The following is a 968,689-nucleotide window of genomic DNA, read 5'->3' as shown; positions in this document are numbered from 1 at the left end:
CTAACCACTGTGCCCCTGTTGATACTGCCATCACTTTTCCACCCCCCCCCCAAATCCTGCGGTAATTTGTTGTTTAAAAATGTGCAATGTTAGACTATGTTGTGTTGTTATAAATCGGAAAACTTTCCGTATCCTGCCACCACTTTTCCACACATTGTTACAAAAAGGAATACATTTAGAAAGATCAGATACTTCCTTTTATTTAATAACGAATGAAAAGTGGTGGGAGAATACGGAAATTTGTCACAATATTTACAGCTGAAACATAAGTAAGAACACACAATTAAGTCAATAATAACAAATGTTCAAGACATCCTGTATTTATATAGTATAGTGATACACTAAAAAGGCATAATGTAACTGGTCAACCTTACCTGCCACGGACTTGAACAACAGGTGTATCACAATCGGTCTGAAAAGCCCCTTTTCACCCTGCAAAAACACTCAATCCTTGGCCTATTTTGTTCTTGACAACAAAATAATGAGATAATACACAGACTTGACTCAAATACACAAGAGATGGTGAGTGAACATCACGATTTGTGAGGGGAAAACGCCCACATGCTTTCAAAAAGCCTGCCATTTTGACTGCATGTGTTTGTTTGGAGGTAAAACATCTCTTTACTCGAGTAAAGATGTATTTGTTGATGGGTGCGTTGCATCCCACTATAGGCAGTAAACAGAGCGTCGGCCTCAATATTTTTTGAAGGCCCTCAAAATATTCTATTCTAGACATATGTTAGGGCCCCCAAAAAGAGATACAGTGTGAAATATTTGCCTAATTGTGACCTGTGGTTGTTGACTTCCAACTTAAGGTTTTTTCGATGATAGGCCCTGAAATAATTTGTCCTATTTTCCAAGAGGTGTAGGGACAGTTTTCAAGATTGATGCTCGGACGTTTCTAAAGTTACACTTGTTAAGGTTTTTTTTTATTTGGAGGATAAATAACTCAAAATGTTAAAGTTCAAGAGTCAATGAATAATGTTTTCACATCTACTCTAGTGAGACTTCTCTCTCTAAGTATTTTTCGTGTATTTTTAAATATTAAGTATTTTGCATTGTAGGCCTATGGAGTTTATTTAGAATGCATCCTATATTATACGGGAATGCGATGGGAAAACAAAGACCTGCAGCCGATTTCGCGAAGGATGCATCCTATCGGCGAGTTATGAGTAACTCGTCCTAACTAAAGGCCGCATTTTGAATGTTGCGACCAAGCCTGGAATCCTGGATTAAAGAAGGACAAACAAGTTTTATAAAAGGTACAGAGGAGAGCTACCACGTTGGTGCCAACGGCATCCCATCACAGAAATACTGCAAACCCTGTTGTCGATAGTAGCTCCATCCCCGTATACTTTGGTCTAGACTTGTAGACAAGTCGTTAATGGTCCCACGCGGTGAGATAGTCGAGTTGTGCCGGTGCTATGGCGAGATCGCTGCTCTCGTGCGAACTGCTGGTTGCCGACTTCTACTCCCCATCAAATGGGACCGTAGTCGTGACAGCAGTAGTAGAATACCGCAGGAATCCAGGGAGAGTCGGAACGCTATCACCGCGACAGACATTTAACGACTTGTCCACAAGTCTAACTTTGGTCTGGTATGAATCTATGTCTATGACAACGAGCTTGTGGACAGATTTCAAAAGAAGTGACAAACGTTCGGTGGTATAGTCGTGGTAAACATCTGCTTTAGAATGACAATAAGGTCCTAGGTTTGAATAACACCAGAAGCCCCTTTTTCCCACAGGATTCAGCAAACACAAAATCGCAAACGCCTTGAACGAAAGGGTTTTACCTTAACTTACTTAATTACATTTATAAAGCGCTTTAACACTGTTTCAAAGCGATGTACAGTCAATACGTAGGCTATAATACAGAATAAGAACATGTGTATATAATATAGTAATTTATTTAAAATACACCACAGCTAAAAAAAGCAAATAGAAAACATAATTGCATTACAAACATATCTTTTGTATACTTTAGGTGTTTTTTGTAAGTAGGTTTATTTCAATAGCAAAAGTACACAAAGCTATTAAGAGACCGACTGGCATGATGATTCTTGACGTAAGATCGATCCGATGAGCCCAGAGTCGATAACGAATGGCTGAAGATCGGAGTGTCTTGGTTGTCGAGGGCAGATCAGCTTGGCTACCATCGTCATTCAGGATTCTCTCACTGGAAGAAAATCTACGCGTGTCCATCTTCCTTTCAGTTATAAAAGAACTCTGAAATTATATGAAAATAACCGAAGTCTTATATAGCGCACGTAGGCCTTTATACCAACAAGATACTCAAGACGCGTACATTTTTACAGAAAGATAGGTTAACGAAGCTGTGAATTCACAGACCCAATTATATAGCACCTTATTTTAGGGTTTACAAGGTGCTACGGCGGATTCAGCGGCCACAGCCAGTAACACCGTATCCTTGTGGACCCAATTTCATAGCGCTGCTAAGCACAAACAATTGCTTAACATGAAATTTCTGCCTTTATAAAAACAGGGTTACCAACCAAACTCCATTTGTTGCATGTTGGTTCTTACACTGGTATGCAGCTGTTGTTTGCTTGTCCTGAAAATCACGTGGAAATTTGGTTGGAATTCCTATTTTTATCAAGGGAGAAATTTCATGCTAAGCAAATTATTTTGCTTAGCAGCGCTATGAAATTGGGCCCTGGTCTCAGGCCTGTGTGGTCTCCCGTTCCAGTCGCTTAGGACCGCGGCTCTAGATCTACGAAGCTGTACAAGCCATGAACGCCTTGACAAAAGGCTAGGAACACAGGAGCGAACCCCACCTTCGCTTTTCGATAAGTGCACTGGGTTCGTTTGTGCGGGACCAACGGCTTTGCTCGAGTGTCACACAATTAATATATTTTTTAATAATGTCTGACGTTTTCGACCCTAGCAGAGTCTTCTCGAAGGCTAAAAAGAGTTGTTTTGTTTCAGAAGGTCAGCCACTTTAAAATAATCTCTGACGACTGTCAACATCGAATACTTGATATAAATGTATTTTCATTTTGAAAATTTACTTTAGATCTATTATTTTGGTATTTAATGTGTGCGTTGATGATTAAGTCTAGTCATTGTTATTGACTCAATAACATCAGAGCGATTTGCTAATGGTTTATGTGACATCTTAATGGGGTTTTCCTTGCTTAAAGGAACATTACATAATAGGTTTTTGTCATCAAAATAATTTCTGACAGTGTAAGCATCTTATGCAATCCACCATTATACATAAACTGACAACACGTAGAAGCTTGAGATCGATCTTGCCATCTGGGTCACGAGATAATTATAATGAAAACTGATTAACCATTTTGCATGACATCGATTTAAAATTTAAAAAAAGAACTCCAAGCGGGAAATTAGTTTTATTTATTTCTCATCAAATTATAACATGACATTACAGATAAAAATTTCTCAAGGGATTTGTGCTTGTTCGTCTTTTACTTTGTGTCATTTGTTTGTTTTTAAAAACATCACCAATCATGTACCCGCTGCCAAAACATAGGATTCAAACTGCCTCTAGCTACCGGGCAACCTCGGTAGTCTAGTTGGTAAGACACTGCTCTAGAATTGCAAGGGTCGTGGGTTCAAATCCAACCCAAGTAACATGCGTGTGATATTTCTTTTCACAGGACTCAGGAAAATACTGAGTAAAGTATACATTGCTAACACACATCGGTGTATGGGTAAAAAACAAAATTAATATCATCAATCCTGGTCAACTTCTTTTTGACTCAACCTGTATATTAAATGAGAATCTGACATGCATATGGATAAAATAACATACCTCTGTTATATGCTCAGGCGATACGGACGTTGATGTCGTCTGCTGAGATATCATTCGCTCAAATCTTTTGGCGCGAAACACCAAAATGTGAACCACTGCATACTCAATCAGTCCTAATATGGTCATCTCCAAGCAAACTGCTGTCCATATATCCAACATCTAGATAAATGATGAGTTATTATTACTATATTTTGTACGAATTGTATCACCTAAAGGCACTGTACATGTTTGGTAATTGTCAAAGACCAGTCTTCTCACTTGGTGTATCCCATCATAACCATAAAATAACAAGCCTGTGAAAATTTGGGCTCAATCGGTCATCGAAGTTGCGAAAAAATGATGAAAGTAAAAACAACCTTGTTGGACGAATTTGTGTGATTTCAGATAGGAATAAAAGACTTATAGCTAGAAGTCTTTTATTATTTTAGTGAGAAATTACCTCTTTCTCAAAAACTACGTTACTTCAGAGGGAGTCGTTTCCCACAATGTTTTATAATATCAACAGCTCTCCATTGCTCGTTACCAAGTCAGTTTTTAAGTTAATATTTGTTTTAAGTAATTACCAAACGTGTACCTTCCCTTTAAATAAACAGTTTAGTGCACCAGATTCAAAATTTGGTGGGCTCAACGGGAATCAACTCGGAATCTCCAGTTAGAAAACACTTTCAACATAATTGCTTACACAAATTTCTGCGGTTGTATAGTGTAAACACATATAATCAACAAAACAAAATAAAAAACATAATTTTGTTTTAATTTATTTTCTGTCAAACTATCACTACAACCCCTGAAAGGTTTTTAAATTATCTGATATTGTAAAAACTGGATTGTAACTGACCGTGTTGTATTGTAACTGGGGTAGTCCTCGCTGTGCAGTGCTCGCCTGGGTTACAGCCGAGAGGACGGTCGTGATGCCCAGTGACACCCTGGCTGCAGTCTGCTCAGGGTCTAAGAAGTAATTCACCCATGACAGTACGGTCAACAGGAACGGTATTGAGACCTGTGTCAATATGAAGCTACTTGTTCCTCGGTAGAAATAGATAGATGCATTCAGCGCCGAGAATTCTTTGGGTGCAGGAAAAAAACAATCAAGGAGCAATTGGCCTACACCATTTCGATTATTTGAAAAGAAAAACCAAAATAATTTACCAATTTACATGGCACACTTTTGCGTTGGTACGGTGGCTCTGAAGGAACATGGCATAGTTTCCCCGAGCGTCAGTGTGAAAAGACATACAAAGCCATCTGTGAGAGGACCCAGGTTTCGATTTCACAAGAGTTATAGGATTAGTCCTAACTTAGGACTATTCCTAGGAGATATACAAACTGCATGGATAGTCCTAAGTTAGGACGAGTTGAACTGGTCCTAACTCGAGATAAGACTAGTCCTAACTCTTTGTGAAATCCACCCCTGGTCCGACCAATTAAAACATTTTCCCGCCACAGTATATTGAACATCCAAAAGAAAAACCCCAAAACGGGTTAGTCTCGTTACGTGTCACTTACCAAAAGTATAGTTGTAAAAATACACCTCAGATATGGTGAAATTACTAGTCTTGAGCGGTTCGTCTTCATATAAATTGAACTGAGGTACGTTGTTCACAATGAGCCATGATGACTGACCCTGTTTCGACTCTTCTAACCAACGAAGCTCTATTTCGTCCACTGTGTACATATCTGGATGGAAAGGACAACATAAAGTGTAACTTTCATACGTCAACAATAATTTAGTAGAATGAGCATGACTTCTTTGCATCGACTTCCAAACTGAAAGATACAAATTAATAATTTAAAAAATCACAGCTTCTCGACCACAAGGAACGATACACATGCTGGCACCGTTTGACCTTGACTTTCAAACAGGAAAATGAAGTTTAATTTTGAAAACAAATCTTGAACTCTTGAACCACAGATTGTATTTTTCTCATTAATACGTCATCAGAAAAAAACAATCGCATAGTGTGACCTCGTTTGACTTTTATTTCCGGTTCAAACCTGAAAACCTTCCGAAAACTAGTTCTTGCTACCCAAGGATCTGCAACAATATCCTTAATCTCGCAAAAATTACGTTCACTACAGACCAACTTGGTCTTAAAGGGTCATATTTCCCGGTTAAACTATTTCCCATCACCACCATGTTTTTAATAACAACAGTGGAACTAGTAGTGTACAGCACAGTTACTATAATTGGAATCTTATTAACACAATACATGTACACTTTTCAATTTAAAACAAGTCAACAGATACAACGTCACTGGATGGAACAGCACCAACATTTATTATCCCATCGATTCAACAAATCATAAATACTGAACCCCACATTGGATGTTTACGAGCAAATTAAATATAAAAGTGTGTACAAACTTGGGAAACGGTACATAGAATGTGACTCCATTTTACATTGACTTCCGGTTCAAGCATAAAGATTAAATTTTATCGTTGATACAATCATAACTCCGAAACCGTATTTTTGATTTTTTTTCTCTTCTTTAAGTTATCAGAAAGGGCTCCGAAGCTTTGAAAAAAAAGCAGCTTCACAAAGGGTGAACCCATATGACCTTATTTTCGGTTGTTGGTGAAACATGTTTATTTTTGTAATGTAAACGTAGGACCTACATTACAAAAATAAACACCTACATTAGTCTTGAAATCAAGTCGGTAATTGTTAAGCGCGGTGTGGTCACGGGGACGGTACACTCATTCTCGATCCCAGTATGTGTGTGAGTCAGCTGCCACGCGCTACCCACGACCGTTGCATGAAAGTATAATCGCACTGTGACTGTTGCATGAACGGCAGAATGTGTGTTTGTAACAGTGGCAGCGCCTGACGACTTGTCATCAATTCTAGGCCTACATGGGAAATCATTGTTACACTTACATGCAGATAAATGAGTGTCAAACCGCTGGACATCAAATGGGAACAAACGCAGGTCCAATGAGCAGGTCTGTGTCAGAGTCAATCTAAAAGAACAAACCGTTTTAACCAATGATAATAATCGGTATTTATATAGTGCATGCTTTATACATCCGAATGGCGTCTCAAAACGCTTAAAGGCAGTGGACACTATTGGTAATTGTCAATGACTAGCCTTCACAGTTAATGTATCTCAACATATGCATAAAATAACAAACCTGTGAAAGTTTGAGCTCAATCGGTCATCGAACTTGCGAGATAATAATGAAAGAAAAAAATCATCATTGTCACACGAAGTTGTGTGCGTTTAGATGGTTGATTTCGAGATCTCAAGTTCTAAACCTGAGGTCTCGAAATCAAATTCTTGGGAAATTACTTCTTTCTCGAAAACTATGGCACTTCACAAGGAGCCGTTTCTCACAATGCTTTATACCATCAACCTCTCCCCATTACTCGTCATCAAGAAAGTCTTTATGCTAATAAATATTTTGAGTAATTACCAATAGTGTCCACTGCCTTTAAACATACATAAGGTATCTGGGAACTACTAATTTTACAGCACCATGTAATGTTTACAAGTATTCCGGAATTCAAGGCAAAAAAACTTAACCATTAAAGCCACCGGACACCTTTTAGGTGTCAAAGATCATCTCACATGGTGTATCCCAACATTTTGTGCATAAAAATAACAACATCTGTCAAAATGTGTGCTTCGGTAAACGAAGTTGCAAGAGAATTATAAATCTTATAGTGAGTGTTAAATCGAGCCAGCCTGTGGAAGGTATACGTACCTGCTAATGTACCCCACACCCCATTCCCTGTTAACAAACACAATTTTATTTGTCGTCGTTAGCTCGTGAAATTTGCCCGATTTCATCAGAGGGAAATACAAGTTTGGCACCCAGACTCTTTCAATGGAGTCCCCACGGATTGCGTACGTAGCGTTAGAGTCAACGGGCAGTAGATCCTGGAGTCTGCGATCCTCCCAATGCTGTTCCAAAGTCAATGTTAAGGTGAACTCCTGAAAGAAGACAAAACACCGTCTTAGAAACACAAATATTGTTCAAGGAACTTCAAAGCACTTGACACTGGTATTACTATTTACTCAAAATAACAATTAAAGTTCCCATAAAAAACTGACTTGGTAAAGAGCAATTGAGAGCCGTCGTTAGTACACAAATATTGACTGCTCGAGTGCTATGGTAAAAACTACGACTCCCGAGGTAATCCCGGAGCGTTCTATTTTCCCGAGGCCCAATCGAGGGGAAATGGAACGCTCCTGGGATCACCGAGGGAGTCGGAGTTTAACCATAGCACAAGTAAAAGCAATCAATATTTGTTTTTTAACACACCCACAGACTATTTATCATCCTCGTACACGTAACGTTCGTACGCGCGTTTCAGATATACAGATGCACAACTGATTGGGTTCGAGGTGGGTAAAAATACGTCTGGGTACTGCACGCCGTGTGATAGTCGCAAACGATGCACTATCACACGGCAAACGATGCACTATCACACGGCAAACGATGCAATTGTACACGGCCGCCGTCTAGTAAAACTAAGACATATCATGTGACGCGCTCTAAACCAATGAAAAGGCACATTATTTGTAAGGGGTGTTATAATAAAAAACTTGTGAGAAAGGGCTCCCTCGGCATGCTCTGAATAGTAACGTAGTTTTTGAGAAAGAGGTAATGTCTCACTCAAATAATAAAAGACTTCAGGCCTGAATAGGCATCTGAGGAAAGCACACAAAGTTAAAGGCAGTGGACACTATTGGTAATTACTCAAAATAATTATTAGCATAAAACCTTCTTGTTAACGAGTAATGGGGAGAGGTTGGTAGTATAAAACATTGTGAGAATCGGCTCCCTTTGAAGTGGAGTAGTTTTTGAGAAAGAAGTAATTTTCCACGAATTTGGTTTCGAGACCTCAGATTTAGTATTTTAGGTCTCGAAATCAAGAATCTGAAAGCACACAACTTCGTGTGACAAGGGTGTTTTTTCTTTCATTATTATCTCGGAACTTCGACGACCGATTGAGCTCAAATTTCCACAGGTTTGTTATATTATGCATATGTTGAGATATATACACCAACTGTGAAGAGTAGACTTTGACTATCACCAATAGTGTCTAGTGTCTTTAAGCACCGATTGTTTTTCTTTCATCATATTCTCTTCAACTTTGATGACCATTTGAGCCCAAATTTCCACAGATACTGGGATATGCCTACATACACCAAGTGAGAATAATGGTCTTTGAGGAAATTGTAAGTTTCTACTGGGAGCATTTCAAGGGCACCAAGGCAAATGACATGGGGGCATGGAGGCAATCCTCTTCGTTGCCTTCGTGAAGTATCATATAAGTTCCATGTGTACGTACACGATAAACTTGGATTCATATAGTGTACGTATAAGAGAGATTTTGTTTTACTGTGGCGGCAAAACGCTTCCGTACTGTAAAGGCCTATGTTGTTTAATATTGTATTGATCTGTTAAAGGAACACGTTGCCTTGGATCGGACGAGTTGGTCTTTGAAAAGCGTGTGTAACCGTTTGAGTCAAATTTTTGACTCCCATAAATAAGCCGGGTTAGTTCGCAAAGTAACAGGAAAACCACGCAATTTCGAGGCAAATGTGTGTGGATCATTGTGTTCTACTTTTTAAACATCTTTCTAACCATATGCATTTTATAACAAACGGTTACAAACGCTTTTGAAAGACCAACTCGACCGATCCAAGGCAACGTGTTCCTTTAATCTCTGTAACAAACTTAGTGACTGTATCTACAAAATGCAAATAGTTGTTCCACGTTGATCCGGGTTCAGTGTGTTGTTCCGTATGACCATTGAGCAAGGACCATTGTGGTGGTGTACGTGACTCATACCATGGAGCAATATTAACGGAACCATTGGTATGTATTTCACAATAAGATAGTATATACGATAACACATGGAGTGACGTGACCCGTGTGGTATACATGACATCATTTCGGGGAATGGTATCATTTCGGTCAATGACGTGTGTTATTTGCACTTCAACTTTAGACCCATTGTAGGTATAGCGCGAAGCAAGTGCGTTCCTTTAAGTATACATTTATTATTATAATATCCTGGATCATTGTCAGGTCATTTTCGGGCTCCGCACGTTGTGTGTTGTATACGTAAATGTACACATATCATATTAGTACAAAAGCCAAACTGTAATGTGTGTTTTTACACACATTTCTCAACTCGCAGTTACTGGTAGTGATCATTTGTATGTATGAGTGACGCTGTAGAAATCGAATCGGTTTGTCTATAAATTCACATCTTCTTGGTCACTGTGGCTGTCGAAACGAACGTCTGTACATAACTACACGACACATCGTACGATCGTGTACCAGTTGTTTTCAAGAGGGCATCGGTGCAGCACTGTGTGAACGGTAAGATTTTTCTGAATGTCGGCCTTTGCACTGCTTCACGAAGCAAGGCCTTGTTGCCATTATCGATAAGTGCGTCCGATTAGCTTCCCTGTGTCGACCCCGCGGTGGTCACTCGGGTGATCGTGTGCCCCATGACGAGAGCTTAATCGAACGATCACTCACTGCTCTCGTAGTGACGTCATGCACCTGGGGGCAGCCCCCCCCCCCCAAGTGACCCGTTCCACAAGCAGGGCACTTGGGGCTGACCCGGGTGAGCCCTGGATTGACGTCAAAGCTATTCGAACGTACCGGGGCAGACCGCGGTCGACCCAGGGAATGTACATTTTCACCATAAAAAAGAGGGTTGCGGGTAAAGTACACGTTTGGAACAGGAACAAAAGTCCACAGATTTACATATAACTTACAGGGTTTACAGAAGGTAATGAAGAAAGACTTCTCTGGAAATATTATTCCATGAAATGCTTTACTTTTTGAGAAAACATTAAAACAATTATCAATTCTCGATATTATCGAGAATTACGGATTTATTTTTAAACACATGTCATGACACGGCGAAACGTGTGGAAACAAGGGTGAGTTTTCCCGTTATTTTCTCCCGACTCCGATGACCGATTGAGCCTAAATTTTCACAGGTTTGTTATAATATATATTAGTTGTAATACACGAAGTGTGGGCCTTTTGACAATACTGTTTACCGAAAGGGTCCAATAGCTTTACAATTAAAGGCAGTGGACATAATTATTGGTAATTACTCAAAATAATTATCAGCATAAAACCTCACTCGGTAACGAGGTGAGGAGAGGGTGATAGTATACATTGTGAGAAACGGCTCTCTCTGAACTGACGTAGTTTTCGAGAAAGAAGTTATTGTCCACAAAATTTATTTCTATACCTCAAGTTTAGAACTTGAGGTCTCGAAATCAAGCATCTGAAAGCACACAACTTCGTGTGACAAGGGTGTTTTTTCTTTCATAGTTATCTCGCAAGTCGCAACTCCGATGACCGATTGAGCTCAAATTTCCACAGGTTTGTTATTATGTTGAGATACACCAAGTGAGACGACTGGTCTTTGACAATTACCAATAGTGTCTAGTGTCTTTAATCGCAATAACCCTAAAGCACATTTCAATATAGAGCATTTTGCGAATATTTTCACTTCGAAAATGTGGTTGTACATAAATTTGTACAAAAACAATATAATGTTAAAGCAATTAAAGGAACACGTTGCCTTGGATCGGTCGACTTGGTCTTTGAAAAGCATTTTGTAACCGTTTGTTATAAAATCGACATGGTTAGAAAGATGTTATAAAAGTAGAATACAATGATCTACACAAATGTGCCTGGAAATTGCGTGGTTTTCGTTTTACCTCGTCGACAAATACGGTCGGCCATTTATGGGAGTCAAAAATTTGACTCCCATAACTGGCCGACCGTGTTTAGTTCGCGACGTAAAATGAAAACCGTGAAATTTTGAGTGATACTTGTGTGGATCATTATATTCTACTTTGAAAACATCTTTCTAACCATATGCATTTCATACCAAACGGTTTCAAACACTTTTCATAGACCAACTCGTCCGATCCAAGGCAACATGTTTCTTTAACTATGTGTAGAGAGGAGCGAAAGCTATAGATTAGTACAGATAATCGAATTTGTATACAACCAATTTTGATATAATTCCATCAAGCTCAACTGTTGTATTTTTTTGTCTTCACAGTTGACGACAAGTTTAAGATAAAAAGATCTGAATTCAAGATGGGGTTACAGACGTATGTGCAGTGTCTGGTTCTTCTACATGCTGCGACTCTCATCAGTGCAACCTTACATATCTCGAAGAGCATGGAGTGGCTTCGTAGTGATGGTACTCATCCTTACTTCGGGAGTAAGTTTGACGAAGGCGACACAGTTATTTGTCATTGCCAACTCACTATATACGAGGGGCGAGCTGTTGAATCAGTGGCGTTTGAGTTGGAGAGGTACGGTGATTCATTTGGTGATGATTTGACCCCAATAACTAGTGGGGAGCGAATCGTTTACTTTGATGGGCGGGACAGATTTTCGGACGTGAATATCACAACTGTCAATGAGAACATCACGGATTACCGAATGACTTTGAGTAACATTGACCGTTATGACTCGGGCAATCGCTACTACTGCGCAGCCTCCTGGGCTAACGGCACTTCAAGCAGAACATCCAGGGAGCTTAAGATAAACTGGAGCCGCCCCGAACCACAATGTTCGTCAGACATCCCTGATAAAGTCAAGAAAGGCGACGATGTAACATATCGGTGTAATGCCTCTGATATCGACGAAAGATCCAGCGGTACATTTACCATGTGGAGAGGCAACACTAAGCTTGATGCTTCAATCATGAGCACAGACCTAGACGTTGGAAAACAGTTTAACGCTTCTTATTCTACTACCATCTCAGATGATAGTCTGGCAGATGTGTACTCTTGTCGTTATATCGGGACTGGTGGCTTTCAGGACTACGACTATAACTGTATCTTTAACATGCCGACGTGCGTTGTGGATGATTTGAATGACAAATGTAATGATGGTCAGTCTGGTGGTGCAATGCCGTCACGTGATCACCTCCAAATTACTACGATGTTCCTTGTTTTGGTCTTTAATTATTACATCACCTTAAGATAGAATGTGTGATCTTCCCGTCAAGGGAACTCATTAAGCGTTAGGGTTATTGGTTTATACAGTTAATATTGTTTGACTAATATATTCGTTAAAGACTTATACCTATCTTAAAGACTAATACATAATCTTACAATAGTCAAGTTCGTACGCTTAATTTCCAGTCTGTGCTTTAATGGAACACGTTGCCTTGGATCGGTCGAGTTGGTCTTCGAAAAGCGTTTGTAATCGTGTGTTATAAAATGCATTGGTTAGGAAGATAATTTAAAAGTAGAATACAATGATCCACACAAATTTGCCTCGAAATTGCGTGGTTTTCCTTTTACTTTGCGAACTAACACGGTCGGCCATTTACGGGAGTCAAAAATTTGACTCCCATTAATGGCCGACCGTGTTGGTCGACGAGGTGAAAGGAAAACCACGCAATTTCGAGGCAAATTTGTGTGGATCATTGTATTCTACTTTTAAATTATCTTCCTAACCTATGCATTTTATAACACACGATTACTAAAGCTTTCAAAGACCAACTCGACCGATCCAAGGCAACGTGTTCCTTTAACCAGGGTTGGGGTTGTGGCCCGCAAGGTTGTGTTCATTAAATCTTTGAAAGTTGTTGGACAACAACAACTTACAGTGACGAACTCAAAAGTATCCGGACGACTGATTATTTGAGTTTTACGACTCATTAAAAGACTAATAACTGCCATGTATAGGACTAACTAAATATCTTACTAAGACTAATTAAATTTAGCACTTTACTAATCTTCAGAAAAATCAGTAAAATCTGCTTTGACTAATTTCTTTTGATTGGGTGACAAATTAAAGATTTGTAAAATTAAACCACATAAATGATAATTTTTTCTAGTCAATTGACTCAGTGATGTTTTCAGTATGCACACTAAAAAATTCTGGGTCAGAACTGACTCGGATTCCAAGAATTGACTCTGATTCCAAGTTTTGGGTGTTCTACGTAAACTTAAACAGCTACCTGAGCGGAATGTTTTCAACAGAAATGGTATTTTTACTTGGTTATAATGCACTTGTTTACCATTTTAATGTAATTTTGATATGTGTACACTTCTGAACTTTTCGTAATTATCGAGTAAAAAATCAGGCCCCTACCTAAAGGTTTTTGAAAAACTAAAAACACTTCTGCCGTTGAGAGCGGGCGTCAAAGGACAATGCCGCTGACGTCATTTGTGGGAGTTTGCTTTGTTATACATCCATGCTGCAACAAAGCGGCTTTATCTACTTATGACGTTTTGAGAGTGATTACGTAACGGGGCTTTTCGCAAATCTCGCAGAAAAGCTCTGGACAAGGGCATACAAAATGATTTTTTTTTACACAATTGAAACCTATTTATAATCATATGACTCGATTTCCTTATTCATCGAAAACATTTTAAGTGGAATTCAGCAAAGTTCACGACTTGACATTTTCGTTCAAGCAGGTCTTTAAACATATTCTGCCTAGAAATGTGCTTTTCTCTATTTATAATACGCTGGCATTGCCCCACTTACAATACGGAATTCTAGCCTGGGGAAATACTCATGCTTCTTACCTGAACAAGCTATTAATCGTACAGAAGAAATCCTTGAGAGTTATAGCCAATTCTAGCTTTAGAGAGCTTACTGCACCCCTTTTCAAGCAATTTAAAACACTCGATATTTTTAAACTGTATAAATATCATCTTGGGGTCCTTATGTTTAAGTTTGAATCTAACTTGTTACCAGGTAACATAAGACTCCTCTTTACACGAAATATTGACATCCATTCACATAACACTAGATCAGCTACTAAAATTCATATTGGAAAGGCTCGGACCACTTTATTTATGAATACAGTCAGACATCAAGACCCCCTACTCTGGAATCAGCTCACCCCAATACCTTCATTTAGAACTGTGCACAGCTTCAAAAAATACATGAAAAACCTACTTATAACCAGTATCGTCTAAAATGACACCACCTGTAACTACACGCGTACCATGATTATCCATTCCAAATTATCAAGTTTTGTAATTTCCTAAATAATGTTCTGTTAATTTTCCTTTTTGTTATCAACTCTCCAACTCTCAATATGTATTTATGGCTGCATAGCAAACAAATTTTTTCAAAACAGTTTAATTACAAACAATCATTGTTTTGTGTTATTTTTGCCGTTTGCACTATACCTTACACCGTACCTTAATTTCAATAATCAATATTGTTATTGTTATAAACTAAAACCTATTAATTTACATTATCAAGGGTCCAGGCTCTGTACAAGTCTAGGCTTTTTCCTGGTGCCCTCCTATTATCACTCGTTGTTCATATTTCTTGTATGTTTCATGATTATTTATTGTGATATTTGGAAATAAAAAAACAAACAAACAAATTGACCCAGATTCCAAGAATTGACCCGGATTCATGAATTTTGGGGTCACCATCGTTAAACTTTCTTTCAAGTTTCTTGCCATACTGTTTCTTGCAGAGACGGATTTGTTCTTTGATTTCCGAATTTAACTCACGTTTCACTTGATCCTCGTTATTGGAATGTGCCCGGTGCTTTTGTTTAATGAGATGACGAACTTCTTTATTTAGCCAGTTTTTATTGTTGGGGTAAATTTTAACTTCAATTTTTAGGATGACTAGGTTTTCACAGAACTTTATGTAGTCGGTGATGGTATCAGTAGTTTGATCAATTGAAGCAGGGTCTATAAAGATGTTCCACTTCGTGGTTTCGAAACAGCACCGTAGGGTTTCGATGTTCTGTTTGTCCCATTTCTTGACTTTTTTGATGACTGATTTTGTTTGCTTAAGTTTCTGTTTATATTTTGGAAGCAGGTGAACCATGTCATGATCAGACATGCCGAGAGGTGCCTTTCCATATGCCCGATATGCAGCAGGAATGTTTCCATAACACTTTTCAAGAGTACGTTGACCTCTGGTGGGAATGTCCACATATTGGAAATAGTGGGGCATCACTGGTTCAAGATCACAATGGTTGAAATCACCTGTTATTATGTTAACTGCATCGGGTGATTTCTTTTCCAGTTCGAGTGTGATCCTTGCGATTTTGGCCGCAGCATTGTCAGCATCAGCTTGAGGTGGAATGTAAACAACAGTCACAAAGATCTGAGGTAATTCTCTTAGTAGATAAAATGGTCGTAGCCCCACCGTTATAAGCTCGATATCAGGCGAGCAAAGTTTTTCTTTAATACAGATGTTAGTACACCACTTACGATTCACGTAAATACAGACTCCACCGCCAATAGTTTTTCCCGATTCTTGGGTTCTGTCCATGCGTTCACATATGAAACCATCAATATCAGTCGAAGTATGCACATCATTAAACAAGGTTTCACAGAAGCACATAAAACTGCAATCTCTATATCCGTGTAAGTACTTTGTATTTGCATTAAGTTCATCAAGTTTATTGCAGAGAGAACGAGCATTACCAGTAATAATTGTCGGAAGTGGTGGGTTAAGCTTCCGTCTTCGGAGACGCACTCGTAGTCCCCTTTTCTTACCCCGTTTGCGTGGTTTCCGTAGCAATTCCTCTGGAATATCAAAAACGGATTTTACCTGGTAAGTCTGCTGCCACCAAGCGTCCAGAAAGTCCCCTATTGATGTCGGCGTAGCCTATTACATAATATCATGGACTTGTCAGGTCGTTCGGGCTCCGCTGTACGTTGGTGTTGTAAACGTACATGTACACATGTCATAATGGTACAAAAGCCAAACTGTAATGTGTTTTTGTACACAGTTTATTTCCACTCGCGAAACGGGCGGCACTTACTGGTACGGATGATTTGTATGCATGAATGATTCTGTAGAAATCGAATCGGTTTGTCTATTCACTGTGGCTCTCTGTCTGTAAAAACTACACGACACATCGTACGATCGTGTACCAGTTTCTTTTAAGAGGGCATCGGTGCAGCAAGTGAACGGTAAGCTGTTATTGAATGTCCGCCATTACAACTTAACGGTTTCCATGTTCCGTTAAGCAAGAGGCGTTGTGATGCAACTACGAATTTTATTATGTACATTTTCACAGGCAAAATTTCGATCGTAGAGTATTAATCTAATTTACTCAAATGAGATTTTCCATTGGGTAAAATGAGTGATTTTTTGGGGGAAAAATCCGCTCGATCAATTGTTATTTATTTAGATTTACGAAACCGCCACTCTCGACTATCTCACGGCGGAAGACCATTAACGACTTGTCAGTAGTCTATATAGACTAAGTACAGATAATCGGGTTTATATAAAAAACAATTTTGATATCATTCCATCGAGCTCATTTTTTTTTTTTTGCCTTCACAGTTGACGACAAGTTTAAGATAACAAGATCTGAATTTAAGATGGGAGTACAGACGTTTGTGCAGTGTCTGGTTCTTCTACATGCTGCGACTCTCGGTGCATCCTTAGAATACTCGAAGAGCATGGAGTGGCTTCGTAGTGATGGTACTCATCCTTACTTCGGGAGTAAGTTTGACGAAGGCGACACAGTTATTTGTCATTGCCAACTCACCATATCCGAAGGGCAGGCTGTTGATTCAGTGGCGTTTGAGATGAAGCAGTACGGTAGCTCACCTCGTGCCGATTTGACTCCAATAACTAGTGGGGAGCAAATCGTTTACTCTGATGGGCGGGACAGATTTTCGGACGTGAATATCACAACTGTCAATGAGAACATCACGGATTACCGAATGACTTTGAGTAACATTGACCGTTATGACTCGGGCAATCGCTACTTCTGCACAGCTTACTGGGTGTATGATAGTGGTGCCCGCCTTACAGGCTGGGCATCCACGGAGCTTAAGATAAACTGGAGCCGCCCCGAACCACAATGTTCGTCAGACATCCCTGATAAAGTCAAGAAAGGCGACAGTGTAACGTATCGTTGTAACGTCTCTGATATCGACGGAAGATCCAGCGGTATTTTTACGATGTGGAGAGGCGACACTAGGCTGGATAACGATTTAATGAGCGAATACCTAGACGTTGGAAGGCAGTTTAATGCTTCTTATTCTACTACCATCTCAGATGATAGTCTGGCAGATGTGTACTCTTGTCGTTATAGCGGGACTGGTGGCTTTCAGGACTACGACTATAACTGTACCTTTAACATGCCGACGTGCGTTGTGGATGATTTGAATGACAAATGTAATGATGGTCAGTCTGGTGGTGCAATGCCGTCACGTGATCACCTCCAAATTACTACGATGTTCCTTGTTTTGGTCTTTAATTATTACATCACCTTAAGATAGAATGTGTGATCTTCCCGTCAAGGGAACTCATTAAGCTCAAGGGTTAGGGTTATTGGTTTATACAGTTAATATTGTTTGACTAATATATTCGTTAAAGACGTATACCTATCTTAAAGACTAATACATAATCTTACAATAGTCAAGTTCGTACGCTTAATTTCCAGTCTGTGCTTTAATGGAACACGTTGCCTTGAATCGGTCGAGTTGGTCTTCGAAAAGCGTTTGTAATCGTGTGTTATAAAATGCATTGGTTAGGAAGATAATTTAAAAGTAGAATACAATGATCCACACAAATTTGCCTCGAAATTGCGTGGTTTTCCTTTTACTTTGCGAACTAACACGGTCGGCCATTTACGGGAGTCAAAAATTTGACTCCCATAAATGGCCGACCGTGTTGGTCGACGAGGTGAAAGGAAAACCACGCAATTTCGAGTGATACTTGTGTGGGTCATTATATTCTACTTTTAAAATATCTTTCTAAACATACGCATTTTATAACAAACGGTTACTAAAGCTTTTCAAAGACCAACTCGACCGATCCAAGGCAACGTGTTCCTTTACCCAGGGTTGGGGTTGTGGCCCGCAAGGTTGTGTTCATTAAATCTTTGAAAGTTGTTGGACAACAACAACTTACAGTGACGAACTCAAAAGTATCCGGACGACTGATTATTTGAGTTTTACGACTCATTAAAAGACTAATAACTGCCATGTATAGGACTAATTAAATATCTTACTAAGACTAATTAAATTTAGCACTTTACTAATCTTCAGAAAAATCAGTAAAATCTGCTTTGACTAATTTCTTTTGATTGGGTGACAAATTAAAGATTTGTAAAATTAAACCACATAAATGATAATTTTTTTTCTAGTCAATTGACTCAGTGATGTTTTCAGTATGCACACTAAAAAGTTCTGGGTCAGAACTGACTCGGATTCCAAGAATTGACCCGGATTCATGAATTTACCCGGATTCCAAGTCCGATTGAATATGACACAGGTAAAGGTGACCCGGAAACTGGCTAAAAATAACCAATAAATGGTTCGAACTGACATAGAATCTGAGGGAAATTCACTTTTTTTAGCACAAAAACTTACTTGGTAACGAGCAAAGAGGAACTGTTAATATAAAACATGGTGAGAAACTGCTCCCCTTTGAAATAACTTGGGTTTTTTTTTAAAGAGGTAATTTCTAACTCAAATAAGAAAGTAGATCGGCTGAAGCATTTTGTTAGGCATCTGAATTGTGATACAAAAAGGGTGCGTTTTTCATTATTCTCTTGTAACTTTGATGACCAATTGAGTCAAATTCTCATAATTATTATTATATATAGCATAATGTTGGGATACACCAAGTGAGAATACTGGTTTTTGACAGCTTAAAGCCATTGGATACTTTCGGTAAACAGTGTTGTCCAAAGGCCCACACTTCGTGTATCACAACTTACATATAAAATAACAAACCTGGGAAAATTTAGGCTCAATCGGTCATCGGAGTCGAGATAAAATAACGGGGAATCCCACCCTTGTTTCTGCACGTTTCGCCGTGTCATGACATATGTTTAAAATAAATCCGTAATTCTCGATATCGAGAATTGATAATATTGTTTTAATGTTTTCTCAAAAAGTAAAGCATTTCATTAAATAATATTTCAAGGGAAGTCTTTCACCATTACCTTCAGTAAACCCTGTAAGTTATTTGTAAATCTGTGGACTTTTATTTTTGTTTCTGTTCCGAAAGTGTATACAATGGCTTTAAGGTGTCCAGTACCTTTAAACATTCAAGTAGTCACAGGCTGCCGCTTCTAATGATGTAAATAATTTAACGCTAATTATGATAATTTTCATTACAATTGATGTGTCGATGTATGTAGCCTAAACATCATGTTTGTAATTTGTTCGTTGAACTTTGTGTTTTACAACCATGCATATTAGTACGTAAATCCTGCAGGTGTATTACGTTAACCCTGCAGCGTTATAACACCATTACTACAGAAATATTTAGAAATTATTTGTGTTAACAAAAATGTGACTGTGTTATATAAAAAGTTGCTATGTGTATTTTTATTTTAAAGAAAACTTGTTTGAATAAATTTTAATCTCAAGAAAACTTGGTTTCATAGAAGTCTTCATTTGAATTGTTTTCTCGTAGATCAAAGTACAATAGTAATCGACCTTCCCATCGCAATGACACATCCCACTTTTTTACCAACCGAGGTCATGGTAAACTATGGAACGCCAAGAAGGCAAAACAAAAACAGATGGCCACAGTCTGTAACAACGTCACACACCTATTCAAAAATAGTGTGGAATTTGTTGCAAAAATGTACCAATCACGAGAGATATTTAATTGAAAGTTTTTGAATTTGGTCGGACATCTGTAAACACTATTTTGTTTCTTTTTTTCTTTTTTATGTTTATTTGTACTTGTTTGTTTATTTGTATTTGTTTATTCATTTTTATTTCATTTTAATTTTTTATTTTACTAATTTATTTAGTTCCGTTTTTATTTTTAACTTATTACTATTAATTGATTTTTTTTTTTTTTTGGGGGGGGGGAGGGAATGGTGATGGGGCTTTGGTTTATCTCCCTATGTCCACATAAATAAGACTTACCGTGTGCACCACGTCAATGTCATCCATGCTTATTCTTCTGAGAGCGCAGTAAACGATATCATTCACATCTAAAAGAGACAAATAGAGAGAGAGAATTAGCAAAAAGAAACTGATAAGAAATATAATCGTTTTACATCGGTGCATGTCATGCCGGAGCGTACACTGTAGTTTGACAACACGAATGAATCTACACCCTTTGCTTTTTTCCCCAGAAGACGATCAGAGCATACTGATCGAAACGTCGAGTTGAAACCAACTCATTGGAGATAGTCATGGTGTTACTGCAAACCTTTCCATATACCCTTTGTTATACTTACTTTAGATGATTAGATTCAGTCAATCATTAACATCCATGGACAGCTACAAACATGAGTGCTTTCAGTAAAACAGGCATATTTTCTCTTTTAGAAATTATCAATTTTAAATCATAAATCTCGGTCAACTAATTCTTTGAAACTTACCATTTCTTTCATTTGGTCGTTCGGCTTTATAGCGCGCACTTTCAGCAAGAGCATCGTCAATGCTAAACTCAGAGTACAAACTGTGTAAAAAAAAACAGAGAGGAAAGGCAATTAACGTCCAATTCAGTTTTGTGAAATACATATTTTCAAATAGAGAGTCCCGTGTGAGAGGGAAACGGCTATAAAATGGTCTAAAATGCCATTGTATTCGATACCTTTCCAGTCCAAACTAGCCAACATCCAAACCATAAGATGACTATGGTGGCCCTGAAGGAACATCGAAAATATTTGCAAAGATATTTGCGATGTCCCTACATGGCCACCATAGATGACCGTCATTTTGTTTTATTTTATTTTATATTTTATTTTTAATTGAAATTTAATAAATAACAGTGGGTTCTTATCATTCAATGGCGGTAAAGACACTCAAACAATCACCCTGCAAGGTTTTTGTTTGTTTGTTTATTTGTTTGTTTGTTTGTTTGTTTGTTTTAATGATCTTCCCATCAAGGGAACTTGGCAAACTCCCACAAGGGGGTATAAACACCAAGCTGGCAACAACCAATCTCTCTCATACAAACATTGGTTTAACGTCTATGATTATGAAATACACAAATCAATGAATTGTGATTCAGTAACTAGACGACAATATTTATTCTACTAGTCATTGTGAAATCAGCGGTTAGTTGGGGGATTCGAACCAACAACCTTGTGATTGTAAGTCCTGCAGTCTAACGGCTTGACCACGGTGACTGCTGTGGAGACATATTCGTTGTATTACTTTTCAGACAGAAATGCTTCACGGGATGTTTTGTACTATCATCATCATTAGACCCTGTAAGTTTTATGTAAAACTGTGATCGTCACGATTTTTTTTCTTACCAATTTTGTTAAGTCCCTGTTAATTTATTTAAAAAACGTAAAAATTAAATACAGAAAATAAAAAGCATGCAGCCAAACAAACCTATAAAAACATCATTGTCATTTCATTCATTTCAAGACATTTAATTCCATTCCAACAGATACTCAAAATAACAATAACAAAGAACAGCATTGAGGGGAATTGGAAATGGGGGCATCACGGAAAAATAAAAAAATTGTGGTAGGCATATGCCAAGACAAACAAAACACAATGGACTAACACGAGCATTAACAATTATAGCGATATTTAGCTAAGACAGAATAGACTCTATACGAAAATGTAGACAGACATAAATAAGGACACTGTGAAAATTTAGTCCAAATCTACACGGTTTGTTATTTTATGCATTTATGTTGAGATAAACAACTGGAAATATTGGTCTTTGGCAATAAACAAAACGAAAATTATCAGCACCTTCAACGTTGTTTCTCTCGGCTGGATGAAGAAAGAACAATGGCCGTTGCCAGGCAACTGTCGCAGACCAAGGACTATTTTGAGTAATTATTAGATGATGATCGCATGGGAAAGTCTCCGAAAAGACTGAATACTGCATAATGTGGAGTTACTGACAGAAACTCTGCATGGTTTACATGTACTTACACTCCTGGTTGGCCGTCAATGCTTGCAGTGTGGGACCCATTAAGATGATCACCAAATGCACCAACAAAGGTGAGGTGCCAAAGGGTGAGAAGAATGGAGATACCCAAAACCCTGTACAAGACGTAAATACTCCAGTGACGAAAACTCCCCATTTTGAATGACGCTGTTTACGATTATATCTCAAGATTTGAGCCGTATAACACTGTTTCCTAATTGTGTCTGCTTAGTTAAGGGCTTAGAGTTGGAGGGAAAATCCCCACTCCAATATAGCAAGGGAAGGTTCGTCACAGTAATTTTTTGAATTGCCTATATTAAACTAAATTCTTCTTTTTCGCAATTTGTACAATAATTTCGGCACTTTCAGCAGAGGCAGAGATAAATATTAACTATGATTAGTTTGCAAGTGAAACGACAGCTAATAAAAGTTCCACTCAGCATTTTCAGAACACGATAGCCTAAATAACAATGGAATGTTTGAGAGTAATCGGCTGTTGCACAATGCCTAAAATTTATTCCTCCATGGCCTAACAAAGGTCTTTTTGGTTACCACAGGGACCCATTATGGGTGCGTTCGTTTAGCTTCCATGGGTTGACCCCTGCATGCCCCGGTGCGTTCGAATAGCTCTGACGTCATTCAAGGGGCTCACCCGGGTCAGCCCACAGTGCCCTGCTTGTGGAGTGTTGTGAAATGGGTCACTTGGGGCTGGCCCAAGGTGCATGTCTTCACCACGAGAGGGCAATATTGTGTGATAGTTCGATTAGCTCTTGTCATGGGCTCACCGAAGTGACCGCGGAGTCGACACAGGGAAGCTAATCGAACGACCGTAAATGCAAAAACAAAAACAGGTAATAGCCGAAAAGTCATTTCGGCTTGCAGATTCTTTCTCGAAGACTAAAATGACAATTAACAAAATGACCAACTAAAATATGCAATATGGAAGTACTTTGGATCATTTCAATGGTGGGGATCGGAAGGGGAAGAACAAGGTATTAATTAGTGAATGATGCCGGGTTAAAAAGGGGGATATCTGTAGGGTAGGGGGGAAGGACAAGACAGAATGTAATTAGTTATTTCCTTTTTGGATGGTCAGACACTGGGGTGATGTGAATGGTCTGGAGACGCCTATACTAAGTTCATATATATAAGACCAGTGTTTGTCGCACGTATTTTGGCCAATATTGGGTGCGTTCGTTTAGCTTCCCTGGGTCGACCCCGGTGTGTGGCGGGGTTTTATTCCAGGACGAACGTCTGGGTAATTATCTGCACACGTGGTCGACCCGGGGAAGCTAATCGAAACGCACCCATTGTAATCGTTGTTCTTACCTTATATTCAGTAGACTGTTATGTCCCGTTTGTGAGTCCCGTTTGGGCATTGGCAGCGATAAGAGCAAAACGACGGCCGCTTTTGGGTAATGGACGACAGCAAACTACCACATGGCCGGGCTGAAGTGCGCTTCCCTGCCACCGGTCATGCCCGACTGGTTTATTATACATCTAATCATTGAAATGTTTCCGCTAAATACTTGGTTGAAAAGCTAGCTCCAAACAAAGTAAAGACTTGTCAATGGAGATGCTGGAGGGCATAATAAAGGCTAATCAGTTGTGAGGTGCTCAAGTACATAATAGAAAAGTAACAAAGGTGCATCTCCTCTTAAAAGCCCTTCCTTAAAGACACTGGACACTATTGGTAATTGTCAAAGACTAGTCTTCACAGTTGGTGTATCTCAACATATGCATAAAATAACCAACCTGTGGAAATTTGAGCTCAATCGGTCATCGATCTTGCGAGATAATAATGAAAGAAAAAACACTCCTGTCACACGAAGTTGTATGCGTTTAGATGGTTGATTTCGAGACCTCAAGTTCTATATCGGAGGTCTCGAAATCAAATTCGTGGAAAATTACTTCTTTCTCGAAAACTATGTCACTTCAGAGGGAGCCGTTTCTCACAATGTTTTATACCATCAACCTCTCCCCATTACTCGTCACCACGAAAGGTTTTATGCTAATAATTTTTTTGAGTAATTACCAATAGTGTCCACTGCCTTTAAACGGCTACAATAGACGGTGGTGGCTGGAAAGAAATTGCCTCACTGGCGGTTAAGCCACGGGTTGGAAACCCACATCTGCTTCGTTCGGTGGGTCTCTTATTAGCTGCATGTTAGCTGGAAATAATGTTTACCTCGATGGCTAAAGTTGATCATTGACCTTTAGTTTAGTTTCTTCAAGCGCATGGAGGCAATGATTAGACTGGGGTCGATTTCACAAAAAAGTTAGGACTAGTCCTAACTTAGGACTCCATAGTAGATATTAAAAACTTGAGGCTAGTTCTAAATTATGACGAGGAGATAGGAATAGTCTTAACTCTCTATGAAATCCACCCTGGTCACATTTCCTTATCCGAAAGAATAAGGACCGGGTATTGGTTTAGGTGTGTCCAATGTACGTCGGATTTAACTGCGAATCTCATGAAGAAACCCTGTAAAATGACGCGAGGTCAACGGTGGTTAGGTACGTAGGCTCAAACGGCAGGTTACTACATTAATTTTAGTTTTTTTGCTAAAAAGTGTAATGTACGCGATACTCGGACTGGTTTTAATTAATAACAGAATAAGCTCACCATACTGCCAAAGCATAGGATCGGGACCACGTACCCTTAGCAAGAGTGTCTTTTAAAGAACAATAATCAGATAGGCCTCGCAGAATCCCGTTTTATCAAGGCCAAACACGGCGGCGGCACCCCCAGATGTCATGCACGAAAAAAGGCCAGTGCGAGCGGCGAAGAAGTCACCTTAATTTGACCGCATGAGGGCGTTATCATTTAAGTGCAAGTGGGAATAAAGTTACAAGTCCTTAGTCTAACCTCACTTTAAAAGGTGTAAATTGCCATTTCATTTGATAACTTCCAGTGCAAAATTTGTCAATATCCAAAACAACTCATGACATCAAATATGGGTCTCTACATTTTTCAACAGAAGTGTTTTGGTTCAAGGCTGTAAAGATACATTAGTTGTTGGTATCAAAATGAAATCATGTTTCAAATTTCACAATGTAAAATCAGTTATAAACCAAAACATCATCCCGTAAAAACACATTTTTCCCAGATTGATGTCTTCAGATCTTTTGGATGGTCGAAATTTTTGCACATAAACGGCATAAAATATCTACAATTGCATTTTACACAATTTTTCCTAGTACGTTTCTATAGCTGAAAAATGAGAACATCGCATAATTTAATTTTGTAAATTCCTTCCTCTTTAAATATGATAGACTACCAAGAAGCAATAATCATAGGATTTAAACTGCCTCTAGCTACTGGGCAATCTCGGAGGTCTAGTTGTAGTGCTGTCTTCCTTGTTGGTAAGACACCGCTCTGGAATTGCAAAGGTCGTGGGTTCGAATCCCACCCGAGTCTTATGCCTGTGATTTTGTTTTTTACAGAACTTGGGAAAGTATGCAGTGCTAACACATCAGTGCAACATGTAAATGGGTAAAACCAAATTAATACACCAAGAAGCAGTTAGAAAGAAAGTATAACTTAACAAGCTGAATAATTATTCAAAAAGCGTAAATTAACTGGTAACCTGTTGTAACCATGTAAGTTATAAGGTATTCCAATGGGCAACCACTCTCTTTGCTCATCGGTTCAAAGGGAAACAATGCCTTTGGATTTGACGTTTTTTGCTAAGAGTGTTCATTTGAAATGAATAGGGTTGGTTACAAGTAAAATACATTGATTCAAACCAATTTCAATATTGAGCGGGTTTCCTTTTACTTTGTGAACAAATACACTCTGCCATTTTTGTTGAACCAAATTTTTGAACCATATTATTTTCATAACAAATGCTTTTACAGCTAATTGTGCCAAATCCAAAGGTAGCGCATCCCTGGAATAAAAAATTAAGTTTCATGAAACCACATAAGTACGAGACGACGTTCACTCAGATTGCTTTTTATTATTGTTAATAATTAATAATCATCCACTAGTTAAACTAAATAGAGCAACCCAATATGCTGGTATATTTTGACCCTTGTTTAGTGTGTGTGTTTAGGCCTAGACTTAAACTGGCCAAGCCAAAAATTACAGCTGAATTTAAAATACAGTAACAAATTCAACCTTTCAGCTTTTAAACCATTCTTCTCAATGCATCCTAATGTTAAATTATATTTTGAAATTAAAATTTCTGGGAAAAGGCAGGAAATAAATTTGCAATTCTACAGAAGGCAACAGAAATTTACATTAATTTTTAAAATTCTCTTTTTATGTAATCTGTTTTAACAGAGAAGGAAAACAAATGGTGTCTGTCACAACTACATGTGAAATCAAGAAACTACACAAAACAATAAACCTGTTGAGAATTGTGGAGATATTTTAGCATTTGGTTGCATTCTACCCTACATGGTACTACAATATTTTTGTGGGCACTTTTGAAAGCACCACACTGTTAAACCACAAACTGCTTTTCATATGGCCGCTGGAGTATGAAACTATGTTTAGTAAATTTTCTTGAAAGCAAATTAGCAGCATGATCTATTTGAAGCCATATCTATTGGCAAAATTGGTAGAATTAACAGTTGATGGAGGCTGCCATCTTGAAAGCAATTTGCCTCATGGAGGCTGCCATCTTGAAAGCAATTTGCCTCATGGAGGCTGCCATCTTTGCCTCATGGCCTGGGGTGCGTTCCACTCGCGCAAACGACTCGCAACTGTTCGTGCAAATGTTTTTTTGTCTTTTGAACGATTGGTGTGTAAACGCGATGTCAACATGGCGGCGCCCTGAAATGAAGATGGCGCACCCCCATATGTAGTTTTTTTTTAAACTTTGTTTTTGCTGCAATAGTCCTCTTTTTGACATCATTACATCAACTAACTAACTTTGTTATTCCAAATCTGCATTATCATCCACCGAAAATACAATGTAATTATGTTTGTGACAAAGAAATAATACCGTATGCGTGTCCGCCATTTTAAAAACCACTCGCCAACACCTCCGAAGTATGTTTGCCTAAAGTTGCCAACGTTCGCCAACGGTGGCAGCGAACAACTTGTTCCACATGAAATTGTTGGCGAACGTGCGCAACTGTTGGCAACGTTTGCGCGAGTGGAACGCACCCCTGCCATCTTGATTGATTTTCCTCATGGAGGCTGCCATCTTGAAAGCAATTTGTCTCATGGAGGCTGCCATCTTGAAAGCAATTTGCCTAATGGAGGCTGCCATCTTGAAAGCAACTTGCCTTGGTTTTGTCTTGATGCTCTAGTATTAAGCATAATCAAAACTTACTGTCTGAAACAGAAAGTATGAGATAGAAAGGAAAAGAAACAAACTTATCCCCACCTCCATGCTCCAGGCTGGAAAGTTAACCCTTGAGAGACCATTCATTTCTGTGGGTGCGTTCGATTAGCTTCCCTGGGTCAACCCCAGTCCTGCCCCTGGTACGTTCAAATAGCTTTGACGTCATTCCAGGGGCTCACCCGGGTAAACCCTAAGTGCCCTGCTTGTGGAACGGGTCACTTGGGGCTGGCCCGAGGTGCACGACGTCACCACGAGAGGGCGAGTGATCGTTCGATTAGTTCTTGTCAGGGGCTCACACGAGTGAGCACCGCGAGGTCGACACAGGAAAGCTAATCAAAAGCACCCTGTATAACCATCACCCTACACCCAGACAAAGCTAATCTTGTTGATGTTCTGCCACGCTATTTTCAGGAAAAATGTCAGGAAAATCAATAAGGAACAGAAACACATGGTTTTGGTTTAGGAATCGTTCATTCTATGTCAACTTGGGAAACATTGGAAAACATCAATTCTGACGTCAACTTTTCTCTTGTTTGGTCAAATATTGTGGCTGTTTTCCGCCGCTATTGGCATTCTGGTACAAGTCGCTTGTGGCCATTATGGTCTCTACAGGGTTATTTTCAATTCATCAATGATGCAACATGTTAAAGTAAACCCCATCTCACTATTGGCTAGATATATTACCCTTACACTTATAAGAAACTACAAAGCAGTATGACATCAGGGCCCAACTTCATAGAGCTGCTTAGCACGAACATTTTCTTTTTTAGCATATTTCTTCCTTGATAAAAACAGGATTACCAACCAAATTTTCACGTGATTTTCAGCCCAGTAACAAGCAATACGCAGCCAATTGAAATATGGTTGGTAATCCTGTTTTTATCAAGGAAAAAATTTCATGCTAAGCAAATGTTTGTGCTTAGCAGCTCTATGAAATTGGGCCCAGGTATATAAAGAACTCAACTATTAAAGGATTTTCTTCAGTCTACTGACCATTCCATATCAAATAATACTCACTTTGTGTACTTCACTGGTTCAATTCTTGTTAAAAATCAACACATTAAAATCATATTTGCATACACATAAAACCAATATAAAACAGAAAAGTGTCTTAATTTAAAAGCGACATGATACAACACGTTGTGCTGTCACCCAAAGTTAATTACGCAGACAATGATAGATGTTCAAATTGGACGAAACTTAGCACAATGGTAAAGGCACACATACTAGTTGGGACAAACATAATTGGGTCAAATTTATCTGGTTACACTATATCCAGTTTCTTTTTAATGTCTTTGTGGCACAATATTCCCCGTGGTCTTCAACACACATTAACTGTCATTTAACAAGCCACATACAATTTTCCACCAAATTAATCCCACAGTAAACTCTCCTTTTTTGAACTGTCTATGTTTCAACTGTCTATGTTAAAGGATGAGTTTATTCGAACGTGATCCGATTTCATTAAACTGTAATCTGTAAAGTGTAGAGCAATGTTGCTTAGCAAACAAACTATATGTTACCATTCACAATGCTGTATACTGGACATACATGGTAGGTTGTCATTGGTTCAAAGCTTGTTTCTCATAGAACAATAAAACTTCTTCTCTCACGATTGGACCCAAGGCCAACTAATCCTTTAACGATTCAACAATTTTAACAAGTTTAACAATTCAATATGACATCCTCAAGTCTAGGCCCAATTGCGTAGAGATGCTTAAGGATAATTAAAAAAAATATCTAAGCATTACAGAATTATGCCTACCAGATAAAGTTTACAAGCCACACTTGCATGTCAGCTGTACAATTTGTGACTGGTATCCTGCTCATTTCTGCTTAGCAGACTAGCAATATTTTCTGCTTAAGCATCTCTATGCAATTGGGCCCTGGTCCATAGCTAGCTAATGTATCTGTAACCAATACAATGCACCACCACACTAAAAGTACATGTCCGATGTTGAATGACAACCAGTTGAACACATTTAAACTTGTGCCATTTTTTTTAACAGTAAATTTTGGCGTAAAATTTTGCTTCAATTGTATTTAAACAGTTCTTAGGCCGTATCCGAACTAGCGGCTACAGCTACGGCTGTTGCTAAGGGTGTTACTAAGGAAGTGCCATACTTCAATGCACAATGGCACAGAAATCTAGCCGTAGCTGCTAATTTGGACAGGGCTTTTAATTAGATATAACTGACCCACCACCAAAGCCCCTAATGTTGAAAAAATTGCATGCATTTAACACATTATGCATTTTGGGATAGTTATCTTGCCCTATAAAACTTTGGCCGTATCCGAAATAGCGACCACAGCTACGGCTGTTGCTAGGTTTTGCTAAGGATGTCCTATACTTCAACGCACAAGGACGCGGATATCAAGCCGTAGCCGTGGCTGTAGCCGCTAGTTCGAACATGGCCTCACTTCCAGACATGCTGCATTAAACTATCTGTAAATAAGCAAAGGTGCTGTGCAGTGCACCTAACATTAAAATTGTTCTCAAGAATTACATAACCACCACACACAGGAATCAATGACTTTCGACATGGTATTTGGTACCCCCCCCCCCCCCCCCCACAACTCGACCACTGTACTCAAGTTTAAAGGTTTACACGTCACAACACAATAAAACAAATCAATTGTCTGCTTACCAGTGATCAATAAATTGTAGATCAAAGCTGTATTGCAATAATGCTGTAAAAATCAGTAACATATTTGTTTGCCAAACTAACATTAAGCTGGGAAATAGTGGTATGAATTTTGTTTTCTTTTTCCAAAACACCAGTAGAATCAGTTGTCATGATTCCCTTTACTCAACAGATACATATGATGAGCCCAAGCAATATGCTGTTTAGTGGCTTGTGTAAACCAAGCTTTAAACCAAGCTGTAAAGACAACTTTATAAAAACTATACTTTTCCTTTTGTAAATTAAAACTTTCGCATTACATTGTAGCCATATTTTTGCTACAAACTTCTAAGTTGGATTCATCGTCTTTGGGTGTAAAAAAAGAAAGAAAAAAAAAAACCTAATTTCACTCTAACCACTGATTGTTATGCTTATATAATTGCCATCCATTTTTGCCCCGCTATGTCTGATTGAACATGACTGTTAATGCATTGTACCAACAATCAACAGCTTCTTTGCGCGTGTTTTTTTACCCCTTTCTTGTACATTACTGGATCCGAGCCTGAACTTTGTGCAATTTTTTTGAAGGAGTAGCTCTAATTAAAAAGTACTATCGTAATGTGATCGTAAGCTTGGAATTTGGTGGAAAGCAGAGCCATGAAATTGGGCCCAGCATGGCTGACATTTCTTGGGAGACCTTCGATATTTGTTTTTTTCCACCTCACTGTCCCCTTGTCACAATGGTAACTTTGGAACACTAGGTGGCAGCAGACTTACCAGGTTAATTTCCATTGCTCACATACTTCTAAGCATGCACACGTTACCGAGGACAATGGATTTACATGGTTAGTCTGCTGCCACCAAGTGTCACAAAGTCTCTCATTCCAGTCTGAAATGTCAGGCCTGCTGTGTGATTCATAAATGTTGTACCCCACAGCTTTGGTTAAATAGTGCAAGTATAATACCTCTAGTGTTCCTACTAATAGTCCATGCACTATGAATTATCATATAGGAATGCAGTCCCACACAAGAAAGGTATAGAGTTTGGATTCTATTTGGAAGTATTGATGAATCAGTAGATTTTCTAGGCAATTACACAAGGCCAACTCTCACATCTGAAGCGAGCAGTATCCCCGAAGCAGAGAGACGACCACCTTTAAACTTGCAAAACGAAACTTTCTTGATAACTAGGGCTTCCTCAAACTGAAGATCTGGTGAAAAAAACAAAACAAAAACAGAGCCGCAACAGACATGGAAGCACACATGAAGAACCGTCATGAACTTCATGTGTGGTGTTGTATAAAGGTTGCTTCTTGGCTCCAGAGTAGGTCTACTCCAGAGGGTGGTTCGGTATGCAGAGGTAGGCAACTTTGAAGAGTTGGAAGTAAAGACTTTGTGGAGAGTTCTCACGCAGCGAACATCTGAAGTCTTCAAAGGTTCTTTAAAAGAGGTGTTTAGTGTCACAAGCGCGACTGCTGGACTGGCCTAGCACTGTCTGACTGGGCAATAAAAACAACATGATACTGTCGCAACATTCTGCCAGGAATAGTCTCCAGCCGTCCGATTAAAAAATACACCATTCTTAGTTTCATTGTTTATTCTTGATTTTTTCTTCTTCTCGAGAGCAAAGCACGTTACTCTTAAAAAAAAAAAACTCTGACTGGTTTCAAATTTGCAAGGAAGAAGGGGATAGAGTGTTTGTATATTCTTGTTCTCACTTAACACCTTTCGCTGAGTTCCTTCCATATAAACCTTGCTCATTTGAATGTTTTAAATTTGAGTTGCGTTTGGGGGATTTTCTCCTCCCCCACTGAGAAAATGTCTGCACACTTTTCTGGTCCTAAACTCACAACGCAAAAAACACAATTTACAGCAGTATTCCCACCACTTCGCTCTCGCACACGCTCCTTTTCCAGTAGTCTCAAAAAACCTGTTTTCTTCCGTTATGTGTTTTATTGTTTGATTATAATCCCTAAGCGATGAACAACTCAATTAAGAGTTCGTAAGAAGAGGCAAAAGCAAAGAAGCAATTAAGCACAATAAAAGATATAGTTTCATAATGATTCGTAGTTTTCAAAACATCCATCTTCAGACGTCCACAAGGAGTAAATAATGTAAAACAAGTTGACTGCTATCCAGCAATAATTATGCAACACGGGGGATACGACGACAACTCATACAGTTCGTCACTACTTCAATAGTTAATGTTCAATTTCTATACGTTTTTTTTCCCTTTAAAAGTTTTGCAGAGTTTTCTTTTAGTTGTTTTTCCAATTAATACGTCCACAATACTAAAACACATGAGTCTTTTCCAGAAGTTTTGGGAGTTTTTTTTCCAATTAGGTACGACAAAAATACAGACTAAACGATCTTTAATAATTTTTTCGAAACTTCACAAGTTGAAAGATGCTTCATGATGACTAATTTGCACCACACACTCGGGGTTGCAGAAATCTTTGGAGTTCTATCCCTTCAAGACAACTTCTTGGATCCATAAGAGATTAAGACATAATCCTAGATCCAGATGCGTAATCCATGAGATTAGAGACATGCCATCCTGCAGATCTTGTTTGATCCAATCTGATCCAATCCAAGCATGAGGCGCCTCACCAGAAGCAGTTTAGTTCCTGTGCTGGGCCCTGCGATCACGTCCAGACGGCTGACGTAGAAAAGAAAAACAACCGAGGATCAGAATCAGATAAACGTCATTAAAATGTATTCATACCACAGGCCTGTATGCTTTGTTTTTTAAAGGGCAAGGGCACCAAGGCATCATGATCTTCTATAGGCATATTGTTAAAAATACAAAATCCTTTTAAACATTAAGAATGTGTACAGGTATATGTACCAGTTTGTATTTGAATCTTTCATGGGATGTTTCCTTTAGATTATCAACAACTTATGCATCACCGATTTGTTTTTAAATTGAACAAGGATCACAAAATGAATCCGTCCTCTGGCCTTTTTAGCTAAATTTCCCATTAAGATTTTTGGAAGCTTGAGATCTAACGTCCGTCGATATATCGAAAATACTCAAAAACTCGATATTTTTTTGACATCGAAATCGCCGATGTCACTTTTATAATCATATCGTAATATCGGATTTTCGATATATCGAAAATTTCGATGTTTTGAAAATTTCGATGTTCCTAAATGATATCGAAAATACCAAAAGAGTGTCCGATTATTTAAAAGAAATCTGTGTTTGAGTATTAGAAAAGCCGTCGTTGTTATGTAGTTTCATCATTTTGAGTTGCCCTATTAAATCAAATACGTTTTACAACCAAGTATGTCTGCTTGTTCTTTGTGTTTTCGCCATCAGCCGCCGGCCTGCCGCAGAAGTTCACGACCCCGCTGCGAGCGCACGGTAAAACTTCATAAGAAATCGCCGCTGCTGCCCCAGCCTATCGGTTGTTTAAGATGCAACTTCCCATTGCGCATGTGATCAAAATCAATGCGTCTTCATCACAGCATTATTGACTTTGCAAAAATACCCCGCAAAAACTTCCCCGAATCAACAAGACAAAACAAAACAAGGAAGAAAACAATCTTACGTTATACAGTAAAATAATCTTTCTATCAATCCAAGGTATCGTAATGGCGTCATTTTGGTCAAATAAAGCCTACACGTTGTGTTGTTTTCGGTAAACAGGCTAACATTTCCGAGGAACTAATGCTTCGCAGACCACGCTGTCAGCGGCTATTGCGTGCGTACCAGCGAAGACTATGCTGTTGTACGGTTTAAGCCTGCACACCATCGTGTATGGTTATTGCAATTCGGGGGGGAAAACCCGTTTGCCCAAGCATGCACAGACACGTGCAGTCTTTGGTCAAGGCGGTATCGCGTGATGCACTGCGTTATTTCGACAATAGAGGGCGTTCTAGCATTCAATGTTCCTTGCCTTTGTTATAGAATGCAAAGTAAAAAGACTACGAGCCTTTATTGGAGACTATGTGACTGCATGCTGCGTGCGTTGTATATTGTGATCGCGGAGTGGTAGGTCTGTGTTTTGCGGGACTTTCTAGTGATTTTTTTTCGATGATTATTTCAACCATTTTCAACCGTAAAGGTAGTCCGCGCGCCCGTCGGACAACTTGATTGACACTTCTATGTCAATGCATCGGCAACTAACACCTTAATGTCGGTGAGTCACGCAACTCACAAAGGCTGTGTGTCATTTTGAGACGGCCAATCATGGCCAATCACGAATCGAGAATTGTGGTGAGCGTTCACCAATTGGCCAAGCCAGCGGTAGCGGCGATCATACTTTGTTGTAAAACCAGAAATAATCGGGAGCGGGACTACGCAATTTGAAATTGTTTGAACTACAAACAAGTTCGGGGGATCAGACAAAAACAGGTTGAAATGTAACCCTATTAAACTGTCAGTCTACGGTATATATATTTTTACCTCCATGAGTATACCAAGTGCTGTTTTTAGGCTTCCATCTTGCGCGCGGGAAATACTCGATATATCGAGTATACTCGATATTAAATTTTCGATATATCGGTTATGGGAAAAAACCGACATCGACGGACGTTATTGAGATCAGACATCCTCGTTTGAGTTTCCACATTAAGCAGGTGATTTGCTGATAAAATACGCCAGTGCTTTTTGCTTTGCACTTTACATAATACAAGGACAGACGAGTACAATCATGTACTAAAGATATTGACATGAAACAGCTCAGTGCGCGACTAAAGTTTCAAAGGCTAGTTAAAATTATAATGAGGATAAATTTTTGATCTATTTTTGTTCAGCTGTGCTCATTAGATGCTGTTTTGAAGTTAGCAATGCCTTTATACATAAATGAGCTCCAGAAATCTAAACCTTTATATAAAATGTGTTCTTAAAATGTACATTGTACGTAAAAAGATTTCATTCCATCCATGTATGCGGAGGATAACAAATATTGGTGCTATCCAATCCAGTGACGCTGTATCTGTTTACTTGTTGTAATTTGAAAAGAGTATGATATAATACAATTCCAAATATGATATATGTGCTGGACTATTTCCACTTTTGTTATGTTAATTAGGACGTGGTGAGAAAATAATTTGATATGGTCATTCTACTCAACTCGTAATGACAAGAACAGAATGGAGACCAGCATCAGTGACAAACTGACAGCAAGCAAGGCTCATTTACATGGATCTACTTACCATGTACTTCTACGCTTACAGAGCCCTATACAGCAGTCTATGGGCGGTAAGCGCAGAATTCTGCAGTAAGCAGAGCCATGAAATTGGGCCCATTTGAAGATGGAATTTATGATAAGACAACAATAAGCTTGTTAACTGTACCTTACGAGCTGTGTCTTCTTCCTGACGCTTCTCATAGTGCCCAAAGTCGTCAAAAATTGACGTAGTGTGACGGTACGCGTGGATGATCTTCAAGACCTGACGCCCTTTATCCAGCGGCACTTCTTGGGTGTCGCGAGAGTTTGTCACGGGTTTATTATCGTTGTTTTCCAGACGGATATGTCGCAGCTGGCTATTCGGTACATCCTTGACGTAGACCCAGCGCACATCAAAGCGCCCTTTCCATTTATCCTGCATCCAGACACCCGTATTGACATTGTAGTCCACCACTGACATCATCTCTGCCACGCCGCAGAAGTGTCCACTGCCGTTAACGCTGTACAGGAGATAGATGGGTCCCTTGGTGGTGCGCTCACGGAATGCACTGTCCAGGCGCTTGTTGCCATGCTCCGTGCTGCACCAAATGCCATACTTGATAGCACGGTGGATATCGTCCTCCGAGTAACTCTTGATGATGAACATGCGCGAGTTTTTGATGTCCAGACTGAAACTGTTAGGATTGTAGGTGTTTGCAGAGTGCAGCTTGTCCAGTACAGGGCTTGGTTGACTGGGCTGTGGAGCAGCCCCACCCATAGCTTGGCCAACTGAGATGGCACTGATTCCAGACGCACCACTGCTACCATTAGCTGCACTCCCACTGCTCCCACTGCCGCTGGAACGATTAGCATAACTGTTGCTGTTCCCCTGGGTGTTGCTGCCGCTCCAGCGCTGCTGCATTTGCTGGTGTTGATTGGGTGGGTTGCCGCCGTGGTTCCTTTGCTGCTGCTGTGATTGTTGAGGCGCACGGTTTTGGTGTTGTTGCTGCTGCTGTTGCTGCTGCTGCTGCTGCTGCTGCCCAGATGGTCCACTCTGCTGCCCCTGTCCATGTTCCTGCTGCTTGTTGGACTGTCCTCCTTGTCCTTGCCCATGGGATTGGGTTTGGGGTGGCTGCTGCACCTGAGGTTGCTGTACAACAGAAGCTGCAGTAGTGGTGGCCGGCTTAGCTCCCTGTTTATCATTCCCATTCCAAGTTCCAATGGTCATGGTTTGTTTCATGGGTGGGAGCTGAGTCGGTACCGGGGCATGGGATCCAGTTTTGGTTTTCATTTTAGGTTGGGGTTTGGCCGGTTTGCTGGCAATGGCTGCCCAAGATACAGGCTTAGCAGCAGTCACTGGGGCCGAGGCAGGGGGAGGGGGAGCCTGTTGCGCCATTGATGATGTAGTAACTTGCTGTCCACGCACCATTTCCTGCTCTGACCGCATACCATGAGTGTTCTGGGTCATCACCCCACCAATGGCATTCTGCTTATCGCCCGCTGCTCCAATATTCAGTCCGGACATTCCCTGTTCCACAGCTTTCATCCCATGAGCTTTACCATCATGCCCATCCAGTCCGTTAATTCCCTGATACCCCCGCTGCCCCCCTGGTGCCACCTGTTGTTGGGAGGCATTGGGATAACGGGCGTAATCATAGTAAGAAGTCCCCTGCGCTGCCGGTTGGCTACGCGAGGTCACCTGCTGTGGCTGTTGTCCCTGCGGCCCAGGAGCAGAGCTGTTACTCCATGAGCCGGTCATAAAGTCAGCATTCCCTGGAAAGAAGTTCAACCCTTGGTTCAAGTATGGCGGAGTCGTACCCGGCTGGTTGTAGTAGTTCTCCGCAGCATAGCTGTTGTCGTAGGTACCATAGTTAAAGTTGTTGAAATCCCCTCCAGTGGACCAGGTGGTCTCGCTACCAGGCATGGAGTATTGGAAGGAGTATGACGGATAGTAGCTCGGCAAGTAGTCCTGTGCAGGCGCCATATTGGGAGCCGTGTATCCCTGAGAGAGATGATGAGCCATTGGAGACAAAAAATAAAATAATAAATTAATATTGTTTCAAATTTTTTAGAAAGCAAGGTTTGCTTTCAAGATTTAGTACAAATAAAGCCCATCCCAGGCCAATATGGCTCCTCAGGTGTATGTTTAACCTTATATCTGGTTTCCTTGGCATTAAACAGCCGAGAATGTTTGTATACTCCCTGGACAGGATGCCATTCCATCACAGGTTACTTCTAAGCTCTCATCAGTACGTTGTACCTAGGTCGAGAGAAGCTTTGATAAAGTGCCCTGCTCAAGGACCCAGGGCTTGAAATTTACACTGGACCACAGGCCCGAGGCCGGTCTTGTCAATGTCATTATCATGAAGTCTCTTTGAAATATGTTGGGTATTGAATCGATGAGATCTTTTTTGTTGTGCTTGTTCCAAATCTACATGTAGCTCGAATGTGAAACTGTGTAAATACATTTTGATGCCAGTCTTACAAGCTGTCTGGTCCAGTAAAAGTTTTGAGCTACAACTTCCCAGAGTCTTGTGGATTTGTCCCCAAATTCAAAGCCCTGCTAAGTCTATCACCCTAGACCGACCAGCCATAACACCCCACTTGCTTTCAAAGTTAACAATTGCTGCACTGCCCAGTTCATAAAATATTTATATTTTCATTCAATGTCTTGAATTAAATTGCACTGCAAGTTTTTTGTAATCTGCATACGTACTGTAATTGTGACTGACCACCAGTGAGCATGCTAATCATGGCAGCTGAACTCCTCTAGTTAGAAAACGAAAGACCCTTTGCAACACGTCTTCAAGTGAATAGTTTGGTAGGTTTGTTAGGTGAACAAGTCTATTCTGTGTGTTTAATCATGGAGAAATTGCCAACCCCCAAACTTAATCACACTGTTTTCACTGCTAGCCCCTGTCAAACAGATAATTAACAAAAACACACAAGAGACGGGGTAAAAACATCCCCAGCAACCTACTACATGTATGGTTCTCATAATTTCAAATTAATGGTCCCAACAAAAGGTAATAAGCTAGAGTCCAGGGGCCAACATCACGTAAGATCGATCGTAACAGTGTATCAATCTTAATTGCTAAGCAAAGCGTGATGTCACACGTCACTATGGCAATATTGACAACCCTTCTAAAGATAAATCTTAGAGAGGAAATCAAGGGCCACGCCGAAGGCATTTTTCTTAAGGGAATTTGTGTGATTTACCAAAGAAATTACTACCTACAAAGTGATTGTTTTCATATGAAAAGTTACAAGAATATAAAACTCTTTGTTTCCCCATGTTTCCCATAGTGAAAGCTGTGTTTCTCTGACATGTAATCCTGTTCAACTGGCTGAGTAAAATAGCACTTTATCTTCATCACCTGGCAAACAACTTGGCAGCAATTATGTTTCTTTGGGGTGGTTTATCAGTTAACAGGTTATTTAAATGTTGTTTTTATCAACACACTTTTGAAACCTCATTGTAAATACACAAAGTTGTAGATGGTTGACATTTTTTACAAAAAACTAAAACCAAGTGAGACCAGCTTGCACTCCACTGTGAGTTGAGGTCAAAACTATATCGTATGGCTGGAATGTTTCCAATAAGACAAAGACATCGAGCCAGGTCAGTAATCAGTTGATATGTAGAAAAAAACTGTGTGGTTTTTAAAATGTGTACAACTTCACAATTTAGGCATAGGCCTAACGCCATTACACCTTCAAGTTCGGATTCAGGGAAGAAGTAACACTCACTGTTACCGGGAAAAATGTGACAAGCAAAGCACAGTATAAAAATGTGACAAGCAAAGCACAGTATAAAAATGTGACAAGCAAAGCACAGTATGACTGAGTCACTAAAGAATATTTTCACCTTTAAGGCCAAATAAAAAATAATACGAGTTGATCGTCCCCGCCCGCATCCTTTTTTGGGGCCGCATCCTTTTGTTTACTATTTACTATTTTTCGATTTTTCGATCTTTTCAAAAGGACTGGCCTAGGAGCTTTTCCCACATCAAACTTGATGCTCTCGAACACTTGTAACCGTCCGTTTCATAAAACAATATTAGTGCATGCCTAACAGCAAATCTTTTTAGGGATATCCCACCCTGTTAGTGTAAGTTTTAACACAGGTCCTCATACAACTAAATAGGTATAAATAAGTTTGCGGTTGATTCAAACTGAAGAATTGGTGGCCTGTTTGATTTGAAATACTTAGGGGCCATCTGAAAAAAAAAAAAATAGTAAATAGTAATTATAGTAAGGCCCTCATCCTCCTCTTTTTTGAAAAATCCGGACAATCAACTGGTATTTTTTTTTATTTGGCCTAACCATATCGAACAAGTATTAAACATTTATAACAATGGATGCAACACAATAACAATGAATGCTACACATTGGTACAATAGTGCAATCAATGTCTCATAAAGTATTCACAAATCAGTTATTCATTCTTTGCTGGCCAAGAATTAAATTACCATATAAAGGAGTTAAAGAACACTTACAAATGTATGATGAATGTAATGTAAATGTACAGGGTACATGTGCAGTGTACACTTATAGTAATGTACATGTGCATTTATACATGAATAAAACATGTACAACTACTGCATGTACAATGTATGTGAACAATTAGCATTCACACCTGTGTACAAAATGTAGTAAGGATTATGTTTTATTACCTTTTTGTTTTTCTCATGGTCATGGCTGTATGCTTCGTTTTTGAAAGGGCAAGGGCACCAAGGCATTTTCTCTTTGGCAAAGGGCACCCTATGAGGAAATTGTAAAATTCTACTGGAGCATTTCAAGGGCACCAAGGCAATGGCAAGGGGCAACGGAGGCAATCGCCTCCGTTGCCTCCGTGAAGTATCAGGCCTGCATGGTTGTTAACTACGTATAGAATCTTTCAACAAAAGTTAGATAAAAGCTTAACTTTAAATACCAAGCTTATAAATGTAAAACAAAAAATCTTGTTAAGGCAAATAATTATGTTGAGTTCTGAGGTTCATGTGTTACGAGTTGGCTAATTTTTTTTTGCTTACCACAATTATTTCATTTATGCTTTGCACATTTCATGTGCTGAACATTTTTACCGAACTAGCCCTTCAATGAATCCCATATTATTCAACAGTGTCCCTGTAACAAACTGCATACACATGAATGGAGCCCTGCAAACGATCCATGCCAGTACAAAAGCTATAATGCCATCCAGTATTGATCTTAAGGCAGTCAGCAGTTCACCGCTCTGTCCTAATTCATTTGATAGTTGTTTGTTTTTAAGGCGCTTGACGGATCAATTTTTTTTTTTTAGTTTGCCCAGGTCAGCTGCCGAAATTCGCTCTCCTCGCTTATGGATCTTGGATACCTGATGGCGTTTATTTGTTCTACACTACACTGTATGTACAAGTGCATGTACAAAACACTGTACATGTACTTGGAGGACCAAGCTCATAAAAGACTGGTAAAGGCATGTATCATGCTGTGTTTTTGAAAGAACAGGGGCACCATAGTAAAAAAGAAAATTTACATTGCCAGGGGCACCAAGGCAGTGACCAGGGGTAGGCCTAACCCGGGGGCATTGAGGCAATTGCCTTCATCGCCTCTCTGAAGTATCAGGCCTGCTGGGTTTTTGTGTAGATAGAATTCGTATTCCGTGAAGAGTGAACAGTATCGATGAAAAATTTATAATCATTTTTAATCCTCACATTAACTCCATTTAAATCCATGTGTGAACCAAGGGAGACAAGAGACAAATTATTGGCACACATACATTTTATTTGAACAAACTCATTCTCAACCTGACCAACTCCTACTCCCATTAACTGACCGACTCGTAATCTGACCAACTCAAACTCCGATCCAACTTGTCTGCATTCTATTTTCACAAAACTTAAGAAGAATTTCAAAATTGAAAAAATGATGATCCCTGCCCAGTTCTATAATACAAACTACTTGTTTAGTTGGAAAGAAATTATTCTTCATGATTTTGTTCTAAATGTACTCTTTTAGTTATCTGGTTGAAATCAAAGCAATTGAGGAAGTTCACCAACCACAAATCCTGTTCATTGTAGAACTTGCACAACAAACTCAAACAAAGACTACAAAGTTCCTGTGTACACCAGTGAATAGTTAACAAAGCCCAACCACATGTACAATACACTTGTACACCATACAAGCATGGCACTACAAGATACAGGTATATACATAGAAGGAAAATCAGTGGACTGGAAGTTCGTTTCGTAAAGCTTGAAAATAAATACTTCAGTACCCTGTAATAAACTTCCCACTTCCCAATCCTCCAAAACTGAATCCTGGTTTTGATCGAGTTTGTTGTAACTCTTCTTGGAAAATGCAAATATTATGCAGTTTAGATTATATTTTTCTTGGGTAAAAGCCACACACATGTAAAATAGTTAAACATTATACAGTACATGTATACGGTTTACTCAAAAAAAGAAATGTCATGTGTCTGTCAGCAGATGGCCTCTACAACGTTTGTGAATTTGGACTGTTTATTCTACATCACCAGAACTTTTGAGAAGGAACAAAAATTCACCAAAAGACTACTTTAAAGTCCTTGAACATTTACATGTACTAACTCACAATAAACTAGGCTTGCATATGGGCAGAGCCATCGCACAATTCTTCCATACAAGTTTGAAAACAAATAGAGCCTACATGATTGGTGGCGTATTGCACCCCAGCACGTAGTAAACCATTTCATGGTGCAATGTAAAAGGAGTAGATCTCATAATTCAAAAACCTAGTCTCACGTACCTTGCAGGAAATACTGTATGTTTCAGCGCTTTGAGACGCCCTTCGGGTGTATAAAGCGCTATATAAATATCGAATATTATTATTATTATATTATGTTTTTATGTTTTTTTGACCTCCTAGTATTTTCATAGAGCCCTTCGTGAACTGAAAATGGCATTACCCCGGCCATATCAGAGTGCATATTCCAGGCAAAACCTGTTTTGTGATGACAGATAATATCCCTTTAATCTGGGGATGTGACAATCAAACAAAATCGTGTGTTTATTTACAAAATGTACATGTTTTCCCATCTCGACTAAACACATGCAGTCAATATCTTCAGATCAGCCCAACCTATCATAATGTATTGTTTCTCATCTTGTTTGGACAGGGCTCAGACTCATAACAACATTGACATGCACTCATCAACAGAGGCCGATTCAGAATTGTGAAAAGACAATTAGATTCACCCAAGGACACCTGCTACATGTACATTAGTCAATTGAGTTACCTGCTACCCTTGTACACACACGTACAATACATGTACAGTGTGTATGCCAGTCCAGTGAAACAGCAAGCTAATTAAGCCTCTTGTCAATTAATTATTGTCCTAACGATCTTCTGGAAAATCTGTTATCTAAGGGACACCTTTACAGTGTATATTTTGTCAACATGCCAAATGTGATATCAATAACCTTTGAATAACATCATGGTCAGGTATTGTGCAACATCATTTTAATATCCACTATGATCAACATTATATTTTTGTAATATGAATACATGTTGAAAAACAAATCCATGTGTTAGTTTCGCAATGGGCAATAAGCAACAGTTGGCGAGAGCGATGTGTTGATGAGCATGATGTTATAGATTTGCATAAAATATAACGAGAACGAGGTTGAGATTAGAGTAGACTCCACGACGCTTCTTTCAACCCTGGACGTTTGAGCTGTGTGTTTCCACACTCACCTACGTATGCATGGAACATGGAGAAGAGAGCCAGATTGAAGTCCTTTCCGAACCACAGTTTTCGCCTTGGTCTCTGGTTCAGGCTCCATTTGTTATTAAGAAAAAGTGTGCTTTTGGTACGGGTTAGTTTATGGTAGACAGAAGTCAAAGCCGGAACAAAAGTCACAATTTTGAAAAGGGCCTACAAAATCGCAAGTGAAATGTTACACGTTGCAACACAGCCAATGGTTTCTGGATGCTAAAAAGGAGTACTTTTAGCTCAAACTAAATGTATTTTGCTGGCACAACTGATTCTGAACAGCCATTCAGATGGCACACTCGTTGCAGGTATGCATAAAAACTACTGCGCCATCCTCCCAAGCAATGTAAATCTGAGCTTGTTTACTTTCTACCAAAATAAAGTGAGGAGGCTTGGTCTATGCTTCCGGTGCCTGGAGCGCGGTTAGTCTCAACAAAGTGCGTTACATCCCACTAACGATCGCAGATAATATAAATAGGGACCCGGTAACCTGCACAGCAGAGCATGGATTCGTAATTGGAGACCCATCTGCGGTTATAGGTATCTTCGCCCCTCACGAATATCTGAAATATCTGAAACTTTAATTGTGGTTTCAATTAGCAAAAACTGTCCACAGATGTTAGGATACGTACAAAGAATCCATCCAGGCTTACTGTTGTCAGCATTACCATAGTGATTTGTATTGTGACTATTGTGACATCACACTTTGCTTAGCAGTTATAAGATTGATTCCCACTTGAGATCAATCTTGGTTCTTTGCAAAACCAAACCCAGGAGGACTTGTAATGTTGGTTTGTGCTACAGGTGTACGTGCTGGAGTCATAAATCTAAAGCTAGCTATTCAATTCAAACAAAAAGTAACTCAAAAATAAATAATTATTTTACATTTTATTAATTTGATACCCAAGAGTGGATACCCGCCATTTGCAGGTAAGACAAAATTAGACAAACATCAATATTGTTATTTGATAAAACAAACACTTGCTTTACCAAATGTACCCCTGGTAATAGTATCAAATACCAACCTGGTTGGCTTGACTATTCTGCACGTATCGCTCAAAATCTTCATCGGAAACTCCTTCTTTTGTGTTCACCGGACCATTTTGAACTGCAAAACAGAAACAATTGACATTTTCAAAAGATGAAACTGACTTCAAGAAACTTCACAAACTATTTTATAAAAGCCCATTGACAAGGCATGCAGTGTCCAATAAGCCATTTGTGAGTTTGATTTGAATAATGTCTTGTACAACATTGTACAATGAATTGCTTAGTCACAATGTACCGCTTACATTTGAAAATTGAATTCCTCAGACTATATAGAGACAGGTGCTAGTTGCTTTGTCAAATGGTTCGTGGCAAGCCTTTGCATAGCAACCTTCAGATGAGCAAACCCTGGTACCACCATTGTGCCAACTGCCATACCCATTCGATCACAACTGTGTATGGGTGTTTATAAGCCTATTCGCTATTGCAGCTGCGCATGTCCGTTACTGCTGACAACGCCATTTGTTTATCTCCCGTGACCTTTTGACAATAAACCCGGGTATTGTCAAAAGGTCAAAGGAGATAAACAAATTGCGTTGTCAGCAGTAACGGACATGCGCAGCTGCAATAGCGAATAGGCTTATTGTCTCTTAAGTAACTTAACTACGTAAAAGCGTGCCCCTAATCATGTGACATAGCAATTGTCTCGAAAGTCCGAGGAATTCAAATTTAAGTTGTAACTTGTGATCAAGCACGTCATTGTACCAGACAATAATCAAATCGAACAAGCAAATAAATGTTATGGCAATATAAAAGGGACAGCTCTCTAAATTGAAGGGTTACAATTATCAAAACGTACAGGGAAGAAATTCTCAGTAAATTATTAACTTCTATATTCATTTATATGTCATGTACTTTTGTACGCAAAGGCACTCAACAACCTGGAGGCTTAACATGCTTAATGTAGTTCATTAGGAAAAGTTTCCGTATGGCGCCACCATTTTTTAATTCAATATGAAATAAATATCTAATTTACCTCATTTAATGAGATATCCCTTTTTGTAAAAATGAGTGAAAAAGTGGTGGCACCATACGGAAAGTTATCCCTTCATTAAAACAAAACTTTGGCTCACGTCACCAGCAAATACCATGCAAAATAAATTGAATGAAATTTGCTTTAAAAAAATAATAAAGACAGTTACTACTTCATTCATTCATCTGTTCATGACGTACATCTAAACCCTTGCTTGACGGTCAGAAGGTTATGAATATGATTAACACAACTAATGAACTACAGCAACCCTTGCTCAATGCAACAATGTGTTTACTAAAAGTTATGACATCTTATTAATTCTCCGAGTCGACTTAACAAATAAAAAGGCAGTTTGTGTTCGGTCAGTTTTTACAATCATCAACAACAAAAAACACTTCTTACCTTGAGCCCTTTGCGATTTCGGCTTCTGCAAATACCCAAGCATATCCATGGAACAAAGAAAAGGGAGAAAAGGAGAAAGACACGTTAGAAATAAGAAGATTTTCGTATCAACACGATGGCGGAAGTGAACAGCATGCACACACACACAAGCGCCATTGGGGTGACGAGTGCGCCGTGTGCATGGATGTTTGTACGGGCTGTTTTCAAGGTTGACAACGACAAACGCCAATGGACGGGGGAGAATGTCGTTCGATTAAAATTTGTCACACTGACCTGGTCGACCCCAGCAGACATCGCCCGATTTAGTCCCGAATATATCCAAGTCAAACTTTATAAAGGCCAAAAGCTGGCAGTTCAGTTCTCACAGCAAGGGATGTCGGTTTTTCTAGCACTGTAAACGCTCTCCAAAGTCAGTAATTTGTCCACAAAATTGGGGAGGCTTCGGTTCGTGAAATACTGATTTCCTCGCGAAACAATGGCGGAGTTGCACATGCGCTGAAAGGAGCCTCGGTCCCGCTTTTATCTTCACTCACGTGACAGTGCAACGTCAGCAAGTTTGGAATGTATGATTAACTGGTACCTTGTCAGTGCTGTTATGAAAACGTTGTAGAAATGTTGAAAAACCAGCGAAATATTCCCGAACAATCAATTAGAAAAAAAATAATAAGGCGTATCGCCACCACATGCCTAATAATTTCACAAAAGAAAGAGAAAGTTCATATTTTATTTAAGTTATGATGAAAGTTACAAAATAAACGATTTTTTCCAATTACATGAGATTGCAAGTTTGCATTTGACTGGTTAACGAAAACTTTTACGTCTTGTTTTTCTTTGTTTTGTTCAAGTAATAACTGGTCGTGATTGATTGATGAGGTTTTATTGGATGAGGGGTCCGGGGTTGGGTTGGTCTGGGCTGGGTTGGGTTGGGCTGCTTGGTTGGGTTGGGTTGGGTTGGGTGGCAACCTCTCTGCCTCAGCATTTGTGTTACCTGTCATTTAAAAGTAGATGATACGACTCGTTAACTCATGGAGCAACAAAATGGTTAACTGCAGTTAAAAATAGTCACCATTTAATGGGCAGTTACACAAACCCGACACACATGCGTGAGAATCTCGGAACACTGGTGCCCCTGGCCTTCTGTCCTTGGGAAATAAGCAAGGATAAAGACAGGACGAGCCTCGAAGAATGACGTCAGACGTTCAGGCTAGAAGCTAACATGGGGTTGGTTCAAAAGAGGGCGCTATCAATCAAAATAAATTAGTACACAGTGTGGGTGCAGCAGGTGAGGGGGACTACACCGCCACACCCCTAAGTGTTTGAATAGCTGTAAAGCTTGCATGGGTGTTGTTATTCTTCACAACAAAGTTATGTTCAACTTTGTGGTTTTTTTGTTGTACAGGGTGTCTCAAAAAAAAGGTAATCCTACTTTAAAGGGTTTTTATGGCCAGACTATTATGTTTACCAGCAGAAAGCATGGCATCATCTTAAAGCTGAAACCTTGTGCTTTCCAATGATACATTTGGTTACATTCAAGGGTCATGCATCAGCGAGCACCATTGTCTTGAAGTTGTGGCGCATAAATACAGTTGGTTCACTTTTGAACCCATGTCATTTTGGCCTTCAGACAGAGTGTAAACCTCGGGTTGTCACAAATGGTTCAGCTAATAACAGCAGAGTGGTCAAGAAAAGGTATAAAACCAGAAGTTTGCTGGGATCTCTCTTACACCGCTCAAGAAGCCACTCACAGAAAGTATGTCTTCTTGCAAGATCAGGAAGCAGAAGTTCATGACGGATGTGAAGATGTGGAACAGATGGAAGTGAAGGTCCAGATGAGTGATCCGGTTAAAAGTGGTGTGGCTCAGTCCGAAACCATTCCGTCTTGCACTTGTCTCCCGTGGGTGGTCAATCAGTTGCTGTCGTAGGATAGCGATGTTTTCCTGAGATCTCGCTGTCCTTGGCCTTCCTGAACTTCCTTTATGCGATTGAGGCTGGTTCCTGATGTGCTTCATATTTTCTCACATTGACCCAGAGTTTCTTTCCTGGTGGTTCTCGATCTGGGATTGCTTCTCCAAATGCATCCTGTGTAGTCTGCAAAAAGTTCTGGTTTCATACCATTTCTTGACCACAAATATTCTCTGTTCTGCCGTTAGCTGAACCAATGTGACAACCTGAGGTTTACACACTGTCTGAAGGCCAGAATGACGAGGGTTTAAAAGTGAACCAACTGCATTTTTGCACTACGTTTTCAAGACAATGGTGCTCGCTGATGCATGACCCTTGAATGTAACCAAATGTATCATTGGAAAGCACAAGGTTTCAGCTTTAAGATGATGCCATACTTTCTGCTGGTAAACATAATAGACTGGCCATAAAAACCCTTTAAAGTAGGATTACCTTTTTTTTGAGACACCCTGTATATTATTATGCTTATCCAAATTAAATTTTACCCCCTCCAGGCAGGGTGTAATTTGTATTTTATCAATATAAACCACAACGGAAACTGACTGGGTAAATTTTGAAAACGAATATTCAGAAGGTAACAAAATTCTGGCCAGTCGAGAAAAATTACAATCGGATAAGATTGGTTTAATGAAATTCATGCAACTTAACCCACAAATTCCACCTGTGCGGCTATAGTACGATGTCTTGATCTTGTCCGTCCAAAGGTGCGTGCGAGGGGCGTAAGAAAGTTGTTTGGGTTCTTCAAAGGCGTATACAAAGAAATTGTCTAATAAGCAAGGAAATACTCATAAAGTTATGTCAAATTCCCCAGCAGAAGGACTTTTGTGCAAATTGATAGGTATTCATGAGCCCAAAATAATGGGACTCCTTCATAGATCCACACTCCCCCCTTACTCCATGCTCTCCCGCATGTGACCGCCCGCGCTCCTTGTGGCTCGACGATCGTCTTCAATGAAAGAGGGCGCACTTTCATTGCATCTGGATGCACCAAACTCTAAAGGAAGGCAATCACAGATGAGCTAGCAATATAACATAATTATTTGGAAAATACATAAAAATGGAAACTTTCAGATTGAGAAAGGGCAAAACAAAAGGAGATGTTGATGCAAACGTTACCTGCACCCTCTGAGGTTTACAATAATCAAATGCGGATTTTTAAAAAACTACATTCAAAATCAACCAACGATGGCGCCAGATAAGTAAACCAGAGTGCACAGAAGAACATCAAACGCGAATTTTTTTTTTTTTTGCCATATATAAACGGGCGAAGCTTAGAAAGAGTCTGAGATAGGACATTTACCACACCCATACACGCCTTTGTAATTAAAGAAACGCCCTCAATTTACAGTTGTTAAAAAAAGGGGGACGGGGGTTATCGGCGCGGAAGAGCCGGTGTTGGGCTGTCCGCCAGATTCTTGGTGCATTCACCAACTTTAGGGCAAAATAGTTGATTAAGCAGTCCAGAAATCTTTTACAAGGCCACCATCATTATTATGTAAAAACTTCAATCTATTCTTTTTGAAAACCTTAGTTTAGTGTCATGTTTCCTGCTCATCTGTGCTCATTCAATGGTGAGAATCGAAACAAAAGGCATAGAATGCTTCCTTGTGGAGCCATTGTCAGTCACGCTATTAAAACTTGAGCTATTCTCAGTCATCATTTTAACTTAATTTGTCCATATTCAAAACAAAACTAAGAATTTGAAAGATACACAATTACATCCTGTGTGAGAAAACTAAACTTTCGCTGAAATTTTCTGGCAAGTTGAACTTTCGCTATTAACCTCGAGTTGACAATCACACAGAACAACAAGGATACTGTTGCAAGGTGGGCTGTTTTCCAGACACAGCATGCGGTTGTCATTATTAGTGAGTAAGAGTTTGCAACTGTATTCTACTTCTCTCGGCCGCCATTTTGCCTCAACACGCGTGGGTTGCAGGAGGTGTTGATTATTGTTGGCTGAAAACGTGACTTTCTGCAGAAGTTCTAAAACACATATTAAATGATCACTTTTGACACACAATCAGTCTACATTTTACATTTTCTGGTGCTTTGCTTCCGATTTCAACACTGTGTACTATAACTCTGATATAAAGCCATATCCCTGACGTAGGCTTACTCGAAGCTCATCATTTTCAGCAACATTTGAGGAAATTAACTGCTACACTCTGACGAAACTACTTTTCAACCCCAAAGAAACAAATTCAATTTGGTGTGAATTGAATTGGACTCTATAATATGTCGTCCGACTCGAACGAGGAAGCACCGACAATGTTTTTAACACTCAATCTCAGCACCTTCAGTCTGGTCTTGGCACTCCTCGCCTTGAATTCCATACAAGCAACTTCTGGATGTGATATACAATGTAGATCTGATCACCGGGCAATAACTTGTCCCAAACAAAAACTCCAAGACATTCCCCGATTTAAGAACTGTGATCGGGCGATTTCCCTCGACTTAACAAACAACCTAATCAAAAACATAAACAGAACTGATTTTGACCGTTTACCTGGACTAAACGACCATCTTTTCCTGGCTGGAAATCTTATCCAAGAGATCGTCAACACACCTTTTACTTCCCTTACACTCTTGACAAGGAAGCTTGATCTGCAAAGAAACCAGCTGCAAAAACTTGAAAATGGTTCATTCTCTGGACTTGGTATGTTAAATGATTTGAATCTAGATCACAACAGACTTACAGTGATCCAATGTGGGGTATTTGGGTCAGATCTCCCCAGCGTTAAGAAGCTGAGCTTAGCCTACAACACCATACAGGGCATCATCACTGGATCCTTCGAGGGAATGACGACATTGGAAGAGATAAACCTCAGAAACAATAACATAACCATACTGTTGAATAACACCTTCAAGGGTTTGAGGAAAGTACAGACGATAGACCTCAGCCAAAATAAGATTCAAGTTATGGAGATGTCAGCCTTTCGGGATCTTGTGAGTCTTACACATTTAAATCTGTCATTTAATAAAATTGTGTCTGTGACGGCCATTCATGATTTGCGTGCACTAGATGTGTTAGATCTTCATAAAAATTTCATTACAAAGTTGAACTCGTTTCTGAACCTCCACTTGGTCTCCAATAACTATCAGTTTGATATCAATGCGTCATCCAACCCACTTGACTGCGAGTGTGAGTCCATTCAGCCACTTCTTAACTGGTACAGTGAGCAGCAGGACGCATCCAACGGCAGGTACAATAATGTTGCCGAGTGCAGTACACCAGCTCATCTCAGAGACCAAAATCTCTCTAGTAAATTAGTGATCTGTGTTGAGACAGTTACTCTACAACCACTGGCAAATAAAAGAACTTTGACAAGTGGGTACACAACTTCATCACGTAAAGATGCCATGGTGAAAACAACAGACAAACCCAAGGCATGGACCTCTTCAGTTGTGACGGGTGTTACTGTGTGCTTCCTTATTATCTGCTCAGTGGTTCTCAGCTACAAATCTTACCGAAGATACAAACTATTCACACAATCCCGTCCGATGGTGCCTGCTCAATTGCCAAATACTACTTCCCTGACCACAAGACGCCTACCGTCTCTTCCAAGATTGCCTTCCCGTGTAACCACTGGACGCTCCATAGTGCCACAGCGTAGCGTTTCACGGCACAGTATGCTGACACTGTGGTCACAGGGAAGAATATATTTCACGCGAGTTAGGAGCAGTCCACGTCAGTCATTACATCAACCAGACCGTCATGACGTGTCCGTGACAGGTCACCTATCAACAGCATCAACACCAAGAGGTTTTCAGACCACTTCATTTGTATCACCGAGATTATCAAATCACAACAGCCGCCAACGAGAGTCAAACACCCGAGCCAATCCCTCTCCTTTCTTGGATCGATCCCAGTCAACTACAACAAACTCTCAAAGACGTAGATCGCAGGTAGAGAGTTACATCACCCGGATTTTTACAGGCAATCACCGTAAACGGTCGCAACTGCAACCAGTGAGTCAAGACAGCTTTGCCCCAATACCAAATGGTGACATGATTCACACACGAGACAGGTGGGATGCCAATACTGAAACAGAAGACGATATCAACTTCTCCACTGCACCATACAGTCGAAATCATGATGCTACAACACATTGGGTGAAGCCTTCTAGGGTGCGTCCGACATCACTAATGGCAACAAAACATTCATGCAATTCCAGTAGGTCTGTGTCGTCTGCTGCTCATGAAAGAAGAGGTTTGATGACAAGACCAACCGCGAGGTCAGAGTGTGGGAACCATGTCAAAGGATACAGTACGCATGTTAACCAAGAACCACATCACAAACCATGGGCACCATTAGAACCAGATATTATTACCATCCCAGACTACGCACCCGCGGCACCATCAATCGCTGGTCACTTAATCCTCACAAACAGCTACAATAATGTTTCCAGTAACTGCTCTGGATTGTCGACAACTGTTGGCGAAAGAGACTGTCCAATTGTCCCTCAGAGACCCTCCCAGATTAACTCTGTCAAGCAGACGAAAAGGGCATGGCTGCAAGAGGACAACTCTGACCCTAGGTCAATAACTGGTCATAGTGCCACCTCAATTGACCAGCCACCGCCACCGTCAATGGCTGGTCACTTAAACCCGACAAACAGCTACAGTAATGTTTCCAGTAACTGCTCTGAACTGTCGACAACTGTTGGCAAAAGTGACTGTCCAACTGTCCCTCAGAGACCCTCCCAGATTAACTCTGTCAAGCAGACGAAAAGGGCATGGCTGCAAGAGGACAACTCTGACCCTAGGTCAATAACTGGTCATAATGCCACCTCAATTGACCAGCCACCGCCACCGTCAATGGCTGGTCACTTAAACCCGACAAACAGCTACAGTAATGTTTCCAGTAACTGCTCTGAACTGTCGACAACTGTTGGCAAAAGTGACTGTCCAACTGTCCCTCAGAGACCCTCCCAGATTAACTCTGTCAAGCAGACGAAAAGGGCATGGCTGCAAGAGGACAACTTTGACCCTAGGTCAATAACTGGCCATAATGCCACCTCAATTGACCAGCCACCGCCACCGTCAATCGCTAGTCACTTAAACCCGATAAACAGCTACAGTAATGTTTCCAGTAACTGCTCTGAACTGTCGACAACTGTTGTCAAAAGTGACTGCCCAACTGTCTCTCAGAGACCCTCCCAGATTAACTCTGTCAAGCAGACGAAAAGGGCATGGCTGCAAGAGGACAACTCTGACCTTAGGTCAATAACTTGCCATAATGCCACCTCAACTGACCAGCCACCGGCACCATCAATGGCTGGTCACTTAAACCTGACAAACAGCTACAGTAATGTTTCCAGTAACTTCTCTGAATTGTCGACAACTGTTGGCAAAAGTGACTGCCCAACTGTCCCTCAGAGACCCTCCCAGATTAACTCTGTCAAGCAGACGAAAAGGGCATGGCTGCAAGAGAACAATTCTGACCATAGGTCAATAACTGGTCATAATGCCACCTCAATTGACCAGCCACCGCCACCATCAATGGCTGGTCACTTAAACCCGACAAACAGCTACAGTAATGTTTCCAGTAACTGCTCTGAATTGTCGACAACTGTTGGCGAAAGAGACTGGCCAATTGTCCCTCAGAGACCCTCCCAGATTAACTCTGTCAAGCAGACGAAAAGGGCATGGCTGCAAGCGGACAACTCTGACCTTAGGTCAATAACTGGCCATAATGCCACCTCAATTGACCAGCCACCGGCACCATCATTGGCTGGTCACTTAAACCCGACAAACAGCTACAGTAATGTTTCCAGTAACTGCTCTGAATTGTCGACAACTGTTGGCGAAAGAGACTGGCCAATTGTCCCTCAGAGACCCTCCCAGATTAACTCTGTCAAGCAGACGAAAAGGGCATGGCTGCAAGCGGACAACTCTGACCTTAGGTCAATAACTGGCCATAATGCCACCTCAATTGACCAGCCACCGGCACCATCATTGGCTGGTCACTTAAACCCGACAAACAGCTACAGTAATGTTTCCAGTAACTGCTCTGAATTGTCGACAACTGTTGGCAAAAGAGACTGGCCACCTGTCACTCAGAGACCCTCCCAGATTAACTCTGTCAAGCAGACGAAAAGGGCATGGCTGCAAGAGAACAATTCTGACCATAGGTCAATAACTGGCCATAATGCCACCTCAATTGACCAGCCACCGCCACCATCAATTGCAGGTCATTCAATAGTCTCAACTTCTTGCTCTCTGAACTTGTCTCAGAACCACCTACCCTCGCACCTTGGAAATATCAGTTTTGGGTTCTCCAGGCTTGACGACACAACAAGTTCAAGTGTTGAACAGTACATGAATACGAATGACACTGATGCCCTCTCTCGATCCACAAGTTCAAATCATTGGTCATTAAGAAACACAAAGAGCTGTATGTAATCATATCACAGCATGGTCAACTTGACCATTGATTTGACCTAAATATAGTTGCCAAATGGTGACTTCGGCAACAGCTATGGCTACTGATCGCACACTTCTGCCTACTGACTCTTCAACACTGGCAGAGGCACTGATCTAGCCGTAGCTGTAGCCGAAGAAGCCGCTTTGGACACAGCCTCGGTCTTTGGCAACTAACACAAGTATACCTTGCATTCAAAAGGATGTATAAAAAAATGAAGGTGCATCTGTGTATAAAGTAGAGTACATTAGTTTTGTGTTGTAGTTTTTACCTTTGGTTGTATACCACTGTTTTTCTAAATGTGCTTAAATGTATGTATAAAATGTATATTGGTTTTTGTATAGTAACTTAGTGGTAATTGAACAAAGTAAGTGGGGTGGTCACCGAAATCCTATTCTCTTGACTGTAACAATATTTAAAGTCAGTGGACACTACTGGTAATTACTCAAAATAATTATTAGCATAAAACCTTACTTGGTAACGAGTAATGGGGAGAGGTTGATAGTATAAAACATTGTGAGAATCAGCTCCCTCTGAAGTGCCGTAGTTTTCGAGAAAGAAGTAATTTACCTTGAATTTGATTTCGAGACCTCAGATTAAGAACGTAACGTCTCGAAATCAACCATCTAAACGCACACAGCTTCGTGTGACAAGGGTGTTTTTTTTAAATATTATTATCTCACAACTTCGATGACTGATTGAGCTCAAATTCTCACAGGTTTGTTATTTTATGCATTTGTTGAGATACACCAAGTGAAAAGACTGGTCTTTGACAATTACCAATAGTGTCCACTGTCTTTAAGACAGATATATTATAAGTTATCACACAAGCGCGAGTGGAATACGGAAAATTATATGGCTTCTGCGTCCCATATCAAACGAGGCCGAAGGCCGAGTTGGATATGGGACGCAGACGCGCTAAATTTCCTGTATTTCCACGAGCGCGCGTGTGATAACGTATTTATCTTCAAGCAAACTTGGCGCGTGACATAGAACACACAATACGCATGGTAGTGATATTAGCCGTGCAATATAGGTTTTTATCACCACTCCATTCTGCCAATCTGATTGGAGGATTAGCGCGTACTTGAAGATAAATGAGTGTGTACTTCTCTGGTGGACTGGTTTTGGGATGTATTAATAATATTGGCTTATTATATAGTGCACATATCCGCTCAAGGCGCTTTAAGATACAGTATTTTCCTGCAAGGCATTTGGGACCAAGTTTGAACTATGCAAGCAACTACTTTTACATAGCACCATGTAATATTTTACAAGGTGCTGTGGCACAACATGCCATCAATCAAACCAGGAACACTGGGGTGAACCCCTTCTCTTTTCGATAAAGTGCACTGGGTTCTTTTACGTGCATTACACAACACACGGGACCGGCGGCTTTATGTCCCATCCGAAGGACGAAGCTTAAGGACACAAGTGTCAAGACGGGGACTTGATCCAACACTCTGCTGATCAGAAACACCAGAGTTTGAATTTGGTGCTCTAAACTACTAGGTCATAATATTGAAGTCTTACATGTGTATATAGCGCACGTATCTACCAAACAAGGTACTCAAGGCGCCGAGTTTACACAAACTTTCAGAAGTATAGGTTGAAATCAGAGACCCAATTATGTAGCACCTTCTAAGGGTTTACAAGGTGCTACGACGCATACAGCAGCCACAGCCAGGAACACCGGGGCGAACCCCTTCTCTTTTCGATAAGTGCACTGGGTTATTTTACATGCGTTAAACAACACATGGGACCAACGGCTTTACGTCCCATCCGAAGGACGAAGCAATGGTTAAGTGTCTTGCTTAAGGACACAAGTGTCACGGCTGGGGATTCAAACCCACACTCTGCTGATCAGAAACACCAGAGTTTGAATTTGGTGCTCTTTTAACCGCTCGGCCACGACACTTCCAACATGACACGCCAAGTTAGCATTTGTAGTGGTTTTGTGGTTATTATACAGAAATGAATGGAGAAGTAAACTTTGTTTCCAAAAAGGGAGTGGCACACTCTCATACCTTATAGGCAGTAGACACTATTGGTAATTGCCAAAGACCAGTCTTCTCACTTGGTGTATCTCAACATATGCATAAAACAACAAACCTGTGAAAATTTGAACTCAATTGGTTGTCGAAGTTGCTGTGTGCTTTCAGATGCTTGATTTTGAGACCTCAAATTCTATCTCAAAATCAAATTCATGGAAAGTTACTTCTTTCTCGAAAACTACGCTACTTCAGAGGGAGCCGTTTCTCACAATGTCTTATTACTATCAACAGTTCCCCATGCCTCGTCACCAAGTGGGGTTTTAAGTGAATAATTATTTTGAGTAATTACCAATAGTGTCCATTGCCTTTAATTCAAAAGACGATTCTCCCTTAACATTGGTGCAGTATCTCGATAAAGTGAACTGATGTCACAGTACTATGAAAGAATCACACAATGACAAGCATGGTCACATTTGCAAAAGCGGGAAGTTTATTTTGAGTAAATAAGTCAAACCTAGCAGAGGACACGATTTCTTTCTTTTCTCCATCAGCGACACAAATGCGGGTGCTATTAGCAGTACAGATCAGCGTGTGTTTAAGAAAGCTAGGCAATTACAATGCATTTTGGCTTTACGACAACTTCTCTAAATTCTTACACATAACCTTTTATTCACCCGTTGGACACAAAGGTGTTGCACAGCATACACCTTGGTCCAATTACACTACTTTGTCACACTACACTTTCACCCACAAAACCATGCGGGAACAATCTTACTTCGGTCACAAAGCCTTCCCTTTATAAAAACTTGGTTCTCTCTTAGGCTGCATGCCTTCAATTTGCATTTTTGAATACATTAACAATTAATAACATTAGCATGAAAGTTCACAGACGACTTTCTTAAAAAACTAAATTAAAACTCACTTCTGGTTGTTATCTCATCTGCAATTGTGAAACTCCCAATAAAGAAATTATACAGGCGGGGTAAAAACAACGACCCAAAAAAGAATTTGCCGCATGGCGAAAAGAAAACTCTTATTATTAATTACACAAATCTACAAAGTCGTATTAATTATGATTTCCCAAAAGTGAAAACAAAAAAAGAAAAATCAATTATAAAATAGGAAATAAATTATAGCATTTTGGACACAGGTATACACATAAAATTGTTATTTAACAAATATGGCACTCTGGCCTATTTATATTAGGGAGAAAGTACATGTAGCATTTACAAATATTACCGGTTTCAAATTCATAGTATGTCCAATCTGTTATAAATCCAACTGATAATTGTATAATTGCTCGGCAAAAAAAAAACAAAAAAAACTGAAAATACACCAATGTACAATGTCAAAAATGTGTTTTGTTTTCTTGATTATTTCATAGTTTTGTGAGTGCGTTTGAAAAATTATTCTATCCTGTTTTTTGTTTTGTTTTTCATTTTCATTTTTATTACAGCATAATGGCAAATGCCAAAACACTGGGAAAGTATCAGAACAGCCGTTTTTGAAGTGTTTCCATTGCAACTCATTTCAAAGAGTGAGGCACAAGCCTGGTTTGAGAAAAGCCTCCATTGAAAATCTAAAATAGCTAATCATTGGTGGGGGTTAGTTCCTAGTTCATTATTCAGACTTCACCCAATCATTTTGGTCAGTTCCTAGTTTAATATTCAGACTTCACTCAGTCATCATGGTCAGTTCCTAGTTAAGTATTCAGACTTCACTCAATCATAATGGTCAGTTCCTAGTTCAGTATTCAGACTTCATTCGATCATCACCAACAGGTAAAGAATTGACCTACAACTGATCAGAGTGGCTATACCTGACACACTAATATTATTTAGAACAGATGTAATCAATGATTAAAACTTCATGATCAAAGTAACATTTATGCATACTGCAAGCCAATTATGTCAGGTATATATGACAATTGCAAAGAGGTATAAAAACACATTTTAATTTTTTACAATAAAACCCCCCTCATGTTTAGGATAATTCCTGAAACTGGTCACCCTCAGGAAAAACACCATTTGCAAGTTAACACCACAGTGTCATTCCCCAAAACACAATCATTTGCAAGTGTATTCATTTTATTAGAAAAGTGAGAAGTTTTTAACAGAAAAAAGAGGTTCTTTGTTTTTATAAATACCAAAAAATTCCGCCAAAAATGCGCGATGATTTATTCTTAATTTGTTACACCATGTACAATGCAAGGATTCAAAATGAAAACCAACGTTTTATTACAAATAATTCATTCTTAGCTCAAGGCACTATTTCCACAACGTTAAGTGAAATGCAAAATATCTTTGTCTTTATAAGGAAAGGCCAGAACAGAAAGTCATTTATTTCATATAAATGGATTATTTTTGTAACATGTACTCAAACAGCCGTATGGTATTGTTCTTTTCAATTCTGTGCAAGGGAAAAAACATACAAGTGACAAACCAACGACTGTTTGAGTCTGTCTAAATCCTCGAGAATTTGAATACATCAAACAGTTCACAAATGTACAGAGTGAGGGGATATTATACATTGTACAGTCACCGTCCAGTAGAAAAACGGGGTCGAGACTATCAACAACTATGGTATATTTCCTGCAAAAAATTACTCAGAAAAATAATAAACTACAAATTTACAATGCGTTCTTTCATACAGAAGGGCAGTAAGAAGTTCAATCTCGGCAAGGGTGGCTGATTATTGGTACCTTGTGTCTTAAGTACATTGCGTAGTCGCTCCAAGCTGATAAGATTCGACTGAATGCACGTCTGCTGTGGATTTTGAAATGTTTATCAATGTAGACATGGGGGTGCGTTTTCGTGTTCGTAACCACTAACTGCTTTGGTCAATGGACAGTGAATAACCAATGGCAAGTTCAACCGAAACAGGTTTTGGTTACGGCCGTGAAAACGCACCCATGTTTCGACGCATTCATAAGTCACATGATCAATAATCGCATGACTTAAAAATAACGAGCAGTAGCATAATGAATTCTTAATGAAGTTGTGACATTGAATAAGCTTTCTGTTTGGGACACTCTATTTTCACAACAAAAATTAGAACAATGTAGTTCAGTTTCATTGGGCTATGAATAAGGAAATCTAGGCATCCGGAAATACTAGATCTAGTATAAAAAGTAAACTGGGCATTTATGTTTCAGCTTCGTTTCTCCTACCAAAGATTTGCATAGAATTTGAGGAGCGTTTTAAACCCCCAAAGTAGGAAAGAGAGAATTTGAAGGAGCCAAAATCTCAGCCACCCTGTTGAAGATCTAGCCTCTTACTCGTACTATTAACATCATATCAATAAACTGATCACCCAGTAGGAAGTTCCTTTTATACATTATTTGTTCCAAAGCTACAAGGGAATTTACACATTTTGTACATTATTATACTTTTTTGTTTGTACAGGTCTGTAGCAGAAATGTTCAGGATTAGCGTATTTGCAATTACATGTATTTAATAATAACAATCTACAAATGTATACATGCTTACTGGTGGAAACATATAACAAACCAGCCAAAAATTCCGATAGGGTTCCATCCTTATTATGCACAAATAAAAGAAAACTTCCATTTTACAAGATATTTATAACAAAATCTCAAAGACAACCCAAAAATTACAAGAAACAAAACCAAGCAGAAAAGATATAAAGAAGCCAAAGTCCATTGATAATATAAGGTTAAAAAAAATTCCCAAAGCCCTTTAAGACAATCTTTATACACTGAAGCTAAGCATGTGACTTGCAGATAAGAAATTATTTTACAATACATCTAAAGCATTATTAATTATCCACGGGGAAAAAACAAAACAACAAACCAAAACAAAATGGCATTTATAATTTTCCAATAAGTTCAACATTCTCAGTACATTACATCTAGAAACTGAAGATTTCAATAGTTGCGAGGACTCCCAAAAATGTACACATTCCCTCTAGATGTTTATGTCAAAAACCAAATCTTTTGAATTGCTCAGAGCATTACACAATTGTTATTATTCGTATGCAACTTCGGATGTTTGAACTTCAACATGTATTTACGATTGGAATGAGAACGCAGCCTTTTGCATCTCACAAAAGTCACATTTTGGGGCGGTAAGAACTGCTTCAAAACTCATGTGCAAAACTGCTTACAAGACTTTTATCCAACGCTGCTTTTAGACTTGAACAATAGATAGATTATTAACCAATAAAGCCTGCTTGATTTTTGATGCAAATATAGTCAAAATCTCAAAAGGAAACTGTGATAATGCCAACCTTGGATTGGGCAAAGTGAAATGATTTCCTTGACTGTAACAAAAACAAGCTACTTTGGGTTTACATTTGTTAGGAGTTATTATCGTTGGATTGAAACCTCAACCAGAACTACAAAATTTCAAGTTGATCGTGACCAAGCATGCCAAGAATCCATACTTTCAGTTTCAAAAACAGTACAAGCAAACACCGTTTCACTACAAAATACATGCACATAAAGACAACTTAAACACCATTTAAAGCTAGGTGAGCATACATAACCAACTCCTAACATTATAAAAAAAATGGTCTGAAAGATAAGACCAGTACATTAATTGACTCGATGCTAATTGTTTTTATTACAACACACAAGGCTTTGACATGAAACGTTTTGTCTTAAGGGTCGACTTGCTCACAATGTTTTTCAATTTTGTCTTTTTGAGTCTTCTTTTAATTTGGTACAGTAATTTACAGGGTCGAGCCAATGCAAAAAATGGCCGACAAAATTTACATGAACCCACAGAAAGCGTGGATCGCTATTATGTGGAAAACATTTTTTTTTTATAAACAAATGTAGCACCATTGAAGCCAGCTATGCCTCGCTGTTAGTGGACAGTGCAATAAAATACAATTCAAATAGAAATACTATCGTCCCCAATAAACATGAAATATATTGATACTTATTATGGTTAAGACCGCATTGAAAAGGGTGCCATACCCACAGGGCAGTGGGTTTCAATCTAAACTCATTTAGGTTCGAGTCATAGAGTTATATATAAGAACTAGAGGGCGCACAGGCCTATATACCCGCTCCGGCATGCGCGCAGGCGGCCATTTTCTAAGTTGACAAAACTGGCATCTCACAGCGTGTGTTTGTGCGGCCATTTTGTAAGTTGAACAAAACAGCATCGCGTAGCGTTTAATAAACACAAACTCCAGCGTGTGTTTCATATTCAACGCCCGTACATAATGGCGCGCGCGTGTCTCCTTGCGGTATCGTCGCCTTTGTGCAAGAAGCATCACCCGTGCGCCCTCTTGTTCTTATATATAACTCTATGGCTTGAGTACAAATAATCAAGTTAGCATATCATGAAGGTGCATCCAAACGGAATCTGTTCCATTCCTCATTAGCTCAGTTTTATTAACCAGGGCACATTTTCTTAGAGCTGCCTAAGCAGCAGAGAATTATGCTTACCAATCTTCAGCTAAGTAAAAACAAACAGGAAACCAGTCACATATTGTACATGTGAGATGGTATTTTAACTGGTAACATCATTCTGGTAAGCATAACTATGTTGTGCTTATCTACTTTTTGTGCTAAGGCAGCTTTATAGAGCAGCTAAGTACAACAAAATTATGCTTACTTGACTAAGGTTACCAGCCAAAATACCATGTCACTTGTACATGAGTGGTATGAGTGGTATCCTGCTCATTTTCGCTAAGCAGAAAATTGTAGCAGCTCAGTGAAAGAGGGCCCTGGTTTGGACACCTGTTAAAATGCCAAGTCATGAACTGTCAATTCATCAGTTTAAATTGGCAACTGCATTTGGTGATGTTTTCCAGCTATATTGAACTGGCTCAATGGAAACTCATTTTGAGGTGAAGGTTTTTTTCAATGCAACAGATCTTTCATAATTCTAGCAGAAGAATTCTTTTAAAACTAATTCTCATTCCTTCTTATACAACAAAAAAAACACCCCTATTTAAACTTGTACAATGCATGTCTTAAAATCAAACATTTTCTGATCTGGTTTAACCCGGGCAAGATATTTGTTCCCCATTTTGTTTTCTTCAAATAATTACAAATCTCCATGATGTATTGTTAATTGTTTAGTCAATTACTTCAAAGGTATATACACTCCCAGGGTTTGATGTTTTAGTATCCAATGGGCAACCTTGCTTACAAAAAAAAACCTATACAAAATATGTCCAGTTGTACATACCAATTACAATCCACAGGGTCCACTATCCACTTTACACAAGAAAGAAATACCTCTGAAATCATACAAATGTACAATTAAAATACAATTGATTTACCCTAAAATTCTATAAAATAAACTTAAAACAATTCAGGGAAGGTAAAAAAGAAGAGTGAGACTGCATCTGACGAGAGTGGAAGGGACATACAGATGATTCTTGACTAGATAATCCCATCTTGAAGTAGAGGTACATTCTTCAGCCCAATCCGCTTAAACGCTTCTGGACAACCCAACCTCAGGACACTGATAAGAATTCACCTTTGTACGAACAGAGGTCAAATTCATCTGCATCCAATGGCTTTTGCACCCAGAATTACATTTCAACGCATGGGCCCCAAAATTTTGTTCAAATAATATCAAATCCCAAATCAAACAACACCATTCAATTTTTTTTTTCTGATATCAACAACAGTTCAAATTTTCCTACTTCATCAGCAACCTTTTTGACCAAAACTCTACAGGGAATCTTTCCATCGATCAATCAATCAATCAACCAATCAGGCTATATCAACAACTAGGCCACGCCCTTAATTTACATACATTCTTGCCACAGTCGGACCATAATCAACCAATCAAATCATTTGAATGTACCAACCAGAGCCTCAAACATTTGCAAGTATTTCAATAAAAACAATTTACCAAAAATATGGAAAGACTCAATTTACAGGTAGATGGATACTTCAGTATGATTTTGTTGGAAAAATGGTTTTAAAAAAAAGGGAAAAAATAGGTGGGGGATAAAGATAAAAGAGTCGGGAAAAATGAAAGGAAAATTAACTAAAAAATACACTGTCCTTATTAATACCAAGGCACAAACTGGAAGACAAGAGAGATCATAAAGTCCCCATGCTTTACATATTTATAAGGGCAAACTGCATCACTAGTTTGCCAGACGCTCAAAAAAAACAAGACGCTCATAAAACAAAGAACCTACCCAATTACAGGCGTCAAATTATCTAATTTTCATATCTGCAAAAAGAGAAGACTATTATTTGCCGGATTCATCAAAAATGTCCTTTTTTTATACATCTCTAGGTTTGTGAAATTCAAGATTCTTTTGAAGTATTTTTAGGGAATTTGTCTTCTTATTTATCCACAAGTATAAAAGTGGCTTTACTCAAGCAAGAATTACAAAGAAAGGTAGCTAGATTCCTTATAAAGCTAAACTACAGTAAACTACTATTTTCAATTATATGCAACCATACATCAATACATATACAACCATAGAATCCCTAGTGTGTTAGTGTGATAATAATGACGCTTTAACAGAGCCATAAATGAGATTCGAGTCAAATCAGCAACTATCAAGCAAACTTTGTTTTCAATTCAAGAGGCCATCAGTCTCGACATTGTTTAAAAAAAAAACAAGAAAAATAATGTCTAGTTTTTCTTACAACTGTTTTTCTTTTTTCACCTCTCGTTCAACTCCTCATATATAGCTCTGTGTTCTCAAAACTATCTACAAAAACACGGCATATACTATACATATTCTAATAGTCTACATTTTCTACACAGAATTCCTTTATAAAGCAAGCATAATAATAATTTCTGAGCATTGTTTTCCTGTAATATTTAACACTCCACAAAATCTACGGTAACTCCGGAAAAACAAAAGCCGGTACTTCTTCCAATTTTACTTTACAATTTTACTTAATAACCAATTAATGAAACGTTAATTTAAAAAAGGAAAATAAAAATAAACAATTGAAAAAGAGTAACTATGACCACTTAACAAACTAACCACCATTAACCAATAACAAGCAAACTCCTTAACAAAAATCACTCCCTTTACCATATTCCTCCATTCTCCCCAAAATAATTATGTAAAACTTTTTTTTTACAGCAGTAACTAAAAAGGCTTAAAAAGAACTAATACAAGTAATGGTTGAAACTCATTTATGTTTTTAAACTAAACTTAAAATTGTTTTCCCAATTCAGAATTTGTAATCATTTTTTATATTTTCTCTTTAATTTCTCACATTCACTCAAGATTTTTTTTCTTGAGGCTTAGTCAATTATTCCCATTATTTGTTGCCTCTTATTATTTTTCTGAACAAAGTTATAATTTTTTTTATTGTTTTCATGAGCATTTTCTTCTTTTTATTTGCCACAAAACTGCTACAAACTAAATGAAGGTCTTTCCAACCTGTTCATAAAATTAAATCTAACTGGGAAAAAGATTTTAAGTTCCATGCATCAAGATTTAACAATTAATTTTTTTAAACTTTATTTTTTTCTCTGCATCATCGGATCCACTAATAGCCTGGAAAAAGAGATAACATCAAAATCTTCCTTGACATCTGTACTCGCCCTTTTTCAGAATGACAGATTGATAGACCATAGGAAGGCGATCAACTCACTCTAGAAGGCTATCAACTCATACGGAGAGACTTCCATTAGAGGGTCCTCCAATGGGGCCAAGATCATTGCTGCTCTTCATGAAGAACTTCTCCAGCTTGGCCAGGATGTGCTTGCCGTAGGTGAACTTGCGCAGCGTTCCAACATGGGGACGGATCTTGTGCATCAGTATCTTGCGTTGGTTGGGCTCTGCGACGTCAATCATCTTCTGAACCACGTAGTTAGCATACTGGTCTTTCATCATTGTGTACAAGGCACTGTTGTTTCTAGGAGGAATTATCGTTATAAGTTTCAAACAATACAAACATATACCAAAATAACCACCAAGTTGTGTGTTACTTCAGCATAAGATAGAGTCATTTGAGATTTTAAAATAATCAACAATTAGAAACAAACACCAGACTCTCTGACTTACTAAAGAACAAACCCCATTGCAACGATTGTGATTGCAAGTTTGGGAAAGGCGTTCCCTTAATTTAAAGTTCAATTGCATATCAGTATTAAAGGAACAGATTGACAAAGTTTGCACTAGAAGGGTATCGAATACAATGGCAATTTACACCATTTTATCGTGAGGTTGGAGAATTATAATTTTTTCCCCCAGTCCAAATGAGGACTTTATCTATAGATGGATTGCAATACGCATCATCGACCACCATCTTTGATGTGTTAACAAAGGAAAAGTGCGCGTGCACTTTTCCCTTGTCAATACATCAAAGATGGCGGTCGATGAAGCATATTGCAATCCATCTATTGAAAAAAGAGTACATCACAAAATTTAATTGGTCATTTCCCTTCCTCTTCAAGTGTAGTTGGTCAAGAAGCTAGAACCTGGGAGGGCACATCTCAGGCCTATCTGCTTCGTTTTTGAAAGGTCAAGGGCACCAAGGCATTTTCTCCTTGAAGGCGCACTATGAGGTAATTATAAATTACTACTTGAAGGTTTTCAAGGGCACCAAGGCAATAACCAGGGGCCGTAGAGGCAATCTCTTTTGTTGCCTCCAAGAAGTATCGGGCCTGACATCTTTTTTGATGACAGTTTTATGACATTTGCCTTTCCCTGGATCGCCTTCGCTTGTTATATTGTTTTGTCCCAAGAATTAGAATAATCTGAAACCACGACTCACCCATCGTTGTAGGAGCAGACCTCATCAATGAGTAGCGCCCTCTCTGGTCGGGAGGAATGCGTCACACACTTCTCTACCACATTGCTACAAGAATAACCAAACAATAGTATCAAGGCCCGAATGACAACAACAGATCAATCTTTAAAACGTCATTCTATTAACGGCAAGAAAATCATTTGCAGAAAACTTCTATCACACGATCTGAATACGACAAAGCTTGTAGAAAGATTTGTATATGAGAAAGAATTGAAACCAATGCAATGAGGAAGATCTCGTTGGCTTACCTTGCAAATTTATGCTGACTCAGCAGTAGGACCTTGCCTCGCAGCTCAGCTACAATCTTGCTTTTATCCTCTGGTCGACCGTGCTCCAAGACGTGCTGTAGGGGTACAAGATGAAGGTAAACCATTGGTAAGGGGAAGCTCAATCAAAATTAAGGAAAAGGAGTTTGTGAAGAAAATCAGTAAACTATGGCTATTGGCTACAGCAGCAATGTTAAAGGAACACGATGCCTTGGATCAGTTGAGTTGGTCTTTGAAAAGCGTTTGTAACCGTTTGGTATAAAATGCATATGGGTAGAAAGATATTGTAAAAGTAGAAAACAATGATCCACATAAACATGCCTCGAAATTGCACGGTTTTCTTTTTACCTCGTTGACTAACATGGTCGGCCATTTATGGAAATCAAATTTTTTTTTTTTTTTACTCCCATAAATGGCCGACCATTTTAGCTCACACAGTTAAAGGAAAACCACGCAATTTCGAGGCAAATTTGTGTAGATCATTGTATTCTAATTTTTACATCTTTCTAACCATATGCATTTTATTAAAAAAACGGTTACAAACCCTTTTTATAGACCAACTTGACCGATCCAAGGCAACGTGTTCCTTTCATAGAGCTGCTTAAGCACAACAAGTAGCTAAGCACAACATAATCATGCTTACCAGAATAAAGTTACCAACTAAAATACCATGTCACATGTAAAATATATATAAAGTATCCTGCTTGTTTTTGCTACGCAGAATATTGTTTAGCATCATTCCCTGCTTAAACAGTTTTATTTCTTTGGTAGAGACCCTCCAGTACTGACCTGGATGACATAGTTTCCATACTGATCCTGTACTAGTGGCTCAGTGTGTTCATGTAGCTCATCCAGCAATGGTTTAGTCTGGTCCACAGTGCAATGCTCTAGGATACGCTGGATCACACGGCAGCCGTAGGGGTGTGTAGACAACGAGTACACCTGGGAGCGGAATGCCTCTACGATGAACTGCAGCCCAACAGGATCCACGCACTCAATACACTTCTGCACTACATGGTTGCCATTCTGATCCTTGACACACTTCAGGACATGGCCGTCTAGCTCTTGGACAACTTCCAGCTGTGAGGTCAAAGAGAAAAGAGGTCACAGTTCAATCAAGGTTCAAGTCTTACACAATCAAAGAAGATTAAAACCAATATAAACCATATAACGAGACAACAGACATCTTGAAAACAGATGAAAACAACAATAAACAAGACTCGCAGGGAGTTTGACACGACCCACAATTTCACATACATTAAAATACTATGAAGAACAACAAAATCAGTAAAAGGCAAATTTGAAAAGATTAGTTATTACAGAGACTTGAAGTAATCAATATTTTTACAATACAATGCAATACAATAATCTTTATTAGATCCCAAAAAGGGTAATTCAATTAGCTCTCCTAATGGGAGAGCATACCAGAGAGTAAGGGCAGCATAAGGGTAATCTGCAGAGTCAATGCTTTCCTTAAAGACAGTGGACACTATTGGTAATTGTCAAAGACCAGTCTTCTCACTTTGTGTATCTCTACATATGCACAAAATAACGAACCTGTGAAAATTTGTACTTAAGATAATAATGGAGAAAAAAAAAACCTTGTCACACAAAGTTGTGTGCTTTCAGGTGCTTGATTTCGGGACCTCAAAATCCAATTCCGAGGCCTCAAAATCAAATACATGGAAAATTACTTCTTTCTCAAAAACTACGTTACTTCAGAGGGAGCCATTTCTAACAATGTTTTATACTATCAACAGCTCTCCATTGCTCATTACCAAGTTAGTTTTTATGCTAACACTTATTTTGAGTAATTACCAATACTGTCCACTGCCTTTAATAAAGAAGGTATACCTGAGGGTAGGGGCAGCATTAGGGTAATCTACAGAGTCGATGCTTTCCTTAACAAGACAACAAGTGGTAAATCTCCTCTTACCTGAAGCTCAGGAGGTATGGATTCCAGGGCTTTCTGGATGACTCTGCATCCATACATCTGGAGTGCCAATGGCAGGACATGACCACGGATACGCTGAGCCAGGGCCTGCTTCTGCTCTGTTGTGCCAAACTCAAAGAACTTCTGGATGACGTAGTTGCCAAAGACGTCTGTCATCAGACTGTAGGCTGAACCTAGGATCTCACTGAACACCTGGTATAGGATTGGTACAACATAAGATATATTTAATGTCATGGAAATATATGCATCCATTCATTAAAAGTACTATGGGTCACTTTGAGGGAGATCGCATTGTAGCTTCAAAGGGAGGAAATATGGGCAGCCATGGATATGAAAAAGTGAAGAGAGATAATTCGGAGCAATGTGATTTAATGATTTGAATGTACGGACCAGTGTGCAGAACTCAATACGTTGGGCCATTAGGAGCCAGTGTAGTTGCCTTAGAAATGGTGAAGTTTTGGAGTGTTTTGTCTACTGGAAATATCTACTGGAGATTGCCCGGTAGCTGCCTCTAGCTGTTGGGCAATCTCGGTGGTCTAGTTAGTTAGACACTGCTCTAGAATTGCAAGGGTCGCGGGTGCAAATCCCACCCGAGTAATATGCCTGTTGATTTCAACAAAGCTCTGGAAAGTACTGAGTATACAGTGCTAACACAAATCAGTGTATATGGGTAAAACAAAAAAATAATATTCTTTATCCCTGATGCATAATTTCCACCTGGAAATATCCAGCTATTGTTTATTTACCATCTGTCTCTCTGAGGATGTAGCCCTCTCTAGTTTCTGCTGAATGAACCTAGAGCCATGCTGGTCCTGAGAGAACTCAACGATGTGACCCGAGAGGTCACGTAGCTGCAGATTGGGAAAGCGGTTGTTGCGGAAGTCCTCAAGCAGACGGCTGCGTCCTGGGGCGCTCTTCTCCATGTAGGCGGAGCTACGGAGGCTACGTGGGGGGAAGAGAGTGTTGGACCAGCCGCTGGATGTGGTTGCAGCTCCACTGCGGAATTTCACCTCTGAACCTGGTAATTGAAGAAGTGATAAAACAACATAAAACTCACTATTCCAGAGAAGTCTGTCAATTAGAAAATGTTATTAGTAGAGGTAATTCAGGCCAGGAATTTTAAAGTTGAAAGGGCAAGTCCATTTTCAATTTGCAAAGGGCAAAATCTTCTAAATCTTCCATTGTAAAATCTTTAAGTCAATGAGAAACTTGTGAAGGTCTGGTAGTTAACAGGTTTTTCAAACTCGAAACTCCAAACTACATAAAAATGTACCTTTTCATGTGTTTACGGTATCCCGTTTGAATACAATGTGACTTTTTGCTCCATGTTAGCATTTTATTTCTTTCGGCAAAGATTGAATTTTGACACAAGATTAGACACAAGATTATTCCATCTTTTAAAACAAGAATGAACATTATAGATGAGATGGCGAGACACTTAATCTCAAGGACCTTCTAGAGTTAGCTCTGGAATCCTACCCCTGTTGACAATCACATCAAACTCATTGAAACATACACAGTGTTACCTCAAATCTAATTTTCGAGACAAGAACACCCAAGCTAGTCTATTCAACCTTGCAGGGGCCAATTTCATGGCTCTGCTTGCCACTGAATTCTGCGCTTACAATCACCATTCTCTGCTTCCTGTGCAAGCGCTAATTTCTGCGCTAGCTGTGTGACTAAAGAATGCCAACAACCTGTCTCCGAGTTACCTCTCATCTCTACTTCATACCCGGAAGACTTCCTCGTACTGTCTTCGCTCCTGTCGGAGGATGTCTTCAAGTTCCCAAATCTCGTAAACAGGCTGGTGACCGTGCTTTTTCTGTCTCTGCCCCTAGGCTATGGAATAACCTTCCCGCTTATGTTAGAAATTTATCTGGTCTCACCCCTTTTAAAAAGGCCCTCAAGACTCAACTTTTCTCTGCTCGCATGTAATCTGGGTTTCTCCAGTGTAACCCCCCCCCCCCACCCTGCCCTTCTGGCTCTCCGTTCTTTTCTTTTTCCAGCGCTTTGCATCCTCTGGTAAAAGACGCAATATAAATGTCATGTTTATTATCTATTATTAAATGTGGAGAATGCACATCAACAAGCAAAGATTCCCTGTACCCAGTGAAATACGCTTAACATAAGTGCGGAATTCCCTGCTTCTGTAAGCGCAGATATTTTTACTAACAATAAGCAGAGCCATGAAATCTGGCTAGGGTTTGCTCCTAAGCTAACATTTCTTAATTTGATTTCTTACCAAACGGTGCAGCTGGGTTGACAGCTCTCCCAGTTCCCCAGTCTCTCTTCTGCAATGTACGATCCCAGGAAGAGCTTGGAGCGGTCAATAGATTATCTACAAAGTACAAATAAAATCACTACAAATTAGGAACCATGGAACAATAATGTCCTACTTGACTGGACACCTGTTAACAATAAGATGTTGGTGTGTAGTGGCCGACCGGACTCAAGCTCTGGTGTTTCTGTTCAGCAGAGGGTGGGTCCGAGTCCCGGTCGTTACATTTGTGTCCTAAAGCAAGACACTTATCCATTATTGCTGCGTCCAACAGATGGGATGTAAAGTCAAAAGTTCCTTTGTTGTGTTATGCATGAAAAAGAACCCCGTCTACTTGTTGGAAAGAGAAGTGGTTTGCCCCAGTGTTCCTGGTTTGATCAGCAGCATAATATCAAAGTCTTAAATAGCGCATGTATCTACCAAACGAGGTACTCAAAGCGCTGAGTATATACAAACTTTCAGAAAGATAGGTAATTGCAGTGATGAATTTTGAGACCCAATTAGTTAGCACCTTATAAGGGTTTACAAGGTGCTACGGCGCGTACAGCAGCCACAGCCAGGAACACCGGGGCGAACCCCTTCTCTTTTTGATAAGTGCACTGGGTTCTTTTACATGCGTTACACAACACATGTGACCCACGGCTTTCTGTCCCATCCGAAAGACGAAGCAATGGTCAAGTGTCTCGCTTCAGGACACAAGTGTAACGGCTTGGGATTTGAACCCACACTCTGCTGATGAGAAACACCGGAGTTTGAATTCGGTGATCTTAAGCGCTCGGCCACGACACTTCCAGCATGTTGCGCCCCAGCACCTTGCAAATTATTACATGATGCTGTAAAAAGATTATGTCTCATACAAAATGTAGCTCCACATATATTGCAGGAAATCAATATTGAGCGCTTTGATACGCCTATGTGGTGGAAGACAATGTACAGCTTAAAAATTCATTACTGAGAGAATGCAATTCTGTTTGCAGCAGCTGTGTTATGAAAGGCCCAATCTCGTAGAGCTGCTTAATCACAAAAAGTAGCTATGCACAAATACTTAATGCTTACTATAAAAAGGTGACAAACAAACCTACCATATCACATACACAGTTTGTGACTGGTACCCTGCTTGCTCAGCAATATCTTTTGCTCAAGAATACAATCTACTTTTTATGATTATATAACTATATTTTTATTGTTGGCAGGGGTCTGGTTGTGCACATTGTAAGATGACAGTTTTTGTACTTTTGTATAACCGTGACAGCCCCTGTCCACCATGTAAACATTGTGTAAGTTTAAAGATTTACAATAAATAAATAAAACAAGAATTGAGGAAAGCTTGGAGACAGCGCTTACCAAGTCCAAGTCCACCGAGTCCACTTTGTGATGGGGGAGGGGTTAGTGAACCTCCTGCAGAGGGCATCCCAATAGGACCCAGCTGTGGAGAGCTTCCATAGAACTGGCTCATAGAGAGACCCTGGCGTTTGTAGTCACTACCAGTCAGTGAGTCACGGCGAGCTGTAGGGGAGTCTGGTCCTGAAGAACCCAAACCTGGCAAGAAAGAAATTGGTCTTAATTACGACTAATTAACGAGCAAATCTGGACGCAATCTCATGTCCCTGCTTACTGCCACATTCTACGCTTACGATCATCATTCTCCGCTTTTGATCACCATTCCTCGCTTACTATGCAAACGCCAAATTTCTGTGCTAGCTGTGTAAGCATAGAATGCCTAGTAATGTGGAGTACACACATGCACACATAAAAATTCCCTGCTTACTACGCTTGATGTAAGCACGGAATTCCCGAAAATTAATATTATTGCGTTGTTGCAATCTTATTGCATTGATACACTAAGCATAAAAAAAGTTAATCTCAAAGCTTTTCAACTTGAACAAATTAGAGCAAAGCTTCATGTTGTAAATAAATAAATGGAATCAAAAACAAAACCAGCAATGGGCAGCAGGAAGTATGTAGCACAAGTTGAAAGAACAAATCACTTGAGTATAGTGATTAAAGGACTTTTCAAAACTACTTTCTGGTATTAATTAACAGTATTTTAGGGAAGTAAGTTGATGACATGTACAAGCTTGCCTGCCAGGAAAGGTCTTGACAGTTATACTGTCACTCTCTAAGCAAACAAAAGTCACATGACTGAGGTCAAAGGAAGACCTTTTATTGGTTGAGAGCTGGGTCAAATTTCATAGAGCTGCTAAGCACAACAATTTGCTTAGCAAATTTGATAAAAAAAGGTTTACCAACCAAATTTCTATTTGTTACATATTGCTTGTTTACTGGTATTCAGCTGGTGTTTGGTTATCCTGAAAATCACGTGGAAATTTGGTTGGTAATCCTGTTTTTATCGAGGCAAAAATGTCATGCTTAGCAAATTTGTGTGCTTAGCAGCTATATGAAGGGCCCTGTGCTCAGTGCATACACATCTTTATTGTTTGACCTCATTGCTGGTGGTCAATGCAAGGGACCTATTCAGCCTGCATTTTATTTTTGGGGTTGAACAAAGAATTTACTAGAGTGCGAATCGAACCAACAACCTCCAGATTAACGTGCTGGCGCTCTACCAACTGAGCTATCTAGCCCTATATTGACGGTTTCCCTATTTTGTCAATATCTTTGTTCGGCAGCCAGGGGATCACCTCAAGGGGACTTTTTGTCAATCAATTCTTTGTTCAACCCCCAAAATCATTTTAAAATTGACCCAGTTAAGTTTCCCTTGTGGTTTATATTGATATAAACTTGTATTAGCTTACTTGTTCCAATTGGTCCCACAGACGATCCTACTGCTCCGATGCTACCATTGCTAAACACTGAGCTGCTAGGCGCTGTGTAGGTACCTAGACTACCACTGTTCTGTGGAGCATTAGAGGCCATGGCGTTACTACCATACATGGAGAGGGCAGCAGGTCCCTGCTGTTGATTCTGTTGCTGGTTACCCATCATTCGGAATCCATTGGCTGGTAGACCATTCATGACAGGTGCTGAGTAGTAAATAAATACACAAATAGCATTAGTATACCTTTTCTTGAACCGCTCAAGCATTTAAATCCTACAGAAATGTAGATGTGTAACATAAAATCAGTATCTGGAAATATCATTTGAAAAGGCGGTCGCGTTTTTGAGATATCGCCGCAGATATGTCCATGCAGGAAGAATAATCCCATATTGGAATACACCATCTGCTTACACTTCTCAGAGTCAAGATTGGGGGCATAAAATCTGATATCTTGTTAACCCTTTGTTGCACAGATTAATTTTTTTTTAAGAAAAAAAGAAAAGAAAAAAAAGAACATGTTCAACCGTGTTTTTCTCAAAAATTTTCATTAGCACTCCCTGTTGAACATCACACCAAACGAAAAGCTCAACAATCGCTCTAAACGACCGGATGAGGACGGTTTAAATGGGGGTTGTAGTTATTAAGTTATGACTGTTTATAAAAGTCCAATTTGACGTGTTTTTGATGGTCGACTGCTAGCGACCGATTTGTGCACCAATGGTTAAATAACCACACTACTTCTAAGTGAAATGTTTCTCAAAATGCTTTAAACTATCCTCCTTATATTAGTTTTAGTTTAGTGATAAATTGATCATGTGGAAACAACAATTGTTAACTTTGTTTTTCATAAAAGGCGGCCACACAAAAAACGGGTCACAATAGCGCCCTCAAGAGTCCTCATTCCCATTCTGAAAACTGTGTGGCTGTGCAATCTTTATTTACTTTGTTTTGCAACTGTTTTTCTTAAGGGATTGAAACCATATTAATTTTGGTTTTACCCATAAACACTGATGTGTGTTAGCACTGTATACTTAGTACTTCCCAGAGTCATGTGAACAAAAATCACAGGCATATTACTCGGGTGGGATTCAAACCCACAAGCTTTGCAATTCTAGAGCAGATTGAAACCAGTCACGAGCGACCGGTCGGCTCATGCAAGAGTTCAGATATGATACTAAAATATTTCACAAACAATTTCTCTTGCCTCACTCAAAAGTCGTAGGGAAACTATAGAATTGGATTTTCTTTTTAAATGTGTCAATTCTAATTTTAACTTCGTTCTCTTTTCCCCCTTAAAGTCCCCCCTCCTAACCCTTGTACCCTGGTCTATTCATTGTCCCCAAAAACAGGGTCAATGCCACTACAAAGGGCTTCATACACCGTCTCACCTCCTTGTTTAATTCAATCACCCAAACCAACCCTTCCATTGATTACCATTGACATTTTCCACCAATCCATCTCTGCCTTCAAAGTCCAAGTCAAGCAAGTGCTCCAGCCCTCCCCCTCACTCATCTTGCCTCCCTAGTATTTAGTCAAGTAATTGTCCTATTGGGTCTTTCATGTTTTGTCTGTTCTTTATATGGGTTTTCCCCTCTTGCCATGTGTGTATGTGTATTTTTGTTTCATTTACTTCCTTAATTTACTGTTAAATTTAACTGTTTTTATAATGTTTAATATTAATATTTGTATCCGTTCTGTAATTGGATGTTGTACAAAATAAAATGAAATATAAAATAAAATATAAAGAGTACTCTTTACCTTGCTGAGGAGCACTGACTATAACTGATGCAGGAGAGACGAGGCGTACTGGTCCACCAACACCCCCTGGCCTTGGGTTGATTATTAGGGCACCGGTCTGGTCATAGTAGGCTGGGGCAATCACTTGGTAACCAGCTGAAAGCAATATTCATTAAAAAAGTTAAACAATGATCAGGGTTCAAATGCAGTCATATTAAAGGAATTGGGTACTTTTTGTAACACAAAACACAATGTCCATAGATTTACATTAAACTTACACCATTTGAAGATAATGATAGCAGAAAGCAGACATTCAAATATTATTTGCTGAGGTGCTGTAGTTTTTGAGAAGTGAGTAAAACAGTGTCATGAAATTACGTTTGTACATGCTAAAATAATTTTCATCTCATGATCACTGAGACGAAAATTATTTTCATGACATTGTTTTACTCATTTCTCAAAAACTACAGCACCTCAACAAATAAGATTTTCAGAGTAGCTTTCTACTATCATCATCTTCAAACTGTGAAAGTTTTATGGAAATCTGTGGACATTGTGTTTTATGTCCTACAAAAAGTACATAGACCCTTCAAAGGAGAATTATCGTAGAGATGTTATATTTGTATCAGGGATAAAGAATAAACCCCTTACACCGATGTGGGTAAACACTGTATACTCAGTACTCTCCCTGAGTTCTGTGAAAATGATCTAGCTATCAGCTACACTAAGTATTCAGGAAATGAATAGTAGTGTGTATACAATCACATGTAAAAATGAATTAGTATCAAATATGAATGAGAAAACATTGGCACAGTAAGAATAAAAAGGCCTGGGCCCAATTTCATAGAGCTGCTTAAGCAAAAAATTTTGCTTAAGCAAAAAATTTTGCTTAAGCAAAAAAATCCTTGCTTAGTAAAATCAGATTACCGGCCAAGACTCCACTCAATTGTTATGCTAAGTGAACAACAGCTAATTACCAGTCACAATCAATGTATATGGCATAACATTTTGGCCAGTAACATGTGTGAAATAAGCGAGCTGTTTTCGTGCTTGAGCAACATTTTTGCTGAAGCAGCTCTATGAAATTGGCCACTAGTGATCAGGGGCAATAATGTTGGAAGCGCTTTGAGACAAGGTGTATAAAGCTCTATATAAAAAAACGATTAATATTATTATTTGTAGTGTCTGATAGAAGTGAACAAAATTAAAATTGAAATAAAAGGTACCTTGCAAAGCCTGAGCTTGAGCTTGGGCCAAAGCGGCAGCTTGGTTCCCGGCAGCCTGGTTGGCAGCTTGGTCCCCTTGTTGTTGTTGTTGTTGCTGCTGCTGCTGTTGTTGTTGTTGCTGCTGCTGCTGCTGTTGCTGCTGCTGTTGTTGTTGTTGCTGCTGCTGCTGTGGGGTCATTGGTCGACCGTTCTGTCCTCGAACCTAGTAATTAACCACAACAAAAATGACTTGCATTATTCTAAGATTTAAATGGTAAATTATAACATGCTATCGAACTGGTTATTGATTAGGGGGGGGGGGGAGACACAGAAAAATTTACTACAACAGGATCTGAACCAACAAATTCTGGATTAACATGCCAGCGCTCTACCAACTGAGCTATCTATACCATTTAGAATTAAAAAAAACGTTAATTGATGTGTGGCCATGGATCATACCCAAGTTTAGGATACAAATTGGAAAGCGGAAGCCAAGGGATCGCCGTAAGCTTTAAGGGAATGCAACTTTCTACTTCAGATAACTAATTATTTACCTAGTCAGTTTCCCTTGTGGGTTTACTATTGAAATGGTTATAGATTAAAAGAAGAAAAATGTCTATCGAACAATATACGTAAACATGTTTCATCCCTTACTTTTTATTTTTTGTATGCAAGTTGCCAGAAACACAAGGCCCGAAGGCCACTTCAAGGTGTGGGCTACAATGTAGTTTTGCCAGAGGCCGTTGTCACCTATTCCTAGGGCTGAAACAGGGTTACCCCTTTACAGTCCATACGGATAGAGGCTTTGGTATCATCTGGGCCCAATTTCATAGAGCTGCTAAGCACAAAAATTTGCTTAGCATGAAATTTCTTCCTTGATAAAAACAGGATTACCAACCAAATTTCAGCGTGAATTTCAGGATGAGAAAACAACAGCTGAAATACCAGTAACATATGCAACAAATTGAAATTTGGTTGGTAATCCTGTTTTTACCAAGGAAGAAGTTACATGCTTAGCAAATTTTTGTGCTTAGCAGCTCTATGAAATTGGGCCCCGTCTGAAGCCTACAGGGCCACATGAGTTTGCCAATCCTACCTGCTGCTGTTGCTGTTGTCCAGGTTGCTGCTGCTGATTGGGTTGCTGTTGTCCCTGCTGCTGTATGATACCCACTGGGTAGACACTCCATGGAGCTACACCATACGCATACTGGGGCTGTACTACAGTAGCACCACCTGCAGATGGTAAACAACAAATTAATCTCAGTCAACGCCATCATAAACCATTCATTCATACCACATTTATTTTCATATCACAGAAAGACAAAAATACAGACGTGCACAGACGTTCATAAAAACCTCAGACAGTTTCGCTATTCCTATTGGTAGAGAGCATGTCACGTGGAGGTGTTTAAACGGTTAAAACCAGCTGGAGCTGTTTATAACCGGTTGTTTTTTCGGATACGTTTAGCCCACTAAATCAAGTTTTAATAGTGTAAATCTGTGGACATTGTGTTTTTTTGTCCTACAAAAAGTGCCTAGAACACCTATTGGAATAACAGTTACTGAGAAAGAATATACTAACCAGCAATAGCCAAGTATGGATCCTGGCTGTTGGGTGCCCCAGTGATGATATAGGGGTTGGGTGCAAACGCAGTCGGTGCTAAACCTATAATCAAATCAGAAATCATACATAAAGAAGTTGAGTGGTGTGGGCAATCAGCCTATAGAAGGTGTACATCATTGAGCTGTATCATGCTATGGTCTCAGTTTTAACCTTCAGGTTTACAGTAGGTTAAAGGAACAAGTTGCTTTGGATCGGACGAGTTGGTCTATAAAAAACGTTTGTAACCGTTTGTTGTAAAATGCATATGGTTGGAAAGATCTTGTTAAAGTAGAATACAATGATCCACACAAATGTGCCTCGAAATTGCGTGGTTTTCCCTTTACTTTGCGAACTAACACGGTCGGCCATTTATGGTTTAGATGTCATGTCTAATAATAATAACAACAATATTCTGGATTTCTTCTTTCTAGCCCATTTCACTCCACTGCAGGAGGAAAGCCTCTTCACGATTCTCCATCTCACTCTATCCTGCGCTGTCTGTTGCCAAGCAATGCCCCTGTATGTACTAAGTTCACCTCTCCATCTTCTATTTTGTCGCCCTCTTTTTTATGGACTTATATAGCGCCAAATTACCAAAGGCGCTTATAAGGAGAAAAGAAAGACCAATTGGAGAACAGGTGAGTCTTGAGAGCTTTTGTTGATGGACAGACTAGTCTGAGCTTTTTCAATTGGGACAGGAAGACCATTCCATGGGCGAGAGGCAGCAGTGGAACAAGCTCTCTCACTAGCTAGTTTGGGTGACTTGTTCACTACACAAGGGAGATGGCAACATAGCTTCGAAGGTACTATGGGCAGTCATGGATTTCAAACAGTGAAGAGAGATTACTTGTCTATTTGACATTATTTCCCAAAGAATGTTATTTTGTTCTTCCAACCTTAGGTCACTTAAACGAAAAGGAAACAAGATGGATGCACCACAGCTCTATTTGTGTTTAGAAGAATAAACTCCAATATTACTATCATTTTACATTCAAACGGCTTTGCATGACAATTACTTCACTTTGCAAATGTGCAAAATCAGGTGAGGTTTGTAGAACAACATGTAAATCTCTTTTGAGTAGTGTTAGTTGTGAGAGGAACCCGTGGTTTACAACACCAACACTAATCAAACGAGATTTACACATGCTAATCTAAGGCCCAAGTTTGTCTACTCACCAAGTTGCTGCTGTTGTGCCGCAGCAGCTAGTGCATACTGCTGCTGTTGCTGTGGTGTCAACTGCTGCACAGTGATGGCCTGCTGTGCTGCTTGGCGAGGCTGAAACATCTGTACAGAACCAGGCTATAATGGCATTTGAAAAGACCAATACATTCAGTGAGTTTTAGAATTACACAGTTGCGGAGTTGCAGTTGTAGGTACAGCAATAGGTGAAATTCCACGGGTACTCAAGCTATGTTTGACACAAAATTGGTTACTCACGTTACATTTTGGGACATTGCCGTACTGGGGGTAACCAACCGTTGCTTCGTCCTTCGGATGGGACGTAAAGCCGTTGGTCCCATGTGTTGTGTAATGCATGTAAAAGAACCCAGTGCACTTATCGAAAAGAGAAGGGGTTTGCCCTGGTGTTCCTGGCTGTGGCTGCTGTATACGCCGCAGCACCTTGCAAGGTGCTAACTCATTGGGTCTCTAAATTCATCACTGCAACAACCTATCTTTCTGGAAGTTTGTATATACTCAGCGCCTTGAGTACCTTGTTTGGTAGATACGTGCGCTATCAAAGACTTTAGATATTAGTTTAGTTTGTACTGACCTGTCCCTGTGAGTAGTCTACATAGCTAGGACTATCCATGCTGGGTACCATCTGTTGACCAGAGTAGTCAAACTGCAATGGGTCACCCATGTTACCGCCAGACTCCATTTGTCCAGTGTCAATTTGCAGCTGGCCTGGAACCTGTATTACAACAATAATATTGACATATAGTAAAGGTTTGCGGTAACACCATGTAATGATAAGGGAATCAATGTGTAGTGAAGAGGTTTTCAACTAGTGGTTTATAACCGCGCCGAGGCCTGGACTTGATAATTTTACCGAGACGAAGTCGAAGTAAATTATCAAGACAACCATGTGTAAGTCTCTTAGGGCGAGTGTTGGCTCTGAAAAGAGCCGGTTTGGCCTCGACGTTTCGAACAGTATACTCTGCTGAAGACGAGCAGAGTATACTGTTCAAAACGTCGAGACCAAACCGGCACTTTAACACTCACCCTAAGAGATTTACACATGGTTGTACCCGCAAGTTTACTTTTGATTTATAGTTTCTCCTTCATTTTGGAGAAAGCTTGTCTCTGATGCTAATAATGACATGAATGGTATGTGAAGTCAGGATGGCTCAGTGGTTTTTCTCTATGCCTTTCACCTCCATGGAGAGTGGTTTGACTCGAGGACAGAAGCCTTGCATGTGGATTGGGTTTTTCAGTCCCTATCTGACTGCGTGGGCTTTCCTTACAGGGGTTTTCTTCCGTTTAAAATTGGAAGTTCTTCATTGTCAAAGTTGGTGTGATGTTTCCGTTAGGAAGTTTTTCCATTTAAATCCAGAAAAATAAAATGACTACTGCAGCCATTTCGGTACATTTATACCTGCACTAACACCAGATAAACGAGTTGGTTGGTCTATTACTCAAAACTTTTGTTGAACTAGAAATATAGGCATTACTATTTGAAAACAAATGTCTAAATTGAAGTGGGTCATGCCTAAACGAAACCAGTGCAAAAGTGTTATGTAGGAGGCAATGCAAGATATTTTTTGGAGATAAAGTTTTTGTTTTTGTCCAGGCCAGGTACTTATAGGGGGGCAATGGAGGCAACTGCCCCAATTGCCCTTGGTAATTGCCTTTGTGCCCCTTGAAATGTTCCATAGAGGCACTCTTTACCAAGGAGAAAATGCAATGGTGCCCTTGCCAGCTTGCCAGACTGTGGTGCCCTGTGCTTTTGCTGTGGTGCCCTCAGCAAGGTTCCAATACAAAACTTAAATTTTCCCAATAGAATTGCCCCTTATCAAAAAATATATATTGTGCCCCTTCAAGAGCGAAGCTCAAGGCCTGCACCCTGCCTTTAACTGTATCCCACTAGTTTAAAGGGCGCTATGGTGCACAAGCCACTGAATGTTTTAAGATCATGGGGTGTGTGTGAGTTTCACTGTTCACACTAACATCAACAGCTCAATGGAGCCAGGTCGGATGTCCGCCAGGATAAACCCAATTTCCTCATGTTCCATGTGAAAAGGTGGTTGGGTTTAAGACATGCACCGCCCCTATTCAAACAAACAAAGGCCATCAATGGACCACATACATGTATTGGTGTGGTGTCTTTTGAATCAGGGCTCAAATTCATAGAGCTGCTTAAGTAGGACATATTGCTTGACACATTTCTGCTTAACAGAAATGAGCAGCAGCCCTGATACTTCACGACGGCAACGACGGCAATTGCCGTCGTTGCCCCTACCGATTGCCGCAATGCCCTTCAAAAACCCAATTTTTCACGGCAATGATTGCCGTGCCCTTTTGTCATCATTGCCGCCGTGCCCTTCCTCCCAAAAACAAATTATATTCAACGTTGTCAAAGTTCGAAAATAAGCTAAAAAGTCCCGATGTCTGTGTAAATTTCACGCAGCGAAATAGGCCCGAATTTCACGCACGTAAGGCACAGCAGCAGATTTCAGGCCGGTTAGTTGTTGTTCTTTGCGTGCGACAAAAAAATACTCGCAACATCGAACGCTAGAGGGCGTTTCCGAACAAAGAGATAGCGTGAGATTAAACGCCCTCTAGTGGTAAAATTACGTAAACCAACGCTAAGCGCCTTGAGACAAAGACTCGACGTGCTGTGCATGCTGGGATAGTGGTTTCCCCCATGCTTGGTACATGTGATGTACCATCATGTATAGCATAGTCGTAGCGCACCGCATGCATTTATTCTGTCAACATCGTGTCAAAATGGAGCAGTTACGTGGGAATTTTAGAGTCTCTCTAGTTGTTCTTTATTTGGTTGAGTTAGATGAATGCTTTCTTTTTTCATTGGGTAACAGTTAGAAAATGGAAAAATTTGAAGAACTATTTTTTACAGGCAACTCAGAGTTTTTTTTTTCAAACTGCCGTCGTGCCCATCGCAACTTTTTATGATTGCCGTGATGCCCTTCCAAATTTTTGAAAATTGCCTTGGTGCCCCAAATTTTTACAAAAAGTCAAGGCAAAACTGCCGTGCCCCTTAAAAGCCGAAGTATCAGGGCTGGAGCAGGATACCAGTCACAAGTTGTACATGTGATATGGTACTTTGGCTGGTAACTTTATTCTGGTAATCATAATTTTGTTGTCCTAAACGACGTTTTTGTGCTTAAGCAGCTCAATGAAATAAGGTACAGGGCTCAATTTTTTTTGTTTACCTGCTTTAAGCAGAAAACAGTGCTTAAAATTGGTCTGCTAAGCAAAAGTAAGCAAGCTACCAGTCACAGATTGTACACGGACATGCTGTTTTGGCTGGTAACCTTATTCTGGTAAACATAATTTTGTTGTGCTTAGCTGCTTTTTGTGCTTAAGCAGCTCTATGAAATTTGGTCCAGATATCAAAAGAATTTTATTTTTTTTATAAGAGAGCAGAAATGTTTTTATTTTTTATTTTAGTTATTTCCTTCACTTTTGTCTTCAACCATTAATCATTTTTATTTGAATCTTTCAAAAAAACTGAAAAGTCAGGCAGAAAATTGCACCAGTGGAAAAAAATATGGAGGTTGGCTCCCAACGAACATTGTGTTATTTCCCAGTTGAGAATTGCAGACATTATTTGACAAACTTTCTGATTTCCTGTTTATGCTTCTGGCAACGCTCAACTTCCTGCATTTCAAAAAGTTTGAAAACAACTGCCGAGGGTAATGCTGTGAAGCTGTCAGGCTTGAGTTGAGACGTAACTAGCTTTCAGCTGACGCCCAGCAGCAAAGACAAATGGTGTCACAGAACTGTGTGCTTCGTTTTTTAAGGGGCAGGGGCACCAAGGCATTTTCTCCTTGGTAAAGGGCACCCTATGAGGAAATTGTAAGTTTCTACTCGAGCATTTCAAGGGCACCAAGGTAATGTCTAGGGGGCATGGAAAGTATTAGGCCTGGTGTCAGATCATCAGCACATATATTGTTTCTACAGATTTTCATTTTTTAAATTGTGTTTTTCTCTGTAAAAAAAAAATTGAATTGAATCGAGTTGCGTTGATATGCAACCCTTTTACAAATGGGAGGTCAATATTAATGTGACACTATGCACAACATTAATAACTGTTTAAAATGTATTGTGAATGACTGTTTACATCTTGTTGTATGTATATCAATACAATTAAAAGCATTGTCTGGAACCGTTGTTTGCTAAACAGGAAATCAATTATGACAAGAATTTAGGCAAAACACAGCAGTTTAGGCCATAAACATCAGATCCATCTGATTTTATTCTTTTTTTTTTGCTAACCGCAAAAAATTAAGTAATGAAAAAAAGAAAGAATACTAAACAAAATATACTGGTTCCTGTATCCATTTCTTACAAAAGATCAATGGTTTGACTTTATTTATCCTATGTTTAAGAAATAGCAGTTCATGTGTAATATGACTTGAGCCCTCAGAGAGAGAAACAAAATATTGCATCTTATTTTTCAAAAAAGTGTGCAAATCAATTTATGCACTAAATTAAAATTTTCATTTGTTTTAAATTGCTTCAGATGTTGCCTACTATAGAGCCTTAGGTACAATGTAGAAAGTATGATATGGAATTAATATTGGTTATTGAAATATTGTAGTGAAATCTAGACTAAAGTGGCCAATATGTATTTTCAAAAACTTATGGTCACACATTTTCCAATTATGCCTTCTTATCGTGTCCACACACACTAGATATGGCGTGGTTGAAATGCCATAACTTTGTTATGGACTGAAAGAGTGACCAAGCATTTTAAACTCTAAGCTATGTACAGTTTGCTATGATTTTATACATGGCCAGTGTATTGTGCACAAACTTGCACATCAAGTCTGGTTTATAATGGTTTGAGACATACCTGCTGTTGTTGTTGCTGCTGCTGCTGTTGCTGCTGCTGTTGCTGCTGCTGTTCAATGAACGCCACCTCTTGTTGGCTCAATCCATGGTGTGCAGCTGCCTGTTGGCTGCGACCCTGAGGTTGCTGCTGTTGCTGTTGCTGCTGCTGTTGCTGCTGGTGATACATCGCCCTGTGCTGGTGTGGTTGCTGCTGCTGTTGCTGCGCTGGCTGCTGATGGTGGTGAGACTGGTCCGGCGCCATGTTGGGATTCTGGTGTGCCTGCTGCAGGCGTGGATCCTCATTCTCTGTTGGGGAAGCGTTGCGACTGCCGGGGTTGCGCCTACAGGCAATGAAGCAAGAGACAAAATTACTTTATTGATAAACGGGCAAAAACATCGTCCTCCACGTGGTAGTCCTCAGGAGAAATGGAAAATATGCTCTACACAATACTGGGAGGAAAAGATTGCCGCAAGGAGCGATCAAAACATATGCACAACCCTCAAGACATTTGCTGTAGCCTCTAAGACATCTGCACCACATTAAGATGTCTGCACCAGATTAACGTGGTATAACGTGATGTTATGTTTCATCCAAAGCTAAGGCACATGTGGTTGTGTTCCAGTGTGTTGACTCTTATTATAGGACACATCGGTTTGAAGGAATTAACCTCAATTTAAAGGTTAGGGACTGAACTTGCTTTTCAGATTGTAACCTAGTCAATCATGCCATGTAATCAGCCTGCAGTTCAATTACACTGTTTAATCAACATCTGACAATGTCTTCACATAATCTTCAAACTGTGATCACCAACAAGAAGGATGTCACAGGTGAGGTGAACATGAAGTTTCCTGGAAGCTAACAGGGTAGCTTCCATATACCAATATTGTTTCCTTCCTTTAAAGAGAAGGTCATAGTACAACTGTATATTTAAGCATTCTCAAAAAGCATGGGGATTAGACAGGCACATGTACAAAAACCTGCACAAACTTTCATGTGCAGACGTTTCTTCACTAATGCCACAATTTTGTTGTTGTTAGTTTTAAAAATTGTTAACCAAGTTTTATTAAATCGATGGATTTAACATGTTTAAGAGGAAAATCAATGGATTTATGAGGAAAACTTAACGTCAAAAACTCCAGCAAAAAAATGTATGTTGCCATGGAATGTAAATCAGGTAAGACTAGTAGCTTCTTAAGGTAAGATTTGAATTATGGACCCCTAGGATACCTAGGACTAAATATCTGTGTACACAAATAGGTTTACGTGTAAACGCTGCGTCGCCTAAAATGTGCACTTTACTAAATATCGCACAGTGACATTGCCCACCAAATGACGCATCCAAGATTATTTTGATGATGACCTCAGGTGAATTGGGTCAATAGGACTATAACTGACCCCAATGAATTTTTCCAATCCCAGTGATTTAGGACTGCATCCCATTTAACACAATGCCAGACCAGACAAATGTTATCATCATCGGCAATCCCCGCGGTGAACAAGTATGATCATCAACCAAGTTTACACTGACAATAGATTTGAACGAGGTCTTAAAATGAAAGAAAACCAAATATGATAAGTGCGGGTTCCTTCCAAAGAGTGGATGAAAATGCCTGGGCCCAATTTCATAGAGCTTCTTAAACAGATAATATTGCTTTAAAGAATGTTTTGCTTAGCAGAAAGAGCAGGATACCACTCACAAAATGTACATGTCACATAGCAATTTGTCTGGTAACCTTATTCTGGTAAGCACAATGCTTAAAGACCCTGGACACTATTGGTAATTGTCAAAGACCAGTCTTCTTACTTGGTGTACCTCAACATATGCAAAAAATAACAAACCTGAGAAAATTTGAACTCAATTGGTTGTCGAGGTTGAGAGATAATAATGAAAGAAAAAAACACCTTTGTCACACAAAGTTGTGTGCTTTGAGATGCTTGATTTTGAGAACTCAAATTTTAAATCTGAGGTCTCGAAATCAAGTTCTTGGAAACTTACTTCTTTCTCGAAAACTACATTACTTCAGAGGGAGCCATTTCTCACCATGTTTTATACTATCAACAGCTCCCCATTACTCGTTATCAAGTAAGGTTTTATGCTAACAATTATTTTGAGTAATTAACAATAGTGTCCACTGCAGTTATGCAGCTCTATGAAACTGGGCCCATGGCTTAAGGGTATGCTTACAGGTATGCAGCCTCCTCCTCCTTGTGGGGCATACTGTTAGTCTCTACTCCTTTCTTATCTTCTCCTTCTCCTTCGAATGGGGAGGGCGTCTTGCTCTTCTTGGTGCCATTCTTACCCACTGATGGGTCAGCATCGCCTCCTGGGCCTGGTCCCGGCTATCAACATAACCAGACACAACAGAAATGGTTACACTAGGATCACACAAACTAACTATTGGGAAACAATAGAACGTATTGAATAACCCTTGTTTTGCTATGAAAGCCGCCATCTTGTAGGGCAAACCGTATGCACGTCCAAACGCTTCCATCAATGAAGCAAGCAGCATTCCTGGTTTGATTTCTATGGTACATGCTCACACATGCCCACTCACAAGCGCACAGATACCATGTTGTAAGGCAGATATTTGAACAGTGACGTCATATTCAATACAGTCTATACTGGTGGTGCCATATAGACCAACTATTTAAAATGAAACGTGATCAAATGGCTCTATTGTAAAATAAGTGCATCACAAAACTGTTGTTGAGCCCCTCATTAAGTGGCCAGCCACATGACTAAACAAAAACAGCTATGAATTTAGCAATAGAACTTGTTTTAAACTATGAAACTTAAAAACATGGATGCAGGTTTAAGCCAAGGAAAAAGGCATAATTTCATTAAGCCTGTAAGAACAAAACCTTGATTAGCACAAACAACTTTTGCGTCGCAAACATAGGATACCAGCCAGAATACTATACAGTTACCTTTGCTGCGATTAGTACCCGTCATTTCTCGCTTAGCCTAGAAATTGCAAAGCAGAATTTTCTGCTTAACAGCTTCATGACATTAGGCCTAGGTAGTGACAGTTAATGCTGAACACTTTTGTATGTTGTGTAATAAACTTTGAACACATTCAACACATACTACAATAAGCTTGGGCGATACCACGATTTTATCGAATATTACTAATTTGGAAACGATTTCGATATTGGATCGATTTGGTTTTAATTGAAATATCAATATATCGCGATATATCGCGATGTCGATTAAGTATCGCAATATCGATTAAGTATCGCAATATCGCGATGTATTTCCTAGCTGAGACATCTTGCACCAAATAGGTTTGGAGTCAAACCAGAAGAATAGGTCATTAGAACACCTCTCTTATGCTATGACTGTCTCTTCTACAACTTTCACTGGGTGTTTGAAGACTGATGATGTCAAATTTAATTAATCGCGATTATATCGAATATCGCGCTATATTGTCGGCGATATATCGTGATTAAAATAAATCGATATCGCCCAAGCTTATACTACAAGAACACTTACAAATCCAGTTGTTTTCATGCGGTGGTTAAGTTTGCCCTCCATGTCTGCCTTGCCCTGTGGTGATGTGGCTAGGACGTACTCAGCCATGCTTAGACCTAGACCACCGGTATCTGAGCGTGGAGACAGCACAGCATTCTCCTGGCCCTGGTAGGTTGATGGTGAGAGACGTCGCTGCACCATGATGGGCTGAGACACTGCATGATCTACAGGTAGTTGGAAAATGTGCATCAATTATTGATCAAGTTTCACGATAACTCATGTATTAATGACTTTTAGAATGTTAATTTACAATCAATGTGAATCACATTGATACTACTTCAAAATGTATCAAATTTGAAATTGGCATAAATTGGAACAGAAGTGTCAGACCCTAGTTAGTCAAATTCTGGTAATGAGTTAGGTCTGTCTGTGAAACTGTGAACAAACAAGATGAGCATGCTACAAATGGACCCTGTCTATGTGCACACGTACATGCAAATGACTCCTGAATGCACCATGTGTAGTACATTGCAAGATGGGATGGTCCCCCGAACATTTTGAGCATGTTCAAAGTTCTGGATGCTCAATGTTCTGGAGCATCAAACCCGTTCAAGCCCATCCATTAAGTTCATTAACAAACGTAACAAGTTGCTACAGCCTCCATTCCGTTTACGCACAGTTTAAGCCCGTTCGGCTACATTTTTCAGAACGTAGTGAGAACGAGCTTGGTGTGATGGGGCTTTTAGGACAACTTCAATGCACAATGATACAGGGATTCAGCCATTGCCGTCAATAAGATTGTTAGATTTGCGCGTTAGATTTGAATATTGTCTGGTACAATGACATGCTTGATCACAAGTTAACACTTGCATTTGAATTCCTCAGACTATTGAGACAGTTGCTATGTCACATGAGTAGGGGCAAGCTTTTGTGTAATTACTTAAGAGGCTGTGAGCACACATGCACAATTCTGAATGAATGTGTATGGTACAATGGTACAAGGGTTCGCTTACCTGGAGGTTGCTATACAAAGGCTTGCCCTGAACCATTTGACATAGCAACTGTCTCTATATGCCTCTCTTAATATTTATGCATGGGGTACGTCACAATTCTAACCCAAAACGAGGCAATAGGCACAGCCACTGCAAGTGCGCCTATAGCCTCATTTTGGGTAAGAATTATGACGTCATGCATGAATATTAAGAGAGGCGAATAGTCTGAGGAATTCAAATGTAAGCGGTACATTTTGACTAGGCAAGTCATGGTACCAGACATTATTCAAATCTCTGCCTAAGTTGGTGCACTTTAAATAAGTTGAACCTACCTGATGCTGCTGGGGGTACACCCCATGTTGGGTTCCCTGGGCCTGGCCACTGATTTAGGAAGACGTCGCCTTTACCACCGTCCTCCGTGTCCCAGAACTTCTTCGCCGATACGTCAAACTGTGGAATGAGAGGAAAGTATACAGAGAATGAGTTATAATAATAATAGGGTTTCTCATGAAGGAATCCATATGTAAGCTCAGACGACGGAAAGGTTTCCAGACACCTGGGAAGAGAAACCATGAAGTGAAATTGTTTCTATGCAAACTAGGAGAAAAAAAAAGCACAAGTAGAGAATGTACATATATTTTTGTGAAGGAATGTGAGGTTAAAAATGGTTAGACATTGAAAAACTCATAATAGCCTTGTGTGTACTCAATTAAGGCATTCAATGTGACTTTGAAAATACTCAAAATGTTTCACAAAACAATTTTTTTTCATTACATAGCCCCACCACCACTACCAGTCCAGCTTTCTCCTGAAGAGCCAGCTCTCCCACAAAAGAGATTTACACATGGTTGTACCCACAAGTTAATTATTTATTATAGTTTTTCCTAACACATAAATTAATTGCAGTTCCAACAAAGTGACTACAGGCAAACATTCTATGTGAGAAAATGTTGCTTGTTTAAGTTGAACTAATTTTTTAACTGCTGTTTCTAGACTGCTCACAATAATATTGTTTCATTTTTGAAGACAAAAATTAAGCCGCTTCTTCATTTATCTCTCTGTTTTCATCTTTAAAACTGTTTTAATTAGTAATTAATTCCTAAACACATACGTTACTTCACGAAAAAGAAAAATCAATGCATACATTTCGTGAAAAACGGTAACCTTAAAAAGGTCCGACAATGGTCGCTTTGTGACAACGCACAAGTTGCACCATTCGAGTTTGGCACAAATAATTGGATAAAGATACATCACTTTGTTTCGTGGAAACACAAAATGTCAAATCTAATGAAACATCTGTCATGCTAAGGAGTGTATTTAATGTTAACTGTAATCAGAACATTAATAATTTGTACACAAAAATATTAGCAAAATTTTCTTATTTTTTACTTAATTTTTTATATAGCATACATCATGTACATGTAGGTCACTTTGTGGGACCACCAAATACATTGTATTGAGGCTTCACAAAGCAACGTTCAGGCCTGATACTTCACAGAGGCAACGAAGGCGGTTGCCTCCAGAAATTTACAATTTCCTCATCGGGTGCCCTTTAACATGGACAAAATGCCTTGGTGCCCTTGCCCTTTTGAAAAAAGAAGCACATAGGCCAGGCATGAACGTTGCAATAAATATTAAAATCTCTTTGGGAAATTGAAGCAGAGGGCATGGCATGACAAAGAAACATGGACACACTGCATTTCATGCGGAAGGGTGTAATTTAAAACCATCCTCGCAGTACAGTGTTTCCTTAAAATGAAATGCCAACCTTATAAGGGGTGTTGCCGAATCAATAAAGCAAATCCACTCATATCGAACTCATTCATGTCGCCGTATGCAGAGACATGTATGCTCCTTATTTACTGCCAAAAAGCAAAACCTTTCATGTAAGGTTTTTTTTCTGTGCAATTGCAAAAGTGAAGTGCACTTCTAGTTGCAGGGCACTGCACATTGTTAACCTGCAGCATGTCTGAATTAGTTTGGGTGTGATTATACAAAGCTATCAAGTTTATTTGCCACAGTTTCAAGCCTTTGTAATGTCTAGTCCATTAATACATGGTACCTTCTACTTGAAATGTTACTAAATTATCACACCCCCCCCAAAAAAAAAAAAACTATCTATTATCAATTGGTATTCTCAAAATTGGAAAAGTATAAATAAATGTACATGTTGTACCATCATTTTCATTTGATGAGCTTTTATTTTCCAATGCTGAATAAAATAATAATTTTATTTATTTATGAATTTTTATTTGTGAATTTAAAAGAAAAACATAACGTCCGATTCCTCTGTTGGCTTTATTTTTCTCCTGCCAATGTATATTAAAATAATTCAGGTTTAAAATGTTGTTGTAACCCTCCCCGGGGTTAAGGGGTGTGTTCCAAGTTAGAATAAAAAAACAAATGACATGAAATGAATTATAAAAAGGATTTCAAAACATGCATGCATGTACACAATGTCCATGTTATTGTAATACTCTCAACTGCCACACAGCTATTTTCTTGATTGATGCTCTCTTGTAGAAATTCAACCAAAAAGTACCACACCACTTAAAAGATAATCACTCAGCTGAATTAAATAAATTATTAAAATCACAAGGTTTGGAGTGAAATATAATTTGCGTTGTGTTTGAGCAGTTGATGATTGCGTATTGGATGGACCTTCACCCTAACCCATTGTATCCAAGGCCATATCTAGTCAAACAGCTGTCTAAATTAAGTTGAGCAGTTTAACACAACATTTGTTATTTGTTTTCAACTAGGAAAACAAAGGAGACGAACACACGTACCTATTATTTATGCTGGTATAAACATACGTTGTCTTTAACGACTCATTGGTATTCTGTTTAGAAATTAATTTGGTTTTAGGAAATAATTCATCAATTGAAGCTGACAGACAGTCTGGTTCTTTCAAAGACTGCATTTAAATAATGACACTGCACTACATCAAATGTTCTCAACCATACATTCATTGTACAGTACACGTATTTGTAGATACCAGTTTCACTATTAAAATTTTGCGTACAGCACACAAAAAACAGCACAAAATCCCTGTTTTTTACAGGTAAATTTCAGTTGAAATTGTATCTGATCCAACAGATGTACATGTTCAGTATGTAGAAGCATTTCTGAATTCACTAAAGAAGCTTTTAAATGTTATATTTTCCTCATGTACAAATAATTTATAACAACACAAAAACCTGGCTTGGTTGAAAACATCCTACACTCAATCTACCATAAAGCTATTCATGTTCAACCTTGACTTTATAAGGTCATGCCTACATGCATGTAACGACCACAAGAAAATGCAAACAGAATATTACACTTCTACCATACATGGGGTCGTTATCTGTAAATGCACAACCAGTAATTGACAAATGTTTTTTTTTTTAAATATTTTTTGCACTTCTTTCAAGAAAACAGCATATATTATAGTGTTTAATGTATGCATGGTGTTTTGTGTCAAATCTTCAAAAAAAATACACTTGAGCTTCAGGCTGCATTGTATTTGTGTGACCCTTGAACTCACGACCCTTGACCTCTATATCCCTGTGGTTACATCCAGCCAGGTCACATCTTCCCAAACCACAACTAGTTCAAGTCCTTCAAGACAAGGAATTTATGTACCATCTGTGACTGTCAAGTTTGATTCCCTACTGCATGGAAAACCAATCAGATTAAACATGAAGAATGAACAATGTTGTGTTTGAGAAAAGAAGTTTTCAGATTGAACTCCTCATAACAACCCAGATCATTCACAGCCATATGGAAGATTTCAATTCTTGAGAGAATATTTTTAAAAGGGCAAATGTTTGTTATTTTGATGAGCAAACCCTCAAGACATACAAGTACTATGTATGTATGCATTTTTTTAGAATGGTAACTGCTTGTCATCATCTGGTGAAAGGCATACATGTAAATAAAATGAATTGGTAATTTTGGGTTGAAAAGGCAAATATATCATCTTAAAATAATGAAACAAATCTTAGAACCTACATACACAAAACTCATCATTCAGAAAAAGAATGCACAGAATGAGCCAATGGGCAACCTTCTATTAACCTTCAGCCGAGGGTACCCTATTCAAATGCCATCAAGTGCATAATGTCTAAACTGAAACCTATTATTTCCTGTTTAAGCACTTATTAAAACATTTAAAAAACACCAACAAAAAACAACAATTGCTTCCTGTCAGAGATTTTATGGGAAGTTGCTCGGAAAATGTACAGGAAAAACCGGTTATTTACACAGAATTGTAACTCCACTTAGTGTTACCGCAACAGAATAAATGTTGTCAACAAGAAATATGTTTTTTTTTCACCACATCAATCAAAAATTTAACTGAGCACTTCTCTGAATTGACAAGTCCTTAAATTCGGAAGAACTCTTCATTGAAGTACATTGTACTACGTACATGTTGTATGACTTAAACTACATACCACTCTCAGTATGTACCATGTACATTGCATGTAACTCAGTCCAAACTCCACTAAACTCCAAAAGAAAATTAAGGATTTTGAAAACCATTTATAATGTCATCAATCAGTTGGCAATTTCACATCAACATTATACAGCTTAAATTGAACCTTTCAACGATACATGTATTGAAAATATTCAATTTATGACAGTAAACTGGCAGGTATAGCTTCATTTAAATCTCAGCTTTGTTGAAATTTTCTTCGTTACTTTCTAAAACAAAATTAATTTTGCAATAACACAAGTCCCGTAAATTGGTACCTAACACACCAGTGAAAGCAAAATTACAACGAAAATCAAAACAACACAAATTTTCTCCTACCTTCATATTATACATGTGTGTGGCGCGACGCTAAAAATGATTATCTATCAAAAATCCCATATCATCCACACGCAGCGCACACAAAAGGATCCGAGGGTTAAAAATAAACTCAGTGACTAACAATTCTCCCGGCTGAATCATCAGCGCTATAACCCCCTGGTTTAAGTGTACCGAACACATCATCCAAGAACGACCGACGACCAACGGACGAGAAGTGAGGGGCAAATGGCCTGGCTAGAATCCCAGCACAAAGACCTGAGTAAATTGATGCTACAGGCTTATGGTGCTTGGGCTGAGAGTTTGTCAGCCACCAGAGACAATGGGTTGAGAGAGTCTGTTGAAAAAAAGGGGGGGGGGTGGTCTGGTGAGGACGACGACATCTTCAAAACATGTGGGTGGATTTGTAATGAAGATGTCTATAATTACTGATGCATCGTGAATCATGCCATTGGATGTGGATATTTGCTGTATACACATCTGAGGCTATTGGTGCTACATTGTATATTAATAATTGATGATGGATGGTCCATGGTTGTTCAGCATTAATCAGATGCTGCCATCCAAACAATGCATCCAGAATGAACCGTCTTGGTTTGGTGTATTGCTCAAATAAATGCAGAGTATTATTCAAACTCTGTACAGTTCACATTAATGTCATTGTCCATTGATTCATGTGAACATGTACAAATTTACAAACATCCCACTAGAGAAGTTGGTATACATAGACCTTTTAGCAAATAGTGTGCAAGTGCTAACTGTTGAATGACGTGCATGCTAGTAACTAGATTGCTAGCTAGACCAGCATGCACCTCAATCCATGCCGAACGAGCGGGTACCAAGTATTTGCGATAAGGTCTGTGTAGATCCCACATGTAGACTACTGAACTCAGCGGCCAGAGGCCAACACTAATCATTAGTTTAATCTCAGTTCGCAACAATTGCCACATGTGTACTACTACACACATGAATGCAGAAACGAATACCAACTGTGGTTTACATTCGTACATCATACTATATGTAAATCTGAATTTCACTGTTCAGAAGCAAACCTGAATAATTTATTTAATTTATGAACTGATGATTTTTAACCTTGGAAAACCCTTTGGTTGTACTCCACAACAGGAGCACAGAGTAAACCTCTCCTATACGCTGAAGAATAGCACCGGCTGACTGAACATGTACGAATGATGGACTGGGCCTAATTTCAAAGAGCTGCTTCAGCAGAAAATATCGCTTCACAATGTTCTGCTAAGCACAAATGAGCAGGATACCACTCATAAATGTTTCACAAGACATGGTATTTGGCTGGTAACCTTAATATGGTGCATGTAAGCATAATTTTGTTGTGCTTAGCTACTTTAGCAGCTCTATGAACATAGAGCTGCTTAAGCAGAAACTATTGATTAACAATTTCCTAATAAGCAAAAATGAGCAGGATACCGGTGATAAATTGCAGGCATTACATCGCAGTTTGGCTGGTAACCTTATTCTGGTAAGCATAATTTTGTTGTGCTCAGCTACTTTTGTGCTTAAGCAGCTCTATGAAATTGGGCCCTGGTGTATGTTCCTTTTTGAAAATGAAATTCAATATATTTCATGTTGTAATTTTCAAAGGTGTACTGCGCTGTACTGATGACAAACTCTGAGTCATGCTTTTTCTCTGTCTCCTTGAAGATGGATGGTAGCCAAGCCCTAGACAGCTCGTTATTCATCTCTCTTCTACAAAGCTAGCATTTCTATGTATTTATTTATTCCTCACTTTTACCTCATGATTACTGACCATATTGAATTGGCATGAAATGGGAGATGAGGCTGAAGTCAGACTGACTAGAGCGGGGGGGTGGATGAACGAAGAGGAAAGTGCACGAAGACTGAAGCAGGAGGGATTTGTAGCGAGTCGGATGGGATGGGAATAATGAGACATGAGATGGGTTGGGAGATAGAGGATGAAACAGACATTGCATGGGGAGGGGGAAGCAAATTTTTGTTTCTTTACATCAAAATTGCCAGTGTCGCAGTGCTTTTCAACGGGGATTTTTTTTTCTCTAAATCGATTCAAAAAAGTGAATCCTTAAAATCAGGAATTTTTTTGAGGATGACAATTCTATACTACAGGGGAAAAAATGGGGGGGGGGAGGTGGGAGGTTCTTACAAGCAAGGCATGGGAAATGAGATGGGATGATGAGGACAATAGGAAATCAAATCAAAAGGACTGCCCGATGATGTGAGATTCAAGGAGGTATGTAGGTATGACTTAATGATGAGAATAGACCAAGGGGTAATATTGAGCAGGAAGAATTGCTGGAAAGGTGAGCATTGTCACGAGCAGTGTCATAGAGCTGCTTAACAACAAAATGTTGCTTACGCTTACCGGATTAAGGTTACCAGCCAAACTACCTTGTCACATGTACAAATTTGGGACGGGAATCCTCCTCGTTTCTGCTTAGCAGACAATTTAAAGCAATGTTTTCTGCTCTATAAAATTGACAGCTCTATAAAATTGGGCCCTGGAAATTTCAATTGCCTCCATGCCCCCCTGGTCATCGCCTTGGTGCCCTTGAAATTCTCCAGTAAAATTTTACAATTTCCTCATAGGGTGCCCTTTACCAAGGAGAAAATGCCTGTGGTGCCCTTTTCCTTTCAAAAACGAAGCATACAAATGTACAGGCCTAAGAACTTCTAATAAAGTGCAATAAGATGGGGTTACGAGGATACCATAGGAATAAGAAATGAGAAGGAATGAACTACATGTAGGGGTTTAATATTGAGGAGGGAGGGTACGAGCTAAGAGTTCACAAGAAGGTGGAGCGAGGAATGACGTCTTAGACTATGGGATTATAGGAAGTGGTAGCAAGAAGGTGGTCAAGAGTAAAGCAATTACGCAAGTGCTAAGAGATAAGGATGATACAACAGAGATCTGAGTAAAGGGTTCAATGGTGTTGGGGTTGGGCTGAGGAAAGACTATCAGGGTTAAAGGCAGTGGACACTATTGGTAATTACTCAAAATATTTATTAGCATAAAACCTTTCTTGGTGAAGAGTAATGGGGAGAGGTTGATGGTATAAAACATTGTGAGAAACGTCTCCCTCGGAAGTGCCATAGTTTTCGAGAAAGAAGTAATTTTCCACGAATTTGATTTTGAGACCTCAGGTTTAGAACTTGAGGTCTCAAAATCAACCATCTAAACGCACACAACTTCGTGTGACAAGGGTGTTTTTTCTTTTATTATTATCTCTCAAGTCCGATGACCGATTGAGCTCAAATTTTCACAGGTTTGTTATTTTATGCATATGTTGAGATACACCAACTGTAAAGGCTAGTCTTTGACAATTACCAATAGTGTCCACTGGCTTTAAAACAACAGAGCGTAGTTGTGTGAATACCGATGGCCAGAGATGCCTGTGATGTTGAAATGATTGCTCTGCGCCTCTACTTCACGGAGTCAACGAAGGCGATTGCCTCTGTTGCCCCTGGCCATAGCCTTGGTGCCCTTGAAATGCTCCAGTAAAAAAAATTACAATTTTCTCATAGGGCGCCCTTTACAAGGGAGAAAATGCCTTGGTGCCCTTGCCCTTTCAAAAAAGAAGCATACATGAAATGTTTTCATTTTTACAGTTCGAATTGTACAACGCACAATCATTACAAGGTGGCAATTATTTTAGCAGGGCGGCCAATTCTTTAGCAGGGCGGTCTTAAACCCCGCCCTCCCAAAACCCTGTGTTAAGAACATTGCATGGGACACACAAGGTAGTCACAAAATTTCAAAAAAAGTTACAGGCTTTTAGACTTATAGTAACCCAAAATTAGCAATAATTGCAGCAAATCTGGGAAAAAATTGGAAAGAAGCTGATTTCAACTGATAATGGTAGGTATGGGTGTCAGTTACCACCAAAAAAAAGTAAGGACCAATTAGGGTTGGGGAAATCGTTTCCCCGGGGGGTAATTAAAACCCGGGGGTTAATTACCCAAAATTTACCCAAAGTATGTTGTGTTTGGTATCAAATGAAAGGAAATTTAATTTTAAACCCAGTATGTGATGTTCATTTTGTCATTTTATCATCCTGTGAAAAGTTACACTTGATTTAAGATGAGGTGCTTGCTAACACAGGATCAACAAGGTCATTAAAACACATTCTAATGTTAAAACCTTAAAACTATTATTTTACATTACTTTGTGTTGATCAAAGTGTACCACACTGTTTGAGGGTTCAAATTAACTTGGTTCAAGACATTTTAAGTGGATACTACCGGTACTGACAAGCCAAATATGACAGAAAGCTCATTAAAGACCCTTTTTACACACATTTTGGTCCAAACGGCTTGAATGGCAGTTTCCTCTACATCGCTCAGTTATTCAGTGTCTGTAACATCAAAATGTCCGCAGCACACCCTACATGCAAACACACATGACATGCCAGCTTTGATGCTGGTACATTTCATGGTTTGGTACTGCATCTCCCCTTCCTTGCAGTTGCAGCAAATTGTTGTTAAAAGATTTCTGGGGTGATACTCCGACAAGCGTCTTGAGTCCCAATTTACACAATTTATTGTTGGTATCAAACTTCCAGCCTCTTCAAAGGGGCTCAAAGAGAGGTTTTGAGATACTTCAACATCACAACTTGGATGTTTTCACGAAGGGAGTGTTGTGCTGTTGCATTTGGTGTTGGTGGTAAACGATCAGGATCTATTTTTTCCTTGGCAGCTTGCTTTTGGCAACCTTGTCAGGACGTAATGTGGTCAGTGCATGTCAATGCATTGTTACATAGCTAACTTCGAAGAACGTCCCACTAGTATCATGAAGGCACCTCCATGGTAGTATGCGGTAGTTAACATCCGGAGGCAGTTAGAGAAGCTGGAGAGAGAGTTTAAAGTGGATGAAGACATTTTTTGCATGGCTTTTCTAAGAAAATAAATCATTTTGAGGATCTTCAGAGTTGTTGCTGGCCAGATCGGTTCCGTGAAGGAAGAACCACAGCAGGTATGCCGACAGTTGGAGTGGACCAGACAACCCCTACCCAAGAAAGCACTCCCCTCGTAACCCGACATCTCAACATCGATAGGATAGAGGCGTCTGAAGATAAAAGTCAGAAAGATTTGAAGATCTTGATAGCTTTCTCAAAAGCATGTGACACCAGGGACGTCAGTCAAAAATCCCTTCACTGTAAAAAAAGAAGCTAGGGTGCCTGTTCAATCACCGTAAACTTTACGTGGAAGTTTTGTAAATTGTGCCTTGAAGGGGTAGTTTACAAAACCTCCACAGTAAAATTTACGGTGCTTTACCTGGCAGCATAGGGCGCCAGGTAAAGAACCGTAAATTTTACGGTTTTTTTTGTACAGTGTCAGAAGCAAGCTCGTGCCACAACAGCGACCCAAGATGCCCCAACAGACACACTAGCAGCTCAAGGGCCACCATACCGGTAAATCAAATGGGCGGTTTACTGAAGAAGGAGTTTCGCATTATCAGCCAGTATGGTGAATCGGGTCACAATGAAACCTTGTTCCAGCATCTCAAAATTGCTGAGGGTAGAGAGATACATGTTGTTGGTTTAGCCGAGCAGAAGACGAACACGCAAGTTGTGAGAGTGCAAGAGGTGAGTGCCATCAAGACCAACCTGATGAAGCAGCTCAATCAAACTCAAGCTTGCTTGGCTGCTCTCAAAGCTTCCACCTTAACCAAAACAGCAGAGAGGCCCAAATGCTCCAAAAACACTGCCCTCTCATGAATGGGGCTGTAACGACAAGCCAGTAAATGACCTGAATATGACCACTGCTTCACCTGTGGTAGCTCTAAGCACTTCAGGAGAGGCTGCAAACAGCGACAACCACCCCAGCAGGCAGGAGACGGCAACGTGGCGAACGGAGGGGATGAGTAGCCGTCCTGACACCCAATCAATCTCAAGAAGTCCAATGTCCTCAAAACCAACCCAATTAACCAAAACATCTATACACTCATGTGATGTCTCAGAGAGTGCTGCCCTCATGGCAATGTCAGCTCAGCAACTACCACAAGGTTCGAAACTGACCAACTTAGTTGGCCCGAAGTGCACCATTCGGTGTAATCTAGGAAGAAGACCAACCTAAGTCCTAGGCTTTGTGGGCTACTGGTGACCAGGTTTCCCTAAAAGTGTCTACATCATGGCTTATAACCAGAACATGTTCAACCAGTGACTGATTTGCTAGAGAACAGTACTCTGATGATAACGGCAGCAAATAATTCAACTCTTCCTTATGATGGCTTTGTTGAGATAGAATTTCAGCTACCAACAGAATGCCATCGCCCCTGTTGGTTCCAGTGTTGGTAACAAGGGACCCATTCTTACCCAAATCACGGCTCCAACGTTCTGGAAGAGTTGTTACAAGATCCCAAGTAAACGTTTTTTTGAAGCTTTGCATGGTGTGAAGAATAAGGATGATAGTTAACTTGCAGGTTTAACAACACTTGTTAAGTTTCAAGTTAAATTTATATTTATTTGAAACCAAACACAACATACTATTAAAGGTTCCAAAAGCAAGCAGCCAAGGGAAAAATAGATCCTGATCGCCTACCACCAGCACCAAATGCTACACAGCACAACACTCCCTTCGTGTTCACCTCCAAGTTAGGGTATGGCAGTATCTCAAAACCTCCATAGTTGGGCCCCTTGAAAGAGGCTGCATGTGGAGTGTGCTGTGGACATTGCTCCAATGGAGCCGATATTACAGACACTGAAAAATGAGCAATGTATAGGAACTTTGCTATTCAAGCCGTGGTGGCCCTTTAATGTGTTTAGGGTCTTAATGAGCTTTCTGTAACGTTTGGCTTGTCAGTACCAGTAGTATCCACTTAAAATGTCTTGAACCAAGTTAATTTGAACCCTCAAACAGTGTGGTACACTTTGATAGATACAAAGTAATGTAAAATAATAGTTTTAAGGTTTTTACATTAGAATGTGTGTAATGACCTTGTTGATCCTGTGTTAGCAAGCACCTAATCTTAAATCAAGTGTAACTTTTCACAGGATGATAAAATGACAAAATGAACATCACATACTTGGTTTAAAATTAAATTTCCTTTCATTTGATACCAAACACAACATACTTTGGGTAAATTTGGGGGTAATTAACCCCCAGGTTTTAATTACCCCCCTGGGAAACGAATTCCCCAACCCCAATTGGTCCTTACTTTTTTTTGGTGGTAACTGACACCCATACCTACCATTATCAGTTGAAATTAGCTTCTTTCCAATTTTTTCCCAGATGAATCCTAATATAGGGATACTATTAGTTAATTTAACTTTTTTGTGTGCTACAAAAAAGCACAAGGAAGAACCATTGAGCACTTGAGGGCACTTTTAGACTGATGCGATAAAATGAGAGCAACTGCCCTCTGTTGGTGAAATTTACCAGTGCATTACGCTGAACACAACAATGTCGTCGCTGCTGCGCATGTGAAAGCTGTTAGCAGAATTGTCCAGAGCAGTTCCCCATTTAGCGTGTTTACGAAAAACTTTACAAGGTGTAGACTTTATTTTACTAAAATGATTTAAGTTAGGAGACCCTGGATGAACGAAAAAGATTATTTGACAGTACAATGTATTTATAAGATTTGCTCTTGCTTTGATTGTTTGCCTTTTGAATGTTCAAAGTCGAAGCGCTGTGATCAAACGCAATGTTTAATCACAGGCTCAGTCAAAAAATTTTCGTGAAAAACTCTTTTTAATTCACTCAAAAAATTACACAAGATTTAATTTATTTTAAAAACTTGCCACGTCATGGCACACACCAATGGATGGGGAATGGAGTTACAATCAGCACCTTGACGGACATGGGTGGGTGACGCTCGTGGACTCCTACACACTTCAACAGATTTGTGGAATATTTTATTCGTTGATGCATAGAAAAGAACAAATTATGCACTTACATGCAACTAGAACACACTCAAACAGATTGTTCGTTCACATTCGTGAACTACTTGATTCAATGACACATAGAAAAATCACATGTCAAGCTTTCACATCTACATGTAGGTTTGTACACGATGGATGCATCAATAGTGCTTCAAAACGTAGGGCAAGTTAGCGCCTTAGTCTATAGCCTCTTTAATGTTCACCATGGCATTGATCCTGATGGCATCCGGTTTGATGAATTACTAAGCAATGCTTACCTCTCTACCGTCATTCCCCATGTGGAGGGCCTGGAACATGGTGTTCATCTTACCCACCTCACCCGATCGCACCTGCAAAAAGCACACAACAAAATACAAAATTACAACTCGCTCATCAGATGTGTCTGTGATCTACATTGCTTGTTCCATTTACTACAGGCCCGTATGCTTCGTTTTTGAAAGGGCAAAGGCACCAAGACATTTTCTTCTTGCACCCTATGAGAAAATTGTAAATTTCTACTGGAGCATTTCAAGGGCACCAAGGCAATAAATAACCAGGGGGAAGGAGGCAATAGACCGCTCCATTAAGCTCCACCCCATTGCGTATTGACCAATCACAACGCAAAGGTCCTACAAATAAGGTCCGACATGCGTGCGCGTACATGCTTGGCGTGTGGCAGAGTTGTGCAGAAAGGCATTGTAGAGGCTCACATGTTCTTGCTCACACGTGCGTCGTGGATAATGGATTGGTCTATTGCCTTCGTTGCCACCTTGAAGTATCAGGCCTGTGTGAACATATTGTATGGGCGCCTTAACTACTTGTACTTTAACCCTTGCTATAGACTCTTCCTCAACCTATCAGAAACCCTCCTCTTGAATTTATAAGCTTCTGACTGGCACCACCGAGCAAAGATATTGACATAATAGCACGCACATCATACACATCAAATACTCTCCGTCACTATGGTCCTCGTCTTTGGAATTTGGTTGACTAGACTATCAAAACCTCATCCTCTGTGGCTTGTGGCTAGGTTCAAAATATCTTATAAAAAGTTCCTTATTTCCCAGTATGTGACATAGTTTCTATACCTATATTCTCATTGTAAATTTTGCTTACTTTGTCAGTCATTTTCTCCAGTAGTTTGTTCGTATGTATGTATGTCTGTCCGTCTGTTTGTCTGACGGTCTGTCTGTCTGTCTGTCTGTCTGTTTGTTTCGCCTAAGCATTTACCTTTAGTTTATCTATTTTGTTATGTAAAGGCAAGCTGCTACAAGCTACCTGGCTTATTTTGGGCCTTATTTTTTCTATCATTTATATATACCTGTATGTATTACTATAATATTGTGGAAATGTTTTGTGGAAATAAATGTATATTGAATGGAATAGGAACACCGCCACATTGAGTAGGGCTATAAAGCTCAGTAGGTAGAGTGCCGGCACGTTAATCCAGACGTTATTGGTTCCAGTTCCACTCTAGTAAATTTTGTCTTTGTTCAACCCCAAATCATTTACAAATTTACCCAGACAGTTTCCCTTGTGGTTTATTAGTTGATATTCATGTATTTAATTCATACCCAGCATCCATACTGATAGAGTCAACCTTGCCTCATAATAGGCAATGGTGAGTTTTGTATCCATTCAAACCAGGCCAAACCTTGGCACACATTTTGAAGGAAGCATGTCATGTTTCTCACTGGGGTTGGCTAATGTATGCGCAAGCAAGGGTCAGCTACTAATAGATATTTGGCTGAAACGCAGTAATCAATTCAAACAAAATAGCAAGAAATAATAAAAACGGATGCATACATTTAAAAAATTTCAATGAATGGGCTTAAATTGTTCCTAAAGCATCTGCCTTGGATCGGACGAGTTGGTCTATAAAAAGCGTTTGTAACCATTTTTTATAAAATGCATATGGTCAGAAAGATGCTTTAAAAGTAGAATACAATATCGACACAAGTTTGCCTCGAATGCGTGGTTTTCCTTTTACTGTGCGAACTAACACAATCGGCCATTTATGGGAGTCAAAAATTTGACTCCCGTAAATGGCCGACCGTGTTAGTCGACAAGGAAAAAGGAAACCGTGCAATTTCGAGGCATGTTTGTGTGGATCATTGTATTCTACTTTTACAACATCTTTCTACCCATAGGCATTTTATAACAAACGGTTACAAATGCTTTTCAAAGACCAACTCTACTGATCCTAGGCAACGTGTTCCTTTAAACTAAAGCATTATTTACTATCGTACAACTTTAATTTGCCCTGAATGCCAGTTTAGGACAAACAAATCAAAACCCATAACACAATGAATCTATTTTTCTACATACTGTATTTATGTTTGTTTTAAAACTAAATCTGCCTTACAAGCAGTGTTTTAGCTAGGACATTTTTAGTGGGTGGGCGCAGCTGAATTTAAACTTGGTCAGAGATTGCGAGCAGTGCGCACGTACTTTGTTGTAAGGATAGTTTTCAGGGCTAAATATTAACATTCCAATCGTGCCAAATGCACATTATGTGAGATTCAAGAATCACAGTTTTTAAGTATAATGATAATTGTTATTACAAAAATGTGGTAATACAAAATAATTGTGATGCATTTGTTGTGAACAGACTGTTTTTGAAATATTTTCTGCTGTTTGCAGCGATGAAGTTGAACTTGAACTTTGAAGGTGGAGTAACTGTCTCGATAGTCTCAGGTACAGTTTCATTATCAGCACTAACTGAAGCTGCACGAGATACATTTATATCATCTTCCAATCTTTTCCCGTTTTCCAAAAAAGTTGTCCAGCTTACCGTACAGTGCGAGGCCATCTTAAAATTTACACAGATCTCATTCAAGTTAAAAACCCAGCGCGCTGTCACACGTGTGGACGAAGCGAACGTGTTTACATGCCTACATCCGGGACACGGGAACTCGTACACTAGACTTTACACAGCCCTTGTACTGTTGTGTGGCGATACTGTTTGTATGTACATGTAATGCGTGAAATCCCCGCGAAAAACCCACGACTAGACTTGTAGTGCACTCTATGGTCCGCCACACTTTGTACACCACATGTACATGGTGTACATGATTCATGTACATGTACATGTATATGTACATGTACACGGTACCAGCACACACTGCATCCGTATGTACTGCTTGCTGTCAGACTGGCCTTCTATACAATGCACTAGCTATAGTTCTTTCAATAAAAACGTCGGGGCACATTTCACGAAGAAAACTTCACTGCAAGAGGCAAGTTACGTGTGAAACACGTCTGAGCTTTTTATTACTCGAAATTCCGGCTCAAAAAATTAAAAACTGCATTTAAAATTACATAACTCGAAAAACATTACATTTTAGTCTTGCAATGTGATAAAAATCGACAAAACTTTTCATTTTTTTTAATTTTTCGGGAAATTTTGTGGTGGGCGGCAGTCTATTTTTCAGCTGAAGTGCCGGGCGGAAATTGTCAGTGCCGGGCGGGCCCGCCCACCGCCGCCCACCGTGGCTACAATGCTGCTTACAAGTATAATGTCAAGGGCCCTGGAACATGCATTATCAGCTGACATTTCATTTTATGTCCACTTTTATATTTCTTTCCATTAAAAAGGCAATATGATACTTACAAGTAAATAATTTCACAGAATAATACGTTAACAATCTCTTGGATTTAATTTTCAGGAAATATTTACTAGCAGTTAGAATGTTCATGTACATAGCTTTCTCAATGTACAATCCCAAATTGACTAGACCTGGACAACTCCTCCCATCCTATACAGCTCAATGTAACCCAGTTGCATGCATAATGCTATGTAGCCAGGGAAAGCCCAGTTCTTTGTGTGGACAACGCATGCAGAAAAGAGTCATCTGCACTCACTGTACTACAAGTATGCCTACATGCAGTAGCAGTGTTCTAATGCATCAGCCAGTCTGCAACCAAGCATGTGTACATGCCCATTGGCCGTACCATACATGTACTACATCTGCACACACCCGCACACAAAGGATTTACAGCCACAAATTGTACAGGAATCTAATACATGTGATTGTAAGTGGCTTAGTGCATGGATGTACAGTACATTACCTTGTCTAGCAGTATTACAATTAGTTACAGGATACTATTTTGAACTGAAAGTGCAACTTAAAATGTATACTCGTACTCTAACAGCACAGCGCATAATTTAGTTTGTAGCCTCTTAAAAGGGGTGGAGGGCATTGATTGAAATTAATTATTGTCTTGTTTATAAACAACAAAAGGCTAGGCAGCCCTATTGAGTTAGGAAATACCTCATTGATTATGTTGTGGTCAAGACATTGTCAAATGTACCCTACAACGTTGGAACACACCATGCCAAAAAAATGGTAACCAGACCAACTTTTGTGCTTGCATACATTTATAATAAACATGTAAACGTAGCCTCTTTACATTCCGCCATGTTTACAGTTCTGATGTGTCCCTTTTACCTATTTCTAGTTTCTTAATTAACCAGATGTATAGGAGAAGTAGAGCCTGTACAAAGACACTCAACTTCATTTTCTAATGATCTAAACTTGGAAAGTTCACATAGCAAAAATGGCGGTGTAAATGTTTCCATTTATAATACATCCTCATAAAATGACTTACAGTGTACAACATGTAGAATATAGGGTACATTGTTGCATTTCTATAAACTGTTTTAAATTAAACGCAAACTTTGTCAACCACTCTTCCAACTAACTGACCATAGAAATCAAATCTGAATTAGAAGGAGTGATTTTCTGAAGCTTCAGATTACCTTGCAGGAGGATTACAGGGTGCTGATTTACATAATAATTTATAAGACTTTCCATAAAATAAAATACTGAATTTAAGATTTTATATCATAAATTAAGATTGGTAATGATCTCAAAATCAAATCAAAAGAAATCTGAAATATTTCTCATCAACATTATGCTGGTCAAAGTTGTTTTGAGAAAAATAATTTTGTCTGAAACAGTGATGTGTGCAAGAAAATTATCATTCAAAATTAACTTTTCCCCTATTAAATTAACAGCCTCCAGACAAATATCAACATGGGGACAAACAAAATGGGAAAAAATGTAATCTTTGTTCTTGAAATCATGATTATTTTTTTCTCTGAAATTTCCACATGAAATGATGTATGAGAACAACATTTAGAAGATTGCACTCTTCTTATAACAATTTTAGCATCAACACCTAAAAGTCACGTATACAAGTATTGTATGTAAAAATCAGAAAATAAAATCAATGCTAACTGAAAAGCAAGGTTGTTTACCTGCAAAAAGACAGGTCAATATATTTTTGCGAGAAAAATTAACACGTGTCAAACTACAGGTCTCAGTTATCCCAATCTTCATGCCAGGTGAGGTAACAAAAGATAAAATAACTTCTGGTTGAATAAAAAAAATAAATTAAAAACATAAGGTGAACACCTTATTATAACTTGTGCAAGAGTACTTTAAAAATGTTAGGGAAATACAAACACTGTAATAATGTCATGAATAGGAAAAACATGTTGATGCTAGTTTTAAGATAAAAAAATGGACAACAAATAATGATGTCTTGCCTGCATTATGTGACCTCCTCCTGTCATGAAAGAAAAGGCAAATGATCACCGGCTGATCTCCAAATTATCAAAAATGCTGTAAGTACAGACGCACAGTACATCCATTGCAGTGCTGCACTATGGGGGAAGCTTGCGACAGAGCACCACGCTAGCTCATCGAAAAATCGTCAAGTTGCAGGTAGGTGGGTGGGGGAGAAAAAAAGCCCCTCGACGATGGCTTCCCACTGACTGACCACGGCAGACAGTTGCTGATTGTGATTACATATGCACGCCGTCTCTCAACTCTCTCTTTCTCTCTTGTCCGACAAGTCTGTTGGTTTCAGTCAGACCCCCAGAGCTAATGAGTCACTGCTTTGTGGCGGAGACAGTGTATCGGATCACACATCGCTGGGCCGTGGCGATCTGGGCACAGACCCTGGTGTGATGCATCGCCACAAGGCACCAAAAAAAAAAACACTGAGCATCGACAACAATGCTCACTCAACCTCCCTCCAGGGAGACGAGAGAGAGCAACCTTTTAAAAAACCTCCGCTACGCATTTTCCAACTTCAACCCTACTACGTAGCTCATTCATAAAAAAAATTATCAAAATTGATCAGCCATGAGGCTCAATCACGATAGACAGACGGAGAAGAACAGCCTAATCAGACACTTCCCTCTAAGTTATCAAACCAATCTACAGAGATGAAAACGTAAAATATTGCACATCCAGTCGCAATAAAGCAACAAAAGACTACGGGGCGAGTACCCCACCATCAATCTCAAGAGCTTGGAGGAAGATGGAGCTGGTAAGGGCAATGCTTCCTCTGCACTCCCAGCAGAGACTGGGACAAAAGGGCAGAGTGACTGACAACTTCTGTCCTTGGGTTATGTTTAAGGAGACATGAAATTGGCATAACACCCCCTGGGGGATTGGATCAATCTGTCTGATATCTGAACGCCTGTCTGTATTGCATGAAAGTCACTAAAATTTACATGTTGCTAAAATGTCAATGAACTAAGTGCACCCAGGGTATGCAAATCATATAAATACTATTCAGGCACTCACATTTTTGTTGTCACGCAAACTTGATAATGACATTTTATTCATTTATTTTTTTGAAGAAGCAAAAATCCTAATGAAGATAGAAATCAGTACGTCAGGGAAGTCCGAGTAAAAGTGTTGTCTGTGTAACAAACTAAAAGGCGTTTTAAAGAAGGTGATCGATTGCATGCACCATACTACTGTTATAGTTACCATGGCAATGGGGCACAAGATTGTTGACATATCCTAAGGGCAATCCAACCTACTCCACGGTCTAAAAAAGTCTTTGATGGAAGTACGTATAAGTAAACAGACTGTACACTCGGCACAGACTGTACACTCGACAAAGCCTGCCTCAGACTGCATGGTGGTAGGGGTGGGGGGGGGTGGGGAATCACAATCTGGCTTGAAATTGCACTTTTCCTAGTCAGCTACACTGTAGTCGGTCTGAAGCTTTCCAATGAGACGACTACATTTCAGCGTTTTGCGTCTCAACTAAGCGCCTAAGGCCTAAGCAGTACGAGGATAATACGCCATTGGAAACTCTGTAGCAATTCTCCCTCAACTTCTACAGCCAAGCTGACAGCATAGCCAGAGCTCGATTCGCCGAACAACGGGCAGAAGTGGATTGGAGGGGGGGGGGGGGGGCTCTGGGGGTTCTCTTTTTTTGTCTGATTAAAATGCCCTCCAATATCGCTGCTGGACAAGCCCAGACAAATGAACACAGACAATCAAGGAATGATGTCTCTGTAGAATTGTCGGGGGTCTATGGGTTGATTGAGAAAATCTAGAGTATCCAGGAAAGAGAAGTAGGGGCTGGAGGTAGGGGGCAAGCTGGCGATTACATAATTTGAACATCTATCATACAGTACATGTACAGTACTCACTCAGGAAGATGTGTGGGGAGGGGTTCACCAGAGTTCTGCCCACAGTGGCCGGTGTGGCAGTTTCAGTCTTCCGCCGTGTTCAGTTTTCCGGGACTCAGTACAGCATATAACAATTAACTGCTTTCGCTTGCTGTGCGCAGGCGTCGCATGACGTAATGTTACCGTATTTGGTCATTCGGAAAACTGAACACGGCAGAAAGTTGAAACCGCCACACCGGTGCGGAAAATCCGCCCAGCACTCAGGACTCCCCAACCACCACCAGAAGAATTTCCTGTTTCTGACCTCCACACATTTTCCAGATTTTTTAAATTGCACAAAGAAATTTGCAATTTCCTTTGAAAGGTTTTCAACTAAATGTAAAATTGGGTATTAACCAGTAAAAATATTATCCCAAGTCATTAATTTTTTAGCACTTCTTTGATTTGAGTCTATTTATATGATCTACCATGTAACTGATCCATCTGGCAATGGTTTCAAAGGGAAACATTTTTCCACCACCTGGGCAAACCTATAACTGAGGGACGCTGTATAGCTTCAGTAATGATGTACATGTATCCTACTAACAGATTTCATTCCCTTGCAAAAATTTGATTACAGAATGGTGGTGAAATGAAATTAATTACAGAAGTAAATTAATAAAATTGTTCATTTTGTGAAAGTCACTGTGGTTGGATAATAGGCCTACATGTATTGTTGATATCATATCATAGAAAGTTATGTGCTACATATGAATATGTAGGCCATTGTAAAACTCTCAACAACAACTAAGAATAGAACTATATAAATTATACGTACAGTCCAGATACAAAATATACTCCAACTGTAAAGGGAACAATGGTCAAAGATAAGCCATTCACCCTGTGCACAATGAATGTACACATATTTATGCATTGATGAATTGATTACAGAGCTTGTATTAAATAAACATTCCATCAGAAGTGCTGACATTGTGTCGTTGGTTGTTTCTTTCCTCTGGCCTGGGATTATCCCTAGAGTATTTTGTTGAAACTGATTGCTTTCCGAGTTATTAGGCAAACATTTAAGTAATGACTCTCCGGGCCTAGTCTCATGATAATAGACTCTGGTAATGGTTAGCGCTGTGGATATTCAAGCTAAAAAGCCAGCCAAAGTCAAAGAAGACTAAAACCATGTCTGAAGTGGTGGCTGCAGCAATATGTACACCAACATCTACGTAGTCAACCTACATGTACATTGCAACTGTACCATAGTTGCAAAAAGTATTACAAGCATATTGTAGGGAGACAGCCAACATCTAGGGCTAGATAGCTCAGTTGGTAGAGCACCGGCCATTATGCCTGGAGGTCATTGATTCGAGTCCCAACCACTCTAGTCAATTTTTCTTTGTTCAACCCCAAATCAAAAACATTGTTTGTTGTGTTGCATGCGTGGATTATTTGTTTTAAATCCTCCTAAATTTATACGCTATACGGAACTCTACATGATGTAAATCTCATATTTCAATCTACATGAGAACATGTTGTCAAATATTTGGAAAATTTAAAGGATAAACAGTTTGCTTTCCTGACTGCAGAAAACATTTAACCGGTTAAAGCCAGGGATGGAGGACTTGTAAACCCGTTTTAAAAATGTCGAGGATGCAGTTGGTATTTAACAAGTCATTTGTTGTCTTTACTTGAATTAGCCATGGTTTTAATTAATCCAGAAACAAAATATAAAAATATAAAAATAATCTTGGAAATTCTGGAATTTAATTCAAAAAAATTAAAAAATAAACTGGTGATAAGTGATTTTAAAGAAGCAACACTTTTTCTACAGGAAACTATGAAACCTGACATCCTGCAAGTTTTTACCGACCTGGCAGCTTGACTAAAAATGTAGCTATCAATAGCTATGAAGTTTATCAATAAATCCAATCCAGAACATTTTTATTTCTCAACAAAATATAAAAAAATTCCTCACAGAGCGGGCACTACATGTAGAATCTAATTTGGCTAAGAAAAAAATTACTGTTTTTTCGCTTTTAACTTTGCTTTTGTTTGCAGTTTTCCTACATTTTCAAGACACATTGAACGCACCCTTCCAATACAACACAACAGATGCTTCAGTGGTTATATCCCATTACCAGGATGCAGGCAAACTATTAAATTACCACAGCAACACAATGCCTTAAGTGACATCTGATTGATGACCAAAGACAAAAAACCATCACTCTCGCCCAAAGCACAAGAGAAAATGAGTATCCGGGGCTTAATATATCTTTGTGAGCTACATGTAGCAGAAGCATGCCCATCTGAGCCCTGCTAGCGCTAACAATCAGTGTTGCCTACCAAAATGAGCCTTTGTCCTTCCAAGATACTACGTACGCACGTCACGTGTACCAACATTTCCTGAGTACAGCTTCTCTATTGAAATTTTACTTAGACTCTAGGCACTTTCCTTTGTCTTTTGTCGATTGGGGGAAATTCATGGAAAGTCTTGCAGAGAGGATAAACATGATGGAATGCTAAGCAGAGGGAGATTTTCATTCCCTTTTTTCCAACTGCTAATTGGCATACATACAAGCAGCTGGAGAAATGTATCTGAAAACTATTTTGGGGTGAAAACTATTTTGGGGTGAACAAAGACAAATATGACTACTGCTGGACTTGAAGCTGCGACCTCCGGATTAACGCTCTACCAACTGAGCCTAGCCCTAATATTTGAAAGCCAGTTTAAAGGATTTGGGTACTTTTTCAAAATATCCATAGATTAACATTAAACTTACAGGGTTTGAAGATAATGATAGTGGAAAGCTTCCCTTCAAATCTTACTTACTGAGGTGCTGTAGTTTTTGAGAAATGAGTAAAACAATAACATAAAATACGTTTGTAATTAATAAATATAATTTTCGTCTCATTTTCATGACATTGTTTTACTCATTACCCAAAAACTACAGCACCTCACTACAGCACCTCAGCACGTAGTATTTTTAGGGAAGCTTTCTGCTATCATAATCTTCAAACTGTGTAAGTTTAGTGTAAATCTGTGGACATTGTGTGTTTTTTGTCCTACAAAAGTTACATAGACCCTTTAAAGTCTCTGATTACCAACCAAAACAATTGACCATGGTTCTTCATCCAAACATGATATAATGACCTCCATTCAATTTGAGCAGTTTAGCTAGTTTAAAAATGCGTTCAAGCATGTGTGGTGATATTAATTTGCTGAATCAATATGCCTGGAATTTTCTTGCAGCGGGGTGAGGTACAAGAAACATGTAACAGCAACCACAGTAGAATCATCATTTTATTACCAGTTAAAAACAGATAAAATTGTATTTTCTTGAAATCTCTCTGAAAGAGAAAAGAACAGCTGCCTAGTCTACATGTATAATATTGACTACAATACGAGGTTAATTTATCAAGGTTGAAACTTGTTGAAAATACAAATAGCACAATACAAGAAAGCAGCTCTCAAAACATGGAATTCTAAATTCAATACAAATATGGGCTTCCATTCTCGCAGAGGGAAAATCCCTTTATGAATTATTCAGCTGCACCCACTGACCCCACAGAGGTCACAAGAGTAACACTGGTGTCAGGGAGAATCTACCACACACACAGTGATTACATGGTAGGTCAAGACAAATGTGCTTGGCTGGTACCTTGCATGGATTCCATGGTTACAATTCAAAGTGTTGAAAGGGCCTCACTTATTTGTTTGTACATAAAGCCATTCAGGCATTGAACTTTCCCCAATTTTTCCTCTGGTAAGGGGCATTTCTATGGGGCAAAATGTAAGTTTGTATCTGAACCTTGCAAAGGGCACCACAGCAAAAGCACAGGGCACAACAGCCATTGCTGTGGATAAATGATTTTCTTTACATACATACAGCCCATGCATGGAGTCTGTCACAAACCTATACCACCTCGTACTTTGAACACTTCGTACCTCGGGTCACTTCGTACCTTTGTATTTTACCTGCACAGTATTTGGGACTACGTTTGAATTACGAGACCTACATGTAGGGCCTACTCCTTTTACATTGCACCATGTAGTGTTTTACACAGTGCTATGGCACAATATACAGCCAATAAACCAGAAATACCAGGGCGAATCCCTTCTCTCCACGATTGAGTGCACTGGGTTCTTTTACGTGCATTGCATTACACAACATACAGGACCAACGGCTTTACATCCCATCCAAAGGAAGAAGCATCATGGTTAAGTGTCTTGCTTTTAGGACACAGGTGTCACACTCTGCTGATCCCACACTCTGCTGATCAAAAACACCAGAGCTTGGGTCCCGTGCTCTTAACCGCTAGGCCATGACATGCCATTACATGTACCTGTAATAATACATGTAGATCTTGCTCTCCAGTTTCATACACTTAGAGAGTACCGTATTTTCCTGCGGATAAGACGCGTCTTATCTGACTTTTTTGACCCCAAAAACATTGATGCGTCTTATCTTTCGGTGCGCCTTGTCTGCTGACGATTGATTTTTTTTTTGATGATCACTGCGTGAAATAAAAAATACCTACATGTCCAGTTCAAATCAACGATCTTTGTGTGAAGAATCCTTACTCCATAATGCGGTCGAACAAGGCTATTCAGACACTGAGACCGTATTTTCGTTCGAACAATGCCGCAATCCCCCAGACGGTCCGATTATTCCAACAATGCTGCAACGTGTTTATTCCCCATGACCGTTCTTTCATTCCATTATAGCGCAATGCGTCTAGCTTTCGGAACACAAGTCGGCGGCGTACAAACGTTTTTCTGTGTGGCCGTGTATTCGTTCCGAAAACGATTGACAGTCAATAACTTCATTCACACAGCATTCACCCAACCGCTATTGTGTGGTAAATTTTGAGGGTTTTTATTGTAGAGAACAACGATCTCTGAAGTGTGCTTTAGGCTGAATATTTATTGCCTCTTTTTTTGACGTTTGCTTTTAAAAAGTATTATGAGAACTAGGATATGATTTGTATTTGTTTGGAATGCCAAATAAAATAATACAACACTAGCCCAAAAAAATTAGGGAAGAATTTATTTTATTGAACTATTTTATTGCTTCAAAACTTCGGGTAGGAATGGTTGTGAAAATGATGGTTGCCCTTGCATGAAACTTGCCTGTAAAATCAACGATGTCCAAGTTCAGACTCGAAAATCTCTCAAAATGACACAGAAAATTAACCCCAAAACGCAACCGTTCCGAGGGCTATAACACGCAACACAAAAGCAAATATCACGCCTATAGTCGTTGTTACTGTGCGTGTGACAATAAATACAAGAAAAATTGAACGCTAGAGGGCGTTTTGGAACGATGTAATAGCGTGAGGTTAAACGCCCTCTATTTGTAAAAATTACGCGAACGAGCAATAAACGCATTGAGACAAGACTCGACGTGTCTGGGCTAGACTGGGCTTCTGTCTTTATCCGCAAGGATTTGACGGGTCCCTGCCGCTAGATCCAGTGATTCCCATTGGATACACTGAACGTGCAGTGACATAGATGCCCAAATAGTCACTGCTCTCAAGTCCGCAATGGAATTTGACCGCGTATGTATACGGTCAGGCTATGTCTGGGCATGCTTTGGATCCGCACAGTCACGTGTGAATTTTGGCGCATTTCCAGGCAGCGCAAATGCGAGGGTGTAGCGCAACCCGTCGGCGAACATCGCTCAATACGGTGCCCACGTATCTCCAACATCTGTTGTGCAATCTCGAGATTGAGCAGCGCAATGCACAGTGTACATGTGCATATTAATGTGCAAGCAGCGACATCCTGGCCGTACGATACATTACTACAAACACGCTACGTCCGTCTGTCGTTGCAATGTATCTGTATTAGCAAGGATCCTCGTTGCGGGACGTCGGATGTCCAGGGAGGCATTGTGTTCACGTTGCAAAGGCAACAAATTACGTCTTTAAGTCAATGTATTGACACCGGGTGGCGCCAGGTGTTCTTTTGTGTGCTGTTAAACGTGCGCCTTGTGCGGCGGTGCGCCTTGTCTGCCGACGTTTGAATTTTTTTGGGTCATTTTAGCGTCCTGCGCCTTGTCCGCCGAGCGTCTTATCCGCAGGAAAATACGGTAAACAAAATCAGCTCAATGAGGTTCCATTTCAAGTCAAGGCTAGATTGATGAAATTTTCAATTTGATGTACAAGTACGCCCAAATAAAGTTTTCAATGTCCCAAGACTACACAAGAAACAGTAGTGCATATTCGACCAAACAATTTTAAGAAACTGTAAAAAAAAAAGTTTACCTTTACCTGGTCTATAACCATATCGTCACCAACTGCCCAGCGCTGTTTACTCCCAGATTGTCCACCTCCATCTGGTGTCATATCGTTGTCTGGTCGCTGGTAGAAATAGCCCACTGCAGCATCGTCACGAGCCCGCTGGGGTGGTACCGGACCCCCTTGGTGCTGGGGCCGGGGACCACCTGAGCTCTGGTGGGCTGCAATGCGCGAATCATCCCATGCACTTTCGTTCATTTCTGCACTGGAGCTTGTGGGGTCAACTCCACTCGTTTCCGGACGGGGATCACGCATTCCATGAACTGCAAAATCAATCATACAATCATACATGTTACCACCGAACTGCATCCATTAATACATTGTTCAAACCAATTTTCGCCGCCAGTCAACAACACAAATGGGGGAAGAGGAAAATAACCTACATTTCCATGGAAATGCACATCGCTCAATGGACCGTACTGCACTGGAAATGGCTTGAAGTTGTAGTTGTTTCAGACTTTCCCACAAAAAAAAGATGAGGTTTTGATGCAAAAGATGCACGACCATGTGTGCATGCGTCCAGTGACATCAAGGGGTCATACACACCATAATCAATATCACACATCATTTTTTACTATGGCCTGAAAAGCATCCTACACAGCAAGGCATATGATTGTGATTGTGAGGTAGCCCCATTTGGGGCCAACCCATTTCATATATTTGGCCCCAGCGCTACCGCAATCATTTAGTTGCAGTGGTTGCGGTGATCATCAAAACCCTCCATCCTCCTGACGGTCGGTAGGATGAAGGGTTACGATCATCGCATTTTGCAATCATGTGCCCAATGAAGCTACAAACTCGACCTCATTCTCGATCAGGAAACTTACCCATCGAATGTTACTGTACTTGTAGATAGCCCTCCTTATGGAATTTTCTAAATAGGATCATGCTTTGGGGGAAGTCAAATGATTTCACAATTGCTACTACCACTTGGTTGGTACCAGACTGATTAACTTGCCCTCGGCGCCACCGGCACGGATCGGGTTACTTCATCGGATGGACACAACATTGATTGCGTTGGCACTGGGGCCAAAGATACGCTTGCGTTTAAGATGGTTCTAATTGGGGTAAATTGTTTAATGTGGCGAAACTATTCTTTTAATTTGAGTGTTAAAAAAACATACAATTGGTTTTTCTTTTTTCTCACTCATGTTACTTAATTTAGTTGACACCATTTACGCCCCCTAGCCTTACGTCTTACGAGTTATCTATCCTTCTATGTACATAATGCAACACAACAAGCCCTAGAACTAGAATATTTATTATTGTGAATTATTATAAATAATATTAATTTATCATTTGTCCATGTTGGGGGGGGGGGTGGTCTCTAAAAAAATCATGCAAAGCATGGGGATTATGAAAACATGGAAAAAAGCATCGTCTCACTCTCATCTCCTAATTCAACAACCAGAAGTACCAATTTATCATTCGAGCTTGCATATGCCTCTCAAGGCCTCGCAAATTAATTTTATCAAAACTAAATGTGATTAATTTCAGCTCATTTTAACGATGAGTTGTACGTACATTTACCATTAACAAAACAATGAACAGCCAATAATACACACGGTGCATGCAAACTGTACGCAATCAACAAAACTTGAACACGGCGCCGTTCAACCCACCAGTTGCGACCCCAAATATATCCTTTAAGATCCCGTTGATTTCGCTGAGCATACTTGATAGCGAGCATCAACTTTTCAACCTCAATATTAGTCGGATTCAATAGAATTAATGGAAATCTTACCGGGATGACGACTGATTAACAAGACCCCATTAATGAATCATTCCACTGGTCGCGTACGACATCTTGAATCGAGCCGCAATGAATCATGGGATATCATGCATGTGCAGCTTCACATGACGTCACCATTCTGGAATGCATTTTAGCGCAACGTTTTCAACACAAATTCATGCAAGGATATACTGTTTATAAGCGAAGAAAACATTGTTTTAGGAACTTTTAAAAACAATATTCTGAAAGAACTTGACTTGGGCTCTTGAACCTGCAGCAGAGTGTTTATTTGTCTAAAACAATTGGATCGTACCATCCCCGTTTTTTGATAAAATAAAATCCAAAAAAGTAGTGTTTTGGAAAAAAAACCTGCTCTACGAAACCGTACTGTCGTAGTGCTTTTCAAAGGGGATTTTTCTTCTATAAAGTTGATTCAAAAAAAAAATCCTTAAAAAAAATACGGAAAATTTTGAGGATGGCAATCCTAAGGCGCAAATCCCCCACCCACACCCCAAAATAGTTCACCCCAAAACGTTGTAAAGTTTGTTGTGCTGTGGTGGTGAACGGTCTTCAAGGTATAGCGCCACCAACTGAAAATAATTATTAAATTTTACTTACGGTCATCTAAAGACACAAAAACCAAAATACAAACAGTTATTAAAGACAGTAACTAAATCGCTGTTGCTTAAACAACTAGTTACAAATAAGAAAGACCTCAATTAACTTCGGATGAACAGGGTCCATGTCCAATCATGGAGCTGCAAAAATAATGCTAAGCAAAATTAATCAGCAGGACACCGGTCACTACAAAACATGCTTCATGGCAAGTTGGCCTAGGCTTTCAATTAGCCACAAGGGCAGATAAAACTTTGGCAAAATTCTCCATGATACCTCAATGATTATTATTACATAATCACTCAATATGCCGATAATAATATTCAGTCCGAAGTCCACCATTGAAAGGCAGTGTCTATAGCAAACCATTTTATTTTTTATCTTTGGTTAAGCCCGACGCCATAAAAAGTAATTGGTTGGTTGTTGGGTGTTGAAGCTTTTAATTTTGAACCACTGCCTGCCGTGAACGCCATTTTGACTTTTTTTTTCATTTTTTCACCGCCTAACAAAAAAAGGCTGAAAGCACTACTCGTCTCGTCTGCGAAGGGGAGTTGTTGGGGAGTGGTTAAATCCCCAATGAGACTTTGTTGTATGACCTTCCAAGTGTTTCAATCTGAGAGGAAAAGATGGGTTTCACAATCATGGGATGGTTCGTTCTGACATGCATTGCTGTCGGTGGCCTACTGATATTCAGTTGTCTGCGATGGATATCAAAAACTATAACTAAGACAGGTAAGCCTAAGCTAAGGTCAACAAATAGTCACTCAGACATATTATGGTATCCAAGCATGAGGTAGGCCTATAGGTCCTAGCCTACTGATGACATTTTACTCTCTTTTTTTCGTGCGGCTCTCTAGCCCTGTGTGGAGGACGTGAATGTTTCTACTGCATTTTGACACATCGGGGGAACAAATCATTGCCAATTTGAATTAATAAATTGTTATTCCCGAGATTCTATGCCTAGCACCATTCCTGGCGCTTAATAGAGCATGATGCATGCACGCACGGCGTAGAGACCGAGGGCCGCATTTTATAGAGCTGCTTTTAAAATGACAAGTAGCCAAAGACAATGATGATCTGATACCATCAGCTTACTCTATGATCAGAATAAGGCTATCAACTACCATGTCACATGTACAATTTATTGTTGAAGGGTACCTGCTTAATTTTTAATGATATTGACCCCTCCCCCGCCCCCCCCCCCCCCCCCGCCCCCGTGAGTTTAATTGTTCAACATAAAAATGTCCTTTTCACGCGTGCGCCCAGCCACAGTGCGGTAATCTTCAAATTTTCTGAAGCAGCACTTTAAAGGAAGAAGAAGAAGAAGAATTATACGGAAGTCTTATTTAAACTTTTAAAAGGGACGTTAAGAGAAATAATTATGGAATTCGTTTTTACGTCTGATTTCATAATATTAAATCCTTGCAATGGTATTAAGCCTCCAAATGTGGCATAATCATAACTAAAAGTCATATCGGTCATAATCCATAGACTTTATTAAAGGCAGTGGACACTATTGGTAATTGTCAAAGACTAGCTTCCACAGTTGGTGTATCTCAACATATGCATAGAATAACAAACCTGTGAAAATTTGAGCTCAATCGGTCATCGAAGTTGCGAGATAACAATGAAAGAAAAATAACCCTTGTCACACGAAGTTGTGTGCGTTTAGATGGTTGATTTCGAGACCTCAAGTTTTAAACTTGAGGTCTCGAAATCAAATTCGTGGAAAATGACTTCTTTCTCGAAAACTATGGCAATTCAGAGGGAGCCATTTCTCACAATGTTTTATACCATCATCAACCTCTCCCCATTAATCGTCACCGAGAAAGGTTTTACGCTAATAATTATTTTGAGTAATTACCAATAGTGTCCACTGCCTTTAAAGGAACACGTTGCCTTGGATCGGACGAGTTGGTCAAAACAAAAGCGTTTGTAACCGTTTTTTATAAAATGCATATGGTTGGAAAGATGTTTTAAAAGTAGAATACAATGATCCACACAAGTTTGCCTCGAAATTGCGTGGTTTTCCTTCTACTGTGCGAACTAACATGGTCGGCCATTTATGGGAGTCAAAATTTTGACCCCCATAAATGGCCGACGTGTTAGTCGACGAGGTAAAAGGAAAACCACGCAATTTCGAGGCATGTTTGTGTGGATCATTGTATTCTACTTTTACAACATCTTTCTACCATATGCATTTTATAAAAAACGGTTACAAACGCTTTCAAAGACCAACTCGACTGATCCAAGGCAACGTGTTCCTTTAAGTCATAAATATTATGAGATTTAGCCCGAAAGTCATTACAATGACTATTTTTATTAGTAGCGCTCTAGAATTGATAGGAAGAAGAAACTAGGACAAGTCTACTATCATGAACAATAAGTACAAAGTGCATTACTTATTGAACGTTATGCATAATGAGTAGTCTGCGCTTGTGCTCAAAATGTTAGTTAAAGTGGTAGTTGTAAGTTCTAATTAGTGTCATACTTAATTATCGTTCTTAAGTAACTTTATCCAACCTTTTTTCATTCTTAAGTTACAAATACTGTTTCAGGTCACTTGTAAGACTTAACTTTTGTCACAAAAATTACGTTTGTGCTCAAAATGTTAATTAAAGTGCTAATTAAATGCTCATTAATTTCATACATAATTATCGTTCTTAAGTAACTTTGTCCAACCTTTTTTCATTCTTAAGTTACAAATACTGTTTCAGGTCACTTGTAAGACTTATAATATTGTCACAAAAATTACATTTGTGCTCAAAATGTGAATTAAAGCGCTAATTACGTGCTAATTAATGTCATTCTTAATCACCTTTATCCGACTGTTTTGTGTTCTTAAGTTCTTAAATTTATTATCGGGGGTCAATCGTAACACTTTAATCCAAAAACTGTACTTGTGCTCAAAATGTTAATTAAACTCAATTTTTTGACCTTTTAACAAGGTCACGTGACCTTTTAACAAGGTCACGTGACCTCAGTCAGATCCAAGGGAACTTCAGAATAGACCTTTCTTTTGCAACGTCACAGCCCGAATTTTTGCCAACCCAGATTGGAAAACTATGGAAAGCCGTAAGTGCAAATTAAGAAAAGATCGCTATTTTTGGTAACAATGTAACCAAATTTGTTGATTTTGTTAAAAACAAAACAAATAATTATGAGAGGTATTTTATTTAATTGAATGTTTGCAGAAAATGCTGAATTTGGTTAAAACATCTGTTTTTATGATTTAGTGTTTTTACTAACATTCGGCCGACCATGCCAACCAAGGCGGTTTGTTTATCAACAAAAGAAAGGTCTATTGCCATTTCAGCACCACCCCCACAACAGACAAAGACTGGTACCGTCAAACCTTTTGTGCTTGAATTGTTAATGAATGTCACCAGGCTCTCACTGAGAGCCTTAGTCTGGACGACGTCTGGGTACTTTGTGCATTCTGCTGGCATGTAAATTGTACTTGTTTGTTTTGAGATGAGGATGACCGAAAGTAAAAGCCAAAATACATTGTCATTGTGAATTTTGTTTTAAAAACTTAAGGGAGCAAGATGTCGCTTCAAGCTGTGGTCTTCGGTTTGCTGAGGGATCTTTTTCTCATCTTGTGGTACTTCCTGGAGGCAATAGTGCTGTCAGTTATTCCTCGATCTTTGCGGAGACGCAAAAGTGTGGCAGGGGAAATTGTGCTGATCACTGGTGCAGGTAAGGCCAAACGAAAAGTCTATTGACATTATTTGTACTCGTTAGGCGAGTCCCGTTTACACTGTCAGTGAGTGTGAAGATGGGCCGGGCACTCGATACGAACTGTGGATTTTTTTTCATGAATTAGGGGAAAGCAAAAAGAGGGGTTATATTTATTTTTAAATTAAAATGAGGTGTATCAAAAAGAGGGCAGGAGTTTTTGAAATGCACTCCTTACTAACTTTATTTTATAATATACTAAAAAAAGGTTCTAAACCTCCTCCAAGTCCAATCCATTCCAATCCAATCCAAATCCAATGACCTTTTTATTATAATTGTATGCACTGTGTACAGTTCAGTGTGAGTAACATTACTTTAAGTTTAAAGGTTTATAGCCCAATGAGTTTCTCAACCAAGTGCATTCTTCACTATTGTTTCCTACTCACATTAAGCAAATGTTTGTACTGTAGGAATCTAAGGTTCCTCAGAGAGTCAGAACAGAATGTTTAAAAATGAAGACAAAAAGTGAAGACTTGCACAATCGGTGATACCATGGAGGTAGAATGGTGATACATACTTTAAATTTGTGTTTCTGAAATGAAGACCAAAATATTTTCCTTTACAGTCTGGCTTCATGTTCAGCAGTTGAATCGTGGTTGAATGATTGTAAGAAAGGATATTGACCAATTAACAATTTCACCTTTAATCAAACAAACTAACAGGTAGCGGAATTGGAAGACTCTTGGCTCACAAGTTCTCCGATCTTGGTGCGACGCTTGTTCTATGGGATGTCAACGAGACTGGTAACCAAGAGACAGCCAACCAGGTCCGAGAAAATGGCGGAACTGTCCATGACTACACTGTGGACATAAGCGTCAGTGATAATGTGTATAATGCAGCAGAGATTGTCAAGAGAGATGTTGGTGATGTGAGTCGACTACCTATCCTTGAACTCTTGGTGGCAGCAGACACTGCGATGGTACCTGGGTTGTTCTGCGCTGCCTAGCAATGGGTTTAAGGGTTGGGCTACACGGCGATCATCTGGTCAGTCACGGGTTATTGGACTTTTACTTTGCAAATCGCTTGTACAAAAGAATGCTGGTCAACTCGTATGGAAATTTTCCTTGTACCAACGCAGTGTCTGCCGCCACCAAGAGTTCAATATTGGTGAAGGATTGCTGTATTTTTACAGGGCCTTTCTCAAAATCGGCTTGGGCTCAGCCTCCTGGGCCCAAATTCAGAGCGCTGCTTAACAATGAGCAAATTTTCTTGCTAATACTGTAGCAGACAAATTTAGAAAATTAGGCGGCCATCTTGCCGTTAACCATGGATTTGTATTGTTACGTCATTGATTTTGGTGCAGTAAGCACCAGAAGGTTAGCATGCCTTTTCATGCTGTGCTTAAAGGAAGCAGCGCTATGAAATGGAAGTCGCACAGTAAGCACAAAATTGGGCCTGTAGCAGCTCTACATGATGTTGGGGCTTGGGCCCAGACTCAGTCTGCTGATGTTCGAACCACAGTGTAAATACACGCTGCTCCAAAAATGTATAGGCTAATAGCCGAGCTGCATTTCCACTCGTAATGAAATGTTTTTTTTTTCTTCAAGGCTACACTTAACTGATTTAAAGAATCAACCCAAATCATCTGTCACCAATGGCAGATTTGCCACCTACATGTACTTCTGGTCTGAAACAGGGTTACTCCCTTCAAAGTCCAAAAGGGTATTATCTTCTAGGAGCCTGGCTGGTAGAGCAGAGTGTACTATTTTCCCATTATGTTATTTCAGTAACTTTACAATGCAGCCTGTCATGCCCTATTCTTACTGCACAAACACTTAACCCCAGCTGTTATACACATAATGAATGTTTATGAGTGCAATGGTGCAAATTATGTTCATGAGTTGAAAGATGGAATGTTCTATTCAACGAGGCGGAGCCAAGTTGAATGGAACATTCCAGCTTTCAACGAATGAACATAATTCGCACCATTGCACGAATGAAAAACATTCATTATTTGTTTTATATAACATCCAAGTAGATCTTTGTCATTTTGATTGAAAGATACAACTTTCAAAACAATTTCAACTGTAGAAGCCGAATGCTAGTAATTTTACTATGCCTTCTTGCAGAACACCTGCTGCGTTACCAAAGACACGCGCATGCAGTGATGTTTTTACTCGGCTTTTTCGTTCCATCCGAAAAGTACCATTGCACGCTGCTAGCGTACCATTGCACGCTGCCAGTGTGCAATGGTACTTTTCAGATGGAACGAAAAAGCATGGTGAGTGACTCAGCGTGCAATGGTACTTTTATTTGCTATCACATGATGGACAATCCTCCAATCAAATGCAAGGATCTGCTTGGGTGTTATATAAAACCTTTTAACTTGCCATTTTTCATTCAGGTCACAATACTCGTCAACAATGCAGGAGTTGTGACTGGAAAAATGTTCTTGGACTGTCCTGACCATTTGATCAAAAGAACAATGGACGTCAATATCAGTGCACACTTTTGGGTAAGACATTTTTAATATAAGGGAATAACTCATGTGCTTTATTTTAATGTGAATGACTTAAAATGTTGAAAGCCTTTACAAGCAAAGTACTATAATGTGTCACCGTGGCCACTAGCTTTGGTACAATATCGTAGAGCCACTTAAAGGCAGGGTGTACTTTTTCGTATACTCAATTTTTACCTGGCACTTGATAAAGAGTAATGGAGAGCTGTTGATATTTTAACACATTACTAGAAACTACACGCTTTGAGGTAATGTAGTTTTAGAGAAAGAGGAAAATTTTCACCCCCAAATTTGAATCTGAGAAAAATTCTATGCTACAGAACAAGGGTGTTTTCTGATAAAAACTAAACTTAAACAAAATGAAGGGAAAATCCCTTTTGCAATACAGGTTAAATTTTGCATTGTTATTATCCTTTGCAGACATTGAAAGCGTTTCTCCCATCCATGATTGCAAAGAACAAGGGCCACATTGTCAATGTAGCCAGCCTGGCTGGACTATTTGGCATGAAGAATCTGGTAGACTATTGCACCAGCAAGTTTGCTGCTGTGGGCCTGCACGATGCATTGCAGTATGAGCTGGTGTTCTCTGGAAAGACTGGAGTCAAGACTACAGTTGTGTGTCCGTTCTTTATTGACACTGGCATGTTCAGTGGAGTCAAAGTAAAGTGAGTGTTTGTTTTGGGGGTTGCTATTACACTTAATCATTTTGAAGCAATGAACATGTGTATACATCATTCCTTTTTCTTTTAAAATATAATAATGACATATAAGGTAACGTTCCAAACTTTCACAAATCATCCTTTGCACTTTTCAACACAGATTTATAACACTGCATGAAAGCTTTCTAAAACAATTTACCAACACAATTTTGTAATGCAACAATCAAATGATACTTTTCGAGGTACAAAAAGAAATGTATATATACCAACTAATACCACTGGCTCTTCATACAACATCAAGACCGACTCTGAATGTAGCACGTCTAATGTAGTCTATGTCATATCATGTAAGAGATGTGGGCTACAATATGTGGGAGAGACTAAGACCAAACTTAGTCTTCGCTTTGCGAATCATGTCTCTTCCATAAAGACTAAGAAACCGTACCCAGTCTCTATCCACTTCAACAGCCCCAATCATAGTGTTAGTGATGTTGAACTTCTGGTGATTGAAACTTGCAATGGTGATGACACACACCGCAAGAGTAGAGAATCACACTGGATTCACCAACTCAAGACAGTCAAACCCTTTGGACTTGACATAAACACTGGTGTTAAATAACTTCCCATTACCCTCCACTTCACTCCTGCCTGAGAACTATTATGTTGTATACATTCTGTACATAAAGTATATGTGGATAAGTTGTTTTTATAAATTCATCACTATAACTATCTGATGTAAGTAACCCTCCTTTTTTCCACAGGTCCCTCATACCTATTTTTAAAATCATCATACCTTTGATCTTGCTATTCTTATAAATTTACCATTGTTAGTTGCATCATGACACAACTTGCTCTCTAATCCTACCCTTTCATGTTTCCCTGCATTATTGTCGAACAATACATTTACCACTTTTATGGTCCAGTAACCAATCCTTTCATACTAAACATCCTTTGTCCTCGCCACTTCACTCCTATTGGTTCATAGCCACCAATACTGTTTCTGAAGTAGAAACTTTGATTGGCTGTTATTTCCCGCTTCTTTCTGGATCCTTCCCCTAATCCCTTTCCCCTCTCTTTTTCTATAAATGGATATGTATTTGTTTGTAATTGTTTTATGCCTCTGAAGAAGGTCCGGTTTGGATCGAAAGCTAAGGCCATCTACCCTATTCATTATACCAACTAATACCAAGTACATGCAAGTCTGATTCAATTTTGACTGCAGTGGTGGAAATCTAATTTTCAGAATGTTTCTGACTCGGTACCACCTGAAGGACAAAGCTTGTAGAAAGTTGTCAGTGACAGTTAACAAAAAAATAATTTTGGACAAGGCCCTTAACCAATATTGCTTCGTAAAAAGTTGGGCAGGTAGTGCATTCACCTTGGCTCCAACTGGATGTTACGTGAGCCTACATCTTTAAGGACTGTGAAGGCGGTTACACTGACTCAGCCCCATGAGTAGGTGGTAACGTGCCCCTGTTGACAGTTGAGTTGGCTCGACAGGACAGCCTAAAAGTTTAGCCCTCACCTTTAAGTGACCGTTCGGCCTTACAGTGATGTTAGGCAATATCTCATAAATAAAGTGCAAAAAATCTCATAAATAGTTTGAAGTCATACAATCTTGACATGTCATTTCTTATTTTGTAATGGTACTAGAGATCCATTGATGACGCTTTCCTTGCTGAAGCCATCGTACGTCATTAGAAACATCATGGATGCTGTCCTTCTGGAGGAAAAGATGTGTATTCTCCCCAGGCTAATCACCTTTGCAGCGTACATTAAATAGTAAGTCAAGTCTAGTTATCAACAGTAAAGGCACAATATTCAACAGTCTTATGAATTTGACGGGGTGTGAATCATTGTATTGTACTTTAAAAACATCTTTTCAACCGTATTTATTTTATGACAACACTTCTATAACAACACTTCTATACGCGGAGTACATTGTTCGGGTGTTCGAGAGACTTCTCAGTTCTGAAAAGAACTGTCTTGCTTTTTAACTATTACCCCGGCGGAAGGTATAGAAATTAGGCTGGGACTACTACTTTAGCTTATATGATCGTAATTAACTGTACTACTGCGGAGTCGGTTCTTAAATTGGTCTCAACGTTTGGACTAGCTTGCTCTAGTCAACATCAGGAGACTGAATGTAATTTTTATAATTTAATTCACTGTGGATTTTTCTGTTTTTTTCTAGCTTGCTGCCAGAGAAGGCAACACTACTTGTCTTCCGCCGTCTTGGCTTCGATGTATGTATGGAATCATTTGTTGGTAGAGGCAAAAAAGACTAACAGTCTAGGAAAAGGTCGTCATGTCCCAACTAGAGTATCAGCTTTAACCAAAGTTGGGCCTAACCCAACTTGGGAACATTCAAGGTGGGCCTGTATACAACCTTGTTCCCAGGGGTGATCGATCTCGCCGCGCTATTTTTTCCTAGCATGCCTTGCTTAATCATAATCCCTGGAATTTGTTCATTAAAATTGTGCTAGAATGTAGCACATTTTAATGAGCGCCTGTTATCAATCCTTTCTACGCAAGCATGTCTTTAAAAAAAATGTGTTTGTGCCATAAAAAAAACCATTAGATGATCAACATGCAAATATCTTAAAACTTCGCTCACGCACACTTTACATCTAATGCATAGCCATTTTCATGAGCCAATCAGCGTATGTCCCTCAGTATGTCAATCAGCGTATGTCCCTCAGTCCAGGTGTTAGCGACGAGAGGTATCGATAGGGTGCGCTGCCCATGGAAGCGAGGCTGGCCTGTTTAGTCCCCACCCTGGATGCCAAGTTTGGACATGCCCAATTGTGGATTGGATAATTATGAGTAATCATTATTAATAAGGGGAACAGGTTTCGTTAGTTTTAATAACGGGAATTAAGGTTCTTTAATTTTCAATAAGGGGAAAAGGTTCTCCTACCTCTGCCCAATTTCTTAAACTATTTCTGGACTTATAATTGTTTGTGTACTGTAGTAGAAGAATATGATTGGTACAATTGGTACATGAAACATATTCATCAGGTATAACAATTTTATTTAAACTAGAAATGTTAATGTTTCCTGAATCACTGTTTCTTTCACATACAGTGCTTTTTTATAGTGTTTTTTTTACTATGTAAAGCAAATATTGAAAATATCAATTAAATTAAATGTGTACTGTATATTCAACAAATATAGCATAGTTTGAGGGTGAATAGTATATATTAACTCCCAGCAGAGGTATTGGAAGTTGACAAACTAATTCCTGAGGAGAAGCAGGGGAACTAGTCGGTCAACTTCCAATACTCGCGTGCACGCTTGGTAAAAATAGCAAAGATAGCTTGTGAGGATGAATGGACCAGTGAGAACTCCACTCTCGGTCATGAATATATATGAGGTATAGACGATGTGACCTATGTTTACATTCACACCGCCCTCTGTTGACAAACCACTCTATACATCATGTTTCGCCAGGCAAAAAGACGCGTAGTCATGGTAAGATTGCATACACTTTCTAGCTGGCTGCCAAAACACAAATGTTTTGACTTGCGTATGCGCAAGCATCACGTTATAGTTTTCTAGTGACATCATAGGTCACATCGTCTATAGTAAAAGGTAGTATCTTAATGGTGGAAGAATTGGTTGGTGTGTACTTGATTTTTTAACCAGTGTTTTCTCTAGTTGTATTTGTAACTACTCAAAACAAATATTAACTTAAAAAATGACTTGGTAATGAGCATTGGGAGAGCTGTTGATTGTATAAAACATTGTGGGAAACGACTCCCTCTGAAGTAACATATTTTTGAGAAAGAGGTAATTTCTCACTAAAATAATAAAATACGTCTTTTATTTATATCTGAAAGCACACAAATTTGTCCAACAAGGATGTTTTTTCTTTCATCATTTTCTTGCAACTTCGATGACCAATTGAGCCCAAATTTTCACAGGCTTGTTATTCTATGCTTTATAATGGGATACACTAAGTAAGAAGACTGGTCTTTGACAATTACCAATAGTGTCCAGTCTCTTTAACCACGTTGAACGGGTAGCATAGAGAAACAACTAAGATGGATATGTACTACAAATCTCTCTGAATAAATGGATTATCAGTTGCCCATTTCATGGCTCTGCTTTTTTACCTCCAAATTATGGGCTTACCATTACTAGCTAGAGTTAGCGTTGAGCTTCTGTGCTGGATGCTTAGGTCAAGTTTGCGCAAGGATAAATGGTTAACGATTGGTTGTTTGGTAATCTACTTGGGGCATGGGCACAGAAGTGCGAACGACTCTCGTCATGTCATACAAGGGCCACCGGCAACTTTTAAGTTCGCACATTATCTTTATTTTATTTTTATAACTGGTCCACTATGCACTGTGCTATGAAACTGGCAATGGTAACCAGCAATAGTCGAATAGCGTAGACCAATTATCGTTGACTAGAAAGAGATCGGGCAAACTTATTTAAACAATGGTCAAGCACGAGCACAAGCAAACATTCACTCCTATTCCCATGAACTACGATTGACGTAAGCGCAATGCTTCTGTAAGCGCCGATTCTTTGCTTACTGTAAGCAGAGCCATAAAATTGGGACCAGTTATCATTCTGTTGAGTATCATCACATGATGGGCAGACAGTCTACATGTACTTGTATATTTATAAAGGTGCTAGAGCTGCCAACATTTGTATCTTGCAATCAGGGAGATAATTTTGAATTACATGGAAGATTAATTTATTTTTAAGTGAAATTTCTGCAGAATGAGGAGAGTTGGCAACTCTGAAATTTAAATGTAAACACATCCCTGAGAATATGTAATGAACTTTTTTATAATGGTAGAATAAAACAAACTCATGAGTGAAATAATTGTTCAAGAATTCCAGATTTGTAAAGTACTTTCAGTCAATTAGTATCCATTAGTGACCTATACAAAACAATGAAGGGCATCTCAAAGCGCTTATTAAGTTTTTGAATTATGAGACCCATTTATATAGCACATTGTAAGGGTTTTTACAGGGTGATGCATCGCAATCTGCAGCCAAGCCAACCATACCAAAAACACCCTTTAAAGCCATTGGACACTTTCTGAACAGAACAAAAACTAAAAGTTCACGGATTTACAAATAACTTTTAGGGTTTACAGAAGGTAGTGGTGAAAGACTTCCCTTGAAATATTAATCCATGAAAAGCTTTACTTTCTGAGAAAACATTAAACAATTATAAATTCTTGATATCGAGAATAACGGAGTTATTTAAACACATGTAATGACACGACGAAACATGCAAAAACAAGGGTGGGTTTTCCCGTTATTTTTTCCCGACTCCGATGACCGATTGAGCCTAAATTTTCACAGGTTTGTTATTTTATATATAAGTTGTGATACACAAAGTGTGGGCATTTGGACAATACTGTTTACCGATGTTGTGCGATTGCTTTAAGGAAAGTTTACTGGGTGGATTACACAAAGAGTTAAGACTAGTCTTATTTCGAGTTGGGACGAGTGAGACGAGTTACTTGTCCTAACTTAGGACTAGTCCCAAGTCCTGAATTTTTGTGAAATCAATCCCAGTCTCCTTTTACATGCACTACACAACATACATGTACATGTATGGGACCAACGACTCGAGCCTACGTGTATACACCCAATTTGTAGGATGAAGCAATGATGGTATTGGTCTTTACAAAAGGTCAATAAAATAAATGTTTTCATTAGTAATTTATAAAAACCTTGAAAGAACAAAAATAGCAAGGCAATACAAAACTATATAATGTATGCTACACGTTTGTATGTTATAACCTTTCATGTTAGGCTCTAATATAATATGTACCATAGCAGTATACGTACACTGATCCCCTGGAAAGTAACATGTCTGATGGCTTTTCATTTGAGGACAACTTTCATGTGGACCACAAATTAATTTATGGAAGTTGAGATACTTTCATGCATGATATTTTATTCTTTGAAAACAGGAGAAAAATATTTTCTGGGCGTGCACAAGGGCTGACCTACTTGTTCAAGAGAAGTGTAGGGTAAATTTTTTTGGCTATTTAATTTTTTACGATTGTTCCAAGAACAAATAAAAAAAAACAGACCGAAGAAGGAAAAATATCTTGCCTTAGACTTCTCAATTGTGTTGATAGCGGTCTCATCTCAAATCTCATACTCTATCTTGGTCTTCCAGAGCAAGAACTTGAACTATGTAGAACTAAGACAGTACAAAGACATGTTTGTTAATTGAAAGAAAAAATCTCTTTAATTTCTTTTTTTATTTGAAAGTGAAAATAGGCACAGAGAGTACAATGGCAGTATTTACATGATTTCAAAACTCAAATAAATGTCAGGTAGATTAAACGGTGTTTGTAGCTTTACATGGTGTGAAGAATAAGAAGGAACTATAAATACTAAATAGTAAACTTGCGTCAGTCACAACCATGTAAAATATCTCTCTTTTGAGGGAGTTTTGGCCCTGAAAAGAGCCTGTGTGGTCTCCAAGGACGTTTAGAACAGTTTACTCTGCCTCTGCTCAGCTTCGTATACTCTGCTCGTCTTTGTTCTCCTGACGAGGAGCAGAGTATACTGTTAGAAACATCCAGACCAAACCCGCTCTTTTCAGATTTTCAACATTCCCTCAAAAAAACATACATGGTTGTACCCGCATGTTTACTATTTAGTATTTATTGTCAGGCAGATTGTTGGTTTTAGTAAAGCACCTTTTGTACAAAGTATGTTAAACTACAAAGCATTCGTCTCTAAAAATACAAGTCTAGAACCAACAATGATTTTACATGCACTGCAGGTCTCTTGATTGAGCCATTTGCAAAGCTGAGGAACATTATCCTGAAGACGATCGAAACAAGCAACATGACGAAACAATAATCATCCAAACCCCAACAATGTTATTGGTTTTCACCTTCAGACTGCAGCTGGGCTTTCCACTTCACCAGTTACCACCTCTGCTTGTCCCTCATCCATAGGTTCCCCTTCCGTCACCAACTTTGCACCTCCAATAGCTTGTGAACCAGTAACTGCCTGTATGCCTCCCACAGCCTGTGAACCAGTAACTGCCTGTGAAGAAGTAACTGACTGTGCACCAGTAACTGCCTGTATGCCTCCCACAGCCTGTGAACCAGTAACTGCCTGTGAAGAAGTAACTGACTGTGCATCAGTAACTGCCTGGATGCCTTCTATAGCCTGTGAACCAGTAACTGCCTGTGAACCAGTAACTGCCTGTGAAGAAATAACTGCCTGTATGCCCCCTACAGCCTGTGAACCAGTAACTGCCTGTGTTACCCCTGCAGCCTGTGCAACCATAACAGCCTGTCTTCCTGCCACAACCTGTGCTTGACCTCCTGTTAATGTCGGGGCTCCTACCACTGCCTTCCCACCTACCATGAACAGGCCTGTTGGAACTGTCTTTAATCCTGCCACCTGTCCAGCTGATAGTGATAGCACTTGCATGCCTGCTGCACTACATGCTGCAACCTGATCCCCTGACACAGGTACAGCTACCATCTGCGCTGGGGTCACTCCTTGTACTGGCATGTTTGATGCCTGTTTACCTACTGTACTTGGTGGGCCGGCCATGACCGATGTCTGAGCACCTACAACATTTGACCTCTGTGCACTCTGCCCACCAGAAGCTGGCCCCTTCCCAACAACCACGATTGTTTGCCTCCCTTCCTTCGTCCGGACTGAAAGCATGTTTTGTTTCTCTACCGGCTGACCCACTGTAAGGTTCTGCCCTGACCTCTGTGCACCCTGTCCACCAGACGCTACACTTGTCCCTGGTGTATCTGGCTTCTTCCCAACAACCAGGATAGTTTGCTTGCCATCTCTCATCCGGACTGTAACAGTGTTATGCTGCTCTGGCTGCTGACCCACTGTAAGGTTCTGCCCTGCATCGATGGCCCCTCTGAACATCTGAGCAAACAAGCTATTCGGGGCTGTCCTACAAATCTTCTCCATGAACTTCCTCTTCTCTTCAGCAGATGGCTTTGGAATCTTCCCCAACAGGGACTGGGCAAATATGTCTTTCTTCTTGAATAGATCTGTGATCTTGACAGGTCTAACGCTTTCATCTTGGTCGTCTTTAGATTTGCGGGTGCTTGTCTGACTGTCCGTTGAGTCCATCTCTCTGACTAGACGCTCTACACGAAACAGAACAGCTATCACATGATTACAGCACTGGTACAAGTCATCTGTGCATGTGCAACAAGACACAACAATGTCCCCATCTGATGTCATTAAAATCTTGCTAATATTGGCAGGTTTCTTTGCGTCATATCCATCTCCGCCTGCATTCAGCTGAGCAACAGACCCCCTCACAAAGATGAAATCTGTTGAACTCTGAACTTTGATACTTCGAACGCAGACAGATTCCAAGTACTGGTATGCTTTTTTGGTTTTATAGTCGCCCAAGTAGTACGTGTCAAACGCTTCCTTGGTTAGGATGTAGTGGAAGATCTTTCCAACATCTAGGATTGGTAGAGCTGAGATATCAACACTCCAGGCATTGAGGACATCAGGATCTGTCAGACCATACTCCTCCAAGATGGCAGTATACTCTCCCGTGCTCTGCTCCTGCTCGATCTTGAATTTCTTTGGCTCGCTGGGTCCTGCATTATTCTTCCGATTTTGAGCAAGTAAAGCACGTTCCACCAGTTCAGCTCTACGGCCTGTTGTAAAAGTGAAGAATCCAGAACAAATGAATGAAAGATTTGAATTTTTGTTAAATTTCTTGTTATTCATAAATACCCCAGACACAGGCAGTCCTATTGGTTGAAAAGGTGGTCACATCCATGTTTACCTGGTTATAAATGGCTGATTAAGACCAGTTGGCTAAAGTGCGTTTGGTATTCATAGGCATTCCTGTATTGGTACACGCTAAAAGTGGGCGCTAATACTGAGTAATAAAATCATAACGGTACTCGACATATAGCTGTAAAGTGTGTGGCCTGCAATTTGACCATTGGCAAAATGGCCAAAGGACAGGCATTTAACAATCTTACAAAAAGACACGTTTAAAGACAGTGGACACTGTTGGTAATTATCGAAGACCAGTCTTCCCACTTGGTGTATCTCAACATATATGCATAAAATAACAAACCTGTGAAAATTTGAGCTCAATTGGTCGAAGAAGTTGCGAGATAATAATGAAAGAAAAACACCCTTGTCACACGAAATTGTGTGTTCTAAACTTGAGGTCTCGAAATCAAATTCGTGGAAAGTTACTTCTTTCACGAAAACTACATCACTTTGGAGGGAGCTGTTTCTCACAATGTTTTATACTATCAACCTCTCCCCATTACTCGTAACAAAGAAAGGTTTTATGACGGAAATTATTTTGAGTAATTACCAATAGTGTCCACTGCCTTTAATTACAGTCGGGTATTCATTAATGGGAATTAAGGATTAATGACTTCGTCTTAAATGATCATTTGAAACCTTGCATGGTCATGACCAGGGCCCGATTTCATAGAGCTATAAGCACAACAAGTAACTGGGCAAATTATTCTTAAAAGGCAAAATACCAGCAGAAATACCATGTCACATCAACAATTTGTGACTGGTATCCTGCTCAATTCTGCTAGGCAGAAAATTGTTAAGCTATGTATTTTCCTTAAAGGCAGTGGACACTATTGGTAATTACTCAAAATAGTTATTAGCATAAAACCTTTCTTGGTGACAAGTACTGGGGAGAGGTTGGTGGTATAAAACATTGTGAGAAACAGCTCCTTCTGAAGTGCCATAGTTTTGGAGAAAGAAGTAATTTTCCACGAATTTGATTTCGAGACCTCAAGTTTAGAACTTGAGGTCTCGAAATCAACCATCTAAACGCACACAACTTCGTGTGACAAGGGTGTTTTCTTCTTTCATTATTATCTCGCAACTTTGATGACCCATTGAGCTCAAATTTTCACAGGTTTGTTATTTTATGCATATGTTGAGATACACCAACTGTGTAGGCTAGTCTTTGACAATTACCAATAGTGTCCACTGCCTTTAAGAAGCTAGCAGCTCTATGAATTTTGGCCAACGTGATAAAGAAACTTGCCTTTGGCCTGTTCCTTTTTATGCACGACCATGCCAGTTTTGAACTCAGGATGATCCAAATCTTACCAACAATCGAGTCCCCGAGATTAAGTAAGAAGAATTTCAATTCTGCGGTGGAAAACTCCAGGAAGTCTTCGATGGTGAGCTCCGATTCTGGTTCTTCAGATTTAAGTTGAACAGTCTCAACGAGACTACTGTCTATGGCAAGGTATTCCATTTCTTGAATCAGTGTTTTGGGATAACTGTCAAATAAATAAAAGGTGAAAAGATACATCAGAGCATTTTACAAGAAATGGGGTTCTAAATTAAAGATGCTATGTCAGATTTTTGGCCCCAAACATTAAAAAATAGATATTTTGAGTGAATGGTATTTCAAAGAGTAGGCCTATCACCCGCTCTAACGAAAACAAGTTTAACTTTTACTTTTAATGGTCAGGAACCATGACAAAAAGTTAAATCGTTTCTTACAAAACACATAAGAATTGGTCACGTGATATATTGTCGGGATCCCAACAAAAACTATTTTTGAGCACTTTATTTCACTGCTACTAATAATTGGCGGACTTTTTCGAGCAATGGCTCAAATGAAAGCTTGTAACTTTCTCGACCCCCATCAAAATACCTATTGAATTTTAAATCAAAATTTTTGGGTCAAATCGGCCAAAAATCTGACATAGCATCTTTAAACAAACTAACGAAGGTGTACAAAAGTTAGTATAATTGATTATAAATCAGAATGTTAATTGTTGTGGCCCAAATTAAATTGTGGCAAAAGTCTGTTTTCATCTGTCCAGTGCATTAAACAACATTCAAAATACATCATGGTGCACTGTAAATATGCAAAACTCTGTTGTACTACATTAGTTAGCCTAGCCCTATAGCCTTTCCCTTATCAAGGGGGGGGGGGGAGTCACGGTAAGGTCTAAAGGCAAATTTCCAAAATCCAAGTCCCAACAAACATTACTTGATTATTTCATTGGCTTACGCATTCAGTGCTGTTCCAGTGTCATGACAAAAACATGCGCAGTAGACCCCAGACACTATTTGGCACGGATTACGTGACAAATAGTGTCCGCCCAACAAATAGTGTCCGGGCGTCATGCTGCGTGCGCGTGCTGATTACTTATAATCAAAAAAATACAAACCATGGAAGAATGTATACAACCAAGAAAGCGTTCAAGTAATATACAAGCCAAGTTAAAAAATAGACGAACAGAACACTTACTCTATCTAACAAGTATGTCAAGATTATTTTTGTACTATGGTAAAACAGTGCAGGTTTTACTGATTGTGCTAAAAGTGACGAATTATTCATAATAAAATACGACCAAGAATGCCAAGTCAAGTTACAAAGTAGACTAACTCTTATTCTCAAAAGTATACATTAGTATTTTACTTATGTAATTAAAAAAAGCAGGTTAAAAGGTATGAATTGTGAACGTGCTAAATGATAAATCATACAAATATTTATATAAATATTTATATAAATCAAACACAAGCACCGCGGACACTATTTAGCAAACTTCCGTAAACGTCAAAGACGCTTGACCAATCAGAACCACTATGCTAATAAGTGGACACTTATTGCCAGCGGACAGTTTTTGTCATGACAAGGGCTTTATTCTATTTCTAAATGAATGAATGAATTAAACATTTCTTTAAAAAATTAAAAATCTGTTTACTTACATTACAATACAAGCAATCTTTACAGTTTACACTGCCAGGACTGTCAACTGTTTAGCATGGTCAGTAAAAGAACATAGCATGGCACTAGACCCAGTAACTGGGGCGCTGTACTCCTTTTCAACAATTTTTGACTTTATCTGTCGTACTAGTACGACAGATAAAGTCAAAAATTGTTGAAAAGGAGTACAGCGCCCCAGTTACTGGGTCTAGCATGGCACCATCATTGTTAGAAAAAGAACTGATGAACCGTTCGTTACCAATCCATCATTTGATTTTGATGTAGGTTCTACCTCCCATGGTTAAATGGTATGATGGTTAAATATCAGTTCAGTGTCAGTGTCAAGTGTCAGTTCAGTACAGTTCCAGTAGGCCTAGTGTCTGTTTACAGACAGTGTGATCCACACTGTGCCGTCAGTCATCAAGTTTTTGCAGAAAATACTTCTTCTTTATCTCCCTTAATCTAGGTCATTTACACTGAATTAAATTCTTACCTGTCAAGAAGGTTTGACCGAATACATACAGCCAGAAAGCAGGCATAGGAAACGTCCAAGTGCAAACGAAATCACACGTTTTCAAGTGATGGTCCTTTTTTTGTACTTCGAAAATGGCGAAAAAGTGGCAAACATGCAAGGCGCCCTCTGTCGGTTCTATAAAAATCTTTTCACAGGGACTGCTTTATTTTGTTGTTTCAACAAAAGATTAAAGGGAATGTTTGGCCCTAAAGGGATCTTTTGAAACATTGCGATGACCGTCAAGTTGGATTAGCACACATTTTAAATGTATTGTTCTCTGGGCCTATTATTAGCGTTTTATTTTGTATTTCATTTCTGCCAGCCCTGGCTAAGCTCCGCCCTTCCTACCACTCGCCGACCCCCACCCATTCGAATTTTAAAACATTTTCAACGACTAGATTTATCTTCTTCTTTTTACCTGCTTACCAAACAAAGTGACAGAAAAACAACACACTTGACTTTTCTTGTTTGAGTGAAAATATTATTAATATTTATTTGGTTTGAGGACAAAGCTGAATGCTTTATATTTAAATCATGATACTTATTGTAGGATGAGATAAATAATATTATAATATTACTAGTTTTTATTATAAAAATATAATTATAGTTTACAATTTTTGACAAGGCACAATCAAACCCTATAATGTGATATATTGCAGTTTCCCATGAAATTAGTTTATATGAAAATAGTGTTATTTTTTGTATATCAGAGTTCAAGTTGAATGTAGTTTTAAATTAATTTTTCATTTCATTTTTTGAACTCTGAAGTACATTTACAAAGCAAAGCATTTTATTAGTTTACAAAACATGATTTCCCATAATTGAAGTCAGAAAATTAACGTAGGCAAGATTTGACAAAGTGATTTGTTTTGTGCCAGTCAATTATACTGTTGATAATAAATACTCAGAGAAAAATACCACATGATCTATTGCTCTATATGGCAAGATCTCTGGCTCTAGGTTCACCACAATGCGTGATAAAAAGAAAATGGCCGACATTGAATAAGGTGAAATTATTCAGCTTGGCTACTGGCTTGTGATGATTGTGCAAACAACTTGAACCTTTCTTTAAGGTTTAAAGATGGATTAATAGCAAACTCTCATACAATTTATTTCAAGATTGTAAAATACCAAAATCAAAGTTTTTTCTCCAAATTCTGGTGACAGCTTAGGGACTTCCCCTCACACTCCATTGGAGTCTCCCATCTGAAAGCTTTGCACTTTGAGATTATCTAAAATGTAAATTCATAAAATATGACAAATTTTTAAGAACCACAGTATTCAATGTTAAAACTTGCTAAGCATTTTACAAACTTTATCCATCTGTGGGCGGTTTTTAGGATTCCTCCTGGAGCACTTTTTGCCAATGGATTTCAGGAAGTGCACATTTGCTCCTTTTCCAACTAATTTGAAGATTTTCCCAAGGGAGTGAACATCAGCAGCCATAGCAAGTTGAGCCTGACCCTTGATTCCCTCAGGTGTCAGCTTAGCAAATGTGCAATTCCCAAGATCACATATCTTAGCTCTCCAACACCTCCAGTTACCATCAGTGGCATACAGGAGGATGCTATCAGGGCTAAGATCTTGATGAATATACCCCTGATCATGAAGATGCTGGAGTCCTTGGCAGATGTCTTGCCCAATCTGCAACCAGTCCTTCTCTAGAATATCTGAGATGTTGACTTTATTGTTTCTCAATGCATCCTCCAGGGTTATATTTTCTGGAATGGATTCATTGCCTACAAACTCCTGTAGGATGCATCTGAATGGAGATTGGTGGACAACTCCAATTATCTCAGGAAATGACGGGTGCCCTTGGACTAGGTGGTGGGCATCAAGTTCATTACGGAATTCATCCTCCGGATGATGGTTGTAAACAATCTTTGCTGCTGATAGTCTACCATCAGGCATGACTTTAACAAGGCGTGTTGATGACGTCTCACCATACCCTAACTCTAACCACTCTCCAAATATGCCTTCCTCTGGAGCTAATTCATTGGGTTGGTACAAACGGGTTCCAAAGTAGGTAGGTTGCCCAAAATGGGTATAAAACCCTGATCTGTTGGAACATTTTGTGGAAGGTACAGGTTTGGGGGGAGTAGGTAGAGATCTATCATCCAGAGACGGAGTTGTCTCTTTGGCAGGAGATGCAGTTGAGATATTTGTTTCTGAAGTCTCAAAGGATGACAGTGAAGAGGCAGAACAATTTGATGATGTCTCAAAGCTCTGCTCATCTTGCACAAAGTCAGTAACTCTTGATTGTGTCTCATCATTGATTCCAATCTCTTGCCTGTTTAGAGATGTAAGAAGACACATCAATTAATCTTTATTGAAATATAAACACAAGTCTTTGTTCTCACAAACAAAGAAATCAACAGGGCTAGTGTTTAGAGGAAAGATGATACTGACTGCTTGTGTTTTTCAAAGGAGTGAGCTGGTTTAAATAAATTATATGTTTTGTTATAGTCCCTTCTTGTATTAAAAATTTTCAACAATAAAACTTAAAAAGAAGGAAAAATCAATTAAAAATTAAAACTAGTAAATATTGACTAATTTTACAAACCTTGAGGACTTGATTTGTTGGGCGGAGCCAGATTGCTTTGGGGTCAGTATTTTGGCGACCTTGTCTTTCCGCTTAAAGATTGCCCGGATAGCTTTTCTCAAACCAGACATACTCTTTTGTTTTTTCCTGCGAAGAAGAGATGGTCGAGTGTTATTAGAGAATGCAAACAAGAAATAAAAGTTTTGTGCTTGTTGTTGTTTAAATTTGTGTGTTACTTGTCTTAGTCCAGGCCTGGAATTAGGCCATGGCCTATGTTGACCCTGGTCTTGGCCTTGCTGACCATCAAAAGTTTCCTGCTGACTTTAAGATTTCCGAATGGTAGTGCCCTTTTCAAACTGAAAAATGGCCTTGCCCTTTCAACATGTTCAAAGAAATTACATGCACGTTAGTCCAGATATGATATATTGATTTGCATGATTAAGTTACAATAAAAACACATCGGAGAGCAGTCAGATATTAAATTTTAGTTCAGATTAATAAAACAACAACCAAACATCATCTGTGCCCTCTCCTTCACCTATTTTGTTATGAACTTGAAATGCAGCCTTTTCTAGAACTCAGTTCTTTACAAAAAAAATACAGTATTTATGCAAAACAGCGCAGGAATTCCATCTAACAAAAAGCCAAAGCCATTTTTAATTTGTAAAGGGCACTTCCACTGAAAAAAATAATCTTAAAAGTCCAATCAGAAACTTTGAAGGGGCACCAAGGCCAACACCAGGCAGCCAGGGCCAACGGATGCCATGCCCCTTGCCTTCATTGCCCTCCAAGGCCTGCATGTAATTCCAAGCCTGCAGTGTTTGCATTGAGGTCTTACTTTTGAGTAGCTGCACTTGGCTTGTATTGAGTCTCAGCAAACTCTTTGGGCAGTGCCTGCTTGACACTCATGAATGACTTGAGCTCAATGTCAGATGTCATCATATCTTGCATGGCTGCCATTTTAGGTAATCTAGGGGGAGGACATTTCAGAAGACCCTTGTTAATGTTGGTTCTCCTTTTGCCATTTGGCATGTTCATGTTATGTATGGAGTGGAGGACTTTCCGTATTCAGCCACCATACATAGGCCTACCACTAGTACCACTTTCTCACTCGTTTTCACAAAAAGAAATACATCCTTTGAATAAAAAAGTGGTGGCAGGCTTTGGACATGTTTCCCTCCTTATTCCAATAATAGAAGAACCAATTAAACATGATGGAAATGAGTTCAACACTTTGTCTTTGTTTAACACCATTTTGCACGCAAGGCGGCGAGATGGTGTTTTCCATTTCGGCAGTTCAGTTTAGTTTCTTTCTAAAAACAATTGGTCCATTTTACTTTATTTATAAATAAAGTAAAAAAACAAAGTAGGCCTAGAGAAAGTTTCAAATAAGAGATTGTAAAGTCTCTTCACTTACCGGTTATTCAATTCTTGGAAAACTTGGATAGCGAGGCAAATTTCAACAACAGCAGGAGAAAAAGTCAGCGTGTGTTCCGTTGTGTTGATTTTTTGCGATTTGTTTACTTTCTAACAACTTTTGTTTAACCCGATGTCGCACGCGCGCGTCTCTCTTCAAAGTTAACTTTTTTCTTTCTGCCCGTGTAGATGATGTAAGATTATTTTTGTCCCATAGATTTAAACACGAGGCATTTTACCGAAACACTAATTTAAAACAAAAAACATGTATTTTTTTTAAATCAATACTCCTTTTTGTGTGTTTTATTGAGGTTGTTGGTAAGTTATTTGTTGAAGAATGAGACAGCACGAGCTACGAGGATTAAAACATGACCCGATTTTCCTTTCAGAAAAGTGAAAACAGTTCGAACGTTCGACTCAAGACAAAGAAGTATGCGCGCGCCTTAAGGCCTAGTCACACTCCCATGCTTAAAAAATACAACTTTTCGTCTATGAACGGACATCCTTCAAACCAAGATGGTCAATAAAGCATAATAATTTTCAAAACAAAATTCGACGTTATTTCCCCGGCTCCCCACAAAAGTTAACGCCAACTTTTTCTTCCTCCATCATGCATCAACAGAGGGCGCTATTTCCAGAAAACAACTTCTTTCGAGAAATAGACAGGTAGCGAAATGTATAAATACCAATACTGAGCCTATGCCAATACTACAGTACAGGCACCAGACAGTTCTTCTAGAATAAAAAAAAATCTCATGTGTTACACGGACCGAGGTGTGTGATCTACGCTAAAAGACAACCATAATCATGCAGGTTTGTTTGTTTTTTGTTCACTTGTATTTGTAATTGATGTTTAAGACCAATAGAAGCGTGTAACAACATTTTCTTAATTAAAAAAATCCCCGTAAACCTGTGTCGTGAATGTGTTTACAAAGTCTATTCAAAGTTGTGAATGTCATGAATGAACAAACACAAATCTCGAATTACTTCCTTATTTGGGTGTATATTGAAAACACGTTCAATGACGTAATGATGAGTGGGAAATTACTATCGCCGCTACTTCCATGCTATCGCCAAACACTAACTTAGTAAGAAAACCATATAATTCACTTTGTTGTGTTGAAGTTTGACTTGATTGAGTGAGCCATCATCATGTTTGATGAACTTCAACTCAACTTGGACTTCGACTTGTTCTTGGAGTTATTAATAGACCAAGCCAGATGACTCAGTGAGTTAGCTACCTCCATGGTAACTCATAACAACTGCGCCAGGGCTACTCCTAGAACTTTTTTCGGTTTCGTCCGGCTATCGTAGCCGGACGAAACCAAAATAGTTCTAGGAGTACGCCAGGACATGCTGGGCTGGGGCGCTGTCCAGTGTCTGTCTGAAAAAGAAATAATATTTAAAAAACTAAAAAGGGATGTTTGTTTGATTTGAACTTTATAAATTGGTGTACCACTACCATTCATTACATTAAACATGTAAATCCAATGTACTCCTAGAACTATTTCGGTTTCGTCCGGCTATCGTCTCCCGTAACCTCATAGGTTTATATCTCTCACGCGTACAACGACCCATGGTTCAATGAATTTCGGCATCAGGAATCTCTCTTTTTTTTTTTTTTAATCTCGCCAAAATTAGGCTCTATGTGTCCTTTGATGTATCAATGTGTATTCTTTTGACCAGAGAATCCACTCCACAATCTCAAAAATTGTTAAAAATGATAAATTCTTACCGTAATTCCAGATTCCCTATCTACTGTACGTGTTACTCCTCTGCCAACAATAATTGAAAATTACCCGACCTCGTTTTGCGAAAATGCGTCACGAGAGGGCGGGTACGATCCGTGATTTGTGTACAAAACATACACGGAACCACGAAGCTCGCACAGGGTACCAGTATGTAAACGGCTGTGTGCAAAAAGTGTACATACTGGTACCCTGTGCGAGCTTCGTGGTTCCGTGTATGTTTTGTACACAAATCACGGATCGTACCCGCCCTCTCGTGACGCATTTTCGCAAAACGAGGTCGGGTAATTTTCAATTATTGTTGGCAGAGGAGTAACACGTACAGTAGATAGGGAATCTGGAATTACGGTAAGAATTTATCATTTTTAACAATTTTTGAGATTGTGGAGTGGATTCTCTGGTCAAAAGAATACACATTGATACATCAAAGGACACATAGAGCCTAATTTTGGCGAGATTAAAAAAAAAAAAAAGAGAGATTCCTGATGCCGAAATTCATTGAACCATGGGTCGTTGTACGCGTGAGAGATATAAACCTATGAGGTTACGGGAGACGATAGCCGGACGAAACCGAAATAGTTCTAGGAGTAAATCCAATGCACCAAGATTTATTGACACAATCTTGTATGATCATTTCCCAGAACCCAAATGAAGACACAGAATGGAATGATATCCTGAGGGCGAAGGGCATCATTCCGCCCAAGGAGGCTGAGGTGACTGAAGATGACATCTTAGGAATGATGGAACAAGCAGTCAAGGAGAAGACGGAAGGTAAAAGGGTGTGGTCTTGGGTGTGGTCAGCTTGTTGCTGATAGGAGTTGTGGTTTGGGGTAGCTTATCACCGGAGTCAAAGAATGAATCTATCCAGTAAGGAATACAAATGAAGCACAGTCTTCGTTAGAGATTAAATCTTTTTTTTAAGGTTGAGTCATCTCTTGGTTTGTATCAACATAATAATAATAAGTGGCTTATATACAGCGCATATCTTTCACTCTGTGACGCTCAAGGTGCTTTATTTACAATATTGTCCTGCAAAGTATTTTGGACTACGGTTGAATCAAGAGGCCTACTCCTTTTACATAGCACAATGTTATTAGCAACATTACCATGAAAGATACAGCAACAGTCATATTGAGAAAGTTTCAGCTGAACACAGTGTGTACTTGTTGAGAAAACAGCAAAATTCCGTCATGGTATTTTCACAGGAACATTGAATCCCTCCACGTTTAGTTAGGTGACAGCATGAACCAACTGCATCTTTGATATTAAAGTTTTGATGTGCACTGCGTCCACAGGGAAAGCAATGGAAGACATGACGATGGATGAGTTGGACGAACTGGAAGATGATGAAGATGAAGAAGTTCTTCTACAATACAGGTGAGCAACTACATGCCAAGATCCTACTCAAAAAGGATCCAGAATTATGAAATATCTATTAACTTAAAGGAAAGAAATACGTTTGATAATCATTCTTAAAATGAATGACAATAAAAACTTTTGGGTAGAAGCCTGTACAGCAGCTTTGGATAGTATAAAGCATTTTGAGAAAACATTTCACTTTTGCAGTAGTGTGGTTATGGAAAAAGATATCTGTTTTTATGCTTCAAACTTCTGCATGGTCATAATTTTTTTATCCAGATATTTGGCCGTATCTCAAAAACGCAACCACCTTCTGAAATAAAATCTTCACATGTTAGTTGGATTGTAAACGTGTACATTTATTTAGATTTATTACAACCAAACGATTAAAACAACAACGGTAAACTTTGCCTTTAAGTTACACTGATCTGTATACTAGACAAACAAAATGGCTCTTCCATGGTGGTAAATTGTTTCTCAATTTGATCTCCCAGACAGCAAAGAATGGCTGAAATACAGAGACTTCAAAGAAAAGAAAAATACGGTGAAGTGAAGGAAATTTCAGCTCAAGATTACGTCCGAGAAGTAAATCAGGCAGGAGAAGGAGTTTGGGTTGTACTTCATTTATTCAAGCAGGGGTAAGTTAGTAAAAGGAATGGAATAGCATTGGTTTCCGACCAAGTAGAAGTTGATCAGGGCCTAGTTTCATAGAGCTGCTAAGCACAAAAATTTGCTTAGCATGAAATCTTTGCCTCGATAGAAACAGGATTACCATACAAATTTTCACGTGATTTTCAAGATAAGCAAACAACAGCTGATTACCAGTAAAAAGCAATATACAGCAACTGACAATTTGGTTGGTAATCATGTTTTTATCAAGGAAGAAATTTCATGCTAAGTAAATTTTTGTGCTTAGCAGCTCTATGAATTTCTTCCCCTTGACCCCGGTTGGATCCCACCTCAGACCGGACCCCGGTTCAAATCCCACTTCGGACCAGAGCCTTGCATGTGGATTGAGTTTAAAGTCCCTACCTGATTGTGTGGGTTTTCCCCATTGGTGTTTTCCTCCCACATCTAAAACTGAACCTTCTCATTTCCGATTTATTTGTTATTGGTGCTAGTTGTGCTGTTGTGTAATAAAATATAAATACTTATTAACTGATCTTATTTACTTATTTATAATTAATCAAAACCTGGAGAAATGTTACCTTGTCCTTTGACATGAGAGGTGAACAACTTAGAACAGTTCAGATAGGAGAGGGTTTAGGTAGTTGTTCTAGTTCACAAACTGAACACCCAATAAGGGCCCAATATCATAGCACCAATTACTACAGAACTTTGCGCTTATGGTGCATTGTAATGGTTCTATTTGCTGTAAGCGCAGAAATTAGCATCACTATTAAAAAAGGTTCCAGAATTTTGCTTCAAAATGAGCTTGTGAATAATTTTTGATAATCAATAAATCAAGTTTCCATTTTAAATCATAAAATTAAATTTGTATTGCAATTGAGCCATGTAACTGAACTGTGCTTGCTTTGAGTCGTATTTATTTTGTTAGTAATGACTTAATTCTTTGTTACAAACGCCATTTTAAAACTGATGCCTTTATCTCCAACAGTATCCCCCTGTGTTCCCTTATCAACCAGTACCTCACACAACTAGCTGCTAAGTTTCCTGCCACGAAATGTCTCAAAAGTGTCTCCACGACGTGTATACCCAACTACCCAGACAAGAATCTTCCCACAATCTTTGTGTACTTTGAGGGGGAGCTCAAATCACAGATTGTTGGGCCAGTTGATTTTGGCGGGATGAACTTAACAATAGAAGGTGAGCCGTCAAGTATTTTATTCTTGTGACTCAGAGTCCTGTATTGTCAGCTTCTCACAATGGGGGACTTTTGGGACGGTATGAGCAATTTTGGGTGTGCACCTTGGTTTACTAAAAGTTTACTATTTTGAGTGGAACCCAAGCTTGCAACTATTGGTTAACTACTGTGGTCAACCATTTGGAACCAGCATTGGGACCATCCCTATAGCCTGTTTCATGCTCACACGTGTAAAGCGCAGAAGGGAACCGATGGGAACCGATGACATTATAGCGAAAAAGCAGAAGGCAATGTAGTGTTGCAGTAGTACCTATGGTTGACTAGGCTTCCAAACGAGTTGTTTGAGTGAGTGCGTCACTGCGCATGTACGTTGCTGGTCAATAGTCAATCCAGTAAAAATTATCGTTAAGGGGTTTGCCCCGGTGTTCCTAGCTGTGGCTGCTGAATGCGCTGTAGCACCTTGTAAACCCTTATAAGGTGCTACATAATTGGGTCTCAAAACTCGTAACTTCAATAATCTTTCTGTAAAAATGTATTATACTAAGCGCCTTGAGTACCTTAAAGTGCTCTAAGACGCTATATAAAATGTTGGTATTATTATTATTATTATTATTATTATTATTATTATTATTATTATTATTATTATTATTATTATTATTATTATTACTATTAATTTTGGTTTATACCCATACACCGATGTGTGTTAGCACTGTATACTCAGTACTTTCCCGAGTCCTGTGAAAAAATATCACAGGCATGTTACTCGAGTGGGATTCAAACCCACGACCCTTGCAATTCTAGAGCAGTGTCTTACCAACTAGACTACCGAGGTTGCCCGGTAGCTAGAGGCAGTTCGAATCCTATGTTTACTTTTATTATTATTATTATTTCTCCACAGAATTAGAATGGAAGTTATCTGAAATGGGTGCTGTACTATCAACCCTTGAAGAGAAGCCCCAGCCTAAGACAAGATCAACACTCAGCTTTGCCGGCGGTCGGGATCGTGATGACGATTCAGATGATGACTACTAACTAAGTAACAAGAAACAACTTCAAAGGGATAGGCTCCAAAATGTCAGCTCGGGTCAATTACATGCCAATTACTATCCTGATCAAATGAGTAGCATTCTGTCAAGACCTTCATGCTATCACAGTCTGTTGATATACCAAAATAAGACCTGTAAATTTACCATCCAATATGTCAACTTGAGTCGATTACACAGAATTTATTTTCCTGATCAAAGGACTAACATTCTTTCAAGATTGTGTTGCCTGACATAAAAAAACAAAGGAAAGCATACAAAGACATTCATACTGCAACCCTAATTACTATACAAATATAGGGCCACTCAATTTTCCATCTTGTGTCAGTTTTTCAATTGCTGTAAATAGAACAGGTGTACAATGGCTGAAGCTTCGAAGATGATGGTATTACTCAATTGGAAAATGTCAGATAGGTAGAGTGATTGCTTTGCAGTGAGTAATAGGCTAGTGTGTAATGCATGTAGCCATGATGAAGGTATATATTGATGGAATTACTCAATTGGAAAAGTCAGATCAGTAGAGTGATTGCTTTGCAGTAAGTCATGCCTTCCTTTTTCTCTTTGAGAAGATTTCTGACCCAGAAGGAGGAGATTGGATGGGTATTATTGTCAAGTTGGAATGGCCGAGTTTGAACTGGGAACCTTGGATTTACTGATTATTGTAGAGAATTTACCATCGCCTCCAGATTTCACTCAGTGCATTTGATCCTATCTACTTGAAATAAGTTCTTATAGATTTTATTTATTACTTTTTTAGATATGTATTATTCAAATAGAGCTAATTTTGATTTGATTTCCTTGTTAACAAGGCAGCTATTTAAGTAAGCTACAATGAGTGCATTCGTTACGCTTCCCTGTGTCAACCCCGGTCTGCCCCGGTACGTTCGAATAGCTTTGACGGGGCTCACCCGGGTCAGCCCCCAGTGCCCTGCTTGTGGAGTGGGTCACTTGGGGTGACCTGAGGTGCATGACGTCACCACGAGAGGGCGAGTGTGATCGTTCGATTAGCTCTTGTCGGGGGCTCACCCGAGTGAGCACTGCAGGGTCGACCCAGGGAAGCTTATCGAATGCACCCAAAATATACCAAGGAATATGCTAATTACACTACAAACACTTGGTTGGCAAACTCATTAGAGTTGTGAACTACGAAGACACTACCATCACCCCATGCAAAAAGGCACAATGTTCTCTCATTTTTCAAACCAGTATGTGTGGATGAGTGTGCGTGATGTGCAATTCACATACTTAATGGGAAGAGTGTATTGGTATCAACAGCCACATTTGTAATTTTTTTTTTAGTAATAAAAAATAGTGCCTAGGTGGCATAAGATAGAAAATGATTTATACAATGATTTACGGTGTACATTTCCCCCCCAACTTTTCCTGTAATATATGTGTTGCGAACCTTTATGATTGGACCACTTGAGAATACAAATTATTATTGGTTGCTCATGTTACACTGTCCTGCTTGAATGCACACGATGCTGAATGTCAGTGTTATTGTGTGGGTTGGCAATCTCCTTAATTGATGATTGTGCAGAGTGGAAACAGACATTGTATTGTCTACTGGCTACAACTAATAATTGAACAGTCATCAGCAGGTCTGTCATTTGTTTATTTCCCCTTAAAGGGAAGGTACACGTTTGGTAATTGTCAAAGACCAGTCTTCTCACTTGGTGTACCCCAACATATTATGCATAAAATAACAAGCCTGTGAAAATTTGAGCTAAATTGCTCATCGAAGTTGCGAGAAAATGATGAGAGAAAAAACACCCTTGTTGGACGAATTTGTGTGCTTTCAGATAGGAATAAAAGACTTCTGGCTAGAAGTCTTTTGTTATTTTAGTGAGAAATTAACTTTTTCTCAAAATCTCCAATGCTCGTTACCAAGTAAGTTTTGAAGTAAAATATTTGTTTTGAGTAGTTACCAATCGTGTAACTCCCTTTATTCTTGCCTGTCTCATGAAAGGTCTAGATAGCCAATAATTACACGCATCATGTGGTGATGTATCCCAACAAAAATATCTTAGTAGTGAGATCAAAGCACTTTACATCCATGTTCAATAGGCATTGACACTATATATGGGGCTAATACACCTTATTACTATCTACTACTATCTTTTGGGGAGCATACAACATGTGGGAGCATACACCACCACCCCCCCCCCCCTCCAATTGGTCAATCCAACACATTAATCATGTTATACATCTGGGTTAAGGGAAGCTAAAGTGCAACATACAACGTGGGGAGCATACAGCACCACCCCCACCCCCCCCCAACCCCCCCAAACAAAATATATAAAAAATGGGTTAATCCAACATGTTTAAAAATACTTTCTATCTGCCCGTTCAGGTTATCATGTTATACATCTGGGTTTAAAGTAGCAATTATGGTTAAGTGCCTTGCTGAACATATCTTGGCTGTGAATCAAATCCACACTCCATCAAATCATTCATAAGACATGTCCTTCCCCCCCCCCCGTCCCCCACCCATCGACGCCCTTGAATTACCGACTTGATTTAAAGACTACCTTTCATCTGGCAGCATCATCTAAACTGCCATAGCGCCCTCTTTTGCCCAATAGTTGGGTCATCGAACCGTGACGACCGACCGTGTGAACAACCGCGGACTTCGCTTCCATAGCAACGGCGTCCTACCATTATCTAGCTGTACTACAATCCATTCATACGTGAGTCAACACAATGTACCCCAAGCCCTGTGTGTAAACTGCCCCACGGAGTTTTGTCGGCAACAATATTTGACAGCATTAGTTTGGTGCTGTATTGAAATCTACTTGTAAAGTCTTTGAAAAGTGTTTGCAACAGGGTAACAGGTGCCTACAGCAACAAGTGAACGCGTTCACAATTGGACTTTAATACAACATCATAAATTGCTGATTTAGATGTATATCATCAACTGATTGCCTGTGTGTTTGGCGACCCGTGATTCGCAGTGTAAGACCAGTGGTTGCCCGTGTCATTTTCTCAGACGATCTATAAATGAGCCCCATAGCTGGATGTCATCAACTTTATAAAATGAAGGTGAAAGTTACAGGGTCCTTGGCTACTACGTGCCGTTTTTGAGTGGAGGCTACGCCGGGAACATAAACATTTCGCTGCAACTTTTGTTACGCGACTGCATGAAAGTCTACCAGCCTCATCGGATTTAACTTCTTGGGAAAAGGACAATTTCACGGAACAATAATAATCAAGCTGTGGCCTTTTTAAACAGCATAATTATTTTAAAGGATTCGTTTGGAAATCTGCTAGCTGGAACATTGTGTTTGCCAACTAATGGTCTCGTTATTCACTGGACAAGCCAGGCTTTATTGTCAGTCACACAACTACTGACCGTTGAGACTAAACAACGAGCTTGCAGTAGCTTGTGCTCATAGAAACACTTCCTGGTTTCAGCGTGAGTTGCGGAAACATCCCCGGGCAACACGAGTGTTATTCCCGGCGGCACATGTGCTCCAGACACAATAGATAAACACTATTAACGAGGAACACTGAGTGATTCATGTAGTAATCAAACGGCAAAGGTTATAGGCGAACGTCATTAATTGTGTGTTGTGACTTTGTTCGGCGCTGGTGTATTTCATGTGTGGACTATGAACCATCACTATACACGAAACTCTAATGGGCATTATAGTGAGATAAATGCAATCATTCGAGAACAAAAATATGCATAATTCAAATAGGTGGTCTGTGAATTATTAAATTATCCACAATCACTGTTGATAATACATGTAGATTTCTGAACGATAAGGGCATCGACGAGTTTGCGTCAAATTTAAACTGGTTTGTTTTCAGACTATGAACTCAAGTTGAAATTTGAAATTATTAACTCGGTCGTATTGGATCTGTAAAAAATAAAACTGCTGGCCCAGTTTGTACTTCAATTAACTTTCTAACTAATTACGCAGAACTATTTTTTATAAGCTGAAAATGGCTACTAAAGACTTAAGGCTTTCGGTTCCACTCTGTCTGCCGAAACATCCCCAGCCCTTCGCAGTCATCAGTGAGCACTGGCAGGACAAGCTCCAACTCAGCTCACCACGTTCAGACAATACTGACTCTCCGGAAGATGATATTTACAGTTTCGGTCAGGTCTACGAGGAGAGCCTTTACAAACTCATTCACAAACATCTTGAGCTGGACACTGACAATCGCCTGGCATACGTTGGTGCCAATAAAGGCAGCCTTGCAGAGAAAATCAGGGAGAAGTTTTGTCTTTTGCAGCCGATGGTCAACATTTTCCCGGGGCTTATTCATTACCAGCAGACACCCAATCAGAGGATGCTACCCTTCAAAGTCTGTCATGTCGGAGCAGAAGAGTACTTCCGTCAACTTGCAGACGATCTGATCAAGGACCACAAGGAAGCGCCTTTTGATAAAATCATCTTGAAGGACTCCGTGGAGCACTTCACCAACCTCGCCGAGACCTTCTCACATATCATGAGGACATTGAGTGAGACTGGCAAGATGTTGATTATTCACCGACCAGGACCCATGAGCACCTTGCCGGTCTTCAGTGAAGCCACACGGCGTTTTGCCGAGGAGGACTCGACAGACGAACCATACATCAAGATCATCCGGAGTCTTCAGGATGCCAAAGTGGACGCCAAATGGGAGGTGGAGACCGTACCCATTATCATGCCAAAGGTTAAATGGCTAGCAATGCTCCAGGAGCGATTCCCGCCTCAGATGGAGATCATAAGTAACTATCAAGTTCAGACTGGTCTCCGGGAACTCACAGAAGGGATGTTCAAATACCAAGGGGAGCAGGTTGAGTTCTTTGACCGACTGCTATTGATTACGGCATCGCATAGAATGAAGAACAGTGAGTACCCGAGTATTCAGCGACATGGAGCAGCCGCCGGGAAACCTTACCCGGGTCTAATGGACATGAAGTACACGTTAAAAGTCACTCCAGATATTTATGGTCACGTGAACAAACGATTGGAAGAAGAGGACAAGAGAAACAAAATATTATTTTAGAAAGAAACAACGCGGGACTCATTTTGCTTTTAATTGAGTGATGAAGTAGGCAATGCAATAGTCAAGTGAAACTAATTGAATTCCAAAATCTGTGTTGTTTTTTATTTTGATATTATCGTTTTCGCGCGTTTTTCTTTTTTTTTTGGGGGGGGGGGGTATTTACCTATAAGTTGCAGATAGACCGACTTTCGCCGAATTATATGCCCATTTGTTGTTCTGTTTCCCTGAACGAATTTCAAAGGACGAAATGGTTTCAAAACGATAAACGTTGGGATAATATTATGACATGGACAATATTTACAACAAACAATGCAAAAAAAATTGTGCATGGCTGGTGGTGGGCCTGAGAATGTCGGGATATCGACAATGAATCGTTTGGGGGTTTCGTTACAAAACAGCAGATAGTTTTCGTGCAATAGCTGATGATTCAAGCTTACTATTGCCTCAAATCTATCAAATAGAATAAGTAGTCCTTTTTTGTAGAGTATATGAAAAGAGATCAGCAGTTTTAAGTTAAACTTGTAGCAGCCAATTTTCTTTTAGACGTTTTAAAGTGAAAACTTAGCAATTACGCAATTCAAAAACCACTGGTTTGCTATGAGGGATGAGTACTATAAGGGGAAGGGGAAATTAAAAAAGAGATCAGCAGGTTTAAAGTTAAACTTGTAGCAACCAATTTTCTTTTAGACGTTTTAAAGTGAAAACTTAGCAATTACGCAATTAAAAACCCACTGGTTTGCTATGAGGGATGAGTGCTATAAGGGGAAGGGGGAATTAAAAGGCGAAATGATCCACTGTACTCATAGTACGTTACACTCGAAAAGAACCGTCGACTAATTTACTACATGTACTCAATAATTACTAAGCTAAAAGTAATTTCACTGTAACTTGAATACTGATTTAAAAAAATTATGTTAATAATCATTTCCTCAATGCTCATAAGTACATGCAGTATACAACGGCCTAACCATTATTTAAAAAAAAAACTTCCATTTTAAACAATGCACCAACAAAACTGTCTGTCAAAAAAGTTAAAACAAATAAATATACATGTATCTTTCACATTGGGCAAAAGCAAGCAGTTTGTTTTTAAGGATGACGAAATAAATTTAAATATCCTCCGTATTTGTTGCTGTAAATGTGTTTGGGTTCATTTTATAAGGGGTTGTTTTCGTTTTGTTTGTATTTATTTATAAAATTTCTGTTTGGGTGGTGGTGGGGGGGGGGGGACGTGCCATCTAAAAACTTCCTGTTATGAATTAATCTAGGTCCCAACGTATAGTCTGACCCGTTTCTGGGTCAGTATGTCCTACATAATCTGTGTTAAAATGACCCAGGAATGAGTCAAACTGACGTAAAATCCATGCATAGCGTGACCTAGTCTTGGACCAAGCAAGACGCCACTATATCACACTCGTAACGTAACGTAACGTAACGTAACGTTACTTGATAACCCGACAGACAGAGGGCTCGCTTTCTTCTTGATTTCGTTTCGGGTCACGAGTGTTTTCGCGGAAGTTGGAAATCAAGAATAGACTTGCGCAAAGTATATTATTATACATCTCTTTCCAAAACTGTTCATGGTTATGAACTTTTCTCCAAACAACACAATACTAAAACCTTTTTTCAAAACACACACTCGGTAGTTATGATTCGCTTCAAAATACAACGATTTGTCATGAGCTCCGCTTCAAAATACAATGCTAATTGTCACGAACTCTTCCTCAAAATACAATGCTATTAATTTGTCATGCAATCAAATAGTAGCATCTTTGAACATTCAAGAAACGGTTTCTACTTACAGCTTTTCTCCACAATGTAGCTAAGTCGCCCTTAACTCTGCCTGGTTTTACATATCACCATAACCATAAGCGTGGCGTCGCACACAGCATTATTTCCACACAGGCAAAACACACAGATTCCTCAGTCTAAACTGGCCCTATTGAGCCTTCTTTGTCGGCACACATTGCAATCACAAACTTCTGCGCCGAAACAGTGGGAAAAATACGTCTTGTCTCAATGCTGCCTCACGGTGAACTGGCTGGACTAAGCCACATAACCTAAATACCATCTCCTTGCTATTTGTATAAAACCCTGCCTCTCATAAGAATAAACTTGCATAACTAGAACTCATTAAACTCTGACCGAGCAGAGCCATGGCCCCTATTGTACTCCACATTCCAATGTCTATTATGTAATTCAGCTGGAAGAACAAAACCCAAACTATGTTGTCCTATACATTGCTGACCAGTATTGCAAACTACATTTCTAGTGGGCCTAACTGATGGAGTTCAAGCTATTTAATTGAAAACAAATAAAGCAAGCCACATAGTGCCCCCCCCCCCCCCCGCCCTCCAAGTGTTTATACGATGTTGTAAACTTCCACAATTAGGCCTAATCACAAAGTTCTGTGCAGGAAGAAACACAACATTGTAATTTTCCTATTGTGCATGTAGCGTGCGTATCTGCCGCCCCATATCCGGCGGCATTTTTTATTCGTTTTCAGAAGGGGTTCAAACTATACACGATTTGATACGCCTCTAAATAGATTTAAAGGCGTATCGAGTTTTGCATTACTTAAATGATTCTTAACATGCTAATTTCCAACCGATCGGGCCCAGAAATACTACCTGAAATAGTTGGGGCCTAACCCCAAAACGTTTTATGGCTGAAAACAATGGGCAAAAATGTTGTGCTTCCAGCCCCCACCCGTCGCCAACGCAATAGGGTTCTGTATTTTCTGGCAAGACCGAAACACATCATGTTTTACTTTATTAAAATGATCAGCAAGATTTCCCTAAAATATGAATTACTGCTACGCTATAGTCGTTGAGAAATTTATAAGTAAAACAATTCCACACAACAATCTGATTTGCAAGAAAAAAGTTGAATGCTGCCCTCACGCGTCCGATAATACTTTTATATTTTAAGCGGGAAAGATTCGCCAAATAATCGTCCGTGCCATGTTTCCTCGTACCCAGAGCAACAGAAGCATTACTGTTGTTTTATATAGTGAGCACAGGTCCCGTGTGTGCGAGGTTGTGTCGAGTGTGACAAAAAGAGGACGACGAACGCCGATGTTTTTTTCCTCTGATGTTTTGTCTGAAATTTCAAATTTACCAGAACTGAAGTGTATCAACGCTTATGAGGGAATCAGAGAAGAAAACAGAGATGCCACAGTTAACAGACAACGCATAGAAACGTGCAAAGGATACGTGTAATAACCTAAGTTGAAAGCCACAAAAGTTGTAACACTGGGCATGAAACTTCCAGTGTTACGTCGCGCTGGAGAAAAGACGTGTTATAGAACTGGGACTTTCTGTCACCATGTTCGCTGACCTAGCGAGCTGCTGAGTGCTGGATATGCACAAAGTGAGTTTTCTTTACAAGTATAATGATATAAATTTTAACCACGATTAGTTATTTTATATGAATACTTCAGGAGGCGGTTGGGTTGGTCAGAAAACTTGACTTGCGTTTGGCCTATTTGAATATTCTGTGCATGCCCCTAATTCCTTTACTTTACAAAGCACCGTTGCGCAATATGAAGACAATCAAACCAAGAACACCACAGCCCAGTTACAAAAGCCTGAAACTTAAAGGCACAACTCTAGCCCACATTGTTGAGCTGTTAATGTCTCCGCTTTTAACACCGGTCACATCACTGTCACGTGACCGATGTTAAAAACAGAACCATTAACAGCTCAACAAGGTGGGCTAGCACAACACCTGCTTAGCACAGGAAAATATTGCTAAAGCTTAAACAGAGTACCATGCAGCCAACATTCCATAAACTTTACATTATTGCTGCTGGTGCCCCACTCGTGTTTTACCTAGAAATTTGTTAAGCAGTAGGCCTATCTTCTGCTTTAATAAATTTAACAGCTTTATAAAATTGGGCCCAGGGCAAACCCCTTCTCTTTACGATAAGTACACGGGTTCTATACACAACACTTGTGATTGCATTTTCAAGCTGGGGTGTGGCAGGGTTGTGTGATGAACCGGGTGTATACGTGCAGCAACAAACAAAACACTTGTCAAACTTCGTTATCAAATAATTTATTTGTAACCTAAACTGATCAACACAGTAATCTTGCAGTAAATTAAATAAACTATTGTCAAAATGAAACATAATGCAAATACTTGTTCTAATATATATACATATATTAATAATAATTTTCTATACGCATAATAAACATGTATTAAAAATTTCAAGATTGAACAAATCGGAAAGTGCACAAAAAGGGGGAGGGGAGATAACGAAAAATATGTATTTGCCCTCCCCAAAAAACTAATTGTTACAATTGCACTTATCCTAAAATCTAACATGGTTTTGTGATATGAATAACATGTTCAATTTTGAGAAAACCTTGGTTTCTTGAGGTTTGTGGTTTTGTTTTTTTGTAGACTTTGTTTCAAAAATCATTGTCAAAATTAACTGTCTATAACAAACCAATTAAATGGAACAATTCTTACCAAGTCCTGAACAATCTCACTCTTCAATTCCATGATTTTCATTTACCCTACATCACTAAGCAATTTTCCTTACACAGTTCAAATGATTAGTCAAATAATTCACTTACTCTTGAACACAATTACAAAAGTTCTTATTCCACTTAAAGCCATTGGACACTTTCGGTAAACAGTTTTGTACAAGGCCCACACTTCGTGTATCACAACTTATATATAAAATAACAAACCTGTGAAAATTTAGGCTCAAGCGGTCATCGGAGTTGGGAGAAAAAAACGGGAAAACCCACTCTTGTTTACGCGCGATTCGCCATGTCATGACGTGTGTATGGAATAATATTTCAAAGGAAGTCTTTCACCATTACCTTCTGTAAACCCTGTAAGTTATTTGTAAATCTGTGAGCTTTTAATTTGTTTTCTGTTCCGAAAGTGTCCAATGGCTTTAAGTCGGAGCTACCAACATTTGCATTTTGCATTAAGGAAGATTTTGTACATATCCTAATGGGCACAAAGTTTTTATATTCAGGGAGATTTCAAATTTGTTCATCAGAACATGGATTGGTTCATTTTCAGGGAGCTTTTTGTAGTATAAGGGAGAGTTGGAAGCTCTGTATACAAGATGGAGCATTTCACAAAGAGCTAAGTTTCAAGCTCTAGCAATCACTGACACACCATGACAAAAAATCTTGACGCTTTTCACTGTGCTCTCATGCATTATTGCCTTGATGTGGACTTTCCAGCACAGACTTCACATGCGTAGCACCTGCCACAACAACGTCGTCTTCGTTTAATTAGCCACACTCTGCAAAGACCTGAAGTTCCCCTGGCTGCCTTCCCAAATCCACAAAACCAACCATCTGAACCCTTTTGACAGGGTGGAAGCCTGCGCTATACCTACATATCACTGGTTATAGATGACCTCAACGTCCTCAGCTTAGAACATGATCTGGCTGTTTGTGCGGCCCAGGATCGGCCTGGATGGCACAAACCAATTTCTAGCATTGCTAAACCCTGGTGGTCACAATGTTTCGAGCCGAGGTCGGCCCAAGTAGTATCAACTACACATTGCTATGCAAACTGTGGTGTCAAAATACATGTAAAAATCACTGATGATACTGACATCTTAAGATGAGTCTTGGTACTGTGAAATCCAGCCTAGGTCTTGGAGCCATTTCATTAATACTTCTTCTTATTACCGGTAGTCAAGTTATTTGGGTGTCACCTTTCTCGAGATAAACTAAGTGGGTCTGAAATAATATTCTCATGGATGTCGATGAATAGTGGGGTGTAAGTAAGAAAATCCAGGAAGTCCACAGTCCCTTTGCCTTCTCGGTTGAATTTCTCAGCAACCTACGGGATAGAACAAATTAATACTTGTAACCTGTAACGTCTGATGTTTTGACCCTAGCAGAGTCTTTCTTGAAGGCGTTATAGTAACTTGGGCTGAATAATTTGAAGCAAAGAAAGTGCTCTCTGTTTTAGGGAACATCATGATTTCCATTAACAGCAAAGATTGTAGTTATAGCGTGATTTGTGACTAAACTGGAAACTTGATACCCAAATATTAGCGCCTAAGGACTGATGTATAATTAATTTACATGCGAGCATGACAGTAACAAGCATGTACAAGATTTTGCCCTTTTAAGCACATTACTTTAGTGACAAGCTGCAAAGATATTGCCTTACCAGATTAACATGTTCCGGTTTGAGTCCTCCTGCTTCCAGATCTACAATGAGGTTACTAATTGGTACTTCACCACCGTTGTAATCTGCATCATCATCATCAGCAAGCAGGAAAAACAGCTCCTATATGGATTTTAAAAAAAAGGTTATTTTGTAAGGGATACTGCTGCAAGCCTCTACCATAAGGAAACATAACATTGCACAAGAACCTTGCTCATGCACCACAGCAAAAGCAAAGGGCACCACTGCACTCAAAGTGGGTGCCTTAGGACCAGTTTCATCACAAAAACTTGCTTAGCAGAGAAAAGTATTGCTTAGCAGAAACAGGTTACCAGCCAAAACTGCAGAATATGTGAATTCATTCATTTAAAGGCACTGGACACTATTGGTAATTGTCAAAGACCAGTCTTCTCACTTTGTGTATATCAACATATGCATAAAACAACAAACCTATGAAAATTTGAGCTCGATTGGTCGTCGGAGTTACGAGATAAATATGAAAGAAAAAACACCCTTGTAACACGAAGTTGTGTGCTTTTAGATGCTTGATTTCGAGACCTCAAATTCTAAATCTGAGGTCTCAAAATCAAATTCGTGGAAAATCACTTCTTTCTCGAAAACTATGCCAATTCAGAGGGAGCCGTTTCTCACAACGAGAAAGAAGTAATGTTCAATTAAAATATTTGAATTTGATTTTGAGACCTCAGAATTTGATTTCGAGGTCTCAAAATCAAACTTCTGAAAGCACACAACTTCGTGTGTCAAGGGTGTTTTTTCTTCCATTATTATCTCGCAACTTCGACGACCAATTGAGTTCAAATTTTCACAGGTTGCTTATTTTACATGATTGGCCAAGTTCTTGAGTTATACATGCTACTGCCCAATGAACACTATTTTTGCATTACTTACCTTTGCTCTTTGCATCTTGACCTCCAACGCCTCAAAGTTCATCTTATTGATCATCTTCCTGATGAACGGCCTTTAAAAACAGAGAAAATATAATTAGATTTTGCAAGCTGCCTTCCTATGTATATAAATGCAAAAAGTACTCACTCACTCGGTCGCCCACAGGCGGGCTAAAAGTAGTTTAATACTGGCCTGACATTTCGACCCTGCGGCTAAATTACAATCACACTTCTCAGTAAAGTACTCACAACAGACCGTTTAAAGATCATTTCTGTCATAAAAGTAATTGGTACAAAGTTGGAAGGGATGTAAAATACCAATAAGAAGTTTGTGTAAATCAGCATAAAAAAGTTTACCCAATAAATAATGTTAAGTGATGTAAAACTACAACAAAAATGTTGTTCAAATGTTCTAGTAATTCCTCAACAATAAACAATGTAAAATTTGACAGCCAAGACAAAGATCACGATGGTTTGAATGGATATGCGTTTAAAAAGATGGGAATTTTCACATTATTAAGATTATTTTATTAATTCTTTGTGTTATTAATTTTGTTTAGAAATGAGTTAAACTTACTCCAATCTGGAGACCTTCTCTGATAGTGCAGCTACCACAGTGAAGAGCTTGAAGTCTATCCGATGTCTCTGGGGTAAGTCCAGCACCTATTCACGAAAAATAACAATGTGACAGGTGAAAAATGTATGGTTTTGTTGTCTCTGCTTAAGTTGTTTATTTTCCCTTTGAGTTTAACAAAGAGGTAGACTTTCATCACTTTACTCTATTATTAATTTTTTTTTTATTTTTTTATTCAAGTCATTAGCTTTTCAAGTTACAGTTATTTGGATCTGTGGGGAAATTCCTTTGTATTTATAGTTGTTTCATGTTTATTCATTAGGTTAGGAATGCAGTAAATGGTTCCTGTGGGTCTTTTTCTTAATCTTAATTCAGTTGTTCTCAATACACCGTTCTACAAGGAGTAAGGTTTTTAAAGAACATTTTTATACAGTGCTTGCTGCACGCGGTTTCCAATGTGGAAAAATGAAATAAAACACACTACATCTAAAGCCTGTTACATTATCTTTAGGCTGGCAACATGGGGGAGTAGCAGAAAAATGAAAGAGAACAAAATTATAAATGCAAAAACAAGGACTCTGTAATTATTTATCTATTACCAAGTCACATGAATGCCCATTTGGGTATTAGGATATCATTGGAGATCAAAATGTTTAATCAACCGACTTACATGGTAAATATATTGGCATTCCTTCTCCGTTATGAGGTAGCTGTTTACTTGTCTCAGAGACGGCTCTAAGTCTGTCACATCCACTTCATGCTCCTGCAAGGGTAAAATCACACAGAGGAAAAAGATTCTTTAGAAAATATGTTCTCTGGCAGTGTGTTGAATCATGGAGACGGTTGAATGTTGAACACAGCGGTGATTCATTTCAAATTTAGAATGCAACAAGATACATGAAATTCATTTTGGTGCATGGCTGAAATCAGCAAAAGATTGATATGTTAATATTTTGTGATTTTTGTTGTGCACGTAATAAAAGTGGTCGCCCATGTCTTACAAACTAGGCTATAAGAACATACAAGTACAAATGATGACTGGACCAAACTTGTTCAAGCAAATAATGAAAAATGGTATCATTCATTGGATCACACTTGGATACATTGAGTATAAAGAAAAGCCTGACCCAATATGAAAACTTTACCTCTTAGTTTATTGGCATGATTTGTACTTCAAAAAAGTAAGGCTGCCTTTAGAAGTATTGAGAAGGACTCAATTATTGAATGTGCAGGGAAATGGTGCAATCTAAGTATGATTTCCTGTAGAGTTGAATACATATTGTTGTTTATTTATTTTTAAATGCATTGAATCATAATGCTGCTTGCGACATAATTTAAAATTATTTAAAAAACAAACAAATCAAATTCACAATACCTGTACAGGGTTCATCTTCTGATACATAATACTCTGTTTACGTCTGAAGTCATCGTTTGAAGCTGCACGACTGATAAGTTCCTGTCCCCTTAAGGAGCTTTCTTTCAAAGCTACTCTTGCTTTTTCATCTAGATGGGGTGAGATTTATAAGGTAGTCTTGAAATCTGATAATCTGCTGAATTGCATTTGAGTTGTGAAAACAAGTGCGGTAACATCGCAACATTCATTTACATAGGGAAGTCAATTATTTATACCTTGGCCCTGCTTCAGGTATGCAACTCTTCCGCGTTGCCTGGCAACAACAATGTACAACTACAATAATGTAAAAATGAGCCAAGTACATGCTAACAATGCATCTCACAGCATAATAAACCTCAACATTTTCTAGTGTACCATTGTGGTCTCATGTCCCGTGGCGTTTGTGCCTTTGAAAATTTTCCTCTTTTTTTTCAACGGGCAGTTGCATGCCTGTGCAGCTTGAAGATAAGACTTTGGCACCCTGGGTCTTATTACATTGAACTGAATTCTTTCACCATCTTTGGTGTACTTGTTCATTTATGGGTCAGCAACTCTGATGGAATTTGAGGCATTGCATGGTGAGGTATCAATATATATTTGGTTTGTGGTAACACCATGTGTGTATCTACCTGCCAGGTAGAGTTTGTTCTCAGAGAACCGTCTTGCTTTATTCTGCTACCGCGGAAGATGTTCGGGGGTTCGGGAGACTTCTTGTCGGTTAGATTATGTTCTTTACAGAATTGTCTTGCTTTATATTCTACTACCACAGAGTAGATTTGTCGGTATTCAGGAGACTGAAAAGAACTGTCCTGCTTTTTAACTACTACCTGGGGTCGTTATTAACTTCATTACCGTGGAGTGAGTTCTTAACTGGTCTCAACGTTTCGACTAGCTCTGAAGACGTCATGCCATCTAAAAACTTCCCAGAGATATAGATAGTATATTTATCTAGTTGAGAAAACATCAAGCCTAGAGACTTGTATCAACACAATTGCTTGTTAAGTTGTAAATAATTACCCAGTAGTCCAGCAATTCTATCTTGAACAACTTCATATTTTTCTTGGGCTCGTTCATGTTCCAAGTCCAGTCTTCTCACAGATGGGTCGGATTCCAACTAAAATAAAGAAGATAAATTCAATCAATCAAAGTCCTAAATGTTGTCAAACAATGTAAAACAATTCAGAACCAAGAAAAGTGCCTTCTTTATACCAAGGTGTAACGGTTAAACAAAACAAAAATAATCCAGGGTCGTGGGTTTGAATCCCACCCGAGTAATATTTTTTCACAGGACTCAAGGAAGTACTGAGTATGGTAAAACACATCGGTGTATGGTTAAAAACCAAAATAAATATTCTTTATCCCCGATGCAAATTTAACATCTATTATATCGTTGCGGTACCCGCTGCCAAAACATAGGTACCGGGCAATCTCGGTGGTCTAGTTGGTATGGATACTGCTCTAGAGTTGCAAGGGTCGTGGGTTCGAATCCCACCCGAGTAATATGCATGTGATATTTTTTCACAGGACTCATGGAAATACTGAGTATACAGTGCTAACACACATAATCCATTCAAAGGATATTCCTTCTGGAATTGGAATGGCTCGTACAGAATAGAGATACACACTACAGCAGGAATGTGTTAGGTTTCATCAAATTAAAGATAAACTCCAACAACAGGAGTGTGAGCTCTCTTTCAACTAATGATGACAACAAGGGTAATCCATCCATTAAACTGGAAATAAAAACTAAAATTTTCTTGATATGAGCTTTACTCAGCCTCCGACATAAAATTTTACATCTAGTGGACAACCTAAATGAGATATGCGCTGTTTATTGTATTTAGTAAGAAAAATGATCGGATCAAATCGCAATTGTTAAAAAAATTAAAACCTGTGCCAAAGTATGTAAACTAGTTAATGTTTATCATGAATGACACAAGTTAACTTTTTGCAAGTCTTTATTTCTTTAGTTTGTTCAAGTTTTTATTTAGTTTTATTCACCAGCAAACATTTAAAAACAAGTCGCACAATCAAAGTATCTACAAAAGCAAACAATGTGTCATGGCCGAGTGGTTAAGAGCATCTGATTCAAGCACTGGTGTTTGATCAGCACGGTGTGGGTTCGGATCCCCGTCGTGACACTTGCTACATAAAATTGGGGAGGTAGTGCTTTCTGCTCTACCGGCCAGGCTTTGAATTGATGATACCCAAGCCTACATCCGTATGGACTGTAAAGGGGTTAACCCTGTTTCAGCCCTAGGAGTAGGTGGCAACGGCCTCTGGAAAAAATAATTGTAGCCCACACCTTGAAGTGGCCTTCAGGCCTTGTGTGTCAGGCGAATTGCATTAACAAAAAATTGCATACAATATAATAGTTTTAAGAGTTTTAACACAAAAATGTAAGAACACCTAGCAAAGTACTGAGCAACCTGGGGTGGATTTCACAAAGAGTTAGGACTAGTCTTATCTCGAGTTAGGACAAAGTACTCGTCCTAACTTAGGACTAGCCATGCGTTTTTTATCCTAACTCTTTGTGAAATCGACCCCTGGTTTGGCAGGCAGATACAATCATGGTACACAACATTGCAAGATTTCTTACCATTTGAAGATGTGATGTAGTCAATCGCTCCAGCACCCAGTCGTCATTCTCAGGGTATACCTCCTCAAGGTTTGAAGCATCATCTTGGTTGCCATAGCCAAGCTCTTCAACCACAGAGATGAACTTTACTTCACCTAGATAGGATACAACATCAAGACCTTAAGATATTTCCTCAATTTCATAGTTTAGGTTACAACAATCATGCATCTTAAAATCCCAGTGATGCATCGAACATGTGTACATTGATTGCCCACACAGACTCAAACGCTGGCATACATTTGTATCTTTTCATAAAAGTTTGTAATGCGAAATGTAAAAATAAAAAACAACATAGGCTTACTTCTCCCCTCAGCCTTGTCAGTCTAGATAACTTATTCTTGCAAAAATTAAATCCTTAACATATTATCTCCCAATGCATATTTGTTATTGGTAGAGCACAGCTCGTTAAACTCAAAGTCATTGGTTCAAATCCCTATCCCCAGTAAATTTTTCTTTGTTCAACCCCAAATCTTTTAAAATTTACCCAGTCCAGTTTCCCATGTGGTTTATAACTTGATAATACTTGGAGTCAGAATTTACGATGAGTTCAGCAAGATTCAATCAGGATTGGGCAGAGAGTGTTGTTAAGAATTATATCGTTGCGGTACCCACTGCCAAAACATAGGATTCGAACTGCCTCTAGCTGCTGGGCAACCTCGGTAGTCTAGTTGGTAAGACACTGCTCTAGAATTGCAAGGGTTGTGGGTTCGAATCCCACCTGAATAACATGCCTGTGATATTTTTTCACAGGACTCGGGAAAGTACTGAGTATACAGTGCTAACACACATCGGTGTATGGGTAAAAACCAAAATTAATATTCTTTATGCCCGATGCAAATTTAACATCTATTATATTGTTAAGGATTATTTTACTAAGGAGAAACTATAAATAATTACTAAACTTGCGGGTACAACCATGTAATAATTAATCTCTGTTAAGTGAGTGTTGGCTCTGAAAAGAGCCGGTTTGGTCTCGACGTTTCAAACAGTATACTCTGCTCGTCTTCAGCAGATATTTTAATGTCGATAACCTCAACCAAAGTGGACAGCCTCATCTGGGCAACAGTTTATCCAAACTGGGAGGAATTCAAGCGTCGCTTACCTTTCTTTTTCTTGCCTTTTGGATTTGCTTTCATGGCAGCATTTGGGTCGTATCCAGGCCTTAGTATCTCTGGAAACTCCTGCCTTGCAAATCCTGCGAGGGTCCTTCGTCTAGCATCGGCTGATTCTACGATGTTCAACTGAAGAGCATTTGATTTCTTGTAGAGGTTGTCCAATTGGAAGGCAAGTTTATCTAAATATTCATCTGCTGCAAACTGTTATCAAAACACATAAAATGTAGATATTAATAATGTGTATGATCATAAGCAGTTGTAGGTAGACCAATTCTGTAGTGAGCGGATCAACAAGTTGTTTTTAATGGGGCCATTATAGCTGGAGTGCAGGCCTTCAGGCATAATGCCAGGTTTTTAAACTGTTCATGGGGCCCTGCAATAAAGTGAATGGCATTTTGACTGTGTTCTTTCTCTGTGACATGTGAAACTCCATCATTACCTGTGTTTCAGATTATTGCACAGTGTACATTAATGTTGAATTTGTTTAAATCTGTGCTGGACGGCACAATATATTTCGCTGGGCAAAAGGTTTTGAGTTTTGGTTGGGCCCGCCCAGCACTGCCCATCACATGTGGATATAACAATGAAATCATGGGACAGCAAACCTCATAATTATTCGATCTGCACTGTGTCTTAGTAAACCTTTTTTTAAAGTCAAAATAATACATGTAAAGAGGTTGATCAGGCTGGCTCAGTGCTTTCCATCCCTGCCTTTCACCTCTATGGACCCTAGTGCGAATCATACATCGGACTCAGAGCCTTGCATGTGGATTGGGTTTCACCCCATACTTGAATGCAGGGGTTTTCCTCCCACATCCAAAACGGAACATTTCTTCTTGTTTTCTACTTTCCTGTTATTTGTGTTAATTGTGCCATTGGCTGTGTCATGACTAAATATACTTACTGCATCAGAACCAAAAAAGTGTGTAGCCCCTCCCCGGTCAACCTCCTTCCCAGTGCCACTCTCTTTCCCAGAGCCAGTAAGAGCCATAGGGCTAATGTAATCTTCTTCATTTATTGTCTTGGCAACTGTAAAAGCACTCTTAAAATCCTCCCCACTTGACCCTGGGTCATCATTCGCAGCGCTAGCGTATCCCGAGGTCTCCGTGGTAACTGATGCATTGTCATGATCAGATTTTAAACTATCTCGAACGTTTGAAGACTGTGTGCTGTTGTGGACTTGAAGCGTTGCCATGGTTGGGACACTAGGCACTGTTTCTTCAATCTTGATACCTTTCTTGCGGAGTACACCATTGAATACATGCTGGTAATGAGGTATTCGCTGTTTACTGTGTAAAAGAAAGATAAATGAATAAATCAATTAGTAATCACAATTGTTTGAAAATTGAAACTTGTGCCGAAGTATGTAATTTAATGAATATTTATCATAAATGACACAAGTTTAGTATTTGCATCTATTTGTTTCTGTAGGCTGTTCAGTGTATACAAAAAATAGGTTGGGGAGTGCAGGTTTTTTTTAATGGCTTGTACCAATAGAATTGTGGTTACTGCTCTATAGCCCCCCCCCCTCCATCGTCAACCTTATGTTCTGAAAAAAACAATAATTTACATAATAGAGCTAGGGTTAGGGTTAAGAAAATTCACTAGGGGTTTCAGAACCTAGGGATGTCCGAACATAGTGGTGTCTGAACTTAGGGGTGTAACCATAATTGTGACATGATGATGTTGAGCTGATTGCCATGTTTATCTTCCCAAGGACATAACTAATCACAAACATAATATCTGATGAGACCATAGAGCTGTGGTAGAGTGACTTACTGAACAATGCAGTATTTGGCTAGGTAGTCTAACGCATCAATCATGATAGGCTCAGGACTCTCATGGCCATCAGGTGTGGCCTCGGTCTTGCGCCATTTCCGCTTCTTCGGTCTATCAAGAATGAAATCAAAATGATCATTAACAATTAAGTTGTTGTACTACTCTGTTTATAAAAAAACCAAAAACATTTGGTGTGGGATACAATCAACTATGATTCCAAGGGCTGTTGCTACCTACTCCTTGGGCTGAAACGGGGTTACCCCCTTTACAGTCCATACAGATGTAGGCTTGGGTATCATCCATCAGAAGCCGGGCTGGTAGAGCAGAAAGCAGCTTCACAAAGCAATCGTGGTTAAGTGTCTTGTTTAAGGACACAAGTGTCACTGACTGATTAAAGATAAAGTACTCAGTATTCTATGTGCTTTCTGAGGCCAAAGGCACCTTAGGTATTCTCTTAATGTAAAAGAGTGAAAAGTTCACTCTCTTGTCTGAGTGGAGTCAGCTTCGCTCTTTTGAGAGTGAAAGTCAATCTGTGTCACTCTTTTTGAGGAAAAGTGGAATGAACTTCACTCTAAATCGAGTTGTCCGCCATATGGCTCTTTGCAAGAGTGGTATGGCGGACAAAATGAGTGGTTTTTCACTCTTTTACATTAAGAGAGTATGAATGGAAGCCATATCCTTCAACACTGAGTTTACAAAGAATGTGAGGCGGACTCATAGTAGTAAGTTAAATCACTGTTGTAACATTTGGGCCGGAGCTTCTGCCCGTCAGTTATCATTACTAGATTTGACATCCTATACAACAAGTTTTGTTCACCAAAATGAAACACATTTACCAACAAACAAACTGAGAAAAGATGTATTACTTCATTCCTATCGACAATTCAAGGCCTCATGGGAGACCAACATGATTATGCCCTGAAATTATTTGTATATATCGTGAGTAAAAAAGTGTCTAAACTCATTGAAATGATTGGACTGCTTGTCTCATTTTTTAAATTTTAGAAAATAACTCCCCTGAAGGAAAATACAGATTTTTATTTTTTGTAAGGAAGTCGCCAGACACACAAAGCCTGAAGGCCACTTTAAAGGAACACATTGCCTTGGATCGGTCGAGTTGGTCTTTGAAAAGCGTTTGTAACCGTTTTTTATAAAATGCATATGGGTAGAAAGATGTTGTAAAAGTAGAATAAAATGATCCACACAAACATGCCTCAAAATTGCGTGGTTTTCCTTTTACCTCGTCGACTAACACGTCGGCCATTTATGGGGGTCAAAATTTTGACTCACATAAATGGCCGACCATGTTAGTTCGCACAGTAGAAGGAAAACCACGCAATTTGGAGGCAAACTTGTGTGGATCATTGTATTCTACTTTTAAAACATCTTCCTAACCATATGCATTATATAAAAAACGGTTACAAACGCTTTTGTTTTGACCAACTCGTCCGGTCGAAGGCAACGTGTTCCTTTAAGGTGTGGGCTACAATCAACTGATCAGAGTGACATTTACTTGTATTCCCGTCTCCTGCGCATAACAATTGGTTCTTGAGTCAAAGGTGGGGTGAGAGGTGGCAGCTCCACTTCTGGCTCTGGGGTAGGCGCCTTGGGCTCCTCAGGGATGGGTATAGGGGGTAAAGGTGGTACCTCTATATTGGGCGTGGGCTCAGGGGAAGGTGAAAATGGTGGGGGTGCCACTGGCTCGGGTAATTTCTTGATGACTGGCATGACAAAGGGTTTGGATTTCTGTAGAGAGAAAGCAACAAGATTGAATTAGACATGACAGTAGCATTTGAGCAAATTATGGCTATCTCTGCCTGGGCCCTCGGCCCAATTTCATTGATTTTGCTTAAGCAAAAAAATCCTTGCTTAGTAAAATCAGATTACCGGCCAAGACTCCACTCAATTGTTATGCTAAGTAAACAAAAGCTAAATACCAGTCACAAGCAATGTATATGGCATGAAATTTGGGCAAGTAACATGTGTAAAATAAGCAAGCTATTTTCGTGCTTTTTGCTTAAAGATGCTATGTCAGATTTTTGGCCCCAAACATTAAAAAATAGATTTGTTTGAGTGAATGGTATTTCAAAGAGTATCACCCGCAGTCTTACCTTCTTGGGTTTATCTGGAATCTTCTTAGCCTTAACAGCGATAGGTTTCTTGGGTTGGACTGGTTTAGGCATCTTAGCATTGCGGTTTTTCTTGACAGGTTTTGTGACTGGAGCAGGAGGCGCTTCTGGTTCTGTGGAGGAATCATGATCACAAAACAAGTTTTTTATCTGTTTTGTTCATTTTTCCTATGTTATAGTTTTATAGTTAATACATGTATTAATGTAATACAGGTTCACCCCTTGAGCCCAGCCTTGTGCCATTTCTACTGTTTACCCGACCTTTGTTATTAATGTTACATGGGTGTTTGTTTGGTTTGGGCTCAAAGAGTATACCTGTTTGGGGCTCACGCTTATAAACTTTGCTTTTTTGTCAGCTCCCGTGCAGTATCATAAAAGTGTATATTATTTGGAACATGTTTACATTAGTGCATGTATTACAATGTTACTGTAGATGCAATAAACCAACCAATAAACCTTGAGGCTGATTAATTTACCTGCAGGAGGTGGTGGTGGCGGAGATGGTGCAGGAGTTGGTAGCTTGGGTGGTTCTGGCTCAGGCTCTGGTTCCACCAAAACTTCAGGTTCTGGTTCTGGTTCTGGTTCTTTGGGTGGTTCTAGTGTAGGAACTAAATTATGGAGAATATTTGTACACTTTATTAGAACTTACTCCATTTGAAGTCCACTATTGCAACTAAAACAGTGTTCAAAACAAATAAAACGGCTTGTAAAATTACATTTTCTGTACAAAATTGACTTGCGTAGTAAAAAAATGATAGTGTAGAAAATAAAAGTTACACACAAATACTTTGTAAATTAGGAGTGCTGTTGAAGTGCAATATAAAAGAAATTCAAAGATTTTTTGCTTAAAGGAATTAATTTAGCTACTGTGGAATGCAAGTACATGTATTAGTATTAAATGTGATTTGGATTTAAAGAAAGCATAATTATACCGGTAGTAGCTTCTAGGGAAAGGAGGGTATGTGCACTGCAAATGTTTATAAAAAGAAATGTTGATCAATTATAAAACATACAAAGACTTAAAGCCATTGGACCCTTTCGGTTCAGAAAAAATAAAAAAAGTTCACAGATTTACAAATAACTTACAGGGTTTACAGAAGGTAATGGTGAAAGACTTCTCTTGAAATATTATTCCATGAAATGCTTTACTTTTTGAGAAAACAGCAAAACAATATAAATTCTCGTTAACGAGAATTACGGATTTATTTTAAACACATGTCATGACACGGCGAAACGCGCAGAAACAAGGGTGGGTTTTTCCGTTGTTTTCTCCCGACTCTGATGACCGATTGAGCCTAAATTTTCACAGGTTTGTTATTTGATATAGAAGTTGTGGTACACAAAGTGTGGGCCTTGGACAACACTGTTTACCGAAAGGGTCCAATGGCTTTAAGAGCTTAGAAAAGTGTAAAGTACAGGGATGATTAGTATAAAATACTATGAAGTTTTGTGACCCAATGTCTGATGTTCACATTCTGATGGGGGACGTTGGTCGCTTCATCGGCTTCATAGAACAGGAAGAGTACAGGTTTATCACGCACAAACATGATTGCTAAAACACACACAAATCATTCATCAGACAAACAATTAAAATAATCATTAAAGTGTTCTTTGAAAGGTGAACTTTTTATTTAACACAAAATTTCATTCTTGTCTCACTTTCTGTCTGAATGGATCAAACAAAACTTGCTTACTAAATGTGCGTTATCTATAAAATCAAAAAATAACTAATGGTCTGTCGTTTTAACCCTAGCAAAGTCTTTCTCATTTTAGCCTTCGAGAAAGTCTCTGCTAGGGTCCAACGTCAGGCCATTAATTTGTTGCTTTTAGCATTTATACCATAGCTTCTTTTGGTTGGTGTGAGCAGTTTGCAACTGTAAGTTCTATTTTTTCATTCATAAAATCAAGTAAAAACTGTCTTTCTAGAAATTGGATGACTTTGGCCAGTTTTTACACAGGATAAGTTGCAACTAGGCCTACTATGAGGTAGACAAAAGCTTCAATGAAGTCACTGTTTTGAAAGTTTTGTTGTCAGACTTCATCACATATCAAACCAAAGTTACACAGCATCAACATAGCTTAGACAGTGTCCACATAGAGTAAATTTGACTGTAGTCTCCATTGTGTTCAACTTTTAAAATAGTGATGAATTTATCAAGTCAAACATCTCATGTTTTCTTTTCTATGGGATTACACCTTACCAGGTTCGTGTCTGAATGACACCTGAGGAATGTCCATATAGCCCCTGTCAATCTTGACTGCTTCTGTTTGTTGCACACATTGTGTTATTGAGACAAGAAAGTAAGTAAGCAAGAAAACAGAGAAGAAGTTATTGCAAGCATTAGGGATTAGCCTTGGTCCCAAAAGAAGATGAAGTAAAGTAATGCAAGCACTAGCGATTAGTGAATCATTGGAACGACAATGAAAGTACAGTCACAAATGTTTCTAGACTGATTATATTGCATAGACATTATTGCTGGCATTAGGAAATTAGCCTTTCTCCCAAAAGAAGTTGAGGTAAAGTAATGCAAGATTAGTGCATTAGTGATTAGTGAACTGCTGTAACCAAAATGAAGTACATTGCATAGTATGTAAGTTTAGGGTTTGAGTTAAGAACAGCATCTTGCATTAATATTAATTTATGCTTTAGAAAGTCACAATAGTTATTGCTTTTTTAAAAGTTAAGATTTGTCTAAAAAGGTCTTTGCGAATAGGAAAGAACTGTTAATCAGTATTGAGATGCAGAGAGTAGTTATAAACAATTCCCTTGTCTTTGAAGAATGAAGTTTGCGCAATTGAAGTTATGTTAATGTTCAGAAAGATTGTAATAGTTATAACATTTATACCCAAGTAGTTATAGTTAGTTTGAATCATGTTATGGGGTAGGATCTTCATGATGCCTTATGACGCTGCAGGGTTTTTACAAAGGTAATTGGGCTGTCATTTAAAGGCAGTGGACACTATTGGTAATTACTCAAAATAATTATTGGCATAAAACCTTTCTTGGTGACGAGTAATGGGGAGAGGTTCATGGTATGAAACATTATGAGAAACGGCTCCCTCTGAAGTGCCATAGTTTTCGAGAAAGAAGTAATTTTCCACGAATTTGATTTCGAGACGTCAGATTTAGAACTTGAGGTCTCGAAATCAACCATCTAATCGCACACAACTTCGTGTGACAAGGGTTATTTTTCTTTCATTATTATCTCATAACTTCGATGACCGATTGAGCTCAAACTTTCACAGGTTTGTTATTTTATGCATATGTTGAGATACACCAACTGTAAAGGCTAGTCTTTGACAATTACCAATAGTATCCACTGCCTTTAACTGAGTCACCAAATTGTAGTGTAAAAAAAAAATTAAATGAAAGAAATATTTCCAACTTAAACAGTTGTCACCACTGCATGTGTGATTTGGTAATAGTGGACACAGTTTTTTTTTTTTTTTTTAACCCATGTTCAAATTCTAATATTGGGTTCCACTTAAGAAGAGCTAATATTAAAGCAATAATTTTGCTAACATAAAGTAGCAGTGAACCATGCATTCACAATCAATGTACAATGTTACCCAGTTCTGCTAAGCAAAATAATAAAGCAACACTTGTCATCAAAGGCTCAGGTTAATAGACCCTTCCCATTTGACTTGCACATTACTGTTTCACACTAACACTACTGGTCGGCAAAGTGAGGGGACATTGCACCTTTTTGTAAGAGGTGTTTTTTGCATAACACTAGAAAATCTGCCTATAGTGCAATGGCAATTACCAACCAAAAGTGTCTGTTCCGAAGCTTAAATGTAATTAGCATAATATTTCATGGGAAGGGCTAATTATGATAAGTATATGAAAACAAATTGTCAAGGATGTAGCGGCTACATTGTCTCCCATAATGAACCTCACCTGTTTCTTTCTTTGTCTTCTTCTTGATGGGTTTAAGGGGTTTCTTACGCTGTGGCTTGGGTCTCACAGGCTTTTTGTCTTTACTCTCAAAGACTGAAGGATGGCAGCACAAAATGGAAGGACAGAGAAGGATGATGATGATTTAGGAAATGATTATAGAGAAGTAATAGGAAAAAGCTTGCAACCAAAACAACTATAACATCAACTTTTTTAAAGCAACCATTTAGCACACATAACTTTTTACTACTTTGATCAAGGCTGTAATAGACCAATCCAGTAGGCTCCGCTCACGAGGCACATGTGAGCAAGAACATGTGGGGCTCTCCAATGCCTTTCTGCACAACTCTGCCGTGCCAAGATATGCGCACGCATGTCGGACCTTATTTGTCGAACCTTCGTTGCATTGTGATTGGTCAATATGCAATGGGGCGGAGCTTAGTGGATCGGTCTATTACAGCAATTGTAAAACGATGGCCAACTACCTATACTCTATTGAGAACTTAATGAAGTAGCAGAAAATGCGCAAGAAAAAGGCACTGGTATTAAAAAGTAATGTTTAAGAAGTAGTTACAAAGTAGTTTGTTATTTCAATCCAATTTGGGTACCGGGCAGGAAAAGAAAATGTCCCAAATTTAGAGCTGCATGGATAACTACCCTTGATAAGCTTGGAATTAATTCATGAATTTGAACAGCAGCAGACAAATACAAAGCATGACTGGAATTTAATGCAAAAGACATGATAGAATTAAACAAATACATACAAATAAATAATAATAAAATTATAAAATAAATCCTAGGACTAGTCCTAAGTTAGGACACCTGGGCCAAAAACACCAAAACATACCACACACAAAAAGAATTCAAATTGTGACAAAAGTCAATTGCACGACTGATTGCAAAGATGCTATTGCATGACGGCACTCCTGTATAGCATTAATATGATGTAGAGATTTGTTCAGTAGCATTAAAAAAATTCTATTAAAAACCTGTAAAGTACCCTTTTGAAATCCCAGCAGGTGAAGTAAAAAACAGGTTTCATGCTTTTAAAAAAGTTCTCCCACTCACCTGGTTCTGGTTCTGGCTCTGGGGGAGGTGGTGTTGGATCTTTCGGTGGCAGCGGTGGGATCTCAATAGCTGGGCTAGGTTCCCTAGGTGTGGGTGTAGGTTCCTTAGGAGGGGGTGTGGGTTCTCTGGGTGGGGGTGTGGGTTCTTGTGGTGTAGGTGGTCTAGATTCTTCAGGTGGTGGAGGTGTAGGGTCTGGATTGTGTTCTTTAGGAGTGGGTGGTTCAGGAATGGGGTCCTCTTTGAGAGGGGGTGGAGGGGTAATGGCTTTGGGGGGCTTTGGTTTATCTTCTGTGTAGAAAAGAAATATGGTGCATAAACTAATTGCCATTGTTAGTCATATGAATGGGTTAATTAATGTAAATGTAGTTAATGTAGTAGGGTACATCTGCAAATTCCACAAGTCAACTCAATTGACTTACAATCCTCGCAGCACAGTATTTTTCTCCCCTTGTCTCCAAAGTTTTGTTGAAAGTGAAAAAGAGGTCCATATCTGTCCAAACTTGGAGTTTTACTTGGAGCTTACATGAATAATGTGTATTGGTTATCACAGCTACCAGTTGCCTTTTTGTATTTTCATCAGCTCTAATAATCATTTGTTCTGTCCATAGGCCTACTTGCTAAATCAAATGTTCATTAAACAGAGGGGAAAAAGTATCTTTAAAAATAGACCAGAAAAAAAATCCATGAATGTTCCTCCACCAGTGAAAAGTGAAAAACAGTTATTTAGAAAAGTGCATTTTTTGCAAAAGATCACCAAATACAAAAGTGAGCATAAAATTCATACAAATTTCACAGTGATAACTATTTTCAAGTACACTTTCCCTCCACCACAAACAGAAACAATAACAAATCAAACATTTAAAAAGTGAAAGTGAGATGCTCCTGTTAATAAATACAGAATTGTTTCCTTTGTTTTGACTTCCAGTAAGTTTTGGTTTTCCTTCAGAAGGGATGGAGAAAATTAACCTATTATTCCACATCCTTAAATACTGAATATTTCCCTTCTGTCAAAGAAAAAACCCACACCAAAATTGAAAATAAATGTAATTTCAAGGCAACAGTATTAAAAAACACACAATTACTTTGCCATTTGCCAATTGAAGAAACTTGAATAAAATTCCCCCTCCAGCTAAAAATAAAATAAAATAACAGTGCATGGAACATGTGCAAATGCATCACGTCATAAGTACTGCATTATACTGGATACAAGACCAGGGAAACAGGGGCAATGACTATGTGTCTTTTAAGGCTGACTTTAAATGGTCTTGGGGTGATGTCGGAGGGGATTTCGAATTTTGCATTCAAGATTGTGAAAAAAAATTGACAACATTTTGCCAAACCAATCAGAGTTTGTGCAGATACAGTGCAAATGCATCACTTCAAATGTCACATCTTATCCTACCCTCCTCAATAGAAGCCATGTTGCTTCCGGCTGTATTTTTGTCATCATTGACAATTGAGTTTACCAGGATTGGATCCTTCTTGAGTTGTCTCTGAGTCTCTGAGTTATTTTCCTCTTCAATAACTTGAGATAATAAGAGTTAGATAATCAGGTTTGTGGTAGCACTATGTGTTAATCTCTCTTGGCGTGTCATGGCCAAGCTGTTAAGAACACCAGATTCAAGCTCTGGTGTTTGATCAGCAGAGTGTGGGTTCGAATCCTGGTCGTGACACTTGCTACGTAAAATTGGGGAGGTAGTGCTTTCTGGTCTGCTCTACCGGCCAGGCTTTGGACTGATGAAACCCAAGCCTACATCTGTATGGACTGTAAAAGGGGTAACCCTGTTTCAGCCCTAGGAGTAGGTGGCAACGGCCTCTGGACAAACAATTGTAGCCCACACCTTGAAGTGGCCTTCAGGCCTTGTGTGTCTGGCGACTTGCATAAAAACAAAAATAAAAGTAGTGTTGGTTCTGAACAGAACCGGTGGTTGACAATTCAATTTTTCAGTATTCTCTGATCGTCCTCAAGAGTTATAACATTGGGTCAGTGTGTCTGGGGCATTCAACTTTGAACTTTGCATGGAGACAAGTTTGGAAGGTTCATTTTGCCAAAGCCTTCACAACTCATGCTACCTCAAACACTCCCAGAGTGCATGTTTTTACATAAACTTCTAAAAAACCTTATGTATTGACGCCATACAGCCCCATCTTAGAGGTAAACCAATGATTAACAACAGAAAAAGCACAGATTTGTATATGTGGTGCACAGGACTGGCCACATAGCTTTTTTCACTTCTAGTCGAGGGCGCCCTACTCGAATGATGTCATATGCATAAACTGTTAATCTGAGTTAATTATGCGTTAAGGTTAACTGCTACTGTTCTTGTATTTTGAAGATGAATTGAAGGAAATGTATGAGTGTAAGGCATTCAATCATTTCATTTCATTACCTTTCTTTGGAGCTTCTTTAGGTTTCTTTTTCCTGAAAAAAAGTATAAAAAGTCCAATGAACAATTATTAGAGATCCAACCCAACTTTCAAAGTGTGGACCTGAGATTTAAAGAGGTCCATAACAAAATAGCCAGGGTTTTGAAACACTATGTGGACTTACACACGCCCACACAGTGTGTCACCAAAGTTAAAGAATAGGATTTGAAGTTTCCTTTAGTGTACAGAGCAAAGTAATGTCCACAGACTGCAACACAGAGAGTGTGACCACTGCCGCTTCCCAGGTTGAATCGTAATTTGGGTGTGATCCTTGGCTACACGGCAGTTAATGGTTGTATGGCTTCTGACTGGCACTCCCGAACAAAGATATTGACAAAATAGGGACACCGCCAATATAGGGCTAGATAGATCAGTTGGTAGAGTGCTGGCACGTTAATCCGGAGTCATGGTTCGAATCCCACTCTAGTCAATTCTTTGTTCAACCCCCAAAATTAATTCAAAGAGAGCGCAATAATTAAAGCTGTACAAATATGTTCCATTTAAACTGGTGTTAAGAATTCTTGTTGAGTATAAAAGACGTGCAATGATGACTGTGGGTTTGTGGCTGTGCATGATGATTGGTGCTGTGTGGATCTTCAATTAATATGTTTTCCTACACACAGTTCATGCAAATGTCTCCATTGTTGAAAAGAAAATCCTACACAGTTTTTAACAGTTATTTAAATCATTTTCATTTTGGTATGACACTGCTCTAGAATTGCAAAGGTCGTGGGTTTGAATCCCACCCAAGTAATATGTCTGTGATTTGTTCACAGAACTCGGGTAAATGGGTAAAACCAAAATGAAAATTCTTTATCCCCGATGCAAATTTAACACCTATATTTAAATCATCACTGACGCCAGAGACACACATGCAGACACTAGAACGAAAATATCTAGTGTAGCAAATCTTAAGTTGAATGTCACTCTCATACAAAGAATGCAATGTTTAAATATTGTAATAAATAAAGCAAAGCTCTATAAGCATTGAAACTTCATCGAATTGTAGACCTTGTCAAATATGTTGTATATACTCTGCAGACATGCAAAACCTAACATGCAAAACTATCATGGTTCTATGAGACTATCTTTCATAATGGAACCTTTCCAGATTAGCTAGTTAATAAACATTGGATTCGTACTGCCTCTAGCTAACTCTATGGTCTAGTTGGTTATGACATTGCTCTAGAATTACAAAGGTCGAGGGCTCGAATCCCACCCAAGTAATATGCCTGGGATTTTTTTCAAAGAACTCGGGTAAGAACTGAGTATACAGTGCTAACATACATCGGTGTACATGGGTAAAACCATAATGAATATTATTTATCCCTGATCCAAATGTAACAGCCTAATGTAACAGTCTGTTAACCTCCATTGTGACATATAAACCATCTTATCTTTGGTGCAATTGCTTCACAACACTCAAATGTGACGATTAGTTTGAACACATCACAAACAATGCAGCCATTCTGTTTTCAAAGATGAAAATAGGTGAATTAAAGGTTGCCATGGTAACTCAACATGCATGAGTGATTCACTGGTGCTTCGTGGATGTATGATTCACAAGCGTGGTAGATGACGGGATGCCGGGCAACTTACACCATCAGTGGCACGTCTGGTTTAACCTTTTCATCTCTTTGAACGACGATTGGTTTTCTTTCTATCTTGCCTCGTTTCTCGATCACTTTTGGTGGTGGGGGAGGAGGTAATACCTCCTTCTTGACTGGTTTGCGTGTTTCTCTGACGATTGGCTTGGTTCTCTCAATGACCTTAGGAGGGACCTCAATTGGTCTCGGAGGAGGTGTTACTGCCTTAGGGACAGGTGTTCTTGAGTTTGGAAAGAATTAGTAGAGTTATATAGACTAGTTGAATATTAGTTGAATGAAAATGTATTGTGAGTTTTTTTAATGAAATTTTACTTTGATATTAACTTGTTTGGAAGAAGGTAGATCCAACGGGAGAGTAGATCTTGATGCCCCCCATACCCCCCCCCAACCCACAAACAAAGAAACAACAAATAAATCAAAAAATACCCCAACACCCCCAACAAACAGAATACATTTATTTGTGGGAAACACAAATTTCTTCAACTTGCTTGATGGAATTATAGTTTAAACCCCGAAAATCCCATTTTAAATAAAAACTAAATTGGATGCAATTTTAACAATAAACCATATCTTGAACAGCTAATCATCAGAAAAATTCTCTAGAAAATTAGGAGAAAGTGACTGGTACAATTAGATCATGTAGGATTGCAAGAAGAAGATGTACTTACTTTTTAGGAGGTGGTATTTTAGCTTTTACTGGTTCAGGAGGAGGTGGTGGTGGAGGTAGAGGTTCCTTCTCAACCTTCTTAATGGGTGGCTTCACAAACTTAGTCTTCTCCAGCTTCTTCTTTGGCAGTTCCTCGACAGGTTCTCGTAGAGATGCTATCGGCTCCACGATCTCTCTCTTCTTAGGTACTATTGGCACGGTTGGTTTCTTAGCAACTGGAGGTGGTGGAGGTAGAGGTGGCGTCTCAGGCCTGAGTCGCTCTTTTCTCTCAGGTGGCTTCCACTCTGTGGAAGGCGCTTTCTGAGCTGGTTTCCTCAGCTCAAACTTGTCGGGTTCATTCCAGGCGTTGTCGGGTCGTCTGCTCTCCATTGCCTTAGTAACAGCCTTGGTGGATTTCTTGACCTTAAAGCCCTCGTTCTTGGGGATGTCCAGGCTGCGGTCTTTGCTGAATGGATCTTGGGCCTCAGTGGTTTTAGACTCTAACTTCTTGGGCTGGAAGGCTTTGGGAGCTAAGGAAATCAACAAAATGTCCAGGTTGATTAAACCATTTGGTGTCAAGTTTTACAGATTTTGCAATGCCTGTCCATAGTTTGTGTCCCACTAACATGTTTTTTCAATACAAAATAATCTCAAAATAATCTCATAACCTCATATGACCAGACACTGACCTTTGTAAAGATGCTTCCTTCTCTCCCTCTCGTATTCCTCTCGCTTTAATCGTTCCTCTTCTAGTCTTTGTTTCTCCCTAGCCCTAGCTTCCATCCGCAATCGGGCCTCTTCCTCCAATCGGGCTTCCTCTTCTAACCTTGCTGCTTAGAGAAAACACAAATCAAAGGGAATAAATTCATCATAAAATGGTCAATGAGTTTGTAAATGTAGCCATCACATTCTAATGAAGTAGTTTAAAACACTATTTTGTTATGATTCAGCGATTACAAAGTACATAGTAATCAAAACTCCTTTTAGCAATTGGATACATCTGCATCTGTATAGAGATGTAAAGAGCATGATTGTCTCTGACGACTGCAATGAAGTTACCTCAGTTTTACTCCTGAAAATGGACCAAGCTTTCATTCAATAATCTTGCCCATTTGATCACTAGTTGAACAAGAAACAAGAAAGCTAAAACCTACAAGATGTGACACAAAACCAGCACTCCACCATACAAGCCTCAAGTTGTTTTCTCTGGTTGAATATTTGTAACCACTTCCAATGGTGCAAGACACAAAACTATGAAAACTATTGTATGATCTGTGACTGTGTGTTAACCTAACACCATTTATGACAAATAGAAAATCTCTATCCTGATCTCTTTCATAATACTAGGTGAAACTTAGCTAGATTGAAACTTTTGAGGACCTTTAAAACCTCTGGGCTTTTGAAATCTCTTTTGAATAACTCGTGTAATCCTCAAACCAAACCATGGATTACTGCTAAGCGCCATTATACTAGGGAACAAATCTGAGTTGGAAATTAGATGCTTAGCTAAATCTGTTTAAGAAGATTTCATCATGGCCTTGGTTGCTAAATGTAAATTCTATAAATATTCATAAAGCATATTCAGTGCCACTGGAGGGCGCTTTGCTGTAAAGAGCAGCTGACATATTTTAAGTATATAAGTGAAATCCACACTGGAAGTTATTTAACAACCAATCAGGGCAGTCAGTTTGTTGGTGCAGTGGTGTCTTTCCTTGCCTTTCACATCTAGGACCCCGGATCGAATCACACCAGGGCACTTTGTGGATTGGGTTTTCAGTCCCTACTTGACTACGTGGGTTCACCCTAGAATAATTCTCTGGGGGTTTTCCTCCAAAATCTACAACTTAACTTTCTTCTTCATCTTCTCTTCTCGTTTGGCTCTAATTAGAGCGGCGAGAATAGATACATCCAGATCCAGATCTAGTTTTTATCCACTCAAGGCAAATTGTACAAACCTTCGGACATGATGGAAGTCCCAATCCCTGAAGATGAACTTTCAGAGAAATCTTTGGGGTTGTAATCTGGCAATAGTTGTTGTAATACTGTGGAAGCAAAAAACACCCTTAAGAGTTAAGTATCTACATATAACAACATTCACCTAAAATAGGATTCGTACTGCCTCTAGCTACCAGGCAATCTCTGCGGTCTGGTTGGTAGGACACTGCTCTAGAATTGCAAGGGTCCTGGGTTCAAATCCCAACCAAGTAATATGCCAGTGATTTTTTTCACAGCGCTCAGGAAAGTACTAAGTATACAGTGCTATCACACATCGGTGTATACCATATGGGTAAAATCAAAATTAGTATGCTATATCTGCGATGCAAATTTCCATTCATTAAAACATTCACCTTGTGTTGCATTATGTTGCATTTTGCATAAAATTTGTTTGAAATTGACAAAATAGGGAGAGCGCCAATTCATTCATTCAGTCGATGCGGAGCATCGGATGATGGCTCTCCAAACACGTTGGTCCTCCATTGCTGTACGCAGCTCTTCCCGACGCAGTCCAGAGTCCCGGCACAATGTGTCCACATAGGTGGTTTGTGGTCTGCGTCGGGAACAGTGACCTTGAGAGCGCCAACATACAGGCTTAATAGCTCATTTGGTAGCGCCTGTGTGTTAATCCACAGGTTGAAGGTTCAAGTCCTGCTCTAGAAATGGTTTCTTTGTTCAACCCCAAATTCTTTTTAAATTTACCCAGTCAGTTTTCTGTGTGGTTTATTACTATTAGACTTGTCAACTGTTAATGACAACTGTTTGTCTTTCACCTAATTGATTTTTATATTAAATACAAACAACCTTACCTTGTAGACAAGCATAACAGTGATCTGTGGAGGAAAATAAACAAAGAGTCATTATAGGGAAGGTCTTTATTAATTAACAAACTGTACTAAGTACTTTTGGGAGATGAATTTATTTCAAACTGTGGCTTATTCTAAATGGCATCTTGGAAATACTGTTTTGCTCACTTGAAGCACTCACATATTCTCTTAGAAGTTGAGTCTTTTTATAATAGGGAATAATCAGATGGTTTTGCCTCATGTGTCAAAGCCACGCGGTTTAGTGCATCGGACTCAATTTCTGGTTGCTGAGTCATCAGGGTGTGGGTTTGAATCCTTATAGTCATGACACTTGTGTTGTCTGTAAGCAATACAACTAACTATAGTTGCTTCTCTCCACCCAGGGGTAAATGGGTACCTGTGAGGCCAGAGATGGTTCTTGTGATTGATTTGGCTTAGTGCGCTACATACATGTACTTGTTGCATAGCTTGTACACTCCCCAGGGAGCTGAGATGGTTTAAGGAGTAACAAAAATGGCACATTGACCAGGGATAATAATTGTCTAGCACATTAATAATTCTTAGGAATTGCGTGCACTGTATAAAAGTTAATATTACTATTTTCAATATTAATATTCCTTACTTTGGTAGTGTTTAGCTTTGGCCATATACTCCCAAGGGAGCTGAGATAGGTTAAGGAATGAACACATGTCCAATTGACAAGGGGTAATAATGTTGGAGCACGATGATCATTCTTTGGAATTGCGCTATATAAGAGTCGATGTTAGTATTGTTACTCTCTTAAAATACAAAAGAGTGAAAAGGCACTCTCTGAAGAGCCATATGAGGGACAACTCTTTTTCAAGTGGTCTTCCACTCTTTTTGATTGAAGTCTGCACCTTTTTGAGTGATTTCTCACTATGTCCTGAAGTGAAACCACTCTACAAGAGTGAAATAACCACCACTCTTTTTAAAGAGCCATTTGAGGAACAACTCAAAATGTAAAGAGTAGGGTTTTTCACTCATATACATTTAGAGAGCATAAATATTGATACTGCTTACTTTGGTAGAGTTTGGCTTTGTGATCGTTGTCACCATGGTGATGAACCATATCTAAGATCCATTGAGGTACTTTAGTTCAATTATTATTATTTGGAATTGCGCTATGTAAGAGTCAATGTTAATATTATTATAATATTAATACTGCTTACTTTGGTAGAGTTTGGCTTTGTGACCGTTGTCACCATGGTGATGAACCATATCTAAGATCCATTGAGGTACTTAAGTTCAATGATTATTCTTTGGAATTGCGCTATGTAAGAGTCGATGTTAATATTATTATAATATTAATACTGCTTACTTTGGTAGTGTTTGGCTTTGTGATCGTTGTCACCATGGTAATGAACCATATCTAAGATCCATTGAGGTACTTAAGTTCAATGATTATTCTTTGGAATTGCGCTATGTAAGAGTCGATGTTAATATTATTATAATATTAATACTGCTTACTTTGGTAGAGTTTGGCTTTGTGACCGTTGTCACCATGGTGATGAACCATATCTAAGATCCATTGAGGTACTTAAGTTCAATGATTATTCTTTGGAATTGCGCTATGTAAGAGTCGATGTTAATATTATTATAATATTAATACTGCTTACTTTGGTAGTGTTTGGCTTTGTGATCGTTGTCACCATGGTGATGAACCATATCTAAGATCCATTGAGGTACTTTAGTTGGTCTCTCTCTGGGAATGGTGGATTCATGAATTGGCTCTAATGGCTCCGGTAGTTTCTCAACTGACATCAAGATATCATTCCGATCATCTAGCTTTACTTCATCCGCTATGTAAGGAAGGTAAAGAGTTGCTTCAGCAGTCGTAGAAAATATATAACATAACTCAGAGACAACAATTATTTAAAAAGTTCCTTCGGTTAAGAGTTGCAATACCTGAAGTGAGTGATACAAACAACAGTGTTTTAAACGATCATAATTCTTCCAAACCCTAATTGGTAAACACAAAAGACACATATCTCAATGGAAGAGCTGGTGCTATAGTTGCCAAGTTAAGCACCAATTGCCTGTAGGATTTGTTTGTAGGATTTGAAACTTGTGAACACCGTGTGAACATATCTTTTGAGTAAAGTTGGTTCCATTTTTGCCGACATCTTTTTGAAAGCTACTGTTGTTAAAGTTAATCTCATATCCAGTGTTTAGTCTCATCCATCTAAACCATCTGTTCTCATTTGGCAACCCTGTAACATGTCAATGTGTTTTCAACTTGGAAGTTGAATCTACATAGGTAACTTACATGAATGTATGAATGATGATGATGGTACTTTGGTTTCCCTGGTAACCTCCTTTGGGGCAAAGGTGCTCATGCGAGGTTCCTTACTGAAGAAGGTAAAACCTCCTCCAATTCTTCTTGGCTTTGCATGATGAAAACTACAACAAATAACAAAGTGTTAATGTTTATCAACTGGTGAATCCATCTCTCTTACAACAATGTGCTTGAGATCCAACATGAGCGATACACAGAGAAATAAAATCACAATAAACTTTTAAAATGTATGATGCTTGGTGGCAGCAGAGTTACCAGGTAAAAACTGTCAATCTTTTAAATTTATTTATATTAGAGTTTTATCTGCTGCCACTTCAAATCTCAATTTCTTCTTTTTGTACAGTAAATTCCAATTGTTTTCATCAGGCATGAAAAACTGCATCTGCTTTCTGATGTTCTTTACTCAGAAAATCTGTAACATTATATAGGGCCTTTTACTGCATGGAAAGTATGTTAAGAGTGTAAAGGTCAACCCTTGTACTTAACAAGCTCTTCCTATTTCTTTTCAAGAGTCAAATCACGTAAATCACTCTGAGAATCTCATTTTCATGATAATTTAAAGCAATTTCCCAAGATTGCTGTTTAAAAATTAATAGCAATGTGTTTGACAAAGCCAGCACACACACATTGATTATTTCCAAGAGCAGATGTTTCTCTTTCAATGCTAAGCAATTAAGAAGGAGTTATTGAGTAACTAGTTCCTGTGTAAAGGCCCGGTCACACAGGCCCTGATAACGAGAACGAAAACGAGAACGATAAAAATGCACGCTCGCGATTGGTTGAATTGCTCCACGCAGAATACGCCCCAGCTCATTCAACCAATCGAGGGCGTGCATTTTTATCGTTATCGTTTTCGTTCTCGTTATCGGGGCCTGTGTGACCGGGCCTTTAGAGCATTGTTTCCATTCCTACAGGCCTTGGAACAGGTTGAGCTTCTTTCATGATCTGAACCAGTCTTGTACAATCCACACATTGAGATTGTTTACTGATTTAAAGTAGGATTTGAAACTTTGCGTGGTGGAAAATACGATATGGAAAGGTTTGCGATAACACTATGTAATGACTATATCTCTGAATGAGTTGGAGTGGTTCTGAAAAGAACCCTTGGTTACAACTCGACGTTTCGATCAGTATGCTCTGATCGTCTTCTGGAGAAAGCTGCATACTGAGAGCATACTGATCAAAACGTCGAGTTGAAACTAACGGTTCTTTTTAGAACCACCCCAACTCATTTAGAAATAGTCATTACATGGTGTTACCGCAAGCCTATTGTTTACTGATTTATAAAGATTTATCTTTGTTCTTGTGTGTCATGGCCGAGTGGTTTAGAGCATTGGACTTAAGTTCTTGTGACTAAGTAATTAGGGTGTGGGTTTGAATCCTGTTCATTACACTTGTTTGCTTGAGCAAGACACTTAACTTTAATTGCCTCACTTAACTTGTGAGGGCAGAGATGGTTCTTGTGAATGCTTTAACTTGGTGCAAAACATGTTAGTTTTTTTCTTGACTTGGCAGTAGTGCAAATAAAACATTTCTCTGGAGAATTGGTACCACTAGCATTATTTTGATACTCTTCAAGATTGGAATTAATAAGTCATACTTGTTTCTTTTGATAATTACCAACAATTTAATTGTTGCAGTAGGCCTACCCAATTCGAACTGCCTCTAGCTACCGGGCAATCTCTGTGGTATAGTTGGCAAGACACTGCTCTAGAATTGCAAAGGTCGTGGGTTCGAGTCCCACCCCAGTGATATGCCACTTGCCGTTTTGCCATTTTGTTTACCACAGAACTCGGAAAAGTACTGAGTATTCACTGCTATACACACATCGGTGGGTATGGGTAAAACCAAAATGAGTATACAAACATTTGTTAACAATGTATATTAATAGTATTATTTGAAATGTAATTGATGTGTTTACTAAAGAGTATAATAATCAAAGCATTGGCTATAGTTTAAATGAGAAAATCATTCACTTACTGGGGTGTTTTGCTTAAGGCGCAGCCAAAACACACACTCCGAGGTAAACTAACTATTGCACTACTCTCCTTGACCTGCTGACCTTCAGCACCTCCATCCCCATGACCTGTGACCTCAGCCTCTGACCCTGTCCCTTCATCCACATCAACAAAACCCCTAAGTCTAGCTGCCTCAAGGTCACTACGGCAGCTAGCACACAGAGCTGGGAGGACATAGGGCTTCTCACGGATTTCAGTCTCTGAGAATGCCTTGGGGTGGAGGGAGGCGGTACCCACAAAGGGGAGGTAGATGGGACGGTGAATCACTTCCTCCTCGATGGAGCGAAACTTCTGGCTTAGAAGGGTCGAGGGAAAACTTGATGACAGGTCGGTGAAAAGGTTCTGGTACAATCTGGTGGCATGAAATTGAGGGCAAGCAAAACATTTTAAACATGTTTATACAGGTTTTTTTTAAAGTCTCTTCAAAAGAACACTCAAAAGAATACTTCAAATTATATTGTTACAAAATACAAAATACTGTAAATAAGGTCGTGGGTTCGAATCCCACTCGAGTATATGTCTGTGTTTTTTTCACAGCACACAAAGGAATACCTTTAATATATATTATATTGTGACAAAATATGATTCAACTATATAAAATGTTAAAGGTTGTGGGTTCGAATCCAACCCCACAGGACTCGGAAAAGCACTGAGTATATACAGTGCTAACATATATCGGTGTAAGGGTAAAACCAAACTGTATTCATTATCCCCGATGCAAATTTAACATCTATTAAAATCTTGTTGACCAAACGGTGGAGTTTTCTTCGTCCTAAACAAACTAAAAGTTGTATTGAATTGATTCACTCACGTATGTATAGGAAGCGGTGGTAAGAATGTGACCTTAGAATCAGCATCTACGTTGTCCTGAAAAATGGAGGAAAAATAACAAAAACATCTACAGTAAGTTTGTGAAACTGTCAGAAAATATAACTAAATTTAGAAACATATCGTTGGTCCGAAGTTAGCACTTTCACCAAAGAACAACTTGTTCTATTTTGTATCCCATCGTATGAGATTTCATCCATGATTTAAAGCCATTGGACACTTTCTGAACAGAACAAAAAATTAAAAGTTCACAGATTTACAAATAACTTACAGGGTTTACAGAAGGTAATGGTGAAAGACTTCCATTGAAATATTATTCCATGAAATGCTTTACTTTTTGAGAAAACATTAAAACAATTATCAATTCTCGATATCGAGAATAACGGATTTATTTTCAACACATGTCATGACACGGCGAAACGTTTTCCCGTTATTTTCTCCCGACTCCAATGACCGATTGAGCCTAAATTTCCACATGTGTGTTATTGTATATATAAGTTGTGATACACGAAGTGTGGGCATTTGGACAATTCTGTTTACCGATGTTGTGCGATTGCTTTAACTAGATTGTTACATAATATACTACGCTCATAGCATAATGTAAAGGGGGAAATCTCAATTAGATTGTAAATGTTAATTAGATTAGGGCCTAAATCAATGGACTTAAAAATAGGTTAGTTTATTGACATGTTTTATTTACAAATTAATCTGGCACATTATAATACGGAGCAGAAAGAAACATGATGGGGAAAAAAACACGTGCAGAGAAATAATTTGACTTCTAATAATTCGAGCGCTCAAACAGTTTCTTTTAGTCCGTGCACGAGATGATTTCGAGCGCACGGAAAATTTAAGTGAGATTGCACAACATAATAGTTTGAGATGTTGAGACTTCGGTTATGTCTGGTTTGTGGTAGTTGTTTGGATGCTATTTCTTTGCAAATTGTTGATGTTACAGTATACCAAATGGGATGTGAGACAATTTTGGTTTGCAGTCACACCATGTGTGTATCTTATTGTCAGGTAATTTTGTTCTTTAGAACTGTCTTGCTGTATATTTTACTACAGCGGAGTAGATTTTCGGATTTCGGGAGACTTCTCAGTTCTGAAAAGAACTGTCCTACTTTTTAACTACTACCCGGGCGGAAGGTAGAAAATCGGCCGAGATCGACTACACTTTGGCTTTATATACAGATCGTTATTAACATCACTACGTCGGAGTGAGTTTGGTCTCAACGTTTCGACTAGCTTGCTCGAGTCATCGTTAGGAGACTGACAGAATACCATTTTCTTAATTTGAAAGAAATCCAATAAAAAACGTAAGGAATAATAACTCGGAGCTGTTTTTTCTGGGTTTCACCGGAACAAAAAAAAGGAGGAAGAAATCAAGTGACCGGCAGAGAGGTTGCCGGAGTTTGTATTTGTTTTGATAAGTTTGACTTAGGTCGTCTTTTGTTTGGTTGGTATTCCTTCACTGAGGACAGCAAAAACTAGGTTAGGTTTCGAGTTTTTGCCAACAAGCAACCATTGTCTGACTGAGTACTTGTAATTGTGTTCACGATTCGTTGAGGATCATTGGTCAAGTGTTTGTATACTTTGCACCTTGTTAAAACATCATTTCGTGATCGCATTTTATGTCTAATAGATTAACCCCAAGTCTGTGTCTAATTGAGGGTTTGATGATGTTGACCTATGCAACTCTATTAATGAACTGGGTGTGTTAGTTAATGTTATCGGGAGTGGTGCGTACGGCCTTCTTTGATGTTACAAAGTGGATTCATTATGCACATAATATGTTAGCACTTTGATCTTCAAAACACTTGGCACATAAACCTTCCTATGTGGTGGTTAAAGGCAGTGGACACTATTGGTAATTGTCAAAGAAGAAAAAAACCTATATGGAGGAGGTTGCGGTAACACCATGTAATAACAATCTCTAAATGAGTTGGGGTGGTTCTGAAAAGAACCGTTGGGTTAGCGCGTTAACTCTGGAGTTAACCCAACGGTTCTTTTCAGAACCACCCCAACTCATTTAGAGATTGTTATTACATGGTGTTACCGCAAACTCCTCCATATCTTATTTCCACCATGCAAAGTTTCAAATCCTACTTAAGAAAAAAAACCACCCTTGTCACACGAACTTGTGTGCGTTTAGATGGTTGATTTCGAGACCTCAAGTTCTAAATCTGAGGTCTCGAAATCAAATTCGTGGAAAATTACTTCTTTCTCAAAAATTGTGGCACTTCAGAGGGGGCCGTTTTTCACAATGTTTTATACCATCAACCTCTCCCTATTACTCATCACCAAGAAAGTTTTTATGCTAATAATTATTGTGAGTAATTACCAATAGTGTCCACTGCCTTTATTTACTCAAAATAATTATTACCACAAAATCCTACTTGATTACGAGTAATGGGGAGAGGTTGATATACACGTATTGTGAGAAACGGCTCCCTCTGAAGTAATGTAGTTTTCGAGAATGAGAAATCAAGCATCTGAAAGCACACAACTTTGTGTGACAAGGGTGTTTTTTCTTTCATTATTATCTCGTAACTTCGACGACCGATTGAGCTCAAATTTTCACAGGTTTGTTGTTTTATCTATATGTTGAGATACACCAACTGTAAAGAGTAGTCTTTGACAATTACCAATAGTGTCCACTGTCTTTAAAAAAAGAACAGTTGGTTTAAAGGAACATTACAGAATTGAAGAAAAAACTCATCTATAGATCACAGATTTATATAAAACTATACACGGTCTAATAATGGCGATAGAAAACACCCCTTTACAGTTTCTGTCTGAAATGTCATACTTGATGAGAAAAAAATAACACTAATTTCCCGTTTTGAGCTCATAGCTCAGTGAGCGTATTATTAATTTTATTTGTTAAATCGATGTCATGCAAAATGTGTAATCGGTTTTTTACTAGCATTATACATGTGTTTTAAACATAAAGTATAAGACGTGAACGTTTTATTATGGATTCATTATTTTATCCCAAAAAGGTTCAGAATTAAATTGAGGCGAGGGCTTGGTCCTCACCCACATCAATTTGGCCGTTCCCCCACCCCCTCCCCACCCCTAGTTACACACAATGCCTCTATGGGAGACCACCACAGCTAAAGTCAACACCCACACCTACCCCAATCCCGAACCCCAAATCGTTAAATCAATGCTGGCGACTATTGATTTTAGATACATGTATTGTTTAACAATAAGACTGCATTGAGAACTCAATATTGACATAACGGTGGAACTTTATGAGTAAACAACACAATAACAGTGTTGAGTGTCCTTATATATAACATACGGGAGAAAAGCCACATAAAGTTGCAAGGACATTCTAACTAGAAAACAATTCTGGAAATCATAAACATCAGGGCACAAAGATTGTTGAGCACTTTTAAAGTACTCATGGACAAGGGTTGATAACCGTTTTCTATCAGAACAGCTGTTTCAATTTGTTTCAGCCATTTCACTTACAGAGAACGAAACTTCAAAAAATAAGGAAACTATTTCTCAAAACTAATAAACTCTTCGGAGATATTAAATGTTTTCCCTAAACTGAATAAACCGACAACTTCTTGCAAACGTTTGATTGTTTTACTCAAATAACCTGTAAAAACTTCATCCAAATGGTGGTAGCGTTTTTGAGCTATCACCGAAACTCCGGAGCGAATGTGTCCGCTCAGGAAGAAGAATCCCTCAAGCTTTTCATATTAAAGTTTTGGGATAAAAAGTGTTTACAAAAGTGATAATCTTTCTCCACGACCTTAGTACTTCGAAGTGAAATGTTTATATTCAAAACTACTGTATACCCGTATATAGGACTATTTCTCGAGGGGTCGATTTCACAAAGAGTTAGGACTAGTCTTATCTCCAGTTAGGACGAGTTACTCGTCCCAACTTAGGACTAGCCTCAAGTTTTTAATATCTCCAATAGGACTAGTCCTAATTTTTTGTGAAATCGACCCAAATATCATGACAAGCCAAAATCGCTCACCATACACCCACTAAGGGCTATATCGGAGGCTGAGGGCGACGGTAAAAAAAGTACAAGTTTCCAAATGACCTGTCCTTGGTCTATTGTGATGTGTATTGGTTTCCATAAAATGATGTGTGTTTCATCCCCTACGGCAACAACACGAAACACAGCAGCACTTTCTGAAATGTTAGAGTATTGAACTGCATTACATTGAAATCGATTTCTGATTGATTGATTCAACCCATGGTAACAACTTTCTATCATAACAGGATCTGTTTCGTAAGTAACGGTAGCACCGATCGAAATGAGCAACCATTGCCATCTCAAACACAATAGGGGGCCTACATCATTATATTCAAAAAGTTTCACGATCAAAATGCATTATCTGTTTAAAACCTTCTTTCAGCATTTTGAGCTGTGGGATTTTTGTACTCGAATAACGGGCCTGTGTTGTTTTTATACATTTTATTATTTGATCCAGTTGAAGTTTGAGTGCATTTCGGCATTATACTTTACGATAATAATAATCCGATACTTAAAAGAGAGTCCATATACCTACCTACACTGGATTGATTAGAGCCCATTGACTAGAAAATTTACACAAGTATTGATTCCTTCTGAACTGAACAAGTCTGCTGTCCAAGTCGATAAAACAACATTAAAATATTCCGATCCTCAATCCACCAAAGTTTATTGCGATTGCCGTATTGCAAAAAATACAAAATCACGTTTTACAACGCAATATCCCAAACAAAACGTCACGAACTATTTCCAGTGCTTTCGTGCACCGAGATTATTGTTAATTAGTGAGATCCTTAAAGACAAAGAGAGATTTACTAATCCAAAATCACATTAGGCCCTAAATACGTAATGTCATGTACTCATTGATAATGTACAGTTCACAATTAAAGACTCTGTAACCATTGCCCTTGTTGATGCGGGAATCCAATGATGGAAAACACGCAATTAAATAGTAATTATCACCATCAAGTCGGCAAACTACAATCACATAGAGCAAATCAATCATTTACAAAGTGTCCATTTTCTCGGTCTATATTTAGTAGTTACAACCGTCTCAAGATGGTTTATAAATAGCCACAGGCTCTAATGATTATCTCATTGGCCTATACCAAGTGGTTTACTCAAAACAAGGCATAAGGTGTGCGTCTTAATCCGCTCTAAGTGGATGGTCTACAAGAAGACTCAAATAAAACAACCAAAAGCCCATTTCATACGAGAGCAATTTAGCAAGATCCCTTGCTAACTTGTAGCCTTTATGAGACTTTACCCGGTTTTGGATCATCTTTTTTTCCGTTTCCCATGTTACAGGTGTCAATGCTGGTTCTGATCTGTTTTTTTTTTTTAAAGAGATATGGATACCAGACGCTATAGATTATCAATTCTAGTTATTATTGCTATGAACGAAGCCAACCAAGATGGGTTTAAACTAGCGTTGGAATACACTCATCGTGAAACCTGGTAAATAATACGGACTTTCCTGTCAGCAACCGAAAAAGACATGAAATAAAATATAAAATATAGGGAAGAATTAGTGTTTTATGATCGTAACTTACTACAATTGATGTTTGAAACACTGAGCGTCCACACACTTGCAAAGAACACATCTTAACTGCGGACAAATTCCTAAATAGATCCAACAAGAACCGACCCACGAGCGTGAATTAAACGTCCAAACCCGCGGGTAATGTGTCGAGATTCACGGCTCGCTCTTTGGCCCATCTACGGTACGCTACTCGCAAAGGGTGTACTAAAGTCACACCCAAAAATCCTTTTCAGAGTACGTGTGCTCTAACTGCACAACTTCCAAACAATAAAAGTGGATCTTGAATATACATTTATTTAAGCTAATGAGTGTCCGTATGTATTTTAAGAGTGCCTGGAAGCCACGCTGTAATGTTAAAAAGAACAATACTTTTCAAAAACACATTGACTTTCTTTGGCTTGTTCACGTTGCATCAGTTGTTAGTTTGTTTTACCAAGCAAGTGTTAGCCAAACACCCATGGATACATCGTATGAATGTATAATCATAGAACAAAGACCATGTTGCTTGTATTTGAACCTCTCTTACACAATATTTGACAAGCTTTCGACTTCAGAATGCTAGAAATGTAAGTTATTGACATACTGGATTTATTCTTCTGACTTTGATGGACAGTAAAACAAACTAATGTCAGTACACCTTGCTTAAAGGCACAGGGGTGGATTTCAAAAAAGGTAGTCCTAACTTAGGACTAGTCCTAAGCAATGCTAAGAGATAGGACTGGTCCTAAGTTAGGACCTACTGGTCCTAACTCATCCTACCTTAGGACTGGTCCTATCTCTTAGCATTACCTAGGACTAGTCCTAAGTTAGGACTACCTTTGTGAAATCCACCCCTGGACACGTAATTGTCATAGCCCAGTAGTCTCACTTGGTGTTTTACTAACTTAAATTATGCATAAAATAAACCTGTGAAAATTTTGGCTTAATGATATGTCATCGAAGTTGTAAGAAAACAATGACAGAAAAACACCCTTGTTTGTTGCACTACTTTGTGTGCTTGCAGATGCCTTAATAAAATAATTCAGAGGGAGCCGTTTCTCGCAATGTTTAATACTATCAATTGCTCGTTTCCAAGTTAGGTTTTGTTATGGTAACAATTATTTTGAGTAATTCAACAGTGTCTATATACCTTTTAAAATGAGCAGAAATATAGGCTACGTGACAAAGAATAACTTGATAGAGGAGTGAATCGAATGGTAGATATCATTCACACAGTGTATAGACCTATTGGGCCTACGGTGACAAATTGTCATTAATTTTGCAAAGGCTTTCCGTGTTCACGCATGAAAGTTTGATGTGGCTTTTCAGAGACCAAACTAAATTGACATTGTCGGCCTCTTACAAACACTATTTGTACTTTGAATTATTCACAGAAGGGTTCGATCTGTTCATGTAATTACATTCCTCGGAAGTTTTTCTTTCTTCTCCCTATTGTGGAAGATGGTGGTTGAGTTTGGAGGAAAATCACATTGCATTCGCAATTGTTTTAATTTTTTATTTTACATTTAGTTTGTCAGAACAAATTGTCCGAATCCTGCAAATTGACCAGAACGTGGAAAAACTAAGGTGTTAAATTGAAACCGTGGGTGTTGTCACATTACCGAAGAAAGAATCAAAATTAAAATCTTAGGATGTTAAAATAACACCCGTTTCTGCAAAAACAATTTCATTTGTGATATTATAACACCCTATGATGTTAATTGTAATTCTCTCTTCTGAATCTGTATGTGACAATGTTCCAAGTGTGCCACTCTAATCAGAATTGTTTAATATTTTGAATCTTACGAATTTTACCAATATTATTAATTATCTATTGGAACACATATGGTTCGTTTAGCATCTAACCTATAAGAATAAACTATAATTCTCTATTGATGGAGTGTTGGGTCTGAAAAGAGCCGGTTGGGTCTCGAACAGTACACTCTGCTCGTCTTCAGGAGAACAAAATATATACTTTTGGGGTGATTCTGCGAGCGTACAAAATAGATTAGACTCTTGTGCCTGAAATTAGTCTCCTCACATTAATTTTTTCATATTTTTAAATGTGGTCACTTCCACATCTGATCTTTTCCCAGAACTTGCAACAATAAACATTTCTCTGTGGATGCGTTACGACAAATGCAAAGTCAGCATCTTCCAATTAGAAACATAGAATTACTGACAATCTTAACGAGTAGGTTTCAGCTGTGCAGAGAAACCGTTATACCCCGGACCATTGTTCCCCTTAATCCTCTCTAGGCCACAGCGGTGATATTGCCCGACTTGACGGCACGCAGCCAAGGTATTCAAAGGCATGATATCGATTATCGATGCGATGGTTAGGGCGTCATCATAAAATAGCAACCGGTGTTTGGGGAGGAGAGGGGCTGGGGTCATGACCCTCTGACTGATATTTGAATTGAATTGAATTAATCCTTATCAACAATTCAAACATCATGAAATACATATTTGTTTGTTTTGCTTGTGAAAAGTGCCAAACGAATGCATGCATATCACTATCATAGATCAAGACTGATATGATATACTGCAGACTCACTGTTGGATTTGTAAGGGTTGAAATATTACCCGCAAAACTAAGACTTAGTGTTACACTTAGGCCTGTGTGGTAGGCCTGAAGTGTAAGTTGTGCGGGTAAAGCAAACGTGAACACAGATTTCTTGCCATTCAAGGGACGGTGTATATAGAAAGTTAAATAATTTCCAAACAAATATCATAACTCTTAATGAACGATATGAACGTTGGGCATGTGATGTTAAATAAATATTATTAAAACCATAAAATAGCCATTCAAAAACAAAAGGAATGCAGAGCATAAGGCATAATAAAAATCATATTATATTTTTAATCGAATCCACATATTATATAAGTAAGAAAGCCTCAAACGGATCTGGTTTCGATTGTGTTGAGTGACGGTTTGAATTCAAGTGTTAATAATTACAAACTTGTGCGGACATTGTGCGAACCTTTTAGACAGAACGAAGACCTACAAGTCCAACAAGTCCAAATGACAGGCCCAACAATGGGGTTTTACAAACATTTCTATTCAAACAATGAGTTTAATCATGGGCGCTAACTGTAAGCCGGGTTCATACGTCACGCAAGAGGCAAAAGGCAAAGTGCACAGTTAACGCGTTTTACGTCACGCTATTTGCCAAAAATAACATTATACTCAATGCGAATTAAAGTATTTGAGTACTTTTTGTACGACAAACGACACAAACACAATGTCCACAGATTGACATTAAACTTACACGGCTTGAAAATAACGATATAGAAAGATTCCCTTAAAATATTTCTTGCTGAGGTGCTGAAGAAAACAATGTCACGAAAATAACGAGACGAAATTTACTTCATCATATGTTACAACGTATTTACGAGACTCTCCTGAAAACATTGCTCTGTGATTTTAACATTTTCCCCTCAAAACTTGGCGACTAATGAAGCTGAAACTTCTAGCCGGTAAATTATACTATTATAGACATCTTCATTAACAGCGAGTAGGGATTCGTGCCGTGTCGAAAAACTTGCAAAAGGCATCAGAACCCTTTAATACCGAAACTTGTCATTTTATAACAATTAAAAGCATCGACAGTTTTGTTGTTTCAAAACTATCATTCACTACTATGATTATGAAGCAAAAAAGACGGAGCAAAGTACATTACATCATGTTGGCCATCCTGGCCATCATGGATCTTTAAGCCGATTTTGAACCTCCTCCAAGGATAAGCAGACACGCTGAGTGGTTTGTGGCGACGCACGAAGGAAGGACACTGGATCATTATAATCTGTTTGTTGCCAAAACACCGGGAGTATTTGTGTGGGTACATAAGACCTAGTCAGAATATTCCACCAGACAAGACTTTTCGGAATTATCTTTCACCACCATATTTCAGTGGGTAAAACACCATAACCCATCAGTAAGAGCCAAACTTTGAAACCATGGTTTTCTAGAAAGTAGTATGCCCCTTTCATAACAAGAATAAATTCTTCTTCGTTCGTATGATGAGACAAGGAGACCTCCATGGATGAGCTTATAGAGTGCCAGTTCTAGAGTAGACAACAAGGGGCCGATTTCACAAAGATAGTCCTAACATGTAGGACTGATCCCATGGTAGGACAAGTCCCAACTTAGGACTTGTATAGTATGGTAGGACTGGTCCTATCTATGGTAATATGACTCTTTTGGAGTTAATAAACTTAAGGCGAGTCCTAGAGGAAGCCACAGTCTTTACTTTTTGTGAATAAGGCCAACGCTGCATCTCCCGATACCGTCAAGGGAAGCACGGAGACTCGGTGCTTCCCTAAAGGTATCGGGCGGGAGTGTATATTATTACTGGTGGTTATATTGTTGAGAAAACGCCACCTTTGGTTGAAATGTTTAGCGTTTTTTTTTGTAATGTTTAATGGTAATTTCCCAGTAGCCAAATATTGATAAACCTGGATTTAAACCAAGTTCTGTTATTCAAAATTTAAAGCATTAAGCCCAGCATTGTTTTTCCGTATGAATGTCTCTTTAGAAGCTTTCATTTTAAAAACAGTCAGCTAATTATTCAGTGACCTTTAATGGAATGGCTTCATAAATACTAATTATCGAGTTTGTTGAAGTATTTTTTACTATTTTGGGACGAGGATTGATTTAAAATAACTTGCAAAACATCGTCTTGGGATTTGGGGCCATTTTCACGACCCATGTGCGTTTACGAGGATTTAGTTGTATCTTACAATCATCATTTATGATTTAGCCTTAAAATTAATGTTTAAAACATACCTTGTGTGATGGAAAACATTATAAACCTTAACAACAATCTATGTGTTTTAATAATCTTGTGCATTGCTCTATAAATGAAAAAAACTCGGATAATAATGACGACGTTATCTTTTATAGTTTTCATAATGAGAAATGAATATCTGAAAATGTTACGCCATGGCAGTGGGCTTGGGCCTACTTCGACTGGCTGCGTAAATTGGTGAATATTTACCACGATAACAAATTCCATAGTTGTATTCTCACTACCAATAAATTATTCGTGTTCTCTTGGCAGGATTTATAATGTTTCGCAAAGTTGAATTTCAAATTTGAAAAACACCCTATGCGCTTAAAACGTTTCACGCAAAAATTGTTGGGGGAAAAAAGAAAAAAGTTTTGACCGAACTAAGACGTTAACGTTTGACGATGGGTTTCAGTGATGGATGTACATTCAGTACTTTATATATCATCGAACTTTGTTTTCGGATGACTTCATTGATTAAAATAACTTGGTTTAATTAATTTTAATATATTGGGCCAGCATGGAAGGATTTGAAACCAATTTGAACATCGTCTAGGGCGATGTTCACGACTTTTTCAAAGGGTTTGTTGCGACGGAATGTATTTTGTACTGTGAACATTCAATAGATGACCTTTTAATATATTTTGTTGGTTGTATTTTATTTGTCAGTTTCGTCTTGCAAAGAAAGCAACCAAAGAAATAAAGATTCGCATTCTCATTCATAGGCTACACCATGCACATAATTCTCGCAGATACACGCGTTACGAGTGTTACGAGTGATTTTACGCCAAATGTATGCCGACTACGTTTCAAATTGAAAGTATATGTTTCAGGTTTGTAAAAGTTTCCGTATCCTGTCACCACTTTTTCATTCGATATGAAACAGTACAGTATCTAATTAACCTCAATGAGAACTCCCTTTTTGTTAAGATGAGTGGAAAGGTGGTGGCAGATGACGGAAAGTTATCCCAACAGGGGTGGATTTCACAAGGAGTTAGGGACTACTCTTATCTCGAGTTAGGACCAGTTACTCGCCCTAACTTAGGACTATCCATGCAATTTGTATATCTCCTAGGACCAGTCCTACTAACTCTTTGTGAAATCGACCCCAGGTTTGTAATTTTCGGGATACACCAAGTGGTGATACTGTCTTTGTATGCCATGCCTTTAAATTGAAGTTATTTAGGCCTATAGTTTCAGGTTTTTATCAATTTCTTCTACCTCATAATCGCCAATACTACTATTACTATTGCTTACCGTAGCTGCTTGAGGATAAGTCTCACTCCTTCGATGTTTCTTCCTCCTCTTCAGCCGATCCTTCACATCGTTACTTATAAATACCGGGCACTTTCTAGTCAAGTCCGGCCTGGCAGGCCCCGGAGCCTTTGGGTACCTCCACTCCTCAGCGGTCCGGGGCTGCTTCCCCTGCACAATGATCCGTTCACGGACTCTGGCAAGGGCTTTCTGGTAACTAGTGTCCAACCACCCTGCTTTGATGATCCCCTGAGCGGGGAGGGGATTCTTACCGAATTCCTTCAGAGACACAACGGGGGGAAGACGGCGGCTTGACCGGTCACTATCCTCCTGATCGTCCTGGTCAGACTCCCGGTGTTCGGTCACCTCTGAGGTAGTAAGCTCATGGGTGATTTTGTGATTATCCACGGCGGTAGAAACCTCGTGGAGAGGGTCTGGATATGACACTGGTTGACTGATAGCCGGTAGTGCCATCTTCTTACACACAGGCTTTGGCAGCAGTTTACTTGGGTAGTTACCCGGGTCCAGGCTCCATGATATTTAACGAGAAAATACTAGTCAAGTTTTTAAATGTGTGTAGTGTGGCGAATCATACTCCACATAATAACATGGTGTCCTAAAGCAATCGTTACACCAAAATGGAACATGTAGCCTAAAAGTTATCGTATCATACTCACGCAAACATTGTCGTAGTATTTACCTAGCCACTTCTTACGAGTGTAATCCTAGTATTGGCGATAATACATGAGCTGATTCCAACATTCCATCAGTCAATCAACGAAGGCGAACTTTGCTCCCCCTTGATGGTATCAGGTTGAGTTAACATGATGTACACACGCTCCGCACAAGTTCCGGGGTTACACTCCATCCAGCAAGTTCTCTCTACTGAAATTAATCTAGACCGAAGCATCATATAACTAGAAATACAATGCTGGATCCTTAGAACACTGAACTGTTTGTTTTTACAAGTAATTACTGACGGTAGTGTAGATTGTGTGTCACCATAACTCAAGTTAGAACCACGAACCACTATTCACAGAGCGAAAGCATTTGTGTATGTGGGCTTTGTCGTGCCAGCCCCATACTGAAGAATGCAAAGCCTGTATTTTCTCTGCATGTGGTGTGAAGGCATTGTTACTGATATGGCTTCAGTCATACAACAACAGGCAACTATGCAATGAGGCTGAACCTCTGGTTGCTAATGGGTGAAGAATGGGTATAGAGAGCCGGTGAAGGGTGGCACCCAGGTGGGTACTAGGTGGTTATGGGTTCAAATTGGACTTATCTTATTTGACTCAATGTTAAAAGCCCATTTAATAATTTGCTCTTTGTTCAAGTTGGAAAAGTCCAAAGTAAAGTTCTCTCTGAACAAAGGCAGAAGGCTATAGGTTAATAATATATAGCGAATTGGTTATGTAACCCGTATTAGAGTATACAGCTGAGGGAATTTGTAATCTAATAGATGTAAACTAGAATTTGTTATCCTTCTGTAAAATGCAACACAAAAGTGTGAATACTTGAATGAAGTTATCAATGCACTAAAAATGTGAAATGGTTGAATATTTTTGTTATACCATTTCAATTTTTGGGGTGTAAAACATTTTTTTAAATTGCTGAATTATTGTCTTCAAGTAATTTACTGTTTGCATTTAGACCAGCACTTTTTGCCGACTATAAAATTCTTAATCAGAGTACATAACAATTTTAAACTTTTATAATCTATCAAATAAGTGATGAGAAATCAGTAAATGTGGTGCTAATATTGGATCACGTTATTAATACTATAGTTCTTTATTCATACCCCTATAAGATTTTTTGTTGTATTTATTTTGTCAAAAAAAAAAAAAAAAAAAAAAATCGGATTGTTTTTCCCCGAAAATCCTCAAACTACAAATTGTGCAGCCCGGATTGTTTACTTAAGTTTTGCCTAATTTCAAACGTAATTGATGGTGGCCAGTACGTTATACACTGAAGTTTGATTTGAGATAGAACCCAAAGACTTCCGCATCCATCAGAGGTTACACCAGGGTCAATTAATAAAATCCACTGTTTATAAAAGAAATTTCAGGGTTAACTGCATGCGCTACTAGTAGAAACCGCCCAAACACACCCACAACGACATTATCACAAGGGGCTGGACCTAATTGGTTTGGATTTGCAGTTTGCATTGAACAGCAATAACTATTGTGCCGTAAGGCACTTAATGTTGTTTGTAATGTGCCACGACCAACCAACAAATTGCCACCAAAGTGCCTTGCCAGTCTTTCCACATTACATACCAGTATCGCTGAGGGCATACTGACAAAGAACTTTACAAACTTTTTATAAACCTCAGTGCGGAAAGGTGCTTGCCGTGCCTGGGTACAGGTAACCAGTTGCTTGGTGACGGCCGCGTAAAAAAGTTAAAAATACTAGGGCGCCCTCTTTGGTTGGCCACACAGGGAATCAATAAGCCAAACTTGGCAGGCACCTCACACAGTGATAGACTATCCTGTCTTTACCCACAAGGATAAATGGCAGCCACTGGTCCCAATGATTTCGTTGGGTGGATAAAAACAATAATGTGCAGTGACATATGTTTTTTTTATTGGTCCGGGGTGATGTATTTTGTATTTTTTGCACCTTTGGTCCTTTGCTCTCAGCGTGTGTTGTTAGTGATCCCCCACCTCCACCGCCCCCCCCAAACAAACCCCGAAAAAAAACGCTTATGTTTGAAAAATAAATTATAAAGAATATTAAATAGAATTGTACACACTTTACAAGCCCCAACAGCATACACAACGTTGTTCTTTGGAAATAGTTATCCAAGTTTCTGGAAATGGTTTATTTTACGTTTCGGGCGATTTTTCCTTGGGGAACAATATTCTTCGAGTCGAGGGAACGAAATATCAAGTACAGCTGGTAGGCATACGGAGTTCTTGATATGCCGTTTTATTTACCGGGGTTTGAACTTTATTTTGACGTCTGTGTTACTTATTGAGCTGGTATGTGTGTGATTTTTGGTAAGGCCCTCTCTCGAAAACAAATTGTACTTTTGCTTAAAAAATCGGGGCGGAGGGATAGAGAGGGCCAAAGAGGATCAGGGATTACGTTTTTACAGCATACAAAGTCAAACTCCGCTACAATTTTTTAAGGGATATTAGGTCCAGCGATATTAAATTTATTCTACCATAGAGTAAGTAAGGACGGCGATTTATTTAGGCACAAAATGACCGTCAATCAATTGTACCCGCGGCTTATTGCTTATTCGAACTACCTGAAACTCTGTCCCAAAATACGGCGAACTGTGTTGATTTCTTCTGATAGCGCCCTCTTTTGACTAAACCTCCTCCAGCCTTTATTAATTTTCTACGTGGACAGTATCTCCGGGGACAGATTTCCCTACACCAGCGATCGCGATAAATAAAATATTCTAAAATAATGCCTCACTATATCATAAACGCTTTATCCATTGTCAATAAAAACCAATTGTAACATTTATACTTTGGCATTACAGGAATTCAACTTGGATCCGCCCTCTTTCGACAGCGAAATCTTGATGAGAATGATTCGGGGGAAGACAAAGTTTGGCTAAAAAACCAATAGGTTTTCGGCTGATGGCCGAACACCTAATTATGACACGAACTTGGCCTATATTCTTTCTTAGGAAGCCCTTGTCTAAACCACCGCTTGGCCTTGGGGTCCGGCCTAATTAGAACCCCGTAAGGAACGCACTTTCGTCTCCGTTTCATTGTCCAATCAAAGTTTTCCCTAATTGAGAGAAATTCAATAGCTTATGGTAATTGGTTGTCGATAGTTTTTTCCCGTTTTTGTTTTTGGTTGGGTGAGGGGGGGGGGGGGGTGTTGTTGGTGATGTTTGTTTGTTTGTTTTTGCTGTTGTGAATTTTTCGAAATTGCTTTGAGGGGCGTCGACACGTTTCCTTGTTTCCGCACGTTTCGCCGTGTTATGACATGTATTTACTATAAATCCGTAATTCTCAATGTCGAGAATTAATAATTGTTTTAATGTTTTCTCAAAAAGTAAAGCATTTCATGGAATAATATTTCAAGAGAAGTCTTTTACCATTACCTTCTGTAAACCCTGTAAGTTATTTGTAAACTTTTTTTTCTTTTCTTCTGTACCGAAAGTGTATAATGGCTTTAATGTTAGTCCACAGTTCAAGAATGTCATCTACTGGTTTATGTTAGTCAAACTAGAATTAAATTCACCAGACACATTTCGCCATTTGAGAAATTATTAGATTAATGGATGCAAATCTTTATTTCCAAGCGCAAGAAGTTGTGTACATTTACAATTATAGAGAACCAAAAACTTATTTTATCTTTTGTTATAAAAATGATCAAGTACACAGGTATGTCAATGGCTTGATGCACGCTGACTATGTATATACAGTACAAAGCTAATATTATTAGGACGCTGTGTATAAAGTAAGCAGACATGTTGAAGGTGATCAGCAGCAAATGTATATATGCAAATAATCAGTTAATAACTAAATACTTTCAGATTGTGTTATGTCAACAACGAATCCACACCACACAACAAACCTCACTGGTGAGGCAACAAACACTTTTCTCAAAGTAGTTTAAAGAATTTGCAACACAGAATAGCTTGAAGTAGTGAACTTGTCTGCATTTTAAGATGTTGATTTCTTATTGAGAAATGTGAAAACTACATGTAACGACTTAGGACTTTAACGTGGTAATTTTTCATCTCTTGAGAAGTTTGTTTAAAGTGGCGTAGAGATGAATAATTTATCCAAATATCATCCATTATAAATTATTGTTTTTTTTTCTTCTTTTCTTTTTCTTCTTTAAAATGTGTTTCATATCCCCCCTTCAAAATATTTCTTTGGTATTAAGAAGGCCAAGGGGTCTGACTCTGGTAAGGTACCAACCATTGATGGCGAACCTCACATTAGGTAAATGGCATGGTGGCATTGGTCACCAATAAGCCAAACTTGTTTTGTATTATTACTATTGATTACATACAAATATTGAACTGCCATGATGTTGCTGTTGATTACAAACGATATGGATTTTCTTCATGTTTCTTTCTAATACTAATAAATATACATGTTTTTAAGCGTAAAAGTAATTACTTATTTAAAACCACTATGAAAACTTATTTTTAAAAACCATAATGCTCAAACATCAAAATACTTTCTAGATGAAATTGACAGTGTTATGTACATAATTCTACGCTCCCTGCAAGTAACTCATTTTACCTGTTTATTATGTTTTAAAAAAATAACTGAAAATATAGAAAACCTGCCTGATAAATCACTCTCTTGAGCAAGCCTGTTGATGTGTTAAATTTGATTCTGTTTCATTCCCCACAATTATTTATTCGTAAACATCAAAACTGTAGTATCTCCCTCTGAAGAGAGAGCCTGAACAACAACAAAAAACCGAACAAAACTATTAATTACGTCATAATTATTTCTTAAATATATCAGCCGAGGAAAAAACATATTCTACGTGAATGGTTAAATACGAATGTCCAAGTGAAACTTACAAACTCTTAATTAATTTAACAATACTGTTTTTGTTTTAAATTCACAATCTTAGTTATTTCATAAGGTGCAAGTTTACTTCTTGGAACAGCAAAGACACTAGCCTGGTATAGTCCACCGTATTGTTTATCACATGTAAACTAGCCTGGTATAGTCCACTGCATTGTATATGACAAGTTAACCAGTTTAACCTCTTTAGTGTACAGGGTTAGTTTAGTTAGTAGGTTCTCCTATAACATGGAATTCAATTTAGTCATTAAAAAACACATAGTTATATCTAAGCAAAGCAAAAATCTATACAAAGAATGTTAGTATATAAGTATAGGCCTAAAGTTGTCTATTTCATATCATGGTAAATATGGTACACAGCCAGACTGCTTGAAAACGTTTAAAGAGAAACCCTTATATTGACCATATATTATTTATCAAGTATGTAGCTTTACTAAATCAGGTTGAGTTATTTGGAAGTTTCGTACCTTTCTGTTTTTCCTTCAGAGTTGAAATAGAGTCAATAGACTTTAAAGGGTTTAATTAATGTCCAGCCTCAATAATGGCTATTGGAACTTGATTACAGATTCTTACACGTCATTCATTCGACTGTCTCTATATTAGAAAGTAAGGTGGGCAGAACATGGAAGAATTGACAGTCTAAATGCAACTACCATGAAAAAAATAAACACATCTTGTTGTAAAAATGCAGACTATTTGGCACCACGATTGTTTGCAGACCATACAATGAGAAATTTCAAGGAACGTTTTTTAACATTATTAATAATGAAGCTTTTATACAAATCCTCAATCAGGCACTGTTTATTTATTCTTGAGGGCTGACTGCCAAACTAAGGGGTAAGGTTTCATTTGATAAGGTTTCATTTTTATCTCCTTCAGATAGTGGTTTTTCAAACCAGTTACAGGAACCAGGACATTTATATCAAGGTACAATAAACATGTCCCAACCAACAACCAATCACACACAAGTTGTGGTCATCATGTTGAACGATAACCATGTAATTGATCCTAACTTTCCTGGTTTGTCTGTTCTGATGGTTAGGTATTCAACCGACAAACATGAGCACTGTAGGGGCTTCAGAAAATTGCATTTCTGGTTCCGTTCATTGAACACAAGTCATTAAACCCACTGATCAAAGCACCAGGGAAAGTTATATTACTCTGGTGTACTACTAAAAGACTTGACAGTCCACAATACATTATTTATGTTTATTTAGGCATACAAATGCCACACAGAACTTGTGACTGCGTAGAAGCCCATACCAAAAATCCATATAAATCTGTAATAACAGTGATTTTTCAAATGAAATTGCTTGATGTAAACCAGTGTAAGGGTTGCAGTACCCGTCATCTTAGGTTGGTAATCAGCCCCTAAGTTTATTCAAGAAGTTGGACGCATACAATGATAATACTTACAGTCACACACACACTCTCTAACTACATGTACATCATTAAAACAGTCAATTCATGACATGCTAGTCCTTCACCCTCCTTATGATTGGTCATTAGACATGATCTACTCTCACAAAATAGCAAAACTCTCGAGTAAAGACAACATCTTACTCCAACTGTCAGTCAAATGCCAAAGATGAGCAAAGCTTGATGTGAGCTCATAAGTGACAAATCCAGAAGGGCATGTCTGCTGAAGACATTTGTAAGACTTTGCTGACATTTTGTGTGAGAAGCTCAAGTCTGGTGACTGGACCCTGGACTAAGTACTCCACCATGCAGAGAACTCTCTAGGTCTGATTAGTCAGTCAATTATCCTGCTAATGGTACCCAAAGTAGGAGGGCTCAATAGAGGTAAATATCAAACTAATCATAGTAACAAATAAATACTTAATAAAAATAAAAAATAACAATACAAAAAATGACTATCCATTCTCACAAAAATATAGCAAATTTTTCCCGATAAGCCAGACCGACATTTTATCTGCCCCCAATGCTTTGCCCAGCACTAACAAACTTAAAGATATACAACAATTAAACAAGTGCTGAAAAATTATTGCCCTATGAGAATTAGGAATTCTGTTTGATAAACTTCTTAAAATGAGGAAAAAGTTTTTCAGAAAATGTTACAAAAAATCTCAAGAGAAAGTTAATAATGTTTTAAGAGTTGAAGGTTTTTAATATTCTGCAAATTAGATTGAAACTGTGCTGTAATTGCTATGCAATGTATAGACCTTGTAAATGCAAGCTCATCCGAGACAACAAGATTGTTATACAAAATGGTGGGATGACTCTAACATAGGTTTGCGTAAAGATTCACAAATCCAACTGTTATTGCCAGTTCTGAGTAGACACCTTTTGATGTTAATTAAAGTCCTAACATGTTTATCTCGCTTTAATCAAGCATGTTGTATCCGGTTGGTCAGAATCTGTAGCTGGAAATGAAACTCAAAAAATGGTTTTAAACCATTGGTTCTTTTCAGAACCACCCCAACTCATTAGAGATAGTCATTACATGGTGTTACCGCAAACCTTCCCATATCGTATTTCCGCCATGCAAAGTTTAAAATCCTACTTAAAAATGGTTTGGTTGTTCATTCAAAACCCTTTGACTTTCCAAGGTGCCTCACACCGAATCAACATGAGCAATTGAATATCCACATCAGTAACTCTAAACAGTTGGCACACACCTGAAGTACTGAAGTACATGTTTGTATAGCTGATCAAGAACTGAACTGTGGGGGTGGATGTCATCGCATGCATAAGGTCTATACTGTACTACTATGATGTACGTAGTAGATAGCTGATCATTGAAAGGTGTAGTATGATATATATTTATAAATCTACGTAGTTCAACACTGCGGCGAAAAATACTACGTTATTTTTATTACATCTTTTAATTATTAATACAAAAATTGACTTATTTTAGGTCCAACTAATCTATTAATAATCTACATGTACAATAAGTCTGTGTTCAAATCCATTCTGGTCTTCACATGACTTCTTCAACAAAAAATAAATAAATAAATAAAAAATAACAAAATCATTGATGCTTTTCATTGGCCCAGCCAGCAACTGGAAAGATATTTTATTTACTACACATGATAAATTCAAACCATGATCAGAAAGACAACTAATAAAATAAAAAGTAACAAAACAAAAAAGACATACACAAAATAGGGAGAGAAAGAAAAACAAAAGAATATGCTAGATCTAGGAATAGAAAAACACCTACTATTAAAAATATTTCCCCAGCAAAGTTTAAACACAGTCATAGTTTATTGTCTCACAGTTCCCAACCTCTTGTTAAAAACAACCTCAGACCCAAACCCAACACTTTCCCCTCTTCTCTTCCATTTTCATTTTTCACATAAAAAAAGCACCACATTCAATCAGTTATTCCAGGCAAACAAAATCGAAGATTGAATGAGACAGAAAAAAACCAAGCTACATTTTTTTGTAATTTACGGCAGTTTTTGTACAAAACACCATATATTTCACAGCCCAGCAACCTTTTTTTTTAAAACACTGTTTGGGGCCAGCACCATAGCAGAGAAAAGCAAACCCCTCATCAGAAAATAAATTCCTTCATAAATAAAGAGGTAAATGAAGAAGGAAACTGAAGTAAAAGAAAGCAAACCGAGCTGTAAAGACTGGTGCTTATAGTTTGGACTCTATGCATAGAATTCCTTGGTGTCTTTCCAGTAGGCCGTTGGATCCTTGACTTTGTGAGGTTCATCCAGTGAATAACTTCCCTCATCCTTCTTCTTAACACGATAGATGAGGAACATCGTAATTAGAACGATAGTGATCAATGTCAAGACAACTGCACCAACCAAAGCTGTAAAGAAGAAAACAAGAAGTGATGAAAAGTAAGTTAGTTTGATAACTCTTGTCTTATCTTCACAGGAATTCTGCTTAAAAACTTATCTAATATCATTCAACGTGTGCCACTTTATAAGTAATCTAATATTCAGACTAGTTCGCCTGGTCCATAAGACGTCTGTTTTATTTACCTCTGCGAAACCAAACAACCCATAAGCAAGATCGCATATTGGTCCAAACCAGCCATAAGCAAGATTGCTTATTGGTCCAAACATGCCATAAGCAAGATTGCTGGCGGCTGGTTTGGTTACCAGCAATGAATACAACAGACTTGGTTATGGTTTGAAGTAACAAATTGCCTCAAAAGTATTTGTAGATTTTTGAGAGAAGACGTGTTTAATGTACAATTGGTTTGCGCTAACACCAAGTGTGTACCTACCATACCTCAACATGCAATGCCTCAAATCCTATACATGGTTAATGGTTAGTGATAAGCGGAAATGAGTTTGATAATACTGAATGGAATGTGGTCATCAAACGGGCTTGAGATAAGGAGGAAAGGAATCTCAAGGAGATCTGCATCGAGCTACTCAGCACAAAAACAAGCTCAGCACAACAAAATTCAACCCTTTCAATTCTGACATCTATGTCATAAAAAAACCTGTTGGCGATCCAAAAATTTAGTTGACTCGCCCTCCCTGTGCTTTTGCTTTGATGCCCTTTACAAAGTTCCATCACAAATATACAGTTTCCTTATAGCTTGTGCAGATTACCAAAGGAAGTTGCCTTGCCTCTTCAAGAGCGAAGTTCAAGACCTAGGGTGGATTTCACAAAGAGTTAAGACTAATCTTATCTCTTCCTAACTTAGGACGAGCCTTAAGTTTTTAATATCTCCTAGGACTAGTCCCAACTTAGGTAGTCCTATATTAGGACTAGTCCTGACTCTTTGTGACATCGACCCCTGGACTAGGTTTTTCTCACATAAGTGCCCATTACCTTGCCCCTTTCAGGGCAAAGTTCAAGGCCTGGGATGGATGAGGGGTTTAAGGGATAACTCACCTGCTAAGAGTATTGGACTACCACGAACCATTTGAAAGAAGTTCTGTTTCTCTTTCTTATCTTTGACCTCTAGTTTGTTGTTGTGTACATTATTACCAATCTCATTGGACATGGTTGTGCTCATGACTGGCTTCATTGGGGGTGATGTATCAAAGAATATTTCATTGTCGGTCAGGCCGTTGTTGTTATCAGGAGATACTGATGTTGGCATCATGTCAGGGGTAGGGTTAGACTTCTGTAAAGTCAAAAGAAAAGCATGGTTAGTTTTTTAGGGAATATTTTCAATTGAATGAAAACTGGTAGTTATTCTTACTAGGCGTTTAGTAATTTGTCAGGCCTGATCTTTGAACCTAGAAAAAGACAAATTTGTGGTGGGAAGATTTCAAGGTATGTGTGCACATTCACAAAGAGTTTGCATTGTTTCATCACTCATCTGCTTGCTTAGTGTAAGTGTTTATTTCCATTCATGCATTGGTCTATCTTTCTATAGTCCTGCCACCTCTAGCGTGAACAGGAGAACGAGGTCAACTTCCATTTCAAATGTTTAAAATTTGAGATCATTCCTGATATGCTACACCTATTTTTAGTCTACCACATTTCAGTATCTGTTGTCTTAATTGCACACAGTTAACTTTAGCATGGTTTCTGAGTGCTGACTCAGTCTGTAGTAAAACAAAATAATAATGAAGACTTATAATGTGCACATATCCACCCTGCTGGGTAATCAAGGCGCATGATGCCTGATCATTACTTACATTAGGTTTGCCTGGTTTCTTCGTGGGCTTCACAGTTGCAACATCAACAGCGTCTGTGGGAGTAATGAAGTGCAAGAAATAACAGTTTTAGTAACTGTATATGGAAGTGTCATGTACTCATTCACAATGATAGCAGGCCTGTGTGCTTTGTTTTTGAAAGGGCAAGGGCACCAATGCATTTTCTCCTTGATAAAGGGCACCCTTTGAAGAAATTGTCAGCTGAGGTCTTCAATTCAAGCATCTGAAAACAGACAACTTGGGCGACAAGGGTGTTTTTTCTTCCATTATTCTCTCGCCACTTTGACGACCAATTGAGTCCAAGTTTTTACAGGTTTGTTATTTTATGCATATGTTGAGATACAGCAAGTGAGAAGACTGGTCTTTGACAATTATCAATAGTGTCCAGTGTCTTTAAAGCCAAGGGATGAGAGTTGACAGAGAGAGAGAGAGAGTGTTACCTGAACCAGATGGTGTCACCCTGATGCTTCTCTTGTCTACAGTAAGAGATGTAGTACTGTCACTCAATGTGTTTCCAGCCAGTGTGCTTTTAATAGCACTCTCTACATCAGATGCAACGGCAGTTGTGTCCTCACTAAATGTAATCTCTGTTGTGACAACAAGACTCCCAGCAGTGATTGAGACTCCAACACAATCCTCTGCTTGGCTGGTTAGTTCATTTGTTCGCAAGGAGGCTAGGAGCTAAGTAAGAGAAAACAAGTCAGACAAATCAGAAGATTATCAGAAGAACCAAAATAGAAAATGTAGCATGAATCTCATCCTCCAAGCCAAAAAAAAAACCTCAGCTTAACCATTAAGGTCTACCCCCATAGCTTAACTGAGTGAAGTTTGATTTCAAATCATTTCTTTATCATCAAAACAACTAAGAGAGACAAAAAATTACCAAATTTAAATAGGTATGGAAACATGACTAAATCACAAAAAAAAGCTACTTTGCTCATTCCATGAAAATTCAAAAGTAAGGAAGATGTAAATGAAAAGAAAAAAAAGATTCATATACTTGTTTTTGTTATAACATATAAATTATCAATTAAAACCCACAGGGAAACTCACTGGGTAATATTTTAAAGTGATTTTGAGGGTTGAACAAAGAATTGTCTCGAGTGGGATTCGAGCCAACGACCTCCGGATTAACGTTCCGGCGCTCTACCAACTATGCTATCTAGCCCTATGTTGGTGATTCCCTGACTGCCGCTTCCCAGGTTGTATCGAAATTCGGGTGTGACTCCCGGCTACATGGCAGTTAACAGTTGTATGGTTTCTGACTGGCACCCCCTTCCATAGATATCGACAAAATAGAGACACCGCCAATATAGGGCTAGATAGCTCAGTTGGTAGAGCGCCAGCACGTTAATCAGGAGGTCGTTGGTTCGAATCCCACTCTAGTCAATTCCCTGTTCGGCCCCAAAAATCAGTGAAGTTTGACTTCAAATCATTTCTTGATCATTAAAACAACTTGGATAGACAACAAATGACCAATAAGTTATGAAAACATGACTAAATCACCATAGTAGCTTCATTGAAAATTCCAAAGGAAGGAAGATGTATGTCAAATCAGGGCTCGAATTTCACGCTGGACCGCAGGCCCGAGGCCAGTAATTTTAGCTTCGGTCCAGTAAACTTTATGCAGAACAAGTCCGGCGGTCTTGTGTGTTTTTTTATGCATACTAATATAGTTACTATTACAAATAATTATATGAAATATATTATCTTTCATTAAAAAATGTATTTGTCGTCAAATCAGTGTTCTGAGCACGCCTGCCGAACGTCAATCCGTCCTTTTTTCACGCGCATCAGGCTGCATACAAGTTTTCCATTCAGTTTACTCATGCCCACACCTTTTACATCTACTCTCAAACCATTTATGTTTATGCACTCGGGGAGTGAGCGAGCGGGGACGAGGGAGTGATGTGTTGGTACCCGGCGCGGCGGCACACCTTAGTACAGCGATGTTTGTTTACCACTGACCATGTGTAAAGTCTGACACCTTGCAAAGGAGTGTTGAATTTGCATTAAGAAGGTCTGGTTGCAATACCACACATACCTGTGTTGCATGGATTAAAAGTAAGGTCTTGTTGCCAAATGTCTTGCTAAGTATGGCTACCAACAGTGATGAGCTTCTGACTACTGCTGTCAAATTTTTGGTCAATCTTTTTTTGACTATCTTTTTATGAATGCTGCACGTTGCAGTGTTTTGTTGGTGATTTGCCTGTCAAATCGGAATTTTTTTTTTAGGCGGCGAGAATGACGTGAAGTAGGTATATGGAACTTTATTGATTGGGTTTCACAGCAAAAAAAAGCCTCCTAAGGGATGAAAAAGGCCTGCTGTTCTATCGTGTTAAACTTTTTTTCGTAATAAAATTTTGGTCCAGTAAAAATTCTGAGCACCAAGCCCTGCGGTCTTGTGGATTTTTTCCCCAAATTCGAGCCCTGCAAATGTCAATACATTATTTGTTTCTATAACAACATTTAATTTAAAAAGATCATATTTGTAGTAGGGTAGATAATCTTAAGCCATAGACTTACAACAGCACAGACTGTGTCAAACACTTCCAGTGACTGTCTTGATTCAGGATCTGCATGTGCCGGCTCAAACACTGCTTTCTTGTCACCAATCTTGTTGATCCTGATGGTGTTATCAAACTTGGGCTTGGTTACAACTACACCTGAAATGACAACAAAAAATAATCAATTGTTATTAAACTAGATATTGATTAAAACAGGTTGAATCAGGTATTGATCAGTTATCAAAAAATAATTTGATCATTTTAATCAAATTGTAACCCTTTTTACCTATATTTCAACTTTCAACTACAATGTAGAATATAAAATGGCATTAAAACTGAAATGATGACTGCAAGTTTTTATTAAACTAGGTTTAAAGGCAGTGGACACTAGTGGTAATTATCAAAGACTAGCCTTCACAGTTAGTGTATCTCAACATAAGCATAAAATAACAAACCTGTGAAACTTTGAGCTCAATCGGTCCTCGAACTTGCGAGATAATAATGAAAGAAAAAACACCTTGTCACACGAAGTTGTGTGCATTTAGATGGTCGATGTCGAGACCTCAAGTTCTAAATCTGAGGTCTCAAAATCAAATTCGTGGAAAATTACTTCTTTCTTGAAAACTATGGCACTTCAGAGGGAGCCGCTTCTCACAATGTTTTATACCATCAACCTCTCCCCATTACTCGTCACCAAGACAGGTTTTATAATAATTATTTTGAGTAACTACCAATAGTGTCCACTGCCTTTAATCAGGGATGACTGCAAGTTTTTTTTATTAAACTAGGTTTAATCAGGGGTTGATTAAACCAGGTTGAATCAGAAATTGATTAAACCAGGTTGAAACAGGGATTGATTAAACCAAGTTGAATCAGTGATTGATTAAACCAAGCAGAGTCAGTGATTGATTGAACCAGGTTGAATCAGGTACATGACTAAACTGTACATACATGATGGTCTACATGTACATTGAAATAATATAAAAGATGTTAAATTTGCATCAGCGATAAAGAATATTTATTTTGGTTTTTACCCATACACCGATATGTGTAAGCACTGTTTACTCAGTACTTTTCCGAGTCCTGTGTAAATTAATGTACATTGAAGTTAATAGTAAGTGGCAGTACATGTATATGTCTAATCTGATGTTGGTTGCTCAGGAACTTCCTCCTACTTTAATTCATAATGAGACATTGTCCCAGAAATGTTTTCATAACGATTCGGTATGATGCAGTGACTATAAAAATAACGGATATAGCGCTGGTACCAAATCTGACAATGTTTGTTCATGAACATTGTATTGTAGCGTCAGACATTCAACCTTAACTTAACCCTTTTCAGTACGGAAGTCACATAGGAAAAAACATACAAACTCGAGTACCCTGGGGACCATGTTTAGTTTGGACACTCCTACGTTCAATACTAACCGAGCACAAACATAAACTGTACATATTGATATGTACATTATGTACATCATGTACATACATTGCTCATAATACATAAAAACCTTTCACTTGTACTGCAGGTGACCAAACATGCATCCTCAATCCCGGCAGATAAATAAATCTACAGACTAATAACAAAAAAAGGAACTTACAGCAAACAGTTTCATGTTGAAAGACAGGCAGAAAGGGACTAACATTTACTATCTAGAGCTTTGGGGAGTGAGGGTAGAAAAAGGTGGAATATTAATAGCACACTATACACTGCAGGCTTGGAATTTCATCTTTGAAAGGCCATTTTCTTTATTCAAAGGGCACTTCCATTAGTCAATCTTAAAGTCTATGGGGAACTTTGGAAGGGGCACCAAGGCCAAGACCAGGGGCAACGGAGGCCATGGCCCTCCCTGGCCTCTGAGTAATTACAGGCCTGCACTGTACTGGTTTGTAAGTTGGCCCATCACAACGGAATCAAGGAAATACACCTACATACAATTCAAACCGTACTTTTTGTAATGTTCATCTTTTGACCGCAATACAAGTTAATGTTAACTTATTCAGCTGTTTATCTTAGTACTGATTTATTCACGAAGGATGACTAAAGGTTCTTGTTACAGTGTATGTGTGATTGAGTAGTGTGTATAGAAGGTTGTATGTAGTTGGTCTCTCCTACAGTTGTCTAGATGTGTCTTAGACACGAATGATATGTGCAAGTTTGGAGGTTGGTGGAAAATCTTACTGTATACATAAATCCCTTCTGACTCCCAGTTATCAAAACCAAGTCATATGGTTCCTGATCTTTTTGATACTTTGTAGCAGTTTGGTTATGGAACAGTCTTTCAGAGGTTTGTTTTAAAAAAACCTGGTGAAAACATATCTGTTTACTTTGCACAATCAGTGATTTCCCTTACAGCGCAAACATGAAGGTACCGCAAGGTGATTTCACTGATGCCCTTTATAAGAATGGTTTTATTATAAATATCATTATCATCAATCTGTATCTGTGTCTTTCCTGTTATGGCTTTGTTCAGCATGTTAGTTGTGTTTGTTCAGGTACTTCCCTACACCCATAACCTCATTTGGCTGGATGCTACATAGATTGTGAAACCTTAAAGTTCTCACCATGCAAACTTGAAAGTGAAGCTATAGGCATTGTTATCTTTGTTGAAAAGTAGGTCAAGTCATACAAAATGGTTGCATACATCTCCAGGATTGAACTAACCCAATTTTAATATCTTACAAAAGTTTAAATCAAATAAATGACACGTTTGGTTTGGTTACTAGGGCACCAACCAAACTTCATTATATTTGTGTGAAATGTCATTAATAAATAACAAACAAAAAGAGCCAACAATAGTTTGTTGACTTTTCATATAATGAGGCTCGTTCGTACAGGGATGTAAAATGCTGGCATATTCACTCAGGCATTACGGCAAACTTTGTATTCAAATTTGCTGGAAGAACAGCCGGTTTATCATTCAGAGTTTCTTCTTCAGCTCTCAGGTGAAACTTCTCTACGCTAGGCTTGCTATCTACTGAAGTGAGACTTACGCAGTCCGCTGACTGGGGTGAAACACATGTCATACCACACCAGGGATTTATGATCAAATAAATATATGAAAGGTTAGATGTAGAAAACATGTCAAACAAATTAGTTTAGTCGAGTTCACTATATTTTTAACACTATTTTATACTGCCTTGCTACGAAGTGAGTGATGGCAAATGTTGGTGTATGCCAGTGGTTACACGTTTCCCAGGGAAGGAAAGTGTAGAATGTACATGAGGTAGGCTAGGCATTGTACTACACAATATTGAAAGGCACGTTCTCTCACTTTGCACTTATAATATAGAGAGAGTGACAATATGGCCACCCAGTGGCTTCTGTTTATTACACTTCAAGGCACTCCAGGCAGCCTCCAGGAGTAATATATGGAAGACCTCATTTCTGTCTTTCTAGACTAGAAATACCCCAAATCTAATGAGAACCAGTTTGACAGTAATTCACTAGTAGTACACTGTACATTGTACATTAGACGTAGCCAACCAAGATGGTTGATTAAAACCATAACACCGGGGCCCAATTTCATGGCTCTGCTTACCATTAGCAAAGAATTGGCGCTTACGTAAGGAAGGGAAATCCATGCTACGTCAAGCCTACTTCACTGGTCAGCAGGGAATATTTCAGCTTGTGCGCGTGCGTGCTCCACGTTGCTTGGTATGCTTACACAGCTAGCACAGAAATTTAGCGCTTGCCTTGCCATGTAAGCATAGAGCAAGGACCAGTGTAAGTAAGCAAAGAATGGTGATCATATTAGTGCAGAATTTGGTGGTAAGCAGAGCCATAAAATTAAGCCCTGTATGCAGCAATATGCTGAGTACAATAAGCTGTACAACACACTTCATTACACATGGTCTAAGCTAACCAGCATTTTCATTATATCCACAGTATAGTGATGGTTATATTCAATTTAAGACACATTTTATTCAAGGACATTCGTATAAAAATGTGGTACATCATGCATGTGTGAGCATAAAGCCTGAAAATAATCATCCCGGTTGGGTTCATGGCACCAGGCCGACTGCTAGACTGCATAGCGCAAGGCCATGATGCTCTGGCATGGATAATTTTAACCACTGTAATTTCCTGCATCAATATAAGAAGTTGCTTTTATCTGACTGCAGGTTAGTTAGCAAAAAAGTCGCTTGAGATCCTTAAAATGATGGTCACTGTACAATTGTATGAAATCTAACAACCAAATAATCCGTTCGTTCATCCAGGGTACTTCTACACGAGTTATTACATGTACTTAATTTCAATAATGTCTACATACTACGTTATGTAGTTTTTTAGTGCAAGCTATGAATGAATGAGGAAACTACAAAATAGAAATGATGGGAACCATGTGCAGGCTTACATTAGAGGTCATTGTGGGGTATTTTTACACAATGGAATAATGGACCTCACAACGGTTTTCTTTGTTCAACTTGGACCCCACAGAGGAATTCTTTATAAAGGGGAATAACAGACCCACAAATCAAATCCTTAAGATTGGTTGTGTGTGCGAGCTGAGTATAAGCATTGTGTAACAACAAAAATGCCATGAAGCAGTGTCTTCAAAATTGTTTTGTTTTTAAGACAAATAAAAGAACCAATGTTTTACTGAAAACTTCCAGATCTCTTCATGTTACATTTTAAGTGTCATGTATCAACACACTTTGACCCAAGTTTGGCGACACAATGACCCCAGTTTTGCGACCATGACACTGATTGGCGCCTTGGCGGGCCTCTGTGCATATACCTCGACACTTGAATCTTGTTTTGGGTGTTTTGGGTGTACTGGGCCGAATACACTGAGTACCTAACACTACGCAAGAATAGTACCGAGTAAATACCTTACTGCCCTTGTCCTTTCAAAAATGAAGCATCTAGGCCCCTGTAGGCCTGAATATGGGAATACACATTATTACCAACAACCAGAGTTCAGCCAAGCTCAAATACATGTGAAAAATGCCTGCTACTTTTTATGACAAAGCATTTATTAGGTGACACATTTTCTAAGGATGTGTGTGAGTTCTGTTTTGAATGTGTGACTGGGGGAATGTCTGTGAGATTTCCTTCATGTGGAATAAATTAGATACTCAGTGTGTGTAAACATATGCTGATGGTATTGAATCAACCAAACCATTGTTAAAGTGGAAGGCATTACAAAGAAAAATGTCACACCGTGATTCTAAGATTTAGTTGGTTCTGTAAGACCCCAAGCTGCGAATCCTTGAGCGGGTCAATGGTAGGGATTCGATTGTGAAAGGTGTGGGTTGACTCAATCTTTGTAACCGGTAAGCTTATATTCCAAGTGCCCTTGGTAATATAAGCCTTATATCACGATTGGTTGAAGCATGGTTAAAAGGTGGTTAAAAAACCTACTTGGTAAGTACGTGTACATGTATCACAGCAGCTGGATCTTGTTTATATTCCAAGTGCCCTTGGTACACTAATAATTATTATATCATGATTGGTTAAAGGGAGGCTTTACATGTACCTTATTAATGACAAGACCATGGTAGTAGCACTGCAGCTGATGATAATCTATAACATTTTTAGGAGCAATTTCTTTCAATAATAAGGAATGTGGTTTTAGAGAAAGAGATTCATAAACACTTGAATCTGAGAAACAATTCTGCATGAACTGATTCTCCAAAGACTTTTCATTCTTCCTGTATGGACATAACCGTTCCAGATATTCAGGGATATCTCAAAAAGCTCCCACCCTTTGAAATGAAATTTTCACAGGTTAGTTTTATTGTATCATTTATATGGAATTGAAACAATTGAACAGTTATCAAAACCAATTTGCCTGTAACAGTAAGGTACAATCAAGAAGGACAGACTTGTACATGTATAACATTGATTGGTTTGAAAGATACAGGCAGTATCGATGGCGAGACTACACGTATAGTAATACCATTATGAAACTGTAACTCAGTAGTTAAGTTGAGTTTGCAGGTTTCTACCTCCATGGTCCCACTGACATTATGTGGCCTCATTAGACAGCTGACAATACCAATCCCATGGAAGGCCATCACCCCTAGATGAGCAGTTGGGCCTGCGAGGGTACTCTATGGGGTTCTAGTCTATTATCAATAGTAACTAGTACAAGGTCCCTCTCTACTAATTCACCATGATGATGTACTACATTTGTAGAATACCCAGGGAAATAAACAAATGGTTCGGGTTCAATGACAGCCACTGTAATTTTTGGAGTAATTAACCTTGGCTAAAACATTAACTCATCTCACTTTTGAAAACAAACAAAAATTGCTGATACAGGGTGGTATTGTTTTCAAACAACCATTATTTCTCACTCTCAGCATTACATAGATAGAAACACACGTCTGTATGCTTTGTTTTTGAAAGAGCAAGGGCATCACCTAAGCATTTTCTCCTTTGTAAAGGGCACCCACCCTAAAAGGAAATTGTAAATATATAGTGCTTTTAAATCAAAGTAAGAATCTTACTTAAAATGATTTTTAAGTCGCAAATTGTTTTTCTATACCTTACATAGTGACAACATTTAACTGTGAATAAGATCCCCTGTATTGATACTACCTCTAGCTCTATGATACTATCTGCCTCTCTGAAGCTACCTGCATTACTACACAAGTTACCGTCCCTGTGGCGCCTTACTTTACAATGAAACAAGATCCCAACAAGCCACCATGGACCCCCAAAGAAAAACATTACCAAGATTATATTTTCAACAGGGATGTAACTAGACCCGGTTGAAGTGGAAATCAAATCTGTTGCAACTAGTTTGAAGGCACCACCATTGAAAACAATGAAATAAGAGACTCAAAACCATATTTTGAAAAACAATATGAAACCAGACCAGGTTGATAAGGATGTATATAATATGCACAACCCAGACTTCCATCAAAATGTCATTTTATAAAGAGCAAAAAACTTTTTAATGTTAACTTTATTTCTTCATCTATTGTCCCATGTTTAATTTTACGTTATTATATTATTATTACAAAAAGAAGTCTTGGTGTATATAAAGGTGCACAGCCACAATCATGGTTACACTTTTCGTTACAAAGAAACCAAATGAAGAACAGATAAATATTGAGTAACTCTTTGCAGATCTTGTATTCAACAAACTCAAGCACTTCTCAGGCCTGATACTTCACGGAGGCAACAAAGGTGATTGCCTCCATGCCCCCTGTTTAATTCCTTCAAGCCCTTGAAGGCTCCCCTTGAAATTTACAATTTCCTCACAGGGTGCCCTTTACCACGGAGAAAATGCCTTGGTGCCTTTGCCCTTTCTAAAACAAAGCATACTGGGCTGCTTTTTATTCATCTTTGCATAACAATTCTAAATTATACATAAATCATCATACGATCAAAACTGATCATATAAAATGGACACGGAATAAGTGTGTAGCCATGATTGTGGCAGTGCACCAATGCAAAGAGCTTAAGATCATTGTGGTCATGTAGCTGTTTTGGGCAGAGTGAATCACCGCATTGATTTCCTGCCGTAACTCCTTTCTCCCTAGTATATCTCTGCTGACACTCTGGTTCCTTTCTATCTTTCATACAATCCATTCTATCCTCAAACTTTATTATCCCAAGCGGAATATATCCCCTCTTCTTACTGCATGAGTTGCGCATCCAAAAGACAAGTAGAAAATGAAAGGAAATTAGATTGACAGCCAGGATTTGCAGTAGAGTTATTCAGCTGTAACTAAGTTATCTAACCAGTATTCTCATTGTGCCACAAACCGGCTTTGTGATACTGTAGCGAGGCATGCCCTTTTGTAAAAGTTAAGTGTCTAAAAAAGAAAGAACCCTGGATTCAGCATTCTCAACTCAACTGCAGCACCCCTCCACAGTGCTCTGCCCTTGGCAGAGAGACTGACTGGCAATTTAGAGGCCAAATATTTCCCCTCTAATTACGTTAAGGATCTCTAAATTGAGTCACAGCAATGTAATTTACTTACGTACTCTGTGAATTTATAGCATGTTTGTCTGGGCTTGAGGGCAACGTAATCTCCACATTCATATTTCTGAGGAAACGTTCCCAAAATGTGTCAACCCTTTTCAATTTAAATGACGTACATTGCTTTAATCTTATGGCAACTTTAAAGGGACAGTGTAGGTACAGTTTCTGCCGTAATGTAACTCATAGACAACTGTTTCCTCAGATAATCGCTCACTTTCAGACGTCATTACTTCCAGTTGAAATGTTAGAAGAGAGGATTGGACCGACTTCCACTTCCAAACTTCAGGTTTAATCTCTCTGATATATCACAGTAGCACACATTAAGAGCCAAGATGTCTCCTACGAATAGCTGTTATAGTTTCAGAGGAATTACAAACTTAACATCTTAATTGAACAGTTGTAGAACTATCATTTACAAAATACATTCCTTTAAGTGGCTACTTCACTTCTTTTTGTCCTTTGGATGGGACGTAAAGCCATTAGTCACGTTTGCTGTGTAACTCACGCAAAAGATCCCAGTGCACTTATCGAAAACAGAAGGGGTTTGCCCCGGTGTGATTGGCAGCATATTGCAACACAGCAATATGTAAAAGGAGTAGGTCTAATAATAATTCAAACGTAGTCCCACATACCTTCCAGGAAATACTGTATGTTTAAAAAGCATCTTGAGCGTCACTGGGCGAACGGATACGCTCGCTTTATAAGAAGCCACTATTATTATTCTTCTTCTTTAAGGAAAACAGAAAATCAGCAAAGAGGAAGAAGTCTGGGAGCCGAATCCACTGGTATGCAGTTTATCATGTATGTACCTTTATCATGGTGCAGCCATCTTGAATTTCTCCATAGTGATATCAATGTTACCAAACCGAGGCTGGAAGAACAAACTAGTCTGGTTCCTAATTGCAAGATGACTATTAGCTTGCATTATTGTTATTCGATACAAGAAACATGACCAATATGGAGGCAACATGATAAAGGTCTATCAAAGCTCATATTCTGCACTTATATTAATCAAAGAAGTGGTTAAATATTAGAAGGCTTTTTTTACTGTACCTGAAGTGCGTATATGTACTGGCGTCCCTTCTGTGGCACCAGACCCTTGCTCTCCCAGCTCTCCTGGTGCATCTGTAACATAATCCTCATCATCTATATCCCCACTACCCTCAGCAAACACCAGATCGGGGTCTCCTTGTGCCTGCAAAAAGCAAAACAAAAGCAACAATTATGTTAAAGGCTAGTATGTACATCTTTGGTTTAGGAAATTTAACAAAATAAACAACCTTTGACAATTTCATCAAACTATGCAGCTATAAATTTAGGCCTGTATACTTCGTTTTATAAAGGGCAAGGGCACCAAGGTATTTTCTCCTTGGTAAAAGTCACCCTATGAGGAAATTGTAAATTTCTACTGGAGCCTTTAAAGGGCACCAAGGCAATGACCAGGGCATACAGGCAATTGCCTTTGTTGCCTACGTGAAGAATCAGACCTTCAAAAACAAAAAATCTGTTATTCATAAAACAAAGCTTAAAATTGTATTGGAATATATTTCTGATTAGCCCCTTCACTCTGAGCTAACAAATATTGTGTTGGCCTCTTTCCTGTTCCTGATCCGTCCTGGCTGGAGAAGGATTTCGAGTAGACGCCAAAAACCAACGCGGTGTACAGGGAACTGTAGTGTAATATTTATTTCTATGTATGTGTGGTATTGATTTAGACTGTGGTGAACAGACATCCCAAGGCAAAACATGCAGTTAGTCTACTCTAAGAACAACAAACAAGTTCAATCTCAAAAATGCATACACGTTGCCAAGAGTTTTACATCAAGATGGCTAATGCTGCAAGCAATATGGATTGGACATCAGGCTACGTGTAATTTATCAATCAAAAGGGAGAGGAGGTTTCCACCCCTGATTAAATATAAAACCAACAATACAAATCCACAAAACTTGGGTAGTTTCATTTCATAAATATTTCAAGTTTGTCCAATATAAACCAAACAAAAAATACAAATTCACACAGCTTTGGTGGTTTCATTAAGTAAATATTTCAAGTTTATCCAAATAGGCCTATTTCATGGTATCTACAAAACGTCAGCAGAACATTGAGATATTATATATTGACAAACATTCATTTATTTATTCAGTCAGACTCTTAAACTAGAAAACAATTCAATGCCTTGAACATTTGTTTAAGTTTCCTCCTGTAAACTTGTATTTGCTTGTAGGTAATCAGTTCTCTGTTTGTTCTATTGTACTGTATTGTCTTGGTTGTGATTGTTTTGCGTTTTAAGTGTTTTTTTGTCGTATTGTTCCTTTTTTTTGCGGATGGACTGACCATCAGTGGAAAACATCTTTCATATTCAGCTGAATTTCCCAAGTAGATATAAAGTATAAATAAACTAAATAAATAACCATGTATTACAAAATGTACAAAAGATTTCAAGAAAATGTGTATGAATTGCCAACTTTTCACTTTCTCTGTTTTTTGTTGTTGCGAGACTAAGTCGAACATAAAACAAATGTAGTACTACTTAACAACACGGTTGATTTGTGGTATCGCCAATCGAAACTAGCAATTGACAGCTCTTTGAACAAGGCCTTTCGTTTAAGTGAGACTGAAGTTAGCTCAGCACGGCTCTTCAAACACGTCAATACACATTAATGATTCCAACATCACAAACATGCATTATGCTACACTGAGAGTTGTGTTCACATTAATAAGTAGTTCCAGTGCTCATTTGGAATGTTAAGTTCACAGTCGCACATTAAGTGCTCTGTACACAACGTTAAGAACATTGATTGCGTGCAGACATCACGCAACAGTTAAAGGCATGGACACTATTGAAAATTACTCAAAATAATTGTTAGCATAAAAACTTACTTAGTACGAGCTATGGATAACTGTACATTGTAAGAAGTTTTTTAGAAAGAGATAATTTCTCACTCAAATAGCAAAATACTTCAGCTGAAGCATTTATTATGCATATAAAAGCTCACAAAGAAATGCAACAAGGGTGTTTTTTCATTCATTATTCTCTGGCAAATTCAATGACCAATTGAGCCCAATCTTTCACAGGTTTGTTATTTTATGCATATGTTGGGATACACTAAGTGAACATACTGGTTTTTGCCAATTTTACCAAACGTGTTCAGTGCCTTTACAAAGAGTCTTGGTTTTACGTCTTTCTGTAATGACATTAACACATGCAATATTTATTAACCTCACGTAATTGCAGGCATGCATCTCATCAATCAAAGTGAAGGGAATATGTATGCATTGGTGAATATATATTGGATTCTCCTTAGAGTTAAACATACAAAGTGGAATCACGACTTATTGACAAACCATCTAAAATATGCAACGCATTGAACTTGTAATATTACTGTCGCTGTATGCACACTATACATATTTTATTCTAAATTATTCATTGTCATCTGGTAGACCTCAAATCCCTTTACAATTTTCATGAGATTAATTTTTCATTCATTTTCTAGAAAAAATACTAATATTATGGTTGGTTTGTGTTGTAGGGAATTATATTTATTTTTGACGAAAATTGCTCCAGAGTGATGTAAAAAAAAAGAAGAAGAAGAATCAGAAGCTGCACAACTGCAACTAACCAATATTGAGTACAAACACAAATATAAACCTACATACGTAACAAAAGTACATTTGAGAATATCATAGACTATGAGACAAATGTGTTTTAAGCAATCCATGCAAAGCGCTTCTTGAAGAACACCATTTCAGATTTCCCTGTGGATTTGTGACTTTTTCTTTTGATGAAATACACTTGTCAGTTTTTGATACACTGAAAAAAAAAATATTCTAAAATTGTCCTTGGCAGTTCTCAAAACAATGTTTTAAATTTGTTTAAACCCTAGTACCCAGTGGATGGGGTCCCCAATGTATTGTCCCCAGCTTACACAGAACTGCTGTATAAATAAACCACGCAGCACCACATAGATATTAAGCACATGGAAACGAACGCCTGCAGTTCGACATAAATTCTCTCCCATGCCCTTATTCCCACCCTTTCACATAATCACGAATTCCCAAGTGCCTACAACAGCACCAAAACCCTTGGCATTCAGAAAGTCCTTTATAGTCCACTCTACTGTACTCTCTCTCCCCCCCCCCCTTGTTCTTTTCTCCTTTTTTCCTTCAGACTCTGAATTCACGACCCTTCGTGACATCCATTCTCTTTATGTCATGCAGGATTGGAGCGCTCAATAAGCCTTCTCGCCTGTAGGGGTATCAGATTATAACATACGCCGGACTGCCTGCCCCAGCCATCCAACCAGACCGCCAGCAGATTTTTCAGCGCACCTGGAAAAGGGCCCCCAAATAATGAACATTTTCTAAGGCAGTATTTCAGATGTTTTCCTGATGGTTTCAGGTTTCAGACAAATTTCTTTCTCAGGAACGTGCAGAGGTTGGAATTAATACCTGACCACTTACCAGCATTTGTAGCAATGCAAGAGACGCAGGGGGAGTTCAGGGAGGGGGGGGGGGTAACCAAAGAGTTATATATAAGAACTAGAGGGCGCACTGGCCTATATACGCACCCCGGCATGCGCCCAGGCGGCCATTTTCTAAATTGACAAAACAGCCATCTCACAGCATGTGTTTGTGCGGCCATTTTGTAAGTTGAACAAACAGCATCGCGTGAGCGTTTAATTAAAAAAACGTGTATTTCATATTCAACGCCCGTACAGAATGGCGCGCTTGTCATCTTGCGGTCCTGTTGCGTTTGCGCAAGCAGCATCACCAGTGCGCCCTCTAGTTCTTATATATAACTCTATGGGGGGGGGGGGACGGGACACACATATTTGGAGCCTATGTATATGAATGTACATACCATGTCTTACATGTTCGTATGATACAGGTAAGACACATAAATTGAACATAAACTAATCATACTTTTAATTTTTGTGGCTATATACCTTAGTGCCCCATTATTACAATTTTTTAAAGACGGTCCAGCTCTTTTTTCAAACAATAATGTCTTGCAAGATCCATCAGTCTTCATTGACCCCTTGCACAATGACCAGCACGCTTACATTGTGTACATGCGCCTATCATGTCTGCCTGTTTGGTAGTCAATATACACAAAGGAATTGAGACCAAAATGGTGGAACGATAGACGCACCTTTTACAGACTCTGCAAGGGAGTCAGTAATGTTCAACATGCATGTCTACCGGCTCCATGTACTCTTCCATCCATCCGTATTCAAGTAACTACTTCAATGAATCTTCTTTGTTGTTTTGATTCTTTTCTTTTGTTCTATTTAGCAAGATATAAATATCTACATGCATGAGGGACAGGTAAGTTAGGGACAGGGAGATATTGGAACATCATTGACCGAGCGAGAACACCACTCAAAATAGAAGAGTGAAAGCATGATTCTTACATAAAGGTAATATAAAATTGACCGCAAGTTCGTTTGCTTGAAAAAGATCCAAATAAAATTTTCCCATTACAATAATTCTTCAATTATATTTTTCTTATTGATTTGTATATTGCTAAATATACACATAAGAAAACATTTGAACAAGCAGACCATGATGTACTGTACTTGCATTTTGTGTGGTGATAGAATTCCAAAGTGCTTGAAAGGTTCCTTTAGTCTGGACAGTGACCTCTTGACATTCAAGTTTGTACTGAAGCCTAGAAGCAAGACCTGATAAGTGAGCTCCTTTATTGCCATCAATCAACAAGATTTCATACCTAAGCAATATACAGTCCTCTAGGTTATGGTTTATTCATTATCATCAACACGTTTAAGCTTGTGGCAACATTTGCTTGCTTTGCCAGAGTGTAATATAATGGAGGTACTTTTAAAATGTGCATGTGTTGTCATGTGGCTAAGTTTGAATGGTTAGGGGTGATGTAGGCCTATGAATCAATTAAATACTGAACATTTAAGTGTTTTGCTGATAAATCTGTAACACATTCAATGATGAACCTATTACAACAAATGTTTCACTGTAAAACACATGTATTCAGTGATGTGAACTACATATTGCTGCACAGACAAGCAGGGTTCTCCGCAGGTTTTTCCATACTGTGGGTCATTCAGGACCTAATTTATTTAATGTTTTGCCGAGTCACGCTGAATTAAAGGTCTTCAAAATGTTTTCTATCTATGGTTTGTTTAGCCTAGTGTTTATCTGGTTCAACAACCCTACTCTGCCATCTGGAACATTCTATGTTTTCTCTTAATTTTGTTGTTTAATATTATTAGTTTTTTGCATTTATCAGCTAAAATTATGCATATCGGCACGCAAGTTGTGCGCATTGGCTTGATACACTAGCTTGTGCATGGGGGAAAACCCAGCATGTAATGCACAATTCACATCAAGTTTTTGTACATACATACACCTGCAGTGTCATTCACCAGAGCTCACTTTATAGCACAGCACACCTCAGAATTATTGGCCTAACGTCTTACATAAAGCCATAGATGATACTACGGGCCATAAGCGCAGAATTTTAATGACATTGGGCCCAGATGTCTTCCTAACATGACCCTCACCAATCTCAATAATCAATCATCATGAGATCTGAAAATCAAATTAATCATTTAGAAAAATGTTTATGTTTAAAATCTCTTTTTATACATTGTACACCAATGCAGCCTGGGACTTTCCTGGCCCAACAGAACTAATCAAATCCATTTTGCCATTCCGCAAATTAATTATTCCAATGAGATGTTGAGAATGCAATCTAGATCAGCCTGGAATAAAAACAAGTTGACAGACAGCCACTTATGTTAATGGTTAATCCCTGAAGGATTACAGAGTCTTAGTCTGCCAATTGGATTCTTACCACTTTACAATAATGGTCGAGTGCTCAAGGCGCTAGAATTAGTGCTCAAGACTCCCCAAGCTCAACAGCAACACTATAAAGACTCTCATCGTTTGCTACATCACCAATAACACAGGCTCTCTTACTTTTAGTCTTAGATGAGGTTGGAAGGTTGGATGCATATATATTTCATTCAGTTGCTTGAATGATTAAAAACCTCTGTAATCTTATTAACAATGAACATGCTGAGATTAAACAAGTACCGACAGTCACCACTGTGACTCATCATCATTGTTTCTGCTTGAAACGCTATCCAGTACATATTGGAAGGAGAAAATTTGTACTGGATTTTTTTCATAAATTTGTAATAAATTTACCCAAAACATTACAAAAAACCATCTGGCTAGAATTTATATTATAAACTATAAAAGATGAAATGATGTAGACCTACATGTACTTGAACAATTTGAGTACCAGTAGCATGAGACTTATTAGTTAAAAAAAAAAGATAATAGCTGAAAAATAATGTACATTCCTCTTGGAGTCCCTCCCCTACTTCCAAGAAATAATGGTTTAAAAGGGTTGACCCTTTTACATAGCTGAGTTTTGGTGGAGAGTGCAGGGTTCATGTTAGCCCTATATAGGACTCTTTCTCTGTACACAGATACAAAGTCCTAACTATTAAGGCCCGTTTCTGGGGCAAAAATTTTCAAAGGTTCATAACTCAAATCTTACCTGCAACAAGCCACTAATTTCAACAGATTCACATTCTATGACGGCATACATTTTTCTGCGGTGGGTTTTGGTTGTCATATATTCTTTAAAAATCCATAATTTTCGTGAAGTAATGCAGCTCCCGACATTAAAATATTCCCGTTTTGATCGTTTTCTCACAGTGTTGTCTGCTGCTGTGCGTACGCGTATACATTTGCGCGCAAGATGCAAGACGCATGAATTCTTGGTCACCGTATCTCTATGCCGTATCTTGACTGCACAGCTTTAATTCATGTTTTGATCATTTTCTCACAGTGTTGTCTGCTGCCGTGCGTACGCGTATACATTTGCGTGCAAGCAAACGCAAGATTTGCGCGTCGCGCGTCTTGTTACACACGGCAGACTGTGATAGTACGAACAAAAATGGGAATTTCTTAACGTTGGGAGCTGCATTATTTCATGAAAATGACGGATTTGTGAATAATATATGTCGATCAAAACCAACCGCAGAAAAATATATGCTGCCATGGAATGTGACTCTGTTGAAATTAGTGTTTTTTTGCAGGTAAGATTTGAGTTATGAAGCTTTGAAAATTTTCCGCCCCAGAAATGGACCCTGATATCCAGGACGTCACTGTAGTATACGAAAGTGTAAGGCCGCCAGGGCTAGGTTCATGTTAACCATCTGTCGATCTAATAAGCACAACTCTGCCTTAAATCAATTGAACACCCTCAGAGTTTTGGAGTTCATATGCAGGCCTCGAACTTTGTTGAGAGGGCAAGGCCATTGCAAAGGGCACTTCCATTGGTAAATCCTGAAGTCTATGGGAGAGTTTCGAGAGGGCCAAAAGTAGAGTAACAATTCAAGGCCTGCATTTGACAGAAACCGAAACAAGGCTACCCTAGCACTGTACCGTTTTTCTACAGACACACCCATTAGTTCTTATACAACAGTTGTTTTGTTTGTTAAGTTGCTACGCATTTAGAAGACTTTAATTCTCGACCAATCGGAAATCCTGGATATGACGTCACAGTGGACCATCCGACCTTTGAGGTCATTTCCTTAATGCCATCCCTTCAATGCCAATCACCCTTAAAATATGTCTCCTAGAAAAATATGAGTACATGTGCAATAAAAAGAAAGTCTCAAGCAGTCTAAAGTTATTGTGAAGTTTTGGATGAACAATCAGCCTGTGTAGTGTAACTGTTAAACTGGCACAAGACACTGAAAGTTTTTCAATGTCATTTTATTTTGTATAAATTAATTGTTTAATCAAACTTCAAGGACATTGATAATCCTGATTTCTGGTCTTACATTGACTTGTTTAACTTGTGTTTGGTCAAACTTGGCAACTACATGTTCATTACACAAAGTCAATAAGAGCATGTGCTGCTCTATAACAATTTCACAAAACTGAAGTTTTAACTTTGTTAACTACATTTTGACAGTAACTTTGAGTATAAATATGTTTCTCCTCATTTTGGTTCCAACTGGCTTGTTTAAGACTGAGAAAACCTCACGGTTTGGTTTCTATACTCTATAAACCACAGTTTTGCAATCCTACGCTACATGTACTTCAAGATCACAGGGCGTCAAGCATGTATCCCTCAAGGTTATGTTTAATTTAGTAATGCGCACAAATTAACCCACGCAGCTTAGAACAAAAATGGGCCACCGCCAACCTTTGGCAAGTATTTATGGCGACAGCTGTGAATTGATGAGGCATAGCATAAACATTGTAACACAAGACTCAGTCCACAGATATAAACACACACTTCAAAGACCCAGATCTCATGTCCACTGTCTACATTTTGTTTGAGTTGCGTGGTACTGTATTTACAATTCAAAAGGTATATTTTTCTTGGCCCAATTCTCTCTGGACTTGATCGATCATATTAGAATCATCTTCAAGTATAACCTCAGTGCACTTCCTGTTTGAAAACTGAAATCAATTTTAATATGGGTGCTCTGCCAGCAAACAGCTACACTGTACTGTACAAGCAGCCTGTCAATCACCAATGTTCTGACAGACGTAAAGGTTAGGAAAAAAGCGTATACAAAAAATGTATTGTGCATGACATGTAGGCCTATATGATGCACTGTATCAACTGACTCTGTCCATGGAAAATCTTGGCAAAAAAACAACCGAAGAGCAGGAACCAGAGCACTAGCAGTCACATGAAATTTACATGCACTGAACATGGCATGATACTTTGTACTTGGGCTAATAAGCCCCTTCAGCTAAGCAAGATTTCCTGTGCTTAGAAAATTTGCCTGCTTCTAAAAGTCTATCACTATGACATTTGCCAAGAACAATTTGAAGAAAGAGCAAACAAAGCCAGTGAGTTATTTGGCCCTTCATCCCAAAGTTGGTCTACATGATGATACGGAAGGCCAATGATCCTAACATAGCCCTATTTAAATGTAGAAGAAACCATGTACAGTATGTACAACCTTTTAACTACATCAAGACTTCAGTAAGTTTAATCAGAAAGTGAAGTCTCAGCTGACTCTAACAGCTTTGTAAGATTGTATTTTGTCTTCCTAAATGCGCTCAGTTAATCTCAATGAGTATTACACTGTCCATCATGTACAAGTACAAGTACACTGGCATGTCACATAAACAAAACAGCACCCAAGGAATAATGACCTTGTCAAAAGTTCAAGACACCCAACTTGAGATCAGCCCATAAGTCACTCTGACAGACAATAACACCTCGACTTCACTACATCTTTCTCACATTCCTTTGGCTGAAACCTGTTCACTAATAATATTTCTATTATTAGTGAAATTTGACCTGAGCTGTTGATGTTCAGTGTACTATGGCTTCAATGTATTTCCTTTGTTTATAGGTACAAAAAGATGACACTTTATCAAATGGATTCAACATCCAGGGCTGCTATTGCTGATTCAAAGAGAGCTTGGCAGCAGGTCAATGTGAATGTTTTTCAATCAATTTTTTTTGTAAACACTGTGTTTAAGAGTATTGTTTAAATCTTTGCATGGTGTGGATAAATTTGAAGAAACTATAAATAAATAGCAAACTTGTGGGTACAACCATGTGTAAATCTTTGAAGTGGGAGCGTTGGCTCTGAAAATAGCCGATGTGGTCTCCACACAAGTTTTTTTTTTATCTAGGCCTATAGTTTCTTCCTACTGTGTTATTAATCAGCAAAATTATGACCCAAAAAATTGATCTGAAATACAGGGAAGGATAAATGGAACGAATTGTGATTGCCTCAACAATAGAGGTATTGTTAGGGTACAATCGCCTACATACATGTAGGGCCACGGAAATGAAAAACAAAAGCAAACTTGATTGTTCAAACCAACCTCTTCAACAATAGTGCTGGGCGAATAGTGAAATTTTGTTATTCGGATACCGCTGGCCAACTATCCGAAATTAACCGGATATTCGAATAGTTTTTTTCGCCGCTAGAGGGCGCTATGAAAAAAATAAAAATAAAAAAATATTTAGAAAAATATTTTTTTTTGTCGCTAGAGGGCGCTGTTCGTTCGTGAATGAGATCTTCTGGGCGGATTGATATTAGTTTTAGACAGTGTCACTCGGTTCATTCATAAAAATGACCGGATCTAATTTAAAGATGGCGATTTGCTTTTTCTTTTGATCGTGGATGACTCTACGTGAAGGAAAACTTTTGTAATCTTTGAACAAATTACGTCAGAAATGTCATTGTTTTGACTCTTCACGGAGGTGAGCATAGTTAAATACTTAATTTATGCTGTTTTATGCTGTCTTAATAGAAGTTTCATTAGGATTCAGACAAAACATTCATGTCAGTTGTCGCCCGACGTCCGCGGATATTCGGATATTAAAGAATATCCGGTTACTTGGTTGTAATTACAGAACTATCCGGTTTATAAATAGCTATTCGCGCCCTTTGCGGATATCCGGTTAAGAAAAAAAAGGCATTCGCGGTTACGGATAGGAAAACCTATTCGCCATTAACCGGATATTCGAATTATTCGCCCAGGCCTATTCAACAACACAGTACAACAAAAGCAAGATTGTATTCCAAGGTCTGTCAACCAACCCAGATCAGATTGATACCCAATCTAATTAGTCTGGACACCAGACCAATTTCATCATCAGCTCTGGCCATGACATCATGGCGCAGGTCAAGAGCTATCTGTTGTTGACATTAAACCCAGATTGATGGTCTATGATTCATGAAATTGGTATTTCCATGTCAATGGAGTACACTTTGCTGATGGGTTTTAGTGTCTACCATGCACAGTGTATGGTAACAAAGAGAGTTAGATGTCAGACATCCAGTAACTGATATTGAAAACAACCCTAAGGTAGGAGATAAGGAGACCAAAGGGACAGAAAGGATGTGTTCACCATTAGCAATTACTACTGACAATGAACTCTATACATTAGCATATCAACAATACACCGGGCCAGTCATGTCTCAAGGGGCAAGGCCACTTCTTCCTGGGTAAAAACCAAAGAAAAACAACCTTAGTATTAGAAATTCCTGATGCCAGAAAATTCATGCACTTACATCTACTGTATGTATCATGCAATAGCGCCATATTTTATTGCAGCAGTACTTGTGTTGTGTGCAATTTGCTGGAAGGATTGTTAACTTCCATTTTGCTAACACTGCGATTGCGCCCTCAAGTTACGAAAAGGTTTTCCATGGACTACTCCTGAATAATAACATTTTAACCTCAATCCTACATGGATCACTGTTTTATTGTCCATATACATTGCTGGACGTACGCAATTTCAATGCAGCCCATTTTATAGGTAATCAATTATTGCATAAACTTTGCATTTAAAGTCCTTGTTTGCCCTAATACAACCTATTTTTACCTTTTAAAATATTCCATAAAATTCATATCAATGGAAAACATCAATGCTTTTGGTTTAATCCATTGTAAGAGACCTGGCTCTTGAATGCTTGATTACAAATAGGACTGTTAGTTGGGTTGGAATTCGAGCTGCATTAACTTTAAGAAAATAATTCACGTCCGGTTTGCTCATTTTCATGTTAAAAACACACTGACATCCATGAACTGTGTACTGTATAAAGTGCAATGGAACGGTTAGAGTACACTGTAGGCACTAGTGCATTCAGCTCATGACAGGTACATGTGCACTGGTCAATGTTCCCCCCTTAAACTCACAAACTAAACAAAATAGGCTACATGTTCATATGCATTCAAATGCCAAATTGGTGATTGAGTACAAAGTTTTTAAAAGAAAACCTAAAAACCCCCAATACAAACAGGCAAAATTCTGATCATGAGCAAGGGAACCCTGCTAATTTGCTGTCGTGTGAAAAGGGCTAGTGTACATGGTAGGCCTACATAACTTATTACAACCTGACTTTTGCATGAGTCTGCTTTGTGATACAAGACACTCCAAATGGAAAGCACACATGCATCAAACAACCCATGAACAAAATGTTGGCCATAATAAGCAGAGCGTTCTTCATCTACAAAGAGAGTCCGGAAGCAACTGACTAAAAAGTAACCACAGCTGTTAACCTTCAACTTGTGTGCAAGTTGCCATCAACAGTACACATCTGAGACAACCAACACACATCTCCATCTTTATGCTAGACTTGTGGACAAGTCCTTAATGGTCTGTTGCGCTGATAGTCGAGTCAGCGTGGAGGCGTAATGGTACAGGTCTCCACGATCGAATACTGCTCTTCGGAGATCACTGCACTTGCGCGAAGCTGCTGGCTGCCGACTACTATTTAAATGAGACTGCACAGCGCAAGAGCAGTAGTCTCGCGGGGGCCAGCAGTCTCACAAGAGTATTGCCAGTGTCACAGGAGAGTCGGAACGCTATCACCGCGACAGACATATAACGACTTGTCTACAAGTCTATCTTTAGATGCATGTTTAATAGTAAAGCATTATTTTGTGGTTGGTTTGCACATTAGGTTTGCAGCTGGTGGCTCTGAGTTGCTGAATCACCAGCTCTGTCAAAGTAAAATAGTTTACTTGACACGTACAGTCCGACAGTACCCATGTTGCATTGCATCTCTTACGTGATCAGGGAAAATACAAAACTACATGTACGTGAAAATTTAATTAAACACTTTAAAGCATTGTGGTATTCTTATTTTTTATCTTCAAACATGCAGACGGCACATGTGTTCTTATTTTGGATGCTTAGCTGTTTTAATATCATACTTATTGTCTGACAAGGCAATCAGAATCCAACGCAATTCTCTAGACATTTAGAATGTTGAAAATTTAACATACACAAGTACTAGTGCAGACTTTATAAAAATCATCGAGTTACACCTAAAAAAGCATGATTTTATTTTCTGATAATAATCATCACAACACTGCAACATGAACCCAAACTTGTGGAACACTGTGATTATACAAAAAGCTCAATAAACAGTTGACATTTAACATGTTTTGATTTATCGTTAACTGGGTGAAATAGAATAATATTCTGTAAATAAATAGGTGTGTGGGTGGGTTTACCTTACACTAATGAGAAGTTGGTTAAAAACTAGCAGTCGAAAAAAGGCAGTCGAATTATTCACTCCGAAAAAAGACCGCCGCTGTATAAAAACCCACCCGTATTCACTGTGCGTAAAACCCACCCGTATTCACTGTGCGTAAAACCCACCCGTATTCACTGTGCGTAACATCGCACGACACGATGCCCCCGTACACTATCCGCATGCGGAGGCCGTCAGCCTTGTAGGATCCGTGTTGAAGCCACTGACCTCATTACTATAATAAGCGAAGAGTTCCCACGGTCAGCTCATTACCATAATGCCAGCGAAAGACGAGACATGTTTACCTCACACACCACCACCACGGACGCATGATAGGGTCCAAAGGTCGTGATAAGGGAAGTGCGTGATTGGACGTCAAAATGAATAATTCATTTGCCTCACATCCTGTGTTGTCTGATAGGTCTGACGAACGATATACATATTCATGAGCTGCATACTAGCATATCCTAGAGCCCCCCCAATTTCGTCCACTATTGGAATTTTTTCAATACAACACATTAAAACGGGAAGATACAGACCCGACAAGGCTGTCGACCTGACGGCCTCCGCATGCAGTTAGTGGTGTACGAGTGCGATGACTTGTGTGAACAGTATTCGTGCGATGTGACAGTATGTATACGGGTGGGTCATTCGGTGTGATCGCACACACCATGCACAGGGTATACGGCGGGTGGGTTTACAGCTGCGTCTTTTCGGAGCGAATAATGTGACTGCCTTGAGCAAGGCTAGTTAAAAACAGGAAGACTGCAAAATACATGTACCATGATTTTCTGCGTACAAGACGCGGTTTATCTGACTTTCAAAGGTCAAACAAAAATAACTTTGTCTTATCTAGCTGTGCAAGTGTTATTTTGAGGCGCCTTCTAGAGCACCCGGAACAAATCTGAGAGTGCTTGGGCAAAAAAACTAAAAAATAACTTACGATGGAACACACACCACCGATTCAATGCTCCTCATCATAGTGGGCGCCACTAGTATTTATCAAAGCTCAATCTTTGGCATAATGGTGTGCAGCGGTTAGTACCCAAAAGTCAGCTATTTTGTAACAACATTTCACCAGCATTTTTCTCCATGTCGGAAGGCAAACTGACTACATTGTTGGAAGATGAGCGGAACCTTGTGTCAAAGACTCAGTAGTCGACCCTGCGCTATCATGTTCATTGTAAGTTGCTCTTTGACAAAGTGCCCTGCCCTCCTGGGAACAACAGGATACCAGGCCAGATTATTATGTACTTTGTTGAAAACAATGGGCAACTGAGATATCTTTAGTTGGTGTAAATTTTATCAAAATTAATAAACATCTAGATGTCTGATTGTTTTCTTATCTTCAAGCTTTGTCAACATCCTGGAACAAAAGGACCAGCTGGCCTCAATTTCACAATCCACTAACAATCATCTTCAAGATGAGTTGTCAATATCACCATAGTTATTTGTATTATGACATCACAGTTTGCATAGCAATTATGAGATTGATTCACTTCTAAGGATCAATCTTAGTTCTTTGATAAACCAAGCTCTTGTGTTGTAACATCCATGTTCATACACAGAACAAAAATCTGACGTTACACAGAACAAATACTGTACGTTTAACGCAACGCCACGTTATAATCGTTCTTTATGCTATGACGTACAAATAGGATACATGGTTGAATGGTTGAACTCTGTTTATCTTTCAACAAAACAAACCCATTGTCCCTCTAACAACACCCATTTCCTAAGGTCAAAGGTCGCTGCACAATGACTATCAGCTTCCTGGTATTGTTCATTCATGGTTATCTTTGTTCCTTCTCAATGACACACAGGATGGTACCATGTATACAGTGGTATAATACCATGGTTTACAAAAACCCTTCACTCCACTTCTTGGAAGTGTGTCACCTTGTATACAAAATTAGAAAAAGCTGTTTTTTAACTGCTTACCAACCAAAAGGACCTAAAATGTCAATGCAAAACCATAGTTAAGGCCAAATAATAAAAAATACCAGTTGATTGTCCCCGTCGCATTCTTTTTGGGGGCCGCATCCTTTTTTTACTATTTGTTATTTTTTCCACATTATCCATATCCATACATGTAACTACAAGATACACGCATGGAGTTTAACCAAACAGTGTGTGGGTTTATTATGTTGCACAGTTTCCCAGGAGGTTGGGCACCGATATATTTATTTATCTGAATGTCATTAACAATCTTAACACATCAGTCGTGAGATTGAGTTCCTTTTAAAAATGGCGTCCTTATGAAAGCACAATGTACATGTCATACATTAGGCCTAATCCTACCATGGAGGTAGAACCATGATCCTACACATACACACATTTCATATAGAACTGCTGTACATTTAATAAAATGACTTTGTACAGTGACTCATTGAACAGTCTTTACATGGGACACATCATCTCCTTACTTACAATAAAACCAAAATGCTTAATTTGTTTCAAGACAACTGTAAAAACACAGCAGCTTAATCTGGACAGTGAGATGCTGTTAGCATGCTCTGAGTCACACCAATCGCTCTCTCTCATCCTCCACTGGTTCCATTGATTTGCTTTAAGCACACCTGTATTTTATAGGGAGCCAGTCAAATGACCCAATCAGACCTTGATATGTCACCAAGGCAACTTGGATTCATGGGCAAGGTCATTCCCTTGACAACAACTTTTTTACACAAAGGACTGTGTTATTGTAGCAGTTTTTTAACTAAAATACCCAAAACCATCTCCTTCTCATACGTGATGCCTTAAAGACACTGGACACTTTGCGTAAAATAACAAACCTGTGAAAATTTGAATTCTATTGGTCCTCAAAATTGCAAAAGAATAATGGAAGAAAAAACACCCTTGTCGCACAAGTTGTGTGATTTCAGATGATTGACCTCAAATCTCAGCTGAGGTCTCGAATTCAATTCGAAAAAAACTTCTTTCTCAAAAACTACATTACTTCAGATGGAGCCATTTCTCACAATTTTTTTTTATTCATATCAACAGCTCGCTATTGTTCATTACAAAGTAAGTTTTTATGATAACCATTATTTTTAATAATTACCAATATTGCCAGTGCCTTCATACTTCCTGCGAATGCGAATGTGATGCGAATTTTGATGACTGTCACAAATTTGCACCAAATATTTCTCCTTATAGTTGACTTAAGTGCTCAACTCCTGTGAAACATTGGCTGCGAAAACAGCCATTTGGCGTATATAAACTTGCTTCACATTCGCATTGGCATTCATAGGAAGATCCAACCGGGCTTAAGAATACACAACATGGAGAAAAGAACTGGGCACACAAAAACATGCCCAGAAGACACTTAGATTAGCTTGATAGCATTTGTGTCAATACAGGAAAGACGCTATTAGATTAATCAACAAGGACTGGTCATATGTTTTAAGATATTGTTTAGGGATGGGCTGTCAACTTAATGAACGTGTACAGATGTCACTTGCAATGTGTATGAGCACAATGGCTTTCGGATTCAGGTTTTATGTTTATGTACAACTCATCCTGCACAAAGATCTCTCCATGGACTTGTGATTTAAAATGTAATGACTGGGTATGAGTTTAAAATGAAATCTAAAGCCCGGTTCATACTTCCTTACATCACAAACTCGCACCAAATACATGTAGTTCGCAACAGTTTAACCGTGTTCAAATCCTTGGAAACATTTGATGCGAAAAGGAGGCCTGTGACTTCAAAATTTGTATCGCATTCGCAGAATGGTCATCACTTCAATTGTGTGTATAAACATGTACCTATCCAATTATAGGAAGGATCATAGACTAGCTTTCTTCAATGTAATTTAAACACTAAGTAATAGAGCAAATTGTAATAAACTTAAATGAAAAATTAAGTCACCTGTGATAGTTTCAGCTGAATACGGTTATCTACTTGTTAAAAAAACAGCAAACAAAACATGGTATTTTCATCAAAAATGTCAAACCCATCAGCAAAGTGACAGTGGGTGGGTACCACCCACTCCAGTTCCACAGCATTCACAAACTGACACCACAGAAATTAGAACTCGAGTATTCCTAAATTCGCCTTGTGCTGAGTTTTGTAGATTCTAATACCTCGACATACATGTACAATTCTTGATTGCTAATCAATACGAGCATTTTAGAAAATTTCACAGGATGCTTACTATAATAACATCTTTATAACAAGCGAGCTTTCGGATAAAAATTACATCCTTTTTGTTCAGCAATTTTACGTAAGTATATTTATGAACTTGGTGTACCTTTAGGTGCAAATGGTTTTCATGTTTAATCAATAGAAGTAAATGTCAACTGGTTAATTTGAATACTACAATGCGTTGAATGTGACTTTAAATTGCCTTTGTATTTAACATCATGGGCTGTTGTACATTATCAAGGGCACCAGCATATCCGGTTTGATTTACACCAAGATAATAACCATCAGTGGAATACAGTGTCGCCTCATCTCAGCATTATAAACAATTCATGATCACTTTGAGCCTAGTATGGATAAATGGCGAAAGACAGCGCACATATATCAGAGGTGGCATTTAGTGCATGCTGAGTTTCCTCATGCAGAAACGCAGCGCATTTCGACTGCGTTTAAGCACATCTGTGTTTAAACTCACACAGGAGATTGCACAAAGTCGACTAAGCGCATGGTTACTTTGTTTGTGTAGAATTGACGGCTGTGATAATGCGCATGACCTCTGTTAACATGTATCAAGGATATTGGTTGTACTATAGGATTGAAGAGAGTTTGCTACACAACCAAGCTACAGTTAGAAATCTCCAAGGACCTTCGATGCAAAGGGAATACGTGTACAAACAAAGATGGAAAAACAATGCAGGCCCTATGTACTTAATAGTAATCAGACTTTCTTAACATTAAAGCCGATATCAGTACAAATCTTCCTTTCTAAAAAGCTACTATCATTACAGATTGAGACAAGTAATTTCCCTTCTGAATTAAGGATGTTTGCTATTCAGCATTGAGATCTGAGAAACATTCTCATCCTTTTCCCGGCATGGCTTATTTTCTTCCAGACTGGATCAAGAAGGAGTTTGTGGTTGATAAAAAAACGGAAGCCATTTTTAAAAGCCATATGAAATGTGTATATATGTTGACCACTATTCCCAGAAGAGAAAAATCGCCCTACTCAACTAATTCATTCAACATGAGCGAGGAACTGAATAGCATGTTATCTTGTGCACCTGTTACCACTCTAAGCAAGACATTTCTTTGTTCAGTAAACTTTAAGGGTTTTGGTATTTTTTGTACGATACAAAATACAATGCCTTTTATACACGTTATGATATAGATAATTTCCCCCAAAAAGTATTATTTGCCAGGGTGCTGTAGTTTTTGAAAAATTAGTAAAACTATGATTGTCACGAAAATAATTTTAGCACAACATACATTGTACCAGTGCTAGTATTTATGCGACTGACTATCCTGAAAACATCGCTCTGTGGTTTTCATTTTTTCCTCAAAAACTTGACGTCTAATGAAGCTGAAACTTCAAAAGGAAAGTTATATTACTTACATCTTCATTCACAGTGAGTAGGGATTCAGGTCATGGCGAAAAAAAAATGATCTACACAAGGTATGAAAACCCTTTAAGTGCTTAGTAGATGCTCTAGGTAACTGGATCCAGGTTATTGCCCTAATCAGTTTTGTTATATCAGTAAAGTGAACTGGATTCAATCATGATGGAGTTGAAGCGGTTAAAGCCACAGTAAAGCATCAGGGCATCACCTGCTGACCATTTATTTATATCTACATCAAGGAGGAAAAAAACAACTCCTGTCAGTGTGGCTGCACCTATGATGTCAGCTGGTGGTAAGCCTGACTGCAAGTAATATATGCCACCTTTGGTAATTATTCAGCAAGGCCCTCCTCAAAGTATTCCCTGTCCAACAGGGTTCAGGAAAGAGAGAAGCATTTAAAGAAAAGGTGCAAAATGGTCGCTCGTAAAAATTACGAGTTTAAATTATTCATTACAGTATAATTTATTGATAAATTTGATTTTTTGCTAACTGATGACTTTTGTTAAAATGATGTATGATAAGCCTTTTCGTTTTTATAGTGCATATTTATAAATTTCTTATAACTGACAATACACAATGGCAATACACTTAGACCATCTCTGGAGATTCCAATTTAGTGACAAATTGTTATTGATTTCAAGTCAACGGGCCACTTCAAACTAACATTGCAGGATGCTTACTACCATTTATTTTAAACAAGTAGGCTTTTTGAAAAAAAATACATAGATTTTTTCAGGATCGCCACCAAAGTACGACCCTACCTTTAAGCGAAAGGTGGTTATTTAATTGCAAAAGATCATCGAGCAATTCTAGACCTATCATGAGCAAACTAATCCAGTCAAGCTGTGAAACCCTGGGTTTACCAAAATAGCAAGGAGACCTTGCAGTGTGCAAAAATCACACCTTCAAAGAAATTACACAGCAGGGGGCAGGTATAGCGGTTTATCAATCTGGAAAATGTACACGTACTATGCATGCAGTTAATTCAAAACAAATAATATTGCAGGGACTTCATGGTGAGTGAGATCTTTATAATTGAAGTAAATCTAAGATTTTCTTACATGCAGTTCACAGTTTGTTTTCTATTCATCAACTTTAACTTGAAATGAAAGTTGTAGGGTTTATATGACTTCTTGGAAGGAAATCCATTGCATCAAGTTGTAGCTAATTTAATCCCTAACTGAAGATCAAACAATCCAAGTTCAGACATTAATTGTTGATCAATAAAAAGAAATCACAAGCAACCTTACTGATTACACTTGGCAAAAAGGATCAATGCGATTGGAAAGTCAGGTTGGTGCAGTGGTGTCTTGCATCGCCTTCTACCCCTTGGACCCCTTTTGGAACCCCACCGAGGCAACTTTGTGGATGGGGTTTTCAGTCCCTACTTGACTGCGTGGGTTTTCCTGGAATAATTCTCTGAGGTTTTCCACATGCATCTAAAACTGAAATTTCTTCATCATCTTCTCTTTTCGTTTGGCTCTAAGAGCGTTGAGAATATTGAATCCAGAACCATAAAGTATTATATTTCACACTGTAGGTATGGTTTGTACAAAACTTGATAGAAAATGCACTGTCAGTTTAGTGCGATATGACAATGCTGAAAACAGCAGTTTAATTGTTTACATGAATCAATTAAAGTACACAAATGCAGTTTAGGTAAAGCGGTCTTTACGCACACTCAGTAACTCCACAACAGTTATGCTGTTGTCCAAGTCTGTGATTAAAAAAAACCATAAATTTTGTGCAGTTTTTAGTGTAATTCTCTTCTAGGCATGTTTTTTTTTGCACAATGAAAAGGGATTTCGTACAACTGTTACCATGGTTTCAGGTACGCCTCTGCCATCTTGACTTGTTTTGCATACTCTGGTCACAGAGAAGCACATTAGTCAAGCGTTGTGCTTTCAAGCATTGTACTTGTACTTGTACCATTTCTATGTCCCTTTCAAAAATAATCAAACTGAATAATTTATAGGTGAATAATTAAACTGGTGTTTTCAGCATTGTCATTACGCACTAAACTTACAGTTACACGCATTTTCTATCAAGTTTGTACAATATAACACTTTACAATTTTCTCCAGCAAAAGGCTCTGTGGTAACAAAATCATTCTACAAAATTAATTTTGAAGGAAGGAATAATTGGACCTGAAGCATGTATGTATGACAAATGCAACATGAAAGTTGATTCCAGATGCCTCAAATGGGCACATTCAAGGAATTGTCCGTCTTGAAAGGAGTTTAGTACAATTTGTGTAATTGTTGCCAGGCCAATTTCCCCCACTTAATTCAAATAAGGGTTCCAGAGCCTCCTTTATGTACCCCTGGGGTAGACACGACATAGACCAAGGGGCCCTGATAAAGCAAGTCCGAGGGTTAAGAACTAATTAAATTGTGCAAGCTGGCAAATGTGAAGATGGAACTGCTAAGAAAGTGAAAACGTATGATGACTATTACATGTTTTAAACAAAAATGGAAATGCTGCATAAACCGAACTTGTGGGTTTTCTAGAACTTTCTACTGTAACTATCCAAGGGTTCATAAAAAACCCGTATGTGAACATTGTTGTGTACAAATGGATGTAGTTGAATGGGAGTGTACTTGTAAAGTGTTCATGTGATAACACAGCAGTATGTGAACATACTAAAGTAAATGTGTACACTTTTTCACAAGTTGAAATGTTTAATTTGATCACATGGCAATGCAATTTTATACGACATTAACACATTTCAGACAAAAATGTTTCTCAAAATATGTGTTACTTGTACTATACACATGTACTGTAAAAAAAAAAAAAAGAGAACATACAAAAGGCAGAATTTAAACACCATTGGCTGTTTGTAATTAAAGGAACACGTTGCCTTGGATTGGTCGAGTTGGTTTTTTATAAAATGCACATTGGTAGAAAGATGTTGTACTCCCATAAATGGCCGACCGTGTTAGTTTGCACAGTAAAAGGAAAACCACGCAATTTCGAGGCAAATTTGTGTGGATCATTGTGTTCTACTTTTTAAACATCTTTCCAACAAATAACTGGAACGGTTACAAACGCTTTTTGTAGACCAACTCGACCGATCCAAGGCAACGTGTTCCTTTAAAATGCAGCAAATTGTGTAAAATAATGTTCTGTTTTTTTTTGGTTTTTTTTTAAACAAAACCATTGAACAGGAGGATGTTGTTATCTGACAAAACCCAGGCAGGAAGTGAATGTGTGCATTCAATCATCTACATATATGTGTAACTACTTCGTGCTGCACTTAATCATGTTATAAGGAGAAGACAATTCTAGATGGTAGTCACCATTGCTGACTAGTTCAGACCAAATCTGTATCTCCAGGCCCTATGCTGCACCGAGGTAAACAGGTCACTGCCTCGCTAAGTACAGCCAGATTTAGTCTTGATTACAAATGCAACGGCAGTGGCAACGGCAACGACAACAAGACAAAAAGAGCCTGATCAGTACACAATGGCAGGCCAGATGCCCTGTAACGATGTTGCGTTGGATAGCACTGCTGCGCTGACTTGCAAATTGGTAACACTGTAACATATTCTGGTTGTTATTGTAGCCTATGGTACATACATCTAATGAAGAGATGGATGTTGTGTGCTGGTCTGGTATATTACTCCATGTAGTCAATTTGACGGCTGCCCGCAGTGCATGAAAATGGCTGCCTCCTCAAGGATGGTTCTGGGATCAGGGGGCAATTTCATTACACTACTCAAGTGTTCTCTTGGGCACTTTCTTATCCCTTTATTACAAAATAATAATTTGGCCAGACACACCACGAGCATGAAAGTTGATCCCATTGCCCCTCAAGAAAAAAAGGAACACAAATTATCTGGCTTTATAAGTTGAGTATTAAAAATATCTATTTTAAACCCTGTCACATCAGTAGTTGTAATAACATGTTTTTTTTAGCGTTACATGTTTTGAAGTTTTCTAAGAAAAATATGTGATGGTAATGTGTTGAACAAGGAAGCAGGGTTGTGCATAAGGCCATAAGCTCATGAGTCAGTGAGGAAAGTCAAATTAGGAGCTCTAAATATAAACACTAAAAACAAGACCAACACAAGTGGTGGGGAGCTCTAAAGAAATCCCTGGTACATGTCTAGGCTATTATCAGGGGTGGAGTCACTTGGGTAAGCACCTAAATGATGACACCCCAGTTTAACACTTCAATATTTAGGACTGATACTTAAAGAGGCAAAGAAAGCTGTTGCCTGCATGCTCCCTGGTCATTGCCGTGATGCCCTTGAAATGCTACAGTAGAAAATTGCAATTTCCTTAAGCTTAAGAGAAAAGTCTTGGTGCCCTTGCCCTTTCAAAAGGAAGCACACAGGCCTGGACACCCACCCCGTTTCACAATTCAATGTTGTATGTGAACTATGGCTAAATCACACTGTGTTTTTGTCCTGGCTTTTCCAATTGCATATTAAAATCATATTAATAATATTCACCATCCAGACTTTTTGATTAGCTTTCAGAATATTGATGGTTAGGCCCACATGATATGAAGTTGTGAATGTCAGCGTTAACCAATCCAGCTACAAGTATGATGTATGACTGAGGTTATAGAATACACAATCAGGATAAATGTACACGTACACAGATTGAGCATCGTACAGTACAGCAGAAACACAGGATCCTAGAAACAACAAAAACCACTGCCTCTGCCAACCTTCTCAATTTTCAGTTTCAACAGAAACTTGGCATTCTTTCCTAGAGGCAAACAGAGAAACAGGGCATTCTGTTGATCTGTGGCCTTTTTTTCTATACAGAGAAACCAATTATTGGAGCGAGCGTATTCACAGTGTGGGTCACTCCATCTATGCATTCCAAGTTTCTTGACAATGTGAGCCTTATAGACCCAGTAGATGAAACGACAGCTCAAATAACATCAATTCTAAGGTTTATTTTCAGCTCTGCTGAAAGACCAGCCCCCCCCCCCCCCAACTAAAACTTTAACTCATCCCACTAAAAGGCACTGGAAACGTTTGGTAATTGTCAAAGACCAGTATTCCCACTTGCTGCATCCCAACATGCATTAAATAACAAACCTTTAAAAACTCAGGCTCAATTGGTCAACGAATTTGCAAAAGAATAATGAAAGAAAAAACACCATTGTTACACAACTTTGTGTGCTTTAAGATGCCTAACAAAAGGCTTCAGGCTTTAAGTCTTTTATTATTTGAGTGGGAAATTACCTTTCTCTAAAACTACGTTACTTCAGAGGGAGTCGTTTCTCACACAATGTTTTATACTATTAACAGCTCTCCATTACTCAGTACCAAGTAAGTTTTTATACTAATAATTATCTTGAGTAATTACCATCGTACCACAGTAAAGAAAACAAATTTGAGCAGAGGCCCATATTTTTATTTCTTGATGGTCAGACAGTCAGTGAAGTGTTGTCTCAGAGAAGGCAGGACTCCACTGAATTGATCCGAATATGAAACTTAAAATGCAAAGGACAGTTCAAGTCTCTGAGAGAGCAACAGCCATTATCCACTCTTCTTTGTTTCAAATTTAGTCTTAATGTTTGTTGTTTTGTCAGTACTTGATGCTACTTGTAAGTCTGGATAAGAAAGTTAGTGTTTTGACCTTACATGTACATGATGGCTAGAAGGTTTGTGCGTCCCTGTTCACTTTTTCCTAAACAGCTAAATGGAACTAGCGACATCCATAACAAGTTTTAGCCAATTTCAAATGATTCCAATCTAAAAGGTTTAGGATGTTATTGGATTCAATATAAAGCACTTCACCTAGTCTTGATGGTCACAAAACCACACTGATGTATTTACAGAAAGGTTATTTCTAATTTGGGGAAGGAATGTTGACAGCCTGGTTTTAAACCCTAGATCTGACCATGGAGCTATGATCTGACCATCTAATTATGCAAGTTGGATTGGCCAGCTGGTTTCCCCACAAATATGACATTCCAGTCAGTTAGCTGGCTGGCTACACATGGTATATACATACATCCTTATAGTAAAACTTTGAGTTTGTGTCAAAAGAGTAAGACCCATCCTTTAAACCTTGAGTGAATAAACTAAGCATTCGCAGACATTACATCACTAATTAACTCAGGGAAATTAGTTAAAAAGTCTTGAGATTCAAATTGTTTCATCACTACTTTTAAAGATTTCTATTAACTGGGGAACTAATTGTGAACTAATGAATAGATGAACCAATGTTACAGGAAGCTTTCCACATGCACCGTACATGCATAGAGAGGTACATGTAATTATAAAAAGTAGGGTTTCAGACAAAAATTACACAATTTGTTTTCCAGGGTCAATACCAAAGCTTGACCCTACCAGTACAGAGCAAGTTCGGGTGGCGACTAGAGTGACTAGACTAACCAGAAACCATAGAGCACAGGGAGATTGACTATATCAGACCATGAATAACTAGGATCAATTCCAGAGCTATGTCACAGTTTCTGGTCAAGTCTAGTTGCTCACCCGAACTTGCTCATGGTTATCTACTATGGGTCTGAGTGTGATGTTAAACCAATACAGGCAAGAAGCATGCAATTGTTTATGCGAGATATAAATACTCGGGTCTCGAACCCTGCAATGCTTTCTATATCAGACTGGTTTTTTTTCCAATCATTGGGAGAAGCTATGAGTAAGCCATCACTAGGGATGTGTCTACTGCAAGATTCAATTAACTTCAACATTCACCTGCCTTGATCCAAAGGATACCCCAGACATGATTGACTTGGGTCAGGCCATCTGCTCTACCATGCATGCTTCCAAAGAATGTTTGCCTATTGTGCATAAGAGACTAACATTTAATCAAGTGTTGGAACCCATTTGGGATCTATTCTGTGATACCCCTGTTATTATTTTGCCTCGCAGGTTATGTCCACTGATATTTCGCAATATTCCAACTTCAAACCTACATGTATGTACAATCCCCCCAAATTGTTTATGAATTGAATGTATACCATATATATGCCGTTGATCAACACGGCAGCAAACCCTGAAAACCAACTAAGTTTATGGACATAGAGGGATGTCACATTGAAAAATTATTTCCTTCTATCAAAGTTATATTTATTTAAGTGACTACATGTACTTCGTGCCAAAAATCTCAGCCTTAGTGCACCTTTAAAAGTTTCCCATAAACGTTTAAAGGTTTTCCAACGGAAAAGAAAGAAATTCCAGGCCGGGACTACATGTACCTGTAAATCATCTTTAAATACCTCTTGTAAAAATAACTGATGTTTGGTTCAACTTTTTGCAAGTCTGCCTAACGATCCTAAACCACAAGGCTTATTCGGGATCATCAACAGGAAATTTTCTGATGACTGAACTTCATGTATTACGTACATGTACATCATGCCATCGTCATCTTCCTCCTATACTGTGCAGAAACCTACTCTGGAGTATACCCGCACATACATAATACATTGTTTGCCACTTGACCTCTCAAAAATTCTTGTTCAATAGAAAAACCACATTAACATTGCAACCTGCAGAAATGTATCTTGTTTAATTTAAAGGATGGTAGCTATGAGCACAAACATCATTGTGTGTGACATGACTCCATAAAATATTCTGTTCAACAAGACAATGGAAAATCCCTGAAATGAATGTGTCACTTTGTTTACATAAAAAGGATGGTAGATATAATGTACATAGCTAATATTCATAAAGGTGGAATTTTATTGCCCCCAGAGACAATTTATATTGACTGAAGATTGTGTGTTACTTCTATGACCTGGCCAAATAAACATAATTAAAGATAAAGAGAGAACTAATGTAGGCTAAATTTTGAGCGATTATAATTTATTAATTTGATCTAGTTAAGCGTTATAAATTTAAAATTCCAGCTGAAGAGAACCTGACTTTACTCGGTGATTCAGAGGTCAACTGACTCTAAAGAGTGAAGTTCACTTTCAAAGGACTACTTTACATGTTGTACGCAGAACAATGTTGCATACTGCTGTTCTGTTTATACACCTATCAATTGTAAGACACACTGTAGGACCCCGGGGAGGGTGTCTCAAGTCTGCGTCATGACTCTCAAAAATTGCCAGTTGGTTACGTCAAAATCCAATAGTGGTCAGTCAAAAAATCTTTAAGAGATGCATCGAGGTACGTCATGTTACGTCAATGTCCATTTCAACATTTATTTTGTTTATTTGGTCGAGCGCTATCAACAAATTTGTGCAAAAATTTTGTGCGCAGTTTATAACTTTGCATCAGTTTGCGCAATTTGAAGATTGCACACCATTGTGTACACACGTGCGCGCTGTGCTTTGAATTGTGGATATTCGGGCCCCTCTGTTTTCTGTGCGTTTGAACAGCTAGTGCGCTGGGGACCACTCGTCTCGAAAATCAAGCCGTACAATGTCGAACACCTCAACTCGTGCATGCACTTGCAAAACCGCAAAACTCGTAGGAATAAGGTTGAATTATTTGGTATTCACTGCGCCAACGTCGTTTACAAGAGATTTTATGTGCGTCGATTTCCGCGATTGGTCAGTAAAAAATCGTTCGGAGGACGGTCCAAATCTGCAACAAGTGTGTCAATTTTTTGACTCAGGGTGGGTCTTTGGACACGCAAGTCCAACTCACATATATGGACAGTGACGCACCCTCCCCGTGGTCCTGTAGTGCGTCTTACAATTGATAGGTGTATTACAAGCATGTTTTTAATATCAACCGTGGCACTGTTTATGAAACTGTTGGTTAAACGAGTAGGATAAGTAAGGACTGGACGTACACAGCACCCAATTAAAAAAAAGAGTAAAGTGAAATTAAAAGCCTAAGCCCATTCAAGCATCAAAGGGAATCATTTGTAATCATTCTTAATAATAAGTCTTAACACAGTTGTTTCTAAATAAACACGTAGAAATACAGCTGCGTCCGAGTTTGTGTGTGTACGACTTGGCTTGCATACACATTTGTATATGTACGAGTTGGTTGGGGCACGAGTTGATAGGTACTAAAAGCCGACAACAAGTCCAGAGTGCCGACAATTTCAGTTTATATTATAAAGCACTAGACCCAGTGACTGGGGCGCTGTACTCCTTTTAAACAATTTTTGACTTCATCTGTCGTATTAGCGCCCCAGGGAACGGCACAGAATTTTAACAAATACCCTTTTTTTTTTTCGCGACACCCAGCCACAAAAAATGCCTCAAAATGACAAAAAGACCAAACAAACTAGCTCAAAAATCGCCAACTCTATTCTCGATACGTCTAGGATGTAACATCAGGCATTTAATTGTACTCACGATCATTTTTTAAACTCCAAATCGATGATTTTTAACTCCGCATCGTGGAGCGATGACAAGTCTGCAATTTTCGGATGTGTATGATAACGAAACATGGCGTCGCGGTGTTTAGATCAGGTGGTAGTCGCATCACGTGTCTTCGGTTTGCTGGTGACGCGTTGTGGGTGGATGTCCATCAACGGCTGTTTAATGCTACACTTGTTACAGGCGTTGCAGCGAATGCTATACATTGTACACTGGGATGGGTACAGGCGCTGTAGCTAGCGAGTGCCCACGTGCGTTCAATAAAGCACATATTCTTCTAATACATCTTTGGTTTATTTGCTGCTTTTTAGGTTTTTAGGTATTTAAAACTTGTTGTCGGTGTGTTGTAGGCCCTCTGGACTTCCGTTGTCGACATTGTCAGCTTTTACTAAGGCCGGAGTTGACTAATTGGTGTGTAAGGAAGAGTTGACCCATTTGTGTTGCAGTTTCCCTTCCACATTTGTACTGAAATTTCTTTTTGTCTTCTTTTTAAAAGTTGATGTGGAGTTTCCATTAGAATTATGATAAGGAACAGTATTTGCTGTGCCTAATCAGGGGTCGAAATTAAGTGTATTTCCATGGTAGTCAGCAGGGCTAGTGACCAATAATTTTTAGTAGCCCTGATTAGATTTTGGTAGCCCGAAAGACACATTATGTCTCGCGTCACGGCTCAAACTTTACAATACACCAATAACATAGTTCTTTATTGTTTGTGATGATGATTTTTGCATTATTTTTCCACTAGCCCGTCGGGCTATCAAACTGGAAAAATGAGTAGCCCGGCTGTAAATCTGATAGTCCCGGGCTAGCGGGCTAGTGGCAATTTCGACCCCTGCTAATAATAATACATAATTCTCCCAAACTAAGTAAACATTTTTTTTTTTTTTATAGGGGCCTATTATTATTTTCTGAAGATACTGGTGTACTTTAAATACAGCCTGATTTCCCTTCAAACAAATGTGTATTAACTTGTAAAAGTAAGTTAGTATTTATGTTAAAAACTAACTGCACGATTGCTTGACCAAAACACTGGGGGAGGCGTGCATTACGTGTGTACATTACATTAAGATTACGTTCATGTACAGTACATACACGGATAGCACATATACGGACCATACATGTATCACGGTATAGTTCTGTGTACTTTACTCACAAGTTCACACGAAGAAAAATCTTACCTTTACGAAGTTCCTCTCCACCAATAATATCGCTAAAAGCATCCATATCTGTATAAAAAGCCTCATTGTGATTTCGGCCACCCGGCCCGGTTCTGTATCCTTGATTTACTTTTCTAAAATGCCACAAAATCGTGGGATTCCCTCAAACGAAAGTTTCCGGCAGTCAGAAATTGATTGACTCTTAAATGCTGGAACTACATTTATGATGGCGAAATATCGCGGAGTGATATTTTGGGGATTAATAAAGTTCTATGATCGAATCAAATATTCGAATAATTCTTTCCCAAAAGTCTTATTTCAACTATTGCTTTTCAATAATTGTTGTTTTCAATTATTCCGTAATTTGATGCATCAAAACAAAAATAATACCATAAGAAATGCGGTACTATTTTTCTTCCATGTCGTTGGTACTCCGTTTATTTCAATGAGCAGGTAACTGTAGTGGTGCGGTGCCGTCGTCTACCAAGAAGTGTTTTTGTGTGCGCGCGCAAGGATCGGATAGAGCTATCGCGCTGTGTTGATGAGTAATGCGACCTTCAATTTCTTGGAAAAACAACTCTTTTCATCATCAATAAAGAATGTGATTCTGTTGCAACAATCAAAAGTAAATAGCAAAGAAATGCAAGTTTACAGCTGACTTAATGCAAACATTTGTTTTTATAAGTCCATCGTTCAAGTTTAACCAAACAAATTAAAAAAAAAGTCCCCAAGGATGATTTTTTTTTGCAAGTTGAAGGCCAAAATGCTCTTTTACTTTTTCATTTTTGATAGCCCCAAAAGAAACCTTTTCTCATAGAGGAAGGACTCTATGCTTTTCTCAAGTAACTTTTCCTTATAAAACAAGTATGGCATCATATGTTGTAAGACTAGTGAAGCTAGCCGACCGGCTAAAGTGTCATCAAAATCCACTGGTTATAGCCCCCTCTATTGACGAATGTGTGAACACTATTAATTTATCAATATAAACCACAAGGAAAACTGACTGGGTAAATTTGTAAATGATTTTTTGGTTTTGAACAAAGAATTGACCAGAGTGGGATTCGAACCAACGACCTCCGGATTAACGTGCCGGCGCTCTACCAACTGAGCTATCTAGCCCTATATTGGCCCTATAGTAGCCAGACTATTTGAATTTGCATATGTATCCAAAAAGTTTGGATATGCAAATGATCCAATACCAGGGTGAGAGAGCGGTCAACCTTGTAACCGCTCGACACACCCTGGGGACAAGGCTGTATAAGGATTGAGATGACAAAAATAGATTTATCTGAATTCAGATTTGGTCTGCCACCGTGGGTTAAAAAGTACCTAAAATGCAGCTAAACAATTTCACACAATGAGATTTGCAATCATGTACAATTTATTGAGGACGGTGTGATAAATGGTTGATCACAATTCTTACAGCACATACTTGGAATGTGTGGAATATAATTATTCCTAAATAAGTAGACTATTTATATAGTTAAAGAAAACATTCATAGAAAATGTTGAAAACATTTTTGGTATTACATACAAAAGGTAGATTGTTTGCAGATTGTCAAAAACGAAGGATACAATTTAAAATAAACAACATAACACACGTAAATATTTTAAAGATTTAAAACGAGTTTTCATATAAATCTGATATTTTTGATTTCCTTATTGAATATAAAGTAATAATATTATTCAAAGGCAGTGGACACTATTGGTAATTGTCAAAGACTAGCCTTCACAGTTGGTGTATCTCAACATATGCATAAAATAACAAACCTGTGAAGATTTAAGCTCAATCGCTCATCGAAATTGCGAGATAATAATGAAAGAAAAATAACCCTTCTCACACGAAGTTGTGTGCGTTTAGATGGTTGATTTCGAGACTTCAAATTCTAAACTTGAGGTCTCAAAATCAAATTCATGGAAAATTACTTCTTTCTCGAAAACTATTGCACTTCAGAGGGAGCTGTTTCACACAATGTTTTATACTACCAACCTCTCCCCATTACTTGTAATCAAGAAAGGTTTTATGATGATAATTATTTTGAGTAACTACCAATAGTGTCCACTGCCTTTAACAATTATATTTTGGGATTGTCAATGGATGGATACACAATAAAGATCACACTTATTATTTCAAGTCAATTGTCCCTATTATTTTGGTTTTCCCCTCATACTGATATTTGAAGAACTGCAAATTCAACTCATTACTAGTTTAAAAGAAGAACAATCCACAAACTATTTGAATTTGAATACACCAGGAGATGTTGCAGGTGACTGGAGGCAAGTTTGATTCCCTGCAAGTTTGAATCCCGGTCATGACATTTGTGTCCCTGGGCAAGAGACTCAACTATAATTGCTTCTCTCCACTCAGGGGTAAATGGGTACCTGTGAGGCCAGAGATGGTTCTTGTGATTGGTTTGGCTTAGTGCGCTACATACATGTACTTGGCAGCACAGATTGTATACTCCCCAGGGAGCTGAGATGGCTTCAGGAATTAAATAAATGGCCCAGTGACCAGGGGTTCTAGTGTTGGAAGCACTTTAAAAAGGCCCATCAGGTGTATAAAGCGCTATATAAAAATCAATTATTATTATTATCATTCAAATCAACCCAAAAACAAACATACAAACAAACACAAAAACAGGTTGTTGTAATGATCTTTCAGAGAAAAACTATGCAGTTCACAACAAAGTTGTCAATTGTTGACTACTTATTCACTTCCTCTCAAGTCGTCTGGAACCGGGTTTCACTTGACTGGTGGATTCCACTGGACCACCCTTCATACTTTTGGCAAGACTATGCAAATACTTGGCTGCAGTGGAGGGAGCCCTCTTGGGGTCCACACCGGAGAGGAAGCGTCCGTACTGCTGTTCAATCAAATCCATATGGTTCTTTTTCATTGATGATAGCTGTCTGTTGCGTGGGGATCTTGCAGGGAGAGGTGCATGGTTGTAGGATGCGCTGTTACTTGGAAGCCGGCTGACAGGGTTTCTAGCACCAAGCCACGGATTGGAAACCTTGTAGCTTGTGGCGCTTTGCATTCGAGTATGGTCCTCTCTACTTCTATGGCCACTATCTCCATTCATTATCCCAAATTTATTCATGTCTATTTGAGCCACTCCACTCTCATGACTCAACGGCATGCCCTGAGAACCCTGTCCCATCACTGCGTCCCCATTGGGCAGTATACCTGAGCTATTCATCACATCTCCATTCTGATTGGTCACGTCTTGCCTTTGAGCATACCCATCTGATTCCAACATTCCAGTTCTTATATCTGTGTTCAGAGAATCCACAAATGCACCATGGACTTGGCTAACATTATAAGTATGGCATCCTGAGTCAAGAGACATGTCTTTACTCCTGGTAGGGGGTTTAGCGTTTGCCATTGGTTGGAGTTTACGAGATGCAGAGCGAGGGGACGCACTCTGAGGATTGTCGTGTCTTCTCTCACCTTCAAAGGGATCTTCACCTCTTAGTTCTAGTCCTAGAGGAGGACCTTTCATTAATGCAGAGTCTGAGAAATCAGAAAAGAAAACAGAATAAGTACAAACCAAATGTTTCCAATGCGATCTCATGCTTTTTGTTGACAAGAAAAACTGTCAAACTCAACCAAAATGTGGGCATATTTTGGAGACTACTTCCTGCGAATGCGAATGCGATACCAATGTTGACGTCACAAATTCGCAACAAATAATTCGCAGCAGTTGAGTTGTGCTCAACTCTCTTGCGAATATCGCAGCGAAAACAGTTGTGACATCAAATTCACATCGCATTCGCATTCGCATTCGCAGGAAGTATGAACCAGGCTTTTAAGCAATTTTGGCTGGTAACAAAACTGCTTGGCAAAACTATTCTATGCTTAGCAAGTTTTTGTGCTTACAGGCTTCATGAAATTGGGCCCTGGTGTTGAATTGCAAAAGATGCAAATAAATGAATGACTTACTCCTATGCGTGTATGCTTGCTTAAAGTTGACGTTGAATTGACTACCAGGAGTGGCTGGTATGTTGCAGTGAACGGTTAGCGTTGGGGAAGCCTCTAGTTTGTATCCAGCTTCATCCTGTTCCTGCAGATGAATGTGTTTAGACAACGCAAGGAGACGAGCGTAGTCACTGTCCTCCGACATCTACATGAAGAAGGAACAATACAGATATCTTAGAAATGTAGTATATTGCAATGTGTTCAGGATGTTTTCTAGCCTTGTCCCAAGACTCTGTACGCAAGCATCCTGCTTTGAATTCACCAGGTAGCATGAATAACAATACTGGCACAGTATTGCAGTACTTGACAGTATACCGTGGGGTCGAAGCGTGAGTTTTCAACCCTGTACAAAGTCGACAACGAAGCTGCTGTAAGAGGTTGAAAAACCATGCCTCGACCCCACGGTATACTGTGTTATGTAAATCAAGTACTGAATACAGTACCGTGCAGTTCGTCGTCCAACATATGATTCATGCTACCTGGTGAATTCAAAGCGGGGTTCTTCAGTAAAGAACCTTGAGACAAGGCTAGATGTTTTACAGCATTTGTTAGAGGACACATTCCTTTTCCATCATAAAAGAGTTGGATTTTGAGAAAGTTGATTTACTACAAGTTTTCATCACATCCAACATCAAAATGAAAATGGTACATCATTGCCTTTTAGTTTTGTATTTAATTCTCCAGTTTTCACTGAACACTTGTTTAAGGAATGCTATATCTTTGGTACATTCTAAATTCTCTAGTTTTCAAAAGACATTTAAAAAAAGATACCTATCGCTGCTTGTGTTTTCTAATAAAAATTGACAAAAACCCAACTCAGTTTACATGAAACTACATGTATGTATGTGTCTGTGTACCTGAAGGGCTGTTGATTGTCTCTCCTGTTCCAGCTTCTTCATGGCGTCCATTCTCTGAACAATAAACCAGACAACAATAATAATAGTGGCTTTTTATTTGGCATGCATATTCGTCACTATGTGACGCTCAAGGCATTTGAACATTTAATATTTAACTTACAATAAATGCACTGGGTTCTTTTACGTGTGTTGCACAACACACCGGACCATCAGCTTTACATCCCATCTGCAGGACGAAGCATCGTGGTTAAGTGTCTTGCTTAAGGACACAGGTGTCACGACTGGGACTCAAACTTACACTCTGCTGATCAGAAACACCAGAGTTTTTAATCCGGTGCTCTTAACCGCTAGGCCATGACAAGCCACAAGGCTTGCGAAAACTTAAATATATACAGTGTTCAAGTTTAAAGGAAAAATGCCAAAAATAAATGGGTTGTAAGCTGAAGTATCTGTTTATGGACATACACAATTAGATTTTGGAAGATATTTTTTATTGAGATAATAAACATAATGTGAGTAGGATTTGAAACTTTGCATGGTGGGAATACGGTAACGATATGGAGAAGTTTGCAGTAACAACATGTATGATTATCTCTCAGGGAATTGGGGCGGTTCTGAAAAGAACCGTTGGTTTCAACTCGACGTTTCAATCAGTATGCTCTGATTGTCTTTTGGAGAAAACTTAAATTGAGCAGAGGATTAAAGTTCAAGAGTCAATGCATAATTTTGCACTGAATGCTATGGAAGTTTATTTAGTGGGGTGCCCCCATTAGGAGCATGCCAAATAGTCAGGCAGCTCTGATGATAACTAATTAATATACAGTTCACATAGCACAGTCCTTGGCAACGGGCCTATATACCTTTATAGCTCGTTCCTCTAGTCTTTCCTGGGCAAACATTGGAATTCCAGAGTTGCTCCGACCAATGTAACGATTTACAAACGCTGGAGCTCTCTTTAACATCTGTGTTTGCGTTCCACATTCCCCACCCTATATGCATTAAGAAATTGTAAAAAGGAAAAGAAAAAGAACTCAGGTTTTAGACAACAGATATATTTTCAAAAACATGCTATTAGGGTATTTAGCAAGCATTAGCTATTATGTTAATAATGTGCATTGGTTAAACTTGCAATGTGTCACTCGAGCCCTGTGTTTAGATCACCAATTGAATTAAATACAAATTGATAAATGTGCGCTTATGCACATGCCTCTGTGGGGTATTTTACACAAGGGTTGTCTTCTCAAAGTAGCTCCATCAGGATGTGGTCTCATAGGAGTTATCCGCTGTCATTCATAGCATAAGTCCTAACCACACACAATGCTAGTGAAGCTTGCTAACAATTATAACCACTACATCCTAGTTTAAGCTGTTATTTAGCAACCATCACCTTGATCAGCAAAGTAAACCTTAACACCATACAAAAATTCATTACAAAAGACCATTCCCATGAAATATGTAAATTGCACGTGCGCACCAACATTTTGGTTGGCAAATTGAGGGAACATTGCGCTGTTTTGTACACGGCTAATGACTGCTTGACGCAGACGCGATTGTGTGTCTGCTGAGTACACATCTTTATAGCGTTTGCCAACCAATAGGGTCTGCATCTTATGCATGCGTGGATGTAATTAGCATATTTCATGGGAGGGTCTATTTTGTATGTTTGCGGTCGCTCTTACAATACCCTGCAAAACCTTGCAATGAACCATGCCATATGGCACTACATACTATCTTAAACCTGAGATATGGGGTGAGTTTTGTTGATTGTAACCAATAACTGTTGCGCTTGACTTGACCATTGGTTAAACAATCAATGACACAGTTATTGGTTACAGCCGCCAAAATGCACCAATGATTTGTTACAAAACGTCCTAAATGGGTGCTGCAGTGGGTACAACTATGGTACAACAACCTCGGTTATTTGGTTAAATTGCAGTATTAGTTACCCTATTTGCTACCCTATGGTTTATACGCTGTCACATTTCTCTGTGTAGGCAAATCAAAACATGAGCAGTGAGTGTTAGTACGAAGTAGCATATTTGCAATGTTGTTTAATGAGGTCCGATGGGTTCAGCATTCAAATTGGCGTAGCTTTCCACAGAAGTTCCAAATACACCTACAACTGTGAGAAGTTGGTACAATTTAGCAAGTTAGTGGTTACCCAGGTCAAAAGTCCAGTTGACTCAGTTAAACCAGTTGATAAACTAGTTAAACACAGTTTAAACCAGGTGGTACAACATGGAATTTTTACAAACCCAATTTATTTATACAATTAAACATAGTTAACCCGTTTGAACACAGTTCAAACTAGTTGGCTTTATATGGAAATTGGACGCTAGTTGAACCAGTTGACCCAGGAAATTTTGACCTGGGATCCAAAATGGGTGTTCTGCATATGAATACAAACCGCAATGAAATCAGACCAGACAGTTATATTAGTCCATTTGCAACCTTTCTTCTGTTAGCTCATAAAATGTGATGGTAAATATTATTTAAACCAGAGAATGGGGTGGGTGTGTGTGTGGGGGTGGGGTGGGTCCCCAATTCCCCTTGCACTTTAATAGAAGTTAGTTAATCCCACCACTGAATTACATAAGGCAATACAGAGTCAGTTGTGACAATACCATAGACATTCTTTTAGAAACCATGCAGCTGTTTTTTTAAGTCAAAGATGTCAAAAATGTTGTAAGTCCTTATAACATTCCCATTGGGGCTAAAGGAAAAAGTCTACAACAAAGTCACTGTAATAGTTTCAATCTGTAAATTTAATTTTGTTGTTAATATCTAGACATTCTTTTGTGTGTGTGTTTGTTTAATGTGAGGGGCTGGATTCCATTTGTCTGGAATGGAAATGTGAATGAGTGAGAAGTCAAAAAGATATTAGTTTTGTCAAATTGATAAACAATTGCAACTACGTTACAAAATGGCCATAAAAACTGAGCGTAAACTGCTCAACAATATGTTGCCAAATTTCTTACCATTTAAAGATAATGACATAACAGACAGCAAAGGATGCAAAGAACAAATTGGAGAAAGAAAAAAAAGTGTGTGAATAGAAAAAAACATGCTGTATTTTGTCAGGTCTAAACACAGCTCTGCAGACATATACACAGGTTATACTTCATAAAATTGTCATGTCTAACCACAGCTCTGCAGACATCTTCATAACAATGTCAGGTCTAAACACACCTCTGCATACATTAAACACAGCTCTGCAGACATATACACTGGTTATACTTCATAACAATGCCAGGTCTAAACATAGCTCTGCAGACATGTACACTGGTTATACTTCACAACAATGTCAGGTCTAAACACAGCTCTGCAGACATGTACACTGGTTATACTTCATAACAATGCCAGGTCTAAACACAGCTCTGCAGACATATACACAGGTTATACTTCATAACAATGTCAGGTCTAAACACAGCTCTGCAGACATGTACACTGGTTATACTTCATAACAATGTCAGGTCTAAACACAGCTCTGCAGACATGTACACTGGTTATACTTCATAACAATGTCAGGTCTAAACACAGCTCTGCAGACATGTACACTGGTTATACTTCATAACAATGCCAGGTCTAAACACAGCTCTGCAGACATGTACACTGGTTATACTTCATAACAATGTCAGGTCTAAACACAGCTCTGCAGACATGTACACTGGTTATACTTCATAACAATGCCAGGTCTAAACACAGCTCTGCAGACATATACAATGGTTATACTTCATAACAATGTCAGGTCTAAACACAGCTCTGCAGACATATACACAGGTTATACTTCATAATAATGTCAGGTCTAAACACAGCTCTGCAGACATGTACACTGATTATACTTCATAACAATGCCAGGTCTAAACACAGCTCTACAGACATATACACTGGTTATACTTCATAACAATGCCAGGTCTAAACACAGCTCTGCAGACATGTACACTGGTTATAGTTCATAATAATGTCAGGTCTAAACACAGCTCTGCAGACATGTACAATGGTTATACTTTATAACAATGCCAGGTCTAAACACAGCTCTGCAGACATATACACATGGTTATACTTCATAACAATGTCAGGTCTAAACACAGCTATGCAGACATATGCACAGGTTAGACTTCATAACAATGTTAGTAAGCATGAATATTAATTATTTCACTACAATGGTATATCAGATATCATGTTATTTAAACACATTGTTACTTCAAGAACAATTTTATTGGACTGCAGCAGGGTTCAAAATTAGCGATCACCAAATGCGAGTGAAAACAACGGCGGACGAGGTAAAACCCTTCCTTCACTAGCCCACTGGGTGAGTCATATATTCGTTCCTTTGTACAATAAACAACAAATGAAGTGTAAAATTGCAAGAAGGGTTTATTTTTAATGTTGTAAAATGGTTTGACAAGTTTTGATATTTGATAAATTTAATGTGGCTCGATTGTTATCGCGATCGTTCATTTTAGTACGCATGCTCAGATCCCCCTACAACGTTTGTTGGATGGCCCAGTGGTCGAGTCTTCCATGTGCACACAACACACAGTGTAATGTGTAGTTCACAAAGATGCAGTTCCAAAGTTCAACCTAACCAACATTCCGCATGCTGTGACTGGACCATTGATAAATACAATATTCAAAGTAAGCTTGGCTAGACTCCAACTCTGTACACGTTTACGAGTCGGGATAATTGCTGCACATTGTGGCACACGCTTGCAATTCTGTGCTATACATGTATACACATCCTTGGATGAAGGTTATTCAAGCATGAATAACTTTGGCCGATAGAGGGCGATGCTTGGCATAAGTTCAACTTATTGAGGGTAACATTTTTTCTTGAATTGCCAATTTTGTTGAGAATTTTTTTTTTAAAGATTGGTACTTGTATAAAAAATGTGACAAGGTAATTAAGCTTTCAAAGTAAAGTAGATGCATTTTAGAGTTATGACTAAAAGAAGTACATATAACATGCAAAATAAGCTAAAGTATCTTTGTTCCTTATGTTCATTATAGGTTAGATCTGGCCGAGTGCCTGCTGTTTGGAATGTGCTGTGCTTTGCTGTAATCAGGTGCTTGTTGAGTGTGCCACCTAGTGCAGTTAAGCATCAAACATCAACCGTAACACTTAGTCAACTCAGTGAAGGCAGGGTACTAGACTGTTAGTACAGTGTTAAATTATTAAGGCAGTCAGATTCTATGTACACCATTGGGAAGAATGACTTGAGTTAAAAGGGAGAGGGCAAACACAAGCAGAGGGTTAAAGATGACGCCATGAAAAAGCCAAGATGAAGAAGTTGTGTGTAAGTACGTTTGGATCATCCTCAGCGTTGTACATCAGTCCAATATTTGGTAGAATTCCTTGACTGGTATCCTGCTCCTCCCGGTAAACCTGTTGCGATGCTTTTGCAGCCATCTCAATGCTCTTTGGCTCCAGGAACCGATACAGCATGGGGCCCGTCTCCCCACCCTTCTGATAAAGCTGAGCAAGTCGGTCGTCATAGGAGCTGACACGACTTTTACCATGGCACGGCATGCGGAATGGTCGAACATCAGGACCAATGGCACCCATGTTAAGGTCTTGTTGGAGGGCGTAGATCTGGTAGGATTTGGAGGAAGGGAGTTGGGACGTGATAGGAAAGCCCTGATGGGTCTGGGCCTTGAGGGCTAGTTTGAGGTGGTGTTTACCGTCCTGTTGGTTGGTACGTCGTAGGTGGTGTGAGCAGATATGGGTCGGCATGCAAGACAGAGTGACGAAAGTAAAGGAATGAAGAGTACATGAGATCAACATGATAGAAAAATCATGAAATCAAATCATCAAAACAATGCAGGGTTTCATTGATTTAGTCAAACCTCATTCACATCATACTGCACATAACATTCATAAATCCCAGCCCCCCCCTCTCACCAGAAATATATATTAAAAATTACAACTTTATCTAAATTTCAAGTCTTTGTAAGTTTATCTGGCATAACAAATCCCAATATCATTGCAAAGACTTGAGTGGTAGCAATGCAAAACAAATCTGAAAAACCTGCTATAAAACCATTTATCAGCATACAATATGATATTCATGCTGTATATCTACAGAGTATAAAGATACACTCAATTAAGAGCAAGTCTAAGATCAAATGGAGTTTTGTGATGCACTCAGTTTCCATTAGAAAGTGTCTTTATATGAAAATGGACAACACTCATCTCTAACCCCTTGTTGCATCTTAATTTTGATCTTAATCAAACTTCAGGCCTGTATGCTTCCTTTTTGAAAGAGCATTTTGGGCACCAAGGCATTTGCTCCTTGGTAAAGGGAACCCTATAAGGAAATTTCTACTGGAGCATTTCAAGGGCACCAAGGCAATGACCAGGGGGCATGGAGGCAATCCCCTTTGTTGCCTCTATGACGTATCAGGCCTGAAACTTCATTAAGTGTTAGTTAACCATAGTGTTGTGATTTTACTCTATTAAGGGAGGGTGTGATGGCCAGTTCATGTACTGTGAATGCCAGTGCTAAGTGAATAACAATATATTCATATTAAAAGGTGCTCAACTTTTTGAAACATCTCTTGCAAAATGTGACTGGATTAACAAAGGGAGATGTGACACCTATACTTGTGCAGGGTCACTGTCCATCAGACTTTGAACATCAAACATAACACAAATAATTACTCAAATACATGTAGAAACACATTTAAACTTCTTAAACAAATATAAGTGGCAAATGTTAACCAATAACTGTTTGGGGCCACTTTACATTGGTGCCTTACATGACAGGAGATAATGATTTCTAGCGGAAGGTGAGAAGTACAGACAGATCCAATTATAGGCATAGGTTGCCGCTGACTTGAATTTCACTTCACACAAACCATCATTCTTCAATACAAAAGTTGTCTATGTCTCGTTATGATTAAATAATTTGCAAAAACTTAAATCAGAGTTCGACAAATATCTCAAGACCCCCGTGAAGAACCGAAGATTAAACAAAGATGAAAACATTACACAACACAGCAATCTTATTTTGAAATGCCATACAACAAGTGACGGTGGAGTGCTTAGATGTATTGACTTTGATGTGTAATCCAAACAAGTGGAATGTTTGCCTTTTGCCTCTAGAGTATCATTCAGTACTTTTGACACTTGGTGGCAGCAGATAAATTTGAAATTAAAGAGGTTTAAGCACCTATAGACCTTTCCATTGTTGATAAACAAAGTGCCTCGGTTGGCATGGCCGACCGAATGTAAGGAAAACAATCAATCGTGTTAAACAAAATTGTGACCAAGTTCAATATTTTCTGTCAAGATTCATGCGCTAAAATATCTCTTATGATTGGTTGATTTGATTCCTACAAATTCAACATAATTTTGAATACTTGAGTAACAGTTCCACAAACTATGGCTATCGGTTTTTGCTTTACATATGGCTTGCCATAGTTTTTCAACCTCGGCTGGCAAAAACACGTGCTGTGACGTTGCAAAAGAAAGAACTTTACGAAGGGCTAGCGTGGATCCCTGAGTCTGAAGAAGAGCACACAAGCGTAGTGGCATCCTATTAATTAATAGTGAAAAAACACTGGTGCACAATGAAAATGACCAGTCTGTACATGTTTATTATTCTGATGAATATTCCCAGTAACTCTGCTGCCACCAAGTGTCTCTAACCTCCTACTAGGAATGAAAAAACTGAAGCTGTCAATAAGTTAAAAAATATTCAGTCCTAGGCAGGATAAAGATTGGCATACAGTGAGCCCAATGATAATGGTTCCACTGTTTTGTCTGCTTTTTATGAAAACAACTCAGCAACTGACCCCCCCCCCCCAACCCCCCACCCCACCGGTCAACCCCTGTGATTTGAGACACAGCAAAAGCACACAATGTACGCAAAATCAAAGTGCTTAACCTACACCACGAGTGATGCTTTCAACAGTGTGAACTGGAAGGGAGTTATGTCTTGATGCCTGAAATCAACATTGAATGGATAAGCAATCTATAGGTGACTTGTTTGTGCAACACACTCATTTATATGGACATTTATTTTTCAAATAATCAACTTATTGATTTTAATTTTAAGTGCAAACAAATTCATTGAAATCAATCAATACTGATTATTCATTTTCAAAACTCCTGATCAGCAATTATTATCAGAAAATTAATCAATAATTTATAACAATGTCATAATTTATAAATAATTGATGCCTTAAAGTAATTTTCTGGAATACTGAAACAAGTATTTGATAATCAATGCATTGACAAGAAATGAAAACTTTATGTCAACATGGTTATGTCAACATGGTTATCAATATTCTTAAATATTTACGTAATTTTTATATCGTAATTTTATCATGTGATTTTATGTTTACTTTTAACATGTTAGTTTGTTCGCAGGGCCCAAATGGAAATCAATTTTTTACTGATTTGGCTCACCCTGGGTAAGTAAAGGAAATAAATAAATAAATCAATTAATTAATTAAGTGCTATTTTCCGAGTACTAATCACTGCTCACAGTGACTATAGGTACATTTGTAGGAGTCCAATTTTCACTAATTCACTATGAGAGTAAAAGTTAAAATATCACAATGAACACGCAGGGTATCATGAAATGGCTGTAAATAAAAAGTACTTGTCAACAGCTTGCAAAAGCATTCTACGCCACAACATTACCTGTGTTGGACTAAATGTATGATCTAACATAATTAATGGTTTGAGAAATACAAGTTTTTGAGATGATGTTTAAAGGCACTGGACACTATGGGTAAATACTCAAAATAATTGTTAGCATAACAAATTACTTGGTAACGAGCAATGTAGAGATGTTGATAGTATAAAACATTGTGAGAAATGGCTCCCTCTGTATCATAGTTTTTGAGAAAGAAAGAATTTCTTACTAAAATATTTGAATTGAATTCGAGACCTCAGCTGAAAGCACACAACTTGTGCAACAAGGGCATTTTTTCTTTCATAGTTATCTTGCAACTTTGACGACCGATTGAGCTCAATTTTTCACAGGTTTAATATTTTATGCAAATGTTGAGATACACCAAGTGAGAAGACTGGTCTTTGACAATTACCAATAGTGTCCAGTGTATTTAAATAAACCCTGGTGTGAGGCTCATTGGAATATGACAAGGTGAATAAAATATACCGAGACAAATTTATGTAAGTTATGCAACAGATAAATTCTCTACCATACAAAACCCCACTAATTTTGTTCACTAGTGCATAGAGGTGTTCACACAAATGAACTTCTAAAACAACAAAATGGCATAACATTCACAAATACCACAATACAGTTAATGTAGTTTCTAAGTAAAAAACTACATCCATCATAATTAACAAAAAACCTTTTGCAACAAACATTGTAATACACAAAAAAAAACTTGCTGAATTTCAAGAGATGCAGATTTTACTGTTAGTGCTTTGAGGGTGATTGTATGTTACTATTGTGAAAGGACATAAATGAGTTAACTTACATGAGCAAATGACACAAGATCACATGATCCATATGGTATGGGGTGATGAGGAGCATTCTAGTATGGATAAATAATGTATGGATGTTAGATGGAGGGGAATGGAGTCAGAATGGTTGTTAGAACAGCAGAGAGAAAGTTTGAGTGTGCACCATGATTAACTAAAGGTTGACTATTTTGACTCGAACCCAGGCTAGTCGACCATTGGTTGACTACTGTTGTCGTCCTTTGGCGACCATTCGGAACCAACCATGGTTCCTTGGTCCCAATAGCCTGTTCCATGCCAACATGCTTAAAGAGCAGAAGGGAACCAGTGACACTATAGCGAAACCACGGAAGGCAGTGTAGTCATAAATGGTACCGATGGTTGACCTAGACTTCCAAACGAGTCATACGAGTAAGTCTGCACTGTGCATGTACGTTTCAGTAATCGACTAAATGTCATTATTCGACTAAATGTGCGAACTCGAACTTGCTCAGAGGGAGCAATTGGGTTAAATAGGTCAAAGGGCAGAGGTCATGAAGATGGCAGGAGGTATAGACCCCTTGCATAACGGGAAACGCTACACTGCCGCTGAGCTCACGTGCATGTCTTCATGCATAAAGAACAGCTACTGTCCAATCATTTGCCTCCTTTGACCCCAGTGAGGGCGCCCTTTGACACCAGTGAGGGTGCCCTTTGACACCAGTGAGGGCGCCCTTTGACCCCAGTGAGGGCGCCCTTTGACCCCAGTGAGAGCCCTCTTTGACCTCAGTGAGGCACTTTTTGAGCGTGTGACGCCACATTAAATGGGTCTATTGAGGAAAGACAGTGGAGGGTGAAGAGAGCATGCCCAGAGGGAGAGCTTTGAGAGAGGTGAAGCTGAGGAGTGGATCAGAGCAGAAGGTGAAACCGATGGATCAAGGGTAGAGGTCAGGAAGGTGAAAGGAGCAATTGAGGAAAGACAGTGGAGGGTGAAGAGAGCATGCCCAGAGGGAGAGCTTTGAGAGAAGTGAAGCTGAGGAGTGGATTAGAGCAGAAGGTGAAACCAATGGATCAAGGGTAGAGGTCAGGAAGGTGAAAGGAGCAATTGAGGAAAGACGGTGGAGGGTGAAGAGAGCATGCCAAGGGGGAGAGCTTTGAGAAGCTGAGGAGTGGATTGTAGAGCAGAAGGTGAAACCAATGGATCAAGAGTAGAGGTCAGGAAGGTGAAAGGAGCAATTGAGGAAAGACAGTGGAGGGTGAAGAGAGCATGTCCAGAGGGAGAGCTTTGAGAGAGGTGAAGCTAAGGAATGGATTAGAGCAGAAGGTGAAAACAATGGATCAAGGGTAGAGGTCAGGAAGGTGAAAGGAGCAAATGAGGAAAGACAGTGGAGGGTGAAGAGAGCATGCCCAGAGGGAGAGCTTTGAGAGAGGTGAAGCTGAGGAGTGGATTAGAGCAGAAGGTGAAACCAATGGATCAAGGGTAGAGGTCAGGAAGGTGAAAGGAGCAATTGAGGAAAGACAGTGGAGGGTGAAGAGAGCATGCCCAGAGGGAGAGCTTTGAGAGAGGTGAAGCTGAGGAGTGGATTAGAGCAGAAGGTGAAACCGATGGATGGATAGGAGAGGGAAAACAGCAGGAAGGAATTCAGGCCCGATTGCCTCCATGACCCCTGGTCATTGCCTTGGTGCCCTTGAAATGCTCTAGTAGAAATTTACAATTTCCTCATAGGGTGCCCTTTACCAAGGAGAAAATGGTGCCTTTGCCCGTTCAAAAATGAAGCATACTACATGCCTGCAAAGAGGGTTAGACAGAGTAGCAGTCAGGTAGGGACTTAAATCCAAACCACATATAAGGCTCCAGTCTGAGGTGAGACTCCAACCGGGTCCACAGAGGTGAAAGGCAGGAAAAGAAACCACTGAGCCAACATGATCCCCAAAATACAAAATTATTCAAAGGATGAAAGGAATTAGATACGGATATAGAAATGACGGACGAAGGAAATACAGTGAAAATGCAAAGATGAAAATGGGATGAACATGAAGATGGATTAGCTAATGATAACAAACATTTAAAAATGTGTTTGTTATCCATCAAGACATTTTAACAATTGTCAATATATTATTTAAAGGGACATACAACATTTACAGTTAACTCCATAATAGTGTTATATATAAAGCTTGCTTAATGTAAGCTCAACATGTTCAATATGTTAATAATTAATTGTAAAAACAAAAATAACAGAACTTTTTTAACCAGATAAATAATAAATACACCATACTAAAACAAAATTGTTTGTGCCACAGCAGAGAATAACAATCCCGAAAGGAAACTTTGCATTAAACTTTGTCTGAAGTCACCTGGTCACTGTAGATAATTAATCTTAAAACGGACTTACACAGATAACAAATATACACATCAAGACTTTCTGTGAAATGTAGTCTACAGCCATGACATGTAATGAAACACACAACAGTAATGTTAAAGACACTGGACATTATTGGTAATTGTCAAAGACTAGTCTTCTCAGTTGGTGCATCTCAACATACACTGTATGCACAAAATAACAAAATTTGAACTCAGTTGGTCGGAAGTTGGATGTTCAGTTGCTCAGTTGGCTTGAAGAAAAAACACCCTTGTCACACAAAGTTGTGTGCTTTCAAATGCTTGATTTTGGGACCTCAAAATGTAATTCTGAGGTCTCAAAATCAAATTCAAATTTTTAAGTGGATAATTACTTCTTTCTCTAAAACTGCGTTATTTCAGAGGGAGCCGCTTCTCACAATGTTTTATACCATCAACAGCTCTCCATTGCTTGTTACCAAGTACGTTTTTATGCTAACAAATATCTTGAGAAATAACCAATAGTGTCCAGTGCCTTTACACAGCTCTACATGGTACATTGTACCATGGCTGGGGGATTGTTTGTTTGACAATAGCCGCAATCTGATAACAAGCACAATGCAATCCACACCACACAACACTTGGTGCCTTACCTTTCGTCTTCGTCGTTTGATGATCCCAGTCACTGCCTCAGGCAGAGTCTGCCCCATGGCCATGACCATCATGCAACAGTACAGTAGGCATTGTGGGATAGCAAGATGCGGCAAGGAATAAGGTCATGCAGTCAAACATGGCGGATAGGCTTACAATGCTGGTTGTGTTTAAAAAACGTTTTTTTTGGTTTTTTTTCAGCAATAAATTTGTCAAATAATTTTCCACACACACAACAAAACACAACCATTTGAACTAACCTTTAAAACAATTTGGATCACATTGTTAGTGCTTTTAATGACAAAAAACTAAGATGTTGACTTTAGTTTGAATATTTACATTATATCATAATAAGTAAGTAATAAATAGGCGACTAGGCAAATTTAACAGTGACTAATAGAAAACCTAATGCAAGGCATCTTTGATAGATTCTTAATTAGGTTTTATAAATTTCGAGACTCGCAAAGTTATCTATTGACAAACACAAGCAGTTTCCAACACACTGCAAAATAATGTTTGTCCTGAGGATATTTTAAAACCATGTAAATGATTTGTTTTATTTGGAGCAAATAGAATTAGCTGTTGCAAACAACTCACCAACCAAAAGGACCAATGGTAAAAATGCAAAAAACATCGTTCCTGTTGGTTGGTAAGTTGTTTGCAAAAGCTAACTCTAGTTTCTCATTTATATCCTCACTGCTGCAGTATCCCTCCTTACCTCCCTGGTTTCTTTGTTACATTTTGTTTTGTTTGTTACAGGTTGTTTGTTACAAGTTGTTATATGTTACACTTTGACACCTGTTCATGTTTGTTGTGTTGTCATTTAGCCTTGAGAAAGCCTCTGCTAGGGTCGAAACGTCAGGCCATTTTTAACGGCCTGACAGTTCGACCCTACCAGAGGCTTTCTCAAAGTATTTTTTTATTTTTTCGTAAACCCACACTTTAGAATAATAGCGTTTTGGGGTCATGCAATTAATAGATTGTGTAATTATAAGAATATAATACAACCTAGGGTTCTGGGTTTCAACTTTGAAGGAGAATTCAGGCTTCGGTGATCCTCCTAACCTCCCTGGTTTCTTGTTACATTTTGTCTTGTCTTTTTACGGTTTGTTTGTAACGTAAAAAAAAAAAAATCAAAAAAAAATCGTCAGGCCATTAACTACTTTTTTTGTTTGATTTGAGTGAGAGACAACAAACTTACCGGCATACTCCTGGACCTGTTCTTGCCTTTCTTCTTTTTCTTTTTCTTGTCCTCCAGTTTGTCCTCATCAGGTACTGCTTGGATTTCAGACTCGGAGGCGCTGTCACTGTCACTAGAACTACATCACAGAAACAAAGACGGTTCTATAGTGCAGTTAATTACAATCCTATAAGCTAAAGTAGTATTCCCAGCCAATTTTCTACACCTTCTGCCCGGGTAGTAGTTAAAAAGCAGGACAGTTTCTTTTGCAGAACTGAGAAGTCTCCTGAACATCCGATAAATCTACTCAGCGGTAGTAAAAAAAAGAAAGACAGTTCTCTAAAACCTGGCAAGTAGAAACACACATGGTGTTACCGCAAACCAAATATATATTTGTACCTCACCATGCCATGCCTCAAATCATATAAAGACAATGACAATTCGAAAAGCCATGTTCCCATTTGACTTTTTCTTCTGCTGCCATGGAAAGTTACCGTGACTGGCTTTGGTGTAATTCTGTTGTGCATTCCCACATGGACTTGTATTCAACAACGTTTGCATAGCATTTTACAGCATGGTCACGGTAGGTTTACAGCGCGGAGCTGTTCCCATTGTACTTTTAGCGGCCCTGATAAGTTACCGTAGCTGTGTGGAAGTCTTCCGCGACCTCTATCGGCCTGTTAGTTTTACATCCCAATCGTGGTAAGTTGATAGGGAGGGCATTTTACCTACAGAAAGTTTGCAGTACTTTAACAACCAAAAAGTCCAAAGGGAACACCGCTACACTATCCTTCCATTACGCATTAACCATAAGCCCTTTTCGGCCAGACCTATTTACCCCTAATCTACCACAATAATTGGGCACACCCTAGGGAATGGACACCCCATGGCAAAATTTCTTAAAACATGTAAGCAGCCATTTTGTGCATACAGAGTGTCCCTTAGCAGAATATTTATTTCATGAAGCTGTTTACCTTAAGCAAGGTTAAATGCTGGCTAACCTGCGGTTAGCACATGACTGCGTAACAAAGCAAGCGTGCCTGTGGCCTTAGAAATCTGCTAACTTGAGAAATCATGGTGAAATATGTTTATGCTTATGCAAATTTTTCTGCTACAGTAAAGCACACAAAAATTTGTCAAATGTTCTAAACTTACTCTGACTCAGCTAAGTCTTTCATAGCATGTAGATCTTGTAGGATGTCGATACATCCTTGTATTGTCTCAGAGCTCAGTGTATCTATCATACGAATTGTCTCTAGTCTACCCTCAAGGCTGCGGACTAGCTGGCCTGGCTTATCATGCCCAGCAGAGGGAGGTGTTTTATTGGCTTTTGAGGCAGCATCAGAGGGTTGTTTGGCTGTAGGGGAGTCTATGGTTGGGTCAGATATTGCTGATGTAGGCTGTGCACCAGAGGAGCCATCTGCAAAATGAAACAAGTCAATGATTTTTACCAGATAGATTTTTTCCATATAGTTTTGTCTTCATTTTCTTATGAATTTGATCTTAGTTATAAAATATTTATAAGAACAAAATAAACAAATAAAAATTAAAGAAAAGTATTTGATTTTTTGGGTGGGGGTAAAAAAGAAACAGGTTTCCGTTAAAAAACAAAGAAATCACATCCATGAACTCTTCAATGAGCGCTTTGATCTTTTTGTAATAAAGGCGCTATACATGTATAAATACCTATTATTGGTATTATTATTATGACGAACCTTTGACCAGAGTGTCTTCCGAGTCTTTCTTGGTATCTCCATGAAGACAACGAGGAAGTAGTCCTCTACTCGCCAGCACTTGATGAGTGATCTCTCTAGTCAACTCCAAGATTAGCTCAGAGTGAAGGCTGTGAAAGGAAATCATTATACTTTATTTATCACCTGAAATCAATAATAACACCTGTTTTGTGTTTAGGCAGTTAAAAGTTAAACCTGATACGGTTTATCTCCGGTTTCAAGAGGTTATACAGGACCGTGACCTATCACAATTTCCGGCAAGCTACGCAACATGTCCTGGGTCAACGATCACCTGTGAGGACTTAAAACCGGATGTGGTTGTTTTTTATTTTGTCCACACACTGTACTGTTTAGGACTCACGCTTATAAGCTTTGCTTTTTAGTATCATTAAAGTGTATTTATTTATTTCCTTCTGGCTTTACTGTATTATCTGGAACATGTTTATATTATTGCATGTATTAAAATGTTACTGTGGATACAATAAAACCTTAAACCTTAAAAAGCTAAACCCGAAGTTGTTAAGTGTTAAAACACAGTAAAAACCAAATGAGTTAAAACTACTTAAAACCGACTTTAGTACTGTCAAAGAATCGACCTCAATCACACATACAGTATATTAAACAAACAAGCATATTTCTCCTTTGCATACTATTGACAAATACACCTCAAACAGTTTACCTTTTGTTTTCCTGAGCTTTGTGGTACACCAATAGGGCTTCACAGAAATGACGACCAAGATCCTCAAAGTCTGACAAGTTGAAGTGACGTGGAATTTCCTCACTGGTTGAGCAAAGAAAAAAAATGTATTCAATGTGAAGGGAGTGGAAGCACTGCGTTCTTGATGTAGTGGTGCTATACAAATGCCTTATTTTTATAGTTTTAATGCAAGTTCGCCCCAAACAAGGCTAAAAAGCCACTCTAAGTAAGGGGCTACAGGAAGAAAATGATTAAACATGAAAATAACTCAGGAGAGCTGGAGGCAGGAATTGATATTCCTCTGAAAACAGTCCAGATTGTCTGATGGGGGACTTGAACCGGAGTGTGATAGTAAGCCATAACATACTCCCAGTTGTTTGCATTGCACTCTGCGTATTGTGAGTGTCAATGCGATGCGCTCCACATACCGTCAGTGCAAAAACTACATTCTAAACTTTGGGAGTGCATGCTGTTGTTTGTGTTTCTTTATGAGATTGACTTAATAAGGCTGGAAGATAAATTTGTCATCACACGTGCTCGTGGAATATGGAATAAATTCAATTATTACCTGCTGATGTTCTTGGAGCCACAGAAGGTTGCTTCCATTGTGAAGGAGTTACTAATACCCAGCTCTCTCCACATGACCACACGGCTGGTTGCCTCCTTGCAACGTTTCACATGGAACTTGCAACCACGGAAGGAAAACTTGTCTGGAGCCTGTGGATCAGCAGAAAAGTAAGAGAGATGACAAACTGTGGCAACAATGGGATGGGGATGTAGCAACCGCAAAGGTCAAGTTTGCACAAGGATTGATGGTTAACAAGTGGTTGTTTAGTGAAGTACGTAGGGCATGCGCACAGAAGTTAACTTTTGATTTAACGCACCTTATCATTATTTGTTATAACTGGTCCACTCTGCACTGTGCTGTGAAAATGGCTATTTGTAACTTGCGATAATAGTCGACTAGCGTAGTCCAACTATCGTCAACTAGACAGAGTTTGGGCAATGTTAGTCAAACTATGGTCAACGATACTCTTTGCGCAAACTTGGCCCTAACTGCATAACCGTTTGCTTTGGGTGGGTGTACATGTAGTTCTTTATATTTTTAGTCAACCGGGTTAAATTTTTACATAATCTGTGCACTATTAATTTCTGAGTAAGAGGACAATCCATAGACAAGTGCACTGCAAACAAAGTGCTGTGCTAAACCATGACAGAACATTCTTCATGAGTGCAGAATGTTATCATAATTGCTCATTTTGTTTGGTAGCAGTACACAGCCATGCAATATTAAACCACCATGCAATATTAGTTCTAAAGCTGTGTTCCCAATGATTTTTTCTTTTGCCGCCCCGTGGAAAGTTACTGGCTTTGGAGTAGTTCTACCTTGCAGTCCCACCTAGACTTAAATTCCTTGACGAAACAGTTAATTAGTTGATTTTTTCTTTTGCCGCCCCGTGGAAAGTTACTGGCTTTGGAGTAGTTCTACCTTGCAGTCCCACCTAGACTTAAATTCCTTGACGAAACAGTTAATTAGTTGATTTTTTCTTTTGCCGCCCTGTGGAAAGTTACTGGCTTTGGAGTAGTTCTACCTTGCAGTCCCACCTAGACTTAAATTCCTTGACGAAACAGTTAATTAGTTGATTTTTTCTTTTGCCGCCCCGTGGAAAGTTACTGGCTTTGGAGTAGTTCTACCTTGCAGTCCCACCTAGACTTAAATTCCTTGACGAAACAGTTAATTAGCGTGCTTCCAAAGCGTTTTACAGCCTGGTCGCTGCAGGCTTACAGCGCCGAGCTGTTCTATGGGACTTTTTAGCAGCCCTGTTAAGTCATCGTGGCTGCGCAGAAGTCTTCCGCGACCTCTTTTGGCCTGTTAGTTTTACAGCACGGTCGCGGTAATTTGACAGGGAGGGCATTTTACATTGCATCCCCATTATTTTTGTCGTTCTACCAAAAAAGTTGCTGTACTCCAAAATATCCAAAGGGAACCTGGCTTAAAGCCATTAGACACTTTCGGAACAGAAACAAAAACTAAAGTTCACAGATTTACAAATAACTTACAGGGTTTACAGAAGGTAATGGTAAAAGACTTCTCTTGAAATATTATTCCATGAAATGCTTTACTTTTTGAGAAAACATTAAAACAATTATCAATTCTTGATATCGAGAAGTACAGACTTTTTTAAACACATGTCATGACACGGCAATACGTGAGGAAACGAGGGTGGGTTTTCCTGTTATTTTCTCCCAACTCCGATGACCGATTGAGCCTAAATTTTCACAGGTTTGTAATTTTATATATAAGTTGTGATACACCAAGTGTGGGCCTTTGGACAATGATGTTTACCGAAAGTGTCCAATGGCTTTAAGAAGCTTACTAACCTCACGTGACATAAGCCAAGGAAAGAGTCTCTGGTACAGGAAGGCAGCTGCATCAATCTCCTTACCATTCTTATCACAACCATAGATAAAGACATTATGCTTACGACTATGGCCATGTAAGTCACAGTACACCAGGATCTACAATGTAAAACACAGTGTAAGAAACAACTCCCTCTGAAGTAATGCAGTTTTTGAGAAAGAGGTAATTTCTCACTCAAATAATAATATCAGGTCTGAAGCCTTTTATTAGGCATCTGAAAGCACACAAATCTATGTAACAATGGTGTTTTCTCTTTCATTATTCTCTCGCAACTTCGATGACCAATTAATGAATCCACATTTTCACTGGTTTGTTATTTTATGCATTATACGTTTGGATACACCAATGTGAGAGTACAGGTCTTTGACAATTACCAAAGGTGTCCAGTGCCTTTAAATGCATTATTTTGCAGAGTTTCTAAGTTCAAAATTCAATATAATTGATCGTCTCTGACCTCAGTTTCCTTGGCGAAGTCTTCCAGCATCTCCTTAGTGTGCCACACCGTTGGGAATGACTCCTTCTTCGGATGGCGGAAATTACGATTCAGGTCTCTGCCTGTGAGTGAGCAGCGATAGTTACCAACGATCACACCATCTGGGTTCAACATCGGAACTATCTTAAAAATGAAGGCCTTCCTCAAATCCTGAATGGGATAATATAACATAACATAACATAACAATTACAATTTATAAGGCGCTATTCCATCAAGATCATAGCGCCCTTGAAAGCAACTAACATGGAAAAAGGTGAGTCTTTAGAACTTTACAGTTAAATAAAACAGATTCCCTAACGGCAGTTGGGAGATTGTCCAAATCATTGGCCCAGCCATACTGAAAGCCTTTTGACCTAGAACTTTGTTTGCTCGGGGAACATTCAAGCGAGTGATGTCAAGTGTGGACCGAAGAAATCGTGGAGGAGTGTAAAATATATCGAAGAGTAGTTGTGTACAAGCATTTAACAACAAGAAGAGCAATATTAAAATGGATTCTTTATCTAATCGGTAGCCAATGAAGTGATGCGGTAATATGTTCTCGCAAGGGTGTGGAACATATTAACATGTCCAGTGCCTTTAAAGAGAGGGGTATATACTGATTAAGGTCGGAAATTTAAAAAACATTTTTTGACAATAATGAAACAGTCTGCTTGGCAGTAAGTCTGTGTGACTGACCTTAGCGACTGAGTCTGAACTAGTGATATAATCCAGCAGTCCTTTCATCATCCAGCTGGCGTTAGTCTCACCAGGATGCACCCGAGCAGTCACAACGATACCACGTTTGGTACAAATAGCTTTATCTGTTTAAAATAACATGGAGATAAAACCAAAATGGGTAAAACCAAAATAGGTAAAACCAAAATTAATATTCTTTATCCCGATGCAAATTTCCATCTTTTAAATCGTTTTGCAGACCCCTCCTAAAACATAAGATTCAAACTGCCTCTAGCTACCAGACAATCTTGGTGGTCTAGTTGGTAAGACACTGCTCTAGAATTGCAGAGGTCGTGGGTTAGAATCCCACCCGAGCAATATAATTGTGATTTTTTTTTGCACAGAACTCGGGAGAGTACCGGGTACCGAGTACAGTGCCAACACACATCGATCAGTGTTTATGGGTAAAAAAAAAAAATGATTGTAACATAACACACGGTGATCAACGAACACAACAATAAACCGGATGTTAGAGTAATGGGATCGCGTCTGCCTCGACCACTTGGAACTGTATTGTATTTAACTCAGTGCTGTCTGAACGCAGTAGAAACAAATTTATACGACCACCCCATGCTGCTCAGTAAGTTTAACTGGTTTGGGTCTTACTTTGAGAGTCTACTTAAGCTAATAATTGACTAACCTGAGAAGTTTGTGACAGTGAGTAGGAGGCAGCTATTACCAGCTCTACTCTCACACAGGACTTCCCTCTAAGTACAACGGCATCTCTCAGGGTCTGATAGCAAGAGATCCGCCCCACGCTGCTCGTAAAGTTAAACCGGTTTGGGTCTTACTTTGAGTCTCTACTGAAGCTAATAATTGACTAACCTGAGAAGTTTGTGACAGTGAGTAGGAAGCAGCTATTACCAGCTCTACTCTCACACAGGACTTCCCTCTTAGTACAACGTCGTCTCTCAGGGTCTGATAGCAGGAGATCTATGTGTTCTCTCAGGTCGGTGAAGGTGTAGGGATAACAGTGGGCAAAATAACAGGTGTCGTTCTCGTAAGAAAACTCCTGCATGAAAAGAAAAGGAGTAAGACAATTAGTGCTCATTACATAATAACAATAATAATAATAGTAGATTCTTATATAGCGCATCTCCGTCACTCGGTGACACTCAAGGCACTTTAATATACAGTATTTTTCCTCAAGGTATATGGAACTACGTTCGAATTATGAGACTTAATCCTTAGCACCATGGAATGGTTTACAATGTACTGTGGCACAATATGCTGCCAATCCAACCAGGAACACCAAGGCGAATCCCTTCTCTTAATGATAAGTGCACTGGTTTCTTTTACGTGCGATACACAACACACAGGACCAACAGCTCTATGTCCCATCCGAAGGACGTGTCTTGCTTTAAGGTCACAGGTGTCACGGCAGGGGATTCGAACCCACACTCTGCTGATCAGAAACACCAGAGTTTAAATCCGATGCTATACACCGATAGACCGTGACACGCCATAACGGTGTAGGGTCAAACCAAACCAGATTATTCTTCATTCCTCACAGAAAATGAAAAAGTTAGCAAGAATTCCCTTCTTACCAATTGCCACTGCAGTGTGTAGTAGGCCATCTCAACATGTAGTAGTGGATTACGATGGAATCCATTGGACCTAGCATAGGAGATATGATGACCAACCCTCTGCCATCCTAGACTACTTCTTTCAGCCTTCTGCTCAGAGTACATCAATGGTCGCATTCCTAGTACAGACAAAATTATGTCAACCAGTAGGAAGAAACTATTAATAAATATTCATAAAAACCTAAGACAGTTTCACTATTCCTATTGGTGGAGAGCGCGTAACGTGGGGGTGTTTAAACCTTTGATAATGACAAAAGTGTTGATGTTTTTTGACCGAAAATGTTTTTATGAATGGGAATCAAAGTGTGTTGAATCGGTTTTCTACTAGTGGTTTAAACCCGCCAAGGCCTGGTTCTTGATAATTTACCACGACTTTGTCTCGGTAAAATTATCAAGAACCAAGCCTCTGCGGGTTTAAACCACTAGTTGAAAACCTCTTCACCACACATTGATTCCCTTGGGGTACAACTATGTGTAAATCTCTTTTGTGTGAGTGTTGACTCTGAGAAAACGAGCAGAGTATACACATGCTTGTAACCGCAAGTTTACAAGTTATTTTTAGTTTCTTCCTATTTAAAAGAAAAAAGAAAAAAAGGCCCTTCTTCCTTTTTTCAAAAAGACGCTGAACATCATTTTTTTTTATTCGGCCTTAAGACATTTTGACAAATGTGTTGTGTTCCTACCATGTAGCAGAGATGATGGTAGGGAGGTTATGCTAGTTATAGAGTTGGAAGGAAAAGGTCACGCAAGAAATAGCCAAGTAAGGTCTGAACCACACCTTAGTCAAAATATGTGAAAGGCTGTTGAACAAGAAAACCTGAACTGTGAGCGCAAAGCGCTAAAGCTTGCAAGCGCTAAAGCTTGCGAGCGCGAAGCCTGCATACAGTTGGTTTTAACATTTACAGTTGGTTTTAAAAGCCCTACTCTCCAATCTGGGCTGTCCTATAGATGTGGTTTTATCTTCATATTTCATGAATTGGATCTTAGTCTTAGTTATAAAAAATAAGTACAAAAATTCAAATTTTTTACTAAATTGTTTGAAACTTTTGGATAATTTGTTTATGTAAACCATGCCCTAGTGCAATGAGATTAAAGACAGGGCCACTAATTGGACATTTTGACGAGTGTTGTGTTCATACCATGGTTATACAGGCTGTCTTTCTTGAGGAGGTTGATGATACTAAACTTGTAGGTAACACCAGGGAGCATCCGTTGAACCCTGAAGTAGAACCATTGGGTATGTCGAGGAGTATACATGTCTGTCTTCAAGATAAGCTCATATTCAAACTGCCCACTGTAGGTCAATAAAGAGATGAAATAATGGGGAGTTACCGAGAGTGTTTGTACAACACAACCTCCAGTATATATTTGGTTTGCGGTAACACTGTGTATATACTTGCCAGATAGAGTTCCTTTAGAGAACTGTCTTTCTATATTCTACTACCGCGGAGTAGATTTATCGGATTGTTCAGAAGACTTCTCAGTTCTGAAAAGAACTGTCCTTTTCAACTACTACCTGTAGCGGAAGGTAAAGAAAATTGGCTGGGACTACTACTTTAGCTTATATGATTGTTATTAACTGCACTTCCGCGGAGTCAGTTCTCGGAAGAAAAAGTCCAATGGAAACATGGCTATTGATATTGAACTTACACTCTTCTTGCCTGGCGTAGATTGCCCGATTCAAAGCGGGATTCAAACACTAGGCTAGGACAACAACCATCAGGCACAGTGTGAGGAATGGTACCCTTAGATGTCCGCTCAGAACAAATGCCTTAACGCCTTAGATGTCCGCTCAGAACAAATGCCTTAGTGCCCTTGCCCTTTCAAAAACTAAGCATACAGGCCTGCACGGCTATTGACACTGAACTTACACTCTTCTTGCCTGGCGTAGATTGCCTGATTCAAAGCGTGATTCAAACACTAGGCTAGGACAGCAACCATCAGGCACAGTGTGAGGAATGGTACCCTTAGATGTCCGCTCAGAATCAAACACATTCAAGGAGGTACATTCAAATGGACGAAACCACTTGGTGCGTTGGTTTTCCACAGTGCGACCATCATGGGGTACTACAAAATAAGCAACAGAAATAATAAATAAGGTCAGCTTTTAATTCGACTTTCATTAAAGCCAGGCATGGTGCTCGGAAAAAAAGTAGGACCATTTTATTATTATTATTATTATTATTAGTAGTAGAAGTCCGCCTACTGTAGATTGTAATATTATTTATTCGGCCATTTCACCAAGTACAGAAACAATACTTGAAAACAAAAGTTTCCCTACAGAAAACAATAAAATATGCATGTTTTATAGAACTACCCATAGGCCTTACAGGCTAAATAGCAACTAAAGTACTGGTCCTGAATTAAGATGATTGACATAAGGTTTGGATACAACAAGGAACATGTAAAGAATAGATGAGAGATGAGGGTAGATTGGGAAAGGACAGGAAACAGGGTTGGAGAGGGAACAGCAGGGAATTAGAGACAACCCAGTTCATGCTGGCCAAGATTAACAAAAGTGTACTTAAACACTGTAACCAAAAAGTCTGTAAATCCAACAAAAAGTGTTTGCCCAATGTGCATTGGCTATTTAATAGAGTGTTCAGGCTATTTACATGTATTTATAATTTTGCTGATTCTTCTGAGGGTGAAAACTGAGAAATCAGACTTAAGTATAAGAAGAATATAATGCCTGTAAGGCTCTTCAATATCGCCAAGCATTTTGTTTTGAATGTAACCCTAGTTTCCCGCCTTCACACTGTAACCAACAAAATAATGATAAGCCAAGTATAACATGTTGAGTTGACGGCAGGATGTCTTTGGTTTCAAGTACTGACATACATAAAAACATCTCCCCACTGAGCAAGAAAATTAAGGAGCATCGGTTGCACCTTGCTTGACACTGCCTACGGCACCCAGAACTACCAGCCAATAAAGTCATCGTGTGGGAGCCCAATCACGGCAGGCGCGGCCTAGGAAGACCCACCAAGACCATGCTCAAGACCCTGATCGAGGATGCAGGATATAACAACAAAAAAGAACTTATCATATCAGCTGTATGCAGATTAGAGTTGTGTGGCGTGTCAGACATCGAGCCCGACTCAAACATGCGGCAACGCGAAAACTTTGGTCGACTGAGTGAGTGAGTGAGTGATATAGAAAAAGTGCATTCATCTGTTGATGGGTATATCGAGGGTCTCTAGGTGATACTAAACAATCCATGACCCCCAGCTTGTACTATCAGCTAAAGTACAGGAGGTTGACCCAATTCCAATCTTTTGAATCTTGAAAATGATTTGAGTTCAAAGGCAGTACTGACAGTCATATAGCTCCAATCATGTGTGAAGGTTTAAATTACACATACATGTATGTACACTGGCATGTTAAAAAAGATGATGACAGAAATACATACCTCCATGGCACAACAGAGAAGTGGAGAATTGTCTAAAAATGAATTGCTCACATTAATCATAAAAGTGCCATCAAAAGGGGACTGTGTCTGTCTGTTGTGAAACTCTGCAAACATCAATTAGCTTTTCCACTTCCCAATTAAACTTTCCCATCTTTGAAAATCCTAAAATACTGTTCAAATAACAGAACTGCTCAGCGCTAAACTAAAACTGTCTGTACTAAACAAGCTAATCAATCATTGAGACTGTGCAGGGCTCCAATTTGACACTGGCGCGCTGGCGCGATGCCAGTGATTTCAGTGTTGGGCCAGTAAACTCAAGACAGGACAAGTCGGGTGGTCTTGGTTTTTTTGGTTCATTTCATCATCTTTGTCTCAAAAAAAAATGATGTTTAAATGTTAAGTTTGAGTCTCACAAATATCTTTCAATCAGACCAATATTCTCATGGTGTTTTGTTCAAATGAAAATGAAACAGTTTAGATGGGACTTGTTCTCATTTTGATTCTTGTCTCTTTTCATATTGATTCTAGTCTTGTAAATAAAATCCCCGTCCAGTAAAGATTCTGAGCTACAATGTACAAGTCCTGCGATCTTGTGGATTTTCCCCCAAAATTTGTGAGCCCTGTGTACATTGTATACACCATGATCATGCTAGTCATCAACCTGGACTTTCAAAATGTTGTTTGACAATCTCATAAACGCCCATAACATTATGCCAAAATGTCATCACAATGGTAAAGGCAAATAAAATACATTGTAATATTACATTACACTGATCGTATCAAATGCTTGGCAACCATTCAGTTCCATTGCTTCACTGATAAGGGTTTCTTTGAATTTCAGATAATTGAAATTAACGACGCACTTTAAAGTAATAAATTGGCATTTTGCTTTGGACTGAGCAACAGTCAACCATTAATAATAAAGAGAACTGGGTCCAACCATGGCAATGATCTCACTGGGGAGCAACTTAACATGATAAATCAAAAACTATGTTAGCTACACAGTGCAGGACATTGTGGTTCAGAGCACCGGATTCAAACTCTGGTGTTTCTGATCAGCAGAGTGTGGGTTTGAGTCCTAGTCATGACACTTGTGTCCTTTGTCAAAAAGAGATGAGGTTCACCCTGGTGTTTCTTGTCTGATTGGCAGCATATTGCGCCACAGCAAGTCTCATTCTTCAAACGTAGTCCCATATACTTGTTCCTTGAAGGAAAATAATGTATGTAAAAGCGCCTTGAGCGTCACTGAGTGATGGAATGCGCGCTATACGTATGTATAAGAAGAAACTATTATTATTGTGTAACTTGTATGCAAACACATCAAAACAACCAAATCTAAGAAACTTTAGTAAATCCTGTTGATGAATTTATGCAATACATACAGTGTATGCAAGTATGTCGTACAAGTTTAACAACAAGTGGCACAATTAGCCAGCATTTCATTGGATTTACATAACAGAATGCCTATAAGTAGCTTGGTGCATAAAATGCTAATGTGCACATTGTAGTAATTTGGGTTTCATGCATAGAAAGGTTCCAGTTTGGGTTTGAATCCTAGGCATGACACCTGTGTACTTACGCAAGTCACTTAACCCTGAAACTTTGTCATTCGGATGGGACGTAAAGCCGTTGGTCCTGTGTGTTGTGTATTGCACGTAAAAAAAACCAATGCACTCCAGTGTTTGTGGTTTGATCAGCAGCATATTGCGCCACAGCACCTTGTAAACAATTACATGGTGCTAAACAATGTACGTATGTTAAAGGATTACATGTAGGTCTCATAATTAAAACATGTAGTCCCACACCTTGCAGGGAATACTGTATGTTAAAGCGCAAGGAGCGTCACTGAGTGTTGGATGTTATTAGTTTGTGATATAATTTGTTCATTAGAGTAATACAGATTCCTACCTGCATCAGCCAACAGTTCCTTCTCTTCTGGTGTGCTGTTCTGATGTTCTGGTTTTGGGTAGAGAGGTCCACACTCAGGTGGCCAGAACGGCCCATCCATAGTCAAGACAACTCCATTCTTATCCACATACTTCCCACTACCAATCTTCTTAAGATGACTCTTCCCCTTGCGTATGGCTGCCTTGAATCCCTCCGCTGTGTATTGGTGGTATGATTTACGCCGTATTTCAGATATCGCCCTTGCTCTGTCAGGGTCCGAGTCCCCAGATTCAGTGATACTCTCCTGTGTGATTGCACCATTCCCTTTCTGATTGTCAGTGTGACGGCCCTTCCAGTGGTTCTGGTTTTTATTGACGCCATTGATTGAGTCATCTTCATCATCCTCAGTGTCACTATCCCTGAGGTTGCCTTTAGAGTGGGAGGCATTAGCAAGACGTGAGAATCGGTTCTCTCGAGTCTGCTGGTCATTGAAAGTGTAAGGTGTTTCTGATAAGTCCCATCGGTGATGGTTGTTCTTCAGGCTTGGCAAGGTCTGAGCATAGCTGTCGCATTCTTCAAGGCTAAGTGACCTACAGAAACACAAGATTATACCATAAACAATAATGCATGGCATGGCTTGGCTAAGCGGTTAAGAGCTCCAGATTCAAACTCAACATTGCTGATATGCAAAGCGTAGGTTCGAATCCCAGTCGTGAAACCCTAGGTCCTTAAGCAAAACACTTAACCATGATGCTTCGTCCTTCTGATGGGACGTTGAGCCGTTACAGAACCCAGTGCACTTATCAAAAAGAGAAGGGTTTCGCCGTGGTGTTCCTGGTCTGATTGGCAGCATATTGCACCACAGCACCTTAAAAACCATTACATGGTGCTATGTAAAAGGAGTAGGTCTGCCACAAAGTAGATATTTGAAAATCAAGAGACTACCAAGATATAAAAAGAACTGCCCAGAACTACTCAGAACTTACTCGACGACAGTGAAATTGATACCTGGATTTATATTAATTTTGGTTTTGCCCATGTACACTGATGTGCATAGCACTGTATACTCAATACTTTCCCCGAGTCCTGTGAAAAAAATCTAAGGCATATTACTTGGGTTGGATTCGAACCCATGACCTTTGCAATTCTAGAGCAGTGTCCCCTGGATTTGCCTGTCCTGGTCAATTTCCTATCTCCCCGCCTAGGTAGTAAGTAATAAGTAGGACATATCTTTTTAGAACTAAGAAGTCTTCCGGATTCTGAAATCTACTCCACGACAGTAGAATTAATAGCAAGCCATGTTCCCAAAGAACCAAATTAACACAGCAAAGCAGTATATATTCATAATTTGCAAACCGATGATACCTCATCATGCAACGCCTCAAGACCTGTTATGTGAGTTTCCACCAAGTGGTTCAAGTCTACCTTAGTAGACAGCTTGTTATCATTTGTGGCAAGTCATGGCCGAGCGGTTAAGAGCACCGGATTCAAGCTCTGGTGTTTGATCAGCAGAGTGTGGGTTTGAATCCCGGTCGTGACACTTGCTACATAAAAGTGGGGAGGTAGTGCTTTATGCTCTACCGGCCAGGCTTCGGACTGATGATACCCAAGCCTACATCCGTATAGACTGTAAAAGGGGTAACCCTGTTTCACCCCTAGGAGTAGTTGGCAACAGCCTCTGGAATAAAATAATTAGCCCACACCTTGAAGTGGCCTTCAGGCCTTGTGTGTCTAGCGACTTGCACACAAAAGAATATATATAAAAAATATAAAAAATAAAAGAAACTGATATCTTTTCACAAAACCACACTACTTCAGAGTGAAATGTTTCTCAAAATGCTTTACTATCGAAAGCTGTTGTAGGCTTCTAATTAATCAATCAATCTTGCCTTGTGTTTCTGGCGAATTTTTTTTTTTAAAAAGACTCACGTTTGTTGTTTCTGTATCCGTTTGAGTCTAGCCTTATGTCGGTTTCTGCGCATACGTTCTAAAGGTGGAGTTTCCAAAGCTTCCCTGACTCTTTGCTCCAGCTCCTCCTCTATCTGCTTCTGAACATCTCGCTTCCAAGATTCAGGCTCTGACAAATCAAAACACAACATTCTTTATTAAGAACTGGCAATACCCACTCAGAACAACCAATAGCAATCCGCACTAATGCTGAAAATAGAAACTTAGTACCTGGATCTCAGACAAACGTACAAAATTTCACTGACATATGCGCAATACCTGTCCAAGTTTACGCTATTGCTGGACTATACTTTAGTGCAGTTTGGCACGTTAACGACGCAATGATTGCGCTTAAGTGGTGGAAGGTTTGTCTGACAGCCGGGCATTTTGAGCAAAAGTGACAACATTAGTGTGGAGTGCTGTTGGCAAAAGATTGATACAGATGGTAAAAACTGATCTGACATATAAAGTAACATCCAATAAGCTGTCATCTCTGAATTATAATCATGGTTGATTCTGGTCTTATTTTAGTTGCCAGTCAAAATAGAAATTATGACACACATATAGAATATAGATCATAAATTCCAAAACATGAAAACCTTGTAATGCACTGTGCCTCAACAAAGTTAAAATAAAGACAAAAACAATAAGCTCAGTGCTCAGTTAATTTATGAAAAGTACAAAATGGTTGATTAAAAAACGGTTTAAATTTTCCGCTCTCTTTTGTTTTTACACTTTTGTTTTACACAGTTTTGATAATGGATGGTGTTCTGTACCACTGGTAACCAAGGAACGGTTCAATATTCACTATTCTATCAATGTGTGTGGCCTTCCCAAACAAGATTTAGTCAAGGTTATATAAATATATGACAAAGCAGAAATTTGCTCATGGTATTCAGTTTGATTGATGTACATGTACACTGTTTGATCAAGTGTGTTTTACAAACAAACCTGAACATTCAAATGAAAATGTGTACATTTTTGTAGTCAAAAATAAAATAAAATTTAACAAAAGTGTGTAAAAATAAAATACTGGTATATAAAATAACGGGAATTTAAAAATCTACATTGCACGCAAAAACACACACTGTACAGTAGTATGTAATTACCTGTACACAAACACGATGGAACTTTACATTTCCTCTGTACTGATATCGTACAAATATTTTATCCTACTGAAGTACTATCAGTTTTGTCCATTAGACATAGAATCATACACATTATGAAGAAGGAAAAGTGCAAAGAAATAAAGAGATTTACTTGAGAGTTGATTAACCAGTCCTATGAAACTGTTCCATGAGTCCCCATGTTGTGCCTCTTGACTACCTCTTGTTTGGAGCGTCCCAAGCGAACTTCTGGTATCCATGTCTAATAATCAGTATCAATCACTCCATCAATCAATTCAGCAATCAAGTCATCAGATGCTGTCAAGTTCTCTCAGGTTGCTACAGGGCTTCACCCTTCACGGATTAAACTAAAATTAGACGTCAACCCTTCACGGATTAAACTTAAATCAGATCACAGATTGTAGTAGATGCCACATTAAGACTTGGCCAAACCATGGAGGTCTAATCCTAACTCCATGACCAACATCTCTCAGTTTCAGCTGTGGAGTATGAAGTGACAGGTTGGAGCCTAATCAAGTCCAGTTAGCAACTAGTTTAACTGCCCCACTCCCTTTGCTTGCTTACAAAGAGACTATGGGAGGATCTACTGGACCTTTGTACCTTGTACAAAGTTTGAAGTGCCTTGTAACTGTCAAATACTATGATTGACACTCATTAAAGTTGGAAATGTTCAGTCATAACAGCGCATCAAACCACTGCCTGGAAGATGACACACAGTCTATCAAATGTATACACAGGTATGATCTCTCCAATGTTCAAAAGAAGCACTTGAAAACTTATGTGAAATACTGTTGTACATGTACACTATGACACCATGTACAAAGTTTGAAGAGCCCTATAAATGTCAAATACTAATATTGACACTCGAAGTTGGAAATGTTCAGTTATAAAGAGTGCAGCACACATCAGCATCAAACCACTGCCTATGTATAAGAAAACACAGTCTATAATACACTACGCAAGTATCTCTCGAATGTTCAAAACAAGCACTTGAAAACTTATGTTAAAAGCTTCATCATGTTGTACCATAAAGTTTAGTGCCCTGTAAACATCAAATATCGTAATTGACACTCATTGTTGCAAAGGTTTAGTCGTAAGAGTGCAGCACACATCAGTATCAAACCATTGCCTGGGAGATGATACACACAATCCACAAATATGAATATTAAAATAAAGCACTCAACAACTTATATGGAAAGCTTGAATACACAATGCATCAAGTGTAGGGCACGTATTGCCAATAGAGTCATACATGTGTACGTACCATGTACTTCAAAAAATTGTCTTGTCAGATGCTACCATGTTGTCCTGTCCAATGCTACCGACACTTTACAGGCATAGTGTACGCACACAGCACCGTGATCTGCTGATTAAGTTACTACTGTACTGAAAATGAGTTCTTCAAAACAAATCCAGTAACAGCCTTTGATATATAATGTAAAGTTCAGTTAAACTTCAGTTGCACTTCCAAGCACAGCCACAAATCTTGTGTCACTTTACATGTCTTTGTACATGACACTGTAATATCTGGTGATAAAGTAACTGTACTGAAAAAAAGAGTTCTCCAAGCAAATCCAGTAACAGCCAATCATGTAAAGTTCAGTTTATCTTCATTGCACTGCCAAGCACAAATCTGTGTGTCACAATGACTTCTCTGTCCTTTCTATATGCTCCGCCTACATGTATGATCACGAAAAGTGTACGTAGAAAATGTGTGAATCACAGAAACAGCAACTCCTCCATCACCAGATCTAAATGTACGACAGTCCCTCAGCAAAAAAAAACACCATAAAAACCATGAAACTAGAAATATTGGTTTTCACTTTCATGGACAAGTGCTTTACTCCCATCCACCACAATCAGTGTCTTCTTGTCTACAATCACCACAGAATGTCCAAGCACATCTACATTGCTTGCAATCAATGCATTCGTATCACCACAACACAGAATGCATGCCTTCTTGTGAACAAAGGAATTTTCTCATGCTATCAGTATCATATACCATACAGCAAGGTTCTCTATGATTATACCAGTGCTGTCCATGATCCATTGGACCAGACAGTCACCTGATACAAACGCAATTACACATATTGGACTGTATCAAACAAATCTTTCTCTAAGGTCTAAAGTATTTAATGACACTTCGAGGAGAGTAAACACAAGCCGACTGAAAGTGATACATCCCATCCCTGTCCTTCTGTTGGGGCATGATCCCTTTTGTTATAAATCAACAGGACTTAAGTCGTCTGTGTTTACAAACTGCTACCGTTAGCTGCAGGTAAGGTGCAACAGTTGTAGGATTCTATAAGGTCTTTTGTTATAAGGTATAATGTAAGATCCATATAAACTTTGTGGGAGTTTGCTTAAAGCCTACAAGTTACATGTAGTTACAGTCAATATTGAAGGAAAGTTTCTTGGCTGAATGACTTAAGCTCTAAAAGGATTACAAAATATTCATGGGACCTTTTTTAAGAAAAACGAGTGTAAACAGAATTATGTACTTTGGATTTTTCACCAATCTGCTAATGGGATATTGAATTTGTTTGATAAAAATCCCAGTTGTTGATGTGATGTGGGGAGCTTGCACTTACCAAAGTGGGACATTTATTAATTTAGAATAGGAGCAGGGGACAAAGTTCTTATATGAATCCGGTTCATACTTCCAATTAATGCGAATGCGATACAAATTTTGAAGTCACATGGCTGTTTTGCTGCGAATGCTTCAAAGAAGTTGAGCACATTTCAACTTTTCTCAATCTTTCGTTGCAAATTTGTGTCATCAAAATTAGTATTTAATAGATGTTAAATTTGCATCAGGGATAAAGAATTTTAATTTTGGTTTTACCCTTACAACGATGCGTGTAGTTTGTGTACCATACCTCTTTGATTACTCACCTACAACCCTATCTCTCATGACTAATTCTCTCTTCTGTCGAGACAACCTCTGTATCTCCTGCTCCATTATGGCTTGCATCTGGCTCCCATTACTCTTCATCATCAACCTCATCCTTTCCTTCTGTCCCTCTGTCCCCACATCCTCCCCATTCTCCTCACCATGGGACATATTAGCGTTGATAAACCTGCGCAAATGTCTCTCCTTGCTTGGGGAGAACTGTGATGATGATGACCCAGGCCTGTGAGTAGGAGAAGCCATGTGAGTTGGTGATACGTTAGGCATAGTTGTGAGCGCTGCATCATTTGGGGATGATTGTTCATGAGTGGTTGAGTCTTCTAGATGAGATGAGTTTGTGGATGTTGAGGCTTCCTTTATCCTGAGTGTCTCATCTGGATCTTTGTGGGATGTTTGGTGAGTTTCTGTAGTGGGTGGTTGTGCACCAGAGACCCTGGAGATCGTTGTGGTGCTTTTAGTTTTGGATGACTTTTTGGACGATTTTTTGGATGAGTGTTTTGAAATGGAGCGGTGCCGTGAAATGGGCTTGTCATGTTTACCATTTGGTAATGATTGGGTAGCAATGTTTGGGTGCTCTGAATTGGCAGGGTGACTTGGGTGCCCATGGGTTGAACTGGGTACAATGCAATGAGGTTCCGTTGGGTGCACCCGGGTGGCATTGCTGACTGGTGGCTGATCTGATGGATGTACTTCGGTGGAATTGCTGTATGAATCCTTTGATGGGTACAACTGGGTGGAATGATTAATGACAGGCTTCTTTGGTGGGTGCACCTGGGCGTGTTGTGAAGCCTGATATTGACCTGGAGAAGGTGATAAGGAAGTTGCGTTGACTCCCTCATCTCCTACCCCAGAACCTGAAGTAACTGACCCCTCCATTGTCGTCCGTCTCTTTCTAGACGCTTTCCCTGTTCTAGATGCTTTCATTGACTAGTAACGACGTCACCTCCGCATTAGCAAAGCTGTGTAGTAACCAAACAGACAAACGAGGGCAGCAGACTTCATCTTTTGTTGAGTTGTTCATGCGTGTTATGGACTTCATCTCTTCTTCTAAGCGAGCCAAGTCCAAATCGCCAGTTTGGTGCTGTGTTAAAAAGAAGAAGAAATAAATTATTCATATTATGTAATGTACGGCATTGTTCCATTCAACTGGGCAAAAAGAACATTTTATCTTTCAACTTTATGAAAACATTCACACCAGTGCACTCATAAACATTCATTATTTGTATTGAACACATTCAAATGTATGTGCAATACATCATAATAAAAAGTAAAAGAAAAACCCGAAACAAACTATATTCTAAAAGTATAGGAAAAAAACCTCGGAGCAACTGCCAAACGATTTCCTCAAACTCAAGTCACACATCCTCTCATTTTGCTCTACACACCTGGAATATACTCACCACCCCAATCAGGGAACCTGACTCTCTACAAACACTCAAGAAGTGTGTCAAACATTTTCTATACCCAACCTAATGCGATGCGTTCTTGACGTAGTGGCGCTCTACAAACTATGTGGTATGTAGGATGTATGTATGTTTGTATTCAATTTGGAACACTTGACACTACAACAATGCCTACATAACTAGTAATATTTCTGTTTTCTAACTGTGTGAATTGCCAATAAACAAGCACTTTCTCTTTTAAAAGAGAGAAGGCACAAACAGTAAACTAATTAAATAAAAGGGAAAAACCAAATCTTAATGGCCAATAGCCTGTGTAAAACAAGTTTGCACAATGACGGAGTCTAATACAAAGTGCAACAGTTGACACAATCAGGAGTCCCCAAGTTGCTGTAACCATTGTTGCGTTGTGTCCAAGCAACTCCTACTGTCACCATTGTAATGGTTAATACTCCACAGGGATCCAACATACCCTGAAGGCATTGGCAGATGACCCCACACTGATGGAATTCAATAGAGGCATTGAGAAGCCACTTATTGCAGCTTGCTGTCTGAGTGGTTTCAATCATTGCCGGAAACCAATCACGGTGGAGGCGTGCAAGGCGGGAAGTCGTCAAACCAATTTATTATTCTACTACATTTCCTGTTTTAAATTGCAATCAATTTTTCATACAAATGACAGTTTTCCTTGACGTACATGTACAGGGTAGATTTATTCTACTCTTTGCTCTTTGGACAAAAAGTAGTTACTGAGTGATGTCAAGAAACTAATTATCATTATGGAAAACCATTTGTTGATATTATGTCAGCAAGTGGTAAGGGCTGCTTAGTAACACCAATTATAGGCTGTTAGAAAAGCCTGTAGAACAGATTAGTGAAACAGTGTTATAAGATTCTTGCCTGGCTCCTTCTTCAAAAGGTCACATATAAAAACTATAAGAAGTGAACCATGTTGCTGATTTACTGTTTTCCGACCTAGATCCATAATGCCATCTACAGTACTTACATAAATAGAGCAAGGACTAGACTTGTGGACAAGTTGTTAATGGTCTGTCGTGGTTAAGCTTGGGCGATATCGCTGACAATATATCGCGATATTCGATATAATCGCGATTAATTAAATTTGACATCGTCAGTCTTCAAACTCCCATTGAAAGTTGTAGAAGAGACAGTCATAGCATAAGAGAGGTGTTCTAATGACCTATTCTTCTGGTTTTACTCCAAACCTATGGGGTACAAGATGTCTCAGCTAGGAAATACATCGCGATATTGCGATACTTAATCGACATCGCGATATATCGTGATATATCGATATTTCGATTAAAACCAAATCGATCTGATATCGAAATTGTTTCCAAATTAGTATCGCGATATTTGATAATATCGTGGTATCGCCCAAGCTTAGTCGAGGTGAAATAGTCGAGTCGTGGTGGATAGCAAAATGATTCAGGTCTCCGCAATCAAAAACTGTTCTGGCACGAAGCTGCTGGCTGCCGACTTCTAGAGCAGTAGTCTCGCGGGGAGCCAGCAGTCTCACGAGAATACTGAGTGCGTTCGATCAGCTTCCCCGGGTCGACCCCGCGGTGCTCATCCGGGTGTGCCCCTGACAAGAGCTAACTGAACGATCACACTCACCCTCTCGTGGTGACGTCATGCACCTAAGGCCAGCCCCAAGTGAGTCGTTCCACAAACAGGACACTTGGGGCTGACCAGGGTGAGCCCCTGGAATGACGTCAAAGCTATTCGAACGTACCAGGGGCAGACCGGGGTCGACCCAGGGAAGCTAATCAAACGCACCCACTGCCAGTGGCGCAGGAATCGCGGAGAGAGTCGGAACGATATCACCGCGACAGACATTGAATCACGTCTAAAGCAAGGACCAAAGATAAAACATTAACTCAGCCATCTCTTGCACTTAGGAGTACTTCTAAAAACTGTTACAGCACATCTCCATGGTTAGATGTATTGTCAGAATTAATCCCAATACAGGCTTAGCATATAACTGTGGAGCTCTAGAAGTGCATATTTAGTCATGGGATTATGAGTTAATCCCTATAGAAGATGGATTAGGTCTACTGAAGTACAGGGACAGGGGTGTATTGTTGCTTCTAGGGTTGCCCTAGGGCTGATTGTAGCCCAATAACTCTATGACCAAACAGTGTGGACAATTCAATCAGCATTACAGTACTAACACACATTGATGTATCATGGGTTAAACCAAAATTAATATTCTTTATCGCCGATGCAAATTTCCATCTATTTAAAAGTTGTTGCAGTACCCGCTGCTAAAAAATAGGATTCGAACTGCCTCTTGGTACCGGGCAGTCTCAGTGGTCTAGTTGGTAAAACACAATTGCAAAGGTTGTGGGTTTGAATCCCACCTGAGTACATGCAATATGCCTGTGATTTGTTTTCACAGGACTCGGGAAAGTACTGAGTATACAGTGCTAACACACATCGGTGTATGGGCAAAATATTCTTTATCCCGATGCAAATGTAACATCTATATCATCCTATAATTCATTTCATTGAAAAAAATACACAACCAATCAATTGTTAATTTGTGTAACATGAGACTGACTTTGCCAGATTCAAATTTTTTTTTTTAATAGTAATGTTTCTCGCTCACGAAAAGGACAAAATAACACGCAGTACAAAACATGCAAAAACACAACCACAGCTGTTTGTAATGAAGGAGCATGGTGGTCATACCACAATGGCACATCAATCAGTTCAGCACTATATTCTATGTTACAAAATGTGATATTCTGTCTGTAAACAGTGTTCTTGGCTACCATAACAACCGTATAATGAGAAGGTAGAGTTTGGGAAAGGATCAAAGTAAGGTCACTTTGAACTCATGACTGGGTTATATTATAAACGAACAGATGACCCCACACTGGTAACAGAGATACAACACAAAGTCAGTATGCAATGGAAAGTTGACGGACTGGATTAATACAAAGTTATCATTTTGAAAAACCTTTATCACAATTGAATCTTGAGATGTTCATATATAACAACAAATTTGACTTTCATTTACAAGAACACCTACTATGTATGATAGGGTCCAGTTTCATAGCTCTGCTTACTGCTTACTGCTTACTTGTTAAAGGGAAGGTACACGTTTGGTAATTGCAAAGACCAGTCTTCTCACTTGGTGTATCCCAACATAAGCATAAAATAACAGGCCCATGAAAATTTGAACTCGTCAAAGTTGCGAGAAAATGATGAGAGAAAAAAAAACACCCTTGTTGGACGAATTTGTGTGCTTCAGATAGGAATAAAAGACTGGCTTGAAGTCTTTTATTATATTAGTGATCAATTACCCCTTTCTCAAAATCTATGCTATTTCAGAGGGAGTCGTTTCTCGCTTTGTTCAGTCAATAAAATTTATTACCTGTAAATCCAACTATCAGTACATTTACTGTATCACATTTTTCTGTTGATGAGGTGAACTTTTTTGTTTTTACACGAACATTCTAGCTAACTTGATTTTATAGATGTTTTCAAAAGTCAGTAAATGCACTCTTGTTGCTGCAGTGCATGAAGTAATGCTTTAATGCCTTATTATATTAGTGATCAATTAGCCCTTTCTCAAAATCTATGCTATTTCAGAGGGAGTCGTTTCTCGCTTTGTTCAGTCAATAAAATTCATCATTTTTAGGTACATTTTTACCGTACGTCTATGCATTCTAAAACCAGTTCTAACCAGAAAGCTCAGAAAAACCTATTGTCTTGAAATTATGAGTAAACCTACATTTGAAAATAATATTGAGGGGTCTCTGTAATTTGTCATTGGAAAATTCTAATGCAAGTACTGATTATTATGCCATAAAGTATAAAGGACCAAGTTGAAAGTTTATGTTAAAATATAGTTTTGGAGAAAACTCTACCCAATACATGTATGTTATTATAGGCCTAAGCGTTTAATACTGTAAATCACAAAAATTCAAATCAATGAACTGCACTGATCACATTTACAGGGCTAACATACATTATGGCAATGCACACATTATGCACACAATACCAACAGAGTCCCCTAAATCAATTTTAGTCAATTATTAATTATTACTATAGTTCTGTTTTGTTTTGTGGAGTATTGTTCTGGTCTCCCTGTACATGTAATCTTTAACAACTTATTATTGACTGATTGATTAATTTATAACATGGAGTCTATAGGCTAGGGTAATACACATAAATGATACACATTTGTACATATTCAACCGTTTTCATATGTAGATTCTAAAAGGCAGTTCTAAAATTGCCATATGGGATATGTTTGAATGTAAACTTTACACTCAAACACAGGGGCTCCAAGGTCAATTTCAGTTTGTAGTGCGTTCAATTTCAAAAACATTTGTTAAATTTGCTATTTCCCTTATTTAATACTCTTCCGGGAAATTTGAAAAAATTTCAAAGGGTACAGCAAAATGCCTGTCAACAGTTTCCGCCATTTGGGACTCGATACCTTTTTGTAAAGATACAAAATGGCCGACAGGGTAGGCGCGTAAAGTGCACTCCATGTTGTGAATTGGTCAATTACAACTTCGTGTCACTTCCAATTCAGCACAGGGACAACCCTGTTTTTCAATTCGATTGTCTTAAAATTCAAATAGGAAACTATTTTAAGTGACTCCTTTAAAAGCAAGCCACCAGTAGAAGAGTGTACCACCACAAACATTAAAAAGAGCTAGTAATATGCACATTGCAATAACAACCTTACCAAAAACTGGGCCGCGTAAGCATCAATCCATTCAAAATGCACCCCATTAGGTAGTGATGACTTGCATTAGAAACTTGTTGAAAACAGCTACCATGAATAAAACAAACAGCCACAAAAATATCCTTTGATGTACACAACATGCACTTCATACACTGTATTCAATTGAAAACTGCAAACATTTCTTATGTTCTTCCACAAGACATGTAGATGTAATGTCCCTCCATTGACTTCCAAAGACCCTGCAAGTTCTATCTCTCAGGTACGTGTACGTACAGTATGATAACAATACTTATTCTTACTTTTTTTTCTGGTCTCTTTTTGCCGTTAGCGTTAAGAGTACTGGTTGTGCACTTAATATTCTCACTTTTTCTCTGGTCTCTTTTTGCCGTTAACGTTAAATTGAAAGGCCGTATTGATTCTTTCTGGTGCTTGTGTACGTGTGAACAACTCGGTCAATAACTGACAGCTAATACCAAATGGTGATTTAGACTCTGCAGCTTTTTGTCATTAGGCATCAGAGCGAAGACACATTGCTTAAATGAGTTAACAGTTTCGAAACACACCAAATAGGGAGCTTGAGTGCACACATAACAGCAGTTTTATGGCTTGACTTGATGAGGGTTTTTGTTCATTTCTAATGGAGGGATCATCCATAGGGATAAAAAAATCAATCATTGGATTTGTGACCAACCAGCAGAGTGAACAAATACAGTAAATACTGTAAAGTGTTGGTCCGTTCTCTACAGCTAACAAACAAGCAGAGTAATATTTTGTAAACAGTTTTGGATAAGACCTGAAATAATGATTCCGTTGCTACAGTAGAACTGAATTACACTCCAACTATAGTTTCTGTAAATTGTATACAGGGTTGCAGAGCAAGAGTAACTGCAATGTCTTGTAGTGAATGTAGTGAATGATTTTCAATGAAGGTGACACTGCATTTAAAGGCACTGGACACCTTTGGTAATTGTCACACACCAGTATTTTCACTTGGTGTGTTAGAAACTTTTGTTTAAAGCATAAAATAATAAATTTGCCTCAATTGATCATCAAATTTGCAAGAGAATAATTAAAGGAAAAGAAAAACCTAGTTGCATTATTTTGTGTGCTTTCAGAGTCACTCATACTAAAAGGCTTCATTATTTGCGTGAGAAATTACAGCTCTTTCTCAAAAACTACGATATTTCAGAGGGAGCCGTTTCTCACAGTGTTTTATACTATCAACCTCTCCCCAGTATTCGTTATCAAGTAAGGTTTAATGCTAATAATTATTTTGAGTAATTACCAATAGTGTCCAGTGCCTTAATACAAGACTTACCACAAGACTGTGTGCAAATTCCCAAATAGTGACTGCAGTCTAGTAATAGATGACTTTGCTCAGTCTGTCAGCAAACTAAACCCAACGTCCAAATGCTGACGTGAAACATCTCATATCCAACTCTTGATTCAATAACCACTAGGTACTTCATGACTCCCCTAGTTACCAGTAAACACACCGTGATCTAATTAACCCTTATTGGACCTCATACAGCCAATATGGACTCACACTCACACAATGTCCTTCATTCCTGCTTCTTCTTAATTAAAAAAGCTGTTCAAACATTTTGTGATTTTAATTAAATATTGGCTGTGTAATCAATGGCGAATCAGAGCCATTTTGCAGGAATAGAGGATGCATTTTAACATTTGAAGACATCCTGTATTGTTTTTCTAGTTTTATTTCAATAGATGTTAAATTTTCACCGAGGAAAAAGAATATCCATTTTGTTTTACCCATGTACACCAATGTGTGTTGTGTCTGTTAGCACTGTGAACTTGGAAAAGTACTGAGTAAACACTAACACACATCGGTGTACATGTATTTAATGGGTAAAACAAAAATGAATGGTTTTATTTTATTACCTGTAAATCCAACTATCAGTACATTTACTGTATCACATTTTTCTGTTGATGAGGTGAACTTTTTTGTTTTTACACAAACATTCTAGCTAACTTGATTTTATAGATATTTTTTCAACAGTCAGTAGTGCACTGTGTTGCTGCAGTGCATGAAGTAATGCTTTGTATCAAATTTCAATGGGTACAGCAAAATACCTGTCCGCAGTTTCTGCCATTTGGGACTCCATTCCTTTTTGTAAAGTTACAAAATGGCAGACAGGGTAGGCATGTGAAGTGGCACTCCATGTTGTGAAATTGGTCAATACAACTTTGGTCACTTAAAATACAATTACATAATTACTTCTGAAAACAAAATCGTTACTAATGATCTACGTTGTACTGTAAAAGAAAATGTCTGCTACTCCATTTTAGTACAGTTCTTGTGTTTGCTTTTGCACTATGTATTGCATGGTGCATATATAGTGACAATAAGAACTGACGAAAACAATGTTTATAAATATAATGTACTGTTTGTAAGTATGTACCTACCGCAGAGTTTAAGGACGAAAGTTGTCTACATTTCTACAACATGTGCAACCATATACTGTAAAAGCATCCAATAGCATCCATTCCGCACCAAACTGTCTGTCTGGTTGTCTGGCGTTCTATGTTACAACATTGAGTGAGCTTAGGAATGTCTGCAAACAACAACCATATCCACACGGATTGTTGACATTAATGACTGGTTTACACATTAACTGCAGGATTTCAATGATGGACTAACCATGGAGGAAGAATCGTCACATAAACATAACTGTTCAGTCCCAATACTGGAAAGCACTATTCTGCACATTGTGCATAGTGTTGTCCATTGTGCCAAGCACTACTTTTTTTGAAGATTCCAGTATTGTCCAATTGAATACAACCATTGTACGTGCACCTAGTAACACAGAAGCTTTGGGCTAGGGGAAGTCCTGGGATAATCCAAATATACAAACAGCAGAAAGATACAATGTTCAAGCATAGAGAAAGGACAGTACAAGGTTCCTTATACTGCCAACACAGTAGAGGACACCACCAAACAAAACTCAAGAGCCCTTGACAATCCTGACAATAAAGCTTTGTCAACTGTTAAAAGATCCCAGAAGTGTTGAGAGATGTAGAGTAGCCACAATACAAGCACTTGATCCCTGGACTGTCGATGGCCACTTTATTTGTATCCATGGTGACTGCATATAGCAGGTTTAAGCCTAATCATAACGCTTAATCACACTATCAAAGCAAACATTATTTTTACAGCAGGTATGCTAAGCTATGTTTGATTATGAGACCAATTACAAATATTTGTTTGATGGCACGTTGTACACATTTACAAGGCTTCGCAAAGTGATTTGGCACAATCTGCTGCAAGCCATGTCACATGCCACAGTTTCCGCAGTCGTAATAACTATTTTGGTTGAGCTTGGCAATGGTTGAGCAGTGGCAATTGACCGAAACAAATTGGTAACAATGGCTAAAACACATCCCTACTTGGTCAAACCCTAGTGTCTTGTTCTTGCTGATGATGAATTAATTGTATGACCTGAACTCTAATCCAATCGCTGACTCTGGCACTGAACACCAGAGACAAATTTCAAAGACCTCCCTTATAAGCAGAGAATATTGCGATTAAACAATTTTCTGCTGTAAGCAGAAATGAGCAGGATACCAGTAAAAAAATGTACTTGTGACATGTTAGTTTAGCTGGTAACCTTAAATTCTTGTAAGCGTAATTTTGTTATGCTTTGCTACTTTTTGTACTATATGAGTTGGGCTCAGAGCTTGAATCTAGTCTTTCGTACTAGACTACTCCGCCAAAAAACGCAGGTCTCTTGATACAATTTGATTATAAAATGTGACCCCTAACAATAAGAGTCAATTATTTTTTATGCAGTTTTTTTGTGCTTTTTAAAAAAGGTAACAAATGTCAAGTCAAAGTTTACTGAGTGAAGTGTGACTTTGTTCACTACACAAGTACTTTCTTGACCTCTAAAGCTTTGAAGGCTCTTACATGCTGGTAACCAGGTCATTGTGAAGTACATGTTTACACATGGGCCAACTGTTAAATGGAATTTGTAACAAATAAATGGTGTAGTGTTCAAAGGGTCAACAGGTAAATCTTGATGAATCGCAAACATGTAATTAAAAAAGTAATAGCCAATAGTTTTATTTATTTATTTCAAAAACAATAACAAACCCCTTTCCATTCGCAAGAAGAATTGTTCTACTCTCACAAACATTCAGAGTGCCTCATCTTTACATTCCGTAAGTTATGGAAAATTGAGGTTGATTTAAAAAATGTCTTTTTAATCGTAACCTTCCATCCTTCCGATGGTCGCCGGGGAGGGTTAGGATTATCGCAATGATGGGTGTACACTATTTGTGTTTCATCTGCATTTTAGAAGGATTAGAACTCAGGTCTACAATCGACCATCATGAGCATCTGACCATAGAGAAGTGTACAGTGTAGGCCCCTATTCCTTTAAAAAAATAATTGACACCTGCAGTTGAAGGTAGTAGGGGAGTGTTTTTTCGCGGTTTCGGTTGGACTTGCCATTATGGCAAGTGTAGTACAACTTAGTACGTAGTATTGGTTACGAACGCGAAAACGCATCCCATACTTAATAATACACAGTCAGAACACCATGGAGCTAGCTCCATGCTCAACGTGAACTAAACTCAGCTATCTGATATAGAGTAACTACACATGGACAGAATCATGATGTCAAAATTTGTTTTTAAGGAGAGCAGCGCCCTGTAACATTTCTGCTCAACACTGCTACACTAGTGCTACACCACAAGTGCTACGCTGGATCTACCTGCGACAATTGTGATAAATGGTCACTTGTTGATGACTTATGGAAATTATGCGTCAACGTCCTGTAGAAAATTTTGTTGCTGCTTTAGACCCAGTATCTGCCCTTAATTAACTCCAAAACCACTGAACTTTTTTTTTACCTGAGAAGAAGGGTTACCGCAAATATACATCCAGAGAAAAAAAAGAGAAAAATAACCTTCATAAACAATGGTCAAAATTGCTGTATGTGGCCAGAAATTGGTGGCGAGGTCGTAACATTTTTCCTATACATAAGCCTCTTCGCAATTGCAGCTGCGGGAGATTTAACAAATTGCGTTGTCACCTGTAACAGTATGAGTATGCGCAGCTGCAATTGCGAATAGCCTTATATTGCTGCTGTCATGCGTGGTCACTCACCTAGCTAGTAAGGCTAGTTGCGATAACTAACCCTCCTGCCGACGACGGCTTTGTTGTCTTTGAGGAGGGTTACGTTATCGCAACTATCACTCACCATGCTCAAAGTTAAATAAATGAGTTTGAACTATTTTACCTCCTCCATGATTGTTTTAAAATAAACATGTTTAAAACGTTTAACGTTTCCTTAACCAACAACACCCGACAGTGGTCAGTCACCCTAGATTGTGATACGGCAGTTGCGGCAACGTAATCCTCCTCTCCTCCCTTTTACTTTGCAACTAACTAGGTAAGTATCGATATAATAAGATTATGACAGACCAATCAATAAGCTAATAAGTTTCCAGATGGGAATTACAACATTTGGTTAAAATGTTTACACGGTTTCTTACCATTGAATTATGGTCAAATTACTCGTCCCTCACATCACAACAAGTTGCTAAGTTGTCAACTCCATAATGAGTCGTGCAGATGTGCACTCTGCTGCTGCAGTGTGGTATGTCATGTACGCATGCATGTACGTGCATGTACATGCATGCACATGTACATGTAGCCGAAACACACCGCACACCTGACGACTGTTTCGTGTTATTTACAAAACTTGATCGCACGTAAAGGGGCGGGGCAAACAAATTTACAGGTGCCTCAGTCATAGCAATAATCAGATAAATGAGAAGGGATATGGAGTAACTTTTTAAATATTACATTAATCAATTAATGAAGTTGAAATGAATGACAGACTGAACGTTTTATAGTACTGTAGTGTAGTAGGAATATGGAACAAAATACATGAACTCATCACCTTCTGAAATCTTCAAGATAAAAACCTTAGAACCTACCTTTTCAACCAACCTCATCATAATATTAGTAATTTGTATTGTATTTCTTATATATTTTTTGTAAAATATTATCGACGGTGCATGCTAAACGCATGCACTGATCTACTTCCCCCCCCCCAAACCAAAAACAAACCAATGTCTATAAATAGATCTGGGAATTTTACATCAGTCGATGAGAAATGAGGTACACGGACATCTGTACAGTTTTACGTTGGTACTTCGTCCGTGTGTGTATGGTAAATTAGATAAAGTATCAATGCAAGACCAACAGTGAGTGGATGTTTGTTCCACATAAAGTCAGGTAGGCCTATAAATATTAATAATGATTCATCTGTATTTAGTTTGAGTCTAACTGCAACCATGGAGGCTATTTCTACCTCCATGCTGCAACATTGTACAGCCGAGATATTGAATAATTTAATAAACATCAATGACAAAATGATAGCTAGCGTATTGTTGTCTGTAGTGTTATTTATAGTGTTATTTTTTGTGTTGTAACTTGTTTGCCTATGTGGTTTGGGTTTTCTGTATTTTTGTGTGTAATTTTGAATATTTTCAGACTCGCAAGCCGAACAGAATTTCACTGTATATGTATATGTGTGACAATAAAACAATTGAGTTTAATATTCCTGTTTAAATTAGTCTGACACTGACAGCTACTTTGACTGGAGTGTGAGCTAGTGCTTAGTGGAATTTTGGATAACTTTCCGTATGGCGCCACCACTTTTTCACTCATTTTTACAAAAAGGGATATCTCATTGAGGTAAATTGGATACAATAATAATAATAATAAGACTTGTAATGCGCACATATCCACCCTGCTGGGTGTTCAAGGCGCAGTAAAACCAAAAACAAAACAAAAACAAAACACAACACAAAGAAAAAACAGACACAACAAAATTAGTCATTGAAAACCTGTGACATAAGATAAGTTTTGAGAAGAGACTTGAATTTTGCAGTACAAAGACAAGATCGAAGATTAAGTGGTAGAGAGTTCCAGATGCGTGGCGCGGCTGAAGAAAAAGACCTGTCACCCCATGAGTGTCGAGACTTGGGTTCAATGAGGAGAAGCATAGAACTTGATCGAAGATTCCTTGATGGAGTGTAAACTTGAAGCAGTTCAGAAATATAGTGGGGAGCCTTGCCATTAAGAGCTTTGTGGACAATGAGCATCAGCTTGAAGATGATTCGTTGAGAGATAGGGAGCCAGTGTAGTTGTTTCAGAATGGGGGTGATAGAACAGGATTTTCTAGACAGTGTCACAATGCGGGCAGCAGTATTTTGGAGCCGTTGAAGTCGGGAAATCTGGTTGTTAGGAAGACTGTAGAGAAGAGCATTGCCGTTGTCAAGACGAGAAGTAACAAATGCGTGAATGACCTTTTCAGTGGCACTTTTGTCCAAGTACTTGCGAATCTTACCTATATTCCTGATGTGATATGATGATAAACGAACAATGTTGTTGATGTGTGGCTGAAGTGTCATCGATGAATCAAAAATAACACCTAAGTTCCGAGCTTTCAGCGAGGGAGCTATCCGAGCATCACCGATGGAGATGTATGGCACTGAAACCTTAGTTAACTGTTGACGTGACCCAAATAGAAGGAACTCTGTCTTATCATCATTTAACTTCAGGAAGTTTTGTTGTGTCCAACGTCGAATCTCTTGGATGCATTTCTCAAGTCTTGCAATAGATGCATTGGCGTTTTCTTGAGAAGATTTAAACGTGATGTATAGCTGAGTGTCGTCTGCGTACACATGGTAATTCAGATTAAATTTCAGGATGATGTCACGAATCGGTAAAGTGTATAGCGTAAACCACTGCGGGCCGAGTACCGACCCCTGTGGCACAGAGTAGTTCAAAACAACAGGGTCGGATATCGCGGTGCCAATACATACATGCTGAGTTCTATTGTAGAGATACGATTTGCACCATGCTAGGGCTGTGTCCTCTATGCCAAGGTGATTCTGGAGCCGAGAGAGAAGGATGTTGTGATCGACAGTGTCAAAAGCAGCACTCAAGTCTAGCAGGACTAGTGCTGTTAGGTTACCATTGTCCATTGCAGAGAGAATATCGTTGCTCACACGGACTAGTGCAGCCTCGGTCCCATGGAAAGGCTTGTATGCTGACTGGAACACGTCGGACAGGTTGAAAGTATGAATGTGATGAGAAATACGTGATGAAACTACTCGTTCGATGACTTTTCCAAGATATTTTAAGTTTGCAACCGGTCTGTAGTTTTTGAATATCTCCTTGTCCAGGTTTGGTTTCTTGATGAGCGGCCTGATGTAGGAAACTTTGAGGCTATCGGGGAAACAACCGGAACTGAGGGATTCGTTTACAAGCTTAGTGATGTAGGGTACAAAAATATCGATGTTTTGCTTTATCATGGATGTTGACACTGGATCCAGCTCACAGGATTTTGAAGGAGATTTCATAATAACCCTTTGAATCTCAGCAACAGTCGCAGGCTCAAACACAGATAGTCTACACTCTGGTTGAAGTTGTGGCAATGTCTGCGGCACGTTGTAAGGGACTGATGAAAATGATGAGCGGATGGTTGAAATCTTGGTGACAAAGAATTTCTGGAACTCATTTGCTAAGTTCTGGTCATTGTAAGTGGATGGAAGGACAGGGGTTTTGGGTTTGAGCAACAACTTACCAATTATCTTGAAAAGCTTCTTTTGATCTCCTGAGGATTCTTGTACTTGAGATGAATAATGGATGATCTTTGCCTGGTTGATCAAATTCCTAACTACTTTACATTGGTTGCGATATTCTTGTCGTTGAATTGCCAATTTGCCATTTTTCCGCCACTTCCGCTCCAGTTGACGACAGATCTTTCTCGCTGTACGAATATCATCATTGAACCAGGAGACTTCAGTTCGGACCTTGACTGATCTCGTTTTCCAAGGTGCGTATTTATCCAAGATGTCACTGACTGTGCTCTCATATTGGCTGACATAGGAATCCAAGCAGTCGTGATCAACTTCTAGATTTGCTAAATGGGAGCCTATGTCGCGGAACACTTCGGTAGGATTCACATGTTTCCATTGTCGGCTCTTTATAGTAAAGGTCGGGACTTTGGGCTTGCACAGACTCAAGTTACACATGACTGCATAATGGTCTGATAATCCAGGTAGAATAACAAAGTTTGAGACAATTGGTGGGGAGATTTCACGAGTTATGACAAGGTCTAGGCAATGACCGAGATGATGAGTCGGCTCCTTGATATGCTGGGTAAGACCAAAAGCCTGAAGTAGATGCTTAAACTGGTTTGCATTGGTGTTGTGGATGTCATCAACATGAATGTTAAAGTCGCCTGTGATGATGATTTCCGATGGGTGAAGCAGATATTCCAAAATCAAATTCTCAAACTCCCTTAGAAAACTTGAGAAAGTCACATGTTGGCCGTTTGAATCTCTTTCAGGTCTGTATACAATGACAAGGCGAACAGATTTAGAGTTTCCGGAAACTTCAGCATGAAGAGATTCAAAAGTTGTGTACTGGACGTCATTACTTTTCACAGAGACGGATAAAGTAGATCTGTACAGTATTGCAACTCCTCCACCAGTCTTGTGAGGTCTTGGGATGTGATGAAAGTAGTAGCCTGCAGGGGTACACTGACGACATGTTAAGTTGTCGTCTGGTCTCAGCCATGTTTCTGAAACGGCAACAAGGTCCAGATCTTTTTGCAGAACAAAATCAGCAAAATCGTCATACTTGTTACAGATGGACTGTGTGTTTATAACACAAAGGCTGAGTTGAGATTTGGCTGGAGTCACTGGTACTGGAACAGATGGGAGTGTAACTTCGGGTACGGGGGGTTTATGAACAGTTCTACGGCGACCAGCTTTTTTACCACGATGTGTAGGTCGGTAAACAGTGCTGGGATTTACAAAAAGGCCAAGGTTCTGTAATGATAATGTACAGGAAGGCAGCAGAGTTGTAGCACGTGTGGATGGGGCATAACGGAGACTGAGAAGCTTGTTTCGTGAGTAGGAATTTGCAGAGTTTGGACTAGCTTCTGCTGAGTTTGAGTTATTGACACCTTCAGGGCCGGGATTTACAGCAATGTCACCAAAAATCACAATTTCCAAATGAAAAGTGGCTGGGGAGTTGTCATAGTAAGAAATAGGGCATTTCAGATATTTACGACGCTGGATGAACCCTAGATGTGTCTTTGGCAGAATGTAAGCATCAGACACAATTGATGCTGATGGAACAAAGCTGACCACAGATGAGTCAGTACAGTACAATGGTCTAGCAAGCAGAGAGAGAATGAAAAGGATACTTACCTCCATTGTCCCCAGATGGGCGAACAATGTCCATGGACTAGGTGGATGACTGCACAGGATGCAGCCACCTAAGTGTGTGTAAGCTTTATACACCAGAATTCTCAACTGAGACAGTGAAAAATTCCAACAGAAAAACACTATTTTCACAATTCAGATGACTCCAGGATACACAGACAAGGTCCTGTAGATTCCAGGTGTAGTAACAAATCCAGTTGTATAAAAATAAGAACACAAATTGAGCAATATACTAAGAAATTAGCAAACAAACACAGAGCTGATTTGAGTGGCTGCTGTCAGGCGCTCAGTCAAGGACCGCTCAATACTATATTATTTCATATCAAATGAAAAAGTGGTGGCGCCATACGGAAACTTTTCCGGAATTTTGGGTATGTAACTAAAGTGGTGTTTGTTTTCTGAGGCCCATCTGAGAAGCAGAGTTAGGGTAGGATAAGCAATCAATCATTCGATCGCAAAGCCATTTTATGGGTCGGGGACGGGTGCTCCTAGAACTGTATGAGGTTCGTTCCGCTATAGTCTCCACACGAAGAGGATAAATGGCGGAATGAACCTCATCCTTGCTCTACCAGGTAGTACTTTGGTTTTATACGGTTCTAGGTAGGAGGAGTATATATGGATGGGGCCGCCCTCTCAAAACAATCAAGGGCCTCGGGGAAATTTTCCATTCTAGAGGCTCTGTCAATCTGTGGTGCAATTACTTAATTTATGACCACTGTTATGGGTTCATTACTCAAAGGAAAGAGGCAATGACTACTTGAATTGTTTGAGAACTCTTTGGGTCATGTTTCAGTCCAAGTAATGCTTTAGTACATGAGATGCATGATTATACATTGTCAATAGAGGGCGGTATATAAGATGAGTGGTGTACTCTCAACCACTTTTCTCTAACTTTTCAAGCAAATTGTACAATTCATTTTTTATTGTTTAAAGAACTCAGGCCTTGTAGTCTCATATTTTCATCTTCAAAATAGGGAGGGGGCTGTGCTTTAATTGATGCATGTGGCACTACCCATGGATATAATTGGGTAATGGGGGCACTGGATAACTATATACAGCTCATAATAATTGAGGCCACCTCTTTTACCATACTGTTGAGATTTAGAGGTGCACTAGCCCAGGTTGTATTCTCACCCAAGTAATATTATGCCTGTGATTTTTTTCACAAAACTCAGGAACTTTCCCACCGATTGGTGTAGATGGGTCACACACAAAAATATTCTTTATCCCTGATGAAAATGTAACATCATTGTGTTAAAAAAAGTTTTTTCTTGTCCACATTTCAGGGATTCAAGAAGATAAACAAATTGTACAGCAGTATCATCAAGATGGCTACGAGTGGTATTACCAATCAATCAATGATAAACACAGCATCTGAAGATCAATTTGAATGCCCAATATGCTCTGACCGCTACACAGACCCAAGAGTACTTGACTGCATGCACAGTTTCTGCTACAAATGCCTCTGTGAACTCCAAAAAAGTCAAGTTAATCCAAAGAAATCTAAGCTATCATGTCCCTTGTGCAGACGCCAGACCAGCCTGACTGTAGAGGGTGTAGCTGGTCTACTCGAAGACCTTAAATTAAGTGCTGCTATGGATGAGTTTGCATTTGATGAACAGGTTATAAGAGGTCAAAGTTCAAGTATCAAATGCCAAGCCTGTGATGATGACAAAGAGAAGGCTGTTTCAAGATGTATGCAATGTGATCATTTCCTCTGTCCTGAATGCCAAGCACAACATACCCGCATGACTCTTATGAAATCCCATCAAATCTTCACTCTGGCTCAGTTTCAATCTGGGAAAGTCATCTACAAGAGTAAAATCAGGGAGTATGTTCCAAAGTGCAAGAGGCACACAGACCAGAGTCTCAACATCTACTGTGAGACATGTCAAGAGTTGAAATGCACAACCTGCAGCATTCTTGGCCATGGAAGCAAAGAGCATTCGCTGGTTGACCTTCCTGAGGCAATAGAAACCTGCAAACAAGAGGTGGGCATTCTTGTTTGGAAAGTTAAGCAGAACATGACAGATCTGACGAAAGTCATCAAAGACGCAGATAAATCCCAGAAGAAAATGTACTCGTTGCTTAATCAGACAAACGATAAAATTTCCAAACGGGCAGAGAAGGAGTTTGCCAAGATAAAGGAAATGGAGCAAAAAGTCAAAAAGGACGAGAGGAAACTGAAGCAAGAGGCAGACAAAACCTACCAGGACAAAGCCAAGGTATTTGATGCTGCTCAAAAAACAAATAAAAGGCAGTTGAAAAATGCGGAGTACAAATTGAATGAAGTACATCGCCTCATGACCCAAGGGAGCCAGCATGAAATTCTTTCCCTGAAGCAGAAAATCCTTCATAACCTCAATGAGTTAACGGACTTAAAACCTGAGAATATGCCCAATGCATTGGGCTACTTAGACTTTGAGGAAAATGAACAGTCACTTGGAAGAATTGTACTAGAAGAAATGGTGCAACAGGACAAGGATAACGCATCAACAAGATCCACAACTTTTTATCCAAAATGGAAACTGAAAGAAGTCATACTTGGACCAACGAATAAAAGATTCAGCTGTAAACAGAGTATCGCAACATTCTCTAACAACCACATTGTTGCAGTGGATACGGCCAAAAATCAGTTGATAACTTTCACTCCATATTCTGTAGATACCTTGAAAAAACTTAACTTGATTGGTCTAGCTAATCCAATCCTTGCTGTCGTGAACAAAGATGACCATCTTATTGTTATTGACAAGCAAAGAACAACATATGTCAAGATCTTCAGTAAGAAGCAAAGGCTTATGGGGCAGTTCTTACCCGGCGGAAGAATCAACAATGACCCAACCTGCCTTGCTGTAGATGAAAACAATCTTATTGCAGTTGGTTACATGTGCAGAGAGGAGATCACCCTTCATAACCCAGATGGATCCTTCATCATAAAACTCCTTGCTCCGGGTATTACTGGGTATATGACAATGTACAACCAGCGCCTCATCTACACAAACTGGGAGAAATCCAGGTTAATATCAGTGAACTACAATGGCAGTGTCGTTTTTACAGTAGATCTGATTGATCTAGCAGATAAAGAAAAATGGAAACCAACTGGTGTAGTCTGTGCAAGGGATGGCAGCATTTACGTTGCTGTACGTACATGTAAACTATCCACCACTCCTGCAACAATTGAAATACAGCAATTCAGTTCTGATGGCAAGTACATTGGTTGTATTGCTGTAGGTTCTCGTTACATGTATGGCATGACTTCTACTTCAAGCGGGGACTTGGTAGTGGCTGCAGAAGACTGTCTTGAGATCTATGAACAAGAGATCTAACTAACACTTTTGTGAACATAAATAGTTTATGTACCTCAAGATGTTAATCATACTATATTGTGCGTACGTATAAGAGCATGGCTTATTATGCATGTAACTTGGGTTTTAAAGGATTCAGGTACTTTTTCTAAATGTCCACAGATTTACATTAAACTTACACGGTTTCAAGATAATGATAGTAGAAAGCTTCCATTCAAATATTACATACTGAGGTGCTGTAGTTTTTTGACAACTGAGTAAAACAAGTCACAAAAAAAAGTTCGTCTCAGACAGACGTAAATTATTTTAGCATGTAAAAACGTATAACCAGTTATGGTACCATAACATGCCAATGCTGGTTAATTATACGTTTTTACATGCTAAAACCGAGACGAAAATTATTTTTGTGACATAGTTTTATGTTTTATTACTACAGCACCTCAGTAAGTAATATTTTAAGGGAAGCTTTCTACTATCGTTATCTTCAAACTGTGTAAGCTTAATGTAAATCTGTGGGCATTGTGTTTTGTGTTACAAAAAAAGTACATAGACCCTAAAAAGAGTTTAACCATCAATTGATTTATCAAAGAACTGTGTATTCATGTTCAATTTGATGCGCCTTGCATTGTCTGCCATAGCTGAGGTAAAACAAAAGAAATGTGCAGACATGTACATGCCCCACACATCGAAAAGCCAATGATAGGTCTTCATATATCGCTGTTTGGGCTTGTGACTTCTATGTCAGGTGAATTCAATGCCATACAGTTTAAGAATCATTTAGCTAAAACAAACAAACAAATTGCGTCATTTTTCAAGTAATTTGGTAATTCGGGGAAGCATACAACCAATATGCACCTTTAAGTTTGTTCTTGTCTATGCATGATCTGAATAATACTTGAACGTTGGTGAAAAAGATGTTTGGAATCACAATTGACAATCCTAGGTTATAAAAAGAACCAACCAAGGAAATGATCAAAAGAGTAAATTATATAAATGAACCTAAACTTAGTGGAAAGCCAAACATAAATCAAACAGATTAGGTTTGTTTTTAGGGAAATAATTATTATTTAAATTTGTCACAACTGCTATTCAGAAAGCAATGGTAAACAATTAGGGCTCCATGTTGCAGTCACTCTGTGGACCTTCCCTGGAAAGTCCTATTCTTCAAAATTGTGAAAAACACTAAGTGGACTCGTGTAATTCCACATAATGTTTCCAAGTCCGCACAGTATGGGGGAAATTTTTTGTTCTCAGATCCACACTTCTTATGTAGCGTTAAAACACATAAACCTATGGTGACACAGAATATTAAAAAGAAACAAGAATTATATTAAAAGCACAAGTTGGACAAAACGAATAAATCTTCGCAAGCACTTTCTGTTGATATTTATATTTCAAATATTTGCACTTTATTTCGTTAATAGAATGTCAGCTTTTTAAGTTAAATTTGCAAAATGAGAACACATCAAAAAGTTCATAACGTACTGAAAGAAAATTTCATAAGGTGTAATAGGTGTCTAATTCTACAACCAAGGTGGCTAGTCATTAATCTTTGGGACTCTTATTTCTATTTGAAGAGAACACCATTGGTAAAATGCTTCCCTACTTCCCTACACTCGGTACTTTCCCAAGCTCTGTGAAAACAAATCACAGGCATTACTCTGGTGAGATTCAAACCCACGACCCTTGCAATTCTAGAGCAGTGTCTTACCAACTAGACTACCGAGGTTGCCCGGTGGCTAGCGGCAGTTTAGTCCGTAAACAATTTAAAATTCTTTGAGTTTCAGCTCCTTGGTACCATTTTGGCAAAGCACTGAGTGAGATACTCAAATGATTTGACTTGTGTCGTGCTTTTGGTGAAATGGAAAAGAAACAAATCAGCAAACATCAAACAGCTACTGTTTGTCCTAAATTTCAGGAAGTTTCCAGTACTACAATATCTATTACTCAATCAATCAGTGTTTAAGTGAAATTAAAGTTTTGACCAATGTTGTAATATCTCTTAACTAACCAGGCCCAATTTCATAAAGCCTGCAAGTACAAAAACTTGCTAAGCACAAAATTGCATTGCTCAGCAATAACAGGTTACCAGCCATTTAAATTAAATTTGCATTGTTATGGCCGGTACCCGACTCATTTTTTGCCTAGCAAAGAAATTTGTCAAGGAGTATTTTCTGCTGAACAGCATTATGAAATTTGGCCCTGATCCTTGTCATTTGATTGACGAATAGTATCATATGATGTGAATTGTTTACTCTGACAAAATGTGTTTACTTTAAGGAATACTATTTATGTTTAAACACAATGTTAATATAGCACACGTTTACAGCATTACATGCATGTCCTTACAGGGCGTTTTGAATTAAAATCTCATGACTAAATCTTATAAAGCTGCTTGACTGTGACTTTTGTATCATAAATAAATTTGCTAAGCAAAAACCGCTGTAGTATCAACACATGTATCAAACATCAGACATGCTTAGGATTAGTCCTAGGAGATATTAAAAGTGTATGGCTAGTCCTAAGTTAGGACGAGTAATTTGTCCTAACTCAAGATAACACTTAGTCTTAACTCTGAAGTCCACCCAGCTCATGTGCAGTGAACAGGTGTATGCCCACTGGTGCTTACTCTCTAAATGTAAAAGAGTGAAAAACACCACTCTTTACATTTCGAGTTGTCCCTCATATGGCTCTTTAAAAAGAGTGGTGGTTATTTCACTCTTTTAGAGGGGTTTCACTCCAGGACAGAGTGAAAAATCACTCAAAAAGATGCAAACTTCAATCTAAAAGAGTGGAAGACCACTCGAAAACGAGTTGTCCCTCATATGGCTCTTCAAAGAGTGCTTTTTCACTGTTTTACATTTGGAGAGTATTCTCACACCTGTTCTAGAGGATCTAATAACCTTTAGGAGTTTGAGTACTATTTTTCCTTTGAAGTTACTACCGTAATAAAGTGGACTTCTTCATTTAAACAGAACTGTCAATTTGTTGCCTGAACTTACAACTGTTTCACTGAGTTATTCATACCCAAAACACATTTGTCAGTGGACACTATTGGTAACTACTCAAAATATTTGTTATCATAAAACCTCACTTGGTTTCAAGTAATTGGGAGAGGTTCATAGTATAAAACATTGTGAGAAACGGTTCACTCTGAAGTGACGTAGTTTTCGAGAGAGAAGTAATTAACCACAAATTTGATTTCGAGACCTCAGAATTAGAATTTGAGGTATCGAAATCAAGCATCTGAAAGCACACTACTTCGTGTGACAAGAGGTTTTTTTTTTCAGAGTTATCTCGCAACTCTGACGACCAATCGAGCTCAAATTTTCTAGGTTTATTATTTTATGTGATGTTGAGATACACCAAGTGATAAGACTGGTCTTTGACAATTACCAATAGTGTCCACTGTCTTTAACGAAAAACTAACAAAGAGATGCATACAGAGTGCCTATGTTGGCGGTGTCCCTATTTTGTCAATATCTTTGTTCGGGGGTGCCAGTCAGAAAACACATTATTTTTTGACACATTTAAGCGGTGACCAAACGGTAACCATGGGTTATGACAAGGATCTATCAAAAACAAACAGAGAACTATTAGTCTCAGGAACGGAAGGAACATTTTTCTTCATCTAAATGTGGACTGATCTAGTTAGTTTTAAAAAATAAACATATTGTGTTTTTAAATTTAAAACAACAAAAAGACAATGAGTTTTCAACTCTATTTTCAAAAGGCTTTTCTATCATATGTTATAAAATACTGCAACTGATTCGTGTTGCTACCATCCCCAAAACACGATGTTAAAAACTCAAGTACATGGAAAAACAGGGTATAAGAGGGGAAAAACAAGAACAATTTGAGTTGAAAAATCAATTAAATTAAAAAATAATTAACAATTCTTTACACAGTGCATGGCTCTAATTTTCTACATCTTCATTGTAAAAAAAAATGGGTGACAAAAAAACACTTTGACAACGAACCGAACAACCCAACAAATATTCTACATGCATGAACTTGAATACATTTAAAGTTTTTTGGTTTTGTTATATTTATAACTGTTTTAAACAAATGGGAAGGAAATGAAAGTATAATAAAATTTACAAACCAAAGTATTTTGTGATTTTACCAAAAAGTTTACCATTAAACTGGGCATCCGAACAGAGCCTGTGGACTTAATGCCAACATAGGCTGTGCTAAAGCTCAACATATTTCTTTAAAGCCATTATACACTTTCGGTACAGAGAGAAAAAAAAAGTGCACAGATTTACAAATAATTTACAGGGTTTACAGAAGGTAATGGTGAAAGACTTCTCTTGACATATTGTTCCATGAAATGCTTTACTTTTTGAGAAAACATTAAAACAATATAAATTCTCGTTAGCGAGAATTACGGATTTATTTTAAACACATGTCATGACACAGCGAAACGCGCGGAAACAAGGGTGGGTTTTCCTGTTATTTTCTCCCGACTCCGATGACCGATTGAGCCTAAATTTTCACAGGTTTTTTATTTTCTATATAAGTTGTGATACACGAAGTATGGGACTTGGACAGTACTGTTTACCGAAAGTGTACAATGGCTTTAAATTGCAACTTCTGTTTCAAGAAATAGTTGAAGCTTAGCATTACTGTTTCTCCCATATTACTTTTTGGATATTTAGAAAGAAATTTAGAAAGAAGTGTATTATACCTATGCTATAAGAGCAAGACGGTAAAACAGACAGACAAACAATACATTTAGTAATCAACAACAACTTTAAATAAATGTTAGTTTCAATATATTAAACACGAGTACCTCCTTCAACTGACAAATCAGTGTGTTAGTGAAACAACATCGGGGTCCACTTTCATAAAGCTGTTAAGCAGAAAATACTGCTTCACAAACTTCTTTGCTAAGCAAAAAATTCGTGGGGCACCAGTCAGAACCAGAATAAACTTAATGCAGTTTTGGCTGGTAACCTACATGTATTGCAAAGGTTGTGAATTCGAACACCACCCGAGTAATATGCATGTGATTTTTGTCGCAGAACTCAGGTAAGTACTGAGTATACAGTGCTACACACAGCAGTGTATATGGGTTAAACCAAAATTAATATATTTTTTTCCCCGATGCAAATTAAAAACATCTACATGTATTAAACCTATTTCTGTTAAGCAGAAATTATTATTTGTGTGCATTATTTTTCTGTGCTTAGCAAGTTAGTGTGCTTACAGGCTTGATTAAATTGGGCTCATGTAACTGGATGCAAACTCACTGCTCAAATTCAATTTGGTAATCGCAAGAAGGTTTTATCTTCTTCATGAAAACCCTTGATCAACAATTATTTTGGATGTTCATGCATGTTAGAAATGGCTTTGTTTCACTCAACTAAACAGGTATTTGGAAGCAATTTGTGACGTTTGGACGGGGATACATGGTGAAACAAGGGCAACAGTTCAACTAGGGTGGGTCTTTCATTCCCTATACTTTTAACAGTAATTATTGTTTTGCATTTTCCTTCTGGCAAACAGCAACCAGTAGCTATGTTACACTGACACACTGACATAAAACCTTTAACCAACACCAAGAAATCATTTGGAGTTTTAATTTAACAAATACTTACACTTCTCCACTGCTCTACTCACCATATGAAAAATAAATATTAGTGTCTCAAAACATTTGAAATTTTCTTTGAACTCAATCAAATAAATTTGTAAATAGTATTTACAACAATCAATATATATATAAAAGAGAACTGCTGCAATAAATTGTTAATATTCTGTAAAGATGTGTATAATTAAGTTAATCGGAATTTAAAATACATTGGGGGCCATGATTATTAGAAAAAAATAAACAATTCATTTCAAATGCTATTTGAAACGGTGCAGACATTGACCGTTGGGTGGAGCATTACATTAAAACTGTATCAAGTTAGGGACTGTATAGTTATGCAAATTCCATTTTGGCTGCGTTATGTATTACTGAATTCATCAATAGAACTGTTCACTATGCTAAAAATAGAAGCTTAGTGCCCGGACCTCAGACAAATAAACAAAATTTCACGAACATATGCACGAAAACGTGTGCCCATGTTTTATGAATATACACTACTATTAGTGCCAATTGGCAAGTTGATGATTCCGTGATCTTGTAAGTGGTGAAATGTTTGTCTGAGTGCTATTCTCTGCACAACCATTGAACAAACCACATTATATTTCATGCTAGCTAGGTTTAATGGCTTGGTAAATGTTTGAAACCAAATAAAACTACTCATTGGACCTTTTCTTACGCTGCCATGTGAAAAGTTACCATGACTGGCTTTCTACCGTGCATTCCAACCTGGACTTATATTCCTGCGGCGTTTGAATAGCATTTTACAGCATGGTCACAGTAGGTTTACAGCGCGGAGCTGTTCCAATTGTACTTTTAGCGGCCCTGTTAAGTTACTATGGCTGCGCGGAGGTCTTCACGGTCGCGGTTAGTTGACAGGGAGGTCAGTTTACCATGCGTCCGCATTGGAGTTAATTTTGTCATTCTACAGAAAAGTCGCAGTGGGAACACAGCTTGACAACAAATTTCGAGGACAGACGTTCCTCAAAATCTTAGAGTTTTGATCTGCTGATAATTTACCAAGATGATACAAGAAAGGTAGCAGTAACTCCAGATATTCACTTCAAAAGTAAATACATTTTCTTCGGCTGAAGTATTCAAGCATATCAAGCACACATATAATGACTAGCTCAAGTCCACTGCTTCTTAGTTCCAGTATTGCATTTGTTTTTTCTCAATTTACCAGGGGCCGATTTCTCAAAGAACCAAGATTGATCTTAACTGCAAATCAATTGTAGTTGCTTAGTGTGATGTCACAATGCAAATCACCATTGGTAGTACTAACCTTGTCCAAGGCTCTTTTCGCAAGCACAGGCCCGCCCCGAATTCACTCAGGGTACTCTTGATTTGATATACAGTACTTGATACCATGGGGTCGAAGCATGTTTTTTAAAAGGTTTTTCAACCTCGTACAAACGAAGCTGTTTGCAGTTCGTCATCCAACGCTATTCAAAGCAGGGTGCTTGCATAAAGAGCCTTGGACAGACTATGGTTATACTGACAATTTGTCTTGCCATGCATTGTATTGCTTTGTGAAATCGGTCCCAGGACAACTTGCACTCATACTGCTTCAAGCTATTAGATTGCTAAACATCAATTTGATTTTATAATCATAACTCGAAGAGTTCATTCTTTTTGTGAAGTTTTTCTTGAAAGCGTTACAAGTCGGTAACAAATTAATTCACTTCCAAGAATGTAATCCACCTTTCAGAGAGCTGTACTAGAAGAGTTGTTTCTTTCTTTGCAAACATTGAAATATAATGAATCTCAGTAAAATGAGGATTAGTCAAAATTAACTTATTTGTTTGCTTAAATCTTCAAAATCATATTTGAGACAAGACGAAAAATACATTCTGCTGCCCAACAACATTGAACACCAGCATTCCACAGACTTTTTGTTTCAGCTTTTAATTTCTTTTACAATTTCTCAGTTCTGTTGTTGGAGCTGATTAAAGGGAAGGGTCTCTTCTTGCGAGGCTGGACCGTCTGCACAGATCCGTTGGCTTTGCCATTTTTCCCCTGACGCTTCTTGGAGTCGAACAATGTAGTTTCTTCGTCACTGTCATCATCTGATTCCGATATCATGATACTGCTACTCTGCTTACCTGTAACCAATTATCAACAATAATAAATAATAATAATGACAACTTATTAATAATGAAAACTTAAAAGTTTTGGGTACTTTTTGTAACACAAAACACACTGTCCACAGATTTACATTAAAGACAATGGACACTATTGGTAAATGTCAAAGACCAGTCTTCTCACTTGGTGTATCTCAACATATGCATAAAATAACAAACCTGTGAAAATTTGAGCTATATTGGTTGACGGAGTTCCGAGATAACTATGAAAGAAAAAAACACCTTTGTCACACGAAGTTGTGTGCTTTCAGATGCTTGATTTCGATACCTTAAATTCTAAACTTGAGGTCTCGAAATCAAATTCGTGGAAAATTACTTCTTTCTGGAAAACTACGTCACTTCAAGGGGAGCCGTTTCTCACAATGTTTAAACTATCAACCTCTCCCCATTACTCATAACGAAGTGAGGTTTTTTGCTGATAATTATTTTGAGTAATTACCAATAGTGTCCACTGCCTTTAAGCTCACACAGTTGGAAGATGATGGTAGCTTAAAATATTGCTTGCTGGGGTGCTGTAGTTTTTGAGCATTCAATAAAACAAGTCACAAAAAAATGTTTCACATGCTGAAATAATTTTTAGTCTCACCTAGAAAAATATTATTTTCGTGACTTGTTTTACTCATTTCTCAAAGCTACAGCAAGTGATATTTACAGGGAAGCTTTCTACTGTCATTATCTTCAAACTGTGTAAGTTTAATGTAAATCTGTGAACATTGTGTTTTGTGTCATACAAAAAGTACCTAGCCCCTTTAAGTGCATAAAATCCACAACATTGCTCATGGTGCTAAATACAAAAAATAACAAACTCATGTACAATAATCAACATGGAAACATAAGCCAAGCTATTAAGAAATTCAGAAAACAGTACATGTGATAGAGAAATACAAAACATAATATCTAACAAAACACAGCAGGGTAAAAAACAAACCATTTACTCAAATAACATAATTAAAAAGATGAGTCTTAATTTTTTTTTTAACTGGGTTAAAGAAATAGATAATTTTACTAGTGCTGTCAATTTGCCCCTTGATTACCTCGGTTTGCACATATAAAAATTGTAAAAAATATAAAAATAAAATACACAAATATTTAAACAAGACAATAAGATAAACTGCAAAACAAGAACGAGTCGCATTTAAAATGAAATTGAACAGCCAATACAAAACTAAAACACAAAAGGGAAGGGATATAGGATATAGCGGGGTGACAGGGGGAACAAAGTGACATGACACAGGGAAGAAACAAGGAAAGGTTGAGAGTAAGGAGAGGGGGAGGGAGGGGGAACAAAGTGACATGACACAGGGAAGAAACAAGGAAAGGTTGAGAGTAAGGAGAGGGGGAGGGAGGGGGAACAAAGTGACATGACACAGGGAAGAAACAAGGAAAGGTTGAGAGTAAGGAGAGGGGAGGGAGGGGGAACAAAGTGACATGACACAGGGAAGAAACAAGGAAAGGTTGAGAGTAAGGAGAGGGGAGGGAGGGGGAACAAAGTGACATGACACAGGGAAGAAACAAGGAAAGGTTGAGAGTAAGGAGAGGGGAGGGAGGGGGAACAAAGTGACATGACACAGGGAAGAAACAAGAAAAGGTTGAGAGTAAGGAGAGGGGAGGGAGGGGGAACAAAGTGACACGACACAGGGAAGAAACAAGAAAAGGTTGAGAGTAAGGAGAGGGGAGGGAGGGGGAACAAAGTGACATGACACAGGGAAGAAACAAGGAAAGGTTGAGAGTAAGGAGAGGGGAGGGAGGGGGAACAAAGTGACACGACACAGGGAAGAAACAAGAAAAGGTTGAGAGTAAGGAGAGGGGAGGGAGGGGGAACAAAGTGACACGACACAGGGAAGAAACAAGGAAAGGTTGAGAGTAAGGAGAGGGGAGGGAGGGGGAACAAAGTGACATGACACAGGGAAGAAACAAGGAAAGGTTGAGAGTAAGGAGAGGGGAGGGAGGGGGAACAAAGTGACACGACACAGGGAAGAAACAAGGAAAGGTTGAGAGTAAGGAGAGGGGAGGGAGGGGGAACAAAGTGACATGACACAGGGAAGAAACAAGGAAAGGTTGAGAGTAAGGAGAGGGGAGGGAGGGGGAACAAAGTGACACGACACAGGGAAGAAACAAGGAAAGGTTGAGAGTAAGGAGAGGGGAGGGAGGGGGAACAAAGTGACACGACACAGGGAAGAAACAAGAAAAGGTTGAGAGTAAGGAGAGGGGAGGGAGGGGGAACAAAGTGACATGACACAGGGAAGAAACAAGGAAAGGTTGAGAGTAAGGAGAGGGGAGGGAGGGGGAACAAAGTGACACGACACAGGGAAGAAACAAGAAAAGGTTGAGAGTAAGGAGAGGGGAGGGAGGGGGAACAAAGTGACACGACACAGGGAAGAAACAAGGAAAGGTTGAGAGTAAGGAGAGGGGAGGGAGGGGGAACAAAGTGACATGACACAGGGAAGAAACAAGGAAAGGTTGAGAGTAAGGAGAGGGGAGGGAGGGGGAACAAAGTGACATGACACAGGGAAGAAACAAGGAAAGGTTGAGAGTAAGGAGAGGGGAGGGAGGGGGAACAAAGTGACACGACACAGGGAAGAAACAAGGAAAGGTTGAGAGTAAGGAGAGGGGAGGGAGGGGAAACAAACATGGGAGTGGAAAAGGTCAAGACACAAGTGTCATGAACGGGACTCAAACCCACACTCTAATAACTCAGTAACCTGGGCCCAATTTCATGGCTCTGCTAACCGTAAGCACAGAATCGGCGCTTACGGAAGCAGGGAATTCTGTGCTTACGGCAAGCGTATTTCACGGGTTAGCGGCGAATTTTGGCTTCTGTGCGTGCGTACTCCACGTTACTAGGCATTCTACGCTTACAAGGCTAGCGCAGAAATTCGGCGCTTGCAAGTAAGCGGAGAATCCTGATCGTAAGCGCAGAATTCGGAGATAAGCAGAGCCATGAAATTAGGCCCAGAACTTGAGTCTGAGGTACTCAATACTTTGAAGCAAATGTTATGATTTGGTGCCTTGATGCGTTAATTTAGTTAACTTATCAAAATGAAATAAAAATAATGGTGTAAATGCACTGTATCAGTTGCAGATAATAACAAATGTGGAGAAGCGTTAATGATGGTGTGTTAGCATGCAAACAGTTTAATTACAAACAAACATTGTTTTGTGCTATTTTTGCTGTATGCATTATACCTTTCACTGTACTTTTATTTCATCAATCAACATTGTTATTGTTATTAAGTAAAACCACTTATATTATAAAGGGTCCAGGCTCTGTACAAGGCTTTTTCCTGGTGCCCTCCTCTTATCACCCTTTGTGCTCTATTCTTGTATGTCTTATAATTCTTTATTGTGATATATTGGACAAAAAAAACAAAAAACAAGGAGCAACACAACAATGCATGTACTGTGTAAAGACACAAGGCTTTACTCCTTTCTGCTCGACTCCTAAGCACACAGCCAAACCCATAATGCTTAACATGTCTTGCTCAAAGACAAGAGTGTCATGACTGGGATTCAAACCCTGTGAAAGGTTTCACTCCTTTCTGCTCGACACAGCGAAACATACTGCTTAACATGGGCTAGGCATTTCACCATTATTAGACTCCATTGGTCTGGGTGTTCATTTCACTTAGAGATTTGGACTGTATAAAGCCTTTTTCATACTTTCTTGCGATACAAATTTTGATGTCGCCAATTTGCAACTAATATTTTGAAGATTTGAGCTGTGCTCAACTCTTGCAAAACACCTGCAGGGAAACAGGGCTGAGACGTTAACAATCATATCGCATTGGCATTCTCAGGAAGTATGAACCAGGGGCAGATTTCACAAAGCAATAAAATTCATCGTAAGACAAATTTTCAGTATCACCATATAGAGATTTGTATTGTGACATCACACTTTACTTAGCAACTATGACTGATTTGAAGTTACGATCAATTTGAGGTCTTTGTGAAATCGGCCCCAGGCTTTAGACTGAGGCTGGCTCCTTCAAAATATCACAATTCCTTGTACAGATTTGGATTTTCTTTTGTGTCGTTGGTAAAATATCATTTACTGTAGAAAACGCCATAACATTGCCGATGGCATCACAACAAAAGCATGGGGCACCACAGCAATTGCTGTGGCTGCCGTGGGTTCTTTATGAAGTTGAAGATTCATGAGCAGAATACAGAATGCATTTATGAGGACTAGGATTAGCAACAGAGTCTGAGGAAGAGAACTCTCAACAACAAAACTGTAAAACAGAGTCAAAATAATATAAATATAACAACAAAAATGAACTAAAGAATACAAAGAAAAAACCATCACCTTGGAAAGAGCCTTTGTCAGTCAGTTTATCAAGGACACTACCTGGAATAGGTTGAGCAGAGCGGACACCAAGGAGGAAGAGGACAAAGATGTAGAGAAGAGAATGAGATGGTTAAGGGCATGGATGGAAAGAAAGTTACACAGTCATGGAGTTTGGAAGAATATGAGAGAGGTATTAAATTGACAACAGGATGGAAGAGAGAGGAAAGGTAGCAGAGTCCAGAGGAAAGTGGATACATCGTGGAGGATAAGGGAACAACACAGCAGTAAACAGCCAATGGATGTTCATAGATGTTTTTGTTTTAGGGTAATATAGAGAAGATAATGAATGAGATGGGTAAGGGTAAGAATGAAGGGCAAATGACACAGTCATGGAGTTTGGAGAAGATTAAAATGACAAAAGGGTGGAAAAGCAGAGTCCAGAGGAAAGTGGATACATCATGGAGGATTATGGATAAGGGAACACCACAGCAGTAAACAGCCAATGAATGTTTACATATGTTTTTGTTTACGGTAATATAGAGAAGATCATTAATAAGATGGTTAAGGGTAGGGATGGAAGGCAAATGACACAGTCGTGGAGTTTGGAGAAGATAGGAGCGGTATTAAATTGACAGGATGGAAGAGATAGGAACGGTAGCAGGGTCCAGAGGAAAGTGGTTGCATCATGGAGGATGGTGAATAAGGGAACACAGCAGTAAACATCCAATGTTATAGATGTTTTTGTTTTAGGGTAATATAGATTTGTTTAGAGGAGACGAAAAATGAACATCACATGGATGGAAGAAGGGGAACAGTGATTGGTGATAGGACAAGAGGGTGATTGGATTAAGAGAGAGCCAGAGTGGAATGGCGTTATGGGATGACACGGTGGATGATAATGAGAAATAATGGGGAGAAATTGTAAGATTCAAAGCATAAGAAGAGGGAAATAGGAACCAAGATATCGTTAGTAAATTTAGTATGTCTTTATCAAAGAGCTGTTAAGAAACCTTTATCATTGTGCAGCCATATTCTATATCTGCCATCATAGACCCTGTTTGAAACCACGACTTTGGCTCAAGATTCAGCTTAGGCTAGCCTGGCCCCACGGTTGTTTGACAATTATTATTGTGCGTGCTTTCCGAGCGTGCTCAGGGCTTCAGACGAGAGAACGAAGCCTGAAGCCGAATTCATCTGCAGCCATGGATTCAAAGAGGGCCAAATAAATAAAATGGAGAGCAAAACGGTATGGCACTTTTCTTTCTAAACCTTTCAAGGCTTGCGCATTTACATGTAATGTACTAACAATTTGTCAAACCATTGGTTCCCACATATTCCAGGATTAAACAGGATGATTCAGGTTATACAGGATGGCTATTGCACACACATCACAAAGGACATGATAAAGGTCTATTATAAATCATGATATAAGGGAATGTTATAGATCCAGCATGCAAAATGGTAGCGACTCTCTCATACGCCTCTCTTAATATTCATGCATGACGTCATAATTCTTACCCAAAACGAGGCTATAGATGCATAATTCTTACCCCAAATGAGGCTATAGACGCACGTCCGCCACCACTTGCAGTGGCTGTGCCAATGACCTCATTTTGGGTTAGAATTGTGACGCACTCATGCATAAATATTAAGAGAGGCGTATTATCATACCAATCATTTAACAACCAGACTCTCATTAATCTAATACACAATCTATTGTACGAATCAACATGACAAAAACACAATCATTTCATAATTGAAGACTATCAACATAAAGAGACATCCAGGGTTCTTTCTGCCCAGGATTTGGAAAAATGTTTCCCTGCAAACCATTGCGAGATGGATCAGTTTTACATTTGGTTGAAAACCTTTGAAATGAAATTGCAAGTGTAATTTACAAATTTTGAAGGTACTTGCCAAAGAGCAATTACTCCCCCCTTTTTTTTCCTGAGGCGCGAGTTTAGCCCTAAAGCGTGAGAAAATGGTTGCAGTACGCATGAACCCCTGAGACAAACCCCTAATGCGTGACTTTCAAGCCTAATGCGTCAGACTTGGTAGGTCTGAGAGAGTTAATACATTTTGTTAAAAAATAATTTGGTTAAAACAAAATACAGAGCATGAGTTATTATCAGTTAGTTGGTTAGACAGCAAGTCGTGCCTTACTCTATTATATTTGAACTATACATATAATAAAACTGGATGAAAAATATACCAAACTGGCTACAACAATATCATACATCACATGGGCCATGCATATAGTATGTAATGCAGTCTTGAGCTATGGCTATAGCTAATTGACTACATTTGCCCATTTATTAACATTACTGCTGAAGCCAATAACAACAACAGCCAAAGTCACTGCATCTATGTACTATACTTGTCACAACTGACTCGTTTAAAACCTGGGGTTCAACAATGACAGCATACATGTAGTTGAGATAGGCGACATCTTTCCTTTTTTTCTTGTTTCCATCTTGGCTCAATTTCATGGCTCTGCTTACCGTAAGCAAAGTATCGGGGCTTATGAAATCAGGGAATTCCGTGCTTACTTCAAGAGTATTTTCAGAGTATTTTCAGAGTATTTCATAAGTTACCAGTGAATTTCGCTTGTGTGCGTGCGTACTCCACATTATTAGGCATTCTATGCTTACACAGCTAAGCAGAAATGCAGTGCTTACAGAGTAAGAGAAGAATGGTGATCGTCAGCAAAGAATTTGGCGGTAAGCAGAGCAATGAAATTGGGCCCTGATGTAACCAAACTATGCTTCATTACTGGCAGGATGACTAACAACTACTGCTTTATGAGGGAGAAAAATAATACTGGATGTACCATAAACAGAACCTACAGGGCATGTGAACACACTTATGACCTGAGACCTAGTAAATGCTTATGAAAAATGCCCCTTGGCTGGTTCGGAGTGGAGGGATATCTGTCAACCAACACAAGTGCAACACAAAGACAACAAATGTGCAATAATGTCCTATCTACACATAAACGACTTAGTAGCTATGCACAAATCGTTCAGTGCATTATATACAAGGGATAAAAGCAGAGCCAATGTTGAGGTAAGAAACCCATAAGATGCCTATTAAATACTCATTTGTGTTTCTAGGAGACAGTTTCACAGGCTTGTATACTTCATATTTGAAAGGGCAGCACCAAGGCATTTTCTCCTTGGTAAAGGGCACTCTATGAGGAAGTTGTAAATTTCTACTGTCATAAGCATTTCAAGGGCACCAAGGCACTGACCAGGGCCAAATTTCATAGAGCTGCTAAGCACAAAAATTTGCTTCGCATGATATTTCTACCTTGATAAAAACAGGGTTACCAAACAAATTTCCACGTGATTTTCAGGATAAGCAAACAACAGCTGAATGCCAGTAACAAGCACTATGCAACAAATAAAAACTTGGTTGGCAATCCTGTTTTAATCAAGGAAGAAATTTCATGCTAAGCAAATTTTTGTGCTTAGCAGCTCTATGAAATTGGGCCCAGGGGGCATGGAGGCAATTGACCTTTGTCGTCTCCGTATCATGCCTGGTATCATCATCAAACACCAGCACACAATCTTATGAATCTGGTTTGTGGGTCCTGCGATTGTTCCAGTATTCCCTTTTCTAAAGAATTCCTCTGTGGGGTCCAAGTTGAACAAAGAAAAAGACCCCACAATGGCCTTCCCATAAGCCAACACACATAAATGTATTAATAAGGACAATGATATACCCTCAGTTTGTGTACATGCTTCACTGTCAAACACTGCGTCCATAAATATTACACAGGGCCTTAACATCTTATGCAGTATCACAGCACCAATAAGTCGTATATGTGTAGTAAGGATTGAGGTGTGCCAATTTTTAAGCCTGGGCGACTAGTGCGACTACTGTCGTAATCATGACTAATGATTGCTTAGTCGAGTTGCTCGGTTAATCCCGCCACCACGACTACTATAAAAATAGTCGCGACTACCTGCTTGGTGAACCAATTGTGTCGCTCAAGACTATTCACCACAACATATTTACATACAAAACAATATCAGACATTCAGATAATTCATTCAGAATAAATTTTACTATTGCACCTGCGGTCCAACATGCATACTGAGAATTATAAATTAGTTGCAACTTGTGTTAGAGTCGCAACTATTTAAGATGCAACTTGTCGAGTAGTAAATTTCACTTGTCGCCCAGGCCTAGAAATGTTTGACCAAAAGGCACACACGACCACAATAAGCCATGGGTAGGAGATTGAATCTCTCACCATTGTTGTTCTTTGTCATCTCAGATAGATGCTCTGACAATGTATGAATGAAAAGTAACATAAATTTGTATTATTTGGGTTTATTGAGTAGGCTTTGAAACTTTGCATGGTGGAAGTATAACTAGGAGAGGTTTGCAGCATGTGAATATCTCTTCCAGTGGTTATCGACTCCTAACCCTAACCTAATCCAGAACCACCAGGGCCCAATTTCAAGGCTCTGCTAACCGCTGAAATCTGCGCATACTATCACCATTCTCCGCTTGCAAGGCAAGTGCCAAATTTCTGCGCTAGCCTTGTAAGCGTAGAACTCCTAGTAACATAAAGTACGCACGTTGTTGCTTACCCGTGAAATACGCTTGATGTTGGCAGCAGAATTCCCTGCTCCAATAAGCGCCCATTCTTTGCTATTGGTAAGCAGAGTCAAGAAATGGACCATGTTCTTTTTAGAACAAGCACTACCCAAAAAAGATATTCACATGGTGAGACCACAAACCTCTCTAAATTTGGGTTTATGTTAATGAACACTTAATAGTCAACTAAACAAGTTATATCCCCACGGCTGCCATATTGTTACTGACAGCAATTGCCCTCAGTCCATTGAGCTAGTCTTGCTTCCCAAGATAAGATAACGATACCCACCAGGTTTAAAACAAAACCAAGTTGATGGTTTAATTTCCCCCAAAGATTTCACGAGATAGGATTCTATGAACTAATCAGTATGAGCCAAGTATTTGTACAATTGTATATTTTGATGACTTTTTAGAAAACAGTCTCATAAAAGCTTTTTGTTTGTTTTCTCATTTTCTATGGTTGCTTTTGCATTTCTTAAGCGCTTTGTATCAAATGTGTAAACAGCGCTTTACAAATAAAGTTACTTTTATATTATTATAAAAGGAAAACAAAATATGGACATAACCAGTCTCCAACAATTATTGGAAAATAAACTATAACACGAAGAAACTGACCAACATAGAAAGTAAACATGACATTCGAACTGCCTCTAGCTACCGGGCAACCTCGGCAGTCTAGTTGGTAAGACACTGCGCTAGAATTGCAAGGGTCATGGGTTTGAATCCCACCCGAGTAATTATGCCTCTGACATATTTTCACAGGACTCAGGAAAGTACTGAGTATACAGTGCTAACACACATCGGTGTATGGGTAAAACACCAAAGTTAATAAACTATCCCTGTTCCAGAATACAAGCAATCAAGTATCTCACCATTTGCTTTCTTTGGTAGCATTTCCATAGACTCTTGCCCATCCAGATCTTGAGATAAGAGATTATATCTCCGCCTCCTCTTCACCTTCTTCCGTCTCCTGAGCAAATAATTAAATGTAAACAACATCATGAATAAAGGGAATAAAAGATTGGTGGCGAGGGTTTTGGTTGTGAGATAAAGGCTCGAGAAGGCAAGGGCCTTTATCATTTAAGAACGGGTCACTTCTCTTTAATTCTCATTCACAAATGCCCTTCTGTTAAAAAGCGAAAAAAACATTACAATATAGACAATTCTGTGACTCTGCTTTGTTGCGTATTTTCAAAGTTTGTCTGTTTTCAAAAACTTTTTTTAAATTCTGTTAGCAGTGACTTACCTTTTTATACAGCATATACAGAGCCAGCAGAGACCAGCTACTCCAATAGCTAGGAAACACACTGCTATAATCACATACAAAATACTCCAATCTGAAAGTCAGCAAAAAGGAATATAAAAAAAAAACAATTCTGAGAGATCGCATTTAACATCACAAGGCCGGACGGCCACATCAAGGTTGTCCCGGCCGAGCGAGTCGGGGCGTCGTGGCCGAGCGGATAAGAGCAACGAATTCAAGCTCTGCTGATTCTGTTCAGCATTGTGGGTTCGAATCCCGGTCGTGACACTTGTATCCTTGAGCAAGACACTTTACTATAATTGCTTCTCTCACACAAACTGACATCATAGCGTCACAATGAATTGTTTCATCTACACATCATGTGATTTGATTACTCACCACAATTACTCTGTCCATCTCCAAGCCATGTCCTGAGGTAATTCTCCATCCAGAAACTTTCACAGACGCACAGCTTAGTGTAAGGGTTACAGATACCATGGTTGGAACAGTTCCTCTGGCAGACTAGACAGAGGAGAGAGAGTACGTTAAGAGTTAGAGAGACACTGTCAATTAATCTCTGTGTTTTAACATATTATTCTTAAATGGAAGTGTCGTGGCCGAGCGGTTAAGAGCACCGAATTCAACCTCGGGTGTTTCTGATCAGCAGAGTGTGGGTTTGAATCCCCAGCCGTGACACTTGTGTCCTTAAGCAATGACACTGTACCATTGCTTCGTCCTCGGATGGGACATAAAGCCGTTGGTCCAATGTGTTGTGTAACGCATGTAAAGAACCCAGTGCACTTATCGAAAAGAAAAGGGGTTCGCCCCGATGTTCCTGGCTGTGGCTGCTGTATGCGCCGCAGCACCTTGTAAACCCTTATAAGGTCCTAAATAATTGGGTCTCAGAATTCATCACTGCAATTACCTATCCTCCTGAAAGTTTATATATACTCAGCGCCTTGAGTACCTTGTTTGGTAGATACGTGCGCTATATAAGACTTCGATATTTTTATTTTTATTATTCTTATTCAAAAGAATTTAATTTCAAGGCACTGGACACTATTTGCAATTACTGGTATTGAGCAAAGAAGAGCCGAACCAAACTCTGAATTAAGTACATGAAAAGTTCAACGTCTGAAACAGTAAGGAGTGACTGGAAGCAGGAGAAGTTGAACACTCGACTGTTGCAGTCATTCAGAACGACTCTAGAGCGCCTTGGTTTCAGATGTCGATCTTGTCATGAGTCGAGCCAATGTAAATGTCAGGTTAATTTCGCATGTCTGAAACCCAACATTATTTTGGTGGACCTAGAGTCGCTCCTAGAGGCGTGCTGTCTGAAACGGGTGTTAATGACTTAGTGAAGTTGTGCTGCAGTGCTAATGGGTTAAAGCTACATGTAGCACTGTTGCTCATAGTGGGAGGGGCTGGCCACTGCTTTCATGCTAAAGACCAGGTCATACCCGAATAACTGGAGGGACAGGTCCTTTGCGCATGCTGGACCATTCCTATGGAATCAGTTGCCAAAACACATTCTGGATAGTGGCACCGTGGACACTTTTAAAGACAAATTGAAATTTCATTTGTTTCAAACAGCTTTTCAGTAGTTTATTTCTTTTGTTTTCCCCATGTTCCCTCTTCCTTCTGTTGATTTGTTTCTGTTTTCTTCTTTTCATGCGCTTTGAGCACCTCTTTAGGTGGATACATGCGCAATGTAAATTTTCCTAAACATTATTACTATTATTGTTATATTTGAAACTGCCGTGCCCTAGAGAGGACCTAACCACTCAACTACATCGACATGATCGGTAGAGAAATGGAGTCTTAAATTGTTGACCTTCCAAACATGATGATGGATTAACACCTATGGCGTGACGTTGTGAATGGAATCTTGGTTGCGACCGCTAAATGATGATAATGGGAGGGGCTGAATGGATTGGTCTATTATGACTATTACTCACTCATGGTGTCTACTTCTAGAACCCTAAACTTGAGGAGGTCAGTCTCGCTGGAAAGTTTCTTCTTGGTTAATATTTTGACCACAGTGGGGCCTGGTATTGCTGAGTGGGACGTCGCATTAGTGGCATAGAAGACAACTTGCAATCTGCACACAGAAAGAAATACAAGTCATGAAACGGTTGTATGATTTCACCTTGCAATCTGTACACAGAAATAAATGCAAATCATGAAATAGTTGTATGATTTGACCTTGCAATCTGTACACAGAAATAAATATAAATCATGAAACAGTTGTATGATTTCATCATGGTGATTTTACTCTATAAATACATAAGACTCTGCAACTTGCTTTTGAATGGAATCACAAAGAAAAATACAAATCGTCTCCAGAAGGTTCAGAATATCGCAGTCAGACTCATCTTTAAGACCGGTCGTCATGACAACATTTCACCACTACTTCAGAAATTGCACTGGCTGCCTATCACAAACAGAATTGACTTTAAACTGTCTAGATGTCTTCAATTCCCTTGCTCACCAGTCACCATCATACATCTGACATGCTATGTCCCACTTTTTATTATTTTTTTTTATGCAAGTTCGCCCAAAACAAGGCTAAAATCCACTCTAGGTAAAGGGCTTCAAGGAAGAAAACATAGAAATGCAGAAACTCAGTGGAGCTGAAGGTAGGAATTGATATTCCTCTTAAAAGATGGCAGATCATAGGATGAAGGGAAACATGCACCAGGCAAGGAGTTCCAAAGAGATGCAGTACGAGGGAAAAAGCTTCTAGAGTAGCTCTTTCCCTAAGCTCTTCTTCAGAGAACCTCTTAGCCGAATCTCGTACCATACATAGAGCTGGTTCACAAGCATTTTCTGCTTATGCTCCAAATCTATGCAACTCATTACCATCACATCTTTGCCATGCAACTACACTTCGACAATCAAAAGACTCATTTATACCAAAATACCTTATAATTGATTACACATTGGAACATCTTGAGGCTGGACTTTTTGTAAAACTTACTGTTCATTTGGAGTGTGGAAAACTTCTTGAATGTTGACATCTTCATCACGGATAGACAATAAGACGGCCAATGATCGCACCATGTCCACCTGCACAAATCAGTAGTTCAGATTTAAACAATAATAACAATAATAGCTCAATGAGCTTTAACATGCAGTATATTTTCCTGGAAGGTATGTGGGACTACTTTGAATTATGAGAACTACTCATTTTACATTATGTAATAGTTTACAAGGTGCTGTGGCACAATATGCTGCCAATCACACCAGGGTGAACCCCTTCTCTTTTTGATAAGTGCACTGGGTTCTTTTGCATGCGTTACACAACACATGAGACCAACGGCTTTATGTCCCATCCGAAGGACGAAGCAATGGTTAAGTGTCTTGCTTAAGGACACAAGTGTCACGACTGGGACTCTAACCAACTCTCTGCTGATCAGAAACACCAGAGTTTGAGTCCGGTGCTCTTAACCGCTCGGCCATGACACGCCACAATGATAAAAGGAATGATTTCCTCTCCTGCTGATGATCATGATTTGAATCTGAAGATGAGATTACACCCCACCACCTCCAGTTTAAACCGCACACCTAAACGATTGCAATCTTTTCTTACCTTATCCTGTTGAGTGAACTTGGATACTTCCACATCAAATGTGATCTCAACTAAATTCAGCTTGTGTGGATCTGTGAAAAAATAGCATGTTTTAAATAATAAGGCTTAATACCTACTCAAGATAATTGTTAGCATACAAAACTTACTTGGTAACGAGCAATGGAGAACTGTTGATAGTAAAAAACATTGGGAGAAACGGCTCCCTCTGAAGTAATGTAGTTTTTGAGAAAATAAAATATTTGAATTGATTTCGAGACCTCACGTCAAGCATCTAAAAGCACACAACTTCGTGCGACAAGGGTGTTTTTTCTTCACTTATTATCTCGCAACTAAGACGACCAATTGAGTTCAAATTTCACAGCTTTGTTATTTTGTGCATATGGTGAGATACACCAAGTGAGAAGACTGGTCTTTGACAATTACCAAAGGTGTCAAGTGCCTTTCAGTACATTGTGACCTAATCAATAGATGTGCACATCCTTAACCATGTACTGTATTCCTCTTGTCTGCTGCCATCTTCAAACATTATTACGACTGAGTAATGCATAGTTTAATAAGCAGATGAACAGTTGTTCAAATAAAAAACAATTCTTCACTCATCCCTCAAACCTGCGGCTGTTTCGTACAAAGCGCTGGAAATCGACCAACGGTGGGAATGATCAAGGTAATGTACACCGGTTAACACAACTCGCAAAGGGCACCACAGGAAAATCACAGGGCACCATGGCAGTTGCTGTGGGGGTTGTGAGATATTTTGAGGGCTGCAAAGCGAATGAGATTTTGCAAAATATGGAGGAGACCTACCTTTTGCTACAGTGACTACCACTGTATCAGTATTAGAAGCTCCTTTAGCATCAGTTACATTAAGAGTGAAGTAATATGTACCAGCTACCAAACTTCTTAGCTTCAATACAGACTCATGAGCTGTGTTTCCTATAGCAGACTGAGATACAAACAACATCAAACAGATTCAATATGACAATAGTAGTATACCCTAGTGGTAGCTGAAGTAATATGTACCAGCTACCAAACTTCTTAGCTTCAATACAGACTCATGAGCTGTGTTTCCTATAGCAGACTGAGATGCAAACAACATCAAACAGATTCAATATGACAATAGTAGTATACCCTAGTGGTAGCTGAAGAAATATGTACCAGCTACCAAACTTCTTAGCTTCAATACAGACTCATGAGCTGTGTTTCCTATAGCAGACTGAGATGCAAACAACATCAAACAGATTCAATATGACAATAGTAGTATACCCTAGTGGTAGCTGAAGTAATATGTACCAGCTACCAAACTTCTTAGCTTCAATACAGCCTCATGAGCTGTGTTTCCTATAGCAGACTGAGATACAAACAACATCAAACAGATTCAATATGACAATAGTAGTATACCCTAGTGGTAGCTGAAGTAATATGTACCAGCTACCAAACTTCTTAGCTTCAATACAGACTCATGAGCTGTGTTTCCTATAGCAGACTGAAATACAAACAACATCAAACAGATTCAATATGACAATAGTAGTATACCCTAGTGGTAGCTAAAGTAATATGTACCAGCTACCAAACTCCTAAGCTTCAATACAACCTCATGAGCTGTGTTTCCTATAGCAGACTGAGATACAAACAGCATCAAACAGATTCAATATGACAATAGTAGTATACCCTAGTGGTAGCTGAAGTAATATGTACTAGCTACCAAACTTCTTAGCTTCAATACAGACTCATGAGCTGTGTTTCCTATAGCAGACTGATATACAAACAACATCAAACAGATTCAATATGACAATAGTGGTATACCATATATGCAAACTAAGAACTTTACAGTTGTTTTTCAAAAGGAACTTATGAAAACTGGTGGGCGTGGTAATTATGTTAGTTTGTCAAACTTACAAACAAGATTTTGACTGAGTTTGTTTTGAGAAATTGTCGGTTTCATTAACATAAATAATCAAAATAGTAATTGGTTGGATTATTTGCATACCACCCGTTTCAAACAGGCAAACTTAACATAACATTTACGTTGGCTTAGCTCATGACAAGATCGACGTCTGAAACCAAGGCCCTCTCAAACATTCTGAATGACTTTAACAGTCGCTCTTTTAACTTCTAGCGCATCCAGTCGCTCCTTACTGTTTCAGACGTTAAATTTTTCATGTACTTAATTCAGAATTTGGTTCAGCGCGACTCTGGAGCGCCTGTCTGAACAGATGTAGGGTAAAGTAACATCAATACATTTCAAGGGAACTGATGAAAACTGTTTGAAAACAGAGTTTGTTATGAGACCTTGAGAAAGTTAGAGTACACACATTTAATCGACTACTGACCAGCATCATACATGCGCAGTGCAGACTCACTCAAACGACTCGCAAAGAACCTAGGTCAACCACAGTATTCAGCACTCAATTGCCATCCTTGTTTTTGCTATAGTGTCACTGGTTCCCCTCTGCCCTTCACACATGTTAGCATGGAACAGTTGATTGGGACCAGTGAAGAAACCATAGGCTCGAGGCTGGTTCCAAATGGTCAACCACCGTAGTCAACTAATGGTCGACCAGCCTGGGTTTGAGTCAAAATGGTCAACCTTAGTTAATCACGGTATGCACTCAAACTTGCTCATCGTCAGTTTCATTTAGATAAATAATAAAAAAAATAGTTGGTTGGGTTATTTACATACCCCTGCAGCCGGGCTCTTGGGGTTCCTCTTCCATTCATAAGACACTATTCCTTTATCATCTGTAGATTCTGATCCATCTAATTCAACTACATCATTAGGAAGCTGGATGCTAATATCAGGTCCAGCGTGGGCAACAGGTGGAATGTTTATCTCTGTTATAATCAAAATAAACAAATAACTCAAAAGGAAAGTACAAAACTGGTGTGAGCTAGAAGGAAGGCACAACATCGGTTTAAGCTGCTGCTTTTTTTTAATAAGTCGTCAGACACACAAGGCCTGAAGGCCACTTCAAGGTGTGGGCTACAAATTTTTTTTTCTCTCCAGAGGCCGTTGCCACCTACTCCTAGGGCTGAAAACAGGGTTACCCCCTTTACAGTCCATACTTGGTAGGCTTGGGAATCATCGATCTGAAGCCTGGCAGGTAGAGCAAAAAGCACTACCTCCCTAATTTTACGTAGCAAGTGTCACGACCGGGTTTCGAACCCACACTCTGCCGATCAAACACCAGAGCTTGATTCCGGTGCTCTTAAGCGCTCGGCCATGACATGCCACAAATGCTGCTCCAAATGTATGCAACTTGGACACTTCAAGAAACTACTTGCGACTTATCGATACTGAAATACTTGACTGTTTTATTTTACTATATGTTGGAACATCTTGAGGTTGAACTTTTTGTCGCACATTCTGTAGGCGCTTTGTAAATGCTCTAGGCTAGCTTGGAAGAAAGGCATAATACTAATAACTAATAATAATAATAACACAGCACTTATAAGGCGCGCTTTATTGTGAATCCAGTGAGTAACCGCGCAGCAACATTTTGCACTTCTTGCAAACGGCACAATGTGCTCTGAGGTAGGCCGGCTACATTGTAGCTAGGAAGGAAAGCACACTGATAATTCTTCATTTTAGGTTATATTGACTACCCACCTTTCTTGACAATAACATCTACAGTATCACTGTCTGTAGCACCATGTTTGTCACCAACAGTCAGCTTAAAGAGGTAGTGACCTGCCATTAGTCCAGACACAGTAGCCACAACTTGATCAGCATCCGTAATCTCTGGCTCATTAGGCCCACTGCAGAGATACATCAAAGTGTAAAGGATTATTCAAAAGGTTGAGCCTTCATTCCTTATCAACAAATTAACACCCGAATCAGATAGGCATGCCAGAGTCGCGCCAAACCAAATAAATTAGGAGCGACTCTTGGTTGACACAAATACAATTTTGGCTCAGACAAGAGAACATAACCTAACATTTACATTGGCTCGGCTCATGACAAGATCGATGTCTGAAACCAAAGGCGCACCAGAGTTGTTTCGATCTTTCGACTTCTAGCGAGTCCAGTCGCTCCTAGCTGTATCAGACATCAAACTTTCATGTGCTTAATTCAGAATTTGGTTTAGCGTGACTCTGGAGCGCACTTTCTGAAGCGGGTGCAAGGCTTCATGTAGTGCCTCATGTATCAATTGTTATCATGAGAGCTTGATCTGGAACCAAAGATTTGGATTAATATTGATCCAACTTTGTTAGAAAACTGAACAATGAGCAACAATCCACTCCAGAGTTTACTTAGAGCATGTTTGAGTGTGCACATGTAGTCGACTACTGACCAGCATTGTACATGCGCAGTGACAGACTCACTCCAATACCTCGTTTGGAAGCCTAGTCAACCATCTGACCGCGGTATTCAACACTCCATTGTGTTAGCATGGAACAGGCTATTGGGACCAGGGAAAAAACCCTAGTCCTGAGGCTGGTTCCAAATGGTCGACCACAGTTGTCAACCAATGGTCGACCAGCCTCGGTTCTAGTCAAAATAGTCAACCTTTAGTTAACCATGAGTGCATTTTGGCGACCCCAACCAAAGCCTAACCAAGTTAACAAGTTGGTTACCGGTTGGTCTGAACAGCATCATCACCGCGCCTAAATCGAACACGCGAAAACGCCTTACCTAACTTTCTGCCAGTGATATGTAGTGATGCCTAGATCATCTTTGCTGTCTGAGGCATCGAGTGTGGTGGAATCATCTGGTAATGACAGTTCCTTATCTGGCCCAGCATCTGCTGTAGGAGGTAAATTATTCTCTGCAGACAAACAATCAAAATACTTCAGGAAAACAGAGTAACAAATTGTGGAAATAGAATGGAAAATTTTAATTGATGTTTTGCTTGCGTGTCACTAATTAGTTCCTGATCAATCAGTTCGTTCGTTCTTAAACCAAATCTAGTTGTTTAGTGTCTTTTAAAGGGGAAGTTAAATTATTTCGAATTATGTGTAATAAATTGGAGACTTTAACACGCTAGGTGACAGCAAATACATGTACATCAGGGCCCATTTCATGGCTCTGCTTACCGTTAGCAGAGAATCGGCACTTACGGAAGTAGGGAACTTCGCGTTTAAGTCAAGCGTACTTCACTGGTTAGCACAGAATTTGTGCTTGTGCCTGTGTGTACTCCGCATTCTTTGCTCACACAGCTAGCGTAGTTTTTTGTAGTTTCCATCTACACAACCTCTCCTTTAAAGGCAAGGTGTGGCTACTAAGTAAAAACCAAGTAAACTCAAGCTTCTCAAGTCTGCATCAACTTGCACCTTTTCTCATTTTGCTTCCCATACCTGGAATGCACTCACCATCTCAATCGAAGAATCTGACTCTTTATGCAAATTCAAGAAGTGCATCAACAATTATTTATACCTGCTCTGAGTGCTGCGTTCTTGATAAGATAAGATAAGATAAGATAAGAACTGATGTAGTGGCGCTTTATAATGCCTTATATGTATGTATGTATTAAATTCCTGGGTAATTTCTTTCTGCATTTACTGTGACCATAGTCGCTGCCTGTTATAAGACCTACCTGGTTTGACTATGACTGTAGCTTCATCCAAGTCTGTTTGGTCCTTGGAGTCTTTGAGGGTTAGTCTGAAGACATAGGTTCCTTCTTCAAGATTATCCAGATGCAGTATGGCTGAAGAAGAACCCTAAACAATCAAAACAATCTCTTGTATATCAACCTTACATAAGTAGGATTTGAAACTTTGCATGGTGGAAGTACAACTAAGAGAGGTTAGCGGTAATGGCCCGGGCACACAGGCCCTGACAACGAGAACGAGACGTTATCAATACACGCCCTTGATTGGTTGAATAAGCGTGGGTTAATTCTGTGCAGAGCAATTCAACCAACAGAATGCCTTCTCTTTGCGTCATTATCGTTATCGTTCTCGTTATCGCTGCAGTGGGACCATGTGAATATCTCTTTTAAAATCTCCCATACCTTACATACATTATCCACAAGCCAATTTATGCAAAACAAAACAAGCTACCACCAAATCATTTTGTTCTGGCTTTATTGGAGCGAAAATCCATGAAAATCGTCCGTAATGCTAATGTTGCTGATGAATCCATTGTTACTGCCTTGTTTTACAGTGTTAACAGTCACGCAAAAACTCAGAAATTACAGGATTTTTACAAAAAAATTGTAGGGTATTTGTTCGTAACATGGCTTTTATGTATCAAAGTGTACTAAAGTATCCCGATGGATGTCAGGGGTCAAAAGAAAGCGCGATTGTATGCAAACAAATAGCAAGTGGTATTGGGCGCAAATATGCGCGCACAGAAGTGAGGGAATAAACGTTGCAGGCACAAATTTGCACCCGTAGCACACAAAGGGTAAAGCCCGGTTCATACTTGAACGAATGTGAATGCGAAGCGAATGTTGACGTCACAAATTCGCATCGAATAATTCGCAGCAGTTCAACTCTGCCCATCTCATTTGCGAATATCGCTGCGAAAAGAGAGTTGTGTTGTTAAATTCACGTTAAACTCGCTTCGCATTCGCATGCGAATGTTGAGAGACACTAGACACTATTGGTAATTGTCAAAGACAATTGTCAACATATGCATACAATAACAAACCAGTAAAAATTTGAACTCAATTGGTCGTTGAAACTTATGAGAGTAATGGAAGAAAAAACACCCTAGTTGCACAAGTTCTGTGCTTCGCATTTGCATGAAGTATGAACCGGGCTTTAGACTCTAAAACAACGTAAATAAGAATCTTACCGACATGTCGGCAGCAGGGCCTCTTTCTTTGGACCACACATAAGTCACATCAGGGTGGTCATCAAAGCTACTGTTACCATAGAGAATAGCAGAGTTGACTGGTAGCTTGATGATCACATCCTTACCAGCTTTAGCAACAGGAGGATTGTCAGTCTCTAGTGTACAGATTACACAAACAAATCAATATCAAGGCATCTATCACACTTAACTCACCTATTGTCTGCTCAGTTTTCAGGGTTAAATTTTTGGGTGCGTTTGTTTAGCTTCCCTGGGTCTGCCCCGGTATGTTCGAATAGCTTTGACGGGGCTCGCCCGGGTCAGCCCCCAGTTCCCTGCTTGTGGAGTGGGTCACTTGGGGGTGACCTGAGGTGCACGCCATCACCACGAGAGGGCGAGTGTGGTCGTTCGATTAGCTCTTGTCAGGGGCTCACCCGAGTGAGCACCGCGGGGTCGACCCAGGGAAGCTTATCGAACGCACCATTTGTTTAATAGTAGTAAATATTTATGGTCAGTGCTCCATACATTGTTATGCTGTCCTGTCACGGATGTTGTGTTAACCGTTAAGAAAGACACCCAACGAACATAACAGTAAAAAATACTACGATTTTTCCATGTTTTTGTGTACAAAACATCATACTGCCGCGACCCAGCAATGGCAGTGCAGCCAACAGCAGCATACAGCACTTGTGCGTGAGGGCTAAAATGGAACGGTCTATACACTGACACAACAATATTGTAGAATCTCATTATGCTACTTGCCTTCTTTGACGGTCACATTGGCCAGTGCCGAGTCTGTTGCACCATCAGAATCAGTAACTGTTAAACTACAATAAAAAATATTAAACGGGGATTAAACACAGCATAATTTGATCAATGTGATATTGCTTTCTCCAAAAGACGATTAGAGCATACTGATCGAAATATCGAGTTGAAACCAACGGTTCTTTTCAAAACCACCCCCAACTCATTTAGAGATAGTCATTACATGGTGTTACCGCAAACCTTTCCATATCAATGTGATATTCTTGATAATAAAAATTTCCACAGGAAATGTTTGTAGTTCTCTAAATGGTGTATGTACATCTAGGTGGGACTTTATGTCTAAATCCATTGTCACCCAAAGAAGCCATGACCCTTACTCCTTGTCAATGAAAGAAACGCAGCATGTTTCTATTAGTGACTGTTCATTCATTATCAATTTGGAGTTGAATAAAAACAAATTTACTGGAGTAGGACTCGAACCAACAATCTCCAGATTAACATGCCATGCGCTCTACCAACTGAGCTATCTAGCCCTATGTTGGCGGTCTCCCTATGGTGTTAATATCTTTGTTCAGGTGCCAATAATAGTGAAATTTGCTATTCTAATGTCCAATTTCCAAACTCAACATTGCATTTGGATTGTGAACACAATGAGCATATTGATTTGATATGTTTACACTACAATGCGCTTAATGATTGAAAAGTCGACAATTTATCAGTCCATGTTTATCAGTACATACCCAAGACTAACTTAGAGTTCAACCTTTTCAAGAATACGACATTCTGAAATTCATTTCATTTCAAATGTGATTCTGAAAACCATCCGGATCAACGAAAACTCCTACATGAGATTGGGATCCAAACAACCATATCAGACAGGCGCGCCAGCGTCGCGCAGAAACCAAATAGATTAGAAGCGACTCGAGGTCGACCCAAATAAATTTTGCCTTCAGACAGGCAAACTTAATAACATAGGCTTAGCATTGGCTCGCCTCATGACAAGATCGACGTCTGAAACAAGGCGCTCTAGAGTTGTTCTGAATGACTGCAATAGTCGATCTTTCGACTTCTAGCGCGTCCACTCACTCCTAAATGTTTCAAATGTCAATCTTTTCATGAAGTTAATTCAGAATTTGGTTCAGCGCAACTCTGGAGCGCCGGTCTGAAACGGGCGTTAAAATTCAACCTTTTCAAGAATAAGACATTCTGAAATTCATGGTATTTCACATGTAATTGTGAAAACCATCAGGACAACATCAACCCCTGCATGAGAATGAGACCTTAAAGGCAGTGGACACTATTGGTAATTACTCAAAATAATTATTAGCATAAAACCTTTCTTGGTGACAAGTAATGGGGAGAGGTTGATGGTATAAAACATTGTGAGAAACGGCTCCCTCTGAATTGCCATAGTGTCCGAGAGAGAAGTAATTTTCCACGAATTTGATTTCGAGACCTCAACTTTAGAACTTGAGGTTTCGAAATCAACCATCTAAACACCACAACTTCGTGTGACAAGGGTGTTTTCTTCTTTCATTATTATCTCGCAACTTTGATGACCGATTGAGCTCAAATTTTCACAGGTTTGTTATTTTATGCATATGTTGAGATACACCAACTGTGAAGGCTAGTCTTTGACAAATACCAATAGTGTCCACTGCCTTTAAGAAAATGACTCACCATTGGGTTTTGTGTCATAATGGATTCCGGTGTAATCCACAACTATTACTAACCTTATGACATAGGAGCCTGGTACAAGGTCAGTCAGTTTCAATGTCTGGGTATCGCCAGTAATCTTCTGCTCCCTGACTGGACCTTCAACTTCCTCCCAATGATAACTCATTATCTTATCATCATCAGTGCTATCTGTGTGGGTCAATATATCAACATAAAGGATAACAATTCAAATGCTACACAAGAAACAGATTGATGAAGATGGACAACAATCTAACTTTCCAACAAAGAACTTAACAGCAAGGCTCCCCCCAATATATTACACATCTACCTCAAGTTTACACGTTATCAGGGAATCTTTGATCAAGTTCCATGCTTCTTCTCATTGAACCCAAGTCTTGACACTCATGGGGTGACAGATCTTATTCTTCAGCTGCGCCATGCATATGGAACTCTCTACCACTTAATCTTAGATCTTGTCTATGTACCAAAAAATTCAAATCTATTCTCAAAACTTTTCTCATGTTACAGGTTTTCAAGGACTAATTTTGTTGTCTGTTTTCTTTCATTTTTTTTTTACTGCGTCTTGAACACCCAGCATGGTGAATATGTGCGCATTACAAGTCTTTATTATTATTAGTAGTAGTAGTAAATAAATTTTGCAAAATAGAAATATGACTAAACGTAATTTGACAAAAGACAAAGTTTTTGAAAAGTCAGAGAATACACTCTTAAGTGTAGATTCGTGACTACAACGTACTCGCCTTTAGCTGGTACATTTTATTTACGAATCTACACTTTCTCGTCCATTCTCCTTATAAGAACGTACCTGCACCATCGAGAAATGTACCAGGGTTAGGTAGGAAGACATCTTGACTTGTTGGATTGATGACGGCCTTAGGTGGCTGGTTAAGCCGTGGTGGTGGAAGGACTGTAACATTCACTGTAGCTGAACCATAGGAACTATCCCCTTGCACTTCAACTTTGAACCTAAACACTCCAGCTGACAACTGCAATCAGAAGGCAACAGATTAATAATGATTGTTTTTTATATAGTGCTTTACATCTCGAAGCGCTTCCAACACTAGGGTATGATTGTTGAGATATAATTAGGAAGAGCAGACTACATAAGAGATTTACACATGGTTGTACCCGCAAGTTTACTACTTATTAATAGTTTCTTCTTACTAAGGTTTATATATGATTGTTGAGATATAATTAGGAAGAGCAGACTACATATCTAGCAAACCCGAGATCTCTAGCTGATGCTATTAGACTATCACAATATATCAGCAGCCCTGAAACAGAAGCCATGAGTACACACATATCTCTTACTGTGTTGAAAGCTATTTCAATTAGTCTAGCGGTTAAGAGCTTCTGATTCAAACTCTGGTGATTCTGATTAGCCAAACTCTTCCGATCGCATAACATCCATTTTATATAATCCCCACTGGCTTCCTTCTAAAAATAGAATACAATTCAAAATCTTGGTTCTCACATTCAAGGCCCTCCATGGGTTAGCACCTTGCTAAATTACAGATCTTCTACAACAACGTAACATCAGACCAGCCCCCGATTTCACGAAGCTCTGTGACGCGTCGCAAGTGCAAGTTGCGACCGGTAACACGTCGTAAGTTGCGAACTCGTCGCAGCCGCGTAGTGTCTTATAGGTCTGCGACGCATCGCAAACCCTACGATGCGTCGCTACTTGCGATGAGTTTCGTGAAATCGGGGGCTGGCCTTAGATCATCATCATCATCACACATATTCTATGTTCCCAAAACCTGTCTGGCAAGTTATGGAGACCGTTCCTTTTCCAGCTGCGCACCGCTTCTCTGGAATTCCTTTCCAGACAAGCTAAGGGACAAACCTGATCTGTCTTCTTTCAAACAAAACCTCAAGACTCATCTGTTCAATTTGTCTGCTTGCTAGCTTCCGGCGCCTTTGAATGGTACCATTCTAGATACTGTGCACCTTATAAATTTTATGTTATAATTGGGTTCAAGTCCCACTCATTACACATGTGTCCTTTTAAGCAAGACACTTAACCATGATGTTTCGCCCTTTGGAGTTTGAATTCGGTGCTCTTTACCACTCGACTACGACACTTCCACCGCTCGACTACGACACTTCCACATTAACTGAGAATCCTGCTGAGGAATGTTCTTACCCCTGCAAGTTGTAGCTGTTTGGAGTGTTCCCCGTTCATCTCCCCTTTTGTTCCACCGTCAGGATCCTCTATAACCTGCCATTCATATCTGTAGTCTTTACCACTGGGCTGGGTGTCTGGAACCACGAAGGGAAACAGAGTCACATGATCCTCATCAGGAAGCTGCAGGGTTTTATCCTCACCAGCAGAAACAGTCAGTTTCGTCACTGGAAGAGAAAAGAAAAAAAAATTATTTTTATTTTAGTTGAACAAAGAAATTTTTTACTAGAATGTGACTCGAACCAACAACCTCCGAATTAACGTACTGGCGCTGCCAACTGAGCTATCTTGCCCCATGTTGGTGGCCTCCCTATTTTGTCAATATCTGTTTTCAGGTTGCCAGTCAGAAACTGTACAACCTTTAACTGCCGCAAACACTGTTTTTAGCAGACACTGCGGTGGTGCCGAGGTTCTACTGCACTGCCTTGCAACAGGTTTAAGGGTTGGGCCACACGGCGATCATCTGATCAGTCACAGGTTATTGGACTTCTACTTTGCAAATCACTTGTACAAAAGAATGCTGGTCAACTCGTATGGAAATTTTCCTTGTACCACCGCAGTGTCTGCTGCCACCACGAGATCAAGATTGGCGAAGGATTGCTGTTTTCTTTTGGTTTTTTTAAACGTTCAATGGATTTAACCCAATATAAGTGTAGACGTTTACAATCAAACTAACCTGTGAAAAAGAAAGAAGAATAAACCGTAATAGGAGTACACAATCTGAGAAGTGTTCTCGGACTATAGTCTTCTAATAACCAAAAGTTTTGAACCGAATTCAAGCTCTGCTGATTCTGTTCAGCAGTGTGTGGGTTCGAATCCCGATCGTTACACTTGTGTCGCTGAGCAAGACACTTTACCATTATTGCTTCTCTCCACCCAGGAGTAAATGGGTACCTGTGAGGGCAGAGATGGTTCTTGTGATTGATTTAGCCGAGTAGCGCATTTGTTGCACGAGGCTGTATACTCCCCAGGGAGCTGAGATGGTTTAAGGAGTGAATTAAGGCCCAGTGACCAGGGGTAATAATTTGAAGCGCTTTGAGACACCCATTCGGGAGTGAAAAAGCGCTATATAAACTCAAAATATTATTATTATTATTATTACAGTTGGACCCGTTTAAAGACCGGCTGGCATAGCTTATGTACGCCGATATAATTAGCAGAACGCAATTATAGCTTTGAGTACTAGCGCGTAATCTATTTTTACTCACGCATACATACAACCCAACGCCCACCAAACATAACCATCCAATGAAAAATGTACTTCAAAATTTGATGTGAAGCAGATTGCCACAGATTGTCTATAGTGCACTGTTTTTCCGCTTTGGAACGATGGGCATTTATAAATAGGAATAAAAGAGTGGTGACGGGTTCTTAAAAGGTTGTATAAAACCTTGCAGGGTCGTGGCCATGCGATAAAGGCCCAAGCCGAATCGCACAGCCACAACCATACTGGTTTTAAACGACTGCTTAAGAAATCCTTTATTCCCTTACTACCATTATACCTTCCGTTTAAAAGAAGATAATTTCCTACCTGTTGGTATTGTTGTTAGTGGCTTAGGGGTCGTCACAGCCTCAGTCACAGCCCCAGTCACCTTTGGAGTTGTAGTCAGTTTGACAGCTGGGAGATCCTTCTCTGATAGAGTATCCAACCCTTTATCACCGTCTGTATCACCCTGTGTGTCACTCTGCGTTGCATTCATATCACTATGGGTCAGGGTTTCTGGTCGTGGAGATGGTGAGGATTCAGTCTTTGGAAGATCGACACTCTCTGTGGTATTGTTTGGTTCCGTTTTATTCTCTAGATAAAGCAAAAACCAGAGCCAAAAAACGGTTATGTGTATTCATTGACAATGATGTGTACACTTCACCTGGGCCCAATTTCGTGGCTCTGCTTACCGTAATGGGAAGTCAGAAAAAAAAAAAGGAACTCTGAGCGCAAAGCATGCAAGTTCGAAACACTTGCCAGCATGAAGCCCAATATTAACATTTATCTTTAGTTTCAAAAGCCCTACTCTGCAATCTGGAGCATAGGTTTTATCTTCATTTAAAAAAAAACCAATAAAAAAACCTGGAATTACGAAATTGTCCAACGGTGGGTGGGAACAATAATGGTAATGTACACCAGTTAACAAAACTCATGTATACCCTCCGTACTGTGTGTCATGCGTAGCGCACATCCTTAGCCATGTAACATTATACAATTGTTGCACGCTAAGACGGGGTCCGTGGCGTTTTGTACACCCAAGGGGGAAAATGGCACCCGAGGCGAAGCCAAGGATGCCATTTTCCCCCGAGGGTGTACAAAACCCATGGACCCCAAATCACAGCGTGCAACACTTGTTTTGTTATACATTGGTAACATGATTATTCCTCCTCTCAAAGTTTTGTCATCTTCAAACATTATAACGACAAAGTATGCATAGTTTAATAAGCAGACAAACAGTTGTTTAAATAAGAAACCATTCTTCACTGTTCCCTCGAACCCGCGGCTGTTTCGTATTTAGCGCTGGAAATCGACCAACGGTGGGAACGATCAAGTTGATGTACACGGGTTAACATCACTCATATTAACCACCGTGACGGCAACCGTGGTACATGCGTATTTGTTGCACGGCACGCGATTGGTTCTCGACCAATCAAACTTCACAATTTGTTACTGTGGTATAACAAGCATCTTTGTATCACATCACGCGATTGGTTCTTGACCAATAAACCTTTACAGTTTGATACCATGGTATAACAATGTACCTTGGTGCCCCATCGTGTCTTCTGTGTTCTTCTTGTCTGGCAGGACTAACTCATCCCCAGGGTGTGACCCCGCAACCTCTACCCCAGCCATCCCCCCAACATCAGCTGTAATTGCAGTGCTTTTTGGGGGGCTATCTGTCCCATTGGAGGAGGTTGTGCCGGGGGTTGTCTGAGTGGATATGTCAGGGGGTGTGACAGGGATGTGATCCATGGATTGAGGTGAGAGATTGGTGGATGGGCTGATGGTCTCCCCTGGATGGATGCATGAATCAAGGTTCAGAAGTTACATATAAATTGATAAAGAGAGAAAGTTATCCAAAACAACAACCACAACAACAACAACAACAAAACAGATTTGAACGAAAATCAACTGGGAATGTGTAACAATTACTCATGCAAAAATGCAAAATTGAAAAGCATGCTCATGCAGAAAACATTGGTCATTTATTGCCTATTGAAAACAAAAAACAAAAACAACTCGGCCATGCAGGGAAAAAAGCAAAACATAACCATTTGTATTCATTAGGGTCAAAGGTCAAATGACTCTTCACCATGAACTCATTATGGTCATACGTCAAATGACTCTTGATATCAGTCTCGTCTCACCAAGCAACTATTTAATGAATATTCAGTGCAGGACCATTGAGTTTACCTCATGGTTGCTACATACATGATAAACCTACTGTAGCTTTACATAGCTTTAAACCACTGCACGTAGTATGTAATATTAAAATAAACCAATCACTTTCCACATTGTTATGTAATTGATAACAGAAGTCCAATCTTCATAAACATGGATTATGTGGCAACATCTGCATTGTATTTTGCTTATCAGAGCACAGCAGTTTGATGACTAATTGCACAGGTGTTCAAAGCGTGGCCGATTTGGGTTCAGTGATTATGCAAGTTAGCAAATGGCTCTCATCAAATCAGTTTGAACTAGGATGTATATCTCATACATGTAAAAAAACTTTTTTTTAGATTTTCTCTTGCCTTTTTATTTTATTTTATTGTTTTATTTTACCCTTAGTCTTCCCTGTTTGTGTGATGTGTGTTTCTCAGTGTTGTCTCAGTACAGTCTAACACCCATCTGTATAACCAAAATTAATATTCTTTATCCCCAATGCAAATTTCTATCTATTAAATATTCAATTTTCTTTACAAATTGTCATGACTCTGCACAATGTGAAAGTTATGGACAGATTTTTGTAGTCTAACTCTTCAAGCACAATTTTCTCATTACCAATTTGATTTAAATGTGTTCATTGTATTGTACATGTACACTTAATAGTGAGTCTATTCTTCTGTACTAATTTTGCTCTTTTTAGCCTTGCCTCATTGTTTTCTCACTTTGATATTATTTATTGAATTCTGTGATTCTGATTATAATTACCTAGGCTTTGTTTTACATATCTGTTTTTGTTCCGAATAAAGACACAAATAATAAGCATAAATAATTGTATGTACATGTATTGTGTTTGTTGTACATTCATTCTCCATTTGATAAAGCACTCATCACACAGAAACACGACATCATCAAGACTGAACTTTTTATCATTTCACACATGACACACAACATCTGGCTTTCTAGTTTTCTTGTATTAGTTAAAAGGTAAGGTACAACATTGAGAACTGTTGTAATGTAAGGTTTAAAGTTTAAACTTAAATTTGCTGTCATTTTTATGGAATTTTGGTGTAATTTGCGCCTTCGAGCATCCTCGGATGGAGATGGCGCACAAGAAATGCAATAAATTATTTATCATTATATTATTAATATTATGGACCTAATGTGAAGGTTAAATATATCACGAGAGCTTATATATGGATTGCCAAGGTTTTGATCATGCAGGGAAAAACCATTAGAAGGCAGCCATTGTCCATGATAATAATAATAAGTCGAGAGGCTAAATCATCCTTACTCGCAGCTAAGAGCTGAATTGCAAAGAACGAGGCTACAACGTGTTTGAGAAGCAGGCATGCAAGGGCAGCTTTGGCTGCCAGCCACATCAACCCATTATGACCACGAAGCACAGCCAGAGATCGAAAGTATTGGGTTTTTCTTGCATTTTTAAATTAGACTTTGAATTTGTTTTCTTTATTGTTTTGAACCGAACAAGTCTCTCATAAATGTCTGCAACATGGTACCTTTCCTTTTAACACATAATATAGACATTGATTAACCTTCAAGGTACTCTTTCTGACACACGTCTAGCTCCTGTGACCATTGGTACCCCTCTTCACATTGACAAACACCCTCCGAGTAAATTATCAGTCCAAAGCAGTACTCCAATTTCTTGCACTCCCCGTCAGATTTACAGAACCTTAAATTTTCCGTCCAGGATTTCTGATCCTCAGGATTATTGTCCAGATTATCTCCATATAAGGTATTGGACGGAGCGTAGGATTCGCTTGGGTCTTGATTACCATGGAAACGGTTGCTTGTGGTATCCAAGTGGCCTAAGAGGATTGGGTGGAATGAGGAGAGGGGAGGGGGGTGGCATGCAAGCAAAAAAACAACCAGAATACAAAAAGGAAATGGTTATGGCGTGGAAACATGAAACCAAATGTAAGCGTATTCATGTCAAGATAAGCAGGGTTTAAAGCTGGTCAGGGCCCACTTTCATAGAGCTGTTTAAGCAGAAAACATTTCCTAACAATTGTCTGCTGAGCAGATATGAGCAGGGTACCAGTCATAAATTGTACTTGTGACAAGGTAGTTTTTCTGGTAAGCATAGTTTTGTTATGCTTAGCTACTTTTTGTGCTTAAGCAGCTCTGTGAAAATGGGCCCAACACTCGTTAAAAACTGTCAACATTTTAAAACTAGTGTTACATGTAAGTGTCTTGCGTTTAAAAGGACACTGTCACGCCCGGGATTCGAACCCCCATTCTGCTGATCAGAAACATCAGAGCTTGAATCCGGTGCTCTTTACTGCTAGGTCATGACACGCCACAAGGTTGCATGTATCAGCAATGAACAAATTCACATGCCATGGGATCAACTCAAATGAAACGAAACCATTCTGTGTTCTACTACAAGAATGTTGACAATTGCTAACAAGTCAATTCAAAACCATTCAACCTGTTTAGTCGTGTCTCTTTGCCTTCCCTCCCTCCCATGCTTTGAATTGAGTCTCAATCTGGCATATAGAAAACCCATGGATGTCCAGTGACTACAAGTTCATAAACACCCTCACTCAAGGAAGTTGAGGTAGCACCGTGAAAACATCTTTTAGAATTTTATTATTTGATTCACACGCTTTCATCGGTCTCAATACCAGGAGCAGGTACTGGGCCCTAAAAGCAATTTGCGTGTAAGATTTGAACTGATGCAATGACGTGCTTGATCGCAAGTTACCACTTAAGTTTTAATTCCTCAGTCTATCGAGACAGTTGCTACATGTATGTCACATGGTTAGGGAGTAGCTTTTGCGTAATAGACCGATCCATTAGGGTCCACCCACGATGCACGTGAGCCTCTCCAATGCCTTTCTGCACAACTCTGTCGCGCACACAAAGCATACGCGCACGCACGTCAGACTTTATTTGTCGGACCTTCCTTGCGTTGTGAGTGGTCAATACGCAATGGGGCGGGGCTTAATGGATCAATCTATTACGCAAGAGACGATGAACGCTCATGCACAGTTCTGAATGGGTGTGTATTGCACAATGATACCAGGGTTTGCTCATCTGGAGGTTGCTATGCAAAAGCTTGCTTTGAACCATTGACATAGCAACTGTCTCTATAATCTGAGGAATTCAAATGTAAGCGGTACATTGTGACTAAGCAAGTCATTGTACCAGACATTATTCAAATCTAACGCACAAATGGCTTTTTTCATGGCTCTGCTTACCGGTGAAATCTGTGATTACGATCCCCTTCTCTGCTTATGTGCAAGCCCTTAATTTCTGCACTAGCTGTGTAAGCGAGAATGCGATGATACTATAAAGCAATACTTCCTTATTGTTTCTACTCTAGAATGCAAAGCAGCCGAAGTCACTACATGTATTTCAATTGAGTAATTTGGTTACATGGATGGGAGGGGAAGGTTGGACACAAGTGGTCAAGGTGCAATTTTCTCCCGTTACTTTAAAGGAAGTAGGGGATAAAGTCATGCAAAATGTCAAGCAACATAGTGTACAATACACATGTCAATGTTATTTTGTGTACAAGCTTCAATCATGGGTGTACTCTCCAGACCATAGTATGAACAACAATGGAACAACAAAGCAATGCTAAGTGTTGCAAATCTTATATTGAGAGTTTTGACTCTTTGATGAATGATAAAATGAGAGTTTTTACTCTTTGATGAATGATAAAATGATAATGGTTGACTTTTGAGATGGCAGCAGATCAGGAACTAATTTGCTTTCAAAAACACAATGCAACAATGTTGGTTTTTGTGAAAGTGCACTGATTCCAACCCTCTAGTTTCAGGACCAAATTAATGTAAAAAAAGATGAGCAACTCCAACAGAAAAAAAAAGTTTAATGTGTTTGAAGGGTCTATGTACTTTTTGTATGACACAAAACACAATGTCCACAGATTTGCATTAACCTTACACAGTTTGAAGATAATGATGGTGCAATGTAGAAAGCTTCCCTTAAAATATTACTTGCTGAGGTGCCGTTAGTTTTTTGTGAAATGAGTAAAACAAGTCACAAAAATTATTTTAGCATGTACAACAAATGTACAACTAATGTAATATTAATTTGAAGAGAAGCTTTCTACCACCATTATCTTCAAACCGTGTAAGTATATACATGTGGACCTGTGGACATTGTGTTTTGTGTTACAAAAAGTACCCAAACCCTTAATTAAAATGAAGTTTTTTTCCCAGACAGATTCCTAGCTCATTGGTCAAGCCTACGTTCATCTACATAGGATCTCAAAAGCTTCTCTTTCTTCTTTGTATCATTCAAAATCCAACGCTAGTTTCCACATTTATCTTTACAAATCTGTTGTTCATGACAGGGTCCCAAAGTAACCCATGAATGAAGTATGGAACCTGTACTACATGTGTTATGATTGTACAATGTATTATGACAGGTATCAAACTCTTACCAATCCAAAATGTCATAAATGGATCAAATGATCAGATGAGTTAAAAAATTGCAAATGGTATCTGGTTAATTTAACTTACTCTTACTCCTTTTTACACGTAGTTTCTCAAGAATTGTGTCGCTGGGAACTAAAAATGAGCAATTTAAAAGACTGCTATCATACACAGAAACTCAACTTTCGCAAAGGATGAAATAAGTGTTTCAAATTTCTTATGATCATTTAAAATAAAGAAGAACCGGATGTAAGTTTTTTGTAAGTATTCCAAATGAAATATTTCTGGTTAATTGTATCAAAATAATGTACATACAGGGTATGTGGTTCTTGTGGCATTGAACTTGACTTTTCACTAATTGAATCTAAGTCTATAGAGCTAAAAAAAAAAGACTTCAAGAAAATTGAAGATTAGGAAGATGTCCCATATGGTACCAAGTAAGTCATCATCTTTGGTATTAAATACACCATAATGTAACAGCTGGCCAGTCTAGCGAGTTTTACTATGGGGCACATGTGGGGACAAAAACCAATTTGGGAAATAACAAAAAATGATATAAGCTGATGGCAATAAGAGCCAGAGTATAAGATTGATAATTGGACGCATAAAACCAACATTCTTCTGCAGTTGGTTCAAACATGTAACCAATAGATGATTCTCACACTTTTCACTGGACACTATTGGTAATTACTCCAAATAATTGTTACCATAAAAATTTACTTGGTAACGAGCAGTGGAGAGCTGTTGCAAAACATTGCCTAATGTAACTTAATCTTTGAGAAAGAGGTACAATGTAATTTCTCACCCAAATAATAAAAGACTTCAGTCCTGAAGCCTTTTATAATGCATCTTAAAGCACACAAAGTTGTGCAACAATGGTGTTTTTTCTTTCATTATTCTCTAGCAACTTCATTGAACTTCAATGACCAATTGAGCCCAAATCTTCACAGGTTTGTTATTTTATGCATGTAAAATGTTGGATACACCAAGTGAGAAGACTGGTATTTGACCCACAAATGTTATTTCTAATCACTGTCCCACCACCACATACAAGTTATATTTTTTAATTTCAAGGGAGTAAACCCTAGCTAGGTTTCCTGAAAAATAACAATTGAAGTTGTTTTTAACTGTTTACCTGTTCCCCCTTGCCTTACCTGATTCACAGTGGTTTGTCCCAAAGTTCCTTGTCATTCCAAGATTACATTCACACTTGTAAGTCAATGTGCTGCAATGTTCCATAACTGGGCAGGTGTCCCACTTTGCATGAGGGTTACAATCAATACTGGAATCTAGAATAAGAATAAAAGATAAAACAAAAAGGATTCAAAATGGTTACTGAAAGTCTGACAGTGCTGCTACATTTTCTTGGAAGACAATTTTGTTTATTGGGTTTCAAAAAAGAGTTGACTCGAGTGGGATTCAAACCAAGGACGGACCTCCGGATTAAGGTGCCGGCGCTCTACCAACTGAGCTATCTTGTCCTCAGTTGGTAGAGCGCCTTGGTTCAAATCCCACTCTAGTCAATTCTTTGTTCAAACCCAAAACTCATTTGAAAATTTACCCAGTCAGTTCCCTCGTGGTTTATATTGATAACTTTGTTTATTATAAAACAAAAAGGTTATGTCACATGACAGTTATTCTATTATGTACAATACAGTACACACATAATTACTACACTATGTATGTAGTTTAAAACCTTCTTTTCCTCAGCTGCTAATCCGTGAAACACGCTTGACGTAAGCACAAAATTCCCTGCTTTCGCAAGCACCGATTCACATCCCTGTTACGGTTAGCAAAGCCATGAAATTGGGCCCTGGTCTGTTGCTAAGTTCTTTCTTCCCCATAATTTGGAAAGAAAATAAGCATTACAAAGCTTAAAGGTAAGGGACATTCAGCCACAAACCTACCCCAAATTTAAATTCTACTAAACTAGAGTGCCTTTTTATTCATGTTATGTGGCCAACCGTAGTTCGTTCATTCCCAAACCATGACGAAATGTTTTGATTGCATTCTACGCGCACAGATAACCAAAGATGCACTGCAGACAATTGGCCACTGAAAACATTTGGCTGACTGTAGACTTTATAACTACTGTACACATGGTACATGGACAACCCAACAGCTGTTGAGCAGCACAGTGCTCCGGCAGAAACAGCCAATTAACAATTTGTTTTAAAATCAATTATGAGCTATTTCACAGGGACTTATTTTAAATGCAGTGCAGAGCACTATTGTATAATCACACATTTTTAAGCAACTTATGTTTTTACAATGAAAAGTCAATCTATCAATCCATTGCACTGGTACATTGTTACGTACAATGTACCTTTGTACAGGTTGTATCTAGACAACTTGCAATGGTGTCAGTTTGGGTGTCAAAATCGTATACAAACATGTACAAAAGATAGTTGACACCCAAAATTATGCGCATTGTTCGGAGTCGCGTTCTGTATTGTGTAAGAAATCAATAGCTACCCCTCGCAAAACACGAAACGCTACAGGTACATGTACGCTGAGGTCACGCGCACGTTTTTACAACAGAGAACAGCTATTGCCAATGATCTGCCTCCTTTTTGAGTGTGACGTCATGCAATGGGTCTATACCCCAAAAGTGGATCATAATTGACTATCACAAATATTGGTGGTTTTGTTTTATGATTTTCTATGTAGACAAGCACCTGTACATATTATGAAGCTGGTCAATTGACATGATTGATTGTTTAGCCTTGTGTTATTGGTAACATCTGCTTATAAATGTGTGTTTTGCACACCTATACATTTGTACTGTAAACTGTAATAGCATGCAGTAAGAGTACAACTTTACACACAGTAATTATGGAAACACAAAAAAACATAATTTTGTTTTATTGCAGATCAAATTCATTGCATACTACAAGTACGCATTCTATATATTCTATAGTTTTATTGTGTGCTGTCCATGTTAACCATGTAACACAAAGGTGTGGTTTCCAGACATACCTGGACCCAGTTTTAAAGGAACACCTTGGATCGGACGAGTTGGTCTATTAAAAGCATTTGTAACCGACTTTTACAAAATGCTTGGATGGAAAGATGTTTTAAAAGTAGAATTCAATGATCCACACAAATTTTCCTCAAAATTGCGTGGTTTTCCTTTTACTTAGCGAACTAACATGGTCGGCCATTTATGGGAGTCAAATGGCCGACCGTGTTTGTGTGTCATTGTATTCTACTTTTACAACATCTTTTCTACCCAAAGACCAATTCGACCGATCCAAGGCATTGTATTCCTTTAAGCAAGGAATCTACGCTTTTGTCAAGAGTAAATGTATTTCACAGAATAGCAGGGAATTTGGCTTGTGCGCGTGCGTACTCCACGTAACTAGGCATTCTACCCTTACACAGCTAGTGCAGAAGTTCGGTGCTTCCAGTACAAGCGGAGAATGGTGATCGGCGTCAGCGTAAAATCCAGCAGTAAGCAGAGCCATGAAATTGGGCCAAGGTCTAAATACACATGAATATTATTCTCTAAAAATCTCACTTTACAGTCACATGTTTATATTGCTATAATAGGCCTACAAGTTTTAAAATAAAGTATTTATTTTTCCAATAAATAACGATCACCAAATCGACACCAAGTCTAGCATTGAATGGGGTTGAATAATAAATAATGCCAACTACATTGTAACTTGACCTAAAGCCTCTTAACATGTGTGAATAATAACCAATCAATCAGGTGCACCTGCAATTAATAAAGGTCTGTGTTCATGCATTAATTATGTACACACATTGCAGGCCTCAGTACCAAAGGTTCTGGTCAGATTGATCTGTTCAACAGAGTTGCCATTTACAAATATTGGTTGACTAAATCGTTATTGAACGAGTTTAGAGAGTCATGTGATGCTCATGTACGAGTGTTACAGAGTTATCTTCAGTCCTTGGGATCTTATCAATAACAAAATGAACAGTTAGTCCTGAAGAGCATGGCGCCTGTATATATAATTTCATTGGCAACCTCAGTTAGGAATTGAAACCCTCAATTTATCTTATAATTAAAGTCCAATGAAACTTGAAGCAACTGAAGACACTATTTTCTCACACACAATTCAAGCATTGTTGCCTATAAAACCTTGAGATGTTAGCTTAAAGGAACACGTTGCCTTGGAGCGGTCGAGTTGGTCTTTGAAAAGTGTTTGTAACCTTTTATAATAAAATGCATGGGTAGGTAGAACACTCCTCGAAATTGCACGGTTTTCCTTTTACCTCGTCGACTAACACAGTTGGCCATTTATGGGATTTGACTCCCATACATAGCCGACCGTGTTACTTCGCAAAGTAAATGGAAAACCACGCAATTTCGAGGCAAATTGTGTGGATGATTGCATTCTACTTTTAAAACGTCTTTCCATCCATGCATTTTATAACAAACGCTTTTTATAGACCAACTTGTCCGATCCAAGGCAATGTGTTCCTTTAACATAATGGCTTGTAAAGAAGTCGCATGATTCAAATGGGTGAAGTCTTTGAGGCAGATGCTGCACGCATTATACTTCAGTGTCCCCCCCCCCAAAAAAAAAGAATATGCAATTTGCAAGAACACTTTGAAGGTTGTCTAGGTACATGTACCCTAGGGAAACCTCTCAGTGAAACACTGTTTTTCAGAGGTGCCCAGCAACTACATGTACATACACATTAAAATTAAAAAATAGTTTTAATATAAAAATATGTATACATACAAATATTAATTAATATTAAAAATAGAAAAACAGCCAAATCTAAATAAAGACTCTGGATAATTATACCACAACACTCAACAGCACAAAAATTTTACAACAAAGCAGAATACAATAAAGACAATGATTAAAATTCTGGTCCAGCCAGGAAAAACACCACAAGCCCCATATATTAAAAATTCAAACTTTTGTATTGAACTTTAAAATTTGCTACAGTGCATAGCAAGGGTTTTTTCAGTGTAAGGGAGAGTTGGTTGAATGAGTTGACCCCACGAGCAGAAAATTTACGTTTACCTGAGTTGGTTTTTGTTTTAAAATGCTTTACAATGCTTGCTCAGTCACACCTGATTGCATTTATAACGAATTGCTGCATTGCTACTCACACCAGATGTTTCAGACCAGAGAATTCTCTGTGATCAGACTAAATCCAGTATTGTTATCACACAGTCTGGGCAAACGCTGGCATCATTACATAACAGATATTATGTTGTCAACAGATACCAGTCTTTGCTAACTTGGTTGTACATGTTTGGATGCCAAACCCAAAACAGAAAATGATGCTTAAAAAGTTGCAGGATATCAGTGACAAATTGTGTGTATGTGAAACTGCATTTTGGTTGGTAACCTTGTTCTGGTTTACAAGCACAATTTTGTTGCGCTTTAGCTACTTATGCTGGCACTGGACACTATTGGGAATTACTCAAAATACTTGTTAGCATAAAACCTTACTTGGTAAACGAGCAATGGAGAGGTGTTGACAGCATTAAACATTGTGAGAAACGGCTCCATCTGAAGTAACGTAGTTTTTGAGAAAGAAGTGTAAATTGTCACTAAAATGTTTGAATTGAATTTGAGACCTCAGCTTAGGTCTCGAATTCAAGCATCTAAAAACACACAACTTGTGCGACAAGAGTGTTTTTCTTCCATTATTCTCTCGCAACTTCAACGACCAATTGAGTCCAAATTTCACAGGTTTGTTATTTTGTGCATGTTGAGATACACCAAATGAGAAGATGGGTCTTTGACAATGCCCTAACCCCTGACTGTTTTTGCTAAAAAATATACCTAATCCGCCAAAATCAATCAAATGAGAGTCTGAGACAGTAAATATGCAACTGTACTGAATCAACCATAATCAACCAAAGCATTCTTTACATAAGTACTGAATCCATCAGAACCAATCACTAACATCTTGGAGTATTTTGATGGATTTGGTCTATTAGGTATCCAACTTTAGTGTCACTACTGGTTGTTACATAGCTGAATCAATCACAATCAACCAACTGAACGAATTGTGATTGAACAAACTCTATGTACATTTACTTGTTTTTTTTTTGGGTGGCTCAGTCTCGATGAAATTATTCTGTTCGCACTGCCGTTACAGGAATATCATTGTTGCATCACTGCCTTTTTTTTTTTTTTTTTTTTTTTTTTTTAATGCTTTTGTGAGGGTTTTTTTGTTGTTTTTTTTCCCCGAAATGCACTGCCATTGCATGAATACCCACTGATATTTTTTGGTTTTGTTCTTCCGACACAAAATGAGGGGGACAAAATGAGTACCAAAAAAATCTTGCTGTGTGGGGAGTCCTAAGATGTGTACTCTCGTCTACTCGGTGGTGCTGGTGGTGTGCCCTGCCTCTTCGCTGCTTACAAGAGATAGGTAGTTGATGAAGCACTGTCCAGCACACAGGTAGACTCCACACGCTTGACAGCCTCGTCTTGTTGTCTTTGTTCTTCCGGACTTTGTCACTCCGTTGTGCAGTCTGCACTAGCGACACCAACGTGCGTAGCGACCTGGCATCCTAGTAGATGTGTGTCCAAGGGCGTTCTTTGCTTTCACCCTCTTGGATCCATAAAACTGCACCTCAGCTCTGCCTTGGGCATACCCGTCGATCAGCTCTGTTGCGACATCCAAGATGAACTTGGAGTGGGTGGGGGCACTTTCATCTTCGTCGGAGCTTTCCGCACTGTTGGTTGCTACGGTGCTGTGGTGATTCCGATTCCGGTAGCATATCCACGCGTTCACTCGAGCTATGTCAACGAGGAAATACAGGATTTTTCGCCACCACAGCTGGGACTTCCTCGAGCAGGAGTAGTAGGATCGTAGCTGATCCCCACGATCAACCCCTCCCATGTAGCGGGTGTAATCAATTGCCTGTGGAGGTGCAGAGATGATCTTTTTCTCGAGGCGTCCAACATCAGGATATCCAACATCTTAGCAGGCTTCTGGCCGTGAGGGTGGGTAATGAAGTTAAGGATGAACCCTGTAGCTGATTCGGCGATGGCGTAAACTTTAAAGCCGGCACGAATTGGCTTCAGGGGCATGAAAAACTTGCGAACGCTAGCCTTGAATCCCCTGTACCGGATCATCGCCTCGTCAATGGTCAGCTCCCGATCAGGCACGTACTTCTTCAGGCACTGTTTGTGGACCTTGTCCCATACCGGCTGCACATGGAACAAGGGGTGCTTGAGCTTGGCGTTGTATCGGTGAGCCTTGTCTTGGATGAGGGAGGGGTCCTTGCTGGCATCGTTACACACAAGAAACTGGCTGATGGAGTCAAAACGGTTGCGGGTCATTGTGGACGAGATGAGGGAGTTACGATAACCGGGATGTGTTGACCAGTAATTTTTGTAATTGGCCACCTTGACCAGACCCATCACGAGGTGTATGCCGAACCAGGCTTTTATCTCTGCGAGTGACGTTAGCCGAACTTGTTTCTCCGCAATTTTTACATTGGTCCACTTGACGATGGTGAGAAGGAGACTGATGGGAAAGAACTTGAGGAAGTACTTCAAAGCCGAAGAGCGTCGGTTGAATGAAGGTCCCAGTGTACCCTTCAGCTTGAAGCTTCTAACTCTGATGTTGTGTAGAGTTCTCGTCAATCCTTCACTGTCCGGGGTGAAGTCAGGCTGGTAGCATGATGGAGGGTCGGGATCGTTGTCCCAGTCCACCTCTGTTGTCTTCTTGCGTTTTACCTTCCATCTAGGGGGGGCTTTTCTAGCCTGCATGGGTGGCTCAGGCACATCACTGATGGAAGATGGCTCATCTACATCGTCATCGTCACACCCTGAAGAAGACATCGCCGCAGCTTCGTCCAAAAATTCTTCCTCACTCTCTGTGTCGGTCATAGCAAGCGCCCTGTAATGCTTACCCATCCTGACCCCTGCATCGGTCGCACTTCTGCGGATGGTCTGTCGTAAATTTCTCTGCTCCTCAATTCTCCTTTTCTTCTGTAAGCCCGAACTTTGCTGCAGGGGGCGTTTTTTTCCATGGCCCAGTGAGCTAGGATCGACTCCCTTACTCCCTTTCGCACTACTACTGCTCTGCTTGTCTTTCTTCTTCGCTTTTCGGCAGCCTTCTTCTTCCTTTCCTCTCTCACGATCTCTAGCAGCTCTCTTCCCCATTGCAGCTTCTTGGAACACTAAGCTCTCTTCACAAGTCAAGCTCTCCTGTAACATTCTTGTTTCTCTTGAAGTCATAATGACACAAGCACGCACATTGAAGTGTGGTGGGTTCACATTTTCACCCTTATTTATAGCTGGGCATGATGTTGAATTCTACAGAAATATTACCATGACAATTACCTATTGTAAAAAACTACTCATTCGTGTTTCTTCAATAAAAAAAGTTATGTAATACAGCATGACATTTATGAATGTTGATTTATGGAGTTTTTTTATACCACCTGTGAATATGAATGGAACTGGTGACCCTTGAACATTCTTGGGTCACCAGTCCATTCATATTCATGAGGTGGTATAGACAAACTAAATAAACAATAGAACACAATGCAAGTGTATGTACATGCAGTGCCCAGGTCATTGTATTCAGCTAATATGCATTGTTTATTTACAGACCCCTAATTAAATGTCAGGAATGTGTGTACTGTAGTAGGAATACAACTATGTCAAAATCAACCAGTGGGTTGACACTCCAATGGAGCTATCTAAAGGACCAAGTCAAACAAAATCAACCAGTGGTGTGTAATAGCTAAAAGACCAACTCTGCCAAAATCAACCAGGATGTTGTGTCCTAACATACCAAATCCATCAAAATCAACCAAATGGTACAACATTGTGGTGTGCCAAATCTTACAAAATCAACCATGTTCCACCGATTGATTTTGATGGATTTGGTGCCGATAGGGGTTTACTCTATGAAATCGGGCCATGTACCGCACTCTGTGATTGTAGCAACAGGGGAGAACTCAAATTTAGTGTTACATTGTACGGTAGTGCAACACACTACATGTGTATACCAACAAACTTAAACTTGGCTTTTCAATGGCTTAATTAAATCCAAGTAAAAATACGCAAATTGTGTTTTCACTTAAATATAAAGAATAATAGTGCATAAATGTAACTAAGACATAATAGGAACTTGAACTTACCTTCATCATCAAGTGGGGTCGTTCTTCTCATAACATAAACAATATTACTTTCATCATCACGTGGCCATTGAGCTTCCAGAGGGATGCATTGACTGTTTGTTTTACACCTGGCATGATAACAGCTTCCTTCTAATATCCAGACTGCATCACAGTATGTCTTGAGGCAACAGGTATCTACACAGTCTTTCTCTGATAGTACAATGCTTTGTCTCTTCAATTGATCATCAGGAATATCCAGACGGTATCCTACATAAGGTGAGTCTGCTGTACATGATGCTTCTGCAAACCCTGTTAGTACAGAGGAAGGATTGTAACATTGTTAAATACACAATTTCATCAAAAATCCATTCATTTTAACTCCTGGCTCATTCAATTTAGGGTGCGGGACGTTCGAATAGGTTTGACCTCATTCCAGGGCCTGATCCAGGTCAGCCCACAGTGCCTTGCTTGTGGAACAGGGGCCGATTTCACGAAACGCTAGTATTAATCCTATTTGAGTCATAGTGTAGTAGTATGCTTTTGTTTATCCTGGCCGTCTTAGAATGGATTGTTGTCCCTTCCTCTTCCTTCCTCCACATCCCGTACCTGTCCTGTACCCTTTTGTCTAATCCCGCTCCTCTAGTTACTCTGTATTTAAGTTACTTTTTTTGAAGTCTTATTATCCTTGTTTTACTTGTATGTATTTGTTTTTGACACTGGCCGAATAAATAATAATAATAATTATAATAATTTAACCCGTCCTAACTTAGGATGGGTTTAATGTATCCTAACGTCCTATACGAAACTGAACTCATCCCAAGTCCTAGGATTAATTCTAACTTAGGAAGAGTTTGGTGAAATCAACGACAGGTCTCTTTGGGCTGGCCTGAGGTGCACGACGTCACCACAAGAGGGCGAGTGTGATTGCTCGATTCACTCTTGTCAGGGGCTCACCCGAATGAGCGTCGCGGCATCGACACAGGGAAGCTTATCGGACGCACCCACTCACTGTGTATTAATAATAATGGTGGCGTCTTAGTGCGCATTACCGTCACTCAGTCACGCTTTTGGCACTGTAACATACAGTATTTCCTGCAACTTACATGTATGTGGGACTGCGTTTGAAGGGCAACTTTGCCTTCGATCGGGGAGTTGGTCAATAGAAGCGTTTTAAACCATTTTTTATGAGTTCGATATGGTTAGAAAGATGTTTTAAAAGTAGAATTTTATGGTCCACACATCCCTTGGAAATTGTGTGGTTTTCCTTTCACTTTCGAACTAACACGGTCGACCATTATGTGGAGTCAAACATTTGAATCCACAACATGGCGTGCAGTGTTAGTTCACGATGCAATATGGAAAACCACATAATGGTCGACCGTGTTAGTTCGAAAGTGAAAGGAAAACCACACAATTTCCAAGGCATGTTTGTGTGGATCATTATATTCTTCTTTTAAAACATCTTTCTTACTAAATCAATTTCATAACAAACAGTTTAAAATGCTTTTCTTGGACCAACTCGCCCTTTAATTACAAGACCTAATCCTCACCATAAAATGGTTTGCAAGGTGCTGTGGCGCAATATGCTGCCAATCAAACCAGGAACACCGGGGCGAACCCCTTCTCTTTTCGATAAGTGCACCGGGTTCTTTTAGAAATACCTTGTAATTGTGAAGTTTCATTGTGAAAATTCTTGACAATGAATCTGATCTTTCAATTTTGTTGAGTATTGAAGTAGCATGACAAATCTTATTGATATACTGATATACTGTTACTGAAGGTAACAAGTGTATGAGAATACGGAGCAAGGTATCGATCACAGTTATCGATGACGTATGTGTATCGATGACGTATATCGATCACGTGTAATCACGAGTATCGATCACGTGTGCATCATAATCTACAGGGCGTGGTTAATGAGTGTGAGATATTCTTTGCTTAGTTCATATAACATACACATTTTTTATGGAAGTTTCTTTGCAGTAAAATGTGCTACTTCAAGAAGCAGGTTCAATGATTTTGCTCAATGGATAAAACACAAAAACAAGTACCTACTACTTTTTACTAATTCCAACTTTAATGAGTATTTTTGTTTACATTTTACTATTTCTACCATGGTTAAGCCCGGTTCATACTTGCTGTGAATGCAAATGCAATACAAATGTTGACGTCACAAATTCATAACGAATAATTCGCAGCAGTTAAACTCTGCTCAACTCACTTCTTGCGAATATCGCTGCAAAAGGTGGGTTGTGACGGCAAATTCACATCAAATTCGATTCGCATATTCGCATTCGGTATGAACCGGGCTTAAGTGCAGCCTGTAAGAAAGAAGATGTGTTCCAAACTGGGAGCAAACTCAAAACATTTCTGCTGGAATCTGGACTGAGGTAGGAATTAATTCAGTGTTCATACAACAAATAAATAAACACTAACCTGTTCTTAACAACAGCATCAGCATCAGAGTGAAATGTATAAAAGACTGCCATCTTATAGGCCTATGAAGAGCTCTCGTCAAACTGTTGACATGCAAACTGGATAAGCTGAGCCTAAACAAGACATGTGACCATATCGGTGGAGTTATGTTCCTAAAAAAGCACGAGTTTGTACAAAAATGGATCCTTGCTTTGGAACATGATGCACAGTAACTTGAGTCTCGGAGTTTGTCAGGTGGTGGATCCATGGTGAAGATTAATCGGTAAAGCTTTAAGAAGGTTTTTGACAACTTGATGACATCAACTTGCTGAAGAGGGCTGTCAGTTCACCTGTGGGAATATAAATTAATTAAGGAAAAGACGTTGGTTATTTTGCCAGTCACTGGCTACTTTTAGGTAAACATCAAAGGCACTGAACATGCCCAGTGATCAGTCTGGGGTACTCCTAGAACTATGAGGTTCGTTCGGCTATCGTCTCCACGTGGAACAACGAACCTCATAGTTCAAGATAGAGTATCCCCTAATGCTTCCTTGTAAAATTATTTTACAAGTGGTCCGATACCTGGTTGCAGAGGTTTAATGCTTCAAAATGTGGGGGTATGCACATGGGCAAGGATAACCCGCTCAGAAGCTACATCTTAAACGGGGTTGAAATCCAAGCGGAAGATGAAGAGAAGGATCTTGGTACACGTGTACCTCACACGAGACTGTAAACCCACCTTACAGTGTACAAAAGCTGCCGGTATAGCAATGCAGAGCCTTAGGATCTTCAGAAGGACCTTCAAGTACATCAATAGGGAAAGTTTTGCTATCTTGTACAAAGCCTACATCAGACCACACCTCGAGTATTGCGTTCAAGCATGGTGCCCATACCTACAGAAAGATATTAAGTGTCTGGAGAAAGTGCAGAGAAGAGCCACCAAGCTAGTACCAAGTCTGAGAGAGAAGGCATGTACGAAGAAAGATTGAGGGAACTTGATTGCGAGGGGACCTCATCGAAACTTTCAAGATTCTAAAGGGGCTTGTGGATATAGACGCCAGAAGTCTTTTTACACTCTCACAAACAAGTAGCACAAGAGGGCATGGCATGAAGCTCTTCAAGAAAAGGCTAAACAAAGGGCTCAATCCCATCAACCAAAGTGTAAGTGTATATGGTGTACTCCATCGCTCATCAATGTTTAATCTTTAGAAGGAGACCAGTGTCTAGTTTAGTTTAGTTAGCATTATTTTATTTTATTCAATTCAATTCACATTTATTTCCACCAAACGAAAACACTAACAGTAACACTATTACCGCAACACATTTCCACAAATGATCAATCAGGAAATATTATTTATAAAAAATATTATCTGTATTTTAATGTTTTCCTTTTTTCATTACTTGTAAAGTCAACAAGTTAGGACATTAATATTAAATTAAACACCAAGGAACGACTTACGTAGATAAGTGTCTTGCTCAAGTCAAAGACATCTTCACAAAAGTGCCGGGTCCGAGATTCGAACCCAATCATTGTGTGATCATGGGGATGACTCACACTCAGCTAGCTAAGCCAACTTGGATTTGGCCACGACGACACGCTAAACGAAAAAATTTTCCAGATGGATTGCATAATCAATCCTATCAGTATCATAATCATGCCAACCACTGAACCAGAGTTAGGCCTACATTACATAGTTTCGCCGTTTCCTTCCTACGTTCATATGGATGTAATAAATGGAACCAGTAAATGCATAAAACCTTAGAGCTAATTAATTAGAGAGGCGGGTATAAAAGAAAGCGTACCATCCTCAAAATGATAAACCTCACCTGTGGCTAATTCGCATCATCGTAAAAAGGCCGGCTGAGTGAGTGAGCGTTGTTTCCCGATTACACCTGTGACTTTTAACTTCATTCTGCTGCCGGTAAAGTCACCAGAAAATGCAAAAATTCATCGTAACAACACGGTACTATGATTAAAACACGTCACTACAATATTTGTCTTTTTAGCAGTCCAGTAAATGAGTAATGGATTCGTATCCCGCCCACAAAATAAGTCTATCTTCATGAAAATTGATAATGTACACACAAAATCCACACTTCGAACTATGTGTGGTATGGGCTTTTATGTACACACACACAGCGTATGTTCAATGGTTGCGTGTGGGACGTGTGTATTGGTACATGACATCGTGTATATTGTTTAGTATGGGCAGCCATCGGGGCAAAAAATACGTGCCCATCTCACCTAACGGATTTCGTCAAATGAAAAGAATGCCAGACGCGCGCGTATATGTTGAACGCACAAAGGTTTTGATACTTCCGGCTCCAAAAACAGGCTTTATCATGTCACACCAGGCAATTTACAGGCAACCAGTTCAAGGCAATCTCTAAGTAGGCGAGAAACGATTCACATTTGAATGTTTACCCAGAATTACTTTTGGGGATCATATTTAAGACATTGTTTGACAAAATTACTCCTGTGCTACCAAAGTGGTCGTGTAGCATGCGCTGCAGTTGGTTGCTCCAAGTTGCCTGTAAAAGTAGCCTTAAGTGTCAATATTGGTCCCTGGGGATTGGTCTTGGGATCCAGCCTATCCCCAGAAGACTATCGTTTTTGGATCCTAGGTCAAGTGTCAAGAACTAGACTGGCCTGTGGGGCATTTGTGTTTAACGCAACTGTTCTTATTTCTTTATTCAAAGAGCAGTCTTTTCATCAGTGAAAGCTGGAAGCATGCATCCATTCAAAACTTTGACAAACCAGACACAGATACCCGATAAATTTATTTTAAAGTTGGACATGGGATACGAAGACAGACGTGTATTGGTACGAGGTCAACAGTGGATGCATTGTTCATCGGGCGTTATGCTTCACTTGCACCCAGCACCATACCAAGAGGGGCGGGTGCAAAAATCTTCCATTTTCTTGGGATTATTGTGTAATCCTCAATTCCAGACTTGCATCATTTTGTTGGATTCACAAGAATTACAAAAGATCATTAGGTTACACTATTGTTTATATCATTAGGCCCTATATTTCGGCATGGGAGACTCCAGCCATGCCTTACAGCCAATGGTTAGGCAGATTCAGTTACTTTATGAGAATGTTTGCTATCTTTATCAATATTTGCACACATAAGTGGTCAATTAAGGGGGGGGAATCTTTTTTTCTGTACTGTTAACTAGCAACAGTAGAGTTTTTTAATTGCCATTGTAAAGTTGCCCAGAAATGTGTTGATTGCTTGTTTCTGTTTTTAAGAATCAACCAATTAAAATCAATGCATTATCTTGTTAATAATTTGTAATACAGTATTGCAACCGTATTACCCCATTACTCTTGGATACTCAAACCAATAGAGAAAAGATCACAGAAGGATCACCCAAAGCTTGTCCCTTAGAGCATATGAGTAACTAAGTATTACATACAAAGAAGCAACCATGTAGCTGTTCAAAAAACACCGGTGCTGGCGGCGGGGATCATTGTTTAATAAGGTTAAACTGAAAAAGGAAATTTGTACCAACCTGGTTGTAAAATAATACAGTCAAGTTATTACTCAAGTACAAGTTATCAAAAGTTTTATTTGTAACAATGGATTAAAGTAGACCTACTGTAAAATAGTGGGCGGATGTATTGGTATCAAAATGAAGTCAAAATACAATATGAAAATATGAATACAATTTGCATAGAATAAGTACTGAGTAAACATAGCCTGGTGAGTTTTGTCTTTGTAGTATCCCCAACAGCAAAAGTTATATATGGTGAGATTACCAGGCTATCCCCCATCCCCATTAACATATAAGAACACCATTGACCTGAATTTCAACATTGCCCATGAATGCAATAATCACATTTGAAACATGTTAAAGGGTTTGTGACACAAAACACAATGTCAACAGATTTACATTAAACTTACACAGCTTTAAGATAATTATGGTAGAAAGCTTTCCTTAAAACATTACTTGCTGAGATGCTGTAGTTTTTTAGAAATGAGTAAATAAATGTCTCAAAAATAATTTTTGTCTCAGAGATGAAAATTATTTTGGCATGTTCAATGTATTTACCAGTACTGGTATTTATGCGACTCTCCTGAAAACATCGCTCTGTCACAGAGCGATGTTTTCTGTGATTTTCATTTTCTTTCTCAAAAACTTGACGACTTATGAAGCTGAAACTTCTACAGGTAAATTATATTACAACCATTTTTCTTCACATTGAGTAGGGATTCATGTCATGGCCAAAAACTTGATATACAAAAGGTATCAAAACCCTTTAAAAGAGTTGAAACATGGCAGGCATTTTCAAAGGCTGAGTTGTAGCAATACATCAATATGTTAAGCTATGCCTGCATTAAGCTATGAAGCTCGTAATAACAATGTAATACAAAACAAACAAAAAAGTCCACCAAGGGGGAAGTACATCAACATTATATGAAAGTTAATTGCTTTTACCCATACACTGATGTATGTTAGCACTGTATACTTGGTACTTTCCCGAGTCCTGTGAAAAAATATTACAGGCATATTACTTGGGTGGGATTCGAACCCATGACCCTTTAAATTCTAGAGGCAATTCTACCAACTAGACTACCGAGATTGCCCGGTAGCTAGAGGCAGTTCGAATCCTATGTTTTGGCAGCGGGTACCGCAACGATATAAAAGATGTTAAATTTGCATCGGGGATAAAGAATACTAATTTTTATTTTTACCCATACACAGATGTATGGTTACATGTTGTTCTAAGACTTCAATGTTAATCCCCCTTTGCCACAGGGAGCATTCAGGAGTTCAAACACATCATCTGTAGACAACACATCAGGGAATCAGACTCCTTCACCAGTAACACCGATGGTACCACCCATACGACAAGGGGTCATGTCACCTGCACAATCACTAATCTCATTTATCTCATATCTTGCAAAGTCAAAACGTTAGACCAATACCTATTTTTTTTGCATGTACATGTATACCATACATGTAGGTCCCTTTGGTTGGTAGGCAGTTTGCAACAGCTAATTCTATTTTCTCAAGATTTCAATAGGTCGGAGCAAAAATTCACATCTGTGATTGGTAAATTGTTTACAGACAGACACTAGACACTATTGGTAATTGTCAAAGACCAGTCTTCTCACTTGGTGTTTCTCAACATATGCATAAAATAACAAACCTGTGAAAATTTGAGCTCAATTGGTCATTGAAGTTGCAAGATAATAACCAAAGAAAAAACACCCTTTTGTCACACAAAGTGATGTGCTTTCAGATGCTTGATTTTTGAGAGCTCAAAATCTAATTCCGAGGTCTCGAAATCACATTCGCCGAAAATTACTTCTTCCTCAAAAACTATGTTACTTCAGAGGAAGCCGTTTCCCACAATGTTTAATACTACATGTATCAACCCCTCCCCATTACACGTTACCAAGTAAAGTTTTATGCCAACAATTATTTTGAGTAATTACCAATAGTGTCCACTGCCTTTAAGTGGTTAATGAATTGGTCTCAATGTGTGAAGACGTACACAGCGCTGGCCAGTCTTAAAGTGGCTCAAATACATTCAGCCTTAACTTTGAACTTTGACCCCGACCCCATATTCAGGCTTGGATCATCTGCTGTAGATTCCTCATATTGTTACGTAGGTCTGGAGTTGGACTCATTCTGTGTAGTGTTCTGAATGCCTTTAGTCTGTCTGCAGACATTTCAAAGTCATGTGCTTTCTTTCTTGCTACCTTCACAACCTAAAGGGAAATCACACAATAAGTATTTATTGAGACTGCAATTTAATGAGATTGTCCAACAAATAAGAGTCGATATTTCCTATAAATCGTTACCTTTTTAAAAAATGTATAAGAAAGTTAACTTAGTTTGGGTTTGAACAAAGACAAATTTTCTGGAGCAGGACTTGAACCAACGACCTCTGGATTAACGCACCTGGGCTCTACCAATTGGGCTATCCAGCCCTTTGTTGGCGATCTCCCTCTTTATAGTCAAGCTAACTTGTGACAATTCCACTGCCATGCGCGGTACAATTTTGTTAGAGTAGTATTTAATAAACAATATATATTTTCTGATCAGCAGTGTGGGTTTGAATCCCCAGCCGTGACACTTGTGTCCTTAAGCAAGACACTTAGCCATTGCTTCGTCCTTCGGATGGGACGTAAAGCCGTTGGTCCCATGTGTTGTGTAACGCATGTAAAAGAACCCGGTGCACTTCTCGAAAAGAGAAGCGGTTCGCCCCGGTGTTCCTGGCTGTGGCTGCTGTATGCGCCGCAGCACCTTGTAAAACCTTATAAGGTGCTAAAAAATTGGGTCTCAGAATTCATCACTGCAATAACCTATCTTTCTGAAAGTTTGTATATACTCAGCGCCTTGAGTACCTTGTTTGGTAGATTCGTGCCACCACTTTGATATTATTATTATTATATTTGGAGTCTTACTAATATTTGAAGTATTCTTCTTTCGAGTCCATCTACTCTTCAAATGTTTGGCCAGGAGTCTCCATTTTTGAGTCTTATATTGCACATTTATCCACCAATAAGATGATTGGCTTGACCAAAGAGGAACACTTTATAAGACACGCTTTGAGGTTTTGAAGTTGTTATGAACTATCAGCAGCCATTGCCAGAAACACCAGGTAATTAGCAATATGTGTAACTGGATTATTTTGCTAACAACACACAGGATCAATGGCTTTATGTCCCATCCTAAGGATGAAGCTATAATGATGAAGTGTCTTGCTTAAGGACACAAGTATCACGACTGAGACTCCAACCCACACTCTGCTGATCAGAAACACCAGAGCTTGAGTCAAGAATACATTTGACCGCTCGGCCACGACACGCCGTCAAGTATATATCTACAGGGAACTAAATATGTTACCTACTTAACTAACAGGTAGGAGGACTACTACAAGTTGAATTGAGGACCAGGATGATTATTTTTTAAGCTTGTTATTACTTATTAATAAATAACTCTTGATTATGATGTCAATTAGCAATGGTGTGTCATGGCCTAGCGGTTAAGAGCACTGGATTCAAGCTCTGGTGTTTCTGAGATTGGTTCGAGTCCTGGTCGTGACAGTTGTGTCCTTAAGCAATGATTGCTTTGTAAAGTTGGGGAGGTAGTGCTTTCTGCTCTACCAGCTATGCTTCCGATGGATGATACCCATGCCTACATCCGTATGGACTGTGAAGAGGGTAACCCTGTTTTAGCCCAATGACAGTATGTGGCAACGGCACATGGACAAATAGTTGTTTGTAGCACACGAAGGCCTTGTGTCTCTGGCGACTTAAAAAAAAAAAAAGTTGTTCATGCTAGTAGCACCAAACAAGGCTAAAAGCCACTCTAGGTAAGGGGCTAGAAGAAGAAAATGATTTCCATGAAAATAACTCAGGAGAGCTGGAGGCAGGAATTGATGTTCCTCTAATAAAACAGTCCAGATTGTAGGATGGGGGGGAAACATCCACTAAGCAAGGAGTTCCAAAGAGATGCAGTACGTGGAATAAAGCTGTTGGAATGACTCTTTTTTCTACATCTCAACAAATCAATGGTGTATGGGTGAGAAGAAGCAGAAAGTCTGGTTTCACGCTCAAACACCCTATGTAGGTCGGACACACAGGTGGCACATTTACAAAAAGTAGCCTTACCTCATCTGGTAGGTTGGCAAGTTTAGCAGCATTGAAGCCATAGCTCTTGGGGCATGCACCAGCAGCAAACTTGTAAAGGAAGGTGATTGTTTCTTGACTTGGGTCTTCCTCATTCTCATTCTCCACCATACAAGCCTTGGGAGAAAGCAGATAGAGATCACACTCAGGAACAAAAATCAATCTGTACAAAATCCCCCATTTCATAAAGCTGCTAAGCACAAAAATTTGCTTAGCATGAAATTTCTTCCTTGATGAAAACAGGATTACCAACCAAATTTACATTTGTTGCATATTGCATATTGCTTGTTACTGATATTCAGCTGTTGTTTGCTTATCCTGAAAATCACATGGAAATTTGGTTGGTAAACCTGTTTTTATTAAGGAAAAATTTCATGCTGAGCAAATTGTTTTGCTAACAGGCTTTATAAAAATTGGGCCCTGGACCCAATTTCATAGAGCTGTTTTTAAAAGCACAAAAAGTAGTTAAGCACAACATAACTACGCTTACCAGAAAAAGGTTACCAGCCAAACTACCAAAGTCACAGTGGTCAAATGGTAAGACTGCAGGACTTGCAATCACAAGGTTGTGGGTTTCGAATCCCCCAGCCAACCATTGATTTCACAATGACTAGAATAAATAGTGTCGTCTAGTTCCTGAATCACAATTTCTTGATTTGTGTAATTCATAATCATAGACGTTAACGCAATGTTTGTAAGAGAGATTGGCTGTTGCCAGCTTGGTGCTTTTATCCCCTTGTGGGAGTTTGCCGAGTTTCCTTGCATTTTGCCTTTGAGGGTTTTTTTAATAGAATTTTTTTCAGTCTTTTTAGTACATCTACATTTTTGAAAAACTGAATTGCCTCAAAATGAAGTTAAAATTGAATATATAAAAAAGAAAAAGAAATGTGTGTTACCATATGACCTAGTTGAATATTGGCATCATGTCCATACTCCTCGACCAATGAATGATAATGAGTTGAGAATAGGGTTCGGCATTTGATTCTACCAGAGAGCTCCATCACTACAGCACTAGCAATGGCCGTACCATCATACGTAGCTGTTCCTCGTCCTACAAGCCAAGCAGTATACATGTATTATAAAAAAGTCTACTTTAGTAACTTGCTTCTTTCTTCATGGTGATATTGGTACACTGCCAAGCATATTATGTGGTTTATATCCCCTTAAGGTGATCTAGCTGCCGCTTCCCAGGTTGTATCGTAATTTGGGTGTGATCCCTGGCTACACAGCAGTTAACAGTTGTATGGCTTCTGACTGGCACCCCCCAAACAAAGTGTGACCTAGATAAATTTTAATTTTCACAAACAGACACTCATCATTTACGCATTGATTTGTACACGACGTGCGCACATGGACCTAGTTGGCACTGTTTTCACGAATAGAATCGTTTATCAAAATAAAAATAATAATATCAAAGTCTTATTTACCGGTAGCGCACGTATCTACCAAACAAGGTACTCAAGGTGCTGAATATACAAACTTCCAGAAAGATAGGTTATTGCAGTGATGGATTCTGAGACCCAACTATGTAGCACCTTATAAGGGTTTACAAGGTGCTACGGTGCATTCAGCAGCCACAGCCAGGAACACCGGGGGGAACCCATTCTCTTTTCGATAAGTGCACTGGGTTCTTTTACATGCGTTACACAACACATGGGACCAATGGCTTTACGTCCCATCCGAAGGATGAAGCAATGGCTAAGTGTCTTGTTTAAGGACACAAGTGTCATGACTGGGGAATCGAACCCACACTCTGCTGATCAGAAACACCAGAGTTTGAATTCGGTGCTCTTAACCGCTCGGCCACGACACTTCCGTGTTTAACAGTTGATTACTTAATAATAAACTTACTGTGATTAAAATAAAAACATATTTGCATGGTTTAGGATGGCACTTTCATGTTTGGAAAAATGCTAACGTTTAAAAGGAAAACAGTACCCGAAACAATCATTTCAAATATAGTAAAACTTCAAACGCGCTTTTCTCCAACATTAGAGTTTGGCTGCAGGGGCTATATAATGTGCCCCCTCCTGAAAACAGTGACAATATGACAACCATTTACAAAAAGCATTTTTACCTAATTCATCCATTAAGACTAAGGAATGTCGTGTGGCATGTTGTAGAATACTAGCCGTTTCACTCAACTCAACAAAGAAAGTACTCTCTCCTGAAAAACAGTAACACAAATTGTATAAAACATTGACCAACAAACAGCAAGGCAAATTGCGTTTAAGTAGGATTTGAAACTTTGCATGGTGGAAATACGATATGGAAAGGTTTGCGGTAACACCATGTAATGAACATCTCTAATGAGTTGGGGTGGTTCTGAAAAGAACCATTGGTTTCAACTCGACTTGTATGCTCTCAGTATGCAGCTTTCTCCAGAAGACGATCAAAGAATACTGATCGAAACGTTGAGCTGAAACCAACTGTTCTTTTCAGAACTTTCTTAAGTTAAACGAGTTAAACGAGAACAAAACCGAGGTCATTCATTTTTCCAGTCGTCAAAGACCCATTAGTCCTCTCTCTAGTATCACATTGAACAATACCTCCATATGCCCAGTGTCAAGTGCTCGCAACCTCAGAGTTCTGTTTGATACCCATCTTTCACTTAACAATTATGTCAGCAATGTATGTCGTGCTGCTTCGTTTGCTCTTTATAATTTTGGCTCCATCAGACAATATCTGGATGTGAAATCTACTGAAAATTTGGTTCATTCCTTTGTAATGTTTTCAGAACATACGTATTGAGAACGAGTTCAGAACATATGTATTGAGAACAAGTTCGGTGTGATGGGGGTATCACATAGAAGTGAAACAAGCCGTACTACTTACCAGAGAGTATGTTATCTCTAGCTCCTAGACGTGTAAAGACTCGATCCACCGGAGTGAGACGACATTGGTCAGCAGGAACAAAACACCCAAGCTGGGCCATGATGACCATCAGTCCGACCTGCCTCATTAATGTGGACTTGCCTCCCATGTTGGGACCAGTCACTAATACACAGCAACTCTTGTCTGTTTCCGCTGGGTCAGCGTTCGTTTCCATGGCATTATCCTGTACAAAATGTTAATAATTTTATATTTCAGATACCGTTTAGTTTGGTCCAGAAATCATGAATTTTACCTAGCAGCAAATAACAAATCATTCAAAGCTCATTTAGTCAAGTCCGAGCAGGGTGAGTGAAAAAGAAGTTGACCGAGATTTCTGATGTAAAAACAAAACAACAACTGACACTCAAAACCCCAGTGAAGCACACTCCTTGTTGCTATGGATCGACCAATCAGAATTGGCTATTCAAGCCTGCTTGAAGATAATATTTGTTATTTGTTACGCTTTGGGCAAAGATAAACAGCCTCCAGGATACGTAGATTTTGATACAATTCTTTGAAAGTCATTTATTTCTTACATCAGTAGTTCCAATGTAGGTATCATTGGGAATGAAGTCTCCACCAGTGAATGTCCGACTGATGCATGGATGGCGACCATTTTGAATTGTGATGAATGGCTGTAAAAAAAGGAGGGAAATGAAATCGTGAACCTTCCAAAGAAGTATTTTAACAGGGCCCAACTTCATTACTCGTGTGCACGCTTGGTAAACAGCAAAGATAGTGTATGGCATGTGATGTTGAATGGAACAATGAGAACTCGACCCTCAGTCATGAATATGTATGAGGTATAGTAATACTTGATAAAGTTAAAGGTACAATAAGAAAATGTTTATTACCCGGTCGAGACAGGCCCTCCAGACACACGACCGAACCAAATAGATTTACATTATAGGTTCATGACAAGATCGATGTCTGAACCAAGACGCTCCAGAGTCGTTCCGAATGACTGCAACAGTCGATCTTTCGACTTCCAGCGCGTCCTGTCTCTCCTTACTGTTTGAGACATTGGTTTTCTTATGTACTTAATTCAAAACTTGGTTCGGCACGACTCTGAAGAGCCCATCTGAACGGGGTGTAATATGGCTAAGAAGAAAGGCTAACCAGAAAATATTCTCATAACTTGAACTAATTCTGTAGCGTCGCTCTAATGATGAAACTTTAGATTATTTTTACAAATCTACACTTAACTTTAGATTTAGTTGGTATGACACTGCTCTACTTTTGCAAGGGCTGAGGGTTCGAATTCCACCCGAGTAATACATGTATGTCTGTTATTTTGTTTTCATAAAACTTGAGCATACAGTGCTAACACACATCAGTGTATATGGGTAAAAACCAAAATTAATAATCTTTATCCCAATGCAAATTTAACATCTATTAAAACCTTTAGATTTATTACGAATCTACACTTAACTGTAGATTCATTACGCATCTACAGTCGAGTGTACTTAAGATATAGAGTGTACTTAAGTGATAGTTCAACTTGAAAATGACAGTCTTTCCAAAAATAACATGATGTGAAAAACCCAGCTGAAACCATGTTATATTTAAATTTCCAAAGACATTTCCCAGTTTAACAATTTACTTTAGTAAAAACATACCTTTAAACAAACCATTGTACTCGATCTACAAATCTACACTTTCTCATCTGTTGTCCTTAAAAGAGGCAACAATTGAAAACTACTAACCTGCATATTGTGAGTTGGTGAAATGATTTGTGGTCGGCACATTGGCCCGTCAGACGCCTGACTGACATATGAGAGGCTTTGTAGTACATCCAGAACAGACAGACACTGAATCACTTGGTCCCAGTCAGTATAGCTGCAGAGGGAATAATGTAAATACATTTACAAGTGTTACCGGGTTTGAAGCTTTTAGGCATATTTGACCTTTCAGAAAGAAGGGGGACAGCTGGCCTTGAAAACGATACCGGAGAGGAAATGCATAAACTGAACGGGAGAAAAATAAACGAAACGGGGTGTAAACAGGACTAGGAATGAACCACTAGCAGGACCCGCGCAAAACTCAAATAAGAAGCGCAACTGATAAATAAAAAGAAACAGGAAAAAGGACAGGCAAGAGTACGATTTCACAAAGCACTAAAAGGTTCGTTGTGACTCCAATGTCCCCACTTACCCCCCCTCCCCCCTCCACCACGCTACTCGCAGAATTATGTACGGCGCAATGATTTCTAGCGGAAGCCGCGACGGGGTATGAGGAAAAGAACCACCAGCGGGATCCGCGCAAAACTGGAAAACATGAGTTATCGGCATACAGTGGCAAGCTAAGAACAATGCCAACGCACAGGGTCGCGAGGAGGAAGGCACACGGAGGCGCGGATGATTTGTATTGTGGGTCACTCCAAAAAAGCACCCCAACCCTTTAGAGGGTATAGGGGGCCATTCCAAACTCTTACTGTTCATCAAAAGCATGAAAGACCCTCCTCATGGAGTCTCGAAGAGCCACACTTCGTCTCTCCTCTTCAGAAACAAGGTCAGCAAACATCTCCTGAATCTCAGTAGTCCAGTATCGTTTGAATCCCTTCTTAGATGATTGCAACTCATAATCCTCAGGGGTGTGGCGAGAGAGGGCGCTCTCCGGTACCTCCAACTGGAACCGGTTCTTTCCTGTTCCCCAGTAGGTGATGGCCTAAAAGGTTGAATCAATAATAACTTAATTCTTATATTTCCAAATACATTTACATCGACTAAAACCTTGCAGAACTTCACCATGAATGGCTTTGTATGTCAGTAGTAGGATATGAAACAGTATTCTGTATGTAATAATGGTGATGCTGCTACATTCTTTTGTGCTCTTTTTAAAGGGACACGTTTCTCTGGATCGGGTGGGTTGTCTTAGGCGGGCGTTTGAGACCCGTTTGTTATGAAATGCATTGCGGTTTGCGATTGGACGGATGGTTTGGGAGTGGAGTATGGTGGTTCGAAGCATCATGGCTAAGTGTCTTGCTTAAGGACACAGGCGTCACGACTGGGATTCAAACCCACACTCTCCTGATCAGAAACACCAGAGTTTGAGTCCAGTGATCTTATCCGCTCAGCCATGACACGCCGCATGTAATGACAATTTTTATACATGTAGGATCATTAAAATAATCCAAGATATGCACAGATTTGAAGTCTACCGGTCCATCTGCACACTTACCTTACACCCGAGCCTTTTGCGTTGTTTATCTAGATAGTCATCCAGCCTCTGATTGGCTGATTTCATGGCAGCGATGGCGCCATCATACTCGGGGTCAACACCCTTGTTTGGAACAATAGCTCCGGCCTCTTTAGCTTTTTTGTGGTCAAACGCATTCTACGAAGATAAAAGATCATTAATTCAGAACAAGTACCTATGCCCAATTTCATAGAGCTGCTTGAAGACACTGGACACCTTTGGTAATTGTCAAAGACTAGTCTTCTCACTTGGTGTATCTCAACATATGCATGAAATAACAAATAACAAACCTGTGAAAATTTGAGCTCAGTTGGTCGTCGAAGTTGCGAGATAATAATGAAAGAAAAACCACCCTTGTCACACGAAGTGCGCATCCTTAGCCATGTAACATCTTTGTATCACATCACATGATAGGTTCTCGACCAATAAAACTTTGTGGCCGCGTGGTCATCTGCCACCTTAAGAACCTGTGGGTCTTTATGCTTGGTGGCAACCTCTGATGATGTACAAGATACGCTAACCATGAGTAGGATGTTTAAAGGGACACGTTGCCTTGGATCGGTCGAGTTGGTCGTTGAAAAGCATTTGAAACCGTTTGTTATGAAATGCATATGGTTAGAAAGATGTTTTAAAAGTAGATTATAATGACCCACACATATGCCTTGCATTTGGATGGTTTTCCTTGTACATCGTGAATTAACATGGCACGCCATTTTGTGACTCAAAACGGCTGACCGCGTTAGTTCGCAAAGTAAAAGGAAAATCGTGCAATTTCGAGCCATATTTGTGTGGATCATTGTATTCAACTTTTAAAACATCTTTCCAACCATATGCATTTCATAACAAACGGTTTCAAACGCTTTTCAAAGACCAACTCGACTGATCCAAGGCAGCGTGTTCCTTTAGGGCTGGTTGGAACCTTTAAAAAGGGCTCAAATTCTATCTACAATACTTACATCAAAGAAAGATAGATGCTTGGTGAGGTCAGGAAAATGCCCCTGCACTGATCCCACATCCCCATCTACAAGAGTCAGCGTTTTCTTCAGTAGCTTAGATCTAATGTAAAATGATTCAATACAAAAATTGCAAATTTAGTAAATGAAGAAAGCATCATAAATGAAACCAGTAGCTTCTGAATACTCCAGTGCCCTACCAACGCTTGCTTGCACCAGGCATACACACAGTGGGTTGACTGCCAATAGCACCCTGCACTATGACCTCACATGGGCTCAAAATGCCCAGTTGTCGGACAAACATGCCACACCATCTTTGTGATCACCGTCTCATTTAGGTGCCGCGTCGACTGCACTAGTAGTGTAGTTAGTTGTGGGTAAACATAAAGTTTGGTCGTACGCGCACGTTAGTGAAATTTGACACATTTGTCTGAGATCTGGGTACTTAGCTTCTATTTTTAGCATTAGTGCGGAATGCTTTTTGTTGTATAAGGTTCCCATTCAACTCATATCATGTCTTTGAACTTAACCAAGTTATTCCAGTCTCCACATATTTAAAAAGGGCTTCAAATACAATAGGAAAATTATCACTTTGTTTTACAGTTTAGGAGAGAAAACAAATGAAGATAACAATAATAATAATAAAAGTCGGTTTTTATATAGCGCTTTATACACCATGTCTCAAAGCGCTTCCACATTATTACCCCTGCTGTCGATTTCACAAAACTCTTCCTAACTTTAAGATTAATCTTAGGACTTAGGACAAGTCCCAACCCTGCACTGTAGCATGCAGACCTTAAGATTAATCCTAAGTTAGGACGAGTTACTCATCCTAACTCGAGATAAGACGAGTCCCAACTCTTTGTGAAGTCGACGGCTGGTCACTGGGCCTTAAATCATTCCTTAAACCATCTCAGCTCCCTGGGAGTATACAGCCTTTGCCGCCAAATATGTAGCGCACTAAGCTAATCAGTCACAAGAACCAACTCATCCCTCACAGGTACCCATTTACCCCTGGGTGGAGAGAAGCTTATGGTTAAGTGTCTTGCTCAAGGACACAAGTGTCGCGACCGGGATTCGAACCCACACTCTGCTGAACAGAAGCAACCGAGCTTGAGTTTGGTCCTCTTATCCGCTCAGCCACAACACCCCACAAAGATGCATTCTAGTAAACTATTCAATTACATGTCTGTATTAGTTTTTGTGTAACTTACTTAAAGTTTGAGGTAGAGTTTTTGAAGATGTGTACGATCTTGATAGCAGTTTTGAATCCATCAAGAGCTGTCAGGAAGTCTTGTATCTTACGCTTGCTGTAAAGTGTGTCTTCAAAGAAGATGGCGCGACTATCAGGGTGATCCAAGTTGCTTCTAGCCAGCCCTAGGGTGTGAATCCTGAAGGAAAAAAATCCCAATAGAGACAAATAAATAAATGGAGCCATCCAAGGGGAGAAACGATAGACTTTTATCACGGTGTGGCCATCTTGATTTTACTCCATTCCAACTTATTGTAACCAAACTGAGGCTGGACGTAATAACAGTCTGGTACCATGTTTACGCAATGAAGTTTAGCATTCATTACTGTTATGGAAACAGGGAACATGACCAAGATGGTGACAGCGTGATAAAGGTCTATAGGTTGTACAGTTAACAAATTTTTGTAATGGCAAGCACAATGTTTCAGTAATTTATAATCTTAATACATTATTGTGCTGTCATTGACATACTTGTAGTTCATCTTGACTTTTAACATTACCAATGTTAAACATGTACTTCCATTAATCAATAAACAATCAGTTCTCACTTGCTCAGCAGTCTCTCCAGATCTGGAAGTTGTCTCAGGAGGTCATTGACCTCAGCCATCTTGTCTGGTATATTGATAAGGTCCTCAACAGCATCCAGCCTATATAGAATAAAAGCAATCATTGTTCTTACCATAGCACTGATCTATAACCTGTGTTTTCAGTCAAATCGTTCAAACCGTAGAGTTATACTAGAGTACACACTGGTGATGCTGCGTGCACAAATACGATGGGACCGCAAGGAGATATTCCATTTTGTAGGATGAACGTTGTACGTGCTTTGAATACGAGTTCTAGGCCTACCTGTCGGTGTGTGTATGATAAATACACGCTATACAATGTTGTTTTTTCAACTAACGAAATGTCTACATGCGCGCATGCCGGGCCGCGTAACTAGGCCAGTGTGCCTTCTAGTTCTGATATATAACTCTATGGTTGAAACTAAGGTCAGCCATTTTCAAAATCGACTCCTAGCACAATGCACAGCGCACAATATTAATAATAATGGATTCTTATATAGCGCTCATATCAGTTACTCAGTGAAGCTCAACTTAAGGCTCTTTAACATACAGTATTTTCCTGCAATTAAGGTGTGTGAGACCACGGTTGAATTATGAGGCCTATTCCTTTTATACAGCACCATGTAATGGTTTACAAAGTGCTTTGGTGAAACTGGGTTCTTTTACATGTGTTACACAACACACAGGACCAACGGCTTTACGTCCTATCCTATAAGCTGTATTGGGAGTCAGAATTTACACAAAGGAATGGTGGAAATGGTAGATGCACTAGGGGTCAAAATTGAACAATGTTATTCGTAGCACGCATCCTTAGCCATGGTACATGCGTTTTTGTATCACTTTACGTGAATAACAAGAAGAAGAAGAATTGTGGCTTCTATATAGCGCACATGTCCGTAACTCAGTGATGCTCCTAGGGCGCTGAATGGTTCATGACCAATCAAACTTCACAATTTGAATGCCAAAATATTATGCAATTTACAGTCTTGTTTATGGTTTCGATGCCAAAGGGCTTTCAAAGAAAAGTATTACATTAATACCTATCATTGATGGACTTTGGATTACACAGGGGGGCACATAGCCATTGTTTGAACAGCCTCTTTCCAAATGGTGTACAGCATTGGTCTAGCCTCTCTAGAAGTGTGCCCTCTAGTGTTCCAGATGTGCCATTCTCCAGGATGTCCAAGTTGTACAATGTGACACCATCAAGTACCTGTAGTAAACAAACAAGTAACAGTTGTAGACAACTCTGTGTCTATTGACCCAATTCACCTGACGTCATCATCAAATAATCTTTTTTTTTTCAAAGTAAAGCTGACTTATTATACAAAACTGTCAATATTATTTAATCTTGTAACTGTTTTATGGAGATATTAAATCCCAAACTTATTTGCCACTTTGTGTAAAATGAGTACCAAAAAAACAAAAAACAAAACAAGGTCTGCCTGCACAGTTGAGTAAAATAAGTGGCCGTCACTCAGTGACGCTCAATGAGCTTTAACATGCAGTATATTTTCCTGCAAGGTATGTTGGACTACGTTTGAATTATGAGAACTACTCATTTTACATTATGTAATGGTTTACAAGGTGCTGTGGCGCAATATGCTGCCAATCAAACCCGGAACACTGGGTCAAACCCCCTTCTCTTTTAAACCAGAAGAAGAAAAACAAGAGATATTACCATATGTTGTCTGCCGGCTGCAAAATCCACCACATCAGCCTTGACCACCGACTCTACATCTAGAGGTACGTAGAGCTCAAAGTTACAGAGTGAAAGAAGCTCATGTTCCAGGCAAGATTTCTTGAGATACCAGGTGCAGGCTCCTAAAGCACTGACTGCTAACTCACTGGAGTCCTTAGCTGAATGCCCAAGGGTATCCGCTACAAGGAGAGAAACCAAACAAGTATAATAATAATAATATAGCGTGCATATATCCGTCACGCAGTGACGCTCAAGGTGCTTTAACATACAGTATTTTCCAGCAAGTGTGGGACTATGTCGGAATTATGAGACCTACTCCTTTCACATAGCACCATGTAAGGGTTTCCAAGGTGCTGTGGTGCAATATGCTGCCAATCAAACCTGCCATCGATTCACCAAACTCTTCCTATTTTAGGATTATCCGAAGGTGTTAGGATGCATTGAACCCATCCTAAGTTAGGATGGGTTACTCGTCCTAACTTGAGATAGGATTACTCCTAGAGCGTTTCATGAAATCGGCTGCAGGAACACCAGGCCAAACCCCCTCTCTTTTTGATAAGTGCACTGGGTTCTTTTACGTCCCATCCGAAGGGCGAATCATCATTGTTAAGTGTCTAGCATAAGGACACAGGTGTCACGACTGGGACTCGAGCCCACACTGATGCTCTTAACCACTCGACCATGACACAACATAAACTTTAGCTGTTAGCTCCATGACATTACCTCAAAGGGTGCTGCACTAACCCCATTACATTAACTCATTACTACTGTGACAGGACTGGAATCACAAAGGCAACAGCCCATGTTGCCCCTGTTTTTGGCCTTGGTGCCCCTTTACAAAGTTTGCCATAGACTAACAGAGGTGCCCTGGCCTGATGCAGATTTTAGTAACAGTTGAGAAGTACAGCAATACAATATTTCGCTGGCTCTTAAAAATTTACAATTTTTCCCCTTATGTGAAAATTAGGAACTAATTTGCCACCGACAGCCAGGGTAAGTTTTTGCTCAAAAAAAAAAAACATAATGTGCTTTTGTATTAAAGGGTTTTGGTACTTTTTGTACATGTAGGACAGAAAACACAAAGTCCACAGATTTACATTAAAACTTACACGGTTTGAAGTATTCAAGTACTGGAAATACGTTGTACATGCTAAACTAACTTTTGTGACATTGTTTTACTCATTTATCAGAAACTACAGCACTTCAGCAAGAAATATTTTAAGAGAAGTTTTCTACCATCATTTTCTTTACACCATGTAAATGTAAATCTTTGGTCATTGTGTTTTTTGTCCTACAAAAAGTACCCAAATCCTTTAAGTTGCAAAAAAATTTAAAAATCTTACCATCAGAGATCATGTTTTGAAGCACGGATGGCATTCCTCCTTTGTTCTCATTTTCCTTGCTCTTCTTCCCATCATCATCCTCAAAGTATCTGTTCTCTGATAGAATCTTAAGGGTCTTACTTGAATCCCAGAACTCAGTCCCTGGGACTAGAGGCTCCTTGATGACGGACAGGAGATTGTTGGACAAAATCTGCTGCGTCTTGGGAGAGAGTTTGCTTCGCTCAAACAGAACCTATCAGGAGAAATAAAACAAATAAAAGTTAGACATAATGTCTGGTCCTCCACATGTGGTTTTGAACGGGCACCCAGACCATCCAAAATTCTAAAAAATACCAAATCCGCCCATTCAAAAATGTAGTGCCAAGACAAAATCATCAGTGCTCGGACAAAAAAATCTTGAAAATTACTTACGATGAATTCAAACCACTTAAAATCACACACAGAATTCTATGACAGTGCCTTGCATCTGCTAGCCATTTAATTTAAAATTAAGTGGTTGTTCTAGTTGGTAAGACACTGCTCTAGAATTGCAAAGGTTGTGGGTTCGAATCCCACCCGAGTGATGTGCCCATTATTTTTTATTTTCACCGAACCCGGGAAAGTACTAAGTATACAGAGCTAACACACATCGGTGTATGGGTAAAACAAAAATTAATATACTCCATCCCCGATGCAAATTTAACATCTCTTAAATCATTGCGGTACCCGCTGCTTAAACATAGGATTCGAACTGCCTCTAGCTACCAAGCAATCTCGGTGGTCTAGCTGGTATGACACTGCTCTAAAATTGCAAAGGTTGTGGGTTCGAATCCCAACCAAGTAATAATAACTGGTCTTTACCTGAGCTGGATTGTAGTGAGCAATCAGTGTTCGGAAGCGTGAGCAGTGGCGGTCATCTGTAAACTGTCCAAGCTATAAACAAAGAAAAATAACAAGCCAATAAATCTCAAAATCCAAATGCATTGCTAAGGGTTAAGGACAGTTCCCTAGTTTAGAGAAAATTTTCCTGTTTAAAGATTGATCTTCCAGGGGTCAATTTCACAAAGATAGTCCCATGTTAAGGGTGCGTTCAGTTCGCTTCTCTGGGTGAACCCCTGTCTGCCCCCGGTACGTTCGAATAGCTTTGACGTCAGCCCCAAGTGCTCTGCTTGTGCAACGGGTCACTTTTGGCTGGCCCGATGTTCATGGACGTCACCACGAGAGGGTTAGTGATTGTTGATTAGCTCTTGTCAGGGGCTCAACTGAATGAGCACGCAAGTCCTAAGTTAGGCACTCGAGAAAAGATTAGTCTTAACTTCTTGTGAAATCCACGCCAGGATTTGTATTTATATATTTGTTTTAATGGGATGATTGATGGCTAAAGTAAGCTTTGGTAATTGGGATTGCCTGTATTTGCCTGCATGTGGAAAGACATCTTTAGCACAGCGAGTGGGATGTACTTAATGAATATTTTTAATTACTTTTTTTCGGTGTTGTGAATAAATTATGTGTAACCTAAGAGAAATCAAATAAATGTTGTTTTGGCAGAATCTCAAATAAATAAATCTTAAATCCTATCATTGTTCGAGTCTTACATGAAATTTTCCGATTGATGTATCTACGAAGCAGACTCCGTAAAGTCTCTCCCCTTCAGTGGTATCATCGCCCACTTTCTCCTTCACAGCCAACAGGTAGCTATGCTGAGCCTCACATGTATCGCCATCTATAAAACTATACGTCCTTGTACCTAAATAATAATAATAATAACATTAATAATAAGCATTTATATAGCACCATCTATCTGTAAAACTATACTTCCTTGTACCTGGATACAATCATATGAAGTCAAATTTTACATATTCCCTTTCATCAGTGTGCTGTTGTTCTTGGTTTTATAAAAAACAATTAGATTTAAAGGCACTGGACACTATTGGTAATTGTCACAGACCAGTCTTCTCACTTGGTGTGTCTCGTTCAAAAGTTGCAAAATGTGATTCAATCAAGCACAATGAGTCGTTTTGTCGACCCAGAATATTTAGTTTTTTGTACTTTTGAAAAGAGTCTCATCTATGTTTTAACACTTTAACAACCCCATGATAATACCACCACCTGTGGTTCAAATGTTGTGAAAGTAGAAATACACACAAATGGGAGACAATAAAACTGCAAACATGGTAATTCGCAAGCCTGAGAAAACCTTAATAGTTATAGGTGCTTGCACCAGAAACATCAGGGTAAACCTGTGTGGGTTCTCTTACAAGCACTTTCAACTCTTGTAAACTTACCTTTTGTGGAAATCCGACAAATTTCTCGTTTCACAACTTTGTCGTACTTTGTTGCCATCTTAGACACTGTGGAGGAAAAAAAAATAAAAAAACATGAGCAAGCAATTAACCATTGTTTTATTTTATTTTATTTTATACAAGTTTGCTCCAAACAAGGTTAAAAGCCACTCTTGGTATGGGGCTACAAGAAGAAGAATTATTTAATGAGAAAAGAATTCAGGGGAGCTGAAGGTAGGAGTTGATAAACAATGTCTAGATTGTAGGATAGAGGGAAACATGCACCAGGCAGGAAGTTCCAAAGTACATGGAATAAAGCTGTTGGAATGACTCCTTGTTCTACAACTCAGCAAATCAAAAAAAATGTTTGTTTAAAATTATTTTTATCAATGACATCAGTTGACCAATAAGAGTTTCTGATTGAATGCAGTCTATCCAATCACATGCTTACTTTTCTTGCAACGTTCCTGCACCATGTCGGGTGTTTCTGTCTGCTCAACCCTGGCTACTCGATAACCTTTCTGTATCAGTGTATCACTATAGCGACCATAGGCAATCTCAGGGAAACCAGAGTGGGCATTTTCACCCTGTAATCATAGACAAATAATGTAAGACAAAGTTAAAGGCAGTGGACACTATTGGTAATTACTCAAAATAATTGTTAGCATAAAACCTTACTTGGTAACGAGTAATGGGGAGCTGTTGATAAAATAAAACATTGTGAGAAGACTCCCTCTGAAGTAACATAGTTTTTGAGAAAGAGGTTATTTTCCATGATTTTGATTTTGAGACCTCTGAATTAGATTTTGAGGTCTTGAAAGCACACAACTTTATGTGACAAGGGTGTTTTTTTCTTTCATAGTTATCCCGCAACTTTGACAACCAATGAGCTAAAACTTTTACAGGTTTGTTATTTTATGCATATGTTGAGATACACCAAGTGAGAAAACTGGTCTTTGACAATTACCAATAGTGTCCAGTGTCTTTAACCAAAAAGGCATTTCTTTATAAATGGGAATAAAAAGAGTAGTAACTCGTTCTTAAACTGACGTTTAAAACCTTGCTGGATCGTGGTTGTGCCGGTTTTAAACGCCAGTTTAAGAACTCGTCACTACTCTTTTATTCCCTTTTAATTAAACATAAATAATTTTGTTGACCCCCTTGCCCTTGTTGGACTTTGCTCACCACCGGTCTAACTACAAACACTGTCTCGTAGTTATAAGAAATATTTCGCCTTCAAGCTAAGACACACTGTTTATCAAAAGCTGATATAATTACCTTCATGTAAATCAGACCAAGTTCTTTAACACCAACTTCTGCATCCATGTGGTAGAACTCATAAAACTTCCCCATCTGCAGATAGTGAGAGAGATTTCAAAGTTCAGGCAATGGTAATAACAACCTCAACCTTGTGTTTTCTGAGCAGTGTTATCACATTATGTATTAATTGATGTTGATATGAAATAAATGTATCTGAAATAAATAATTTTTATATAAATTAACTGAACTTCAACACAAGTCTCTAACATGCATTCTTTATTTTGATTAATGTATATCTTGGATAGTTGCAGTTGTTTGAAGCATCTTTAACATAAACGCAATAGACCTTTTAAAAAAGCATTGACGTCATCCAGCCGCCATCTTAGAGAAAAGGCGATGACGAAACCATCAAATTGCACAGATTTGTATGAGCAGCGCAAAGGATTGGCAAATGAACAACCTCCTTTTGACCTCTAGGTGAGGGCGCTCTACTGAAATGACATCATATGCATAAGGTCTACACGGATCCATATCTTGTTGTCTTTACTTTACCTTAAAGAAGAGAACCGTATCGAAGAAGCGTGATTTCATTGCCCACCATTGACGCATTGCCTGTAAGAAATAACAACAGAGCAATATAAAGTAGCATCAACAAGTTTTTGGGGGGTTGGCTTTCAAATTCAAAGTTATGGTACCGGAGATCATCACAAATTAAACTCCCGATGATGACTAGAGCAAGCTAGTCGAAACGTTAAGACCAATGAAGAACTCGCTTCACTGTAGTGAAGTTTACAATGATCCTTTAAAAGCTAAATGAGTATTCCTGGTCGTTTAAAGCCGGCAGGGTTGGCGGCCGTGTGATAAAGGCCCGAGCCAAAGGCGAGGGCTAATAGCGCACGGCAACGACCCGGCAAGGTTTTAAACAGACGAGTCACTGCTCTTTTAAAAAAACTGCTCTTTTAAAAAATACAATTACAGACACTTTGACAATTGAAAATTTGAGGTTTGAAATATTTTTTTCAAAAACTTTGTGAAGAGTCTGTTGCGCGTGGGTTGTGTGTACGCACGCGCGCTTAGAAATAGATTATGCGCGCACGCTAGAAGTAGATTACGCGCTGTTACTAATAGCTATGAATTGCAGTCCGCGTGATAATCTTGCACGCCTGACACGCAGAAGCCAGCCGGTTAAAACACTGGTCATTATCAACCGTTTAAACACCCCCACTTGACACGCTCTCCACCAATAGGAGTAGAGAAACTGTCTTAGGTATTTATGAATGTATTATTTGGTACATGTATACATTATTGCCTGTTTTACATCGTTACTGTGGAAACAATAAACCTTAAACCTTATTTCAGACATTTTCTTGTGGTTGAGGCACAAGTCCCATAGATGGGTTGCAATACACGTCATTGACCGCCATCTTTGATGTATTTTACACGTGAAGAGTGCACAAGAGTCCCGCGCAGCGCCTACACGCGTGTACTTGTCCTGTGTAAAATACATCAATGACGCGTAGTGTAATCCATCTATTGGCTACAACATCCCGCACTCCATTTTTTACTTACTGGTGTAGTCTTTTCCTGGAAAGACTTGGGCACAAACAAAGTCCTTGGATCATAATCAGGATGAGATTGTGGATTTCCTTTAAGATCCCTGAAATTCAAGTTACAAGAAATATGCATTGACATAAGGTTTAGTTGTTGCTGTGACACCTTTCAACTTTTGCCAAATCAAGTTTATTTCCTCGGGTGGGATTCGAACCTTTGACCCTGAAACAGATTGTCACAAATTGTCTAAAGTTGCAACATTTTTTCACTTTTTCACAAAAGGGCATATATGATTTGGAATAAAATAGTAATAACTCGTTCTTCAACAGTCGTTTCAAACCTTGCAGGATCGTGGCCACAACCCTGTAGGTTTTTAACGGCCATTTCAGAACTCGTCAAGAACTCTAAATAGTTCATCTCTTTATACCCAATTGCTAACTCACCTTCGATGGCCGTCTTTTAGCCATTCATATCGTTGATGTGGATATCGAGTTTCATCTGAATCAAGAGGAGTGCTAGGACTTGGGCTCGACTGCAAATGGCAAACAAAAATACTTCATATCATTATCTGAAATATCTTTGTAAATAAAAGACACTGGACACTATTAGTAATTGTCAAAGACCAGTCTTCTCACTTGGTGTATCTCAACATATGCATAAAGTAACAAACCTGTGAAAATTTGGGCTCAATTGGTCGTCGAAGTTGCGAGATAATAATGAACGAAAAAACACCCTTGTCGCACAAAGTTTTGTGCTTTCAGATCCTTGATTTCGGGATCTCAAAATGTAATTCTGAGGTCTTGAAATCAAATTCGTGGAAAATTACTTCTTTCTCGAGTGGGAGCCGTTTCTCACAATGTTTTATACATTGCTCTCCATTGCTCGCTACCAAGTAAGGTTTTATGCTTGAGTAAGGTTTTATGCTTGATTATTTTGAGTAATTACCAATAGTGTCCACTGCTTTAAAAGACTATTAATGAAAACCATGGAGAGGTAAAAGAATATAAATGGTCCAATTGTGATCAGTTGGGCATAATACAAAGTATTAAACTAGAAAACAATTTAGTAAAGGTATTTTTTCACCCCCTTCACAGTCCACAAGGATGTAGGCAAGGGTATCATCCATTAGAAACCAGGCTGGTATAGCATAATGCACCACCTTTCCAGCTTTTTAACAGCATTTATGGTTAAGTGCCTCACTTAAGGGCACAAGTGTCATGTCCGGGGTTCAAACCCACACTCTGCTGCTGACAACAACAGTACTTGGGTCCAGTAACTAGACTATTCAGCCACCAAAACACCAAAGCAGGATCGCTTGAACAAATTAGGAAAAGGTGATGTTTACATTTAAAGTGACACGATTGGAATAGGGCGCCCTCTCATGGTCAACAGAAAGTTATTTGGCTAGTCCTAGTGCAGTTTCATAGGTTCATCTTTGTCTTAATGTTACGATGGATGTGGGATGACGTCAATATATGCATTTTACAAGTACATTTTATTTTGGTGGGGTGGGGGTGGGTCCATAAAAACAGAACCCGCAGAAACACTGAGTTCGACTGCCCTCTGTGTCGTCTTTGGGCACAGTGTATCAATACCACGTTACATGTGTGTATGGCAAAATGGCAACACCCATAGACTGTTCATTTGATGCTTGGGAAGTTACAATTGCTAACTCACAACAAAATCGAACGCACATTGACGCACTCAGCGTTCTCCGGGCTCTATTTCTATGGGTAGTTAAACACTATTTCTAAGACTACATTATCACTAACCTCTGGTGTTTGGAAACTTGTAAGTCTGGATTTTGTCTTGGCGCTCATGGTTGGTGTGAGAAACATCTTTTTGGGTTGGGGCGTCACTGGCGCGACCATCTTCGGTTCAGATGCGACTATCTTAGGTTCATGCGCGACCATCTTAGGTTTAGGTGAGTCAGGGGTCATGACACTGAAAACAGGTCTAGTGACCTTTTTTCCTGATCTGACAGAGGTCCGAGAGCTGGATCCTCGCTTCCTCTTTCGAGATTTCTAAAGTTAGGAAAAGATTAAATTGTTAACATTCAGAGAAAACATTAACTAGTTTTTACCACTATTTCACAGGATTGAATGCATTTTGATGATTTTTTTTTTTTTATGAGAGATATCCCCCAAATATTCCTCCAATTAGGGTGTTTGAGCGTGAAAACAGACTTTCTGCTTCTTCTCACCCATACACTCTTGATCTGCTGAGATGTTCATGTAGAACAAGGAGCCATTCCAACAGCTTTATTCCATGCACTGCATCTCTTTGGTACTCTTGCCTGGTGGATGTCCCCCCATCCTATAATCTGGACTGTTTCAGGAGGAATATCCATTCCTGTCGCAAGCTCTCCTGAGTTATTTTCATGTTTAATCATTTTCTTCTTGTTGCTCCTTACCTAGAAAGGCTTTTAGCCTTGTTTGGGGCGAACTTGCATTAAAAAAAACCTACATAACTGAATTGGGCTATGCACCTAAATCAACCTTTCCCAACTCTTTACAAAGCAATTATGTAGGGTTTGAGGCATTGCATGGTGAGGTATCAATGTATATTTGGTTTGCCGTAACACCATGTGTGTATCTACTTGCCAGGTAGAGTTTGTTCTTAGAGAACTGTCTTGCTATATTCTACTGCCGCGGAGTAGATAATCGGAGGTTCGGGAGACTTCTCAGTTCTGAAAAGAACTGTCCTGCTTTTTAACTATTACCAGGGCGGATGGTATAGAAAATAGATTGGATTACTGCTTTAGCTCATAGGATCATTATTAACTGTACTTCCGGGGAGTCAGTTCTGAATTGGTCTCTAACAGTCAAATGCCTTGCTCAAGGACACAAGTGTCATGACAGGGACTTGAACCCACTCTCAGCTGCTGAAAACACCAGAGCTTGGGTCCAGTAGAAATACACTGCACGGAATGAGAAAAAACCTTTCTTTGTACCTGAGGTGTTCCGCTCTCAGACATTGAAGACGCTTCTGAGGTTTCATTCTCATCAACACCTGAGCTATCACTGTCTGACGAGCCAGAGTCTCCAACATGAGGTTTGTACTCATCACCTTCACACCAACAGACAACAAGATTCGCAAGTTAGATCAACAAACATTTTATTGCGTAAAAACAATGGACCCTTTTCATGAAATATGTAAATTGCACATAGTGTGTGCGCACTAAGACTTTGGTTGGCAAAAATGAGGGAACATCGCGCTGTTTAGTACACTGCTAATAACTACCTGACACAGGCGCGATTGTGGATCTGCTTAGTGCACAACTCTATTTGGCAACCAAAAGGGTCTGTACGCATGCGCGAATGTAAATAGCATATTTTATGAAAAGGGTCCATTACTCAGGGGATCTTATATTCACCACGTAGTATGCCAGTATAGTCAAACCAGCACATGGTCGTGCAGCAGGCGACAGTACAGCTACAATTGATGGTAAAACTGCTTTTGTCTGCTCTGAAACTTTTCTAACACAGTAATAATAGACTCAAGAAAAGTTCACTGAATCCCACAGAAACAAAACAGATTCTGTTTGTTATATGGGAGAGCACACTCCGCCCCTACAAAAAGAAAACGATGTTACCCTAAATCCAACTTTGTTCATTTGTTTTGCACTGCTTACCAGTCTACTGAGAAACAAGGTATCTTATTTACTTGGCCTACCCGGAAACTATGACCACCTACATTATAGTAAAGCTGGTCATCTTGTGTCAACCTGATGTCTGCAACAACGAGGCCAGCGACAGGATTATTGATTGCCTGTGGCCCAGATCTAAGTACTTGGGGTGTGTCGGATGTCAGTGTTCAATTTCTATGGGACTTAGAAGTTGACTAAATAGGTCATAGCAGGTAAGAGTGCTATCCGGGCTATGTTCCATTGGGGGTTCTTAAAAAAATTGTGATTTTTGACCGTACTGTCAATGAGTAAACATGATCGTGAAAAAAACTAAAACTTGCAGCATTAATTGAAACAAAGAATGACAAGAAACTTACCTGAGCTCTCTTCATCATCCGATGACTCAATGATACGTCTCCTCTTACGTGAAGCTGTCGAGAGAGGTGTCTGTCTCGTGGATGCTCGAAGCGTCTTCTTGGATTTCTCCTTAATTTCTTCCTCTTCCTGTTCTTCCTCCATGTCATCCTCATCGCTGGAGCTCGACTTATCTGCACTGCTTCCTATAGTAGCAGAAACAAAAGTAATATCAGAACTTTTATAGCACCTTAAAGGCAGTGGACACTATTGGTAATTACTCAAAATAATTGTTAGCATAAAAACTTACTTGCTTATGAGTAATGGGGAGATGTTGATAGTACAAAACATTGTGAGAAACGGCTTCCTCTGAAGTAATGTTGTTTTTGAGAAAGAAGTAATTTTTCCACAAATTTGATTTTGAGACCTCAGAGTTAGATTTTGAGGTCCCGAAATCAAGCATCTTAGAGCAGCCAACATCTTTTGTGACAAGGGTGTTTTTTCTTTCATTATTTTCTCGCAACTTCAACGACCAATCAAGCTCCTTTTTTCACAGGTTTTTTATTTTATGCATATGTTGAGATACACCAAGTGAGAAGACTGATCTTTGATAATTCACAATAGTAACCAGTGCCTTTAATCATCTTGTAAAAGGATTACATCTCATCATTTAATTGTAGTCCCACATACCTAGGAGGAAATACTATTGTTACAGCACAAGCAGCGTCAATGGGTGAAGCTTATGCACGGTATATAAGAAGCCACTATTATTATCATCATATTGACATGCTCTAGGGCGCTGAAGATGGCACTAGTCCAAAACTAAGCACTCTACAATGGACCTTATGCATTGACGTCATCCAGCAGCCATCTTAGAGGAAAAACGGTGACGAAACAATAGAGAGGCACAGATTTGTACGCGCGGCGCACAGTACTGGCCAATGAACGACCTCCTTTTGACCTCTAGATGAGGGCACCCTACTGAAATGACGTCATGTGCATAAGGTCTATTGACACTATTTATCGGGCTATCATAGCTGCTAGATCTATTTTTCCTCCCATGTGAGGCAATCACAGAATATTATTACCTGCTCTTCATCAATGGATTCTTCTTTTCAACATTCTCTGACCTTGGCTTAACACAGATTGTAGACTTTCCCACCAGGGCCAAATTTTATAGCCCTGCTTAACAGTTAGCAAATTCTTGTGCTTACTGTAGCAGAAAAATTTGCTAAGGTGCAAGCGTATTTCACAGGATAGCAGAAAAATTGGGTGGCCATATTGCGTTGGATTTGCATTGCGACATTTATTTTTGTGCGATAAGCACCGGAAGGTTAGCATGCCTTTTCGTGTGCTTGGGTTAGCAGTGCTTTGAAATGGAAATCGCACAGTAAGCACAAAATCGGCCGCTAGGCAGAGAGGACCTTGGACTTATTTCTCATTAACAGATCATCCTTCATCTCTAAATGTATACCATAACCAGAGTCCAATTGCAAGAGCTGGCAATTAGGCGAGATGGGGATTTACAGAATAATCAAATTTTGTCTCTCTGTGTTCTTGGGATGAAACAGGGATAGGATTTATATTACCATTAACTTTCATTTCTTGCTCTTCCTGCTCTTCATCTGATTGGGTGCACATGATAAGTTGTAGCCTGTCCTCTACACTCAGGTCAAGTGCACCTTTTGCTTCCTTTACTGCTTGGCAGACATCAAGTTTCTGGGTATGAAACTTGCCTCCACGTTCCGAATCTTTCAGTTTAAACAACTCCACATATCTAGGGAAGAAACGTACAATGCTAGTTAATTTTTTCAAGAAACATACAAAATCAAAAGTATTCCGCACTAATGCTTAAAATAGAAGTCAAGTACCCAGTTCACAGCAAAGGTGTCAAATTTTACTAACGCTCGCGTACATCCAAATTGTATGTTTACCCGCAACTCACTACACTACTAGTGTAGTTTGGCGCGTCAACAACACAGTGATTATGTAGGTGGTGTGGCATGTTTGTCTGTCAGTTGGGTATTTTAAGCAAAAGTGACGTCATTAGGGCTGGGCGAATTATTCGAATATCCGGTTAATGGCGAATAGGTTTTCCTATCCGTAACCGCGAATGCCTTTTTTTTCTTAACCGGATATCCGCATAGGGCGCGAATAGCTATTTATAAACCGGATAGTTCTGTAATTACAACCAAGTAACCGGATATTCTTTAATATCCGAATATCCGCGGACATCGGGCGACAACCGACATGAATGTTTTGTCTGAATCCTAATGAAACTTCTATTAAGACAGCATAAAACAGCATAAATTAAGTATTTAACTATGCTCACCTCCGTGAAGAGTTAAAACAATGACATTTCTGACGTAATTTGTTCAAAGATTACAAAAGTTTTCCTTCACGTAGAGTCATCCACGATCAAAAGAAAAAGCAAATTGCCATCTTTAAATTAGATCCGGTCATTTTTATGAATGAACCGAGTGACACTATCTGAAACTAAGGGAAAGTTTCCGTATGGCGCCACCACTTTTTCATTCGAAATAAAATAATATAGTATCTAATTTACCTGATTGATATATCCCTTTTTGTAAAAATTAGTGAAAAAGTGGTGGCGCCATGCGGAAAGTTATCCGAAACTAATATCAATCCGCCCAGAAGATCTCATTCACAAACGAACAGCGCCCTCTAGCGGCAAAAAAAACACTATTTTTTTTAATAGCGCCCTCTAGCGGCGAAAAAAAACTATTCGAATATCCGGTTAATTTCGGATAGTTGGCCAGCGGTATCCGAATAACATAATTTCACTATTCGCCCAGCACTAGACGTCATAAAAGTGCAAGTGCTATTGCATTACAGTTAACTTATCTCTCCTCATATATGAGATTGGCCCACTACAAGGCATTTTTCAAACCTGCATTTTTTTTCTGCCTTATATTTTGGATATTATACTCACTTCTCAAAAATCCAAGATCTACTGTGGGACTCATCGAAAAACTGTACATGAACTTGACGTTTCTTTCCTTGCTTGATGTGAGTGTTAAGAGTTGGGTGGTTACACACCAAACTAGGCCACCATGGGTAGCCTTCTAGCTTTGCCCAGACGACATCTCCAACTTTGAAGGCACAATCTGTAATTAATACACAATACATGTCAATTCTGTGACAATAGAACAGTTTTGTTGTTTTAATGCAAGTCGCCAGAGACACACAAGGCCGGAAGGCCACTTCAAGGTGTGGGCTACAATTAATTTGTTCCTATATATGATGTGCCACCTACTCCTAGGGCTGAAACAGGGTTAAGGCCCGGTCACACAGGGGAAAAGTTTCCGTATGGCGCCACCACTTTTTCATTCGAAATAAAATAATATAGTATCTAATTTACCTGATTGATATATCCCTTTTTGTAAAAATGAGTGAAAAGGTGGTGGCGCCATACGGAAAGTTATCCCACACAGGCCCCGATAACGAGAACAAAAACGATAACGATAAAAATGCACGCTCGCGATTGGTTGAATTGCTCCTTGCAGAAAACGCCTACGTCATTCAACCAAGCGAGGGCGTGCATTTTTATCGTTATCGTTTTCGTTCTCGTTATCGTGGCCTGTGTGACCTGGCCTTTATCCCTTTTACAGTCCATGCGAATGTAGGCTTGGGTCTCATCAGTCCGAAGCAGTTAAAAGTTGTTCAACTAGTACTCTACAAGAATACCGGACACTTCGGCACCTCGCAAACTCGGCACCTGCAAACTCGGCACCTTGCAAACTCGGCATCTTGTAATCTCGGCACCCACTCGGCACCAAGAATGTCGGCACCATACAAACTCGGCACCAACCTTTTATTGACTAACAAACTCGGCACCAAGCAAAATGAACCTCGAAGAGTCAAGTGGTTAAAATAAAGTAACGTACGTGTAATTACACAATAAAAAAGAGTTTGATAATTAGTAGCTTTGTAAACGCTGTTCATGGCAAAATCACTAGTTATGGGAGTTGATAAGAATTCCGAACTTTCGAGAAAATTTGGGCCCACAGGAAATTTACCGTGGCGCCGCACCGAGTTCAGTCTACAAGTTTTTTTTAAATGTTGTTTAGGCTGATTGCATCCATGTCGGTGAAAAGTGCGGCGCAATTTTTTTTATGATTTGGGCTTTGAAAATTAAAAAAAAAGGGTTTTGTTTAATTTGTTTAATAGTTTTCAATGAAATTTTGCTTTAACAGAGCGTGATTTGCCGAAAGACGCCGGCCGTGACCGGGGACTAATTTACCGACGGACCACTCGCGACAGTTCTGTGCGTGAAAGATTAAAGATCGTTTGGTGCACATGATCCTTTCAGTGTTATTTTTTTCCCGTCCCGTGCTATTTTGCTATAACGTCGCTTCTACTTTCTGGTAAATTGTACGATAGTTAAAATAAGTGTTATAATAACTTATAACAGGATCAAACTTTTTATGGGACTGGGGGACTGAAAATCAGTGTGAAAAAAAATCGAACTTTTTCAGCTGGGTGCCGAGTTTGTATTTGTACATGTGCCGAGTTTGTGGGTGCCGAGTTTGCATGGTGCCGAGGTTGTAAGTGCCGAGTTTGCAAGGTGCCGAGTTTGCAGGTGCCGAGTTTGCAAGGTGCCGAAGTGACCGGTACCCCTCTACAACTCTACTACGTACGTACTAACTAAAATAAAGTTAATTAATAAATGAAAAACTTTCATTTATCATGGGCTCTTAAATGTAAATGGAGTAATGATCACGTCAAACACATATGATGTATAATGATTGAGTACAGTACACAGGCTCTTATTGTTATTCAGATCTCGGTTTAAAACACACAATTCAGTAAAGTAAAATGACAAACTACACTGACAACAAGTTCACAACACAAGACGAACGAACGTGACACACCGTCTGCGCCGTTCCCCTTCAGTGACTGCTCCGGTCCTTTCGCTGCCTCTTTTGGCGACTTGGATTTCTCATTTCCAACATCGTCAGCTGTCAATGGTGAGGTCGACTTCCTGGCTACAGCTGGACTCTTTGAAAAGTAGGAAAACAGAGTGTTTTTCGGCATTGTCTGGGATTTTAGTTAAAATACCGTCACAAAAAGATACACTCAACATGTGTGGGATGGCAGAGTGTTGACAAGCTTTCGCGGGAAATTTAGTTTAGACTGGCTCTACAATCAGGGGATAGACGTTTTGTCCTTGAAGAACAGTAGGAACTAGACAATTAAACTGGCTGTAAGTCGACTAAGCAACCAAGCTGAAGCTAGCCGCGAATTCTCAGCCGCGAATTCCCAGCCGCGAATGCCAGCCGCGAATTCTCAATTTACGGCCGAAAAGTCCAGCCGCTAATTCGAGTCGCCGCGGCAGCCGCGCTTTTCCCGTTTCACGAAGCGACAACATTTCCTAAGTTGTTCACCCACACTTTAGCCACTGTTTGTTTAGTTTGGTCATGGAGGTAGGATTCCTACCTCCATGGTTTGGTAAATTCATGGCAATTTTGAATATTGGTTTTGTAAAATTTCGTTCATTATAACAAAATGGAGGCCAAATTAGGGTAAGATAATTGATTGTTTAATGCTTTATTCGATCCATCAATCTTTAATAGTAACGTAGTCGACTCTCTCTGCATTTGTTTTGAAAAAGAAAATCGTTAAACCAAAATACCGTACGTAATTAACAAATAATTTAATCATTAAGACCATTTCATAACACATCTAAATATTCCGTTGAGCTAATTAGAACAACAAATTTGTTCCTAGTTTTACCATTTAATATATTGTTTGGGGTTTGTCTCTTTTGAAGGGAATTTTTACTAACTAAATCAACGTACTTAGTCACTTTAAAACAAAATGTACCTCACAAAATTGACAAATAATTAATTTTGAGTGTTTGATCATCAAGACCATTTCATAACAGATTGAAATATTCCGTTGCAGCTAATTACACCATCTAATTGGTGTCTAATTAAACCACTTTATATGTTGTGGGTTTTGTCTCATTTGAAGTGAATATTTATCAAAGAAATAACGTAAGTAGTAACTTTAAAACAAAATGTACCTCACATAATTAACAAATGGTTACTTTTTAGTGTTTAATCATTAAGACCATTTCATAACACATTGAAATATTCCGTTGCAGCTAATTACACCAACTAATTAGTTCTTAAATAAAACACTTTATATGTTGTGGGTTTTGTCTCATTTGAAGTGAATTTTTATCAAAGAAATAACGTAAGTAGTCACTTTAAAACAAAATGTACCTTACATAATTAACAAATAATTAATTTTGAGTGTTTAATCATTAAGACCATTTCATAACACATTGAAATATTCCGTTGCAGCTAATTAGACCATGTAATTAGTTCTTAAATAAAACACTTTATAAGTTGTGGGTTTTGTCTCATTTGAAGGGAATTTTTAATCAAAGAAATAACGTAAGTAGTCACTTTAAAACAAAATGTACCTCACATAATTAACAAATAGTTACTTTTTAGTGTTTAATCATTAAGACCATTTCATAACACATTGAAATATTCCGTTGCAGCTAATTAGACCAACGAATAAGTTCTTAAATAAACCACTTTATATGTTGTGGGTTTTGTCTAATTTGAAGTGAATTTTTATCAAAGAAATAACGTAAGTAGTCACTTTAAAACAAAATGTACCTTAGATAATTAACAAATAATTAATTTTGAGTGTTTAATCATTAAGACCATTTCATAACACATTGAAATATTCCGTTGCAGCTAATTAGACCATGTAATTAGTTCTTAAATAAAACACTTTATAAGTTGTGGGTTTTGTCTCATTTGAAGGGAATTTTTAATCAAAGAAATAACGTAAGTAGTCACTTTAAAACAAAAAGTACCTCACATAATTAACAAATAGTTACTTTTTAGTGTTTAATCATTAAGACCATTTCATAACACATTGAAATATTCCGTTGCAGCTAATTAGACCAACGAATAAGTTCTTAAATAAACCACTTTATATGTTGTGGGTTTTGTCTAATTTGAAGTGAATTTTTATCAAAGAAATAACGTAAGTAGTCACTTTAAAACAAAATGTACCTTAGATAATTAACAAATAATTAATTTTGAGTGTTTAATCATTAAGACCATTTCATAACACATTGAAATATTCCGTTGCAGCTAATTAGACCATGTAATTAGTTCTTAAATAAAACACTTTATAAGTTGTGGGTTTTGTCTCATTTGAAGGGAATTTTTAATCAAAGAAATAACGTAAGTAGTCACTTTAAAACAAAAAGTACCTCACATAATTAACAAATAGTTACTTTTTAGTGTTTAATCATTAAGACCATTTATAAACACATTGAAATATTCCGTTGCAGCTAATTAGACTAACGAATAAGTTCTTAAATAAACCACTTTGTATGTTGTGGGTTTTGTCTCTTTTGAAGGGAATTTTTATCAAAAAAATAGCGTAAATGGTCACTTTAAAACAAAATGTACTTCATATAATTAACAATTAATCACTTTTCTGTGTTTAATCATTAGGACCTTTTAACAACACATTGAAATATTCCGTTGCAGCCAATTAGACCATGTAACTAGATCTTAAATAAAACACTTTATATGTTGTGGGTTTTGTCTCTTTTGAAGGGAATTTTTAATCAAAGAAATAACGTAAGTAGTCACTTTAAAACAAAATGTACCTCACATAATTAACAAATAGTCACTTTTTAGTGTTTAATCATTAAGACCATTTCATAACACATTGAAATATTCCGTTGCAGCTAATTACACCAACTAATTAGTTCTTAAATAAAACACTTTATATGTTGTGGGATTTGTCTCATTTGAAGTGAATTTTTATCAAAGAAATAACGTAAGTAGTCACTTTAAAACAAAATGTACCTTACATAATTAACAAATATTTAATTTTGAGTGTTTAATCATTAAGACCATTTCATAACACATTGAAATATTCCGTTGCAGCTTATTAGACCATCTAATTGGTGCCTAATTAAACCACTTTATATGCTATGGGTTTTGTCTCATTTGAAGGGAATTTTGTCCAGCCCAAAATAGCTAAAGTAGTCACTTTAAAACAAAATGTACCTTACATGATTAACAAATAATTAATTTTGAGTGTTTAATCATTAAGACCATTTCATAACACATTGAAATATTCCGTTGCAGCTAATTAGACCATGTAATTAGTTCTTAAATAAAACACTTTATAAGTTGTGGGTTTTGTCTCATTTGAAGGGAATTTTTAATCAAAGAAATAACGTAAGTAGTCACTTTAAAACAAAATGTACCTCACATAATTAACAAATAGTTACTTTTTAGTGTTTAACCATTAAGACCATTTCATAACACATCGAAATATTCCGTTGCAGCTAATTACACCAACTAATTAGTTCTTAAATAAAACACTTTATATGTTGTGGGTTTTTTCTAATTTGAAGGGAATTTTTAATCAAAGAAATAACGTAAGTAGTCACTTTAAAACAAAATGTACCTCACATAATTAACACTAAAAATAAACTATTTGTTAATTATGTGAGGTACATTTTGTTTTAAAGTGACTACTTACGTTATTTCTTTGATAAAAATTCCTTTCAAATGGGACAAAACCCACAACATATAAATTGGTTTAATTAGGCACCAATTAAATTGTGTAATTAGCTGCAACGGAATATTTCGATGTGTTATGAAATGGTCTTGATGATTAAACACTAAAAGGTAACAATTTGTCAATTATGTGAGGTACAATTTGTTTTAAAGTGACTACTTATTATTTTTTAGTCTAAAAATTCCCTTCAAATGAGACAAAACCCACAACATATAAAGTGGTTTAATTAGGCACCAATTAGATGGTGTAATTAGCTGCAACGGAATATTTTGATGTGTTATAACATGGTCTTAATAACTAAACACTAAAAAATAACTATTTGTTAATTATGTGAGGTACAATTTGCTTTAAAGTGACTACTTACGTTATTTCTTTGATTAAAAATTCCCTTCAAATGAGACAAAACCCACAACTTATAAAGTGTTTTATTTAAGAACTAATTACATAGTCTAATTAGCTGCAACGGAATATTTCGATAGGTTATAAAATGGTCTTAATAATTAAACACTAAAAATAAACTATTTGTTAATTATGTGAGGTACATTTTGTTTTAAAGTGACTACTTACGTTATTTCTTTGATAAAAATTCCCTTCAAATGAGACAAACCCACAACATATAAAGAGGTTTAATCATGCACCAATTAGATGGTGTAATTAGCTGCAACGGAATATTCTAATGTGTTATGAAATGGTCTTGATGATTAAACACTAAAAAGTAACCATTTGTTAATTATGTGAGGTACATTTTGTTTTAAAGTGACTACTTACGTTATTTCTTTGATAAAAATTCCTTTCAAATGGGACAAAACCCACAACATATAAATTGGTTTAATTAGGCACCAATTAAATTGTGTAATTAGCTGCAACGGAATATTTCGATGTGTTATGAAATGGTCTTAATAATTAAACACTAAAAAGTAACAATTTGTCAATTTGTGAGGTACAATTTGTTTTAAAGTAACTACTTATTATTTTTTAGTCTAAAAATTCCCTTCAAATGAGACAAAACCCACAACATATAAAGTGGTTTAATTAGGCACCAATTAGATGGTGTAATTAGCTGCAACGGAATATTTCGATGTGTTATAACATGGTCTTAATAACTAAACATTAAAAAGTAACAATTTGTTAATTATGTGAGGTACATTTTGTTTTAAAGTGACTACTTATTATTTTTTAGTCTAAAAATTCCCTTCAAATGGGACAAAACCCACAACATATAAATTGGTTTAATTAGGCACCAATTAGATGGTGTAATTAGCTGCAACGGAGTATTTCGATGTGTTATGAAATGGTCTTAATAATTAAACACTAAAAAGTAACAATTTGTCAATTATGTGAGGTACAATTTGTTTTAAAGTGACTACTTATTATTTTTTAGTTTAAAAATTTCCTTCAAATGGGACGAAACCCACAACATATAAATTGGTTTATTTAGGCACCAATTAGATGGTGTAATTAGCTGCAACGGAATATTTCGATGTGTTATAAATTGGTCTTAATAATTAAACACTAAAAATAAACTATTTGTTATTAATGAGAGGTACATTTTGTTTTAAAGTGACTACTTACGTTATTTTTTAGTCTAAAAATTCCCTTCAAATGAGACAAAACCCACAACATATAAAGTGGTTTAATTAGGCACCAATTAGATGGTGTAATTAGCTGCAACGGACTATTTCGATGTGTTATGTAATGGTCTTAATGATTAAACACTAAAAAGTAACTATTTGTTAATTATGTGAGGTACATTTTGTTTTAAAGTAACTACTTACGTTATTTCGTTGATAAAAAGCAAATGAGACAAAACCCACAGCATATAAAGTGGTTTAATTAGGCACCAATTAGTTGGTGTAATTAGCTGCAACGAAATATTTCGATGTGTTATGAAAGGGTCTTAATGATTAAGCAAAACAAATTAACAATTTCGTTAACTATGTGAGGTATAATTTGTTTCAAAGTGACTACTTATGTTGTTGTTTTTTTGTGATAGTCCTATTCAAAAGAGACAAAACCCATACCCTTTAAATGGGTGTCATTATGATTAATTAGATGGTGTAATTAGCTGCAACGGAATATTTCGGTGTGTTATGAAATGGTCTTAATGATTAAACACTAAAATTTAATTTTTTGTTAATTATGCGAGGTAAATTGCGTTTTAAAGTGACTACTTTTGCTATTAACAAAAAACACAAAATAAATGTAATTAGGAACTAATTAAATGGCCTAGTAAAGCTGCAATGGAATATTAATTTAGTGTCTAAAAGATTTAACACTAAATTTATTATCTGTGGATCATATTAGGTAGATTTTGTTCAATGCAATGTTTATTATTTTATTTTATTTTCAAAACAACTGATATTCAGAAAGTCGATATGTAACCAATATAGTTTGATGGATCGACTAAAGCATTAAAAATTCAATTATCTTAACCTAATTTGGCCTACATTTTGTTATTATGACCAAAATTTTACAAAACCAACGTTCAAAATTGCCATGATTTTACAAAATTTAAGAAATAGTGGCTTATGTGGATGAACAACTTAGGAAATCCTGTCGCTTCGTGAAACTACTTTGGTAATGAAATTCGCGGCTGGCGTGGAGGCTCGAATTAGCGGCTGGACTTTTCGGCCGTAAATTGAGAATTCGCGGCTGGTATTCGCGGCTGGGAATTTGCGGCTGAGAATTCGCGGCTAGCTTCAGCTTGGTGACTAAGCACTCCCCGATTGGTAACGTAACGCTTGCATACATCTAGCCTTTAATCAAGGCGCATTCAGCGGCGGCACCCCCAGATGTCATGCACGAAAAAAGACCAGCTGGTGTTTTTTCGTGCGTGTTATAGGGGGTCATGCTTGATATGATTTCTGGGGGTGCTGCGTGCGCCTTGACTAAAGGCTAGCATGTATGCCTAGACTAATAGGCCTATCATTAAAACAAGTTCCGAAGGGTCAAAAGGTCAATCATTGATCATGGGTTATTAGTGCGGTAATCTTCACTTATGAAGTAGCACTAAATGAACTTGAACTTGAAGGATATTATTCATCCATAAAATAGAGGGACTCGCTGTTGCAGAGGACAATAGCTGCTGGGGTCAATTTAGTTGCGATAACATACCCCATGCGGGGAGGGGGGGGGGGGAGGGTTACGTTATCTAGGGTCCATTGTATTGGTCCGGCTTCACTGGGGACTTTGTATTTTGTCTTTCCCAAGTTGTCTTCAAGCCTCATAAACCGTTCATCAGTTCCAGTTTCGTTGTGCTTCAAAGTCTTTAGCGGAATGGATCCGGGGTCATCTGCGCCCTTGCGTTTTTGACCTCCTCCCTCGGGGGCATTTTCCTGAAAACCTCCTTCATTATCACACATTCACTGATGCAATGATAAGGTGCCAATTGCCCCCACCCCCCCCCCCTCCCCCTAACATTTAATTTGCATCAGCAAGTTGCCACGACTCGACTAAGCATCCAATAGTTGCAACTTGGACACTATAGTCCCACTACATGTAGTTGTCTAGGCTCAGTGAAAAAGTTTGGTACCAAACACACTGCAAAGTTGTTGCATCCAACACATTGATATTGTCACAGTGAGCTCCAGTTGGAACTGATTTGGTACTGTTTTCTTTTGCGACAATACTATGGGGTCACAATCAATGGTAAAACAATAATTCAATAATCTGACCTCACAAGTTGCTTTTACATGAGTTAACGCATTGGCTTCCCAGAAACATGAAAACAGCAAAATAGTTATGTCAATATCAAACATCAGAGTTTATTTTTAATTCACTTAAAAGATACATACGTACATTAATTATGCGCAGTATAAATTTCATTATTATTTTTATTTGAACTCGATTGGTCATCAAAGTTGCAAAATAATAATGAAAGAAAAAACACCCTTGTCACACGGAGTTGTGTGCCTTTGGATGCTAGATTTCGGGACCTCAATATCCAATTCTGAGGTCTCTAAATCAAATTCGTGGAAAATAATTCACTTGATTTCAGCATATTTCGTATCTCCAATGGAATTTTGTCACTGCTCCTATTGAAGACACTGTTATATTGGGATTAGACATCCGACCAGCTGCCCCTTCATAAAATGGTTGATTAAGCACTCCTCATAACAACCAAAATGTTAGGTGCAGCTGTGGAAAGGTCATGAAAACACCATATTCAGTTGAAAACCACATAAAATGAAATCATAAACCCACAGGTCCAAATGCGAGCAGTTTCACCCTCTATTTGTCAACAGTTGTAGTATGCGCTATATTGTGCTAGACATTCACCAACAATTTTGTTCATTTCTTTTCACAACAGGGGCCAATTTCATAGATCTGCTTAAGCGCGAAATTTGGTTAAGCGCGAAAACAGCTATACATTGCTTGTGACTGGTACTTAAGCAGCTCTATGAAATTGGGCCCGGAGCTTTGGATGTCAATGACCAAGCTTCGCTTTGTTTACTGTTTAAGGAGAAGGAATTTGTGCCAACTTCACGCAGTGACTTGCGAAACAGATAGTGGAGGTTCTACCATGATGTCATATTATCAGTATTTTGTGGGGAAGGAACAAGTTTCACTTTCAGCAAAGCGGTTCATTTCCTAGCCAAATATTTTAGTGGAAAAATACTTCTTACTCAAAAACTACATTACTTCAAGGGGAGTCAACAGCTCCCCATTACCCGTTATACCAAATAAGGTGTATGCTAATAATTATTTTCAGTAATTAGCAATAGTGTCCACTCCCATTTAGGAATCTTTTTGATGGATATGATGTCCCCTTTTACTGGTCGAGAAAGTGTATTATCTTCACCCCCTAAAAACATTATTATAATTCCCTACAATTTATAATACATATTTTATTGTGTATGCTGAAAACATTAATGCACGCCACACTATGGGGTTGTGACCATCAAGAATATGTATAGCTTCTATATATAATCTATAAAGTGAACAGTACAGACATTACCAGCCTGTTCATTATTATTATTATTATTATTATTACAAATAGTCTCTGGTATTCTGCACCATAATTCCGATTCTCAATTTGGGTAGAAATCTCCAGAATTGATTCCGTTAAAAAAATGGAAGTCACAAAATTCGCTAGAAAATGAATGTAAAAAGCCCGGTTCATACCTCCTGCGAATGCTTCTTCCGGCCTCACAACTCTGTTTTCACTGCGATATTTGCAAGTTGAGTTGAGCCCAACTCAAAGTTATTTCTTGCGAATTTGTGACGCCAACATTCGTATCACACTCGCAGGAAGTATGAACCTGCTATAGCCTTTTTGAGATAAGGTGGCCACCAAAAGAGTTCACTCTTTTGTTCGAGTGTACAGACAGATTTGCCCAAACCTCAGTGTTATAGTATTGTGTCCACCATATCTCAAAATGGCTAATGCACAACCCTATACTCTCAGCACAATCTCTCTGTGCTTATGATTTCCAGGAAATCTAATTAATTATCTACAGTATTTACATTCAATCAAGACAAGCAAAGTTAACTATCTTGTCTCAGGATGAAACTGCAAGAACAAAGATTTGAACTTGGACTCGGCTTAAAACATTTTTATAGCAAGAACACTGGTTGACTTGACAAGCACCGTTATGGGTTCATTAGATTGAGACTCAAAGGAAAAAGAAAATGACTACATGACTTGTTTTAGAACACTTTGGGTTACTTTCAGTCCAAATAACGTTTAGTACATGAGTGGCTCTATACACTATAACTTGTCAATAGAGGGCAGTATATAAGATGAATGGTATACTACCTCCCATCATGCACTTTAAAATGTAGTGGGGTACTTACATCCGTTTCAGACAGGCGCTCCAGAGTCGCACCGAACCAAATACTAAATTTAGTACATGAAAAGTTCAGAACAACACTGGAGCCCCTTGGTTTCAGACGTTGATCTTGTCATGAGCTAAACCAATTTGAATGTTGTGTTAAGTCGCCTGTCTGAAAGCAAAAGGTATTTGGCTTGACCTAAAGTCGCTTCTAATCTATTTGGTTAGGCTTGACTCTGGTTCACCTGTCTAAAACGGCTGTTAAAAATGTTCCTTCAGTTTACTTCGGGATTGAAAGAGATTTCATTCATTTCAACATTCTTTTGAATTAGATAAGATAGACCATTCCCGATGAGAACATAATCTGGTTAGCATCCTGCATAGCGTTGATGGCAGCAGCCAGCTCAGCCTGAGGGAACAACTCCTCTGGGTAGTCCTTAGCTAGGGCCTTCTTGATCTCTGCTAGGGGTATAGACTCTGCCTGAGAGGCAAACAACTTGGCAATGGTGGCACGGAATTGCTTCAGTCTGTAGATATCAAAACAAAAATACATCTATGAAATAACTGCACAAGGAGAGTGTCATTTATTTGATTATGCAGAAGATGAATTGCTTCATTCTTAAGAGCGTCCAGTAAAGCCTGTTTCATACTTCCAACGAAAGCAATGCGAATTTTCATGTTTTTACAAGCTCATGCTTACCAAAATGCTTACTAAATCTGTAATACATTTAACTGTCGTTATTCTTTTATAAGAGTATGAAATAAATGTATTTTTGAATTGAATTGATGTCGCAAATTTGAAACAGTTGAACCGTGTTCAACTCCATCGAAAAATTTGCTGCAAAAACAGCCCTTTGACGTTAACCCTAAGCACACGAAAAGGCATGCTTACCTTTCGATGCTTACTCACATACTGCACGAAAATGAATGTCACATTACAAATCCATAGTAAATGTGCAAAATGGCCGCCTTATATTCTTGCCAATCTGTGAAATACGCTTACACCTTCGCAAATTTGTCTGCTACAGTAAGCATGATAATTTGGGCCCTGTATATAAAACTCCAGTTGTTAGCATTTAGGGGAGTGGAGGGATCAGCGTGTTCAAGGCTGGCCTAATTCTCACCTGTCTGGGGTTAACTCCACTGGTTTACTCTCGGCTGCTCCTTGGGCGCCACCTGGTGACTTCAATGTAACTGAAAATTAAGCAGACAAAGCTGGTCTAAGAAACCTCGCAGCTAACCATTACATGAACATTACGACCACTACAATCCATCACAGTACATGGAGTCTAATGTTCAATCAATCAATCAATCAATCAATCAATCAATCAATCAATCAATCAATCAATCAATCAATCAATCAATCAATCAATCAATCAATCAATCAATCAATCAAAATAATTTATATAACGCCAGCTGTGTATTTCAAAGAGTTAAAACTAGTCTTATATCGAGTTAGGAAGAGTTACTCGACGAGTTACTCGTCCTAACTATGGGCTTGTATTATGTTTTTATATCTCCTAGGACTAGTCCTAAGTCCTAGTCCTAGTCCGAACTCTTTGTGAAATCGACCCCTGTATCCATAAGTATGTTCAAAGGCACTTTGATTATGAATCTATTACATAGAGAATGCTCCAAGTACAAATGGGCTTTCATATTTGGCGAAGTTCAATGCACCTGAACTGACTATCTTGACCTATTGGTAGGAAGAAACTCAAAATAAATAGTAAACTTGCCGGTAAAACCATGTGTAAATCTCTTTCCGACTAAATTGTCATACAAACCACTTCACACTACGTGTTAACATAGTATACTGTTGCAAGCGTCAAGGCCAAACCGGCTCTTCTAAGAGCCAACATTCCCACATAATAGATTTACACATGGTTGTATACGTCAAGTTTGCTACTTATTTATTTATAGTTTCTTCCTATTTATCCACAACATGCTAGGATAAAAAGAGGAAGACCTCGCAAGAGGTACAAGGACAGCGTGAAAGACAACATCACACATGCTGGTATCCCTCCCAATTGGAACAGTGTGCTCAAGATTGCACAAATTGGCGCACCCTCACACGCCAGGCCCTTGTCATCTTCGAGGTGCAGAGAAGAGCTGGCCTGATCACCGCCCGAGAGAGGAGAAAGGCTGCAGCTGTGCCAGCTGTACCTGGACAATATCCATGCCCCAACTGTGGGCGGCTGTGCCGTTCTCGAGTTGGACTGTATAGTCACATGCGAACACACTGAATGCACAAGGACGTCATCGTCGAATACAACCTACTACTACTACTGCTTCAAACAACACTTCAACCATTGAGTTTGTAATTACCTTCTGTGTCGTCCTCATCCTCTTCATAGCTATCAAAGTCATACGGATCAAATCCTTCTTCTCCCTGCTTGGGTTGATCACCTTTCTGCTTCTTACTTCTCTTCTTCTTTCTGTAAAGTCAACACCAAAGATTCATGTTCGTGACTGCTATTACTCATATCACGGGTGAGAGTCATTACTAACGAAAAAGTCTGAAACTTGGATACAAATTCAAAGGTTTGTTGAAATGGTGGCATTTATACCTTTTGGTAACCCCTGGGGTTATAGATTCCAAGGAGCTTTTGGAAAGAGTATCCAAAGCACTAGAGAAGTAGACCAATGAGCAGGATTTCTTTATTTGTGGAAAAAAATATTGTCTGATTTTTTTCACCAGGCAAACATAAAAAGTCTGAATTCAACCAAAAGTCTGAACAAACTCATTCCTGTCATATCATTTAAATAGACATGTTGCCTTGGATCGGGCAAGTTGGTCTATGAAAAGCATTTGAAAACCATTTGTTATAAAATGCATGGGTAGAAAGATGTTTTAAAAGTATAAATATAATGATCCACACAAATGTACCTCGACATTGCATGGGTTTCTTATACATTGTGAACTAAAACGGCACTCCAATTTGTGAAGTCAAAATGGCTGACCATGTTAGTTCGCAAGGAAAATCATGCAATTTTGAGGCAAATAGTGCTTAAGTTTGTGATGCAAAGCAAAGTTAAGCAGAAGACCTTAAAGGAACACGTTGCCTTGGATCGGACGAGTTGGTCAAAACAAAAGCGTTTGTAACCGTTTTTTATAAAATGCATATGGGTAGAAAGATGTTTTAAAAGTAGAATACAATGATCCACACAAGTTTGCCTCGAAATTGCGTGGTTTTCCTTCTACTGTGCGAACTAACACGGTCGGCCATTTATGGGAGTCAAAATTTTGACCCCCATAAATGGCCGACGTGTTAGTCGACGAGGTAAACGGAAAACCACGCAATTTCGAGGCATGTTTGTGTGGATCATTGTATTCTACTTTTACAACATCTTTCTACCCATATGCATTTTATAAAAAACGGTTACAAACGCTTTTCAAAGACCAACTCGACCGATCCAAGGCAACGTGTTCCTTTAAACTTATTACCTTACACTTATAACCTTGACCTTATAACCTTGACCTTTTAATCCTCTACTGGTAAGCATACTTTTGTTGTGATTAGATGAGCCCTGGTTGTAAGCATGAAGATAAACCCCCCAAGTTACTCACGTTTTGTTCATTGCTTCCTGCCCCTCATCCTCCTCCATTTCTTCATCATTGTCACTCTTTCTTTTCTTCTTCTCTTTCTCAAGAACCTTTAAAGATAAACAAAACATTCAACAAAAATAAATAAAAAAGGGACTTTCCTTTATACACACAAAATTACAGCTCTAACAAGTTGACACAACTGTTTTCTTAACTTGACTTTTTATGAATTTGGCAGAATTGTCAGAGTTATAGCAACTAAAATCATCTTGGATCTAAAATAAATGTGAAAATTTGAACTCATGTGGAAAGGAATGTTAAATACAGTTCAGGAGAGGTAATTAAAATGTAAGCGTTAAAGTGTGGGGGAACATCATATGGTATTTCGGAGGCAACACTTACATGTACTATTCATGTTTGAGAAGCAACACATACAAATGTTCTGTATCAAAATCAAAATTACGATAAAAAGCAGTAAAAATGACATGTACCTTTACCCTACAATCAATGTAGAGAAGTCAATTTGTTTAATGATAGTTGGCAGATGTATTTGTCTTTGCACTGATGAAAAGGTTAGCTTGAGATAATATGCAGCAGGATCTGGTGCAGGATCTGGTACATGACTTCAGTGGAAAATAAGCATCGCTATGAAATGGAAATTGCACAGTAAGCACATAATGGGCTGTCAAGCAGCGCTATGAAACTTGGCCCTGGCTGTCAACCAAGCTAATGGACCCTTCCCATGAAATATGCTAATAACATTTACACATGCGTACAGACCCTATTGGTTGGCAAAAGCCATAGAGTTGTGCACTAAGCAGATGCACAATCGCGTCTGTGTCACGCAGCCAGTAGCCGTGTACAAACAGCACGACGTTCCCTCATTTTGCCAACCCAAATGTTCCTGTGCAACTAACATATTTTATGGGAAGGGTCTCTTGTCCTTGGGGATAAACGAATTTGTACCTTCTTAAAGATGGCAAACTGTATAAGCTCAATTGCTGCTGCTGCATCTTGTAGTTCCACTGTCTTACACAGGCGTGCCTTGGCATGAGCCGTCGCTAAACGAATCAACGTCTCCAAGGATCGAGCAGTAACGGGCTGAGTCTGTCAAACAACGGTCACAAAATAAAACTAAATTATTAAACCTTTTTAATTTTTTAAATATTTTTGTACGCCAGAGACACAAAGGCCTGAAGGCTACTTCAAGGTGAGGGCTACAAATCAAATATTTTTCTGGAATTGGGTTACCCCCTTTACAGTCCATACCAATGTAGGCTTGGGTATCATCCCTCAGGAGCCGGGCTGGTCGAAGGCAGAAAGCAAAACCTCCCAACTTTACGAAGCAATCATGATTAACTGCTTGCTCACGAATGGGATTCAAACTCACACTCTGCCGATCAGAAACACCAGAGCTTGAATCCAGTGCTCTTAACCACTAGACCATGACACACCATAAAACTCCACCCGGTTAGGGTGCGGTAGGACTCCAGTGGTGACTCTAGCAGAGATGGGATGTGGTTATGGGATCGAGGAAATGCTGTACTCGTCCTATGCTCATTCAGGCCTGTATGCTTGGTTTTTGAAAGGGCAAGGGCACCAAGGCATTTTCTCCTTGGTAAAGGGCGCCCTATGAGGAAATTGCAAATTTCTACTGGAGCATTTCAAGGGCACCAAGAAGGCAATGACCTGGGGGCGTGGCAATCGATTCCGTTGCCTCCATGAAGTACCAGGTCTGCTAATTTTGTATTAAACGCAAGGGGGAAACTTTGCCACTCCCTCCTAGCCAGCTCAAAACTCCTGCTCTCACTACTGACAAACTTAAATATAAATAACAGACTCTAAAAAATTGAAAAGCCAATCTTTTTAAAGAATGCCCAATTCACAGTAAATCAAACAGACTACACCAAGTATGTTCAAAGCTTTGCATGGTGTGGATAAATAGGTAGAAACTATAAATCAACAGTAAACGTGCGGATGCAACCATGTTTCTCCTGAAGACTAGCAGAGTATACCGCTTGAAACGTCGAGACCACACCAGCTCTTCTCAGAGCCAACACACACACACAAGAGAGTTTTACACATGGTTGTACCCGCAAATTTGACTGTTTATCTATATTTATAGTAGATGTTAACTTTGCATCGGGGATAAAGAATATTAATTTTGTTTTTTTTTACCCATACACCGATGTGTGTTAGCACTGTATACTCAGTACTTTCCCCGAGTCATGTGATATATGCCTCTTCCTAGACTGCACCAAATACAAAACTTTAGTGAATGGGTAAAAACCAAAATTAATAATCCTGATGCAAATTTAACATCCATTACCGCTGCCAAAACATAGGATTCGAACTGCCTCTGGCTGCCGGGCAACCTCGGTGGTCTAGTTGGTAAGACACTGAAATAGAATTGCAAAGGTGGTGGCTTCCAATCCCACCTAGGGAAATATGCCTGTGATTTTGTTTTCACAGAACTCAGAAAAGTACCAAGTATACAGTGCTTACACACATCGGTGTATGGGTAAAAACCATAAATAATATTATTCTTTTCTAGACTGCAGCAACTAAACTTACCCTTGCTACATTATTAGCTGCTTGCTCCTGACTGCGTAGTTTAGAATACTCATCAGCAATACAGTCAGCCGCCTCCCTCGTTAGGACAGGTTTAATCATCTTGGCAATGTGGATGTATTTACGCATAAACTCCCTGCTCACAAACTTCTCTCTGTGAAAAATGTTTATAAGGGTGTACTTATAAAATCAGGTGTAAATCTATTGTAAATAATAATAATGGCTTCTTATAAAGCGCGCATATCCATCACTCAGTGACGCTCAAGGCACTTTAACATTTTCCTGGAAGGTATGAGGGACTACATTGGAATTATGAGACCTACTCCTTACCACCATGTTTTATGGTTTACAAGGTGCTGTGGCGCAATATGCTGCCAATCAAACCAGGAACACTAGGGCGCACCCTTTCTATTTTTGATAAGCGCACTGGGTTCTTTTACGAGCGATACACAAACCACAGGACGGCTTTACGTCCCATCCAAAGGATGAAGCATCATGGTTAACTTAAGTAAAAGGCAGTGATAATTACTCAAAATAATTATTACCATAAAACCGTACTTGGTAACAAGTAATGGGGAGAGGTTGATGGTATAAAACAGTGTGAGAAACGACTCCCTCTGAAGTAACGTAGTTTTCGAGAAAGAGGTAATTTTCCACGAGCTTAATTTAGAGACCTCAGAATTAGAAGTCTCGAAATCAAACATCTGAAAGCACACAACTTCTAGTGACAAGGGTGTTCTTTCTTTCATTATTATCTCGCAACTTCGACAACCAAATGAGCTCAAATTTTCACAGGTTTGTTATTCTATGCATATGTTGAGATACACCAAGTGAGAAGACTCGTCTTTAACAATTACCAATAGTGTCCAGTGTCTTTAAAGAAAACAGGTGTCATGACCTGGACTCGAACCCACACTATGCTAACCAGAAACAGTGGAGTTCAAATCCAGCGCTCTTAACCGCCCGGCCATGACATGCCACAAAGGGGCTTAAGGTAATATTTCTTTCAGGACACTTTGAAACTAAGTATGTACCTTTTTCTGTTGCCATGGAGAAGGTTATCATGTTTATCATATATGGCCAGTTCTACATCATCCTTCTCTTCTATAAGAGGGTCCCGTGTTGCTAGGAAGTCAACTGAGCTACCAAGCGGCAATGCTGCAAAACAAACAATATTCTACATCAATATTTACTCACACAAATTAAAACATTGAAATATAAAGAAAAACTGTACAATCAATCTGTGTAAATAAGGTTTGACCAGGAAATAATCAACTAACTTGTACTTGTACAAAGAATCAATTTGTTGGGTCACAGATTAAAAATTGAAATTAAATAAAAAAAACATATGTGTTTTGTCAAAGAAGTTTTCCACGTCTTCTTGCTATAAACTGTATTTGTGACCCGCTACGTGAAAATGAGTCAGATGTCGCCCAATGCATTATTAAGTAATGGCCAGTTTTTATTTTTTATTTTTTAAGATCTGTATTTGCATGGTTAACCTTAGATCACTTACTTTTAGGCAATAAAGCTATGAATACAACAATTTTGTGATCATACTTATGTCTAATTTGTATCCTTTTGTGCGAAATTGAAGTTTAAATCATCAGTTTACTTGTAATTCGTTTTTCAGAAAAAAGGATGTATTGGCTAATTTCAAACAGAGGTAACTCAGCAACGCGATACACCCCAAAGCTAAGACATATACCAAATTACTACTGTAGGCGTGTTCTTTCCAGCCATGCATATAACTCAATCCTTGAAATTGTCAACATCTGACTCATTTTCATGTAGCGGGTCACATTTGGTAAATGAATATGAAGCCTTTTCACTCTACTCTATTCCCCTGGGTTACCCCTGGGAATTACGGATTCACACTATGATCGCTTAACCAGCCTCTAAGCAGTAAAACCCCGTGCTATTCTTGAAACATGCAACCGGAGCCCTGTGTAATAGGGATACAGTGTGAAAGTGTGCCGGGGTAACTGTGGGGTAAAAAAAAGTCCTGGGGCCTCCTGAAGTTTTATTCCCTGGGGATAAGAGATACAGTGTGAACAGGGCTTGATGGTGTTTGCTGGCTTACCATCCCCATCTTGCTCTCCTGGAGTACGGTAGCGATGCATTCGCAGAACGTGATCTGAAATCTTGCGGTCATGGTCTGGATCCATCTGTAAACATTGGACAATTCTTACTTCATTATTAATGTAGTCTAACCATAAGTCAAAATACATTTACAAGTTTGATCAAACTGGCTATCTATTGACCCAATTCACCTGACGTCAAATACATGTAGAACAATCTATGGATGTTCCATATTGGTGGGCTATGTCCGTGCGTTATTCAGTGAAGTTAGTGAAGAGGCATTTTCAGACGACACAGCGTTCACGTGTAAACATAACTGCCAACCAGAATGTAGGACAGTACAATCACAATTACAGAACTCAATAAATAATATCAAAGTGAGAAGACAATAAGGCACGGTAAAAACGAGCAAAACCATAACAGAAGAAAAGAAAAAGTTATGTGAAACAACATGCTTACAGCCAGATACAGACAAACAAGTTGACAATCTTTCTTACCGTATCAAGGACAATAAAGATGAGATCAAAACGTGAGAGTAAAGAATCCTGAAGTCCGATGTTCTCCATTGGAGTTTTGTACTCATCATACTAAACAAAGAAGCAATCAAGAGATATCCAATGAAAAAGGTATAACTTTGGTGATAAGCAGTGTTTTCTATGACATATCTACCATCATACATGGTGAAGCAGTAGTATGAAACGACATTACCCTCCCCTCCCCTCAAAAAAAAAAACAAAGAAAAAAGAAGCCAAAATGATAAATTTAGAGATGCCACTGCATTTGCTTAACAAAACAAAACAAGAAATAAACCAGAAAATTAGTACATAACAATCCGATAAATCTACTCTGCGGTAGTAGAATAAAGACTGTCCTCTAAGGAACAAACTCTACCTGGCATGTAGATACACACATGGTGTTACCAAATATATTGATACTTCACCATACAATGCCTCAAATCATATAGGAGCACTTCTTTATATCTCATTCTACAAAGATATACTTGTTCAATCAGATAATGATATACGACATACCCTTCCATATACCGGGTTGGCAGCTGCCAGTACACTACAGCGAGCATTCAGCTGAGCATGGATACCAGCTTTTGCAATGGTAACCCGTCCCTGTTCCATCACCTCATGGATAGCAGTCCGATCCTGATCACTCATCTACCAGAAAATAGCAATTGATTGAATTAATACAAACTTTCAGACCAACAGCTTCCTGAAAGACACTGGACACCTTTGGTAATTGTCAAAGACTAGTCTTCTCACTTGGTGTATCTCAACATATGCATAAAATAACAAATCTGTGAAAATTTTGGCTCAATTGGTCAACGATGCAAGTGAATAATGAAAGAAAAAACAACCTTGTTGCATTACTTTGTGTGCTTTCAGATGCATAATAAAAGGCATCAGCTGAAGTCTTTTATTATTTGAGTGAGAAAATACTTCTTTCCCCAAAAACTATGTTACCTCAGAGGGAGCCGTTTCTCACAATGTGTTATACTATCAACAGCTCTCCATTGCTTGTTACCAAATAAGTTTATATGCTAATAATTATTTTGTGAAATTACCAATAGTGTCCATTGCCTTAAAATTCTCTTTTGAATACTAACTGATATTAAATGATTTTTATAAATGAAAAAAAGAATAAGTTAGCCTCATTTGCATAAATTCATGAATTTGCAGTGTGAGGGTTAATCACATTAATGAGTACACAGCATGCTGGTTTTGGAATAAAAACTACAAACATACATGTAATTCATGCAATGGTGGAAATACGATACAGAAAGGTTTGCGGTAACACCATGTAAAACTATCTCTTAATGAGTTGGGTGGTTCTGAAAAGAATCATTGGTTTTAACTGGACGTTTCATTCAGTATGCTCTGATCGTCTTCTGGAAAAAGGGAAACCAACGGTTCTGTTCAGAACCACCCCGACTCATTTAGAGATAGTTATTACATGGTGTCACCACAAACCTTTCCATATTGCAATAAAATGAGTACAAATTTATCAAAAAATATTAAAATTTTAGTCCAAAGATTTGATGTTTCCCACCTAAAATTCTTCTCACATTACATAAAATAATAAGATAATTAACCAAAACATATATAAGCACCTTATCAAATTCGTCAATACAAACAACTCCTCTATCTGCTAGCACCATAGCACCAGCCTCTAACCGACGTTCACCGGTTTCCTGATCAGTGGTAACCGCTGCAGTCAGACCAACACCAGATGATCCACGGCCTGTGGTTGTGATTGCACGTGGAGCAGTGTGAAGTACATACCTAACGAAATGACCACAAACGCCATATTCAAACATTACAAAACACCATTTCAGGACAAACACTTGTGTCCCTGAGCAAGACACTTAACTACAATTGCTTCTCTCCACCCAGGGGTAAAATGGGTACCTGTGAGGGCAGAGATGGTTCTTGTGATTGGTTTATCCGAGTAACGCATACATTGCGCACAGGCTATATACTCCCCAGGGAGCTGAGATGGTTTAAGGAATGATTTAAGGCCCAGTGACCAGGGGTAATGATTAAGCTTGGGCGGTTCCAGAAATTTGGGGCTCGGTTCCGGTTCCGAAAAAAAGCTCGGTTCTGAGACATACCCGGTTCCAATTCAATATAAAACATAAGCCGCCCGTCCCGAGCTCACACACACACAATTGAGCCGATCTATTTTAACTGAAAATAACCAAGTTAATCAGACATCGGTTCCGAGCTCACACACACACAATTGGAGCCGATCTATTTTTAAAGAAAATACCAGAATACCCACCCCAATGATCAGACATCGTGCCACCGAGCACCTATTTTCCCTGCATTTAAACAAGTCTTTGATTTAGCCGGCAGTACGATCGTTGTGTAGCAGTACGTCCGTAGTGCAGTACATCCGTAGTACATACAAGTGTACTATGCCTGTACATGCCTGTACATACATACATACAGCACTGTGTGTTTTGTGCATGGGGCAAGCTTTTATGAATATGGATATATCGGCAGCCAATCACAACGTGCTGTCTATACATGTACATGTATATGCATGACATGTACATGCATACATGTGGTGGTTGTAGAAGATGCCTGTGTGTGCACTGTGTATGCAGCAGCCACATGTGATAGTTGATACTCATGTCGGCTTGAAGCCTTTGCACACTGTATCTGCGGTCACCGCTTTCAACATCAAGCCTCAATTTCTAGAGCCGGTTCGTCGCAGGATCGGCTTCACAGAGCCTTTTATAATTGGGACTCGGTCTTTTAAAATCGGAACCGACAAAAGCGGGTACCCGGTTCCACAGAAGAGTGGAACCGCAAGTCCGGTTTTCAATTTGGAACCGGGTAGAACCGGGTAACCGAAGGGACCGCCCAAGCTTAGTAATGATGTTGGAAGCGCTTTGAGAAGCCCTTTGTGTGTGAAAAGCGCTATATAAAAACTGGTTGTTATTATTATTAGCAACTCACTCACTGGCAGATTTTAAGAAGTTAAACTGGTAAGTGTTACAGACTAGGTGTTTAAACCTTGTATTTAATCAGAAACATTCGAAACTAAGCAGCCAATTCCTGCATGAACAGCAGGTGGATGTGATTGGCTTTGGAAAGCCTACACGGCGTGGGGCCCGGGGTCTGTTTAAGGGGCCCGGGGTCTGTTTAAGGGGCCCAAATTTGATTTTGATCTCTATAATGCTATGATGCATTACAAAGGCTTCTAGGTGTACAGCAATTTCCAGTTGTAATTCCTTCGTAATTTTAAAGTTAACTTTGCTTTCAAGACAGTGCATTAGGTATTTTGCCCGGATGATATAAAATTGTCCACACTTACCTGAGCATTTGTGATTTGGCTGTAGATGGATCACCGATAAGCAACACGTTGATGTCACTGCAAACAAGAAATACAATATCAAATTATTCAGGGAATGAAATTTACAACTCAAGATATAATAATAATAATAACAACCAGTTTTTATAAAGCGCTTTTCACACCGAGGGCTTCTCAAAGCGTTTCCAGCATTATTACCCCTGGTCACTGGGCCTTAAATCATTCCTTAAACCATCTCAACTCCCTGTACACCAAACAATTCTACTGTCTGATAGATTAACAGGCCATCCATTAATAAAATGGGCGACTGCATCTACAGTTTGTTATAACGGGTGTGTTCGATTAGCTTCCCTGGGTCGACCCCGGCCTGCCCCGGGTACGTTCTAATAGCTTTGACGGGGCTCACCCGGGTCAGCCCCCAGTGCCCTGCTTGTGGAGTGGCTCACTTGGGGGTGACCTGAGGTGCATGCCGTCACCACGAGAGGGCGAGTGTGATCGTTCGATTAGCTCTTGTCGGGGGCTCACCCGAGTGAGCACTGCGGGGTCGACCCAGGGAAGCACCCTATAATTTATCACACAAGCTCGAGTGGAATATGGAAAATATAGCGCTTCTGCGTCCCATTTCCAACAGGGCCCTCCAACGTTTGCTTCAACACAACAACCACATTGTGGATTTCACAAAGAGTTAGGACTAAGTTAGGATGAGTTACTCATCCTAACTTAGGACTTGCCATGAGTTTTTTATATCTCCTACCAAACTCTTTTTGACATCGACCCCTGATGAGTTAACTACAATTTGTTTTAAACCATATAACTGTTCTGGTAGTGTATAATAATACAACTTGGCGCAGAACTAATTTCCAGTACGCGCTAATCTTCCAATCAGATGCTCGAACCGAAGAGTGATAGTAAGCCATAACCTACTCCAAGTTTTTATATTCCACTCTGCTTATTGTGAGTGTCAATGCGTCACGCTCCGCATACGGTCAGTGCAAAAATTACATTCTAAAACCATAACCTAACCTAATAGACCGATCCATTACTATTTTTGCTGATGTTTTTATCCCGCATTTTAATTGTTTTTTTTTTACTGTACAGCGTTTTGAAACAGTGTTATTGTGTTTATAAATGCAATTAAGTGAATTTAAGTCAAGTTAGGTTATCTATTCTTACCCTCTTAGTCGGGTGCCATTCTCAAGAACCTTTTCCACACCTCCCAGCAGCATGCATAGCACAGCTTTCTTAATGTACTCATGACCATGGATAGAGGGTGCCAGAGAATGCGACAGTATCTCAAACACATCTTGTTTCTTGTTGCGGCCGAACTTTCTTATCTTCATCACATCATCAGCAGAAAACGATGGCTGGATCTCTTTACTCAGGAGGGAGATATTGTTGGCCAACATGATGGTTCTGTTGAAAAAAACAAGTAAATATTGAATCATTCTGAAACCCAATATCACATATTGCTTGATTTGTATGGATAGGCGTGGGGCCAAGCAGAGCAACCTTATTATACTTAATCTTCCAGTACGCACTAATCCACCAATCAGATGCTCGGAACTGGAGGGTGGTTTAAAAACATATATACTACTTCCTCTGTTTTTATTGCACAGTGCGTATTGCGAGTGTCAATAAGTCACGTTCCGTATGCGGACCATGCAAAAAAATACATTCTAAACTTTGTGCGTTTCGTCGCAAAATAGCGTTAAAACACTCGCGCTTGTGTGATAACTTTTAATATATTTGGTTTTAACCCGTTCACACAGCTCTTAAACCTTACTAAGGCAGCGCTGATCCCCCGGTCTAAATTTTTTTATAAAGTTGGGGCACAATCACTGTCAAAATCAAGCAATTTGACAATTTAAAGATTCTACACAAGTGTACTGCTTCTACATCAAAAGTGTTACTGACTCGCTGCTACTGTTTACAAGACATTGGTCACGCAGTTGTTTCTACTTCGGAAGGGTTGCTGACGGGGCTGAGTTTTTATTGCGACCAAAGAGATCTCACCAGGCTGCTTGTTCGATAATGGCGATCCCACTGTGACTTTACCCTGCTTATTGTTGGCTACGACCCTGCTACGCTAAGAAAATAAAGCTTCACAACCTAGGAGCTCCCGCTTCGACCAAACCACGCCCCTGGAGATCATCCCACGATTGGCCCGCAATTGGCCATGCTCTGGGCCACTTTTCCATGGTAGTAGAGAGTGGCTGCTATGTGTGAAAGGGGTATTAAGGCCCGGTCACACAGGCCCCGATAACGAGAATGAAAACGATAGCGATAAAAATGCACGCCCTCGATTGGTTGAATGAGCGTGGGCGTATTCTGCGTGGAGCAATTCAACCAATCGCGAGCGTGCATTTTTATCGTTCTCGTTTTCATTCTCGTTATCGGGGCCTGTGTGACCGGGCCTTTAGAGCGTGAGAGTATATTGTAAATAATTATTACCTGAATGTGCCACTCGTATAACTCCCCTTCTTGCTTGGCAGACATCGAAGCGTTCCAATGATCTGCACTCTATCACCAGGCTTTTGAAGAGTACAAATAAATGAACATTTTCAAAAAGGTTTAAAGGCCTCGACACTATTGGTAATTACTCAAAATAATTTTTAGCATAAAAGCTTACTTGGTAACGAGCAATGGGAGCTGTTGATAGTATAAAACATTGTGAGAAACAGCTCCCTCTGAAGGTACTTAGTTTTACAGAAAGAAGTAATTTTCCACTAAAATATTTGAATTTGATTTCGAGACCTCAGAATTAGATTTTGATCTCAGAAGCCATTTAATACGCCAATCAGGCTGTGATAAAGCACTATATAAAAATTGATTATTAATATTGTTATTATTGTTCTCATTATTATTATAGGTACCTTGCAAATGTCGACCAGATCATTGTCTGTGATGATGTCTACAGATCTAGGGAGTTGACCAGCTGGAGCTTTCTCAGGCATCTCTTGAATGGTCAATGTCTGATGGTCCTTGTAGGTGGACAAACCATACTCAGTCTCAAGAGGATTGTCCTGATCATCCTGATGGCATCAACGTTAAATCAAACAGAAAAATACAACATTTATTATACAACAATGGGATTTGAGGTATTGCATGGTGAGGTATCAATATATATTTGGTTTGCGGTAACACCATGTTTGTATATACATGCCAGGTAGAGTTTGTTGACAGTTTGGTGGTAAGACATCTGCTCTAGTAATGCAAAGATTGTTGCAATCTTAAGCCAACAAGAGAGTCAAAGAAAAGGTTCGGGACTGAATTGACACTTGTTCCAATGTTGCCCATGAAAACATAGAATCTACAACTGAAAACAAAACCATCTAATTCTGTTTCTTATAAAATTTCTTTATAAATAACCTGAAAATAGCGGTGCAGGTAACAAGATTTAGCAATGTCCGCGCATAAGGAGAATATGCATGAATGAAAGGTCTCTAGGGTTAATACACATTAGTGTTTAGCCCGGTTCATACTTCCTACCAATACGATACAAATGTTGATGTCACAAATTCGCAACGAATAATTCGCACGGGTTGAGTTGTACTCAACTCTCTTGCGAATATCTCAGCGAAAACAGAGTTGTGACGTCAAATTCATGTCAATTTCGCATCGCCTTCACATTCGCTGAAGTATGAACCAGGCTCCAGGGTAAAAAACACAATTCTAAATGATGATGTTACCTTTGTTGGGTAGACTGAACTACTAGGGAATGCATCTAGTGATGTGAGATCAGTGTATTTCCGCTCCATTGACTTCTTGGTTGCTGGGCAGTAGTGAACACTTCGAACAACCTTTGGTCTCACCAGGGAACCTATTTAAAGAGCGATCATAATAATAAGCGCTATATAAAAATTGATTACTATTATTATTAAGGGCAGTGGACACTATTGGTAATTACTCAAAATAACTATTAGCATAAACCTTACTTGGTATTGAGTAATGTGAAGAGGTTGGTTGTATAAATCATTGTGAGAAACGGCTCCCTCTGAAGTGACGTAGTTTTCGAGAAAGAAGTAATTTTTGACGAGTTTGATTTCGAGACCTCAGATTTAGAACTTGAGGTCTCGAAATCAAGCATCTGAAAGCACACAACTTCGTGTGACAAGGGTGTTTTTTCTTTCATTAATATCTCGCAACTTCGACGACCGATTGAGCTCAAATTTTCACAGGTTTGTTATTTTATGCATATGTTGAGATACACCAACTATGAAGACTGGTCTATGACAATTACCAATAGTGTCCAGTGTCTTTAATAATAACAAGTTCTTTTTATTTCACAATAATCATCTGCATGCGCTTTACATTCGCTTTACATTAGTGCCCTGGTCATTGGGTCAACAACATTCCTTTAATCTTTCTCAGCTCCCTTGGGAGTATACAACCTGGGCAACCGTAGCACTACAAAGGCTTTTCATACACAATATCAACCTCTACCCTCACAAGTACCCATTTATACCCCTGGGTGAAGAGAAGCAATTATAGAAAAGTATCTTGCTCAAGGACACAAGTGTCACGACCGGGATTCGAACCCACACTGAAATTCTTCCATCACATTTTGATTCTAACTTACATTTTGTGACGATGCCCTCGACACACACTAAATTGCCAATGTGTCGAGCAGACAATGACCGTGGAGTCAGGTGCTTAGATCCAAAGCTGCCCTCAAAGCCAACAAAGAATTCCTCCTGTTCCCTTCCATAAACTGTATCTGCCGAGATGACGAACTCCTTCAAGGCTTGCTGGCAAGCTAGTAGCTCCTCGTGGGCACTGGTTAACAGTCTGGTCATAAACCAAATAAATACATTAATAATATGTGGTAATGTGCGATTGCACCACGTGATGAGTAAGCAGCAATAACCCACTCAGACGTGAAAGGAAGCCCTGGCCACGCCAGTCGTACTCCTGAAACCAACCTGTGTGCTAGGTTCTTAAAAACAGCCCTTTATCACGCCCCTAGGGGCATATCAACTTATTTCCTGCAAGGTATGTATGGACTTACATGTAAGTATGAGACCAATTGCTTTACAGCACCATGTAATGGTTTACAAGGTACTACGGCGCAATATGCTGCCAATCTAGCCAGGAACACGGGGGCGAACCCCATTCTCTTTACGATTGAATCCACTGGGTTATTTTAGTAGGTTACACAACACACCGGACCAATGGCTTAAGGACACAAGTGTCAAGGCCTTCGAACCCACACTCTGCTGAACAGAAATTCACCAGAGCTTGAGTACGGTGCTCTTATCCACTCGGCCAAGACACTTTGTCCAACTGCTGTTTAACAACACCCTTTATACTGCAGCCTTATGATAGTTTTCCCAATGTACAAAGCAAGCCAATTGGCTGAACATTTCAGTCAATAAACAAGAACAACATATTGTTGTGGATCCATGTGCTTAGCTGTATGTTGGCTGCTGATAAATTGTGTCCTAAATCACATCCAACAGGGTCTTTAAAAGGAAAATGAGGAAAACCCTGTCTATACACAGATGTTTGACCACCCTTTTTCACCTACTCACCATCCAAACCTAGGGTTAACTTCAACCCCCCCCTCCTCCCTCCCCCAACCCAAATCACACAACTGCATCAGCCTTGGGATTAGGTTCACCCCCATACAACCATCTGAGCAAAGTGAGCCTACTGTACAGGGGTAAGGGCTGTATACAACAACGGTTTGACCTTTCACAAACCTTAGTGCTCTTTTTGGTGCTTTTCTGCGTAGATCATTGATGTTGACAATCAGACGTGTGCGATTTTTGGTGATCATATCTCTCACTTTTTGATTGTAGACACCCTGATCGGCCTGCACAAAACAAAAAACATCTTTTAATCTCAAGCTTATAAGTCTTTAAAAGTTTCAGTAGTGTTCATAGATTATTGATATTATAACAATGCAATAACAGAGTGGGGGAACTGGCTTTAGTCAGCCATTGTTGGTCAAGTTCTGGTCAAGGTATCACTGGTACACTCCATGTGCTGGTCCATGGTTACCAAGGATTCATATGTCGGAATGTCTTACAAAGAAGCAGCCATCATTTGTTTACAAAATGATTATTTACCCCATGGATTATGGGTTCTGAACAAGGGGGAGAATTCATCAATTTTTGCAAAATGTAAAAGTTTTAACGATTAATTCATTGAACAATTCTTCTCATACCCTACTCAAAACAGTTCGCGATTGCTGCGCCCAGAGATGTGGTTGGAAACAGCCGCCACCTTTCAATTGACATTCTTGTGAAAATTCCGCGACAGTTTATTGTAGGCTGAAACTTTCGCGAAGTGACTGCATTAAGCCGGTTCATACTTCGCGAATGCGAATGCAATATGAATTTTAACGTCACACATTCGCAACAAATTGTCTCAACTCGAACCGACTCAATTTGAAACTGAAAGGACAAGTTACTTCACACAAAATGTAGCCAACTTTTTGATAGGGCCTAGGCCTGGCCTACACTAAAACTTTTAAAAAGGAATCCTGCCACCACTTTTTCATTAATTGTGAAATAAAATAAAATAGAGAAAAGATAAGATATCCAAATCCTGGCACCATTTTGTCACTGTTTTTTAATTTACCAGCAAGCTGACAATGACATGGTATGAAAATAAACACAAAGCGCCGTCACTGCATTGTCGCCATGTTTAAATACCCAACACTTTTATTTTACAGACGACAACAACAAAATGAGGAAGGTACTTTATACTTTAAAAAGTGTACTTACATTGTCATCAAAGAAATCCAGATACTCTCTTTGGTAATCCCTCAGTTGCTGGTCAATATCTGTGTCCATATTTTCTGTTTTTCCTGAAAAAAATCTCAAAAAAATTGGGGGGTGAATTCGGCCCGTCTGCTTGAAGGCTTTGTAAATATTTCGCGGCAAATTTCTTGCACACGGAGAGCAGTCCTAAATTCGCGCGGAATCAGACACGTGAGTGAAGGTGTTGCGGTGCGCATACACATAGCGCATCAATACTCTAGTCTTGGTTCGGGACGCTGATGTGTTATCATTGATAACTATTGCCAATAGAGGACGCTGCCACATTCGCGCTCACTCTAAAACTCCCGCCTTGTGAATACTGAATAATAATTTGTTCGAAAGTTCTCAAAATCTCTTTTAAAGTTTCCCAGCAACTTAAAAACCAATAAGGTATACCATTTTGCAGACAGCTAAACTTCTGATTTCTTTTCAATTTTTGGCATATCAGCCGTTTGGAATTATTTTTGGCTAACCAAAAATAGTTTCCACGACGAGGCCCCTTTCCCATTCTAAAGCAAAAATAGTACCAACTTAAAAAGCCTAAATATTTATCAAATCTCCTCATGAAGAATGACCCCAGAACGTTGTTATTTAAAACAAAAAGTTGAAGATACACAGAGTTGACAATCAGCTAGTAGGCCAATGAATTGCCCATACTTTCAGATCAAGGTGCGATTTGAATATTGTTCATCTCCCGAGTGCTGGGATTCAACAGAGTTAAGCTTCAGTAATCTCGGAGCAATAATGAGCGTTTTGAAAGCTTGCGTTTGTCTCCGATCACGCTGAGATTGAACAAGCACCTTCATCTCATCAGAGCAATCTAGAAGAAGCTAAATTGAAGTTCGATGTTTACATTGACAATGGACCTTTTATAGCACAAAACCTTACTTTCCCAGGTCAAAATTCCAGTTTAACCTACTTAAATTGGGTTTAACTGGAACTAGTTGAAACCAGTTGATAAACTAGTTAAACACAGTTAAAACCAGTTGCTTTAATATGGAAAATGGACAGAAACCAAATGGTTTATAATTTCAACCTAGTTGAACACAGTTAAACCTAGACCAAACCAGTTGGTTTATATGGAAAATGGACGAGTTTGATCACTATCCAGTTGAACCAGTTGACCCCAGTTAACTAGGTTCAACTGGAATTTTGACCTGAGTGGTAACAGTATTGGTGAGCTGTTGATAGTATAAAACATTGTGAGAAACGGCTCCACTGAAGTGACATAGTTTTCGAGAGAAAGAAGTCATTTTCCACGATTTTGATTTCGAGACCTCAGATTTAGAATTTTGAGGTCTCAAAATCAACCATCTAAACCACAGCTTCGTGTGACAAGGGTGTTTTTTTTCTATCTTGCAACCTTAGACGACCAATTTGAGCTAAAAATTTTCACAGGTTTGTTAATTTATGCTTATGTAATTGAGATACACCAAGTGAGAAGACTGGTCTTTGACAATTATTACCAATAGTATCCAGGGCGGCTGTACACAACTTGACTTGTAGTCCATGCACCGTGTCCCGTTCCATTGGGATTCTGATTATACACAACTTTACATGCATGCCGGCGGCATGGTCAAATTTTCAGATGTGGGTTTTGCGGCGATGTTCGTCTTTTTTTTTCAAATGGTACAAAACGGACTTCTGAAGAAATGATATCATGGCGGTTGTCTCTAAGTCAATCACAAACAAATTATAAGGTGTATTTTAGGCATTTCCCCTTAAAGGGGGCGCGTCCGCCGGGCGTTCAACGACAGGTGTCCAAGGGAAATCTGTCCACCGGAGACTCTGTCCCCCATAAGAGGATTCAACAGAGGGCGCAATAAGGCCTTATGGGGGACAGATTACCTTCTGCCATTTTCAATTTTTTATTTTTTTATTTTTTTATAGTACAAAACCGGCTCCTGAAGATATTTTTTGTACAAACAAAGGTGTAGACACTCAACACTATTGATAAATGTCAACGACCAGTCTTCGTGTATCCCAACATTATGCATTACTAACAAACCTGTGAAAATTTGAGCTCTTGGTCGTCGAAGTTGCGTGATGCCTGCCATAAGTGGTGGTAGAAAAACGCCCTTCTTGCAAAAGATGTGTGCTTTCAGATGCTTTTCGAGACCTCAAAAACAAATTCTGAGGTCTCGAAATCAAATTCAACTATTTCAGAGGGAGTTGTTTCTCACAATGTTTTATACTATCAACACTCGTTACCAAGTAAGTAATGTTTGCTATTAATTTTGAAAAAGATATTACCATAAGTGAAAGGTCTATTATTGGCTGAAACAGCGCCCTCTTGTAATAACCCTCCGCCACAAGCCTACGATTTCGCTCGTCCCCAGCGGGCCTATCTGGTCTTAAGGCAAGGCGCTAGGGACGAGCGAAGCCTACGATCGGTTAGAGCGTGTGATGTTGAGAAATAACCGCAGTCTCAGACTTGAAATCAAGTCTATACATCCTGTGGGCCGATTTGCGACCTCTCGTTGATTGTAGCCGGTTGCAGGATACCAGTGACTTGGCGGGCACCTCATCCACGACGGATAGTTTGTCGTCTGTTTTACTGGAAGTCCTCTTGTTATGGAAAACACACGGTGAGAGATGGCTGGATGCAAATCATTCCATGCTGTGCACACATTCAAACTAATTTCAGCAATGCTTGTTGTGGTGGTTGCACGGACCGAGTGACAATAACAAGCTTAAAAACCCAACATCTTTCTGGAGGCGAATATGAATTTTCATGAACAAGGATTTGGAAATCTACGATTAATCTCATATTTCTCAAGCTTTAGTGACAGATAGTTGTGCCAAACAAATGGTTATGGATGTGTAACTGGTAGTGTCTAGCTGTTTTCGCAAAGGAAATAAGGTGAACCACAACATGGCAAGCCCAACGATGATGGCGAAAGTAAAGGTTGCCGTACGTGTACGGCCAACCAACAGGAGAGGTGAGTAATGGTTTGGTGGATGATGAATAATATTAAATAGAAGGAATATGGGTATAGGAAGTTTCCGTATGGCGCCACCACGTTTTTCATTCGGTATAAAAATTATAAAATAATAATAGAATAGTATCTTGGGTACTCCTACCCAATGAGGTTCGTTCCGACGTGGAGACACTAGCAGAACTAACCTCGTTAGTTCTAGGCGTCATACAGAAAGTTATCCCCTTTAATGTTGCCAAAGTCATTGAGGTAGATACTATATTATTATTATTTCATATCAAATGAAAAAGTGGTGGCGCATTATACAGAAGCTTTTCCTTCCTCTGTCTACTCTCCCCTACGCCTAGAACTAACGAGGTTAGTTCTGCTAGTGTCTCCACGTCGGAACGAACCTCATTGGATAGGAGTACCCCCCCTGTTGAAGCTTCCAATGGAAGTACAGTCGTCTGATAAGTACTTGACCACTTCTTGAAATTAACTTTGTTTGTTTGTTCAATCTCTTCAACATCTCCTTAACAAAAACTTGGATCAGCCGTCGATTTCACCAAACTCTTCCTAACTTAGGATTAGGCCTAATCTTAGGACTTAGGACGGGTTCAGTTCCGTATCAAAATACGTAGGACGCATTGAACCCATCCTAAGTTAGGACGGGTTACGCGTCCTAACTCGAGATAAGATTGATCCTAGCGTTTCGTGAAATCGGCTGCAGGTCACCTTACTCAAAATAATAAGTGAGAAGTCATAAACCCACAAGTCCTAGTGTCGTATGCGGGTAGCAGTAGTACAGTAGGCCTATCCACTGGAAAAAAAACCTAATTGTACTTACACAGATATAGGCTACGATATGTACTAGTAATAGCACATACTTTTGAAGAGGCTTCTAGAAAAATTTCAGGAAATATTTCCCTACCTTGTCACCACTTTTCCACAAATTTTTACCAAAAGGGTTATCAGTTCATACTGGTTGTATACTGGTTCATATTGGTTGTACTGTTATGAATCAGTAACATGCCCTCTACTGCAAACCCATACCCCAATTCTTAAAACTGTCTCATAAGGACACACAACAAAAAGACCCAACAACAGCCACAGAGCACGCAAATGAAAAAGTGGAGTGCGCCTAAAAGCAACATTGACCCAATATTTTTTCTTACAGTCGCAACTCCCTCCTCCAAGTTTCATTTCCTCACAACAACCCTGAAAAATTAATACCTACGTATACAACAATTTGTTGAAGTACAATTTCGCTAATTTCATTCCCTCAAAAAATCAAGATGACTGCTCAGTTATGTAAAGTATTACACATTCTTAGCATTTTACACAAATTTGTTTTGCCCTGGCGTTAAAATTTTTCAAGAAACATAATTAATAACACAGACAAACTTCAGAAAAATCGCCATATTTATTTGGTTTGGGTTCGTTGGTTTTGGGTGCTATTCTTACTGCACTGTATGAATGAAAAAATTGGCAATGTGAAAAGAAATATAATTTTGTGGGCTTGCAAATTTGAAGTGATCTGGAACTGGTCAATGATCCATAACTGTTCAAATGACTGCATTTGCCAAATTGCAACTCAATACTCGATACAGACCATTTGACGAAGGCCAATTGACAATAGGTCCCATTTACCACCCTAACCATAGGCCCACTCTGTGGCTGAGCTGATTGGCCACAGAAAAGTGGGGCTACCATTACCCTAGTGTGTGTAGAGTGTAGACCAGGTACATTTAAAATAATCAATTAAATTTTGGATTGATTTGGCCTCACTTCTTTCATGTTTCTTATTCTGAAAATGTGGAATGTCGCATTTTTTTAATTTAACTTAAAAAAAATAAAGGAAAGCATTTGGTATGATATTCATTCCATAAAAACTGGGTGTGAAATTAAGACTTTGTACACAACTGTAATGCCAGCGTGTTGTATAGGGGAACTTAGCGTTGGATAGCGAATCAGAACGACGATGTTTTGCTATTACTTTTCAAGTTTTTAAAAATGTCTCGTGCAAATTTGTTTTTGGGCTTCCGAAATTGAAATCAACATCGGTATGATTTGCATTGAATTTAATTAATTTTGGAGGGTAAAAACCCAATTTTTTTACCTTGAATATAATGGTTGACCGAACTTGCCTTATTGTAAGTTAAGTTTTAAAAATTAAGTTTATTTTAACTTTTATTTCTGAAATGTAGAGGTTGAATTGGGGTCCAAATCTTGCGTGGACATGGATGACAACCAGACAATTCTGTTGCCGATATCAACAAAGTCCTCGGATAGGTAAGAATACTACAATTTATTAACATCTTATTATTTTTCTGTTAACTGTTAAACCTCAGTGTGAATTTACATTTGTTGTTGTATAACTTGTATCATTCCCTATTTTAGAAATAGACAAACTCTGAACTGATAAATTTGACTGCGCAAGACTTTCTAGGGATTTGCATAATCTGGGCAAAATCTTACCACCATCTGTAAATTGTGCACACTGTATTTGTGTGGTTCATTTTGGACACAGTTCAGATTAATCACAACTCACAATACTGGAAATACAACTGAGTTTCTGTAATGTTCCACACATTAAACATTGGGTGGTTTGGATCCCTTTGTAAGAGTCAAATTCAAGTTATAGAGTTTATTAGGTCTGTTATTAGTCTGGTGACCAGTGTTTTCATGTGATTTTGTTTGTTTGAATGATCTTCCCATCAAGGGAACTCGGCAAACTCCCACTAAGGGATATAAACGCCAAGCTGTCAACAGCCCATCTCTCTCATAAAAACAAACATTGTTTTAACGTCTATGATTCTTTTAGTTTACATTTAGAAAAAAAAAGTGTAATTTTTGTATCATTTTTTTTATTAGGCCTATTAATATTTATAGCATTCAATACTAGACAATCATACAATGCAAGACAATAAACAAAATGACATGCGAACATCCAGCCAGCAACATATGCCATAAAAAAAAAAGCTCACTGCCTTTTACAAAAAACATAGAGAGAAGTTAAACGTACTATTTTTTTCATACAGCAGGTTCATTTAATAGTGGCAAGATTTCAAAATATATGATAAAGCATACAAACAAAATATGAAATTTCAAAGTTGTCACACACGCAAAAATTAATTATTAGCAGGTTCATTTAATAGTGGCAAGATTTCAAAATATATAATAAAACATACAAACAAAATATGAAATTTCAAAGTTGTCACACGTATGCAAAAATTAATTATTAGACACTCAAGGTTTTTGTATTGATTACCAACTGATGAAATGTTCATAGACAGTTAAAAAACAATTTTTGGCAAACTATAGATGATCCCTTTATAGAACTGTCCTCGAAATTGGATAATAGAATTACTTCTGTGATCTGCCCCTCCCCTTATCCTTTTTTGTTGTTGTGTGTAACACAATAGAATAACTGATTACAGTTGGTCAGGTAGAATGACTCTTTAATTACCTAGAAATAAAAAGAAAGGATCTGTTATAAAATCAATAATCCTTCAGCATGGAAGCAACAGTACATAGCAGATGTGGACTTCATCCTGTTTATCTTGCCAATGTAGGGATGTTTGTGTGTTATCATCAATACACGTAACAACTGACAACAATGGTACGTTCACAAACGATAACAATGCATGGAGTTCATATGAAACACTGCGAGTACGTGTACATGTAGGCAGTATGCTCATTTGCATAATATGTCCTTACATGTACAGGATAGCGCTAATCAGTTATATTGAAAAAAGGATTAAAAACAAACAAAGTATTTTAATAGGGTTAATTGTTAATATACAGTGTAATAAATGCTCATATGGTGGGTCCAAAGAAATTCTGTTGACAGTATTGTTACATGATTAATTATGCCACATGTACATTAACTTTAGGGACAGATCAAATGAGTTGGCAACTATTATTTCTTAATATTAATTTGTAGTATTATTTGGCAATAATTATATACATTTCACATTATCTATAGTTCATGCCAAGTAGGTCTGGGTAAATTTGTAATACAATTATTGCCAATTACAAATTAAGAAAGGACAGCTGCCAGTAAATTTGAGATGTACACAAATAATGTTGGCTGTAAATGCTTTTACCTTAAATTAATAATACAATTATTGTCAAATTAAATTAAGAAAGAATATTTGCCAGTAAATGCAAGATCCCCTGTACACACATGTCTGGTGGCTTTTCTTTTCAAATGCTGTATGTATACAATCTAAACAAAGTATGTCAATTGAAAAATGTGTGTTCATTTCTTTCATGGAGGTATGGCAATGGTATTGGCCTTGGTGTCCCTTCATACCATGTGTAAATTCACAGTATAGAATTTAGGATTTCCCAAATGGAAGTGCCTTTTGCAAACTGAATCCGGCCTTGCCCTGTCAAAGGTGAAACTCCAGGCCTGCTAAAATAATAGATTATTTTGATGATTGATAAGATAATAATTATACACTTGAATAAAATTAGCATTGGGTCAAAAGTCATACTAGTCAATAGGATTGTTTAAACAGATTTTAAACAGTAATTTCAGCAACTGAATCTCATCAAACTAGGCACCCACAATTTACAAACATGCACTAGACATTAAGTACCTTGAAAAGAAAATACAATGTACACAGTACATGTGTGTAACCCCTTTGGAACTTGGCCAGCAGGATGGTGAGAATCATATCTTTATTGAGCACCTAAGTGGTAAATGCAGTCTTTTCTGTAAACTGTGTGTTATTCTTCAAAAGTGTAAAAAAGTTTAGCAATTTTCTTTTGTTCCCTTTACCAATTTCTACCCATGATACATCTGCACCAGTATTGATTTGACGAATAATAGTAAGGTGAATTGCCCACAGTGGTGTGTGTGTCTGGCTCAAGACAGTTTATTGTTGTGTCTGGTCTCATGGGTCAGTGACCTCTATTAAGTGCAAGCAGTAGGCCTATCATTTGCATGGAACTGGAAGCTGAAGATGGTCTGGCTATTTAGAAGACTACTGTGTGCATACCACCACTCAGCCTGAGCTCAGTGGTGCATGTCTGTAATTTCGCTAGACACAAAAGAGTCTAACTCTGTTTGCTGATTAAGGAATAACTGGGATTAAAGACACCACCTTATCACAATGTGTGAAGACTTGGGTTCACTGCACTTTACAACTACACCCAGTACAGTGTGTCAATTGATTTTAATTGAATTGAAAAGTGTGTCCCCCCCTTTGCAATCAATGTCACTGTAATAAGGGATTCATAAATATCTCAGACAGTTTCGCTTTTCCTATTGGTGGTGAGCGGTCACGTGGGTGTGTATAAACCTTTGTTGATGACCAGTAAAAAGTGTTGAAACATGGGCGTGACACGCGAGCTTGCACCTGTTCTTATAAGACAGTTTCTTCATTTGTGTTTGTCGAGAGCGGCGGCTGAAACAGTTGTGCCACATCACGCGATATGCGCGACGTGCACATCATTCCCTTATAGTTATAAGGAGTTGTTTACCCAAGGGCGGCGGAGGACCTTACCATTTCATAGCTGGAGGGGTGTTGTTTGAAAGAAATCATTGAACAATTATAATTTTCGCATTTAAATTTAACTTTTGACCAAAAAGTGTTGATGTTTTTGACCGAAAAGGTATTTATGAATGGGAATCAAAGTGTGTTGAATCGGTTTTCAACTAGTGGTTTAAACCCGCTGAGGCCTGGTTCTTGGTTATTTACCTCGACTTCGTCTCGGTAAAATTATCAAGAACCAGGCCTCATTGGGATTAAACCACTAGTTGAAAACCTCCTCACCACACATTGATTCCCTTATTTTAATTTTAAGCCATTACAATGTATGTAATATAAACTATGGAGAAGTGGTGGCAGCTTTACTACTGGGTATTTAGCCACATTGAGAGAAATGGGACAATGAATCCCCAGCTGCGCCAAATTGTTCTGATAAAGCATTCAAGACAGCATCCTAAAGTGAACAAAATAGAACAATAATATTAATTTGGGTTTTTACACATGTACACCGATGTGTGTTAGCACTGTATACTCAGTACTTACCCGAGTTCTGTGAAAAAATACCACAGGCATATTACTTGGGTGGGATTCGAAACCCACGACCCTTGCAATTCTAGAGCAGTGTCTTACCAACTAGACTACCGAGATTACCCGCTAGAGCAGTGTCATACCAACTAGACTATCGAGATTTCCCGATAGTTAGAGGCAGTTTGAATCCTATGTTTTGGCAGCGGGTACCGCAACGAATACGATATGTTAAATTTGCATCGAGGATAAATAAAGCTATGAGAATGAACAGAAAGCAAGGAGTACCACAACCTCATAGCACACATTGGTTGTCTTGATATTAAAGGGTGAAAATTCTACTCTAGCCTCAGGCACTATCATTCATACACATTTGTCATCACACAAAACGTTTTTAAATCCTGACAGTCATAGGCTGAATAAATACTGACCAAGAGTTAGCTGAGTTGGCTGAGAAAATAGTTATTCAATCTGAGCCTGCAATTGAAGGAATTGGAGGTTTCCGGTGTATTAATAATAATCGGAAATCATTGTCAGTGCAGAATTTGTTTTCTCTTTATTGGATTAAATAACTATCAACGGCAATGCCAATGGACAATAAACGATATTTGAAATACATTATTAATTTTCTTTCATGTGCTCAGAATATGTTGTAACATGTACATAGCTGTGGCATTTGATCAATTAAATTTAGAATTAACTGTCACATGTACATTTACCATTTACACTTACCATGTACACAAGATGATATATTTACAGTTGGTTGTCTGCATTTTCTTAGATTTAATTTTGAAAACAACTTTAATTACAATTTTAATGACACTGGACACTATTGGTAATTGTCAACTTTTTAGACCCGTCTTCTCACTTGGTGTATCTCAACATATGTATGCATAAAATAACAAACCTGTGAAAATTTGAACTCAATTGTGTCAAAAGTGCCAGATAATAATGAAAGAAAAAACACCCTTCTCACACAAAGTTTCGTGCTTTCAGAAGTTAAGCAACAAATTCTAATTCTGAGGTCTCGAAATCAAATTCTTGGAAAATTACTTCTTTCTTGAAAACTACGCCACTTCAGAGGGAGCCGTTTCTCACATATGCTAATAAATATTTTGAGTAATTACCAATAGTGTCCACTGCCTTTAAGTACAATTTTAAGTACCCTTCTCCACTCTCTGCTTATTGCAAAGTACTACATACATACCACTAAGATAATAAATGACCTGGCATATAGAAGGAGTAGTAATTATGTACCAACTGTTTTCCCTACTTGGACTTTGTATTCCTACACCCTAATGTTCTAAGAGAATCCAAATCAATCGAGACACTACCTACATTTGAGTAATGGTCAAAATTACCCTCAGGGATCTCTCTGTGCATGTAGACGCATGGTTGACTTTTGATGAAAATCTTACTCAGCGTCGCACAGTCATTTAACTGGTGCCTGTACCTACGTACGTGAGCAGACTTAAAAATAACTGTTTTTCTCCTCTTTCTTTTTTACACGAGATGAGTTGCCATGGTAACTGGCTTTATTAGATGCATTTTTTATTATGAATTTATAATGTAGTCATGGTGTTTTGGCTGAATGATGCTTGGGTGTATTATGTGACATACAGTATTGTAGGCTTCCTGTCCGATTAAAGATAAATGATTGTACAAAAACTCTAAGATTCTTAAATGTGATTCAACCACATTGAACAAGAAGTGTAATAAGACGCCAATCAATTTTTAAATCTTAGTAGAATTAAAGTAAGTTTTTCAAGTCTCGCTCCGTTACAAAAAAATCTTTGTTCAACCCAAAATAATTTTACAACTTAACCCAGTAAATTTTATTAATTTTGGGGTTTTACCCATACACCGATGTGTGTTAGCACTGTGTCCTATTGTTCTAGAGTGCTCAGTGTCTTACCAACTAGACTATCGAGATTGCCTGGTAGCCAGTAAGTTTTCACAGTTGGTCAGTTTTTTATTATACTATTTATATTTAAGTAGACTTTCAACAGAGTGATAAAAATGTACTTAGAATTTCAGGTTTCATGGGACATGGAATGCAGGATAATTATGTTTTTTTTATAAAGTTAATTGTTTGTGTGTTTTAAAAATAATATAAACTATCATTCAACATTTAATTATTGTTGAAGGGGCTCGATAAAGAAAATACATTACTCCTTTTTGAGAATGCTAAAAGCACAAGTTCTACAAAATTCGTTTTAACTAAGTCGATTAATTGCAGGCCTGCCAGGGGAAGTTTTCTTTAAATAATCAATATTTATTTATTTACAAGTGGATACTTATTGAACAGTTTGTTTGCTACATTGTACTACAGGGAAATGCTATGCATTCCTGTCTGTATATTGTTATGCAAATAAAATAAGTGACCTGTGTGTATGAAAAAACTGATCCAAGTGCAGCAAAAACAGGATAGGTGAATGCTACATGATTTTGTACATAACCTTGGCCTGCTTTCTCAGCCACGTTTGTCTTTTAATATTTACTACTTTATCAATGGGAGAACCTAACTTTTTAAAAATTCTTCCAATTTCATGTTGGAACAGGTTCTGAAAATCGTAATGAATTGTGTCCATCATTTGAACAATCTTTTGAAACAATGTTTCACTTAAAGGCACATGACACTTTTGGTAACTTCTCAAAATAACTGTTAGCATAAAAACTTACTTGATAACCAACAATGGAGAGCTGTTGATAGTGTAAAAAATGTGAGAAGCGGCTCCCTCTTAAGTAACATAGTTTTGAGAAAGAGTAATTTTCTACTAAAATATTCGAATTTTATTTTGAGACCTCAGAATTAAATTTTGTGGTCCCGAAATCGCGCATCTGAAAGCACACAGCTTTGTGTGACACAGGTGTTTTTCTTCCATTATTATCTTGCAGCTTCGACGACCAACTGTATTCAAATTTTCACAGGTTTATTATTTTGTGCATGTTGAGATACACCAAGTAAGAAGACTGGTCTTTGACAATTACCAAAGGTGTCTAGTGTCTTTCAAAAGTTAAAAATAAGCCCAGTTTCAAGTTCATGTGCAACTGACTTAGCACTATTTGAAGCATTTTGATTTTTAGTGATTTATACTATGACATCATTCACATTTACTAACACTGGTTGCTGCTAATGTATGATGCAGCTATCACTGTTTATCTTTTTCATATCCATATCTCACTTTCTGCGACTGTAATCAATAAGTAACCAGACTATAGTCCAGATGTGTTAGTTCTAAAATAATAATGTGAGTCGTTGCTATTATGCATTTAAATAGACCATCCAGGACTACAAGGTGTAGTGTTACCGCAGCCCTGTACTGCATACATGTGTGCATCTGCCGGTACTAATTATTTCAATAACGTGTCAAAATAAAATGACTGTAGATAAAATAAAAGTGGTAATAACTATGTGAACGTTCCCTTTTATCTTGTGGTGGGAAGATTCCAACATAACGCACATGTAGGGTATGTGCTTGCCCCTTATTTGTGCAATAAATGAACATCAGTCTAAGCCCACCAAAGACTATCCCTCAGTTTGCCTAAAGGTACAAATATCTACAGTCACATGACACCCTGGCCTGCAGGACGGTGTGCAAGTCATGATTGGTTGGTTGATAATGTGTCTAGGGATAATTCACTGGTTGTGCCGGTAGTATGACCGGTAGACCGGGAGGGTTTGGGGGGGTTTGAGGGACTCGGTTTCTTGTTCAATACAGCATTAAAGAAAAAAAAAAAGTCTAAATATTGTCAAGTCCCATTGGATGCAATTTGACGTCAGTGTTTGTGAAGGCTTAATTGGAGTATTGAGTGGTGAATATTTAGAGGAGACGTCGTAGGTTGCTTACGTAGGCAGTCTTGTCTCTCCACTCCATACATGTAGATCAGTTACACACATGTAATTAATACTAAACCTGCGTCAGATATTCACCTGTATCTTTTCTTGTTAAATACATTGTAATTTTAGTTTAGTGTAAACATTAATTCAAGCTTAGTCCTTCTTGTTTTTTGCACTATTTGATGAGATACAACCTTTTTATCACACTATTTATAAAGTACAATTTTGTGTTTGTATCCCTTTGTTGACTGCAAGTACACAATATACTTGCTTACACTACACTATCTCTTTGTAGTGTCTTGGTTATCCTTTTTTACAAATAATCTGATCTCAGTTTTCCTTTAAGATCTGGGCCAAGTTTCATAGCGCTGCTTAACGGTTAGCAAATTTTTGTGCTTACTGTAGCAGACAAATTTGCTGAGGTGGAACCTGGGTATTTCACAGGTTAGCAGAAAAATTGGGCAGCCATATTGCGCGTTCACCATGGATTTGCATTGTGACATAATTTATTTTCGTGCGGTAAGCACCAGAAGGTTAGCATGCCTTTTCGTGTGCTTGGGTTAGCAGTGCTATGAAATGGAAATCGCACAGTAAGCGCAAAATCGGCCGCTAAGCAGGGCTATGAAATTGGGCCCAGATTTTGCTGGATTTGATGTGCCCATGATGATGGCAGTGTATTGTGGATGTGAGGTACTTGTAGTGTTTACAATACATTTACATGTAAACATGAAGTACCTGGTCACAGTCTGGCCATCTGTGCACACACAACATGATCATCAAAACATACAGCAGGTCTATGCTAACCAAAAGTCTGGTCAGTAAGTTGGCCTGGGATTGTAATTTATGGAAATTTGCCTATAAGGCGCATGTCCTTCTGTAGTATTTTGTACCCCCTCTGTTGTTATGTAAAAATCGCGTGATCTTATTCAATGGAAGTATGGCAGACGACATACGCACAGAACTTTCAGGTTTTTTAAAGTTAGCTAGGCATATTTTTGTGTTAAGTCTAAAAGGTAAGATTTTATACTAAAATGATAGATTATCTAAAATACATGTACCTACCAGAAAGCCATCGATTTGTTCCATATTCGCAGGAGAGTGAAGATAATATTGTATACTTTTATGGAAAAAAAAAATTGTCACTGCGTGTTGTAAACATGAAGTTATTCAACGGGAAAAGTGCATGCGTAAATTTTTGAAACGCGCATATTTGGGGTATCGGAGGATACATGTAATGAAATAATATAATAGATGTAAACACATTTACACAAATAAATTATGAGCAAACTTTGATGCAGTTGGTCTTCAAGGTTCAAGACAAAAAGCAAGCAGTAATTCACAGTGTCTTCAACGCATTGATTTGTGCAATTGACACGGGTCCAGATCACACGGTAGCAGAGATTTTCATGAAGTTTCACCAGATGCTCTAAATACTTGTCAATCAAATAAAAATATTTGTCAAGAAATAAAGGCAAAATTTTAGAAATATAGGCCTAGGTTATAAATGTAACTGATTATTGCTTTTTGCAAATAAATTACAGTGATACATGTTTTAATGCACACGGATGTCATAATCACTTATCTGTGCTTCATTTTGCGTATTACCATTGTGCTACAACTAAGAAAACAGGACCAAGGCTATCAGAAAGAGGTTAGAATAATTAATATCTATAGAACTACAAAAAGAGAACCATAAACACCATTTTGTTGATTTATCCTTCACTTTCTAAAACAGTCGTTAGCAAATTTATTTCACCTTGGCGTTAAACACATGTTGGTACATTTATGCACAAGTGAATACACACTGCAGGGGTCGAAATTAAGTGTTTTTTCATGGTAGTCAGCAGAGCTAGTAACTAAGAATTGTTAGTAGCCTTGATGAGTTTTTGGTAGGCCGTATAACACATCACGACTTGAGTCACAGTACAAATTGGTCATCAAAAGTAATTCATTTTACAATACCAAGTAGCACAGTTCAAATTTGTGCTATATTTTCCCACTAGCACGCCAGGCTATAAAACTGGAAAAATCAGTAGCCCGGCTGTAAATCTGGTAGTCAAGGGCTAGCGGGCTAGCGGCTATTGCGACGTCTGCATTGTAGGTGCACCAACATGTACTGTGCTGTACACCATACAAACAGTAGTACCCACTGCATCACCACTAAAATCAAGGCAATTTTACCCATTAGACAAATGAGATGGGATGTACCCTCACTCTACCAGGAGTGGGCTAGACTGTTCATGGACCAACCGCTGTATAAATATTGTTGTTATTGGAGCGTCTCGTCTCATGTGACCAATGTGAGGGGTAGATGCTTGTATAATGATCGTCCAATGGGGGGAGGTAGGGGGGTGGGAAGGTGAATTAGGAGTTCTGCATCTTAGCATTAGGGCTGACAATGTCATAATTGGCATCAGCGTTGGGGAGGGGGAGGACACATATGTTATGCATTTTGGGACCAGCAGGATGGATGGGTAGGTTTTTAATAATATTGGGGGGGGGGGATTAGTGTATAATAACATTTTATCTCCAATATTGTATGTTGGACTACAATCTAGTAATGGAACAAGTTTACACACACTACTCAGATACCTAGCTTCTTGAGTACTCACTCAGTATGTTTACATTTGTATCATTAGGTTGTGCTTAATTGTTTACAAATTCAAAAAAGGATTGAGTTGCCCCTCCCCCCCTTCACCTACCCGTAGTGATGGTATTTTTCATCAACCGTTTTTGTTGATATTACCCGAAGTGTTGTGTGGTACTGTGTTGTGTGTGCATGGACGACCAGCAGGCAACCGTACTTTATGATGGTTCTGTTTACCACACAGTCACAATAAAAAATGCAGCACCATGTGGTTAGGTTCATACGTGTTTGTAAAATGTGATGATCGATCACGATCACGATCACATTCACGTGAAATAATCTATTTTTGGGATTTTACCAACCTAACCCTTAATTATTGTGACAAGGAAACTTTTTTTTTTTGCCCGCCTGGCGGACTAGTAAAGAAAGGGTTTTGACTCCCATGCCGCTCTTTTCACTGGCATTTGGTGAATGACGACTTTTAACTTCTAAACACTGATTGACATTTCTAGACAATTGACTATAATTGACCAACAAGTTATGCGACATTATTGCCACAGCAACAACCACACTGATTTCCTTAACCGGTTCCCCTCTGTCTCTTGCCTCATTGCATTATACTCCCATAAGAAATGCTCCCCTACAGTGAACCATCTGCATTTCACTTGATCCCAGTGAAGGCAAAGTCTGCAGAAACCTCAACCATTTACCTCAGAAAAACTTGGAATCAATAGAAGCTATCGACCTGCCTAACACTGCCTCTCGACTTGCCTGCAAATAGGTCAAGCCGCTCTGCAAAGGCTGGAGCGCTGTTTGTTCATCCTATGAGATGCTACATGGATTACCATACAAGCTACATAGACCTTTATCACGCTGTCACCATCTTGGTCATGTTCCCTGTTTCCGATAACAGTAATGAATGCTAACATTCATTGCACAAACATGGCACCATACTATTATTTCTTCCAGCCTCAGTTTGGTTACAATGAGTTGGAATGGAGTTAAATCAAGATGGCCACACTGTAATAATGAGGAATAATGTGGATGACCACTTTTTAAATCCCAAATCCAAGATGATATACAGTTTTGTTGTTGTAAAAATTTAATCTAGATTCTCCCCTTTTCCACACCCTTAAAAAAGAATTTGCACATAGCGCGTGCACACTAACATTTTGGTTGGCAAAATGACGGAACATCGCGCTGTTCTGTACACTGCTAATGGCTGTGTGATGCAGATGCAAGTGCCCATCTGCTTAGTGAAAAAAACTTTAGCAAAATTAGCGTATTTCATAAGAAGGGTCCTTTGCCTGGGTCTATTGCCTGGTTCCCCACTCAGAAAAAGATGAGTCCAAGCTGCACAGAGTGTCAATAAGGGAGGAGTAGCATTGATTGTTGGCAGCACACTATCCCCTCATGACATCAATGCATGGAAACTCAAGTCAGCAAGCTTCTATCTAACTCAATAGTCATTTGTCCCTTGCTAGTTTGTAGGTTTAGTGTATTCAGATGGAGATAAAGGTGAAACAATTCTCTTTGTTTGGATCTGAAAAATTATCTTCATTCTCACTCCACTTAATTTACTGACCTAGTAAAATATCATTGGAGGCATTGCATGGTGAGGTATCAAAATATATTTGGTTTGCGGTAACACCATGTGTGTGTCTCTAGCCAGGTAGAGTTTGTTCTTTAGAGAACTTTTTTTCCATATTCTACTACTGCTGAGTAGATTTATAGGATCGTTCTGGAGACTAGAGCAAGATAGTCGAAACGTTGAGTAGTGTAGTGCTGGGCGAATAGTGAAATTTTGTTATTCGGATACCGCTGGCCAACTATCCGAAATTAACCGGATATTCGAATAGCTTTTTCGCCGCAAGAGGGCGCTATTTAAAAAAATTTTTTTTTGCCGCTAGAGGGCGCTGTTCGTTTGTGAATGAGATCTTATTGGCGGATTGATATTAGTTTTAGACAGTGTCACTCGGTTCATTCATAAAAATGACCGGATCTAATTTAAAGATGGCGATTTGCTTTTTGTTTTGATCGTGATTGACTCTACGTGAAGGAAAACTTTTGTAATATTTGAACAAATTACGTGTGAAATGTCATTGTTTTAACTCTTCACGGAGGTGAGCATAGTTAAATACTTAATTTATGCTGTTTTATGCTGTCTTTTAATAGAAGTCTCATAAGAATTCAGACAAAACATTCATATCAGTTGTCGCCCGACGTCCGCGGATATTCGGATATTAAAGAATATCCGGTTACTCGGTTGTAATTACAGAATTATCCGGTTTGTAAATAGGTATTCGCGCCCTATGCGGATATCCGGTTAAGAAAAAAAAGGCATCCGCGGTTACGGATAGGAAAACCTATTCGCCATTAACCGGATATTCGAATAATTCGCCCAGGCCTAACGTTGAGACCAATTTAAGAACTGACTCCGCCGTAGAGTAGTTAATATTGATCCTGTAAGCTAAAGTCGTAGTCACAGCCAATTTTCTATACCTTCTGCCCAGGTAGTAGTTAAAAAAACAGGAGAGTTCTTTTCAGAACTGAGAAGTCTCCCGAATGAACATCCAATAAATCTACTCCACGGTAGTAGAATATATGTAGAAAGACAGTTCTCTAAAGAACAAACTCTACCTGGCAAGTAGATACTCACACGGTGTTACCGCAAACCAAATAATGTTATTGATTGGTGTTTCTAGTCTATATTTGTCCAATCGCAGGGTTTTAAGCAGCCAGACTTGCAGCTGTGATGAGCCCAGCCAGATTAAATAAATCGCGCGTGAGTTCTCGAAATCAAGCTTGAAATGTGACAAGGGTGTATGTTCTTCCCATTATTTTCTCACAACTTCTTCAACGACCAATTCAGTTCAAATTTTGTACAGGTTTTTAGTTTTGTGCATTTTGTTGAGATACACCAAGTGAGAAGACTGGTCTTTGACAGTTACCAATAGTGTCCAGTGTCTCCTGGGGAGGTAAATGTAGTCCAGCCCGTATATGAAACACGCTTGAAACACACGCAGTTGGAGCCCAAGTTGAACAACCCCTTTTAGTGTATGTCAGTGGTTTATACAGTTACAGAATAAATTGAGTTGTGACTTGAGAGTAAACATGTTTGTTCCTGGTATATGTACCGGTAACATAACCTACTGTCTGACCCGATGCAACCCCTGCAGTCTGCAATCTTAAAGACACTAGACACTATAAGTAATTGTCAAAGACCAGTCTTCTCATATCTCAACATGCACAAAATAACAAACCTGTGAAAATTTGAGCTCAATTGGTCATCAAATGTGCGAGATAATAATGGAAGAAAAAACACCCTTGTTACACGCAGTTGTGTGCTTTCAGATGCTTGATTTCGAAACCTCAAAATCTAATTATGAGGTCTCGAAAACAAATTTGTGGAAAATTACTTCTTTCTCGAAAACTACGTTACTTCAGAGGGAGCCGTTTCTCACAATGTTTTATTTTATCGACAGCTCTCCATTGCTTGTTACCAAGTAAGTTTTTTATGCTAACAATTATTTTGAGTAATTACCAACAGTGTCCAGTGCCTTTAACTTTAGTTGGGAAGGATTTCTGATTTTAGTTTCGAGTTGTGGCACACTATGTTGCCAGAATGATTGGATGGAATGGCAGGCTGGTGTTTCAATTTGACACTCGACACTTGCTTTGGTCTTGGATTCCTTAATTTGTCCGATTGTTTTTCTTTAAAAAGGAATGTCCTTTTTATTTTCTTAGCCTTTCCTCACAAATTAACAGTTAGGGTTTTTAACTGGTCTCATACGGGTGTGCTTTTTAGAAACTGTAAACCATCTTTAAAAATGTATTATGAAAACTTTTATAATACATATTTACTTGTACACCAAAAAACCCCTTGTATTTTTGGATAATTAGCTGCCTGGAATATAAGCCTTTTAAATACTTGCCATGGTAAAACACTTTGAGAAATGTTGTTAAAATTTTTTATTCACAGTATTCTGTGCATTATCGTGTACTTCAACAGAGGAAAACATTTATTTCATAATGACTCAGCAATACTACATTGCTACTACCTTCAGTTGTAATAATATTAATAGGCAGAATATTTGGTTTTTATATAGCGCTTTATACAGCATGTCTCAAAGCGCTTCAAACATTATTACCCTGATCACTGGGACATTTCATTCCTTAAACCATCTCAGCTCCCTGGGGAGTATACAACCTGTGCTGCCAAATAATATTTAGCGCACTAAGCTAAACCAATTACAAGAATCATCTCTGCCCTCACATTTACCCCTGGGTGGAGAGAAGCAATTATAGTAAGGTGTCATACTCAGGGACAAGTGTCACGACCGGGATTCGAACCCACACTCTGCTGAACAGAAGCACCAGCGCTTGAGTTCGGTGCTCTTATCCGCTCGCTCCACAATACTGCTGTATGAGTGCACATTACTGCTCATTGTAATGGCATTCTTCCAGCAACCAACCCCTCAGCTATCAATGCACTTTAGGAGCTTTTTCAAACTTAATATCATCACCTGCCCTCAGAATGATCAAACGATTCAAGTAAAGTGCCTTGCCAGAGGACCCTAGCATAGTCTTGGCCAGGTTTGCAATTCATTTTTTTGCTATCTTAGCCAAAGTGCAATACCATAAACTAGGGCACCCCTGAAGCTCTTGCCATAACATATGTTTTTTATTTTATATTAGTGACTGGCAATTTAATTATGAAACACCACTATTTGTTTTCTCGTATACTTGTATGTCAAATGAAAAAAAGAGTACAGTTTTTCAAAGCAAAGTTTTACCATTTTGTATGAAATATGGTATTCTGCGATATTGATTTCTGCTGTTTATAGTATGAAGTAAAAAAGCTTGTTTGGGCTCGGCAGATTAGTGAGCTTTATGTCTGATGCAATTGTTTGGCATTTATGCACAAAAACCACCTGTACCAAGTACGCACAAGATTCAGTCTCTTTAAAGCTGATGGGTGGAAAATCAATATGTCAGCAGATAGTGCTTTGTTGTGAACCTCAGGAAGGAGTGCACAACACTTGATTATTAATGCCCATGAAAGAATTGCTGGAGCGATAAATATAATTTTGATCCACCCCCCCTTTCATCATCCCCTCAAAACAGGGGAATTCAGGCGTCAGTCTCAATCTATTTTAATTCATTTATTTAGAAAATTGTATTGGCGTAATGTACATGTGGCATTCAAGGTACAATCACAGTGCTCATGTAGAATTCTGATGCCGAGGCTGGTGTAATGTGAAATGTAAAGACCTTTAGTTGATCATGATTCATGTTTCCTTTAGGCTATACCAACCATGAACAGGATTTTCAACAAAAGTGTTATTCACTGGGGGTCACTTGCTTAATTTAAGCATGGTTGTAAAATGTATGACAAGATTTTGCAAGAGAACTTGGGACAGAAGAACAATTTGTTGTCCTTTCACACTAGGTACATTTTGTAGTATTTTACAACCATGCTACAATTTAGCAAGGGACCTTTGCTACATTGCTCTCGTGTGAAAAGCGCTTTTCACACGACAGCAATTTAACTGGGGTCCCTTGCTTAATTTAAGCATGGTTGTAAAATGTAGCAATGTTTGAAAGATTTTGCAAGAGAACGAGAACAGTAGAAACAATTGTTGTCCTTTCACACAAGGTACATTTTGGTAAAATTTTACAACCATGCTACAATATAGCAAGGGACCCTTGATAAATTGCTCTTGTGTGAAAGGGGCTAAAGTGGTTGCAATAGTTACAAGGGTTCATTACTATAGAAGGACTACTTACATTAGTGCAACCAAATCTTTTGTAGAATCGTAACACCAGATTTGTTATAAAATGTTTTGACTGCCTCAAGTATAACATATCAAATTAATGATGAACATAATAATAATACAGACATTTATATTGTGCAGTGACCTATATTAATATACTCTACAGCGCATTACAAGAAATACAAAAAATGCAGAGAAAAAAAAGAAATACAAATACACAAACAGACCAAGAATGACAGACATTTATATTGCGCTGTGATCTACATACTCTACTGCGCATTACAAGAAATACAAAAAATGCAGAGAAAAAAAAGAAATACAAATACACAAACAGAGCAAGAATGACAGACATTTATATTGCGCTGTGATCTACTTTAATATACTCTACTGCGCATTACAAGAAATACAAAAAATGCAGCGAAAGAAAAGAAATACAAATACACAAACAGAGCAAGAATGAATTAAATGGGTGAAGTAAACAAATGGGTTTTTAACTTTGACTTTTAAAATACAATAAGTGAGGACCAAGATCATTATCAAGGAAGACATTCTCAATACTCAAACTGCCACTGATGTTTTTTGCAACTCCACCTCACAGTGAAGTCTGATATTGATAAATAATAATTCAATTATATGTACAGGTATTTATTCATGAATTGAATTATACTCTATGATTGAATGATGGTCTACATTGTATCTTCACAGACACAGCAATTGCAATTAGTGTACACACTTTTCAGCAGAAAGAGTGCAGTAACCTGTGTGGGTCATACACATCTTGCATCTTAAGACCTGTGTTTATATTCCCATGAGCTAGGAATGAATTAACCATAGAGCTAGTAGAGTAGCTCTTAGCCATGGGGACATACCCCATGGTTTAACTATAGAGCTACTCTATGGTTAAACCAATGGATTGCATCTTTTGTCTTTTGAAAGTTCTAAAGTATGTTTTCAATGAAAATGCAGACTGGCTTACATGTCAGAATTACTAGAGCATTCATGCATCTATGATGTGTGGTGTTCTGTTTAAAGTGCATGTATGTCAATCTGAATATGTTCAGAACATCCTGTTCTTTTTCATTCCATTTGTTTTAAAATGTAGGGGTCCATTTTGTGCTAAATACCCATTTCAAGCTCAAATAGTAAAAAAAAAAAAAATACATTCTAAAAGCCTTGATAATTAAGCTATGACTTCATGAATGATGGTTGTAGTGTCAAATGAAATCTAGTTTAAAGTTTGTTGTTCCCAAAATTCATTACTTGAGAGCCACAGCTGTTACAAACTGAATTTTGACATTATTGGTGACAGGTTGCTGTATGCATTTGTTTTAATATAAATATAAATGTGATGACCAGGTCCCAATTTCATGGCTCTGCTTACCGTAAGCACAGAATCGGCGCTTACGGAAGCAGGGAATTATGTGCATACAGCGAGCATATTGTATTTCACGGGTAAGCGGACGAATTTTCGCTTTTGCGCGTGCGTACTCCACGTTACTAGGCATTCTACGCTTACAAAGCTAGCGTAGAAATTCAGCGCTTGCACGTAAGTGGGAATCTTGATCGTAAGCGCAGAATTCGGCGGTAAGCACAGCCATGAAATTGAGCCCTGAATTGACCATGCTTTTAGCTGTTGAAACCGCAACTTGAAATTTAATAGAAGCTCTGTGCAATGTTTTTTCTTGTTCTTATCAATATGTTTTGTTTGTTTAGCCAAAAAAAAAAAAAAAGAAGAAAAAAAATGGTTGTCTTGCTGTTCATAAAACCCAGTAGCAAATAGTTGTCATTCTAGACAGACTGCATTTCTAGTTTTGAATGTTTTGCTGTTTTTATATTAGGGTTGGTCAGCTATGATTAAAGGAATACATTGCCTTGGATCGGTCGAGTTGGTCTTTGAAAAGCGTGTGTATCCGTTTGTTACAAAATGCATATGGGTAAAAAGATGTTGTAAAAGTAGAATACAATGATCCACACAAACATGCCTCGAAATTGCACGGTTTTCCTTTTACCTCGTCGACTAACATGGTTGGCCATTTATGGGAGTCAAAATTTTGACTCACATAAATGGCCGACCGTATTAGTTCGCAGTAAAAGGAAAACCACTTAATTTCGAGGCAAATTCATGTGGATCATTGTATTCTACTTTTAAAACATCTTTCCAACCATACATTTTATAAAAAACGGTTACAAACGCTTTATATAGACCAACTTGTCCGATCCAAGGCAACCTGTTCATTTAAGTTGCTAATGTTTTTTAGACACTGTCAGCTCAGTTCACTTCCATCATCCAGTTGAAGACTATGAGAAATGTTTGCTTCTATCAATTACATCAGTACAGTGCTATTCATGTACTCTACAGCCAAGCGTAATTGCACCCGTACCCATTTACCCACAGTAGACTGTTTTAGATGAACATTCTTCTCTCTACTAATGGAAGGAAGAGGTGCATCTGTACTTTTTCTTTTGTAAAAGCAAGCTATACTAAATGTCAAACGTTATTAATACAGAAAAAGCATCTTTTCCCATTTGGGAATAATGAACTGGTAGATGAAAAGCGGTTTGGAAGAGTGCAGGTGTTTTTGTTATTATGTAGAAACCAATAGAAATGTACATATATGATGTACATAAAGTATGTCTTTAAAGCCACTGACACTATTGGTAATTACTCAAAATAATTGTTAGCATAAAAACTTACTTGGTAACGAGCAATGGAGAGCTGTTGATAATATAAAGCATTGTGAGAAATGGCTCCCTCAGAAGTAACGTAGATTTTGAGAAAGAAGTAATTTCTCAGTAAAATATTTGAACTGATGTCGAGACCTCATGCGTGAGGTCTCGAAATCAAGCATCAGAAAGCACACAACTTGTGCAACAAGGGTGTCTTTTTCTTCCATTATTACACCAAGTGAAAAGACTGGTCTTTGACAATTACCAATTACCAGTGTCTTTCAGTTACAAGGCGAGGCACAATCTTAGAAAACAATGAATAATGGTTTTTGCAATGTCCGTTGTTTCAGGGTTTTTGTCAACAATCAGGAAGGGAAATTGTCTGGTAGTCAACTATTAAGTGCAATCATCTAGTTGTTTTAAAGGCAAGCTTTCCTACTGCCCTAACTGCTTGATGACGACTAGAGCAAGCTAGTCGAAACTTTGAGACCAATTTAAGAACTCACTCCGCGGCAGTGCAGTTAATATTAGCTAAAGCAGTAGTCCCAGCCAATTTTATTGATATGTTCCGCCCAGGTAGTAGTTAAAAAGCAGGACAGCTCTTTTCAGAACTGAGAAGTCTCCTGAACAATGCGAAAAATCTACTCTGCGGTAGTAGAATACAGTTCTTTGAATAACAAACTTTACCTTGCAAAAGTAGATACATACATGGTTTTGCCGCAAACCAAATATATATTGATACCCCACCATGCAATGCCTCAAATCCTGTATGCTTGAGAAACATGAAATAGGGATCTTGTTGAGCAATTTTCCCCTTGAACAATAAAAGTGCATTCAATAATGAACTATATTGCCATGTATATAATTGCACTGTCGACTGTACATGGCCCTAAAAGGCCAAAGTACATTCATCTGAACAGAACCCTGGACTAACATTTAAGAAAAAAAAGGGTAAAAAAGAATGGCTTCCCTTTATGGTTTTCCCTACTGATCGATCCTTTCTACATCTTCATCACTTCAGACAACCTAAGTTGATTACAGTCCCGGATAATTCCTCTCCCAACCAGTGTACTTTAGATGTTCAGCGACAAGTTAAACAAATGAATTACCGCCGGACCCTGTCACATCTTGTTTAAACTCGGTTGGGAGAATCGCAGAACGAGGAATTAAGTCTTGTAATCGGGAAACTGCTCACTTTGAGATTTTCTTTTTCAACTGTCTCCCTGAATCTGATGAGATACGAGCTGGATTGGATGAATGTTGACAGGTTGGAACTGAAGTAAGAGTATTCCTTGCATGAGAGGGGGAAGACCAGAATTAGATCCAGGGATACTCTTGTTTGAGTATCTGCAGTTTGCTGGCAATTTCAATAATTTTTTTTCTCAAGGTACAGACAATCTTTTAATCACTTTTGTGTTGTCTGTTCTTAGCAAAAGTCAAGAAATGGTGCACAATCTTTGGAAAAACAGTTACAAATTCAGTTCATTTATATTTTTCAATTAGAGAATGTGGCAAAAAAAAACACACCTCAAAACAAAAACATTTAGGGAATTTTGTTATTAATTTTGTTCTTCTCATAAACCCGTCACATTTTGTATAAATGTACTAAAGGCCGATATTTAAAACATACATAGCAAAACCTTGTACATGATTGCCAGCTGTTTGGTGGAAGTATACGTGTACATGTTATGTATTAGTCATTTTTATTCCCAGTGCGACTAATATGCTGTTTTCTCCATACATGGTTGAGTGGATACGCTATTTACATTGCGTTTGTTTATACAAGAATACTACCTCGCATGTAGACTGCCAAATTCAAGCTACTAAATGTACACAGTATGCAATATCATGCCTCACTACACAATACAATCTTATGTAGTAATATGTTTGATTCGTCAAGTTTGGGTTAATAAAATGAAGAAAAAAATCCTGAAAACTGTTACCTGTTTGGTACTTTAAGAGGATGAACCAACAATGATGATGATGGATGGACATTAAAATGTCAGTCTCTGTCAAGATGTATAAGGAATGATGCATGTGGCTGGTTTTCATTTTGAGTTCTTGTTGTTGGCTCACATTAAATTTACAATAATGAAAAGGGATCATTCATTTCACTGGATTAAAAGAGTTTTACGTGTATTTGATCTAATCTATTTAATTTTTTAAGAGTCAGGAATATGTGGTAATATTTAAAAAAAAATGTAGGTAGTGTGTTTTTTTGTTTAAATACTTTCTTATGCCATTTAAAGGTACTGGACACTTTTGGTAATTCCTCAAAATAATTGTTAGCATAAAAACTTACTTGGTAACGGGCAAGAGCTGTTGATAGTATAAACGTTGGGAGAAATGGCTCCCTCTGAAATAACACAGAGTTTTTGAGAGAAAATATAGGAAATTTGTTTTTTTATATATACTTTCTTAAGCCATTTAAAGGTACTGGACACTTTTGGTAATTCCTCAAAATAATTGTTAGCATAAAAACTTACTTGGTAACTGGCAATGAAGAGCTGTTGATAGTATAAACGTTGTGAGAAATGGCTCCCTCTGAAGTAACGTAGTTTTTGAAGAAGTAATTTCTCACTGATATACTTGAATTGAATTTGAGACCTCAGCTGAGGTCTCAAAATCAAGCAGCTGTAAGCATATAGCTTGTGGCCCCCCCCCCCCATTAATTAATGGTTTTTAACACAGTTTAATAGAGCTACACATGTATTGCAAAATGATCGTTGACACACAAGTGAACAGCTACATTATTAAATTATTATTTAGCTGAGATGTTAAAAAATAATTATAGAACTACAACAGTAATTTAAGCAGGTCTTATAGTCAGACAAATCAATTTCTTTTTAACCAGTATTTTTGTTTTTGTTTTTATTAATTCAAAATGCTAAACTTATCATACACAAACATGGTAAGTGAGTAAAGTCCCTAACATTTAAGATTGCAAAGATACTTTTTTCAATATCATAAAATAACAGGAATTCAACTGAAATTGTTGATCATAAAGGTAGCTTAAATTTGTTTATTAAAAACAAATCTGAAACTACAGGCTTGTACGCGGGTAGGTCACTTCTTTTATCTTCACCTTTTGGGTTTTTTGTAGACCAAGAAAGTCGGCTACAACATCATCTGATAGTCTGTTTCTATCACTAACTTGTATAAATTTACTTAAAGTCAAGAAACAAAATCACTTATCTGCTGCCACTTTCGCTCCCGATCTATGATGCCACTATCAAAGGAACGAGTTTCCTAAATGTTGGTCTTCGTCCATTGTTCGCACACCACCAGTGGTGTTCACTGGAGTGAACAAGCTTACGTAATACATACAAACAATTGACTTAAAAATTAAACAATATCGCGCCATTCGTGCGAAATAATGGAGCGATTTTAACAATAGCATGACGTCACAGGTGTAGGTTAAGTCGCATAATGCCCTCGGTGAACGCGCCATTCGTGGGTACGAATGTCCCTCGGGCTTCGCCCTCGGGCCATTCTTACCCACGAATGGCGCGCACCTCGGGCATTATCCTATACATAATGTACCGAAGATAACTATTGTCTTGTTGCTTCTTTTCTGGGGTAGCACACTGACTGTCAACAACATCAAATATTGACTGAGGAGAACGTATCCGTAATTGGATGTAACCGATCGGTGTCTCACATGTATTCATTCAATGCACTCATGCGCAAAGAAAAAACCCTGGGAACATTTGAACACCTCCAGCATAGCAGCTGTGGTTTTCAATCTTTTACTTTTCATCCGCTAAGGAAAAATCACCTCCAGTCGTCCCTTCATATAATGTAATCGCACCAAATCGTCTACAGTTTTTTTTCCCCAGATATTTTTTAAAGGATGGCTTGCCCTGTCTTGGCTAAGTTGATTGTTATGTTTGGTGTACGTTGTGGCACGGAGCGGTGAAGGGGGACTTCAAAAGGAGCACCGACTGCATTTGTTGACTCATTTTGTTGCTGGTAATGAAATTTAGAGGGACGGTGATGTGTTTTTGGAGTACTGTTGGACAGATGTGGAACTCAGTGTGTTTAATTTGATCAGCAGTTGGCATTTCAACGAGAAAAGGAATGGGTTTTAAAGAGGTTCTGTACTTCAGATAAGGGAATGGAGAGGTTTTCAATCAAAAAGGTGTAGAGTACGGGTGAGACACATCATCGGCCAAGAAACAATTCACCTCTTATTAGCATACATTTGAATTATGGGAGACGAAATGTACTACAGACTGTGTTAATTTAATCAGGCATTTTTAAAGACAAGCAGAGTATTTCTCTATCTTAAATGGAGGGTACACCTCCAGGAATTACTCCAACAATGAATGACCATAAAAATGGACTTTGTAAAGAGTACTCGAGAGCTCAGAGTTGAAACTTGCACAATTGTTAGAAACGACACACAGTTGAAGTGGTGTAGTTTTAGAGGAGGTAATTTTTTCACCGAAAGATTATAATCTGAGTTAGAGTTAAGGCCTAAAGCTTTTCTCAGGGATCTGAAACCACACAATTGTGAGAAACGGCTCCCTCTGAAGTAACGTAGTTTTCGAGAAAGAAGTAATTTTCCACTAAAATATTTGAATTTGATTTCGAGACCTCAGAACTTAATTGTGAAGTCTCAAAATCAAGCATCTGAAAGCACACAAATTCGTGTGACAAAGGTGTTTTTCTATCATTATTTTCTTGGAACATCGAGGACCAATTGAGCCAAAATTTTCACAGGTTTATTATTTCATCTATGTTGGGATACACCAAGTGAGAATACTGGTCTTTGACAATTACCACAAATACATTATACTCTGCCTGTGGATGAAATAATACACTTGATAGTGACACAAATGGCATGTACCCTGTACAGTCTTTGCTCTAATTGTTGAAGTAAATGTTGAATTGTTACAGTTAAGGCTGAGTCACACTGCAGCGGTAACAATAACGATAACGACGCAAAGATAACACATTCTATTGGTTGAATTGCTCCACGCAGAATACGGCCAGGCTTATTCAACAACCAATCAAGGGGGTGCATTTTTAACGTTCTTGTTTTCGTTCTCGTTATCGAGGCCTGTGTCACCGGGCCTTGAGCCTGGAGACACAAACTGCACGCAATACCATGCAAGCCCTCAATTATTGTAGACTTAACTGGCATTCCTAAATCATCAGTGAGCATGCAACAAAGCTTACAGACATCTCTAACCTGTATGATCACAGAGCACAATTTGTGACTTGGCACAAATGTCAGGATCGATAATTTCATTGTGCAGTAGTCCTACCCATCTGAAACACGAGGCTTGCCTTACTCTCACCTTACTACACTAGGTTTCAAATTAAATTAAGGTTGGGAAGACACTCACTATTCCCTTATGAACACCTTGAATATCTGACAGTATAATAGCACTGCTCTCTGGCTCTAGATTACTGTTACTGCAGTAACCTCACTGTGTTTGCAAAGGTCTTCCATACCAGCGGGAAAACCATCAATTAGATTGTGCACGTTTTAATGGATTTTGTATCTCCAAACAATCTATGTGTAGCCACGCCTGTTCTAATGCTCTTACATGTTGTGTACATGGTACAGGTGGGTTGTTGGGAGTTTGCATTTATGCAAATACTTTTAGGATGGGGAGACTTGTAAACAGCATGTTTTATACACTGTCCTTTAGCGAGTGCAGGTCTTAAGGTAAAAACATGTTTAAAGTTGGTAAGAGATCGAAGCTTGAGGTTTTACATGAGTTTGTGTATTTATCGCTGCCCAATGCACAGCGCAACAGCGCCACCAATGTTTACTGTTTTGAAGCAAATGACCTCATCTGTTTGTTTTTAACAGCAGCAGTACATTAGTTGACTGCATTGTATGTAAACGGTTCACAAGGAAACCCACTTATCGGCAGTTGACCTCTCTCATTAAAAATTTGCGTTGCGAGATTAGTATGGGTTACAGACAAATGCAGCGTGGGCCCTCAACCGACCTAGTGACGTTTGCTTGTTACTTGAACGCTAGCCTGGTTTTACTGTGCGTTCAGTGTACATAGCACGGGTTCCACCGCACGCGTAAGAAAGCCATGCTACATTGACTACGTTGTCACGCTGTGTGCCCGCCATGTTATATAACCACTGAAAATGTTTATCGAAGGTTGGAAAAATCCGTCTGATTTTCATCAATATTTTGTGGTTTTTCAAGGTTGAATTATTCCAAACCCAATTAATTCTGAATGCTTAAGGAATAATCTACCAGTTAAACTTTGTGTTGGGGGACGAATATCGCTAAAATCATGAGAAACATGCACAGGAATATTGCAAATGGAATCTGTTCTCAAGTCTTCAGCAAAGTCAATGTAGGCCTACGTGCTGGTATCATCGGTAGCCACAAGCGCTCTGCACGAGACGCGGGTAATAATTTGACTTTATGGGGTTGTTGTAAAAATTACATGCTTACAAAACATTACAACTCATAAAACATGTGGACTAGTCAGATATACAATTCAATTCAATTCAACAATGGCAACAATAATGTACACTTACAACAATGTGGGATAAGCTTAGTTACTGGATTAATGGGTGCCCCAATTCAACCAGTGTAAATAAAAACGAGTGCAAACTGGACGTTACACGATCATTCTTAAATCATGTAGTGTTTCAGCTCTTTTGTTAAGGGTATACTCACAGGCCTGATGTTTGTGAAAGGCAAAACTAAACTTGATTGACTGTTAAGAATGAGCATCTTTTGTTACAGTGTAGTGTTGAAGTATAGAAATGACAAAATATTTGTCATGTTTTACATGTAGGCCTACACTACGTGAAGCATGGTTGCTGTGGAAATTGGAGACAGTTCATATTCAATGTAATTAAATTGTGATTTGACATTTCCAATAATTGACCTTGTGTCTAGCTAGCATTATCCTGTCCCTGTAACAAACAATAGAGATGTTAGGCCACTGTCTACAAGATGCTTCCCCTGGTGCTGTGTGATGGGAGAGGACGGAGAAATTCTAGCTGCAATTATTAGAGCATCGTTTGATGTAGGCTTCAATGTTATTAGTCATGCATTTGATTAAAGGAGTTTACATCTATTCAAGTTTCAAGGCAAACTATCTGGGAATGAGTAATACATGCACGTAAAATAATGAAAACAATCAAAACACACAAAATGATTAATTTTTGTGTGGAAATGCTTCATAATTTTGAAGTTACAATAAAGACTTGATTATTTTCTAGTCTCGTGTCTCAATTTAGATTAGATTAGATTTTTTTATTCGTCATGCCCAGCATGAAAATCACTTCCCCGAATATGCACATTAAAATACAGTCATTAAAAATATCACAAAACACATGAACCGTAGACATTAAAACAGCAACAATATAATAAAAATATCACATTGCACAAATAAATAGTTTTAAAATACATCAGAATTAAAATATACATAAAAAACAGAAACTAAACTAAGGATGACTTGGAAAGGAAAGGGGATGGGAAAAGGAGAGAAGGAAGGGTGGGGAGGGGTGGGAAGACAATACATGGGAACGAGGGAGAGGCCGTAGGAGACATGGATTGGGAAGTATGAAGCAAGTCATTTAATAAAATTGTTGTTAAAATAGGAAATTGCACTGGGTAAGAAGGAGAGACGATGACGATTAGTGTTGGATTTGAGTTGACGCAATCTCCCAGACTTATTAAAAACAAAAAGTGTATGAAGTGGGTGGGTATTATCAAGTTGTATACTTTTGAGTTTTGACACTAGAGCTGCCTCGTAGATGGAACCTAAGTCTTTTACAGGAATACCAATGAGCATACTAGCAGATCTAGTGATTCGTGGAGCTGCCATCAGGGTGTGCATAAATGTCATTAAAAACACCACAAATTAACATCACGACGAAAAACTGCCAGACGAATATTGAGCTTGAAGCCATGATACTTAAATCAGTCTGACCAGAAATGACGAAGGACACGAAAAAACGGAACAAGAAGAAAAACCTACATTGAAATTGTGTCTATAAATACTTATACAATAATACAATACAATAAGCATTTATATACGCCCCACAAAGATCGGAGCGCTTCACAATTTACATACAAACAAACAATGCAATGACAAATATACAAAAAACACCAAAGCAAAAAGAAAATGGCCAGATTAAACAAATAAATGAAAGAAACTTTATGTATAGGATAATGCCTGAGGTGCGCGTCATTCGTGGGTAAGAATGGCCCGAGGGCGAAGCCCGAGGGCCATTCTTACCCACGAATGGCGAGTTCACCGAGGGCATTGTGCGACTTAACCCACACCTGTGACGTCATGCTATTGTTAAAATCGCTCCATTATTTCGCACGAATGGCGCGATATTGTTTAATTTTTAAGTCAATTGTTTGTATGTATTACGTAAGCTTGCTCACTCCAGTGAACACCACTGGTGGAGTGTGAACAATGGACGAAGACCAACATTTAGGAAATATGCTCGTTCCTTCGATAGTGGCATCATAGATCGGGAGCGAAAGTGGCAGCAGAAAAGTGATTTTGTTTCTTGACTTTACGTAAATTTATACAAGTTAGTGATAGAAACAGACTATCAGATGATGTTGTAGCCGACTTTCTCGGTCTACAAAAAACCCAAAAGGTGAAGATAAAAGAAGTGACCTACCCGCGAACAAACGGTCGTTATAAAATGCATGTGGTTGGAAAGATGTTTTAAAAGTAGAATACAATGATCAACACAAATTTGCCTCGAAATTGCGGGGTTTTCCTTTTACTTTGCGAACTAACACGGTCGGCCATTTAATTGGAGTCAAAAATTTGACTCCCTTTAATGGCCGACCGTGTTAGTCGACGAGGTAAAATGAAAACCGTGCAATTTCGAGACAAGTTTGTGTGGATCATTATATTCTACTTTTAAAATATCTTTCTAATCATGTGCATTTTATAACAAATGGTTTCAAACACTTTTCAGCTCGACCGATCCAAGGCAACGTGTTCCTTTAATTACCAACGATTTAATATCATGTCAAAAACTGTCCTTGTCTCTTGAGACCTACGTTGACACACAAGTCCACAATATTTTGCGTGAAAGACTAAAAACACAAAACAGTGTCATAGAGCGGCTCCCGATTGGTTCGTTTCATACTTGAAGAACCAGAAGCAGCCCGTAAACAGTCTGTAGGCTCGATCAGGGCGGGCTGCAAGGTTCCTTTGTATGCCCTCAAATGTTTGTTTTGTACAGTGTCAATTAAAAACACAAACAAGCATGGACTGTCAGGCGTCTCCTAGACAGGTGGCACACAAATTGTGTTATGAGTATACCATCTAGCTGGAATAGTGCATTGACCAAGCTGGAAAATTGCATTGAAGATATTTGTAACTGGATGGCACAAAATAAGTTCATATATGCATAAAATAACAAACCTGTGAACATTTGAGCTCAATTGGTCGTCGCAGTTGAGAGAGAATAATGGAAGAAAAAACATCCTTGTCACACAAGTTGTGTGCTTTCAGATGCTTGAATTCGAGACCTCGGCTGGGGTCTCGAATTCAATTCAAATACTTGAGAAATAAGCGAGAAATTACCTCTTTCACAAAAACTACGTTACTTCAGAGGGAGCGGTTTCTTACAATGTTTTATACTATCAACAGCTCTCCGTTGCTCGTTATGCTTACAATTATTTTGAGTAATTACCATTAGTGTCCAGTGTCTTTAAACGATTCTAAGACTGAGACACTTGATGTCCTTTAGAGTGATATAACTAGAGAACCTTCTAATGATATGTAGCACAAACCTCTATCCCTCAACAAGACCCTCTGCTACAGTTAGTATCCTTCCTCAAACATATCTTGAGGAAAGTAACACAACACCGTCAACAAAAGCTCCTGCTGAAAGCAAACAATCAGTTGATTGTTTTCTGACAAGCAATTCACAGACTCTGTGGAAATCAAACAAGAATTGAGACCCATGTTTGATATCACTCCAGAAATTAAATTATGGCTTGCTGTGCAAATAGAGTAAGCTTAGCACAGACAAAGTGTACACACAAATTTGCACAAGTGAGAAGTCATTCTGTCTGTCTTTGTAGGTGAGGCTGTAGCTTCATTTTAAATAAGAGTGTGGTCTAGATGTCCTATAGAAGGGTCAGAATAGGTTTGTGCAGTAGTCACAGACGACCCAGATGCTCAATCAAGTCACGCTTAGATGGTTAACATAATTGAGTGTCATGGCTCAGTGGTTAAGAGCATCAAATTCACGTTCTGGTGGTTAAGTTATGACAGTGTGGGTTCGAATCCCGGTCACGACACTTGTGTCCTTGAGCAAGATACGTTACTATGATTGCTTTTCTCCATCCAGGGGTAAATGGGTACCTGTGAGGGTAGAGGTTGATATTGTAATGTGTATGAAAAAGCCTTTGGAGCGCTATGGTTGCCCACAATAGGTTGTATACTCCCAAGGGAGCTGAGAAAGATTAAAGGAATGATATTGGGCAAATGACTAGGGCACTCATGTAAAGCACATTGAGACGGTTATTGTGAAATGCGCTATATACAAAATTAGTTATTATTGTTATTGAAGTATATGGACCAAAATTGGATTTGAATAAAAATGTACTTGTAACCTGGGCCCAAGTTCAGAAAAGCATGTATTTTGTATGTTTGCTTTTTAAAATCACTTGGACAATTGCTTTAAATGAATGTGTTTGCCCAAAATATTATTTTTACACTAGGCATATAATAATTGTTATAAAACCACAAACAGTGGTTGTTTAAGAAAACACCTGTACATGTAAATGAAAAGCTAGCAAAGCTCAGTATTTAAATGTATATAGGAGTTTGGGTGAATTGATTTTTTACTGGAACTTCCAGTTTGGAATTATTATCGAGTCAGGTCACCACTGTTCATGGATCTGGGTACTTTTTGTAACACAAAACACAATGTCCACAGATTTACATTAAACTAACACAGTTTAAAGATAATGATAGTAGAAAGCTTCCCTTTTATATTACTTGCTGAGGTGCTGTAGATTTTTGAGAAATTAGTAAAACAATGTCACAAAAATTATTGTCATCATTTTTTCAAGAGCTATATATCATGCCTGGCAGGACTTAATTAATTGACAACAGGAAAAATGCTAAAATTAGTATGCAGCGTATTAATCAATCTCAGTGAACATTTTATGTAATAAAGTGATGTTAATGGAATGTTGTTTGCTGTCTAACAAAAAAAAATAAAAAATAAAAAATAAAATAAAAAACCCAGGTAGAAATGCCACTTGCTTGAAACCAGCTGTTGTATCCGAAATCCTTGAGTTGCCTTAACCCATTGTTGAAAGTGAACACAATATCACATGTACAAATAGTACGCATTGCAATGGTATTTAATTGATTGAAATTTATCCATACACTAAATGCTTTGATGGATCAGCTAAAAATAACCTGCTGACCCCCCCCCCCAATCCCTTGTTGGAATTTTTTGTTTGATATGTCATACTGTTTAGGAAGTAACTGAATGGATTTTAATTTGCAATTGAATCGGCAATTGAATCATTGGAATAAAGCAATAAGTTTCTACAAATGCTTGTGAATTCTTTCAGAATGTGTATGAAGCGTCAATGCTATGAACCAATAAAATCTGTTGGCTAGTACACTTGGAGCCAAAGCAAATCCCTCGTTGAAGCAATATAGACAGGCGGCCAATTAAAGGCACTGTACACGTTTGGTAAATGTCAAAGACCAGTCTTCTCACTTGGTGTAACCCATCATTTAAGCATAAAATAACAAGCCTGTGTAAATTTGGACTCAATTCAATTGGTCATCAAAGTTGCGAGAAAATGATGAGAGAAAAAACACCCTTGTTGTAAGAATTTGTGTGCTTTCAGATAAGAATAAAAGACTTCTAGCTAGAAGTCTTCTAATATTTTAGTCAGAAATTACAACTTTCTCAGAAATTACGTTACTTCAGAGGGAGTTGTTTCCCACAATGTTTTATACTATCAACAGCTCTCCAATGCTCGTTACCAAGTCAGTTTTTAAGTTAATATTTGTTTTGAGTAATTACCAAACGTGTACCTTCTCTTTAAAAGACTTTCATTTCTGTCATCTGTGATAAAACATGTATGGGTGTTGTGAGAAGGAGGTTAGTTGCAGTATACAGTGCAGTGGTAATGAGATCCCTACTAGTTACCCTGAGGACAAGGTTGCTTCTCTATTTCCATTGGTGGCCAGCTATTGATTTAAAGGGTTAGGCGTGTGAGACTGCTAGAAATATTGGTGCCAAACTTGTCTCCAGATGTATGTTAAAGGGGCAGAAAGGGATGCTATTCATGTTGAACTTTGGGCAGCAGTCTTTTTTTCTTTCAAATATAGCAGCTTTTCTTTAGAGTTTATCATTTTACCGACTTCTTACTTGCAGTTGAAATATGACCTAAAGCTCTCTAATGCAGAAAAGCTCTCTCTGATTTATAACAAAATAAAATAACCCAAGTTTTCCCATATTCCTCCATGCTCCACTGTAGTTTTTCCCCCTCTTTTTCCCCTCTCAATCAGTGAGCTTTGGATTGTTTTCTTAGCCCACCAATGGGATTAGTGTTCTGATTACCGGAGCTGAAATTGCAATCAAAATAAAACCATAACTACAAACATTTTCATAAATTGCACTGGGGGATTAGGCTTCCTACTTTGTACCGTAGTTCTGATTCTCAATTTGGATTGGGACTAATTCAAATGTTAAAATTTCACAAGTTTCATTTAAAACTATTTAGGATAATAAAAATCGATGGACATGACCCTAGATAGTTTGATGCCATTCACTGCGGGTTTTAAAAACCTGCGTGAACGAAAATGTCAAGTCGTGAACTTTGCTGAATTTCATTTAAAATGTTTTCAATGAATAAGGAAATCGAGTCATATGATTATAAATAGATTTTAATTGTGTAAAAAAACAATAATTTCGAGTACCCTTATCCAGCGCTTTTCTGAGAGATTTGCGAAAAGCTCCGTTACGTAATCACTATCAAAACGTCATAGTTGGGAGCTCCAATTTGTAAAGTCGCTTTGTTGTAGCGTGGAGGTATAACAAAGCAAACTCCCATAAATGACGTCAGCGGCATTGTCCTTTGACGCGTAATTCTGTTAAAAAGATAATTCCGTTAATAAACATTCCGCTCAGGTAGCTGTTTAATGATAACACGATACCTGCTCCTGTACATGTACATGATACACAGTACACAGTACACATGTACACATGTGCCACCATGCATAAGCTACATCGTATGCAGTACAATTATTCAAACAATTGCAAAATGCAAGGGATATATGAATACTTATTGAATGAACTGTGGTGGTTGTTTTTTCAAATGAATGTTTTTAAATTTTCATAGAATACAGAAAATGTTGTCAATTTTTAGTAGATTCTAAGCTTTTTTAATACAATCTGATTTGGTCAACTCATCAACACTATTATATATTATTTCATCCCAATATGTTGACATTGATTGCTAAATATTGTTGTTGATTTTTCTTCTCTTTGCATGTGCCGTGATCCTCTTCTCTGGAATATAGGAAATCATCAAAGGTGGGTTTAACTCAAATGATTTATGATACTGTATACTGTCACAAGCCATAGGGCATCTGTTGGTGTGTATGCATGCGTTTGGACTTTGAAATCCTAATTGCTATGTATATTATCCTGTGTAATTTATCACAAAAGCGCGAGTGGAATACAACAAAATATAGCGCTTCTGCGTCCCATATCCAACTCGGCTGTATTTATCTTCCAGCCTCATTAAGTCAATGAGGTTTGGCTGTCTTTTTGGTTTTGATTTTGCACGCGCAAAGTTTTGGAATGTAACTTTTGCACTGACTGTATGTGAAGCATGACGCATTGACACTCACGCAGAGTGCAATACAAAAACTTGGAATAGGTTGTTATACACATAATGAATGTTTATGAGTGCAATGGTGCGAATATGTTCATGAGTTGAAAGATGGAATGTTCTATTCATCGAGGTGGAGCCGAGTTGAATGGAACATTCCAGCTTTCAACGAATGAACATGTTCGCACCATTGCACGAATGAAAAACATTCATTATTTGTTTTATATAACATCCAAGTAGATCTTTGTCATTTTGATTGAAAGATACAACTTTCAAAACAAACAATTTCAACTGTAGAAGCCAAATGCTAGTAATTTTACTATGCCTTCTTGCAGTAACACCTGCTGCGTTACCAAAGACACGCGCACGCAGTGATGTTTTTACTCGGCTTTTTCGTTCCATCTGAAAAGTACCATTGCACGCTGCCAGCGTGCAATGGTACTTTTCGGAAGGAACGAAAAAGCACGGTGAGTGACTCAGGGTGCAATGGTACTTTTATTTGCTATCACGTGACGGACAATCCTCCAATCAAATGACAAGGATCTGCTTGGGTGTTATATAAAGCTTTTTAAATCACACTCCAATTCGAGCACCTGATTGGTGGATTAGGGCGTACTGGAAGATGAAAACGCAATACACGCATTTACTGCAATGCGTTTAATGGTTGTAAAGTCATTGTGTTTTAGCACAGCAGTCTTCCACACCGACTATACATGTTATTTCAACTCTTTTAAGAATTGTTTTAGATTATCTTTAATAAACTAGAACATTCTGAATAAGGTTGAAACCTTGAACATCAATCAAATTGAAAAATTGTTTTGTGTAATCGTTTTTGTTGTTGTAAATTTGTCCTCGGGACCTAATTATGTGTATGTATGGGAAGCAGTAGCACAGTGTATGCTAATGCAGTCAACTCATATTCAGTTATAGTTTATTCTCATAAATTCAATGTTTGCATAATTACATGAATTGAATTGAATAGTACACATTCGATTATCATAAAAGGGGATGAGGAATATCAAAGTTACTCTGAAGCACTTCCTCCCCCTCCCTCCCTCAAATGTAGACAGACTACTCTCTTCAAAACATGATGTAAAAACTATTGCAATACACCAATTGTTAGCATAACAACCTACTTGGTAACGAGCAATGGAGAGCTGTTGATTGTATAGAACATTGAAATGGCTCCCTCTGAAGTATCGTTTTTTGTTTTTTTTTGTGTATTTTTAAAAATTATATTATGGAAAGAAGTAATTTCTCACTAAAAGTGAAATAACTAAATTGAATTCAAGACGTCAGAATTAGATTTTGAGGTCTAAAAATCAAGCATCTGAAAGCACATAACTTGTGCCACAATGGTGTTTTTTCTTCCATTATTCTCTCGCAACTTTGACAACCAATTGAGTTCAAATTTTCACAGGTATATTATTTTAAGAAAAGACGTTCGGACCACCATCACGCAGAACAAACTAGAAATCCACAAGTCCAGCTTCGACAAGGATTTTATCAATTTTTTGTCAATGTATGTTTTTTTTCAAAACCAGTTTTGCTAATAAATCCTGATGTTCTTTTTCCTGTGATGCTTCCGACGAATTAACAAATACATAAATAAATTAACTAATAATAAAAATAAATTTAATGAAGATGCACTTCACCTGCTTCGAATTTTTTAAAGCCAATATGGTAATTTCATATTTACAAATTATATTGAGCAAATCCAATTGTAGAGCAGAAGGCTGTACTCAATGCATCCTTGTCCAATGTTAACCTAATATTTGGCCGTCTCACCCACATCAACTGGCCTTTCCCTCCAGCAAGTAATCTCTTTTCCGTGGCTCACTTTCTCCTAATTTCCATCAGGGGGGAGATAAAAAGTTTCGAGGGGTTTGCAAATTGCCTTCCAAGGCAGAACCCACCCATTGAGTCTATAATAGGAGGCTCAGTTTTTTGTGTGAAAATAGTTGCCTTAAGCCCGGTTCATAGTTCCTGCGAATGTGAAGGTGATGCGAATTTGACGCATGACGTAAATTTGACGTCACAACTCTGTTTTCGCTGTGATATTCGCACGAGAGTTGAGCACAGTCCAACCCCTGCAAAGTATTTGTTGCGAATTTGTGACGTCAACATTTGTATGGCATTCGTATTTGCAGGAAGTATTAACTGAGCTTTGATTTTGAGTCGTTTTATTTTTTAAATTTATTTATTGACATCCAACAGCGGAAAGCCGCCACTTACAGGAATCGTTAAAAACTATGTAAAAATATAAATTTATGCGCTGTACTGGTACATGTAGGTTATGTACTTGTCATAGAGAATGTACCTTTTGGTGACTTCATACAAGGAAGCCTAAATGCCAGTTAAAGGCACTGGACACTATTGGTATTAATATTTACTCAAAATAATTGTTAGCATAAAAACTTACTTGGTAAGGAATAGTGGAGAGCTGTTGATAGTATAAAGCATTGAGAGAAACGGCTCCCTCTGAAGTTAGCTTTTGAGAAAGAAGTAATTTCTCAGTAAAATATTTGAATTGATATTGAGACTCCACACGTGAGGTCTCGTAATCAAGCATCTGAAAGCCAGAACTTCGTGTAACAAGGGTGTTTTTTCTCCAATTATTATCTCGCAACTTCGACGACCAAAGCAATTGAGCTCAAATTTTCACAGGTTTGTTATTTTGTGCATTATGTTGAGACCAAGTGAGAAGACTGGGCTTGACAATTACCAAAGGTGTCCAGTGTCTTTAAAAGAGTTAATCTGCATGGAATGATATTTACCCTTCAAGTGCTTCTGCGTCCCATGGTAGGCTACAGCTGAAATAGCTCAATAAGCAGAGTTAGAAGAGTGCAATACGCAGGGTGTAACATGGACCGTAAGATATAGGTTTACATTACACCTCTTGCTGCTATAATTCGACCAATCAAAACCACATTCAAGTTGGCTTTCAAGAGGATAACTAAACTAAACATATTTTAACACTGAATGCTAATATTTGCTAATAATGGTGATTGTTAAATAGCAACTGTATTTTATATAGGGGAATAGTTACAGAACTGTGTGCCCACCAAATTGGGATTACTTTGCAGTTTAAATGTACTTCATGAAATACAACATTTAATAGATTATTTTCGGTGTGTAATGATGTACTTCACACGTACTATGTAATAGACCATCCTATGACCGAATCACTGAACTTGAACAAGCAGTCATAATGTTTTATCTTGGATTGGCTACCAATTTCTACTAGAATTTGAATGCATTATTTTTTAGACCTAGTTGAGTAATCATCGTTAACTTTACATTGTTTACGCAACATAAACAAATTGATATTATGAGAACATTGACCCTAAGGAGCGTCCAATAGACGCTCAGATCCCAGAGATTAAGCTTGTCATCCCTGAGGTTTCTTCTTACATTTCACCTCTACTGCACCAGTGTCTGATAGTCTTCTACATCCAAGATACGTCTTGGCTCTTTACAACAAAATCCCTCATCTATCAAACTCATTCACCATTATTTATTCTGTCATTTTCCTTCCAATTCTTAAGAGGCAGCCTTAACCTCCAGCCTTCATTCCTCTAGTTTTCTATTAATTTATTGAGTCTTTTTTTTTCCCTCCCTTCTTTGGCGAGTTTCCATGTCGGCTTTCTCTCTTTGTCCATTTTTGCTGGAGGCTGTTTCGGAATTGATAATTTGGCGAACGTGATCTGCAATGTGGGATGAGCACATCTTGGGGGTCATTGCCAAACTGTACAAGACGGTGTATCCAGATAGGAAATAGCAGTGTGTGTGTGTGTTGGGGGCTGGTTAAAGGGCACTTGCTCATTGTGCAGTAGAAGCATTTAAAGGGAAGGTACACGTTTGGTAATTGTCAAACACCAGTCTTCTCACTTGGTGTTTCCCAACATAAGCATAAAATAACAAGCCTGTGAAAATTTGGGCTCAAATGGTCATCGAAGTTGCGAGAAAATGATGAGAGAAAAAATACCGTTGTTGGACGAATTTGTGTGATTTCAGATAGGTATAAAAGACTTTTGGCTAGAAGTCTTTTTTTTATTTTAGTGAGAAATTACCTCTTTCTCAAAATCTATGCTACTTCAGAGGGAGCCATTTCTCACAATGGTTTATACTATCAACAGCTCTCAAATGCCTGTTACCAAGTCAGTTTTTTAGTTAATATTTGTTTTGAGTAATTACCAAACGTGTACCATCCATTTAAACAGAATGTACTACTCAAGTGTCACTTTTTGAAATACGCATTTGGATTGACTTTATCTATCTCAGGTGTCATTATTCTATTAAAGGCAGTGGATACTATCGGTACGGTAATTACTCAAAATAATTATCAGCATAAAACCTTACTTGGTATTGAGTAATGGAGAGCTGTTGATAGTATAAAACATTGTGAGAATTGGCTATCTCTGAAGTAACGTAGTTTTTGAGAAAGAGGTAATTTCTCACTTAAATATTCGAATTTGATTTTGAGACCTCAGAATTTGATTTTGACGTCCGTCTTGAAATCAAGCATCTGAAAGCACACAACCTGTGCAACGAGAAGGTTGCATTATTCTCTCGCAACTTCGACGACCCTTTGAGCTCAAATTTTCACAGGTTTGTTGAGATACACCAAGTGAGAAGGCTGGTCTTTGACATTTACCAATAGTGTCCAGTGTCTTTAAAGACTGATTGGACTGTTGGACTAAATGTGGATTGTTTATGACATTGGGGAACAAACAATAGTTATACCATCTCCCATGTCAAAAATATGGAATTTGTTCATTTTGTGGTGTTATATCTACACATGTTTATAAGCATTGACCGCCACCATTGAATAAGATGTGCCTATTTAATGACTGGTGAGATTCCCCTCTGACAATATTTTACCTGGTTGGTCATACTATGAATGTCCCATGCCTCATCATTCATTATAATGTCAAATCATCTACATGTATCACACAAAACAAAGCAGTTTCGGATAATGACGTCTCTCTCTTGGGTTCGAATCCCACCCAAGTAATTTGCCTGTGATTTTATTCACAGAACTCGGGTAAGTACTGAGTATACAGTGCTAACACACATCGGTGTATGGGTAAAAACCAAAATGATTGTTTTTTATCCCCGATCCAATTTAACATCTATTAAGATGTCTCTCTTGAAAGGGAACTGTACTGGAGCACTCTTTTAATTCACTTAGTTGCCGTCACTTGACTGGCTCCTCTCATCAGGTGGAAAGCCCAGCGAAGGCAAAGACGTTCCAAACCTTCCTATGTGATTATTTGCACGGTTGGCTCAGTCCACTTGTTCAAATTCCTCATCTCTCATCTTTAATCAGTGGCAACCACCCATTTAGGGATTTTCTGTTGAAAACCGCATAAAAATAGCCCGATGTTTGAGCCAAGTCTACTTTCTTAAAGGCTAAATGACAATACACATAAAGAGGTTGGTGGTGTAACAGGCTGTCACGTGGAATGAGGTGAAAATAGAGAGGCAGAAAGCAGTGGGAATCAAAGCAAGGGTTTGAAGATTGAGCAAGGGTTGAGCAGCCCTTGCTCAATTGGAAACACAACAGTCAAAATCAAAGTTGGCAACTTATATAAATAGATCCTTTTCAAAATAAAGAATAGAAACTCATTCACCCTACTGTATGAAAACAATAAATAAAAATGACATCTTTCTAAACAACGTGAATGACTCTATGTAGACATCAACCTTGTCCACAGTGACCCGACCTTGCCTCATTGGGACAAACGGATCTGCAAACTGATAAATTTGGAAATGACTCTGCCAAGTGTTCTATATTTATCCAAATTGGACTCCAATATTAAATTCTGGAGTGTCATGGCAGTGTGTACATGGCTATATAATAAGGGAATCAATGTGTGGTGAAGAGGTTTTCAACTAGTGATTTAATCCCATGAGGCCTGGTTCTTGATAATTTTACCAAGACGAAGTCGAGGTAAATTATAAAGAACCAGGCCTCAGCGGGTTTAAACCACTAGTTGAAAACCGATTCAACACACTTTGATTCCAATTCATAAATACCTTTTCGGTCAAAAACATCATCACTTTTTGCTCAAAAAGTAAAATAAATGCAGAAATTATAATTGTTAAATGATTTCTTTCAACACAACACCCCTCCAGCTATGAAATGGTAAAGCCCTCCGCCGCCCTCGGATAAACAGCAATCATATGACAAGGATTGTGCATGCTGTTATATGTAGTGACATTTAGAGTCACATTTTTTACTTTAGATTATAACCAACAGATACAGATACATGTAGATGTCTAATCCTTTTCTATTTCTTTTTATATAAATTTTTATGCTGAACATTCATACAACTTCTTATTGTATGATTTTTAAATTCTCCTCTTTTTTGTTGCATTTTGAAATAACTTTTTGTATGGATGTGTATTTGTAATGTTTATGGTCAAATATGTATTTTTTCGAACAAATTAGCATGAAAACCCTTTAAAAAAATATATATATAAGACTTACTACAAAAAAAAAAAAACGATCAGAGCATACTGATCGAAACGTCAAGTTGAAACCAATGGTTCTTTTCAGAACCACCCCAACTCATTAGAGATAATCGTTACATGGTGTTACCGCAAACCTTTCCATATCGTAATTCCACCATGCAAAAATTTCAAATCCTACTTAAAATGTGAACTGGTTAGTTTAACAAGAAGCGAGACTACCTACAACTTATTACTGAACCATGCAGCTGTGTTCAAAGAAACTTGTTTGTATTCTAAACATGTGCGATACCTATGCAATGAGTGGGTAGTTGCCACTACGCTGCTCGGCTGAACATTCTTACAACTTCTTATTGTATAATATTTGCAAATTCTTTTCTTTTTTGTTGCATTTTGAAATTACTTGTTTGTATGGATGTGTATTTGTAATGTTTAAAGTCAAATATATATATTTTTTAACACAAATTAGCATAAAAAACTCTTGTAATTTTGTAGTCATTGGTAAGATTATGTGAACGTGATCAATATTAGCAGGTGCCAGCTTGGTTAGATACTAGAGGGAGTCATATCCCTCTAGGCTAGCTAGCCCTTAGGAATCTCTGATGACCGACCATAGAAAGTATGTCCCTTGACTTTGTCAAACATTTCCTGTCTCCATTGTTTATCTTCATTTTTTTCTTTCTTTTGCCAGACATTTGCCTTTGACCACTGTTTCCTGTCCACGGATGAAAGGAATCCCAAATTTGCAGGTAGGTTATTGGCAGTTGACGACCTTCTCAGGATGAATATTTGTCCAATTTGTTTTCCTTTCCTATTCCTTTTTAAAAACCTTCATTATGAAAATGAAATTGATGGAATATTGAAATGGTTTTCATGCAGGTACAGTAATCATGTTTATATACCTCCTCTAATCTGATTGGTCAGAAATGGAGTCGTGGAAATAGCCTTCGCTTCGGGCATAGTCATGGTTTTGACATCACCTTGGGCCTATAATTTTAATGGTGCCCTCGTAGCAGTCAATATTTCCATAATAATATATGCTTGCAGACATTGTGTGTCAAGAGTTTGCCTAACTTTTTGACAGGAGTTTGCAACAGTTAAAGGCAGTGGACACTATTGGTAATTACTCAAAATAATTATTAGCATAAAACCTTACTTGCTAACGAGTAATGGGGAGCTGTTGATAGTATAAAACATGAGATTTGGCTCCCTATGAAGTAAGGTAGCTTTCGAGAATGAAGTAATTTTCTATGAATTTGATTTCGAGACCTCAGATTTAGAATTTGAGGTCTCGAAATCAAGCATCTGAAAGCACACAACTTCGTGTGACAAGGGTGTTTTTTCCTTTTATTAATATCTCGCAACTTCGACGACCAATTGAGCTCAAATTTTCACAGGTTTGTTATTTTATGCACATGTTGAGATACACCAAGTGAGAAGACTGATCTTTGACAATTACCAATAGTGTCCAGTGTCTTTAAATTGCAATCAAGTGTTATCCAGCGCAGTATTTTGTCTCAATGCACCCTTGCTGTTGTCTCAGCCTTGTTATCAGCACTAGCTGACTAGCAATGAAACAGTTGTTCCTTACATGAGCTCATAAACACAATTCCCAATATTGCAAACACCACCTGTGGATGTACTAATATAATCTGTAATCTTAGGACATGGTTAAACCTGGTTGACTGTCACACTACAAGTTATATTAAGTGGAATAGCTGCGACTACAAAAGCAATATACATGCTAATAGGAATAGTCTGTATTGATACACTTTGGCTTGTAAAAACATTATCGTGTTGTGTATAGACCCCTTGCAATACGCGCAGCGTACTCACATATGCCTATTCTGGGTGTCATTTTGAGTGTCCAAATCGTATACAAACATGCACAATTGCCACCCAAAATTACGTGCATTGTTTGAGGCATGTTCTGTAGTGTGTAAGAAATCAATAGCTCCCCCTTGCATAACGCGAACTGCTACAGGTATGCTGAGGACACACGCACGTTTTTACGCACAGAGAACAGCTATTGTCCAATGATCTGCCTCCTTTTTGAGAGTGTGACGTCATATGCAATGGGTCTATAGAGGACTTTCTTGTATTTAGTAGAAAGGACTTGTATTCAACATGTGTGATAAACATGCCTCTTTATTGTATTTTAGCAAGATTTGTAAACTACTGCTTTGTTGCTAACATCCAACTGTTCCTTGGTTATTTATTTTTTGTCATTTTAAAAGTGCTGTGAGGTAATGGGAATTCGCAGTCATAAATACCCCACACAGTTTCGCTGTTCCTATTGGTTGAGAGCACATCACGTGGCGGTGTTTAAACATAAGGGCATTTATGAATGGGAATAAAAGAGTAGTGACTCGTTCTTAAACGGCCATTTAAAACCTTGCAGGGTCGTGGCCCTGCGATAAAGGCCCTCGCCCTCACACGGCCTTGACCCTACTGTTTTAAACAGCCATTTAAGAACTCGTCGCCTACTCTTTTATTCCCTTATTTGTATTTTTTGTAAAAAATGTTAAATTGTTGTAATTTAGCCTTTGTGCTGCCAGGACAGTTGTTTAATAAACCATTTTATCTATCTAGCTATCAATACCTTCAATCACCTGCAACAACTACTTACTAGAACCCCCACCTCCAAAATGGGCACATCAGACATTGTCTTGAACGATAAATCACTCTTTTTTTATTTGGCTTCCATTATAGAGTAGTCCATGTATGCATTTACGTCCCAACCCTTCATGCCCTTCAATTAAAGAAAAGCAAACTGTCTATTTGATTGAACAGACATTTCTGGTAATTATTCTTGTCATTAAACATGTATTGATTTTGTGCTCGTTGCAATCATTGATCGACAAAGCTCTATCTGTCAGGATATTTCTACAGTCCTCCAGGTCTGAGTTAGGGATATCCATCTACATAGTAGATATTGAAGCCAAATATCAACAAGAGTAGAGTTGGATTTAAGTCTTTGCATAGAGGAAATACGATATGGAAAGGTTTGCGGTAACACCATGTAAAGACAATCTCTAAATGAGTTGAAGCCAAGTATCAAGAAGAGTAGAGTTAAGGCCCAGTCACACAGGCCCCGATAACGAAAACGATAACGATCACGACGCTAAGAGAACGCATTCTCTTGGTTGAATGAGCGTGTGCAGATATGGCGTGGAGCAATTCAACCAATAGTATGCGTTCTCTTTGCGTCGTTATCGTTTTCGTAATGGCTGCAGTTTGAATCAGCCTTTTTAGATCCGCACCATGTACCCTACAGTCTCCATATTAGAGTAGAGTTTACATATTTTCATTAGGTCGCTTCGAGCAAAGGATGAGTCTCCAATGAAGGAGTTGACTCGAAGCTCATCAGCTTAATCACTTCAGCAGGTGTAATAAGAACTGTAGAGTTTGCCATTCTTGTTATTACCGTCATGACTGTAGGACTTGCTGGTTGTCTCCAGAGATTGCTTTCTCCTTTGGTTGTTTAGAATAATCAAGGCTTGGTTTCATTCGTGACACTTGACAGATATGTCTATAAAATGGGATATAAGCATTTATTTATATTTGTTTTAAGCCTTAACAGACATTTTGTGAGCTGCTGTTTGTCGTAGCTGAGTGGTTTAGTGCACTTGATTCAAGCTCTGCTGTTCCCGTGTGTTGTGCAATGCATGTAAAATGAACCTAGTTACGCTTATTCCTAAGAAAAGGAGTTTCCCCAGTGATTCTCGCAGTGGCAGCTGAATGCGCTGCAGCACCTTGTAAACCCTCAAACATGAAAGGTGCTATATAATTGGCTCACATAATTCAAAAAGCCCTGCTAAATAAGATATTCTGGCATGCCAATAGGACTTCAATCTTGAGATTGAGCCCTCTAACTAGGGATACAAATCTAGGGCCAAATATCTTGAGATACATGTAGTGCTACTCATCAAGTACTCAATGTTCAGAATCAGCAATGATGTGGTATTTGTCTTTCTCATATTCTTTGTTTGTGTGTGTCTTGGTTGCAATTCTCCCCCCCCCCCCTTCCCATCCTGATTTATTTGCTGAATGGTCTTGGGTTCTGTATATGGAGTATTCATACCACGTATGAATGTCAAGTGCTCCAAGCGGTTCTTACTGTATGCATATGCAGCATAAATGGGTGTGGGCGTAATGTGGGTAGGTTTAGACTCATTCAAACCAGGTACGAACTAAAGCAAGGACATTTACCCACATGTACCTGGTTGGGTAAAGGTCAGCAGTTGGAAAGTGTGTGTTGGAAGCTGTTGTCAAAAATTACAAAGAAAGAGGTACAATTCATTCATTCAGTCGATGGCGAGCATCGGATGATGGCCCTCCGAACATGTTGGTCCTCCATTGCTGTGCGCAGCTCCTATCGTCTGGGGCCAGAGTCCCGGCACAAGGTGTCCACATGGGTGGACAATGGTAGATCCTTAAATGCAGGAGTTTATACACTGGGTGTTTGCTTAGGATGTCTGCCCATTCAAACCAAGGACTTAAACAAAAGGGATCCAGCTCTAACAGAGTGGGGACGTCCCTGCTTCCCTTTCATGTACCAAACCAATGGGGACTTCTCTCAAGTCCAAACAGCGGAAGAACAAAGACAAGTTCTTTATTTACTGGATCTACAAACGTGTGTGTTGGGGGAGGGGATGTTTGCATGAAATTTAAGTTCTGTACGAGAAATAGTGCATTTGTACTGCATGTATATTTTTGTACGTTTCAGTTTGGTTAATTCCTTACAGCTTTCAAGCTTGTAGTCTTTGGTTTACTGGAACCCTCAGAAGTTCCTGCTATGCAAAACGTTCTGACAATATCCTTGTTTCATTAGCTATTGTGATACTTAAACCCCCTAACAAATATTGACTAAACAAAACAAGAAGTTAAAACTTGGAGTGTCTGCATAAATGTTATATATGTAACATTTTAGGTAAAATAAATCCTCTTTTTGTCTAAAGCCACCATTGGGAAAAGGTGTGTTGAGTTGCTCTAAAGTTTGAACACTGATCTTTGTTAAATCCAAACATCTTTGTTAAATGTGCTCTATTTGGTGTTCACATGGCAGAAAAGAGAAAAGGTAAAGATGCCTCAACATTTTGCAAACTTCGTTAATCTCCCCATATTTTATGTTGTCACATGTCCAGTGTGAAAGTTTATTTCACACGCAGCTGCGCTTGAATCAACAAACAACACGTCCTGAAAGTTCCCTTGGCTGACTTCATCTTCAGATTCCAGATATTTGCAGTAGAAACCAGGCTAACCAGCAGATGTTGGCAAAAATAAGTACTTTGTATGTGCGTAGGTGTGAGCAGCTCTTTTTGGACCAGAGTCTTTCCCCGTCCTTTAACCTACACCGTCACCCCTTGCCACTGTCAGATCATCACTCTTTTTTTCAGACCCCCCTTTTACTCTACTCACTTTCACCATTACAGTAAGATCATCTATAGTACAATTTGTACCGCTTTTATCTGTACTACAAATACTGTTAACATCTGAAAGTAAGAGTACATAGCCTTTGGACATTAGGTCAAGCTGAGACAATCGCAACCTTTGATCGTTTACACAGAGCAACCGCTCCATCCTGTCTCTGTCAGGAGGCTTCCTGCCCATGGAAGTACAACTTCCTGTAAAGCCTGGGAGAGGTTGCCTCATTCGCAGGTACACAGTGTCCATATCAATATTGAACTCTAGCCTTGAGTTGGGTGGTTGGGGTCTTGGAGACGATTGTAGGATTGTTGAGCCTTGAGTTGTAGGATTGTTGAGCCATGAGTTGTAGGATTGTTGCGCCTTGAGTTGTAGGATTGTTGAGCCTTGAGTTGTAGGATTGTTGAGCCTTGAGTTGTAGGATTGTTGAGCCTTGAGTTGTAGGATTGTTGAGCCTTTAGTTGCATGATTGTTGAGCCTTGAGTTGTAGGATTGTTGAGCCTTGAGTTGTAGGATTGTTGAGCCTTGAGTTGTAGGATTGTTGAGCCTTGAGTTGTAGGATTGTTGAGCCATGAGTTGTAGGATTGTTGAGCCTTGAGTTGTAGGATTGTTGAGCCTTTAGTTGCATGATTGTTGAGCCTTGAGTTGTAGGATTGTTGAGCCTTGAGTTGTAGGATTGTTGAGCCTTGAGTTGTAGGATTGTTGAGCCTTGAGTTGTAGGATTGTTGAGCCTTTAGTTGCATGATTGTTGAGCCTTGAGTTGTAGGATTGTTGAGCCTTGAGTTGTAGGATTGTTGAGCCTTGAGTTGTAGGATTGTTGAGCCTTGAGTTGTAGGATTGTTGAGCCTTGAGCTGTAGGATTGTTGAGCCTTGAGTTGTAGGATTATGAGCCTTGAGTTGTAGGATTGTTGAGCCTTGAGCTGTAGGATTGTTGAGCCTTGAGTTGTAGGATTGTTGAGCCTTTAGTTGCATGATTGTTGAGCCTTGAGTTGTAGGATTGTTGAGCCTTGAGTTGTAGGATTGTTGAGCCTTTAGTTGCATGATTGTTGAGCCTTGAGTTGTAGGATTGTTGAGCCTTGAGTTGTAGGATTGTTGAGCCTTGAGTTGTAGGATTGTTGAGCCTTTAGTTGCATGATTGTTGAGCCTTGAGTTGTAGGATTGTTGAGCCTTGAGTTGTAGGATTGTTGAGCCTTGAGTTGTAGGATTGTTGAGCCTTGAGTTGTAGGATTGTTGAGCCATGAGTTGTAGGATTGTTGAGCCTTGAGTTGTAGGATTGTTGAGCCTTTAGTTGCATGATTGTTGAGCCTTGAGTTGTAGGATTGTTGAGCCTTGAGTTGTAGGATTGTTGAGCCTCGAGTTGTAGGATTGTTGAGCCTTGAGTTGTAGGATTGTTGAGCCTTTAGTTGCATGATTGTTGAGCCTTGAGTTGTAGGATTGTTGAGCCTTGAGTTGTAGGATTGTTGAACCTTGAGTTGTAGGATTGTTGAGCCTTGAGTTGTAGGATTGTTGAGCCTTGAGCTGTAGGATTGTTGAGCCTTGAGTTGTAGGATTGTTGAGCCTTTAGTTGCATGATTGTTGAGCCTTGAGTTGTAGGATTGTTGAGCCTTTAGTTGTAGGATTGTTGAGCCTTGAGTTGTAGGATTGTTGAGCCTTGAGCTGTAGGATTGTTGAGCCTTGAGTTGTAGGATTGTTGAGCCTTTAGTTGCATGATTGTTGAGCCTTGAGTTGTAGGATTGTTGAGCCTTGAGTTGTAGGATTGTTGAGCCTTGAGTTGTAGGATTGTTGAGCCTTGAGCTGTAGGATTGTTGAGCCTTGAGTTGTAGGATTGTTGAGCCTTTAGTTGCATGATTGTTGAGCCTTGAGTTGTAGGATTGTTGAGCCTTGAGTTGTAGGATTGTTGAGCCTTGAGTTGTAGGATTGTTGAGCCTTTAGTTGCATGATTGTTGAGCCTTGAGTTGTAGGATTGTTGAGCCTTGAGTTGTAGGATTGTTGAGCCTTGAGTTGTAGGATTGTTGAGCCTTGAGTTGTAGGATTGTTGAGCCTTGAGTTGTAGGATTGTTGAGCCTTTAGTTGCATGATTGTTGAGCCTTGAGTTGTAGGATTGTTGAGCCTTGAGTTGTAGGATTGTTGAGCCTTGAGTTGTAGGATTGTTGAGCCTTGAGCTGTAGGATTGTTGAGCCTTGAGTTGTAGGATTGTTGAGCCTTTAGTTGCATGATTGTTGAGCCTTGAGTTGTAGGATTGTTGAGCCTTGAGTTGTAGGATTGTTGAGCCTTGAGTTGTAGGATTGTTGAGCCTTGAGTTGTAGGATTGTTGAGCCTTGAGTTGTAGGATTGTTGAGCCTTGAGCTGTAGGATTGTTGAGCCTTGAGTTGTAGGATTGTTGAGCCTTTAGTTGCATGATTGTTGAGCCTTGAGTTGTAGGATTGTTGAGCCTTGAGTTGTAGGATTGTTGAGCCTTGAGTTGTAGGATTGTTGAGCCTTGAGTTGTAGGATTGTTGAGCCTTGAGTTGTAGGATTGTTGAGCCTTGAGTTGTAGGATTGTTGAGTCTTGAGCTGTAGGATTGTTGAGGTTGTTTATGTTTATTGGGTAGGATGTTGGTGGCGGAGATGGGAGAGCTGAAATGTGTTGCTTTGTAATAAAGTTTTGCAATTGCTGATGTTCTTGGTAATTAGAGTTTTTATCCAAGTACTTAGCATTACTCAGTGCAGCTTGAAGGTCTTACTATTGTTCTCTATTTGAAGAGTGGTTGTTTGTGGTGTACACTGTGTACCAGTATGTACTATATGTACCCAAAACTCTTGCAGGTCTGTTATTTCATCGCTAGAGTGACAAGGACACCTTCCTTGTAACAGTTTCATCTTTTGCCATATTTTATTTTCTGCAAGTTAATCCAAACTAAAATGCTGAAATAATGTGATTAAAATCATTTGAGTTTGACACAGCAAAAGTGTGACAGCAAACGTGTGGCATTTTGCGCAGACCCAAGTTGCATCACAATATTCTGTCTGCACTGCAATTGTGTACCCATTTATATTTTTTGATACAATATGTTTGGGACTATAGGCTGTTTTACCCTTTTTAGCTGCTGTTGCGTACTGTGAGGAACGTTCTTTAGTTCTTGTTTTCTTTAGTTAATGTTTCTTTTAGCTCTAAGTAATGTGTACCAACATTGTTGGAGCAATTTAAACCCATAAGTGCTGAAAACCACAACAATTTGTTTAATACGAAATCCCTATTCACTAAATTCACATTCCAAGTAATAAACCACATGGGAACTGACTTGGTAAGTTATATTTCAATATGAGGCGGACAAAGAAAAATTGACTACATTGTACACCAAATTGAATGCAAAACATTCCTGTGGTTTAACCAAAAAAGTAAACAGTAAAAAAAACCATTGAAGGTTTCTGCCACTTGACTTGATACATCTGCAGAAATTTGCAGGAATTTGAACTTTATTAAAAGAATTCTTTTGACACAATTGTGAACTATATATAGCTCTACTAGAAATGAAACTAGGTGTAGGGATGTATTATCTGAGCCGGCACATTATGTACAAGTAATGTACAAATACCTGAACCTGTGCCATCTTCCAATGTGCAAACTGCCATAATCTAAAGTGCTATTCACACGACAGAAATTTAACTTGGGTCCCATGCTTATTTTTTAGCATGGTTGTAAAATGTAGCAATTTTTTACAATATTTTGCCAGACAACTTGGATGGTAAAAACAATTGCTGTCCTTTCACACGAGAGGAACATTTTGTAAAGTTGTTACAACCATGCTACAATTTAGCAAGGGACCCTTGCTAAAGTGCTCCAGTGTGAAAGGGGCCTTAGTGGTAATTGGTATCCATACAGTGTACACATTAGCATTAGATGAACTAGGCTTCTTGCTCTCTGTGGTCAAACCATTTTTCATACATATGTCAGCATTCACTGCTTGGATTTGAACACCCACACATAAACACGCACAGTTAAACCTCAATTCAAAAATTATTCATTGTTTGTCTGGATATCTCTAGGCGAAAAACCATCTTCATTTTATATTTCATTCTTGATTGGTTGCACCCTGCAATGACAAGTTTGAAACATCTCCATAAGAAAACACATGATAAGCAATCTTAATTTGATCTCCATCGTTGGGGAGCTATCATTGATGCCTACACTACGTGACTGCATTATCTTCCGTGGGATCATCCATTCACTAAGGTGTCGATTGACTGAACAATCACACCTGCGTATAGGGTCAGCGTCTAACTACCGAAAAAATATTGTTTAAACGTTGAAAGAGATGGAGAGATGTGAGGGATAGAGGAAAATAATCCTCCACCCAATGCAGATGGTTTATGCCTCCGTGGTTTATGCAAGTAGCTATTTAAAGAAGCAGTAATGGGATGGGATAATATGTGCAAGGTTATAGTGGATAGGGTTTTGTAATGAGATCAAAATGCATTGCATGGTCAGATGTAAAGAGGTTTTCTATGAGGCCATTACCATAAGACTGTAAACCAAGGACCAGACCTTGGTCTAGAATAACACAGTGGTTTAGGAAGTGATTTCTGTATGAGGAGTATGAGGAGTAGACTTGATTTCAAGTCTGAGATCGCCATTATTTCTCTGCACCAGCCACGAAAAACACCCCACATTATTAGCTATCAAGCGCCCTAACACGCAGTCTGAGATCGCGGTTATTCCTCTGCATCAGCCACGAAAAAACGCCCCCACATTATTAGCTATCACGCACCCTAACTCACAATCTGAGATTGCGGTTATTCCTCTGCATCAGCCACGTAAACACCCCCACATTATTAGCTATCACGCACCCTAACTCACAATCTGAGATTGCGGTTATTCCTCTGCATCAGCCACGTAAACGCCCCCACATTATTAGCTATCACGCACCCTAACTCACAATCTGAGATTGCGGTTATTCCTCTGCATCAGCCACGTAAACGCCCCCACATTATTAGCTATCACGCACCCTAACTCACAATCTGATCGTAGGCTAAATGACAGAGGTTTATTACAGAGGCACTGTTTCAGCCAATAATTTAGCGGCTATCAGGAAGACTAAAAGCCACGATCAAAGACTTGGAACCAAGTCTACATGAAGAGATGAATGAGGACCATTAGGGTCTTGAAAGATGTACTGAACTGCTGGAAATGAGTCTCATGAATTTAGATCTGGCCTGGTTAGGCTGATTAAAAAAAGAAACTTGTTTAGCGTCCCCGCCCACTTCCTTTTTAGAGGCAGCCTCCTTTTTATCTTATTTTTATTTTTTATTTATTTATTATATGCACATTTTTTTTTTTCAAACGATCTCAGCAAAATTAATCTGATTGTCTAGTCTGATTGTCAAGTCCAAAATGTTTCATTTGAGCAGTAGAAAACACAATGGATATTTGACATTTTAAAAAGAATGGCGGCCATCTTGAAAAAAAAACCCTCCTTCCTTTTTTCGAGAAACCCGGATGCTAAACATGTTGTTTTTTAATACTCAGTTTACTTATCTGAAGTGCCTGAAAGCCAAATAAGTATCAATGGTCTGCAATAAAGGTTTACTCCTTGCAGTAACACCATGTGAATTTCAGTCTCATGAGTTGTGGTGGTTGATGTAAGAGTTTGATGTGGCTAGACATCAATACTTACATGGTTTTACCATAGACCCTAATTTCCATCCTGCAAAGTTTCAAATCCAGCTCAATCAGTTTTGAAAACTTGATATACCTGCAATGATATTTCACCTTTAATTTTTAAGATACACAAAATTTAAGATGCTTTGAATAAATGTGTTCCACCCTTTATAAACCTGTTGGATGAATTTGCATGAGGATGATTTTCCCCCATCTGCAAAGCCAATACTCTTACTTCCTTCGTCCAACCTAAATGTACATGCTAGTTTAAAACAAACTCCAACTTGATTATACTATACTTGATTATGGCCATTGGGGTATACGGTTCACATTACAAATAATGTAAGAATCCTTTGCGTAAAGGCGGAAACTTGTTGCCAACAGCAGGGCCTCCTACAATTAGGTTTGCACCTGTTTGGATCTACTCAGCCCCCCTTGCCTACATAATTACACCTGTTTCACTTCTGGGCCTATAGTTTCATAGATTGGATTTAAGTGGGTATTGTACAACATTCATATTCATAGAATGTTGTCAATAAGTGGACTAGAGCATGGTTTCTAATTTGACTGATGGCTAAATCATTAGAATGTAGGTTCAAATACCAGTCATGCGCTTCTGACTTGAGCAAGACACATCAGTGTGCGTACCGTATCTTTGCATCACTTAGAAGTAAACTGGAGGTATATTTATTTTGCGGTAACACCATGTGTGTATCTACTTGCCATGTAGAGTTTGTTCTTTAGAGAACTGTCTTTCTTTATTCTGCTACCGCGGAGTAAATTTATCGGATTGTTCGGGAGACTTCTCACTTCTGAATAGAACTGTCCTGCTTTTTAACTACAACCTTGGCGGAAGGTATAGAAAATTGGCTGGGACTACTACTTTAGCTTATAAGATCGTAATTAACTGCACTACCGCAGAGTCAGTTCTTAAATTGGTCTTAACGTTTCAACTAGTTTGCTCTAGTCATCGTCAGGAGACTGCTATTATGTACTCATGTAGTATGGACAAAGATTGATAATTTGATAACAAATGCAACTTCAAAGAGTTGAAATGGTTTCAGGGAAGCTTTTGGCAATATTAAGTAAGTGGCTGTTGACCCTAACGAAGGGAAGTTCCTTAGGGTTACTTGCAAGTGCACAAAGTACATTTATGCCTTTAACTTGTTCCCTGTCCCAGACTCCATCAGTGTTTACATGTATGTCCTCAACATAGCTTGTTGCCATTTTGTCATTGGAGCTTTATCATCTTTAGCAAATGACAGGTGTTGTGTGGTTTTGTGCTTATAAATGTACTCCCACTGTCTGTCTAGACTATCAGTCAACCCCATAGAAATATATCCCGGAGAACGCTGTGCCTCATGGTGCGTGCGATTTTTGTTTTTTTCCATTTTTATGGACGTGCATACGCAATTTGTTTACGTGTGTATGGCAAATTGCCATACAGTAGAAGTCATGAACATTAACAATGAAAACACGTAGAAACGGTCTATGTGCTCTGCCATTTTGCCATACACGCGATGATAATTTTTGCCATACAAGCGTGTACGCCGCGTCCACAGAGGGCAGCCGAGCTCAGCGTTCTCCGGGATATATTTCTATGGTCAACCCTATAACCTGTGTAGGTCTATATGTACATATATACCTCCTATATATTTGTTTTCAAGAGTCTTCCATGTACCTCAAAGTCCATCATAATTGCACAGCTATGCTGGTTTGCTTGATTGGGCTTTGATGGGAAACTCAGTTGATTGTGGAAAAAACGTGAGTTATCATTTGAGGCATTGTGGAGAAACTTGAGTTGTCATTTGAGGCATTGTGGTGGAGAAACTTGAGTTATCTTCCATAATCGTACGTATCGTAAGAATACTATTTCCATCGTAAGAATACTATTTATAAAAGTGTTTAATTTTAACATTGAACTTAAATAATATTTGGATACAATAATTTAAAGAATGAGGCTAAAATTCTTATTTTGAATGGAACTTTGTCAATACTGTTTCTTAATTATATGAAAATGGACAAAGATATTGACAAAAAAGGGACACCGCTATAAGGGCTAGATAGCTCAGTTGGTACAGCGCCGACACGTTAATCCGGAGGTCGTTGTTTCGAATCCCACTCTAGTCAATTCTTTGTTCAACCCCCCTGCCCCAAAAAAGTTTTAAAAACAGTGAACTATCCAGCTACATTGAAGTTATGGATTTATTATGTAAACTGTTGTACAAGGTTTCTTGGGGGCTCTAATTTTGAAATGAATGTTTTTACACTGGACATTTATGATTATCAGCCAGCCATTAATGCGTTGGTGCCTGAACCATCTCCTGCTGCAAGAACACACGCCTGCAATCAGGTATTGCTGATATTCTCAGTATGTCTTCATTACATGTCTGGATTCATGTCTGTAAGGATTATACTAAGGAGTCCCGCTGCTTCCACCATTGCGGAATGGACCATTATAATCACTCATTAGTGCTGGATAGAGCAAGCCATAAGTGGCGTCGCGTGGAGGAGATATGTGTTGGAGGTGGGGGGTTGTTGGATCTTGTTAGGGGATCTGGTCTGGGTTTGATTCAATTGGGACATGTTCTTGACTTGTCAGATGGAGGGATTTATCATTAATGGAGATGTCATCCTTCAATAGACCTTTATCATTGTGCGCCCATCTTGATATTCTCCCATTCAAATCAGTGTAACCAAACCGAGGCTGGAAGGGGAAATAGCCTGGTTCCTTTTTGTACAAAGAATGTTAGCATCTTTCAATGCTATAGGATCTACAGGGAAAATGACAAAGATGGTGGCCGGGTGAGAAATATCTATATAAAAAGATTCTCACATTGTACGTACTCACAATACAGGTTATTCGAAAGCAAGGACAGTGCATGTACAATATAGACCCTTATCATGGTGCAGCCATCTTCTTTCCCATTGACATCACTTTTCTATTTCCCCATTTTCCCATTGATAAAGACCCTCGCCTGCAGCTCGGGCCTTTACGGCATGGCCATGACCTGCAGATCGGGCCTTTATTGCATGGCCATGATCTGCAGCTCAGGCCTTTATCGCATGGCCACGACCCTGCTGGTTTTAAACAGTCGTTTAAAAACTCAACGCTACCCTTTTATTCCCTTAGTTTTTGTCAGATAAAGTGAAGTCTTCAAAAGACCTGTTCAACATGTACTCAACTTGCAAATTTTCCTTCCATTTCTGTAAACAAGAAGATGACAATCAAGCTCTTCATTTGAAAGGGAATAAATAATCCCACATCAAAAATGAATTGACAATGCATTAATTTTGTGTAGATTATTTGACTGGACAATCGGTTTTTTTGTTTAGATTATTTTGTGTTGATTATTTGACATTAAAGCTCTTCACTTGAAAGGGAATAAAATCCCACATCAAAAGTGAAATGACAATGCATTGATTTTGTGTAGATTAGTTGACTGGACAATCAGGCCGCCAGCATCTATTATTCGTCATCACTAGTCATGATTATTGAGATGTTGAACTATCAGACAGTGCCCTGGGTTTATCATACTGTACTGCGGTTTGTAAACACCTACAGCTTTATATGCCTGTGATGTTTTTTTAAAGGCAGTGGACACTATTGGTTATTACTCAAAATAATTATTAGCATAAAACCTTTCTTGGTGACGTGTAATGGGGAGAGGTTGATGGTATAAAACATTGTGAGAAAACGGCTCCCTCTGAAGTGCCATAGTTTTCGAGAAAGAAGTAATTTTCCACGAATTTGATTTCGAGACCTCAGATTTAGAACTTGAGGTCTCGAAATCAACCATCTAAATGCACACAACTTTGTGTGACAAGGGTGTTTTTTCTTTCATTATTATCTCACAAGTTCGATGACCAATTGAGCTCAAATTTTCACAGGTGTGTTATTTTATGTTTATGTTGAGATACACCAACTGTGAAGGCTAGTCTTTGACAATAACCAATAGTGTCCACTGCCTTCAACTTAAGAGGTGTAGATGCTGCAAGGTTTAAAATACAAATTAATGTCCCAATGCAGGACAAAAACTTTTAAGGCGAGTTTTATTCAGTTTGTCCTAACTACAAAGAAAGTTTTTTTTTTTGGGGGGGGGGTGGCAAAAGAGGTGTAGATGCTGCAAGTTTTAAAATAACAATTAATGTCCCCATGTGTTAACTTTTAAGGCATGTTTTATTAAGTTTGTCATCAATCTCAATCTAGTTTGAAGAGTACAAGGGAATTTATTGTTAAGCACCGTGGTCGACCAGTCAGGAATGCAAATTTGCAACCCGGTTCATACTTTCTGCGAATGCGAAGCGAATTTGACGTGCATTTGTCATCACAACTTCCCCATCGCAGTGATATTCGCAAGTGAGTTGCCCAGAGTTGAACTGATGCGAATTATTCGTTGCAAATTTGTGACAACAACATTTGCATTCGCAGGAAGTACGAACCGGGCTTTAGTCTTTTTGAGTCAGGGGTATAATTCTTTAGTAATTGTTCAATGTTGATGTAGCCTAACAGTTTGATATTCTACCCATTTTAATTTGTGTTCAGGTCAAGAGAAAGTGTTCAAGTGTCTTGGGTTGGACATTCTTGATAATGCCTTTGAGGGGTACAACGCCTGTATCTTTGCCTATGGACAAACAGGTAAGAAGTCAATGTATCTGTTTCACTCGGCCCTAGCCCCTTGCCTTAACCAAAGGCGCTGGCATGGGCAAACGTATCAAGCATGCTCATTGGTCTATCCAGAAAATGCTCAGTCCCATCATGCATCACACTCACTATCACTCACACTGCACGCATGACATACTTCCTGAACAAGAATCTGACCAAGCTGATTAGCCCATCCCAGCGGTCCTGGATAGACTTGTGGCTGTTGGGGCAGAGTGAATGTATACGTGTGCCCATAATGGGCTCATGGTGTACCACGGAACTAATTTGTTAATGGTACAGACCATGTGGTTTATTCATGATTAGACTAATTAATGTTCTTTCAAATGGAGGTTCTGTGCAGTGCAATGTTTCCCATGGCCTTTCAAATGTCAAGTGTCCAAAAGTCTATACTTGCTGCGACCCCCTTGCTCTTTTTTTTTTGCCATCTAGCCATTATTTTGGCTATCTCCCTATTTTGTCAATTTTGTCCGGGGGTTGCCAAACAAAGATGTATTGGCAGACCCGAGCAATGTTATTCAACACTTCTTTCTATCTAATGAAATTGAATTCAAAGTGAATTGAGTAAACTCAAGAAGAATTTGAACTGAGCAACGACATGGAACCTGAAAAATGATGCCATGATGATCTCATCAGGTTTTGAGTGATAATAATTCAAATTTACTATTTCAAAACATACATTAACCCCTGAACTGCACAAAGGATTTTTAATAATCTATATACCAAAATCTTGAAAAATAACCAAATTATTCAGTTAATGATATCATAATTTGATAGAAGTTGAAACTGTTGGTTAGCTGTCATGATGACATCATGGTGGCATCATCGGCTGCCAAATAACTTTAATTAAAAAAAAAAAAATTCGCTGGTGCAAACAAGGTCGTGTGCGCCTACTGTACCCTGAGTACATTGAAAGATTAGTCTCCCGGATTTTCTGCTCTCCCTGCTTGAGATTCGGAGAATAGCACAAGTCAGAAGAGAATGGGAACAGCTTGTGTCAGACTGCTGTGCAGTCGACTGATGATGATGATGATGATGATGACTAATTAAGCTATATTAATCAAGCTAAAGTGATAACACTTATTTGGTGTGAGCCATTTAAATCCCTGAATCTATGTAGATATGAAAGGTCTTTAAAGGCACTGGATGGACACTATTGGTAATTACTCAAAATAATTGTTAGCATAAAACCTTACTTGGTAATGAGTAATGGAGAGCTGTTGATAGAAACGGCTCCCTCTGAAGTAAGGTAGTTTTTGAGAAAGAAGTATTTTCTCAGTTTAATATTTGAATTGATTTTGAGACCTCCAGCGTGTGGTCTTGAAATCAAGCATCTGAAAGCACACAACTTCGTGTGACAAGAGGTTTTTCTTCCATTATTATCTCACAACTTCGATGACCAATTGAGTTCAAATTTTCACAGGTTTGTTATTTTGTGCATATTTTGAGATACACCAAGTGAGAAGACTGGTCTTTGACAATTACCAAAGTGTCCAGTGTCTTTAAAAGTTGTTTTCTCCTGTCTTTTCCTAGGTTCAGGAAAGTCGTATACCATGATGGGAACAGAAGACAATAAGGGTGTGATCCCAAGGTTATGTGACACACTGTTTGAGCGGATAGCGGAGCACACATGTGACAAGAGCCTCTCTTTCAAGGTGGAGGTTTCTTACATGGAGATATACAATGAAAAAGTTAGAGATCTCTTGGATCCCAAGGGGTAAGCTTTTAGTCTATTTTGAATATTCATTTTGGTTTTTACCCATATACACAGATGTTGTTTTAGCATTGTACACTCAGTACTTGCGCGAGTTCGGTGAAAAACTAAATCACAGGCATATTACTCCGGTGGGCTTCGAACCCACGACGTTTGCAATTCTAGAGCAGTGTCATCTATTAAATAGTCTATTTTGGTTGGGGATGAAAAATTAAGATTTTGGAAAATGTACCCAAAATTAGAAATAAACATCACAAAATCTTCATGATAAACCAAGAAGATGCCTCTTATAAACATACCCAGATGTTTAGCATTAAATAGTTATGTCTGTAAATTTTTCTTATTGTTTTTAGGAAGCAAAACTTAAGAGTACGAGAACATAAAATCTACGGACCATATGTGGACGGTTTATCAACTTTAGCAGTTTCGTCTTTTGAAGTAAGTATTGTATAATTAAGCCCCCAAAAAAGGTTGTAGACTATTAACATTATTCCCAGCCAGCGGTATTAACAATATTTGAGTGTAACTTGGGTAGAAGGGATTTAGAAGGCAAAATGAAGTGTGACTAAAGGTGCTTACAGGAGTCACATTGTATGAGAGGTCAGGGCCCAATTTCATGGCTCTGCTTGCTGCCGAATTCTGCGCTTACGATCATGATTCCCCGCTTACGTGCAAGCGCCGAATTTCTGCGCTAGCCTTGTAAGCGTAGAATGCTTAGTAACATGAACTACGCACGCGCAGAAGCCAAAACTCACCGTTAACCCGTGAAATATGCTTGCCGTAAGCACAGAATTCCCTGCTTCCGTAAGCGTCGATTCTTGTGCTTACGGTGAGCAGAGCCATGAGATTAGGCCCTCGTGTACACTTACCATGAAAGTACAACATACTCGGAGAAAGACAAAACGGTCAACAAAGACCACTATATTGACAGATGGATGCTTATAGCAAGAGCTGTGTATCAATACTATTGGGAATTGCATCAAATGCAGAAAATGTGAATGCTATGCCAATAGACTGTGGAAGTCTCGGGCGCGCCGGAGCGAGAAAACACGACAACTGAATAACTTATTTTTTTTATGAATCAAATCTTCGCTTAAATCTTTTTATTAATGCCGAATCTTAACAACAAAAATACCCATTAGAGCTTGTTTAAATTAGTTTTAGCTTTTTAAACAAATACACAATTATCGGTTAAAGTCTATGTATAGACAAAAGTAAAACTCTGGGACAAGGATGTTTGTTTGATCTTAAATGTTTTGAAACCCCTTTTGTAAATCTACGCCCAAATGTGACACTACGGAAAGCTGGTTTATACGGGGACGCACGATGGTCCGCAAGGGCATTAGATAAACGCGTGACGCAGTTTAAAGAGGAAGCCGACGCCTACGTGACCAATGAAAAGGCTTTCTACCCCGCGCAACCAAAACAAGCGTCTGCGTAAGTTTCGTGATCGGAGATGGGCACAAATTCTTAATTTTTTACAAATAACCTGACCTGAGGTCAAGTTTTAATATCGGTTTTTCTTCGTTATTATGTTGACTTTATTTTTACTTTTACATATGTTGTTAATTAGTATTACATTTTTAACAACATATGTCATTTTTATGGTTATAAACTATATTAAACTAAAGTAATGGACGAAACAAAATCTCCCCAACGTAAAACTCCATAAGGTTGGGACCACAATGGTCCCGGAAGTTCATATCTGCGCGAGACTTGCACAGTCTATGACAACAAAGCCCCTTTCACACGAGAGCAATTTAGCAAGGGTCCTTTGCTAGATTGTAGCATGGTTGTTAAATTTTACAAAATGTATTTCATGTGAAAGGACAAACAAAAATTCTACTGTATAGGTTCTCTTGCAAATCTTCTGAAACATTGCTACATTTTACAACCATGCTAAAATTAAGCAAGGGACCTCAGTTAAATTGTTGTCGTGTGAATAGCGTTCAAGAGGCTTTTTCCACAAGCATTGAGAGTCTACTTGTTTATGTTGGGTACTGGTGGTAATATAGCATGCAGCATTCGGTGGTTACAAATTAGCCAACTTCAATATTTGTAACTTCTCTGAGCCCTCCAAATCCAATTATAATGTGATGCACCAAGTGGGTTGAAGAATAAAAAATAAACTAGTTATTTATGCATTGGACAAGGTAAAATAATGTCGAATAATCACACTGCTGTTTTATTTGCAAAGGTAAAAGAACTTTCAGAGATTAGTCGGATTGAAAGAAAGTAGATTCACCCACAAAATCAGCATTTCTTTTCTATAACAACCAACTTACCCTCAAGCCTAAGAAGGGTAGCTGACAGTTTTACAAAACATATGAGACGTGTGCAACTTGCTGGATTAGTGTGGACAATCTATTACAGTGTTCTTGGTTAGTGTTGTCTTCCCTCCCATCCACTGTCAAATCAAATAAGTCCCAATGATTCATAACTACTTTGTACAGTAAAGCCTTGGTAAACCAAAGAATGGAGGAGACAATGACATGGAGTTAGAGTAGTAGTAAATCCTAATCCTTGAGGCGTTAGGTCTGGAATCCTATCTCTTATCCGGTTTATAAGCAGTAACTTGCAGCATCTGGTGCTGATTAACCCACAACTAGGATAGTTAGTTTTGAACAGGGCGAACGGTTGGTTTGCTGACCTGAAGTTTAATTGTATTTTATCAAATTTTAATCTAAAAACTGGAACAAACCCCATACCCCGGGGAAGAGTGACAACAATAACAAAATGTTATAAGAAATAACTAGAAATGCTAAATAGCTAAATAGTAAACTTGCGGGTACAACCATGCATGTATAATATCTCTTTTTAAAGAGCCAGTGTGGACTTGATGTTTCGAACAGTATACTCTGCTCGTCTTCAGTAGGGCAAAGTGAGGTTTTTTCATAACATCAACAAGTCTAATTGACACTTATATTTGACACTTTGGCCTGATCAAGATGAAAAGGGATTTGTATAGGTGTCTGCCATAACATTCAAGACATTGGCTAGAATGTGTAGTTTGAGTGATAATTATGTCAGACAATTAAGTGATTTAGAATTGCATTATAAACCTATAGTGAGTTTCCCTTCTTGACTGGCCTGAGTATGGCTCTTTGGTGTTGGCAGACTATTCACAACTCAGTAATCTGTCAACCAAATACTGGTTTCAAACAATTAGATACTGTTTGAACATGTGTACAGGTATACAGCTACATAGTATCACCATGTTTCCTTGAAAAATTTCAATTATAAGTTGATGATAACTTATGCAAATGTACCTTGAAGTTGAGCGTTGTCACAGTGTAATTCTGAATGATAGACAAGGTCATGATCAGTGATAGACAATTTGAAATGGCCATAATCAACTCTAATCACACACATGTCATACTAGCATCAGGAATTTACAGGAATTTTGCAAGTCTCTGCAACTCAAATAAAGAAAGAAGATAGACATCCGTTGTGTTAATCTTAAACCTTATACATGTACTATGTATAGAGTTTGCACAAGCATCAGTTGAACAGTTGCAGACATTGAGTGATGCCAGCAGACTCAAGCAATTTAAAGACAGTGGACACCTTTGGTAATTGTCAGAGATCAGTCTTCTCACTTGAGGAAACCCAAAGTATAGTGACAGGCTGAAGATGAGCTTCAGTTTGTTCTTGTTTCAAAGAAATGAGGTGCGGGGGGAAATTATCAGTGGCAAAGTTTAACCTTAACATCGTATAAGACAATATTGGGAATCACATCAAATATCGCGTCAAGGCCCCTAGCACATTCATGTACATGTAGATTAGTTGTTTTTATTCATCACTGAAAAGTCACTACTGCTTTAAAATATTATCCCTCTGTTAAGTTAAATGTTAAGGGCATAAGGCCTACCTTTTACACATACAAACACAAGTGTGTAAACACCTCAATTACCCAGGGACCTCTTGAGCTTTTGGGCAGCAGCTCCTATTTGTAAGATCTATATTTCATGTCTATGTATTCCCTTGGTTTAAAGAGAAGATATGATAATCAACATTTTCTGTCCAAAGACACAAGCAATGACTTGCCGTGTAACTATATGTACATGTATGATTCAAACTGGTAAATCAACCAACACATCTTTGTCCAGTGGGCTACATCGTTCAATAATGACACTAAAGTGCTATTCACACGACAGCAATTTAACTGGGGTCCCTTGCTTAATTTAAGCATGGTTGTAAAATGTAGCAATGTTTGACAATATGTCCAAGAGAACTTGGACAGTCAATTTGTATCCTTTCACATGAGGTTCATTTCACAACCATGCTACAATTTAGCAAGGATCCTTGCTAAATTGCTCTCATGTGAACACTAACATTAACACTCCAATCTCCTTCTTATTCAGAACATAGATGCCCTGATGTCGGAAGGAAATAAATCCAGAACGGTAGCTGCAACTAATATGAACTCAGAAAGCAGTCGCTCACATGCTGTCTTCAACATAACAGTCACACAAACACTGACGGATATAGAGTCAGATGTAAGTATACACCCCCCTCCCTTAGCTCATATGTTGAAGGAACGTTACAGAATTGGTCAGAAACAAAAATCATGAAGATCACAGAGTTACATAAAAACTTACACGGTCTAATGATGATGATAGTTGAAAACATTTCCTGAAATATTTCTGTCTGAAGTGTCATATTTATTGAGAAATAAATAATCTAACCAAATGGACCGATGGTATAAATTTAAAAAATAATTAATGGCCTGACGTTTTGACCCTAGCAGAGTCTGAACAGGTAACATGTTTGTTGTGTTGTCATTTAGCCTTCAAGAAAGACTCTGCTAGGGTCGAAACATCAGGCCATAAACTATTTCTTTTGCAAAATATTGACATAGCAAAATGCCACTTTAAGAAACACCAAAGACCCATGAACAATGCAGGTGTAGTTATGGTTTGACCATTTATCAGTGTTTCTAGTACTCTGATAGTGGAGTCTATCTTCAGCTCAAGTTGATCTACTAAAATGCCAATTAGGGACTTAATTGAAGTACTACAATTCGGCTTCATTGGATATGGGACGCAGAAGCGCTATGTTTTCCGTTTCCACTTTAAGTTAATGAGATTAGGCTGTGTTTTTGTTTTTGATTTTGCACGCATAAAATTTAGAAAGTAATATTTGCACTGATCATATGCGGAGCGTGACGCATTGCTGAATATTACTTTTAGATGTTTAAGAAAATGGAACTGTCCTAAGTATGGTAAGACTTAGTCACTTAAGACATACATCATCTTCACCCATTTGGAGGGACTCTTTGTCGTTATCAGCGAGTAGATTATTGGTTTGATTTTGTCCCATTCATATATTTGATTTCTTCACATAATTACTTTTCCTTCCGTTAATAAGTGGCTAGGCATGAACCAAACAGCACTTACTATTGTTGAGTGTTTAGGTTTGGTGGCTTCAGCTGACCCCCTATTGTTGTTTCAGGTTGTTAGGTGTTTAATCTGCAGTGTGAACAGTTTTCCTTTCTACCCCCCCCCCCCCCCCCCAACTCTTCTTCAAACTCCACAATTGAACCTCAACGAGGTTCAGTTTTCTGTTGAAAAGTGATGTCATGATGATGTCATTAGGTGTCAAACTATGTTTAAGGCAGTGGACACTATTGGTAATTAATCAAAATAATTGTTAGCATAAAAACTTATTTGGTAACAAGCAATGGAGAGCTGTTGATAGTATGAAACATTGTGAGAAAAGACTCCCTCTGAAGTAACGAGTTTTCGAGAAAGAAGTAATTTTCAAAATATTTGAATTTGATTTCGAGACCTCAGAATTTGATTTTGAGGTCTCGAAATGAAGCATTAGAAAGCACACAACTTCATGTGACAAGGGTGTTTTTTCTTCCATTATTATTGCGCAACTTCAACGACCAATTGAGCTCAAATTTTCACAGGTTTGTTATTTTATGCATATATTGAGATACACCAAGTGAGTGACAATTACCAATAGTGTCCAGTGTCTTTAACATTATAGCTTGTGCACTACATAATTGAATTTTACAATCTATTCTTGGTCTGAGGAATCATCAAAGCTGAATAAATGTTGCCTTGTTCTTTTTACTTTGAGCTTTTCTTGCAGTCCAAACCAGTCATGGGATCAATGTATGAGGTGCTAGTTGACTCTATGGCTGAGTACATGTCTAAAGTGCTATTCACACGACAGCAATTTAACTGGGGTCCCTTGCTTAACTTTAGCATGGTTATAATATGTTGCAATTGTTTGACAAGATTTTTTGCAAGAGAACTTGAACAGTAAAACAAATTGTTGTCCTTTCACACGAGGTACATTTTGTAAGATTTTACAACCATGCTACAATATAGCAAGGGACCCTTGCTAAATTGCTCTCATGTGAAAGGGGCTTTAGACAACATGAAAGCAAAGCTAATTGTGAAATTAAGAAGAAGAACAAATCAACCTAATGAAAAAGAAGTTATGGTCGAAAGATTGTTTGCAGCCAAGTTTAATTCTTCTCCATTAACTAAAATTGAGCTGAACAAACAGGTGACACCTACCATCAATTATGAATCTTGAGTCATATAGAGTAGAACAATTCATAGATTGGAAGTAATTCAATCATTTACAGCATGTATAATGCAATCATTGTCCTTCCATCAAGTGCTCGTTCATAATGGTTCAGTTTCTCCTGATGATGATAGTTGTTACCATAGCAACTTTGCAGAGCTGATAAATTAGACTGACCTAGTGTTTAAATATATTCAATGAGGATTGGTGTTATTTTACACTCATTCATTTGACTATATGTTTTTTGTCTTTAATTTGTGTATTGTGGTTTGCCGATTTTGAATGCTTAATTGATGGCCTACTGTGCTTATAATATCAAACAGATATAAATTACATACATCACAGGGTTCTCCACAGGGTTAAATCTTGTCTGGGCGCTAAACCAATCCTGCACTATCGTCAAATTGCGCAAGCCATTCCTGCATTGTTGTCAAATATTTTTTTTTTGCCCATACACCGATATGTGTTAGCACTGTATACTCAATACTTTCCCGAGTCCTGTGAAAAAATATCACAGGCATGTTACTCGGTTGGGATTCGAACCCACGACCCTTGCAATTCTAGAGCAGTGTCTACCCAACTAGACCACCGAGATTGCCAGGTAGCTAGAGGCAGTTCGAATCCTATGTTTTGGCAGTGGGTACCGCAACGATATAACGGATGTTAAATTTGCATCGAGGATAAAGAATATTAATTTTTTAAAGTTTTTTTAGGGTATGTCAATATAAGCTCAACAATCACTGTACTTTTTCTGTAAGTGGCTGATAATCACTAAGAGGGACCCCTAAAAGGCAAGCCAAATTCCAGCGATAACAAAAACGATCACGACGCAAAGAGAACCCTTGTATTGGTTGAATTGCTCCGCGCATAATATGCACACGCTCATTCAACCAATAGAATGCTTTCTCTTTGCGTCGAGATCGTTATCGTTTTCATTAACACTGCAGTGTGACCGGGCCTTAACGCTCCAAACATGATTCTACACTGCAATCTGTTTCATGCAATTGCCAATAACAATACTCTGCAAAAACAAAAGCCCTTTCCATCCAAATACCTCAACTCCCACCTCACTGCAAAATCAATGTCCCTATTGGTTTTCCTACCTGGATTCTCTGATTAGTGTCCATACACCTATCTCTCATTGATTCCCTGGAGAAATATGATGGAAACTGAGGTCTGGATGGCTCATGTCGTACTACACAATCATGGAATTGCATATCTACATGTAGCCTGCTCTTTTGCTTGAATTGGTTAAAGGCGCTGGACACTATTGGTCAATACCCAAAACTAGCATAAAACCTTACTTGGTAACAACAATGGAGAACTGTTGATAGTATCAAATATTGTGAGAAACGGCTCCCTCTGAAGTAACATAGGTTTTGAGAAAGAAGTAATTTTTCACTACAATATTTGAATTGAATTCGAGACCTTAGCTGAGGTCTCGAAATCAAACATCTGAAAACACAACTTGTGTGATAAGGATGTTTTTTCTTCCAATATTCTCTCGCAACTTCGGTGACCAATTGAGTTCAAATTTTCACAGGTTTGTTATTTTATGTATATGTTGAGATACACCAAGTGAGAAGACTGGTATTTGACAATTACCAAAGGTGTCTGGTTGCTTTAAAGATAAGCTACTGCTTTAATCATGATGTAGTTTATGCATGGGCAGCAGTATACTTACTCTTCCTGATTTAAAATAAATAATTCCAATGAAATCTCCATTCACCCATGTACTAAAGCTAAAGCTATTGTTAAGAGAAGATTTGTTTCCGCTGATGTTCCCTGTACGGTTGGCAGCAGATTGTGTCACCTTGTAAAATCATATACAAATTACACTGTGATTGGATCTCATCATTCAAATATCATATAGCTCTGGATCTGTTGGGAAAAGACTGGGCAATTTGAGACAACCATAACATGTTCTATACGCATTTTATAAGAATTGCATATTGAGCAATATAACACCTTTAAACAAATGCATTCCTGAAATATTCTAAATGCACATACATGTGCACCTGTATGTATTTTAATGAGATTTGTTAACAGGTTTTGGGTTTGACATTAATAATTAAAAGCACATGATAGTATTGAACATTGGTGTATGTTCTATTTTAATGAGTTGAACAGTAGCTTTTAAGGCATATGTATGGGCACTTTGAGCACAACATCTGACATACGTTTTTCTCTCTAAATATGGACAGATTTAATTTCCTTTACATGCAACTGAAGCCGTACCTTTAAATGAAAAAAAGAGATTGAAGATGAGCGTAAGGCAGAGGGAATGTGTTGCTTCTTGGTGGTGAACTGGAGAGGTGTTATTAGTCACCCATACAATCCTCAATTTCCTCACTGTGTTGTGTTTATGCCATCAAGGGGAAAGCGCTCAAATCTGACGGAGATGCACTGGGGTATTTGAAAAGAGGAAAATCAAGAAGTCTCTCCAGACATGTATGTCAAATGGTTAGATGGAGGTTGGAATTCCTTTTGCAGATTGACAAATTTTGATTTCAAAGCGTCAATTTAAAGATTTTCTTTTTGCATTTCTCAGTATATGTAATCTTTGCCTGCCACCCTGATGTTAACAATGTCAGTTTTATGTGAGCTGTGTGACAAAACAGTTGTATACAGATAACCATGCGTCAGGCCTGTATGCTTCGTTTTTAAAAGGCCAAGGACACCAAGGCATTTTTACCTTTGTAAAGGGCATTCTATGATGAAATTGTACATTTCTACTAGAGCATTTCAAGGGCACCAAGGCAATGACCAGGGGCAACAGAGGCAATCGCCTTTGTTGCCTCTATAAAGTATCAAGGCCGATGTGTTTGAGAAGGCTATATGATATAATTCTTCACATGTTCTGTTGATGCTACGGAGCTTGACATTCTCAACCAAATGTCACCATTTTGATCTGTCATGATTTATGACCACACATAGATTGTGCATGCTGTATGGAGAGTCAAATTGATCAGGTCATGGCAATCGAGTACAATCGATCAATCGATCAATGAGAGTCAGTGAATCGGAACTCCCTACATGTAAGGATGCATTTATTGCCTTGAAAATGGTTAGACTTTAGATGGAATGTTTCCTTATCAAAATATTATAAATAGAAGCGAATATCTTCACAGAATTTCTTTTATTTAGATTTCCATTGTGTTCTCAATCATGTTATGTTGAAGCATGCTGCTTCAGATGTCACTAATCACTGTACTGTATGTAAATGATTGTGTTTTCCATGGGCTTTGCTTTTTTCCCGTGGGCTCTGCTTTTTTCCCGTGGGCTCTGCTTTTTTCCTGACTCTGGAAAAAATAACAGGAGTCAAGGACATGTCTAAGGAAAGCCATACTTTTTGAACACATTGAAACTACACAGTGAAATCTACAGATTCATTTAAAGCCATTGGACCCTTTCGGTAAACAGTATTGTCCAAGGCCCACACTTCGTGTATCACAACTTCTATATAGAATAACAAACCTGTGAAAATTTAGGCTCAATCGGACGTCAGAGTCAGGAGAAAATAACGGGAAAACCCACCCTTGTATCCGCACGTTTCGCCAAGTCATGACATGTGTTTAAAATAAATCCGTAATTCTCGATATCGAGAATTGATATTGTTTTACTGTTTTCTCAAAAAGTAAAGCATTTCATGGGATAATATTTCAAGAGAAGTCATTCACCACTACCTTTTGTAAACCCTGTAAGTTATTTGTAAATCTGTGAACTTTTTAATTTTTTTCTGTGCCGAAAGTGTATAATGGCTTTAAGGTACAATGTGAAATTGTACTGAATATCCTATAGGGAGTAGATTGTGTAAACTATAAGCCATTGTGCACAAGTCAAATGGGACTTGAATTGGATGTGCCTTAAAAAAAGCTCATGGCAATGCTTCCTTCAATTCTTAATGAATGAAAAACAGTTCGGAGAAATATTGAGGCTATAGCGTTTCTCCACCCCCCATCATATCGTATGAACATACCTGACATGTATATAAGCAATATTGCATGTTATCATAAAAAACATACCCAAACTCGACCACTAAAACATTATGCTCAAAGCCAATCGTTTCCATGGTTTTCATTGACATGGTAAATGTTGCCTGCATGTTCCTACAAGATGGGGTGCATTAGATGTCCCCTAGGGAGGGCCCAGATAATTGGGACTAGTCGCCGTCCACAAAACAGGAGAGGACTACAAGTGTTTGTCATGAAATCTAACTCAAACATCCTGGAGCTGATTTCAGGAAAGATCCCTCTGATATTCTGAAATGCTGACCTACATGTAGTTATTACTCCCTCCTCCTCGGGACAGGGTTCATTCAACATTCAAAGAAATGATGCAGAGCAAAGTCTCAAATTTTTTTAGCTACTTTTTTGTAGTACAAAACACAGTGTCCACAGATTTACATTAAACTTACACCGTTTGAAGATAATGATAGTAGAAAGCTTCCCTGAAAATATTAGATGCTGAGGTGCTGTAGTTCTTGAGAAATGAGTAAAACAATGTCATGAAAATACGTTTTACATGCTAAACAAATTTTCATCTTTAGAGATGAAATTTAAGTTTGTGACTTATTGTAATAATTTCTCAAAAACTACAGCACTTTAGCGAGTAATATTTTAAAGGGTCTATGTACTTTTGTTGGACAAAAAACACAATGTCCACAGATTTACATTAAACGTACACAGTTTGAAGATAATGATTGTAGAAATGAAAATATTACTTGCTGAGGTGCTGTAGTTTTTGAGAAATGAGTAAAACAATGTCATGAAAATAATTTTCGTCTCACTGATCATGAGACGAAAATGATTTTAGCATGTAAAAACGTATTTTTATGACATTGTTTTACTCATTTCTCAAAAACTAAAGCACCTCAGCATCTAATATTTTCAGGGAAACTTTCTACTATCATTATCTTCAAACGGTGTAAGTTTAATGTAAATTTGTGGACATTGTGTTTTGTGTAACAAAAGTACCCAAATCCTTTAAGGGAAGCTTTCTACCATCATTATCTTCAAACTGTGACATTGTCACACCCTCTCTTTGCACCAACAGATTTATAATGAGAAATGTTGAGTAGGTTTCTTCGCCATGTTATTTATTGAGGGGGATCTACTTTGACAGAAATGGATCATGCTCTTTTGATTTGATTAAACATGAATATAAAGCCTTAGGAGGTCGTTGTTGTGATACAGGTAGAGCTGGAGCGTGATGTATTACTCTCATGCTATATTTTGACCTCAAAAAGCTCAACACAATAGTTTTCGTCATTGGTCATTTTGTTGACTACCTATCATTTAGAATTGTGTTATTAGTCTTTTTGGGAGAGGCACAATAGCCAACAGGTCTTGAGGCAAAACCCAAACTCTTTTCAATAAGGTAATTTTCATGATTCAGTACTAGACCTAATCAGGACCCAATTTCATAGAGCTGCTAAGCACAAAAATTTGCTTAGCATGAAATTTCTTCCTTGATAAAAACAGGATTACGAACCAAATTTCCACGTGATTTTCAGGATATGCAAACAACAGCTGCATACCAGCAACAAGCAATATGCAACAATTAGAAATTTGTTTGGTAATCCTGTTTTTATCAAGGAAGAAAAGTCATAATGCTAAATAAAGTTTGTGCGCTTAGCAGCTCTATGAAATTGGGCCCTGGTTTTAAGACTTAGGATATAAAATGTTGTTTTTGGAAAGCGAAACATTTAATTTCAATCTAAAATCTTAGTATAAATTACTGTAGACAAATATTTCCATCAGTTGAAAGAACTCAAATCAAACTTGAGAAAGGAAAGCTGAATCCCAGTGGCATTTTAAGACTCCAATGTCAATGTGAAGTGTACGTTTAAAGGCAATGGACACTATTGGTAATTACTCAAAATAATTGTTAGCATAAACCCTTACTTGGTAAAAAGCAATGGAGAGCTGTTGATTGTACAAAACATTGTGATAAATGGCTCCCTCTGAAGCGAGGTAGAAAGAAATGTTTTCCATGAATTTGATTTAGAGACCTCAGAATTAGATTTTGAGGTCTAGAAATCAAGCATCAGAAAGCACACACATTCGTGTGACAAGGTTTTTTTTCTTCTTTCATTATTATCATGCAACTTCGACGACCAATTGAGCTCAAATTTTCACAGGTTTGTTATTTTATGTCGAGATACATCAAGTGAGAATACTGATCTTTGACAATTACCAATAGTGTCCAGTCTCTTTAAGACAACAATTCCAGGTCAGTTCAGCGTCCAGCCAAACATCTGTCAGTTCAGAGTGATTTTTATCTTCCCCACTGACTCCCAACCCTTAGCAACACCCAAGATGAGCAGACACATGTGCAGAATAATATTTGTCTTGAGTTTTTCCCCTGAAGCAATTCATTTATTTGTTTGGGACAGACCAAGCGTAACCCTAAGCCTTTGCTGAGATGCCCTTTTTTAGAGTCTTACTATTTCATCTTGGCTGTCTGGACTGTCAGCGTCAATGAATTGGATGGCAGAGAACGAGCCAGATAAAGAAATATGTCATCGGGTTTCACTGACTTTTCTGCCCCCTCAATTATGGGGAGATGTCAACCGCAATATGCAGGGATTTTCAGGAATTCAAATCTCAAATGGAGGGGAATTTATAGGATTTGCTCTGGCAGAAGAAAGTGAGCCATTAGAAGAGATACTTTAGATGTGTTAAAATGAGAGAGAGAGAGTCACTGTGGGTTGTTTTCTGGTTCAACAGGGTGTATTCTGTTTGCCAAAACCTTAGTAAAGTAATCTTATTTGTAGTTTAAACATTAGAGAAGGTGTTTTTAGGTGTGCATTAATAAACATTTAAACATGAAGGACTGCAAGGAGGCACACATATCTCACATCACACATATCTCAGACTTGTTTCCAAATTTAAAGAACATGAAAAAAAGGGAAATGTCAACCAGGGACATTTCATTAACATACATGGGAACAGTCAGATTGACATGATAGCGCACGTATCTACCAACAAGTTACTCAAGGCGCTGAGTATATACATACTCAGTACTTTCCCGAGTCCTGTGAAAAAAATATCACAGGCATATTACTCGGGTGGGATTCGAACCCACGACCCTTGCAATTCTATTTCAGTGTCTTACCAACTAGACTTGCGAGGTTGCCCGGTAGCTAGAGGCAGTTCGAATCCTATGCTTTGGCAGCGGGTACCACAACAAAATAATAGATGTTAAATTTGCATCGGGGATAAAGAATATTCATTTTGTTTTTTACGCATACACCGATGTCCGTAGCACTGTATGCACTAGTTTCTGTAATCAGTGAGCTTACATTCTGCAGAACCAGGGATGAGCTGGCAGCTTTGAGATACCAACATTACAACTTGCACTGCTCTTGGTCATCAGAAATATGATATCACTTCATATTAAATAATAGACATCACAATGCTTTAAGGGAACAAATTATGACTCCTAAATAGAAATGAGAAATAACGTGCATAGTGTCCTCTGGCCCAAAAAAGCTTCTTTGACATGGTCTAATGACATTAATTCCCTTGATAAGGCAGGATGTGCAATTAAGTATCATATAGCACAATTTAATTGAAGTTTTTGTTTCCTGAGGAAGAAGCTCTGTATTCTGTAATGCTTCAACTGTTTCAAACCCCTCAGCATACCATATCCTTTTCATTCGACTCTAAGGTGTCGTTGTGATACTGACATCGCCAAGATTTTAGACTTAAGGGGCAGTCAGACTGCAGCGATAAATTGGTTGAACTGCTCCACGCAGAATACGCGCACGCTTATTCCACCAATCGAGGGCATGCATTGTACTTGTTTTCATTCTCGTTATTGTTATCGAGGCCTGTGTGACCGGGCGTTTAGACTGACATTAAGTACTCACCACAAGTATGGGCTAATATACATGTACTCAGGTTTGGTACTGTTTGTTCTTTTTAAAATTGTACTCAACTACAATTCATATGGTACTCATTATTTATTCACTTTGGTTCACAGAATTAGGGAGTTTGTTTATTTATTGTTTCTGTGCATTTAAACTCATGACATATTACTAATCTTCAACTACTATAAGCAGTTTCTGATTGCTAATTGAGAAGTTTTCCTTTTACAACAAGAAAAACAAACTATTGTGAAGAAAAATCCTAAACCTCAAGTCTTGGTTTTAGTACTTGATCAATGTCATGCGTTAGTACTTTTTTTTTTACCATACTCATTTTCTGACTTGTGATTTAATGTTATCAATTGGATGTCTTGGGTGTAATGCTTGTACAGGTACAGAACTTCAATGCGACTCATTTACAACAAGGGAATAAATGGGTAGCGACGAGTTCTTACACGGCCGTTTAAAGCCGGCAGGGTCGAATTGCCGTGTGATAAAGCGCATATACCTTTAGCGCACGGCAACAACCCTGCAAGGTTTTAAACGGACGTTTAAGAATGAGTCACTACTCTTTTATTCCCATTCATAAATACCCATTTGTTAAAAAATGTTTAAAAATACAATTACAGACACTTTGACAGTTGAACATTCAAGGTTTGAAATATTGTTTGCGCGTGGGTTGTGTGTACGCCCGCGCGCTTAGAAATAGATTACGCACGCGCGCTTAGAAGTAGATTACGCGCTGTTACTAATAGCTATGAATTGCATTCCGTGAGATAATCTTGCGCGCCTGACACGCGGAAGCCAGCTGGTTATAAACACTGGTCACTATCAACCATTTAAACACCCCCACGTGACGCGCTCTCCACCAATAGGAGTAGGAGGGAAACTGTCTGGGGTATTAATGAATGGAGTTTTATGATGACCACATTTTTCGGCAGATCGTAGATGTCTTTTGAGATCCCTTTAGCGTTGAATCCTCCCTGACTACTCCTCAAGTAGCAACGAGTCCCTCTTCTTAAGAATGTGACAATATCGATATCCAGTGAGAAGTCCGTCGATGATTGTAACATGTAAGATGATAGTCAGGACTATGGAACAACAGGACTGTGGAACCACATAGAGTACATACAATGTTGCATGATCAATCTTCACATTCACCCACAATCATGGCAAGAAAAACCTTTAATTCATAGAAGAAAAAAATTATTTCTTTTTTCTTCTTTCTGTTTTCTTCTTCTTCAGCAGTCTGGCTAAAAATCCACACTTAATTAAATCTTTTGAAACCAGAATGTTTACAGCTGGTATTGAATTGCAAATGATGTCATGGTGGCAGAAGGTCTGCACTTTGTAAATGATGTTTCATGGAATCGCATCAGAGGAACATCATCCCATAAACTTCATGTATTGAGTCAATTGTCTGCATGGATGAGATTTAGTTACACAGATGATTATAATAGTAATAATAACCTGTTTTTATATAGCGCTTTTCACACATCCGAGGGTTTCTCAAAGCGCTTTGAAGGAATACCTCTTGTCACTAGTCCTTAAATCATTCCTTAAACCATCTCAGCTCCCTGGGGATTATGCAGCCTGTGCAACATTAATATGCGCTACTCGGATAAACCAATCACAAGAACCATCCCTGCCCTCACAGGTACCCATTTACCCCTGGGTGGAGAGAAGCAATTATAGTTAAGTGTCTTGCTCAGGGACACAAGTGTCACGACCAGGATTCGAACCCACACTATGCTGAACAGAAAGAAGCACCAGAGCTTGAGTTCGCCGCTCTTATCCACTCGGACACAACACCCTATGATTATACAGCAATGGAAGGTTGAGCATACTGACTTCATTGTGTTGTATGATTTTGTAGTCATTAGTTGGGGATGTAGTGCTTTCTGCTCTACCAGCCAGGCTTCTGATGGATGATACCCAAGCCTACATCCGTATGGACTGTAAAGGCCCGGTCCCACTGCAGCGAGAACGAGGAACGATAATGATAATGATGCAAAGAGAACACATTCCATTGGTTGAATAGGCGTGTGCGTATTCTGCGTGGAACAATTCAACCAATAGAATGTGTTCTCTGTGTCGTGATCGTTATCGTTCTCGTTATCGCTGCAGTGTGACTCGGCCTTTAAGGGGGTAACCCTGTTTCAGCCCCAGGAGTAGGTGGCAACAGCCCCTGGAAAAAAGTTGATTGTAGCCCACACCTTGAAGTGGCCTTCAGGCTTTGTGTGTCTGCTGACTTGCATAATTGTTTTTGTTTAATTAAATGTAGACCCATAAGCAGAGAAGTGAGAACATAAGCAACTGCATGATGGACAAGAACATTTAGAAAAGCATCACAAATGTCTTGTGGTATCTAGGAATTAATGACATGTTATTATTTTATCTTAACACATCAGACTATGGTTCCGAATATTTATATTTCATTCTTTTGAAGATGATTTGTAGAACCAAGTTTCAATATGGTGACTACACTTTTTATTTGAAATTGTAGCAAAGAGTCTATCGGATGACTTTGATGGCTTACACTCATCACAAATTGAATTACTTGGTTAAGTTACCAGCGGAAATAAAAGATGTTAGTGTATATGTCTTGGTGATGTACTTGTATCTCACAAATTGAATAACTTCGTTTTAGTTACTCAGGATATACATATTTAGGTATTCTGTGTATGTTATGTATGTCACAAATATTAAATTTGGTTTACATTACAGTTGGTAAAAGTAAACTTGGTGTTAAAAGGTAGCATCGGGTCCTGTCCTATGGATTGCATCACCTTTCTACAAATTCAATAACAAGGTTGTAAAAGTAGCAAGTGATGATTGTGACTGAAACCTCAACTTTTTTCTTTCTTTCTAATTTGGCAGCAGTGCTCATCTAAAATCCTAGCTGTGTAGTTTTCAATATGACTGTCTAAGGTTACACCTGAGCAATGACTACAGATGTGGCCTGGAGGATTCAAAGTTCTGTTTATTGTACTTAACAGTACTTTTATGTTAGGTTTCAGTCAGGTTTTGGTACAATGGTGTTAAATTTTGCTGGAAATTTAAAACCTGGGCGTCCATTTTTTCTATTACAATACATGTAATTGACAGATAATAGGCCTGTCACACCATGGCGTGTTGCCCGAACGTACGCCGGCGTATACACAAAAATAGTTCAACAATTTTCCAAGAGCGTCCAACTTTCCAACGAATTGCATCAAAAAAGTTGACGTATCAATAGCGTATCCATAATGTATTGAACGTATACATAGTGTATGACTTATGTATTGATAGCGTACCACTAATTTATTACAAAGTTATGTTTGTAACACGATCGCTAGGCATATGTTGTACATAAGAAAACAACAGACTCCTTGGAGCTATGTAAGACATAGGTTAGACATATACAGCACATAATATGTTATCGTCTCGTCAGCTGACGTACACCAACGTATACCAACCTACGAGTAACGTACATCCAACGTACATGCATGTCAGTGATGTCAACATATGTCAAACTTATAGGCAACTTTTTCAGAAAGTATAAAGCACACGTTCAGTACGGCGAGAAATTTTGAACATGCTCAATATTTTGTTTGCAGACTCGAAGTGTTTCAAATTTTAACAGCGTATCACAACGTCCTCTTAATGTAAACGACGTATCACGATGGTGTAACACTCAACGTTAAACCAATTTGGGCGTTCCTTTTATCTTATTATTTGTTTAAGTAACGGAACTTTATCACTCCTGGTAACAGTAGTTACTGATGAAATTTGATAGATTTTGTTTTTCTCTTTTTGATTTTGTTGTCAGGTCTCGGGTGAGAAGGTCAGTAAGATAAGTCTGGTAGATCTAGCTGGTAGTGAGCGTGTGCAGAAGACAGGTTCAACCGGAGATAGATTACGGGAAGGAAGCAATATTAATAAGTAAGAATGTGTGCAGTCATGTAGCACTCTCTGTTCAGTCAAAGTTAAATAAGTTAAACAGCGGCTACAGGATAATCTCAATATTTTTACTATTACCTTTTTTTGTCCAAACAGACGTCGTAGATACCGATTTATAACCTTTTTACGCTTAAAATTTGCATTTGGTTATAAATAATTCAAGTCAAAATTGCACCTCTTCGCGCAGCTTTTACAACCTGGGAAGCGGCAGTCAGGCGATCACCTTACGGAGATATTGAACAAAGATATTGACAAAATAGGGACACCGCCAACATAGGGCTAGATAGCTCAGCACGTTAATCCGGAGGTCGTTGGTTCGAAGAATCAGTGTAAACTTTCCATTACTGTTAGGGACGATAAATGTTATAAATTGATAACTATTGATTGTGTTTTCTATAACAGATCACTGACGACGTTAGGTCTAGTCATATCAGCTCTAGCTGACCAATCAGCACCCAGTAAAGGAAAGAAGAAGATCAATTTTGTGCCTTACAGAGACTCTGTTCTCACTTGGCTTCTCAAGGTAAGTTATTCTTCCAACCTGACTGCATTATTAGAGAGGTTTTGCAAGCGTCTGGATAAAGATACAGATACGGATATGATAACCGTATCCGCTCACGTCAGCCGCATGTTGGATTTTGTTTCGCATGATATAGGTATGTGTCACTTGACATGCTTGAGGGCGCTCGCGTTCATGATGAGTGTTTTTCCGGCAAGCATGACCGATTTTATACACTGCATTTTCTCATCGTTTTGCTTGCAAATGACTAACAATTTTCTATCTATATCAAGCACAATACCAATGTAAGCAATTCTGTTGGAAATGTTTCTGATCTGGGACAAAAAGACAACTAAAAGTCTGTAAAACGGTATCCATTTTTCAACGACGCGTATGAGCTCCTGTATCCGTGGCTAATGTGTGTGTGCAAAATGCGATAGTCGTGGATACGCGTCCTGTGAACACACAAAGTGTCGACGTATTGATATCTGATATGTGTATACGTTCACATGCAAAACCTCCCATCAAGTCCTGCACCACAATCACGCTGCCACAACCACAATTACACCAATTTCAATCTCAATTTGAAGCTAAATATAACGCGTGTTCAGCGGTAAATTTTATGTGTGGTTCTCAATTTTCTCTAAAAAAGGGGTGAGTGATCAAATTTAATTTGATCTTTTGTGCACCATAAAATTGCGGGGAAAAAAAAGAAAAGAAAAAGGGCAAACTCAACCACAATTTTAGGAGTGACAAGCCTTGAATGAGTTTATCATATTATGAATAAACATGGTGGATTTCACAAAGAGTTAAGACTAGTCTTATCTCGAGTTACATGTAGGAACTTAGGACTAGCCTTGCGTTTTTAGTATCTACTAGGACTAACTCTTTGTGAAAGGTCACTTGATTCTACCTATTTATTTGGGATGATTGAACATTTAGTCAAATTTGTTGATGGTATTTGAAAGAAGAAGAAGAAGAAGAATCTAGAGTATTGGTTCACACTTGTTTGAGAGCGGTGTAGGGATTTATTGAATGTCTAATGTTACATGTAATACCTGAGTAACCATTATTCAGTGCATTTATTCTATTGACCCAATTCACCTGACGTCATCATCAGAATATTTTTGGATGCACCATTACGGTGGTCAATGTCACTGCGTTATTCAGTGAAGTGCGCATTTTAGGCCACGCGGCGTTTACACCTAAACTTATTGACCAACAAAATGGTGAGCGTGGCACAGTCGCCGCGTGTAACGTCCGTGCAAGGGGTCAATACAGGAGTGTAATGAATCTGTAACTTTGTTAATCTAGTTGTCATCTTGTAGACCTATCATGGTGCAGCCATCTTTAATTTCTCCCATTGGTATCAATGTATACCAAACCGAGGCTGGAAGAACAAAATAGTCTGGTTCCTGTTTGCAAAATGATTATTAGTATTCATTATTGTTATTCGTTACAAGGAACATGACCAAGATGGTGGCACGGTGATAATGGTCTATTGTTTTTCTATTGTTGCTTTAGGAGTGTCTAGGAGGGAATAGCCGGACAGTGATGGTAGCTACAATCAGTCCAGCTAGCGATAACTATGAAGAGACATTATCTACACTACGCTATGCTGACAGGGCAAAGAGAATTGTTAACCATGCAGTTATTAATGAAGATCCCAATGCAAGAGTAAGTCAATGGAGTCTTAAGTCTATATTGCGCAGTGACCTATATAAATATACTTTTCTGCACATTACAAGGAATACAAAAAAGGAAAAAAAAAAAAAAAAAAAAAATACACAAACGGAGCAAAAATGAATTGAACAGGTGAATTAAACAAATGGGTTTTTAACTTTGATTTAAATACATTAAGTGAAGAAGACTTTCCATGCAAGGTGGGAGATTGTTCCAAAGATTTGAAGTGGCGTATACAAAATGCTCGATCACCTACGTGTATAGTAGCCCTTGATTTCCTTGATGGGTGAGATTTATTCCATCAACCTATAATTCCATTTAATACTCGCAACTCAAACCGGCCTCATACCAAATGTTCTGACTTGACTTACTCAGCCCTCTTTAAGATGAACGGCTTCAAACCTTTAAGTTCAAGGTTTATTCTCAATCCCAATCAAGTTAAACTCAAAATTCTCCCCCCCGAGAAAATTGGATTTGACTGTGAAACATAGAGTGGTGAATATAGACCATGGGCGCTTGATTAAATACAGATTGATCTTCCAATATAGTCAGACAGAATTAATGAATTAGAGAATGTCCTTGGTTTTCTAGAGTATTTTCTCTACTTCTTTTCATTGTGATGTCTCTTTGTGAGTAAATCAATTGTCTGTCCCCGAATAAATCATTTTATATTGTTCATATTTAGTTCATTCCAGAATTTGTTTCAAATTACATTGCGTGAGTGATTTTTTTGGCTTGTATTAGTTGAGGGTATGATATTATGAGTAGTGATGGTCTAGGAATGAATTAAAGGAACATGTTGGATCGGTCGAGTTGGTCTTTGAAAAGCGTTCTGTAACCATTTGTTATAAAATGCATATGGGTAGAAAGATGTTGTAAAAGTAGAACACAATGATCTACACAAATATGCCTCGAAATTGCGTGGTTTTCTTTTTACCACGTCGACTAACACGGTCGGCCATTTATGGGAGTCAAATTTTTGACTCCCATAAATGACCGACTGTTTTAGTTCGTGATGTAAAAGGAAAACCGTGCAATTTTGAGTGATACTTGTGTGGATCATAATATTCTACTCTTAAAATATCTTTCTAACCATATGCATTTCATAACAAACGGTTACAAACGCTTAGACCAACTCGTCTGAAACAAGGTAACATGTTCCTTTAACCTTTTTTATGTGGACACATTTTTAAAAATAAGTTTATAAGTTTATAATCTGTTTTAAAAACTATAGCCCTCAAACTTTTGGTTGTCTTGTGTCATTGTGTATTAGCAGAGTTCTTGTTTTATGCGCCAGGATTGTCATGATTGACAGACATGGCGCACTTTGTCCTGGGAAAATTGAGACTGTATACACGTAGTTCCAACCAAGAGTTGGTTGGTACTTAAATACTTCACTCAAATTCAGCTTTTTTATTGGTAATTCATGTTTGTTGGTTTTTCTTTCAGATCATCCGGGAACTGAGAGAAGAAGTCGATTCATTGAAAAAGCAATTGAAAGAAGCAGTGGTAGGTTTGCTCGGTTTAGAATTGTCACTTTCTCATCATCAAAGGTAAAGAAGTCTATCTGCCTTTGGACTCCAACTTCAAATCACTTCACTGACACCATCAACCTTATCCTGGGCCCAACCTTAGCAAGCTGCTTAGCATAAACAATTAAACAGAACAAAATGCTAATAGATTACCAACCCAAATGCAGTGAACTAACAATAATTGCTTTTATTTGTTGTCCACTGTTATCTAACTTGCTCAGTACATACATTTGTCTAGTTGGTAAGACACTGCTCTAGAAGTGCAAAGGTCGTGGGTCTGAATCCCACCTGAGTAATATGCCTGTGATTTTTTCACAGACCTTGGGTAATTACTGAGTATACAGTGCTAAGACACATCGGTGTACAAAATAAATATACATTTGTCAAGCCTGATTTTCTGTGAATGTTTGTTACAGAGCATGAAAGCTGACACGTTGAAGGAGAGACTGCAAGAGTCTGAGAAACTGATGCAAGAGATGACCCTAAGCTGGGAGGACAAGCTGCTCAAGACAGAGGAGGTCCATAAGGTAAGGTATATCACTAAACACAGATAGTAATCAAGACATAATCTAATAGTATCATATATGTCATAACACCCCCCCCCCCCCATTTGATTTCTGCACTTTTGGGGTCGGAAATTTTACATTTTATATGCTTAAAGGCTCTGGACACTATTGGTAATTACTCAGAATATTGCAGTGTGCAGCTTAAAAACTGACTTGGTAAATGACAAAAATAAAAAACGTGTGAAAATTTGAACTCAATTGTCGTTGAAGTTGCGGGATAATAATGGAAGAAAAAACGCCCTTGTGACACGAAGTTGTGTACCTTTAGATGCTTGATTTAGGGACCTAGAAATCTTATTCTGAGGTCTCGAAAATCAAATTCAAATATTAGTGGAAAATTACTTCTTTCTCGAAAACTAAGTTACTTCAGAGGGAGCCGTTTCTCACAATGTTCTATACTATCAACAGCTCTCCGTTGCTCGTTACCAAGTAAGTTTTTTTTATGCTTACAATTTTTTGAGCAATTACCATTAGTGTCCAGTGCCCTTAAGCCATGCATAAAGTAGTGTTAACATTGTAGTTAAGATTGTAAAGTCTGTGCTTGATTTGTCTTGTTGTACAGGAGAGACAACATACATTAGAGAAGATGGGCATATCCGTCCAGACATCAGGCATTAAAGTGGAACGTAACAAGTGTTTCCTCGTTAACCTAAATGCAGATCCTTCTCTTAATGAGCTTCTTGTTTACTACCTGAAGGTGAGTAGGATTTCAAACTTTACATGGTGGAAAATAAGATATGGAAAGGTTTGCGGTAACACCATGTAATGACCATGTAATCTGTAAAGGAGTTGGGGTGGTTCTGAAAAGAACCATTTGTTTAAACTCAACGTTTTGATCAGTATGCTCTGATCGTCTGACAGCTTTCTCCAGAAGACGATCAGTGGTGGGTCCCAGCTCGTTTACTTCACTGTTTTCAACCAGGTTTAAATAAGGTTTTCTTCCTCGCTTTGTGTGTGTTATTGAGAGACTGACTTCAAAGATGGCTGCTCACAGTAACACGTTTAATTCTTTAGCACTCGCGCTATAATCATCAGATAATTTTCATGTGATAATCATGTGATTATTTTCTTGTGTTGCAAGTTGAGCTGATTTTGTAGAGATGAAATTATCTTTTGAATGATTTTCTTATTGGTTTTGTTTGCGCTACCAAATTCAAGCTTGGAGGTTGGAAACTTAAGAGAGATTAACAAAAATGAAGTGACCATTTGTTACGTGGAAAGTTGTGCACACAAGTTTTCCTGATACCAACATATAATTTCTGTACCTTGATTCTGTTGGATAAACTTGCGAAGCATTATTTTCAGCTTAGTATTTCCGTCAGTTTGTTTAATTGTATATTTTATTATTCTCCAATCCTTTTAGGACCACACGTTAATAGGAAGGTCCGATTCAGACAAGAAACAAGACATACAGCTAAATGGATTGGGTATAATGCTACAACATTGTATCATTGATGTAGAGAATGAAATGGATGTGTACTTCACACCAATCGACGGAGCAAAGTAAGAAACAATCATACAGTCTTTTGAAACCTAGTTGTGGAGACTTTCTTGCCATTTTTGTTCTAGTATTTCCTTTTCTAATGAAATCCCTGGTGGAGACCAAGTTGCAAAAACGGATATTGTTGTGGGGACCTTTGTTTTGTTGTGTAAAGATCCTCACAAATGTGTGTGTGCCTAGTCAGACATACTGACCGACTGACTGAAACAGGGTAGCTATAAAGGTGCTAGAGGACTGACAGACCACCAACAAACAGACGACAAGAGAATATAAAGAGTTCAAGGTTGAAACCTCGTGTAAAACCATTGACACTGCAAAGTCAAAGACAGTTCCATTCTTAAACCACTTCTTGTCTGTATTTTTGTGCCTGTCTATCACACAGAACATACTAGACTTGTTATTAAAGACACTGGATATTATTGGTAATTGCTCCAAAAAAATAGTAGCATGAAAACTTACTTGGTAACAAGCAACAGAGAGCTGTTGATTGTATAAAACATTGTGAGAAACGGCTCCCTCTGAAATAAGGTAGTTTTTGACGAAGTTATTTCTCACTAAAATATTTGAATTTGATTTAGAGACCTCAAAATTTGCTCGTTTTCAAGCATCTGAAAGCACATAACTTCGTGTGACAAGGTTGTTTTTTCTTCCATTATTCTCTCGCAACTTTGACGACCAATTGAGTTCAAATTTTTACAGGTTTGTTATTTTATGCATATGTTGATAAACACCAAGCAAGAAGACTGGTCTATGACAATTACCGAAGGTGTCCAGTGCCTTTAAGTCAACCACACAGCTGTTGTGTCCATGAATAATTTGTGCGTATCAAGTCACCTGGCATTAAGTTGTAAACAAAACTTGTTTCTTTTCCTTAGATGTTGTGTGAATGGATCATCAATAACGGATCGTACAGGACTGAGACACGGAGACAGGATCTTACTCGGCAACTACCACTTCTTCAGAATCAATTGCCCAAGACCTCCTGGAGTAGGTTAGTAATGGCTATAAGTCTAAAACAAAGATTTTGCTCTTTAAGATCTGTCAGAGAATGCAAACTCCATGAATTGCATGCTTAAATTAACCACTTTGGGTCGGTATTTAGGTGGGGAAAAATCTTGCCCATTTGAGTATAAGTTTTCAGAACTTTTTTATCTTTTTGGAGAAATCTTTGTACAATAATACCCCGACTTGACAAAGGAAAGACGAGGTTCTCAGGATTTGTTGTTGTCTTGTGAGACTGCACAGACAAGTATGTACAAACTTTCAGAGAGATAATAATAATAACCCGTTTTTATATAGCGCTTTTCACACCCGAAGGGTTTCCCAAAGCGCTTCACATTATTACCCCTGGTCACTGGGCCTTAAATCACTCCTTAAACCATCTCAGCTCCCTGGTGGGGAGTATGCAGCCTGTGCAACATTAATATGCGCTACTCGGCTAAATCAATCACAAGAACCATCCCTGCCCTCACAGGTACCCATTTACCCCTGGGTGGAGAGAAGCAATTATAGTTAAGTGTCTTGCTCAACACCCACAGCCAGAAACACTAGGGCAAACCCTTCTCTTTTCGATAAGGTTTTACTTCCCATCCGCGACTTGGGGATTCAAACCAACACTCTGCTGATCAGAAACACCAGAGTTTGAATTTGGTGCTCTTAACCGCTCGGCCACCACACTTCCATCATAGTAGTAATGATTTGTGCTAACGATGTGCCTTTATGATTGACAGGATCCAGCGGAGCATCTACTCCTGACATTGAACCTCAGAATTCCAACTATGACTTTGTTTATGCTCAGAATGAGGTCATGATGAAAGAGATGACTAATGGTAAGTACTCCACATCTAGGCCAAATATTCTTCCCTTTTTATTTGCATATTTTGATTTAGATGAATATTATTTTGCTTTCTCATATGACATACTATATTATGAGCTGTAATGACGTAGTATTCTAAACAGCTATTGTTTTCATCATGATTTGTATTTGTTATCTTATGATTATTTTTCTTTCTTTCAGCTGAAATCCCTTAGGATTTGTTCACAAATTGTGTTCAATCCAAAAGCAGGCATGAGAATCTTCCGGTTTAAAGAATCGGGGTACTTTTTGTAACACAAAACACAATGTCCACAGAATTTACATTAAACTTATGCAGTTGAGGTGCTGTAATTTAATCCAAATAAATTAGCACAAAATAATTCCCGCAATAAGATCTCGTGGCTTTTACGCATTCCAAATCCTTATCAATTCCTTCTTGGCCAATCGGAACTCTTATTAACGTCTCAAAAGTTTGGTGACCTTTACCCTAACCAAACTTAAACACAATCAAAAGAAATGCCATGTCTCCTATGCGACACTTTGGCCATCACAATTTAAATCCTCATTTAAACTGGAATTCCATTTATAAATTTGTTTTCTTCAAATTTGTGGTCTTCGAGTTCAATGTGAATTTGATGTAAAATTTGGGGTTGAATTGTTTGGATATACATTTGGATCTCGCTCATCCCCTCTTCTTGGTCTCATGAGGACCTGTGAGTTTCCTCATTTATCTTTACACGATTCTGTTCAGAATAAATTGGCGCCCAGCAGCAGCCAGCCCAATATGCATTGATTTGTTTCTTCCATGTGCAGCAGGTTCAATTGATGTGTGTAGACTTCTTTCAGTCTTTCCCCACTTCATTCTGGTGGTATGGTTTGACCGTACATGTAATACATGTGCCATTGTGTTTGTACCCAAATCCTTGACTCTGAGGTCCAATATCTTTTCACAATGAAGTATAAATCCATCACAATGAAATATAAATTAATTTGTTACACCCTGGGACAATGGAACAGTGACATTTTGAAGGCATATTCCAATTTTTCGTTATTTGTTGTTGCCTTTTGGCCCTTCAGATCCCGTGGAGGCAGCCATGAAGCTGTTAGAGAACCAGCATCAGAAGGACAAGAAGGGTGCCCTGGAGAAACAAAGAGAGAAATATGAGAGGGAATTAGAGAGTCTGAGGAAGCAGTTAATGCCTGCTACTAGACCCATGGAGAGAACAGACACAGCTTACTACTCAGATCAGAGCCCTGGTAGCGAAGCCAGTGGTGACTGTGGACAGAACCTTAAGTACAAGGAATGGGCTGAAGAGAGGTACATGCAATTTTTTTTAAATATTTTTTTTTTATGCAAGTCGCCAGACACACAAGGCCTGAAAGCACTTCAAGGTGTGGGCTACAATTATTTTTTTTCCAGAGGCTGTTGCCACCTTCTCCTAGGGCTGAAACAGGGTTACCCCTTTTACAGTTCATACAGATGTAGGCTTGGGTATCATCAATCCGAAGCCTGGCCGGTAGAGCAGAAAGCACTACCTCCCCAACTTTACGTTGCAAGTGTCACGACCCAGATTCGAACCCACACTCTGCTGATCAAACAGCAGAGCTTGAATCCGGTGCTCTTAACCGCTCGGCCATGACACGCCACAGTAACATTCAATTCAAGTTGTAATGCCAATTTAGCCTGGTTCATACTTCCTGCAAATGCGAAGTTTTCAGACACCAGGGGAATACCTTAAGCGATAGTCACATATAGACACATTTACGGTGAGAAAAGTATTCTTAGCTCAGTATTTTCAAAAGAGAGTTTTTGTTATTTGTGAACAGAGATGAGTTATTCAGACAGAGTCTTGCAAGGTTACGTGAGGAGGTTGTGAAGGCAAATGCCTTGATCAGAGAAGCTAATTTCCTTGGAGAGGAGATGGGCAAGTTGACAGAGTTCAGAGTCACACTGCAAATCCCAGCTTGTAATCTCACACCCAACAGAAAAGTAAGTCAAGTTAAGGATTCTATTGACCCCTTTCACCTGACGTCATCATCTTGGATGCGCCATCTTGATGGTCAATGTCACTGTGCGTTATTCAGTGAAGTGCGCATTTTAGGCGACGCGGCGTTTACACGTAAACCTAATGCCCACCAAAATGGTGAGCATGTCACAGTCGCTGCATGTGATGTGCTACAAGGGGTCAATAAAGTAGGTTTATGATGAGACAGGATAGCTATGAGGAGCAGCGTTCTGGGTAGAGCAATATCTAGGGAATGTGAATCTAGTCTTCCTATTCATTATTGCCTTTTGCTCTTCTGTTCTCGAGTCTTAAGTAGCTAAGTACCAATCAATGCATTCCATCCAGATTTTAGAACACATTGTTTATAACAGCATAAATATTTATATGATTTAAGGCATTGCATGGTGAGGTTTTAAGATATATTTGGTTTGCGGTGACACTATGTGTGTATCTACTTGCCAGGTAGAGTTTGTTCTTAAGAGAACTATCTTTTTATATTCTACTACCGCGTAGTATCGGATTGTTCAGGAGACTTCTCAGTTCTGAAAAGAACTGTCCTGCTTTTTAACTACTACCTGGGCAGAAGGTAAAGCAGGCATGCAACTTTTCCTCAGATCAGCTGATTTCTTCTTTTTTAAATCTTAGTTTTTCCATTCAAAATTGAAAATACTTTACAAAACCTTGAAATTTTTTAATTTCCTCTTTTTTGGTGAAGTTACCCTTGCCTGCCTGGTAAAGAAAATTGGCTGGGACTACTACTTTCGTTATTAACTGCACTACCGCGGAGTGAGTTCTTGAATTGGTCTAAACGTTTCGTCATCGTCAGCATAAATATTACCAAGATGATATATGACTTATTTTGTTCTCAGCGAGGGGCAATAGTGAGTGAGCCAGCCATCCAGGTCAAGAGGAAGGACCGAGGGACTCAGATCTGGTCAGTGGAGAAACTTGAGAATAAGATTATTGACATGAGAGAGATGTACAACGAGCGTAAAGAGAAGGGTCTACCACTTAAAGTAAGTACAACATCCCATCACTAACATTCGGTATCCCCCCCTCCCCCTCTGAACATTATTCTATTCCGTTACTTGTTTATTAAGTTATCTATTTATTTAGTTTCTATTTTGTAATGGTTTGTGGAAGGTTAAGAGCTTGTTTAGACAATTAAATCCATTCTGTCAATCCCACCTCTTTGATAGTACCATCAGAATACACCTCTCTAAGTATTCATGAATGACGTCACAATTCTAACCCAAAATGAGGGGCAATCGGTGCATGTCACGCAACCACCAGTACCAGCCAGTTGCAGTGGCTGCGCCTATGGCCTTGTTTTGGGGTTAGAATTGTGACGTCATGCATGAATATTAAGAGAGGCGTATAGTTGGGTTTGAAGGTCTATCACTTTATATGAGTCCTCAATTTACATGAAGTAGTTCATTTTAAATCAGACAAGCACAAACTGACAAAAATGAGCAAGTATAAAATAAATATTAAGCAAGATGTTCACAGAGGATTTGCATTGTTACATCACCCTTTAGCTAGAGAGAACCTCTGGGAATTAGAGCGTATTTTGCTTTGCTAACAGTAATCAATTTTTTGTTACAAAATTGATTTCTGCTTAAAGGGTCGATGTACTTTCTTCAAACACAATAAAGGCCTTACTCTACTCACTCATCCTATAATAACCAGCACAAGATATTAAGAGGGGACTGTTACAACTCTAGGTTTTCTTTACCTTTGTTTATTGATAGTACCAGGACATGTAGTATTACCAAGGAAACATAAACATTGAAATATTATTATTGGTGAGAGCAAAATCAAAACTACAATGAATGTAGCCATAAAGCATGTGAGGACTATCCTTTGACTAGTCAATCATGATAAATCATGCATGCTCATTTGCAAAGTCATTCATGTCAACTTTCTGCTACATGTACTTCAAGCTACTTTTGTGTGTAATTGTGTTAATCACTGTTTAAAGACCTACTTGAACAAAAATGGCAAGCCGTGAACTTTGCTGAGTTTCATTTAAAATGTTTTCAATCAATGAAATTTAGTAATATGACTATAAATAGAATTTAATTGTGTAAAAAAAAAAATCATTTTGAATACCCTTATCCAGCGCTTTTCTGAAAGATTTGCGAAAAGCTCTGTTACGTCATCACTCATGTTACGCCATATGTCGAAAAACAAGTTCGCTCAAGTGCTTCTTTAACTAATGCATTACATCTTGAACCTGCTCCACCGAGTCAGCTTTAAGTGACCGTTTGACTTCATTTGACGAACACTGTTTGACCTCATTTGACTGACCCTAATTGACCTCATTTAACTGACCTTGTTTGACCTCATTTGACTGACCCTGTTTGACCTCATTTGACTGACTCTGTTTGACCTCATTTCACTGACCCTGTTTGACCTCATTTAACTGACCTTGTTTGACTTCATTTGACTGACTCTGTTTGACCTCATTTTACTGACCTTGTTTGGCCTCATTTCACTGACCCTGTTTGACCTCATTTGACTGACCCAGTTTGACCTCTTTTCACTGACCCTGTTTGACCTCATTTAACTGACCTTGTTTAACTTCATTTCACTGACCTTGTTTGACTTCATTTGACTGACCCAGTTTGATCTAAGTGGACTGTTCCTCCTTTGTTTTCAGGATGTTGGACCAACAAGACTTCGCAAGCTCTCCTTTTTTGAGTCTCAGGTGATTTGTTGTAGGTTTCGTCAGTGTGTGTTCTGCCCTGTTTGTCTCTGTGTCTGTCACCATATCTGGTAGCTAGTCCCATTTCCTTGTCAATAACCTTTTTATCAATGCTAATCAATGGTAGACTGTAATATACATGTAACTCTGCAAACTAATAGATAATCATGACATCTTTTTGTCTCTGTCAATAACTACTTTGAATTCTAAATGTAAGCTATTTTACTCAACTTCCCTATAACACTGTCATCACATAAATTACCCATAGAATTCTCAACGCACATGGCTCCTAAAGGCATTTGACTGTATCAAAACCAAATGATTTATGCATTCTGTGTGAAAAAGTGTCAAAAACAGGTCAAACAATTTAAACACTTCTTTTCAGTTGTACTTCTCTCTTTTACTTGTCACATAAACACAAATATAGCCAGGACAAAAAATGGCTTTTGCTGTGATCAAGAATAAATTCCTGCGGATGACTAGAGCAAGCTAGTTGAAACGTTGAGACCAATTTAAGAACTCACTACGCGGTAGTGCAGTTATAAAACGATCTTATAAGCGAAAGTAGTAATCCCAGCCAATTGTCTATACCTTCCGCCTGGGTAGTAAGTAAAAAACAGGACAGTTCTTTTCAGAACCGTGAAGTCTCCCGAACAATCCGATAAATCTACTCTGCGATAGCAGAATACATGTTTATCCATTGCAAGACAGTTCTCTAAGTCTAGTTCTGCAAACCAAATATATACATATAAACTTACAATGACTAATATTTTAATAATCGCAACTTTTTAACACAATAGATTTTCAAAGTCAATATCTCATCAAAGGCTTAAAAACTTATTAATAGTTGCATCGGGCCGTGTTGTACAGTAAAGTAGTATGGAGTAAAATATGGGTTTAGTTAATCAATTAGTTATCAACAAATAAACATGGACAAAACTGATCAATAACGTTATCGCTGTGTCACCATGGAAAGTTACTAATGTTGACATGGAAATCGTGTCTTCATCTCAAATTTAGAACATACTAAAACTTGAGCTTTATTGTTTGTTACAATGATTTGTTTGTATGGAATGGCATCATGTCCTTGTCTTTCCTAATGTTCCCATCACCCTCTAGTCATCTCCTAACAACCCTCTGTACTTCTCCACCTTCAAATTGTTTTCAATTGTCTCAACCTTCTTTGAATTTTTCATTTGAAAAAAGAAATATATATTATATATTTTAGTTTCTAAACTCAAGTTAACACTGTGCCCCTTTGCTTTGTATGACACAATTTTTTTTTTTTTCTTTTTTAAACATATGTTTATTTTGATAACCTTGTTTGAAAGCTGAAAATTTTTCTACTCTATTCAAGAATGCAACATCCCATTATAACACTAATTTGACAGTAAAAACCTTACCTTGCTGTGGGCACTCTTGAATTGTTTCCAATTACTCCATTGAAAACCTAAATATTTGGTGCGTTCAAATAGCTTCCACTGGTCGACCCTGCAGTGTTCATTCCGGTGAGCCCCTGACAAGAGCTAATCGAACAATCACTCGCCCTCTATTCGTGATGTCATGCACCTCGGGCCAGCCCCAGGTGACCTGTTCCACAAGCAGGGTACTTGGGGCTGACCCAGGTGAGTCCCTGGAATGACGTCAAAGCTATTCGAATGTACAGGGGGCAGACCGGGGTCGACCGTGGGAAGCTAATCAAACGCACCAACAAATTGTCTTTATAATAAAAGGAAAGTGGTCAATTCACTCTTGGAAATGGTGTTGACAAAATGATACAAGTTTGCCAATTGTGCCTTATAGTCTGCTAGTGAGTAATAGCTACCTTTATGTTTCTTTTCATCCACTAACCCCCCCTTCCTCATTGGTCAGGATTTCTTGGCAGGGATTCTGTCTCTACAGGTGACCTATTATCTTCTACCTTTGTGCACACGATTCTTGTATCTCTTATTTTAGTAATGCACTGCAAACTATTTTTGTTTCTTTTGTTCCGTAAGGTCTTATAGATTTGCTAATTATTTTCAACTATCTACACTATTGAAGATATGAACGGTTAGGTTATTGAACTCTATTATTGATGAACTTTCCATGCATGGTTTTTGAACCCTATTTGGTTGAATATTTGTATCCCAAATTATTCTTTTTCCCCTAGGTAACTGTGATTTGATCTCTTAATTTAATTATATTTATTTTCTTTAAACTTTAATTTCTGCAATTAGATTTAGACTTGACATGTTTATACTTGGTGTACTTAACGCTTATGTTTATATTTTTATACTAATTTTACCTTATGTTTGATTCATTACTTTGTTTTGTATATGTATATAATGTTTGCATGACAAGTATTTTAAGCTCCTTAAGTGCCTAAGACAGTTCTGACACTAAGATTGTTACATTGCTTGCTTGCTTAAGTCGAGTGATGTCCTTGAATCACGATGGTTCCTTATGCCTTTCTGTCCCCCATTGCCGACTTGAAATCTGCTGATTCCAGACCCTTGTCTATTTTGAGAATGTCAGTGTAGGTTATTGCCGGTCTACTAGGTTTCCTCCTCCCATGCTTAGGGGTCCACAGAACAATATTGAACACTGGTTCGTGTTTGCTCCTGTAGCAGTAGCCAGCAAAACGCATCCTTCTCTGTCTGATTGTTGTTGATATAGCTTGGGTAGGATCCCATATAGGACTTTGTTGGTCATATGTTGACTCCAGTGGATATGGAGAGCTGTTCTTAATAGCCTTGTGTATCACCCATCTGCTATTCCAATTTTGGAGTAAGAGTCTATGCCTCACAGTCGTATAACAGCACGGACTCTACTGTTGAAAGGAAGAGGCGCTCCTTGAGCCTTCTAGGAAGGTCTGATTTCCGTATTTTGGTGAGCCTATTGGATGACCTCCATGCTGATGCTTTGCGTGATTTGATGTCTTTTTCGGTGCTTTCCATCAAGGCCCCAAGGTACTTGAAATTAGTTACTTTCTCAACTACAGAGCCGTCACTTGTTAGGTTGTTCTTAAGAATCCATTTGTTTGTCCGGCATGAGCTGCTCTTTTTATCAGATCTCAACCTACATGTATGATAGGGGGCGTGGTTGGCTTGTGTGTAAAGCGCTTGCCTCTCACTAAGGTGACCCTGGTTCGATACTAGGCCAGGGCCATATGTGAGTTGAGTTGTGCGTTGGTTCTCTGCTGTGCCACAAAGGTTTTCCAGACCATCCGGTTTTCCTCCCTCGAGAAAAATCAAACACTTTCGATCTCTGGCTGTGCTCCGTGGTCATACTGAGTTGATGTGGCTGGCTGCCAAAGGCGCCCTTGCATGCCTGCTTCTCAAACATGTTTAGCCGCGTCCTTCGCAATTCAGCTCTTGGCTGCGAGTAAGGATGATTAGCCTCCCAAATTATTATTATTATGATAGTAGAATTTAAACCCTGAATGGTGTGCATGCACTGTGCCCTCTGGCACAGCCAAGCTCTGTTGCTCCTGTATTTGTGGACTGTTCCTGTTTCTGTTTTTTTTTTTTTTTTTTTTTTTTACTCTTCCCCACCCCCTTAAACAATCAGTAAAAACCTGTGTATTTTATTGATTGAAAACACTGTGGACATGGTCGGTGGGTATGCTCTGTGGCAGTGCTCTGTGGACGTGCTCTGCATACATGAACTTTACTGTTAATAACGACTTCATAGATAAATATATTTTAGGCCTCTAGTAATGATTGAACTAGCATTGAACTAGCATTGAACTTTTTATTAGCTATGGCCGTTGAACCTGACAGCCAGTCCATAGTCCAACTGTTATTCCTGTATTTTACTTGAGTGACCTTCAGCATTCTAGACCAGATGTCTTACCACTAGACTACCGAGATTGCCCAGTTACAGTTTGAATCCTATGTGTTAGCAGGAACCGCAATGATTTAATAGATTGACAATTTGACTCAAGGGTAAATAGTACTATTTGGTTTTACCCATTGACTAATGTGTGTTAGCACTGTTTACTCCGTACTTTCCTGAGTTTTGTGAGATAACAAAATTACAGTCAAATTACCTGGGTGGGAATCATACCTACAATAGCTGCTATTCTAGACCAGATGTCTGATCACTAGACCACTAGAGATTGCCCAGTAGATAGAGGCAGTTTAAACCCTTTAGACCAATCCAACGAAACAAAAATGGTAGCTCCCTCTATTGAAAATTACCAAATGCGGTGTCTTTTTGTGCACAATCTAGGCATTGAAGACACCGCAGCAAATGGGGCGCGGTGCTCAACACTTGCGCGCTCGGTGCTCAACACTATGACGCCCAGTGTGTGCGTCGGATTGGTCTATACTTTATCAGCGGGTACCGCAACAATGTAATAGATGTTAAATTTCCATCGGGTAAAGGCAGATCACCGAGCAGCTCCCCTCTTTATGCTATGATCGTACTGATCATGAGGCCGAAGGCCACATTGGATATTGGATGCAGATATGCTATATTTTTTCGTATTCCACGAGCCTGAGTGTGATAACGTATTTATCTTCCAGCCTCATTAAGTAAATGAGGTTAGGTTGTGTTTTTGTTTTTGATTTTGCACGCGCAAAGTTTAGAATGTAATTTTTTGCACTGACCGTATTCGGAGCGTGACGCATTGACACTCACAATACGCAGTGTGCAATATAAAAACTGGGAGTAGGATATAGCTTTTTATACCAGTCTCCAGTTCGAGCATCTGATTAGCGCGTACTGGAAGATAAAAAAGTATACGCTTATCATCATAAATCGAGGCAAAATGTCGAGCTTGGGGGAAAAGAGGGTTGGCTTGCATTCACTTGCTTCCACCCACCTATCTGTAAAAATTTTCAACGGTCATAAAACAATTTACAATCTTGAATTGCTTTTCTTCTTGTAATTTTATCATACCACAGGATTATTTCTTGCCTAAACCTCGCACCCCTTCTGGAATGCCATCGGCAAACAAATCCAAGGTGACACCAAATTGACAATAGAAGTTTGCATGGAGTAGACATTGGTCAAAGTGTGGTATGCTGTGTATCAAATGCATGAAAACAAATTAAGGTGACAAGAGTAATAAAAAAAATTATTGTGAGTCCAAAGTAGATTGCATGGGAGTAGAAAAGGGTCCCAGTGTGTAGGGTCAACGCAAAATGCATGAAAAATTAATAAATTTATAGGTGAGAGAGAGTGGATAAGTTTTTGCACAAGTTGAACATTTATGAAAGTTAACTAGCTGAATAGGACTTCATTTGCATGTACTAGAAAGTGTCATCAAATGCATGAACAGATTATACTGTAGGGTGTAAAGAAATGACGTAGTTGTGGAAATTAAAGGAACTTCTACTTTGTCAAGAAAGAAAATAAAACCCAGACAAATGAGTAATTCAGTTTGTCTTTTTCTATAGTTTAAACTTGAGTACTTACATGTAGGTTTTATTATCCATTAAAACTATAAAGAGTACAACGTAAACAGTAGTGTTTATTTTGGGTTGAACAAAGAGAAACTGACTTGAGCGGGACTTGAACCTCCGACCTACAGATTAATGTCCTGGCACACTAACAACTGAGCTATCCAGCCGTAATGATGGCAGGCTCCCTATTTTGTCAATATCTATGTTTGGGGGAGGGGGGGGGGTGGGGTGCCAGTCAGAAGCCATACAACCGTTAGCTGCTAAAAATCAAGAGAGAATAAAAAAACAAAATTTTCATTGTGGAAAGAATTGACTTTTTTAAAGTGAAGAGCTAGTTTAAAGTTTGCATTGTGCTCTCATGCCATCTAGCCATCTTGAGACAGTTGTATTTTTTCTAGCGGGAGTTCTTCTTTATCCGTTAACAATTATGAATACATTTGTTTGTGAAATTGGTGTAATTGTAATTGTGAAATAACTGGGTGATGCCTGCAGTCATGTTTTGTCTTCATGTAACTGTTAACCTTTGCATTGTCAGACTGTGTTTTTTCATTTTCCCTAAATCATGTTACTGTTTAACATGGTAAACATTTATAGCAGACAGCTTCAAAAAATTGTCCCTTGAATATTTTATCCTTAACTTTGTACCAATGAAATATTTTTTTCATAAGTGTGAATACATTGTATTCAAGTGATTTACAGCAGTCATTTGTACACGAGGTTCACCCTTCATTAAGTTAACAAGTCTCATATCCATATAATGTGGGGCAACATACAAAACATGTTTAACAAATAAAACCATCCCACTGGAAGGTTCTTTGGAGTTTTACTTACAATGTGCTCTCCCCGTCAGGGCCCTTTGTTCTTGCACAAAAAAGTTTATTTGTTATTTGTGCTTTTTTATTGTTGGTGGTCGGAATGGATTTTGTTTGTCAAATGATGTTGTACTCTATTGACATCTTGCACAACTGTTGTTCAACCTATGAGCCATTGTGTTGGGCACCATTATGTGTAATAATGAAAGCAATGATGGATTGGAGCAACGTTTAACATGGCTGTTTTGCCAAGACCAATGTCTTATCGGGTGCTCATTTGTTATTTGTGCTTTTTTATTGTTGGTGGTCGGAATGGATTTTGTTTGTCAAATGATGTTGTACTCTATTGACATCTTGCACAACTGTTGTTCAACCTATGAGCCATTGTGTTGGGCACCATTATGTGTAATAATGAAAGCAATGATGGATTGGAGCAACGTTTAACATGGCTGTTTTGCCAAGACCAATGTCTTATCGGGTGCGTTCGATTAGCTTCCCTGTGTCGACCCCGCGGTGCTCATTCGGGTGAGCCCCAGACAAGAGCTAATCGAACAATCACTCACCCTCTCGTGGCGACGTCATGCACCTCGGGCCAGCCCCAAGTGACCCACTCAACAAGCAGGGCACTTGGGGCTGACCCGGGTGAGCCCCTGGAATGACTTCAAAGCTACTTGAATGTACCGGGGGCAGATCGGGGTTGACCCGTGGAAGCTAAACTTACGCACCCTATATAAACCTCTTTGATACAAACAGTGACCACCATTGGGTATGGGTGACCTTGAGTATCACAATTTCTCCTCTTTGTTAAGACACTATTTGAATATTTGTGGCACAACTGAGTTATCATTGATATGGGTAATTTAGTAGCATTGTTTCGTCTGATACATTGTTGTATTTGTTTGCAGTGAAGGCTGCTTGGTTTACCAACCTCTTGGCTGTGACATTGCAAATAACCTTGTGTTGTATTTCTCTCTTCTACTAGGCAGGCTTGACAAAGTAACACCCAATTGGTCAATTCATATACACTGTACAACACTATTATTCAAATTGCAGCCATCTTGTAATTTAGGCATGACATCACAGTTAGTTATCACCTGTTTCAGACTTAGGCTCCAAAGTCGCGCGGAACCAAATTCGGAATTAAGTTTATGAAAAACTCGCTGTTTGAAACAGTAAGGAGAGACTGGACACACTAGATGTCAAAAGATGGACTATTGCCTGTCTGAAACCAAAATTAATTGGGTCGACCTAGAGTCGCTCCTAGTCTATTTGGTTCGGCATGACTCTGGCGCGTCTGGCTGAAACGGGTGTAAGTCTCTGTTCAACTTCTGTTGCTATCTTTACTAGGAGAGGAAATCTAGCCAAAGCCATCAACCTTACTTAATGCATATTGCCACAGTGAAGCAAACAGTATTGTGTCACAACTGGAAATTGCATCCATGCAAGCATAAAGTATGAACTAAGCAACTTAGGCTAGAGCTAAGCCTTTGGCATCATTGGACTAACAGTCATCGAGAGTGGTTTACACAAAGTGGTCATAGCCACAGAGGTCAACACAGTCTCGTTGGCCCTATTCCGCAACCACGGCTTCGGCTTTGGATTCGGCTTGAGGCTACATGCTCTCATCTGAAGCCCCGAGCGTGTATCTGAACGCAAAGCACGCTCAAATTTTAAACAGCCGGCTATCAACCGGCTAGCCTGAGCTGAATTCAAAGCCGAAGCCATCATTTTCAACAAAGGATCATAGTACATGTACAACATGTAAATCAGTATTGTATTTCTCTTCATTGCCTTTAATCCCATTGCATCTCCATTGTCTCCCTTACAGGAATCAACAGAGTCACTACTTGGTGAGGATCCATTCTATGAGTCTCAAGAGAACCATAGTCTCATTGGAGTTGCTAATATCTTTCTTGAAGTCTTATTCCATGATGTTAGGCTGGACTATGCTGTGCCTGTCATCAGTCAACAGGGAGAGGTCAGTCATGGTGCAGCCATCTTTTCCCCAATGATATCAATGCATAGAGTTATATATAAGAACTAGAGGGCGCACTGGCCTATATACGTGCTCTGGCATGCGCAGGCGGCCATTTTCTAAGTTGATAAAACTGGCATCTCACAGCATGTGTTTGTGCGGCCATTTTGTAAGTTGAACAAACAGCATCGCGTGAGCGTTCAATAAAAAAAACTCAAACGTGTATTTCATATTCAACATGCAGAACAACGCGCTTGTCATCTTGTGGTCCCGTGGTGTTTGTGCCCTCTAGTTCTTATATATAACTCGGAGGCTGGAAGAACACAATAGTCTGATTCCTGTTTGAAAAAATGATTATTAGCATTCATTATTGTTATTTGATACATAGAACATAACCAAGATGGAGGCAGCATCATAAAGGTCTTTTGAACTAACAGGCTTATTTTAGCAAATGCACAACCCAATTTCTCAAACTTTTCCTACAGTTGTGTATCAGGTAAGTTGCGTTCCTATCGGCCCTCATTTTTTACTGGTCAAGTCAGGTGAGGCAAAAACGCCCTTGTTGCACAAGTTGTGTGCTTTCTGATGCTTGATTTCGAGATCTCAAAACTCTAATTCTGAGGTCTTGAAATCAAATTCAAATATTGTAGTGAGAAATTACATCTTTCTCAAAAACTACGCTACTCCAAAGGGAGTTGTTTCTCGTAATGTTTTATACTATCACCCCCCTATTTGTTACCAAGTAAGGTTTTATGCTAATAATTATTGTAAGTAATTACCAACAGTGTCCAGTGCCTTTAAAATAATGGGTGCATTCGATTAGCTTTCCTGGGTCGACCCTGCAGTGCTCATTTGGGTGAGCCCCTGACAAGAGCTAATCGAACGATCACTCATCCTCTCATATGAGACCCAAGTGACCCGTTCCACAAGCAGGGCACTTGGGGCTGACCTGGTTAAGCTCCCGGAATGATGTAAAAGCTATTCAAACATAGCGGGGGCAGACCGGGAATGACCCGGGGAAGCTAATCGAACGTGCCCAATGAAATCCCTAGTGATGAGGAAACTGTTTTTACTGTTTGCAGGTCTCTGGTAAGCTCCATATTGAGATTCAGCGCATCAGTGGTTGTATTCCAGCATCGGATCATTCTTTAGACAGTCAGTCTGAGAGTAGTAATGAGAGTTCTAGTGGCTATGAAGGACTGGAAGATCATGAACCCGAGGGAGGATTGGCTGTAGGAGCACCACTCACATGTAGGGTACGTACCACTCATCTCATACTACTCTATATAGTCATGGTTGCTTCAGATAAGTACCCATACCATGAAAGAATTTCATCAGGCTAGTAAAATATCAATTTATCAAATGAATTTTCTACGAAACGCAGCCAATACTTACGTAAATTTCGTTAACGTTTCGTAAATTTATTTTACGTTTCGACTAGTATCACAAGTCATCCCCAGAATGAGGCACCACCAGTCGGTTGGTGGCACTGTTTTCTGCTATTGCCACTGGATGGTGTTACGATTGTGTCATCCCCGGGGTGGATACTGTTTCTCTGTTTGATATATTTGGTAAAATGAAAGCTTTCTGAAACAAGGCTTGTTGCCATTGACATGCTATAATGCCCTTAAGCTACAGGTTCAATTTCAAAAGCTAAACTTGACATTTTCATCTTGGAGAAATACAATATACACTATTATTGGGATTGTGGTATCGTAATTAATTAGTTAAAAAAACTACATTACGTTGACATGACATCATACATTTTGTAATCATTTTTTTTTGTGCAACCCAAAACCTGTATTTGTTTTGCAACTAACTCTATAACAACCAGTTTTATATAGTGCTTTTCACGCCCTAAGGGCATCTCAACGCGCCTCCAACACTATAACCCCTGGTCACCAGGCCTTAATTATGTTCTTAAACCATCCCAGCCCCCTGGGAGTATATAGCCTGTGTAACATAATATGCACAACTCAGCTAAACTAGAACCATCGCTGCCCACACAGGTACCCTTTTACCCCTGGATGAAGAGAAGCAATTGCAGTGAAGTGTCTTGCTCAGGGACACAAGTGTCACGACCAGGATTGGAACCCACACTCTGCTGAACAGAAGCACCAGAGCTTGAGTTTGGTGCTCTTATCTGCTCGGCCACGACACCCTACAACTGTATTACTAATCTACCTATACCAACAGAGTTGGCATGACCCAAAGACTACATGCACTCCGTTCAAATATTTGTATTTTTTTGTGTGTTGACTTTGCAGGTGAGGATCAAGGAAGCGACTGACCTGCCTCCTAGCCTAGCTCACTTTGTCTTCTGTCAGTATACATTCTGGGGTCTAGAAGGCCCCACAGTGGTACCTCCTTATATCAACCCTGATGTAGAGGAGCTACCAGGAAGGCCTAAGGATAGTAGCAAAGGGAGCATGAGGTTCAATCATACAAAGGTAAGGATAGGGTCTAACCACAAGTAGACTACATGTCAAATTTGCATTAGAGATAAGAATTTTCCTTTTTTACCCTAGCAGTGTAGCTCGAATGCTGTAGTAATTGCACCGAGACTGTACAGACAACTCTTGTGTGATTGGGACCCATCCGCTGTGCAGTCCTTGAAAGCCATGCGCGGTGACTAGAGGCCAGTTTGCAGACACTGCAAACAATTTCATCAAAATGTGTAGTTAAATCTCCTCACTTTCAAATACTGGGTGTGTTTGTTTACCATCCCTGGGTCGATGTTAATATGTGTAGTGCATATAAGTTAAATCTCCTCACTTTCAAATACTGGGTGCGTTTGATTACCATCCCTGGGTCGACCCCAGTCTGCCACCGGTACGTTCGATTAGCTCTGACGTCATTCCAGGGGCTTAACCGGGTCAACCCCAAGCGCCCTGCTTGTGAAATGGGTCACATTGGGCTGGCCCCAGGTACATGAAGTCACCATGAGAGAGTGAGTGATTGTGCGATTAACTTTTGTCAGGGATCAGGGTCGACCCGGCAAAGCTAATTGAACACACCCTCTATCTGATCTTCAGCATAAATATATTCCTGATGGTCCTGTTCATTCTTCTGGCCAATCCTTACTGATAAAGGTACAGATGCTGAAATTGTCTTATTTTCTTTTGTTTGAAGGAGTTCACAGTCAACGTGTCTGAAGACTTTATTGAGCATGCCTTAGAGGGTTCGTTGGCGATTGAGGTTTGGGGACATCGTAGTGGAGGCTTCAACACCTCATCTAAACCTGGCTGGGAAATTGATAATATCAATGCAAAATCAAGATCACTAGCAGACAGGTGGGTCTTTGGCTATCAACTTCTTTGTCAGATGTGTGCACTTGTGTATTTTATTTGGGTGGTTGTTTGTTGGGATTTTATTTTATTTTTTTATTTTTAATTTTTAGGGAAGAAGTCATCTATTTTGTATTTAATTACCAACTTATTGATCTTTTTGTTATTAATACATTGTACATGCGTTTGTAATGAGTGGGATTGATAACTGTAATGGTCTGCTGTATGGGTTACCCGACTCTCTTCTTGTTAAACTTCAACGAATTCAAAACTCTGCTGCAAGACTTGTCTCATATACTCCTTCACATGAATCCATTTCCCAAATTTTGCATAATTTACATTGGTTACCAGTTAAACAGAGAATAATTTTCAAGCTCTTGGTCACAACAATATCTCATAGAATTAATCCTAAACTATTGCCCTACCAGAAATCCTCGTTCTGGCTCACAAAATCTTCTCACTCCTTTTCCAGCCACCACCAAAGCTTATGGGCAAAGGGGCTGTTCAGGTTGCATCTCCTGAACTCTGGAATTCACTCCCTAATTGCATAAAAGAAAGCTCCTCTCTAGAACGGTTTAAGTCTAATTTGAAGACCCATCTTTTCATTAAATAACTTTTACCTTTCACTCTATGCATTTTGTAGTTTTTTTTCTGTAATTTTTGTATTCATTATTCCTGGTTTCACTCTTTCACTTTTCAAATGCGGTTGGAGGCTTAATTGTAATTGTAATTTTGCTCTTTATAATTATTAGCATTATTGGATGTGTTTGTAATTGATCAGGTGGGGAGAGCTGATCAGGAAGATTGAGATGTGGGTGGAAATCCATGAGCTGAATGAGCAAGGTGATTATGTCGCAGTTGAATGTCAACATAAATCTGAGATGTTGACAGGAGGGATCTTTCAGCTCAGGCAGGTAGGATTGCCACTAAGTACTCACTCATTCTTTACTCACTTCCAGACCATCTGTATTCCTGACTGCAAGTTACATTTATAACCCCTTATTTTGGAAGAAAGAACCTAAGCAGGCTTATGGTAAACCAAGTTATGGTTAACCAAGTTATGGTAAACCAAGTTATGGTAAATCAAGTTATGCATTGATTTGCTGTACGTTTCATAACAGTTGGTCATGAGAGTAGCGGTTATAAAACTATTGCCAACTAGGCAATAATTTCAGCAAAATGTGACGTTTTTTTTGGTGATTCCTCAGGGTCACTCTAGGAGAATCATGATCAAGGTGAAGCCAGTCCTCAACTCTGGCACCCTTCCCATTATCTGTGAAGCCATTACCTCGGTATCCGTTGGCAGTATCTGTGCTCGCTCCAAACTACAGAAGGGATTAGACAGCTATCAGGATGATGATCTAAGCCGGCTACGGGGGAGATGGTCTAATGCCTTGAAGCGACGACATGAGTACTTAGATGATCAGATTAAGAAAATTATGGATAAACAAGGTAGGCATTTTTTTTCCAGAAGATGATCAGAGCATAAACCAACGGTTCTTTTCAGAACCACCCCAACTCATTTAGAGATAGTCATTACATGGTGTTACCGCAAACCTTTCCATGTCGAATTTCCACCATGCAAAGTTTCAAATCTTACTTAAGGTAGGGATCTTAAACAGATTCAAGAGTCAAGATTATATACTTAGACCTTTATACATTTACATTTGGTTTCTTTCAAAAGCCCCGTTTCCAATCTTTCATGCAATTTCTATTGTTTTGAGAGTTTCAGATTGTATGTAATTTTTTTTTTTTTTAATTCCAACCTCGAGTTTACTTTATATACTAGCTATGCCAATATCTAAGTTGTAATTTAGTTGTAATAGTGCTTTCATATTGTTGTATTCTTTGTTTTGTTATTGTATATGAGTGGGGTCTCTACTCTTGGAGACCTCCATCCTCACACAAATTCCTATTGTACTTATAATTCCTTAATCATTTTAAAATAATGTAAATTATATCACTTTTCTTTGTGTGTGGTAAAAATAAAAGAAATGAATGAATTAATGAATGAAATGGAATAAAATATAAATTTTGTGGAATACAATTTGCATTGTCAGGCAAAATCCCTAAAGACTTTGAGCGGGAGGCGAGCCTTATAAACCAATGGGTGTCACTGACTGAGGAGAGGAACGCAGTGCTGGTACCAGCACCAGGGAGCGGGATACCGGGTGCACCAGCTAACTGGAGACCACCTGTTGGCATGGAAACACATATACCTGTATTGTTCCTGGATCTTCAAGGTAAGGCTGTGTGAGCAGCAGCCGATTTCATGAAATGCTAGGATTAATACTAAATCGTGTTAGGACGAGTAACCCGTCCTAACTTATAATGGGTTCAATGCGTCCTACGTATTTGGATACAGAACTGAAAAAGTCCTAAGATTAATCCTAAGTTAGGAAGAGTTTGGTGAAATCGACGGCAGCATTGTCAAATAAAAGTGAAATTCATGAGACGGAATAGCAATGATTTCAAACATAAATAAATAACTAATGTCTTATGTGTTTCTTATGTCATTGACACTTGGGATTAATGCTCTACATGTATGTCGATGTCAAACAGATTGCAATGAACAATTTAGACAGCGTGTCTATTCATTTCCTCTAACTTGTTTGGACTAACTGTGACATTTATCAATGTGTGTTTATACTGAGTATTTTACTCAGTTGAAAAATTCAGCAGACCACCGAGCTTGTCGAGTTATGAGTTAACTGGCCCAGCACTAAATTCACTGGCCTCGAGCCTGTGGTCCAGTGTTAATTTCCAGCCCTGATGTTTATATCTTACTTCTATGTTACTGTAGCTGATGATATGGGAACCTCAGGTGTGATGGAGGGTCTACATGCTGCAGGATATAACTCCATCTTACCCAAGGAACATGGCAATAAGATGTTTAATCTTCCAATCGTCAAGTACTGTGAGAAAGATGTGAGTCAATTAATCAATTTTTTCCCCCAAACAATTGCAATACAAAGCTAACCCATGAAACGATGTCTGTCATTTGCAGAGGTAACACTACTTCATCATTTTCTTTTTAGATTTCACATGTTGGAATAGATTTACATCAAATAAATAGAGTGTATTTACACCCTTCCACTTGTCATACGTCAGCATAACATAGACTTTCATTTATACGCTGATAATAATAATAACAACCAGTTTTTATATAGCGCTTTTCACACCGAGGGCTTCTCAAAGCGCTTCCGACATTATTACCCCTGGTCACTGGGCCTTAAATCATTCCTTAAACCATCTCAACTCCCTGGGAAGTATACAACCTGTGCGACAATTATATGCGCTACGTGGCTAAACCAATCACTCTGCCCTCATAGGTACCCATTTACCCCTGGATGGAGAGAAGAAATTATAGTTAAGTGTCTTGCTCAGGGACACGTGTAACGACCGAGATTCAAACCCACACTCGGCCACGACACTCTGATGATACACAGCTGTATTGTTCCTTTGATCCTGGAATACCTGGTGCTTGGCAAGTTGTCATTGAGAAACTGCAGCTGTGTATTACCGGTGTCATGAATTGGACAAAGAGTTCAAAGATTACAAAATAGTGCAGCTCGTTTAATATGTTCCACACACTTGAGAGAACGTATTACCCCATCACTTAGGGAACTTCATCGGCTATCAATTAGAGAACGAATCCATTTTATAATTGCTCTTCTTGTTTTTAAATGCTTGAACAAAACTACTCATCGATATATTTTACACTCCTCCACGATTTCTACGATCCACACTTGACATCACTCCCTTGAATGTTCCCCGAGCAAACAAAGTTCTAGGTCAAAAGGCTTTCAGTGTGGCTGGGCCAATGATTTGGAACAATCTCCCAACTGCCGTTAGGGAATCTGTTTCTTTAACTGTAAAGTTCTAAAGACTCACCTTTTTCCATGTTAGTTGCTTTCTAGTGATCTTGATGGAATAGTGCCTTAAATTTTTTAATCATGTTGTTTTTAATTGTTATGTCTGTTGTGATAGTTGTAGCTGTATCATATACCCTCTGAAATTTTAAAATGAGTTTTCAGTGTTGCCATAGCGATTTGTATAATGACATCACAGTTTTACATCTATGACATCACAGTTTGCTTAGCAACTAAGATTGATAGCCGTCTTAAGATCAATCTTGGCTCTTTGTGAAAGTGAGCCCTGGGGCCGATTTTACAAAGCAATAAAATTCATGGCAAGACAAATTGTCAGTTTCACCATAGCGATTTGTATTGTGACATCACACTTGACTAAGCAACTACGATTGATTTGCAGTTATAATCAGTCTTGGCTTTTATGAAATCGGCCCCTGGTCAGTAGGTAATGAAAGTTAAACCTTCTTGTTCAAATTCTCTGATTTTCCTTGATGACCCTACCCTAACAGGTTTGCGCTGTTGCATCATGGGACTCTTCTATCCACGATTCTCCACATTTGAATCGAGTGACAGGACCCAATGAGCGCATCTACTTGATTGTGAAGTCCCTAGTGCAGCTCAGCCACCCTGCAACAATGGAGCTTGTCTTAAGAAAGAGAATCTGTGTTAACATCTACAAGAAGCAAGGCTTTACCTCTACTCTCAAGAAGAAGATGGGCAGGATGGTAAATAAGAAACAAACAGGCTCAAATGTCATCTTCATTTATCAAAGGGCACTTCCATTGGAAAAATTCAAAGTCTAGGGGAAACTTTTAAAGGGGTACTTAAGTCTAACTGGGTTTGAGTGGGTTTCATGTGTGCTGCTTTTGTGGTGATTCCACTTTTGTAGACGATGGGCAGATAGGTAGGCAGTGGTTGATCCCACATTTGTCTAAAAAGAACCAGTATATTTTCGCTTGTATTCAATATACTGATTTTGAGTGTATTTTGATATGTGTTGGGTCGGATTATAAGAAATTTTAAAATATTGTTGATTTGATGGATTTGTTATATATTTTGTATAGAAATATACAACAACCTCTGAAATATATATTAATGCTATTGATAATTCTAATTTATTGTAGGATTCAGTGCAGACATGTGGCGTTACGTATGAAATAGTCTCTAACATTCCAAAGGTGAGTCAGCAGTAGTCTAGTGACTGATTTCAAATCTTCATGTCAAAGTTTCCTCAGCTACAGTGTACTTATATATGATTGCATGGTGAGGTAGCAATATATATTTGGTTTGCGGCGGACTGGGACTACTACTTAAGCTTATAGGATCGTATTAACTGCACTACCATGGAGTGAGTTCTTAAATTTGTCTCAACGTTTTGACTAGCTTGCTAAAGTAGTAGTCCCAGCCAATTTTCTACCTCCCACCCAAGTAGTAGTTAAAAAGCAAGACAGTTCTTTTCAGAACTGAGAAGTCTCCCGAACAATCCGATAAATCTACTCCGCGGTAGTAGAATACAGAAAGACGGTTCTCTAAAGAACAAACTCTACCTGGCAAGTAGACACACACATGGTGTTACCACAAACCAAATATATGCAATGTACCTATTGGCATTGTTTACTGTGCATGATATGAAAGATATCAGTAACAAAACATGAATCAGAATTGTAACTTTCAATCGTGTTTCGCATTATGCAAGGGGTCAAAATCAAATTCTGAAGTCTCGAAATCAAATGGAAATCTTTTAGTGGAAAATTACTTTTTTTCTCCAAACCTACGATACTTCATAGGGAGCCGTTTCTCACAATGTTTTATGCTATCAACACCTCCATTAATCGTTAACAAGTAAGGTTTTATGCTAACACAGTGATTACCAATAGTGTCCAGTGCCTTTAAGTTTCACTTGTTGTTAATTTGTATTGTTAGGCATCAGAGGACCCTGAAGACCGTGAATCTCTAGCCTTAATGGCAGCCTCAGGCACTGAAGAGAACACAACGTCATCAGACGGGGAAACCTATATTGAGAAATACACCAGGGGTGTATCAGCTGTGGAGAGTATCTTAGCATTGGATAGACTACGTCAGGAGGTGGTCATTAAGGAGAAGCTTGCATCCAGGGGACGCAATCTTAGAAAGACAGCCAGTGTTCCTAACATATCAGTAAGTACAATGCAATCAATCTCTAAATGCAATCTAAGAAAGACAGCCAGTGTTCCTAACATATCAGTAAGTACAATGCAATCAATCTCTAACCCTCTTTCAGCGCATCAAATATTGTACCAGACATTATACAACACAGTTTGACAGTTTGACAATTGTGTTGTGTTATGCATGTAAAAGAACCCAGTGGACTTGGAAGTGTCGTGGCCGAGTGGTTAAGAGCACCAGATTCAAACTCTGGTGTTTCTGATCAGCAGAGTGTGGGTTTGAATCCCCAGCCATGACACTTGTTTCCTTAAGCAAGACACTTAAAGGAACACGTTGCCTTGGATCGGTCGAGTTGGTCTTTGAAAAGCGTTTGTAACCGTTTTTTATAAAATGCATATGGGTAGAAAGATGTTGTGAAAGTAGAATACAATGATCCACACAAACATGCCTCGAAATTGCATGGTTTTCCTTTTACCTTGTCGACTAACACGTCGGCCATTTATGGGGGTCAAAATTTTGACTCCCATAAATGGCCGACCATGTTAGTTCGCACAGTAGAAGGAAAACCACGCAATTTCGAGGCAAACTTGTGTGGATCATTGTATTCTACTTTTAAAACATCTTTCCAACCATATACATTTTATAAAAAACGGTTACAAACGCTTTTGTTTTGACCAACTCGTCCGATCCAAGGCAACGTGTTCCTTTAACCATAGCTTCGTCCTGCGGATGGGACGTAAAACCATTGGTCCCATGTGTTGTGTAACGCATGTAAAGAACCCATTGCAATTATCAAAAAGAGAAGGGGTTCGCCCTGGTGTTCCTGGCTGTGGCTGCTGAATGGGCCTTAGCACCTTGTAAACCCCCTTATAAGGTGCTAAATAATTGGGTTTTAGAATTCATCACTGCAATAACCTATCTTTCTGAAAGTTTGTATATATACTCAACGCCTTGAGTACCTTGTTGATAGATACATGCGCTATATATATAAGACTTTGATATTAATTACCAAGTTTTCCTGTAAACAAGGCGCTTAGCGAATAAGGCGCAGTAAGATTCAAGTGTCAAGGTATAGGCGCACCATGTTTACACACACAGAGAGGCCTGCCAGGTACCACTCACTGTTGGTACAATACATCACCACCACCGTACAAAGACACATCATGATTGCACAGGTTCGAGGAGTAACAGGCTGGGCAGTTGTGGGTGGCATGGGTGCTAAGTGGCAGTCAAGAATATTTGTTGAAAAGTGCATAGCTGAAAATACTTATCCACCTCTTCTCTCCAACCATCCTATCACATTTTTCGTCAGTGGAGCACTATTTTCTGTCGGTCATTGGTTATGAAAGCCTGCTTGTTGATTGGTCAAACTTTGATTGGTGTTATGTTTGTTTGTGCCCAGGGTGCAATGTCCCGCTCTATAGACACCAGTAGGTCCATGGACGGACTGGACGATGACTTCAGGGTAAGTAGACACTGGTACTGTCTGCCACAATGCTACAATTCATACTCTTTAGACTGTATGAAATAATGTCATTAATGTGGTAGATTGGACATGAGATAATGCCACTTGGTTATTAAAAGCAGTGGACACTATTGGTAATTACTCAAAATAATTGTTAGCATTAAAACTTACTTGGTAACGAGTAATGGGGAGAGGTTGATGGTATAAAACATTGTCAGAAACGGCTCCCTCTGAAGTAACGTAGTTTTCGAGAAAGAAGTAACTTTCAACGAATTTGATATTGAAACCTCAGAATTAGATTTTGAGGTCCCGAAATTAAGCATCTGAAAGCACACAACTTCGTGTGACAAGGGTGCGTTTCTTCCATTAGTATCTCTCAACTTCCACAACCAATTGAGTTCAAATTTTCACAGGTTTGTTATTTTGTGCATTTGTTGAGATACACCTAGTGAGGAGACTGGTCTTTGACAATTACCAATAGTGTCCAGTGTCTTTAAAGAGCAGTTATTAACAGACTTTATAGACTAGTGCAATTGACAAAGCAAAACCTTACATTTGTTGCAAACTACTTGAAATGCACCACCAAAAAATAGCCCTGGCGGCCTTACACTTTGGTATCATACTACAGTGACGTCCTGGATATCAGGGTCCAATTCCGGGGCGAAATTTTTATTTCAAAGCTTCAAAACTCAAATCTTGCCTGCAAGAAGCCACTAATTTCAACAGAGTCACATTCCATGGCAGCATATATTTTTCGTTGATAGGTTTTGGTCGTCATAAATGCCTCACAAATCCATCATTCATTTTTGTGAAATAATGCAGCTCCAAACGTTAACATAGACATGGCTCATTGATGATTCTACTTCACTTCAATCTGAGAAAAGCAAAACAATCTTGAATATAACCTACTTCATAAAGCTTTTACTTCAGCTGTCCAACAAAGAGTGTCTATTGAAAACAGATGAGAAATTAAAAACACGTGAGACTGATTAGTTTCTGTACTTTTCATGAATGTTGAACTTTCATCAAACCAAATGATTCAAAGAAATCCAAAAGTTAGCAATGTGTTTATTGGCACCAATCAATTTGTGTCATGTACAGGGATGAGATTGTTCAGACTTTTGGCTGAATTCAGACTTTTTATGTTGACCTGGTGAAGAAAATCAAACAATATTTGTTTCCACAAATAAAGAAATCTTGCTCATCTGTCTACTTCTCTAGTGCTTTGGATACTGTTTCTAAAAGCTCCTTGGCATACTATAGCTCCAGGGGTTACCAAAAGGTGGAAATGCCATCATTTCAACATACCTTTGAATTTGTATCCAAGTTTCAGACTTTTTCGTTAGTAATGACTCTCACCCCTGATCATAAGTTAAGAGGTAGCAGTCTTTGAGGCAGCAGTCATTGCTTGTAGATTCTGTGGAGTTTTATTGCATGGCAAATGGTACAAGTGTTGCGTTACCTGTAGTTTAGATTGTTAGTTAGCTTAAATAGCACCCACAGTAACAAGCAACTGTACACTCATCCAAAATTACAAAACACAAAAACAGTAGAAAGTGTTCATTAGGAATCAATTCCAACGGATTTAATAAGAATTTGAATTAAAGGAACACGTTGCCTTGGATCGGTCGAGTTGGTCTATTAAACATGACTCGAAAGTGCACCATTTTCCTTTTTGTCGCAAAGAAACGAGGTCGGCCATTTTGTGGGGTCAAAATTTTGACTCCATAAAATGGGCGACCGTGTTACATGTAGTTCGCGAAAACTGTGCAATTTTGAGTGATACTTGTGTGGATCATTATATTCTACTTTTAAAATATCTTTCTAAACATAAATGCATTTCATAACAAACTCTTTTCAAAGACCAACTCGTCCGATCCAAGGCATTGTGTTCCTTCAACCAAGTGACATAGATCAATTAAAGGCACAAAGCCATTGAAATGGGATTCAAGATTAATCATGACATAGGGGAAAACTTGACTGGTTTTAATGTGTGAGACATTACGAGAAGAACAAAAGAAATTCCAATCACATTTAAAAGGGAAGGCACAATATTATTAAAATCATTTTGTCGAATGTGCATATATATTTTTATCAATCTATCTAAATCATTTTTCTATCTGCCGAGTAGGAAAAGTCTTTGGTCACATAACTTTCTATTGCTTATTGCAGAAAACAGTTTGGTTTACTCCGCTTTTCCCAATATATAGATAATAAATTGAAGTGCAACAACATTCAGTCATTGACAATGACCTCCCCTATCTAAAGATGATTTCATTAAACTTGATCCTCTTCTTTCCTTCTATTCCCCCATCTTAACATCAATCCTTGCATTCTTGATAACATGGATTGGAATGTAACAGAGTTTGTTTATCTTTTCCTTCCCATTCTCTCACCTATTACCGTTCTCTTGTGCTCGGTTGCCTTCTGTTTGTCGACTGAGCCAGAACCTCAATGAATAACTTCATAGTCTCACATTTTATTAACTACTAATTTTCCTCAAACCAAATCTGAAAGAATTTATCTTGTTGTGGTCACATAACTGAAATGAAATTACATCAACAAGAAAGTATGTTCAGTCAAGTATAGGTATAAATGAATTGTTTTCCTTTTTTTAAGCAAGTTTCTAAAATTAAGTTCAAAGGTCACATAAAAAGAAGAACTTTAATTGAAGGCAATTTTTGTTGACTCTAATTGTATGACTCATTGATTGATTTGAGGAAAATAGCGCATGTATTTAAAAAATCCTAACTTTTGCAAATTGTAGAGCATGCGCTTTCCTCATACTTAAGTCCGGACAAAAGAAAATGAGAGTCCCACATGAATTATAAAACGTTTATGAGTAATATGAAGCAAACGCTGAGTGCATTCTATTTTCCAGTGTGACCTGACAGCTGGAGTCTTTTGAAGATATCCCTTGGTCAAAGAAAAAGACGGGAAATCCAAGCCAACTAATTTCAATCTCTCTGTCTCTTCTTCTCTTTCTTTCTCCTCCCTTGCAAACAATTCCAATCAATGGGGATAAACACTTCACCGTCACCATGGCAACACATTTGTATAATCACCTTTTTGTCATGCCTTCCGATGTGCATTTTTGATTGCATTTGTACGCTATGTGAAACTGGTATTCTGCATTTTGTACATGCATTGTCATATAACTAATATTAATGTACATGTATTGATTTCTGTCGTTGTGATTGATTTGTGATATTGTTCTTTTGTAAATATTAATTTGGCTTGACAATATTTTCTTGTACTTAAAAAAAAACTTGATGTTGATTTGATTTGTGCAAATACTGCCTTGCACCATGTTGCATGACAACCTGTGAACTCATTCATATCCTCAGATTCCCTTGTATGGTTTCTTTTATTAATCTACTCCTTCCCAATTCCCCCTTCTCTCCATCACATACTTTCCTTATCCCCTTCCCTTACAGTCATCCCAATTTACACAGCTAAACCGCTCAGAGAGTCTTCGTAACATAAGCCTCCACACTTCACCAGGGTCTGGTGGGTCTTCAATGCAGTACATGGCCACTAAGCCAGCACGTCCTCGCTCACTGTTCGTGGGGGATAACAGCAACTACTTCCCCTACCCACCCTATCAATCAGACTTCTACATGTACAACTATGGTAGCAGCCCTCAACAACTGGGTCTCAGTCCACCTCAGAGCTCCACTCTACCCCCTCAAGTCTTTCTGAGTAGTCCAGTAGGGCTTCGTCAGCCATCTTATGGCAAGGGGGTCAAGGCATTACGTCCAGTCCGTGAGGAACAAGTTAGGGAGATGGACGCTGCAAGCAAAAGAAGGGTAGGTGTTTTCTTGTCTCAAACTCTATTAAGTATTTGAAGGTCTGGTATGGTTTGTGCAGTTGTTTTATAGTTATGTGGTGAAGTGCTTTTGAAATGTTTTGCAGTTTGATTATTTTGTTGTTGTGTTGATTGGAGTATTTGATACTAATTGACCGCTAATTCAAACATGGGTTTGGGGAAACCATCTAATTGCTGCTTTTCAAGAGCTGGTTCATTCAGAGAAACTTACAATAGTTTCAAATAGTATTGTTTTGTACATGGCATTTCAGTTCAAAACTACAGACCAGTTAAGTCCGTGCTTTTGACGTAAAGTGACTACTTTTCATTTTTTTTCTTTGCGTTTTCACGCAAAAAAGAATATCATGTATCGTTGGTTTAAGCAATGTGTTTAGCAATAACCGTCATACTGATATCTAAGTTTGGATAACACAAGAAAGATCGTATTAAAACAGATATTCAAATTTAGAAACACAAAGAATGCGGTTCTTGGTTGAAAATAATGAAATTGTTATAATGCATAACGCCCCGGCATGATCCCTTTTTTAGTTGCTAAGTTTAAAACTTTAAGGCACCAGCAAGTACAGTGCTTACCAGTTAATGCTGTCAGTTAGAATATGTTTCAGGAACTATTTCTTTAAATGCACTGGACACTATTGGTAATCACTGTTAGCATAAAAACTTACTACAGTTAACGACCAATGGAGAGCTGTTGATAGTATAAAACTTTGTGAGAAACGGCTCCCTCTGAAGTAACATAGTTTTCGAGAAAGAAGTAATTTTCAACCAAAATATTTGAATTTGATTTTCGAGACCTTGGAATTTAATTTTGAGGTTTCGAAATCAAGCATCTCAAAGCACACAACTTTGTGTGACAAAGGTGTTCTTTCTTTCATTATTATCTTGCAACTTCGGCGACCAATTGAGTTGAAATTTTCACAGGTTAGTTATTTTGTGCATATGTTGAGATACACCAAGTGAGAAGACTGGTCTTTGACGATTACCAAAGGTGTCTAGTGTCTTTAACTATGTGGATGCTTGTTGATTGTTTTGAACCCTGACAGACTGAGCTTGTACAGGCATGGTACAGTATTGTTGACTAATAGGAAAATGGGTCAGACAAAAAGTTGGTACTTTTACTGATGCTCCATATAGTGTCATCTTCAATTAAGAGAATCAATGCGTTGGGCAATACAGCTCAGTGGTTACTTGTAACGCTTCTGTATGCATTTGTGTTGCACAATCTTTGTAGAGTTGTTGCATTACCCAATCACTGTCAAACCCCAGTTCCAAGCACACACATTTGCTCAGCACAAATATTAGAACTGCTTAGCTGATAGTGGAAATACAATGTCGTGTTAATGTATTGGTTTCCCTATGCTGTTGAACACTTCAGGTCGGTAATCCAAATCAATTGTTGTGTGCCCACACTTTAGGGCTCAAGTTTTGAACAAGGACATTGAAGGAAGTTGTTTTGATTTGACTAGGAAGATGGTAACAAACTGTACCTATGTCTTTAAAGGATTTGGGTACTTTTTGTAACACAAAACATAATGTCCACAGATTTACATTAAACTTACTCAGTTTGACGATAATGATGGTAGAAAGCTTCCCTTAAAATATTACTTGCTGAGGTGCTGTAGTTTTTGAGAAATGAGTAACACAAGTCACAAAAAATAAAATCCTCGCGATCAGTGAGACGTAAATTATAACTGGTTAATATGTTTTTAAGTGCTAAAACTGAGACTAAAATAATTTTTGTGGCATTGTTTTACTCATTTCTCAAAAACTACAGCACTTCAGCAACATTTAAAGGGAAGCTTTCTTCTATCATTATCTTCAAACTGTTTAAGTTTATTGTAAATCTGTGGACATTGTGTTTTGCGTCCTACAAAAAGTACCCAGATCCTTTTTATTAAGGCTCAGCATGTCTTGGATGACCCCCCCGTAAAGGCTGATTGACGCTAAACCATTCATCCAACTAACACCTTGTTGTTTTTATTTTGGCCACCTAACTATCACCAGGCACGGCGAAGCTTGTACATGTAGTCTCTACCTCTCTTTTATCTCCATGGTATGTTGTGAAAATTGTTTGACAATTTTTCTCTTGATTTTGATTTTTTTTACACTTTGTTTCTTTTTTTTTCTTTCTTATTGGTATATTGAATTGCTGTTTTATGTTTGAAGTGCTGTATACACATGTCCTTATTATTGTTGACAAATTGTTTGAGATATGCATGTGTATTTTCCTTGTTCAATATTTGTGATTAACAGGAAAAACTCATTTCTCTCCAGTATATATTTTTTTTGTTTATCCTAAACATAAACACCCAATCGCAAGTCCCTTTTAGAGATGACTAAAGTCACATAGTTCTTCAGGGCAAGCTTTTGTACTGAACCTGTAGATTGATATCTTGACCCTAGTAATCTCCACTAAGCACAGCAGTAGCGCTCTACACTCTGCTGAATCTCACTTGCTGGTAGAGCTAAGGTCAAGAAAAATTCGTTACGGAGACCGTGCTTTCGCTAAAGCTGCTCCTGCCCTATGGAATAAGCTCCCTGTCTCACTTTGCAAAATAACATCCCTCAACAACTTCATGAGGGAAGATAGTAAAATTGTTAGAAACAAATAGATTCACCATGTATGACTTGAGATCACATTTTTTTGCCACACATTCTGGATTTAGGGTATTACTATCAGCTTTAAAGCTTAAATATCTTAAAGATGCTATGTCAGATTTTTTGCCGATTTGATCCAAAAATTTTGATTTAAAAAAAGTTAAAAGCTTTCATTTAGGCCATTGCTCGAAAAAGTCCGCCAATTATTATTAGCAGTGAAATAAAGTGCTCAAAATTAGTTTTTGTTGGGATCCCGACAATATATCACGTGACCAATTCTTATGTGTTTCATAAGAAACATTTAAAATTTTTGTCATGGTTCCTGACCTATTAAAAATACTCTTTGAAATACCATTCACTCAAAACAATCTATTTTTTAATGTTTGGGGCCACAAATCTGACATAGTATCTTTAAATGCAGAATTCCTTGTTGACATATTTAGTAACAACTGATAAATATGGCTGAAAGGCAAGTCATTTACCTCATACTTTGTTTGGTAAAATCTGATTATCTATGAAGCCAAACTAGTAGGTATGGTTTATTAGCCTTGTCCAAGGCTTTTTACACAAGCACCCGCCTGCTCTGTGTTGGACAACAGGAAACGTCTGAGCTTAGGACGCTGATGCTGGACAGGGATGGGTGGAAGACGACCATCAGAGTTTCCTGAGAATGCTCAAGTGACTGAATGACTGAATGTGTTAGACGTCAAAATGCATAGATACACGTACTGGCACGATACTGGGTCTATATGCAGTACTTAATAACGTGGGGTCGAAGCATGGTTTTTCGAGGTTTTTTCAACCTCGTACAACGAAGCCGAACCGTTTGTACGAGGTTCAAAAACCTTAAAAAAACATAATTCGACCCCAAGGTATCAAGTACAGTATATCAAATAGCCAGTACCGTGCCAGTGTATTTCCTTCATCCATGGTATCATGTGGTTCGTCTACCAACGCTATGTGGAGAGCAGGTGCGCCGGTGCTTGTGTTAAGAGCCTTGGACAAGGCTATTGGTTTATGAGCATGGTGCTGCCACACTGCCAACAGGATAGCAACAGTAAATGGCCATGTGCCAGGGTCATCATCAACATGTGCATACCTTTCCTTTATACATTGTACCATCCGCCCGGGTAATAGTTAAAAAAGTAGGACAGGTCTTTTCGGAACTGATCAGTCTCCCGAACCCCCAAACATCTACTCCGCGGTAGTAGAATACAGCAAGAGAATAAACTCCACCTAAGAACACTAAGAACAAACTCAACCTGGAAAGTAGTGTTACCGAAAACCAAATATATATTGATACCTCACCATGCAATGCCTCAAGTCATATATAATTGAGTTTGAATGAATAATTAAACCAGTTGGAAGCTATAACTCTGCAAAACCTTGTTCCCACAGCTCTACCCAGTGGAAGAAGACACCCTTCATTACCCCGGCAATCAAAATTCTTCCAAGTCTTCCTGCAAGCACTCTAAACGTCACTCCATGCCAATTCTCCTCCCAAGTCGAGACCCTTCGTATGTCGCTGAAGGTATCTTCAGAATGTCCTTTGAAGAGCCCACTCAGATCTTGAACCCCAATAATTTTACTATAGGGGATGAGCCTGTTAGAATCAGCAATCAGACTTCACAGAGTCAAAATGGCTCATCAGATGGCTGTAGCCCATTGGATGGATCATGTAGAGAGCACAATCCATTCTATCAAACTTCCACTCCCACAAAGATAATGAGGAAGGCAGATATATTTTCACCAAGAAGTCAAGAAGCTACTTTTCTAATGGACTTTGAAAGTTATGGAAATCGTGTTGGTTCACCATCCAATAAGAAATCGTCTGAAAACTCTGATGTTATTCCTTTTGTAACCGTCGCTGAACCAAGTTGTTCGTTTAGTTCCAATTCTGTGTTTGATCCTCTTGGAGTTGTTCGTTTGGATTCTTTAGAGGATCATCCGACGCCTCGCAGAAGAATCTCATCTTCATCCTCATCAGGAGACCCTTCATCTTCTAAGACAATTGTTCAAGTTCAGCATCAAGACACCCAAGATGACTTAACAGACAACTCAGTGTTTGTAAATCTGGACCTTAACGGCACTGCACGGCTAAGAATTCAAAGGAAACCTAAAGATGACCACGCTACTGATTCTTCAAATCATAACAAACCACTTATTGCCTCTACAAAGCATGCATCAGAAGCCTTTATCACCAAAGAATCTGCTGTGGAATTGAATTTAGAAAGTTCTGTCTGCAAGCGAAGGACTGTGTCCGAGGATTTAGAGATGTCTTTAATCGTCCCCCAGAAGTTGGAACTGCATAAGTCTTTGCCGAACATGTTCCAGTGTAGCACTGATTATGTTGAGGGTGAAGACGTTTTTGAAGAACTTGGAGCTCCCTCACACAGTCAGAATGATGCTCTAAGAAACATAGGAATGACTTCTCAGGTCCCTCCCTCAACCAGGAGCTCAGACAGATCTCTCCAGAATGGAAAACATGATATGGATCATGACAATGATAACATATCAGGTCACCAAAACACCAACATTAAAGTTGCAGATCAATCCTCGGTACTTTCCAAATCTTCAGAAGAACTTTCCAGCGTTAAGCCAGTCAGTAGTTCTAGTGGCAACCATACGTTACCAAAACAGAAGTCCAGATATCGCTGCCATTTGACATCACCAAAGACTTGCTTAATGCACCCATTGCTGTCCCCTATGGATCATAACCACCAGGCTTCTGCAGTTACAAACAATCCTGCCAATCAAGATCAAACCTCAAACCTCATCACAGACAACAATGTGGACAATCACTTCAACAATCTACTTCCAAAAATAGCTACAAGCACCAAACCTATTCTTAATGATGTGCCAAGTAAGTGTAAAACACTTAATTATTCAGACTCCATTCCTTGCAGAAATTCCCTTTGTAGCAGTTCAGAAATGTCACTTGAAGACACTGACAACAATAATGGGTCTGAGGCTTGGAAGACATCAAGGTCCCCCCAAGATACTTGGAAGACATCAAGGTCCCCACAAGATGCTTGTATTCCTAACTCATCTCCACTTCTACTGGACATGCGCAGTGATGAGGATGCACTGTCTCAGCTGTCTCTAACAGACAGTGATTGTGGAGGCACAGCTACCTCCGTCAGTGATTTTGATGACAGTGTTAGCTTTGGTTCCTATGACAGCCGCCATGATGGATCCTACAAGAGCACTGGTAGCGAGACGCCATCTTGGCTCACCGTTGGACAACAGGTTCAGGTTGGAAATGCAAGGTGCGGAGTGGTCAAGTTTGTTGGAAACACAACGTTCCGGCCAGGTGTTTGGGTTGGAGTTGCTTTAAACACTGCCAGTGGTAAGTCCTTCAAACAAATAAAAAACTACAAACTACAAATATGAGAAAAAAAGAATAAGCTGTTACAAACTCCTTACCAACCAAAAGGACCAACGGTATAAATGCAAAGAATAGTTAATGGCCTGATGTTTCAACCCTAGCAGAGTCTTTCTCGAAAAAGACTCTGCTAGGGTTGAAACATCAGGGGTGCGTTCCACTCGCGCAAACGACTCACAACTGTTCGCACAAACGTTTTTTATCTTTTGAACGATTGGTGCATACATGTATATGCGATGTCAATATAGAGGCGCCCTAAAATGAAGATGGCGTGCACCATACGTATTTTTTTTTTTTTACTTTGTTTTTGCTGTAATAGTCCCTTTTTGACATCATTACATCAGTTAATTAACTTTGCGATTCCAAATCTGCATTATCATCCACCGAAAATACAATGTAATTATGTTTGTGACAAAGAAATAATACCGTATGCTTGTCCGCCATTTTGAAAACCACTCGCCAACACCTCAGATGTATGTTCGCCTAAAGTTGCCAACGTTCGCCAGCGGTGGCGGCAAACAACTCGTTCCACTTGAAATTGTTGCAAACTTGCACAACTGTTGGCAACGTTTGCGCGAGTGGAACACACCCCAGGCCATTAGCTTGATACATGTAAGCAATCATAACAGCCACTGGATTATGGACATAAACCTTGACAAGGTTATAGATAATTATAGATTGTGCAAATCTACCACAAATTGAAAACAAAAAAGCAGTCTGAACAAAGACTATTTTTCTATGAAATCAAATCTTCGGATGAAATTCTGTAATATTGAAAATTCGTAAAAATAAAAAGAATACCCATAGCATTTTGTTATCAATACATTTTTATTGTTTGTATTACTTGGAACCATAATGTTCAATGTTCACTCGGCCCCAGCCGCCAGGACCGCTGGGATGGGCTAATCAGCTTGTTCAGATTCTTGTTTAGGAAGTATGTCATGCGTGCAGTGTGAGTGATAGTGAGTGTGATGCATGATGGGACTGAGCATTTTCTGGATAGACCAATGAGCATGCTTGATAACTTTGACTATCCCAGCGCCTTTGATTAAGGCAAGGCGCTAGGGCCGAGCAAACGTTAAGTGTAACAGTGCAGATATCACCCCATGATTATACTCTGCTACATTGTACTCGTATCTATCCAATATTTGTACAACATTTGAACCTTCTGAATCCATGCAAGAAAGTAACATTGTACCTATATTTGCCATTCTAGGTAAACACAATGGCTGTGTTCAAGGTGTCCGCTATTTTAGCTGTAAACCCAAGCATGGTATATTCGTAAGACCTGATCGTCTGTGTCCAACCACGGTAGATTGTTCATCTCCACTCATCACAGAAGCGCCCTCTAGTGACGAGCGCCAGCATACCAAACGCAAGTCTAGTTTAAGACGGGAAGGTAAGAGTGTTGTGGGTTCAGGTGATGCAAAGCGAATTGGAGGCCGGAAGGCTATCAACCAGAATCAAGGCACAAAAAGATGAAGACAAGGAGACTAGAGCTGTCTGTCTTGAAATGATTGACTAGGAGATCATCTCAAACTGTTTTTATTAAAAACACTTGATAACAAGAAACTAAAATATAAAATAAGTTCAAAACTGGTTGAAAATCTCCACTTTTATCATTTAAAGGGAAGGTACACGTTTGGTAATTACTCAAAATAAATATTAACTTAAAAAATGACTTGGTAACGAGCATTTGAGAGCAGTTGATAGTATAAAACATTGTGAGAAACGGCTACCTCTGAACTAGCATAGATTTTGAGAAAGCGGTAATTCCTCACTAAAATAATAAAAGACTTGTAGCCAGAAATCTTTTATTCCTATCTGAAAGCACACAAATTCGTCCAACAAGGGTGTTTTTTTCTCTCATCATTTTCTCGCATCTTCGATGACCAAATTAGCTCAAATTTTCACAGGCTTGTTATTTTTATGCTTATGTTTGGATACACTAAGTGAGAAGACTGGTCTTTGACAACGTGTACAACTGTACCTTCCTTTTAAGAAACATTTCCTCCCGGATTTGGTACTATTCAAACGCACGCTATGGTGCCACAGCTGGGTTTCTTACTGTTTTTATCTTCATCGATTCTGATTAGTCGACCCACAGCAACAATTTTTCCAAAATGTCTTGCAATCAACAATCAAAATATCAGAACATTGAAATGTGAATGGCTTTTCTTCTTGGAGATTGCCTGGAACTGGTTGCCTGTAAATTGCCTCGTGTGACATGACCCTTACAGTGTGTATTGCATTAAGTTTGCCGTCAGCCTGGTAGGATATAACTAATAATGTGTTTACTGTGTAGATGCATTTATAACATGCCATGTTATCTTCAAGTACGCGCTAATCATCCAATCAGATTGGCAGAATGGAGTGGTATAAAAACCTATATTGCACGGCTAATATCACTACCTGCGTCTTGTGCGTTCTATGGTCACGCGCCAAGTTTGCTTGAAGATTAATACGTTATCACACGCGCGCTCGTGGAAATACGGAAAATATAGCGCGTCTGCGTCCCATATTCATGCTTTATTTTTTCGTATTCCACTTGCGCGCGTGTGATAACTTATAATATCACAATGCAGGCTTGCAAACCACAAAACAAGGTTTAATAGTTATAATTGATATGTAAAGGTTTGCGGTAACACCATGTATTGACTTTCTCTAAATGACTTACCGAAAACCTTTCTATATCGTATTTCCACCATGCAAAGTTTCAAATCCTAGTCATTACATGGTGTTACCACAAACCTTTCCATATCGTATTTCCACCATGCAAAGTTTCAAATCCTACTCATTACATGGTGTTACCACAAACCTTTCCATATCGTATTTCCACCATGCAAAGTTTTAAATCCTAGTAATTGAGTTGCTGATCATTTAAAGGGTTTCTGGCTAAGATAAGTGTAATAGTTCAAGGCACACAACTGAAGACTTAAATGTCATTGTGTGTTCTCACCAGTGTACCAAAACATCCCTTTACTCTCCAGTTCTTAAAGGAACAGGTTGCCTTGGATCAGACGAGTTGGTCTTTGAAAAGCGTTTGAAGCCGATTGTTATGAAGTGCATCATTGTTAGATAGATAATTTAAAAGTAGAATATAATGATCCACACAAATATGCCTCGAAATTGCACGTTTTTTTTGTTACGTCGCGAAGAAACAAGGTTGGCCATTTTGTGGAGTCAAAATTTTGTCTCCTTAAAATGGCCGACGTAAAAGGAAAACCGTGCAATTTCGAGTGATACTTGTGTGGATCATTATATTCTACTTTTAAAATATCTTTCTAACCATTTGCATTTCATAACAGACGGTTTCAAATGCTTTTCAAAGACCAACTCGTCTGATCCAAGGCAACGTGTTCCTTTAACTCTGCTTCACTCTGCTTCACTTCTTTACTCAATATATTTTCTTAAAGATCAAAAATACTTCAATATAGCTTCAGTACTTAAAAATATGAAATACTTTTGCTGATTACCAGAATATTAAAATGCCTGATTTTCCTTTCAACTGTATTTTGTAATCCCATTTTTATTTAATGCTTTGCAATCAAGAGAAATATATGTAAAAAAAATATCAAATTGGTCATCCTTGAAAATGGGAAATGTTATGTAATAGAAATTTTCACTGGTTAGTTTAATAAAATCTTGACAGTTTGAATAAATACATGCTCTTCCATTACTGCCGCCCCTTGTTAAACAAATAATAAAGGTGACAACAAAGAAGGTTTGATTGGGTATGTTTTAGTAATGTCTGAATTCTTATCTCAAATTTTCATATATTATAGGACTTATGAAGGTACAAAATTTAAATGTCAAAACAAATTGTTTTTATTGCTGATAGTGATACTGTTTCCATTGTACTATCATTCAGTAGTGCCAAGATTTCCTCTGTTCGCTCTTTCTTTGGTGTTAAAAAATGTTTGATTTATATGCCTGTACGAAATTAATTATGATACAACCTGTACAAAGTTTTATGTAAATAAGAAAATGTATATATCTTCTACCTGTCATACATAATGGTTGCACCCATTTTGTACTGCCATTGAAATTTTATGAAGGCGATCGGTGAATTGGTGCATTGCTTTATTTAGGGAGATGCGATTATGATGCCATATTTTATATATTTTATATTATATTTCACACACACAGATTCTTGTTATTTTAATAATGGAACAGGCATCACATGTCATCCGTTAAATTGTCCTTGAATTTGACTGTCGCGATTCTCTAGTTTAGTATAGGAGTCCACGGCCTTGGCTTTGGATTCAGCTTCAGGCTCCGTCCTCTCGCCCTGAGCGCGTACGCAAAGCACGCTCAATATTGGTCAAAACAACTGGGGGGCCAAGCTAGCCTGAGCCAAATCCAAAGTTAAAGCCATGGTTTTGAAAAGGAGTCAGCTACAATGAAAAGGCTTTCTAGAATCTTCATAGGGCGTGATTATTTTCAACGAATTCCAAATAACAAAGATCTATGTGAGAGTTATATAAAACAAATATTGAATGCATTTCCTTTGGAATTGTTACAGAATTTAATCACTTGGTGATATCAAGCTTTTCATTTCACTTGGCTTTGCCTCATGAAATAGAAGAGTGAAATTTCCACCTTGATGGCATTCTGCAACAATGATCTCATATGCATCCAGTATTAGTATATTATTTTGTGCCAATACATACTTTTATATTTGACAATAATTTGGTTTAAGGGAGTCTTAAAGTATATTTAATAAAACAATGTAGAAAAACAGCATTAGAAAAGCTTAATAGAGAACACATGAAATTATCATACAACATTAATAATAGGGTCGGAGCAGTACTTAAAAGCAGTACTTCAAAGTATTTGTTTTTTGTTTTACCCAAATTCAATCCTGCTGTCAAAGTTTGTGTGGAAACACTGGCTATGGCTGTGTATTGAAACACTGGCTACAGCTGTGGATTTTGAGGCCACTACACCTGGATACTGAAGGAGTCTCCATTTGATTAAACCATTCAGTACAATCATTCAGAAATGGCCTCAATCAAGTTGTAGATATTTGTGCAATTCTAAAAGCAACAATGTGAAATATCCAGGATTGGAGCCCTGTTTACATTCATCAATCCTCTTATAACACCTTGCTCTCCATGTCACTCTCTTTGTCAGTACATCATATTTTATAGACACGTTGTTTTTGCTTTGGTTTAAAATAACTTGTCAGTCCAATTAGGAATAATTTTTTAACTGGTATACCCTCGGTCTGTGTTGTTGAAAGGTGGGTCTTGGCAAATTGGCCTGAAATAGCTCAATCAAACTATCCCAATTTTAGCGCTGCTTAACGGTAAGCAAACTTTCATGCTTACACGTATTGTTGCAGAAAAAAAAATTGCTAAGGTGCAAGCGTATTTCACAGGTTAGCAGAAAAATTGGGCTGCCATATTGCGCATTAACTATGGATTGCATTGCGACGTCATATATTTTTGTGCGGTAAGCACCGGAAGGTTAGCATGCCTTTTTGTGTGCTTACGGTTAGCAGCGCTATGAAATAGCAATTGCACAGTAAGCACAAAAGCAGCCGCTCAGCAGCGCTTTGAAATTGAGGCCAGGTCAGCCACGATAATTTTTGTTTAGTGAAATTCGTGGTGATCACTATTAATTTTGCAAAGATTGACTTAACAGCCAGTGTGGATGCATTGATAGATTTACTGCCGAGTCATTTGGTCGAGGTCAGGATGTCAATGTATACCTGTTCAGCTCACACACACTGAGGAGCACAAAGAAGGAAAGGGTTACGCCGAGTTATAGTCAGTCACGTGATGGTTAGGCGATGGATATCTTGACGTGCGATCATAAAAAGACACAGTTTTTAGGCATCAGCGATGACTATAAACTGTGTTTTTTAGGATCGCATGTCAAGATTTCCGTCGCTTGACCATCGCGCGACCGACTATACCGGCCTTTAGGAAATGTACAACAGTTATTACTATTGGGCATGACAACAATGTACGACTCTTTCAGGTTCGTCAATCGTTTTTATTGCATTACTCCAATCAAAATCCACAGTACTTTATTCGGTTTTAAAACAATAAATTTTAATCTTAACACTGAAATTGTTTTTACAAATTAATTATGAACGGTACTTTGTCTTGGATCTAGAAAATCATAATATTGAAATAAATGCTTATAAAAAGGTTTTATATGATGTCAATAAAGGTTTAATATTATTTATGTTATGTTCTTAATTAAGATTTCTGAAAATGGGTTCCAAAGTGTTCCCATAGTTACAGTAATTTGATTGATATCCCATAATTCCATTGGACAGAGATTATTATTATTTGTATTATTATTATTAGTTGGGCCAACAAAATGAAACAATCATACAGACTTGCATAGCATGAGAGTAAACCGAGTTCCTTATAGTTTCAATTTGATTGATGTTCCTGGTTTCTATAGGAGGGAATAGTTTCAGTATTAACTAACAACAATTGGATGTTGCAGAAACCTTGGAGATACTGGGTGGTAGCAGACTAGATTGGTCTCAGCATGTATATACTTCAAAAAATAAAACAAATTGACATCAAGTCTGCTGTCACCCATAGCTACAAGACTATATGCACATGATCTTAACTTTGTAAGGAATCAACAGCATTTCCCCCAAAGAACTGTTACTTAGCATTGTTTAAGTTATTATGCTCTTCAGATGGATGTAAGTAACCCAACAGCATTGGTTAAATATATAAAAAAAAAAATTGTGGCATTGTTTAGCTGAGGGAGCAATAAAATTTGTTAGATTTCCTGTGTGGTAATTTCACTTCTGCAAGATAGTTTTGTAAGCACAGTTATTTTTATAAGAAAGGCAAAAAAAAATCATTTAAAAATGAATGGCCTTTTAAAAAAAAATTGTTTCACCACTTGCAAGAAACTTGCTGTGAATGTTATGAAATGATCAGCTGCTGGTGTTGAGGTGTTGATGCCATTGATAGAAACAATAACTAGGCTCCTTTTGATCGGATAACATCATATATGTAAGGAGTGTTGTATTAATGTTTCATGTTGAATAAATACATGTACATGAACATTAACCCTTTGGTGCACAAGGTGGTTGCTAGCGACCACCAAAAAATACGCCAAATTGGACTTTTATGAACAGTAATAACTTAAAAACCACAATCCCCATATAAACCGCCTTCATTCGGTTGTTTCGAGCGATTGTTGAGCTTTCGTTTGGTGTGATGTTCAACAGAGGATGCTATTGAAAAGAATTGAGAAAAACATGGTTGAACATGTTCTTTTTTAGCTTTTTACCAAAATAATCTGTGAACCAAAGGGTTAATAATTGCTTTATTTAAAATTATTTGCTAAGATTCTTGTCAAACATGTGGCCATCTTTGTCAGCATCCTATTCCTTTTATGTACACAAATTGGGGAATGTTTTTTTCTTGTGTAGAGCCAGACCATTAGTTTTTGCTTCCACAATCAATGTTGAGTTAATTTCCTCTGAAGACAACTTGACAAAAAAGGTTTTGACAAAAACTAAAAAAGAATTCCCTCAACTTTCATTGGAATTTCCAATCTCCAACTGCATTTGTGACAGATTACAAAGTTAACAAATGACAGCGAGAATCAACAAGAAAATAAAATCTAAGCACATTCTCTTACTAGCAAATTCATATTGTCACTATTGTTAAAGGAACAAAACAGTTGCTGGCAGTGTAAGCACTTTATGTTATCCACTGACAAGCCTGTAGATGTTCAAGTTAATCGGCCATCTGGGTCACAAGAAAACAGTGAAAAACCTATTCCACATTTTGCATGACATCGATTAAAAAAGAAATAAAATAAAATAGTATGTGATAAACTCCAAACAGGAAATTGGTTTTATTTATTTCTCATTAAATATATGACAATTCAGATAGAAATATTTCAAGGGATGTTTTCTACCATCGTCATTTTTATACCATGAAAGTTTACTGAAAATCTGAGATCTTAGACTAGTTTGTTTTCTTCCCAATTCTGTAATGTTCCTTTAAACAATGTTGCAAAAAACATTGTGTAGATCTTCTTTTTTTTTAATATATCAGAGTTACCGATTCCTTCATTGGACAAAATAAAGATTAAAACCTGAATCAAGTCTCTGCATATTGTGGTCACAATACAATCACAATACTAGAATAGATCACATACAAATCCAAACTGCCTTTTTTTTAAAACCTGTTTGGTTCCCTATTGCTTATTGCAAGAATCACATTTTTGTACGTTTTAATGAGTCCCAAAGTTCAAATAAATGAGTGACTTGCGCAGGTTGTGCACACCTTGCTGACAATCTTGTAGATAAAAACAAAAATTGTTTTAAAGTTTAGAAGTTGGTTGGGTTTTAAAATGTTTAGAGGGTTTAGTGCAGTGCTGCTTTTGATTTTGCCCTGTTAATCTGCTGGGATATAAATTTTAGATGATTGTATAACATTCACAAAATATTTATTAAAAAAACAAATGTTTTAAGTCATTATTTGTGTGTGAGTGTCACCTTTTTCTGTTATTTGAGTTGCAGTTAAAAGTAGGATATTATTTAGGGGAAACCTAAAAGAAATTAATTCCCAAGTAGTGACGTGAAGGGTTAGATCTGTAGCCATTTTGAAAACAATGAATACAATTCACAGTCATAAATACCTGGGACAGTTTATCCATTCTGATTGGTCGACAGGGCGTCACGTGCAGGTGTTTAAACGGATGATATAACACAGTAAAAAGTGTTTAAACATAGGCGTGACGTGGGAGCTTATCGCCTGGCGTCATGCAATCAATATGCCATTACTCAATGTAAAACTACCGGAAAGTCCAATATCCAATATAAAAAAGCAACATTTGATATTTGCTGTACAGATCTATGTGATATCCAATATTTAGTATCAAACTAACTTGACCACTGATTGTTTTTATGAGGGTGTAAAATGCTGGATCCTGAAACCTTGGTTTCCGATCTTAAATCCAGCCACTTTGCAACCATGTGTGATAGCTTCTAGTAAACTCCTATCCTGAGAAAGGTAATGAATGACTCCAGCGTTGAATGTGTCCCCTGCACCAAGTGTATCTTTAATTATAGAAGGAGGGTAGGCAGCTGAGTGAAGAACTTTACCATTTGCTTCGTCAATAGCCCAAGCTCCCAACTCGCCCCAAGCGCAGACAACCTGACCTCTGTGTAATAAAATAAAAAACATACATGCATTAAACACATTAGTTCTCTACTCCTTCAATAAGGGCACATAGAAATATATCTCGGAGAATGCTGAGCCTGGCTGCCCTCTGTGTTGTCTGTGGATGTTGCGTATCATTACCAAGCGATACGCATGTATGGCAAAATGATCATCGCGTGACATACGTGTATGGCAAAGTGGCAAAATGGCATCGCACTCGGACCGCATGACGTCAACTGTATGGCCTCACAACGAAATCACAGCACAATGACGCACTCAGTGTTCTCCGGGTAAGTGCCCCAGGTAAGTGCCAACTGTAAGTGCCCCATAGAAACCTATGGGGCACTTACAGTTGGCATCAATAGTGGTTCAACTAAAACATTGTTATTCAATTGGTTTTTACCCATTTGTTAGCAGTGTATACTCGGTATTTACCCGAGCTGTGTGAAAAAAACGCAGGCATATTACTCTGGTGGGATTCGGACCCACGACCTTTGCAGCAGTGTCATACCAACTAGACCAGCGAGATTGCCCGGTGGCTAGAGGCAGTTTGAATCCTATGTTTTAGCACGGGTACTGCAAATGAGTTATTACATTGTACATGTTAAATTTGCATCGGGATAAAGAATATTAATTTTGGTTTTTACCCATTATACACCGATGTGTGTTAGCACTGTATACTCAGTACTTACCCGCGCTCGGTGAAACAAATCACAGAACATTGTTCCAATCCAACATTCCACACTGCTCACTGTGATTATTTCATTAATACAAGAAAAGCTTCATTACAAGAAAGGTTTCCAAAGTCGACTAACTTGACCCTAACTTGGTGGTCTTTTGTTCTAGCAAATGCTGTGCTCCTTAAAAAATTACAACAACTGAACATGATTGTTTATTTTAAGAAATACTACGTACCCTTGTTTTATTTTCTTAGAAAACAACTGAACACAGTCTTCTCCATTTTTGCAGCCGTGGCTCAATGCAAAATCTTTACTAACAAATACCTGACAAGAAAACACACGTAATTAAAATTAAATTAAGTATTTTTTTGTTGATTTTTGTTTGTTATGCAAGTCGCCCCAAACAAGGCTTAAAGCCACTCTTGGTATGGGGTACAAGAAGAAAAACTATTTAAAGCAATTGGACACTTTCTGAACAGAACAAACATTAAAAGTTCACAGATTTACAAATAACTTACAGGGTAATGGTGAAAGACTTCTCTTGAAATATTATTCCATGAAATGCTTTACTTTTTTGAGAAAACATTAAAACAATTATCAATTCTCGATATCGAGAATAACGGATTTATTTTAAACACATGTCATGACACGGCGAAACGGGTGGAAACAAGGGTGGGTTTTCCCATTATTTTCTCCCGACTCTGATGACCGATTGAGCCTACATTTTCACACATTTGTTATTTTTTATACAAGTTGTGATACACGAAGTGTGGGCCTTTGGACAATAATCTTTACTGAAAGTGTCCAATGGCTTTAAAGTCAGTCTAGATTGTGGGATGGAGGGAAACATCCACCAGGCAAGGAGTTCTAAAGAGATGCAGTAAGCGGAATAAAGCTGTTGGAATGGCTCTTTGTTCTACTTCTCAACAGATCAAGGGTGTTTTGGATGAGAAGAAGCAGAAAGTCTGGTTTCACGCATGGTTGTACCCGCGAGTTTACTATGTATATTTATAGTTATTCTTATTCCTAACACCATGCAAAGCTTCAAACATCATTCACACTAAATAAGCATGAACAACTCACCACATCAATCCTTGCAAGAACTTCTTCAAGACAGATCTCAAGTTTTGGCTTCTCAAGTTCAAGGGAAATCTTAATTCTTTGACTTTCCAACAGTTCCTTGTTGTACATATCCACTCTGTTGATCATTTGAATCACTTCTGTGATGTTTCGACCCTATGAAATCGATAACATAACTTGAGCTTCAGGCAATTTATAAACAAATAACTTGACCAACCTAGCCTTTCAGCAACACTATGTACAGGAGACATTTAAAAGTATTATTCATGCATACAGACTATCCATATTGTAAGGACCTTAATTAGCTGTATAGAACTTTAATCCCCTGCGGGTAATGGGAAAAGGACTTATAATCCTCAAGCAAACTGGTTAAAATAATCCCTTATTTACAGAGTTACTTATTCTTGGTATGTATGGTGTATGAACACGATTCACTTCAAGTGAGCCCATCATTACATATTGACAAATTTTCAAATACCAATTATGTTTAAATTTTAGTTTAAAGTAACACAACATTAAAAATGCCCAAGAACCTACCTCAAAATGGATCCATGTGTATTTTTTCAGGTCAAGTAATAAGAAGTCTTTATACATTACTTCAGGAAGAGATCTGTTATGAAGACAAAGGTTATAAATATTCAAGATTCAAATTTCAAGAACCACCTGCTGCTAATAGCCCATGCTTAGCACGTATCCAAACTTAGGCTTAGCCTGTATCCAAACTTAGGCTGAGCACGTATCCAAACCTAGGCTTAGCACGTATCCAAACTTAGGCTTAGCAAGTATCCAAACCTAGGCTTAGCATGTATACAAACTTAGGCTTCAGCATCTAACAAGTAATAGACCATGCTTAGCATGTTTCCAAACTGAGGTTTCAGCATGTAACAAGTAATATACCATGATGCTTAGCACGTATCCAAACTTATGCTCCAGCTTGTAACAACTACAAGTCCATGCTTAGCACGTATCCAAACTTATGCTCCAGCTTGTAACAACTACAAGTCCATGCTTAGCACGTATCCAAACTTATGCTCCAGCTTGTAACAACTACAAGTCCATGCTTAGCACGTATCCAAACTTAGGCTTCATTATGTAATAAGTAATAGACCATGCTTAGCATGTATCCAAACTTAGGCTTCAGCATATTACAAGTAATAGACCATGCTTAGCACGTAACATTCTTAAAACTGGCCGGTCTGTGGATACAGAATTACCCAAAACGCTTTCTGCACTGCATTGGGTTGAAGGAAAGTGAAAGAAATAAAATTGATAGAAATAAAACAAAGTTGTTGTATAAAAACCTGTTGCCATGTAGTATTGTTCTTGTTCCGGTAGAAGAGTTGTTAATGACGCAGGAAACAGGAGCATCACAGTCGTCATGGTACAAACAGTGGTCCATATTCACTCCATACTTGGTAAGGTCATCAACCATTAACCTGTAAAAAAAACATTCATAAATACCTCAGACAGTTTCGCTATTCCTATTGATGGAGAGCGTGTCACGTGGGTGTTTAAACGGTTGATAATGACCAGCTGGAGGTGTTTATAACCGATTGTTTTCGGATACGTTTAGATGCTTACTTCTACGCGCTTGAATTCGAATCCGAGAAACTGTCTCAGTCATAAAAATGCAACACACGTACAGAGCTCAAGGACTTGGGAAAACAGATAAGTTTTACAGCGTTTCATACTTTATTACGCTGTTATAACCAAAAAGGAATTTATGAATGGGAATAAAAGAGTAGTGACTCGTTCTTAAACTGCCGTTTAAAACCATGCAGGGTCATGGCCTTTATCGAACGGCCACGACCCTGTCGATTTTAAACCACAGTATAAGAACTGGTTGCTACCCTTTTATTCCCTTAATTTATATTTTATTGCACCAAGCCAGTTAACAACTATTTGCAATGCCATGTCTCATGCATCTCTGGACCATTAAAGTTTGTTTGCCTGATACAGCAGAAGCTTGAACTAATGTACTTGAGTAATGTTCAGCTTAATGTTTTGTCGAACATAAGATGCTACATATGTGGGTCGGAGGTCAAATAATAAAACTGTGCTTGAAATATAATCACTTCACAATCCTTCATTTTCCAAAAATTGAGAAAGTTTCAAAGACATAACATTAGTTCTAGAATTCATTTTAAGCACCTAACCCCCGTATACAGTACGATTTCTCTACAATGCCAGCAAATTACAAAAGTTAAGTCCCATAATTGGGTGTTTGTGCTTTATTCTTAGTAACGCTCCTTCTTCTGCAACTATTATTGCTTCTTACTTTGTCAATACACTCTTTGCTAAGGTGCCCATATATTCTGTACATACTCCAAGCTGGGATAACACTACAGATGTATTAGATGCATTACCTCCACGATTCCATAGCTGATCTTTGACCCTGAAGTAAAACATAATGAATTAAATCCATAGTCAATACGGTATAGGGTTGACTTAAAGGCATTGTACACTATTGGTAATTGTCAAAGACTAGTCAATTGGTGAATCTCAACGAATGCATAAAAAAACAAACCTGTAAAAAATTTGAACTCAACTGGTTGTCGAAGTTGCAAGATAAGAGAGAAAAATACCCATGTCGCACAAGTTGTGTACTTTCAGATGCTTGATTTCGAGACTTCAGCTGAGGTCTTGAATTCAATTCAAATAGTTTAGTGAAAACAACTTCTGTCTCAAAAACTCCGTTACTTCAGAGTGAGCCGTTTCTCACAATGTTTTATACTATCAACAGCTAGCTCTCTATTGCTCATTATGTTATGTTACATGTATGCTAACAATTATTTTGAGTAATTACCAATAGTGTCCAGTGCCTTTAAGAAATTAGCCAAGTGTTATAAAAGGTAAGAAGTGATTACCTTTAATTCACCACGCATTGTGGTTCAAACATTGAGGTAACAAAGCAAAGTCCTTAGTTCACCTTTGCAACAAACTTATGCAGGCCAGCTAGCAACACACCCAACAAACTGCATGCCTTAGATTGTTTATTTGTGTTGGCTTACTATAGGGTGCACAATGCTAAATATTAAAAAATACAAGAAAAATTCTTAGAAGTCTCAGAGCTTTTTACAATCGTTTATTGACTCTTGAACTTCAATCTTCTGCCCAATTTAATATGGGGAGTCCCTGGGCAGTACTGTCCCTGGGCTCGTAGAGTTATTTCCCCTCCAACATGTCCAAGCCAAAACACCCCTACACCTGTGTAATTTTACAAACATCCGACCATCAATCTTGGAAAAATGTCCCTAGATACAACCCTCAGCAAACAGGACCATTAATTTTTAGGGCCGAATGTCATCCAAAATACCTCAAGTTGGAAGTCAACAACCCCCAGGTCACAATAGGGCAACATTTTTACACTGTATTCCTTTTTTGGGGTCTCTCAAAACTGTCTATATAGAATATTTTGAGGGCAAATTAAGTAATATTGATATAAAATAGTAAAAACTTGACGGAAATAATAAAGGTTCCAACTACTAGACTGAAAAGCTAACATTTTCAAAACAGTTTAACTTTGAGGCTAGAACTGCATAATACATGTTTTTGCTTTTTAATCCTATATGACCATACGCCTGAAATCTTTTTGCCAATTGGAATTGAACAAATGAATCAAATACATTTCCAGCACATATTTATTTCAACTACACACTTCAGACAAATGAAACCTACCTGGTGTCCGTGTCTTCTATTGGAAAGTGGTCTAAGACACTGACTATATCTAGACATACAAGTCCAATAGCTAAGACTCTCTTCTTAGCTTCATCATCAACCAGCTCCAAGGATTCCTCATTATCCTCGTCTGCCATTTTATCTTCTCCTGTTTCAGGTGAGCCCTTCATTAAGGAGAAAGAATAATATCAATCGAATGTCTGTAAAAATAATAAAGACTAACGATCAATGCTAAGTTTTGTTATTCATGATCAATTGTTAATACTTTTCTAATAAGTAATTTCAACACAATTAAAATCATCCTTTTGTTCATAGTCTATCCCCTCATTACATTTCCGAACTGATAGCGCCATAAACCCCGTCAAGGTCGCTCAGATCCTCTTCACAGCTTCTCCTACAAGTTCCCCCATACAGAACAAAAACGTACGGTAAAAGAACCTTTGCTTTCAGCCCACCCACCCTTTGGAACTCTCTTCCTGCTACCTTCCGTTCTCAGATAAACCCGGCGTGACGGACTCAGAGCTCTGGCGTACTCAGAGCTCCAGATTACCAAATATGTAGTATGACGTCATGCCATGCCTGCGCACACCAAGCGAAAGTAGTCGATTTAGTGCCGTTCCGAGTCGACCGCGACTGTTTTGCTATCGTACTATTGTACTCGTAGCTAGCTGTCATGGCGGCGTCCACAAGTAAATCATGTGGTGAACAAGTGGCGCGTCTGCGACAGTATTGCGAAAAAAGTAATCACATATTAAAGTATTTGAGGAGTGGGATAACAAAACAGGTCTCAAGATTTACTTGAGGTGGTAGGGGAGGAATCGTGTAGCAGAGCACCGGAGACTCACGCCCGCAACAACAGCATGCTACGTCATCCCGGAGAGCTTGGCACGCCAGAGATCTGAGACCGTGATTACTGCGTGCCAAAATTTCCGGTAACGTCATTCAGAGCTCTGAGTACGCCAAACGGCTGAGGCCACGACACCGGCTTACCAAATTACATCTCAAGACCCTCCTGTTCACTCAATCTTTTTTGTAATCTTGTATTGTTTAGTTTATTTGTTGCTTTCTCTTGTATAAATTTGTTTATTTGTTTGTAAAGCGCATTGAGTGTACTTGCAGTACTGAATTGCACTATATAAGTATTTATCATTATTATTATTATTATTAATTTGGGTGTGATCCCTGGCTACACAGATAATGGCTGTATGGCTTCTGACTGGCACCCCCAAACAAAGATATTGACAAAATAGGGCTAGATAGCTCAGTTGGTAGAGCGCCGGCAAGTTAATATAAAGGTCGTTGGTTCAAATCCCACTCAAGTCAATGCTTTGTTCAATCCCCAAAATCACATTATTATTTTGAACGCTAAAAAAACAAACCATTAATCAACTTAAAAACTGCAGTTAGGCAGAAAGGCCTTAAAGTTCACAAGCGTTGCATTGACAAGTTTTAATGTCAATCCTGATCACTTCTGAAAGAATTCACCGCTGGGTTTCATTTCATATTGATTATATTATTCTGACTAGTTACAATATGTTACCTTGTCCAAGTACCAGTCTGAAGTACCTTGAACGGACTGTTCAACCTTTATTTCCTCTGGAATTTGCGTGTTACCTAATGAAAACAAAGTAAAGGTACAACTAAATCCTTTCATGCAATTTATAAGAACTTTCTCATAAGCTGTTCATCTTAATAGAATTTTACAAGGAATGTCAGACAACTCGTCCGTCGGACAACTCGTTTGTTCGGACAACTCAACAGTTCAGACAACTCGACGGTTCGGACAAATCAATGGTTCAGACAACTTGACTTTGAGACAACTCGACGGATGGCCAAGACAAGTCGACAGTTGAGCAGCCGACTTCCGTTATTGTCATGTTTACACCAACTGTCCTGTATAATTCCTGCGATTCTATAATTAATCATTATTATTTACCAATTAGTCTTTATCACAAGAAGTGTGGTGTCCCAGTGAAGCCATACTTGCAGAAACATCCGTTAGTGACTATCTCAAGACTTTGGGTAAAAAACAGACTATGACTCTAGGTGTAGCCAGCTAGCACCGAAGCAGTTGTTTTTCAATTTATTCAAAATAACAGGTTTAAAAAAACAATTAAAACATTAAATAATTAAAAAATTATACAGCTCTATTATAAGAAGATTTTCTTTTCATGATCGAGTTGTATGGTACAAAAATGAAAGTGGCGCGGGGTCATGGTAAAAAATAAAAAAACATATCAATTATCCGTTTGCCCGGATATTACCCCACCCACCATAACATACCCCAAACCTCGGGGAACGCCCATGCATCATTGCAAAGTCACTAGTCAGTACATCCCCCCACCACAGGCCGCCATTTACCCCTACTGCCCTGCGCTGAGCCCCCCCCCCCACCCCCCCACGGCCATCCGACTTGTCTCGACCCCAAGTCGAGTTGTCTGACGGTTGAATAAATCATCCGTCGAGTTGTCCAAACCGTCAAGTTTTCTGAACCGTTGAGTTGTTCGAACCGTCGAGTTGTCTGAACCGTCGAGTTGTCCGAACGGACGAGTTGTCTAGTCTCCTTTTCAAGATATTTAAATGTATACTCATAAAGTGTAGTCTGGTACCTGATATATCTGGGGGAACAGCCTCGAGGGAAAGACTAGGGGATGTTGTTGATGATTCTACTTCTGTTGTCCTCTGCACTTCTGGAACTAAACACAAAATATTGATCAATAATATTAATGTTATTGGGTAGATATATCCAAAGTTTTTAAAGGGAAGGTACACGTTTGGTAATTACTCAAAACAAAAATTAACTTAAAACTGACTTGGTAAATAGCATTGGGGAGCTTTTGATAGTATAAAACATTGTGGAAAACGACTCTCTCTGAAGTAACGTAGTTTTTGAAAAATAGGTAGCTTTCACTAAAATATTAGATGACTTCTAGCTAGAAGTCTTCTATCCCAATCTGAAAGCACACAAATTCGTCTAACAAGGGGTTTTTTCTTTCACATCCTTTTTTCCCAACTCTGATGACCAATTGAGCTCAAATTTCACAGGTTTGTTATTTTAAATTCATATGTTGAGATACACCAAGCAAGACATTAGTCTTTAACAATTACCAACAGTGTACCTTCCCTTTAAGTTAGTTAAACAAAATTAGTTTATTACTACTCACCGGCTTGATTATTTTCTTCATCTTCATTCTTTTCTTGCCCCTTCTTGTTCCGACGCTTTGCCGTGAAGTTCCCACCAGCATAACATGAACTTTGGCACATTGGCTTGTTGGCAATCAGGCATGTCATGCACGAAGAACAAAATCCCGACAGTGTTTGCGTGTTTGGTTTTAGAATGTGTTTAAACTTGTCTCTGGCTCGTTTGTCTCGTTTTCGTTGTCTGTCTTCTTCTCTTATGCGTCTTAATTTCTCTGGTTGGCTTTGCACTAGTCTTAGTCTTTCAGCTTGTTTCCTCTCGCGCCAATATGCACGCCTGGTTTCAGTGTTTGTTGATGTGGATGCGGCTTTTCTAGAGCGTGGCACCTGTAGCCTTTTTTTCCGTTCCATATATGCTTTTTGTCTTAGTCTCCCTTGCTCCCTTTGTTTTTCTTGTTGGGCTGGGCTTTTCTTGACAGGTTTGGTCTTTTCTCTTAGTTTTTGAGCTTGTTTCCTCTCGCGCCAATATGCACGCCTGGTTTCCGGGTTTGTTGATGTGGATGCGCCTTTTCTAGAGCGTGGCGGCTGTGGCAATTCAAACTCTAGCTTACCTTCGGCACAAGGTTGGTTTGCATTTTGAGTTTTTTGGGGTTCCATATATGTTTTCTGTCGTAGTCTCCCGTGCTCACTTTGTTTTTCTTGCTGGGTAGCTTTGGTCTTTGATCTTAGTCTTTCAGATTGTTTCCTCTCGCACCAATATGCACGCCTGGTTTCCGTGTTTGTTGATGTGGATGCGCCTTTTGAAGAGCTCGGTCGCTGTGGCAGTTCAAACTCTTGCTTAACTTTGACCCAAGGTTGTTTTGCATTTTGAATTTTTTTCCGTTCCATATATGCTTTCTGTCGCAGTCTCGCTTGCTTCCTTTGTTTTTCTTTTAGGGCGAGGCTTTGCTTGGTAGGTTTGGGTTTTGATAAGGCTTCCCGCAGCTTGACTCGCCTACGTTTAGCAGCAACTGCTTGCTTTTCAAGATACTTGGCATACCCTTGAGGATCTTTCTGTTTGAGTCGTCTTCGATAGTATTCCGATTTGCTCACCATGATGTTTAAAACAAGGAATGAAAGATTTATGGGATGTGGTGAGAGGCTTGGTGGTGAGAGAAGGCTTGGTGGTGAGAGAAGGCTTGGTGGCAAGAGAAAGCTTGGTGGTGAGAGAAGGCTTGGTGGTGAGAGAAGGCTTGGTGGTGAGAGAAGGCTTGGTGGTGAGAGAAGGCTTGGTGGTGAGAGAAGGCTTGGTGGTGAGAGAAGGCTTGGTGGTGAGAGAAGGCTTGATGGTGAGAGAAGGCTTGATGGTGAGAGAAGGCTTGGTGGTGAGAGAAGGCTTGGTGGTGAGAGAAGGCTTAATCTTTGGTGGTGAGAGAAGGCTTGGTGGTGATAATGGCCTTTAAGAGATGAAGGGGGCTCAAGATGGATTCGTGTAGAGCAAGCTGTGTACAGATGAATCTGGGATTAAGAATGAAGAACGAAGAAATAAACCTGAGAGTAATGTTAAAATAGTTTGTGTAAAACCCAACCCATTCTTTAAAATGTTTTTTTTTAACAAAAAATTAAGAAGCTGTCTATACCAACTTTATTCGACCAGCCATCGAATACATGTAGAAACCTCATGGGATCCCCAACAGCCCACACTAAGCGTACATTGTAACATCAAGAAGCTAGAGCAAGTCCAACAAAGCACAGCTCGTTTTGTCATAGGAGATTACAGAAGAACAAGCAGTGTTACCGCCATGCTACTAGAACACCTTGACTCGAATGGCCTACTCTAAGGAACATCATTACCAAAGCCGCCTTCAAATGATGTACAAAATAAGATTCAACCTGGTCGACATCCCCTGAAGCACCCATCTGACACATTCAACCACAACAACAAGAGGTCATTGCTCCCGATTCAAAATCCCACATACCAGCTCTTCAGTGTACACCAGCTCTTACTTCCCACGCACCATCCGGGACTGGAACAACTTCCCAGTTAACCTTGCTGCATTCTGTCCCTTGACGCCTTCAAACTGGTGTCAAGGGACCCCCGGCTGAAGTAACCTCATCTCCAGCTTTTTACTCGCACCTGTACATAATTCTATCTGCACCTGACACAAATTCCCGTTGCCTAAGCCAACCCATGCGCTTAAACGCAGTGCGTACATTTTTAATTATTTGAAGGCTGCAAATTCAAGGAAGAAGAAACTGTACCTCCGACCTAGCGGGCAGACACGCTCTTGGAGGAAGTATAATCCCCCCATGAATAATACCTACTACTCGGAAACCCCACTTGGTCATATAACAAACATGGATAACTTTACAATCGTCGAACAAGTCTACACGTAACACTGTAACAGTGCCATTTGAGACATACTTTGAAAGTCTCTGTTCCACAACCAGTCCAAAAAAGAACTGAACACATAATTTTTTAGGTGAAAAAAAACATACTTTTGACGTCAATCTCTTTTATAAATGTGAAACAGGACCTGCACAGGGTTTAAGCCCCACTTGACTTGTGTGGCCAAGGCTATTAGGTAGGATTCAAGGATTCAGCAAGCCTTGGCCACACAAGTGGGGCAACACAGGGTTAGGATAAGGGTTAGGGTTAGGGTAAGGGTTAGGGTTAGGGTAAGGGTTAGGGTTAGGGTTAGGGTTAGGGTTAGGGTTAGGGTAAGGGTTAGGGTTAGGACATTAGGAATAGGATTACAGGAAATTCGTGTAAACATGTCAGTAAAACATGTCGAGTTGTCTGAACCGTCGCGTTGTATGAACGGTTGAGCTGTCTCAACCGTCGAGTTGTCCGAACCATTGAGTTGTCCGACGGACGAGTTGTCTGATATACAGTCGTTTGACCAGTTCTGGATCACTTTTTGAATTCACATTGTTTTTTGTTGCAATCTCTTTGATATCTTAAACAAAAAAGTTTATCAGTTTACCTAAACATGACATAAAACTCACCAAGTATTCACTGACAAAAAAAGATTAGTTCTTTTGAAGAGGCTTTAAAGACACCTGGAAATAGGATTTTTTTTCTCTTTTAAACATAAGAGTATATGTTTATTAACAATAAAACAATTTTTAGAGTAATTGTTTGTCACGATTTATATGTTAAAAAAATTAATTAAGTGCTTGGGGGGTTGACTCCGCCTACCCCTTTTGTGACGTAGGAAAAGGAAGACTTTGCCTCGATGCGTAGATAAACACACGTGCAAAAGTACATGTAATTCTAAGACGTGAGTTTGTACGCTGCGAAAAAGGTTTTTTTTCTGGCTTTTTTCCGGCAATGCCGACCAGGTGTATTGCTGCTGGATGCAGCAAAACAACTTAAGATGGGGTCAGTCTTCATCTATTTCCTGCAGATCCCAAGTATAGGCGGTTGTGGGCTGCAAAAGTCAGATTAACTAGAGCAAAGTGGTCCGGTCCGACGTCTCTTTCAGCGCTATGCAGCGAACGCTTTGAGCCGTCGTGCTTCGAATCCGGGATACACCACTCATTTGACATGACGAGAAGAGCCATTCTTAAACACGACGCCAACAATTTTTCCAGCTAGTGGGAAATCGAAGAAGGTATCTGAAAGACGTGACGAACCCAGAAGTCATTTGCTAAACGTGAAAAAATTCGGGTAAGTTTGAACTTTGAGGATGTTTTTAGCTTTTGCCAAGTGACACAATTTTTTTTGGGTAGCACATGCGATTCACCGTGCGTGCAGGTCCTAATGTGACCGTCCGCCCATTATACAGCAGCCATAGTGCGTGCGTGCAGTCTGCTCCGTGGCCGTATTTCTATAATAATACGTAGGCAGACCCACATCTTACAACCCATTTGGTCACTAAAAAGTCGCATAGTTAAATAAAATTAGCAGCAATAGCTTTTGTAAAAACCACTAGGCGTTCAACATGTTCAAGTTTCAATGTACGGATGTGTGTAAAATCGTGTCTAAATTTGTTTTGATGTGCAATGTTCTCAGACGTAATGTACGGGGGCCTGATTACAAAATTTCTCTTCAAATATCGCGCCTTGAATTACGTCACGAACAGCGCCCTCTCAGGTCGGGGCCTACTCGTAGATTTGCAAATACAATCAAAACTAATATTTTTAAACCTTAGTTAACTTTTTATTCACATTCCTCTCGTAAAAACACATGACAAAAGCTTTATTTAAAAAAATACCACTTCCAGGTGACTTTAAGAAAAGTATCGTCACCTGTTTGACCAGTTCAGGATCAGTTGAATCTATTCTGAATCAGTAGAGTGCCCTTTATTGCAAACCCATACTCCCATTCATAAAACTGTCTCTCAAGGACACGAAACTTCAGAGGTGTGTTGGCATGGACTTGGACTTCCTTTCTTTAGTGAATGTCATGCAAGTGTCTTTAATAGCAGCGCAAAAACCCAACAACAAAACCACAAAACAACAGCAAAGGCAAATGAAAAAGTGAAGCGAACCTAAAAATCATTATTGGCCCCTCCAGGTTTAATTTTCTCACAAAACAAAAAATCTACAAGAATTTGTTGAAGTAATGTTTCTCAAAATCAACTAAATAAACTTTCCACTGCAGTAATATGATTTTAAGTTAGCGGAGATGTTGAGTGATCCCGAACTGGTCAAGGGTAAGTTGCCCCCCCCCCCCCAAAGAAGATTTTGGTAACTTCGTCTCCTCAAAACAACAAGATGACTGCACGGTATTTACAGGAATTTGTTTTTACACATTCTTATCATTTTACATAAATATTTTTTGCAGAAGTTTTAACAGTGTTTTTCAACCAACATTTTTAAACAAAAAAATGATCAATTTCGCAGACAACCTTCAGGAAAACGGCCAAAATTTATTTGCTGGTGATTTTTGGCACCTTATTTTGGATTTGTTGGTTTAATGGGAGTTGATCTTCACATTTATCAACAGAAATTGGTAATAATGAGGTTATTGCAAAGTTGAAGTGATCCCGAACCGGTCAATGATCCCGAACTCTGGTCAAATGACTGTATACCGTTCCTCCGTTGCATGCATGCAACGCGGCCGCGACACAGGTAGGTACTAAACTGCTAACTAAACAAAGGTCCCATTGCGAACAAATTTACATTTGTTAAAAAATATGTTTACCAAACTCAGGAAGTTACTCACATGTTCCTTGTTCCGGAACTGTTGAATTTTCTCCTTTGCTGTTAATATTTTGTGAAAATAAAGCTTCCCACGAGTCACGTCCTACCTCCCTGCTGAACGGACTTGCTTGTAAACACTCTCTAGCGCCCTCTAGAGGCGGATAGACTTGATTTCCAGTCTGAGACGACAGCGGTTATTTCTCTGTAACCTGCTGATTGCACCACCAGAGAGCATCTAGGGCCTAACATTGTCCCGGGCCCTAAAGCGGGCCCTGACCCACGCCGTAAAGGTTCCTCACTCGCAATCTCTTTGACAGATTTGCCAACTAAAATGTGTTATACATCCGCACCTGAAGATGCTGAACCCAAAAGGTTCTACTGCTGCTCGCATTTTAAAGGCTTTATGTGCTGTTTCATTCGGCCTGTTGTTGGCCTAAGATTTCCCCAATGCAAAACTTTCTCGGGGCCTTGATCGGGCTCGTACCCCACGCCGCAAAAGACTCCCCCCCCCCCTAAAACTTCTTGTGTATGGATCCATTCACGATGCTGGTGATGATTGGGATGAAACGCCGTCTGAGCATTATGCAGAAATAATAAGGTTACGAAGCTATACTTTAGTTGTTTTTAAGCAAAAAATAGTGCATCAAAAAGTCCTTAAATTCCAACAACTGAGAGGGGGGCACATCACCCCCTTAGACTTGATTTCACCAGAGAGCATCTACGGCATAAAATTTTCCTAGGCCCTGAAGCGGGCCCCAGACCCCCCGCCGTAAGTGTTTTGACTTACGATGTCTCCCGCCTCCTCTTTCAAGATAGATGGACGCCCTGGGGATGGTATCAATCTTGCTTCGAAGATAGAAGCTTTCAAAAAAATCGGCCAGACTTAACTGGGAGGCGATGAGTCAAAAACAATCGGTTTATTTGACTACCGTCACTCATTCAAAACCAGTTATTTGATGAGAAGGAAAGATGGATGTGGTGGGAAATGATAAACCACTTTCTCATCAGCCTCTAATGGTATCCAATAACTTAAAGGAACATTACAGAATTGGTTTTTGCTAACAAAAACGTTGCTGGCAGTGGAAGCACTTTATATGTAATCCACTATATACATAAACTGACAGACCTGAAGAAGTATGAGATCGATCGGCCGTCTGGGTCACGAGAGAAAAACGCTCACTGAGCGATAAACTATCCGCTCATTTATTGACGAAAAAACAAATACGTGTACCCTGATCTGGCGTAACACATTAATATCGTATTTGTAATGTATAAAAACAAGATTTGATTTAAATTTTGAATATCAGTAAAAGAATCGGGTTTCGCCATATTGTCTGGGTTGTGTGACGTCATCTATTCTCGAGCGCAATTCCCATTAATGCTCCACACGGGGACTTTTGCCTGCTGCGTCTCCGCCCTGGGCCGCAACGTTTTTTTAAAACAAAAAAGACTACCGTCGTGGACAGGATTCGAACCTGCGCGGGTAACCCCATTGGATTTCGAGTCCAACGCCTTAACCTCTCGGCCACCACGACACATGGTAAATATTTACTTACTTTTTCGAAGTACTAAAAAGTACACACATTTAGCGAGACGGATGAAAATAAAAAATAGCATGCAACTCAAATTGAATGTTCTTAAATGTAGAAGCAAAACATGGCAATTTGTATACATTATTTGTATAAAACGTAGGCCTGCAAAATAAGCAACAAACATGTTGCTTACTGCTAACATTCGATACAGCAAACTGGTCAAAATAGTAAACACAATAACATATAAATCGAAAAAAAAAAAAACTCGTTTGAAAGGAGATTTAGGCCTTCTTTGTGTTTAGTAGCTTTTGTAGTCACGGTCGCCGAATGTTGAAGGTTGGACACAGTTGAAAACATGCCCAAACTGCAAAAAAAAACACCGGGATTCGAACCTGGTCCGGACCCTTCTGTTTTCGAGTCCCACACACCTTCACTATACGGCCACCCAAAACAAAACAGTGACTGAGTTCAAATTTTACCCAGACAACACGGGGGGGGGGGGGCGGGGTGCCCGCAACATTGCGGAAGTTTGGAACTTTTTTCACAGAGCTTGAAAGTGCGGCCATCTTGCATTTTCGGGGGTGAAGATTTAAAGTGCAATTGACGGCGAAGAATGAGCAAAATCAAAAATCGCAGCGGCCAAGAGAAAAAGTTTTTACTATATTAACTTTATAAGTTCGGGCGGCAAGATAGTACGTTGTGGACGCATGTTAATAAAAAGCGGTGGTCGCTAGAAAAACAGTTTTGACTGCAATTTTCAAAGTAGTGGCCACAAGATAATTAGTCGTGGTCAGAAGATAAGTTGGAGCCGTGAGTGGCGGCCGCAAAAAAATAAGTGGTGGCCGCAAGATATAGGTGGTTTGCTGTGAAACATATAATTTTTTTAATTGGCACCAATTGGCCTTTAAGTCACCTGAAAATAGAATGTTTTTTCTTTCAAACATAAGAGCTTATGAACAATAAAACAATTTTTTTAGTAATGGTGTTTGTCACCAGGCGGTCCATCATCGTTAGTGTTCTCGTTAACTGGCTTTTGGTGTTCCGTCTTGATAACTTCAGCTTGTTGATGTCAGTCATGATGTAAGATGAAGTTGGTATAGTAAACAAGAGTAGAACGGGGTGACCGAATTCTCTGTGACAACGGCGGTGTACATCTAGTCATGATCCACGGAGCCACACTGGTAAAAAACTTCGCTCATAATCTAATGACCCAAGTTAAAAAATAAACCACTTTAGAAGGGACCCAGTCCGGCCCTCTCTAAGCTTTAACAAGTTTACGCTGCTTGTTCGCGTTGTTATAACGGCATATCCGCTTATTTAAAGACGATAAAACAAAAAATAAACTGATCAGGCATGCCACATTAATCTCGTATTTGTAAAGTATAAAAGCAAGATTTTTTTTTTAATTTTAAAAATCAGTAAAAGAATTGGGTTTCGCCATATTGTCTGGGCTGTGTGACGTCATCTATTCTCGAGTGCAATCCCATTACTGCTCCACACGGGGACTTTTGCCTGCTGCGTCTCCGCCCTGGGCCGGTACGTCCCTCCTCAGTCAACCTGGTCAGCACAGCCTCCGCTGAGCTAACCATATCGGTGCCGAGCTTAACGTGGACACCCGATCGTCATAGACGAAGGTCACACAGAGCTCCCGAACTCAAGCGATCCAACCAACCCCGGCTTCCGAAGTAACTGGATTACAGGCGCACGCTACAACGCCCAGCCAAGAGTTACTGGACATTATTTAACTTTATCAGCAGCTCTTTAATCTACAGACGCGATGAATAAAACAAAAAAGACTACCGTCGTGGACAGGATTCGAACCTGCGCGGGAAACCCCATTGGATTTCGAGTCCAACGCCTTAACCACTCGGCCACTACGACACATGGTTACTATCGTTTATAGTTTTTTTTGGAAATACTAAAAAGTACACACATTGAGCAAAAGTGGGTGAAAGTCAAATAGCGTGCAACTCAAATTGAATGTTCTGAAATAATGCACAACATGGCAATTTATATACATTATTTGTAAAAAATGTAAGCCAACAAATTAAGTAACAAATATGTTACTTGCTGCTAATATTATACATTCGATACAGAAATCTGTCGATGAATATTGAAAGGAAATTGACTGTGTCTAGTAGCTTTAGTAGTCACGGTCACCGAATGCTGAAGGTGTTGGACACAAAGTCGAAAACATGCCCAAAATTGCTAAAAACCGTTTCCATTTCGGAAGACAAAAAAACAACCGTGATTCGAACCTGGTGGGGACCCCTTAGTTTTCGAGTGCCACACCTTTACTATTCGGCCAGCAAAAACAAAACAGTGACGGAGTTCAAATTTTATCAAGACCACACGGGGAGGGGGGGGGTGCCCGCAACAAGTGATTGAGGAAGTTTACGACTAATTTCACAGAGCTAGAAAATTCAGCCATTTTGCATTTTCGGAGGTGAAGATTTAAAGTGCCAATATTGACGGCGACGAATGAGCAAAATTAAAAATTGCAGTAGCGGCAATAGAGAACGTTTCCACTGTAACTTTATAAGTTTGGGCGGCAAGATAGTACGTTGTGGCCGAGTTTGAATTGTTAATTAGTGGTGGTCGCTAGAAAATAAGTTTTGATTGCAATTTTCCACGTTGCGGCCGCAAGATAATTAGTAGTGGCCACAAGATAAAAAGTTGTGTTCAGAAGATAAGTGGCTGCCTCAAAAAGTTGGGGCCGTAAGTGTTGGCCGCAAGATAGTATAAGTGGCGCGCCGTGAAACCTGTGATTTTTCCAATTGGCACCAATGGGGCAGTGCAATAATTATAACAATGGTTTCGGGGAAAGAAATAAAATTTCGAGGATTCAAACAATTATTTTTTTAACCCATCCCTTTAGAGGCTCATATTCTACTTATAATCTGTAATGGACAAATAAAGTTGTTATAAATTTATTGTGACTAGGACCATCTAGGCTTACACTAAATCTGTCTCAAGGAAGCTAACCAAAACTTGACAGAATACCAATAGTTACCAAATATTCAAGTGAATGAAACTTCTATGATCACCTTAGTTGCAAGTATCTCTTGGTATTGACAGCAGTATAGTCGATTCGCATTTCCATCAATGCTTCAATGGTAACATAAGTCAACATCACTCTTGTGCCTTTAGTCTGAAGCCAAAAGTATAGGGTCGAAAATGGGAACTGAAAATGAAACAGGTCACCTTATATGGAGATGAAATGGAGCAATTATGTACGCTTTCAATAATATATACATTTCCGTCAATAAAATGGGCTTCTTTAAAGGAACATTACATACTTGTTCTGTGTGCTAACAAAACAGTTGCTGGCAGTGTAAGCACTTTATGTAATCCACCATATACTTAAACTGACAAACCTGTAGTTTGAGATCGATCGGCCATCTGGGTCACAGTGAAAACCCGATTACTTTGCATTGCATGATGCCAAAATGATCACGCTCACTGAGCGATAAACTCCAAACGCGAAGTTAGATTATTTATTTCTCGTCATTATGACATTTCAGACAGAAATATTTCAAGGGATGTTTTCAACTATCATCATCTTTAGACTGTGTAAGTTTTATGTAAATCTGTGATCTTCACGATTTTTGATTCTTCCCAATTCTGCAACGTTCCTTTAAATCACAGTGAGACTGCATTATGCAGAAAAGTTCCAACAATCCTTATTTACATAAGGCTGGCGAATGGGAACTTTATGTCTGGCTTCTTGTGTGGGAAGAATGCTGCATTTTACTCGTTTCGCACACGATGAAAAATATAGTATAGAAGTAGCACTGAAAAAACATCAGTTGAATATTAAATTAGCCTGAAACATCAAAGAATGTGGATGACAATGTGCTTGAGTGAGACTTTGTAGATTTTAAAAAATTTCACACGTGGGGCCTACACTTTTCCTAGATTCCTGAGTTGAAACAAAATGACTCTCCACCTGTTCCAGTTTCAAACATGTTTTTTTAGGGGGGGGGGCACTGAATGTGTCTAATAATTGTTGCTTGGAAAACCTTCAGTGTCTATGTATGGCGGGTTGGCAGTAGCATGGAGAACTATCCTTACTGGGGAGAAAATCCTTCCTTGTTTTATCAGAGACGGCGTAGTGGTGATCAAGGAGCCACACCAGTGAACAAATCTCTGGCTCACACGTGACTTCGCTCGCAATCTATTTCAAGTCTCTAAACACACCTTAAAAATCGTCATCTTCCAAAAGGGACCCAACTCGGTCCTCTTAAGCATTGCTAGAGTGTTAAAGCTGTTTCCCATTGTTATATACGGTTACATAGGCTATCCGCTCATTTATTGACGAATAAAACAAATTAATAAATGAATCTGATCTGGCATAACACATGAATATCGTATTTGTAATGTATAAAAACAAGATTTTATTTAAATTTGTAACATCAATAAAAGAATTGGGTTTCGCCATATTGTCTGGGCTGTGTGACGTCATCTATTCTCGAGTGCAATCCCATTACTGCTCCACACGGGGACTTTTGCCTGCTGCGTCTCCGCCCTGAGCCGGTACGTCCCTCCTCAGTCAACCTGGTCAGCCCAACCTCCGCTGAGCTAACCATATCGGTGCCGAGCTTAACGTGGACACCCGATCGTCATAGACGAAGGTCACACAGAGCTCCCGAACTCAAGCGATCCAACCAACCCCGGCTTCCAAAGTAACTGGATTACAGGCGCACGCTACAACGCCCAGCCAAGAGTTACTGGACATTATTTAACTTTATCAGCAGCTCTTTAATCTACAGACGCGATGAATAAAACAAAAAAGACTACCGTCGTGGACAGGATTCGAACCTGCGCGGGAAACCCCATTGGATTTCGAGTCCAACGCCTTAACCACTCGGCCACCACGATACATGGTTTCTATCTATTATAGTTTTTTGAAATACTAAAAAGTACACACATTGAGAAAAAGTGGGTGAAAGTCAAATAGCGTGCGAATTGAATGTTCTGAAATAATGCACACAAGGCAATTATTATACATTATTTGTAAAAAATGTAAGCCAACAAATTAAGTAACAAATATGTTACTTGCTGCTAATATTATACATTCGATACAGAAATCTGTCGATGAATGTTGAAAGGAAATTGACTGTGACTAGTAGCTTTAGTAGTCACGGTCACCGAATGCTGAAGGTGTTGGACACAAAGTCGAAAACATGCCCAAAATTGCTAAAAACCGTTTCCATTTCGGAAGACAAAAAAACAACCGTGATTCGAACCTGGTCGGGACCCCTTAGTTTTCGAGTGCCACACCTTTACAATTCGGCCAGCCAAAAACAAAACAGTGACGGAGTTTAAATTTTATCAAGACCATACCGAGGGAGGGGGGGGGGGGGCTGCCCGCAACAAGTGATTGCGGAAGTTTACGACTAATCTCACATAAACAAAGCTAGAAAATTCGGCCATTTTGCATTTTCGGAGGTGATTTAAAGTGCCAATTGACGGCGACGAATGAGCAAAATTAAAAACTGCAGTAGCGGCAATAGAGAACGTTTTCACTGTAACTTTATAAGTTTGGGCGGCAAGATAGTACGTTGTGGCCGAGTGTTAAAGTCACCTGGAAGTGGTATTTTTTCAAAATAAAGCTTTTGTCACTAACATATGTGTTTTGATGAGTGGAATGTGAATAAACAGTTAACTAAGGTTTTAAAAAATCAGTTCTTATGTTATTTACAAATTTAAGAGTAGACCCCGACGCGAGAGGGCGCTGTTCGTGACGTCAATCGAGGCAGACTTTGCCTGTAATGCGTAGAGTAAACACAACTGCAAAGTACATGTACGGACCAAGTCATGAGTTCGTACGTTTCAAAAAAAGATTTTTTTTTTTTTTTTTCCGGCAATGCCGACCAGGTGTATTACTGCTGAATGCAGAAAAACACTTTTTGAAACGTACCAACTCACGACTTGGACGTACATGTACTTTGCACGTGTGTTTACTATACGCATTGCAGGCAAAGTCTGCCTCGATTGACGTCACAAAAGGGGTAGGCGGAGTCAGCCCCCAAACAACTTTATATATTTTTTAAAAATATAAATCGTGACAAACAATTACTAAAAAAATTGTTTTATTGTTCGTAAGCATATACTCTTATGTTTGAGAAAAATATATATATATATTTCCAGGTGACTTTAATTGTTAATTAGTGGTGGTCGCTAGAAAATAAGTTTTGATTGCAATTTTCCACGTTGCGGCCGCAAGATAATTAGTAGTGGCCACAAGACAATAAGTCGTGTTCAGAAGATAAGTGGCTGCCGCAAAAAGTTGGGGCCGTAAGTGGTGGCCTCAAGATAGTATAAGTGGCGTGCCGTGAAACCATATGATTTTTCCAATTGGCACCAATGGGGGCAGTGCAATATAACAATGGTTTCGGGGAAAGAAATACAATTTCGAGGGTTCAAACAATTATTTTGGTAACCCATCCCTTTAGAGGCTCATATTCTACTGTGACGGACAAATAAAGTTGTTATAAATTGATTGTGACTAGGGCCATTTAGGCTTACACTAAGGAAGCTGTAACCAAAACTTGACAGAATACCAATAGTTACCAAATATTCAAGTGAATGAAACTTCTATGATCACCTTAGTTGCAAGTATCTCTTGGTGTTGACAGGAGTATAGTCGATTCACATTTCCATCAATGCTTCAATGGTAACATAAGTCAACATCACTCTTTCAATGTGCCTTTGGTCTGAAGCCAAAAGTAGGGTCGAAAATGGGAACCGAAAATGAAACATGTCACCTTATATGGAGATGAAATGGAGCAATCATGCACGCTTTCAATAATATATACATTTCCGTCAATAAAATGAGCTTCTTTAAAGGAACATTACATACTTGTTTTGTGTGCTAACAAAACAGTTGCCGGCAGTGTAAGCACTTCATGTAATCCAGCATATACATAAACTGACAAACCTGTAGTTTGAGATCGATCGGCCATCTGGGTCACGAGAGAACAGTGAAAACCCGATTACTTTGCATTGCAGGATGCCAAAATGAAACGCTCACTGAGCGATAAACTCCAAACGCGAAGTTAGATTATTTATTTCTCGTCATTATGACATTTCAGACAGAAATATTTCAAGGGATGTGTTCAATTATCATCATCATTAGACCGTGTATGTTTTGTGTAAATCTGTGATCTTCACAATTTTTGTTTCTTACCAATTCTGCAACGTTCCTCAGTGAGACTGCATTATGCAGAAAAGTGCCAAAAATCCTTATTTACATAAGGCTGGCGAATGGGACCTTTATGTCTGGCTTCTTGCGTGGGAAGAATGATGCATTTTGCTTGTTTCGCATCAGATGAAAAATACAGTAGCAGTAGCACTAACAAAACATCAGTTGAATATTAAATTAGCCGGAAACATCAAAGAATGTGGACGACAATGTGCTTGAGTGAAACTTTGTAGATTTTAAAAAGTTTCACACGTAGGGGCCTACACTTTTCCTAGATTCCTGAGTTGAAACAAAATGACTCTCCACCTGTTCCAGTTTCAAACATGTTGAAGTCCACATTTACACTGCTTTGTGTTATGTTTTTATAGGGGGGGGCAATGAATGTGTCTAATAATTGTTGCTTGGAAAACCATAAGTGCCTATGTATTGCGGTTTGGCAAGAGCATGGAGAACTATCCTTACTGGGGGAGAAAATCCTTCCTTGTTTTATCAGAGACGGCGTAGTGGTGATCAAGGAGCCACACCAGTGAACAAATCTCTGGCTCACACGTGACTGTATGTCAAGCTTCGCTCGCAATCTATTTCAAGTCTCTAAACACACCTTAAAAATCGTCATCTTCCAAAAGGGACCCAACTCGGTCCTCTTAAGCATTGCTAGAGTGTTAAAGCTGTTTCCCATTGTTATATACGGTTACATAGGCTATCCGCTCATTTATTGACGAATAAAACAAATTAATAAATGAATCTGATCTGGCATAACACATGAATATCGTATTTGTAATGTATAAAATAAAGATTTTATTTAAACTTTTAACATCAATAAAAGAATTGGGTTTCGCCATATTGTCTGGGCTGTGTGACGTCATCTATTCTCGAGTGCAATCCCATTACTGCTCCACACGGGGACTTTTGCCTGCTGCGTCTCCGCCCTGGGCCGGTACGTCCCTCCTCAGTCAACCTGGTCAGCCCAACCTTCGCTGAGCTAACCATATCGGTGCCGAGCTTAACGTGGACACCCGATCGTCATAGACGAAGGTCACACAGGGCTCCCGAACTCAAGCGATCCAACCAACCCCGGCTTCCAAAGTAACTGGATTACAGGCGCACGCCACAACGCCCAGCCGAGAGTTACTGGACATTTTAACTTTATCAGCTCTTTAATCTACAGACGCGATGAATAAAACAAAAAAGACAACCGTCGTGGACAGGATTTGAACCTGCGCGGGTAACCGCATTGGATTTCGAGTCCAACGCCTTAACCACTCGGCCACTACGACACATCGTTACTATCTGTTACAGGCTTTTTTCGAAATACTAAAAAGTACACACATTTTAGCACGTGGGTGGAAGTACAAATTAATAGCGTGCAACTCAAATTGAATGTTCCGGAATAATGCACAACATGACAACTTATGTTCTTGCTGCTAATATTATACATTCGATACATTAATCTGTCGATAAAAATTGAAAGGAAAGTGACTTTGTGATTGGTAGCTTTGATAATCACGGCCGACAAATGCTGAAGGTGATGGACACAAATCATGCCCAAACTGCTAAAAACCGTTTCCATTTCGGGAGAAGAAAGAAACCCACCGTGATTCGAACCTGGTCGGGACCCCTTAGTTTTCGAGTGCCACACCTGTACTATTCGGCCAGCCAAAACAAAACAGTGACGGTGTTCAAATTTTATCAAGACCACACGGGGAGGGGTGGGGGGGGGGGGGGGGTGGTGCCCGCAACAAGTGATTGCGGAAGTTGGACTTATTTCACAGAGCTAGAAAATTCGGCCATTTTGCATTTTCGGGCGGCAAGATAGTACGTTGTGACCCCATGTAAATAAGCGGCGGTTGCTAAAAAAAACAGTTTTGATTGCAATTTTCCACGTTGCGGCCGCTAGACAATTAGTAGTGGCCACAAGATAATAAGTCGTGGTCAGAAGATAAGTGGCTGCCGCAAAAAGCGCGGCCCGTAAGTGGCGGCCGCCAGAAAATAAGAGGTGGCCGCAAGATAGTATAAGTTGAATGCTGTGAAACATGATTTTTCAATTGGCACCAATGGGGCAGTGCAATATAACAATGGTTTCGTGAAATAAATACAATTTCAAGGATTGAAACAATGTTTTTTTCCCAAGCCATCCCTTTAGAGGCTCATTCTTCCTGTACTCTGTGATTAAATAAATAAAATTGCAATAAATTGAATGAATTGTGACTAGGACCATCTAGGCTTACACTAAATCTGTCTTAAAGGCAGTGGACACTATTGGTAATTGTCAAAGACTAGCCCTCACAGTTAGTGTATCTCAACATATGCATAAAATAAGAAACCTGTGAAAATTTGAGCTCAATCGGTCGTCGAACTTGCGATATAATAATGAAAGAAAAAACACCCTTGTCACACGAAGGTGTGTGCGTTTAGATGGTTGATTTCGAGACCTCAAGTTCTAAACTTGAGGTCCTGAAATCAAATTCGTGAAAAATTACTTCTTTCTCGAAAACTATGGCACTTCAGAGGGAGCCGTTTCTCACAATGTTTTATACCATCAACCTCTCCCCATTACTCGTTACGAAGGAGGGTGTGTGCTAAGAAATATTTTGAGTAATTACCAATAGTGTCCACTGCCTTTAAAGCCATTGGACCCTTTCGGTTCAGAAAAAAAAGTTCACAGATTTACAAATAACTTACAGGGTTTACAGAAGGCAATGGTGAAAGACTTCTCTTGAAATATTATTCCATGAAATGCTTTACTTTTTGAGAAAACAGCAAAACAATATAAATTCTCGTTAACGAGAATTACGGATTTATTTTAAACACATGTCATGACACGGCGAAACGCGGTGGGTTTTTCCGTTGTTTTCTCCCGACTCCGATGACCGATTGAGCCTAAATTTTCACAGGTTTGTTATTTGATATAGAAGTTGTGGTACACAAAGTGTAGGCCTGGGACAACACTGTTTACCGACAGGGTCCAATGGCTTTAAGGAAGCTACAACCAAACCTTGACATAATACAAATAGTTACCAAATATTCAAGTGAATGAAACTTCTATGATCAGCTTAGTTGCAATGCAAGTATCTCGTGGTATTGACAGGAGTATAGTCGATTCGCATTTCCATCAATGCTTCAATGGTAACATAAGTCAACATCACTCTTGTGCCTTTAGTCTGAAGCCAAAAGTAGGGTCGAAAATGGGAACCGAAAATGAAACAGGTCACCTTATATGGAGATGAAATGGAGCAATCATGCACGCTTTCAATAATATATACATTTCCGTCGATAAAATGGGCTTCTTTAAAGGAACATTACATACTTGTTTTGTGTGCTAACAAAACAGTTGCTGGCAGTGTAAGCACTTTATGTAATCCAGCATATACATAAACTGACAAACCTGTAGTTTGAGATCGATCGGCCACCTGGGTCACGAGAGAACAATGAAAACCCGATTACTTTGCATTGCATGATGCCAAAATGAAACGCTCACTGAGCGATAAACTCCAAACGCGAAGTTAGATTATTTATTTCTCGTCATTATGACATTTCAGACAGAAATATTTCAAGGGATGTTTTCAACTATCATCATCTTTAGACTGTGTAAGTTTTGTGTAAATCTGTGACTGATCTTCACGATTTTTGTTTCTTACCAATTCTGCAACGTTCCTCAGTGAGACTGCATTATGCAGAAAAGTGCCAAAAATCCTTATTTACATAAGGCTGGCGAATGGGACCTTTATGTCTGGCTTCTTGCGTGGGAAGAATGCTGCATTTTGCTTGTTTCGCATCAGATGAAAAATACAGTAGCAGTAGCACTAACAAAACATCAGTTGAATATTAAATTAGCCGGAAACTTCAATGTGTGATGCGATGTTCTTGAATGAGACTTTGTAGCTTTCACCATTTTCACACGTACACTTTTCCGCTGTACCTAGGAAAGAGTTCACAAGAGAGACAGAAGTACGATATACTTGGCCAATATTCAAATTATTGTATTGTGTGCCTCAACATGAACCTGAACAACAATACCAAACTAACCATACTGAAGAGGAAGTAGATCCACAACAGCACACGGGAAGGTTCACCTTCTAATCGTAAAGGTTTAAGAGCTATGAGTTTGACTTCTGATAATCCACCAAAAAGAACAAAATAAGACTTTCTCTGTTTTAAAAACCGCTCTTGATGTTGTAATATTTAGTTCAGCTATTTATATGTTGTTGTCTCTACAGATTTAACTGCTGCCGGTCGAGCACGATGGATAACTTCTACGCTTGTGTGGCACTCCTGATGGCGACCAGTTTTGCCTTTTCACAGTTGAGTATTCTTACGTGAAGTTTTGTATAATATAATTATAGCCTAGGTATAAATCTTGAGACCGGACTCCCCCCCCCCCAGACTGCGTCTCTCTGGGGTTGATTCGGTTCGACACGGCAAGCGTGCGATGTTTTTCACCACGTCGTGCACTCTAAAAACTAAAGAGTTGAATCCAACACTTGCATGAGTTCGGTGAGGGACTACACTTTGAAAGTGTTGGATCCATCATTTTAAAGTATTCTGTCAACAATTTAAGTGCCAGTTTAACGTTTAAAAAGCTGATCCAACATTTTAAAGGAATTTATTGAGCAATGTTGAAATAACACTTAAACTGTTAAACTAACCCTTTTTGCGTTGGATCAAAATGTTTTAACATTTTAAAAAATTCTAGATTTAACAAACAAAACGCTGGATCCAACACTTTCAAAGTGTAGTCACTCACCGAACTCATGCAAGTGTTGGATTCAACTCATTAGTTTTTAGAGTGGTTGGAGCACGGCAGAGCTTGTCGTAAAAAGCAGTGTTGAATCTTCTAAACTCAAAATATTGTTCAACAAACCACGCAATATTATGCGATTAAATGCAACTCTTCCCCTACAAACAAAATAGGCTAAAAAATTACTGTGTAACTACTAAAACTGAACAGTGATGTAATGACGACGTCATCAGATGCTCGTGATATTGTATACTGAAATTAACGCTATGTTGAATTATTGTTCAACCGTTAAAAGGAGTAAGTCAATTTTACCAGTTTAGCATTCACTTGTCAAAATAAGATTATTCAATTTCATAAGGAAGCGGGACTCGATCAATTGTATCAATTAGTGTAATACGCCTCTCTTACTTAGTATACGTCACAGTTCTAACCCAAATAAAAAACGAGGCCATAGGCCAGAGGCGTGTGTCCATGGCGAACACACGCCTCATTTTGGGGCAAGAATTATGACGTCATGCAATAACATTAAGATAGGCGTGGTATAGTGGAAGTTCAATTTAAGAGTTGTCAACTTGATAAAAACAAACCCTAGTTTGAGTGATTTAGAGCCAGTACGCTAATTTGTATGCGTGTTAATGAAATTGAATGTTTTATTAAGTTTGTTGCTGAAAGTGGCCACGAAAACCTATAATTATTTTCCTTATTTAAAACCTATGCATCGTTTACATTGTGATACAATTTTTTACAATTTCTTGCAGAGGTACTACCTGTCGTTACAGTGTCAGTGAAACCTATGACTCTCGATGTGGCCTGTTTGACTTTTTTCTATGTACTCGTTACAGGTTTGTTTACTTTTAGTCTTTAAAAACGCTAATGCCATATTTTGGATTGGTGGCTGCGGCTACGACTAATTAGGGTGTCAAGTACTCCTACATTAACGACACGGCAATCCATCCGTAGCAGTATAGCCTCCAATTAGGACAATCGTACGGTAGAAACCACACACAAATAAACATGTATGACGTTTTTTAAGTAGAATAAAAAACAAGTCAGCAACCTACACACGTTTAGTTGGTATTATTTGTCATTGAAATAATACTTTCCGCATAATTGTTTTATATTTTTTCTCTCTGATTTAATTCGTTCACAAAGTCTGAAAGTGTGCATGCGCCCGAGGTGATTTTGTGGGTTAACCTCCTATATTATCGTGGTGATCGGAATTGTTTTGTCCAATAAACTAATCCATCTATATCAAATACATGATTAACTTTATACATTTACAAACAATTAATGTGGTGGATAAGAACCAATCAGAGTAAAAGGTAGTGAGGACAAAGGATAGTCAATTGGATGGTCGAAAGGGTGATAACTGTGTTGTAGGTACTACAATGCGGAAAGACTTGAAGGATAGTAGGCCAAGTTGCATCAAGATCATGCAACTAACAATAGTGTAACCGCAAACCTTTCTAAGTCTAAAATTGAAAACCGACTCTCAATGTGTTGTGTACAATTATGTAATGTTTGTTTCCTTTGTACGGCAAAACGGGGGGGGGGGGTATTCACACATCGTTGAACTTGTATTTAAATTTAATAGTGGCTTTAGATTTTGATAAATTGAACAGAACTGAAATGTGTTGTTTTGCTTAACTTGCAGGAGTGTTATAAGGTATAGGTGTTGCGCTGGATGGCGAGGTTCCGTTGATTCCGGATGTCCCACACGTAAGTTAAACTAGTGTGTGCTCTTAGTTTTAAGTCCATATTTTTTTAGCTAATCGTTGCAGAGATGAAGTTTGACGATTTCTTTGTTTTTGTTTTATCCCTACAAGTACTCTTGTTTGCCAGTAGACGCGGAACCGATTTTTTCCCCAAACTTAAATAAGCTTTCATTTATTGCAAACTCAAGCTTAGATTTGGAGGGAAAGTCGTGGATTAATGCGAGTTCTTTGAGCTGAACCTTGTACGAACTTTACACGTTGGCCATCAAAACCAAAGTCCTGTTTCTCTTGAATGGCAAACTTAAAGGTTCCTACAAATAGTAATTTCTCTAATACAATCACTTCGTGACATAGACAATGACTGGTTGTGAACAATTGAAGCTCGTTAACAAAGTGAAACAATGTCATTTTAATGAAAACTTACATTGTGTTGGTTTAAATTTAACTATTAGAGATTGCACGTCCGTTTAGACCTATCCAGAACGTGATAATAAGTTTAATTTTGACAGATAACCAGTTGCACTCAAAGACGTGGATTTGGAAATCGCAGAGGATAACAAATATCACTTTCTGCCAACGAAACTATACCTAGATCCCTCAAAAATTTGTTTCGTAGGAAATTTCAATGGACTAAAACGTCCCCTTATGTTTTCTTTTAACTGAAAGGGAGAGACGGCCGGCATGTTATAGATAACACTGTGAAAGATCGTCGAAATTCCAACAGTGGTTACATCTTGCTTTTAATACATCTACAAAGAACTGAGCCGTTTAAACACACGATAATCTAAAAAATTAATAATTACAACTCCAAGATTTTAAAAATCCAGAATCTTGACATCATCGGACAAGTCGTTGATATTCTAACACACACAGCAATATTTCCATGACTTCCGATTTAAATCTCAAACAGTATTAAACTTTTGCGTAGAGATGACAACTTTTTGACCTTGGATTTGTACACTCTTTACGTCTTAATAGATATTTTGTATTTATTTTTTATTTTAAATCTTCGGACATAATTCTTTGTTGGCAGGGGCCGTCCAGGGTAAGGCAAAAGTTTTAAAAACTGTCATCAAAGCGAGTGCCCTCTTATAGATATTCTCTAAATGCTTTAATATAGTATTTGATGCCGAAAGGTGCTTTCTACAGACATTGTGCAATACACCCAGTCATTGAAGGAGATGAATTTATATCCATACAGCCACTAAACAGGCACATTTGATAAATGGTTCTATAACGTAGGTCAGAAGCTCAGAGTAATTTAAAAACGACAACATTTTAAATGCAATGGTTATTGTCTTAAAATAAAAATAATAGCCCTGTTTATTTGTTTCATGTGTTTTAAAATGAGCAGCTGTGTGCAACCCTTCATGTCTTAATGGAGGAACATGCACCGCACCGAATACATGCCAGTGCCAGACTGGGTACACAGATACAACATGTACATCACGTAAGAAATAGATGTAGACAAACTATGCATAGGCCTATAGTACTGAGGGAACATACATTAAGATTAATTTAGGCATACCTATATGGGGCGCCGTCTGTCAATTAATTGTTTGGCACTTTTAAGGCATGTTTTTACCATGGTTTATAGCAATTAGATGTAAACCATAGAAAGTGTTGCCAAATCCTTTTTATGGTTTACATACCAGTAGTATTTGATGTGTGTAAGTTTATGCTTTACAAACCATGAACATGCAACAAACATTTGTAAATCATGGTTCATAAACCATGGAAACTTTACGCATCTTTAAAACATGGTTTATAAACCAGAAAAATGAAGCATCAAATTCATGGTGTACAAATCATGGTTTATAAACCATGAAAATTGGGTCATCTTAAAAACATGGTTTATAAACCATAAAAATTGAAGCATGAAAATCATGGTTTATAAACCATAAAAATAGGAGCACGAAAATCATGGTTTAAAAATTATGGTTTATAAACCATAAAAATTGAGGCATCTTGAAAACATGGTTTATAAACCATGAAAATTGAAACGTGAAACTCATGGTTTATAAACCATGAAATCGGAGGCATTGTAAAAACATGGTATGTAAACCATGAAAACTGAAGCATCAAATTCATGGTTTATAAACCATGAAAATTGAGGCATCAAATATGGTTTACAAATCATGGTTTATAAACCATAACAATATGTGCACTCACAAATAATGGTTTACAAACCATAAAAAACCGCTAAACAAAAAAAAAATTGACAAACGGCACGTAAACGTGCCGTTTGTCAATTAATTCAACCTCCTTCCCATTGAGCGATAGTCGCGCAATCGCCCGCCGTGTACATGTCTCGCCCGGTACGTGGGGGTGTGTGTACGGTTGCCCACTGCTGACTGTTGCATGAGGCTCGTGAATAACGCCAGAGACCGGGCTCCAAAAATATTGTAAAACATGCGTGTAGTTTGACCTCTGACCTCTGTCATTTCCAGTATAGATATGCAGTCAAATTCCATTGAGGACTTGAGAGCAGTGACTATTTGGGCATCTATGCACGTCACTGCACGTGCATTGTATCCAATGGGAATCACTGGATCTAGCGGCAGCGACGGATAAAGACAGGGGCCCAGTCTAGATTGCAGAAAGAATGATCAGCAAGAATGCTTGGGGTAGGAGGTTGAACACAATTAACACACGTTCAGTTTTTATGGTTTATAAACCATGATTTGTGCACATTTTTTATGGTTTATAAACCATGATTTGTGGGTGCACATTTTTTTATTGTTTATAAACCATGATTTGTAAACTATATTGATGCCTCAATTTTCATGGTTTATAAACCATGAATTTGATGCTTCAGTTTTCATGGTTTACAAACCATGTTTTTACAATGCCTCCGATTTCATGGTTTATAAACCATGAGTTTCAATTTTCAATTTTCATGGTTTACAAACCATGTTTTCAAGATGCCTCAACTTTCATGGTTTATAAACCATGATTTGTAAACCACGTTTTTCATGCTACGATTTTTATGGTTTATAAACCATGATTTGTAAACCATGATTTTCATGTTTCAATTTTCATGGTTTATAAACCATTTTTTTTAAATGCCTCAATTTTTATGGTTTATAAACCATAATTTTTAAACCACGATTTTCGTGCTCCCATTTTTATGGTTTATAAACCATGATTTTCATGCTTCAATTTTTATGGTTTATAAACCATGTTTTTAAGATGACCCAATTTTCATGGTTTATAAACCATGATTTGTAAACCATGAATTTGATGCTTAACTTTTCTGGTTTATAAACCATGTTTTAAAGATGCGTAAAGTTTCCATGGTTTATGAACCATGATTTACAAATGTTTGTTGCATGTTCATGGTTTGTAAACCATAAACTTACACACATCAAATACTACTGGTATGTAAACCTTAAAAAGGATTTGGCAACACTTTCTATGGTTTACATCTAATTGCTATAAACCATGGTAAAAACATGCCTTAAAAGTGCCAAACAATTAATTGACAGACGGCGCCCCATATACCTAACGTTTCGCAAACCAAAATAGTGTGAAGCTTTTCGATTTGCTTTATTTCAACATTAGTATTAGATCTAAACTGTACAAGTAGTACATCTTGTCTAACAAGGGAAAACATCGAAGAGTTCTTTCTTTGAACAATCAAGTTAAATTATATTTCTTGAGACAATATCATTCATGACCTCTGACCCCATACTTTTTTGGATGTGCTTGCCTTCGTGAATGAAAAATGCCACTCTGTCCCCCTTCAAATAAGGTAAAACAAAGCATTCTGTTATGAATTCCGCATATCAACTTTGAGTTTAATTAATACTTATTGATACAACCATAGAGTAAGGACAGAGATACAACCAATCAATACCAGAGGCGGGATACGGCGATATCTTGTGATAATAAGTCTAATTTTGACAGATAACCAGTTGCACTGGAACACGTGTATTTGGAATTCCAGAGGGGTAATCACTTCCTGCCAAAACGAATTGGTACCTCGCTGCCTCGAAAATTCAAGGGACTAAAATGCCTGCCATGTTTTCTTGATGATTTCCAGCTGTGTGTAATCCATCATGTCTTAATGGAGGGACGTGCATTGCTCCTAACCAATGCAGCTGTCGGACAGGCTACACTACTCCACGATGTACAGGTAAGAGTGCTTCTTCAGTTCCTATCCATTGTAAAACCAAAACGAAACAAAAAATCGCCTAAAAATGCTCACCAAAATGTGCCATATATTTCAACCCTAAATTCTCTCCTTTTAACTGTAAGAGAGAGACGGCCGGATTGTTAAAGATAACAGTGTGAACAGGGTGCCGAAATTCCAGTATTAAATGTTGCTTTTAAATGTATTTACAAAAACTGTTCAAGTCGTTGATAGTTTTAACAAACCCTACAAACAACAAAAACAAGTTTTTACATTGACTTCCGTTTGAAATCGCAAGTTGAACATTTTCATCATTTCAAAATATGTTTTGCATCAGGTTATAGAACAATACACTTGATACTTAAAATAAGGTATAATAAGGCATTCTGTTGTGAATTCCGCATATCAACATATGAGTAAGTTTAATCAATACTTATTGATACAATCAATCAATACAAGAGTATATAGCGGGATACGGCAATATCTTTGATTGTGATGATAAGTATAACTTTGACACATGCACTGGAAGACGTGTATTTGGAATTCCAGGGAATATAAGTTATCACTTCCTGCCATAACGAATCGGTACCTCGCTCCCTCGAAAATTTGTTTGGTAGGAAATTTCAAGGGACTAAAATGCCTGCCATGTTTTCTTGATGATTTCCAGCTGTGTGTAATCCATCATGTCTTAATGGAGGGACGTGCATTGCTCCTAACCAATGCAGATGTCGGACAGGCTACAGCACTCCACGATGTTCAGGTAAGAGTGCTTCTTCAGTTCCTATCCATTGTAAAACGAAACAAAAAATCGCCTAAAAATGCTCACCAAAATGTGCCATATATTTCAACCCTAAATTCCCACCTTTTAACTGTAAGAGAGAGACGGCCGGATTGTAAAAGATCACACTGTGAAACGGGTGTCAAAATTCCAGTATTAAATGTTGCTTTTAAATGTATTTACAAGAACTGATCATGTCGTTGATAGTTTTAACAAACCCTACAAACAACAAGAACCAATTGTTACATTGATGTCCGTTTGAAATCGCAAGTTGAACATTTTCATCATTTCAAAATATGTTTTGCATCAGGTTATAGAACAATAACCTTGATACTTAAAATAAGGTATAATAAGGCATTCTGTTGTGAATTCCGCATATCAACATATGAGTAAGTCTAATCAATACTTATTGATACAATCAATCAATACAAGAGTATATAGCGGGATACGGCAATATCTTTGATTGTGATGATAAGTATAACTTTGACAGATAACCAGTTGCACTGGAAGACGTGTATTTGGAGTTCCAGGGAATATAAGTTATCACTTCCTGCCATAACGAATCGGTACCTCGCTCCCTCGAAAATTTGTTTGGTAGGAAATTTCAAGGGACTAAAATGCCTGCCATGTTTTCTTGATGATTTCCAGCTGTGTGTAATCCTTCATGTCTTAATGGAGGGACGTGCATTGCTCCTAACCAATGCAGCTGTCGGACAGGCTACACTACTCCACGATGTACAGGTAAGAGTGCTTCTTCCTTTCCCTCCGCTGTAAAACGAAACAGAATCGGCTAAAATCGTGTCATATGTCAGAATTACCCCCCATTCTAATGTATGGTGTTTATTTTGCAGGAGCAGATATACTAATGAATATGTATGTTTAAGTTTACAGGGGCAGCCACTAATGAATATGCATTTTTCTCCCCAAAGGTTGTGAACTCTTGTTATTATGCTAATTTTGTAACTTGGTTTATAAATAGAAGTGCGGAGGTCAGTGCCCGTCACTTTCCTTTGTACTTGTCTGGTCACACAGGTTGGTGTGAATAATTAGGTATTGTTGTGCATTGAAGGATTGAGCTACTTTGCATGAAGTCGTGGTATGCAAGATTTTAGGGAGTCTCACATAGGTTCTTATGGAAGAAGGATCATGAAATTTTGAGTGAGAGAAAGATAGAGAGAATTTGGATAGGTATTTGGAAGTGCCTATATCTCAACAGTGTCGCGCTACAATTATAACCTTTGAGGTTATTGTTTTGCTGCAATATTAATGCTAAACCAGAAACAGATTATCAGGCTGTTATTTTAAGCAATTGATTGGCAGAGAACTGAGGCGGCAGAGATCGGCAGTTTAAGTTTGGAAGCAAGGAGAAAATCGTAAGTTGAAAATTTGCCTATTGTCTTTTGAGGATATTGATTCTAACTAAGGAGACTTCTTGAAACTAAATTGTTTTTGGAAAAGTGTATTTCATGCTGTATTAATGGAGCATTGGATTTGAATAGCTTTGTATTTTGAACACTCTGAATTTGTAGTTCACTATTTTTTGAACGAAGGAATCAGACAAAGAAAGGATTTGAGAAGTGCATGTGTATTTATCAAAATGAAGAAGAGCATCAGGCATTATTGTATTTGTTTCAATAACTATTTTATAGATGGCCATGATGTTGATGTGGGAATCTAACCCTCTCCTAGAAGTTCAAGGGACTATACTCTCATAGAGTGAGAAGCGTTAATTGAAGGTCTGAGGCGGACCAAGAGGAAGGCCGGAGAGTCCGTGGATGATACGTGCCTACATAAAATGGAAGAGTGGAGCGAGACGCTGTAGTGTTACCGGAGGACATTTAAGCCTTTGGACATTTTCACGGTGGGCCATTTTATTTACCCAATAATTTGAACACTTTTGTTTGGAGTTGAATTCGGAGTTGGAGTCAAGAGTTGAAGTAAGAGTTTAATTTGGAGTTGGAGTCAAGATTTGAAGTAAGAGTTTAAATTGGAGTTGAAGTCAAGAGTTGAAGTAAGAGTTGAAGTAAGAATTTAAATCGGAGTTGAGATTGAATCGAGGCAGGACGCCAGACCGGAGGGTCACTTTTGTTTAAGTGTAAATTTGATTAACTTTTGATTAACTTGATTTGGAGACATTTAATTGACTACAGAGTAGAGTGGTGTTATTAAGACGCAAAAAGCGAAACGTTGCAGAAGTAAGAGAGATTGTTAAAGCGCCTTGATTTTGAATATATATAATATCGATTATAGTCTAAGGAGACTCACCCTTTAGTTTCTAGTATTTTCAACACATTGTTGATTTAAGGATAAGTTTTATTTGAGAAGATCGAGACGAAGTGTTTTGAGTTCATTTATTAATTTCAGTTGAATCCAAGATATATAGATATTCAGTGTACAGATTCTAGAAATGGGGCAGTGTCCCCAGTTGTTGTAAATAAATGTAAAATAATTGTAAATATAATATTGTGTCGAAGAGACTTTCATTCCAGAGTTAGCAAACTGTCTTTCTCGTCATGGTTGCACGGGGTTAACTGTGACATCATACTTCAACCCTAAATTCCCATCTTTAACTGTAAGAGAGAGATAGAGACGGCCGGAATCTTGAAGATCACACTGTGAACACGGTGTCGAAATTCCAGCAGTGGTTAAATGTTGCTTTTAAATGTATTTATAAGTATTGAGCTTTTTAAAATCGTTGATAGTTTTAACAAACAACAAGAACCCGTTTTTAAATTGAATTCCGTTTGAAATCGCAAGTTGAAAATTTCATTAATTCAAATCTCAAAAAGCACTTATCATTTATTTTAAGCATAATTTTTGCACCAGGTTGTAGAAACAGTCTGCTAAAATTTTTGCACAGTGGACACTATTGGTAGGCCATAATTACTCATAATTGTTAGCATAACAATTTACTTGGTAACGAGTTAGTAGATAGCGGTTGATAGTATAAAACATTTTGAGAAACGGCTCCCTCTGAAGTAAGGTAGTTTTCGAGAAAGAAGTAGTTTTCCACCAATTTTATTTCAAGACCTCAGAATTAGAACTTCGTGTGACAAGGGTGTTTTTTTCTTTCTTAACTTATCTCGCAACTTCGACGTCCAATTGAGCTCAATTTTTCACAGGTTTTTATTTTATTTTATGCATATGTTGAGATACACAAATTGAGAAGTCTGGTCTATGACAATTACCAATAGTGTCCAGCGTCTTTAAGAAAAGTCTTTGAATTTTTCACCTACACTTCATAAAATGTCACATCCATTGACCTCGATATTACAACAATTCTTAAAATCCTGAAAAAAAACACTTATATACATTGGTTTTTCAAAAAGTCAACAAACGCTGCAAAAATTGGATCTTGTCTTCCGGTTCAAACCGGACGCGATATTGCAAAGTTCAGCCTATGCATACATGCTCACATGCCGAACTGACAAACTTCGCTTATAAAACCATTACGTGACTATGTAGAAATGTATACCTTTTTGCAAGTATTTTGAAATAAATTATTGTTATACAAGTACGATTGTTGATTAATAGATGTAAACCCATGTACTGATGGCTGGAATGGCTGTCACATGAATGCTGACTGCACCAACACACAAGGTAGCCATACGTGCACATGTAGAGCTGGCTATACACTATATTTCAACCTTAAATTACCTCCTTTTAACTGTAAAAGATAGACGGCCGGATTGTTAAAGATAACACTGTGAACAGGGTGTCGAAATTCCAGTATTAAATGTTGCTTTTAAATGTATTTACAAGAACTGATCAAGTTGTTGATAGTTTTAACAAACCCTACAAACAACAAGAACCAATTGTTACATTGACTTCCGTTTGAAATCGCAAGTTGAACATTTTCATCATTTTAAAATATGTTTTGCATCAGGTTATAGAACAATAAACTTGATACTTAAAAGGTATAATAAGGCATTCTGTTGTGAATTCCGCATATCAACATATGAGTAAGTTTAATCAATACTTATTGATACAATCAATCAATACAAGAGTATATAGCGGGATACGGTAATATCTTTGATTGTGATGATAAGTATAACTTTGACACATGCACTGGAAGACGTGTATTTGGAATTCCAGGGAATATAAGTTATCTTCCTGCCATAACGAATCGGTACCTCGCTCCCTCGAAAATTTGTTTCGTAGGAAATTTCAAGGGACTAAAATGCCTGCCATGTTTTCTTGATGATTTCCAGCTGTGTGTAATCCATCATGTCTTAATGGAGGGACGTGCATTGCTCCTAACCAATGCAGATGTCGGACAGGCTACAGTACTCCACGATGTTCAGGTAAGAGTGGTTCTTCATTTACTTTCCGCTGTAATACGAAACAGAATCGGCTAAAATCGTGTCATGCTTCAACCCTAAATTCCCTCCTTTTAACGGTAAGAGAGAGATAGAGACGACCGGAATCTTGAAGATCACACTGTGAACAGGGTGTCGAAATTTCAGCGGTGGTTTAATGTTGCTTTTAAATGTATTTACGTACTGAGCTTTTTCAAATCGTTGATAGTTTTAACAAACAACAAGAACCCGTTTTTAAATTGAATTCCGTTTGAAATCGCAAGTTGAAAATTTCGTTAATTAAAATCTCAAAAAGCACTTATCATTTATTTTAGGCATAATTTTTGCACCAGGTTGTAGAAACAGTCTGCTAAAATTTTTGCACAGAGACGACACCATTGATCTTGCATTCTTTACAATTTACGTCTTAAAGGCAGTGGACACTATTGGTAGGCCATAATTACTCATAATTGTTAGCATAACAATTTACTTGGTAACGAGTTAGTAGATAGCGGTTGATAGTATAAAACATTAGTAAGGTTTTTCTCAAAGTATAGCCTATGCTCACATGCCGAACTGACAAACTTCGCTGATAAAACCATTACGTGACTATGTAGAAATGTATACCTTTTTGCAAGTATTTTGAAATAAATTATTGTTATACAAGTTTGTTGAATAATAGATGTAAACGAATGCAGCGACGGCTCGCATGGCTGTCACATGAATGCTGACTGCACCAACACACAAGGTAGCCATACGTGCACATGTAGAGATGGCTACATTGGAGATGGAGTCACATGTACAGGTAAAGCATATTTAATCGTTATGACACTTTCTGTCAACGACAGACACTCCTTGAACCTAACTTCTAAAGGCGGTTTTAATTCAAATTTATTTTAAATTTGTTGATCTTTCATAGATGCTCAAAAGTATTTTTAAATGTTGATTAAAAGATGTAAACGAATGCAGAGTCGGCTCAAATGGCTGTCACGTGGATGCTGTCTGCACCAACACACAAGGCAGCTATTGGTGCACATGTACAGCTGGCTACACTGGAGATGGATTCACATGTACAGGTGCAACATTATCCATTTCATTTCATTTTATTTGCCAGCAAACATGAAAAACACATACATGTATTAAAACATTGCACGTCAAAGATTTACAAGTAAAAGCAGTACAATGGTTATTAAAAGAATACAAATACTATTCAAAAAAACTAGCAAATTACTGAGAAACCTGGCCTGGCCGCGGGCAGATATAAGGATTGTGTAGGAAACACCTCCAGTGGGGGTGGAACACAAAACACAACAGACGAAACAAAAGACAAGAACCCTGGCAGGGAAAGCCAATAGCGACAAAAAGTCACTTTCAAAGTGGCTAACCTCTAATCGTTATGACACTTTCTGTCAACAACAAACACTTCTTGAACCTTGTCAACTTCTAATGGTGGTTTGAATTCAAACGTATTAAGTTGATCTTCATAGATACCCAAAAGTATTTTGAAATGAATAATTGTAACACAAGTATGATTGTTGATTAATAGATGTAAACGAATGTACTGATGGCTCGAATGGCTGTCACATGAATGCTGACTGCAACAACACACAAGGTAGCCATACGTGCACATGTAGAGCTGGCTACACTGGAGATGGAACCTGGTGTACAGGTGCATTAACACATTCTCATTATTATCAAATGTATTGATTTGGTGTCAAAAAATTACCCCACCCTTGTCTTGAACCTTTTGTAAACTTTTGTAAAAGGTTATTTTTTTATGCTGATTATTAGGTATATATACCATTATAAATCAACTTTGAACCGTTTCTTTAAATTTGTAAAAGTAAGTTTTATTTGACGTTTTATGTCTGGTCTTTGTAGATAACGAGCCTCCACAACTTCAAGCTGGCACCTGTCCGTCAGATATAGATGAAGTTGCAGGAGCTGGGATGTCAGTCAAAATGGTGACTTGGATTAACCCCTTAGCTAGTGATACTACTGGTGTTGCTCCAACTATTGTATGTACAGCACAGTCTGGCAGTGACTTTATGATTGGTACTCAAGATGTCACATGTTCAGCTATTGATGCAGCTGGGAATTGGGCTTCATCAAACTGCACTTTTACAGTCACAGTAACAGGTTACATTTGCTTTGTTTGACTTCATCTCCTTCAACGGTTATCAATATCTTCATTTATTCTGCATTGGCCTATTTTATATCTATAATCAATAGTTATCATGTCTATTATCGTGTCCGAAACATCTCCAACCTAAACTTTAAAAATATCTCCACCACGTACTTCATAATCGACTCTTGCACAACTTTCTTCTTCATTACGTCTTCCTCATTATCTTCATAAACATTTCCATCATCTTCATATTCATTTCCATCGTCATCTGTTTTTGTGTCATTATTTAATTTGTCACTAGATCTCTTTTTTCACCCCACCTTCAGCATTTTGTTGTGGTGTCTTTTCTGAAAGGATCGTCAAAGTCATTGGTATACCTGACCATTTCTTATTCATGTTTTTAAATGTACGTAATGTTTGCAATGACACCAGTGGTAGAAAAAACAATTATCTTTTTTAGAAGTGCCGTCGTCTACAAATGCAGCCGGTAAATCTCAAACAACTGACACATCCAGCAACGTTCTAATGATTGTAATTAGTGCAAGTGGTTTGACAGTGACTGTCATTGTCATTGCGTTGGTGGTCATACTAGCCAGAAGGAAGCATCGTCAGAGAGACAAAGGGGAAAATATTATTGCGAGGAAGCAGAGAAACAAGAAGAAGCGAAAAGAAGTTGCTCACGAAATGGTAAATCATCGATAAAACTTATATTGTATTGTTTGTGGGACTTTTTGAATCAATGTCGAGAAATAATTTACGACACACTTTGTTCCAAGTATCAATTATATCTCCTGATGAAGTGACGAAAGTACGGCCCCTGAAATTTGTGTTAAACTTTAAAGTCTATTGTTACCCTCCATACATGCCACTTGTATTTGAAATGGGGAGGGGGGGGGCATATTATACTCAGATGACGCTTTTTGAAAAGTTGGCGCAATCGTAATTTTTCTTTTCGCAGTAGAATCCTGGGTATTGGGTAGAATCCTGCTTTTACAATTCTCTGTATGCAAGGAAGTGGCGGTCGGTAGTAACTTTTATTCATTCGAATACTTACAACAAACAGAATGGGTACGAGAACAGCGTCGTTGGGCAGCTGAGTGTATCGCTGGATTGCCATGGAAACACTGCACAAGCAAATGTGTACAAGAATACTGAAAACGTAGCAAGTAGTTCGGCAAATATCTACGAGGAAGTTGGTCCAGTACCCTGGGCTAGCCGCTGGATAATTCCATGGAGCAGTTTGGTTTTCAAGAAGGTCTTGGGCAATGGACACTATGGGGAAATACGCAAAGGTGTAGTGAAGCTACAAGATAAGGTCACTAAGATAGCAGCGATAACTCACCTTGAAGGTATGGTTACTAGACTTATTTGGGTTATGTTGTGCATGGGGTCTGACTATCCATTGACATGATGATTTTGACCAAAGGGGTACATATTCTGGGACGAAGCAAATACGTCATCGCTTCGCTTTTGTTTGCAAGACCTATGAGGGGACACGTGTTTTAGCTGTTGTCTTTCATGCTTGTATTGATTTACCAGCAAAAGGGGAAAACAGGAGACAAAAAGGATCTGACTTATTTTGTTTTGTTTGTATTTTTTAACTACAAAATGGATTCGGACTAAATGTATGCGTTCGTATGGGTTGTTTTGATTCTTTTCTAGATATTAATAGACGAAAAATGACAATAACAATGACTGAGAGTTTAGGGGATCGAGCGTACCTATGTAGGTGTAATTGATGGTGTTATCTTGATGTTAATGAAATGTTTTTTCTTGTGTTTAAATCAAGAAAATGCTTCAGCATTTGACACCGAGAAATTCATGGAAGAGTTTCGAGCAATGTCTACTATTGGTAAACACGCAAATATTGTGAGCATTCTGGGAGCCTGTCTGAAAAAGGGTGAGTTTTTATTGCTGTAAAATTGTTGTCTACATTGGTGTTTGTTAAGTGCACGGGTTGTTTGGGCTGTTCAGGTTGTTTGGCAGTTATTTATTTGGTCGTTTCCCTTTTTTCGTTAACTTGTTTAATAAATTTATCTTTTTACACAAAACAAACAACTTGTTGGCTATAAAAAAATATATGTATATTTAAAATGACTAGCCATCGCCTCCCGACAACACACCCAATAATTTAATGTGTTCCAACAATAACCATAGGCTATAGTTTGATTAATAAAGTACTAGTATTGAACTAAACATTCGAAGCGACCTTGACAGCACGTTTATTATCTCTTAGATGTGTGGTATGTTGCCTGGGAATATCTACCAAAAGGTAACATACACTCCTTCTTAAGGAGCAACCAGGACAAAGAAATGACCACGGTGTCTCCAGCGAATCTGTTCCAGTTTGCTCTGGATGTTGCTAAAGGAATGCAACACATTGCTGAGTCCGGGGTATGTATGTTTTACCATCAGGTCATACGTGTTTTATAATTCATGACAGTGTCACATTTGGAGGTACCGTACGTATGTCTCGCTATAGTGTTTCATGCTCTACAATAAAGCAACCATCTTTTCAAGGACCATAACTTTAAACAAACCGCAGTTGGAAAAGGTTTAATTTAGAGTCACTGGACACTTATTCAAAATAATTGTTAGCATAAAAACTTAACAAGAGCTGTTGATAGTTTAAAAAAAACATTCGAAGATCCATCTGAAGTTAGTGACATACAGTTTAAGAAAGAGGTTTTCTCAAACAAATAATAAAATTCTTAAAAACTTTGTGCAAGAAGGGTTTTTCTTCCTGCAAACATCGATGACCAATATTGAGTCAAAATGTTCACAGGTTTGCTATTTTATGCACATGTTGGGAGACAGCATGTGAGGACACTGGTCTTTGACATTTAGTACATGTGGACAAATTACACACTCGTGATTGATTTCTACTAAAATGTTAACAAAATAAAAATAATAAAATAACCAGGTAAAGACTTTACAATCATCTGTTTGGGAGTCCCGAAGGCTCAAATTATATTATAATGTTTAATTGTCATAGCAACAAAGGCGACCAAGTGTTGGTAATAAGAAGTGTATTCGGGTTTCTTTTTATACACAGTACATGATAAAGAATGTTTCTATATATTCAGTTTGTTCACAGCGAATTGTCATCGAGGAACATCGTCCTCAATAATGACATGGTTGCCATGGTTACTGGGATTGGACTGTCAAAAACAGCCGATATTTACGTCGAGACTTCTGAGGTAAATCAATCAGGCTGAGGCTGAACATCAAATGTTGACAATTCAATCATTAAGAGCATTCCTTCTTAATCATGGTTACATAAATACATACAATTATGATTGTTGGGGTTGAACAAATAATTGGAATAGAACTAGAGTTGGATTTGAACCAACGACCTCCGGATTAAAGGCAGTGGACACTATTGGTAATTTCTCAAAATAATTATTAGCATAAAACCTTTCTTGGTAACAAGCAATGGGGAGAGGTTGATGGTAACAAACATTGTGAGAAACGGCTCCCTCTGAAGTGCCATAGTTTTTGAGAAAGAAGTGATTTTCCACGAATTTGATTTCGAGACCTCAGATTTAGAACTTGAGGTTCTCGAAATCAACCATCTAAACACACACAACTTCGTGTGACAAGGGTGTTTTTTTCTTTCATTAATATCTCGCAACTTACATGACCGATTGAGCTAAAATTTTCACAAGTTTGTTGTTGTATGCATAAAAAATATGTTGAGATACACCAACTGTGGAGGCTAGTCTTTGACAATTACTAATAGTGTCCACTGCCTTTAACGTGCTGGCGCTCTACCAACTGAGCTATTTAGCCCTGTGTTGGCGGTGTCCCTATTTTGTCAATATCTTTGTTCGGGTGCCAGTCAGAAGCCATACAACCGTTAACTGCCGTGTAGCCGGGGAAAATCATTTAAAAATTTACCCAGTCAGTTTCCCTTGTGGTTTATATTGATACATACAAGAATATAAGAAAATGTGTTTGACATTTAGATTGATGTTTCAATTTGGATTTATGTTTCATGAAAATTAAACGGCGATTGTTGGTTGTTCTCAGGTATGGGATCCCTGTCGCTGTTGGGCCCTGGAGTCACTGACTAACAACACATTCACTACAATGAGTGACGTGTAAGTAAAAGGCTACCTTTTCAAGTCCGTTACTGCCTTGAAAAGTACAGTACATTACTAAAATAGGCCTTGCAATGTTTTTGAAAATTTGCTTTCGTATTTTCGAGTTCAAATGTAACAATCTAAGAAAGCAGTTACCATTAGATTGTTCGAACGTTCCCTTAAACCTATTAGCTGACATTGGGCTTTGATATCTACATCGGAAGAATGCAATGCAACGTATAACGATAGATGGCGTGTAACTTGAGACCAGTTTACTTCGTTTATCTTCGCAAGCTTGCATTGCCTTAGAACGGTCGAAACACAACCACAGGATAATCAGAATATTGTATAAAGCTAAGCCTTATTTATATCAAATGTGATCCAAATCCACCAGTTGTACAAAAGTTTCAATAGTGCACGTCAAAATGTTGAGCAGCCCTTCACACCAATAATTTATTTTGAGCCCACACATAACCACCACAGAATCAGGAAAAGCAGGACATACTGAAACTTTAATCGAGAATTTAATATTTCATAGGCGAGTCTCTTGTGTAATTAGGTTGAATGAGACGTTCTGGAGTTTCTGTTACGTCATTCTTTTGATTAACTGTAGATTTGTAACAAACTAAAGTGATAGTTCAACTTGAAAATGACTGTCTTTCCAAATTGAAAGATAACATGATGTACAAAAAAGCTGAAAACATTATTCCAATTTCAAAAAGAAATTTCCAGTTTAAAGGCAGTGGACACTATTGGTAATTACTCAAAATAATTATTAGCATAAAACCTTTCTTGGTGACAAGTAATGGGGAGAGGTTGATGGTACAAAACATTGTGAGAAACGGCTCCCTCTGAAGTGCCATAGTTTTGGAGAAAGAAGTAATTTTCCAAATCAACCATCTAACGCACACAACATCGCGTGACAAGGGTGTTTTCTTCTTTTATTTTTATCTCGCAACTTTGATGACCGATTGAGCTCAAATTTTCACAGGTTTGTTATTTTATGCATATTGTTGAGATACACATATAACTGTGAAGGCTAGTCTTTGACAATTACCAATTGTATCCACTGCCTTTAAACATTTACTTTTATTATTAAAAACATAAATGTAAACTTATCAAAACCCTCGATAATGTTGCAAGCACTATAAAATATTCTTATACATGTTGCCTTCGAATCTATCAACGAATCTACACATTCTCGTCCATTCTCCTTTAACTTACTGGAGACTTGTTTCGTTAAAAATAAATCAAATCTCTCAAACCCTCTTACTACATTGTTCAATTTGACCAGGTTTCATAAAGTTATTTTATCTGATTTTGTTGATCAGGTGGTCGTTTGGAGTTGTCGTCTGGGAAATAAAATCTCTGGGTATGTTTTAAATAAACATAATTATACTAATAGGCCGTAATGTTCACAAAGTTGGAGGAATAACGACACTAAATCTTTCAATACATCGTTTATTTTACAACATAAAGAGACTAATCGTTATTGATTTGGACGATTAAGCAAATCGATTGTTTTTAAAAATATTGTTAGGCCTAAACAAAGATAAATGAACTAACTACGAAGATACAAAAATAGTAAACAAAAAGAAACATTAGTATAAAATAGTTCACTCAAAATGAAAAACAAGTCATGAAGGTTGAAAGATCTCTCAATTTGTTGATTGTTCTTTGCCAGCTGGGATCGAGTAGAGTTCAGAAGATTGTCAAAAATGTAACAATAGAATGAAAAGGCTGGTATAACGTTTAAATATTTTAGAATGTTTTATTAAAACGGTATCAATCCGCCAGCGTTGTCTCAAAACAATGTAAATCTAGTGTTTGTTGTGTATTACCAATAAATATTTTGTAAAACTTTCCGGGAAGGGGCTTGATTGAGTTTATTTTAAAGTAAAGAAATCACTGTGATGTTTTACTTGACAGTACGATGTTATTTCAATGCAGGTCAAACCCCATACGCTAGCACTGAATCTCAGGATCTACTATCGATGTTGACGACTGGTTACCGTTTGGCTAAACCAAGGAAGTGTTCTGATGAAATGTAATAATTATAATAAGTCTTGTTTACTCGTTTTATTTGATCAAGGTTCATTTGGTGTATGAAAAGTATTACATGGGCAAAGATACATGTTGTTTTCTCTTGCAATTCAGTATATTGGCATAATGGTCAATTAATTTTGCGTTTGATCTTTAAAGGAAAATCACATAATTTTAATTTGTCAACAAAACAGTTGGTGGCAGTGTAAGCACTTTATGTAATCCACCAGATACATAAACTGACAAACCTGTAGAAGTTTGATCGGCCATCTGAGTTTCAAGAAAATGGCAAAAAACGAACAGAGGGCCTACACGTTTTGCATGACATCGATTTAAACTGAAATAAATAAATAAAACGCTCACTGTTTACCTCTTCAGTTTTTCTATTTTGCAATATAATGCAAACTTATGCTTAGGTAAAGATTCTTTTGAAGGTTCACCATTTTTGTTTACATTTTTATGAGCGATAAACTCCAAACTGGAAACTGGATATTTATTTCTCTTCAAATTAGACAGTTCAGACAGAAATGTTTTTTACTGTCATCATCATTAGACCTTGTATACAATCTTTATGTAAATCTGTGTTCTTCACGAATTTTGTTTCTTACCAATTCTGTACTCTTTAAGAAAGAACACTACTGAACTTATGCAAAATAGATTAAACAGTAAATGTACACTTTGTTTACACCAAAAGCTGAGTATTTATAAAACATTTGTACAGCCGTGACACTTGTGTCCTTAAAGCAAGACACTTAGCTATTGCTTCGTCCTTCGGATGGGACATAAAACCGTTGGTACCATGTTTTGTGTAACGCATGTAAAAGAACCCAGTGCAGTTATCGAAAAGAGAAGGGGTTCGCCCCGGTGTTCCTGGCTGTGGCTGCTTAATGCGCCGTAGCACCTTGTAAACCCGTATAAGATGCTACATAACAGGGTCTCAGAATTCATCACTGTAATAGCCTGTCTTTCTGAAAGTTTGTATATACTCAGCGCATTGAGTACCTTGTTTGATACGTGCGCTATATAAGACTTCAATATTACTGACACCCTCCGTTTAATACTTTGTATGATGATCGAACGTTTCACTCAATCGTATTTTATTACTATCTATATTTTACAGGTATAACCTGATGCTACGATGCTGGCAGAAAGATCCGAACAAACGACCAAACTTTGACCAAATTCTTGTAGGTCTGACAGCGATGAGTCGAAAGCACAAGAAATAAATACAAAGGAACCCCCCCCCCCCCCCAGTGAAACAGTTAGTTTAAATTCGCCTTTGTAGTTGCTGCTACAAACAAGTGAAGATCCAAGCGCAATGCAAGGCCTACTATTTACGTTTAAGAACTAAGAATTGTAACAAACTTATCATATTAGACATGTATAACGCCGGGGTATACATAATGAATATAAAACTAGAATATAACTGTTAAGAAACTCAAGAAGTCCTGGTAGGGGCCATTCGATTTTGTCAACTTGAACTTAATACTGATCAATATAAGATGTACACAACGGATGCACACACGGCTTCGAAACGCATGGCAGGCCTACAAAGATGTCGCCTTTTGATTGGTTTAGAGCGCATCACATGATATGTAATTTGACTGATCGACTGCGTGAATGCGTCGCGTTATAAGCAGCAAACAATGTACTGCAATATAACTATCAATGTATAACCCAATAGGAACCAACAACCAATTACATACGAGCATCAATTGCTCCTTTGTGTCTATAAGCATTACACAGTCATCTGTAATGGTAAAAACAAATTGTAATTTGACTTTTTTTACTCGAAGGTTCACACTGGCGGTGGTCCCTCCCGGAGAATAGTGGTTTTAACTATAGCACTTTAAAGACAGTGGACACTATTAGTAATTGTCAAAGACCAGTCTTTTCATTTGGTGTATGTCAACATATGCGTGAAATAACAAACCTGTGAAAATTTGAGCTCAATTGGTCGTTGAAGTTGCGAGATAATGAAAGAAAAAACACCCTTGTCACACGAAGTTGTGTGCGTTTAGATGGTTGATTTCGAGACCTCAAGTTCTAAACTTGAGGTCTCGAAATCACATTTGTGGAAAATTACTTCTTTCTCGAAAACTACTCCACTTCAGAGGGAGCCGTTTTTCACAATGTTTTATACTACCAACCTCTCCCCATTACTCGTTACCAAGTAAGGTTTTATGCTAATAATTATTTTGAGTAATTACCAATAGTGTCCACTGCCTTTAAGCTGTCCGTTTGTATAATGGTACCCTGCATGGGTATCAATCAACTTAAAGTGATAACGTTACTTTCACCAACATTCATCTGCTACCGTATCCATGTATTCACCCATTATCAATAGTGTTTTACTCATTAATGAGTTCATCTAAATATAAGTTAAATTGTTTAACCGTCTATCTTTCATCACTGTTCAACAAGGAGAAACCTGAAGTAAGTGTGTACCAATTTTGCTCATTTTTTATTTGACATTTAGCTTTGTTTGTTAGGTGATTAAAAGTTTTATCATCCATATTTAGCCATCAATAACAATAAGGAACATACTCAGTGCTGTACTTAGTAAAATGTTAGTTTATAAATATTCAAGTAACATTAAATGGACACGCTGGGAGGTTGGAAATATGTTTTGAAAGAAAAATTCAATGAAAAATTTGCGGACCGTGTGTTAGCTCATAAAGTAAGTAAACTATAGAGTTTTAGGCTATAAGCCTATTATTTTTGTGTGGATTATTACATTCTACTTGTAAAACATCTTTTGAACCAAATTTACATTTTACCAAACAGTTTGTATAATCAGAAGGCAACGTGTCCTTAAGCTTATTGGTGTAATATCAAATATAATAGTTAAATTTACATTGGGGATAAAGAATATTAATTTTGTTTTTTACCCATACACCGATTTTTGTTAGCGCTGTATACACAGTACAAGTACTGAGTATACAGTGCTAACATCGGTGTATGGGTAAACAACCAAAATTAATAATATAAATTAGTTATATAGCTAATTATATCAATATAACATAATGAGACAACGGTGTATGGGTACAAAACCAAAACTAATAATATCAAATAGTTATATAGTTAGTTATAACGCAATATAACATCAAGAGACCCAATTGAGTATCTTCGGAATACTCATCTTCTGAATGATCTGAATTTTAATCTTCTTGTATTCATAGATCCGGTTGCAGCTGTAGTATTAACTGGTGAGAGTTCAACAATTAAAACGTAGGCTTTATCTTATTGCTTGTTATGCTCCCTATGTTATTTAAAGTTTACCTTTGCTTTTGAAACATTTCGGTTATTTATTCCTAATAGGCCCTATGCCTATTTGTAGATGTTAAACAGGTGGTCCTGCTTTGGAGATATCGTCACAAATCCAGAGAGAATAAATATGTCCGTGCTCCATGAGGAATAATCGCTTATAGGAAAACACAATCTGAGAAGCATTACTGCAGTAACGCTTCTTAGATTCAAATTTTGGAACATAAAAACTGATCTTTTCACATAACCACATTGAAGTGAAATGTTTTTCTCAAAATACTTTAAATTGTCGAGAGCTGCTGCGGACATGTAACCAAAAGTTTGTATTTTCTATATCGTTAATCTAAAAAGTGGGCGGAACAATCTGATAGGTCTGATTGGTCAGAATCGCAAAAGCCTAATTAATGTTCAGAAATGTTCAATTAATGTTCAGAAATGTTACCGTTCATTACACGCCTATGTAATATGGTATTTTGTTCTAGTAATAATCAAGTATTCCATCGTCTATGTTTTCAATTTAGATCTTACAATACTTTAGCCATATGCCAACCTTTAAAATACCAAATAACTATATACAGAGTTAAGACCAATGAGATATAACACATGCTGTAATCTATTTGGTAATATACGCGGCCAAAACAGGGGTGGGGTATCCGCAAGAAGAAACCGCGCAAATTCGGCGTTTTGGGGTGGCTCGAAAATTAAAACAATATTTCCCGGGCAGGGAAAAGCGGCCGGCCGTCTTGGATGCTATAGTCAACTCTGGAAATCGCATTTTGACGGTGCAAATCGACCAAGTTGAGCATCCTGAACAACTTTCCTGTGTGGAGTCATGCAAAATTCGCAAGACTTTGGGAATTACAACTTTTTGGTCCAAAAGTAACATCAAAATTTGACGAAAAATCGTCGATCACATCAGCCAAAACATAAAAGTGACTGAGTTCAAATTTGCACCAGCACACTCGGGAGGGGGGAATCCGCACGAAGTAATAGCGCAAATTCGGCTTTTCGGGGTGGCTCGAAAATAAAATTATATTCCATGTGCAGGGAAAAGCGGTCATCATGGATGAAAGAAACATGTTTAGCGTCCCCGCCCGCTTCCTTTTTAGAGGCCGCCTCCTTTTTTTCTTTGTTTTCTTTTTTTATTATTATGAAAAAGGGTTATTTTAAACGATCTCAGCTAAAACAATCTGAATGTCTTGTCTGATATCTTGACCAAAATGTTTCATTTAGGGCCAATGTATTGTGTGTTTGAGCAGTAGAAAAAAAAACAATGGATATTTGACGCTTTAAAAAGAATGGCGGCCATCTTGAAGGACAAAAATATATAAAAATAAAAAGCCCCTCCTCCTTCCTTTTTTTTGAAACCCGGACCCTAAACATGTTTTTTTTTTTACTCGTCCTTATATACAAAAAGTCAACTCTCGAAATCGTGTTTTGACGGTGCAAATCGACCAAGTTGAACATCCTGAATGTCACAGTCAGCCTGAGGCAACTGTAACGCGAAAGACATTTGCTACTCTTGAATGAAAGTCTCTTCGACAAAAGAAAATATTGTATTTAAATTATAGTTTATTTACGACTACTGGGGAAACTGCCCCATTTCTGGATTCGGTACAATCAATAACTCTGTCTTAAATTCTTCAAAACAATTAGCAGCTGCAATCTCGTTCCAATCTCGTCAAATGCAAAATATTATCCAGAAGTCAATAATGTTCGGTTATGATTCCCTTAAATTTTGTGACGGGGAAACTAAAGGTGAGTCTCCTAAGACTATACTCGATATTTAATCTTAAAAAGGCACTTTGACAACTATTCTTCTCTGACTTTTACAATGCTTAGCTTTTTGCGTCTTATTGACACCCAATCCACTCCATAGTCAATTGAATGTCTCTAAATAAAATCAATCAAACTCCGATTCCAACTTCAAAAGAAATGTTCAAAATATTTGGTGAATAAAATTGGCCCATCGTGAAAATGGCCAAAGGTTAAACTTGTCTTCCGGTACAACTCCAGCATTTTGCTCACTCTTCCGCTAACAGTGTATATATTTGTTAGTAGATCTGCTCCTGCCAAATATTGGTTTTCTCGGTCGAACTCGGCAAATGAGCAGCCAATTTCTTTCCATGCGTTCGGATTAAAGCTGTTTTGCCTCTCCAGTTGTTATTGCGTTGCAAAATCAGGCCATTCAATTTCGTTTTGAAGCATTCAAATTCCTCTAGCACCAAATTAGCGTTAATTGTCATTCTTTTTCGTGACACACTATCATCATCGCCTTAAAGGCAGTGGACACTATTGGTAATTACTCAAAATATTTACTAGCATAAAACCTTCCTTGGTAACAAGTATTATGGGGAGAGGTTGGTAGTATAAAACATTGTGAGAAACGGCCTTCCTCTGAAGTAATGTAGTTTTCGAGAGAGAAGTCATTTTCCACGAATTTGCTTTCGATACCTCAGAATTAGATTTTGAGGTCTCGAAATCAAGCATCTCAAAACACACAACCTTGTGTGACCAGGTTTTTAAAAACATTATTTATTATTATCTCTCGACTTCGACGACCAATGGGAGACCTTGGAACGCTAGGTGGCAGCAGACTTACCAGGTAAATTTCCATTGTATACGTAGTTCTGAGCATGCGCACATTACCGAGAACAATGGATTTTACCTGGTAAGCCTGCTGCCACCAAGCGTCCCAAAAGTCTCCCATTGAGTGAAAAGACTGGTATTTTACTATTACCAATAGTGTCCAGTGTCTTTAACTGAAGGCGCTGTTCATCATGGTGGAGGCTCATTGTTTAGCTCTCCAGTTGACCGTTTTGAATCCATTGTTATCTCCCTTTTAACTTGCCATCCAATCTCATTTTGGCTGTTTTTATGTTCTTCTGAATGTATGGAACATTATTAAGAAATCATTTGGCAGTTTCTTGACTTCTTCGAGGCATTTCTTTATGCATCTTTTTTGGCTGTTAAAGTACTATACTAAAAGTAGGCCTACTATACATTAACTAAACATGGCTGCATGTATAGGCCTATTGCACATTTTGTGATGGTCACGCTACTGTCTCTATCTATACTAGGCCTAATCAACTCTTCGTATAGGTTTTCTCGGTCAAATTCGGCAAATGAGCAGTCAATTTCATTTTCATGCGTTCGAATTAAAGCTGTTTTGCCTCTCCAGTTGTAACTGCGTTTCAAATTCAGAATTTGGCCATTCATTTTCGTTTTGAATCGAGTCAAACTCCTTTAGCACTCAATTTAGCGTAGCGTCATTCTTTTTCGTGACACACACGCCTCGAGAAGCGTCTGCGAATTTGAATGCTGCTTTGATGAATTGTTAAATTGAATGCTTATTTTGTTAATTCGAATGACGCAACATTACATTTGACCAATCCCAAAACGAAATCGAATGACCCTTTTGAGTAGCATTCGATTTTGCGCGAAAAAGAATAGCTTGGTGGTTAAATTGGCCGTCATTTTCCGAAACTGGCCGAGAAAACCTATATTATCCCTGGGACTGTTGGAGCTGCAGTACGCAGATCACAACCATGGATTTCAGGAATTTTTCGCTTTGAATTCACAACATTACCAAGCTTGGACCACAAGGGACTCATGATCAACAAGAAGCTCTGTCAAAACTGTTTTAAATCATCATCATTCTAAAGTTGTGCATTATGGTATCAAGCCACGGCGCTTCACAAGTATAGGGTTTGTTATTATCCAAACTGTTGTGCTACTTTTCAACTGATTCTTGGTGGACATATTGAACTGAACCCTGATCCCCTTGATAACTAACATCCAGACTCATTATCTAATAATGGTAGCGACCGACATGGTGGACTCATTTGACTTCCTCTGTTCACTCATCATCATCAGATTCATCATATGACTTTACTCATCGAACGAATGTCATCACATCATTATTCTTCGTAGGCCTATGGCATAACATTTACCATGTTAAAGATTACCGTCAGTCAGGTCGCCATGCCTCTTCACTTGCTTTTCAATGTATCTCTTAGCGGAGGAACAATACCTGATGACTGGAAGCGAGCAAATGTTGTGCCAATCCATAAAGCAGGTGACTTATCATTGATTCAAAACTTTATAGCATGCTATGCCATTTTCAACCTGTTTCTATCATGTCTAAAAGCAATACACAGTCATCTGTAATGGTAAAAACAAATCGTAATTTGACTGTTTTTACTTTAAGGTTCACACTGGCGGTGGTCCCTCCCGGAGAGTAGTGGTTTTAACTATATAGCACTTTAAGCTGTCCGTTTGTACAATGGTACCCTGCATGGGTATCAATCAACTTAAAGTGATAACGTTACTTTCACCATTATTCATCTGCTATCCCGTATACATGTATATTAGTAGACCAGCCAAACTTTAAAAAGTGCTCTAGAAAAAAAAAACCACGGCATAGTTTGTTAATGGCTGGCATCCATGCTAGATGTATGGATCATGGGCTCGGGAAGACGATTAGGGTGGCTGACCAGCTTGAGTTTGAATTTTAAGGTCATTTTGGGATCAAAAGGTAAAAAAAGGTCAAAAATCAATATTTTCAAAATTTGTGCCAAATTTAATCACATTTGATAGATCTATCCATAAAATGAATTTTTAACTTTATGTTGATACTACAAACCTATGTAATTAACTTATAAACTTTGACCTTGTACACAAATGTAAAGCAAAACGAAGTGTTAAAGTGTGATTCTCTTGAAACGGGTACATTTTGAGTACACCAATTGTTTTTGCACTCCCCATCCTCATTGGTGCCTATTTTGCTTTTCAATGTATCTCTTAGCGGAGGAACAATACCTGATGACTGGAAGTGAGCAAATGTTGTGCCAATCCATAAAGCAGGTGACTTATCATTGATTCAAAACTTTATAGCATGCTATGCCATTTTCAACCTGGTTCTATCACGTATAAGCTATGCATATTCAATGTTACATGGTTTATTTAATACCCACAACGGTCATGTGCTCCTGACAGGACAGGTGCAGTGGCTAAAACTAGAAATGTTCATTTCTTTTTAGGAAAAGACAAATTTTATCTTTGTAATATTTATTTGTCATTATTTGATTTTTTTGTTCTTTAATTTTTTTTAAATTAAATGTCATGTTCGTTTGTTTTGCCTTTGAATACATTTATGTCACACTCTAATGTCATTCATTTCATCGAGTAAACATTAAGACAGCTGTGTACTATTCAATTCAAATTCAATTAAAACAAACTTTAATTAAATAGGCAATAACATCAGTTGGCTAGCTCCATATAAAAACATTAACAGTGATGGCTAGAAATAGACATATTTAAAACATATAAAGCTTGTTAGACAAAATGACAATAAGCAGGTAATCTGTTAAAGTTGTTGGAACCACATCAAACATATACGAGTGAATTTAAATGGGCAATTCGAAGTAAACAGGGACATGGCCCCCCAAAAATCAATTATTCATGAACTTCATTTTTCATTTGTAAGTTATTGCTAATGTGTCTAAGGACCAGCCTCGATTTCACAAAACTCTTCCTAACTCAAGATTAGTCTTAGGACTTAGGACGAGTCACAACCCTGCATTGTAGCATGCAGACCTTAAGATTAATCCGAAGTTGGGACGAGTTACTCGTCTTAACTCAAGATAAGACGAGTCCAAACTCTTTGTGAAATCGACGGCAACTTTTTTTAGTAAAATCTTAATCGTTTTTTGATAAAATGTGCCGCGTTTCTTCCGTGTGTTGTTTGACTTTTTGCTACAATTGCTACTTTATGTGCATTTTCATTTTTTCCTTTAAAAAACCCAACAGTCATCACAAAATTATGATGCAGTTTACTAGTATGACATTATATCTTTCACCAAAATAAGAAATAAATATGCCCATGACTTGAGGACTTGTAGGTGCATGCTGTGGACAAAGAAAGGGTGTGAAATGCGATTGACGAAAAAGTATCTTATTGTGTAACAACAAAATAGTTAATCTATCAGAAAAGTGTATGAGAATAGAAGACAGTTTGTACGAATGAAATTAAAGCTTTGGGGATGGAAAAATTACGATTATCTGTATAAAAAGAAAGAAAAACAGAAAGAACGGATGTCTTTTGTTCCATCTCAATGATTTGTACACATTCTTGCGGATACCCCATCACCCGAGTGAGCGGGTGCAAATTTGAACACTGTCACTTTTATAATTTGTTTGTGATCGACCCCTTTTGGTCAAAGTTATGACCTCAATTTTTACAAGTTTTGCGAATTTTGCATGTCTCCACACGGGGAAGTTATCTAGTGTGTTTAACTTGGTCTATTTTCACCGTCAAAATGCAATTTCCAGAGGTGATTATATTGCATCCAAGATGGCCGCTTTTCCTAAGATGATCACATCAGGAGGCGGCCCCTGTTTTCGGCCGCGTCTATTACCAGACAAATAGATTACAACATGTCAGCAATTTGTGTTATATCTCATCGGTCTTAATTCTGTTTATTACATTTATGTGGTATTTTAAGTCTTGGCATATGGTTAAAGTATTATAGATCTTAATTGAAAACATAGACGATGGAATACTATATTACTACTAGAACAAAATACCATGTTATATAGGCGTGTAATGAACGGTAACATTTCTGAACATTAATTTTAACGAAGGATTTGCGATTATGACCAATCAGACCTATCAGATTGTTCCGCCCACTTTTTAGATTAACGATATAGAAAATGCAAACTTTTGGTTACAAGTTCGCAACAGCTTTCGGTTATTAAAGGCAGTGGACACTATTGGTAATTACTCAAAATAATTATTAGCATAAAACATTACTTGGTAACGAGTAATGGGAAGAGGTTGATGGTATAAAACATTGTGAGAAACGGCTCCCTCTGAAGTGACAAAGTTTTCGAGAAAGAAGTAATTTTCCACGAATTTGATTTCGAGGCCTCAGATTTAGAATTTGAGGTCTCGTAATCAACCATCTAAATGCACACAACTTCGTGTGACAAGGGTGATTTTTATTTAATAGTTATCTCGCAACTTCGATGACCAATCGAGCTCAAATTTTCACAGGTTTGTTAATTTATGCATATGTTGAGATACCCTAAGTGAGAAGACTGGTCTTTGAGTAATTACCAATAGTGTCTTTAAAGTATTTCGAGAAACATTGCACTTCGAAGTAATGTGGTTATGTAAAAAGCTATCAATTTTTATGTGCTAAATTTGAATATAAAAAGCGTTACTGCAGTAACACTTCTCAGATTGTGTTTTCATATCAGGGGTTACTCCTCATGGAGCACGGACATATTTATTCTCTCTGGATTTTCGATATCTCCAAAAGCATATGACCACCTAATGAACATCTACAGTTAGGCTTATTAGGAATAAAACAACCGAACAGGTCCAAAAGCAAAGGCTTTGAATAATATAGCGAGCTTAACAAGCAATAAGATAAACCAATACGTTTTAATTATTTAGATATTATACCAGTTAATACTACAGCTGCAAACGGATCTATGAATACAAGAAGATTAAAAGATCAGGGGTGGGTTTCACAAAGAGTTAGGACTAGTCTTATCTCGAGTTAGGACGAGTTACTAGTCCTAACTTAGGACTAGCTGTACGTTTTTCATATCTCTTAGGACTAGTCCTAAGTTAGGACTAGTCCTAACTCTTTGTGAAATTGACCCCTGATCATTGAGAAGATGAGTATTCTGAAGAGGCTCAATTGTGTATCTTGATGTTATATTGCGTTATAATTAATAACTGTTAGATATTACTACACCATCTAGATTAAGGACACATTGCCTTTGATTGGGTTCTTTTGGCTATACAAACTGTTTGTTAATATGTAAATATGGTTCAACAGATATTTCAAAAGTAGAATATAATAGTTCACACAAAATAATAGGCTTATAGCCTAAAACTCTATATTTTCTTACTTTGTGAGCTAACACACGGCCCACCAATTTTTCATTTCAATTTTCTTTCAAAACATCTTTCCAACCATTTTGATTACGTTTTTATAAGTAAAAGCGCCTGATCCCAGCGTGTCCATTTAATGTTACTTGAATATTTATAAATTATCATTTTACTAAGTACAGCACTGAGTATGTTCCTTATTGTTATTGATGGCTAAATATGGATGATAAAACTTTTAATCAGTTACAAACAAAACTAAATGTCAAATAAAAAATGAGCAAAATTAGTACACACTTATTTCAAGTTTCATAATTGTTTGTTGAACAGTGAAAGACAGACGGTTAAACAAATTAAGATATAGCATAGTTTGCGGTAACACCATGTAATAACAATCTCTAAATGAGTTGGGGTGGTTCTGAAAAGAACCGTTGGGTTAACAAATTAACTTATTTCGATGAACTCATGCGTCAAATAGTGTTGATAATGGGTGAATGCACAGATGAATGTACTATGGTGATACACTATCACTATACGTAACACCTAGGATACCACTATATAAAACAAACAGATTAAAATGCTATAGTTAATACCACGACTCTCAGGGAGGGAGAGTAAAAACAGTCAATATTTGTTTACACCAAGTTTCCAAAGTCGAATGACCCCAACCCAGGTCTTCTTAAATTTCCTAACAATTTTATTCTAGTTTTATATTCATAATGTATAACTACATTACATGTCTAATATGATAAGTTGTTATAGTTTTATAAACTTTTTAACGTAAATATTTAGCAAAGGCAAAGGCAAATTTATACAAACTGCTTTACTGCCGGGGGGGGGGGGGTAGCATTGTATTTAGTTCTTGTGCTTTCGACTCATCGCTGTCAGATCTACAAGAATTTGGTCAAAGTTTGGTCGTTTGTTCGGATCTTTCTGCCAGCATCGTAGCATCAGGTTATAGCTGTAAAATATAAATAGTAATACGATTGAACAAAACGTTCGATCGTCATGCTCCATGGTCATACTAAGTATTAAACGAATGGTGTATATACAATTACGTGTTTTTTATGAAATAGAGCAAAAAATTAGTAGTTGGTGTAAACAACGTGTACATTTACTGTTTAAACCTGTTTTGCATAATTTCATTATTTTGTTCTTTCTTAAAGGCAGTGGACACTATTATTAATTACTCAAAATAATTGTTAGCATAAAACCTTACTTGGTAACGAGTAATGGGGAGAGGTTGATAGTATAAAACATTGTGAGAAAAGGCTCCCTCTGAAGTAACATAGTTTTCGAGAAAGAGGTAATTTTCCACGAATTTTATTTCGACACCTCAGAATTAGACTTAATGACTCGATATCATGCATCTGAAAGCACACAACTTCGTGTGACAAGAGTGTTTGCTTTCTTTGCTTTCATAGGTATCTCGCAACTTCGACAGCCAATTGAGCTTAAATTTTCACAGGTTTGTTATTGTATGCATATGTTGAGATACACTAAGTGAGAAGACTGGTCATTGACAATACCAAGAGTGTCCAGTGTCTTTAAAGAGTACAGAATTGGTAAGAAACAAAAATCTCAAAGATCACAGGTTTACATCGAAGTCATGCAAAATCATGCAATCGTTTTTTTGTTGTTTTTTACCATTTTCTCGATACCCAGATGGCCGGTCGATCTCAAACTTCTACAGGCTTGTCACTTTATGTAATAGTGAAATACACAAAGTGCGTACACTGCCAGCAACTGTTTTGTTAGCAAAACAAAATTATGTATTGTTCCTTTAAAGGTCAAACGCAAAAACTAATAGACTATGGCAATTATATTGAACTACAAAACAGAGAACAGAGATCTTTGCCTATGTTAAACCTTTCATAACATGAATGGGCCCTGATCAAATAGATCGAGTAAATACATATCATATCATAATTATTACATTTCATCGGCACACCTCCTTGGTTTAGCCAAACGGTAACCAGTCGTCAACATCGATAGTAGATCTTGAGATTCAGTGCTAGCGTATGGGGTCTGACCTGCATTGAAATAACATCGTAAGTCAAGTATAAAGTGATTTCCTTACTTTAAAATAAACTCAATCAAGCCCCTTCCCGGAAAGTTTTACAAAATATGTATTCGTAATACACAACAAACATTTACATTGCTGGCAGACTGATTCCGTTTTAAAATAAACGATGGTATTGACAAATTTAATTGTCGACTTTATTCCTCCAACTGTACACGTATGAACATATTATGTTTATTTAAAACATACCCAGAGATTTTATTTCCCAGACGACAACTCCAAACGACCACCTGGTCAACAAAATCAGATAAAATAACCATATAAAACCTAGTCAAATTGTTGAACAGTGTAGTCAGAGGGTTTGAGAAATTTGATTTAATTTTAAAGAAACAACTGTTCATTAAGTTAAGGAGAATGGACGAGAAAGTGTAGATTCGTTGATAGATTCGAAGGCAAAATGTATCTTGCAACATTATCGAGTAAAATCATGTTATCTTTTCGAAACACCCCAAACTTGATTTAATAAAGCTTAGTTTTATATAATATTATGATTTTTCTGTGGTTGTGTTTCGACCATTTTAAGACAATCGAAGAAATACAAAAAGTACACTGGGCTGTTTTTAAGTTACACAACATCTATTGTATACGTTGCATTGCTTTTTTCTGATGTAGATATCAAAGCCCAATGTCAGCTAATAGGTTCAAGGGAACGTTCGAACAAACTATTGATAACTGCTTTCTTAGATTGTTAATTTGATACAAATTGTACAACTCAAAAACACGAGATAATGACTCGTAATGACGAGATGTTCACATTTTTTAAACCAATAGCTATTTTAGTAATGTACTGTACTTTGCAAGGCAGCAACGGACTTGAAAAGGTAGCCTGATACTTACACGTCACTCATTGTAGTGAATGTTTTGTTAGTCAGTGACTCCAGGGCCCAACAGCGACAAGGATCCCATACCTGAGAATAACCAACAATCACCTTTTAATTTTCATGAAACATCAATGCAAATTAAAAACACATTTTCTTATATTCTTGTATGTATCAATATAAACCACAAGAGAAACTGACTGGGTAAATTTTAAAATGATTTTCCCCTGGCTACACGGCAGTTAAGGGTTGTATGGCTTCTGACTGGCACCCCCCGAACAAAGATATTGGCACCGCCAACAAAGGGCTAGATAGCTCATTTGGTAGAGCGCCGGCACGTTTCCGGAGGTAGTTGGTTCAAATCCCACTCTAGTTCTATCCCAATTCTTTGTTCAACCCCCAAAATCATTATTGTATGTATGTATGTAACCATGATTAAGAAGGAATGCTCTTAATGATTGAGTTGTCGACATTTATGTTCAGCCCCAGCCTGATTGATTTACCTCAGAAGTCTCGACGTAAATATCGGCTGTTTTTGACAGTCCAATCCCAGTAACCATGGCAACCATGTCGTCATTAAGGACGATGTTCCTCGATGACAATTCGCTGTGAACAAACTGTATATATAGAAACATTCTTCAATATGGTTTGTATGGAAGAAACTTAATGCAAATTGTCATGTTAGTCCTACACTTCAGTTAACCAACATTTGGTCGCCTAATTGCTATGACGATGTTAAAGACAGTGGAAACTATTGGTTATTACTCAAAATAATTGTTGGCACAAAAACTTACTTGGTAACAAGCACTGGGGAGCTGTTGATAGTATAAAATATTGTGAGAAACGGCTCCCTCTAAAGTAAAGTAGTTTTCGAGAAAAAAGTGAGTTTCCACGAATTTGATTTCGAGACCTCAACATTAGTTTTTGAGGTCCCGAAAGCGCACAACTATATGTGACAAGGGTGTGTTTTCTTCCATTCGACGACCAACTGAGTTCAATTTTCGAAAATTTCTTGTTTTATATATAGGCCTACATTGACAAAAACCACGTGAGAAGACTGGTCTTTGACAGTTACCAATAGGGTCCAGTGTCTTTAAACATTATAATGTAAATTTAGCCTTCGGGACTCCCAAATAGACGATTGTGTACTCTTTACCTGCATGGTTATTTTCATTTTATTTTGAACCACAAGGGAAACTGACTGGGTAAATTTGTAAATGATTTTTGGGGTTGAACAAAGAATTGACTTGAGTGGGATTCGAACCAACGACCTCCGGATTAACGTGCCGGCGCTCTACCAACTGAGCTATATAGCCCTATATTGGCCCTATAATTGGTCGTCGAAGTTGCGAGATAATAATGGAAGGAAAAACACCATTGTCACACGAAGTTGTGTGCTTCAAATTCTAAATCTGAGGTCTCTTCTGTCTCGAAAATTACGTTACTTCGTGGGAGCCGTTTCTCACAATGTTTTATACTTTTGCCACGTTTTTTTGTTTTTTTTAGTAATATTGTCCAAAGTGTCCAGTGCCTTAAATTAAACTGTGCGGTTTTTTTAAAGTTATGATCATGAAAAATATGGTTGCTTTATTGTATAGGTTGAAACACTAGCGAGGCAAACGATATACGGTGGGCTAGATCCAAATTTGACATTGTCATTAATTAAGGTAAGGCATACATACCCCGGACTCAGCAATGTGTTGCATTCCTTTAGCAACATCCAGAGCAAACTGGAACAGATTCGCTGGAGACACCGTGGTAATTTCTTTGTCCTGGTTGCTCCTTAAGAAGGAGTGTATGTTACCTTTTGGTAGATATTCCCAGGCAACATACCACACATCTAAGAGATAATAAACGTGCTGTCAAGGTCGCTTCGAATGCTTAGTTCAATATTAATACTTTAACAATCAAACTATAGCCCATGGTTATTGTTGGAACACATTAAATTATTGGGTGTATTGTTGGAGGCGAAATATTGTTTGTTTACAGCCAACAAGGTTTTTTTGTTTTGTGTATAAAAAAAAATCAATGAACCAACTGTGTTCTAACCACCTTTTCTCCATCTACGCTTTTACAGAAACTTGTTTTAAAGGGGCTCCTCCTCCATATGTCCACAAAGACAACTACCATCTTGTTCATTCTTCTCGTCAAAACAAACTTGGGGGAGGAGCAGCCATGTTCATCAGTGACTCTCTTAAATATCATACAAGAGAGGAACTCATGACTTCCTGTTCTGATTATGAATCTATCTTCATTGAGATCGAGCGTGATCATGCAAGTAATATCATTGTTGGAAATGTTTACAGAGCTCCTAATACCAGTATTGACAACTTCAATAATTCATTTGGTGCCTGTCTTAGTGTTATTAATAGTGAAAAGAAACTGTGTTACATAGTGGGAGATTTTAACTTGAACCTGACTATTCGAACCACAAGCTCACAGAGGATTTTGTCAATACAACTTATTCTCACTAGCGGGATGCCGCGCTTCGCGCGGCACCCCGCTAGATGATGAAGCTCCTTTACACAAATGTTTTGAAATGTAATGTGGGTGAGGGTGTTATACGCGTCTCTAAATATTTATGCATGACGTCATAATTCTACCCCAAAATGATTGGCTATGGCGCACGTCCGCCACTATTGCAGTGGCTGCGCCCACATAGCTCTGTTTTGGGTTAGATTGACGACGTACCTTATGCATACATATAAGAGATACGTATTCGGAGGGACAGAGGTTATACTCACTTTGTATAGTTGGATTGGGAATTGTATTTAAAATGAATGTTTTATAGATGCTACACTTTTGTTATTTGGATTTTTTTTTTTTTTTTTGAGTCTTCATTTGTTTTTTTCTCCTTTTATTTTTGTCTAATTTATTTTATATATCTGTGTTTTGCCATTTCTTTCTTTTTGTCCATGCCCTTTAAACTTCTTTTAAGTGTAATTATTTCGACTTGTTTGTTTGTTGATGTTTTGGTGTATAGTTTGGTAATTCCCCATAAATTAGCGAATTATTGATATAATGTATGTTTCTTGGTATCGATGTTTAAGTTTAGTTGTGGATGATAGTGTTGAAGGCCGATATTATTTTAGTTTTTTTTTGTCTTTTCATTTCGTTCTTTTTGTAAACTGTTGATTAGTGTAAGGTGTAAGAAAAATGGAGTGTTAGGGATGTAATTGGTTGATGTAAGATAGTTGTTCATTTGTGTATTTTCCTTTTTGGGTATTATTATGCTAAAGATTGAGCTCGCGGATAATAGTCATGTGTCTCCACATTGCCTACCAATCAGGAGGTCTTCGTCAAAGAGCAAGTCAGACAAAAACATTTTTATAACCTGATGAATCCGGGCATTTGTGGTATTTTGGTCCCCTTGTCAACAATTAAGTCAGGTACCCCCACGAACAAATCCATAGTCATCGTCAATATCCGCGCCGAGTTACTCGACCAATGGCTCGTAAGAGGCTCAGCCTGGAATAATATCCTCCTCAACAATAATCATCGGTACTAAATAGCAGAGGAGACTAAAAGGCTTGAATAGTCTCAGCCAATATCAGAGTGTATCCGACTGGAAATGGAAGAAAGTAAACAGCTTTGCTTTGTTGAATTATTTGTTGCTTTGTTTCCAATAACGCTACGATTTTAGAATCTCGGACCCTTTACTTATTGATCGCGATTTATTGAGCGTCACGTCCCACGATACACAGCGTTGTTGTAGCACTAAATAAAGCGAGTTTTCGGAACATGCTGCGTGCCACAAATCTATCTACTTGTTTTTAACCACCGCTTTTTTCGGGGGGGGGGGGAGGGTAAGAGCGTCGGCCTATTTTTAGATTTATTGGAAGTACGAGGTCGCAACCCACTTTCAACCTAAAGTGATCCCACTGCGACCTCCTTCACCAAGCAACAGGTGGCCTGTCTCCACCACTCATACACTGACCAGAATGTAAGGAGAGGCTGGGGACTTACTTCATTCAATGCAAGTTTGTTTCGGTTTTGTCCTGGCACCCAGCCTCTTCGACCCTGCGCGGCAATGAATGAACCGATCCGGAGAACCATGCTATGTACAACACGAAAGTAACCCGACCAAAAAGGGCGGATCGAATGGCGGGTGGGCGGGCAAGGGGCAATGAGTGAACCAATCCGGAGATCCATCTGCGGAACACTGTCCAATGAGTCACCTGTCAGAAAGATGTCTAGGAAGTCTGGTAACAACATCGACCAGTGGTTGACACACGGTCGCCGCCCAAACTTCCTCCAATCAGATGACTCGTAAGTGGGAGTTTGGGTCGGGGTTTTGTAGACTTGCAACCCGACGTCTGAAACCACACAAAACGTGTTGAATTCCACACACACAACCGTGTAGATTTCCACAAGGATGCCATGCCACTGGACCTTCTAATTTTAATCCAAGATGGCGCGGGTTACGCTTTTAATAGTATAGATGGTCTCCGTTCCTTGATCGACAAACCAACTCGCATCAGGCGAAACACTCTGCAACACTTGTTGACAATATTCTGACTAACAATGACAACCTTGTCATTCCTGGTATTCTCTTTGCTGATATTTCTGATCATTTGCCTCTTTTCCAGATTACCCCTTCTTGTTTTCAACATCAACATACCTCTAAAAAGACTTTCGTCAAAAGGAACATTACAAGCAACACTCTTCAAGCCTTCACCGAACAACTTAGTCGTGCGGACTGGAGTAACATTTATGGAATGGAGGACTCTGAGTTAGCGTACAGTACCTTTCTTACTTTCTTCACTGATCTTTACAACCTTCACTTTCCTTTCATTTCTAAAACTGTGTCTAAGTCTAGGAACAATTATCCGTGGATGTCTCCAGATCTCATAAGTTCTTGTAACCACAAGAATAACCTGTATAAACGGTTCCTCCGCAACCCAACCAATGCCAACCAACTCCGATATAAACAGTTTCGGAATCGACTGACTTCTCTGATTCGTAAAGCCAAAAAAGATCACTATGCCTCCAAATTCAGCACCAACGAAGGTAACGCTAAGAGCACTTGGAGAGAAATTAATAACATTTTGGGCAAGAACAAGAAAGTTGAGCTTCCTGATGAAATCATCGACGGTCATAATGTTGCTTCTAACCCATCAGATATCGCTGATTCTTTCAACAACTACTTTTCCAGCATCGGTTCCTCCCTTTCAAGGAAGATTCCTTCCTCTACCAGTCAATTTTCTGATCATCTTCACAATCCTAATACGTCTTCCTTCTTCTTCATGCCAACTTGTCCCAATGAAATAGTTGAAGTCGGTAAAAGTCTCAAGAGTGTTTCTATAGTTGTGGCTTTGATGGCATTAATTCTTCTGTTATCAAGTCAGTAATTCCTCTTATTTCTTCACCCCTCGCTCACATTTTCAACCTCTCGCTTTCTACTAGCTCTGTTCCTTTTCAACTGAAAATTGCTAAAGTGATTCCTGTATTAAAAAATGGCAGCTCCAAGGAAATCTCTAACTACCGTCCCATCTCTGTCCTTCCCTGTTTCTCTAAAATCTTAGAACGTCTTGTCTATAAACGTCTCTTCAAATTCCTATCTGACCTCAACCTCTTGTTTGACCATCAGTTTGGTTTTCGCAGCAGCTATTCTACAGATCTTGCTCTCACTCATCTCACCGATTCTCTCATCTCTTCACTTAATGATGGTTTGATTTCTGCCGGTGTCTTCATTGACTTGTCCAAAGCTTTTGAAATCATGCTAGCTAAGCTCCACCATTACGGCATCCGAGGTATTGCACTTTCATGGTTTGAAGACTACCTTAGCAACCGAAAACAGTTCACTACATGTAAACAGAAGGATTCCTCCATGAATGATATCACCCAAGGCGTTCTTCAGGGTTCTGTTCTTGGTCCTCTGCTTGTTCTTATTTATGTCAACGATCTTCACCATTGTTCTTCCAAATTTTCTTTTTTACTTTGCGGATGACACCACTATTCTTTTTTTTCTCATTCTGACTTGCCTACTTTGGCTGAAGAGCTGAACAGTGAACTAATGAAAGTTTCCTCCTGGTTCAGTACAAACAAACTCTCTCTTAACTCTTAAAAAACTAAATACATGATCTTTTCCAAATCAAAGTCTACCATCAGCATTAACCATGTTCCTATTGAAAGGGTGCATTCAACCAAATTCCTTGGCGTTGTTATCGATGACAAACTTTCCTGGACTCAGCACATTTACACATCTCGAAAATTACTTCCCGCAATACTGGCATCATGTCTAAGCTTCGCTCCTTTCTACCCTCTGTTGCCATGGTCTCTCTTTACAACACTTTAGTTCTTCCTTTTCTTAGTACAGTAATTGTACTGTAATATTGTTTGGGCACGCACTAGCACCAGTAAACTCCACTCTCTTATGATCATTCAAAATAACCGCAACACTATCTAGTAACAACGTGCATGTCCCTTTCGCACGGACATCGTACACATCAAAACTCTCCGTCACTATGGTCCTCGTCTTTGGAGTTAGGTTGACCAGACTATCAAAACCTCATCCTCTGTGGCTTGTGGCTAGGTTCAAAATATCTTATAAAAAGTTCATTATTTCCCAGTATGTGACATAGTTTCTATGCCTATATTCTCATTGTAGTTTTTGCTTACTTTGTCATTGTCATTTTCTCCAGTAGTTCGTTCGTATGTATGTATGTATGTATGTCCGTCTGTTTGACGGTCTGTCTGTCTGTCTGTTTGTTTCGTCTGTGTTTTGTCCTAAGCATGTTCCTTTAGTTTATCTATTTTGTTATGTAAAGGCAAGCCGCTACAAGCTACGTGGCTTATTTTGGGCCTTGCCTCCACGCGTTTTCCGCCAGTTTATTCTTTTTTTCCCTTATCATTTATATATACCTGTATGTATTACTATAATATTGTGGAAATGTTTTGTGGAAATAAATGTATATTGAATTGAATTGAATTGAACTTAACGAAAAAGGGAAACGACCAAATAAACAACTGCCCAACACCCGAACAGCCCAAACAACTCGTGCACTAAAACATACACTTAGAAGACAACAATTTTACAACAATTAAAACTCACCCTTTTTTAGACAGGCTCCCAGAATGCTCACAATATTTGCGTGTTTGCCAATAATAGACATTGCTCGAAACTCTTCCATGAATTTCTCGGTGTTAAATGCTGAAGCGTTTTCTTGATTTAAACACAAGGAAAAACATTTCATAAACATCAAGATAACTCCATCAATTAAACCAACATAGTGGTACGCTCCATCCACCCTAAACTTTCAGTCCTTGTTATTATCATTTTTCGTTTGTAATTTCTAGAAAAGAATAAAATATCCATGCAGACGCATTCATTTAGTCTACATTCATTTTGTAGTAAAACAATACAAATAAGACAAAATAATTCTTTTTGTCTCCTGTTTTTCTCTTTTGCTTGTATTAAAATACAAGCATGAAAGACAACAACTAAAACACGTGTCCCCTAGAAACTCCCAGCTATAGGTCTTGCAAACAAAAGCGAAGCGATGACGTATTCGCTTTGTCAAAAAATATGTACCCCTTTTGTCAAAATCATGATGTCAATGGATAGACAGACCCCATGCACAACATAACCCAAATAAGTCTAGTAACCATACCTTCAAGGTGAGTAATCGCTGCTAACTTAGTGACCTTATCTTGTAGCTTCACTACACCTTTGCGTATTTCCCCATAGTGTCCATTGCCCAAGACCTTCTTGAAAACCAAACTGCTCCATGGAATTATCCAGCGGCTAGCCCACGGTGCTGGACCAACTTCCTCGTAGATATTTGCCGAACTAGTTGCTACGTTGTCAGTACCCTCTTGCTCATTTACTTGTGCAGTGTTTTCGTAGCCATCCACCGGGACACTCAGCTGTCCAACGATTCTATTCTCGTACCCTTTCTGTTTGTAAGTATTCGAATGAATGAAAGTTACTATCGACCACAACTTCCTGGCATAGAGAAACAAAAAACAAGTTTGTAATTTATTTTGTCTATCCCTCATCCCCCTTTTGTCCTTCCTTTGTTATCTTTTTCTCTCCTTTTTTGTAGATCCGCGCCTGAGAAAAAGCAAAGTAAGTTTACTTTCTTATGGCAAAATTTACTCCCCAATCCCCAGGATTGTATTAGATTGTATTACCCAAGAATAATAATGACTGCGCCAACTTTTCATAAAGCGTCATCTGAGTATTAGATGCCCCCCCCCCCCTTCAAATACAAGTGGCCTGTCCGGAGAGACACAATAGACTTTAAAATTTTCATGGCCCGTACTTTCGTCAAGAGTCATGAAATATAATTGCAAAGTTCTTTTATCTGTTGCTACAACCCCAGCAAATCGCAAGGTTTTTTCCCGACCTTATTTAACTGTATCGCCAAATTTCCTCGCCACCGGGAAAAATACATTACATCAAAATTCAAAAAGGGGAAGTCGCAGACAAGAAATTTTGTAACAAAAAAGAACGCGTTATAATATGGCAGAAAGTCGTGAATTCCTTCCATGTATAATGATGTCGATAACAAAGTCGTTGGCGTCCCTTTTAAAGGGAAGGTACACGTTTGGTAACTACTCAAAACAGTATTAACTTAAAAACTGACTAGGTAACGAGCATTGGAGAGCTGTTGATAGTATAAAACATTGAGAAAGAGGTAATTTCTCACTAAAATGTTAAAAGACTTTTAGCTAGGAGAAGTCTTTTATTCCTATCTGAAGGCACACATTCGTCCAACAAGGGTGTTTTTTCTTTCATCATTTTCTCCCAACTCCGATGACCAATTGAGCCCAAATTTTCACAGGCTTGTTACTTTATGGCTATGATGGGATACACCAAGTGAGAACACTGGTCTTTGACAGTTACTGAACATGTACAGTGCCTTTAATCATTGGGCAAACTCGCAAAATTTAAACTTTGTATCAAATTTTTTTTTTTTTGGGGGGGGGGTGCGCTTGTGAAAATGGGTAAGTAGTTGAACATTCAATTTTTGTCGTCAATATTTACATCTTGTATGTCCCTTCAAGGCCACCATAGGGGTCGGTCACTCCATCATGAGATATGATTGATACTTGGAACAAAATTTGTCGTAAATTATTACTCGACATTGAATCGACGATTTACCATTTCATGAGCAACTTCTTTTCGCTTCTTCTTGTTTCTCTGCTTCCTCGCAATAATATTTTCCCCTTTGTCTCTCTGACGATGCTTCCTTCTGGCTAGTATGACCACCAACGCAATGACAATGACAGTCACTGTCAAACCACTTGCACTAATTACAATCGTTAGAACATTGCTGGATGTGTCAGTTGTTTGAGATTTACCGGCTGCATTTGTAGTCGTTCGATCATCTGAAACCATAGACGACGGCACTTTTAAAGAAGAGAATTCAACGGAGTGTTTTTTTTCCACCAGTGGTGTCATTGCAAACATTGCGTATACATTCACATTGAGGACATGTTGTTGTAAATTATCAATATTTGAGGTATGAACGTAATTGTGATGATTAAAACTTAAAACCAACAGCTTTTATGACAACTAAATTAACAGTTTGTGGTGGGGATGACAATGATATACAGGAAAGCTGGTATTAGGTCATTTGACAAGAAAGCAGCTCTTCAAAAAATATCTTTGTCAGCCTTTCAAACTCTATAGGCCTTCTCTGGTATTAAAAAAAATCAACTTTGAAACTACATCCACGTTTATTTAAACAAAGTTGAGAGTTGATTCTACCTGTACACGTAACTCCATCTCCAGTGTAGCCAGCTCTACATGAACACTCATGGCTGCCTGGCAAATTAGTGCAATCGGCATTCATGTCACAGACGCTTGTATCAATTGCACACTCGTTATAATCTATTTAAAAAAAATATCATAATACAATCAAGCTCTCAAGTATTCGTCTTTTTTAACAAATTACATGCAGTGTCACAATCGAATATGTGTGAGCATTTGGGAAAGTCAATAGACTCGTCGGTGTGTTTAAAACAACATTTTGAAAAGGTAAACGTGTAGAAAAAAAATCAATTTAGTATTCAAGTAAAACATTCCACGAAGTTACTAAAGCCAGTATTGTTCATGGATTGGCGTTGTCTTTCTTAAAGACACTGAACACCTTTGGTAATTGTCAAAGACCAGTCTGAGAAGTCCAGCAACACAAAATAACATATACATATATAATAACAAACCTGTGACAATTTTAACTCAATTGGTCGTCGAAGTTGCGAGATATGATGGAAGAAAAAACACCCTTGTCACACGAAGTTGTGTGCTTTCAGATTCTTGATTTCGGGAATCTAATTCTGAGATCTCGAAATCATACTCAAATATTTTAGTGGGAAATTACTTCTTTCTCGACAACTTCGTTACTTCAGAGGTACAATAATTACTGACCTTGTACAACTCTTTTTTTTTACCTTATCTTAATTACTAAACTTTGACTCTAGTTGTAGCTCCAACAATTTGCTAGCAAGCCCTGTAAATAATGTGCTGAAAATGTGCTCTTAACCTGTACATGTTCTACCATCTCCCATGTAGCCAGCTGTACACGTGCAACTATAACTGCCTTCTGTGTTGGTGCAAACTGCATTCACGTCACATTCATTTTGTTCCTTAGTGCACTCATCAAAATCTAATAAATAATTGATTATCACAATAACGATGTTATTAAATGTCACATTTTTTAATGGCTTCTACTGTCTTTGCATTCCATGGCACCACGATAAGATTTATGGACGGTTATAAGAGTTGTTGAATAAGGAATTAGGTTGATGCTGTTTGCTACTTGAAATTGATGTTTAGTTGTGAGGATTGAGAAGTTGGCAATAATCTTGCCACGGCAGAAGCTTCACTAAAGGCAGTGGACACTATTGGTAATTACTCAAAGTAATTATTAGCATAAAACCTTTCTTGGTAACAAGTAATGGGGAGAGGTTGATAGTAGAAAACACTGTGAGAAACAGCTCACTCTGAAGAAACGTAGTTTTCGAGAAAGAAGTAATTGTCCACAATTTAATTTCGAGACCTCAGATTTAAAATTTGAGGTATCGATATCAAAGCATCTGAAAGCACCCAACTTCGTGTGACAAGGGTGTTTTTTTCTTTCATTATTATCTCGCAACTTCGACGACTGATTGAGCTCAAACTTTTGCAGGTTTGTTATTTTATGCATGTGTTGAGATACACCAACGATGAAGACTGGTCTTTGACAACTACCAATAGTGTCCAGTGTCTTTAATCAATTAAGTTGTCTTTCCAGCTCATTTATGTTCAAAAAAGATCCATTACGGCAGCACACTGTCATAATGCTATCCACTGAACTTATTGTGTGTGTTCTTTTATTGTCTAATCCAAGAATGAAATAGTTATAATCTAATGATTCGAAAGATATTGTGAAAAGAAGACTTTACCGGTTTTTCATGATGATTTAAAGACAACTCCGTACCAATAAAGATAGCCGTTCAGAGAAAAAATATTTTACCAAAACCTTTAAAAATTCGGGTTTGAAGAATGTACTCAAGTCGGAGAACAAAAAATAAGTACGGAGATAATTATAAAGTTGATGAGGGAGACGTTTTGGAGACAAACAGAGATGATTACTTTTGATTAAAGATGCATATTATGATGAATATGTTAATGGTGGGTAACCCCTTGAAGGAGATGAAGTAAAATAAAATAAATGTAACCTGTTACTGTGACTGTAAAAGTGCAGTTTGGTGTAGCCCAATTTCCAGCTGCATCAATAGCTGTACATGTGACATCTCGAGTATCAATCATAAAGTCACTGCCAGACTGTGGTGTACATACAATAGTTGGAGCAACACCAGTAGTATCAGTAGCTGAGGGATTAATCCAAGTCACCATTTTGACTGACATCCCAGCTTCTGCAACTTCATCTATATCTGACGGACAGGTGCCAACTTGAAGTTGTGGAGGCTCGTTATCTACAAAAACCAGACATAAAATGTCAAATAAAACTGACTTTTACAAATTTAAAGAAGTGGTTCAAAGTTTATTTGAATGATATATGGATGTATATATATTAATCAGCATACAAATCACCTTTTACTGTTGACAACAAATCAATACATTTCAAATTAATGCACCATTGAGAATGTGTTGTACCTGCACACCATGTCCCGTCTCCAGTGTAGCCAGCTCTACATGTGCACCAATAGCTGCCTTGTGTGTTGGTGCAGACAGCATCCACGTGACAGCCATTTGAGCCATCAACGCATTCGTTTACATCTATTAATCAACAATCAATACAATAATTAATTTCAAAATACTTTCGGGTATCAATTAAGATGAACTAAAATAAATTTGAATTAACACCACCTTTAGAAGTTGAAAAAAAGTTATAATTGTCAGCATAAAACCTCACTTGGTAACGAGTAACGGGGAGAGGTTGATAGTATAAAACATTATGAGAAACGGCTCCCTCTGAAAGGACGTAGTTTTCGAGAAAGAAGTAATTTCCACGAACTTGATTTCGAGACCTCAAGTTTAGAACTTGAGGTCTCGAAATCAAGCATCTGAAAGCACACAACTTCGTGTGACAAGGGTGTTTTTTTCTTTCATAGTTATCTCACAACTCCGACGACCAATGGAGCTCAAATTTTCACAGGTTTATTATTTTATGCATATGTTGCGATACACCAAGTAAGAAGACTGGGTTTTGAGAATTACCAATAGTGTCCACTGTCCTTAAGACGAACTAAAATAAGTTTGAATTTGGAAGTTGAAAAGGGGTTCAATGGGGGTGTTTATTGTTGACAGAAAGTGTATACCAACGATTTGAATATGCCGTAGGCCTACCTGCACACCAGGTTCCATCTCCAGTGTAGCCAGCTAAACATGTGCACCAATAGCTGCCTACTGTGTTGGTGCAGTCAGCATTCATGTGACAGCCATTCGAGATATCACTGCATTCGTTTACATCTATTAGTCAACCAAACTTGTATCACAATGATTATTTTCAAAATGCTTTTGAGTATCTATGAAGATCAACTAAAATAAATTTGAATGAAAACCACCATTAGAAGTTGACAAGGATCAATGTGTGTTTATTGTTGGCAGAAAGTGTCATAACGATTACAATATGCTTTACCTGTACATGTGAATCCATCTCCAGCGTATCCTAGTCTACAAAGGCACAAATAACTGCCATCTGTGTTGGTGCAGTCAGCATTCATGTGACAGCCATGCGAGCCATCAGCGCATTCGTTCACAGCTATTAATCAACAATCATACTTGTATAAAAACAATTCTTTTAAATACTTGCCAGGTATCTATGGAGATCAGTTAAAATAAGTGTTATTCATAACCACCTTGAAGGTGCAATAATCAGCAATCATGGTTGCAAAATACCTTTCCGTTATTGGTTGTCTAAAGAAAATGAAATAAAATTCAACTCAAATCATTTGGAGGGTATTAATTGTTGACAGAAAGCAATAAGTGTCATAATGGGAGTGTGTTCTACCTGTACACGTGGCCAGCCCATCTCCAGCGTAACCTGTTTTACAGGTACATTGAAAGCTGCCATCTGTGTTTGTGCAATCAGCATTCACGTGACAGCCACTTGGTTGATCGATACATTCGTCTATATCTATTAATAAACAACAATACTTGCAATACAATAGGGAATAAAAGAGTATAGTGACTCGTTCTTAACTGTCGTTTAAAACCGGCAGGGTCGTGGCCGTGCAATAAAAGCCCGAGCCGATATCACACGGCCACGACCCTGCCGGTTGTAAACGGCAATTTAAGAACGTGTCACTACTCTTTTATTTCCATTCATAAATGCCTTTTTGGTTAAAATGTGCCATAAAGTAAGCAACTCTGTAAAACTTATCAGTTTTTTGGCCTACTTGAGCTCGTACGTGTGTTGCAATTTTATGACCGAGACAGTTTTCGGATATGCATTCGTGCGCGTATAGTAGTATGCATCTCAACGTATCCGAAAACAACCGGTTATAAACGGCTCCAGCTGGTCATTATCAACCGTTTAAACAAACCAAGTGACGCGCTCTCCACCAATAGGAATAGTGATCTGTCTGAGGTATTTATGAATAAACAGTTAAGCTCCAATACATCTTCTTTTGAAAGACAATTAATTTTTCAATAATCGAAAATCTAAAATGTGCCTCTAAATGACAATCAGAGAAGTTTCAAAATGAATATCGTAGGGTTAAACCCTGCCACGATTTGGTAAACATTTTTAGGCGATGTTATGTTTCGTTTTACAACGGATAGGAACTGAAGAAGCACTCTTACCTGTACATCGTGGAGTACTGTAGCCTGTCCGACAGCTGCATTGGTTAGGAGCAATGCACGTCCCTCCATTAAGACATGATGGATTACACACAGCTGGAAATCATCAAGAAAACATGGCAGGCATTTTAGTCCCTTGAAATTTCTACGAAACAAGTTTTTCGAGGGAGCGATGTTTAATTTCGTTTGAAGGAAGTAATAATTTGGTATCCATGGATTTCCAAATACACGTCTTCCAGTGCAACTGGTTGTCTGTCAAAATTATACTTATAATCACAATCAAAGAAATTGGCCTAACTTCAACTTCAACTCGTATATTCTGTGAATCAATGATTGCTCCCAATTCTTGATAAGAGTGAACGGACGTGCGCGTCCTAATCTCTGAAGTTTAAATTTATACCTACCCACAATTAGTTTTCATTAAAATGACATATTTTCTATAACAAATTTCAATTTGTCACAACCAGTCAATGTAGTGCTCTCATAGTTTGTCAATCTTTGTAACAATATGTATTGGTAGAACTCATAGTTGATATGTGCTATGCGGAAACCATAACAGAGTTTCCCATTATAACTTATGTGAAGTATCATGTTTTCCCTACTATAGGAAAAGGGGTAAGACCCTAGTGACTTTTTGAGTGGCATTTTCATTCATAAAGTCGAAGTGCATCCTAAACAGTAAGGGGTCAGAGGTCATTTATATTGTCTCAAAATATATAATTTAACTTAATTGTTAGGAGAAAGAACTATACCATGTATTCCCTTGTTAGACAAGATTGATTAATTGTACAGTTTAGATCTAATACTAATGTGGAATCGAAGTAAATCGAAAAGCTTCATACTATTTTGGTTTGCGAAACATTAGGTATGCCTAAATTACAGGATTTGGGTGCTTTTTCAAAATTTCCATAGATTTACATTAAACTGAAGATAACGATAGTAGAAAGCTTCCCTGAAAATATTACGTGCTGAGGTGCTGTAGTTTTGGGAAAAAAGTAAAATAATGTCATGAAAATAAGTTTGAGACCAAAATTATTTTCATGACATTGTTTTACTCATTTCCCCAAAACTACAGCACCTCAGCATGTAATATTTTCAGGGAAGCTTTCTACTATCATTATCTTCAAACTGTGTAAGTTTAGTGTAAATCTGTGGACATTGTGTTTTTTGTCCTACAACAGTACATACACCCTTTAATCTCAATGTATGTTCCCTCACACTAGGCCTATAAGCATAGTTTGTCTACATCTATTTCTTACGTGTACATGTTGGAGTTGTGTACCCAGTACGGCACCGGCATGTATTCGGTGCGGTGCATGTTCCTCCGTTAAGACATGAAGGGTTGCACACAGCTGCTCATTTAATAAATGAAACAAATAAACAGAGCTATTATTTTGTTTAAAAACAATAACCATTGCATTAAAAATGTTCTGGTTATAAAGTTCGTTCGTATTTTTACTCTTAGCTTCCCACAAACGTTGTAGAATCATCTATCAACTGAGCCTGTTTAGTGGCTGCATGGATATAGATTCATCTCCTTCAATGACTGGGTGTATTGCACAATGTCTGTAGGAAGCACCTTTCAGCCTCAATACAAACATAACATTTAGAGAACATCTAAAGACGTAAAGATTGTTTAAAAAAATCCAAGGTCAAACTGTGAGCAAAAGTTCGAGCAAATGTACTATTGTTCGTCAACCTGATGCAAAGTTTCGTTTTTACAACAAAAAGTAAATGAAGAAGCACTCTTACCTGTACATCGTGGAGTACTGTAGCCTGTCCGACAGCTGCATTGGTTAGGAGCAATGCACGTCCCTCCATTAAGACATGATGGATTACAGACAGCTGGAAATCATCAAGAAAACATGGCAGGCATTTTAGTCCCTTGAAATTTCATACGAAACAAATTTTCGAGAGAGCGATGTAAAATTTCGTTGGAAGGAAGTAATAATTTGGTATCCATGGAATTCTAAATACACGTCTTCCAATGCAACTTGTTATCTGTCAACAAATTACTTATAATCACAATCAAAGAATTTGGCCTAACTTCAACTTCAACTCGTATATTCTGTGAATCAATGATTGCTCCCAATTCTTGATAAGAGTGAACGGACGTGCGCGTCCTAATCTCTGAAGTTTAAATTCATACCTACCCACAATTAGTTTTCATTAAAAAAAAATGACATTGTTTCTATGTTTCAATTTGTCACAACCAGTCGCTGTCGAGCTCTCATAGTTTGCCATCTTACATGTATTGGTTAAGCTCATAGTTGATCTACGGAAACCATAACAGAGTCCTCTCGTATACCGTATGTGAAGTATCATGTTTCCCCTTTTATAAAGGGGGTAAGACCCTGGCGACTTTTTAAATGAAATGTTTCATTCACGAAGGCGAAGTGCATTCAAAATAGTACGGGATCAGAGGTCATTGTTAACATTTTCTCAAGAAATATAATTTAACTTGATTGTTTGAAGAACTATAAAATGAATTGCCTTGTTAGACAAGATGTATTAATTGTACAGTTGAATCTAATACTAATGTTGAAATTAAGTAAATCGCAAAGCTTCATATTAATTTGATTTGCGAAATGTTGTGTAGGCCTAAATTAATCTCCATGTTTCAGGTTTGACTGTAAACCATCTTGTCAATTCCCTTACACTAGGCCAAAGCATTGTCTACATCTATTTCTTACGTGTACATGTTGGAGTTGTGTATCCAGTCTGGCACTGGCATGTATTCGGTGCGGTGCATGTTCCTCCATTAAGACATGAAGGGTTGCACACAGCTGCTCATTTTAAAACAAATGAAACAAATAAACAGGGCTATTATTTTGTTTTAAAACAATAACCATTGCATTTAAAATATTGCCATTTTACAGTTTGTTGGTGTAACTATTCACCTACGTCGTAGATGCATCGATCAACATGTGTAAATTTAACATCTTTTAAATCGTTTGCAGTACATGTAGGGCCTACACGCTGCTAAACATATAGGATTCGAACTGCCTCTAGCCACCGGGCAATATCGGTGGTCTAGTTAGTATATGACACTGCTCTAGAACTGCAAAGGTCGTGGGTTCCAATCCCACCCGAGTAATATGCCTGTGCTTTTGTTCACAGAACCCGGGTAAGTACTGAGTATACAGAGCTAACACACATCGGTGTATGGGTAAAAACTCAGGATAAAAAAAAATGTCTACATCTATTTCTTACGTGTACAAGTTGGAGTTGTGTATCCAGTCTGGCACCGGCATGTATTAGGTGCGGTGCATGTTCCTCCATTAAGACATGAAGGGTTGCACACAGCTGCTCATTTAAAAACAAATGAAACAAATAAACAGAGCTATTATTTTGTTTGTTTTAAAGGCAGTGGACACTATTGGTAATTACTCAAAATAATTACTAGCATAAAACCTTACTTGGTAACTTGGTAATGGGAGAGGTTGATAGTTTAAAACATTGTGAGAAACGGCTCCCTCTGAAGTGAAGTTCGAGAAAGAAGTAAGAAACAGCTCAAGATTTAACCACTGCTGGAATTTCGACTATCTTTTCACAGTGTGATCTTTAACATTCAGGCCATCTCTCTCTTACAGTTGAAAAGGGGGAATTTAGGGTTGAAATATGACACGATTTGATGAACATTTTAGGCGATTTTATGTTTCGTTTTACCCGGAAAGGAAAAACCACTCTTACCTGTACATCGTGGAGTGCTGTAGCCTGTCCGACATCTGCATTGGTTAGGAGCAATGCACGTCCCTCCATTAAGACATGAAGGATTACACACAGCTGTAAAGCATGAAGAAAACATGACAGGCATTTCAGTCCCTTGAAATTTCCTACGAAACAAATTTTCGAGGGAGCGATGTATATTTCGTTGGAAGAAAGTGATATTTTGGTATCCCTAGGAATTCCAAATACACGTCTTCAAGTGTAACTGGTTATCTGTCAAAATTATAATTATTATCACAATCAAAGAAATTTGCCTAACTTCAACTTCAACTCTGTACATTATGTGAACGAATATTTTTTGCTCCGAATTCTGGATTAGTCTGAACGGACGTGCAGCCTTATCTCTAAAAGTTAATTTTATACCTACACAATATCATTTTTTCAACGAAATGACATTTGCTTCTATTACAAGCTTCATTCTGTCCCAACAAGTCGATGTCGTGCTCTAAAAGTAGTTTGCCACTCTTGGTAACAATATGTATAGATTAAATTCATAGTTGATATGCGGAAACCAAAACAGAGTTTCCTATTCATAACTTATGTGAAGTATCATGTTTTCCCTTCTATAGGGAAAGGGATAAGACCCTCGTGACTTTTTGAGTGAATTTTTTTATTCACGAAGGCGAAGCGCATCCAAAAATAGTGAGGGGTCTGAGGTCATTTATAATATTGTCTCAAGAAATATAATTTAATATGATTGCCCAAGGACAGAACAGAACTCTTTGATGAATTCCCTTGTTAGACAAGATGTATTAAAAGTAGAGTTAGATCTTATGTTGAAATGAAGTAAATAAAAAAAACTTCATATTAATTTGATTTGCGAAATATTGTGTAGGCCTAAATTAATCTCCATGTTTCAGGTTTGACTGTAAACCATCTTGTCCATTCCCTCACACTAGGCCTATAAGCATAGTTTGTCTACATCTATTTCTTACGTGTACATGTTGGAGTTGTGTACCCAGTACGGCACCGGCATGTATTCGGTGCGGTGCATGTTCCTCCATTAAGACATGAAGGGTTGCACACAGCTGCTCATTTAATGAATGAAACAAATAAACAGAGCTATTATTTGGTTTAAAACGTTGCATTTAAACTGTGATCTTCTCACCTACGTTGTAGAATCATCTATCAAATGAGCCTGTTTAGTGGACGAATGGATATAGATTCCTGGACTGGGTGTATTGCATGATGTCAGAATGAAACACTTTTCGGCCTCAATACAAAAACAAACATTTAGAGAACATCTAAAGACGTAAAGATTGTACAAATCCTACTATTTTGTTCTTCAACCTGATACAAAATTTAAATGCTATAGTACTTTTTGAAATTATGAAATTGTCAACTTCTGATTTAAATCGGAAGTCGTGGAAAATTAGTTCATGTTATGTGTATGCGTTTGTTAAATTATCAACGACTTGTTTGATGATGTGTAGATTTAAATTTTTAAAACCTTGGATTTTTGGAATTAATGGTAATTGCGAATTGAAACAGCTCAGTTCTTGTAAATACATTTATAAGCATCATTTAACCACTGTTGGAATTTTAACACTCTGTTCACAGTGTGATCTTTAACATTCCGGCCGTCTCTCGGAGGGAATTAAGGGTTGAAATACGGCAGATTTTGGTGAGCATTTTTAGGCGATTTTATGTTTCGTTTTACAACGGAAAGTAAATGAAGAACCACTCTTTATACCTGTACATCGTGGAGTACTGTAGCCTGTGCGACATCTGCATTGGTTAGGAGCAATGCACGTCCCTCCATTAAGACATGATGGATTACACACAGCTGGGAATCATCAAGAAAACATGGCAGGCATTTTAGTCCCTTGAAATTTCCTTCAAATTTTCGAAGTATAATTATTCTTAGCTTCTGACCTACGTCGTAGAATCATCTATCAAATGAGCCTGTTTAGTAGCTTCAGTCTTCTTCAATGACTGGGTGTTTATACACTGCAGTACGCAGCACTTTTCAACCTCAAATACTCAACTTTTTAATGAAAAAACTAAACTTACGATTACATCTGGGTGGTGCGTAGCCTTCGTTGCAGTTGTCGCAGTAATTGTGACGAACACACGTACCTCCATGTAGACAATTCGTACTCCCGAAACACAGGGCTTCATTCAAATATAAAGAGTAATATAGAGTAATAGGCGTATTACTTTGTTTGACATAGGTCACCCCCCCCCCCCCCAAAAAAAAAATAAAAAAATAACCGGTGTCCGAAAAAAGGACCTCAGCTGAGGTCTCGAATTAAACCACCTGAAAGCACACAACTTGTGCTGTAATGATTTTTCTTTCATTATTATCTCGCAACTTCAACGACTAGTTGAGTTAGAATTGTCACAGGTTTTTATTTTATGCATAGTTGAGAGTTGAGATACACCAAGTGAGAAGACTGATATCTGACAATTACTTAAGGTGTGCAGTGCCTTTAAGACGAACAACCTGTATAAAAATAGGTGTATAAAGTTTGAAATAATGTGCTATCGGTGATTATCAAAAGGAACTGTTTTGTAGAAAATGTACCTTTATGGCTTTAACTGTTAGATGTGACGCAACATTTTGATAAACGTGTGACCTTTGACAATGCTTACTGTTTAAATTAAACCGGAAAAAACAGTTTAACGAAACAGTAGGCCTATACGAATGATTATGGTTGTTTATGTTTTGTCCAATTCAACACTTTACTTGTTCCCAGCATTACGAATATGTTTACTTTAGCATTAATCCTAAAGGAGACTTACGATCGCATCTTGGGGGTCCGTACCCTTCATTACAACCGCTGCAATAGTCGGTCCTTTCACAGCTCCCTCCGTTAGGGCAATCAAACTCACCAAAACATTTTGCTGGAACAAAAGGAAACAGCATGAAAAAAGTTATGACGGAATTCCACCCCCCCCCAACCGAACGCTACAGTTCCAGCATTTCCAGCTTTTTAAACGCACTGATATCAAGCGGAGGTTCCGCGCCAAGCGCGGCATCCCGCTAGTGTTTCATAAATTTAGTTTAAAAAAAACATTAAGTATTTAAACTCTCCCAGTTTCTAAAAGCCAAAACGAGGTGTAGTCTATAGTTACTAAGACTGCTGGATTAATTAGTTAGTCTTTACCATTGCCGTCAAAAAGCACTTGTATTTCCATTCGGATTCTTTAATTCAGATACAGGAAAAAATACGTTTCTCAAATCAGCTGTATATATCTAATGCTTGCTAATATCAAGTTTGTTTTAACAGTGTTTCTAAAACGCGATGCGTTTTAGAAAGCCTGATAATTTGGTTCTACAAAATGGCAGTAGATACTTGTAGAAATTATAGGAGGGGTTGATTGGCACAAAACAAACGGGATGTTGATTCCACACTTTCTGACACACTCACGTGGACATTGTGAAGGATAATTGTTGCCACTTCTGCACTCGCTGCAATCGTCACATTGACGGCATGATGTTCCACTGGGACAGCCTCCGCTGTCACATGTTCCTGATGCACTTGAACTTGATGTTGAACAACACGACCTCTTACGCAAATTGTTTCTACCACGAAATAATTATTGAAAATTATAATTCTAGGCAGTTGAATAAAAAAGAAAACGTAGGCCTACAAACCTTTTTGCCATTACTGAAATTACTTTTTACAAAAACATGTTGAAAATTATTTTGCAAAAATACTAAATCGCGTTACGAGAAACAAACATACAAAGACGGGGAATAAGCGAGCAACAATGGGTTAAGACGACTCCTGAAAATTACAATATAGTAACAAGCATCCCTGTTGACGGGGATAGTGTTCCACAGTTTGGGGCCAGGGGGCCACTTGGTCACAAGACGTTAAAGAGGTCCCAACTTTACACAATTAATATGCCTAGCCCGGTCATGGGGGTCCCAGTGTTTTATGATTTTGTTTAATTAAGATTACCTACGTTTACAATGCAATATAAATCAATGCAATAATTAAAAACTGTCCCTTTAAGTTACGTTTGACGCATTCGACCGGGCACCACTAGGTCAGAAGGTATTAAGGAGTTTCCAAACTTTACCAAAGTATAATGTCTAGCCCGGTCATGGGGGTTCTAGTATATTTTACTTAAATTTGTTTAATTGAGACTACTTGCGTAAAACAATGCACTATAAATTATTGCAATATTTTACTGCCCCTCTAACGTATACAATAAATATGCCTATGGGTTACAGTAGTGGGGAAATATGCAGTGATTATATACATGTATAAAAATGATGTAATAATAATAATACAATTTCTTCTACCAGCAGGGTATGGGGAATTGGGCGAGGCCATTCTGAACCTCGACAAATTCTGCATATTACCCTTATTTCTTTGAGCCTATTTTTGTATTGTTTGGGAGGGTTTCAAAGTAAACACTTAAAATTATATACATGTCATGTGGTGCATAATATTAGTGAGAAGAGGCAAAACTATCTATTTATAATCTATGCAACTTATGCATATTTTTTCCCCACTTCAATTTTTTCCCCTTTTTGATATGTTGTTCGGGATATGTTGTATCGACATTTGCCGATTTTTTTATTTTGTTTTTGCAATTTAATCTTGGTGAGGCCATTTGTTTGCATAGATTGACTGGACTATAAGGAGATGTCATAATCTCTACAACTGGATCAATGTATGATCGGCACTAAAGAGAAGATAAATACATGGAATCATACCTGTATCTACCACAAGTATCCCAATTAAAAAATCCGCAACTGACAGTATATCTCACGGGTTCATAGTAATGGCAAGGTGATGACCTATTTACACGGATAAAAAAAAACAATCAGTAGTGGAAATATCATACACATTAATTTACCTCAACTATTTTTTCGTTATCATTTGTATGTTGAATTTGTTTGGAATATATTAGCCATAAAGGTTGGTGTTTGCAAAAGACGCACAAACTGTTAAATACACCACTGACGAATTGAGTCACGAGACATTTACTCACAGTTGACCGATTGCGCGAGCAATGTTTACATGTGATCACGTGACCTGATATGGTGTAGTGATGAAATCTATCGAGTAAAGACGTGGGTAGACTCGTACCGATGGAACTCAATCGACTTTTTCTTTCAGTAAAACTCTAAACAAAACCCTGTTCATACGGCTGTTTATTGTGACATTGATTTGAATCACATTTACAGTATCATAAATCCAGTATTCTTCTTTTGAGCTCATGGTGAGTACGTTCTAAGCGCGTCCGCGGTGGTTTTTGCACTGTGCACGGCCCTCAAATCAAAGCGAAGTGAGGCTCAAGCTGTGCCTAGCCAAGGGAGGCTGAAGTTGGCCCACTCTAGCTGATACAGCTACTTCTTCTAATCAAATAATTTTTAGGGTCAAACTAAGGGAATTTGCAGTTTATTCGGAACATTTTCATTTGATGTAATAAACAATGCAAAAGTGCATATACGTGTACGCGCTATACGCATAGCTCTTAGCCAACGTGCTCATTTCATCAAATATGGCGGTAAATGACTCTTAGTGCAATCCATCTATATTCATAAAGAAAATAGCATCATTGTTGCATTACTTTGTGTGCTCTCAAATGCATAATAAAATGCTTCAGCTGAAGTATTTTATTATTTGAGTGAGACTAACTTCTTTCTCAGTCGAAAAACTAAACGTTTCTTCAGAGGGAGCCTTTAAAACACAATGTTTGATACTATCAACTCTCCGCTGCTCATTACCAAGAAAGCTTTATGCTAACAATTACCTTTGAGTAATTACCAATAGTGTCCAGTGCCTTTAATATAATTTGATATATTGATCTATTGATGACTTCTTTTGCTAAGAGTTTAATTACAGCATACGGTTAATTAATGTTCGATACCAAAACCACGGTATGAAAACCAAGATCACGAAAGACACCGGTGTAGATTTCACAAAAATAGTCCAAACCTCATAGGACAAGTCCTATAGGAGTTATTAAAACTTACGGCTTGTCATAAGTTGGGACAAGTAACTCGCCCTAACCCACCATGACTGGCATAGTTTCAACTCTTTGTGAAATCATCCACCCCCAGAAAGACGCGGTCTGTATGATGGGGGAGTCCGGTCTCAAGATTTATTCCTAGACTATAATTTATTATACAAAACTTCACGTAAGAATACTCAACTGTGAAAAGGCAAAACTGGTCGCCATCAGGAGTGCCACACAAGCGTAGAAGTTAATCATCGTGCTCGACAGGCTTAAATCTGTAAAGACAACATCATCGAAGTACCTGAACTAAATATTACAACATCAGGTCCTGGAGCGGTTTTTAAAACAGAGAAAGACGTAAATCTGTTCGCTTTTCGTGGATTATCAGTCAAACTCATATAGCTCTGTGATTCGAGGGTAAACCTTCCAATGTGCTGTTGTGGATGTACTTCCTCTTAAGTATTGTTGTTGTTCTTGTTGTTGAGGTTCATGTTTAGGCACACAATACAACAAAAATTTGAATATTGGCCAGGTAGGCCTATATCGTTCTTTCGTCTCGTTTGTGAACTCTTTCGCAGGTACCTAGGAAAAGTGTACGTGTGAAAATGTTAAAATCAACAAAGTCTTATTCAAGAACATTGTCATCCACATTGATGTTTCCGGCTAATTTAATAATCAATTGATGTTTTTTAAGGTCCCGTTCGCCAGCCTTATATAAATAAGGATTGTTGGCACTTTTCTGCAAGGCAGTCCCACTGCGATTTCAACAAAGAAACCTATGTTGGTGACGGAAATGTATATTATTAAAAGCGTACATGATTGCCCCATTTCATCTCCATATAAGGTGACATGTTTCATTTTCGGTTCCCATTTTCGACCCTACTTTTGGCTTCAGACCAAAGGCACATTGAAAGAGTGATGTTGACTTATGTTACCATTGAAGCATTGATGGAAATGCGAATCGACTATACTCCTGTCAATACAACTAGGGAAACCATACAAGTTTCATATATAGTAACCATGTGTCATGGTGGCCGAGAGGTTAAGGCGTTGGACTCGAAATCCAATGGGGTTTCCCGCGCAGGTTCGAATCCTGTCCATGACGATAGTCTTTTTATTTATTCATCGCGTATGTAGATTAAAGAGCTGATAGAGTTAAAATGTCCAGTAACTCTCGGCTGGGCGTTGTGGCGTGCGCCTGTAATCCAGTTACTTTGGAAGCCGGGGTTGGTTGGATCGCTTGAGTTCGGGAGCTCTGTGTGACCTTCGTCTATGACGATCGGGTGTCCACGTTAAGCTCGGCACCGACATGGTTAGCTCGACGGAGGTTGGGCTGACCAGGTTGACTGAGGAGGGACGTACCGGCCCAGGGCGGAGACGCAGCAGGCAAAAGTCCCCGTGTGGAGCAGTAATGGGATTGCACTCGAGAATAGATGACGTCACACAGCCCAGACAATATGGCGAAACCCAATTCTTTTACTGATGTTCAAAATTTAGATAAAATCTTTGTTTTTATACATTACAAATACGATATTCATGTTTTATGCCAGATCAGGTTCATTTATTAATTTGTTTTATTCGTCAATAAATTAGCGGATATGCCTACCGCACAATGGCAGTAAACAGCTATAGAGGGTCGGACTGGGTCCCTTTTAAAGTGCTTACACTTCCAGCAACTGTTTTGTTAGCAAAAACCAATTCTGTAATGTTCCTTTAATGGAACCCATGTTGGTGACGGAAATGTATATTATTGAAAGCGTGCATAATTGCTCCATTTCATCCCCATATAAGGTGACATGTTTCATTTTCGGTTCCCATTTTCGACCCTACTTTTGGCTTCAGACTAAAGGCACAAGAGTGATATTGACTTATGTTACCATTGAAGCATTGATGGAAATGCGAATCGACTATACTCCTGTCAACACCAAGAGATACTTGCAGTGCAACTAAGGTGATCATAGAAGTTTCATTCACTTGAATATTTGGTAACTATTTGTATTCTGTCAAGTTTTGGTTACAGTTTCCTTAAGACAGATTTAGTGTGTGTGCATAAATTTGCTTTCTATTGTATTTAATTTCAATTTTTATTGTAAAGCGCATTGGTCTATTTTGGACATGCGCTATATAAATCTTTTTAATAATAATAAAAATAACAGTGTAAGCCTAGATGGTCCTAGTCACAATTCAATCAATTTTATTTATTTCATCACAGAGTACAGGAAGAATGAGCCTCTAAAGGGATGGGTTAAAAAAAACGTTGTTTCAATCCTCGAAATTTTATTTCTTTCCCTGAAACCATTGTTACATTGTAAAGCACACATTGGTGGTGTCAATTGGAAAAATCATATGTTTCACAGCACATCACTAATATATGTTGCGGCCACCACTTACTTTATTGCGGCCGCCATTACGGGCCCAACTTTTTTGCGCCGGCCACTTATCTTCTGACCACGAATTATTATTTTCTGGCCACGACTTATTATCTAGAGGCCACTCCTAATTGTCTTACAGCAGCAACTTGGAAAATTGCAGTCAAAAATTATTTTCTAGCGACCGCCACTTATTAACTTGCGTCCACAACGTAATATCTTGCCGCTTCAACTTTCAATTTTGCTCGTTCTTCGCCGTCAAATCGCACTTTAAATCCTCAGTTATTGTGTTTACTATCTTGACCAGATTGCTGTATCGAATGTAAATTTATAATAATAGCAGCGAGCAACATATTTGTTACTTATTTTGTAGGCCTACGTTTTTTCAAATAACGTACAAATAATGTTGTGCTTCTACATTCCAGAACATTCAGTTTGAGTTGCATGCTATTTTTTGCTTTCACCAATCTCGCTAAATGTGTGTACTTTTTAGTATTTCAAAAAAGTCAATAAATAGTTACCATGTGTCGTGGTGGCCGAGAGGTTAAGGCGTTGGACTCGAAATCCAATGGGGTTACCCGCGCAGGTTCGAATCCTGTCCACGACGGTAGTCTTTTTATTTATTCATCGCGTCTGTAGATTAAAGAGCTGATAAAGTTAAAATGTCCAGTAACTCTCGGCTGGGCGTTGTGGCGTGCGCCTGTAATCCAGTTACTTTGGAAGCCGGGGTTGGTTGGATCGCTTGAGTTCGGGAGCTCTGTGTGACCTTCGTCTATGACGATCGGGTGTCCACGTTAAGCTCGGCACCGATATGGTTAGCTCAGCGGAGGTTGAGCTGACCAGGTTGACTGAGGAGGGACGTACCGGCCCAGGGCGGAGACGCAGCAGGCAAAAGTCCCCGTGTGGAGCAGTAATGGGATTGCACTCGAGAATAGATGACGTCACACAGCCCAGACAATATGGCGAAACCCAATTCTTTTAATGATTCAAAACAAAAGTCAAATCTTGTTTTATACATTACAAATACAAGATAAATGGGGTATGCCTGATCAGTTTCATTTATTGTTTTGTCGTCTTTAAATACGCGGATATGCCTAACAATGCAAGCAAGCCGCGTGAACTTGTCAATATATTCTAAAGTGTTTGGACTTGGGTCATAGATTATGAGCGAAGTTTTTACCAGTGTGGCTCCGTGATCACCCCGAACAACCCTAGTGTACTACACCAACTTCATCTGACTGACCCTTAAAAAGCTGAAATTATCAAAAAGGAACACCAAAGGCCAGTTAACGAGAACACTTAACGATGATGGACCGCCTGGCCGAAGATGATTCTGGTGATTTAGAAATCTAATGGAGATACGTCACCAAAGCAAGAAGCACAGTCCGGAAAGATTGAAGAGAAACATTCCGAGCTAATGGATGCCACTGTAGATCAAGACGACTTTGAGATGGAGTAAGATTGGATGGCAGAGTATGCGCGAAAACGAGTTGTATTGCTACTGTCGCAACCCCCCCCCCCCCCAGGTCAACCAACCGTTTCCCCCTCTCCGGCTACGACTCCCCAATCAAGCCTGACACCCTAACCCGCTGTGAGCACCAGCACACTCGGGTAATGGGTATCCGCAATACGCAATCGTGCTAATTCGGCTTTTCGGGTGGCTCAGAAGTTAAGAATTTATTCCCCGGGCAGAGACAATGGAAAAGCGGCCTTCTTGGATGTTACGTCAACTCTGGAAATCGCATTTTGACGGTGCAAATCGACCAAGTTGAGCATCCTCAACAACTTTCCAGTGTGGAAATGGCAACAATTACAACTATAAGGTCCAAAAGTAACGTCATAATTTGACAAAAAATAAAGTGACGGAGTTCACATTTGCACCGGCACACTCGGGTGGGGTTCCACAAGAAGTAATCGCGCAAATTCGGCTTTTCGGGGTGGCTCGAAAATTAAAAGTTTGTTCCCCGGGCAAGGAAAAGCGGCCATCTTGGATGTTATAGTCAACTCTTGAAATCGCGTTTTGACGGTGCAAATCGACCAAGTTGAGTATCTTGAACAAATTTCCTGTGTGGAGACATGCAAAATTCGCAAAAATTTGGGAAGTAGGATTTGAACTTTTGCATGGTGGAATCTACGATAAGGAAAGGTTTGCGGTAACACCTTGTAATGATAATCTCTAATGAGTTGGGGTGATTCTGAAAAGCTATATGAGTTGTCAGCTAATCCGCATCCACAGTACTTATAAGCAGCTTGTACTTCAGAGTCAAGCTTTTCTCCAGAAGACGATAAGAGCATTCTGATCGAAACGTCGAGTTTCATTTATAGATATAGTCATACATGGTGTTACCGCAAACCTTTCCGTAAAACCTTGGGAATTACTTGATTTGTAATAAGTGAATCACATACACACCAAGGTGTAACGCATTTTCTCATTTCAGAAGGAGGCTGTACACAACTTAAATTGAAATGCCGGCATGGTCAAAACAAATTAATTTTTTTGATTTTTTTTAAAAAGTCCTTGTCTTGTCTGGTGTGGTTATTCTTTTTCTTAAAGTCTCTGAAATAAACGATTGATCTTGATGTGCGCCTTTTCTTCTCAGCTGACGTTTATCAAGGGAATAAAAGGGTAGCGACGATTTCTTAAACGGCGGTTCGGGCCTTTTACCGCACTGCCACGACCCTGCAATGTTTTAAACGTCAGTTTAAGAACGAGTTACTACTCTTTTATTCCCTTAATAAACGCCAGCTGATTGCAGAGGTCGTGGGTTCGAATCCCACCCGAGTAAAATGCCGGTGATTTTGTTTACAGAACTCGGAAAAGTACTGAGTATACAGTGCTAACACATCAGTGTATATAGGTAAGACGATACAAAAAAGGTTACTATTTTGCATGTGGTTTAACGCTGATAGTTTTGTCAAATAGCAAATTTAATTTAACATAATTAACATTTAAAAATTAACATAATTAACATTTAAAAATTAACATAATCCGGGTGGCATATAGATGAACAAATGTGTTTAATAAAATATTGTCAGTTTATATAACTACAGAAACATAAAAGGGTCACCTAGTTTAACTTTAAATGTTCAAGAGAAACAAATTGTCAACATGGGCAAATTGCTGTTGTCAAATTCACGTGACATTGCCGCAGTGTGTTGCAAGTATGCGTGGTGCTCTTGTCAACCGTTTTGAGACATGATAATCCAATATACATACAATCCATCCATACAATGTGCCCACAATAACTACCTGGGTAATATATGTTTATTTACGTTAAAGATGACTGAAAGTAGAAGTACCCAGTAAGGGATCACTTTCTGAATCAGTCAATTATTGACCACACAAAGTTTCTTATTTTAGTTGGGTTTAGAGGGAAGGTACACGTTTGGTAATTACTCATAACAATGTTAACTTAAAAACTGACTTGATAACGAGCATTGGAGAGCTGTTGATAGTATAAAACAGTGTGGGAAACGTAGTTTTTGAGAGAGAGGGAGGTAATTTCTCACTAAAATAATAAAAGACTTCTAGCTAGTGCATGTTTCTCGTACATTACAAATAACAAATGTTTATGAGTGCAATGGTGTAAATATTTTCATGAGTTGAAAGATCGAATGTTCTATTCAACGAGGCGAATGGAAATTCCATCTTTAAACGAATGTTAATATTCTTACTGTTGCAGGAATGAAAAATATTCATTATTTGTTTTATAAAACATCCAAAGTAGATCTTTGTGATTTTGGTTGGAGCAAAACTGGGCCAATTTGATGGCTCTGCTTACCGTAGCACTGAATCGACGCTTACCGTAAGCACTGAATCAACGCTTACCGTAAGCACTGAATCAACGCTTACCGTAAGCACTGAATCAACGCTTACGGAAGCAACAGGTTCTGTGGTAAAAAGCAGAGACATGAAATTGGGCCCTGAAAGCCTAATCCTGCATGCATTATCAAAGACAGGTGCACTTGCAATAGAACAAATCGGATGGAATGAAAAATGCAAGGTGAAAGACATAGCATGCAATGGTATTGGTAAATTTATTTGCTATCACTTGACCGAACAATCCTCCAATCAAATGGCAAGGATCTGCTTGAGTGTTATAAAAAGATTCATAATGAATGCAAATGAATAAGAAATCTAAAGAAACTTGGAGAAAAAAACAAAATCTTTTTAGGGAAAAATATGCCCGCAAATTGTTGACTCATTCATCAAAATCATCATCATCATCATCATCATCATCATCATCATCATCATCAGTTGGCTGCACAGCAGGCAGACACAAGCTTTTCCCATTCTCTGTCTTGTTCTATTCTCTGAATCTCAAGCGGGGAGAGCAGAAAATCCGGAGAAACTAATTGTCTGATGTACTCAGGGTACAGCAGGCACTGACGACCTTATTTGCGCCGGCCATGCGATGGGGAGTACAGATTGAATGGATAAATGATGGCTAGATAGGGACATTTTTAGTCTTATGGATGTCACATTAGTAATTGGGACAGATGTGAGAAAAAGATCACTTATACAATTCCGTTTTAAAATTGTAAATGAAATAAATCAAAACAAAGGAACGCTTATATTTTTAAATCAAAACTTATAGCATGAAAATAATGGATAGTTTATTAGAAGTTTGCAAAAACTATTTGAATTTACTGCTTCTTGGAAGGATCACAAACTTTAAAATATTGATTGGTCAAGTTCTGCCTTCTCTGTCACAATCCGTGTTTGGTTTGCCTTGGCTTATGGTGATACAGTTAGCTTGGAGAATAACTTGACTTTCCACTATCTCCCCCTCCGCTCATACTCAATAAAAGACACCTAAAAGGAAACAAAACCATACAGAATAAAGTGACAGCGATTTTACACAAGGATTTAAAAAAAGACACGTTGATCTTAATAGACTTTTCTTGTTGAATTTTATATGCAGTATAAATAGATGGTGTTTGGAAAATTATTTCATAAGATTCAGTCATTATTAGCTGTTTCGCTCCGCAGAAAATCACAACAGGGATTTCTTAACGTTGAGAGCTGCATTATTTCACGAAAATGACAGATTTGTGAGGGATATTTAACGGACAAAACCCACCGCAGAAAAATATATGCTGCCATGGAATGTCAATCTTTTGAAATTAGTGGCTTCTTGCAGGTAGGATTTGAGTTATGAAGCTTTGAAAATTTTCCGCCCTAGAATTGGACCCTGATATCCAGGACGTCACTGTAGTATCATACCACAGTGTAAGGCCGCCAGGGCTAGTACTAGTAGTGAATATAATGTACACAACACTGAACACTTTAATAAGGAAGGTTTCTTGAATTGTCCTCAAGTCTATTTAGGCATCAATACAATCCCAATGGTTTTATATATGACCTACGCTCAATATGTATTATTTTCTTCAAAGCCATTCAATGGCATTGTTTTATGACTTGCTTAATACTTGACTGAAAATAAATAAACAAACAAACAAACAAGCAAACAAACAAACAAACAAACATACAAACAAACAAACAAACAAACAAACCCCCACGAACAAACAATGAACGAACAAAAGACCAGCGAACGAAAGAAAGAACAAAAGAATGAACGAACGAACAAACAAACAAACAAACAAACAAACAAACAAACAAACAAACAAACAAACAAACAAACAAACAAACAAACAAACAAACAAACAAACAAACAAACAAACAAACAAACAAACAAACAAACAAACAAACAAACAAATAAACAAACAAACAAACAAACAAACAAACAAACAAACAAACAAACAAACAAACAAACAGAAAGATACTTCTTGTATAAATATTTGATACCTTTTGTCAAGTTGTTTCTTCAGACAGAAAATATGAATCCATCATGGAACCAGGATTGAAGTTACTTTCTCATATACAACAAACGTGATGCAGCAAGCTGGAACCACTCGCAGTAGATTGGGAACCAAGCCTTTATAAAAACCAAGGAATCTTTCCCGCCTTCAGAACAAAACAAATAAAAATGAATTTCATACCACATAATTGGTTTTCAATGTAATGTAACAGCCATTATAATTTGTAACATTACATAAAGTAAATAAAAATACTAAAACAAAATTTCTGATAAAATTTCTTGAATGAAGTCTTACCTAAATGTCTGTCGGATTGTGTCATATACCGGTTTCTGATAACATTTCTGAATGAAGTCTTACCTAAATGTCTGTCGGATTGTGTCATATACTGATTTCTGATAACATTTCTGAATGAAGTCTTACCTAAATGTCTGTCGGATTGTGTCATATACCGGTTTCTGATAACATTTCTTGAATGTAGTCTTACCTAAATGTCTGTCGGATTGTGTCATATACTGGTTTCTGACAATATTTCTTGAATGAAGTCTTACCTAAATGTCTGTCGGATTGTGTCATATACTGATTTCTGATAACATTTCTTGAATGAAGTCTTACCTAAATGTCTGTCGGATTGTGTCATATACTGATTTCTGATAACATTTCTTGAATGAAGTCTTACCTAAATGTCTGTCGGATTGTGTCATATACACCATCATAAGATTGATGTTGATCTTGTAATCGGGATCGTACAACTTGATACGGATATGTTGTTATTACAGCAAACATCTTAGATAGAGCAGCACATACAATGTACTCCAAAGAACCCTGTGAATATACAAAAGGTGAAGTATAGATGGATTGCAATACGCGTCATCGACCGCCATCTTTGATGTATTAACAAGGGAAAAAAAGCACACAAAATGCCCATGTGTCAACCCAATTAAGCATGCTTTAGCAACATAATGCAGTAAACCATTTCCAATGATTTTGTTAACCACTTCTTTACCCAGAAGATGTGTAAACAACATAATGTTCCAGTGAAATGAAAACTATGTTACTGAAAGCATGGGCAAACGTGGCACATAGCGAACAATGATAAAAACCATGGCCCTGGCATAAGGGGCAAGCATTTGAACAACAGTCAAAAGTAAGATGGCGATCCAAGACGGTGCGGACAAAGATTCAAAATGGTGTAGAATCTGGTCCAACCTTGTCCCCACGCCGGACTACTAATCGCGGGCAGATGGGCAGATTGCAAAGTGTGAAAGGTAGAGGTTGACCCAAGCTTTAATAATTTAGATGACAAGTAAACACTGAAAGACATGGACAACTTCTACGGAAATACAAATGAAAGTCGCAAAAACCCGCTTCTGTATACACCCGGAAAGTTGTTTTACAAAACTTTCAGCTTTCTGCTCTACCGGCCAGGCTTCAGACTGATGATACCCAAGACTACTTCCATATGGACTGTAAAAGGGGTAACCTTATTTCAGTCCTAGGAGTAGGTGGCAACGGCCCCCTGGAAAAAAAAAGTTGTAGCCCACACCTTGAAGTGGCCTTCAGACAAAAAAAATATATAAAAAAATTCAAAACCTTCTTATCATTTTCCGTTACATTTTCAGCTCAAACTGATTCAAAAGGTGAACTTAAATACTACTTACAAGTTTTTGGTTGCTCGTAGGATCTGATGAGAATGTACTTCGTATTTGTTTAAGCTCTTCGTAAGCCATAAACTGTAATGCACCATGTGACACACCAAACAGGCCAGGTACTAATCCCTTAAAGAAAAAACCACATAATGAATTAATGACCAAAGGAATGTGACTGAAGTATTTCCTACATTAAAGGCACTTGACACGTTTGGTAATTGTCAAAGAACAGTCTTCTCACTTGGTGTATCCCACTATGCATGAAGTATTAAACCTGTGAAAATTGGTCGGCGAAGTTGCGAGAGAATAATGGAAGAAAGAACACCCTTGTCACACTTAGATACTTGAATTCGAGACCCAGCTGAGGTCTCGAATTCAATTCAAAATTTTAGTAATAAATGGCTTCTTTCTCAAAAAACTATATTACTTCAGAGGGAGCTATTTCTCACAATGTTTTATACTTTCAACAGCTCTCCATTGCTTGTTACCAAGTAAGTTTTTATGCTAACAATTATTTTGAGTACAAATATTACATGGTTTGAGGGCGACTGGTCGATATTAGCTCCCCATTTACCATACAGTGCGTGATTACTCCTGTGCTATAGAATTAGCAAAAATACCACCTGGCACGTGATGATGAATGGACCAATGAGAACTCAACTCTCGGTCATGAATATGTATGAGGTATAGTAATGACCAATAGTGTCCAGTGCCTTTAAACAACATTTGTTAGAAGTCATAACACACAAATATACATGGTAGCCTTGGCGATCTTTCACTTTCCTATTATACCACAGTGAGTACTCCTGGATATGAGGGTCCACCTCTAGGACAAAATAATTTCAAAGCTTCATAAATAAAATTTTCCTTCAAGAAGCTACTCATTTCACAAGATTCACATCCCATGGCAGCATACACTGTTAGGCAGTGCCAGTTTCTGATCAGCAGAAAGTGGGTTCGAATCCCCAGCCGTGACACTGTGTCCTTGCACAAGACACTTAACCATTGCTTCATCCTTCGGATGGGACGTAAAGCCGTTGGTCCCATGTGTTATGTAAAGCATGTAAAAGAACCCAGTGCACTTATCAAAAAGAGAAGGGGTTTGCCCCGGTGTTCCTGGCTGTGGCTGCTGTATGTGCCGTAGCACCTTGTAAAACCTTATAAGGTGCTACATAAATGGGTCTCAAAATTCATCACTGCAATAACCTATCTTTCTGAGAGTTTGTATATACTCGGCGCCTTGAGTACCTTGTTTGGTAGATATGTGCGCTATATAAGACTGCGATATTATTATTATTTTGGACGCCATATAAACCGCCTTGTAAACCATCATTTTCATGAAATAATGCAGTTTTCAACAATAAAAATGTGAGTAGTTTGAGGAGGGGTCAGCAGTCTCACATATATTCTTGAGATAGGAACAGTGCTGAACATTTATTGCCAAACTAGCAACAGATTTTAAGGCTTTTTTTTAGCAATTGGTTGGAAGCCCACTGTGTATATCTCGGTTTTGTAGACATTTCAATCTCCTTATTCCACTGAATAAAGACAATGGCAACTTTCCTATAAGCGCTAACTTGGTGTATCTCAACATATGCATAAAATAACAAACCTGTGAAAATTTGAACTCAATTGGTCATCAAAGTTGCGAGAGAATAATGGAAGAAAAAACACCCTTATTTGATTAATCTTGGTTAAAACTCTGCATCATGATAAGGAATAATGTTTCATTTGACTAAAAACCTACGAGCCATTTCCTAAGAAGATGATAAAGTTACCTTGTAAAGTCCACGTACACCTTCAAATTTGTATATCTTGGCCAGTGCATCCAACATGCCGTTGTATTTGCCAGTTGTATTTCTGCCAATTCCTTCATACTGCAAGCATAGACGAGTCTTGGTTACCCATATTGGGTTCGTTATAAGTAACGTCATCACACCTGCATACAAGAATAGTAACAAGAAAGTGTTTAAAGACACTAGACACCTTTGCTAATTGTCAAAGACCAGTCTTCTTACTTGGTGTATCTCAACATTTGCATAAAATAACAAACCTGTGAAAATATGAACTCAATTGGTTGCAATTAAAGTTGCAAGATAATAATGGAAGAAAAAAACACCCTTGTCACACGAAGTTGTGTGCTCTCAGATGCTTGATTTCGGGACCTCAAAAACTAATTCTGAGGTCTCGAAATCAAATTCAAATATCTTGAAAACTACGTACTTCAGAAGGAGCGGTTTGTCACAATATTTTATACTATCAACAGCTCTCCAAGTAAGTTTTTATACCAACACTCATTTTGAGTAATTACCAATTGTGTCCAGTGCCTTTAACAAAATAATACAAATGTTTCGTAGACAATCTGAATTTAATAATGGAATGGCACCAGTGATGGCTTTCAATTACTCCACACAGCTCCGGTATTTGGAAACACGCTCTCTATACTTCTGTTGCTTTCGAACCGGACAGTGATGTCTACCACAATCGTATGTCCATTGTCCATGAACACCAGATCTGGGCGTTATGTTGCTCTCAACTTGTCCTTGCATGTAACCTCAAGTCTGACCTGCCATCTTTGCGTTTTGTGAGCCACAACTCAATCTACGAGCACGTCTCAGATCTTCTTGTGTCTCACAATCTGCGCCCCTGCACTTTGGGGCATAGGCCGGATAGGCAGGTCTCCCTCTCAACCTCTTAATATAGGCTTGCGTAGGGGGTAGTTGTTCGTGTGCAACTGTGCTACAATCCACTTATTACCATGGGCTTCATCCTTCTATTTGTCGTACACTGAGGGAGCTTCAGCCACTCTTTCACTGCCCCCACAGATTGTACTATCAAGAGCTTGCAGGGCGTTACCGCTTGCTCTTGTCATAGACAGTGGGAACTGCAATCTCGGGATGACAAGATTATGGACTAAGTCAACCTTCTGCGCTGGTTTGAGCAGGACTTTCCCTATCCACTCAATCCAAACCTTTCCCCTAGGTCAGCCCGTTTCAACACCGCGCCATGGTCTTACATGTTGTCCCAAGTACTTGGTTGTCTCATCGGGTTGGATCCAGGGGATTGGCGATGCTCCCAGGGTACCCTCCATTGACTGAATACGATCTGCTCCTCAAGAGCTATATGTGAAAAGCGGCGCACTTTCCCACATTCATACGGAGCCCTGTTCACAGACAAAAGTTGTCGGCAATGTCAAGCAACCATTGTTAGTCCAGACTTGACCTCCCAACTTTCGCGATGTCATCTGCAAAAAGGCGGAGACAGAGCATCTCTCGCCAAATGCCTCAGACACACCGAGGAATGCCATCAATGTAGGCAACCAACGTTCTTTGGCAGTGTTTACCAGTGTGTTGATCAAAAAACAAATTCTGAGCACACCCTTGGGCTGCCAACTCCCCCCCCCCCACCCCGCTGTCTTTGACTCAAATGCAGTCAGGATTTAGTTTGGGAGTAAGACGGATCTCGCACCTTTCGTGTTCTAGGGGACCTTCTCAAACAGCATCCATGCCAAAAGCATGTTTGACATTGACTCCATGTTCATAGACCTCAAGTTGTTAACGGTGATACCGTCAGGACCCAGGGTGCTCCATGGATTAGAGACTCTGTTTCTGGTTTGGTGAGTTCAGATGGTTCGTCAGCAACTTGGGAGATCTTAATGCCACTCCAGTCCCTGAGCCCTGCAATCTCAGGAGTTTCCTCCAGTTTCTCCCTGTAGAATGTCTTTGACTTCCTTACGATCGCGTTTGCATTTCTCGCAGGCCTAGTTATCCAAGATCTCAGCTACAAGTATCCGCTTTTTGTACTTGTATAGGCTCTGAACGCATTTGTATTCACTTTTCCTTCCTGCAGGTGTTTGGGTTGGATTTGCCGGTGTTAGCTCAACTGTACATCAACTTACCGCTTGCCGGGTTTCACCCGTCCTAGTCACGGTTTCTTGGATACCTCAGAGAGACCTCAACAGGTTGCTCTCTGCCTCCATCTCCTGTCAAGCCGACGGCTCGCCAGCTCGAGCTGCCTTGGCAATGCATTTTCCCATTGAAGTCTCCGGATTTGGACCTACGAACTCAAGGGATGTCGCCCTATCCAGTGCCAATGTCGGTGTCGGCACCGGGGGCGTGAGCCCTTTCCTTCCAGACGGCTTTGATACCGGTTCTCCATTTCGTTTCAGACAGCGGCCCTTATCGCTGATCTGCTTGCAATGACAATTGCAATGACAATTGAAAGGTATACGTTTAAATAAATCCACTAAGGGATTGAGATGACTTGATAAAAAGAGTGGTCCACTATACATCTCCCAGATCTTGCTTCACTAGCGATGATCATCAACCATGCCATTGCTGCCAGTCATTGTTGAAAACATCATGCTGTTGATACCAATAGTGCCTTTGCCATTCACTATGATGACTCAAAGATGTTGCTAACCCATCTTTCGACCGTAACCCTGGGTATAGTAGCCTTGTCCAAGGCTCTTTACGCAAGCACCGGCCCGCTGCTCTGAATTCATAAACTGCATAGATACCAGTACATAACAGAACTTGATACCATGGGGTCGAAGCATGGTTATTCAAGATTGTTGTACCTCATACAAACAAAGCCATGATCCGGCCTCGTTGATACCTCGAAAAAACATGCTTCGACCCCACGGTATAAAGTACTGTTATGTATCGTGCGGTATACTATCTATGCAGTTCTTGAATTCAGAGCAACATCATTTCCAATTACATGCTCTTTAGTCTTTGTTTATTGTTACCTGACTCAGCAGCTGCTGCCATATGATTGACCGGTCCAAGAGTTCCTGTACGCCCATCCTCCATATAGGCCTTTATGGCATTGTAACTGTCAACAAACCATAATAACATCAAAACCTGTGTATTATCTAACTTTGAAAACCTATGAAAAGCACCTTCTTGTTAAAATTAAAAAAAGGAAGTTAGATTGGTTGTCAAATAAAACAAAAAAACAAGAAAACAAATAATAAACGAAAATGACCCAACAAAACAACAGAAACCAACAGAAATAAACTTTTTGTTTTTTACAAACCAATAATAAAAGGGTAGCAACGAGTTCTTAAATAAGGGAATAAAAGGGTAGCTATGAGTTCTTAAACGGCCGTTTAAAACCGGCAGGGTCGTTGCTGTGTGATAAAGGCCCTCACCTTTGGCTCGGTTGCATCGTCATGCCCGAGACGACAGTTTCAGGATCCGTTCGTGCGGGTATAGTCTTGGTGCAAGACGTTCTCATTTTCAGCACGGCCAACTCACCGACAGCGCCCGCATCGCTGGTAACAAGAAATGTCTTGCACCAAGACTAGCGAGTAGTATCCGAAAACAACCGGTTACATGTATAAACAGAGCTCCAGCTAGTCATTATCAACCGTTTAAACACCCCCACATGAGGCGCTCTCCACCAATAGGAATAACAAAACTGTCTGAGGTATTTATAAATACACTTTACAGAGCCTTTGTGCTTGTGCACAGACACAAAACGTGCTATAAATGATGGCAATATCTGAGAACAATGTGGTCATGAATATACTCTGAGTAACCTCCAGAATAAGGCCCATTTAAAATGTATAAAGTTGACTTACAAGAAGAAGTAGAACCCCCACGACGCTCCGGCTCCCCATATATTAGGTGTCACTCCCTGATACAGTCCTCGCCAGCCATTTTGTCGGATGATACTTTGGAATGCATCATATATGCTTTGATACCTTGGACGCCCTACGTTCCCATCATTTACTTGAAAACAAATTTCAAACAAAAATTTAATCTATTGTCTATTTCAAAAATAAGAAATCAATTGGAAAACATCAATGTGTACACATTAAACAGCTCACAAGATCTTACTCATTCATTGTATGTAATTTCCTGATCACAACTTTAAATTTCTTTTTTAAAACAAACCACAACAATACCCTTTAAAGGCAGTGGACACTATTGGTATTTGTCAAAGACTAGCCTTCACAGTTGGTGTATCTCAACATATGCATAAAATAACAAACTGTGAAAATTTGAGCTCAATCGATCATCAAAGTTGCGAGATAATAATGAAAGAAGAAAACACCCTTGTCACATGAAGTTGTGTGCGTTTAGATGGTTGATTTCGAGACCTCAAGTTCTAAACTTGAGGTCTCAAAATCAAATTCGTGGAAAATTACTTCTTTCTCCAAAACTATGGCACTTCAGAGGGAGCTGTTTCTCACAATGTTTTATACCACCAACCTCTCCCCATTACTTGTCACCAAGAAAGGTTTTATGCTAATAATTATTTTGAGTAATTACCAATAATGTCCACTGCCTTTAAATGGTTACATGTGGTCAAGTACAATATAATCAAAATGCCCAGATACAAAGCCATTTTTTCTGACTTCAGAGGGCCATTCCATGCAGTTAAGCATTTTATAACTATTTTATCTGTAACACTAGGTTCACCTTCCAAACTATTAGGAACCAATCCATTCAGCCAGTTCCTTTTTGAAATAAAACAACTTGGATAGTTTTTACTGGAAGAGGCTAAGAGGTTGCAGATTTTAATATAATTTCTTGGAAAGGTTTTCATGGTAAGTAAGTTGTGTAGTATTATTTATGGCAAGTGTATCTGGCACTTGGACTAGTGTTCTGTGAACCCAAATACTTGTTTGTACACATGGTGCTCCGTAGGTGTTTAGCATTCCAAGGAATGTAATAATTATAATAATAATAGTTTGGGGAGCTAATCATCCTTACTCACAGCTAGAGCTGAACTGCAAAGGACGCGGCTACAACGTGTTCAAGAAGCAGGCTTGCAAGGGCGCCTTTGGCTGCCAGCCACATCAACCCATTATGACCACGGAGCACAGCCAAAGACCTTGGTAAGAGGCGAGTGCTTTACGCACAAGCCAACGATGCCACCCGATATGCATTCGATTAGCAAAGGCACAACCTTGATGTTACTGGAAGCTTCCAACTACATGTAGATGGATTATCCCCATCATACATATTTCCAGACCCACCAGACACTCTCATTATTGACCACCAGAGGCCGACTTCACTAATGCGTTTTGATAATCGCAAATGCCGAAATCGATCGCTAAACCCAAAATCCATCGCAACTTAGCGATGGATTTTGGATAACGATTTCACTAAAACTTTGCGATGAGTATACTCATCGTAAAGATTGAATTAGCGATGACAATCTTGCGATGACTTGTTAGTTGCCACAAAGTAAAAGTTCATTGCAAATTTATGATACATTGCGCCATTTTGTGCTGAGTTATTAGTGGTATATGTCTGGACGTTCAGTTGGTGCTTTACTTAGAGTAAATGGAGCAGACATTTACAGTTGTCAGAAACAAAAACCGTCATTTTCATAATAGATTTTACAAATTGTAAAATTGTCATCAATCGTCGATGGATTTGAGGTTTGCGATCTCATCACAAGTTTGTTAGCGATGATATGATCGCAAATATAGTGAAATCGACCCCTGGATGAAGTAACAACTGTTCAATCAACCTCAGTGACAGGAATAAGTTTTCCCGCATTACAGAGTAAAGAGGGAAATTATTGGGGTTTTTAGCAGTAACATACAGAGACAAGAGGGATAAGGGAGGTGTTTTTTTTTTTTTTTTTAATTCTTTTTTAGTTTGACTATGTGTGGATTTTAATGCTGGCTTTTTATCCACAATTTGTCCCATTGATAACGTGTTTTTTTTCCTTAAGTCTCATTCTTTTTTGTTAAGTGTGGTTGATTGTTTGTTGTTTTGATTGTTAGTAATTCTTGCTTATTACCTATTGTGTTTTAACTGTTTAACCTTTTAGCTCTTTTTAAAGAATTTTTTATACTGTACATGTTCTAGTGCAATTCAACTATATCGGTTGTCATACTGTTAATTCATTTGTAATGTTTTTATGAAATAAACCAATGAATATAATAGGCTATAGTATAAAAATATATTACATGGGTTTAAAAGTTTTGTAATTGTGGGTCTAGCCAGTTCTAGTGTCAGCACCGCCTAACACATTCACCTACAATTCTTGAATAATCAGTTTGGATTCACATACACCTGACAGGCGCAATGATAGCTATTGCACACAGGTTTTCTCTTTTTCCTGGGCATCTTGTTTCCTTGATGACTTAATTTGAACTAGAAGGTATAAATGAAAATGTTGGATAGCAGATTTACTAAAAAGTCCTAGTCACAAATTTTAGCCAACAAAATGTTTGGTAAATGACTAGGGAGTACTGCTGGTTGTTGTTTGTGTACTCTGTACTGCAATACATTGGGTGGGTTCGCTAATCTTCCCATGGGCCAGCCCCAAGTGACCCACTCCACAAGCAGGGCACTTGGGGCTGACCCGGGTGAGCCCCTGGAATGACGTCAAAGCTGTTTGAATGTACCAGGGGCAGACCGGGGTCGACCAAGGGAAGCTAATCAAACACACCCATTGTTTACCTTGAAATCTGACTTTGATGAGATCCAATGGATGAAGCACAAGTGTTGATAGAATACCCCCACTGATTCCTGCTAGAAGATGCTCATACTTGAGTTGAGTCCACACAGTAAACACACTTTTTCCAACGTCAGCTGCCATACTTTGTTCAGAACTTCATCACTGTATACGTTTTAAAGACAATTTACAAGTGTTAAATTTCAAACTGAAAGTTCAAACATCTACAAAGTTTAGAAACTTATACCCCCTTCACACATAGACGCCGCTTCTACTACGATGGAAAAGTGGCAGAGAGAGTGGTCAATCGTGGACCAAGCGGGGGCCAAACGTGGGAGGATCTCCATAGGCGTGGTTTGGTCAGGGTGGGTTCTCCCAGGTCGGGAAGCTGCATTCTCTCCCCACGCTTATTATGAACATGTTCAAAATAAGCGTAGAGGGGTTGTAAACAATGAGCTGGAAAAAGTCATGAACGCCATTATCGCACAAGCAGTCTTGGTGAGCTCGCAGCACTGTTGGCAACCAGTTCGAAGTAGAAAACTACTAGATCGGCATCGGTCTAGGTGTTATTGTAGTGACAGCAAGTCAGCAACAGTGTTGACGTAGAAGCAGTACTTTTGTACAAAATAAATGCATTGAATGAAAATGTTGCGTGCAGTCTTTAATTTGCAATAGTGCTTGATTTTGACGACGATTGTGTCCTGGTTTAATACATTTTTTGAGATCGCGGTGATCGGCATGGTCTTGGAAAGGTCGTAGGGCTGTGTGACCATTTTAAATGAGCATAACCGGGCCAATGCTGGTATTGGCACCCCCCACTTCCGGCCCCAACGACGTGTGATTACTGAAACTGCATGATTACCGAAACTGCTTTAAAATACTGGAATTATTTGAACGATTCGGCCCCTATGATCTGTTTAAAAGAATGTTATAGAATTGGTAAGAAACAAAAATCGTGAAGATCACAGATCTACATAAAACTTACACGGTCTATTGATGATGATAGTACAAAACATCCCTTGAAATATTTCTGTCTAAAATTTCCTGATTGATGAGAAATAAATAATATAATTTTGTGTTTTGAGTTTATCGCTCAGTGAGCGTTTTATTCATTTTTGTTTTGGCATTGATGCAATGCAAGATTTGTAATCCGTTTTTCACTATTTTCTCGTGACCCAGAGGGCCGATCGATCTCAAACTTCTACAGGTTTGTCAGTTTATGTAATGGTGGATTACATAAAGTGCTTACACTGCCAGCAACTTTTTTGCTAGCAAAACCAATTCTGTTACATTCCTTTTCAAACAATTTAGCTAAATCTTGTGATCAATCAAGTGACTAAAAATATTTTACAATGCATAATACACAAAGAATGAAGATGGTAGTTCTGTATTATTTCTGGAAATGTGTTTGTCAGTTTGTTTGAGGAATGATGTGAATTGAATTGAATTGCTCCATCCATGATTGAATTGAATTAGACCCACTGGGGCACTCAATTCTTTTTATCAAAATTTTGACATTATCGGTCATCTATCTTACTAGATGGCGAGATGACCGATAATCCTAGAACTATTTCGATTTCGTCCGCTATCGTTTTCCGGGAGACGATAGCGGACGACGAAATCGAAATAGTTCTAGGACTCGGGAGTAGATGACCGATGTCAAAAGTTTGAAAAAAGCTAGCGCCCCAGTTGTTACTGTGTCTAGAGTGACTAGACTCTAGAAATAGAATTGAATTGAATTTCGTTCAGTATCCAGACTTAGCTTAATTGGTTGAATGAATAGCACTCTGGACTAAAAACTTATTAAAGCTTTAAAAATACCCAAATCTCAGACAAACGTGTCAAATTTCATAATGTGTGTGTGTGCGAACATGTCCGGCATTTACAAAGTTTGTATCCTGGTGTCATGTGTTTTCAGTAGGATAACAGGAAAATTGTTCACAATCAAAAACTAAATTTTTTTTTTTCAAATCATCTATCCAATTTTTTAACAATTACACTTTCACTTCATGGTGTGTTGAAATTTTCAAAGTTTTGGTTTTACGTTGCGAGAGACAGTCCGCCATTAACAGTGCTTGTGCATGCACGACATTGGAGCAACGTCATATGTTTCACACCTTTCATTGGTTGGTATTTTATTGAATATTCAGAAGCTTGTATGGCGGGCAAAGTAAATCAAAAATATTATTCAATTAGTACTTCACAAATTTAATTACATTTTTGTCCTAAGGCATTATGGCTACTATATTCGAATCCAGAGATATCATAAGGCATGAAAGTAAAACAACCCACCCCCCCCCTTGATGCACTCACACTTCATAACAATCCATTTTCCCCCATTTCAGACCAGTAATGTTTGGTTTCAGGAGATAAGAAACCAATCTATATTTTCTCTTAAATGTAGACTTAATATTTATTACGCTTATCGGAATTTATAACAGTTATGCAGTAAATAAATAAAACAAATTGTCATTTTCACTTAAAATATTTTAATATTTTCCCCACATTTGCGCACCATAGAATCCCAAATAGTAACCACCTCACGTGATCCATCTAGTGACTAAAGCAGAATGAAACTCAATCTAGCAGATAGTAATTTTGTTTTGAACTTTCGAGGTTGGATGATGTTTCTTTGACTCACTTGAATGTTGGCATAATAATGCACTAGTGATTAGTACCAAAAATCAATCATTTTATAAATGTTTGAGCATAACCAACGACAGGAAACTTTATTCTCAGCATGATTAAGCCTGATGAAAATACAGACCGTGAGTAAACTGCATAGCTTCTGTCACCGGTGCAGCTTGCACAATTTAGCGGTAAACGGGAATCAAAGTTGGGGACCGAAAACATATGAGGGTCGATAACGTATGACGCTACGGTAGGTGTATAACCACCCGCCCCAACATCTATCAAAGCATGGAGGAATTCCTCCATGATCAAAGTATTGATTGGGTGGGCGTTTACAATCTTATTGTGGAGCCAGATAACACAGGCCAAACGAATACAGCGAATTAAGGACAATGGATTTATTTTTACCACGCACGAATAAAAACTCACACTCTAGACTTGCAGTTGTACTCCCATCAGCTGATCAGCAACAGTCGCACGCTTGCTGAAACGGGCGCCGCCATGTTTTGTTAACTTTTGAGGGCGCTGCACAAACTATTTATATTGTTCGCGCGCGCACGCGCTTGTTTGGACAGACCCGGACGTGTGTGCACATACGTATGTGTAGGTACGCGCAAGTTCAAACTTGCGCGGGTTTCTACTCTTGCGCTGAGCAGTTTTAGCAATGTTTAGCGACATAACTGCATGCTGCTCATCAAGATCTTCAACTTGTGCCATCTGAAGCAAGCTAAAACCTGACGTTTTATAGCAAGTTTTGTACTTTGTTCCCTGCTTTGACTGATTTACCAATGTTGTGAACTGTGCATGCTGGATCATGGCTGGAAAAGACAAGGTAAAGTTATTACTTGTTTCATTTGCCCGGGCCGCCGCGAAAGGCACTGTGGCCGTGGGGGATTATAGAGCTAGAACCTGGTCACTGGTGGTGGGAGAGGGGAAAAGGGGCCTACATACAAAGCCCCCTTTTCCCTCCCACAGTGTCTTTCGGCAATGCAGCCAAATCAGTGAGGTGGTTATTACAATAAACCTTCATACTGTCATATAAGGTTTATCGCAATTGAATTACCGCCTGACTGATTATAAATGGATCTGGATGCAATATTAATTGATGCCCTAATTTCCTTCCTTAGAAAATAGATTTAGAAGGGTGCTGTGGTACAGTAGTAGCAAGATTTCACGAAACTTTACGCAACTGCGTCGCAACGTTTATTGCAGAAGTTGCGCCATAAACATGGCGCATAGTGGACTTACGCAATTGCATAAAGGCTGCTGGTGTCTGACTCATGGGTTTCCAATAGGGAATGGGAAAATTGTTCACAATGAAAGGATAACTTTCCGTATCACGCCACCACTTTTTCACTCATTTTTACAAATTTAAAACAACTACGTTCCTCCCCCCCCCCAATTGATGTCAGTGCCCCCCCCCTTTTGTTAATAATTATCTGAATATACATGTAATGTTTACTATCTCTTATGGAGCACTGCCACTGTTGTGGCATGTAACTCAATGGTTCAAGCTATATTGTTCTACTCGCACTTATTTGTTGTACCTTTGCAATCGACAGTTATTAATTTTCACTGACGTCTTCAGAGTACGGTAAATAACATCCACAAATGCTAGATCTCATTGCCCGCACACACCCATTCTGCCACAGTCTGCAAAGTTGTACGGTATGGTAGTGTCACCATGGAGAGCTGAAGCTCACACTCTTGAGCTGTGAGCGCATGGGAAGAAAAATCAAATTCCAAACTGACCAACCCTTCATTGCTTTGCTATGGTGATGTAACCAAAACCTAATTTTGTGTCACTTATTGTGTTATTGCCCAAAACCAAAAGGCCCACATTCTACAGCTCAAATTGTTCTGTTTCCTTCATCATCAATAGTGCCTCAAATAAAAGGCCTTGGAATGCACCACAGAGCATCTAGAATGCAAAGTTTGCCGGGGCCCTTAAGCAGGCCCCACACCATATAAGGCTTTGCGCTCCACGCTTGCATGCTCCATCTGAGGAATTAAGCGCTGATTCCATCTGGCCCATTAGCAACGATATAAATCTTATTTTGAACTAGCATCGATAAAAAAAACACCTTGTTTTTGGGCCTTATTAAATGATTCTTTGATTTGAATAATAAAAGTAAAAATTTTCTTTAATTTGTTTTTCAGGAAGCGATAGTGATGTGTTTAGATGTTGGTCCATCCATGAATCAGGGGCCACATGGCCACACAACATCTTTGGAGACTGCTATTGAAATAATGACATTGATACTGCAAAGAAAGGTAAGATAGTCCTGAATTGTGATCTACTCTCTGTTTATTTTAGGATCATAACAAATCAAGTTAAAACTGTATTTTTTTCATGGATTATTGAATTCTGAAACAAGTCGTGACAACGCATAAGTACAGAGTCAATTGTCTGCAGGAAAACGCATTGTTGTGAAGCTTGCATTAATAACCAGTAGAAGATCCACAAGTGGTTACGTCATCATCAGGTGTCAAATTACAAGAGTTTTAAACCTTAATATTTTAGATCTTTGAAAATCAGTTTCTAATCAACAATAAGAGACATTGGGTTGCCTTTTGCAGAATTATATGACAGTAATATAATAACAATAAATAATACAGAATATTGGTAAGGCGCCAAAATCCACCAAATAAAGGTGCTTAAGGCGCACAAGAGTGAATCCTCGCACACTATTAAAGGAAAATCAGTCAAAGAACAATTACAGACTAGACATTAGGTTTTTGTGAACAAAAGCTGTTCCGTGTCTGTATTATGTATTGTGTGCATAGCCTTGCTTCTAATTTAAACCTTTCATTTGGTGTGATTTTACTCTTTCAGTTATTCGCTGAGTCCAAAGATGAAGTTGGACTTGTTCTGTTTGGTACAGAAGGAACTGCTAACCATTTGTCTGACGATGGATATAAAAACATCACTGAAGCACGACCTGTAGCCCCTGTGAATTTAGACTTGATTAAACATATCAAGACTGACATCAAACCAGGACCACAGTCTGCTGATTGTATCCTTAATACATTCATAGGCAAATCCATTAAATCATTGACATGGTCTTAAAGGCAGTGGACACTGATTGGTAATTACTCAAAATAATTGTCAGCATAAAAACTTACTTGGTAACGAGCAATGGAGAGCTGTTGATAGTATTAAACATTGTGAGAAACGGCTCCCTCTGAAGTAACATAGTTTTTGAGAAAGAAGTAATTTTCAACGAATTTGATTTCGAGACCTCATAATTAGATTTTGAGGTCCCGAAATCAAGCATCTAAAAGCACACAACTTTTCTCGCAACTTCAAGGACCAATTTTGTGCATATGTTGAGATACACCAAGTGAGAAGACTGGTCTTTAACAATTACCAAACGTGTCCAAAGGTGTCCAGTGTCTTTAATTGAAAAGACCTTGACTCATTTCAAACATCATCCTAGGATTTGTTTCCAAATAATGATCTTACTCCCTTCTTGTAGCTCTACAGACGGCTTCCGTTAGTTGTCGTTGCTATTGTTGTAAATATTGTGTAGAAATCAATGAGTTGACTTGAAGATTAGCTTACATAATGTTTGCAATCATTGTTGGGTTGAGGCAGGCCTCAACTTTTAGCTTCAGAGGGGCAAGGCCGCTTGGCCTCAAAAGCTCAAAAAAAGAAAGGGGCACCAAGGCCAACTGAAAAGGCACAGAGGCCATTTTCAAACCTGTATTTGTTGATGATTATGTTATTCTTTCCACTGATTTCAAGATGGTGGTCAACTTTCCAACCCATATTTATTTCATTGTTGCTGTTTACATGCTGTGCAACTGAATTGAGGACTCAAAAAATGACTTGTATCTCCAAACTTGATTTGGAACTAACTGAGGTTTTAGCCATACAACTAATGATCCTTGCTAATAATTGTTGATATATTATGTTTGGGAATGCTGTGGTTGTGTGGGCTCAACTCCCATAATGAGTAGTTTGGCTGTAGATTGTTTTCTGCAAGAATCTGGGGAATCATAGAGTAAGGACAGAGAGAATGTACTGATTATCGTATTTTGATAGTGCTTGTGACACATAATTGTTGGGAGGAATGGTTTAATGACTTGCTGGAGGACTCAAGTTTCAGACCTGGGATTCGAACCCTAACTCTGTTGATCAGACTCATGACATTCCAGATTTTACAATGAATAAAGAAAGACTCTATTTATAGGTCTTTTGTCATGCCACTGGACACTATTGGTAATTACTCATAATAATTGTTAAGTAGTATAAAACATTGTGAGAAACGGCTCCCTCTGAAGTAAGGTAGTTTTCGATAAAGAAGTAATTTTTCACTAAAATATTTGAATTTGATTTCGAGACCTCAAAATGTATCGAAATCAAGCATCTGAAAGCACACAACCTCGTGTGACAAGGGTGTTTTTTTTCTCGCATTATTATCTCGCAACTTTGACGACCAATTGAGTTCAAATTGTCACAGGTGTATATGTTTGGATACACCAAGTGAGAAGACTGGTCTTTGACAATTACCAATGGTGTCCAGTGTCTTTTAACGGTAATGTGGTTTAAATCATCAGCAAGGTTTCTGATTGCTGAAATGACGTCATCATTTATAATTTGGCTTGTATTAAAAACAAAAATCAATTAATTGGTACAACTTTTGATTTTTACATAACCTCAATCATTTTTTAAAGCTAAATCCTCTTCATTTGTTTTTCAAATGAATAACTTAGAGTAATTATAATTGTCTTGGTGAATTCCTTAATAAGTATTTGTAGATGTCGATGCACTTATTGTTGCAATGGATCTTTTGAAGATGTTAACACCTAATAAGAAGTTTACAAGTTTGCGTCTGCTACTTTTCTCTGATCTAGAAGGACAGTTCAGTGATGATAAACTACAAACAGTCATTGCTGGCCTCAAAAACATGAAAGTACAGGTTAATTTCATGTAAGTTACACATTCTTAATCTTATAATGACATTACAGTTCATAATGCAGTAATTCCACACCATACATACCAATTTGAGCCTGGTTCATACTTCCTGTGATTGCTTCGTGCGAAGCGAATTTCTCTGCTTCACAAAGGGAAATGGAGCATGTACCGATTGTTGCGTCACAAACATTCGCTTTGCATTCGCAGAAAGTATGAACCTGGCTTAACAATGTGTGGGTCTGGCACTGTACCTTGCATTATGTTGTATTCATAATTAAATACCCCAGACAGTTTCGCTATTCCTATTGGTGGAGAGCACGTTACGTGAATGTGTTTAATTGTGTGATATAAACACGGCTAAATGTGTTTAAACAATATGCGTGGTGTGCAAGCTTTACGCTTGATGCTAATTTACACATAATGAAATAAATACACCGGTAATCAATGTACATTGTACAACTAAGTTCGCCCACGCGTACGAGCGTCGCTTGTATTCGATGCTTCATGAAACGGAGTAGATCACAAGAACTGCCTGAAAATTTATACCAAATTTTTAATAGATTTTCAAACATTTCTTTGCTTTTTAACAAAAAGGGCATTTACATGTTGAATGTGAATAAAAATGTAGTGTCTCAGTCTTGAACGTTAGTTTCTAACTAACGTTCTAGTGTGACTTTGGAGTCACACTCGCAAAAAGGAGGCAGATCATTGGACAATAGCTGTTCTCTGTTCTCTGTGCGTAAAAACGTGTGCGTGACCTTTGCATACCTGTAGCGTTTCACGCTATGCAAGGGGGAGCTATTGATCTCTTACACAATACAGAATGCGCCTCCGAACAACGCGCGTAATTTTTGGTGTCTCCTCTCTTTTGTGCATGTTTGTATACGATTTTGACACCCAAAATGACACCCAGGATAGGCACATGTGAGTACGTTGTGCGCATTGCAAGGGGTCTAAACAACTCTTTTATTTCTTGAATCTTACACAGTGGACCCAAGTTTGAGGATGAGGATGAGGAAGAGGGAGGAGATGATAATGGACCATCAACAAGTGATGGAAGGAGCACCAGTAGCAACAGGAGGACAGCAGACAAAGCTAAGACACCACAACAAAGAGCGGGAGAAGCTTTAATCAAACACATCTTAGATCAAGTGGATGGAGAACACTACTCATTCAAGTAGGTCAACAACAAACCATTTGATTATACATTATACAATTGTTGCACGCTGTAATTGGGGTCCATGGCGTTTTGTACACTCGAGGGGAAAAATGGCACCCGAGGCGAAGCTAGGCGTGCCATTTTCCCTCGAAGGTGTACAAAATCCATGTTAACCGCTGCGCTGTGCAGCCGTGGTACATGCGTATTTGTTGCATGGCATGTGATTGGTTCTTGACCAATCAAACTTCACAGTTTGTAAGCGAGGTATAACAAACATACTTGTATGTTTATCATTGTGTGTCCATGTTTGTGTAACATTTAATGAGTGTTTTAGTTTGAGACATTTAAGTTCTGGTTGCTTACAAGTCTGTAGTTCCACCCCAGTGTGCATAACGCAAACCACAAATGCACATTTTCATTGACCAGTTGAGTAAATTAACAAATAAACAAGTTGTTAAATAAACAAGGACAGTTCTTTTCACAACTGAGAAGTCTACCGAACAATCCGATAAATCTACTCCGCGGGAGTAGAATACTGAAAGACAGAAACTTTCTCTCTGACTGGATGGGGGCCATCACAGTTTTGTCAATTGATCCTTCTTATTTTATTTTAAAGAGGTCAATAGTTTCATACAGCGTTATACAGAACACTTGTGGGTATGTTTTATTTATTTTAATTCAAAATTATACCTGTGTTATACCTGTTTATGAGAGTTGTGTTTTCATTTAATCTTTAAAAAAGACACTTTGGCCCTTTTCACACGACAAAGTCAAACTAGGGTCCTTGGTCATGGACGCCAGTTGTCTTGACCAAGGACATTGGTCAAACTTGAACAGGGCCTTTTACACGGCACAGAAACTAATGTCCCATGTCTCACAACCTTCGTCTGTTGTGTGGTGTTAAATGTCAACATTGTTTATTGTCCGTTTCACTGTTATCCACACAGCTAGCGTAAAATCGCAAATGTGCATGTATGTGCTAATAACCATTAATTTTCCAGCGCTGAATTGGCCCCTTAAAAAAGATATTGTTGGGTCATACCTATGATAAAGAATAACGTGTAGTTGTGATCTATGAAAAATGAAAGTCGTGACTTGACTAAAAAAATCAAAAGTCACTTATAAAGCTACAAAAAGATGATATGAGACAATAAAATGTTCATGTGTTTGTTACAATTGATTTCTTGTCTTTTTGCAGTGAGACGTTGCCTCTTCTAAGCGTTTTTGAAAAACGTGCAGTTAAGCAAACAGCTTGGAAGTGTATGCTTGAGATTGGCACTGATTTCAAAGTACCGGTTTGCGGATATGTGAAGGTACATGCATGATCATATTATTACTGCTTTATTGTAAGTTATATCAGTGGTTAAATGGAACACATCCTTCTTACTTTTTTGCTTGAGATTTGTCTTCTTCCTCATCTTCTTCTATGCAACTCTGTTCTCCAGAATAAATCAAGACTGAAATTGAATTTGACATTGAAACTCATCAGACAGTTGAACCTCGACATCAAGGTGGTACAAACTTGATGTTGACATGATGAAAAGAAAAACTTCCTGAATCACATTGGGTTTCTACAGTCTGTGGTCATCGGAATGGTCTTCATTAACCCTTTGCGTGCTACAGGCGTAAACGTTTATTCTGCATATTTGCACCCAAAACAACATGTTATTTGTTTTGTATACAATCAAGCTTTCTTTTGACCCGTGACATCCATCTTGGAAGATATTCACAGTTTCTAACTTTGGAAATCAGAGTTTCAGGATGTTTTGGCCAACATAAACCGTATACATTTCAGTCACATACATTTTGTACATTACATTAACGGTACATGTACTCTGATGTAAAGCTCAGGGTAAAAGTCACTGAAGACTGTTTGATGTTTAGGCCATAAGTTTAGTCGTCAAAGCAGTCGTCCTAAATGTCAGTACTGTTTTCCACTAATAAAGACACACTTTTCAAACTCACAAGTGTGTTAATACCTGTTATACCCCTTACAAATATTCTGCCTTTTCACTGGTTTAGAGCGCGTCACATGATATGTCTTAGTTTAACTAGACGGCGGCCGTGTGATAGTGCATAGTTTGCAGTGTGATAGTGCATAGTTTGCAGTGTGATAGTGCGACGACTATACATGGCGTGCAGTACCCAGACGTCTTTTTACCCACCTCGAACCCAATTAGTTGTGCATCTGTGTATCGGAAACGCCCGTACGAACGTTACGTGTACAAAGATGATAAATATCAATATAAACCACATGGGATGATGATAAATAGTCTGTTGGGGTGTTATAAAACAAATATTGACTGCTTTAACTCGCGTGCTATGGTTAAAACTGTGCCTCGGATAATAGAACGCTCCGGGGCACCTCGGGAGTCGTAGTTTTAACCATAGCACTCGTAGCAGTCAATATTTGTATACTATGGGGATCTCCTATTGTCCCTCTTTTGTTTCTAATTTTGGCAACAGCTCTTATTGGTTTTAACAGTAATTTCTAACTTAGGACCTATAGCAAACCGGGACCCTATTGTCCCCTGTTGTTATAAGTCCCTGGTTTGAATGTGTATTCCTACTCGCATAACCCTTGAACTTTTAGCTCTGCAGCAATAATGGGATGGAATTTAGACATAGTTTGATTGAACAAAAAGGAAAAGACATTTGAATGCGGAACTTTTCAAATATCCAGTGTGATATCACCAAAGTCGCAGTGACAACTTTGAAACTGTAAATTTTAACATTTTTTAACTAAATTATTTATCAATTTTTCCGGATAGATAATATTGATAAGAGTCATACAAAGCCATACAAATGTGATTCCAATTTGAACTTTTCATTCAGTTCAAAGGGGGAAAAGGTAAAATGTCATAAATTGATGCTATCATTGTTTGATGACATGAATCACCTTGTGTTTAGTATTTAAACAAAGAATGAATTTCTTGTTTCTATTTTTATTTTTGGAAAGGTTAAAAAGAGTACCCAAAAATCTTGGAAAACCATGTATATGAAGGGAAAAGGAAAGGAGTATACCCCGAAGACAATACGCTCCCAACATCTGAACAATGATGAAGAAACGGAGGTAGAGCCTCAGGAGATAGTGGAAGGTAAGTAAACAATCATAAAGACATTCAGGTATCATTTGAATATACCCCTAAATGAAACATACAGTACATTTATAGATGTGGAAACAGATGAGATACTTTTATCAGTGTGAAGTTTATTTGTATTTATCCCTTTTTGTCAACCTATTCATTGTTTATGAAGGCCTACCCCTTGCTTTTTTTTCTGCATGCATTTCTTCATGTATTTCCACTTCACTGCTTATGTTTCACTTAGTTACCTGTTCATGTTTGTTGTGTTGTCATTTAGCCTTCGAGAAAGACTCTGCTAGGGTCGAAACGTCAGGCCATTAACTATTTTTTGCATTTAGTCCATTTGGTTGGTAAATTGTCTGCAACAGCTAATTCTATTTTCTTATCTCTGTACTTTTAAACCCTTTAACTGATGAGCACTTGTAATGTGTTTGTATGGAATAGATCGATCCAGTAGGCTCTGCCCACGACGCACGTGTGAGCAAGAACAACTGTGGCTCTCCAATGCCTCTCTGCACAACTCTGCTGTGCGCGCCAAGATATGCGCACGCATGTCGGACCTTATTTGTCGGACCTTATTTGTCGGACCTTCGTTGCGTTGTGATTGGTCAATATGCAATGGGGCGGAGCTTAGTGGATCGGTCTGTTGAACCCATACTGGTTGTGGCAGTGTGGCTTCTTTATTTGTGTAACTTCCCAATTTGAAGACACTTTTGCTTTCACTTGTATTGCTTTTGCAGGGCATCGCTATGGTAATGACATTATACCAATTTCTGAAGAAGATAAAGTTAACATGGGGTACAAACCTCCTGGTAAACTGATGCAAGTGCTTGGCTTTACTAAACAAGAAAACGTGAGTATATAACCACTTAATGTAGTGTTGTATAATTTCATTTAAAGCCATTGGACACTTTCGGTAAACAGTATTTTCCAAAGGCCCACACTTCGTGTATCACAATTTATACATAAAATAACAAACCTGTGCAAATTTAGGCTCGATCGGTCATTGGAGTCGGGAGAAAATAACGGGGAAACCCACCCTTGTTTCCGCACTTTTCGCCGTGTCATGACATGTGTTTACAGTAAATCCGTAATTCTCGCTATGGAGAATTGATAATTGTTTTAATGTATTCTCAAAAAGTAAAGCATTTCATGGACTAATATTTCAAGAGAAGTCTTTCATCATTACCTTCTGTAAGCCCTGTAAGTTATTTGTAAATCTGTGAACTTTTTTTTTTTTTTTCTGTTCCGAAAGTGTATAATGGCTTTAACGTTGTTAATTTTTCATCCAGTTGTTTGATTGTGGCAAATGCTGTGACAACTCTCATACGAGGTATTATACATTTGACACTATAAGTTATCACGTATTTATCTTCGAGCAAACTTGGGGCGTGACATAGAACACACAAGTCGCAGGTAGTGATATTAGCAGTGCAATATAGGTTTTTATCACCACTCCATTCTGCCAATCTGATTTGAGGATTAGCACATACTTGAAGATAAAATTTGTTATCGCATCTGCGTCCCATATCCAATTCATATATGAGACGCAGAAGCGCCATATTTCCCTATCTTCCACTTGCGCTTGTAATGATTGATATTAATTTGCTGTACGCAGATCAAGTGGCATCAACAACTTGGTAACAGTGTATACTGCTTCATAGCTGACCCTGGTGATCAGCATAGTAGTGTAGCAATGTCAGCTATCATTAACGCATTGTATGAGACCAACTCTGTAGCTATCGTCCGCAGAACCTACTCAGTGAGAAGTAACCCTCGTCTTGCCTGCCTCATTCCTCACATTAAGGCTAAATATGAGGTGGGTATTTTATAATAACCCAATTTGTTTCCAAACAAATTGAATCTTTCATATCTCATTTGTTAAATAACATTGACATTCAAATACAGACAATTTGTATTTTTTCGGGCGTTCATATTAACAACCCTACTGATTTAAAAACAGCAGTTATATGGAGATAAAAAACATGTGTTTTTTCTAGGGTTGTAATTTTGCCATTTTGGCTGCACAGTACATGTAGCTATGTAGAGGAGAAAGACCATGCAGATAACTGGACATTTCTATTGGCTGTTGAATTTCCAGATAGTGTGTAACAATTTTGTTCACTTGCCGATTTTGCCCTATTGCAAAGTGGATTGCAAATTTGCGATCCACTTTTTTAAAATTGCATAGCAAATCATCAAAATTGTGTCGAAAAAGTTTGATGCGAAAAAGGAGAAATTGCCCACTTATAATGCAACACACATAGATACCTGTCATTTTGTACGTACATGTTCTACCATACGCTCCAAAATGTAGTATTGGATAGGCAGATCCAATATACATAAATATTGGATGCTTTGCAGTCTTGTTTTGAAAAAAAAAAACATTTTTTGTGGAGGCTGTTAAACTTATTGATGAAAACTTAGCTGGGTTAACTTTCATATGGTTACTAAGGTTCCTCATTTGATCTTAAATGCAGGACTTGATTAATTACAGTATCATTTTTTTTAAAGGAAATTTTAAATTAAGTTGTGATGTTCTTAATTTTATTCAGAAAATGTACTAATCCTATCCCATTTAGAGTTTGCTGTATGTCGAGCTGCCATTTATGGAAGATATTCGACAGTATACATTCTCATCTCTGAATGCAAATAAGAAGAACAAGTTAACAGGTGAGTTTACATTACTATACTGTAACATCTTCAAACGAGAAATGTTTGGGCCATCCGACTCTTTAGATCATGCTCTTTCAATGGCTGTTTGATGTGACACACTAACATGTGTAAAACTCAAGCTACAAAGTCGTTTGTAATCTCTAGCGGTTTTGGGCAGTCCAGTGAGTAAATGGCCGGGCGGTCTCAGGCGGTACAGTGACTATAAAGGGTTCAGGGCAATTTGTTTTGCTAGTTCCCCACGGCCGTTCCGTATATCCAAAGTTAATACACTCCAATCAGTGTACAGACTCTCTGAATACTGACTGCTTTATTTACTGCTACCTCATTATTTCATTATTAGATGAGCAAGTTAGTGCTGTTGATGATCTTATTACAAGCATGGATCTGATGGATGCAGATGTGTAAGTCACTTTTTATTTAATCTCAATCTTATAATAATAATATTTATTTGGGCAAAACATTCACAAGTACATGTACACAGGATACGATCCGTGTCATGTGGACCGACCGTTTCATACTACAACTTTTCAACATGGTGTCGATCCGGATTGAACAAACAACACCTAATCAAATAAATCATCATTCTAAATACCTCAAACAGTTTCGCTATTCCTATTGTTGGAGAGCGTGTCATGTGGGGGTGTTTAAATGGTTGATAATGACCAGCTGGAGCTGTTTAGAGCCGGTTGTTTTCAGATCATTTGTGCTGGTTAGCCCATATTCTCGTTTCCAGGAGTAATCGATCTTGCTGTGCCTTTTTAGCCCATGAATACGAGGATGCATATGCGCACGAATGCATATCCATCTGTTTGAGTCATAAAAATACAACACATGTACAGAGCTTAAGGACGTCGGAAAATGGATAAGTTTTACAGAGTTTCTTACTTTATTCTGCCTTTATCGCACGGCCACGACCCTGCAAGGTTTTAAACGGCAGTTTCAGAACTCATCGCTACCCATTTATTCCCTTATATATTGGACCTTTTTTTTTGAAAGACTTCATTTGTAAAGTTATAAATAAAGTTTTCTGATATTTATGAAACAGAGATGAAGAAGGAGGCTCCCAAGAAGCTGTCAAACCTAAGCTAAGCTTTAATCCTTACTATCAGAGGTTATGTCAGGTATGTAAACCTTATTGAGATTACATGTTAACGCCAGAAGCCAGTCTTTGCATTTCATCTTGATACAACCCCATTGGTATTAAAGACACTGGAGACTATTGGTAATTGTCAAAAACCACTTGGTGTATCTCAGCATATGCATAACATAAGAAACGTGTGAAAATTTGAGCTCAATTGGTCGTGGAAGTTGTGAGATAATAATGAAAGAAAAAACACCCTTACACAAAGTTGTGTGCTTTCAGATGCTTGATTTCGAGACCTCATATTCTAATTCTGAGGTCTCGAAATCAAATTCGTGGAAAATTACTTCTTTCTCGAAAACTAGGTCACTTCAGAGGGAGCCGTTGCTCACAATGTTTTATACCATCAACCTCTCCCCATTACTCGTTACCAAGTAAGATTTTATGCTTATTATTTTGAGTAATTACCAATAATGTCCACTGCCTTTAGATTGAACATTTAAAGTGACAGTTCATGCATGATTGTTCAATTTCAAAAAGCACAAAGATTTATCAATAGGATAAAGAAAGATATTGGATGAGTCTGAGTTCGCTGATGCAGCAATGGGTTGATTTATGCAGGATCCCAAAGCTGTATTGTGGGTCCTCATGGTCCTCCCATGGTTCAGCTACCACAACTACAACTATATCTTGGGGCACACTGACCCTGCGTTCACCACTATCATAAAGCCTTAAGTACAAAAACTTGCTAAGCAAAGAAAAGTATTGATTAACAGGTTGCCATCCAAAACTACGTTAGGTTTGTATTGTTCCGACTGGTGCCCCACTCAATTTTTGCTTAGTACAGAAATTTGTCAAGTGTATTTTCTGCTAAACAGCTTTATTTCTGACAATATCTGATCCACCCTTGTGCCAGACTAGTTTTGGTCTACATAACCAACAGCAGAGTGCATTTGGGAGCACACTCCACTTCTGAAACATCAGCCCTATGGCATTTATTATTCTTTTCCACAGAACTGTCACAATGAACACCTTTCTCCAGAAGATAATCAGAGTAATGTCGAGTTGAAACCAGCGTTTCTTTTCAGAACCACCCCAACTCATTTAGAGATAGTCATTACATGGTGTTACTGCAAACCTTTCCATATCGTATTTCCAACATACAAAAGGTTTCAAATCTTACAATGAACAAACTATTGTGCTTGTACCACTAGACATCTTTATTCCGGGTCTAACATTTTTGTCATTGGTCCTGGTGGGTAAGCTTGCCTAAATTAACTCCTGAGGGTACAATTGTTATATCCTGGAAGCCTAGGGCTTGAAGAAATGTTCATTTGGAAGTAATGTAAGGCTAAACAAAAATGTTTTGTTTGGCATAAATGTGCATAGGGACTATTTAACAAACTTGCCCCTTGCAGGGCCCATGGCTCTGCTGACTTTTATGCACATTTCCATGGACTGTAAGCACACAGTGAGTCCTGAAATTGGGCCCATGACCAGTCGGTGTCTGTGGGTAATTGGTAATCATTAAAAAAAGGTGAAACGCAAAGAGTTGTTTTGTTGCTCTCTCTCTCTTATTGTAAATGTGGGAAAGCTTTAAAACTGCGATTCAGAGTTTTTCAGAGACTGTATTTATTTGTGTTTATCTTTTTCAAATTGGTTATAAGTGATTATTATACATGTGGTAATGCAGCGTGATATTGTTGCTTGTTGACAGTGTTTAATGCATAGAGCTCTGAATCCTGACGACCCTTTGCCTCCTCTACCATCTGAAGTTACGGCGTATCTACAACCTCCCACTACAGTAGCTGCTCAATGCCAGTCAGAGGTCAACAAGATTAACAACTTATTCAAACTGGAACGAATAAAGAAACAGGATACAGCAACTGCAGATAGCATTTGGAAGGACAGGTACAAAACATAGTGTGTTAATACAAAAAGGTTTTTAAACACATCAAGGATTAAATAGAATGTTTGTTATGAATCATCTGAATGTCAACAATAGGAGACTTTTGGACGCTAGGTGGCAGCAGACTTACTAGGTAAATTTCCATTGTTTACATGGTTCTGAGCATGCGCATATCACCCAGAACAATGGATTTACCTGGTAAGTCTGCTGCCACCTAGCATCCCTAAAGTCCCCTTTTAACATTAAACTTACACGGTTTGGAGATAATGATAACAGAAAGCTTACCTTAAAATAGTATTTGCTGAAGTGCTACATTTTTAAAAATAGATATTAGTACAACATTGTCACGAAAAAAAATCAGTTTTAATATTTTAATGTACCATAAATACCCAAACTCGTAAAAACTAGGTGTGCTGAGTTAATCAGTCTGGTATCAATTCAATATTGTAGCAATAAACCATTATTTGCGAGTTCAATGACTTACTGAATAGCAAGATGATGCTTAAATTTGAATTTCTGAGACTATGAAGATTCTTTGTCACATGAATCAACTTTGCCGAATCTGATCCACCAATTGCCTGATTCATCAACTCTTCTCGCAAGGTGGATTGAAATTGCCAGGTCTGATCCACCTCTCTGGATCTAGTGTAAACGGGGTCCAGCTAGGCTAGGAAATCAAAGCTAAAACAAGAAAGATTGAACTGGGGAGTCAATAAGGCCATATCAACTCTATAGATAGGTTTCTTTCATTATCTGCATTATAAGCTGTGTATGTGGTTGCAGTGATTTCCTTGTTTATTTCCCCATTTTTTATGAAAAGTGGCTATAATTCTTGCCTAGCCAGGTAAAAATTCACATCTCATAATGAAAGGTAAAAATGAGAATATTAAAAATAATGTTTAAGTGAATATTGCACATATTCCCGTTTGTCCAGGAGCCTTTTGAAGATTGTCCGACTAAAATTTGGATTGATTAGTGAATCAGTGACTAGCTTGATTTTTCTTTCCATAGTAACATTGATACAGAAGGTCCTTCAAGCAAAAGACCACGTCTTGACGATGGAGGAGACTTCAGTATGGCAGGCATGGCTAAAGGGGCAATCACTAAGGTAAAACAAGGACCACTCCCTTCTTATGGTTATATATTGTAACATTGCAACCAATACAATAGTCCCAATATAACTCCATGAAAAGCAGCACAAGTTACATCTACAACATTTGCAGCATCACATACTATTGGTAATTGTCAAAGACATGTCTTTACAGTTGGTGTATCTCAAGATATGCATAAAATAACGAGCCTGTATAAATTTGAGCTCAATCGGTCGTCGAAGTTGCGAGATAATAATGAAAGAAAAAACACCCTTGTCATACGAAGTTGTGTGCTTTCTGATGCTTGATTTCGAGACCTCAAATTCTAAACTTGAGGTCTTGAAATCAAATTTGATAAAAATTACTTTTTTCTCAAAAACTACGTCACTTCAGAGGGAGCTGTTTCTCACATTGTTTTATACTATCAACCTCTCCCCATTACTCGTAATCAAGAAAGGTTTTTACTCGTAATCAAGAAAGGTTTTTACTCGTAATCAAGAAAGGTTTCATGATGATAATTATTTTGAGTAATTACCAATAGTGTCCACTGCCTTGAAGTGTTGATGCAACTCAAAAATGATGCATATTTGTAGGTAGGTATGAAAATCGGGGCCACCAATTATTATAAAAGTAGCTCTTGACAACAATACACAATGGAATGTCTAGACATGTTAACACACCACCGTTGGGTGACCATATACCACAAAAATAGATTGGGCATGTATCTGCCAATTAAAAAATAATATTATCAGACTTTGGCGTGTGTCTCAATGAATCTTTCTATACACGCCTTCTGGCATTCACTGGTTTAAATGCTAGCTGGTATGTGAAAGATGTTCAAAGAGTTGTAATCGAATGTTCATAAATACTCCAGACAGTTTTGCTATTCCTTTTGGTGGAGAGCGCGTCACGTGGGGTGTTTAAGCGGCTGATAAAGACACAGCTAGAGCTGTTTAAGACTGACTGGCTTTGTGTGTTTGGCACGCAAGCTCATGCCGGTTTTAAACCTACATAATCATTATTACAAAGTACATGTACATGTAATGCAGCTAAACATGCAACTTTGTGGGCTGCAGTGTTATAGCTAACCAGAGATCTCAAGCCAAGTATTGTTTATGTAACAAATATTATTTGTTGATCCTGTAAAGGTTTGAGCAAACACTGAAAAGTTTCTAAAAAGAGTTAAAATCAAGCATTTAATGCAGCTATATTGAGCTGTATACTCTGTAATGCTTGATGGTCTGTATCCTTGTTGTTATAGATTGGTACTGTAGATCCTATTGGTGATTTTAAGGCCATGATCAGCCAAAAGGATGAACATCATGTCAAACAAGGTAAGAATGTCTTACTGTGGCTACAAAAGTCTCCTGGGTCACATTTAAAAACAGTTTTATTTAAAGGTACTGTACACATTTGGTAACTACTCAAAATATATATTAGCATAAAACCTTACTTGGTATAAAAGACTTCTGGCCAGAAGCCTTTTATTCCTATCTGAAAGCACACTATTTTGTACAATAAGGGTGTTTTTTCTTTCATAATTTTCTTGCAACTTCAATGCCCAATTGAGTCCAAATTTTCACAGGCTTGTTATTTATGCATATGTTGGGATACACCAAGTGAGAACACTGGTCTTTGACAATTACCAAACATGTTCAGTGCCTTTAAAATAATTGTTTCATGAGTAACAATATATTAATATATTGATTCCTCAGTAAAATATTTACTTAAGAACCAAAATATGTTGTTATTTTTTAGTGCTGTCTAAATTAATGATTATCGGCCATGACATACTGGTATCTTATGCTTGCCTTGGTGCTGAGAACAGTTATAATAATTATTTCAGATATTGGCACCTTAAGTGCATGCGTGGTGCTACGCAAAGAATCTTCCAAGCGAATCAACACAGCGTCTCCTATTGAATTCATGTCACTCGGAATGACCTGAGCTTGGATTGTCTGGCTTGATAAAAACGCATGCATGTCAACAAACAAATACAGAAAAATTCTAAGTCTTTACAAGTAAACACGTCATCATCTTCTTTTCGTATTCCTAAATTCCCTTTTTTTTAAAGGATAAACTGTTGTTGATCTATTCTGTTTTGTGGAATGTTCGTTTCTTGTCCTCAGACACACCCAAGGGTCAAATTGCATTTGTATTGATTATGTTGCATCATTACGTAGTTTGTGTGCCAACTTGCAGATGGCTATGAGCACCAAATGCGCGTTAGCCAACAGGTCTTAAAAAGCTCCAGCTACATGTATACATGTATCTTACATTGATATATGGATTTAATAATGGTGAAACACCATGTGATCATACACTAATTACAATGCACAAACTCTCCAATGTGTATATGAATGTGTGTTTAGATGCTTCCAATCTTGTGTCCTTTAAAAGTTTGTATAGACCTTATGCATTGACGTCATCCAGCTGCCATTTTAGAGGGAAAAATGGTGACTAAACAATCGAGACGCACAGATGTGTACGCGCAGTGCACAGTATTGGTCAATGAACAACCTCCTTTTGACCTCTAGGTGAGGGCGCCCTACTGAAATGACGTCATATGCATAAGGTCTATTGTAGCACAGTATCTTTTGTTAAAATTGCTAATGTTATGTTGTAGCAAATGTTTGAAGGAATGGGTAGTCAACTTTGATTAGGGAGAAATACCTAAAGTTAACAAACACAAATTAATCTGAAACAGTTGCTTGGTTTGAGATCTTGCTTGTAATGTATTTTTAATGTAATGTGTGTTTTTATTGCAGCTTCAGAGCAAATGCAGGATGGCATTAGCAAGTTGATTCATGATTCCTTTGGTTCCCAGTTCTACAGTAAAGCAATGGATTGCCTCAAGGTGTTTAGGCAAGAGTTAATCAAGGTATACAGTTTGATCTGCTTCTTCAATTCATAAATACACACAAATCACTGCATCAGGTTAAAAGCAATTCAATTCAGACTTTTGTTTGGTTCACTTTAATTCCAACTTGTACCATTGGAAAGCAAACCAAGCTGAAAGAAAGAATGTCAGTTTGGCACTGTATACACTTTACTCACAATAATTGTTAGCATAGGAAATTACTTGATATCAATCAATGGAGAGCTGTTGATAGTATAAAACATTGATGAGAAACAGCTCCGTAGTTTTAGAGAAAAAAGTAATTTCTCACTAAAATATTTGGATCGAATTTGAGACCTCAGTTGAGGTCTTGAATTCAAGCATCTGAAAGCACACAATTTGTGTGACAAGGGTCTTTTTTTCTTCCATTATTCTCTCGCAATTCTCGATGACCAATTGAGCCCAAATTTAAACAGGTTTGTTATTTTATGCATATATTGTTGAGATACACAAGTGAGAAGACTGGTTTGACATTATCAACGGTGTCCAGTGTCTTTAACTGATAGTAGACTTCATTTATTTATTTATTTTTTTTTCTTTGGGGGGGGGATGGGGGCATTGGACAATAAAAGATATTTGTTTATTTTCAAATTTTTTAGTGATTTCAGATCGCAGATCGGCTCTAACTGAAAATGGATAAATATTTGTTATCTTTCAGCTCCAAAAACCTTGTGTTTTTAATGATTATATGAGAAGACTCAAAGATGAATTGAAAGAAAACAGCAAAATGGATTTCTTTGAGTTAATTCAGTCAGGTAAGATCTTCAAGAAATTAAATATATTTTAGTAATGTGTTTATTTCAAATATCTCTTATGGACACAAAGTTGATTCATCAATATTTGTAATGCCTTTTATTGTGATATTTTTATTTCTTGAGATAGGTTCATGGTAATTTTGTATTTTTAACCGATTATCAATGAGACCTTAAACTTTGGATTGTCATTTTAAGGCATTGGACTTAAAATGGTTACCACCACAAATTGTTAACTTACCAATAATAAGTCAAGTTTGAAAAGTCGGTAACTTACCGGGCTGTGGTAACTTAACAGTGTTAACTAATAACAGGGACAAGAAGTCCAATGCGAACGCACCGCTCCAGTAACTTAACAATACTGTCACTTGATTTCTATCTTAAAGGTCTGCTGATGTTTGAACCGCCGCGTGCAATACGCTCCAAAAATGCAGGATTAAAGCATAGCTACGTTTCCACTGAGTACGCAGCGCGCAGAGCCTAAGCGTGAGCCGGAGCCCTTACTGAGGCTTAAGGAAGGCCCCTGTTAAGTGATCAAACACAAATTAATCCAAGTGCAAACAGCTGTTAACTTACCGGGTCAGTAAGTTACCAGACCCCAAAAGTCCAATGCAAACGGGGATTAAGTCGGCCCTTTTACTCAAAACAATTTGTCTGCTTTTTTCCACGGACCAAATATCATGCCTGATTTATTGACCATAGTAGTCTGTGCAGTTCCTCTTGAGTTATTGACCATAGTAGTCTGTGCAGTTCCTCTTGAGTTATTGACCATAGTAGTCTGTGCAGTTCCTCTTGAGTTCTTATCCTAATTTGTTTTTGTTTCATGTGCAGAAAGGATCAAGTTGATTGATGCTTCAGAGAGCAGTCAGAGTAAAGTGTCTATTGCAGAAGCTGCCAAGGTTAGTATTTGTACTTCATGTCAACTGGGACGGACTTTTTGACTTGTTAATAGAAATGCTGAGGACTATCATGAAAGTAGCTATCTTGAGGTGTCTTCATAATGACATTTGAGTGAATTTACTCATTTCAGTGCTTTTCCCATCAATTCATGACGAATTGTCTGTACTTGATGTTATGTATCAATCTCCTACAATTTCTTAAAGGCAATGGACACTATTGGTTAGTACTCAAAATAATTGTTAGCATAAAACTTTACTTGGTAACGAGTAATGGGAAAGGTTGATAGTATAAAACATTGTGAGAAACGGCTCCCTCTGAAGTAACGTAGTTTTCGAGAAAGAAGTAATTTTTCCCGATTTTGATTTTGAGACCTCAGAATTAGATTTTGAGGTCTTAAAATCAAGCATCTGAAATGACACAACTTTGTGTGACAAGGGTGTTTTTTCTTTCATTATTATCTTGCAACTTCGACGACCAATTGAGCAAAAATTTTCACAGGTTTGTTATTTTGATGCATATGTTGAGATACACCAAGTGAGAATTACAAATAGTGTCCAGTGTCGTTAAATACCATACGAGTGCTATACCAACAGAGCTAATCAACCCTTAAAGTGGGTGACAGATTCAGTGAAAACCAAGCCTATAAATAAGAGAATGGTTCAGGAAAAAGAAATATTAATCAGGAATTACTTGATACAATTGAGTCAGAAGTTAGTCAAGAAAGGTCAGGTCATGCGTTTGTCCAATAGGTGAGATTTAGATAGAGTGAGGAACTTAGGCTAGACGAAGAAAGTCAGTCCACAAACACCAGATAGTAAAACAAGATTTAGGTCTAGTAACAGCCCAAAAAAAACCAGTTCAGAAAGTGACTTTCAGATCAAATTGATCACAAATTGTAAAGGCAAGACTGGGTCCAGAACAAGTCTAGTCAAATATTTTGGTAGCTAGGTTTCATCTATTTGATTTGGTTTGTGACTTTCAATATATGTTTTTCCTTAATTTGTAATAGTACCTTGAAGTTGATTCCAAAGATGAAGTGATTTCTACAGAGGAGCAGGATGAAGATGCAGACGATCTGGTAAGACTAATAACAACCAATCAATGCTATAAATTGAAGCATTACTTTTACTGCATCCCTTTGTACATGTATGTGACTATTCAGGTTTGCAGCTACAATCTTGTGAGCATTTGTAACTTCTGGGAGGAAAGTCACACAAAATAAAGGTTTTTGTAATAGGGTCAGGTAGTATGGCTTAATCTTATACAATGTTAATACCAACAACATGTCTACTGGTTGCAGCCATTGCTACATAATTTGTGTTAAAGAACACTTTATTTTGAAATGGTTTCCAATACTGCCAGGAAATGGCTGAGAATGAGAGAGTATACACAAAAGATACAAAATATATCATGTTTGACCATTACAGTCATTCACTGTTAAGACCTTTGCAAGTAGTTGGATGTGTGACATGCTATAACTGGTTGCTGTGATAGGCAGGACAAATATTGGGTCTGGTTCCTCTTAACTTTCTCTTTCCTTTTTATAAGTCATTGTAAAGTTTGACTTCTTTAGCTTTGATTTGTTTGATTTTTTGTTTTGTTTTTACAGTTGGGAATGATGTAGCCAGACAGTCTTGATGATGTTTACTTACATTGTTGGCTGCAAGGGAAGAGACTCTGGACAGTAGGAATGTATGACATCACTGCTGCAGCTAGGGTTGGTCAAGTTAGGTTTCTAATATGTAAGGTTAGCTAGAATATCTGCATTCCACTCTAGACAACTGTAACCAAGATTCAACAATATTCTTTTGATGTATATTTGGTTTGCGGTAACACCATGTGTGTATCTACTTGCCAGATAGAGTTTGTTCTTGGAGAACTGTCTTGCTTTATTCTACTGCCGCGGAGTAGATAATCGGGGGTTTGGGAGACTTCTCAGTTCTGAAAAGAACTGTCCTGCTTTTAACTATTACCAGGGCGGATGGTATAGAAAATAGTCTTGGACTACTTCTTTAGCTTATAGGATCGTAATTAACTGTACTGCCGCGAAGTCAGTTCTGAATTGGTCTCAACGTTTCGACTAGCTTGCTCTAGTCATCGTCAGGAGACTGAAGAGGTAAGAGAAGATTGGGCTTATGTATACCTGATTCTACTTCGCGGCAGTAGAATAAACCAAGACAGTTCTCTAAGAACAAACTCTACCTGGCAAGTAGATACACACATGGTGTTACCGCAAACCAAATATACATTGATACCTCACCATGCAATGCCTCAAATTCTATAAATTCTTTTTGTTAATTTGATTTGTTAGAAAGAAGATTTGAGGCTCTGTAGACAACCATCGTGACCTTACATATTTACAAAGGAGCAAACTAAGTTTAGTATAAGGTATGGAATAATGGAAGAACTTGAAATTTTGTCGGGAGTTTTTGGTGGCAAATTTCATTTGTATTTTTTATACCTTTTTAGCACTTGATGTTACACTGCAAAAGTTTATAAATTCCTTTATAAATTAAACAAGCTTTCTTTTCATCCAATGTGGTACATCATGTATTATGTTTAAAATATGTTGGGTTTAATCCTTTATCATAATTAAAAAGTGAAATGCGTGTTATTTACTAGGTTTTGAGTGCTAAAGGATTAAAGACACTGGATACGATTGGTAATTGTCAAAGACCAGTCTTCTCACTTGGTGTATCTCAACATATGCATAAAATAACAAACCTGTGAAAATTTGAGCTCAATTGGTTGTAAAGTCACCCACAAGTTTGTTGTGAAAGTAAGAACGGTCCGTAGGATTTGAAACTTTGCATGGTGGAAATACGATATAGAAAGGTTTGCGGTAACACCATGTAGTGACTATCTCTAATGAGTTGGGGTGGTTCTGAAAAGAACCGTTGGTTTCAACTCGACGTTTCGATCAGTATGCTCTCCCGCCTCCACAGTACTTAAGCAGCATGCATCATCAGAGTCCACCTTTCTCCAGAAGACGATCAGAGCATACTGATCGAAACGTCGAGTTGAAACCAACGGTTCTTTTCAGAACCACCCCAACTCATTAGAGATAGTCACTACATGGTGTTACCGCAAACCTTTCTATATATAAGAACGGTCCATTACTGGGTACATTGTGTGGAAATTAATTTTACATAACATATCTGTACACACACATAACAACCATACTCACTGTGTGTTGTGTTTTTAGTGTGTTATTTGGGATGGGACTTCAGACCTTTGAAACTTGGGAGGGGAAAAAAAACGTGTATCCTTTTGGGTACTTGGAGATCAAGCTCAACCTGGTGTATTATAAGCGCATGTGTAAAACACAAAATGCAAGCTGCCTAACTTCATGGTTGAGGGCAATTTGAGGACTAAAGAGTTTAACTCTGCAATAAATACTTTATTATAAATAAGATTACATTGCAGATGGAGTTATAAACACTCTTGTGTGGACTTGTGCATAGTTTCTGTTTTGTCTGTAAGCTTTACAATAATTAATCTCACTGTAATCAAAGTATGCTCATGATAGAGGGACAAGAGCAACAATTAGGAGTTTTTGCTCAATAGCTGAAACGGTTTTTGTTTTTGTAGAGATTATTATTACACTTTGTATAACTTTGTATGTTTTCATTTTCTTTCTTCCAAATATCATCATTGCAAATCTTAAGTGGATATGCTGTAATTTTATCACAAATTTTAAGCCAAATATTATTGAGCAGTTGATGAAGGAAACTGTTTAAAAATCACATATATTTCATGTTACATTGGCGCTGTGCTGTGAAGAATTTTCCCCCTGCATTTTGATGCACAAGGTAGGGCCTACCATGTATTTTGAAATTATATGTAAATAAAGAAATAATAGTAAACCATACAGAACAAAAGGTTAACCAATTCTATGTAACCATGTCGTATGTCTACGGATCTATAATAAAATATTCAATACCCTGTTTGGTGGCTTTGTTCACTCCCTAAATGAGTGCATAACTTGGAGAATGTTTGAAACATTTGTCTGAGGGGAATTTAGTCTTGATCTTGAAATGATGATTGATCGGCTCCTTACTAGGAACAACACTCAATGAGTCAATTGTTTTGAGTTGTACTTCTTGCTGTATTCTGAACTTGCCCATCAAGCTGATCTGACTTGCATAACGTTTAGCGTGTGTTCCCCTCACAGTAACAATCTCACCAAACAGTCTCACTTGCATTGCAGCCTGTGCCCAATTTCATGGCTCTGCTTACCGCCGAATTCTGGGCTTACAATCACAATTCGCCGCTTACCTGGAAGCATCAAATTTGTACGCTGTGTTAGCGTAGAATACCTATATGAATTAGTACGAACGCGCACATGCTGAAATTCCCCGCTAACAAGGGGGGACACCAGCCACAAAAAGATGTGGCGACAGACCTGGGTCCAATTTCATAGAGCTGCTAAGCACAAAAAATTGCTTAGCATGAAACCCAAATTCCATTTGTTGCATAATTGCTTGTTACTGGTTATTGGTTCGGTTATTGGCCCTTTAGCCTTTACTCTCTATTCTTCACCACTTGAAGACGTCATTAATCACCATGGTATCTCCAAGATGATTTACGCTGACGACACCCAGCTTTATATTATTCTCAAAAATGATGAAAGAGCATCAGGCATAGTCCAGCTTCAAGAATGCCTGAAAGACATCAAGTCATGGTCTACTAAGAACTTTCTTAAGTTAAACGAGAACAAAACAGAGATCATTCATTTTTCCAGTCGTCACAGACCTGTTAGTCCTCTCCCAAGTATCACATTAAACAATACCTCCATATGCCCAGTGTCAAGTGCTCGCAACCTCGGAGTTCTGTTTGATACCCATCTTTCACTTAACAATTATGTCAGCAATGTTTGTCGTGCTGCTTCATTAGCTCTTCATAGAATTGGCTCCATCAGACAATATCTGGATGTGAAATCTACTGAAAATTTAGTTCATTCCTTTGTAATGTGCCGCATAGATACCTGCAATAGCCTTCTTTACGGACTACCGGACACTCAGATTGCCAGATTACAACGCATACAAAATTCAGCGGCCAGACTTGTCACCAGAACTCGCACTCGGGAATCCATCACACCCATTCTTAAGGATCTACATTGGCTACCAATACGGGCTAGAATTTATTTTAAAGTTTGGGTTCTGACTTATCAATGTATCCATGGTATTGCCCCTGTTTATCTTTAAAGCTTAGTTCAGGAGTACAAAACAACCAGGGATCTGCGATCTTCAAATAAATTCCTTCTGACCCCCCCAGTTATCAAAACCAAGTCGTACGGTTCCCGCTCTTTCCAATATGCAGCAGTTCAGTTATGGAACAGTCTTCCAGAGGTTGTTAAACAGGCTGAGACATCAGAACAATTCAAAACCCGGTTGAAAACATATCTGTTTACTTTGTACAATAATTGTTGATTTCCTTTTACAGCGCATATAGGGACCTCACGGTGATATGCGCTATATAAGAATGGTTTTTATTATTATTATTATTACTGGTATTCAGCTATTGTTTGCTTATCCTGAAAATCAAGTGGAAATTTGGTTGGTAATCCTGTTTTATCAAGGCAAAAGTTTCATGCTAAGCAAATTTTTGTGCTTAACAACTCCATGAAATTGGGCCCTGGTGTTGGGGCACTCGGGGGGGGGGACACCCCGCCCCACGTGCCTACATACAACCCAACTCGAGAGGGCGCTGTTTAGCACGTGTACGTTGAATTTTGTTAAGCATGTCGTCGTCGCCGCACTCGCTGCGTGTGTTGAAAAAATACAGAAGCCGAAACTACACTCTCTGGACACAGTAAGAGCAATAACACTAACTGGACATTCTCCAAACGTTGTAAGTAGTTTCACTTACTATTCGGTATTTCACCGAATGTAGCTTTTAGTTTTAAAGGTCACTTAATACATGGAGGTATACGTGGTATTACTGCGAATACTTTTCTTCCAGGTTCGCGCAAGCTGCTGTTTTTTACGACGGATGATTTAAAATTTGCGCAGGGGTAGCTCGGGCGCAAACTTTGTACACTTTAAAGAAAATTTACCCGAATAGTTTGTAAAAAAGTGTAATTTCAATCATACTATCTGATTTCATACATAGTAACAACTAACACATAAATACAGTGGAATCAACACGGTAATTATATAACACATACTACACAGTAGCATAATAAATATCGTAGGAGGTCCTGTTTTCAAGGTGTCCCTATATAATATAAAATCGTGGCAAATCTTTATTCCTTTTAAATACCTCTCTGTTGTAGTGTTGTGCGCGATGTTATTGTAAACAGTTCCTAGCTAGATACAAAAATTTTGGTTTTATTTCCAAGCAAAGATTCTCCTCTCCCTTGACCAAAACTTAGAAACACGTAAGGCTCCACTGGTTATCTGCACTTGTAAATGCAAAAAGTTTTGTATTTTAGGCATTTCTACAACTTGTTATTACAAGGTACAAAAATCCCAAAAATATGTCATAATGTTGAGGCCATATATTCCATATATAAAAGGACATGGAGTATTACTTAGCTTTTTTGAATGTGTTCATTTGAGCCACATTCAATCATTCTCATGAAGTTTCATCAAAATCTGAGAGGGTCACCTGGGAACTTTTTTGAAAACTGGTTGAATGACCCAATAATGAAAGAAAAATCACCCTTGTCACACGAAGTTGTGTGCTTTCAGATGCTTGATTTCGAGACCTCAAATTCTAAACTTGAGGTCTCGAAATAAAATTCATGGAAAATTACTTCTTTCTTGCCGAAGAGCATGTCTCAGTATTGTCAGATTTTAACACTATGAGAGGACAATAACTTCCGATCATAGTAAGAAATCCCACTATGGAAGGACTGGTAAGAATATCCGATAAAAATCTACGCACTCCGTACTGTCCTGGCAAATGCTGCCCCAGTCAATGTCGCACCCTAGCAAAGTTGCCCCTGACTAGTGGTGATACTGTTACCCCCCTCCTGAGGGCCAAGAGGCCGAAAAGGGTAATGAGCATGTTTTGCCATAGAACGGAAATATTGCAAAAAAACACTAGACCCAGTAACTGTGGCGCTGTATTCCTTTTTTCGCAATTTTGACATTAACGGTCATTATGATCAATAATGTCAACATTTTGAAAAACGGAATACAGCGCCCCAGTTACTGGATGACCGATAATGTCAGAATTTAGAAAAACAGAATACAGCGCCCCTGTTACTGGGTCTAGTCAAACACGTACAATTTCGACAGCTAGTCACCAGATTTGCCCCATTTTTACCACTTTTAAAAAATCACGACAAAAATTCTATGAACACTTGTGAGCTTGATCCTCATAATCATTTCATATCACTAAAAACACAGTTGAGGAAATAATTTGGAAAATAATAAGAAAAAGGACAACAAGAGCTAAACAAATGGTCAGTCTCATAACCAGGTCATCAACCACAAAGATCAAGAGTGTTACAAACTGAAACAAAGAAAATGCTGGGCTTGTTTGGTAAAGAAAAGTTTGTTTTTATTATCGATTGGAAACTTTTGGGGAAAAAGGCATGGCAGTTAGTTTGGAGGTTTTCTGTTCATTTTAATTATAATTTAGTTGCATTTTGTGCCCTTTGATACCCTTGGTAGAATGTTCATTTAGTCTGTGTGGCGGTTGGTAAAAGGTGGTGGGTTACACCCAACTGGCCATCGACCGGTTGTAACCCTCCATTCTACTAACTGATGGTCGCACAGACTGGAGGGTTATCAGACAACTGGGGCAACATATCACCTTATGTCATGTATGTGTAGTTTAGATCAGTTTTGTCAGACTAGTGACCGGATTTAGTTTCCTAAGCTTTCATGCTTTTATGCTCACAGTTGGGATTAAGTTCCAGAATACTTTTGGGAATATCACCACAATGAAACCATGAGTTTTGAAACCATGAATACTTTTCTCTTTTAAAAAATGTGGCTTTCATTCACTGTGAAATGGCCAATCTGCCATGGCTTGTTGGCATCTGGGGCTTGCCTCTCATGCCAAATACAGGGTGTGTTCAATTAGCTTCCCTGTGTTGACCCTGGTGAGCTCATTTGGGTGAGCCCTTAACAAGGGCTAATTGAACGATAACTCGCACTCTCGTTGTGATGTCATGCACCTGGGGCCAGCCCCAAGTGACCCGTTTCACAAGCAGGGCACTTGAGGCTGACCCGGGTGAGCCCCTGGATTGACGTCTAAGCTATTCGAACGTACCGGGGGCAGATCGGGGTCGACCTGGGGAAGCTAATTCAACGCACCCACAGTTGATCTCTCAAGATGATCTTGATTGATCTACAATTCATGACTGTCTTACAACAGGACAAGGTCTAAAATTGAGGACTAAACAATAAAGAATAATTCTGAGCACAAATTCCAGTACCAATCTGTTAATATGGGCCAAATGAATCATAACACAGATTCAATAGTGTACACCTTGTTTACATGCTATTGTCTGAGCATGTTTACACACTGCCAAAGGCAGCCCCTGGCCATGTTTTTTAAACCAGGTAAAGTTAATCCAACTCTGTTTTGTGTCCATAAATATTTTGCTTGTACAATTTATACATATGTAAATTATACACATTTCCCTGTGTTAATTAGTTACCTTTTTTGTATAAATAAACGCTTTAAGGAGAGTTATAACTTAAACCTTTGAAAATGAAATTAGTTGTGAAATCTGAATAACATTGACTTGTCTGCTTTGTCTTTGAAGAAGCTGTGCCCAACAAACTGGACCTTGATAGTATACATGTTAACAAGCTGAGCTTGTTATTGCAATACTTCAAGCAAGATGGCAACAATAGCATCAGAAGCACCACCTTCACAGGTTGATACACCTGCATCAAGCCATGAAAGTCAACTCATTACCGCACCCAAAACCAAGAAGAGAAGTCAAGAAACCCAACCTGGGATAGTTTATCTTAGCAGGATACCAACGTTTATGAAGCCTAGACGTATCCAGCAGATATTTGGTCAACATGGAGAGATAGGAAGAACATTTATGCAGCCAGAAGGTATACCAATTTACATTCAGATATCAAATAATAAACCATATAAGGGAAACTGACTGGTACTAGTAGACAGCCATCATGGCTAGTAGCTCAGTTTGTAGAGCGCCGGCACGTTGATCCGGAGTTCATTGGTTCAATTCCCGCTCCACTAAACTTGTCTTTGTTTAATTCAATATTATTTAAAAATTACCCTGTCAGTTTCCCTCGTTGTTTATCATTTGATATTTTAAATAAATGGTTGCATCCCCTTGAAGTGATACAGTATACAATTGTTGCACGCTGTGACTGGGGTCCATGGCATTTTGTACACCTGAAGGGGAAAATGCCATTTGCCACTGAGGGTGTACTAAACCCATGGACCCCAGTCACAGCATGCAACGATTGTTTTGTTATACCTCGGTAATATTGTTATTCCTCTTCTCGAAGTTCTGTTGTCATCTTCAAACATTATTAATGCATTATTAATGCGGAGCAATGCATAGTTTAATCATGGTTAAATGACAAACAGTTCAAATAAGAAACAATTCTTTACCTGTTCCCTCAAACCCGCGTGTGTTTCGTACAGCGCTGGAAATCGACCAACGATGGGAACGATCAAGGTTTCATGTTACCCGGCGCACTGTGCATTACGCGTAGCGCGCATCCTTAGCCATGATACATGTGTATTTGTTGCAAGGCACGTGATTGGTATTCGACCAATCAAACTTCACAATTTGTACAGAGGTATAGCAATGACTGTTGCTTTCCAGACTGCATCATTAATGGCATGTACAGGATATGGCTACTGACTGGCACCCCATACAAGGATGTTGACAAAACAGAGCGCAGAATAAGAAAGTCTGTTTGCACTTCATGAAACAATGCACAAACAGCGGGCATGGTCTAACAGTGACACACAGAACCCTGACAAATGATAGAAATGCTTGGTTTGTGTGAGATACATTAAAGCACTGCTGGGACTCAACATACAGTCTAACCTTTTTTTAACCCACGATATTCCATGATATTGCAATGTATGAAAAGTAGTCTAAAATTTCAAATTCCATCTCTCCAAGCTAGTAAGTATTAAAATTATAACAATAAATTTAATCAAGGTATACATTTTTCAAGAGTACTGTCTAACCATGGTGTGAAAACCTTGGCCTATTAGTATTACACACACACAATTAAAGTGTCTTCTGCGCATGACTGTTCTACATATGTGCATATTTAATTAAATCCCGCCGATTTCATTCTATAAAGCACATGACTTCCTCATTCCCAAACAGTATTGGGTTGTGGTTTGTGTAATATGTATGATCCCAGTGTGATCTGCATTTCGGGCACAGTCTCCACATAGGGGAGGTAAATGATACGATTGTGTTACTTCTGTATTGGCTGTGTGCGACCGACCGCCTGAATGCTGAAGTCTTTGATGTTGGTTTTTTCAAAGAGGGTATGACCCAGAAGTTAAATGTGTAAAAAAATAAAAATAAAATGTTCACATTGCATGAACCAAAATATGATCTGGAATTTTGACACAGGGTCTTCCATTGGAAAGCCCCGTGTCAAATGATGTAATTTTCTTCAACAGCGCCCTCTCATGACAAGTGAAAAATTCCTTCTTGATGAAACCTTTTACAAGTTCAAGGAAGTAAAAAACTAAGCACAAACTTATCAATTTTTAATGTTTGGAAAAGAAATAAACAATGACGTCAAAGATATTTCAACTAACAGTGTGTTAACACTTGATCCAGCAAGGTGAATCAGATCTGGCGAGGTGAATCAAGCCGTTATCAGGCTAATCCCTGTCGCGTTTACACTTGAGTCTGATGTGGCATTGATGCACCTTTCCCAGTGCTTGTTGAAAGGAAGTTCAACACTGCTTGTGTCAAAGGTCAACTCAAGAAGCTAATTACCACCGTGAATGGAAAAAAACACTGTTTACCACTGTGAATGTAAAAAAAACATGGTTATGCATTGGCATAACCAACGTTGCATTTTCATATCCATGCTCTATTAAACCGGTTGCTTACTACTAGCTTTTTTGCATTTTACTAGCTTTTTTGAATCACCGTGTGTTTACACTAGCGGTGATTCACCTTAGATTCACCTTTGATTCACCTTGGTGGATCTGATTCACTCTGCCGGATCAAGTGTAAACGCGGTATTAGGCTTAATCACACTCTTTTGGTCAACTGCAAATTCTGTAAAACCACAATTAGCTTGATGTACATTACAATCATGTTTCAAACATTTAAGACACTGGACACCATTGGTAATTGTCAAGACCAGTCTTCTCACTTGGTGTATCTAAACATATATGCATAAAATATGCTCAATTGGTCGTCAAAGTTGCTAGATATGAATGAAATAAAAAACAGCCTTGTCACACGAAGTTGTGTGCTTTCAGATGCTTGATTTCGTGACCTCAAATTTTAAACTTGAGGTCTCGAAATTAAATTCGTGGAAAATTCCTTCTTTCTCAACAACTATGTCACTTCAGAGGGAGCTGTTTCTTACAATGTTTTATACTGTCAACCTCTCCCGTTACTCTTCACCAAGTATGGTTTTATGCTAATAATTGTTTAGAGTAATTACCAGTAGTGTCCACTGCCTGTAATGTTTACAACATTTTCCCTTTACTTTTGACGATACACCAGCTCTGCTACTTTGGACATCTACTCTGAACACCTTGTTTATATTTCAACAAAATGTTATTTTTTATTTTGCTCTCTTTTCAGATAAAAATAGTCGACAAGCTCGTAAGAAGAAAGGTGGAAGCAAGACGGTTGTATTTTGTGAGGGATGGGTGGAGTACAAGGATAAGAAGATTGCAAAGAGAGTTGCATTGACACTCAATAATACTAGAGTCAGTGGAAAGAAGAGAAGTCGATACTATGATGATCTGTGGAGTCTCAAGTATTTACATCGATTTCAGTGGGCACATTTAGCAGGACAACTGGAATATGAACGACAGGTCCAGAAACAAAGAGTACGTGCTGAAGTTGTGCAGGTTAAAAAGGAAACAAATTTATACTTGAAAAATGTTGAGAAAAGCACTTGGTTAGACAGAATGGAAAAGAAGAAAAAGAAACAAGGACAAGAATGGACTCATAGATTACATGAGTACAAGCAGCGGACTAGTCGAGATCATCAATCTACTTTACATGTACAGCGGTCTGGCAAAGTCTCTTCAAGTCTTCTGGGCAAGATATTCGCCAGCAAAGAATAAGAACATTTCCAAGGTTTTTAGCATTTATGTAATACTCTATCTTAATGTATGTGTGATGTAACAGGCAACGCTACAAACCACACCTTTGCTAATGCAATTGCGAAGCAAACTTTAAACTATATACAATTCACATTGTGCTGCAGAGTCAGAATTTTTGGAACATGTTGCGTTTTAATTACTAACTAAAAATAGAGAGGATATATGTTTAAATCATTTCAGACAATTTTCTTTAAAATTCTGATGAACAAAATTTAAGATGTCACATTCAATCACTATAGTTTTGACCAATACAGTTCAAACTTTCACAGGTTTGTTATTTTGTGCACATGTTGAGGTACACCAAGTGAGAAGACTGGTCTTTAACAATTACCAATAGTGTCCTACACAGACACATTGTCATCACTATGACAATGTGTTTGTAGGCCATGTCTGAGTAGCAAGTGATTGTTTGTGGTTTCCAAGCATTCCTAGAATGAAGAGTTTGTTGCAATGTAAACTGCACTGATTGATAACACTTGATAACACTTTCTGAATGGGGTTGCAAAATTGTTAGTTTGACTGAAAAAATTTCCCTGTGTGACACAACTGTAAGACATGTATGAGAGTGTTGAAATTCCATCAGGTAGTTTGCCGGGATGCACCTCATCTCATTAAAAACCCTAACCCCTTAACCCTAACCCCCTGACTGTTTTTGCTAAAAAACATACCTAATCCGCCAAAATCAATCAAATGAGAGACTGTAAATATGCAACTGTACTGAATCCGCCATAATCAACCAAAGCTGACTCCATCACAATCAACCAACTGAAAGAATTGTGATTGAATTAGGCTTGTTTTTTTGGTGGCTCAGTCACAATGAATTTATTCTGTTCGCACTACCGTTACAGGAATATCACTGTTGCATCACTGCCTCTTTTTTTTTTTTTTTCCCCTTTTTTTTAAATGCTTTTGTGGGGGTTCTTTTGTTAGGTTTTTCTCGAAATGCACTGCCATTGCAGGAATATCCACTGATATTTTTTGGTTTTGTTTTTTTGACACAAAATGAGAGGAAAAAATTAATTGTGCGGGGAGTCCTAAGATGTCTCGGTCGGTAATCTCGTCTACTCATTGTTGTAGGTGGTGCTGGTGGTGTTCCCTGCGTCTTTGCTGCTTACAAGAGAGTGGTACTTGATCAAGCACGGTCCACCACACAGGTAGACCCCACACGCTTGACACCCTCGTCTCGTCGTCTTGGTTCTTCTTGACTTGGTCACTCCGTTGTGCAGTCTGCACCAGCGACACCAACGTGCGTAGCAACCTGGCATCCTAGTAGATGTGTGTCCAAGGGCGTTCTTGGCTTTCACCCTCTTGGAACCATAGAACTGCACCTTAGCTCTGCCTTGGGCATACCCGTCAATCAGCTCTGTTGCAACATCCAAGATGAACTTGGAGTGGGTGGGGGCACTTTCATCTTCATCGGAGCTTTCCAGACTGTTGCTTGCTGTGGTGCTGTGGTGTTTGCGGTAGCATATCCACGCGTTCACTCTTGCTATGTCGATAAGGAAGTAGAGGATTTTTCTCCACCACAGCTGGGACTTTCTTGAGCAGGAATAATACGATCGGAGCTGTCCCCCACGATCAACCCCTCCCATGTAGCGGGTGTAATCAATTGCCTGTGGAGGTGCAGAGATGGTCTTTTTCTTGAGGCGTCCAGTGCCATCATCGGCGATCTTTCGCTGTATGGAGTGCTCCTGAGGGTCTCTCCACCCTTGATGTACTGAAGATAGAAGCAGCATCACTCTGCTGTCCTTCCAAGCAGCAACAGTCAGCTGACCGTTCTGGCGTGTCGAGAAGGAGCCCCGAGGGTTGCTGCTCATCCTCTTCACCCTCTCGCTGTTAAAATCTTTGGGAAGGCCTTTGCTATTGCCTTTGATGGCTCCGGTCAGGTACGTCTTTTTGCTGAGAAGATGTCGCGCCAAGGGGATCGATGTGTATAGCTTGTCAGTGTACAGGTGGTGGTATGCGTTTAGATGAAATTGTGCCGTGTCCATTGTGATGTCCAACATCTTCGCAGGCTTTTGACCGTGAGGGTGGACGATGAAGTTTAGAATGAACCCTGTAGCTGATTCGGCGATGGCGTAAACTTTGAAGCCGGCACGAATTGGCTTCAGGGGCATGAAAAACTTGCGGACACTAGCCTTGAATCCCCTGTACCGGATCATCGCCTCGTCTATGGTCAGCTCCCGATCCGGCACGTACTTCCTCAGGCACTGTTTGCGGACCTTGCCTGCATCGGTCGCACTTCTGCGGATGGTCTGCCGTAGATTACTATGCTCTTATTCGAGTCTCCTCTTCTTCTGTTGGCTCGCACTTTGCTGCAGAGGTCGTTTTTTCCCATGGCCCTGTGAGCGTGGATCAACTCCCTTACTCCCTTTCGCACTGCTGTTCTTCTCCTTGTCTTTCTTCTTCGCTTATCGGCAGCCTTCTTCTTCCTCTCCTCTCTCCTCACTCCTCTCTCATGATCTCTAGCAGTTCTCTTCCCCATTGCAGCTTCTTGAAACACTAAACCCTCTTCACAAGTCAAACTCTCCTGTAGCATTCTTGTCTCTCTTGAAGTCATGATGACACAAGCAAGCACATTGAAGTGTGGTGGGTTTGCATTTTCACCCTTATTTATAGCTGAGCATGCTCTTGAAACTTCTAAAGAAATATTACCATGACAATTACCTATTGTAAAAAACTACTCATTCAGGTTTCTTCAATAAAAAAAGGTATGTAATACAGCATGACATATATATGAATATTGATCTACCCTTGAATTGGGGAATTGGTACCACACCTGGTGGTTCACAATATAACTGCCATCATCGCCCTTTTTTTTTTTTTTTTTTTTTTTTTGATCTTTTTTGATCTTTTTTGTGAATGAGTGGAGGGGGAAGTGAGGCTTCGTTTGAAGAAGATCTCGGCGACTACTCAGTCGAGCTTGAAGTTGTGTTTCTTTCTTGGAGGCCTGCCGAGTGATACTTCAGGAAACACTCCCCTGGGCAGAGGTTGACCCCACAAACTGGACATCCTCTTCTAGTTGTTTTGGGCAGCCCTGACTTGGTAGTGACGTTTTGTTGTCTACACCATCGGCACCATCTGGCGTTCTTCCCAGGCATCTTCGTGGAGTAGTGCCCTCCACTGTTGTGGGCTGGTACTGGTTTTGAGCCCCTAAACTGCCGTGGAGTGGTGCCTTTAGAATATCCCTCGATGAGGCTGGTCGCTACTTCCAAGACAAACTTGGCGTGAGTCATCTTTGGGGTGATCTCTGGCTCCGACTCTGAACTGTCGCTGTTGGTTTCACTGTGAATGGCTGGGTAGTGATGTTTGTATGACAGCCAAGCATTGACTCTGGCGATGTCGATGAGAAAATACAGTATGGAGCGCCACCACAGTTGAGATTTGCGGGCACAGGTGTGATAGGACCGCAGCTGATCCCCTCGGTCCACGCTGCCCATCGACTTGGTGTAGTCCACAGCTTGAGCCGGAGCAGGGACTGTTCTAGGCTTGAGTCTGCCGGTTGCCTCATCTGTGCACTTTCGCTTGAGAGTGTGGGTGGTGGGATCTCTCCAGCCCTGGTGTCCGGTGGAGAGAAGCATCATGACTCTACTGTCTTTCCACACGGTTGCAGTGAGTTGGCCATTCTGCCGGGTGTAGAAAGTGCCTCTGGGTTCCCGGTTCATCCTCTTTACCTTCATGTTTCCATTCTTGTTAGTGAAGTCCAAAGGCAGTCCTTTACTGTTGCTTTTGACGGCTCCGGTGAGGTATGTGCGCTTGGCATGCAACGACCGTGCAAGACCTACTGAAGTATACAGTTTATCTGTGAAGATGTGGTGGTACACATTCAGGTGGTGCTTTGCAACGGCCATTGCAATGTCCGTCATCTTTGCTGGTTGGTCGCCATGAGGGTGCGTCATGAAGTTCAGGAAGTAACCGGTTGAAGATTCTGCCAGAGCATAGATTTTAAAGCCAGCGCGAATCGGTTTCAGTGGCATGAAGAATTTCCTCACGCTGGCTTTAAAACCTCTGTAGCGAATCATTGCCTCATCTATGGCCAGCTCACGGTTGGGTCGGTAGTTCTTGAGGCACCGTCGACGAATCTTGTCCCACAAAGGCTGGAGGGGGTACAGTTGGTTTCGCTTCTTTGTTAGATATCGATGGGCCTTGTCACGGATGAGCTCAGGGTCTTTTGCAGGGTCATTACAAGCGATGTGCTGGTTGAGGACGTCAAACCGATTTCGCTTCATCGTTGTAGCAATCGGTGTGTTCTGGAGCCCGGGATGAGTTGACCAATAGTTCTTGTAGTCGTTGATCTTGACAAGGCCCATCAACATGTGGATGCCAAACCACGCTTTGACCTCATGAATGGTGGTGCGAAACTTGTGGCTGGCAGCGAGGTTTACGTTGGTCCACGTCACCACCATTTGAAGGAGAGAGAGGGGGAAAAACTTCAAAAAGTAGTTGATTGGCGCCGTCTTCTTCTTGAAGGTGGGTCCGGTAGGTCGTTTCCCCTTGAAGTTGCGGATGTTGACGTCTTCTAGTGATCTTGTCCAGCCTCCCTCATCTGGTGCATGGTCTTCTTGGTATACAGATGGAGGGTCCGGGTCATCGTCCGAGTCTGGCTCGATGAAGGTCTTCTTTTTCCGCTTTTGTCGTGGCTTTTGTACGGGCCCTGCACCCCCTTCATCTCCACTGTTTCCCTCGTCCGATCCAGTGTCATCAGGCCTAGCCTCTTCTTCTTCCATGGCCGACTCCTCTTCACAGCATGGAGACTTGTCTCTTGCCTCAGCCATGGCCCTGTCCAGGAATTCCTCCTCCTCAGACTCTGATGTTTCCACTATGGCCCGGTACCCTCTGGCCATGGTAACACCAGCCTCTCTCGCACTGTATCTCAGGGCACTCCTCATCGTTTCGTCGTCCTGTCTTCGGAGCGCAGTGCAGCTAAGTGTGGGCTTCACTTTCCCCTTCCCTTTCTTCTTTCCATCTTTCACTTATCCCTGCATCTTCTTCTCTCCTTTATCTCTGCTCTCATGGGTCGTTTTTCTCGTTCTCTTCCCCATCATGGAGCCGACAAATGTCTCTGCCTCTCCTGTGCTCAAACTCTGTTGTAAATTTCTCACTTCTCGAGAGGTCATCTTGGTCAGCCAATGTGAGACTGGGGACGATACTCAGTAAACACCCTTATTTATAGCAAATATTGCTACTGTTATTCTAATAATTATGTAACATTACATCATAACTACTTCGTGTTCTATTCATATCAAATATAATACAGCTCTTTTCATATTTTAATTGCTGTTTAACAAATACAATAAAGTTCTGCAAAAACTAAAACACCCCATGGCATAAATGGTATGTTCTAGTAGTATTGTGCTATGTGCAATGACAAAGATACCTGAGAACAATAACTGCCTTTATCATTTGTTTATTATAACAGCAGGTTGTCCATGTTTAGATAATGGTAATTAAGTGCACCCGACAAAGCACTTAACCACTGGAACTAGTCCCTCCCAATAGAGGTCAAAGTGTACCCACTGAACCATGTCAATTCCATGGTGTACATGCATCCCCTAATTCTCAGTCAAAGTCCAACACTGCATATTACACACTACCACCTTCCACACTCAGCCAAAGTCCAACACTGCATATTACACACTACCACCTTCCACACTCAGCCAAAGTCCAACACTGTTGGAAACTACACACTACCACCTTCCACACTCAGCCAAAGTCCATTAGTAGTACCTTGACTCATTGGTACTCGACCATCCATAGTCCAACAGCAAATCCAGCTGTCACAGTACTAAACCACCCAAATTCCAACAAAACAATCTGTTTGATTTTGGCTGGCCTGGGGTGGTTAGGGTTTTAACATCAACCAAATGGTACAACATTGTGGTGTATCAAATCTTACAAATCAACCATATTCCACCAATTGACTTTGAGTGATTTGGGATCAACCATATTCCACCAATTGACTTTGAGTGATTTGGGGCCATTAGAAACCCTAACCCCCTAAGCATTTGTACCAGAATGCATTCAAAACCCATCAAACTCCAACAGGTTACTTATTACAACAGTACACAACCCATCATATTCCAACAGCTTATGTACTGGAAGAGTACACAACCTATCATTATCCAACAGTTCAGTGCTGTTGGACTATGATTGAGTGGGTTCTTTCGTAATGTGTTTTACTTGACTATATTAGCCCTATAGGACCAAACCTATCAAAACGCAACAATTATTATTTGTTAAGTTTTTTTTTTTAATTTTCTTTAGGGGGGCTCAGCGCAGTAGCAAATCACTTTTGCTCTACCCTAGAATTGGGGAACTGGTACCACCACACCTGGTGGTTCACAATATAACTGCCATCATCGCCTTTTTTTTTTTTTTTTTTTTTTTTCTTTTTTTTTTTATCTTTTTAGATCTTTTTGGTGAATGAGTGGAGGGGGAAGTGAGGCTTCGTTTGAAGATCTCGGTGACTACACGGTCGAGCTTGAAGTGGTGTTTGTTTCTTTGAGGCCTGCCGAGTGGTACTTCAGGAAACACTCCCCTGGGCAGAGGTTGACCCCACAAACTGGACATCCTCTTCTGGTTGTTTGGGCAGCCCTGACTTGGTAGTGATGTTCTGTTGTCTACACCATCGGCACCATCTGGCGTTCTTCCCAGGCATCTTCGTGGATTAGTGCCCTCCACTGTTGTGGGCTGGTACCGGTTTTGAGCCGCTGAACTGCCGTGGAGTGGTGCCTTTAGAGTATCCCTCGATGAGGCTGGTCGCCACTTCCTCGACAAACTTGGACGTCATCTTTGGGGTGTTCTCTGGCTCCGGCTCTGAACTGTCGCTGTCGGTTTCACTGTCAATGGCTGGGTGGTGGTGTTTGTAAGACAGCCAAGCATTGACTCTGGTGATGTCGATTAGAATATACAAAATGGAGCGCCACCACAGTTGAGACTTCCGGGCACAGGTGTGATAGGACCGCAGCTGATCCCCTCGGTCCACGCCGCCCATCGACTTAGTGTAATCCACAGCTTGAGAAGGAGCAGGGACTGTCCTAGGTTTGAGTCGGCCGGTTGCCTCATCTGGGCACTTTCGCTTGAGAGTGAGGTTGGTGGGATCCCTCCAGCCCTGGTGTCCAGTGGAGAGAAGCATCATGACTCTACTGTCTTTCCACACGGTTGCGGTGAGTTGGCCATTCTGCCGGGTGTAAAATGTGCCTCTGGGTTCACGGTTCATCCTCTTCAGCTTCATGTTCCCGTTCTTCGCAGTGAAGTCTAAAGGCAGTCCTTATACTCCAACAGCTTATGTATTATAGTACAGTACACAACCCATCATACTCCAACAGCTTATGTACTGGTACAGTACACTACCCATCATACTCCAACAGCTTATATACTGGTACTGTACACAACCCATCATACTCCAACAGCTTATGTACTATAGTACAGTACACAACCCATCATACTCCAACAGCTTTATACTGGTAAAGCACACAACCCATCATACTCCAACAGCTTATATACTGGTACAGTACACAACCCATCATACTCCAACAGCTTATGTACTATAGTACAGTACACAACCCATCATACTCCAACAGCTTATATACTGGTACAGCACACAACCCATCATACTCCAACAGCTTTATACTGGTACAGTACACAACCCATCATACTCCAACAGCTTATATACTGGTACTGTACACAACCCATCATACTCCAACAGCTTACATATGTACTATAGTACAGTACACAACCCATCATACTCCAACAGCTTATAACTGGTACAGCACACAACCCATCATACTCCAACAGCATATACTGGTACAACACACAACCCATCATACTCCTTACACTTCCTTTACACTGGCTTTAAAACCTCGGTATTTCACCATGGCCTCGTCGAGACTCAGCTCCCAGTGTGGTTTGTAGTTTCTTAGACATTTTCGACGCACCTTGTCCCATGCAAGCAGGATTGGATGAAGTGGGGATTTCTTCTTGGCATGGTAGCGATGAACTTTGTCACGTATCAGATCTGGATTTTTGTCCGGGTCATTGCAGGAGATGTGCTGACTGAGGGCATCAAATCGATGGCGCTTCATGGTCTGTGATATCAGCTTGTTGCGCAGCCCAGGATGAGATGACCAGTAGTCTTTGTAATTGTTGATTTTGACCATGCCCATCATCAGGTGAATCCCTACCCAAGCTCTAATTTCTTGAAGAGATGTTGGTCGCTGCCTGCCTTTGCGTAAGCTCTTGTTGGTCCAAGTGACGATCATTGTAAATAAAGCCAAAGGAAAAAACTTCAAAAAATACTTTAGCGGCGACGCTTTCTTCGAAAACTTTGGCCCATGGGGTTTCTTGCCTCTAAACGATCTGACGCGGACGTCCTCAAGGGTTCTCGTCCAACCAGCTTCATCAGGGGCATAGTCCTCTTGGTAGGCGAATGGCGGGTCTGGGTCGTTGTCGGAGTCGGGTAGCGGAGCTTGCTTGGTCTTTTTTCTGGGGGTTTTGGTCTTTGGTGGTCGTGTGGATGGTCCAGTTTCATCTTCCTCGGCAGTCTCCTACTCTTCTCTTCCCCCATCTTCAGTGACGGTTTCTCTCCTGTTCTCCTCCTCTCCTGTCTCCTCACTGTCTCCCGTCTCTATCAGTGAAGTTTCCCTCCTCTCTTCTCCTGTCTCATCTCCTGTCTCATCTCCTGTCTCCTCGCCCTCCATGGCATCTGCTTGCTCATCACAACAAGCTGGGAGCGATCCTGTTGCCTCTGCCACTGCTCTGTCAAGGTACTCTTCTTCCTCACTCTCAGAGGTCTCAGCAAGGGCTCGATACCTTCCTCTGGACATAGATATGCCACTGCTCTTTACACTATCACGAATTGCTTGGCGAAGCCCATCACACTCCTCCTTGTAGAGTCGATCCAACTTTGCTTTTTGTGTCTCCCTTGGTCGACAAACCTTGATCTTGCCTTTTCCTTTCTTCCCCCTTTCCTCCTCCCCCCTTTCCTCCTCCTTTCTTTCCCTTGACCATTCCTTCATCCTCACTCTGGCGCTGTCTCTCGGTTTTCTTCCTTCCAATCATGGACTCTACAAACCCATCCACTTCCTCACTTCTCAAACTCTGCTGTAGCAATCTGGCTTCACGAGCTGTCATGTTGTTATCACTGTAGTCACTTACAGACTGGGTGATGAAGCTCAGAAAACCCTCATATTTATAGGAAATGGTGCCATTGTTATTGAAATTTTAATTCATAACTATTACATCACAGTACTTAGATTATGTAACATTTTATACAAATTTGTGAAATATGCTTTTTTAGATAACAATAACAAATAAAAAGTACAATTACTTTTTGAAACTACCTACATTTCAATGGTAGAGTCCATCCACCTGCCTTATGCATTGTTTATTACAAAGTAAACATTTGCAAGACCTATGGCAAGAAAAAAGGACAAGCACACATAAATCTTAACTACCACCAGTCACCCTGGTGACTTGTTTGCTACAAGCCACACACCATCCCCACACATACCCTCCCACACACCATCCCCACACATACCCTAATACTAATCACCTCAACCTTCCCCAATCAAACAAAATTACACATCAGTAGACCTTGGAGGATAGAGCAATGCCAGACACTACATTTGACACATACACCATACCCATTCAATCAAATCTCAACAGCACTGCTAAATAGCAATGATACACAACCCCACAGAATCAAACACCCAATCTTAACTGGGCCATACCTGATCTATCAAAGTTAAACACTTTAGCCTGTTTGATTTTGTAGGGTTAAGGATTGATAGGGTTTTGATGTTAATTTGGAAACGATTTAGATACCTCTGGTAGGGAAGTGAGTGGTAGTCTCCGGGCTTTCAACTTGGTGTTAGTCCACTTGACTATCGATGTCATGAGAAGCAGCGGAAAAAGCTTCAAGAAGTACTTCACTGGTGTTGACTTCTTCCCGAACGTTGGGCCTCTGGGTTTTCTCCCCTTGAAACTGTGGACTTGGATATTCTCCAGATGGCGGGTCCAACCCTGGGCTTCCGGCGCATAGTCCCTCTGGTAGGCGGAGGGGGGATCAGGGTCGCCGTCTGAGTCAACCGGGGCGTGTGTTTGCTTCCTCTTCTTCTTATGTTTCTTCTTGGAAGAAGTTTGTGGCTCGATGGAGTCCTCTCCCCCTTCCCCTTCAGTCTGGGAGCTGCAGGAATCAGCAGGTGGCACGTCAACCGAATACTCTCCCTCATCACCTCCTGTCTCAAAGCTGTCCCCTCCCGTCTGCGAGCTGTAGGAATCAGCAGGGGCCGGTGTTTTCTTCCTTGGCTTGTTCTTCTTCTTTTCCATCTTCTTGGAAGTACATGGCTCGTCCACCAAATCCTCTCCCTCATCCCCTCCTGTCTCAAAGCTGTCTTCAGCCTCAAAGCTGTCCCCACCACATTCGGCAGCCAGGGTGAAGGGTGAACTGCCTCTTGCCTCTGCCACAGCCTGGTCGAGGAAAGCTTCCTCCTCGCTCTCCGATGTCTCCACCAGGGCTCTGTAAGACCTCCCCATCCTCATGCCCGCATCTTCCATGCTTGACCTGATGGCTGCTCTCAAGCGGCTGTTCTTTTCTTTGAGAAGTCTATCCATCCTAGCCGGGTCTTTGGCGGTGGGAAGGCGGGCCTTGCCTTTCCCCTTTCGTTTCCCCTTGCCTCCTCTCTTCTCTCCCGTCTCCTCTCCTTTTTTCTCCTGCCGGGTCATTATCGAAGAAGATGACTGGACGAACATGTCTCGCTCTTCCACTGTCAGACTGAACTGAAGATTCTCAACCTCTCTACATGTCATGGTGACTAGCTTTTGTTTAGTCAATGTGTGACTGGGGATGAGCCTCAAGAAACAGCCACTTATATAGCCCTAGGTGTCTTAGTTATGGTAATTATCACATAAAATTACATAATACGTACTTACCATTTAAATAGGAAATATTGTTATTATATGACAATGCTACTAAAATTACAATAAATCATGTGATATTTAATTCACAGAAACTAGTCAACCCCGCACTGAAATGGTTGGGCCTGCCATTGTAAGAAACAATGGGGTCATCAATACACCACATGTACACATATTCACACCACATGCCTTTATCAGTTTTTTCCATCTCCTTGCCCTGAAAACCCCCATCACCGTAATACAATCAACCACTCCATCAAAGTCAAACGGGTGGCACATAACAACTCCCACCATACCAAACCCATCACAGTCCACCAGGGTAATTGCAAGTCCACAGTACCCATTCCATCACACTCTGTCACACCCCCTCACTTCATTGATAGTACACATCACCTAGACCATCATATCCCAACTTTCACAGTACTAAACCAAACAAGTGCAACAAATTCAATCTGTTTGATTTTAATAATAATAATAATAAAAGATATTTATAATGCGCTTTTCCAAAACTTGAGGAAAGAGATAATTTTAAAGTTTTTTCTTATAAATAACAACACAAGAAGATTTACGGACATTAATTGGGAGATTGTTCCAAAGTTCAGCAGCAGAGTGTGAGAAGGCACGTTTGCCATAAGTTAATCTAGATTTATGAGTTAGCTAGGCCTGGGGTGGTTAGGGTTTTAACTTACAGTTGTGTCACACAGGGCAACCTTTTCAGGCATGGTCGTTCATGTAGCGCTTTGATATTGTCAACTGTATAACCTTTCATGTCTAGCTGTTGAACTTGTATTGCGCTCTCTCAAGGACCAGCCTGTTCGAGAGCGCATATTTTATTTACAGTATTTCCAGAAAACCAAAAGCCAATAATATGATCTCCACCTGGCTAATGATATGAGCTTTATCAATAGACTGATCCATTAGGCTCCGCCCATGCCGCTTGCGTGTCGGACCTTATTTTGTCGGACTTTTGGAGGCGCAATGGGTTGTGATTGGTCAATACGCAATGAGGCGGAGCTTAATGGATGGGTCTATTGTATTTATCAATAATTGAACATTGGTCATGAATGATAGGTACATTACATGTATGTAAGTTGACAGCTTTTGTAAGTTGACAGCTTTTGTAAGTTTTAGTGTTATTTACAGGGAATGGCAAATGATCCTACACATAGTGTAGTTTCACGAAACACAGGTCTGTTTCTGATTAAAACTGCTCGAAAAAGTACGAAAAAGCTTCTTGGGTTCTCCAATCAAAATTGTATGTCCATAAAGGCAGTAAACATGTACATATTAACCTGTATATGTAACGACCCAGTATAAAGGACAAACATCATACCATGCTCTATCCATTTGCAGAATATGTTGTTTTGTTCAAGTGAAAAAAAAGTTTTGTTTTGGGTTAACAACAAAAAACGATTTCCAATTGAAAGCGAAGAAATCGTCCCTGATTTTGTAACAATTCTAGAAAAGTATTAAATAAAGCCAATAATGAGGTTTGCTAGATCATGCCAGCACTTTGCTGTTCATGGAATCACACAAAACACTCTTGATTGATTGCTTCCAATGGAAAGGATTTTATTCTGAGATAATTCAATAATAAAACTTTGGAAAACCACAGAGTTTGTGGTATTTCATAGGCATTAAATATAAATTGCTTAATGACTTGATTAGATTAATTTGTTGTGATAAACACTAATACTCGCCATTCAGAGCCCCCCTCTTCTTGATACACGGTTTTATTAGATGTTAAATTTGTATCGGAATAAAGAATATTAATATGGGAATAAAAGGGTAGCGACAAGTTCTTAACTGGACGTTTAAAAACAGGCACACTCTCAAAAAGGAGGCAGATCATTGGACAATAGCTGCTCTCTGTGCATAAAAATGACCTCAGCGTAGCTGTAGCGTTTCGCATTACGCAAGGGGGAGCTATTGATTTCTTACACAATACAGAACGCGCCTCCAAACAATGCGCACAACTTTTGGTGTCAACTCTCTTTTGTGTATGTTTGTATACAATTTTGACACCCAAAATGACACCCAGGATAGGCACATGTGAGTACGCTGTGTGTATTGCAAGGGGTCTGTAAATTTGGTTAAGATCTTGATTCTCCCCAACTCATTAAATAGGCCATGTATTGCAGTACACTTGTTGTAATTTCCCAACACTTCAGTTGTATTAACTTGACATTATGCTCATGGCATTTACACAGTTGCTTGTTACTTGAAGAACACATTACATAGAAATACTTCATGAAGTTTTGTTTCAGAGTCATTATTAAAAATATTCAAAATATATTATGTAAATATGGTAGGAGTTCATTCATTTATTCCTGACTCAACCTGTTTAATCTGTAGCATGCACATCAAATGAAGTTCCTTGCATTAAAAAAGCAGCCAGAACTATTTTGTGGTGTCCATTTTTCTATACTTCTGTAGCACTAAAACTAATATATCTGAAAGCTTACTTTCTATAAACTTGATACACAATCAGAGAACCATGCAAAATCTTGAAAAATTGGCACGGTGTCAGTCAGGGAATTACAGGAACACGTTGCCTTGGATCGGTTGAGTTGGTCTTTGAAAAGCGTTTTGTGACCGTTTGTTAAAAAATGCATATGGTTAGAAAGACGATGTAAAAGTAGAATACAATGATCTACACAAATATGCCTCGAAATTGCGTGGTTTTCTTTTTACCTCGTCCAATTACACGGTCGGCCATTTATGGGAGTCAAAATTTTGACTCCAATAAATGGCAGACTGTGATAGTTCGCGACGTAAAAAGAAAACTGTGCATTTTTGAGTGATACTTGTGTGGATCAGTATATTCTACTTTTAAAACGTCTTTCTAACCATATACATTTCATTATAAACGGTTTCAAACGCTTTTTATAGACCAACTCGTCCGATCCAAGGCAACGTGTTCCTTTAAGTTAAAATCTTGGCTATTTGGACCCCACTAGTACGACAACATTCGGTGAAGCAGCTCGAAAATAAATCTCACCATGGCCAAGTACGGGGCACCAACAGTTTTTGGACACATCCCCTCACTTTGTGGGGGACACAATTATAGCAAAATAAACTTGTGTATGTTGTAAGGGCGAGCGAGCACCAGACTATTTAAGTTTGTGTACTGTATTCCTCCCTGCGCGAGGGTCATTATACCCTGTTGTAATCTTCTGTTCCCAGATGGGTCAAGTATTGTTCCTTTGTAATAGGCATTTTAGTTTTGAAGTACCACATTTTTGTAATCAACACTGCATTTCGAAACAGTTCATCTTTGTACCCTAAATATTTATTCCTTCATGTAGGTAATTTCGTACCTAGGTCATTTCTTACCCGAGCCTCTTTGTGCAACACAAAACAGAAAACAATGAAAAACGGAAAAAATATGTCAATCACTCTCTGCCTGGGTTGTTGTTCATTTGTGTCATTCATGTTGACATCGACAACAATTTATTTGAACGGTCACTAAGAACTGCGACATGCAGGAAGATCCGAATAAAAGTTCATCACCAACTGTGGTCCAGCTTCTATTATGATTGTTTTGGACACTTGAGGCGCAACTTTCTCACTTCGCATTTGAAAAGGACAAAAGAAGAACCCTTCCGCCGTGCAGGGATACTTAACTAGTGGTAAGTAATTAAAATGCCTTTTAAATAAAAAGGAGCGATACTTGCCTTTCTGGGAAGAGTAAGACAGGGTGCAAGTCACGTCACCCCATGACTTGGGTACGAAGTGACCAACATTCGTGCATGGTAATAACTAAACAGATATGTGGCAGATGGTACATGTAGAAGTATAAACAAAATCTGTGGTGTGGGTATGTTAATAAAGGTTTTCTCGATCAATTTCGGCAAACGAGCAGCCAATTTCATTTTCATGCATTTGAACTAAAGGGAAGGTACACATTTGGTTATTACTCAAAACAAATATTAACTTTAAAACTGACTTGGTACGAGCATTGGAGAGCTGTTTATAGTGTAAAACATTGTGAGAAATGGCTCCCTCTGAAGTAGCATAGAAAGGGGTATAAATTTCTCACTAAAATAATAAAAGACTTCTCCAGAAATCTTTTATTCCTATGGAAAGCACACAAATTCATCCAACAAGGGTGTTTTTTCTCTCATCATTTTCTCGCAACTTCGATGACCAATTTAGCTCAGATTTTCACAGGCTTGTTATTTTATGGCTTGTTATGCTTATGATGGGATACACCAAGTGAGAAGACTGGTCTTTGACAATTACCAAACGTGTACCTTCCCTTTAAAGCTGTTTTGCCTCTCCAGTTGTTACTGCGTTTTAAATTTAGAATTCGGCCATTCAATTTTGTTTTGAGTCGAGTCAAATTCCTTTAAAACTCTTTTCAATCTGGCGTGTCGTCACTCTTTTTCGTGACACACACGCCTCAAGAAGCGTCTGCGAATTTGAATGCTTCTTTGATGAATTGTTAAATTGAATGATTATTTTGTGAAATCAAATGACTCAACATTACATTTGACTAATCATAAAACGAAATTGAATTACCATTTTCAGTAGCATTCAATTTCGCGCGGAATAGAATAGATTGGTGGTTAAATTGGCTGCTCATTGCCAAAATTGACCGAGAAAACCTCTAAACTGCAGTTTATAAAACAATGTCTTTTGCCCCAAAATTGGAAACGTTCTCCTATATCATGACTTCTGTAAAATAGTAAAGCTAAAAAACGAGTACATTGCCCTTCCTGTATGTTCAATAACTGGACCACTCATGTGTTTCCTTTTAAATATCAAGTCGGTTTCGTAATTTGCTTCTTTTCTCTGTTTATTTAACCTCCAGTATTTATGTTTCCACACATACTTTTCTTTCCCTGTAGAAATATAGCATGATAGTTGTACTGAATGTTTCCAAAGATCTTTGACAATTTGCCTTCGACATGTGTCTCAGTTTTCATTTATTTCATCAAAAAGAAAAAAGATAAACAAAAACATTATGCAAACATTAAAAAACAAATACAAATACTAAGAAAATGTTTAATTACCATGATTAGTCAGTTTAAAATAAGCAGCAAATTAATTATGGTAAATCACTCTTCATGTTTTGATTGATTGCAAATACTTGTGTGAATTAAGACTTTTAACTAGAACATTTTTGTTTTTAAAACAAATTCATCAGTTTACACTTGTTTTTATATTCATAAATTAAAATTAATGAATTGAAATGAAACGAAAAACAAAAAATGTGTATAATCTTTAAATTGAATATAATAATGCTTTGCAAGCAGCTGTGTGACAAGTACATTAGAAAACAAAAGTCTGTATCGGAAGTTTCCAGATTGCACCAGCAGCGATTCAACTCCCGATGTCTCCCTACCCAACATTTCAAGACAAATTTACCCCCATGGTTTCATTGTAGGGTAATAAGAGGTTTGTTTCACGTCCAACTAATCGGGACTGCTGTAGAAAACAAGGGAAATGACGAATGTCAAATCATGATAAGTTTTTTTATGTGTTGGATAGAGCGATGTTTGTGTGTGTATAGGCTACAACACCCGGTGAACAGTCACGATTGTAAAGCACATGACAAGTAGATGATCACCTAGGCTACCCGGTCATGCACATGGCCCGGGCGCTATTCTACTTGTTATATGCATTAATTACCATTTGCGTGAATACATGCCTGCGAGCTTGGTAAATAACCAAAATAGCACCTGGCACGTGATGATGAATGGACCAGTAAGAACTCGAATCTCGGTCATGAATATGTATAAGGTATAGTAAAGTGCTCTATACACACAAGGGTAAAAACAAATCTCTTGATTGTATGTTTTGTTCTTTTGAAGAAACCTCTGCAGTATGATGAATGTAGCTGATTCGTTACAAGACACGGTTGGGTTGACATATTGTAGAGGCAAGTAACTCATCAATAGTTGATACTGATGCTGGTACTGTCATAACGGTTTGAGTTGAACATAAAGCTGCCAGTAGACCAGATTTAATACAATCATCAGGTGTAGATTGCTGTAGTATTCTAGCAATCATTGCCCCTGTCAAACTGAAAGAACAATAATAAGAATAATAATATAATATCAAAGTCTTATACAGCGCATGTATCTACCAACAGGGTACTCAAGGCGCTTACATTCTTTCCCAGAAAGATAGGTTATTGAAGTTATGAATTCTGAGAACTAATTATGTAACACCTTATAACAGGTATAAGGGTTTACAAGGTGCTAAGGACAGCAATAAGGGAATGAAACAGTAGTCAGCGAGATCTTAAATGGCAATTTCAATAACCTGGCAGGGTCGTGTCCGTGCGATAAAGGGTCGTGTCCGTGCGATTAAGGGTCGTGTCCGTGCGATAAAGGGTCGTGTCCGTGCGATTAAGGGTCGTGTCCGTGCGATTAAGGGTCGTGTCCGTGCGATTAAGGGTCGTGTCCGTGCGATTAAGGGTCGTGTCCGTGCGATTAAGGATCGTGTCCGTGCGATTAAGGGTCGTGTCCGTGCGATTAAGGGTCGTGTCCGTGCGATTAAGGGTCGTGTCCGTGCGATAAAGGATCGGTCGGTCCTTTACCACCCCCCCAGCTCGTGTTGAACGGCTGTTTAAGACAGAGTCACTACTCTTTTATTCCCATTCTTAAATGCCCTTTTGTAAAAAAGCTGAAAATCTATTAACAAAATTCTTATTATGTGGTGATTGTGTGAGTGTTGGAAAGTTAGTGGAGCATAAGTCCATCAACTTAGGTTGGTTGTATCTGATAAGATGTGAAATCAGGGTTTTAGAGCTTAGTACTCAATGTATTCAGTAACAATTAAACACAAACTGAATTGCAAGGTCTTTTTTCTCTGACATGTATGACACCAAGAAAGGAAAGGCAAAGTCAACATGAGAGGTCAGGAACAGTCTAAATTAAACAACACTTCCTTGTTTGGTAGTTCTTCAGCCGTCGATTTCACCAAACTCTTCCTAACTTAGGACTAATCTGAGGACTTAGAACGAGTTAAAAACTCTGTATCCAAAGGCGTAGGACGCATTGAACCAATCCTAAGTTAGATGAAGTACTCAAGACATGATTAATCCTAGCGTTTCGTGAAATCGGCTGCACGTAAAGTTTCACATCATTTTCTTGACATCATTTTCTTCAATAAACCATGGATACCTTGTATGATTGGTCAGTCAGATATTGATTAAGAATACAAACATTGATTAAGAATACATGAAGTGTTCAAAAAGACAAAACAATATTAAAAGAACTGATGAGAAACGCACCAATCTCCAGCTCCAGACACACTGGTTATATGATCAGCATTGCATGCTGGGTAATGTACAGCGGACATCTTGGATGCAGTTCTTTCCTTTATTAAACAAAGATAAATAAAAGCAGTTGTTAGAGATATTGTTTTTAGAATGTCACTACAAGTACACAAGAATTGGGACCACGATTACTATAGTATTTGGGACTTGAGGCATTGCACGGTTACATGATGAGTGTGATGTCTACATGCCAGGTAGATTTTAGTATTTGGGACTTGAGGCATTGCACGGTTACATGATGAGTGTGTCTACATGCCAGGTAGATTTTAGTATTTGGGACTTGAGGCATTGCACGGTTACATGATGAGTGTGTCTACATGCCAGGTAGATTTTAGTATTTGGGACTTGAGGCATTGCACGGTTACATGATGAGTGTGTCTACATGCCAGGTAGATTTGAGGCATTGCATGGTTACATGATGAGTGTGTCTACATGCCAGGTAAATTTGAGGCATTGCACGGTTACATGATGAGTGTGTCTACATGCCAGGTAGATGGAGGCATTGCACGGTTACATGATGAGTGTGTCTACATGCCAGGTAAATTTGAGGCATTGCACGGTTACATGATGAGTGTGTCTACATGCCAGGTAGATGGAGGCATTGCACGGTTACATGATGAGTGTGTCTACATGCCAGGTAGATGGAGGCATTGCACGGTTACATGATGAGTGTGTCTACATGCCAGGTAGATTTTGTCTTGAAAGGCACTATTGGTAAATACTCAAAATAATTATTAGCATAAAACCTTACTTGGTAACGAGTTATGGGGAGAGGTAAGGTTGATAGTATAAAACATTGTGAGAAACGGCTCCCTCTGAAGTAACAAAGTTTACCGCAGAGTGAGTGTAGCTGGTCACACAATTTGGTTTTGTCCAGGTTGGGGATTAGGTCACAGTCAGGGGTTTTGCCTCATTTAGTAGTGTGTTATGTCCTTCGGGTTATGGGAGCGCCATCCATCGGCCACCGTGCGTCGGGTGAAGAACTCATCCGGTGCTCAGGGCTCATCGGTTACCAAAGAGATAAAGCAAGTCTAGAGTTTAAAGTAGTGCTTTATTGCATAATCGGGAGCGGAAAGATTTACAGTCTATTCCTAGTGCTGCCAGAGGCTTAGCGTTATCCTCACACCACGCTCCTCTCGCCCCGATTACTAGGCCATGGAACTCTATGGTTTCGGTACCGGTGATGGCTTTGAACGATTCGGCGCAGGTCCGGTATTTAGAGACCTTTTCTTCATATGCTTTTTCGAGACTTCGACCGCTCTCGAATCGGACGGTGATGTCTATCACCACCGTATGTTCATGGTCCGAAAATACCAGATCTGGTCGTTTTGTTGCTCCCGACTGGTCCTTACATGTAACCTCACGTCTCACTTGCCATTTATGCGTTTTGTGAGCCACTACTCGATCAACGAGCATGTCGCAGATCTTGTTGTGTCTCACAATTCGCGCCCCTTGCACTTTGGGGCATTGGCCAGAGACGTGGGAAAGAGATTCCGTGGGTGCGTCGCACCCCCGGCAGGTCTTGTCTTCCTCTCGACCCCTCATTATCGCCTCTTGTACTGGGCAAGTGTTCGTGCGCATCTGTAGGGCTGCACAGTACGGGTGTCCCCTTAATACCGGGGTAGTTATCCACCAGCATCAGTCCTCCAGGCGTCTGCACCAATTCCCTGGCACGCTTTGGCCGCCCATTCGGTGTGTTCTTTGATCCTCCAACACTCCTTTGGTCTAGCCAACTCGCGCAGGTCTTCAGCGTTTCGCAAATGTGCCACTCCCACTTTTCCTATACGGGCTATGGTGGGGTCCTTGCTATTGGTCGACGACATAATGTCTTTGGCTCTCAAGGTAGGGATCACCTTTTCAAATCTGACCATGCCCAGGCTGCCATCGCCGACGGCCGAGTAGATCAGTCCATTAGTCATACATGGAGGGAGCTTCAACCAATCCAATTCACTGCCCCCCGGATTGTACTTTCAAGAGACCGCAAACTATTACCGCTTGCTTGCGTCATTGACAGTTGGAACTGCAATCTCGGGGTGACATGGTTACGGACCAAGTCAACTTTCTGGACTGGTTTAAGCGGAGCTTTTCCTATCTGCTCAATCCAAACATTTAACCTATCCCCCAGATCTTCCGTTTTGACGCCTCGCCACGGTCCTACACGTAGTCCCAGGTATTTAGTCGTCTCATCGGGTGTGATCCAGGGGATTGGCAGGCCGCCAATGCAGCAAGAAGACCCTCCATTGACCGTGACTGATTTCCCCCAGGGCTGGATGTGGAAAGCCGCGAACTTTCCCACATTCATACAGAGCCCCGTTTTTGGGCAGAATTCGTCGGCAATGTCGAGTAATCGTTGTAGGTCCAGACTTGACTTTCCAACTATCGCAATGTCATCTGCGAAAGCCAGGGCTGAGATAGAACATCTCTCCCCATCGATCTCGAAGGAGAACCCTTCTTCTTCTAGGCGCCTCAATAGTGGGTCAATTGCTATGTTGAATAGCAATGGGGAGAGCGGGTCTCCCTGTTAGACTCCCTTCTTGAAGTAAAGGGGACCGGTCTTGCTGTCCCCACTTTGAATTCAGTGAAACTTCCGTCATACAGCGACTTGATCAGACTGATGACATGCGAGTCTAACCCAGCCTTCTCTAGTTCGCTGTATGTGTGACGGTGGTTTACCGTATCAAACGCCTTAGACAGATCGAGGAATGCCATTGATATAGGCATGCGGCGTTTCTTAGCAGTTTTAACCAGGGTGTCGATCAAAAACAAGTTTTGGGCGCATCCCGGAGCTGCCACGAACCCCGTTGCCTTGGACTTAAACTGACTATCTTGGTTAGTCGAGCAGTCAAGATCTTAGTAAACAGTCTCATGATGACTGAGCCGATAGTGATAGGTCTCCAGTTTCCAATTTGGTCTAGTCCCTCTGCGCATTTCGGGAGCAAGACAGATCTTGCTCCTTTTATGCTCTCGGGGACTTTTCCACACAGCATAAACGTAAGAGAAACGTACAAATTACAAACAACAATATAAACACATCACCGGTGGGAGATGACACATGCTGAAAGCATGTTTGACAGTGTCTCCATGTTCATCGACCTCAAGTCTTTGACGGTGATACCTTCTGGACCAGGGGCGCTTGATGAGTCCATGGAATGGAGACTTTTCACTATTTCGAGAACTGTTACCGTATTTTCTTGCGGATAAGACGCGTCTTATCTGACTTTTTTGACCCCAAAGACGTCGGTGCGTCTTATCTTTCGGTGCGCCTTGTTTGCCGACGATTGATTTTTTTTTGACTAATGACTGCGTGAAATAATAAATACCTTCTTGTCCAGTTCAAATCAACGGTCTTTGTGTGACGAATCCTTACTTAATAATGCGGTGAAAAGTCAAACAAGTAGACTGTGAGCCCCTACTTTTGTTCGAACAATGCCGCAAACCCCCCCTCCAGAACGTCCTTCATTACAACAATGCCGCAATCCCCCCAGCCCGCCCTTCATTACAACAATGCCGCAATCCCCCCAGACCGTCCTTCATTACAACAATGCCGCAATCCCCCCAGACCGTCCTTCATTACAACAATGCCGCAATCCCCCCAGACCGTCCTTCATTACAACAATGCCGCAATCCCCCCATGACCGTGCTTTCATTCCAACAATGCCCTTTCGGTCCCACAGACGGCGGCGTTGTACAAACGTTTTTCTGTGTGGCCGGGTATTCGTTCCTATAATGCATTCGACAGTCAATGCCTTTATTGCATGGTGAATTTGAGGGTTGTTATTGAAGATATATTCGACGTATTGAATTAACGTGGGGGATGGAGTAATTACCTCACGTTTGTCATTGATATGTGCTTTGGGAACTTAGTGTAATATAATCATTAAGTAGTAGCATTGTGTTATGAAAATAAAAGATAGGATTTGTATGTTATGGTACTTTTCTACTTTTTATAAAATGTGAATTATTAACGCCATTTTTAGACGTGTTAATTAGAACATTTTTATAATTAGAAGGATATGAATTGTTTTTAATGCTAAAAGGGAGTCTTTTATTATTAAAAAGTATTATGGGATTGGGCATTACTTTGTTCTGACGTGTTTGGGACTTTAGGGAGTCTTTTATTATTAAAAAGTATTATGGGATTGGGCATTATTTTATTCGGGACTTGTTTGGGACTTAGGGGGACTTTATTCGACATGATTTAAATCTCTTTTTTGATGATGTGGTGGCTCTGAAAAGAGCCGGTTGGGTTTATTGGGTTTCTTGTTCTTGGTTTCTTGGTTTTCTTGTTTCTTCAGGGGAAACCCGTCGAAGTCATCGTCTTCGCTGTCACTATTAAACATTGCCAGCAGCTCGTCGTCGAGCTCTGCCGACTGACGCTCCTGTGCTTCCTCCTCAGCGATGTCTGGGCCTTCGATGATATTTGCCTTCTTGAAACCATTGATGATGGTGGAGGGTTTCACGGCGGTCCATGCCCGCAAAACCCAACCACAAACGTCGGTGAAGGTCGCCCGTCTCATCCGGCCGGTCTCGGTGTAGGTGTGCAGCCCCTCCGACATCCAGTCCTCCCATTCTTCTCTGATGTGTCCCTTGAAAACTCTGTTGACACTGATGTCGAGGGGCTGCAGCTTCTTTGTCATCCCACCTGGGATGACTGCCAGGATTGTGTCGTGCTCCTTCTTGAGTAGCTCCCGAACACCTTCGTCTTTATGGGCTGTCATGGAGTCAAGGATGAGCATGGACTTCTTCTCGAAGAAGGACCCTGGTCGCCCCTTGAAACACTTCTCGACCCATTCCTTCATGACGTCGGTGTTCATCCAGCCTGCAAACAAAGAAAAATTAATTTAAAACACAGGGTACATATATACAACAAGCAATAAACTTGTAACTATTAAAAAGTCGATTATTGTTATTGGGGGGGGGGGGCGGGAATTTATAGCGCGAACGTTTTAAAGTTGAAACAGTTTAATAAAGTTTTTACTTTGCAACCGGAACAAAAAAATGAATGAGATTCACTAATTTTTTAATAATCTGATCAAGTAACTTTTTGAAATCAAAGAATAACAGTTGTGTTTACTTTGCAATCAGAAAAAAAATTTAGCCATAAATGCGGATCTCTTGCACATGTGATTTATGCTAGATTTTGATAATATGATATTAACTTACCTTTCTTGTTGCACAGCACGACCACACCCGATGGCAGCTTCTCCTTAATTTTCGTTATCCGCTTGAAAATCAGCATCGGCTTCAATTTCTTCCCACTGGCAGTGCAGGCCAGTACCACAGTGAAACTGGTTTTCTCATGGCCAGTTGTGGTAATGGTCACCGTCTTCTCGCCTTTGCTGGTTGCTGTCCGGGTCATCGGCGCGTCGAAAGTCATCGGAACCTCGTCCATGTTGATGACCTTGTCATTGCTGAGGTCCAGACGCTTGATGTTCCGATCGGTGAAGACATTGAAGTTGGCCATCTTCTCTTCCCAGTCATCTGGCGTTTTCTGTCCAACAGTAGTGCGGGTCCGGATGGACAAACCAGTCAGTCTCATGAACCGATGGCACCAACTCGGGCCACCGACAAACTCCACCAAACCCCGCTCCTTTGCGAAGTGTCTGGCCTGCCGTCTTATCATGACAGTAGTTACTGCCCTCCCGCTGTTTCGCCTATCTCTGACAAACTGCGCCAACTGCGTTTCTAGGTCGGGAAACTTGGTTCGGCCCATCCGGTTGGCCCTCTTGTTTCTCGGTGTTTTTTCTAATGCCACTTTGGTCTTTCTCCACTTTCGAACCATGGACTCGTCTATCCCGTACTCCCGTCCAGCTGCCCGATTGCCATGTTGCTCGGCGTAACCAACAGCAATAAGCTTGAACTCAGTGGTGTAGCTCGCTCTTCGTGAATCCATTTCGGAACAGAGGTTTAACTTGTAGCAAAATAACTTTTTGAAAAAAAGATAGCCACCTTGAGATGTCCGGTCTTTTTTATTTAGAAATGGAGGATCCTAGCGGCTTGTTTTGTTGACCAACCATAACGCAAGGAGCAGCTACGATGCACCTGATTGGTTAATCTTGAAGTTACTCTTCTGGAAACTAAATGACCAACCATAACACAAGGCGCGGCGAGGATGCACCTGATTGGTTAATCTGGAAGTTACTCTTCTGGAAACTAAATGACCAACCATAACGCAAGGCGCAGCGAGGATGCACCTGATTGGACCTCCTTTGGATCCCTAGTAATGGTATTTAAACACCTACGAGTGAGTCAGTTTCATTAATTTAAGACAAGAGCAACAATGAAGACGATAGTTCAAAAGGTTCTTGCTGTCGGTATGCCACATTACGATGCCTTAGTCGTTGGAGGAAAGTACAGATTACGTCGAGACGAGAACAATCTTCGAGACTGCTATGCAGTTTCAGTTGTAGATGGCGAAGGCGTCAAGAGGGCAAGCTTGAAGAGAGATTCAGCGAAGATTTTGTCCAAAGTATTCGACCACCCAAAATTGTCCATCAACATGACAATCTGCATTATTTTAAAACCAAAGTCAACAAGGTTTTTCCATTCACCGCGTTTTGGTGTAGCTCAAAGGTGTGCTGTTGGTTTTTTCTGCAAGTCTGAAGATGAAGATGAAATCAGACGGATTCTCTCCACAAGCCACCTGATATACAGCTTCAATTAAATCTTGAAGAATTAACAAAACCAAACGTCCTTTTCAGGACGACCACACGAGAAAAGAGATAATTCATGTGTCTGTTTCGTTTATTTATTTTATCAAAATAAAACTTACACTATTAAAGAAGGGGGTGTCTTAAACAAATATCTTTTGAAAAAGATTAACAAATTGCTAGTTTGAAATAAATCAAACGAACTTTAACTAAAATATAATTTGAATTGCAAAACCTTTAATATACAAAATAATATAATGAAACAATTTCTTATGCCCTGTTATTGGTGTTACGGGAAAAACAAAATCAAACGAGATAAAAATATGAATCATGTGTCTGTTTCGTTTATTTCATTTTGTAAAATAAAAAGTGATCCTTGAATACAAAATCTTTTGAACAAGATAGGAAATAATTCAACAACTACAAAAATATTACAAACACTTCAACAAATATATGTCATGAAACATTTTGTTACGTCTTCCCCGGTATTGTTGCAATAGCACGCCAGTTTGGGTATTTGTCACCGGTAGAGGGCGCAACATTTTCTGGATCGGATGACTTAGACTTGTTACCTGCCTGTATCAGCAAGGATCCTCTATGTGGGACGTCAGATGGTCAGGCAAGGAGGGCCTGGGTTCGTGTTGCAATAATCTTCCGACAATGCGTGGATCATCGTTTCTTGCCGTTGATTTGGATGGACTTCACATTATTTTATTAAAACAACGGCAATGTTGGTTGAATGGATGAAGGTCGGTATCAATTTTTACAAGCCAACAAATGGTGGTTACGGTTTAATTCATGCTTCGGAACGCTCAAAAAGGAAACAAATTACGTCTTTGTGTCAATGTACCGACACCGGGTGGCGCCAGGTGTTCTTTTGTGTGCGGTTAAACGTGCGCCTTGTGCGACGGTGCGCCTTGTCTGCTGACGTTTGAATTTTTTTTGGTCATTTTAGCGTCCTGCGCCTTGTCCGCCGAGCGTCTTATCCGCAAGAAAATACGGTACTGGTTCGGTGAGTACGGATGGTTCTTCAGCACCTATGGAAATCTTAATGCCACTCCAGTCCTCGAGCCCTGCAATCTCAGGAGTTTCCTCCAGTTTTTCCCTGTAGAAGTCTTCGACTTCCTTCGGGTCGAGTTTGCACTTCTCGCGGACTTTATTATCCAAGATTTCCACTACTAGTATCTTCTTCTTGAACTTGTAGAGGCTCTGAACCCGTTTGTACTCACTTTTCTTTCCTGCTCGTTTGGGGTTGGATTTGCCGGTGTTTGCTCCTTCTCGTACATCAACTTTCCGCTTGTTATTCTTCGCCCTTCCCGATCGCGGTTTCTTAGAGGTCTTGTTGTTGAGGTCTTGTTGTTGAGTAGCCGTGTACTTTCCGCTTCGATCTCTTGCCAATTTGAGGCCTCGCTAGATCGAGCTTCCTTGGCAATGCATTTGCCCATCTGAGTCTCCGGGTTTAGACCTACGAATTCCAGGTATGCCTTTGTGTTTAGTGCTGACGTCGGTGTCGGCACCGGGACCGCTGCCCTTGTTTTGGGCTGTATAGGCACCTGTTGGTTTGTCCGTTTCAGACCGCGACGCTTGTCACTGATCTGCTTGTAAGTCTTCCCCGGCAGGTACTCAGCTATGCATTTGTTGATGTATTTTTCGCCCGCAAACTGCTTCTCCAATTCCCCGAGGCGATAGACTTCCTCCTCGGTCCAGACTTGAACCCTCGCCTGTATCGAGTTGGTTGTCGTTGCTCTTGTTTGCCTCTTTCTGGTTGCATCGGCGGCCCTTTTACACAGCCGTTCTTCATTTCTATGATTGGGATGTTGGTGGCGCTCGTGTTGGCCCAGTCCAATCTTAGATCTGAAGGATTGGCTGCAGATCTTACAAGGGAACGGGAGTGGGGTTGGGGTTTGGGTTTTTCCCTGGCATTTACCTGCATGGCAGGCAAGTGCTTGGAACTTCTTGTATCTTCCTCCGCACCTCCAGCATTCTCCCAGAACAGCCACTTTCGGGTGATGTGACTAATAGTGGTCCACTAGACGTTTTTGAGCTGGGAAGAGTTCGTGGCATCGAGCACATGCTGTTTCTCGATAGGGAACAGTGTAACTTACCACGGTCTCTAGCTCGCTTTCAGATAGTAGATAGGGACAGTGGGAATCTCGTTAATCCATTCATGCGTGTCACTAATTAGATGACGAGGCATTTGGCTTTGATATCACACAAGGCGCATCAGAAGATAGTACACACAGATTTTGTTTGACCTATGACAGGTTGAAAAGGTGCATCTTATCCGCAGGAAATTACAGTTTCAAATATATACTGTGGTTGGTGTTCAACAGCTACATTGTTTGCTTCTACTATGGTTGGTTTTTATGTATGTACAAGCTACCATTAATAGATAAATTGGTTGCATGTTCCTTATACGTCTGGTATGCACGTCCACATGGCACCAAAATCTCTTGCCCCCCCCCCCCAAAAAAAAAATACTCACAGAGAAAACAGTGGTCACACCACAATATACTTGTATAGGGGCCATTTTTCTTGCTAAATCACATAGCCAGTTTTGAACACATTAATATACCCCACGTGACCAGTCTTCGATCAATCAGAGAGCATTAATTAATTGATAACCACTGTTATCTTTTGGTTGACATAATAATAACAATATTTATTCGGGCAAACACATTTACAAGCACATGTACATACATTAAAAATATTTATGAAAACAAAGTAAAACAACAGTGGGGTGCCCAGGAGAGCATAAAAGTATATAAAAAAATAATACCTATCGCCAAAAGTCATATGTCTCCTAAAATTGGTTTAGTTTGATAGTCACTAACCTGTGGTGTGGATGAAGCTATGAGGAATGGTTCTTCAGGTTTGGCATTATATCTCCTTAAATTGGTGTAGTTTGATAGTAAATAACCTGTGGTGTGGATGAAGCTACATGTACGAGGAATGGTTCTTCAGGTTGGGCATTATGTCTCCTTAAATTGGTGTAGTTTGATAGTAACTAACCTGTGGTGTGGATGAAGCTATGAGGAATGGTTCTTCAGGTTGGGCATTTCTGCAAACTAATACTCCATATTGACCGAGAGTCACAACAACACAGTACATATGCTGCAGTAGTAACTCACAAAGCTCAATACATATCTCCACTTGTTTATGCACAGTCAAGTTATTATGATCTGCAATGATATTCAATGAATGATAAATGTACATCATTGGTTTACAAATCAAACATCGCTTTAAAACTTCCAACGCTAAAGAAACAAAACTACCTGAAAAAAGTACACACAAAATTTTTCAATCGTGTTCCTTGTCCATTTTGTATTGCTTTGTAAGCATTACAGATATTTTGTATTGAAGTTAAAATTATAGTTATTTATTTTCCTGTGTAAAACATTGTATAAATAAGGGAATCAATGTGTGGTGAAGAGGTTTCAACTAGTGGTTTAATCCCAACGAGGCCTGGTTCTTGATAATTTTACCAAGACGAAGTTTAAACCATAAGTTAAAAACTGATTAAACACACTTTGATTTCCATTCATAAATACCTTTTCAGTCAAAAACATCAACACAAATAAATGCAAAAATTATAATTGTTCAATGATTTCTTTCAACACAACACCCCTCCAGCTATGAAATGGTAAAGCCCTCCGCCGCCCTCGGGTAAATAACTCCTTATAAGGGAATGCTGTGCGCGCCACGCGTATCACGTGATGTGGCACAACTGTTTCAGCCGTTGCTCTCGACCAATAGGAATGAAGAAACTGTCTTACAAGAACAGGTGCAAGCTTGCGTGTCATGCCCATGATTCAACACTTTTTACTGGTCATAAAAAAAGGTTTATACACACCCACGTGACGCGCTCTCCACCAATAGGAATAGCGAAACTGTCTGAGGTATTTATGAATAACAGTTTATCCGACGAATAGTTTAATTTTGTTTGTACATTTCCACAGAAATCTCCCCAAACCCTTTCAAGAACTAAAATAATTTAATCACATGTTTGTATGCAATGTGTACAGAATACCCTGGAGTCAATGCAATTTTCATTTTAACTCGGTTAAATAAGATAACTTCGCTTTTGTATCCACTTGAATTCACATTATGGCCAATAATAACTTGACATATCAAGCGTGTTAATCTGAATTCAGTCTACTCATTTTAATTTCATTACCAGAATCTGGCCGGACCTCTTAGACAATACACACATGGTTTACAATCAGTTTTGTTCATCTGATGTCAACTTGGTGCAATAAGTGCATCTTCAGCTGCCTTGTTATAATTCATACAGTACCAAATCAATATCAGAAAGTGACTGTGGATTCGTAAACCAATATTCATAAATACCTATGACAGTTTTGCTATTCCCATTGGTGGAGAGCGCGTCACGTGGGGGTGTTTAAACCTTTGATAATGACCAGTAAAAAGTGTTGAAACATGGGCGTGACACGCGAGCTTGCACCTGTGCTTATAAGACAGTTTCTTCATTCCTATTGGTCGAGAGCAACGGCCAGGACAGTTGTGCCACATCACGCGATACGCGCTATGCGCACAGCAATTTAACAAGTGGTGCAGTTGTAGACCAGGGAAGAACTTTGCGACAATAGTGAATATATAGTTAAGAAAAAGGAAGATCGGACAGAGAATGTTTCATACCTTGGTAAGCGTTGTTGTTTTTCTTGTGTAGACAGTTTGATATCATACAGAGTTCCTTGAAGTTGGGTGAGATATAGGAGATTGTCTTCCAACAGTCAGACTGGAATGGTTGAGTTGATTTCACGATACATGTTGGTTCATACCAAACTGTGTAAAGAAGGTCAGTAAATAACAAGTATGACAGAATGCTTGCATATTGGGTGTTAATATGTGATTACATGGTTTTTGTTATGACTGCTTGTATTTCTGAATAACTTAAAGAATAATTTGAGGACTTTACGATGTCTATGTGATATGGAAAGCATTTTTAAATAATTAATATTCTTATTATGTTAACAATTTCTAGTTTAAGTTATACATGTAATTAAAATATAAAAATCAATGTTCATACGTAACAAGCACAGTCAATACTAGTCAATGTACAATTCAATGGCACAAACTACCATTCTGGCAGCGTATTTTGTACTTGTTGCAGTTTGGAGATTTCATAGTCTGGTAAACCCATAGAGCTATGTATATTGACTAGAGCGCTAACACCCCGTTATACACGCACTAAGGTTTTGAAGCCGTGTGGGCGCATCCATGATTATGTACAAACCAATACAAAGCTTGAAATTTTGTACGGCAATTGTACGGCTATTTGCATGATAGTGCATTTGTTCTTTTATTTGTGTCATCGAACAAAAAAATGCAGCAAAGGTAAACGCACAATCCGAGTTGATGAGCGTACAAACTGCGAGCGTCATGTGCGTCATGTTTAAAAGGCGCGTATACTTTTTTTTAGTACGTCAATCAAGTCGAACTTACAGTTTTCATAGCGCGGAAGTACGCAAATGGACAGTCGCGTATGTATAAGCGCCCACGCCGAATGTAAAAAAAAATCGCGGCAATGTGTGTTCTCCTAAAATTAAGATCGTTCTGTAATCACGCAACACATCAACCATGTCTGCGCCCAGGGTGGCTTCAAAACACAGAGCAAGTTAGCGCTCTAGTCAATATATATAGCTCTATGGGTAAACCATACAGAAGTCTATTGCAAGAGTCCAGACATGAGCTAGCAAAGGCAAGAATAAGCATATCTGCACATTCTGATGCACACATAGCTACAACCTAGTCTACTTCGGTCGCCGGAAAATTCATCCAAATTAGTCATCTGCACCCTAAAATACCCAAGTATAAGTCCACCAGCCTGCAACAAGTCATCCAGGGTTATGGCAGACTCAGTAAAACACCAGATGTCACCAAGTAATTTAGAAATCATGGTCCAAAAACAACCGTGACCCAGTCGTCAAAAGTAGACGAGAGTCAGAGTGGCCAAGATGTCTGCCACAAATGTAAGGACGACTTGACCCTCATCAACACCAAGTTTTACCAAATACTAAAGTCAGTCGAAGTCCTGGGATTGAAAATGACTGCAGTGGAAGTCAAACTGTGGAAACCACAGAGAAACTTAACCTACAAAATAAAAAAGTTGACGACCTAAAGACAGCATTTTCTTACCTGGAACAGAAACAAACCGACTCCTCAGAAAGCTTTAACAAAATCAACAACGGCATCCACCTTCAAAGATGTCACCTTGAAAAGCAGATTGATGATCTGCAGAATCACAGTCGTAGAAACAGTATAATTTTCCACTGCGTCCCAGAGAATTCTGAAGCCGACTATTCCTGCTGCAAGGAATTTGTCTATACCAGCCATCAAGAAACTGCCTGTACTGTCTGTGAGTCAATCTGAAGATGTCCAATGGGCACATTCTTGATTGAAAACTTGGATGTGGTGTGAAGGATTTTGGTCTTAAATATTATTTCAACTTATTAACCACCATCCAATGCTGAAGTCTTTAATACAATAATGTTTGAGTTATGCGATGGCAGTTGACGACTCATCAGGGTTGAAAACCATGCACAATTGTGTGTCGTCGGCATACACCATCCGTTTGATTCCATCATAGGAAATCACAACATTCTCCAATGGTGGGTGCCGTGTACATGGTGAAACACAGAGCAGGGGGCCTAATATCGAATTATTACAACCTCTCATAACAACTGATTGAGAACGACTGAGTAAATAGGACTGAAACCAGTTAAAAACCATGCCATCCACTCCATAATGATTTGTAGAATGTTGTCATGTTGTCATGCTGCTGTTAGGTCGAGTAGAACCATGACAACTTCACCATGGACATCAACAGCACGAAGTAAGGGACCATGGATAAATTAAGAACACGGCCATTCCAAGAGTGCCACGCGTCCGCTCCAGTGATTTTTAAGGTCCCTCATTATCGAACTCTATTGTTGGTGCCTTTTGTTGTTCAGATTACATGGACAAGGCAGCTCGCAAGTAAGCCACGAAGGGGTGAAGGATTGTGTTTGCGGTCTAGCTCATGTGTACACCAGACAATGGGTTGGAGATAATAATTATGTCCATGTACGGCCAACCTTGAGTTTGCCAAAGCCAATATGCTACTGCCATATGAAAAGTTTAACTGGTGCCAATTCTTAAATTTGAAATCATCGCCAACTTATTTTGTAACTACATGTAGTTTACACTTACAAGATTCGTTCATAAAAGTACCGCGAAATGCTGACCGGCTGCATCACATAAAAACAAAATAGAACTGGATGAAGAGTTATCTGGACACGGTTTGGCTCGAACGTGTTCCGCCCCTTTACCTGTGGGAGATAGTCCAATATACTCAAGTCACATGTCCTCCCCAGATTGGGTGCTGCCCGGGGTAGAAATGCAGATAACAGCAGAACATGTTGGCGTTGATACGCCAGAGGCTGACGAATCAATGCGGTGATCTCGAGTTAGTTTTTCTCTGCCACGCCAAACCCAACGTGTGAGTGGGCGTGAACAGATTCCTGCACATAGGCTTACACCAACTAATACTAACATAAGTGATACTAACTTTGCCAATTTTAATTGTGACACAAGTTCACCCAGTTTGGTTGAACAGAAAGTAACAAATGTTGTGCAGCCTGACAATTATGATGGAAAGTCATATGGAATTGTGTAGTGAGATTAATGGTTGGAGCATTACACAGAAAAATAGATTTCTTGCTGTGAAGTTGAGGGGTCCAGCATTACTGGTTTATACAGATTTGCCTTAGGCAAAGAACCATAGTTACTCCGACCTGTACGTGCTCTCAAAGAACGAATTGTCCTCAGGGACAAAAGGTCTTTTCTAGGCCTGGGGGAATTATTCGAATATCCGGTTAATGGCGAATAGGTTTTCCTATCCGTAACCGCGAATGCCTTTTTTTTCTTAACCGGATATCCGCATAGGGCACGAATAGCTATTTATAAACCGGATAGTTCTGTAATTACAACCAAGTAACCGGATATTCTTTAATATCCAATATCCGCGGACGTCGGGCGACAACTGACATGAATGTTTTGTCTGAATCCTAATGAAACTTCTATTAAGACAGCATAAAACAGCATAAATTAAGTATTTAACTATGCTCACCTCCGTGAAGAGTTGAAACAATGACATTTCTGACGTAATTTGTTCAAAGATTACAAAAGTATTCCTTCACGTAGAGCCATCCACGATCAAAACAAAAAGCAAATCGCCATCTTTAAATTAGATCCGGTCATTTTTATGAATGAACCGAGTGACACTGTCTAAAACTAATATCAATCCGCCCACAAACGAACAGCGCCCTCTAGCGACAAAAAAAAATAAATAAAAAATCCGAATAACAAAATTTCACTATTCGCCCAGCACTAGTCTTTTCCTAGCTCAACTTAGAGCTAGGTGTCGAAGAAAAGAGGAGTCCTTACAACAGCTTGCTAAAGGTATTCGAAGATTGGTTTTGAAGGCTTATCCTGATGTCTGCATAGCCTTGATCAAGGCTGTTGACGTACTTTTCCCCGGCCCGGTTCGCTGCACACGCATGCAGTGCATACACAAATGTACATTACCATACATTGTACAGCGAGAACAGTATAGCGTAGTCGTGAGTACGGTCGTGTCTTTCTACTTTCAACCTCGCACACGTGGCTCAAACAACAGCCTTGATGGGTTTGTAATGCTTTATCGGAATTCCGATAAAAGGGTATTCATGATGTGGGCGTGTCATTCTAAACACTGGCCAATCACAGGCGCGATTGAGAATGACGTATTACTGCTAGCAATCATGCCACGTCCATGTGTACACTAGCTTTATGGACATGTAATGTACTTCGTGCTTTTTATAGCAGTGTCTGGAGCGTGGTGTATATTAGCTATGATTGCAAGGGGTCCGAATGCGCTGCCAGGCGGATGAGCTGGACAAGACTCGCCCGGTCCGTAATGGTGTTGAATAACTTCGAACAACTTCCGTTGTCTTGCGTTTCATTATAACACGAGGACTAGCATCATAATTACAACGTAGCTGGTAGATTTGTCCCTGAATGGAAAGCTGCTGTACTAGTGTAACGTTGTAGTGTAGTACTAGTAGTATGGCAAGAGTTAGTTTATGAAATTGAACTTTACTTGTAATTGTTGTTGTTCAGCCACACGCCATCTTCTACCGTCTGGTATGTTTTCGACAACATATATTTTTGATCCCCAACTTTGATTTACTGCGAGAAACGTAATAAATAATATATGTCTACATTAAGACAAAATAAACAGCTGGGTTTCTTATCTCATCTGGTCTGTGTTTGTGCTTCAAGGGGGTAGAGTGTGTTGTACTGTCATATGCCCAGCACCTAAGAATTCTTACCAAGTAGCCATCTTGCCGTAAACCCATGACACCTGGATACTTTTTTAACCTTTCTCAAACACATTTCACATGGTCTAATTTTCTTCCTTCTATTTCTCAACCCATGATTGATGCATTAACCGCGGTTGTTATATTTTGTTGAAAGTTTCTTTAGTTGTGTTGCAAATTATACACCACTGATTTCCAGCGACTTACAGTTTTGTTTTACTAGTAGGGATTTCTCCCTCGCCCGCCGCCATTGCAACTACAGCCACGAGCACATGTGTGCGAGTGCTTGCAGAACGCTGTGATTGACATCGCAGCGAGAGTTATAGGTCAACCAACAACCAATGAGAACGGGTTATTAGTAACATTAGCATAATGAGCTCCGCCCTAAATTTTGGCAGTTACAAAACCATCAAGGCGCTACTTAGGAAGTACCAATGTATCGTAAGTGTACCGTATACAGATGGTACATGTACATGTACAGTACGTATGTGTACATACGCTGTACAGTGATGGGGAATTCAGTGATGGAGACTGGGATTTTGCAGATCGCGACTGGCTGTGTAGCGCCTTGATCAAGGCTAATGTCTGCAGTAAATTTTGGGAAGAGATGGCTTTAGGGATCAGTTCATCAAGGCCCTTGACTTACCTGATGTGAGGATACAGGTTCGACATGCAAAGCCCCAAAATTGAGGTGAAGCACTGACTTTGGCTCTAGAGGAGGAGACATTCCTTCAACTGGAGTGTAATAAAGAACGTCTCCCTAAACAGTTAATGGCCACTATTAATTGGTACACAGCTAATTCATTAACACAACAGAGTACCCAAGCGAAATTAGAGAACAAGCTTAGAGAAATAGAACAGACAATTAAGCGAGCTAAAACGGCCCTAACACCCAACCCTAACCACAACACTTCACGCAGTTTTCTATTTCCTCGTTTGGAATGTAAGCAAGTAGGACACAGAAGAGCACAGTGTCCCCTACTTGGGCAAGCGACTCAAAACATGACCAGTATGCCTGTCTCTTTGGATAAGGGAAACGACAGTGGACTGAGCAAGAGGCCACTGCCCAGTCCCCAGTACACTTCAAGGCCCAGTCTCCAGTCTGCTTTGTTCATGGTATTAATGTGAAGTTTTTACTTGATACAGGCTCGTCAGTAACCATTATACACCCGAAGATCTGGGAGCAGTTACCGTTAGATGTCCGCCATAGCCTACGTCCCTGCTCAGAGTCTGTAGTTGCTGCAGAGGGCAGTACTTTGCAGGTCATTGGTTGTACATTGGTAAGCTTCACAGACGTCATCTAATACTGGATTTTCTGGTTTTACATGAAGGAGTCCTTGACATTCCAAGACATAAACTTAGGTTTGGTCGTTCCTGTCTTTTCTGAGAGTTCACCGTTCATATGTTGTAGAGTTTCAGTAGCCAAACAGTGGCACTTCCAGCCTGTCGAGAGACAATTGTACCTGGGGTGTTGCACTTGAGAAATGGCTGTATTTCTCAAGGTCCTGCCTTGGATAAGACGTTTGAACGTAGTTCTGAAAATTTGAGTGATGTTCAACCAGCACGGCGTTTGCCCCACCATCAACGTCATGGGAGGTGAAGAAAGGGAGGTCCAGAAGAGTGACAAGACGTTACTTCCGATCATCAAGTGGAAATAAATGGGGACCAACAAATGTACAGAAATTTTGACATAAATTCTTCTTCAGTTTATCAAGTTGTTGTACTATCGTCATTACAGAGAGATGTTATGATTCAGGCCCAAAATGCCAGAACTGCAGGTCATCTTGGTCAAACAAAAACTTTGAAGAAAATCCAACGATCTTTTCATTGGCTTGGGTATCGCTCTGAGGTTCAACGATGGGTAAGACAGTGTGAAGACTGTGCACGAAGAAAATCTCCTTCAAAGGCACGAGCTGCATTGTAGACGTCGTCTGTTGGTGCTCCCCTTGAGAAAATAGCCTTTGATATATTTGGTCCCTTGCCTAGGTCCAGATGAGGAAATCGTTATGTTTTGGTTGTTATAGATTATTTCACACGCCCCCTATGATAATATTGACAACGCTGACGAAATGGAGCCAATGGATGAGAGTTTAACAGACAGACAACACGACAACACAGACAGGGATCCGATATCCCTCTGGTCACATGAGGAAGGTGACGTAACTTCGGCCAGGTTACGTCATCAACGCTAGCGCACAAAACCAGCATGGATGCGAACTGACCAATATTTGATGTGAACTATGCCAAAAAGCAACAGCGAGGAAGTGTCTGACCAGACACAGATAGAACTGTTTATGGACATTTTAATTTTTGCTTTTGGCTCAAGTGGAATTAGCATCCGAGGAAATATGCTTGACTTGACAGTCATGTTTTATAGTTGCAGTCAAAGTGACCAAGGTCTTGTCTGAAAATTAAAAACCATATAAAGGTTGTGAAATGAAATGCTCTCGCTTATTAGGATATTTGATTGGACATAAAGTTGTTTAAAGGAGTTACCGTCAGAGACACTGGTTTCTTCCTTACATAACATTCATACTAAAAATTTCTTTTAAGAAACAAAAATTATATGACCCGAACTTTGTTTTTTGAAAATTTATCTCTCTTTTTTTTTAATAAGGAGAAATTACTATGTATTTGTGTGTAGAGGAACAAGGATATTTTTACCTTATTCATAAAGGGGGGCAGTATAACAAAAAAAAAGTTTTGGTGATTTTTACAGGGAATGTGTACATGTGATCATAGTTGAAATATTAAATGTGATGGGACATTACTTACCTGGAGTATTATGTTGAGCACAATACTTGCATACATACTCAATGGTATCCACTGGTATATTACCATCAATGCAAACCAATGGAGCTGAACTTAAATACTTCTCATATTCAGATACCTACAGAGGAAAACAAACGGTTCAAATACATTTATTGACTGTTGAATATTGGAGTTGTCTTAAAGGAACACGTTGCCTCGGATCGGACGAGTTGGCAGTATAAAAAGCGTTTGTAACTGTTGGTTATAAAATGCATATGGTAGGAAAGATGTTTTAAAAGTAGAACACAATGATCCACACAAATATGTCAAGAAATAGCGTGGTTTTCCTTTTACCTCGTCGACTAACATGGTCGGCCATTGATGGGAGTCAATTTTAGTTCGCAAAGCAAAAGGAAAACCATGCAATTTCGAGACATATTTGTGTGGATCATTGTATTCTACTTTTAAAACATCTTTACAACCATATGCATTTTATAACAACCGGTTACAAACGCTTTTCAAAGACCAACTCGACCGATCCAAGGCAACGTGTTCCTTTAAGTTGTCAACATTTAAGTTTCTTCAGAGAGCTAGTACTAAGCCACAAACAGATCGATTACATTTATCGACTATTGAATGTTGGAGTTGTCTTAAGTTGTCGTCAACATTTAAGTTCCTTCAGAGAGCTAGAACTACATGTAAGCCACATCACCCACATTGATTTTATTTGATTTGAATTGATTGTATTACCCCTCCCCCATGATATATGACAATGACAATGTCAACAACGATAGTGAAAAACGGTTTAATAGCATCAGAAGTTGAACATAACTCTTAAACTATTTATTTCTATCAATATTCTAGCATATAAATGAGCGCATGGTTTTAGCATTGATATATGACTTTAGTGTTTGATGTCAAACTAGGGGAACTATGGCTAGTTTCCTTACATATGCAGGTGTTATTTTAATATGGACATCCATATCACCAACTCCAAGTACCATTGCTCCATCACTGTCAAGTACACATGAGTAGGTTGCTGTGCTATGATCATCAATGATCGATACAGCTGATGTATTCTATATTCAATTAAAGAATAAAGGGTGTCATCCACTAAAATAAACATTTCAATATGAATAGGTTTGAATCCAATCAATGGCAGCTACCGAGATCTGAAAAGCTCAAATAATCACGAGTTAGAAGCTTGTTTTAATAGATGTTAAATTTGCATCGGAGATAAATAATCCTTTTTTTTTTTTACCCATACACATCGTTGTGTGTTACTCAGTACTTTCCCCGAGTTCTGTGAAAAAAACACAGTCATATTACTCGAGTGGGATTTGAACCCACGACCCTTGCAATTCTAGAGCAGTGTCATACCAACTAGATGGTTGTTATTCATCAGAATCCTGTTTGCTTGTTATGGTACACTGCAGTCCTCCCGCCAACACTAATATGGGGCAAGTCTATGGAGTGACTTCATTCTTACAAAAGTAGTGGTACACAATAGATACAAGTTACCCAGCGAGCTTTACATACACAATGTAATCAGTGCTTTCATAACAGAGGTGAGAGTCATTGCCAACCAAACAGTCTGAAACTTGGATACAAATTCAAAGGTATGTTGAAATGGTGGCATCTCCACCTTTTGGTAACCTCCTGGTATGCCAAGGAGCTTTTGGAAACAGTATCCAAAGCACTAAAGAAGTAGACCAATGAGCAGGATTTCTTTATTTGTGGAAAAAAATAACGTCTGATTTTCTTCACCAGGCCGTCATAAAAAGATTAAGTCTGAAAAATCTCATCCCTGATAACACAATGAGACATCCTGTGGTTCCCACCAACAATGTCCGTCTTTGTTATCTTTTTCCCCTTTTTTCATAAAAGTAGGCCACAAAAACCAGCAATGATACTAACCATGTGTGAGGATAGACCCAATAATGTATCCCCCTGACTGTCACGTCCTATTGCTGACAGGAACATGGGAGAGGTACCAAGCCGAGATAAGCAATCAGCTATGTTACGTCCTACACCACCCAGTGTTATATGCACACTACCAAGATTGGTTCCATCACCGTACTATAAACACAACGGGACAAAGTACAATTGTAAAAACAGAGGCAGTGGCAAAGCAATACACTCAAGGACATTCATTTAACAAAATTCCATCTGAATATCTGCAACCCAAACTTGTGTGAAGTGTCTCTGCTGTACAAACTAGTTCAATGTAAGGATAAACCATATTAAAGAAATGGAACAGCAAAGACACCACAGCGTGGTTATATTCTGCTACATTTTACACAAATACTCGTCTTCTTTTGGATCATTAAACAGACAGAAGTCCAATGTATTGGCAAACAGTAGCTGAAACACATGTGCAAGATACCAAGTTGAAAAAAGCCATTCAAGGTGGGTTTTGCACCATAACTGTTGCGCAAGTGGACTTGAGCAGTTGCGTAAAGTTTTGGCAAAGAATCATCGCTTATGGAAGCAATGAACTCTGTGCTTCGTCAAGCGTATATCACAGGTTAGCAGGGAAATATGCCATATGCATGTGTGTTCTCCACATTACTAGGCATTGTACACTAACACAGCTAGGAGCAGAAATTTGGCCCTTGCATGTACGCAGAGAATGGTGATCGTAAGTGCAGAATTGGGCAGTAAACAAAGCCATGAAAGTTGGCCCTGTACTATCACCCCACTTGTTTTACGTGCATACTGTACACCACTTAAGAAACTTGGTTAGAGTGTGTGACAATGTGTTGTTAATGTTAGTAGTCAGAAAAGTCCAATATGTGTGACACGGGGAAAATAATAGTACACGTCTCCTACACAGTACAAAGAAGAACTTGCATTATGTGATCAGTAACTGCTTTGTGCATGTTTGTGTTTGGCTCGAGTCAAATGGATTGCCGATCGTTAACCAACATAACATAATTATCTTTTTGAGTAATAAAAAAAAGACAAGTTATATTTACCTGAATACTCTGACTTCTAATTGAAGATACCAAGTCAACATTGCTTCCACCTATCACAACTGGTTGTCCATATTTGGCAGTAGGTTCCGTTGTTTTTGTTACGCTTCTTCTTTTGGATCCTTCTCTCCTTATATAAGAAAGTTCTTGGGCAATCTTACTTCCCACTCTTGCATTGTTTTGGATGAGAGCAATATCTGATATTCATCCCAAGTTAAGGCTTGACACATTCCATTGTACACTACAAATGCAACTTTCATTCAATAAACACAAATATGGTTTATAGTTTATAATTTAGTTTATAGATCAATGCAGTGAATAGATTCTCCAAGGAGGGCTTTGCCAATATGACAACTCGCTCTGATTCGTCCGAAAAGTTCCTAAAAATCAACAAATCTTTCAGTGTTCCAATGAAAAAAATTGAAAATCTCCCCGATTATGAAAACTTTCTCCCTATTATGATGTATGAAAATCTGATTGTTGTACCGAACCTCCTTGATTGCAAGATCCATGTTGGCAGCCATGCACTCCTCAAGACATCACATGAAAATAGATTCATTTATTGATATTCTTAACAAGATTATAATTTTATATTCTTGATCAGGTTTTTAATTTTTAAATAATATGTCATTTGGCTTTCTAGCTTATGAGATACGTGAAATGAAATTTAAGTTCCTTGCAATACTTATTGCAGTATTCATAGCATTGTCTCAACAAACCATGGCCCTATTTCCTGTCCTTCGTTTTTGGTGTTCATTTTAGGATACTTGCTTTCAATGATTCACCTCCAGTTATTTCATTGACTCGCTGAAGAATGAAGGGAGTTACGTCTTTCCCATGAATGCCTTCAACACTGTAATCAGAGTGAACAGACAATAATGTACATGAACATTAACTCCAATAAACCTACAAGTTTACTAATCATCAGTATTCAAATATTGACTGCAATAAAACAACCACAATCACTCTAGACTCTCATAGAATCCTTATACCGCTTTCTGTTTTTCTGAGGTGAAGCAGAGGGTAAAATGATATCTGATGGATCACCAAGGGAGGCCAGTTTCACTCTTTCACTTGTAGCAGTCAATATCTATTTCATACCCATAAATAGATTCTGCATAATTTAATATACTACCAAATTTACCCATTAAACAGGCTGGCGGATATGGTGTCAACCAGTGTTACAATGTGTCGAGTGTGCAAATTTATTTATCTTGCATAGAATTTCTCAACAAAATATCAGCAGAGAAACCTTAAAATGAAGTTGAAAAGTTGGAAAATCAGGCTAATCAGGTTTTTGGGTTATCACACCCCAAATTCTCTCTGCACTGGACAAGACACTGATATGTGGAAGCATTGAGAAAATTTATGGCCTCCCTGAATCAGCCAATACTCAACAATTGCACAGATAAATATCTGGAATTAAAAAAAAGTTGCTTTTCAATCTTTGTTTCAAGTTCACTTATCTTTGTTGTTTCTAAAATTACTTTAAAATTAGAGACAAACCTTAAACATGACATGCGTCTACCTTTGCTGCCACAGCTAACTATGAATGAATGAATGAATGTATGAATTTGTACTGTCCATGTGCATATTACCGAAGAATGTGTTGATCAGTATCAGGCCAAATACTCAATCCTTTGTACATTTTTACTTAGATATGCACATCTCAAGAAATGTGGGGAATGAAATATAAGATAGCCCCAAAGTTGGTCATCAATCTTATCGCACACTTTGGAAACAATTTGGAAGGATATCATGTTATGCATCAAAGAGAAACTTACATGTAAAGGGGATTTGACAAACAAACAACTTAAAGGAACACGTTGCCTTGGATCGGTCGAGTTGGTCTTTCAAAAGCATCTGTAACCGTCTGTTATAAAATGCATGGGTAGAAAGATGTTGTAAAAGTAGAATACAATGATCCACACAAACATGCCTCAAAATTGTATGGTTTTTCTTTTTTCCTCGATGACTAACACGGTCGGCCATTTATGGGAGTAAAATTTTTGACTCCCATTTGACTCCCATAAAAGGCCGAACGTGTTAGTTCCTACAGTAAAAGAAAAACCACGCAATTTCAAGGCAAATTTGTGTGGATCACTGTATCTTACTTTAAAAAAATCTTTCCCTTCATATGCATTTTATAACAAACAGTTACAAACGCTTTTTATAGACCAACCTGCCGATCCGAGGCAACATGTTCCTTTAACACAGTGCTCATTGCAGTGTTAGTACAAATTGGTTCATTTTGAGCTTCATACTGTACCTAGCTTGTTGAAGTGCAGATTGTATTGCATCTTCAATCTGTTGTCCTTGTGTAGCCACACTAGATGGTATTGGTACACCTATCAAAAGTCCACTCCCTAACTCTAATGATAAGGAGTAATCTGAAGGGGGGGGAGAAGAAGTAATTAACAGGTTGTTTGTAATCTTCATTTATCGAGGTATCCTTTATAATTAACATTATGTGATTTTTCATTCAGTTATCATTTTTATCTAAACATTATCGATACGCCATTAAAGACAGCGCTAAGAAAACAATGCAGATACAAATACCTATCTTTCTGAAAGTTTGTATACTCAGCGCCTTGATACCTTGTTTGGTAGATACATGCGCTATATAAGACTTCCATATTATTATTATTATTCTTATTATAAATACATGTATTATATTGATCATGTGCCTTTATAAGCATCTGGCCTTATAAGGCTACCAGATCAGATAGTGTCATTGAACAAACCCTCCTTATTTCACAAAAAGACAGATTTATGAGTAATATCCGACTAAAATAATCAACAACAAAAAATAAAGTAGCCATGGAATGTTAATCCAAAGAGATTGTATTCCTAAAAAAACAGGTAATTAGATTTCAATGACTGATCCATTAAGCTCCGTCCAATTGCATATTGACCAATAACAACCCATTGGGCAATCAAAAGTTTGACACTATAAAGTTCGACATGCGTGCGTGTATGCTTGGCGCGAGCAGCAGAGTAATGTGCAGAATGGCATTAGAAAGGCTCATGTGTTCTTGCCCTCGCGTGCGCCGTGGGCGAAGCCTAATGGACCGGTACATTATGGAGCTGTAAAAAGTCGCGGCCGTCAAAAACTTTGTTGGACAGACGGAATCAAAGGACTCACGGGCTTATCAATAAACATTGCATATCGATCTGCACTGGATAGACAGAAGTGGAACTACATCATAACCAGGGTCACAAAAGGTCAGCCATGACTAAAAAGACGACTACGACAAAAAAGTTCCCGCAAAACAGTAGTATTGATATGAAAGTGAAAGGCCTACAGGGCTAGGGGTAGTTACCTATTCACTCAGCAGCTTCTCTAGTAGACGTCACATTACATGACTGTAGTATTGATATGAAAGTGAAAGGCCTACAAGGCTAGAGGTAGTTACCTATTAACTCAGCAGCTTCTCTAGCAGAGGTCACATTACATGACTGTAGTATTGATATGAAAGTGAAAGGCCTACAAGGCTAGAGGTAGTTACCTATTAACTCAGCAGCTTCTCTAGTAGAGGTCACATTACATGACTGTAGTATTGATATGAAAGTGAAAGGCCTACAAGGCTAGAGGTAGTTACCTATTAACTCAGCAGCTTCTCTAGTAGAGGTCACATTACATGACTGTAGTATTGATATGAAAGTGAAAGGCCTACAGGGCTAGGGGTAGTTACCTATTCACTCAGCAGCTTCTCTAGTAGAGGTCACATTACATGACTGTAGTATTGATATGAAAGTGAAAGGCCTACAAGGCTAGAGGTAGTTACCTATTAACTCAGCAGCTTCTCGAGCAGAGGTCACATTTATTGGTGCTTGATAACCACTGCTCGGCAGAAAAAAAGCTGGGAAGTCCCGACTAGGACCAAATGTTGCTACAGTAACTCCCTCAGTCTCCTATTAGAAAATAACAACAACTACATGTAATATAACTGTTAATTGGACAAAATACACATCATTGAAGCAACATACATGGTGCACTTCTAAAACAGCTCTGTAGAATATCTAGAATGTCCCATTCCCAACAACAAAACCAAAAATCTAATGTACTTTTACATAGTAATAGTTTGTAGCTTTCAAAGATAAGTTTCTATTTCAATTTTGAGTCAAACAGAATCATATAAAGATATAGCAGATACAATCTTTAAAACCTGATAAATGGTATTTCTCAATTTTTTTATTGAACAACCCATTGTATTATTTTGAGTGATATTTTTTATTGAATGGTAAAATGTTGAAATGAATTTTACTGTTGAAATTGGTGTGATAAGGCCATTTCTAGGCTGTCAGCCACTGTTAGAATTGCCCATGACTGGAATGTAGCACTAACTTTGGTGCCAAGAACATTTAACACAATCAAGGCAGTCATTCTATCTAACAAGATCATGGGTTGTCATGCAATGGGACAAGGGTCTATTAGAACAAGGGATTAGCTAGAAGGATTGTCTTCCATAGATCTTAAATAACTCGTTCATAATGCCCATGGTGAAAAAGATACCAACATACATTCATATTGTATAAAGAAGCACCATGGACTTGACCCATGAGACGTCACACATAGACTCAACTTCTCCATGTGGCTCTTGATGAACAGACCCCAGAGATTCCTCCCGTAGGTTGTTGTTGATGTAGACTGGGCCCCTGTCTTTATCCGCAAGGATAAAGACAGGTCCCTGCTACTTAGATCCAGTGATTCCATTGGATACAATGATATCATTGGATAAACGTGCAATGACATGAGCTTTCCATTATGCCCAAACAGTACACTCCTTTCACGTCCGCCATAGAATTTGACTGCTTATCTCTATGTGAAATGAATGTAGGTCAAAGGTGCATGTACATGCCGGCTGGAGGCCGGTCTCTGGCGTTATTCACGAGCCTCAAAGTGTGACGTCAGATGTTCAGGCTATTGTTGATGATGATAGTATACATGTACTCTGTATACAAAGCTAATGCTAATGCTAATGCGCGCAAGAAGAAACACATGGAGCCAGAAAATCTAGGTGTTCGACCCGTTATCAGTAACGTTAAACCTTTGAACCTGCTTATGAGATCCAAGAACGTGTGTGCACGACTCCTTCATGAAAGCAAGTTTATATTAGCATGAGATCGTTGGGAGATGTTTTAAAAAACTCACTCTCAAAAATCATTGAATTTTCCCTAAACAGTTAGAAGTTTTTTAAATAAAATTCCAGCATAGTTCTGGGAGTATGTAGCATTCGATCGAGCATAGAACGACACGGATTTATAGAAAACTTCAGTGGGCAACAAAATGTGTGCCAGATTTATGACAACATTCATCGGTAAGAATCTGCACTCCCAGTTTATTAACGATAGTTAATTTTGCTGTCATTGAAATTTGGTGGTCGGAGCATGAGTGAATGTTTCGAGCATCACAACTACATGATTATTCTTCGTCCAAAACAAGATCTTTTTTAGGGACCGCCGATTCACGACAGCATGGGAAAATAATTGGTAACCAACACATACATTAGCTAGCTGTGGGGATATCAGTGAAATGGACAATAAATAATGTTGACCTTTACATGTAGCACCACAAAAGATGAAGGTTCTGAGACACGGGACATTGGTTTCTGCGCCGTGTGAAAGGTCCTGTTTGAGACTGACCAACGCCCTTGGTCAAGACAACCGGCACCGGAGACCAAGGACCTTAGTTTGACTTTGTCGTGTGAAAAGGGCTTTAGAAGCAGATACATGGTGGGGAGGTCGTCCCATGAAAGAACAGACATGTCTGGCCCTAAATCACTCCCAGTTGGACTTCATGTGACATCTCATGATGTGATTGGGTTTGGACATGTTGGAGCTGTGGGGGAGGAGAGGAAACAAAAAGCACCCTACAGCCTCAAAAGAACTTACCAGATATTCCAAAGTTCTTGGGATGTCTAATATAGATTTAACACCAGCAGAAATCACTGCCACTGGGGTACGTCCTAATTCAGTTAAATCTGCACTGACATCCATACCTGTTGACAGTTCAAATATCAAGTAGCAGTTAGACTCATTGAAAATAAATTGTTACCACTCATTCTTTGTATAGGTTATTGTCAAAGACAGTATGGGATAGCAAGATTCCTAACTAATCGTCAGCAGCATGTCCGCTCAAGCTTCTTAACTTATCATCAACAGTGTGTCCGCAATTAAGGTAGTCTTATCCAACTGGAACCATATGCATGCTGGAGTACCACACGGTACTCCACTTGTGTCACTCCACTTGGGCCAGTCGTTTTCTCAGCAGTCGTTAATGATGCATGTCAAAATCTCGACAACTCAACTTTCTGCTGGAAGTATGCAGATGATTTGAACTTAATAGAATGTTGTTTCTTTTACGACTAATCACAAATGCTACAGTCAATAGATTCCCTTCTCCAGTGATCAGCTACTAATAAACAACATGAAGCTCATGGAACTTCATGGAAAGTAATTTTTTCTCAAAGTCCCCAACCACTCCAAGCTCTAGAGATCAAGAGCCATCCCTTGACTTAATCACAAACCAATAAAGTACTTGGGGTGTTCGCATATCCAAAAGGATTTGCCAATGACGGGAGAAAAGACAATGAAATAAGATCAACCAAAAACGAATACAAGAAAAAAAACTGCACAACATTATCAAAGGATAACACCAACAGAGCCAATTCTTAGGCCTATTTCCAGTGGGATCCTTAAAAAAAACGGCAAGAAACATAAAGAACAGACAAATCTAGACAAGAGCAAAAGGAAAAACAAACAAAACAAAGCAAATAAACACAAAATAAATGAATAAATAAGTAAATAATTAAATTATATTAAACCAAGAAAAATTCCAAAAAATAGAAAGGAGACCAAAAGGAACCCAAGCTATACTTCAACATGTTTACTAGAGATAGGGGACTGTGGCAAGGTGGCATTTGACTAAATGTTGCAGGCTAGTAGACATTTTAATATTAGCAGATTAATCATTAACATAAGCAAAAAAAAGGACGTATGCTAAAAGGACGATGACAAATGCTGGATATTAATGCTGGACTGTTGGTGTACATCAAACATAAAAAGTTTATTTTAAAAGAGTATATTTTTACAAAAGACAATAGAACACATTTTGGATGCTAGGTGGCAGCAGACTCACCAGGTAAATCCATTGTTTGTGGAACTGTGTACGTGCATGCTCATAGTTATGTAAACATTGGAAAGTTACCTGGTATGTGTGCTGACACCAAGCGACTCAAAGTATCCTACTAGATACTGACTTGTTTGTCCTTCTCTATGCACACCACCAATACCACCAGTAACAAAGACATGAATGCCAGCACGATGAGCTCCAATCATGGTACCTGACACAGTAGTACCTCCAGTCAAACCCTGTATGATAAACACAAACACAAAATACTCACAGACTCAACTGAATTAGGGAATAACATTGCCAGGACCCAGTCTTCACTGCATGCGTGGTAATTAACGGGTTGGTGACTGGTGCTGTTAATGGACTGAGCCAGAGAAGAGGTCTGTTAACAGTGCCAGCCACCAACCAATACTTCCAGACATGTTCAGGAACCATATCTTGGTTTTTTAAGTAGGGATTAAAAAGGTTGCGACAAGTTCTTAATCGGCCGTTAAAAACTGGCAGGGTTGTGGCCACGACCCTGCAAGGTTTGGCGGATTAAGAACAAGTCACTACTCATTTATTCCCATTGATAAATGCTATTTCAGTAAAAAGACGTAACAAAGTAGGAAACTCTGTATAAACTTATCTGTTGCCTGACGTCTAGTTCTTAATGTGTGGTGCATTTTTATGAGACAGCTTTCGGATATATCCATTTTGGTGTAATGCATCCTCGTATCCAAGGGCTAAAATGGTGCGGCAAGATCGATTACTCCTGTGAACGAGGTTGTGGGCTAACCCGCACAAACGTATCCGAAAACAACCGGTTATAAACAGCTTCAGCTGGTCATTATTTTCTGTCGCTTGAATTTGAACGCACAGAATATCCACCATTTCAATTCTTGAGCAAATTTACATAAGGGGACACATTCGCCTACATTTGGCTATTGCTCACAAGACAACATCAACCTTATTTTAACAACCTTCCCTTTACATATAGTTGCATGATATGAGTCAGCTGTGGATCATAGCGGCCCTGATCACAAAAGGAATCAATAACTTAGATGAGTAAGCTTACTAAACTAACCTTGCTTAAAACCCATGCAAGATCTCTTCTAGATGCTTTGACTGGACTGGTAGATTTGGCTAGATATTGTAGATCAGATTGAGTCAGTCCAATGTGTAACTTGCCATTCATCAGGGCAATAGTGGCTGGGGTTGCATCATTTTGCTCTATGATACTCTCTACTTCTTGTGCTGTCCTACAACCATGAAAAACAAGTATCTTATTAAAGGCACTGGACACTATTGGTAATTACTCAAAATATTGTTAGCATAAAAACTAACTTGGTAACAAGCAGTGGAGAGCTGTTGATAGTATAAAACATTGAGAAACGGCTCCCTCTTAAGTAACGTAGTGTTCGAGAAAGAAGTAATTTTCCACTAAAATATTTTACCATCGATTTCACAAAACCTCTCTTAATATAAGCAGGCAAGTCTCAAGTAATAGGCCTATAAAACCGCAAACAAATTCTTGGACGTGTTTGGATGTTGAGTAAAAGGAGGGGAAACCCAAAATTGAGTGGAAAACCTAGTAATAATAATAATAAAAATGTGTGGAGTAGCGTGTCACTACCAGGATTCTATTGCTTTATTAATAAAACGGTTGTATGATTTGCCTTTGGGGGTCAAAGGATTAGGAATGACCGGGATTGTGTAAAGTACCGAGCCAATTCACACCCATGAAATGTCCCATGCATCTCAAACAGCCTCTCCTAGTCAAACTCCTACTACCTGGCTTAACGTGCTGATCCCTGTTGCAAACTTAGGCAGAGGTGTGCGGCAGGTTTCTTGTGCCTTAAAACCACATTGCTCCAGGCAGATGGGGCTCATATGCCTTGAAAGGCAGCCCATCTAGGAGAAGGAAAACTCTGATTTCAAACCTCCTTCCAATATCAAGCTGGAATGTTAGAACCATGTGCACGGGCCTCTCAGACAGCCTTGACCACATCGAAGACTCTCGCAAGACCCCCATCATCAACCATGAGCTCGACCGACTCAATGATGACATTACTGCTCTCCAAGAGACACGGCTTGCTGACATTGGTTCACTATAGGGGAAAACTACACTTTCTTCTATTATGGCAAGAGCATGGAAGACACTCAAGAACACGGCACTAGCTTCACAGTGAAAAACAGGCTAATTACCAGAACTGTACCCCCGACAGGAGGCTCCGAACACATCCTTGCCATTCGTTTATCCACCACCAGCGGACCATCAGCTGTTCTTCCCTCGAGTCCAAAGACAAGTTCTATGAGAAGCTTGACATGGCCATCAGCACAATCCCAAAGAACGAGCACTTGTTCCTCCTGGGTGACTTCAATGCTAGGGTTGGCGTCGACCACAAATCCTGGCCAGATTGCCTTGGACACTTGTGAGTGGGGAGCATGAACAAGAATGGGCAGAGACTGCTAGAGTTGTGCTGCTATCATCAGCTCTGCATTACCAACACCTATTTCCAGACCACGCTACTGCACAGGGTCTCCTGGAGACATCCAAGATCTAAGCGCTGGCACCAGCATGACTTCGTCATTACAAGACGAGAGGCACTCGACTCCGCACACTTCTTCAGCACCTTTCATAATGCAGATTGCGACACACACCACTCCCTTGTCCTCGGTAAGGTCAATCTACAGCCTATAGGTAGATGCCAAGAAGAAGGAACGGCCCCGCATCAACGTCACTTCCTCGTTAAATCCAGCTCTTCCTCACATCACTTGATCAAGCACTCTCCTCCTCCAACCAGCAAAGTGCTGCAGACAAGTGGAACTGCCTGCGTGACACTATTTACAACAAAACCCTCGTACCATACGGCAAGAAAGTGAGGAAAAATGCAGACTGGTTTGAGGCAAATGCAGCCATCGTATTATACTGCAAGAAAGTGAGGAAATCACGCCGTCCTCAAGCGCAAAGAGAATCGATCAACGAGGAATCTTGAGGATCGTAGAAAAGCCAGGGGCAAGGCCCAGCAAACAGCACGACACTATGTAAACAACTATTGGCTCTTGTCTAGCATACAAGCTGCCTCCAACAAAGGTGACAACAGGGGCATGTACGAGGTAGATGTCCCTCCATAAAAAAACAGCACCTCTCAAATCCAAGTCTGGAGAAGTCATCACCGACAGCAGTAAACAGATGGTAAGATGGGCCGACAAGGACACTCCGCAAGAGGAGCTCGGCAAAGCCATTGACACCCTCAATTGCGGCAAGGCCCTTTGGAAACACTCCCTCTTACCTTATCTTTCTGACCTCCTGTGCCTTTGCTGGAGTGAAAGAGCCGTCACCCAGGACATGCGTTCCAACAGCGACATATTCATATTTGATATTCTGAGCTGTCTTTGCTAGATGATGTTTCCGACCATTGCCAACTGACACAAATAAGACTTGAGACAATGGGCTCCATGGAAAGTATTAGATTACTCAACTTTAAAATGACTAAAAAGTGTTTATTGAAGGTTTGTTTACCTGAGGTTGTCTGGGTATGGCATTCCATGTGTGATGATAGTACTCTCTAATGCCACCACAGGGCCACCTTGACGTAATACTGAAGCTACATTTGCCTGAACCTGGATCAAATCTGACAAAAACAATCACACAAAATGATATGTAAAACAACTACATGTGTTCGTTACAAATCTCCCGCAGTGCTCATTCGGGCGAGCCCCCGACAAAAGCTAATCGATTGATCACTCACCCTCTCGTGGTAACGTCATGCACCTCGGGCCAGCCCCAAGTGAGCCGTTCTTCCACAAGCAGGGCACCAAGGGCTGACTCGGGTGATCCCCTGGAATGACGTCAAAGCTATTTCCTTCTTACCAGGAGCGGACCGGGGGCAGACCGAGGTCAACCCGTGGAAGCTTGCACCCGAATGCAGCCAAAATATGTAATCATGTCTTAATAGATAATAAATTTGCATTGTGGATAAAGAATATATATTCATTTTGGTTTTAACCCATACATTGTACACCGATGTGTGTTAGCACTGTAAACTCAGTACTTATTCGAGTTCTGTGAAAAAAATCACAGGCATATTACTCGGTTGGGATGCGAACCAAACGACTTTGCAATTCTAGAGCTGAGTCATACCAACTAGATCACCAAGATTGCCCAGTGGCTAGAGGCATGTCTTGTTCTAAAGAGGTTGACCTCAAAGGGCAAATTCTGTCTGCTCTAAAGTAGCGGTAGGTTTTATCAAGAGAGCAACACTCTTAGGGGTCTTGTCACTCTGTATTTAAAGCAATTCTTCAGTAGTTACCATTTGGTATGCTGCTTGTAGAATGCTTTTGTCTAGCATACATGTACATGTGTTTAAGCAGTGTTGTCAGGGGCCGATTCACTGTGAGGTGCATCATTACTTTCCAATAACCTGCAATAACAAGAGAAAAAAATATGCATCAAATGAGTACCAAACATTTTTGATTGAACATCATACGGTGTACAAGTATTCTACAGTACATTATTATTTAACTCAATATAGTTCAAGATAAGATACATGTAGTACATGTACACACCACCCAGCAAGATCATTTTGAAGATTATATTGTTATCGTTGGCAGGGGTCTGGTTTTACACATCTTTTGATGACAGTTTTTATACTTTAGTTTTAACCTTGTTTTAAGCAAGACTGTCCAACAACAGTGTATGTAAATTGTAAGGGACAATTCTGCCACACAAATTGAGGACCTAAAAATGGTCCTAATATGACCCATGACTAATAACATCAAATTTTGAACTCACAACTGTCTGTGAAAAACTCACAAAAACAACTGTAAACCCTGAAATCTGGTCACAGCAGAAACATGGCTCCAGGTCTAGAGTAAGTGTCCGAAGGTGCAAGGACTTTCAGTAATGGCATTTGTGATGACCCTCCTTCAATTGCCAATTTTTTTTTAAACTCTTATAAATAACTGATGGCCATGGAAACCCAAACTCCTATGGCAAACCTATGTAGCTGTTTAAGTAATGGTTTTTAATTGGCCAGACCCAGAATAATCCATTTATAGCCAGCGCTGTCCATGAAAATGGGGGAGGCTATATCTAGTTTTGAACTTCTCAATAAAAAAAAAGATTAAGAAATAACGATGGTAATAATCATGATAAGATGATTTTTTGTTTTAATTGTCTGTTACTTTTTGCAAACACAAACGTCTATCAAGTATATAAACAAGTATGCTAACGACATTTGTTAAATATTAAAGTCACCTGGAAGTGGTATTTTGTCAAAATAAAGTTTTTGTCACTTAACTATGTGTTATGATGAGTTATAGAATATGAATAACAGTTAACTACGGTTCTAACAATTTAGTTTCCATTTTATTAACAAATTTTAAAATAGGCCCGACCCGATAGGGTGCTGTTCGTGACGTCAATCGAGGCGCGATATTTGAAGCAAGACGGCTCGAAGTGTTTGCTGCACAGTGCTGGAAAAGACGTCGGACCAGACCACTTTGCAAAATGACCCCATTTTTAGTTGTTTTGCCGGCCTCCAACCAGCAGCAATACACCTAGTCGACATTGCCGGAAAAATGCAAGATATAAACCTTTTTTCGAAACGTACAAACTCGCGACTAGGACTTGCATGTACTTGCACGTACGAGTGTTCGATGTTCGATGTTCGATCGAGGCAAAGTCTGCCTCGATTGACGTCACAAAAGGAGTAGGCGGAGTCACCCCCAAACAACTTTATCTATTTTTTAAACATATAAATCGTTACAAACAATTACTCAAAAAATTATTTTATTGTTCATAAACATATACTCTAATGTTTGAAGAAAAAAGGTGACTTTAATATGTAATTCAGTAATTGCTACATGTAGGTATTATTACAACAAAAGAAATGTTATAATGCTTAAATTTGTTGGGTGTATAATTTACGATAAATTGAGCAACATTAATAAAAATCATTGACAATAATCAATATTTAAATTGGGCACGGGGCTTAAAGGAACACGTTGCCTTGGATCGGTCGAGTTGGTCTTTGAAAAGCGTTTTTAACCGTTTGTTATAAAATGCATATGGTTGAAAAGATGTTGTAAAAGTAGAATACAATGATCCACACAAAAATGCCTCGAAATTGTACGGTTTTCCTTTTACCTCGTCAAATTACACGGTCGGCCATTTATGGGAGTCAATTTTTTGACTCCCATAAATGGCCGACCGTGTTAGTTCGCACAGTAAAAGGGAAACCACGCAATTTCAAGGCAAATTTGTGTGGATCATTGTGTTCTACTTTTACAACATCTTTCCAACCATATGCATTTTATAACAAACGGTTACACACGCTGTTTTATAAACCAACTCGTCCGATCCAAGGCAACGTGTTCCTTTAAGCCTACTATTTTGATGAAGTTTTTTACCCAAGCACAAATTTTTAACGTACCAGTTGGCTATTAAAGCAGGCTTCACTCAATATCCCTTTCAATCAATAATTAAGCCATTATGTTACCCTTTCATAAGAAACCAAACTAAGCATCGTGGGCGACTGTGCTAGCAGGGGGGGCGACTATGCTAGGGGGCGACATTGTGCGACATTGTCAAGGGCGACTTTGTTTTTGTTACAACCCGGGGCGACTTTGCAGGGGCGACTTGTTGGGGGGCGAGCTAGCTAGGGGGCGAGATAACCATCTCCCCTTATATTAGTTTTGTTGTATTTTTTGGCAATTGCCGAGTTGTATTTGTAAGTGCATGTGTAACAAGTTTGTGCCGAGTTTTGATAGGTGCCAAGTTTTGCTAGGTGCCGAGTTTGCAAGGTGCCGAGTTTGTGGGTGCCAAGTTTGTGCCAAAGTGCTTAGATATTTCTACTTGGATACTCAGTAGGAACAATAAGAACGGAGGTTAAGCTGAGGTACCCCTCTTTTGGTATCATAACCTCCTCCTGACGGCAGACCTCTCCTCCTCGGGCTGTTGGCTCTCTTTTTATCAGGCTTGATATCGATCACAGTCGCCATTCACGATTGATGTTAAGAGAGAGCCAACAGCCCAACAAGGTGGGCTAGAATACATTTAGGTTACGACTAGACTATCGCATCATCGCAACTACCTCTAACAATGTCTATTTTATGTAGCCCCATCATCACACATCACTGCATCAAATAAGAAATAGTCATTTTATAGTGCCAATACGCTGGACCCCTCAGAAGCGGAGGGAGTCATGGGTATTGGCACTATTGATAGGCATATAGGGCTACCTCTTTCAATTAATTCTGCAAATACGCTGGACTCCAAGCCAGAACCTCTACTGCAAATGCAATCTGCATGGCTCTACAGAGCCAACCCAGATGGGGGCTGGTCATCTCGCCACCTAGCAAGCTCGCCACCAACAAAGTCGCCCCCTGCAAAGTCCCCCCCTAACCGACTCGCCCCGAGTTGTTACAAAGTCGCCCCTGACAATGTCGCCCCCAAACAATGTCGCCCCCCTAGCAAAGTCACCCCCTGACAATGTCGCCCCCAGCCAATGTCGCCCCCCTAGCAAAGTCGCCCCCAGAAAATAGTTAAGGGTTAGGGTTAGGGTTAGGGTTAGGGATGGTTAGGGTTAGTGTTAGTGTTAGGGTTAGGGTTAGGGTTAGGGTTAGGGTTAGGGTTAGGGTTAGGGTTAGGGTTAGACCTTCCACAAGCACATTACTTCATACAGAATTTTTTCTGAAAATGTTTTAGTTATATTTTTTTAACATAATTATTGTAGCCTTAATTATTTTCCGAACAACATCTGGGGGCGACTTTGCTAGGGGGCGACATTGGCTGGGGGCGACATTGGCTGGGGGCGACATTGTCAGGGGGCGACTTTGCTAGGGGGTGACATTGTTTGGGGGCGACATTGCCAGGGGGCGACTTTGTTTCAACCTGGGGCTAGCCGGGTTGGGGGCGACTTTGCAGGGGGCGACTTTGTTGGTGGCGAGCTTGTCAGGTGGCGAGATGACCAGCATTCACCCAGATGATATGAACAGGATCACTGCGGCACTAGAAGTAGAACTATGCTAGAATTTTAGAACTTATGTTATAAATAAGCAGAAGTAGAACGTAATTTTAATTTAAGACATATATTTTAAACAGGACTAATGGTAAAAACTATTGTTTGATTGTATTCCATGAAAAGACAATTTAAAGAGTAAGACCTCCCCTACCTGTATGTATCACGGGAGCAATGCAGTAATCGTTGAAAAAAAACCTATGAGAACAAGTTTCCGAAGTTCCCCTTCTCTCTCTCGCGGTGGGTGCATGTCAACAATCAGGATAGTAGACTTGATTCAAGTCCCGTTCTCGTGTGAGAGGTCCCTAAGCTTATCGCGCTCGCCGTCAAATGAACATGTACGTCGTATGTCTCTTGGGCGATGGCACGGGATTGGGACTTGAGTCAAGTCTAGGATCCACGCGCCGCTAAAAAGTTTAGGGAGATATGGCACGCCAAAGTTGAATTTTTTAATAAAAACTGTGCGCCATGCAAACAGTGAAAAAGTAAACAATGCAAGTAAAACCGAGTCAAGATATAATTCTCGTGACCTAGGCCAAACAAAATCAAAGTTCTGTTTCCGATTACATGCCATCTCAAAATAGGGTAGGTAAGTATAGGGATTTTGTTTTCTTCAGATTTGGTTTGTTCTGGAAACACTCATCCGTATTTGACCCTTGGAGATCAACAAATGACACGAACAGAGTCGACTCATTGCAAGTGACTACACCTATGTTTTACGGAATGATGCACATGACTACCCCGCAATCAATGAACAGGCATTAAAGCGTCAATGGATTAAAGTAAGTGAAGTAAGTCAAGAATAATATGAAAAGCTTGCATACATTCAAAACACACTAACATCACCATCAGCACAGTCACAGAACATTAGCATGCGATGCAGACGAGTTGAGACCATAGAGCTGGTGGAGACAAATTTCAGAAACACGGGTCACGTGTTCGATCGATCGGCACAAACTCTGAAGCATGTTTGTGATATTAATTGACAATATACGAACGAAGTGAATTCATTAATAAATTCTTGTCATTTCATTTGTATGTTTTTATTTTTTTTTTACAAAGTATTAAAACAAATAGAAATTTAACTGAAGAGAAAATATCATCCAACCCTCACCCACCCTTTTAAAACAATTTATTTTTAACATCCTTCAATGGGGAAATTTTGTTTTCTAAATCGATTCAAAAAGGGAATCCATCTGGAAGTGATTTCAGTTTTGGGGGATGGCAATTTTGATGTGCAGAAATTGCTGCCCGTCCGTTCGTCCGTCCTATCGTGAAGAAAGCTCTTTGATTTTTCGTTTTTGAATAGGTCACAAAAGATTTCTTTGCTACTCCTTCTACCTCCATGTTGCTCCGTCCCAAAATCTTATTTCTACTCCGTATTTGTTTAAGGAATTCGTCTGTTCAACAAGACTGTTTTTGCCCCATATTTATGAACATTAACACCCAGGTCAAAGTTGATGTACCGGTATAGAGGTCCATCGCGGCTTTGATATTAACTTCAAATGAAATTTCCTATACATATTTCATTTTTGTATTTTGTGCACTCCATATACACGTTTTTTAGTTTTGGTGCGCATGCGTGCACGTACCCTCAAAGCGCCATGTTGCATGCTAGCTGCATGCGGTAGATGTTAGTTTCCAAACGCCAGGAGTCGATCGTTACACGTGAAAAGGATCCGAAATAACCACACTGTTAAGAACGCTTTTAGACTTGACCAAGTCCGTGCAGCATTTCTCGTGTTGCGAGACGATGGGACCCACTGTGGCAAGTCACTTTGCCGTGCGTACAGTTTAAGAATTCATTTTATCATAGTTTGATAAAGCTCCATTGTATTTATTTGAGATTTTTAAAAATTAAAGACCACGCGAGTCCCTTTGCAGCATAGGCTACTGTGCGTGTGTAAACAACGTTCACCGCTGTGCGCACAGTTTAAGATGTCATCAACGCCACGGGTCGATAAGTAAATCGGTTTATCAATACGGTATAATTCAAATTAGACCAATCAAAGACTGTCATTACCTAAAAAAAGCATTCATGTAGCATTACTGATTTTATCATAATTTTAAAATTCTCCATTATATTTGTTTCAGATTTATGAAAATTACATTCCACGAGTCCATTTGCAGCATACTGTGCGTGTGTACTACACTGCTGTGCGTACAGTTTACAATTTCATCAACGCCACGGGTCGATTTGTAAAACGGTTTATCTATATGGTATCAATCAAATTAAACCAATCAAAGACTGCCATTCCCTAAACAAAGGATTCATGTAGCATTACTGATTTTATCATAATTTTATAAAACTCCGTTATATTTATTTCAGATTTTTTAAAAGTACACACCGCGAGTCCCTTTGTAGAATACTGTGCGCGTGTATTACACTGCTGTTCGCACAGTTTAAGATTTCATCAACGCCACGGGTCGATTTGTAAAACAGTTTATCAACACGTTATCATTCAAATTAGACCAATCAAAGACTGTCATTACCTAAACAAAGCATTCATGTAGCACTACTGATTTTATCATAATTTTATAAAGCTCCGTTATATTTATTTCAGATTTTTGAAAAGTACACACCGCGAGTCCTTTGCAGCCTAATTTATCTGTGTACATCGCTGCTGTGCGTACAGTTTACAATTTCATCAACGCCACGGGTCGATTTGTAAAACGGTTTATCAATACGTTATCATTCAAATTAGACCAATCAAAGACTGTCATTACCTAAACAAAGCATTCATGTAGCATTACTGATTTTATTATTATTTTATAAAGCTCCGTTATATTTATTTCAGATTTCTGAAAATTACACACCACGAGTCCCTTTGCAGCATACTGTGCGCGTATATTACACCGCTGTGCGTACAGTTTAAGATTTCATCAACGCCACGGGTCGATATGTAAATCGGTTTATCAATACGGTATAATTCAAATTAGACCAATCAAAGACTGTCATTACCTAGACAAAGCATTCATGTAGCATTACTGATTTTATCATAATTTTAAAATTCTCCATTATATTTGTTTCAGATTTATGAAAATTACATTCCACGAGTCCATTTGCAGCATACTGTGCGTGTGTACTACACTGCTGTGCGTACAGTTTACAATTTCATCAACGCCACGGGTCGATTTGTAAAACGGTTTATCTATATGGTATCAATCAAATTAAACCAATCAAAGACTGCCATTCCCTAAACAAAGGATTCATGTAGCAATACTGATTTTATCATAATTTTATAAAACTCCGTTATATTTATTTCAGATTTTTTGTAAAACTTTTTATCAAAAGGACCCGCCCTTTGATGGTCCTTCGATTATGTCGTCCTACAACTTACACGAATGCAGAAAAAGATTGCTGGTGATGGACCGGGAGCAATGGTTTTCATGTATTCAATTTCAAGTAATGAAACAAACAACTTCACTTATATCTAAACTGAAGACACGCTTGGTTTAAAAGTTGTTTCCTTTATAATGTAAAGGCAAACACTCTTCACACCTTAGCAGTTGAACATCTGCCAAGATTTCTGTCACACAATACAAAATCAGGTCTTGGTCAGTTTCCAATACATGCCCCCCCCCCCCCCCCCCCCCAATGAATAAATGTAGGTTTCCTCGGTCAAATTTGGCAAATGAGCAGTGGAATTAACTTTCATGCGCTGGAATTAAAGCTGTTTTGCCTCTCCAATTGTGACTGCGTTTCAAATTTAGAATTCGGCCCTTCAATTTCGTATTGAGTCGAGTTATTAAAATTCCTTTAGCACATCAATTTAGCGTATCGTCATTCTTTTTCGAGACACACAAGCTTGAAGAAGCGTCTGCGAATTTCAATGCTGCTTTGTTGAATTGTTAAATTGAATGACGCTGTCCCCGCAGCATTACAGTTTTTGACTAATCATAAAAACGAAATTACCCTTTTCAGTAGCTTTCGATTTCGCGCGAATTAGAACAGGTTGTTGATGGTTAAATTGGCTGCTAATTTGCCGAAATTGACCAAGAAAATCTATTAATAAATAAATAAATAAATAAAATAAACAAATAAAATATATAATGAGTAAGGTATAAATGGCCTTAGCTTTCGATCCAAACAGGACCTTCTTCGGAGGCATAAAGTACAAAAAGAATTAATAAATAAATTTAAAAAAGAAAAAAGAGAAAAAAAATTAACACCGTATTGGCAGGGGTGTGATAGGTTGTTGACATCGAAAATAAACTAATAAAAAAATAAATAAAAATAATGTGCAAAGCGTGAAGCTTGCGAGCGCGAAAGCATCCGAATGCGAGGCATTCTTACACTAATTTTCTTTGGTTTTGAAAGCCCACAATCTGGGGTGTTTCATGTGGTTTTTATCTAAGTTAATTTTCTCATGAATTTTATCTTAGTTATAAAATCTATTAATTGGAATAAAAGAGAAAAAAAGAGGATTAATCACACCCTGGTAATGAAAATATAATAAAGACAATCAGATTTAAAAGAAAGTACGGAACAGTTGCCTATAATTTTTTCAGTCAATTTTAGGCCATCACGACAAACAAAAATAAATCGTCTGCTTATTTGACAAAATTGAGTGTCTTCACTAGTGACATTCATACTATCGCTCTAGATATATTATTTTTTACAGAGAAATCAGCAACTACCTGATTTTTCCCCCACATGTACTTATGGTAGACCCGAATAACATGTGAAAGTCGTCAATGGTAAAACTTGCAAAGTACGAGTTGTTTTAATTATAGAAAATAATTATTGGAAAACAGCGCCCTCTATTGGTCGAAACTGGAGAACTGTGCACAAACTGTACAAATGGGCAAATCACCATGCACAAAAGAATTGGGAAATTATTTAACTGTTTCGTCCAATTGAGTGCCTTGCAGTCCTTGATAGCCGGTCTGTGCTGGCTTACTCACTTACATCATAGATGAAGGACAGCCTTCCTCTATGCTTTATCAAACCAAAGTGTTTCTGTGTCGTATGTGAAAACATTACTTCATTCCCCCCTTAATTTTAATTCAATTGTTTTAATACTATCACCAACAAAACTTTCTGAACCTAATTTTGGTCATTTACTAAGTTTACGGAGCTAAGACAGGCCATTTAAATTTTAACTAAATGAAGAACTTGATATAAAAAGAGGATATTGTATGGAAGAGCCACACATTTTTATTTCTCACCGATTTTTGTTTGTTCCTTCCTTCTCTAGATGCCACTTTCTTATGATACAATATTCAAAAATCAGAAATAAACAGAATGGAGCATTATACAAATGGGATAAAATCAGTAATACTAAATAAATCCTTTGTTATCGTATTGATAAACCGTTTTACAAATCGACCCGTGGCGTTGATGAAATCTTAAACTGTGCGATAGCGGTGTTGTACACACGCACAGTGTGCTGCAAAGGGACTCGTGGTCTTTAATTTAAAAAAGAACTTAAATAAATATAATGGAGCTTTATAAAATTATGATAAAATCAGTAATGCTACATGAATGCTTTGTTTAGGTAATGACCGTCTTTGATTGGTCTAATTTGAATGATAACGTGTTGATCAATTGTTTTACAAATCGACCCGTGGCGTTGATGAAATTGTAAAATGTACGCACAGCAGTGTAGTACATGTGCACAGTATGCTGCAAATGAACTCGCGGTGTGTAATTTTCAAAAATCTGAAATAAATATAACGGAGCTTTATAAAATTATGATAAATTCAGTAATGCTACATGAATGCTTTGTTTAGGTAATGACAGTCTTTGATTGGTCTAATTTGAATGATAACGTGTTGATAAACTGTTTTACAAATCGACCCGTGGCGTTGATGAAATTGTAAAATGTACGCACAGCAGTGCAGTACACAGGCACAGTATGCTGCAAATGAACTCGTGGTGTGTAATTTTCAAAAATCATCAATAAATATAATGGAGCATTATAAAAATATGATAAAATCAGTAATGCTACATGAATGCTTTGTTTAGGTAATGACAGTCTTTGATTTGTCTAATTTGAATGATATCGTATTGATAAACCGTTTTACAAATCGACCCGTGGCGTTGATGAAATCTTAAACTGTACGCACAGCAGTGTTGTACACACGCACAGTATGCTGCAAAGGGACTCGTGGTGTGTAATTTTCAAAATCTGAAATAAATATAATGGAGCATTATAAAAATATGATAAAATCAGTTTTGCTACATGAATGCTTTGTATAGGAAATGGCAGTCTTTGATTGGCTCCGTTTAAATGATAACGTAATGATAAACTGTTTTACAAATCGACCCGTGGCGTTGATGAAATTGTAAACTGTACACACAGCAGTGTTGTACACACGCACAGTATGCTGCAAAGGGACTCGTGGTCTTTAATTTTCAAAAATCTGAAATAAATATAACAGAGTTTTATAAAAAATATGATAAAATCAGTAATGCTACATGAATGCTTTGTTTAGGTAATGACAGTCTTTGATTGGTCTAATTTGAATGATACCGTATTGATAAACCGTTTTACAAATCGACCCGTGGCGTTGATGAAATCTTAAACTGTGCGCACAGCGGTGTTGAATACACACGCACAGTAGCCTAAGCTGCAAAGGGATTCGCGTGGTCTTTAATTTTCAAAAATCTGAAATAAATATAATGGAGCTTTATTAAATTATGATAAAATCAGCAGTGCTACATGAATGCTTTGTTTAGGTACTGACTGTCTTTGATTGGCTTCGTTTGAATGATAACGTGTTGATAAACTGTTTTACAAATCGACCCGTGGCGTTGATGAAATCTTAAACTGTGCGCACAGCAGTGTAGTACACATACAAAGTATGCTGCAAAGGGACTCGTGGTGTGTAATTTTCAAAAATCTGAAATAAATATAACGGAGCTTTATAAATTTATGATAAAATCAGTAATGCTACATGAATGCTTTGTATAGGTAATGGCAGTCTTGGATTGACTTCGTTTAAATGATAACATGTTGATAAACCGTTTTACAAATCGACCCGTGGCGTTGATGAAATCTTAAACTGTGCGCACAGCGGTGTTGAATACACACGAACAGTAGCCTATGCTGCGACAGGACTCGCTTGGTCTTTAATTTTCAAAAATCTGAAATAAATATAATGGAGCTTCATAAAATTATGATAAAATCAGTAATGCTACATGAGTCCTTTGTTTAGGTACTGGCAGTCTTTGATTGGTTTCGTTTAAACAATAACGTGTTGATAAACTGTTTTTACAAATCGACCCGTGGCGTTGATGAAATCTTAAACTGTACGCACAGCAGTGTTGTACACACGCACAGTATGCTGCAAAGGGACTCGTGGTGTGTAATTTTCAAAAATCATCAATAAATATAATGGAGCATTATAAATTTATGATAAAATCAGTAATGCTACATGAATGCTTTGTTTAGGTACTGACTGTCTTTGATTGGCTTCGTTTGAATGATAACGTGTTGATAAACTGTTTTACAAATCGACCCGTGGCGTTGATGAAATCTTAAACTGTGCGCACAGCAGTGTAGTACACATACAAAGTATGCTGCAAATGAACTCGTGGTGTGTAATTTTCAAAAATCTGAAATAAATATAAGGGAGCTTTATAAATTTATGATAAAATCAGTAATGCTACATGAATGCTTTGTTTAGGTACTGACTGTCTTTGATTGGCTTCGTTTGAATGATAACGTGTTGATAAACTGTTTTACAAATCGACCCGTGGCGTTGATGAAATCTTAAACTGTGCGCACAGCAGTGTAGTACACATACAAAGTATGCTGCAAATGAACTCGTGGTGTGTAATTTTCAAAAATCTGAAATAAATATAAGGGAGCTTTATAAATTTATGATAAAATCAGTAATGCTACATGAATGCTTTGTATAGGTAATGGCAGTCTTGGATTGACTTCGTTTAAATGATAACATGTTGATAAACCGTTTTACAAATCGACCCGTGGCGTTGATGAAATCGTAAACTGTTCGCACAGCAGACTCGTGGTCTTTAATTTTTTTAAATCTGAAATAAATGTAATGGAGTTTTATAAAAATACGATAAAATCAGTAATGCTACAGGTATCCTTTGTATAGGGAATGGCAGTCTTTGATTGGCTTAATCTGAAAGATAACGTATTGATAAACAGTTTTTAACAAATCATCTTTTAGTTGATGAAGAGTTTGTATTCTGTGGCTACACATTGCTTTGTTGTTTATTTAAAAAATCTGGAAATATACTTTAAAAATCAGCAATACATGACCCCTTTGTATATTAATGGTTGTGAATAAAAATAAATAAAACAAATGTCTGAACTTAAGAGCGAAACTCCAAAACATCGGTGTAGCTACCATACAAAAATACACAAACAAATCTTAGGGAGAAAAAGCTCAAGGAATGGTAGCGAGTCTATGTATTGCTGCCCCGTTTTCCGACTACCGATTACATCGGATCCTTTCGAGTAGCGATCGACTCCTGGCGTTTGGAAACTAACATCTACCGCTGCATGCAGCATGCCTGCTCTCCCTCATACACGCATTGCATACGGCCGATCGGTCTTTCGTCAATTGATTTCAACACAGGTAAGAGGGGTGTTGGGAAGTCCAAAGAACATGCCACATTTTGTTAATTTTACGCGTAAATAATCATCTTTTTCTTACCTTTTACAATCCATTTGTTATTGACACCATTTGTTACTCAATTTTGTTCTCAAATGTACCACATTTAATGACTTAATTAATAAATGAAATATAAACGCAATTTGGAAATGCATGCCGTTTGACGATTCACATTTGTAGCGGTGGTGCGCGGCGGGTCGCTATCCTAATATGTGGCCTTTGAACTGGTACTACTGCCGCTGGTGTGTGTGTGTGGCAATCACATAAAAAATAATTGCTTGAAAAAGTAAATTATTTGTAAGGTGATTTTCTTCAGTTCTGCCTAATAATTCACTTTTAATTGTTTTACTTTAATTTGTGGGCACGTTTTTTTAAACCTTATTTAATAATAATATTAGTTATTTCTTTCGGATAACTTTCCGCATGGCGCCACCACTTTTTCACTCTTTTTTACAAAAAGGGAGATCTCATTGAGGTAAATTAGATACTATGGCGGTATTTTTTCAAATTGAATTCAAGAGAGGGTGGTATTAATAAATTATCCCATAAATTATGGGAGATAGACAAAATTCATTGTCAGCAGTAACAGACATGCGCAGCTGACATTCCGAAGTGGCTTATTCTTATTGAAAACCCTGACCCGATTTATTTGTCTTAAAGTTAAAAAATGGCTGCCCTCGCGGAGTCACGTCGGTGACCATGATCTGAATCTTTTAGGTAAACTTTTGCCCTTTTTCTGTATGTAAGATCGAAGCAACATCGATTTGAAAAACCTCTTTTTTGTGTGCGGCCAGAATAGGAAATATCAATATCGCACCACCTCTAACAATGCTATAATAATATTCCTTCTGAAATAAAACAGAAGCAAAAATATTAATTTTAGTAAAGTAGTTACAAAATTGTAACAATGTAGTAGCCATTATTAGGCTCTGGCGAGGGTTGTAGACCAAAGCATTTCATAGAATCCAATACAAACACTTAGCCTATATTTAAATAGGTGGGGGGGGGGGGGGGGGGGTTGATTTCGAAGGGAAGTGTGCACCATTTCGCCAAAATTTGAATACTTTTTTTAGCAATCAGAACCCACAAAAAGGGTACCGGAATGATCACCAAGTGATTTTCCCCCGAATTAGAGAGTTGATTTTCCGCGACGTCGGCTGTGTTGTTGCACGTAATGCTGTTGACTGTACCATTATGGAAAAGGGTTGCTATTGCTAACAGGAGCTTGCAAAATTAGGACAACAGAGGGCTTTGTGCAACTGTTTGTTAATTGATTATTATCAGGATTTTCTTTATAAAAATAGTTGTAAAAAATTAATATGTTCTTTATTTATGTTTTGTATCGGTACAACAGTTTTTATATTGCTTTCTAGTGAATTTTAGTGCAAACTTTTATGAACGAATTTAATGGGGATGGGGTTGGACAAAATGAAACAACCCACTTCAGAAACGGCTTTGGAAATATGCTAATTGTTTGTTTTATTACTCATTTAAAAAAAAAAAAAAGCGTCGTTATTTGAGGGTGGAAGCGCCCGAAATTTAAATGCTTGTCAAAAGAGGGCGCTTCTCATAAACTATTAAATAATTTGTACAGGTTAAGGAAATGTTACGTAATAAAATAAATGCTATAAAAATAGGGGGTACCATTTCTATGACCGTCACATTATTTTCCACACCTTTATAATTGTTCTTAATTAGAACTGCTCATGAAATTTATGTTGTACTGTTTTCACTGCTGATAAAAAGATCATATTAACAGCTAAATTGGGTTTCATTCTTTTTTAACAACGATTTATCGCCTCTTTTTAAAATGGAGTGTCCAAACAATATTGCAAAAAAAAATGCTTGTGAAATCCAGTTTGTACTTATTTGATCAACTGATTGCCTTTATCAGTAGATGAAGAAGTTCTCACAATCTCTCCACTTTCGTCCAGAAAAACCAAAATAATTTAAAAAACCTAGAAAGCCTGTGCTTTTATGGTTATTTTTGTAAATGTGTAACCATTTCTGAAACTGACAGTTACACCATCTAATAAGGGAATAAAAGGGTAGTAACAAGTTCTTCAACTGCTGTTTAAAACCAGCAGGGTCGTAGCCGTGCGATAAAGACCTGAGCCGTTGCACAGCCACGACCCTGTAAGGTTTTGAGTTGCAGTTTAAAAACAAGTCACTACTCCTTTATTCCCATTTATAAATGCCTTTTTGGTTAAAAGGCGTTATAAAGTAAGAAACTCTGTACAACTTATCCGGGCGCTGATCGGTGTCGCTACCAAAACAATAGTCTGTGGAGAACACTGACAAGTCTATCCGCTCTAGATAACATTGTTTGTGGTTTTATATAAAGCATTTCTAGATGAAACAATGATTTGATTTTATTTTTCAATAAAGGTCTGTCTTTAAACCAAGAGGCAATCCCTGAGACACATCAAGATGCCCAGGGAAGACAGATCAGCATGGAAGGCAAACTACTTCCTCAAACTTGTGGTAAGTTATTTTGTGTGTTTGCATGTGGGTATGTATCATTCAAACTGGGGACCCTTAACAGAAGAAGACAATACAGTCCACTTATCAAAGTCAATCAGCGAACGACTTGAGATCCACTTTCGTTCAGCCTTGTGGCGATTGCGCTTAGCAGAATGTAGAGAGCTAGTAAACCAAGGCTGCTTTTGGCGAATCACCACCTTTTTGTTCTTAAAGGTGCGTGTTTGTTGAGAAGATCAGACATGACACTGTTCTATTTGTCAGCAAGATCGCATACATTGTCCGACTCCGATGAAGCTGTTTTAAGATCAGAAGATGAAATATCGTTCTTGAATGCGGGCAAATCAACAGAGCGATATTTCCTTGATGTTATTGTCTTGACAAGCGGGGGTGGTTTTGCGATATCAAGATTGCAAGCAACAATATGGTGATCAGATATAAGATCAAGAACTGGAACTGTGTCTTTAATATTGTGTGTACGTGTGATATTACCACGTCAAGTGTATATCCACACTGATGAGTAGGTTGCGTGACGTACTGCTGAAATCCAAGTGTTTTGACAAGAATTCCCTCTGATTGATTGATTGATTGATTGATTGATTGATTGATTGATTGATTGATTGATTGGATGATTATATACACATTCAAACTGGGGACCTTACAACATCAAACAATTGGTCTCTGGGTGTTTTAAGGTCCCAAATTAGAAAGTGTGTACAAAACCAAGGAGAGTACCATTTGAGATGGACATGCAGGGTCCCAGATGTTTACAAACAGGTCAACAAACGATGTTTGTGCCTCTTTTTGTGCATACAAATGGTGACAACAAACTGATGCTGTGAAGTGGTATGGGATTGTTACACTTTCAACTGTTTCTGTTAGCCAAGTGTTCAGACTTGCCTGATTTTCACCCATCAATCAAACTAAAATACCGATACTAAAAATGACTGAAATGATCTGTGTGTGGGTTGGAATCGATCATAATCAATTTTAACATAGAAACTTCTCATCAGTCAGGGACTGCAGTGTGACATTTATCGCATTATAATAAAAATGTAATATTTAACAAAATTAAAATAAATAAAAAATAAAAAAAGATTGAATGAAATTGAATGTCATGTCTTTAAAAATATTATATTGTTTGTTTTCAGCAACTATTTGATGAATATCCCAAGTGTTTCATTGTTGGAGTAGACAATGTGGGTTCCAAGCAGATGCAGCAGATCCGTGGGTCACTGCGCGGCACTGGAGGTAATCACACAGTATTATTGTAACTTACTATATAATAGATAATAACTGTTATTAAGAAACAAGCAAATGTCTCATACAATAAGTAAAGTTTGAAACGTACTGAAATAATGTACTCGGCATATTCAAACATAGATATATATACTTTGTAAAAGGTATTTTAAAGGTATTGTTTCATTTTATTATTTTAATGAACCAGCATTTCTGACAAGGAAAATCAGTTTATTTTTTAAGATTTGCTGCTGAAACCTTTCTCGTGTTTAGACATTTATTTCAATATTGGCAACATCAACAAAAGCATCAAATGTAATACAAGCATTGTGTAGTCTACAGAATTGAGACATAATTATAACATGGCTAAAGATACTCCGTTAAGTTATTACCAACATGCAGGGAAAATTTGAAGCATAGTGCTTTTTTAAAATTTACCCTGGGACAGACAAGACTAGGACTAGACAAGGACAGACAGGCGGACGAGACCAGCCAAATAGTGAACAGATTAACATTCTCATTGGTTCTCTCTATTTTGTTTTTAAAGTATAGTCTTTGACACTTGTTATTGTTTACAATAGTGGTGTGTCGAAATGTGGTTAAATATATTTTTGATATATTTGTATGTAAACTTTTCATACCAGGAAAAGGAATATCATGTTCTTTTTAACATGACTAATAAAATCCTATATTGTTAAATTGATTTGTTGAAAGTAAAGTTAACGGCATATCTCTTGAAGTAATTTCCAAACAATTGAAGTTGGTAATCTTTGAATTGGAATGGCATGACTAACTTGATATGACCTGTTCTTGTTGCCAGTGGTACTGATGGGTAAGAATACCATGATGCGTAAAGCTATTCGTGGACATCTAGAGGCCAACCCAGACCTGGAAAGGTAAGCTCTACCTCATCTCCATTGTCTCTTCTTTTTCTAGTAGGATGCCAGTTTCAAGTGATTGACAGAATTTACACTTTTCCTATTGTCAAAGCATCCCTCGTTCCTTGAGACCCCCAAAACACCTTGCCGGGTGTCTTTATTAAAACCTAGTCATGTTTTATTGAGAAATTCGTGTATTGTTTTAATGCAATCACGTAATGTGCTTATCACAGACAGATGGTGTATGCTCTTGTTTGCTAACAGACAAAATTACTTTTGAACCCCCCAGTAGAAAATATTTTGTATGTGTTCATTTTATCTGTGCATTTCAAACCATGGACAAACAACCATGAAACTTTTATTATTTCTAGCCAGTCAAGGTTTGTTGTCAACAATTGTTCTAAAATATAGAAAATAACAAGTTCAGACAAATTTAATCTGTTTGGGTAAATAATCAACTTCTAAGTAACTAGTTTTTTGTTACATTGTCATGCTACATTACCAATTTGTCATTTGACACTATTAATTTGTAGGCTGCTGCCCCATATCAAAGGGAATGTTGGCTTCGTGTTCACCAAGGCCGATTTGACTGAGGTCCGCCAGATTATCATAGACAACAAGGTAAAGATTGAAAAGGGTTTTGTTTTGTTAATATGTACAAGTGATGATTAATGTAAAGCTTGAGTGTACCAAAAAACCCAAAGAGTTAAGCTATAATAGTTTGTTTGTTAATTGAACAGGTTGCTGCACCTGCCAAGGCTGGCGCTCTTGCTCCTGTTGATGTGTTCATTGATGCACACAACACAGGCCTCGGTCCAGAGAAAACATCTTTCTTCCAGGCTTTGTCCATCCAGACCAAGATCTCAAGAGGAACCATTGAAATCCTGGTAAGAGCATTTAATCTCCCAATGTGTCTTAAACATTGTGTGTGCCTGCAATACATTGTCAAGCTCTTCTTAACATGTCTTTATTGTGGGTCTTGTACATCTTGGGAATTAGCGGGCTACATGCCTGTGTCACAGAGACAATTCCTGGTTGTTACTTTTTATGAATGAAAAAAAAACATTTGACTGACTTATTTTGTAGGTAACAAGTTGACACACAGACCATCATTGCTGATACAGCACAAATAACAGGATTATTGATAGCTATAGTTTATATATAACAAGTCATTGACCATTGGAAACTCTGATGTAAACCTGTGACATCTAGCACTTCAAAATAAAAGAGAGACTGTCATGGGTAATCAATGAAATACAAGTATAACCGTCTACGTTATTCTATTAATTTATTCAGGTAAGTGCTGCAAATATCCAACTGTGTAAATAATCAAGAGTAACTTTTCCTAGGAGCTGTGTAAGCCAACAATGCTGTTGTTCATGGCTGGTTTAGCATAGGCACCAGCATCGACCATGGTGTCTTTTGATGGCTTTTTACCAAACACCATGTACCACAACAATTCTAGCAAAGCGACACACGTAACTTGACAAGAGACTTAAACCAATGCCTGCCGATTTGATAAGTGTAACTGACTTGAAGTCTGTAGGTCATCCCTCAAAAGAGTATCCAGTTAAATTGAAATTAATTCATTTTTGTTCTCTTAAATGATTGTATAGTATTATTACACAAATGACAAACAAACTTCAGTTGTCTGTAGTGATGTGATGCTTGAATTGAATACCTGTATAGTGTTAGTTCAGCTTGTGTATGAACATGTGTTTTTTATGTTGTTCATTAATTCAGTCCAAGGTTCACTTGATCAAGAAGGATGAGAAAGTTGGAGCCTCTGAAGCAACTCTGCTCAACATGTTGAAGGTGTCTCCGTTCTCCTATGGGCTGAAGATCTTACAAGGTAAGACTACCAAACCAGATTTATTATTCAGCACTTGGTGGACAATTGTTAAACAAGTAAACAAAGTTTGGCTATTCATCAGAGAATGCATTATTAGCTTTTATTTGATATTGCAAACTTGTGTTTTGACCATGATAACTTGTCAGCTTCAAACGTGTCTGCTGCTGCAATGCATGAGAGTCAATATGTGAATGCTGTGTCAGCTAGTATTAACACCCAGTGACATTGACTCACAAAATGGCACAACCAACATTAGAGTGATAATGATGTCAAGTGAACTGGGATTAGGAGAAAATCCAATATCAACAACTTGTGGATTTAGTGTTTTGAGACATTGTTTACAACATTTTTAACAGAACATGATATTATTTCACTTTGAGCAAGATTTACTTCTATTTTGGTTGTCTGAAGAAATGATTCTGATTCCAATTTAAAGTCACTAATATTGTTTTTGGGGTGTGTTTTTTTGCCTTCTATCTTGGAAATTTCTTCTTTTAGTTTAATTATTGTATATTGTTAGTGTTTACACCATGCTTTTATCAACAACAAAATTGATATGAGGTATGCAAGATTGACTCAAAATGTTAAGGTTACAATGTGCTCATATGACTAATTTAATACAAGTCAACTGTCAATACTAACATGACTCTAATTGCTGTTTGTTAAACAAAACATTCATTAACTTTAAACATCCTTTCATTTGCGAAATATTTCATTAGTATAAAAAGTTTCAATTTTGCTGTACTAAAAATGCAATCTGGTCCCACTTGTGGTGTTGAGGAGGATTAGCTGCATGGACGTCATGTGTTCATATCTACCCACAGACACTTGTGGTGCTTGATGTTACAGTCAACTTATTGGATTTGGTGACGGCCAATTATTGAATGTTTGTTTTGTGTGTTTCTTATTATTAAACTTGAATGTTTTGTTGGCAGTGTGCGAGGGTGGCACCGTGTTCCATCCTAGTATCTTGGATATTACTGATGAAGACATGCTCAATAAGTTTGCTGAGGTAGGTGTCAAGTGTCATGCACACAACTTTTCAATATTTAGTCAGCTATGATTTCCTTACACCATATTTGTCTTTATTGGTTTTCATGTTTGTGTTGAGAGTTAATGTCTTGTATGGGAGCTTGTACACAATCCACTTCATTGTTATTTGCTTCCATTTTTTAAACTTAAAGCCATTGGACCCTTTCGGTAAACAGTGTTGTCCAAGGCCCACACTTTGTGTACCACAACTTCTATATCAAATAACAAACCTGTGCAAATTTAGGCTCAATCAGTCATCGGAGTCAGGAGAAAACAACGGAAAACCCCACCCTTGTTTCCGCGCATTTCGTCGTGTCATGACATGTGTTTAACATAAATCCGTACTTCTCGTTAACGAGAATTTATATTGTTTTGCTGTTATCTCAAAAAGTAAAGCATTTCATGGAATAATATTTCAAGAGAAGTCGTTCACCATTGCCTTCTGTAAATACTGTAAGTTATTTGTAAATCTGTGAACCTTTTTTTTTTTCTGAACCGAAAGGGTCCAATGGCTTTAAGAAAAGGGAGAAATGTAATATTCCAAAAACCAATTCTTTAAATGGACCGAGTACCACGGTTCTTCTTGCCATGGTATTCTGGGATTGTGTTGTCCCATAAAGCATGTTATATATGATGTAATTCCATGGGCTGTAAGTGCAGCATAAAGTAGTAAGGAGAGATTGGGCTCGGTTTGCAATATTTACATCCCAATATCGTGATATATTTTCAGTAATCACATTGAATGTTGTTTTAGTAGTGACATCAAGTCTCTTTTCAGTAAGACTTTGAATGATGTTTTTTCTCAAATCAAGCATCTCAAGAAATCTTATGCAGCCATATTTTTTTCAGGGATGATAAATGTCTGACTTGATCTGAATGTTTGTGTCTGTGTCTGGTGAAATATTAAATGTTGTGACTCTCCCTAGATACCAATAACTCCTGCCCTTTGATTACTTCCCTAGTGCTGATGATACTGTTCTGAAAAGCTCCTTTAGATCTTTAACTCAAGGTTCAATGCATTCGTTTTCAGCATACATCCTAACATATGTATGCTAGTAATAGACTGTTTTTGTCAGCAATAAAGGTAGATAAAGTTGCTGATGTTATTGTGTTTTGATATATGTAGGGTGTACGTCGAGTAGCCAGTGTGTGTCTACAGATTGGATATCCAACCCAAGCTAGTGTACCACACTCTATCATCAATGGCTTTAAGAGACTACTTGCTATTGCTTGTGCAACTGACATCGAGTTCAAGGAAGCTGAGCAGGTTTGTGCTTTAGTCTTGTATCCCCCCCCCCCCCCAACACTCCAGTGCAGTGTAATGTTTTAATGAAGCATGTTTACTTCACTCGAACTTCACACCTTTGGTTATCAATGCAAAAGGGATTGCAATGTTCTTGCTGTCCAAGATTAGTTAACTATTGGCCTATAATAATTATAATGTAGTCTTATATAGCACATGTGTCCCCAATTAAAGAATCCAAACTAGGTATTCCAAGTTGATGAATTACAGCAGTGCAATGAAAGAGATGGCACAGACCATTGCTTTGTTATTGGTATTGCAACTGGACATGAGTTGAGTGGATGCATCTGATGATGATGACAAACAATATGTTGAGTCTGTTACTAGATGGTATTAGTGCCAGCAATGGCAGAACCCACTAATATCGGTAACAGATCAAGAGTAATATCTGCAATTATTTGCTGTCTGAATCAGTCCACCACTAGCTTTGCCCATTTTATTCAAATATGCTGCAACTTTAGCAATTTTTTGTTTGTTTTGCTTGCAACGAGCTCCATGACGTGCTTTACAGCTGCTTATACAGCAATATATTAAGTCAGCATCAGTCATTTTGACTACAACATCAAATAAAATCTGCAAAAAAAGTGGGGGGGGGGAAGAAAAAAAATCACAGATTTTATTTCAACTGTTGACACTTCTATTGCTAGGACAGGAGTGTCGGTGTGATTTAATGCCCAACTTGGTGTCTTGGCCCATACTCATTTGACCAGAGCTTGTGGGTTTTACATAACAAGCACCGCACGGTGATTCATTAGTTGAGTCTGGCCAGCAAAGTTGGCTGTGTACATCACACAGAATACAATGCAGTCTCCCTTGTATTAATGACAGGCATGATAGTCTTTCTACTTTACTCCACAAATTCAGGTATAAGGTTCTGATTAAATTGTAAATATGTGGTGGTAAATATGTCATATTGTTTGTTGTAGATCAAGGCGTTTTTGGCGGATCCATCTGCATTTGCATCTTTAGCACCAGCTGCATCTGCTACAGAAGCAACGGAGGAAAAGAAAGAGAAGGAAGCTGAACCTGAAGAGGAGGAATCTGATGATGATATGGGATTTGGGCTCTTTGATTAGTCACTTACTCCATTCATTGTTACATCAAGCATTGGCATCAATAGGATCATCATCAACTATCAAAACAACAATAATCTACGAGCAGAGTCTACTTTAACATAAAACCCCAAACCCATTTGTATGTGTCGTGCTTTGGTGTGACATCTTGACATATGATACTTGGCTGAAGAACAACGAGAAAAGGATACAGCCAAGTTTGCTATTTCAGATTTTTAAGAAATAGTGCATACAATTTTTGTTGATGTATCACATGCATGACATATGAAAATGGGATCATAATATTGAATGTATGTTTTTTGCTAACATACTGAGTACACATTTTGGGCTGAACTATTGAACCATGTCTCTCTGATTGTAACCCATCCACTGTGTAATAAAACATGCCTTAATGAAAGACAGCAACCACAAGTTTCATACTTTGTTTCATTTCAAATGTTATTTGTTGACAGAATTTTTTTAATTTCACTTGACAGAATGAAGGATAATTATGTTCAGTAAAAATGATCTATATTTGTTCATGAAAACAAACTGATGAGGTATGAGTGGTGCATTCTATGGGTGCACCTCCTTAAGCATTCCATATCTTATCATTAAAACAAACTGATGAGGTATGAGTGGTGCATTCTATGGCTGCACCTCCTTTAGCATTCCATATCTTTTCATGAAAACAAACTGATGAGGTATGAGTGGTGCATTCTGTGGCTGCACCTCCTTTAGCATTCCATATCTTATCATGAAAACAAGCTGATGAGGTATGAGTGGTGCATTCTATGGCTGCACCTCCTTTAGCATTCCATATCTTATCATGAAAACAAACTGATGAGGTATGAGTGGTGCATTCTATGGGTGCACCTCCTTAAGCATTCCATATCTTATCATTAAAACAAACTGATGAGGTATGAGTGGTGCATTCTATGGCTGCACCTCCTTAAGCATTCCATATCTTATCATGAAAACAAACTGATGAGGTATGAGTGGTGCATTCTGTGGCTGCACCTCCTTAAGCATTCCATATCTTTTCATGAAAACAAACTGATGAGGTATGAGTGGTGCATTCTATGGCTGCACCTCCTTTAGCATTCCATATCTTATCATTAAAACAAACTGATGAGGTATGAGCGGTGCATTCTATGGCTGCACCTCCTTAAGCATTCCATATCTTTTCATGAAAACAAACTGATGAGGTATGAGTGGTGCATTCTATGGCTGCACCTCCTTTAGCATTCCATATCTTATGAAAACAAACTGATGAGGTATGAGTGGTGCATTCTATGGCTGCACCTCCTTAAGCATTCCATATCTTATCATGAAAACAAACTGATGAGGTATGAGTGGTGCATTCTATGGCTGCACCTCCTTTAACATTCCATATCTTTTCATGAAAACAAACTGATGAGGTATGAGTGGTGCATTCTATGGCTGCACCTCCTTTAGCATTCCATATCTTTTCAAAATCTGAGGTAAAGCAATCCAAACTCTCGGCCAATGATAGGTCTATATTGACCTCATTCAAAACCTGATCCCGAAGGAATGTGAAAAAACACTTGAGTTTCTTGTACCTTAGATGCAAGAACTGTCCTTATATATAGTGAATTCTATTATGGGTTGTGAAGCATTATTACTGAAAGGGATTCTTAAAGGAACACGTTGCCTTGGATCGGTCGAGTTGGTCTTTGAAAAGCGTTCTGTAACTGTTTGTTATAAGATCCGTATGGTTAGAAAGATGTAAAAGTAGAATACAATGATCTACACAAATATGCCTCGAAATTGCTTGGTTTTCGTGTTACCTCGTCTACAAACACGGTCGGCCATTTATGGGAGTCGAATCCCATAAATGGCTGACCGTGTTAGTTCGCGACGTAAAATGAAAACCGTGCAATTTTGAGTGATACTTGTTTGGATCATCATATTCTACTTTAAAAACATCTTTCTAACCATATGCATTTCATAACAAACGGTTTCAAACGCTGTTCATAGACCAACTCGTCCGATCCAAGGCAACGTGTTCCTTTAAAGGAACATTACATAATTGGTGGTTGCTAACAAAAGAGTTGCTTGCAGTGTAAGCACTTTATGTAATCCAAACCTGTAGAAGTTCAAGATCGATCGGCCATCTGGGTCACAAGAGAATAATGAAAAACCAATTACAAATTTTGCATTGTATCGATGCCAAAATAAAAATGAATAAAACGCTCACTGAGCGATAAATGCGAAATAGATTATTAATTTCTCATCAAATATGACATTTCAGACAGAAATATTTCAAGGGATGTTTTCTACTATCATCATCAATAGATTGTGTTAGTTTTATTTAAATCTGCTATTTGCAGAAGACGATCAGAGCATACTGATTGAAATGTCGAGTTGAAACCAACGGTTCTTTTCAGAACCACCCCCAACTCATTAGAGATAGTCATTACATGGTGTTACAGCAAACCTTTCCATCTTTCACGATTTTTGTTTCTCACCAATTCTGTAAGATTCCTTTATTTTATGCAGAGATGCCAAGTTCAGAGGCCAGCTATGTGTGAGATTTTACAACATCTCGCGCCTAATGCATGAGAGTTGGTCTGCTTTAGGGGGATAATGTAATTGCATCAATATGCATGGATTATATCATGCCACCAGACCATGTTGTATGGGTAGTAGAATACACAAACATTTTTAATAAGTTTGGAGAAGGTGGCCATCTTGGAGGTAATTTCTTCAAAGTCTACCTGTAGGCCTACAATGCGTCCTGGACTATATTTAAACACTCCCTCTTAAGGGCACTGGAGTAATCTCACTTAGTGTATCTCAACATGTATAAAAAAAGAAATCTGTGAAAATTTTGACTCGACAAGCCATTTGCGAGTTCGATTTGAATAGGATAACTGGTAACAATGACTTGTTAGTCACAATATACAAAATGTGAATTCCTCAGACTATAGAGACAGTTGCTATGTCAAATGGTTCAGGGCAAACCTTTGCATAGTAACCGGTGTGTCAATTCAGAATTGTGTATGGGTGTTCACCATCTATTTCTAGCTAAGCAAAAGCTTGCTCCTAATCTTTGACATTGTAGCTGTCTCGATTACTTTGAGTATTTAGTACCATTTGTGTCCAGTGCCTCTAATGTTGCACAGCTATTAAATTATTTGGTTAAAGCTAAAACTAAAACAAAACTCCAATCAATTATCAAACAAGGGGATTATATTTTGAAAACAGTTATTCAAAACAATCAAGAGTGCTTTGAAACTTCCATAAAAATCCCCGATTCTACTGCACCGTTAATACTTCCAGTTGGAATCGCAAGAGAGTGCATTCCAACGCCTAAATCTCCGGATTTAGTCTGGTTGAACACAGATTGGTACAATTCTCGGGTTTCCGGTAGTCTCTCGTCCAGATTTTTGGGCTAAATTTGCCTCAAGCGAGAGCATCAATGGTTTTGGCCAATTGGTCGTTTGGTGAAGAGCTTTGTTTTTCGCCGCCCTCAATTTCGATCATGTCGATCATCAAGGTATCAGTTGCCAATCAAGATCAAACAGGAGAAAGACGGGGGACATACCCCCCCCCCCCCCCCGAACTTTTGAAGGATGGAGGTCACAATATCCAATGTCCCCCCCCCATGTTTTTGACCACCTTATATCATGAAGCTCAAGTATTGCACTAAAGACCAAACCCTGTGTCCCACCATCGGCATCAATCCTGGGGGCCAACGGATGATGCCAGTTTTTGAGGGGTGGGGACACTTTATCAAATGTCCCCCTCATCAAAACTGGATTAAGTTGTCACAGTATCTTGAGTGCAAACTTTTCTGGGGCCCTTAAGCGGGGTGGACCCCACACCGTAAAGGCTTCTCTGTCGAATGTTCCATTGTTGACAGATTTGCAGCTCCCCCCCTTAAAAGAGTGGGAGGAACGTGCCCCCATCCCCCCTTTTTTGAAAGGTGTGGGACACAATATCAAATGTCCCCCATGTCTTTGACCACCTTTATCATGAAACTCAAGTATTACAAAAGACAAAAGCCTGCGTCCCGTAATCAGCATCAATCTCAAATGTCCTCCATAGTTAGGGGGCGGGGGACACAATATCAAATGTCCCTACATGTTTTTACCACCTTTTTTTTTATGAGGCTCAAGGTATGCACTTTGAAGACCTAACACTGTTTCCCACGATAGGCATCAACCAGGTATTGTTGTTAACTTATATACGGGAACGTGGGTGTCATCTCCATACAATTTAGTTTTCTTGTAGGTTACTCACTGTATGTAGAGGCGCTTATTTTTGTCTTCCATTGCCACTCTACGTCCTCTATAGCTAGGTCGAGCAATATTGATCATGTTTTACCCAGGTAACTCCGCACCCAAGGCTGTTGTTAACTCTGTTCCCTTTGACACCATACTTATTGAGACATTTCTGAGATTGTTTTCTTTGTTCGTAAACCTTGCATACATACATTGCAAGCAATCAACTACACATTCCGTTTCATATGAAAATTTCAAGTATTTCCAAAATCCAAAAGTGCCCAAATTCTAGTGCTCAAATTTTGAAGGCTTATTGTTCTGTTTCGTTAGCAGTTAGGCCTAGGCCTCTAAAACGGCCTAAGATTGCACCACAGACTGAGCATCTATAGAAAGCAACTGGACCCACGTCGTAAAGGCTTTACACTCGCATGCCGACTCTTTGACAGATGTGCCCCCTAAAACTTGTGTCATAGATCCGCAACTGAAGATGCTGTTAACTCAAAAGGTTCTACTTCTGCTCACATTTTAAAGGCTTTATGTTCTGTTCCATTCTTCATGCCTCTTATTGGCCTAAGGTTGCACCACAAACATGACAGAGCATCTGAAGTACATTATTACGAGCCCTTCAGCGGGCCACACAGTAAAAGGCCTTTTCAATGTTTCGTGCATTTTGTAGCACGAAAAGTAACAAAGTGTACATAGCAATCACAATGTGGTCAGCTTTTTATAGCACCTTCGAGTGGAATAACACCGAGGTCATGGCCTATGCTGCCCTGGTCTTGGCCGAGGTGCCCCTTCGAAAGTTCCCCCAAAAGTTTCTAATGGAAGTGCCCTTTGCAAAATGAAAATGGTCTTGCCCCTACAACGCTGAAATTCCAGGCCTGTATAGACGATGTGACCTATGTTTACACTCAAAACGCCCTCTGTTGACAAAACACTGTACACGTCATGTCTCGCCAGGCAAAAAGACTCGTAGTCATGGTAAGATTGCATACACTTTCTAACTGGCTGCCAAAACACAAAGGTTTTGCCTGGCGGTATGCGCGCTAATCATGTTATGGTTTACGAGTGACGTCAGAGGTCACATCGTCTATAATTCCTGACTGCACTATTGTGATACCAAGAAATTGAATGACTCCGGACTGCCTCTATTTACTAAGCAATAAAGCAGAGGTTAGAAATCAAGGTTCATAATGAAGTCTGTTCTGTAGCTCATTCACAACAAAACCATTGATGTCAAGTATATCACGGAATCCATAGTTTGCATGACTCAAATAAAGCCAAAATGGTTAACATTATTCCCCATTGATAAAGGGTTTGTATTTTATTTTTCTTAATGCCATTTTATTGATCTTAGAGAGAACACACAGAGTATTTGTGACTTCCAGTTCTGAAAATGAAATACAAACCGGTGGGAGCATCCTTCCAGAGATTATGTTCAAGATATAGTCTGACTGGAAAAACACATGCAAAATTGATTGCACCAACTTTATAGAAAAAGAAAAGATAATTAATTAGTGCTGAGCTAATTTGAAGTCTTTTATGAGATAACATTTTTTGGTTTAATGAACCAAATTAGCTTGGCTAAAACCATTACTGCTTAAAAAAACCTCAAACATTAACTGCAACAACACATTATGTTGTTTTTACATAAACAGTTCCAACATTTTTCATCAGTAAGTTCCTTGCTCAAAATTGTCGTTAAGTTTATAAATTTCACATCAAACCAATAAATAAAATTTGATATGTGGCAAACTCAAAAGCCAAACTTAGCCAGTAAGATCATTCTGTTACATGTACATAAACTCACTGTAAATACTTGCTGCTGCAAACTGCCAACATGTCAACAAATATACATTGACAAAATCATTGTCTAAAAAATGATTCCACCATTTTTTAGTGCTTGAAAAAACGAATGGAGTAAAATAAAAGGGGATGAAAAGTTTATGTACGAGAAATAGAACTACAGTAATTACAAAAGTTACTTCAACTATTTAGAATAAACACTGTTATTAGAGATTGATGGTTACTTTTCATTCCATCATTTAGCTGAGCTTCATAAGAATAACAACATGTTCCTTTAGGTACTCTACACTATATGTAATGACAATGTTATATGACTTCTTGTGTGATGTTTTGAAGCTTTACAATAGTCAGTGATTTGTGATCCAGCCTAGTAGTATACCTTCACATTGTGCAATGATACAGTCATATTGCGTTCTCCAAATTAAATAACTACTGGTTTATAAGGAGCTCTGTTTTATTATGGACAACTCTAAGCACTTTATCTACTCAGTCTGCTTCCTGGACTTACACATGGCATTAACAACATAATCTCAGGTCTCACATAACAATTCAGTAATAATTCAAAACTGTTAACTGCATGAAACTCTTTTTTTTTTGCAAATTGAATTAACCCATATATATGTGCATTATTTCTGGTGAACTTTACCAGATAGATAATGGAGATTTTTAAACAAATTCAAATGATTCAAAATCAATTAAGCTTGTCTTGAAAGCCAATAATGTCAATTCCAATTTAAACAACACACATATAGATCCTGTCATTTGGTTATACATGTCATATCTTTATTTTGCAATACTGCTGCAATATGTGTGACACTGAACAATTTCACACTGTAGTCCTATAATTACATGTATATAGGATGCTTGGGGATACTTATATTTTCCACAACAATCACTCCGCACCTCCTCATCCAAACGAAGCGAGGTTGTCTCACAGGGTGCCAGACAAGGTCAGTGCTGGAGTGCTCCACATCATTTACTTAGTAAAGAGGGTTTTTTCAAAATTATCAGAGTGTGTCGTGGACGACTTTCTGTCTCTAATTTGTGTTTATTGTGGGAAAAAATTCAAATGACAATGATCTACATATGTGTGGGATGTATGAAGCAAATATTGAATGCATTTTGTCCATGCATTTTCACAGAATATAATGAAATCTGGCTTTTCCGTTCCAAATGGCTTCGCCACGAGGAAAGGAATAGTCAGGTTTCACAATGTGATTGCATTTTGATTTAATGCAACCCACATTTGGTTAACAAGTGACATGTTTAATGTAAAGTGTCCATGGGACACAAAAACACGATGCATGGCTATAGTGTAACTGTTACAATTGATGTTGAATTCTTAGGATCTTTTGCAAAAAGTAAATTACATTATTTGAAGCCCTGGGTGTCCATTCAAAGTTAATAGTGGTGTTAGTTTAGGTAGTGTCCATCAAGGAATCACTGCTACTCATTGTTGTGTCTTTCTGAATGCTGTCAAACATTGTACACATCTCAGGATTACAGCGGATCTGGGATATGAACTCATTCAACAAAGGATTCTTATCTGTAGATGAGATAAACAGAAAAACATTGCAGGAATTCAAATCAAACCATTCAACAAAAAGACAATTTCAATAAGTTTGTTTTGTTGAGAATACATCTAGGTATTTTTGAAAATGACACTATGATTGTAATTATTCACAAAGTTATAAAAGACTAGTTAACTCACCACTATCCGGGATATTAAGGAGCGATGCTACAGCCCTCATAGCCGAGCGTTTCAACTCATCTTGCTTTTCAAACTCCTGCTTGACTGAGTTAGCCTTTACTTTGGTTGTACATGTGTTCCTCAAAGGTTCAATTAGTCTGTCAAGTCCTATATATCATCAAGAAGGAAGATCAGTCAGAGGATGAACAATAACATTAGTGGTTTCTTATACATGTATAGTGCACATATCCGTTACTCAATGACGCTCAAGGCCCTTCAACATTCAGTATTTTCCTGCAAGGTATGTGGGACTACGTTTGAATTATGAGACCTACTCCTTTGACATAGCAACATCTAATGGTTTACAAGGTGCTGTGGTGCAATCATACCGCCAATCAAACCAGGAACACTGGGTTCTTTTACAAGCGTTACACAACACACGGGAGCAACCGCTTAACGTCCCATCTGAATGTCCCATGGTTATTGAGTGTCTTGCTCAAGGACACAGGTTTCACATCTGGGATTCGAACCCACACTCTGCTGATGAGAAACACAAGAGTTTGAATCTGGTGCTCTTTACCGCTCGGCCAAGACACACCATGACACACACATCATCAAGAATATCACTGTCATTTGATTAGAGGATTGTATGCCCAGGACATTAATTAGTCAAATAACCCTAAACCCTGCATTTTTATTCCGTTATCTACTGCATGCTCTAGCATTTCATGCATTACAACAAAGCAGTACAAAGTGGCTTCTTTATTCTCTTGGTTTTGTTCAGTCATGGTTCCTTTGTACCAGCAGTACTCTCACGGAAAAACAATGACGGACATTCACAGAAAATAATACAGTTAGGGTGGAGGCGAGAAAATGGTAGATCCCTCGATCCCTGGTGTTAAACTGTTTTAAAATGAGTTGGCAATCTTTCCATTACTAACTTTTAAAACAAAATACACAGGCCAAATAAAAATTGATATATCTTCTTGTTTTTTTGTCCCTTCTATTTCGGAAGCAACTTATCAAGAAGATTATGAATGACAGAAAGAGTGCATTGGTTTTTTGTGTGTGAAAATGTTTCTAACCCTCAATATTGTAGTGCATTACTTTGATATTGAAAGTTTGTCCTTTTATCTGATGAAAATGCCCATACAACGGTCTGAAAATGCCCATACAACAGTCTGAAAATGCCCATACAACGGTCTGAAAATGCCCATACAACGGTCTGAAAATGCCCATACAACAGTCTGAAAATGCCCATACAACGGTCTGAAAATGCCCATACAACGGTCTGAAAATGCCCATACAACGGTCTGAAAATGCCCATACAACAGTCTGAAAATGCCCATACAACGGTCTGAAAATGCCCATACAACAGTCTGAAAATGCCCATACAACGGTCTGAAAATGCCCATACAACAGTCTGAAAATGCCCATACAACGGTCTGAAAATGCCCATACAACGGTCTGAAAATGCCCATAAAACGGTCTGAAAATGACCATACAACAGTCTGAAAATGCCCATACAACGGTCTGAAAATTGCATGAAATGTGTATTGTTTAATGATGTGACATGGATTAATGAACATCAATAAGGTGATCCTATCCTTTGTTTGCATCCCATCTAACAACCCAAAGCCCGGTTCCTGCGAATGACGTCGCAACTTTGCAACAAATAATTTGCAACAGTTGAACTGTTTTCAACTTCTGTGAAACATTTGTGACCTCAAAATTTGCTTTGCAGTTGGCAGGAAGTATGACCCGGGCTTTACCCTGCCATGGTCTAACACTATAAGATAACCAAGCACTCACTGACTTGGTGATTGGTATCACTAGTATTGCAGAACTGCCCCCCTCCCCTCCCCCAATTGATTGTCTAATAAGCCATACAAGATTGTCAAGTTGCTCTTAGGCCTTCACGTAAGCAATCCCTTGCTGATAATGGGACTATTCTGTGATTGCTGAATACTCTGTGATTGTAAATTGTTGACTGTGCCTCAGTGAGTGTCAACTTACGTTGTAGTACTGCCGGTGGGCATAATGTAGCTAGTCTGACTAGCATCAAGTAGGTCAGCATCTGAAAGTCAACATCAGTTGAGATTAATTAACAATTTATTAAGCACAACAAAAACAAACTATCTGACATCCCTTTTGTTTTTACTCTAAGCCCCTGAAACAGCTGCCCTTACCAGAATTTAATTGATGTTATTATTTATAGTTCCCTCTAAACACAGCCTCCATCTGACCTTAACCCTGTTAACCCAATTATCCTAAATGGTCAAGCTTCTGCCCACATCCTTGTCGTTGCTAACAGGTCCTCCTGTGGTCTGCACACCCAATACCCCAATGGACCATGCACTTGACCATCACCATGACCTGGTCAGTAATTAAGCTTTTCGGATCCCTTCAGCCTCTATATAATGTCCTTAGTTTCATTCTCAGATTATCTTATCCTTTCTGGTTAGCCCAGTCTCTCTACTCCTGCATCTCTTAGCTGCTCTTGTACTCCTTGTTAAGCCTATACATGTTTCAAATCACCCATACTGTATACTACAGCCTTAAGAATAGAGTCTTGATTCATCAGCTAGACCCTGTAACACGGCAATTCCACGGTCAGTCCCATTACACTTTTCAGTGTCATTTCTTGATCTTGGTGCTAGTAGTTCTATGTGAGATATTATTTCCATACCTGCCAACATTCGAAACCCAGAAATAGGGACAAGCCTGGCCGGGGTCCAGGGGTCACCAAGGCGGGGTACTGTGAATGAGTGTTTTCTTCCAGGGGGCTCTGCATTGCAGGGGTCAGTGCCCCCTGGAAGCTAACAGAACTACACAGCTTCCAGAGTCATTTGGGGGCTAAACATTAACATAAAGTAAATTAACTTTGAATGTGGAACTACTCCATAAAAACAATACATTAGTTCATTATTATTTGATAACACAGCTTTTCACCACCTTTCTATTGGTGTAGACCTTTGTATGTGGATTGTTTTGCTTGTTTTAGTTAGGCAGTGTTAGGTGGGCGACTATATCGCCCCGTCCACCGTGAGCAATACTCACATCGGTTCTACATATGCCACAGAAAGCGTGATGCCTACTTTTTGTTGAGCTTTTAATGCACAAGAAATCTGTGGCGTAAATATCGCTAAAAACGCAGGATCTCTTCGATTTACTGCCACTCATTTTGAAAATCAACTTAAGGTTTTAACAAAATGGCGACCGCAACACCCTTCGTACCACGACGTCGTTGACGAAGCAAATACATGTACATAACGTATTATGTACATGTATGTACACACGCACACACTCACGCACCGCATGTATTGGCTTGACACAATAAACTTGGTACAAGTCCTCTCCACGAATATCTCTACGCGTACAATGTTGTTGCACGGACTAAACAGACACTTTTTGAGGGAGCGCATGTTTCAACAAGTCTATGACAATCTAAACTCTTCATCAGTCATTTACAACATTTGTTTTTATTGATATACACACACACACGCACACACCACATGCTTGACAAATGATTTAATAAACTTGATACAAGTCCTCCACACGAATCTCCCTCTACACGTGCGTACTTGTTCACTCACACAGCTACTTTGGGATGAAATGCACGTTCGCTCAGCAAGTCTAAAATACATCTAGTCTTGTTCTCAGCCGTTCATCATCAATTTTCTTACTTTTTAATAATAAAATCGTGAAATCTGAGAAACCGGGACAGTCCCGATTTTAGGCGTCTTTGAAACTCAGAAACCGGGACTGTCCCGGGAAAATCGGGACAGTTGGCAGGTATGTATTTCCACTAAGTTTATAGACTGATTTGTACTTGACACCCAAGACTTTGAATTGATGATATTAGAAATGTTGTGGGCGTTGTACTCTGGATGTTATAGCTTTGTAAAAAGCGGTTAGTCGCATTACACAAAAAGGACATGGTAAAAATACACTTATCACAGTTCAAAAGTTTCCTCGACTGATTTGTACTAAAAAACCTACGAAAGTTTTACTACATGCAACTGTTATACATGAGTCTTTAACAGGATACAAACAGTAATGGTCAGCAGCTTAAACTTTCGGTATACATGTACATGGCAAAACCATGGTCAGTCGCATTACAGTCAGTCGCATTACATTTTTTACAGTCAGATTAGCCAGGCCTACATAGAGCCCAAGCTGAGATTTCTATGTATTTGGAAAAATTTGGTTCATTCTTTGTCAACAACTTATATAAGTTGATTTTATATGTAAGCTATAACTTCCAAGTGGAAAGAAAGTTGTGACACAAATAAGATTTGTTGGTGTCATGTCCATGTTGGTGTCATGTCCATGTTTGCTTGGAATTGCCCAACACCATAATAATATGTTACATTACTAATGCAGTCTTATGAGCCTCAAGGGGCTTGATGTTGATTTGTTAACTCACCTTGACATCATAATGATCCTTTAATCCATCTTCTAGATGATTGAGAAACTCAAAGATGTCTAATCTATCCAAGCAAGAGTCTAGTAACGTGTACATGCACTCAAAGGCAGCCTGTAATAAGACAACAGTTTCAACTACATCAAAATCATTCAATAACATTGCTTTACTAAAGAATGGCCAACAATGTCATTGGCAGAGTGGTCATTGGAGGACACGTTTTGTTATAGATTTTCTTCATATTTACACGAGTATACATTGTGTTTTTCTTATAGTTGTCTTGCTTGCTTTCTTGTCTTTGTCTATTCCAGACAGGAATTCCAGACATGCAGTTCGTGTGAAGGACTGCTAGTAAATATAAACCATGTCCTTTGAGAGCTTTCAGCTTGTTCTGATCCACATCTACCAATCATGAACATAGAACCTAACCAATTGTACAACTGTGTTGATACCAGACAACAAAAGAGTAACACTTGTTATAAGTAGGTGAAGGATATCAGCATCTGCAAACATGCATTCTTTCAGGATTTCTCACTTGGTGTATACCAATATATGCATTAAATAACAAACCTGTGAAAATTTGAACACAACTGGTCGTCAAAGTTGCGAGAGAACAATTAAAGAAAGAAAAAAACACCATCATTGCACAAATTTGTGCGCTTTCAGATGCAAAAAGGCTTTTATTACTTGAGTGAGAAATTACGTCTTTTTCAAAAACTACGTTACTTCAGAGGGAGCTGTTACTCACAATGTTTTATACTATCAACAACTCTCCATTGCTTGTTACCAAGTAAGTTTTCATTCTAACAATTATTTTTAAGCAATTACCAATAGTGTACAGTGCCTTTAACCCTTTGCCTACACTATTTTTCCCCCGCTGCATAATCAATCAAATAACACACAGTTGTACTAGTAAAAGCCTTGTTAAATATTCTGCAAAATAAGACAAATGTAGAGTAAAATACTGGCAACCAGGTAGTTTAAACAGAATTGATTTTGAATGCAGAATTTATAATACACACTTCCATGGCAGGCCAAAAAGCATCCCCAACACCCTGGACTGATCTACCCTGTTCCCTTCCTTGCATAGGAACGACGTCATCTTCCCCATTGTCAATAGATATGTCTGTTATCTGGGCCCAATGACACTAAACACAACACAACTAAAGTATTATCATCACTATCATCTCCCAAAACATCCTTAGACTCTTTATTTTCCAGTTAGAATCTGCAAAAATCTTCAGGAATGCTGCTACGATGTCGATTGTTACTGCCTTTTGTTTCAAAGTGATAAAAGTCACGGAAAAACTCAGAAATGACAGGGTTTTTTCATGAGAAATTGTTGCATTTTCGTTTGTACCATGGTATCTATGTATCGAAGTGTACAAAAGTTCCCCGATGGATGTCAGGGTTCAAAAGAAAGCTGTATGCAAAATAAATAGCACACTGTGTTGGGCGCAAATATGCGCCACAGCAGTGAGGGAATAAACTGTGACTATTGTTACCTTTCTGATGTCCAATCCATCATCAACTGTGTGTTTAAATGGACCCATCTCAACCTCTCGAATCAACTCTTTCTGCAAAAAAAAAACACTTACTGGGGTCATGCTGTGCCAAATCAAAACATACATTCAATTGTCCAGCTCACAGATTTCCATTAAATACGTTTAAGTTGTTTCAACAAGTTGATTGAGCAAACTCCAATACCCAAATTTAATTGTTTTAGTAAGTGCTTTGGTCTTTTTGAGTTTTTTTGGCATATATTTTTTGAGATTACAAGCTTATAATATAACAAATAATTTTGTTATTATTCATAATACAGTATGGTAAATATACAGCATGATGATTACCAAATCTGCTGTTGTTCTCATAAGTTTCAAATTTTACTTCAAAAAGCATCCAAACTGTTCTGTTTCTACATTTTCTTGAAATGAAAGCACATATTTGAGTGAGTCAATGATCAGACCATTGAAGCTTACGTCATTGATTGATTACACTAAACCCAAACAAGCCAACACTTGACACACAGACTTACCCTGACTTTAGTCTCAGTATATAGATTGGGCAATATTTGATCCAACAAATCTCTGATGAGAGAGGGTTTATTGTGAGCAGCAGAGTTGAATGTAACTAGAGACACACGACGAACATTCAAATCTGGATCCTCCATTGTTTTCAAGAAATCTTGGATGCAACTCTTGAGGAGAGGATCAATGGGCTGACACTAGAAGACAAATGCACAAGATCAGTTAATAAAGATTTCAAGATCAGTTAATCAAGATTTTAAGATCAGTTAATCAAGATTTGAAGATCAGTTAATCTAGATTTCAACATCAGTTAATCAAGATTTCAAGATCAGTTAATCTAGATTTCAAGATCAGCTAATCTAGATTTCAACATCAGTTAATCTAAATTTCAACATCAGCTAATCTAGATTTCAAGATCAGTTAATATAGATTTCAAGATCGGTTAATATAGATTTCAAGATCAGTTAATCAAGATTTCAAGATCAGTTTATCTAGATTTTATATCAGTTAATCAAGATTTCAAGATCAGCTAATCTAGATTTCAAGATCAGTTAATCTAGATTTCAAGATCAGCTAATCTAGATTTCAAGATCAGTTAATCCAAATTATCTATGGGTGTCATGGCCGAGTGGTTAAGAGCATCAAATTCAAATTTTGGTGGTAAGTCACTGGAGTGTACGTGGGTTCAAATCCCGGTCATGGCACTTGTTTCCTTTGAGCAAGATGTTTTACCGTAATTGCTTCTCTTCACCCACGGGTAAATGGGTACCTGCGAGGGTAGAGGTTGATATTGTGAATGAAAAAGCCTTCTGAGCACACGGCAGCTCGGGCTGTATACTCGCCAGGGAGAAAGATTACAGGGATGTTATTGTCCCAATGACCAAGGCACTAGTGTAAAGCACATTAAAGGCACTGAACATGTTTGGTAATTGTCAAAGACTAGTCTTCTGATGTGTGTATCCCAACTTCTTGGTGTATCCCAACATAAGCATAAAATAACAAACCTGTGAAAATTGGAGCTCAATTGGTCATCGAAGTTGCAAGAAAATGATGAAAGAAAAAACACCCTTGTTGGACGAATTTATGTGCTTTCAGATAGGAATAAAAGACTTCTGGCTAGAAGTCTTTTATTATTTTAGTGAGAAATTACCTCTTTCTCAAAATCTATGCTACTTCACAAGGAGCCGTTTCTCACAATGTTTTATACTATCAGCAGCTCTCCAATGCTCGTTACCAAGTCAGTTTTTAAGTTAATATTTGTTTTGAGTAATTACCAAACGTTATAATGAAATGCGCTATAAGAACTAGTTATTAATGTTAGTAGTAGTATTATTATTATTACTATTATGGGTATGTTGCAATGTGCATCCAATGTCATTTACTTTAAACTGTCAGAGATGCATTTAATACTGTACAAGTTGTTTGCAACCTGACTTACCTGGTCTGATATGGTGAACTTGACAGCAGTGACTACTGTACTTCTTGTATATGCTGAATCAGATGATAGGCACTCCTGCGTTTAAAACAAATTAATACATTTTGTTCTATAAAGCTTTTGTTTTAGATATTTCTCAGCGCCTTCATTCACACTATTATAATAAGCCTTTTTTACCACTTTTACCACATTCCTTCTAACCAGTTCACTTCGGGATTCAAAATGTTTTTCCTATAAGGGATTTTTAGAAGTCAAAAAGCTCTGTCAATGAAAGTCAGTTAGAACAACCATAAGATGTTTTCTCTTTGATGTTTCCAGATTTGTATGGCGTGTATTTTTGTTACAGTCGCCTGAAGTACAATTACAACATTACCTGTGTACAGCAATCCACTATATTGTCCAACTCCACATGGTGTGTTGACATGACCACCGCCAATATGCACAGAAACTTATGTCCCTTACTTAACTAAGCAAAAGCTTGCCCCTAATCAAGTGATATAGCCAGCCAGCAACTGTCTCGATAGTATTAGGAAATAAATTAAGTGGTAACTTGTGACTAAGCAACTCATTATACCAACTATTATTCAAGTGTAACTGGCATTGTAAAGTATCTTGACTTACCTTGAGTTTAGGGAGTAATGTTTGTGGATCAATCAGTGTAAGTTTACCAAGGCACTCAGCAACTACATTCCTAGTTCCTTCTTCGGAGCATTCACAATGATTAAACAACATGGTCCTAAATAATAAACACAACAATCAATTAGTCATGGTGTTAGTACCAAATAATTGGGCTAAAGACAACTGCATTGAAACAATTACTTATTTCCAGGTTTTGCGGTTTTGTAAACGTAGACTCAGTGTGTGTGTATCATCCTATGGACTACATTACAGACTCTATGCGCCGAGATCAAGCAAAGGGATGACAAAGACAGCCTGGCAATCAAGGCTACATTTCTGCAGAGTCTATGCAAGTAACTGAGCAGTTTCTAGTAAAAGCAAATTACAAACTTATTTCAGGTTTATTCTAGTGAAGTTTGGTATTTTAATAAGGGAATTAAAGGGTAGCGACGAGTTCTTTAACTGACGTTTAAAATCAACAGGGTCGTTGCCGTGTGATAAAGGCCCGAGCGGAAGGCACTGATCCTGCAAGGTTTTAAACGAACGTTAAAGAACTCGTCGCTAACGAGTCACTAATCTTTTATTCCCATTCATAAATGTTTTTTTGTTAAAAAACCTTTTAAAAATACAATTATAGACACTTTGACAATTGAAAATTTGATGTTTGAAGTATTTTTTTTTTAAACTTTGTGAAGAATCTGTTTGATGCACGTCGGTTGTGTGTACGGGCACGCGCTTAGAAATAGAATACGCGCGCGCGCGCTTAGAAATAGATTACGCGCTGTTACTAATAGCTATGTATTGCATGTTCCGCGTGATAATATTGGCGTGCGCGCGCCCGCCCGACACGCGGAAGCCAGCCGATTATAAACAGCTCCAACTGGTCATTATCAACTGTTAAACACCCCCACGTGACGCGCTCTCCACCAATAGGAGTAGAGAAACTGCCTGTGGTACTTATGAATCTGAAATAATATGGAACAAATAAACATTTTATTTTTAGCAATTAAAAACTGGAAAAATCTGAACATGGAAAGTTTCTGCAGTTACTTAAGTGGTGTCCAACTTACCAAATACTTGCAACAAATGGCTTGAGATGATCAACAGCTGATGGGGTGCTGCTCTGACATGCAATGATCTAGGATAGTACACAGTAGGATACATTCAATATACATGTATACAGTAGTGATTTCTTATTTCTCATGTCATATTCACCACTTATCTGGCCTAAACTGTACCTTAAACTCATCAAATTGTACAGAAGGTGCTTTAGATTACTGTTGTACTTGTTTACAATATGTGCTAAACATAAATAGTAATGACATTCTGTTGTTATTGGTCAATACATGTATATCATAAATGGATACACAGTAGACAACACACATGGTCACAACATTAGTGTCCTTGAGCAAGACGCTCTTGGGCCAAGTAGTGCTTTAGATTGAATGCAAGTCACTGGTCCCGTGTGTTGTACGTGTGAGGTTTGTAAAGAACAAAGTACACTTGTATGTTTAACATAAAGGGAGTCATCTCTGCCTCTATCGCATGGCCCTTTCAATAAGGGAATAAAAGAGTAGTGATTCTTTCTTAAAAAAAGCCGTTTAAACCGACAGGATCGTGGCTTTACGCCACAGCCACGACCCTGCAAGATTTAAATGGTCGTTTAAATGACATTTTGGGTAAAAGACGTAATAAAGTAGGAAACTCTGCATAAACTTATGTTTCCCAACGACTAGCTCTGTATGTGTGGTGCATTTTTATGAGACAGTTTTTGGATATATATTTGTGTACGTAATGCATCCTCCTATCTATGGGCTATAAAATGAATCACCCCTGAGAATGAGGTTGTGGGCGAGCCCGCACAAACGTATCCGAAAACAACCGGTTATTAACAGCTCCAGCTAGTCATTATCAACCGTTTAAACACCCCCCTCCCCCAATCCCCAATGAGCTCTGATACTACACAAAATAGAATACTGTATGAGAAAGATTGTTACCTCTTTGAGTGAATGAAGAAGGAGATATTGTCTCTTGGGTTGATTCACGATCTCTTCCAATACAAATGGCAAATACTGAGGTAAATTACCAACACTCACATTGCCTATGGTGAAAACAATCAAATCAGTCACAGTTAACAATCAGTGTGGTTAATAAGTATTGTCATGGTCAGTTAAGCTCACCCAGTTATAAGCCTGGGGATTAGTGCGACTTGTGTCCAAGTTGCCACTATTGATTGCTTAGTCCAGTCGCGACTACCGTTTTTTCAACAACTCAGTAAATTGTGCCACCACGACTACTACAAAAATAGTCACGACTACCTGTCCTACCTAATTTACTTACAAAACACATTCAGACATCAGTGACACAATCCTTCAATCTTTTCAGCATGAATTTTAGTATACTGCGGCTGCAGCAAATAATGTTCCCCAATGCATTTTGGAATTAAAAAAATAGTCACGACTAGTGTCAATGTCGCAACTTTTGGTACGTGACTAGTTGAGTAGTAAATTTCACAAGTCGTCCAGGCTTACCCAATACCGTTCTGACTAAGCTTGCGAGGGTTCCTTCAGTTACAGAGAGGCGATATCAAACATCACATATGCTAAGGATGTGCCTTTAAGGATGTAGACATTTGACAAAAAGACCCTTTAGATCAAGTTACATAAACCATATATTGGAGAACATGATGTGGCATCTGAATGAAGTATTGAGTGTTAGTGAATCTTACCCAGAGCAAATGAAGCTGCAGTTTTGACCTCTTCACTTGATGCAGAGAAAGAATCCACAATGACTTTCTGTAGTTCAGGATGTCCACTAAGATCACTGCGTGATCACAATATAATAAAGACACTGTCAGAATACACATCCAAGCAGAAGTAGGAGAAAACAACTATATGAATTATGTTAGCTTTACCAGGGCTTAACTTTAATCTAATTCAGCAGTGAAAAAACACTCATTATTTCCCATTAATAATGACTCTGTGTTAAACAAAAACAGAATTTATTATTTCTGTAACGTAACTGGATGCAAAAGAACAAAACTGTAACTGTCAAAAATGAGATTGGCAATAGCATGCGCCCTCTATAAACCGCATTCCTGGTTTGAAAATGCACATAAGCCATGTTGTAGGGCAGATGTTTAAATGACGACGTCATATTCAATATGGTCTCTAGGGGAGACTTCTACATTTGATCAACAAACACATAATGTCTAGTAGGATATGTAGTTCACAGAATGATGTCTATTGAAGTGGCATTATTTAAAGGTACTGGAAATGTTTGGTAAGTGTCAAAGACTAGTATTGTCACTTGATGTATCTCAACATATGCATAAAAACAAGCCTGTGAAAATTTGGACTTAATTGGTCATCGAAGTTGCAAGAGAATAATGAAAGGAAAAACACCATTGTTACACAAATTGTTGTGCTTTCTTCCAGATGCCTAATAAAAGGCTTCAGACCTTAAGTCTTATTATTTGAGGAGGGAAATTACCTCTTTCTCAAAAACTATGTTACTTCAGAGGGAGCCGTTTCTCACAATGTTTTATAATATCAACAGCTCTCCATTGCTCATTACCAAGTAAGTTGTTATGCTAACAATTGTTTTGAGTAATTACCAACAGTGTCCAGTACCTTAACATGTTTACTTCAAACCCTTTATGAGGGAAACAGTAAGCAAAAACAACACCCTATAACAAACTTACACATGTCTGCCAATTTCACCCAATGACAAGAGAGCAAAGAGCTGCACAGAGTCTGATGACTTGGTATTCTACACACACAAAACAAATAATCAAATAATAATACACAGAGACCATCGTAATCACTCTCATTAGGTCCGGTTCATCTGAATGCGATTAGAATGTTGACGTCACAAATTAGCAACGAATAATTCACTTGAGTGGAAATGTGCTCAACGTCTGTGAAACATTCGCAGTGAATACAAGACTGTGACGTCACATTAGTATGAACCGGGCTCAAGTCTTATTAATTGTACATTCAAAGTTCTTCTTGTTGTGTACAAAGCTCTCCATAAACAGTTGCCATCCAGGATCCTACATATCTGACTTACAGCTGCAACCACAACGCAGACAGCTTAGATCATCCACATCTTCCCATTAGATTATCATGTCCATGCAGAACCCATGCTGTATCATTTGCAGATCGCTCACTCTTTTGGTTTGGACCAAAAGAATGGAACACTCTCCCTAACCACATCAAGGATGCTTACACTATTCACATTATCAAGAAACTCCTCAAATGTTTTCTGTTCCAACAAGTGTATTGTAATTATTTTCATCCAACTGTCTTGAGCACCTTTGAACAACTTTGGTTGCTATATAAATTCCCTCTGATTGATACATGCAATATGTGCTGTAAATCTAATTATGCATAGCTCAATGCAAACACCATTACCAATACTAGTTTTTCTTATGAAGGCAAATTCCAAAGCATGTAAAATACAGTCATTGCTGAGAACATAGTATTTAAGAAGACCCTCCAAGTCACTGTTAAAATAAGCCAGCGTATGATTGTGCACAAAGATCCCTGACAAAACATAAACTGGGACAAACTAAATCGATAACATTGTCAATTGGTTGGATGTGGTTAATGTGTCCTAAATCTGTCACACAAGAATTAAAACTGAATGGTACAAGCCCACAGGGTACAAGATTTCATTATAACAATAAGTTTACTTGTTTACAGTCCAAGCCATAATAAAATGAACCATACTTAAGTCTTAGATGAGATTTGAGGCATGTCTTACCTTTACATCATTAACAAACTGATTCACAACAACAGATCCTTCTGCTGCACATGAGATAGTCAATGCTGCTACACACTTTGCTATAGAGTGAAAAGCCTGAAACAAAGAGCAATAATAAATCAAATGTTGGTTTTCAATTGATACATGTTAGCCAAGCTACCAGTATTAGACATATGAGAAGGACTTACAAGGCCTACTTGTTAATCATTCATTTCTGGCCAATTTTATCTACTCAACCATTAAACACTAGTGTATTGTGAGACATGGTATTTATTTACATACAATTCATATCAAAAATAGAATTTTGCTGGTCATATTTTGAACAACAGAAGCAAAACATCAACTTAGAGAACTTTTCTGAGCACACAATTTTTGCCAATTTATATTTGCTTGCACTAAGTTGCACGACGGAGCTGTTTCCATTGGACTTTTTAGCGGTCCTGATGCGTTGACCTGTAAGTTTTACATCACGATCGCGGTTAGTTGACAGGGAGGTCAGTTTACCATGTGTACTCATTGGTTTTAAAAGAAAAGATCTACAGAAAAGTTGCGGTACTTTAACAACAACAAAAGTCCATTGGAACATGGCTAAAGATGTACACATAATAGTGCTCAATCTCTGCATCGTGCAATTTCTTTGATCTTTCATTCTTGAGTTGACAATCTTGGAAGCCATTACTGAAGGCTACAGTCATGTAAGAAACAGCAGGCTGAAAAGACACGCCTGACAAAACAACTTCGTAGCTTTTGACATCTGTAACTCATCCTACCAACATCATACATGTCCCTTCACCATACATTAAGCAATTGCACTCGTTATAATCATGCTAGAACTTAGAGTATAATGTTGGCTGTAAGTATTGGTTATTTTGTACTCGGTAATCAAAGGACCTACCTGTTTGTGCACTGCGTAAGTGGAGGTCTGGGATTCTTTGGGGCTGTATATGGGCAGAGACAACATCTGAAGCAGATCTTGAAATCCCAACCTGGGTGTCTTAGTTGCTACAAGAGCCTGGAAGAACTCTAACATAGCATACAGTGCACCACCTACATATTCAAAACAATAATACTCACATTTAAGGCACTGGACAATATTGATTAACTGATCTTGAAATTAGGCCTGGGTGAATAATTTGAATATCCGGTTAATGGCGAATAGTTGTTCCTGACTGTAACCGCAAATACAGTTTTTGACTTACCAGATATCTGAACAATAACATTTCAGTTGTGAAAACAAAAAGTACAAACCTTTTTTTTATTTTTTATAATGCTGATATTTGTTCATTCTTATGACGTTCAAGGCTTTATCAACAAGTCAGAGGGTCTTCATTCCTTAAACCCATCTCAGCTCCCTGGGGAGTATAGATAGTGTGCTGTTTTGTATGTCAAATATCTAGCAAACTCAATCACACCAACCATCTCTGCCCTTATTTTTAGTTCTGGGTGAAGAGAAGTAAATTTTAAATTGTAACAAACAAAGCGACCAGTTGCTTAAAGACCAAGTGTCTATCAAACCCACACTCAGCCAACAAGAGTTTGGTGCACTACTAGGCCACAAAATGTTTATTTATTAGAGAAAAGCATACTGTTCAGTCACCAATGGTCATGGGTTTGAGTCGGTGCTTATTAGCTCTCTTAGGAGAGCACCTAGAGTAGCAGTATGTTAGGCTAAGGGTTAAGCCCGGTTCATACTTCCTGCGAATGCCTATAATTCGCAACAATTAAACTGTGTACAACTCCTGCAAAACATTTGCTGCGAAAACGGCCATGTGACGTCAAAATTCGCTTTGCGTTCGCAAGAAGTATGAACCAAGCTTTAGTACGTGTAATAGCTAATTTCTGACCTTACCTTGCAACAAAGGAGATTTGATCAAAGTTAGAATAGCATTGAGAATAGGTTCTCTGCTCTTATTGAAGCTTGTAGGATGAACATGACACATAGATGTCAAGAGATGAAGAGTGAGCTGTGAAATGTGTAGATCACTGTCACTAATTAATGGAGGTAGTTCAGCCATCACTCCATCAATCATTGGCATAGTCAAGGACACTCCTATAAATCAATGCAAACAAAGACTTAGATAGAAGCTCTACCTCAATACAAAATCAATCACAATCACACATCAATAAAAACATACTTATCAGTACAAGTTTGGGTCTATGATTGAAAGAACTTACAAAAGGTCATCTTCGCATGAGTAGCTAACTTTACAGCTATCTTTGCTGCTAAATAGTTACAGCAGGGGTTTGCTTGACAGACCTAGCTCAAATTCAACTTGTGTTCACATGGGGTCACGGTCGCTGTTCACATGGTTAGCCAGCACAGAGTATTGTGGCTGTTGGTAGTTTTCTTTGCCACGGTTTGTAATTTTGTTGAAGAAATTTACATGTTGGCTGGAAGAACAGCTTAACATAAAACACATGTGCAGTTTCATAGTGATTGGATTACATAAGTTGATGACTATTTGTTCAATCCAGGATGAGACAGTGTTCAGTAATCATTACTTACCATAATTTTTGAGTAGGATATCTAGAGCTGTGAGTGTCGATAGCTTCAGTGCCCTGTGGTTCTTGCGTAGGAAAGACGCTAAAATTGGCACTCCTTTCAACTAAAAAAAAGTAATTCAATAATTCAATAAACTTGGTGAAATGAAGTCCAATATCTCTTAAGCCTTTTTCAAACCATGTTGTAAACATCCCTAATGTCAGAAAAGACAAAAACTGATAAAACCTTTTGCCCAATGCTCGATGTTAGAAACAAAAAGGGTCTCAATATTCAGAGAAGCCATCTGTGACATTAAAACAAACGTCTATAGAGCCTGTACCATGGGTACTTCAACAGCGCCTTTTTAGTGTCCTGCCCATGCAAACCAAATTGCTTCTTAAAAGAGGAATTCCAAAACTGAGCAAAAGGCCTGGTGTGCCAATACAGTCGCATAGTGCCAATACAGTCAACACGCAGACAAATTAATATTGATGAGTTTTGGAGATTGATGTGGGAGGATACACAACATTTCTGATCTTGTTGATCACAATGTAAAGAAATACAAGAGATTCAATAGAGAATCTGATTAGCCATTATGTTCCCTGGTATATTTATTCAATCTTGACGTTGTCAAACAACTTAGACTAATTCCAAAGTGTCTCATCATGGACCACATGTACACAGACAGGCAAGAATCAATGCATGATGTAACTACAATCCTGGTCATACATGTAACTCATTTGACCAGTTAAAAAATCAATTCAAAACTTGGAGCACTAACCAGTCCCAATACCAAGCTCAGTCATTTTCTACACATGCAACCTGACGTTATGTATCTTTGAATCAAGTCAACTCATCGTTGACATACATACCAGGATTGGTGTAATGTCAATTTTCAATGGAGATCCAGCAATCATGGTCAATGCTTTGACTGTTGTCAGACGAGTTATCTCATTCTTAAGACGCTCCAAGAAGATAGGTAGACAAGTACTCAGCTCAGACTGAAGATGGTCCCCAAGATTACACAGAACCTGTCCCCTAAATCATTAAATAGTAATAATATGAATCGTTAGTGAAACAAAAATTGAGCTAGGAATCAAACTACTTTTTGGTCTCACATTTCATAATCACTGTGCTTACCACATGTAGAAGGTTTAAATAGACCTTATTAAAGTGTAGTTTTTGGAAACCTAGTTTAAACTATCTGTTGATTAGGTCCAATCAATGCTGTACTTACATGCATGAGATAGCACGTTCCTTGACTTCCTGATCAATGTCTGCAGCCTTGAGTCTCATTAATGTACAGGTATATAGATCCAATACATAGGGACTGTAGTCAAAACCAGTGTCAGTATCTACCAAACAAACAGCAATTCATTCAGTTATCACATCTACAATTGACAATTACAACTTATATAAACCATGTAAGGCCAAACAAAAATAAAATCATGTAAAGCATCCCCGCCTGCTTCCTTTTGAAAGGTCGCACCTTTTTTTTCCTTTTTCTTTTAACAGGAAAAAAGGATAAGTTTTAACAAACAGACAAAAACAATAAATTTGGAAAAATAGCCCAGCCAGTTGTCTTTTAAAAATGTGCTGGGCGGCCATTTTGAAGAGAAAAAAATGTGAAATCACATTTCTAAAACAGCGTCAGAGCTTGAACTTCCTGCAAGCATGATCTGTTCACAGCCAAATGGAAGAAAATATAACATCTTACATTTCATGGAGATTGTACTATAAGATATTTATCAACTTTTGGTGTGAAGAAAAGGGCACATTTTGAAACTTGTTGAGGTGTTATTCTTACAACTCTTGAATTTGAGTGAAAACTATGAACAGTGAACATAATGGTGAACTATCTTGCCCTTAAAGGTCCTGGAATGAACATGGTCACTCTAATTGTAAACAACACAATCCCTACAAAGGTGCACAGCTTCCTGTATAATGGTGAACTATCTTGCCCTTAAAGGTCCTGGAATGAACACGGTCACTCTAATTGTAAACAACACAATCCCTACAAAGGTGCACAGCTTCCTGTATAATGGTGAACTATCTTGCCCTTAAAGGTCCTGGAATGAACATGGTCACTCTAATTGTAAACAACACAATCCCTACAAAGGTGCACAGCTTCCTGTATAATGGTGAACTATCTTGCCCTTAAAGGTCCTGGAATGAACACGGTCACTCTAATTGTAAACAACACAATCCCTACAAAGGTGCACAGCTTCCTGTATAATGGTGAACTATCTTGCCCTTAAAGGTCCTGGAATGAACACGGTCACTCTAATTGTAAACAACACAATCCCTACAAAGGTGCACAGCTTCCTGTATAATGGTGAACTATCTTGCCCTTAAAGGTCCTGGAATGAACACGGTCACTCTAATTGTAAACAACACAATCCCTACAAAGGTGCACAGCTTCCTGTATAATGGTGAACTATCTTGCCCTTAAAGGTCCTGGAATGAACATGGTCACTCTAATTGTAAACAACACAATCCCTACAAAGGTGCACAGCTTCCTGTATAATGGTGAACTATCTTGCCCTTAAAGGTCCTGGAATGAACACGGTCACTCTAATTGTAAACAACACAATCCCTACAAAGGTGCACAGCTTCCTGTATAATGGTGAACTATCTTGCCCTTAAAGGTCCTGGAATGAACACGGTCACTCTAATTGTAAACAACACAATCCCTACAAAGGTGCACAGCTTCCTGTATAATGGTGAACTATCTTGCCCTTAAAGGTCCTGGAATGAACATGGTCACTCTAATTGTAAACAACACAATCCCTACAAAGGTGCACAGCTTCCTGTATAATGGTGAACTATCTTGCCCTTAAAGGTCCTGGAATGAACATGGTCACTCTAATTGTAAACAACACAATCCCTACAAAGGTGCACAGCTTCCTGTATAATGGTGAACTATCTTGCCCTTAAAGGTCCTGGAATGAACACGGTCACTCTAATTGTAAACAACACAATCCCTACAAAGGTGCACAGCTTCCTGTATAATGGTGAACTATCTTGCCCTTAAAGGTCCTGGAATGAACACGGTCACTCTAATTGTAAACAACACAATCCCTACAAAGGTGCCCAGCTTCCTGTATATTATATTCCCCGGCCATGTTCAAAACATTTATTCTGTGTTGAATGTTATAATAACTAAATTTAAGGATAGAAAATGAAACTTACCAAGTGGTTTGATGACTTTCACAATGGTTTGTGTGACTAACAGGGCTTCAGATGTGATTTTATAGAAAGTATCCCCTACTGCTGTTACAACTGGCTGTAGATTAACAATAAAGTGTCACATGATTATTAATTAAGACTCCATACTTATAGTAAAGCACAACTACCGTATTTTCCTGCGGATAAGATGCTCGGCGGACAAGGCGCAGGACGCTAAAATGACCAAAAAAATTTCAAACGTCAGCAGACAAGGCGCACCGCCGCACAAGGCGCACGTTTAACCGCACACAAAAGAACACCTGGCGCCACCCGGTGTCGGTACATTGACACAAAGACGTAATTTGTTGCCTTTGAGAACCTACATATACCGACCTTTATCCAATCAGCCAACGCTGTATATTGTAAATAACATAAAGTTCGGCCCAATCAGCGGGCAGAAACCATGGTCCACGCACTGTCTGAAGTTAATTTTACTTGCAACATGAACACAATGCCTCCCTGGACATCCGACGTCCCACAACGAGGATCCTTGCTGATACAGATACATTGCAACGACACAGACGGACATAGCGTGTGTGTGTGTGTAGTAATGTATCCTCCGCCTGGATGTCGCTGCATGCACATTAATATGCACATGTACACTGTGGATTGCGCTGCTCAATCTCGAGATTGCACAACAGATGTTGTAGACATGTGGGCACCGTATTGAGCGATGTTCGCCGACGGGTTGCGCTACGCCCTCGCATATGCGCTGCCTGGAAATGCGCCAAAATTCCCACGTGACTGTGCGGATCCCAAGCACACGCAGTCAAATTCCATTGCGGACTTGAGGTATTTGGGTATCTATGTCACTGCACGTTCATTGCAGCCAGACACGTCGAGTCTTGTCTCAATGCGTTTATTGCTGGTTCACGTATTTTTACCAATAGAGGGCGTTTAACCTCACGCTATTACAATGTTCCAAAACGCCCTCTAGCGTTCAATGTTTCTTGTATTTATTGTCACACGCACAGTAACAACGACTACAGGCGTGATATCTGCTTTTATGTTGCGTGATTAAATTTACAGACCTCGGAACGGTTGCGTTTTGAGGCTAATTTTCTGTGTCATTTTGAGAGATTTTCGAGTCTGAACTTGGACATCGTTGATTTTACAGGCAAGTTTCATGCAAGGGCAACCATGATTTTAACAACCGTTCCTACCCGAAGTTTTGAAGCAATAAAGTAATTCAATAAAATAAAATGTGGTTTCTTCCCTTTTTGGGGGGGCTAGTGTTGTATTATTTTATTTGGCCTTACAAACAAATACAAATCATATCCTTGTAAGATAATGCTACGTTCCCATAATACTTTTTAAAAGCAAACATCTAAAAAGAGGCAATAAATATTAATACGATTTGGACGTTTATTGTAACAGAAATTTAAAACTCTTGTCCTACCAAAGATGACAGTTAAGTTCCCAAAGCACTTATCAATCACAAAGGTCTAAAAAGAGGCAAATGCAAAAATAAATTATTACCCCCATCCTTTTAAAATACGTTCAGCCTAAAGCACACTTAAGAGATTGTTGTTCTCTACAATAAAAACCCTCAAAGTTTACCACACAATAGCGGTTGGGTGAATGACGTTTGTATGAAGTTACTGACTGTCGATCGTTTTCGGAACGAATACCCGGCCACACAGAAAAACGTTTGTACACCGCCGACTTCTGTTGGACCGAAAGCTAGCTAGACACATTGCGGCATTAATGGAATGAAAGCACGGTCATGGGGAATAAACACGTTGCAGCATTGTTGGAATAATTGGACCGTCTGGGGGGTTGCGGCATTGTTCTAACGAAAATACGGTCTCAGTGTCTGAATAGCCTTGTTCGACCGCATTATTGAGTAAGGATTCTTCACACAAAGATCGTTGATTTGAACTGGACTTGAAGGTATTTTTTATTTCACGCAGTGATCATCAAAAAAAAAATCAATCGTCAGCAGACAAGGCGCACCGAAATATAAGATGCATCGATGGTTTTGGGGTCTAAAAAGTCAGATAAGACGCGTCTTATCCGCAGGAAAATACGGTACAACCTACAATGTACTAACAGCATCAATAGATTCCATTTGCTGAGAGTTCACCACAGCTCACCCACAATTCTTCTTCCTGCATGTCCTGTGCCTAAATCTACACAGCTGTGTTGTTTGCTTTACCAAAGTTAAGCTTTGATACGGATCAAACAAAATTAGAAAACATTGTTTGTGTTTGAAGTAAATGTTTGGTACATTGTATTTAGTATTTTTTCCAAAAACCAAAGTCAAGAGATCTGAAAAAAGTCTCAAGACTAACTAACATGCCTGGTACAAGTACTACAGCTCTTCCAATAACTTCAAGTTCCATGGATCCAATAATGTCTGGTACAATGACTTGCTGAGTCACAATGTACTGCTTACATTTGAATTCCTCAGACTATAGAGACAGTTGCTGTGTCAATGGGTTCGGAGCAAGCTTTTGCATAGCAACCTCCAAATGAGCAAACCCTGGTACCACTGTGCAATACACATGCATTCATTCAGAGTTGTGTATGGGTCTTCACCATACATGTATTATGTAATACGCAAAAGCTTGGCCAGAATCATGTGACATAGCAACTGTCTCTATATTTGGAGGATTTCAAATTTGAGTGTTAACTTAGGATCAAGCACGTCATTGTACCACACAATATTTAAATATAACTCACATATGGCTTATTGATGGCTCTTTATCAAAACACAGAGCCAATGAAGGAAAGTAAATAATCTAAACAGGCAAGAAGAGACAGGAGAGGGATATACTTACAGGCACAATCACACCTATGTGAGGATGGAAGGCTTGTGGACTATGGTTTACCATCAAACAATTCAGGAAAGACAAGGTGTCAATCTTCATATTGGAACTGCTATTCTTGTCTCTATAGGAACAAACAATTCAAGAAAGACAAGGTGTCAATCTTCATATTGGAACTGCTATTCTTGTAGCCTTGCTCAAGGCAGTCGCATTATTCGCTCCGAAAAGACGCAGCTGTAAACCCACCCGCCGTATACCCTGTGCATGGTGTGTGCGATCACACTGAATGACCCACCCGGCCGTATACACACTGTCACATCGCACGAATACTGTTCACCGCATCGCACTCGTACCCCACTAACCGCATGCGGAGGCCGTCAGGCCGACAGCCTTGTCGGGTCTGTATCTTCCCATTTGAATGTGTTGTATTAAAAAAATTCCAATAGTGGACGAAATTGGGGGGGCTCTACGATATGCTAGTATGCAGCTCATGAATATGTATATCGTTCGTCAGACCTATCAGACAACACAGGATGTGAGGCAAATGAATTATTCATTTTGACGTCCAATTACACACTTCCCTTATCACGACCTTTGGACCCTATCATGCGTCCGTGGTGGTGGTGTGTGAAGTAAACATGTCTCGTCTTTCGCGGGCATTATGGTAATGAGCTGACCGTGGGAACTCTTCGCTTATTATAGTAATGAGTTCAGTGGCTTCAACACAGATCCTACAAGGCTGTCGGCCTGACGGCCTCCGCATGCGGATAGTGTACGGGGGCATCGTGTCGTGCGATGTTACGCACAGTGAATACGGGTGGGTTTTACGCACAGTGAATACGGGTGGGTTTTTATACAGCGGCGGTCTTTTTTCGGAGTGAATAATTCGACTGCCTTGAGCAAGGCTACTATTCTTGTCTCTATAGGAACAAATAATTCAAGAAAGACAAGGTGTCAATCTTCATATTGGAACTGCTATTCTTGTCTCTATAGGAACAAACAATTCAAGAAAGACAAGGTGTCAATCTTCATATTGGAACTGCTATTCTTGTCTCTATAGGAACAAACAATTCAGGAAAGACAAGGTGTCAATCTTCATATTGGAACTGCAATTCTTGTCTCTATAAGAACAAACAATTCAAGGAAGACAATAAGATGGAATTGGTTTCTTCCATCATGCATTGTGACAGAAGGAACATCTCATTGACTTTCCACTCTTAAAAAGGAAATGTTAATCTTTATATCTCTCTCTAAAACAAGGATTGTTAATGAGCACATAAAAAACTTCAGTAAATTAAATATTTCCTGAAAGATTTGTTCATGTGGCACAGCAAGAATGACTACCAACAATGGTCCTGTGCGTAGTTACAACATGTCTGATTGATTCTCCATTTTCAAAGGCTAGAAAACTAGAGTACACTTATAATGTGCCATGTATGTCATAAATGACACTCCTGATGCCCAATTATCAAATTGGGTGGAACTTGTTATGATATTGTTAAAATTATAGGCCAATGCATCAAATGTACAAACATTGATATAGCTGTACGTTAAGCTGCATGTATGGTATATGGCATGGCCGGGCACTATACTAACTTTTAGCAGTACCGGAAGAACAGTGCCTAGCTGTATAGGTAGTTCATGGGGGCCCAAGTTAAAGAAACACATTGCCTTGGATCGGTCGGGTTGGTCTTTGCAAAGCGTTTGTAACCGTTTGTTATAAAATGCATATGGTTAGAAAGATGAATTAAAAGTAGAATACAATGATCCACACAAATTTGCCTAGAAATTGTGTGTTTTTACTTTTACTTTGCGAACTAACAGTCGGCCATTTATGGGAGTCAAAAATTTGACTCCCATAAATGGCCGACCGTGTTAATCGTCGAGGTCAAAGAAAAACTTCGCAATTTCGAGTGATACTTGTGTGGATCATTATATTCTACTTTTAAAATATCTTTCTAATCATATGCATTTTATGACAAACGGTTACAAGCGCTTTTCAAAGACCAACTCGACCGATCCAAGGCAATGTGTTCCTTTAAATGTGCCATGATGGTCTGTGAGTGACTGCAACACAGTACTTCCTTGAGAAATAGTCTCCTCTTGTGTCACTCACATACCTCTTAAAGGAACAAAGCTCTGCACTAGTGCCAAGCTTTTCAGTCAATATTTGTCTAATAGTGGGTTCAAATGGTTATATCATGGAGTTTTTTTGTAGTTCCATGGTCATGACATTGTGCAAACCAACGCCCAAAAACACAACGAACAGCAGTAATTTAAACTAGTAATGTTTACTAGCACCAATTTCATAGAGCTGCTAAGCACAAAAATTTGCTTAGCATGAAACTTTTGCCTTGATAAAAACAGGATTTCCCAACCAAATTTCCTTGTGATTTTCAGGATAATCCAAAAACAGATGAATACAAGTACCAAGCAATATGCAACAAATGGAAATTTCGTTGGTAATCCTGTTTTTATCAATGAAGAAATTTCATGCTAAGCAAACTTTCGTGCTTAGCAGCTCTATGAAATTGAACCCTGGTTAGAGACTTAAGAAAGTTTACCCAAGAGAGAACTGAATGCCAGGTATAACCGCTGGGATATGTTCTGCTAATGCTCCTGGTGATACACTAATCAGCTCAGTCAGTAGAGTAAAGCAGCCTTGACGTGTCTTAATGCTCTTCTCTCTCATCTGCTTGTGTAAAGCACGTACTATGTCTGGTACCTGAAGCCTCAGCATTGATATGGGGCTGCTTGGGAGGCAACAACAAACACAACATCAACTTTCATAAGATACTCCTTACTGCTACCAAGGGTTCAAACTTTACACCTACACTGGATTGAGGCTTGAAGCCAGTAGCTTTAGTGTCGGGCCTTTAAACTCATGACTGGACAGGTCTACCAGTCTTGTGTGTTTTCAATTGAATGAAATGACCTCACCGTGTCAAACACTCACTGTCTTAAACAAAAACAAGTGTTAATATGTTGACTTTGAGTTTGACAAACATGTCTTGTCAATTCTATTGAATAATGAAGTATGTATACTCATGGAGACAAACAAGATCACTCTTCTCTTATACCGTATGTCTTAAGTCGGCCTCAGGTCGACCTACGATTTTGTTGCGCCCCCAACAAACCATCGGCAACGCACAGACAAAGTATGCTCAGGTCACAACAGCTGAGAAATCTCAGCTGTAGCAGGACCACACGGACTGGTTACTCAATGCACATCAATAAGGAAAAGAATTGAAAACTGAGCCAAATGGAGTCAAACTACTGTGGATTCAAGGTGCGTTATAAGTAGGGAGTATAGGCCCATTTGATAGAGTGGTTAGATACACACATATTGAATGATTCATGTTGAAACACCGATATGTATGGCACATGCTTTTCTCTTATTATCATTATTTATTTGTTAACTTGACTGCATTTGGAAGGTCATAACATTATAAATTTTACATTGCTACAATGATGCTAAGGCCTTGTGCAAAACAGCAAATCGGCTACAACTACATCTAGATCAGCGCGTCTGTATTGGAGAATAGGCATACGCACGTGATCTAGCCCTAGCTGTAGCCGAAGACGCCGTTTGGGACACGACCTAAGACTGCCATGAAGATGTTACTGATGTTGATAAGACTCACCCATCTTCATGCTCCATAGAGTCAGGATCATAACAGCCAGTTACAATAGGCTTAGTCTGTTTCAGCAGTGTAATGAAGGCATGAAAGATATCAGACTTTACATTCTCTTCACGCTCTGTAATCAAATCATATCCAAATCACATTTTCCTATCTCAACAAAAATGGCTGTGAAGAAGCATTTGAACCTTTGCAATGATTCATGATCTAGAAAATAATGTGTTAACACAATGCACAAAATTCCACTGTAATGAGGTGTGGTTTTGAGAGCAACCACAGTACATTGTGACGATGAGATGGAGAAAGCAGTACCCAGATGCCCCTTTAATACTGTCAATAATGCACTCCATACATTACTCCAACACTCTGACTCAGATGCCCCTTTAATACTGTCAATAATGCACTCCATACATTACTCCAACACTCTGACTCAGATGCCCCTTCAATACTGTCAATAATGCACTGCATACATTACTCTAACACTCTGACTCAGATGCCCCTTCAATACTGTCAAATAATGCACTCCATACATTACTCCAACACTCTGACTCAGATGCCCCTTTAATACTGTCAATAATGCACTCCATACATTACTCCAACACTCTGACTCAGATGCCCCTTTAATACTGTCAATAATGCACTCCATACATTACTCTAACACTCTGACTCAGATGCCCCTTCAATACTGTCAATAATGCACTCCATACATTACTCTAACACTCTGACTCAGATGCCCCTTCAATACTGTCAATAATGCACTCCATACATTACTCTAACACTCTGACTCAGATGCCCCTTTAATACTGTCAATAATGCACTCCATACATTACTCCAACACTCTGACTCAGATGCCCCTTTAATACTGTCAATAATGCACTCCATACATTACTCTAACACTCTGACTCAGATGCCCCTTCAATACTGTCAATAATGCACTCCATACATTACTCCAACACTCTGACTCAGATGCCCCTTCAATACTGTCAATAATGCACTCCATACATTACTCCAACACTCTGACTCAGATGCCCCTTTAATACTGTCAATAATGCACTCCATACATTACTCCAACACTCTGACTCAGATGCCCCTTTAATACTGTCAATAATGCACTCCATACATTACTCCAACACTCTGACTCAGATGCCCCTTTAATACTGTCAATAATGCACTCCATACATTACTCCAACACTCTGACTCAGATGCCCCTTCAATACTGTCAATAATGCACTCCATACATTACTCCAACACTCTGACTCAGATGCCCCTTTAATACTGTCAATAATGCACTCCATACATTACTCCAACACTCTGACTCAGATGCCCCTTTAATACTGTCAATAATGCACTCCATACATTACTCCAACACTCTGACTCAGATGCCCCTTTAATACTGTCAATAATGCACTCCATACATTACTCCAACACTCTGACTCAGATGCCCCTTCAATACTGTCAATAATGCACTCCATACATTACTCCAACACTCTGACTCAGATGCCCCTTTAATACTGTCAATAATGCACTCCATACATTACTCTAACACTCTGACTCAGATGCCCCTTTAATACTGTCAATAATGCACTCCATACATTACTCTAACACTCTGACTCAGATGCCCCTTTAATACTGTCAATAATGCACTCCATACATTACTCTAACACTCTGACTCAGATGCCCCTTCTTGGTGTTTCTATTTTACACAACTTTTGAAGCAAAGGTGGTCATAACATGGGGTTTTTAACAATAATAAAGTATAGATTATGCTCTTTTCAAATGTATCAAAAAATGAAAAATTACCTAAGATGCCAAAGACTCTTTTCTTGATTGCAACATATAAGTTTTGGTTTCCATCCATTTGAAATGCATGAAATTGTGATTACTCCTTTGATGTACATGTACATGTACATGTGCTGTATGGGACTAAATGACTCTATGATTTACCTTTAAATCTTGCAATAAGAGCCGGTGATACGGAGCGATAGAACTCATTCAACATCTCATGTCTAGAACCTACAATGGCTTCCAGACATTTGGCTGCAGCACGTCGTACCTTCCAGCTCATATCATCATCATCGCTGTACTCATCATCAGATTCACTGCAATGGAATTACATCATCATTATTAATATCAAGAATAAGAGTCACTTCTTATCTATCGCTCATATCTGGGACTCAGTGGCGCTCAAGGCGCTTCAACATGTAGTATTTCTTGCAAGGTATGTGAGGAATTTGTTTGAATTATGAGACCTACTTCTTTTTACACTGCCTATCAAACTAGGAACACTAAGGCGAACCCCTTCTCTTTCTCTGCACTGGGTTCTTGTACGCGAGCCGATCAGCGTTGATTTCCAGTGCTTCCCTTCCAGGGGTAAGCCAAAATGGCATGAGGTATTGATCCAGCGCACATGGTAGTAAGGATGGAAATATTCCTATGTAGGTGTTGCTCTGGAGCATCGTATGTGGATGAACTTGGATCAATAGTATACAAATATAACATAGTTTGAGGGTCTACAATTGACATTAGCTCCCTAAAGTATTGGAAGTTGACAAACTAGTTCCTGAGGCTTGAATGGAGTCTGTAGCACGTTAGGCCAAACAAAAATAAAAAATTGTTGGATCGCCCTTTCACCCGATTTTGGGGTTTCCGCTTCAGGAACTTCCGTCACTTCTTGGTCTCTTGTGTCTTCACTGGTGATGTCTTCACTGGCCGGTGATGACACCTCGGGGGCGTGGTTTCATCCAGTTGTGATTCATCCAGCGGGTTTTGGGAGCGCCATCGTCCACCGGGCGTCGGGTGAAGAACTCATCCTACACTGGGGGCCTATCTGTTACCAAAGAGGTAGAGCAGGTCTAGAGTTTTGACCATAGCTTTCGTGCATAAACAGGAGCGGAAAGATTTACAGTAAATTCCAAGTGCTGCAAGAGGGTTTGCGTTCTTCGAGCACCCACTCCTCTCACCCCCATTACTAGACTGTGGAACTCTATGGTGTTGGCACCGGTGATGGCTTTCAACGATTCGGCACAGGTCTGGTATTTAGAGACTTTTTCGTCGCATGCATTTTTGAGACGTCGGCCGCTCTCGAATCGGACAGTGATATCTACGACTATCGAATGTCAATTGTCTGTGAATACCAGATCTGGTCGCTTTGTTCCTACCGACTCGTCTTTGCATGTAACCTCGCGTCTCACTTGCCATTTTTTGCGATTTGTGAGCCACAACTCTATCTACGAGCATGTCACAGATCTTATTGTGTCTCATAATTCGCACCCCTTGCACCATTGGCCGGATAGTTGGGAAATCGATTCTGTTGGTGCATCGCACCCCCTCTCGACCCTCAGTATAGCCTCGCATACTGGTTAAGTGTTCGTGCACATCTGTAGGGCTGCACAGTATTGGTGTCCCCTCAGTAGCGGGGTTGTTATCCACTTGTTAACGTGAGCATCGTTCCTCCGGGCATCTGCGCCTATTCCGTGGCACAGATTGGCAGCCCAGTCGGCGTCTTCTTTGATCCTCCAACACTCCTTAGGTCTAGCCATCCCACGCAGGTCATCTGCGTTTTGCAAATGTGCCAGTCCCACTTTCCCAATACGGGCAATGATACGGTCATCGCCGTTAGTGGATGACACTATGGATTTGGCTCGCAAGGTTGGGATCACCTTTTCCAATCTGACCAGACCCAGGCTGCAATTGCCAGTGATGGAGTAGATCATGCCATTTGTTGTACACTGAGGGAGCTTCAGCTACTCTTTCACTGCCAGGCAGATTGTACTGTCTAGAGCCCCCAAGTTGTTATTGCTCACTTTTGTCATCGACAGTTTTAACTGCAATCTCGGGTTGACATGGTTACTGGACTGGTTTGAGAGGAGCTTTCCTGATCTGTTCAATCCAAACATTTAACCGCTCCCCAAGATCTTCCGTTTTGACGCCTCGCCATGGTCCTACGCGTAGTCCCAGGTATTTGGTCGACTCATCGGGTATGATCCAGGGGATTGGCAGGCCGCCAATGCACTAAGGAGACCCTCCATTAACCGCAAACGATTTCCCCCAGGGCTGGGTGTGGAGCGCCGTTCTCTGGCAGAACTCGTCGGCAATATCGAGTCATCGTTGTAGGTCCAGACTTGACTTTCCAACTATCGCAATGTCATCTGCGAAAGGCAGGGCCGAGATAGAACTTCTCCCCATCGATCTCAAAGGAGAACCCTTTTTCTTCTTCTTCTAGGCGTCTCAATAGTGGGTCAATTGCTATGTTGAATAGCAATGGGGAGAGCGGATCTCCCTGTTTGACTCTCTTCTTGAAGTATAGGGGATCGCTCTGTTTGTCTCCTACCTTGAACTCAGTAAAACTGCCATCACAGTAACTTTATAAGGCCGATGACATGCGAGTCTATAGGCGAGCGGCGCTCCTTAGCAGTCTTTACCAGGGTATCGATCAGAAACAAGATCTGGGCGCACCCCGGAGCTGCCACGAACCCCCGCTGCCTTGGACTTAATCGAACTACCTTGGTGAGTCTAGCAGTCAAGATTTTAGTAAACAGTCTTATGATGACCGAGCTGATAGTGATTGGTCTCCAGTTTCCAATTTGGTCTAAACCCTCTGAACATTTTGGGAGCAGGACGGATCTTGCGCCTTTTATACTCTCAGGGACTTTCCCACACAGCATCCATGCTGAAAGCATGTTTGATAGTGTCTCCATGTTCATCGACCGTAGGTCCTTGACAGTGATCCCGTCAGGGCCTGGGGCGCTTGATGAATCCATGGATTTTTCTCTATTTCGAGAACTGTTACTGGTTTGGTGAGCAAGGATGGTTTTTTAATGCCTTGGGAAATCTTAACGAGAGGTTACATGCAAAGACAAATCTGGCTTTCGCAGATGACAGCCCAATTGTCGGAAAGTCAAGTCTGGACCTACAACGATTACTCGATATTGCCAACGAATTCTGCCAGCGAACAGGACTACGCACGAATGTGGGGGAGTACGACCACGGTCTCTAGCTCACTCTCGTCCTGAGTTTCATCTATTGTCTCTTCCTCCCTAGTTGGTGTTCTAGTCAATATTAGCTCCCCGAGGTATTGGCAGTTGACCTCGGGAACTAGTTTGTCGACTTACAATACCAAGGGGAGCTCATATTGACTAGTCAACCAAAATAAACCATGCTATATTTGTTTTACTATACATGTACTTCATACACATTTCAGTTGTCTGGAGCAAGTGAAAATTACGACTCTGAAATAAAATGAACCAGGATAAATGTGGCTAGAGCGATGTTCATGCGTGTGTACAACAGTACCGCGATCGTTAAGCGCATGACAAGTACAATAGCGCCCGGGAATGGCGTCGCACAACGATAATGCGCATGACAAGTAGAATAGCTCCCGGGAGCTATTCTACTTGTCATGCGCATTTATCACTTGCGTGAATACTCACGTGCACGCTTGGTAATTTTCAGAATTAACACCTGGCACGTGATGATGAATGGACGAATGAGAACTCAACTCTCGGTCATGAATATGTATGAGGTAAAGTAAAACACTTACCCTTCTTCTTCATCGTCAGCATCAGCATCCATAGCATCATCTTCCTCATCACTCTCATAGTTATAGTTAGGATCATAGCAGATGTATTGCAGACATAGCTCAATAATCTGATACATAATAGATCATATAGTATACAAATAATCAACGTTTATCAGTGCATTGGTGCAAATATTTCCATGAGTTGAAAGATGGAATGTTCTTTTCAACGAGGAGGAGCCGAGTTGAATGGAACATTCCATCTTTCAACGAATGAAAATATTCACACTATTGCACGAGTGAAAAACATCCAACTAGATCTTTGTCATTTTGATTAGAGGATACAGCTTTCAAAACAAATAAAGCAATTTCTAAATGTAGATGCTGAATGTAGTTATGTGCCTTGCAGTAACACTGCTTCATTACCGCAGCACAATAAATGGCAAAATAAAGGATGACTTGTGCTGCATGTTCCGCCAGTGAAATGACAATATCACCAACTCAAAGTGTTGGTGTTGTGGTTTTTAATAAAAACTAAAGCCTGGTACATACTTTGGAATTTTGAAAGCAACACATCCACATGAAACATTAATTCTTTGATATGGATTGGTTGATAACATTGTAGTACACATCATGTGAGTTACAGGGACCCCCCCCCCCCCACACACACACCAACCTTTATTAATATTTAATGTTCACCTGGATCATGTAAATGTGCAAACATCACTGCCTTAATAACTGCAAAAAATGCTGCATGTTTTCCTCTTTACTGTAAAATTTGAGATATGTGGATCCTTGTTGTTTGGCAATCCCATAAAGGTAACACTTAACGGAACACGTTGCCTTGGATCGGTCGAGTTGGTCTTTGAAAAGCGTTTTTTGACCGTTTATTATAAAATGCATATGGTTAGAAAGATGATGTAAAAGTAGACTACAATGATCTACACAAATATACCTCCAAGTTGCGTGGTTTTCTTTTTACCTCGTCCAAAAACACGGTCGGCCATTTATGGGAGTCAAAATTTTGACCCCCATAAATGGCCGACCGTGATAGTTCGCGACGTAAAAAGAAAACCGTGCAATTTTGAGAGATACTTGTGTGGATCATTATATTCTACTTTTAAAACATCTTTCTAACCATATACATTTCATAACAAACGGTTTTAAATGCTTTTTATAGACCAACTCGTCCGATCCAAGGCAACGTGTTCCTTTAAAGCTTAACTTACTGTTGAAACATGTGGAGAAACTTCCTTTGGACACCGTCTAACAAATGATTCAAAAGCCTGAAAATAATAAACATCATTCTTGATATCAATATCATATACATGACAAAACAAACATCCTGATCATAATACATACATACACTGAGCTTTCATATAGCCCCATTTCATTAAGACCACAGCACTTCAACAAACAGACAATAGCAGAATCCATTAGTTTGGACATAACACCAAGATGACTGATTGGTGCTAAAGCAGAAGAAATACAAGTGCTTCAATTCAAACTTTAGCTGGAACGAAAACCCCTAGGTATATTGAACTGCAGCATCAATGAGTGCATATAACGGTAGTATTTATACTGCAATGTAGTTTGCTTACCTGAATGCAGTATTCTCTTAACTCATCATCTTCATCAATTCTACAGAACTTGACTATTAATGGCATGATCTTCTCCAAATGTTCTCCAACGCGATGACCTGCATGTCGACTGGTACAAAGTTTTTACAGTTAATCAACTTGATATACCATGTATACTTTAATTGATCAGTTAAATTTTAGGGTGCATACATTGTACCTGTGTCATGGTGACCTAATTATTAAGTTTACATCTACATAATAATAAGAATAATAATAATAGACCATTTTTATATAGCGCTTGTCACGCCCGAGGGGTGTTTCAAAGCGCTTCTGACATTATTACCCCTGGTCACTGGGCCTTAAATCATTCCTTAAACATCTCAGCTCCCTGGGGAGTATACAGCCTGTGCGCAATGTATGAGTTACTCGGCTAAACCAATCACAAGAACCATCTCTGCCCTCACAGGTACCCATTTTACCCCTGGGTGGAGAGAAGTGTCTTGCTCAGGGACACAAGTGTCATGACCAGGATTCTAACCCACACTCTGCTGAACAGAAGCACCAGAGCTTGAGTTCGGTGCTCTTATCCACTCGGCCACGACACCCCATATGCATTATAGAAAAATTGCAATTGAGTAGGTGGTCCTTTATGCTAGTATTCTGACTGTAACCTGGGACAACGCATGGAACCACAATTTATAACCAAAGAAACATAGTATATTTAAACATATCAATCTATACCTGACAAACTTTCCGATACACTGTGGGTAGACATGGTAGATGTAGATCCCTTGAATGCATTGCAACTAACCTGATAGCACCAATGCACTGTATATGGTATGCAACTAACCTGATAGCACCAATACACTGTATATGGTATGCAACTAACCTGATAGCACCAATGCACTGTATATGGTATGCAACTAACCTGATAGCACCAATACACTGTATATGGTATGCAACTAACCTGATAGCACCAATGCACTATATATGGTATGCAACTAACTTGATAGCACCAATACACTGTATATGGTATGCAACTAACCTGATAGCACCAATACACTGTATATGGTATGCAACTAACTTGATAGCACCAATGCACTGTATATGGTATGCAACTAACCTGATAGCACCAATGCACTGTATATATGGTATGCAACTAACCTGATAGCACCAATGCACTGTATATATGGTATGCAACTAACCTGATAGCACCAATGCACTGTATATATGGTATGCAACTAACCTGATAGCACCAATGCACTATATATATGGTATGCAACTAACCTGATAGCACCAATGCACTGTATATATCGTCACCGTTTTCACGAAGGGACAATATTGTAAAAAATCAATAAAAACTCATTTTGATTTTTTTTTGTGGTTTCGAATTAGTTTAACGGTATCTAACAATTCTCTAATTTATAGACCTAAAAGTCGTCTAGTTTCTTAGATATGCTAAGATGGTGAAGGACAAAAACCTCAAGATCCTTGATTTGCGTTTTCACAAACAGACAGTTTCCTTTCTGTGCGTTAAAGACACGGCTGGCACAGCGCCAAAAAAGAGTGCTCCGGTTTATACCTGTGACCTACATTGTTTTACGCGCGCGCCCCCCAAATGGGCACAAATGGCCATAACTTGTTTTTTCGTTTTCACGAACAGGCACTTTGTGTATTGCTCTAACGCGTGGAAATGTCCCCGTGCACAGCAAAAAAGTAGGAGATCCGGCTTTTGCGTTTTCACGAACAGCAACACGACGTGCTGCACACAGACCACATTTTGTACAGTTTTCACAAAGAGGCACTTTTGTTAATTGAATAATTACTCAATAATTAAACCTTTATAAACAAAATTGGAAACAGATTTGTATGATTTAGGATCTCTACTTTCCTGAAATGTAAAAATTTCAAAGGTTTAGCATCGAAAGGTCTACGAACCAGTGATTTCAAAATTAGCTTAACTTCAAACGCGATGTTCTCCAAACATACATTTTGGTCTGCAGGGGACAAATTGTCCCTTCGTGAAAACGGTGACAATATGGTATGCAACTAACCTGATAGCACCAATGCACTATATATATGGTATGCAACTAACCTGATAGCACCAATACACTGTATATGGTATGCAACTAACCTGATAGCACCAATGCACTGTATATGGTATGCAACTAACCTGATAGCACCAATGCACTGTATATGGTATGCAACTAACCTGATAGCACCAATGCACTGTATATATGGTATGCAACTAACCTGATAGCACCAATGCACTGTATATATGGTATGCAACTAACCTGATAGCACCAATGCACTGTATATGGTATGCAACTAACCTGATAGCACCAATGCACTGTATATATGGTATGCAACTAACCTGATAGCACCAATACACTGTATATATGGTATGCAACTAACCTGATAGCACCAATGCACTGTATATATGGTATGCAACTAACCTGATAGCACCAATGCACTGTATATATGGTATGCAACTAACCTGATAGCACCAATACACTGTATATGGTATGCAACTAACCTGATAGCACCAATGCACTGTATATATGGTATGCAACTAACCTGATAGCACCAATGCACTGTATATATGGTATGCAACTAACTTGATAGCACCAATACACTGTATATGGTATGCAACTAACCTGATAGCACCAATACACTGTATATGGTATGCAACTGACCTGATAGCACCAATGCACTGTATATGGTATGCAACTAACTTGATAGCACCAATACACTGTATGTATGGTATGCAACTAACCTGATAGCACCAATACACTGTATATATGGTATGCAACTAACCTGATATCACCAATGCACTGTATATAATTGTATGCAACTAACCTGATAGCACCAATGCACTGTATATAGTATGCAACTAACCTGATAGCACCAATACACTGTATATGGTATGCAACTAACCTGATAGCACCAATGCACTCTATATGGTATGCAACTAACCTGATAGCATCAATACACTGTATGTGGTATGCAACTAACCTGATAGCACCAATGCACTGTATATGGTATGCAACTAACTTGATAGCACCAATACACTGTATATGGTATGCAACTAACCTGATAGTACCAATGCACTGTACATGTATGTATGGTATGCAACTAACCTGATAGCACCAATGCACTGTATATGGTATGCAACTAACCTGATAGCACCAATGCACTGTATATGGTATGCAACTAACCTGATAGCATCAATACACTGTATATGGTATGCAACTAACCTGATAGCACCAATACACTGTATATGGTATGCAACTAACCTGATAGTACCAATGCACTGTACATGTATGTATGGTATGCAACTAACCTGATAGCACCAATGCACTGTATATGGTATGCAACTAACCTGATAGCACCAATGCACTGTATATGGTATGCAACTAACCTGATAGCACCAATGCACTGTATATGGTATGCAACTAACCTGATAGCACCAATGCACTGTATATGGTATGCAACTAACCTGATAGCACCAATGCACTATATGTGGTATGCAACTAACTTGATAGCACCAATACACTGTATGCGGTATGCAACTAACCTGATAGCACCAATGCACTGTATATGGTATGCAACTAACCTGATAGCACCAATGCACTGTATATGGTATGCAACTAACCTGATAGCACCAATGCACTATATGTGGTATGCAACTAACTTGATAGCACCAATACACTGTATGCGGTATGCAACTAACCTGATAGCACCAATACACTGTATATGGTATGCAACTAACTTGATAGCACCAATACACTGTATATGGTATGCAACTAACCTGATAGTACCAATGCACTGTACATGTATGTATGGTATGCAACTAACCTGATAGCACCAATGCACTGTATATGGTATGCAACTAACCTGATAGCACCAATGCACTGTATATGGTATGCAACTAACCTGATAGCACCAATGCACTGTATATGGTATGCAACTAACCTGATAGCACCAATGCACTGTATATGGTATGCAACTAACCTGATAGCACCAATGCACTATATGTGGTATGCAACTAACTTGATAGCACCAATACACTGTATGCGGTATGCAACTAACCTGATAGCACCAATGCACTATATATATGGTATGCAACTAACCTGATAGCACCAATGCACTATATATGGTATGCAACTAACCTGATAGCACCAATGCACTATATATGGTATGCAACAAACCTGATAGCACCAATGCACTGTATATGGTATGCAACTAACCTGATAGCACCAATGCACTACATGTGGTATGCAACTAACTTGATAGCACCAATACACTGTGTGCGGTATGCAACTAACCTGATAGCACCAATGCACTATATATATGGTATGCAACAAACCTGATAGCACCAATGCACTCTATATGGTATGCAACTAACCTGATAGCACCAATGCACTGTATATGGTATGCAACTAACCTGATAGCACCAATGCACTGTATATGGTATGCAACTAACCTGATAGCACCAATGCACTGTATATGGTATGCAACTAACCTGATAGCACCAATGCACTGTATATGGTATGCAACTAACCTGATAGCACCAATGCACTGTATGTGGTATGCAACTAACTTGATAGCACCAATACACTGTATGTGGTATGCAACTAACCTGATAGCACCAATACACTGTATATATGGTACGCAACTAACCTGATATCACCAATACACTGTATGTGGTATGCAACTAACCTGATAGCACCAATACACTGTATATATGGTATGCAACTAACCTGATATCACCAATGCACTATATATATGGTATGCAACTAACCTGATAGCACCAATGCACTGTATGTATGTCCTTGTTGTAGATGGGTTGCTGTTTTCCCTCAGCTCTGTCATCAGGAACTCCATAAGATCACCAAACAGTTTGTTACTACTGCTCATAACCAGATGCCCTGAGGTTAACAAGCAATGTACAAAATAGTCATAGTATAAACCTGAGGTACTTTTTTGTATGACACAAAACACAAACGTCTACAGATTTGCATCAAACTTACAAGTTTAAAGATAATTATTCAGGATTCTCCAAAGGGTTAAATTTTGTCCGGGCAGTAAACTATCCTGCACTATGTCAAATTGCACAAACCATTCCTGCACGATCGGCAACTGCACAAACTATTCTAGCAAGATCGACTGATTGTGCGAATATTTTTGTGCAAATCTTTTCAGCACAAACAAAACCCCTGATCCTGAATTAAAAATTCTTTTTGTGTGCGATCACCTGATATTGGAATGAGAGTTTTTATATTTGTGCCCGGTCACTGCACACTAGATAAAAAAAGCTACACACTAGATATCAAAAGATCGATCAACTATAGCACGTTGAAATGGTGGTATGTGTTCGTAGTGAAGTATTTTTGGGGTTTTGACCGGGCGCTCAACAATTTTGTCCGGGCGCTACATTTTTTGTCTGGGAGCACTTGGTATTTTGAGACTTTTGGACGGGTGCAGCACACAGACATAACCGCGTGTGGAGAACCCATATACAACATATTTACGCAACTCTCTTGAAAACATTGCTCTGTGATTTTCACTTTTTTTCTTCTTAAAAACTTGACGACTTATGAGCTGAAACTTCTACAGGTAAATTATATAACGTACATATTTCTTCACAATAAGTAAAGATTCAGATCATGCCCCAAAACATCCACACAAGGTATCAAAACCCTTTTAACCATTAACCTCTTTCATTTATGATTACCTTCATTCAAACATCCAACAATAGTCAGAAATAATTGAACGTACCAAGTGCTAAGATTGCTCTCTTGCGTACTGCCATCCTAGCACTGTTGAGCTGTGGTAGCAATGCACTTTGTATTGCAGAATGGAAACTCATAAGTAGACCTCCAAACCTGCTGAGAAGATCACCAAGAATATCCAATGCTTCCAACTTGACCGAAACATCTTCTTGCTGTAAATAAAAATATAAAGTGATTACCTTAGCTGTTGCATTGGTCAGTCTATGGACCATGGAATTACCTTGGCTATTGCATTGGTCAGTTTATTGACCTATATGGGATTACCTTGGCTATTGCATTGGTCAGTCTATGGACCCACATGGGATTACCTTGGCTATTGCATTGGTCAGTCTATTGACCTATATGTGACTATCTTGGCAATTGCATTGGTCAGTCTTTTGACCTATATGGGATTACCTTGGCTATAGCATTGGTCAGTCTATTGACCTACATGGGATTACCTTGGCTATAGCATTGGTCAGTCTATGGACCTATATGGGATTACCTTGGCTATTGCATTGGTCAGTCTATGGACCTATATGGGATTACCTTGGCTATTGCATCGGTCAGTCTATTGACCTATATGGGATTACCTTGGCTATAGCATTGGTCAGTCTATTGACCTATATGTGACTATCTTGGCTATTGCATTGGTCAGTCTATGGACCTATATGGGATTACCTTGGCTATTGCATCGGTCAGTCTATTGACCTATATGGGATTACCTTGGCTATTGCATTGGTCAGTCTTCCAGTGATGCTCTTACAGATGTTTGCAGCGAGAGGACTTGATGCTGGTGGCAGTTCATTAATCACTGTTTTAAGACCTGACAAAAAATGTACAAATTACTAGGAAATAGCTTATGGATGAAAAAAACTGTTTAAAGTATGTCAATTTGTTGTTTTGGAAAATTTTAAGGTGACTTTTGTAAGTAAAACCAAGATAACATTATGCAATATACCTCAATCTTAAAATGTTGTAAATATCTTCAATATCCATGTAAATATATCTCTCAGACCTCAGACTCGTACAAAATAACTTGATCCTTACTGAACCTGAATTGTTGCTCCATTGCCAGAAACTGTGCAAAGCAAACATCTGTTTGTCATCTTTCTAAACTGGAACGACTTTGTTGGTTCAGAGATAACAAGGGACTTGATATCTGATATCACAACATGATGTGCTATTGGTTCAGTGTTAACAAGGGACTTGATATCTGATATCACAACATGATGTGCTATTGGTTCAGTGTTAACAAGGGACTTGATATCTGGTCATCACAACATGATGTGCTATTGGTTCAGTGTTAACAAGGGACTTGATATCTGGTATCACAACATGATGTGCTATTGGTTCAGTGTTAACAAGGGACTTGATATCTGATATCACAACATGATGTGCTATTGGTTCAGTGTTAACAAGGGACTTGATATCTGATATCACAACATGTGCTATTGGTTCAGTGTTAACAAGGGACTTGATATCTAATATCACAACAAGATGTGCTATTGGTTCAGTGTTAACAAGGGACTTGATATCTGGTATCACAACATGATATGCTATTGGTTCAGTGTTAACAAGGGACTTGATATCTAATATCACAACAAGATGTGCTATTGGTTCAGTGTTAACAAGGGACTTGATATCTGGTATCACAACATGATATGCTATTGGTTCAGTGTTAACAAGGGACTTGATATCTGGTATCACAACATGATGTGCTATTGGTTCAGTGTTAACAAGGGACTTGATATCTGATATCACAACATGATGTGCTATTGGTTCAGTGTTAACAAGGGACTTGATATCTGGTATCACAACATGATGTGCTATTGGTTCAGTGTTAACAAGGGACTTGATATCTGATATCACAACATGATGTGCTATTGGTTCAGTGTTAACAAGGGACTTGATATCTGATATCACAACATGATGTGCTATTGGTTCAGTGTTAACAAGGGACTTGATATCTGGTATCACAACATGATGTGCTATTGGTTCAGTGTTAACAAGGGACTTGATATCTGGTATCACAACATGATGTGCTATTCGCAGTTTCCATAAGGATGATAATAAAGAGCTTTGGCAGTCTTGGGTTACACCAAAAAAAATATGTTTTTAAACTTGATTTGAAGCAAGTAATACTTTGATATAGTACTTACCAATACTTGAGATATCTCGCAACTGTTCCTTTTCTGACAGCATGTTGTTACACAAATTGTCAACAATCGTTTCAACTTGATACTCTTTCACTTTTGAAACAAGTGGACCAAGACTGTAATAAAGAAAAGCCAGGGGTTCAAAGTAACTTTGTTTTTATTAAAGGCACTGGGTAAATACTCATAATAATTATTAGTATGAAAACTTACTTAGTAATAGTATAAAACATTGTGAGAAACGGCTTCCTTTGAGAAAGAAGTAATTTGTTACTCAATTATTTAAATGCTTCAGGCATGAAGTCTTTTAATATTTTTTTAGGCATCTGAAAGCACACAAATTTGTGCAACAAGGGCAACTTCAATTATTACTTGAGTCAACATTTTCACAGATTTGTTATTTTATGCATGTTTGGATACACCAAGTGAGAATACTAGTCTATGACGATTACCATAGGTTTCCAAATTCCAGTGTCTTTAAGGCAAGCAGAAATAGTAACACAGATTTTTTAGTTAACCTTAAGATTTCAGTGCCCCCAAGAAATTAACAACACTTTATCACATGGCAACGACCCTGCCGGTTTTAAATGGCCGTTTACAAACTCAGCGCTACCCTTTTATTCCCTTATTATAAGAATTGTGTTAAAAGAGCACTAGGCTGCTACAATTTTGAATCTGCATTGTCAGGCCATGTCTATATACTCCTTACCGTATAAACGATGTTAAATTTGCATTGAGGATAAAGAATATTATTTATTAAACTTGGTTTTTACCCATACACCGATGTGTGTTAGCACTGTATACTCAGTACTCCCCCCCCCCCCCCCCCCCCGAGTCCTGTGAAAAAAATATTACAGGCATATTACTCGGGTGGGATTCAAACCCACGACCCTTGCAATTCTAGAGCAGTGTCTTACCAACTAGACTATCGAGATTGCCCGGTAGCTAAAGGCAGTTCGAATCCTATGTTTTAGCAGTGGGTACCGCAAAGTATAAAAGATGTTAAAGAATATTGATAAATATAACATGGATAAAGAATATTGGTTTTTACCCATAAACCGATGTGTGTTAGCGCTGTATACTCAGTACTTTCCCAAGTCCTGTGAAAAGTATCACAGGCATATTACTTGGGTGGGATTCGAACCCATGACCCTTGCAATTCTAGAGGCTCAGTGTCTTATAATAATAAAAATAATAAAAATAATAATAACAACAATAATAATAATAACGCTTATGAAGCGCCTTACATCCATGACTGGACCCCAAGGCGACTACCGAGATTGCCCGGTAGCTAGATGTAGATTGAATCATGTTTTGGCAGCATAATACCGTGTTTATGTTGCCTGTTTAACCATGGCCGTAAGAGTTTCCCTTGAGCAATCAGAATGGATGAACTGTCTGAAGTAATTATGAATCTTTACATCCCCTTCTAAACTTCAGGGCAGAACCCGAATTGGCAGCTACGACTACGACTACGACTACGACTACGGCTACGGCTAGATTTCCACATCACCATGCCTTGAGGTATAGGACATTCTTAGCAACACCGTTAGCAAGAGCTAGAGCCGTACCCGCCAATTCAGATTTGACCTTATTCTAAGCAAGTTCATTTATACTGTAAAAAGCTAATATTGTATCAAGATGATTGCACATGGAATCAGACAAGTTTAATACAAATTCCCAAACTTGCTTAATTACAGCATTACATGCTTACCATTTGACTGCTAGGTTCTGAACCTCACCATTTTTATCCTCCAATAATTTCAGCAACATTCTGACTACCTGTCAATGGCAGATTGTGGAAATAAAAGGTATTTGACAACAGAATGGATAACACAAAGTAATACAATATTACTTAAAATCAGCATGATAATGAGATTCTGGAACGCTCAACCACAGCTAACTCATTTTATTATTAAAATGTTTCCATTTAAAATAAGTAGGATGTAAAATGACAGTGTTATAGCTTAGGACCACTAACAGTACAGAATCTAGTTGCGCCAGTTTAAAACATCATATTAAGTCTATATGATGGATTTGATACTGAACCTTTACCACCCACTCAAGCCAAAGCATATTACATTCGAACAAGGTTAGAACACAGTCCAAACATTGGGCGTTGAATGCTTGCCAATGATATGGCACATCTGAATGTATTTTTTGACACTCTACTGTCACTTAAATCTTTCATTTTCCTGTTGCAAGTCAGAGATTAAAGACACCCTACTTGTGTACTTGAATTGCATTTTGGGGGTCAACTTGGGCCAGCTCCTAATCAAGTCAGGGGACAAAGCATTATTTAGCAAAACATTTACTGTATAATTATTGTTGAGTTTGTTTTTTTACCACAAACATCTGAAAGTGTGATGCAATTTTGACCTGTATCTGAAACATTTGCCAGGGCGACTAGTGAAATTTACCTGTACTCGACTAGTCTCGCCTCAAATAGTTGCGACTTTGAAACAAGTTAAGACTAATTTTTAATTCCCAAGATGTATTGCAGCATATTGTTTGCGCAGGCGCGATATAATTAAATTTGTGCTGAAAGGATTAAAGGATTGTGTCACTGATGTCCGATTGTGTTTCGTTTGTTATGAAAAGTCATGAGTGCCACAATTGGTTCACCAAGCAGGAAGTCCTGAGTATTTTTGTAGTAGTCACAGCGGCAAGACTAACCGAGCAGTTGAACATAATAACAGTAATCGTGACGTTGACACTAGTCGCACTATAGTCGCACAGGCTTAAATAGCACACACTGACAACAGATTACAAGATGCAGACCAACCTTCCTCTCACTGTCATCATCCAACTTAATGGAATCTTTCTGTAGCTCAGACATCAGGTCGTTAGTAGCCATGAAACGGAAATCTTTATCACTTGATGTCATCTGTCAAATTATAAAGGAGGAAAACACATTAACATCATAGTGAATGACGCTCCATTTTGTTACACTGGTATCAGATAAATTTATTTCCCCCCCCCCCCCCAGGGTTGAGTTATTGCTGACAATTCTGAAACAAGGATCCACATTTTTGGTTGAAATGATTGCATAGAGCTTTAGAAAACAGTATCTTCAGCAGTGTTCTAGCAACAGGCAATAATGGCCCAACTATTTAAACATGACTACATTTTTGGAACTTAATCTACAGCTCAATATTTGAAGTTTTCTTCTTCCCTATATTTGTGAAGGGAGTCAGCTTGCATCCCTGCTGCTGTTATTTTAGCCCTGCAAAGCACACTGATAAATTATTATGCTAGAAATCATTCATTTATTCCTTTCATTCTTTTTTTGGTCAAACAGTCACATGATCAAAATGAAAAAGACCTATGGACCATTAAGTCCTAAACTATTCGGCCGTTTTTAACAAATTTTGGTCAGATTATTAACCCTGGACATCTCTGCCCTATTCTAGAGATGTTCATAAATTTGGGCAAAAGGTCATCTACATTGTAGATAGTGGTCTCGAGACCAGCGGGAAGCTCATTCTATAGGCGAGGGGCAGCCATGGGGAACGAGCTATCCCCAGCTAAAGGTCATCTACATTGTAGATAGTGGTCTGGTAGACCAGCGGGAAGCTCATTCTATAGGCGAGGGGCAGCCATGGGGAACGAGCTATCCCCAGCTAAAGTTCATCTACATTGTAGATAGTGGTCTGGTAGACCAGCGGGAAGCTCATTCTATAGGCGAGGGGCAGCCATGGGGAATGAGCTATCCCCAGCAAAAGGTCATCTACATTGTAGATAGTGGTCTCGTAGACCAGCGGGAAGCTCATTCTATAGGCGAGGGGCAGCCATGGGGAACGAGCTATCCCCAGCTAAAGTTCATCTACATTGTAGATAGTGGTCTGGTAGACCAGCGGGAAGCTCATTCTATAGGCGAGGGGCAGCCATGGGGAATGAGCTATCCCCAGCAAAAGGTCATCTACATTGTAGATAGTGGTCTCGTAGACCAGCGGGAAGCTCATTCTATAGGCGAGGGGCAGCCATGGGGAACGAGCTATCCCCAGCTAAAGTTCATCTACATTGTAGATAGTGGTCTGGTAGACCAGCGGGAAGCTCATTCTATAGGCGAGGGGCAGCCATGGGGAATGAGCTATCCCCAGCAAAAGGTCATCTACATTGTAGATAGTGGTCTCGTAGACCAGTGGGAAGCTCATTCTATAGGCGAGGGGCAGCCATGGGGAACGAGCTATCCCCAGCTAAAGTTCATCTACATTGTAGATAGTGGTCTGGTAGACCAGCGGGAAGCTCATTCAATAGGCGAGGGGCAGCCATGGGGAATGAGCTATCCCCAGCAAAAGGTCATCTACATTGTAGATAGTGGTCTCGTAGACCAGCGGGAAGCTCATTCTATAGGCGAGGGGCAGCCATGGGGAACGAGCTATCCCCAGCTAAAGGTCATCTACATTGTAGATAGTGGTCTCATAGACCAGTGGGAAGCTCATTCTATGGGCGAGGGGCAGCCATGGGGAACGAGATCCCCAGCTAAAGCTCATCTACATTGTAGATAGTGGTATGGTAGACCAGCGGGAAGCTCATTCTATAGGCGAGGGGCAGCCATGGGGAACGAGCTATCCCAAGCTAAAGGTCATGTACATTGTAGATAGTGGTCTCGTAGACCAGCGTGAAGCTCATTCTATAGACGAGGGGCAGCCATGGGGAACGAGCTATCCCCAGCTAAAGGTCATCTACATTGTAGATAGTGGTTTTGTAGACCAGCGGGAAGCTCATTCTATAGGGGAGGGGCAGCCATGGGGAACGAGCTATCCCCAGCTAAAGGTCATCTACATTGTAGATAGTGGTCTGGTAGACCAGCGGGAAGCTCATTCTATAGGGGAGGGGCAGCCATGGGGAACGAGCTATCCCCAGCAAAAGGTCATCTACATTGTAGATAGTGGTCTGGTAGACCAGCGGGAAGCTCATTCTATAGCCGAGGGGCAGCCATGGGGAACGAGCTATCTACAGCAAAAGGTCATCTACATTGTAGATAGTGGTCTCGTAGACCAGCGGGAAGCTCATTCTATAGGCGAGGGGCAGCCATGGTGAATGAGCTATCCCCAGCTAAAGGTCATCTACATTGTAGATAGTGGTCTGGTAGACCAGCGGGAAGCTCATTCTATAGGCGAGGGGCAGCCATGGGGAACGAGCTATCCCCAGCTAAAGGTCATCTACATTGTAGATAGTGGTATGGTAGACCAGCGGGAAGCTCATTCTATAGGCGAGGGGCAGCCATGGGGAACGAGCTATCCCCAGCTAAAGGTCATGTACATTGTAGATAGTGGTCTCGTAGACCAGTGGGAAGCTCATTCTATAGGCGAGGGGCAGCCATGGGGAACGAGCTATCCCCAGCTAAAGGTCATCTACATTGTAGATAGTGGTCTGGTAGACCAGTGGGAAGCTCATTCTATAGGCGAGGGGCAGCCATGGGAAACGAGCTATCCCCAGCTAAAGGTCATCTACATTGTAGATAGTGGTCTCATAGACCAGCGGGAAGCTCATTCTATAGGCGAGGGGCAGCCATGGGGAACGAGCTATCCCCAGCTAAAGGTCATCTACATTGTAGATAGTGGTCTGGTAGACCAGCGGGAAGCTCATTCTATAGGGGAGGGGCAGCCATGGGGAACGAGCTATCCCCAGCCAAAGGTCATCTACATTGTAGATAGTGGTCACATAGACCAGCGGGAAGCTCATTCTATAGGCGTGGGGCAGCCATGGGGAACGAGCTATCCCCAGCTAAAGGTCATCTACAATGTAGATAGTGGTCTGGTAGACCAGCGGGAAACTTATTCTATAGGCGAGGGGCAGCCATGGGGAATGAGCTATCCCCAGCTAAAGTTCATCTACATTGTAGATAGTGGTCTCGTTGACCAGCGGGAAGCTCATTCTATAGGCGAGGGGCAGCCATGGGGACCGAGCTATCCCCAGCTTTCCGTCTAGTTCTAGGAACAGAAAGCCGGGTCTGATCAGCTGATGAGCAGAGTCGTTGCCTGTGTATCAGCAGTGTTAGAGTTGTGGGAATGTAAAAGTTCAACCAGATATGATGGAGATTGGGTGTGAAGGATTTTGTAGACATGAGTGACAATTTTGAAGGTTATACGTTCTTTAACTGGGAGCCAATGCAGCGATGCAAGCAGGCGGGCAGAAGGCTGGTCACGGCCACAACGGCCACACGCAAATACTAGCCGAGCAGCCTTGTTTTGCAGACGCTGTAGTCGAGAGTTGGCATAGTCAAGACGGGACAAGACAAGACTTCTGACGGCATAATGGCAAGCGTTTTGTGTAATAAACCGCCGAATACGCTATAAAGATTTACGTATGTGGAACTTAAAGTCACCTGGACGTTGTATTTTGTCCAAATAAACCTTTTGTCACTAATATATGTGTTTTAAAGAGTGGAATGTGAATAAACAGTTAACTAAGGTTCCAAAAAATTAGTTCTTATCTTATTTTCAAATTTAAGAGTAGGCCCCAACCCAAGAGGGCGCTGATTGTGACGTCAATGGAGTCGTGATATTTAAAGAGAAAATGCTACACAGCGCTGAAAAAGACATAGGACCGGACCACTAGGCACTATTGCTGTTGTGAGTCTGACCAGCCATGCAGACTGACCCCATCTTTAGTTGTTTTGCTGCATCCAGCAGCACTACACTTGGTCGGCATTGCCAGAAAAATGAAGGAAAAAAACTCTTTTCGAAACCTACAAACTAACGACTTGGACTTGCAATGTACATTGTACTTTACACGTGTGTTTACTCTACGCATCAAGGCAAAGTCTGCCTCGTTTGACCTCACAAAAGGGGTAGGCGGAGTCAACCCCCAAACAACTTTATCTATTTTTTACAAACAATTACTAGAAAAATTGTTTTATTGTTTCTAAAGGTGACTTCAACAGTTTTACATATATATAGCTAATATGTTGAGACAAATTCAAAGAACAACCAAGCAAGACTCCTAGGTTCTTAACAGTCTATGTGGAAGCTGGAGTTGTAAAGTCGGCCAATATTAATTCAAGATTAGGGAGAGTGGATTAAACTAGACTGTTGGCAAAAACAATAAATTCTATCTTTCCCTGGTTCAGCTGAAGCATGATTTGAGCTAGACCCAGTAACTGGGGCGCTGTATTCCTTTTTCGATTTGCTGATTGTCCCCGAACTCTGCCAAACACATCGCGAAGTCACTACACGTGACGAGCGTGCGCATATTATTTTTTTCCCAGGACAAATGTGGAGAATTATCGCACACGTTAGTCCGTCCTAGAATAAAAAAATCACTTGATCCGTGCTTTGTGTACAAAATATATGGACACGCGTCTAGGAATCAGACGTCTGGTTCTCAGACACGTGTCCATCTGTTTTTGTACGCTCGTCACGTGTCGTGACTTCGCGATGCGTTCGGCAGAGTTCGAGGACAATCAGCATTTGTAGTGTAGTGGTAAAACGTAGTAGTTGGGGACTAAATTACCGTAAGAATTTATAACTTTTAACATTTTTTGAGATTTCGGAGTGGGTTCTATGGTCGCCCCTCGGACATTGAGATATCAAAGGACACATAGAGCCTAATTTTGGCGAGATTAAAATTAAAATAAAGAGAGATTTCTGATTCAAAAATTCATTGAACAATGATTGAACCATGATCGTTTAACGCGTGAGAGATATTAACCTATGAGGTTATGGGAGACGATAGCCGTATGAAACCGAAATAGTTCTAGGAGTAGGAAAAGGTATGATGTTTTGAGAAATACAATGCATGTGGGACTGCACTTCAACAGCCACATCTGAGGCGATTTGTGCAGTAAAAACAACAAGATTAAGATCAATTTTGTGACAGTTGGTGGGGTGATTCTAAAAATCTAAGACATGAAATAAATTGAAAGAGTAAAGTAACTTCCTCAGTTGGGATGGATTTGTGAAACAGTTGTCACTCCACTACACACTACGTAGGCCTACTAGCCCACCTTGTTGAGCTGTTAATGGCTCCGCTTTTAACATCGGTCTCATCACTGTCGCCATTACAGCCCACCTTCGATACATGTCTTAAACGCTAAGTTTTCAAAGGTCGCAAAATGCGTGGTAGTTTGATTGCAAATTTCTCCCATTTAAAAAAGTCCTATACTACTCCAACATACCTCATTTTATTCCTTACATTTGTGGAATTACTATAACACATAACAGGGCTTACTAAATGATGACTTTGTCCAGATGTGATGATCTAAAAATTGGTCAAAAAAAACCTGTACAAAAATTACATTTAACGTGACATGTTCTAGGGCTCCGCCATCTTTTAATGATTCTCCTCCTGTTGATGTGGGCGCCCGGCAAATCTTGCAAGTCATGAATATCCATAAGGTGACGTCATGATCGCTAGGCTTATGTGCGTGTACAGTAAAAACTGAATATGTATCAGGTGACGTAGCGATGCGCTGTATCTGGAAACTACCACTGCGCAACGTCACCTCATACATTCATATTTACTTTTTACACCACGCAAATTGATAAATCAGCATAGCCATACCGCGTCACGTGACATTACCTCTTGGATGTTCATGACTTGCAAGATTTGCCTGGTGCCCTGACTTCTCACGTCCAACAAGAGGAGAATCATTAAAAGATGGCGGCGCCCTAGAACATATCACATTAAATGTAATTTTTGTACACGTTTTTTTGACCAATTTTCAAATCATCACATCTGGACAAAATCATCATTTAGTAAGCCCTGTTATGTGTCATAGTAATTCCACAAATGTAAGGAATAAAATGAGGAATGTTGGAGTAGTAACTTGTAATACTAATACTAATAGTTAATAGTATAGGACTTTTTTAAAAGGGAGAAATTTGCAATCAAACTACCACGCATTTTGCGACCTTTGAAAACTTAGCGTTTAAGACATGTATCGAAGGTGGGCTGTAATGGCGACAGTGATGAGACCGATGTTAAAAGCGGAGCCATTTACAGCTCAACAAGGTGGGCTAGTGACAGTACAACTAGTTTGTATTATTATTATATTGTTTTGTTTTTTTGTAGGCCTACTTTTTACTATTTAACTAGCCCACCTAATTTTACGCCCGAAGTTGTCACTTTAAAAACTAACAATTAGGCGTAGTAGTATTACAACTCAAGTACCAGCTACATTGATTTACACTATAGTCAAAGGTCAACCGATTTGGTTCCTTGCTTTACAACTTACAAGAGTATTGTTATGAATATAATATTAGCAATGCGCGCAAAAAATAGGATGGCGGCCCATGCATTGCATGGCATGGCATGGGACCATGAAAAAAGGCAAAGCTCAGATGAGCCCTTATTCGAGACATACCTTCTCCAAGAGATTGGAGATATGATAAGAAACGCTCGCCATTATTCTAGAGCTTTCCTTCCTCCCCAGCCCGATTTAGTCTTCAGTGATAACTGAAGAACAAGATTGTTGCACAAAGTTCCGATGTCAGTTCGGTTGTCGCTTTCTCTCTGCTGCTGCTACTGAGCTGTGTGTACATTCATTTGTATTGCTTGTACGGACGTACTTTTATGCTTGGATTTAATGTTCACGTTATATGCACAGAGCACGCGCATGTACAAAAATATCGCTAGCCTTCCTTCCGTGCAGACGGTGCGCATGCGTTCAAAAACTTAACGGTATTCGACAAAAGAGGGCGTTAACTAGGATGCGGATTCAGCAAACTAGGGCCCTTTTCGAAACTACACTTCTACTTTCGATTCGGCTCAGGCCCCGCAGTTGTTTTGAAAACTACGGGTATATTTGCCTAAGAGCTCGGGGCTTCAGACGAGAAGACGGAGCCTGAAACCGAATCCGAAGCCGTGGTTTCGAAAAGGGCCCATCACTGGGGCCAATTTCATGGAGCTGCTTAAGCAAAAAATTCGCTTAAGCACGAAAATAGCTTGCTTGTTTTACAGATGTTTTTACTGGCAAAAATGTCATGCAACATACATTGCTTGTGACTGGTATTTAGCTGTTGTTTACTTAGCATAACAATTAAGTGGAGTCTTAGCTTTTAATCTGATTTTACTAAGCAAAGATTTTTTTGCTTAAGCACAATTTTTTGCTTAAGCAGCTCTATGAAATTGGGCCCAGGGTTGCAATCACAAGGTTGTGGGTTCGAATTCCACCAAGCCGACCGCTGATTTCACAATGACTAGAATAAGTAGTGTTGTCTAGTTACTGAACCACAATTTCTTATGTGCCATTCATAAAACTAGACAGTAAACCATTGTTTGTATGAGAGAGATTGGTGGTTGCCAGCTTGGTGTTTCCCCGGGTGTGTGAGTTTTCCGAGTTCCCTAACCCTTGGACGGGAAGATCATCTTAACAATTAAACCTGAAAAAAATAAGTTCGAGTTCAACAACCCCAGGTCACAATTGATGGGTAACTTTTTAAAACTGTATCCCTTTTCTTGTGCTCTCAATCTGAAAAATAAAATATGTTGAGGCCCAAAATCAAGGAGGCCGACCTCTGCTGTTGCCATTATTTTCAAGATAATGCCCGAGGTGGATGACATTCACTTCGATTGGTCGAGAACCAATCACGTGCCGTGCAACAAATACGCTTGTTTTCGTCACAGAAGCTTCATGCTGTGTTTTCATCATATTAGAGCTATTTTATGCATCTCATCAGCAAACTAAATTTCCAGTAGTTTTTATAAGTTTTTTTACACCACCGGTGATGCGTGAACATGGTACATGGACGAAGACCAACATTTATTTAAAGAAATACGCTCGTTCCTTCGATAGTGGTGGGTGGCAGCAACAACATGATTTTTCCCGCTCATAGTAAATGAAGTCAAGTGATAGAAAAAGACTGTGACACGTTGTAGCCGACTTGCTCAGTCTACAAATAATTTTAAAAAGGTGAAGATAAAAGAAGTGACCTACCGTACAAGCCTGTAGTTCAAAGGAACACGTTGTCTTGGATCGGTCGAGTTGTACCAAATAATGTTTGTGTTTGATAAATTAAGCATTTTGAATAATTTTAAAACGTATGGTTAAAATGAAATTGATTTATCTTACTTTAAGACATGCCTAAATGACTGTTGTCGTTAACTAACACTTTTTAAAGATGCTATGTCAGATTTTTGGCCAAAACATTAAAAGATAGATATTTTTGAGTGAATGGTAATTCAAAGAGTATCACCCGCTCTAACAAAAAAAAGTTTAACTTTTACTTTTAATGGTCAGGAACCATGACAAAAAATTTAAACGTTTCTTATAAAACACATAAGAATTGGTCACGTGATATATTGTCAGGATCCCGACAACAATTTTGAGCACTTTATTTCACTGCTACTAATAATTGGCGGACTTTTTCGAGCAATGGCTCAAACGAAAGTCGTAACTTTCTCGACCCCCATCAAAATACCTATTGAATTTTAAATCAAAATTTTTGGGTCAAATCGGCAAAATATCGGACATAGCATCTATAATTAACATAAGTAGGATTTGAAACTTTGCATGGTTGAAAAACGATATGGAAAGGTTTGCGGTAAGACGTAATGACTATCTCTAAATGAGTTGGGGTGGTTCTGAAAAGAACCATTGATTTCAACTCGACGTTTCGATCAGTATGCTCTGATCGTCTTCTGGAGAAAGCTGGACTCTGATGCTGCATGCTGCTTAAGTACTGTGGAGGCAGACTAGCTTGGTGATGCACGAAGGCGGGACCCATGCCGTAAAGGCTCACTCGTATGCTCACTCCTAAACAGATTTGCCCCTAAAACTTGTGGCGATTTCGTTTTTGTGCACACCACAAAATTGCATTTTTCTCGTTCAGATTCGCTTCAGTCATTCTGTTTCATTTATAGGTATTCGAGACTACACTTTGACCATTCTTAAGTTGAATTTCTACTATCTATTTACAATTGATGCATTCAAATTAAGACTCACCGAAGCTAACATGATGTTGCTGCTAGTTTGAGTTTTCTTTTTCATTTATGTGCAACGAATTTCAACTTCTTTGCATTCAAATTAAAGATGAGTTAGACCCCCCCTATGGCTTTATGAGTTAACTGAGGATTATAGCTCCTTTGCACATACATGTACTTGTCATTGGTAAGAGGTGTTTCCATGTACTTTACATTATATTTACATCCTTTATTCTTAAATGCATTTTGCTTTGTTACCCTTAAAGTTAAAGCCTGTATCCGATAACTTTGAAATGAAAATTAAATATTTTGCTTCAGCCTTGAGATTTTGTTGCAATGTTGCTGTCTTTGTTTCTGCTAATGTCAGGTATCATGTCAAATTATAAGTTAACAAGTTTTTTTAAGGAACAAAAAGCTTAAAATTATAAGGGGTCGCTATAAAATTTAAAAACAAATTAGTCTCAATGTTATCTTGCAATGTGCCGACCACGGGCATCCATTGTTCGTTCATCCATTGTTCGTTCAAAACCGTTGGGCTTAAACGTCAAACCGATGTAGAAACGAGTTTTCCCTGAAAGTATCTGCCTTTATAAAGGCAGCAACGAAGGAGAATAAGCACATAACATTGAATTTGAATTTGAATGCAAACATTTGGAAAATGTTTTCCCATAAATGAAATTGAATGGTTGACCAGCTCTTGCTGCTGGCTTTAACGAAATTGAATGAGTCTTGCGGCCTGATGAAATTGAATGATTTGATTTGGCCAGTGAATGCTTAACTGTTGAAATTGAATAACTCTTTGTGACTCTTGAATGCTGATTCAAAGTGCATTCATTTTCAAAATTTTGTTGAATTTGACAGGGAAACCTACAGTACAAATGTATTTGCTAATTTAGAAACGTCACAAGATTGGATACTATGCCCTACATAGTGAATCGTGAACGAGTTGTCAAAATCATTTTGAATTCCTCTCCACTGAAATGAGATTAACACTTTATTTTGATATAATATACAATCTGTTTGCTTAAACACAAACATTTCACAATGAAATAAATAATTGTTCTATTGCTGTATATTATGTCATTGCAATATGCTACACCACCTGTTGCCTGGCTGGATAAGATGTGTTCACTGCAGTGGACAATACATACTTTGCATAATAGTGTTGACACTGAGTATAGTTTGTACATTGCAGCAATCATGAACGCGTGGAACTGTAACAGCTGCAGCCGAGTTACGACATAGTACACGGATACCAGATCTTCATACTGATGAGCGCATGCCCGCATTGTTATTTAGTATTAATTATAAATTCTGGAATAAAGTTGAGGATTATGCTGGTCCCAGTGGTATTATCATCAACGGCTGTTTAGTGTGCTCTCACGGTGTATATATAAACAAAATTGCTTCTCCAATCTCATTTAACCTTCATTGAAACAAAAATAACCAGATGTGATCAATTTAAAGAACAGACTCCAAAAACTCAATTATTACGAAATTCAACCGTTTTAATCATTTCATTTTGAGACATTGATGAATAATTTATTAAAATTAAATTGTAAATACTGTAGAAAAACAGCCGTTTGATAAAACAACTGTTTAGAGAGGACGCGTGTCAGGTGGTCTAGTACGAATGGTCTATATATATTGATTGTTTTACGTAGGGAGAGACAATTGAATGTTAGTGTGTGCTGAAATATCATCATCATAGCAGTGGAGTTCACTTTACAAAACCAATTCATTAAACTGCGATTTAGGGTTTCCTGTTATGCACAATGAGTACCTTCCATGTATTTTGTAGATGGATTATATTTCTTTCTGCAATTTGGCTGCCATCAATGGGTAAGTTTGATCCATATTTGGTCATTTATAAACAAATCAGAAGGCATATAATATGCTAAGGGTATTATTAACAAGTGCAAGATTGCTGAACCATATTATTTTTTAACTCCTAGTAATTTCCGTTTATATTTCGTGTTAACACCAACGTCTAGAAATAAAATATCATTGTGTATGGTTTGTTCTTCTTTCATATTCATTGAATATTTCCCGGTGAATAAAGCATATTTTGATTTCGTCCAAACATCTGGACATTTCAAAATTATCAACAAATTGTGTACGTTAAAGGCAGCGACAGTTGGTATAATCTAAATGCTAGCATGAAACTTACTTGATTTAACGTGCAATGGGGAGCTGTTGATATATAAAACATTGTGAGAACCAGCTCCCTCTGAAGAATCGTAGTTTTGGAGAAAGAGATAGTTTCTCACTCAAATATTAAAAAACTTCGGGCCTAAATCATTTTTAGGCATCTGAAAGCACACAATGTGTGCAACAATTGTGTTTTTTCTTTCTCTATTCTCTTGTAACTTCGATGACTAATTGAGTCAAACAATTATAGTAGGTTATAGGTTACTCTCTATTTGATCAATATTGTTCAGTTTACATGATGATGATGTGCCCCCTTTTTGTGGCCAACTTTCGGAATCCTTTGATTCAGAATTTTGGCCACAAAAGTGAGGCTAGGCATGTTGTAGACTAATATGTTATAAAGAAAAGGCCTATGCGATGACTAAGTATATGAATATGACAACATTTTAATAATTATTACAATTAACATGATGATAAACCCACTTTCTGTAATTGTGTGTATCCTGCTCTGACTTTAAAGTCATCCGGAAGTGGTATTTTTTCAAAATAAAGCTTGTGTCACTAGTATATGTGTTTTGATGAGTGGAATGTGAATAAACAGCTAACTAAGGTTTTAAAAAATCAGTTCTTATGTTATTTACAAATTTAAGAGTAGACCCCGACCCGAGAGGGCGCTGTTCGAGACGTCAATCGAGGCAGACTTTGCCTGTAATGCGTAGAGTAAACACAATTGCAAAGTACATGTACGGACCAAGTCGTGAGTTTGTACGTTTCAAAAAAAGATTTTTTTTTCCGGCAATGCCGACCAGGTGTATTGCTGCTGAATGCAGAAAAACACTTTTTGAAACGTACCAACTCACGACTTGGACGTACATGTACTTTGCACGTGTGTTTACTATATGCATTGCAGGCAAAGTCTGCCTCGATTGACGTCACAAAAGGGGTAGGCGGAGTCAGCCCCCAAACAACTTTATGTACTTTTTAAACATATAAATCGTGACAAACAATTACTAAAAAAAATGTTTTATTGTTCGTAAGCATATACTCTTATGTTTGAAAGAAAAAAATTATATTTCCAGGTGACTTTAATAACACCTTTTTTCTTAATCAAACCATCACTGGTGGTCACAAGCATGTTTATTTTATGGATTTGAGTTCCGCCAATCCACCATTCGTGTCCACGATAAAGTCAAGTAACTAACAATCAATTACCACCAGACACTCAATCTCAATACAATTTAAATATGATCATTTAAATAATTAAAATGCGACAAATCTCAGATTTTGAATACTTCATCTGACAATAGATGTAATTATTACATCCACCAACCATCATGACAAACATTTTTCATTCATTGATTTCCTGATTGCAACATATAATTAAAAGACACTGGACTCTATTGGTAATTGTCAAAGACCAGTCTTCTCACTTGGTGTATCTCAACATATGCATAAAATAACAAACCTGTGAAGATTTGAGCTCAATTGGTGGAGCTCAAGTTGCGAGATAAGGGTCCACCTCTATGATATGCGGCGAGAGCATGCAATATATAGTAAGATTAAAGCTGAAGGGATGAAAGGATTGTATCAATGATGTCTGATCGTGTTTTGTATTAGTATGTTGTGAACAGTCGTAAGCATCCCCAGTAAAGTATAGTCCTCGGAATGAGTGGGGCTCTATCAAGGTTGCCTCTACGTCAAGTGCAACAAACTTACTTCGCCTTTTCAAGCGCTTTAAAGTTGTAACCAGTCAATAATTAAAAGACTATGTGTTCACTCGGGCACTAGTTCCCGCAAAACACGGGCGCACGATCACTAGACTATTATAACACCCTTTATACAAAAAGTCTGCCTTTCCGTTGGTTTAGAGCGCGTGACATGATACGTCGATTAGTTTATAGTGCTTTAACCCACACCTGTGACGTCATGCTATTGTTAAATCGCTCCATTATTTTGCACGAATGGCGCGATGGGTACATCTATTCACCCATTGTGCATAAAAGAGTTAGGGAATAAAGTAAATGAAGTCAATGACGCCATGGACCATAAATTATTTTGTTTTTAATGGTTTTAAACACAGGTTTATTGAGCTACACATGTGTTGCAAAATGATCGTTAACACTTTCCACAAGTGAACAGCTACATTATTAAATTATTATTTAGCTGAGATGTTAAAAAATAATTACAGAACTACAACAGTAATTTAAGCAGGTCTTAAAGTCAGATAAATCAATTTCATTTTAACCAGTATTTTTGTTTTTTGTTTTTATTAATTCAAAATGCTTAATTTATCATACACTAACATGGTAAGTGAGTAAAGTCCCTAAAATTTAAGATTGCAAAGATACTTTTTTCAATATCATCATAAAATAACAGGAATTCAACTGAAATTGTTGATCATAAAGGTAGCTTAAATTTGTTTATTAAAAACAAATCTGAAACCACAGGCTTGTACGCGGGTAGGTCACTTGATTTATCTTCACCTTTTGGTTTTTTTGTAGACCGAGAAAGTCGGCTACAACATCATCTGATAATCTGTTTCTATCACTAACTTGTCTAAATTTACTTTAAGTCAAGAAACAAAATCACTTATCTGCTGCCACTTTCGCTCCCGATCTATGATGCCACTATCGAAGGAACGAGCATATTTCCTATTAAATGTTGGTCTTCGTCCATTGTTCACACACCACCAGTGGTGTTCACTGGAGTGAACAAGCTTACGTAATACATACAAACAATTGACTTAAAAATTAAACAATATCGCGCCATTCGTGCGAAATAATGGAGCGATTTTAACAATAGCATGACGTCACAGGTGTGGGTTAAGTCGCATAATGCCCTCGGTGAACGCGCCATTCGTGGGTACGAATGGCCCTCGGGCTTCGCCCTCGGGCCATTCTTACCCACGAATGGCGCGCACCTCGGGCATTATCCTATACATAATTGACTATGGTTTTACTAGAAACTCGGCCAGCCGTGTGATAGTCGTTGCCCGTGTCCGAAACGGCGACTTCGGCTACAGCCACAAGCCATGGCGTCTAGATCGCGCAAGGCGGCCTATAAAGCGCTATATAAAAAAAACCTTAAAACTATAACATTATTATAAAAATATTCTTCAACACTGGCTAATACCTAGATCTAGGTAATTAGCGCGGTTTAGCTGCACGTTACGCGAGCAAAAACGTGAACGACAAAAAATTGTGTTGTTTCTGGGTGACGTGACCACTTTGGGCTAATTGCATGCTCACGTATGACGTCTGCGCGCACATACGCACCTGACGTGAAAAATGGTAACATAAGGGAATAAAAGGGTAGCGACGAGTTCTTCAACGTACCGGCAGGGTCGGCGGCCGTGTGATAAAGGCCCGAGCCGAACACGAGGGCCTTTATCGCACGGCAACGACCCTGCACAAAATCAAGAAAATGTGATTAAGTAACTGTTGCGCAACTACCCAAATGGCAAATGCCTTTAAATAAAAGTCACATCTGCTGGTATAAGGGGATAGCGTCAATTGCGAAGATTCTTAAAGGGACATGTTACCTTCAGATTAGGTGTACTCTGGGCAATTAAAGGCGTTTGTTATGAAAATGGATGAACCCTTCGCATTGACAATAATGCATCCGAAAGCACACACATTGTGCAACGTGACTGTTTTTCTTATATTATTGTTCTGAAAATATATAGGGCCTATATTACCCAAAAAAATTCTGAAATAGAGAATAACACAAACGACTATTATTACCCGAGTAATTTGCCTGTGATTTTTTTGCACATAACTCGGGTAAGTAATGAGTATACATTGTTAACACACATCGGTGTATTGGTAAAAAACAAAATTAATTTTCTCTTTCCACGATGCAAATTTAACACCTTTACCAAATTTACCAGTTCTGCCCCAAACCGAAACTTCACTTAAACGATATATACGTAAATACTCACGACTTCTGCCGTGTCGCGAACGTCAATATCTATACGTTATCATAACGGTGTTATCATAACGGTGTTATCATAACGGTGTTATCATAACGGTGTTATCATAACGGTTTTATCATAACGGTGTTATCATAACGGTTTTATCATAACGGTGTTATCATAACGGTGTCATCCGTGTTTCAGTAGGGCTATCTTACCTGTCCCCCTCGCTCTCTGACTTGGGGAATTTCTGATGGGTTATTAGGTCTGGGCTACACTTCTCTATTTGTATCGTGTGTAGTTACTGTAAAGTTAGATTTAGCGTATACCTGGAGGTTTCGTCATGGCCATTTCTCCCTCGTTTTCTAACTTGTGGAAAAGCATTTAGGGGTAGGACTTTTTAAATACTTAGGCAAGGTGCGTAACATTGTTTGAACTTTATTGGGTCATTTGACCCCCACAGTGTTCATGTGTGATACACATGTGGGTGGTTGTCCGCGGTGTTTATGTTGGTAGGCCACTTTGCTAAAAGGGCGTGGTAGTCCTTGGTGTGGCCACTTTGCTAAAAGGGCGTGGTAGTCCTTGGTGTGGCCACTTTGCTAAAAGGGCGTGGTAGTCCTTGGTGTGGCCACTTTGCTAAATGGGCGTGGTAGTCCTTGGTGTGGCCACTTTGCTAAAAGGGCGTGGTAGTCCTTGGTGTGGCCACTTTGCCAAAAGGTCGTGGTAGTCATTGATGTTGCCACTTTGGTAAAAGGGCGTGGTAGTCCTTGGTGTGGCCACTTTGCTAAAAGGGCGTGGTAGTCCTTGGTGTGGCCACTTTGCTAAAGGGATTAGCGAAACTGTTTGAGGTATTTATGAATAACACTTAAATAAATTGCAGTGTCAAGCTGTGGCGGAAATCACATCATTATCTGGCTAAGTGTTATTGTTGTTGTCTGAAGTTACTTACTTAATTGCGACACGGCCGAAATCTGAGTAATTTGCGATTTGGGGCAAAATCACGTGAATAGTTCACGACACGGACCACTGTCTTGAATATTTACATATTTGATTTTTCGATTTGGGCGTTTTCGGCCAGAAATAAGAGTAAATTCAACAAGATAATATAAAACACTGTTCTTTATAAGTGTTTGTCTGACTTTCTATATATACAACGCACGTCTGGCCTGTTGTTTTCATTACATTGCAGAAGATTATTTTGGTTGTTATTTTCCCCGGGTGACCAACCCTACTTCAAAGGCAAAATAAAAGAGTGCCGACTGAGGGTCAAATTGTTTTCAATATTAACTATTATTTCATTTTTTTCAGCTTTCAAATATGCAAACTGTCCGGGACCAATGACAGTAAACACAACATCAGAGAGCGACACTGCTAAGGTGTCATGGAGCCACCCATACTTACTGGAAGTAGGACAAGATGGCTCAATATCACAAACCGTTAGCCATAATCCCGGTGAAGAATTTCCAATCGGTTTAACTCGAGTTAACTATCTAGCGATTAACACAACGGATTACAGAGATCTCAAAGTGTGTTCATTTGTTATTACTGTTAAGGGTAAGAATACTCTCTTGTTGTCCTACTGACTTTTGCCCGCACTACCCATATACAAAAACAAGAGGTGAAGATACACTAATAACGGAGATCGAACCAGCCCTGGCGGCCTTACACTTTCGTATTATACTGTGTACAGAGGAAGAGTCCTATATAGGGCTAGAGTTCGAAGCAGCTTTGGTAGGCCCGGTCTTTGTGAATCAGAACCCTAGTCAAAATAATCATGCAGGAACTGATGGGATGGGACTTTGAGAATCCAAGGGGAAATTACCTTTTATAGATATCAGTATTTTGGGAACATACTGCCATTGAAAACCTTATCCGTTATTATTTACTTGAATTAAGGCAAGTGCATTAAAGTTCGTATAACTTTTACCCAACTTTGGCATCGGAATATGGTATATAACAAAATGGTAAGCCCTGTTTGCAAAGAATGAAAGGTCTTTTGCAATATGTTTTCGCTGTGCTAACGGAGTCATGAAGTTAAATGTGAGGTATTTCACGTCTAGCAACGGATAGGCCATTTACCAGATGAGTTTTTAAATCCATTAAATTATAGTTGAAATGTACCTTTTTTCCGCAGATCCTTTTCCTCCGATCTTCCAATCATGTCCGACTAACGTCACATCTCAGTTAGAGAGCAATCAAACTCACATGGAAGTCACGTGGGAAGCTCCTCTTGCTACTGACAACTCCAAATATGTTCAAATCTTAGCCACTCACAAACCAGGAGATGATTACATAGCGGGTTCAGTCACTGTCACCTACACTGCTAGGGACATGACAGGAAACGTAGCGCATTGTACATTCCCTGTCATCGTCATTCCGGCGACTACGACCGCTGCACCAACGACAGCGACAACGACTGAGGAAGTTACTACAGGAAAATCAAGTAAATATACCGATGCCTTTATGAAAATCATTTTTAATATTGCTCTACCAACTGGTTTCATTCAACTCGCAAAAAGTTGAAAAAGTCGGATATTGTCATAGAGCTCTATGGATATTGTTCAAATAAGGAAACTGGATACTTCCACTGCTCGAATGTGAAATTCTTGGTGTAATCAGTTGAATATGTTCAATTTGATTAAATTGGTTGCGTAGTTCACTCACCCTGCCCCCTGTTATTTAGATTGGTTCAAGTTTTGCAGAACCAACCAAACCACCACGCAACAAATAATAACAGTAACAACAACAACAACAACAACAACAACAACAACAGCAACAGCAACAGCAACAGCAGCAGCAGCAGCAGCAGCAGCAGCAGCAGCAGCAGCAGCAGCAGCAGCAGCAGCAGCAGCAGCAGCAGCAGCAGCAGCAGCAATAATAATAATAATAATAATAATAATAATAATAATAATAATAATAATAATAATAATAATAATAATAATAATAATAATAACAATAATAACAATAACTAGAGATTGAGAGTTTGTGAACAAACTCAAGGTGTTCGGTTTCCGGGAGTAAATGCCTGGATTAAAAAACAAATATTACACCTTGCTTTGTTCTCAAGATTTGTAATAAATGATTCAAATTACAAAAACTGTCAAAACCACATGATTACGTCATCTAGTAAAAGTGTATGTTTGGTGACGTCATCTGTAATGTTTGTTTTAAACCAGACCTTTGCCAGACTTGTATGGTGTGATGGTAAAGCATCAAAGGATGTTTATTTCGACCTAAAAGACAATAAACCACGCCCTTTCAAATCATTTCACAGTCACTTCCCGTTTAAACAGGTCAAAAGGTCAACGAAAGTTCACCAACATATCCATTTCTGTCAAGTACGTAAAGCCCTTTCATATGATGTACAGATTGTCAAAATAGCTTATGTAGTTTAGGAAATATGAACTTAGGAAATATTGACTGACGACTGAAGAAAAGACTGTAAGGGGCATGTATGTTTTAACCGCCTTGAACGAAGACTATTCTTCATGAAGCTTTTTCGCGCTCTATTGATAATATTTTTAAAAAAAAAGTAAAAAAAAAAAACGTGGATAAAAAATAATGATTTTTTGAAATAATAATTTGAATTTGTATTACTCAAGAATGGATGACGTCATCATGACCTAACTAACACATTATTCCACTCCTAATGCATATCTAACTATGTGCGAAGTTTCAAGTTCATGCGAGTTTGGGAAGTGTGCTTTTGTTCGAGGACAAGGGACGAAGAGAAGAAGAAGATGAAAATCTGGATTGTTTTATTGATTTGTTTGTACTAAAGTTTTGTTTAATCCGGCAGTTTATTTTAGCAAGACCACTCCTAATTGCTTGGGCCTTATGCTTTAACCATTCTGTTTTCTTTGAATGTTTTGTATTGTAACATCCATGTCTGTGCATGGAGGTAGAAATAGATTAGTTTACGTAACGTCCTTTCCTACTAGAGAAAGTTTGAAAGGGCTTATGTTATTTCAGAGATTTTTTTTCTTCAAAATATTTAACTCAAAATAACTTGGATAGTTGTTTTAACAAATAATCAAAACAATTGATGATTATGCTAAGTTCAAGAAGTAATAGATATCGTAATACTGACGTGAATTCCGTGGGCCCAAAACGCCCTTCACCCGGGGGGAGTGGTCGATCGATGTAACGTCTATATTCTTCTCGGTGTTTAACCAAAACATGACCAATGTTCGTCATTTTGTACTGTTGTTTTCTCACATAATTAAAAGTCCCACGAATCACTGAAGTAGGTGGCCATCTCAGCGAAACTTCGTCTTCAATTCCACATTGACCACTAAGCCATCAGAAGGGTAACATTTGAACAATTTGACGCTGAAGATTGAAATGAAATCGTTTTCGCAGCGTTCTGCATAGCTATATAGCTCTATGCATATCACACTATGGCACAGAGTACAACAAACTTGGCAGCATGCCACCAAATAAATTATGCCTAATACACTACACGTGTACGCCACAAGTGTTACGCACAACCAATGGGGAAATTTCGTAGTTCTTTATACAAGAAATTGTGAACTTTCAAACTCGATTTTGAACCAGAAGACGAGCTCAAAATGGGATCACGTCTGCGAGGCATTTACGGAGTTTTTAACGAACTTTCCGATGATGTGTCGATTGTAACAACCCATCATGTAGATCAAAAGTTATGATTTTTTGAAATAATAATCTTTGAAAATTCATAACTCAAGAATTGATGACGTCATCGTGACATAACTCAAACGGTTTCTTCTCCTTATACATATCTAACTATGTGTGAAGTTTCAACTTTATATGTGCTTGGGAAGTGTGATTTTTTTAGCGGACAATCGCCGCTAATAAGCAGAATGGACGATCACTGGAGCGTGCTCTGCTGCACCGCTAATACACGTGCAATGTTTATGCACATACCAATGGGGATTTACGTTGTTCTTTAGACGTGAATTTTGAAATTTTCAACCTCTCTTTTGAGCCGGAAGACAACATCAAAATGGGGTCATGTCTGTGAGGCGTTTACGGAGTTTTCAATGACGATTCCGATGATGTTTCGATTGTAAAAATCCCTCATGTAGATCAAAAGTTACGATTTTTTGAATTAATAAACTTTGAATATTCATAACTCAAGAATTGATGACGTCATCATGACGTAACTCACACGGTTTCTTCTCCTAATAAATATCTAACTATGTGTGAAGTTTCAAGTTCATACAATGTTTGGAAAGATGTTTTTGTAGGGGGACAAGGGACGTACAGAAGAAGAAGAAGAAGAAGAAGAAGAAGAAGAAGAAGAAGAAGAAGAAGAAGAAGTATCAATAAAAAACTAGAGATTGAGAGTTTGTGAACAAACTCAAGGTGTTCGGTTTCCGGGAGTAAAAGCCTGGATTAAAAAAACAAATATTACACCTTGCTTTGTTCTCAAGATTTGTAATAAATGATTCAAATTACAAAAACTGTCAAAACCACATGATTACGTCATCTAGTAAAAGTGTATGTTTGGTGACGTCATCGGTAATATTTGTTTTAAACCAGACCTTTGCCAGACTTGTATGGTGTGATGGTAAAGCATCAAAGGATGTTTATTTCGACCTAAAAGACAATAAACCACGCCCTTTCAAATCATTTCACAGTCACTTCCCGTTTAAACAGGTCAAAAGGTCAACGAAAGTTCACCAACATATCCATTTCTGTCAAGTACGTAAAGCCCTTTCATATGATGTACAGATTGTCAAAATAGCTTATGTAGTTTAGGAAATATGAACTTAGGAAATATTGACTGACGACTGAAGAAAAGACTGTAAGGGGCATGTATGTTTTAACCGCCTTGAACGAAGACTATTCTTCATGAAGCTTTTTCGCGCTCTATTGATAATATTAAAAAAAAAAAAGTAAAAAAAAAAACGTGGATCAAAAATAATGATTTTTTGAAATAATAATTTGAATTTTTATTACTCAAGAATGGATGACGTCATCATGACCTAACTAACACATTATTCCACTCCTAATGCATATCTAACTATGTGCGAAGTTTCAAGTTCATGCGAGTTTGGGAAGTGTGCTTTTGTTCGAGGACAAGGGACGAAGAGAAGAAGAAGATGAAAATCTGGATTGTTTTATTGATTTGTTTGTACTAAAGTTTTGTTTAATCCGGCAGTTTATTTTAGCAAGACCACTCCTAATTGCTTGGGCCTTATGCTTTAACCATTCTGTTTTCTTTGAATGTTTTGTATTGTAACATCCATGTCTGTGCATGGAGGTAGAAATAGATTAGTTTACGTAACGTCCTTTACTACTAGAGAAAGTTTGAAAGGGCTTATGTTAGAGATTTCAGAGATTTTTTTTCTTCAAAAATATTTAACTCAAAATAACTTGGATAGTTGTTTTAACAAATAATCAAAACAATTGATGATTATGCTAAGTTCAAGAAGTAATAGATATCGTAATACTGACGTGAATTCCGTGGGCCCAAAACGCCCTTCACCCGGGGGGAGTGGTCGATCGATGTAACGTCTCTATTCTTCTCGGTGTTTAACCAAAACATGACCAATGTTCGTCATTTTGTACTGTTGTTTTCTCACATAATTAAAAGTCCCATGAATCACTGAAGTAGGTGGCCATCTCAGCGAAACTTCGTCTTCAATTCCACATTGACCACTAAGCCATCAGAAGGGTAACATTTGAACAATTTGACGCTGAAGATTGAAATGAAATCGTTTTCGCAGCGTTCTGCATAGCTATATAGCTCTATGCATATCACGCTATGGCACAGAGTACAACAAACTTGGCAGCATGCCACCAAATAAATTATGCCTAATACACTACACGTGTACGCCACAAGTGTTACGCACAACCAATGGGGAAATTTCGTAGTTCTTTATACAAGAAATTGTGAACTTTCAAACTCGATTTTGAACCAGAAGACGAGCTCAAAATGGGATCACGTCTGCGAGGCATTTACGGAGTTTTTAACGAACTTTCCGATGATGTGTCGATTGTAACAACCCATCATGTAGATCAAAAGTTATGATTTTTTGAAATAATAAACTTTGAAAATTCATAACTCAAGAATTGATGACGTCATCGTGACATAACTCAAACGGTTTCTTCTCCTTATACATATCTAACTATGTGTGAAGTTTCAACTTTATATGTACTTGGGAAGTGTGATTTTTTTAGCGGACAATCGCCGCTAATAAGCAGAATGGACGATCACTGGAGCGTGCTCTGCTGCACCGCTAATACACGTGCAATGTTTACGCACATACCAATGGGGATTTACGTTGTTCTTTATACGTGAATTTTGAAATTTTCAACCTCTCTTTTGAGCCGGAAGACAACATCAAAATGGGGTCATGTCTGTGAGGCGTTTACGGAGTTTTCAATGACAATTCCGATGATGTTTCGATTGTAAAAATCCCTCATGTAGATCAAAAGTTATGATTTTTTGAATTAATAAACTTTGAATATTCATAACTCAAGAATTGATGACGTCATCATGACGTAACTCACACGGTTTCTTCTCCTAATAAATATCTAACTATGTGTGAAGTTTCAAGTTCATACGATGTTTGGAAAGATGTTTTTGTAGGGGGACAAGGGACGTACAGAAGAAGAAGAAGAAGAAGAAGAAGTATCAATAAAAAAAAAAAACCGAACAAAAATAAGAGGTGTTCCGGGCTGTTGGCCCGAACACCTAAAAAAAACCGAACAAAAATAAGAGGTGTTCCGGGCTGTTGGCCCGAACACCTAATAACACATCACTTGTAAAGCGCACTTTATCTGTGTGTGCTATTCAAAGGCGCTGGTCAAAGACAAGAAGAAAATTTCACCCGACAACGTTTTTAGGCTAATCTGAAGAGATGGGGTTTGAGAGAATGTTGGAATCGTGAGATGTCATGTGTGTCCTTAAGATGTTGAGGCAGAGAGTCACGGAGGCGGGGTGAAATGCTACTGAATGCCCTATACTATTCCCATAACTGTGAATGGTTTGTTTGTATTGCAGGCACATCGACGTCCCATGGAGCTCCGACTCTGTTTCCAATGTCTCATGTAGACTGGAAGGTCTGGACTACACGAGGGCTCATTTGGGTGTCTGTACTGTGCGCCATGACTTTACTCATTATTGCAGTATTTGTCTGTCGTAAGTATTACGTCATACGACGCCTCAAAAAGAACCGTAGCAAGGAAGATGACTCTGCCGGGATATATCCATCCTCAGCCGGGGAGGAGTATGATATGTGGGAGGATCCGCCTGACAGCCCGGCGTTCCAAGTCGGTCCAAGAGGGGACGGGAGGAAACCCAACAAAGCTGAGGTTTTGCCTCTGCTGTTTGCTGCTAGTGATGCCTCGATTCGTGATCAAAACATGTAAAAAAAAAAACACAAGTAATAATCTAAGGAACGTAGCCTTGGATTGAGCGTTTGTTGTGTAACAAATATTGTTCGAAAGATTTTTCAAATTAAAAAATAATGATTAAGCCCTCGAAATTGTGTGGTTTTTCGTGAACTTTGTGGCGTGTGGTGACCGAGCGGTTCCTAGTTCACGGGACCAAGCTCTGGTGTGATCAGTAGCAGCAGAATGTGGGTTTGAATTCCTATCATGACACATGTACCTGAGCAAGACACTTGACCGTAAACAAGCCTACATACTCTACCAGCCGCAGGCTCCTAGTGGTGATACCCATGCCTAAATCCTAATGCACAGACTATTATACCACAGTGGCCGTCCGGCCTTGTGATAGGCGATATCTCATTACAAAAAAGATATTTATATAAAAACCGTCCCCCATTTTGTGGCGTCAAACCTGGTTCTACAAAATGGCGGACGGCATTTTAGTTCACGAAGTAAAAGGTGTACTAAACAATTTGTAGGGATGAATCTTTCCAACCACATTCATTTCATAGCATGCAATGCCACTTATAGATCTTCTTGACTCCTGGTAACCTTACCCGGCTCATTGTCTTCCAGTCTTTTATTCTGATTAGTTTGATACTTTCTGTATATAGTGGCCATGGCCTTTATGTGCTCGCGGTGCGGGCTTTTTTTAAACATTCATAAATACCTCAGACAGTTTCGCTATTCCTATTGGTGGGGAGCGTGTCACGTGGGTGTGTATAAACCTTTGTTTATGACCACTAAAATGTGTTGAAATATGGGCGTGACACGCGAGCTTGCACCTGTTCTTATAAGACAGTTTTTTCATTCCTATTGGTCGAGAGCAACGGCCGGGACATACGCGCACAGCATTCCCTTATAAGGAGTTGTTTACCCGAGGACGGCGGAGGGCCTTACCATTTCATAGCTGGAGGGATGTTGTGTTGAAAGAAATCATTGAACAATTAAAAATTTTGCATTTATTTTACTTTTTGACCAAAAAGTGATGATGTTTTTGACCGAAAAGGTATTTATGAACGGGAATCAAAGTGTGTTGAATCGGTTTTCAACTCGTGGTTTAAACCCGCCAAGGCCTGGTTCTTGATAATTTACCTCGACTTCGTCTCGGTAAAATTATCAAGAACCAGGCCTCGTTTGGATTAAACCACTAGTTGAAAACCTCTTCATCACACATCGATTCCCTTAGGAAGATAGAATGACAAAACCAACAACACTTTATACATATCATTTTCTAACGAATGTAAAATTGTACTACTCATTCATGTTGGCAACCTTCTTCAATTTTGTTTGTCAATCATGTTTTTTCCCGGTGTTTGTAGCTTTGGCATCCTGAAGTGCCTTCCATTTCCTTGCTACTCAGTATGTTAAGATTTGTCTAATATAGTTACAACAGGATGTTTTTGGATGATTTTGACCAAAACTCAGGGCCCAATTTCATGACTCTGTTTACCGCCGAATTCTTCGCTTACGATCACGATTCCACGCTTACGTGCAAGCGCCGAATTTCTGCGCTAGTTGTAAGCGTAGAATGCCTAGTGACGTGGAGTACGCACGCGCAGAATGCCTAGTGACGTGGAGTACGCACGCGCTGAAGTAAAAAAACGCTGCTATGACTCGTGAAATACGCTTCCGTAAGCACATAATTCCCTGCTTCCGTAAGCGCCGATTCTCTGCTTACGGTTGCTTCCGTACGGTAAGCAGAGCCATGAAATTGGACCCAGCATTTACTTGTTGATCACATTGACAACAGTTTGATCACCACTCTGTACAGCCATTTTTGAAATCGTGTGGGAAAAGCAAAGCTCCACTTTTACCAGGCTTCATTGCACATGAATAGCGCTTTATTAAAAACCTACAAGCAATTTCTGGGCTAGCTTTAGAAAAAGCAATCAGTCAAAAGCAAAAAGTTATTTATTCATTTTTAAGCAATTGCTTTTGCTTCAACTTCTGCTTGATGAACTTTTGCTTTTGCTCGGTGCCTGCGCTTATAAGCATTTGCTAGTTTCGTTTAGGAATTCGGCCCATTGTGACAAACAACTCCCTGAGAAGTAGGCCTATTATAGTTTTTGAGAAATAATAAATGCAGGTTGTTAATAAAACTACGTATGGGCGCATTCAATATTGGTGTTAATTGATTTACGGTAATTTTTTTTAATTATTTTTTTATTATAATAATAATTATTATGTAAAAGACGTTTTTTAGAATGCGTTGTTTCTTTTTATCATTAATTGGTAATTATTACGTCACTTCTTATTTAATGTAAAAAAAAATGACTACTTTAAAAGTAAGTAAGTATTGTAAACCTCTTTATTGGAGCGATGGGTTCAATAATAGTATCATTAATTGCAAAAGATGTGTTGTTATCGTCACGTGTTATAATGTGACATTGTCATTCAACACATACCTGGACGGAAATTAACCAATAGGAGCAAGGACATTGGTTCGCACATCGGAGAAAATTAGTGACAATACAATGTTTAATACTTAAGGGGGAAAAGTGGCAATAACAACATTGTTAATATCTTGTTATGAGTGTTAATTGATAAACTTTCAAATGTGTGATGGGAGAAAACAATTGTTCCTTTGTGATTGCTTTATTCTTTATAATTAATGTTGGATCAGACTCCCTAACTTGATCTCACAAAATAATATATTTGACGCCGTTTTGTGGTAAAGTATGACATCAATTCATTGCGTAGTAAAATTATACGGTTATTTTTCAATTTTAAGTTATAACATTAAGTATTTGTTTCAAATTTACAGCCCAAAGTTATCATAATTATCCTGAAAATTGCCATCGAAACATATCCCTATCAGTGGCCAACCATGGTTCAACGGATGGAATGTGATCTTATCATTGACTTTAAAGGCAGTGGACACTATTGGTAATTACTCAAAATAGTTATCAGCATAAAAGCTCACTTGGTAACGAGTAATGGGAAGAGGTTAATAATATAAAACATTGTGAGAAACGGTTCCCTCTGAAGTGACGTAGTTTTCGAAGAAAGAAGTAATTTTCCACGAATTTGATTTCGATACCTCAAGTTTAGAATTAGAGGTATCAAGCATCTGAAAACACACAACTTCGTGTGACAAGGGTGGTTTTTTTTAATTTCATTCATATCTCGCAACTTCGACGACCAATTGAGCTCAATTTCACAGGTTTGTTATTTTCTGCATATGTTGAGATTGGCCTACACCGAGTGAGAAGACTGAGGTTTTCCAATTACCAATAGTGTCCACTGCCTTTAACACCCACCTAAACGTCCTCTCGAGCAAACTCTGTTACGTCATGACGTGTCACTTTTTAGGTCATCTACATCCATGTTAGAAGACCGGGACAAACTGTCGCATAATAAACCTACTCATTTTCATCATTTTTTTATTAAACAGATTTATATAGCCCATTTATAAAAAGAAGAAGAAAAAAGCGCTTTATTACAAATTAAAGTCGAATACGATAAAGAGCAAAAAACACACACTTAAAAAACAGCACAGAAGCAGCATTCGATATTACACTGGTGAACAGTAAACCAAAATGCATCGTGGACTCGGTGGCGCATCCGAAGGGAATAGAACACGAGTCAACGTTGAATAGAGGTCTTATAACTATACTGAAGCTTTATAAAAAAGATATAATAAAGCATATATTTTTCCCCTCAGAAGTGAATGCCTCGATCAGTTGATCATAAAGTTCGAGGAAGTATTTTTTGAAACAAGTAAATTCATTTCAACAGAAATTATGTGCATATTATTATTACAACTTTTAAGTTAATTAAAAGTAAATAGCTATGTTCGTATTCAGCTCCCATCTTCTCTATATCCACTCTCCTGCTCCACTTAAACTTTTGGTGATTGTTGTGCTTTGGTCACTAGGACGTTTCAGAATCTTAACAAAAATGTCTTTCTTTGATTCTGGGGATCCAGATGAGTCGCCCACCGAAAAAGTTTCATCAAACACTATTTCAATTCACAATTCATGATGATCAAATCATGTGACTGAATATTTTGCTGAGCATTCTGGAAAAAAAAGCTTAAAGAAGCCATGTGCGTTATATCATTTTCTAATATTTTTGGAGGTTTTTTATTTTATTAACCCTCATATCAATATTATTATTAAAGGCAGTGGACACTATTGTTAATTACTCAAAATAACTATTAGCACAAAACCTTACTTGATTACGAGTAATGGGGAGAGGTTGATAGTATAAAACATTGTGAGAAACAGCTCCCTCTACAGTGACGTAGTTTTCGAGAAAGAAGTAATTTTCCACGAATTTGATTTCGAGAGCTCAGATTTAGAATTTGAGGCCTCGAAATCAAGCATCTGAAAGCGCACAACTCCGTATGACAAGGGTGTTTTTTCTTTCATTATTATCTCCCAACTTTGATGACCGATTGAGCTCAAATGTTCACAGGTTTGTTATTTTATGCATATGTTGAGATACACCAAGTGAGAAGACTGGTCTTTGACAATTACCAATAGTGTCCACTGTCTTTAAAATTAAAATTTGAACATCAGCTCGTTGATTCAACTTTCACTGTTTGTTTATACGCTTTATTATAAATATTAAGAAAGAAAAGAAAAAAAGAAAAAAAAAACAGATTTGAAAGCCAGTAATTATTCACATTTTTTTGTTGTTGCAAGTTACCATGGTAATTTTTGAAATTGAATAAAAAAATATTTTGAATAAAATGAAGACAGCTGCTGGCTATAGAGTCATACACATAGTCTCAAAGAACACTTGTAGTCACTGCAGATGTTTCTTCCATGTATGGCTTCACCGGGAAACCATACTTTCTCGTTTGCTGTGAAAACAGGAAAATTCAGAACAAATGGGGCCAGTTGAAGTCATCGAAGATCGGTGTGTGGTGTGAACATTTCAATGTCCATCAAGTTTAATATATATTTGCATACTTCATATTAACAAATGAAGATAATTAGGGCATCGCTTGATATGTGGCATCATTATTTTTTTCCAAATTCAAAGACAAATGCATAATACCGTGAAAACTGGTAAGAGGAGGATATAGGTTACCGGTACGTTTATTAGTGAAAAATGGCCAACACCAAATTTTTGGACATAGGGGTGTTAGAACAAAGGGGTGTTTAGGTTATCAGAACAGGGGTGTCGGAACATAAGTGTGTTGGACACATAGGGGTGTCCGAACATTGGTTGCGTAGTCGGAGTAAAGGGATGTCGGAACATAGGGGTGTCGGAACAAAGGGATGTCGGAACGTGTCGGAACATATCTGGGTTGAGTAGTAGGAACATAAAAGGTGTCGGAACATTGGGATGTCAGAACAGGGGTGTCGGAATACAGGGGTGTTCGAACATAGGGGTGACGGAACAAAGGGATGTCGGAACATAGGGGTGTCGGAACAAAGGGATGTCGGAACATAAGGGAGTCGGAAAATAGGTTGCATAGTCGAAATGTAGGGATGTCGGAACATAGGGGTGTCGGAACAAAGGGATGTTGGAACATGTCTGAACATAGGGGTGTCGGTACACAGGTTGCGTAGTCGGAACATAGGGGTGTCGGAACATGGGGGTGTCAGAACATAGGGGTGTCAGAACATAGGGGTGTCGGAATATAGAGCATTCGCACCCGCTGAACAATGACCACCTTAGTCATGAAGCCCAAGTTTTGCACTGTGTAAGACCAAACCTTGTGTCACACCATGGGCATTAATCCTGGAGGCAAGTATGACACAACTTTTTGAAGGGTGAGGGACAAAACTTTTGCCCTAGATTGCATCACAGAGCATCTGAAATGCAAACTTTTCCCGCGCCCTTAATCGGGCCCGCACCCCACGCCGTAAAGGCTTTTTACACGCAAGCTCCATCGTTGACAGATTTGCACCTCCCCCTTGAAAGAGTGGAAGGGACGTGTCCTCCACCCCCACCGCACCTCATTTTTGAAGGGTGGGGGACACAATATCAAATGTTCTCCGTATCTCTTGCCCACCTTTATTATGAAACTCATGTTTCGCACCCCAAACCCCGTGTCCTGTCATTGTTATCAATCCTGGAAGGGGGGGGGGGGGGGGTGGAGGAACACAATGTTCCCCAGTTTTGTTAACTCGTGTGTCTTACAAGGGCACGTACATGTACGTGCGTGTCTCTCCATACTTAGTTCTCTTCACTATAGTTTACTTTACGGTGACGCGGTGCCGTTCTGCAACCTCTATGGCGAGTTCAAACGATATTGGTAATGTTTTCCCCAGGTAACTCCGAACCCAAGGTTATTATTAACTCTGTTCCATTTGACGCCACATTCAACTGAGACTTTTCTGAGATCGTTTTATTTTCCCGCAAACCTTGCGTACAAACATTGCAAACAATCCATACCCATCTTTTAATAAAAGTCAAAGTATTTCCAAAATCCGAAAAGGCCCAAATTCTACTGCTCAAAATTTGAAGGCTTATTCTACTGTTTCGTTTGCCATTGGGTCTCTAAATGGCCTAAGATTGCACCACAGAGCATCTAGAATACAAAATTGTCCCGGGCCCTTACGCGGGCCCGGACCCATGCCGTAAAAGCTTGCTCGCTCTTTGCAGATTTGCCGCCCAATACTTGGGTCTTACATGCGCACCTGTAGATGCTGTTAACTCAAAAGGTTCTGCTCACATTTCAAAGGCTTTATGTTCTGTTCAATTATTTATGCCTCTGATTGGCCTAATATTGCACCACAGAGCATCTAGAATGCAAAATTTTCCCGGGTCCTTATGAGGGCCCGGACCTCATTCTTTGACAGATTTGCCCCCTTAAACTTGTGAACCCCACCTGAAGATGTTGTTAACTCCGGGGAAGTTTCTTCTACTACTCGCATTCTAAAGGCTTATGTTCTGTTCCAAGATTGCACCACAGAGCATCTAGAATGCAAAATTTACCTGGGCCCTTCGGCGCGGGCCCGGACCCCAGGCCGTAAAAGACACCACGTTACTTTATAGCAGGCTCCATCTAAATAGATTTGCCCCACCCACCAACCCCCACCTTAAAATGTGTTGTCTTTATCCCACTTGACGACGCTGGGGATGATAGGGATGCAACGCCATCTGTGAGCATTTATAAAATGCAGAAACAATATGGATATTGTACGAAGCTTTAATTGAGTTGTTTTTTAGGTACAATAACCATGATAAAAAAAATAGGTGCATCATAGCTAAGAAGGGTTATTTAGGCTATTTGTATCCCATAGTTAGTTTTTGATGGGTATTTATTAATTTTTGATTCAATCCAAGCAACGGTTTATTTACACATTACTACACCAATAGATTTATCAGGCAAAAGTTTTATATTTTACAACTCTTCTGGATTTTTAGCATTTGATTGAAACAGTTGTTGAGTTTATTTTTAAGATAGTCCAGTTAGTTAAACTTATCAAAGTTGATTTGTCATTCTCCATACAATTTGTATGCGAGTTTTGAGTTGATAGAATGTACATTTTCTGTTTCTAAAAAGTCAGTTGTCATTGTTTATATTTTTTACTAAATTCCTCGCGACTTTTCCCTTCCCGATCTTTGTTTTTCTCATGTGTTCAAGTGTGTACCCCAAGAGTTAGTGTTTTTGTTAGTTTTATCCATTAGTTTCCTAAGCGTACCCTTTTTCCGGTTTACATTCTCTTTACACCTATTTCATATTGAATTTGTATATCACTCATCCCCGAATCTTAAGGCTACCCATGGGTCCTCGATCATGGGATAAGGATATTTAAATTTAGTCCAGGAGCTTATGGAGCTCCGTAGCAAATAACTGATTAGAACATGCCACCTAGCTAGATACCTTCTTTAGGTCCTACAAAACAAGAAAATACATGTTGGCAAAATTGAAAATCTGGCAGATGGCGGCCATCTTGGATTTCAAAATGGCTACCATTAAAGTTATAAGTTTCCTTCAACTTTGAATGTGAATGTCATAAAACCGTGATTTTTGTGGCTAAAATTACATATAAAGCAATAAAAGGAACAACTGAATTGTTTCAGATGGCGGCCATATTTGAATTTAAAATGGCCACCTTTTTATGTATTTGTTTCCATAACTTCTGCTTTTCGTTTTTCATAAAATCCTGCTTTTCGGTGACAAATTGAACATTTGCAATAACTACTAAGCTTTACAAACTAGCATTAATATAATTAATATATATATTACACCAAACTAAACAAATATTGAATCTTTTAGTTAAGTCGGCCATTTAGAATTTCAAAATTGCCGCCTGTCAAGTGCATGTTTCCAGGGCCAGTTTGTCAGAGTTATTTTGGATGGATATGTTTTTGTTGGATTTGTTGACCCGCATGTACGAGTTTCCACAAACCAAGATACGTCAAATAAGCACATTTAAATTGCGGCCATTTTGAAATTCAAGATGGCTCCTTAAACCAAATGATCCAATATATTGTTCTTATTGGATTCATTGAACCTGCAAACATTTGTAGAGAAACCAACACCAAAATTCTGTGCGGCTCATGGACCATGATACGGGCAAAAATGCATTTAATAGGCGGCAATTCAAAATGGCCGGAGTAAAATATGATTGCTTAATTGGGTCGTATAATGTATATTAATTGTATTAATGCTATAGCTTGTATAGCTTTATAGTCATTGCGAATGTGACGTTATTCACCAACAACAGTATTTTAGAATCAACACCAAATTTATAGAAAAATATTAATAAAAAGGTGGCCATTTTAAATTCTAAGATGTCCACACTTTGAAACATGTTTTGTTCTTGTTCCTGGGAGTCTTATTTAGGTATCTAGTCGTGGTATCTAGAAGTGGCACTTCTGATTTTTAACGGGACTCAATTTTTGTTCATAATCTCCCCGAATATTAAATTAAAAGTTCAACTGGAATACAACCTACGTGAGTGACCCTGGTTTGAAAAAATGTTTAATGATTTATATAGTGCTGTATGCCACAAAACAATGTTAACTAGTAAAAGGTTTTTAGTTATTCATTTTGCGATTAATTCTCGCTAAAAATACCACAAATAAAACTGATTCAGATCATGAGATAGTTGGCGAAATTAATAAAAAATGTAACTTTATTCAAAGCTGTATCAAATAATTACAAAGAGTAGGGTTATAACCAGAGAAGCTAAAATAAAGCAGTCCTTATCATCAGTTTAAGAGACTGAAATGTAAACTATTTAGATAGAGAGATGATTTATTATCTGATTGATTACAAACACTGGCTGCTGATACAGAAATCTCACCGACAGGTATTCTTGTAAATGAATCATAATTTTCATATAGAGATATTGCTTTGATTATCAATGTTAGCCAAAAAGTTACATCACAACAATGTTATGATTAAAAATATACAAAATACAAACATGAAACCCAATAAACTAGTTTGTCCTTACAAACAACACGGTGTTCAGCAAACTTACGCAACTACAATATCTTACGAGGAGTTCAAATCTACATTCCTTCTTGATGGGATTCTACAACTATTATTGAAACATGTTCTTGATATCAGATGCACAACCACAAAAACCTAATGGATATTTCATTGTATTATATTGTACATGTAAATTCAGGTGAATCTTATGTAAAAACGCCCACTCCACTTTTTCCAAATTGACAAGTTGTTGGGCGGAATAATTCCATGATAAATAATTGTCAACTTTAGAAAGAGCATATTCAAATGTTAGTATAATAACATACATTTTTGATTATTTAAAGGCAGTGGACACTATTGGTAATTTACTCAGAATAATTGTTAGCATAAACCTTACTTGGTAACGAGTAATGGGAGAGGTTGATAGTATTTTAAAAAATGTGAGAAACGACTCCCTCTGAAGTAACATAGTTTTCGATAAGAAGTAACCTTCAACGAATTTGATTTTGAGACCACAGAATTAGATTTTGAGGACTCAAAATCAAGCATCTGAAAGCACACAACTTCGTGTGACAAGGGTGTTTTTTATTTATTTTTTCATTATCTCGCAACTTCGACGACCAATTGAGCTCAAATTTCACAGGTTTGTTATTTTATGCATATGTTGAGATACACCAAGTGATAAGACTGGTATTTGACAATTACCAATAGTGTCCCCTGTCTTTCAAAGAGAAACCAAACTCCAATGTGCTAAAATCTGCAGGAGCTTCCAAGACATGAAACAATTCATTTGTTATGTCTATAACAAATTTGACTACTGCCATTAACTCTGTTATCCTGTATGATTTAACACCTAAGCAGATTATTGCCATTCATTGGAGAATTGTCCCTTAATTAACAGTAAATAAACATACCATTGTACGCTACGTCATTCAATATGCATTTTTCGTTCCATTCGCCAGCATTTTTTGTTCCAACCAAAATATTGGCACCATTGCACATTCATTATTTGTATAATATGTTATTGGGCAGCAAATTATCCACATCAATATTTCACTTGACCTGTTGACTGATAGACAGACTGGATTCTTGGCAATCTGAATCTATGATGAAATATTGTAACAATTTACTGATTGGTCATATCAAACTGTAAAGTATGCACTTACTAACCTATTAAAGCAAGCTTGTCCAAAATGTACATGTAGGAGGTTTATTTCACAATCAAACTAAAATTAGGGGTGAAACACGCGCCTCTAAAAGGGAACAAAATCGTATTGACATGGACACAGGAGAAATAGGTTTGTATCAAGTAAAGGAAACATTAAAATTAAATACACATTAAATAAAAATATAACACAATAAACTAAATAAAAATGAGACTATGAACAACAAGAATAAGTATAACTTAAAGGGATATATATGGAGAGGATATTGGATTATTTTAGATTGTTTGTGCAAACCTACAACTAGCAAACAGTAACAAATTGATGAATACAACTTTCTGTGCAAGTACAACAAAATAAGAATTTTAAGAAATTCTAGGAACACTATAAGGAACAGTTAATAAGAGATACAGTACTTAATTGAAAACTCCCTTGTGGCAAAAGATGTCAGTCTTAATTTTCCTCTCTCCCCCAAAACCCCACAGTCTTGCACACATTCAAACAGCGACTTCGCCTACAGCTACGGTTAGATCGCTCGCGTCTGCCTACTCTACAAAACTGGCAGACGCACTGATCAAGCCGTAGCTGTAGCTGAAGTCACCGTTTGGGACACGGCCTAAGTTTTGTGCTCCATGTAAAGTCATCAGACACCATTACCATATCCTAACAGAGTTTTAAAACGCAACTGGATTTGAAGTTCTGGTTAGAAACAGATCCCAGGTCTTGAGTATATACAACAATGTACCCTTTGTAATGGAGGTACTTATGCTATAGTTGTGTTCCTGTGGGACTTTTTTCAGTTAGAGTATCGCAACTTTTCTGTGGAATGACAAAATTAAATCCAATGGGGATGCATAGTAAACTGACCTCCCAACGCGACCGTAAAACTAACAAGCTGAAAGAGGTCAGCAACAGTAACTTAACAGGGCCGCTATAAGTCCAGTGGCAACAGCTCCACGTTGTAAACCAACCATGGCCACACTGTAAAATGCTATGCAAACGTCTTGGAATATAAGTCCAGGTTGGAACCCACAGTAGATTTACACTAAAGCCAGTCACAGTAACTTTCCATGTGGCAGTGGAAGAACATATCCAATGGGAACACAGCTTAACATGGCTTAAGATGCAGTACTTAATACAAGTCTCATATTCCTATTGCAAAAGTGAGACATACGAATGTTGCTTCATCTGCGTCTCTTAGCAGGAGAGGCAGAGTGGTTTGGAGTGCGCCTTGTCCTTGGGGTCCCCGGGGATGATAAGTCCTCCATTGGCATTGCTGGTGATCTGGACATGGAACGGCCTCTCTTACCATGCAGTGGAACACGACTAGAGTTTTCCTGGGACTCAAGTGTCTGACCTGACTGGGCCACACCTTAAGACAAAAGCAAAACAACAGACAAGTGAAAAACAATTCTATTTCAGACTATATAGACCTCTTTCATGCTGCCTCCATCTTGGTCATGTTCCTTGTATCGAATAACAAATATGAATGCTAACAGTCATTTTGCAATTAGGAACCAGCCTTGGTTTGGTTACATTCATATCAATGGGAAAAATTCAAGATGGCTGCACCGATGATAAAGGTCTATAGGTAGGGCCTTTAGGTCAATGAGCAATTTTGAAACAGTTGGTTCTTCATTTACATTTAAAGGGACACGTTTTCCTTTAACGTAATGAACTAACAGGGCACACCAATTTGTGGTTGATTCCACAAAATGGCAGACTGTGTTATTTCGTAAAGTAAAAGGAAAACGATGCAATTTCGAGGCATATTTGAGTGGATCATTATAATCTACTTTTAAAACATCTTTCAAACAGGCATGCAAATGCCCGTTGAAAAAAAAAGAGGAACATTTTCAAAGGCACAACGCAAGTGCGGAGCGAGGCAGCCAAAACCGCCACGGGACATGAGACCCACAATGGTACCCTAGAAAATGTTGAGGTTTATTACTAGGCTTTTATTGTAGTTGTACATTGTTGTTGACAGGCATATACTACGCTAAAAAAATAAATAAAATTTGTGGAAACGCGGAAGAGTTGCATGCCTGTTCAAACCATATGCATTTTATAACAAACAAATTCAAATGCTTTTCATAGACCAAAGCTCAATCCAAGGCAACATGTTCCTCTCAAAAACATGTCCCTCTGCTAAAACAAAGGAGCACCTGTGCAAAAGGTTGTAATCCTATTTGTGCATTTTTGCCGCTACGCGGCACTATGATTTTTGGTTGTCAGTAAATTGTGTGATTTTTCATAATGTAATCCTTTTAAATACATCAAATGCATGGATCTATAATGTCAGTTAGATAAATCAAACATTGAGTGGCTTTAATTCGTGGAATGAAAGGAATATTATCGCTCGGTAAAATTTGGACTGTTCCATTTCACTCGGCTTTGCCTTGTGAAATGGAACAGTCCAAATTTTACCTTGCAATAATATTCCTCCCATTCCACTTTGAGCCACTCAATATTTGTATACTAACACACATGGGTGTTTATGGGTCAAACCAAAATGTAATATTCTTTATCCCTGATTTCCATCTAATTAATAACAATTCTGCTCATTTTTAGTACAAAGTTTGTCAATCAATTGTTTATGACTAGATTTGTGGGCACTCATTCTCTAGAGAAAGCCCACTCAATCCTAAATTGTTATCCTACCAAGTTTCTTCTCAATGAGTGCTAACTGTTCCTTAGCTTCTTGACACTCTCGTCGTTTATTCCTCATGGACGCAGAGTTCTGCTCTTCTTTTTGTGCTTGTAGTTCACGTGCAGCTTCTATTCTCTTCTGCATTACCTGTTCTAGACTCTCAGCCAACTCTAATAATCATACAATCAATAATAAATGGCATGTTAGGCTTTCTTAGACGTCATTTCATCTCTGTTGGCAAAGTTGTCTCTTTTCAAGAAAATCTTAAGGCGCAGGGAAATCAGCGAAAAGTCCTGACAAATCACACGCCTGCTTGTAAAAAACACACATATACATATGTGTATCTTTGTGCCATTGGGTCTGTCTGTGTGTACATCGGGAATAATTGGATTGGTACATGTACATGAGTACTGCCTTACACGCATTGACATTGGTTGTTTATGTAGTGTTCGTTTGTAGCAGAACAAGTACTTTGTTCTATTTTCCACAGCATCGACCGTTTCAGTCACATCCACGGTTATCCAGCATTATACTGTGCCAATTTTGCATAAAAGATATGGAACTCAACCCAATGATGGTTGATCTGTGAAAAAAGGGAAGCAGTTACCGCTTTCCATGTGTTGTAGCGATATGATTGTGCATATGCGTAGCCAGACTCCAACGAAATATCTTAGGAGATTTCCAAATAAAATGAGATTAAGATAGCTCATTTGAACGCACTGAACCAGGTTCTGACTTTACTAAGGGAATAAAAGGGTAGCGACAAGTTCTTTAACGGCCATTTAAAACCGGACCGGCAGGGTTGTGTCGTGTGATAATGGTCCAAGCCTGATTCTGCAAGGCTTTAAACGGATGTTTAAGAACAAGCCACTACTCTTTTATTTCCATTCATAAATGCCCTTTTTAAGGCAGTGTACACTATTGGTAATTATTCAAAATAATTATTAGCATAAAACCTTTCTTAGTATCGAGTAATGGGGAGAGGTTGATGGTGTAAAACAATGTGAGAAACGGCTCCCTCTGAAGTGCCATAGTTTTAAAGAAAGAAGTAATTTTCCACAAATTTGATTTTGAGACCTCAAGTTTAGAACTTGAGGTCAGAACTTGAGGTCTCGAAATCAACCATCTAAACGCACACAACTTCGTGTGACAAGGGTGTTTTTTTCTTTCATTATTATCTCGCAACTTCGATGACCGATTGAGCTCAAATTTTCACAGGTTAGTTATTTTATGTATATGTTGAGATACACCAACTGTGAAGGCTAGTCTTTGACAATTACCAATAGTGTCCACTGCCTTTAATAAAAAACGTTAAAAAAATACAATTATAGACACTTTGACGATTGGAAATTTGAAGTTTGAAGTATTTATTTCAAAAACTTTGTGAATAATCTGTTTGGTGTGCGTGGGTTGTGGGTACAATAGCTATGCATGTCAGCGTGATAATAGCTATTTTGAAAAAGAAAAGAACAAAAAATTCCCTCTTTACTTGTTATCGTGTTTTCTTTTTTCTGGGCCTTAGGTCTGATCAATCTTATTTCAGTAGACCTTATGCTTTTATAATGAGCATTTATAATGTGCTGGTATCCATCTAAAAATGCTTGTGGCACAGCGACATTTCAACAGATGGAAATGTTTATGGAAAGCCAGTCATGAAGAAAGTTAACATATTATGATCCGGTAAACTGTATGGAGGTATTAAATAATGCTCATATTCAACCTATGTGATTATTCTTGTGACTCCAATTCGGACAAATCTGAATTTTTTATTCCCAGAAGCAAACTCAGTTGGGGTGACCGCGCCTTTTCTATTACGGCCCCCAGGATTTAAAACAGTGTTACTAATAACATCAGACAATCACCTTCAATACAGATATTTAAGTTATCACTCAAATCTCACCTGTTTACAAGAGGTAACTGTGCGGCGCAATGAGCAATGATCATTGGAATATGGCGCAATATAAATGTTCAGATTGATTAATCAGCCTTGAGCAAAAGGAGCTTTAAGTTACCTTTAAGTTTAGCAAGCCGTCTGCATGATTCTGGAATTGGAGCTCCAAATACAGCGCCTTTTAATTTCTCCAAGGATAGGAACTGATTTTGAGAGCCTCCAAATTTGCCGTTGCTGCGAATACGGTTACCATCTCGTGTAAGAAGAGGAGGGCAGTATGTGACTTTAACAAGCTCTTGTCTGTACGCTGTGGCATCTTCCAAGGTATCAAAGATGATGGTATCGGCTAGAAGCATACCAAAGACTGATAAAAAAAGCAACATAGGAAATTAACTTTATTAATAATATTAATCATAACAACTGTTGCTTCTTTTAAGGCTTCCTTTAGGAGTGGTGGATACGCCTGCTGTTTCAAAATTGCTCGCACATCCATCACTCAGTGAGGCTCAAGGCACTTTTAAAACTTGTAGCATTTCCCTGCAAGATATGTGGGACTACAGTTGATATACGAGACCTACTCATTTTACATAGCACCATGTAATGGTTTACAAGGTGCCATGCCGCAATATGCTGCCAGTCCAGCCAGGAACACTGGGGCGAACCCCATCCGAAGGACGAAGCATCATGGTTAAGTGTCTTGCTTAAAGGCACTGGGCACCATCGGTAATTGTCAAAAACCAGTATCCTCACTTGGTGTATCTCAACAAATGCACACAAAATAATAAACCTGTATAAATTGAAATCGATTGGTCGCCAAAGTTGCAAAGTAATAATGGAAGAAAAAACACTCTTATCACACGAAGTTGTGTGCTTTCAGATGCTTCATTTCCAAATCAAATTCATGGAAAATTACTTCTTTCTCGAAAACTACGTTACTTCAGAGGGAGCCGTTTCTCACAATGTTTAATACTATCAACAGCTCTTCATTGCTTGTTACCAAGTGAGTTTTTATATTAACAATTATTTTGAGTTATTACCAATAGTGTCTAGTGCTTTTAACGTCATGTGTCCTTGGTATCGATATCGTGTTTCATCGACTAGAAAAAAGTTAAAATTTGAGTAAACAATAATCCTGAAAAGCAATATCCACTGCTGAAGGAGCAGTAGGGAGGAGCTCTAAGGTTGACATTTGATATCCACTGCTGAAGGAGCAGTAGGGAGGAGCTCTAAGGTTGACATCACTGCTGAAGGAGCAGTAGGGAGGAGCTCTAAGGTTGACATCACTGCTGAAGGAGCAGTAGGGAGGAGCTCTAAGGTTGACATCACTGCTGAAGGAGCAGTAGGGAGGAGCTCTAAGGTTGACATCACTGCTGAAGGAGCAGTAGGGAGGAGCTCTAAGGTTGACATCACTGCTGAAGGAGCAGTAGGGAGGAGCTCTAAGGTTGACATCACTGCTGAAGGAGCAGTAGGGAGGAGCTCTAAGGTTGACATCACTGCTGAAGGAGCAGTAGGGAGGAGCTCTAAGGTTGACATCACTGCTGAAGGAGCAGTAGGGAGGAGCTCTAAGGTTGACATCACTGCTGAAGGAGCAGTAGGGAGGAGCTCTAAGGTTGACATCACTGCTGAAGGAGCAGTAGGGAGGAGCTCTAAGGTTGACATCACTGCTGAAGGAGCAGTAGGGAGGAGCTCTAAGGTTGACATCACTGCTGAAGGAGCAGTAGGGAGGAGCTCTAAGGTTGACATTTGGTCATCACATTGTACTTGAATACTAACCTAGTTTGCATTCCTCTTCATGCACAGGAAACCTGAGCAGGGCTCTTGCAAACACTGGGTTCCCTGTAGGTCTGTAGTTCTTGAGGTAGCGTAAGTGAGGCAGCGGCCTGCACAAAATAAACAGCAATTCTTCTATTCATTTCAAAGTTTTGAAATATTTTCATACCTCTGGAAGCTGGCCGAAGTTGAACTTCTTGAAAATAAACAAACTTTGAATTTCAAAAGCGCAACATCTAACTCCATTACAAAGTTCAAACATACTTATTTAGGTCAGTTTGGTGATGGGCTCATCAAGAAAAGCACACAAGGGTCACAAATGATGTACAGAATAAAATTGTTTCAAAGTAATAGATTTACTCTGTGATCTTACATTAATCAGATTGTGGCTTATTTTATTGACTTGTGAAACAAGGACTTTTTAATAGTATAAGGCAATTCAATGACTTGTTTTTGGTATATTGTTGTACCACCGACCATTGTTTCTCTGTCCTTGTGGTCTCTTGTCTTTGTACGTCTTTTTCAGTGTGAGCCTGTCAATAGGTTAGGGTACAAAAGCCAAGGCTTCACCAAATACCAGTCAAATCTTCAGACTTGTTAATAGTGTTAACTACTGTTTATAAATGTCACTGTTAATAGACCGTATTTAATATGACTTGTTAATAATGTTGGCTAACATTTGTAACAGTCACTGTTAATATACCATATTAAATATCACTTGTTAATAATATAACTACTGTTTGTTAACTACTGCGTTTTGCGTGCTTCATTGATGTACATACGATTTGCCCTACAAGATGGCAACTTTCATAGCAACAAAGGGGTTATTCAAAACGGTCTATGTTATGAAGCACCAATGATGTGTTATATCGAGTGAGGGCAGTATCTAAATAAATGTTAATTGAATTGAATTGAATTAAATTGAATTGAATTGAATACCTGTTCCATTCTTGATTCTTCTTATAGATAGAATCAATAGGTAGAAGTTGTTGTCTGCCGTTGGTTGCTTTATGTACCCTCATAGCTGCTGCATTAGTCTTTGTTATCAGACAATCCATATCAGATACCATATGCCAGGATAACACATGAGCTATTGTATCATCTTCTACTTTCGCTAACTGACCAACCTAATAAGCAAAATCATCAAATCAATAAATACATCTTTCATCCATTTAAGGCACTGGACATAATTGGTAACCACTCAAAATAATTTTTAGCAAAACAAATTATTTCTTATTCAAATACTTAACGACTTCAGGCCTGCAGCCTTTTATTATTCATCTGAAAGCGCACAAATTTGTGCAACAAGGTGTTTTTTCTTTCATTGTTCTCTTGCAACTTCGATGACAAATTGCGCACAAATTTTCACAGATTTGTTATTTAATGCATATATACCAAAGGTATCCAGTGCCTTTAAGCAGTTTGAATCAATTCAAATTTAATATGCAAACAACTCGTCTTCTCAGATTTAAATCTTTAGTACTAGTAAAAAAAAACATTAAAAAAACTAATGTTTGATCTGAAAGCTTGCTCAGCACAATGTGCAAGTGGAAATTATCTTTCCAATTAATTCTGTCTGCAATGCTTTCAATGATATCAAACTCTGTCTGAATAAAATGACATGTGGAAATTGTCTGCACATGTTGGAAAGTACAGAGCATTCAGCCAGGAGTAGAGGGCCATGCAAGCCAGCTTGGTTGATGTGGCTGCATTCTTTTAGGGAACTAAAGATAGTTTTGGGAAGTCTTAAGTCATGTTCCCATTGGACTGTTTTGGGGGTTCAAGTCCCGCAACTTTTCAGTACAATGAGGGATGCATAGTAAACTTTTCAGTACAATGAGGGATGCATAGTAAACTGACCTCCCTGTCAATTTACCGAGACCGTGATTTAAAAATAAACAGACCGAAAGAGGTCGTTTGAAGACTTCCGCGCAGCCATGGTAAATTAACAGGATTGCTAAAAGTACAATAGGAACTGCTCCGCGCTGTAAACCTACCGCGACCACGCTGTAAAACGCTATGCAAATGTCACAGAATATAAGTCCAGGTGGGAAGCCACAGTAGAATAACACTAAAGCAAGAAACGGTAATTTTCCACGTCACAGCGGAAGAACAAGTCCAATGGGAACACAGTGAGTGAGATTTGAAACTAACCCGTCCAAGTACATCTGGGTCATTTAATCCTAGGTAGGGGTTTAAACCACATTGTCTTCTTGGTTTCAGCAGCAGGGTTTCATTATCTCTCTCTAACTGCTCAATGTAGCTCTGAATATTGCTCACCTACATCATTCAAACAAAGAAAACTCATAATGAAGAGGCAATATAATTTGAATACTGAGTTAGCAGGAAACTCTATTAATTGGCTTGTGTCCTGTTAGGGATTTGTGTGAACATTGTACATTCATACATGTACATGCTTATTAACATTTGGCAAATTAAAATACAAAAGTGGGTGAGAGACAATTTTCTTGCACATCTTAGAAATTGGCACTGGCGCCAAGATTAGGAAAAGTGAACATCAACCTCAAAGACCAAGTAGAGGAATGGTCATTATTAAAACAATGTTTCAATGTTTCAACGGACTGAGATCAGGTTCATACCAGAACCAATCCTCCAGATTGATCAATACCAGTCAAACTTCATACTGAAACAGCCTCCATTTTATATAGTTCATTTCATTTATTTCATTGATTTATTCTTGTTGTCAAGCCAACAATTCTCAGGAAAGCAAACTTTGTCCATAGACTAGCCAAGAACCCATGGAGAAAAGACAGGGAAGGAACTTTCAGTTGTAGATGGGGGAGGAAAACCCCAGAGAATAGCATTCCTGGGAAAACCCATGCAGCCCGGAAAAGACTGAAAACCCAATCCACATAAATGTACATGTAGGTAAGATACTACTACCCCCAAAACGCCTAAAATAAATACTTGCACAAAATAGTTAATGGCCTGACGTTTCGACCCTAGCAGAGTCTTTCTCGAAGGCTAAATGACAACACAACAAACATGAACAGGTAACTAAGTGAAACATAAGCAGTGAAGTGGAAATACATGAATGGGGTTAGAAAGCATACAGAAAAAAGCAGGGGGTAAACAATGAATAGGGGGACAAAAAGGGGGGGGGTTGAAGGGAAGGGACTGGCTTGACCACAAGCAAGAAGATGGAAACACAAAGGACAACATCAAGGGTGGTGAGGTTGGGTAAAAAGTAATTTATTAGTGAATGAGGCTCAGGCCAAAAGGCTATGGGGAAAAGAGGAGACGGCAAAACAAAAGGTTTATTAGTCGTTTCCTTCTTGGATGTTCAGACCATGGGGTTGAATAGTCTGGAGGCGTCTAATCCAGAGTTTCTCCCTACTCAAACGAACAGTCTCTCTGTGGTTGCCTAGTGCCTCTATGCCCTGTAAGATCATGTCAGAAATGGAGTGATTGGGAAGATTGAAGTGATGACCTACAGGTGTATCTAGCTTTTGGGTCTTGACTGTAGATCTGTGGCCGTAGAAACGCCTCTTGAGTGTAGTTCTTGTTTCACCTATATATTGAACACCACAGACTCTGCAAGATATGAGATAAATGAGATTAGTGGTGGTGCAGGTGACATGACCCCTTGTCTTATGGGTGGTATCGCCGGTGTTACTGGTGAAGGAGTCCGATTCCCTGATGTGTTGTCTACAGACGATGCATTTGGAGATGTTGGAACACCTAAAAGTTCCCTGTGGTAGAGGGGGATTAACATCATCATTAATGGGAGGGACTTCTGCTTGGACAATGAGATCCCTGAGACTTGGTGGGCGTCTGTAGGCAACTATGGGTTCTTCCTGAACAGCACGTTGAAGTCAATCTGATGTGTGAAGAATATGATGGTTAGAACTGGTTATTTTACGAATGGGAGGAAGTGAGGGGTGGAAAGTGACAACAAAAGGAACTTTCCCCGTAGGACTCTGTTGTTTCTTGGGTCCTTTAGAAAGTACTGACTCCCTAGAACGAGCCTTGACTTTCTGGATAGCTCAATGGACTGCTAGAGAGCTATGACCCCTGGAAACAAGGTGTTTCTTAAGTTCCTGTGAGTGGTGGATAAAATCAGAATCATTAGAACAGATTCGACGGAGTCTGAGGGCCTGACTGTAGGCTATGCTGGTTTTGTAGTGTCGGGGGTGACAGCAAGTGGAATGTAGGTATTGGTGTTTATCTGTGGGTTTAACGAAGAGATCTGTGGTTAAGCCTTCATCCGTCTTGAGAACCTTGACATCCAGAAAGTGTGTATCCTTGGTTGAGTATTCGCTCGTGAATTTGATGGTCCTGTGGAAGGAATTTATGTGATTAATGAAAGCTTTGAGGCTTGCTTCATCGCTTGTCCAGATGAAAAAGATGTCATCGATAAAGCGCCACCAGACCCAGGGACGGCAAGGGGCTGATGCCAACATGCGCTGTTCAAGATGGCTCATGAAAAGGCACACCATTGATGGTGCCATACGTGTGCCCATTGCAGTGCCCTGTACCTGTAGGAAATTCTTACCCATGAAAGAAAAGTCGCTTTTTGTTAGAACATGTTGCATGAGGGATACAATGTCTGAAATGGGCGGTGATGTGTGACCACTCTTAGCCAGAGCTGAAGAGCAGGCAGCAATCCTTTCATCTTGGGGAATGTTGGTGTATAGAGAGGTTACATCAAAAGTACCGATGATGGCAGTGTTAGGGACCTGCTTCTGAATACCTGCGATTTTGCGGAGAAAATCTGGAGTGTCATGAATGTATGATGGAATCTGCGGCATTAACGGCTTGAGAAAACTGTCAACAAAAAGAGAAATGTTCTCAGTGGGGGAACCATTGCCAGATATGATGGGTCTTCCTGGGTTGTCTGGTTTATGTATCTTTGGAAGGAGGAAAAACCTGGCTGTTCTACAGTCGACCGGGGAGAGAAACTTGTGAGCTTTCTTGGAGAGGTTGTCACGGTCATGCATTTCGTCCAGTGTTTGTTGAATCTCCTTTGAGAAGGTGCCTGTTGGATCAGTGTCAAGTGGTTTATAATTAGTTTGGTTGTTCAGTTGTCTCATGACTTCATCGATGTATTGCTGGCGGCCCATGACAACAACAGCAGAGCCCTTGTCGGCTGGCTTGATGATGATGTCTTTCCGTGTTCGTAGAGTCTTAAGAGCCTCACGCTCTTCTCTAGGGAGGTTGTCATGAGTCCTGTGAGTAGAATGATCATTCGAGTTAATTTGTGAACTAACAACCTGCATGTAAGTTTCAAGGGAAGGAACACAGTTCTTAGGTGGTACCCATTTACTCTTACAGTAAAATGGCTCAGGATCCATGGGTGGTGAGTCGAGGAAGAATTCACAGAGTCGAATTCTACGGTAGTAGTCAGTCAAATAAATACTTGTTAGCATAAAAACTGACTTGGTATTACTAGCATAAGAGAGCTCTGCAGTAACATACAGTAGTTTTTAAGAAAGAGGTAATTTCTAATGAGGGGAGGGGAGGGTTACTTACTGTGTTAATTTGATTCATAAGGGACCCCATCTTCCTGAGCTCAGATTTGATTTGGTTCTCATTTTGCATCACTTCTTCCACAGAATCTAAAGACAAGGGAAATTTGAAAAGTGAAGTTGTTCAATGTAAATTGTAGTAAAAAGATATATACCGATGTCTCCATTGATAGTTTTTTCCTCTGTGGTTAACCAGCATGGTTCAAAGGTACAATAAGAAGTCAGGATACATGTAGGTGCATCTTAGAAGACAATGTAAGCTTGCCTTGTGTAGCTCTAACTCTATTGTGTGCACTGATTAAGAAACTGGGGTGCGTTACATTTCCACAAACTCATTGCAAGTATTTGCGCAAAACTTTTTGCTTATTGAAACGATTGGTTGCGCACTTTGTGATATCAACATGGCTGCCCTCTGTTATCAAGATGGAAACACCGTATTGTAGGTATATTTTAGTTCTCTTTTGTACATCATTACATCAACTAATTGATTTGTTATTTCAACTTGAACTGACTCACACTATAATTATGTTCGTCACAACAAGATAACATCGTCTACTTTTGGTGTTGTTTTCCGCCATTTTAAAACCACCCACCAACAACACAACTTGTTCCACTTATTGGAAAACGTTGGCATCGTTTGCGAAAGTGGAATGCACAACTGCTCAAAGTACATAGTATTGGTCTTTACAGGGATTTGCAAACAGGATCCTGAAATCCTGTAGGCAGCCTGTATTCAACCATGCAGTGTGACCAAAGTTGAAGCCTGTGGCATATTAGAATAAGTGTAGTCAGGTTATTTGAATGCAGGAGGCTAGTGGGTTTGAAGGTTCCTGAAAACACATCCGATTTTTGTTTCTTAATTCTTAAAAGCAGAAGTTCCTAGAAACACAGATCTTACGTCTCAATGTGTTTATACCCTGTCCCCCACCACACACAACACAAAGGCAGAGCTTACAAAGATGACAGTAAGGTCGTATCGGAATTGGTGTCTATGGCTACGGCTGTTGCTAAGGGTGTTGCTAAGGACATCATATACTTCAACACATGATTACGCAGAAATCTAGCCTTAGCCCTTGCTGTAGCCGCCAATTTGGACACGGCCTAACATTAAAAAATACAAAATTAAAAACGTCAAATGTTCATCCCCCAAGAACATATTGAAACGCATCAGACTTACATTTCATTTCTTCAACAAGTTTATCCGTCGTCTGAAAGAATCCTTGAAACGCGTTAATGGTTTGTAATAATGTATCTCTCTCTTTGGTTAACTGTGCCATACGATATTGCTTCTTTGCATCTGAGAATAAAACAAAACAACAATATTTTATGACTTAAATATTCAACTTTTTAAAGCCATTTTAAGATATCAGATATTTTACTTCATCATAATCATAATTTCGCTATACTTTCTTACAATACAACTGGAGGTAACAATTTCTTTTTATGTTTAACAATATATAGCAAAAGGTGATGTTTAGGAAAACTGGACAGAAAACAAACATCAACTTATTAATACAAGAGTTGGTAGACATTTCTTACTTATGAATCAAAATGTTTTGAATACATTTCATTGTAGATAATGCATTATTGTAACACTGCCACCACAATTACAACATAACATTTACTAAGTGTACACTTGCACCTAATGGCTTTACTTAAAGGGTTTGATACCTTCTGTAGATCAAGTTTTTGTACATAACATGAGAAAAAAGGGTGCCAATCACAGCACACTGTTTTAAGGAGAGTAAATGGGTCACTCCACCGAGGTGGGAAACACTTAGTGACAGTTACCTGATATGACATTTGCATGATTTGAGACCTGCCCCATTTCTGCTGTATTTGATCACTGACCATCACAACAACATCTTTGCAAGGTACAATTTGTTCCTTGTAATTAGTGCACGAAGTGAATTTGAGTGTTGAAAATAAACTTCTGGATGTAACATGGACACGGTGTCAGCGTTACATCCAAATCATACATTTTTTATAATGAATTCCATTAAATGCACTAAAACAATTTATACTCCATCTAACAAAGGAGAATGTTCCATGAAATAATTGAGTCAAATAAATGATTTCTTTCATAATATGGACAAATATTGCACAAAAATCACACTGTGTCTCAACTTGTTGGAATGACCCAAATACCTTCTAATGCTTAAATAGTTTGTCTCCCGAGACAAACATTTTTTACATTGTTTTATACTCATTTCTCAAAAATTGCAGCACCTCAGCAAGTAATATTCTAAGGGAAGCTTTTTACCATCATTATCTTCAAGTTTAATGTAAATATGTGGACATTGTGTTTTGTGGCAAACAAAAAGTAGCCAAACCTTTAAAAGCAAATTCCATTGTCTAATTGTACTTTCCTAGCCAAGATACAGTGTACCAACAACATGAGATAATATACCTACCATTATAGAAGAGGAATGGTTGAGTGTATGCCTCCACGTCATGTTGCTTCAACTGTGGACTGTCAACTTCAACCTTCATCGAATATTCTCCACCATCTTTACCAGGGGTACTTTCCTGTAACACTAAACTCTGTAGCCAAAATAAATGCGTACCTCATTATGCTGCTTAAGGCAAGATGTATGCAGATTTTACCCATGTTGGCATTGGACATATTTTGGGTAAACTAACTGAGCAAATGGGTAACTTCACCATTTGAAGTCTTTTGCAAAGGATCTATTCTAATGGAACTTGACTTGATGTTAATGTACTTTAAAGCCTTTAAGCACTGATCCCATCGATGGGTCGTTTGTTCTCAACTTGTGAGATTTGTTGCATTTTGTTGAATTGTGGAAGACTTTACCTGTACTGTGACCACTCCTTTGTTCATATTAAAAGCAGCTGTTGACTTGTTACCAACCAGCATTGGTATTTCACTATCATTCTCTCCACATAATGTCACAGTCACCTTGCCTGAGATATTTGTTCCTGTTGCATTACCATACTTGTCCTGTACAAACCAGAAATCAATAATAGTTAATCCTAGTTAGTTTCTGCACAATGTAAACGTCCATGTAAAGCAAAGAGACGGAGACTCAAGGCGAATCTCTTTACAGTTGATTTGATTTCTGTCAAGTATAAAACCAGGCTACAGGCCTATGATGTAATAGTCAAGCCTGATACTTTCTGGACGCAACGAAAGTGATCGCTTCGTTCCCCTTGGTCATTGCCTTGGTGCCCTTGAAATGCTCCAGTAGAAATTTACAATTTCCTCATAGGGTGCCCTTTACCAAGGACAAAATGCCCTCTTTTTTGTAAGTGCCCCTGCTCTTAAAAAAAAAACATACAGTCATTTTCATTGATCAACTACCTACTCTATTTCAAAAATCAAAAGTAAAAAGGGTTAACTGTTCAAAAAACATACTAAATATATTAACATTAATTTTGAAATATGGTAATAATGACTTCTTGCTGATACATCACATCAGAGTTCCTCATTTGTCAAGCGCTGTCAATTAACATACATCTAGAAGACTTGGATAAGTTGCTAAATAGTTCCATGACATAAAACATTGTTAACTCATTATTTGTAAGTTACCTTAAGTTGAAGCTTAAGTGTTTTGACAAGTGATCTACTGTGAGACTTGTGTGTGTTGGACACGGTTAACATTGCTTGCCTTGTGTCAGGGGCAAGTTTGAATGGAACCTCCGGATGAATGGTGTAGCACATCTACAAATGAAAACAAATAAATAATAATAATAACTAGTTTTGTTGTCAAAAAATGGCAGGTTTAGTTGGGGATCTAAGGTTATCTCGTAAACCACAGGTTTTATAGCTTCATTATATCAGCAGTTTAACTTTTAGCAGGTACAGGTAATATTAATCTTAAATGAGTTTGGGGATTTCCTGAACAATGGTAATTCCAAGTGCTACTTTAACCGTATAAATGCGCTTTACATAAGTGCCCTGGTCATTGGGCCAATAACATTTAAACACAGTGTTTACCCATTTTTATATTGCAATAACATTCCTTTAATCTTAATCAGGTTCATGGGGAGCTGCCTTTTTCTTTTAAGACTTATTTAAATTATTGTTAAATTATGAAATTGCTGTTTGAGTGATTTAATTTAGTTAAATTATGAAATTGCTGTTTGAGCGATTTAATTTAGTTTGAAGTTACACACAAATATAACTCAGACACTGGAGTTGGGAGTAGAAAAAGGCTTGAATTGATGTGTTGTGATACTGCTCCTCAGAACAATATCATTACATACGATTCACTCCATCCAAAGACTCACGGAAGACGATTTGTTGTTTACTTCTTCTGTACACAGTCTATTTATTTCTACATAAGGTTTTTCATAAAGTAGTGCACCCTAAGGTGCCCAAGATAAGAGTAACTCATTTGCTTTCCCCATCCCTCTTATATTTCCCTTCAACTCCATAAGGAGTGGTCATTCCTGGAATGAGGCAAGAAGCACATCCTTGAGTCCAGGTAGGTCACTGACCACTGACCTCCACACCCACCTCAGTATTCTAGGAATACCCACTACTACCACAATGACCTTCTCACCACCAGGCTCTGGGTGAAAGTTTGGTCATGACTAATAATGATATCACATGGTGACTGCTGGGCACCTGTGAGGGCAGAGATGGTTCTTGTAATAGACAACATAACAACAGGATATGGCAGCATGGAAAGCCATCCCATTATATATAACTTACCACTTTGCTAACAATAACATTGGCATCAGAGGTTCCTACATGTATTTGGAAGATCAAATTATGCTGCCCGGCCACTTCTGGAACGGTTCTATTCCTGTACAATACAAATATCAACAATAAATACTTGTTAATGCATGTTTGCACTTTTTGGCAACATTCAGGGCACCAAGACAATGTGGGGAATTTTCTAAGGGCATAGAAAAAATCATAAAAACATGCTGCAAAGGACGTTAACACAACTTGAAAACCCCAACAACATAAAAAAAAACAAAAAAAAAAAAACGCTTTCAACATTATTACCCCTGGAGATAATCAATTATAGCTAAGTGTCTTGCTTAGGGACACAAGTGCATACACGCTCATCAGTGCCTTTTTATAAAGCAATATATGGCAATATTATTTTCATGCACGCTGGTGTACACCTACATGATGATAATGCCTACAAGTTTGATGTTTGATGTTCACCGCTGTTCCCAAAACAACTGTGATTTGAACACAGCAAGATGTGCTGAGCTAATTGAGATTTGAAGTCTGGGTCTAGAATCAGATAGGCACTTAACACAGGCATGCAACTCTTTAGCTGATATTTAACGCAGAAAATTACAAGCTTATATGCCAGACTAAAGCTAGCCACATTGTGTGCCCTTACAGTGACTGGTTCCTGCTGCATCCCCTAATACAAAAAGCAATAAAAACACTACAGAGCCAGGTTCTTCTTCTTCTTCCTATACGAGTACAAGCCTCACGTGTGAGTAATATTGTACTATGAAGTGCAAAAGTAAGCAGGCCGCGGGAACATGTCGGTAAAAAAGCTCACAGAAATACGTGAAATAAGGTGTATTTATACAGATGCAGGTAGGCTGCTAGTGCAAGTAAAAGAAAAACTGCGGCTTAACGGAGCTGTAGGCTGGACAACCGGCTCCGGAACTGGTCCAGTGATGGAGCTGTCACAACGGTGTCTGGTAGGTGGTTCCACAGACAGATGGCGCTTGGTATGAATGAGTGTTGGTATAAAAGTATCCTGCAGTGGTGTTGGAGGAAGCCTGATCTTGATGGAATGAAGTAAGGTGGTCCACATGGTATGGCCACAAGCCCATTTACAATCCTATACACCATAATTGCTTTGTTTTGAGCCCGTCTCTCACAAAGAGTTTGCCATTTGAGGTCTTCTAGCATCTTGGTGATGCTGTGCCGTTGATGGAAGTTGGCCTTGACAAAACGAGCAACACATCTTTGTACCATGTCCACTTGGTCAGATAAGTCGGTTTGGTGGGGGTCCCAGACTGTAGAGGCATACTCGAGCGTTGGACGGACATAGGTCTTGTAAGCCTGCTCTTTGACTGTGGCTGGGCATCTTCTGAGGTTCCTTTGGAGAAAGCCTCTGGTGCTGTTAGCCTTCTTACAGAGGTTATTAATGTGTGGCTTCCAGCTCAGTTTGCTCTGTATGGTGACGCCTAGATAATTTGCTTCATCTACAGCCTTGATCGTGGTGCCATGGATGGAGTACTTGGCATTGATGATGTTTCTTTTGTTGGTGATTCGGAGGACCTTACACTTGTTAGTTTGTTTGTTTTATTTACTTCCATTTGTACAACAAAAAAATACAACAATGATGATTTCAAGTAAATAAATACTGTTATAAATTTAAATTAAGTACAAATGGGAAGGAAATCAATCTGGAATTGTGGAATACTAGTATCAGAAAGGCTCAATGGTGGAAAAGGTACAGCAACAATTGCCATGAAAAGTAACATTTTTGAAGGGCATGGCGGCCATAACTAGGGACATCAATTGCAATTACTCACTTTGCTGTTATGAATATCAGGGCTGTACTTCATTACCCATGAAGTTTGTATAAGTAAAACTCACATAGTCTTGGATTCACAGTTTGTTCAAAAGATGAAATCATTACAGTCACAAATACATCTCACAATAATTGTGTCAGTTTCAAATTACAAATAGTAAGAAACATTTCAGATAAAGTTATCTGCTCCAAAAATGTATTCATCAATTTTGAAGTGAAACAATTGATTGAAATCTGACTACTCCTAACCTGAAATAGAAATGTCCAGGTTTATCCTCTTCCAATCTAGTATCTGGAACATAAGACACAGCTTGGAGGGATGCTTTACTGCTATCAGCGGAAGAGCCAACTTTCCATATTCTCATCAGCACATTTTTAGGAGAGAGTTTTGTGAATATGCTGCCATTTTCAGCTCGCACGCTGACATCAAAATCTAAAACCAATTAAAACAAAGACAGAATCAGATTTATAGAATCAGAATTATCAGTATTAAATCTACACAAGAACAAACAGACAACTCAACCCTGGTTCATACTTACTGCTAATGCAACGCTGATTTTGAAAGCACAAATTCCAAACGAATAATTTGCATTAGTTAAAATGTGCTCAACTCTTGCGAAACATTTGCTGTGAAAACAGCTCTGTGACATCAACATGCGCTTCCCATTCGCTGTTTCATTTACTTGAATGATTCTTAGTCAAAATGAAAGATGTTTAAAGAGATAAACAATCAATATTGGATCTGTTTCAGTTCTACCAGTTCTACCCTACACTGACCCATGGTACATACAAACAGTCAGTGCTTCTTGGGTGTCGAGGGAAAACCCCACAATGCAACTTGGCTTGAATTCTAAACCTACATGTATGATGACCGTTACTGATTGATTGATGGATCATCAAAGTCCCACAGTAACATCGCAGACTGCATCCTATATTTACAGATGGGTAACAATTGATACCAGTCAAATACTTAATTAACTGAGTTTTATCTAAATCTGAGATGAAATACATGGGATCTGATTATACCAAAATATAGGCAAGCTGCCATTAGCTAAAACTTAATTTGTTTCAGCATTACATGTGTATGTTTTAAGATGACCATGGCAGTTTGGAGGTCCTGAACGATGCAACATTTTTACTTTAAACATTTTTATGTACCATTTTCCGTTTGTGGGACATCTATTGAAAAACTAGTAAGCTGGAGACTAACTATTACGGTTGTTTAAACCAATCATACCTGGAAAGGTTCCACCAGCAGGCAACAAGAAATTGTTAGGATTTTGAAAATCTACTTCCACGCTGGTTATCTTGTTAGGATCAGGCTGAACATAAATATCAGCAGCTAAGACCAGCGTACTGCGGCCCAGTGTTGCCTTTATTGTCAGTTTGTGATGTCCAGTTTGGGCTACTACAAGAGGCTTCCCAAATGTTGCACGTCCTTCTTTGTCTGCTTTAGACTGGAGATGAACATGGCTTAGCTGCAAGTTAGTGGATGGGATGAGAGTCAGGCGCACATTGGAGTCTGATGTTGGGTTGCCAGATTCATCACATAGTTGTACCGTTAAGTTCTTGTCTATCTTGGCATTACTGTAGACTAATATAGGCTAGAAGTAAAAGTAGACAACAATTATCAACCATCAAATTGATAGTAAATATACTGAATTAAAAAAAAAAAATTCATCAAACAAAACAACTTGACAGAACATTTGGTGTGGAATACAAGGGAATATCAGAAAAACTAATGCATTCCAATAAGCCATTGCGAGTTAGATTTGAACATTGTCTGGTACAATGACTTGCTTGGTCACAATGTACTGCTTACATTTGAATTCCTCAGACTATAGAGACAGTTGCTATGTCACATGATTCGGGGCAAGCTTTTGTATAGCAACCTCCAGATGAGCAAACCCTGGTACCATTCATTCAGAATTGTGATGAGTGTTCACTGTCTCTTACGTAACTATGCAAAAGCTTGCCCCGAATCATGTGACATAGCAACTGTCTCTTTAGTCTGAGGAATTCACATTTCCATGGTAACTCGTGATCTAGCAAGTCATTGTACCAGACAATTATTCAACTCTAACACGCAAACAGCTTATTGACAGACTGCCCAAGTCTAACTGGCATTCCAAATATTGACACCTGTCATGCCTGTTTTTGTTTCCTTCACTCAATCTCTCATTCATTCACAAGATTCCCCTGTAAATTATCCAAAGTTTAAATCAGTCTTAGAATTGCAGTCAACATTCATAATTCCAAGAGGAAGCGCTAGAAAAACAAAATGTGCATAAACTTGTAAATAACTAATATACATGTATTCATGACTGAAAGTCAAATTCTCACTGGTCTACTCTACATCACATGCAAATTGCTATCTTTGCTGTATTCACGCATACATGTATGGGAAAAAACGCATGACAAGTTAACTGTAGCCCGGGCAACAGTCTATTTGTCATGCGCTTTACGATCATGGAACTGTTTCCCGGTGTTGTATAAGCACACGGGAACATCGCTCTAGCGACATCCAACACATGAACAAACTAATCCTGATGCATTTTATTTCACATTCGTCATTCCCTTGCTCCAAATATTGTTTTGGTAGCTGCATACATGTAGGTATGAAGTAGAGTAAAACAAATATAACGTGGTTTATTTCGAGTGAACAGTCGATTATGAGCTCCCCTCTAAATTGGAAGCTTCGCCTAAGGAACTAGTTTGTCAACTTCCAATACCTCGAGAGCTAATATCGATTGTTCACCCAAACCATGTTATATTTGTATGTTGCTATATGAACTACTCATTCCAGCCTACAGCTCTAAACTATCAAGAACAGTAATGGACTAAGTTTAATTGTTTATTTAGACTGCTTTGGGTCTTGTATACCCTCAGTCCCCTAGGCCCCACATCCTCACTATTCCCTGTGCTTGCAACACTACTGACACAGTTCAGTGAGCACACACCCCCAGACACTACCCCAAGCCTCCAGAGCAGGATCCAGTTTCACCACGCATCACCGAGCTCAGTTTCCCGCCTCTATTTCCCGCCTTCGTGCATCACCAAGCTAGTCTGCCTCCACAGTACTTAAGCAGCATGCAGCTACAGAGTCCAGCTTTCTCCAGAAGACGATCAGAGCATACTGACCGAAACGTCAAGTTGAAACCAACAGGTTTTTTTTTTCAGAACCACCCCAACTCATTAGATATAGTCATTACATCGTGTTACCGCAAACCTTTACATATTGTATTTACACCATGCAATGTTTCAAATTCTACTTAGTTGGACTACAAACCTCATTCAATGCTGGATCAACGAATGTGAGTTGAGTTGGGAGTCCTGCCATCATCTGTAGTTTGATATAATCAGTGAAGTCATGGTACTTAATGCAGAGTTCTCTCTGTCCAAGGTTACCTCCTTCAAAGCGTATTTGCCTCAGAGCAAAGCCAGTATTTGGTAGAATCACCTTCTGAAGCTGTTTGGTCTTTAAACCTTCCCCAGTTACCTCAAGATGGCTCAGGGCACCATGAGGTACCTGCAATCATAACAATAAGAACAACATAACAATAAGAAAAATAGGTTCTTAGATAGCAATTTATCACACCCTATAGGGCAGGATCAAGGCACTCAGAATTTTGTCCTGCAAGGTATGTGGAGATAAGCTTTGAAGTATGAGACATGATCCTTTAAAGCACCGTGGTTTTACAAGGTGCTGTTGCTCAATAGTCAAACCAGGAACACCGGGGCGAACCCCTTCTCTTTTTGATAAGTGCACTGGGTTCTTTTATGTGTGTTACACAACACACAGGACGAACAGCTTTACGTCTCATCAGAAGGACAAAGTATCATGGTTAAGTGTCTTGCTTAAGGACACATATGTCATGTCTGGGACTCAGCTGATTAGAAAACAAGAACTTGAATCTGGTGCTCTTAATCGCTGGGCCATGACACGCCACACAGTTCATGCAGCTAAGGGACCATGGACAAATTAAGAAAGCGGCTGCCCCGCACGCAGAATCGTTCCAGAACATAGTCGTTCCAAAATTGTCATGGGACCGTCCCATGGCGGATTAAGCGCTCCAGTGATTTTTAAGTTCCCTTATTATCAACCTCTATTGTTGGTGCCTTTTGTTGTTCAGATTACATGGACAAGGCAGCTGGTAAGTAAGCCACCAAGGGGTGAAGTATTAGTGTTTGTGGTTTAGCTCAGGTATACACAAGACAATGGGTAGGAGATATGTCCATGTATCAGGGATGCCAGTGGCTCTTTCCTTCAGAGCCTGAAAATCCTGCATTTGAAATAGTCTTGTCTCAAGGCGTGAATGATTGGTACTGCATGTGTAGTATGTTAGTTGATCGCCGAGGCCCTAGGTCAAGACTAGTTCATACCTGCCATCTTGAAAGTGGTTGAGTTGATGAGTTGACAGTGAGTTATCGGCAGATATTATTTTATACATTTTCTCTGGCCAGATGAATTACGGAGCGCCGAAAATTTGTTTTCAATAAAATATATTTCTCCGGCCAAATAAAATACGGAGCGCTGGAAATCTTTTTCTAAACTTATATTTTTTCCGGCTAGATGAAAAACGGAACGCCGGAAATCTGTTTTCAATAAAATATTTGTTCTCCAGCCAAATGAAACACAGAGCGCCGAAAAAATCAGAGAAAATTTGAAAAAGACGGAATTCCGGCAATAGCCGGAAAACTGGCATCCCTGATGTATGTCCAACCCTCAAGTTTGGCAAAGCCAATATGGTGCTGTCATATAAAAAGTTGAACTGGTGACAATTCTGAAATTTGAAATCACCACTAACTTATTTTGTATCTACATGGATTTGTTGCATAAGGACCCCGGTTAACAGGGATTGTTACACTTACAAGATTCACCTGTATTTGTTATTTCACGCAGTGATCATAAAAAAAAATCAATCGTCAGCAGACAAGGCGCACCGAAAGATAAGACGCACCGATGTTTTCGGGGTCTAAAAAGTCAGATAAGACGCGTCTTATCCGCAGGAAAATACGGTACTGGGCCGGAGATATAATTATCATAATTTACATGACTTCCCTTTTGTTTTTTGTTTTTTTAACTGAAGTGACAGTAGACTTATTGCAGTGGAAACAACTTGGGTTCATCTACCAAGTAAGCCGATTATAACTACACAGTGGTTTTCAGCCAAAATCATTGTTCCTTTGCTACACAGCGAGTCTCCCTCAAGACTGGGTGGTTGGGGGAGAACGCGTTCCACTCGGTAGGTTTCTTTTGTTCGAGTTGCCACGTGAAGGAACACGTTGAGACGCAGGCGCTCCCGTGACATAATTTATCCATGTTCCCTAAGCTTGCTCAAGGTAATTCCACCTTAAATAAACACCAAAATTGCTTCATTGATTACTAGGGAATATTTTGTAAAAACAGAAATATCATTTATTAACTTGCATTCACGTTGTTTTGCAAAGGCTCAAAGCCAGTTCCGTCTTAAAAACCACTTCTGCTCCAATGATTTGATTTTTTTTTTTTTCTATAACAAGAATACATCTAGTAACAAGTCATTTTTATAACTGTATCTCGCCTGAAACCAAACCCCTTATCAATCAGAAGGCAGGAGAAGCAGACGAAAGAATTGGGCTTGCAAGTTTATTCTTCTTCTTCACGTTATTTTAATAACGTGATGAAGAAGAATTAGCACTAAAATGCTAATAATTGTCTCTAGTCATATGAATACTTACCTTTTTTATTCTATTTCCATTGATGTCAGTCACATTGACAATGATATCTGGCTCTAGCACCTCTCCAAGTCTAGCCTTCTTGGAGCCTTGACAAACACACTTGATCTGAGCAACCTCTCCTGGTTCAGGCCTGGATAAATAGACAACACCCAAAGACATGATTCATATTGGCATCAATACATCACAATCAAATCAAAGTGCTGTTTGTGAAGGCATTTCAAAGCGCTTCTTATTGTACCACAGGTGAGAGCTGTTTGAATGATGAGACTCATTGATGAGGGTTATCCAAACACTGGTATGAGATAGCACCTTGTGTGGGTTTACCAAGTAATGTGTTGCCAGACATACAGGTGCAAATCTCTTCTCTTACTGAAAGTGCACTCAGGTTCTTGAATGTTCCTATGCAAGTATCAGCAATAATTAGCCCTTTTACTAGTGTAAGTCAGATGAACTGCTCACTCTTGTGGTGCATACTGTTATTACATGTGTACTGTTCGGATATGTTGCTTTTTAGGACGATTTTATCTTTAAGTTTCTGCCCAAAATTAGCCTTTTCCATCAACAACCATTTTAATGATATTGTGGTTTGAGGATCGGTTGTTTTGAACATGTTTTGAACTTCGTTTGCAACAAAATCTTAGTGAAACAACTATCGATATCTGGCAACGCACATAGAGAAATAAGTCAATGAACTTTGCCTCGCAACACATGCTGTCGGCAAAAGTTGTCCATGTTATTAGACTTCCTCCAGGGGTGGATTTCACAAAGGTAGTCCAAACTTAGGACCAGTCCTATCTCTTAGCATTGCCTAGGACTAGTCCTAAGTTATGATTACCTTTGTGAAATCAACCCCTGGTCTGTGAATGGTACACAATCTGCAGGCCTACTGCACAATGTGCGGCAATTCTTTACTCCAACCGTGCACGTGTACTGCGTTGAAGTCTACACAACAAAATCATGAATATGGAATTATCAACAGCCAATCACAGCGTGTGGAATGTTGGTTAGACTGGACTTCAGACTGTGTGTGTGTAATGTATACCTGTGCTCTGCTGCATACAGAGGGCGACTGAACGTTGTGTGTAGGTGGTTCGTGCATCGTGTTTTTAATGATTGTATGTGTATTCTAAAATGATTTCAGATCCCGATCGCGGCCAAATTAAAACTAACAAATATCCAGTCTTGTCAAACTTACTATTTTAAAAGCTTTAGTGAAAGCTGTCTTTGGGATTTTGCCACTGTACCCTCATTTACACTGTACCCTCATTTATATGTAAAAAGGAACAAATATTTGACTCGCCTGAAGGGCTAGTGAGAAAGGGTTTTCCCTCGCCTGCCGTTATTTTCACTCGCCTTTGGCGATCGCTAATTTCGAACCCTGAACAGGCTACCAGTAGCTGTAGTCACTGCAAAAAATCTGCAAGGGTTCCAGAGAGAAGCACTGCCAGCCAAAAGAGAGATGGTGCTTCCAATCTCTCTCAGGACAAATAATATCATCATCTTATAAGCACAATCTTGACACATATGCACAGAGCACAAATGGATTGCAACCCACCTTCTCCAATTCAAAATTCAAGATTCAACATTCAACATCTAAACACTTTAAAAGTGTTGGTGAATGAGTCCATTATTGACCTAATTCACCTGACGTCATTATCAGAATAATTTTAAATGCGCCATTTTGGTGGTCACTGTCAATGTGTGATATTCAGAGAAGTGCCCATTTTAGGCGACTCGTAAGCAACCAATTTGACAACCAACATGGTGAGCGTTGGCATCAGTTGCTGCGTGTGACGCGCGTGCAACGGGTCAATAGTCTACTGTGTGTTGTTTTTCTCACCTAATAGTGAAGCCAAACTCCAATCCTGATCCATCTGATAGACTGACTTGTACGTATTTAGAGTCTGCAGCAGAGCTAGGCACTTTAATATCAGGTAGTATTCCTTGAAGAAGCTTCTCTTGACTAACACGAGGCATCCAGCTCACCTTGACTTTACTAGCAATGTCTGCTGTAATCGGTATCTGTCTGCCGCCCTCATCAAACAATACAAACACTGCAATTAATAAATAGCAGAGATTTAGTTTAGTTTAGTTTAGTTTAGTTTAGTACCTTTATTGCATAAACATCAAAATACATTGTGGTGCAAAAGGGAAACCCTGAACAGGCACGCAGGCCCACTAAATGGGGACCTTTCATCACACATTAGAATATAATAAACAGACAGAGACAACAAAAATGAAAAAAAAACAAGTGTCAAAACATGGAACTATATCTATAGTTAAAAGGTGACAAAATCACTTTAAAAAAGTTCCGCTGTAAAACAGAAATGACACATCCAAACAGTACCCTTCTCAGCACCCGCAACGCAAATCTCAACCACAATATAAAATTCCTTTGGTTTTATAGTGCGCTCTACGAAACCCATTACAAAAGCTTAATATCCCAAATGCCTGACGGGACATTCCAACCATAGCGATTCAATCAATTATTTCCCCTCCCATGTTATGCCTGTAACAATACACATTAACTATCCGCCATTTAAAGAAGTAATTTTCCCACATACTGATACAATTGTAGACCTTCCTTGCTTCGTTCAAGTGAACTCCCTGTAAACTTACCACGGCCGTGATCTTAAAACTAACAAGCCGAAATAGATAGTGGAAGACTTCCATGCAACCACGTTAACTTAACAGGGCAACTCTAACTAAAATGGGAACAGCTCCTCCCTGTAAACCTAGCGCGACCATGTTGTAAAACGCTATATGCGGAATATAAGTCCAGGTGGGAACGCACAATAGAATTACATCTAGACACGGTAGAAAAGTGCAGACAGCTTTAGTGTATACTCACATATGCCTTTAATGGGCTGACCAGCTTGCCATTTGACTTCTTCTTGATGTCTTAGTTTCTTTCGTGTGTTGTCTTCAGTATACCACATATCCATATAGCATGGGTTGGAGTTGGGAAACACCTGGATCACTTTCTCTACTGGTGCAATGTCATTGAAGTTCTGCACAGGTCAAAACTTGGATTTTAGTTTACCAGTTGCAATTTAATGAATTGCTGAAAGGATTCATTCAAACAGTCTGTTGTTCAAGTCTTGATTGAGGAGGATTGAAACTTTGCATGGTGGAAATATGATATAGACAGGTTTGCAGTGACACCATGTAATGACAACTCTGTTGAAACCACTCCAACTCATTTAGAACTACCGCAAACATGGTGTTACCGCAAACCTTTCCATAAAGTCTTATTTACTTGACAATAGCGAACAATTTGTGCATCTTGGTGGAACACGCAGCTTATTATGGCCAGGCAGTCCAGTGTTTCTAACTCAAGTTCTGATGTTTCAGTCTTAATCCTGACACCTTTGGCCTTAATGAGAGGCTATACTTTTGGTTATTACTCCAATATTAATCACAATAAATCTTACTTGGTAAGATGCATTGTAACTGTTAACAATGCATAACATTTTGAGAACAAATTCCCTTCGAAGGATGGTGGTTTCAGAGAAAGGGTTTAAAAATATGTTTAACCAGAGAAGTGTTTCATACAGAAACGTTTGCTTGTGTTTTACAATTGCAGAATATTTTTTCCTGCATGGAAATAACTGCTTCAGATGTTAGCAAAATGTTTGGATTCATTGACATGTGCTCCTTATTCAACTTAAAGGGATACGTTGCCTTGGATAGGGCGAGTTGGTCTAGAAAAAGGGTGTGAAACTGTTTGTTATAAAATCGATGTGGTTTTTAAAAGTATAATAAAATGATCCACAAAAATATGTCTTGAAATCGCATGGTTTTCCTTATTGGCCGACAGTGTTATATCGCAAAGTTTAAGGCAAACCATGCAATTTTGGGGCATATTTGTGTGGGTCATTATATTCTACTTTAAAAATCTTTCTAACCATATCGATTAAATATTGGTTTCAAAAGCTTTTTACAGACCAACTCAACCAATCTAAGGCAACTTGTCCCTTTAACATGTAATTTGTTTCTATGCAAGTCACCAGACACACAAATAGGCCACTTCAAAGTGTTTACCCCCTTTACAGTCCATACGGATGTAGGCTTGGGTATCATCAATGTAGGCTTGGGTATCATCAATCAGAAGCCTGGCTGGTAGAGAAGAAAGCACTACCTCCTTGACTTTACAAAGCAATCATGGTTAAGTGTTTTGCTTGAGGAGACAATTGTCACGGCCTGAACTTACCTTCACTCTACTGATCAAACACCAGAGTTAAGAATCGGTGCTCTTAACTGATAGGCCATGACACACCTCCAAACTGTGCATACTGCTGATCACATTTCAAAGGCTAATTCATTTCACTTGTACAATAGGATACACAAATATTAACATCTACATGTACATGTAGGTCATTAAACAACTTCCAGCATATTATAAGTCATGGGTTATTTATTAGTTGCCTAATTAAGAAGCATGGGTTCAGATGTGATATAACATTTTACGCAACAAGTTCCGGAATATGGTTTATGTAGATTCCTCCAGCAGTGTCTAATGCAATATTTCCATTCAATTCCTAAATAATATGGTCAGTTATTCCTTCCTACTTACCAGTAATGAAACTTTGGCAGTAATTTTTTGTCCTTTCTTCATATTCTTGAGGTAGATAACATTTCCAGTCAGTCTTGTTTTGCCTGAGAAGCTGCAGTCTCCACAGTATGTTGGTAATCCTGCTGTACCAAGGAACTAAACAAAAAGAAATAATATACATCATTTCAACAATGTGTACATACATATAAATGCCCTTTTAATTATAAAAAACGTCAACGTAAATTTTCAGTTCGTTTCACGATCTCATGCTCCCTTTCAGGAAGCGTCAAAAGGACAAGAAATTTCGGGGGGGGGGGGGCAAATCTATTAAAGATTGAGCATGATTCAAAAAGCAAAGCCTATTACGGCCTGCGGTCTGGGAATTGTTTGCATTTAAGATGCTCTGTGGTGCAATCGGCCAATAGGAGGCATAACAAATGGAGTAGAACAAAAAGCCTTTGAAATGTGATCAGCAGTAGAATCTTTTGGGTTAACAGCATCTTCCGGTGTGGACCTATGACACAAGATTTAGGAAAAATTGTGCTATCTAGATGCTCTGTGATGCAATAGGCCATAGGCCTAATGGCAAACGAAACAACAATTAGCCTTCATAATTTGAGCAGTAGAGTTTTTGCCCATTTGGATTTTGGGAGTACTTGCACTTTCATTTAAGATAAACTAGACAGCGAAGCTGCCATGGCGAGCTGCCGATCGCCAGATAGAACCAATGACTGACAGAAAAACCAATCATTTGATCAACTGATGGTCAAAGGGGCGGAGACATTGACAAGTATGAAGTAATGACCATTTAAGGTTTTCACTGTTTTAAGCTCATTCAACTGCAACCAGTGATAAACTCTTTGAGTTTCATCTTTTCATATTATCTACATGTAAGCAGCAATATTTGATTCACTAAGTTTTACATAATTGAAATACGGAGTAATGACCATTTAAAATTTCATTGTTTTAGCTCATTCAACTTGAATCTACATGCAAGAAGTAATAGTTGATTGAAGTTTCAAGTCAGAACATGGATGCAATAAGGAGTTATGACCATTCAAGCTTATTATTGTTTTAGCTCATTCAACTGGAACCAATGATGAGTTTACCTTATTTTTAAGTCAGTGCATTATTGCAATAAATCCAGTTGATTGTGTACGTACCACCTTCAGCAAACACTAAGACCGCTGCAAACACTATTACAGACTATAGTAATGTTTGTAAATTGTAACACGTGTAGGTGAACAATATCCAATACAAACCAAACTTTCATCGACTCCAAAGATATACTATTGTGTTTGTGGTGCGATCAATAATCAAAGGCAGGTATAACGTATCAGGTTATCATGGGTAATAACCGCAGATAACCTCACTGCACACCGGCTCCATTGGACCTGCAATTTTAGACTATTTTCATCCATTGATCTGCTCGAATACTGTGTTACCTGTTGATGTAAACAACCAAGATTCTCTGTGCTTAAAGATGCCGCCCAAAACTCTGCCTCGACAAAAAATACGCAACTGGGAACTTTGAGCTCCACGTCTGGGAAAAGCTGCCATGATAGCTCACACGAGGCTAGTAGTCAGCTCATTACCCATTCGACTACTGCGTCTGGTTCCCCGACTTCTTCCAAGGTGGTAAATACTCCGGCCACAGCAAGGTTGCAGTAGTGTGATCCCAATGGCAAAATTTGGGATGAACTTGCATTGTATTTATGACACTTGTACATACTATCTATGCAAAAAACCAACTCCATGTACTTTTCATGAATGTGAATATAGAGCCAGTCAGTAAATTCCTGGAATTTTGATGTATTTGTATAGAGGGATTTGTAGCTCCTTAAATTTCTACATTTTTCATAAATGTTTTTTTTGCATAAAATATTGAGTATACAGATTGGATCATTTGAGGTTATCTCGTTTGCTTCTTCATTGAAATTGTTCCGCATACGCCTGTTCATGTACTTGTGTTTCTCCAGGATTTAGGTGGTAGTTCATTCACTAGTTCATTCAAATTTTCTTGAGAAGTCTTAAAGTAATATAATAACTTGGTATAAGAGTTATTCATTGATTTTGAAGATTTAACTAAGGCTTTGAGAAGTTTTGAGGAGATAAACAAGACAAAATTGTTAATGGTCTGCCTGTATTTCCATATGGTGACTTTGACTTCCAAGGTCATTGCACTCTGGCAAAAAGAACCTAGAAATTATTGCATTTGTGCACAAATGCATACATGTGTAGCTCTTTTGTTAATAACATTTTCAAATTACTCGACTGAATTTGAAATTTTTAGAAATATCTAAAAACCAACAAAGTTTCAACATATTTGCGTCATTACTCCGAGAATTTACTTTAAGAACTTTAACCAAAACAAGAGCACTGTGCTACGAAACAGCTAAATTAATGGTACATAATTAATGGTACTTTGACTTCAATAATGGTTAATGATTTCTGGATTCTTACCTTGCAGTTGACATTGAGCTTTGGATGCATAGTAACATTGCCTGCTTTATCTCGAACCTCAATGTCTACCGTCAATGCTTGACCATTCTCTATTGTGATATCCTCATCAAATGTAGGTACATGTAGAGAACACGGCTGGCCTGTCATAAATAACAAATTATTTGAAAGAACATCGGTTAAAGGCCCAGGACACTATTGGTCATTAATCAAAATAATTGTCAGCAGCGTTGTAGCCACGGTGGGCGGTGATGGGCGGGCCCGCCCAGCACTGACAATTTCCACCCGGCACTTCAGCTGAAAAATAGACTGCCGCCCACCACAAAGTGTCCTCAAAAATTAATCAAAAATTAAAAGTTCTGCTGATATTGATCACATTGCAAGACTAAATGTCATGTTTTTTCGTGTTTTGTCATTTTAAATGCAGTTTGTAATTTTTTTGAGCCAGAATTTCGAGCAATAAAAACCTCAAGCGTGTTTCCCACATAACTTGCCTCTTTTTTTGCCATCTTGTGAAGTTTTCTTCGTGAAATGTGCCCTGACCTTTTTATTGAACGAAGTATAGTACAGTGTAGAAGGCGTACCGTCTATACAGTCTGACAGCAGTGCTGGTACCGTGCACATGTACACGATGTATGTATGTACATGTGGAGCACACCAGTGCGCGCTGTGGTAGACCTTAGAGTGCACTACAAGTCTAGTCGTGAGGTTTTCGCGGGGATTTCACGCATTCCATGTACACACAAACAGTGTCGCCACACAACAGTACAAGGGGTGTAAAGTCTAGTGTAGGAGTTCGCGTATCCCGGATGTAGGCATGTAAACACGTTCGCTTCGTCCACACGACGTCCGTACGTGTGACAGCGCGCTAGGTTTTTAACTTGAATGAGAATGAGATCTGTGTAAATTTTAAGATGGCCTCGCAACGTAAGCTGGACGACTTTTTTGGGGGAAACGGAAAAGATTGGAAGATGATTATAACAGTATCTCGTACAGCTCAGATACCTGAGACTATCGAGACAGTTACTCCACCTTCAAAGTTCAAGTTCAACTTCATCGCGGCTGGATACTACTACAACAAGCAAACAGCAGAAACTGTTTCACAAACAGTCTGTTCACAACAAATGCATCACAATTATTTTGTATTAACACATTTTTGTAATAATAAATGTAAATATACTTAAAAATTGTGATTCTTGCATCTTACATACATTGTAATATGCATTTGGCATGATTGGTTTAGCCCTAAAAACAATCCTTACAACAAAGTACGTGTGCACTGCTCGCAATCTCTGACCAAGTTTAAATTCAGCTGCGCCCACCACTAAAAATGTCCTAGCTACAACACTGATTGTCAGCATAAAAATGTACTGGGTAACGAGCAATGGAGAGCTGTTGGTAGTATACAACATTGTGAGAAATTACTCTCTCTGAAGTAGTTTTCAGAGAGTAATTTCTCTCTCAAAAAGACTTCAGGCCTGAAGCCCTTTATTTGGCATATAAAAACATACCAATTTGTGTACCAAGGGTACTTTTTCATTATTCTGCTGCAACTTTGATGACCAATTGAGCTCAAATTTTCACAGGTTTGTTATTTTATGCACATGTTGAGATACACCAAGTGAACATACTGGTCTTTGACATTTACCCAGTGTCTTTAACATGTTTAAGGGACCATAAAATCAGTTGTTTGAATGGAGTCAATATGATATAAGCCACCAGATACAAAGACTGTCTTACCAGGAGCTAATCTGATCTTCATCATCTGTGTGGGGAATGCCAGGCCTGGTAGAGTCACTTTAAGGGTGAAGTTCTTGCCTTGGAAGGATCCCACATCACCTATGGCTGTCACATTCTTCACAAGGAGAGTTGTTCCCTTAGCTTGGACACCATCATAGCTTAGTTCTAGTCCACTGCACAAAATATCAACTCATTTAAACTCATGGTTTTCAATCTTTGGATAAGTATCAAAATTGTGAAAGTCCTAAACCATGAATATTATTATTTGGTTTTACCCATACACTGATGTAAGTAAGCACTGCATACTCGGTACTTGAAACCCAAGTTCTGTGAAAACAATCACAGGCACCCCTGTCAGACAGGCGCTCCTAAACCAAATTCTGAATTAAGTGCATGAAAAGTTAGACGTCTGAAACAGTTGGGAGCGACTTGACACGCAAGAAGTTGAAAAGATCGACTGTTGCAGTTGTTCGGAACTACTCTGGAGCACCTTGATTTTAGATGTTGATCTTTTCATGAGCCGCATCAATTTAATGTTAAGTTTGCCTGTCTGAAACCAACATTTATTTGGGTCGACCTAGAATCACTCCTAATCTATTTGGTTTGGCTCAACTCTGGCAGCCTGTCTGAAACGGGTGTTACTTGCGTGGGATTCACAACCATGACGTTTGCCATGAATATTGTTTATCTTTAATAATGATTGTGTGATCAGGTCTGAACTTACACACTCTATAGGACAAGGAAACATTTTGAATTGGAGTTACAGTTACAATTTACCTTGCTTCCAGTACTGGCTTCATATCTGCAATAGGTTTAGTAGAATGATTGAACTCATCTTGGAGCTCCAGAGGGATGGTAAAAGGCAACCCTACCCTGAAGGGAGGATCTAAGAGACCCACGCTGAACTTATTAGGAGCAGCCTCTGAAGAAAGCAAAGTTACATAGAGTCTATTGGAAATGGTATTCTATAAGCCTGGGCGACTAACTATTGATTGCTTAGTTGAGTTGCGACTCGGTTAATCATGCCGCCTTGTCTGTAACTACAAAAATACTCGGGACTCTCAGCTTGGTGAACCTATTGTGTCGCTCATGACTATTTATGCAATGTATATACTTCATAACACAATCATACATCAGTGACACAATCCTTCAATCTCTTCAGCAGGAAATTTTGTCAGCACAAAGTTTCAATATATTGCGCATGGGGCAAACAATAGGCCGCAATGAATCTTGGGAATTAAAAATAAGTCTTAACTAGTGTCAGAGTTGCAACTATTTGAGGCGCAACAAGCTGAGTAGTACATTTCATTAGTTGCACAAGCTTTGAATTCAATATATCCTATTACAATATTTGTTACTGGACGGTTAACTGGATTTCTATACTTCTTGTTTTCAACATCTAACCAGTGTCACTAAATTTAGATAATCCTGTTTGATCTACATAAACAAGAACAGCTGTTATATGTTTTGTCAGGGTTGTCATGTTCTTATACAAGTTTATTTTGATTGACACAAGCCAAATTAATAATGGTAATATTAAGGGTCCTGAAATTATATTTTCTTGCTACATGTATTTTGCTAATAGTATTAAGTAATAAGTTCTTTTATAACGCATTTCTAAATAAAGTCTAAATGCGCTTTACTAGTGCCCTGGTCATTGGGCCAATAACATTCCTTTAAGAGTCCCTGCCTGTAAAAATGTACCAAGTGCAGACCTGACAACCTTGTAAACAAATTTGAGTACCACATTATCGCAGCAGCATAAACCAGATCGCCCAGTGCACGTCAGCATATGGCACAATGCTTACGGTCAGTCAGCAAAAACCATGGACCACTTCATTTTAGATGAACCATTCATTTAATGTAATTATATATCATATTCACACAAAATACAGGCTACTTCATAAAAAAAAGTTGTATCATGATATCAGTGTTTATCTTAGGGGTGGTTGATGTGGCCTTTTCTGACTTTTTGTGCTCGTGACCTTAACAGTTTGAAGAATTTTTTTTTTTAAATAACCAGTTGACTGCTGGAACTATGTTCCAAATGCCTAGATTAAGGATGCTAAACTGAAGGGCCAAAAAGTTTTTTATTTTAATATCACAAAAAAAGTTGGCCAGGGGTTTCCCTAAGGGCGGTGAGCCCATTTTGACACATTTCTGATCCAGTAACATATACTAATTTCATTGACAAGCTCTGTTGAACAATGTTCCTAAATTATTAGTAACTTAAACTCGGTATGCAAATATTATAACTTGGTATCCATCTTTGGTTGCCCAGTAAACGGACAAACGAAAGCCCACCGTAGAGTTTTCCAGTTCCACTTCAATTCAAGCCTGCTTCAATTCATCATTGTTTCCTTTATCATGCTTTATACAAAGATTACAGGCCATTAAATTCCAATTATTCTCCCCAAATTCTCGGCAGTTGGGGAAAAATCGTGACGTAAATAATAACATCAATGCTACCTCCTGACCTAAACTGCTGCCGCTCTTTGAGATGTCTAAATGTCAAATTGTGTGCACTGCCGACTGCACACGTGCACTGTGCAAAATGCATTATTTTCCACGTTGAGGAATAAACTTCTTCGGAGCATGCATTCTCTTTCTCTTTTTTCCGGGTGGAGGAGTACTTTCCCCCCAATCACTGACACTTCGCCTTCGATCGGCGTCCATATTGCATAGTATAAACACACGGCGACGCCGAACGAATTCGAGCCGAACACGTGCGTTGTGTGCACGTACATGTACATGTAAATCCATGCATAAGGCTGTACATGTACTATACCAGGTTGACCGAACTGGTATGCGCCATTCCCACCCCCTCTGTTACGCATTGGTTTATTAGTTTTCCAGCGGGAGTAAGAATTTAAAAAATAATTCCAAGCACAACCTCTTTTTTATCGAAGCGCATAATGATCACTCAGATGTGGGGTGTTTTTGATCTGTTGTTTTTGCACTTGTGGTCGAACGAATAACAGTTGATTTAATTGAGAACAAAATTGTCCGTTCGTGCTGCAGTTTCAAAACACCGCGATATAGATTTAGCTTTTTGCGTACATTCTGCAGACTATCTCGTACCACCGTACTCAGGGGTGAAAATGCGTACATGGTACGCAAAATGCAAACTGGTTGGCAGGTCTGCAAGTGGTGATTCATGGGTTCTCTTATCTTCTTCCAAAAAATTAGATTGATACATCATCATACCAAACGAATAAATCCAAAATGTGTCTTTACTGACACTTTCGGTTTTGGAGTTATCAGTTATCAAAGTTTTGGCCAAAAAGCCCTGTAAACACGAAAATGTGCGTCAAATTCGTCCGAACAAAACTAAAACATCTTTTTAAACCTTCAGTTAGGCTTGTAAAAAAAGTAATAAAACAAATATAGGATCTCGTTGGCGCGTCATGTTACGCGGACCTGAACCTTTGACGAACAGTGCCCTAGTGCCATTTTCAATGCCTCATAACTCAATGCGCCAATAAGATCAAGTGCGTGGGATCTCATTGGCGCAGAGAGATAATAGAGGTCAAAGTTCAAATTTTACCAATATATTGCGTTTTCGCATCTCAGTAACCTCGTGCGCCAACATCGAAAACATTTTTTAATGGCAACCGGGTGTTGGAAAAGTTTTCATCTAATGATAAATGAAAAACAATCTTGGGATATCTGCAATTTGCATGTCAAAAGATTTTTTGAAGATTTTTCTAAGTACACCTGTATTGCCATTCCACACATTTTGGTCTAGAATTGGCACAACATTCACTTTTCTCATCACTGTAAGTAGCTGTGCCAACAAGATCCCATCAATGTTTTCTTGTATTTGGTTAAGTTGAGTGATCCTTCAGATTTCAAGTGAAAAATAATTGGGATCATGTTGGCCCACCAATATAACAAAGGTCAAAGGTCATATGAAACTACACTAGTGCCTATTTCGGGCGTTTTTGTGTCGTCCAGAAATCACCGCGCCAATATGATCCCATTAAACTGTCTCCATTTTATGATTATATAGATTCTCAGCAACGCATAAAAAACACAACCAAAGGTTCAAAGGTCACAAAGAATATGGGTGTTTTTTATATTTTCTGTCAAAAACCAACTTCAGAGCCTTTTCAAGATTATATTTAAAGAACATGGGCTCTATCCTTTCAGTTTTGGACAGCCACTTATAATATCTAGGCACACATGGTTGTCCAAAATTAATGATAGCGCCCTTCTTCATTTGATAAAATGTTGACAGGGCTTCGAAGTTGTATGAAAAAACACCAGTATTTTCTGTCAAGAGCCAACTTCGAAGCCCTGTCAACATTTGATCATATGAACAAGGGCTCTATCATTAATTTGGGACAATCACATCAGCCTAGAGTAGATATTATAAGTGGCTTTCCCCAACATAGAATCACACCCACCCCCCCCCCCCTAATTTGGTACATTCTTACAGGCAGGAGTCTTTATCTTTCTCAGCTCCCTGGGGAGTACACAGGCCTGAGCTGCCTCGGCGAAAGTAGCTTTTTTATACACAATATCAACCTCTACCCTCGCAGGTATCCATTTATACCCCTACATGTGTAGTTGAAGAGAAGCAATTATAGTAAAGTATCTTGCTCAAGGACACAAGTGCCACGATTTTGATGTTACCTGTAATGCTGAACTAACCTTAAGAAAGCAACTCTGTATTATATATTGTTGGTTTTGATGTTACATGTACATACATACCTGTAATGCTGAACTTGATCTTTTGGCTTGGTAGTGGTTTACCCCCAAACTCTGTCACTCCACTCTCATTCAGTACAACCTGTACCTTAATGGTATGGTTCCCAAGGTTCTTCATGTTTTCTACAAATACAAATAGTCAGGCCATCAAACTAATTAATCAGAAATATTACTATTTCAAACAGTGTGGTTCCCACTGTTTTTCATGTTCTCAACAAATGAAAACAGACAGACCACCAGTAAACTGAAAAGTTTATGCTCTTAGAACATCAGGGCCCAATTTCATAGAGCTGCTTAGCACACAAATTTGCTTAGCATGAAATTTCTTCCTTGATAAAAACAGGATTACCAACCAAATTTCCATTTGTTGCATGTTGCTTGTTACTGGTATTCAGCTATTGGTTGCTTATCCTGAAAGTCACGTGAAAATTTTGTTGGTAATCCTATTTTTATCAAGGCAAAAATTTCATGCTTAGCAAATTGTTGTGCTCAGCAGCTCTATGAAATTGGGCACAGAATATGAAGCAATGCTATGGCTGGTTTCAAGAATACTTTTCTTATGAAAACAATTTGATAAGCATTTTCAACCTGGGTTAAAGTTGGTGCTGTGCATCTGCATTTACTTCATTAACAGTTAAACTTTTAATAATATACAAGATATATTATCAAGAAGACGATCATAAAATACAGATAGAAACGTCGAATTAAAACCAACGGTTCTTTTTCTCATTTACAGGTAGTCATTACATGGTGTTACCGCTAACCTTTCTGTACAGTTATCAAATTGATCATTGGATTATAAATACTTAAGTTGGTTCAACATTATAACCACAAGGAAACCAACAAAAAGTTAGTAGAATTAAGGATCATTAAAAAATGAATGTACATTGGATGGTTGAAAATTAGCAGCTCCAAACCCCTGCATTCTTGGTTTACACATAGACGCCGCTTTTACTACGATGGAAAAGTGGCGGAGAGTGTGGCCAAACTTTTGAGGATCTCCATGAGTGTGGTTTAGTTGGGGTGGGATCTCCTAAGTCAGGAAGATGTATTCTCTCCCATGCTTATTTTGAACATGCACAAAATAAGCGGAGCCCGGTCATAGCCAGCAGTTCTGTCATGGTTTAGTCTTTAATCATTTGCAAGATAGTGTCCCCCCATCTTGATAACTTTTTGAGATTGTGGTGATCGGCATGGTCTTCAAAAGGCCGCAGAGCTGTCTTTGGCTTAAGAACCACATGAATCCTCCAAAAAGATTGGTTTATATATGCCTAGTCAAATAACAAAGCAATTGGGCCTTAAGTACTGTGTTTCACAAAAACCTACAATTTCCTCAATAGATTGTGGAATGAAGTAGCACTGATGCAGTTAGATAACTTACCCATCTTCTTGAACCAGAACCCCCAGGCCTTGACATGTTGACTTAGATGGGATACTAACTCCTCATCACCATTAGGTGCTGCAAAGGAAAGTACATCAGCTAAATCAACTAGTCAACAATAAGTCATTCTTAGGCCGTCTTCTGGTAAAATGTTGACTACATTTGGTGATAGGGCTTTTTCTGTGGCAGCCCCTAAGCTTTGGAATGCGCTACCGTTTCGGATACGTAGCGAACAGAAACTCATCTCTTTTAAATGTAAAATAAAAACCCACCTTTTTAAAACCACTTTCGTGTCTTCTTCTATGGTCAACTGGCCAGTTAGTTTAGAATTTTAGCATAGATAGGGTTAGAGGCGTCTGTCTCCTGAAAAGGTCAAAACATTACCGATGCCAGCAGAGATAGGCCTATGTAATAAGTAACTATTAGTTCTCTGTTGGCAGGACAGACGTATCCATACTTTTGTTTGAAAACACACAATTTAGATGAAGCACATTTATTTTTCCAGATAATAGTGATGTACCTTTTTAAAGCAGAAATTTGACTACACTTTCTAAGACTAATTCAACACATTTAACTGTTACCATTAAAACATGACTGAATCAAGCTGCCTTCACATTGAGTATGTTCTCACAGTGCAACTAGTTCTAGTCAGGGTCAATGTAAACACTAGAGCAGGAGCACCTTATTGAGTTCACAAAGTAGCCCTTTAAACTACATGTATCCATCCATGCTCCACATTAGGCAGGGCTCCTTATTGAGTTCACAAAGAAGTCCTTTAAACTATCAATCCATGCTCCACATTAGGCAGGGCTCCTTATTGAGTTCACAAAGAAGTCCTTTAAACTATCCATCCATGCTCCACATTAGGCAGGGCTCCTTATTGAGTTCACAAAGAAGTCCTTTAAACTATCCATCCATGCTCCACATTAAGCAGGGCTCCTTATTGAGTTCACAAAGAAGTCCTTTAAACTATCCATCCATGCTCCACATTAGGCAGGGCTCCTTATTGAGTTCACAAAGAAGCCCTTTAAACTATCCATCCATGCTCCACATTAGGCAGGGCTCCTTATTGAGTTCACAAAGAAGTCCTTTAAACTATCCATCCATGCTCCACATTAGGCAGGGCTCCTTATTGAGTTCACAAAGAAGCCCTTTAAACTATCCATCCATGCTCCACATTAGGCAGGGCTCCTTATTGAGTTCACAAAGAAGTCCTTTAAACTATCCATCCATGCTCCACATTAGGCAGGGCTCCTTATTGAGTTCACAAAGAAGCCCTTTAAACTATCCATCCATGCTCCACATTAGGCAGGGCTCCTTATTGAGTTCACAAAGAAGCCCTTTAAACTATCCATCCATGCTCCACATTAGGCAGGGCTCCTTATTGAGTTCACAAAGAAGCCCTTTAAACTATCCATCCATGCTCCACTTTAGGCAGGGCTCCAATTGAGGACACAACAGGGCTTGTAGCTCAAAATGTTTACTGGACCACAAAAACAGTGTTTGCACAATACACCATCCAAATAATAATAATTATAGTTAGTTTTTATATAGCGCTTTTCAAGCCCGGAGGGTTTCTCAAAGCACTTCACATTATTACCCCTGGTCACTGGGCCTTAAATCACTCCTTAAACCATCTCAGCTCTTTGGAGAATATACAGCCTTATGCTACAATAGCGCTACTCGGCTAAGTCAATATCACAAGAACCATCTCTGCCCTCACAGGTACCCATTTACCCCTGGGTAGAGAGAAGCTTGTGGTTAAATGTCTTGCTCAAGAAAAAAAATTCTTGGGTCCCAACAACACCCATTTATATGCACTAAGATACTGGAAGAAGAGAACATTAATCTCAACTAAGACTGTCTCTTTGCAGTATTTATTTCATTACTCAATAAACTTAAAGTTATTTGAACATGAATTGTTTCTGTTCAAAATATTACACCATGTCACAAAACCCGGGCCACCCTGCCTTCATGCACAATTAGTCCGAGACTGAATTTACCCCCCGACTCCAAAATAATCAACTCTTCTTCTACTATCGTACAGAATATGAGATATTTATTTACAACTATCAACAAAAAAATAATCACAATATCTTTGCTATAACCACTGGCATGAAAATTAAATCAATAAACGAGAAGTATTACACTACTACTAAATACATAATTATTTGATCTATTGAGTCCTACCCGCCACCAAAGTTCTTTTGTTTCCGGCTGTGAGTAGAGTGGAGTCGGGGTAAATTCAGTCTCGGACGCATTGCGCGTGAAGGCAGGGTGGCCCGGGTTTTGTGACATACCGTGAGGTGTATTAATATTCAAATGAAAAACGCAAGACTTCCGGACTTGTCCGATCATGAGTGTAATGGCCCATCACTGAAAGCACTGAGCTCAGGGCCCTGTTAGTGATTACAATTCTTACCATGCCAGATGACTTTGAGCTCTACTAGAAGCTTCTTAGGAGTGAGATGTGAGCCAGGTAGACGTGAGATAGACTCTCCTTTACGATTCTTGATGTCTATTTGGATAGCTCCTGGTGATTGAATAGAGAAATCAAGATCCATTCTTGTGAAAGGCACTCCTCACTATTGGTAATTACTCAAAATAATTGTAAGCATAAAAAGTGTGAGTGATGGTGAGTGTGATGCATGATGGGACTGAGCATTTTCTGGATAGACCAATGAGTGTGCTTGATACGTTTGCCCATGCCAGCGCCTTTGGTTAAGTCAAGGCACTGGAGCAAAGCAAAGTAGAGGACAGTCTCGCGCTCGCTGAACCAGACTTCCATGAAAGCAGCCCGTCTCGTCACGAATGTTTAGGGTCAGTCATGGTTACGCCAACATATCATACATTGGTTTGTTATGCCTTAGTAAAGGGTGAATACAATACTGTACCAAGCACTAGATCAACGTTCCAATGTGCCTTATTTGTTAACACATGCGCGCGCTCTCAAACATATTTGTATTGCTTCCAGGAATACATTCACCGATACCCCAAACGATTATTAAAGATTGGAACACATTACCACCACGTACATGTATGTACATCATATCCATCACGGACAATAAGAACTTTAAAGGAACTAATATAATCCACCTGTTAAGCAACTTAAAACTATGGCGCAACAAAAAGGACAAAATGGCAATTAAAACTGTGCACTGGCGAATCCCATATACCCCCCCCCCCCCCTGGAAGTGATAAAAATACTATTGAAATGCGCCCACAGGGGGTCAAAAATACGTTGCATTGGCAAAAAACTCAGGCGCATTCAGCCGCGTACTACGGCCAATGATATCATATACAAGGCTTATAATCTCACCCACAGTGCTGCCAGCAGGTTTTCTTTCACCCTGTTTGATCTCATAACCATCAGGCCAAGTCACTACCAGTTTCTCTGGAAGCCTGCAATTAAAATAAGCATACATGGTTTGTACATGTTTTAAGCAGGACAAATCACACAGGGTTAAGAATACTAATTGGAAAGTTGAATTGGAATGTTATCAGTTGAGCAGTCTTTTTCAATGCAGTAAGTTACAACCGGATACTTTCATAAAAGCAATGAGTCACCAACAGATTGCACTATTCAGGGATGTGACAGGCTGTTGAAAAAACTTTGAGCGCCTGCTTACATACATTTATCCTACTCTGCAATGTGGGGTATTCCATATGGGTTTTATCTTTACGATTTTATGAATTTGATCTTGATACAGATGTATTTGATTTAATTCAACATTTCCTGACTTTATTCTTTGTTTTGGAAAATCACTGTCATCATTGAGCTAATAATATAAACTTCTAGAATCAGTCCATTTATAAGGCTTTGTCTGAAACGGCAACTTCAGCTACAGCTACGGTTAGATCGCCCGCATCTGCCTACTCTACAGCACTGGCAGACGCACTGATCTAGCCGTAGCTGTAGCTGAATTCCCCTGTTTGAGACACGGCCTAAGTTGAAACTTACTTTCCCTCTTCTTCCTCTATGTATTTCTTTAACGTCCTGTCATTTGTGGTCCGATCCAACTTGCACAGCGGGACTATCCGCACCTCATTGTACAACAGAGCAGGCTCCTGGTGGTTTCAAGAATATAGAAAAGAGTTGACTAACTTACAAATCAATAATTGCTCTTGATCACAATTGCTCTTGGTCGTCGAAGTTGCGAGATAATAATGAAAGAAAAAACACCCTTGTCACACGAAGTTGTGTGCTTTCAGATGCAAGTTGATTTCGAGACCTCATCTAATTCTGAGGTCTCGAAATCAAATTTGGGGAAAATTACTTCTTTCTCGAAAACTACTCCACTTCAGAGGGAGCCGTTTCTCACAGTGTTTTATACTATCAACCTCTCCCCATTACTCGTTACCAAGTAAGGTTTTATGCTAATAAATATTTTGAGTAATTACCAATAGTGTCCACAGCCTTGAAATGTAGACTTTGAAGCTATTTAATAACAAGTTTTTCTGATTTTTCCAAGGGAAAACAAAAATGGGAAATCCAACTAAGTATGAGGGAATATCGTGCCTATAATAAGGACAGGGTGCACTATTACAAACACTCATTGTATTTGACTCAAAACCCAGTTCATACATGTACTTTCTGCCAATGCAAAGACAATTTTGGCTTCACATGGCCATTTTTGCAGCAAATGTTTCGCAGGAGTTGAACACAGTTCACAGAACACAGTTCACAGAACACAGTTCACCTGGTGCGAATTATTTGCTGCGAATTTGTGACGTCCAAGTTCTTATTGCATTTGCACTTGCAGGAAGTATTAACCGGGCTATAGTCTATGACTATTGTCCCAGTCAAAGCTGTAAAATAGATAGATCTTAAGATGGTTGGAGTATGGCTGGTGTAGAAACCTGTGTTATTTCCATTTCTCCTCCTGTGGCAAACACATCTCCCTCATGATGACCAAACAGTAAGAATCTCTTGATGGTTGCGTTCATGATAGGCACTGTACGTATCGTTCGCACCTACAAACAAATATTATATAACAACTGTTAACAAGAAATTGTAGCAAAATTTTAGCCTTCGAGAAACACTCTGTATGGTCGAAACGTCGGGCCATTAACTCTTTAGTGTATTCATATCATACTAGCGGGATGCCGCGCTTTGGGCGGCAACCCGCTAGAAAGCTCTACGTATAAAATGCTGCGAGTGTAGCGTTGTGTACAGGAAAGGGTTAAAGTGGCTGGGCAGGGTCACAATACAAATCACTCTGGCAAACCACCCATCCAAAGTTAAGACGAATCTTAGTGCTTTGTGAAATCGTACATTAACCCTTGTCCGTCTTTTTTCCTTTTCGGCATTATTTGTCAATCCCATCCAGTGCTTTCCAGTTTCCAGCGGGTCCTGATAGTGGTTCTTTCCCAGTCCGTTTTATATCCCGTTTCATTTATTTTGTTCCCGCACAGGTTATTATTTTCCTGTCGTGTATCGTTTTCAAGTCCCCTTTCTTTTTTCCCCCTCACCAGCCCGTTCTTTTTTCCCCACTTCCCTATCCCATCGTGTGCCCCTTCCCTATCCCGTCCCATATCTAACCCACGCCTCCGTGCCTCCCGTCCCCGAGATCCCGTGCATTGGCATTGTTCTTTGCTTGCCACTGTTTGCCCATAACTCATATTTTCCAGTTTCGCGGGGGTCCCGTTTGTGGTTCTTTCCTGTTACATATTTTCCTGTTCCATGTCCCATATCATGATAGTCCCTTTTCATATTTTTCAATCCCTACCCGAGCCCTGTTCATTTTCTTTGTCATTTTATTTTTGCCATTACCCCGCCCGTCCCCCATTACACAGACATACCTTTTTGTGCCCCTTCCTCCTGTCCCCATCTAGCCTTTAGTTAAGGCGCACGCGGCACACCGGATGGCACGCACAACCCCGCACGAAAAAAGACTATCACCGCGAGCGGCGAAGCCGCGAAGCGCCTTTACCAACTCGTTTTGGGGGCATTATGTTTTTCTTTACATTTGCCAACGATTTTGATGGGAGAAAATGTAATGCATAATGCATTAGCGTGGTGAGTTGCTGGCCAATAAGAAGCCACAATTACTTGCATGACGTCACAAGTTCGTTCGATGCAAATTCGTTACATTTTCTCCCACCAAAATCATGGGCAAATGTAAAGAAAAACATAAGGCCCCCAAAACGAGTTGGTAAAGGCAGGCGCTTCGCCGCTCGCGGTGATAGTCTTTTTTCGTGCACTACATTTTTGTGGGCTGTGCATGCTATCCGGCGTGCCGCGTGCGCCTTGACTAAAGGCTAGTCCCCATCCTAAATCTAACCCGTACTTTCTTCCCTACATCCCGCCCGTGAACTGTTCTTTGCACTTTTTTTCCGGCCCATAACTTTCCCCGTTCCGCGCGGGTCCCGCCATTCAGGTGGTTTTGCGTTTCGTGTATTTTTCCCTATCCAATGTCATCGTTTGTCCCTTTTTCCTTTTTTCCCTTTCCGTATTATTTTCCCAGCCCTTTTACTATGTTCCCTTCATTTTTTGGCCGTTCCCCCGCCCCCTTCCAACAGACGTACCACACAGCGGCCCCTTCCTTCTCCCTGTCCCACAACGTGCTCTAATAACCCCCTTCGTCCTGTCGTCGTGCCTAGCTCGATCCCATGCATTGTTCTTTACTGTATGAACGCGCGAAGTTACTGGACGGTCGCGCTGTGACTGTGACATCACAAAGGACGCCTGCACTCAATCACAAAGTTATAAACGCTCGCACTTTGACTGTGACGTCACAAACAACACATATCCCCAACCCACGGGTACCCCGAAATTGACCCCAGGACGCATCATTTTAGCAGGGTGCGGGCACCACTTAACGTGAAAACAACATGGCGGCGCCCATGCGATTTAAGCGCTTTTATAATATAGATGTCCTTTTGGTTGGTAAGATGTTTGCAATTGCTAATTCCTTAACAAGAAATTTTTACTATTTATTATGAACTAATAATAACTGCTTTACTATTATTATTAGAACATGACAAGTTTGAGATTGGAAGTTTTCATTCATGCATCATACAAAATTAAACGCTGGATTTCTCTACAGAAATTTGAAACAGCGAATTGCATATTCCAACAGACCAATCATAATCATATTAATAACAATAACAAATAATAATGAACTTATAAAGCGCACAAATCCATAAAGGTGCTCATGGTGCTAAAATACAAACAATAACATTAAAATAATATACAATAACAAAAATTAAAACGAAAGCCTAAGTTGATAGAAATCTAGAATGGGTACCTGTGAGTAAGAAGTTCCATTAGTAACAAGCTCTTGTATAGCCCATTTCACAATAACCGCTTCAATGCACTTTACATTAGTGCCCTGGTCATTGGGCCAATAACATTCCTTTAATCTTTCTCTTTTTGTACACTCGCAGGTACCCATTTATACCCCTGGGTGAAGAGAAGCAATTAAAGTAAAGTATCTTGCTCAAGGACACAAGTGAATGGGATCCGAACCCACACTCCGATGACATAATGACCAGAACTTGAATTTGATGCTCTTAACCGCTCAGATGCCTTTTGATACTATACTTATTATAATAATGATTTGAATATATTTACCAGCTGTCCTCTTGTGAACTCCTTTCCATCCCACTCAATGGCCTTGAAGACTGCCCATGGTGACTGTTGTCTCTTCACAGTTATCTCTGGCCGTGATATTATCCCCTCAAACCCACTAAATTTAACCTGCTTATCAAAGGATTCATGGCATTCTCTTAACCACTCACTAAACTGACGGTCGATCTTCACACGCTGGGCCTTCAAATAAAGTACATAACAGAAAGTTACAAGATTTTTTTAATTCACATTTTGAAGAAAAAAAGGTCTTTTTTTGTTTTTAAATGACTACCCGACACATTATAAGACAACCGGCTGGGCTATTTTTAACTAAGCATTTGAAAGAACTGGTTTCATGAAATGCCTAACGTAATGAGATTATCAACGTTTGCTTGTAAGGTGTACCTTTTGAACTACAATCCCGACCATATCTCGTTGGGCTACCGCACCATGGCCCCCGAGCCCCTTTTCAATGTTGGCTGTCAATGCGCGGTCTGCGCTGCCATCAATATTGAGCAGGGGAAGGGGGAAATAGGTGGCCCAAGCATTTTGGCCGGGATTGTAGATTACACAAATAAATTGGCACTTCCAAAAATGATCTACATGTACTTTAATGGTATTGAGTAATGAGATTAGTCAATGGTTTGCAATCTCTTGATACCCCCCAAAAACATGAGTAAACTTGACACAGTATTAAATTAAGAGTATTGAATGTATTTGACTTTAGGCATGCAACTCTTTAGCCGAAACAAACGCAGGCAATTACAACAAGCTTATACTTTCCTGTTGATCACTTGGACCATATTTAAGCTTGCCGTGTATTGGGTCTTTACAGCGTCTGGTTCCCCCCACATCCCTCATATACAACAGGCAATAAAAACACTAAGGAGCCAGACTGTGCAAAACATAGTGTAGAAGGTATGGTGTACATGTTTGAGGAGTACATGTACTTGTGTCTGTGTCTGGACTGTGTACCGTTATTTTCGGCTAATAAACCGCGGTTCATACGTTGATTTTACCCTTTTTGAACTTTTTGAAGAAAAGAAAAAAAATCAGTGCACAATTTTTAAAGAAAGATCTATTGTAAAATACTTTTAGAACAAATACAAGACAGACAGGAAAAATTGTACATCGCCTAACCATGGGCAAACTCACTACGAAAATTCTTTACAAAAAAAATATTTCATGCAAAGTGGACGCCTCCAAAATACACACGCTAATTAGGCGTTTAAAATCAGTTTTTTCTTTATTTTTCACTTATTTCAATGAAAATTTGAATAATTGTATACAAATTTATGCCTGTCAGATTTTTGCTAACTTTTATTCTTTCCTCGTTCATTTAAAGCTTGGGGCAGTAAGGATTGACTGGCGCCAACTGTGGTAGTAGCTGCAACGTTGATCAGTTGCCACAATAATGATACAAATAACAAAAGGAAATAGGCGCTTGCTGCAAAAACGATGCTGTTAACTTTAATACATTTTTACTTTATGCAACGCAACTCGCACTTTGTGGCGACGTACAATGATTAATATGCCACCCAAGTCACTGCACATCGCCACAAGGGACTGCAAAATATGCACTGCCCTTCTCCCTGTGTGCGCTCGCAACTGCAGTTAATATACGCTGACACCTAAATCTTATTTTTTATTTTTGGGGGCATTGCGATTTATATGCCGGGCGGCTTATTAGCCCAAAAATACAGTGATGCTTTTGTTTGAGTAAACTTCCGCGGAAGAACCAATGCAGATTTTTGTCTTCTAAGCATGAATTTACTTTTTTCTTTTTTTTTAATGTCGGAAAACCGCAGAAGAGTTGCATGCCTGTGACTTTCTACACTCTGTAAGTGAGGATGAGACTGACCTGCCCAAGGATGATCTTCTGAAAGATGGTATTCTTGTCTCTGAGCCTGACCTCTAGATCCATAAATGTCAACTTGTTGGTACTAATCTCAAACTTATCATTGGTCCACAGAACACCTGATATTCTATTGTAACATTCAGTGGGAATGGATCCACGCTTCTTTGGCACAGCACACCAATCAAAGCTGCATTGTAAAAACACAAACATTATGTACAAGAAATAATTGCGTATAATATATTGTTCAAGATTATTGATTACTGATAATTTCAAGAAGTTTGATTGTAATCCCAGAGGTTGGAAAATATGCTTATATAATTGCGCATGAAAACTGGATTGTGAAACAATGTGGTCCAAAGCTGTTGTAGCGGTACCGTAATTTTCGGATTATAAACCGCGCGGCGTATAAACCGCACTTCCCCAAAATTTACAAAAAAATATTTAGGTGTCGGCGTTTATGCCGCGCGGCGTATAAACCGCGACCAAAATAAAAATAAAACATGAAAAAACTAACCTCAAAACACGGAAGTGAAGTACGCAAACCTGCCGCGTTACGGGTGATTGTTTTATCTCACACTATCAGTCCTGAGTTATACTTTTTTTCCATCAACAACCCTTTTCAAGAATTTGCGATTTGATGATCGGTTGTGTTGACCATGTTTTGTGAACTTGTTTGGCAACAAACTGTCCGTGAATCAAAGATCGGTCGGCAACGCACACCGATAAATAGTTGAACTTTGCCCTGCATCGCATCGCCCTCTGTTGACAAAAGTTGTCCACGTTTGATTAGACTGGGCCCCGAGCCTCGAAGCGTGGGTCAGACGTTCAAGCTATTTGTTGTACAATGGGCAGCCGCTCTACTCGATCCGTCCGAAGTCTAGCCAAGATTTTATGAATGGAACTATCACCGGCCAATCAACAACGGCCAATCATCAAACGGCCAATCACCGCATGCGTACACACAAAGGGGCCGTGCTTGTTTGCGGTCCTCTTTGTGGCGATCTGCAGTGACAGGCGGGCGGCACATCAGTCAGTCTTGTATAGTTGCCGCAATGTGGGAGTTGCGTCGTAATTAGAGTAGAAATGTATTGAAGTTTACACTATTGATCGTAATTGAAATGATCTATTATAGGATAGTATTCTTTTTGTAAGCTGGCAGCACCCCCTTTGCGGGACCACATTATTGTTTGTGTTGGATAATTATTGATGAAAGTTACAACTGAAAATACGTTTATTATTGTGATACTGAAAAAACCCAATAACAGTTTTAAAAATTGACAAAGTTAAATCCTACTTTATTTGTAGGTAAGTGAGATCGTGTTGCAATAAAAATTAACTTCAGACAGTGCGTTGACTATCGTTTCAACATAGGATTCGTCTGCAGAAGCAGTGAGTGATAAAGAAACAGTGCGAAGATTTATATCCAAGGAATCCTTTGCCTTCCGTTTTGTTTAAATAGAAAATAAACAAACCAAAACCAAACAGTCCTTTTCAGGGCTACCACAACACAAACGAGAGTTGTCTATGACTGTTGTTTCTGTTTACAATGTATAAAGGAACATTTTTTAAAAATGTAAACAGCTCCTAAAAAAATCCTTTATAAAATATAAAAGAAATAATAATGGGGACGGCTAAAGTTGTTCCCTCACTTTTATTGTATAGCGGTAGTAATGAAACAAAATGCGCTACCTTATTGTTTGCGTAATCATAAGGACAGGGGATTCACTTTTATTAAACATCGGAGTAGACGGGAAATAAGGTTGAAATGGGTCGTTCAATAAGGGAATTAAAGAAAAGTGGTTGTTTCTCCCTCCCTTTTACAAAGTGTAGTCCCACAACGAGGATCCACAACAGATATTGCAACGACGGACGGGCGGACGGACGTAGCGTGTGTGTAGTAATGTATCCTGCAGCGTGCACATTAAGCACATGTACACATGCGAGTTCGTAAAGCTAGCAATCTGTTAATTGCGCTGCTCAATCTCGAAATTGCACAACAGATGTTGGGGGCACCGTATTGAGCGATGTTCGCCGACGCCCTCATATTTGCGCCGCCTGGAAATAAAATTCCCAATGTTACTGGACTCAACAATCAGGTCGGTTTGAAAACGTTTTGTTTGACCCCCGGCGCGGCATAGTTCTTGGCGTACGTCCATTCACCATTCTGCTGTTGCGGTGTGCGTGGTTGACCTGAAGAAACCGCTGGCTGACAAGAGTGTAGCCTGGATGTCTGACGTCAGTATATAAAGATCGTGGGATAAATAGACAGGGGACGAGTCTATCTCGCTGAGACACGAGTATAGCTTGAATGTCTGACGTCAGCATGTAGAGATCGCTAGGATAAATAGACGGGCACCAGTCTAGTCTAACCCGAGTTGCGCTGAGAGGGGGAGCTGAGGGCGGTTGATAAACGTTTTACAAAGGAAACACGGAATACAATTGTGGTGGGATTTTCAACAGGATTTTGTCATCACACAGGCAGGTTTTTGTTCTCGTTGAAGAAAAAAAAACATTATTATTAGAATAGTTTACGACCGATCTTTCTTTTAAAAAATGCCGTTTTTTCTCTTAAATATTTATACGTCGGCTTACAAGCCGCCCGGAGAATAAACCGCAGGAGTTCAAAAAAATGTCAAAATCAACATATAAACCGCGGTTTATAATCCGAAAATTACGGTACTTATTAATGACTACATTAATGACTTTGTGATTCGGGGGTCTTATTAACACTTACTTCTCCACACATGTATATGGAATTAGTCTCCCATTCCAGTAGCATTCAAAGATTGGTCGATTACCCCTAGCTGGTCTGACTTCATTGTAGTAGTCTCTATCTTCAGCATTATCATATTCACCTGTACAACAATGGAGAAATTTAGTGTACTGTATATCCTCAAACAGAACATTATTTTGAAACTTTACTGCAAAAAACGGTATATACATGTACTTCTTTTGAATGCATCACAAATTCACAATGAATAATTTGCATCAGTTGACTTGTGCTCAACTCCTGCGAAACATTTGTGGGAAAACAACCATGAGACACCAAAATGTGTATTGCATTCGCCTTGATGCTTTACTTTTACCCATACCACAGATAAATCAAGGAATTGCGGATTTTGCGTGAGCACTCCTCTTTACTAGGCATTCTATGCAAACAAGGCTAACGCATAAATGCGGCCCTTGATGTGCAAGCAGTGAATAGTGATCGTAAGCTCAGAATTTGGCGGTTAGCAGAGCCATGAAATAGGGCCTGTATTTGTGAGCAAACAGTGCCCATACATTGTACTTCAAAATGGCCCTGTTGGCATTTTGTCAGTTGAGTTAAGGCATGTCATCTATTTAGAATCCCTATTTTTCAAGCCCGGTTTCTATCGGTTGTTACTCTGTATTTCAAACCCATGGGAAGTTCAAATCAACTTCCACAGTTGCTGCCAAGATTGGGGTTACTTCTTCTGGCTGGCTGGCTGGATCAATCTATTGTTAAGGATTAGTTGCTGATCTTTTGTACCATTAGGGGGTAGTACCAAATAGCCATGGAAGCTTATTTCCAGTTTGGTGTGAGATTAATTGAATACAAAGTGGGTGTTTGTATGGTTTGTTTTTCTTATATATCCCTACTACAGAACACTATATTTTGTCTTTAAAGTACCAATTTCCACAGGCCTCATAAGCGATATTAGGGACACAACTGGGGGAATTCCGTACCGGACAAACACCGAGCTTGTTGCGGAACCGGGACTTAATTGATAGTCGGAGGATAAACATACCTCGAGTCTCCCCTTCACAAGGGTAAGTCTCTCTCTCATAGAGGAAGGGATGATATCTTAAGATGCCTTCAACAATACCAGTTCCTTCAACAACTGCTCGGAACTCAAAGGAATCAACTGCACTGCGGATGTATCTGTAAGACAGACAGTAAATAAACGATAGCAACAGGGTGTCGTGGCCGAGTGGATAAGAGCATCTGACTCAAGCGCTGGTGTTTCTGTTCAGCAGAGTGTGGGTTCCAATCCCGGTTGTGACACTTGTGTCCCTGAGCATGACACCTTACTATAATTGCTTCTCTCCACCCAGGGGTAAATGGGTACCTATGAGGGCAGAGATGGTTCTTGTGATTGATTTAGCAGAGTAGCACATATTAATATTGCACAGGCTGCGTACTCCCCAACAGGGAGGTGAGATGGTTTGAGGAATGAATTAAAACCCAGTGACCAGGGGGTAATAACGTTGGAAGCGCTTTGAGACACTGACAACTTTGTGCTGATTCCTATCCAAAAGTGATGCAACAATATTCAATGTTAAAGGAACATTACAGACTTGTAAGAGACGTTTAATGGGTAAAAACCAAAATTAATATTTACAGAATTGGTTTTGCTCACAAAATAGTTCCTGGCAGTGTAAGCACTTTATGTAATCCACCATATATCGTAGCGTCATACGTTATCGACCCTCATATGTTTTCGGTCCCCAACTTTGATTCCCGTTTACCGCGAGATTGTCAGCTGCACCGGTGACAGAAGCTATGCAGTTTACTCACGGTCTGTATTTTCATCAGGCTTAATCATGCTGAGAATAAAGTTTCCTGTTGTTGGTTATGCTCAAACATTTATAAAATAATTGATTTTTGGTACTAATCACTAGTGCATTATTATGCCAATATTCAAATGAATCAAAGAAACATCATCCAACCTCGAAAGTTCAAAACAAAATTACTATCTGCTAGATTGAGTTTCATTCTGCTTTAGTCACTAGATGGATCACGTGAGGTGGTTACTATTTGGGATTTCATGGTGGTTACTATTTACTATTTGTGCCAATATGGGGAAAAAATTAAAATATTTAAAGTGAAAATGAAAAAAAAAATATTAAGTCTACATTAAAGAGAAACTATCATAGATTGGTTTCTTATTTCCTGAAAAACATAACATTACTGGTCTGAAATGGGGGAAAACGGATTGTTATGAAGTGTGAGTGCATCAAGGGGGTGGGGTGTTTTACTTTCATTGCCTTATGATATCTCTGGATTCTAATATAGTAGCCATAATGCCTTGGGAAAAAAATGAAATTAAAGTTGTTAAGTTGTAATTGAATAATTTTTTTGATTTATTTTGCACGCCATACTAGCTTCTGAACATTCAATAAAATACCAACCAATGACAGGTGTGAAAACATATAACGTTGCTCCAATGTTGTGCATGCATAAGCACTGTTAATGGCGGACTGTCTCTTGCAACGTAAAACCAAAACTTTAAAAATTTCAACAAACCATGAAGTGTAAGTGTTGTTGTTAAAAAGTTGGATAGATGATTTGAAAAAAAAAAACATTCAGTTTTTGATTGTGAAAAACTGTCCTGTTATCCTACTGAAAACACATGACACCGTAATACATAAACAGACAAACCTGTAGAAGTTTGAGATCGACCATCTGGGTCACACACAAAAAATGAAAAACCGATACAAGACATTGATACAATTTTTTTTTTTTTTTTAAACGCTCACTGAGTGATAAACTCCAAACGCAAAGTTAAATTATTTATTTCTCATCAAATATGACATTTCAGGCAGAAATATTTCAAGGGATGTTTTCTACTATCATCATCATTAGACCGTTTAAGTTTGATTATGTTTTCTTACCATTTTTGTAAAGTTCCTTTAGTGTCAGGAGCCAAAGTGCGTCCTCAGTGCTCAAACAAGTACTCCGACTTTATGATTAAAATAATTTGTAATTCCTAAATACCTCAGACAGTTTCGCTACTCCTATTGGTGGAGAGTGCATCACGTGGGGGTGTTTAAACCTTCGATAATGACCGGTGTTTATAACCGTGAAAGGAAAATGAGAAACGTCTTGCACCAAGACTAAGCGCACGAACGGATCCGAAAACTGTCGTCTCAGTCATAACAATGCAACACGTCCAAAAATGGAAAAGTTTTACAGAGTTTCTTACTTTATTACGCCTTTAAACCAAAAAGACATTTATGAAAGGAAATAAAAGAGTTGTGACTGTTCTTAAACTGCCGTATAAAACCTTGCAGGGTCGTTGCCGTGCAATAAAGGTCCTAGTCTTCAGCTCGGGCCTTTATGAACTGGCAACAACCCTGCCAGTTTTAAAGGTCTGTTTAAGAACTTGCTCTACCTTTTTATTCCCTTATTTATTCCCAAAATATTGTCCATTTGTAGGGCTGCTTTTGAATCTGGTAATTGTTCACTTGTGTATTGCCAGCCTTACATTGACCTTTCACCCGTAGTGACTGTGCTGTGCGATGTACATGTACATACATTTTGTACTTTAACACCCCTTACAAATAATCTGCCTTTTCATTGGTTTAGAGGGCGTCACATGATATGTCTTAGTTTTACTAGAACCGGCGGCCGTGTGAGAGTGCATCACTTGCCATGTGATAGACAATCACACGGCATGCAGTAGGCCTACATGTACCCAGACGTCTTTTATAACTACCTCGAACAATCAGTTGTGCGTCTGTGTATATGCAATGCGCGTACGAACGTTACTTGCCATGGTTGATAAATAGTTGGGGTGTTATAAAACAAATATTGACTGCTTTGACTCGTGCTAAGGTTCCATTTGATACCAAGAGTAGTTGCATCCCCATCAAACTAAAACCCTGAGTAATCTATGCTGGGAATTGTGAAGAGATCTCCTAACTTACTTTGTCTGCATATCCTGGGCGATATCTCGTAGGTTGATTGTGCGAGGTGATTTGCCTTTATCATGTAGACTGATGCTGATGTCAATATTCTTGAATGGACTTATAGGTCTCTTGTTGCCCAGGCCAGATACCTCATTACCTCTCGGTCCATGAATGTAGTAGTGATAGATGTGGCTAGTCAGCAAATAATCAAATTATTCATTATTCATAAATATCTGGAACTGTTTCTCCATTCGATTGGTTGAGAGGACATCCCGTGGGGTGTTTAAACGGATGATATAACCACATCCAGAAGTGTTTAAACACAGTAAGCCTATGTGTGGCCCCTGAACCAGCATTAAGGAGTATTATAACACCCCTTGCAAGTATTCTGCCTGCTCATTGGTTTAGAGTGCGTCACATGACATGTCTTAGTTTTGCTAGACGACGGCCGTGTGATAGTGCGTCGGTTTGCCATGCGCTAGTCCGAAGACTAGCACATGGCGCTGTGCGCTAGTCCGACAGACTAGCACACGGCGTGCAGTACCCAGACGTCCGTTGCGTGTACGAGGATGATAAATTAATAGTCTGTAACCATTTCGGATTGCACGACACTACATGCAACACAGTAAGTAAAAGTGTTTGCAATCTGTATTCGCGTCGTCCGTGGGTTGTAGCATTCAGGTCTGTAACTTAATAATAATAGTATAGTATTTAGAAATGTTTGGGGTGTTATAAAACAAATATTGACTGCTTTTACTCGTGCAATGGTTAAAAACTATGACTCCCTCGGCTTCGCCTCGAGAAAATAGAACGCTCCGGGGATCACCTCGGGAGTCATAGTTTTAACCATAGCACTCGAAGCAGTCAATATTTGTATACTAGTGGGATGCCGTGCTTCACACAGCAACCCTTCTAGAAAGCTCTGCATATAAAATGCTGCAAATGTAGCGTTGTGTTCGGGGGAGGGTAAGTGGAGGGCAAAGTCAAAATACAAATTGGTGTTGCAAACCACCCATCCTAAACTGAGATGAATCTTAGTGCTATGTGAAAACGTACACTTGCCCGTCTTGTTTCCTATTTAAAGTCGTTATAAACAATACAATTATTCATGATGAAAGAGCCTGAAAAGTTTAATGAATGCAATGAGGTCAGTGAGTGAATATCGTCTGCGGCAGAATAATTTAGTCTGGTTCCCAACATAGTCGCATGCGATTAGCCGTTATGAGAGGCAGAAACAAGATGCAAGTTCCATTGATCAACTTTGCCCGTTAATATGGATAGCAAAGTAAAGCAGGAATCGCGTACGAGCGGTGAAAGGCAAAACTATAAGAATATTGTTCTTAAATTTACAGTTTTTTCAAACATTATTAAGGTATTTATGAATGGGGATCAAAGTGATTTAAACCTGCTGATGCCTGGTTCTTGATAATTTCACCTCGACTTCGTCTCAGTAAAATTATCAAGCACCAGGCCTCAGCGATTTAAACCCTTAGTTTAAAATCTCTTCACAACTTTAAGATTTAAGTTTGAGTTTGGTTCTTAAAAATCCAGATGTCAATGTTTGAGCCTGAAAAAAAAACTTTATACAAATTGTTATTCCAGAATTTTAACATTTTTTTTATTCCAAAAACTTCAACACTATTGGAAAACATAGCTGAAAATTAGTACTTTCCAGAAAATATCACAAATCCTTTATATACGGGCTGTGGATAATATTGATGGGACACAAATATTCAAGACTGGTGGAGCTAGGACTTCTGTCATTCAACTCGTTAGAGGAGCAAGCTTGTGATAGAGTTCACTTTTGACCGAGTGCAGTTAAAAAACTTATTTTAAATCCGGAAAGGACATTTTCAAACTTAATCTACAGTTCGGTACTTTGGGGGTTTTCTTCCCCATATTTTGTGGCGGGTGTCAGATCGTATACCCTTTTTTGCTTTGTCTTCTTCTGGACATTTTTCAGAGTGAGTTTACCCCGTCACATCGGCAAAGAACTGATTAACGCCCCTGGAGCCAGTGTATGTGATCAGAGTGCGTATCTTTTGTTGCTGTGATCCTCGCCTGTATTTCATCCCGATGGACGTATAAGCCCGTAAGATACGTCTGTTTTGTATATATGATCTAAGTTAAATGTTCACTCGTTTTACTCAATCATTGTACGTTTGTTAAACTCAATCATTGTACGTTTGTTTAACTGAAGTGGTTGATAGTTTGCTCATTGAATCACTTTCACTTTGATTCTGTTTTCTTTACATCAGTGTCACCTTGTTTGATTTCTAAGACGCATCTGAGAAAATTCAGTCTTTTTGAGCGATATATATTCTTGGATAGTTTGGAGATTTTTGGATCGTAACATACTGTAAACGTTTATCTTCCAGTACGCACTAATCCACCAATCAGATGCTCGAACTGGAGGGTGGTATAAAAAGATATATCCTCCTCCAAGTTTTTTTAATTGCACACTGCGTATTGTGAGTGTCAATGCGTCATGCTCCGCATATACTTTGCGCATGCACGTGAGACTGGAAGATAAATTGCGATATAACAAGCCTATGTCAGTTGACGTTGCATCTTGTCCGGCGGGGCACCTTGTATGTTGGACTTTAAATATTTTATCTGAAATTTTTGATACTGCGTCTTGTCCGCCGGGCATCTTATCCGCAGGAAGTTACGGTATGTACATGGACATACATTATTTAAAGGGTTTGGGTACCTTTTGCACGACTCTACTGAAAACATCGCTCTGAATCTTCTACAGGTACTTTATATTAGATACATTTTGATTCCAGTGAGTAGCGCCAAAAGGTATCAAAGGCCCTTTAATCTTCTTTGATTATTGTATCTGGTATGATGCAAAAATTATTGATGTGATGGGAGAAGGAAGTGAACTTACGCTAGCTGTTTACACCATCCTATGAAGTCATGTCTGAGGTACTGAACATGGTGTTGGCTGATTCCTGTTATGAATACATGTGTGAAACTTTCCTTGCCTATTTCATCACAAATTAATTGCTTCATGTTTGGATCCTCAGTGTCCAGGTGTCTGTGATCGCCAACCTATAAATTAGAAAAACAAATATTAACTGAGGCATTTCTGTGTGATTAAAATTATTTGAGGTATGTATGTCACTACTTTTCATGTCATCATTAAGTTACTATGTGCGTTGTACGGTTTGGGGAGAACGATACAACGCACATAGTAACCTGTTGAATAGACTGTTGAATCCAGATTAATCCTTGGTTGCCCCTACCGAACTTCCTCGACTGATATGTTTAATGAATTGAACTGGTTATCCTTTGTCTAGAGAATTTGTTTGACAAAAATCATTCTCGTGTATAAATGCATACATCATCTATGCCCAGAGTACATGGCCAAACTATTAATCATTTCACCAAACAGCTGTACCACAAGACAACATGACAACCTTACTCTGAGAGTTCCCAAGGCCAAGAAAGAAAGCCTGACTCAAGCTTTGCCTTTTCTAGGGCTAAATGTGAAACGATCTGCCAGTAAGTCAGAGGAAAATTGAGTCTCTATCTGTTTTTAAAACAGAGCTTTTTCAATTCTTAATCACTTAATTCATAAATACCTCAGACAGTTTCGCTATCCTATTGGTAGTGAGCGCGTCACGTGGGGGTGTTTAAACCTTTGATAATGACCAGTGTTTATAACTGGTTGTGAGAGGATACTCCGCGCTAGTCTTGGTGAAATAATAATAATAATAATAATAATTAATAATAATAATAATAATAATAATTGTGGCTTCTTATATAGCGCACATGTCCGTCACTCAGTGACGCTCCTGGCGCTGTAACACAGTATTTCCTGCAATATGTGGGACTGTTTTTGAATTATGAGACCTAATTCTTATAGCACCATGTAATGTTTTACAAGGTGCTGTGGCGCAATTTGCTGCCGATCGGACCAGGAACACCGGGGCGAACCCCTTTTCTTTTCGATAAGTGCACTGGGTTCTTTTACATGCGTTACATAACACATGGGACCAACGGTTTAACATCCCATCCGAAGGACGAAGCAATGGTGAAGTGTCTTGCTTAAGGACACAAGTGTCACGGCTGGGGATTCGAACCCACACTCTGCTGATCAGAAACACCAGAGTTTGAATTCGGTGCTCTTAACCGCTCGGCCATGACACTTCCACAAGTTCTTATATCTTTAACAGTTCTTATATAGCGCATAATACAAAAAAAAGTCTCTAAGTGCTTCTGTGATTGAAGAGATGGGTTTAACGTTGTGATTTAAATTGTTCTAGTGTGGTACAGTCTTTGAGATTGTTGGGAAGAGAACTCCATAGTTTAGGTGAAGCATATTGGAAGGAACGTTGACCGTAGAACTTCGTGTGAACTGGAGCTGCTATGAGAAGACCTTTTGAACTGGAACAAAGTTTTCGCGGAGGGTGATAGTGTTAAAATAAATCCTGGAGATAGTCTGGTGCTGATCCGTTTTTGCATTTGTAGGTGAGTGTTAGGAGTTTGAAAACTATCCGTGATTTAACAGGTAGCCAGTGGAGATTGCGAAGGATCGGAGTGATGGGTTCAAGTGATCGGGTTCTAGTGATGAGTCTGGCTGCTGAATTTTGAACGCGTTGGAGTTTATGAAGTTGACATTCTGGTAATCCGTATAAGAGGCTGTTATTATTGTCAATGCGACTCATCACAAAAGCATGAATCAATTTTTTCGTTGTCGATTGGTCAAGATATTGTCTGATTTTTCCGATTTTGTGCAAACCAAAACAAGATGCTCGGCATAAATTACTGACATGCTTTGCCATGGTTAGTTGATCATCAATGATGACACCCAGGTCCCGTGCATGTGAAGTTGGATCAAGAGATGAATCTGCTATGGTGATAGGTTGGAGTGAACTCTTGCTTCTGAATTTGGATGAAAGATGGAGAAACTCAGTTTTTTGTTGATTTAACTTTAAGCCATTTCTTGAAGACCACACTTTGATGTCATTTAAGCAAGCTTCAAGTTTTGGTATGATAGTCGACTGAGTGTTGTGATTGAGAATGGTGTAAACCTGGGTGTCATCAGCGTACATGGTGTATGACATTCCATGGGACTTGATCACATCTTCCAGGGGTGAGGAATAGAGCGTGAATATGGAAGGACCCATTACGGAGCCTTGAGGGACTCCGCGTCGAGGGAACTGGTTTGATGATATCTGATCTCCAATGACTACTGACTGACTGCGATTGGTGAGGAAACTGTCGGAAATAGAGGCCTCTCAGTCATAACAATGTAACACACGGACGTCAGACAACATACAGAGCTCTTGTCGGAAACAGATAAGTTTTACAGAGTTTCTTACTTTATTACGTCTTTTAACCATAAGGCATTTATGAATGGGAATAAAAGAATAGTTACTCGTTCTTTCCCGGCCGTTTAAAGCCTTGCAGGGAATTCATGGAAAATTACTTCTTTCTCGAAAACTACGTTACTTCAAAGGAAGCCGTTTCCCACAATGTTTTATACCATCAACAGCTCCTCATTACTCGTAACCAAGTAAGGTTTTATGCTAATAATTATTTTGAGTAATTACCAATAGTGTCCAGTGCCTTTAAGAAAACTTCAGTTACATTTCATCTTGCAGTGGTCATTTAAAAAAGTACAGTCTCCAGCAGTGAAACCTGTGGTTATTTATATTTAATTCAAATATAGCATTTAAAAGTAAAGCACAAGGAAAATTCATTGTTTTCTGTAGTGAGGCCCAACTGAAGTACTTTCAAATACAAATTTAAGGAACTCAACAAAACACCACGCACACAAAGTTTAAAAATATTGTCCGCCAAGAATTTATTTCTGCCACAACACTACTGCAATTTCTCTTATTATATACATTTGCAGCCTCTCATATCAAAAATCTATCCCAAAAAAACTTTGTCAAGCTCCCATAATTTTTGTCTAGGTTATCAACACCCAGATTTGACGTAATTTTTGAGGGATTTTAAGTGATGTTCAAGAAAAAATAACGGAGTTTATTGCAATTAACTTTTGGAACTTTAAGCCATTATACACTTTCGTAACAGAAAAAAAATAAAAGTTCACAAATTTACAAATAACTTACAGGGTTTACAGAAGGTAATGGTGAAAGACTTCTCTTGAAATATTATTCCATGAAACGCTTTGTTTTTTGAGATAACATTCAAACAAACTCAATTCACGATAACGAGAATTACGGGTCTTGCGGAAACAAGGGTGGGTTTTCCCGTTATTTTCTCCCGACTCCGATGACAGATTGAGCCTAAATTTTCACAGGTTTGTTATTTTATATGTAAGTTGTGATACACAAAGTGTGGGCCTTTGGACAATACTGTTTACCGAAAGTGTCCAATGGCTTAAACACCTTTGCGCAATCCATATCAAACGTACTTGCTCATAAGTTGATTTAATTTCCAAAAACTAGCATTCAGAAAGTAGTTTTTCCGTTGTTTATCATCTCGGGTACGTTTTGTTTTTTCATCTGGAAAGTCAGTAAATGGCTGACGTCATTTACTTGACAGATTTATTTACACGATTATAAAATCGCGCAGAAAACATGTGTGAAACACACTTTCCGTAACAATATCGAAGAAGCCAAACTTCAAGAGGCCAACAGAGGAGGTACATCTCGTGTCATCTAGGTCAACTTACAGGCCGATTGGAAAATTCACAGATGTCGCGTAAAAACCTTGATGGACAATGAAAAAATATGTCGCTTGAAATTTGAAACACAGATTACTCTTATTTTTGAACAGCTATCGCAACAGACATTGTTACAAAATAATCCTTACTTAAACGTGTTTTCATCGTATATTTTTTTAACTTATGTTTATGAAGTGGTTAATTGACGTGTTTCTTATTGATGACATTTTTGGGGAACAAAAATGACGATCGCAAATTGGCAATTTTTTTTTTTTTTTTTTTGTGTGTTAAATTGTGTGTTAAATTGTTTAATTTTAAATTTTTTTTTGCTATTAAAGTATTTGACAACATCCCCACTAACTGCGCATTCAAAAGATAAAGGAACACCCTGCATGAACAATTGATCATTTAAATATCTCCATTATCTAAGAGGTTGTTGGGTTGTTAAACCAAAAACTTTAACATTTTCAAAACTTTAACGCGGACGCCGGACGGAAATTGGTATTACATAGGCTTGCACTGCTCTGCAGCTCGCCAATAAACAAAATAGCTTTCACTTATAAAAAATATCTGGGTCCATCTAAAAAAGAAGATGCCATGTGTTGAGATACACCAAGTGGGAATACTGGTCTTTGACAATTACCAAAGGTGTCCAGTGCCTTTAATCAATCAGGGAAGATATTGTTGTCATGGACATGTCAAATCAAAGACATAACCTTTTCCCATTGATAGGAGTAAAACAAATGCAAAGCTTTTGCAACCAATATGGTCTACATGTATATAAAGTAAACATACGATGCAAACAGTAGCTCCTTACCGGTCTGTTGCTAATAAATCCACTGTAAATTGACTCTCGATTCTTCTCTCGTCTCTCAAATTGTTCCTTAGAGATGGCCAGTTCATGAACGTCTCGAGAGTCTTTTGGTTTAGTAACCATCTGCAACAGAAATAACAAGACATTTAGAACTGAAAGATTTCCGACCTCTTCACAATCTTGATATTTTCTTTTCAAGACCGCCTTTCAAGGAAATGGGATGTTTATATTTTAATTGCATATAAGCCATTAGAGATAAACAAAGAGCATTGCCCATAGTAACTCGTACTAGCGTGCATAAATGAGTAGCAAATTTGCATTCATACATGTACATGTAGTATCATAGAAAAAGATTGTTTTTTCATCACTTTTTTTCACTGAATAATGGACGGAAATCCATATGAACTTACTTTAGAAGAGACGGAATGTGGATTCTTTTAAGGATTTTTGTTCCGGATAAAAAGACTCAAAACAAGAGGATTAAGCGAAGCTGCTGTACGTGAATTGGTTACAGTGCTAAGCAGTTTGTTTCTGCACTGTAAGTGATGTAATGAGGTAGAGCTCTACTCACTACGCAGAGTCAATGAACATCAAAGGAAACGAATTGCAGATCCTTTTGGTGACTCTTGTCTACCGGTTCTTCTGGTCCTAAAACTACAAACTAAATGAAGAGTTTCTTGTAAATCAATCAACAGTGTTGGAGTGTCGCTAAATAGAACAGCGCCATCTTATCTCTCATCTTCCACCCAAGAATGTTAATTGCAAAACCGTTCACCTTTTAATAAAGAGTATCTCTAAAAAAAATATTATTCACATTTGGATATATAACAAACCACCTTGAACTAAATCACTGGAGCTTGAAGGCAAAGAAAAGTACCACTAAGCCAAACCGTCCAAAGATTGTCCTCTGTAGCCAGTTCCTTTCTTGCTAAGAATCCATTACAAGATTAAAGTTGACAATAAGTTACATAAGACTCAAGTTTAAAGGTAAGGTGAGGTATCTTACTCTTGTTGCATGGCCAATGAAGAATATTGCTTGCTTGCCTCCAACACCAAAGTATGAGATGTCACTATTGAGTGATCGAGGAACATTCTCTGGTACTGAGGCTGTAGATTCATCATCATCTTCCTCTTCATCTCCCCTATCAAGGATGGCAAAGTAAACAGAGTTACTTACATTTAGTACTCGGCTTATTCAACAACTGGACTACAGGGTGTTTAGCTTAAATTGCCTCACATCTGCCTTGTTTTGTATGCTGGCCTGATACTTCAGGGAGGCAGCCAAGGTGATTGCCTCAATGCCCCCTGGTCATTGCCTTGGTGCCCTTGAAATAATCCAGTAGAAATTTACAAATTCCTCATAGGGTGCACTTTACCAAAGAGAAAATACCTCAGTGCCCTTTCCCTTCCAAAGACAAAGCATACAGGCCTGTGTACATGTATGATGTGTGCAACCACCAAGATGTCTCAGTAGGATTGGACATTTTGCTAGATGGAAATACAAGATTTGTGGAAACGTCATTTGAAAGTCTCTCTTTAAATGCATTGTAGTGGTTCTGAAAAGAAGCAAACCCTCCGACTTTAAATAGTTTGCTGTGTGATCATTTTTAGCAACTTGATGTTTTGATTAAGTAGCTGAAGACATTCAGAGTGAACTGATCAAAACGTTGAGTTGTTGCACTACATGTACTACATTGTAATACAGATGGGCTTTCTCTCCCCTTTAAGGTGAACCTGTTTCTTTTCATACCCACAGGTTATGTTTGTTTTGGCATATTTGTTGGCCTTTAAGAACATCTGTGGTGTTTGGCAACACATGCAAGCATGTTGTACACAATGTGTATTGTTAAATATTATGTAACGGTCATAATGTAACATTGTGTCTACACTCCAAACTATTATTGTGTAATGTGCAGTGGGCACAGTGATTAGTGTATCCCTACTGCATTATGTGATGCTTTTTTAGCCTATATGAGACTGGGTATGCCTCTTGCTGGGTTACACTCATCACTCCGCCACCACTGAGTCAGCCAGGGGCTCTGCCCAACTCATAGTATTGCCAGGTGTCACTAATTCAGCCTTGGCCACACCATTGTCCAGTATTGGTGTTTCAGCCACTGTTCCAGTAGAGACAGTCAGTCAAAACTGTGCTCTTTCTCCTTCAAGTTGATGGCTTGAACCACCCGGTTCTTAAGCTCCGATGGCCTAAAACCCTTGTCAGGCTCCCTAATAGCCTAAACCCATGCCACAACTCATGAAAGAGAATATTATGTGAAAGGTACCTACACACAAGTTAATGACAGAATGCTCCCACTAGAATGTGGTTTTTATTGTCAGGTTTTGTTGTTACCATGCAAAGCACAGACTTCTCATGAATTGATTGGAATGCATGAATGATACAAGTATCATTCACTCGGAGATGGATACTTTATGTCATTTTCAAAACAAAATTTACATAATGAAGTAAGGAAAGCAAAAACTCCTACTTTTTGTGCTTTCTCTCTTTACGAGAGAATTTTGAGAGGCGATAGATGGCCCAGTTGTTCAGTTGTCTGGATGTCATGCCTTTGCCATTATCTATTACACAGATCATGCTCTTATCACCAGATTCATCCAGGAACTATAATACACAAACATTGAAATTCAAATAAAGCAATTTTACAGAGAAAACAAAATGTTTCAGTTTAGGTTTGCTACACACATACATGTAGTTTGAACCTCAGCATGATAGAGGTTTCTCACAATAAGGACATGGATTATCTGTAAGAAAGCTGCACACTTAAAAGACTTATTTATGTCCAAGTATTAAGCCTCTTCTTTTTCAAATGGTCCCTCCAACATTGGTCATTACTGGGCAGTGAAGATCAATACACTGCAATGCGATATTCCTAATTCCAAGTTTAAGTATTAGTGAGAAATATACACAAGTATGTGGGTTTTCTTTACATGATAACAATATTTGAACAAATTAAAAGTCAGAATTCTACATTGCCATGGAGTTTCTCAATAACCAGTAGAAATGATTGACAGGCTCCAAAGTAATAAGCCTTTTTGAGGTATGGCGGACACAATGCTACAACACTGTAAAGTTGTGGTAAATTTGTACGTATTGACCATAGAAATAGAACGTATGTTATTCAGTGAAGTGCGCATTTTAGGCGACGCGGCGTTAAGACGTAAACCTAATGACCACCAACATGGTGAGCGTGGCATAAGTCGTTGCGTGTGACGCGCGCATATCACATCCGCCATACCTCAAAAAGGCTTATTGAGTTATTACTCACCAATCTCAGCTCTATTTGTCTTGGGCCAAGATTTTCACTTGTAGCTGTCAATGAGTTATCAATCAACTCTGCAAAGGCAAATGCTATCAATAGAAGGAAAAAAGAGAAGAACTTGAAGTAACTACAATGTAGTCAATTAATTAAAGTAACCCTGTCATCGTTGGCTCACAAACTCTGAAAATTCTATAAATGAAGCGAATGATAAGAATCAGACAGTCTTGATAGTGAGTTGTCAATTAATAGCAATTAAAAAAAAATTAAGTTATTTAACGGTCTCCAACATTTGTTTTGGGCTATAAAAACATGCATGATGAAGAGTATGGTTGGAAAGATGTTTTAAAAATGGATTATAATGGTCCACACCAACGGGTGGTTAAGCCTATCCTTTTACTTTGTGTACTAACACGGTCCGCTATTTTGTGGAACTAAATTTTTGACTTCACGAAATAGCGACTGTGTTAGTTCATGAAGTAAAAGGAAAACCACACAATCTCTATGGTTGTTTGTGTGGAGTAGAAGGACAACCATGCAATCTAAAAGGATGTTTGTGTGGAGTAGAAGGAAAACCATGCAATCTCGAGGGATGTTTTTGTGGAGTAAAAGGAAAACTACACAATCTCAAAGGATGTTTGTGTGGAGTAGAAGGAAAACTACACAATCTCGAGGGATGTTTGTGCGGAGTAGAAGGAAAACTACACAATCTAAAAGGATGTTTGTGTGGAGTAGAAGGAAAACTACACAATCTAAAAGTATGTTTGTGTGGAGTAGAAGGAAAACCACACAATCTCGAGGGATGTTTGTGTGGAGTAAAAGGAAAACCACACAATCTAAAAGGATGTTTGTGTGGAGTAGAAGGAAAACCATGCAATCTAAAAGGATGTTTGTGTGGAGTAGAAGGAAAACCGTGCAATCTCGAGGGATGTTTGTGCGGAGTAGAAGGAAAACTACACAATCTAAAAGGATGTTTGTGTGGAGTCAAAGGAAAACCACACAATCTAAAAGGATGTTTGTGTGGAGTAAAAGGAAAACTACACTATCTCAAAGGATGTTTGTGTGGAGTCAAAGGAAAACCACACAATCTCAAAGGATGTTTGTGAGGAGTCAAAGGAAAACCATGCAATCTCGAGGGATGTTTCTGTGGAGTAGAAGGAAAGCCACACAATCTAAAAGGATGTTTGTGTGGAGTAAAAGGAAAACTACACAATCTAAAAGGATGTTTGTGTGGAGTAGAAGGAAAACTACACAATCTAAAAGGATGTTTGTGTGGAGTAGAAGGAAAACTACACAATCTAAAAGGATGTTTGTGTGGAGTAGAAGGAAAACCACACAATCTTGAAGGATGTTTGTGTGGAGTAGAAGGAAAACCATGCAATCTGAGAGATGTTTGTGTGGAGTTGCGAGATAACTATGAAACAAAAAACACCCTTGTCAAACGAAGTTGGTGTGCTTTCAGATGCTTGATTTCGAAACCTCAAATTCTAAACTTGAGGTCTCGAAATCAAATTCGTGGAAAATTGTTTCTTTCCCGAAAACTACGTCACTTTAGAGGGAGCCGTTTCTCACAATGTTTTATACTATCAGCCTCTCCCCATTACTTGTCACCAAGTAAGGTTTTATGGCCACAATTATTTTGAGTAATTACCAATAGTGTCCACTGCTTTTAATTGCACAAATGAGAGTTCCAAGTGAGATTAGAGCTGATAAATGCCCAAATAATGGATGGAGGAGGTGGAACCTAAGGGGGGCGTTGCCCATAGTATAAATAGAAGGATGGAGATTTCTGCTACGGGTAACATGCATAACTTGGGTTTTGACAGGATTGAAAATCATATTGTTACGTAAAGACCAGTTAGCAAGGCTATTAAGATCTGCCTGCAGACCATGCTCGTTTGAATCAGAATGGATAACTAAAAAAAAAACACATCTCGAATGAACATGAACACGGTCAGTAATATCATTAACGATCAAATTGAAAAAAATTGGGCCCAAGACACTTTTCTGTGGAACACCGGGTGAGACATCCACCTAAGAGCAAGAACTACCCTGAAAAATGACACGATGCTGACGATTGACCAAGAACGACTTGATCCAACGCCACATGACATCCTGGATGTTATTTTAAATCATTCAAACTGTTCAAAGGTACAAAAACAATGTAGTTCATGTCGCTCCTTTTGCTATTAAATTGATTTTAAAGTTGTCTCCTAATTTTGCACACCATGTATTATTCTTAATATTGTTACCCTATTTTATTATGGAAATTCTTGGTTGTCCGTATCCAAAGATCCTTCAAAGTTTCAAACTTGTGTCTGTCGACTTGTTATTGATTTTCATTTATTATTCAGAGTTTTTTGACATTAATTGTCCGAACATAAAGTACATGTGTTGATGCAATTACTTTTTACATTTCAATTCAATTTCATGACCTTTTCCCCCCTTTCTCTATATAAACTTGATGCAAAGTTAATTAACAGTTTGAGGCATATTTTGGTTTGTTTATTTTATACATTAAACAAAGTCTAGACATTGAAAATTGTTGGATAAATAAACAACAATTGCGTCCTTAACCAGTTGACACTAGATGTCGAGTTTAGCACACTAATCTTACATTTACTGTTTACTGTTTTCAAACAGTTTACAACATTCTTCTTCTAACTTTCAAGGTTCAAACATGTCAATTTCCTGCTTCTTTATCTGAACTTGTTCTTCATTATTCCCCTACTCGGACTTTACGTTCATCTCAACAGTCATTGCTTTCTGCTGTTAGAGCTTCTTTAATTTTTTATGGCCACAGATCCTTTTCTTACACCGCACCGTTTCTTTGGAATAGTCTTCCTGTGCATACTCGCCAAGCTAATTCTTTACAATGTTTTAAGTCCCTGCTGAAAACTCCAGCTGCTTTTTTGTAATTTGCTTATTTGTACATGTATATTGTATTTTTCTCTCATTGTTTATTCTATTGTTCTCTTTATGCGCTTAGAGGCTTTTTGCATTAGGCGCTTTACAAATGTCTTATTATTATTATTGCGATTGGTGCCAGGACTGACCTGCAAGGGACCATTGACAGTCAATTGAACCAACATGCTAAAAGACCAGTAATACAAGTCAGAGACTATTACCCTAAAAAGGGCATGCAGTTGAATCTTCCTGAATAACATTATTTTGTATTAAAAAAATAATTCCCTACCTACATGTACATGTACCGTCCCAAACTTTTCAGAGCATGTTACCAGAAAGAAGAAAAGTTATATATTATTATATTATATCTTATATTATTTTTGTTAGGCCTAAATTACTGCGGATAAGATGCGTCTTATCCTTTTAGACCTCCAAAACATCGTCAAGTCTTATCTTTTGAAGCGCCCTGTGCTAACAATTGATTTATTTTGATAATCACCATATGAAGTCTTACATTTATACTGTAAAATAATACCTTTGTTTTGTCTAGGGTAAATCTAAACTGCTCACAAAAAGTAAGGAAACTTTTTTCAATACAGTATATTTGTTACTTATTTAATACTCTCTTTGTATATGGTATATATCAATGGAAAGCTGAACCGTTCCTCTTTAAAATGATACCACATTTGCAATGATAACATGTTGCTGAACTTGGCTACACGAATAACAATGAGGCAAAGTCACAAATCAAATGTGCCAAAATTACCGTTGTCTGTGAATGGTCATTAGGTAATGCTCAACAATCGAACCGATCAAGCTTTTCAGAACCATTAATGGTTTACACGATGATTTGCACCAGTGAGCTCATCGGACACAATTAACCCTCATCTCATGAAAAACACCTTGTTTGATGGGTATTTGCAAGACGATATTCTACAGCCGAATGCAGTCCCATACTTGCAGACTCTTGGACCAATTGCCATATTTTAAGATGACAACGCTCGCCCCCATCGATCCCTACTTGTGACTGACTACCTGAAAAATGTTGGGGTGCACCGAATGGATTGGCCTGCTAACAGTCCAGACCTGAATCCCATGGAACATCTGTGGGACCAGCTTGGCCTCACTGTCCGCGCTAGAACCACCAACACATCAACTGTGGCTGACCTAACCAGGTTCCTTAATAAAGAATGGAACGCCATCCCTCATCATAAGCGCATCACAAGACTTGTGTGCAGCATGAGAAGAAGGTGCCAGGCTGTCATCAACGCCTTCGGATCATCCACTTGTTACTGAACTTTTTGTATCAATAAATTTGTTGAGATCAGTAAGTTGTCTTGCTCTATACCAAACTTCTTGTCTCAATAAAGTGGATTAAGATCAGTAAGTTGTCTTGTTTGTTTGAATTACATTGTCAATTTGATTGTTCACACAGTAACACAAAATTGCTAATTTTGGCACATTTGATTTGTGACTTTGTCTCATTCTTATTAACGTGGTCAAGTCCAGCAACATGTAATCATTGCAACTGTGGTATCATTTTAAAGAGGAACAGTTCAGCTTTGCATTGATATATACCATATACAAAGAGAGTATTAAATAATAACAAATATACTGGATTGAAAAAGTTTCCTTACTTTTTGTGAGCAGTCTACTTGTAATCATTTTTCTTCACATAAACCTGCATCGTACAATGTAAATGTTGTGTAGTTTTAACAAGCTTTAACGCACCATGGATGAATGTACCAAAGAACTTAATCACTGCCATACGATGCTCGCTAGTACATGTAATATTAAAAATGGTGGGCGCAAACTTTTTAAAAAGAATTCCGCGTCAATTCAACACGCTTTTGGACCTGACCCTCACGGATTTAAATGAAATTCTGTGTGCTGATTGGACTCCCTGAGAAATGCCCAAATCCCAAATTTTATGTAATTCGGGTCATTATTTTGGGAGATACTGCTTAACGAACTTTTGACTAATTAGCATGACCTGCTATGTTTGGACAATCATATCTCCAAAAGTAAAATACCTACAGAGATAATATTTACATCATTTTGAAGCTCTTGACATGGCTCACATTTCATAACATAAAATCAAAAAATTTCCACGCACCACCGAAAAAATATGCAAAAAAATTTGACCTTTGACCTTGATTTGCGAAAATGCGTATTTTTCAAAATGCGTAAATTTCTTTTTACTGCAAGTTTAAGATGTAAGCAACAATATTCTGAAAAATTGTGATGGGCACTTTTACAGTTCTTTTGTTCTGATTTTTTGAACATTGGCTATCAAGGCCAAAACCATAAAAACGCATACATACACAATGTACAGTGTACAGAGTATTGTGTGGTAGTGTGTGCACGCACATTAAAATCATGTCACCCTGGTAATAATTATGGAGTCCAAAAGTCTATTTCATGACATGACTTAATGAGCTAATTCATTTCATCACCCTTAATTTAATATAGGAGACACTGTGTATCAGACATACTGTATACATGTTATACAATGTACAGTGTACAGAGTATTCACATTTAGTGCTTTATTGTAAAAGTAAATTCCCTGGAGGATGGATCATAGAGAAAAATGTGTTGTGACCCATTTGAATCACACAGCAAGAAAAAAAAACAGGCTTAAGGCAGGTATCATAAAGGTTTATACAGGAGCATCCAAGTCTTTATTTCACTCGAGCACACAGTTTATGCACCGGCTGTCGCAAGAAGATATCTGAACTGTCGCCTGAGAACTGTCGCCTCTCAACAACTGAAAGTTCTAGCAGTGACCCAGAAGTTCAGGGACCATCAATGTCATCTGCACATCCGGATGTTTTTGTGCAGCCAAATACCGACATTAATATTATCAATGAGGCTATGACAATTATTGGTGTATCTCCTATCATAAGTAATAAGAAAGCTCATGGAAGTTAAATGGAAAACAAAGTGAAGAGAATAGAGACAACAATAAAGCAGAAACTTGAAACTGCTGCAGGAAAACAGTTCGGTGATGATGAAAGTGAGATGATTCATGTAACTCAGATGAAACAAAAGTTTCATTCCTTGACCAAGAAAAGTGAAAAAGTTCAAGTCTTGACCGTCTTACCAGTGAGTTGGAGTATCAAAAGAATAGCAGATGAATTTGGAGCATCAAACTACATGCCAAGAGCAGCAAAGAAACTGGTGAATTAGCAGGGAATACTTTCCATTCCAAATCTGGAAAATCTCTTTCATTAAAAATAGTGCAAATTGTAAGAGACTTTTACTTGTTCGACCTGTCAGCAGACAAATGCCAGGGATGAAAGACTTTGTATCGGTTACTGTTAATGGTGAGAAGAAACATCTCCAGAAACATTTTGATCGATGTATCTGAAAGGAGTGTTTGAACTTTTCAAGGAAACAATCCTACTGAAAGTTTTGCTGAAAATTTGCTGAACTTGGGCTGAAGCAGTGCATCCTTGCCGGACCTAGTGGAATGCATTCAGTTTGTGTTTGTACTATACATCAAAATGTGAATGATTATCTTTGAATTTCTAATGTACATATGTATCATGTACACATTACTACACATAATACACTGTACATGTACATGTACAATGCGTTTTTATGGTTTTGGCCTTGATAGCCAATGTTAAAAAAATCATTAAAAAAAAACTGTAAGAGTGCCCATCACAATTTTTCAATATATTGTTGCTTACATCTTACTTTCATTTAAACAAAAATTAAGCATTTTGAAAAATACGCATTTTCGCAAATCAAGGTCAAAGGTCAAATTTTTGCGTATTTTTTTGGTGGTGCGTGAAAATGTTTCGATTTTATGTTCTCAAATGTGGGCCATGTCAAGAGCTTCAAAATGATGTAAATATTATGTCAGTAGGTGTTTTACTTTTGGAGATATGATTGTCCAAACATAGCAGGTCATGCTAATTAGTCAAAAGTTCGTTAAGCTGTATTTCCCAAAATAATGATCCGAATTACATAAAATTTGGGATTTGGGCATTTCTCAGGGAGTCCCATCAGGACACCGAATTTCATTTAAATCCATGAGGGTCAGGTCCAAAAGCGTGTTGAATTGACACGGAATAGTGTTTCTTTTAATTCACGCAAGCTGCGTTTTTTTCAGCACAAACTTTGTAATAAATTCCAGACACCTCGCGCAAACTTCAACAAAAAAAAGGCATCTTCAAAGATTGCGCAAAGCCCCCTCTAATGTTTGTTGTCTGTTGTAGCTTTCTTCCCCCTTGCAAATACAATATATTTATTAAGAACCGTTTATAAACGTATGTGGATGCGCAATAAACTATGTTTTTAGTAAAAATCTTTGAAACAAAAACAAAAAATTGTAAAATATATAAGAAAAAGCGTTACGTTATGGTTAGCGTCTTATCATCACAGTGTGTTGATGTACACAGCAATAGAGAGTTTCCCTGGTGGCGCTCAAACTGGATGAACCGCTTGGAAGACTCTTAACCGGTTGCGCACAAGAGTCGGAAGGTGCAAAGCGAACCTGGTGAAGTGGGGATACACTGCAGGTTCCGACACCTGTGAATGCGGGGAGCTGCAGACCATGGATCATCTCCTTACCTGCCCCCTACTGCCATCAGCAACCACTACTGATGACCTGGCTGAGGCCACTGACACTGCTCTTCAGTGTGCCAACTACTGGAGGGATAGCATTGGAACAGCATGGACACGAGAAGAAGAAGCAGTGAATGGGATCCATCTGGCAGAAATCAAAACTTTGCGAGCGTCTTGTCTGGTGGTGCGTCTTGTACGCTGGACTTTGAAAAAGAAATCTTAATTTTGAGCACTGCGTCTTGTCAGCAAAGCGTCTTATCCGCAGGAAATTACGGAAAACTATTTGGTTGTTATTTGGTTCTTAGAAGAGTTCTAATTCCAACCCTCCATTTTTTTTAATCATCCAACACATATTACTGTCAAAAGTCAATCTGTTGCACCTTGTACAATATGCTCAGCCTGTGGGATCTGTGTATATCCATAATTCATCCTTAATGCTTCAAAATAAGCAGGGGGAAGCTCATAGACTTTACACGACTCTCTTGGATTGTTACTGTCAACTTATAATTGGTCAATTTTCAGACTGAGAATAAATTCACTTTGAATGATCAAAAATCTTAAATTCTAATTTATACAACTGAAAAACATGTCTGGCCTGATACTCCAGGGAGGCAGCAAAGGCAATTGCCTCCATGCCCCCTAGTCATTGTTTTAGTGCCCTTAAAATGATCTGCATTCAAAATTGATAATATCTTCATCGAGTGCACTTTACCATCGGGAAAATGTCCTGGTGCCCTTGCCCTTTCAAAAACGAAGCACACTGGCCTTAAAAATAACATGGTGTGTATACTTACGCAGTGGGTTCTGTCCCTCACTGGCGTAGTACTCATACATTCCACTTTTAACAAGTGTGTCATAATGGGGTAGGTACTCCACACGTTCCTTTGTAGGGGCTGGTAGTACTTGGCTGATGTGATTGAGTATGTACAGGGTGTCATAATGGTCCACCAATTCCTCTAGAAGAGTCACAAGGTGTCATAATTATCAACAAATAAGTAGTTCAATTCAAAGAAACTTTTTACCACATTACAAATGAACCTCCCTAGTTATTAAAAAACAGGGCATGGCTTGAAATTTTGGGGGAAAAATCCATTTGTAGATCCCTGCAGCTGATTTCACAAAACACTAGGATTAATCCTATCACCAGTCAGTTAGGACGAGTAACTTCAAGTCCTAACTTAGGATGGGTTCAATGAGTCCTAACCTCAATGGATACAGAACTTAAATCGTCCTCAAAGTCCTAAGATTAATCCTAAGTTAGGAAGAGTTTAGTAAAATCAACGACAGGACCCTTCAGAATCTTTACTGGACCAGGATTGAATTCACAAGACCAGAATCAAAATAAAAAGAAACTAGAATCTAAATTAGAAAACTGTTTTATCATCTGACATACTGTTTCATTTTAACAAAACACTAAGAAAAGATTTAGGGCCTTATCTCTTCTGTTTTTTGGGTGATACTCAACAGGATTGAAAGACATTTGTAACTCAACATTTGTCATTGAATTAAATTGACAAAAACAAGACCAGACCACCTGATTTATCTTCAAAACCAGTCCGGTCTGGTTATGTTTTGAGCTTACTAGTCTGAAACTGCAATCACTGGCCTCAGGCAAGTGGTCCAATGTAAAAATCAAGCCCAGCAGCCGATTTCACAAAAGTAGTTTGTAACTTGTGCCATGTCATAAAGTAACGCCAAGTAAATGTTGCGCAGCTGTGCCACTTCCTTAATGTAAAACATACTTGAAACAAATGGCTCAGGAAAGTGTTTTCTGTTTTGTTTCCGCTAAAAGAAACAAACATATTTCGCAAAACTGAATCGCTAAAAAAGGAATAGCGTACGCTAACCTCCGCAAAACATGTTGTGAATGGCAGCTTATTAACATGCGCACTTTGGCCATAGAAATCGAGTTCGTAAGCGCGCCATTTTTGTGGCACTTGCACCACTTTGAGACGTGGCATACCTTTCGTGAACGGTGAGACTCGAACATAAATTTGTGGCGCAACTTACGCCATAAACGTTGCGCAATCGGACTTACACAGTTTCGCAAAGTTCCAGGAAATCGGCTGCAGGTTGATTTCAACTGATATTTAAATAATTTTGGGTTGAATCCCCCCAAATTATTTAAAATTTACCCAGTCAGTTTCCCCTGTGTTATTTTATTACAATTTGTTACTTTCATGACTTTTTGTTGTAAGCAAAATGCAAGGCTGACATTTAAATGAACAAGGTCAAAAAGCTTAATATATTATAATTTACCACTTTTTTCTTTCTATTATTTAAAAGCCAACGCAAGCTCAAGAATTTATGCTCTTGGCTTTGAACCTATGAACTCACCATATCCTTTGTCATCTTTAACTTCTTGTCTGTTGGTTGTAGCAATCACAATGTGAGTGGTTGTTCCTATGTTAAATTCCTTAAAAAAAAAAAAATGTTGTTAAAGAATAACACACATAAAAATAGCATTTGAAATAATGTACACGTACCATCACTGAGCAGTTGGTACATTGTACGTTACTATCCTGGAAAAGTTTATGCATGGTTGTACACTCACATCATAATAAGCCACATAACTCTGTAGAGTTGCTTAAAAAACATACAATTCTACATATATTCTTTGAAAAAAGTTACAGGCCTGACGTAGAGTCTTTCTCGAAGGCTAGATACATGTACATGAACATGTAAATGACAAGACAAACATGAATGGATAAGAACATGCAAGTGTAACATAAACGTAAGCAGTGAAATGAGAGGACATCTATAAATAGAGAAAGATAATAGTGAGTGGTCAGGAAGAGCACAGAAAAACCCAAGCGGTAAACGATTATTATTGTTATTATTATTTTTATTATTATTATTATTATTTATTTATTCAACCAATACAAACACACCAAGTTACAATTAGCACAAGACAGAACATTATCGGAAAAACAAAAAGTAAGGAAAATAAATACAGAATTATATAAATTTAAATAAATTAAATAAAATAAAATAAATAAATTATTTGAACAAGAAAACAACACAAAACTAGCAATGATTGCATTTTTGCACAAATGCATACAATGCATACATGTAGCTGTTTCGTTAATAACATTTTTTAAATTACTCGTCTGAATTTGAAATTCTTTTGGTATTCAAAGCATTTTTGACCTATTAAGCCTATTTAAAAAAAAATTACGAACGTACCTCCCCTAAGCTAAGTCGTCAACATATTTCCATTTATGAGAGTATGATTTTGCACAGGCATCGTCAATAATAGCTAAAAAGACAACACTCCCCAATTTAGTTCCTGATTCTACACCACTAAATTGCGTAAACGGTGAGCCGGTGTGCCCCTTTAAGCAATGGAGTATTCTCCTTTGTTGATTGAAGTGGCCAGGCTCAATAGATACATAAAACATTAACATGGAGCAGTAAACTAGATTTAATTATAAGTTTTGTGTGTTTATTGTGGTGTAATGGGTTTTAATTCTTTCAATCTGTCGATTAACAACAAACTTTTCTAGAAAAACTTGGCATGTCATATCCTGGCGATTTGAGAGTGCTCACCCGACTCAAATTCTGGTGTTCCTGACACCTGTGACAGCTGTTTCATTTTAAAGAAAGACACTTTTTGTCCTTTGGATGGGATGTAAGTCTTAAAGCCTCTGATTGTGTAAGAAAAGAAACCCCCAGTGCACTTATCGAAAAGAAAAGGGGTTCGCCCAAGTGTTAGATCAAGTTCCATGCTTCTCCTCATTGAACCCAAGTCACGACACTCATGGGGTGACAGGTCTTTTTCTTCAGCTGCGCCACGCATCTGGAACTCTCTACCACTTAATCTTCGATCTTGTCTTTGTACCACAAAATTCAAACCTCTTCTCACAACTTATCTTATGTCACAGGTTTTCAAGGACTAATTTTGCTGTGTCTGTTTTTTTCTTTGTTTTGATGTTTGTTTTGTTTTTGGTTTTACTGCGCCTTGAACACGCAGCAGGGTGGACATATGTGCGCATGCAAGTCTTATCTATACTATTAAAAGCGTAACCCGTGCCATCTTGGATTGAAATTAGAAGGTCCAGTGGCATGGCATCCTTGTGGAAATCAACACGGTTGTGTGTGTGGAATGCAACACGTTTGTGTCGTTTCAGACGTCGGGTTGCAAGTCTACAAAACCCCGACCCAAACTCCCACTTACGAGTCATCTGATTGGAGGAAGTTTGGGCGGCGACCGTGTGTCAACCACTGGTCGATGTTGTTACCAGACTTCCTAGAATTCTTTCTGACAGGTGACTTATTGGACAGTGTTTCGCAGATGGCTCTCCGGATTGGTTCACTCATTGCCCCTTGCCCGCCCACCCGCCATTCGATCCGCCCTTTTTGGTCGGGTTACTTTTGTGGTCGAAGAGGCTGGATGCCAGGACAAAACCGAAACAAATCTCACGAATTTGCATTGAATGAATGAAGAAACTCACAGATTGATGTTTCGCAGGCGACCATGTGTCAACCACTGGTCGATGTTGTTACCAGACTTCCTAGAAATCTTACGGCATGAGAATTATGGACAAGGCGGATGGGATCAAACGAAAGCTTTATAATTTGGAAACATTGGGTAGGGCTATAGGTTGGAAGGAGCCTGAAAGGTGTTTATTAATAACATTTTGGGGTTGGGGGGGGGGGGCTTACACAAATAAAGTAAGCATGTGAAATCGAGCCCAACCTCCTTACATTCTGGTCAGTGTATTGTGAGTGGTGTGTTGCTTTGTCTGGTTTGAGACAGGCCACCTGTTGCTTGGTGAAGGAGGTCGCCGTAGGACCACTTTAGGTTGAAAGTGGGTGGCGATTGGACTTACAATAAATCTCCATACAGAAATTGCACTATTGATGCAAAACGTATCTTGCATTTTTTTAACTATGGACACTATTTTTATAGAACAAATTATTTACAAGAAGAGAGTGTACACATTCTGATTCTTTTTGTCAGTAAACTCAAATGAGTACATGAATACCATTTTAGAATACGGTTTGTTCATGGAGGTATAGTGTAGCAGTTTCAGAGTTTACCCCATCACGGAAGTTTGTGAAACTTATACACGTACGTCAAAGGCTGTTTTGAAGCTGGATATCGATGGTTAAGGCACTACTTGTGCCCCCCTTTTGAGGCGGTTCAACTCTCTGAAGTAAACAACAGCACGATAGTAAACTCAATACATTTGCTGTTTGTAATGGTGTTTCAGGGGGCCCAGAATTCATATGTAAAGTTAGCGCAATGCCTAGAATGCTTTTATTTACTGTGTCTTAACCGGGAATGTTTAGCCGAGTTTTGGTCTTAAAGGTCCCGTCGATCTTTGTAGACAGCCTCGGGAGAGTTCTCCTGGAGTCACATCTTTCTTTTGGATCAAGTTATCTCTGTAACGTATCGACCCTTTTTAAAAGGCCCTTTTTACGATGAATGCAAAGAAAGATGCATGTATCATCGTCAGGCTGAACCGAAAACTGATAAACAAATGGGTTTTTAGCCCGGATTTGTGAAACTTATACACGTACGTCAAAGGCTGCTTTGTAGCTGTAAAAAAGAACTTTGCATTTAGTCAAAGTTGTGGAGCAAAACTACATTAAGTTTCCTTTTGAATAAGTCCATTCACAAAATTGGTTAGAGCAGTGTGTCGGTCAGGTCTCAGAATGTACATTTTGCCAAATCCATTTTGTAGCCTACTTTAGCAATCGGCCCGTCGGGTTGGTTACTGGAGATAATGTTAACAAAAGAGCCCTCCGATGCGGCTGAATGGGGTACATTTTTAGGAGTTTGTCTATTACAAAATTGACCCAAACTGGACGTAACAAACCCTAAAAATAACTTGACATGCTTTCTGAAAGTGAAATAAGTTAGAGAAAATTAAGGAGTGAGGACGAATTTACCGTTTTTATTTAGTCAAATGTACGATATAGGGTTCCAGAGATATGGGATGTATGGAGGTTTGTTCCTAGAGCAGCGCGAACATAAACGGCCAGAAATTTCGCGAGATGCAATAAGCCCAAAGTGACAATAAACAATACACTTGTTGACGTTCACGTTCACGTTTAGTGTACCCGCGCAGCCTATTGACCAGAAAGTTTACAGGACAAATTCAGATGAGAATAAACTAAAAAGAGGCCTACGCTCTTACCACCCCCCCCCCCCCCCGAAAAAAAGAAAGAAAAAAAAACAGCGGTGGTAAAAAAACAGTAGGATAGATTAGATTTTTTGCACACAGCATGTTCCGAAAAGTCGCTTTATTTAGTGCTGTAACAACGCTATGTATCGTGGGACGTGACGCTCCATAAATCGCGATGAATAAGTAAAGGGCCAAAGATAGACTGGGTAAACTTTAAAAAACAAATCAACCCTGAAGGCAAATTGTGTTAATTTATGGCATACAAGTTTTTTAGGGGTATTGAGGGGTGCTGAGCTCGCATTTGCTGTATGCCAAGCTCAAAAATGTCCCATAATGCCTCAAAATCCCAAATCCAATATGGCCGCCACAGTGCGTGCAAGCTTTATGCGTGAACGGCGGGTATTGTAAACGGCCAGCACCCACGCACAGCTGCACTGCCTTGTAACACCGCTTTCACAGTTCGACTCGGCCGCCAGCGGCTCGGCAGTTCGTCGATCTACAACAGTGAGTACCGAGCAGAAAATGTCATTTTTTGACGATGTTTTTAAATTTCACTCAACAAAAAAGGAAATGCAAGCATTATTAATGTATATTGAGTGTGTGTGGAAAGTTTTGGTAGTGTAGTACAAAAGAAACTTTAGTTATTGCTGGCTAACGGTCGTGAAACTTTCACCTATCAACGCTGATTTGAAAAACGTATAGCGTTAAGGAGGCCCAAAATATTAGACCCCTATAAGGCTCACGGGGGAGCCTTATAGTTTCTAGAAGTATGTATAAGGTACGTTGTCTAACCCAAAACGAGGTGGGCGCGCAGCCACTGCAAGTAGTGGCGGACGTGCGCAATAGCTTCATTTTGGGTTAGAATGATGACGCCATGCATAAATATTAAGAGAGGCGTATAACACCCTCACCCACATTACATTTCGAAATATTTGTGTAAAGGATTTTCATCATCTAGCGGGAAGCGCGGCATCCCGCTAGTTAGCTGTTCCGACATTTCAGTCGGAACAGCTATTGAAATCGTCCAGATTTTATTTTTAGCTTTTCCGAACTTTAGTCGGAACAGCTATTGTAATCGTCGAGATTTTTATTTTTTTATTATTATTATTATTATTATTATTATTATTCTTTCTTTCCTCAAAATCGTATTGACTTAACACTTGACTTTTAAAATTGTCAAATGTCAAATTATAATTATCAGAAAGTGACAAATCATATATCGTATGAAAGTTTATGGCCTAACTTAATTTTTAGATTTAATTAGACTAAAATTCTTAATTAATTATTCAAGTTACAGCCGTGTGAATATTTAATTAGGCAATATTGTTCCCATCATATCTCAAGAATTAAACATCCAATCCAATTTATTTTTTTGGTTATGGACTTGTCTTGAAGTGTAGATAAGACTTCCAGCCTAACGCTTTCAGTCACGTCATCATGACGTCATACGTTTGCACGTTTTATTTTCTGTGTACAAAACATATGGAGCTAAAAGTGGAAACGTTTTACACGTCAAAAACACAATAATTGACAATAACTTCAAAATAATTTATCTGTTCGTTTTCACAATTTCATATTCTGTGTTGACAAATTTACTGATTCTAATAAGAGATGTTTCAGTTTATTAAAATCAGTCAAAGTACGTCAATAATTAATGATTAATTAAAAATCTTGGCATCATGGGTACAACGTGATATGCATTGATCATTGCATTGATACATCTTCCCTATGGTTAGTGCAATACACAATTGGGATTTTGTAAACGGCATTGGATTGGGGTAAGTTGCACACCATTGTGTACCTTATGAAATTTATTAGTACGAATATCAGAAAGAGACAAATCATATACCATATGAAAGCATATTGCCTAACTTAACTTTTAGATTTAATTAGATTAACATTCTTAATTAATTATTCACGTGACAGCTGTATGAATATTTAATTAGGCAATATTGTTATCATCATATCTCAATAATTAAACATCCAATCCAAATTATTTTTTCGGTTACGGACTTGTCTTGAAGTGTAGATAAGACTTCCAGCCTAACGATTTCAGTCACGTCATCATGACGTCATACATTTGCGCGTTTTGTTTTCTGTGTACAAAACATATGGAGCTAAAAGTGGAAACGTTTTACAAGTCAAAAACACAATAATTGACAGTAACCTAAAACTAATTTATCTGTTTGTTTTCAAAATTTCATATTCTGTGTTGAAAAATTTATTGATTCTAATAAGAGATGTTTCAGTTTGTTAAAATCAGTCAAAGTACGTCAATAATTAATGATTAATTAAAAATCTTGGCATCATGGGTACAACGTGATATGCATTGATCATTGCATTGATACATCTTCCCTATGGTTAGTGCAATACACAATTGGGATTTTGTAAACGGCATTGGATTGGGGTAAGTTGCATACCATCGTGTACCTTATGAAATTTATTAGTACGAAAAACACAATTTTAAGACTGTGACGTCATCACATGTTAATTTATGCTAATTAGAAGCTTTAATGAGTTTTTCTTTGCTGCACTATATCTCAAGAAGTGTACGGCCGATTTAGAAGTTTTTTTCAGTATTAGACTCATTAGGCATAGGAGAATTGCCTCGGGTAACCGTGACCCCGATTTGACCTCTACTTCCGGGTCAACCGGAAGTGGGACCATATCTTAGGAGTTACATAACCGATTTAATTATTTTCTTTAGTTATATACTCCTTAGGCATTAAATTTTGTTGGGGAAAATCCGTGACCCCATTTTGACCTCTTCTTCCAAGTCAACCGGAAGTGGGGCCATTTCTCAAGAACTACACAACCGATTTTCAAACTTTTTTCAGTTATAAACTACTTAGGCATTATGTATTAAATTTTGAAAGCTGTGACCGCCATGTTGACCTTCATTTCCGGGTCAACCGGAAGTGTGACCTTATCTCAAAAACAACACAACCGATTTTCAGACTTTTTCCAGTTACGGACTCCTTTGGCATTGGACAATTGCATCGGGTAGGTGTGACCCTATGTTGACCTTTATTTCCGGGTCAACCGGAAGTGGAACCTTATTTCAAGAACTACACAACAGATTTTTAAAAAAAAATTCAGTTATGAACTCTTTGTGCATTGGAAATCAAGCATGGGTTTCCGTGACCCAGTATTGACCTTTACTTCCTGGTTAACCGGAAGTGGGATCCTATCACAAGAACTACACAATCGATTTTTGAACTGGGGTTAAATTTATTCAACATAATGACCATGGCGCCATGTTGACCTTTTTTGTGTGTGTTAAAGCTTCTTTTGATTTAGTATCAGATACAAGACCAGGTAATCACATGTCAAAGAGTTGTAATGTGTGTATTTTAATGTAGCATAGAAAACTATTATTAACAAACATTTCAGGAACAGCTGTGTGATTGTTTACAATCACATTAGATCTAGTTCTTATTATTATTGTTCCTGGTTTGATTGGCAGCATATTGCGTCATAGCACGTCGAAAACCATTACATGTGTTCTGCGCCTTTGATCATTTTGTATGTAAGGTGCGCAATATAAATTTTAAATATTATTATTATTATTTACATGGTTCTATAGTTGGGTCTCATTAGGCCTATTCATCAAACATAGTCCAACTATGTACCTTGCAGGAAAATAATGAATCTTATTTAAGTGCCTTGCCCTTATTTAATAGTTGGACTATGTTTGATGAATAGGCCTAATGAGACCGAACTACTTCTTTTACATAGAACCATGTAATGGTTTTACAACGTGCTGTGAAGCTATGCTGCCAATCAAACCAGGAATAATAATAATAATAATAATAATAATAATAATAATAATAATAATAATAATAATAATAATAATAATAATAATAATAATAATAATAATAATAATAATAATAATAATAATAATAATAATAATAATAATAATAATAATAATAATAATAATAATAATAATAATAATAATAATAATAATAATAATAATAAGACTTGTAATGCGCACACCACCATCATTAAAAAACATCTTTTGTAGTTAAAATTGTTAATATTTGCACTTCATAAACTTAAAAAATCATAATAAAAGTTAATTAACAATTTAAATGCACTAAACATTCGTTTTAAATAAAAAACAAATAGAAAGTAAACTGTTACAGTACACTATAGGTAGGAATTTTTTTAGTTAGGTGTTCGGGGCATTGGCCCGGAACACCTCTTATTTTTGTTTTGTTTTTTAGGTGTTCGGGGCAACGGCCCGGAACACCTCTTATTTTTGTTCGTTTTTTTCTTCTTTTTCTTCATACTTCTTCTTCTTCTTCTCAGCGTCCCTTGTCCGCTAATAGAAACAACTTTCCCAAACTCGTATAAACTTGAAACTTCGCACATAGTTAGATATTTATTAGGAGAAGCAAAATGTGTAGTTACGTCATGATGACGTCATCAATTCTTGAGTTATGAAAATTCAAAGTTTATTATTTCAAAAAATCATAACTTTTGATCTACATGATGGATTCCTACAATCGACACATCATCGGAAAGGTCGTTAAAAACTCCGTAAACGCCTTGCAGACATGACCCCATTTTGATCTTGTCTTCCAGTTCAAAATTGAGGTTGAAAAATCTAAAATTCATGTATAAAGAACTACAAAATTCCCCCATTGATTACGCGTAAAGATTTTACAATTACATGTACATTGTTACCACCTGTAAGTATGCGGTGTATTGAGGAGCATAGTCACGCTCTGCGCCACATGTTGATCGTTTTAGTCTGCGTTCGAGGCGTTTCAACATGGTGTCAGGTACATTTGCCTTTCGGTAAGTTAGTCTATTCTACAGTCGTAAAATTTACAATCAGCCATTTTGACAATCTATACATCATATGAAAGGGCTTTACGTACTTAACAAAAATTAACATGTTGGTGATTTTTTCTTGACCTTTTGTTCAAACCGGAAATGACTGTAAAAATGATTTGAAAGGGCGTTATTTACGGGCTTTTAGGTTGAAATATACATCCTTTCTTGCTTTACCATCACAGCATACAAGTCTGGCAAAGGTCTGGTTAAAAAAAAACACTACTGATGACGTCACCAAAAATAAGTGCGCCCTCTAGCTGCAGCTTATATACATCTAAAAATACACTTTTACTAGATGTTTGTGTCAGAGTTTGTGACAATTGTTTCAAAATTGGTATACATAAGCTCCTTCATAATAGCAACGTATCCGTACAGTCTTAGCTTGATGAGGTCATCATGTGTCAGGTGGTATTGCTTTAAAGGTGCACTTTTCAAAGCTGTGTGTATGCCAAACCAATGTTCGACTGAGGTGAACTGAGTACAAATCTTGAGAACAAAGCAAGGTGGAATATTTTTTTACACCAGGTTTTTACTCCCGGAAACCGAACACCTAAAACAAACTCTAAATTTCTAGTTTTAGTCCTTTTCGTCGAGCAGTACCTTAACATATTATTATTGGGAAAAATTATAATTGTCATGATTGATAGCAAAATTATGGCAAAATTGCCTTGAGTTGAGGACATTACAAAGTAGGTTGCTCTCGACTGTAGTTGAACTCGTCTAGCCCCATCAATTTATAGTGGCAATAGGGATGTCGGACACTTAGTACCTTTGACGATTCGTACCCTGGACACTTCGTACCTTCGGGACACTTCAACCGTCCAAATTAGTCACTTCGTACCGTGGGCGGGGTACAAAGTGAGTAACTTCGTACCTTCATTAAACTGTGTATTCCTCAATAATTTAATGTTCGTTGAGATAAAACATCATGAATTTTAATTTTTGTTTGAGTGTGTGAATGTCATTTTGAATGTGAAATTAATTACTGCCAAGGACAACATCTTCCGCCAATATTTTTTACAAATATTTAAAGTCAAACAATCATGCAATCGTCAAAATGGCTCCTTGGTGTCCCAACAAAATAGTAACACTAACCAGTTGGTTTGGTTTGCTTTTATCTAAATAATCATCCGATCACAAAGCACAAAAACAATCATAAACGATGCAGAAATCCCAAATTAGTACGAAGGTAGGAAGTGTCTCGTGAGAAGGTACGAAGTGTACAAGGTACGAAGTGTCCAAAGTCCCTTCGTACGTGTACCTTGAAAAGGTACGAAGTGTCCATCCAGGGTACGAAGTGGCAACGGTACGAAGTGTCCCGACACCTTTGTTTAGACGGGAAAAAATTACAATACAATGTTTATGTTCCTCTGTCTGTCTGTCTGTCTGCATATAGTAGTACCAAGAAGGGGTCGCACAGCACAGGCCACATTGCACCGCGGGTGCAACTTCTTCTCCCACCACCTACCACCTGGCTGGGATGTCCTGTCCATCCCATCCCATGACCTTTAAAATCCCAGCATTTGTTTATTAAAAAGAAACTACCTCACCTGCCGAATGCGTTCCTTGAATGTCTGATAATTAAATATGCCTCCTAGATGGATTAGTCGCTCTGGATCATTTCCCTTTCGACGGTCGTAAACGAACACAACGGAGTCTTCTTCATCTAAGGTTTTGCTGTCAGCTTCCAAAGTCTTTGACTTTGAGTTGGCCGCCATCTTATTTGCCACGCGTGGGTCGTCAAGCTCCCGGATGTTGAAATAAATAATTAGAAAAATTTAATTATTTATAAAAAAATTGCCGTGGCGTAACTAGGCCGGTGGTCCGTGTATCCCGGATAGGTCCCTATTTGAAATTTGTACTGTTTAGATTTGAGATTAACAGAGAAACATAATAAATTGTATAAGTTAATGCGGCCTTCCAAAGGGGTCAATCCCCAGTAAAAAGTTGTCGGTGTACCACTAACTACCACCCGTGACCAACTTCCGGATCTTCCATGGACCATAGAGCAATGCATGGACCAATTAGATTAGTGGAATCCTAGTGAAAAAAATCCAACTTAGTCACTTCGTACCTCCATTAAAATGTGTATTCCTCAATAATGTAAAGTTCGTTGAGATAAAAAAATTAATAATAGGCTACTTAATGAATTATAATTTTTGTTTGAGTATGTGAATGTCATTTTTAATGTGAAACTAATATTTTGTATAAGTTAATAACCGCCAATATTTTTTACAAATATTTTAAAGTCAAACAATCATGCAATCGTCAAAATGGCTCCTTGGTGTCCCAACAAAATAGTAACAGTTGGTTTGTTTGCTTTTATTTCATAATCATCCGATCACAAAGCACAAAAAAAAATCATAAACGATGCAGAAATCCCAAATTAGTACGAAGGTAGGAAGTGTCTCGTGAGAAGGTACGAAGTGTCCAAGGTCATGGGCGTCAATCAGGGGTGGGACATGTCCTCCCCCACCTTTTTGAGGGTGGGGGACACAATATCAAATGTCCCCCCCCCCGCCCCCCCGCCCACCTTTTTGACCACCTTTATCATGAAGCCCAAGTTTTGCCCTGTGTAAGACGAAACCCGGTGTCCCTATATGGGCATTAATCCTGTTGGCAAAGGATGACACAATTTTTTGAAGGGTGGGGGACACTATATCAAATGTCCCCCCTCAAAATTGGCCATAGACTGCATCACAGAGCATCTAAAATGCAAAATCTCCCCGGGCCCTTAATCAGGCCCGCACCTCACGACGTAAAGGCTTCCCACACGCATGGTCCATCGTTGACAGATTTGCACCTCCCCCCTGAAAGAGTGGAAGGAACGTGAACCCCACCCCATTTTCGAAGGGTGGGGGACACAGTATCAACTGTTCCCCGTGTCTTTTGACCACCTTTATCATGAAACTCATGTTTTGCACTGTGGAACTGTGGAGCACTTGAACACAATATTCCCATTGTTCTGTTTCGTTTGGCCGCTTAATGGCCTAAAGATTGCACCACAGAGCATCTAAAAATGCAAAATTATCCCGGGCCCTTAAGCGGGCCCGGACCCATGCCGTAAAGGTTTCGCATTTGCGTGCTCACTCTTTGGCAGACTTGTCCCCTAAAATTCGTGTCATAGACCAACACCTGAACATGCTGTTAACCAAAAAGATTCTACTGCTCACATTTTACAGATGCTCTGTTCCATTCTGTAAGCATCTTATTGGCCTAAGATTGCACCACAGAGCATCTAGAATGCAAAATTTTCCCCTGCCCTTAAGCGGGCCCGGACCCATGCCGTAAGGTTTCACACTTACGTGCTCACTCTTTGACAGTATTCCCTCCCCCTAACACTTGGTTCAAAGACACGCACTTGAAGATGCTGTCAACCCCAAAAAGCTCACATTTTACAGATGTTCTGTTCCATTCTGTAAGCCTCTTATTGGCCTAAATATTGCACCACAGAGCATCTAGAATGCACAATTTTCCCGGGCCCTTAAGCGGGCCCGGACCCATGCCGTAAAGGTTTCACACTCATGTGCTCACTCTCTCACAGATTTCCCCCCTAAAACTTGGTTCATAGATCCGAACTTGAAGATGCTGTTAACTCAAAAGGTTCTACTGCTGCTCACATTTTACAATGTTCTGTGCCATTCTGTATACCTCTTATTGGCCTTAGATTGCACCTCAGAGCATCTAGAATGCAAAATTTTCCCGAGCCCTTAGGCCCGGACCCAAGGCCGTAAAAGGCTTCGCGTTCAGCTTTATAGCAGGCTCCATCTTTAATACCCACCAGGAATGAACTGCCGTCTGAGCATTATAATGCAGAAACAAAATGGATATTACGAAGCTATACAGTGAGTTGTTTTTTATAAAAGAAAATTAAAAAAAAAAAAAAAATAAATAAAAAAAAATAAATAAAATAATTAATAAAAAATAATTAATAAAAAAAAAAAAAATATAAATTAGATTAAAATAATTAAAAATTAAAAAAAATAAAAATATAAAAAAAAAAAAAAAATTTAATAAAAAAAAATAAAAAAATAAAAAAAATAAAAAAAAAAAATAAAAAATAAAAAAAAAAAAATTTAATAAAAAAAAAAAAAATTAATAAAATAAATTAAAAAAAATTAAAAAATATCAGTTTTAACCTTAAAATCCACCTTATACAATTTTAGATCCACAGGGCCGCCCTGCGACTCTTGGGGCGAACGCCGCACCTCCATTCGAATCGATCAACTCGACCATTGAAAATCCTGATGGATATTTTCCATAAATGTTCGTCCCACTTCAGCTTCGAAATTTAAGTTGTAAACAGAAATTTGTAAACCCAAACCATGATGAAAAAAATGAAAACCCACCCGAGAATCCCGAGATTCGAACCAGGGACCTCCGACTCTTGCAGCGCAGAGGCATATACGGACCAAACCGAAAAATATTTGTACTGGGATTCATACTGATAAATTTCCGTCCCCGATCAGTGAAAAGAAATGTGTCTATTTAGAGACCGCCGCGGATTCAAACCGGGGACCTCCGGACTCCTGATGCAACCGAAAAACCCCTGAAGTGATAATATTATATATTATTGTCCGTCCCCCGTCAGTTTTAAAATCTATAATGACTAACTTGTAAACAGGTTATTGTGAACCCGCTCGGAATTCGAACCAGAACCTCTGACTCCGGAGGCAAACGGATCCTCACTAAACAAAATCTATACATTTCCGTCTCCCATTAGTTTTTGGAAATCCAACTTTTGAACTTTTGAGACCCACACAGTTGACAGTATCCGCACTTTAATGTCTGCAATCATATTAACTGTTATGGGTGATTTAAACGAATTAAGATGGGACTCAACTTGTATCATTCCCCAACCTTCAAAATGCGCCAACTTGATAAATTCTTCACCAATATTACCCGGCTTTTTCAACCAGGTGGGACTCGAACGGTTGCATGCACGAAACGTTATAATAGGCTAGGGGCACCGGACAGTCTATATACAATTTTATTAAATTCAAAGGTTTATTCAGGTATATTCAAGTCGCTGCTTAAAGCAGCAGAATAACAAGAACAGTCACAAAAATAAAAAACCTGGAGTGTGACATAACATAATTGAAATGGCATTAAATCTATTATTACACACAGAACACGGAGATGTTTATGAAACTGTTCACTCTAAATGGAAGGTGAACAATTACATAATTGAAAATCCGGAGTAAAACATTTACAATAATAATTAAAATGACACTTAATTTAAATCTTTACTCACAAAAACGGAGATGTTTATGCTAGTATTCCCTCTAAATGGGAAGGATTAAAAGTTGATCCAATTAGGACTGCAATCAGGGACCAATCCACTTCATGACCCAAAATATTTACCCCTAAATAAACCAATTGGTAGCTGCCCAGCTACAATCCTCAGACCAACCCTTTAACCCCTCCCATTTAGAGTGTTGAAATTCGTTGAAGGCACTGCACAAACATCAAACACCAAAACAAGCGTGGTGAAAAAGTAACAATAGCATGTATTACAGCTGCTTTGTTCTCAAGATATATAACAAAATTATGTCCGAATTTGTAAAACTGTCAACAAAAACAACATGATGACGTCATCATGACGTCACTACAATTTCAAGCGGTGTTGTCCCTGATTAACAATACACCAAGTTTAACCTTAGTCGAACTTTTGTTTTGGCAGACACACTGGCTTTGAAAGATGCACATTTAAAGCATACCACGTACGTTTAGCATGGAATCCGAATGGTTTTAAGCAATTATTTTTGCTTCGTTAAGCGAAAAAATTTGCTTACCGATAAGCAGCTCTATGAAATTGGGCCCAGACCTTTGTCAAACTGCATGTATGCTGTGATGGTAAAACATCAAGGGTGTATATTTATGATTTCAACCTAAAAGCCATTAATTATTAACGCCTCTTCAAAGAATGTTACAGTCATTTCCGGTTTAAACAGGTCAACAGATCAGAAAAGTTCACAAACATATCAATTTTTGTGAAGTACGTAAAGCCCTTTCATATGATGTATAGATTGTCAAAATAGCTTATGTGGTTGAGGAATATGAACTTATGAAATAGTGACGACTGTAGATGAGAGACTAACTATAACCGAAAGTGAAATGTACGTTGAAAACGCCTTGAACGAAGACTATTGTACGAAGCTTTTCCGCGCTCTAAGGAGGGGTAAGGGGCGTGACTTTGCGCCTATACATTTTAATCCCTCCCATTTAGAGAGTTGGAGGCAAGAGTATAAAAAACACCAACATCGAACACCAAAAGATCACACAATTTCAAAGGGAACAATAAATAAATTAAAACAAAATAAACATTAGGCAAATTTGTATAAACAGAAGTTTAAGCTTAATATGTCAATCATTTAAAAACAAACAATGGCATGATAACATAAATTGGTACAAACGAAACTGAACTTGCTGAGTGGCAAGTTAGGATCACAACTGAGAGAAACAACAAAGGTTATAAAAATTTAAAAACTCAGTTCTACTTTGTTTCACATAAAGATTCCCTTTGCTGATGAGTGTGAACTGAAGCACTAGCAAAAAAAAGCCTTGAAGTTTATGTGGCAACAAATTACGAGAGTGTTTAAACATAAAATTTGCTACATTAAGAGAATGAATATCGCCAAATTTTAAGATACTTGATGTGGCAAACAGTGGGGAAGTATGTTCCAGATAACCTGCACCATGAATAATACGGATTGCTTTTTTCTATAACAAAAACAATTTATTACAACCTGATGTAGATGAGCCCCATCAGGCAAGAGAAGCGCATTATAATTAAAATAAGGATGAACAAAGCAGTTATAAAGTGTTGCCAAAATGTGTTTGGGAAGAAACCATTTTAGTCTGCTCATGACTCCAACATTCATTGACACTTTAGTACACAAACTACTAATGTGATCATTCCAAGAGAGATTTTCATCAATAATAATGCCAAGGAATTTAGTAGATTTGACTTTGGATAAAATAAGTGGAGCATCTTGATGATATGTGTGGTGTCTTGCAGAGAAAATAATATAATTTGTCCAAGTTGAGTAAATTAACACACAATCTATTCGACAAGAGCCGTTTGTTAACTTTGACAAGTTCAACATTTAAGTTTTGAATGGCCTGATCAACATTCTGTTGATTATACGATAAACTTGTATCATCTGCAATGAAACAGAATGAAAGCTTATCCGAAGAATTACAAATATCATTAACATAAATAATAAATAACAAAGGCCCTAGCACCCTTCCCTGAGGGATTCCGCAGATAATAGTTTTTTTTTCTTCAGCGGAATGATGTGAGTTATAGGAGACAAACTGCCTTCTTTTAAATAAGTAACTCCTGGACCAGTCCAAGGCCAATCCACGCACACCGATAGTGACCTAATTTGGAAAGAAGTATATCATGGTTGACTGTGTCAAAAGCCTTGGACAGGTCCAGAAAAACATTCACAGAAAAATGCCTTTTTTTCAATTACATCAATGATTTCACTGAGAACATCTAGAATAGCCAACTCGGTGGAACATTTAGCCCGAAAGCCATATTGTGATTGAGACAAAAGACCATGCTTGTTTATAAAACACATCATTCGGCTGAAGACAAGCTTTTTAAAGGTCTTAGAAAAGATCGATAAAATGCTGATGGGTCTGTAGTTACACGTTTCATTCTTACTGTTACCTTTGTGGATAGGTACTGTTCCCTGTTTTTAAATAATCCGGAAATATACCAGAAGAAAAAGAAAAAAATATACTTATTGACGACCGTGGCTAAAGGTTTCGCAAGGGCATTCCTTACTTGCCTGATAACAAAAGAGCTACACCGTCCCAACCTCTTTGTGAAAGAGTTAGGACTAGTCTTATCTCGAGTTAGGACGAGTTACTAGTCCTAACTTAGGACGAGTTACATAGTCCTAACTTAGGACTAGCTGTACGTTTTTGATATCTCTTAGGACTAGTCCTAAGTTAGGATTAACTCTTTGTGAAATCGACCCCTGGAGCCTTACCAGCCAGAATTTGTTAATGACATCAACAATTTCAGGCTCGGTAATGGGATTTAAATATAAGGAACGTGAACATCTGTCACCAAGGAAAGAGCTAAACAATGTATCCGATGGAGGGAGGTTGCCATTAGATTGTGTTACCAATGTTTACAAAGTAATCATTAAAAGCATTTGCAATAACTGTATCATCGTAAATCCTATCACCATTTTGTACAAAATAAGGCGAAATGGTCTTGATAAGATTCCAAGTACCTTTGATGTTGTTTTTCTGCTGATGGCACTTGGTAGTCAAATAATGTTTTTAATTAAACCAGTGAGAGTATTTCTATATTTAGAATACACACATTTGTTTTCCCTTTTAATTGAATTGTAAAGGCCCTCAGTTAACCAAGGAAATTTAGTTTGATTAAAATTACATTTTGTTTTAACCTGTGGGAAGTAAAAATCGTATAATTTTAAATAATAATGATAATAACAACAACCGTATTTCTTTAACGCCTAACACCTCCAAAAGAAAGTCTCTAAGCGCTCAGAGGAAAACAAAAGAATAATTAAGCATATGAAGATTTAACTTAGATATGTTTTGAGAAGAGTCTTGAAACTTGAGATCGTGGTGGCTTTTTTGATGTGTAGAAGGAGATTGTTCCATAAGTGAGGAGCAGCAAACTGATAACTACGTTGACCATTGGTGGTAACTTTAGGAATAACGAGGGTGTCTTTGTTAGCAGAACGGAGGTTTCTAGTAGGAGTGTATGGAGTTAGTAGATCTTTCAGGTAAGTTGGTCCACTTCCATACGGAAGCCCATTAGCGCCAGTAAAAAATAAATTTCAAATCCGTTATTATGGATTAGCAATCCGTTATTACGGATTAGCAATCCGTTATTACGGATTAGTAATCCGTTATTACGGATTAGCAATCCGTTATTACGGATTAGTAATCCGTTATTACGGATTCGTAACCCGTTATTACGGATTAGCAATCCGTAATTACGGATTAGTAATCCGTAATTACGGATTGCTAATCCGTAATAACGGATTGCTAAACCGTAATAACGGATTGCTAATCCGTAATAACGGATTACTAATCCGTAATAACGGATTACTAATCCGTAATAACGGATTACTAATCCGTAATAACGGATTGCAAATCCGTAATAACGGATTGTGAATCCGTTATAACGGATTACTAATCCGTAATAACGGATTGCGAATCCTTTATTACGGATTTGAAATTTATTTTTTACTGGCGCTAATGGGCCTTCGTACTTCCACGACTGCATTAAAGTGTTTGAAGGAGAATTGTGAAGATGATGCGAGAATGAATAGGAAGCTAATGGAGAGATTGCAAAGCTTAAGTATATAATTGAATCGCGTTTTCTTAACCGGGTGATGAGACGAGCCGCAGAGTTTTGAATGAGTTGGATTTTTCTGAGCTGTGAGTCGGGCAATCCATAGATAAGACTATTGCAGTAATCGAGATGACAAATTACAAAAGCATCGATGAGCTTTTCTGCTGTAGTTTTATTTATGAACTGGCGAATTTGTCCGATCTTGTGTAGAGCAAACGAGGCGGAACGGCATTTTGTATTGACAAACTTTTCCATGGCAAAAGATTTGTCAAATGTCACACCAAGGTTTCTTGCTTTGTCGACAGAATGGGAATACCAACAAAATCAAGAACAGCAGAGTATGATTCATTTACATCAGCGAATGAGTGAATAAAATTACAGTCAGTGTCACCAACCCATGATTAAAACGTTGGATATTTATATCCTTGAAGTCACGTTCCATACAATTCAAATTTTCCCTAATAGGAATATTATAATTGTTGACAAATGGTAAAGACTGGAAGATGGTCACTATTATCATCAATCAAAATACCAGAGTTATGATCAGCTAGATTATTTGTGAAAATATTGTCAATCAGTGTGGAGCTATCGACGGTGATTCTAGTGGGTTTATTGATGAGGGAAAAAAGAAATTAGAAGAAAGCATGTCACTTGGAAATTACTGCTTGTATCACGCTGTAAAAGGTTAATATAAAAAGCACGGCGAAACGTGCGGAAACAAGGGTGGGGTTTCCCGGTATTTTCTCCCGAATCCGATGACTAATGAGCCTGTAAATTTTCACAGGTTTGTTATTTTATATATATAAGTTGTGATACACGTGTGGGCCTTGGACAACACTGTTTACCGAAAGTGTTCAAAGGCACCTTAATCAATATAAATATATTTTTTTTTCTTCTTTTCAAACTGGTCAAAATGAGCAGCCAAATTAATTTCCATGCGTTCGAACTAAAGCTGTTTGCCTCTCCAGTTGTTCACTGCGTTTCAAATTTTCTGAATTCGGCCATTCAATTTCGTTTTTAGTCGAGTCCAATTTCTTTAGGACTCAACGGTTCAGTTTAGTGTATCGTCATTATTTTTCGTGACACAAAATCATCATTCAGTTTAGGAAAGCTGATTCGACTGTAGATTTTGCTCATGATTATAAGTTATCGTAAAGGCAGGGGCGGATCCAGGATTTTTTAAACCGGGGGGCACAACGGCGCAACAAGGATTTTTGCTTAGAGGGTAAACCAAAAATGGGTGGAGGGGGTAATCTCTCTGAGCCTTTGGCGTTCTGTGGGGTGAACAATCATGCCTCCATGTGCCTAAAACAGAGAAATAGACACACTTTTATAGGAAATCAGATCCATACATTGATGGTGGTGTCCGTGGGTGAAGCCCTGGTGGGGGTCCAGGGGGCGCAGCCCTCGGGAGCTCTGAGCTTTTTGCATTTTGAGGGATGAAAAAATCAAACCTCCATGTGCCTGATAGACACACTCTTTTGGGAAATCAGATCCATGTAAATCTTGTAAGTTTACTGGAAACATTTCTGTAACATCGACGTTTGGGGTTCAAGGGCGAAGCCCTTGTGGGGGTCCAGGGGCTTCGCCTCCGGGACCTCATAAGCTTTTTGCATTTTGAGGGGTGAAAAACCATGCTTCCATGTGCCCAAAACAGAGAAATTATAGACACACTCCTTTGGGAAATCAGATCCATATAAATCTTGTAAGTTTACTGGAAAAATGTATGTAACAATGATGGTGGGGTCCATGGGTGAAGCCCGGTGGGGTCCAGCGGGCGAAGCTCTGAGCTTTTGGCACGTTGAGGGGTGAAAAGCAAGCCTTTGTGTACCGGAAAGCTCTTCTTATCCATACCAATCTTCTAATTTTACTCAAAGAAAATGTTAATCCCACAAATCTCGCGTTTAGATCTGGTCGCAGCAATAGATCTGGTTTCATGCATATTCATTAAAAAAAAATACAGTTAAATCTCAGTGTAGTCTTTACACTTGAATGCCAGAACGACATAATATTTATATTATCCAGGACAAATTGGCACGTCAGGTTTCAAACGCTTATGTTTTATGCAAATCACAAGTGACACATCATGAAATATTGATTTTGGCAGAAAGAAACAATTTGATAGGCATAGAATGAAAAAGAAATCCATCCTGCTTTTGGGGGAAAAGACACCACACACACTTGAGGAAAATTTTAAGCAGTATAATATTTTTTATTTTGTTAATTTTTTATTTTACCCGGGGGGGGGGGGGGGGGGGCACGTGCCCCCGGATCCGCACCTGAAGAGGCATGATCAGTCGATTTCGCTAAATGAATTCAAATAAGTCCGACTAAAGAAATACGAATAAACAAATATACTGTAATAGGCAACTGCTTTGTACCTTCACTTTTAAATCAAGCGAACCTCATTTTCTTTTTATTATGTTTCCAGATAGGCTTTCCCATAATGTTATGTCCTTCTGTTTTTCGGGGGGGGGGGGGGGGGTGGGGCTCTAATGGCTCTAATGGCATGCAGATAAACTCTGCGTATTGGCTGTGACTATTCAAGCCTTTTAGTCGGAATTCTCCTCTGCTATTTAGTACAAATGATTATTGTTGAGGAGGATATTATACCAGTCTCTTACGAGCCTTTGGTCGAGTAACTCGGCGCGTTTATTGACGGTCACTATGGATTTGTTCATGGAGGTACCTATGATTTGTTGAGAAGGGAACCAAAATACCACTGATGCCAGATTCATCGGGTTAGAAAAATGTTTTGGTCTGATTGGCTCTTCCACAAAGACCTCCCGATTGGTCGCCAATGTGAAGACACTTGCGTGCACGTGAATTAAGTTAAACCCAATACACTCCGTACAAGAATACTGTGTAATTATCAGTGTGTTATATTTTTAGTCGACTAGGTAATTACCCTTATGATTGGCTTATAGCGGGGAAATACTCAGTGCAGTTGAGATAATAAAATTAAAACAATGACATAGCCCATTGAATTAAAACTATGCTCAAATGTTGGGGACAAAATAATCCATGTATGCGGTTAATGCGTTTACTTTGTCTTCATCCAGGATAGATTGACATGACCTCATAATATATCCTTAGTTATAATGTACTTCATATTTCAATCTTCAATCTTTTTTCAATCTTTAGCATAATAAGACCGACAAGGTAACACACAATTGAACAACTATCTTGTGACACCCACACCCATGTAACACTACCATTTTTGTTACACTAATCAACAGTTTACAAATCTAAAAGAACGAAATGAAGAAACAGACCCACAAAAAACAAAACAAAAACAAACTAAAATAATATGGGCCTACAACTAAACTTTAACATCGATATCAACAAACATTCATTATATCGATATTAAGTCGCTCCCTTATGGTGGAATTACCAAAACTATACACCAAAACACCAACAAACAAACAAGTCGAAATAAGTATACATAAAATTAGTTTAAAGGGCATGGATAAAGAGAAACAAATGGCAAAACACACAAAGAAAAGGAGAAAAAAACAAAACAAAAAATCAAAGAAAAACAACCCAAATAATAACAGTATAGAAATCTTATGAATGCTATGAATTTTTAGAGCTTAAAATTCTCAACCATTTTAAATACAATTTCCAATCCAATTATACAAAGTTATTATAACCTCTGTCCCTCCGAACGTCTCTCTTATATGTATGCATAAGGTACGTCGTCAATCTAACCCAAAACGAGGCTGTGGGCGCAGCCACTGCAAGTAGGACGTGCGCTATTGGGTTAGAATTATGACGTCATGCATACATACTAAGAGAGGCGTATAACACCCTCACCCACATTACATTTCGAGATATTTGTGTAAAGAATTTCATCATCTAGCGAGAAGCGCGGCATCCCGCTAGTTCTATTTTATTTCAAGAGGCTTTCGCCTATCTATTCTACCCGTCCATACCTCCCTGTCACGACCGCTGGTACTGTGCATCTTGTGTTAATTAAATGAATGAAGGTATGGGGAAACCAGTGACTGCTTGAACGCCCACCAATTTGTCCCGCTGGTACGCAGCATACACACATTAAAATAAGTAATAGGTTGATGTGCACCAGCATTTCCACGATACACAGCTACTTCTTGATCGAAAACCACTAAAGCAATTCAATAATCAGTACAATGGCAGATTCAGAAAACTTGGACAATTCTGGTTCTCCAGTGCCCGAAGTGGACCCAGCTGCTGAATTTCTTGCCCGGGAGCAAGATGAGCTTGCAGGCCTAGAAGACGACAGTTTTGCTGGTGGAGATTCTGCGCCAGATGTACAGGCACCGGCGGCGGCGTCGCCGGGTGGGTAACACTACAGTCTAACACTAACAACAATCTATCTATTTGTATCACACTCAGTTTTGTAACTTACTGTAGTTGTAGGGAGTGTGGCACTTTTCAGCTGTTTTTGTATAGGAACCCCACAAGTTTTGTACCATTAAAAAGAGCATTTCAAGAAAAATCTAATGGTGTAAAAATCAGCTCAACAATAGCTTTTTATAAAGCCTCAAAATTAGGCGTTTTCAGTCTGCAGTGTTTAAAAGAATTCGGGTCCTCTTGTAGTCGTACCCAAGTCAACTCGTACCCAACCAAATCAACTCGTACCCAACCAAATCAACTCGTACCCAAGTCAACTTGTACCCGAGTCAACTCGTACCTGAGGCCAAACAAAATAAATGTTGTGTTTACGGTAACCCGACCGACCTGAATTTTTTGCGGCCGAATTGCCGACCTCAAAACATTTTTCTAAATATTTTGTGAGTTGGTAAAATTTAAAATGAGAATTTTAACATGTTGCCTCACTTTAAAACTGTTTATTACGACTTACCAGTGTAATAATGCATTTTTGCAAAAATCATGGCGATATCAAAACTTGTGCACCCAGCCCACGCCTAGCCTAGCTTACTGTACTGCCACAATTTTTTCTGTGAAAGGTGCACGCGCCACCCGATGCCCGGCCCCGACGCACCCGCTGTGTTCACAGCGTACTTCGGGGCGATCCAATGTCACACGAAACGAAATTGGGCCCCTGGCAGCCGGCCGCATATTGGACACCACAACAAAACACGGTACAACAGTACAGTACAGCTAGCTGTCAGTGGTACAGCACGAAACGAAATTGGGCCCCTGGCAGCCGGCCGCATATTGGACACCACAACAAAACACGGTACAACAGTACAGTACAGCTAGCTGTCAGTGGTACAGCACGAAACGAAATTGGGCCCCTGGCAGCCGGCCGCATATTGGACACCACAACAAAACATGGTGTAGCTGTCAGTGGTGTACAGCACGTGGGTGACCGGCCGCGTACGTTTACAACACGTTTTACACTACGGACAGACTGCGAATGAAAACTGCATCAAAACATGGCGTCGACGTCAGGCAGTTCTTCGTGCGGTAACATGAACAAATTGTTTAGCTTGAAAACAGAAAAGTGCCTCCATCAGCCAGCCAAGTTGAAGCTAGTAAACATCGATGTCAGCAAGACATTTCTCAATATTTTCGAAGATCACCATGGGCCAAACTTTTATCACGTTTGTGCTCAATGTTCGACGTCCCAATGTGGAGACTGGCACGATGTCGAACTTACCAGCACGTTTTACAGCATTGTAGATGTGTTTCCCAACATTAAATTTATCAAATTTTCATGCGATGGGAACGCCATCGGGAAGCTTTTGAGTTGTTTTGAAGTATATTTAAACTACCCAGAGACTCACAACACACATTCAGATCAGATCAGGCTGACATTCAAAATAATAAGTTTGACCCTCAAAAGTGTTTATTCATTTTGCTATATTATTTTGGGGAAAATGTGAGTTGTGAGTTTCGGCTCTGTTGTTAATGTTATGGTACACCTTGCACCACTGAGCCTACTGAGTGACATCATTTTCACCCAGCAACCCGGAGGTTCGTCAGTCTGGGTAAAGTGCAAGTAAGTGTACAACAATGGAATGAAAAATGTGAACAAAATAACCACACCTCAAATTGAAAGTTGGTAAAACTGATGTCAGCATTTAAAACATGGCCCTGATTTAATGGTAAGATAAAAAGTTTCCTTGTAACTTCTAAAGCGCTTGCAACTTGACCTATGTTATGTTTTTTCTAAAACAACTTATAAACTTTTATATTTTACCACTTTCCAACATGAGGGTTTATAACTTGATGAGTCGAACAAGGTTAGTATAATTCATGGTAACGGGTTTAAAATATTAACAAATAACTCAAAATTCAAGAACTTAAAAATAAAAATAAAATTACAAAATAAAATTATTTTCCTACCTACCTACCTGGAATTTTTTAGGGCCGTTACTGTAAACACAACATTTATTTTGTTTGGCCTGAGTCAACTCGTATTCTAGTCAACACGTACCCGAGTCAACTCGTACCCGAGTCAACTCGTACCGAGTCAACTCGTACCCTACTTCTAGAAACTATAAGTAGGGACGTCAAAGGTGCACTGAAAAACGTCTGTCAGCATGCAGCGGCCGTCAATTCACTCCAAACCAAACCCATTATTTATGAATGAAAAATGGTTGCATCCAAACATCTAAGGGGGTGTTTACAACGTTTAGAGTATTATCTTTACAATTATATATTTTTTATTGGATTTGAGAATAAATGAGTATGATTAATAAAAGACTGAAAATGCCTAATTTCCCTAAATTTGTAGAAGTTTCCGAAATCTGGACCGCGGGAGCAGCGCTCCGCTTCGCGGCTGAAAAATGTAGTGCATGGTTTTAAAACTACGATCTCGAATGGTTCCTCCCAACCAAAGTTAAAGGTAAACCCCCCATTCGAAAGTGGACGATTCCAGCTTTTTCACGAGGGGGTTGTCCGATGTGGGTGTGCTGCATGTTTGTTCTACGATTGAAAAAGTTTCAAAAGTTCGTCGAGTGAAAACTCCGTCCGGTTTTTAGGAATTAATACCTGATATTTGTGGAAAACAAATATACAGTTAAGTTCTTCATATTTATGGGTTAAATAATTTATAAATATGTTATATGAGGTTTCCTATCTTGAACCAACCAGAATTTTGAGTTGAAAAACTCGTACTTTTCACGACCAGAAAAAAACCAAAAATTAGTGTGGAGAGTACAAGGCGGGACTTGGGTGCATTTACCGCCTTGCATGCTGAACATTTTACGTTGTTTTCTGTCTGAAAACGGCACTTACCTGCCAATTAGACTTTAAGCAAGCTGTTCCAGTTGTGCAGCTATATTGTTATTAAAAAATGTTCTTATTTATTGACCAAGAATAAGAAATATTTAAAGAAAAACGTAAAATAAATCAGCAATAGTGAGTTCAATTGTTGTAACAGCGCATATCCAGTGGAGTCTTGTTTGCGCATGCGAAGTTGTACCAAGTTGGGTAGTTTCTATGAACTTACGCCCTCTGCTTTCATTTACAAACTGAGTTTACTCAAACTGTTTATATCATGGACATGATGGAGGTAGATACATCCAAATTTATACTAAACATTATTAATAATATCAGGGATGTATTTCCTCAGTAGAAAATCTGAATTACGGGTTTTTTTTTGCCCCCCCCCAAAAAAAAAAGACAGAAATTTTGCTTGTTCACTCCCCCCCATTTTTTTTATTATTAATTTTTTTAACAACAAACAAATTCATAAAATAAAAATGAAACCATAACACCCAAGATTACACTGTAAGGCTTTTGAAACCAAAGAAAATGTAAAAATTGGGCTTCATGGTCGCTTGTTTAAATAAATTAAAACAATTAAAACAAAAAAGAATCAGTCACACAATCAATCATTCAATCAATCAACAATAAAAAAAAAGTGAGCAACACAATTTCTTTTATTTTAATAATAGCATAATTAATTTGTGGTACATAATAACTAGTATTATATAACTTTAACAATCATTGTTTGATGCAAAAATGTATGTGATAATTACACTGACTACCTCTATGTTTGAACCAAGACAGATAGGCTTGGCAATCCACTTTTATACATTTAAATTATGAGTAATTTATGAAAATGAACAGGGCATTGACATTTAATTTGCATAGCATTGCTAATGCTACCATAACTTTTACTTTTGTAGAACTGAGGTAATAATTGACTTTTTAACCAAGCCAAGTTTTGTCTGAGTTGGATGTTGCAAACTTGCGTTACAGCGTTTATCACCGGCTCCTACACTTTGTTTACAATTGATTTGTAATTTCAACCTAATTGTAAGAAAATGGGCCACAATTAATTGATACTTACATATTTAGTTGCTATTGGTAACCCACACAACTATGGCAAGTTTCATCTTCTTTGGACATTGCGTTTATACCATTTACGCATATTAATTAGTTGGACTTAGTCATTTTTTTAAACTGTGTTGCTGGTCCACGGTCCAAATTTTGAGTTTTTGATGATTTCCACGCACCATACATGTATTTTAAAAACTAAAGCAATGGGATTCATTTTCTTTGGTATACTTCTTTACTAGGGTTAGTTGCACCTTCTGTACAAATTAGAGCCAATTTGGTTGATTAGTGTGAAAAATATAAAGTCTGAAAAACTTTCACCCATCAACGCTGAAACGTATAGCGTTAAGGCCCTAAATATGAGACCCCTATAAGGCTCACGGGGGAGCGGCCTTATAGTTTCTAGAAGTACTCGTACCCGAGTCAACACGTACCCGAGTCAACTCGTACCTAAGTCAACATGTACCCAAGTCAACTCATACCCAAACAACTTTTTACAAAATTTTTGGGTTTCAACTCGTACTGATAAATATTGTGGTTTATTTTATGTATTTATGTGTTCATATATTTATTTTTTCATTGTTGTAATGATTTTCGTTTTTTTTTTTTCATGCTGCAGGTAATGTAAAGGCCTGTAATGTTTTTTTTCCTGTTTTTTTTTTTGGGGGGGGGGGGTTGGGAAGAACTAATTGGCTTGTTCGGCTTGTTTGAATGAATTTGTTTCTTTTTTTCTTTTGGAAAAAGATAATCAGAACATATGCAAATCAATGAATTGAATGAATTTTTACCATGAAGTTTTCTTCTGGGAAAAACATGGAACGTTTGCGTATAATTTATAGGCCTATGTCGTATATTTTTAAATTGAATGAGTTTGTTTTTTAAGCAAATGAGTGGAACATCAAAACAGAAATTACAGGCCGACTGTTTAAAACATTGGAAGAATGTTTCGGTTAAAAAAAGTTAACCCTTTTCATGTCTCAGTGTCTTTATAAGCAATTTTAAGCATCAAACATTAAAAACAAAATTACAGCCTGGACTGTTTAAAACATTGGATAAATTTTACTACCATAAAACATCTAAAAGAAATCAACCCCCCCTCCAATAAAAAAACAAAAAAACAAAAAACAAAAGAGAGTTGAACATCTAGCATTATTTAAAACGAAATTCGTGAGAATGTCATATTATTTATTAAAGTGAGTAAAACATTAGTTTTATTTCATTTTTGGTAATTTTCAGCTATGTTTTACAATAATGTTTTTTTTAATAAAAAAATGTTTAAGTTTTTGGAATAAAAAAAAGGTTAAAGTTTTTGGAATACAGAAATGTTTAAGTTTTAAAACAATGTAAACCTATAATGGTCATTCCTTCATACTTGTCAAATGTCAATGTCTCCACCCCTTTGACCATCAGTTGATCAAATAATTGGTTTTTCTGTCAGTCATTGGGTCTATCTGGCCTTCGACAGCTCGCCATGGCAGCTTCGCTGTCTAGTTTAATACGAAATAATATACAGTTGACTCCCGTTATTACGAGCTTGCATGTTACGAGGTTCCGGTTGATACGAGGTTTTTTGCCGGTCCCGAACGGCAAAAAACCAACAAAGGTATACCTGTACAGCCGTTAAAGTAGATATTTGTGGCTTTTAAGACACACAATAGAGGTGTAAAGTGGACGCTCCCGCTAGCAACACTAATCCTAAATCGGGAGTCACGAGTCAGCAAGCAAGGTTGTTAATTCCAAACTCCAGACAATGGTGGGATTAGGAGGTTTGCATGGTTCAAACATTGGAGAAATCTTAAGAAAAGATACTGATCCACTGAGTTTTTAAGCGCATTATAAATTTTCAGAAGAAAAAACCCACCCGCAACTTATAAGCAAGACTAGTTGCGTGATCAATAGGATGATTGAATGCAAAAGCAAGATTTTACCTGGTATTCCACATTGGCAATGAACCATCTAACATGACACAGGTGTTTACCAATGAAAATCAAGATTCTATTTTTTTGTGCTGCGACAAGAGTATTGCACATGCACACACATGCACACACATGCATGAGGATATAACACAGAACAGCACGATCTTCCCTGGTATCTCGCGTTAGCAATGAACTTTCTATTATTACACTAGTGGTTACCAATGAAAATCAAGCTTTTATTTTATTGACTGAAAATTTTCACAGCGTGTGCAATATAATATGCATTGCAGCAGCAAGAGTTTCCCTGGTATCTCGCAGCAGCAATGAACCATCCAGCATTAAACAGGTGGTTACCAATGAAAACCAAGACTATTTATTTCTTGGCAATAAACTGCCGGCGACCAAAGTTTTGCAAGGGAAACTTCCCAAAACATGAACGCAAGTTAAAATCTCACACATTTTTTCAATCTTGTAAAATGTAAATTGATTTTAAAATTGAATTTAAAACTAAAATAACTTAGTTAAAACAGTTTTATAATCCCCGCGTTGTGCTTGTTTGTGTAGTACATCGCACACACTACTCTATGCACACAGGTCAGTAGTCAATTGCAGCTCTGCCATGCATCTGTGTACACACGTGCAGCCATTATGTCATGTACAATGTATAATGCAAGTACACGTGTTGTGTGCATGCACAATGATGACGTATGTATCTATATTTAGCGCGCTGCGTTTTAGACGAGATCCGGATAATACGAGGAAAAATGGGCCAGTCCGGCAGACCTCGTATCTAATTTACCTCAATGAGATCCCTTTTTGTAAAAACTAGTAAAAAAAGTGGTGGTGCCATGCGGAAAGTTATCGGAAATTAGTAATTCTAACAAATTAGCAGGAAAGCATTAAAAATCTACTGACTCACATCCGTACCTTGGTCTCCAACTCAACCAAAACCTGGGATGGAAACAGCATATCCAGCACGTGACTAGTGGTTGCCGACAGATACTAGGAGTCATTCGCCGAAACGTAAAAGCATGTTCTGTTGACGTGAAATCACGACAATATTCATCCCTCATCCAACCAAAATTAGATTACGGCACTACAGCATGGTACCCTAAAACCCAAGAAGAAAAACATACACTTAATATGATTCAGCGATCCGCAGCGAGACTATGTTTCAACAACTACTCAAGGGAGTCCAGTGTCTCAGAAATGATTACCAAACTCAACTGGCACCAGCTTGAGGGTTGTCGTTAGCTCTCTCTATGATGTTTTGCATCCTACACAACCTCGTCAATTTCAACTGGGAAACCCACCTCACTAAACCAACACGCCCTACTAGAAGAACCCATCCACTCTAACTCATGCAACTTCAAACCAGGACAACAATTTACGCCAACACTTTTTTTCCCATGGACAATACCACACTGGAATGGACTCCCCCACAATATCCTAGATTTAAAAGATTATAAAGCCTTCAAGACAGCGATTAAAGCACACTTTATTTAGACATTTCCACTAGGTCATTGGTCAGGTTATAAATTTCTGATTCGTTTTTATCGGAGTATAATATATGGGTCTTTCCATAAAGTAGGGGGCCAAAGCAGGACATGGTGTTATTTGTTCAAAATGTTATGTACTTTCTATAGTCTTTGCATGTTTATATGGTGGGGATAGCTCAAACATTTAATGCATCTTCAATTTCTCGAATCAGATGTTTTGTTTTCATATACGATCCAAAAGTATCCATCACACTATAACGGAGGCAATGGTGTCTCAGATACTGTGTGAAGTGTGAAATTTGTTTTGCCATAAATTAGTAGGTTTTCATTGAAAATTTAAATTTCAGAGGGTAATGTGTAAACATCATTGGTATAACGTTTGAAAACCTTCAAACGTTGGCCAAGCAGTAAAGGCCGACAGTTTCACGCGTAACCGTGACACTGGTGTCTCTGTTACACCGTGACTCAAAAAGTCCTCTCTCCTTTATTATGCATCATAAATGTCTGAATCCGGTAAGATGCATGTAATACCTGCTACATAAGTACGTATGTAGGCCTACTCATTTTTGTTCTCAAAATTCAAAAAAGGAGTACAGCGCCCCAGTTACTGTGGGTTTAGTAACAATCAGATTCTCAGAATCGTGTTCAATATGATTTTTTTTTTTTTAAATTGAATGGTCAAAATGCCTACATGTATTTATGTAGCCCTCTTTCCTTGGGCGGAGTCCCCTTCCCTACACAGGCAGGAGGAAACACAGTATCGTAGATTCATAGAGTCATTTATGTTATGATGACATTGGTGAAGCTAGAACGAGCGGGTTTGTCGCAAAACAATTTTGGTATACTCAAAATATACACTTTTTAAGATACGTGTAATCACACTTTTACGTTTTGCTTTGCTATACTTTTGTGTAAAGGTCAAAGTTTATTTGTCTACGTTTGTCATATCAACATAAAGCTAAAAATACATTTTATGGATAGACCTATCATTGTGATTCAATTTGGCACAAATGTTGAAAATATTGATTTTTAACTTTGTTTGACCTTTTGACCTCAAAATGACCTTAAAATTGAAAATCAAGGCCATGATTTATACAGGCATGCAACTCTTCCGTGTTTCCTCGGAATTCTACGTTAAAAAAAAAAAGATCGCCGCTAAAATATAATATATTTTTTTTAGCGTAGTATATGCCTGTCAACAACAATGTACAACTACAATAATGTAAAATAAGCCTAGTAATAAACCTCAACATTTTCTAGGGTACCATTGTGGGTCTCATGTCCCGTGGCGGTTTTGGCTGCGTCGCTCCGCACTTGCGTTGTGCCTTCAAAAATGTTCCTCTTTTTTTTTCAACGGGCATTTACATGCCTGTCTATACATCTAGCATGAATTCTAGCCATTAACAAACTATGCTGTAGCTGATTTTTTTGTATTTTTGTATTTATTTTAAACAATTTTATTAATTGATTAATGTAAAATCATAATTCCCACAAGAGGGCGCTGTTGCGTTTTGTAATGTCATCGATATTTTTTTTACTGCATATTCTTTGCAAGACACTAACATGGTTGAAAGCAAGTTCATAACTTTTGCCACTATTGAATTAAAAGGCACTTCCGGTTTCAACCGGAAGTAAAGGTCATGGTCACGCACACAAAACAAAATGAAAACCTATCCTTGCCCAATCCCGCAAACGTAAACCTTCGGTCTCTTGTGGCTGATTTGATAAAGATTTTCAAATATTAAAAATAAAACACCTTTTAAGATGACGTCACGTGACGTGTGATGACGTCATCATGCCGTCTTTGTTTAAGGATCATCATACATGTAGGACCAATACCTGTCATCTCTAAAGGTTTCATTGCATCTGCTCTTTTGGAACTATGCAAAGTCCTGAAAAGAAAAAAAAACTTGAACGAAAACAAGAGCTGTTTTGCACGCTGCACTACAAAACAGTAACTAGACATGATGGCATTTGTGCACAAATGCACAGCTGTTTTGCTTATAACATTTTCAAATTTCTTAACTGAGTTTGAAATTCTATTTATATTTAAAGCAGTTATGACCAATCCATGCTATTTAACCACTTTTGTAAAAACATTTATACCATGTATACCGATGTTCATTTAGCAATTTGTGACCCGCTCTGTCGTATTGAGGAACATCAAAACAAAATTCATTTTTGCGTTTATCATCCTAATCCAAACAAGCAAATCATAACATTTTAAATAAAATAAAAATCAAGATCATACAACCTTCCTGTCTGAAATAATGTGGAATTTGCAACGACATTGACGCTTAATTTAACGACCCGTTTTGGAAAAACATAAACGCCAGAAAAATTGATTTTAAAAAACACGACGTCTCACACACTCAATAAAATAATGTTTGTTTATGAAATGAAAACATCGATTTTCAACCCCCTGTAGTCAGACAAACAAAATTACCAAAATGTATAAACAACCCAACTCGAAGTTAAGTTATAATGTGTACACAATTTCAACAATAAATTTGACAATCTTTACCTGAAATTTTAGAGCAATTTGCGTTGATATTTCCAACTGGAAATGCGAGTTTCGTTCTGTCAAAACAGAGTAAGGACAGCTGTCAGCGATGCATCACGTAATTCTCCCGGGTATACTCGGCTTGAAGACACAACAAGGAAATATTCACCATTTTCCCGTGCATGTTTCTCATGATTTTAGCGATATTTCTTACCAACACAAAGTTTAACTGAAAGATTATTCCTTTAACATTCAGAATTATTTGGGTTTGGAATAATTTGGAAGAACTTGCAAATATCTAAAAACTTACTAAACTTGCTCCCATCATTGCTGCGGGAGTTATACAGCTTCAAAAAGTGCACCTTTAATTCCAAGTCACATGACCACTGATGACGTCATCGAGTTGAAACTTCCATCTATGATGCCTGCCCGAAGATCAACATGTGTTCAAATTTTTAAGTGATTACAAAAACCTAAGCCACTCACATCTTCAAAAAGTCCATTTTCAAAAGGTTTAAATTTGTTGCTAGAGGGCGCTCTTGTGTTTCGTGGTGTCATCAGTATTTTTGTTCAACTGCCCACCCTTGCCAGACGCTAACATCGCTGAAAGCAAGCAAGTTCATAGCTTTTCCGACTTTCAAATTTACAAGGCACTTCCTGTTTTGACCCCTTTTCGACCGGAAGTAGAGGTCATGTGAGGTCACGCACACAAAATATAACTAGCCATGATTGCATTTGTACACAAATGCATAGCGATTTCATTAAAAAGGGAATAATAGGGTAGCTGCTCGTTCTTTCACGGTCGTTTAAAACAGGCATGGTCGAATTGCCGTGTGATATAAAGGCCCGTGCTGAAAGCTAAGGCCTTTGTCCATGGCAATTAAACCACCCCCACGTGACGTGCTCTCCACCAATAGGAATAGCGAAACTGTCTGAGGTATTTATGAATAACATTTTCAAACTTCTCAACTGAATTTGAAACTCTGTTCGTATTCAAAGCAGTTAATTCCAATCCAGCCTATTTAAAAATACATCCTATAGAGCCGGATCCAGACTATGGATCTGAGGTGCTGAAGGGGTGATGTTATTTAATGGACAGTATTCTACGTAGAATATTATTGAGCATATTATTCAGCCGAAGTCGAGATGCCTATTGTAATCCTAGAGATTTTAATTTTTTTTTATTATTATAAATTCTTATTATTATAATAATTATTATAACGGCCCTATTTCCATAATGTTTGTACACACATTTTGTTACATGAAATAATCTTGTACTTAACAATCTCCCATTGTACACATTACACTCCTATCCAAATTGTAGCTTAGGCCAAACAAAATAATATATGTGTTTCCTATTACACTACCCAAAAAGTTAGGGTCGGTAGGGATGAAAACACATTTTATTTTGTTGAATTATTTTATTGCTTCAAAACTTAGGGTATGAACGAATGTTAAAAATATTTTTGCCCTTGCATGTAAATTTCCAGTAAATTCAACGATGTCGACTCGAAAATCTCTTAAAATGACACAGAAAATAAGCCCCAAAAAAGCAACCGTTCCGAGGTCGGTAAATTTCACGTAACACAAAAGCAGATTTCACGCCTGTAGTCGTTGTTACTTTGCGTGCGACAATAAAATACAAGAAACATTGAACGCTAGAGGTCGTTTTGGAACAATGCAATAGCATGAGATAAAACGCCCTCTATTTGTAAAATGTATGCGAACCACCAATAAATGCATTGAGACAAGACTCGACGTGTCACGTGGAACTTTCTAGCGCGTTTCCAGGCGGCGCAAAAGCGAGGGCGTAGCGCAGCCCATCGGCGTACATCGCTCAATCAACATCTGTTGTGCAATCTCAAGATTGAGCAGCGCAATTAACAGATTGCTAGCTTTACGAACTCGCTCGTGTAAATGCATGCAGCGACCTCCCAACACCCTACACGTCGTCCGTCCGTCGTTGCATGCAATACTAGTACTTGATCATTCAACCATGGATCAACGACGTCTTTTCTTGTAAGAAAATGTGTATTTTCTAATGCTTTATTTTAAATGTGAAAACATTTTAGAAAAAAGGAAACATTAAATATAAAAACGTTAAAATCGTGCAGTATTTTGTCGTATGGGGAGTGGGATCGGGTTGTTTTATTTTATTTTGTCTGTAAATGTATAAAATTCCATAGGGTCGGCGTGTTGTTCTAGGGTCGGTCGGGTAACTGGAAACACATATATTATTTTGTTTGGCCTTAAAACTTAACTTAGTTATTTCAATACTTGACGTCACCATTGCGTCATTCTTACCTGTTATATAGATGTTTTTTATAAATTTTCTGCGAGCGGACGACTTCGTCATTTTCAGTGCCGACTTGCCATACTATTCCTTAAGTACACGTTAAAAAGCCTGTGACGCGGCACAGAATTCACGTAAATTCCGAACAATTCCGAACAAATCGACAGATTACTGAAAACCCAAACACGGAAGAGGTTTAAGTTTTCTGGTCGTGTCTCGGTTACATGGCGAGTTATCCTATCCCACATCCTGATACATGTATGTAAAAGTCCGAGTCCGGTACCCGTGTCCAACCGAGTCATGTATTTAAACACAAGAGGGCACTATTAAAAGTTTACCATGAACATTTTCTGTGTACGTTTTTACGAACACTTAATTTCTAATTATTATTATTATTATTATTAGTACTATTATTATTGTTTTTGTCTTTTTTTAAAGTAATTTAGTGGCATTTTTGGCAGCTGTGTGTTTGGGAAACCAGTCATAACAAATATCCGTATCACATGATCAATTGCACTCAATTGTGATTAATTAAGGGAATAAAAGCATAGCAACGAGTTCTTCATTGGCGGTTTAAAACCGACAGGGTTGTTGCTATGCAACGACCCTGCAAGGTTTAAACTGCCGTTTAAGAATGAGTCACTACTCTTTTATTCCCATTCATAAATGTCTTTTTGGTTAAAAGGCAAAATAAAGTAAGAAACTGTGTAAAACTTATCCGTTTCTGACGTGCTTGAGCTCTGTATGTCCGTGTGTTGCATTGTTATGACTGAGTTGACAGTTTCCGGATCCTTTCGTGCGGGTATAGTCTTGGTGCAAGATGTTCTCGTTTTCCTTTCACACACAGCACGGCCAACTCACCGACAGCGCCCGTATCGCCGGTAACAAGAAATGTCTTGCACCAAGACTAGCGTGTAGTATCCGAAAACAACCGGTTACATGTATAAACAGAGCTCCAACTGGTCATTATCAACCGTTTAAACACCCCCGTGTGACACGCTCTCCACCAATAGGAATAGCGAAACTTTTTGAGGTATTTATGAATGTACAACTATTCCTTTTTCATTTACAGATGAATTACTTAATGATGACTTTGGTGGTTTTGTGGCAGATCCAGTCGCAGTAAGTATACAATTGAAAATAGAAGATTTTTTCCTACAGTTTAGCTTAAAGGCAGTGGACACTATTGGTAATTACTCAAAATGATTATTATCATAAAACCTTTCTTGATTACGAGTAATGGGTAGAGGTTGATAGTCTAAAACATTGTGAGAAACGACTCCCTCTGAAGTGACATAGTTTTTGAGAAAGAAGGAATTTTCCACAAATTTGATTTCGGGACCTCAGATTTAGAATTTGAGGTCTCAAAATCAAGCATCTGAAAGCTTACAACTTTGTGTGACAGGGGTGTTTTTTCTTTCATATAGATATCTCGCAACTCCGACGGTCAATTCTTATTGCATTTAAAATGTCAAAATTAATTTACATGTAGTTATAAACTCAAACTGGGTTAGGGTTAGGGTTAGGATTAGGGTTAAACACTGATTATTTTTTCCTTCTTTTTCCATTCAACATCAAAAACTTGTTTTTCAGGCATGAGAATCTTTTGGATTTCTGGATTTTTCACTTCAAAATATATGGTCTCCGAGTTCAGTGTGAATTTGAACTAAAAATCTTGAATAGAGATTAATTTTAAGTTCTGTAAATGATTTTGCCGCAATCTCAATTGTCCATGTTCTTTATAAAACAACACGAAGGCGAGTAGGTAAACGGACCTGGTTGAAAGATAAAATTATTATTAACGGCAGAAATTGTTATTAAAAATGCCGTAAGGGAATTGCGTTCGCAATTTAGTCTCTTATTAAACACTGATTATTTTTTCCTTCTTTTTCCTGAAACTTCATTCTCGTGTTGGATGTAGTTCTTTGCACAGTGCTGCCACATGGTCACAGTTTTTACAGAGACAATGAGATACTGCAGTTTTATGTTCTGAGCTGAACTATTTTTTACACCATTATTACCAACTATAAAAAAGGAGACCTTAAATGGATTTAATCTTACATTTTTCTGTGATCATGTGAATCTGCTGTTACTTTTATCACATTGAGTAAAAAACAAAAAAGAATCCTTAAAAAAATTAGGAAAACATTGCCGTCAGGCACATGCTTGGCAAATTTCATGGCTCATCTACTTGCTGTAAGCAAATAACTTAGCGCTTACGGAAGCAGTGAATTCTGTGCTTACATCAAACCATGGAGTAAGGAAGAGTTCTAAGGAGTTTGAACGACCCGCAAAACTGCAGAGTAACAAAAGAATACCCTGACAATGCCCCTCTCTGACCAGTGGAAAAAGATAGGAGACCTCCAGCTGGACGGCCGATTAGTGAGCGCGATTAGATCTCTTTGTACAGAACGTGTGGTACCGCCAGTCTGCACTGTTGCCTTCGTGTTAAGTTGAATCATTGGAGACAAGAATTGTGAATATACACGTTTTCATTTACCGTTTATGGTGTTTGCATGGAAATATCATAGCATTTATTTTTTACATTTTTTGAGACTTTCCTGTCAATAGCGGTGGTTCAAAAATTGGGTATTAGCACACGAGGGTGGTTGGTATTCAATTGTGTTTTTTGATTTGGTGGGCGAAAGTGTACACAAATTTTATCAGGTCTCAAAAAAGTAGATTTTACTTTATTATATCCATACGACATACGACACTGTATGTAAGTTAAGAACCAAGTGCGCACGCACAAACTCACAGACGCCAGGTCGCCCATTATTTGTATATAAGGTATGTGGGTGATAACGAGGTGTCGTTGAACGACCGCGGTACCACAGGTTCGGCTTTTGAAGTCGCTTGGATTACGGCCAGGCTGCATTGGGACCCAATAAACTATTACGGCCAGGCTGCATTAGGACCCAATAGACTATTACGGCCAGGCTGCATTGGGACCCAATAAACTATTACGGCCAGTCTGCATTGGGACCCAATAGACTATTACGGCCAGGCTGCATTGGGACCCAATAGACTATTACGGCCAGGCTGCATTGGGACCCAATAGACTATTACGGCCAGGCTGCTTTGGGACCCAATAGACTATTACGGCCAGGCTGCATTGGGACCCAATAGACTATTACGGCCAGGCTGCATTGGGACCCAATAGACTATTACGGCCAGGCTGCATTGGGACCCAATAGACTATTACGGCCAGGCTGCATTGGGACCCAATAGACTATTACGGCCAGGCTGCATTGGGACCCAATAGACTGTTACGGCCAGGCTGCATTGGGACCCAATAGACTATTACGGCCAGGCTGCATTGGGACCCAATAGACTATTACGGCCAGGCTGCATTGGGACCCAATAGACTATTACGGCCAGGCTGCATTGGGACCCAATAGACTATTACGGCCAGGCTGCATTGGGACCCAATAGACTATTACGGCCAGGCTGCATTGGGACCCAATAGACTATTACGGCCAGGCTGCATTGGGACCCAATAGACTATTACGGCCAGGCTGCATTGGGACCCAATAGACTATTACGGCCAGGCTGCATTGGGACCCAATAGACTATTACGGCCAGGCTGCATTGGGACCCAATAGACTATTACGGCCAGGCTGCATTGGGACCCAATAGACTATTAGCCACGATTTAAAAAAAGAATAATAAAGGATTGTAAACAGATGCAGAGAGAGAATAGGAACTTGTTTATGGAGATGCACTACTGACTTCTGAATGTTAATGTAAAATCAGGTTTACCAATAGGAATTAATTGGGGAAAAAATCAACGGAGGGAAATTCACATGAGCAGAAATCAGCGTTTCCATCAACGGCCGATTCATTTGTTTTAAGTTGACAATTACAATTATTTTGTAACAGGCCTAGGCCTACATTATTTCAAGTGCACTGATCAATACAACCAACATATTATAAACATGTTACATAATTTCACATCACATGTGCGTGTGCTAATTCTCCTTAAAAAAAACCCCCCAGATAGCAGACAAAAATAATGTTAGATTACAGTCGCATAAATCAGGCCCGCCGGAAGGTATTAAAAGTGGGGGGGAACCAACAATTTCCAACATTGGGTTGTTTGGATCAGCAGCAAGCGCGGATCCTGGAGGGGGGCACAACATTGTAGTCATAATACTTTGTCTTTTGCTGCAAGAAATTTAATGGGTGGGGTCCAGGGGCCGGCTGTACGGCCCCTGGTGGGGTCCAGGGGTGAAGCTCTGAGCTTTTGGAGTTTTTGTGTCGAAAAATCAAGCCTCTGTGTGCCTAAATACACAGTTCAAGAAACAATTTGTAAGCATTTTTGATCAATATCAGTCATCCAATTACTGGAAAATGTACAGTGACATGGGACTCCTGGAAAGTTTTAATCACATATCTCTTGAGTCTTTCAGTCGAGATGCTTCTCCCTCTTGTTGACAATAAACTGAATTTACGCTGTACATCGTCAGCAAGCGTTTTTGGTATTAAAGTATTATTATTAATAGGCCTACTGCTGACGTTTAACAACATTCTAGGCGATGAAATACCTACAAGTTCTTTATGTTATCTGGACGGCAAACTCCGTGAATATAAGTGGGCGGCCAACCCAGATCGGACCGATAATCGTATGTTGCAAGGGTTCTAGGCAAAAACAAATTATAGGGTAGGGACATTGAATAATCTTACATTGCGAGTGCGAATGGCGACGCCATTACGGCGTGGGGTCTGGGGCATGCTTTAGGGCCCCGGGAAAATTTGATGTCGTAGATGCTCTCTGGTGCAATCTAAGGCCTTCTCAGAGACATTTCTTGGACCCTTTAACTTCATCTGAAATGATTAAAAAGTAATGCAAATAATGCAGTAAAAGTTTGTCCACAAAATATTGTTGGGGCCTTGTGATACTCCTGATACAGAATGTTAATGAAGAGGCATTTTTCCTCCAGCGGCCGTGCATGAATGAGTGAACAATCTTGTGTTTGAATAAAGCGAAGTTAAACTGTCTTGATTATGGATGAATGCTGATAAGAAGGGAAATATAAGGGAACCAAAGTGTGTTGAAGAGGTTTTCAACTAGTGGTTTAGACCCAACAAGGCCTGGTTCTTGATAATGTTACCAAGACAAAGTCGAGGTAAATTATCATAAACCAGGCCTCGGCGGGTTTAAACCACTAGTTGAAAACCGATTCAACACACGTTGATTCCCATATACCTTTTAGGTCAAAAAACATCAACACTTATGGTCAAAAAGTAAAATAAATGCAAAAGTTTAAATTTTTCAATGATTTCTTTCACTATGAAATGGTAAGGCCCAGTCAAGGCCCTCGGGTAAACAACTCCTTATAAGGGAATGCTGTGCAGGTCGTGCGTATCGCGTGATGTGGCACAAATGTCTTGGCCGTTGCTCTTGACCAATAAGAATGAAGAAACTGTCTTATAAGCAAAGGTGCAAACTCGCGTGTCACGCCCATGTTTCAACACTTTTTACTGGTGTTATACCATCCGTTCAAACAACCCCTCGTGATGCCCTCTCGACCAATCAGAATGGATAAACTGTTTCAGGTATTTATGAATGCACGTTTAAACATCCAATTGGTGTGTTGTTAATTACAGGATGACACTGAAGCTCAGATGAATGGACCATCAGATAACTACTCCTCAATCTCACAGGTTGATAGGCTTGCTAATGAGCCAGAGAAAATCAAGTTATGGAGAGAAGAACAAAAAGAGATGCTCACTAACAAAGGTACAGTAGTTTCCTTGGTCAACAAGTTGTCTGAGAATCCTGCCCCTTTAAAGCAATGGACACATAAAAACACAAAAGGTACATGTAGGTATCGAGCAATAGAGAGCTGTTGATAGTATAAAACATTTTGAGAAACGGCTCCCTCTGATATGAAATTTGAGCTTGTTGAGCCACGATTACCCCATAAACCAAATTTGAGCAAATTTGAGGAGGGTAGGGTTTAAAATTACTTTTTTTTTGGGGGGGGGGTGATTTGACACGGAATGACCCTTTAGATGACTGAGGGTATTATAGGAGACCCAAAGCACTCTGATTAGGTTGAGCCTTTAAGTGGTGAGTCCAGTTAGATTCAACGCAGGTAGGGTTTATCCTAACCCATTACAAAAACATACATACATGTAGTTTGCCTATTTGTAAGTAGTTGTAGCAAAACATATTTACCAGTCCATCAAATAGTTTGAGTGTTGCATGTTCAGCCCAAAACGAAACGCTTATAAAAAATTCCCCATGATTGACTATTATTAGCAGTCAAACTTGCTCAGTTAGAGCTTGGAGGTGCTGCAAGTGGGTTGCTCTTAAACGTGAGCACTTATAACTTTAGCCTTTCTTGTTTTTAGATACCGAGGCAGACAAATTACAAAATGAATGGAAGGAAATTGCCAAGAAAGAAATGTCTGAGTGGAACTCCAGGCAAACGGAACAGCTTGCTAAGACTAAAACATCTAATAAGTAAGTAGATAACAGCTCAGAAGTTCCATCAACTGATCAATATTATTTGCATTGTTTGGCTATTCTGGCCAATAAACAGTTAGTTTAGTCTGAAAAGTGTATTGACTTGAAATAGTGTGCTTGTTTAATTTGAAAAAGTCTTTTTGAGGTTTGAATGAATGGTTGCAATACTTATCTTAAATCGCAGATGTGTCTGGGGAATTTGGCTAAACTTGTTATTGTGATAGGGTTAGTCTTGAGATGGTAAACCAATGTAGTTAAATTTGTGGCCCTAGAAAATTTTTATATAATGCATGGCTGCAATGGATGGAATGTTTTGTAAATAGCCAGGATGGGGGCTCAGAAGTTGTCGTGTTTTATAACACAAGTTGGAAAATTTACATTTATATTAAGTACATGTACATGTACAAGTTCATTTAAAAAAAGTTAGATTAAGAAAGGAACTAAATGTATTTTTATTAAACCTAGTCCTGAAATAAGGTTTGAACTCCTTATCCGACTTATTGGTCTTAATGCTACTCTCACACTGTGGCGAATATTCTTGCAAATATGAATATTTGAAATTCGCGATGAAATCGCCCAAAAGTTGCGATTAGAGAGTGAATATTTTCTTGGTCGACCCTCGACACCTCTTTACCAATATCTTACAAATAATACGCACGCTTTACTAACGGTACCAATGGCTTACCAATGCTTACGAAAATCTTCACAACATTCGCTGAAATTTAGGAAGCACTTCGTAATGCTGCTCTCACAGAGTGGCGAATGTTCTTGGAAGATCAATGTCTAAATTTTGGCCCCCTTTTACCAATATCTTACAAATATATTACGCATGTTTACCAACGCTTGCCAATGCTTTTATGAACGTTGGCAACGCTTATGCACTCTTTACCAACGTTACCAATGCTTAGAAAAATCTAAGACGAATGAGCGTCTTCTCAACATTCGCTGAAATTTAGACACCGGTTTGTAAATTGACTGATCTTCGTAAGGAGGTTGGGAGTAACTTGTGAATGCTCCGAATTTGTTATCAGCAGTTAGAAGACACAGCGAATGTTGCAAAGTTTGAGCGATTGTCAAAAAGATCCTTTTGTTTGCATATTCACTATCTAATGTTGCGAAGTTTGAGTGATCTTCGTTGAGGTAAACTTTTGAAGGGGCACCAAGGCCAAGACCAGGGCAACAGAGGCTGTGTAATTCCAGGCCTGTTATTCATCTTAGAAGTGGATAGGAGTCCCTTAGTACAGGTCATGAATATGAACTTGGAGCGATAGAAGGTACTAGATATTCATACAATGCTTTCTTCTTCCTCAGGGCTGCAGAGAAAGCTTTCATTGATGAGCGTGATGAGGAAACCCCAGGCCAGGAATGGGAACGCATCGCTCGTCTCTGTGATTTCAACCCAAAGAGTAGTAAGAACACAAAAGATGTGACACGATTGCGTTCAATATTGCTGCATCTGAAGCAGTCAGGGATAGACAAGTAGAAAATAAAGCATTCTTTAAACCATTGGGAGTCACTAAATGCACCCCTTAATCAGGTCGTTCTGTTAGCCTCATTTATTTTCAAAGAAATGTATAAACATGTCAATTTACACATGATTAGTTGTAACCACTGCTTAGGTCAATATGCTTTTAGTTCCTGCAAAGATGTGAGGTTTGTAATCGTTGAGACCAATGTTTGCATTGTTATACAGCCGTGGTGGTGTGAGCTGAAGGGATACTCCATCATTCGGTTCTTATGCCTGCATTGATGTTGTGTCTTTCTTTAAAAAATCATGAAAGGACAAAAAGACTGTAAACCAAGGTGTTACAATTTCAGTTGTGTTTGAAGATTGTTTGTAATGAACATAAATTCATGCCAAATGCAACTTAACAATTAAAAACCGAAATGAGTGCATAGAAAATGTTGATTTGAGCAGAAATAAAGTCATAGTATTAACATTCCAAGCACATTTCACGGCTTTCATCAATGCTTGTTGACCAGAAGAAGAATCATCAAAGACTATAATGTTTAAGTAGAACTTTGTATGCCTTGAAACAACCAGTCATTTTTAGGCTCGTCCCCCAGCAATGAAAAGTAAAATTTTCAGGGAAACGTGAGAGAAACATGGAGTAGCTAAAACACTTTTCTGTCCTACGTATGACATAATAGGAAACCAATGTATTGCAACTACATGTTGTCTTTAGTTGTGTTTCGCAACACCCACCAGTATGACCAATATTTGTGTACAATTACGGTATGTTTTGTATGTAGCTTACTTTTAATAGAAAATGATTTCGGATGTTGACAAATAGTGTTTGAAGTATTTAAAAAAGAGATACAATGTACAGTTGACGGTTTTAGATAATTTGCTTAAATCCCTGTACAAGAAATGACTGACGGTACAGCAGTGGTTTCCTAATGATGCATAGTTGCTCAGTGCAAAAATGGTTTGGCGAAGGATTAAAAGATAACTGGTCAATAAATGCATTGTTTGTAGACCCTTGCATTGGCTGCGATCATAGAGACCAAACAATGGAAATGTGTACACGCGGAGCACAACTCTCAGCCAATAATAGGTCTTCATTGACCTCATTCAGGCTTGTGATGGGGTATATTTTTGTTACTGGCAACTTTAAGATCTACTCATGTGAAACTGCTGTAAAGGGATAAAAAGAAAAATGTTGGACGAGTTGGTTGAATTAGTTGAATGTGTTATTTTGTTTGTGGAATTTGTGTTATTTCCTCTCCTGTTAATCTGGTAGGAGCTGCTCTCACACACGCAACATTTTTAACAAGAAGGAATAATGTTATGAGGCCTCATCGTAATGTCTAACCCACAAGTGTTGACCAATCAATTTACGTTCAAGTATCTTGCTGACTACTAAATTGCATTGTGTACAATCTTTGTTCATATTGTGAGAATGCCACATGTCAATGGTAACTACATATACATTGACAGGTCATTGGTGAAGCATCACACTGCATACACCTTATAACTGTACAGCAGGCCTCATAATAATAATAATGTATGTCTTATATAGCATCGGTATTCACCAATGCAGGCGCTCATAGCGCTTGCTCAAAAAATGTGAAAATCATTTTCAAAAAATGTGCACTCTTAGTCAGCTGAACTCCAAGTGCACTGATTGTGATATCTAATAAAAAAGTTACAAGTCATTATGCTCTGTGGTCAAATTCACATGTCCATATCTAAATAATGTCAAAGTAGGTATAGTACAAAGGTACTGTAAATTAATTTGTTCTCATAATAGACCAAAATATTGGCTGCTACCAAGTGACAACTGTGGTCGATTTCACAAAACTCTTCCTAACTTAGGATTGATCCTTCCATTTCCTAGCATTTGCATCATGTAGGAGGAGTCCTAAGATTGATCCTACATATATGTAAGATTGGTCAAGTTACTCAAACAGCTTCATGCTAGACTACAAGAAAATTACTACATGGTACATGTAGATCCCAAAGTTATTGTAATACTTTTGACCATACATGTTGGTTGAAAACACTGACTGGTTGGATCTATATCTGATGCTATACCAAGCTGTGACTGGCTTTATAATGTGTTTTGAATACACTAATACTATGATGCCCGACACACATAGTGGGTCATACATCCATAGCATGGTGTAGTAAACTTTATCGCCTGCATGTTGAGCCCGGTTCATACTATCTGTGTATGCGCAGCAAATTTTGATGTCACAGCCCCGTTTTTGCTGTGTATGTTCAACAAGAGGTGAGAACACTGCTTAACTGTTTGTGACGTCAAAATGTGTATCGCATTTGCATGAAGTATGAACTGGGCTTTAGTAAGTAGTAAGAAACCAACACAAATGTCTACAATGTTGCCATATAAGTAAAAGCAATATAGCCTCACAAAGATATCTTTGTTGTAAAGGGAAGGTACACGTTTGGTAATTACTCAAGACAAATATTAATTAAAAAACTGACTTGGTAACAAGCATAGGAGAGCTGTTGATAGTATGAAACATTGTGAGATACGGCTCCCTCTGAAGTAGCATACATTTTGAGAAAGAGGTATTTTCTCACTAAAATAATAAAAGACTTCTAGCTTGAAGTCTTTTATTCTTATCTGAAAGCACACAAATTCGTCCAACAAGGGTGTTTTTTTTCATCATTTTCTCGCAACTTTGATGACCAATTGAGCCCAAACTTTCACAGGCTTGTTAGTTTATGGTTATGATGGGAAACACCAAGTGAACACCAAGTGACAATTACCAAACGTGTACCCTCCCTTTAATAATTTATTAAAGGAACGTTTCATAATTGGTTTTTGCTAACAAAACAGTTGCTGGCAGTGTAAGCCGTTTATGTAATCCATTACATAAACTGACACACCTGAACAAGTTTGAGATCAATCGGCCATCTGGGTCACGAGAGAATGGTGAAAACCCGATTACGAAATTTTGCATTGCATCGATGCCAAAACAAAAATGAATAAAACGCTCACTGAGCTATAAACTCAAAATACAAAATTTTGTTATTTGTTTCTCATCAAATATGACATTTCAGACATATATATTTCAAGGGATGTTTTCTACTATCATCATTATGAGACCGTGTAAGTTTTATTTAAATCTGTGATCTTCACGAGTTTTGTTTCTTACCAACTCTGTAACGTTCCTTTAAGCATACTGGACTTTTATAACGCATCTATCTTCCCCATGGTTTAATATGGTACATATTTGCGATAATGTAATACAATATATCAACACTTGTTTAGTTATGCTCAATAAATATAATCATATAAAATGTAAATTTGCATTTTGATTAATTTCTTCTGCCTCCCCAGTTCACATACTGGCAAATTCATTTTCATGCGTACGAATTACAGCTGTTTTTCCCCTCCAGTTACTGCGTTTCAAATTTAGAACTCGGCCATTTAATTTCGTGTTGAGTCGAGTCAAATTCTTTTAGCACTCAGTTTAGTGTATCGTCATTCTTTCGGGATCTTTATTGGTCAACTGATCAAGACCTAATTTTGTATTGTGTTTGAATTGGGGTATTTATTTACGTTTTTCTTATTAACTCCATTTTTAAAATTGTTTATGTTTCTTCCTCAACCTTTCAACCAAACAAAAAGTTAACCAAGCATTTTTAAGACTGCAGAAAAGTTCCAGAGATTGCCCAAAAATGAGTTTGACACGCCTCATAAAGCTCTGCTGCAATTTGATAGCTGCTTTGATGAATCGTTAAACTGATTGATTATTATGTTAAAACGAATGACACAACATAACATTTGACAAATCATAAATCGAAATTGTATGACCCTTTTCAGTTGCATTCGATTTCACGCGAAAAAGAAAAGCTTGGTGGTTCAATTGGCTGAAGGAATTGACCGAAACTGACCGAGAAAACCTATGATAACAATTTAATAATCATCACATACTAGAAGGACAAGTCCTTATGTATTATTATTAAGGGAATCAATGTGTGGTGAAGAGGTTTTCAGCTAGTGGTTTAATCCCAACAAGGCCTGGGGTCGATTTCACAAAGAGTTAGGACTCGTCTTATCTCGAGTTCGGACGAGTAACTCGTCCTAACTTAGGATTAATCTTAAGGTCTGCATGCTACAGTGCAGGGTTGGGACTCGTCTCATGTCCTAAGATTAGTCTTAAAGTTAGGAAGAGTTTTGTGAAACAGACGGCTGGTTCTTGATAATTTTACCGAGATGAAGTCGAGGTATATTATCAAGAACCAGGCCTCGGTGGGTTTAAACCACTAGTTGAAAACCGATTCAACACACTTTGATTCCCATTCATAAATACCTTTTCGGTCAAAAAGCATCAACACTTTTGGGTCAAAAAGTAAAATAAATGCTAAATTTATAATTGTTCAATGATTTCTTTCAACACAACACCCCTCCAGCTATGAAATGGTAAGGCCGTCGGGTAAACAACTCCTTATAAGGGAGTGCTGTGAAACATCTCCTTATAAGGGAATGACCCAGAATTACACAAAAACACAAGTTTAACCCTAGTCTGAGTCGGGGTCACCAAATTTTTGACTCAATACGGACTCTTGTTGAGCCTTGGTTGGTTTGTTGTACATCAAAAAAACAATCCTCGTTCTTCGTTGGAAGACTTTGAAATCACTCAGAGGTTTTTAACGGGTAGGTTTAGCTTGGAGGTAGAAATACAAATAGGGTTTAGCGGGAG

At 38.8% G+C, this 968,689-nt stretch overlaps 32 protein-coding genes, 1 long non-coding RNA gene, 6 other non-coding genes and 2 pseudogenes across 70 annotated transcripts; 14 read left to right on the top strand and 27 right to left on the bottom strand.

Moving 5' to 3' along the window:
- Positions 1-1,945: 1,945 nt before the first annotated feature.
- Positions 1,946-24,091, bottom strand: LOC139949746 (glycine receptor subunit alpha-2-like). The gene is made up of 9 exons (XM_071948277.1): positions 23,961-24,091; positions 21,115-21,194; positions 20,654-20,721; positions 7,503-7,732; positions 6,676-6,758; positions 5,304-5,474; positions 4,636-4,862; positions 3,798-3,956; positions 1,946-2,227 (listed from the first exon to the last, which is right to left on the bottom strand). Exons 1-9 carry the CDS (start codon positions 24,008-24,010, stop codon positions 1,982-1,984), a joined length of 1,314 nt encoding a protein of 437 aa, XP_071804378.1. The 5' UTR covers positions 24,011-24,091; the 3' UTR covers positions 1,946-1,981.
- LOC139949745 (uncharacterized) lies at positions 9,723-18,897 on the top strand. 4 transcript variants are annotated; one of them, XM_071948276.1, is made up of 2 exons: positions 9,723-10,136; positions 11,854-13,640. In XM_071948276.1, exon 2 carries the CDS (start codon positions 11,892-11,894, stop codon positions 12,789-12,791), a length of 900 nt encoding a protein of 299 aa, XP_071804377.1. In that variant the 5' UTR covers positions 9,723-10,136; positions 11,854-11,891; the 3' UTR covers positions 12,792-13,640. The 4 variants fall into 4 exon arrangements, with proteins under 4 accessions (XP_071804377.1, XP_071804376.1, XP_071804375.1 ...); XM_071948275.1 differs by lacking the exon at positions 11,854-13,640 and adding an exon at positions 17,094-18,897 and having other exon boundaries at positions 9,745-10,136; XM_071948274.1 differs by lacking the exons at positions 9,723-10,136; positions 11,854-13,640 and adding exons at positions 16,493-16,717; positions 17,094-18,897.
- Positions 24,092-26,573: 2,482 nt separating the features above from the next.
- LOC139949542 (YTH domain-containing family protein 3-like) lies at positions 26,574-46,331 on the bottom strand. The gene is made up of 5 exons (XM_071947916.1): positions 46,106-46,331; positions 45,833-45,857; positions 44,436-44,518; positions 35,860-37,674; positions 26,574-33,214 (listed from the first exon to the last, which is right to left on the bottom strand). The coding sequence occupies exons 1-5, from the start codon at positions 46,124-46,126 to the stop codon at positions 33,176-33,178; spliced, it is 1,983 nt and encodes a 660-aa protein (XP_071804017.1). The 5' UTR covers positions 46,127-46,331; the 3' UTR covers positions 26,574-33,175.
- Positions 46,332-56,682: 10,351 nt separating this feature from the next.
- On the bottom strand, positions 56,683-116,457 carry LOC139949449 (pumilio homolog 1-like). 3 transcript variants are annotated; one of them, XM_071947785.1, is made up of 22 exons: positions 116,385-116,457; positions 114,608-114,903; positions 101,187-101,258; positions 88,578-88,695; positions 87,275-87,477; positions 85,967-86,121; positions 83,803-84,121; positions 79,534-79,674; positions 78,938-79,061; positions 77,741-77,824; positions 77,255-77,391; positions 76,180-76,381; positions 74,975-75,109; positions 73,194-73,421; positions 71,782-71,976; positions 70,402-70,497; positions 68,906-69,177; positions 68,142-68,351; positions 66,995-67,285; positions 66,188-66,282; positions 65,904-65,987; positions 56,683-65,042 (listed from the first exon to the last, which is right to left on the bottom strand). In XM_071947785.1, the coding sequence occupies exons 2-22, from the start codon at positions 114,893-114,895 to the stop codon at positions 64,796-64,798; spliced, it is 3,696 nt and encodes a 1,231-aa protein (XP_071803886.1). In that variant the 5' UTR covers positions 114,896-114,903; positions 116,385-116,457; the 3' UTR covers positions 56,683-64,795. The 3 variants fall into 3 exon arrangements, with proteins under 3 accessions (XP_071803886.1, XP_071803888.1, XP_071803887.1); XM_071947787.1 differs by having other exon boundaries at positions 56,683-65,033; XM_071947786.1 differs by having other exon boundaries at positions 114,614-114,903.
- Positions 116,458-117,399: 942 nt separating this feature from the next.
- On the top strand, positions 117,400-129,926 carry LOC139949443 (epidermal retinol dehydrogenase 2-like). Its single transcript, XM_071947775.1, has 7 exons — positions 117,400-117,719; positions 120,528-120,686; positions 121,388-121,593; positions 123,070-123,180; positions 123,604-123,848; positions 125,496-125,624; positions 126,037-129,926. Exons 1-7 carry the CDS (start codon positions 117,614-117,616, stop codon positions 126,128-126,130), a joined length of 1,050 nt encoding a protein of 349 aa, XP_071803876.1. The 5' UTR covers positions 117,400-117,613; the 3' UTR covers positions 126,131-129,926.
- On the bottom strand, positions 129,904-152,966 carry LOC139949442 (uncharacterized). 3 transcript variants are annotated; one of them, XM_071947773.1, is made up of 4 exons: positions 136,049-136,172; positions 133,938-134,113; positions 130,729-132,493; positions 129,904-130,023 (listed from the first exon to the last, which is right to left on the bottom strand). In XM_071947773.1, the coding sequence occupies exons 2-3, from the start codon at positions 134,086-134,088 to the stop codon at positions 130,731-130,733; spliced, it is 1,914 nt and encodes a 637-aa protein (XP_071803874.1). In that variant the 5' UTR covers positions 134,089-134,113; positions 136,049-136,172; the 3' UTR covers positions 129,904-130,023; positions 130,729-130,730. The 3 variants fall into 3 exon arrangements, with proteins under 3 accessions (XP_071803874.1, XP_071803875.1, XP_071803873.1); XM_071947774.1 differs by lacking the exons at positions 129,904-130,023; positions 136,049-136,172 and adding an exon at positions 152,806-152,966 and having other exon boundaries at positions 130,041-132,493; XM_071947772.1 differs by lacking the exon at positions 129,904-130,023 and having other exon boundaries at positions 130,041-132,493.
- On the bottom strand, positions 136,599-140,115 carry LOC139949444 (uncharacterized). Of its 2 annotated transcripts, none has more exons than XM_071947777.1 (4): positions 140,029-140,115; positions 139,450-139,581; positions 138,633-138,758; positions 136,599-138,359 (listed from the first exon to the last, which is right to left on the bottom strand). In XM_071947777.1, the coding sequence occupies exons 2-4, from the start codon at positions 139,569-139,571 to the stop codon at positions 137,357-137,359; spliced, it is 1,251 nt and encodes a 416-aa protein (XP_071803878.1). In that variant the 5' UTR covers positions 139,572-139,581; positions 140,029-140,115; the 3' UTR covers positions 136,599-137,356. The 2 variants fall into 2 exon arrangements, with proteins under 2 accessions (XP_071803878.1, XP_071803877.1); XM_071947776.1 differs by having other exon boundaries at positions 136,600-138,128.
- Positions 140,521-147,412, top strand: LOC139949445 (viral IAP-associated factor homolog). The gene is made up of 6 exons (XM_071947778.1): positions 140,521-140,840; positions 142,417-142,546; positions 143,071-143,152; positions 143,629-143,772; positions 144,753-144,961; positions 145,858-147,412. Exons 1-6 carry the CDS (start codon positions 140,835-140,837, stop codon positions 145,989-145,991), a joined length of 705 nt encoding a protein of 234 aa, XP_071803879.1. The 5' UTR covers positions 140,521-140,834; the 3' UTR covers positions 145,992-147,412.
- On the top strand, positions 148,655-152,146 carry LOC139950032 (uncharacterized). The gene has a single exon (XM_071948662.1). It carries the CDS (start codon positions 149,951-149,953, stop codon positions 151,001-151,003), a length of 1,053 nt encoding a protein of 350 aa, XP_071804763.1. The 5' UTR covers positions 148,655-149,950; the 3' UTR covers positions 151,004-152,146.
- Positions 152,967-155,101: 2,135 nt separating the features above from the next.
- LOC139949865 (uncharacterized) lies at positions 155,102-197,936 on the bottom strand. Of its 4 annotated transcripts, XM_071948424.1 has the most exons (28): positions 196,875-197,936; positions 185,283-185,338; positions 184,434-184,823; positions 182,424-182,557; positions 181,774-181,956; positions 180,140-180,163; positions 179,291-179,377; positions 178,025-178,165; positions 177,358-177,865; positions 176,682-176,909; positions 175,046-175,077; positions 174,058-174,180; positions 172,656-172,943; positions 171,591-171,683; positions 168,166-168,297; positions 167,672-167,802; positions 167,074-167,306; positions 165,561-165,671; positions 164,686-165,070; positions 163,769-163,982; positions 162,628-162,761; positions 161,046-161,142; positions 160,011-160,138; positions 159,306-159,398; positions 158,639-158,724; positions 158,066-158,135; positions 157,160-157,279; positions 155,102-156,823 (listed from the first exon to the last, which is right to left on the bottom strand). In XM_071948424.1, the coding sequence occupies exons 1-28, from the start codon at positions 197,343-197,345 to the stop codon at positions 156,692-156,694; spliced, it is 4,824 nt and encodes a 1,607-aa protein (XP_071804525.1). In that variant the 5' UTR covers positions 197,346-197,936; the 3' UTR covers positions 155,102-156,691. The 4 variants fall into 4 exon arrangements, with proteins under 4 accessions (XP_071804525.1, XP_071804526.1, XP_071804527.1 ...); XM_071948425.1 differs by lacking the exon at positions 174,058-174,180; XM_071948426.1 differs by lacking the exon at positions 176,682-176,909.
- A 3,160-nt stretch (positions 197,937-201,096) lies between these two features.
- On the bottom strand, positions 201,097-248,680 carry LOC139949624 (uncharacterized). Its single transcript, XM_071948063.1, has 7 exons — positions 248,474-248,680; positions 219,503-219,644; positions 210,526-210,665; positions 208,440-208,680; positions 207,982-208,034; positions 207,227-207,461; positions 201,097-206,183 (listed from the first exon to the last, which is right to left on the bottom strand). Exons 1-7 carry the CDS (start codon positions 248,537-248,539, stop codon positions 206,017-206,019), a joined length of 1,044 nt encoding a protein of 347 aa, XP_071804164.1. The 5' UTR covers positions 248,540-248,680; the 3' UTR covers positions 201,097-206,016.
- Positions 248,681-249,837: 1,157 nt separating this feature from the next.
- On the bottom strand, positions 249,838-297,539 carry LOC139949557 (uncharacterized). 9 transcript variants are annotated; one of them, XM_071947945.1, is made up of 22 exons: positions 297,454-297,539; positions 286,676-286,888; positions 285,792-286,030; positions 281,752-281,899; positions 279,844-280,412; positions 276,395-276,590; positions 275,663-275,817; positions 274,485-274,642; positions 273,763-273,949; positions 272,899-273,023; positions 272,185-272,373; positions 271,691-271,828; positions 269,877-270,025; positions 269,291-269,392; positions 268,594-268,721; positions 268,034-268,298; positions 266,900-267,017; positions 258,594-258,974; positions 254,149-254,277; positions 253,289-253,342; positions 252,396-252,576; positions 249,838-251,966 (listed from the first exon to the last, which is right to left on the bottom strand). In XM_071947945.1, the coding sequence occupies exons 2-22, from the start codon at positions 286,729-286,731 to the stop codon at positions 251,164-251,166; spliced, it is 4,470 nt and encodes a 1,489-aa protein (XP_071804046.1). In that variant the 5' UTR covers positions 286,732-286,888; positions 297,454-297,539; the 3' UTR covers positions 249,838-251,163. The 9 variants fall into 9 exon arrangements, with proteins under 9 accessions (XP_071804046.1, XP_071804043.1, XP_071804038.1 ...); XM_071947942.1 differs by lacking the exon at positions 258,594-258,974 and adding an exon at positions 265,701-265,748 and having other exon boundaries at positions 285,792-286,888; XM_071947937.1 differs by having other exon boundaries at positions 285,792-286,888.
- A 542-nt stretch (positions 297,540-298,081) lies between these two features.
- Positions 298,082-305,539, top strand: LOC139949471 (uncharacterized). Its single transcript, XM_071947822.1, has 2 exons — positions 298,082-298,201; positions 303,498-305,539. Exon 2 carries the CDS (start codon positions 303,540-303,542, stop codon positions 305,535-305,537), a length of 1,998 nt encoding a protein of 665 aa, XP_071803923.1. The 5' UTR covers positions 298,082-298,201; positions 303,498-303,539; the 3' UTR covers positions 305,538-305,539.
- A 7,484-nt stretch (positions 305,540-313,023) lies between these two features.
- Positions 313,024-359,814, bottom strand: LOC139949470 (dyslexia-associated protein KIAA0319-like protein). Of its 4 annotated transcripts, none has more exons than XM_071947820.1 (25): positions 359,492-359,814; positions 357,686-358,014; positions 355,271-355,558; positions 347,322-347,456; positions 346,255-346,302; positions 341,113-341,364; positions 339,896-340,162; positions 338,326-338,531; positions 336,985-337,165; positions 336,215-336,347; positions 334,479-334,543; positions 333,720-333,874; positions 332,515-332,638; positions 331,614-331,746; positions 330,588-330,736; positions 329,661-329,812; positions 327,785-327,923; positions 326,981-327,051; positions 326,369-326,457; positions 325,347-325,489; positions 323,788-323,910; positions 323,392-323,482; positions 323,018-323,115; positions 317,557-317,598; positions 313,024-313,211 (listed from the first exon to the last, which is right to left on the bottom strand). In XM_071947820.1, exons 2-25 carry the CDS (start codon positions 357,930-357,932, stop codon positions 313,024-313,026), a joined length of 3,519 nt encoding a protein of 1,172 aa, XP_071803921.1. In that variant the 5' UTR covers positions 357,933-358,014; positions 359,492-359,814. The 4 variants fall into 4 exon arrangements, with proteins under 4 accessions (XP_071803921.1, XP_071803918.1, XP_071803919.1 ...); XM_071947817.1 differs by lacking the exon at positions 346,255-346,302 and adding an exon at positions 343,294-343,569; XM_071947818.1 differs by lacking the exons at positions 346,255-346,302; positions 359,492-359,814 and adding exons at positions 343,294-343,569; positions 359,124-359,165.
- On the bottom strand, positions 352,486-354,359 carry LOC139950035 (uncharacterized; annotated as a pseudogene).
- A 1,441-nt stretch (positions 359,815-361,255) lies between the features above and the next one.
- LOC139949762 (DNA mismatch repair protein Msh6-like) lies at positions 361,256-391,385 on the bottom strand. Its single transcript, XM_071948298.1, has 29 exons — positions 391,154-391,385; positions 389,212-389,386; positions 387,848-388,035; positions 386,282-386,464; positions 385,230-385,345; positions 384,049-384,300; positions 382,720-382,808; positions 382,295-382,382; positions 381,278-381,337; positions 380,744-380,818; positions 379,917-380,052; positions 379,469-379,534; positions 378,779-378,930; positions 378,045-378,116; positions 377,205-377,436; positions 375,841-376,040; positions 375,200-375,372; positions 374,142-374,240; positions 373,556-373,732; positions 372,345-372,444; positions 371,371-371,526; positions 370,625-370,857; positions 369,897-370,029; positions 368,727-368,825; positions 368,152-368,374; positions 367,394-367,483; positions 366,213-366,367; positions 365,299-365,433; positions 361,256-363,390 (listed from the first exon to the last, which is right to left on the bottom strand). The coding sequence occupies exons 1-29, from the start codon at positions 391,314-391,316 to the stop codon at positions 363,247-363,249; spliced, it is 4,164 nt and encodes a 1,387-aa protein (XP_071804399.1). The 5' UTR covers positions 391,317-391,385; the 3' UTR covers positions 361,256-363,246.
- A 7,207-nt stretch (positions 391,386-398,592) lies between these two features.
- On the bottom strand, positions 398,593-419,551 carry LOC139949813 (DNA replication licensing factor MCM3-like). The gene is made up of 19 exons (XM_071948352.1): positions 419,384-419,551; positions 418,355-418,467; positions 417,232-417,440; positions 416,342-416,472; positions 415,526-415,684; positions 415,104-415,183; positions 413,826-414,065; positions 412,656-412,712; positions 410,944-411,115; positions 409,856-409,990; positions 409,322-409,411; positions 408,826-408,910; positions 407,777-407,900; positions 406,746-406,896; positions 405,138-405,278; positions 404,196-404,281; positions 402,953-403,062; positions 401,752-401,821; positions 398,593-401,154 (listed from the first exon to the last, which is right to left on the bottom strand). The coding sequence occupies exons 1-19, from the start codon at positions 419,450-419,452 to the stop codon at positions 400,956-400,958; spliced, it is 2,421 nt and encodes an 806-aa protein (XP_071804453.1). The 5' UTR covers positions 419,453-419,551; the 3' UTR covers positions 398,593-400,955.
- Positions 419,552-421,965: 2,414 nt separating this feature from the next.
- Positions 421,966-543,527, top strand: LOC139950010 (kinesin-like protein KIF13A). Of its 5 annotated transcripts, none has more exons than XM_071948628.1 (38): positions 421,966-422,361; positions 424,545-424,629; positions 456,771-456,783; positions 464,253-464,310; positions 479,173-479,265; positions 480,823-481,006; positions 481,357-481,441; positions 485,368-485,502; positions 499,234-499,346; positions 499,767-499,887; positions 501,388-501,540; positions 502,996-503,055; positions 503,495-503,605; positions 504,207-504,341; positions 505,008-505,147; positions 506,021-506,136; positions 506,876-506,974; positions 508,039-508,279; positions 508,789-508,951; positions 509,837-509,983; positions 511,630-511,677; positions 513,547-513,576; positions 516,567-516,626; positions 519,708-519,857; positions 520,937-521,110; positions 522,122-522,304; positions 522,987-523,147; positions 523,923-524,055; positions 524,350-524,593; positions 525,202-525,384; positions 525,945-526,069; positions 527,523-527,738; positions 528,138-528,191; positions 528,937-529,170; positions 530,561-530,623; positions 534,061-534,432; positions 538,449-540,399; positions 541,652-543,527. In XM_071948628.1, exons 1-38 carry the CDS (start codon positions 422,295-422,297, stop codon positions 541,915-541,917), a joined length of 6,966 nt encoding a protein of 2,321 aa, XP_071804729.1. In that variant the 5' UTR covers positions 421,966-422,294; the 3' UTR covers positions 541,918-543,527. The 5 variants fall into 5 exon arrangements, with proteins under 5 accessions (XP_071804729.1, XP_071804734.1, XP_071804730.1 ...); XM_071948633.1 differs by lacking the exon at positions 541,652-543,527 and adding an exon at positions 536,457-536,505 and having other exon boundaries at positions 538,449-538,586; XM_071948629.1 differs by lacking the exons at positions 511,630-511,677; positions 513,547-513,576.
- Positions 543,528-547,080: 3,553 nt separating this feature from the next.
- Positions 547,081-563,416, bottom strand: LOC139950011 (uncharacterized). Of its 2 annotated transcripts, none has more exons than XM_071948634.1 (11): positions 563,325-563,416; positions 558,199-559,669; positions 557,644-557,730; positions 556,575-556,648; positions 555,035-555,198; positions 553,635-553,751; positions 552,658-552,792; positions 551,894-551,966; positions 551,360-551,512; positions 550,512-550,600; positions 547,081-549,597 (listed from the first exon to the last, which is right to left on the bottom strand). In XM_071948634.1, exons 2-11 carry the CDS (start codon positions 559,265-559,267, stop codon positions 549,339-549,341), a joined length of 2,220 nt encoding a protein of 739 aa, XP_071804735.1. In that variant the 5' UTR covers positions 559,268-559,669; positions 563,325-563,416; the 3' UTR covers positions 547,081-549,338. The 2 variants fall into 2 exon arrangements, with proteins under 2 accessions (XP_071804735.1, XP_071804736.1); XM_071948635.1 differs by having other exon boundaries at positions 563,304-563,405.
- Positions 563,417-564,756: 1,340 nt separating this feature from the next.
- On the bottom strand, positions 564,757-564,837 carry Trnas-cga (transfer RNA serine (anticodon CGA)). The gene has a single exon. It is a non-coding gene; the product is annotated as a tRNA-Ser (tRNA).
- Positions 564,838-566,634: 1,797 nt separating this feature from the next.
- On the bottom strand, positions 566,635-566,715 carry Trnas-cga (transfer RNA serine (anticodon CGA)). The gene has a single exon. It is a non-coding gene; the product is annotated as a tRNA-Ser (tRNA).
- Positions 566,716-569,634: 2,919 nt separating this feature from the next.
- Trnas-cga (transfer RNA serine (anticodon CGA)) lies at positions 569,635-569,715 on the bottom strand. The gene has a single exon. It is a non-coding gene; the product is annotated as a tRNA-Ser (tRNA).
- Positions 569,716-573,237: 3,522 nt separating this feature from the next.
- Positions 573,238-573,318, bottom strand: Trnas-cga (transfer RNA serine (anticodon CGA)). Its single transcript has one exon. It is a non-coding gene; the product is annotated as a tRNA-Ser (tRNA).
- A 2,732-nt stretch (positions 573,319-576,050) lies between these two features.
- Positions 576,051-597,214, top strand: LOC139949815 (uncharacterized). Of its 2 annotated transcripts, XM_071948354.1 has the most exons (22): positions 576,051-576,129; positions 576,259-576,342; positions 577,538-577,621; positions 578,434-578,498; positions 579,849-579,944; positions 582,540-582,632; positions 583,297-583,389; positions 584,056-584,148; positions 587,619-587,711; positions 588,388-588,510; positions 588,659-588,781; positions 589,252-589,374; positions 589,587-589,844; positions 590,294-590,520; positions 590,897-591,182; positions 591,623-591,733; positions 592,070-592,227; positions 592,920-593,033; positions 593,866-593,936; positions 595,250-595,290; positions 595,869-595,965; positions 597,082-597,214. In XM_071948354.1, exons 2-22 carry the CDS (start codon positions 576,284-576,286, stop codon positions 597,185-597,187), a joined length of 2,514 nt encoding a protein of 837 aa, XP_071804455.1. In that variant the 5' UTR covers positions 576,051-576,129; positions 576,259-576,283; the 3' UTR covers positions 597,188-597,214. The 2 variants fall into 2 exon arrangements, with proteins under 2 accessions (XP_071804455.1, XP_071804456.1); XM_071948355.1 differs by lacking the exons at positions 576,051-576,129; positions 582,540-582,632; positions 583,297-583,389 and having other exon boundaries at positions 576,146-576,342.
- A 6,730-nt stretch (positions 597,215-603,944) lies between these two features.
- LOC139950163 (uncharacterized) lies at positions 603,945-634,364 on the bottom strand. The gene is made up of 29 exons (XM_071948786.1): positions 634,140-634,364; positions 632,694-632,777; positions 631,393-631,547; positions 630,764-630,865; positions 630,032-630,133; positions 629,712-629,804; positions 628,954-629,046; positions 627,983-628,075; positions 627,503-627,595; positions 626,983-627,075; positions 626,042-626,134; positions 625,549-625,641; positions 624,293-624,385; positions 623,499-623,624; positions 623,127-623,249; positions 622,835-622,957; positions 622,142-622,264; positions 621,703-621,960; positions 620,526-620,648; positions 619,751-619,873; positions 619,142-619,368; positions 617,646-617,931; positions 617,087-617,197; positions 611,715-611,872; positions 610,536-610,649; positions 610,052-610,122; positions 609,404-609,444; positions 609,068-609,164; positions 603,945-608,092 (listed from the first exon to the last, which is right to left on the bottom strand). The coding sequence occupies exons 1-29, from the start codon at positions 634,196-634,198 to the stop codon at positions 607,987-607,989; spliced, it is 3,456 nt and encodes a 1,151-aa protein (XP_071804887.1). The 5' UTR covers positions 634,199-634,364; the 3' UTR covers positions 603,945-607,986.
- A 603-nt stretch (positions 634,365-634,967) lies between these two features.
- Positions 634,968-635,048, top strand: Trnas-cga (transfer RNA serine (anticodon CGA)). Its single transcript has one exon. It is a non-coding gene; the product is annotated as a tRNA-Ser (tRNA).
- Positions 635,049-636,838: 1,790 nt separating this feature from the next.
- Positions 636,839-636,919, top strand: Trnas-cga (transfer RNA serine (anticodon CGA)). Its single transcript has one exon. It is a non-coding gene; the product is annotated as a tRNA-Ser (tRNA).
- Positions 636,920-640,532: 3,613 nt separating this feature from the next.
- On the bottom strand, positions 640,533-655,374 carry LOC139949660 (solute carrier family 25 member 32-like). Of its 3 annotated transcripts, none has more exons than XM_071948115.1 (9): positions 655,248-655,374; positions 652,214-652,373; positions 649,369-649,519; positions 648,532-648,617; positions 645,560-645,720; positions 643,794-643,910; positions 642,812-642,957; positions 642,122-642,280; positions 640,533-641,128 (listed from the first exon to the last, which is right to left on the bottom strand). In XM_071948115.1, the coding sequence occupies exons 2-8, from the start codon at positions 652,350-652,352 to the stop codon at positions 642,163-642,165; spliced, it is 918 nt and encodes a 305-aa protein (XP_071804216.1). In that variant the 5' UTR covers positions 652,353-652,373; positions 655,248-655,374; the 3' UTR covers positions 640,533-641,128; positions 642,122-642,162. The 3 variants fall into 3 exon arrangements, with proteins under 3 accessions (XP_071804216.1, XP_071804215.1, XP_071804217.1); XM_071948114.1 differs by having other exon boundaries at positions 655,269-655,367; XM_071948116.1 differs by lacking the exon at positions 655,248-655,374 and adding an exon at positions 654,976-655,112.
- Positions 655,375-655,472: 98 nt separating this feature from the next.
- On the top strand, positions 655,473-679,285 carry LOC139949659 (X-ray repair cross-complementing protein 5-like). Of its 2 annotated transcripts, none has more exons than XM_071948111.1 (20): positions 655,473-655,671; positions 657,000-657,113; positions 657,676-657,856; positions 659,604-659,775; positions 660,749-660,937; positions 662,118-662,232; positions 663,879-664,017; positions 664,746-664,858; positions 665,624-665,824; positions 666,588-666,678; positions 667,022-667,082; positions 667,727-667,802; positions 669,480-669,673; positions 670,683-670,779; positions 672,024-672,096; positions 673,531-673,643; positions 674,320-674,416; positions 675,245-675,312; positions 676,323-676,391; positions 676,923-679,285. In XM_071948111.1, the coding sequence occupies exons 1-20, from the start codon at positions 655,654-655,656 to the stop codon at positions 676,935-676,937; spliced, it is 2,196 nt and encodes a 731-aa protein (XP_071804212.1). In that variant the 5' UTR covers positions 655,473-655,653; the 3' UTR covers positions 676,938-679,285. The 2 variants fall into 2 exon arrangements, with proteins under 2 accessions (XP_071804212.1, XP_071804214.1); XM_071948113.1 differs by lacking the exon at positions 655,473-655,671 and adding an exon at positions 656,554-656,614.
- Positions 679,286-681,048: 1,763 nt separating this feature from the next.
- On the top strand, positions 681,049-687,745 carry LOC139950005 (activator of basal transcription 1-like). Its single transcript, XM_071948624.1, has 3 exons — positions 681,049-681,166; positions 684,042-684,342; positions 687,063-687,745. Exons 2-3 carry the CDS (start codon positions 684,120-684,122, stop codon positions 687,551-687,553), a joined length of 714 nt encoding a protein of 237 aa, XP_071804725.1. The 5' UTR covers positions 681,049-681,166; positions 684,042-684,119; the 3' UTR covers positions 687,554-687,745.
- Positions 687,746-688,501: 756 nt separating this feature from the next.
- LOC139950057 (piggyBac transposable element-derived protein 4-like) lies at positions 688,502-689,754 on the bottom strand. Its single transcript, XM_071948689.1, has one exon. The coding sequence runs from the start codon at positions 689,752-689,754 to the stop codon at positions 688,654-688,656; it is 1,101 nt and encodes a 366-aa protein (XP_071804790.1). The 3' UTR covers positions 688,502-688,653.
- A 727-nt stretch (positions 689,755-690,481) lies between these two features.
- Positions 690,482-696,609, bottom strand: LOC139950054 (uncharacterized). Its single transcript, XM_071948687.1, is given in 2 exon segments — positions 690,482-692,493; positions 695,428-696,609. Coding segments are annotated over 2 exon segments (3,174 nt in total). The 3' UTR covers positions 690,482-690,501.
- LOC139950006 (piggyBac transposable element-derived protein 4-like) lies at positions 694,033-695,427 on the bottom strand. The gene has a single exon (XM_071948625.1). It carries the CDS (start codon positions 694,824-694,826, stop codon positions 694,260-694,262), a length of 567 nt encoding a protein of 188 aa, XP_071804726.1. The 5' UTR covers positions 694,827-695,427; the 3' UTR covers positions 694,033-694,259.
- A 6,026-nt stretch (positions 696,610-702,635) lies between the features above and the next one.
- On the bottom strand, positions 702,636-742,918 carry LOC139950004 (uncharacterized). The gene is made up of 17 exons (XM_071948623.1): positions 742,834-742,918; positions 738,969-739,079; positions 738,179-738,290; positions 735,740-735,914; positions 734,801-734,912; positions 733,434-733,540; positions 731,327-731,453; positions 729,808-729,928; positions 728,306-728,391; positions 727,542-727,735; positions 726,481-726,642; positions 725,514-725,642; positions 724,588-724,702; positions 717,110-717,256; positions 715,463-715,632; positions 705,756-705,841; positions 702,636-704,540 (listed from the first exon to the last, which is right to left on the bottom strand). Exons 2-17 carry the CDS (start codon positions 739,063-739,065, stop codon positions 704,363-704,365), a joined length of 2,118 nt encoding a protein of 705 aa, XP_071804724.1. The 5' UTR covers positions 739,066-739,079; positions 742,834-742,918; the 3' UTR covers positions 702,636-704,362.
- An 8,275-nt stretch (positions 742,919-751,193) lies between these two features.
- Positions 751,194-761,537, top strand: LOC139949872 (large ribosomal subunit protein uL10-like). Its single transcript, XM_071948432.1, has 10 exons — positions 751,194-751,238; positions 753,663-753,758; positions 754,907-755,006; positions 755,815-755,890; positions 756,406-756,493; positions 756,613-756,759; positions 757,616-757,724; positions 758,660-758,736; positions 759,883-760,023; positions 760,986-761,537. Exons 2-10 carry the CDS (start codon positions 753,705-753,707, stop codon positions 761,133-761,135), a joined length of 942 nt encoding a protein of 313 aa, XP_071804533.1. The 5' UTR covers positions 751,194-751,238; positions 753,663-753,704; the 3' UTR covers positions 761,136-761,537.
- Positions 761,266-762,841, bottom strand: LOC139949873 (uncharacterized). Its single transcript, XR_011787591.1, has 2 exons — positions 762,417-762,841; positions 761,266-762,347 (listed from the first exon to the last, which is right to left on the bottom strand). It is a non-coding gene; the product is annotated as an uncharacterized lncRNA (long non-coding RNA).
- A 3,809-nt stretch (positions 762,842-766,650) lies between these two features.
- LOC139950003 (cullin-associated NEDD8-dissociated protein 1-like) lies at positions 766,651-818,760 on the bottom strand. The gene is made up of 33 exons (XM_071948622.1): positions 818,591-818,760; positions 812,063-812,164; positions 810,992-811,059; positions 809,284-809,396; positions 807,847-807,947; positions 807,129-807,294; positions 806,152-806,278; positions 801,369-801,477; positions 800,997-801,053; positions 799,792-799,898; positions 796,197-796,351; positions 794,256-794,370; positions 793,176-793,361; positions 790,624-790,735; positions 787,805-787,898; positions 785,850-785,967; positions 785,485-785,650; positions 784,637-784,736; positions 783,980-784,180; positions 783,026-783,177; positions 782,131-782,226; positions 781,067-781,134; positions 780,092-780,186; positions 779,361-779,464; positions 778,434-778,501; positions 777,367-777,481; positions 776,749-776,823; positions 775,319-775,507; positions 774,789-774,860; positions 773,287-773,397; positions 770,874-770,934; positions 768,879-769,025; positions 766,651-768,713 (listed from the first exon to the last, which is right to left on the bottom strand). Exons 1-33 carry the CDS (start codon positions 818,630-818,632, stop codon positions 768,586-768,588), a joined length of 3,720 nt encoding a protein of 1,239 aa, XP_071804723.1. The 5' UTR covers positions 818,633-818,760; the 3' UTR covers positions 766,651-768,585.
- A 4,085-nt stretch (positions 818,761-822,845) lies between these two features.
- Positions 822,846-840,181, top strand: LOC139949868 (sushi, von Willebrand factor type A, EGF and pentraxin domain-containing protein 1-like). The gene is made up of 4 exons (XM_071948429.1): positions 822,846-822,990; positions 828,521-828,766; positions 829,347-829,655; positions 835,206-840,181. The coding sequence occupies exons 1-4, from the start codon at positions 822,924-822,926 to the stop codon at positions 835,571-835,573; spliced, it is 990 nt and encodes a 329-aa protein (XP_071804530.1). The 5' UTR covers positions 822,846-822,923; the 3' UTR covers positions 835,574-840,181.
- A 3,579-nt stretch (positions 840,182-843,760) lies between these two features.
- Positions 843,761-932,035, bottom strand: LOC139949528 (structural maintenance of chromosomes flexible hinge domain-containing protein 1-like). Its single transcript, XM_071947905.1, has 41 exons — positions 931,787-932,035; positions 921,598-921,676; positions 920,055-920,216; positions 911,788-911,870; positions 910,990-911,123; positions 909,510-909,645; positions 908,507-908,626; positions 903,937-904,100; positions 901,062-901,235; positions 898,160-898,293; positions 897,124-897,244; positions 894,393-894,576; positions 892,535-892,732; positions 889,819-889,932; positions 888,920-889,026; positions 888,278-888,360; positions 887,381-887,491; positions 884,959-885,036; positions 883,581-883,700; positions 879,642-879,786; positions 878,865-879,037; positions 877,128-877,267; positions 874,686-874,820; positions 872,961-873,120; positions 871,950-872,163; positions 870,110-870,239; positions 867,678-867,917; positions 865,626-865,992; positions 864,638-864,821; positions 862,585-862,678; positions 861,457-861,588; positions 860,722-860,868; positions 860,321-860,450; positions 859,084-859,203; positions 857,911-857,996; positions 854,572-854,697; positions 853,357-853,544; positions 852,421-852,527; positions 850,769-851,011; positions 848,768-848,926; positions 843,761-847,478 (listed from the first exon to the last, which is right to left on the bottom strand). Exons 1-41 carry the CDS (start codon positions 931,952-931,954, stop codon positions 847,291-847,293), a joined length of 6,078 nt encoding a protein of 2,025 aa, XP_071804006.1. The 5' UTR covers positions 931,955-932,035; the 3' UTR covers positions 843,761-847,290.
- On the bottom strand, positions 855,229-857,692 carry LOC139949529 (uncharacterized; annotated as a pseudogene).
- Positions 932,036-943,667: 11,632 nt separating the features above from the next.
- LOC139949724 (clathrin light chain B-like) lies at positions 943,668-967,289 on the top strand. Its single transcript, XM_071948228.1, has 5 exons — positions 943,668-943,908; positions 957,110-957,159; positions 961,648-961,780; positions 962,398-962,509; positions 963,824-967,289. Exons 1-5 carry the CDS (start codon positions 943,740-943,742, stop codon positions 963,993-963,995), a joined length of 636 nt encoding a protein of 211 aa, XP_071804329.1. The 5' UTR covers positions 943,668-943,739; the 3' UTR covers positions 963,996-967,289.
- Positions 967,290-968,689: the final 1,400 nt, after the last annotated feature.

Source organism: Asterias amurensis, chromosome 17 (genome assembly GCF_032118995.1).
Source record: "Asterias amurensis chromosome 17, ASM3211899v1".
NCBI classification, from domain to species: Eukaryota; Metazoa; Echinodermata; class Asteroidea; order Forcipulatida; family Asteriidae; genus Asterias; species Asterias amurensis.
The sequence above is the reverse complement of the archived record's forward strand: the minus strand, read 5'-3'. Positions and strand labels throughout refer to the sequence as shown.

Bases quoted from the DNA above. Each gene is read 5' to 3' on its own strand.
- LOC139950032 (XM_071948662.1), top strand. From the start codon at position 149,951: ATGGCTACTAAAGACTTAAGGCTTTCGGTTCCACTCTGTCTGCCGAAA.
- LOC139949815 (XM_071948354.1), top strand. From the start codon at position 576,284: ATGGATAACTTCTACGCTTGTGTGGCACTCCTGATGGCGACCAGTTTT. The intron at 578,499-579,848 runs GTAAGTTAAACT...TAAAATGAGCAG, and splicing joins TGATTCCGGATGTCCCACAC to CTGTGTGCAACCCTTCATGT. The intron at 582,633-583,296 runs GTAAGAGTGCTT...GATGATTTCCAG, and splicing joins CACTACTCCACGATGTACAG to CTGTGTGTAATCCATCATGT.
- LOC139949872 (XM_071948432.1), top strand. From the start codon at position 753,705: ATGCCCAGGGAAGACAGATCAGCATGGAAGGCAAACTACTTCCTCAAA. The intron at 755,007-755,814 runs GTAATCACACAG...TCTTGTTGCCAG, and splicing joins GTCACTGCGCGGCACTGGAG to TGGTACTGATGGGTAAGAAT. The intron at 755,891-756,405 runs GTAAGCTCTACC...ATTAATTTGTAG, and splicing joins GCCAACCCAGACCTGGAAAG to GCTGCTGCCCCATATCAAAG.
- LOC139949624 (XM_071948063.1), bottom strand. From the start codon at position 248,539: ATGAGGCTTTTTATACAGATATGGATGCTTTTAGCGATATTATTGGTG. The intron at 208,681-210,525 runs GTAAGTCTATGG...TCTCTTACTTAG, and splicing joins TTGACACAGTCTGTGCTGTT to CTCCTAGCCTCCTTGCGAAC. The intron at 207,462-207,981 runs GTAAGTAATGAT...TTGACTTTACAG, and splicing joins AGAAACCAGGCAAACCTAAT to AAGTCTAACCCTACCCCTGA.
- LOC139949762 (XM_071948298.1), bottom strand. From the start codon at position 391,316: ATGCCGAAAAACACTCTGTTTTCCTACTTTTCAAAGAGTCCAGCTGTA. The intron at 367,484-368,151 runs GTAAGTAGTACG...ACTGTTTTTCAG, and splicing joins TAGAGATAACATACTCTCTG to GAGAGAGTACTTTCTTTGTT. The intron at 365,434-366,212 runs GTAACACACATT...CTTTCTCCCAAG, and splicing joins ATATTCAACTAGGTCATATG to GCTTGTATGGTGGAGAATGA.
- LOC139949542 (XM_071947916.1), bottom strand. From the start codon at position 46,126: ATGTCTGCTGGGGTCGACCAG. The intron at 45,858-46,105 runs GTCAGTGTGACA...GGGTATTTGCAG, and splicing joins TGTCTGCTGGGGTCGACCAG to AAGCCGAAATCGCAAAGGGC. The intron at 33,215-35,859 runs GTACAGTTAACA...TTTCTACGTCAG, and splicing joins AAGAAGACACAGCTCGTAAG to CCGTCTGGACGTGATCGCAG.
- LOC139949445 (XM_071947778.1), top strand. The intron at 143,153-143,628 runs GTGAGCAACTAC...TTGATCTCCCAG, and splicing joins GAAGTTCTTCTACAATACAG to ACAGCAAAGAATGGCTGAAA. The intron at 144,962-145,857 runs GTGAGCCGTCAA...ATTTCTCCACAG, and splicing joins GATGAACTTAACAATAGAAG to AATTAGAATGGAAGTTATCT.
- LOC139949745 (XM_071948272.1), top strand. From the start codon at position 16,789: ATGCAACTACGAATTTTATTAT. The intron at 16,811-17,093 runs GTACATTTTCAC...TTGCCTTCACAG, and splicing joins GCAACTACGAATTTTATTAT to TTGACGACAAGTTTAAGATA.
- LOC139949868 (XM_071948429.1), top strand. From the start codon at position 822,924: ATGAGTACCTTCCATGTATTTTGTAGATGGATTATATTTCTTTCTGCA. The intron at 822,991-828,520 runs GTAAGTTTGATC...CATTTTTTTCAG, and splicing joins AATTTGGCTGCCATCAATGG to CTTTCAAATATGCAAACTGT. The intron at 828,767-829,346 runs GTAAGAATACTC...TTTTTTCCGCAG, and splicing joins ATTTGTTATTACTGTTAAGG to ATCCTTTTCCTCCGATCTTC.
- LOC139950163 (XM_071948786.1), bottom strand. From the start codon at position 634,198: ATGATTAACTTCTACGCTTGTGTGGCACTCCTGATGGCGACCAGTTTT. The intron at 622,958-623,126 runs GTAAAGCATATT...GTTGACTAATAG, and splicing joins AGATGGATTCACATGTACAG to ATGTAAACGAATGCAGTGAT. The intron at 610,123-610,535 runs GTAAATCAATCA...GGTTATTCTCAG, and splicing joins TTTACGTCGAGACTTCTGAG to GTATGGGATCCTTGTCGCTG.
- LOC139949444 (XM_071947777.1), bottom strand. From the start codon at position 139,571: ATGGCAGCCATGCAAGATATGATGACATCTGACATTGAGCTCAAGTCA. The intron at 138,759-139,449 runs GTAAGACCTCAA...TCTTCTTCGCAG, and splicing joins CCAAGTGCAGCTACTCAAAA to GAAAAAACAAAAGAGTATGT. The intron at 138,360-138,632 runs GTTTGTAAAATT...ATCTCTAAACAG, and splicing joins CAACAAATCAAGTCCTCAAG to GCAAGAGATTGGAATCAATG.
- LOC139949557 (XM_071947937.1), bottom strand. From the start codon at position 286,731: ATGAAAGCATCTAGAACAGGGAAAGCGTCTAGAAAGAGACGGACGACA. The intron at 272,374-272,898 runs GTCAGTCACACA...TATCCCATTCAG, and splicing joins GTTCAGACTCAGTCGCTAAG to GATTTGAGGAAGGCCTTCAT. The intron at 251,967-252,395 runs GTAAGTCATTCA...CTGATTTCTCAG, and splicing joins GCAAGCATACACGCATAGGA to ACTCTGCATTAATGAAAGGT.
- LOC139950003 (XM_071948622.1), bottom strand. From the start codon at position 818,632: ATGGCGAGCGTTTCTTATCATATCTCCAATCTCTTGGAGAAG. The intron at 787,899-790,623 runs GTAAGTATATCC...GTTAATCTACAG, and splicing joins ACATAGGTGTGATTGTGCCT to CCAGTTGTAACAGCAGTAGG. The intron at 785,968-787,804 runs GTAAGTTTCATT...TTTGTTTGGTAG, and splicing joins GAAAGTCATCAAACCACTTG to ATACTGACACTGGTTTTGAC.
- LOC139950010 (XM_071948628.1), top strand. From the start codon at position 422,295: ATGGCAAGCCCAACGATGATGGCGAAAGTAAAGGTTGCCGTACGTGTA. The intron at 464,311-479,172 runs GTAGGTTATTGG...ATTTGTGTTCAG, and splicing joins AAGGAATCCCAAATTTGCAG to GTCAAGAGAAAGTGTTCAAG. The intron at 525,385-525,944 runs GTAAGGCTGTGT...ATGTTACTGTAG, and splicing joins ATTGTTCCTGGATCTTCAAG to CTGATGATATGGGAACCTCA.
- LOC139949813 (XM_071948352.1), bottom strand. From the start codon at position 419,452: ATGGACACAGATATTGACCAGCAACTGAGGGATTACCAAAGAGAGTAT. The intron at 416,473-417,231 runs GTAAGTTAGAAT...CTCTTTAAATAG, and splicing joins CGAGGGCATCGTCACAAAAT to GTTCCCTGGTGAGACCAAAG. The intron at 401,822-402,952 runs GTAATTACAAAC...CTTAATTTTCAG, and splicing joins GGATGAGGACGACACAGAAG to TTACATTGAAGTCACCAGGT.
- LOC139949746 (XM_071948277.1), bottom strand. From the start codon at position 24,010: ATGCCCAAACGGGACTCACAAACGGGACATAACAGTCTACTGAATATA. The intron at 20,722-21,114 runs GTAAGTTTCAAA...TGTCTCTTTTAG, and splicing joins ACGACCAAATGAAAGAAATG to ATGTGAATGATATCGTTTAC. The intron at 3,957-4,635 runs GTCAGTTACAAT...TCATTTATCTAG, and splicing joins CCCAGTTACAATACAACACG to ATGTTGGATATATGGACAGC.
- LOC139949470 (XM_071947817.1), bottom strand. From the start codon at position 357,932: ATGGATCCACCACCTGACAAACTCCGAGACTCAAGTTACTGTGCATCA. The intron at 355,559-357,685 runs GTTAGTGTTTAT...CTGTACTAACAG, and splicing joins GATGCTGTTGTTAAGAACAG to GGTTTGCAGAAGCATCATGT. The intron at 317,599-323,017 runs GTGAGATACTTG...AACCTATTCCAG, and splicing joins GCTACCAAAGAAAGCAAATG to GTAGTGTCCTTGATAAACTG.
- LOC139950005 (XM_071948624.1), top strand. From the start codon at position 684,120: ATGGCAACAATAGCATCAGAAGCACCACCTTCACAGGTTGATACACCT. The intron at 684,343-687,062 runs GTATACCAATTT...CTCTCTTTTCAG, and splicing joins AACATTTATGCAGCCAGAAG to ATAAAAATAGTCGACAAGCT.
- LOC139950006 (XM_071948625.1), bottom strand. From the start codon at position 694,826: ATGAAGCTGAAGAGGATGAACCGTGAACCCAGAGGCACATTTTACACC.
- LOC139949659 (XM_071948111.1), top strand. The intron at 660,938-662,117 runs GTAGGTCAACAA...GTCTTTTTGCAG, and splicing joins GGAGAACACTACTCATTCAA to TGAGACGTTGCCTCTTCTAA. The intron at 664,018-664,745 runs GTAAGTAAACAA...TTGCTTTTGCAG, and splicing joins GCCTCAGGAGATAGTGGAAG to GGCATCGCTATGGTAATGAC.
- LOC139949449 (XM_071947785.1), bottom strand. From the start codon at position 114,895: ATGCGTGATCCCCGTCCGGAAACGAGTGGAGTTGACCCCACAAGCTCC. The intron at 101,259-114,607 runs GTAAACTTTTTT...TGCTTTTTGCAG, and splicing joins TGGTTATAGACCAGGTAAAG to GTGCGATCGGGTGAGGTGGG. The intron at 70,498-71,781 runs GTAAGCGCTGTC...TGTACTTTGTAG, and splicing joins ACTCGGTGGACTTGGACTTG to ATAATCTATTGACCGCTCCA.
- LOC139949471 (XM_071947822.1), top strand. From the start codon at position 303,540: ATGGCTACGAGTGGTATTACCAATCAATCAATGATAAACACAGCATCT.
- LOC139950057 (XM_071948689.1), bottom strand. From the start codon at position 689,754: ATGATCCGGTACAGGGGATTCAAGGCTAGTGTCCGCAAGTTTTTCATG.
- LOC139949660 (XM_071948115.1), bottom strand. From the start codon at position 652,352: ATGGCAGCTGACGTTGGAAAAAGTGTGTTTACTGTGTGGACTCAACTC. The intron at 648,618-649,368 runs GTAAGTCAACTT...GTTTGTTGACAG, and splicing joins TGGGGGTTCTACTTCTTCTT to TTACAATGCCATAAAGGCCT. The intron at 642,958-643,793 runs GTAAGTAGTATT...GTATATTCACAG, and splicing joins CTACGAGCAACCAAAAACTT to GGTTCTTTGGAGTACATTGT.
- LOC139950004 (XM_071948623.1), bottom strand. From the start codon at position 739,065: ATGATGCACCTCACAGTGAATCGGCCCCTGACAACACTGCTTAAACAC. The intron at 725,643-726,480 runs GTTAGTATCATT...AATTGAATATAG, and splicing joins TGGGTCTATCCTCACACATG to AATACATCAGCTGTATCGAT. The intron at 724,703-725,513 runs GTAAGGAAACTA...TTTCCTCTGTAG, and splicing joins TTAAAATAACACCTGCATAT to GTATCTGAATATGAGAAGTA.
- LOC139949443 (XM_071947775.1), top strand. From the start codon at position 117,614: ATGGGTTTCACAATCATGGGATGGTTCGTTCTGACATGCATTGCTGTC. The intron at 117,720-120,527 runs GTAAGCCTAAGC...TAAAAACTTAAG, and splicing joins AAAAACTATAACTAAGACAG to GGAGCAAGATGTCGCTTCAA. The intron at 125,625-126,036 runs GTAAGTCAAGTC...GTTTTTTTCTAG, and splicing joins TTTGCAGCGTACATTAAATA to CTTGCTGCCAGAGAAGGCAA.
- LOC139949442 (XM_071947774.1), bottom strand. From the start codon at position 134,088: ATGGAATACCTTGCCATAGACAGTAGTCTCGTTGAGACTGTTCAACTT. The intron at 132,494-133,937 runs GTAAGATTTGGA...CTTTTACAACAG, and splicing joins TCTCGGGGACTCGATTGTTG to GCCGTAGAGCTGAACTGGTG.
- LOC139950011 (XM_071948634.1), bottom strand. From the start codon at position 559,267: ATGGTGAGCAAATCGGAATACTATCGAAGACGACTCAAACAGAAAGAT. The intron at 555,199-556,574 runs GTAACATATTGT...TCCTTAATGAAG, and splicing joins CAGACTGGTACTTGGACAAG to GGCTCACCTGAAACAGGAGA. The intron at 553,752-555,034 runs GTAGGTTTCATT...GTTTTACTTCAG, and splicing joins ATAGAAGACACGGACACCAG to GGTCAAAGATCAGCTATGGA.
- LOC139949528 (XM_071947905.1), bottom strand. From the start codon at position 931,954: ATGGCGGCCAACTCAAAGTCAAAGACTTTGGAAGCTGACAGCAAAACC. The intron at 911,124-911,787 runs GTGAGTAATAAC...TGTGTATTATAG, and splicing joins GACAAATAGAGCTGAGATTG to TTCCTGGATGAATCTGGTGA. The intron at 873,121-874,685 runs GTAAGTAGGAAG...TGACCTGTGCAG, and splicing joins CTGCCAAAGTTTCATTACTG to AACTTCAATGACATTGCACC.
- LOC139949865 (XM_071948424.1), bottom strand. From the start codon at position 197,345: ATGGCACTACCGGCTATCAGTCAACCAGTGTCATATCCAGACCCTCTC. The intron at 174,181-175,045 runs GTAATGAAATGA...TATTATCTCAAG, and splicing joins TAAAGAAGCTCCAAAGAAAG to TTATTGAAGAGGAAAATAAC. The intron at 167,307-167,671 runs GTAAGACTGCGG...TTCTCTCTACAG, and splicing joins TTCCAGATAAACCCAAGAAG to AAATCCAAACCCTTTGTCAT.
- LOC139949724 (XM_071948228.1), top strand. From the start codon at position 943,740: ATGGCAGATTCAGAAAACTTGGACAATTCTGGTTCTCCAGTGCCCGAA. The intron at 943,909-957,109 runs GTGGGTAACACT...TTTCATTTACAG, and splicing joins ACCGGCGGCGGCGTCGCCGG to ATGAATTACTTAATGATGAC. The intron at 962,510-963,823 runs GTAAGTAGATAA...CTTCTTCCTCAG, and splicing joins AAGACTAAAACATCTAATAA to GGCTGCAGAGAAAGCTTTCA.